This window comes from Phocoena sinus, chromosome 6 (genome assembly GCF_008692025.1).
Source record: "Phocoena sinus isolate mPhoSin1 chromosome 6, mPhoSin1.pri, whole genome shotgun sequence".
Lineage (NCBI taxonomy): Eukaryota > Metazoa > Chordata > Mammalia > Artiodactyla > Phocoenidae > Phocoena > Phocoena sinus.
In genome coordinates, this window is record NC_045768.1 from 16,921,920 (window position 1) to 17,905,404 (window position 983,485).

The window sequence follows — 983,485 nt, forward strand, 5'->3', positions numbered from 1 at the left end:
CTGCCTCTTTCTCTGCTCTCTCCCTGCCCTCTGTGTATGGGGGTGAGTTTCAGAACTCACCTGGGAAACTCCTGAGGTTTCAAACCAACAAGTATCATTGTCAATAGTCAAAAGGTGGAAACGACCCAGATATCCACCAGCAGATGAATGGATAAACAAAATATGGCAAATTCATACAATGGAATATTACACAATGGAAATATTATTCAGTCTTTAGCACATGCCGACACATGGTACAAGATAGATGAATCTTGAAAACATAGTACTAAGTGGCACAAACCAGACACAAAAAGACAAGTATCGTATCACTTAAAGGGAATAAGGCAAACTCATAGAAACAGAAAATATGTAGATTAGAGGTTACCAGGGGCTGAGGGGAGAATGAATGAGGGGTTATTATTTAATGGGTAGAGAATTTCTGTTTGGGGTGATAATGTTTGGAAATAAATAGTGGTGATGATTGCACAACCCTGTGAATGTGATCGATGCCAATGAATCGTACATTTTAAAAATGGTTAAAATGGCAAATTTTATCTTATATATATGTTACTACAATTTTTAAAAAGAAGAGGTTGAGTTACTTACCAAAGTCACACAGTGAGTAGGTAGCAGAGGTGAGAGGCAAAGCCATATCTGTCTAAATCAGATATCTTACATACTAGATTGTTCTACTTTTCTATACTCATGAACTTGGAGAAATTGCAGATTGCAATGGAGACACATACATTAATTCCTTTATTTTGTGTAGAAAAACTCTCTTTAACTCTTGCTTCCTTGTTCCCTGCATTTAGCAACTTGGAACAAATCATCATTTTCCATGACCTTAAATCTTGTAGTTTAAGAATCTTAACCCCCATTCCTCCATCACCCCAACTGCTGAAAATAACAAGGTTTGGATATATTTTCATTCATTTCATAGCCTTACAGGAACAAAGACATTGTACCATGTTAATGACCTTTCTATTTTCTCTGTTTATCTTTTTTAAAAACATCTATCAGTCCTGATTCTGTGGGAGATTTCAATGCTATGGTCTATGCCAGAGTTAAACAGATGTCATTGAAACTTTGCTATTCTTTGAATTTGAAGGGGATAAAATATAAACTTATCAGGCTCCTCACTTTAGAATTTAGTATAAAAATAGTAGCAGTTGGAAAACCTAGCCTCTGGCCTATTTTCTCCCACTGACTGGCTGGGGACCTTGGAAAAGTGACTGACAAATATTCAATGCTGAGTAAATAACGGTGGTTGTTATTGTTATTACTATTATTATTAAATGTCAGTGATACCTTAGTCACTGTATCCATAAACTAAAGAAGTTTGATTTGATGATTTCTAAGGACCCTTTCTGCACGTGTTTTCCAGAATTCTAATTTTTTATGAAAAACATTAGGAGAAAATGAATCTGCAAATCTCTCTTCTAACCCTCTTCTAGTTCCTCATTGCGGGAACTTTTTTTCTAACTTTCAAAGGTTGCTTTTGTTGTTAACCATAACTTATTGTTTTCCCACACTTGGTCAGATTTTTCTTCCCTGGTCTCATTACCCCTCAGGTGAAATTGACACTTTCAAGGCTTGGTGAGCGGAGTGTGAAATAATTAAATTTGACAAGCCTATTGCTTCAGATTGAGTCCAACTCTCAAATAGTGGGATTGATTTTCCTCCAACTTAGGATAAGAAATGGGTCTGACAAGTTACCACTCAAAAGGAGGCTTTTCAGAGCATTTCAAGCAGGTGAAAGTTGGGCTTATATTGAAAACTGTCCTCCCTGCTACCATGCAGCTAACAACGAGTCAACTATGTAACTCATCTACATAGAGCCAGAGCTGTCATTTGTAGTAATTAAGGGAAGGCCAGTCTAAACCCCAGAAGTGCATATTTTAGAATTTAATTCAAGTCCCTATGGGGACATGTTGATGGAAATAGAAAAATATTCATTGGTAACTAGCACATAACATGCTAGTTATAACACAGTGCTTGAAAACTGTTCTCTTAAGGAGTCTAATCATTCTGTGGACTATAGATCAGTAAGCTTTAACTTACTTGCAAACTTTGCAGATAACGCAAAGAATTTTATACACTCTTAGTGGACCCCTGAAATAATAGCATCAAGTGCAATGGCTTATACTCAGCTTCTCTTGTTTCCATGTAAAGGAACTTCCATTAACATATTATTCTTGGTCTTTCTGTACCCCCAGGGAAGTGGCCTATCTGATTGGTGAGTTCTACCCCCAAAATGGGTATGTAAAGCTCCTCAATTTGCATCTTTGTTTGTTTGTATTGTTTTTTTCAGGTCTGCCTGCCTGTAGGGAGGGTGCGTGCTCAGCTGCCCTTTGTCATGTGCTAAGCTTAGTTGAGCAGTTTTCTCTCTGCATGGAGGACTGTGATTGCCCGCTGTACCAGTGACTGGGCAGGTAAGCTTAACTTATTCAGAGATAAAGTGTTGGTAGGCCCACCTGGGCAACAGACCCAAAGCCACATCATCTAAGAGCTTCGACAGTAACAGTGGTGATAGACTGATTTTTCTCTTGGTTCCTGTGCCTACCTCTCAATTGGTTCTAAACACGGGTGGAAAATAAGATGTCACTTATTGGAACAAACATTATGTTCCATAATGATATACAGGGCATGAGCCTAAAATTAGCTCATCGTGTCTCTGTGTGGACGGGGAGAGACTGAATATGTATATTTTGCACACATTTGTGTAAAGGTCACAAAATTAAAGGTTAGGTGATCCAAGTTCAAGTTGAAACTCTATCTAACTAGAAAGGCATCATGGATGGATTCTGGAGCCAAATCTGCCTGGATTAGCATGCTACACCTGCCAAGTAGTATATAGCTTTACTAACTTTGGAAACATTCCATGACTTCCCTTTATCTCCTTCCCTCTTCTAAGTGGGAGAGAATAATACCTACTATGTGAGGCTGCAGTAAGGATTAGATGTGACGGTATGTGTAAAGAATGTGGCACGTATTTTGCCTTGGAAAAATGGCTTTCCCTCTGACAGCCTCTGTCTCTTCATTTGCAAAAAGTAAGTGGCAAGACTCAGATTTTAAAATGTTTCTGCAAGTCTGATGGTCTATGATTCTGTTCTGAAGACTCTGAGAGTAAAATCATGGTGCCTGTGAGTTTGTGTGTATGTGTGAGTATGGGCTTTATGTCTGTGACCCACAAATTCTTGCTTCCTCTCTAGATCTCCAAAATTTTACCATTACTGGAAAACACCAACAGAGGGCATCAGGATTTAATTCTGGGTGAGTTGCTGCTGGAGGCTGAGGTTCTGGTTGCCTGACAGGTCTCTAAGCAGAGCTCTTTCCCCAAAGGCGCGATAAAGATCTCACTCTCCTTCTGACACTGCAGCAACCTCAGCCCCTTCCTTCCCATCTGGCGCTGGGGTACATGCTCTGGCTTCTGTTTCTAGAGTTTCTTCCCCAGGGGTATCTGCCTTTGCCTGGTAAGGGTGCTGACGCATTTATGGAAACAGAACAGCGATTAATGACATCTGAGCTCTTTCTGCTGAGTGCTGAACTGAGATATGCTGGTCTACCCAAGGGCTGCTCTCCTGTCTAAAATGACACCAGGGAACCTTCCAGCAGGCATACAGAGTAGGGCGGCCAAAGCAGAGAGGGGAGTAAGGAGGGAACCCAGGCAAACAGGCGGTCCGCTCTGTGCTTCAGTGTACCCTCTTGCTAAAGGTGTAATTACACTTCACTCCGGGGACACTTCCACATCACACTGAAGGGAAAGGGCTACGTTTGGAGCCAAGTGTCCTGGTATGATCTCTGTCACTAAATGTATTCTTACGGCAAGAAACAAATTCCGAGCTTCATTGTCTTAACCTGCAAAATGGGAATAATCCCATCACAACTTCCTTGTGGGATGGTGTTGAGAAGAAATGGGCAGGAGGCATGAAAAGGCATTTTGGAGAAGTGTGAAATGTCTACATAAAGGGTAGCCTATCGAAAGCACCTTTAGGTCTTGCAATGGTTCTGGTGGTGGTGGCAGTGGCATTAGTCATGTCAGTTGGGTCGTAACCACACTCAGAGATGCTGGGAGTGGTTGCCGTTCAGAGTGCCAGCTGTGGAATCAGATGGTCTGAGTTCATATTTCGTCTTGCCATTCACCTTGCAAATCACCTGTAATCTATAAAGTGGGAATAATAGTCGTAGCACCGACCCCATGTTTTGTGAGAAACATACCAGATGTTGCACGTAAAGCACTTAGTACATGTCCTGGAATTGAGTGAATGCTTAATAAATTGTAGTGATCATTTTTATCATAATTATTGTTTCTTCCTGGTAAGAGGAGATATTCCTGAAGGATGTCCTAATGCCTCACACCTGGAGAACCTTTCCAGATGACTGTGACTCGCAAAGGCTCCCCGTTTCCCTAAACTGCCTTAACACTTAAAATCTGTGCCAGCAGCCCCAGGCATAATCCCACCTTACATGGCCTGGAACATCTCATAGCAGCTTGTATAAATTCTGTCCCCACTTGGCATCCTAGTTCCTGCATGCTGGACACTGTGAACCCGTCTCCTCTCCTTCAGCACCCAAAATATTTATATTCTCATCTAGCATTATAGTTGCATTGGTTTGCAGATATGCAAATACATCCAGGGCCACACACTCACACTGGCTGACTCTCTGCATTTGGTCTCTTTCCAGAGCAGGACCCAGGGGGAGTTTGAGCTGGAGATGCCCTGGGGCCAGGCCTTGGGCCAGTGTAACTGGGAATTAGCCATGCCTTTGCTGCTGTGTCCCTGGACCGTGGGATGGGCCTATGCTCTCAGATGCTCCACACCAGAGGGACTTCAGTGGCAGGTCAGGCCGTGGGGTCTGCTTAGGTGTCTGCAGGCTGACCTGATGGGAGAGGAAAACTCAGAGAACAAAATGAGGTCCGTTGTCACAGCAAGGGAGTTCTTCTGTATAGACATGTACCCGGGGATCAGCTTGTGGTCCAGGAAATGATTTCCTCTAGCAGGGCACAAAAGAAAGAACGGTGAGCAGTCTTGAATCTCACACAAAAAATTATAAAAGGAAAGAAACAGCCGCAACAATGAAAATAATCCAAATTATTTATCCTGCTAGGTTATAATTACTTGGCCGCTCCCCCGCTCATTACTAAGAGCAAACATTGACCTCGCCAGGCACTGAGCTGAGCACTTTACCCTACAGTAGTGCTGTTGGGTCTCTTATTGTGTCTGTTTTTTTAAATATGAAAAACTGGAACTTGGGAAGGCCCAGCGACTCTCCCTGAGCCACAAAGCAAGCACATGGCAGAGTCCAGGCTTTAACCTCTGTTTTCTGCTCCCTCCTCCTCCCCGCCTGTGCTTCCTGCTGCCCCATCTGTAAAATGTGACTGTCCTTCTGTTGAATTAGATCAAAGGTGCCTCCAGCTACCTGATCATCAGCATTTCTCAAGGTGCTCTTGAAAAGTGCAAAACCCAGGCCTCTAGAGTCTTAAGTGAGACTCGCAATGTGTGTTTTTTTCACAATGCCCCAGATAATTGTGAGGACCGGCCAGGGCCTCATCTAAGGGGATCCCAGAAGACAAGACCAGGTTCAAGATTCCATACTTCTTGTGTCCTTTTACCTCTCGCCTGGGAAGTAAGAAAAGGGGGTTGGGCCCCATGTAGAGACAGCTGAAATAGGGCCTGGAGCCAGTCTCAACCCTTCCCCCATGGGCCTGCCCATAAATATCACCCTTTTGGGACTGGAGCCAATGTAGATCAGAAGCATTTTCCCCTCGAAGCATCTAATGTCTGGATATGTCAGCTAAGTGGAGCAGCAAGACTGTACAGGCTTTGCTGGTTTTTGGATGGCAGCAGCTCGTCTGGACTCACAAGACATTAACTACCGGCCTTTGCAAAGTCGCTGTGCAAAAATCATTTTCTCTGAGCACTTACATTTGGCCCATCTAGAGAGTCAGTCGCTGGTATCCTCTTCCTCCTCCCACATCCACTTGGGCCAAACTTATCTTCCTAAATTGTTCTCCCAAAGCAAGATTATCATCTGAGATTAGCTGCAAGATCTGGGATCTAGTTCCAGCTCCGCCTGTGTCTGTGTCCTCCAGACAAGTTTCTTTCCTTGCTCCTAGATCCTCATATGACTTCTTGAACTGCAAAAGGGGTAAGGAAACTAATGCTTGTTTACTCAGCTGAGATGTAGACTCAAGTCACTGTAACCTAGTGTTTAAGGGCAGAGGCTCTGAAATTCACACCTTGAGGTCACATCTTCTCTCTGCCACTTACTGGCTGTGCAACCTTAGGCACAGTTTACCTCCCTGGACCTTACTTTTACCATCTGAAAATTAAGGATAATAACAGTACCTAAGTTACAGAGCTGTTGGAAGGATTAGATGAATAACGTACATAAAGTGCCTGGCATTTAGCAATTAGTAACTATTATTGTCATTACTATCATTAAATAAGCATATAAACAAATAACTATACTCTAGTGCCATACATGTTTGAATAGAAACTTCAGGGGTCTCTGAGTTCCTGATAAATGATCCAAACCAAGCCCAAGGTCCCAAAAAACTCCTCTGGCAGGGATGTTAGGCTCAAGTTGTTGTAAAGATTGAGTTGTGGCTTTCCAGGCAAACGCCAAAGAGACTTTCCCAGGCAACATGGATTCTCCGTGGCAATACCGCTGAACCCATCCCCAGCATCTCTAGCTTTCTTCCTTTTCCTGGCATGTGCCCAGACATTCCACCTCAAGGTCATTGTACAGCTGCTTTCCCTCTGCCCACCCCCACTCATCACCAGGTGAGCCCTCTCACTCTCCCTCCCACCTGACACTGCACTCCCGAGGCCTGTTTCTGCCCTCTGCTCCCAGCGCTGGTTTCCCTATGAACTTGCACTCCCCTCTTGAATGCAATGGAAGCCCCTGATACTGAGTTTGCCTGGTAATGAACTTGTCTGTTTCTTTAGGTTCAAGCACCTCTGTTTTATTTCTGGCTATTCCGGGCAACTGTCCACTCCCATTTGGATTCTAACCCACTCTCTCAGGATACCCTGGTGTCCACAGACATGTGCTCTGGGAATAAGGCATCCCGGGTGAAAGCATAGCTGACAGGGGTCTTCCGAAGTCAGAGAATGGTACAAGGCACTTGGAAAAAAATCTTTTTCATTTGTATGCTTATTTAATCAGTAAATATTTATTTCATCAGGTGTCACGGTAAGAACCGGGATATCATTCTGAAGAAGGTCTACTGGCCCAACCCTGAGGAAATGGATGGGACAAATAGGAGGACAGATAGCCAGTTAGAACAACTTATAACATGGAGTGAAGGGGAAGTTCGGGGGCTGTAGGGGCACAGAGGAGGGCGTACTGTCTCATTCAGGGTTCTCAGCTGAAAACAACTCTTTCAGCAGAAAAAGAATTGAGGAAAGGAATGAGTTAATGGTGGCCTGCAGAGAACCAGCCTTGTCCACCACACAGCACCCAAACCACAGTGTGGGAATGTGCCAGCAGACCCCACCCTGCCAGCCCCTGACCAGAGATGGCAGCACATCCCACTGGCCCTGGGTGCTGGACACCAGAACTCCCTCTTCCTGTGGCCTGAACCCCACATGCTTCTCCTATCAGCCTCAGCAGGAAAGAGAGTTTGTACAAATCTCCTTCCTCACGTTCCTGACTTTCTACTCAAGGTTTCACTTGGGTGTGCCCAGTTGGTCAGGCTGGGACTATAACCGATCAAATTGGAATAAGGCAGGACATTGCCCAACCAGAGTGTGTGTGGTGTGTGTGTGTGTACATGTGTGTGTTCCAAAGCTGCTGAGTAGCAGAAAAAGCAAGACAAGGATCCATTACAGATCCCCACAGGAGAGTTGGTGTGTGTGTGTGGGAGGGATAGAATGTGGAAGGGAACATGACCAATTTCTCAGAGGCATTGATCTCTCAGCTGAGCTCTGAAACAGGGAAAGAAATTAGCCAGGTAAAGACAGGCCTGGGGGAGTGTTCAAGACAGACAGAATAGCAGGTGCGTATGCTTGGAGATGGAGAACAGCAATAGTTCAATGTATCTGGAATAGATTTGGATGGGGGCATGGTCAAAGTTGAGGTTGGAGAGGTCAGCAGAGCCAAGCTCCTAAAATCTTAAATCTCCTGGGCTGAGAAGCAGAAGCAAAAAACAAGGTGGCAGTGTTCTTTTGAGAGACCAAAAAAAGATGGTTACACATTCCAAGACTGTCTCTGTAAGTGTCTCTGATGTTTCATTTCTTCTTTTATTGAAGACTCTTCATTGCAGCTCACTTAAAAACTCCCTGTAAGTAGAAATCCCTCACCATTATGGAGAATTTCTTCCATAATATCACACAGGCGTGGGCTGTTTATGGAAGCATGAAACATTCCTTGCAGGAGACGTTATTCAGCATTCATGATGGAAATATTATCAGTCTCCCTTTGGAAATTAACACAAGAGCTGCATTCTTCTGCCTCTGGTCTGCAGGTTCGCCTTGCACCTCTTGACCTGTGCAAGGCACAGTTCATACCCCATCTCCTGCATGCAGACTTCCTCAGCGGCACCCATCCTTTCTCATCTGACTTCCTCTGGCTTTGAGTACCTCACAAACCTCATGTTCTCAGGTGCATATATTACTATCTTTTAACCCTCTTGCAATGAAAAGCAAAAGGAACTCTTTACTACTTTTTCACAAGTTGAGATTCCTTTTTGTGAGTTCTCTCCAGAGGAGGAAGCTGGACCATAATCTGGGTATCAAGATTTACTGTTTTATGGAAAATAAAAGCTCCTCACCCGAGCTCCTTTGCACACAGTGGGCTTAGTTTCAATGCCAAATTAATATCCAAGCCAATGCAGAGCCCCACAGGGAATTGTTCTTTCCCTGAGACAGAGTCCACAGCAATAAGCAATGCAGGGGTGTGACATCACTCCTGCCTGTCCAGCTATTCATCATGGCAAGTCACGGGATTCAGAGGGGAGAGATCATTGTTCCAGTGCTGTGTAAATCTCTTCTGTTCTTGAACCTGGGCTTTGTAGAAATGAGTGAACAGGCATCTACAGAAGACATCATTTTCTTAGTTATATCTCTATTTGATACTAGAGAGATTGCATTATCTCTTTAAATCACAATAGGACTGTGTGAAAATCACTTTCTCTAAGCCATTTATTTGCCTTTAAAATAAAGAGATGACAAGGAAAATATGTTATTTCTTCCATGAAATGCTGCCTCTTAAGAGCTCAAGTCCGGAGCCCTTTCCTCTAGGTAAATATCCCAACATCTGGAAAAGTGATCCTCTAATAACTTTTGATGGCACTTTTGCCTCAGGACCCTTTGAAGTGCACCTTATATTGGTTGAAATCAAAGGATCTGAAACGTCACGGAGACCTGGAAATTCAGAATTGGCTTCAAGTACCCCGAGAAGAGGGACTAAGAAGCCTCTAGGATCCGAAGCTACTTTTTCATCTTTGTTTTATTTTGTTTCTCTTCTCTGTTTCTCTCTTGCTTCTTGACCTTCCTCCTCAGTCATAGCATCCTCTGCTTTCTGCTTGTCCCTGGCTCATGGTGGCTGACAAAACCCCCAACTCTCTATTCCTTTTTCAAAAGCAGCACCCACCATACTGAGCTGATTCAGCTCAGCTGTGCTCATTCATTAAGAGTTATATAAAGGTAGCTTCTCTAAAGTGGGATATGGACAGAGCAGAATTTTCGACCTGCATTAGTCATCTATTGCCGCATGACAAATTACCCTAGAATTCTGTGACTTAAAATAATAGTAAATATTTTTTTTATCTCAGTTTCTGTGGGTCAGGAATTTGGTAGCAGCTTAGCTGAGGTTTTATCTAAAATTCCCTCTTGTGGTTGCAGTCAAGATGTCAGCTAGGGCTACAGTCACCTGAAGGCTTGACCAGGGCTGGAGAATGCACATCCAAGGGGGCTCACTCACGTGCCTGAAAGTTGATGCAGGCTTTGTCCAGCAGGCCTCAGTTCCTTCCAATAGGGGCCTTTTCATGAGCTTCTTGACTCTCTTCATGATATGACAGCTGTCTTTCCCCTGTGTAAGCAATTGAAGAAAGACTATGAGGAAGCTGCAATGTCTTTTATGACCTAACCTCAGAAGTAGCACACTGCCGTTTCTATAGTATGTTATTGGTTACACAGGTCAGCCCTATTCATGGTCGGAGAAGACCCTGCAATGACGTGAATACCAGGTGGTAAGAATCACTGGGGACCACCTTGGATGCTGGCTACCACAAGAGCCAGCACTAGAACAGGTTTCCAGGGACAGAGATGCAGTATCTTCATTGAATGGCTCATGCCGTTGTTTCCCCCTGGGTGACCAAGAAGCTCTCTTTTAGCTACAACCTGAATATTTTTTGCTTTAAATTCTGAATTAAAACCAACTCTGTGTGCCATAGAGTGAGAGATGCTGTACAGCTGGTTATAACTACATATTCATGATTTGTAGGACACCGCTCACCCAAGAGATCTGTTCTAATTTCCTTGAAAATGGCGTTGCATGAGCCCCCGCAGAGGGCCATGCCTAGCTCAGTGTGAAGCTCTGAGGAGTGGGTGCCCATATGTATTCATTGATGACGCTGATTCATAGGCTGCTGAGTGGAGATGCTCTTTAAATGCTCTTAAAAGAAGGTAGGGGACAAGGCAAGGAAACGCATCACTTCCGTGTGGGAAATCTGAATAGTCAATAGCTTTGACATCTGCAACGTTGGCCACTTTCTCAGAATCCAGAGTTGGCAGAAAAAACAAAGAGCTAAACAGAAAATAATAAAAGAAAATTGTATGTGCTCTGTGCCAAAAAAGGAATGGTTCTAGGAAAAAGGTTACATTCTGAACCCTGGGCTGTCACAATAATGTGTGCTTCAAAGCCCTTATGAGTGCGGAAAAATATTCTGTGTCAAGACCAGAAGTTGGGAGACCTGGCTCCTAATCTTCAAATCAGGTGCACTGCCTTTGGATTCTCCAGTGCAGAGTATACCAGGACTAAAAGCTGAATTTTTATTTTTTTTTTGCGGTACGCGGGCCTCTCACTGCTGTGGCCTCTCCCGTTGCGGAGCACAGGCTCCGGACGCGCAGGCTCAGCGGCCATGGCTCACGGGCCCAGCCGCTCCGCGGCATGTGGGATCTTCCCGGACCGGGGCACGAACCCGTGTCCCCTGCATCGGCAGGAGGACTCTCAACCACTGCGCCACCAGGGAAGCCCTAAAAGCTGAATTTTGAATTTTGCTTTCATTGTACAAAAAGTCGTTGAGAAAGGACTTTACCACTTGACAGCAATGCAAAATTGGATAAATATTGTCATCTCTCTGAACCTCTGAGCCCTCATCTGTTAAAAAGAAAAAAAAAAAAGAAAAAGAATAGTAGTAACCACTTTTCCTACTTCTTGATGCTGTTTCAGGTATCAAATTCTGGAAGACAGTTACAGATTTGAAAAGGTCCAAGGAAGCTCCTTCCTGGCCCAGTAAGGACTGGGGACCCTTGTAATGCTTTTGCTTTAAAAGGCAGCTGCTCCTACTTCAGGCATATGAGGAGGTAGGGCAAAGGAGTTGGTCCAAGCACCAGACACAGAAATCAATAGAGTTATCCACCACAAGGGCCTCTGTGACAACGATAATAATCATCACTTTCATATTGGGCTTTATGGACATATTAGGAGCAAATATTGGACTAGTCTCTCTTTGGGTCCAAGTGTGTCAAAAATAAAGCTCAGAATCTGTGGACATGTGCTTCTCCTCTGTAAGGAACAGGGATTTTAAGATGTAACTCTGCAGACAGACAGAATGAAGAAGAAAGCAGGTGTAGGTGATAATAGAAAGAAATAAGGAAAAGAGACAAGGAGAGCGTCCTAATGCCGTTTCAGTTCCTGGTTCCCATTGTTTCTGATGTCCAGCTGCATTCCTGACCTTGGCTTCCTCAAGAGACATCCCCTCCCCCCTTATAATAAATTTCTCCTTTTGCATATGTTAAGTATGAGTCTGATTTCTTTTATTCAGAATCAAAATAGTTCTAACTAATATCATTCTTATAAAAAGAATGATCTGTGTCAATTTATGATTCCAATAGAATTGATATTGGTGTTCACGCAGCAAAGACTATGGTATTGTTGAGAAACATAGAAGCACGATGACTGAGAGTTTAGACCCGGGATCCAGGCCACCTGGGATCAAGTCTCTGGACAAATCCCTTAACCTCTCTGTGACTCAGTTTCTGTATCTGACAAATGCTGATAAAAAAAATAATAATACCTACCTTAGAGAATTGTGAGGATTGAATGAGTTTTTACATAATCAAGGTCACTTATCATTGCTTCATCCTATGGGAAGAAAAGTCACCAAGTTCCCAGCCCTGACGCCAATCTGGACTTCTAAAAAGCCTATTTATAATTATACACATACAGCGTGAATAAAAAAAGCCTTTTGGGGGCTTCCCTGGTGGCGCAGTGGTGGAGAGTCCGCCTGCCATTGCAGGGGACATGGGTTTGTGCCCCGGTCCGGGAGGATCCCGCATGCCGTGAAGCGGCTGGGCCCGTGAGCCATGGCCGCTGAGCCTGCGCGTCCGGAGCCTGTACTCTGCAACGGGAGAGGCCACAACAGTGAGAGGCCCGCGTACCGCAAAAAAAAAAAAAAAAAAAAAAAAAGGAAAAAATGCGTTTTGAGGGTTGAAAGGAGCCATTGTTCCCTGTGATAATGGGATAACTTGAAAGTAATCAAAATTTCATGTTGAAATTGGTTGCCACTGCCACATGGAAGATCGCTGAGACCCCAAGCTTCAGATGGGGAGCCCCTAGTGAAAATGTACGTCTGTGCTCAAAAATCCTGGAAATAGGGATAGATAATTGAGATTCTGGCTAAAGCAGAGTGAACAAAGATGCTCTAATTAAATGCTGCATAGGAGCTAATTAACCCATTTATGTGTTTTCTTCCTGTGTGTAATAGGAGAAGCAAATATCAGCGTTCATATATTTGCAGCCTATCAATATGTTGTGTGGGATTCTTTTCCTCTTGAGTACGGTGGGAGGATGCCCACCATGGGATCTCCAAGCCCTAATTCATCTGTCCCGAGGCTTCCGCTTAGTTTTGACATTAGCTCTGGGAAGCACATGCAGGCTTTGCTCTTTGGGCCAATCACAGAAGTAATCCTGGAGGGTACCACCAGTAATCATAGCTGTCTCCTGACACAGGGTCCTTCAGACCATCCCGGAGCTGGTCTCGGGAGTCACCTTGAGGAAAGGGCCTTGGTGCTGGTAGTCCAGTGTGGGCAGCTCTCCTGACTGCTCAGCGATCAGAGAGGCTCTCCTCACTATGGTGCTAAACGATTGACAGTTGACAGACAGGGTATTTCAGGATGCAGAGTCCCCCCACCCACTCCAGCTATGTGGCACAGGTATTTGCTTCCTTGGGAAGGAAGTGATTTATCTGTGGGAGAACACTTTTGGCAAAGTTTGCATAGGGACAGCCTCTGTCTCTGCAAGCATGTGCGTGTGTGCGTGTGTGTGCGCACGAGTGTGCACGAAGCAGTGAGAGTGGAAGATAAAGACAACATGAACGCCTTAAAAAGGCACTTCTTTATACGAATGCTTGAAAACACACGACGCAGAAAGACATCAGACCACAGAAATGAATTTCACGGCTATACTTTCTTCTTAGCTATACTAATTCAACACAGCTGTACTACTTCAGAATCAGGAGCCTGCAGTATCACTGTCTTTATTATGAAAACCTTCACAGAGAGGAAATAGTCTTAGAGGGAAATGGGTAGAAGAAAAGAAGAAACAGAAAACAAAGCTTGGTGGGAGGGTTCTGGGTAAGGGAGCAAAGAAAATGCATTTGCTCCAAGTTTGAGTTGAAAATGTTATAAGGACTCCACATAGCAGTGTCATTAGTTGGCGTCTTATAGTTGTGTATGTATATATGCTTTGCCGTTAGCTAATTACCTAAACATTAACCTTCTGGTTACTTGGCCTAGTGTTTAAATTCAGAGAAGAAACAGTTTCCCTGAAGGATTTTGATCCTTAGTGATTTAATTTAGTTGATTTCATTATAAGCTAGGTATGTAACCAAATGCTTTCAACTTTAGATGAATATAAGTTCACGTTACTCATTTGTTTCTAGCATTACTCATTTGTTTCTAGCAATTACTCATTTGTTACTCATTTGTTTCTAACATTCACCATTACACATATTAGTAAAGCACAAGGACCCAATTTTTATAATTGAAGAAATTGATTTCTTTGGTCAATCAGGAAGATATAACAATTAAAAATCATTCACCTATCAAAAGATCATATTTTAAGACTTTATTAAACATTGCACAGCAGGTTGAGTTACTGGCAGTTGTCCTTAACACATTTGAACATATTTTATCACAAAGCAGAGAGCTCACCGACACTAGATTGGAAGGGTTTGATTAATTGGCAATTATGACGCCTTGGGTCCCATCCCTAGTTGCATAAGGATTGCTGTGTGGCCTTGGACAAGTCATTTGCAATGTGAGCAACATCTGCAATGTGAGCACAACCGTGTCTTCCTCACCTGCCTCATATTATTGCTGTGCAAAGGAAACAAGTTTCGAGTTGTGGAAGTTCTTTGAAAAGTTAAGCCTCTGAGTGAAAGGCAAGTTTTTATGGATCCACATACACATACACTCTTCATGATCATGAATACATAAGGGGTGCCCTGTGGAATATGCTATAGGTGTTTTGTGCTTTGAATGCATGCGCCTGGAGATCCCAGCCCGTAACAGCACATAATAGGTGTCCTCCTAGGTGACACTCTGTACATTAAGCCGCACCTGTGCTCCGACAGAGACAGCGGCGTGCAGAGAATTTGGAAGATCAACAGGTGCCAAGGCAGAGAGAGAACAGAGCTGTGCATTGGCAGCACCAAGCCTGTCTGTCCCTCAAGGCCAAGCAGAAATACCACGGTATCCACACAGCTTCCCAGGGCTCCTCTCTCTCCCTGAAACAATTAATTTCTCCCAGATCTGTGTAGTTGGTGCACTTTATTGGGGTAGCCCTGAACTTTAAGCACCCATGCCAACCCTCACAGTATTCAACTGGCTCAAATAAATAGGGTGCCCAGCCTGCTCTGGTTTGCAGCCCTGGTTCTAAAACTCTGACCCTGAACCATTCCTCAGATTAGATTCCACCCTGTTTGGACGCTCCTGGCTTCCAACTCAAGCCAAGTCAATAAATAGGTAGCAAGAGCCTGGTATTTGCTAGGCTTGTGCTAAGTCATGGAACACAGCGATGGGCAACAATTCATGTGCTCGCCCTCATGGAGGTTATCATCTAATGGAGCGATAGACAAACAATTCCAATCTCCAGACTGAGGAATCCGTGGAGAAACTTCCAGAAAAGGTGATGTCCAACCTGAGACCTGCAGGCTGAGAGAGTGTTAATCAGATGAAAGGAAGTTGGGAAGGAAGAGAAGGCAGAATATTCCAAGTAGCACATCCGGGAGACAAGAGAGAACCTGTTGCATTTAAGAAACTGAAAGATGTTTAGTCTGGACAAAGGTAAGTGGTAAGCAAAAGCCAACTTCTTTATGTCTTTATTTCCAGCTTCCCCTTAGATTTTGCACCTTCACACCTGATGTTAATCTCCACCAACTTCAGCTCCAATCCCTCCCCCACAGACTATTAAGCGTCTCCCAGCATGATTGGGTTTGTATAATATCTTCTGGGTGGAGACCCCATGAGGACATTGGTGCCCTTATAAGGGGATAAGAGACCACAGCTGACCACTCTACACCCCGTGAAGACACTGGTGAAGGCAGCCATCTGCAAACGGAGAAGAGAGCTCTCACCAGACATGGAATCTTCCAGCATCCTGATCTTGGATCTCCAGCTTCCAGAACTGTGAGAAATAAGTCTTGTTGTTTAAATCCCCCAGTCTATGGTATTCTGTTATAGCAGCCCACACTGACTAAGCCAGGACTGACTTCCCCTGGCCTTGTAAATGGAAACCAATCTGTCTCAAGTCTTCTTTTACATGTAATTGTATCACAGCTCTCTGACTTTATTTTATTTTGCCTATTAGACTGCCAAGGCACAGATGATCTTGTATTTCCTCTCAAGTACGTGGGACAGTGCCGAGCAATATGTTTTCCTATAACAAATTTCTATTGTGTCGCTTTTTGGTTTAAAAACCTTCAGCGATTCTGCATTCATCTTCAGACAAAACTCTATCACTAAGCACGGCTCACAAGTCCCAGCCCCTGTTAGCCTGCCAGTCCCACCTCCGCGCCTTTCCCCTTCTCACTCTCCCCTCCAGTTTCACTGACCATTCATGTTCTCAGTGACTCCGAGCTCTCCTGCCTTTGAGCTCTCACACATGCCGTTCCCTCTGCTTGCCCCGTCCAACCCCTTCAGTCGTACTCATCTCCAGAGTCTCAGCTTATATACTACTTCGGCATGGAGGCTTTCCCTGACACTTGCTTACTTTTCCTGCTAGAGCATGGCACTTATTATGCTTTATTGAAATTGCGTGTTGGAATGTCTGCTCTCCCACTGTCTCAGCCTTGGCACTCTGGATCATTTGGACCGGGTAACTCTGTTGTGGGGCTGTTCCATGCACGGGAGGATGCCGAGCAACGTGCCTGGCCTCTACCAACTAGATGCCGGGCTCTCTCCCCACCCCACCCTCTGCCCCCATGGTTAGGACAACCAAGGGTGTCCCAAAGGTCCCCTGGGAACAAAAGTACCCTCATTGGAGAACCACTGTGCCAGACTCTTCCAAAGGTAGAGACTATGTCTTTTGCACAACTCTGTCCCCAAGCTGGCAGGTATAATAGTAGAAGCCCACGAATCGTATGCTGCAGGAGCGAACAGAAGTTCCTACTATAAACTCCTCCTGAACGGATGAACGTTGGGAAGGAAGCGGTGTCAGAAGCACTGGTAGCTCAGAGCCCTGCGTTTCTCTTTAATGAATGGGTAGGACCTGCACAAATGTGGTGGTCTCCTCACTTTGGAACCAGTCTCCTCCCTGCCTGTTACATCTGTCCTGGTAGGCAACAGGTCATCTAGTCTTCCGCCCCCTCCCCACACACACCTCTTTGGGCTGCCCTGTCCACCCATCTCCCCTCTACAGAACAGGAAAAAGGTTGCGGCTCTCTGAGCTTCCTGCATCAAAGATGTTTAAGCTTTTAATGCGAATCCTGATTAATTAACAAGGGCACAGGACTTATATGCATTTCAAGTTGCTTTTATCTCTGGAAGAAAAGATGCCTTTTGTCAGATACTTTCTGTTCACTGTCTAGTTCAGCATTTCAAAGGGCATGCTTTGATGGGCTGAGCAGGTTACCATTTTTTGTGAGTGAAGGGCAATGACTAGTAATTAAGGTTCAGACCCCTTTATGTCAACTCAGGGAAGAAGAATCAAATTCAATCTCAGCTTCATCCAAAATTGACTTGTGTCAAAGCTGGAGGGCTCTTCCTGGTGTCAGAAGGCAGAAGGAAGAAGGGAAGAGGGTGTGCAATGTGGTAATGGTTGCATCCTTTTGGCTTTCAATTTAAAAAGCTAACGTTTGTTGAGCACCTACTGTGTGCTGTATCACCTCGCCCACAAATTCTGTGAAAGAGTAATATTATTTCATTTACAGATTGAAGAAACTAAGTTTTGGAGACGTTAAGTAATTTGTCCAAAATATAACAAGTGGGCCAGCCATGCTTAGAATATGGTGGGTCTGATGGTGGGCTTTCTCTTTGAATTCTGTATCCTTAGTGTTTCACACAGTGACTGGCACAGAGTAGGTTTCAAGAAATAGTTGTTGAATTGAATATTTACTGAGGACCTATAATGATGAGGTTGCTGGTTGCTTCCAACACCTACTTATCCCTTCTTCCTTAATAACATAATACTCATGTTTACCCGGAAGGTCATAACTCCAACTAAATGGCTAAAAAGACATCCCCAGCTCCTTTGCAGTTAGGAGTAACTGTGTAACAAAATCTGGTCCATGAGATATAAGCAGAAGTGTTGTGTTGCACTTCCATGAAGTCTTCTCTTACTCTCTCCTACTATTTAGATCATGCATGTGATGGCTGGAACTCAAGCAGCCGTTTTGGACCAGGAAGATCAGAGCCACACCTTGGGGATTAAGTAGCAAATCTATAGAAGCAATCTGGGTACCTTATGGCCAAAGAAATGCTAAAACAGGTCCGTACTGTCTATTTCCAGACTTGTTTTATAAGAGAGAGAAATAGACTTCTATCATTAAATTCACTGTTTTTGATTTTTTGTTACTTTCCACTGAACCTAATCCTAGCTGCTCTAACTACTAAGTGCAGAGAGCACTGTTCTAGGGATTGCGAGGCATGCTGACATGGCTACCCCATGCGTGTGTGAAGCTCACAGCCTGTAGGAGAACTTTGATGTATCCATATCTGATGATTATGTGCCACGCTACACTACAGTCATATAAATTTTCTTTTCAGTCCCCAAATGGTAATCACCACAGAGAAGATAAAATGCTCAGTGGGAGATGAATTGGGAGATGCCACTTACAGCGGGAGGGACCATGAAAATTTTCGTGGAGGAGACACCCCTAGAATCTGGTCTTGAATATTCATGGGAGTTGGGATCTGCAGAGAATGGGATGATGTTGAATACCCCAGGAACAGAAAAAATATAGGACATGTTTGGCAGAAGGCCAGAGATTCTGTCACATGAAGTGCACGAAGCAAGCATATTGTATAGTATTTATGAGCCTGGGCTCTGGAGTTAGATGTCTTGGGTTTGAATTCTAGCTCTGCTGTTTACTAGCTATGTGACCTTGGCCGATCCACTAAACTTCCATGAACCCTGTTTCTTCATCTGTAAAATGAATGAGGGTAGTAAGTCCTGTCTTCTCAAGTTGTCAGAATTAAGTGAGTTTATATGTATAGAAGGCTCAGAACAGTAGCCATTTCAAATAAACAAGCCCTAAATGTTCTCTCTGCCAGTCATCTCAAAAAGCTGGAAGAGTTAGTTGAAAAACAGCACACACAGCCACAAACGCCAACTTAAGACTATTATTATGAAGGTACCAAAAAGCTGCTGAAGGTTTGTAAGCCAAATTGTGAGTGACAGGGCTTCCCTGGTGGCGCAGTGATTGAGAGTCCGCCTGCCAATGCAGGGGACACGGGTTCGTGCCCCGGTCCGGGAAGATCCCACGTGCCGCAGAGCGGCTGGGCCCGTGAGCCATGGCCGCTGAGCCTGCGCGTCCGGAGCCTGTGCTCTGCAGCAGGAGAGGCCACAACAGTTAGAGGCCCGCGTACCGCAAAAAAAAAAAAAAAAAAAATTGTAGGTGACAGAAGAGCTATTTTGGGGGACATCTTAATGTGTCAACATTTACCATCTTATCATGCTCTCTCTCCCACTCCCACCCTGTCAGCCTACTGACCCGGGTACCTCCTGGCCCCAGGGCACATCAGTATTCAGCAATTCCCCGAGGCTCTTCTCCAGGAGTCTCTGGGGATCCCAGGTCACTGACTGGGATCAAACCTGGCTGCTTCTCAGAGCCCTGGGAAAGGAAGCCCTCTGGCTTAGGCAAACCTGGCTGCTTCTCAGAGCCCTGGTAAAAGAAGGTCTCTGGCTCACAGCTCCTGGGTCTCCTTGTTCCTTTGGGATTTGCTAAAGCATGTGATTCCTGTCTCACTCTTCTGCTTTCTCTGCCCCAAATTCCCCTGCCCCCAACCCCTCAGGTTTGGGGTCATCAATGCTGACATTCTGACTCTCGGCTGTGAAATACAGGCCAATGATTACGTCAGAGCTCGATAAGATGAGCCATTTTTTCCTCCGTAGGGACAGTAGGAACCATGCCACCTTCACAGAGAAGGTTGACCATACTGTATGCTATGGACTAAATTGTGTCTCCCCCAAATTTACATATTGAAGCCCTACCCCCCAATGTGATGGTATTTGGAAATAAGGCCTTTAAGATATAATTAAGGTTAAATGAGGTCATGAGTGTGGGACCCTAATTCAATAGGATTGGTAGCCTTATAAGAAGAGGAAGAGCTCTCTTGCTCTCTCGCTTTCTCCACCCCTGGCCACAGGCACATATCAAGGATACAGAGAAAGCAGCCATCTGCAACCCAAGGACAGAGATCTCACCAGACACCAATCCAGCTGCTCTTTTATCTTGGACTTCCAGTCTCCAGAACTGTGAGAAAATACATTTCTGTTGTTTAATCCCCCCAGCCTATGGTATTTTGCTATGGTAGCCTGAGCAGACTAATAACATTATGTCTACATGTACAGTTCATTGTATGCCTGTTGCTGTACAGATGCTCCTCTGAGCTTGGGAGCCAACTGCAGACCTCTTCCGACAGCAAGTTGCAACCCTCTATTTTTTTTTTTTTTTTTTTTTTGCGGTACGCGGGCCTCTCACTGTTGTGGCCTCTCCCATTGCGGAACATAGGCTCCGGACGCGCAGGCTCAGCGGCCCTGGCTCATGGGCCCAGCCGCTCCGTGGCATGTGGGATCTTCCCGGACCGGGGTATGTACCCGTGTCCCCTGCGTCGGCAGGCGGACTCTCAACCACTGCGCCACCAGGGAAGCCTGCAACCCTCTATTGGTAGCTTATTAATAGCCTCCTACTCTTCCATGCCAGTTGATGAAAGATGCATTGGATTCCCTTGTCCAGGTTCCAGGTTGCCAAGCCCACAGTCACCATCCTATGCTACCTGTGACCATTTAGCAGCCGCAAAGAGAGTAGCTTCAGCTTTCTCCCCCACTTCTTCTCAACTTAACATTTTATTGACATTTTAAGCATCTTCCACTTAAGACGTCTGCATGTGGACATCCAGTGAGACACACATCACAGCTACAGAGAATATTACAGTACAGACAATATCAAGTCAGGGGCCTGCCTTGGTCCAGACAAAAATAGAATAAGAAAAGTTAAAAAAAAAAAAACAACACCCTACATGTGCATTGCCGTTTCACCCAATTTTTGTTCCCTCGAAAGATAACATGGAGATGAATATTCATGGTGAGAAACGTGAGGCTTCAGCCTTGGAAGCATAATTTATCGTTATTTCGAATTTCATTAGCGCTTTACATTTGTAAAACCCATTTGGGGTGAGGCATTTTGTTTCTTTCCTCCCTTCCCTTTTTCTTCCATGCTTCCATCCTTCCCTAAACACCCTGTCTTCTTCCAAGAGCTAAATCAGACACTCACTGTCATTTTTTTTAAAAACATCTTTATTGGAGTATAATTGCTTTACAGTGGTGTGTTACTCACTGTCATTTTTTACAGAAATGAAAAATCAGGAGTGAAGAGGGGAACTGACTTTGAAACAGAAATAACCAATTGTGGCAATGGAAATAATTACTCTAGAAGACTTGCTCTGAGGCTGTCAGGCCATCGTGTGTGCTGGTGGTGGAGCTGCAAGCTCCTGGTACAAGAGGGTCAGTCACATGCTGTCTCTTGCTTCACTTCCCAACCTGAGCAAGGAGCCAAAGTGGAAGCATTGATACAAGGTATCCTTGAGTTTCCTTCCTCCACCTGTGTGACTGAGGATCTTAACATAATTTTGGGACTTTCACTGGCAGGAACTAAAACTTTTCTGATTGATTAAAGAGGTAGGAAAGGGAAATATTTTTTATTCAACAGGAGCTATGTGTCAGACACTGGGCATAAGTATATATGAACATTCTCTGTACTGGTTACCTGTTACTGCTTAATAAACCACCCCAAAATTTAGTGGCTTAAAACCATTATTTATGATTATAGCTTACATGTCAGTGGGTTGGTTGGAGGTTGGCTCTATGGGCTAGGCTCATCAATGCATCTGTGAGTCAGCAGGGATTCAGCTCTAAGCTGAACTTTGTTGCGGCACCTTAATTGGGAAATCTCTGCTCCACGTGTTTGCCGTCTTCCTTCTGAGACCAGTAGGCTGGCCCAGGCATGTGCTTCTAGCGACTGCAGAACCATAAGACAGAAAGCAAAAACACACAGGGCGGGGAACTGACCCACCATTCACTTCTGCCTCATTCTATTGGTCAAAACAAGTCACATGGACATGCCCTGATTCAAAGAGTGCAGAAATAGACTCTGGCTCTTTAGTAAGAGTAAAGACACCTGGCAAAGGTTGCAGACACTGAGAGAGGTGAAGAATTAGGACCATGATATAATCTACTGCATTTCATTTTTCAAATGATTCAGGGAGTACCTTGCCTAGGCTACCACATGGTGAAGTGAGAACCATGTATTTTGGATTCAACCTTTCCCTTCCTTTTTACTTGTCTCCTACGGTTTGGCCCTGAAGACCACACTTAAACTTGCATCCTTACTTTTCAATCAACCATTTCTTTCAGTAGAAACATTCCAGAAAATACTCTCATGCAGTGACTTTTCTTGTTATGGTAACTAATAATTATGGTCATAATAAAATGATGATGATGTTAGCTTCCATTCATCGTATGTCTGATCTTGATGATGAAAGGGGATATGAAGTAGTGTTTATAACCAGGAGCTCTAGAGTAAGATGCCTGAGATCAGATCCTGGCCTCATCACTTATTAGGTGTGTGACTCTGGACAAGGAATTTCACATTTCTTAGCTTTAGTTTCTTCATATGACAGACGGCGATGCTTACACTTCCTAACTCTTAGAATTGTTGGAAGGGTTAGCTGAGACGAGACCTTCACAGCATTTGGCATACTGCCTGGTATACTATAGGGACTCAATCAATGATACTATTATTTTTGTTGTTGCTGTCATACGCTAAATAGTGTACTAAATGTCGTAGTGCATTATCATATTTAAATTGCATAGTGATTAGAAAATAGATCTCTGTTGATATTTGTCTACTTGACCAAAACATTTATTTTCTTATGGCTGCTGTCCCCATTAAGGTCTGCTAGCATATCAAAGTGGCATTTATTGAAGGTAGTAAAAAATTCCAACTTATTCTTTCAGGCTAAGAGATGCCAGTTTTGGAAATAGCCATGCATTTCTTTTGGTGTGTCATTCTCCAAGCCATGCAAAAGTTGCCTTTTCTCGCTCACAGTCCATCTGTACTAGCCACCTGCTCTGTCAAAAACATAGACACAAACAAAAAGCCTTAGGTGATATTAAAGCACGTGCAGGATGAATTTTGCTCCCCAGTGGCTGGTGTCCAAGGCAAGGAAGCTGGACTTAACGCTCGGTTCTGTTGATGCCTTCCATGATTCAGGAATTTTAGCGCTCTAATCCTCATTCCTAGAGTTCCTTGTGTTGCAAAATGGAAGTCATCAGCAATAAGCTACTTTAGCCACACCTTTGGGGTGAGTAGGTGGGGTAGGCAGGAAGGTGGGACAGAAATGCTTAATCAGGAAAAGCTCTCGGAAAAGGGCATTGAGGTCACACTGTCAAATCTATACGTCATGGATCCAGGTTTTTGATTTACAGGTGATAATGGCATTTAGGCTCAGCACGCCCAAAGCCTCTCCATAATAGGGGAAAGGGATAGAGGTGTCATTCAGCAATCAGAAAATGACCCACCAGTACCTGTCCCTGTAGATTTCAATTTTACCCTTGGGTCAGCTTCTACTACTCATTTTCTCAAATGGAGGCAAATTCCTCCCATCTGCCTAGGGATTTGCTCTTAACCTGAGATAATGGGAATCAGCAGTGAGAGAGGGATCTTCTGCTCTTTTCTATCCATTATCACTTCTCTGATTATTTTGCTGCCCTCGCATGCAATTCAAGGATAATCAGGGTTTGCACGTTGACTGCATTATGAATTCCTGATTCTCGAGCCTTCCCAAGCCACCAAGGAACATCAAGACTCCAAGTCTGGCTTTTTTAGCACTGAATACTGTTCCTCTAGTACAATGCCTGACACAAAATAAGTATTCAATTGATCCTTGTTGAACTAATGAGTACATTAGTGTTACTGATTCTTGAATCTTGAATTTCTCTCTAGAGTTCTTTAATCATTCATTTATTAATCCATTTATTTGTTCAAAAAATATGTATCAGGATTGTGTTTTGGAATTTTGCATGAGTGAAAAAAGATGAATCAAACTGTCCCTAGCTTCAAGCCATTCAGAGTATAGGAAAGGAGTTAAAACTTTGTATCAGTACAATATTGTGTATTGGCACAATAACGCTGCGTAATAAAACTAATCTAAAACTCAGTGGCTTAAAATGGCAACAATTTATTTTCACTCAGATATCTGAAGGTTGGCTGGGGGGGGTCTGCTGATTTGGGTTGGCTTGGCTAGGCTTGTCTCCAAACTGTGGCTTACGTACAGATCTTCTATCATATCTGTCACCCTACATGGACCAGTGAGCTAGACAGGGTATATTACTCTCATGACAATGGCAGAAGCACAAAGAGACAGCATCACTACGAAAGCCTTGGCTCATATCATGACTTCCAGTACCTCCCTAGCCAATGCAAGTCACATGGCCAAGGTCAACATCAACAAGTTCTGGGGAAGGCTCTCTACTCACAGAGGAAGAAGGGAATGACTATTTATTGGACAATAATCTAAAGCATCACAGCCTTAAATGCAAATAGGATATGTGATAGAAAATATTAAATGTTATAAATAAGTTATACAAGGAATAAGGACATACAAAGGAAAAAACTATTACTCATAAAGGATATGATGAGAATCAGAAATGGCCCTGAAGGATGGATGCTATCTGTGCATGCAGAGTACTAGTGAGGGAAAAAATAATCTAGACAGAGGTAACAGGGAATTTGGAGTGTGTGCAGGGAATAGTAAGGACATCTATTTTGATGAGGGCAGAGATTACAGGAGGAAAAAATAGCAAGACAGTAGATCAGAAAGGTTATTTAAGAACTTGAATATCATGCTAATGGGTTACATAAGACTTAGAGCAGCAAAAATTAATTAGAGAATAACAGGTGAGAATTAAAGCTAACAACAAAGTGCATGGCTCATTGTCAAGGTAGGTGTTAGACAATATATTAGTTCCTAAGAATCTCCAGAGATGTCAGGGAGAATGAGCTACCAATAGACCGAGGTGATAAATACTAGACATTACACTTTTTCAAGTATTATTTTTTCCCAGTGAATCTTAGTGGGCATCTCAAACCCCAGGCTTAATGCCACGACTGCAGTATATCTCTCCCCTGTGCAGCTTCCTCTGCTTTCCCATCCTGTCACCTTGAAGAGAAACCCCTCCTGCCTTTCAAGAAGAGGGTGAGAACCAGCTATTGGCCAGCTGTTCAGACAGAAGCCAGGCTACTGAGAGTCCAGAAGACCCAGTGCAGGGCCAAAGTGAGTCCTATCTCTGTGCAGTCTTCCTTGTCCCCCACCCCAACTTCGTTTAAAATGCCACTAACTTTCACAAGAACGTAAAAAGTATAGATTGACCTAGCCATTGTTTTTAAGTTACAAAATAAATTCCATAATTAATAAATGCATGCAATTGTTAATTTTCCATCAGATACTTATTGAGCACCTCCTGTGTGTCAGCGTGTCTCCTAAGGGCTGGATACACAGCAGTGGATGAGAGAGGCAAAATCCCTTTCCTAGTAAAGTTTATATTTGAGTGACGGAGGCAATCCATCAATCAATCCATGAATCAGCTGTGGTGGAGAAAATATCAACATAGAAATGATGGTGAATGGGTGGTACTTGTGGAGTAGGGAGTCGTGAAAGTCCTGTCTCTGGGGATGACATCTCCACTGAGACCTCAACAAGTAGAAGGAAGCAGTGAGTACCCCATCTGTGCCGGCCGTGCAAACTGGGATGCGTAATTCAAACCCCCTCTTGCCTCAGTTCCCTGATACACAGAGAATGATAGTACACCTTCCTAGGTTTATAGAAAGATTAAATACATTGTTATTTGTAAAGTGCTTAGAACAGTACCTGGTACATCAAACAGCTCCAGGTTAAAGGTGGAGACAGAGGAGCAGATACTTTTTTTTTTTTTTGCGGTACGCGGGCCTCTCACTGTTGTGGCCTCTCCAGTTGCGGAGCACAGGCTCCGGACGCGCAGGCTCAGCGGCCACGGCTCACGGGCCCAGCCAGAGGAGCAGATACTTTTAATGCAGCATATTCTCTTCTCTGCTCCAGGTTGATGCAAGGTGCTAGAAGCAAAGAAAGGAGGGTGTCTAACTCAGCCTGCGGCATCAGGGAAGCCTTCCTTGGGGGAATGATGTTAAATCAAAGCAAAGGTGAGGGAAATTAACATTTATTGAGTACATAGTTCTTGGTGCTAGGTGATTTCTCTTATTAGTTACAGAATTTACTTTTCACAACAATTTTGTAAGTCAGGTATGCTTATGTCCACTTTATAGATGAAGAACCAGCTCACTGATTATATACCTTATCCATGACACTATGGCAGAGTCAATATTCTAAACCCAGATACCTTATATTAAACCCAAAGCAACTTTTATTTTACCACTATTGCTTTAGACCAAGAAGGTCTAAGATACCATAATAACTAACATCTATTGATTATGTTTATTGATTATTAATGTAGGCTAGACACTCTTTCATTGTTTCATGCTTTTAATCTATTAGCTCATTTAATGTCATCCAACTCCATGAGGTCGTTACTTTTGTTGTTCTCAAATAAAGAAACCAAAGTTCAGAGAGGTTAAATAAATTTTCCAAGGTCACACAGTAAGTATCAGAGTCAGGATTGGAACACAGACAATCAATGTGATACCAGAACAATTGAGCTTATTCTACATCTATGCTGCCTCTCACTCTAGGGTGAAAAGAAGCTTGCACTTGGAGTTGAGGACCTTGATTCAGGACCCAATTCTTCCACTTATTTGTCCAAACTTGGTAAGTCACATCTTTGAATTTTATTCTCACCACTTATAAATTGAGGCTAAAAACTCTTGTCTTGCTGCCTCACAAGGTTATGGAAGTCAAACTTATGGTGATGAATATGGAAGCATTCACTGTAAATGAAAGTTATTGTTAATTTTTATTGTTTTATTTTCATACCCATACAGAGAATAGTGGAGGTAGCTGACGGGGACAGTCATTTCTTGAAAGGGAGAAGGAGGTAGATGCCTTCAAATACTTGGAGAATTTTTATGAAACTTGCCCCACATAGCTTCTCAAATTTATACAATTTGAATCCATAGTGGTAGATTAAACAAGGAAAATATGAATCGGTACATTCTACTGGTCAGAACCAACCAAAGATAGAACCAGTTTTCAATGGAGATAATGAGTACCCACTATCAGTGTGTGAAAGCTGTAGGACTTCATGGTGGGGGGATATTGGAATGGAAAAGTCCGCGTCCTAGACAGGTTTACACCTGGGCAGCTGTGATGGACTCCGTGCTAGACTCCTGCTGTTCTGTCTTGTACTATTCAAATCCATCTCTACCTAAAGCCAAAGAAGCATTTTAAAAAATGTATATCTGACTATGCCATCCTCTTACGTAAAATTGCCCATGGCTTTCCATTTAAATTAGAATTAAACCCAGACTCCTTGCCATGGCCTACATAGACCTGAACAATTTAAGCCATACTAACTTTCTGAGACTCATTTTATCCTTTTCTTGTCTTCCCTCTCAACTGCCTAGCCACGCTGACTTCAAATGTTTGACTCCTGGAATTTGCCAAGTTATCTCTTATAGCATTTGGCCCTGCTGCTCCCTCTGCCTGGCTTTCCCCCCTCACTTCCCTTCCCATAACAATGCTATTCGTTCTTCCTTGTTTCTAATTAACTGCCATGTTTTCAGAGATGCATCACCTGGTCCTCAAATAGAAATCAATACATCTCTCATCATTCCACTTCATAGAACTATGTTCTTTTCTATCACAGAACATTTAAAATCATATATTCTCTTTTTTATTGTAACAAGAGTTCACATGAGATCTACCTTCTTCATAATTGTTTATGAATACAGTATAGTATCGTTAACTATACAATATAGTATCACACAGTATTATATAGCAGATCACTAGAACTTGATCATCTTGCAAAACTAGAACTGTATACCAGTTTGTTGAATAGCATCTCCCCATTTTCTCCTCCCATATATTCATTTTCAATTATTTGTTTTTGTCTGTCTCTTGACTAGACTGTAAGCTCTGTAGGGGAGGAAAACCTTTCCCTTCTTCCTTTCTAGTTTGTTTGTCTGGTCTAATAATTAAGTTGACATAAGACCAAAAAAAAAAAAAAAAAAAGGAAAAACTAATACAATTTCATATGTATGGAAGCTCATAAAAGCCTGAGACTCCAAGAAGTGACCAAAGCAGGCAGCTTCTATATCTTTTAGACAAAGAAACAATACATTTCTAAAGAATTGACAAAACAAAGGAGTTTGGGCTTGGGGCAGCTAATTAGTGAAGAAGTAACAAGTTTGTTTATACAGCCTTCTCTGCCCTGAATTCTCTGTCTCTGGTGATGAGGATGTCTCTCTACCTCCTGGTACAGAGAGGGTACTTTTCACATGGAAGATGTATTTCCTATTTTCAGGGTACAGAGGAGGATCAGAGTTCCTGCACCGGCTGTTTCTTAAGTAACTTTAATTCAAAGCAATCAGTATGCCAAGGTGGCATATTTTGGAGTGGCATATTCTGCTCCCTTTTAGCTCTGTGAGTGCAGGGACCATTTTAGTTTTGATCATCACTGTATCCACATTCCTGGAGCACAGTATTGCATAGTCCTCCATGCATGAAAGATAAGAGGAAGAAAGGGAGGGAGGGAGGAGGGAAAAAGGGAGGGAGGGAGGAAGGAAGGGCTCTTTTGAATTTAAATTTCTTTTTTCTTTTTCCCTCCAGACCAGAGTCTCAGTAAAAAAAAAAAAAAAAAAAAATTACATGTATATTATATATAGTGCCTAGAGCTGAGATGAGGGACTTTCAATAAATTTCGCTGAAAGCCTCTCTAAATGAGATGGAATGCAGCTGGACTTTCAGGAGACTTAGGGAGCCTGCAGAGCCCCAGCCTTGCTGAGTCTGCAGCTTCTCATACAATAGTCATCAAATATAGCTTGGTTAAGTGGGTCAGGAGTCGGGGATGTCCTCCCGTATCCCTGAGATACATCTAAGCGGAGGCCCTTGGAGTTATGTTTACATAAAGCTCCTTAAGATAGTGGGAGAAATAGTGAAAGGAGGCCATGGAGTTGGGAGTTCAGGGCAGTGAGATCTCTGGTGTAATAAAATGTGCAGGGGACTTGAAAACAGGCAGTCTTGGGTTTTCACCCCAGATCATCAACCAAACTAGCACTTACTTGTCCTTGAGTATAATAGAGAGACTGCCTTATTCTCATTTAATAGATGAAGAAGTGATGCTTGAAGAGATAATTAACTTGCCCAAGGCATCAAAACTGGCAACCGGGAGAGCTGGGATTTGAACCCTGGTTTGCCCGACTCTAAGGGTTGCTAAATAAGATTACTTAAAAATTAAAAAAACTATATGCACACAACAGCATGCATCAACAAATTTAAAGATACAGACTGAAAGATGTCTGCTCTCTCCCTACTGTGTTCAAGGTCACGTGGGTATTAAATGGCAGAGCTGAAATTCAAAACCAGTATCATCTTATGCAAGAGATTGTTCTTTTAACATTCATTCATTCATTCATTTAACAAATTATCATTGATGACCTAACACATGCCAGGCAGCAGAGAACAAAATTGACAGGATTTCTGCCCTCTGGTAACTATAATTTAACAGGGAAGACAAATGTCAAATAACACTCTTGCAAAGTGGTTATTATCGTCCCTGTTACAAAAGTATGGAAACTCTTAACCCTTAAGCTATACTGTCTCGTTGGAGGAGGTCACAGAGAGGACATGACTGCCAGTTGACCTGCAAGCTAGACCTGGGTTCATTACCCTCTCCTGGGTCTTGGAAATGTACATTCCATCCATTGTTCCTGAAACCACGTCAGGATCGCAGTCTTAAGAGAGCAATTGTGTTGTTGAGACCATCTGGATGGTGTATGTGACTGAACCCCGTTAAGGCCTCCATACAGAATTTCAGGATTCTGCCAGACAGGTGCAAAGATCTACCTGTCTTGCAGCATCCAAGACAGGCCTTGCATGCAAATTGCTTTCATCTTATTAGCACTGCCACCTGCCAAGCTGGAGGGGTCTGTCTCTTTCTTTGGTCTCTCCTTGCCCTCCCCCTACAGGGCTTACTTTCGGAATTTCAACCCAACAAAGTTAGAAGGACTTCATTAGATGTAAATTGCCTAGTATATTGCAGGCAGCACATTTTCTGTGTGTTCCCAATTGTCTCTATGTAAAGCTGAGATTAACAATTGCAACCTCACAGGTGGTTGTGAGAATTAAATAAGAAAATATGTTTTGTGCGTGACTCATAGTAGACACCCAGAAAATGTTGTAGAAATAGTCACTTTATGCCGTCACCTTCACCAGTTCAAAATGTAACGGTACAAATAATGTGCTGCAGAAAGGAAGACGACCTAGTACTCGCTAGCAGAGAAGAAAGCTTACACTTTTTGTTAGTAAAATACATTCTAATGTACCAGGTTAGAAGTTCAGCTTGAATAAATATAAAGAGGATACTGCAAGGCTTTTTTTTTTTTTTTTTTTTTTTTAAACTAAAGCAGGGTTCCAAAGAGAAAAATATTCCAGACAGGAAGAGCCAATGGAACCCAGACAGAGGGACCTGAAAAATACACCAGTAGTAAGATTTGGAAGGAAAAAAGATCCAGAGGAATATCACCTATTGCTATGAGCTAAGGATGAAAGATGACAAGAGTAACAAAGGAAGAAGGAAACACGAATAGGTGAAATGATTAAGTAGGCAAAGAGGTACAGAGATTTGGGCACAAGCAAATGAATGATGGGGATGAATTAAAGATGAGCGAACTTGAAAAAGAAAATGCAACAGGATGAATGAGGAAAGAGAGTCTTTCAAGGAGTTTTGCGAGGGTTTTGAGTAGATGGTGTAAGAAGGATTTGAAATGACTGCGTAAATCATGGAACAAGAAGGGATTGATTTAGAGGACCGGGGACAGGGAATGTGGGAGGTAATGAAAGGTATGAGCTGGAGAAAAAAATAATAAATTTGAGAACTGTTAAGGGAAAAGTCAGATAAGTCCTGGGTTGAAGCAGAAATCAGTTAAACGGATGCAAGTAGAAATGAAGAAAGACAACGGTGATTAACATACTCTTTCATTTTTCATGAAGGAGAAGTTAGAGACAATGGTAAAAGTTTGCTCTAAATGAGATATAGTGGAAATATTCTGGAAAGGGAGATGAGAAACGGAGGGAGGAAAGCAAAGAGACAGAAAGGTCACAGAAGGACCAAATAAATAGACATTTGGGGTTGGAAACAAGCTAGCGTTACTGAGGACCTACTATGTGCCAGAGAGTACTCAGTGCTTCCACTTATACCTGCTGGCTCATCCAACTTTCCCATCACCCAACTTACAAGAAAGATAATTAAGGCTCAGAGAGGTAGTGAATCACTAAAATTAGCCAACTAGTAAGTGATCGAGAAATGAATTTGAGCTTACGTCAAAGAGAGGTCTGAGTCAAAGAAACAGCAGTAATAGAAATGTTTACAGTGATCTAATTTGGAGACATCAACAGTAAAAGGAAAAGCTTCAAGATTGACCTTCATCTTGTAATTGCTTCTGTACCAACGGATGGAGTTGGGCTCTGCATGGTTTAAGATGCTGAGGTTGACAGACCTAAAAGGAGAGAGTGTCTGTGGGGAGGTGGCTGAAGGGAAGAAAAGGAAACAATATGCTGGGTGATAAATGGATTCAATGTGCTGCAGGGAGCAAGGCAGGATTAAAAGAATGAGGTGAATTACAGAGAGGGCCATGATTGAAGCAAGAGAAAACAAACGGTGGACAGGTGTGGGTACAAAGAGGACTGATGGAGGATTGAGCTTAGATAGAGTAGAGATGGAGCAAGAGATAACAAGCTCTTCTCCTGAAGTGGAGTTCGTGTTCTAGACATCATTTTGAAGCTTAAAGAAGAAAGACTTTAAAAAAAAAATCACTTGAATCATGGAAATCTGGGAAGGGAGAAAAGAAGGAAGGAGGGAAAGAAGGAAAGGAGGAAGGAATAAAAGGAGGGAAGGAGGGACAGACAGATAGACAGAGGGAGGATAATGTACTCATTGTGGAAAACCAAAAGGATGGGTCTCTTTTCTTCACTGCAGAATTATGGCTAGTGCCTAATACAATACGTGTCTTAGACTTAAAAGTCAAGAAAGGCGTGATTATTCATTAACAAAATACTGATTTTGTGTCTCTACCCTATGTCAGACACAGAGCTAGCTTGTACAAACAGGGTGGTAAGCAGGACATACATGGCCTTTGACCTCTTTGAGTTCCCAGTCTAGAGGGGAAGATGCATCAAGGAAATACACTAATAAATGGACAATTATTAAAATATGTAATGAGTGCAATTAAAATATATATGAGGAGATGTGAAAGGAAATAACAGGGAAGTCAGAGAGGAGCTAGCTTGAACTGGGGGCTTAGTTATCTTAGAGAAAGTGCTTTATGCACTAAGACTCACATGTAAACGAAAGGTAGCAAGGTGAAGTCTGGAGGGAGATCCCTCCAGGCAGAAGGAAGAGCCTTTGGGAAAACAGTGGGGACACAAGAGCTTGAAACATTCCAGGAACAAAAAAGAGGTGTTTCTGGCCAGAACAGAGTGACGGTGCTGAAGATCTTGTCAAATAGGGCTGGAGAGGAAAACAGGGAGTGAGATACCAGAAGATGTTTGGATTTACTTATAATGTTAATAGAACCCATTATGGGCCAGGCATTTTCACATATGTGATCTCATTAAATTCCCATAATAATCCTGAGAAATGGGTATTACTTTTTCCTCCTTTCACAAATAAGAAAATGAGGTCTAATAGGGGCATTATTGAGTGATTTGACCCAATAGGTAAATAGCAGAGATGATATCTCAGCCAAGCCTGTCTCTCCCCAATCCTTGCTTCTTCAAAACACTAGGCTGTCTCAGTCACGTGGTCTGAATAGATGGAATTTTTAAAAAACAGAATAGAGTAAGGTGGGGGAAGAAGGAAAGGAGAAAAACGTTACAAAACTACCTAGAAAGGCAAATATGAAATATTCAAGAGGAAGCATTTGCTGGGGAGCGGGGGAGCTGGAAGGGGCTAGAAAGAATGAAAAGGAATTTCAGATCAGTGGAGTCAGAGATGGGGGTATGTGGGGACCCTCTAGGAGAATAAATTACATCAATCATGAACTGTAACTAATTACATCAATAATGAACTGTGACTTAGGAGGAGAGGGGAAGGGTGAGAAGAGTGGTACCACTGGCCACAAGACAGGGGGGTATCAGAGTGTGAATAGGGAAGTCCTGAGGGTAGGTCGGAAGGGTTGGGGCAGAAAGGTGGCATGCTGTGGCAGGGAGAGCAAGGACTTAGGAGTCAGGCAGATGTGTGTTCCAACACTTGGCTACTGCATGATCAAAGTCAAGTTTCTTAGCTTCCCTGAGCCTCAAACGCCACATCTATCAAATGGGGATAACAAGCCTCCCTCCAGATGTTGCTGGAATTAGACATCAAAACAGCAGTTATAATTTATCGAGCACCTATTTTGTTAAGCACTTTGCATAATGGTTTCTGAAGCCTCGCTACCACCAGGAGGCAGGAATTGTTATCATCATTCATTGATGTTCTGCATAAAGTTTTGAAGCTGCAGAGTATGTGTTCAGAAGTATGAGTTCTTTTCCTGTGGTTGTTCCCGATTCGACACTGCCTACTAGATAACTTAGGTCCTCCTTCAAAATGAACAGCAGGGCTTCCCTGGTGGCGCAGTGGTTGAGAGTCCGCCTGCCGATGCAGGGGACACGGGTTCGTGCCCTGGTCTGGGAAGATCCCACATGCCGCGGAGCGGCTGGGCCCGTGAGCCATGGCCGCTGAGCCTGCGCGTCCGGAGCCTGTCCTCCGCAACGGGAGAGGCCACAACAGTGAGAGGCCCGCGTAACGCATAAAAAAAAAAAAAAAAAATGAACAGCAAATTCCTTGCCTGCCTTTTTTGTCTTGTCTCCAATCTCTCCTCTCCCTCTCAATGAACTTCCCCCATTTCCCTTCATGAGCTTTGCCCTTGCTGCCTTCCATTTGTTTCCACTTTCTGTTCTCCGTCAGGTGTGTTAGTCACAAGCAACAGAGACCAATTCTGATCATTTAAGCAGTAACAGAATTCAGTAGTGATACTACTCAGAATATCCAGGAGGGCACGGTATCTGGGCTGAAAGTCTGTGAAGTTGAGAGCAGCACTCCAAATCACATCACAGAACTGGCTGCTGGAGCTATTGTTGTAGCTGCAGCCAGGCACCAAGAAGGCATTTCACACTTTTGACACCAAATGACACTGGGCTCTGAGCAGCGGTGTTAGAACGATTTCTACTAGTGATGAAATCAGGATGTAACTGCCCAACCTGTTACCACTTTGGTCCCCAAGTGGATTCTGCCTAATTCCAGCTTCCTTCCCAGAATCTGGGGTGGGTGAATCTGATTGGTGAATTCTGAGTCATGTGCTCAAGTCCTAGATGCAGTGGAGGCTGAAAGTATCTGGAAATTGTAGCCTCTTCATGGGAGGTGGGCTGTGGCTTAGGGAGTAAAGCCCCCTCTAAGGGATTCATCCAGATGCTGAGCAGTTGCCAGGAATGCCAAATGGCAGATTTAACCCCATGCTACTAGTCCTACATGGCTCAATTCCAATGCCATCTCCTTTGGGAAGCTTCCTTTGATTTCTCCAAGCATATGTTTCAGAGCACCTCATAAAAGAAACACATGTCTGTCTGTCTGTCTGCCTGCCTGCCTGGTATCTGAGATATTTCTGTGTTCTCTTATCCCCACACCTCCCTCCACATCGTTATAAACTCTCCAAGGGCAGGAGTTGTGTTTATGCATCTCTGCATCCCCTTATAGTGCCTGGTAGGAGCCCTAGATATTTGGTGGTGAATGAATGAATGAAAGTGTTGGTCTCATTCGACAGGCCTTTGTACCAGGGGTCCATGAAGGACTTGCACAGACTCTGCCTTACATAAGGGAGCCCTTTTTTCCTGGTGTGCACTTCTATAAATGGACTATGTCAGCATATTTGAAGAAAGGGGCATAGAAAATCAGAAAGCCCCGTTGCAGAGGATAGTGGCGGATTGTAAGGGTACAAAGGAGAGACTGAGGGAGCCAGGGTGACATATTTTGGAGGAGTAAATGAACTGGAGCAGGCATCAGAGAGGCAGGAGACAATTTAGAATCAGAGGACTTGAAAAGCCAGATTTCCACACCCCCACCCCCTCCTTGGGTTCACAGATTAGTAAACTGAGACAGGAGAAGCATACCTTACAAACCTCAGAGCTGAAAAAGACCCAGATGCACTCCTGCGGATGTGCCTTTCACAACATCTTTGATAGGTGGGCTTTTCCAAGGTCACTGAGGACAGTGTGTTTCAGTGGAAACAGCCAAGGCGTTGGAGCTTGGAGTTCAGATTTTAGCTCTTGTGCTTATTAGCTGAGTGACCCTGGGAAGTCCCTTTACCTCCCTGACCTCCTGATCTCAGTTTCCTCATCTGGAAAATGGGAATCATAATACCCATCTCATTGGAGTATGTTTATGTATAAAAGTTAACATAGATACATGTCTAGCACTTGGAGAATGCTTAATAAACAGTATAATTAAGTCCAAGGTCACAAAACAGGTTTTGATTTTTCCTTCTTTTATGTCCTCTTCCTTATCCAAAGTCATGAAAAAGTAAATAAAATGTGCTGGGAGCGGGAAAAAGGCCTTTCCTATGAAGGGTTAAATACAGAAAGGAGAAAAGAGGCAGAAGAGGGAAGAGCTAAGATGAGAGAAGTTAATGCACGGAGGAGACCACACCAAAGGTGTGCAGATGGGCAAGAAATACCGGGAGATGGGAAATGGCTCACAAGTAATAGGTAGGAAGCATCTATAAGATTAAAGTCAAGACAAGGTTAAGAATGAAAGGAGTGGAGAGACGAAAGAGAGAACAGAGAGAGGAGAGAGGAAGAAAAGGAGGGGAGTAGAGAAGGCGGGGCCCCTCAAGGTCCAGATTCCTGCAGAGGTGATGGCTCGCTGGGGGATACCAGGTATGTGGGTCAGAGAGAACCTACCCAGGGCCAAAAGGCTGCCCTGTGTCCGAAGACCTAGGTTTAGAGCTCAGCTTGAATCCAGGAGAAAAACGACCGGGCTTGGGGGGTGGGGTGGGGTGGGGTGGGGTGGGGTTGAAGAGTCGGTGAACAGACCTCTCCTCCGGGAGGGGGGCAGAGGACGAGGGAGCCCGTGGGAGCCAGAAGCAGACAGAGTAGTAGGTCTCTACCTCGCACCCTTTTCAGGAATTTTACACGCAGAGCAGCCAAGTAGTGCTGTCCAGGTTGGGAACAGGATCCAGAAAAAAGCGCTGGCTTGCAGGGCGGCAGCTGGGGGCCAGAGCATCCTCCTGGAGTCAGTGCAGGAGGGTGGGGGCCTTAGAGGGTGGAGTTCGACAACCCTTTGTCCATTAGCTCTTGGTGCAACCTCCGAGGCCTGGGTAGATGGGAGAGGTGGGAGAAGGAATGCCTGAGTTGTGGGCAAGTGGGTGGGCAGGGGTCTCAAAGGCCACGAGGAATTATTTCAGGGACTAGGAAAGGGTACAGGACTTGCTATTGGGCTTGAGGGGAGACGAAGTTGTCTTGACCATCCTTAGGCGCCCCTACCCCCCAGAAGGCGGGGTCTGGAGCAAGGCTGGGCTAAGGCGCGCCCCCAGGTGCAGCCTCTGGGTTGGGCCAGGGGTGGGGTAAAGCTGGGCGAGCTGGGTTGAGCCCAGGGGAATAAGGGGAAGCACCCGGGGTCCCTAAGTCTTAGGAATTTGCAGAGGGGTGCTGTGGCTAAAGAATATTGTGAGGGCGGATTGGGGGATCCTGGGAAAGGAGAAGGGGCGACTGGGATTCGCACGAGGCTGGGCGGAGCCTCCGAGACGCTCGGGGTCTGAGTGGGGAGCCAGAGAAGGGGCGGGCGGCGGGGCCCGGGGAGGTGGCGCGTGGGGGGGGCGGGCCAGGGCCGATCGGGAGGCGGAGCCCGGAGCCGGGGGCTGCTAGCGAGCGGCTCCCACGGCTCCTTAGCTCCGGCGTCCTGGTTCGCTTCGGCGTCCGCCGCCGCCGCCACTGTCTCTTCCTCCTCCTTCGCCACCGCCGCTCGCAGCACCGCAGCCCCTCCCGCCATGGCCGCCGCCGGCGCCCGGCGCAGCCCCGGCCCCAGCTCGGGGCTCCGGGGGCGGCTGAGGCTCGGTTTCCACCCGGCGCCGCCGCCGCTGCTGCTGTTCCTGCTCCTGCTGCCGCCGCCGCCGCTTCTGGCCGGCGCCGCCGCCGCCGCCTCGCGGGAGCCCGACAGCCCATGCCGGCTCAAGACAGTCACCGTGTCCACGCTGCCTGCCCTGCGGGAGAGCGACATCGGCTGGAGCGGCACCCGCGCCGGGGCCGGGAGTGGGACCGGGGCAGGAGCCGCCGCCGCCGCCGCCGCCGCGTCCCCGGGCTCCGCTGGCTCCGCGGGCACCGCCGCCGAGTCTCGCCTCCTGCTCTTTGTGCGTAACGAGCTGCCGGGGCGCATCGCGGTGCAGGACGACCTGGACAACACAGAGCTGCCCTTCTTCACCCTGGGTAAGGCTGGGCGCCGGCACACGCGGGGTCCCAGGGAACCGGGAGCCCCCAAGTGAAGCCAGACGGGTGGGGGCGCCCTGGGGATTCCCGCCCCGGGCTGCCCCGAGCGGGGTTGAGTGAGGGCAGCTGAGAGGCCCGGAGGGCGTACAGGTGGTTGGAATGAGTCCGGGGCAGTATCTGAGCGAGCGCGTGGTGGGAGACCGGGGGCGTGCCAAGCCACCCGCGGTGGGGACCTGTCCGTCCGTCTCTCAGTGCAGACGTTGAGCTCTGCCGCGATCCGTCGCTGACGCCGAAACCCCAACTGCCTGAGTGTGCTTGAGCTGGGGGCCGTGGTAGTCCCCCGCTCGGGAGCCAGGTCTGGGTCCAGCCGCCCACTGCTCCTGGGGCACGGCCACTGGCCGCCCGCGGTCACCGCCCCCTCGCTGTCGCCTCGGAGTCGTCGGCTCTGCTCTTCCGGTTCGATTTTCTCGAGAATCGGAGCGGAGTCGCTCCATGTGGCCTCACGGTGGGTTGGGTGACCTTGGCCAAGTCGCTTCCCCTCTCTGGGCCTCAGTTTTAGCCATCTGTGAAATGGGGCTGGGGAGGATTGAGTGATTCCCGAGCACTGGCGTTCGGAACCCAAGGTCTCCTTCCACTTTCAGATTCTCCCTCCATCCCCGTGGTCGCATTCGCCTTCCTACCCCCTCCCGGCGGAGAGCAGGTTTGTCCTCGCAGCTCACTCACTGGGCTAATAATAATAACTTAAAGGCATGAAAAAGGAAAGGGAGAGGAAAAGGATGGGGGTGGGGGCTCAAACGTAAAAGTTAATCAGCAAGTTCGCCCGCAGCTTGCTGCCAGCTGGTTCCCAGCGCGAATCCCGGAGGAGTCGGCCCTTCCAGGTAGCTGTGGGAGGCGCAGCTGATTTCCCACCCGGGTAATTGATCGCTTAATTATCTCGGAGAGCGTTTACAAAAATGTTGTTTCCCCTTAGCTCTCCCGCGCTCGCCGGTCTCTCTCTCTCCCCTCCCCTCTTGGGGGAGCGGGGTGCGATTGGTTGTCGGAGTCGGGCCAGCAGCAGCTCCAGGAAGGCGCCGGGGGCTCGCCCCAGACTCCAGACCCCGGGATCCGGCTGAGCTCCGGCACCGCGGGGGTGATGGGCCTTCGATGTCCGCGCCTTCGGGGTCCCGGCTTGAACCTCTGAGGTTAACTCCTTGCTCGCCCGAGAAGCCCCAAAGAGTAATCAATGGACTAGACTCCTCTCTCCTGGGAGCCATAATATTTTTGATGTATTTTTGTGACGCCCCCCTCCCGCCCGCCCGCCACTTCCCTTTCGTGCTGGCCGCCTTTGGAGCTTTGAGCGAGCGCCAGGCCCTTTCCTGGTCTGAGCATGTACCTCGGGTTTCTGGCCCCTGGGCTCTCCCCAGCTGGCTGTAACTTGAGCGTGCTGAACTTTGTGGGGTGCTAGGCAGGAGAGCGCCTTGCAGGGTCCCAGGGGACTTTCCGCGGCGGCACGTCTGGTGTGCGACACACACACGTTCAAGCATACACATGTGCGCGGACACACACACATACACCAAGAGCCATTCCCACGTGCACTTGTGAGCTGCCCATTTCCAAGTAAGTGGATGGGGGTGAAGATGGGGTTCCTTAGGGCGAAGAGCCAACCTTGGGCTCATGGCCAACTCCTGTGACCCCGCCGCAGGGAAGGGTCCTTCCAGAGAAACGGAGAGTGTCACCCTCACCACTTTCAATCCCAACCTTCTCCCTCCACTCTCGAGATCTCTCTACTCCCGGATGTCCGGAGAGGGAGGGAGTGGGGATCCTTCTAAATGGCTGTTCAGATGAGGGGGAAAGGTGGGAGGAATCCTTGGGTATGCCATGATTTGGAAGCGAGGACCCCAGAGCGTTCCAGTTTCCCTAGGATGTGGAGGACCTGGTCCAGCCGGCTACAGGAGTCGCTCCAGAATTCCTGGAGCTGGCAATCTCTGCGTTCTTAAACTTTGGCTTTCAAGAGGAAATGGGTACCTGGGAGCCCAGGGCAGGCTGAGTGAGGAACTGAGTGAGGAGCTGGAAGTGTCAAATCCCCCAGACCGGTGCTTCAGCATCAGAGTCTTCTGGTGCTCTCCACTTGGAGGCTTCCGCCTTCTCTGACGCAGGCGGCTGAGCCTTGGCGGCTGGGGACTGCCTGCTGTGGAGTGGCAGGTGCCGTCCTCCTTGGAAGCCCTGAGCCCTTTGGGGAAGCAGGTTCCTCCTCCTCCTTCCCCGCAGCCCGAGGCACTCCTACCAGGGATTTGGCTAGCGAGGTAGTCGCCAGATGGCCGAGCATAGCAGGATCTGTGTAGGGAGACGTGGGCTTTTTATTTGTGTTGTTCTTCCACTGTTTGTGTGTAAACACAGAGTGCACAATGAGCTCTGGGAGGGCCAGGCTGGCTGAAAATGAGGGCAGAGGGGGGGTACTATGAGTCATTTATGGCCGTATCTCCCCCAGGGTCCCCAGGCAGCCCCATCCCATCATCCCATCTTCAGACCTTCTAAACATCCTTCCCTAGTGTTTGTCTCTGGCGAGTTGGGTGAGTCTTTCACTTCTAGGTCACCAGTTCAAGGGATTTGGAGATGGCGTGCGCCACAGATGCACATGCAAAGTCGGTAAATGCTGAATCCTGCCAGTAGCGGGGTGTGTGGAGCCACCACTAGGGGGTGATAGTGTCTACCAAAGCCCTCAGGCTATGCTTTGGGTTGTGGGTCTAGAGTTGGTGGTGGTAAAATGTCCCTGGTGTTAAGGGGCGGTGAACAAACAAATAAAAGGTAGAGTTCCCATTCTACTCCAAGTCCAGTTGGGGAAGCTCAAAATTATTTTGCACACGCTGTCTACAATCCCTATTCACCAAAGTCACCAACATACCTGGCCTTCCCTCCCTCCATTGTGCCTGCCTCTCTTGTTTGAATTATCGGCTCTATAATTGGTAGTGCCCAGACTTAAAAGACTTTTCTTCAGGTCTTTTCCTCTTCATGTTTCTAATCTTCCCTTCATGTTCCAGCCTGCTTTATGTAGGTGGAAATTTCCCTCAGAGGTGAAATGCCCCCCAAGTTTCTATGTCTGGGCCTCTTCTTTAGAGTCTAAGTCAGTGGTCCTGATAAAGTGAATTTCCTTGAAATAGATCAAGGAATAGCAACTAGTTGTCGAATCCTTACTGTGCTGCTCAGAGCTTTACTCTTGCCTTTTATTATTTACTCACATAAAATATATGAAGTGGGCACTGTTGTAATTTATTCCCATTTTACAGGTAAGGAAACATTCTTTAGAGAGGTCAGGTGCCTAGTCCAAGGGCTCACTTTGAGTAAATGCAGACCTGGGACTGGAATCTCAGCGCATCAGACACCTACATTCTTGGTAATTGCTAAACAGCCATCTTGAGCCAAATATGCACTGAGGGGCTGGTTACATTGATGGAGGGCATGGTGCAGGGTCCTGGAGAGGAAACATCATCATCAGCACGGCAAGAACCTTTCTCGGGGGAACTTTAGCTACACTGGTGCTGAAGTATGAGAGTGTGAGAGTGAGGCATGCGTTAAATGACCTTCAATGACCCTGCCAACACAAAGTTCCATGACTCATGGGATGTCAAAGGGCATGTGTGTAGTGGTACCAGTGAGTGATGGGTTTGACACATTCTGTAACATCAGGGAGGGAGATATCTCTTTAGACTTAGAGAAAGCTGGGGACATTTCCTGGACAGGAAAAAAACAAAAGCAAAAACAAAAACTGAGTGAGGTCATGGAGGATGGGCTGGAGGAGAATTTGAATGCTCCAGTACAGCTTGGGGGCTTGATGTTGCTTAGGACCTGGAACTCTCAGCTGTGGCCTGCTCTGACCTTGAACAAGTCATTTACCCCGGATCTTCAGTTCTTTGTGCTATAATATGAGTGGGTAGCTGAGCCCTAAAATAATCCTTTGGTGCAAAGATTCTATGAACTTGAAGTGCCCTGACCCACTCTGTAACTCTGACTAGCTGCCCTTGCTTCTCACTGTCTCCTTTCCTTTGCTGGTAACATGGGGGTGTTGGGGAGGACTGACGAAAAAGAAAGAATTTGAATGGGAGCAACTGTCCGTGCAGGGCTTGTGAGGTGAACCCGCACATCACCCAGTTTTCATCTGCCCCCAGGCAGCTCCAGAGTCTGCTTGTGGATTTAGCTTTCATGCCCACCGCTAGGGAAATGGCATCCTTCTTCCTGTGCTTGATAGTGGCCAGGCTGGGCTGTTCACCGTGAGCCTTGATACAGCAAAAGGGGGAAAGGAGATAAAACTGAGTAACCACTTATTGTCAACATCCATTACTAATTTACCTTGTCATAGAAATCACACAGGTGAGGAGCGTGCTCTATATTTGGGGGAGGGTGTGTGGAGAAAGAAAAACCATCCAGTAGTATGTTTTTAAATGCATCTGCATGAGCAGATCTGGCAGTGTCCTCAAGATCTGTCCTGAAAGGATGCTGTTTGCAGGAAGCTGATTGGCCTGGGTGGAAGACGAAGATGCTCTGAAATGCCCACTTGGTCAGTCTGCAAAGATTCCTTAAAATACAGGCAAAAATGAACACCGAAAGAGAAGAGCCCCCAGAAGGAGTGAGGGACCAGGCACAAGGTCAGAAAGGTTGCTAGAAGCAGGGAGTTTACCCTAAGGACAGTCCACAAGGGCTGGAGAAGCTTTCTTCGAACATCAACAGGGAATGAGGCATGTGCTTTTTTTTTCTGTCTGGTTCTAAAGAATGTCCTAAAGGTGCAAATACTAAGGGGATGGAGTACAGCATGACAGGAGGATGTGTCCCTGGGAGCTGTCCAACAACCAGGCATTCTGACCTCTAATGATGACAGGGTCCACGTGGGAGGAAGTCTTCAAGCAGGGACCACACAGCTATTTGGCAGGCATTTGGAGAAAGGACCAGAGGCATTGAGGCTATCTGCCCCTTTTGGTTTCTGCCTTGATTCTGAAGGTTGATGACAGTTATTAAGTGGGAGAAAAAAAACAGATACAAACAGTATAAGCTGGGTTTTCTGTAGGGATTTCTGACCACAGAATATTCATTAAAATCAATCGCAGTGTTTTTCCCAGAATGGGTAAGAGGGAGAGATTCCGGGGTGGGTGAGGGGGCGAATTTGATGTCTTCAGACAAAGCTTCTTAAAAAATGTTATTTCCTCATTTGGGCTCCAGGTCCCTTATCACTAAAACATTTCAGTAGCACTCAGACTCCAAGGTCCCGTCCTGCACTGATGGTCCAGGTTTCTGGGATATTGTAAATAAGGGTGTGTGTGTGTGTGTGTGTGTGTGTGTGTGGCGGTTCAGTGGTCTCTGATCTGAGTTTTCTCCCCTTTTCATTCACTTCCCTTACTCCATCCCCACCCCTTTGCCAGTTCAGGTCTGATGAACTTTAATAATTAGGGCAGAGACAGATATATTATCTGCCCTCAGAAAGTATAATTAGCCCTCCGTAGCTGTGGGTTCTACATCCCCAGATTCAACCAACCGTGGGCCGACTGCACTATTCCATTTTATATAAGGGACTGGCACATCCTTGGATCTTGGAAAGGGGTGGGATCCTGGAATCAATCTCCTACAGATCCCAAGGGACCATTATACTATGTTACTGAGAAGGTGATGGGGCAGGGTGAGAGGAGGATTCGTTTTAGCTGTTAGAGAGGCCCAGGTTGGGTCAAGGCCATCCAGATTTGCTGTTTCTGGGGGTCAGGAACGATAGCCATCAAGACAGCACAGCTCTGCGAGCTTTTGTGACCCAGAGCTTGTTCCTTATCCTGAATGGGGCCCTCAGGCTGCAAGATCATTGAGTAATACTAATTTACAGCAAATGCAACAGTAGGTTTGCCTAGGCCCCTGGCAGGCAGAGCCTCCTGCTTCTTACCTCTTTGCTTAGCTGTAAACTAGGCATTGGCTGCCATAGGATGGTGTGAACACGTGTGCTGGGGGCAGAGGAGGACAGAGAGTGACAGTGACTTCTTTGGGTAAAGCCATAAAAGCTGTGACCATGACCATCAACTCTGATGGCCTTACAGCATCACAGACTCTCAGAGCACATTGAATCTACCCCTTCCATTTAAATGGTAACACGGGGTCCCAGACAAGGGAGGCAACCTACCTAAGGACCAGCTGTTCACACTTAAACCCAGTGGTCTTGAATCCCCCTCCACGCTTCTTTCCATCACACTGACTACCAACACGTGGCTCTGGGTGAAATATGTCTCACATCATAAGGTGCACCAAGTCTCTCCTCCTCTCCCTGCAAAACAAACAAACAAAGAAACAAAAATCTAAGGAGAAAGATATCCCTGGGGAAGTTGAATTTGTTCTCCTGCCCGAGGTATCCAGCTGGTTGGCTCCAGACTCTTCTGAGAGCCTGAGCCGATGGGTTTTGTGCTGGGGAGGAGGGAGCCTCATTGCTTTTTCACTCTAGCTGCCCTGAGGGTGAGAAGAAGCCTGCTCTTTTCCAGAAAAAGAAAGAGATTTAACCTTGAGGTGCAGCAGCATTATGGGGATACTTTCTTTGTAGGGCTGATACTTCCCCAAGTTCTCATACTGACCAGCTAGTGGCAACAGAAGATTAACTATAGCGAGAGAGAGCTGACTTTTCTTTCCTCCCAGCAGAGCTTGCAGTCTCTCGGCCCCAGAGAAGGCAGGCAGCGGTGCTTGGCGGGACTCGCTCTGCTCTCCTCTCACTGGCTCTTCACTGCCGTCTGCAGTTCTTTAGGACAACAGCCCCCAGGAAGACTTTTCCTTGGTTTGGAAGGGGGTCGGGTGGTGACTACCCAGTGTAAGATTCAGGACTGGAAGATTTCTGGCTTTCTTATTGGCATACTGGAGCGTGCAGGCAGCCCTTCTGTGAGTCGAAAATTGACAAGGATGTTGTATGTCATAAACCATTAGGGTTTTCACCTGAGAAGGAACCCTTTCTCCATGCCCGTTGTCACGGCCCCCGGCAGGGTCAGATGTCAACACTTCTCTCGACTACGATTTCAGCTGTCAACTCACTGGTATCTCCCTCTAGTCTTATTCTCTCTAGTCCATCGTCTGTACTTGCAGACAGAGGGAGTTCATTAAAAGCCCAAATCTGATCATGGCCATCCTCTCCTAAAGCACTTCACTGGCTCCCCATAATTCTTAGTATGGAGTTCAAGCTCCTCGTTGAGCTACAAGGTCCATGATCAGACTCTGCCCAGACTGTCCTATGCTAAGAACCCTTCTTTCTTGTTCTGTAACTCTGCCCCAAAGGCCCTGGGAAAATTCCTTCTTACCTTTCAAGGCTGAATTCAACTATGAACTTACCTTTGAAGCCTTTCCTGACCTCTTGGCACTAAAGTTGGATACTCTGGGCCTTGGTACCCACTAGCGATATAAAGATTGGTGTAACAGTGGCTGGTCCCTTAGAAGTACTGAGCGCCTACAACATGCTAGGTACTGCTCCAGCCACTTAAGATGTATGGAGAACAAAAGACATAGATTTCTGTGTTCAGAGAGCTCACGTCCAGGAGTACGTGTATATATGCGTGTGTGTGTGCATGTGTATGCGTGTTGGGGAGAAAATGATAAATGTAATAAGAAAATTATGTGGTATGTGAGAAGGTGATAGATTCTATAAAAAAAGGGCAAAAAGAAAATGAACATTATTGAGGTGAGGAAATCCAGTTTTAATATTAAATAGGGCCAAAGGATTGTTCATTGAGATTATAGGATTGGACCAAGACCTGAAGGCCATGAAGGCGTCACCAGGCAGATGTGTGGAAGAGTATTCCGGGCAGAGAACGGCTCCAGCAAAGACCTGACTCCAGAGCACACGTGGATCGTTCGAGGGCCAGCAAGAAGGCCAGTGTGGCCGGAGTGGAGTGAGTGGGGGGTGGACAGGACAGGACAGGGTTTAGGCTTTTACCGTGAGTGCCATGGCGAGCCAGGCAGGACGTTAAGCAAAAGAGTATCTGTAACTGACTTCTGTCTCAAAGGAATTACTCAGGCTGCTCTGTCGAGGAGCAAGGATGGGAGAGGAAGGTCTGCAGGAGTCTGTTCAGGTGAGAGATGATGGTGACTTGGGGCAGAGTGAGAGCAGAACTTAATGTGTTTCTCTGTCTGTCTTGTGGTACTTGCCTAAGAGCTCCACAGGCAGAGAACATCCCTCCTTTATCTCTGGGGCTGCAGTGATTCACCCTGTGCTTGGCACATCCTAGGTGTTCAGGGCATCTTAGATGACTAGAAACAGGTTTGCCAAGTCTCATCTCAGAATCCATACTGTGCAGAACTGGAGCGGTATTGCAATTCCACTCCTCTGTTAAGGCTGAGCTGGAATGCCACCTCTTCCATGAAACCTTCCCTCTTCTGAGCTTCCACAGCTACTGCCTCTACCTTCTCCTGCCTCCTTATTATTCTGGGGTGTTTGTAGGATGAGGAATGAGACCAGTTTGATTAGAGGAGAAAGAGTTGGGTTTAGGGAAGACCTTTTCTTGAGAATCATGGAAACCAGATAAGGGATTAGCACCTTTGCATTGTGCCAGACAGAGAGACACTGAGTGTTTGGGGGGAGATGATCCATCCATGGTGTTGGGGTCATCACCTGCTGTAAATGGTAAGAATTTAGGACATTTTCTAAACGAAACCCTTTTATATAAAGATGGAGAAGTCAAGGTCACCGTAGCAAGTCAGTGGTGGAGCAGGAACCAGATCCAACCTTTTGACTCCTGGTCTGGTGTACCTTCCTCCCACCTTAGTCCAGGCCACTGGGGGTGGGGGTAGCTGGTGTGCTGGACTTCCCCCTTCTGGTATGGGGTAGGCTATGAAAAAAGCAGCCATTCATTGAACGTTTACTATGCCCTGGATGTGGTGCTGGCGCATTTGTTATTGCAGTTCCTTCTTTCCATAGTGCTGAAAGACAGGTAGGATTCATCCCATGTTATAGGTGAGCACGGAAGCTCAGAGGAGTTCAGAAACACGCCCAAGATCACTACAGCTGAGCGGGGTCCTGTCCCAGGTGTGCCTGCTTCCAGGCTCTGTGCTCTCTCCGCCTTCCATACTGCACAGAACTAGGAGTGCCCTTGAGTTTTCACCTCTTTGACAACCTCTTGTACTTTTTATCTCTTCCTCCTCTCATTAGCAAGAAGTTGCAGACGTTTCTTACAGAGGAACTTCAGGTGTGACAGCCTCACAGGCCTGAGGGACTCAACACCTCATTTCTGGGCTGCCAGGAGCTGACTCAGCCTCTCCCCAGGCCCTGTCGCTCCTTGCTCGTTTGCCAGGAGAGCACCGGGCCTTGTCTCATCTGCTCTAGATGTCACTCGTTAGCCCTGGACTCCTTGACAAGCAGATTCCCATGCTGCCGTGGCTTCTTGATTTTCCTCCTTCCCTCCGTCCTCACTTCCTCTTTCCCTCCATCCTTCCTCCTTTCCCTTTCTTCTTCCCTTTCCACTTCCTTCTTCTCCCAGTGCTTAGGGAATTCCCACCTTCTGCTGGGCATACTGTTATGCTATGGAACCTCTTACCTAGACCTTCCAGGAACTTAGAGAAGCTCTGCATTTCTTTTCTAGAAGTTGTCAAGCATCTGTTGTCTGAGGTGCAGCCCCTGTTTGATTGGGTGAACTTCCTCGTCACTCCTCCCCTTCAGCCCAAGTTGACTTTTCTCACCTAGTGCTTCTTAGCAGCGTTGTGCAGTTTTTATGCTCCTACCTTGAAAATGGAATTTAAATTACATTATCTATACATATGGGATATATATAATAATAAATAATACATATATATATTATAATGCTGTAAAAGTCCTAATAAATAGTGTATAGTTCTCCTAGAGTATTAGAGCTGGGTAAAAGAATGCCTTTGAGATCCAGCCCAACTCTCTCATTTACCTAGCAAAAAGAAGTACATTTGTGGGCTTCCCTGGTGGCGCAGTGGTTGAGAGTCCGCCTGCCGATGCAGGGGGCACGGGTTCGTGCCCCGGTCCGGGAAGATCCCACATGCCGCGGAGAAACTGGGCTCCGTGAGCCATGGCCGCTGAGCCTGCGCATCCGGAGCCTGTGCTCCGCAACGGGAGAGGCCACAACAGTGAGAGGCCCACGTACAGCAAAATAAGTACATTTGCAAGGTCCCACAGCTAAGCCATGGCAAAATCCAGTCTGTAGCCCAGCTCCTCTGACTGGTGTGCCAGCTCTGAAGACCCAAAGCCCTGGGATAGAATCCCGGCTGCACTACTTCCTAACTGTAGACCTCTGTATGCCCATGAAGAAAGTGAAGGTAACACAGCAATCCCTTCTCTGGGTTGCTGCGATCATTATTTTTGGAGAGTCCTCCATCTTCAGCTGTAGTCAGTGTCCAACGCTGTGCTCGATTTTTACTTACACTAAGCCATATGATCCTTACGGAGATAGTGTGTGCAAAGCACCTAGCACAGCATCTGGCACAGTTTGTGCTCCGTGCCTCTTAGCCACCTGGAATCCTTGTTATGGAAGGAGGTGGAGGTATGAATAACTAATGCATGCAAATTCCCTTTCCCTCACCCTTCTTTCCACTCCAGCTTGCTGGCTTTGGCCTCTGCCCTCCCTCCCTCTCTCCCCACCAGGAGGAGAAAAAGGATGAAATTGACCATTGATCTCTGCTCCCTCTCCAAGAGCAGGGGGAAGCGGTGGGGGGGGGGGCGCTCCCAGGGGGCTCCCGGGTTGTCTGAGGACAGTTTGGCCAGAGAAACTCGGAGAGGCTGAGTCTAAGGCAGGCGGGTCTTGGGGGAGGCAATCGGGGCAGAACCCTCTCCCTTCTGGTGGCTGCCGGCTGACAAAGCCTTGCTGTCAGGCACCGGGGAAGTCACGAATGGCTTTGCAAGCAGCCGCAAAGGGAAGGAACATTTCCATTAGCAGAATCAGCAGTAAAGAGATTTCCAGTCACAGTCATAGCTGCATTTGGGGGAATCATTTCGGTGGTGACTGTGGGCTGAGGAGGGAAGGAGGCAGGGCGCCAAGGAGAGGCATGGAGACGTCTGTCTCCTTGCAGGAGCTGAGAGCTCCAATGAGAACCAGGTACCAGATACCTAGGGACTCTTGGGGAGCTGGGTGGGTCCTTAGACAAACGTTCTGGACCACCTACTTCCATCCAAATGGACAGAACCCCCTTCTCAGGAGTCCCCTTGGGAGGCTGCAGGCTTGTCCTCTGTCACCTTTGCTCTGATTACCTGGGTTACTCTTTTCAAGACTTCACAGCCAGCAGCAACTTCCTAGGGTCCTGGGATTTGTCACTGGGAAAGGTCCCAGATTATTTAGCCCGGTTTTTCCCAAAGTTAGCGACTCCTCAGAATCACCTTAGAGGCCAGGTTTTCCCTTCCAGATCAGTGGAAGCACCTGGGAGGGGCCTGGGAATCTGTACTTTAAGAAGTGTACCAAATCCTTGGTGTGTCCCTGGACACCCTGGGTGCACTGGTCCCTGGGTATCTCTTTGGCCTCACCTCCTGACATTCCCCATGGCACTTGGGGCTCTAGCGTCACTGATTACTGGCAGATCTCTGGGGGGAACCAGGCACATCCTCCCTACCTGAGTCCTGAATAGAAACACTGTTTTCTCTGCTGATAATGTTTTTCTGGTCTCTCATTCACCTGGCCATCTCCTAGCCTTAGCTCAGCTATTACCTCTTCTGAGGAACCTTCCTTTCTCCTCCAAGGCTACCCCCCAGTAGGATTGGCATATCTTGTGAACAAAAAATAAATGCAAAAAATAAAATGCCGGATGCCCAGTTGAATTTCAGACAATGAATACTTGCTTAGTATAACTACGTCCCATATGTCCCATGCAATATTTGGGATGTAGTTATGCTAAAAATGACTCTCTGATTATCAGAAATGCAAATTTAGCTGGACAGCCAGTATTTTTTCTGGCAACCTGCAGGGACCCTGTTTCTCTCTCTGCTGTCAGGAATCATATTACCAATGTGTGATTTGTCCCCCAAACCTGCTCTCCCCACATCCATTCCATCTCAGGAAACCAGACTACCATTCACCCAGTTATTCAAGCAAAGGAATCATCTTTGATATCTCCCTTCCTTTGCCTCTCTCATTCTTTCAGCCAACCAACCTTGTTGGTTTTACTTCTAAAATGACTGTCAAAATTCTTCACTTCTCATGATGTCCTGCTGCCATCACCTTTGTCCAAGCTCACTTGGGCTGTTACCTCAGTCTCCTAACTGGTCTTCCTGCTGCCTCTCCATCCTCCTTATCCTTTCTTAATATTTTTTGATATATAGCACACGGGCCAAATCCAGCTTGCTGCCTGCTTTTGCGTGGCCTATAAGTCTATTTTCTTGTTTAAATACTTGAAAAAATCAAAAACAGAATAATATTTCGTGATATGCAACAATTATATGAAATTCAAATATCAGTGTCCATAAATAAAGATTTATTGGAACACAGTCACACTCATACCCTGTGTATGAGTCTGTGGTTGCTTTTGCTTTAAACAGCGGAGTTGAGTAGTAGCGACGATGAGTATCCGGCCTACCAAGCTTAATATATTTCCTAATTGTTCCTTTACAGAACAAGTTTGCCAGCCCTGCTGTATACAGTAACCAGAGTGATCTTTTTCAAAAAGCAAATTGGATCTTGCCACTCTCTTGTTTAAAGCCTTTAAATGTTTCTCATTGCTCTTAAGATAAAATCTTAATTCCTTTTCGCAGTCTAGAAACTTTAAAAAAGTTTGCCTTCTTCTCTGGGTTCATATTTCCTTTGCTCATAGAACTCAAGTCACCTCCTCCAAGAAGTCTTCCCTGACCAAAGCCTTCCCTGGTACACCGTCCCCCTCATAGCTTTCTATCCCATTTATTAAAAAAAAAAAACAAAAAACCCAAAAAACCTTACCTGGCAGCTCCTTGATGGTAGGGAATGTGTCTTGTTCATTTTTTTTTGCTCCTCTCAACTATATAATGCATTACACAACACATAGTAGGTGCTGAGTAGACGTTTCCTGACCAAATGAATGACACATGGGCAGCGGTAGGGGTGGTAGTTTGTGAACACCATCTTATAAGGTAGGGGCCTCATTGGGTTGTTCTGTTGCTTATCAGGAGATTGCTATCAGGATTCTGAGAGCTAAAGTTTGCAGAGCATGTAGACCAGTGCCCACCACTCAGCAAATGCCATCTAGGTGTGTCTGTTAAATAAACAGAGATAAACAGACCTATACTTTAATCCCTAGGACACATCCCCTGCCCACTTTATTTGCAGTTGGACCATGTTTAGGGCAATTCACAGGAAGTCCTGTGAGTAAAGACCTCATGGAGCCAGGGGGCAGGGTCATCTGGTGGCTGGAACTAGGAGCCAGGGGTCCTGGGGTTTGGTCCCAGTTCTGCTGGTGTCTGTGGTCAAGTCCCTTCCGCTTTCTGGGCTTCCTACCGTTTCTCATGTGATGAGATGAAAACAAGTGATATTTGAGGTTCTTCTCAACCCCCGCAGCTCAGCAGGAGCCCAGGAGGGAAAGAAAGATTCCCTTTAGGAGCTTCTGAGTCTGGAAGCTCTGCTGCAGCAGGATAAAGCCGACTCCCTCCCTTCCTTCCTCCATCTCTGCATCCTTTCTCGGGCGTCTGAAGATCAAACCCTCAGCTCTGAACCCAGGTGCAACTCAAATTTTTAAGCCCAGTCTCACACTAATTTGTTCAGGCACCTTCTTCAATTACTTTCTCTCTAGTCTTCCCCAGGGAGGGAGACTGGAAGAAGCTGACAGCCCAAAGTAACCAATTACCTGTCTGCCAATAGCAGGACTCCTACCATCCCTCCCTCCCTCCCTCCCTTCTTTTCTTTCTCCACTTTATTCTCCTGGCCTGTAAACCATCTCCAAACTGCAGAACCCTCCAGGGAATGGCCCCAGTTCACCTCCCAGCTGGGGAAGAGAAGGCAACCCCTCCCCCAAGAGAGACAACAGGTGGGAAGGCTGGTGGCTGAGAAGGGGCAGCTGCGGATCTTGGAAAGCCAAGCAGGTTTTGCAAGCCTGCTAAATACCAAACTGTGCTAGATTGAGAGGCAAGTGCTTTGGGCTCTAGTCTTGTTTCTGCCATCTACTTGCTGTGGCCTCAAATAAATGACAGTTCCTCTTCGGGCCTCAGATAAGATTAAGTGAATATTGTCAGAGCCATCTCTCCTTCAGGTAGGTGGGGAAGATTGGACTGCATAAGATACGCCGTGAGAAAGGAGGAACCTTCTAGTCCTGTCCACTGCTGGAATCACAGGTGTCTAGAGCTGTGCCTGTCACATAGTAGGCACTCAGTAACTATTAGTTGAATGAAGGAATGAATCAATGGAAAATGTGTGTGATCAGACGTTGCTAATCAACTTAATCACAGCTTCAGATGCCTCGTCAGTCACTAGGATCGACTGGGGTTTGCATGGGTGATGAATTCTGTTCGCGTTCCCTAGACCCAACCAGTTCACCCCAAACCTGTGGTTCACCTTAAGTTCCCCTTGCTTGGAGCTAAGCCCCTTCAGTCATTATTCAGTCGTTCTTCCATCCGAGACATTGTGCTGAGTCCCTTGGGGGCACAGAAATGCAGGGAGTTCAAACTATTGGGATAATAACACTTGAACTTTTTGATTAAAAAAAAAAAACCAAAAACCTCCCTTTCATGGGTATTTTTAGCATCTCCATATTACGGATGAAGATGTGGCCATTCAAAGAGATCAAGTCAATTGCACAAGGTCACATAGTAAATGGGATTAGCTGTATTTATTTTTTAAAAGGAATCTTTGTATCACTCTCACAAATGGAACACCAGAATAACTTGCTATAAATGGAAGGTAGCCTGTAGAAGTTAGCGTAGTGTCCACGTGCCGTCTAAACTCATCTCTCGTACCACAGTTTGGGAAACATGGATTTAACCCAACTGCTGAGATAAAGATATTCATTTAAAATTTAAATTTTGCCCACTTAATTGTGAGATTTCCCTTAACGTATACATTTAAATAATATCTTTCCTGCCTCATAACTCCTTCCCCGTATTTTAAGATCCAGCTTGAATGTGCCTTTGCTGCTTCCAAGGTGACTTTCCTGGCTCCCCCGAGAACAGTTATCTCGCAAGCACTTTGTATATTCACTGCAGTCCGTGTTTTCATGAAAATATGGTGATTGTTTAATTGTCTGTCTCTCTTGCTAGTCTTGTAAGCTTCCTGAGTTAAACATCATGTCTCTTTAATATCTGTAACTCCAGCAATGAGTGCATACATACTTAGTAAATTTTTAACCTTAATTGTAGGTTTCAACAAAAGGAATGCAAGCTTGTTGTAGTAACAAATTCAGACAATTCAGGAATATTATACGGGAAAAAGTGAAAGTCTCTCCCCCGCCCAGTCTCATTCCCCAGAAGTGATCATGATGAAGAGCTTGCTGGGATCCTAGTGAAATGTAGAGTAAGTATGTGCCTGACCAACCAGCTTTGGTGATGGGACAGAGAGGAAGTGACTTGTCCGAGGTCATCCGGAACCATCTTTTGTTAGGGCATTGGTTTTTCAAACTGGGTTCCATGATAGATCTGGGGAGGATGAGTCGCTCTGGGCTTCAGCTAAAGAGACACTCCAATATTAAGCCAGCTCCGGGTCCCAGAATCTACTTGCATACTTGCAGATTCCTTCCAGACCACAGGCAGGGAGTCCTCTTCTTGACTGACCCTATGTGAATGTGTGTGTGTATATATATATATATATATATATATACACACACACACACATATATAATGTGTGTTTATATATGTATGTATACAAATGTGTGTATGTATATACACACACACATATATATACACGTATGTGTGTACATACATACAGATACATATGAGAGATAGAGAATAGGATAATGATTCTTCTCTCTGCAGAACTAAAAGAAAAAAACTGAAGCCAGCAGGGGAAGAGCCAGAAAGGAAACAATTATCACGAGTCTGGGGTGGGTGTCTCTTTCGGGCACAGTATTTGACATGATGGGTAAAGCAGTTCTTCTTTTCTTCCTTAAATTATTTTCTCACTTGAGCGGGGAGACAGACTATTCAGGAGAGGGTTACCTGGGCTTAGGTTGAGTTGCTTCCTTTAGAAGCTCTCATCTGTGAAGCCATGTAGATTGGCAGCTGGTCAGTTAATAGAAGAAGCCTATTAAAGCAAGGAATCATAAAAAAAATAATGCACATTAAACGTTTCCTTTTTAACTTAAAATTTGTAAATGTGTATACGTTTGCCAGTGATTTGATGTAGGCCCAGGGCCTCTTCTTCGAGTCTGGGTCAACTGATTGGAGTTCCATGTCATCTTCCTTGTATAAGCCATGCTCGTAATATTCCGAATAGGATCTTCAATGTTGGTGTCATTAAAGGGGACTGAGAACTTAAAGATGTTTGCCAAGTAATTCTTCTGGAGTTTTATGATTCCTTTCTAAATTTTTATAGTTGTCACACCTGACCTAACTCAATAGCAATATTTAAGTGACTTTATTTTTATCGTAAGATCAGCTCAGTCCTCCTAGAAGCCACTTTCTTTTGATGCTCATAAATTTTTAATCTGCACAACATTTCATTAAATTTTAGAGTTATGAGAAACACAACAGGCATAAACAGGTTTGGGAAACTGGCTCTGTAAAAATGCAGCTGGCGGTCAGTGCAGAGAAGCCTAGCTGAAAGCTTTTTTTAAAAAAATTAATTAATGAATGAATTTTTGGCTGAGTTCGGTCTTCGTTGCTGCACACTGGCTTTCTCTAGTTGCGGCGAGCCAGGGGCTACTCTTCATTGCGGTGCGCAGGCTTCTCACTGTGGTGGCTTCTCTTGTTGCAGAGCACGGGCCCTAGGCGTGCGGGCCTCAGTAGTCGAGGCTCACGGGCTCTAGAGCGCAGGCTCAGTAGTTGTGGCGCACGGGCTTAGCTGCTCTGCGGCATGTGGGATCTTCCTGGACCGGGGCTCAAACCTGTGTCCCCTGCACTGGCAGGCGGATTCTTAACCGCTGTGCCACCAGGGAAGCCCACTGAAAGCTTTTGAAATTTATACATGTTTCAGGTTGACAGAGGCATTAATGTCACAGAAATTTTAGCGGTTGAGCCATTAGATAGCATTTTGCCCCAAACCCTTATTTAAAGAAGAAGAAAAGGGGACCCACTTGCACTTTTGGGGGGAATGTAAATCTTTGCAGCCACTATGGAAAACGGCATGGAAGTTCCTCAGAAAATTAAAAGTAGAACTACTGTATGATCCAGCAATTTCACTTTTGGCTGTTTATCTGAAGAAAATGAAAAACAGTAATTCGAAAAGGTATATGCACTCCTATGTTGATTGCAGCATTATTTACAATAGCTGAGATATGAAAGCAACCTAAGTGTCCATCTCAGGATGAATGGATAAAGAGGATGTGGTTTATACATACAATAGAATATTATTCAGCCGTAAGAAAGAAGGAAATCCTTCCATTTGCAACAATGTTGGATGGACCTCCAGGGCATTATGCTAAGTGAAATAAGTCAGACAGAAAAAGACAGATAGCGTATGATAATCACTGATATGTGGAATCTAAAAACGCCAAACTCATAGAAACAGAGACTAGCATGGTGGTTCCTGGGGGGTGGGAGAAATGGGGAGATGTTGATCGAAGAGTACGAATTTCCAGCTATAAGATGAATACATTCTGGGGATCTAATGTACAGCATGGTGGCCACAGTTCACAATACTGTATTATGTTCTTGAAAGTTGCTAAGAGAGTAGCTCTTAAATGTTCTCACCACAAAAACAAAATGGTAATTATGTGACGAGATGAAGGCGTTAGCAAGTGCTTTGGTGGTAATCATTTTGCAATATATAGTTGTATCAAATCAACACATTGTATAGCTTAAACTTACACAGTGTTATGTGTCAGTTGTATCTCAGTAAAACTAGAAACTTTTTTTTTTTTTAAAGATGGGAAAACTGAACCCCAGACCTGTGTCTGGAACTCAGGGCAATTAGACTCTTGGAGTTCATGGCCCCCCCCGCCCGGGACTCCACAGCAATTGTCATGATGCCCCCTTCCTTTTGGGTGGCCTCTTAAAGGAGGCACCCCAACACTTCCGTTTTACAGATGAGGAAACTGTGGTTCAAATACTGAAGTGACCTAGCATGGGATGCAGAGCGAGATGGAGCTGCAGTTCAATTCCCAGAGCAGGCCAACTTCCTGCATGCCATGCCAAATATCCCTGTGCTCAAGGGTAGTTTTTCAATATCTTTTTAAAAATTAGGTCTTATCAACTATTTTTTTTCCACCTATGACCACACCTTATCTTTCCTTCAGTTCAGGAGGAAATGAGAACAGGGATTCCACTTCAAGTCCCTTTGTCCTCACCCCAGATCTTTCTATAAAGGCACAGCTTTACAGGGGATCTTTGTGCATCCCTGAGCCCACATTGCAGGCCATCCAGATTCAGAACTCTCAGGGCTCTCAGGCCTATCCAGACCAGCCCTCTCATTGCACAGAGGGAGACCCAGGGCCAGAGGAGGCCAGTACCTTACTAACGTCAAGGGGCTGGGGCTGCTTCTGAGTGCAGACCCCAGTCCCTTCACCTCCACTGGGCTGCCTGCATGGCCCTGGGCCTCCCAGCGTGTCTACCTGCTGGGGAGGGTTGGTCAGGTAACGAGAGGGCAGTGTGTGTGCGTGCAGGCTGCCAGGAGTTTCCGTGCTTTATGAGGTGCACAGTATAATTCAGTATAAAAACCCATTTTGGGGATGTCTTGCCCCATAAAATCTCCTCTAGCAGGAATGGCTGGAAATTTGTTTTGACTTCCCTAGCACATGTTTTTTTTAAAAAGACCTTCTCCATCTCATTTTGCTCTTTGCTTCCTTTTTTCCACCCAGTTCTCTTTGGATGATATGCCCGTAGTGGCTTATGAGGGGACACGGTGGGGATGACACTGGGGGAATGGACCCTGCAGTATAGGTTAATGGGCTGGCAAATCGTTGTGAAAAAGCTCACCTTTCTTGAAAGACTCTTCCTCTGCAAAGACTGGCTCAGGGCATGACTTCAGGGAACTGCCTTCAAGAATTATAATCAGACTTCTGAATGTCATTCTTTTTTTTTTTTTCTTAATTTATTTATTTTTAAAATTTTTGGCTGCGTTGGGTCTTTGTTGCTGCGCATGGGCTTTTCTCTAGTTGCGGCGAGCAGGGGCTACTCTGTTGTGGTGCGCGGGCTTCTCATTGGGTGGCTTCTCATGTTGCTGAGCACAGGTTCTAGGTGCACGGGCTTCAGAGTTGTGGCACGTGGACTTTAGTAGTTGTGGCTCGCAGGCTGTAGAATGCAGGCTCAGTAGTTGTGGCGCACGGGCTTAGTTGCTCCGTGGCATGTGGAATCTTCCCGGAGCAGGGCTCGAACCTGTGTCGCCTGCATTGGCAGGCGGATTCTTAACCACTGCGCCACCAGGGAAGCCCCTAGATGTCATTCTTATTTGGGGCAAAATAAGGCTTCCGTACAACCCTCTCTCTTGTAATCCAGTAGCAGCTACTCCTCCCTCATTTTCCAGCTTCTTCATGTCACATCATCTCTTTCCCAGTCTCTTGCAATACTGCTTCAGTTTCTTCCTTTGAGTAGATACTTCATATGCTGCCTGAAGGCTCATTCCCAAAGGTCATTTCTCCCTCACTTAGAATCCTCAGTGGCTCCCTACTGTTTACAGGATTAACAGCAAACTCCTTGGCATCTGAGCTCTCCACCTAAGGACCAAACCCACCTTAATTATCCTTCTCTCTCACCATTCCTCTGCCTACACTTCAGATAAATTGGGTTTTTTTTTATTGCTCTCAGAAAATAAGCTCTACTGAAGTCGCATTTCAGTGACTTCACTCAGGCTGGTGCTCTACCATGGATGGCCTGCTTCTCCTCCATTTCTGTTGGTGGAACCCTATCTACCCTTCTTAAACTGCTTTCTTTATGGAAACTTCCATCCTTATTCTTTCCTCCCTCCCCTAATTCAGATTGAATAACTTTATTCAGAAACATTTGTTTGTATCTCTTAGGCCACCCACCTCACTTATAATGAAACGTTTATGTCCATGTCTCATCCTCTGCCTGCGTAGTACAGTACAGAAGTCACTAGCCGCATGTGGCTATTGAGCCTCGAGATGTGGCTGAAGGACTCGATTTTAAATTATACTTAATGGTAATTAGTTTGCATTTAAGTATTGATAATAGCCGCATGTGGGTAGTGGCTATCCTCTTGAATAGCACAGATATAGAACATGCCCATCATTGCAGAAAATTCTGTTGGACAGAACTGCTTATGAGGTCTTTGAGGACAGGCATGGAGCCTTGTCTCTTCTGTACCCTGTTCCTAGTACAGGGCCTGTTATTGAATGAGTGTCAATAAATGTTGGTAGAACTGACATTCGGGCAAGACTGTGTAAGCACTGACCCCAAAGAGATTCGGTTTTTAAAAATAATTAATTAATTGGCTGTGTTGGGTCTTCATTGCTGCGCACGGGCTTTCCCTAGTTGTGGTGAGCAGGGACTACTCTTCGTTGGCGGTACGCGGGCTTCTCATTGCGGTGGCTTCTCTTGTTGCGGAGCACGGGCTCTAGTCATGCGGGCTTCAGTAGTTGTGGCTCGGGGGCTCTAGAGTGCAGGTTCAGCGGTTGTGGCGCATGGACTTAGTTGATCCACGGCATATGGGATCTTCCTGGACCAGGGCTCGAACCTGTGTCCCCTGCATTGGCAGGATTCTTAACCACTGCGCTACCAGGGAAGTCCCAAGATTCAGTTTTAAAGAAAGAAATTCACGGAAATTTACTTAAGACCAAGGTTTGTTAATAAAAGTATTGCTTTGTAGGCTTTGCAAAGCCTGATACATCTTATAGTCTGGGATGTCTTAGGTTAATCCATGAATGACACTTACTGGTAGGAATTCCGGGTCCTTGATGGGTCATTTCTCAGCCGTGCCTTTTCTTCCCATCTTAATCCCCTCCCTCCTTTCCCAGAGCAGGCCCGTCCCATAGCTGGGACTTAGAAAGAGCAGTCCCAGGAGTTCTCATTTCCTGGGAGACAGGTGTGGACAGACCTGTCTGACACGAATGCTCAGGTTTGCGCTTCCATTGTTGCTTCATGGAAGATTTACGAGTGTTTCTTCGAGAGAGAATTCCTGAAAACTCTGCCCTGTGACTGATGGGATGAGAATGGGATACAAGGGTCTCTCCCCTTTTTTCTCCTGCCCCATCCTTTTTCCTTCTTCTCTTTTCCTCCTAAGTTTCACTTCACGTCCACTTTCTCTTTTCTCTCTTTAACCTCTTCTCTCCTCTCTTCTTTGTCTTTCTCTCCTTTTTTCTCTTTACTACTCTTAATGTCTCTTTCCTTTTTTCTCCCTACCATGCTGTGTGTGTGTGTGTGTGTGTCTTCCTCCTTGTATCTCCATGCCTCTCTTAACCTTTCTGTCTGCTCCCCATAGCCTTGAGTTCTCATAAGAATTCCTGAGCACAAGTCGCTCCTGTCTGCCTACCCTGATCAAACCCCTTGTTGACCAACATGGAGCCATGCACAACTCAGAACTGGCTACCTCTGGTCTTCACCTCTGGCCCAGAATGGTATTTGGAGTGAAGGAGACCACAGGTGCGGGGGGTATTGCAGGGTGCAGGTCTACCTTGCTTCTAGTGTCAGGGCCTCCCTCCTCCTCACAGGGCTGCCTCCTTGCCTGGCCCTGTTGTCAAATGTGATTCCAAATGTCAATGAGTTTAGAGGCCTCGATGACCATTTGGTCCACATTGGACACATTTGACTGTGACCTTGATTTTCAGTGTGAGGTGAGTTTTTGAGAGCAGCTGTTACAAAGCATCTGAGTGTCTTAAAATTTCTGTTTTGCTAAATATTCAAAGCTCTTTTTCTGCAACTCTGGTGGGCTCCTTTTTCTCAACCCCCTCTGCTGCTCTAGCACTATTCATCAGCTCTCTTTTCCCTCAAGGCATTAGAAACATCTGCTGGAGAGTTTCAGAAGAAAAGTTGCAAGAACGATAAACCTTCTCTTTTTTTTTTTTTTTTTGCGGTACGCGGGCCTCTCACTGTTGTGGCCTCTCCCGTTGCGGAGCACAGGCTCCGGACGCGCAGGCTCAGCGGCCATGGCTCACGGGCCCAGCCACTCCGCGGCATGTGGGATCTTCCCGGACCGGGGCACGAACCCGTGTCCCCTGCATCGGCAGGCGGACTCTCAACCACTGCGCCAACAGGGAAGCCCCTGATAAACCTTCTTAAGAGATCATTTCTTCTGAAATGTCAACCCTTGGCTGTAACTGACAACAAAAGGCATCTGAGCCAAGTTACCTTATCCCCCAAATACCATGTGCTCTTTTGAGATTGACCTTAAGGGCATATGCTCAATTATGAAACTTGCAAGAGTTTCTTAACTTTAAAATAGCAGTTGGTCCTGAGTCAACAGGATTTCTTGTTCCAAAAATACAAAGCAAACGAAAGAACAAAATAAAGAAAATGGTGAAGAAGAAGGACAGGAAGAGGAAGAAGAGGTGGAGGGAGAGAAGACAGAAAATAAAGTAGAGTCTAAGCCATCTACCACCATAGGGTAGACTTAAATTTGCTGCTGGAGCAGGGGTGGAAGTATCTTTCTACAATCCTTGCATTTCTCTTTGTTTCCTCCCATTTCAGTATTTAACCTGTAACCACAGCTTATTAGTTTTTCCCCCCAACATTTGTTTTGAATGCATCCATTTCTTTCTGTCGTTATCCTGGTACAAGTTCCTTTCATCTCTGACCTGTAATTCAGTAGACTCCTAACCGGTCTCTCAGATTCATTCCTGCTTCTTACTCCCCTCCCAGCCCTTCCCAGTCCATTCTCAGACGCGACCAGAAGGACTTCGTAAATGTGTGCACCAGATCACACCTCTGCTCTGCTTAAATTCATAATGACTTCCCATTGTGCTTATAATGAAATGCATAGTCCCCATCCAAGGCCTACGTGATCTTCAACCATAGCTGCAAGTTAGAACGCATGGGAAGCTTTTAAAAATGCCAGGGCCTGGAATCTACCCTAGACTAATTAAAGCAGTATAACTGGGAGTTAGACAGTTCAGCAGTTCCTTGCAAAACTAAACATGCTTTTACATATGACCCAGCAATTGCGTTCCTCGGTGTTTACTCAGATGAGTTGAAAACTTACATCCATGTAAAACCCTGACTGCGAATGTTTATAGCAGCTTTATTCAAAACTGCCAGAACTTAGAAGCAACCAAGATATCCATCAATAGATGATAGATAAATAAACTATGGTATATCCAGACAGTGGAATATTATTTTGTTTGTTATCTTCCCAGGTGACTTAGGGGTTCTAATACACAGCTGGGCTTGACGGCCACGACCCAGGGGGACCCTGCCAACCTCTGCCTCCACCCATGCTGCTTCTCTCTTACTTGCCAAACCCCACAGAATCCCTCCCTGCCCACCCGATCTAAACTGTACTTGGCTATCTGTCCGTGTTTATTGTCTGTTGGCTTCTCTAGACTGCAGACATTTTGAGGACAGGGGCTGTGTTTAGCACTGTGCTTCTCAAAACATGTGTTTCATAGTTAGTCCTTAGTAAATGTTACTGAGCAAATGAACAGATGAATGGCTAGGTCTGAAAGTTTAACAGATCCCTCCTTGTTGCCCCCATAATGGCAAGCAGAGGAGACTATCAGGGAAAGCGGTGATATCTGGAGCTGGGTAAGATGAAATGTACACGTACCCTCCTTCCACTCCTGAAGGGACCTACAGAACACAGAATAATTTCTTTAACCACCCATGGGCATTCCCCTCTGCTCTTTTTGCCCTCCAGCTGATGGCCTGGGTCTCCCACGTTTAAGTTAGGGAATGGATGAGTTAAACTTGTCTCTGTCATTTCCGTTTTCTTTCTCTGCAATAAAGTTAGTGATTGCTTGGTCAAACTGCAGTATAATGCAGTTAGGCTCGTGTGTTCCTATCTCCTTCAGGTGCCTTGGGAGTGACTTCTGCTACTGTAGGAAACAGCTCTGTAGTCAGTGAGCAAGCTGAAAGAAGAAAACCCCAAAGCCCTACCCTTGGCCTTCCAATGCCAGCCCCCTTTGCTGCTTCTTTCATATAAAGAAATTAAATTGCCTTTAGATTGTGAGCAAAGGGAAGAGTGATGTAGAAACAGGATATTCACAGGTACTTTCTGAAGCAGGGATAATTGCAAAGGATTCCTTTAATCCTTGCTTAGTTGGGAGAGAGACACACACATACCATTGGAGAAGCAGAGTCAGGAAGCAGTTAAGGATGTTTCTTGTCTCTGTTTGGCTTGAGTTCTAGCTCCTGGCATAATATCTGTACTTGTTTCCCTGCACATTCAGCAAATTATCTTCTAGCCAACGAGGAGTGACTGATGTCAGATTTATGGTGACGGACCCGGAGGGCAGGATAGCCTGTGAGCTCTTTTGAAGGATATAGAGAGGAAGGTAGGCAACTATATTTTTTATCCTCATGAGACTTAGGAAAAGAGGCTGGGAAGACTAGGCAGAATACTAGGAATTAAGGACCCAGTTAAAGTGGGGCTGCAAATAGTTACCAACCCAGGGAGCCCCAGGCTGTGGTTGAAGAGCTCTGATTTCTAATCTCGGGTAAACTTCTAACCCTCTGAGTGCCCTGAGCAAGTCATCCATACAACCTCCAACTGTATTGGGGGGTGGCAAGCAACGGAAAGCAGCTCTGTTTACTTAAGCATAGAGACTTTATGGGATGACTCAGGAGGATGGAAGAGCTGAAGACACAGGCTCAGAAAGGACAGCTCTGGGGATCTTGAGAGCAGTAACCTATCCACAGTCTCATCCGCGCATCCGCATCAGGACAGAGGGGGCTCCAAGTGTTTGTCCATCCTTTCCTCTCTCACTTTGGCATCCATTGCCTCGAAGTGGCCTCGTATGTACCCCTCATCTAGGGAAGAAGAGGACACGCGGATTGACATTCCCTCCAGGCTGCACATGTTGGAGAGAGAGCTGTATTTTGCAAGTGAGTCTAGGGGCTGATACCAATATGGTTTCTGGGTAGCAAAAAACAGCACATGTCCTCATCAGGGACCTCGGTAGTCTCATCTGCAAGATGATTGTGGTTTTCCAAATCCTCTTTTAGCATCTGAAGCTTTCCTTCAGGTAGAACCTTGGGCAACCCACTGTAAACACCAGAGGAAAGCAGTATTGCTCGGTTGAAGTAGGGGTGAGGAGGCCCAAAGCCCTGCCCTTTAGGCTCTCTCTTCCTCCTCCCCTGAAGTGGTCCTTGAAATATCTATTTAGAACCTAGAGATCCATGAATTGCAGTTAGGTACCAGTGGACTATATGATCTCCAGGACCGTTTTCAGCCCTGGCCTTTGCAGCGAGACAGAACATCTAAGTCAAGGGCTCTATAAAGACTTGTGTAGAGGAGAGGGAGATTCTAGGAAGTAGTAACAGGGCTGAGCAGCCTCTGATTTGCCTGACAAAGATGATGACCTTCATGTGACCTGCTGCACTCATGCCCCAAAGCATGCCCAGAAGAGTCAGGACTTAGCATCTCTAGAGAGAAAGGCTTTGCCTTAGGGAAATGATGCTAGGCAGGAGGTGTGTGGACCTTCTGGTTCGAGCCCTGTTTACAACTTGCCAGTCTCCCTGTGTTCTCTGTTTCTCCATCTCTGCTGGGCTTCTTTCAATTCCTCTAATGTAACAATCCCCCTTCTGCCTCTGGGCCTTTGCACAGGCTGTTTCCGTTGCTTCTTTTGTCTGTCTGACGCCTACCAATTTTTCAGATCCTCAATTAATATCACTCCTTCAGAGAAGCCCTTCTGAATTCTCAGGTTAGAGCTGGTCTCCCTGTTTTATATATAAGCTTCTGTTATTGGTAGCACTTAGTCACAGATTTTAATTATACATTTATTTCTTTTTGATATTTATCTTTTCCAGTATAAGCTCAGTAAAGGCAGGAGTCAAGCCTTATTAGATACCAAAAGATGTATGGGGAATGAAGAACTAAATATAGAGCATCATACGATTTTCAAAGTGTTGATTCAGTTCAGTATTTACTGAACTGAACACCTTCTGTATACCAGGTCCTCTCATAAGTACTGGAATGGATCTCTAAATAAAGACATAGATCCAACCCCTGAGCTGCTCACTCTCTTGGTCAGGAAAATTTTGCTGTTTCTCATTTAATCCCCAGCCTACCCCCAGGAAGTCAAAAGGTATAGACTGTAAGGCCCAGAGAGGTCAAGTGACCTGACCAGTGTCACACAGTGAGTTGGTGGCTATGCCAGGATTGAAGCCTGAACTTCCTGACTCCTGGTCTGGTGCTTCTCTGTTTCTCCCATTCTTACGGAGAATAATGTAATTAGTGGAAATGGACTTTTTAAAATTTAATTTTTATTTTATATTGAAGTATAGTTGATTTACAATGTTGTGTTTCAGGTGAAACAGCTAAGTGATTCAGGTATACAAATACATATATCCGGGCTTCCCTGGTGGCGCAGTGGTTGAGAGTCCGCCTGCCGTTGCAGGGGACACGGGTTCGTGCCCTGGTCCGGGAAAATCCGACATGCTGCGGAGCGGCTGGGCCCGTGAGCCATGGCCGCTGAGCCTGCACGTCCGGCGCCTGTGCTCCGCAATGGGAGAGGCCACAACAGGGAGAGGCCCGTGTAACGAAAAAAAAAAAAAAACAAAAAACATATATCCATTCTTTTTCAGGTTCTTTTCCCATGTAGGTTATTACAGAATATTGAGTAGAGTTCCCTGTGCTATACAGTAGGTCCTTGTTCTTTTAGTTTTTGGGTTTTGTTTTTGTTTTTTCTTTTTAAAAAAAAAATTATTGGAGTATAGTTGATCCACAATGTTGTGTCAGTTTCAGGTGTACAGCAAACTGAGTCAGTTATACATATTCATAGATCCACTCTTTAGGAGGTCCTTGTTGATTATCTATTTTATATATAGTAGTGTGTATGTTAATCCCAAATGCCTAATTTATCCCTCCCCACCATATTTCCCCTTTGGTAACCGTAAGTTCGTTTTCAAAGTCTGTGAGTCTGTTTCTGTTTTGTAAATAAGTTCCTTTGTATCATTTTTTTTTTTAGATTCCACATATAAGTGATATCATATGATATTTGTCTTTGTCTGACTTACTTCACTTAGTATGATCTCTAGGCCCATCCATGTTGCTGAAAATGGCATTAATTAATTCTTTTTTATGGCTGAGTAATATTCTATTGTATATATACACCACATCTTCTTTATCCATACCTCTTGTCAGTGGACATCTAGGTTGCTTCCATGTCTTGGCTATTGTAAATAGTGCTACAATGAACATTGGGGTGCATGTATCTTTTTGAATTATGGTCATCAAAAAGTCTCCAGACAGTAGATGCTGGAGAGGGTTTGGAGAAAAGGGAACCTTCCTACACTGTTGGTGGGAATGAAAGTTGGTACAACCACTGTGAAGAGCAGTATAGAAGTTCCTTAAAAAACTAAAAATAGGGCTTCCCTGGTGGCGCAGTGGTTGAGAGTCCGCCTGCCGATGCAAGGGACACGGGTTCGTGCCCCGGTCCGTAAGATCCCACATGCCGCGGAGTGGCTGGGCCCGTGAGCCATGGCCGCTGAGCCTGCACGTCCGGAGCCTGTGCTCCGCGACGGGAGAGGCCACAACAGTGAGAGGCCCGCGTACTTAAAAAAAAAAAAAAAAAAAAAAAAACCTAAAAATAGTATTACCATATGATCCAGCAATCCCAGTCCTGGTCATACATCTGGAGAAAACCATAATTTGGAAATGGACTTCTTAGCACACAACCGAAAGTGCTTTCCCCCAGGGAGAAAGTAGTCTTGGCTAGACAAGGATGAGGTGTGTGGGTGCAGAAAGAGGAAATAAGGGCAGGGGCTTAGCAAAGGAGGGTGCAGCAGCACATGTGGGTTTCTGCAGTCCAGATGCTCCCCGTGGTACCCAAGGCAGCTGAGGAATTGAGCTAGCATCTTAGAGTGCCATGCCCTCTGCTGTCAGAGAGAGAGAGAGACGTTCATTCTGTGGCCTCATGGAGCTTGCCTTCTCCTTTGCATCCCAGGTCCCTACCTGCTCCGCCTCACTTCCCCGTCTCTTTCCCAGCTCTCTCCTCCAGAAATGTACTCTGAAAGCAGCTCATGTTCCATCATGGTCCCAGTAGTGTTGTCCCCAAAACAGTGGGTCCTGATGTGGTACAAAGGCTGCATCAGTTCACTTTAGCCCTGCTGGTCAAAAAGAGCACCATGTTTCTGGGTCATTGAGACTCACCAGATCACGGCAGCAAAATGGATACAAATCCCCCTTCTTCTCGCCTCGCCTCTCTTACACCCCATTTAACCTTGCTGGAGGCTGTCAGCAGCTCCCTATTAATTGGAAATAGCTGCTTATTCCCAGCTCTCTCTAAGCTGGTGACAGAGGGTGGTCCTGGTGAAGGCAGAGTCTTCTTTGACTGCAGGCAGAGTTTCTATGATTGTGTAGCTAGTTGTATTATCTTCTTCTTGTCTAAGTGTATGAAATGTCTGCTTTCATTTTTTCCCCCCTTCCCTCTTGATCTTTGTCAAAGAGTGACAGCTTCTCTAATTAGGCTGTTGAGAAGGTAACCTTAGCAACTCAGAGCTGGCAGTGGAGAAAGAGACAGGGTTCCAGGTGCCCCCCTTGCCCAAGCACTGGGCGCTTTGGGCGAGGCACAATTGCTCCCTGCAGACATTAGCGAACTCCAGACCTTCCCCACCAGAGCTGGCTCCAGAGCTGCCTGGCCATTCTCTGCTGTCTCTCTGCTGCCGCAGGAAATTCAGCCTCATCCTCGTCCTTTTTCAGTCGAGGATTGAAACTCCTGGATGCAGGGAATTCCCTATGTTTCCTAGGGCAGGCAGAAGACTAGAGATTTATGCACTCTCGGTTGGCACTTCCCTTGCTGAGCTCCTCCCAACACTCCAGGACACTCCTGCCCCCGTGGTCTTGATCAAGCAGTTGTCAGTATCACCATCCTCTCACTCTTGCATCTCCCCAGTCTGCTCTGTGCTCATCCCCTGAACAACTGCTTTCCATCTTCCAAAGCTCTTCCCTGGGAAATCCAGTTACCTGCACTCCCCATTCACACATATTTCTCTCTGCCTAAAACTCCTTATTTAATGCTTATCGTCTGGACCACATAATCTAGAAACAGTTTGTTTTAAAAAATTAATTATTTTATTCTTTGCACGATGTGGTTTTCTGGATCTGAGTTATGCTTTCCCGTAGGTAAAGGGCTCACCTAGTCCCTTATATTCTTTTCACGGTAGCATGTTAATAGGCACCACGTGTGCTTATAACTCATGTGCTTATTGTGAAACAAAAGGAACGTTATGGTCTGTGTCCTGAAGAGGGGGCTTCAGAAAGCTTTGGAAATTACGAGAATTTATATAATGGGATTTATCACAGTGGGTACTCCGTGTACTGGGACTGAGCTATGGTAGTAAAGGAGGTGCTGAGATATTGTCTGTGGATGTCTTTCTTCCCATTTCTCTGTTCTCCAGTATTCCCCAATTGCCTGTCATCCATTTTTCCGCCTTGTCATCATACCACTGATTAATCCATCGGCCATCTACACATCCACCCTTCTGCCTCTTCACCTACCATCCATCCATCCATTCTCTGTGCTAAGAATTATGGGATTAGTATCCTTAGGGAGCTTTCAGGGCAGGAGAGGTTGGGGTAGGAGGGATGACGTATGCTCAACTGTAATCCAAGGTGCAATCCAATGAGAGCAACGAGGTAAATGCCCTGAGTCTTCTGAGCGGGCAAGAGCAGAAGACTCCAAATATGGGAGGGTCTTTAGAGATTTGTCCCCTTCAGCCCTCTAAGTGTATGATGTGCCCAAGGTTCAGAGGAAGTGACTTGCTCAGCATCACCTGTCAAGTTGGAGAACCAAGGTTGAGTGGAAAGAACTGTAGAGCTGAAATAGATTGCTGACTTTGCTCTTCCCTTCTCACAGATGGGGAAAACAAGGCTCAGAGGTGGGAAGGGACTGGTACCGTATTACTAGTACCACTCATCTGGCAGCAAAACTGACATTTGAGCAGAAATCTCTTGACATGGTTAGGCTCAGTTGTGTGTTATGCTGGGAAAGGACCAGTGATTTGCTTAGGTGAAGGTTATACTGGGATTCACTTTTGTGTTTGAATCACCAGTCCACTTCGGTGCTTTCTCCAATGAACCACACCACTCTATCCCCAGATCTCCCAAGACACCTTGAGTTCTAGGTAAAACTAGACTCCACAATCCATCCCTTTTCATGCAACCCAGCCTTGTCCTGTGTGACCGCGCTGTCTGCTCACCTTGCAAGGACCACCATTTTTACCCAGTCCAGCCCTGCCTGGTGGCCCAATTTTACTACCCAGATGTGGACTCCTCTCCAGATATTCCCAGGCTTCCCTGAAGCTGGCAGCTGAAGCCAGGTCCCAGGTGCCGAGGAGACAAGGTTCTTGGCTGTCAACGGGAGGTAAGTGGAGACGTAAAAGGTGATTTTCTGGCCTGTGAGCCCCTGTTTGTGGATTTCATCTTTGAATGGAAGTGCAGTAAATAAAAGCCATTTTCACAGTATGCCAAGCAACAGGTCAGAAACATCTGAGTCGCTGGAATTGATAGGAGGGAGCTGAGCGTAACAAATCTCCCCAAATTGCACCTGGCTCCCCTTGTATCAGCCTCCAGACCGCATCCCCCAGTTACTGTGCAAGGCAGTTACTTCTGAGCTGGAGCCTAAGGCATGTGGACGGGGGTATACTCGCACTGCTTCTCGCCAAATAGAATTGTTCACCCCGTTTTTTGGTTAGTGTTTGAGCGCTGATTGAATCTTATCCCTACTCCCCTTCAACAGTTTCTTCCCCACCTTGGATTCATTCTTCAAGCCTCATTCAAATGGCACCTCTTCCATGCAGCCACTTCCTACCCGTCCCCGCCCCCCCCCCCCCCCCCAGTGTTTCAGTTCGAAGCAATAGTGTTAAATTGAAGCTAAATTTACATACAATGAAATGCTGAGCTGTCTGTGTACCTTTCAGTGAGTTGTGACAAAGGTCTACATCCAGGTAACTAAGAACGTTTCCATTGGGATTGACATATATACACTACTATGTATGAAATAGATCACTAATGAGAACATACTGTATAGCACAGGGAACTCTACTCAATGCTTTGTGGTGACCTAAATGGGAAAGAAATGCAAAAAAGAGGGGACATATATATGTGTACAGCTTATTCACTTTGTGGTACAGCAGACACTAACACAACATTGTAAAGCAATGATATTCCAATAAGAATTAAAAAAAATAAAAAACATTTCCATCACTCTAGGAAGTTCCCTTGTGATCCCTTCCAGTCAGCCTTCATCCACCCATAGGCAGCTACTGGGCTAATACGTATCATTATTAGTTAATTTTGTCTGTTCTTGATCTCTTATAAATGGATACATATCATACAGGGAACAGAACACTATGGCCTATGGGCCAAATATAAGCCATCACTTCTTTTTTTGTTTGTTTGTTTTTTGCGGTACGCGGGCCTCCCACTGCTGTGGCCTCTCCCGTTGTGGAGCACAGGCTCCGGACGCACAGGCTCAGTGTCCATGGCTCAAGGGCCCAGCCGCTCCGCGGCATGTGGGATCTTCCCGGACCGGGGCACAAACCCGTGTCCCTTGCATCGGCAGGCGGACTCTCAACCACTGCGCCACCAGGGAAGCCCGATTACTTCTTTTTGTATGAATTATGAGTGAATTTTTTTTTTAAGGGAATATAATAAACGTTTTTTTTTTTTTTTTGGCCCACAGCACAATATAATTTATGTAAGTTAAAGTTAGTCATAGGAAGCAATTTGTGTTTTGCAAGAGCACAAATAAATGGAAGGAGCTACACTGTGATAGATTCCTAGGGATGCTAGGAAATATCACAAACTAGGTGATTTAAAACAACAGAAATGTATTCTCTCACAGTTCTGGAGTCCAGAAGTTAAAATCAAAGAGTCAGCAAGGCTGATTTCTTCTGGAGGCTCTGAAGAAGAATCTGTTTTGTGACTCTCCAACTTCTGGTGGTTGCTGGCAATCCTTGGTGTTCCTTGGCTTGTAGACACATCACTCCAGACTCTGCCTCCGTCTTCCTTCTCTTTGTATCTGTGTCCAAATTTATTTCTTCTTTTTTTTAAATCTTTTTTTAAATTTATTTTTTATTGAAGTATAGTTGAATTACAATGTTGTGTTAATTACTGCAGTAGAACAAAGTGACTCTGTTATACATATATCACTACATTCTTTTTCATATTCTTTTCCATTATGGTTTATCACAGGATATTAAATCTAGTTCCCTGTAAGAATGGTTTTTACATTTTTAAATAGTTGGCAAGAAAATCAAAAGAAGAATGATATTTAATGATACATAAAAAATATATACAATTCCAATTTCGGTGTTCATATATAGTTTTATTAGCACCAGCCATGCCCGTTGGTTTGTGTATTGTCTATAGCTGCTTTCAGGCTGCAATGGCAGGGTTGAGTGGTTGTGACAGATTATCTGGCCAAGGCCTAACCCGTTGATTATCTGACCCTTCACTCAAAAAGTTTCTCCTTGATCTATTATGCACTCTTCTTCCTGACACCTTTGCTCAAGTTACTGTTTTTGCGATTCATCTATTGTTGTGTATAAGGGTACTTTACCAGTGGCTATTTCTAATTCCTTTAGCTAGAACGTTGTGTCTTATTCTTTGAACTCCCAGAGCGGTAATGGCAAATACGGTGTGCTTTCACCTCTTTCTGTGCCCATGGCTTCGATTCCTGATCACTCATGGTCTGTTTTCCGGCTGGCCTGAATTTGGGATCAGAATTCATCTCAAGCCAGTGCTACAGGCAGTCACTGTGAAAAGATCAGAGTTGAGTATCTGTTGAAGGTCATTTGCCATCCTGCTCTAGGAGCGTTATAGGGTTGAGCAAAGGTGCAGAGAACTTTGGCATCAGACAAAACTGGATTTGAATTCCTGTGCCACCACTTTCCACTTATTTATATTTGGGCAACTTACTTAGCCTCTCTGAGCCTCAGCTCTCCTCCCTAAACAATGTGAGAATAATAAAACCAATCTCATTGGTTTCTTGCAAACATTAAAAGAAGTACAGATATAAAACGCCTTGTTCAGTTCTGACACATAGTAGATGTGTAGATGCTAACTAAATGTCTCTGTAGAACAGACTTGTTCTACTTGTCCAAACCTGCTATTCGTCCTGGTTGGTGAACTCAGAATCCTCCCCGTCATCCACTCACAAAACGTCAGACTCATAGCCTGTCCCCTCCGTGTACACACGCCCACCCCCATCACCCTCTCTTGACCTGACACCTTCTCTTGCTTTGACCTGTGGAACTGGTCACTTTCTTCACCCTCCCTGTGACTCCCTCCAATTTATGCTGCCTAATACAGGCAAAGTGAATGTATGACACACATACAGCTCCCCACCAATAGCCCAAAACTTTTTAAAAAGTAATTAATTAATTAATTTTTGGCTGAGTTGGGTCTTCGTTGCTGCGCACGGGCTTTCTCTAGTTGCGGCGAGCGGGGGCTATTCTTCGTTACAGTGCACGGGCTTCTCACTGCGGTGGCTTCTCTTGTTGCGGAGCACGGGCTCTAGGCGTGCGGGCTTCAGTAGTCGCGGCTCGCCGGCTCTGGAGTGTAGGCTCAGTAGTTGGGGCGCACAGGCTTAGTTGCTCCGCGGCCTGTGGGATCTTCCCGGACCAGGGCTCAAACCCGTGTCCGCTGCATTGACAGGCGGATTCTTAACCACTGCACCACCAGGGAAGCCCCCAAAACTTCTTATTATTTGTCTTTTTGCTTATAGCCATCCTAGTGGGATGAAGGTGGTATTTTATTCACCTAGTTGTTTCTTCCTTGTCCTTTAGATCCAAATCAAATATCAACCCCTTAGGAAAGACTTCCCCCAATGGCATCACCCCTAACTAGAACAGGCCTTACTGTTCTTTCAGAGCTTCCTGTGACCTTTTCCTCCAGAATCCTTATCATGCTTTTTGAATTGTATATGTATTTTTATGATGTTGGATTATTCTGTGACCCCCACAGTCAACACTGAGCTCAGGGAGGGTAGAACTCATCTGTTGTATTTTGAGGGTCCCGTACACTGCCTTGCGTGTAGTAAGTGTCCTACCCCCAAAAAGATCTGTTGAAAAAAACCATGAATCGACTCCTTCCTCTTCTGCTGTATACTCTCATGACCTGTGGTTTCTTGTTTTCTAAAATTTTTCACATTAACTTCTCATCTTTTTTTCGGCCCCTAGCCTTGCCATTTTTACCCATCGTCCACAGAACCGTCAGATTGATCTTCGTAAAATACTTTAAAAAATCATGCCGCTCGGAAAATATCCATGGCTACCTATTCTATTTCAAATAAAGTACAAAATGTTGAGCCATTTTGATGAAAGCCCCCCAAGGTGATATGTACTATAGTTGAGCTCTTGATGAAATATACAGAAGAAAGGGCAGTTATGGAACTTTCTTTCTTCTTTACCTTATTTTTGAGTTTTCTCCCTTGTTTTAAGTTTGGTTGGCACACATCTTACTGCTCTAATGAGCTATAAGCTCCTGGAAGACAGGAAAGTATCCTATTCATCTTTGCATGTCCCAATATGCCTCACAAGTGCCTGGTTTAAAGGAACTGTCAGTAAATGCTTGTTCACTTGGATTAAATTTTATTATTCCTCCCAAGAGAAACATTTACATGCTAACAAAGGCCTTGGAAGATTTAACTGGAAGGATTAATGATGGAATTCCAGGCATCTAACGCAGGCTGGTTGGGGAGATATTCTTGGAGCCAGCCAATCACCACCACCTCATGTTGTTAAGGCCTCGTCTTTACATGAACTTGAAGCTAGTTCTCCCTGAGTCAGGTTAGTGACTCTCCTTCTTGCAAGCTGCAGAGCCCTGGGTGCCTTTTTTAACTCCAAGGGGTGTCTAGCCTCACATGCCCCTCCCTGCGCAGACCCTCTGGCTCCAGACCCCAGAGATGGAGAAGCACATGGAACCCTTTGTTCCTGATGACAGCATTTTGACCCAAAGACGTATTTATTTTTTCCTCCTGATAAGTAGGAAGGATCCAAAGGCATTCAGAGAATTGTGGGGTAGGGGGTGGAGATAGAGGTGCACACTAAAATATAGAGAATGTTTTAATGCTGGAGAAAAGGGAACCCTCTTGTACTGTTGGTGGGAATGTAAATTGATACAGCCCCTATGGAGAACAGTATGGAGGTTCCTTAAAAAACTAAAAATAGAACTACCATACGAGCCAGCAATCCCACTACTGGGCATATACCCTGAGAAAACCATAATTCAAAAAGAGTCATGTACCACAGTGTTCACTGCAGCTCTGTTTACAATAGCCGGGACATGGAAGCAACCTAAGTGTCCATCGGCAGATGAATGGATAAAGAAGTTGTGACAAATATATACAATGGAATGTTACTCAGCCATAAAAAGAAACAAAATTGAGTTATTTGTAGTGAGGTGGATGGACCTAGAGTCTGTGATACAGAGTGAAGTAAATCAGAAAGACAAATACCGTATGCTAACACATATATATGGAATCTAAGAAAACAAAACAAAACAAAAAAAAACCAATGGTTCTGAAGAATCTAGGGGCAGGACAGGAGTAAACACGCAGATGTAGAGAATAGACTTGAAGACATGGGGAGGGGGAAGGGTAAGCTGAGACGAAGTGAGAGTGGCATGGACATATATACATTACCAAATGTAAAATAGATAGCTAGTGGGAAGCAGCCGCATAGCACAGGGAGATCAGCTCGGTGCTTTGTGACCACCTAGAGGGGTGGGATAGGGAGGGTGGGAGGGAGACGCAAGAGGGAGGAGATATGGGGATATATGTATATGTATAGCTGATTCACTTCGTTATAAAGCAGAAAATAACACAACGTTTTAGAGCAATTATACTCCAATAAAGATGTTTAAAAAAAAAAAAAAAGAATGTTTTAGACTTTCTCAGATGCTACCAGATGGGTCTAGGGTGGAGCAGAAATTCAAACCCTGAGTTTTGAGACGCACTCGACCTAGTTGTCCCTGAACTTTTCCAGGAGAGATATCTCTCTGATAAAAGAAGAGGAGGGGATGAGTGGAACTGTGCACCTTAGATTGGGACTCCAACCCAGCTTAAACCTAGATTGAGACTTGAACCGACAGTCTTTTAATTAGAATCACTCATCTGCTGTCTGGACTTACTGAGGCTCAGGTTCTTTGTGTCTCAGCGCAGAAGGAATTCAGCAAAAGGCAAAGTGGTAGGCAAGAAGTAGATTTATTAATATAGGACACTTGTGAGAGATGTAAGTGGGCGGGCGAGTAGGCTCTGCCCCGAGGATTAAGTGGGCTACAATTTTGTAATCAAAGGAAAGTGGGGCCATTCTGACTGGTGTGAGATGATACCTCATTGTAGTTTTGATTTGCATTTCTCTAATGATTAATGATGTTGAGCATTCTTTCATGTGTTTGTTGGCAGTCTGTATATCTTCTTTGGAGAAATGTCTATTTAGGTCTTCTGCCCATTTTTGGATTGGGTTGTTTGTTTTTTGATACTGAGCTGCATGAGCTGCTTATAAATTTTAGAGATTAATCCTTTGTCAGTTGCTTCATTTGCAAATATTTTCTCCCATTCTGAGGGTTGTCCTTTGGTCTTGTTTATGGTTTCCTTTGCTGTGCAAAAGCTTTGAAGTTTCATTGGGTCCCATTTGTTTATTTTTGTTTTTATTTCCATTTCTCTAGGAGGTGGGTCAAAAAGGATCTTGCTGTGATTCATGTCATAGAGTGTTCTGCCTATGTTTTCCTCTAAGAGTTTGATAGTTTCTGGCCTTATATTTAGGTCTTTAATCCATTTTGAGCTTATTTTTGTGTATGGTGTTAGGGAGTGATCTAATCTCATACTTTTACATGTACCTGTCCAGTTTTCCCAGCACCACTTATTGAAGAGGCTGTCCTTTCTCTATTGTACATTCCTGCCTCCTTTATCAAAGATAAGGTGACCATATGTGTGTGGGTTTATCTCTGGGATTTCTATCCTGTTCCACTGATCTATCTTTCTGTTTTTGTGCCAGTACCATACTGTCTTGATTACTGTAGTTTTGTAGTATAGTCTGAAGTCAGGGATCCTGATTCCTCCAGCTCCTTTTTTCGTTCTCAAGATTGCTTTGGCTATTCGGGGTCTTTTGTGTTTCCATACAAATTGTGAAATTTTTTGTTCTAGTTCTGTGAAAAATGCCAGTGATAGTTTGATAGGGATTGAATTGAATCTGTAGATTGCTTTGGGTAGTAGAGTCATTTTCACAATGTTGATTCTTCCAATCCAAGAACATGGTATATCTCTCCATCTATTTGTATCATCTTTAATTTCTCTCATTGGTGTCTTATAATTTTCTGCATACAGGTCTTTTGTCTCCTTAGGTAGGTTTATTCCTAGATATTTTATTCTTTTTGTTGCAATGGTAAATGGGAGTGTTTTCTTGATTTCACTTTCAGATTTTTCATCATTAGTGTATAGGAATGCCAGAGGTCTCTGTGCATTAATTTTGTATCCTGCTACGTTACCAAATTCATTGATTAGCTCTAGTAGTTTTCTGGTAGCATCTTTAGGATTCTCTATGCATAGTATCGTGTCGTCTGCAAACAGTGACAGCTTTACTTCTCCTTTTCCGATTTGGATTCCTTTTATTTCCTTTTCTTCTCTGATTGCTGTGGCTAAAACTTCCAAAACTATGTTGGATAATAGTGGTGAGAGTGGGCAGCCTTGTCTTGTTCCATCATCAAAAAATCTAGAAACAATAAATGCTGGAGAGGGTGTGGAGAAAAGGGAACCCTCTTGCACTGTTGGTGGGAATGTAAATTGATACAGCCACTGTGGAGAACAGTATGGAGGTTCCTTAAAAAACTACAAATAGAACTACCATATGACCCAGCAATCCCACTACTGAGCATATACCCTGAGAAAAGCATAATTCAAAAAGAGTCATGTACCAAAATGTTCATTGCAGCTCTATTTACAATAGCCAGGACATGGAAGCAACCTAAGTGTCCATCACCGGATGAATGGATAAAGAAGATGTGGCACGTATATACAATGGAATATTACTCAGCCATAAAAAGAAACAAAATTGAGCTATTTGTAGTGAGGTGGATGGACCTAGAGTCTGTCAAGCAGAGTGAAGTAAGTCAGAAAGAGAAAGACAAATACCGTATGCTAACACATATATATGGAATTTAAGAAAAAAAAATGTCACGAAGAACCTAGGGGTAAGACAGGAATAAAGACACAGAATGGACTTGAGGATATGGGGAGGGGGAAGGTTAAGCTGTGACAAAGCGAGAGAGAGGCATGGACATATATACACTACCAAATGTAAGGTAGATAGCTAGTGGGAAGCAGCCGCATAGCACAGGGAGATCAGCTCCGTGCTTTGTGACCGCCTGGAGGGGTGGGATAGGGAGGGTGGGAGGGAGGGAGACGCAAGAGGGGAGAGATATGGGAACATATGTATATGTATAGCTGATTCACTTTGTTATAAAGAAGAAACTAACACACCATTGTAAAGCAATTATACTCCAATAAAGATGTTAAAAAAAAAGAAAGGAAAGTGGGGGAGGGAGAAAGACCGCCTTTTTCCAGTAGACGTCAGGCTTAGGACAGCAGCTCCTCCTTTGTATCAGGCATGAGAGTGTCTGATCCTATTAGGTCAAACTAGGACTGTCATAGCGCTTATTCAAATCAGTAGAAGGGCGGTAACATTTTTCTCTTACCTAATGAAGTGGGGCATATGTCGTGCTTTTATTTATGGCCTTATAGTTAAGCAAGGCCTCTTCGATCCACGATGTTCTAATAACTTTTTTTTTTTTTTGCGGTACGCGGGCCTCTCACTGTTGTGGCCTCCCGCGTTGCGGAGCACAGGCTCCGGATGGGCAGGCCCAATGGCTATGGCTCACGGGCCCAGCCGCTCCGCGGCATGTGGGATCTTCCTGGACTGGGGCACGAGCCCGTGTCCCCCGCATCGGCAGGCGGACTCTCAACCACTGCGCCACCAGGGAAGCCCTCCAATAGCTTTCTTGAGCAATCATTAAATTACAATGGTCTCCCAAAGTTTCCTTGGTTTCTCTCTCTCTCTGTAATCCCCTACTGGGACTTCTACAACTACCTGTATAACTCTCCTCTTCTATCCCCATCAGTGGCAGAGATAACATCCTGATTCAGGCCACTTACAGCACGCGTTCCCCGGGAGTCTCATAATAATTAAAGTTCTTCTGCTATCTAGTGGGAATGTTCCTTCATAACACGGATACCCAAGGAATCCAGACCTTGAAGGTGGTGGGAACAGCTCTGGATTGGGGTCCAGGAGGCCTGAGTCTACTCTCTGAACCCACCAAGTGACCTTGGACAGATCACTCCCTCAGTCTCTGTCTGCTCTCCCCATCCAAGAAATACAGGACTTGAATCCACCTGTCGAGCCTCTTCCCATTCTAATCAGCTGTTGAAATGGGCTTCATTTTTTAAATTTACACTTTTCTAAATTACATAAATAATATATAAAGCCATTCTTTTTGTAAAAATATAAACAAAATAAAATCAAACGGAGTAAAAAGTAACAGTCTGCCCTTGGCATCCCCCATCTCCCTTCCTACCTAGAGATAATCACCGTTTGTTTGGTATATATCCGTCCCAATTACTTTATTTACATCCACATATGTGAGTAAGTTCAAGTATATGTTTGTGCTTTTACCCATATGCAGGATTATGGCTCTTTTTTTCTGAGACTTGCCTGTGTGTGTTTTTCACTTAGAGATAATAGGAAATTTTTCAATATCAGAACATTTGGATCTACCTCATTTCTAATGACCTCATTTGGTAGTATGGATATACTATAATTTATCCAATGCGTTCTCCTATTGATGGACATTTATGTTGTTTCTAATCTTTCACTATCAAAAGCATGCTACAGTGAACTCTTTGTATAGAAAGCTTTCTGCTGTATGTGAGTATTTCTGTAGGTTAGATGCCTAGGACTAGTATTGCTAGGTCAAAGAGTACGAGCATTTTCAATTTGAATAGATACTGCTGAATTGCCCTCCAAAATAGCTGTACCTGTTCACAGTCAGATTGTCGACGTGGAATTTTAAGGGCATCTTTGTGGGTCCAGGATGCTGTCCATCACCTTTCAAAACACCCCCTGCAAGCTATTAGTGATTCCGTTTACAGGTCAGGCGGGTCCTGCCCTGAGTGCCTTCTGTTTCTGGTTTCCTGCAATTCAGCGCTTGCATGGCTTTCAAACAGGGTTTTAGAAAAGGCTTTCCAGAATGGGGAGGTGGCTTGATTAACCTCCTGCCCAGCTCAGAGCCCTGCGTTTCCTGAGAAGGCCCCAGTGGATGGCCAAGTGCTGGCAAATAGCTGACTAATACGGGCTGCGGCATCTGGCCTCGCTCAGAGATCGGCCAAGTCCCGAGGAGTTCAAAGGACCTCTCCAAGCTCCCTCACCCCTTCCTGACAAAGGCCCATCACCCAATGCCCTGAATAATGCATTGTGTTCATCCTCTCTTGGTCAGATGGATGGCTGCATTCTTCCCTCCACCTGCCTGCTTTTCCTCCTTTGTCTGCCTTGTGTCTCTTAAGCCTTCATCCACGCCTGGAGCTCAGGCAAGGGGAAGGAGTGGCTGTTTTTTTTAAAGATTACTTGCACAGCTAGCGGTCTTTCTTCGAACAAAGCCCACTTGTCTTTGTTTCTTACTCTGAATCCTGAGTCAGGACAGAGAAAGAGAGAAAATTAAAATGCCCACATTTATTCAACTCCTACTCTGTGTTCGATATAACATTGGGGAGGCACGTCATCAGCTCTTCCCAAGAAGACCTTGTTGTCCCTATTTTCAAACGAGGAAACTGAGCCCAGAGCCATGACATAACCTACTTATAGCTGGAGTCAGGAGCTGGAACTTGAATCTGCAGCTGTCTGACTGCCTAGCCCAGGTTTTTTTCCCCCACTGTGCGTGACTGCTGAGAGGAGGACTTTAAAAAAAAAATATTTATTTTAGTTTGTTTTATTTTATTTATTTTGTTACCTTTAGCTACAGGCATCAGCATTCAGCTAACCCCCAAACATGTATTTCTTGGTATTTCCAAAGATGCAAAGCATCAGATCCTCCACAGCCATTTCCTGCCAACCCAGAGAATCACTAAGTCTGTCTTGAAACCTTCCCTGATGATGATTCGTTTGGATTTGGCTGCTTCTCTGTTTGACTGTGCCAGGTGGTTTATCTAGCTTTGACATTTTCCTGGAGGCTGTGTCATGGGAAGGGGGGAAAAATGGACTTTGAAGTGAGACCGATCTGGGTTCAGACTTCCTTTACCTTTGCCACTTGCACACACGTCCCAAAAGCCTCGCTTTACCTCTGTGAACTCCGGTGTCTTCTTTAGGACGGTGGACTTACTATTTATAGTCTCTACTATAGTCATGTGTGTGTGTCTGCTGTCCTGTGGTGTGCTGAATAACTCCCCCTCCCCGGATGTCTACATCTGAATCTCCTGACCTATGAGTGTGGTATGGCCTATGGCAAAAGTGACTTTATATTAGATTGATTAACTCAAGAGCCTTGGGATGGGAAGAGTATCCTGGATTATCAAGATGAGCCCAATATAATCCTTTTTTTTTTTTTTTTTTTTTTTTTGCGGTACGTCGGCCTCTCACTGTTGTGGCCTCTCCCGTTGCGGAGCGCAGGCTCAGCGGCCATGGCTCACGGGCCCAGCCGCTCTGCGGCATGTGGGATCTTCCCGGACCGGGGCACGAACCCGCGTCCCCTGCATCGGCAGGCGGACTCTCAACCACTGCGCCACCAGGGAAGCCCCAATATAATCCTTTTAAGAGTGAAGCACTAGCCTGAGAGTCTGAGAAGGAGATGTGGAGGGAGAGGCAGAGAGAGACTTTTACGGGGGAGGAAGGGGCCAGGAGCCAAGGTATGCAGCTGTAGGAACTGGAAAAGGCAAGGAAGTGGGATTTTTCCTAGAGCCTCCAGAAAGGAAGGCACCCCTGCCAACACATTGATTTTGGCCCAGTGAAACCTATTTTGGACTTCTGACCTCCAGAACTGTAGTCATAAATTTGTGTTGTTTTATGTCACTAAGTTTGTGGTAATTTGTTACAGCAGTGATAGGAAACTGATACATATCCTCACTAAATGGTGGGCTTCTTACAGTCTATAAGGCAGACAAGACAAAATGGAGCTTGAATCTCTCAATTCTGTACTTACGAGCTGTGGGTGACTTTATGCACCTCGGAGCCTCCCTTTCCTCATGTGCAGTATGGGGTTAGTGATGACTCTTCATTAGGATTTGTGAAATTTGCATAAGAACATGTGCTAAGCAATACGCCTGGCACCAAACAGATGCTCAGTCATGAACATTATAAATTTCCTTGACCTATAGCCATGAACTGGTGGTACAGATATCGGTGGTGGATGATTGTGGTGAGCTGTGTGGTAGAGTGGAGAATACCTGGGCTTTTGTGCCAAAGAGATTTGAATGCCAGCTCTAGTATTTGCCAGCTCTGTGATCTTGGACAATATGCCTAAGCCTCTATGAAGGACAATGAATCTTCTGAACCTAAATTGAAGCAAGGTTCAGTGAATACACTGTGCAAACCCTAGCTCAAACATCCTTGTCTAGCTTGAGCTTCTGGAAGGCGAGGCAAAGACTCCTGCCTTGTCCATCTCTCTATGATCTAATGCAGTGTATGTCACATAATTGTTCATGGAGATTCTTGTTGCATAAACTGAACTGTGATGGGAGGGAGTTTGGTTTAGTATGATCAGAGTAAATCCCACACCTTACAGATGAGTCTGGGTAAGGACCAGAGCTCAGGGAGATCCATCAGCAAGAAGAATTGGTTCTAAATATCAGCCTGCTGGTCAACTGGAAAGGGCAGGGTGGGGATCACAGTGGTTAGGCAGGACCTGACATAATGGGCCTCTAGTTCTGGGTTGATGGTATTTGGTACATCCAGATATTCAGGCTTCTGTCCCACCTAATTCCTCCTTTATGCCATGCCCACAGCTCCTCTTTTGTAGATGCTAATGGTGAGAAAGGAAACACCCTTATCTGGACCTTACTTCTTCTATTAACCCCAGGCCTCAAATGAGGCTCCGTTCAACAAGACTCCTTCACCCAGTCCTGCTGTGCGTTACTAACCAGACAGGAGGATTCATAGAATGACATTGTGGGGGGCTCCGAGCTCCCCTGACTTAGTGCCTTCCCTTGTATTTGAATTACTTCCACCATTATCCTTTGTTTACTGCCTTTGAGCTAATTTTTGAGTCTTGCAGTTATACAGCTTCTCCCAGTCCATTTGAATTAATTTTGCGAGAAATGTTTTTGAGTTATTGTGGTCCAGATTAAGTCATTTTGTGATCTTTTCATCCACTGTCTTCGTAATTCTGTTGAAAAGCTATCGTGTTTATGGGCTGTGATGGGTGCTTTTTTGTTTTTTTTATAACCCCAGCCTTATGCAGTCCCATAATTCCTTTGTTTCCGAACTGGGCTGTGTCCAATTTGTTAATCCTTGGTGTAGAAGGGCAATAAAAATGGTAAGACATGGGCCCTGCCAGAGCAAGGCAGAGACTGGGGTTGAATTCCAGCTCAGGCAGGGACAAGCGGCTGCCCTTGGGCAATTTGCTTCTGCCTCTTGAGGTCTGGTTTCCTGGTCTGGAAGATGGGAAGACCCCAAGCCTGGCTTGCAAGTGGATGATTGAATGAGATGCTCTGTCTGAAAATGCCTGTCACATACCAGCTGGAGGTATTTCCCTCTTCTCTTAGTTCTTAAAGCTCCTACTTCATGTATTTTTCCCTTCTGCCTAAAAGATCAACGTGATATTTGATATTTTTAAAAAATTCAGTGTATGTTCTGTTGCTCTTCTACAGTGACTTTTCAGAAATAATTGTTAAGTGCTTCACTAACTATACTAGCTCTTCTCTGGAACACCTTAGGATACATGCTGTCCAACCTGCTGATTTGTGTTTTCCCCCAAATCGCTAAGTATCCCCTTAACTGCGTTCTGTCATAGCTGTTTCTGTGAGAACTTAATTACTTCCTAATTGTCCACATTTCTTCTCTTTCCTTTTTTTTTTTTTTCTTTTTCTGGCAAAAGACAGATTATCAAAGAGGGGTTCAGGATCTTTGCCACCTTAGAGTCATCGTTAATTTCCTTTCTTCCTCATTATGAAGGCAGGGATATGTTCCAGTTCGCTTTCTGATACCTGGATTCCTTCTAAGAACTCTTGATAATCTCAGCCTCTGTGAAATCCCATTTCCCCTTCAAAAGAGACCTTTCTGAGCAGATGCTTCTCACACTGTACCAGCACATTTCACTGGTCTGCATCCCATCCTTTGACCTCATGGTTTTTCACTGCAATGGACAATAATTTACTCATGTCTATTAAATGCAAGGCACCATGTGAGATACCAGGGAGGCAGAAGTGAAGATAGCTCTGTCCTTGGTTTGAGCACCTCGTGTAGATAAACACATGCTCAAATAACAAACAGTAAAATGTTAAAGATCGCATTAGCAGCTAAGGGAATGCAAGCCAGACTGACAGTTTGAGCAAGTGGACATCAGAGAAGACTACAGAAGTGAGAGTTTAACCAGGTATTTTATAAGATGTAAATTTCCGCATCTATAAAATGGAATGATTAACACTAACTGTTCAGTTTGCACGTAAAACCGGGTAAATTTTTAAATGCATTACTTACGCTTAGCATTCGATAATTATGAATATGCTCCTTCACTAATAATAATAATAATAATAATAACAATGCTAGCGACAGCAACAAAAATGTGTATATCACCTGTTCCCACACTCACTTTATGGTGGCAGATCAGGAAATGCCATCATCCCCAGTAGAGAGATGAGGAAACTGAGTCTCGGAGAAATTCAGTGACTTACCAGACATAATGCTACAACTTAGAAGTGTTAGAACCATGGGAACTGAGTGGAAATCTGTCTCTACATTCAAATTTTCACTTTATGCTTCTACCTTCCAGTGTGCTTGCAGACAGGAACCTGCCAGATGAATTTGCAAAGTATTCCTCCAGACAGCCAACATCAGCCAGGAGATAGCAGGGAAGGGGTGGTGAGCTGCAGAACCTTGGGAGTTTGAGCATACATTAGCCAGAATGTATTTTTAAAAAATATTTTTAATAATAGATAAAACTTATTCATTACCTACTATATATCAGGCATTGTGCTGTGTGTTTTGCATTTATCATCTCATGTAATTCTTGCAATCTTTTGAAGTAGATACTACTGTTCTTCCCAGTTTTCAGATGGAAAGACCGAGGCTTAGTGAGATAAAGTGAGTTGCCTACATTTCATGGCTAACAAGTGGCAGCACTAAGGATTTGCACCCTCCAAATCCAGGATCCTAGTTTGCGACTGTGGAAACACCCCTCACCTCTCAAATGTCCATATGAATGGGGTTCGTGTTACAGCCATTGCACTGGAAGCCTTGGTGAGGGTTGCTAACTAGTACCAGTGTTTGATCAGCCACTCAGAAGCTCTCCCCTCCCCTCCTCACCCCCTAGGGGGACAGAGTCAATGAGCCATGAAATGACCAAGGGGCATCTGAAAGAGAGAGGAAAAGCCAGGCACATGGCTAATCCACCAAGGACATAATCAGCCTTCCAGTCATTGCATTGGCTGGAAGTTAATGTGCCCACACTGGCCCTGGGGACTGCAGTCTGGCCTCGTGCAGCTCTTGGATCGAGGGTGTTCAACAAGACGTTGGAAATATCAGCTGCTTTGCCAAGCAGCATTAAGGATTCCCTGAAAAGTCTACTCAGCCAAGGCCAGCCCACCACTTCTCACTAGCAAGAGAGGGAAGCTCTTTGCAGGCGAGCAGTCCTGTGGGAATAGGAGACTTTGAGAAAGTGTGCATTTGCAGCAAAAGACCCCCATCTGGGCACAGGAAGCCATCACTGGTTCTCTGAGTGTTCTGGTGCCGAGGTGGGAGGAGGGGCTTCCTCTCTCCAAACCTCAGTTTTCTCCTCTGCAGAATAAGAAAATTAGACTAGAAGACTCTGCAAGGGCCTCCCTGACTTTGCACCCTATGATGCATCAGCGCTTTGACATCTAGCGATGATAATAACAAAATTTTATGAAACGCTTTCCATCTTCCAGACACTGTCTAAGTGCTTCAGGTATTATCTCATTAATCCTTACAACTCTGTGGGGTGAGGTGCACTGTGATGCTGGTTTCCGGATCGAGAAACTGGGGCACAAGGGGGTCACAGGTCTTGCTCAACGTCATACAGCTATTCAGGGTGAACTGGGATTCGAATTCACATCATCTGGCTACTGAGTTTGCATTTTTAACCACTGTGCCTTGCTGCCTTTCAGTCAGTCCTCCTTGGAAACATGGCTCCCCACCTCCCTGTCTGCAGGTGACAGGACACTTTTACGGGAACGGTACTAAGGGAACTTAAAGCATTGCTATTTTTGTTCAAGTTTTGCTTGGATGGGACAGGCAAGGCAGGGGGTGACATTACCATATTAAAATATACATAGGCCCTTTTAGTTCCTCTGCTGGGATGAGCTTGCATTGGAATAAACAGAATACCCCCAGTTGGGTGTGTGGCACTTCCAACTGGATTTAGTCTTGGCTCTCCCTTGGGTCATGAGGGCCATTTGCTAATGTGGAGTTTAAGAGTTTGGCCTACGGGGTTCAAGGGACCTGGGTTCATATCCCACTTGGTAGTTGTTTGATATTGAGCACATTACTTAATTATTCCCGTTCCATTTCTTATTTATAAAGTAGGAATTCTAGTAGCACCTACTTCCAAGGTGTTTGTGAGAATCAAGTGACCGAATGTAGTTAAAATGGTTTCTAAACCGTAGAGGTTCCTTCGGATGGTTGAACATGGACCGGACTGCACTTAACCTTTTGTGTTTTTTTTGTTTTTGCGGTACGTGGGCCTCTCACTGTTGTGGCCTCTCCCGTTGCGGAGCACAGGCTCCGGACGCACAGGCTCAGCGGCCATGGCTCACGGGCCCAGCTGCTCCGCGGCATGTGGGATCTTCCCGGACCGGGGCACGAACCCATGTCCCCTGCATCGGCAGGCGGACTCTCAACCACTGCGCCACCAGGGAAGCCTTGCAGTTAACCCTTTGTGGGTCTGTTTCCCATCCTGTTCCTTCTCTCTCCCATTGCTGCCACCCTGAGGACAGGGGCCCTGGGCCTTTGGTGTTCACCGAGGCATTGCTGGGGCCCAGGAGAAAGAGTGTGATTGATTTGCTTTGCATTGACTGCGCAGGCTGAAAAGTGTTTTGTTTTGTTTTTTTTTCCTTCTCCTTTCTTCTTTAGTCCTGGGAATTCTATTTTTCTTAGAGTGTTTTTAATGGAAAGCACTGAACCAAATTCCCTCAAATTGAATTTGGCTGCCTAAACTGTCAGCTCTCCATCAACTACCCTCTGTATCCTCATCCACCCCCAAGCAGGAGCCTCCACGTTTATACCCAGAATCACTCGTGGGCTTCCAACCTGGGCTGAGAGAGAGATGGGGGTGTGGAGGGAGGTGGACAGTATACCTAGGCTTACGGCTGGCCTGCAGCTCCTGCCTACTGCTTGTCAACCAATGTGTCAGGACACAGCAAATAGACATGTTTTTGATGCTGTCAGGTGGCAGCCTGGCCGTACGGATGGCCATTCACACCAAGAGTCAGAGGATTGAGGGTGGGGTCCCGACACCAAGCACTTAACAGCTCTGTGCCCTTGGGGAAGTCGCTTCACCTCTTAAGAGTTTCAACATCCCTGTTTATTAACAGAGAACATATCAAGTAATCTCCTTGCCTCAGAAGAGATGTAAGAATTCACTCATTTGCTCATGTGTTCATTCATTCTTTTAGCAAATATTGGTCAAGTGCCTACAGTGTTCCAAGCTTTGTGCTAGGTAATGATGTTAGGACTCTGAATAAGGTACGTTTCCTGCCTTCCAAGAGTGTTTAGTCTAAAAGGATGACAGATAATAGTTAACAAGTAACTTGAAGGTCACATGAAATGCCATATTTAGAGTGAAAATGGCCTGGGTCTTGGGGTCAGGCAGGCAGGAGTTTCAGTCCCATCTCAGCCACTTATGAGCTGTGTCATCTTAGGCTGGTTATTTGCCCTCTAAGGGCCTTGGTTTCCTCCCATATAGAACTAGTGTTACAACCTCCTTGTAGGGTTATTGTAAAGATTAGAGGTATTGTGTTTACTGTTCACTGAACAGTGCCTGGACCCTAAAACACTCACAATAAATGGTAGCTATTATTAGTAGTAATGATAATACTAATAATGGATGGGAAAGTGCTTTCCAAGCTGCAAAACCGTACACAAATATAATGAATCATTATAGTCACGTTACATAGAGACTCATTTCCCAAGGGATTCCAAGAGCAGTCAGGATCACTGGTGTCTAGAAAAATAAAATAATATTATTAACAAGAAGAAGAATGCTTTGTGTTTGAATAGCACTCTTCCAGTTTTAACGAATAGATGTGGCAGGGAAGAACACTTAGAGAATTCATTAATCCCAGCTGGCCTCTACTTCTGTTGGCAAGTATTATCCTGTGTGTGTTGTAAGATTTTCTGTCTTCGTGAGCAGCTCTTTAGTTTCCCCCTAAGTCAACGATGGTTTATATAGATTTGCCCCATTTTACTTGAACTAAGTTCAGCCAGGACTCTTCTGTGCCGACACCTGCCATCAAGGTTTGGGGCATTTCTTAAGCCTACAACTGAGTATGCTTTCTCCCGTGCTAAATGCACAGTAATCCTTGGAGACTTGGCTGACTGTGGCTTTGTGATAATGGGATTTTATATTTATAAACCAACATGTTAAAAACTTGCGTTATTTTTATGTACAAGTTTTTCAGATCAGAACTCTTAAACAGCACATGACAATCATTATGGTCCCTGGGGAACCAAACAGTTCTATGGATTAGTGTAGACAAAAGAGAGCTGTTTACTTTCCTTTTCAACAGAGGGTTAGGATACTATCTCCCACCCACTCATGCCCTTAACCCAGTGATCATTTGAAAACCTTATCTGTTACATACATTGGGAAGATTAATAAGGGAGATGGAAGGTATAATCATATACTTTCCCTTCCGAAATACGTGGCCTTAGTTTAGTCTAAACCCTCTGGAATGAGGTGCAGGCTCCATAATGGAAACCATGTATGAGAATCTCCTTTGGCAGTTCTCACCACCAGGTGAAAAGAGGTCATTATTTAGTATATTGGCTACTTTTAGCAGGTTAAAAAAAAAACAAAAAACTCCTATGACTCTTGTTTTGTTTTTGTTTCAATGGATGCCTTCCTTAGTTTGTATCGGGTGTGATATTCATAACTGTGAATGTGCGTGTGTTTGTGTGTGAATATGCTCATGGTATATTTCCCCAAACCCCTAAGAAGAATTCTAAATCTCTCAGATTTATTCTTGTCAATTCTTGTACTTTCCCAAAGTCAACGAAGAGTTACTACATAAATATTACACTACTTGTGTCAATTCCTGATCCTTAGTTTCTGCTTAAGCCATGTCCATTCCCAGATGGTTAGCTACAGCAAAGCCATTTTTGATTCATTTTTCTTGTGGTCAGGTTGCTATCTGTTTTACAAGTGAGAAACTGAAGAGTTACAAGTGGAAGTTGTTTGTTAAAAGAGCACATACTGCACGCCGTGTAGAGGGATACTGTACAGAGTTCATCGTATGGAAATAAGACAGGGCATTTTGTAGAGATGACTTTTGCAAGTGGATGGGGCTGGCTTAGAGTCCTTTCTTCCTCAAGGTTTCTGTGATTCTAACTGAACCTAAAAATCACATTAGGTGAAAGCTAGCCAAGTTCTATGTGTCTGAGAAGCAAAAGTGTCAGTGACTTGATAAATATCTATGTGCACTCCATCAAGTCCCATAATCATTTCAAGAGTTGATAAGCAGTGACCACAACCCAGGCACTGTGTTACATTCTGGGGAATCGGCTGTGAACAAGCAGAGAGGACTTCAGCCTTTAGGAACTTCCCATCTAGAGGGAAAGCAGACAGGAGGAAATGATTCACGCACTCATTGTTTATCGTGAGCAGGGCCTGTGCAAGAGCTTCATATGCATCCTCTCGTTTATCTTTACAGCAACCCGAAGAGGATGGGGAAAATGCCCCTCCTTTTGCAGAGAAGGAATTTGAGACTTAGAGGTGTCAGCAAGGAGCTGAAGGTCACAGGGCTCGTAAGTGGCAGAGCCAGATCTAGAACCAGATCCAGCTGACTCGTAGGCCTCAGGCTCACAAATCGTCACCAGACCGCCTTTCCCATTGCTTAATGTCTACAAACCTCATCGATGAAATGGGTGGCCCTGCTTCATCGAAAGCACTCTTCCAGGAGATGGTCCAGAGAAGCCTGTACAGTAATATGACTTGTTTTTATTGTAGTTGCTTTGTGTTTATCATTGTTGCTCTGAAACACACAAAATGGAGAGGTAGTGAAGTCTGTGTAAGCACGAGCCTCCATTCTGCTCTGATAATGTCCCCACTAATGACAGAACTCACGGAAGAAGATGTAGTTGATGCGATTTGTAGTTCAGAGCAGGTGTTCCCAGAGAGCGGGGGTTGCTGGAGCAGGAAGGCAAAGCCGGTGGCTGTGGTGGGGGCAGGGAGTTCACACACCAAGATCAAGGCCAAGGTCATAAGGATGGCTCAGGTGTCTAATCTGCACGAGGCAGGGAAAGACTGAGTCCACGTATAACAGTAAGGGCTTATTCCCTTGTTATGGGAGGAGTTAGGGAGAGGAGAAAAATTCTTAAGGAAAGATCATGGGCAAAGAGTGCCCAGCTCTAGGTTAACGAGCTAGATGACCTTGGGGAAAGTCCCATTCCCTCTTGGGAACCTCAGTTTCCTCATCTTTAAGATGCTGATGACAGTTTCTGCTCTGCTTTCCGCACAGGGTTAATGAAAACATCAAAAGAGAGGATAAAGGTGAAAAGGATCTGTAAATTAGAAAGCGCTCCATACGTGTTATTTTCTTCTTAATGTTTATCATTAATATTATTAGCTGATCACTGACATCGTCAGTATTATATCATTGTATGCATTCGTTGGGACATCCACAGAGTTGGCTGGGCTGAGTCCTGGAAGTCATTGTTTTTTGGAAATTTTAATCTGTTCGTTTATTAAACAAACATGCGGTGAGCGCCTCCAGTATGTAAAGAAGTATGCTAGGTTTTGCAAGATGAGTCAGACAAGGCCTCTGCCCTCCAGGAGTTTACAAGGGGAAATGAGCAGAGGCCTGGGATAACTGCAGAACAGGGCTAAGTTATGTAACGCATCAGGAGCACGGAGCAAACAGAATGCCGTGTTAACTTGTCACATCCCGCCGAGGTGACTCTGTGTGCTGGGAGAGCGCTGAGAAGGAGCTCAGAGAGCATCACACAGGCGCAGCAGGGAGGGGACACCTACCAACTCCCAGGCTGGTGCCTTCCGCCACGGATTCAAGCTGCCTTCTCCCTTTGCTAGGAAGCTCAGAGACTTGCTCAGCCTCGCATGTCATCAGGACATGGCAGGCTTCCTGGGAGGTTCTGTTGGCCAGACTCTGAGTACTGTTTTGTCAAGGCTTTCCGATGCTTCTCCTTTCTGAGTTCATGCTAGGCTTGCCTGTCCTCCTGGCTTACTGTTCTTTGCAAGTCTCCAATAACTACATTGTGAGTAGAAGTGATCGGTGCCACTTATGGGCCAGAGCCCATTTTACCTGCCACGGGAAGCCCTGCAGAGATCCCTTTCCTTCTCATGTGGAGATTGGCAACATTTGACCTGGTGGCTGCCCGCTCCGTCTGGGTCATTGAGAGACTAGTGAGTGGAGGTCCCCTGTTGACATGGGATGGATGTATAGTATAGCTTGAGTAGAACATCCACCGTGATCCTTTAAGCCCCTGAGGTTTGGGGCTGAAACAGGCTGTAGCTAATGTTAACTGGTATAGGTTTGGGGCTGAAACAGGCTGTAGCTAGTGTTAACTGGTATAGGAGCAATGTCATAACAGAGGTGGGGAGAGTCCAGTGATGCCGGTTTTCTTATTTATCGAGCCTCTTCACAGGGTCCTTGATGCTGCGGTGTGGGGACTCAGAGTTCCTGATGCACCTTGTAATCCAAGTTTGAGCCCGACCACGTCTATTAGTCTAGGGTGATTTTCTTGCGCTTCTTCAACTAGCATTTTTTTTTTTCTTCTTCGAAGCTGCCAGAACTTCATTCCCTGAGGCTTCACTGCCTCCTGTTCTGCAACCATATTTTATACCCCATCCCCTGGCTTATCTTCTGTAGTCTTTTAGGAGGTACCTCATCAACAGCGTTTGGAAAAACTAAGTAAATCATCCTGCCTTTTATTCCGCACTTGATTAAACTTGTCTGAGAATTCAAACAAGTTTATAAGGCTCGTGTTTTCCTCTGCTCACAGAAAGGAAGACCCACCTGATCTGTTTCTTGGTTTAACCTCCCATGTGTGATAGCAGATAGGAGTCAGCAAACTGTGCCCTGTGGCCTGCAACACAAGCCCTTGGGGATGAATTTTTGGTGTTTGTTGTCATATATTTTTTTATTGATTAATTTATTTTTAAATTATATATGTATATATTATTGAATGAAAGTCTTTAAATTCTATAGTACTTTACAATTTTCAGAAGTTTCACACTCATGATTTCATATAATCCTGTAATAACCCTTTTTTTCCCTTATCCCTGTATTGCCCCTCCTCCCTTCCCTCTCCTCACTGGTAAACTCTAGTTTGTTCTCTATATATGGAAGTTGGCTTCTTTTTGTTTTATTCATTAGTTTGTTGTATTCTTTTAGATTCCACATGTAAGTGATATCATACAGTATTTGTCTTTCTCTGTGTGACTTACTTCACTTAGCGTACTGTGCTCCAAGTCCATTCATGTTGCTGCAAATAGCAAAATTTGATTCTTTTTTATGACTGAGTAGTATTCCATTGTGTGTGTGTGTATATCTATATATGTCTATCTATATCTATATCTATACCACCTCCTTTATCCATTCATCTGTTGATGGTCATTTAGGCAATTATAAATAATGCTGCAGTGAACACTGGGGTGCATGTTTTTTTTAAATGAGTGCTTTTGGGTTTTTTGGCTATATACCCAGAAGTGGAATCGCTGATCCACTTCTGGACCAATATATATGGTAACTCAAGTTTTAGTTTTTCGAGAAATCTCCATACTGTTTTCCACAGTGGCTGCTGTAAGGCCATCTGCCCCTCAGACCCAATGTAACTTGTACAAGTAGCTGATGAACAGATGCTTGATGAATGAACGTGCTCCTGGACCTTCAGTGTTATTTATTTATTTTATTTTATTTACTTTTGCTGCATCAGGTCTTAGTTGCGGCATGCAGGATCCTCGTTGAGGCATGCGGGATCTTTCCTTGCGGCATGCGGGCTTCTCTCTAGTTGTGGCGTGCAGGCTCCAGAGCACTTGGGCTCTGTAGTTTGCGTGCAAGCTCAGTAGTTGTGGCACGTGGGCTTAGTTGCCCCGCAGTATGTGGGATCTTAGTTTCCCGACCAGGGATCAAACCCGTGTCCCCTGCGTTGGAAGGCGGATTCTTTACCACTGGACCACCAGGGAAGTCCCTGGACCTTCGGTGTTATATCATTCAGGGCCCAGGAAGGAAACAGACAGCTCCCTTCTGAACACACTCAGAAGAGGGTAGAGAGTTTCATGGAGGGTGTGGCACGGGTAAGGGGACTGACCCGGGGTCATGAGGCATTCTAGATTAGCATCTGGGGTGCCTCCGTCTCCTGGCAAAAGCAGGAGGGATTCCCACCCAAATCTGGTGTGGGTGTTGAGTCCGATGATCACACACACACACACACACACACACAGTATGAAAGGGTTGATCATTCACATAACTGAAGTCCTTGTGGTGAGCCAGGTAGGCCTCTCAACAGGTCCAAATGGCTTGCAAGCCAGCAAAAGGGACTGGCCTCAGTTTTGATTGTAGTTCAAGGTGGGGCTGGGGTGAGAGATCCCATGCATGGGCAGAGGCTTGCAGAGTTTGAATCTCCAGCCAGTGCCAAAAGGAGGGAGCATTCAGGCGTTCTTATGAGCTTGTTCAGATATAAAGCACAGAGGCGAGATGGAAAGGTGAGGCTTAAAAACTGTCTGTGGTCAAACATCAAAAATAGGAGCCAGACTGCTCTTTCCAAGGGGAAAGATCCTGCCGCCCCAAAGGAACCAGAAGAGGAAACAGTGATGCCAGGCAGAGGGACCCTGCTTACAGGGACCGGCCACATGGGACCCGCACTCACTGTGTTGAGAACACAGTTCAACAGGGAGCAAGTGAGGATGATTAATACTCTGACCTGCTGCTCACCAGTCTCCTGCCAGTGCGTCTCCTGAGCAGAACCCACCTGGAAGCAGAAGGCAAGAGAACCTGGGTGATACGGTCTGGAGAGGTCAGTCAGCATCCTGGGGTTAAGGGCATCACAGAAAATGGTTTGGGGATGGGGCAGAGCACATGGAGGATACCCAGCAGATAGGGATCAGATAGAAACCAGTGAGATTCTGAATCTTTGCTAGCCACCATTTACTACGCACACTTCATGTGCCAGGTGTCATACTTGATATGCAACATCTTTTTTTTTTTTGGCGGTACGCGGGCCTCTCACTGCTGTGGCCATCTCCTGTTTGCGGAGCAACAGGCTCCGGACGCGCAGGGCTCAGCGGCCATGGCTCACGGGCCCAGCCGCTCCGCGGCATGTGGGATCTTTCCGGACTGGGGCACGAACCCATGTCCCCTGCATCGGCAGGCGGACTCTCAACCACTGTGCCACCAGGGAAGCCCATGCAGCATCTTTTTTAATCCTCACAACCTTACGTAGATACTACTTTTCACAGATGAGGAATCTGAGGCTCAGAGGGGTTAGAGTCTTAAAGATGGGTGGAGCTAAAATTTACACCCAACACTGTGTAACTCCATTGCCGGTATGCTTTACGCTGGACTGTGCTGTCCCTTCTCTTCTTGGGTGCTGGAGAAGTCCCCACGTGAGGTGTCTGACACCAGAGAGCTGGGAGCCACAGACACTTCCTGCCAGCTTTCCACAGAGCCCTACCTTGCTTTAGCTTCAGCTACTCTTCATTGTGCAGCTTCGTTTTACCCTTACGGTGATTCCTTGAGGAAATGATAGTGGCTTCACTTTCCAGCAGGGGAAACCAAGTCTCAGAGCAAATGAAATCACTGGCCTGAAATCACACAGCTTTGAATGGGGTAGGGCTCCAGGTCAGCTCTGCATGGCCCCAGGTTTGGGGAATTCCTGCTCTGCCTGGCTTTGCTGGCTCCTTCCTTTTGAGAATGAGAAACAGAGATCCAAAATTCAGTTCCCTCAATATGCTGGGGGCCTTTGAGATGTATCCAGAGGGAAGCTGTTTCTTCTGTCTGTTTGCAAATGACCTACTTTACGTGTCTTTCTTTGTTTTTTTTTTTTTTTTGTTAAGTGTCCTGCTTGCCTCCAGCCTGACTTGGTACAACATTTTCCTTGGGCCGTGGAGGAGCCAGATCCCTGATGGAGGTCACAGGAGTGGCAGCCCCCATTTATCTCCATGCCCCTGGGATTGAGAATTTATTTATGATGGCAGGCCGGGGCAAGATTTAGAATAATTGAGGGATTTAAGTCCTGAGGATATGAGAAATAAATAATGTCACCCATTCCACATAAAGGGGCCTAATGTAGAAGAAGAAGAAGAAGAAAAAAAACAACTATGATTCTATGAGAAGTAAAGAACAAATCCTAAAAATCGCTAAGTCATTCTGGAGCATAGAATTTTCAGTGTAGAAAGGTATAGATGGTGGTCTGGAATAGTCTCCTCTTTTAAAGATGGGGTGAGTGTGGCCATAGAGGGGAGTGCCTTGTTCATGGTCACGCAAAGGCTACTAATAAAGCCAAGCCTTGAAATGAGGTTGGCTGCTTAGTCTCAGTGTCCACTGCATCATACCCTGCCCACCGTGGGTGCAGAGTCATGAAGTGGGAAGGAACTTTGTGTGATTCCGGTTGTTTGTACAGCTCAGACTACACTCTGTCCACTAGACTGGCAGTGCCATGAGGGCAGGAATCACATCTTACTTAACTGTGTGTCTCCAGCATGCTTGCTATTTCCTTTCTCTGGTATAGTTTCCACTCTTCTTTAACTGACTACCGTTGATTCATCCTTCGGTTCTAACTTGAACAGCGTTTCAAATGGGAAATGCTCCCTGACTTCTGGCTAGGTTAGATGCCCCCTGTTGTGTATTCCCATATTCCCTGGACTCTTTCCTGATTTCTACATTATGCTTCATTTTCATTACCTGTTTAATTCTCTTACCCACTAGACCAGAAGCTTTGTGAGAGCAGGGATTATTTACTCGTATTCATTTCAGTAGGTATGCTTAGCACAGGGCCAGACATACTCCATAAATGTTTGACAGATACATGAAGGATGAAATTAAGAGGGTGCTAACCTCAGAGTGTAATCCAAGGATCTCCGAGTGCTGGACAACTACCCACATGTCCTGAGACTCAGTGAGTCATAAAGACACTCATCAATTTCTACTACTTCGTGTTTAGCAATCAGTAGGAGCCAATGGGTTTGCATCCACTTTCTCTTTTCCCCTAGTTTATCCCTGCTGAGAAAAGCTGCCGTCCACCCTTATTGACTTCCTAACTCCTGCTTCTATATTTTGTTCTTCATCAAGTTGTCCTTGGTTTATATAGTCATTGCATCCTTCCCTCCTGACTTTCAGGGAAACTGAGGCTCAGAGAAGTAAAGTTACTTATACAGGCTCATATCAAGACAGGGAGGCCAGGTCAGAATTGAGTCTGTAATCCCTGAGTTCACTCCTCTCTCCTGCCTCTGATAGTTTAGGTCTAAGTTCCTGTCTTCCTTTTTCAACTTATTTTGCTCTCATCAGAGAACCTGGCCCAAATCTGTACTGCCGTACTGTAGTTTCTGTTAAATATTCATGCAGTAATTTCACAGATACTGACTACATCCCGACAGTGCGCTGGCTGTTAACCAAAAGACTCCCGCTCTCCAGACAGGGACCCGTAGCTTTTAAGAACCATATGATTCAACAGTGTTAAACCATATAGGCCAATTCTTTGTATGGCGTTTTGATGGCGTTCTAACTCTGGAACCTCGATGGGTGTATAGGTATTTAATGGTTATCTTTTAACTCATAGTTGAATGACTAAACCCTTATCTCAGCATATAAGAGGTACAACTGGAAGACAGTGTTTGCCTTTCTTGAGTCACAGAAAAGGGAGGAATATCGGCTTTGTTACTTTCTTTAACACACCGGTTGTTCCTTTTGGAGTGGTAGTAATATCATTCCTGGCATTTATATTGCATTATCATTGCCTGCAATCATATTTTGCTTTCTTTTCAAAACAACCCATCAAGGTTTAAGCACTTTCTTCTCATTTTACAGATGGGGAATCTGAGGCTCAGTAGCAGGAAGGGGCTTGACCAAGGGCACAGCATTAGGAAGGGGCAGAACTGGAACAATAACCAAGGGGTCCAGAATATAAGATTGATCCTCTTACAGTAGCCAGTGTTTATCATTGAATCTGTGCCTTGCGTTACGTGGAAAAAAGGGCTCTGAAGGACCTCAGGGACCAACCAGGGTTTACTCATAGAGTAACTGTATTTGGGTTGAACTCAAAGCATGCTTAACTCCCCACTCCCCTCCCAGTTCACAGGTAGTGGAAATTGACTTGTCAGGAGCAGAGGAGTGGGAGGTGAGTTGGGGTAGGCAGGTTCTTGGAGAAAAGTGGGATTTATGAAGGGAAGTTCTGAAGGCTGGGTAGAACTTCAACAGCAGGTATAGAGAGAGGCGTGACAGGATGAGGGAAGCAGAGGAAAGAGATCCGTTTGAGGAATTTGGGGGGAGGCTGTTGAAGTGTTGGATGCAACTGGAGGAGATTAGGTTTCTCCAGCAGCCGCAGAGCTTTCTTCATTCCCCTGCTCTTGGGACTACTAGAGAGCAGATGCTGAAAAGTCACTTTCAGGCACTTCCTGTTGTAAATTACATGATAATTTCCGCACTCCATGTCAGTGCCACAGGAGGCTGGTGGTCCGCAAGTTTGTGATTAGAGGTGGTGCCCAGGGTGATGTAAAGACAATTGCTCCCAGTTTAATGTTGGCCCCTTTCTCATTCAAATGATGGGAAAGGAAATGGAAGTTCTTATTCACCTATCATGGCCAGAAGGAGAGTTTTCAACTCTGCGTTGGAGGTATTTGTAATATGACAACTCAGGCAGGGGGTATAGCCATGCCCGCACCCCTGTACTGTCCCCAGGTCTTGAACCTTGCATTGACCCTGATTTACTGTGTGTGTGTGTGTGTGTGTGTGTGTGTGTGTGTGTACATGTGTGTATGTATTTGAATGTGTGTATGTGTATTACCTAATCTGTCTGACCTTTACTGTCTCTCTGCAAAGTCTTAGAAATGATACTGTCTGTGCAGAAACTAACAGGCATATCCTGACTTTTGGACAAACTAGATAGAAGGCTTCTTAAACACCAAACATGATAGATCCTCACTATAACACTGATTTTACTATAAGTGGATCTGTGATAGGATCATCCATAATATCCTAAATGTTCAGTATTAAAAGGTCCTTCAAATTTATATATGCCTGTAACTCTCCTTTTTCTGATAGGGGAAACCAAGGCCCAGCAGGGGAAGTGACTTGCCCAGGTCACACACACATTTACGACGGAATTGTTACTACAGTCTGTGTCTTCTCACTGCCATTCAAGTGTTCTGCCATTCAAGTGTTCTGTCCATTCAAGAGCTTATATACTCAAGCTTCCAGAAGGACATTATTAGAAGGAAATCCTTGCAACAATGCCAGGAAAGCAACACTTGCAGATTTTCACTCTTAAAAAGCAAAATTAAGGACTGTAGCTAGAATAGGCAGGGTTTGGGTTAGGCATCAAAGGCCTGCTTAGCCATTGATTGGGTATTGGTTTCAACCTCCAGAATCCCATTAGGTTCCAAGGACCCATAATAAGTGTGATTCTTGAAATGGAGAAAATGATAAAGCCAAAGGTAACTTTAATTTAGCCTTCTCAGTTTGGCATAGCCAATGGGGAAGTGCCAACATGAACCCAGGAGCCCAATTCCAATTCTCTTGGTAATGCTAGAACCTCAGCTCTGCCCATGATAATTCCATGCAAGTGTCCATCAGAACATAGCTGAAAACACTCTTCCCCAATCCCGTGAATCCTCATCAGCTCAGTTTGGCTCCACATTCAATGGCCAAGGTTATATAGTAACAAAGTCAGCATACAGGCAGCTTTATGACATTTGAGGGACTAGGCACTTTTGCCTTTGGGGGCTGTTCCTCTATAACATTTTAAAAAATTATCTTATTATTATCATTTACTTTAAAAATTGTACAATTGTGTTTGTATAAAGATGAAGATATTAATATCACAAATGGAGACATTTTCTTTGAACTAAACATTGTTTTTGCTTCTGGTTTCAAGAAAAGTTAAAACATTTTTGTTTGTTCCTAAAAGGTCTGTAGGCTCCAGACACCGTGCCTGATGGATAATCCAGCCCTGCCAGGACATGCTTCATATTCAATTCTTTATCTTTGCTGAGATATGATATGAAGAGGGTTTTTTTTTTACCTTCTTTCATCTTTTCTCTAAATGCCCCTTTCCTAACCACTCTTGACATACTTCAACTTTGTTTTATTTTTTTGAGCAACCATACTTACATGAAGCCCATAAAAATGGGAAATCAGATTGAACAGACATGGTACCACCATTTCACTGTACTGTAGAGCCAGTCCCGGCATATTTCTTGAGAAAAGGTAAAGCAGCTGGCTTCCTGCATTGCTGTTGTTCCTCATATTCTCAGAGTGAAATCTAAAGACCTCGGTGTGTCTTAACTGCTGGCCCTGCCTCTTGCAGTAAATGGCTTCGCCTCTCAGAACCTCACTCAGCTTCATCATATCAAATATGAAATCATAGTCTCGTCCGCACAGGTTGTAAGTGATGGCCCATATGGAGTGCCTGCTGGCACCTAGTAGGTATACAAGAAGAATCAGATCCATGATCATCTCCCTGGGAAAATCCAACCCCTCTCAGTATTTAAAAATTTTGACTTTACGTTGGAGACTCGTGCTTTGGATTGATCACAGGGTACTTGGAGACAGACTAGGGCAGACTTGTAACTCTTGTCTCAGCCTTACCTTTATACCCTATAACTTTGAGCATGACATTTCCCCTCTACCAGCCTAGGTGTGTGCATCTATAAAGTGGGCGTTGTAACACTGATTTTAGTAGGGTTTGGGGGACGACCTAATGAGACTAGAAGTTACATTACTTTGGAACCTGTTACACACTCTGCAGTTATAAGGGCTTGTTTCCATTACTCCTCTGTCCCCTGACCCCCAGGACAGGCTGCTCCCCTTCTCTGGGTTCTTGGGGGAAGCATTTTTTATTAGCGATGCTGTGAACGGGTAAATCTGTCATCCACCACTTCAGCTGTAGCCTGAAGCTGTGGTGCTCCTGTGTCCCCCAGCCTGTCCCCCAGCAGCAGGCCAGCCTCTGCCTCCAAATTTCCAATTCCAGCTGCTCAGAGGTAGCCAGAGGGTGTTTGATTGCCCACAGACTCTGGCATTACAGCACAATCCAATCAACTCTCTTTCAGAGAAGAATCCCCCTCAGATTGTAATCAGGGTCCATTCTGTCTCTCCCCATCTGGCTCTGGTCCCCAGGAATCAAGAGGGCTCATTTGCTTCTCTGTCATGGCAGCTTCTCAGCCTGTGTTCTCACCCTGGGAGCCAGCAGCCTGGCATCTGGTTGGCGCCTCACTCACTGCGTTATACGTGGCAGGTCAGGTTCTCTCTGTGAACTCCATTACCCATTTCTAGATGTGGGTTTCTATCACCCAACATTGACATTACTGAAAGAATAAGGTGAGAGAGCATGCTTGAAAAATATTTGGTAAATGAAAAGAACTGTTGTCGTCATACTCGTAACATTATTTTTGCATATATACTTGCAGTGGCGTCTTCAGTCAGAAATGCGAATGGTGCTGAATGGTTTCTACCATGAAGGAATGGAATAATCCATTTATGCAAGGATTTCTGAACTTCTCATTCATTCGTTCATGCGACAGATACTGAATTTGCTGACCACTCATTCTGTGTCAGAGACTGTCCTAGACCCTGGAGAAAAAAGAAATAGAGTCATTTTACAAATAATAATTATCACCCACCCGGACCCTAGAGGGGTCTCTGGAGGATAGAGAAATGAATCCATTTATTCACATATATACTGGTAATGTCTGAGCAGGAACCATGGGTACAACTGTGGGGGGAAGAAAAAGAAGGACAACAGGGTAAGAAGCTTAAAGCCTGAAGAAGGAGATAAGAATTAAACAAATTAAAAAAAAATTTTTATATATATTTTTTGCGGTATGCTGGCCTCTCCCATTGCAGAGCACAGGCTCCGGACGCGCAGGCTCAGCAGCCATGGCTCACGGGCCCAGCCGCTCCGCGGCATGTGGAATCTTCCCGGACCGGGGCACGAACCCGTGTCCCCTGCATCGGCAGGCGGACTCTCAACCACTGCGCCACCAGGGAAGCCCTAAACAAATATTTTTATAAGTAATTATTGAGACACATTTTTAGTAAATGTCTTGAAGGAGAAAGCATTGAATATTTTGAGAATGTATAACTGGGTTGTTTATTTTAGGCTGGGAAATCAGGGAAGGCTTCCCCAAGAGGTGGAGTCTGAGGTCAGTTTGCTGAGGTTTAGCTGGGGAGTGGGTTCCAAGCAGAGGGAAGAGAGCCAGCAGCCAGAGGAGTTCTGGTGTTCTAGGATGGTGAGAAGGCCAGTGCTTGGCTGGAGGGAGGGAGGCGTGATGGGGCCTTAAGAGATTGCCTGGGGCCAGGTCATGCAAGATCTGGCGGGGAGGAATAAGACCTATGCTGGAGCAACTGAGAGGTTGTTAAAAGAGAATATCAGTAACAAAGCAAGGATAAAAACTGTGATATTTATTCAGTGCATGACCAGCAAAGGAAGGGGGTGTTAACTTAGCTTTCCTGGCTCAGCAAAGTACTCAAAGAGAGGGATTCTGGTTTTTAAAAGATATGAGGGAGTCTACCAAGCAGCTCTAGTAGAGAGATGAGGAACATTCAACTCTGAGGGAATAGCATGTGCGAACATGGTCTGCGGGAGAAGTCGCTGGTGAGTGTAGGGAACTGGCACGTGGCGTGAATCTCCAGAGCAACGAGAAAGGGACGGGAGGAGAGGCAGGAGCCAGATGATGAGTGAATTTTAACGGTATTTTACCTTTCAGTGGTTTTTTTCTTAATTGACTTTACTTTTTAGAATAGTTTTAGGTTCATAGCCAAACTGAGCAGAAAGTACAGAGTTCCATTGACCCCCTGCCCCCACTCCCAGGACCTCCCACTAGCAACTCCCCCCACGAGAACAGTACATTTGCAACCGAGGAACCTGCACCGATGCACCATTATCACCCGATGTCCATAGTGTACATTAAGCTTCACTCTTGGTCTTGTAAGTTATGTGGCTTTTGACAAAGCGTGCATCAACCATTGTTATTCATACAGAGTAGTTTTACTGCCCTAAAAGTCCTCTGTGTTCTACCTATTCATCCCTCCCTCCTTCCCTGAACCCCTGGTAACCACTGATCTTTTTACTGTCTCCAGAGTCTTGCCTTTTCCAGAACGTCATGTAGTTGGAATCATACAGTATGTAGCCTTTTCAGATTGGCTCCTTTCACTCAGTATATGTGTTGAAGGTGCCTATTTAGTGCAGATTTTAGAGAGCAGATGACATGGTCAGGTCTGCTATTATTAAGGCTGCTTTTCCTGATGGATTGGAGGTAGAGGTGAACCAAAATCAAGCAGACAGGTTGGAGGCTGTGCTGGTTGTCTTTGGAGCTTGAGTGGCTAGTATTTAAATTAATTAAATTAAATTAATTAATTAAATTAAATAAGTTTTTAGTTGCTCAGGTACATTAGCCACATTCCAAGTACTCAGTAACCATATGTGGTCAGTGAGCACCGTATTAGATACTGCAGATGTAGAACATTTCATTGTGGAAGAAAGTGCTGGATTAAATGGATTAAAACAGCAATGGATTAAATCTTTGAGGACCTCTTTATGGTTTTCTGGAAAGATTACAGACTTCAGAATCATAATAGGTTTTGAGTTGTCAAAACATTTAGTAGTGATGCAGTTTTTTTTAAATCAGCGTACGTATATGTACATATAGAACATAAAATTTGCCATTTTAACCATTTTTTCAGTGTACAGTTAATTAAGTGGCATTAATTGCATTCACATTGTTATGCAACCATCACCATTATCTGTTTCCAAAATCTTTTCCTCACCCCAGACAGACACTCTGCAGCCACTAAGCAGTAACTCCCCATCTCTCTCTCTCTCTCTCTCTCTCTCTCAGCCACCACCCCACCCCGCCCAACCCCTGGTATTCTCAGTCCACTTTCTGTCTCTATGAATTTGCCTCTTCTGGACATTTAATATAAGTAGAACCATTCAATATCTGACCTTTCATGTCTGGTTTCTTTAACGTAGCATAATGTCTGTAAACTTCATCCAAGTTGTAGCATGTATGAGAACTTAATACCTTTATGGCTGAATGGTATTCCATTTTGTGGATATACCATGTTTTGTTTACCCACTCATCTACTGATGGACCTTTGGATTGTTTCCACCTTTTGGTTCAGTGATGGGATTTTGAATAGTCTACTTAATTTCTGAGCTTCATTTCAATAAAGTGGGTATATTAATACTTAAATCCTAGGATTATGCTGAGGATTAGAAGACTTGCCAGAGATAAAGCACTTGGGATGAGGTTTCCTGTTCGGCAGTGTTCATTTTCTTGCCCCTTTTCCTTCATCTCCGTCAACCACCCTCTCGGTGCCCGGATCCTTGTGCGTTAGAAGCTCAGCAACTGTTTACCAGTTGTTGATTCTCTCTGGGCCCATTAGCTCAGCTCTGATTCTTGGACTGTGGAATGTGAGCAGAATCTTTTATTTGACCTCTGCCTGTTTAATGTGTGGGAGGTTCCAGGTCGGTGGAGATAATGCCTCTCAAGTGTCTCAACTCCTAGGATGCAGACGTCGGCCTGTGTTCCTCATTAAACTAAAAATTCCTCTCGGGAAGTGTGGCGAAGATCAGCACTTGACATTTAAAAGTAGATGAAGTCATAAGGAGATTTTGACTTGGCCTTGGATAGCATATCTTGGGCCAGATTAGAAATTCACATGAGAGAGTAATTGTTTTCTGGGGTCATACTCTGTGTTCTCTCCTTCCAGGGCTGGAGGCATAGATTCTGAGTCTCAAGGGACTGTTTCTCTCTGAAGGAGGTACATTGAGAAGTCCGGGCTTTCCTCTTAAAGGGACTCAAATGATAGGGAATTCTCACATTCAGTTCAATTAAAAAGATATTAGTCAGTGTCTTACTTAGGATACTTTTACCTGTATCCCAGAGGCTTAGACAGTGAGGACATTTAATCATCTCGTGTGACAAAAAGTTTGTAGATTGGTGACTTTGCAGCTGAAGACTGCAGTACCCAGGGTTGGAATCTCTCTGTCGTAACCTTCTCCTTGGGGTTCCCAGTTCCCAGGTGGCTTTAGAGCCCCAAGATTCATGAACTAACGTATAATCTAAAGCAGGGATGAGGGTAGGGCAGGCAGAAAGCAGCTTTCCTTGTGAGCTTTTTCCTTTATTAGAAGAAAAGCCTTTTCCAGAAGTGCCTTCAAAGGTTTCACCTTATGGTTCATTAGCCAAAAGTGAGTCACATGGCCACCTCCATTTGCAGTGAAGTCTGGGAAGGTGAGCTTTTTCATTCTTTACAGAGAGAAGATGTGGCTAGGAATTGAGCACTGGGTAGCCAACCAACACTATTTACCTGAACACCTGTGTGCAAGGTGCAATGGAAATATAGATACTGATAAGGTATGGACATGCATGCCCCCAGCAAACCAAAACCATAGTAAATGGAATACATCCTAAAACAGATACATAAGAAAGCTGGGATGTAGAAAATTGAAGGGAGGAACAGTTTATACTGTCTGTGTGGTCAGGGAAGCCTTCATGGATGCAGTGACATGTGCATGAAGTATTAGGATCTGGACTCAAGGCAGCTCAGGCTGAGAGAACAACTTACACAAACGTACAAGAATTGGAAATTTAAGTTTTTATTTTTATAGGATGTAGAGTTGAAATATCTGTAGTAAAGCAACAAGGAAGAAAGTGAGATATAAAGGTAGTTTATTGCAAATATAATAGGTGTTGAATGCCAGGCTTAGGTGTTTGGACTTTACTCTGGAGGCATTAGGTAGCTCTTAAGGTTTTTGAGTTGGGTTTGCCATGATCAGTTTCCCCAAAGCCTACTACTTCTTCATTATCTAGTGATAGATTTGCCATCATGACTTTATCTTAATGTTTGTGACTCCATTTCTCAGTTGTATCCAGTTACCCATATCCTTCCCCCAATTCTCTGAGTAGCAGTGTAGACATGGGTGTTGCAAGCAGAACAAACAGGCTTCCACGTTCGTGGTCTTTATGCTTTCAAGTCAAAAGCATGAAAAACATTTCACTTTCTCCCATCTGCCACTCAACATAGAAGTCACATCAGAGCAGGGCCCACATAGGATGGCTTCATTGTGATTTTATTATACTTGCTGTTTTCCCCATTTTGCTGCTTCCATATTAAACAGGACTTGCTGGTTGTCTTTCCCAACTCTTCTGACTTCTAGACACTTTGTTCCTATCTGACAGGCTTTCTCTGCTCTAAAACATTCATCAACTCACTAACATCCTTCACCTAAATCAGTAGATTCTTTGTGCTGTTGTCTCTGATACTCAGTCTCTTTCCCTCTGCCCAGCAAGCCCTCCTGCCATAGCAGGTACACAAAGTGCTCTGAACACATCATCATGCTGTACACATGTTTCCCTCTGATGACAGTGTTTTCCTATGGTTTTTATTTCTCCCTCCCCCAGACTGCTTTACAGGAGTAATTAATCTCTCAAAACCCTTCTTAAGCACCATATCTTTTTATCTTCTTATATATATATATTTTTTAATTTTGGAATAGTTTTCTAAATACATAGAAAATGGGCACAGACAGCACAGAGATGTTCCATATACCCTTTACCCAGCTTCCCCTAAAGTTGATATCTTACATTTGTACATGTACAAATGTAAGATGTCAACCTTTGGTATATTTGTCAAAATAAGAGATCAAGACTCCCTCTCGCAAGAGCACCAGAATCGCAACTAACTACTGAACAGTCATCGACAGGAAGATACTGGAACTCACCAAAAAAGATAGCCCACATCCAAAGACAAAGGAGAAGCCGCCTACCAGTGAGATTGTGGTAGGGGCACAATCACAATAAAATGAAGTCACATAACCACTGGGTGGGTGACTCACAAACTGGAGAACAGTTATATCACAGAAGTCCACCCACTGGAGTGGAGGTTCTGAGCCCCATGTCAGGCTTCCCAACCTAGGGGTCCGGCAATGGGAGGAGGAATTCCCAGAGGATCAGACTTTGAAGGCTAGTGGGATTTGATTGCAGGACTTCGACAGAAATGGGGGAAACAGAGACTCCACTCTTGGAGGGCACACACATGACCCAGGGGAAGGAGCAGTGACCCCATAGGAGACTGAACGAGAGCTACCTGCTAGTGTTGGAGGGTCTCCTGTAGAGGCAGGGATGTGGCTGTGGCTTACTGCAGGGACAAGGACACAGACAGCAGAAGTTGTGGGGAGTTCTCCCTGGCGTGAGCCCTCCAGGAGTCTGCCATTAGCCCCACCAAAGAGCCTGTAGGCTCCAGTGCTGGGTTGCCTGAGGCCAAACAACCAAAGAGAGGGAACTCAGCCCCGTCAGCAGACAAGTGACTAAAATTTTATTAAGCTCTGCCCACCAGAGCAACAGCCAGCTCTACCCACCACCAGTTCCTCCCATCAGGAAGCTTGTACAAGCCTCTTAGATAACTTCATCAACCAGAGGACAGACAGAAGAAGCAAAAAGAACTACAGTCCTGCAGCCTGTGGAATGAAAACCACATTCACAGAAAGATAGACAAAATGAAAAGGCAGAGGATTATGTACCAGATGAAGGAACAAGATGAAACAGCAGAAAAACAACTAAATGAAGTGGAGATAGGAAACCTTCCAGAAATAGAATTCAGAATAATGATACTGAAAATGATCCAGGACCTTGGAAAAAGAATGGAGGCAAAGATCGAGAAGATGCAAGAAATGTTTAACAAAGACCTAGAAGAATTAAAGAAAAAAAACAGACATGAACCATACGATAACTGAAATGAAAAATGCACTAGAAAGAATCAATAGCAGAATAACTGAGGCAGAAGAACAGATAAGTGACCTGGAAGACAGAATGGTGGAAATCACTGCCAGGGAACAGAATAAAGAAAAAGGAATGAAAAGAAATGAAGACAGCCTAAGAGACATCTGGGACAACATTAAACACATCAACATTCGCATTATAGGGGTCCCAGAAGGAGAAGAGAAAAAGAAAGGGTCTGAGAAAATATTTGAAGAGATTATAGTCGAAAACTTCCTTAATATGGGAAAGGAAATAGTCAAGCAAGTCCAGGAAGTGCAGAGAGTCCCAGGCAGGATAAACCCAAGGAGAAACACGCCAAGACACATAGTAATCAAAGTAACAAAAATTAAAGACAAAGAAAAATTATTAAAAGCAAGAAGGGAAAAATGACAAATAACGTACAAGAGAACTCACATAAGGTTAACAGCTGATTTCTCAGCAGAAACTCTACAAGCCAAAAGGGAGTGGCATGATATATTTAAAGTGATGAAAGGGAAGAACCTGCAACCAAGATTACTCTACCCGGCAAGGATCTCATTCAGATTTGAGGTAGAAATCAAAAGCTTTACAGACAAGCAAAAGCTAAGAGAATTCAGCACCACCAAACCAGCTCTACAACAAATGCTAAAGGAACTTCTCTAAGTGGGAAACACAAGAGAAGAAAACGACCTACAAAAACAAATCGAAAACAATTAAGAAAATGGTGATAGTAAGATACATATCAATAATTACCTTAAATGTGAATGGATTAAATGCTCCAACCAAAAAGACACAGGCTCGCTGAATGGATACAAAAACAAGACCCATACGTATGCTGTCTACAGGAGACCCACTTCAGACCTAGGGACACATTCAGACTGAAAGTGAGGGGATGGAAAAAGATATTCCATGTAAAAGGAAATCAAAAGAAAGCTGGAGTTTCACTACTCATAGCAGATAAAATAGACTTTAAAATAAAGAATGTTGCAAGAGACAAGGAAGAACACTACATAATGATCAAGGGATCAATCTGAGAAGAAGATATAACAATTATAAATATACATGCACCCAACTTAGGAGCACCTCAGTACATAAGGTAAATGCTAACAGCTGTGAAAGAGGAAATCGACAGTAACACAGTAATAGTGAGGAACTTTAACACCTCACTTACACCAATGGACAGATCATCCAGACAGAAAGTTAATAAGGAAACACAAGCTTTAAATGACACAATAGACCAGATAGATTTAATTGATATTTATAAGACATTCCATCTGAAAACAGCAGATTACACTGTCTTCTCAAGTGCACACGGAATATTTTCCAGAATAGATCACATCTTGAGTCACAAATCAAGCCTTGGTAGACTTAAGAAAATTAAAATCATATCAAACATCTTTCTAACTACAGTGCTATGAGATCAGATATCAGTTACAGGGGAAAAAAAAAAACGTAAAAAACACAAAGACATGGAGGCTAAACAATACGTTACTAAATAACCAAGAGATCACTGAAGAAATCAAAGGGGAAATTAAAAAAAAACCTAGAGATAAATGACAATGAAAACACGACGATCCAAAACCTATGGGATGCAGCAAAAGCAGTTCTAAAAGGGAAGTTAATAGCAGTACAATCCTACCTCAAGAAACAAGAAAAATCTTAAACAAACAACCTAACCTTACACCTAAAGTAACCAGAAAAAGAAGAACAAACAACCCAAAGTTAGTAGAAGGAAAGAAATCATAAAGATAGAGCAGAAATAAATGAAATAGAAACAAAGAAAACAGTAGCAAAGATCAATAAAACTAAAAGCTGGTTCTTTGAGAAGATAAACAAAATTGATAAACCTTTAGCTAGACTAATCAAGAAAATGAGGGAGATGACTCAAATCAATAAAATTAGAAATGAAAAAGGAGAAGTTACAGCGGACACCGCAGAAGTACAAAGCATCCTAAGAGACTACTGCAAGCAACTCTGTGCCAATAAAATGGACAACCTGGAAGAAATGGACAAATTGGTAGAAAGGTATAACCTTCCAAGACTGAGCCAGAAAGAAATAGAAAATATGAACAGACCAATCACAAGTAATGAAATTGAAACTGTGATTAGAAATCTTCCAACAAACAAAAGTCCAGGACCAGATGGCTTCACAGGCGAATTCTATCAAACATTTAGAGAAGAGCTAACACCCATCCTCCTCAAACTCTTCCAAAAAATTGTGGAGGAAGGAACACTCCCAAACTCATTCTATGAGGCCACCATCACCCTGATACCAAAACCAGACAAAGATACTACAAAAAAAGAAAATGACACACCAATATCACTGATGAATGTAGATGCAAAAATCCTCCACAAAATACTAGCAAACAAAATCCAACAACACATTAAAAGGATCATACACCATGATCAAGTGGGTTTTATTCCAGGCATACAAGGCTTCTTCAGTATAGTCAGATCAATCACTGTGATACACCATATTAACATATTGAAGAATAAAAACCATATGATCATCTCAATAGATGGAGAAAAAGCTTTTGACAAAATTCAACACCCCTTTATGATAAAAACTCACCAGAAAGCGGACATAGATGGAACATACCTCAATATAATAAAGGCCATATATGACAAACCCACAGCAAACATCATTTCCAATGATGAAAAACCGAAACCATTTCCTCTAAGATGAGGAACAAGACAAGCATGTCCACTCTTGCCACTATTATTCAACATAGTTTTGGAAGTTCTAGCCACTGCAATCAGAGAAGAAAAAGAAATAAAAGAAGTACAAACTGGAAAAGAAGAAGTAAAACTGTCCTTGTTTGCAGACGACATGATACTGTACATAGATAATCCTAAAGATGCCACCAGAAAACTACTAGAACTAATCAGTGAATTTGGGAAATTTTCAGGATACAAAATTAATGCACAGAAATATTTTGCATTCCTGTACACTAACAATGAAAGATCAGAAAGAGAAATTAAGGAAACAATCCCATTCATCATTGCAACAAAAAGAATAAAAATACCTAAGAATAAACCTACCTCAGGAGGTAAAAAACCTGTACTCAGAAAACTATAAGATGAAAGAAATCAAAGATGACACAAAGAGGGCTTCCCTGGTGGCGCAGTGGTTGAGAGTCCGCCTGCTGATGCAGGGGACACGGGTTCGTGCCCCGGTCCGGGAAGATCCCACATGCCACGGAGCGGCTGGGCCCGTGAGCCATGGCCGCTGAGGCTGCGCGTCCAGAGCCTGTGCTCCACAACGGGAGAGGCCACAACAGTGAGAGGTTCGCGTACCACAAAAAAAAAAAAAAAAAGACACAAAGAGGTGGAGAGATATACCATGTTCTCGGATTGGAAGAATCAATATTGTGAAAATGACTACCCAAAGCGATCTACAGATTCAGTGCAATCTCTATCAAGTTACCAATGGCATTTTTTATAGAACTAGAATAAAAAAATCTTAAAATTTGTATGAAGCCGCAAAAGTCCCTGAATAGCCCAGGCAATCTTGAGAAAGAAAAATGGAGCTGGGGGAATCAGACTCCCTGGCTTGAGACTATACTGCAAAGCTGGTAATCAAGACAATGTGGTACTGGCAGAAAAACAGAAATATACATCAGTGGAACAGGATAGAAAGTCCAGAGATAAACCCATGCACCTGTGGTCAACTAATCTATTACAAAGGAGCCAAGGACATACAATGGATAAAAGACCAGTCTCTTCAATAAGTGGTGCTGGGAAAACTGGACAGCTACATGTAAAGTATGAAACTAGAACATTCCCTAACACAATACACAAAAATAAACTCAAAATGGATTGAACCCTAAATGTAAGACCAGACACTATAAAACTCTTAGAGGAAGAACACTCTTTGACAAAAATCACAGCAAGATCTTTCTTGACCCACCTCCTAGAGTAATGGAAATAAAAACAAAAATAAACAAATTGGTACCTAATAAAACTTAAAAGCTTTTGCACAGCAGAGGAAACTATAGTAAGACGAAAAGGCAACCCTCAGAATGGGAGAAAATATTTGCAAATGAATCAATGGACAAAGGATTAAAATCCAAAATATATAAACAGCTCATGCAGCTCAATATTAAGAAAATCAACAACCCAATCCAAAAATGGACAGAACACCTAAATAGATGTTTCTCCAAAGAAGACATACAGATGGCAAGAGGCACATGAAAAGCTGCTCAACACCACTAATTATTAGAGAAATGCAAATCAAAAGTACAATGAGGTATCCCCTCACACCAGTTAGAATGGGCATCATGAGAAAATCTACAAAGAACAATTATCTGAGAGGATGTGGAGAAAAGGGAAACCTCTTGCACTGTTGGTGGGAATATAAATTGATACAGCCACTATGGAGAACAGTATGGAGGTTCCTTAAAAAGCTAAAAGTAGAATTACTATATGACCCACAATCCCACTACTGGGCATATACCCAGAGAAAACCTTAATTCAAAAAGAGTCATGTACCACAATGTTCACTGTAGCTCTATTTACAATAGCCAGGACATGGAAGCAACCTACGTGTCCATTGGCAGATGAATGGATAAAGAAGATGTGGTACATATATACAATGGAATATTACTCAGTCATAAAAAGGAACGCAATTGGGTCATTTGTAGAGATGTGGATGGACCTAGGGACTGTCATACAGAGTGAAGTAAGTCAGAAGGAGAAAAACAAATATCGTATATTAACACATACATGTGGAATCTAGAAAAATGGTACAGATGAACTGATTTGCAGGGCAGAAATAGAGACACAGATGTAGAGAACAAAAGTATGGACACCAAGCGGGGAGAGGGGGTGGGGGGTGGTGGTGCGATGAATTGAGAGATTGGGATTGACATGTATACGCTAATATGTATATAATAGATAACTAATAAAAAAAATACGTCTCAAAAGAGAAAAAAAAAAGAAAAACTAAGAAATCAACCGTTGTACATTACCATTAACTAAACTTACAGACATTATTCAGATTTCACGTGATTTCCACTAATGTCCTTTTTTCACTCCCAGGACCCAATTCATGTTTCCGTGTTGCTTTTAATCATTGTGTCTCCTTGGTTTCCTCTGATATGTGATAGTTTCTTAGTTTTCCCTCCCTCCCTTCCTCCCTCCCTTCCTTCCTTCCTTCTTTCCATTCTTTCATTCTTCTTTTGTTTCTTTTAATTATCTTAACAGTTGTTCAAGAAACTGGTCACGTATTTTATAGAATGTCCCGCATTTTGGGTTTGGTATGTTTTTTCATGATCAGACAGAGGTCCTGTGGGTATGGAGAAGCACACTGCAGAGGTCATCGTATCATACCAGAGAGTATATGATCTCAACCTGATGTTACCGTGATCACCTGGTGAAGGTGGTATCCGCCAGGTTTCTCCACTGCAAAGTTACTCTTTTTCATATTCTTTATTCTGTTCCTTAGAAGCAAGTCATTAAGTGCGATCTACATTGAGGGAGAGGGGAATCAACCTCTACCTCCTGTAGGGGGGCATAACCATCTCCTTTTTTGAGCCTTCCTAGCCCCTTAAGAACCAGGGAGCTATTTCCTTTCAGTACTTCTTCTGATCCATTGGCAGTCACTTGTTTGCCATCCCTCCCCCGACCCTCCATTAAGCAGTGGACTGCTGAAGCCAGGGGTCATGTCTCATTTGTCCGTCTCTTCAGAATTTAGTCCGTGACAGATGCTCAGCAATAAATATGACCCCAAGTTAACTTCTCCCAAATTGGGTGCTTTTACTCTGCTGTGACCTTGGAGACCTCTTCATGGGAGGGGCTAGCGAGGGGGGGACGGAGTCTCTGCCAGTGCCCTTAGCCCCTGTCTGCTGCATCTGTGTTTGAGCTTGCCATTTAGATTTGAGGACAGAAGATAAAATCCTTTTTGACCCATGCGCCTGATGATCAACGGCCTTCCCGACATGCTTCACTGCCCCCGCCTAGCTCTCTGTGGCACCAGTTGTCACTCGATAAATCCATAAAGAGACAACTCAATTGTTTTGACTTTCGTCCACCTTTTCCACTGATTCTTCTTTTCCAAGTTAATGGGGCAGAGGGAGGGGAGGCAAACCTACACACACTTTCTTTTTTGGCAGAGACAAATGCCTCTATATGCTGACAGGATCATAAAACATGAATTAAGAAATCAGTTATTAATGAAATACTCCAACCTAATATCATAGCAATGAAGCCCTTGGCTTTACACAAAGTGTCTGGCACTTGTAACGTAAAAGCTTAGAGTTCTTTCCTTGCCTCTCTTTTTTCCACAGTAGAATACAGCTGGAACAATCGAAACCAGAATTTTCAAGCTCTGGTCTAGGATAAGTGTGGGCAAATGGCTCTCTACACCCAAACACACACATATACAGACACATTAGGGATTCATAGTACAAATCAGTGTATCAAGGAAGTCTGCTCTGAGCAGCTTTACAGGAAATAGATGCATTTCTCTTTGCTTGTCTCAGTATTTCCTAAGTTTATTTAACCATAGAAGACTCTATTTCCTATTAATGTCTAACAAATGTAGGGTTCCACAGAACATATTTTGAGAAACAAGAATGTAAGTGACATTGTCCAGCACCTCCTGGATCACATGGACGCAGAAGAGTGGTGAATTGAAATAAGAATGTGTAGAGTTAAAAGGGAGATACAGCAAATCACCAATATTTTTTGTGTTCAGTTGTGTTGCTTCTTCAGTCAGAGTGAGAAATTTTAGATTGAAGTGGCTGGAAAATTGCCTTGAATCCCTGCTTTATTTTTCCTTTGGCCAAATTGTTTAATCTTCCCCATCCTGGGAGCAGGGTTGACCTGAACTCTCAGGCCCAGGCTGAGTAGGTCCCCCCAATTACCTACCTACTTACTTATAAATAGATTGTGCTCCTTCCTGATTTTAAGCTTGGTGCAGTGTTGGTTAGAAACATTAAAAATAATGAGAATGTAGGTTAAGTGTAATCTTCTGATCTGGTAATAGACTCTCTGATTAGCATTTTTTCATTTCCTCTAGATTCCAGCTAAGCAGCACACACAGGGCTTTGGAATCTAAATGACTATGACAGTTTAGTTTTCAGAAAGCTGGACATGTAGCACCCAGGTCCCTGGGCCTTCTCTGCCCTTGTCATCTGGTGCTGAGTGCTTTGCCCAAGAAGCGTGAGGTCAAATGCACCTTTTTGTTCCCTTTTAGCAATTCACACTTTCTCTGCCCTTGAGAACCTGCTTCTGTCTTTGTGTGGTTATAGCCATCATCTTCTCACTTTTTGTTTATTACCTATTTTTTTTTATTTCCAGAAAGACACATGTATATATGAAGGACAGAGCATTGAGTGTAGTGGAAAAAGGGAATTGCACTACACAAAGCAGAAGACCTTACTAAATAGCTGTGTGATTCTGAGCAAATTGTTAACCTCTCTGAACCATGGTTTTCTCATTGATACAATCTTGGATAACAGGGACAACCTCCCAGGGTGGTGGTGAGAGCAAATGAGATACTGAACTAGGAAGTGCCTCTCTGATTACTGAGAGCCATTTACAAGTGAGCTCTCAGTATAATGTGTTTAGGTAGTAATTTCTAAAGTGTCACACTCAAAAAATTCACCTCTCCCTGAAGTCTGTTAGTCATTGTAGAGAATGCTTCCTAACTGGGAGCCCCTTAATGATTTTGGAGCCATGTTGCATGTGCCTTTTCTCCTTGACAGCACCTCCATTAAATATTCCACAATTTCCACTCCAAAATCTGCTCCTCGGATGTCCATGGGTACCAGATGTACCAGGTCACCCTGCCTCAGGTAACACATACCACTGAAGCAGCAGGATACCCTTCAGGTTGTAGGTTGGTGGTAGACGCGTAAGCGCCGACCAGTTTGATGATACTTACCTGCATCTCTGACTCTGGTCAGTTACCTTGCATTTCATTTTCCCCAAATGTTAAAGGGAATGTATCTGTATTGAGCACAGATTATTTTTTTTTTTTTTTTTTTTTGCGGTATATGGGCCTCTCACTGTTGTGGCCTCTCCCGTTGCGGAGCACAGGCTCCGGACGCGCAGGCTCAGTGGCCATGGCTCACGGGCCCAGCCGCTCCGCGGCATGTGGGATCTTCCCGGATCAGGATACGAACCCGTGTCCCCTGCATCGGCAGGCGGACTCCCAACCACTGCGCCACCAGGGAAGCCCTTGAGCACAGATTATTTGTCACCATCATGTCCAGTTCTTCTCATGACTCCCCATTTAATCCTCATCCCAACCTTAAATATGTAGGTGTGAGTGTCCCCATTTTACAGACAATGAAAGTTAAGCTCAGAGAAATTAAGTAAATTGGTCAGAGTTGGCAGTGATAGAGTTTGAACCCAAATCTGTGTGATTTCAATACATTAGTATGTACATCCCCTTGAGAATACAGAGATGGCTTCGGGCAGATTCATTCCCATCACTGGCAAGAGAAGGAGATGGAGGAGAAAATCTAAGGCACTTATATTCCTCCTTAACATATGAGGGCAGTTTAATTGTTTATTTCTGCTTAATGATTTATCAGTAAACTGAGCTTCTATTCTTGGCTTGGTTTCGGTTTCTGTGTCTGCAAAATGAGAGAACTGGGCAACCCTTCCTGCACTAAGATAATAGGATTCTAGAGGGTGAGTGCAGGTGAACGTGTTAGTTTGGTTGATTGGTGGACAAATGCTGTGTAAATAGGCGGTCAAGTTCAGAGCTTGGTAGGATGTGCAGTTTTGGGTTCTACCTGAGAAACTAATAAATGCTATATTGGTCATACTCAGTTTCCTAGTTTTCTATGCTGTGCCTTGATTTGATATCTGCAAATGCTTTTGAAAAGTAACCAGAACACTGGTGGAATAGCGTACTGCCCTGGACAGAGAATCAGTGCACACAAGTTTAGTCTTGACTGACACCCACGGGCCATGTAGCTTTGGGCAAATGTCATAACGCCCCTGAGTCTCCACGGGGGATTAGACAAGATAAAATCTAGAAGATGACTGGTGTCATCATGCCCTCTCCTCCTTTCCTTTCTCTGCCCATCAGTTTGCCTAACTGCGAAGTGAAGATTAAAATATAGGCCAGAGTGGGAGCCACAAGAAGACCTCCATAGTGGGTGCAGGGAACTAATTAATGGGACTAGGAAGGTGTTAGAGGGGAGAGAGAAAACTACAGAATGGAGAATGTTAGTAATGGAGGAGCCAGAGTACAGGGATAGGGTAGAAGAGAGAAAGAAGAAGAGATAAAAGAGAATGGGCTAAGGAAGGGTGCGTGTTTTCTTGAAATCAGCTTCTTTGCTGCTTTCCTCATGGCCAGTTTCTTTTCATCTGTCACCTCCTTCGGTTTCAATGTCACCTCCTCTGAGAAGCCCTCCCTGACTGTCCTGTCTAAAAAAGTATCTGCCTCAGTTATTCTCTATTGTTGCAGGCTGTTCATTTAACTCTGGCACTTAACACCGATTGTAACCATGTACTTAAAAAAGTTATTTTTAATTTTTAAATTTTTATTGAAGTTTAGTTGATTTACAATATTTCATGTGTACAGCAAAGTGATTCAGTTATACATATATATGCATATACTTTTTCAGATTCTTTTTCATTATAGATTATTACAAGATATTGAATATAGTTCCAGGTGTTGTGCAGTAGGTCCTTGTTTTGTTTTGTTGTGATTTTTGGATAAAGGCCAGGCTGCTTGGGTTTGAAAACCCAGCTCTGCCACGTCCCAGCTGTGCGACCTTAGGCAAGTTCATAGTCTGTGAGTCACAGTTTCCTCATCTCCCATCCAGGGATTTTGTAAGGATGAAATGATTTACTACGTCTTAAGCACTTAGAATTGTGCGAGGTACATGGAGAGCTCTCGTAAAGCAGCTGTGGCTGTGATTCACACTTGGTTATGTTCTACATACATCCATAAGGGCAAGGATTTTGTCTGTTTCTTCTTCACTGAACACCCAGAACCTAGTCTATGTCTGACACATATTAGGTACTCAGCATATACTGGTTGCATGACTAAAATTAATGTAAAATATAATAATAACTGAAAAAAAAAAGATAAAAGAGTGAGCATTAAGGGCAAGCCCTACAGGCTGGGGGATTCACCAGACACAGGCTTGGTTCCAGGCACTCCCTGCCTGGGCTCCTTTGTGCTGTGGCAAACACAGTTCCAAGGCAGAACATTGGGGTGGCTTCTTTTATTTTGATGGATCCTCCCACCTGTCACCCTGGCTCCCTTAGGATCCTGGGTCTCTTCATTCAGCCACAACCTGTCCGTGCCCTGGGAGGGGAGGTGATGGGGAACGTCCTCCACTCTTGTACAGGCTGCATGTGTCAGCATTGCTTTCCACGTTCTGGAGAAAAAAATAAGTAAAAGTAATTTATGTTCGGGTGAAAAATGCATTGGGGCCCTTAGGAGAAATGAGCGACGGGAGGGCAGCGCTGGCATTAGTGTTGCTCACAGTACTTCCGCCGGCTGTCCCCTCCCCACCACTGTTGCCTCACGCTTTTCATTACTCTTAGGTCTAGAGTTGAAACCCATGTTCACTCTTTCCTCTTCCCTTAGCTTCAGGCTGGGGGGGATGAAGAAATGAAAACAAAATAAATCATCAAGAAATAGGGGGAACTGCAAGAAGGAAACAGGGCTTCGAAGCAGGGAGAGGTGTTACCTATGTGTCTGTGTCACTCTGCGGGGTGTGTGAGCCTAGGGTGTGTGTACACACAAATTAATATGGCCACCCCTGGGCACTGCTGTGCTCCAGAATCCAGATAGCTTCCCCAGATGTCTGTGGTGCTCAGAGTTAACATGGCCCTTTTCCTTTGGGGACTCCCGGGGTCCTGGGGGTGAACGAAGCTGGGGAGGGACAGGGTCTCTGGGGTTCGGGGCTCATTAAGGCTTCGGCATCTCCACTCTGCCTCTGCTTTCATCACCCTCAGCACAAGGCGTCCTAGCTCCCAACCTGCCTGAAGGATTCATTTCCGTATGCAGAGGGCTTTGAAGTCTTATTAGCTGTGCCATGGTGTAGGGTTTAATTTTCTCTTGTTAATGTTGCTTTTGGGGATGGGTTTTCCCTCCACGTGTTTGGATAGACGGTTGTGTAGTTTCTCTGGCTTCTTTTCTCAGTCGTGCTATGCTGGAGCTCTGTCTCCTCTCTCTGTCTCTGTCTCTGTCTCTGTCTCTGTCTCTGTCTCTGTCTCTCCCCCTCCTTCTCTTCCTCCCTTTCCCCCTCTTTCCATATGTCTCTGTACTAGAACTAATGGTGGGGCCACCTTGGGAGTTGGCTTCTCCTGCTTCAGGAATTTTTGGAGTAACATCTAAGTGGCAGGCTCTCCGGGTGATACTTTCTGAGTAGTTCTGGCCCTTCACCCCTCCTCCTTCCCTTTTCTCTTCTCCTATTCTCCATACCTTCCTTGATCTCTTCTTCCTTAATTTTCTTTTATTTATTTTTCCCTTATTCATTTATTCATGGCACCAAGGATTAGGCCAGTGGCAGGAGGGGTACAAATCTGCAGAAAGTGCTAGCTCAGCCTTTAAGAAAGGCACAGTTTAGGAGGAAAGAGAAAGTTGGTAGAGAACTAATTAATGCGGGGTAGAATGAGCTTGGGAGGTGGGCAGTGAGCAGGGAGTAGACAGTATAGATTGTGTTGAGAGCTGTGATTCTGGAACCATACATGTGGGTGGGGCTGGAATCTCTTTCCACCCCTGGTTGGTTAATCCATCTTGGGCAAGTTAAGTTACTTAACCTCTCCAAGTCTCAGTGTTCCCATCTCTGTAAATGGGGATGGAAATAAGAAGATCTACCTCACAGGGTATTTGTGAGGATGCAATGATGGTATTCATTGAAGCATCAGCCCTATGCCTGAGTTTTAGTGCTACACAAACATCATCTGTCAATACCACTTTTCAATGACATCATGACAGTTCAGCTAATGTTTTCTGTGAGTCTCTCCCAGGAAAAGTGAGTTCAGGCACTGGGGTGATCTGAGAAATCATCTTGGATGAGTTACTTTCATATCAATTCTTCAGGGTGAGTAGACTATGTACAAGTGTATTTGTATTTGGGGTGAGAGCTGAGTGTAGTTCTCACAAAAGGAACAGATGAGCAAAGTGACAAAGGGGCCCTGGAGATTTTCTCTTTGCAGAGTTTAAAAAGCTTCCAAGGTGAGTTAATCGGGTGTACTTGTTTGCATTCTTAAAGTTTGCATTGTGACTATGAATAAAGAACAACAATATGGTGGACTGAATAATGCCCCACCACCAAAAAAAAAAAAAAAAAAAAAAAAAATTGCATCCTAATCCCTGGAACCTGTGAATGCGACCTTATAAGGAAGAAAGGTCTTTGCAGATGTGATTAAGTTGGTGCTCTTGAGATGGAGAGATTATACTGTATTATCCAAGTGGGACCTAAAAGTAATCACAAACATCCTGATAGGAGGGAGGCAGGAGGAGATTTGACTTTAGACAGAAGTGGAGAAGGCAGAGATTGGAGTGACGTGGCCATAAGCCAAGGAATGCCGGCAGCCACCAGAAGCTGGAAGACACGAGGAACAGATTCTCCCCTAGAGCCTCCAGAGGGTGCACAGCCTTCCTGACACCTGGCCCAGTTAAACTGATGTTGGATTTTTTGGCCTCCAGAAATGTGAGACAATAAATTCCTGTTGGCTTTAGCCATTAAATTTGTGGTAATGTGTTACAGCAGTCAGAGGAAACAAATACAAACAATAATGATATTTGCATGTGTTTCCAGCCCAGCACGGGGATGGCCTCTTAGTAGATATGCTGTCCCTGTGTGGGAATGAAATGGCAGTGGACAGGATTCCTTTTGGCTGCCTCTTCTTTCCTAAAGCTTTGCTTCTCTTATCAGCTCTCCCTGTCTTGGTTTATTTTTTTATTTTTATTTTTTGGTGATGAGGGTGAAAGAGTAAGCATGACCAGTAGCCGTCCTGATCAGAAGCCAGCTTTGGAAGCTCGTCAGGAAAGAGCTGTCCAGCAAACCAAGCTCCTGAAATTCCCACAGCACCTGTCCTCTGTGGTCTCGCAGAATGTCCTTAGGACCGCAGAGTCATATGCTACTGAAGGTAGTCAGGGGCAGGGCCAGGGGTATAAGTGGGGCTTGTGGCCCCCATGCCCACGAAAATATCCACTCTCCTTTGCTAGGCATGTTCTGCTTGTACTTCTGTATAAAGCTGTGTTTGAAGAAATGATTCTGTTCTAAGAACACAGTTTGAAAATTGCTAAATTATATGTCAAGTCCACCCCCCTCATTTTATATGTGAAGAAACAGGGACTCAACCAGGGGAGACTAATGACCAAATGTTCCTGGTGAATCAGCGACAGCGCAAGGAGTTAAACGGGAGGTCCCCGAGCTCCTCTTCTGGCACTGAAAATCCAACTCTAAGTCCACATAGCGGAGGGGGATTCAGAGATAGCACTCAGTTTGGGAAGCTCCAATTCACTGCAAACTAGCCTTTCCCAAATTCTCTATGCTTCCCACAGACTTTCTGCCATCCTTGCCATGTTAAGTTGAATTATCTCGCCCAGCACGTATCTTTTTGTTTTAGTTTTCACCTGATAATACTGAGTTTCAGGAGGACTAAGTGACTTGCCAACAGTCAAGCATCTAGAGGTGGCAGGATGGGGGATTCAGACTCCTGACCATCTGGCACTTTAACTTATGCGTTTCTTGCCGCTCTGAACCTGATTGTGCCATTCACAGAATGGAGATGGCTTGGTGGGTGTGGACCTTTCAGGGATCTGTGTTTCGGTTAACGACAGTTAATGAATAGCTCTGTGCTGCTTTGTAATAGATGCCGTGAAATGGAGATGTTAAAGATTACCTCTTCAGCCATGGGAGAGGTGATGTTTGACCAGGTGTCCACCTAGCCAACCATAGCAGAAATAGCCATGGCTATCACTGCCAACTCGGGTCCACACTTCCACTTGAGTCAACAGCTCATATATTCTTGTTTCCCTAAATGAAGGATGCACTCAAGCAATTGAAAACAACTTCTGGGACAATCTTGTTCCATTATGTCTAATGGAATTGAGTGTCTGTGGCGCACAGTGTGTGCTATTTTGCAGACACAAGGCGGGATTTTCCCATTACTCTCAGGATGGATGAGACGTGAAATGAACTCCTCAGAGACCTCTCACTTTGTCACAATAGAGCTAGTGAGTCACATTAGGAGATTTGGGGAACAGAATGAATTTTGGTTCCTGCTTTGTATCCTCCCCTACACTCTATGCCTTCTTTCCCATGCATTTCTCTTTCTGCTAATAAATTGGGTGGCAAGAGACCCATATGGAAAAGGCCTATATAAAAGGATTCATCTTGCTGTTTAAAGAAATGTCACTGCTGTTTGGAATACAGAGACCCTGCTCTGAACATGGCATTGTCTTTTTCAATGATTGTTTGCTACTTTACATTTTTTCTTTCCTTTTCTTCCTCATTTTGTTTTCTTTATCTCCGGCTCACGAAGATGAGGAAAGTCACTGCCTCTAGCTTGGAGGCTGTGTCTGTCTCTGTCTCTCACCATCCGTCTGTGTATCTCTGTCTCTTGTGTGTAAAAATGTTTTGGCAGATCATTCCTATCTCAGCGAATAAAGTGCCCGTAACAGAGCAAAAGGCAGCGACCAGAAAAGAAACTATTTGATTCATGAACATATACTCTCTCTGGGGTCCATTTCTACCTGGACTATTTCCTTGTTTCTTTCTGTCCTCACTTTTATTAAGTTGTTTTCTCCTCAGAGCATGACATGAGATTTCCTTGCCCAAGGACTTTAAGAGACACAAAATGTCCCATCTCACAAAATGTGAGAGCGACAGTAGTTCTGAAAGACCATCCTCCCTCTCTCTCTCTCTCTCTCTCTCTCTCTCTCTCTCTCTCTCTCTCTCTCTCCACTCCAACCTTAACCAAGGGTAGTCTTGGGTCTGTAGAGAAGCCAGCACCATGACCAGTCTCCTCTGCGTTGTCATAGGCACGAGGCTGTGCAAAGGTCCTGAGGGGTTATCTAGCAGTGGTCCAGGCTGGCTTTGTTGCTGATGGCCAAGCTGAGGCCCAGAGGGATGAAAGTCACATGTGATAGCTGCTCAAGGTCACACGTAATAGCTGGCAGAGCTGGGACTGCTGGCCTGGCTCCCTTTGCTTTTACTTTCTAACTCATCATATAGACATAAAGGGATGGGGATCTCTTCCAAAAACAACATTGTCATGACCTTTGTGGTACTTTACAGTTTATATTAAGGGTTCCCTGTCGGTAACCTCATTTGACCATGGAGGCAGCGATTCTATGAGATAGGCTAAGGCTGCCATTAGCATCTCCTTTTTACAGAGGCAGGAAGTGAGGAGAGCTGTCCAAGGTAGCAGTCAAGAAAGGGGCAGAACCAGACTCTTCCACTCTATGGGTTGGGACAACACATTTCTGCTGCTGTTTGGGCTTCACTCCCCCAAAGGGCTTAGCATGGAAGAGACTGGTAGCCATGAGGCAACTGACTGATTCTTTGGGTGCGGGTATTTAGCAGGGCACACAGGCATTTTTCTTTTACAGCCTCTAATATCTCTCCCCACATGGTCACACCTTCCCTCTTTTCCATGTATCTTTCTGTTGGCCTGGAGGGGTATGGGTGAGGGAGGGGGTATGCTGTCTCAGGAGAAGAGACGTCTGTCCTTCCCATGCAGGGAATAGAGGTTTCTATTCGGGCCCTAACCTTTTCCTCAACAAGCCTCAGTTCCCATCTCAGCAGTGCTTCAGCATCAAGATGAGTCTTCTTTGTCTTTCTTCAAAAAAATTACTTTTGGTAAGAGGGAATATTTCCAGACTTAACAGATCAGTGCATTAAAATCCATAAATATTTGATCAGCCTGTGGTCTTCAGAGAGGTTCTTGTCGGAATAGCTGAGTGGGTATGTGTGCCTCTCTCCCCCTTTCCCTGTCTTCTTTCACCCTCTTCCTGCCGTCACCCCAAACATTTGGGTAATCTGTTTTACTAATGACTCAATATTAATGTATCCATTTTTCTCCATTAGTGTCAGAGTTCATTAGGAAACATGGGAGGCCTGACATTAATTGTATGAAAATGGGTCTCAGGGAAGCTGTTGGGTTTCTTGCTTCTTAACAGAGAAAAAAGTTTCTCCGGGAGAAAACATGGTGTCTCTGCTGGTCTGATGACACTGGAGGTGTGGCAGCAACAGCTTATGTGCGTGTGTGTGTGAGAGAGAGAGGTGTATCTCAGTGGACCTTTGGGACTGTGAGCCTGTTACCATGCCTCCTCTTGCCTCTGCAATATACGAGGGTCATCTGTACCTTTCAAATCTCAGCTCCTAGTGTGGTAGAAATATCAGTCATTGTGGAGTTAGACTCCTTCACATTCTATCCTGACCCTATTCCTTCAAAGTTCTGTGACCTGGAACACTCGGAGCCCTGGTTCCTCATTGGCAAAATGGGAATACTAATACCAGTTGCTAAGAGCAAAACGAGGGGATTGGCAGTATTGTAGCCGGGAACCCAGCAATGCCTGGATCCTGCCATGCCTATCAACTCTCCTTCTCCTGAGGGATCCAAGATCACCTGGAGGGATACTTTGCAATGCTTGAGGGAAGGCTGGGATGAAACCAGAAGCTTAACAGGAGCCCAAAATGGGTCTACACGTCCTCCATCATCACCTCTCAGCCAGTCCAGACTGTGAGGTCGAAATATCTCTGGATAGCTGCATGAACTCATGGTTGATGAGAGAGAGCCATCAAAGCTGGGGTGATTGAATTTATTCCATGAATTTATCCACCCATCTGTGGGGTCAGGAGAGGTAGAAAGGGAGGGATGTGCTGTTTGATTTCAGTGACCCAGCCTGAAAGTGAAGGTGACCCAAACATTTTCATAGGTCTCACCAATCCATTTAAGAGCTAAAGCTTGGGAGATTAGTGGTTGTGATGGGGGTGGGGGAGAGAAGACACTCCTCCCTTTATATTTATCTTATATAATTGATTTATCTTATTGTTAAAAGAAAGTAAGACGATAAATGAAATGTGCCTAGTGTGATGCCTGACACATATTGGGTGCATAGCGAGAGCGCCCCTCTGCGGTGAGGTGTGTCCTGCTCTCCTCCCCCTCTCCTTTACCTGCATTTGCACAGAGACAGATCTTCGTCTCTCTTACCCTAGTGCATTTATCACTTCTTCTATGTCTCAGAGTATGTTACAAATGTCATCTATATTTACAATTAGCTGCTAAGCCCTTTAGGGCAAGGGACCCTGTCTTATGAGTGCCCATCACAAAGGTACTCCATCTGAAAAAAGTTTTCGGACAGATTTTCAGATGCCTGGTTGGATGGATGGATGGATGGATGGATGGATGAACAGATAAATGGAGACAGAGCTTGGGCTTGAGTGCTTGTCTGCTTAAAAAAGGGAGTCTTGAGGTGTAGATCTAGAAGGAATAAGTAGGCATGTTTTATTTGGGGAGCTAAAAGATTGGGGGGGAGACACTCTGTTAAGATTATGTTCAATGTGACCTCAGGATATTAGGATGTCCTAAAGGCTAATGTGAGTAGAAAATAATAATATAAAAGGAACGTCAGCTATTACACAGAGTACTAGTAGCTTCACTTCTTATTTCAAAATGGGAACCTTTCCTAACCCTCCTGTTCTCTCCGGGTAGTCTGTGAAGATGAAAAGGATGATTAGAAAGTATTACACATTGTAAAATTATAGATAGATAAGTGATAGTCAGTGGCTCCGTATTTATTTTATTTTTCATATGAATAAGAGCAGAATTAGATTCAGATGGATACTTGGCAACACTTCAGCTGCATGAGGGAAAATGAGCTGACTTACTATTTCCACTAGATCCGCTTGCCCAAGGTCATGAGCACTGGTCAGCCCATTGCCCTTGATCCTCCTTGGATATTAGGTTAGTTGTGTGTGCTTCTGCTTCTCCCCTTGATTCTGAGCTTACTCAGCGTGCCCTACACAGCGTTTTCACTTAAAACAGAGTTGCTACTTGTTGGTTATTTGTGGAGAATTCTCCACTTTTCCCCCCGTTGTGATGCCTCATTACCTGATATCTGCTTCTTTAAGAGAGAATCTCAACAGTGAAAACGACAAGGGTTGGAGTTAGACATATGTACTGACTAGGTTTAAAAGCTATTCTGTCTCCAGAAAGTCACTTTCTCTCTCTCAATATCCTCACCTGAACAGTGGGTGTACTGCTTTTACTTCATGGTGTTTTTAAGATAATGGAAAGAACTATAGTAGTGCTTGCAAACCACTCTGTCTAGTGCCAGGCATGATTGTTCACATGGTCTTGTGCAACGTATGGTGCATAATAAACACATGAAAATTACCTCTCTTTTCATTGCTCTCTGTTATAACTTCTCTAGGATTGGTAGCTTGGACAAATGTGCAAGGATTTTGATCTCTGGAACCCAGAAGTCACAGGTCATTGCCCTGCAGCTAAACAATTTTAATTCCTTGAAGAAGCCATTTAATTTCTGGCTGCTTTTCTCCCATTGCGCTCTGTGGACCCATCTGTACAACAGGAACTCATGTCGGAATTCACGGTAATTTGTTGCGTGGGGCAGAGGTGCAGGAGGGATGTGTATGATTCCTTGGAAGCCTCACATTAAGTGTGGTTTGCATATGGTATTTTTGAGATCCCTCTTCATTCATTCAATGTTAGCATTCTTCTTATGTATGTGTTTATCTATATTGCTCCTCTTTCCAAAAATACGTGGCTTATTGATTCATACAAATAGTGGCAACAAACAGATACACAGCTAAGGGGGAAAATGGAAGGTTTACACTTTTGAGTATGGACCTAGTGTTGTTTTGCATTTCTTTTTTTTTTTTTTTTAACATCTTTGTTGGAGTATAATAGCTTTACAACGGTGTGTTAGTTTCTGCTTTATAACAAAGTGAATCAGGTAAACGTATACATATGTCGCCATGTCTCTTCCCTCTTGTGTCTACCTCCCTCCCATCCTCCCTATCCCACCCCTCTAGGTTGTCACAAAGCACCGAGCTGATCACCCTGTGCTATGCAGTTGCTTCCCACTAGCTATCCATTTTATGTTTGGTAGTGTATATATGTCCATGCCACTCTCTCACTTTGTAACAGCTTACCCTTCTCCCTCCCCATATCCTCAAGTCCATTCTCTAGTAGGTCTGCGTCTTTATTCCCATCTTGCCGCTAGGTTCTTCATGACCTTTTTTTTCCCCTTAGATTCCATGTATATGTGTTAGCATACGCTATTTGTTTTTCTCTTTCTGACTTACTTCACTCTGTACGACAGACTCTAGGTTCATCCACCTCACTACAAATAACTCAGTTTCCTTTCTTTTTATGGCTGAGTAATATTCCATTGTATATATATGCCACATCGTCTTTATCCATTCATCTGTTGATGGACACTTAGGTTGCTTCCCTGTCCTGGCTATTATAAATAGAGCTGCAGTGAACATTGTGGTACATGACTCTTTTTGAATTATGGTTTTCTCAGGGTATATGCCTAGTAGTGAGATTGCTGGGTCGTATGGTAGTTCTATTTTTAGATTTTTAAGGAACCTCCATAACTGTTCAACATAGTGGCTGTATCAATTTACATTTGCACCAACAGTGCAAGAGGGTTCCCTTTTCTCCACACCCTCTCCAGCATTTCTTGTTTCTAGATTTTTGATGATGGCCATTCTGACCCGGTGTGAGATGAAATCTCATTGTAGTTTGATTTGCATTTCTCTAATAATTAATGATGTTGAACATTCTTTCATGTGTTTGTTGACCATCTGTATGTCTTCTTTGGAGAAATGTCTATTTAGGTCTCCTGCCCATTTTTGGATTGGGTTTTTTGTTTTTTTTGATGTTGAGCTGCATGAGCTGCTTGTAAATTTTGGAGATTAATCCTCTGTCAGTTTCTTCATTTGCAAATACTTTCTCCCATTCTGAGGGTTGCCTTTTCGTCTTGTTTATGGTTTCCTTTGCTGTGGCAAAAGCTTTAAGTTTCATTTACAAATATTTGTTTGTTTGTTTTTATTTTGTTTTTATTTCCATTTTTTTTTTGGTTTGTTTTTTATTTCCATTTCTCTAGGAGGCGGGTCAAAAGGATCTTGCTGTGATTTATATCATGGAGTGTATGTTCCTCTAAGAGTTTGATAGTGTCTGGCCGTACATTTAGGTCTTTAATCCGTTTTGAGTTTATTTTTCTGTATGGTGTTAGGGAGTGTTCTAATTTCATTCTTTTACATGTAGCTGTCCAGTTTTCCCAGCACCACTTAGTGAAGAGGCTGTCTTTTCTCCAATGTATATTCTTGCCTCCTTTATCAAAGATAAGGTGACCATATGTGCATGGGTTTATCTCTGGGCTTTCTAACCTATTCCACTGATCTATATTTCTGTTTTTCTGCTACTACCATACTGTCTTGATTACTGTAGCTTGGTAGTATAGTCTGAAGTCAGGGAGCCTGATTCCTCCAGCTACATTTTTCGTTCTCAAGATTGCTTTGGCTATTCGGGGTCTTTTGTGTTTCCATATAAATTGTGAGATTTTTTGTTCTAGTTCTGTGAAAAATGCCAGTGGTAGTTTGATAGGGATTACATTGGATCTGTAGATTGCTTTGGGTAGTAGAGTAATTTTCACAATGTTGATTCTTCCAATCCAAGAACATGGTATATCTCCCCATCTGTTTGTATCATCTTAATTTCTCTCATCAGTGTCTTATAATTTTCTGCATACAGGTCTTTTGTCTCCTTAGGTAGGTTTATTCCTAGATATTTTATTCTTTTTGTTGCAATGGTAAATGGGAGTGTTTTCTTAATTTCACTTTCAGATTTTTCATCATTAGTGTACAGGAATGCAAGAAATTTCTGGGCATTAATTTTGTATCCTGCTACGTTACCAGATTCATTGATTAGCTCTAGTAGTTTTCTGGTAGCATCTTTAGGATTCTCTATGTATAGTATCATGCCATCTGCAAACAGTGACAGCTTTACTTCTTCTTTTCTGATTTGGATTCCTTTTATTTCTTTTTCTTCTCTGATTGCTGTGGCTAAAACTTCCAAAACTATGTTGAAGAATAGTGGTGAGAGTGGACAACCTTGTCTTGTTCCTGATCTTAGTGGAAATGGTTTCAGTTTTTCACCATTGAGGATGAAGTTGGCTGTGGATTTGTCATATATGCCTTTTATTAGTTTGAAGTAAGTTCCCTCTATGCCTACTTTCTGGAGGGGTTTTATCATAAATGGCTGTTGAATTTTGTTGAAAGCTTTCTCTGCATCTATTGAGAGGATCATATGTTTTTTCTCCTTCAGTTTATTAATACGCTGTATCATATTGATTGATTTGCATATATTGAAGAATCCTTGCATTCCTGGGATAAACCCCACTTGATCATGGTGTATGATCCTTTTCATGTGCTGTTGGATTCTGTTTGCCAGTATTTTGTTGAGGATTTTTGCATGTGTGTTCATCAGTGATATTGGCCTGTAGTTTTCTTTCCTTGTGACATCTTTGTCTGGTTTTCGTATCAGGGTGATGGTGGCCTTGTAGAATGAGTTTGGGAGTGTTCTTCCCTCTGCTATATTTTGGAAGAGTTTGAGAAGAATAGGGGTTAACTCATCTCTAAATGTTTGATAGAATTCGCCTGGGAAGCCATCTGGTCCTGGACTTTTGTTTGGTGGAAGATTTTTAATCACAGTTTCAATTTCAGTGCTTGTGATTGGTCTGTTCATATTTTCTATTTTTTCCTGGTTCAGTCTTGAAGGTTGTGCATTTCTAAGAATTTGTCCATTTCTTCCAGGTTGTCCATTTTATTGGTATAGAGTTGCTTGTAGTAATCTCTTATGATCTTTTGTATTTCTGCAGTGTCAGGAGTTACTTCTCCTTTTTCATTTCTAATTCTATTGATTTGAGTCTTCTCCCTTTTTTTCTTGATGTGTGGCTAATGGTTTATCATTTAGTTATCTTCTCAAAGAACCAGCTTTTAGTTTTAGTGATCTTTGCTATCATTTCCTTCATTTCTTTTTTCATTTATTTCTGATATGATCTTTATGATTTCTTTCCTTCTGCTAACTTTGGGGGTTTTTTTGTTCATCATTCTCTAATTGCTTTAGGTATAAGGTTAGGTTGTTCATTTGAGATGTTTCTTGTTTCTTAAGGTAGGATTGTATTGCTATAAACTTCCCTCTTAGAACTCCCTTTGCTGCATCCCATAGGTTTTGGGTCTTTATGTTTTCATTGTCATTTGTTTCTAGGTATTTTTTGATTTCCTCTTTGATTTCTCAAGTGATCTCTTTGATATTAAGTAGTGTATTGTTTAGCCTCCATGTGTTTTTATTTTTTTTTCTTGTAATTGATATCTAATCTCATAGTGTTGTGGTTGGAAAGATAGTTGATACGATTGCAATTTTCTTAAATTAACCAAGGCTTGATTTGTGACCCAAGATATGATCTGTCCTGGAGAATGTTCCATGAGCACCTGAGAAGAAAGTGTATTCTGTTGTTTTTGGATGGAATGTCCTAAAACATCAATTAAGTCCACCTTGTCTAATGTATCATTTAAAGCTTGTGTTTCCTTATTTTCATTTTGGATGATCTGTCCATTGGTGAAAGTGGGGTGTCAAAGTCCCATATTATGATTGTGTTACTGTTGATTTCTCCTTTTATGGCTGTTAGTGTTTGCCTTGTGTATTGTGGGGCTCCTATGTTGGGTGCATAAATATTTACAATTGTTATTTCTTCTTCCTGGATTGATCCCTTGATCCTTATGTAGTGTCCTTCTTTGTCTCTTGTAATAGTCTTTATTTTAAAGTCTGTTTTGTCTGATAAGAGTATTGTTACTCCATCTTTTTTAGATTTCCATTTGCATGGAATATCTTTTTCCATCCCCTCACTTTCAGTCTGTGTGTGTCCCTAGGTCTGAAGTGGGTCTCTTGTACCCAGCGTATATACGGGTCTTATTTTTGTATCCATTCATCCAGTCTATGTCTTTTGGTTGGAGCATTTAATCCATTTACATTTAAGGTAATTATCAATATGTATATTCCTATTCCCATTTTCTTAATTGTTTTGGGTTTGTTATTGTAGGTCTTTTCTTTTTCTTGTGTTTCCTGCCTAGAGAAGTTCCTTTAGCATTTCTTGTAAAGCTGGTTTGGTGGTGCTGAATTCTCTTAGCTTTTGCTTGTCTGTAAACGTTTTAATTTCTCCATCAAATCTGAATGAGATCCTTACTGGGTAGAGTAATCTTGGTTGTAGGTTTTCACCTTCATCACTTTAAATATGTCCTGCCACTCCGTTCTGGCTTGCAGAGTTTCTGTTGGAAGATAAGCTGTTAATCTTATTTGTCTTCCCTTGTCTGTTGTTTTTCCCTTGCTGCTTTCAATGTTTTTTCTTTGTATTTAGTTTTTGATAGTTTGATTAATATGTGTCTTGGCGTGTTTCTCCTTGGATTTATCCTATATGGGACTCTCTGTGCTTCCTGGACTTGATTAACTATTTCCTTTCCCATATTAGGGAAGTTTTCAATTATAATCTCTTCAAATATTTTCTCAGTCCCTTTAATTTTCTCTTCTTCTTCTGGGACCCCTATAGTTCGAATGTTGGTGCATTTAATGTTGTCCAGAGGTCTCTGAGACTGTCCTCAATTCTTTTCATTTTTTTTTTCTTTATTCTGTTTCTGCAGTATTTATTTCCACTATTTTATCTCCAGGTCACTTATCTGTTCTTCTGCCTCAGTTATTCTGCTATTGGTCCCTTCTAGAGAATTTTAAATTTCATTTATTGTGTTGTTCATCACTGTTTGCTCTTTAGTTCTTCTGGGTCCTTGTTAAACGTTTGTTGTATTTTCTCCGTTGTATTTTCTCCATTCTATTTCCAAGCTTTGGGATCATCTTTACCATCATAACTCTGAATTCTTTTTCAGGTAGACTGCCTATTTCCTCTTCATTTGTCTGGTCAGGTGGGTTTTTTCCTTGCTCCTTCATGTGCTGTGTTTCTCTGTCATCTCATTTTGCTTAACTTTCTGTGTTTGGGGTCTCCGTTTTGCAGGCTGCAGGTTCGTTGTTCCCGTTGTTTTTGGTGTCTGTCCCCAGTGGCTAAGGTTGGTTCAGTGGGTTGTGTAGGCTTCCTAGTGGAGAGGACTAGTGCCTGTATTCTGGTGGATGAGGCTAGATCTTGTCTTTCTGGTGGGCAGGTCCATGTCTGGTGGTGTGTTTTGTGGGTGTCTGTGGCCTTATTATGATTTTAGGCAGCCTCTCTGCTAATGAGTGAGGTTGTGTTCCTGTCTTGCTAGCTGTTTGGCATAGAGTGTCCAGCACTGTAGCTTGCTGGTCGTTGAGTGGAGCTGGGTGTTGGTGTTGAAATGGAGATCTCTGGGAGATTTTGATATTATGTGGAGCTGAAAGGGCTCTTGTGGACCAGTGTCCTGAAGTTGGCTCTCGCACCTGAGAGGCACAGCCCTGACGCCTGGCTGGAATACCAAGAGCCTGTCATCCACGTGGCTCAGAATAAAAGGGAGAAAAAAAACAGAAAGAAGATAAAATAAAATACAAGAAAGTACAATAAAATTAAAAAATAATTATTAAAAAATTTTAAAAATAAAAAAAGAAAGAAGAGAGCAACCAAACCAAAAAACAAATCCACCAATGATAACAATTGCTAAAAACTATACTAAAAAAACAAACAAATGGACAGACAGATCCCTAGGACAATTGGTAAAAGTGAAGCTCTACAGACAAAATCTCACACAGAAGCATACACATACACACAAAAAATGAAAAATGGAAAAAAAAATATATCACTCACAACGTCCACCTCCTCAATTTTGGGATGGTTCGTTGTGTCTTCAGGTATTCCACAGATGCAGGGTACATCAAGTTGATTGTGGAGCTTTAATCCACTGCTCCTGAGGCTGCTGGGAGAGATTTCCCTTTCTCTTGTTTGTTCGCACAGTTCCTGGGGTTCAGCTTTGGATTTGGACCCACCTCTGCGTGTAGGTCCTAGGAGGGCGTCTGTTCTTCGCTCAGACAGGAAGAGGTTAAAGGAGCCGCTGATTCGGGGGCTGTGGCTCACTCAGGCCGGGGGGGGGGAGGGAGGGGCACGGAGAGGGGGGCGAGCCTGCGGCGGCAGAGGCGGCGTGACGTTGCACGAGCCTGCGGCGCGCCGGGCATTCTCCCAGGGAAGTTGTCCCTGGATCCTGGGACCCTGGCAGTGGCGGGCTGCACAGGCTCCCCGGATGGGGTGTGTGGATAGTGACCTGTGCTCACAGACAGGCTTCTTGGTGGCGACAGCAGCAGCCTTAGCGTCTCATGCCCGTCTCTGGGGTCCGCGCTGTTAGCCGCGGCTCGCGCCCGTCTCTGGAGCTCCTTTAAACAGCGCTCTTAATCCCCTCTCCTCGCGCACCAGGAAACAAAGAGGTAAGAAAAAGTGTCTTGCCTCTTCGGCAGGTCCAGATTTTTCCCCAGACTCCCTCCCGGGTAGCTGTGGCGCACTAACCCCCTGCAGGCTGTGTTCACGCCGCCAACCCCAGTCCTCTCCCTGCGCTCCGACCGAAGCTCGAGCCGCAGCTCCCAGCCCCCGCCCGCCCCGGTGGGGGAGCAGAGAAGCCTCTTGGGCTGGTGCGTGCTGGTCGGCACCGACCCTCTGTGCGAGATTCTCTCCGCTTTGCCCCCTGCACCCCTGTTGCTGCGCTCTCCTCTGCGGCATCGAAGCTCCCCCACTCCGCCACCCGCAGTCTCCGCCTGCGAAGGGGCTCCTAGTGTGCGGAAACCTTTCCTCCTTCACAGCTCCCTCCCACTGGTGCAGGTCCCGTCCCTATTCTTTTGTCTCTGTGTTTTCTTTTTTCTTTTGCCCTACCCAGGTATGTGGGGACTTTCTTGCCGTTTGGCAGGTCTGAGGTCTTCTGCCAGCGTTCAGTAGGTGTTCTGTAGGAGTTGTTCCACGTGTAGATGTATTTCTGATGTATTTGTAGGGAGGAGGGTGATCTTCCGCCATCTTGAAGCTTTGCATTTCTTTTTAAATTCACCCGTTATAGCAGAACTTGTCACAGCAGCTCAGCCTTCCAGTTGGGGGAAATTGACATGATGTAGCCCAGTGAAGGCACAGACACACGGGGACCTGGAACTTCTGAGTACAGAACAAAGGAATGATAAACCATTTGGGAAGTGGGAGGAGTGATGGGGATGGTGCTTTACTACAGGAAGCCAGTTGGCTGGAGGGTGAACTATCAAACGTCCTCAGTGAGGTCGGGGACACTGTAGAAGACTGAGCTGGCTGGACGGTGATAGCAGTCAGCTGGTGGGAGTTGGTAAGTTGCTTGCAAGTCAGTCAACACACACGAGGCACAGAGTAGATATGAGATAGTGTTATTACTTACCGGGATCTGGAGACAGGATGGAGCAAATAAGGACGAAGGCGAGCTTCGTCCTTGTCCCCGTGGGGAAGCAGGGCGGCAGGTGCTAATTGCCCAGGCTTCTAGGGCCCCGAAGCCCTGACTTCCCCTTTTCACCTCTTGAAGAACTTTCTTTAATTCTCCTCTGATCTCCCCAGCTGAATGTCAAGGAAACAAAGAACAAATTAATCCCGGCATGAGGGGGTTGGAGGTTAATTTGTATAACAGATGAGTGACATCTTACGAATGGATTATTACCCATGCAGTCTCTTGGGAGCTGTGTGAGCATGCGTGCACACACACACACACACACACACACACACACAGGTCATGTATGCAACTCTTTCAAACTCTCACCATACCCCAGTGCCTCTGGTTTGAGCCCTTGTCTTATAGACAGACTTCGAAAAGATCAGAATGGGAAGATTTCTGTGTGCCTTCTTGTCTTTTTTTTCTTTCTTTCTTTTTTTCCCCAGACCTCTTGCCTCCTTAAGCTGCCTACACTGGCTGCCAATTTGTTCAACAAAGCTGTCGTGTATTGTTAATATTGTCAGGATTTATGAGCATTGCTCAATGTGTGCCTGGAATAATTTATTTTCCTTTTCTTTCTTTTCTGTTTCTCTCCAAAGAGCAGCATGGAGGGTGGAACTCTGGGTACAGACAGCCACGGGTTCTAGTCTTAATTCTGCAACTGACATGCTGTGTGATCTTGGGCGAGTCCATTTTTCTCTCTTGCCCTGAGTTCTCCGTCTGTATTATCAGATGGGGTGATATTGAAAGGACCTTATGGCACTACGGTTTTATGACTTGACTGATTTAAGTGGTTCCTCATTCAGTGAAGAGGAAGACTGTGAGAAAGTCCATTCTCCTTTCTGAGCCTCAGTTTCTCTATCAGCAAAATGTAAGTAGGGAGGGAGTTCAAGGATGCTTGAAGGTCTAATCTAATGTGGAGATTAATGAAATGGCCTTTCTGCAATCTGGGTGCAATGCCAGCTCTTGGCAATTAATGTCATTAGAGACCCAGATCATTCCAAACAGTGTATCTGAGTTCCAAGTAAGTCTGTACCTAACTGCGGGGTATATCATTAGATTGACCTTCCTAACATGGAGGTGTTTATATTATATTCAAGCCCAGTACTCCCCAAACACAGGAGCTTAAGGTGGAGAAGTCAATTCAGAAAATTGTAGCAGTGTGTGGGGGGGAATCATTATTCCCTTTTTTTTTTTTCTTTCAACAGATATTTACTGAGTGCCTACTATGTTCCAGCCAGCATTTTGATTCTAGGAAACCAGAAGAATCCAGTAAGATCTTTATGGAGCATAGAGAGAAACAGACAATAAACAAGTAAATAAATACATAAGTGTTGGCATTTAAGGTAGCGGGAAGGGCTATGAAGAAAGTAAAGCAGGGTGATGTGATAGAGTGCCTGGAGGTACAGGGTAAAATGGGGGTTGTTGATTTAGATAGTGTCATCAGGAGAACTCTGCCAGGAAGTAGCAATTGAGCGGAAATTAGGAAAATGAGAAGAACGAGCTGTAGGAAGGTCTGGGGGAAGGCATTCCAGGGAGAGGCCCCTGTGAGCGTAAAGCAGCAGAGGGTGTAAAAGGAGCTTAGCAAGGTGGGCACTGTGGCTGGTGCTGCGTGAGTACAGGGAGACAGCCGGGTAGAAGCAGAACGATGAGAGATGAAGGCGGAAAGTGGGGCTGGCTTTGCTGATCATCATTATTCTCCGCACTGTTAAAGGCAGCCCTGATTCACCGCTTCCGTGTAATCCTTGCAACATCCCCTAGGGCGAACACTGTTGTCGCCATGTTGCAAGTAAAAGAAAGGGCCCAGAGAGGTGGCTGATTTAGTCTTGTCTCAGAGGTAAGGGGCTGGATATCTGGACCTGAAAATCTGCCTGACTCCAGGTACAGGGCTTTCCACCCAACCACACTGCCACCTGAGGCAGTTCTAACAAAGGCATTGAGGAGGGGCCACTTCCCTCATCATACGCTGCCCCTCCTATCCCTGGGGAGAGACGTGAGTGACAGTGGGGCTCTGTGCAGGGCAGGAGTCAGCAAACTGCCCTCCTCCCCTATCTGTTTTATTGAAACACAGCCACACCCCTTTTTATGTATTGTCTGTGGCTGCTTTCCTACTACAATGGCCAAGTGAATTGCTAAAGAGACCAGGGCAGGCAAAGCCAAAAATATTTACCATCTGGCCCTTTACAGAAAGGTTTGCTGACCTCTGGTTTGGAACATGAGTTGGTGAATGGAACCAAGTCCTCCAACCTCGTCGTCTTGCTCCAGGCCATTAATCTGGGCTAAGAGGAACCTGTGATTTGGAGGGGGAGGAAAACTAGCCCTCTGCCCAGCCCTAATATTAACTCACCACGTGACTCAAAAGAGACCTTTTTTTCTCTCGTGTGTAAATTATCTTATGTTTAAAATGAGCAAATTGGACAAGATCTGTGGCTTCCAAACTATCTTATCCGTATTTTCCATAAAAATCTTATATGGAAACCCAGCATGTAAAATAGAAATTAAAAAACTGCTCTGTTGAACCTCCCAATCCCCCTGCAATCCCCCTGAAGACCTTCATGGGCGTCTTTAGGGGATGACACTTTGGGGCCATTTGAAAATCACTGGATTAGATCATTTTAGGATCTGTTCTGGCTTAGATTCTCTGTTTATAATGAACACAGGTGGGTACCTCCTATATGGAGATGTTGAGAAAATCAGTTTTCTGTAAATGAAAATCGCCTTTGGAAAGAGAACACATTATTTTCCCACTCTGTCTCTCCATTTCCTCATTTGTGGAATGAGAACAGTCATCCACACCTCACAGAACCATCCTGAGAATTCAGTGAGGTGGCACATGCCAAGGGCAAGGTGATGACGTGGAATAAACAGGAATTGGAAACCTTCCAGACATGGTTTCAGGCATCAGCTTAAAAAAAAAAAAAAAGGTTTATTGAGCTATGTCACGTACTGTATTTCACCCATTTAACATATACAGTTCAATGGATTTTATTGTATTCACCAGTGCAGCCACCACTAATCAGTCTTAGAACATTGCATCGCTTCAAAAAGAAACCCCATGCCCTTTAGTGAATACCTCCGTGAGGAATCACGAATGTACTCCCTGGACACTTCGTATATATGGAATCATATAATATGTGGTATTTTACGACTGGCTTCTGTCACTTAGCATGATGCTTTCAAAGTTCATCCATGTTGTAACGTGTCAGTAAATTCCTTTTTAAGACCATCTGATATTCCATTGTATGGCTGTAGCATATTTAGTTGATGATTCATCAGTTGATGGGCATTTGGGTAGCCTTTTGGCCATTGTGAATAACGTGATTGTAAATATTCATACACCATTCTGTGTGTGGGCAGGCATCAGCTCTTGCCTTGGGTGAGCAGCTTAAGCTCCCTGAACTTCCATTTTCTCCATTTTTTCATCCATTAAATAGGCTGAGCCTGCATACGTGTGGGCTTGTTGTGAGGGTTATAAGAGAACCCATGGTAAGACATGTAGCATAGAGCCTGCCGTAGCATAGATGTCTGATAAGTAGTTGTTTACTCTTATTATGAGACAAAGCAAGTTCTCGAAAAGCAAAAAGGAGTTTGTTTCTTCCTGTCTTTACTTTTTGTGTTAAGTCTACAGGCTCCTGGGTGGCAGGGAGCTGACCCACTCCCTCACAGTGGGCCTTATATTTTCTAGATTTGGGGGTTCTGTCCCTTTCAGGCAGAAGCCGAGGAGCCTGCCTGGTGAAGTCTGAAAGAAAATTAGCATCTTAGAATATCTGTGAAAATTAAATGGAGCATAAATGGAACAGTTGTTGAGGAGAAATGTTCTTGGAAGGTTGTAGAGAGAGGAAGGTAATTATCCTTCAGCTTTCTAACTTTAAAAGGGCAAAGAGACCCTTCCTAAGTGTTTTTGCAGCAAAACTCAGACATTTAACTCACAGACTGAGCTTTTTTTTTTTTTCCCCCGTGTTTGATAGTCTTTTGGTTTATATTCAAAAGATCCGATGGGGAAGGTATATTAGTACTGTGTTGGTGATTAACAATGTTCCGAGTGCACCCACGATGGGCCACGTGCTTGGTGCACCCTGCCCATTTATTCATCAGTTCTTTATCCAGCATTCACCGTGTACCAATAACATTTTGCTAGCGTTGCTGGATAGATATGCCAGTGATCAAGACAGACACAGCCCTTCCTCCATCGGGGTATAGCTTATCTCATTTAACCCTCAGAGCCCCATTTAATGGATGAGAACATTGAGGCTTGGTAAGTTAAGCTGTCTAGTAAGTGGTAGAAACCTATTGGAATTCTAGTCTGTCTCCCAAGACTTTATTCTTTCTATTAACCTGCACTGTTTGGGGATAAACACATGACATAGGAAATGTGACTCCTGCAATCAAGACATTCATAGTCTTCACCGTCTAATCCCTTCTCTCTGTGTAAGTATTGATTAAGCTACAAGTAACAGGAAATCCAGCACTCCAGTGGCTTACACAAGAGAGATGTTTGCCTCTCTCATAGGTGTTTCTGATGTAGGACACTGTGTTGGGTCCTTTTACCTTGTTGCTTTGTTGCACATGGCCTGCATTCTCAAATTCACCTCCTAGACCAACACGGTTGTCCCAGCAGCATCCACTGTGTCCAAAATTTAGCCATGTGAAGGACAAGAGTCCAGGAGAAGGGCGTGTCCTCTTCATTTCATTTTGGGGTTAGGGTTAAACTAATTAGGTCAAGTTCAACTAATTTCCATTTACATCCCTGTAGCCAGGACTCAGATGTATGGTCACAGTCAGCTCCAAGGGAAGGTGGAAATTGCCCAGCTAAACTTGGGGGATTCTCTTCCTGCTGAGAGGGGAGGATTGTGTTTTCAGGGTGTGGGGTGGAGCATGAACCATCTCTGCTGTGTTCTCTGTCCCTACTTGTGTTCTTGGAGGCTGACACGGAGGAGGGGCATGGTGAGGAGGGGGCAGAGAAAAGGTTATTTGGGTGGAGGCAGGATCTTGCACCAAAGGTCAAGCTGAAGTGTTGAAGTCCAGATGGGGGGCTGTGAGCCATTGGCTGCTTTCATTCCCGGAGTCCAAGGTGTGACACCTTTCTCTCTTCCCTTCTGTTCTCTGCATTGGCATCGGTCCCCAGGGAGTCCTCCAGGAACCAACCTAGAGGGGCTTTGGAGAGGGGCTCAGGGTGAAAAACTCTGCTCTGTGTTTCCATCCATCCCCAACATCTGGCTAAGCTTTCTTACTCTGTGTCTCAGATGGACTCATTCCTAACCATGTCAGGTGGGTTTCCTGCAGGCTTAGGCAGAGGCTATAAAAAAAAAAATGGTGAAGGAGTTCTTTACCACCTTTATTCCCTCTTGGAAACTGGCTGGAGTGACCTAGCGGGAGGGTGTGATGGGGGCAGCCAGGCTCCCTTGGGGATCTCTCCTTCAGGGTCTCTGGCCTCATCAGCTTATTTCCCTGGTAATGGAGAAGCTGTAGGTACAGACAAGTAAGTGCTCAAATGGGTGCATAGAGGTTAGGAGCAAGGGCTGTGGGGTTGCGAAGTCCTGGGCTTGAGTCCCTGCTCTGCCGTCACTGGTGACCTTAGGGAAACTACATAACCCCTCTGAGTCCCAGTTTCTTCGCTTAGATTTAACAGTGATTAACAGTTCATACTTCACAGGGCAGATTAAGGATTAAAAGAGCTAGTGTACAAGAAGGGCCAAGTCCAGGCTCCCAGGACAGTGTGTGCTTAAAAACGGTCATCATGTCCATTATTATTTAAGTGTCCAGCTCCATTCCTGGAACACAGTAAACAATAAGTGGAAGCTATTATCATTACAGTCTCCTGGCTTTCCTGGGCCCTGCATTTATGACCTCAGCGGCAACCGAGCACAGCCCGCTTTACATGGAGTCCTGAGAGCTTGCACCTCTTGCCAAGTGATCTTGGAGAAGTAAGTGCACGTGGCCCCTCTTTTCACCTTCACTCCATGCTCCCCTCCTTCGTCATTTAGTTGATTAAAAAGAGCAGGGTTTCTTTTTTCTCCCACTTTCTGGGTGGTTCTCCTCCCCTCTGTTCCTTTAAAACCCTATCCTAGTTCATCCTCACCCATCAGGGACAGGGACCCTGAATGCATGTTAAAAAATTAGAGACTTGGGAGCAGCGAGTTGGACAAATTAACTGCCTATCCTGAAGAAGGCGGTGCAGCTGTGGCTTGCTCAGAGCTGTGACGCTGTGACAGTAGCTTCCCATGTCTGCTCTTTTTTTTTTTTGACCTGTAATTCTTTAAGGGCAATCAACTCAAATACCTCTTCTTTTTGTAAGCCTTCCCTGCCCTCCTATAGAAGGTTACCCATCCCTAGTGCTCCCAACTAGAGGTAAACCTGCTATGATCCTCTTACCAGGGGTTACCTTTCTCTGGGGAGACATCTCCTATAGGCCCAGACTCCTTGGGATGGTACCCAAGCCTTCAGTTTCCCTTTCAGTCTCCAAAGAGCATCCACTCTTCTTTTTCTCTCCATGAGACTCCTATTCATCACCCACTCTGTGAAGGGTTCGCCATCGCTTTCTTCTTGCAGTGACTCGTTGCTTATTCACTCAATCACTTTGTGCCTCTCTGGCTGCATTAACCCTGGGGCTGGTGATGAATGGCTGTAGAAAGACCCCAGGTTCCAGTCTCGACTCAGCCTCAGCCTGACTGAGTGGCCCTTCAGGCCCTTTCTGTGCCCATTTCCCTGGGATGAAAAATGAGGCTTCTCAGAAGTCTCTACCATGCCCAGGCGTGGTGAGGGATTAATTAACAGTCATCAGGAAAGTGCTTTTCTTCAATGTATGGAATACCTAGAGAAGACCAATGAACTCAGTAATTATAATAATGCAAGTGATGGGAAACAGCATTGGCCATTCAACCTGAGATCTTTACAGGGGCAGATCGAGGTAGAGAGGTGATTCTGGAAGTTGGCAGATATGCAGCTCCACAGCTCTGAGTAGCCCCAAAGTTTCCCGAATCTAGCTTTCCTCTCCTTCCTCTTTGTGGCACTCTATTTTTCCAGACTCAGAGGTTTTGCACATATTATACTCTCTTCCTCCGTCTCAGTCTACCCCATTTTACCATGATTTCAATTTCACATATGACTTTCGGGACATAGAAGCTTGGAACTTCCCCAAGCTCCTCAATTTTGTAGATGTGGAAACTGACCCCCAGGCTGGGAAAGGGAATCGTTTAGGGTTGTATAACAATTACAAAGGCTCAAGAGAAATCCAGAATCCTGATCTCAGGATCAGAGATCTTTCTCCTACCATGCATCTTCTCTCTCAACCATGCCTTTGAGCTCTTCTGGAATTACTCAGACTTGGTCCTTCGATTTATCCTTTGGACCTGTCCACTTAGATGGAGCAAACCATCACTGAGCACTTACTCTGTGTCAAGCTCTGTGCTTGGCTGTCAAGTGAATGAGGCTGAAACCCTCTTCTCAAAGGGTGCTTTATACATGCTGGGTGTGCAAGACATGTATTGAATGGTTGCTTTCTTCATCACTGGATCGCCAGCTCTTAGCATAGTGCCTGGAACATGAGAGTTGTTCAACAGATAGTCATTGAACGAGGACTTTTGCGTTCTTAGCAACCTTTCAAGAGGCTTCTGTATCAGGTTTTTACCCTCCAGTTCACTCTATACATGACTCTTCCCCAGACACAGCGCCTGTAGTGTCATCACCTCTGGTCTTTGTTCACAAACTTTCAGCAGCTGTCCATTTCCTGCCTAACATATACATACTTCTTTGCTTGGCATGCTTGGCCTTGTCAGGTGTGGGCTTGACTTCCCTCTTCAGCCCTGCCACTCAAGGCTATCATCTTGAACAAATACTGTAGCTAAAATGACCTCTGCTTCTCAGCTACATATACTCCCCCTGCATTTACATCTCAGGACGATGTTTATGTGCTCCCATTGCCTGAAATCCATGCTTTCCACGCAGTTTCAAATGTCCCAGTCCTTGAGAGTTAACCTATAAGTCATTGCTCCTATCCATGGTAAACTAATTATCCTTCAAACTCCATCTTAAGTGTCATTTTATTTTTGAGAATCTTCTTGTCATCATCACTTCCACATAGATTAGACACCCCTTTTTTTGGCCCTGTTTCTTTGAAGATTCTTTCTTGGCACTTGCAACACTTTATCACCCCTATCAATTTATGGGTCTGCTTGCCCCCGCTCCGGTCTACCAGCTGCTTAAAGGGTTGGGATTGTGCCCATGTCCCCAGTCTCAACCCGCTAATACAGAAGTGGGTGCTCTGAGATTCTCATACGGAAGCAATCCATGGTTCAGTCTCTTGCATATGAAGCCTTTTGTCTACCCTTCCTCCTTCCTCCACAACCACCACAGGAAGTGATTTCTTCATTTCCCGCTGTAGAATTTTCTTTGTGCAGTTGGATATCTCTGCTTGCACTCATTAGTAGTATTTACATGCCTGTTTGATTCCTGTGATCTGTGATCAGCCTCCAGTGTTTAGTATTGTGAAAAGCGGGAGGGTGGGACATCAAGAAACCTTGCTTGAGTCTTGGCTGACCGTAAACTTGCTCTGTGACCATGGGCAAGGCCCTCTTTGACTCTGAATGCCTGTGTAGTCTCCATGTCTGTAAAGAAGGTGTTGGATTAAAATAGCCATCTCAAACTGGCTGCCCGCAGGCCACATGTCGCATGCAGATATCATTTTTCTTGGCTCGTAAAATATTTTACTTTAAAAAAAGTGGATAGGTTTCTAGAATGAAAAAAAATACATGAGAAATTTTACACAACAGCTGGATTTCTAGCTTCTCTGGAAAAATTAGAAGAGCTGCCAAAACTGGGCCTCCTTCCTGCATGGCAGTGCGCTGCTGGGGCTCCATTGTGTTGATTCTTCTGAAAGGGATATGAAGTCCCCGTCCCTCTCCCCGCCCCCCGTAACTCCCTGTGTCAGAGGCCAAGTGTCAGTTGTCATTTATCATCATGTATGTGCTGCTGATTTTCCCCCATCCATTCTGCGCCCCTCATTTAACTACCAGCCTGGTGTCTGAAAGGCTTTGACGTTGGGACTCCTGAATTGGATGAGAGTTCAGGGCTCCTTTCGTGCATTTCCACCCCCTTCCTCCATTCCATTTCCCTGACTCCCCTTCCAGCTTCTCCATCTCTAAAAATACCCCAATCCTGCTCAGTCATTTGTCAGGAAAGGGGGTGGTGGGAAAGTGGCCTTATCTTGACAGTGGAATATTTTGCCTTCCTGTAATCCCTGCATGTCCATCCTAATTACTTCCTTATCAGTCTCCATGAGGATATACAGCAGGTAATTAGGAGGGGAATTGATAAGCCACTCTTCATCATTAAACAGTCTGGTAGGAAAGGGAGAAGGGAAGAGGAGCCTCAGAATCCAGGAAGGACAGTGGGGTTCCAGCCCCGCGTGCCCAGCTCTTGGTCATATGATCAGTCTAGGTCAGCCTAGCTCAGACTCGGCACTGGCCGGGCTGGCTGCTCTCGCAGACATCAGAGAGGGTGTCTGGAGAACCCACGGCGACAGAGGAGGTGGGAGGAGGGCTGTGCTGTCTGTGTCTGTGTTGTAGGGCCAGGAGGTGAGAGGTGAGCCCCTGCACTGTGACCCAGACCCCTCCTATGGACAATCTGGAACAGTCTAGTGCCTTCTGGAAGGGCAGGCCAGTCTGTGCAGGACCTGCAAGAGTCTGGCCTGTCATCAGCCTCTCCCTCAGGGACCAGGGCCAAGAATCTCCACTTCAGATGGCGTCTCTTGTCTGCCTGCTTTATTATTAAATAAGTTACATGGGTGATGCCACAGTCTCTCGCCAACCAGCTGCTCCAGCAACATCTCACTCCCGCCCTCTCAAGTTTATTGCTCCTGAAACACAACATGCAGTGTGCTCGACCCCTTATTTCCCCTTATGCCCAAGCCACCCTTGCTTCTCCAGCTGTAGGTCACCCAGGACAGGTCCTGCCTGCTGCAGTAAGTTTCCCTCAATACCACTCTTAACCCCCTCCAACTGCCTTCAGATCTGATCTCTTCCTTTTGCAGTAGAGTAGGAGGAGGGCCAGCCTACCAGTCTCATCTGTTTTTAAGGTGCTTAAATCTCTGTAGAGGCTCCTTTTGGCTATCAGAGGAAATCCCACATGCTGAGCATGGCCTGCAAGGCCTGGCATGATCCAGCCTGCAGTCCGTCTCTCCAGCCTCATTACCTACCATGGCCATGTTCCTGCTTCCTCAAATCTAGCTATCAACTAGGCTGCATTTTTTTTCCAGTTTTTTGAAGGATCCATATTCACCATATTTTCCTGTGTCTTCACATGTGCTTCCTCTGGATGGAATGCTTTGGTTCACCTTGTTCTCCCTGAAACCTCCACTGACCCTATAGCTCTCAATGGAGATGTTACCTCCTCCCATGAGCCTATAAGACCGTGCTAGGTTTGGGTCTCCTCCTTCAACTCCCATAGCCCTGCTGTGCTCAACTCACTGAGTGCTTTCCACATGGCTCTGGGTACCATATGGCTAACTGGCACATATTTCTTCCCAGCTAGGAGGGCACATGGCCATGTCTATCTTGATTCTCTTTGTGTCCCCTGAGTCTAGAATGGTGTCCAGCTGATAATTAGGCAGTTGGTAAATATTGGTTGATTGATTACATGAATTGAGTTAAATACAATTAGATTCAACTCAGTTTGACTTTGAGCCTTTACTTCCTCATCTGCAAAGCGTGTTATGTCATATATTTACCTTCTTACAATAAAGATGAAAAGCAGAAATGTACAGGAAGAAAGAAAAACAATTAGAATGTCTGCTACATGATTCCATATGAGGGACATAAATAATATTGGGATGAGAGTCAATCCTGGACATAGTTCATATTAAAAGGATGTTGACTTTTTTTTTTTTAAATTTAATTTATTTTTGGCTGCGTGGGGTAGTCATGGCTACGCACGGCCTTTCTCTCGTTGAGGTGAGCAGGGGCTACTCTTCGTTGGGGTGCGCGGGCTTCTTATTGCGGTGGCTTCTCTTGTTGCAGAGCACAGGCTCTAGGCGAGTGGGCTTCAGTAGTTGTGGCTTGTGGGCTCAGTAGTTGTGGCTTGTGGGCTCTAGATCGCCGGCTCAGTAGTTGTGGTGCACAGACTTACTTGCTCCGCGGCCTGTGGGATCTTCCTGGATCAGGGATCGAACCCATGTCCCCTGCATTGGCAGGTGGATTCTCAACCACTGTGCCACCAGGGAAGTCCCAAAAGCATGTTGTTGACTTCCAATACTGAAAGTTTCTTTGTGGTCATGGAATCTTCCCCCACCCCTCCCAACTTCTTTTCATGAATGCAGTGTTGGTGATTCAGGATGAAGCAGGGGGTGGGATGGTATTCTGCAGAATGGGGGCCTGAGTGGGGCCTTTCGCCAGGACTTCGGAAGGTCTTTAGTTGGCAAAGCCATAAAGCTTTTCGGAAGATAATGTTCATGTTCCCCGAAGAGACTCTATCTGGGAAGGCCCAGAACCAAGAAGTCAATTACAGACACTGAGTGAAAGCAGGTAGGATCAAATGTGTGGTGCTTGGCCAGAGCGAAGGTCTTTTTTTTTTTTTTTTTTTTTTTTTTTTAAAGAACCTACAACTTTTGACCTACATACATACATTTATTTATTTATTTATTTACATCTTTATTGGAGTATAATTGCTTTACAATGCTGTGTTAACTTCTGCTTTATAACAAAGTGAATCAGAACAAAGGTCTTAATTGATTGCCTGGAATGTTAGTTTACATTTGAGAACGTGCCTTCAGGAATCAGAGATGGGGCAGACAGACTGCCCAGATCAGTTTATTGCAGCTGCTTTTCGTTTTTGTGAAAGAAGTTGTTCTTTTCAAGCTGTGTGCGTGTGTGCGTGTGCGTGCGTAAAAATGGCTCACTCTATATCTGCACCAGACCCGTGATGGGAATGGATAAACTTCAGCCCTCAGGACTGTCAATCTAACATCATAACTAAAACTAAATTTTAAAAAAACAAGAAACAGAAAAACAGAGAGAGGAGGAATTGGAATACCTTAGTGTGTGTATATATATATATATATATATATATATTACCTTTATTAAATTCTGGTCTTGACTCTAAGAGAGGGGGAAAAAAAACCATTGTTTCTATTCTAGCCCCCGAAGGTTCCCATTACTGGGTAGGTTGAAGGAGTGTAATAACACCACCAGAGACAGGAGAGTGTTGAGAATGCCCGCATATTCTGCTCAGGAAGCAGAGCTGGGGAGGAGCCTGACTGCTGGGCTGGAGCCCACCTGTGCCTGCGCTGTGCTGGGGGCAGGACCCACCATCGACACCACGCACACTGCCCTGCCTGCTGCTCCACTGCCCAGAGCCAGCAGGGTCGGGAGCCCTGGTGAGAGGAAGCAGTGGGGTCACCTTGGAGCCCCAGAGCCCTAAGGCAGAGGGCTCTGCCATCCAGCTATGGTAGGAAGCAAGGCAGGTGAGCCCATGAGTGGAAAGCCAGGAGGGCAGGCTGGCAGAGCGGGAGCCCACAGACTTAAGTGTACGTGCCCCATTGTGCCATTTGCTGCCTGTGTGACACTGGTGAGTCCTCTCTGCTCTCTGGGAGTCTGTTACTCACTAGAAACATGTGGCGATAACAGCCCGTGATGCTCATGGACAGCGGCATGACGACACGCGGACATAAGATGCCCGGTGGGCCTGACGTGTCCCAGGCAATCATTAAGGGTTAGTGTTCCATTCCTGCATTTATTTACTCAATCCTAGGCCACAGTAGCCTCAGTATTAGGAGCTTGGGATTTAAACACGAATAAGATAGGGACCCTGCCCTCCAAGAATGCAAGGTTTCCTTCAAGGGTGCAGAGAAATAACCACAGTGTGACCAAGCGAGCATAACTTGCTTGTAGACGTGGAAAGCATCTCTCTGCTGTCCCAGTTTCAGGAGGCCCTGGAAGGCTTGGCAGAGGAAATGGCCCAGGAGTTGGGGAGCAGTAGAGGCTTGCCAGGTGGTGAGGTGGGGACGGGCAGGGAGAGAAGATTCCAGATGGAGGGAACAGAATGTGCAGGTGGTAAGAGATACCATGGTGTATTCAAGACCCTGGGATTGATTAGTTCTGCATTACTGGGTTAGTGCATTTTTATTATTTTTACTCTAGACCAGTGGTTCTCACCAGGAGGCAGTTTTTCCCCGTTGGGGACGTTTGGCCATGTTTGGAGACGTTTTTGTTTGTCCCAACTGGTGGAGGCAGAGATGCTACTGGCATTTAGTAGGTAGAAGCCAGAGATGCTGCCCAGTATCCCAACCAGCACAGGAGAATCCCCACAACAAAGAATTATCTGACCAAATGTTCATAGCTCCAAGGTGGAGAAACCCGGCTCTGGTACATCAGAACCTGGCCTGGTAGGGAAGGTGGGTCCTCAGGTGTTGCCTCTTTGATTTTAGTCAAAGACTCATCCCCCATCCCTGTCCCAAATATCCCCTAATGTTGTCATGGTGCCGACCACTCCCCTCTTAGAACGGAATATTCACGACAGTGACTGAAATGCACATGGGATCTGTGACGTGATTCCATCCATCTGAACTAGTCATTAGCAGCCATTTGCACCTTAGCCTGAATCATTTCATCAGATTATTCAGTCATTTAGCAGGGTACACAGCTTTGGCTGGGGGGGTATGGGGGCTGTAAAGTTCTGGAACTGGGTTGCTTGGAGGGCCAGGAAAGCCACATCGGGTTCTGTAGCTAGAGAGGTATAAGTGGTTTTCCCTGCATCACAACTATTCCGTTGATCATCTGCTCTTGGCCCAGTACTGATCTAGGTGTGTCACTGAATCATTTCTTAGGCACCCATCAGTTCCTCCATTTGGTCTATAAGTATTCACTGAGCATCCACTGTGTGCCAGACACCTTGTGAAGTGCTGGACCTCGTGGTTTGGGTATTACCACTCCATTTCACAGATGAGGAAACTGAGGCCCAGAGAGGGGATGCCACTGCTAAAGGCCACAGAACCAGGACTCACATCCAAGGTGCCTTTTAACAGCCAGGTCGCCTTCCCATGGATTGAAGTGGCTGTGTCCCTCTCACCAGCTGGGCTAGGACTTTGGTTTCGGTCTGTGTCTGACAACATTAAGTGGGAGAAACTTGATGGAGTGTAGTATGTAGTACTCATCCCTGCTTGACAGAGTGGTGGAGGAGATGTGCCTTTTCATGCATCAGGAATGTGCGCTAGCGGACAAGGAGCTGGAAAATTAGGATGCCCATCAGCCCAGGCCACCTCTGCACGCTTCACATTTTAATTTCCAGAGGCTTTCTTTGATTCTTGCTGTTATGTTTGTCCCAGGCAGGGAAGCAAAAAGGAAATGGGTTGCTGTTCTTTGGGCTGCGTGATGAGGTGTTAGTGGGTGGCCCTTATGGGGAGCTTGGGGTGGAGGAGGGACTGTCTGACTTCTTGGTTAGGCTCTAGGTCGGGAAAGCAAAGAGCTATGAGAGGGGTGATTAGTACACCTGACTGAGCTGTCCAGAGTCTGAGAACACAGCAGAGGTTCTGCTCTTCCACGTGCCTTGAAAGGAAGCAGAAGGTGCTGGTTCTGGTCAGTAAGGAGGGGCAGAGTGACAATATGGGGTCAACATGGACTTTAAATGTAGACCTTCATGGAGTACAAAGTCCAGAGCTACCACTTCCTAGCTCTGTGACCCTGGGCAAGTTACTTAACCTCTCTGGGCCTGTTTCTTAATCGGTTGATTCTAAGAAGTAAATATGGTCCTGTATGCAAAGGTCTTTCCATCTTCTCTGAAAGGCACACAGAACAGCCTTGTTTGATGGTTCTCAAACTTGGGCACAAAGTCATCCCAGGCAGAAGCTGATGAAAATGCATATGCCTTGGCTCCTGCCACATTCCTGTGTGAGTCCAGTGAATGTGGGCCCTGGGAATATGCATTTCAAGGAGCATCCCAGTCATCCTTATTGGGGATAAATAAGCAGAGGAAACAAACCTTTGTGATCTCTTAAATCAATGCATCTCTCCCCTGCCGGCAAAACAAGCTCACTTGGTGGCTTTATTTGGTTCTCCCTGCTGCCTGGTAAAGTAGATATTTTCACTATCTTCATTTTGTGGATGGGATAAGAGGACCAAAAGGCTTATTTATAACAGTTCCTACATTTACATCAGCTTTCAATGTGTCAGTTCCAATGTTATGAACTCGAACCCAGGGCATAGTAGAGAAATTGTGGGGCTGGGAATTGGGCAGCCTGCCTCTCCCACTAAGTGTCTTGTGGGTCTTGGGCATTTTTACCTCCATGTCCAGATATCTTGGCCTCAGTTTCCTAATATGTGAAATTGGAACCACTGACAGGGAATGAACTCACACTCCTCACTTATTCTTTTTTTTAACCTCTTTATTGGAGTATAATTGCTTTACAATGGTGTATTAGTTTCTGCTGTATAACAAAGTGAATCAGCTATACATATACATATATCCCCATATCTCTTCCCTCTTGCGTCTCCCTCCCACCCTCCCTATCCCACCCCACTAGGTGGTCACAGAGCACCTAGCTGATCTCCCTGTGCTATGCGGCTGCTTCCCGCTAGCTATCTGTTTTACATTTGGTAGTGTATATATGTCCATGCCACTCTCTCACTTCGTCCCAGCTTACCCTTCCCCCTCCCTATGTTCTCAAGTCCATTTTTGGATGAATTTCTTATTCCCATTTTACAGGGCAGTAAAGTAACTTGTCTGAGGTTTTACAGTTATAAAGTGGGAGAATCCAGGTTTTATTTTTTCCCTGCTGGGCTGGAGGCCTCACTGTGCTGTCGGGAGAAAGCACTGGATTAAAATATAGGTGGGATCGCGTTGAGTGTTAGTCTGTCACGTGAGGGTGCAACTGTAGATCTTCATGAAGCGACTCATTACGGGGCCTCACTACATATATAATAAAAAAGCATGTTCAGAGAGGAGCACGACCCTTAATGATTACTTTGATCTTATCAGAATAAATGGTTCCTTTAGAGCAAAGGGCTCACTCCTCGGAAGAGAAGGGATTATTCCCAGGGGCCTTTGGAAGAAGCAGTTTTCTAAGTGGTGCCCTGTATAAAACACATGTGCCTTAATTTGCCTCTCACAGTGACTAGATGAGTCCCCTCCCCTCAGAGCGGGAGAACCAGCGTCGGGTTTGGTCCTGTATGTTCACAGAGTGCTTTATAACAGGTCTGGTACCCTCTGTAACCCCAGGCCTTTCTCAGGGCAGCGCTGCAGCCAGTGGCTGAGACGCAGGACTTGGTTATCATCCAGCTTGGGCACCTCCTGGGTGACCGTGGGCACACCTTTTCCACTGGAGGCCCCGGGTTTCCATCACAAAATGAGGGCATTGCATGCGTGCCTTCTGAACCCCCTCCAGAGTCATGCTCCACATTTGAGTTAGCTGTCTTATACTTGGAGCCCCAAGCTGGGCCAACAGGAAAGGGGTGACACATCCCTCAGAGAGCACACCACCACTAATCAGCCCTGACCTTGGATTCCTGACCTCCCTTATACCAGAGGCTCTTCAGTGTCTGCTGATCCTCCCAAGTGTCTTCTTCCTTCAGCCAGGAAGAAGGAAAGTCTAAGATGGACCGAGCCTGGAGCAGGGGCCTGGGGACTTTGGGGTAACCCACACTGTGAGACGGCTGTGGTCGCATTATAGTCAGATGCACGATGATAATAATAATAGCTAGCATTTATAAAATGTAGATTTTCCTGCCAAAGTTGTAAGCGTGTCACACGTTATAACATATCTAATCCTTACAAAATTCAGGGATAGAGGCATTATTATATCCCCATTTTATAGATGGGAACACTGAGGCCTAGAGACCATGAGCAACTATTGAAAGGCCTACACATCAGCGAGTGGAAGAGGAGGGATTTGGACTCAGTCAGGCTGACCCCCAAGACCATGCCCTTACCCTGGGCCACACAGCCTCACTACTGAGCATCTTGTAACTTGGCAGGACAGTTCCATTCTGCCTGCACTCCACTGTGGCTCCAACAGGGATCCAAAAGAAAGTAGAGACATTCTGGGCCACCTTGGATCTGGTACCTTGCTGAGCCGCCAGCATCTCTGACCAGGGGTTCAACTACCCTCCACACACCCAGTCCTGCTGGTTCTCTGCCCTGGCTCCCGGCCCCTCTCTGGACTGGGCAGCTAGGGCCTGGCACTTGGCCTGCCTTCACCGAGTGTCAGAGCCCTGCCAGTACTGTAGCCGGGAGGGCTGCTCCTGTATCCAGGACCCAGCTCTCTGGGGACTCCTCCCTTCAGTTCTCCCAAGGCTGGGCGGTGGTCTCTGCAGTGGTGTTAATAGCTGGCAATGGATGGAATCACAGGGGTACCTTCAGTGCCTTAAATCAAAGGCCTGGGTTTGACAATCCCAATAGTTGGGGGGGTAAGAAATGAGATGTGAGGCAAAAGCTCGGTTCTGCTATTAACTCACAGTGTGATCCTGGGAAGGAGACTCAGCTGTCTTGGAGCCTTGGTTTCCCCACCTGTAAAACTGGGGTCAAGAACTTACATTTCATTACTTTATTCATTCAACATCTGTATTGAGTGCCTGCTATTTCCTGGGCATGTGTTAGGCTCTCCTAACTCAGCAGTGAATAACAGCTGAGTAAAGCCAGCCCCAAGTTCCTTTTCAGTCCAGGCATTCGATGGGCCTATGAACTTACGGTGGGTGGGTGTGGAGGCGTATATGAGGCAGAGATGCGGAGATGCTTCCTGAGGCTCTGAAACCTCATCTAGGGGTGCAAGGCTCCAAAGGTGTTTCACTTCTGCGTCCTGAGGGAGAAGAGATTGTGCGTGAGTGTGTGTGAATGAGAGAGAGAGAGGAGGGGAGGAGAGAGAGAAGAGACCGTGTGGTGACGGATAGAGGAGGGACAGTAGACGGAAAAGGAGAAAGCAGAAGGAACAGCGAATAGAGGAGGAGGCAACAGAGGGAAGAGGTGAGAAGAGGGACGGATAAACAGAGCCAGAGGGTTCTCTGTTTATGTTCCTGGAGCCCAGATAGACCCACAGAGTGTACCCTCCTGAGCTCCACTCCGCTTCCCTCCGTCTTTCATGGATTCTGGCGTAGCTTCTCATCTCCCTCGGCCTCAGAGGCAAAAGGATCCCGAGACTCGAGTCCGCATTACACTAGGATCCCACCAGCTGTCTGTGTGTCTGTCAGGAAGCTGCCGGCCGCACACTGGTCTGTGGTTTGTTCTCCTCCCCACAGTGCCCACTAGGAAACCTGAAAGTGGAAGGCCCAGCAGTATTCAGATTTTAGAGTGTCCGAGTCCAGCTCTTCTTGGGGGCAAGGATGCAAATCGTGGGGGTGATGCCCTCAGATAGAGGGCATGTGCAGAGGGAGAGTGTCATCCTGTATGTATCCCTCCAGGCTAGGGCTCCGGGCTCCTTCCTGACCACATAGAGTACTATGGCCCAGGAATCTACAGCTTCATCCCTTTCAGTGCCTCTCCTCCCTCCAGCCCCTCAAGAGGCTCTTGTAAGGGAGAGAGTAAAGATGCTGCTATAGAGAGAAAGCCTACCATACCTCCTTCCTTCCTTTCTTTTTCTCTCCCTCCCTCCCTCCTTCCCTCCTTTCCTCCCTCCCTTCCTCCCTTCCTTCCTTCCTTCCTTCTTTCCTTCCTTCCTTCCTTCCTTCTCCTTCTCCTTCTCCTTCCCCCACCCCCCCTTCATTGAATTATCAGTACTGTTTGGCAAGTTACGTTTACTTTTTAATTACCCCTACTTTATGGATGAGATCCCCAAGCACAGAGAGAGGAACTGGCTTACCTGGAGGTACTCAGGAAATCCGTGTTGGACCCTACACACTTCACAATGCTGCCTGATTCCAAAGCCCACAGTCAGGGAGGCCACCACAGAGGAGTGGTTAATTGCATGGGCTGGATTGCCAGAGAGCGTGTGATTTGCAATCAGTGATCAAATCTTTCAGCACTTCACGTTTGTCGTTTGTTTTGTTCATCTGTATGATAGGATTGGTGTGAATATCTACCTCCTAATACTGTTGTGAAGGTGACATGAAATAGTTCATTTAGTTCACTTAAAGTTCTGGGCACACAGCAAGCCCTCAATTGATATTATCTATTATTACCATCTGACCACAATGAGTGGGAGATTCAAATTAAGATCCTCCAGCAAAGATGTATCTTAAGAAGTCAGAGTTAGGGAAAGCTGGCTCACTCCATCCTGGACTGAATTTAGGGAACTGAAACTTAACACAATGAAAAGTGCTGCTCAGGTGTTCAAAGAAACAACTGCAAAGTTTTGAAGAAAGAGACGAGGGAACAAATATTTGCAGAGAACTTCCGTTTGCCAGATGTTGGATGGATCACAGAAGCCCTGGTGAGGAAGGTGATATGATCCTATTTTTTTAGATACGGAATCTGAGTTTTAGAGAGTTAGAAGGATTTGTCTAAGCTCACATGTCTGGTGAGAAGTCCGGGTGGGATCGTAATCCAGGCTGGCTTCAGAGATACATGCTTGTCAGTCTCCCAGCTGTGGGCCGAGGTTGGCAATTGCGGGAAAGCTGGTGAAGCAATTGACCTTCAATGTCTTAGCAACTCAGCTGAGTACATAGACAGTGTCTCTGGATTGTTATTCTTAAAGAAAACTGGAAAACAGGCTCGACCCTTTCACTGCTGAGGATTCTGTAAGGACTTCTTAAATTTTGCTGTGCTTATTCTTTGAAATAAAAGGGGAGAAAACTACCCTGTATAATACTTAAAAGTTCACAAAACATTGTGAAGTACCTAGGTCACTTAGGAAGGTGTGATCACTTATGGTTCTAGCAAGGCTAGAGGTTCTAAATTCAGGGGATTTTGATGGAAAACATCAGAGTATATTGGACTAAATATTTGTTATTCGTGTCATGGATTCGTTTCGAAGGAGCCAGTCCAAAGGTACCCTGCTGAGCAGTTCTCTTGTGGTCCTGCTGTAGTATCTCAATTTCAGATCATTCTCGGTTCCTTCTATGTGGAAACACTTCCCAAGGGTTTTCTTTACCGACATAGGTGGCCTTAGGGAACAATCTCAGGTACACTATGAGACACAAGAATCTGAGCGTTCACCTATAAAAATATGAAAGGATAGGACACAGCAAGCAAAACACAGGTTTTGGTGACCAGTAAAGATCTGAAAGAATTTGTCCTTAAATAAGCATACTCAGGTCAGAGCTGGGTAGGGGATGATCCAGAAAACCCTGGAAGCTAAGAGGACAACTGTAGGGCCACAGGGCCTTGTCTTGGAGTTGATAAAGCGGGGAGCGATATTTAGATCTCGGCAAAAGAGATCTGAATGGTGTTTTGGGAGATGGAAGTGAGCTTCAGGTTTGGCCACTGACGCCCGTTCTCTGAACCCTGTATCTTCATTGCTAACGCAGACCCTGGTTGTCCTGGGATGCTCTTTGTTCTAAATGAAATTAGGCTTCAATCTATATGTCACTTCACTTAAACATTCAGGATGGGGGTAGGCAGACTCGCTCTGTGTGTGTCTGCCTGCGAGTGAAACAGACATGTTCTTAGCAGTGTTTTATGAAAACAATAAAGTCCAAAGCCCCAATAACTACAGATTCTCTCTCCTTTTCAGCTAGGTGTCCTTTGGGGATTCAAGCCTTAAGGCGTTGTCTTGCAGTGCATTAGAAACCTGTTAAAAGCCTCTGCCTGTTAGTTAGGGAAGTGATACATAGTGTTTTTGCTTTGTTCCTGAGAAGAAGGGGATTTGCAGGAAGAGAGGGGTGGAAGGAACGCTTAGGAAGCAGCGACATAAGTGTCAAAGCACAAAGGAAGAAAAGAAAGTTCCAGAGAACACTTAGAAGGTTGAGACAGGTCTCGTCTGGTCTGGCTTTCAAAGCCTCTGTACCCTTTTCCAAATTGCCATGAGACATGGAGGTCCTAGTCTTCAGTGCGCATCCATGACTGTATCCTGAGCCATCTCATCACAGATGGACCACATGTCTTACGTGTGAGATCATCCCCAGTGTCTGACACCTGTCGGGACTGGCTGGTGCTGGAGACTCATGTCTCAGAGAGGTTTGGTGACTTTGCAAGGTCACCCAGCAGGCAGTGGCCCCAATGTCGTGAGTCAGGGACACCCAAGGCCTTGTTTATCTTCAGCATGGGGTTTTGCACTTTCTTGCACAGAAAGCTTTTAGAAAACTTTTCCCATCTTCACTTAACAAACATTTGACCACTCCTCGTGGCTGCGCTGGGACACCGTCTGCCCAGGAAACTTTCCGTGGCTGCCCTTTAAGGTAAAGTTAATCATCGCCTCCTGTGCATTAGTTCTCTGTCGCATGATTCCGGAGCTGTATTTCTCACTCCCGTGCATTGATGAACTGAATGCTCATCCCACCAATGTGAGGCCTCACTGAGGCGGGAGGAGACCTGGTCTGATTCCTCCCTGTGTCTTGGCCATCTCACGCTCACAGGCTCCTTGGAGCTGGAGCTCAGTAAAAACAAAATAATCCGAACAGAAGAGCCAGGTCAGAACCAAAGCCGTGGGTTGCAGTGTCCTAAGGGTCTGCCATAACCACACATGTGTCCTCCCCAAGACCCTTTCCATCAAAACCCCACACAGAGGACCTCAATGCAGACAGTGAGGGGCGAAGGAGATAAAGTAGCACCCAGTGCTGTGTGTCAACAAAGGGGGGCTGCAATGAGTCAGGTTTCTAAACAAGGAGTCTTAATGCTGGCTTTATTTACTTTGTCAGGAGTTGGGCAGGGAGGGGGGAAGCAACATAAAAAGTGAAACCACGTTAGTAAACAAAGGGATGCCACAGTCTGTGGAGTCTGTGAACTTTCATCGGGGAGTGAGGCATCGTGAAGATAGGCGCGGTGGCCACATGGCTTTGATGCATTTTCCACGGGTTTGTTCCAGTTTTGATTGCAGTCCTGAAAGGATTTAATACATTTCAAAAATGTTCAGAAGACTTGGACTTCTGAGACCTTCATTTTAGGGATGGGAGGATGGAGGCTCCGGGAGGGGAATGGGTCTGTTCAAAGTCATAGCACATAAGTGAATGGCAGGGTTGGGTCTGGAGCCCTGGACCCCATGTGCCTATTCTAGGGAGACTTATGAGCCAAGTCTAGACCGGAACTCCCAAACCTTCATCATCTCAGGGATATCATCATCATTTTGGCCATATCTGCATTTTCTTTTTTACTTCTTTTTTTCCTTACAGTAATATGTGTGTTGTAAATGGAAACTTTAATATCATGATGATAAATGGAAAACTAGCATCACTTACGAAAATTAGAAGAGGCCGCTATAAAAATGAGTACGATGAAAGCAAAGCAGTGCTATTACATTCTAGCCCCTGGTGCTGGCAGCCAGGGGGATTTGAGCCTGAGGGCTGCTCTCTCTGGCTTGTTAGGGACCTTGTAGCCCCTCACCGATACTTTCTCCTTGAGGTTAGCGGAAGGGCCAAAAGACACTGGAGAGGATATAGCTTTCTCACGTTGTTATTCTCTCTTCATTAATTTGATGAAAATGGACTGCATGCAGTCATCCTCTGCACCAGCATCCGTGCATCTCCCTGCACTTTGGAAAATTTCCCCTAATATATTAGCAGCAAGAGAGAAGCCTTAGGGGCAAGAGGGCTTTTCTTGTTACCTTCATGATAGCTAATCTGTACTAAGTGCTTACTCTGGGGTTCGTGTTTTACCTACTCTACTTCCTTCGATAGATACGGTCAACTGCCCTATTTAAAGATTGGGAGACTGAGGGTCAGTAACGTGCGCAAGGTCTCATAGAGGCTAACTCACAGTGGATCCAGGGGTCACCTTGGCCGTCTGGCTCCAGGTCCCCATTTTACCATGCTATTCTGATCATAATGGGGGGGACAGCTCAGAGGCCCTTTGGAATTGTTTCCGCCAAGGAAGGCCAGAAAGAGCTTCAGTAGGGATATACTATGGATACCATGAGAAGAGCATTTGCTCAGTTAATACATACTAATGAGCACTTAATATGTGCCAGGCACTGCACTAGGCTCCTGGGGGGACACAGCAGTGAACAACACAGGCAAAAATCCTTGCAGCTGTGGAGCTGACTTTCCAGTATGTATGTGTGTATGCATAGGGCAATTAAAAAGAAATCATAAATCATAAACTATGTTTATTAGTCAGGCCACCTGATTTCTTCTTTTGAACTTGCCCTTTATGCATTAGTTTTGGCCTGTTTGGGCATATTTCTGTCTGTCAGTTTCTGAATCTGTAAAACAAAGGGTAGACAAGATGTTCAGTTTCTAGGCTCTGAGATTCTGGGTGGGTTTGTGCTTCCCTTTTGCTGCTGAGTCCAGGAAGGGAGTGGTTGGTGATTCCTTGAGCTTTCACTTGGGGTTGGGTCCTAGGAGCCACAATGACTGGCATCTGCCTCTGGTGGGAAGTGGGGCCCTGAAAATCAGTCCTGACGGGTCGTGAGCAGGGTCTGCGGACATGATTTCACTAGGAGGATAAATTTAAAAATCAATTATAAACGTTCTGTAGTCTTCCTCATGTCTTCTCATAAAGCAGCTTTTCTTTGGTGGGGGGAGGGTAAGCCTACCATTTATTGAGAGCTCATGTCTATGCCTGATGCTTTATTAAGCACTTTACATGTATTATCTTAATGAAGCTCACAGCAGCTCTGTCTTAAATTAGGTTCCTCTAGGAGCAGACCCTGGGACAAGGAGATGAGTGCAAGTAATGTATTTGGCAGTTGGTCCCAGTAAGCCCCAATAGGGCAAATGAGGCAGGCCTAGGCAGGGAGCCAGTGGAGGGTGTATAGCTGAGCAGGGGGCTCCTGTGGGCTTCAGGGACTCAGTCCCACTGAGGAACTCTGGGCGACAGTCTAGAACATGCCATGGACCATCCCAAGCTGGGGCATTTATTCCCCACCTCCCATCTGTCATTGGCTAAGGGCTATGACATTGAGGGATGGGGGGAAACAGGTGGAGGACATTAAAACTCCTTGGCATTTCTGGCCTCTTCACAAGGGTTAGGAAGGGCCTGGGTGGAGTGCAGGTACCTACAGGAGAAATCGCTATCGCCTGTACAGGGAAGGTGTGTCCCAGGGAGGATGTGGGTAAGGCACAGATGGTGTTGGCTACACACCCTGCCAAGTTAGCACCGTCACTAACTCACTCAGAGTTGAGGACACTGAGGCTCAGAAAGGGGAAGTGTCAAAGACAGGACCAGGGATGGAATTGCAGGGCCCATCCAAGATGAGAACATGGGGCACCTTGTTCACAAATTATTAATACTTTCAAGGTGGTGACAGTGAAGCCTTAACTAAGCCCTGTGTGACCTCACAAGTCATACACCAGGAGCTGGCTCTGGTCAAGGATCTCAGAGGTATAAGTGACACCTCTGAAGCCACTGGTGTGCCTGTCACCACCCGTTGTCTTTTTAACGTCAACACTCAATGGCTTCCAGTGCAGGTCAGAGTAGATTCTATGCGAAAGGAGCCTGGATTTTGTTGGAGAAGCCTGCTCCATTTTTTTCTCAGGCAAATCCTTTCCTCTCCATGGGCCTCAGTTGGCTCATTTGTTTAAAAAAAAAAAAAAGGTAATCCTGTTGCCTCTGGGATGGAGGGATTACTTCCCCTGCAGCTCTTTCACCTTCATCTAGGAGAGGAGAGCTCTTTCATATCTGTTCCTGCTTTTGGGTCAGTGACCTCAGGGTCAGGATTTCTCATCTTGAAAATGCATCGCCTGCCACAGAGCACGTTCGGAAAAGAGCATTGATCTGGGGGGTCAGAAGGGCATGCCCTAGTCCGCGTCCAGACGTTTATTGTACAGTGACCTTGGCCAAGACACTTCACCTCTTCCAACCTCAGTGTTGCTAACTCTGTATTATCTCCCAGGGATCACCCAGTGGTGCTTTCCTCTGCTAAATAGCCAATATTATCGAGATTAGCCAGCCACCTCAGGTAGCACATGCAGCTGCAGGAGGGCCAATTAGAGGAGTGAATACTGTACGGTGAGGACCATGGACTTAGGTTGTGTGGGTCTGAATGCTACCTCTGCTGTTGAAATCCCCTGTGATCTTTGCTGAGCGTCATTTCTCTGACCCAAATGTGTATGTATGTATGTGTGTGTGTATATACAGATATCTGCATCCATATGCACACACATACACAAATATCTATGAATACGTAATGGGTTGTAATAACTGTCTTGAAAGGTGGTTGTGAGGATTACGTGGGAAAGCGTGTGAAGGGGTTGGTGGGTGGTAATGCTTCGCATTGTGGCGAGGGGCGGAGGGCGTATTAAGGTCGTTTTGCGTCTCTCTTTCCTTGCTGCTTTGGAAAGCAGTTGTGCAAATATTTTTAAAACATCTAGTCCAGAGCCCAGGGGGAGGACTGGGGTTGGCTGCGTGAACACAGCCTAAGGGGGCTAGTGCGCCACAGCTAGCCGGGAGGGAGTCGGGGAAAAAGTCTGGACCTGCCTAAGAGGCAACAGACCATTGTTTCGGGGTGCGCGAGGAGAGAGGGTTCAGAGCGCTGCCTAAGTGAGCTCCAGAGACGGGCGCGAGCCGTGGCTATCAGCGCGGACCCCAGAGACGGGCATGAGACGCTAAAGCTGCTGCTTCCGCCACCGAGAAGCCTGTGCGCGAGCACAGGTCACTATCCACACCTCCCCTCCTGGGAGCCTGTGCAGCCCGCCACTGCCAGGGTCCTGTGATACAGGGACAACTTCCCCGGGAGAACGCACGGCGCGCCTCAGGCTGGTGCAACGTCAGGCCGGCCTCTGCCGCCGCAGGCTCACCACGCACTCCATACCCCTCCCTCCCGCAGCCTGAGTGAGACAGGGCCCCCAAATCGGCTGCTACTTTAACCACGTCCTATCTGAGCAAAGAACAGATGCCCTCAGGCAACCTACATGCAGAGGCAGGGCCAAATCCAAAGCTGAACCCCAGGAGCTGTGCGAACAGAAGAGAAAGGGAAATCTCTCGCAGTAGCCTCAGGAGCAGCAGATTAAAGCTCCACAATCAACTTGATGTACCTGCATCTGTGGAATACCTGAATAGGCAACAAATCATCCCAAAATTGAGGTGGTGGGCTTTGGAAGCAACTGTAGACTTGGGGTTTGCTTTCTGCATCTAATTTGTTTCTGGTTTTATGTTTATCTTAGTTTAGTTTTAGGGCTTATTATCATTGGTAGATTTGTTTAGTGATTCGGTTGCTCTCTTCCTTTTATATATATATATTTTTTTCTCCTTTTGTGAGTATGTATGTGTATGCTTCTTTGTGTGATTTTCTCTGTATAGGTTTGCTTTTACCATTTATCCTAGGGTTCTTTCTGTCCTTTTTCTTTGTTTTTTTTTGTACAGTTTTTAGTGCTTGTTATCATTGGTGGATTTTTTTGGTTTAGTTGCTCTCTTCATTCTTTCTTTTTTTAAAATAACTTTTTAAATTTTTAATAATATATATTTATTTTAATAACTTTATTTTATTTTATTTATTTATTTTTTTCTTTCTTTCTTTTTCCTCCCTTTTCTTCTGAGCTGTGTGGCTGACAGGGTCATGGTGCTCCATCTGGGTGCCAGGCCTGAGCCTCTGAGGTGGGAGAGCTGAGTTCAGGACATTGGTCCACCAGAGACCTCCTGGCCCTATGTAATATCAGATGGCAAAAGCTCTCCCAGAGATCTCCATCTCAATGCTGAGACCCAGATCCACTCAATGACCAGCAAGCCTGTGCCAAACTAGCAAGGCAGGAACACAGCCCCACCCATTAGCAGAAAGGCTCCTTAAAATCATACTAAGTTCACAGACACCCCAAAACACACCACCAGACATGCTCCTGCCCACCAGAAAGACAAGATCCGGCCTCATACACCAGAATACAGGCACCAGGGGCCTTCACCAGGAAGCCTACACGACCCACTGAACCAAACTTACCCACTGGCAGCAGACACCAAAACAAACGGGAACTATGAACCTACAGCCTGTGAAAAGGAGACCCCAAACACAGTAAGTTAAGTAAAATGAGAAGACAGAGAAACACACAACAGATGAAGGAGCAAGGTAAAAACCAAACAGACCAAATAAATGAAGAGGAAATAGGCAGTCTGCCGCAAAAAGAATTCGGAGTAATGACAGTAAAGATGATCCAGAATCTTGGAAATAGAATGCAGAAAATACAAGAAATGTTTAACAAGGACCTAGAAGAACTAAAGAGCAAACAAACAGTGATCAACAACACAATAAATGAAATTTAAAATACTCTAGAAGGAATCAATAGCAGAATAACTGAGGCAGAAGAACAGATAGTGACCTCGAAGATAAAATAGTGGAAATAACTACTGCAGAGCAGAATAAAGAAAAAAGAATGAAAAGAATTGAAGAGAGTCTCAGAGACCTCTGGGACATTAAACGCACCAACATTCTAATTATAGGGGTCGCAGAAGAGGAAGAGAAAAAAAAAGGGACTGAGAAAATATTTGAAGAGATTATAGTTGAAAACTTCCCTAATATGTGAAAGGAAAGAGTTAATCAAGTCCAAGAAGCACAGAGAGTCTCATATAGGATAAATCCAAGGAGAAACATGCCAAGAAACATATTAATCAAACTATAAAAAATTAAATACAAAGAAAAAATATTGAAAGCAGCAAGGGAAAAGTGACAAATAGCATAAAAGGGAATCCCCATAAGGTTAACAGCTGATCTTTCAGCAGAAACTCTGCAAGCCAGAAGGGAGAGGCAGGACATATTTAAAGTGATGAAAGGGAAAGACCTACAACCAAGATTACTCTACCCAGCAAGGATCTCATTCAGATTCAACACAGAAATTAAAACCTTTACAGACAAGGAGAAGCTAAGAGAATTCAGCACCACCAAACCAGCTTTACAACAAATTCTAAAGGAACTTCTCTGGGCAGGAAACACAAGAGAAGGAAAAGACCTACAGTAACAAACTCCAAGCAATTAAGAAAATGGTAATAAGAACAAATATATCGATAACTACCATAAATGTAAATGGATTAAATGCTCCAACCAAAAGACATAGACTGGCTGAATGTATACAGAAACAAGACCCGTATATATGTTGTCTACAAGAGACCCACATCAGACATAGGGACACATACAGACTGAAAGTGAGGGGATAGAAAAAGATATTCCATGCAAATGGAAATCAAAAGACAGCTGAAGTAGCAGTTCTCATAACAGACAAAATAGACTTTAAAATAAAGACTATTACAAGAGACAAAGCAGGACACTGCATGATGATCAAGGGATCAATCCAAGAAGAAGATATAACAATTGTAAATATTTGTGTACCCAATATAGGAGCACCTCAATACATAAGGTAAATGCTAACAGCCATAAAAGGGGAAATCAACAGTAATACAATAATAGTAGGGGACTTTAACACCCCACTTTCACCAATGGACACATCATCCAAAATGAAAATAAGTAAGGAAACACAAGCTTTAAGTGATGTATTAAATAAGATGGACTTAATTGATATTTATAGGACATTCCATCCAAAAACAACAGAATACACTTTCTTCGCAAGTGCTCATGGAACATTCTCCAGGATAGATCATATCTTGGGTCACAAATCAAGCCTCGGTAAATTTAAGAACATTGAAATCATATCAAGTATCTTTTCCGACCACAATGCTATGAGACTAGATATCAATTACAGGAAAACAACTGTAAAGAATACAAACACATGGAGGCTAAACCATATACTATTTAATAACCAAGAGATCACTGAAGAAATCAAAGAGGAAATCAAAAAATACCTAGAAACAAATGACAATGAAAACACGATGACCCTAAACCTATGGAATGCAGCAAAAGCAGTTCTAGGAAGTCAGTTTATAGCAATACAGTCCTACCTGAAGAAATAAGAAACATCTCAAATAAACAACCTAACCTTACACCTAAACCAATTAGAGACAGAAGAATAAAGAAACCCCAAAGTTAGCATAAGGAAAGAAATCATAAAGATTAGATCAGAAATAAATGAAAAAGAAATGAAGGAAACAGTAGCAAAGATCAATAAAACTAAAAGCTGGTTCTTTGAGAAGATTAACAAAATTCATAAACCATTAGCCAGACTCATCAAGAAAAAAAGGGAGAAGTCTCAAATCAACAGAATTAGAAATGAAAAAGGAGAAGTAACAGGTGACCCTGCAGAAATACAAAGCATCATGAAAGATTACTACAAGCAACTATATGCCAATAAAATGGACAACCTGGAAGAAATGGACAAATTCTTACAAAAGCACAACTTTCTGAAACTGAACCAGGAAGAAATAGAACATATAAACCGAGCAATCACAAGCACTGAAATTGAAACTGTGATTAAAAATCTTCCAACAAAGATAAGCCCAGGACCATATGGATTCACAGGCAAATTCTATCAAACATTTAGAGAAGCGCTAACACCTATCCTTCTCAAACTCTTCCAAAATATAGCAGAGGGAGGAACACTGTCAATCTCATTCTACAAGGCCACCATCACCCTAATACTAAAACCAGACGGAAAAAAAAAATCCAAAAACGACAGGCCAGTATACTGATGAACATAGATGCAAAAATCCTCAACAAAATACTAGGAAACAGAATTCAACACACATTGAAAGGATCATACACCATGATCAAGTGGGATTTATCCCAGCAATGCAAGGATTCTTCAGTATATGCAAATCAGTGTGATAAACCATGTTAACAAATTGAAGGAGAAAAAACGATATGATCCTCTCAATAGATGCAGAAAAACCTTTTGACAAAATTCAACAGCTATTTATGGTAAAAAAACAAAAAACAAAAAACAAAAAACTCCCCAGAAAGTAGGCATAGGGGGAACTTACCTCAATGTAATAAAGGGCATATATGACAGAGCCACAGCCCACATCATTCTCAGTGCTGAAAAACTGAAACCATTTCCACTAAGATCAGGAACAAGGCAAAGTTGCCCAATCTCCCCACTATTATTCAACATAGTTTTGGAAGTTTTAGCCACAGCAATCAGAGAAGAAAAAGAAATAAAAGGAATACAGATTGGAAAAGAAGAAGTAAAACTGTCACTGTGTGCAGATGACATGATGCTATACATACAGAATCCTAAAGATGCAACCAGAAAACTACTAGAGCTAATCAATGAATATAGTAAAGTAGAAGGATACAAAATTGATGCACAGAAATCTCTTGCATTCCTATACATTAATGATGAAAAATCTGAAGGAGGAATTAAGGAAACACCCCCATTTACCACTGCAACAAAAAGAGTAAAATACCTAGGAATAAACCTACCTAGGGAGACAAAAGACCTGTATGCAGAAAACTATAAGACACTGATGAAAGAAATTAAAGATGATACAGATGGAGAGATATACCATGTTCGTGGATTGGAAGAATCAACATTGTGAAAATGGCTATAGTACCCAAAGCTATCTACAGATTCGATGCAATCCCTACCAAACTACCACAGGCATTTTTCACAGAACTAGAACAAAAAATTTCACTAGTTGTGTGGAAACACAAAAGACCCCAAATAGCCAAAGCAATCTTGAGAAAGAAGAATGGAGCTGGAGGAATCAGGTTCCCTGACTTCAGAATATACTACAAAGCTACAGTAATCAAGACAGTATGGTACTGGCACAACAACAACAATATAGATCAGTGGAACAGGATAGAAAGCCCAGAGGTAAACCCACACACATATGGTTACCTTATCTTTGACAAAGGAGGCAAGAATATACAATGGAGAAAAGACAGCCTCTTCAATAAGTGGTGCTGGGAAAATTGGACAGCTTCTCGTAAAAGAATGAAATCAGAACACTCCCTAATACCTCTCACAAAAATAAAGTCAAAATGGATTAAAGACCTAAATGTAATGCCAGATACTGTAAAACTCTTAGAGGAAAATATAGGCAGAATACTCTATGACATAAATCACAGCAAGATCTTTTTTGACCCACCTCCTAGAGAAATGGAAATAAAAACAAAATGAACAAATGGGACCTAATGAAACTTAAAAGCTTTTGCACAGCAAAGGAAACCATAAACATGACAAAAAGTCAACCCTCAGAATGGGAGAAAATATTTCCAAATGAAGCAACTGACAACGGATTAATCTCCAAAATATACAAGCAGCTCATGCAGCTCAATATCGAAAAAACAAACAACCCAATCCAAAAATGGACAGAAGGCCTAAGTAGATATTTCTGCAAAGAAGATATCCAGATTGCCAACAAAACATGAAAGGATGCTTAACATCACTAATCATTAGAGAAATGCAAATCAAAACTACAATGGGGCTTCCCTGGTGGCGCAGTGGTTGAGAGTCCGCCTGCCGATGCAGGGGACACGGGTTCGTGCCCCGGTCCGGGAAGTTCCCACATGCCACGGAGCGGCTAGGCCCGTGAGCCATGGCTGCTGAGCCTGTGTGTCTGGAGCCTGTGCTCCGCAACAGGAGAGGCCACAACAGTGAAAAGCCCGTGTACTTCAAAAAACAAAAATCAAACAAACAAAAAAAACATAAACTACAATGAAGTATCACCTCACACCAGTCAGAATGGCCATCATCAAAAAATCTACAAACAATATATGCTGGAGAGGGTGTGGAGAAAAGGGAACCCTCTTGAAGTATTGGTGGGAATGTAAATTGATACAGCCACTATGGAGAACAGTATGGAGGTTCCTTAAAAAACTAAAAATAAAACTACCATATGAGCCAGCAATCCCACTACTGGCTATATACCCTGAGAAAACCGTAATTCAAAAAGTGTCATGTACCACAATGTTCATTGAAGCTCTACAATAGCTTTACAATAGCTAGGACATGGAAGCAACGTAAGTGTCCATCGACAGATGAACGGATAAAGATGTGGCACATATATACAATGGAATAGTACTCAGCTGTAAATAGAAATTAAACTGAGTTATTTTTAGTAAGGGGGATGGGCCTAGAGACTGTCATAGAGAATTAAGTAAGTCAGAAAGAGAAAAACAAATACTGTATGCTAACACATATATATGGAATCTAAGAAAATGGTCATGAAGAACCTAGGGGCAAGATAGGAATAAAGATGCAGAATTACTAGAGAATGGACTTGTGGACATGGGGAGGGGGAAGGGTAAGCTGGGACAAAGTGAGAGAGTGGCATGGACTTATATATACTACCAAATGTAAAAAAGCTAGTGGGAAGCAGCCGCATAGCACAGGGAGATCAGCTCGGTGCTTTGTGACCACCTAGAGGGGTGGGATAGGGAGGGTGGCAGGGAGACACAAGAGGGAGGGGGTATGGGGATATACGCGTACTTATAGCTGATTCACTTTGTTATACAGTAGCAACTAACAGAAATTGTAAAGCAATTATACTACAATAAAGGTTAAAAAAAAAAAATCTGGTCCAGCTTTAAGATGGAACAGACCGTGGCCCCACTAGTCTGGGAGTTCCCCAGTGGAAAATCCCGCTGGCACCTCTCATGGGACTCAACAGCGAGAAGGGGCTCAGCGCACATTATCAGATGAAAGATGGACTCTACCACCTCTTCAGCTGTTTCCCTTCATCCCCATCTTCACTTCCTCCCTCTCTTCCCAACACTGTCCTGTTCTCCTTCCTGACTCCTTCCCTTCCTTTCCCCCCCCAAACGTATTCTCCTTGCTCATCTTCTTATTCAGTTCCCTGTTGGCTGCGAAAGCACCTCTGCAGTGTACCAAGTGCTCTTCTCTGGAAGGAAACACCTGTAGTCAGGAAGATTCCAGAGGCCAGGCAGTAAGCCAGGGCTGGCCAGCATGCTTCCAGATCCCCCTGAGTCCAGAAAGTGCTCCGGGGCAAGGGGCGCCACGTTCCCATTCCTCCGCATTAGCTGCCGTAGCACTTTAGCAAGTGCCTTCACCTCGTGGAAGCCCAGTCTCCTCCCTGTAAAATGGGCCTGCTTATAGCTCCCTGGAGAATGTTCTGAGGATCAACTGAATTCGCTGTGTGACGATGCTGAGCATCAGGTGTGGCCATCAGAAGAGCGTGCAGAGGATTCGGAGCGTGTTATTTCTGCTCCGGACTCTCCAGCCCCTGCATCCAGGGCGCTGCTCTGGCTTTCCAGCCAAGCTGCCTGCACAGTACGTGGAGTCAGAGCCTCACAGGAATGTCACCAGGGCCACCGGGGGCCCGGCATCAGCGGGTCTCTTTCTGCCTCATGTGAGTCTTTCTCTTTCAAGGACATCAGCCTGTGGGCTGAAGTAGGAATTTTTTCCCCCCGTAACAGAATCAGAAAGCATTGAGTGGATGGACAGGCAGGGAACAGAGACTGTTCTGTTCTTCTTTGCTCCACGATGGCCTGTCAGTCATGCTAGGAAAGAGGAAACAGCTTTCAGAGACTGTCGGGGAGAGGATTTGCTCTTCCTCCTTGGGTACAAAACCAGGCCTCTTGGAGGACAGATCCAGAGATATTCCCATGGCAGAGAGGGGCTTTTCCTGATGTCGGTTATATGAGGACATAAATGAGTGCTTGGGTATATCCTTAGGCTGGATGTAGTCCTAGCTGTAGGTGTGTGCACGCCTGAGCACATCTGTGAATTCCTACCCATGAATGTGGCCATCTGCACCTACGTGTAAAGATACCAGTGCACGTACATGTGAGTTTGGATATGCAGGATAGAGCATGCACGGCAGTGTGCAAGTGGGGTGAACACACGGTGAGAGTGTGCATTGTGTGAGGATCCTGCATACGCCTGTGGTTGCTCTGTTGTCAGTGTGCACATATGTATGTGGATATGTACACGGAGATGCCTGTTGACGTGTGTCAGGGGATGCATGAATGTGCGTGCACGCACAGCTGCTCGCGATGCTAGTGTAAGGAAGGGAGCAGTTTTGAAAGATGTACATGTGAGTCTACATGCAGCCACACATATTCTGTAGCATTGGTGTCTGTATCATAAATGCTTCGATCCGTGTATTCATGCATGTGCATGAGAAAATGACTGCGTGTGAACATGTGTATTTGTGTGTGCAGGGAGATGTGGATACCTTCCAGGAAGTAATGTAGACATCCGTGAGGAGGTGCACATGTCTGTGAGCACACTTGTGCTTTGGGAGCACAGAGAGATGAATGTGTATGCTCACCTGCTGGGCATCTCTGCAGGTACTTTGAGGTTGTGCAAACTTGACTTCCTGCTTACCTCTAACTCCCCTGGGCTAATTCCCTTATATATTCTCTAGAGATGATTTCTCTAACTTTGTCCTCACTTCCCGTGCCAGCACACTGCCTGGTTGCCCCTGTGATGGGCACACCTGCCAATCACAAGAACATTCTGGTAACATGTTTTTTTCTAGTGTATTCCACATCACTCTGTGGACAAGAACCTGGGTGGTGATGATGGTGGTAGGAGTTAAACCACCAAGTGGTCATTAAAGAGCAAAATTCAGAAAAGATAAAAAGCCTGTCAGGAAGGTGTATGGGATGAGTGCATGGGACACCACGTTGGGGGTGCCCTCTGCTCCCCGTTTCCATTTGTAACTATCATGCGATAGAACTGATGCCTATGGATGAGAGTCCCCATGAGACCGTGAAGTGGGAGACATGGTCCTCTATGTTCTCTGGTAGCAGTAAGATACAGAATAGGGTCCAAGAACCTTTCCCACTAATGACATTCTCTAGTAAATCCTCTGAACAGCCTCTGAAGATGGCATGGCTGTTCCCATTTTACAGGTGAGAAAAGTGAGGTTCGGAAAGGGAAGCAGGTCATTAGTGGAGCCAGGAGGCCACTTAGAATCTGGCAGATGGAATATGAGAGTCTGTCCTTGAGGTCAAGAGGCTGGATTCTTACCGACCCAATCCCTGATTTACTAGGTAATCTGGGACCACCCCCTGTCCTCTCTGAGTTTCAGTTTTCTTGACTCTAAATGAGAAGTGGAGATTCAGGAAAATGATGCCTAAAAACTCCAGCACGGGGCCTGGCATGGCAAAGGCTGAGTGGGCTGCATTGGCTCAGTCTAAGTGTAGTTTCTGTGGTTCCGGATGTGGAGCCGGCAGGTGGTGTGAGGGTGGGGGAGGTGTGACTCTTCAGAGATCACGGTTCCTAATCCCATGCCCCAAGGATATTCCAGGTGGTAACCAGAGTGCCCTGAAGGGGTAATTGGACAGATGTGATTCTTATTCTCCAGAAATTTACAATCAAAGACAAGCCCCGGAGCCTCAGAGCACACAATCCCCAAACTCCACATTAACTGGCATGAAAACAATGAATCTGTGTAGCACAGAAGAGGTGGTGGGAAAAGCAGCACCCTCTGTTACAAACCTCACTGAGCAAGTGTGGGTGCCAGGTCTTGTGCTGACACATTATCTCAACGCTGCACACGTGTGGATTTATTATGATTTGTAAGCCATAGCGATGTTGGGAGGATGGAATGAGATGAAACATGCAAACAGCTAGGAACAGAGCTTTAGCACATCATAAGCACTTAATAAGTGTCAATCATTCCATTCTTTCAGGGTAAGTGGCTACGTTATAGCAGGTGCTGTTCTAGGCGCTGGGACGCAGGGATGAAGAAGACAGTACAGTCTGTGCCTTCCTGGAACTTACACTCCAGTGATTATTATGACATGATTCCCCCCAGTTTATGAGGAAAATGAGACCTTGGGAAGTTAGGTGACTTCTGCAAGGTTACTCAACAAATAAAGAGAGTGGCAGGGGTGAGAACCCAGGTGGCTGGTTTCAAAGACCAACCCCTGCCCCTGTGCTGTATTAGGGAAGCTGATAAATAAGGAGCGGTCAGAGCCAGGGAGCTGGGGTATTAACACGGGGGAAGGAATTGTGGCCTTTCTCATTGAGCCTCTTGGTTTCAGTTTTCCAGACATCTTCCATCAGGTTGAATAGTATTAATCATAACTATGCATTTGGCACAGACAACATTTTATTCAAAGTATCTTCTCATGAGTTTCTCCCTTTACTTACTCCAGTCTTCTAGTGAAGGTGTCGGGGGGAGGGATCAGTCCTCCCATGTGACAGGTGAGGGGGCTGAGGTCTCACCTAGGGTCACAGAGGCAAGATGTGAGTGGAATTTGTCTTTCCTGACTGCTAGCATGGCAATATGGGGACCACATTCTGTCCACTTACCGGGGAGCCTAGAACTTAAATAAAAAGGTGTCCAGCAACGGGTCACAGGAGTCCTTGGGCCTGAGCCTGTCGGAGAAAATCCATGATTTGCCATCATTAAGGCCTCACTGTCCTGGTCCAGAAGGATATTGGACATCCCGAGCCTTTTTCTCCTTCTGCTCTGACGTAGTCAGAAGATCAAGAGGGTCCTTTCACCTTCCCCTTCCCCAGCCTGGCATCCTCTTATCCTCCCTTTCCTGCCACAGGGCAACATCTGTAGCAGGTTTAAATTGGACTGAATGGTGTGGAATTGCAAGTCAAAAGGATCCTGTGATCATTCTGCCGACGGCCCGGGGCTCTGTGCTCTGCCGAGTTATAAATAAGACTAATGGAGTAAAGGCTGAATGACAATCAAGGCTGCTGTGAACACACCGAACAGGCACGGGGCTTATTTAAGGAATATAGAGGCAGCTCATGCTCCCGAAGCTATGCCGTCAGAGCCAGTCAGTACCTACTCACTCTTTCAAATCAGGGCCGCGGAGATTTTGATTAGGAGGAAGAGAGGCTGGGGGGATATGGTAGGATCCCGAACTCTGGGAAGTTTTCAGAATCCATTTGTCCTGTTCTACACGTGCCCACTGAGAACCTATTCTGAGCTAAGTTTTAGGGAGAGAGAAGGCATTAAGGGAGTCTAAGCCTTCTTAAAGAAGCTGGGAGACTTGGGGAGCAGAGGGGTAGGTGAACTGTGAAATAACTAAATTGATAATTATAATACAATGTGATAAACACAGCAGTGAAAGGAAGCAGAGAGCGGGGGCCCCAACGCAGCTCTGGAGGGAGAGAGGCTTCGTGAAGGAGGAGACGTCTGAGTTGTTCTTCCGATTAGCTATTGCTGTGTAACAAACACCCCCGAAACTTAGTGCTTAGAGCAGTTTTTAAGCTCGTAATTTTGTGGGCTGGGAGTTTAGGCTGAGCTTAGGTGGGCACTTCTTCTGCTGGTGTTGGAAGATATCCTCCGGGCTCTCTCATGTCCTTGTGGTCAGCTGGAAGTTCTGCTGGGAGCTGGATGATCCTGGATGGATTCTCCGGCGTGTCTGGTGGTTAGCAGCAGGCTTCGTCTGGGGTGCTGTGGGCAAATGGGCCATGTTTCTCATCATTCAGCAGGCTAGCCTGGGCTTCTTGCCATGGACGTTTCAGAGTTTTCAAGAGCAGCGGGAGAAAGCAAGACCCTGGTTCACAAACACTTTTCAAGCTTGTGTCATTTTTGGCGTTGCCCCTTTGGCCAAAGAAAGTCATGTAGCCGACTCTGATTCAAAGGGAGAAGAAACAGACTCGTCTCTAGATGGGAGGAGTGGAGATCTGCACTGTCGCATTACACTGGTGTGGAGGTAAGGAGGAGAAGAATTGTTGATGGTTTAGTTTACTTACAGCTGAATTCTGAAGATTAGGCGAGCAAAAAACGGTGAGAAGAACAGCCTAGGGAGAGAGAACAGTGTGAACAAGAGCATGGAGGTACGCTTCTAAAGGCAGGGAGACGGGGAGGGAGTGACACACCTGGAGACACAGACAAGGCACAGGAGGGCCACTGTCATGATTTGACCTTCAAATGCCATAGGATCCAGGTTGGTCCTGTTTTGATAGATGCTGCAGAGGCTATAGAGTGTGAAGAGGGTGAGGGTGGGGGACAGGTGGACCCCTATGCTCTTAGCATAAGGGACTTTACCTGGTGTCTTCTACTTCTGGGTCTCCATCTCTCTAAGTACCTTTGGCACCTGCTGTGCCTTAACATTACCATCTGTGAATTGGACCAGGGAGTCTCACCCTCTTGGACCTCTATATTAATCTTGTATCAGCCTGTATTTATCAAGCAGCTGTTATTGCAAAAAATGCTGAGCTACCATGAGGGGGTCAGAGGAGACAATAGGGATTCCTGGCTCAAAAGGATCTCATGATCTAGCAAAGGAAATGAGAGTCATGGACAGGTGAGGTTGGTGAATCATGAGAGGGGGTAGAAACCTGGCGGAGGAGTTCAGAGCCCAGAGGAGGGAGAGGGCATTTTGGGGAGGGCTCTTCAGAGGGGTCGGTTCAGCTGGGTTTTGCAGGGCAGGTAGTGTCTGTGTGCAGAAGAAGAGGTTAGAGTGTCCCAGGAAGGAGGCAGCGTGAACCAAGATTGGGAGGTGCAGCTGTGCTTGGGGCCTGTGGGCTGTGGCTTGGAGCACAGAGGCAATGGGCTTAGTCCAGAGCATGGCCCTGGAATGAATCCATCATGTGAAGGCATTCCTCCCGGTCCAGGCCCTCACCCCTTGCTGCAAATAGCTGGTAGTCAGTGGCAGATGTGTTCACTCTCTTCATCTCCTCGTTGCTGGGTTTTAAGGTGTCGTTTTTCCTCTCTCAGCACCCACAGCTCTGCACGGTGCCATGCTCTCCTGACTCATCACATTTTGTGACCTGTCAGGTCGCAATCCAAGCATGTGACACTCCCACGTGGAACCCTGTGGGCTGAGGTGAAGGTGCTGGAGGTTGCCAAGTCAGACTCAGCCACAGACATAAGGAGCCTTCCTGGTAGCATCTTCAGGAGGGGCTGAGGGAGACCTGGAGTTATGAGGGAATTCTACACACTCCCCCCTTGCTGCAAAATCTCTTTTAGGCATCAGAGAGGTTCCACATCTCACCTCTGTCCTGGTCCCTGTACATCCGTGTCTCCTCCCCCTCACCCCACCCCTGTGGTAAATCCTTGTTTCTGGAACCCCTGTAATCCATGAATGGCACTGGATTATGAAGCTGTGTGTCTTTGGGCAAATTGCTATCTCTCTCTGGTCCTCATGTTCCCAGTCAGTACAGTGATAGACTAGATCATTGATCACCATACCTTTACACTCTTCCTGTTGTGATTTTCCGTGATTCCAAGTCAGAGCCAATAGGAGTGACTTAAAAAGCGTGGAGGGCACTGGGAACCAGACAGAAGGGCCTTGAAGACTTTCCAAGTGAAGCGGGAAGTTTTATCTCTGTGACCTCTGCCTCCTTTTTCTCTATATTTGATACCGTGTCATCCTCCACTGCTCTCAAAACAACCTGTTTGTTCTTGTCTTGCCAGCGGCGAGTTAGAAAAAGAGCGAAGAGAAGGCAGACAACTTACAGGGAATGTGCATACGCTAAATGCTGCGCTGGCTCCTCCAAACACTTTATCTCCCTTAATTCTCACAAGATCACAGGCATTGCTTTCATGATTCCCATTTCCCGTGTGAGGCAAGTGAAGCTTAGAGAGGTGAACTTAATTTGTGAAAGGTCACCCAGTGAAATATAGGAAGGAACAAAGTGGTCCTAAAAAAAAAAACTTCACTCACTGTAAGACAGAATGCTTCCTATTTCTCTTTCCCAGGGGAGATTTGCATCTTAAAAAAAAAAAAGGGCACACCACTTAACCCTGGCAAATGACTTTATAAGAAGGGATGTATAGACAGAGCATCTGACTCACCCAGGTGGATGCCTGCCTGGGTACTTTTATCACACCTGCAGTGTGGACTTGAGCCCTCAGTCTGTTTACTCCTTTTCTCAGCCCTAATCCAGAAAACACTGGATTTGGAATCAGGAAACCAGAGCTTGAATTCATGCTCTGCCCCTTGCTTAGATGGAAGATCTTGGGAAAGTCCAGTCACCCTTTGGGGCCTCAGATATCTCAGGTGAAAAATGGGCATTCTTCTACCTACTGTATCCATGCGGGTTTCTCATGAAGGCTATCAAGGCAGTGAATGAAAGCTCTGAGCTTACTGCCTGGCACACAAGTAGGCACTGGTGAAAGACCCTGTCTTCCTTCTGCATCAGTTTGTGGAATGGCGGAGAGAGGCGGAGAGAAAAACTCATTGACTGTTTGGATGTAATTTTTAAAAAAAAAAGGAAAAAAGAAAAGAAACAGCAAACCCACAAAGAAACCAAGGGTGCATAGTGAAAGCTAAATGACAAAGAAAAACAGGCAAAAAAAATGCAACAAGGAGGGAGGAAAATGGTTCGGGAGAGAATAGCTAAGGGTAATGAGAATCAATTCCATCAACCCTCCATCTGTTTTCAAATCTAATCTGAAATGATATGTTCTTCTCTCTTGCCAATATCTCTTTTTTAAAAATTTATTTTTTTTTTACACAGCAGGTCCTTCTTAGTCATCAGTTATATACACATCACTGTATACGTGTCAATCCCAATCACCCAACTCATCACACTACCACTCCCGCCCCCCTGCCGCTTTCCACCCTTGGTGTCCATACGTTTTTTCTCTACTTCTGTGTCTCAATTTCTGCTCTGCAAACAAGTTCATCTGTACCATTTTCTAGGTTCCACGTATATGCGTTAATATACAATATTTGTTTTTCTCTTTCTGACTTACTTCACTCTGTATGACAGTCTTTAGATGCATCAACGTCTCTACAAATGACCCAGTTTCGTTCCTTTTTATGGCTGAGTAATATTCCATTGTATATATTTACCACATCTTCTTTATCCATTCGTCTGTCAATGAGTATTTAGGTTGCTTCCATGATCTGGCTATTGAAAATAGTGCTGCAATGAACATTGGGGTGCATGTGTCTTTTTGAATTATGGTTTTCTCTGGATATACACCCAGTAGTGGGATTGCTGGGTCATGTGGTAATTCTTTTTTTAGTTTTTTAAGGAACCTCCATACTGTTCTCCAGAGTGGCTGTATCAATTTACATTCTCACCAACAGTGCAAGAGGGTTCCCTTTTCTCCACACCCTCTCCAGCATTTGTTGTTTGTAGATTTTCTGATGATGTCCATTCTAACCGGTGTGAGGTGATACCTTACTGTAGTTTTGATTTGCATTTCTCTAATAATTAGTGATGTTGAGCAGCTTTTCATGTGCTTCTTGGCCATCTGTTTGTCTTCTTTGGAGAAATGTCTATTAGGTCTTCTGCCCATTTTTGGATTGGGTTGTTTGTTTTTTAAATATTGAGCTGCATGAGCTGTTTATATATTTTGGAGATTAATCCTTTATCCATTGATAAAAAAATTTGCAAATATTTTCTCCCATTCTGAGGGTTGTCTTTTCATCTTGTTTATGGTTTCCTTTGCTGTGCAACAGCTTTTAAGTTTCATTAGGTCCCATTTGTTTATTTTTGTTTTCAGTTCCATTACTCTAGGAGGTGGATCAAAAAAGATCTTGCTGTGATTTATGTCAAACAGTGTTTTTCCTATGTTTTCCTCTAAGAGTTTTATAGTGCCCGGTCTTACATTTAGGTCTCTAATCCATTTTGAGTTTATTTTTGTGTACGGTATTAGGGAGTGTTCTAATTTCATTCTTTTACATGTAGTTGTCCAGTTTTCCCAGCACCACTTATTGAAGAGACTGTCTTTTCTCCGTTGTATATCCTTGCCTCCTCTGTCATAGATTAGTTGACCATGGGTGCGTGGGTTTATCTCTCGGCTTTCTATCCTGCTCCGTTGATCTATATTTCTGTTTTTATGCCAGTACCATATTGTCTTGATTACTGTAGTTTTGTAGTATAGTCTGAAGTCAGAGAGTCTGATTCCTCCAGCTCCGTTTTTTCCCCTCAAGACTGCTTTGGCTATTTGGGGTCTTTTGTGTCTCCATACAAATTTTAAGATTTTTTGTTCTAGTTCTGTAAAAAACTAGTGCCATTGGTAATTTGATAGAGATTGCATTGAATCTGGAGATTGCTTTGGGTAGTATAGTCATTTTCACAGTATTGATTCTTCCAATCTGAGAACATGGTATATCTCTCCGTCTGTTGGTATCATCTTTAATTTCTTTCATCAGTGTCTTATAGTTTTCTGCATACAGGCCTTTTGTCTCCTTAGGTAGGTTTATTCCTAGATATATTCTTCTTCTTGTTGCAGTGGTAAATGGGAGTTTCCTTAATCTCTCTTTCAGATTTTTCATCATTAGTGTATAGGAATGCAAGAGGTTTCTGTGCATTAATTTTGTATCCTGAAACTTTACCAAATTTATTGATTAGCTCTAGTCGTTTTCTCGTGGCGTCTTTATGATTCTCCAAGTGTAGCAGCATGTCATCTGCAAACAGTGACAGTTTTACTTCTTCTTTTCCAATCTGTATTCCTTTTATTTCTTTTTCTTCTCTGATTGTCGTGGCTAGGACTCCCAAAACTATGTTGAATAATAGCGGTGAGAGTGGACATCCTTGTCTTATTCCTGATCTTACAGGAAATGCTTTCAATTTTTCACCATTGAGAATGATGTTTGCTGTGGGTTTGTCATATATGGCCTTTATTATGTTGAAGTAGGTTCCCTCTGTGCCCACTGTCTGGAGAGTGTTTATCATAAAGGGATGTTGAATTTTGTCAAAAGCTTTTTCTGCATCTATTGAGGTGATTGTATGTCTTTTATTCTTCAGTTTGTTAATATGGTGTATCACATTGATTTGCATATATTGAAGAATCCTTGCATCCCTGTGATAAATCCCACTTGATCATGGTGTATGATGCTTTTAATGTGTTGTTGGATTCTGTTCGCTAATATTTTGTGGAGGATTTTTGCATGTATATTCATCAGTGATATTGGTGTGTAGTTTTAGTTTTTGGTAGTATCTTTGTCTGGTTTCGGTATCAGGGTGATGGTGGCCTCATAGAGTGAGTTTGGGCGTTTTCCTTCCTCTGCAATTTTTTGGAAGAGTTTGAGAAGGATGGGTTTTAGCTCTTCTCTAAATGTTTGATAGAATTCGCCTGTGAAGCCATCTGGTTCGGGACTTTTGTTTGTTGGAAGATTTTTAATCACAGTTTCAATTTCATTACTTGTGATTGATCTGTTCATATTTTCTATTTCTTCCTGGTTCAGTCTTGGAAGGTTATACCTTTCTAAGAATTTGTCCATTTCTTCCAGGTTGTCCATTTTATTGGCATAGAGTTGCTTGTAGTAGTTTCTTAGGATGCTTTGTATTTCTGTGGTGTCTGTTGTAACTTCTCCTGTTTTCTTTCTAATTTTATTGACTTGAGTCCTCTCCCTCATTTTCTTGATCATTCTGGCTAAGCTTTATCAATTTCGTTTATCTTCTCAAAGAACCAGCTTTTAGTTTTATTGATCTTTGCTATTGTTTTCTTTGTTTCTATTTCATTTATTTCTTCTCTGACATTGATGATTCCTTTCCTTCTGCTAACTTTGGGTTTTGTTTGTTCTTCTTTCTCTAGTTCCTTTAGCTGTAACGTTAGATTGTTTATTTGAGATTTTTCTTGTTTCTTGAGGTAGGCTTATATAGCTGTAACCTTCCCTCTTAGAACTGCTTTTGCTGCATCCCATAGGTTTTGGATCATCGTGTTTTCATTGTCATTTGTCTCTAGGTATTTTTTGATTTCCTCTTTGATTTCTTCAGTGATCTCTTGGTTGTTTAGTAACGTATTATTTAGCCTCCATGTGTTTGTGTTTTTTACATTTTTTTCCCTGTAATTCATTTCTAATCTCATAGCGTTGTGGTCAGAAAAGATGCTTGATAATGATTTCAATTTTCTTAAATTTACTGAGGTTTATTTTGTGACCCATGATATGATCTATCCTGGAGAATGTTCCGTGCACACTTGAGAAGAAAGTATAATCTGCTCTTTTTGGATGGAATGTCCTATAAATATCAATTAAATCTATCTGGTCTATAGTGTCATTTAAAGCTTGTGTTTCCTTATCAATTTTCTGTTGGGATGATCTGTCCATTGGTGTAAGTGAGGTGTTAATGTCCCCCACTATTATTGTGTTACTGTCGATTTCCTCTTTTGTAGCTGTTAGCATTTGCCTTATGTATTGAGGTGCTCCTGTGTTGGGTGTGTATATATTTATAATTTTTATATCTTCTTCTTGGATTGATCCCTTGACCATTATGTAGCGTCCTTCCTTGTCTCTTGTAACATTCTTTATTTTAAAGTCTATTGTATCTGATACGAGTTTTGCTACTCCAGCTTTCTTCTGATTTCCATTTGCACGGAATATCTTTTTCCATCCCCTCACTTTCAGTCTTTTTGTATGCCTAGGTATGAAGCGGGTCTCTTGTAGACAGCATATAGATGGGTCTTGTTTTTGTATCCATTCAGCAAGCCTGTGTCTTTTGGTTGGAACATTTAATCCATTCACGTTTTAGGTAATTATCAATATGTATGTTCCTATGACCATTTTCTTAATTGTCTTGGGTTTGTTTTTGTAGGTCCTTTTCTTCTCTTGTGTTTCCCACTTAGAGAAGTTCCTTTAGCATTTTTTGTAGGGCTGGTTTGGTGGTGCTGAATTCTGTTAGCTTTTGGTTGTCCGTAAAGCTTTTGATTTCTCCATTGAATCTGAATGAGATCCTTGCCAGGTAGAGTAATCTTGGTTGTAGGTTCTTCCCTTTCATCACTTTAAGTGTATCATGCCACTCCCTTCTGGCTTGTAGAGTTTCTGCTGAGAAATCAGCTGTTAACCTTATAGGAGTTCCCTTGTATGTTATTTGTTGTTTTTCCCTTGCTGCTTTCAATAATTTGTCTTTGTCTTTAATTTTTGCCAATTTGATTGCTATGTGTCTCGTCGTGTTTCTCCTTGGGTTTATCCTGTATGGGACTCTCTGTGATTCCTGGACTTGGGTGGCTATTTCCTTTCCCATCTTAGGGAATTTTTCGACTATAATCTGTTCGAATATTTTCTCGGGTCATTTATCTGTCTCTTCTCCTTCTGGGACCCCTATAACACGAATGCCGTTGCATTTCATGTTGTCCCAGAGGTCTCTTAGGCTGTCTTTATTTCTTTTCATTCTTTTTTCTTTATTCTGTTCCGCGGCAGTGAATTCCACCATTCTGTCTTCCAGGTCACTTATCCGTTCTTCTGCCTCAGTTATTCTGCTACTGATTCCTTCTAGTGTAGTTTTCATTTCAGTTATTGTATTGTTCATCTCTGTTTGTTCTTTAATTCTTCTTGTTCTTTGTTAAATATTTCTTGCATCTACTCGATCTTTGCCTCTATTGTTTTTCCAAAGTCCTGGATCATCTTCACTATCATTTTTCTCAATTCTCTTTCTGGAAGATTGCCTATCTCCGTTTCATTTAGTCGTTTTTCTGGGGTTTTATCTTTTTCCTTCATCTGGTACATAGCCCTCTGCCTTTTCATCTTGTCTGTCTTTCTGTGACTGTCTTTTTTGTTCCACAGGCTGCAGGATTGTAGTTCTTCTTGCTTCTGCCGTCTGCCCTCTCGCCAATATCTCTTAATTCTCTCCTCCCCTCCCTTATTTAACCAGGTATAACTATATTAGTTATCTCCACCATGTGGCTGGGGAAAGCAGTTTTGTGTAAAGATGCATTTCCTAAAGGAGGTGGGAATGGGCAGATTGGAGGCAAAGGCAGAGATGAACGCTGACAGATGGGGGCTGGGAAGGAGGGGGTCTGAGGTTCTCCTGGGATTTTCTCTTCCAGTTGCTGCTGCTGGGCCTGGCTGTGTTACTGCCCCTGCCATCTCTCCACCTTCTGTCCGTGCCCGCCCCAGGGGGCTTCCTATACCTAGCACCACCGTGATGCCATCATGCAGGCATTTAACCTCAGCATACATCAGGATCTCGACCTATAAAATGTCCAGCTTATAAGCTCTGCCTGCTGGCTTCATCCAAACCTTTGATAAACGAGGAGTGTTAACTCAACTCTCTTGCATGTTCTCGTGACATCCTGTGCATACTCTCTTATGACACCAGATGGTGGTCTCTGTTGATTTCCCTTTTCTGCTCTCCTAGATTATAATTTACTTTAGGACAGGAAACTTATAAAATGTGTATCGAGTGGTATGTTTATTCAACAAGTATTTATTGAACACCTGCTGTATGCTAAGCACTGAGAATAGCAATTACCTAGAGAGACACAGTTCTCTGCCATGAGTGAATAAGTGGATGAATGAATGAATGAATGAGTGGAAGCAAGAGGAAATGGTGCTGCTGTTGCTTAGTGGGAACAGAGGAAAAGTCAGACTAGAATGGAAGGTCTGTGAAGACAGCAATGAAATGCATCTTTTTCTCCAATCTATCCACAAAACCTCACAGTGTGCCTGGAACATTTTAGACCGTCAATAAATATTTATGGTAAGGTACATTGCTGAATGATGGGGATCATGATTGTATTTGCTTTCAGGACTGGCCATGGGACTTTGCAGATTTCTAAGCACATTGCTAGGTATGACCTTATTTTCTCTCAGTTCTACATTAGATGTGATGTAAGTAGGACAGATCGTGACACCCCCCCACCACCAGCCACACGCACTTTACAAAGAAAGAAAGAAAATCATAGAAGCTTTGTGATTTGTCCTCAGGTAAACTGTCCAGTTGGTGCAGAGGTATCACACAAACCTATGCTTCCAACTCCAAATTTAGTGTTTCTTTCAGTAACCCAGGCTGTGTGATTATTGATGAAATCAGAAACATAGGAATATATCCATCCATCCACCCATCCATATATCCAACCATACCTCCATCTGTCCATTCATCTATCCATCTTTGTCTATCCATTTGTCTATCCGTCTGTCAGTCCATCCATCCATCCATCCATCCTTTCCTTTTCATTTATAGCATTTGAAGAGAGTCATTAGCCTCTGAAGTAGGACTTGGTCTGATTGCATGAGGGAGTCCCAAGTTGGACTTAACACTTTTTATTCTGCTAGCAGAGTGTCCATAGGTATAGCATGCTAACCCCCATTTTACTTTCCTCTCTACAGAATGCTGTATCAGTCTCTCTGTGTTTCCTCTGCAATGATGAGCTTCCATATTTTCTACTGGCTTCCTCCCACTTCACTCCTCTGCTCACGTGCAACCTTCCTGCCTTCTTGTCCTTGTACCACTCCTCCATCCGAAATATCCTTTACTACGTGGGTACCTGTTGACATTTTGTCCATCCTTTAAGACTCCTCTCTGAATACTTTCTAGATTCAGCCAGATGTTCTCTCCTCTGCTCTAAGCTTCCTGTTTTGATTTATAGCTACTTATAGCCTGATTTTTTTCCATTCCTTGGACTGAGCTCCTGAGGATAGAGTTCCTTTATGCCAGATCTCAGAAAAAGTTGGTTGACTAAGTGAGTTTTAAGGTGAGCACATATTTGCATCTGCTACAGAGGTAATATATATTCAGTGTAGAAAATGTAGAGAAAAATGAATCATAACATGATTAAAATCACCTCTGATCCCCCCATTCTTTTTTTTTTTTTTTTTTTTTTTTTTTTTAACTGTATGCGGGCCTCTCACTGTTGTGGCCTCTCCCATTGCGGAGCACAGGCTCCGGTCGCGCAGGCTTAGCGGCCATGGCTCACGGGCCCAGCCGCTCCGCGGCACGTGGGATCTTCCCGGACCGGGGCACGAACCCATGTCCCCTGCATCGGCAGGTGGACTCCCAACCACTGCGCCACCAGGGAAGCCCCCCCCATTCTTGATGTTCCAGTGTTTTTCTTCCCAGCTGTATATGCATATACTAATCTCTAAACAGAATCATAGGACCGTGTATTTTCTATATAAACTTCCTCTGCTGCTCCATAAGAATGCAACCTCCTTGAAAGTTAAAGTTCTGTCTTTCTCTTCATTTGCATTCTTCAGGGTGCTTAAACTTGAGGCAGTTGTTGAATAAATTTCTGTAGAGTGGTTATATGGGCATCAAGCTGTCATTAGCCTCCTGAGTTGCCATCTCCTTCCTCTGTCTTCTGGGGATGCACATCTGAATTCAGATATGAGGACAGCTCAGTTCAACTCACTAAAGATTTATGGAACCTTCTTCTCTGTATTCGACTACCGTGTCAGGCATGAGGGCACACGAATGGCTCTGATGTATCCCTGCACTAGAGCCCAGTGAGAGAAGTCAGCTGTATAAACAGACCATTTTAACATAGATGAATACCATGTTACAATAAGATGCTATCACCTGTGTATATGAAGTAATATGTAACAAATGGAACTGTGGAATGCTCACTGAGGATCAAGATTAATGTTAAAAGCTAATTTGTTTGTATCATCTCATTTAATTCTCACGACAACCCTGCTAAGCAGATGCTGTTAATATTATTCTCATTTGATACATGGGGAAACTGAAGCATGAAGAAGCCGAAAAGCTTGTCCAAAGACATACACCTTGAACACAGGGGACCTGGGGTTCAAAATCCAGCAGTTGGTCTCCAGTCTATAATGTTATGCAGCAGGCAGTATTTCCTCTTAATGGAAGCATAAAGAGGGGGTCATACGGGGGTCAAGGAAGTCTTCCAGAGCGAGGGGTGGGGTTTGGTAGGAAAGGTTATACCAGGCTCTGAGAAAATGTCTTCAAAGATGTTGAAGTAAGAAACAGGATAGTGTGTATGGAAGATTACATAAGTGTTTGATCAGATTTAACATATAAGTGCAAAGAAAGGAGTGAAATAAGGTAAGGCAGGGGAGAAATGCAGGTGCCAGGTTGGCGCAATTAGGTTTTATCCTAAGGGAAATCAAGAGCCATTGAAAGGTTTTCAGCAAAGGAGTGACATGAGCTTATTTATAAGTTAGACATGTAATCATGGTAGCCCTTTAAAGGATGGCTGGAAGGAAAGAATCCTGGGGGCAAGGATAACAGTTGGGGCTACTCGGTAGTCTCCATTTGCCCCTTGAGATCCACTCTCCATGCTTTCCCCCCCTTCTGTGTGCCTTGGAAGGCTGACCCGTATGATTTGCTTCACTGGAGCACCCTTGGGTGTTTGGTTGGGGTTTGTCCATGTTAGGCACCTGCAAGAGATTAGCAGGTACAAAGAGGGTGAGGTTGAAGCATTTATTACCCTATCACCTCCATGCTTGGTCATGCCTTGTCAGAGTTAGGTTATTTTGCTGGATTATACTGAGGTAGGAGATAGGTGGGCCCCAGGCTGAGCAGCTGCAACCAGTCTCCTGCTGACACTTTGAGATAAGATACTAGCAGGTGCATTGGGCCCTGATTGGGTGGGTGCAAAGAGACCAATTTCCTCATTCTTGTGGTCAAGGGGATTTCCCAGCCCGACACATGTGCAGAGAGGGTCCTCAGTCTAGGGGGGAGCCCAAGGAGCGAGGCGACACCAGCCCTTAATATGTCCTGCCAACCTCCCAGAAACCTTCGCGTTGGAATCCATCTTGGCTGGGAGATGTGCACACCCACCAGGAAGGACCCTGAGTCAGGCCAAATATGGGCACAAGCAAGATGATTGGCCAGAGACCACCGGGAAGACTGCCTCCCCCGTAAGCGACCTTCGTTGCCCCTATTGGGGGCAACTCCCTCTGAGTTCACCTGTGTGCTCTTCCGCCTGCGCACTGCTTCTAATAAATGCTTTATCTGTTTCACAGTCTTGATCTCTTTGCTAAATTCTTTCTTCAAAGAAGACAAGGACTGAGGTCCTTCTTCCAGCCACCTCACCCCTGAATTCAATACTACCTGAAAGCCACAGCAGCTGACTAGCAGCCCTTTCCTACAGCTATGGCTCTTTCAGGGTGATAGAACCCTCCCTTCCTTTGCACCTTCAGGCCTAGGATGGTGACAGCTCCTTGCTGTTGCCAGCTTTGAGGTGCTTCATCATTGGTTGGCCTTAACTCTGCCTGTGATGATTAATTTCATATGTCAACCTGACTGGGCTAAGGGATTTCCAGAGAGCTGGCAAAACATTACTTCTGAGCTTGTCTGTGAGGGTGTTTCTGGAAGAGACTAGCATTTGAATGGGTAGACTAAGTAAAGGATAAAGACCTTTGTCAGTGCAGGTGGGCATCATCTAGTCCCTCTAGAGCCTGAATAGAATGGAAAGGTGGAGGAAGGGGAGATTTGCTCTCTGCCTGAGCCAGGACACATCTGTTCCTGCCCCCTGAAATTAGTCCTCGATTCTCAGGCCTTTGGCTCAGACTGGGACTTACACCATTGGCTCCCCTGGTTCTCAGTCCTTTGGGTTTGGACTGGAACCACACCACTGGCTCTCCTGGGCCTGCAGCTTGAAGATGGCAGACTGTGGGACTTCTTAGCCTCCGTAATCATGTGGGCGAGCCCCTCATAATAAGTCTCTTTCTATGTATCTATATATGTTCTATCGCTTCTGTGTCTCTGAGAACCCTAAGACACTTCCAAAGCCTTTGTAAATGGTCCCATTATTAAACACTTCTCTCTTTTCTGATGAGACACTGACTGGCACAGAGCCATTTGAAGCAGTCCACAAGAGAGATGATAAAGGTTTGCAGTAAGGCAACCACTTAGAGATAACAATGTAGAGATGGATATAGTAGAGATGATAAGGAAGGGTGTGTATTTGAGATGTATTTCCCAAGCCCACTCCTCATGACTTACTGTGTAGAGGCTGGAACAGCTAATGTCAGGGGTGCGTGAAGTCAATGTCACTACCTTTCCCAGCTCTCCTCTTACCTAGGCAGTGAGTTCATCTCACAGAACGTCTGCTTTCCCCCTCATGGCGAGGCAAAGACCATTTGCAAACTCATCAAAAGCACTCTCTGGCCTTAACGTGAATAATCTGCAGGAGGGTCAGCTGGTGCTGTGGAATCTGAAGACGGGTTAGTTAGCCACTTGGGAGACGTTACCAAGATGGCTGGTGAACAGAAGAGCTGCTTATTTTCATAATGACCTTCAGGAATTAAATAAAAATACAATGAGTGCCATAGATTAGGGAGAACAAGCCAATTAAAACCACAACACGCCTTTGGGATTTTTTATTTCTTTTCCGGGAGGCTGAAAGGCATCCGTGGCTGCTGAGGCAGGGTGGAGGTCTTCCCAGAATCACTGATGAAGGCTGATCCCCTTGCTTGGCTTTAGCGGGCGGTGGAGGGGATTTGAGCCTACTGAATATTTCACGAGTTGCAGCCCACGTGGGGAGAACAGTGAAAGGTGAAGAGGCAATGCCTGGGTTTCTTTATGATTCCAATATAAAACTAAGCTCTTCGGGGTGGGAGGGAGGCAGGCATTGGAGTCAGTCTACCGCTGGAAGGCATGGTGCACCAATTCTCCCACTTTAATATCTGCTGTTTCATTTTATATTCATCATGTCAGCATAATCTGCCTTTATGGGAATCATCTTTGTTGCCAACCAAATGCATTTAGTCCCCCTTTTGCTTTAAGTTTGATTGTAATATGACTTGAAGACTTCAATGAAATGTTTATATGCAGGGGCTAGGGGAAGAGGAGAGGGAAAATGCAATTGGAAAATCAATCATCAGGGAATTTCAAGAACCTAGCCTTGGTTATGCTACTATTTCTTTGACCTGTTTTTCACGGACCCAGGACCGGCTCTCGGAGCAAATCTACCTGCTGATTCCCTACTGCATGCTGAAAAAAGGATACTCTGTTGCCGGACATCCAAAGCTCTTAACTCTGTGTCTGAACCATATTCCCGCCCTGACATTCTACTGCCCTCCTTCTGGTGCATGTGGCTTCACTGAGATACCCAGGCACCCAGCCCATCTCTCTGCCTCCTTCTCTCCTCCGAGAGATGGGCAAGATGCCCATCCTCTGCAACACTCATGTTACCACGTTTTGGGAGTGGTTCTTGGTCTCAAAGCTAGGAAAGTCCTGTCCCACCCTCGAGTTCCCAATGGACCTTTACTTTTTCTTTATTTCCCTAATGAAGCTCAACACTGCTTTCATCATCTTATTATGGATATGTATAAACACGTGTGTATGAGTGTATATGTGTGTGTGTATTCACCATTCAGCAAATTAGTTTTTTTTTTAATTGATCACTTATATGTGCCGAAGTACTTGAAATGTGGCAGGAATAAGACACACGGGGTCCCTGCCGTCCTGGAGAGACAGGTATTAATGCATGTTCTAGAAAATACGTGAAGTAAAATTCGAATAGTGATAAGTTCCATAGAAAGTGTTTGTAAAGGTGGTACAGTAGAGAGTGCATGTATATGGAGAGAAGTACTTTATTATTTTTAATCTTTTTTTATTGAAGTATAGTTGATTTACAATGTCATGTTAGTTTCACGTCTACAGCACAGTGATTCGGTTTTGTATATATTTTTCAGATTCTTTTCCCTTATAGGTTATTACAAAACATTGAGTATATTTCCCTGTGCTATACGGTTAAGTCCTTGTTGTGTATCTATTTTATATATAGGAGTAACCCTAAACTCCTAATTTATCCCTCCCCCTCTTCCCCTTTGGTAACCACAGTTTGTTTTCTATATCTATGGATCTACTTCTGTTTTGTAAGTAAGTTAATTTGTATCTTTTTTAAATTTTAGATTCCATATATAAGCAATGCTGTATGATGTTTGTCTTTGGCTTACTTCAGTTAGTATGATAATCGCTATGTCCATCCATGTTGCTGCAAATGGCATTATTTCCTTCTTTTAATGGCTGAGTAATATTCCTTTGTGGATATGTACCACATCTTCTTTATCCATTCATCTATCAATGGGCATTTAGATTTCTTCCACGTCTTGGCTATTGTAAAGAATGCTGCTATGAACATAGGGGTGCATGGATCTTTTCGAATTATAGTTTTGGAGAGGAGTACTTTACGTAAGAGTGGCATGGCCTCTCTGAGTAGGTGTTAGTTGGACTGAGAGACAAAGGCTGAGAAGAAGCCAGCTTGCAGGCTTTGGGTGGAGAGTTCCAGAGACACTGGACAGAAAGTCTGTATGTGCTGAGACAAGAGGAAGCCTGGCCTGTGTGAGGAGTAGTTGTAATTCCTGTAGAGCTGGGGTATGCTATGAGCAGATGATGTGAGAGGTGGATCAGGATACCGCTGGAAAGTGAGCACATGTGTGGACGGTGACATGGGGCAGGGGTAGAATTTCTGCCATTAAAGGACTGTGGGCTTCCCGAAGGCAAAGCTATGTCTCATTTCACTCCAGATTCCAAGCTGCTAAGCCACCTGCTATTGAGTAAGTCCTCAGTAAGGTGTGTTGAGTGTCTAAACAAAGAAACACATGAATAAATGAATGAATGAGAGAACAAATGACCAAGACCTTCTGCTTCCGCTGAGGCAGTTTTCCCTCTGAGGTTTCATGCCCCTTCTCCCCTCCCAGCAATAGTTTGTTTTTTTCCCCTCTTTGTAATAGAGTAAGGCCAGAGCTGTTCTTGTGATTCAATATTTACTGTGTTTCACACACTGCTATTATCATTTAGCGTTTACTGTCTGCTGACTGTGCACTCATCGCCATAGCAAACAAAGAGCTCAATTGGTTTATGGGCTAATTTAGTCAAGGAAAAGGAGATGTTATAAGAGCAACTGGCATAGTAGAAATTATATAGACTGGAAATCCACTGGGTCCATCTGGGTACCAGTTCACCAGTGACCTTAAGCAAGTGACTAACCCTGCGTGACCCTCTGTTTTCTAATCTGAACACGGGGATGGCGGCAAGCTCCTTTAATGGTGGGGTTGCAGGCACAGGTGGGGAGAGCTCCAGAAGTAAGGGGTGCAGATTTCAGGAAGGATTCCTCCGCTTCCTCTGCCTGCTTCTGTACCAGGCTGTGTCAACCAGATGTGGCCTGCCTTGGGGCTCTCTGCCGGTGCCATTTCAGGGACTCTTAGCACAGTAAGTGCCTGCCCAGCTGACAGCACACAGATCCTCCTTCTTGAGCTGCTTGATGAGAGACAACAATTTCCAGAGGCAAATCCCAGCACTGGGTCCCCTGGACGTCTGGTTCTGGCTTTGATGCACAGAGAGAAAAATGAGCAAAGGCACTGAGCAAGGCCATTCACCATAACGTCTTCACGTTGCCTTGGCCCAGCTGGCTGGCTGCCAGAGAAGCTTCTGCCACGTCCTCCGATGCTGAGGCTGGGAGGTTGGGGAGAGGACGTGCTGGGGAGAGATGTGCTTCATAGACTAGGCTCCCAGCCAGTCTCCTCCCCGGGGCCACACAGTGTGCTCTTTGGGGCCTAAGTTCTAGGAGCCGATGTACTCCTGAGATGATCTGCAGCCCTGCTCCACTCTTATTGCAGCAAGGGAAGCCCAAGCAGGTTTTCCCTTGGACTCATAACTTACTATATTCCAGCCACTTTGTCTTTGCCTTGGGATGAGATGGGAGGCTGTTGGTTTAGAAAAGAGTGGTGACGTGAGCTGACTTATGCTGTGGCAGGATTCTTCTGGCTTCTGGTTGAGCATAGACAGAAGAGGCAAGGGTGGAAGAAAAGAGTCAAGTTGAAGAGCCCTTGCAGGAAGGCAGGCAAGAGAGGAGGGTGGGTGTCTTGGCCCAGGTGGCTTGCGGTAGAGGAGCTGAGAAGGGTTGCATTGCGGATGCCTTTTGAAGGATTTCCTGATGGACTGGATGAAGAGTGGGAGAGAAAGCAGGCAATCAAGAATGTCTCAAGAGCGTCTGAAGGGTGTGTTAGATCCTGTCCCTATTAATAATAATAATAATGATCATAAATGTTAATAGCTAACTTTTTATAGCACTTATTAAGGGCCAGATGCTCTTCCCCTAAGGACTTTTTTTTTTTTTTAATTAATTAATTATTTTTGGCTGTGTTGGGTCCTCGTTTCTGTGCGAGGGCTTTCTCTAGTTGCAGCAAGCGGGGGCCACTCACCGTCGCGGCCTCTCTTGTTGCGGAGCACAGGCTCGGTAGTTGGGGCTCACGGGCCCAGTTGCTCTGCGGCATGTGGGATCCTCCCAGACCAGGGCTTGGACCCGTGTCCCCTGCATCGGCAGGCAGATTCTCAACCACTGCGCCACCAGGGAAGCCACCCTAAGGACTTTTGATTGTGAAATTGAAGGAGTTAGAGTCTACTGGGAATGGACCATATGAGAATAATTCAGTAGAATTTGGTGAGCAAATATCATCATCTCATCTCAAGGTGACTGTTTCATTCAGTGTCACCAGGTGTGATGGGGGCTGCCGTGGGCATGGGTTGAGCTGACTAGATAAGAATTTCTAACTCGTCTTCCTCATCAGTCCTCCCCAAGCTCATGTCTGTGTGCATGTACATGAGGTCTTTGGGGACTGAGAAATACTGTCTCTAGGTCAGCTCTATAGCTCCGTCCAGAGGTCCAAGCGTTAGACGCTGTTAAGGCCACTTGTCTATTGATGGATTGATTGCCTCTGTTTCCTACAGTAACTCTCACTTGAGGAAAGATCTGATAATTCACCAACCCCATCACCCTTCCCCTTCATTCACAGGACACACTGATAGGCCTTGCCCTTCAAAATATTTTCAGAAAAGGTTGTATGATCCCACTGCAAGGATGCTTTTAGTACTGTATGCTCTCACCCTTCTTAATAAGAAGCTATATGGCTACAATTACATTGACTGGAAGTACTATTAAAGTGATACTTATTATTTTTAAAGCATTTTCAGAGGGAAAAACAGCGTAGAGGCAAGAGTTAGGAAGTTCAAGTCAGGTGACCTGACAGTTGACTAGAAAGTCCTAACTTCCCATTGGTTATATGAGAACATTGAAGTAGGAAAGAGGGTTTTCAAGTATTTTTAAGCCATGGAAACCTTTGTGCCAGTACTTCCTGGCTTGAGAGTACAGTATATACAAAATGAGGGAAAAAATGGAGTGGCTCTGACTGAAGCAGGAGAAATGGCTCAGAACAACCCACTTACCAAGCTCCTTTCCCTTAAAGGGTGATCCTGAGGCACCTCAGCTGGGCCAGATGTTCTTTTGGGCCTTCCCGGCTCTGAGGTTCTGCGTTTCTGCCATGAGCATTTCCAACTCAGCTTCTGAAGGGTTCGCACTCTGAACTCCCACTCTTCAGAGATGTCCTTCCTTCACCTCCTTATAGTTCCGTGGCCTCACAAGAACGTAAGCACGTTCACCTCTTGCTTAGTTCGCCTCCACTGTTGGAGTAGAATGAATACCTTATCATGCATGCTGGTATCAAAAGGGCACCAGGCAGACCTGGGTTCAAATCCTGCCTCTGCCACTCTGTTGTTTGGGGATAACCTTGGCTACAGTTGACTCATCTGTAAATGGAAGTGATGATCTCTGGCTCAGAGATTCCATGTGGGGAGAGACATCCTGGTACAGGTAGGCGCCTTCAGAGCTCCTGAATCCATGTGGCCCCTCTCCTCCCTGGAGCGCTGAGGCCAGACCTGCCGCTCACCCAGCACCTTGGGTCTTGTCTTTCAGAGATGTCAGGCACGGCAGCGGACATCTCGCTGGTGCACTGGAGACAGCAGTGGCTGGAGAACGGCACCTTGTACTTCCACGTCTCCATGAGCAGCTCCGGGCAGCTGGCCCGGGCCACCGCCCCCACCCTCCAGGAGCCCTCAGAGATTGTAGAGGAGCAGATGCACATCCTCCACATTTCTGTGATGGTGAGTGAGTGGGAATGCAGTGGGGGCTTTGGGGGGTGGGTAAAGGGAAGGGCGAGTGGAGAGACTGTGGCAGGAGGCAGGGGATGGCCAGCAGGTGGAGGGAAGGAGCTGGCCAAGTGCGAGAGGTTAGAATGATAAACACCGTGGATCCCACGGTGTCACTTGGACTGATGCATACTCGTCTATCATCTGTCAGCTGTGACAAACTAATTGTGCTTCAGAGGAGAAAATAAAGGGTCTCCAACTCCTTGGCCTTTTGGCCGACATCTCTGGGAACAGCTGTTTAACATCTGTCACGTGCTTGACCTGCTTTGCCGAGGGCTGAGATTCAGCGCTCCACAACCGGCCGTTCCAAGAATGACTGAACAAACAAAATTGGAATGGGGCTGCCCTTCCCCAAGTGCCCTTGATGTGCCAGGTGCTTTAACTCTCACAACACCCCCTGCAGTGTAGACCGTGCATGGTGGTCCCTGGAGCTGGACTGGGCATAGCCGGGGCTGTCACACACCAAAGCCCCCTCCATTACCCTCACTTTATAGCTGTGAATACTGAGTCAGAGGGGTAGAGAAACCTCCCCAAGGTCACATAGCTAGGAAGAGATGGAGCTGCTCTTGGGTGTTTGAACCCATGTGTATCTGGCTACAAAAACTGAACTATGTCCTCTACACTCTCTCTCTCAATGCAAGAATTTTTTGACTGTCCACCATGTGTGAAGCACTGCACCCGGCACATTCATGGACATGATTTCATTGCATTCTCACCAAGAAGTCAGACATGTCACTTCCATGTTAGACATGAAGTTATGGACACATAGAGATCTGTTGTCTGTTGGCCCCAGGGTCTGGAACACTCTGAGGCTGCTGCCTCCCCAGAAAAGCATGCTAGGACGGAAATCACCTGAATGGTAAAGCGTATGTAGATTCACATTAACGATGTGTTAGGAAAGCTGTACTTAATGGCTTTGCACAGTAGATAGAAAAAAATGCAATCTGCAGAATGTACGGGGTCTAACTGGCTCAAGAAGAGATCAGATAATAGCTACAGCTGACATCCCTCTAGTGCTTTCACTCCTGAAGCTTATTACGTTCTTACGTTATTTTCCCCTTTTTACCTTTAGCACAGCTCTGCCAGATGCAAGAGGGTAGGAAAAGTTATTCCCAACCTATGTGTGAGGAAGGTAGGGCTCAGAGAGGTAGAGTGATTGACCTAAGGCCACTCAGCACAATAGGGCTATAACCCAGCCCTTCATGCTTTCCTTCCGTTCAGTAGTCAACAGTACTTACCAAGGGCCTACAGTGGAGCAGATCTTGCCTTTTGGTCTCTGTTCTCCTGGTCCCTCTTCAACCTGCACTGTGCATTAGACAGTCTCATTAGGGCTGAGTAAGTGCCTGGAAATTTTCGCTTTTTGGAAAAACACACACATACCCCAGCCAGACAGCGACGTTAAATTTGGACCTAACTCATGCTCGTCACGTGGAGGAAAAAATCAAGGCCTTTGTGTTATTCATGGAATGAGTGTGATAGACTTTTCCCATTTTTATATTTAGCGAGTGATGCAGCCACACGCCAAGCCAAGTGGATGCCTGCATGCTAAGTTTGGGTGGCAAGTTTGTAAGCACCCTCTCAGGGTACTTGCTGAGTTCCTCAAGGGGCCCGGGGCACCAGCTCATGGGCATGACGGCTCTTCTTTTAGTCTGAGTGAGACTCGGTTTGAACTAATATTTATTAAGCATTTTCTGTTCGGCATGGCGTTTACTCACCTACGTCCTTCCCGTAACCCAGTGACCTAGACAGTATTATCTCAATGATCAGTGAGTCCTGCATGGCCTTTCTCTGCTTCCATGCCCAGTGTTAGTGTTAGTGAAATCAGACCTCTCCCCAAAGACTGAAGGTGTTTCTCACTTTTTTCTGCTCAGTGAGTTTAGCTTGGAAAGAAGAACTCACTAAGACCCAGATGTCGCTCCAATTCCCTGTAATTCAGGATGTGGCTGGTGGAGTAGGTGGTGTGGAGGTTGCCAGTCTCTAGACCCTCCCTGCCCGCAAGCTGGAGTGGCCCAAGGCTACCACCTTGTGGTCCCACCCATTCTTTCCCCCTTCAGTGCTCCCAGATCTCGATCTTTCCTGTCCTCACCTTACCCTCAGCAGACAGTCCTGTCCAGGAAACATTGGTTCCCTTTGCATCCGTCGATGGCAGCCCAGCCTCTCAGAGGTGGGACATGCCTCGGGGAACCCTGCCCTCTACATAGAGGTAGGACGACATGGCTGTAAGCATAGACACCTGAGCCCGAGTGCCTGGGTGTAAAGTTTCACTCTGCCACTTAGCACTCTGGGTGATGTTGGGTAAAGTATTTAACCCATCTATGCCATGTTTTGTCATCTATAAAAATGAGGATTATACTAATACTTACTGTGTATCAGAGCACTTGTATCAGAGGAGCTTGGCATACAAGGGCATTAGCTTTTATTATTAGGCACACTTTTATTATGGAGATGTGCTGATGTATTATACCCATTCATTTCACAGATGGGTAAACTGAGGTCCAAATACAGACTAGGACTTGTCCAGGACCCCCAGCCAGACAGTGGGGCTTGGCCTGGAAGACAGACCTCTCCGTGGCTCAGACTCTGTCCTTGCCGTTCTGGCCACAGATAATTCAGCAAGAACAAAAACAGTGTTTGGTTCTCCCCACTCCCGCCTTACCAATCTTTTTAATTTTTAAGACATATCTTGAATCTTTTAGATTTTTAAATCCCAGACGTTTAAAATGGCATTCATGGTGGCTGGGACCTGCCTTCCCACTTCACAGATGAAAAATCTGAGATTCAGTGAGTTTAACTGACTTGCCTAAGGCTGCGTGGCTAACAAGAAAGCACTTCTGGGCCCAGTCTTTTCCAAGATTCCAAACTCATGTCACGGGGCTACTCAGGACACCGTGACTCTCCCTCTGTCAAACTTTGCATTGTTATCATCTTTGGTGAAGATCTGAGATGGTTTTGTGAGAAGACCAAATCATCCAGTCAAATCTCAAAGAAACCTGGAGGTGAGAGTCAATGTTTTCCATCCACTTTCCTCAGCATAAATATCCTGCCCACCCATGCAGGGCAACCAGTTCCAGCTCAGTCACTGGAACCTGCTACAATCCATGCCTACTGGAGTGGAACCAGCATGCCCTTTTGGGCTTGTTAAGCCCTGAGTTGAGCATCTACTTTATCCCAGAAGGTTGCATCATCTGACTATTAATATCCCAAGAGTCAGGCAACAAAGAGGTACTCGGTGAAACCCTGGGCAGAGGAAGAAAGTAGAGGGTCATTCATCTAGTCTGCAGCCCCGACTTCAGCTACTCAGAGCAGTCCCATGCCTGCCTCAGCCATGCAGGGGGCACGGTGGATGCAGAGAACAGAGCAGAGGTTCGGAAGGCATGGTCTTTCTTGCTTCCTGATGGTTCTACTCTTGGGAGTTCCATCACCTCTTTGAGTCTCAGTTTACCTATGAAACAACTGATCATACCAGTCTCACAGGGTTATTGAGAAGAGTGGAAGAAATATATAAATCATACCTAATATCTAGTCTGGCACATTGTGGGGATACAGTAAAGGTGGTTATTACTACTACCGGTGCAGCAGTTTTAAAGGACTCTAATGGAGGAGTAAGGAGACATTGGATTGAGTCTTCTTTTTGCCGCTATCTTGCTATCTGATCTAGAGAAATATTCACAATACCTGACATTTACTGAGTATTCACTACATTCCAGCTAGTGTTCCAAATTTTGTTTTACATGCATTATTAAATTTAATCCTTACAACAGATCTTAAGGTGGATACTCTTATGTTTATTTCATAGATGTGGAACCTGAGATGTTAATGATATCAATAGCTATCGGTGTGAGTTGGTCAAGGTTAAATGGTAAAACCAATATTTAGTTCTATAGCGGCAGACTCCAGATCCTCTGCTCTTAATCTGTAAAGCAGACCATCATTTCTCTTCTCCCTGAATTAGTTGCTGACTTAAATTATAAAATGTTATGGACAAATTAATACAAAGACTCCCACCTTATGTGGAATCTACGGGTGTGTTAAGGGGGGTTATGACTTGGGAGTCAACTCCAAGGTTAAACAGCATCTCTGTTGCTGGCTTTATGACCTTGGCCAAATCAACCTCATCATTCGTAAAACAGGAATAATATTTCCTAATTCTCAGATTTGTTTCTAAGTACTGAATGAGGTCACACGCGCATAATAAAAACAATGGCTACCCACACTGAGGACTTTCTGAAGGCCAGGCACAGTCTAGGTGTGGTGCATGCAGCATTCCATTTAATTGTTCTGGTTCCTCTATAAGATAGATACTGTTCCTGTCCCTCATTTACAGATGAAGAACCTGGGAGCTAGTGAGATTTTATAACCTGCTGAAGTTCACATCACCAATGAGTACCAAAGCTGAGATTCCAACTCCAGTCTGCACAAATTAATAAGAATCTTTGCTCTTGGGCATGATTCTGCATGGTGCAGTGCCTGAAATTCAGTAAGTGCTCACGAAGTGGTAGCTGTCATTACAGTGTTAGCTGTAGTGACAACAGTGATGAGTATTGTTGCCACAATGTTTTGAGCAAAGGGATGAAAGGGAATGTTTGGTTTGATGAGTGAGAAGAGAAGACCTTGAGGACATGTTTCTTTCAAAGGGACCATCCCACAGAAAATGCCACAGATTTGTACTGGTGGGCCCCAGTGAGGAGGGCTTACAAAGGACCAAGCTTCCAAAGTGTTTGAGCTCTCCAGAAATGGAGGGGACTGAGTCAGCGGGTAGTGAGGTCCTTGTCTTTGGGGGTATGCAAGCAAAGGCTAGAAGCCGTATTTGTCAGGACTTTGAGAGGAATAATAGTTAAATTAGATGACTATTGTATTCCTTCAAACTTGAAGATCTATGATTCTATGGCATAATATATAGAAAAACACTTTGAGGATTATAAACCGCCCCATAAATCTAAGAAATTATTATTACCATTCTCAATCAGTAGCTTTGTCTAAAGGATCCGTGTGATATGGGGATAGTACATTTTAAAGCTTTCTGTGAAAAATGGCTTCAGATCATTTCCCCAGTCATTGCATTTACTCAGTCACAGCATATCATGCGTTCCTTAGTTTATTGATTTAATCACTCAATCATGCAATGCTTTACTTGCCCACTAAACCCAACAATGAAAATCCTGTCTGGTAGAAAAAACATAAAAAAGTAAAAGGCTCTAAAAAATCAACCACAGGCTCAGAACAAGCCAACTCTGCGGGATTTGATCATCAAAAGGGGTCCTACGTTTTAAGTTGTATTCGTGAAAAATGAGTTTTCCGAGCAACTAGTTTTAGAAGGTTCTAGGTGAGACTTGAAATATTGTGTTTACTTTTGGGGATCATATGTTAAGATAAACAATAACTGACTAGAAAATGTATGAGAAAATAATCAAGACAGCGAAGAGTCTTAAAATAATGCTCGCAAGCACTGTTATGGTGTTTAGTTAGTGCTATAGTCATTGACACATTGTTAACTCATTCAATCCTTACGATAACCCTAAATCAATAGGTGTCATTATTACTCCTGTTCTACTTTTGAGAACATGTAGGCATAGAGAATGTAACTACCATGCAAGCCCTGTGGACCTGGTATCCCAAGGTTCGTCACTGACTTACCGGCCATGTGACTTGGGCATGTTCCTTCCCTCTGCTTCTTCCGTTTCCTCATCTACAATGGAGTGAGGGTGGAAATACCTGCCAAAGAATGCTGTTGTGAGCATCACCTAAGGTGATACACATAAAGCACATATTGCTAGAGCCTGACACACAGTCAGGTCGTCACAAGTGTTCAGACTCTGCTTTTTACAAGTGTATGTTTCCTAGGGCTGCCATCACAATGCACCATAAACTGAGTGACTTAAACAGCAGAACTTTACTGCCTCACCGTCCTGTAGGCTAGAAATCTGAGATCAAGCTGTGGGCAGGCCAAGATGTGGATCTGTTCCAGACCCCTCCCCTAGCTTCTTACAGCACCTGGGCTTGTGGCAAGATAACCCTGTTCTTCCTGGCGTTCTCCCTGTGTGGGTGTCTATCTCTGTGTCCAAATTTTCTCCTTTTTATAGGACACTGGTTACATTGGATTGAGGCCCACCGTAATGACACCATCATAACTTGATTACCTCTATATGTAAAGATCCAGTCTCCATGTAAGGTCACATTCTGAGGTACTGGGGATTTGGAGTCCAACATATCTTTTTTGGGGAGACACAATTCAAGAAATAACAATAAGTGCTATTGCTGTGTTATTTATAAGTGATATTAATGAAGGATGCCCAGGGCCACCAAGGTGGGAGAACCCAAAGCCTTTCAGAGTGAAGGCAGTGTAGAAGGGGAAACATCTTGACTGAGAGGAATATTTTTAAAAAGGTGGCAGCAGTGGTAGGAAAATCATGTGATACACATAGCACAAAAATCTCTGGCCTGGGACTCAGCTGTCGCAGCCCTGCCCCTCATGTGCTCTATGACCTTAAGCAGGTCACATTCCCTTCTTAGCCTTAGTATCCCCATCTGTAAGTTGAGATCCTCAAGCTTATATCTGTTGCCAAGACATGATGAAGTTTGGACGTACAAATATCCCAAGTACATTTTTATATGTGTGCCATACCTCGTGAATCCCATTTACTTTTTTTGTTTCCCCAGAAAGTGAAATTTTTAAAATCACAAATGCTTTTTTTTAGTTTTTAAAAATGTAAATCATATGTACCTTGAAGCTTGGCCATGGCTTGCCTCAACAACAAGGATTAACTAAAATCCCACAGAGTCTCTAGCTAGGCTAATGGGAAGATTAGGAGAATAAGCCATGGCTTCTGTCCTAAAGGAAATATGGCTTATCTGCCACGACATTTAGGGATGCAGCTTAGGGAAGTATTGATGGAATGAGCCTGAGGTGGTGTCAGGAGGCCTGGTTTCACGTTAAAGACTGTACCTTGTACCAGCTGCAGAGATTTGGACAAACCTTCACCTCTCTGAGCTTCTTGATTGGTCATCTGCCAAATGGAAATAAAATTAGAATCAAAACATTGAACTGAGATAGTGCACATGAAAGCGTTTGGCTAGGTTTCCCCCAAAGCAGTAGAACTATACAGTTTGGTTGGAACGTTGGAGCTGAAAACACCTTAGACCTGGCAGAATCCAGTTCTTGAGATGTCAGCTTTTGCTTGCCTTTTCTGTGAACAAATCACTCTGAACCTCAGTGACTGACCAAACAATGCTTTATTTCTCATGCACGTTACGTGTCAACAGCTGCAGTCACGGTGGCCCAGATCTGCTTGTCTTCTCGTGCTGGGACTGTGGCTGAAGGGGAGCCCCAGTCTGAGACATTTGGTTTTCGTGGCAATGAGCAAGACAGCAGACAGAAATCTAGGATGGCTCTTAAAGCAAATGCTTAGACATTCTGTGGGCCAGAGCATATCGTGTGGCCAAGCCAGTGGCAGGGGTGTATGGTCCTATATGGATTTTACAGATGGAGAAGAATGAGGCCAGAAAATGGGCCTTCTCCACCCCTACTCCATTCTTCTGGGCCAACAATCAAGCCCAGCTGGAGAAGGCTGACAAAGGCATCCTGGATATACATCTTGGGAAGGGGGCCTGGAGGCCGTTCCTTTGAGCCTTCTGGTCAAAAAGAAGTGCAAGATGGGAATGTATATAAGAAAAAAATCTGCATAATGGGTGGGGAGCAGAGAGATAGACGGGGAAAACAGACATCCACCAGTATTTATTGAGCAACTGTTGTATACTAGATGTGTAGAAACTACCAGCGGCAGAGAGAAATCAAAGGAAACCGAAAGAGGGAGCCAAGGACAATGAGAGAGATGTAGAAAAATAAAGGGAAATTGGCAGGAACAGACAGAACAGGATTTGGCAATAGAAGCAGAGGTGGGGAAAGAGGAAACAGAGAATAAAAGACACGGAGGAAACCACACAGAGACAAGTAAACAAGGGAAGAGAAACAGCAGAGTGAGAGGGACCAGATAGATTGGGATCCCCAGAAAGAGCCTTGGAGGGTGGACTGACGGTGTGAAGGGTGGGGTGCTAGGAGCAAGGCAGAGGCTGAGGAGGAAGTCCAGAAGATGGGGCAACATCCAGCAGAGACGGGGAGGCTCTGAGGCGGGGCTTCGGGACCAGCGGATCTGAGAAGAGGCAGGAGAGCTTGAGGTGGGTGAAGCTGCAGTGCCGAGTCCTGGAGGGTGGGGGGGATCCAGAGACTACAGAGGGGCAACACAGGGAGGGGCCAGATGGGTTGGCAGAAAAGTCAAGGAGAATGTCCTCTCCGTGGCCACGCCCCACCTGCTTTCCTCCAGCCTCTTGTCCACATTTCATCTTCCTTCAAGAACCCAGGGCTTTCGTATGGTGTTCTAGCAACAGGGAATGAATGAATGGGGTGTGTGTACAAGTGGGGTGCCACGTTCCCACTGTTTACTCCCCTTCCCGCATGTTCTGAGTCTATCTGCAGTGAAGATCGAGGTGGGCTTCCCTTGGGTTCATTAGTGGGCTTCCACTTCCTGCTTCACTTAACTCCCCTTTGTCCCCTCTCCCCATCTTCAGGAGGCAGCTTGGTTTGGTGGAAGTAATGTGTGTTTGGAGACAGACAGCTGTGCATTCAAATCGTACTCTTTCCCGTATTGCTGTTTGACCTCAGATATATTCCTGAACTTCTCTGATTCTTACTTTCTCCTGAATTTCCAGTGTGGCTGTGAATCTCTCATTCATGGGGATCGGGGGAGAAATAAATGATAAAAGACACATGAAATGTCTTAGAACAGTGCTCAGAGAAGATCCCTTTCTTTTCCTTTTGCCTCCTAAAAATTCCCTTCTAATTCACTGTTGGGCTTGGCCTTGGTAAACATCCTTAGAGCTAAGTTGGGCAGGAGTTATTAAGAATATTGACTCTAAAATACTGATATAAATAATTGACTAATAAATAAATGGGATAGAAGAGAGAGCTCTTTCTTACAGTGGAATTCCAATTAATAAGTGTAGAGGAAAGAGGGAAATAGAAAGTCACCATTAGACCGTCACCACTGTAATAATTACTACCAACAAGATCCACCCATGTACTAAAATTAATGGGTGAGACGTCAAGCAGCAGCAGGATATTTGCAGTCTCAAAGAATTACGCCACCACCCGCCCCCTCGGATATGTATTAATTACAGAGAGAAAATGGCGACTTCACAGTGGGACGGTCTGGCAGACACCACTCGCATTAACTTCCTAGCGCTGCTATAACGAATTACCAGACACTGAGGGGCTTCAAACAACAGAAATTGATGTTGATGCTTGTACAGTTTTGGAGACCAGAAGTCCAAAATCATGGGGTCGGCAGGGCTGCATGCTCTCCGGGGCTCTATTCCTTGCCTCTTCTAGTTTACGGTGGCTCCATGCTTCCTTGGCTTGTGGCTACTTGACTCCAATTTCTGCTTTCATCTGCCTCTCACCTTCTCCTCTGTGTCCTTTCTTCTATGTCTCTCGTAAGGACATGTGTCAGTGGATCGAGGGTCCACCTGGATAATTCAAGATGATCTCCCCCTTGCAAGATCCCTAGCTTACCTACATCTGCAAAATAAGGTCATATTCACAGGTTCTGGGCACTGGGATATGGATATATCTTTTTGGGGGGTCCGCCGTTCAACCCACTACATCACCTTAACCAAGTGATCCAAGTTCGCTTCACCAGGAACAAGACATATGGACAGCCTGAATCTCCCGATAGGATGCAGTGAGAAGAGCACAATGCCGTTTCTCTGGTTTTCTTGCCAAAAAATGGTGTAACTTGATTCTAATCCTGAGAAAACATTAGAGATAAACTCAAAGTGAGGGACATGCTACAGAATAGCTGACCAGCATTCTTCAAAGGTATTAAGATCATGAAAGACAGGGAAGACTGAGAAATTGCCACAAATAAGAGAAGACAAGGGAGACTCGAAAATTAAATGCCACGTAGGATCCTGGGTTAGACCCGGCCACCACCTTCCCCCCCGCCCCCCCCCCCCCCCAAAAAAAAAACGTTGGTGGCAAACCTAGTGAAATCCAAATAGGTCTGTAGTTTAGCTGATGGGATTGTATTGTTAACGTCCAGGTTTTGATTATTCTACGGTTGTCTCTCAGTATCCATGGGAGATTGGTTATAGGACCCCCACAGAGACAAAAATTCACGGATGCTCAAGTTCTTTAGATAAAATAATGTAGTGCAGTTGGTCCCCCGTATCCATGGGTTCTGCACATGTGGATTCAACTAACAGAGGATCGGTTGAACCCATGGATACAGAACGTGCAGATAAGGAGGACCAGCTGTATTTTGTTATGAGAAATGTTACCTTTGGGGGAAAGTGAGTGAAGACAATGCAAGAACTCTCTGCAGTAACGTTGCAACTTCTGGTGAGTTTATAATTATTTCAGTATAAAAGAGTTAAAAACAGAAAGAGTATTGCGTCTGGAGCAGGACTGTTTGGGTTAGATCCTGGACTCATGGCTGACCTCCCAGTGTGACATGGTTAAGTTACTCCCTCGTGCCTCAGTTTCCTCCACTGTAAAATGTGATAATAATAGTTTCTACCTCCTGGAATTAAAATGAGGTCACACGTGTAAACTCTACGTAAATGTTGTATCATCAATTTCATTAATATTGCTACTGTCATTGTTCCTCTTTCACCAATGATAAAACCAAGGCCTCGACAGTTAAAACTACTCTTTTCTAAGATCACACAGCCAGTGCCCGACCCCAGAATTAAAGTTACGTTTCTGATTCCAAGTGATCTCTCTCCTCTGTGGTATTTCTTCTCTTACAGGGGCAAGGATGGGTAAAGATCTTTTAGGGACCCATCTTCATAACCATCTAGTTAATACTTGACTCTGTGTGTTGTTAATGCAGGTCTGCCCTTGGACTGTGGAAGGAGGTAGTGTATCCTCTTTAGAAGTGATGAGAGCAGACATTTCTGACTTAGATTCCCCCCAAAAAACAAAAACAGCTACTTTGAAACTCCTCTAGTCCAACTCCTTCATTTTAGAGTGAAAACAAATACAGAAACTAAGGCTGTAGGTCTCAAAGAGTGACGTGGTCAATGTCATGTGGCAGGTCAATGACAGAGCTGGCCTTCCCATCTAGATCTCATGACTCTGTGTGTGTGTGTGTGTGTGTGTGTGTGTGTGTGTGTGTGTGTGTGTGTGGCCTCCACTGAACCACTCTTTCTAAACCTCCCCCAGCTGTGATCTGCACTCAGTAGATGGACCCTCTGTGCTGTGGGAGCCGTAAACATATAGGTTCAGCACAACGATATTTCACTTCATTGTGGTAATCGTGCTGTCTGCAAATCTATCAATACAGTCAAACAATCACCCAATTCAAACTTCTGCTGCTAATGTCCCCCAGCTCAAGGGTGTCTTTAATAGCAAAATAATACTTGTTTTTTCTTCCTTCCCTCTCTGTGTTTTTCCTAATCTCTCCCCGATGAGACATAACATTAATTACAGCAGTTAACAGAAATTCTGTCTCCATTACTGCCTGCCACCTTCTCCATCTTGACTTCTGCCTCCAAAATTTCTCTCCTGAATGAAGGGAGGGGGGTTTATGCAGATGTGTGATTGCCTGTATTTACCTTTTCTCTGCCACCTCCTTGGTGCTGAATTTTAAGTCAAGCAGGATCGATATTTTCACTGGGGGGAAGGATGTGCGTGAGTGTGAATGTGTATGCATTGTTTGTGTGTGCCTGCTTTGTAATCTAGCTGTCATTTTGAGCTAATTGTGTTGTTTCCTCTTGTGTGGAAGGAAATCTTATCTGTTTTGGATTAAAATTCAATGAAGGTCATAGCGGCTGGAAAACTTACCAGACTGCTGCAATTAATGTTCATTTGGCTTTGATAAATTGGTACGTTCCCCTCAATAGGACTGGAGTGGATTTCACAGGCAATAATTCTTCCATTAACTCAATGACTCTGCCTGTGATGGAGGACCTCGTCCTGCTTTTGTTTGTCATCTGTCACTTGGAGGAGCTGGGCATATGTCGGAGATGATTTATCATGACTGCAGCGCCTGCTGCTTGTATCAAAGCATTTAAAACCACAAATTATTTTTGCCCCCTGTAAATTGCTTGATTAAACAAACGTGAGGTTGGAATTAAGGTAGAAAGAAATTGTTGTGCCTCTGTTCCCACCCCTGGGTTTCCACAGTTACGGGGTTATTGCAGGTTCCTTTCAAGCTCAAGGTGAAAACGCATTTGTAGAGGGATAATACTGAGCGCTTACTGTGTGCCAGGGATTGTGCTGGGGGCCTTACGTGCATTATTTTACTTAATTCTTAAAATAATTCTGTAGGGTAGTTTGTCTTTCTTACCTGGGAAGAGGTTGAAATCCATAGATGATAAGCATTTCATCCAATATAAGCAACGTAAGATTGGAAACCAAGTGTCTTGATTCTAAAGCCCTTGCATTACCACTCTGTGCATTAGGATCTTTAAAAATTGCCTAATATTATTAAGTTCTACTGTTTACTTCTGGTATTTCACTAGATGTGGAGCCAGATCTCTTTTCTATACATAAGAATTACCTCAGGTGTTCGTTTAAAAGGCAATTTCCTGGGCCCTGCCCCAGGTCTGCCAGAGCTGAACACCTGGTGTGGGGTTCTGGGGAATCTGCACTATGGCAGGCTCTGCCCCTAATGTTTGCCGATAGCAAAGGTGGAGAATCACTCACCTGCAGCTCATTGAGACCAGTAGTGGGAAAACCACAGCCTCAGCCCACTAAGTTTTTAAATTATTATTTAGTTCTCACGAAACCCCACCACGCAGGCACTGGTATCACCGTCTTACAGATTGAAATGTTGAAGTACATCAAGTTAAGTGGGTTTGGTCAAGGTCACACAGCTAGGGAGAGGCCAAGCTGGGGTCTAGACCCTGCATCTGCCTCACTGGCTGTAAAGCTCTTAATCAGCATCCCCATCTCACCCTCTCCTGCCCTTGACCCTCTGTGTCCCCAGCCCTCCCTCCTCTCAGATTCTGCAGGGGCACCAGCAAGAGTGGCTCTCTGTGCTCTCCCCATGGACACTCTCTTCAGCTCCTGGTTTATTAAAGTCCATATGTGTCCTGATGTTCCCCTAACGAAGCGTCTAGAGGCCTGCCCTGTCTCCGCCTCCCGTAATAGGGAGTGAAATATGTTGGTGTCTGTGCCAGGGGCTTTACTGAGATGGTTCAAGAGCCCCCGGGAGGAGATGTGGGGGGAGACGAGACCCCCTTCCCCTCATTGCAGATGATTTCAGGTAAAGGAAACTCATGCAGGGCAGGTCTGTGCCATTACAGTAATTGTAGAAGCATGGCTGAGAGGGGAAGCTGGTCAGCTGGACCTGGGTCTGACAACCTTTTGCTGACTTTGTGGTCTTGGGCTAGCTACTTGCCCTCTCTGAACCTTGATTTCCTCAAATGGAAAATAGGTGTAACAATAGTACCTCCTCTGATAAAAACACTGCCAGATATGGAAGCATCCATGGTAAGTGCAGGCTTGGTATATGATACATAGAAGTTTCTCAGTACTTTGTAGCTGTTCTTAAAGCTCTAACAGTGTTGACCCATTAATGTTAATAGAACATGTTGTCATTTAACATCTCCTGAAAGCTTGACAACCTATTAAGTAGGTGTCCATTTTAACACCCTTTTACAGCAGGTCAGGCCAAGCCTCAGAGAAGGGGCTTGCTTAGGGTCACACAGTTGGTCAGCACCAGAACAAGAAGTCTCTGGATCCCTGACAGAACTGGGTAGGGGGGGGCCATTGGTGGATGGTTGCCTGAAGTCCCGTAGCAGGTGATTCAAGGTCCATGGTAAGATTTGGGCTGGATACTCTGCCTGCCGTTCATTTTTGAGATTGAGTGGCAGGTGTTATGAACTGAATCGTGTCCTCCTCCCCCCAAAAAATCCTATGCTGAAGTCCTAACCTCCAATGTGACTGTATTTGGAGATAGGGCCTTTAAGAGGCTAATTAAGGTTAAATGAAGTCATAAGAGTGAGGCCCTCATTTAATAGGACTGGTGTCCTTATAAGGAGAGGATGCAGGAACATAGTGGAAAGACCATGTGAGGACACAGTGAGAAGGTGGCCGTCTACAAGGAACCCTTACCAGAAACCACCCCTGTCAGCACCTTATCTCCGATTTCCAGCCTCAGAGCGGTAGGACAATACGCTTCTGTTGTTCAGTCCACCCTGTCTGTGGAGTGCTGCTATGGCAGCTTGAGCAAACTAATACAGAAGAGAATTGTGGTTAGTGCCTCCCTAGCCGACAACGGCTGAGGGATGACAGAAGCTGGAATACATATTTCCCTTTTCCTCGGTTCTTATTCCTGGGACAAAGGGGAAAAAGAAAGAGGGGAGGAAATGATCACAAAGCAGAAAGGGGACAGGATGGAAAGGGGAGAGAAGAGGGGAAAGAGGTTTTTAGAGTGTCTGGCATATACTAGCAGCTCAGTAAACTGTTAGATGAATGGATTGGGAGATAGATGATTGGATCCTGTCATGTGTTACAGTAGTTAACTTTCTGCAACATTGTAATACTGGGTGCAGATTCCCAGGTTGCAGGGAGAGGGGCTGATGGTAACAGCTTCCACTTAGTTATTGCAACAGTTATTTGAGAGTGCCTTTTATATGCTTGCATGGTCTTCCTCACACACTACTTCATTAAAATTTACAAAACTGCCTGTTAGTGATTATTCACAGATGAGATGTGTAAGACTATGCCCATTTGATGGATGAGTAAACTGAGGTTGCCCAAGGTCACATGCAGCCAGAGACCTGGACTCTGAGTCTCAAGCCCATGCTCTCCCTGTTGGCACGTTGAGGCCAGTGAAACTGGAAGAACAGTTCACTCAGAGGAGAGACCCACACATTGTTAGGTTTCTCTTTACCCAGTTACTACCTGTGCGACCTAGAAAAGGTTGTCTAACCTGACGGAGATCCTCACAGTGGTGGAGGGAGGCTTCAACGAGGGAGCCCAGTGAAGTGCTCGGTGCCTTGTCGGTAGGAAGTGCTCTGTAACGGGCAGCTCTGAAGGTGTGCAAACCTTCCTTCTTATCTCCAATATCCTGTTTCCTGGACCTTAAATCAAGAAGAGCAACTCATACCTTGAAAGACTGTGTTGAATGAAATGAGATAACCCAGGTAGAATGCCAGGATAGTGCCTCGCACGTAAAAGATGCCCAGTTCATGGTGACTCTGATTATGATTACCTGTAGTCTCCCAGACCCCATGCAGATTAGGGAGTCCTCACCTTGGGAATCTCCTAGAAAAAGCAAAGACAAAGATGATGTTTTTCTGGCCTATCCAACCCCAGGTTGCTAGTGGGAGGCCCCTGAATGGAGGAAGGCCCGCAGCCATGGGAGGTGACAGCTGGGGTCTCGGACCCACCCTGGGACCACCTCCTGCTCCTTGGAAGGTGGAGACGTGGCTGGCCTGCCCAAGTGGCGCAGAGTGACAAATGAGGTTGTGAAGCAGCAACAACATGTGTGTCATCATTTCTGCACCAGGAGGTCAACTGGCTTCATAAACCGTGTTGCTGCTGGAGCAGTCTTTGTTTAGGAATTAATTAAGAGAAGCGAAGAACTGCTGCCCATGCAGATTTTGGTCTCTGGAAGTTATAAAAAGCAGATGGATTTTAAGCAAATGCGGTTTTCACCCTTTAACATCAGGTGAAAGGGTACGTATTAGAGCAGGGGCACCCGGGAAACAGGCATTGAAAAGAACACTTGAGCCCTCTTCCTAATCCACTTCTGTGTGCCCACGCGCATGGCGCCATTCTTTTGGCTACTGCAGTTTGTGCATTGATACCACTTTGGTATTAATAATAGCAGAGTCAGCTGAGTCTTTTTTTTTTTTTTTTGCGGTACGCAGACCTCTCATTGTTGTGGCCTCTCCCGTTGTGGAGCACAGGCTCCGGACGCACAGGCTCAACGGCCATGGCTCACGGCCCAGACGCTCCGCGGCACGTGGGATCTTCCCGGACCGGGGCACGAACCCGCGTCCCCTGCATCGGCAGGCAGACTCTCAACCACTGCGCCACCAGGGGGAAGCCCTGCTGAGTCTTTTTATGTGCCAGGAACACTGCTAGATGCTTTCCACACTCTTATCTAATCTCCATGAGAGTCCAGTGAGGAGGCTTTTGGTTACTGCCTTTTACATGTGAGAAACCCGAGGCTAAGAGCAGCAGATTCTTTTCTTAGAAGTGATGGAGCTCAGGCTTGAACCCAGGCTTGTAGAAGTCCAAGGTCGATGCCTTTAGCTGCTGTGCTATAGTAGAAGCTCCTCACCTTCTCCATGAAATGCTCTGAGTATCCATTTGTAACAGATATCCTAGTATCTGTTAAAAGCTGAGTGAGAGGGCTTCCCTGGTGGCGCAGTGGTTGGGAGTCCGCCTGCCGATGCAGGGGACACGGGTTCGTGCCCCGGTCCGGGAAGATCCCACATGCCGCGGAGCGGCTGGGCCCGTGAGCCATGGCCGCTGAGCCTGTGCGTCCGGAACCTGTGCTCCGCTATGGGAGAGGCCACGACAGTGAGAGGCCCGCGTACCGCAAAAAAAAAAAAAAAGCTGAGTGAGGAATTTTGAAGAGCAGATCTTGTAAAGCACAGGGATTCTCATGTGAGGGCCATTGAGGACCATTTACACTTTCATGCATCACCTCTATTTGGATTTGGAAGTTAATTATCCTCAAAGAACGCATTTTACCCTATAGCAGTCATAATACTGTTGATGCTAACTAATATTCGTACAGTGCTTTTGGCAGTTTCAAGGCAATGTTCACAGCATCTACTATTGCCTTTTATCTTTAAAAACCATCCTTGGGTATTTAGACATTGATATTGTAGCTATTATTATTATTATTAGCTCTGCCTGAGGCTTAGAAGGATTCATCCTGTCGAAAATCACACAGTGAGTCCATGGTAAAGACAAATCTCCTTTTACCAAATATCTCAGCATCCCCTGGGGATAATTGGAAGGTTAGGGTTGCCCTGTAGAGGCAAATAGGGAGGAACTCGTGTTGGAGAAGCACATACAATTATGACATATTAGAGGCACAAGGAACCTTTCAATCTCTGCTTATAAGCATTTCATTTTTAAAAGGAAGTAAACCCACGGCCAGTGAAAGAAATTCCCTTCTTCAGATTCACACAGTAAGTTAGTATGATGTTGAGGATAAACCCCAAACTTTCTTTCCCCTCTACTTATGACTTTGGGCAGGTTAATTTATTTGAGCCTTAGTTTTCTCTTCTGTAAAATAGAGAGAAAGTACTACCAAACAGGATAAGGACTCAGTGAGATGATGTATGTGAAACGGGTGGGACAACGCATGTCCACAGAGCCTGCGCCCACTGAGCGAGAGCCTCTGGGATGGTCGATGAGGAAGAAAACACACGGGCTGGGGACCAGTTAGGGCTGAGTGCAACTCTAAGATCCTCCGTCATCAGCTCTGTGACCTTGGCATCACTCCAATCCTCTCAACCTCGGTTTTCTTCTAGAAAAATTAGAATGGTGGTTATACCTACACCCTTTTGTTTGCTGTGTGGGTTAAAACTAATTTATGACGAAGATCAGCCCAGGGCTTTGCCCACAGTGAACTTGAACTCTCCTGGGTCCCAGTGTGTTCTGCTCTTCCCATCCCACGATTTTCTTTCTCAGCTCCGTGCTCCTCAGGCAAACAAGGAAAGCCCATGGCTCCTTCCCTGAAGCACCACTGTTGATATTCTTCCTTTGGACACTGGAGCTGGGAAGCAGTTTTGGATTCTAGCCATTTCTATAAAAATCTTCCCAAATTTGTGGAGCAATGGGTCCCCTCCATGCACAGAGCTAGAGGAAAAAGATAGCATTAAGTGTAATTAAATATGCACTCCTGCATTTGGGGAATGCATTGGGGGGATTTGTCTTTAAAGTGTCCTTCTTTTTGCAAAGGCACCTGTTATGCTAATGGTGCTGTGTTAGTCTCTCAACTGGGCGCCTGGATGCTTTCTTAGCAGAGCCACTGTACATACGTTACACCCCACGCTGCACTCCATGGTCCAGCATGTTTTGCTTTTTCTCAAACGTAAGCACCTTGGATTCTTAATTTGGCCTCCATAATGAAGTGCATGGCTGGGAGAAGTGCTTAAGTGAGTCCCCCCTCATTGGAGAGAATGCCTGATGGGAAAAGACTAGAAGAGAAACAAACATTTGTTGGGCAACTGCCATGCACCAGGCATTGTGCTCAATGTACGACCGTTCTCTGCTATTTAGTCTCACCACAGAGATGCCAGGTAGATATTTGTATCGTTACTTTACAGATAAAGAAACAGAAACTCAAAGAGGCTACAATTTAGTATTTATACAACTAATATTTCTTGAACAACCACCCACTGGATGTCAAGTACTGTGTCAGACCCCTGGGCTTGTGTGATCTGGTCTATAGGGTTTAGGACACGGGGAGGGGGAAGGGTAAGCTGGGACAAAGTGAGAGAGTGGCATGGACATGTCTACACTACCAAATGTAAAACAGATAGCTAGTGGGAAGCAGCCACATAGCACAGGGAGATCAGCTTGGTGCTTTGTGACCACCTAGAGGGGTGGGATGGGGGGGTGGGATAGGGAGGGTGGGAGGGAGGGAGGTGCAAGAGGGAGGAGATATGGGGATATATGTATATGTATAGCTGATTCATTTGTTATAAAGCAGAAACTAACACACCATTGTAAAGCAATTATACTCCAATAAAGATGTTAAAAAAAATCTGTATATATATAGGGTTTATTAACAGCACTAACCAGAGGCTGACTTGAGATTGAGGCCCCCAAGGACATTAAGCGACTTTTCTAAGGTTGCACTCTAGGAATTGGCAGAGCTGGAATTCAAACCTAGATCTCTTGGAGTCTTGTTTAGTTTCCTTTGAACCAGGAGGCCTGGAGCTTGTTCCTTCACTTCTTCAGCTTCCATGGAGCATGTCATATGCACAAGGCACTGGGTTCTGAGATGAAGGTTTCATATCTTTGGGTAGGGATGTTGAGTCGAGTATTCAAGGAAGACAGGGTAGTACCATGTCAGGGGCTAGAGCAAAGACAGTGGGAAAACAGAGGAGGAAGAGGTAACTTCTAGCTGGAGGGATCAAGGGAAACTTCCTGGGGAAAGGGAAAATTCATCCAGGTCTTAAACTGTGGCATGGATTTGGACATCAGTCAGTAATTGACAACTTCTGCCTCTTTGTCAAGATCTCTTTGCAGTAGCTGGTATTAGCAAGACTTTGGGGTCAGGGATGTGTTCCTCACTCATTCTCTTTCCCAGAGGTTATTAGACTCTTAGCTTCCTATTCGGCACAGATTCACGTGGTATTGACTACTCTGTCCCAAGACAAGGGCAGGGGACTGATCAACCTAGGTAAACAGACATGGCTCCTACTATGAAAAACTCACAGACTAGAGAAGGAAGGGAGTGTTTTAAGTCCTTTTTAGTTCATTCAGGAAAGTCTTGGCAGGGGAAGGTGAACGTAAGTTTAGAAAAGAACCGTATCAGTGATCGATTCCAGTACTTCTCAACATTTTACATCAGAAACCTTGTTTAGAAAAGAACCGTATCAGTGATCGATTCCAGTACTTCTCAACATTTTACATCAGAAACCTTCCATCTAAATGAAATGTTATGTAAATACCTAATATGTAACAGACAAAAATGGTTCTGTTTTGGCTGGAAATTTGGAAGAGTTAGTGGTAGGTGAGGGTAGACAGGACTTGTGTGGTATAGCCACACACCACTGAGGCTGTGCCACGTGAACATGACTTGAGTATGACTAAAGCACCCTCCACTCCCCGTCGTGTAATAGACAGAGGAGCTGCCCTGAGAGGGGAACTTACTCAAGGCCGGAGTCAATGAGCAAGCCAGCACCAGGTGCAAGCTCTCTAGTATCCTACCCCAAGGCTTTCTACAACATCATTGAGAGAAGGGATGGTTTTGGTTTTGGGGTTTTTTTGGTGGGGGTGGTGGTGGTGGTGTTTTTTCACTTCTTATTTTGAAATAATTTTAGATTTACAGAAGAGTTGCAAAGAAAGCACAGATAATTCCTATATACCTTTAAGCCAGCTTCCCCTAATGTCAACATCTTTCATGACCATGGTATATTTGTCAAAACCGAGAAGATAACATTGATGCCACATTGTTAACTAAAGACTTGATTTCCCCAGTTTTTCCACTGATGTCCTTGTTCTGTTCCAGGACCCAATCGCGGGTACCATATTACATTTAGTTGTTCTGTCTCCTGAGTCTCCTTCTCCTCAGTCTTTCTTGCTTATAACCTTGACCTTTTTGAAGAGTATTGGGTCAGGTATTTTGCAGGATGTCCCTGCATTTGGGTCTGTCTGGTGCTTTCTCATAATTAGACTGGGATTATAGACTTGGAGGAAGAATACCACAAAGACCAAGTGGCCTTCTCGTCACATCATATCATCAGATGTGTGACACCAACAGGATTTATTACTGATGATGTTAACCTTGAGCACTTATGTGAGGGGGTGTCTGCCAGGTTTCTCCACTGTAAAGTTTATATCTTTCTCTTTCCACACTCAATTATTTGAAGCAAGTTTACAAAGTCCAGCACACACAAGGAGAGGGGGATTAAGGGCCACCTCCTGGAGAGAGAGGTGTCAAAGAATGTGTGGGTATTTGTTAAAACCACCGCCATAATTAATAAATATTGGGGATAGATACTTTGAGACTCTACAAATATCCTGTTTCTCCATGAGGTTTTTTTCCCACTAATTTTAGCATTCATCAGTGGATCTTGCCTGCAGTGATTTATTACTGCAATGGAAAAAAGGAATTTTAAAGCAAAATAAAAACAAAAATGTAAGAGGAAAAAAAGGAGACAAGAAAGGAAGAAGAAAAAGGGTTCACACTTATTAACGCCAACCTCTTTCCTAGGTGGTAGACCTGGGTCAAGGCAGGTGTCATGGAGAAAGGAGCTGCGGTATCCTCACCGGCTTTGTTGACCTCCTCTCAACATGGAGTGTTCTAATTGGCATCACCATGGCACTGTCAGTAACCATCACACTCTGAGGCCGAGGGAGGCTCTTTTAACTCTGTTAGGAAAAGGTCAGCGTGGAACAATATAATAGCACCTAACTTGCGTGTTTCTTTCTCCAGATTTCATTTTAAAATACACCTGGTTGAGGAAGCAGGAACCTGGCAGACACCCCCTCACATAAGTGCTCAAGGTTAGCATCATAAGTAATAAATCCTGTTGATGTCACGTACCTGCTGATATGATGTGATGAGAAGGCCACTTGGTCTTTCTGGCGTTCCTCCACCAAGTCTATAATCCCAGTCTAATTATGAGAAAGCATCAGACAGTTTCTATGCTTTTACGTGTATGTGGGTGTTGTATGTGTGTTGTATGTGTGCTTTTTTTTCTCTGTACGTGTGTTTACTACTGGGTCCCCTGGAATTTAGGGAGGAAGGGAATAACAGATCCTTCCTTTGCCTGTATCTTAGCTTTGGGCAGTCACTTAGAGCAGCTTGAATCCTTGGCGAGGTTCCGTAAGATCTAGATGATATAATACAGCTGACTCAAAGCTCAAGGATGGGGAAGCACAGGAATGTATATAAACTGCCCATGCCTGGCACATCTTGGGTGTATCTGGTGCGGGTCACTGAGTTAAGTATGTCAGATCATCTTGTTTAGCCCTTGGAGCAAAGCTAATGGAAGACGTGACCTGTGAGATGGTCCTTGAAGGGATGAGGGTGGCAGGAATTATTCCAAACAGAAAATAGCACGCAAGAGCTTAAGGACCTTAGGGAATTCCCTACCCATGAAAATACTGGGGGGCTTCCTACTCATTTTGCCTAGAATTATCTCTGATTCTGAGGACTGTTGTGTAGGGATGTGGCTACTTGCATCAGAAGAGTGATCGAGCACTTGAATGTGCCCTCTCTACCGTCTTGCAATAGTAACACAGTATTAATGATTGTTTCTTAATTGATTAGTGGGTTGCTCGGTCTGCTGGGCGGTAGCTTTAGGCTCATTCAGAGACTCTGCCTCATTACCATTTGAACTTTGGAGCAGACGCTATTGGTGTCCAGCTCAGATCCCCTGAGCACTAACCCTTTCCATGCATGCTGGCTTGACTTCCAGTTGCCAGCTCATGTGCCTCTGGCTAGAGGCTCTCTGGCAGCTCGGTATCCCTCTGCCCAGGCTTGAGGCAGGCTGGAGTGCCAGGGAGTCATCAGCTTTTCAGTGGCAGCCCTTAACTGATGATTGCTGGAGGATGGTTAATACATACCCCTCCCCCCCACCCCTGTCACCCCAGCAGGATAGACCTCCTGTGGTCCACTATGGTATCTGGCTTAATAAACCATCCTTTACTGGACTCCTTCCCTTCCCCGCCTCATTTCCCCACTTCTCTATGAGCGTTTCCTGGAATCACTTTCCAAATAACCACGTGCACTCAGATCCTTTTCTGAATTTCTTCTGGAGACAGACAGACTTCAGTGGACTTCCTCTGTGGCCTCTTTGACCAGGATGTTTGGGCCCAGAGGAGGAAAAACAAAAAGATGACCTTGACTTCCAGTGACTCTGAAACTGATTTGCTGGTTGAAATAGAGCCAAACACTGTCACTCTCTGAGGCTACATCCCTTACTTGTAAGGGGAGACATTGGCTCAGGTGTTGCCAAAGCCCTTCCTGAAGTTTTTGTTCTGAGGTTTTAACTTCCAGATACTTTCATTTCCCCCTATGTGTGTGATTTCCAGGAATTTATTTAATTTGCTTTAAGGAAATTTGTATGCTTCCTGCCTACCAAGTCCCATTTTCAAAACAAACTCTTTAACACTTTCAGGGGTAGGGAAGTTTGGCTATCCCGTCTTCTAGGAGTACCTGTCTTGGCTTTGGATGTAAACCCAGAATATGGGGAAGGGTAGTCGTATTTCCTCTTCCCCCTCCTCCTCTCTCTCCGTCCCTCTACCTGCACTAACTTTTCCATTTGCGCACATGGAAGAAAACAATCCTGAGCTTGAAAGAGCTGACCTTTTTTTTTTTTTTTTTTTTTCCTGATTGAATATAATAGTAGGTACCGTTTTTTAAGAGCTTAGTACATGCCAGGCACTGTGCCAAGCACTTTCCATACATTATCTTGTTTATTTCTACAATGGCCCTGTAAGGAAGGTACTATTATTATTTTATCATTAGGAAGCTAAGATTGGGAGAGATTATGCAGTTGTTCAAGGTCATATAACTGTTAGTGGTAAAGCCAGGGTTTGAATCCAGGCTCATCTTAATTGAAATCCTGTATCTTACCTATTCCCTGCTTCTCTACATGATGAAATGCGATAGGTATAACTCTAAAGACCTCTGTGTACTTCAGAACATTAATCATAAGAAGGGGGTGAATGTAGAGGGAGGGGCAGAGAAATGACCCAGCAGCACCTTGGAAAAACATAGGTAGGTTTTATTGGACAATAAGCTGAGGGAAGGAATAGTGTTCAATAACAAAATATTTCTTTTCAGTTTAGAGTTCATCAGTATAAGTTCTTACCTAGAACAGGGATATTCTGATCTGCTTAGTCATTTCTTGGAATATTGTGCATAGTTGTGGTATTATCTTTAAAAAAAAAAAAAAAAAGCGTAATCAGAATCGAGTGTGTCTGAGGAAGATTAACCACAGGGTAGTGAAAGCATTCAAAACCATATTACAAAGTTCTGAAGATGCCCGGGAGGATTTAGCCTGGAGAAGAGAAGACTAGGGGATCTTGGTGGGGATTACTATTTAAAATCCTAAATATCTCTCAAGGGGAGGTGGGAGTTAAATTTGTCCTGTGTGGCCTTCAGACATAAGAAGCAGTGGGGGGAAGCCACACGGCAGCCAATTCCAGCTCTATTTTAAAAAGAAACAGTAACAAAAGTATCCAAAATTGGAATAGGATATTTCAAGAGGTGGTATTCACTCCACCACGCCTGTGTTAGGATTTTTTTTTTTTTTTGCAAGTGATATAAATCCAACTCAAACTGACTAAAGGCTAAATGAGGTCTTTGCTTCCTCAAGGAACTGAAGTATCTAAGGGTAGCTTTAGTGCAGGGATTGTTAGATCAAAATGTCCATATAGAGTATTTAGGAATATGTCTCTGTTCCTTCACTCTGGTTTCCTTCGGGTAGGCTTCATCCTTGGGCGAACTCTCCCCAGGTCACGATAAGATTACTTTATACTTAGCACCAGCAGGAAGGAAAGAAAGTGCTTCTTATTTTTAAGTTAAGTGCCTGGACAAACTATCATTTGCTCATGTGTGTGCCCCTGTGTTAGTTTTCTATTGATGCTGTAACAACTTACCACAAATTTAGTGGCTTAAGACAATACACCTTTAGAGAACACATGTATGGATACCAAGGGGGAAAGGGGTGGGGTGGGAAGAATTGGGAGACTGGGATTGACACACATACATTATTGATACTATGTGTAAAATAGACAACTGAAGGAAACATACTGTACAGCACAGGGAACTCTACCTAGTGCACTGTGGTAACCTGAATGGGAGGGAAGGCCAAAAGGGGGGGGGATATCTGTGTGTGTATGGCTGGTTCATTTTGTTGTGCAGTGGAGGCTAACACAACATTGTAAAGCAACCATACTCTGATAAAAATGAATTTAAAAAATACACCTCTGTTATCTTATAGCTGCAGTTCATAAATTTGAAATGCTCCTCGCTGAGTTACTTTCATGCTGTTGGTGGCAGGACTGTGTTCCTTCTGAAGGCTCCAGGAGAGAATCCGTCTCCTTGCCCCTTCCAGCTTGTAGAGGCTGCACACAGTCTTTGACTTGCACCCACTTCTTCTGTCTACAAAGCTAACGAAATGGAGTCGAGTTCTTCTCGCACCACATCACTCTGACCTCCTCTGTTGCTTCCCTCTTCCATTGATAAGGACCCTTGTGATCATATTGGGCCCGTTTGTATAATCAAGGACACCCTACCCTTCAAAAAGCCAGCTGCTTGGCAGCCTTAATTCCATCTGCAACCTTAATTCTCCCTTGCCATGTAACCTGACATATTCACAGGTTACAGGGATAAAGACGTAGGCCGATTGGGGACATTATTCTGACTACCACAAACCCTAAATAAGTTACTGTGATGCTCTACTGGTCAACTCTGGGTCAGGTGGCCACCCCTAGACTTAGATTCCAGTAAGCCAGAGCCAGACCATGTCGATGGAGAGTTTTGAAGGGGTGTCATGTAGTCTCTCAAGGAAAAACTAGGTCCTTGTTACAAAAGAAGAGGAAAGAGATACTAAGGGGGTTACAAAAATCAACCACAGTGTGGGGTGGGATATTCGGTATTAGGTAGGGGATGAAATCAGTGATTTCAAAGATTTTTTTTTTCATATTCTGATGTTTGAATACCATATCTGATGGCTGTGCTTAACCACAGAGAAAGGGAAATAGCTTATTTCTTTCAATGGATAAGAATTCTATTCTCTATTCCTAGATAAGGCCCTGGGGATTCCTAAGCCCAGACTGACTCTCTTGTTTATATGATTTCCTGGTTCCTAGATGAGAGAATCAACTAGTGAGAGTCATGGGAGACATTTTAGGAGAAATGGAGTTGTATTAATTAATTTTTTTCATACTTTAGAGTCCCAAATGGTCAAGCAGGATTCTTGACCACTGGAATAATGCTAATCAAAAACATTTTGGTATCATACGTATTTTTTTTTAAGAAATGAAGAACACCATCTTCCTCACCCGAGAAGGGTATTTTTCAGGACATATTCTAAAAGATTCCATGCAAGTCTTCAGCAAAATAATTTTGCTGAAGGGACAACAACAACAACAGAAACCTTTCTTTCCAAACTTTGCCTTAAGAAAAGCAAAAAGTATGGGTCTGCCCATAGCTGAACATTTTCCCCGCCTTGCCTGATGCTAGCTGAAATAGGATGGGACCATGAAATCCTAACCAGTTTCACTCTACTGCAGGTGCCCTGAGTGATACATTTCCAGTCATATGCACACTTTAGGGCTACAGGTGGTGGAAAATATAGAAAGCAGAGGTAAGAATGAGAAGAGAGTCATCAGAGGTGTTTTAGGAGAAATGATGTGCTATTAAATTTTTTTCTGACTTTTGAGTCCGCAGTGTTTAAGCAGGAGGCTTGGCTGGGGCACTTATTGGGGAAACCTTTAGTGATATAGGCAATTCAGGCATAGCTATGGAAGTGGAATCAGGTCCTGCATACAAAACACATGCACTTTGAGGATCTGTAAGGTCTTTTAAGCCAAAGTCAGATTGAACAGATCAGCTGCCCCAGCAACGCCCAAGGCATAGCTACTAAATAGGGTGCTGTCCTGGGTGCTGAATAAGCACATGTCCAGACTACTGCTTGGTCTGATTTCTGCCGAACACAGCCTCAACTTGTCCTGGCTTCTATTTGTGACCAAAACCCCACCTCTAATTATACCTCCATAACTGGGTGAAAAAGCCCAGGGCTCCTTCTTTTCCCCCTCAGATGTGACATTTTCATCCTTAGAATGTAAGCTTTATGAAAGCAGAGAATTGATTATATTCACTGTTCTGTCTGCAGGGTCTCAAATCTCATTCATACAAAACACTTGCTAAGTTTGGGTCAGAGGGATTTACTAATCATATTGTCCTTACTTTCCACTCACTCACTGGAATAATGCATACCTACATATGTACGTGCATACACACACACACAGTCAAAAGAGCTACAGTCTTCCTGTAGCACACCTTATAATGTATGGAATTCATCATGTATGGAATACTTCCAAATTCAGTCTTCCTAATCAATTTAAGCTATATGTTATTTGCCTCTGTATCTGTGTCTAGCTCCATGTCTGGAAGGCACATGGTAGGTATGCAGTATTTTTGTTGAACTGAACTAGGTTAATTTTACAGACTAAAAAACTAAAGTTTGGAGAGAAATGAATGACCCAAGGTCATACAGTAAATGGAGAACAGTGACATTTCCCTTACCTCCTCTTACACAGTGTCAGTCTCCAGACCTTTCAGTTCCCCCACTTTGGTGACTAAATTTAAAGACCACATGAAGGAATCACGATTCCTGACCTTTTAATTCTCTCAAAAATATTCATGTTTTCCTAACACCAGGTATGGTGTGGATCCCTGTCATTTATACACACACACACATACACACACACACTTTTATGCATATATATGTGCATATATATGTATATATATATATATACACACACACATATAATATATATACAGCAGGTTTGGGGGGGGATTTATGTGTAAAAGTTATGAAGTGTGTTACCAAGATGTAAGTTTTAGAACTGAAATCACATTGCTTCAGATCTTCCCTCAATCTTGGCACCTGTTTACTAGGAAGTAGACTGGAATGATGAGGTTTGCATCTAAAGATGGGTACTCAGTAGAATAGCAGGAATTCTCAATTCCTTTAATTAATAATAACCCTCTCACCCTCTGTTCACATGGTAGCTTGCTCGGTGGAGCTCAAAGCGCAGTGCAGTGGCAGAACACTGCCATCTCACTGCTCTGCATTCACGTGTCCCGCTGAAGGGGTAGAGAGCTTTGAAATTGTATCACGGTCCTCAGGGATAACGCTGGGCTGTGCCTAACCCCTTCACCCAAGGCCATGAGAACTCCAAAATCATACTTCGGGGAAAAAGGAAGGTGTGAGGGGCTAGTAAGAGAAGAAATGAAGGAAGGCAGGAAGAGAGGGAAGGATAAAAGTAGAAGAGGATATGAGACAATGAGCTAGAAAGCTTTTATTGAGCTTCCACTCTGTACCTCGTCCTATGAAAGTCTCTTTAGCATTCATCATTTCAATGATTTGCATCTGACGTACATACTGAACGCAGGGGTGAATGAATGAATGTGTTTAATCTCCCCAGCCCTCTAGAATTTAGTGCACGCACTTCACGTATGAAGAAACTGAGCTGCAAAGAAGTGAAGCACGGGGGCAGCTAAGAGGAGGGTTTTGGAGAACAAGAACCTACGTTGATACTTTCACCCAAGGGGAGCTCTGAAAGGCACTGGGGAGGTGGGAGGGCTGAAAAGGAAAGCATCCTTCATGAGCAGTCACACTAATATCTGCGAAGGATGTCGTTTTATTTATATCTGAGAAAACAAGAGGATTGGAAACTTGAAATGTCTTGTCCAAAGCTACTCTCTCATTCATTCATAGATTCTACTTTTTTTGAGCCATCTACTCTGGACAAAGGGTGAAATAGACAGTCCCTGCCCCTCAAGGCTCTGTTAGTTCGGTGTGTGGCTTTTTCTGTGGCCAGGGTCCTCTGGATTAAAGGAAGGTAGATGGAGGTGAGGTGGAGAACGGAGAGAAGCAAATAAAGGCGTGTTGCATGCAGAGGGCATAGCACGTGCAGACACACAGAGGCTTCAAGATGTGAGAGCACGGCACTTTTTCAGGAGCGGAAGTCATTTGTTGTGACTGAGGCGCAGGTTGCTTGGGGAAGCATGGCGGGTGGTAAGGCTAGAGCAGTCTGATGGTAGAGACTTGAGTTTTATCCTGCAGGCTGTGGAGAAAAAGCAGGTCTTCGTAAGCGAGCTCAGCATAGACTTCAGAAATGAGAGTACAGAGCGGTGGAGCGGGGGTGTCGGCTTGGGGCTTGGCATGGCCCTGTGTGAATTCTTGCCACTGCAGTCTAGCCGCCTCCCCTGCTGCAAGCCGTAGGGCAGACCATGACCAGGCAGGTGCTTCCAAAGGAGCAGGGAAAGGGAACAAATGAGTAACCCAGTTTGAGTCTGAGTTGAGCTGTTGAGAGCCTGAGCTGCGTGGTAACAATTTGCAACATTAAATTGAAATTGGGTCTGATTGGCTGGAAAGCACTTGGCCTACATTACTGCCCGGGGAGACTCTCTGGGTCTGATTAAGCTGCATCTCCTGGTGATCCATCATTATTCATGTCAGCACCAGGCCTGTCAGCCTCCCTCCACCACCAAAATTAATGAATTGAACTCCATGACCCACCCGTTTGATGGGATGAGACTCTTCAAGTCAGCACAAGGCCATGGGGATGGACCACAATTGTTCGTTACTTCTTTCCTCCAAAGGAGAGGCTAAGCTACACCCTACTCTTCCCTTCACCTTCTTTAGCTGCTGAGCTGGCCTCATGAGTGGTGACAGGGAACCCAGGAATAAGGCCACAGGAATACCTAGAACCTGAGACCAGAAATAGTCCTTGGAGATGTAGTTCAACTGTATATCCCCACTGCTTAGCTGCAAAGAGTGAGGCTGTGTCCCACAATGAGAAAAGAACAGAAGAGGGAGTAAAACAAATCTCTCCTGTTCTTTGATTTCCTGTAGTCTTTTATACCTTCACTTGCCCCCTAGACTGCTGTTTTTTTCCTCATTCCCCCTATTTTCTGAGAATGGAGAGAGGTGTGTTAACATTTCCCATTTTGCCAGTGGAACCAAAATCCAGCATCTCTGTTTTTCCTCTGTGTCCTCTCTGACATCAAAGCCAAATTTTCTGTGATGGTTGCTGCCATAGGGAGAAAAATGAGAAAAACAGACATTAAATTGTATTTCTAGCCTAGAAAGAAACTTGGGGGTCACCTTCAGTTCTATCTACAGCATCCCTGCCAAGTGATCTTCAAGCTTCAGCTTGTATGGCTCTAGTGCCAGGGAGCTCACTACTTCCCAAGGTGATCTTTCTTTTCTGGACGGTGTTACCTATTTAGAAAGACATCTTTATGTTGACCTAAAATTTGTGTTCATTTTCCACTCTTTGGTCATAGTTCTGCCATCTCTAGCAGTGAAGCGTTAATCTATTTTTTCTTCCATGTGGGAGTCCTTTGGATCCTTTGAGCTGGTTCATGCTTTCGTGCTCTGAAAGTCCATGGTTCATTCTCAGACTCCTGTGTTTGACTCATTAGTAAGCTATTCAATCCATTTAATGAGTCAGGACCATCATTGTCTGCAACAAAATAGAATGGAATAGAATAGGATACAGTGGAGAGTATCCGGATTGACTGTAGAAAGTAAGGACCAGTCTTGTTTCTGAAATTTTGTTGTTTGCGTGTGTGTGTGTGTGTGTGTGTGTGTGTGTGTGTGTGAATATGTTGAGTGGGTCCCCTTGAAGAATGTTTTCTTCCATGTCTTGGCTATTGTGACTAATGCTGCAATGAATATGGGAGTGCAGGTACTTCTTCAGCTTAGTGATTTCATTTCCTTCAGATGTATACTTAGAAGGGGGATTGATGGATCCTATGGTAGTTATGTTTGTAACTTTTTTGAGAAATTTCCATACTGCTTTCCATAATGGCTGTACCAATTTTCATTCCCACCAACAGGGTATAAGGTTCTTAAATTTATACAATATTGCTTCTCAATTATATCTCAGTAAAGCTGGAGGAAAAATTTTTTTCTTACCATGAGTAGTGCTATAAAAACATTGCAAGGAATATTGCTCAGTCTTCCCTTTTTTAGGCTAAACTTCTTTTGAATTGGGTATCATTCCAGCTTCGTAACTGACTCTTTCAACAATTATTTAACCTTTCTGAACCCCAGTCTCACCATCTTTCAGATGCAGAGAAAGTGCCATGCATCTTTCCTCTCATCATTTTTGTGAGGATCAAGTATGGAGTTGAATGCGAAACTAACTTAGAAAGTGAGAGGGTCTGAGTTACAATAGTAGTGGTGGAATGGTAGTACTCATGGGAGAAAGAGTAGTGATAATTTCTCTGATTCCTTCTTTTTTTCCCCCTCCTCCTCTTCCTTTTATGCTTTCTCCTCTTTAATGCTAGTTTAGCACAGTCTGGATTTCCCATTATTGTTTCTTTAATCAAGAGACATCATGATATGGTGAGATGAACTTGGGCTTTGTGAACACACAGACCCAAGCTCCAACCCAGCCTTTTGCACGGTTGTATGATCTTGACAAGTCTTCTAACCTCTCTAAGCCTCAGTTGCTTTACCTTTAAGGTGGGGATCCCAGCCTGTAAAAACGATAAGGTTTCATGATTGAACAAGTTATCCAATGTGCATGACACATCGTAGAACTCGGTAAATAATAGTTTGCTTTCTCCTGTCCCACCCACTCCCAAATCCCCATCTTCAGAAAGACTCGTATTCTCATAGGTTGAAGTCAGTCTCTTCACCCAGGATTGGGGTGAGTCCAGATCTACTAACAGGGAAGGGAGATGTGTATGAATCTCTCCAAGAGGTTTCTTGGCGATGAAGTTGCTCTCTAATAACCTTCTGGAAATAGTGGCATTTCTGAGGCTTGTGCCAGAAGCAGATGCCTCAGGATTCCAGGAATCAGTGTTTGTGCTGCCTCACTTTGGCAGCAGCCTCTGCAAAAGGAAAGGAGATCGGGTTCCCTGGAAAGCATGGGAAGAGGAAGCATAGAGCTATAACAGGAGTCCTAGGTGAGGCTACACCAAGCCCTGAGTCTTGACACCTAAGTCTCCATTTCCCCATCATCACGCAGAGAAAACGATCATCTCTGCCTACCGACCTCACAGGCTGGGTGGAAGCATCAAATGAAATTGAAAATGAGGCAGTGGTTTTTAGTGATCCAAATGGGAGAATTTTATTTTTGTCTACATAATTTTAATTCAGACCAAGTCTGTTTTTTCCCGTGGAGAGATGGCCAGTTCTGGACATGTGCTTCTAAAGAATTAATTTGTTCCTGCCATGAGCTGTGCCCTTCCCACATCAGGGCTGAAGCTTAACCTCTGCCAGAGGCCTGTCAACCCTGCCCTTCAGCCTGGGACTTGGCCTGGAGGGCCCACACCAGACAGCCCAGCTTCCTTGCCTTTCCCCGCCCCCCCCCCGCACCCCGCTCTGTGTAGCTTCCAAGCACCACTGAAAGCCTCTCTCTCTCTCATGCAGTCTGTACCCCAGCCAAATTTGGCTTCTCCATGTTCTCCCAAAATGCTTTGTAGCTCCAGCCTTCTTCCTGTATTTTGCTCACACTATTCTTTTCTTTTTTTTTTCTTTTGAGAGGCAGAGGAAAGGCTTTCCTTTGCCTCTAAAGATAGAGTCATCTCAGAAAGCACCTCCTCTGAGAACCTTTCTTAGATTCCTCTAGCTAGAACTAAAGAATCTGAGATTTAAACAACCTGGGTTTAAATCCCAGCTCTAATATGTATCACTGTATGACCATGGGCTACTTCTGAGCCTGTTTCTTCATCTGTAAAATGGGTCCAACGCCAATAGTCTCTCAAGGGAACAGTGGGGGTTTAATGTGAGGCTGTGTGTAAAGTACTTTAGTACTTGGTGGGCATTTGATAAATCCTCATAAGGGTAAGAATCATCTTATTCAAGCCCAACTCTAGCACTTGGCATGGCACACATAAGCATCTGATAAGTATCTACAAATGAACTGAATTAACCAACAATTTAAATCATCTCCCTCCCATCCTTTCTCTGAAAGCCTAGGAGGGGGCTCTTTATAATCAATATCAGCCCTAAGTCATCCTCACCAATTGTTAGGGGTCTAGAAAGGTAGAAGTGGCCAGTTAATTCTGGGCCCTCACCCTTTCAGCCAGAGTAACTCCAATTATTTGTTTAATAATTATTAAGATATTAGTATTAGCTAGGATTTAATTTCAAGAGAGTATCTCAGATATAGATAACTGGAACAAACAGCTTCTTTATATTAGTGATTTTTGAAAGATAGGTCAAAACCATTTAATGGGTCATAAAATTTTGAGTGGCTTGCAACAGACATTTTTAAGAGATATCATAGAGAATATAAAAACATAGAATGGAACAAAATAATAGAATGCAATGGAAAGGAACTATACAGATCAGAATAGAATGAAACAGAATAGAAAAGGATAGAAAATGACAGACCGGAATATAAAAGGATAGAGAGAGCAGAATGGAATAGAATAGAGTCAACAGAACAGACATTTTGGCATTCATCCATTATACTAAAGGCGAGTAGTTTTTAGTGTGTGAAACTTTCTTTAGGTCAGTTACATGCATACATACACATATGTAAAACTATGTATGTCTTATTGCAAGCTTTAATGGAAAATAAGTTAAATTCACTACTTTATGGCTTGGTAGTCAGCTATGCCCTTGTTTTACCGCTTAAGTTAATGATAAGCTCCCTGACCAGGAGCTGTAACTAATCCCCATCTGGGTCTCCCCATCCTCTAAACCTGGGCCTGGCCATTTATAGAAGCTCAAGATCTATTGGCCAAATAAAATGGCCAAGAAAACATTGAGCTTTGTGGCAGTCATCCCTACAAAAACATGGAAGCTGAAGTGTATAGTGGATTTAAGGAAATATATCAATAATAACAATAAGTTCTACTTAGGGATATCAGTCACTGCTCACATGTTTAGAACAGGGTCTGGCACAGAGTAAATGCTCAATGAATGAGCATTATGTTCAGTATCGCCCCGCCTCCTCAACTACCACCATTTATCTAATGCTTACTAGGCGCTTCGATGCCTCTTGTCCTGTATTCCTCACACCATCCTTTGGAGGTAGCTATTAATGTCCCCATTTGACAGACGAAAACATTTGAGGCTCTAAGAGACAGAGCGATTTGCCAAAGGAGGTAAATCCCAATAGAAGCAGAGCTGGCATGAGAACCCCTACCCCACCCTCTCTGTCGGGTTCAAGAGTTCCTTGCTCTCTAAGCACTTGAGAGGCCGCTCAAGGTAGGTGAAGTAGACCGGCCACAACAGTTCAGACTTGGCAAGGCTTCCTGAAGCTGGCCACCCGTGCAGATAAAAAACCTCTGGGTATGTGGCTGGCGAGACTGCCAAACAGAAGGCACAGGAGGGGATCAGGTAGCTGGGTTTTCCAGGCCAGGTGTCCCCGAGGTGAGTTCAGCCTTATTCTAGGACAGGAGGCTGGCAGGGGGAGTCGGGATTATTACAGACCCACTCGCTCCCCCATTGTGCCCTGAATCCCCCTTCATGGCTCTGAGTCTGCTATTGGTAACCACCCGATGGGCCAGGCAGCAAAGGGGACGCAGTATACACCACCTCTTTAAATGTTTGTAATTCTCATTAAACTCTGTGATGCATTAGTGTTCCCATTTCACAGAGGAGGACGCTGTGACTCAGAGCTGAAGTAACTTGCCTATTAGTAATAATAACATCGACATCAGATACCCTCATATAGCACTCACCGAGAGGCAGGGGCTGTTCTGAGCACCTCCAGGGCTGTCTGACTTCACAGCCCGACTTCTGCAAAGGCATGAGGCTGCCCAGGACCGTGGAAGGGCTTCGGCCAAAAACCTGACATGGGTTTAAATCTGTGCTCCCGCATCCCAGGCTGCCTGCTCTCTGGCACATTCCTAAACCTCTCTGAGCTTCCGCTTCCTTGTTTGACAGATGAGAGTGATGCCAATGGGCTTACAGAGTTGCTGATTAAAGGGTACAAGACATGTCTAGTCCCTGACAAATATAAAACACTCTAATGAGGTAGCGATGATTTGATTTTTGTAATGGCCTTGTGCAAAGAATGTAGTCAGGAAACACTGGGCTATTCACACCAAGTGGACATAGACTAGGCTCTGTCCTGCTGCTTGTTTTGTTCTCCGTGGCAGTGCTGTGTCTTTGAGGGTATCAGAAGCGTTAGTTGTTGATTGACTAAATGAGTGAATGAACAAGTAAATGAATGCAATTGACTTAGATATGTACAGCATCTTCTTGATTTCTTTCCAGGTTTTGTTGGAATGAAAACCACCACCTTTTAGTTCTGCCTCTCCATTCTTGGCCGCAGATGGCCAGGTGTATGCAGAGAGTAGGGAGGCTAGAAGTGCTGTCCAGGGGGTCAGCCTGCTACCCTTCAGGTATCAGGCTCTGCCTTAGGTATCTACCTCACTGACTATTAGGTGAGCCTGGCCTTGACTTCCACACGATTTAGACATACATCCCCATCATTATTAGGCAGAACAATTTTTTTTTTTTCCTTTTCCAAAGACACCTGTCCTCCAACCCATAGACAGTGTAATTTTTTTTTTTTTTTTTTTGCGGTACGCGGGCCTCTCACTGCTGTGGCCTCTCCCTTGCGGAGCACAGGCTCCGGACGCGCAGGCCCAGCGGCCATGGCTCACGGGTCCAGCCACTCCGCGCCATGTGGGACCCTCCCGGACCGGGCACGAACCCGCGTCCCCCCCATCGCAAGCGGACTCCCAACCACTGCGCCACCAGGGAAGCCCGACAGTGTAATTTGATCAGAGGCTGTTCTGGAAATATTTAATTTGAGAGACTGTTCTTGCCACTTTTATGTTTAATCTCCAGAAATGGGAATAGCTCTGCCTTCCTGGAGATGTGACCTTCCTTCTCTGGCCTCTTTTATTAGTGGGCGGCAAGTCTTGGGCTGATGGTCTGCCTGAGGCTTCAGGTCCTTTGGGGGGCGGTCTTTCCTCTTCATCCCTCTTACTACTCCCTGGTCTAGACCATCATCTTCCCTGGCAAACAATAGTGCACTGCCTCTTCTCTGTTCTCCTGGCCCCCAAGTGTGTCTTTGTCGAATTCATCCTCTACATTGCTACCAGCATGGACTTTCTAAAGCCACATCCTGTCGTGTTCTTTTCCTGCCAATAGTAACTAAAAGGTCACAGCCTCCCTATCAGTCATGGGAGTGTAATACAGCATTGAGTATCAGAGCAAGGATTTTGAATTGAATGAATGAATGAGTGAATTTCTTTCATTCAACATTTATCGCATCCCTTCTGTGTGCCGGCTACTGTTACGACTGCCAAGTATATCGCATGAATAGAAACAAGTCCTTATCCTCATGGAGCTTACATTTTTGTGAGAAGAAGGTAATGCACAAACACACACATTTATATTATATTATCAGACTGTAATAAGTGTCATGAGGAAAGATGAAGCGGGGTCATGGGCTAGACAATGACAAGTGGTTCTGTTTTACGTAAGGTGACCAGGAGACAGTTCTCTGAGAAGATTTCATTGGCTTGGTTCTGTGAATGAGGCAAGAGGGTAAACAAGCCACTCAGGCATCTGGGGGAGTAGAGTTTCAGGCAGAGGGACAGACCTGGGTTGACAGTCTACCTCCAGTTGCTTCCCGTGTGCGACCTTGGACAGATCATTTCATCTCTGTTGTTCTCACTTTCTTCTCTAAGATAATTTCTCTGGGATAGTTCTGACTTCTTAGTTTTACTTATAGCACCATTCAGGCTTTGACCTGTGCTTATTCCTGACCCAGCCTCATCCCTTACGCGTCCCTGCCTGGTGCAGCCACACTGAACCCCTAGAGCCTCCTTCCACCTGCTCTTCTCTCCATCTGGGTGGTCCTCTGCTTCCCTCTCTCATCTTCATCCCATTCCCTTTTCCTGGATTACTGCAAGTCCACCTTCAGATATCAGCTTAGACATTACTTCTTCCTGGATGCCTTTGGTGACTCTCCCACCCCAAGGCTGGGGTATGTGCCCCTAAGTGCTTCCATCACTCTGTTTCCTCCATTCCACCACTGCCCACAGGATCACCAGTGTCTGTGCCCCTCATGAGACTGTGAGCTTCGTAAGGCCGACAGAGCCAGTGTTTGCTACATAGTAGGTGCTCCTGAGTGTTTGTTGAATGAATGAATGAATTAATTAATAAACTGTTTGGGTAGAAGTCTGGATCAAATAATGACTAGAGGGGTCTTTTTAAAAAAGAGTTTATTCAAAGGATTAATCTCCAAAATTTACAAGCAGCTCATGCAGCTCAATAACAAAGAAACAAACAATCCAATCCAAAAATGGGCAGAAGACCTAATAGACATTTCTCCAAAGAAGATATCCAGATTGCCAACAAAGACATGAAAGGATGCTCAACATCATTAATCATTAGAGAAATGCAAATCAAAACTACAATGAGATATCATCTCACATCGGTCAGAATGGCCATCATCAAAAAATCTAGAAACAATAAATGCTGGAGAGGGTGTGGAGAAAAGGGAACCCTCTTACACTGCTGGTGGGAATGTAAACTGACACAGCCACTATGGAGAACAGTATGGAGGTTCCTTAAAAAACTACAAATAGAACTACCATACGACCCAGCAATCCCACTACTGGGCATATATCCTGAGAAAACCGTAATTCAAAAAGAGTCATGTACCACAATGTTCATTGCAGCTCTATTTACAATAGCCAGGACATGGAAGCAACCTAAGTGTCCATCATAGGATGAATGGATAAAGAAGATGTGGTACGTATATACAATGGAATATTACTCAGCCATAAAAAGAAACGAAATTGACTTATTTGTAGTGAGGTGGATGGACCTAGAGTCTGTCATACAGAGTGAAGTAAGTCAGAAAGAGAAAAACAAATACCGTATGCTAACACATATATATGGAATCTAAGAAAAAAAAAGGTCATGAAGAACCTAGGGGTAAGATGGGAAAAAAGACACAGACCTACTAGAGAATGGACTTGAGGATATGGGGAGGGGGAAGGGTAAGCTGTGACAAAGTGAGAGAGTGGCATGGACATATATCCACTACCAAACGTAAAATAGATAGCTAGTGGGAAGCAGCCGCATAGCACAGGGAGATCAGCTCGGTGCTTTGTGACCACCTAGAGGGGTGGGATAGGGAGGGTGGGAGGGAGGGAGACGCAAGAGGGAAGAGATATAGGCACGTATGTATATGTGTAACTGATTCACTTTGTTATAAAGCAGGAACTAACACACCATTGTAAAGCAATTATACTCCAATAAAGATGTTAAAATAGAGACCATTAATAAATTAATGAACAAATGGAAATACTTGTAAAATATTAACTGAAATTGATGAAAATGGCCTAAGGAAAATGATGGAAAATATACCAAATAAAATCATTCCTTGCTTGTGTCAAGTACTTTACAGCTTATCAATCCTTCCACCTTCATTATCTCACTTGATTGTCAAACAAACTAGTGAGGTAGTGAGGGAAGTGTGAAGACCTCAAGAGGCAAAGAAGCTTGTGTCAGACAAGATCAGCCAGGTTGAAAAGCACGGGACCAGATCTCAAACTCAGTCTTCTGATTCTTTGCCCACTGCAAGCTTTGCCAGCTCCTAGGACTGCAGCATTAAAGGCTCTGTGGGAGTGTGCAGGCGTGTGTGTGGTGTTTCCTACGAAGCCTCCTGCTCCCACCCGGACTCAGAAGTCCCAGCATGGGCAGCAAGCACAGGAAAAGCCCGAGGCTCTGAGAATATGTCTGCCAGGTCAGGGGAGGCTGATACAGCTGCTTCCAAAAAGCAGAGTTGGCACTGAGTGTGGGCGGTTAGTGAGTTGACTCTCCAAGGAAAGGGAAAAAGGAGGTGAGGAGGCAGTGGCATTCTGGAGAGAAGATCCCTTTGAGGGCCCCTGTGGCTGTTGTCTCAACTGGCTGGGGCAAAGAAGGCAAGTAGGACAGTGGCATACATGTGGGTCTGGGGGCCCAGAGACCGGGGTTCTGGCTCCAGCTCTGTTACTGCATAGTGTTGCAGCTTGAGCAAGTGCCTTCTTTAGTCTGGGTCTCAGTCTCTTTATTTAAAGAATAATAGTAAAGATTAGGTCAGTGGTTTTTAAATCGTGCTTCTTGGGACTTCAGGGGTTCGTGGCTGTGCTTCTGGGCCAAGAAGGAAAGTGGTGGAGAGTAGAGAAAGGTACAACATGGCCCCTCATTCTTACGGAAACATGCCTCTTATAGGTTTTGTATGTGGGATTTTGAGTATAAAGTTTCATTTGAACAAAGTGTTCTGCTACAAAATGAAGTTTGAAAACCTCTGGCCAAAATGATCTTAAGTGGTTTTCCAGTTCGGGCAATCTGCGAAAGGTGAATCAGAGGGAAAATAAAGCCTTCGATTTCAAGTACTCCTTCAAGGAAAGAAAGAGGGCAGGCTGCAGGGAGGCAGCTATGGGATGAAATGGGGATGAAAAGAAGCTGCCATCATTGTCTGTGACTTTGTGATTTAAGACTGGAGAGAAGTGGCTTCCCATGAACCTTTGCTTTCCCTCACGATTTTGTTGCCCTTTTCCCTTCTCTTTCTGTCCAAGTAGCTACTTGAAGAACTTGATAGGACTTCAGCAGTTGTGTGTTATCAAGCCACAACTTGATCAGATTATCTTTGTTCTCTTACAAGCGTGACTTGCAGAAGTTGGCCATGAGAACGGATGTTGTCAATACTCATTGAAAAGTTTGTTGTCTCTAACTCAAAAGCATATATGCACCCAAATGTTCATTGCAGTACTATTTACAATAGCCAAGACATGGAAGCAACATAAATGTCCATTGACAGATGATGTGGTATATACATAAAATGAAATATTACTCACCCATAAAAAGGACTGAAATAAAGTTAAGCAAAATGAGAAGACAGAGAAATATGCAACAGATGAAGGAGCAAGGTAAAACCCCAACAGACAAAACAAATGAAGAGGAAATAGGCAGTCTACCTGAAAAAGAATTCAGAGTAATGATAGTAAAGATGATCCAAAATCTTGGAAATAGAATGGACAAATACAAGAAACTTTTAACAAGGGCCTAGGAGAACTAGAGAGCAAACAAACAATGATGAACAAAACAATAAATGAAATTAAAAATTCTCTAGAGGGAATCAATAGCAGAATAACTGAGGCAGAAGAACGGATAAGTGACCTGGAAGATAAAATAGTGGCAATAACTACCACGGGGCAGAATAAAGAAAAAAGAATGAAAAGAATAGAGGACAGTCTCAGAGACTTCTGGGGCAACATTAAACGCACTAACATTCGAATTATAGGGGTCCCAGAAGAAGAAGAGAAAAGGAAAGGGACTGAGAAAATATTTGAAGAGATTATAGTTGAAAACTTCCCTACTATGGGAAAGGAAATAGTCAGTGGAGGCCAGGTAGTGCAGAGTCCAATACAGGATGAATCCAAGGAGAGTAACGCCAAGACACATATTAATCAAACTATCAAAAATTAAATACAAAGAAAAAATATTAAAATCAGCAAAGGAAAAACAACAAATAACATACAATAACAACAAATAACATACAAGGGAATCCCCATAAGGTTAACAACTGATCTTTCAGCAAAAACTCTGCAAGCCAGAAGGGAGTGGCAGGACATATTTAAAGTGATGAAAGGGAAAGACCTACAACCGAGATTACTCTACCCAGCAAGGATCTCACTCAGATTCAACAGAGAAATTAGAACCTTTACAGACAAGCAAAAGCTAAGAGAATTCAGCACCACCAAACCAGCTTTACAACAAATGCTAAAGGAACTTCTTTCAACAGGAAACACAAGAGAAGGGAAAGACCTACAGTAACAAACCCAAAACAATTAAGAAAATGGTAACAGGAACATGCATATGGATAATTACCTTAAATGTAAATGGATTAAATGTTCCAACCCAAAGACATAGATTTGCAGAATGGATACAAAAACAAGAACTGTATATATGCTGGGTACAAGAGACCCACTTCAGACTTAGGGACACATCCAGATTGAAAGTGAGGGGATGGAAAAGATATTCCATACAAATGGAAATCAAAAGAAAGCTGGAGGAGCAATTCTCATGTCAGACAAAATAGACTTTAAAATAAAGACTATTACAAGAGACAAAGAAGGACACTACATAATGATCAAGGGATCAACACAAGAAGAAGATATAACAATTGTAAATATTTATGCACCCAACATCAAAGCACCTCAATACATAGGCCAATGCTAACAGCCATAAATGGGGAAACTGACAGTAACACAATCATTGTAGGGGACTTTAACACCCCCCTTTCACCAATGGACAGATAATCCAAAATGAAAATAAATAAGGAAACACAAGCTTTAAATGATTCATTAAACAAGATGGACTTAATTGATACTTATAGGACATTCCATCCAAAAACAGCAGAATACACTTTCTTCTCGAGTGCTCATGGAACATTCTCCAGAGTAGATCATATCTTGGGTCAGAAATCAAGCCATGGTAAATTTTAGAAAATTGAAATCATATTAAGTGTCTTTTCTGACCACAATGCTGTGACTCTAGATATCAATTACAGGAAAAAATCTGTTAAAAAATACAAACACATGGAGGCTAAAGAATACACTACTAAATATCCAAGAGATCACTGAAGAAATCAAAGAGGAAGTCGGAAAATACCTAGAAACAAATGACAGTGAAGACACAATGACCAAAAACCTATGGGATGCAGCAAAAGCAGTTCTAAGAGGGAAGTTTATAGCCATACAATCCTACCTCAGGAAACAAGAAACATTTCAAGTAAACACCCCAACCTTGCACCTAAAGCAATTAGAGACAGAAGAACAAAAAAAACAGAAGAAAAAAAAGTTAGCAGAAGGAAAGAAATCATAAAGATCAGATCAGAAATAAATGAATAAGAAATGAAGGAAATGATAGCAAAGATCAATAAAACTAAAAGCTGGTGCTTTGAGAAGATAAAAAAAATTGATAAACCATTAGCCAGACTTATCAAGAAAAAAGGAAGAAGAGTTAACAGAATTAGAAATGAAAAAGGAGAAGTAACAACTGACACTGTAGAAACACAGAGGATCATGAGAGATTACTACAAGCAAGTATATGCCGATAAAATTGACACCAGGAAGAAATGGACAAAATCTTAGAAAAGCACAACCTTCCAAGACTGAACCAGGAAGAAATGGAAAATATAAACAGACCAATCACAAGTAATGAAATTGAGACTGTGATTAAAAAGCTTCCAACAGACAAAAGCCCAGGACAAGATGGCTTCACAGGTGAATTCTATCAAACATTTAGAGAAGAGCTAACACCTATCCTTCTCAAATTCTTCCAAAATATAACAGAGGGAGGAAAACTCCCAAACGCATTCTACACAGCCACCATCACCCTGATACCAAAACCAGAAAAAGATGTGACAAGAAAAGAAAACTACAGGCCACTATCACTGATGAATATGGATACAACAATCCTCAACAAAATAGTAGCAAACAGAATTCAGCAGCACATGAAAAGGATCATACACCATGATCAAGTGGTGTTTATCCCAGGAATGCAAGGATTCTTCAATATACGCAAATCAATCAATGTGATACACCATATTAACAAAAAGAATTACTAAAAACCATATGACAATCTCAATAGATGCAGAAAAAGCTTTTGACAAAATTCAACACCCATTTGTGATAAAAACTCTCCAGAAAGTAGGCATAGAGGGAACTTACCTCAACATAATAAAGGTCATATATGACAAACCCACAGCCAACATCATTCTCAATGGTGAAAAACTGAAAGCATTTCCACTAAGATCAGGAACAAGACAAGGTTGCCCACTCTCACCGCTGTTATTCAACATAGTTCTGGAAGTTTTAGCCACAGCAGTCAGAGATGAAAAATAAATAAATAAATAAAAGGAATCCAAACCAGAAAAGAAGAAATAAAACTGTCATTGTTTGCAGGTGACATGATACTATGCATAAAGAATCCTAAAGATGCTACCAGAAAACTACTACAGCTAATCTATGAATTTAGTTAAATATCAGGATACAAAATTAATGCACAAAAATCTCTTGCATTCCTATACACTAATAATGAAAAATCTGAAAGATAAATTAAGGAAACACTCCCATTTAACACTGCAATGAAAGGAATAAAATACCTAGGAATAAACCTACGTAAGGAGACAAAAGACCTCTATGCAGAAAACTGTAAGACACTGATGGAAGAAATTAAAGATGATACAAGCAGATGGAGAGATATACCATGTTCTTGGATTGGAAGAATCAACATTGTGAAAATGACTGTACTACCCAAAGCAATCTATAGATTCAGTGCAATTCCTATCAAATTACCAATGGCATTTTCCACAGAACTGGAACAAAAAATTTCACAAGTTGTATGGAAAACAAAAGATCCCAGGTAGCCAAAGCAATCTTGAGAAAGAAAAACAGAGCTCGAGGAATCAGGCTCGTGTACAAAAACAGAAATATAGATCAGTGGAACAGGATAGAAAGCCCAGAGATAAACCTACGCATATATGGTCACTTTATCTTTGTTAAAGGAGGCAAGAATATACAATGGAGAAAAGACAGTCTCTTCAGTAAGTGATGCTGGGTAAACTGGACAGCTACATGTGAAAGAATGAAATTAGAACACTCCCTAACACCATACACAAAAATAAACTCAAAATGGAATAAAGACCTAAATGTAAGGCCACACACTATAAAACTCTTAGAGGAAAACATAGGCAGAACACTCTATGACATAATCACAGCAAGATCCTTCTTGACCCACTTCCTAGAGAAATGGAAATAAAAACAAAAATAAACAAATGGGGCCTCATGAAACTTAAAAGCTTTTGCACAGCAAAGGAAACCATAAACAAGATGAAAAGACAACCCTCAGAATGGGAGAAAATATTTGCAAACGAAACAACTGACAAAGGATTAATCTCCAAAATATACAAGCAGCTCATGCAGCTCAATAACAAGAAAACAAACAACCCAATCCAAAAGTGGGCAGAAGACCTAAATAGACATTTCTCCAAAGAAGATATACAGTTTGCCAACAAACACATGAAAGGATGCTCAACATCACTAATCATTAGAGAAATGCAAATCAAAACCACAATGAGGTATCACCTCACACCAGTCAGAATGGTCATCATCAAAAATCTACAAACAATAAATGCTGGACAGGGTGTGGAGAAAAGGGAACCCTCTTGCACTTTTGGTGGGAATGTAAATTGATACAGCCACTATGGAGAACAGTATGGAGGCTCCCTAAAAATAGAGCTCCCGTATGACCCAGGAATCCCACTACTGGACATATACCCTGAGAAAACCATAATTCAAAAAGAGTCATGTACCACAATGTTCATTGCAGCACTGTTTACAATAGCCAGGGCACGGAAGCAACCTAAGTGTCCACTGACAGATGAATGGCTAAAGAAGATGTGGCACATATATACAATGGAATATTACTCAGCCATAAAAAGAAACAAAATTGAGGTATTTTTAGTGAGGTGGATTTGCCTAGAGTCTGTCATACAGAATGAAGTAAGTCAGAAAGAGAAAAACAAATACTGTATGCTAACACATATATATGGAATCTTAAAGAAAAAATGTTTTGAAGAACCTAGGGGCTGGACAGGAATAAAGATGCAGATCTAAGAGAATGGACTTGAGAGCATGGGGAGGGGGAAGGGTAAGCTGAGATGAAGTGAGAGAGTGGCATGGACATATATACACTACCAAATGTAAAACAGCTAGCTAGTGGGAAGCAGCCGCATAGCACAGGGTGATCAGCTCAGTGCTTTGTGTCCACCTAGTGGGGTGGGATAGGGAGGGTGGAGGGAGACACAAGAGGGAAGGGATATGGGGATATGTGTATGTGTATAGCTGATTCACTTTGTTATACAGCAGCAACTAACACAGCAAGGTAAAGCAATTATACTCCAATAAAGATGTTAAAAAAGTAACAAATACATATATGGTGCTTACAAAAAACAAAAAAAAGGACTGAAGTAATGCCATATGCAGCAACATGGATGGACATATAGATTATCATGCTAAGTGAAGTAAGCCAGACAGAGAAAGACAAATACCATATGATACCAGTTATGTGTGGAATCTAAAGTAGGATACAAATGAACTAATTTACAAACCAGAAAGGGACTCACAGATATAGAAAAGAAACTTATGGTAATGAAAGGAGAAAGGGGCTAGGGAAGGGATAAATTATGAGTTTGGGATTAGCAAAAACAAACTACTCTGTATAAAATAAACAAGGTCCTACTGTATCGCACAGGGAAATATATTCAATATCCTGTAATAAACCATAATGGGAAAAGAATATGTAAAAAATATATATGTATGTATACATATATATATATATATATATATATCTGATTCACTTTGCTATACATCAGAAGCTAACACAACATTGTAAATCAACTATATTTCAATCAAAAAAATAAAGAATATTTTCTCAGAAAGTAAAACTCATTACATACCTGGGGTAGATGCAACCATAGTGAGCTTCTGGTTCCGTTGCTCATTGCACAGATGGGAAATGGAGACCTGAGGAGGGAAGAACCTTGCCCAAAGTCACAGCATCAGCAGTGAGGCAGCCGATAGTCTAGCTATAAGGGGTGCAGTCGCTGATGGAGGGACACAACACACAGAGTTGTTCAAAGGCACTGTGGGAGTTGCTGAGCTTGAATTTATTTATTTATTTATTTAAATTTTATTTTTTTGGCTTCGTTGGGTCTTCTTTGCTGCGCACGGGCTTTCTCCAGTTGCAGTGAGCGGGGGCTACTCTTCGTTGTGGTGCGCAGGCTTCTCCTTGTGGTGTCTTCTCTTGTTTCGGAGCACGGGCTCTAGGGCTTGCAGGCTTCAGTAGTTGTGGCACGTAGGCCCAGTAGCTGTGGCTCGCGGGCTGTAGAGCACGGGCTCAGTAGTTGTGGCGCACAGGCTTAGCTGCTCCGCGACACGTGGGATCTTCCCGGATCAGGGATCGAACCCTTGTCTCCTGCATTGGCAGGTGGATTCTTAACCATTGTGCCACCAGGGAAGTCCCTGACCTTGAATTTAAATGCAGATTATTGACATTATATCTTTGGGGTCGGTTTGGAGTCTGTACTACATGCTACCTTTCTGCTTTTTCATCAAATACACGATTGTGTAATAATGCAGGAACTACACGTACTCTTCTCCCATCTCTAGAAAGGTACAGTCAACATAGATCTTATTTTGTTTATGTTCGAGATCGTGGGACAAGAGCCGAGGGCCCAACCTTGCCACTGGACACACATCGTCCCCCCTGCTTGCAATGTTCCATTTCTCTCATTCCCTTCAGGATTAAGTCCTAGCTCCCTGGCCTTGTATCTAGGGCAACTAGGGCATCCCCTTCCACTCCCAACCTCACATTTATGTCTGGACTAGACATTGTGAAGTTCTTATAGCATCTAAAACGCTCCATGATGTTTTAACCAGAAGGCCTTTGCTCCTACGATTCCCTCCACCTGGGACACTGACTCCTCTTTTTATTTCATTCTACTTAAGTCAGAGTCAATATTCCTCGTTTATAAGTCAGTTCAAGTGTCAGCTTCTCCAGGAGACCAGCCTGGCTTTCATCCTCACTGTCTGAATTGTAAAACTGTCCTAAGTGCGGGCAAGTCATCTTAAGCTCACTTCGACCATAACACTTTATTGAATATGGTCAAGGGCCCCTCCTCCTTTCTGAAGTCCTGCAGGACAGGGGACAGTGTGAGATCAGAGCCTCCATCCAGTTCTCCGGTTAAGTGTTAGGTAAATAGATCTGCGTGTGTCTGTTTACCTGAATAGACCTGAGCCCCTTTGAATTTCACTTTCTTTGTCTGAGTGATTCAGAGACTAAGGCTATTGGACAGTGGTCTGTGAGAGGAAAAATTAGGCTGTGTGTGTGTATATATATATATATATATATATATATATATATATATATATATATAATTTATTTATTTATAAAAGGCTTCGTAAGCCATGCCTCATATGGATAAGCGAGTTGTCGCTCTAACAGTCACACACCTGGATTGTGTCTCAGGGTCTCCTGCTGCACCCAGAGCCTTGTGCCAGGCCGCTGAGAGATCTAGGGAAAGAGAATGACACAGCCTTCTACCTCTCCTCGTCCTTCAGAAATGAGGCTTTATTTCTAGAAGGGCAGCTCAGCTAGGTCTTGAGGCCAGTCCTTTAGAGGTGTGGGCAGCTGCTGGCCTGTAACTGCAGCCCTGCCTCTGCTGTGAGGATGGAGCTTCTGCCCTGGGTACGCCCACTGACTTCCTTCCTCTGCATACATCAGAAACCCAGACTAGCTCCAGGACCGTGACAGGACAAACTGTTCCATACCCGAGACCCTCACACATTGCTTTTCACGCCTTGAAACTTGTCTATTTACCTTTTCATCCAAACAGGCTTTAAAAAAAGGAAAGCATTGTAAATCAACTATACTTCAGTGAAAAATAAGATTAAATTAAAAAAGGAAATAAGAATTCAGGGAGTTTCAGGGAGAAGAAGCTAGCTCACCATTTCACCTACACTCAAAACTCCTCAAGGAAGGAGAACATGCACTACAGAGAGGGAAAGTTGTTTCATTAGAGACATCCTCTCACTCTTTGGCCAGTATACTTTCATAAATGAAAACAAAACAAAACAAAAACCTGAGGGACAGAGTATAAGGGTTTTTCCAAAAGCATGCATGAATGTGGGATCAGAGGAAGGACCAGTGCCTGGGACCCTCCAGCCCGGGGTGCATTTCCCTGAGCCACAGGGGTTTTACTGCTTGGCCACTTATTCACTGTTACCCTCGGACCAGTGTCCCTTCCCATCCCTTTACCTCGTTTGCCCTTTCTACAAACTATAGAGTCTGTTTACCTTCTCTTTGAGATTCTTTCCAGCCGGGAGGTGTGTGTATATAGTCGTCCCTTGGTATCCACAGGGGACTGGTTACAGGACCACTGCCATGGCCCACGGGTCCAGCCGCTCTGCTGCATGTGGGATCTTCCAGGACTGGGGCACGAACCCGCGTCCCCTGCATCGGCAGGCGGACTCTCAACCACTGCGCCACCAGGGAAGCCCCGCTTGAGTTCTTTATATAAAATGGTATCACGTCGTTGGTCCTCTGTATCTGTAGATGTGGGACCTGCAGTTACGGAGGGATGACTCCACACACATATACTGTATACACTTCAGTTCATGATATAATAGTGTTTTGAAGTTAAAATATGTCCCTTTTCATTCATCCATCCGTCCATCCGTTAATCTATCCATACTTAATTCAGTTCATTCATTCATATCTTATTGATTATCTACTAAGTATCAGGCACCTTATTCAAGTTGGAGTCTCTGCTGTCATGAGGCTTAAGCTCTGGCAGACTCCAGCAGGCATTTTAGATCCAAAGAAAATTAAGATGCCCTTAAAAACCTTGACAGTCAAGAGAACAATATTTATTTTATTTTAATTGAAGTGTAGTTGATTTACAATGTTGTATTAATTTTTGCTGTACAGCAAAGTGATTCAGTTATACACATATATGCATTTTTATATTCTTTTCCATTACTGTTTATCCCAGGATATTGGATACACTTCCCTGTGCTATATAGTAGGACCTTGTTGTTTATTCATTCTGTATGTAATAGTTTGCATCTACTGACCCTGAGCTCCCGGTGCATTCCCTCCCTCACCCCCCTCTCCCCCTTAGCAACCACAAGTCTGTTTAAGAGAACAACATTTTTTTGTGTTTCTGGTTAAAAGTAGTCTTGCCAAAAGTATCATGTTTATACGTGATGCTTTCACGTATATTCTCATATATGATTTTAATAGTGGCCCCTTGTGAATTCAGCAGGATTAGGGAGGATTTTCCCACTTTGCAGATGAGGAAACCAAGGTCTAAAAGGATGAAGTCATTTTCCTTAGGTTCCCACAGACGGTTCTTTGCCAAAGAGGCATAAACATAAATTGCTGGGGTTTTTGTCCAGGCGTAGATGACAGGGCAAGAGAGAGGAACCTTGTAGTGGGCCACACAGTAGGGCTCTGCTTACATCTGCTCGCACTGGGAAGAGGCTCTTCTGAGACATAGGATCCACCTCTGATCACTGTGCGCGGACCTAGCTGTAACTGGGGTAAAGAAAGGTTTGGGTTAGTTCAAAGATCCAGGCTCTGGGCAGGGATGGTCTCTTCCCTTCGTTTGGCTTCAGGTCCTATGTCTGCACAACAAGGATGATGCTTACCTAGCTACTTCACAGCAATTCTGAGTGCCCAGTGAGACATGGTACATTCCTTGAGCAGACCCCAGGCAAGGCATCGTCTTCCTCCACGCCTGGTACATAGTGGGTGCTCAGTGTTGTTTGGTGATCTTGGGTCTGGAGTGAGGCGAAGGTTGCATGAAGGGGAAGGACATGAATGCACTCCTTTGTTCTAGGAACTATATTAGGTGTCTTTCATGTATCCTTTCCTTTGATGCTCTCATCACTCTGTGATGTAGGTGCTGCAAATCAGAGAGGTTAAGTAACTTCCCTGCCTCACTCAACGCAGGTGGGCCGGAACTGGGATCAGAACCCGTGCCTCTCTTTTCCCTCTCTTGCATCTCCTTCAGTGATAGAGAGTCCGTTTGGGTAGGTTTCTGTCCTATAGCCGGGAGTGCAGCCTGAGTGATGAACAACATAGGCAGTGGATGGCCTCGGAAAGCCTTAAGATAGGGAGGCAAGCCATTAATCCTTGCTTTTTCTGTCTTTGTCTTTACAAGTTTCTTATTAGACATTCTCTCCTCACATTTTCAATTAACATTCCTTTCTGATTCTCTCTTATTTTTCCCTCCCGTTCTGCTACAGTTTTTCTTTCTCCATTTTTCTCTCCGAAGTTCTGAGAAGACTCCTGTCATGGTTTCCTTTATTGGTGCTTTTGCCTCTTTGCCTCTTTCCAGAACGTTCTTTCGACTGCTAAGTCTGACCTGGTCATTTTCACGTTCAAAATCCCTCACAAGATAGAATTCTTCACCTATTCCAGAAGTTCCTTCAGGATCAGGTCCGAACAGTTGTGTCAGTGTCAATGCCTACCATCCCTCTGTGCCTGCAGCTCACAGCTCTGCAGAGACACCTGCCATATAGTAACCATTTCTTCACCCAGCTGCACACCTCACCCCCACCCACCAGTGTGGAAGGTCTTTGAGGGAAGGGCATGCTTTGCTCACCTCTTATACACCAGTTTCTAGAATAGCACTTTGCTCAGCACATAGTAGATGCTCAGTACATAGTGAACTTAGTAAAGAAATGCATCAGACACCCCACACTCTCCTTTACCTCTGTCCTCTTCCCCAGGATTTAGAGATCAGAAATCCAAATTCCAATATCCACTGTCTGCTAGAGACACCAGCAGGAAGCTATTAAAGTGACACTTCCATAGCATTCTGCAGACTACAAGCCATTTTATACAGATTAACTGTTTGATTTTCACAACAACCCATGAGCTCCAGGGTGGAGATTTTCATTCCGTCGCACAGGAGAGGACAGCAAGACCCTAAGCGGCTGCAGGACTTGTCCAGGGCCACACAGTCGTTGTGCCACGTGCCAGGATTTACATCCTGCATGATCGCTTGCTGCCGTGGACCTTGGTTTCTCCACTAACAAAGACACTCTGTCTTAATTACAACGAATGAGGGAAGGAAAAGCCAGGGTAATTACTGGTGACACATGGAGCGAGTGTGAAGCTCTGAAAGAATTGAAGTGCTTTCTTTCTGTACCTTCAAGGACTTTTTCATTACTCCTAATTCCTTAACATTTGTATATCAATTTGGAGGTTTGCAAAGTGTTTTTTGTTTTTTTTTGTCCCCCTCAATCCTACATTCCATTTGCTTGCCTCTTACTCTGTTTAGTGACATGGGCAGAACACAGCTTTAACACAGACATTTTTGTCTTATCTCTGTGCCATGCACTATGCCAGGCACCAGGGACATAATTGTGGGCCATCAGACGTTGCCTCTGCCCTCAGGGAGCTAGTAAACATGCAGTTGTGAGGATGCCAAGAACACAGGATGCTGTGTAATATAGAGAGCCCTGGGTCAGTGGTGGCTGGAGAAGGTTTTCCAGAAGGAAGCAGTGATCTAAAGGATAGGAAGAAATTAACTAGGCAGACAGTGGTGGGAAAGGATGTACCAGGCAGGGAGAGTATGTGCAAATTCCAGGAGGCAAAGTAAGTCTGGTTCAAGATTATTGCAGCCCTGTTCATAATCATGATCGCTGAGATGCAAAAACAACCTAAATTTCCATTGACAGATGAATGGATAAAGCAAATGTGATATATAGATATAGAATGGAATATACGTGTGTGTGTGTGTGTGTGTGTGTGTGTGTGTGTGTGTGTGTGTGTGTGTAATGGAATATTATTCAGCCTTGAAAAAGAAGGACATCCTACCATAGGCAACAACATGGATGAACCTTGAGAACCTTATGCTATAAGTGAAATAAGCCAGACACAGAAGGACAAATATTGCATGATTCCACTTGTCTCTAAAATTGTCAAACATATAGACGGAGAGAGTAGAATGGTGGTTGCCAGTGGCTGGCGGGGAGGGGAAGTGAGGCGTTGCTATTCAACAGGTATATATGTTTAGTCGTGCAAGATGAATAAGTTCTAGAAATCAGCTGCACGGATCTCATTAACAGTACTGCATTGTACACTTAAAAGTTTGTTAAGAGGGTAGATGTCAGGTTAAGTGTTATTACCTTGATTTAAAAAAATGATTGTGAGTCATTCAGATGAGTAAATTGAAAGCCATAGAGAGGAAGGGACTTGCTTGAGTGGCCCAGTGGATTCAGGGAGGATTGGAAGCCATGGCAGAGACCGCCCGCCTCCCGGCCTGTGTCCAGACTCCTTGGACGCCTTTGCCGGCCTCTGCTTTTCAGGAGGCAGAAGGGCAGTTAGGGGGAGAGCCTGCGCCACGTGGGTTCAAACACAGATGCCGAGGACTAGCCGGAGCCAGCACCAGCTGCTGAGACCGTGGTGCCCTGAGCCCCGGCCCTCTGCTGCCCTGCAGACTGGGCCTCCCGCCACTCAAAGATTAGTCACAGACGCTGCAAACACATCCACAATATTATGTCAGAAAAAGGCGTGAGGCAGCATTCATATAGCAGGCTCATTAGCCTGTTAGTATCCATTCACCCAAATATTCCCACTAATCAGCCTTCAGATGGGCAGGATTAATTGGTTACAATCCTAGCACTGGGCACATCTAATTGAAATGGATGCGTTTGCCTTTCAGAATGGACAGCTTATCCATTGCCATTACACAGAGCACGCCCTAGCCCATGGGTTTTGCTATCAGGGCCATGACAGCAGAGCCCACGGGAGATGAGTGGAACCGTTTTCTCACCTTTGTTTGGGGCTGGAGCCCCCTTCTTGTATCTTGGTGATCAGTTTACTGCATATCCATCTTCCCTACAGGACTGGGAGCTACTTGAGGGCAGATCTGTATCAATTAGCATCGGGTCTGACTACATATAACAAGAAAGCCATAATAATAGTTCCTTAACTAGGTGAAATTTATTTTTTTTCTCATATACAAGAAGTCTGATGACAGGATAGTCAGGGCTGACAGGGCAGCTCTGTGGTGTCTTCAAGGACTTAGCCCTTCCTTCCTTCCTTCCTTCCTTCCTTCCTTCCTTCCTTCCTTCCTTCCTCCCTCCCTCCCTCCCTCCCTCCCTCCCTCCCTCCCTTCCCTTTCTTCCTTCATCCTTCCCTCTTTCCTTCCTTATTTTCCCATCATCCTAAGGTATAGCTACATCCTCATGGTCCAAGATGGCTGCAGGAAAGTCAGCCATCATATTTGAGCCTCAAGCAGCAGAAAGGGGAAAAAAGAAAGGGAAAATGAGGCACACCTCCTAGCTGAAGCAGCTCCCTTTAAGGAGCTTTTGGAAATCCCTCACAACACTTATATTTAATATCTCATTGACCAGAACTTATTCACCTGACAGATGCAGTTGTTAGCTGGAAGTGTACCCATTTAAATAAAACCAGGGTCTGTCACTAAGGAAGAAAGGGAGAATACATATTGGACAGGCACCTCGAAGTCTTTGACAAAGTGTCTGGGTCTGATTCAGCTTTGATATCCCTCACAAGGTCTTTCTTGTACATCATGGGTGTGGTTAAGAATTCAGGTCAGAAAAACCTTGGTATCAGTGCTGGCTCTGCTCTTTGCTGGCTGTGTAGCGTAGGCAAGCGTTGTTTACTTTTCTGAGCCCAGTTTCTTTATTCTGGTAATAGTCACACTGACTTTGTAGGGTGGTTATGAGGATTAAATGAGTCTATTCAGGTGCTTAGTAGGACTTCTGGCACACAGTGAAGCATCAATAATTGGTAGCTTCCAGGGTTATGAATTGATTGTCATTACCACCACACAGGTGGGTATTATATCCTGTTTTAAAGAATTCTGGGCTTGGAGGGAGAAGATGTATTTTTCAGACCCACACAATGGCTGTGTGGCTCTGGCAAGTCATTTAAACTGTCTGAGACTCATTCTCGTTTCTGGAAAATGAATATAATTCGATCCACTCCCAGTTATGAGAATCAAAGAATCTCTTTCCAACACACTATAAAATGTTATACTATTAACAAAGGTAGTGTTTTGCAATGAGAAAACCACAATTTTAGCGGGGTGGGGGGTCAGACAACTTAGTTGCACACCCCAGCTCTGTCACTTCATAGATATGTGACTTTGGCAAATCACATGACCTGGCTGGCCCTTGGTTTCCTTACTAGTGAAATGGAATAGCGATCATTTCCTTGCAGATTTCTTATAGAATTGAAGAGAAGTGCCTGAAAAATAGAAGACTCTAAATAGATGACATTGATGTTTCTGGTGATCATGGTGACAGTGATGGTGATGAATCACTCAATATTTATAGAATGAATGAATAAGTGAAAGAATGAATGAGTCAGCAGGCAAACCAGAAGCTGGGAGCTGGTGTCCTCCATCTGCAGGGCCACACAGAGGGGACACACAAAAATCCCTGTGGCATTCGGGCACCAGGTTTTGCTCTGGGCAGCCTCAGTCTTGCGTGGCGGGTTCCACACGCCAACAGGGCCCACATGACATGTGTTGAGGAACCCCCCTAGGGACATCTTCTTATCATGTTCCAGGGAGAGAAGGTTTCCTAGCCAGACATCACCTCCAGTCATCCTTGGGCCCACCTGCCTCCTACTGAGAATCAACTCCTGGCAGCGGCCGAGCCCTCATCCGTGTCTCCAGGCCACCTGTATATATGTAGCTGGGCAGGGTAGCATAAAGCCTTGATTTCGCAGAGAGTGAAATGATAACATTACTTATGCTTCTCTCTTCTAACAAGAGGCGATAAAACCTTTTTGATACCTCCAGCCCACATATCCCTGTTGCACTTCCACGTTATTCTTGCTTTTTCAGACTCCTCCTGACTTTCCTCCATTAAGTACATCAAGTACTAAGAACGCGGAGCTCATTTGGTACAGAGAGAAATTCAATTTTATCCACCAGCAGAGTGTAAAAGAAATGGAGGTTTGAGATATATTTATAGGTTACAGCCTCTAGGTGGAAACTTGCCCGTTTTCAGTCCAGCAGTCTATAGGAACGCTCAGGAGGACGTCAGCTGAGTCCAGGGGAACCAGTCCACATAGGAAGTGCTCTCTAAGAGGATCTATAGCAATGCGAATGTCAAAGTTAGCTCCAAGTTCAATGAAACTAATTGGACCCTGTAGAACAGTTTGTAAACTGGGAGCCCAAGAGCATCTCTGAGCCACAGATGAGTCTCATTTTGTCCACAGTTAAAAAAAACCAAAATCGGTTGTCCAAAATTTGAAAACCAGATTTCAAACGAAATTATAGAATATGTGTGTGTGCGTGTGCAAAACTGCATGCTCTATATGGATCCACATTCTTGATGGCAACGATTGGCTGGATTTCAGTAGCAGATACCCCTTTGGAAAGATCACATGTGCTGTAGTTTGCCATTGTCCCCACCACTCCCTGTTGTCTCTTTTATTGTATCGTCTTCCCTTCCCTGTGTACGTTCTCTATAGGTATTTGTGTTTAGCCCCCTTCTTCGCAAGATACTCACTGCTTGAAGTGATACAAAAGTCAAAATGACCTCTAGTGTGAATGAAACCAGATGGATCCTTTAGAAGGTACTCCTGGCTTGTAGGAGTGCAGCTGTCAAGGTTTCTTCTAGCTGAAAATGTACCCAAACGGATCCATTAGAGAGAACTCGTGAGTCATGCAGGCTCTGAGGAGCCGCAGTGTCAACTCTGAAAAGCATCGTAAGGACAAATTTAACCAGGACTCAGGCAGTCGGGGAGTGAATGTGAGCCCTTCTGCTATAGCCTCATGATATGCAGAAAATGAGGCTGAGAGCATGGTGTCGAGGGCCGGAGAGTGTCTACCCGGGAAGCAGAAAGCCTGGGTTCCATCCTCAGTTACATCCCTGATGTGCTAAGTGAGTCTGTACAAAACCCTTCCGTCTCTGGACTTTGGACCCCCATTTGCAAAACTGGGATTGGACTAGATGAGTTCTAGAAACCCTCTCAAAGATTGTTATCCTGGAGAAAGACCTGACAAACATTACAGAAAGGCAAGCCTGTAAGAAGGACCACCTGAGGGCAGCTTGAGCGTCTGCTCCGAATTTACGACGACTGCCCTGGCTTACTGTCACTGCCTGGTCTCTTGGTCCTCTGCTCTCTGGCTTCATGGTATGTCCCCACCTCATCTCCTCTCCCCTTCCTCACTCTGCTCCAGCTGTAACAACCTCATGTTCTGGGGGCATGCCAAGCACAAGACTTTGCTTCAGCCTGTAACACCCTTTTCTTTATTCTGGCAGAATCCTACTTTTCAAGACAAAGTCCCTCCTCCTTGAAACCTTCCCAGTCCCCTTCCACTATCACACACACAGTCACACCCAAAGTCGACTGGCTTTGGGATTCAAAGTCCGGCTCTGCCTCTTGCCAAGAGTGTCACACAGTTTGCCAGGATGGCAGGGCCGGGAACCCAGTGTCCCCAGTCCTTCCCACCAAGTCCCTGGACCTTCTAGTCGCCACTGTGACCACAGGTAGGTCACTTGACCTCTCTGCGTCTCAACTTCTGCATCCAAAAAGGAAGGATAAAAATAACATGTATCTCATAACGTTGAGAGAATGAACGAGTAAGCATACTACCCACGTGATACTGTGCTGGGCACCTAGTACGCGCTCGCTTTCTTTAAATACAGAGAGAGGGCCGCATTCACTTTTGTGCTCACTTGCAGCCCATGCCTGAGCCTAGCGCAGAGAAGGAGTACTATTCCGGGACTCATGGGGCTTTGTGTTCGGGCCCTAGCTGCCTTATTAGCTCTGTGATTTGGGGCAGGAAGCTTAACTTCTGTGAGCCTCGGTTTTGCCTTCTAAGCAGTGGAAATGGCCCTGCCTGGCTTTGAGACAGCTGCTGTCTGCAGCACTCACTGGGGCTAATGAACGGGAGTGAGAAGGACTGGGGATGTCTCTTGAAACTGGAGAGAACACTCCGCAAACGTGAGCTCTTGATTATCATTCCTCACACCAGCGGCTGTTGGCCCAGATGTTGTCAACATCTGTCTGCTCCGCTGGGCCTTTTACAGAGAGAGGAGGAAAAAAGGAGTGAGGGAGGATTATATTCCGGAAACTGTGTGGACAGGTTTCCCTAACTCCTCTGCCATCCCTCCCCGACTTGTAGCCCCCGGGGAGGAGGGGCCACTTCTCATTCCTCTCTGGACTCCAAGTGTCCTGCCCAGTGTCTGGCTTAGGAAACACTGGCTACTTGATTGTGGGGACTCAGTGCTGCCTTTTGTCTCTGGGGGGATGCTGTTAGCCAAGGATGACAGGGCCTCTTGGTTACCCCAGTAGAGTATATGATGACTTTGGGATTCAGGAAGCCTGAGTCTGCTGCTGCCTTGCTGTGTGACCTTGGGCAGGGCAGATACACCCTCTGGGCCTCAGTTTTCACATTGATAAAGTGATGCACCTCAGGTTCTAGGAAGAAGCATTCCCTGCCTGATGGATCCTTGAGTATTGTGGAATGTCTTCCAGCAGGGAAAGACTGGAAGTTTAGTATCTGCGTGTGAATAGACCATTTTTTCCCCTTTTTGTTTGTTTCTACTTGGGAGAGTGGCAGCTTGGCAACTTGGAGAATAATAGCCAGTGCTACTGGGTACCAGGAACTTCACTCACATTAGCTCATTTAATCCTTACAGCAATCCTTCCAGGTGGGCACCCACATCCTTGTTTCTCTACTGATTAAACTGAGACTCAGAGAAGAGAATTCATTCTCTTATGTCACACAGTTCATCAGAGAGTCATTCAAAATTTCTTCCAGGGTGCTATGCTTTCCAAGAGGTAATGAGTCTCGGGCTTCCCTGGTGGCGCAGTGGTTGAGCGTCCACCTGCCGACGCAGGGGACACGGGTTTGTGCCCCGGTCTGGGAAATCCCACATGCCACGGAGCGGCTGGGCCCATGAGCCATGGCTGCTGAACCTGCGCGTCCGGAGCCTGTGCTCCGCAACGGCAGAGGCCACAACAGTGAGAGGCTCGCGTACCACACACACACACAAAAAAAGAAGTAATGAGTCTCTCATCACTGAAGGGTGTTGTGGAAGAGATTCAGTTACGGGCTGGGCCAGAGCCAGAGATGCTGGTTGTGCTTATCGATGCATACACTCATAAGATGTTCTGCGCTGGGAGGACCCTTGCAGACCACCTGGTACAATCTCCTTTCATAAATGAGGCTCTGAGAGGAGCAAGGACTTGACCAGCATCGCTCACCAGCCTCCCAGAGTCAGGCCGGTCTGGGTTTGAACTCTGTCACCTACATCCCTGACATCCCACTGTCCCTCAGTGAGAGCCTACAAAGGGAGCCCAGCCTCTGTTCCCCGGCCATGGATACACAGGGCTGGGCCAAGGGACCTGAGGGAATACCTGCAAACCAGTGGGTCCTCTTGCCCAGAGCCTCCGGGGATGCACCTCTGCCCTTCCTTCCTGCACTGGATGGGGGTGGGAGTGTCTTTATTAAACACCTCTTTCCTCCCTCCAGGGAGTGGGGTGGTAATTGCAGCTCTGTAAGGTGGTGGGGTTTCACTTTGCCGCCTTCCCAAAACCATGGCCAGTGGCAGCCCTCACCCTGGGCTCCTTGGGAAACACGACTGCATGTCTCCAAGCAGACTGGCTAGCCTGTATCCACCAAGTGTTGGAGGCAGGAGGCCTCGCACCAGTATCTCCTCTCTGACTCCCTGCTTGCAGATGGGTGCACAGAGAGGAAGAGTGAGGTGTGCCAGAGCGTGGCACAGCGGCCATTGGAACTTGACCTTCAGAGCTACTTGGCCTCATTGACCAGCCCTTCTAACAACCTTGAACAAATTACCTCCTCTCTCTCAGGCTCAGTCTGGGAAAAGGGGATAATAATAGAGCCTACTTCACAAACTTGTAAGGGTTAAGTAGAATAATGTTGGTAAAATGGGGAGGGCCAGGACTGGTGGGTAGAAGGTGCCAGACAGTGGTTGTCTCCCTCCCTCCATGGTTCAGGCCTTGCTCTGCATTCTCTCCTCTGAGGCCAGCAGTGGAGCCTGAACCAGTGTCAGACACAAAAAGAAAATATCAGCTACCTCTATTCTGTTTGCTTTTGGGGGCTAACTTTTCTTATTATCTTTTTTTTGCGGTACGCGGGCCTCTCACTGTTGTGGCCTCTCCTGTTGCGGACGCAGGGTCAGCGGCCATGGCTTACGGACCTAGCTGCTCCGCGGCATGTGGGATCTTCCCGGACCAGGGCACGAACCCATGTTCCCTGCATCGGCAGGCGAACTCTCAACCACTGCGCCACCAGGGAAGCCCTCTTATTATTCTTTTGCCTAATTTATGTAGCACTTATGAGGTGCCAGACACTATACCTAGAGCTTGACCTATATTAACTCACCTTTCTCTTCCAACATACCCATGAGGTATGTTGTATTTATTTTACAGGTGAGGACATTGAGGCAGAGAGAGGTTGCCCCTTGCGTGGGGGCAGTGGAAGAACTCAGAGTCTAGGGCTCATTGTACCCAGCTGAATCTCAAAGTCTGAGATTCGTCCATTATCTTGTCTATTATCAAGCCCCTGCTATGCGTTAGGCATTGTTTCAGGCACCGAAGATACCAAGCATTGAACAGATAACGCCGCTGCTCTCACAGAACGTACAGCTCAATACAGAGGGAGACTCAAATGTCAGAGCCAGCCCCCGGGATCCCACCTCCTGCCCTGAGTACTCTCTCCTTTGCTCATGACATTCTTTGGACAAGTCTCCAACCAACCAACAGGCTGGTGTTTCTTCCACTGCTTGCCCACTGCCCCGTTGTCTCCAGCTCACTGCCTGCAGCCCAGGGCAGCCTCCTTGGCACTTCCCCAGGATGGTAGGAAGCACAGAGCCCAGTTACCACTGCTTCAGAATGGTGGCCATCTGCAGGCTCTCTCAGAGCCTTCACGTTTCTGCATCTTATTCAGAATAATCCTCATGTTTTGGTAATGATGGAAGGCTGTGTGGACTGTGGGATCCTATCAGAACTGAGTTTATTGCTGAGCTCTGCCACACCGTAACCCTGGGTTTTTGCACAACTCATTCGGCTACTGTGTGCCTTGGTTTCAGGGTATGTGTAATGGGACTCAGCTCTACCCTAGCCCCGTCACAGCGACACCACCAGATTCCCAGGGCTGAGAGGCCCACAGCTGGCCTAAGAGGAGTTTAAGGCCTGGAGTCAGAAGGACCTACCTTTAGTTCCCTGGAAATGTTATTTAATCACCTTCCTCATAGTAAAATAGTACAATAATACATTTCCTCCCCATTTCAGGGATCTTCAGACTGTAGGGCTGGGGCTAGAGTAGGGGAATGAATGCGTCACTCATCTTGGGCACGGAATTGAGAGGGTTGTCAGAACACTCAGGAATGCATTCATTTTGATTTTTTAAAGTAGTGTTTTAAAATATTATTTATCTTGATTACTAAGTTTTTGGCATCCCTTTACGTTTTGCATGAAAGAGGAGCACCTCCCTCGCCTTTCCCTGGTCCCAGCCGTGTAATGCAGAGCTAGCTGCTCAAATGAGGGAGTGCTGCAGGGAAAGGCTTTTAAATCTAAGTGCTGTGCAAATGATGCTGTTTTGTTGCAGTGGTGGTTGTTTATATTGTTTGCTTGTCGTTACAGTAATACGCTTTTAGATGGGAGGAGACTTTTCCGGAGGGGAGAAGAAACCCTCCCAGATTTTCTACTGAGTCTTACAGGTCTGGGTTCTGATCATGGGTCTGATACAGATTCATCTGGGGACCTGGAGCAAATGACATAACTTCTTTGAGTTTTCTTACCTGCAAAATGGGTATATTAGCACCAACCTCAGATTCCCTGTGAAGATTGACTCAGCGCAATTAATTTGTCAGTGCCAATGAATGTCTTGATATTCCCCTTGGCGAAATGAAAGAGTGCTTTTTTTCTAGTTCTGTTCCGTGGAACCCTAGAAATTTCAGACTCCCAATCTTCACTTGAACTGGAAATTTTTTATGTTGTTTTTTTAATTCCAGAAATTGGTACCCAATTAAGATTTCTTAAAAAGGAAAGCGTTCACAAACTAATAATCCTAACAGTGTTGGCTAGCCTGAAGAGCTCTGAGTTCCTTTCTCTTCTGACAGCTGGAAAGGGAGATTTTAGTTTAGAAAGATGAATGTGTCTGTCTGCTCCCACCAGGTTTCTCTCCAGCCCCTGCCAGGCATGGCATGAGCATGGTATGAGACACGTGGACTGATCAGGAGAGCTTAGCTGGCACTGGAGGGCCGGGAAGAGAAAGAGGAAGCGGGGTCATGGGGCAGTGGTCTGGACCCCAGGCACGTCTGTTTGGTCTCTGCTGAGTTTAACTAGTCTCACTGTGCATCCCAGACACCATCTATCCCTGCCCACAGCTTCCTTTGCAGCCTGGTTGCGGGCAGCTGGGTACCACTGCCGCCTTCTCTGATCTGGGGAGAGAAGGTTGGCTCTGCCTCTACCCCTCTGCCAGTTACTTCTCCTGTAACTCCCCTTCCTGCTGCCCAGCCCTTGTACACAGCATTGCAAAGATCCCCTTCTGTTACAGCGAGAGTCCATCAACATTTTAGTGGGGAGTCATTGGTCCAAATGGAATCTTACAGGGAGGGATCTCCAGTTCATAAGACAGATACAAGAAGCGTTTTATAACAGTGGAGTCCTATCATATGCACATTTAATTTGCGTGAATTAACCTATATATGTTTTTATGACAAGAGCTACAGAGACAGAAATTTAAGAAGTTGGGTCATTTTCTCTCTGCTACACTCAGTGAGCATTTATAATCCAGAGGGAAAATGGGATGGGAAACACGAAACTACTGTCTTCCTTGGTCAGTCTGAATGTCCACTACTCACAGTTGGTGCTGCTGTGCCCTGTGTGCAGTTCTCTTGTTTAAATATATCCTTTTCTTTCTTGCTTTTTTTTTAAGTGTGGTTCTAAATTCAAGCCAATTATTTCAGGTGCTGAATCAAATAAATAGTAACAGGGACATTTCAACTGGACCTTGAAGGATGAGCAGAAATGTAGGTTTCAGTATTTATAATGCAGTGAGAGTTTTGAGAGTATATTTTAATTTCATGCATGTGTATTGCTTACATACATACACGTGTATGTAAATAGCACTTAGTGAATTTCAAAGCCTCTTCGCCTGCATCCTCTCATTTGCTTCTTCCAACCACCCTGGGAGTCAGGGAAGGTAAATCATCATTGCCACTTAACTGGTGAGGAAGGAAGCTTGAGTGACTTGCCTAAAAATCTCATTAAGAGAATTAAGTTCTGAACTCCTGACTTCCACTGAGCCTGATACTGATTTAGGTCCAGCAATTTTCCATGAGATCCTCCTTTTGAGTGAGGACCGATTGCTTGAGGGAAATTGCAGACAGGGCATCCTTCCAGAATCCGGCCCCTCCCTGATTTCCTCAGGAGTTCCACTGCCAGCCTGCTCTCTGCCTCCTGGAAGGGCATGCAGCCCTGCATCCAGGGAGGCTTCATGAACGGGAGACCCTGGCTAAGCCTCTGGAAAACTCGCTTGTTGACAGCAAAGGGGGAGGAACCCCAGAAACCAGTCACAGACAATGGGAGGGAGGGAGTCATGTCAAAATTCCTCCCTGTGCAGAAAAACGAAACAAATATTCAAATTGAAAGTGTCCACTGAGAACAAAAAGGGGAGGAAAAACCCACACCTAGTTGCATTGTGGTGCAGTTTCAGAACAGTATGGATAAAAGGCAGGGGGATGTAAAAGCTTTCAGAGAGAGAGAGAGAAATGCAAAAAAAAAAAAAAAAAGTTCCCTATAAAGGAAAGAGAGACAATGCAGTTGTTGGTGAATATGATAGTAGTTACAGAACAATTTGCTGAGAACATCTATGGACCAAGTAGTGGGTATTGAGCCACCCAGTTTGTGGTGACTTTTATGGCAGCCTTGGAAATGAATATCCCCAGCTTTCTTGGGGGCTCAGGATTAAGATGAGGATATGGGGAGGGGGAAGGGTAGGCTGTGACAAAGCGAGAGAGTGACATGGACATATATCCACTACCAAATGTAAAATAGATAGCTAGTGGGAAGCAGCCGCATAGCACAGGGAGATCAGCTCGGTGCTTTGTGACCACCTACAGGGGTGGGATAGGGAGGGTGGGAGGGAGACGCAAGAGGGAAGAGATATGGAGACATATGTATATGTGTAACTGATTCACTTTGTTATAAAGCAGAAACTAGCACACCATTGTAAAGCAATTATACTCCAATAAAGATGTAAAAAAAAAAAAAAAAAGATGAGATTCAGAAACAGGGACTTTCTCTGGGGCAGTCCTATCCCACCTCCACCTGTTCCTCCAGGGTGTTCTGGTTGGTTCAAAATCCACAGGGCTCTGGAGGGGCCAGGAACCCAAGCTAGTTGTCCTTGATTGAGCTCAACCCGTCACCAACATGGGAAGGAGGTGACTCTATGACGTGGTCATTTAGTTGAGCTCATCTAATTCCTCTTTAATAGACACAGTTCCTGGGCTCTCCCACACCTCATCCTTCCAGCCTCAGGCTCTAGTGGCCCCTGAATGATATGTCTTCTTGGATGGCTGGTTTGGGGGAGCTATCACTGACCCCTTTAGGCTTTGAAGTGCTGAGGTTTGGGGTTTCTGTACTTCACCCTGGACTTGAGCTAAGGACAGTGTACAGTCTTGGAAGCCCAGCTGGGGCTGGATCTGAGGGAGGTCCGTGGAAGGATATAGACGCAGAATCTTAGGGAGAGATTGGGGAAGCAGAACTTGGAGAGCTGCCTTGGAGCAGCCCAGCTTGTGACAGCGAGGCCTCAGGGAACACGTTCTGACGTGCTTAGCACTCATGGCGAGGGTAGGGGCTTAACCGTGTTTCAGTTGGGGTGTTCCCTGAACAAGGAAGGAAAGCATCACATACCAGCGCCCCCTGCAGCCTGTGCCCTGGGTTGCCAGAGGTGTTCCCCAGGGTGGAGGGCATCACCGAGGTAAGAAGAGTTACTAAGAATAAGGCAGTAGGTGGCTGGCAGTTCTCTCCGCTAACTGGGGGAACTCAGGAAATGCTGAATTCTGTGTTTTTGAAAACTCAGGAGACAAGGAGCAGGAAGGTAAAGAGGAAAGGGTGAATCGTACCAGGTCAGCCGTGATGGTTGCAAGGAGGGCACTGAGCGATTTTTGCTTCCCGCCTCTGTCATTGCTCAAACCTGCCTCCCCTTGAGTCCCCTCCCTTCTCCGTTCTCATTGCTTGTCGCCCTTAGTAACTACCTTTCCCGGGGTTTTCCTGATCAGACCCAGTAGGGGAGACCCCCCCCCCAGGCTGTCACAACACGCCTTCCAGACAATTGACAGCTCCATCACCGGTGCTGGGAAATGGCAGCAAAGCAGTGCCTCCAAAAGACCCCTAGTGTGTGACTTGTGATACGTTTTGCAGAAACTTGATGGGTAGAATGAAGGCATCGGAAATACTGGAAAGCCTCTGGGTTTGCATCTTTGCTTTCTGTGACTGCAGTGACTCTCTGCCCAAGTTGCTGCTGGTATTGGGTTTCTTCTTTCTTTTTCAACACTTATTTTACTAAACTTTGCTCTGTGTAAATCACTTTGCAACAGAGAAAGTTCTCTTATAAACATGAGTCTCAAGATGGGTCCTTATATAAAGAGGAAAAGGTACCTGTTATCATGGTCTTTTTAAAGATGGGGAAACTGAGTCTCAGAAAGGTGAAGTGGCTGGCCCAGGGCTGTACGGCCGATCAGTGACAGCCAGGACTTGATGCTGCATCATGGATGTCCCCTTTCACTTAAAGTCCTATTATTTCCATCCAGGTCTAGGACTAGGAATAGCAAATAGATATAGCTATCAATTTGCTTTCTGTGGAAGGTGATTGTGCATGGATAATTGGGTCGGACATCACCTCACCTCTTTGCTTTCTGGTTCACTGTCTCCTGAGCATTTACAAGTAAGTAAATGATTAAACAGGCTTGGAATGCAGACCAGCTTCTCCTCTTTGCCCCCAAAGCAAGGAGAAGTAGCCTGACTGTTGTCCTGTTTGCCTTTTAATTACCCACAGTGCCCCTTCCCTGGCCCTAGGAGGGAACTAACAGCAGTGTGTGTGTGTGTGTGTGTGTGTGTGTGTGTGTGTGTGTGTGGTGTGTGTGAATTCACTAAGTATCTTCCAGTCTTCTAGCCCTAGGACAGGACTCAAGGATGCTTCAGACTCAGCCCTTTCCCTTTTGGGACTTCCAGGCCATTTGTAGAGACATCTATCTGCCCACTCATTTATCCACTTATCCACTTATCCATCCATCCAAAAGATATTTAGTAAGCACCAACAAAGCGCCTAGTGCTACTCTCAGCACTGACAATAAAGTAATGAACAAAATGGAGGTCCTATCTTATGGAAGTTCTATTCCATTAGAGCCATAAACAAAGTTAACACATGAATGTATAATATAACAGCAGGGAGAGGTAAGTTCCCTTTGAAAACAGTTAAATCAAGGAAAAGAAAGAGAGATGCTGTGATGGACACAAGAGTGAGGGGCACCATTCACCAGGGATGCAAAAGGAGGTCTTCACTGTTGAGGCTGTGTCTTGTTTGCAGACCAGCACCTCCACCAAACCTCCTTTCCCCACCCAAGATTTCTCAAGAAGCCAGGTCACGTGCGAAGCTCCCTGCCTGTATGAAAGTTATTTTGAGTGTATTAAGTGTTGACCAGCTTCTCCGTAGCCTCCAGCTTCCTTGAGAGTCTGAGCTCTCCTTTCTGTCTCAGAAGGCTGGGCTGTTGGCACAGTGCTGTAAGGTTGGCACAGTGTTAGGGATCTCTCCATGGGCCGTGTGTGTCTGCAACACATTCCGTGAGAATGATGCCCTGAGCAAAGGCCACAGAGTCCGGGTACCACCGGCTCTAGGGACAAACTGAGAGCTTCAGGATTAACGTGGACTTTGGATTCTGGAACCAAATGTGTGCCCTGCCTCTAACTGACTGCAACCTTGGGCAAAGTGACTTCTAGGAGGCTGTCTTTCCTTGTCTGTTAAATGAAGAACACTTCACTCACAGGGCTGCTACGGCCACCTCGTTAAAAAATTACACATGAGGACCAGTGAACTTTCTGCAGACTTCTTCAGTTTATAAGGGGGCAGGGCCAGGGCTAGGATGTAAGTTTTCTGATTTCTTTCTCAAGGCAGTTTTCCTCTGTCAGAATTTTTTAAACTGCCATTTACTGACCACTGGCTTTGTTCTAAACATCATCTTGAATGCTTTGTGCATTTACTTGTTTAATTCTCACAATAGCCCCATTCTGTGAAGACTGCTCTCCTCAACTTCCCAATGAGAAAACTGAGGCTTAGAGAAGGGCAGCGACCCACCCAAAGCTGCACAGCTGGTACATGATAGCTCAGGTACCGGAACTCGGGGCCATCACCTCCTGCATGGTTAGCCAGGCTGTTTAGTTGGTTATCCAGCCTTTCTGTCACATTTTGGGTATGAGTATACTTGGTAAGATGGGCCAGCCTACTCCACTACCTTTGAACTTAACTGTAATTGGAATGACAGGGAAGTCCTTTTTATTCCCACTTCTTCTATGTTTTGCACTTAGAAGCTATCAGAACCTTTGCTTCTTACTATGTTTCGTTCTGGCATAGAGCTTATCAAACTGGGCATTGCAGTCATTATCTGCTTACTTATCTATTTCTCCAGACTGACTGCAAGTTCTTGAGGCCTTATCTGGGTATTCCTAAATCTAGGCAGAAGGTTTGGCACAGGGACGGGGCATGACAGTAATAGCAGTAACAGTCAAGCCAGTAACGGCCATGTATTGAATGTTTTTTTTTATAGGTCAAGGGCTGTATGACATATTTTACATACATCATCTTATCTAATCCTCACAACAGCCCATTTTGGTGAATGGTTTTATTCCATGTTGGGACTGCAAAAGCTGAGCTTCACAGAGAGAAGGTCACACCACTGGAAAGAACAAGAACTTGAACTTGGGCCTGCCTGGTTCCAGGCATGCCCTTAATCTGGTGAATGAGTGAATCAGTGAATGAGTGCAAGGCTCCTCCATAGTCACTTGGGTTCATCTGTTTATCTTCATGACTCAAAGAATAGGAAAAAAATCAATCCTCTCAAAGATGCTCCCCCCGCATCCATCTTCAGAGTGGGATTTCTGACAGAACTTGAGAGGCCACCTGAGGATGTGGAGAGGATACTGATTTGTGCTAAGTGCCTCCTGTGAATTGTTTTCAGCTCTCTCTCCCACACAGATGGAGAATTGCCAAACAGATGTAGGTATATGTCAGTCACCTACCCTCAAAGAGGCATTTATAATGGATTCATTCGTTAATTCTTCCAAGAAGTAATTGAGGATCTACTATGTACCATGTACCATTCAAATTTATTCAGAAATAAATAAAACCCTGCCCTTCCCTTCACTGCCTCTCACTGTAGAAATACAATCAATGCATAATGAGATCTACTCATTATTGGACCCTGGGCTTGGTCTTGGGTACATGGAGTTGATTAAGGATGCCCTCCAGGGGCACTCAGGGTGATGAGAGGGTAGTTGGAAGACAGAAGCATGAGTCGCTGAGGGTCCTAACAGGTGAACTTAACCAGCCAGAGACAGCAGGTTTCACAAAGGCTTGCTGAGAACTCATGACCCAAGAGCTGAGGTTTAAAGGACTAGACAAAGAAGTGGGGGAAGGACATTTCAGGCAGAGTGAGTGGCATGAGCGAAAGCACAGCTGCGTGAGATGGTGCGAGGGATACAGGATGTTTCGCTGGTGGTGTTAGTTCATGCTTATACAACTGAAATGCGAGGCGGAATGTCATGAAAATATATATATTTCATCTGTTCAAAAATGCTTTCACGTTTGCCTTTGCTTTTCTGATCTGGAATATTGGAGCTGGAAGGACTGTTAGAAACCAGCCAATTTTATCTACTCGCCCTGAAGAGGGGAAGGGCCATGGTCAAGGTCACACAGCTTGGAATCTGTAGGAGGAGAGCAGGGTGATCAGGGGAATGTTTTGGGAGACGGTACAGAGAATATCTCATACTTTAATGGAGGGAGTTTGGTGGCTTCACCATTACCTTGTATCTAACTTTTCAGGAAACAAGGCCTTGCATCAATAACAAGGATGCTAACATTTCCTGAGATCTACTACTTGCAAGCCATTATGCTCAGTGTTATATAATGCAATCTCATTTAATCCTCCCCAAACCCTCTCAGTTACGTGTTAGTGACCGAATTTATAGATGAGAAAACTGAAGAAGCACAAGTGATATACATCAGTGACACCCAAAGGAAAGATAGTACAGCCATGACTCAAATCTACGTCTGCCTGACTCAATGTGCATTAGCTTTCCTCTTGATGAACTGCTGTAGCATTCAGAATGATCGCCCAGGATTTGGCCCCCATTCTCATCTGATCTAAAGATGATTAAGAAAGTTTGAGCTGGATGGGGAGTGAGTGTGTCTCAAAGAATTTCTGCATTTTTACTTTATTCCCTTGACATCATCTTGGGAAATAAAATAGGGTCGCTAAAAGATACATTATAAGTAGATGATTACTTTAAAAGAAAAAAGTGTTTCATTTTCTATAGTGGGACCTCCTTAAATAGGTCACCCTACATCTGTCTAGTGACAAAGAGATAACTATAGATAACTATAGCCAGCCATATATATATATATATATATATATATATATATATATATATAAATGTGAATATATTTTTATACACATGAATACATACATACATGTATATAATATACATTATATACATGCACATCTTTTTTGCACATTTATCCGCTCCTAATTGTTCATACGTGTAAACTTATCTCTTCATTTGATTCTGTGCTGGGATCTTTCATAACCTTCTGGGAGCTTACCTAGGAAAAAAATTAACACATAGATAGATTCATCTCTAATCCAGTGACAGAATCCACACCTCACTGTCATGTTGGCACTTTCTTTCTCTCCCCTTCTTGCCAATCAAACACCAGTTCTTTCCACCCCGTGGTGTGTCTTATTTCTACCCCATTAGCTAACTACTCACTTCAACTGCCCTAATCTCAGGTCTCATCTTCTCTCTCTTAGACCAGGGCTTCCTCAACCTCTGTACTATTGAAAGAAATAATTATTTGTTGTTCCTGGCTATCCTGTACATGTAAGATGCTTACAGATTTCCTGGCCTCTACCCATTGAATGCCAGTAACACCTCTTCCCTAGTTGTGACAACCAAAAATGTCTCCATTACCAAATGTCTCCTGCGGGGCAAAATTGCCCCCAAGTCGAGAAGTGCTGTCCTAGACGATTGTGAACAGCTACCTCACTGGTCTTCCAGTTTCCAGTCTCCTCACCACATACATCCAATGTGATCTCACCACCCTATTGCTTAAAAAAAAAAAGTCTCGGATCCTTAATGCGTAAAGTCATGCCATTTGCACTATGTTTCTGACCTATGTTATCATCTTATGGAGGGCAGGAGTGCAGCTCCAGTGGCCATTCCCAGTCTGTGAGAGAGTGGGCCTGCAGTTTTACTGGAAATAGCCCCAGGTGGGAGGTCTTATCCCCTATATTTGCCACTGTGTTGTGTATTCTCAAGCAAGTTTATCTTCCGAGCCTCCGCTTTTTCATCTGAGCAATGGGTATAATCATCTAACCAATTGGGGAGCTTGAGCATCACTAGCTCTAATACAAGGTAGAAAATGCTAAAGCTCCTGAAGTAAGGGTTGAGATGAAGTATTCTGGGAATTCAGAGGATAAAGCAATATCCTTCTGGCTGAGGCTGCAGACGGGGAGATCCCAGAGGAGTTCACCAAGGAGATGGCAGTGAAGGTAGCCATGAAGTCTGCCTGATATTTCATCTTACAGATGGGGGGGTGGGGAATAACAAGGAGGGCAGCATTCCAGGCAGAGGAGATCTCAGGACATTAAATAGGAACAGTGAGTTCCCATGTGGTTGAATACTTAGCATGGTGCCCTGTCGCAGGCACACAGTAGGGTTGGTGGCATGGATGGGGGAAGCATACATTTTGAGAAGATTATCTCAGAGGCATACATTTTGAGATATAAGTTAAGCAATTGATGAACTGTCAAACTGCAGAACTTTCCAACTTACTCAGTGGGGAGGGGCTTTGTTTCCTGCTGTGCATTATTTATGATAGAAGATGGATTGAGAACAGTGAAGGAGACGGAATAAAGCCTGGGAGATGGTTCAGAGTGTATTCAAATTATCATGGTGAAAGGTAATCGTGACTGGGACATAGGATGGAGAGAAAGAAAGGTTGGGGAAAGAAACTATTTTGTAGGTCAAAGTGTCAGGATTCATGATTTCTCAGCAACTTTGGGGAGTGTGGGCTACATAGTCTGCCTCCAAAACCATTTCAGGATATTCTGTGATCTTGGTCAAGTCACTTCCACTCTCTGTGCCTGTTTCCTTACCTGTAGCACCAAGGGTTTGGACTATTTTCTAATAATCCCTCCAGCTTACACATAGTCTGAGGCCTGAAAGAAGATGTCCCAGAGAACTTGGAGACCCAGCCCCTTTCCCTGCTAGCTGTCACTCAGCAAACGGCCAGGAGAACACCCAGTGGATCATCAGGCCTCAGCTGTCCTGGGGCTGGCTGTCGGGACCAGACACAAGTGACGAGAAGGGAAGGACATTACTTGGGAGAATATGCATGTTCACAGCTCTGAGGATTAAAGGCCCATGTTCTTATCACTGCCTAACAGAGTATTATAAATCCATTCTTAGAATCCCAAATCCTTTTGTGGCTTGGCCGTTGTGAGGGAATATTAAAAAGGCCAAAGACAGAAATAATCAGTTTCCGAATGACACGTTGTCACATAAAAGCATTTCTCGCATTATCCCTTTCTTTCCTTTCTCTGGCTCCTTCTCCTGTGCCTGGATATTTTAACCGGAAAAATAGATTAAAATGGAGCCAGGCTGAATGGAGTTCTAACCTTGACTTTTCAGAAGGCTCTCTCGGTGTGGTGGTTTTGGAGGTGCTTTCTGTTTTCCACCTCTGTGTGTTTTTCAGCGTTCGATATTGTGTGTGTAGGCAAGCCAGCTGGAGGCACGAGCGTGGCGATAAAGGCAGAGCAGCAAAGAGGGGCCCTGCAGGGTCTGATCAGGTGCCCTCGGGATGCTGGGGTCAGATTTACATTCCTCTGGCAAAGTCCGGGCAAGGTTTTAGGTTTCTGGATGTTTACTAAGCGCCTTCCTGGGCCAAGCACCATGTTTTAGGCTGGATAAATGAGAGCTCAGAAACTAGAGTGGGAAAATGGTCAACCAGATGATCAGGTGGTAGCAGTGTAGCCGGATAACTGACAACCACGGGGTTTGTGAGGGAAGAGAGCACAGCCGCCTCCCAACGTGCAGAGGCAAAGGTGCCCCCTGAGGAAGCCGTGTCCAAGCTGAGAGGCTGGGTGACTTGAGATGAGCGGACGAAGAGGAGGATGTTAGCTTCCTAGGGCTGTCATAGCAAATTATCACAAACTGGGGGCCTTAAAACAACAGGAGTTTATTCTCTCACAGTTCAGGAGGCCAGAAGCCGCAGATCAAGATGTCAGCAGGTTTTGCTCATTTGGGGGCTCTGAGGGAGAAGCTGTCGCATGCCTCCCAATAGCTTTTGACGGTTGCCGGCAATCCTTGGTTCTCCTTAGTTTGTAAATGCATCGATCTAGTCTCTGTCTTCACGTGATTTGTGTGTGTGTGTGTGTGTGTGTGTGTGTGTGTGTGTGTGTGTGTCCTCTATTCCTTTTTTTTAAAATTTTTGTTTTGTTTTGTTTTTAGTATATTTTCTTGGCCGCGCTGTGGGACATGTGGAATCTTAGTTCCCTGACCAGGGATAGAACCTGCGCCCCTTGCGTTGGAAGCGCAGAGTCTTAACCACTGGACCGCCAGGGAAGTCCCCTCTATTGTTCTTTTAAGGACACCAGTCCTTGGATTTGGGGCCCACCCAATCCAGTATGACCTCATCTTAATCGATTACAACTGCAAAGACCCTATTTCCAAATAAGATCGCCTTCTGAGGTTCTGGTTGGACATGATTTTGGGGGTGGGTATTATTCGAACCACTACGGGGAGGGAATGATTGAGTGCTCTGGGCTGAGGAAGAAGCCACTGGGGAAGTGCTCAGGGCATCACACTTTGGGACGATGCTAATCACACAGTGCGACTCCAGGGCAGGGTATGAGGTAGGACTTGCAGGGAAGGGAGGCATGAGAAGGAAGCAGAGACCTAGGCATGAAGGGGCTTAGGTGCCAGGCTAGGGATCTGGACATTATTCCGAGGGTGGGGGAAGGGTATGAAAGGATTTGATTTGGGATGGAGGAATAGAGAGGCTGAAGGACTGAGGCTGGTGGTGTTGACATTTGTGGAGCCAGACTTTTATCTAGATCTTTCATTGTCTTGTTTAATCCTTAGCTTAACCCTTCACATTGGGACCAGTCAGCACATTTTATAGGTGAGTCTGTTGTAGCACAAGGAGGTAGAATGTCGCAGCCAACTCGTCATGGCCAACAGCAAGCAGGGACAGGGGCTCCCATGCTGGCCTGTGTGCCCCCAGGATACCTGCTTACCCCATCACATCACTCTGCCCTTGACGTCGCCCACGCTCACCCTTGCCTAGCTCCGCTGAGGGATCTGAGTCCAGTAATAGAAGGAGTGAGCTTCTGTTATTAGAGAGGCTTCTAGTAGGGAAGGTTCCTACTAGACGTTCCTACAGGACGGATGGGAACACATATTCCATCTCCCGTCTCTTTCCCACTTCCTGCCTGACAGCTCAGTGAAATCCTCAGACCCGTAAGAAGGTAAAACTAATCACCCGAGGCTTGTGCTGCTTGCAGTCTCACAGAAACCCACCCCTAACCAACAGACTGAGATTTTTATTTCTGCAACTCCTGGCCACATCTCCAACCTTGTTTGTCTTGGGCTGCCTAGAGGAAACACAGTCCACATCAGCTTGGGCTTCGGGTTGTCCCTGAGGCCAGCAGGACCTCAGCTTGCCACCCCTTGAGGCTTGGCCTCTTCTTAATTTGCTTTCTAAACATTCACAGCCTTCTCCTTACATCCTCTTTTCCCTCCTGGGCTCCCTGCTTGCCCTGCAGCATTTTCTCCACCGCTGGGGTCTGTGTTTGCCCCTGGCGGGTAGCCTCAGTGGCTGGACACTCTGCCCTGCTCACCTTTCCAGAGACAGTTCCTGCTTTTCTGTTTGCTTGCCCTGGTGAAGGAAGACTGCAGAGAAGAGGGGGCTCAGCTCTGCAGGAGTGGCGCGGCACAGCAGCCTGGACCGATCCAGGTGGATGCAGATCATAGTTTCTTCTTGATTTCGAGTTACTCATCTGCTTTCTTTGGGTGAAATGTGCCACTAGGACAGAGGTGGCTATGTGGTTCTCCTATGTGCTATACTATTCCAAGTATTACCGAGTTGATTTTACAGATGAGTGAACTGAGGGTCTCTAGGGCATCTGGGAAATTCGAGATCCCATAGTGAGTAAACTTGAATTCAGAACCTTTTCCTGCATGCTCTGAGCCTGCCTCTGAAGGTAGGGCTGGTCAGTGGTGCTTGAAGCATCACCCGAGCTGCTACTATGTCTTGGGTAAGGCCCCCCGAGCCCTTTAGGAGCCCAGCCTGGGGATGTCTGTTTCCATTGGTCAGTGGCACTGTGAGACCTTGATTACTGGAATTCTCTTTTGGCCCAGTTTTCACAGTGAAACCCGGATCTGTAATGGAAGCTGTGTGGTCGTTGGCTTAGCTGAGATGGTGAGAGCAGAGGTCAGAGCAGGCTGAGGAGTGAGGGAAGGGAGCCTGGGCCCCCAATAGGAGGGCTGGAGCCACCGGCCTGGGGTCCTGTCAAATGAATCAGCAGATCATTGAGCTAAAGGGACTCCCAAGCTCAGCTTCCATCAAAGTGGATGGTCTTCCTCTGCCACCTCCTTCTGGAAGCTCCCTAGGCTGGGAAATCTGTGCCTGAAGTTGCCGAGGTCATTTGAGGAGGCAGAGGTGAGGCTGGGCAGGGGCTGATTACACCTTGGGTGCGCCTGTCCCTTCCCACCACGAGCAAAATTGTGAAGCCGTGATGCAGTGCGTCTGAATCTCAGCAGCACTGCCTGGGTAAACAGCCTCCTGTCTCTGGGCCTCTTTCCTCACGTAACATAGGATAACGATGCCTTATGTGCACAGGTGTAAAGGTAAGTGACAGAGCGTATGTAAGTGTTTGGTCCAGACTGAGAAGGATTTAGGGACCCAAGACAGGTTTTGCAGAATGAGCATTCAGGGGCAGAAGGTCATTCATTCATTCATTCATTCATTCAGCATTAAATATCCACTTGCTGAATGCCGTTGGCAATAGCAGTAGCTAACAGTCTGTGAGCAGTTACATGTGTCCCACACGGCACTAAATATTCTTCAGGCATCTCACTTAGCCTCACAATGATCCATTGAGGAGACCCTGAATACTGCCCTTATTTAACCAATGAAGAAACCAAGGCTCTGAAAAGTAGTGACCTAGTCAAGGTCACACAGCCTCTTAAGCAGTAGAACCTGGACTAAAACTGTGTCAGTCTGAGGTCCGCTCTTAGCCTCTATGCCAGATATAGCTAGAGGGCTCTGGAAGCAAAGGACGGGGCTTCCTGCCTTCCAGGAGCTCCCTGGGGGTGCTTTATGAGCTGATCCAGGACTGCATGGGAATCCAGGGAGGCTTGTCAGGATACAGTGGGGGGAGAGAGGAGTGGTGGTGGTTACCTGTGGACAGATTGGTTAAGCCTCATCTTTCCCAGGTCAGTTTTGGTCCTGGGTCTGACCACAGGGTCAAACACCCATAATCAGGGTGGGCAGAAGGGGCCGGGGATGAAGGACTCTGGAACCAGGCAAGGTCTGCCCCTCACAGCGAATGAAACACCCAAAGGGGAGAAGATAGAGGGCTGAGTCAGGGATAGCAATTTCCCGAAGGGTATCCATGGACCAAAATTAAAAGCTTCTCTGAAGAGTTTGCCTCGAGATGTGCCCCCTGAATCCTGGATTTGAAAACAATGTTTTCCTTTTCCTTCTCGGGATTCCCTTTTACTTTGTACACTCTCACCATCTTTCCCACTTTTCCTTTCCCTTCCTTTGCTCTGTAGAATCACTACGCTGTCAAATAGCCACTGGCTATGCAGTGAAGAACTGGGTTCAAATCCCTGCCTTACCACCTCCTGGCCTTTTATTCCCAGTTGGACCTAGGATCAAAACCTCTGTGACTTTAAGCAAGTTACTTAACCTCTCTGAACCACCTTTCCCTCATTTCATTTATGGAACAGAAACTATTACAGGGGATTGCCTTAAAGATTAAATAAAATAACATTAAGTAAAAGTAGTAAGGAGAGGGCCTGCTACTGTTATATTGAGTGGCAGTGTTCTTCCTGCCTCCTTTTTCTCTTCACTTATCTTTCTTATTATCTCTTCTGTCCACACTCCCCCCTCTGTCTCTTTCCTTTCTTATCTCTGGTGTAAAAAACTGACAAGTAATACCACGTCACACGTGATTTCTAGACGTAGAGCAATCTCTATTGTATGTTCTGTGGGGGGAAAAAAGGGTTTGTTCTTGTTTTTCTAGTGCTCCAGAGGTACTAAACTATACACACACACACACACACACACACACACACACACACACACACACTATTTTTTTGAATTTTAGAATTTTATTTATTTTTTTATGCAGCAGGTTCTTATCAGTTATCCATTTTATACATATTAATGTATATATGTCAAGCCCAATCACACACACACATTTTACATACACTTGACAGATCGTACCCCCCCCACACACATATACATAAATACGCATACTTATAGCTTTTTTTTTTTTTTTTTTTTAGTATATTTATTTTTGAGTTCTGACATCCAGAGAAACCTGGGGATCCCACAGTAACTCACCGCCAGAGTCAAGACGGGGCTGTCAGCCATACCTGCAACCCTGGTCACCTCTTAGCCTACTTAACCACCCACTACCCATCCCCCATGGAGGTGATGGATTCTAGCTTAGTGAGTTGAAGGACTTGCAAAAGAAAATCATTATTTTTTAATGTAGTCAGCAGGACAGCGGAATCATTGTAGTAAATAATGTTCTTCTTGGCCTAAACAGGTATCCTTTACAGCCGTCCCACCCCCACCCAAGATAATCTATTCAGGGTTAGTTAACATCTGTCATCTTTGCTAGATGTTATACAAGTGGTTTTCAGAAATTGTCCTTGCCTTCAGTGCGATTATAATTAAGGAAGAACAATCAGCCACATGGGTGTGGTTGAAAGAATCAGGCTTTAGAGCTAAAACAGCAAACCAAACACACACACGTACAGTGAGGCTCGGAGCTTGCTCTGCTATGCACCATCCGAGTTCTAGAGTCTCTTGATTCATTGGCCTCTCTCCCCCTAAACCACAAGCGTGATCCTCCCCAAGTGTAGGGATTACACATCAGGGACTCAACAAAGTGGCCCCGAATCTCCCAGGCAGAAAGCACAATGTCTAATGAAGTGAAGCAAGATAACTGAAGGGGCTACACCTGTTCATTGGAGATGCTTCTGGCACAGAGTGAAAGAAGGGAGGCGAGGAGAATACAAACCTTCCACCTCCAGCCCTTGACCGGTTCTGTGGGGAGCATGGACGTGCTTTGGAAATACCCCTGCCCTTGAGGAGTTCACAGAGCAGGCTATTTCATGAGTCTCATGAATCATGCAAGATCCATTCGTGAACACTTTAGCCTGTTTCAATTTAATGTGTGGTGTGCAGACACAACCAAATATTTACTGGTTGGGTGTGTTAAAGAAAAATAAACTTCAGTATGCCTTAAATTTCTGATTAAGGGAGCCCTAGAACAGTGCATTTGTTCATTCATTCATTCAACAAATATTTATGAAGCGCCTAGTTTGTCCCAGGCCCCCTGCTGGGAATCAGTGTTTATGATAATAAAAATATACATTATGCAGAAATTGTTTGACTTGACAACACTATTGTATATTCCCAGCAGGATGGAACAAAGGCTGCTGTCTCTTGAGCCCTCAGTGGACTCATTCTAGACGAGGAAGCAAGGCTGACAGGGTGTGAGCAGATGTCCTGGGGTCACTCAGCTGGTGGAAGGCAGATTCAGGACTCAGACACTCTGTGTGTGAAGCCACAGCCCTGACTCATCCCAGTGTTTAGCAGTCTGCATCACTCTGGCGTGACCGTTATCCATCTCATTTGCTCCTCATGGTGACCTTCTGAAGAAGGGAGGGCAGGGGTTCTTACTCACCCTTATACAAGTGAAAAACAAGGTTCAGAGAGGCGAAGCAGTTTGTCCAAGGTCACACAGCTTGTTGGTGAGAAAGCCAGGTTTGGAAACGGTGTCGCTCTGAGGCTCTGAGAGCCAAACCCAGGGATCTGGGCTGAGTGTGGTGGACGGAAGACCCCCTCTGGCATTCCGGCCCAAAGAACAGTGGCCCATTTGCTTGTCCTTCTTCCCTCCCGCTCCAGGGTGGCCTCATTGCACTGCTGCTGCTGCTGCTGGTGTTCACTGTGGCACTGTACGCCCAGCGGCGCTGGCAGAAGCGTCGTCGCATCCCCCAGAAGAGCGCCAGCACAGAAGCCACTCACGAGATCCACTACATCCCCTCCGTGCTGCTGGGTCCCCAGGCCCGGGAAAGCTTCCGCTCCTCCCGGCTGCAGGCCCACAATTCCGTCATCGGCGTGCCCATCCGGGAGACCCCCATCCTGGATGACTATGACTACGAGGAGGATGAGGACCCACCCCGGCGGGCCAACCACGACTCCCGTGAGGATGAGTTTGGCAGTCAGGTGACCCACACCCTGGACAGCCTGGGCCGACCAGGGGAAGAGAAAGGGGACTTTGAGAAGAAAGGTGAGTCTTCCTTTTTGCATCCCACCTTCCAGGGGGCATTTTGGGGAGCTGGGAAGAGGCGCAGGAGCTGGGCGGTTGGGGACACAGGAACTGTCTTCTGGGCTAAGCCATTTTTGATTTATGGCCAACTTCCATTGGGTTTTCAGAGTTTATTTTCTCAGATTCTTCATTGTTGATGGGAGGAAAAAAAGAGAGTGTCAGTGTGCTTGGAATTGGAGTTTTGAGGAGCATCAGAAGTTATGTAGTCCAACATCTCTCCAGTGTCTCTTGATTACCTCCCTTGATGGCCTTCTCACTACTCAGGAAAGCTCTCATATCATTTCCAGACACTACTGTTGGAAGGTTTTTCCTTAAACTGAGTTGCAGTCTGTTTCCCTGGCCCTCTATGTCAGAAAGTGAATCTCCATTTTTCTTCTCCAAGGCAGCTCTTGGGAAATGTAACAAAAGGAAAAGAAAAAAATAAAAGGCACCCTGTAATTTTTAGAAATCAACCTCAATAAACAATCCCGGTTTCTTCAGCTACTCTGATGTGACATACTTTGAGACATTTCACCCTTTTGATCACTGTCCTCTAGATGAAGGTTGTAATTTGTCATGTCCTGGAGTGTAACACCAGAACTGACAGACGCTCCACTTCCTCAAGGTGGGAATGTTCCTGTGCTGAGAAAAAAGCAATCTTCACCTCCCTCTTGCTAGCTGTTATGCTTCTGTTGATGCAGTTTGAAGATCACCTTTGGGGTTTTTTTTGCAGTTATTACTGGCCCATAGTTGGCTTTTTGATGACTAAAACCTCTCACTCTTTTTCATGTACGCTGTTGCAAGGACCCATTCCCTTTGTTCTGTTGGAGGACAATTGATTATTTGGACATAAGTGCAGGATGTGTTTATATTTGTCTTTATTAAGTGTTACGGCTCCAGCTGGTTTATAGAAGGGATTTGGCTTTTTTTTCCTTTAGATAAATACTACAAAAGTACTGTTCTGCTTTTTTCCCATATTGTCTTTGTGATGCTGGTGGTGGGTTAAAGGTTTGGCCTTGAGGCCCCAGCGTTAGAACTACTCTTCTTTGTGAGCCATGAGGAACCATCATCACTGCTTGGCCCAGTCCTGGAGCTGTGAACTCGACATTCTTTTCTCCCGCATCTAAGATCTTTCCTCTCAGATCCATGTTTCCGTGATACTCAGCGGGCAAATAGGAACACTGGGGGCTTCTTAAAAAGGAGGCATTTCTGTTAAATTTAGAAACCCAGGGAGGGAAAAGAGTGGTAAACAAGCGAGAGTACAGGTTTTGGAGTTGTCTGGACCTGGGTTCAAATCTCGTCTCCTTTGTTTGCTGGGTGACCTTGGAAAAATGGGAATTCAATCCTCCAAGTCTCAGCTTCCTCACTGAAGGATTTTTGGAAGGATTAAATATAAAAATAAAATGTGTGTAAAGTACCTAATGCAGGGCCTAATATCTGGTATGTGTTGAATCCCTGAGAGCTGTATTTGTAGACCTCAGGCCCTTGGTCTCTCCTGGGCCTCTAAGACGCTCCCTAACCCAGCTCCCTGTGCTTCGCCAGTCTCGCTCTAAGTGCCAGCCACCACGCTCTGCTCAGTGCTCTGGAATGTCTGCGCCATTTCCCTTCTCCGCCACGATCTCTTCTGTCTTTGAACTGTTGCTTTACTGACAGTTTCCTCAGTCTTTGCTTTCTCAAGCATTATTTATCTTTTTTCATGTGACTTCTCATCTTGGCACAAGAACAGTCTGCATTTATTTCATATCTCCACATCTTGTAGTACCTGCCTAGCACAGTGCCTCACGTGTCAAGAATGTCCAGTGAGTGTTGGGCAAGAAAGATGACCGTAGAGAGTGAGGTGGTTTGGGAGCAATGCTGTGAGGCCAGAGCATCACGCCTCTCTTGTCTAATGTCGAAAGTCGCTTGGGTAAGACACAAGCATCTTCCCGTTTGCTTAGATTTGGACTTCTAAAGCCTAATTTACTAAGCCTCACTGTGTTTATGTGGAAAATGGGTGAATTAGCAGCCAGTCCGCCCACCTTATAGCTTTCCTGTGGGGATCAAATGATAATGATCATTTGATCATTATCTTCAGTGCACGGCAAGCGCCGAAGAAGTTTTCCCAGAAAACTTCTAGGAAAGTTGTGGGATTTGTTTTCCACACCAGAATCTTCCCCAGCCTAGCCAAGAGGAATGCTTCGTGTCTCCTTCAGTTCCTGGAGCAGGTTGTGATTACTTTGAGCTTATTATTTATCACTGTTCAATAATAATCCGTTTCTCTTTCTGTTTTCGACACTAACTAGACTTGGAGGTTTTTATTTATTTTTATTGAGGTATAATTAACATATAACGTTGTGTTAGTTTCAGGTATACAGTGTAATGATTCAGTATTTGTGTATATTGAGAAATGATCCCCACAATGTCTAGTTAACATCCGTGGCCTTACATCATGATGATTTTTTTCTTGTGATGAGAACTTTATGCTCTTGGCAACTTCCAGATATACAATAGGGTATTATTAACTCTAGTCACCATGATGTACATTCCATCCCCATGATTTACTCATAAGACTTGGAGATTTTTGAGAGCAAGGGCAGTGTTCCTTATCTTTGTTTCACTAGTGTCTGGCGCAGTGGGTAACACTTAATAGATGCTCTGAAAATACTGGTTGACTGGATGAGTAACACAACCCCTCAATCATTTGGTCGATCGGATAAATCCAGGCATTGGTTAGACTCCAGAATTCTCAGTTCCAGACCTCAAATTATCTCATTGACCTCAGATCTGGGGACCCTGGAAACCAAAGTGTTGGCAGAGGCCATCAGTAGTGATGACCAGAACCCAGAAAAGAGTAGCCACTGGTTGAGGGTGAAAACCCAGGAGGAGTCACTGATGACAGGTGAGTAACCAAGGAGCAGAGCCAAGAAGCCGCCAAAAGAGGCAAATTCTTTCCCCCCAGCCCCCAGCCCCATGCCCGCTGCCTCCACCAAGCTCTGTATGGAGAACGGAAAGCGTCTTCAAAATGGGGAAGCAGGTCACTGCCCATAATCCTGTCTGACTTCTTTTCCTTCCTTTCTTCCTTCTCTCCCCACTCCCTCCGCCCTCCCCTCCCTCTCCCTCCTTCCCCCCACAACCTGGAAGGTGATACAGTATGGAGATAAACACTCTGCCCTCAGGAGGCGGAACAGTACAGAAATTAAGTTTACCACTCAGCTTACTAGCTCTGTGACCTTGGCTAAGTCACTTACTCCTCTCCCGTCAAAGGGGCATGATACTAGTATTCTACCTCCAGGGTGATTGGGAAACGTAAATGAGGTAACACAGGTAGAGGCTCTGGTACAGTAAACATTCAGTACACATTTCTGTCATTGTTATTCATACCATCAGTCCTCAGAGTTGGCCCACTGTGCCAGAGGCCATGATAGACTCTGGAATAGAGGTGAGGAAAGGAGAACCTTTGCCCTTAAAGAGCATGGCGGTAAACCTCCTTGGAAACCGAAGCTGAAGCTCGAATAGTCCTGGGTCTCTCTGTGCCACACAGCAAGGGGGTGGCAGAGTCGAGGGAAGAGCTCCAGCCTCCTGGCCAGAGAGCACCCTCACTGTATAGATAGCTGTCGTGCTCAGAATGGCCTACATGGCATCACGATGACGGCCCATTTCATTGGGGCCTGCCAGGTCTTGTGTTCCTTAAAGAGAACCCTCAGGCTTGCCATTCTAGCTGCTGGACATTCCAGTTATTACGCACAAAGCATAGACCTGACTCTTGAATGACAGAGACAGCACAGGGGGACAGAACGGTGCTGGATCCAGAGGATACTGAGGACTAACTCCTGAGAGAGGGGGAGGGGCTCTGGCCTCCTCTCCCCACGGGGTCCTCTAGAGTCTGCACACTCTCAGGCTTACCACTGCGTCGTGGCTTAAAGATGCCCCTGTCCCTTGCGTTTTCTTTCAAGCAGAACTCTATCTAAACAATAACAAAAGCAGACTCTTATTTTCTGAAATCTCAACTTTAGATGAGAAGCATACAAGAGAAATCTAAAGAGGATGAGTATGGATGCATGAGAAACAAGACCCAGTCCTTGCAAGGCAGCCTGGTCGAGTGGGGGTGAACAGATGGGCTTGGCACCCCACTCTTGAGTGCACTGGCTGCGTAGCCCTGGCGAACCTCTTAGCCACTGGCAAATCCATGCCTTTGTCTCACCTGTTTTCACCTGACCACGTTATTTTTTTTTCACATTCCTCTGAGCTGGTTTTAAAACAAAGTACTATTTGGAATAAAACCAAGCGCTTCATTTAATTCTGTATCCCAGCTGCCTTTAGATCCGATAAGGGTAGGAAAGGAGGAAACCCGGGCGAGAAGGAAGTAGAAGACACGCTTTTCCTGAGTCCAGACAGGATACTGGACACCCTAACCGTGGGGAGGTGGTGGCTGAGGACTGTGCTTGCAGCGTTGTGGCCCCTGAGCTCCTGTTCCCCCTTTCCTGGACAGAAGAGGGATGATTCTGCCGGCAGATTGTGGAAGTTATAACAGCAGCAGCTCAGACCACACGTGCTTTCTGTTGCCTCAGGTGGCTCTTGGAGAGAGCCATGAGACTCTTTCTTTTATGGGGGAACCTGGGGACAGCTATGTATTTTGTCCAGAGTGGGCAGGTATCAGAGGCTAGGCGATCCCTATAAAAGTAATCCCAAAGGCCTTTGAAATTACATTGCTAAGGGCTAGTCCCACCTGCTCCTCTCACACTTAGAATTTGCCCGTAGGTTCAAACTGCTTCATCATACTTGAGCACCGTCAGCCTGCTTTGCAGCTTGGACCTGCAAATAATAGAGGGACCATCTGGAGGCAGAGGGAGAAAGTTTCATTACCAAGAGACAACAGCTTGGGTTCCCAGACCCCAAGAGCACTGTACTGATTGGGCTGACTTGCAGCTGATACACACTCATGTGGACACACATACCCTTTGTCCAACACTGCGGTTCTTCTGTGCCAGTCAGTAAGAAGCTTGCTGCCCTGCGTGCCCCTCCCCATGCCCTCCTGCTGCCTAGCCATCCCACCCCCTCCCAGGGACCCTCCTGAAGCCCCCACTGTCCAGAACAGGGTGGCTTTAGACGGCTTCCCCAGGATTATGGCTGGCATCCCGTCTTGGTGGTTAGTGCCTGTGCCTTAGACATTCTGAGGTATTGCAAGCGTCACCCTTGATATCACCTTAGCCAGTTGCTAGGAATTTAATCATGTCAGTGTGTGACCGCTCAGCACCGCGTTGGGTCCATGACAGAAACTTGATGCATTTTAATTCCAATTCTCCTTATCCGTCCTCAAATTTCTGTTTCCCTTTTCTGAATATTATGCACGGAAGCTCAAGGAAATTAAAATAACAAATTTATCACTTTATCAAGGGATAGGGTAGGGGATGGCTGAATGGATATTGGGTTTTCTTAATTTTGGTTTATTATCGTGAAAGAAATGCATACTATTTGTAATGGAAGGGTGTGAGAGAGGGTGGGACAGAAGGAGAGAGAGAGGGGAAGGGAGAGAGAAAGAGAGAAAAAGAGAAAAAGAAAAGGAGGAAAGAAGACAGGGAAGGAGCAAGGAAGGAATAGGTCTGAGTTGTATAAAGCAAGAACTAAAAGCTCTGCCATTGTCTCTCCATCCCATCCCGCTAATGGGACCCAAAGGCTAATCTTTGATAATAGTTTGATTTATATTCTTCTAGAATATTTTTCCTATATATATATATATATATATATATATATGGAATGTATGCCTTACATATGTATGGTATAGATATAAATATATGCATTTTCACCCAGATATACACTAATAGGGCCATCTCAGCCATATCCATCATTCTGCAGCAATTTCACAGTTTACCAAACAATGTATGAAAAGCATCTTTCCACGTCAGCCCTGCACACCTATCTTCTTCTTTTTGAAAGCTCTGTAGGATCCCATCATGGGAACACACCAAACACTCCAACATTCGCTTTTCTACCCCGTTTTGTGGATCATTATCTCTATTTGCTGCACTTACAATGAGTCAGTAAACATCCATGCACACACACACACACACACACACACACACACACACACACACACACGTATATATTTTTGCAAAGTTTGACTGTTTCTGTAAAACAGATGCCTAAAAGCAGAATCTCTGCCTTAAAGGGTGCACGTTACACACTTGTAATTACAAATTACACATTTACAATTTGGGAAGTACTGCCATATTTATTCACTTTAAAATTTGTTTTGTACTCTCTTGGGAGCCAGTATATCCTCTCACACACAGATCTGCACAGACCACCCACTACCCCATCACATTGACTATTCCTATATTAGCATGGACCCTTCTGGTCTTTATTTATATAGTAGCCATCATTTTAACTGTGCAATTTTCTCTTTTGATTTTTTTTTTCCCTGATTAACTTTGGTCCAAATTTTTTTTTTTTTTTTTTTGTCAGAAGTCAGTCCTCATGGTTACCCTGAGCAATGATTCTTTGGTGAAATGATGCCAAATAAAGGCTTTTCTTTGCTGTCCCACTTCAGTTCAGGACTTAGGGTGGAAAAAGGAAAGAGAAATGGCATCAAATACCAGCAGCGGCCCACAGTGATAGATGTGGAGGGGTCACTGTCTCTCTGACATGGACCAGTAGGCTAATCCTTACTGTTGCTCAAGATGGCAGGCCAGAAAGTTTCAGGGTGAATGGGACCTTTGTTGAGAGGATGGGGAGGGCAGGACTTTATTGAATCCCTATAGGAGCCCAGCTGCTGTCCTATACATTATCTCAGTGAGCCATTTGTAATGAACCCTGAGGGGAAGGCAGATGGAAGAGTTGGCTAGGAAAGCAGTACTGCTGCTACTGGTGATAAAGATGACAGCTAACTTCCACTTAGTGATAATCAGTGTCTGGGAACTTTCCAGAAATTATGTCATTTACACCTCACATCAACCCTATGAGTTACCTACTAATATTGCCCCACCTTACAAAGCAGGAGACTGAAGCTAAGAAGGGTTGAATAATATGTCCAAAGTGACACAGGAGAAAGTGGCTGAGCCAGGTTAAAACTCTGGCATGAGAGCTACCATGCTAAGGGGCCGAGCTGGAATGTGAACACATGACACCACACTGAATTACATGAGCCTTGGGAAGGTGCTGAGCTCCTGCAGTCCCAGGGATAGAGCTGAAGCATAGTGCCCATGAGCTTGCGTCCCTCACAAATATGGCAAGAAAAATAGATAACTAACATCTGTTCTCCAAGGCGGGATGCTGCTACAGAGGAATTCTGAGCTTCCAAATGGGCAGAAGGGACTTTGCAGCAGGAAGACCCCAGTTTTTTTAGAGTGTTTTGAGTGGTCCCCAAGGGTGCAGGGAACTCATGTTTGGTGTCAGTAAAGCACTTTAGGGTGACAGAGAACTGAGGAGCTGTTTATTAACTCGCCCTCCTGACATCCCCTGTGAATGCCATGTAAATGTCCCCCTTGTGCAGCGCTTTCTAAAATTTCGGAGCTCTTTCATAGTCAACACCTTATTCAGTGCCTCATCTTGGTGTTCAGACTTCTTTACACAGAGACTCTAGCCTGTTTCCAGCTCTCTCATCTTCACCTCTACTCATCCATCCCCTCTTCAAGCCACATCAGTCTTCCTGATGTCTCCAAAACACCTCATTCTCACATACCTTCCTGCTTGCGTGCCTACCCTCCCCTTCCATTCTCTACACAGCTTTAACTCTGTTGTGACCACAGTTCCGTGCTTAAAGTTTTGCAGAGTTCTCACTTCTCTTGTCCCTCATCATCTGTGCTCCAGCCACAGTGACCGCCTTTTTGTTCTTCAAACGTGCTAGGCTTCTTCCACCACAGTCTATTTGTGTTTGCCATGATTACCATTGTCTGCAAAAATCCCTCTCTTTCCTTCCCCGATCTGTCATGGCTGATTCCTTCTCATCATTCTGGTCTCAGCTTAAATCCTACTTCATCCGACAAAGCTCTTTTCCCTATGAGTTCTCCCCTTTCGTCTTCTGTAACAGCACTTTTTTTTATTATTTTGATTAATCTATTAAATATTTTACTTCTTCCTAGACTCAGGGTTCCATGAGATCATGTCCCAGGTCTATTTGCATTGTTCTGTGACTGTCAGAGTGACTGGTACATAATAGATGTTACGGTATGTGTTGGGTCAATAGAGGGAGGAATGGATATATGAATGAATGGATAGGGAGATATCTTAGTGTCTTTCCACAAGCTGGTAACCTCTGCATAGACTCTTTATCCTTTTTGTGAACTGTATGAACTGTGTTTAGTATTTTCAAATCAATGATTTGCTGAATCTTCCCATCCATCTCACAAGGCAGAAATTATCCTTAGCAAAATTTAGAGATCATCCCAAAGTTATACAGTTAAAAGTAATGAAATCATAATTTGAACCCAGCTTTGTCTAATTCCCAAACCCAAGCATGTTCTGAAGGTTGCACAGCATAACCCTGTCCATTTATTTGATCAGGAGAGGTAAAACATGGGTTTAGATGCTAGCAAGCTAAGTCTCTCAGAGTTGTGTTTCTCAAGTGTTGAATACCAACCACAATGAGAAATATATTTTGCTGTGGCCACACACACATTCTTTTTTAAATTATAGTTGATTTACAATGTTTCAAGTATAGAGCAGAGTGATTCAGTTATATATACCTATATATGTCTATTCGTTTTTACATTCTTTTCCATTATAGGTTATTACAAGTTACTGAATGTAATTCCCTGTGCTATATAGTAGGTGCTTGTTGTTTGTCTATTTTATATATAGTAGTGTGTATCTGTTAATCCCAAATTCCTAGTTTATCCCTCCCCCCACCATCCTTCCCCTTTGGTAACCATAAGTTTGTTTTCTGTGTCTTTGAGTTTTGTAAGTAGGTTCATTTCTATCATTTTTTTTTAGATTCCACATATAAGTGATATTATTTGATATTTGTCTTTCTCTCACTTACTTCACTTAGTATGATAATCTCTAAGTCCATCCATGTTGCTGCAAGTGGGCATTATTTCATTCTTTTTTATGGCTGAGTAATGTTCCATTGTATATATGTGTGTACTCCACATCTTCTTTATCCACTCATCTGTCGATGGACACAGGTCGCTTCCATGTCTTGTAAACACGTTGCTGCTATTGTAGATGGTACTTCTGTGAACATTGGGATGCACGTATCTTTTCAAATTAGAATTTTCATCTTTTCCAGATATATGCCCAGGAGTGGGATTCCTGGATCATATGGTAACTCTACCTGTAGTTTTTTAAGGAACCTCCATACTGTTCTGCAAAGCGGCTGTACCAATTTACATTCCCACCAACGGTGCAAGAGGGTTCCCTTTTCTCCACACCCACTCCAGCATTTATTATTTGTAGACTTTTTGATGATGGCCATTCTAACCAGTTGAGGTGATTCCTTATTGTAGTTTTGATTTGCATTTCTCTAACAGTGATATTGAGCATCTTTTCATGTGCCTGTTGGCCATCTGTAGATGGCCTTCTTGGAGACATGTTCTTGTGAATGTGTGTCTTCTTTGGAGACATGTGTTCTTGTGACTGTGTGTCTATGTGTCTCTAAAAGAAGTTTGGCAAAAGCATCCTTCCCCTATTACCTGTAGCATGCTCTGATATTTTCTGTTCTTTTTTGTCATCTTTTTGATGCTGGTGTGAACCACTGAATTGATTTCACAGTTTATGAGGAGGTCATAACCTAAAGTTCAAAGACCTTTCAGCCTCAGAGAGGCTGCATTGTGCTGGGATATCCACCGGGGGACAAATCCCTGGTCACTGGGTCTGTGATAGCTTCCTGGGGGTGTTCCTTACCTGGAGAGCTGAAGGATGAAGATAATTAGACTCAAGGTAAGGGGTTGGTAGAGGAACTAGGAATGGTGCCTGAGACAGGCAAGGCCCGCATGATGGCTTTATGTCTTACACCACTGTCCCTGTGGCCAACCCACTGGGGTTTTTCACCCAACCCTCTGGCCCGCTGGTCCCATCGTCTCCATACTTTCTCTTGAAACTGCTCAACCTGCCCTCCCAAAGGATCCTTTGTATCACCTTTATCTTGTTTCCTTGTATATTTTCTCTTCTGCCCTCACCCCCCACCCCCAAAGTTCTCCACTTCTGCTCGCTGCTTAGAAAACTGCACCCATCCATTAAGGTGCAGCTCAACAGCTCCCTCTTCCCAGTTGTCCTGGAGCCCAGAAGGAGCTTCTCAAAGAGCTTGCGGAAACTCCTTCCTAACTGCAACTCCCATTTTGACAGTGCCTTCAGGGTGCTGCCTGGGCTACCCGGGGACAAGAGGAAAGCAGAATGGGCAGCATCGTTTTCAACTGGTTTACACACTGGGATTCCACTTACGATTATTTTTGAAAGATGGGCAATCCAGCATAAAAAGAAGAAAGGTTTGGATATGACTTTCTTTCTCCAAACTCCCCTGACGTCCTTATACCAAACTGCCTTTCCCCTCTCGTTGTTCAAAACACCTTTTGAAGTCTGCGTTGGAAAGTGTTCCAGGGGCTGTTTGGTGGTCCTTCTGTCTCCTGTGCACCTTCATCAGCCATCTGAAGAAAGCTGACAATTTAGTCCCTGCATCTTCTCTTTGGGTACACCTCCCCCTCACTACTCAGTCGTTCATTTATTTAACAGATCTTTACTGAGCACCTACTATGTGCAAGGCACTGTGTTTAATGCAGAAGATACAAAGCAAAAATGGAAAATAGTTTTCTCCTAGAAGCTCACAGTTTAGAGGGGTATAAAACAGTAATAGCTGCTTTCTTTTATATAGTCCTTTAACATTTATAGAATGGTTTCATAAACATTATATGATAAACCCTGTGTGTTACCGAATCCTTTTGAGAGACAAAGGACCTTACTCGGGCTCAGAGAAGTTAAATCACATCCCACAGTACTTAAACCTGCATCTCTTAAGTTCAGGTTCACTACTGTCTTCATTTATCCCTGCAGTATCCTGAATATCAAATTGTTTAACTTGTTACATCCACATTGCCTTCCCACTCTTAATTTTGAAGATCATAAACTCCTAGTGTTCGGAAGTATTCACACAGGATGGGGTAGCCATTTGTCAAGGATGGTGTAGCACGGTTGGAGATTTAGATGCAATTTAAGTCATCCCTCTAATTCTCAGATTGTAAAAGGGGGCTGAGATGTGTTTGAAAATATAGGTTCCTTAAAACTAGTTAGCCTGGAAAGTGTCCAGAATTGAGTCTTTTTTACTTTCTTTCTCTTTGAACTGCAACTGATCACTTGTAGAATGGTAGAAAGTTCATTTTTGCTCCAGTTAATCATACCACATAGTGGAGTTAACAGGGCTACGGAAGACCAGACCCTGACTCTACGACAGAGCTTTTTGACTTTATTTCTAAGCCCCTCCCCTCCTGGACCTTGGCCCTGGTGCCTAAAAGCCTAGGCTGGCAAAGCGGGAGCCAGCAGTGTGTCCAAAAGACAGGAGATCAGCATCCCCAGACAGCCATCCTCTGAGCTGTCTCCACACTCTCTAAAATAAGACAGAGATAGAGATTTGTTATGGAATCACAAACAGGAATGTCACCAAAGCTGTCACCAGAGTCCCTTAAAATGTCACCTCCCGGCATTAATTGTACAATAGCAAAACAAACGGGTGTGCTCTGAACATTTGCTCTCCCCCTCCTGCCTCGTGATCCTCTCCCTACCTCCCTGTCTCCCCTCTCTCCCGACTCCCTCAGACCCCGCCCCCCTCCTCTTGGTCTCCGGGGACCCTCGGGGCATTCTGATTTGATTAGACTGTGCCCCTGGAGGCAGCCCCACCGCACACTGACAGATGAGGGTGAAGGAGGTTTGATAAATGTCAGGGGCTGAAGAGACTGTTCCCTGATTGATCAGAGCTGGAGCAATTTCCCAGTAGTCAGGGGACTCTCTACCTCCCATCCTGGCTTCCCTTGAAATGGCTGGAAATCACCCAGTGGTGGCCTGACTGTCACACAGGGAGTCCAGGCAGCTCAGCTGCAAGTCCCCACGGGGACTCAGCCTGCCTGTGGCTTCCGTACCCTCGTCCACCTTGGGGATGCAATAAAATGCCATCCCTGTCCACAATTATGATTCATCCTTATTTTTCCTAATACTTCCTGGTTATAAAAGTTATATATGCTTAATTTAGAAAACTTAAAAAAATAAAGTATAGATTATCACTTTTCAGAATACCTCAGTAAATTGCCACAGTAACTTCTTACCATTTTTTCCTTTTTTCATCTTCTCTTCTTTTACGTATTGAAAGCAAAAACCTATATTATTTTACATGTTATACTTTTATTAAATATCATATTTCAGTATGTTTATCTTTCCGTTGTAAAACTATCTCACAGTTGATTTATTGATGAACATTTCAGTTGCTTTTTTTTCTTTCCCCCTTGCTATTTTGTTTTCATCAGCAACAAACATTTTTATACTTCAATTTGTTTTTCACCATTCTGGTTTATTTCCTCAGAGTATATTTCCAGGAGTAGAATTACTGGGTAAAATGGTCTGAATGTTTTAAAGTTCTTGATATATGTTTAGCTCAACAGCCCTGGTGTCAGGAAGTCTCAGTAAACATTTCTGAAATAGGGAAACATTTGTTCATCCACATTTTCATTCATTAATTCAACAAGCTTTAATGAAGTACCTACTATATGTCAGGCACTAATTAGGGTGAGGATAAAGCAGTGAATAAAATATATACAAATCTATTTCTATTGAGCTTTTTATTGCGTGTGGAAAGACCATAAACAGATGAACAAGAAAAAAATATATAGAATATATAAATACAAAATATAAATATTTTATAAATGTATATTTTGCAAGAATAAAAATATGTAAGTATATAAAATATATAATATCAAATCATGACAGTTACGGTGGGGAAGAAACAAAAGTAGGAGTGGAATTAGGACCCTCAGGAAAGGTCTCACTGGCGAGGCGATATTTGAGGACTAATCTGTAGTAGATGAAGAAGTAAGCACTTCGGATATTTGAGGAAAGAGCTTTTCAGGCAGAGGGAGTAGCAAGTGCAAAGACCCTGTGCTAGGAGCACAGCATGCTGGGAGCATTCAGGAATAGGAAGGAGCAGTATGAAGAAGACAGTGGTAGAATACATTGGGTCACAGAGACATTGAAAAGCAGGGCAGAATCTAACCTTATCTGTTCACACTAATTTTGATATCTTGGACCAGTCGCTTCATTTTGCTAACCCAGTGGTTCTCAACCAGGGGTGATTTTTGTCACCTCCCCCCCCCCCTTAATGGGGACATTCGACAATGTCTGGAGACATTTTGGTTTGTCATGACTGGGAAAGGGTGGAGAATGCTACCGGCATCTAGTCCTGGACCCCAGGGATGCTGGTAAACACCCTACCATGCACAGGAAAGCTCCTCACAGTAAAGAACTGTGCGGCTCAAAACGTCAGGAGTGCCAAGATTGAGAAACCCTGCTCCAAGCTGTAGTTGTCACATTGGTAAAATGGAGAAGCCAATTTCACAGGAATGTTGGAGAAACAAGCAATTGCAGAGGTGAATCCTTTTTGTAAACTAACACACTAGACACACATAGTGCGGTGGTAATGTTGTTGCATTGTTATTTTTTTTTATCATCTTCTGTAAGGTTTTGTTTTGAGGGAGCTACCTCAGGGCCTTTGCATCGCGGAACAGTTCTGCCCCCAGGTATCTGCATGGTTTATTCCGCAGGTACCTCCAGGCAGATCTTTCCTTATATCTCACCTTGTCACTGAGGCCATCTCTGGCCACCCCACATGAAACAGCACAATGTACACGATCACATGTACACATGCCATACTCTCTATTCTCCTGTACTTCCTCTTCCTCGCCTTTGTCACCCTTTGATCCATCATAAATATTTGTGTGTTTGTTGTCTGCCTCCCCCAGGTATTTTGTCTGTTTTGTTCAATGCTGTTCACTTGTTTAGAACATTGCCTGGCACAGAGCAGACAACAAATAAATAACTTCTTGAATGAATGGATAAATTGAATGAGTAAATGAGTCAGTGCATGGCTGACAGTGAGCGTTTTCTTCAGCTTGCTTAGGATTCAAAGAATGGACTGTTCGGTTTAGCTAATGCAGGTTTATTTTTAGTTGCAATAGGAGTAATATTAGCTAGACTGTATGGACCAAGCTCTGTGATCAGCGCTCAATAAATATTTATACATTTAATCCTCAAAAAATTTGGTGTGGTCAGTACCTCTAATTGCCCCCTTTTTCAGATGAGCCAGCTGGGACTGGGAGAGCTCAGGTAATTTGCCCCAGATCACGTGCCAGGATTTGTACCTAGATCTGCGTGACCTTGAAATGCTCATTTCTCATCAGTAGTCTGCTGCCTTTACTACTGGAGAACACAGGGTCCAGGGATAATGTAAAACAGTCTCGGGCTTCATGGAGAAGGAGCCATTGTTAGGATATAATAAAAATTGGCACATTGTTTCTGCCATTGTTTAGCTCTGCTAAATTCATGAATGGGTGTCTCTCTCTGCGACCCATTTGCCTCCATCTGGTAATGACCTCTCTTTATCTCCTAGGCTGTGCATGTCCACTGCTTGCTTTTACTGCCTCACAGCTTCTGCTCCTGGCTCCTCTGTGTTCCTTGTGAGATATGCACTCTTTGTCTTCTTGTGTTTCCTATTCAAATAGCCCATGAAAGAATCTGTCACATTCGATATTGAAAGTCCTAACGGGCAAATTCTCACACCAGGCCACACCACCACCCACCCGTGAATCTGGGGCTGTCTGCCTCTGGTCAGACGTGGAGCTCTGGTCCCATGAGCTTTGCCAAGATGGCGGAGTCTTGGAGTCCCCAGCAGGGAACCCTCTGGGTGATGAAGCACCTACATCTACTTTTCACTAAAGCAGGCATCTGTGAGTATGATGCCTCAAACCATCATATCTTGTCCAGAACAGTGGGGAGTACATCTGCTTAGAGCTGGGATGGTGTGTTTGCTTCAGAAGAGCCTGGTTTATGAGTAACTCAGCTTAGTGAAGAGGTAAATCAGAGAGGGACAGATTATTTTCCTAAATGGTTCTTTATTTTACAAAAGCATTCACCACGGGATCCCTTTCAGTACGTAGCACCCCACCAGTGCATGGAAAAGAAGGTGGGATTTAACCAACTTTTTTTTTTTAATGAATTTATTTATTTATTTATTTATTTTTGGCTGTGTTGGGTCTTCGTTGCTGCACGTGGGCTTTCTCTAGTTGCAGCGAGAGGGGGCGACTGTTGCGGTACGCGGGCTTCTCATTGTGGTGGCTCCTCTTCTTCTGTTATAGAGCATGGGCTCTAGGCACGCGGGCTTCAGTAGTTCTGGCATGCGGGCTCAGTAGTTGTGGCTTGTGGGCTCTAGAGCGCAGGCTCAGTAGTTGTGGTGCACGGGCTTAGTTGCTCCGCGGCTTGTGGGATCTTCCCGGACCAGGGATCGAACCCGTGTCCCCTGCATTGGCAGGCGGATTCTTAACCACTGCGCCACCAGGGAAGTCCCTTAACCTACTTTTAGCCTACCAAAATGTTGAAATGTTTAAACCAAAGCAAAACCATAACGGCATGGCTTTCCAAGAAATAGTCAGCAGCAGGGTGATGGGTTTGGAATGGGGCAGATGTGGGTGTGAATCATGTCCCCACATAACACCTCGATCTTGGACAAGTTAACTAACCACTTTAAGTCTCAGATTCCTTCTCTGTGAAACTGATTTAATAATTGTGTCAGATTCCTAGGGTTGTTTCGAGAATGAAATTCAGTAATATATGAATAGCTCTGCAGAGGCCACCTGCCATAAATATTCATGGTCTTGGAAAAATCTTATTTCCTTCCTGAACCTCAGTCTTGCCATCTGTATAATGAGCAGCTTGGACCTTAGCTGTTCAATTTCTACCCCTTTTGATACTGACCAGGGTTCTTGGCCTTCCCCGATCAATAGGAATTGATAAGAGGCAAGACAAGAAATTCAGGCAAGGCTTTATTGGGCCCCTGCTGTAGTAGCGGGGAGCAAAAACAAGTGACATGTTCCCTTGCTCACTTCCTGAGAGGGGGCAAGCTGGTTCCTTCTATGGGTTGAGGGTAGGGGCGGGTCCAGGGGTCGGGCCAGAGCAGGGGCTTAGGTGATCTGCCCACCCCCTTGGTGGTGGTGTGTGCAGGGGCCATGCGCAGTACCCTGCTTTTGCTCCCGACCCCCTGGTTTTGCTCCCAGCTCTTCAGAAGTGGCAGTTGGTTTTCAGCCTTTCTGTATCTTGTGGTCCATAATTTGCCCCAACTGTGCGTGCGCGCAGTTATTTTTAGTCCCTTATAGTTTCTTTGTATTCTGTTGCTGGAGGAGACATTTGTCCAGGTGCAAGCCCTGCGGCAAATGGTCCCAGGTCCCAGCCTGTCTCACTTTCACCAGAATTCTGGGGCTGAGGATGCATGGCACCAGTGGAAACTGAGCTAGAACTCAGTGCCACGTGGCTCGTTGGCACGACTGATGGTGTGTGAGTAGGTTGGAGAGGGTATTGGAAAAACCAGGAGGTCTCTAAGAGGAAGACTTTCTCTCATGCAAACCCTTATCTCCTCATACTTCCTTGGACAGAAATGATGCAGAAAGAAAAGGGGCACCAGTCACTTGCATTCTAACTGGGCTAATAGGTGGCAGAGGCCAGTCTCAAGCTTCTTTTTATAGCCTCCTGGCTCCAGGACTCTTCCCTAAGTGTCCCAAGGAGGTCGGCAGAGAGAGATATCACTTCCTCATCATTTCCCTTGTGAATGAAGCCTTCGGAGACCAGATGCATCCACTTCATCATAATTATGTTAAGTGCCGCCTGATAGGCGCCGTTCATACCCCTCTGGAAAGCAGCCTCACCAGTGGACAAAAAGGCAGCCTGCTTGGGCTCAGCCCAGCTCCCTCTCATTCAGCTGTGTCCTTGGCAATGACTGCTTGTGGTACCCAAGGATCTCCTCTGGAGAAGAGGAAACAGTGGAGAGCGGAGGGGAGGGCACTGGCTTTAGCAGGGCGTGTGGCCCGAGCTGAGTCTTCCCCCCTGGGCCTCTCAGCCTGATGATCAGATGAGACCTCTACACCCTCATCCAGCTCTTAACTGGTCAGTATCTCAGGAGGCAGGTGACCTTGATATCCTTACAGGGGATGCTCCTGGGTACTATAGGTTAATTTGGTCCTGGGGGTTCTGAATGTGTGGGACCCTGTGTCCTCACCTTGTAAGAAAATGAGGTTTGCCTCACCCTTCAGAAGGGCCAGAGCAGGGTAGAAACTATTCTGATATCAAGGGCTACATCTTGTAACCTCAGTTTTCTATGCATGGGTTTGTGGAAGGGGGATGTGAGTTTCCAGAATTAAGAGAGTGTGGCTGGTAAGCCAGCAGAGACTCCACGGGAGTATTTAAGGCTGAGAAAAAGCCAAGAGGGAAGGTGTAGGGATGGAGCTGAGATCTCTACGTGGGTAGGCACGTGGCTCTGGAGCTAGGCTGCCCCAGTTGACTCCTGAGACTTTCTGAGAGTTACTAGGTGTGCATACCCTTGACATAGGAGTAAATGTCCCCGTCTCCCACTGTCCTCATCTTTGAAATCGGGGAAGTCAGAGTTGCATCCATGAGGTTTCAGACTAAGTGACTTAAAACATGTCACAGGGCTTAGAAGAGTGCTTTCTACAAAGAAAAGCCTCCATTCGTGTTACTTATTATCATGCTGAGAATCTTGTGCAGGTAGATTAGGCATTTTGTAAAGCTGCTTCATTTAGTTCTCACAGCTGCTCAGCAATGCATTTGTTCATTCATTTACCAAAGACTCATTAGGACCGAGCAGCAGAAGTGACCGGCATGACCCTGCCCTGAGAGACATGGTCCTTTAATGGGAATCCAGGCTTGAGACCTGAACTGAATTATCACAGTTACTAATGTAACCAACATGAAGCCGCCAGGAAAAGCATGTGCTGGGCGTTCTTGGGGAGGAGAGGGGGTACTTGGCCTCAGTTTGGCTGTTCAGGAAGGCCTTTCTGAGAAAGGAGGAATTAAGGTGAAGTCAGAAGGAGGCACGGTGTTTGGCCAGATGAAGGACTGAAGAACAGCGGAAGAACTTTTGCAAAGAAAAAGCCTGGCCCGTTCCGTGACCTGGTGGGCCAGTGTGACTAGAACACGATGAGGGACTGGGCCAGAGTGCTGTATTACACATAGATGGGGAAACTGAGGCATGAAAAGTTACGTATCTTTCCAGAGGTGACCTACCTGGCATGGAAGGGTTGGGTTGTGCCTGAGATGGAAGCTTTCCTTCCTGCTTCATTAGGGAGGATACCGGGGAGGCTGGTTCTGGCTTGCTTGTACAGGGAATGGAGAGCAGCTGTGTCTGAGCTGAGGGATGTTGTAGACAGAGGTCAGTGACTTAGAAGGTGGTGGGGTGGGCCTCGAGTTTCCCAGCTGAGTTTGGACCTTATCTGTTCTAATTCCCTTAGGGTTACAGGCTAGAACTGGATTAATTTCTGAATAACCTTATCCATGCTCCAGGGTTTAATATCTCCTGTGTCCCCTGGGTCATCCTTGGCATGAGAATCCCCTGCTCAGATCAGTGGTATAAAGTGTTTTCAGTTTTTCATAGTTGTGTGTGTGTGTGTGTGTGTGTGTCTTTGTGTTTGTGTGTGTGTGTTTGTGTGTGTGTGTCTGTCTGTGTGGCTTTCTGCCCCAGAGCTTGCTGACTTCACTGAGGGAAACGCATGGGACGTGGGTGAAATCTGATTTGTTTTTTGGGAAGGCATGCAGTACAAAGTCGTTTCTCTCCCTGCATAAATATGCATGAGGCCGGCCTGCACTCTTCTCCTCAGGAAGCATGGGTTGTGTTGGGGCAGAGGGAGAGCCCCGCGTGACTGGTGTCTCGGCCCTGCCCATGGCTGCTGGCACCCCATTAATCACGGGGGAACACAGCCTCATGAACTGTGAAATTGGCAGCCCCCTGACCGCTCTGGGGCCAGCGGAGCAGGGACTCTATTTCACAGCTGGAAGGTGGCAGTGTGGAGTGGGCAAGGAGGGTGCCGGGCTTAGTGGGCCAGAGCAGCCATGCTCCCCTCCTGGCCTTCCCAGACCCCAAATGAGCCTTGCTGTTGATTAAGGGGAGACACGGGGAGAAAGAGAGAGAGAGAGGAGTAGGCAAGAGAAGGAACACCCTGAATGATAATGGCCATCGTAACACATGCTTATTGAGTACCTGCTGTCTACTGAGGTCCAGGCGCTCACCATGCTATGCACTTTTGATGCATTTCTTTATTTAATCCCCACAAATATCCTACATGGTATCATTGTGAGCTCCATTTTACAGACCAGGAAAAATGGGACTCAGAGAGATGAACTGTTGGGTCTTCCCTGGCAGTCTGGTGGTTAAGGCTCCGCGCTTCCAATGCAGGGGGCGCAGGTTTGATCCCTGGTTGGGGAACTAAGATTCTACATGCCAAAAAATTTGGGGTGGCCAAAAGAGAAAGAGAGAGAGAGAGCGAGATGAACTGTTTCAAGCTAGATGTAATAGATCTAGGATTGAGACCTATGTCTGTATGTCTGTCTGGCTCCAGAGTCTGCATTTTGTAGCCACTGCACCATCCTGTACTCTAGTATGCTTTTAAAACAAAAAAAAGCAAGAGAGAAGTGTCTTATTCATTCAGTGGCCATCTACAGAGTGTACACTCCATGCAGAGACTCGAGTCACTGTGCCAAGTGCTGGGGTTCTCTGGGGATGAACATCTTTGACAGTTCATGGTGTGTGAGAGATTTGGTTCAACAGGTTTGCACAGCAGTATGACATATATTTGAGAGTGGAGCCCGTGTATAATCTTAGCTCTGGCATTTACCAGCTCTGTGGCCTGGGGCAGTTTCCCCATCTCTAAAACAGTTATACCGGAAAACCCAGATTAAAAAATTGCTTTGAGGATTAAATGAGATGGGCCATGTAAGGTATTTAGAACAGTGCTTGGTGCCTAGTGAGAAGTCCATAAATTATTGCTGGCAAGTTGCTGAAATGTGGCAATGAACAGATATTCTAGGAGCACACAGGAAACAGCATTTAAACATGCCGAGGGGGCCAGGGAAGGCTTCCCTCTGGAGGTGACATCTTGTAGATAAGAAGCTCATCAGTTAACCCAAGGGGCAAGGGGAGGGGATGTGCAAAGTCCCTGAGGCACCCAAGAAGGAAGGGCACATTCTAGGAGCTGCAAGGAGTCCACGGTGGCTGGAGCAAGGGGACATGCGCAGGAATAGCAGACTGGAGAGGAACACAGGGGCCAGACCGCAGGGCCCTTGGACTTTATCTGGAAGGGACTGGGCAGTCATAAAAAACTTTTCAATAGGGAGTGCCATGCCCAGATATTTTCCTTCCCAGAAAGATGGCTGAAGAGGCAGGATAAGCATAGATAAGAATAAGGGCAGGGAGACTGGTGACAGACTGCCTCTGTGATTCAAATGAGACATGAGGAGTTGGGATGCCTCAGTAGGTGCCACAGTGTTTATGTGGGAATGGACCTCCCTGAGTCTGACTCAGAGCTCTTCTGCAGATGTGCCATGTGATTTGACTTAGCCACCCTGCTATGGACCTCAGTTCTCCCATCTGTTAAATGAGACCCAGTGATCTCTGAGGGGACATCCACCTCCAACTTCTTTTTTTTTTTTGTGGTACACGGGCCTCTCACTGTTGCGGCCTCTCCCGTTGCGGAGCACAGGCTCCGGACGCGCAGGCTCAGCGGCCATGGCTCACGGGCCCAGCCGCTCCGCGGCATGTGGGATCTTCCCGGACCGGGGCACGAACCTGTGTCCCCTGCATCGGCAGGCGGACTCTCGACCACTGCGCCACCAGGGAAGCCCCACCTCCAACTTCTTGTATCATTGGGAGGAAAGGTAAAGAGGATGGGGCTGTCTGAAGTGAGAAGATGGCTAAATAAAAGGAAGAGAGAGTAAGATAAGTCCCTAACCACAGATTTTGCACAGATCTGAGTGACAGATCTGCAGTAGGGCAGGAAGGGAAACCTGGGGTTGGAGACACAAGAGTCAGACAGAAACACCATGCCGCCGCCCTTCCCCAGCAAGCCTGGATTGCAGCAGGCAGTCAGGGAGGGGACATCCTTGGTGTCCTTATGTTGCACCTTGATTTATTGAGGGAAAGAAGGAAATAGAGGGCAAAGGAGAGATGCAAGAATGGAAGGCAACTGAGAAAAAGATGAGAGACTTCCCTTTAGAAGAAGGGAGAATATCCCCCATCTCTTTCTTTCTTTTTTTTTTTTTAAATAAATTTATTTATTCATTTATATTTGGCTGCGTTGGGTCTTCGTTGTTGCACGCAGGATTTCTCTAGTTGCAGTGAGCGGGGGCTGCTCTTTGTTGCGGTGCGCGGGCTTGTCATTGCGGTGGCTTCTCTTGTTGCGGAGCGTGGGCTCTAGGCACACGGGCTTCGGTAGGGCTCTAGAGCGCAGGCTCAGTAGTTGTGGCGCATGGGCTTAGTTGCTCCGCGGCATGTGGGATCTTCCTGGACCAGGGATCGAACCCGTGTCCCCTGCATTGGCAGGCGGATTCTTAACCAGTGCGCCACCAGGGAAGCCGCTCCCCACCCCCGACCCCCCCGTCTCTTTCCTATCGCTATAAACCATGGGGTCTTGTATTAGGATGACATCTCACAGTACATAGTCCATTTTACCTCTTGGAAAGACTGTTCGAGCATGTTGGAGACCCCAGAGAGTTGGAATCTGAGATCTGTCCCAGCACTTGGAATACTTCCTGGCATATAGTAAGTCCTCAATACATATTGGTTAAATAAATAAAATAAATGAGCTAATGGAGTCAATGTAGACTGTAAAGGGTTGTGCACATGTGAATTAATCTGTTACTGCTCTTACTGGGGAGTCTCCATATTGTCTACCATGTTGACAAAAAGTAAAGGGAGGAGAAGGCTGAAAGGGCTGTGAGAGCACGGGAGGCAGCTCAGCCTGCATCCTCAGCCGTTAGCCTCCCGCCCAGCCAGCCCTGTCTGCGGGTGGCGGCCCAGGAGCAGCCCGGCCGCGGTGGCGTGGATCTAACAACTTAATTAGAGCTGGTGCCACTGGCGCAGCCCAGCTGGGCCCAGCCCTCTCCCCCTGCGGATGACATGTTGTCAGTGTTCAGTGCTCTGATTCCTTGTGGGCTCCTTCTCTGGGGCCTTGTTAATTAGATCTAAGTGCAGGGGGTCTGGTGCCAGGCTGGGTAGACCTTGAGGACCCCATTCTTGGGACCCAAGAGCCTTACCCTTTCAGAACAGAAGTGACGTCACTTCTCTGCTTGCCCCGAACAGATAGTTATGGGCATTGGGGAAATTGCTGACACTTTTTCTCTGTGATGCCCCCTGACATTGCACACACATTTTTTTTTCTTGTCCTTAGGAGCCCAGAGTGAAGCCAATCTACCCTATGATGCTGTCAGGGTTGGGCACACGGACATGTCTAAAAGAGTGTCCAGGAGTCACAATCATAAATCCAACTAAATTCTCTCCCTCCCTTCCTTTTCTTCTGTTCACCAACACTCATTGAGCACCTCCTGTATGCCAGGCACGTTTCCGATGGTGGGGACAGAGCAGTCCTCAAAGTAGACACAAGTCTTTGTGCTCAGGAGCTAACGTTCTAATGGGGCGGTGGGGGAAAAGACAGACATTCATCATAGGAATCCACTTGTAGAAACTTCAATGCAGGGCCGTGGTAAGTGAATGATGGGTAGGGGCATAAAGAGTGAGAAGAGTTGGATTCGGCTATTACAGAGAAGATGGCCAATCTGAGAACATAACTCCCAAGGCTATGAGACGGGTTCCAACAATGGGAGACACAGTGGGGATGGAGCAGAATGAGAAAGGGGGAGAATTATAGGCTATGAGATTGGAAACTTCACGAGGGGCCAGATCACCCCAGGCCTTAGGGGTGATAACGAAGAGCAGGGATTTTCTAGGTGTGACTTGCAGGCACTGGAGGGTGTAGAACAAGGCAGTGGCAAGTTCAAATTCCTGTTGCTGATTGGAGTATAGAGACTGTAGGGCACCAGGAGCGTGGAAGCTGGGAGAAGAGTTAGGAAATTGCTGCATATAACAATAACAATAGTCAATGCCATGCACACAACTGGTACTTATTGTGTGCTCTGTGTTAACTACATTAACAGTCCTCCCAAATTAAGAATACTCAGTGCTGAGAATTTATATCCATGGTTCACTGAATGAGAATATACAGTTTGTTCACTCCTTTCCAAAGTAGGGGGATTTTAATGTTTTGAGTTGTTTCATGTTTCAGTTTCCCCCTAAAATTATTTGCAAAATTGGGGATATCTTCAATTTTGTGACAAAAAGGATCCACAGCTTTGTCACTCGATGAAAAAGCTCCCAGATATAAGCAGGAGTCAGGAGCTCGTTTCAGTTGCTGGAAAAGTCAGACCTTCAGGCAGCTACACACCCAGACCACTTTACTTTAAGATCATAAAACAACTTTTATGTAACTGGCTTTGCTATAATGACATTAATTCAGGGTAATGGAGAGCCAGACTGTCTAAATTCTCTTCCAGGCTTTTCCACTTCATAGCTATGGGATTGAGGTAAACTGTTTACCTCTTTTCCCCTCAATTTCCTTATACATGAAATGGCGATCATAAAATAAGGCTAGTTTTAAGTATTAAATAAGCTATAAAGCATGAACTGTTTAGAACCGTGGCTTGGCCTACACAGGGACTGCTTTTATCATTAGCCCTTGCTGCAGTTCACTCGGAGAAGGTCTAGTTGAGTATATTGTTTAATAACTTACACAGGGCAGCAAATAATGAACTTTGACCTCAGGAATCAGAACCCAGATCCCCGTGTTCCCTGGCCAGGTGATTATTTTAATGTTATGGACATTCGAGTCTTGTAACCAGTTTCCCGTCTCTGTGCTGTCCGCTGGGATGCTCAGAGTATCACGTGAAACTGAAACTCTAGGAAGTTGTTAATTTTTATGTGTTAATTCTGAGTACTGCTCTTTCCCTTGGGTTCTTCTTTATATCGTTATATCTATTGTTTTTTTCGTGGATTACATCTTTTTTAAAAATCCTCCTAGAATATATTTTATTTTAGAACATGAACTACTTTAACCATGCAATAAAGTAAGTGTATAACATACAATGCATGTACATACATAATATATATACATATATACAGTATATATATTCTTACCACTGAATTAGAACAAATATAAATATTTTGTAGTATCCATCAGATATATTTTTATAAATAAAATACTAAATTACACAGCTAAATCATTTCCTCCACTGATTACATGCCTCACTACCCCAGAGTTCGTGTTTCCCTCTATTTGAATGTTTATACTTTGACTTCATGATCATATCTGGGCTGGTCTCCCATGCTTTTAAATTTTCTATTTCATCACACTCCCACCAGCAGTGTATAAAATCTACTGTTTTCCCAAATTCTTAACAACACTTATTATCAGACAGTTTATACTTTGCCTGTCTGTTAAGATATGAAATTACGATTTCAGTGGTGATTTAATTTTCATGTCAGAGACTTCTAGAGGTTAAAGTATATTTTCTTATATTAAGTTTTATTTTTCTGTTAATTTACTCATTTATATCTACTGCACATTTTTCTAGTGGGTTGTTTTTTTTCTTATTGATAATAATAAAATTAACAAAAATAAGTAGCCCGTTGTCATTTGAAAAGATCTTCTTCCAATTTATGCCTTAACATATTGATTTTGTTAGAATCATTTCCTCATTTTGACAATTTTCATTATAATGCTATAAAATTATTATTTCTAGTTTATAATTCTTGTGAATGATGGAAAAATATCTTTCACTCTCTTCATGTCTTAATGATGTTCCTGTATTTCATTCTAAATTATTAAGATTTGGCTTGCTACATATGGGTCTTTAGACATGGGTTTGTTTGTATGTGGTATAATTTAGAGGCCTAATGGCTTTAGTTTTCACATGGATAGCTAGTTTTTCTGCCCACTCCCCTAAGAGTCCATCTTTACATCTTTACTCCACTGGTTCATAATATTGCTGTCATGTAATAACAAGTGCATGTATGTGGAGGACAGTTTCTGAGCTCTCTCTTCTTTTTCACTGGCTTACTTACTGATCCATGCTCTAGTAACATGCTGTTTTTCATTATTAGAGTTCTGTAATGTCTTGGTATCAGGTAGGGCAGTGCCCCCTCACTGTTCTCACTTAAGTATCTTGGCTGTTCTTTTCTCTTGACTCTTCTGTGTGAATTTTAAGATAAATTTCTTCTATTTTAGGAAATGTCTTGCTGTGATTGGTATAGTGAATGCATTGAATTTACAGATCGATTTGTAAAATTCATAAAACTCAGACTTCCTATCCATGAAATAATAGGTCTCTTTCTTTAGGTCTTCTTTTATGTCTTTTTTTTTTTTTTTTTTTTTTTGCGGTACTTGGGCCTCTCGCAGTTGTGGCCTCTCCCGTTGCGGAGAACAGGCTCCAGACGTGCAGGCTCAGCGGCCATGGCTCACGGGCCCAGTCACTCCGCGGCATGTGGGATCTTCCCGGACCGGGGCACGAACCCGTGTCCCCTGCATCGGCAGGCGGACTCTCAACCACTGCGCCACCAGGGAAGCCCATTCTTTTATGTCTTTGAATAGAGTTTTAGAAACTTATCTATACACCTGTCATACTCTTTTTATTATATTTAATTTTTAGGAGCATCCCCACTTTCTATTATTATTGCAAATTGTATCTTTTCATTTTTATTACATTTCTTAATTGTTGCTTTCTTGTGTATAGATATACTAGGTTTTCATTGATCTTGAATCCGGAAAATATGATTAATTATTTTATTACTTTTTGCCTATAGAGTTTTCTGTGTAAAAAAATCATATAATATACCATTAACAGTCATTTTGCAGATCTGTATGTCTTGTATTTGTTTTCTCTTGTCTTACTGCACTTACAGTCATTTTTGTTCCTGACTTTAAAGGGAAGAATCCTAAAACTCTTCCATTACGTATTATGTGTCTGTAGGTTTTCCATAGATAATCAAATAGTAAAAGCTAGTAAGCTTTTAATAATAAGGAAATTTCTCTTCCATTCCTAGTATATTAAGAATTAAAAAAATCATGATTGAAGGTTACATGTTACTAAACAGTCTTTCTGCATCAAGTGAGATGATCATATTTTCTCTTTTAACCTGGTTGTGTAGTGTCTGTATACATACACATTCTACATATATACATATATATTCTATTAGTAAACCATCCTTATATTTTCTAACATCTTTGACAAGTTTCAATACCAACATTATTCTAGCTTCATAAAATATGAGATGAAGCAGCCTTCCCTTTTATTCTATCATGCTGTTATATATAACTATTCAAATGTATAACTACTGTGTGAAGTGAGAGCTATCTCATTCTAACATTTGTTAGAATTAATGCTTCAATCTATCTGCGCCTGACATTTGTCCGTCTGTATGTTAGATGGTAAATTCTGTCTACTGATTCAAGTATTTATATGGCTATTTCAGTCGTCTATTTCTTCTTAAGTCAATTTTGGATACTCTTCCTTAGAGTCATTGGTTTTTGTCTACATTGTCCCATTTATGGACATAATGTTTTGTGTTTTCAGTCTTATGTGTTAAATATTTAGCAAATAGTATTATGTATGTATGTATGTATGTGTGTGTGTGTGTGTGATAAGTATGAGTACATATGCATATCTCCCAAATATTTACCATACCTATAATTATATCCTCATTTTAATTCCAGACGTGGGTTTATTTGGGCCTCTTCTCTCAATCTTTTTGGTGTTATATCTATTTTATTAATATTTTTTTTTAAATTAGGCCACAGTTTGTTGAAACTCTATGCTATTTCTTTTCTATATTATTAATTTCTGCTATCTTAATTATTTTCTTTATATCCTTTATTATTACTTATTATTACTCCGTTATTCTTTTGTAAACTATTGAATTAAAAGCCTAGGTCATTAATTTTCAAATTTTCACTCACTCATATTCGCATTAGATATTTAACTTTATTCTATGTATTGTTTTAGTCTCCAGGGGTCAGGTTTTGCTATATAATGTGCCTGCCGTTATTTAGTCCTAAATATTTTTAAAATTTCTTTTTCTTTGAACAATTAACTATATCAAATGTTTTTTGTTTAAATCTCTAAATATACATTTTAAAAGCTTTTTCTGTTATTGACACTAATTTTATTATACTTTGTCAGAAAATATGACCTGGATACTATCCTTGCTTATTTGTTGAGACTTGCTTTGTACCCTGGGACATGGCTACTTTTTATAAATGATTCCTGTGTATTTGAGAAGCATCATGTACTTTCTAATTGTCAGACAAAATATTCATGTATAACCATTAGATCCTGCCTCTTAATTTTATTGACCAAAAGGTCCATGTCCAAATTTTTGTCTGCTTTATATATATATTTTGGTTCTTCTTGTTTCTGAGACAGATGTGCTAAAATCTCCCAATCAAAATCTGGGCAGGTAGGCTGGTTAATTTCACCTATTTCTGACAATTTGTGTTCTTTTATGTTTTAGGACTACATTGCTAAGTGAATAAAGTTTTGGATTGCTAATGTTTTGTAGGCAGTTGATCTTTTATCATTAAATCATTAATATCTTTATTGCTGATGGTGTTTATTGATTTTCTTTTAGTTAGTATGTCTCTAGGATATGTTCTTTCATCCCTTGTCTTATAAATGAAGGAGCTAGGACTTGGAAAACAAGTAAGTTAGTCAGCTCATAAGAGAATCGGGAATAAAATCTAGGATTATCTGGCAGGAAATAGATAACTGGTAGATGTTTAGCTGAGTCTGATTTTACACGATTTGGTCCGTGGTCAGATCACTTCAGGTCAGAGGCTCTGTAATGGTGGCCAGAGTGAGGTGAGCAAGGATTTCTAATGTCAGTTCCAGGAAAGCCAGGACTTATCCCTGCTTTGTCCACTGCTTCATTCCAAGCACCTAGAACACTGCCTGGCACTTAGCAGGTGCTCAAAAAATATGTATTGAATGAATGAATTGTTGAATGGAATCTTCTCAGCAGGTCATTTTGTGATGCCTTTTGCCCATTTGTGAAAGGCTTGGATGGGCTTGCCCCCTACCCTGCCATTTACAAGCTACAGGACCCCTCACACATCATGACCACCTTCCTGAGCATCAGTGTAGCCACTGCAGAAATGGACACCATAGGGATTTTCCTCCCTACGTTGCCTCAAGCTGCTTGTGAGGACCATATGATGTAATGCAAGTAATAAATTAATAGTCCTAGCTAATGTTTGAAGGATAAAGCAGTTAAAGTCTGTAAACTGCACAAATCTTAAGTATATCCTTGATACTTTTTTTTTTAACATATGCATATATTCATGTTACCACCATCCAGGTGAAGATTTAGATTGTACCTGCCAAAACATGGGCCACTAGCCACATGTAGCCATTTAAATTTAAGGTAGTTAAAATTGATTAAACTCAAACAACCAGTTCCTTGGTCACACAGACCACATTTCAGATACTGAGCAGTCACCTGTACCTTTGGTTTTATACGGTGCCTACTGCCTTGAACAGCACAGAATGTGAACATTATTATCACAGAAAGTTCTACTGGGCAGCTGTATGACAGGCTCTCAAAAGTAACCAATATTCTGACTTTTACCATCAGTTGGTTTTTCCTATTCTATATGTATATGGGATCCTACACTGTTCACTCTTTTGTGTCCAGCTTGTTTTTAGTCAACATACCATGTGCAAGATTCATGCAGAGATACTCGTCTCCCTTGTCTTGTAGTTTGGTGTTTACCTCCCTCCTCCCTCCTTTGGCTGGGAGCTCCGTCCCTTCCCTGGGAGGTGCATTAGAAACTGTCTCATTCATCTTTGACATCTTTGTCCCCCACTAGGGCTGGCACAGCCCCCATGTGACACATAGCAGGTGTCCTCAGATTGTTTGTTAAAATGTTCTTTGCCAAGGGCTGGCTCTATGAGAAAGCATGTGCTGGCAGTGCTAAGCCCATCTTTCTGGTGGCTCCCTTCTGCTGCATCATCCTGTCAATGTTTGGGGGAGCAGCCTGGTTGTTTTTTTCTGGTCTGTGTTTTAATAATTAATACCTTCTGCTTGGAAGTGAAGTTCATCCAAGAACAATCACAAGCAAATGAAAGCTAGGCTATGAAATCATGGTGGAGAGGGAAAACAGGGAGTCACTATAAATAACCCCCAAGCCCACATGCCTTTTTTTTTTTTTTGACTCTCACACACAACTATAAATGTTTGATGAAGCACTTTACTTATTTATAAATCCTGTCACAGCAAACAGGGGCATTTGCACCAAGTTCCCCTCCCCACAGCAAATAGCTACATTTGGAAGACAGAAAGACCCCCTGGGTAGAAAATGAATGAGATTTTTTTTTTTCTTCTTCTTCTTCCTTTTTCTTCCCCCTGAGACAAAAGGGATTTAGCTATGCTCTAATACTCCCATTAGCAGCCTCTATTTATAATCAGTACTGTTTATTGAACACCTATTCTGTGCCAGGAAATCTATGTAGTGATTTCCCAGGGTATTACCTTAATTCTCCCAGCTCTTAAAGTAGGCATTATTATCCCCATTTCACAGTTGAGGGAATTGAGGCTCCAAGAGGATATGTATTGTCCGAGATCACATCAGCAATTAACTGACAGAGGCACAGCTCAGAAGCATGCTTGCCATTCTTTAAACAATTTTCTAAACAGCAGTTAGGTTCAATTTATTGAGTCGTGGTCAGCATTTAAAAATATGGAAAAACAAAACTGCAATGAAATAAGAGAACAGTAGAGTTAGAGAGAATAAAAAACCAGTATAGTATATCATATTAGTATTGCTTCATGCAGCTTTTGTCCAGTTGGGTCGCAGTTTAAAATGCATGTTTTACTATGGGTTCCATTCTGACAAGTTAGAAAGGAGCTGCTGCGATGACTGAATGCTTCCTCTGCCCTGAAGGTACTAGCCTGATGTCTAAGGATGGACTTCAGGGCACGTGTACCCAGAAACCAGTGGGGTTATAGACCAATGTCTTCCACCGAGCGTTTTTCTAAGGAAAGGACTCTAACTTACACTAGATTCCCTAGGATGTTGCGTTCCCACCTCCAAGTATAAGTTAAGAATCCCCACATGAGGGACTGTACCCACAGGCTGTCAGACTACGTTTTTTCTTGTGGAAATGAAGATATTGATAAGGCAACTTTTATTCCCATTAATTTAACATGCACAAGTTGTGAAGCATTTGCACACTCACCTCTTCTTAGCTTCCCCATCATCCTCAGAGCTCCTCCCACTATCATTTTAGCCCCTCCCTCCCTCTTCTTAGCCCCTCCTACTATCCTCTTAACTCTTCCCTGCAAGTCTGAATGTGAGGCAGAAGAAGGTTTGAACCAAGGACCTACTGCATAAAACAGGGAACTGTACTCAATATTTTGTTATAACCTATGAGGGAAAATAATCTGAAAAACTGTATATATAGTTGGACCCTGAAAAATCCATATATGTGTCCAACTATATATATAGTTTTTCAGATTATTTTCCCTTAGAGGTTTTATATATATATATATATATATATATATATATATATATATATATATCTGAATCACTTTGCTGTACACCTGAAACTAACACAACATTGTAAATCAACTATACTTCAATAAAATAAAATGAAAAAAACAAAAAACTTCCAGTTATAAGATAAATAAGTTCTGGGGATGTAAAGTATAGCATGGTGACTATAGTTAACAATACTGTGTTGTATATTTGAAAGTTGCTAGATCTTAAAAGTTCTCATCACAAGGAAAAAAAATGTAACTATGTGAGGTGATGGATGTTAATTAGACTTACTGTGATGATCATTTTGCAATATGCACATATATCAGAGCATTATGTTGTACACTTTAAACTTATATAGTATATCAGTATCTCAATAAAACTGGAAAAAATAATATGAAATAAAAGGAAAAATATTCCTAAAAAAAGAAAAAAAAGGTTTGTAACCCCCATTTTATTTTATTTTTATTTTTTTAAACATCTTTATTGGAGTATAATTGCTTTACAGTGTTGTGTTAGTTTCTGCTCTAAAACAAAGTGAATCAGCGATATGCATACGTATATCCCCATATCCCCTCCCTCTTGTGTCTCCCTCCCACCCTCCTTATCCCACCCCTCTAGGTGGTCAGAAAGCACCGAGCTGATCTCCCTGTGCCATGCGGCTGCTTCCCACTAGCTATCTATTTTACATTTCGTAGTGTATATATGTCCATGCCACTCTCTCACTTGGTCCCAGCTTACCCTTCCCCCTCCCCGTGTCCTCAAGTCCATTCTGTACATCTGCATCTTTATTCCTGTCCTGCCCCAGGTGCTTCAGAATCTTTTTATTTTTTGGATTCCATATATATGTGTTCTCATACAGTATTTGTTTTTCTCTTTCTGACTTACTTCACTCTGTATGACAGTCTCTAGGTCCATCCACCTCACTACAAATAACTCAATTTAGTTTCTTTTTATGGCTGAGTAATATTCCATTGTATATATGTGACACATCTTCTCTATCCATTCATCTGTCGATGGACACTTAGGTTGCTTCCGCGTCCTGGCTATTGTAAATAGTGCTGCAGTGAACATTGTGGTACATGACTCTTTCTGAATTATGGTTTTCTCAGGGTATATGCCCAGTAGTGGGATTGCTCTGTAACCCCCGTTTTAGAGGTTAGGAAATTGAGTCTCAAAGAAGCTGACTTGGTTAGTGGTCCCTGTTAATGGTCTTCACCTTGCCATACTGCCCACTGCCCTGTGGTCCTTTCTCCTCAAAGCTACTCAGCTAATATTTCTAAAATGTAGATAAGTCCTTATTACTCTCATGACTAAAATCCAGTGCTTTTAGGATAAAGGCCAAGTCAGATGCCAGCTAAAATATTCTTTCCTCAGGAGAAAGTTTGCTGACCACCCAGATCACATCAGATTTCCCTGTTGCATTCTCAGACAGCCTCCTATGCAGGACCTGCCACTCATGAAATTACTTGAATTGACGTCTAGCTCCCTTTCCAGAATATAAGTCCCATCAGAATAGGGTAAATGTCTTCTTTGTTCAGAGCCTAGTATATAATAGGTGCTTAATATTTACTGAATGGATGATTTTGTTTTGTTTTTCTGACTCACAGTCTGTTTTGTCCACTACACACAGGTTCAAGAGAGACAGTAATTTAATATTTCTGCTAAATTTTCAAATTCTCAGAAAGTCTTTCCTTGATATTATGTTCAGCATGTACTGTAAAATGATTTGGGCCATTGTTCCTTTCCTTGGTGTCATGTCGTATTTGGGGAAAAGTGGTTAAAATAAAGGGAGGAAAACAATGGTTTAAGGAATTTATTTAAGTCACTCCAAAATTTCCAAGACACTAAAATATGTAATTGCTAAATAGTGTTTAAATGATTTAATTGTCGATGACTCAGAACTATACGGATTTCATTTCTCTTTAAACTCACAAGAATTCAGCAATTAAGGAAAGATGTTTTCGGGAAATAAAAACATAATGTGATCAAAACAAGATAGATAGATCGACAGATATAGAGAAAGATGTAGATAGTATATTGCACTTGTCATGAAATTTGGGGATTTTGCAGGGTCCAACTGGTAGTACTTTTCTCTATTTGTCAATCCTACCTCTCCAAATCCCCTGATATGTTTTGATTTAGTTGGTTTTACCTTTTTAGCTTATCTTTCTTTTTTAAAAAACATATTTTATTTGTTTATGTTTTCTTTTAATTTTCTATAATTTTAAAGGTTACTTTCCATTTACAGTTATTACCAAATATTGGCTGTGTTCCTCGTGTTGTACAGCAGATCCTTGAGCGCATCTTACACCCAATAGTTTGAGTCCTCACTCTCCCACCCCTGTAATGTCCCCCCCACACACACTGGTAACTTCTATTTTGTTCTCTATGTCTGTGAGTCTGCTTCTTTTTTTGTTATATTCACTAGTTTGTTGTATTTTTTAGATCCACATGTAAGTGATATCATACAGCATTTGTCTTTCTCTGATTTCTTTCACTTAGCCTAATACCCTCCAAGTATGTCCATGTTGCTGCATATGGCATTATTTCATTCTTTGTTTATGGCTGAGTAATAGTCCTGTGTGTGTGTATGTGTGTGTACACACACACACACACACACACCCCCCACATCTTCTTTACCTGTTCTTCTGTTTTTGGACACTTAGGTTGCTTCCATATCTTGGCAATTGTAAATAATGCTGCTGTGAACATTGGGGTGCATGTATCTTTTTGATAGGTTATCCTTCTAAATTAAAAAAATAAAATAAAAGAAGTATCTACTATGTGGACAGTGATCGGAAGTTTTAACAGGAATCTCTCATATGTGACCTTTTATCTTGTCACCAATCCACTGTAGCAGAAAGAATGGATGTTTTCAACATCACTTGGCCTTTGAGGAAAATGAGGCCCAGAGGGGAGGAGTCAAACATCAGATTATGTGCCTGGTACTGGGTTGGGCTTTTAGACTTGGGCTGTCTTCTTTGATTCTTGGGAAGTTCGCAGTTTGTGGAAAAGATCTTGAACCATAAGCATATACTATGAGAGGAGAATTAGGTGGTGCTATACTGTTTAACAGCGGGACCCACCTGGTTCAGAGGGTCAGCAAAGATTTTTCTAAATAGCAGAGAGCTTACTGAAGAGCTGAAGGACAAGTAGTACTTAGCTAGGGGAAACCAGGGCATGGGAAGATGCTGCAAGAACTGTGGTTTGGCTGGGTGTGGATCACGAAGGAACACATAACAGCGAATGGTGAGGAGGCTGTTGCAGGTGAGGTTATAAAGGGCTTTCCTTGCAAACCATGTAGGAGCACTTGACTTTGTTCTCAGGTCTTTCGGGGAGCCGTGAAAGGTCTTTAAACTGCTGAGTCAAAAGATCCCATTTGCATTTTGCAGATCAGATGGACTACAGTGGGGAGGGTGGGTTGGAGAGGGTGAGACTAGGGAGGGAGAGACAGTGGAAGCAGCCAGAGGATTCGCAGGGCAAGAGGAACAGTCCCATAGGCCCTGGGCTCCTCCACGTGACTTGACCCTTCGGACTCCGTATCTGCATCTTTGTCTCCCTCTTTCCAGCCCACTGTTTCTAAATGAACACACTCTAAAGCCGTAGAGTGTTATGCATTTGATATTATCATCAGCACCATTATTTATTTTATTGATAAGACCCAATGCCCGTGCATTGGGGAACCAGTTACCTGAGTAAGTTAAGAACTATTCGTTATAAGTGCTAAAAAGATGATTTTTAGTCCATGATTATGTTCCCGAGGTTTAGAAACCTCAGATAATCAGTGCTTCTTCCAGTGCAGATGTTCCTATAATAATAGCTTTTTCTTAAAAAAACAAAAACAAAAACTGGATCTTATTTTGTGTTAGGCAGCATACTGATGCTTTTACATCTAGTTTCTTATTTCATCTTCCAACCAATTTTATGGGGAGGTGGTATTATCCCATTTTGGTAGACATGGAGAGTAGCGTTCAAGAAGTGTGAAGTGACTTGTTCAGCAAATCACAGCTGAATGTGTGGAGAAAAGGGACCGTGTTTTGCCACTGGAATTTCAAGTATCTGTGGTGAGCAGGGTTTTGGGCAAAGGGTTTGTGGGGAATATAGAGTGAACATGCATGGCCCTTGCTCTTGGGAACCCGCAGCCTCATGGCACAAATGGTTCATTCCTGGGAGTAACTGTCGAACATCCATGCTGTATAGGGCTGTGTTCCATGAGAGAGGGGCCGGGACGTGCCAGCTGAGAGGTGAGGGAATCTCTTCTTTGAGTTGGGACAGCCAGGCAGAGCTATACTGGGGCACTTGGAAAGGAGCCCAGGCCTCCCACTCAGAATCATAGCCTTGCCTCTTGCTGGCACAGCTGTTATTCCACCTCCCTGAGCCTCTGTTTGCTCATCTGTGAGACAAGGGTAACAGTACCTACTTTGCAGAGGTTGAAGTGTTGAGTGTAATGTACCCAAGTCATGTAAGACGTGTGGTAGGTGTTCAGCGAATCACACATGCCCTCTGTGTGAGTACAAATGCATACGGCAGGACAGGTGTGGAACAGCAGGGCAGCAGAGGGGAGGCACTTGGAGGAGGCGGCCATGACCCCCCCAAGCTATTGCACGGGCACCGTGTAGGCAGTGGGAGTTATGAAGCTTAGTGGTCTTCCTGTACCCTTCACTGGCCCTGTGACCTTCGGAGACTTAGTGAAACCTTCCTGAGTCTCAGTTTCTTCATCTGTAAAATGGCTATAATAAGTTATTTAACTCATAGGATTATCATGGGAAGTAAAAGACAATCCATATATGTGCTGAGTTCAGTGCCAGTGTAGGGGAGGCAACGAGTCGACCTTGGCCATCACCATTTGTCCTCCTGAGAATAAGATGCCCAGTGGGGCAGGGGGGAGGATCCCAGCAGAGTTCACACAAGAGGTGTGAGGACAATTCTACCAAAGCCTGACACCCGATGGCAAAGTCTCATCCCTGTGTCTTGCGCTTGAAGGAACCTCCCCTGCTTGGGCTCAGACCCATGCCTCATAAAGACGTTTCGTTCAAACCCAGCATGAGTAGCACATTTCAGGGCCCACTGGCTGCCTAGAAGAGATGGGGGCGGAGGTCTAGGGAGACCTGGAGGCTGAAGATCTGTTTTGACTTGATCTTTCCCCAAATTTCATGCAACATTAGCCTGGGATTTTGCTGCCCGTTCATTAATGCCAGAATGGAAGCTTCCTCCAGGCTTCTGTTCACTTTTCATTTACACCCAGTGACAGTCTCACCGGGTGATGCCATGAAGTGTGAATCCATAAAAACAATCACCTGAAAAGGGCCAGAGGGTTCTTCAGCCAGCTCGGTGCAGCAGAAAGAGCTCTGGACGAAGAGGTGAACACCTACCTGCCTTCCCATCCTGACCCTGCCTCAGGGGTCATCCCCAATCTCTGGGACCTTGTTCTGCCATCTGTAAATGATATTTTGAAGGTTTTGTGCACTTCCAAATGGTGATACTTCTAAAACTGATTTTAAAACCTATTCAAGTGATATATTAGTTGGGAAGGTATTTATTTTAAGACAGAACTATATATATTAAACCCGTTGTTTTGAAGCCAGTGCTTTGAAACTCAGAATAAAAGTGGTGAGTCCCTGTTACTTAATCCATTCATTCATTCACTTACCCGACATGCACCAAATACCTACTCTGTGACGCACTGTGCACTGGAGAAACACTGGACAAACAGTAGTAAATTATACCAACATGGTTTTGCCAGTGTGGAGCTCATTTCCAACTGGGAGAGATAACAAGCATACATCATTGCAAGTATGAGAAGTGTTACAAGAGCTAGGACTCTATGATAAGATGGGAAAATATAGAAAAAGTACCTAATCCAATGGAAGAAAGACTTAATGGTTAACCCAAGTTTGAGCTAAGGAAAAAAGTGCATCATTTAGAGCCATAAATTGTATATATCGATTGTCTCCTGGTATGAAGAATGATTCATGAATTGGGAGATACAGACTCAAGTCAAATTTCCCCACTTCCCTGCTAAGTAATTTTTATCTGGGTATGTTTTGATGATTGTATTAAATTAAAAACAAAAAGGAAGTCCTAGTTAGAGTGGAAAAGCTGTATTAAGATAATAAACTAGGGGCTTCCCTGGTGGCGCAGTAGTTGAGAGTCCACCTGCCGATGCAGGGGACACGGGTTCGTGCCGCGGTCCGGGAAGATCCCACATGCCGCGGAGCGGCTGGGCCCGTGAGCCATGGCCGCTGAGCCTGCGCGTCCGGAGCCTGTGCTCTGCAACGGGAGGGGCCACAGCAGTGAGAAGCCCGCATACCGCAAAAAAAATAAATAAATAACTAAAATAATAAACTAGCGTGTAACAAAAATAGTACAGTAAGTCCCCTCATATGAACGAGTTCCATTCCAAAAGTGTGTTCCTAAGTCCAGTTTGTTCCTAAGTCCAACGAAGTTAGCCTAGGTACCCAACTAACACAATCGGCTATACAGCAGTGTACTGTAATAGGTTTATAATACTTTTCACACAAATAGTACAGAAGAAACAAACAGAAAATAAAGAAAACATTTTTAATCTTACAGTATAGTACCTTGAAAAGTACAGCAATACCAGCTACATCACTGCTTCTTTTATGCTTGCTTCCGGACATCCTGGGCTTGAAATAAAGATTCTGTACTGCTGTACTCTATACAGTACTATACAGTGAAGTATCAATACATAAAAGCACAACCACTTGTAGAGGATGCACACACATGACAATGTACGCCAGACACGTGAATTAACTTACGTGATCGGACCTGCAAACGCATGTTCTCATCTTTGAAAGTTCGCAACTTGAAGGTTCATATGTAGGGGACCACTGTATTAGAGAGTTGTAACCTAGTGTGCTGCCTGGCTATGTCCCATAGAACACAGTCACAGAGCATCTTTAGTTTTGTCTTCTATCACTGCTTTGTACTTGTTGAGTAGTATTATGGTATTAGTTTCTTCTCTGCCCCTGAAATAAAAGCACAGTGACTTTTCTGAGGAGCATTAGGTGATAAAAGGCTGACATTTCCTTAACGTAGCAAAACACAGTCTCAATTCAGGGCTGTCCAGTGTCTTGGAATAACCAACCCTTCAGTCTCCACTGAAAGGAAAGTCTCTCTGCTGCTCCCCCAATTAGGGCCGAAGTTATCTTGGCAGCTGAAGAAGGTCGATGAAACTTGCTGGCTTTCTCTTTCTCACTTACCTCCTCCCCTACTTTTTAGCTGTTGTTTCCAACAACAGTGGGGCTGGGGTGTGGCTGAGGAGGGAGGAAACATAGGAAGGCGGGGGAAGGTCTGACTTCATTGGCATTGTCATAACACGACTTCAACTTCAGTGATCCGGGTAGAGTTAGAGCTGGCTCTCTGTCTGAAGGCATTTTCATGATCTGCTCGCAGACCAGCCCCCATTCCTAATGACCCCTCCTCTGAGGTCCCTTTATGTGGTTGGATGCATCCCTGTTTCCATGTGTTGGTTCACTCATTCTGTTACTCTCACAGTTTCTCCAGCTTCCCTCTGGTGAGATCTGTTCACCCTTCCAGGCAGCCTTGTTCCTCAGAATTTAAGATAATTTCGGTAGCTAACACTTGTGTGGCACTTACAATGTGCTAAATATTTTACCTATGTTTACAGTATCTATTATTACGTGATTATCATCCCTATTTTACAGATAAAGAAACTGAGCCTTAGAAAGCTTAAAGAATGTGCCTCAGATCTCACAGCTGGAATGTGGAAGGGCCAGGATTTGAGCTCACATAATCTATCTTAGAGTCCTTCTTTGAACAGCTATTTTGTACTTCAGCCCCATGCTAGTTTTTCTCTGGCTCATAATCCTGGGCCACGGAGAAACTTTAATTTGAAAAGATACCCACACCCCATTGTTCATAGCAGCACTGTTTACAGTAGCTAAGATATGGAAGCAGCCCAAGTGTCCATAAGAGACGAATGGATTAAGAAGACATGGTATAGATATATCATGGAATACTACTCATTAAAAAGGAATGAAATAATCCCATTTGCAGCAACAAGGATGGACCTAGAGATTATCATACTAAGTGAAGTAAGTCAGAAAGAGGAAAACAAATACTATATGATATCACTTATATGTGGAATCTAAAAAAATGATACAAATGAATTTATTCGCAAAACATAAATAGATGCACAGACATAGGAAACAAATTTATGGTTACCAAAGGGGAAAGTGGGGGAGGGACTGATAAATTAGGAGTTTGGGATTAACAGACACACATTACTATATATAAAATAGATAATCAACAAGGACCTACGGTATAGCACAGGGAACTATATTCAATATCTTGTAATAACCTATAACAGAAAATAATCTGAAAATATATATAAACGTATATACATATATAGATGTTTTTTATATATATATATATATATATATATATATATATATATATATATATATAAATCACTTTGCTGTACACCCGAAACTAACACAACATTGTAAATAAACTATACTTCAATAAAAACCAAAAAACCTTAAAAAAAAGTAATTTGTCATTCCCTTGATAGAACTGAGGGGTTAAGTAGTTCACTCATTGGTTCCTAGCTACCCACTTTTCACATGAGCTACTGGAGTGATCTATCTGTAACTCATTTTGATGTCTGATATGTGTCACTTTGGGGTCTCAGCTGAACTTTCCATTTCTCATCCAGCTGCCAAGTTAAATGATGCACTCTCTTTGAGCCTCTGTTTCTTCATCTATAACATAGTGATGATAACTCTTCTGTATATCGTACATGGTTACTCTAGAGATCAACTTATATAATAAATCCGGAATTGCTTAGGTAAACCTAAAATTTTTAAAAGAAGTGTGAAAATTGATTGGACAGTTGTAACTGTTACCTCTGCCCTTTTCTCCCTCTGGAAATTTTCTTGTTTTGTTTTCCTTTTCTGGGATTTTGCTCTTCCATCTCTCTGTATATGGATCAAATGTGGTCTTTAAGAGTCAGTTCAGGAACCTCTTGTTCCCTGAAGATTTCTTCAACTTTTAATCCCCATCCCTTTGCTATACCTGTTATGGAGTTTAATTCTGCCAGCTTTTTCAAGTTAGTTTTATATACCTTTTCCAGGAAAAATTACAAGTTAAGAGAACGCACATCATCATGACCATCACCATCCGCAGTCTTCATCCTGTTAGCTACCTAGTTGGTACCAGACACTTTAATAGATTATCGCAGAGACTTGAGATATTCTGGCAAAGTCTATATATGCAAAACAGTTACACAGATGAGATCACTGTGAATTGCTGAGGTTAGGAGGCCTTCCAAAGCAGCACAGCTGGAAAGATATGAAACTGAGTCATCAGTATTTTTTTTTATTCCAAGCCCAGTGATATTTTAGATATGTATTATTTTAATTTCTGTTATATTTAGTACCAGCATCACACCACAACCACCACTGTCATCATCACTACCATGCTACTGTACCTCTCAAAAAAACCTTGTCCCCCTTCAGAGCTCAAGATGGTACCTAGACTGACACAGGTTGAGTTCGTTGTGTTGCATGCAAAGAGTATTTATAAAGTTGCGTTTATAACATTGTATTTTCATTTACTAAAAGAAAATAGAAATATTGAGTGTGTACTACATTTTAGTCCGTACCTTAGGTGCTGGTGATATGATAGTTAACGAAATAGACAATATCTTTTCATTTATTTAACTTACGTTTGGAATGGTTAAGGGGGGAAAAATAATAAAATAAATAGAGAACACAATGTCAGCAGTGATACGTTTGATGAAGAAAAATAAAGCAGAGCAGTGCAGCAGAGCACGAACATATGAAGAAGCATCCTGTTCTTAAAACTCTGTATCCCAGTCACCTTCCAACAGCCTTCTTAGGAAGATCGGCCAATGTTATTGCCTTTTATACAGATGAGAAAAGCTCCAGGTCATGCACTCACTACCACTTCTGTGTCGCCATGGCCACCTCCCTTCCACATGAGCCCCTACAGTCCAGACACTTAGACCCTCAGGGGTATGGTTTTCTTGAAAGTTTATGGAAACTTGAAAGATTTTGGGGTGTGCTAGCTTAGAGGATCGCTCAGCACATACTCACTTTCCGTCTGCCGCTGTGAGTCGGACATATTTTCTTTTCCTGTTGACATTGAGCTTGGCCATCTGGCCTACTTGACCAGTGAGATATTAGTAGGTATAACACAAGCAAAAGCTTGATATGTGCTCTCACAGAGGAGTTTCCTTCTTGTGCTTTCTGAAATGTCCATGGGAATGTGTCCCGTACAGCCTGCTGGTCCAAAGAGGATGATAGGCATGTGAAGCAGACCTGAACTCAACCTGCAGTTTGCAGCCAAGCCTGATCCCAGCCCGAGTAATCTCATCCTCGTGTGGCCCATAGCACGTGAATGAATACAATCTGGAATGAAAAAAAAAAAATGGAGTGGTTCTTACTGTCAGTAACTGTGGTACTAGAATCGAGGATTAAATCTCACCTAGCCCGTTCTAGCTCTTCACTTCAGCCAACTTCCCTAACTTACAGACTCCGTTCCTTTGTCTCTAAAATGGTACTAAAAAACGAACTCCGTGGAGTTGACGTGATGAGTAAATCAGATGATATATGTGAAGCACCCAGCATAGCAGATGCTTGGTATGAATTTTCTCAGTGTTCAAAGGTTTTGAGCACGCTTCCTGGTTGCCTTCTAGAAATATCCAAGCAAGCTCAGCTCCCCCGATGTGGACTCTGGCCAGGTTTTCTGGACTACTCTGGCTTGTTCCTTCCGGCTTCACCAGTCTTCATTCTTCTCACTCCACAGTGACTCCAACCCTTTTTCCTTTTTGCTTGAGAAATTTCAGGAAGCACGTAGCACCAGCTGGATGGGCCGTGCTGGCATCTGAGCTTCCAGTATGTGTTTATAACTATACTGCATTATCTTAATTACAGTGATACGAAGGAAGGGAGTAGGGGGGAGGATTGGAAGAGACAATTGTTCAGAAAAATGCTTCAAGAAAAATAACCCACAGGTAGTGGACAACAGGCCTGCGATTGTGGTTGTAACTGAAGATGGCACTATTAATGCAATACTTCTTCATTCTGTATAATAAAAAAAGGAAGCTCTTTTCACAGTTACCCAGTTCCAGATGAAACTAACATCCTGTGACATTTCCCATAAACGGTTGTTTTGTACACATTGATGGAAACAATTAGCTTGGAAGTGAATGAGAGCTGTGGCTGGAGGATAAGGTAGGGAGGGTCAGGTACATCCAGAAGGACAAGGGTGAGCAAAGGAATTCAGACTTTGCTGAGGATGGGAAAACAGTGAAGCTCAGAGCAGGCAGTATACTTGGTGTCCAGGAGGAACAGTGAGACTTTAAGAATCGGACTTATCTTATGGGTCAGAGCCACAGAGACATTCATGGTAAGTTTGTAGAACAGGTGAGTATAAATATTTGCGTGAGTTGTGTTTACTTAAGTTTCAAGTTCAGTCATCCGCAAACCCTCCTGCTTATGAAACCAGTGCCATCTTTGGCTGTCTGCCTGAACCCTTAGTCCTGCCCAAATTCCAGAGTCTGATCATGGTCTTACCCAATGATCGCTGCCCTTCTGCCATCTCTCATTGAGGATGATGGTGAGATGAAGAAATTTTTTCATGCCGTGACTTTGTTTTTTTCTTTTCTGTAATGAATGTTTTAATTTAGTTCTGTAGACAAGCTGATCCTGGTAAGTGAAGCACCAATGACAAGGCATCCTTTTATAATTGAAAAGGGGAACATTCAGGCAACCTTTGGCTGTATTGGGGTATAGTTAACCCTGAAACCATATAATTATACATCATTCCCAAGGGGAATAACTAGAATGCCTCTCAACTTCTCTTATATCCTCCAATTCAGATCTAAGTCCTATCATTCCTGTCCATTCTAACCCCTAAATATATATGTTTTCAAATATAAACCTTGTTTTCTATTTCCTTTGACATTGTCATAGTCAAGATTTGTATCTTCTTTTGTCTGGACTTACAGAGACTTCTTGACTAAGTGCACAGTCACTAGAATTGGACCTGGGTTAGTATCTTGACTCCATCAACGTTCAGTATTGGGGTCTTGAACACAATTTGAGTTCTAAGCTTAATTTTTTTCTTCTACGAAAAGCAGCTTATTGAAGTGCGTACCCCGTGTGACTGTTGTGAGTATTAAATTGGAAAATTCAGGTGAAGTGCTTAGCACGGTTACCGGCACATGCTGAATGGCTGAATACATTTCAGCTCTTTTTATCATTATTATCATTATGTGTTATTTTCCCTAGGAACCCTCTTCCACACTGACATCACATTGATCTTTCTTAAGTACTTCTCCGACAGTGCCACTCTTCTGATCAAAATCCATATCTATCTATCTGTCTATCTATATCTTATAGTGCGTGCCCATATAATCTTCCCTACTGTACAGACTAAAGTTCAGATGCTTAGCTTGGCATTCAAGTCCCTTCCTGATGTGGTCACAAGCTCTTTCTCACCTCATCTGTAGCAGCATCCCTCCAGAGACACTGAACTCTAGCCATACTAAGTGGCTCATCATTTTTTTTTTTTAATTAATTAATTTATTTTTGCTGTGTTGGGTCTTTGTTTCTGTGCGAGGGCTATCTCTGGTTGTGGCAAGCGGGGGCCACTCTTCATCGCGGTGCGCGGGCCTCTCACCGTCGCGGCCTCTCTTGTTGCGGAGCACAGGCTCCAGACGCCCAGGCTCAGTAGTTGTGGCTCATGGGCCCAGCTGCTCCACGGCATGTGGGATCTTCCCGGATCGGGGCACGAACCCGTGTCCCCTGCACTAGCAGGCAGACTCTCAACCAGTGCACCACCAGGGAAGCCCGGCTCATCATTTTTTGAACTGAAGATGTCTTTGGACTTGAGCTCTTTCTATATGCCACCTGGGAAAACCCTCTCATCCTTCTTTGATATACCGCACCCAGCATCAAAGTGTTGCTTCAGTCCCTGTGCTTTGCAAGGGAGCGCTAAAGTCATCAGCCAGTAGCCATCTCTCCCTGCTTGGCCTTCTGGACATGAACTCCACATCGTCCTCTTGTCATTTTTTTTTTAGTGCTTGAGTCACCAGTTAATTGAATAATTCTTTTTGCTGTCCAGTCCAACTTAGTCCAGCTTTAACTTAACTTCATCTTGGTGTAAGTTATTGCATCGTCAAGCTCTATGGGGATCGCCTCTAAAATGTCACCTAGATGATTGGCTTCCAACACGTTTGCTCCTGACTTAGATCCATGCACCTTTGCTCATACCAGTCTCTAATTGATGGAGATGTGCACGTCTTTCCTCCACTTTCCTCCTCTGTGTTCAAACACAGCTCAGGAGGTAGATGTCTTGGCCATGAAGAGAGGCAGGTGGGAGGCTGTGGGCTTCTGTCTTGTCAATGTCTTCCTTTCTCAGGCGCCATTAATTTATTACACACCAGTGGAGACTTGCCAATTCGCCGCACAGCTAATGACTTGCTAGATTGTATCTCAGTTTCTTCTGCTTAGAACCAGATAATGGACCAATTGTTTCTGAGCCCAGATGCATGGGCAAGAGGGTTTGTATCTGTGTGTGTGTTGGAGGGATGAAGAAAGGGAGTTAGGAATGGCATCTTCCCAGTCTCCTAAGTATAAGAGCAAGGCAAATTTCTTTGGGTTTCTACTAAGGATAAGGCAATTCAAATTATGATTTGTTTCTTCCTCTGTAATTATTGAAAGGCACTTAAAATCAAAGCGTCGAGTTGTAAATTCCCAGAATAATGGATTTTTAGGGTTATCATTGGTCTGAGCTGTCTTTTAGTCCATCTTTTCTATTTAATACTTTAATCTCCTCTATGTTATTTTTGGAATGTGACACCTTTGCCTACTTACTTCCAGTTTCAGAGGACTTAACTAGCCCCACTAGCTCTTCTTTCCATAGTTAGAAAGCTCTGTCATGTAGTGTGCTCATAAGTAATCAATATTACTATCACGATTGTTATTGATATTATTATTCTTAAGATCATGGTTCTTCATACCAGACAGATTGAGTTTGAATTCCAGCCGTCCCACTTACCACCTAGGTTACCTTACTCTAGAGGTTCCCAACCGAGGTGATGTGGCCCCTCAAGGGGTATTGGGAAATACCTGGAGATACTTTTGGTTATCACAACTCAAGGAGGAGGCTAATAGCATCTAATTGGCAGAGGCCAGGGCTGCTGCTAAATATCCTACAACACACAGGACCATTCCCGCAACAGAGAATTATCCAGACCCAAATGTCAGTAATGCTAAGATTGAGAAATCTTGCCTTAGTCAAGAACCTTAACTGTCTCAAGGTCAGTTTTCCCATCTGTAAGAGAGATGAGTAGAGATTGCTTCACAGCATCATTGAGAATTACGTGAACTTATATCTGCAAAGCACTTTAGCAGGTACCTGGCCCAGTATAAGCACTGAAAAAAATAGCTCTTGTAATTATAACATATATAATGCATGTATCATGGTGCGTGGGACATAGTTACAGTAATAAGAATATTAAACATTGGTATTATAAGTACTAATACTACTACAGCCCTTCAAATAGTCGAAGGCAGGTGAGTTTCCTTTTTATAGTGTCTTTATTGTTTCTTATGATTCCATTACAAGCTTTCATATTAGTCTATCTTCTCATCTCTGGATCTGCTCTATTTTGCTAATAATATTCTTAATGTGACCCTCAGATCTCTACACAGTTCTCTAGGTGTGGTCTGAACAAGGCGCAGTAGAGATGTCCTGTTCTTCGTTCCAAGACTTTTTGCTGCTTTTAATGTAGCCCCAAAATATGTTACCTTCTCAGTGGTCACCTTACTGTTAACTTACATTGAGATCTCTAATGCCCAAATTATTGAATGGAAATGATGGGTAAGGAGAGAGAGGAATAACGCCCAGCTGAACATGTGTTTATAAAATTTATGTTCGTGGTGAGGACTCCAAAAAAACCTACTTGGACACCCACATCTAATCCAGTCATGCAAGGTCCAAATTCTAGACATTTACATCAGGAGATGAGTGATGAGAAATAAAAGGTGAAGAAGGAGGGGCAGACTCAGAAGAGAAATAGCATGTGTTGTTTATAATCCTGGAATACCCGTTATCAGAACAGTAGCTGGAGCATGAGCCCCCTTCCAGGACCATCAGAATCTCCAGTGTTGCTACTGGATGAGCTGAGTTTGGAGGTTCTATCACAGCCTCTATGCCTCTCTCTCTGTCTCTCTCTCTCTCTCTCTCTTTTTTTTTTTTTTTATCACATTTCTCTACATCATTGTGCACATCTAGCAAAATGAGAGCATTCCTCAAGACCCATCCGCCCGTGCACGCAGGCTCCCTGAACAAATGGCTCCCTAGGATGGATCTCTATTATTTCACCACAAAACATCAGAGGAGGAATTTGTTCTGCTCCACTAAAGACATGATTTCCAGTCCTCTCTCCTGCCTTAGCTCAGTTTTTTTTTTTTTTTTTTTTTTGGCTTCTCCCTGGGAAAAGGATAGAGAGAAAAAGAGGTATCCATAATACTTAGCTGGGCCAGTTTAACCAGGCTAAATAAGGAAAAAGAAGATAATTCAGGATTATCTAGCTTTGGAATAAAAATAATTCCTAAGATGCATATGTGAGCCCGGACAGCCCCACCATTCCACAGGCTGATCCCTTCTCTGCTTCTCCCACATCCTTCTTTTGTTTCTCCTCCTATTTGCATCATATCAGCGTGGTTAACATCAGAGAGTCAGGCCAACTTGGGCTCCAGGTCAGGCTCTGCTGCCATGTGGGGATACTAATGTCACCCACTTTCCAGGCTGGTGGTGAGTGGCATATGAGGCAGCAGTGCCTGGCATAGAGTAGATACTCAACAGGTCAACAAGTATGAGTTTATAGTATAACTGGTGTGCTTATTTAAATCTTGCTTGTAGATACCCTCATCTCCATTTAGTAAGTGAACAGAATAACCAAGGTTCAGAGAGGCACTGCCGTTGTACCTTGCCATCTTCAAGGGTGAGCAGATGCTAAGAGGCAGGTCCAGGATTTGAACCTCAGTGCAACAATAAAATCATTTTGCATCGAGTTTTTACCATGTAGTTTTGTCTTACCTCTTTGTTTGTATACTGACTGTCTCACATGAATCTCACAGGCATTTTTATTTGCTGTGGCTCAGAGCAGCCTAGTGAGGGGTTCAAAGTCACACAGCAGCTGAGCTGAAACTGAAGATCTGGTCTTCTTTCTCCACATCTACTGAGTCTTCAGTTCAGCATTCCCTGCTGTCCCCTCCCCCCACTGTTGCTCTCTAGCCTTCTGCTTGCATTTTTGTGTTGTGGTGGCATGTAATCGCCCATAATAAAGCAAGGCTGCTCTAACTGTCATGTGGAAATGGGAAATTGAAATTGTGAAGTCATTAAATGGAAAATCCCAAGCCTTACAGTAATGCCAACTCAGCCTCAATCCATTATTGTCTATATATTTAGCCAGTCTATTTTTAAGAGTTTAATATTGAGAAATAGGACATATTTATAATGCAGCTGCATTCATTTCACTCTAAAATCCCTGCCATTTGCTATAGTTGACTTACATGTGTTTAAATTTATAACCACTTTCTTGTGCTGGGAAGATTTGCCCTTAGTGTAAAGGAACATGGGAAAAAAAAAAAAGGAACATGGGTGGAAAATCTGCCAGTTGATGAGGTGAGAACTTTCCAGGTTCTGTGTTCTTTTCTCCAACATCAGCACGGGTCAGTAATGCACCTATGTCACCATGTGTGTGTGTGTGTATATATATATATATATATATATATATTTTTTTTTTTTTTTTTTTTTTTTTTTGGCAGCACGCGGGCCTCTTACTGCTGTGGCCTCTCCCGTCGCGGAGCACAGGCTCCGGACGCGCAGGCTCAGCGGCCATGGCTCACGGGCCCAGCCGCCCCACGGCACGTGGGATCCTCCCGGACCGGGGCGCGAACCCGCGTCCCCTGCACCGGCAGGCGGACTCCCGACCACCGCGCCACCAGGGAAGCCCCACCATGTATAGTTTTACACCTCTCATTTGGTGCCCAGTCGTATACAATGTGAAACTTTTTTTTTTTCATTCATTCAGCAAGCACAGCCCAAGCCCAAAAGCTCTGAATAGATGTGCTGGCAGTCTTAATGCCACTGAAGAGAGACATCTCGGTTTTAGATGGTCGCTATTTCTGGGCTTATTCTTATAATTATCATTCATGTGGTCTAAAGGGAAGCTGGCTAAGAGGGGTTCCTTTCATCCACTCCAATGTGGAAGTCAGTTCATTAAACCGTGTTTATCGGTCCCATTCCAAAACAAGCCATGGTGAGGTATATGAAGCTATTTGTCCAGCTTTGCTATTTATAGGCTATATGACCCTTGAAAAATGAATCCTGTTGTGCCTCCCTTACCCAGTTGTAAGATGGAAATTTATCAGTCAGTCATTGCCACCATAATGCTACATAATAAAAAACTATGAAAGCTCAGTGGCATCCAGTAATAAACATTGACTTTCCAAGTGTCTGCAGGTTAGATGGAGTGTTGTGCTCATCTAAGATGGATTGCTTATCGTCTACAAATTGGCTGGTGTCAGTGACCTAGGCTGTAGGATTAGGCTGACCCCACTCCATGCTGAAGAGCTGTGGGTTCACTATGTGTCCATCATCCTCCTTGGACCGGTAGGCTCCTCATGGTGCTGGCACGTATAAATGTGTGAGCAGACATGTGTTGCCTCTTGAAGCCTATGTTCATAACTGGCACACACTGAGTTCTACCCACGTACCACTGGACAAAACAAGTCACGTAGCCAAGAACAAATCAAGGGGCAATGAAGTACACTCTATCCACAGTGAAGTTATAGCAAGAGGTAGGTGCAAGGAGTGGTGAAGACGCTAAAAGTTTCATGTACCGTAGTCATTATGAGAATTACATTCAACCATGGCTTGTTTACTTTAAAATACTACGTGTTACATTATAAACACTCCATAAATGGTAAATATTATTATTCTTGTGATTACGTGACTAATGAGGTGTTCTTGGCAAATTGGAAAGCTACATTTAGGTGAACCTCAGTAACAGATCAACCAGAAGCATCTAAGCTAACTTTGGGGAAAAAGTGAAACCAGGAGGAGGTGAAATTTCTGGGAAGGAAGAGAGTAGGGGTTAGAGAGTGGGATTCTCCCTTCCCTGCCAACCAGATGCCATCAAAATGATGGAGCTAGATCTTCATAAGCAACAGATCTCCCTCTCCCTCCTTCCCTCTCCCTCCTTCCCTCTCCCTCTCCCTCTCCCTCTCCCTCTCCCTCTCCCTCTCCCTCTCCCTCTCCCTCTCCCTCTCCCTCTCCCTCTCCCTCTCCCTCCTTCCCTCTCCCTCTCCCTCCTTCCCTCTCCCTCCTTCCCTCTCCCTCTCCCTCCTTCCCTCTCCCTCTCCCTCTCCCTCCTTCCCTCTCCCTCTCCCTCCTTCCCTCTCCCTCTCCCTCTCCCTCCTTCCCTCTCCCTCTCCCTCTCCCTCTCCCCCTCCCCCTCCCTCCCCCTCCCTCCCCCTCCCCTCCCCCTCCCCCTCTCCCTCTCCCTCTCCCTCTCCCGTCTCCCTCTCTTTATATACACATATATATAATCCCACATGTTTGCCACAGTGTGCCTTACATTCAGGACCTGGTGATCTCTTAGAGGTCACAGCACAAACTTGATGAGAATGAAAGAGCAAGATATGAGAGTGGACAGGGGGCCATGAGCAGAAGATCAATTTCCAGGCTTAGTGTAACAGCCATACCCAGGTCCCAGGTTAGGCTAGATCCACGGTGTAACCATGGGGGTTGGCTGACGTAGAGTGCAAGCCCCGTGTGTCCCTGGGGTCAGGGAAGATGGTGAGATTTATACATGAGAGCACAACAGGGAGTTAGAGTCCTTAGTCAAAGGCACTGAGTTACCCAAAAGGGAAATGGAGAACCTAGTCTGTATTAAGCTTTGACTCAGTGCAAGGCCTTCTGCAAGCTTATGCCACTTAAACTTACTAACGGGAATGATAATAAAGGCTATTACTTTGTTGAGTGCTTAACCCATTTTACATACTGTGCTAAGCACTTTGCATATATTACTACTTTGACTCTTAACCAAACCAAGTAAACAAACAAACAGAACCCCACAATTCTTGAGAGAGATTTATGCTCAGGGTTTTACATGGAGAACTGAGGCTTAGAGAAGTTAAGTCGCATAATGAATAAGTGATAGAATGAAGGTTAAACCCAGGTCTGTCAGATTCCTAAACCACATGCACTTGCTAAACCCAGGGTATCTGAGATAAATATCAAAGGCACAGGAAAGGGTAGTGAGGCTGGATAGCAGGGCTCTCAAAAGAGGTGGACATTTTGAACTGTGGTCTGGGGAAGGAGGTAGGAGTCTGCAGAAAGAGCCAGACCAGCCTTCACAGCTCAAAAGATGGATTTTCTTTATAATAAAATCATCGCTCATGTCAAGCTCTTGAAAAACCAAACTGTGTGGGATTTTCCCTACAATTCTTGCCCCTTTTTCCTGCTGATGCTACTCTTTATGTCATCCTCTTCACCTGGTTCTGCATTCTTTAAGGGTCGGGCAAGTTCACATCTCCTCTGAGGATTTTCTATAGCTTTTCCACATGCAAAAGGAATTAGAGGATACATTTTCAGCCGTCTCATCACCGGGCATTTAGCACACTGTGTTTTTCTTATCTTTATCTGTCTCTTCCACTAAGCAGTGTTGTGTTTTAAAGAAGGCTCGACATTCAGTTCATCGCTGTGTCCCCAGTGCCCATCTCTGGATGCAGCACCCAGTAACGGTGTTGGGTGAAGAATTCCAGTTGTAGAATATGGGTGGCCCTCTAGTCACGGGGAGTGCTGGCCGTATACATAGCCTTCCTGTGCAGTTATAGAAAGGATGAATCTAGGAAAAGAATCTGACTAGTGACTGCGAGTTCCATCAGATTCTGGGCACGCACATGCCACCCGGGGTTGGGTAGAAGACCTGTATTTGCTATGTCTGACGGTTTAAGATCTTTTTGGCAGTAACAGTATTAACTCTTATCTTTAAAATGCTTACTCTGTATCAGCATTTGTGATAAGCATTTTAACATCTCATTTAATCCAAAAACAGCTTTATGAATTTGGAATTGCAAGCCCCATTTTAACACTTGGGGAAGCAGAGGCTCTGAGTGGTTAAGTGATTTGCCCACGTTTTGCAGCTGGTAAGACACATAGCTCACATCCCAAACTATGGCCGATTCCAAAGCCTTTCCATAGCCATGCCTTGCCACCAAGGTGGTAATAAAGTGACCAAGAAGTCTTTGGCCCAGCCTATCTAGTCACTTGACCTTTTCTCCCTTGAATAGCACTTGTTGATTTGTGGTATCAACTCCAGCCCACCCTTTGGAAATCTCCTTTGCCTCTATGGTCTCTATAAAACGGGGGGTGGTAAAGACAGCATTAGCTGAGAGAGGTGAAAGTGCTTTGCAGACTGAAGCAGGCAGTGCCTGTGGTTATTGCATTCATCTTGTTAAAGGCACATTTCATTTACATTTATAACTACAAGGCCATGGAGCTGGAAGGAATCTTCAAGACCATCTGTGTCCTGGCTAGGAACTGTGGAACCGGCTCCACAGAACCTGGATAGTATTGTGTTTCTAACAGAGCAGAGGAAAATATCACTACGTTTAATTCAGTCATTCAAACTCAGTGCAGTCTCCAGCGGAAATTATGATCAGTCTACAAGTCTGCATATTAACTCATGGACCCAAGGTAGTGTATGTAAGAAAAGGCCAGTCCAAGTTTGCCAATGTATGTTTGTTGCTGTTTGTTCATTTGTCTTGTCTGCTGGCACTCGTTTGAAGATAAGCTGTGCCAGGCACCAAAGATTTAAGAAAATATATGGAAGAAAAAACTAAAAAGGAAGAAAATCCTATCCATCAAGTTTATCCCTGAGAATTGGGAAAAGCTGGCCATGTTTAAAAAATGCGTACATGGGTTTTAAATGTATTCTAGTCATGGAGCATTCTCATCTGGCTAGGGGACACTGGCTGGCTGTTTTTCTTTGCTACTCTTTTCTTCTTTTATGAGAAGATGACTCCTATATGAAATGGAATGTCGGGTTCTGGAACTGGATTCTCACAACTTCCGAATTCGATGGTTCTTTGCATTTATACCAGGTCTTCCTAGCTGAGGTGTTCTTTAGGGCTGGGATGTCTTCTCTTATTACCTAATCCCCCCACAAACCTGACATTTGAGTGTGCCCAGCCCAAAGCCTGGATATGAAAATTGAGGTCTATATTAGGGTTCTCCAGAGAAACAATCAATAGGAGATGTAAATATAGACACGTGTAGATACATCATCTTTTGGTTATATACATCCCATCGGTCTGTCTATCTATCGATATCTAGAGAGATTCAAAGAATCATCTCATGTGACTGTGGAAACTGACAAGTCCACAGTTTTCAAGGTAGGCTAGGAGGCTAGAAATCCAGGGAAGAGTTGTTACAGCTCAAGTCTGAAGGTAGCCTGCTAGCAGAGTTCCTTTCTCCTTGCGGGAGGTCAGTCTTTTCTCTGTTAAGGCCTTCAATTGGATGAAGCCCACCCAGATTATGGAGGGTTGTTTTATTCAAAAGCTACTAATTTAAATACTAATGTCACCTAAAAAACACTTACACAGAAACATCTAGGAAGATACTTGACTAAACATCTGGGTACCACAGCTTTGCGAAGATGACACGTAAAATTAATCATCATAAGATCTGAGGTTAAAACGATCCTAGAATTTGGGGAAATGGGGTGGGGAAGTAGAAATAGGAGACTTGAGTGCTGGACCTTGGTCCGCTGCTGGCTTTTATCATGACTTTGTCTCATGGTGCCTCTGTTTTCACATCTGTGTAAAAGGGAAAATGTATATTCTCTCAAATAATTTTGAAAGTGAATATCTTACAATGCAGATGCCTTTCACAGTGAATGAATGAATGAACGGATGAATGGATGGATGGATGAATGGATTGAGCAATCATAAAGCTGAAGAGTGAGAGAAACTTGGGTTGTGACCACTCTTGACCACTTACTGTGTTCCAGAAGCTCTGTTAGACAATTATGTACATAATTATGTTTAATCCTCCCAACAGCCCTGCAGGCATTCAGGGAAACTGAGAGTTGTAAAAGAGGAGGGAGTGGCTCTAGGTCACACAGTGGCAGAGCTGACATTGGAACTCGGGTGGGCTTTCTCACACTTTGCACTAGGCAGTATGGCCAAGTAATACCCACCTGTTGCTTTGTTCTCTGAACATAGTTCTGTAGTGAGACAAAACTGACAACGCGGAGTATGAGCTGAGCCTAGGACCTCCAGGCTGGACAGTCTTGACCATCGACACTGAACAAGGTTCCTTGGCAGAGCAGGTCAGACTCCAGTCAAGTTGAGCCCCTGGCTCCAGCCAGGACCAGATCGCCAGGGGCTCCTTGCCCAGATGAGTTAAGAGGGGCTGAGCTTTTCGAGTCACTTTCCAGGCCCAGAGAAGGCACATCCAAACTCAAAGGCTGGGATATCCGTGTCCATCCACCAGGAAGGACAGAAGGAGTATGTGTACGGTGGTGCAGTGAATGGAGCCCGGTCATCAGAGTTACAATAACCTGAGTCTAAATCCCAGCTCTGCCATCGTTAAGGGTGTGACCCCCGGAGCTTATTTAACTTCTCTGAGCCTCAATTTCCTCATTTTTAAGCGGCTAATGACACTTAGCTTTCAAAGTTTTTAGGAGGAATAAATGAGAAAACATAAATGCCAGCTTCCTTGCCTGGCAGAGAACTGGTGAAGTTTTCAAGAACTGTGAATTTTCTCCCTATGTAGGCCGGGTGAGAAAAATGAGAGAGGGTGATGATAAAGGTGATATAGGAACTTGAACCCAAACCCATACAAGTTACAGTGATGGAACATCCCAGGCTGTGCCGGGGAGAGAACAGCGCGTGAGCGTTGGAATGTGGACTTGGTGAATGCCAGTGTAGACAGGGCATGTAGTGCCTGTTCTCCAGGGCCGAGTATCAGCCTGAAGCTTACCTGGTGGCTGGAAACAAACACAACCCTTATGCCTTTGCAGTGGTACTCGGGGTCTGCCTTCTCCTTTCCCTTCTCTCGCTGTCTCTGTCTCCTCTCGTGTCCTTCCTACCCTTCCCTTTCTGTTCCCTCTTTATTATTTTCCAGATCTCTCCCCTCCTTTCCACTCTTCTTTGCTTCCCTTTTCACCCCCTGCCCTTGATTACTGAGCACAGTTTTCCTTTCCATTCTTGTTTTCTCTCCCTCCTCCTTTTTTCTCTCCTCTTTTCTCTCTCTGTCTTGGCTTGGGGGCCGGGGCTTCTCTCCTCAGTCCCCAGTGCTTCATTCCCATTAAGCTTGACAGTCTCTCATATGTCAATTAGGAAGGGCTGCTTCCCCCTCTTCACCCTCCCTTTCCTGGGCCTGCTGTGATGCTCAGATCAAGCACCATCTGTTGCATTCATCTAGGCGACGGGTGAGCATTTTGCTGCTCTGGGGAGGCAGAGCTCAGCGGGTACCAGGAGGTAACGTGGCTTGTTTGGACAACTTGATATATTGATATTGATGGAGCTACCGAATGGGATTGAGAGGGATGGGGGCAGGAGAGAGTGGTACAGAGGATGAAATAGGCCGTGGATGGGTTTGCATAAGCACCTCCCCCTCTAAGCCTGTCTGGGTTCTTGGCACTGTCGCCAAGGCGAGAGCAGCCAAACAGATGGATGGGATTTGCCACAGTCGGGATCAGAAACCCTTGCAGCTCCCTTGCAGCTCAGGGGAGCAAACCTTGCCTCTCTGAGTGTCTTCCTCTCCTCCCCGCTGGTCAAATCTGCATCAGCTTAGGAGAAAGTAAAGCAGAAATAACAGGATGGGCAGAGGGTGACCTTTAGGAATTGCTGAATGTCAGAGCCTGGATGAAAAGGGATGATGTATCAGTCAAGGTTCCAGTTGGGCAAAGAAGGCGCCCTCCAATGGGATTTTTAGGCGAAGTTCAACGAAGCTACTATTTATAGAGGTGTAGACAGAGTGAAGAGAATCAATGGGGAGGGGGTATTGAGGCACCAGGAAAAATAACTATCAGGAAGCCACCACTAATCCCTAGAACTGAAGGTACAGGGAGAGGACATGGTTTTACTGGAGTCTGGGAAAAATGGATTTGTGGAAAAGGGGCCCTGGCAGAAGCTGTGTTTGTTGAGTGTCCCCGTCTCTATCAGAAATACGATGCAGAAACAGGAAAGGAGTAAGGGAAGACATCCCCTCAAATTCCCTCCTCCCATATCCTGCCAGAGCATCTCCCCGGGCAAACTCACCTAGTAGCCAGATAAGGATCTGTGAAATAGCCCATTGAGGGTCTGCTCCAGGCCATGGAGTGGGGCAGAATGAACCTGTGGGTGGAAGATGGATCTGGGGGTGCAAAGGGAGATCAGGCAGTGCAGACCAGGAACGGTCACATGTTCTGTAGCCTCCACGGTGCCAGAAGCTAACATGCTTCACCACTACACACACTCCCTCTCTGCCTGTTCCAAAGAACACGTGAGCAGAGCCTCCACAGGGTCCAGTTGTCTCTTGTGAGTGCGAGACCCACATAACTTGCTGTCTACTCAGCACCTCTCCATGTAGACATCTGGGAGGCACCAAGTGCTCTCACCTAAAACCAAACTCAGTTCACTCCTCTTTCAGTGTCCCTCCTCTGACTGAGAGGTACCATCGTTCTGCCTCTGTGGATGCCAGAAGGCCAGGAGTCATCCTCGCTACCTCGCTCTGCCTTATCCCCCTTTTCCAATAAATCACCGCATTCTTAGGGAGGGGTACCTACAAAATAACTCTCAAATGTGCTCCCTGCTCTATCTCCACTGCTCCAACATCTCTGACGCTACTCTCTCTCCTGCTCTATCCCTATCTCCACCTCTACTACCTGGCATATCCTGCATGGACTTCTGTAATATGGTACCGCCTTCCTAGTTGGTCTTCTCACTTTCATTTCTGTCCTTCCCCAATGCATCCTTTCTACTGCCAGAGCAATCTTCTCTAAGTGAAGATCTGATCAAGCCACTTTCCTATCTAAAACCTTCAGTATGTTCTATTCTTAACAAGGCCCAGAAGAGCTAGGGTCAGGGTGGGGGTTAGGGTGAGGGTCAAGGTTAGCATTAGGATTTCCTGCCTCTCTAGCATTATCTCACACCGCTTGCTTTCAGCATTTCAGCCGCAGTGGTGACTGCAGCCCCTTGCACGTTCCCTCTTCCCGAGGGGTCTTGGTTTTAGACTCTTTCCTCTGACTCCTTTGCTTTCGTCACCCCCCCGCCTCCCCCGCAGCTCCCTTGTCACCTGATTATCTCATACTCTTTCCAGATCTTAGTCACACTGGTCACTTCCTTGAAGCAAGTTTCCATGGTTTTCCTAGACAAGGTCATATTCCTCTACTAGAGCCTCTTATATCATCTTTCACCTCTCCTTTATTGTATACATCAGTTGTACATTTTACATTTCTCTGTCATCTATTTCATTACTATTGGTTTTCCTGTCTACATGGTGAGTCACGAGGGGGTTTTGTTTGTTGTTGTTTTCACCGTCTTACCCTGCTATGGACTGAAAGTAAGCCTTATTAACCCCCAATGTGACTGTGACTTTGTCCACTAGACCCGCCAGAGCAAAATGCCACAGACTGTGTGGCTTAAACAACAGGCATTTACTTTCTCATGGTTCTGGAGGCTAGAAGACCGAGATCAGGGTGTCAGCATGGTTGGGTTCTAGTGAGGGCTCTCTTTTCGCCTTGTAGATGGCTACCTTCTCTTGGTGTCCTCATGGGGAGATCTTTCTGTTCTTCTAAGGCCACAGTGCCATAAGATTAGGGCCCCGATTTTATGATCTCATTTAACCTTAATTACATCCTAAAGATCCCGTCTCCAAATATAGTCTGCTATAGACTGAATTGTGTACTCCAAAATTCACATGTTGAAACTCTAACCTCCATTGTGACTGTATTTGGAGATAGAGTTTTTGATAGGTAATTAAAGTTAAATGAGAACATACGGGTAGGATCCTAATTTGATAGGATTGGTGTCCCTGTAAGAAGAGAAAGACTTCTCTCTCCCTCTCTCCCTCTCTTTCCCTTTCTCTCCCTCCCTCCCCCTCTCTCTCCCTCTCTCCCTCTCCTCCCCCAACGTGGATGCAGCAAGGAAAGGCCACGTGAGCAGACAGTAAGAAGTCAGCCATCTTCAAACCAGAATCTGACCTGTTTATGTTATTGAGTCTATGATTTTTGTTATGCAAGTCCAAGCAGACTAAGACATATTTTCTGAAAATACTGTAGAGTGAATGAATGAGTGAGGAGATGAATGAATGCGTGAATTTTCACAGATGTGTGTGGGTCCCTCTCTTGGAGGATTCCAGACAGTGGCTTGCTCTGGACTTCTGACCACAGTTTAGCCCAACTCTTTCAATTCTGTGCAGATAACTCTCCTCTCTGGGTTTAAAGCATCTGGATATTGGGTATGACAGTGCTTCTCAGAATTAGACTGTAGCCTCTTGCTGGAGGGTTCTGTATCATAGGCTTGGAGTAGGGGGCCCATGTTTGGGATTTTCTTCTTGGCTTAGTAGACCTAACTGAGATACCTGTGGAGACAGATAGCAAGAGAGGCAGGTACGTTACACCACTACAGCGTCATTTGTATTGTCAATTATCTTTTCCTTAGCAAACACAGATGCCCCTCTGTGTCCCTAGAGATGAGGCTTCTCACAGAGCCCAGTACCCAAACCAGCCCTCTGGGTATGACCTACCCTGCAGACACATGTGTGTCTAAGCTGCTAAACTTTCCTGGGAAAACAGGATCTCCTTGAAATTGGTGTCGGGATGTTCAGAAGCCTTCTTTGTCTACTCTGGGAAAAGCTCATCAAAGAAACAGGAATCTTTACCACATCCCATTCCTTGTCATCAGACAGCAGGTAGCTTAAACTGAAGAACTTTCCCAGCCTCTTGAGACATAGGTGGAGGGAGGGTTGAGTCTGAAGCTTTCAAAGTCAGGGCTGTCTTTGGGGATTTCTCAGAACAAAGACACCGCCATCATTCAGCCAATCTTCTTTTCTTCTTTCTCATTTCCTCTCCTTTTCTTTTATGTTGGCTCTCTCCTTCTTTCTCGTTTGTCTGCTTTTTTTTTTTTTTTTTTTTAACTTTTATCTTCTACCTTTTTTCCCTCTGCCCTTCTGCCGTCACTCTCTCCATTCTCTCTAACTTTCTACCAGTCTCAATTTTGAAATTTCTGAAAATGTGGCTACCAGCAGCTCTTTGGAGGATATTGAAACGAAAGGAATGTTGGAGTAGGATTTAGAAGGCTTGACTCTACCGCTTGCTAGCTTGGAGCTAGTTGTATGCCTTGTTTGGGGTGGGGGTGGGGGGACTTCAGTTTCCCCTAGTAAAAGGGGGCTCTTGTACCAAGTGATCTACGTATCTCTGCACTGCAGTTTTGTCTCCTGAAATATTGTTTGACCCATGTACTGCCGTCTACCTTTATTGCCACTGTTCTGGTTCAGGCAATATTGTCTCTGGCTGGCTTCGGCAAAAGCCTCTGTACAGCCCTTTGTCCTTGCTTCTGTGTGTATTCTCCATACTCTGGTTAGTAATTGTTATCACAGGGGCTTAATTGGAACATGCCAGTTTCCTGTTTAAAACCTTTCAATGATCATCTTTTGCCTTTGGGATTAAAATCCAAGCTCCGCAAGGTGGCTTACAAGGTGTTCTGCCCTCTGCAGCCTCATCTGCTCTTCCCAGGCTCCACTGCAGCCACACTGAACTCCTTTCAGTTACTCAAGCACCGTGTTCTTTCTGGCTTCAGATCTTTGCACATGCCTCTCCTTCCACCCAGGGCACTCTCTTATCCCAAATCTTTTCAACAACTCCACCCTGATTCTATCTTCTTTGCTAATTCCTACTCCTGTTTAAGGTCTCAGTGGAGGTATTGCCTCCTCCTCCAGGAAGCCTGCCTTGACTCCCAGGATGGGTGAGCTGACCCTTCTTGGTGCTCCTGTGGTACTCTGTACTCCACTGTCACGGAGGTATTGCACAGTGTTGGAAATGCCTGGATATGTGTGCTACCAAGCTATGGATTCCTTGAATCATGGATTGTGTCAAACTTTCACCATCATATCTCAAGGACTTGGGGCAGTACCCTTGAGAACACAGTCGGTGTTGAAGAAATAAATGCGTTAAGCCAGTAGATTCATCTCTACTGGCCCCTGTGGCTTCTGCATCACCACTGGGTCCGGGAGGGCACTCCGGGGGGCCAGGCCCAGTCCTCCAGGGGCTGAGGGTGGGCCGAGCCCTAACCTCAGCCCTGTTGCCCACCCCGTAGCGGCAGCTGAGGCGACGCAGGAGCCAGTGGAGTCCCTGATGCAGAAGTTCAAGGAGAGTTTCCGTGCGAACACGCCCATCGAGATTGGCCAGCTGCAGCCAGCACCGCGCAGTGCCTCGGCAGGGAGGCGGAAGAGGAGAAGCAGGTCCAGAGGTAGGTCCTCCCAGAGGCTCTGGCCAGGATGTCTGCCCGCTGTGCCCAGGTTCTTAAGGTGCCGGGAAGAGCTATGCCCTCTTCCCCCTGCTTCCCTGTGCTCACAGAACCCACGCCACTGTCCCCCTGATAAGTCATCTCAGCTGAGGCCTTGGAGCGAGAGGACCTGTGTCCCTGGGTGTAAAGCTAACCTCTCTGAGCCCCAGCCGCCTCATCTGAGAACGGGACTGAATTGCCCATCTTCCAGAGAGGTCGAGAAGGTTAGCAACAATCTATGGAAAGTGCCCAGCACAGGACCAGGGTACAGCAGATGCTCTTCAAGTTGTAGCTGGTGTCACTTTGGAGAGTGTGAGAAAGCCAGGATGTTCTTGTGGAAAACATCCTCAGACTGGAATCACAGCACAGGGTTTGGACCCACTCTTTAATACCCTGAGTAATCTAGTGGTCAAAGCAGGAGTGCTGTGTATTAGACAGAACTGGATTCAAATTTTGGTTTTGCTGTTACCTAACCCTGTCACCTTGGGCAGTCCCTCCACTTCTCCAAGCCACTCCTCTCTGCCCAGCTTCCTGTAACATCTCAGCGCAGTGCCCAGCCAGTGTGCAATCAAAAGTAGATTTTCCCCTCTTCCTCCTTCCTCATCCTTCTCCCAACGTTACCATCATCATCATCATCGTCGTCTCCTTTCTCTGACCTTCTCGTGACCTTGTGTCTGGGACGAACCCCCTCACCATTTCACCATTGCCTGATTTCCCAATGTCATCTTTATCCTTCCATGCACTCAGTGGTCTCCAGCCAGTCACTCTTCCTCTTGACTTTTACTCCTCTAGTTCCTGTAACTTGATTTTGATTATGTCATTTCCCTTCTCCGGTAACTTCAGTGGTTGTCCAGGGTCTTCAGAAGTGTTCGTGCTTATGAAAATGGCATTTGAGGCCCCCAAAGAGCTCCAGTCTCTCTGCTGACTCTTCTAAATCCATGTGTCCCCACTTCCACGTTTCTTTCCCGGCCAGTTTCTCTGCGTGAAAGCCCCTATGTAGCCCCTATGAATAGTTATTGGAACTTATTGACAGGTACTCCAGGCAGCAGGCTAAATGCTGTGCCTATCTTATCTCATTTGATCCTCAGCAACCCTATGAAACAGGTACAGTGATGACGCCCATTTTACAGATGGTATCACTAAGGCACAGAAAGCTGTAGCCACCTGCCCGAAGGAACATCCTAGCAATTATCAGAGCCAGAAAGAACTAAGCAGTCTGAGTCCCAGACTTTTTAAAAAAATCAACCATTAGGTTCTATCCTGGTGAAGTCCTACCTTTCTTTCCAAGCTTAACGTGCATGACATATATTGGCAAACACATCACTGACTGTCACCATCACAGTTCACCCTGAATTCTCCCATGTGTGAATTCTCCCACATCTTTATCTATGTGTTAAGCACTGATTTCACTTTTGTGTAATATCATTTGCTTTTGTCTGTCTCTCTCTTTAGCTAGACAGTGTTCTTTGAAGGCGGGAAATATCTTATTTGAATCATCTTTGAATTTCTGGGTCTAAATCAATGTCTGCACACATAGTAGACACTTGTTATTTGCCGAGATGTCTAGGTCTTAATCCTGTGAATTCCTGTATCCGGTGAAAAACCGAGATCTACACATTTAGGTGAGATCATAAATCGAGGCAGAATTTGATGATGGAGTTCCTTTTTGGAACTCGTGGTAAACCCCAGGTTGAACCATTGTATAATGATAAAGAATAGTTGTTTCGAGGTCAGCAATGTCTGAGCGCTAATCCAGCCCTGTCAGTTTCAACTTGCTTAGCTTTGGAAGAGTCACTGGATGTCTCTGAGCCTGAGTTTCCTCTTCTGTAGAATAGGGATGCCAACGCCTACATCAGAGGATTGCTGTAAGGATCTGATGAAATGATGGATATAGACTACCTTGGAGTGCTGAGCTAATGTGTATTAGGAACTGAATAAATGCTATCTTACATTTGTCATGGCTTGGGCATTCAGGGTCACTTGTAATTTCACTCAGCATTAACTAGCCATCTTTATTGCTCCAATATTCACTAAGAATATCCTTCCCATGTCCTCTCTACAAATACGGCCCCCATAAATACACTTGACTCCAAGTCCATAACCTCCTGCCTCTTCACTATCAATCTGAATTTCTTTCCTTAGTGTCATATCCTAAACATTTTTATGTCAATGAATTCTTCCAAAAACAATCTCTTTTATGTACCATAACTGTCTTAATGAGGCCACTACTGTAAGGCATTTGGGCTGTTTCTAATTATTTGCCCATTATAAACAATGTCATGTAGAACCTTTTTTTTGCATAAAACTTGACCTTCACTTTGGAGTCTGTTTTCCCCTCTTGAATTGCAGAATTAGATTATTCATGAAATCTATTGTTTGACAGACTCTAATCGACTATTAAGTTATTTTAATTTATACGTTAGGTGGGAACTAAGAGAACTGATACAGGAAGAAATTCATTTTGTCCTCCCTTTCTTTGTCACCATTATGACCACTGCCACCTTTTATCTCCTGCTTCTGACTATACCCTCCTTGAGATTCTCCCCAAGGCAAGCCAGAGTAACCTTTTTAGAAATATAAATAAGATAAGGTCGCTGTTCAGCTTAAAATTTTTCAGTGGTTTCCTGTTATCTTCAGAACACAGTCCAAAGTCTTTGCCATGGCCTGTAGCTTCTGTTCCATCTGAATCTGTTCCTGCCTTATTCGCTCACTTGGCATTTCCTGTGCTCCAGGCACAATGCCTTTCTTCATGTCCCAGGAACACAGCGAATGGAGCCCCAGTGTAGGGTCTGAGAACTTGCTGCACTTCTCCTTGCCGTGTCTCTTTTTGTCCCCCAGATTCTCTCCTGGCTGGCCCCTTCTCACCTTTCAGCTCTTAACTCAAATGTCAGCTCCTCAGAGCCATTGTCCATGACTACCCAAACATGGGTACCCAAACTTTTACTCCTTTCCATCCCCAACCTGCTACTATCTGTTACATAACCATTTTTCGCTCCTTCCCTAATTTTAGGGTCTAAAATCACTTTTATTTGTTTGCTTGTTTACTGTTTTCCTCTCTAAAATGTAAGCTTCATATTCATAAACCTAATACGTAGAAAGTGCTTAATAAATATTTGTTGAATAAATGAGTGCATTAACCTCAAAGATTGTAGAAAAGTGGCTTAGTTTTATAACTTTCAAATTGATGGTAGAAGAGGGATCCAGGATAAAATAAAACCTCCCAGTACAGATCTCCAGGGAATCCTGTTTCCGCTAGAGATAGACTCATTGCTGGATAGCACATGAAACGTGCTCACGTGGGTGCTGTCAAAGCAGTTTTCAAAATGGCTTCATAACGTTGTGCTCACGGTTTTGCTGCCACTATTGGGTAAGGTTTTTGCAAGAGAGAGAAAGGCTAGTACGTGCCAGTCCCAGACTTCCCAACTCACGCACTTTCTACCACATGTCCTCAAGATTTTCTTGGACGGAAGAAATCCGTGGCCAATAACTGTTTTGGAAATTCCGCACGCTCCCTCTTTCTCTTGGAAATTCCCAAATGCATCTTCATCTGTGAAAGACCCTGGGAAATCCTGCAGTGCGGAGAGCTGGGCAGATTTGTTTAGTTCATCATCTGTAAAACCATCTTGACCACAGACTCTGTTCTTCCCCTTGGAACATGTATGAACATCTTGCAGCACAGGAACATCCATAGAAACACAGTTTTGGAAGTGCTCCACTGGCTTCCACTGACCATCAAACATCCCAGATATCACGGTCAAAATCCCCAGTCTTTCACTGTCTCTTCCCCCTGCCGCTGAAGTGGCCGTGGGCCTTCTGGCCCAGAGTGGGAGCACCTGGCCTCTCTCTGCTTCATTAGGCTCTGCGCCCGGCCCATGGTGCTCAGCGGGTCCCAGCAGATGGAATGGTAGCAGAGAACCGGTGTCATGAAACTGAGCACATGCTTGAAATCAGCTCCAGTGTGGTTTTGTAGTTAGGGCTTCCTCCTGAGAGACCTGGCAGATGCTGACGTGAATTGTCCTCAGGCAGACAGAGGAAAGTGGTGGAGGTCCCAATGCTGTCCTCTTGGCTGTGACAGCGTTTTATGAGGCAGCTGTTGGGTAGTCAGGTCCACCGGTAGTGAAGAGGGGGTGTTGGCTCTCAAATAAAGCAGAGGAAGATTTCTCTGGATGTGAGGAAAGGCTGCTGAGTTGCATGGAGTCTAGGTAGTGGTCTTTAAAAAGTGGGACTTTATATTTGAAATTGAATTCCACCACTGGCTAACTGATTGATCTTAAATAAGCAATGAATTTGTTTTCAGCCTCAGTTTTCTTATCTGTAAAATAGTGCTAATAATGCTGAAATCCCATGTAGGATGTGAGATAATACCTGCAAAATGCTTAGTCCAGTGTCTGGCTCATGGTTGACCCTCAATAAAGAGTAGCTAAGTTTATCATTGTCATCAAGGTCCCACTCATCTGGCCTCCAGGGGCTCACAAATCCATCCCTCCTCCCCGGGCCGTTGCCTCTGACTTGGTTAAGGTTTCATCATCCCTCATCCAGATTCCCGTAACAGCCTCTTCATCCCCAAATCCATCTTCCACCCTGGTGGGTGAAATGATCTTTTGAAAACACACTAAATCAGACCATGTCACTCTCCTGCCTAGAACATTTTCCTGATATTCTGTCACTTGCACTGGGGGCTTTTGAAGCTTTTGCAGTGAAGTCTTCCTGGAGGCAGACGAAAATCAACACACCCCCAAACAGTCTGCAGCTGTGCTCACAAAACGTCAACATAAGCCCCTAATTCCCGATTCTGTCTAAAAAAAAATCCATGCCATTCTATTTTGTAATATGTGCATATTTATTTTAGTTTAGATTATATTATCTGTCAGTTAAATTATTTAACATTTTCTCAAGTCTTTAGGTAATGTCGATGTCCGGAGAAGAATCATACTTCCGCTGATTATAGTAGGATAGTAAGGTACCATCTTCAGTAGGTTTCCATAGGATCCAGTGAGATAATGCCCGTAAAGCACTGAGCACAGAGACAGGCAAAAGGTGCACACTGAACATGTGTTCTATTATTTTATTATTTACTACTCTTATGGCTACTGTTTTATTATTACTTTTGCATTTGTCAGTATCACTGTCATGACAGTGAGAATGTCAACATCATTATATTTTTCAGTGTCCCATTAAGGATACACGTACCCAGTTTTAGAAGGAAGAGTCTGTAGGATTTAGGGCACACTGTTTAATAGGATCAGAAAGTTGCCAGAGCTGGCTACACAAGGCTCCTTCCTAGCCTGGACTCCAGCCTACCTCTGAACCCCCGCAAGCCACTTTATTCTGCAGCCTCCAGCACGCTGTCCATTTTCCTCTTCCCCCAAAATGACTTGGTTTCCAAATCCGTGTAACGATCATCCTTTACCTGAAAGCCCCTTCCTCTCTTCTCTAGGCAGAAAATTGCTACTCATGTTTCAAATTCTGGTTTCAAGATTTTCTCTATGAAGACCCCACCCCCCCAGCCCATCCTCAGCCCTAATCCAGGCTGAGTGAGCTGCTGCTTTGGGCACTTGTAGCCCCCACGCTGCTTTCTATCACAGCCCTCATTACAGGACACATCTGCTTCCCTCATCATCTCTGACAGTCCCGTGATGGAAAGGACAGTGATTTATGTCTCTCTGCAGACCAAATGCCTAACATAGAACTGGCATAGAATAGCAATTGGCTGAATGGGAGAATATACGAATAGGTGGATGGATGCATGGATGAATAAAAGAAGATAGTTGGGAGCTTCATGGAATACAGAGGGTTAAGAAGATGTGGCGCCACTAGCACTTACTGAGAATTTAGTGTGTTCTAAATACTATATACTCATCATATATTATCTCGTTTAAAAGCTCCCCACATCCCATAAGGTAAGGACTATAATTATCCCCATTCCACAAAACAGGAAGTTCAAGCTTAGGTAGGTTACGTGACTCGCCCAAGTGTACCCAGCTAATAGACTGTGGAATTGTGAATTCAAAGCCTAGACAGAGCCCATATTTCAGTTCCCAGATGACTATAGTTTTTGTCTTAGCTAGCCTGGCTAAGATCTTTGAGCTGTGAAATTGTATCAGCCTAGTCTAGATACTGGAAGGAAGAGGTTGTAGTTCTCTTAAATTGGTAGGTGTTTCTGTGTCATCAGAGCTTCTGTGAGGGTGATCAGGAGCTACAAGATTCCAGAAAGTGAGGTCTCTCTCTTTCTTAGAGTCAGGACTGCCCCCCTACAATCTCCCTCTGGCCCCAGAGAGCCAGTTGTATGACCTGAGGGGCAGCAAACCCAGTGGTTATGCCATTGTCCAGTGTTCTCTGCATTTGAAAGGCACTCACCCAGCTTTTTTCGCTAAGTCGTACAAATGTAGGATGTGCCGCCCAGATCCCTGCCAGCCAGCACTTCATCATTTAGTGAATGAAGCAGGTGATTAGACATTTGCACCACAAGGAATGCATAGGAAGGTGGTGTGAGCTGGCCTGGGGTGTTTACAAAACTGGGAGAATAATTAAAGAAGGGTTCACTGTGGAAGTAGCCCTTGAAGAATGCATTGGTATCAACTGAGGAGAGAGATTGGGAAGGTATTGCTAGTAGAAGAAAGAAACATGCAAAGGTACATGTGAGTGACACTGTGCAGGGCATTATGGGAATATCTGGGGAAAACTGTGAACAGAGCCAGGCTCCGGATATCACTCCCACAATCCCCAGCTGCGTCCCCACGCTGGGAAGAGAGGCACATTCTGGCTTCTTTATCCTCCCTGATAGATAAGCCCTGATGTGCTCTTTTATTGGGGGACACTGTCCTTTAGAATGCGGGTTTATGTGGTGTGTGTGTGTACTCTTTACTAGTAAGTAGCTATGGATTATTCACTTAGTTGGAGAAAAATATTCATAAATATTAAGGGCTTTAAATTATTTGCCTTATTGGATTGTTGCTGTGCTTAAACATTAAAACGACAGCCAACCAGATATGTCTTTATTTCTTTGGTTTCCATCTTTGTTACCCAGCTCCTGTGCCCCCTTAATAGCATCCCCTTCCTACCAAGGAGTTTTGGGTGGAGCTCACTCCTCCTTTGGCCAAAGGTAGTTTTTTGTTTTTTTGTTTTTTTTTTTTGTGGTATGTGGGCCTCTCACTGTTGTGGCCTCTCCCGTTGCGGAGCACAGGCTCCAGACGCACAGGCTCAGCGGCCATAGCTCACGGGTGCAGCCGCTTCACGGCATGTGGGATCCTCCCGGACCGGGGCATGAACCGGTGTCCCCTGCATGGGCGGGCGGACTCCCAACCACTGCGCCACCAGGGAAGCCCCCAAAGGTAGTTTTGAAACTGCATAATCAAAATGGCATTCAACTTGAAACCATGAGATAGTTACAGGGATAGAAAGAAGACTGGTTAGACCCCAGCTACCTAGAGTCTAGCGCTAAATCTATGAGGAAATAACCCCTGTCTCTCTACCTCTGTGACATTTCTCCTACTTGATTTTCCTCCCCGTCTCCATTGCCGCATGTCCCCAAGCCTGCTCTTCCTTCCAAATAAAACCTTATAGCTACTTTCTTCGGGAAGTCTTTCCAAATTTTTCCCACGTGAGAGTCATGCATACTTCCTCCAAACTTCAATAACCTCTTCTCTATCTTTCTTATGATACTTGTCACTTATTACCTTTTATGAGAGTAATTTAAGGCCACTTCTCTTCTCCCTTAATTAATCTCCTGAAGCACAGTGACTGTGTACAGGTCATGCCTGTGTTTCCAGTGACTAGACTAGTCCTGACACATAGCAGACACTCAGTTAATGCTTGATGAATTAATAGACTAGGCTAATCACAAGGGCCGTGTGATCTTGGACACGACTTTCCACTCTCCAGGCATCATCGTCCCCATCTAAGAAGCTGTGTGGCTCTGTGGAAACGAGCTCAGGTTCTGGAATCAGATGAGAATCGACAGCACAGTTCTGCCTCTGACTCCCTCAACTTTTGGAAATAACTTGTGCTAAATCGTCATCACCTAATTTGTAAATCATACACTCGGCCACCTCATAGGGAGGCTGGTAGGATTAGACTTAATGTATGTGAAGTGCTCAGCAGGCCACACTAAACCTAATAAGTACGTAATAAATCTTTGTTGTTGTTAATTTGGAAAGCAAAGGTGATGGGCTAGATAATTTCCACAGGTCTCCTCCACCTCAAATGACCTTTGACTATAAATCTGATTGGCAAGCATTGTTGTCGAGTGAAAAGTCCAGTATTTGGAGTCAGAAAACCCTGATTTGAACCCCAGCTCTTAAGTGCAGTGGGTCCTCAGAGAAATTAATTAATTTTCTCTGGATTCCATCCACAGCACCTGGAGATGTGGTAATATCTGCTATTCTTGTTTCTCAAGGCTGTCGTGAGAATGTGCTAGAATACTTGTTGAAATCCTTTTTTAAAGCACACTATAGATTACCAGCATCCTGGAATCATAGCCTTGGCACCTTCAAAGACAGGGGATAACATGCAGATTTGAACAGGGAGCCTTTCCTCTGGGCTCTGGCTTTCCTTTTCTGGACCACATGCCCCTTCCAGGAGGTGCTGGCAGGGCCAGTACTACCACAGCCCAGTGATCCCAGGTCAGGTTGGACTGAGGCCCAGGAGAGCTGATTTACAGTCAGAGCACATAGCTGCCTCCATAAATCTTCCCTGATGTGTCTTTCAGAGAAGTTTGCATTCCTAAAAGCGCATGTCTCCTCCAGGCGGTTTTCCTTGTCTTCTGAAATATGTCACGGGGCCCTCAGTCAATTCTGTCTGGTCTGGCTGGGTGGAGAGGCAACTGCAGGCAGCCTTAAGAGAAGGCTCTGGACCAGGTCTTGGCGGGGCCTGGGGATATAACTCTAGGATATTTCTTTCATCAGAATGGTACAATACCATGTCAGAGTTGCAGCGTAATAAACACCCTGAAACTTGGTGACTTAAAACAGAAGCCACTTATTTGTCTCTTAATTCAAGTCAAGCATTTGGCCCTGGACTCAGCTGGGCAGTCCTTCTGGTCTGGATCGGGCAGGCTTAGCTGACCTCAGTCAGGTACCTGTGGTCAGCCAGCTCTCCAAGGCTGGCTCACATGGGTTCCAAAAGCAGAAAGGACAAGAGCTGCAAGGCCTTTTGAGGCTTAAGCTCAGAAGACACACTTCATCCTTCCCACTTCATTCACTTGCTCAAAACCAAGTTGTGAGGCCATCTTAGACACAGAGGGTAGAGAAACAGAGTTCATCCCTTGAAAAAGGGTCAAAATACCAGGGTGACTTTTGTAACCTACAAGTACTGATATTTTATGAAGCCTCTATTTTATGGTAACGTCTGAGCTGATCCTCACAACCTCAGCATAATTACTTCTAATTTGCTGATGGAAAAGTTGGGACTCACACATATGAAGGAAACTTTATGATGGGGCACAGCTGGTCTTGGGAGAACCGGATCCCTGATTGTAATCCTTGTAATAGCTGATCTAAAGACTATACTTTTTTTTTTTTTTAACCTCTGCTACTTTGTCCCTCTTTAACAGTGCTAAAGACTTCATGATATCAAGCCATTGTTAGATACAGCCTGGCTTGTGGTGTATCGAAGGGCAGTAGATTTGCATCCTGGCTCCATCCTTGCAAGGGCTTATGGTCTATTGCAAGGTCAGTAAAATGCTTTAGTAAAGGGCCAGATAGAAAATAGTTTAGGCCTTTCTGACCAAGAGACAAACTTCAAGATAGTATGTAGGCACCTGTACAATGAGAAAATTTTTTCCACAGATTTTTACTGATGAAATTTAAAATATAATAATAATCAAGTACCATTTTTTGTAACAAAGTTCTGCTAACGAGAAGAATGGAATTTATTTGACACTAAAATGTGAATTTCATATCATTTTCACATCTTAATATATTCTTCTTTTGATTTGTTTTTACCACTTAAAGATGTAAAAAAAACAGGCAGTGGGCCACATTTGGCCCACAATCCCTGGCATAAGGGAGCATCTCCCATTTGGACTCAGAGAATCCTAGATCCAGCCCCCCCATGACTATCTAATTGCTCTGTGATTTGTGATTTGAGGCGAATCCTTAATGTCCCAGAGCCGCTGTTGCCCCAGGCTCCTAGGCACACGACAGAGGGGAAACAATTCCTTATGTTCTCTTAGTCCCCCAAAGATGGACTGTTCCTCTGATCCAACTTGCTTGTAGATGCGGAAAATGGTGGAGCTGGAGACCTGTCTCTCTGCCGTAGAGAGAAACTAGCAGACCCAGGGATGGAATGCCACAAAATTGTCCTTGTTTCATGCCATTTGAACATGTAAAATGATGTAGGCCAGATTACATACATAAGGATTGACTACTGGGGAATTTGGATAAAACACGTAGTTAGAAGCTGACAGATTGTTCTCTTTTCTCATTCAACTGCAATCAAATGAGTAAATCATTTAGAAGGTTACAAAGAGAAGGCTTTGTGTTTTCCTATGTTTGAGAAAGACATGGTGAACCAGAGTGAGGATATGGGGTAGAAGTTCACAAGCCATTAGCAGGAGTTTTTGGGTTTTTTTGTTTTTGTTTTTTAATTTATTTTATTTTTGGCTGCGTTGGGTCTTCGTTGCTGCGTGCGGGCTTTCTCTAGTTGCGGCGAGCGGGGGGATACTCTTTGTTGCGGTGCGTAGGCTTCTCGTTGTGGTGGCTTCTCTTGTTGCGGAGCATGGGCTCTAGGTGCGCGGGCTTCAGTAGTTGTGGCGCACGGGCTTAGTTGCTCCGTGGCATGTGGGATCTTCCCGGCCCAGGGCTTGAACCGGTGTCCCCTGCATTGGCAGGCGGATTCTTAACCACTGCACCACCAGGGAAGCCCAGCAGGAGTTTTTAGGCTGTGCTCCAAATAGGTGCTCAGGGGACGAGCAGGCATAGAGGGATATCGCTGTGCAGGCAGGGCTCTTTCATCAAGCTCCTATTCTAGATTTATGTATCGGGCTTCAACATTTTTGGAGAAAAGCCCCAATTCTAGTATATACGCTTTTAAAAACAAGTGTTTTTATGACAGAAGCTCCCATTCCTATATGGAAAGAAAGCCAGCAAGGGCCTTCTTCCTGTTACACACACACGCACACGCACACACACATAGACACACACACAGGTTGGGTAAAATATAACACTTTTTTTAAACACAAATTTATCTCAGAAATGAAGGAAGGCAACTCCTCAGTTGTAAGGAATAAGGAGGAAGTGCAAAAACCTAAGCTTTGAGTTTAGAAGCTGATGTCTTGGTGACTCCAGGTGGGCAGTGGGATGGCATGGGATAAAAATAAAAAGAAAGCAGGAGCAAGGAAGAAATGAAAGACAACTTGGTAGAAAAAAGCCCTAAAGCATGAGTAATCATAATAACTATAATTTGCATATTAAAATTCAGAGCTAGATTATACTACACAAAATCTATTTATGTGCTGTTTACCAAAGAACTTCTTAAAACATAAGACACAAAAAGCTTGACAGTGAAGGAAAAGAAAAATATATACTAGGCAAATACTAATCAATTGAAAGCTTTGGGAGAAGTATAAGTATATGACAAGATAAAATTTACAACAAGAAGAAACAAGAAATCCTTAGGAATAAAGAGTGTCATTAATTAATCATAAAAGGAGTGGTTCACCAGGAGACAAATAAAATCTGTACTTCCATATGCAAAGAACGCAACTTCAAAACATATAAAGAAAAAATTGAAGTAGAACAAGAAGTAGATGGATACCTAATCGAAGTGGGAGATTTTTTAATAGAAATCTTCCTATTAGATCAAGTAAGCAAAATGCTACAAATAATATGGACAAATTGAACTGTATTATTAAAAGTACAATAAAATGGGCATATATAAAATCCTGTCCCTAAGAATTAGAGTTTAAAGATTTTTCTCAAGAAGTGAGAAATTCTCTTAATGGTCTTGACATCTTATGACCCGAATGTTCTGGCTTTGGCCCAATTTCCTGAAATTTCATTTTATTTTCGATGATAACTCTTTGCAACATTTATGACTACATGTGGATTCAATTTTATGCCTCTGAAAGACGTATCTCTCAATCAGGAGTGCGAGCAGGGAGTAGCAATCTATGTGTACTGATTTTCTTTTGGTTTTGCTTTTTGCGGGGGAACAGGGTATAGGGGAGCTTGTGGTTGAAGGAGAACGCTTCCGGAAAGACAGTCGCCGTCAAAACAAAGCAGTAGTATTTTGTTTCAATCCATATTCCTCATATTTTTCCTCAGGCCAGAGAAATAGTCCATTTTGTCAGGATAGCTTCTGGAACCAGAAGGGCTTTCTCTAGATTACCTGTATATGATCTGGTTGTGAAGGTTTGCAGGAAATAACTGTAGTGTGTGACCTCCTATATCTGTGTCAGTCTACCTTGCCCAAGGAGTTGCCTGAGAAGGGTCAGTGTGATCCCCTTCATGGAATCATGTGACATTAGCAGTAACCTTTATAGATTCCAAGATAGGAAAGGGTCCTGAAGTCTTTTCCCTTTTAAGCAGGACTGCATGGCAGTAACTCTGCAAGATCTTGAGAACTTAAGACTAGATAATTACACTGGTAATTAATATTATAAATAATATCTTATTTATTTTATACATAATAGTCTGTACCTCTTATTTCCCTACCCCTATCTTGCCCCTCCTCCCATCCCTGTCCCCACTGGTAATGACTAGTTTGTTCTCTATATCTGTCAGTCTGTTTCTTTTTCGTTATAGTCACTGGTGTGTTGTCTTTTTTTTTTAGGTTTCACGTATAAGTGATATCATGCAGTACTTGTCTTTCTCTGCCTGACTTATCTCTGGCCTCATTCTGATGTAGATCGGCTTCTTTGGTCCCAACACAGCCAGAGAAGTCAGATCATCACTATGACATCATCATTCCTGCCATAGGATGAGGCTCTTCCTAACCGCTCCCTAGAAATTCCCATTTCTTGGATTCTAGCCCCTCCTGCTATTATCCTGCCCAGGGCCTCCAACCTTACTGTCATCATTCTTTCAACTGAGTGCCTACCAAGTATGAGACACCATGCAGAGTCCTGAGACTTCAGCAGAAAACTGGCTATACGAGGTCCCTACCCCTGTGGGGGTCAAGGTGTGTAGGAGGAGACAGACAGGTTATCGATCAAGCAAGGAAGCATACAAGTACAATGATTGCAGACCGTTGTAAGTGCACTGGAGGAAATGACCTTGGTGTTGGCCATCACAGTTGTCCACCAAGCCTAAGGTAAAACCAGCCAGGCTTCTCCTTCCTTGCCTTGGCTAGAAACCATCATCCCTGCCTGTGACTTCCCCAGCCAAGTCCAGAGGAGCAGATTCTGAGGCTGTAGTTTGCTTTTATTCTATTTCCTACCTTAGGACGTATATCTGGTAGGAAACAGTAGCAATAATTGGCCACCTGCCTTGTGCCAGTTACCGTTCCAGGTGCTTTCAAATGTATTCTTGTAACCACTTTTCTTTAACCCTTATTTTGCAAAAGAAATCGATGTTCAGAGACATGAAGTATGTTGCCCAAGCTCATGTGGTCAAGTTGGTGATGGAGCCTGGATGTCAACTTAAATCTGTCTGCTTCCAGCACTGATGTCCTTTCTCCCACGTAGTAGCTCTCTCTCTTTTCAGTGCCTGCCTCCAAACCTGCTTTCACACCGCCTGTGTGGGGTCTCTGCACATACACAGGCCTCAGAGGTTAGACTGAAATTTGGCAGAAATAAAGTCAGCCACAAAAACAGACCCTTTTGAATCCCCTAATCACCCTAGTGGGATTTTCATTCATTTTCTTGCCTGATTATTATTAAGAATATGCCATCTGTGTCAATTAGATTTCATGATTTTGTTGTAAACGTTTGCACAGTGAAACTTAGAAAATCTAGCCTTTTATCTCATTTCAGGATGGAAAATGTTGGTTTGATGTACAAGGTCTAATTGTCCTCACCACGTGTTAGAAATCCAAGTGCAGCTAAACATTAAGGTTACATGATGATATCACAACTTACTCAGTTTGCATTTTACATCCAATTGAAAACACAAACCACTCGCCTCATTAATCCTTTGCAATCCAGTTCTCCCACCCCCAAATGAAATGATCCTTTTGGGACACATTTATATCCTTTTAACAGCCTCCTGACAGTTCTGCTGATGGAGTTTGTATCCAACTTTGTTACTGGGTAGAGACAACTTGCCCTGATGGCTATGTGTACATAATTATTCTCTCACAGTTAGATTTAATTAATGCTTACCCTCATCATGATCTTGCAGCTAGCAAGCTTGCTTTGCTTAATGGCAAAAGGATTTCCTTTTTAGCCAAGAGAGACTCCAAAGGGCTTTGTAAAACTCTTCTACTTTTTTTTTAAGAAGAAAAAAAAAAAATGCACCTGAGCCTGTTTCATTTCTTCCCTCCCTCATATTAATGCCACATTGTGAATGGATGTGATGCTACATATGGGGATGGGTTATGAAACTTAAATTTAGACTGAGTATCGCTAATAGGAACAGCTCTGACAGACCTACAAAGAAGATGTATAATTTTCAATATCTTAGTTTAGAATTGAAGTGTCCTGGCTTCATTTTGTTTGTCTCTCTACAATATATGTATATGTGTATTTTTCTAACCACCTCCCCAAATGGGACCCAGAGTTCAGTAATAAATAGCTATGAAAGTAAGGAGACATTAAGAAATGATGGGAGAGACAAAGGGAGTTTGAAGATAAGATTTGGAAAGAGATTATTAGAAAGTTCGTAATAAGGAGAGGGTGTGTGTACTTATAAAACCCCATAAGGTGGGAATACTTTACAAATAATCTGTCCCAGTCCATGCTTGTGAAATATTCATGTGCTATTTGCTTTTTGTTCCCATAATGGCAATGCCTTGTGTTTGCAGAGAGCTTAACAGTTTTCAACCAATTTGCACATCCATTATCTTAGGTGATCTTTTACAACAGCCATGTGATGTGAGCAGAGAAGAATTCACAGATGAGGAGACGGAGGCTCAGGGAGGTTGAGACACTGGCCCATAGTCACATACCTGTTCAAATAGCAGTCCCTCTTTGCCTTCATTTGTCTTGCTAAAGCATCAGCAGACTCTTAGCTAAAAGATAACATCTGGGGCTTCCCTGGTGTCACAGTGGTTGAGAGTCCGTCTGCCGATGCAGGGGACACGGGTTCATGCCCCAGTCTGGGAAGATCCCGCATGCCACGGAGCGGCTGGGCCCGTGAGCCATGGCTGCTGAGCCTGCGCGTCCGGAGCCTGTGCTCTGCAGCGGGAGAGGCCACAACAGTGGGAGGCCCACGTACCGAAAAAAAAAAAAAAAGATAACATCTGGAGGCAGCAGAAGCAAGAAGAACTACATTCCTACAGTCTGTGGAACAAAAACCACATTCACAGAAAGGTAGACAAGATGAAAAGGCAGAGAGCTAGACAAAGGAACAAGATAAAACCCCAGAAAAACAACTAAATTAAGTGGAGATAGGAAACCTTCCAGAAAAAGAATTCAGAATAATGAGAGTGAAGATGATCCAGGACCTCGGAAAAAGAATGGAGGCAAAGATCGAGAAGATGCAAGAAATGTTTAACAAATATCTAGAAGAATTAAAGAACAAACAAACAGAGATGAACAACACAATAACTGAAATGAAAAATACATTAGAAGGAATCAGTAGCGGAATAACTGAGGCAGAAGAACGGATAAGTGACCTGGAAGACAGAATGGTGGAATTCACTGCCGTGGAACAGAATAAAGAAAAAAGAATGAAAAGAAATGAAGACAGCCTAAGAGACCTCTGGGACAACATTAAACGCAACAGCATTCACATTATAGGGGTCCCAGAAGAAGAATAGACAGAGAAAGTACCCAAGAAAATATTTGAAGAGATTATAGTCGAAAACTTCCCTAAGATGGGAAAGGAAATAGCCACCCAAGTCCAGGAAGCGCAGAGAGTCCCATACAGGATAAACCCAAGGAGAAACACGCCAAGACACATAGTAATCAAATTGGCAAAAATTAAAGACAAAGACAAATTATTGAAAGCAGCAAGGGAAAAACAACAAATAACATACAAGGGAACTCCCATAAGGTTAACAGCTGATTTCTCAGCAGAAACTCGACAAGCCAGAAGGGAGTGTCATGAGATACTTAAAGCGATGAAAGGGAAGAACGTACAACCAAGATTACTCTACCCGGAAAGGATCTCATTCAGATTCGATGGAGAAATCAAAAGCTTTACAGACAATCAAAAGTTGAGAGAATTCTTAGCACCACCAAACCAGCTCTACAACAAATGCTAAAGGAACTTCTCTAAGTGGGAAACACAAGAGAAGAAAAGGACCTACAAAAACAAACCCAAGACAATTAAGAAAATGGTCATAGGAACATACATATCAATAATTACCTTAAACATGAATGGATTAAATGCTCCAACCAAAAGACACAGGCTTGCTGAATGGATACAAAAACAAGACCCATCTATATGCTGTCTACAAGGGACCCACTTCAGACCTAGGGACACATACAAGACTGAAAGTGAGGGGATGGAAAAAGATATTCCATGCAAATGGAAGTCAAAAGAAAGCTGGAGTAGCAATACTCATATCAGATAAAATAGACTTTAAAATAAAGGATGTTAACAAGAGACAAGGAAGGACACTACATAATGATCAAGGGATCAATCCAAGAAGAAGATATAACAATTATAAATATATATGCACCCAACATGGGAGCACCTCAATACATAAGGCAACTGCTAACAGCTCTAAAAGAGGAAATTGACAGTAACACAATAAGAGTGGGGACTTTAACACCTCACTTACACCAATGGACAGATCATCCAGGCAGAAAATTAATAAGGAAACACAAGCTTTAAATGACACAACAGACCAGATAGATTTAATTGATATTTATAGGACATTCCATCCAAAGACAGCAGATTACACTTTCTTCTCAAGTGCGCACGGAACATTCTCCAGGATAGATCACATCTTGGGTCACAAATCAAGCCTCAGTAAATTTAAGAAAATTGAAATCATATCAGGCATCTTTTCTGACCCCAATGCTATGAGATTAGAAATGAATTACTGAGAAAAAAACGTAAAAAACACAAACACATGGAGGCTAAACAATACGTTACTAAATGACCAAGAGATCACTGAAGAAATCAAAGAGGAAATCAAGAAATACCTAGAGACAAATGACAATGAAAACACGACGATCCAAAACCTATGGGATGCAGCAGAAGCTGTTCTAAGAGGGAAGTTTATAGCTATACAAGTCTACCTCAAGAAACAAGAAAAATCTCAAATAACCAATCTCACCTTACACCTAAAGGAACTAGAGAAAGAAGAACAAACAAAACCCAAAGTTAGCAGAAGGAAAGAAATCATAAAGATCAGAGAAGAAATAAATGGAATAGAAACAAAGAAAACAATTGCAAAGATCAATAAAACTAAAATAATAATAATAAAAAATAAAAGATAACATGTGAATCGAGGGTAATATGATGCTACTTTAATGATTACATGCAATATTAGTGATCACTATTACTTTGCATTATTATGGGAGATTTCATCCAGTAAGCTCCGAGAGGCCACCACTGAAATGTGGCCACTTCAGGATAAGAGGAAACACTGTTTTTTCATTACATCGAATACTCCTTAAAGACCTTGACCTTGAACTCCAAATAGACCTACAATAATATATTCTAGAAATTCAGGACTGTAGAATGGGAGCTGGGTACTTACAAATCTTCCCGTAGTACAGGTGAGAAAACTGAGGCACAAAGAGGGGAAATGACTTCTCTACCTTGAGTTAGTGGCAGATCTGAACCCCCAACCCTGCTTTACTGACTCCCAGTACAGATCTCTGTTCACTACACTATAGCTGTAACCTTAAGCTGGAAGAGGCCTGAGAAATCTCCTTTCTGACAAGTGAGAAACTGAGGTTTAGGTGAGAGGAGTAGCTTACCGAAGGCCACGCTGACCCAGAGACAGAACTGGATCCCAAATCCTGTCTCCTTAATTTATATAAATTTAATTCATTTTCAACAAATATTGTTTGTGCAGATGTTATGTGCCAGGCATTGTGCTAACTGCTGTGGCTACATCATCTTACAAAAGCACAGGGGGGCATACTGTGGATGCAAGAATATGACCACTTACCCTTATGTGGCACTGTGGGTAAGAAGAACATGAAACTGATTTCCAGGGAAGTTCAAGTCTGCTTTTAAACAAGCTGACTTTGGAGAACAGGGCTGAGGAGAGATGGGGTAGAGAAGGTTGGGGACGGGGGAGCTACTGACCCCATTACAAAGTCTCTTTTCTTTGCTTTCCTCCTAGTGTTGTTACCTCTCTGAGTCCCCGAAGATGAAAATTTGAATTGAAGAATAAAGGCTAGATGTCAGTAGAATGTAATCTCTTACATTTGGCCAGCAGTTTACAGTTTACAAAACACTAGCATCACCTGTTGACATTGTATCCTCATTTACCAAGGGCTTAACTACGTGCCAAACACCATACCTATTTTTTCAATGTACCTAATGAATTCTTCACAATATCCCTGGAAGGTTGAAGGTTGATGTTATCATGGCTCCCATTTTACAGATGGGAAAATTGAGGTTCATAAGATAAAGTTGACTTGCCATAGCTCACATCTCTGATCAGTGACAGAGTATAAATTTCAACTCAGATCAGTTGAACCCCAAAGCCCAGGCTCTTAACTGCAACACACATGGCCTCTGTCATTGAAGCTGGCTGCTAGAGCAGGGGGTGATGGAGCTCACAAGGTTGGCTTCTTGCTCTGGGACAGTGACTCTCAAGGGTGGTTTCTGAATGGGCAGCATCAGCATCCTCTGACAACTCGACAGAGATGCAAATTCTCAGGCCCGCCGCTCCCCCACTCCAGGGTGGAGCCCTGCAATCTGTGTTTTAACCGCTTTCCAGGTTATTCTGATGCCCGAGTAAGTGAGGGAGCCACTGCACTAGGAAACTATTCCCAGCCTCAGCTCCTTTGTCATGGAATCTGAGGGCCAGAGGGACCCCGCTGGTCACTGATTCCAGCCCCTTTTGGAGCTTTGTATTATTCACCAGGTCTCCGTTTTTTGGTGCCACTCTATATATTTCACATGGGCAGTCAAAGTCAGGTTAAAAGAGATTGAGGGTTGAAAACTTTGCCGACAGGCTCCAAGGAGCTGGGCCAGGTTTAGTGTGAATTGGTGAGCTGTGGCACGTGTCTGAACCTCTGAAAGTGAAGAGACAAGTTCCACAGTCTTCTGTCTGCCTTCTCCTCAATAAACCACCACCCACTGTTGACCACAGGCAGGAGTGTCTCACTGACTTCTCAAAGACTTTTGTTTAAGTTGGTGTTGAACAAGCAAGTGGGAGAGGGGGGCATCTTCCTGTCTTTCTCTGCCAAGACCCCTGAACAGCCAATCAGGTCATACATCCACGTATCTCACCTTGAACCTCACCTTTGTCCCCACAAAGTGGATGGCCAAGTGCACCCCTTGAAGTCTGTCCTTGTGCAGAAGTGGCTTATTTTTGGCTTGTATCCATATGTACGAAGCTAATATCTCTCCGTGAAATCAGCTTGGCCTTCCATCCCCCATGCTACCCCCCAGCCCCCACCATTTACATAAGCATAAGGAAGGGTGCCAGCGGTGGACGGCGTGGGATCTGGGCCATCCACGTGTGTAGTTTTGTTGCATGAAGGGGGACCCCTTCCAGGGCCCGAGAGTGGGCTCTCGTCTAACACTTGGAAATGAATTGTCCGTGAAGACAAACGTGCCGACAGAGCAAGTGACTTTATCGGAAAGTGGCGCTCGGGCAGAGAGCAGCAGGGTGAGGGAACCCAGGAGAACTGCTCTGCCACGTGGCTTGCAGTCTCGCGTTTTATGGTAATGGAGTTAGTTTCCGGGTTGTCTCTGGCCAGTCACCTTGCTTGGCCCATAGTCTGACACAGGGTCCTTCCCTGCGGTGCGTGCATCTCTCAGCCAGGATGGATTCCAGCAGGAAGGACTCTGGGAGATTGGTTGTGTCCTCCCTCTTTTGGCCCCGCCCAAATTCTCCAGGTTAGCTTTTGGCAGCAGTGCCATGTTCCTTATTGGGACCTCCTGTTGTGGGACAGCTCGGGCAAGTGGGCCTGGCCAGGGCGGGTGGTTTCCATCAGCAGTTCCCTAACAGTTTACGTGCGCCCTCTGAACTTGCTTGGGCCTGATTCTGGTTGTGCCACTTTCATCTTATGCCATCTCTCCCACATGACTTGGTGGATCTGACAGAACCCAGCTCACGATAGGCAGCTCTGGCTTCCCAGGCTCTTGATAGGACCTTGTAGCATACCAGGTATAGGCCCCACCAGCCCCCTGCAAACGCATAGCTCTGTGCTGCATATGGTGTGGCCTTATTCCAGGAGCTTGGGGCGTCTACATTATGAGTCTCCTAATTGGCACCTGCTACAAACTCCACAGAGTATTTATTTCTACCAGTGACTCTCATACTTAGAGGATCCACTGGATCACATAATGCACATAGCAGGGTTGTTTGTAGCACAGCCTGACCCACTGCAGATCCTTTTCCTGCTCTGTGATCTACGTAGAGCTGGCAGCCTTCCATGCCGCTGGGAAAATGGGTCAGGGTAATATCCCCAAGTGTTTTGTGTGCTGCTTTCGGAACCCAAAGAGGCCTACCAAGCATTCTGCTTCCTTCCTGGAGTTGTGAAGTGTAAGATGCAGGAATTTCTTCTTTATTTTGGAACAGATAATATAGCATACCGCAGACCACAGAAACCTGCAATCTTCACTGATGTGGCAAGCCCCTGTTTCTTCATAGGATTTATCTTGTACTTTCTGGAGTACATATATCTCACCAGGCTCTTGAATGTACTTTCCCTTTTTTGTTCTTCTGGTCCAGTTAGCAGGATACATCAACATAGTGGGCCAGTGTGATATTCTACAAAAAGTCCAGGTGGTCCGTGTCTCTTCAGACTGTTATGACAGAGGGTTGGATAGTGAATACAGCCCCGGGGCAGGACTGTAAATGTGTACTGGTGCCCACCCCATGTGAATGGAAACTGCTTCTGATCCTTCTTCGAGAGGGATGGGAAAAAACTTATTTTCCAGATAGATGGCTACAGACTCTATGCCCGAGGCTTTGTTAATTGGCTGTAGCGTAGACACCACATCTGGCAGCTGCAATTAAGCCTACAACTTGTTTGAGTGTGTGGTAGCTCACTGCCATCCCCCTGGACCCGTCTGAATTGTTAAAGGACAGGGTCGGTGGATTACATGGCGATGTGATGGAGACCACCATCCCTGCATCCTCAGGGTCTTTAAGAGGATCACTTACCACAGCTACTTACCCTCAGGATGTGATCGTGGTTTTGCTTTCCTCTTTGGGCTGGAGATGGAGATGATTGCACTTGCCTTCCCCACTATGAGAGTTTACAATAGAGACCAAGGAAACAATGGGAGGAGGGTTCTGCCAACTACTCCATACGTCCATGTAAATTATCCACTTGGGGACCGCGGAGATGGTCATCTCACGGTGAAATAGACCTAGGTGAGGACTCCATTTGTTACCTGGCAGTCCATATTTCCCCCACTCTAACCATACCTTGGGTCCCTGGGTATCAGTGTCAACTTGTATTCACCTCTCTGAATAGTCTGGATGTTCCTCTTACCTGGGTGTCTGATCGCCTAAATAAACGGCCGTAAATCCCCTGAGGAAGACCTGGGGGAACCGTTGCTACGTACACTTGCAGTGCTGTCGGAGCCTTCCTCGCGGGTACCCAGGCTCTCCTTTGGTCAGGGAGTTCAGGTCTGAGAACTGGTTTAGATCCAGAAACAGGAATATAGTAGAAGCTTAGCAAATACTTGCTGTCATAACATGATGACTCACTTTGCCGGAAGTGTTCAGAATGTGCGTGGGAAGGTGGAGTCTTCAGTCCTTCAAAACAGAAATGATAGAATTTTCCTATGAGCCACCACCTTCTTCTATTTCAAGGTTTTTCATCTCTCCCCCATACCCAATAGGAGCCAAAATATTTTATAATCATTCAGCGTTTTACCGTTACGTAATCTTTGAATACAAATAATTTCCTTTAATGTGAAATAATAGTTGGGCTATGTTAAGAAATTACCTTTTCGTGTTCCAGTGCTATCTACCTCTTCACCTCCACTCGGCAACATCTACCCATGGAAAAGATTCTAAGGTCAGGCTCCATCACCTTCTGGGAAAACTGGGGGTAATGGACATGTCACAATGGGAATCCCCTCATTTGTGTCACCCACAAGGACCTTATCTCAAACAAGAGCTAGTGAGGCAGGAATAAGGGTCCCTATTTTTCACATTACACAGCATTTTTAAAAATGCAGAAAAGAGTCAAAGAGGTTAAGTAATTTTCTCAAAACTCACTCAGCAAGGAAGAGGCTGAGCTCACGTCATGTGTTCTTTCTAGCACTTGGAAGGGTAGGCTTTGTCATTAACTGTGGAGTGAAGAATTCTGGAACCGGTGGATGAGGGAGTGTGGTGAGGGAGGTGTTGGGAGGGACAGGGACACTGGAGGCCACTCTACGCTCTCTCCCCATCCCCTGCCCCCAGCACAAGCCCATCTGGTCCTCGGCAGGGGCCTTCCTGTCCCGCTGCACCTCGCCTTGGCACTCTCATCCCCTCAGCCTGAAGGCGTTTCCTGTGAAATCCAGCACAATCTGGGAAATAACACACCATGCCGAGCAAAACAAAATGCGTTTTTCATTTCCTTCATTTCCCCAGACAGTTCCTCACATAACCAAGCAGGCAAGTTGTTCCTGAAATGTATACATGTTGAAACGTATATGTGTTTACAAGAGATTTCCAAACCTCCATGTAAGTCTTTTTCTGTTTGGAGTGGGCAGAGACAGCTATAATGTATAATTTTCCCTTCAGCCCTGCAGCTTTGAACTTTTCCACATGTTTTTACGTGCATTAGCTATTCATTCGTTCCACAAATATTTTATCGAGTGTCTGCTCTATGCCGGCACTGGACTAGGTGCAGGGTATGGTGATGGAAAAACAGAGATCCTAATCTCCTGACAGTTCTGTTCTGATGGAAGAGAGAGGCAGCAAACAAAGACATGGCATCATTTCAGATATTAATAAATGTTATGAAGAAAAATAAAGTAGAGCATGCGGGGGTAAAAGAAAAATAGTATATCAGATAGGGTAGTCAGGGAAGACTTCTCAGAGGAGGTGACATTTGAGGAGAGGCCTGCATGAAGTAGAAAAAGAACATTCCAGACGAGGAAAGAGCAATGTCATGACCCTGGGGCAAGAACAAGGTTAATGTGTTGGATGAAAAAAGGCCAGGGCGAATGTGAGTGACAAGGAGGACAGAAAGAAATGGGGTTGGATTGTCTTTTCTCTAGGAGAGAAAGAAAGGGCCCAGTGATGGCTGCCATGTTTTGGCCTGAGTAAGTAAGTGCATGACTAGAGATCATTTTTTTATTTAAGATGGGGAGCCTGGGAGAGTAGCAGGTTGGGGAAGACCCATCAAGTTTTCTGACTTGGCCATTTAAGAGTTTCTCATCTGAACTGAGTAGTAACTTTGCAAAATCTATGGGGAAGATAACCATTATTTTTCTCTTATAAGAAAATAGGGAAGTTAAATGACTGACCAGAAGCCACATGGCAACTTTGATAGAACCAAGGTGAGGACCCAGGAATCCTAGGTCTTAGTTAATGAGTCTGTGTAACTTGCCAGTGAATCCCTATTTGAATGACAGTGAAATTCCCTGGCACTTGTACCCTTGTAGGAAGTGGAGAGAGGTTGGAAATAATGTGGGTGTTTTTGCATAACAGTGCTTTTGTGTGTGTGTGTGTGGTACATGAGCCTCTCACTGTTGTGGCCTCTCCCATCGTGGAGCACAGGCTCCGGACGCGCAGGCTCAGTGGCCATGGCCCACAGGCCTAGCTGCTCCGCGGCATGTGGGATCTTCCCGGACCAAGGCACGAGCCCGTGTCCCCTGCATCGGCAGGCGGACTCCCAACCACTGCGCCACCAGGGAAACCCAAATCTTGTGCCCTTAACCTTACCTCCTGCTTTGCTTGTCCGAAGTGACAAAGATTATTTAAGGGTAGCAATTATGTGAGTCTGTTGTTCTTGATTATTTGTTTGCCTATTTATTGTTTTATTCTTGTGTGCCTAGACAGATGCACGGAAGGCACTACTCCGTCATGCCACATTGTGAAGTCTTCTTTCACCAAGATGTACATAGGTCACAAGAAACCCCCTTCCTCTGTACAACAGTCCACTTTCCTTTTTTAGTCTCAACTCACTGACTATTGAGCTAAGCCGGACGCTCAGCTTCTCTTATGCAGTGGTGTTTCCTCCACTCTCATGCCTCCCCGCGCTTCCACACCTCTAATCCGGAATCCTGACCATTCTCTCTGCTGCCCCCAGGATGGTAGGAACGAGCCCCTACCATGTGTTCCACAGTTCCTACACTGACCCACGTGGTGGCCTTTCCACACTTCAGTCCATCTCCTGGTTTCCTGACCACTTCCTCCATCCGGATCTGAGTTATCTGACTGGAGGGACTGTATCCTGTTAATGGTGATACCCTAGCCTACCACACAGGCTTGACATACAGTAAGCATTCAATAAGTGTATTAAGTAAACATATACATAAGTAAATAAAATAAAACTACGAGTATTAGCTCAGAACTCCAAGGTTCACAAGATCCTTTTCATCCTTGCAACAGTTCTAACGTGATATTCGGTTAGAGATGTAACACTTCAGAGTTTAAAGATGTCAAGTGACTCACCCATGATCACTGTGTGAGTACAGGTATTATTGCTGCATAATAAATTGCCCCACATGTTGTAGCTAAAAGCAACCACCGTTTTATTTTACCCAAAATGTTGTGGGTCAGAAATTGGGGAAGGACTTGGCTGGGCAGCTCTGGCTTGGGATCTTTCATGTGGTTACGGTCAGACACCAGCCTGGGCTGCAGTCGTCTGAAGAGTCAGCTGGGCAGGACATCCAAACTGGCCCACGTGCATGGCTGGCAGCTCATGCCAGCTGTTGGCTAGGAGCTCAGCTGGGGCTCTGGACTAGTGCTTCTACAGGTGGCCCCTCCGACGTGGTAGTCTGTGGAGAGTCAGACTTCGTAGATGGTCACTGGCTTCTCTCAATGCAGCCCTCCCAAGAGAACCAGGAGAAACTTCATGGCCTTTATTTTGGTGGGGGTGGGGTACGCGGGCCTCTCACTGCTGCGGCCCCTCCTGCCGCGGAGCACAGGCTCCGGACGCGCAGGCTCAGCGGCCATGGCTCACGGGCCCAGCAGCTCCACGGCATGCGGGATCCTCCCGGACCGGGGCACAAACCCGTGTCCCCTGCATCGGCAGGCGGACTCTCAACCACTGTGCCACCAGGGAAGCCCTCTCTTTCCTTTTTTAAATTTTTATTGGAGTATAGTTCATTTACAATGTTGTGTTAGTTTCAGGTGTACAGCAAAGTGAATCAGTCATACATATACATATATCCACTCTTTCTTTTCCCATATAGGCCATTACAAAGTATTGAGTAGAGTTCCCTGTACTATACAGTAGATCCTTATTAGTTATCCATTTTATATATCGTGGGTTGTGTATGTCAATCCCAATCTCCCAATGTATCCCTCCCACCCCTTTCCCCCCAATAACCGTAAGTTTGTTTCCTGTTGTTACATCTGTGACTCTATTTCTGTTTTGTAAATAGGTTCATTTGTACCATTTTTTTTAGATGCCACATACAAGCAATATCATATGATATCTGTCTTTCTCTGTCTGACTTACTGCACTCAGTCTGACAATTTCTAGGTCCATCCATGTCGCTGCAAATGGCATTATTTAGTTCTTTTTTTATAGCTGAGTAATATTCCATTGTATATATGTACCACATCTTCTTTATCCATTCCTTCATGGCCTTTTCTGACTGAGCCTTGGAAGACATACAGCCTCACCTCTGCCATTCTCTGTTAGTCAGAGCAGGAACAAGCCCACCCAGATTCAAAGGTAGGAGATTGTACTTCTCAATGAGAGGTGTGTTAAACAATCTGGGGGCTGTGTTTAAAACCATCATGGTAAAGCAGAATTAATGAACCAAGACTCAAACTCAGGTATCCTGACTCCAAAGCCAAGCGTTTTTGAATCTTCCATGATGGATGGAGACGTGTGTGTGTGTGTGTGTGTGTGTGTGTGTGTGTGTATGTGTGTGTATAATGAATTTTGAATACACAGTACAGTTCAGAGCTAATGCAGTGTATCAATGAAGGCCTCAGTTCTTCAGATAGGTACAGGAAGACTTATTCTGCTAAAAACATTATTTATGATAAATTATTGAACTGTCTGTGTTCCAGTTTCATGCCTGAAATGTAGATGAGAAGAACACTTATCCCTCTGGGATTATCTCTTTGCCCTTGATTCTGACCAACAAAAAGAGTATTATTTGGAAATAATATGTCCTAGACAAAAATGCATATCTTAATCATACATGGTACCAGGAACAGGAGGCTGCTCTTAATCTAATACATGTCATAAACTTGTTTATTTTTTAAATTTAAAATGATTTATGTTCATTAAAGCAAGTTTCTAAAATTCCTAAAAGTGCCACCAGAAAAATAAAAACTTCCTGTAACCCCATTATCTAAATATTACCAACATTTAAATTTTGCTGTAGTTAATTTTCAAGCTTGATTTATATTTTTCTATATGTAATTTAAAAATCAATTAAATTAAGCTGTATTTTATGTACAATAAACTGCATCCATCTAGAGTACACAATTTAATGAGTTTTGGAGATGTGTATAACAGTGAACATTTTCATCACCTCCAAAGGATTCCTTGTCACCTTTTATAATACATCCTTCTTTCCATCCATAACATCAGGCAACCACAGATCCTCTTTGTCACTGTAGATTGCATTTGCCTCATCTAGAATTTCATTTAAATGGAATGATACAGTATGTATTCTTTGTGCGTGGTATCTTTCATTCTACTTAGTTACCTTGAGATTCATCTGTTTTGCATGCATTGGCAGTTCCTTTTAAAATACTGGCTATTATTCCATTTATATGGATATGCTTTCTTTTATGTATTCACCTGTTGATGGACTTTGGGCTTGACTGCACTTTTGTGCTACTGTGAATAAAGCTGCTACGAATATTCATGCACAAGTCTTTGTGTGGCCATGTGATTTCATTTCACTTTAGTAAATAACTAGGAATGGAATATCTGGGCCATATGGTTGTTGTGGGTTTAACTTTTCGAGAAATTTTTTTTTTTTCAAAGTAAGTGCCTGATGCACATTCTCATCAGCAGTGTATGAGAATTTCACATGCTTCAAAACTTTGTCAGAATTGGTAAGGCTGATCTTTTTTAAAAAATTAACCATTCTAATGGTCGTGTAGTAGTATCTCACTGTGGTTTAATTTGCATTTTCCTGATGAATGAAGAGTTTAAGCATCTTTTTATGTGCTTGTTGCCATTCTGAGATTTGTTTTTTTGTTGAAGTATTTCTTCAAATAACTTGCCACTTTTTCAACTGAGTTTCTGTTTTCTTTTTATAGAATTATAAGGAGTCTTTATGTATTCTGGATACAAGTCCTTTGTCAGATATATGTATTACAGACAATTTCTCCCATTCTGTGGCTTGTCTTGTCTTAGTGATATCTTTAGAAGAATTGTTTTCATTTTTATAAAGTTCAATTTATATATATATATTTTTTTTCTTTTATGGTTCATGCATTTGGTTCCCCGTCTAAGATCTTTGCCTACCCCAATGTCACAAAGACATTTTTCCTGTTTTCTACTAGAAGTTTTAGTATTTACTCTTAGTCCTAGGATACATTTTGAGTTAATATATGTATACAGCATGAACTAAGGGTCTGTGCTCATTTCCTCTAGCATATGGCTCTCCAGTTGTTCCAGCACCATTTGTTGAGAAGGTTTTCCTTTGACAACTTTATGAAAAATCAGTTGTTTATATTTCTGAGCTCTCTATGCTGTTGCATTAATCTGTATGCCTGTCCTTTAGGCAAAAATGCACTATAGCAAGCCTTGAAAACAGGCAGTGTTAAGTCCTCCAGTTTAGTCCTGTTTTAAAATTGCTTGGCTATTTGAGGTTATTTGCACTTCCATATAAATTTTAGAATCACCTTGTTGATTTCTACCAAAAAAAAAAAAAAGCTGCTGGGATTATGAGTAGTATTTCATTTAATCTATAGATACATCTGGGGGTAAATGGCATCTTAACAGTATTAAGTCTTGCAACCCACAAATGTGGTATATTTCTCCATTTATTAAGTTTTTCTTTCGTTTCTCTTAGCAGTTTTATGTTGTTTTCATTGAAAAGATCTTGCATGCCTGTTGTTAAACTTATTATTGCGTAGTTTAGATTTTCTTGTACTGTTGGGTGGAATTGTTTTTTAAATTTTATTTTCCAGTTGTTTGCTGCCTATATAGAGAGGTACAATTAACTATCTTATATGAAACTTTCATCTTGCAAGCTAAAGTCACTTATTCTAATAGTTGTTTTGTAGATTTCTTATGATTCTTTTTCTAAACAGTCATGTCATCTGCAAAAAATATGGTTTCATTTCCTTTATAATCTGTGTTGTTTATTTCTTTTTCTTGCCATATTGAAATGGCTAGAGCATAGCTGTTTCTGTATGTTTGATTTTCAGCTGTTTGACTATAAGGATAGGCTTTTTTCCCCCTCATATTTATTCTGTTCCCTGAGCTTTACAAATTTGCTAGTTTACATCTTATGCTAAATTTGGTACATTTCAACCATTATTACTTTAATTTTTAAAGTTATTATTCTGTTTTCTCTCTTTCCCTTCTGCAACTCTTTTTATCCATATTTAAAACTTTTGGTATTGTCCCGTAGATCCCTTAAACACTGTTTTTTTTTTTTTTTTTTTTTTTCAATCTTTCGTTTCTCTCTTCTTCAGATTAGAGAATTTCTATTAATCTGTTTTCAAGGCAATGATTATTTTCTCTGTTATCTCCATTCTATTAAGCCCATACAGTGGTTAAAACAAAATCACATATATGTTTAATATTTTTTGCTTTTAAACCTTCATTTGCTGTATGTATGTTTGTGTATAATTTTCCTGCTCATAATTCTTATATTTTTTATTCATTATAATTATCTTCTTCCTTACCCCATTGAGCACAATTATAGTAGTTGTGTTAAGGTCCTCATCCATCTGCATCATGTTAGGTTGACCTTTGCAGATTGTCTTTTCCCTTGGGAATGGATGAAACTTTCCTGGTTCACCATATGTTGAATAATTTTGGATTGAATTCTAGAAGTTGTGAATTTATTGTATGAAGATTCTTGGATTCTGTTTCTCCAAGGAATGTTGAATGTTGTTTTGCAGGCAGTGAACTTGGTTAGACTCCAGCTGTCTTGCCTGTGGTGAGCAGCAGCTTAAATCTCAGTTATTATTATTACTTTTTTGCTCCAGCTGAGCTGGTTGGAGTCTGCCTTAAACATATATAGTTCAGAGGTCAGCCAGAGATGTGGACAGAGACTACAGACAGGTTACAAAACGCTTCTCTAAAAAAAAAAAAAACGCTTCTCTAGGTCTCTCCCTCACTCCCTGGGAGCATTGGTTGATCTGGGATCCGTCTACTGGGTCCTCAGTCCAGAAAAAATCAGTGTTTGTCCTGTTGTTTCTGTTGCCCTGAGCCATACAGAAACTGTGACCTACCCTCAGGAACAACCCTGAAACATAGGAAATTCACCCAGTGCTGCCTGCTTTCTCCAAGTTTCAACTCCTTCCCAAAACATGCCTGCTCTTATTTACTTTCCAGAGCCCTCAGGTAGCATTTTTTTTGTCCAAAATTTATTGTTGTTATCTGCAAGAGGGTTGGCCTGCCAATATTTTACTCCTTTATGCCATAAGCAGAATCTCTACTATATTCAATGATTCTTATTTTATAATATAGAGTTTATGTTTTTTACCCTCCTTTCTCAAACTGGATATTGGGCAGACACAAATCATTTCTGCAGCATCTCATCCTCATCAAGACCCTTTTAATATTCCAGCATAATTAATTATTCCCCTCAAGTTGGACATTTCCATTTTTCTGTATTTATAAATAACACGGCAGTGAGTGTAAAACTGCATAAAGCCTTTCCTATATTTAGGATGGTTTCCTTAGGGTGAATTCCCAGAAGTGGGTCAAAAAGGATGGAGATTTTTTAAGGCTCTTTTTTATATTGCCAAATTGCTTCCCAAAAGGGCTGTGCAAATTTGCACTGCTTGCAGCAACTTAGGAAAACGATCATTTCATAAAACCCTTGCCAGCGCTGGATATTATTAAACCAAGAAATAACATTTTTCTATTTGAAGAGATGAAAAATTATAACCAAGAATTTATGAACACATATACGCATAATATTTTAATGCCAGAAGGTAGATTTTTCTGGTTCTATGACCGGAGACTCTAAAATGAAATAAAGGTATTACAGAGAGGAAGACTCTGAAAAATGAAATTCTGAACAAATAATCACAGAGAATTACAACGAAGGAGGAATTTGGGAAGCATAGAGGGGGAAGCTATATTTGCACAGGAAACTAATACATGGAAAAGAGGCCAAAATGTGGAACAGTTTTGCCTAAACTTATGAAAATACTCCCAGAAAGGCTGAGACTTCAAATTTGTCAGTGCCTGATGGGCAAATTTGAAAGAAGACAAATAAAACAAGCTTTTAAAATTGCTTTTGGAACAGTAAGAACAAGAAAATGATTGTCCCATTGCATGAAACAACTGAAACCTTATAACCAGATGAAAGTATAAAACTAAATCCATTCTGAGTCTGTCAGATCTGTCACTTATATCAAGAAAAAAATCTGAAAACTGGGAAAGGGAGAATAAAGATGTTTCATAAGGAATGGAGTTCTAACACACAGAGGAGGTACTAAGTATTTACTTTGAAGTGTCTTCCTCAAGTTCACTCTCTAGACCCAAGCAAATTACTTTTCTAGGGCTAAAGTAATATGAAGATATGTTTTCAGAACCACAAAGTTACTTACACTCTTGGAGGAATAAAGGTAGGCAGAGAAGCTTCCAAAAATCTGAAACGCACAAATCTTATCCTGATTTCAAGTAAGTGGTGAAGCACTTTTGAAACATGGTTTTGATCCTCAAGAACCATAAGATCAGTTGGCCAAATTTACATAGTGAGTGTGTGGGATCAGAAGTTGGGAGCATTAGAAGCCATCTTGGATTCACTGCAAATAAATCATGCCAGTTGAATTGCAGTTCTACTTTGGATATATTTGTTGCACAGGTAGATCAGGGAGATACCATGAAACAGGATATCTGAATGTCAGCAAGATATTTGACACAGCTTCTCGTAGGTGTATTGCTTTTTACATGTGTTTATCTGAATATTCCATCTTCCCAATTAAGTGCAAATTCTGTGATGGCAGGGAATATTTCTGTTTACTCTCTACTGCATATCCGTTACCTGGTATATTATAGGCTCTCAACAGATATTTATTGAATGAACAACATTTTTTTGTTGGTTTTCAAAGGAGGAAATTGTAGAGTGCTTGATAGTATGGTCAGTTCTATTCAATTTTATGTTTCCAAAGAGTTTTCATTAAGGGACTGATGTCAATTTGAAGAGAGTTCTGTAGCCGTGAGCTATCAAGTTCTATTCTCCATCTAGTTCTCTTCAGCACTGATGTCCTTGCCTTAGGTAAGGGAAGGCCTGGTGTGGAACTCTGGGAATAGCAAGGACCACAGTTAGACTTCCCAGTGCATTCCTTCTCTGTACTGGCTGTATGGCCTTGCTGAAGACAATCTCTGCACACATCAGTTTCTTAATATTTGAAACAAAGATGCCAGCGTCAACTTCATTATACTCTTAAACGTACTATATGATTTTAAGTTACATAAACATCTAATCTATGACTTGACATGTTGTAGACACTCAGTAACCTTTCATTCCTTTTCTCACCTCCTGTTCCTTTTCATATTTATCCAGTTCACAAGGGGCATATTGTCAGGGAATAATGAAAACATGAGATCACAGGATTAGGACCAAAAATATCCTGAGATACTAGAAGAAAGGGCTGAAATAGATACAATTTGGTAGTTTAAAATGTTTTTTACTTTGGTTTTAGAAAAATCAATTTTACAAATACATGATGGGAAAGACCAGATTTATTTGCAGTGCATGTGAACAAAGAACTGAGGGCATATTGGACACAGGTCAGCTGCCGGTAAAGCGGAAGCAGTCCTGGACTGCGTTATTATAAGTCTTGTGTTCAGAGAAAGGGAGGTGACAGTCCGTTTCTGCTTGGTGTAGGTCAGAGCACACCTGGATTATCATGCCTAGTTCTGGACATCAAAACTCAAAAAGGAGTTGAGCAAATTGGACTATGTTGAAAAGAATCTGACAAAATGAATTTGAAATATGGGATGCACATCAAAATCACAAAGACTGGAAAACAGTGATGCAATACCCAGTGTTACAGAGGAAGTAGTGAAATAATCACTCCTATATACAACAGATCAGGATGAAATTGGTATAACGTTTCTGGAGGACATCTTGACAATATGGATCAAAAGCTTTAACTATGTCAATACCCTTTGACCCAGCGATTCATCTTTTTACTCACACATGGAAGCGTAGGGATGTGCAGAAAGATTTATCTTTAGGAAGGTGTGATGCAATATTACAGTGAAAATTGGAAACAATATAAAATGTAACCAATAGAGAATTGATTTAAAATGTACATCGATAGAGTGGAATATATTGCGGGCATTAAATGATATTGGAGTCAATACTTAATGGTATGGGATAATGTGTGTGATATAGTTTATTTAGCTCTGTCTTAATTCCACAAGCAATCTCAATTCATTAAGAAAAAAAACAGGAAGGTGAACAAGAAGAAGAAAATCTCAGTGTTCAGAGAAAATCACTATTAACACTTCGGTGGTTTTAGGTATCTAAATATGTATAGATGATGATATTGATATACATTAAATCTAGATATAGATCTGAATGTGTGCATAAGCACACACATTTGATATATGTAATTTATGTAATAGCAAAAGTGTGAAGAGTATAGTTGGATCCCAATATGTATTTCTGACATAAGGGAATAAATCAATATATGCTTAGATATTTTTAACAAAACTCACAAGATGTACTCATGTAAAAAGACCATAAAATCTAGTTGTAAAAACATACGCATATAAAAGGTAAAAACCTGGAAGTAAGGAAGGTCAATTGGTAGTGATAGTATTTGACTTGGTTATTACTTTCTTCTTTGTGCTTTCTTATTTTTTTTCCTAATTTTCTACAATAAATAGGCATTGACTCTGTAATCCAAAAAATCATAATCTTGGTGAAATGTGTGGTATAAGAAATGGCTGAAGGTATTAGTAGGGATATTTTGGTTGGATGGAAAGATTATAAATGGGCACATGAGAAGTCTTCAGACAGCTGAGAGGCCATTGTATGGGGTCATGGAACAGCCTGAGCCCATGATTCTAAAAGGTTGGACAGAATCTAGAGGGGAAATTGTTTATTACAGAATCTAGAGGGGAACTTCATTCTTGGCCAGCCTCACAGACCCGAATCTGCTCTCTTATTCTCTTGTATATACCTTCTGGGCCTGCCACTGTATTCTAGTCTTGGCCGTTTATGAGCTTTGTGACCTGGAGTAAGTCATTTGTAGTGTCTTTGATTCAGTCTCCTCATCTTTCAAATGAGGATGACAATAGCTCATGCAATTATCGTGAGGGTCAAATGAATGACTATCTTTGGGAAGAAGGTAAAGCGTTGTTATGTAATACTGGGTTGGCCAAAAAGTTTGTTCGGGTTTTTCCATAACATCGACCTTTTTAGGCCAACCCGGTATTTACTAGATGTTAATGCTTTTTTTTTTTTCAGTCATACAGTATATTAACAGGACAGACTTAGGATGTGGGTCTCTGGACACCCAGTTCATCTTTCCATTGCTCAGGGCTGCCATATGGGGACAGGTTGGAAGGAGTGTGGATGTTTTTGTAGGACTAGACAAAGGGGAGTGTTGTGGTCACCTACTACTTCATAGTACCCCACCCCAAACTCAGTGCCTTAAAACAACAGTCTTATTATGCTCATGGATTCTTGAGTCAGGAATCCATAAACAAGAAAGAGAAGATAGACTGTGTCAGCTTTACAATGACTGAGACTCAGCTGGAAATACTCAGACACCTGTGGGTGACTCAGATGTCTGGAGGCTAGAATCAACTAGAAGCTTTTTCTCTCACATTTTTGCCACCTGGACTGAGATACTTTTTTTTTTTTTAACCATCTTTACTGGAGTATAATTGCTTTACAGTGTTGTGTTAGTTGCTGCTGTATAACAAAGTGAATCAGCTATATGCACACGTATATCCCCGTATCCCCTCACTCTTGCATCTCCCTCCCACCCTCCCTATCACACCCCTCTAGGTGGTCACAAAGCACCGAGCTGATCTCCCTGTGCTATGCGGCTGCTTCCCATTAGCCATCTATTTTACATTTGGTAATGTATATATGTTCATGACAGTCTCTCACTTCGTCCCAGCTTACCCTTCCCACTCCCCACTGGACTGAGATATCTTGAAAGCTGGGCTCAGCTGTGACAGTTGACTGGACCACTTACACTTGGCCTCTCCTTGTGGCTAAGACTTCTCACAGTGAGGGGCAGGTTTCCAAAACTGGAGTAAGTGTCTAGAGAATTAGCATGTCAAGAGAGCCAAGCAGATGCTGCATCGCCTTTTATGACCCAGCCCAAAAGTTATGCAGAGTCACGCCTCTTTATTAAAAATGCATGCCTAGGGGCTTCCCTGGTGGCGCAGTGGTTGAGAGTCCGCCTGCCGATGCACGGGACACAGGTTCGTGCCCCGGTCTGGGAAGATCCCACATGCCGCGGAGCGGCTGGGCCCGTGAGCCATGGCCGCTGAGCCTGCGCGTCCGGAGCCTGTGCTCCGCAACGGGAGAGGCCACAACAGTGAGAGGCCCGCGTACCGCAAAAAAACAAACAAAAAAACAAAAACAAAAAAAATGCATGCCTATGGCAGCCCAGATTCAAGGTGAGAGAAATTAGCCTTCACCTTTGACAGGGGAGTGGGAAAAGTCACATTGCAGAAGAGAGTGTGGGATGGGAGATTTTGTTATGGCTATCTTTGGAAAATCCAGCCTCCCACAGGAAGCAATGGAATATTCCAGAAGATAAAGCTTTACTGTCATGAGATACTGCGTTAAGCTTGATCGGAGAGCTTCCCCTCCACAGGCAAGCAGTTCTTTGGGCCAAAATCTGGGGATAAATTGAGATTTGTCCTTTCTTGGATAGTGGAATGATCACCTCTGGGATGGCCATATTACACTAAAGGTCAAGTGGGGAATAGCTTAAGCTGGAGCAATAAAGACAAATCCATTTTTAAAAAATAAACACAACTTTTATTAAGTATGTTGTTTTACAGTAACCAAGCATTAGATATTCATTGGAGGAAAACTATAAAATGCAAATGAAGAACAATAAGAAAAATTTTTTAAATACTCCAAATTCTACTACCCAGGGAATAACCACTAGAGTATCTTCATATATTTCTTTCAATATCTTTTTGTGCATGTGTGTGTGTGTATGTAAGTATATATATATATATGCATACATTTACATACTTTATGTGTGTGTGTATTTTTAAAACAATAGGATCGTTTTGCATTTACAGTTTTGCAATATGCTTTCTTAAGCTTGGTTCATAACCCTAGATCATGAATATCTCAGAATGACTTCTACTTTCCTCTTTATTTTTTAAATTAAAATATATTTAATTTTATTACACATACTCAGTGGAATTCACACCACATATCAGCAAATATGTATAAATGTGCACAAGTGAAATCCCTCTTTGTATTCTTCTCTGTTTACTTTTCCATTCAGCAACATATCATGGGGAGGTTTGCATGTCAGTAAATAGAGATTTACGTCACTGTATTTAATGATCTCATAAAAGTCTGTATTAGAGATATGTCACTATTTTTTAAAGCAGTCCCCTATAAATGGGCCTCTAGGTCATATTTTTTTTCCTGAAATTATAAACAATCATGTTTAATTATATTTTACCATAAAGATATTTTTTTAACCATAAAGATCAATTTAAAGAAATTCAACATGAATCCCAAGAATGCTGCAGAATCTTCTTCTCTGGCGACCAGATAAACCTGGGTTTGAATCCAGGTCCTGCCACCTCCTGGCTTTGTGACTATGGACCAGGAGGGCCATGTCTCCCAGACTCTGTTTCCATGTTGGAGGAATAGGAATATTTGTAGTCACCTCTGGGTGAAGTGCCTGGCCCTGTGCCTGGCCTGTCATGGTACCTGATGACAGGTAGCAGTTGTGGTCAGAGCATCTCCAAATGGTGGATGTGTGTGAACCTCTGTGGTTTAGCCCTAGAGCTCAGAGCAGTTATGAGCTGTGTGGTTTAGGGTGTGGGAAGATTAGCCACTTTTGTCCTCTTCCCTTGACTGGTACCATTTGTATTCCCTGGACAGCTGGGGGTCAGATGGGTTTTGCATTCCCAAGCTACATATTTCTCTATCTGGCACAGTTCTGGGCAATCTAAAAATGCAGTATCGCCGTCACCAGCTCGAGGAAGACACGGAGTCTGAATAATTAACATGTCACCACCATCCATCATGATACCAAGAGCACGGGAGATGGAGGTGGAGGAGTGCGTCAACTGGGGGCTGCAGAGCAGGTGTGTGGACAGGGCAGCCCAGTAAGAGAAAGTACGTTTGCAGTGAGTTAATCCTCAGGCCCAGGATAGACTATACATCCTAACAATTGCTCCAGCCTTTTCCATAATATGGCTCTCAAGTTGTTCAGATGCCCTGATTTGCCCCAGAGCAAACCTGGGGTCAGGTCTCTCCTTGCCAAAAATATCTGTGTCATCTTAGGGGAGTCTCTGTAAACTTCTGAATGTCTCAGTTTACTTATCAGCAGAATTGAGATAATTCCCATGCAGAGGGCTCAGCATCATGCCTGGAATATTTTAACTGCTTCCTCACCAGGAAGGAAACTCCAGAACGTCAGGAAGTTTAGTCTGTTTTATTCACTGCTTTATCCTCCCTCAGTGCCCAGAAACAGTGTTTTGATACAGAGTGGACACTTGGTCAATAATCGTTGAATGAATGAATGAAAAAATGAGTGTTGTGGTTATTTGAGGTGACTACTGGGTCCGGGACAGACTGACTGGTCACCCTCTGTGACCTCAAACACTGGATCAGGACGCCTTGAGCCTGGACGCTTTCAACAGGGGCTCTGTGATGTCTCCACTTTGCTCTCACAGTTCCCCATTATACAGTTTTTTTGGGGGGATATGCGGGCCTCTCACTGTTGTGGCCTCTCCCGTTGCGGAGCACAGGCTCCGGACGCGCAGGCTCAGCGGCCATGGCTCATGGGCCCAGACGCTCCGCCGCATGTGGGATCTTCCCGGACCGGGGCACGAACCCGCGTCCCCCGCATCGGCAGGTGGACTCTCAACCACTGCGCCACCAGGGAAGCCCCCATTATTACAGTTTTATCATGAGTCTTGTGAGGTTGCAAAGCAAACAGAGGGTCCTCTCTCTTTTTTTTAAACATTTATTTATTGAGGTAAAATTCACATAACATAAAATTAGCGATTATCTATTTAAAAGTGTGTAATTCATTGCCATTTAATACATTCACAAGATGTGCAGCCATCACATGTCTGTTCCAAGACATTTCCAGTACATCAAGAGGAAACCCCATACTCATTAGCAATCACTCCCTATTCTTCTCTTCCCTCTGCACAGCCCTGGCAATCACTATGTCTTACTTATTTCAGATGTTTTCTATAAATAGAACCATATAACATATGACTTTTTATGTCTGGCTTCTTTCACTTAGCAAAATGTTTTCCTCAGATCCAAAGTGCTGTTTGCAAGGTCCATCCATGTTGTAACATGTGTCCAGCATTCATTTTTATGGCTGGATAATATTCCATTGTATGAATATACCCCATTTTGTTTATCTGTTCATCAGCTGATGGACATGTGGCTTTCCGCTTTTGGCTATTGTAAGCAGTGCTGCTATGAATATTCATGTACCAGTATTTATTTGAAAACCCTCTCCAGTTCTTTTGGATATGCCTAGGGGCAGAATTCCCGGGTCATGTGTAATTTGTGTTTAACTTCTTGAGGAACCAACTGTCAAACTGTTTTCCACACTTTCTGCACCATTTGCATTCCCACCAGCAATGTATGGAGTGTTCCAGTTTCTCTACATCCTTTCCAACACCTGTTATTTTCTCATTATTTTGATTGTGGCCAACCTAGTGCCGAAGAAGTGGTATTTATCTCATTGTGGCTTTGATTTGCATTGCCCTAATGACTAAGGGGGGGTTTTTGAATCAGACCAAAATCCAGGTTCAAACTGGGGTGGTCCGCGACTATAATTTGTGTGATCTTAGATAAGCAGTATTGAGGTTCCGAAGGTTGGTTTGCCCCTCAGTAAAAACTGGGGTGATTCTTACCTCTCAGACCCCATGTGAAGTGTGGATGGGATATTGTGTATAAGGTGTCCAGAGCGGTGCTTATCCCACTGTGGTATGTGCTTTGCCCATCTTCTTCATGCTCCATCCCAGACCACTCAGGACCAGAAGGAACAGAGGCCTGTGGAACGAGGGCAAAGGAGCTGCTGCTTCCTCTCCTTTCCTCTTGCCAGCCTCTGCCATTCTCACTTTCTCTCGGCCCCTAAATAGAAATACTTGAGCAGCCCTGTATAATTAATGGCTGTACTTTAGCTCACTGTATCACCAATTTCATATTAAAATGCTAGCAGAGGGGGCCCTTTTCCATTTGTCTGAGTCATCTCCAAGTCAGTCTGGAATTGGCCTGTGGCCCCTGCAGGTTCTATGTATGGACACTCAGAGGTTGTTCGCCTTGGGTGGCTGTCACCTCCCTACAATGTCACAGAAGGCAGGGAGTTGCCACCCCCACTCAGTGGCATTTCCATTTCTTCACCTAAACTCAGGCAAGCACTGAATGAACGAGGAGTGTGCCCTCACTCTCACTTCTCTGATGTTTGTGCTGTTTACATACACTGCATTGTTTTCCTCATAATGACCATGTGAGCTGAGAGTTACTGCCCTCTTTTTAAAGATGAATTCAGACAGTTTGGGGGCCTTGCCCAAGCCCACACAGCTAATAAGCGGGACCACGGTTAGAACGCATATCTGACTCCAGTACCCTAATGTCTTGTACAGAAGTGCATGACGTTTCATGACTCGTGGATTAAACCAATCTAAAAACCTACTAGCCTTTAAGTGCCTGAGGGCAGAGACAATGCTATTGTCTTTTAATGGAATCTGAACTACACCATTTTTCATCCAAATCACATTAAAAAAATTCAGCACCTTAGTGGGGCCCATGGCTCATTCTTCATCTCTCCAGATTCTGGTCCTTAATTATACTCAGGAAATGTGTCATATAAGTGCCTTCAGAACTGTGCTCTCTGATATGATAGGCAACTGAAATGTGGCTAGTCTGTGCTGAGATGTGCTGTGAGCATAAAATATACACTGGATTTTGAAAACTTGTGAAAAATATATTAAATATTTCAGTAATAATAATTTTATGTTAATTACAAGTTAAGATGAGAATATTTTGAATATATTGGTTGAATCCAATAAATTCTGAAAATTAATTTTATCTGTTTATTTTTTACCTTTTTAATGTGGCTAGTAGCATTTAAACTTGCATCTGTGGCTTGCATTATATCTTGGGGTTGATGTAGAGGCAGCCTCTCTGAGCCTCAGTTTCAACTCTGAACATGGTACCTTGGTACTTACAGGAGGGACGTGAGGGCCAGAGTTGTGGGAATGGAGGGGGGGACCTGGAGAAGCCAGGCGCTTGGCCTTGGAGGATGGGAACATGTGGAATGCTGGAGGCATCACTAGGATCTAGCTGAGTGTAATGAGACTTCCTATCTATAGTACAATTGCTGAGGTTCCAGGGAGGAGCGGTAAAGAGTGGAAAATGTGCCCTGGTGCTGGGGGCCGGTGATGGACTTGCTAATCCTCAGAGGTCATGATCATCAAGCTTTTGCTACCGCTCTACCTCTGCTCTCACGCACACACACACACACATGCGCGCGCGCGCGCACACACACACACACACACACACACACACACACACACACACACACTTTCCCTGGTTATTGTAGCCATGAGGCAGGCTTTGCAGGCAGACCTGATTTCAATCCCAGCTCCCTCACTCAGCACCTCTCATCCCCTCTCTCTGAGGCGCGGCTTATTCATCTGTGAAACAAGGTTCACGATGCCTTCCTTACAAGGATGGCTGTGGGCATTAAGTGAAGTCTTTGCTCATGTTATTGGACATCAGCCTCGGGACTAAGGGAATAGAGTGCAGCCATTGTCTGGATTTGAACTGTGGGTTTATAGCTTATGAGCTGCGTGACCCCGGGCAGGTTACTGACTCTCCTTGTGCCTTCATTTCCTCATCCGTTAAAAGGGGAAGGAAAGTATTAACCTGCTTCTTAGGGTTACTGTAAGGATTAAACAAGGCAGTGCAAGCAAAGGGTTTAGAACCATGCCTGGCAGAGGGACAGTGCTATGGGAGGCTTAGCTTTTCTTATTATATTCGAATTACCTGGTGACTTTGCCATCCCCCCACTCCCCCTCACCCCCTGCCACAGCTAGACTGTCCCAGTAGGGAAAGACTCCTGTCTGAATTCTGTCTTCCACATTCACCATAATAGGCCATTTGTTTGGGAAAGGAAGGAAGATGAGAAAGAGGAGGAGAGGAAGGAAGGAAGGGAGGGTTTCGCTGGAATGTTTAAAAGTACTGCAGTAGCAGCAAAGGGCATGGAGTAGACTCCTGACAGGCAGATTCCTGCCTTTTCCTCTGCCGCCCAAACACAGCAGGAAGTATGACAGATGCTTCCTGTACTTGAAGCAGCTATTTCATCACATGCCTTCATTTTCCCCTTGGCCAAAAATTATGTGTAGATGAACAAAAGTCCCTCCCTCCCTCCCTCCCTCCCTCCCTTCCTTCCTTCCTTCCTTTCTTCCTTTTTCTGTAACAGTAAAATATTTTAATGGAAATTTTAAAAGCCTACTGGTCTCTAAGACCTCTGCTCTTCCGCTGCTTCCAGAATCTCCATGGGGCGTCTGCCAACTCCATTTCAATGGAGAGCCTTTAAATGGAGAATTGCATCCGGTAGAATCTGGAGTCTCCTGCCGTCTCCAGGTCCAGCTTTTAGTTGCTGGGGATTGGGGAGATGAGCACGAAGGGACAGGGACACATAGTGGCTGAAGACACATTTGGGACAGTGATCAGGTATTGTTGTCCCTTGTCCTCTCCCATTCATTACAACACACTGTCTCCAGGAAGCAGGAGGCCAAGTATTCATCTTTTCCATTTTACAGAGCATTAAACTGAGAAACAGTGTCATAACGGTTAAAAATTTGAGCTTGGCCGTCGGACACCCTTGGGTACCAAGTCTGACTTCACTCATTGTTCACAAATCACCTTCCTTTCTGAACATTGGCTGCTTCGTCTGTAAAGTTGGCATCATACCTCCCTCCCACGAGGACTGGGAGTTTGGAATGAGGTGATGTATGCAAAGCTCATAACACAGCGCTTGACACCTTGATGCCTAAAGGACAGTCTTCTTTCCCCAAGGTTCGCTCTTGAGTTGTTTGCAGGGAAAGCAGTTTACATACTGGAGAGCCCAGATTTGGAGCTGGACAGTGTAGCCCTGAGTCATAACTCTCCTGCTCATCAGTTGTGTGACTTTTGGCAAGTAACTTTGCCTATGTGTGTCTTTATATTATTGTCTTGTATGTTAATTACGCCTTCCTTAAGAGTATATCACAATGAGGATTGTATGTAATAATGTATAGACATCTTCTATATACATAGTAGCTTGCTACATGTGTTGCTGGAATGAACGAATGTGTAATAACTGTTATAGAAAGCATGTCTAAGAGTGGGATTTTTGTGGACCGAACATCATTTCAGATGCCCCACCAGAGGAAATGACAAAGTAAATCCTTTCACAACTTGAACAACATTTTCCTCTAACGTATATTTTTCTTTACTTCAGGTGGAATTTTTGGAATAGGTAATAGGTTTGCACAGTGCCTGATGCAAAAGATACAAAACATTTACAGGGAGAAGTAGTCCTCCTCCAGCGCCATCCTTCAGCCACTTAACGTGTCCACCCAGGACAACCATGTTTACCAGATCCTTGAGTCTCCTCCCAGATGTAGTCTGTTGGTGTAGGTGTCTGAAGCTCCATTCACTAAACAGTCTCCTAAACCAAACTCCCTCTTGTTTCCCACCCCAGCATGCTGTGAGGCTCTCCCATCACCATTTATTCTCTAGGGTAAAGAGTCCACCAGTCCTTTAAGCCCTCTCTTTCCACATCCTGGACTAAAAAGAAAGAAATAAATAGAGCACAGAGAAAATAAAAATTACCCATATTTCTCCCTGAAGAATTAACCGTTATTAGTAATTTGGTATATTTCTTCCTAGCCTTTTTTCCTCTATCGGTTTTGTAATCAACCATTCCTAGCGTATGAATACATCGCCTTTTTCCCCCTCCACACGTTCCTCTGAGTTTCTCTCTGAAGCATCCCTTGCACTCATCTCTTCCTCTCCATCCTCACCACCCCTGGCCTCACCTAGACCCCCATCTCCTCTTACCTGGTGATCCCTGAGACTCCTGGCCGTGCTCCCTCCCTGGCACCCATTCTGAGGTCTGTGAGCCACCGTCATGTCCCTCCTGGCATGCACAGCTGCTGAACTGATTCTCTCTCTTGCTTCAGAACCTTCCGTGACATCCAGAATTAAGCCCGCAGTCCTCAGTGTGGCACTTCCCCTGGGTGGCTCCCACAGATCCTTCCCAGTCAGCGCTCTGCTCTGGTGCCTCTTCCTGCCCGCACTCCCCCTCCCCAGGGATATCTCCAGCTCTTACCTCTCCTCCCAACTCCTTTTTCTACCACTGAAGCGCCCCATCCATCCTTCCATCCCTGACCTAAAATCTCCCCTCCTCCATAAAGCCTTCCCGGGTCCTCCGTGTTGGGATGGATTGCTCTCTTCCATATTCCCCGTGTCTCATTGTGTGGGAAACATGGCCATGAGTTAGATTAAAGGCTCCTTAGTATCCCATTTGTCCCCATGACTAGCTTATGATCCCCTGGCTGGCAAGGACCGGGTGGTATCTATCTTTGCTTGTCCTGTGTCTGGCTCTGGGCCTGGCGTAGAGGAAGCACTTGACTGAAACGTGTGTGTGAAATTAAGTCACCTGGAATGTTTTCTCAGAGGTAGGTTCATCATTCTAAGCAACAATGTACCTATCAATTATCTGGTACCCACCCTGGACCAGGTATCTAAGTATCGTATCTCCTTTAATCTTCAAAGCAACCCCACAAGGTTTAACAGCTTTTCCCCTGTTTTAGAAAGAAAGAACCCAGGACTCAGAAAGGTGAGGCATCTCCTCAAGGTCACACAGCCCCAAGGCTGCCAAGCCATGGTTAGAACCCAGGTCCGAGTCATGGCAGAGCCTGAACGCCTTCTATAAATCATGCCGACTCCTGGGCCACTTGGGATTTACAGAAAGGAGTCTGGAGATGGGGTTGCTCATCTTCGGGATGGATGAGGGATTTAACAAGCTTCTGGAGGCCTGTGATGACTGATGGATTGTGATTTTTGCACAGGGGGAATCAGCTTTGGGAGAACCAAGGGGACGTCGGGTTCAGAGGCAGACGATGAAACGCAGTTGACATTCTACACGGAGCAGTACCGAAGCCGTCGCCGCAGCAAAGGTAACAGAGTCCTTGAGAAGGTTCCAGAACCAGGGTTTGGAGGAAAATCTGGAAAGCAGCTTTTGTGCTTCACGACAAACCCTAAATCTTCTTCAGCCTGGTCCCTATCTAGTTAACACTGAACTTGGCGTCTGATACCCTGAATACCCAGTCTCTGTTTGCTTTCTGTCTCACCCCATTCCTCAAAGGATTTAAGTTTATGCAGTTTTTAAAAAATCCATCACAATAGAGAATTGGATTGAAAGGAAAATCGGAGTAAGGAAAATAATTCAAATTCAGCTTAGATGTATGCATGGTAATCCGTGCCATGCTGTGTTGTGTAGTTCTTAGAAGGAGCTGACAGCTTAACGCAGAGATTCTTAGCAACCAGAGTGCAAAAGGACACATACAGCAGTAAAATGCACAGGGCCTACGGGATAAAAGTAGCGTTTGCTCAGGAAATTCTATTTACCTGACACAGAGACCAGACAGAGAGTTCGCCAGTTGGTTCCAATAAACAGGGCTCTGGGAGGGCTTCCTGGAAGCCGAAGCTAGACAATGACCTGGGCCCAAACTTGGCTTTGTCGCTGTTCATCCACAGAACAGAAGCAGTAATCCTAACATTCCCCTGTTTAAGATGGGGTAGCAATACCTCCCTCTCAGGGTGATGGTGGGGTTAGATGGAAACATGAGCATCTCCTGTTTTTTATTGTTTATTAGTTTTCTTAAATTAATTAATTTATTTTTTACAAATTTGTATTGGGGTATAATTGATTTACAGTGTTGTGTTAGTTTCACGTGTACAGCAAAGTGAATCTGTTATACAAATACATATATCCACTCTTGTTTAGATTTTTTCCCATATAGACCATTACAGAGTATTGAGTAGAGTTCCCTGTGCTATATAATAGATAACTAATAAGGACCTACTGTAGAGCATCTCCCGTTTAACTGCAACTCCCGGCAACAACTTTTCCCTTTCTCCACGGCCACCATCCTAATGCCTGTCCCCTGCATCCTTTGCTTAAAAACTGTTACAGTCACCTTCTCGATATTCTCACCTACTGTTTCCAACCCATTTTCAACCCTGCAGCCAGTGATCATTTTAATAATGTAAATAGGGATCATGTTGCTTCTTCTCTGCTTAGAAGCTTTAATCCGTCCTTTTGCATTTGGGAGAGAATGTGAAGTTCTTGCCACACCTACGATCCCCTGAGTGGTCTGGCCCTGCACATCTCTCCAGGGCTCTGTCTGCTCTGCTACCCAGCACTCTTCTCCAGCACTTCCCCATCTGTCCCACCAGAAACTTCACAAACATTCTCTCCCAGAACACTTCCCCCGCCCTCTCCGACTCACTCCTACTCACTCTGACATCTCCATTTAAATGGCATGTCTTAGCTGAGCCATTCTACATACAATTTCCCTGTCTCATTCTACACCAGCTCCTGCGCTGTTCCTTCTGCAGACTTTCACCCCTGGAATTTTACATTTACCTATACGTTCTCTGGACAATGTTTGTACCCTCCACTGAACTGGAAGTTCACGAGAAGAGATACATCCATTGTCACTTGTATCCAGCTTTCCATCCCTGCACCAAACACAGGGATGGGTCCATATTTTTGGTTCAACTATAGGTTCATATATTTGAACCAATGAAGGATTAACGAATGAATGAAATAAATTCCTAGCCCAGTGTCCGGATTATTACAAGCGCTCAGGGTGAATGGTGGTTTTCCATCTGGCCCTCCTTGTTTTCTCTCACTCCATTCCCAGTTACTGGGGGGAAAAAAAAAAAAAGGTCTCCTCTCCTTTCCCCTTCTCTTTTCCACTCCTGGTGAGTAGAACTAATGCCTCAGGCCTGCCCATTCTTCCACCTCAAGCCGCCGGGGAAGGATGTGCCTGGTAGTCAGAGGAGGGCCTGAGTACTGATGTCGAAAGCCGGTTCTGCCTGGGTTCTTCAAGCACGGTTGGAGCGAGTGCAACCTGAAGGGATGTAACAAGTCTGGGAGGTTCTCTGGCAGACGCGCCCAAGGCTGATGGTAGAGAGAGGACGTGAAGTGGGAGGAGAAAAGAGACAGCTCACAGGTGTTTCCTCCCTAGTCCCTCTCTTTAGCCTGTCCCATGAGAGAAATAGAAGTGGCGCTGGATTCAGCCAGTCCTGGCTGTGAATTCTGACTTCACCTCGTCTGCTTTGTGTGGCCATGGATGGGGCTTTTCACCTCTGGGTACTTCTCTCTGTATAAAATCGAGCTACTGATGACTACCTCGCAGAGCCAGCAAGTCTAGAGATGGAAGGTTATGGGACTCACCCAGAGGTGCTCAAAAATTTTTGTTCTTTCCTCCTGAAACGCCCCTTCCCTTGAAAACAGTCTGCACCCCAAAGTAAATCAGCTAAAATCTCAATTTTGGCAATAGGGTCTACTGGAAAAGAGATTTATGATATAGTCTGAAAATCAACCCTTTCTTCCCTGAGCCTCAGGTTCTTTGTCGGGGAAATGGGACTGTTATTCCAAGGTGTCTGCTATGGCCAGGCAGAACCCCATCCCAAAGCAAAGAACTGTAGTCATCTATATGGTGAGTGGGTGGAGAGGAAGAAAGACGAAGGGACCGAGAAACAGAGACTGAGAGACATGTGCGTCTGGTGGGATTTCCCTAATCAGAAATCAGCAACCTTTCTCTGTAAATGGTTAATCGGTAAACATTTTCAGCTTTGCAGACCTTACAGTCGCGATTGGAACTACTCAATTCTGCCATCTTACCTTGAAAGCTGACACAGACAACACATAAAGGAATGAACATAATGTGTCCTAATCAAACTTTATTTCCAAAAGCAGAAGCGGGTTCAGATTTCACCGGTGGCTCACAGTTTGATGACCCCTACCCTAAACCATCCATATCATACAGGTCACCTGTAGGACTGATCCAGGAAGCAGGAGTGAAATCTCACAGTGCTTTGTGAAATGAATCTGATCTCAGGGCATACGTGGTCTTGCTGCTGAAAGGAGTTTTTTGTGAAGCAAAGAGTTTTGTGTTTGGTCAAGTGAATACCCATCTACTCCATCATTTGTTTGAGGTGTGCCAATTCTGATGGTATTGGACAGAACTAACTGTTGAGGTAGCTGGATATGGTAGGTTCCCACTTGGCAGAATTCCACCTTTATTAACTAGAGATGACACCGCACACAACAGAAGACTCTGGACTCATAGTCCGGAGATGTGGAGTGAAGTCTGTAGTCCCACCACCAACACACTCAGAGAGCCTTGGCGAGCGTGTGCCCTCTTGGGGCCTCAGTTTTCCTATCTGTGAAACAAGGATATTTACATGTCATGTCATCAAGTCTGAAGCTCATTTTAATCTAACCTACATTTAGGGAATGATGCTGGGCAGTGTGGGAAACAGGGCCCGGGCCCCCAGCCTCAAGGTGGTTATAACCTCCTTGCGGGGGGAATGCAGCTCACACAGAGAAGCGATGCTCATCAGGATAAGCTCGTGTATGACTGAAGGTCCAGATGAGAGCTGCAGATGGCGTGTCCAGCCACAGGCACAGGGCTGAGCAGGAGACAGAGCGGTACAGCTGCTGCTGATTCCAGCAGCGCAAGCACCCAGCATCAGCCTCCCAGCCCAGCTCTGCGCGGGTGGCTGTGTGGCCTTGGGCGAGTCTCTGTCACTCTCTGGACCTCTGTTGGTTGCTCAGCCAGCTCGGAAGCTCAGGTTATCTGATTCCCAATCGCCTGCACTTTCCTCTAATCTTTGCTGATTAGTTCCCCAGCAAAGAGAACCAGGGCACGAATGCCCCCTGCTTTTGCTTATTTATTTTGTTTTAGTTTCTTGTTTTAATGTGATGGATTAAGATTTTCTGTAGTAATAAGAACTCTTGAATTTAAGCAAAACTTTGTATGGATGTGTGAATTTTTTTTTTCCTTTTGATTCTCCCCCGCCAACACACACACACACACACGCACACGCACACACACACAGTTTAATCATGTTTTAGAGGAAGTGGACAGGTGAGGGAAAGTTCAAGCCATATCTGCAGAAAAGGAGGCCTTTCGGGATTGAGGGAAGGAGACTGTTCTGAAATTTAATCTGAGAATGCCTGGATGGAGCAGAGACTCCAGGAAATGGGGATGGAGTGGGGCGAAAGCTGAACGTCACCAGAACAGTACCTGCCATGTATGAGGGCAGAGGTACAAGGTGTTCTGAGGGTGGGGATGGGAGAGATCCCAGAAGCTAGGTAGAGCCCAAGGCTATAGCTTCGGGAGTAATGGCAGATGGACTGGGGAAATAAGCAGGAGCCATGCCTTGACCATTGGGGCACACATCCCATTCTTTATCCAACATTTCTCATCAAGCCACAGCATTTCTTTCAGCCCTAAAGATAATCCATCCAGTTGTCCATTTTATGCACACACAAAAAAACAAGGCTCAGAGAAGGGAAGCATTTTTCTCAAGGTTAAAGTGTCATCTCTTCAAATGACAAAGCAAATGGGGCAAAAGGTTAACAATAGGTGAATCTGGGCAAAGGATGCGTGGCTCTTCTCTGTACTCTTCTTATCCTTACAGCTTTTCCATAAATTTGAGATTATTTCCAGACTAAAACAGTAGGTAAACAGTAGTCCTTCTAGGTTGATTACAGGTTTTGAAATCAGCACCCAGGGGTCCAAATCCTTGCTCTGCTGTTTCCTAGCTGCATGACCTAGGGCAAGCACTTTCCTTCTCTGAGCCTCAGTTTCCCCTGGGTAAAGAAGGATAAGCCTAGTGTTAATCCTTCTACTCTTCCTTAGGCTTGTTGCAGGGAGTAAAGGAGGGAATGTATGCAAAGGACATGCTTAGTGGAGCGTGCCTGCCATGTGATCACTGTTCACTAAATGGTAACCGGTTAAGTACAGCAAATCAGTGTCTGGGCCAGGCATGACTCCATGGTCTTTTCCCAATGTGCCGGTCTGCAAATTGGTCTTGCTTCTAGGGGAAAAAAAGAAAATTTAAAAATGGCATTTTAGGTAAGAACATAAACTTGGTGGGCCCGTCCTCTTGGGGACATTGTGCTATGGTTTTCATCTTTGCCATCTTGTCCCTTGGTGAGGTCAGCCTCTTTCACGGGAATTCTTATAGAATTCCAAATAATACCATGGGAAGGGATGATTTTACCTCTGTTTTACAACTAAGGAAACTGGGACTTAGGTCACTTACCTGAGACTACCATGAGGTAAGGGGAGCTGAGATTTGGACTTAAGCTCTTTGGTTTCAAAATCTGGCCAGACCATTATATGACTGAGATAATATATGTGCAGTGCATACCACAGTACCTGCATAAGATATATACTAAAGAGACAGGAGGGAGGTACCCATGTCTTGCTGGTACAAAAGCCTGATCAGATCCCTGAGAATGTCCTGGTGCAAACTCCGTAACCCTTCAGAGAGCATCAGCCCTGGAGGAGCTGGGAGTGGGAACAGGGACGGTCGCAACTGGCTCAGACACTGAGAAGTTAGTTCAGTGTAGAGGGGGAAAGGCAGAATCCATGCGGACCAACCCTCCCAGGATCCTGGTATTTGGTCAGGGAGGAAAACATATGACAAAGAGATCTTCCAGTGCTGTGCTGGTGCCAACTCATACCAGTTGTGAGAGCCAGTTTTGTTCATCGTTTCCAACTCCGCTGTGAGTGATGTCACAATAGTAGCTTATAAGCAACCATGTTAGAAGTATTTACACCATGCAAATTAACAAACAATGCAATGGAAGCTTCCCTTTCCTCCTCAGAGCCCATTGTTAAATATTTACTAGCACACCACTGAGAAGAACAGTCAGTAGGAAGTAAGAATTAAGCTACAAACCAGGTCGCGAGGGCTTTTTTCTAGAAATAGAGCAATCCAGAATCTTTCCCAGAGGACAATGCACTGGGCCTGGGACAAAGCAAACTACTAAGTCCAAGGCTTTGGACAGAGGATCTCTTTTCAGAAACAGAAGACAAGGTCAGCTGGGGAGGCTGGATATTTAGGGCCTGCGTAGGAGGTTGGAAACTCTGGTGTTACCCGCTTGAAGGAACGATGAGTCATAGAATCTGGGTCAGGTCAGAGCCAACAGTGGATCAGGTGTCCTCAGCTGTGTGCTAAGAGGGGCTGTCAGAGGCTAGCCAGTTCTCTGATCTCATTGAACCTCAGAATCACTTGGAAAACTTAAAAAAAGCAAAGCAAACAACCCAATTCCAAATACTTATCTCAGACCCATTATATGGCAATGTCTGGCCAAGGGGTCTGGTGTAAAATTCTTTTCAGGTTCTAATTTTCAACCAGAGTTGAGATAAACCACTCTACAGTTCCCTTTACATATCAGCTAACAGTACATCCCTGTTCTTATTCTGGCATTGGCTCCCACCGAGTATATCCCCCTTTCCCAAGCCAGGAACTCGACTCCCAGTCCTAAGAGGGATAACCATTTATTGCCACTTTTGTGCCAGATCTGTTGCATATTCACCAGTCATCCTGTGTGATCTATTACTGTCCTTGTCTCTGTATGCAAAAGAATGAAGCTAAAACACGGCAGAGCAACTTCTCCAAGGTCATAGAATCAGTAAGTTGCAGGATTGAGTCTAGAACCCCATTCCAGTTGTTTCCAAAATCTATTGTCACCATACCCCAGCATCAGCCCCTTAGAAGAATCTTACAGGTTTTTTGTTTTTTTTTTTTTAATAATTATTTATTTTTGGCTGTGTTGGGTCTTCGTTTCTGTGCGAGGGCTTTCTCTAGTTGCGGCGAGCGGGGGCCACTCTTCATCGCAGTGCGCAGGCCTTTCACTGTCATGGCCTCGCTTGTTGCGGGGCACAGGCTCCAGACGCGCAGGCTCAGTAGTCGTGGCTCACGGGCCTAGTTGCTCCGCGGCATGTGGGATCCTCCCAGACGGGGGCTCGAACCCGTTGTACCCTGCATTGGCAGGCAGACTCTCAACCACTGCGCCACCAGGGAAGCCCGAATCTTACAGGTTTTAACTTCTTCCCTCTTATCATAACTCTTGCCCTGGTCATTAGCTGTTTGTTATTTGTAGTAGGTAGATACCTTCCTCCAGAATGTTCCAGCAGCTCCTGAAGGCTTTATAGAGAGATTCTAGTTTCTCTCATGAAGAAATGAGACTGGGAGTTTGGATTTCTCTTACTGAAGGAACAGTAAAATGCAGAAAACTAGCTTTGCTCTACGCCTCCATTTGGCCCCATTTAATGAGACGTTAGTGAAGAGAAAATTACGTATTCAGAAATTGTTATAGACTCAAAAACTCCTGTCTGATGTCTCTCTTCTCTCTCTTCCCTCACACCTCAGAGGAAATAGACATTGGTTTTTTTGTTGTTGTTTTTCTCTCTTAAAGGTCCCTCCCGGACTACCTGTCCCCAACCTACAAACATCAAGCGGTCTTGGCAGACAAGGGTTCCCTGAATGCAGTGAGAGAGTCAAACAACTTCAAAAGCTCCCTCCCCAAGCTCGTGATGGTCCCTGAAATATTGCTTAAATTGTTCTTTCTCCTCCTCCTTAGCGATGCCAACCAGCTCGGCACCTGACAGCCCGGCATCCAGGGGAGGGAGAGGGCTGTCAGGAATCAAATGGGAGACCAAAGGCAATAAAGCAAACATGTCGTTTTTAGTTGCCTACACGAGCGAGGAGGAATAATCAGTCTCTCTCGCTTTCTTGTTTTTCAACTCGGCTCAGCAGGAATCCCTCACCCCCACCCCTTTTCTTTACACTGAGGGATTGTGACTCTCTGCTTCCCACCCAAGCATCAGCGCTCTGTCATCCCTTTTCTTCACAATCCTGTGGGGTGGCCAGGATTCTCCTACCCTGCTAAACGCTTTCCCAGATAAAGAGGTGAAACTACCTGGCACGATTGCCAACTGTGTGCCAAGTGCCCTGTGAGATGCTTGCACGCATGACCCTCTGTAGCCCTGACTCCTAGTTACTTTGCAGGCTTCAGTTTCCTTTTCTAAAAAATGGAGGTGAGAATCCCAATTTATAGGATTTATGCGACGATCCAGCAGAGTCTTGTGTCATTAGCATACTAGGTATATGAAGGAAGATAATCCGAACAAAGCTGGGAAGGGTGAATCGACCCAGATCGGGAAAGGATTTGATTGTCAAGTTCATTCACCTGTTCATTCATTGAATCAACTAATGTTGACTAAATATCTAATTCTGTTGAGACTATATGCTAAGGCTCAGGTCTAGAGTCGCAAACAGACCAATCATGGGACTGACCTCATTGAATCTTATAGTCTTGCCAGGGAGAAATGGGGAGGGAGAGAGGGTCTCACAAACAAACATGTAAAGAAATATATCATTTCCGACTGTGAGAAGTGCCACTGAAGAAAATACAGGGGGAAACTCATATCGTGGGGAGAGTCATGAAAGACATCTTTTTCTTTTTTTTTCTTTAAACAACTTTTTGAGATATCATTTGCACACCACACAACTCAATGGTTTTTGCTATATTCACAGAGTTGTGCAACCATCACCACAATCTAATTTTAGAACATTTTTGTCTCCCCTAAAAGAAACCCTGTACCAATAGCAGTTAGTCCCGAGTTCCCCTTCCCTCCACCCGCTGGAAACCACTAATCTCCTTTCTGTTTGTACAGCTTGGCTTATTCTATACCTTTCATATAAATAGAATCATAGAGTGCTATCTTTAGGGATTGGCTTTCATTTAGCATCACATTTTCAAGGTTCATCCATGTTGGAGCAGCTACCTGTACCACATCATTCATTTTCATTGCCAAATATTATTCCATCATATGGATATGTTGCATTTTGTTTATTGATTCATTAGCTGTTGGACGTTTGAGCTGTTTCCACCTTTGAGCTATTATGAGTAATGCTGCTGTGAATGTTGGCGCGCTCAACCAAGTAACATCTAAAATTGCAATTGCACTGATTATCCCACAGCTTCAAACCCTGCATATCTTTCTTCGAACCTAACAGTGTATGAAAACACACCATGCTTTCCATCTTATCTTTTCCTAAAAGAAGGCAGTTTTGTGTGAAGGGATTGTGGCAGCCTATGAGTCGGAATAGTGGAATTTGTGAAGAGACAACACCTGAATGATTTGGAAAAACAAAACTGCTTAGCTAGGCAATGCTTCTCATGTGACAAGTTTGCGATGTGCGTGAATTTGCGCATCTGTACGCTTATGAGACAGGCCACGTGCAAAAGGTGCAAACCTGGGGCCCAGAGGCCAAATTCATCCCCACGGGCATGCTGTGTTGGACAAAATTATTGTATCCAGCATTTTAAAAATATGGTAAAAATCTCGATTTCTGCTTTGTCTTGAAAATGTAGGAACTCCAGCCTCACAAGCACTTTCCCTTTCAGATGGGGTCACCCTACTGCAGTTGCCAAGACCCCACGGTTCCCCATGAAAGACATCTTTGAGGAACCAGCAGTAATGCTGAAGGGTGAATGGGGGGTGGCTGGCTACTAAGAAAACACATCTCCACATGATCAGGAGAGAGCTTGAACTTGAACCTATGTGCAATGGGGAGTGCATTACGGTTTTTGAAGACGAGAGTTGCATCACCCTGTGCTGTTTTAAGATCACTCTCTCCACAGTGGAGGAAGAGCTGGAGGGGGACAGACCAGTTAGGAGGCTGTTGAGGTAGTAGGGGGGCCCTCTGGGAGAGCGTGGGACAGGATGGCTGCTAGGGATATGTTCAGATACAGTTAGAGCTGATGATTGATTGGCTGTGAGGAGGGGAACCCGTGAGCATTGCTGAAGATGAGCGTTGAGAGGTCTGACTGGGGAATGGGAGAAAGAGTCAGGACTCCGTGGCTGTGCATTCACTTTCTGTTTCTGCTTAACAAATGTCCCCAAACTTAGCAGCTCCAAACAACGTACAATTATTATCTCACGGTATGTCTGTCATCGAAAAGTCCAGTTATGTCATTGCCAAGCTCTCTGTTCAGGGTCTCAAATCAAGGAGTCGGCTGGGGCTTTGATCTCAGCTGAGGCTCAGGGCCTTCTTCCAAGCACTTGTGGTTGCTGGCAGAATTCACTTCCTTGTAGCTGCATGACTGACACGCCTGCTCTGTTGCTGCTGTCAGCCAGGACCACCCCCAGTTCTTATAGGTTACTCCCTGGCCCTTCTCACAGCCCCCTCCGTGGCAGTTCACAGCACGGCTTCCTCAAGGGCAGCTGGCGAGCACCTCTTACACTTTGACTGTCTTTCTTCAAGGCCCCAGTCTCTCTTAAGACTCATTTGATTCGGCCAGACCTATCCAGGGTAAACTCCTATATGATTAACTCAAAGTCAACTGCTTCTGGACCTTAATTTTATCCGAAAAAAATCCCTTCACCTTTCTCAGATAACATCATTTAATCACAGAGTGATATCCCATCATATTCACAGACCCAACCACATTCAAGAAGAGGGGATGTACAGAGGGTATATAGGGCATGGGAATCTTGGGGGCCGTTTTAGAATTCAGACCCCCCACACACACACTGGATGGTAAAGCAGGCACAAGAGGAACTGACTCTCCTAGCAGAGCGTGTAGACTGGAAGCTGAAGAGTTCCGGGTTGTTCGGCTCCGTCATGGATTCTGGGTTGAAAATGTCCTTCTCTCAGCATCACAGGTACCGTCAAACCACCTGGTGCTCCGTGGGGAGGAAGCAGATGCCACAGCCCAGAGGCATTGGTCATGAGAACAACTTAGGGGCTGTGGGACGTAGGGATTCAGGGGAGATCTGTAACTAAAGTTCACTGAGTCAAACCTGTTCTGTGTCGGACTGGAAAAGGACTCTTCCTTCATGGCTCCCGTTGAGCAAATTTACTAACCATCTGCCTCTTTTAATTAGAGTAGATTTTGGAAGAAGCGCGGTCAACTCTGGTTCTTGCACTCAAATGCTGGGGAACATTGGGAAAGTCTCTTTGGCTCTCCATCCATTCGGTTGGGAGGTGGTGTTTGAATAAATTACATCTGAGTCCTCTTCCAGCTCTGAAATTCTATGCTTTTATTCATTGGACATACATTGTACATTCCAAGAACAGTATGACTCTTTCGGGAATCAGGGGTTAATAAAACATGGTTCCAGGGAATTTCCGGACAGTCCAGTGGTTAAGACTCTGCACTTTCACTGCCGAGGGCGCGGGTCAATCCCTGGCTGGGGAACTAAGATCCTGCATGCCATGCAGCATGGCCAGAAATAAAAAAATAAGATGTGGTTCCAGCCTTTAAGAAGCTTCTCTTCTGGCTGCTGTCTGTGGAAAAAGTCAAGACCACTGACTAGCCCAAGCTCATCTCTCCACGGTGAGAACACTCAGGGAACGGAGATATTTCAACAACATTGGGGATGGCATGCTTATTGTTTCTGTCATTTTTCACCAGTCTAAAGTCATGTAATAGTACTACCAGAGGAAAATAGAAACAAGCAAGAACCTGCTAGACCAAAGAGCTGATTTCATTTTTCCTCATCCTCATTTACATATATATTTTTCTCATCATTGTAACTGTAATCAACGCACACATTTCACTTGCTTGTTTTTTTTTACTCAACATTATATTATGACCGTATTTTTTCCATGACGCTCTAAACCTGAAGATACTCATTGTAGCATAATCTGTAATATTGAAAAATTAGAATGAGCCTGAATGGCCAACAATAGGGAAGTGGCTAAGTGAACTACAATGCGTCAACTTGATGGAACATCACGCAGCCAGATAACTGTTGAGAATGATTTTTTAAGAAGGGCGGAATTCACAAACCGCAGTGCTTACTTCCGAGGACAGGCAGAACAATTCATTTAAAAAATATACTTGGGTGAATCACACTATGTTATATATGTATGTATTTTTTTTATCCTTCTCTTTATCAGTTATACCCTGCCGGTTCTTAAAAGGGATTTCAGGTGAGTGGATTTGCTGGAGGTAATTGCACCAGTGTGCAATGCTTGATTCGTGGTCTTTGGAGGTAAACAGGTGGTTGAAGGGACTTCCCTGGTGGTCCAGGGGCTAAGACTCCGAGCTCCCAATGCAGAGTGCCGGGGCTCGATCCCTGGTCAGGGAACTAGATCCCATATGCTGCAACCAAAAGATCCCGCATGCCGCAACTAAAAAAGACCCCCCGTGTGCCTCATCGAAGATCTCACGTGCCGCAACTGAGACCCGGTGCAGCCAAATAAATAAATACAGTAAGTCCCCTATATATGGACCTTCAAGTTGAAAACTTTCAAAGATTCGAACGTGCATTCCATCCGCGTCAGGCGTGAGCGAAACTGCAGCTTGCCCTCCGTCTCCTGTTGCGGACGATCCTTCAGCTCTGCGATCTCCCACCCCCTCTGCCTCCTCCAGTCAGTAACTCTTCTTGCCTGTTCACTCGATGCCAGCCCCTGGATGCCAGCTGTTGTACTGGACTGCTGTACTTTTCAAGGCACTGTCCTGTAAGATTAAACATGTTTAATTTTTTTTTCTTGCTTTTTATGTATTATTTGTGTGAAAAGTATTATAAACCTACTACGGTGCCGTACTACATAGCCGACTGTGTTAGATGGCTACCTGGGCTAACTTTGTTGGACTTAACGAACAAATCGGACTTACGAATGTGATCTCGGAATTGACCTTGTACGCGTATGTAGGGGACTTACTGTAAATAAATAAATACTAAAAAACAAAAAACAATAAACCAAAGGTGGTTGTGAGTCCTAACAGGGTGATCTTGGGAAGACCACTTTAACCCACTGGCTCCTGCTTTCCTCAGCTCTGTAGTACATACTTGGAGTTCCTTCTTCTAAAAGTGGTTTTGAGGTTGAAATGGAATAATACAAGTAGAGCAGTCAGCACAGTTCCTGGCGGATGGTAGGTGATGGATAAATCTGCCCACTTCCCTTTATACCCTAGGGTACTGTGTCTCAGTAGCTAGGTCAGATGATCTCAAAGGTCTGTTCTATCTTTAAATTGATTTGGAATCTTGAAAAATGTTGCCTTTCCCTCTTTCATTATTCATTCAAACCCTTGTGTGTCTGGTCTTGGGATCCCTGGAGGCATGAATGCATTTCATTTTTACCTAATGGAAAAAATATAAAAGAAAGAAGATGAAGAAGAATCAAAACTAAGTGTCCAGGTGGAAAGGGTCCTGGACCACGAGAATGATCTCCTTGTACTCTGTCCTTGAATGATGTTTCGAGTAAAGTTACTTTCCCCTTTAACATGGTTCCCAACCCTATGTGCATAGGAAACATGTTCGGGTTTAAAAAACAGATACCTACCTTTGGACTTCAACCCAGAGTTTTATTTAATAAGTTTGGGGTGGAGCCTGAGCATTTCTGAGTTTTTATAAAAGCTTTCCAGGTGCAGCCGTGGTTGAGCATCACTGCCTTAGGGAACCACACCAAAGAAGAGTAAGAGTGGTGGTCCATGTGCTCAAGGCTTGTTCAGCCTGGTAGAGCGATACAAGATCCATCAAATTCAGTGGCTTCCATTTCTCTCTATTATCTCTCTATAATCAAATAGATTATAATTCTAGGATGTCCTCTTGGCTCTGCAATTCTGTGATTCTAATTGAAGGATACCTTTTGTTTTGTTTTTAGCAAATGTAAGAAGAGGTAGTATTAGCCACGTGCTGATAGCTGAGGCGGTTTAGAGTGAGGCGTCGGGATACACAGGGTCCAAAAATAAAGGATGGCGCTTCACAAAAGGAAAATCTTGAAACACACATCTAACGAAATAATTTTCTTTCTGTTGGAGAAACTAGAAACAAGAAGAGAGACTCCTCCCATTCCAGAAGAGATCTCCAGCAGGCGTTCCACCATTTAAGTCCAAGGTAATTTCAGTTCACAAGACTCGTACTGGAAGCCTGCTGTGTAGGCCCTGGGAATACAGAGACAAGTGAGGCACAGTCTTTGCCCTGTGGGTCACACAGTCTGGTAGGGGCAAGAATCAAATGGGCAACTACAATAGAGTGTGAAATGGTCTGGGATAGAGGCTGGTGGTGATTTCTGTGCTGGCACAAAAGAAGAGCACCTGACCAGCTTGTAGGGATGATCAGAGTAGGGATGCTGGCATGGGAAATCTCTAGGCTGAGTTCTGAAGAGCAGGGTGGTGGTGTTGAAGGGAAGAAGGTCAGAGAAGACTGTTGCATACAGAGGAGACTGTGAATAGAGTGAGATGGAGCAAAATGCCTGGCATACTAGAGGGCCTCAAAATAATTCCTGTTGAAAAAGAAGGAAGAAAAAAAGGAAGGGAAGGAAGGATATGTCTACTTCGTTTCATTGAAATGTAGACTTTGAAGAGCAGAGAGCTAGAGGTGACATTGGCTGAGCGATTTTGACTTTATCATGATGACAATGAGAAGCCATCAAAGGATTTCAACAAAGAAGTGATGTTTTCTGACTTGTGTGGTAGAAAGGTCACTCTGGCTTTCGTAGAAGCTGGGATAGAAGGGGACAAGAATGGGGTGAGAGAGAGCAGGTAGGAGGCTGTTGCAATAATTCAGGTGAAAAATGATACCGTCTGGCCTAAGACAGGGATGGTGGGGATGGAGAGCATCTCCTTTATTACAGGATGTAGTCACAAGCCACACCCACTACCTGCCTCATGTGGTCCAGCCCCATCACCATGGCAACATCCTCTTTAAAATCCCTGACCAGAGAGAGTGGTAACAACTCTTACATCTGTTCCTGGAGGTCCTGCCTCTAAGTTTTTTTCTTTTTTTTTCTTCTTTTTTCCCCTTTGATTGTATCTGATCCAGCCTCACTGGGTAATTGAGTGTTTGAGAGTAAAAAATTATCTCAGCAGCTTGGCCCTTATCTTGACAGCAAAGCAGTACTTTTAATTTAATTTTGTTCGGAGACGCATGGCTAACAAATTTCACTAATCGCCCGGCTGTCGCCTTCTGCATGGTAACGAGCCGTTTGTTACCAGGCAGCCCAGCGTAAATACATATGGGGGAGCAGTCGGGGGACAGAGACAGGGGCTGGGGAAGAAGGAAGGGACAGCTGCAATCAGTATTAGCCAGGGGCTTCCCTGGTGGTGCAGTGGTTGAGAGTCCGCCTGCCGATGCAGGGGACACGGGTTCGTGCCTCGGTCCCGGAAGATCCCACGTGCCGCGGAGCGGCTGGGCCCGTGAGCCATGACCGCTGAGCCTGCGCGTCCGGAGCCTGTGCTCCGCAACGGGAGAGGCCACAACAGTGAGAGGCCCGCGTACCAAAAACAAACAAACAAATATATATATATATATATATATATATATATATATATATATATATATATATATATATATATATATATTAGCCAGGCTGGGGCTGCCACCAGGTGTAGAATCAGAGATGGGAATCCGGCTGCGTAACAAAAAGAGAGGGGCTTGGGAGTTAGGTTCCCCGGAGCTCCCGGGCTTGCTCTGCCTCCTCCTGTCTGGGTGCACCCTCGAGCAAGCGACTTCACTCTCTGCATCTTGAGGTTCCTGTCTGAAGGTGGGGGTGGATACTCCCTACCCCACTGGGTTATGAGAGTTAAACGAGAAACAGTACAATCAGTTAATACGCCGCTGAGCGTTACGCCATGCTATTTCCAGTGCTGGTGAGGACCTTACTAGAACTGCTCTGCCCACCCCCACCCCACCCCCCGCCATCCAATGTTGAAATTTCTTTCAGAACATCAGCTCCAGACTGTTGGCCAGCTTTTACCTGCGTTCTCCAGAGATGGGGAGCCCACTCACTATTGAGGCCGCCAGTAGTTGTGACTCTCAGAATTGTCTCGGTACACTGGTGTGAAATAGGCATCTTTCAAGATTTCCACCCTACCTCAGCCCCCGCCCTGCCCCCGGACCCTTGCAAGGAGTAAATCTGCAACCTCCTCCCTAAGTAAGCTCCCTCCTGCCCAGATTTGGTTAACTCTTCTTGTATCCAGATAAAAATGCCCAGATGAAATCAGTGCTAGAAAAGCCCTTATAGGTCATGTGGCACAACTTTGCATTTTACAGATGGGGAAACTAAGGCCAAGAGGGAGGGAAATAAATTTAAAAATAGCTGTTATTTACTGAGCATCCATTACGGGCCAAGCACTTTACCTGTGTTCTCATTTAATCCTTTCAGTATAAGGTCTTCTCCTGATTTTGTAGATAGGGAAACCGAAGCACAGAGAGAAAAAGCAATTTGCTCAAGTCACATTTTAAGTAAGGATCACAGAATAGAGATTTAAGCTCATGTCTAACTCCAAAACCTGCAAGCTTTTGTGTTGTGATTTTGGTCTCAAACTGCACAGCAACTCAGGAACTAGAAATGAGGTTCCCTGGCTTCTGGTCATACAGCCACGCTAGAAAAAGGTGCATCCCAGGGATTCCTGTGTAAAAGGTGGCAAAGATTCCCATCTTCTCTGTAGTATCTGGAGCAGAAAGCAAGGGAGACTGTGAAAAAGCTAAAGAGGTAGCCAGTCTGTCCCTCCCCCTCCTCCCTGACCCCTGCCAGACTCCAGCCGATGGATCCTTGGTTCTGAATTTATGAGCCTTCTTGGTGTCTCTCTTTCTTTCCGTCCTAGAGGGCTTGACTCTTCCCTCTCTCAGCTAATTAAAAAGCCCAGCCTGGGCTGCCAGCCTTGGATCACAGGCTGCTGGGCAGAGGCACTGATGCCGCTCTGATAAATCACTCCCTGGGGCCGTGGGAGGCTGGAGCATTTGTCAGAGGGGCTGAGCCCATCCAGGGTTCCTCTGGGACACTTGGGGACTGCTACAAATGGACCATGTCCACCCCTGCTTACCCCAGAAGGGGCTTCGTTAGGAATAAGAAAGTAGGAACCACCCAAAGCTGATGGGGTATGTGTGACACCAGAGTCATCTTCTGAAAGCATTTGTTAGATCGTGTCATTCCCTCATACACTTTTAACAGCTCCCTCTTGGCCTTCGTAATAAATTCTCCACTTCTTAGCCTGACGTTGGGTGAGGTGTAGCAGAGCATTGGAAAGCATTGCCTTTGGAGATGGGCAGTCCTGAGTGTAGATCCTGGCTTCGCTGTTTCCTTACTTCGGATGTGTTACTTAACCCCTCTGTGTTTCATGTTCTTCACTTACGAAATGGAAATAAAAAACTACATATTGACAGATAGATATACTTATGCATATGTGTGTATCTACATATGTAGGACTCAGTGAGGCATTGTGTACACAGCCCTTAACGTCATCCTCGGCATTCTGCTCCATCATCCTGTCCCTGTGGCTGCAGCCATTCCCACTTGCCACTGCTACTTCCACCGTTCTGACTGCTATTACCTGTTGTTAATTTTAGCCAAACCTGCCTGTCTAGCCTGAAATTCCATTCCATCTTCTGCCCAAACACCCACAAACACACCTCGTACATCTTCACCTGCTGGTGTTTGCTGGTGTGGTTCCATCAGCCTAGAGGGCATTGTCAACCCCGCTCTAATAAAGCCGGACTGTCCTTCTGGGTCTGGCTGGAATAAATGTCACCGCCTTTCTGAAGCTTGCCCTGATGCCTCCAGACAAAATGTTTCCGTGGCACGTTACCTATATCTCTCTTATCATCGAGTCCTTGTCTCTTCTTTTAAATCATGGTTAGTCCCGTATGTCTCTACTCCCCTCCTGAGTGGAGACCAGGGGCGGTGGCTTGCTCACACCTGTATTGCTAGTGTCTGAAATCACGTTTGAGGTGGTAGGTATGCAATAAATGTTCCCAGTTAGAATAAGAACCCCAGATGCGTTCATCCCCTCTATTGTGAAGGTCTTTTCTTCCTGATACATCAGAATGCTTTACTGCTCATTCATCCTGTTCTTCCTGGCAGGTGGGGGCTGGTGATAATAGCGGCCTCGCCTGGGCTTGGTGTGAATGGAGTGAGCTGTTGCCCTTCCACGATGAGTGATTCCCCAAGCCGCAGAGCTAACCAGTTCCACAGACTAGAGTCCTGTGCTTCTGACTTTCATTGTAGTCTTTAATCCACCAGGGCAGGCTCTGTTCCATTCTCAGCCTCACCTGGTGAAGTCTGAAAGGATTTCTCCAGTTTTGAATTACTCTTCTTTCCTTCTCTGTTTCGCAGAGATGTTTGGTAGAAAGAAATTCTACTCTTGTCTCCTCGCCCAGGGTCCATTGCTGGAGTTACCCAAGAGCGCCTCCCAGTGGTTTTAGAAATAATTTTTCACTCTGAGAGCAGGAGCCCTTTGTGCGATCGCGCATTCATCAGTCAGGCATTCACCAGTCCTGCGTCGTGCGTAATTCATGCTTTACCCTGTGGTAGGTGCTGGAGATATAGGATGGATCAAACCTAATTCCTGGCCCTGGGAAATTTAGCCTACTGGACGAAGCAGGGTAACGTGAAAACAGAGATGTAAAGTCCATTGCGATAAATAATACGATGGAGGTTTATGGGGTGTTACAGGAGCACAGAGGAGAGCCTTCCAGCCCTGTCTGGAATGGAAGGTAGTTGACAGGAAGAGGGGGGAGGAGAATTTCATGAAGGAAAGGAGAGCTTAAAGATTAGGTGAAATGAACCTAGCAATATCTAGGAATGGAATGGAGGAGAAGGGCAATCAAGGCGGAAGGCAGTCCTGGAGGCAGAAAGCTGGGTTGGGGGTTGAGGGTGGGTGGGAGAGGTCAGCCAAGCTCAGTGACAGAAGGCTGGGGACCTGGGTAAGGAGCGAGGACTTGGTGGATGCAAAAGCACGGGGAAGGGTTAGAGCATCTTCATCAGACAGTGACGAAACAGTTATCTTAGCCCATATTTTTATTTCTGCCATCTCCCTGTGTGTGAATTTTTCCTGCAGTATATTGTCTTTGGCTTTCCCTGTTTTCTCACACTTTCTCTGCCCCTGTCTTCATGTTCCTCATCCCTCGTCTTCTCCTCCTGCGTAGATGTCTTCTTGCCTTACTTCCATCCCTCTAATCCTTTTCCTCTCTTTTCTCCTCAAAAGTCTTAAGGCTGTTTTGCCTTCCCTGCAAAATTCCCTTGGTCTGTACCTCCAGTTTTTGGTTTTTTTTTGGGGGGGGGGGTTGTTTGTTTGTTTGGATATCTAACTTCCTGTCTACTACAGAACAGCAGTTAAAAGTCAGAGATCCTGGTTCTACTGTTACCTTGCTGACTGGTTGGAGAAGCCACTTAACTTCTCTCTACCTTGGTTTCATCCACTGTCTAAAAAAATAATGAGCTGCGCTGTGTCTGTGCCACCATATTCTAGAACACCAGCAGCCACCTTCAGCTCCTGCGTTCCAGCCCGTAGATTCAGGGGGACTGGGCCCCTGGAACTGTGCTGTGAGGGCCTTGAACAAGATGAGCTCTAAGCATCTGTTCAAATTGATGGATGCATTGTATTTTTCCTTCCCCTCCATGTCCCCCCATCTCCTTCTCTCCCCGTGTCCGTTCTCTTTACTTCTTCCCAGTTCTAACTAGCACCAGACTGCAAGATACCTGTATCCGAAGGGAAGCGCTTCCAAATGGGGAGAGTGATCTGTAATTGAAAGATGATGGTTTGGGCAGAAGGCATTTGTTTTCATACTCCCTGCATTACGATTCACAGTGTCTCAAACCAGCTGAGACTCGGAAGACTGTATTAGATACGAATTTAGAGGCCTCCCAAGGAGCCTGAAGACTGAACGAGATAAATTCAAGGATATGTGCTATTTGGGGGAAGCTTCATTCTGGGAAAATAGAATATTCTTTGTCACTCAGCACATGGATTAGGGGGTCTTGCTGGGGTGGTAGACAGCCTGGGATTCTGTATAATATGTTGTTCAAGAGCATGGACTTGAATGCTAGTCTGAAGTTCAGGTCATACAGTGTCACTTACTGACTGTGCCGCCCTGAACAATCCACTTCTCTTGGATTCAAGGTCGTAATCTGTAAAATGGGAGTGATGATGTTATTGTCTGAAAAGAGTTACTGTCCAGATTAATTGCATTAACCCACTTAGTCTTCTACTTACATTTCAGAGATGAGGGCTCTGAGGTCCAGAGAGGTTAAGTTACTTACTAAAAAGTGATAGGATCAGGGTGTACACCAGGCTGACCCCAAAGCTGGTGCTTGTATCTTTGACATTATACTGTCTCATGCCTGGTCCTGAAATCCTCTAAGTTTATTTTTAATAGACTTCAGGTAGGGGAGGAGGAAAGGTTAGTAGATGGGCCTGGAGATGCAATAGGTATGGGTTTCTATAATTGGAAAGGAAGGGAGAGAACACAGATTAAGTCATTCATTTGTGCTCACCTTAATTCTGTAGGAATTTCCTGAGTACTTGTTTGAGTATAATTAGGTCTGGGGCCCAAAACTGAATCAGATGTAGCGCATTCTGTCTATGCCCCCAGAATTTGGTAGGAGGGAAGGATAAATGACTAAAATGACAAGTTAAAGATGCTGAGATGAACTCTATGGGTATATACACTTAGGGACACCAAGGAAGTTGGGATCTATTCTAATTGGAGGTGCAGTCAGGAAGGCTCACACATAGGCTGGGAGCAACATTCAAACTTAATCTTAAAAGAAAAGTAGGTCCTCACTGCACGGAAGAGGTGAGGGAGGACATTCCAGGAGGAGGCTAATATTAGTTTCCTGTGGCTGCCGTAACAAATCACCTCAAACTGGGTGGCTTAAAACAACAGAAGTGCATTCTCTTACAGTTCTCAAGGCCAGAGGTCCAAGATCGAGATGTTGTCCGAATGAACTTCTTCTGGAAGCTCTGAGAGAGAATTCATTCCTTGCCTCTCTCCTAGCTTCTGGTGGCTAATGACAACCCTTGGCATTTCTTATCTTGTGGCTGCATCATTCCAATCTCTGTCTCCACCTTCACGTGGCCTTCTCCTCTGAATGTCTCAAATCTCCCTTTGTCTTTGTCTTAAAAGGACCCTAGTCATTGTATGTAGGGCCCATCCTACATCTAGGATGATGTCATCTTAAGATCCTCAACTTAAATACTTTTTTTTTTTTTTTTTTTCTAAATAAGATCACATTCTGAGGTTCCAGATGGACATATCTTTTGGGAGCTACAGTTCAGCCACTGCAAGTGGAAATCAGAGAAAATGTTCCTAGGTGTTGGAAAGCAGCCACATGGGGCCCCATGCCAACAAGAGGGGGTTCTTGGGACCATCTCGAGGACCTTCGATTCTTGATGCTGGCTGAAGCTGGGTCACCCCTTCTCTCTAGACCCCACTTTCCCCATCTTTAACAACAAGGCTCAGCTGAGATGACCTTTAACATCTTTCCAGTGTTGATATTCTGGGACCTCGGGACTCAGGCAAAGACTGTTTTGCCCAGTAGACCCCAAAATAGCAATGTGGACAAGAGCTGGACCACAGCAGGTTGGAGGAAACACCGGCCGTCCCAGCGGCCCCGGCTGGACCATGATAACAGCTCTCCAATACCGCTGTTAATCTTTAATTGGTATTTGATTTGATGTAACATGATCTTCTGCTTGTAAAACACCCCGAGATGTTTCTGCGTTGTGAGCGTGTCCTGGAAACGCTGGTTTATTGTATTAACAAGTCTCGGCCTGAACATAAAGGGAGATAATTAGAACCAGCAAAGTCCCTTGGCACGCTCAGGGCAGGCAGAAAGCTCTGGGGAAAACAATCCTTTCAGCTGCTTTCATGTATCCGAATGAGAAATCTGTTGGAGCAGCGCCAGTGGATAGGGGAGCTTCTTAGGGTCACTCAGCACGCTATTTCTAGCTCTCAGCCTGTGCCACCTTTATACAGCTCTTGTGGTGCACCCCTCGTAAGTTTTGGCTACAACCCCTAGGAGCTCAACCTAGGAGCCCTCTGGGTGGCCAGCAATTTGTTTGTAAGATCTTTTGGCACGCAGAGCGTGTTTTCTCATACGAAACAAATATATCAACAGCGGCAGAGTTTCCAGGCTAGCCCACAAAAGTTGACTAACCTCCTAGTGGATCAAAAACATTGCCATACTATTGAGATGCCTACCAGGTGCCCACATGAGCCCTAAATGGTTCTTTAACCTGAAAAAAATGTACCTTAAGGGTGGCGAGGTTATAAAGTGCGGTTATTTCTAAGAATAGCCCTGGTTGGCACTCTACCATGCGATATATTTGAATTAGAATTATGCCTGACATGGCAAGTATATAATAAAAGTCTGTGCAAACTAAGGTGGTTGGGTTCCAAGGCTATTTCATAAAAAGTGTACTTATGTAGAATGCACTTGAAGTAGGAGAATACACCAAGGTTGGTTAGCTTCTAAGGCTGTCTACAGCATTCTGTCTAACCTCTACCCTGGTGTGCCTGAGCTACGGCAATAGTAAAAGTGGCAGTTTGGAGCCAAGGTTGGCCCCTCAAAACGTTGCATAGTCTCCCTGCAAATTGATAAGGTTATGAATATGGATTACGTTTCCAGTCTTGTCTCCAAACCTAATTAATCTGTTATGTATGAGAAATATGAATAGTATCACATTCACTACATATAAATATCCTTTATGAAGTTAATTTTAAAGAAATACGTCTTCTGTGTTTCTGTACAGTGTGCCGGAAGAGCATTTGTGGGCGTGGGAGCGCGCACGCACACACACAGTCAGACACACACCATCACCGTTGCTCTGAAGGTATCAGCATCCACGGGCACCCAAGGGCATGGCTTGGGGCTTGAGTGTAGATTCCACTGAATGTATAGCTCATCTCGGTATGTTTTGTGTTTTTTCTTTTCTTTTTCCCTCTGAATATGTGAATTTTAATTTTTTTTTTAATTTTTTGCCATAAAAAGGAACAAAACTGGCTCATTTGTAGAGATGTGGACGGACCTAGAGACTGTCATACAAAGTGAAGTAAGTCAGAAAGAGAAAAACAAATATCGTATAGTAACACACATATGTGGAATCTGAAAAAATTGGTATAGATGATCTTATTTACAAAGAAGAAATAGAAACACAGACATAGAGAACAAACGTATGGATACCAAGTGAGGAAGGGGGGGTTGGGATGTATTGGGAGCTTGGGATTGACATATATACACAATTGATACTATGTATAAAATAGATAACTAATGAGAATCTCTATGGGTTTTTTATAGGAATATTTTAAAATTAATTTTTAGTGGAGTATAGTTGGTTTAATAGTACCTTTCTTTGATTTTCCATCTGCAGGAAAAATGGTGAACAATTGTAGGAGGAAAAAAAAAAGTTTAAATATCAGATTTCTGGACCTCACCCCAGAGAGTCTTGTTCAGTAGGTCTTATCATGGGGCCAGAGCACTGTATTTACAACGAGCCCTGTAGGAGATTCTGAGCTAGGGAGCAAGCAAAGCTGGATCTGCTCAATAAGGTGAAGATATGATTGAAAGAGAGCTGCTTTCTAGGGTCTAGGTATCGGTTAGTGGTTTAAGAGTGGCTGTCTAACGGTAGTGGTGGCCCTGTGCTCCTAAAAGGTGAGAAGATGCTCTAATGGTGACTGGATCAGACAGGTAGGCAGAGGTGGATGACACCTTAAGTCCATGAGAATGGCGTTGGGGGCAGGCTGGGCCACTCAGCAGCCTCATTGTGGGGCCAGTCCTGATGGACTTGGCCCCAAATGGGGTCGTGCTCCCTGCTGGGCAGAGTTCAATGTACTGCACAGGGCGGGCTCATCCTTTGAACTTCAACCTGGTGTAAAGTCCCAGCTCCACCCCGCTTAGCACCTTCAAGGCTTCGGGCAAGTAATACAGCTTCCCTGATCCGTAGAAGTACTGACAGTGTTATAATGAGATTGAAGCATAACAGTGTGGGTAAAGAAACTATTAGACTAGATGGCTCCTCGCCCAGGGGCAAGAAAGACTTCTGAGGACTGAATTGAGGACCTTCTCCCCCTCTTCATTCTCCCACCGAAAGTTCAAGGATGACAGTATTTATTTTCTTGTTCAGAGAATGTAAACAAGCCACAGCCTGGACTGGCATCAATAATTTATACAACAAATCACATAATGTGCATAATACACAAATTTTTAAAAAATTATTTTATTTATTTATTTTTGGCTGTGTTGGGTGTTCGTTGCTGTGTACAGGCTCTCTCTAGTTGCGGCGAGCGGGGGCTACTCTTTGTTACGGTGCGTGGGCCTCATTGCGGTGGCTTCTCCTGTTGTGGAGCACAGGCTCTAGGCGCGCGGGCTTCAGTAGTTGTGGCACGTGGGCTCAGTAGTTGTGGCTCGCGGGCTCTAGAGCACAGCCTCAGTAGTTGTGGTGCACGGGCTTAGTTGCTCCGCGGTGTGTGGGATCTTCCCAGACCAGGGATCGAACCCGTGTCCCCTGCATTGGCAGGCAGATCCTTAACCACCATGAGGCATGTTTAGCTTATATTTGTCAGATACTTTTGTAAACATGGAAGACATGTTGATTAGGTTGATCTTTGACAAATACCTACAGAGTACGAATATACAAATGAGGATATTAAAGCAAAGAGAGGTTACATAATTTGCCCAAAATCACAGCTATTAAATAGCAAGCTGGAATTTAAACCCAGGTCTTCTAGTCCCAGAGCTAGTGGTCTCCTTTTACAAGTTCATCAGCAGAGTAGACACAATTTATATTGCATCGTTGGTTGTTTTGGTCTATAGCCTTGATGCAACTTGAATAATTTAATGTGGATGTAGCAAATATTTTCATAACACATTATTAGATAAATGAATACTATTGGTAGAAATTACACTGTCTTCTGTTTACAAAATTATCTTTCTTATACTCAGAGCTGACTAGAGATGGAATGGGTTGCAGGGAGAGTTGTGAGATTCCTGCTCTAGGGCGTGTATAAGTTAAGGCTGGATGCTACTGAGGATAATCAAGAGTGAAATGGGTTGGGAGAAAAGGCTAGAAAATCATAGGGGGAAAAAAAGAACAGTAATAATAATGCATAGCATTCAATGAGTGCTTACTAAATACCGGGCACTGTGCAAAGCACAAGCATATAGTATGTATACACTGTCCCCAATTTAAAGGCAGGGGAATGAAAGTCCAGATGGTAAAGTAGACTGCCTCGTCTGGACCTTCAGTAAGTGCTCACAGCAGGATACACACCCAGGTCTGTCTGACTCTAGTCTGTGATCTGGCCCTGAAATGCTTAGAGCTCTTAAAAAGGATTGGTGTGTACTTTGTAACCGTGGCCTAGGCTTCTGCACATATTTCTGAATTCTCTGAACTTGGAAGATGAACCCACAGACTGTCAGCCCCGTTGAGGCAACTTGTTCTAACCCAGTGGTATGCTGGCAGGCTGGCTGTCTGAGAAAATGTAAAAAGCCTTACTTATAGCATTTGCTTATTTCTATGGTGTACATTCTCCTACCGTGTCATCTCAAGCCATAGATTTAACAACTACCAAGCGGCATCCCTGAATATTTAACAATTAGCTGTCTTGAGTCAGCTGGAGCCAGTTCCAGTACGCCATTGCTCCAGTTCCACTGACCAACCCGGGATGCATCTCCTAGGAATTGCTATCTTGTCTTTCCCTGCATCTCACATAGTCTGGCCCATAGAGGAAATACAGAAACTCGGTACATGTTTGTTGATCAAAGAATAAATAAGCAATTGAATGATTCATGAATAATCAAAACTAGAGAGGAGGATGGGAAATACTGTCTTCAGCCCTGAAATAAGAAGAACACAACATCGTCTTACTAGGAGATTCTGCCTGCTTGTCTGTACTTCTCTATGACAATGAGATGACCTGTTGAGGAAATTCTGCCTGCAAGTACAGTTTGGGTGGAGATGTCAAAACCCTACTTATCCCTTTCCCTTTCTGAGCCATCACAAGCCAGCAACTCTGCCTTCAGACGTGCTTTGCATCGGATGACGTTTCTCCAGACCAAGTGTTGCCACCACAGTCAAGTCGTGCCCCCTCCTTCTCAGCACCTTTTTAGTTGTTCTCCTGTTCCTTAGGGTTAAGAGCAAACCTCTTAACCTGGCCTTCAGAGCTTTGCATGTTCCTGCCCACCTATCCATCCTCATCTCATGTCACACGTCACTTTTTCTACTGCATTCCACCCTGGACCATCCATCCTGCTGCTTGGAACACCCCTCCTCCCCCTGTCAGGACTGGGCTTAACTGTCCCTTGCTAAAAGAGGTCCCTCATCCCACCCTGTTCTTCTCCACTCTAGCGTGAAGCAGAGTGCACATGATATATTCACATCTGTCAATGCCCACCCTCACCAGATGGAGAAATTCATGAGAGTGGGGGCCACATCTGTTTCTGTGTTGGCACCATCTTCCCCGCAGTACTGGAGAGGTAGCTACGTAGGCTTGGGAGGTCTCTTCTCATAGGTCAGAAGGCTGTCACCTGGGAGGCAATGTGACAGAGAGTTTTGGGGGCTTCACTGTGGGCTCAGCCATCTTCAGTTTTAAGTTTTATCAGCTCTGTGATCTCAGGTAGGCAGTTGCATTCATAGGGCTTCAGTTTTTTTCCACTGTAAAATGGGTGTATTAACAGTAATTCCATCACAGAGTGTTATAAAGATTAAATGAAATAACTCCATGTAAAGCCCTTAGTCCAGGACTCAGCACAGAGTTAAGTGCTTAACCATGGGAGCTATTATTAGTTTATTGGGAGACAAAGTGATACTTCATCTGAAACTCATGCTTACCTCATTCTCTTCATCAAGGAGGTAATGCCTGGATTTTGTTTCCTCCTTGGAAAGTACCCATGAAAGCTGCTCCTCTCTAAAATAAGTCATTGGTTGGAAACTTTCCTGTTCATTTGTTCATCTGTTTGTTCATTAACCAAATATTAATTTAGCTGCTACTCAGTACCAGGTCCAGTGGTGGAGAGTATAAGGCAGGGTACATGCCTTTGAGCAAGGTGGAGTCTCATGGGGGGAATGGCGGGTTTACATTCTTCTCTCCCTAGTCATAGGATTTTGCTAAATAACTTTGCAAATAGCCAATTGGAGGATTAGTCTATAAAAAAACAATGAACTTTCACTATATCCTCTCCTTTGTAGGTTGAAATACGAAGGCAGGGGGAGAAGGAAGGAGGGAGGATCTACTTCCCACACTAAACTTTGAATAGGACTAACCAAGACATTCTTACGCCCATTTGATCATTTAAGGAACCAGACACTACAAAAAAAGAAAAGAGCATCCCAAGGTCATGTAGCCAGAAACTGGTGAATCTGGGAATTTGAACTCTCCTGACTTTTGCAATGGTATTTTCTATTCTTTGAGCTGCTGACTACTAGAAAACTAAGAAGAAAGCAGCATTGCTAATGGTGGCCCTGGTTGGTGATTGAGGGGGAAGAAGAAAGTCATAGTTATGATTCCCAGGGCTGCTGTTGCTTCCACTCTAAGCATACATACATCCTAATCTCAATTCTTATACACTTACACATATATTCACATCCTCATATATATACATAGATTTCTCTGAAATTCAGTAGGGCTTCTATTTTAGCTCTTTAAGATGTTCAGATGTGGACACTGTATAAATAAATATGCGCTAATGTTGTTACTATGATTGCTGTCCCATAAGTTTAACGGTACATGCAGGAAGCTCCAGGTGTGTGTAGCACCTGAATTACAGTTACTTAGGGAACCACTGCTACTGTGTCCCTGCCATCTCTATCTGAGTGATGCCTCTGCACATCTCCTGCTGCAGGAATAATCTGTGTCCTTCCATCCCAGCACAGGGAGCTAAGTGCCCCTGGGGGTGGGCTAGGGAGCATTTTTATAAATACTCAAGGATGTGTGACTTGAGTGCGTCATTGCTGGCCAGCCCTTAGTCTAGGAGGAAGCCTGAAAAATCAATGGGTCCAAGGCCTCCGCTAATAACATTAACAGGTAGAGCAGCTAAGAACACTCAGTAGATATCATACAAGGTGCTGAGAACTTTACATGCATAAAGGCACATAAAAAGTTAAGTAACTTTCCCAGCGTTACTCGCTATTATTGCACCTTTCTTATTATCAGCCACTGTGCTGAAAACTTTTTGTTTTCACTCAAGTAATCTTGTGAAGTAGACATTTTGATTATTCCTGTTTTATAAATGGGGACACTGAAACACAGAAAGATCGTATTGAACCAGCAACTTCAAGTAGTAATGGGCAGTGCCGGTGCTTGATCCCAGCTCGGTGCAAAGTTAAGGGCTATGATCTTAATCCTTCTTTTTTATTGACTTCCTATGTTCACATTGTTGAGAAATTATTGAGTTGGGTTTCAAGCTTAATTGGTCTGACTGCAAAGCTCATAAGCCTTCCATTTCACCAACTTCACTTCTGGGATCAGTGTGTGAACACAGGATCTTGCAGAGAGAAAGAGAGAGCGAGATGCCTTTATACAGATAAAAGGAGCTTCCTCCCCTGTGCAGCCAGCCCTGGTTTTGTCAAGCACCCTTCAGCAGCTCCCTTCCTCTCAGCTCTCACTAGGGTGTGAAGAGTTTAATAAAACAACCTAGCAGTTATCCAGGTACAGTGCAACTATGTCTTCTTCTAACCTTCTCGTGTACCCGACTGTGCCCCTGCAGGTCTGGGCCGTGCCCGGCTCCCTGGCGAGTCCTGAGACTTGCCCAGGGCATAGCACACACAGGTGCTCAGGCAACCTTTCTGCAGTGACTGAAGGTCTCTTCTGAACCTGAAGGACCCCGAGTTTCCTGCTAGGGATGCGGACTCTGCAGCCTCTCTGAGTCATTCATTCAAGTAGGCCCCAGGATTAGTTATCTGTTCCTGTGTAACAAAGTATCCCAACGTTAGCAGGTTAAAACAGCAAACGGGTATCCTCTCATTTCTTATCTCAACCAGCATTTATCTATTAACGTTTATTACCCCAACAAACATTTATTCTCTGAGTCAGGGGTCCAGGCGCCATGCAACTGGTCCTCCAGTTCAGAGTTTCTCTTGAGATTACAGTGATGTTGTCAACCAGGGCTGTGGTCTCCTCTCCAGGCTTCATTGGGGAAGGACCTGCTTCCCAGCTTCCTCATGAGGTTGTTGCAGGATCTGTTCCATGAGCCACCCTCAGCTCCTTGCCTTGTGGGCCTCTCTAGGGGGCAGCTCACAACGTAACATCTGGCTTCAGCAGAGCAAGAAAATGAGAAGAGCCAGAGAGTGTAAGAAAAAAGGAAGGCACAATCTTTTGTACCCACCCTACTGCTGGAAGTGACATACCATAATTTTGCTATAGACCACCTGATGGAAGCAAGTCTGTAGGGGAGGGGATTACACCCGGGTGTGAATACCAGGAGGCGGGAACCACTGGGGACCGTTTTGGGTTTTGTTTTTCTTAATTAATTAATTTATTTATTTTTCGCTGCGTTGGGTCTTCGTTGCTATGTGCGGGCTTTCTCTAGTTGCGGCGAGCAGGGCCTTCTCGTTGCGTGCGGGCTTCAGCAGTTGTGGCACACGGGCTTAGTTGCTCCGTGGCATGTGGGATCTTCCCGGACCAGGGCTCGAACCTGTGTCCTCTGCACTGGCAGGCGGATTCCTAACCACTGTGCCACCAGAGAAGCCCCTGGGAGCCATTTTAGAAGCTGCCTCCCTTTGTCCACTTGCCCTCTTTCCTTTTCTCCAAACCAGGTCTTTCTTTGATTTCAGACGACTTATGCTTATGTGCATCCATACGCTTGAAGAACGATTTATCACCAAGCTTCAGGTTCTCAAATTCTATCCAGGATGTTCTTCAGCCTCCTCTGGTGTGTCACAGGAGTGTCTTTGCAGGATAAGTTTTGTGCCTCTAACCCGGTGCCTCTCCGTCTCCTCCACTCCAGAGGTACAGTTGTAGATCTCATCCTTTGTCACAAGGTCTTTGGATCCCACCCCTTGAGATTATGAAGTTCCTGCAGCATCTCCAGCACCCAACACAATGTTCGGCACTTGGTAGATACCTAGAACGTCTTTGTGGACAAAGTGAATAAATGAGGACATGTTTTAGCTTTGCACAGTGCCGGGAGAGCTGGCCTGAAAGGACTGACTACATCATCTCAGATAAAGCCCACTCTCCTGGCAGTGGACCGTGACTTTCTTTGTGTGCCCCTTACTACCTCTCTTGCTTCTCCTGCCTGCATTTTACTACAGGTACCTCCTGCCATTCCAGTTTATGTGCAATGCCCTGTTCACCTTTGCTGTTCCATTCTCCTGGACCACAGGCTCTGTTTTCCTACTTGGCTAATAGCTCTCATGTTATAAGCCTCAACTCTGAGGAATGATTCTCTGACCTCCAAACCTGCACTGACCTCTGCCACCATGGTGATCCCCTTGCATTACTTTCTCTGTTTGGGGACCTGCCTACCCCACTGGGCATTGAGGCCCTTGATGACTCTGATCTCTGGATCCCCTACTCACAGAGCTCAGTGAAGAATGGACTCTCAGTAAATATTCATTGAAGGAATGGATTTCTCCTGTTATAGGCAGGGAAGACAGAACTCCAGAGAAGGGAGGGATTTTCCAAAGGTTTCATAGTGAATGGTGGCAGAGTGCTGTTCAAGTTTGGTCTCTAGACTTCCAGAGCAGAGCTCTTTGCACAGCACCCTCAGGCCTGCCCTTGTTACTGAAGGACGAGACAGAATGTGGGTCTAGCGTGGCCCTTGGGCAAAGACCACTATTGTTCTGTTGGAGGTGGCATCTTTCAACCAGCAGGTTTGAAAGGTTTAGGCCCAGAATGTCAGCCTGAAATGGGTAGAGGCCTCTGTATGGAAATGTATTTGGGCAGAAACGCTTCACGGTAACACTTTTTCCTCTTTTCTTCTTTTATTCTCTGTTATATTCCCTCCTCAAAGGTCTAAAGGCAAAGGTGTTTATCTCCAGTTGGCTGTTTAAACACAGTGTCATGGGCTTTTGCTGACATTTAGTGGTCTGAAGAGGAGACAGCGGATTGGAAAACCAAGGAGGAAAGTGCCCCTCTATGTAAAGAGCTGGAGACGAGTGTGTTTTTCCCAATCAAGTTCCCAGGTGATGAGCAGCCCAACTCCTACACCCAGGAAAGGGCAGAGTCCTCTGTCCCCTCATGGGACCCCAGTTTCTTCCTTTATAAGAGTGAGGTTTTGGGTGTGGAGCAAGACCCTTGGTTTGAGAATCTGCTTCCTCGGGCCAAAGCTCCTTCTAGTTTCTTAGATTTGCAAGAGTCTTACGGTAAACAAGCCCTGGTATGAAGAATAAGGGTATTTCTTGGGTCAGGTAGACCTAGGTTGAATCCCCGCTCTGCCTCTGATTGTTCGTGCAGCTTGGGATAAGGGTCTGATCGCTCTGAGCTTCATTTTCCTTATTTATAAAATAGAGATCATGGTACTTAACTCAGAGGGCTGTTTTTTTAACAATACAAGTCAAGCTCCGAGCCTTGGTTCACGGTGGTTGCTCACGTGGAATATCTGCTTCCTTTCCCTTTTTGCTACATTTGTGTGTCTTCCACAACATCCTCGTTAAGAGGCCCCTCTGCCTGAATCTTCCTTGTTTCAAGGCTAAATATCCTGTCTCCTTCCTCTGGTGTCCTCTCCTGACATAATCTCCGGTCTAACCCCGGTTACTGTCTTCAGGCCATGGACCACTTGTCTGTGTCTTGCTTAGAGCATCACACAGACCTGAGTTACATTACCAGCTCTGCAGCTTACTAGACATGTGACCTTGAGCAAACCATTTCTCCTCCCTAAGCTCCACTTCCCTGCTCCACAAAATGGGGACCCAAGGGTTGTTGTGAATGCAAACTGAATAATGGATGCAAAGGGCCCAGGAGGGGCTTAGCACATAGTAGTTACTCTGTATGTGTTTGAACTTCTCTTAGTAGAAGCTCACTGCCCTTCTGACCACATGCTCTTTTGTCCACTTCTGACCCATCCTGAATTTATACAGATAGTTTCCTGGATTCAAAGGTCAGTCTCTACATTTATTGGTCTTACATTTAATGATGATGATGACAAAAGTTACTGTGCATTGAGCACCTACTATGCAGTGTATATTTTCCTACCTAATCTTTCTAATGAGCCTGTGGAGTAGATGCCATTCACGTTGTATGGATTAGGATAAAGAGACTTTTCGAAGGTCAGCCAGAAAATAATGCAGCGAGTTTCTCTAACCTCCAGTGTCCCCATTTTTACTTTAATCTACTGTGCTTTAGGCTTTGCACTTTGGGATCTAGATGTGGATTTGAATTCTCTGGGGCTCAATAGCCTTCTAGACTTGGGCTAGGCTCAATTTTCTTATTTGTAAAATGAGGAGCTAACAAAACTTTATGATTGATTGACTCAAGTGATATCTGTAAAATATTTTGCACCACGTGTCATACATAGTGAGCGCTTTAAGAGAAAAGAGTATCAGCAGCAGCAGCAGTTAAGTGGGTTTTCTTTCGAGCTGATCAGCTCCCCGTTTAGGTGATATTCAAACACAGGTTGGATGACCGTGGCGGGGAGCATTGTAGGAAACTACCTGTATTATTGTGCTATATGTTAGGGTCAAAGCCCTTTTCGTCCCCTGTGATCCTGAGTTTCTGTGATTCAAATTAAAGCAGATGATACGTGTGGCAGGAGTTAAGGGGAATTTGGCGTTCCTGTGAATTGTGATGCTTAAGGCAGACTTCCAGGAGATGGGAGTTCTCTGGTCTTGAAAAGTTGGTCTCCCTTTGACATGTTAAGAAAAGTAGGCAGGACAACACATAGGTGTAGGGAATGCATGCAGCTTGATACAAGGAAAGGGACAGGCAGATTTAACTGTGGCAGGGGGTTTATGGAACATCAGGCAGAGCCTTATTTCCCGTTACTTCTCAGGTACAATCTGAGAATAGGGAGAAAGAGGCGGGGAGGAAGGTACACGGAGGTTTGAGGAGGCCCCGTTCCTTTAGAAGCAATGTGATGCAATGGAGGAAAGAAACATTGAGTTTGGAGGTCAGTAGGTCTTGGTTCCTATTCCATCTCTGCCCCTTGCTAGTTCTGAGCCGTTGGGCAAGTCAGTTAAACTCTGAGTTTCCATTTCCACCAGTGTCAAATAACAGTCTCATTGACAGTAGACATGGGAAAGAAAAGGGTTTCTGGTGGTAAAAGCCACCACCACAGACCTAGTAAATATGAAATGCACAATAAACAGCATTCCTCTCCTCCTGCTCTCACAAACCTTGAACCAAAGTTCAGTGACATCTTCTAAGAGAATGGAACAGTGACTTTTTTGGCAAGCTCTGAGAAAAAGCAGCTAGAAATGTGTCTTTCAAGAAGATGGGAGATGATTGGCCCTGATCTTCCTTGGTAGCCATGGAAACCTGTGGCTGCTTTGTGCTCTGTCCGTTTGCACCCACTGCTTGGTCCCTACTCTTCCTTGCCACTCCCCTTTGCATCCGTGATGTGGGCTGAAGGCGGTGGATGCAGCGAAAACAGCCTACAGTCTAAGAGGGTGAACCCAGGGATCAAACACAGGTAGCTTAACTTTTTTTTTTCTTTTGGAAGTCAGTACCAGCTGATGATCACCTGTGTATCTGAAACTCAAGTGTTACCTTTTCTTCCTCCTTCTTTCCCATTTATTTCTGAGCCTTTCTAGAACTTTAGCTCTTTTGAATCATCTCCACGGTTTCTCATTCACACACTGCAATTTCACCTAGGGAGTATAGCATCTTTTTCTTTCCCCTAATGCATTCCATCAGCCTGTTAAATTCCAGTTGAATAGTATCTAACTTCCTACACTGGCCTCCTGTACCTGCCTTTTTTCCTTTCTTGCACATATTTTCCTGTGACTCTGAAGTCCATTTTCCTTAAAAATTATTTTCTAGCTTTGTTGACATATAATTGATGTACATCACAGTATAAGTTTAAGGTGTGCAACAAAATGATTTGACTTACATATTTTATAAAATGATTACTGCAACAAGTTTACTTAGCATCCATCATCTCAGATACAATAAAAAGAAAAAGCAAAAAAGAAGGGAAAAAATGTGTTTTCCTTGTGATAAGCACTTTTAGGCTTTACCCTCTTAACACTTTCATATATATTATACCTCAGGGTTAACTGCATGTCATCATGTTGATGTCATCATCCCTAGTACTTATTTATCTTATAACTGGAAGTTTGTACCTTTTGTTCGCTGGTCTTCCAATTCCCCTTCTTCCCACCCACCAGCCACGGTAACCACAAATCTGATCTCTTTTTCCATAGTTTTTGTTTTTTTTTTTTTCTTTTTTTTAGATTCCATAGATAAGTGAGATCATACAGTATTTATTTTTCTCTGGCTGACTTATTTCACTTAGCATTATGCCCTCAGGGTCCATCCATGTTTTTGCACATGGCAGGATTTCCTCGTTTTTTTATGGCTAAATAATATTCTGGGGTGTGTGTGTGTGTGTGTGTGTATCTTGTAATTTCTTTAGCTGTGGATGGACAGTTAGGTTGTTTCCATGTCTTGGCTGTTGTAAATAATGCTACTGTGAACATGGGGGTGCAGGTATCTTTTCATGTTAGTGTAAAACTATACCTAGGAACCAGAAGGGTACAGAACTTGCAGTCAGGCAAGACTGACTATGAAACTGTCCTCCATCACTTGCCAATGGTTAAGGCTTGGTTTTCCCACTTTTAGATAGACAGTAATCTCCGCCTTGCAAGACTGTTGAAAAGTGTAAAGTAGGCAAATGTAAGTAAAATCTTTAACCCGGTGTCTGGCACAGCAGCCACAGTGAATTACTGGGAACTGCTCATATTCCTAACAGTCACCTTTGTATGAACTATTAAAGTAGCTCATTATTTTCCCTACTTTGTTCCACAGAACAATGGTTCTGCAGTATAGCAATACTTTGGGGAAACACTGGGTTAAATTCTGCTAAAGAGAATTTAATGTAGACCTTTTCAGAGAGTTTAATATCAGATATATACTCTCGCACCTTAAGAGTTGATTATAGAATAGAGCATATCCCAGAAATTTTTGAAAATTGATATCTTTTATCTTTTAAGATACATTTTGTTTTGTGGGCAATACTGTACTGGCTCTGTGGGGCATTTGGATACACTTGTGTGGTCAGTGGTTCTGGAGGTAGGGCTCACAGATTCTAATCCTACCTTCACATTTCACCAGTGAGACCTGGGTCGAGTGTCATGGAAAGAGCAGTAGGCTGCAGGTCAGGAGATGTGGCTCTCAGGCCCAGTTATTCCCTTGGTGCCTAAACGTGAGTTCCCCATTAAGTCTCTTGTTCCTCATTTGTATCCTGGAGATAATAGCAGCACCCACTGCATTGGATTTTGGTGAAAAGCGAATGAAATATTTGTGAATAATTTGTAAACTAACAACAATTGAAAAAATACGGTGTGCCATCCTCATCACCAACACCATTGTCACCACACCACTGTCATCTTCTTGAAGTTACCTTCACACTTCCAGGAACAGGTGTCTGCAACTGCCACAGAGAAATCCAAGGAGCCAGCTGTGTGTAGCCCCATTCAGTGTCTGCTGTCAGTGCCTTTCTGGGGTGATCCAAGCCTGCGCTACAGACACACTCCTCGTCCACGGGTCAGAGCCAGCCCAGGGGGCTCCCCAGGGGCCTCATGGATAGTGACTGGCCCCAGGCAGCTCAACTGAACTGTTTTCTGGGGCTCAGAGAGGAAAAGAAACAGCCATCTAGCTTGCCCCTCCCACCATCTGCCCTCCTTGTAAGCCTCTCTCTGGTGATGCAGAGGTCCCCTTAAAGACCTGTGGTCGATATGAGGTAGGACAGTGAAGCCACCATGCATCCATCCATAGTCACCATAGGTCTGCAGGGCAAGCTGAGGTCTGTCAGCGGATTGACACGTAGGGTTGATTCTTCTTGGCTCAGGCCACATCTAGCGTACTGATGGAGAAGTTGTGGAGCATAATGGTTAAGAACTTGGGTTCCGAAGTCAGTTTTTTTTAAAATTTCAGCCCTATTACCTTTGAGCTGCATGACCTTTAGCAAGCAGTGGCCTCAGTTTCCTCTTGTGTCAAATGTGGGGGAGAGTAGACAGCATCTCATGAGGTTTCTGTGAAGATAAGTGAGATACTACGTGAAAAATGTTTAATTATATTTTCTGGTACAAAAGTGTTTTTTTTATAAATGTTCGTTATGATGATGGTGATGATATTCTTTGCTAGGAAAGCCATTGTAGAAAAAGCAAATCTATGCAAAGTATAATAAAGAGGCTCAAAGTACGACTTCAGAGAAATCAAGTAAAACTAGCAATATTTGGTTTGGAGGAAAGAAAGCTCAAGGCAACTGCATTGCCACCTTGAACTAACTAAATAGCCTGGAGGAGGAGATCTTGGGTATATCCTATTTGACTTGGACAGCAGAAGTTGGCTCACAGAGTGAGATTCTAGGACTGTTTAGTACAGCTGTCTGAATATAGAATTGCTGCTTCTCAGGGGGTGAGTTTGCTGTCTCTGGAAGTATGCAAAGGCTGGATGAGCACTTGCACAGATCTTATAAAGGAAAATCCTAGGGAAGATGGGAGACTTCAAAGGATACTATGGATTTGAGAGCGCCAGGTTCAAAGTGCCAGAGAACACAAGAAACTAGCTCATGGCAGAAATAGAGGGGCAGGGGGTGAGGAGGGACTTGGCCCCTGATGAGCGACAGGGAAAAGGATGCCCCAAAAAGGATGCCCCATATTGACACATCACACTGAAGAAGTGTGTGCAGAATGTAGACACGAGGCAGGCTGAGGAAAGGCGGCTGCCTTCCCCAGAGTTCTGAGAAAGCCCCAATTTCAACTATTCTTTCCTTCTGCCTCCAGCGTGACACTTGCACTTGTCAGAGGATGTGTCCCAATTTTAGTTTCCAGAAATACACAGAGAAGCACAGAGGCACTGGAGCTCAGGTGTGGCAGGAATCCCATGAGGTCTTCAGTGAGGTTAATGGGGCACCCCACCAGTCTGTGGTGCTCACCCTCATATGCAGGAGGCTGGGTGGCCTCTCAAGGGCTTTTTGTATGATTTCTGGCTGGCCGGGCACCAATCTTTGCCAAAGAAAGTGAATGAATACATTTGACTAGAAAAGTACCAATAGCAACATTCCAATACTGACACCTCTTGGTAGAACGAGGAATAACATTTAAGCATTTATTCATTCACTCATTCGTTCAATAGATGTTTATTGAGCACCTAATATATCCAGACATGCTTATAGACACTGGAGCTAATAGGAGGGCATAAAAAATGAGGTCTGACACATAGTAGATACACATTAAATAATTACCTATTGAATAAATTAATTCCCAGATAAGGACATTGAGACTTAGAGAAGTAAGGTGACTTGTCCATGGGGGCCAGCAGCTAAGGTTAAAAGCCAGAATTCCAGCTTCAACCGGAGTATCACCGGCCTCTTGATATCCATGTAGATGCCAAGTGTTGGGCAGTGGGGTTTTAAGGAATTGAGATAAAAGGAATGACACCAAGAGCGTATATGGATCCCTAAGTATGTGTGCTTGGTGTTGTAACTGTGGTCTCTCATTTAATCCACACAGTTTGCCTACCAGTTAGGGATTATCATTGTCATTTTATAGATTAGAATACTGAGGCTCTGAGAGTGTAGGTGACTTGCCAAAAGTTAGAAGCTACTAACAGAAGGAGTTTGGATTTAAATCTCTATGTCCAGAACCTAAAGCGAACCTTTCCTTTGTTCTAAGTGGCATTTCTACCTTTTGGTCTCCTTTACCCTAATGTCTGGGTTCCTAGAATCTCTGTCTCTCACCCCAATTCCATATGCCATTTAAAGAAAGAAATGAGTTCTCAGCTTAGGACCAGCCTCTCACGCCCCGTGATATCAGGAGGAAGGAATCAGTGAGAGTACAGCAGCTTTTAAGTTTTCCACACACAGGGGTCTGATGGGGTTAGATCTGTTTTCTTCATTGTAAAATGTGATTGATTCAATTCCAAATTTAACTTAAATTTGATTTTCCTCTCTCAACCTGGCATTTCCAAACTGAGAATTAATCAAACCCCAAATTATAGGCAGCATGTGGATCAACAATGCCGAGTTATTTCCAGTTGAATTTCTCAAGCAATGAATTTTATGCCATTCTCTGCAGCCATGAGAGGAGTTGAGGGGTAGAGGGAGGGGGGGGGAAATGAGGGGAAATTAGATTATTAACTTTCTCCAGTTCCAGCAATCCATGCAACCTGGTGAAATTCTATTCCCACAGCACAGCTCGCCCCCTTGCAAGTGACGGGGAGGGAACTGTAAACTGGGATGTCAGCCAGGGATAACCACGACCCTAGCCATCCAGCGATGCTCCTGTTATGATATGGAGCTATGATTTATTGTTTTGTTTTGGTTTGTTTTTACCAATTATGTGCATCATCTTATTTTGTCCTCAAATCAGCCCTGAAAGAAGACCATTGTTCCCATTTATTCAGGTGGAGACATTGCGTCTTCTCAGGGTTAGGTCCATGGGCAAGTGTCACATGAGATTTTGTGGTGAGGCAGGATTTAAACAAAGGCATACCTGTCTCCAAAGGCCATGCTCCTTCAGCAACTACATGATGCCATCCTGGGACACTTATTCTGTGGTGAAGTGGGAGGTAGTATGACATGGGGGAGAGGATGGGAAGAACTGGTTCTAATCCTGACTCTGCTACCTATGGATTAAGTGACCTTAGAAAAGTCATTTTATCGCTCTGCCCGTCTGTTGCTGTGCAAAACAGAGATAGTAGGAACAGTTTGCTGTAAGAATTAAATGAGATAATTTCCCTCCACTAAAATGTAAGCTTCAAGGACTTTGGCTGTTTTGTTAACTGTCCTTTCCCCTGTGCCTAGAAGAGTGTGAGGGAAAAGTTGATGTTCAATAAAAATTTGTTGGACGGATGGCAGGAGGGATGGATGGATATAAGTGTTAGGCATAGTTCCTGGATCGTAGTAAGCACCCAACAAGTGGAGGTTCTCTTCCCTGTCTTTGCTTACTGTGATGCAGTGCACAGCCTGGGTGAGGAGGGGTTGGGTATTATGGGATAGAGAGTTTCTACCTTGCCGCTGTCTACAGCCCCTCCTCAGAGCTAACTGCTGATGATCAGTTCCCTAGGCCAGGAACTCTTAAAAAGTCACCTCTGTTTGAGTCCCACTGTGAAGTTTTTGCCAGGCCTAGTTGCCATGGAAACCCCCAAGCCCTAATGGCTGCTCCACGGGCATCTGGCCTGAGTGCAGACTTGACCTGCGTGCTTTCTTCTCCCTGGACTTCAGAGACAGCTGTGGTGTTTCAGGCATTCTCTGAGTAAATGGCTACCTCAGGGTGTTGTTAATTTGCATTCTCTCTTCCATTCCCTTTGCTTCTTAAAACTCTCCCTGCACTCTCCACTCTGTGTGTCTTTAGCGTCTGTAAAGAATAATTCAATCCCTAGTATGTTCTGATAATGGGTTGGACAAAGAGATAAATAAGTCCTGGTTTCTGCCATCAGCTAGGAGATAAATACCAGTGTCTGGCTTGGAAAGATCATTTACCAAGGGCCTATGTATGTGCCAGAAACTGTGCTGGTCATTTGACATTTTCTGTCTCATTTAGGTTTTACAACACTCTTGAAGGAAATGTCATTTTATTCCTATTCTCCAGATAAGAAAACAAAGGGCCAACAAGCTAATGTGACTTTACTCCCCACCGTATTGACTCTTAAAGACCTTGGATTACCGTGAAGATTTAAATATAGGGGATGCAGTTAGCCCAGCATGAGCCCAGGGAGCTAGTGCAAGCAATCCTACTCTTAACCGTCAACACTCTTCCCCCAACTAGAAATCAGCCTCATGGAGCCTGGGTGGGTACGTCTGGTAGTTGTTTAATTAGTGAAAGGAATGTCTTGGTCACATCTGTTTCTGCTGCTGCATGGGCCAGTCTGAGAGATGCCTTCTCGGACACTCACAGGGCACTATTGTCCTTCCAGGGAGTCCACTCCCCAATGCCAGGCGCCTCTAACCACCTTTCACATCTCACGCTCTGGACCTGGTTCACCTTCCCAAGAGTTTGTTCCTGCTGGACTCATGTTTACATGTTCTTTCTCTCGGAACAGCCTCCTTAGAGTCGAGACTGAAAACTCAGTGCTGCTGCTGTTATCTGGGAACGGGGGTCGGGGGGTGGGGTGGGATGTTAAATATCTAGATATCTAGGCTAGGAGTCATATGTTGACTTTTTTTCTTTCTTTTTTTTTTTTTTTTTTTTTTTTTTGCAGTACGCGGGCCTCTCACTGTCGTGGCCTCTCCTGTTGTGGAGCACAGGCTCCGGACGCACAGGCTCAGCGGCCATGGCTCATGGGCCCAGCTGCTCCGCGGCATGTGGGATCTTCCCGGACCGGGGCACGAACCCGCATCCCCTGCATCGGCAGGCGGACTCTCAACCACTGCGCCACCAGGGAAGCCCCATATGTTGACTTTTTAAGGAAAGACCTATGCGAGGCAACAACGCTTAGTCCATACCCTTTCTGGTAGAAAACATCGACGTTAGCTTGCTTCTGCTATTTAGTTATGAAACTGTTGATATTATCAGAGTTTGAAACGGCTTCTTGTGGCTCCCAGATGAGAGAGAAAATGTGTTCCTTTTTTTATGTGGTCCTTTTAAGTTAAGAGATTTTCTGTCCCCTGATACCACAACCATCTTTTTATCTTAACTGCTCTTCTAGTTAACTAATATTCACCAACTATAGCAACCACAAGTATATGAATCGTCCCTACCATAGGCTATGCTTTATTCTAAGACTGGCAAAGACAAAACCCCTATTCTTTTATTTAGTTATGTATGTATGTGTTTATTTATTTAACATCTTTTTGGGTTTTTTTACATCTTTATGTAAAAAGATGTATATGCCCATGCCACTCTCTCACTTCGTCCCAGCTTACCCTTGCCCCTCCCCATGACCTCAAGTCCATTCTCTACGTCTGCATCTTTATCCCTGTCCTGCCCCTAGGTTCTTCAGAACCTTTTTTTTTTTTTTTTTTTTTTTGTAGATTCCAAATATATGTGTTGGCATATGGTATTTGTTTTTTCTCTTACTTCACTCTGTATGGCAGTCTCTAGGTCCATCCACCTCACTATGAAAAACTCAGTATCGTTTCTTTTTATGGCTGAGTAATATTCCATTGTATGTATGTGCCACAACTTCTTTATCCATTCATCCGATGATGGACACTTAGGTTGCTTCCATGTCCCAGCTATTGTAAGTAGAGCTGCAGCGAACATTGTGGTACATGACTCTTTTGGAATTATGGTTTTCTCAGGGTATATGCCCAGTAGTGGGATTGCTGGATCGTATGGTAGTTCTATTTGTAGATTTTTAAGGAACCTCCATACTGTTCTCCATAGTGGCTGTATCAATTTATATTCTCACCAACAGTGCAAGAGGGTTCCCTTTTCTCCACACCCTCTCCAACATTTATTGTTTGTAGATTTTGATGACGGCCAATCTGACTGGTGTGAGATGATACCTCATTGTAGTTTTGATTTGCATTTCTCTAGTGATTAGTGATGTTGAGCATCCATTCATGTGTTTGTTGGCAATCTGGATATCTTCTTTGGAGAAATGTCTATTTAGGTCTCCTGCCCATTTTTGGATTGGGTTGTTTGTTTTTTTTCATATTGAGGTGCATGAACTGCTTGTAAATTTTGGAGATTAATCCTTTGTCAGTTGCTTCATTTGCAAATATTTTCTCCCATTCTGGAGGTTGTCTTTTCATCTTGTTTATGTTTTCCTTTGCTATGCAAAAGCTTTTAAGTTTCATTAGGTCCCATTTGTTTGTTTTTATTTCCATTTCTCTAGGAGGGGGGTCAGAAAGGATCTTGCTGTGATTTATGTCATAGAGTGTTCTGCCTATGTTTTCCTCTAAGAGTTTTATAATGTTTGGCCTTACATTTAGGTCTTTAATTCATTTTGAGTTTATTTTTGTGTATGGTGTAATGGAGTGTTCTAATCTCATTCTTTTACATGTAGCTGTCCAGTTTTCTGAGCACCACTTATTGAAGAGGCTGTCTTTTCTCCACTGTATATTCTTGCCTCCTTTATCAAAGATAAGGTAACCATATATGCGTGGGTTAATCTCTGGGCTTTCTATCCTGTTCCGTTGATCTATATTTCTGTTTTTGTGCCAGTACCATACTGTCTTGGTTGCTGTAGCTTTCTAATATAGTCTGAAGTCAGGGAGCCTGATTCTTCCAGCTCTGTTTTTCTTTCTCAAGATTGCTTTGGCTATTCAGGGTCTTTTGTGTTTCCATACGAATTGTGAGATTTTTGTTCTAGTTCCGTGAAAAATGCCATTGGTAGTTTGATAGGGATTGCACTGAATCTGTAGATTGCTTTGGGTAGTATAGTCATTTTCACAGTATTGATTATTCCAATCCAAGAACATGGTATATCTCTCCATGTGTTTGTATCATCTTTAATTTCTTTCATCAGTGTCTTATAGTTTTTTGCATACAGGTCTTGTGTCTCCATAGGTAGATTTATTCCTAGGTATTTTATTCTTTTTGTTGCAGTGGTAAATGGGATTGTTTCCTTAATTTCTCTTTCAGATTTTTCATCATTAGTGTATAGGAATGCCAGAGATTTCTGTGCATTAATTTTGTATCCTGCTACTTTACCAAATTCATTGATTAGCTCTAGTAGTTTTCTGGTAGCATCTTTAGGATTCTCTACGTATAGTATCACGTCATCTGCAAACAGTGACAGCTTTACTTCTTCTTTTCCGATGTGGATTCCTTTTATTTCTTTTTCTTCTCTGATTGCTATGGCTAAAACTTCCAAAACTATGTAGAATAATAGTGGTGAGAGTGGGCAACCTTGTCTTGTTACTGATCGTAGTGGAAATGGTTTCAGTTTTTCACCATTGAGAACGATGTTGGCTGTGGGTTTGTCATATATGGCCTTTATTATGTTGAGGTAGTTTCTCTCTCTGCCTATTTTGTAGAGGGTTTTTATCATAAATGGGTGTTGAATTTTGTCAAAAGCTTTTTCTGCATCTACTGATATTACCGTATGGTTTTTATCCTTCAGTTTGTTAATATGGTGTATCGCATTGATTGCTTTGCCTATATTGAAGAATCCTTGCATTCCTGGGATAAACCCTACTTGATCATGGTGTATGATCCTTTTCATGTGCTGTTGGATTCTGTTTGCTAGTATTTTGTTGAGGATGTTTGCATCTATGTTTATCAGTGATACTGGCTTGTAGTTTTCTTTCTTTGTGACATCTTTGTCTGGTTTTGGGATCAGGGTGATGGTGGCCTCGTAGAATGAGTTTGGGAGTGTTCCTCCCTCTGTTATATTTGGAAGAGTTTCAGAAGGATAAGTGTTAGCTCTTCTCTTAATGTTTGATTGGATTTTCCCGTGATGCCGTCTGGTCCTGGGCTTTTGTGTGTTGGAAGATTTTTAATCACAGTTTTAATTTCATTTCTTGTGATTGGTCTGTTTATATTTTCTATTTCTTCCTGGTTCAGTCTTAGAAGGTTGTGCTTTTCTGAGAATTTGTCCATTACTTCCAGGTTGTCCATTTTATTTGCATATAGTTGCTTGTAGTAATGTCTCATGATCCTTTGTATTTCTGCAGTGTCAGTTGTTACTTCTCCATTTTCATTTCTAATTCTATTGAATCGACTCTTCTCTCTTTTTTTCTTGATGAGTCTGGCTAATGGTTTATCAATTTTGTTTATCTTCTGAAAGAACCAGCTTTTAGTTTTATTGATCTTTGCTATAGTTTCCTTCATTTCTTTTTCATTTATTTCTGATCTGATCTTTAGGATTTCTTTCCTTCTGCTAAATTTGGGGTTCTTTTGTTCTTCTTTCTCTAATTGCTTTAGGTGTAACATTAGGTTGTTTATTTGAGATGTTTCTTGTTTCTTGAGGTAGAATTGTATTGCTATAAACTTCCCTCTTAGAACTGCTTTTGCTGCATCCCATAGTTTTTGGGATTTGGTGTTTTCATTGTCATTTGTCTCTAGGTATTTTTTGATTTCCTCTTTGATTTCTTCAGTGATCTCTTGGTTATTTAGTAGTATATTGTTTAGCCTCTGTGTGTTTGTAATTTTTACAGATTTTTCCTGTAATTGATACCTAGTCTCATACCATTGTGGTCAGAAAGCATACTTGATACGATTTCAACTTTCTTAAATTTACCAAGGCTTGATTTGTGACCCAAGACATGATCTATCCTGGAGAATTTTCCGTGAGCACTTGAGAAAAATGTGTATTCTGTTGTTTTTGGATGGAATGTCCTATAAGTATCAATTAAATCCATCTTGTTTAATGTATCATTTAAAGCTTGTGTTTACTGTTTATTTTCATTTTGGATGATCTGTCCATTGGTGAAAGTGGGGTGTTAAAGTCCCCTACTGTTACTGTGTACTGCCGATTTCCCCTTGTATGGCTGTTAGCATTTGCCTTATGTATTGAGGTGCTCCTATGTTGGGTGCATAAATATTTCCAATTGTTATATCTTCTTCTTGGATTGATCCCTTGATCATTATGTAGTGTCCTTCTTTGTCTCTTGTAATAGTCTTTATTTTAAAGTCTATTTTGTCTGTTATGAGAACTGCTACTTCAGCTTTCTTTTGATTTCCGTTTGCATGGAATATCTTTTTCTATCCCCTCACTCTCAGTCTGTATGTGTCCCTACGTCTGAAGTGGGTCTCTTGTAGACAGCATATATATGTGTCTTGTTTTTGTATCCATTCAGCAAGCCTGTGTCTTTTGGTGTGAGCATTTAATCCATACACGTTTAAGGTAATTATTTGTATGTATGTTCCTATGACCATTTTCTTAATCGTTTTGGGTTTGTTCTTATAGGTCCTTTTCTTCTCTTGTGTTTCCCACTTAGAGAAATTCCTTTAGCATTTGTTGTAGAGCTGGTTTGGTGGTGCTGAATTCTCTTAGCTTTTGATTGTCTGTAAAGATTTTAATTTCTCCGTCAAATCTGAATGAGATCCTTGTTGGGTAGAGTAATCTTGGTTGTAGGTTCTTCCCTTTCATCACTTTATGTATCTCATGACACTCCCTTCTGGCTTGTAGAGTTTTTGCTGAGAAATCAGCTGTTAACTTTATGGGAGTTCCCTTGTATGTTATTTGTCGTTTTTCTTTTGCTGCTTTCAATAATTTTTCTTTGTCTTTAATTTTTGCCAGTTTGATTACTATGTGTCTTGGCATGTTTCTCCTTGAGTTTATCCTGTATGGAACTCTCTGTGCTTCCTGGACTTGGGTGGCTATTTCCTTTCCCACGTTAAGGAAGTTTTCACCGATAATATCTTCAAATATTTTCTCTGGTCCTTTCTCTCTCTCTTCTCCTTCTGGGACCCCTATAATGCAAATGTTGTTGCATTTAATGTTGTCCCAGAGGTCTCTTAGGCTGTCTTCATTTCTTTTCATTCTTTTTTGTTTATTCTCTTGTGCAGCAGTGAATTCCACCATTCTGTCTTCCAGGTCACTTATCTGTTCTTCTGCCTCAGTTATTCTGTTGTTGATTCCTACCAGAGAACTTTTAATTTCATTTATTGTCTTATTTATCATTGTTTGTTTGCTCTTTAGTTCTTCTAGGTCCTTGTTAAACATTTCTTGCATTTTCTCCATTCTAGTTCCAAGATTTTGTATCACCCTTGCTATCATTACTCTGAATTATTTTTCAGGTAGACTGCCTATTTCCTCTTCATTTGTTAGGTCTGGTAGGTTTTTATCTTGCTCCTTCATCTGCTGTGTGTTTTCTCATTTTTCTTAACTTTCTGTGCCTGGGGTCTCCTTTTTGAAACCTGCAGGTTTGTAGTTCCCGTTGTTTTTGGTTTCTGCCCCCAGTGGCTAAGGTTGGTTCAGTGGGTTGTGTAGGCTTCCTGGTGGAGGGGAGTAGTGCCTGTGTTCTGGTGGATGAGGCTGGATCTTGTCTTTCTGGTGGGCAGGTCCACGTCTGGTGGTGTTATTTGGGGTGTCTGTGGCCTTATTATGATTTTAGGCAGCCTCTCTGCTAATGGTTGGGGTTGTGTTCCTGTCTTGCTAGTTGTTTGGCATAGGGTGTCCAGCACTGTAGCTTGCTGGCTGTTGAGTGGAGCTGGGTCTTAGCGTTGAGACGGAGATCTCTGGGAAAACTTTTGCCGTTTGATATTATGTGGGGCTGGGAGGTCTCTGGTTGACCAGTGTCCTCAATTCGGCTCTCCCACCTCAGAAACTCAGACCTGACACCCGGCTGGAGCACCAAGACCGTGTCAGCCACATGGCCAGACAAAGTTCAACCAAAGTTGTGATACTTATTTCCTTTGTAGGAGTCAACATGATATTAAGAGGCACCGTGGGAGGAGTATATTAATAGCTACCATGTCTTGGGTCTTACGATTACCCTTTTTCCCTTAACAACATTACCTCCCGGCAGGTCCTGAGGAGACCAGGCTCCTGTGAGAGAGAACTGGACCCCACAGCTTTCCCAAAGCTGAAGCCCCAGTGGGTCCTGAGGAGACCCAACTTCCGTTAGTGTGGACTCGACCCCCGGTTGTCCTGAAGCCCGGGCCATCAGCATGGACTCAGCCCTGCGTGTTCCAGTAGCTGAAGACCCAGCGGGTCCTGAGGAGATGGGCCTCCTGGCAGCTGTCCACAAAGCCCCTATTCTTAAATTGAGCAATTTAAGGTTCTGAGCAATGAACCTGGCAGGAGAGACATAAAGATGGTAAAGATAGGATCCCTTCCCTCAAGCAGCTCACTGATTATTAAGAAAAATAGGTATCCGTACAAAAGTCTGGAAGTAGGCTGTCAGGGGCTCCTGTTCCTTTAGGGTCCATTTATCTGGGAGCGTTGGTTGTCTATGGTTGGCATGATTTTTGACAGTTCCGTGCCTGTGTCTGGTTGCTAATATGCTTATTATCACTTCTGGAAGATATGATGCATTTACTGAGATGCTACCACATTCCAGACACTGTGGTAGGCATCGCGATACAGTGGTGAGCCGAAGACGCAGTGCCTGCCCTGAAGGAATTTACCATCAAGTTACTAGATTCTAGTGTTTGAATAAGATATTTTAGGAAGCATAACAAATGTAGGCAGTCTTTCTCCCTAGAGGGAGAGGGATTTACACTTATGATTAATCTCAGTGAGTGACGGGAAACAAGGAAACAAGTGGATTTCTATGCAAAAGAAATAGCTCCTATGCTAATATTAACATGATGAAGAGCGCTCACTTTGGCATCACTGCAGTGATGCAGCCCTGCCAGCTCGTGGGCTGGGTAGGAGAGAGCAGCAAGGAGGTATGAATGTAGGGATATGCACTGTGAAGGCCTCAGATGCCAGGCTAATCAGTGTGGACCACATCCTGCGGCCAGTTGCTCTATAACAGCTCAGGGGGTTCCACCATGGAGTTAGATGGGAAGATGTGCCTACACCTCCCTCATCTCACAAGTAAACAGACAATAGAAGAGATCAGGGGTAAGAGGTGAAAATGCTAAGGACATAGAGTACACAGGACTGCATGCTGTTTAGTTGCTGTAAAGGAGGAAGACAGAAGACCGAAAGTTGACATCTAGGTTTCTGGCCAGTTTAAATGGCAGTGCTTTCAATACTTAGGGAAGCCCAGGAGAAGGAGGAAGAAGAGGCTTTAAGGAGACGGTAATGTGTCCAGTTTTGAACATGTTGTTTTGTCACACTCATGGGATATTCAGAGAGAGATGTCCGGGAGGTTTGGGCATAAAGGTTTGCTCCAAATAAGAGCGGAGTGGGTAATAGAAATTTGGGAAGCATTGTTCAAGACGTGTTAATCAAAGCCTTGAAATTAGATGTGAATAGTAAAGCCAAATAATGAGACCCGTTGGGGGCTCAGGATATAGTCCTTAGAATTTCTTTGCTGGCCCAACACTCTCCTTGCCAGGCAGATCCAATCTACTCATTGTGCTGTGACCGTGAAATTGTCTTTAATTTTCCCAGGCAAAACTCCCCTTCTCATCTTGTGCCCTCTCTACTAGCTCTTAGCACAACTTGCCTTGGATTCTAATTAGCTGTGGATAAGTCCGCCTTTGCCCCCTAGCCTGTAAGCTCCTGCAGAGCAAGAAGTATTCTTGGGCTTCCCTGGTGGCGCAGTGGTTGGGAGTCCGCCTGCCGATGCAGGGGACACGGGTTCGTGCCCCGGTCCGGGAAGATCCCACATGCCGTGGAGCGGCTGGGCCCGTGAGCCATGGCCACTGGGCCTGTGCGCCCGAAGCCTGTGCTCCGCAACGGGAGAGGCCACAACAGTGAGAGGCCCAGTTACTGCAAAAAAAAAAAAAAAAAAAAAAAAGAAGTATTCTTATTCTGCTCTATGTGTGTCTCACCTAGGAGGTCATCATCAGTAGATGCTTGGGAAATTAACTTGAACTGATCGGCCTCAAAGTCTGTGAAACCCTCCTGGATGGCAGACATTGTATATACACTATGCCACACACATGATCATCACAACCACCTGTGAGCTGTCTGTTATTATCCTCATCGTGCACATAAGAAAACCGAGGTTCAGAAATTGAAACAGGTCACACAGCCAATGAGGGCTGAAGGCCAAATGTGAACCCAGATGGTCACACTCCAAAGCCCACGCTCCTTTCCCTAGGCCCTATGGATTCAACAACACAGTATCTTCTCGGTTGCTTCTAAAGTGAGTAGAAAGTTTAGTATCATCTAAATATTATCAAACATGAGCAACCTAATCGAGAGGGGAAGAGTAAGAGTTGCCACAACTTTGAGGAAGGTTTTTTCTTTTCGTCTATACCAAAGGGGATAAATAAGCCAGAGAGTTAAACAAAGACCCAACAGGGGACCACTGAGCTGTCGCTGCAAGCACAGAGGTTGGAAAATGTGGTTTCTTTTTCCAGCTTCTCATTTGGAAAACAACAGAAGTCCCCAGTTCCGTGCTATTCCTGTTTCCTCACCTCATGGACTTATGTATCTTTGTGTGTGTTTCTGTTACTAGGTTTGCTGAAAAGCCCAGTGAACAAGACGGCCCTGATGCTGATCGCTGTGAGCTCCTGCATCCTGGCCATGGTGTGTGGCAGTCAGATGTCCTGTCCGCTCACTGTGAAGGTGACTCTGCATGTGCCCGAGCACTTCATTGCAGACGGTAAGAGCTGAGCGTCGGAGACGCCCCACGTCTACTCGGCACCTTGCACCCCTGTGTGCTCCAATGTTCCCCATGCGTGGCCCAGCCTCAGAATCATATTACTAAAAAAGAGAGAGAGCATCCAAAGACCTTAAAAGAGGTCCTTACCTTTGAAAATCCTGGATTCTTTGAATGGAACTAAAGACTACTTTTATTCCATGGGCGAGGATAAGGTTTGTTAATAAAGGAAGAATTCCAGTGTGCGTGCAGAAAGATTGAGCTACTTCAGAGAGCCTACTGTTTTCTTATCGTGTGTGTGCATCCTATGCCTAACTAAAAACACCGCCCCGCCCCCCAAAGTGGTCTTTCCTATTTAAAAAAGACGACAAAGAAGACTGTATGAGCTTTGTTGGAACTTCCTAAGTGTCCTGGATTCTACTCATATCTCGTTCGCTGTAAATGTCCTTTACAAGCACGTTATATCCTACCATTTACTCCTCGCCCAATTAGTTTGAATTAATGAGACACCGTAGTTGCTATGCTCATTTGCCAAGCATGGTCCAAGAAGCTGATGAAGGCGCTTGACATCTATTGCTCAAGTGCCCTCCCGAAAATTGTTCCAGTTTATATACTCCAGCAGAATGTGATGTGTTTCCCCAAATGCTTGGCATTATTATTTATTTATTTATTTTTACAATTTACATATATTATAACTTTTCCTTTACATACATTACAAATGACAGAAATGTATCCATTTTGGGGAAGAATTTTTTTTTTTTTTTATTGACGTGTAGTTGGTTTACAATGTTGTGTTAATTTCTGCTGTGCGGCGAAGGGATTCGGTTATACGTATATATACATTTTTGTATTCTTTTCCATTACGGTTTATCTTAGGATATTGAATATAGTTTCCTGTGATATACGGTAGGACCTGGTTGTTTATCCATTCTATGTATAAGAGCTTACAACTGCTAACCCCAACCTCCCATTCCATCCCTCCCCCTTGGCAACCACCAGTCTGTTCTCTATGTCCATGAGTCTGTTTATGTTTTGTAGATAGGTTCATTTGTGCCATATTTCAGATTCCACATATAAGTGATAACATATGATGTTTGTCTTTCTCTTTCTGACTTCATTTAGTGTGATCATCTCTAGTTGCATCCATGTTGCTACAAATAGCATTATTTCCTTCTTTTTTATGGCTGGGTAGTTTTCCGTTGTATATATGTACCACATCTTCTTTTTGATTATTAGTTCTTATCGGAGTACAGTTGATTTACAAAGCTGTGTTAGTTTCAGGTGTACAGCAAAGTGATTTACATATATACATTATATATATGTATACACACATGCTCATTCTTTTTTCAGATTCTTTTCACATACAGGTTATTACAGAATACTGAGTAGAATTCCCTGTGTTATACAGTAAGTCCTTATTAGTATTATTATTTTTAAATGTATTGAAAGTTACCGTAAATATAATAAAGAAGAAATATTAAGTATGCAGCTTAATGAATTTTTACATGAGTTCACCCAGATCAAACATAAAACATTTCCAACACCTTCAGCTTCCTTATGCCCCCTCCCAGTGAATCCCATCCCAGGGATAACCACCCTTCTAGCACCATATTAGTACCATTATTATTTTTAAAAATCTTTTTCCCATTGGATATGTATCAGGTGTTTTTGAGATCCTTTATATATGTCAGCCATATTTTAATGCAACTTGATTTTATCTCTAATTTTTTAAGTTGCAGTGTTCACAACTTAGCACCAATCCCTTCAGTATGTTCTGTGCAGAGTGGAACTTTCACCTCCTTTCTCTCCTAGACTTATACGAAAGCATCCTGTGTTTACTCCTACTTCACCATAGTGAACTAGCCCCTACTTTAAATTTTTTTTAATTATATTTTTATTGAGGTATAGTTGATGTGCCATATTATATAAGTTTCAGATATACAACATATTTTGCACAATTTTTAAAGACTATACTCCATTTATAGTTATTGTAAAATACTGGCTATATTTCCTGTGTCATACTATATATCCTTGTAGCTTATTTATTTTATATGTAGTAGTTTGTACCTCTTAATCCCCTACCCCAGTTTTGCCCCCCCCACCTTCCCTTTCCCCTCTGGTAAACACAAGTTTGTTCTCTGTATCTGTGAGTCTATTTCTCTTCTGTTATAATCACTAGCTAACTTTATATTAAATCACTATTTAACTTTAATTTTTATTTCCATTTTTCAATTGAACTGCAAGTAAGTTTAGTATTTCTCATCTTATATGCACTCAGTTGATTTTTTGACCAAAGCAGAAGACTTTTGGTTCATCCCTATCAAATCGTATGTGCACATAAGACAGGAAAATATGGGAATATGAAATGGCAGAAGCATAGCAGAAGTAGAAGGAACAAAATTTACTGCAGCAGCTAGGCACGTAGGCTCATGGAGCTTGGGACTGGAAAAATTGCCAGGACCTGGGTGTGGCTGGAACATGGGATGGGAGAGTAGGAGTGATGAAAACCAATAGGGCAAAGTTTGACCATTGTTGGAGGCATGTGCACTTACTTTTTATCACCACCAGTCACTATTCATTAATTGTAGAATGTTAGGTCTTAGAGACGTCCACATTTTGAACATTTATTTTCGCGCATGTAGAAATGGAGCTCCTAAGAGGCTAAGTAACTTGGTCAGGGTCATGATTAATGGCTGAGATCAGAGACTATAGAATAATACAAACAAAATTCAAATAGTTGCCCTATTACCTGCCTCTTCCGTAGCCAAGTGAATTATTTACCTCTCTGAGTCTCAATCTCAGCGTCTATAAAATGGGAGTGATAATGATACCTATCTCATAGGATTATTGTGAAGCCTACAATTCCGTATTTATCAGATTTTTAGATAGCATGTAGGTGGGAAATAGCGAAATCAAAGGATTACCCAAGAAAACTGTAAAACTACTGTGGTGGCTTCAAAGGATAGACAAAAATGTGGTAAATTAAAAGGTGCCCTTTCCCGGTAATTCTTATTCTGATCTCTGTCATAAACTTAAAGCTTTATAACTACATGTAGACTCACCTGCTTCTGCCTCTAGACTGGAATGTCTGTGAGGCAACAATATCCCTGGTGACAAACACACCGCATGGCCTGTGATGGATGCTCAATAAATATGTGTTGAATGAATGAACAGGGCCTAAATTAAAGCAGAATTATGAAAAGTTCTGTGGGCTTCTTCTACCAGATGTCTAAGCAGAAAGGGGAGACCGAGTGAAGGAAAACTAAGGCAGAGGATGCACAGAAGTCAAAAAAAATTGGAAATAACCATGGAATATACAAGATTAGAGACACAATTTAGCAAACATGGCACGCACCGTTAGGAGGACCTAACCCAAAGTGTGTCAGTCTCGAGGCATAATGGAACCCTCTTTCCCTACATGCTATAATATCTTTGTAAGGAATGTACCCTCTGAAATGGGACATGTTTGTGTAAGTCTCATTTTTCTCATCTGTAAAATGGGGATTATTTTGAAAAGATTGAATGACATAATATATATAAAATACCAACAGAGGATCTAAAACACTGGGATTGCTTAATAAATAACAGCTGTTATTACTCTTATTCCTAAAATGATCCATAAAGGAAGAGACATCGGAAGCTGGACTATGGTCAGACAAGAAGGTATAAGAAATTATATAGATGAGAGTAGCTATTCTCAGGAAAATGGAACGGGGAGTCCATTATATGCCCCCCAACCCCTGGCCCATGGAAGTCTTGTAATGTCTTCCCAATGAAAGACATTAACACTTGAAGGTCCTCCATCTTCTGGGGATCTTCAGGAATCCAGAAAGCAACCAACACCTGAAGTCAGGTGGACAGCTGTCTAACAGTTCTAGGCAAGCACACCTTCCACAGCACAATCCCAGTGCCTCTTGTGGGTGGACAATCTCTGTGCATTGCTCATTCCATTCTCCCAACAGGTCTCCAAAGTGATCTTCATTATCCCTATTTGACAGATAAAGAAACCAGGACTTGAAAAGCAGTAGAGTCTTGCTTTCCATGGGAGTGGAACATGATCTGACAAAGAAAAAATCATATGGGTTGGACTTAGTGGGGTCTCTAGCTCTGATTGCTGGAGATATGAGAGTGTTATGCAGGGAGGCAAGAAGGGAAATGATGACGATGGTGCCTATTCTCTTGAACCCTTATCATCACTTGACGTTAATATTTATAAATGCGTTGAGATATAGAATAAATAAAGAATGCAGATTGCATGTGTGTAATTAAATTATTTTTTTACACATATTATACAGCCAGATCAAAATATAGGCCCCACCCAAGGCCACTGGCTGAGTTATAAACCGCAGTACCGTCATAATGGGGCTTATCAGGATGAGAGAAACCCCTGTCAAATGGGAGAGAATCCATTGAGACAAGGCCACCCAAGGACCGTGGCCAGGGCAGCTCTCACCTTTCTTACCTTCCCCCGTGAAGCTTAAGCTGCCAAGCTGCCAGCCCTTTCTTAGTAGACAGCTCTCAGCCAACCTTGTGCATTGGGCTGTCCGTGGTGCTGAAGTATTGGAGATGGCTGAGTAATGCGTTCGATCTTCAGGAAGAAAATGAATTTCACACTTGTGTTACAGCATAGTTGTGCTTGATGCCTGCTGCCCATTACAAGAAAAAGGTCAGCATGATATAGTACTTGTCCAGAGCTCAGCTGGTTAGAACAATAAATCCTAACAGAGTTGCCATCCAAGCCCTTGGCAAATATCACCTCTTCCTTTGTCTGTTGCTTTCTCAAGGCCACTTGTGGCTCTTTGCTCTGCTAAGCACATAGTAAAGAGACGGACTAGATCTGTGTCCTAATTTACTGAATTTGGCACTTGTTTTTCACCTGACACCTGTAAGTGATCTTCATTTGGGTTATCTGGGCTCATGGTCCCCAGAACTAGTGAATCACATTTTCTAGGAGTACAGCCCAAGTATTAATATTCTCAACAAGAACTTGAGGTGATCCCTTAACAGAAGTTTGAGAGCTGCATCAGTATCTCTTTACCTGTTACTTTCCTTTCATCTAACAGATTAACAACTCCTTGCGATCTCTTGGAGCCCTGATAAGGGGCTTTGGTTTCTTCCGTCTTACACTTGATCGATGCTGTATTAATGGAGCTGCCTTATGGTACAATTCCAGTGATTGCCCATAGCACTGAATACCATGTGAATGTTCCAGTATGAGTTTTATAACAAGGCAGCTCTCATCACATGGATTTGGGCTTCACCCAAATTGCCCTACAGGTAGCATTATTGATGCGTGGTTATTGGTTAACATTAAAAGCTCATATGAGTTGAGATGTTAGTTTCTTCATCCCTCGAGGCCCCCACTGTATAATATGTCAGGACATATTCACCAAATATCCTGGCCCTATAGTAAGCCAGTAGAAGAGACAACATTTAAAGGAATAAGCTGTCTAGATTAAATGGGTGAAATGGTTCCACTCCAGTGTAGATAGATAACACTACCTAGAGTTCTCTGTTACATTTTGTTCTGGTAGTTGTGCTTTAAGAAGCACAGAAGGTCAGTGATATATTGGAAGGCATCCAAAATAAAGGAATTGCAGCCAAGGGATTGGAAAAACATTGTCAATACCTAAAAACCCCTTAAGGAAAGGGTGGAGGAAAATCATTCTATAAGAAGAGTTGAAGGAACTTAGACAAAAAGTGAGCTTAGAATTATTGAGCATATCTGTTATGAATATGGCAGTGTTCAAAACACTTTACATGGAGTTACTAATATAATGCTCATATCAGAACTCTGAGGCAGGATTTAGCATCCTCTTTCTGCATAAATGGAAGGTAGTTTTTGGAGATGTTAAGTGATCTGGCCAGATTAACACACAGAAGTGAAGCAAGGTATGAAAACCCAAGACTACCTGAACCTCTCATCCAAGTTTTTCCCATGTCCCATGCTTCCACAAAATTGACGATGATAATTATCATTTGTCTTGAAAAGGGAGCAGGCTTGTTCTGGAAGTCCCCAGGAAGCAAAATTAGAGCCATATGGGTGAGGGGGGTGGTCAGAGATGGGAGAAGATGGAGTCTTAATCTGAAAATGTCTTCCCTTTCTAAGCTTTAGTCTCATGTATAAAGTGGGGGATTATAGCAGTACGTATCTCCTAGAGCTGTTGTGAAGAATAAATGAAATAATGCTCATGAGGCTTTCAGCTCAGTACCTGAGACCTAGTAATGGCTCAATAAATCATATACATGTTAGTAGTTGTGATAATACTTTTTCAATATTGGAAGGGGGTCCTTGCAAGATAATGAGTTCCCCATCATAGGGAATTTCCTGAAAATAGATGACCACATTTATTTCTATGAAGCCATAGAAGAAAAGTGAAGGAATGCGTTTGGCTAGGGTACAAAATATTTTGCATCAGAGCCATTTTATCAGACTATAAATTTTTAAAACACTTAAATTTTTAGGACCTTTAGAGTATGTTTGTTTATTCTTTACTTCCTCATCCGTGAGTATCACCCATTCTTTGCCTAGGCTCAGAAATGGAGTGAGATCCAGGAATGGGTTACGGCCAGTGATGTCTCTTGACTAAATACACCCTGCTACCCAGGCACAGACGGTGTTCTTTATGTTGATATGCTCATTGCATACATCTGTGCCAAAATATCTGTTTGTTAAGGTCAAGTTAATGTGTTAGCCTTGACTTTTGGGTTGGACTAAGGTGTATTCAAGTCTTCTCTATTCCCTAGGACTGAGGAATTGGGGATTATGGATTCCTTACCAGCCTATGAAATCCTCAAGTGGAAATGTTCATGAGGATGGCCTGGTTCATTAATACACCACATGTGTAGCTGCTTTTGAACACAAAATTAGATACGATGAATCTTGTTCTACATTTATTTGCTTGCACCCCTACTTTATGTCTTTCAACCCAAGAGAGTGAGCTCGTGTGTGGCTGTGCTGTTACTAAGGAACGAGGTTCATAAGTGACTTCAGAGCAAGTTTGCAGTGATTTGAATACATGGGAGGAGTATTTTCAATTCTTAGAAGTGGAAGTGACCCCACACTGAAGGTGACTGCTCAGTCACAAACCACCAGGCTACTTGCCTAAAAAGAATAGTTCCTTGGATATCTTGCTCTCTGGAATCACCCAGAGCTTTGTTTTAAAATGTTCAGTTTTTATTTCAGACTTTTGAGCACCATGGAACATGTTCAGGTATAGAAGTGCTCTACAGTATGACCTCTCCCTTTTCCATTCTTAACTCCTTTGCACACACTTAATACTATTTAGACAGATAGACTGCCTGGCTTTGTATTACCTCATTTCTATGTATTGCAATCCTACCCATGTCTAAGACCTAACTTAATTTTCTCCTTTCTCCAGAAAACCTTCTTCAACAAAACCCCCAAAACTTCTTCAAAGGAAACGCCCATCAGAAATAATCTCTCCTTCCTTGAAAATTATGTAGAACTGTATTTGTATCTTTCTAATAACTGCGCAGTCTAATTTCCATCGCTGTTATTGTTATGTATGTGTCACTGGAACAACTGACGTAGTCCGAAGAACTGGCCTCCTGCATTAAATCAAGCGCCTCTCCAATCTTTTCTTGACATTACAAACAGAACAATCTTTTAAAATTAAAAATCTCAACATGTTGCATCCTCCCATAAATCTGTTCAAATACTTCTTTTTTTTTTTTTTGGATACGCGGGCCTCTCACTGTTGTGGCCTCTCCCGTTGCGGAGCACAGGCTCCGGATGCGCAGGCTCAGCAGCCGTGGCTCACAGGCCCAGCTGCTCCACGGCATGTGGGATCTTCCCGGACCGGGGCACGAACCCACGTTCCCTGCATCGGCAGGCGGACTCTCAACCACTGCGCCACCAGGGAAGCCCTCAAATACTTCTTATTGTACTTATTATAAAGATTGAACTCTTTAACATGGCCTTTAAGTCCCAGCAAGATCAGGCCCCTGTCTGCCTCTCTAACCTCACCTTATACCAGTTTCTCTACATTGTTTTCTTAAATATCCTTGGCTGTCTCCTGCCTCAGGGCCTCTGCACATGTCCTTCTTACTCTCGGAAAATTTCTCCCCACTTCCTCAGTTTCTTCGGTACAAGTTCCATTCACCGTACAGTGGTAGACCTCCCCGTTCATTTCCCAGTCTCTGTTGGGCCCATAACTATTCTTTCTCCTTGAGCCCTGCTCTATTCCTTGATTGCACTCATTTCTATTTGTAATTATAGTCTTATCTAGTTAATGTTGAGCTCTCCCACTAGGTTGCGAGCTCCTTGAGGATAGACATAATATCTGTTTGTTTTGAACATTACATTCAGCACTTGGGACAGCACCCAAAACAGAGTGCCCCCAAAGCTTTGGTTGAATGAACATAAATAAATAAATAAAACGATTTTAATAGCTAGTCTGTAATTTCCTCAAGAGCAAAGCCAGTTTATTCATGCCCTAAACTACTGTGAAGCCTGATGAAGGTTCTGACTCAGTAGACGTATAATAAATTACGACTGTGAAATGAGTGAAGGGAGAAAGGGCAGGCAGGTGGATGCAGATGCCCTGAGAAGATACATTCTGGGGAATGACAGTGCAAGGAATCTGAGGCTGCCTCCTCTTCTTATGACTGACTTCACTTCCCAAGGCTTTGTTCCCATCCCCAAAGATAAGAAACTCCAATCAAACTCACATCTCTCCACCTCCAACACCAAAATGAAACAAGCCTTATCCCAGAGCCCAGGAAGAGGGGAAAATATAAATTGAGCTGAGATTCCGTACACCCAGGGGGGAGGTGGCAGTGAAATACCAATAAACCATATTAATATGCTGAAATCAGGAAGAATAGGTTGAACTCCAACCCAGATGTAATAACTGTACGTGAGAGAGTGCAGGAGAAGGCAAGCCTAGGTTTCAGTCAGAATTCAAATGAGATCTGTAATGAAACTGGTAATATAATTATAAACTGTGAAAACATTTTCCCTTCTCCCTCTTCTTGTACTTAATGGACAGCTTGCTAAGCAATGGCCTGGAGCTGGTGCTGGGAGCTGTGGAGAGCCCGTAGAGTGCATTCTGGTTTTTTTTTCTTTCCCCCCTCAAATCTCTTCATTACAAAAGTCTAAGTCCACAAAACCATGGAAGGAAAAAATGCTTCAAGCTTCCCTAAAGAGTAACTGATCCCCAGGTTAAAAGTGACAGGGGGCTTGAGGGGAGAACAAACCCGGAAAACAATTCTAAGCAGCTGAACATGTTCCGGCTTTTCAAGATGTCACAGCAGCCATTTCAGTTGCGAGGTTTAACGGCACTTCGTGCTACGGTTTTCACTTGGCTTCCTACCAGGATGAATTGTTAACTAATTTCCCTTCTTAACAAAAGGTATAACTGAGTTTGGCATTCAAATTTGGAGACTAATTTCTGTGTTTTGATAGCAGATCAAGTCCAAAAATATATTAGTAGGAACCAGAGGCAGAGCACGGTTGCAGGGGGTAGGGGAATTTAATTTATTCTCGTTAATAATTCTGCTGTTGTGAGCAGAAGCCCACTTTGACTTTTTGACTAGGAGGAGAGAATGGCAGGTGGGAGCTTTGATGGGATGGAGCTCAGGACTGTGGAGTTAGATGTGCCATCATGGCTGGCTTGGTGTTCGCAAAGTGGTGTAGGGTTGAGGCGGTGGTGCAGTGCTGGGATAGAGAAGGTCACGTGGTACAGAGGTTAGGCGCACTGATCTGTGACACAGCGGGTGTGAGTTCTACTCCCACTTCTTCTGATAGCTAGTTTTCTGACCTTGGTAATATTAATTCACCCCCCGCTTCTCACTTTTCTTTCCAAAAGCAGTGTTGACACTCCTTGCCCCAGCTGAGCGTGAGTGGGGCTGGTGAGTGCGCCTGCGCTTGGCCAGCTGGGAGAATAGCTCTGATGATGAGAACGTTCTGCTTTTCCCTTTCTGTTTGTTCAGTGTTTTATTATTTTTGAAGACAAAGAGGTTGAGAAGAAGTCTTAGTGGGTATGGCCAGGTAAGAAGAAGGTACAATTTTAGAGAGGCTTAGCTTGGCCCCAAGGAAGAAAATTAAATAGTTAAAAATTCACTAATAATATCACCACTTCTTGATTCATATATAGTGCCTGTTACTTCCCTTCCTTCCTCCCTCCTTCCTGTGGTCAGCAAATATAGCACATCGCCTTCTCTGTGGCATGCTTCGATGCTCAGGGATGCAGATATGGATAAAACAGTATCTCTGGCCTCCCCCAGTTTGGTGGTATTAAGACACTACCAAGCAGATGAAATAGGAAACACAGTGTGGTAAGAGTCTTAACGGGGTGTGCAGTGTGTGTTCTGGGAAAATAGGGGAGGAACAGCCAAGTACCCCAAGCTGGAGGTGGGGTGTGGTGCTAAGGAGAGGATGTCTTAAGGAGGTGCTACCTGAGTTGGGTCTTAGAGCCACTGGTGCTTCCCTGAAGGTGAGTGAGGATGACACAGGCTTTCCAGGGGGATCATGGACACTTTTCACTGCATCCCTATAGACCCTGCTGCTCAAGCCTCCTGGTAACTGTGATAATAACAACACTGTGAATTGGTAACATTTACAGAACATTGCTACGTGCCAGGCCCCGTGCTGAGTGCTTTGCAAAGCATTACCTCATTTAATTCTATTACTACGTGTGGTAGATCCAGGCATTTTCCCCATTTTAAATTTAAGGGAAACTAAAGCTGAGGGAGTTTATGTGACCACCTCAATGTCACACAGGCAGGGACGGGTTGAACAGCAGAATTATTTCAAATCAGTGGCCACAGGATGTGGTAGACAGAGAATTATTCAATGACAAGATCAGGTTCTACCTGTGCCACAAACTCACCTTGACTTTGGGCAAATCTCTCCTTCTCCAGGCTTTTCCCAGATTTTTTCATTGTAAAATGTGGGAAGGGGAACAAGGTGGTCTTAAAATTCCTCCCTGGCCTAACATTCTAACAGTAGAATGAGAAATACTGGGGCTCAGAGTCCCTCTTTACTCATCCCATTAGGTATGTGACCTCCGGAGTATTTATGCAGTCATTCCATTAGCATCCTCAGTCCTCTGCTTTCTGACTCTTGTCTGGGACAGTCTGTGGCTAGGCAGCCCCTGAGCGAGGATCTTGGGAGCAGAGGCAGCTGAGCAAACCTTTCACAGCCCACAAGTTGCCATTTGAAGAATGCTTAGAAGGATCACAGCCAAGCTTGTGCAGGGACCGCAGGCTCCCAGGGCTGCTGGGATGAAACAGAAAGTGGTGGGGAGCTGGGCCGTGGTGGGAAAGATGCCTCTCAGTCTTTAACTCCCAGCTTCAGCTGCTGAGGGACCTTGAACATCTCGGATGCCAGCAAGAGCACGGGAGGGGGAGGATGCACCATATTCAGGAGGATGTGATGAGATGGGAGGAATAATTATAACCTGTGTATCCCTCCTGCTTCTCTACCTCCCCCTGCTCATTCCTCCCCCCTCCCCCTCCCCCCTCCCGGCCTGTGGTGCCCAGCAGAGCCTTGCTGTTTGGCTTTCCTCCCTAGCCGCGCCTCCGAGTTATCTAACCCAAATATATCTGCAGCTGCACATCCTTGTTTTTTTGGGGTTTTGTTTTGTTTTGTTTTGTTTTTTTGGCTGCTGTTGGCAACTTCCTGGAGCTCTGCTAAAGTCCCTGGGCATCTCACCCTTACTTGGAATTATTCCCAGAGCCTGGACCACCCCTGAACTTTCCATGGCTTCCCTCCCCTGCTTTCACCCTGATTCTCATTTGGACTTTATCAATGAATCCATCCATCAAGAACGTCAGCTGACGCTGCTGAGTGTCTGCTCATTGCCAGGACTCATACTCTAGAACTCACTCAGATACTTATCTGCACTAAGGGAGTGTGAGGTAGGGGAAAGAACAGGAGATTTAGAAGCAGATAACCTCCAGTACGAATCTGCACTCCTCCACTTACTAACTATGGATCTTGGATGAGTCACCTCACTTCTCTGAACCATCAACTTCACCATCTATAAAAGTACAGCTCTTCGCCTCTACTTCACAGGGCGTTGATGAGGTTGAAATAGAAGGCGGTATGAAAATAGCCTATAACAGGTGCTCAGTAAATGCTAAGCATGCCCTCAAAGGGGTTGCACTTGTTATTTAAAGTGATTGGATACCTATGAAGCAAAAGACAACACTAGAAGGCAGATCATAATCTGGACCAGGAGGGGCATATAGTTAAGAGTCAGCAAAGACAGAAATAGAGACACAGTTGTAGAGAACAAACGTATGGACACCAAGGGGGGAAAGCCGCGGGGGCTGGGCAGTGGCGGTGGGATGAATTGGGCGATTGGGATTGACATGTATACACTGATGTGTATAAAATGGATGACTAATAAGAACCCGCTGTATAAAAAAATAAATAAAATTAAAAAAAAAAAAAAAAGAGTCAGCAAAATCGCCAGGGAAGCCTGGTATTTTCCAATGGCCAGATCTGGGTAAAGCTTCAAGGAGCTAGAGGCTTTAATTTGCCTTGGATTTGTCCCATCGGAGGAAGCTGGATGGACAGGGATTGGAAGTGAGACTCTCTGCTTTGTTGGAGATGATGAGAGAGAGTGAAGACACGAAGGATGACCTTCCAGGCAGAAGGGACAGTAAGATCAAAGGTGCGGCAGGAGCAGACAGCATCCAGAGCATCTGTGGCTCTGTGGGGCTTGAACGGGACTAAAAGGAGGAGCAGATGAGAAGAGCAAGGGTCTCTGTGTTGGGCTTTTACCGTGGAGGTGGTCGGGGATCACAAAGCCGCTAAAGGGTTTTTTTTTTTTTTTAAAGAAGATGTTGGGGGTAGGAGTTTATTAATTAATTTATTTATTTTTGCTGTGTTGGGTCTTCGTTTCAGTGCGAGGGCTTTCTCTAGTTGTGGTGAGCGGGGACCACTTTTCATCGCGGTGCGCGGGCCTCTCACTATCACGGCCTCTCGTTGCGGAGCACAGGCTCCAGACACGCAGGCTCAGTAGTTGTGGCTCACGGGCCCGGTTGCTCCGCATGTGGGATCCTCCCAGACCAGGGCTCGAACCCGTGTCCCCTAGCATTAGCAGGCAGACTCTCAACCACTGCGCCACCAGGGAAGCCCCCGCAAAAGGGTGTTAAGCAAGGGAGTATAAGTAAGGTAGTTGCTTAAAAGACAATGCAGTATGGCAATTCGGAGTTTGGGCTGTAGAGTCCGATGTATCTGGGCTCAACTGCTGGTTCCATGACTTACTAATAGTTATTTGATATTACGAATGTTACTTAACCCTCCGGTGTGTTTCTTAATCTGTGGAGTGGACATAACAATAATAGCTCCCTCTTAGGAAATTTAAATGAGATAATATCTCTCTAGTATTTAGTAGAATGTTTGGAAAGCACTAAACACTGGGTAATGCTTGTTTTTATTGACATTATCATCTTCATCACTCTCTCCTAGTCTAAGTTAGTCTCCCTTTTAAATGATCCTGAACTTTTCTTTTTTGCACTCAGCACATTCACAATTGCTTATTTGATGTCTAATTTGGTTAAGAGTCTGAGCTGTAGATTCCCACTCCCTGGGTTCAATGCCTGGCTCTGATATTTCCTAGTCATGAAGCATTGAGCTAGTTATTTAATTTCTAAGCCTTTGTTTACTCATCTTTGAAAGGGGGATGATAACAGTAAACCACCTCAAAGGGCAATCAAATGATTGTATGTGAAGCACTTGACAAGGGCTCGGCACATAGTTGAGACTTGGGAAACAATACCCCTGATAATGCTGCTTTAAACCCCTAAGAGCTAAGATTGTAGCTGTCTTGTTCTTGTGGAGTCTCCAGTACACAGTCAGGGTTCAATACAGATCTGTGGACAGACTGACCACAGTGTAGAAGGTGAGTCTGAGGGCCCAAGACAGAAGGCAAGCAATTTACTAGGGGGCTGTTACATTTAGTCTATATGGTAATGTCTGAACAAGGGCATTAGAAGTGAGAGTGAAGATGAGGGAGTCCTGTGGAACGAGAGCAAGGAAACTTAGCAGCTCATTGTAAGGAGAAGCCAAAGAGGGAAAGGAGTCAAAGACGGCTTGACATCTGCCTCCTGGGATCCCTTAGAGGCTGGTGACCGCAGACATCAAAATAAGAGTACGATGAACACCAACAGCAGAGCGCATGGGTTCAAGTCCTAACTCCACCTTCCCTATGATGCTACTTCGTCTTCGGAAAAACAGGGATGCTAATGCACCGGGAATCAGACTGGGATCCTGGGGATTAAGTGGTTGTTAAATGCAAGAGCCTGGCCGTGGTAAACACACCCAAAAGCTAGCTATTATCACTATTCTGCTCACGCACCAACTTTCCTATGTGAGATCAAGAATCAGGTGCCCACCTCTTGGTTATGTTTGTAGAAAAGAAGGAAAGAAAAATGCAAGGAACTTTGAAGAACACACGGTCTTAGGACCTTTACAAATCCTACCTGGATAGAAATTATTAGTAAGAGTTGTCACTGTGCTCTGTGAGCAAAATTAATTTGCCAGATCTCTTAAGGCTGCGCTCTTGAAGGTTTGAATCATTTGAGTAATATTTCAGGTGAAGTCTCACCACAGTCTTCGGGCCGGGATGGAGAATGGAGAGAGTGATCAGTCCTGGCCCTCACACAGGTCCTGACGTGACCGGAGAGTGTGAAGGCTCCGGGGTGGCCATTTCCTGAAGAGACTCCAATGCAGCATTAACGTGCCGGGCATGCAGCCTGCCATGGAAGCAGAGGTTGGAAGGGAGGCCCAGGGGCCCAGTGATTGGAGCTGGTGTCACATTTGAAATATGGAAACAATTAACAATGGCAGCTTCTGCCTCAAGAGAGAACGTAGGTCCAGGGGTGAGGGCACACAGTGGCCATGTGGCACATGGCAAAGCAGCCAGCTTGGCAATTTTCTAAATTGTAGAATGTGAGAGCCAAAAAATACTTTCAGCCTCATCTTTGCTCATTTCCTGTCTCGTTAGCACTCCAGCCAAATGAAATGGCTGTTTCCTGAAGGCCCAGGTTCTCTTTTTTTTTCCTCTACAGCCATTCCTTTCCTGTCATCTAAATCCTCTTTTCCCTTCACTCCACCTAGCTGCTGCTTCCTAGTGCTTAAATGTTCAGCTCAGATGTGACCACCTTGACTTTGCAGGGGAGACAAGGGCCCCAGCTCTGTGCCTCCAAAGCTCCCTGTTTCATCTTCACCACAACCTTGATGATGGTCTGTAGTAACCGTCTAGTTATCCTGCAACACTACTTTCAGGCAGGGTCTCTCTCCTCCACCTTGATAGCCTCCAAATTTTGTCACAGAATCCAACAAGGAGTGGGAACTCTGTATTTTTATTTTTTTCTTTATTTCTCTGTTTTTAAAAAATTTATTGGAGTATAATTGCATTACAATGTCGTGTTAGTTTCTGCTGTAGAACAAAGTGAATCAACAATATGTATATATACCCTCCGTCTTGAGCCTCCCTCCCAACCCACCCCCATCCCACCTCTCTAGATCATCACAGAGCACCGAGGTGAGCTCCCTGTGCTATACAGCAGCTTCCTACTGGCTATCTATTTTACACGTGGCAGTGTATATATGTCAGTGCTACTCTCTCAATACATCCCACCCTCCCCTTCCCTCCCTGTGTCCACAAGTCCATTCTCTACATCTGCGTCTCTTTTCCTGCCCTGCAAATAGGTTCATCAGTACAATTTTTCTAGATTCCATATATATGCATTAATATACAATATTTCTTTTTCTCTTCCTCATTTACTTCACTCTGTATGACAGACTCTAGGTTCATCCATATCACTACAAATGACCCAATTTCATTCCTTTTTATGGCTGAGTAATATTCCATTATATATATATATATATATATATATATATATATATATATATATATGTCATATCTTCTTTATCCATTCATCTGTCAATGGACATTTAGGTTGCTTCTATGCCCTGGCTATTGTTATAGAGCTGCAATGAACGTTGGAGTACATGAATCTTTTTGAATTATGTTTTTCTCAGGGTATATGCCCAATAGTGGGATTGCTGGGTCATATGGTAGTTTTGTTTTTAGTTTTGTAAGGAACCTCCATACTGTTCTCCAAAGTGGCTGTATCAATTTACATTCCCACTAACAGTACAAGAGTGCTCCCTTTTCTCCACACCCTCCCTGGCATTTACTGTTTGTAGATTTTTTGATGGTGGCCATTCTGACTGGTGTGAGGTGATACCTCATTGTGGTTTTCATTTGCATTTCTCTAATAATTAGTGATGTTGAGCATCTTTTTATGTGTTTCTTGGCCATCTGTATGTCTTCTTTGGAGAAATGTCTATGTAGGTCTTCTGCCCATTTTTTGATTGGGTTGTATGTTTTTTTTGATATTGAGTTGCATGAGCTGCTTGTATATTTTGGAGATTAATATATATGACAAACCCACAGCAAACATTATTCTCAGTGGTGAAAAACTGAAAGCATTTCCTCTTGATCAGGAACAAGACAAGGGTGCCCACTCTCACCACTATTATTCAACATAGTTTTGGAAGTCCTAGCCGTGGCACTCAGAGAAGAAAAAGAAATAAAAGGAATCCAAACTGGAAAAGAAGAAGTAAAACTGTTGCTGTTTGCAGATGACATGATACTATACATAGAAAATCCCAAAGATGCCACCAGAAAACTACTAGAGCTAATCAATGAATTTAGTAAAGTTGCAGGATACAAAATTAATACACAGATATCTCTTGCATTCCTATACACTAACAACAAAAAATCAGAAAGAGAAATTAAGGGAACAATCCCATTTACCATTGCAACAAAAAGAGTAAAATACCTAGGAATAAAACTACCTAAGAATGCAATAGACCTGTATGCAGAAAACTATAAGACACTGATGAAAGAAATTAAAGACAACACATACAGATGGAGAGGTATACCACATTCTTGGATTGGAAGAATCAACATTGTGAAAATGACTATACTATGCAAAGCGATCTACAGATTCAGTGCAATCCCTATCAAACTACCAATGGCATTTTTCACAGAACTAGAACAAACATTTTTACAATTTGTATGGAAACACAAAAGATCCCGAATAGCCAAAGCAATCTTGAGAAAGAAAAATGGAGCTAGAGGAATCAGGCTCCCTGACTTCAGACTATACTACAAAGCTACAGTAATCAAGACAGTATGGTACTGGCACAAAAACAGAAATACAGATCAATGGAACAGGATAGAAAGCCCAGAGATAAACCCACACACATATAGTCACCTTATCTTTGACAACGTAGGCAAAAATATGCAATGGAGAAAAGGCAGCCTCTTCAATAAGTGGTGCTTGGAAAACTGGACAGCTACATATAAAAGAACGGAACACTTCCTAACACCATACAAAAAATAAACTCAAAATGGATTAAAGACCTAAATGTAAGGAACTCTGTAGTTTTAGATCTATTTCCCGTTCAAGACATCAAAACAAAACAAAACAAAAATAAAAACAGGGCTTCCCTGGTGGCGCAATGGTTGAGAGTCCGCCTGCTGATGCAGCGGACATGAGTTCGTGCCCCGGTCCGGGAAGATCCCACATGCCGTGGAGCAGCTGGGCCCGTGAGCCATGGCCGCTGAGCCTGTGCGTCCGGAGCCTGTGCTCCACAACAGGAGAGGCCACAACAGTGAGAGGCCCACATACCGGGGGAAAAAAATAAATAAATAAAATCTCAAAAGCCAGTCTGAGACATTTACTATGTTATTTTGATGATGAACTGTATTGCAGTTTTATTTTGAAATCCAGAATTAGATCACATGATCTGACAGTGGGATGGCCTCTTTAACACAAACCTCAAACCCAGGAAACATAAGCTGAGTGGTTTCCAAAGCTACAGCAGAAATAGAATGGGAGCTGGAGAAGAGAATTCTCACTGAGGTTGATCTCAAAGGAAGGATTCTTAGAGAAGGGAGAGGTTGAGTTGAACATTAAGGGTAGGTTGGGCTTGAACATTCATCAACCCCCTCAAAGAACTTGTTTGAGGAGAGGATGAGACTGGTTTGTGCAAAAGGAAATTGAGCTCAGCTTTTCCCCCTCCCTTATCAAGCTGCTGAGTCAGCCCTCAGCAGCTCCCAGTCTTACACCTTCCCCATCCTCACGCTCCCAATAAGATCCATCTATACAACAAGCACATACTTATGGCATATCGGGTATTTCAAATATAATGTGAGACAGCAAATTGGCCTTTGGAGCCCTCCAGTCACCTTTTGAATCTCCATCCTTCTGCCCTCCCAGGATCAAGCTCACTATTAGAATCCAAATTAACATAATATTGGTTAATTATAAAAATAACCAACTAAAAGTCATCAATGTGCCCCTGATGTGGCAGGCAGTGTACCAGGTGTTTTACCTACTATGTCTTAATCTTTCCAGAACCTATTCACTCGTGGAACAAATATTTATTTCATGTTCCTTATGTGTCCTGGAGCATTAGAGATGCTGTCTTGGAAAAAAACAACAACAACACACACACATTATAAAGACCCTGCCTTCATAATGCTTTCATTCTCAGCAGGAGACACACACCAAAGCAAATTAGCAAAATAATGGAATATGTGGAGGTGATGAAATAAGTGAGAGCTGCTGTGAAAATAAATAATTAAAACAAAGAGGAGAGTTGGGATGTCATCTCAGGGTCTGAGGAGGTGGCTTTTCAGCTGAGATATGAAGTGAAGAAGGAAGAAAGGGTACTTCAGGGAGAGGGAATAGCAAACCCAAAGCCAGTGACAGAGAAGCTGGGACAGGGTGGGCATGGCTGGGTGGATGGGGTGAGGTAGGGTTGCATAGGTGAGCAGGAACCGGGTCTTCTGTGGCATAGGCATTCTTTTGCCTTTCCATCTGATGCTCAGCAAAGTAGGGCTCTCGTGAGCATTCCTTTGTTCAGAGGCACTTCCTGTCTGCCCCAACTTTGTATGTTTAAATTAAGCTGGGCCACCCCATTCCTGGCCTGTCACCATTCATGAAAAGTTTCAGCGTCCCTGCTCTGGTCACTTCTCCCCCTGACGTATCGCTTCTTTCCTCATTTGTGGCCCTCAGTTCAGTTCTGTGTCTGCCTGCCTCCTGACATAGTTTTTGCTTCTTTTCTTCTGCCTGTCTCCACGCTGCCCTGAGAACCAGGGGCGGATTGACCTCTCTTTGGGACATGCCTTCCAGGTCCATCCCAGACACAGCCCCACTGCCCACTCTGACTCCATGCACGGTGGCACCCACAAACCAGCTCATCTGACCATCCTGACACCCAGTTCCCAGTTCCCAACTACTACTTGTCACATCATTATTTGAGGTTCATAATTTGAGAGGGATTAGAATTTGACTAAGCAACCTGAGTATTTGAAATTTCAAAGGATAAATGAATTGGTAAGATGGAATTTCAGGCAGTGAATGACGATTTATTTTTTTTTTTTTTAAAGAATTTGCCCCCATCTCCCCCTCATTTAAGTCTGTTTTTCAAAACCCTTCTCCGTTGCCATAGAAGATGCTACTTGGGGAATCTCAGGGCACTTTCCCATAATGGAAATGAGAAAGTCGAAAAGAAACACACCGGCAAATAATGTTCCTTTTTGCCCTGGGATACTGTTCGTGATTATTTCTCAGAAGTGATCTTTAATTGTTTCATCTAAAGAGTATGCCATCTTCTTTCCTCTGACTCTCTTCCTAGAAGCTTGTGAATTAGATCCAGCTATTAGTAGCACTTACTAATTTCCTCTGAGTCTTGCTGGCTGAAGCGCTGGGCTTGAAACAACTTTAAATTTTGTTTTTAATTAAATTTCAGTTGTTTCAAATCACTCACTTTTAATGTCCTTTCTTTGAAGCCCTCAGAAGCAACAGGAGCTGTGTGTTCTTGTCGATACGCACACACCGTCTGATGTGCATGTATCCATGGCCTGGCTAATGACTGACTCCTGGCTGAGGTCCAGTGCAAGAGCAGGCAATTAAGAAAACAGAAATGAGTCACAGAATGAGCCTTTGTTTACCCTGTTATGTTCAAAGCTTAAGCAGGAGGCTCTGTTATTGTGGGGTTTTTTTGCCAAACTGTATTTGAACAAGGCAACATTCCCTTGTATTTCACAATAGGGTTATCAAATATATGTAAGTAAAAATAGTATAAGAATAGCTAACACTTATTAAGCATTTATTATGTGCTAGGTACTGCTTTAAGGACTTTATGTAGATGACCTCATTTACATTAAAAGTGAGTAATTTAAAACAACGGAAAATTAATTTACATATATTACCTCCCACATTCCTGTGAGATTCTTATTCACAGTTTTATAGCTGAGGAACCGAGGCCCATTTAACTGGATCATTATCTCTGGGTTAGGTTAGTTCGTGGCTGGGCTGGAACATGAAAACTGGCCGCCTGACTCCATGGTCCTGCTCTTAAACACTGCACTGGACTCTCCGTCTATAAAAAAACAGGAAGGGCTTCATCATCTAAATGAACTTAACAACAAAAAATAGAGAAAATTGACTACTTCTTTGCAAAAGTGAAATTATGTTCATCTCTGTTTGGTCTGTTATGGCCTCCGGTAAAACCCGATCCTATTGTGTAAATTGTAAACTGCGCTGTGGGGTTGAGTTCAGATTCACAGAATCCTAGTTTGGGTATTTAACTGCTCTTTCAGATACTTAGCACTGCAGAAAGGACAATTGAGTTTGAAAGCAAAAGCATAAATACACGCCAAATCTTACACATCCCCTAGTTTAGCTAACATCATTTGCTTTACTGCTGGTCCCAATCGAAAATATTTAGAACCCAATGATTTTCCATCTTAGAACTTCACGTACTTTATTTTTTTTTTTGCAAGAAACATTATTTAACTGATATCACCACTTTCCCTTCTCCTCCCCAAATACACACACACACACACACACACACGCACACACGCGCGCGCGCACACACACGCACACAGCCTGCTGGGTACTCACAGCAGCTCCTTTCTTTCTCCGCAGCACTCCTTATTTGTAGTCCTGTACGTGTTGATGCATTTGCTTGTTTTATGCTCATTTCCTTGTACATTCGCTACAGCCAAGTGCTGTAGTGCTGTGTCTTTTGTGTTCCCTGCTGAATACCCAGTTCTTCCAACCAGGCCTGGCATATGTATGGCGCTCAATAAACATTTGTCAACTATGTGAATAAATATGTTCAGACTTAAACTCAGTAACCAGACTGCTGAGAAGTAAAGTGACAGTTAGATGAAGCACAGGAATGAGGAAATGAGGAAACCGAGTCCCAGAGAAGGTAATAGGTTTGCCCAAGCTTACACAGCTGCTGCACAAGATCTGTCTGACTCCAGGAGCTCTCATATCTCTTGCTGTGAGGATCAAGTGAGATATTACATGTAAAGGTGTTAGACAGTATCTTAAATGCTGAACAAACATTGCCTGTTACTAAGGCTCATTAGTGAGTCTCCGGTGAAATTTGAAGCACTGTTGGAGAATGTAGGGGGAAAACTGTGCGGTCGCCTTCTTTTGTTCCATTTGATAACATCTACGGTGGTGGTCTTCAAAGAGCTGAAAGCACCGTTTGTCACTTCATCCATCCGAACATCCATCCATCCATCCATCCAAAATGTTTACTGATTACCTGCTAAGTGCCAGACACTTTGCTACGGAACCATAATTTGAAGATGAGTTAGATATGTCCCTCCAAAGCTCAGTCTCTTCCAAGGTAGATAAGACATCAACTTGCCCAAACCTTGCCACCTGGGGGATATTCAGTAAGTTTGTGCTGAACTCAAATCCTTTAATAGTGACAATTGTGTAAGGAGAGAGCTTCGTATGCAAGGCCACTGGGGCAGAAGAAGGACAGGCCACTTCCAGGTGAGAGAACCAGGGGGGACAAATTGCCTTTGACAGGGACTGGGGGGACGGGTATGGTTAGGAGGACGCTCCAGGGTATGGGAACAACCTGAGCAAAGACAAAAGGACGGGTGGGCTAGAAAGGACGTGCGTGAGACGGGGAGCAGAACCATTTGGTCAGCTGCTGCCTTTTTTATCCAGTGCCTCTCCTAGTCCAAGGGAGAGACAACAATATTCCTTAGTTGCCAGGGACAAAAAAAATAAATAGCAAGCACATTTTGGTCACCAACTATGTGTTTGACTGAATACTATAAATATATATGTGTGTGTGTGTGTATTTTATTCTTTATTCCTCCCCAAACCTTCTGAAGTTGTTGGTATACTAGCAGTAGTAGCACTCTTATTATTAAAGTAATAAGGAGTGATTGTAGTAAATATTAAATATGCCCTCATTCATAGTCCTAGTCTGTTGGGTTGGTGACTCTCTCGGTGTATATTCTTCCAGAATTTTGCTACTCCTACACTGGCACAAATACATACATACACGCATGAACACACACACACACCCCTCCTGAATTGCTGCTTGTTTGTTTGTTTCAAACCTGAGATAAGATCCTACATATTCTTAGGCAACTTGCTTTCCTAATCAACCATGGACATCTCAGTATGGTTCTGTGGAGTATGTGATAGGTATTATTATCTCCATTTTATAGAAGAGGGGCTAGGACTTTCCTGGTGGCGCAGTGGTTAAGAATCCGCCTGCCAATGCAGGGGACACGGGTTCCATCCCTGGTCCAGGAAGATCCCACATGCTGAGGTGCAACTAAGCCAGAGAGCCACAACTACTGAGCCCGCGTGCCACAACTACTGAAGCCTGTGCGCCTAGAGCCCGTGCTCTGCAACAAAGAGAAGCCACCGCAGTGAGAAGCCCATGCACCACAATGAAGAGTAACCCCCGCTCGCTGCAACTAGAGAAAGCCCATGCACAGCAACGAAAACCCAATGCAGCCATACATAAACAAACAAACAAATAAATAAAATAAGAGGAGCCCTCAAAGTCAGATAATGGGCATAAAATTCATCAGCTGGTGAGTGGCAGGGTTGAGGCACCAACCAGTTCTTTCTGTTTTCAGAGCCTGGCTCCCGTAAGCTACACCCCCGAGAACAGAATGAAAGAACTCATCCTTCACGTGCCATGTACCAGAAATGTGGATCTCAGTCATCCTATATCCTGTTTGAGCCTCAAGACCTTCATTTGGTCCTCAAATAAAAATCTTACCCTTTTTCTCCTCACCTTTCCCAGAATTCATAGTAGGCTCAGCAGGTGCAGGGATGGTGGCTGTGGACGCAGCAGTGAGCCTAAACTGAGCCTCCTTTGTTATGTTGCTCCAGGTACCAGTATTCTGTATTTAAGCAGCTGTTCTCATCTCTGCCAGATGGTGAAATCTGTTTCATCAACATGACTGTTGAAACGTCTGATTTTTGGAAGCCTTGCCTCATGTACTCCTTTGTAGCATCATAAAACAATTCAATTTAGGCTTAGCATTAATTTGAATTATTGTCCGGTTTCCAGAAAATATCTTCTGGAAATGTCAAGAGGAGGTATTACATGTCTTTGGAAATATTAAGTATTGAATTACAGTATTATGTCACTTTCCCCCTGCCATTTCTCTCTCGTTCACACACACTCAGCATGGTCTGATTTATGTTTCAGGCACCACCGTGAGAAACTCAGTACGTAGGGAAATAACCAGAGATGAATATTGACAGAGGCCAAACACACACACACACACACACATTAGTAGTGTGGATTGGTTTTCCTCAAAGAAAGAAGAATGGGAGGCAGCCTGGTGTTACAGACAGAGCTCTAGACTCAGAGACGGGTGGACTGAGCTCTGATTTGGAATCATCAGCTCCTTAGCTGTGCAGTTGAAAACATGTACCGTTGACATCCTTCAGCTTCAATTTCCTTGTCTGTAAAATGGGGGTAAAATTAACATTTGCCCTCCAGAGTTATTTCTAGGATCAATTAGATTAACAGCAACATCAATAATAAAAACTTCCATTTGATAAGTAAGGTACACAGAGTCACATATGATATTCCTTCAAATGCTCCAAGGTAAATATTATTCATCCTCTTTTAGATGAGGAAGCTGAGGAAAGGAATATTAAGCAGATCCCAAGGTCATTCAAATAAAAAATGGTAAGGACACTTTTTGAATCCAGGTTTGCCAATTCCAAGGTCTGTGCTCTTCCCACTGAATTCAAAAGAGAAGAGAATAGACGGTATGAGATCTAGAGAGAAAGGAGCACACACACATGTACATACATGCACGCACGCACGTGATGACAGACACACAAAAGCAGGCAGGTGCCTGGACCTAATTTGGTCGGTTGGCATTGAACCCACGGTGTGGCAATGAAACAGATCTGGGAGGAATTGCTAATATGGTTATTCTTAGTGCTCACAGTTGTGAGTCGTCCTTGCCAAACAGGCCCTGACGTTTGTGCATATTGCTTGGGAAAGGCAAAAAGAAGCGTATTTCATAGAAAAGGGTGGACCAGAAGAAGGGGATGGGGCAAGGAACGTAGTTAAACTGCTGGATCTGGAAAATCACAGGGCACGTTCATGCATTTGTTAATTCAGCCAGCCAGTCATGTCCTAGCCACAAATTTTGTATTTTCATTACAAATTTATTGAACCTAATAGGTGCCAGGCATTTCTCCAGGGCCTCTACAATGTTACCTCACTCCTGCGACATACTTCTTTTTAAATTTTTATTGGCGTACAATTGATTAACAGTGTTGTGTTAGTTTCCACTCTTTTTAAGATTCTTCTCCCATATAGGTCATTACAGAGTACTGAGTAGAGTTCCTGCAACATATCTTAAAATAGTATCCCTTGTTCCTGCCCTAGCCAGCTTGCCCCGGGAAATGGTGAAAATCAGAGATGCTGCTGAGATAAGCCATGAATCCACACAGGGAAAATGACCATTCTTGGGTAGACAGGGTAAAGGTTTTCTTCTTCTAAATGAAGCTATTGTCTGACTGTTTCCCAGGCAGGGCCTCCATGTTGCACAGCTCCAGGAGCAACATCTAAATAGGGTAGAGTTATTCACAGAATTATCTGTGTTTGTGTATGTACACATACGCAAGCATATATACATAGGCACACTCAATTGTCCAATTATATTGTATATATGAAATATACAATAATATATATGATATATATATGGTATATATGGATAGACATGTGATTATGCATAGCATGATTTTTTTTTTTGCTATGTAAATTTTGTCCCCGGAATAGTACAACTCAGAGGCCCTAGCCAGGCGCAGTCCTGTTCTTAGGCAATTCAAGTGTTTCTCATTTAATGGTCATAGAACCTCTGTGAAATAACTATTCCCTTTGTACAGATGTGGAAACTGAGGAGGGTTGCCAAGATTAAGTGATTTGTTCCAGGGTCACACAGTTACTCAGTGGCTGGGCTAGGATTTAATCCATGCTTGTTTGACTCCAAAATCCAGACCTCTAACTCCCATTCACGTTCATGTCTTATGTGAGCAACTGACAGAGAGGGAAGTTTTTCAATATTAGTCAGACCTAAAGGATCTTTGCGTTTTGGGAGCAACTGTCCACGTTCATTCAAGAAGCACTGATCTTATCGGATCAAAAAGAAATCCAACATTGAGATTGGGTTTGATGCATAAATTCCCAATGAATTAATGAAGAAATTTTTTTAAAAGAAAGGAAGAAAAGATAAACAAATTATTAAATTAAAAGTGAATAGCTGCTTTTAATCTTTAACCACAATTCTTCTTTAAAATTTTAAGTAACAAAGAAAAACGGGAAACATTTTATGACTTTGTTCTTTTCCCCTGCTGCCTAGCTTGATACCAAATTGTTATATCTCTGGGGAGAAAAATAATTTTTTGAAATTTCAACACTTTAAACCTCTTTTGTTCAGACTCAAACACCCCTAACTCAACCTTGAAGCAAGAGCAAGGATACATAAAGGCTTGTGGAATTCTGTGGCAATCTGTTTTAGCTAGACTTTGATCACATTTTGAGGTGGGGAAGATAGAAAGCATAGAAACACAATTGCCTGGAGCAAATATGGGTCTGGCACTACAGGGAAACCTCTATTTGGGGAGAGGGAGCAAGTGCTTTGAAACAGCTTTATTTGGAAATAACTCTTTTGCTAACCTAGAACACCAGTGGCCTGTCTATAGCCATGCTTCCTTTTCTGGGACATCTAGTGATGGATTCTTCCATGTTTCTTCTATGACATGGACCTCACAAGGGTATTAGCATTTCATCTTCCCATCGAAGGATCTCTAGCCTCATGACAACTTAACTTTCAGGGAATCTATTCTTTGTTTATTTTTTATTTATTGAAGTGTAGTTCATTTACAATGTTGTGTTACTTTCGAGTGTACAGCAAAGTGATTCAGATACATATATATATATATATATATATATATATATCAGAATATATGTATGTATATATATATATATATTCTTTTTCAGATTCTTTTCCATTAAAAGTTATTACAAGATACTGAGTATGGTTCCCTGTGCTCTACAGTAGGCCCTTGTTTTTGCCTATTTTATACGTAGTAGTTTGTATATGTTAACCCTAAAATGCTAATTTAGCTCTCTTCCCCCCGCCCCCCACTATTCCCTTGGTGCCCATAAGTTTGTTTTCTATGTCTGTTGAGTCTGTTTCTATTTTGTAAATAAGCTCATTTGAATCATTTTTTTTAAGATCCCACATATAAGTGATATCATATGATATTTCTCTGACTTACTTCACTTAATATGGTAATCTCTAGGTCCGTCCATGTTGCTGCAAATGGCATTATTTCATTCTTTTTTTATAGACGTTCCTTAAAAAAACTAAAAATAGGGTTACCATATGACTCTGCAATCTCATTCCTGTGCATATATCCAGAGAAAACTCTAATTCAAAAGGACACATGCACCCCAATGTCCATAGCAGCACTATTTACAGTAGCCAAGACATGGAAGGAACTTAAATGTCCATGGACAGATGAATGGATAAAGAAGATGTGGTGTATATATACAAAATACTACTCAGCAGTGGAATTTATTCTTCATTGTCAGTGTGAAATCCTAGAACAAACACTGAGCTAGAAGTCACAGCACTCAGGTTCTGGTCCAAACTCAACACTTTCCAGCTCTGTTGCCTTGGGAAGTTCAGTTCACCTCTTTGACCGTCACCTCCATCACGTTGCTAAGAGGCTGGGAGTCGTAAAATCTAGGTTTTAGTTACGGACATTTCACTAATCCCAGTGGGATCTGGGGCACATCTCTCTCCTTCCTTAGCCCTCAGTTTCTTTATTTCTAAAGGAAGAGGGTCTCCCTGGAGCATCCATTCTCAGTGAGGACAGTAATACTTCCAAAGGGATGAAACTGATTCTTGGGAAGTACAGGGAGAGGGGCACAAAAAATCTTAATCCTTTTATGTACAACAAAAGCACAGTACATAAACAGATATACAGGATATCTGTGGTATTAAAAGTTTATGGGTGGGGGAGTGATTAGGGGAAAAAAGGTCTAAATAGGTTGTTTCGTGTGTGGTGATAAAAAAAATTAAAAGTTGAGAGGGACTTCCCTGGCGGTCCAGTGGTTAAGACTCCACGCTCCCAATGCAGTGGGTACAGGTTCGGGTTTGATACCTGGTCGGGGAACTAAGATCCCACAAGCCGCGTGGCATGGCCATACACAGAAAAAAAACAAACAAACAAACAAAAAAAAAACTGAGAAACTCTAGAGTTTTCTAACACTTTAGAATTAAACCTGTTAACTTAGCGTCAGACAGTTCTTATCTATTGTATGATTGTTCCAAGAAAATTCTGATCTTAACCAAGTTTCTATCCGCCTTAGACCTTAAAAAACAGTATTTCCGGGCTTCCCTGGTAGCACAGTGGTTGATAGTCCGTCTGCTGATGCAGGGGACCTGGGTTCGTGCCCCAGTCCGGGAAGGTCCCACATGCTGCGGAGCGGCTGGGCCCGTGAGCCATGGCCACTGAGCCTGTGCGTCCGGAGCCTGTGCTCCACAGCGGGAGAGGCCACAGCAGTGAGAGGCCTGCATACAGCAAAAAAAAAAACAAACCAAAAAACCCCCAGTATTTTCATGTACAATAAACAAAAGGAAAGCGGTAACCCTCTTTCAGTTAGCCACTGGACTATCGTAGCATTTTCTTAGTGTCTTTCTTCTCCTTTGTCATATGTATCTCATTCACATACTGTAGCAAGATTACATATTCATTGCAGCCAAGCCGCCATTCCCTCTGCCCATCCAGTGGTGTTGGGAGTACTTGGAACCAGGTCAGGCAGCAGACTGGGCACCTGTGGAATGAATGAAAATAGCTTAGTTCAGACGAGGGTTTTTATCCTGGACTCTACTAACCCCCAAGGGGGTCCATGGATAGAACTCTAGTTCAGTTACTGGTTTCCTTTGTAATACTATGCATTATGTTTTATACATTTCAAAACTTTATTCTGAGAAGTGATCCACAGGGACCAATGACACAAAATAAAGGTTAATAAATGGAGCAAATGCCAGGTTTAAGAGATAGTTGCTGTCAAAAAAGAGGTAATATATCAGTTTGCTAGGGCTGCCATAACAAAGTACCGCAGACTATGTGGCTTAAACGACAGACATTTATTTCCTCACAGTTCTGGAGGCTGGAAGTCTGAGATCAAGGTGTTGGCAGGGTTTCTTTTGAGGACCCCTCTCCTTGGCTTGTCGATGGCTGTCTTATGGCTGTCTTCTCCTTGGTCTTCACACGGTCTTCCCTCTGTGTGTGCTTGTATCCTAATCGCTTCTTCACGGAAGGACACCAGCCATATTGGACCCACCCTGATGACTTCATTTAACCGTAATTACCTCTTGAAAGATCCTTTCAACAAGTACAGTCATATTCTGAGGTACTGGACATTACGATTTCAACAAATGAATTTTGGGTGGACACAAGTCAGCCCATAACAGATAGAGAGAGTACAGAGAAATAGGTTGAAGTTGATCCAAGGAAAAGAGGAAGAAATGGAAGAAGGGAAGAGGGCTGGAAGGAGAAAGTCAGATTAAGGCATCGAGTGGCAGATTCCTCTCTCAGATGCCTGTAAGAGAATCACCCCTCAACCCTGCGACCCTAGAGAGCTGTTGCTCTCTCCCAGAGGCTGAGCACCTCCAGCTACCCACACTGGCTCTGCTTACTCTCCCAAACCCTCAAACTGTTGTTTTTAACCTCACTTTTGCAGAGTTTGATCACTCCTTAAACAGTGTTTAGTCAATGGCTGGTGGTAGAATGTATTCATTCTACATTGTGTGGGGCTCTGTGGATTGGGTGGTTGGGGGAAGAGGTAGGAGTGGGTGTGTTCTTCAGGGGTCTATTGGGCTGAAGGTAGATGCGCTCCTTATTCCTGCTTCATCACACTTCCTCCTGTGTCCCGGAAAGACGTTTCTCCTAGGTCCAAGTCAGATGGGATCCTCATGGGGAAACATGATGTAACAGAAAGAAGGAAGCCTGTAATTATTTTGCACCCAAAGAAAGAGGGAACAGGAGAGAGAGAATACGTTGGGCTAAAAAAATTCCCTGAGCTTCCTATGTGAAGACCATCTTTCAGCCATACAATCCTTTCCTCCTCTGCTCCCCATTCACCACTGTGACCAGAGCCTTCTTTTGAAATTTTCTATCCATGGTTTTCAGAGGTCTGTGTCATGATTTGAGGTGCAATGAAAGAGATTTGCGCAGCTGTCTGGCTCTCCAGGCGGTTTTGTCTGATGCTACCTCCTTCCGTGGTATTTTTAGTTCTCATCTGTAGCTCTCTGTGTCTTTGGGGGCTGATGTGTCTCTGGCTTTCCCGACTCCACTACGGAGTGTCCTGAGCTCCCCAGTTCACCCCGATCTATGCCACACAGTTAAAGAAGCAGGCTTATAATCAATGTAATTGAAGATCAGAGTTAATGAGTACCTCCGTGCCCAGGCGGTCCCCTGAGTAGCACCGCACTTCAGATGCAAAATAAGGAAACGATTGGGCTGAACTGAAAATCCATTTGGCTAATTAGATGATGTATATTCCCACAGCCAGTGAGAGAAAAATATGTATATATTTTAAAATAAGGAAACATGACATTTTGAAGTTGAGATTTTGGCAAAGATTCATTTCGGAGTCATTGCACTCTGAGGAAGTTGACTTGAGCACAAAAGAAGACTCTCAGAGCACCCAGAAAAAGGGAATGCATTTGATCCAAAGTCAAGAAGATAAAGCAGGGGTCCGCTGGAAAACTAGAGATATATGAGACACATGGAATAAGGCATTTGTATTCCTTTCCTCTGTAAATATTTATTCTCGAAGTACTGGTAGAATTTACCCAGGGAGAACTGCTCGCTACTCTTTGGCTTATAACACTTTCTCCCTTCCCCCACCCTCATTCAACACACACATGCACACATACACAACACACACACACGTTCTGAAACTCCACTGTACCCTAAGCACTGTGGTGATAGCACAGTTACATAAGGCACGGTCTTTGCCTTCAAGAAATACACAGTCTAGATGGGAGAGTAAGAAAAAGAGGATTAAAAACACTCATGCTTTGCCTTAGATTTGTCACTTTGAACTTCCTTCCTTCCTGGACTACAAGTTTTCAGTGGACAGACACCATATTTTGCTCATCCAGAGCATAGGAACAGGGCATGGCACATAGTAGGTGCTTTATTTGTTAAATGAACAAGTGTATGAATGAATGGATGAATCTATAACAGGGCATACATAGCTGTTAGTTGAGTGGAATACCTTGTACGTATTAGAGAGATTAAGAGGCATATGAGCCAGGTCTGAAGCCGAGGCTTAAGGGGCAAATTCCGCCTCAGCTTTTGCCTAGTTCGTTGTTCTTTTTTGCATTCTTCAAGATCTAGCTTAAAGACCGACTCTAATGATTCCTCTCCAATCCCCCTTTTTCCTTCCCCTTATTTCCACTTAATGCCCATCCCTTTCAGGCAGTTCTTACAACACTCTAGGATGTATTATATCTACCTGTGCGTACGTTTGATCTCCCTCGTTATTCTACAAATTTCTTGATGGAGTCAGTCTGTTTTTCAATCTTTATGTCTATTTCTTACTCAAGGAGCAGTTTAATAACTGTTGGCTAAATGAACACATAGATTGAGCCTTGATTAGATTTTGCAGGTACTTCCTTTCACTCTCTGATGTGGCAACTCCCTGCCACACACCTTTGCCCCTTCACACTGAGTCCCTCTGGCATCTCTAATCATCCACATCACAAGCCCATGGGGTGAACAAGAGCTCAGGAGCCACGATAGCAAACTTCAAGTTTTGTTTTGGAACTAGGGAGACATTGAAGGGCTAGTCTTGTGTTCTGGCTCCCACAGGCTGAAAAATATTAAACTTTGGGATCAATGAGGAAGCATTTCTACTTCCCAATTCCATCATAAAGTAAGCTGAACTTTCCTCTAGTCATGCGTGGAATTTTTTTAAAAATATCTTTATTGGAGTGTAATTGCTTTGCAATGGTGTGTTAGTTTCTGCTTTATAACAAAGTGAATCAGTTATACATACACATATGTTTCCATATCTCTTCCCTCTTGCGTCACGCTCCCTCCCACCCTCCCTATCCCACCCCTCTAGGTGGTCACCAAGCACCGAGCTGATCTCCCTGTGCTATGCAGCTGCTTCCCACTAGCTATCTATTTTACGTTTGGTAGTGTATATATGTCTATGCCACTCTCTCGCTTTGTCACATCTTACCCTTCCCCCTCCCCATATCCTCAAGTCCATTCTCTAGTAGGTCTGTGTCTTTTTTCCCGTCTTACCCCTAGGTTCTTCATGACCTTTTTTTTTTTCCCTTAGATTCCATATATATGTGTTAGCATACGATATTTGTTTTTCTCTTTCTGACTTACTTCACTCTGTATGACAGACTCTAGATCCATCCACCTCACTACAAATAACTCAATTTTGTTTCTTTTTATGGTTGAGTAATATTCCATTGTATATATGTACCACATCTTCATTATCCATTCATCCGATGATGGACACTTAGGTTGCTTCTATGTCCTGGCTATTGTAAATAGAGCTGCATTGAACATTTTGGTACATGACTCTTTTTGAATTATGGTTTTCTCAGGGTATATGCCCAGTACTGGGATTGCTGGGTCATATGGTAGTTCTATTTGTAGTTTTTTAAGGAACCTCCATACTGTTTTCCATAGTAGCTGTATCAATTTACATTCCCACCAGCAGTGCAAGAGTGTTCCCTTTTCTCCACACCCTCTCCAGCAATTCTTGTTTCTAGATTTTTTGATAATGGCCATTCTGACTGGTGTGAGGTGATACCTCATTGTAGTTTTGATTTGCATTTCTCTAATGATTAGTGATGTTGAGCATTCTTTCATGTGTTTGTTGGCAGTCTATATCTTCTTTGAAGAAATGTCTATTTAGGTCTTCTGCCCATTTTTGGATTGGGTTGTTTGTTGTTTTGTTATTGAGCTTCATGAGCTTCTTGTAAATTTTGGAGATTAATCCTTTGTCAGTTGCTTCATTTGCAAATATTTTCTCCCATTCTGAGGGTTGTCTTTGGTCTTGTTTATAGTTTCCTTTGCTGTGCAAAAGCTTTTAAGTTCATTAGGTCCCATTTGTTTATTTTTGTTCTTATTTCCATTTCTGTAAGAGGTGGGTCAAAAAGGATCTTGCTGTGATTTATGTCATAGAGTGTTCTGCCTATGTTTTCCTCTAAGAGTTTGATAGTTTCTGGCCTTATATTTATATATTTAATCCATTTTGAGCTTATTTTTGTGTATGGTGTTAGGGAGTGTTCTAATCTCATACTTTTACATGTACCTGTCCAGTTTTCCAAGCACCACTTATTGAAGAGGCTGTCTTTTCTCCACTGTATATTCTTGCCTCCTTTATCAAAGATAAGGGAACCATATGTGCATGGGTTTATCTCTGGGCTCTCTATCCTGTTCCATTGATCTATACTTCTGTTTTTGTGCCAGTACCATACTGTCTTGATTACTGTAGCTTTCTAGTATAGTCTGAAGTCAGGGAGCCGGATTCCTCCAGCTCCATTTTTCTTTCTCAAGATTGCGTTGGCTATTCAGGGTCTTTTGTGTTTCCATACAAATTGTGACATTTTTTGTTCTAGTTCTGTGAAAAATGCCAGTGGTGGTTTGATAGGGATTGCGTTGAATCTGTAGATTGCTTTGGGTAGTAGAGTCATTTTCACAATGTTGATTCTTCCAGTTGAAGAACGTGGTATATCTCTCCATCTATTTGTATCATCTTTAAATTCTTTCATCAGTGTCTTATAATTTTCTGCATACAGGTCTTTTGTCTCCTTAGGTAGATTTATTCCTAGATATTTTATTCTTTTTGTTGCAGTGGTAAATGGGAGTGTTTTCTTAATTTCATTTTCAGATTTTTCATCATTAGTGTATAGGAATGCCAGAGATTTCTGTGCATTAATTTTGTATCCTGCTACTTTACCAAATTCATTGATTAGCTTTAGTAGTTTTCTGGTAGCATCTTTAGGATTCTCTATGTATAGTATCATGTCATCTGCAAACAGTGACAGCTTTAATTCTTCTTTTCCGATTTGGATTCCTTTTATTTCTTTTTCTTCCTTGATTGCTGTGCCTAGAACTTCCAAAACTATGTTGAATAATAGTGGTGATAGTGGGCAACCTTGTCTTTTTCCTGATCTTAGTGGAAATGCTTTCCGTTTTTCACCACTGAGGACGACGCTGGCTATGGGTTTGTCATATATGGCCTTTATTATGTTGAGGAAAGTTCCCTCTATGCCTAGTTTCTGCAGGGTTTTTATCATAAATGGGTGTTGAATTTTGTCAAAAGCTTTCTCTGCATCTATTGAGATGTTCATATGTTTTTTCTCCTTCAGTTTGTTAAAATGCTGTATCATGTTGATTGATTTGCCTATATTGAAGAATCCTGGCATTCCTGGAATAAACCCCACTTGACCATGGTGTATGATCCTTTTAATGTGCCGTTGGATTCTGTTTGCTAGTATTTTGTTGAGAATTTTTGCATCTATGTTCATCAGTGATATTGGCCTGTAGTTTTCTTTCTTTGTGACATCTTTGTCTGGTTTTGGTATCAGGGTGATGGTGGCCTTGTAGAATGAGTTTGGGTGTGTTCCTCCCTCTGCTATATTTTGGAAGAGTTTGAGAAGGATAGGTGTTAGCTCTTCTCTAAATGTTTGATAGAATTCGCCTGTGAAGCCATCTGGTCCTGGGCTTTTGTTTGTTGGAAAATTTTTAATCACAGTCTCAATTTCAGTGCTTGTGATTGTTCTGTTCATATTTTCTCTTTCTTCCTGATTCAGTCTTGGCATGTTGTGCATTTCTAAGAATTTGTCCATTTCTTCCAGGTTGTCCATTTTATTGGCATAGAGTTGCTTGTAGCAATCTCTCAGGATCTTTTGTATTTCTGCAATGTCATTTGTTACTTCTCCTTTTTCATTTCTAATTCTATTGATTTGAGTCTTCTCCCTTCTTTTCTTGATGAGTGTGGCTAATGGTTTATCAATTTTGTTTATCTTCTCAAAGAACCAGCTTTTAGTTTTATTGATCTTTGCAATTGTTTCTTTCATTTCTTTTTCATTTATTTCTAATCTGATCTTTATGATTTCTTTCCTTCTGCTAACTTTGGGGTTTTTTGGTCCTTCTTTCTCTAATTGCGTTAGGTGCAAGGTTAGGTTGTTTATTTGAGATATTTCCAGTTTCTTAAGGTAGGATTGTATTGCTATAGACTTCCCTCTTAGAACTGCTTTTGCTGCATTCCATAGGTTTTGGGTCGTCTTGTCTCCATTGTCGTTTGTTTCTAGGTATTTTTTTACTTCCTCTTTGATTTCCTCAGTGATCACTTCATTATTAAATAGTGTATTGTTTAGCCTCCATGTGTTTGTATTTTTTACAGATTTTTTCCTGTAATTGATATCTAGTCTCATAGCGTTGTGGTTGGAAAAGATACTTGATACGATTTCAATTTTCTTAAATTTACCAAGGCTTTATTTGTGACCCAGGATATGGTCTATCCTGGAGAATGGTCCATGAGCACTTGAGAAAAATGTGTATTCTGTTGTTTTTGGATGGAATGTCCTATAAATATGAATTAAGTCCCTCTTGTTTAATGTATCATTTAAAGGTTGTGTTTCCTTATTTATTTTCATTTTGCATGATCTGTCCATTGGTGAAAGTGGGGTTTTAAAGTCCCCTACTATGAATGTGTTACTGTCGATTTCCCCTTTTATGGCTGTTAGTATTTGCCTTATGTATTGATGTGCTCCTATGTTGGGTGCATAAATATTTACAGTTGTTATATCTTCTTCTTGGATCGATCCCTTGATCATTATGTAGTGTCCTTCTTTTTCTCTTGTAATAGTCTTTATTTTAAAGTCTGTTTTGTCTGATACGAGAATTGCTACTCCAGCTTTCTTTTGATTTCAATTTGCATGGAATATCTTTTTCCATCCCCTCACTTTCAGTCTGTATGTGTCCCCAGGTCTGAAGGGGGTCTCTTGTAGACAGCATGTATATGGGTCTTGTTTTTGTATCCATTCAGCCAGTCTGTGTCTTCTGGTGGGAGCATTGAATCCTTTTACATTTAAGGTAGTTATTGATATGTATGTTCCTATTCCCATTTTCTTAATTGTTTTGTGTTTGTTATTGTAGGTCTTTTCCTTCTCTTGTGTTTCTTGCCTAGAGAAGTTCCTTTAGCATTTGTTGTAAAGCTGGTTTGGTGGTGCTGAACTCTCTCAGCTTTTGCTTGTCTGTAAAGGTTTTAATTTCTCCATCAAATCTGAATGAGATCCTTGCTGGGTAATCTTGGTTGTAGATTTTTCTCCTTCATCACTTTCAATATGTCCTGCCTCTCTCTTCTGGGTTGCAGAGTTTCTGCTGAAGGATCCCCTGTTAACCTTATGGGGATTCCCTTGTGTGTTATTTGTTGTTTTTCCCTTGCTGCTTTTAATATGTTTTCTTTGTATTTAATTTTTAACAGTTTGATTGATATGTGTCTTGGCGTGTTTCTCCTTGGATTTATCCTGTATGGGGCTCTCTATGCTTCCTGGACTTGATTAACTATTTCCTTTCCCATATTAGGGAAGTTTTCAACTATAATCTCTTCAAATTTTTTCTCAGTCCCTTCTTTTTCTCTTCTTCTTCTGGGACCCCTATAATTCTAATGTTGGTGTGTTTAATGTTGTCCCAGAGGTCTCTGAGACTGTCCTCAGTTCTTTTCATTCTTTTTTCTTTATTCTGCTCTGCAGTAGTTATTTCCACTATTTTATCTTCCAGGTCACTTATCCGTTCTTCTGCCTCCGTTATTCTGCTATTGATCCCATCTAGAGTATTTTTCATTTCATTTATTGTGTTGTTCATCACTGTTTGTTTGCTCTTTAGTTCTTCTAGGTCCTTGTTAAATGTTTCTTGCATTTTCTCTATTCTATTTCCAAGATTTTGGATCATCTTTACTATCATTATTCTGAATTCTTTTTCATGTAGACTGCCTATTTCCTCTTCATTTGTTAGGTCTGGTGGGTTTTTATCTTGCTCCTTCACGTGCTGTGTGTTTTTCTGTCTTCTCATTTTGCTTATCTTTCTGTGTTTGGGGTCTTCTTTTCACAGGCTGCAGGTTCGTAGTTTCCGTTGTTTTTGGTGTCTGTCCCCAGTGGCTATGGTTGGTTCAGTTGGTTGTGTAGGCTTCCTGGTGGAGGGGACTAGTGCCTGTGCTCTGGTGGATGAGGCTGGATCTTGTCTTCCTGTTGGGCAGGAGCACAACTGGTGGTGTGTTTTGGGGTGTCTGTGGCCTTATTATGATTTTAGGTAGCCTCTCTGCTAATGGGTGGCGTTGTGTTCCTGTCTTGCTAGTTGTTTGGCATAGGGTGTACAGCACTGTGGCTTGCTGGTCATTGAGTGAAGCTGGGTGTTGATGTTGAGATGGAGATCTCTGGGAGATTTTCGCCGTTTGATATTACGTGGTGCTGGGAGGTCTCTTGTGGACCAGTGTCCTGAAGTTGGCTCTCCCACCTCAGAGGCATAGCACTGACTCCTGGCTGCAGCACCAAGAGCCTTTCATACACACGGTATGTCTGTTGTGAAGCAGTTGTACCTTTTTTCTTATGACAATTCAAAAGACTTATTAAAGAGTTCCTGCCCTTTGACCCTTATAATAACATCACCTCTGGGAGTTGATCCCTACTGTATGGAGCTTGTTGGCTCCCAAACGTCGATTTGTTGCTCCAGCTGTCAAGCTCTGGGGAAGCCAGTGCCACTTTGGGGAATTTTGAAGGGAAAGATCCTCAGGACAAGCTGTCCCGGCAGCTGCTAGGGCCTTACCCCCAAATTCCCCAACCAGGGCTGGCTAGCCACAAGTAGCAAGGCTCCTGGCTGGCTGCGCCAAAATTTGTTAAGAGTCCAAGCTCGTGCTGCTCACCACACTACAGGCCAGTAAATCAAGAAATGAGTTGCTGGGGCGAGGAATAGTGACTTAAATCCAGCAGACCAAGAAGATGGTGGCCTCACGTCCCACAGAACCATCTTGCCTGAGTTAAAATTCAGGCTCCTTTTATCAAGCATGGAATTTTGATTTCATTATTTCATCAAGCAGATAGTCACCAAGCTCCTAATATGTGCAAAGCCTTTTTACTGAGAGCTGGATCGCAACGGAGTAATGAACAAATCCTTCCCTGCAGGAGATCACAACCTATTAGAGAAAGCAAAAGCCCTTCAACACTATAGAAACACACTGAAGGGGGATGCACAGACTCCCAGAGGAGGAGTAGAAAGACCAAGGAAGGCAACTCTGCCTGATACCCAACCAAAGCTCCAGTTCTCAAGACAGTCTGGGATAATGGGCAGGTCCGAGCTTTGAATGCTGAGAAACCTGGGTTCAGTTTCCCTTTGGCCACTTACTAGTTGTGCAAGTTTGGCTAAGTCAACATCTGTCTGAACGTCACGTTGTCCTTCTGTAAAAGCAGGGACATACCTATGCTGCAAGGCTCTGGACCAGAGAGTGCGTTCAAAGGATGGTCACTTCCTTGTGTCATTAAACCAACAGTATACCTAGGCGTAGTATCTTTTTAAGGAAGCTGAGGATAACCTGCTCTCGAGTGAGTCGCTTCCAATGAGAATCATATTTCTCATGTTTGAAAAGATCTGTTAACCAGTATTGCATTCAGAGCTTCCAAGCTCATAAGAAATCCAAGTAGTAATGAAAATAGCTCCAGCAAGCTGAGATTCCCCCGTGTGCCAGGGACTTCACGGACTATAGTGGATGTTGTAATGCTGCTTCCAAATCTCTCATTAGAACAGGGGCACTCATTCCCTCAGCCGCCTGGAATGTTGACGGTTGACCACTCTCTCTCAGTCTTCCTTGGAGAAATGCCCTCCATTAAAGGGGACCACTTCATCCAAGTTTATGTCCCTTCCCCAGGGAAGTCTGACAGCCTATGACTGGCTATATGGGGATACGAAGACCTGACACCCTTATCTTGATTTGGAACAACTCAGAAGGACCATCTTAGTTCCAGGGCTTCCCGTGGGATCAGCTGAGGGCTTTGCTACAACGGCATGGCGATCCACCTTCTCCCTCTGCCCAACCCCTCTTTGCTCATGGCCTCACAAGAGAACACCCCAAAAAACCTGCTGCATGCCAGTCTCTGCCATTAAGAGTGATTTCTGGTGAACCTGACCTAAGACAAATGCATTGTCTCATTAAATCCTTATCTTTTTTTAACCCTGTGAAGGGGAAATCACAGCTTTCATAGGATATAACTGAGGATTTGTTTTCTTGTCCAAGTTTACAGAGCTGGTGGGTAGCGGAGTGAAGATCTGAATACATATCTTGCTGACTCTATTCTCTTTATCCCTGTGCTGTGTAGCTTTCCTAAAGTAGTGGGATTAGCCAAACTCAGCCCTGGGACATAATTCAATATCCATCCCTCAGTCTTTAGTGAGAATAAATACAAGAATTATCCACTTAAACAGCATGACTGTGCTTTTTAAAAGAAAAATCTGTAGTTGATACTGACGTTCAGTGCCTTGCACAAGGACCCATGTGACATGTTTCTGCTCGGGCTTAGTTCCAGAGGGGAAAATATGGCTTTGGAGATCGATTTGCATATCTCCCCTTGCCAGAAATTTAAAATATGGAATCCAACAGACTTCTTCTTTTTTTGCTTTAGCTGCCAAGGATTTTAAGGCCAACTTCAAATGTGGTCATTTCCTTTTCTCCCAGCCAGATGCTATCTACTCCCAGTGCTTTTCACATAGAGTCCTCTTTCATCCTCACCAAAACCATATTGTCCACTGTGCTTTTATTTAGGAACTCATTCTATATGATGATATAAATCATAACATGTGTATGAGTTAGAGAAGATAACATTGCCTGCCATGCCCATATCCTTTCCAGGGAATCTTAGATCCTCAGGGCAGCCAGGTAGGGTTTGATGTGGCCCTGCCTCTCTGACCGTTGCCCATTGGACCACAGCTGGGTACCAGAGGCAAGACGAACCCGACCATTGGTTAGCCAGCAGGGTCTGATGGGACCTGACAAAGAGGTTGCTGCCAAACCCACAGGATGTCTATTAATTGAGTCCCTCTTTGGAAAATTTAAATTGCCTACATGGAAAGATTTTGTTGCTTGATGGTGAGGTAGAGAGAAGCAGATGTAGGGAGAGAAGCCAAGTCATGCTAATTTTGAAACAATTTAAGATCTCCTTCTGCTGAGGTCTCTAGATCTGCCATAAATCTAGAACCACTCTCCAAGTCCAGCTTTGAGGAACCTGGTCCTATTTGAACTCTTTGTTCCCCCATTTCCCTCTGTGAAATTCTACCTTCACTATATTGCTACATATATACACTCAGCATTTACACCCAATATGCAGCCACCCTGAATGGGCTTCTGTTCCTTGACCCCAAAGAATATACGTAATATATGTATGTGTATATATGTATGTAACCCATATATGGCTGTGTAAGTGTGTATGTGTGTGTGTGGAGGGGGGGTCTTTTGTTTGGCCTACACAAGCTTTCAAGAACAAATTTAAACCATCATTTCCAAATTGGTTGATTACAATAAAAATGTCAATTTTCAGCCTCTCCTGATGAAAACCTGAAGTCCTTGCACCACTTACCTTTAGACCCATTTGGCAAGAGCTGTCTAGAGCTGAGTTGCACCTGCTTCATTTTGATAGAGCCTGTAGTACCCAGTTCACCCCAAACTCCATCTTTCCTTATTATATCCCAACATTAAGGCATCTTCCATTGCATAAGTGCTGCTTTTCTTTTAGAGGTGCTACAGATTTCTTTGAATCCTTCTCTCTCTCTCTCTCTCTCTCTCTCTCTCTCTCTCTCTCTTTCTTTCTCTATCTCTCATATAATAAAACAAAACAAAACGCAACCAAGGCCAGGGGGCCAGCATGCTATTTCCCTTATACTCAGCCAGTGCTTCCGAGGGATATAATCTTCCTCCCCACTGTGGGGTATTAGTGAGTGACCCCTGTTCCAAGGGGGATGCCTGGGTGACAGAAACAAAAGCTTTTTTTATATTTTAAATTTGAATGTTTAATCATTCTTTACTAGGACAAATGAGGCACTGGCTAAGCACTTTATCTACATTGATTTATTTCATTTTCACAACAATGAGGTGGGTTCCGTTACTATTCCTATTTACAGATGATGTAGCCAAGGCCCAGAGGCATTGAGTGACTTGTCTAAAGTCCACGGCTGGTAAAGGTGGATCCAGGATTTGAACCCAAGTCTCTCTCAGTCCTAAGGGCCTGACCCTTAAGCACTAGGCTGAACTGCCTCTCATGTCTGACTTGTCTGTCTCCATTGGCTGCTGACGCCATGACTGGCTCATTGTAAGTGCTCTGTGAATGTGTGTAGCTAAGCGAGAACAGAGGACCTGGGGTCGCGGGGCGGATGGCTTGTATGCACCTGTCTCTGTTCCTGCCCTGCAGCATCAGTGGCAAGACACCTGTACCCTAAAATCGTGGAGAAAGTAGCTCTCTCTCTGTTTCCCCACAGGGAGCAGCTTTGTGGTGAGTGAAGGGAGCTACCTGGACATCTCCGACTGGTTAAACCCGGCCAAGCTGTCCCTGTATTACCAGATCAATGCCACCTCCCCATGGGTGAGGGACCTCTGCGGACAGAGGACCACGGATGCCTGTGAGCAGCTCTGCGACCCAGAAACCGGTGAGCCATGAGCAGGGCTGGGGTTGGAGGGAGGGAGGGAGGGTGTCGGCTGGAAGAGGGTCTGCACTCCTTCTGCCTGAAGAATCATGGCTTCTGAGTGATTGACAAGGGGCTTTATGTAAAGGTCCATCAATCCCACTGGTGGTTAAACTATGTGCTGCCATTGCCGAACAACAAAGCAAATTCTTATAAAACCACAGCATCTCAGAAAGGACCCCAGAGAACATCTAGTCCAATTTCAGCAAACCAGTGTCTGAATGTCACCAGACATCCCTGAGCTTAGATCCTATCTATCAATACCTTCTACTAGCTGGGTATTCTTTATCATTTTTTTTTCATCTTTATTGAAATATAATTGACATATAACATTGTATAAGTTTAAGGTGTACAATGTGATGATTTAATACACATATAAATGATTACAGCAATAAGGTTCATTAACACTTCCATCACCTTACTTTTTTTGTGTATGTGGTGATAGCATTTAAGATCTACTCTCTTAGGAGTTTTCCACATGTAATACCATATGGTTAACTGTTCACCATTCTGTACATTAGATCCCCCGAACTTTTTCACCTTAAATGGGGAGATGTTGGCTGTAGGGTACAAACTAGCTGGGCATTCCTTAGCAAGATACTTTCTCTCTCTGAGTACTAGAGAAGGAAAGTAGCATCTAACTCACAAGCCTGTTGTTAGGATTAAGTGAGATAATGTATGGAAATCTCCTAGCATACTCATTTATTCATTCATTTGGCAGATATTTATTGAGTAGCCGGGCACTTTTCTAGGCATTGGTGACACAGCAGTGAACAAAAAAGGCAAAATCTCTGTCCTAATTAAGTTCATATTCTACAGAGACATTATATTTGCACTGCCTGAGAAGATAGCCACTAGCCACCTGTGGCTGTTTAAATTTAAGTTAATTAAAATTAAATAAAAGTAAACATTTCCTCAGCCACGTTAGCCACATTTCAAGTGCTCCATAGCTAATGTGTCCAGTGGCTACCTCTTGGAGGACTCGGGGCATTACCATCATTGCAGAAAGTTCTGTGGGACAGTGCTGCAATAGACAAACAGGTAAATGTGGATATATTGTGTCAGGGGATGATAAATGCCGGGGGGAAGAGCACGAAGCATAAGAGATGCTGAGCTGGGAGTAGGGGTGGAGTTGTTATTACAGAAAGAGTGGTCAGGGAAGGCTTCTCCAAGGTGGTAACATTTGAGCCGGCACTTTAAGATGGAGACGGTGGAAGCCATGCTAACATCTGGGGGGAAAGCATTCTAGGCAGAGGGAATAGCAAGAGACGGCCTCTGCAGCAGGAGCACAGGAAGATCCCATTGATTCAGCACTAGCAGGAAGACCAGTATGGTTGGAGGGGAGGGAGAGAGAAGTTAGGATGCAAACCTGAAAAGAAGCTTGGGAAGGGGGTGGTGGCGGGGGAGGTTACAGGGCCTTATATAGGAGAAGGACTTTGGATGTTACTCTGAGTGAGATGAGAAGTCATTGGAGCATTCTGAGCAAAGGAGCAACATGATCTGACCTACATTTTATCAGGACCACTCTGACTGCTGTGTGACAAATCAGCTTAGAGGGCGTTCAAGGGCACTGTTTTTCCGATGTAGACAGGAGTTGGTAGTGGCTGGGAACACAGGGATTAGGGGAGAAGATGGTGATAAATGATCAAATTCTGGATGTATTTAGAGTGTAGACTTCACAGGACTTGTTATTGGATATGGAAGATGAGAAATAAAGGGGAGTCAAAGATGATTCCAAATCGTTCAGTCTGAACAGTGACATGACGGACTTATCATTTGTTGAGTCAGAAGCTGCTGTAGGCGGGTCAGGGCTGAGGTGAAGGGGATGGAGACTGCCATTTTGGGTATTAGTTCAAGATGACTCCTAAACATCAGGTAGCGATGAAAAATAGGCATTTGAATCCAAAAGTCTTCTTCAAAGAAGAGGTCTTAGCTGGAGATAGAAATTTGTGAGTCAACAACATAGGGATACTATTAACCCAAAAGACACCATCTTATCTACAGTTATTGCTTAGTAAATGGACAGCATCTTACTCATAGTTGCTGCCCAATAGTTACTAATGTCCACAAACAGGGAAATAGGAGTTAGAGAGGAGAACAGCTTACCAGGATCACAAAGCAAGTTAGAAATGAAGCTGGCATTAGAACCCCAGTTCCCCTTCTCCCCATCCTGTGCTCTTCCCCACGACTCATACTGGTATATTTTTCTCTGCAATTTCACCTGCCTCTCCATTGACAAGATTCTGGCCATCTTGCCTGAAAATCTCACTGTACTGATGCCGTGAGGAAGGCTCTGTAGAGCTGAGGAGACTCAGTGGCCCAGGCCAAGAGTTTGCTTTCTCTACCCAAATTCTCTTCCGCTTCTCCATGGGGCAAGCAATTCGGGAGTAAGGAGACGGATTCTCCAGGCTAACCCCTTTGTCTCTGCAGAATCAGGCAGGGACTAGGCTTTCTAACCATCATTCGCTCCTTATCCTTTAGTTGGGAGCCTATATTCAGACACATTTTTCCAGCCTTTACATAGGCCTACTGGGGAAGCTATTCAGAAAATGTGATGCAACTCTAGTGTACCATTGGACCGGACAGCTGAATCTTCTTTCTCTTAATTAAAACATTTAGACTTTAAGGCACTGACACCCTAAGCAGTATCCCCTTACCCCCAACACACACACACACACACACACACACGCACACACACGCACGCACACGCACGCACTCAGCCCCTTAGAGTTGAAGATGTTGCTAGAATCCACTGGGTTGACCTTCTCAACTTTATCACTGATGATACTGATACCCAGAGAAGAAAGATAAAAGGAACAAAGTCACACACACACAGGTGGCAGAGCCAGGATTCAAACCTAGGATGCTGTGCTCCTGACCAATGCTTCTCAAGCCCTCAGTAGGTCTGCAGTGAAGCCTGAGATTCTACTTCCCTAAACGGCTGTCAGCTCTTGCTGGTACTTCTGACCCAGGTACTACCCTTGGTGCAGCGAGGCTCTAAACTCTTCTTCCCAGATAGTCCTCTCATGTTCTAAACAAACAGCGAGAGGCCCAGTCGCCATATTTGTTAATTCATTATTTATCTTGACAAAATCATGCTTACTTTTATCACTTTATCTTCTGCCTCTATTTGTCACATACCGTGGGCTCTAGGTCCACTGATACCCGCACTTCCCTGAAGGCACCATGCCTTTTCATGCCTGCGTCCCTTTCATGGGCTGTTTTCTTCCCCCTTGAAATGTCTTTTTCCTCCTTTTACTTGGAGACCAGGGGCTCTTTCTGTTGTTGTTGTTTTGTTTTTTGTTTGTTTGTTTGTTTTGCGATACACGGGCCTCTCACTGTTGTGGCCTCTCCTGCTGCGGAGCGCAGGCTCCGGACGCGCAGGCTCAGCGGCCATGGCTCACGGGCCCAGCCGCTCCGCGGCATGTGGGATCCTCCCGGACAGGGTCACGAACCCGCGTCCCCTGCATCAGCAGGCGGACTCTCAACCACCGCGCCACCAGGGAAGCCCCAGGGGCTCTTTTTATTTCCATTTCATGAAGCCCAAACATCCTTCCTCTCAGAGGCATTCATGACTCACCACCCCCAGCCCTGACCAAATTCAGGGGTCCTCCTCTCTGCTCTCATAGCCTCCGTGCCTCCCTGTGTTATAGTCCTTGCCCCTGGGCGGTCATTGTTCTTTCCTCGTCTGGATCTACCACCAGACTGTAAGCTTTGCTAGGGGCTGGAGAGGGGGATTCAAAGCATGTGTTTTGCTCATCTGTGTATCTTTAAAACTTATCATTATACTGACATATAATTCATTCACAAAAAAAAAAAAATGAAAGGGGGAAGGAGGGAGGAAGGAAGGAAATTTCCCTTCCCATGCTCCTTGAAAAATTTGTATTCACCAATTTTCGGCTTCTTCCTCCATACCCACTTACATATAAACTCAGATTAAATATTTTCCAGCACTGGAGAAATTGGGTCGCCAAGAGCTGTCCAGTAGCCACACCAGCTAGAGAGTCTCACCCTCCCATTCAGCTACATACATTCCCAAGAACATTTCCCTTTGCATTCTCCTCTCTGCTCACATTCACAATCCTCCCACCCCCCAAACACCCTATGCAGAGTTTTACCTTCTGACTAGAGTTCAGGCTCTTCCCTCTACCTGAAATTTCTTCTATCCTTTAATTATCTACTTTCCAAAATTCTATTTACTTAATTACCTCTCATTTCCTCTCTGTAGAATGGATGACTTCTACAGTATCACCAGAGTTTTCTGTTGACTAGAAATTTGATTAAAACGTGAGTTATTATTTGGAAACTGCAACGCTAAGATGTAAGCTCCTTCAAGCTTACTGCTGTATCTTATGTATCCTTCATCAGAGCACCTTGCTCTTACAAATCACAAGACATAAATGGACGGGGTGATCTACAGATAAGGAGTGGAAATAGAAACATAAGTTCCCTGAATATATTTTCATGGAGCTTGACTCAAACCCACTATGTAAAATTTATTTCAGTTTGTTAAATCCGTTCAAGCAATATTTTCTTAATTCCACAAATGCATTAAGTCTTGTGTGTCAAGTGCTATGAAAAATCACAGACAAACTGGACAATGTTCCTGCCTTCATGGATTTCACATTTTTGCAGGGATAAAAATAATACGCTCCTCTACAGCTATTATAAAAGACACAATGTAGAATAAATCAGGAACAGGCATTTATAGAGTACCTCATGCCTGGAGAAAAGGGAGAAATGTATTCTAGATGGGAATTTCAGGAGATCCATCATGGAAAATAGGACCTTTTAGCTGAGCCTTGTAGAATCAGTAGGGAGTATGAATAAAAGGTGCTTAAGCAGAGGAATCTTGATGATGGAGAAAGAGAGGAAGTAAGTCGAGAGTGATTCCCAGAACCAGAGAGCAGCATAGCTGGGCTGGCCTCTGGAGAATGTGCTGCACATGAGGTAGAGGAAGAGAACCAGGGGAGTGGAGGAGATAAGGTGGAAAGGTGGGTGAAGAGAGCTCACAGAAAGATGAGGATCTGAAGATTCTGAGAACCACCAGGGATTTCAGTAAGGCTACATCGGCCACTGAAAAAGGAAACTTGCCTTCTATCTATCCAGTTGTTTTAGGCAAACATCTAACCTGCCCAAGGGAATAGCTGGGTGTTCTCTCTCAACCTTCCACCAAGAATTAGAATTTGGTGAGGTCATGGAAAAATAAACCCCCAAGCCCTGTAATATTCAGATCTTAGATCTGACAAAAGTGGCTTAGCTTTCCTTAAAGGAGCCCTTCCTTCTGTTGGGGGGATCTATAGGGCTGAATCAAGTCATGGAGTCCAAGTACGGACCATCATGCCTTAGTGCTTTATTGGATGTGTCAGCAAGAAGGATCATTCTTCCCAGCTGAACAGAAAGGAGAAGGAAATTGGGGAGATAGTGTTGCTGAAGAATATATAATTGCCGTGATGTGTGAAGGAGCCTGGTCAAGTTTTCCTGCCTCTGTGCCATAGCCCAGCTCAGGTGTGGTTTGTCCAGGGATTTCAATAATTAGTACCACCTGCGGGGCCGATTATGGAATTGATTCCAGAGTGTGCTGGAGCTGGCTTGTATGGAGTTAAAATCTGAGTTTATATATAGGCAGATATAGAGGAAGAAACTGAAAGTTGGTGAATTCGATTTTTTTCAAGGGGCCTAGGAAGGGAAATTTCCTTCCTTTCTCTCTCCCTCTCTCCCTCCCTCCCTCCCTCCCTCCCTTTCTTCCTCCTTTCATTATTTTCTGTGAACTCATGAGAGTCGATTGTTACCATCTCATCCCAGCTCTTTGTTCAGTTCTGTCATGCAGGTAGCTTGGAAATTGGCTGTGACGAGAGTATTTATACCCAACAAAATTGGTAAATGTTACAAATCATGGCTTATTTTCTTTGGAAAGCCAATCATTAAAACATTTGCCATCATAACAGTGGATGGGATGAGAACAAACTAATCAAGGACCAAGGCAAAGAAGAGTCTCAGTGATGGCTCAGAGAAGGCTTGAAAATGTTGCCGGAGGGCGGCATTATTCTCCCTTCCAGAATAAACTACCGTTACTCTGCAGCTCTCTGTAGACAGGAAGTGAACATTCAAGGACTACGTGCTCTGGTCCGATCAAATGCAGCACCACCACAGTCCAAATGATCAGGCCTTGACCTTAAGAATGGGGAGAGTGACATGGGTAAGGGGATCAACTCTATGGTGATGGGTGGGAACTAAATTTTTTGGTGGTGAGCATGTTGTAGCGTGTACAGAAATAGAAATACAATGTACACATGAAATGTATAGTGTTACAAACCAGTTACCTCGGTAAAAGTAATTTTAAAAATGTCGTCATGGGTGAATCTTAGTGAAACAGCTTTATTAAATTTCTGCAAATGGGTGTTAAATTCTGTGTACAAAATCATTGACAGTATGGCCCCAACCACACGAGGCAGGTAGCTGCAGAATTAGTGACTCATTTAGTCACTAATTCTTTCACCTATCCGTTTATTCATTCAAGCCTTTAGTGAACCACAGTAGAATTGGAATATCCTTTGGAATCCTACAGAACTGGGTTCAAATGCTTGCCGTTCCGTTTACCGACTTTGGCAGGTCATTTCTCATATCCAAGCCTCATTTTTACATTTACAAAAAGAGGCAAATAATTCCCATTTTGCACAGTTGTTGTGAGAAGAAGATGAAAAATCACATTTAAAATGCACTTGGCACGGTACCTAATTTATGGTGGGCACTCAAAACGTAGTGTCTACTGCTATATTTTATAATCAGTTATTTAGTCCATAGTGTCTTCACTTCATTAATTTAATAAATATTTCAATTAATTTAATAACTATTTTATGAAATACCTTTAGTTCAGCAATGCACAACTGTGTTAGATTATGTGAGAAGAAAGTAAGATACAGCCTCTGGCCTCTAAGACCTGACCACCTCATGAAGAAACTTGCGGTAACCTGGATGTTTCCCATCTGCTGGCTTTTCATTTAGTCCTTGTGTGACTTCTAAATGTGCGCAATGAAAAAAGTCATAGGCTCTCATCCTAGTGCCACCTTTGCCACAGATTTATCATTTGACCTTGGGTATGTCACGTATTGTGAACTTCATATTCCTTCTTTTCAACAAGGAGATCAGTGGAAACATAATTTTAATGCTAGAAAGGTCCCTAGCGATCATCTAGTCTGATGTATTGAGGGTCACGGAGGCTAAGCAAGTTGCCTGGTGTCACTCAGTCAGTCAGTGGCAAGATACAAATTACAACCCTGAATAATTCCTAAGATATCTTCCAGCTTAAAATTCATGTTTCTATGACCTTTTAAGCACTAATAACTTAGAACATAAGTATGATTGAAACAATTTGTAAATGGCATTCAAAGCAGATTGAATTTTCTTTTCAAATTGATACAGACGTCAGTCCTGTTTGCCATCGTATGCAGTTAATTTTCATGTCTTCAGCAGCCACTGTTCATTTGCAATTGGATATGAAATGAGAATACAATGTGTGTAGTTATGCCCTATGTATGTCTCATAATGTACTAAATGTTTCCAGTTGTTTATAGCTTGTTTCTGTTATTTGCTGATCCATGTATTATTAACGTTTAAAGGGACACAAGGACTTCATGAAGTTGTAAAGACCAAGAATTCACAGAGAATAAGAATGTCTCTGCCTTGAAGGGGATTGTAGCATGGGGGGTTTCTGGGTAATGTAGTAGATAACACAGGGTTTACGTTGGGTGGTGCTTAGTGAGATGTGCAGTTAAATAAGTTGAGATCTATCCAAAGAGAGCCAACATTCTGGCAGACCAGAGAGGAGAAATTTGTATGTGAGAACATAAGTTTTATAAAGAGTTGACCTTTGCTCATCTTGTTTATTGCTGCGTATCAGGTACTGAAACAGTTCCTGCATCAATACATCTTTTCTTGAATGAATAAATGAGTGAGTGAATGAATGAGTGAGTGAATGAATGCATGAGAAGCAAGTTTCAGTTGCTGAAAGGTCAAGAGTTGGTTAGTGGGTTGGGTGTAGGGTTCTGGTGTCAAGACCAGGAGTAGCCCTAAGGGTGCTGACAGTGACATTTTGGCCAAGTGTGTTTTTGCTGAAGATTTTTTATCTGGGACAATTAATTCTCTGCTGAAAGTCACCTTCTCCCTTGAGCTCACTATCACTAGTCTTTCTTGAACTCAGAGTAAGCTCTGGTTAGGATCAGTCCATATCCAACTATGCTGTTACCCCGGTGGACCTCAACTGGGGAAATCAGTCCTTCATAAAGTGAGCCACCGATCCTCAGAATCCATAATGCTCTCCACCTCACCATTCCTTGGTCCCGAACTTTACTGGGAGATGTATTAAACAAAACTCATCTAAACTGACTGTAAATTAATGAACCCAATGCCTTATTTTTCAGACATACAAGATAATGTAAACAAACTATCCAACACCATTTCCAACAAAAGACGTTCACACAACAACAGACCAAGATTTTTCTGCTTAAATTCCGTGAAATGAATGTTAATCATAAAAGCACATTTATCACATCAGACTGATCCATTTGATGCATTCATTATTTATTTATAGCAGATGAGACAGTGACCAAATATAGGTTATAGTTAAGAGAAGGATGGTAGAATTTGGGTGAGATATCGAGAGGTACATGAATACAGGAACAGCACCTACTGTTTATTATGTGCTTGTTGTGTACCAGGTATCATTCTGAGACTGATTTAGTAACTCTCTTGGTCTTCATGACAGCACATCTAGGTGGTTATTATTGCTTCCGTTTTCCATACTAGAAGCTGTGTCTTAAAGTAACTGATTGACATTCTCAGGGTCATATACTTACTAAGTGTCTCAGCTGGGATTTGGACCCAGACTTAGTGAGGAGCCTACTGTATTGAGAGTGAGTGTGTGGGAGGGTCTGCTTAGCCCAGAGAAGAGAGAGACATTCTGGCAGTCGCCCTATGGTAGGTGTTGGCTGAGAATTTTCAGAGGCAGGCATAAATCCTTTGGACAAAGAATTTTGCAGAATAAGTTGACCTGGAAAAAAATAAAAGGGACCCGTTTGGGTTGGGGGTGAGGGAAACATGCAGAACCAGAGAGGTGAAACTGGGACAGCACTTATGAGTTGTAGGGAAACCATTTTTTATCTCTGTTTGGGAGTCTGGCTTTATCTGGTTTAAATGTGTTGTAAAATGTTATGTTGTGGAAGAGGGTTGAGGTCCTTGGAAGAAAACAATCTGTGTCAAAGATGAGGTCATAAAATTTCAGAGAGCCCGTGACAGCAAGCCACAGGACTGCCTGCTCAAGCGCTGGGAAGGACAGGAAGGTTAGAATGGGCTGCAAAAGAGACTTTGAAAACATTTTCTTATTGGGAACATGCCAGTCCCACTGGAAGTTCAAGGCAGCCTTTACTTCTGAACTTGAAAGAAAGAGGTTGTGAGAACCTCATATTGTAAAGTTGCCTGGAGGAAGATAACCCGAGATGCGTCTCTGGTAATTATCTCCAGGAGAATTGTACCAATGAGGAAGAGGGCTCTCAGCTTCTAAAACTAGATTTTATCATCCAGAAAATAATCTACGGTCATTTAAATTAGAGTCTGTGTTTAATTTTAGCCAACAAATGTATTACAAAAATATATTTGCCCCCCCCCAAAAATGTTCTGTGTCCTACTATTTAAAAAAAAAAAAAATTCAGGAAGCTTCTAAATATATTTGTAATATCTTATGACCAATGGATTATAAATTAAAAAAGTATGGGCAAAAGTATAGATTGGAGATGGGAGGATACAAAAGCCATGTTGTGAAGTGTCCACACTTGTCAAGGGTGAGGCATTTCCAGTAGCCAGTGTGATAGGTCTTTGCAGGTGTGTTCACTCTGCAGGCTGCAGTCTGCCCTCTACCCACCCCCACTTCGTATAAGCCACTTTCTTCGTGCATCCTTGTCCTTCTTGTTTCAGTTTAAATGTCACTTCCTCAAGGACGTTTTTGCTGACCTTCTAGACTCAGTTATTCCTCCATGTTTTTTTTGTTTTTTTTTTTTTTTTGCGGTACGCGGGCCTCTCACTGCTGTGGCCTTCCCGTTGCGGAGCACAGGGCTCCGGACGCACAGGCTCAGCGGCCATGGCTCACAGGCCCAGCCGCTCCACGGCATGTGGGATCTTCCTGGACCGGGGTACGAACCCGCGTCCCCTGCATCGGCAGGCGGACTCCCAACCACTGCGCCACCAGGGAAGCCCCGTCCTCCATGTTTTAAGCTCCATTTGTGCACTCTACTTTTTTCTTTATAGTAAATACAATGATAGTAATAATAATAATGCACATTATGTAGCACAAACTCTGTGTCAGCCCTCTTCTAAGCAAGTCACATGTATTATCTCATTTAATCCTCTCAATAACCCTGTGAGGTAGATAGAGTCATATTTTAACTAAACCAACACACAAACAGATGTATGTACCAATATCTTACACACTGTTAAGGAAAAATGCTGCCACTAATAACCATAAGTTGTTAATAATTACCACATAAGTCCTCATTTTCAGGGATATTGAAATGTAGAAAGTTGTGTGTCTTAGAATTAGTGGAATGCCCTATTACTATCACCATTTTACATGTGAGGAATCTAAATTATGTAAGTGAATGGATTTTCCCAAAGTCACACGTCTAAGAAATGGTAGAGTTTTAGACTGGAATTTCAGAAGTCTGGCTCAGAGTTTATCCTCTTACCCGCTAGCCTATGCTACAATGTATAATTAATATACATTTATTTGTGTGGTTCTGTGTTCAATTCCTTGTTATCTAAGAGACTGTACGCCATAAAAAGACAAGGATTTTGTCTATATTATTCCCTGCTTTATCCCATTGTACTGATGTTTAATGATGAATAATGCAATGAGTGGATGAAAGAAGAAACACTGGATTTGGAGATGAATTCCATGGGCTTCTCCTAGATCTGCAGTTTTTACTCAAGATGTAACTTTTGACATGGCACTCTGTCTCTGGGCCTCAGTTTCTCTATTTAATATAAGAGGAGCTTACATTAGATTTCTCTAAGTGCTCTCCAGCTCTGAAATTCTGTGTACTGAAAATCTGCGCTGAAAGCCAATGCTGTGTCCAACTCTGGCTCTGGAGGATGTAGAAATAGGATCACTCGTGCTTCCTGATTTCTTGAAGGAATGTACGAACAGGAAACTGGGACCACCACACATTTCAACTCTTAATAAACATCTTGTAATGGTCAAGAACTTGAGCTCTGGGTTCCAGTACACTGGGATTCAAATTCCAGCCCCTTCATTTTGGACCTGCACAACTTTGGACACGTTCCCAACCCTTTCTTAACCTCTGTTTTTCTCAGTGGTAAATGGTGGTAGATGATACCAACATAACAACCCTCAGAGAATGATTATGTGGATTGAACTAGGTAAAGCATATTAAACACTTAGCATAATGCCTGGTACACAACACTTAACAGATGTTAGCTATTATTAGAGCTGTGCTCAAAACGTGGATTGAATAAAATGAGTATTGTAGGACTGTTTAAAAAAAAAAGCAGTTTACTATGAGCCTGAGCAGTCAGGGAAGGCTTCTTGTAGGGGGAGAGACCAGAGTTGGACCATGAAGCAAAAGCGTGATTGTGATAGACCTACACTGTCCAATATAGTAGTAAATAGCCATATGTGGCTAAATTAAAATGTGAATTAAGCCACAGTCCCCGTGTTCCAAGTACTCAATAGCCACACATGGTAAGTGGCTGTGTATTGAAGAGCATTTCTATGATGGCAGCAAGTTCAGTTAGACAGCTGTGACAGAGAGTGAAGAGTGAAATTATGTTTCATATATATTTTATTTCATTTAAAATATTTATGAGTGACAGTGCTGTGCTGAGTAATGTTTTAGGAACCAAGATTTAACAGTGAGCAAAACCAGACACATTGCTTGGCCGGGTAGAGCCTGGTCTAGTGCGGGGGTCAGCAAACTACAGCCCACCAGCCAACTGCTGTTTTTCATAAAGTTTTATTGAAACACAGCCATATTCACTAGTTAACATATTGCCTATGACTATTTGTAGCTACAACAGCAGAGTTCAGTAGTCATAACTCTGTGGCTTGCGAAACCTAATATATTTGCCATCTGGCCCTTTAAAGAAAAAAAAAAAAAATGCCAACCCCTGGTCTAGTAGACTGATTTCATGCTTTGGCATCTGAGTTAAAGAACTGGGTTTGGTATTTATTCTTTCATTCGTGGATTTGTTCACTTAACATTCATCGGTATTTATCAAGCATCTAATTTAAGCAGGATGTCAGGCAGTGACAGAATGAAAAGAACAGATAAAAATTGCCGCCATGATGGAGCTCATGCTCTGGTAGGGGCGCAGGACAGACAGGTGATTAGAATACAGGTAGTAATCAGTACAGTGTATCCTATGTTAGAAGTGGATGTGTTATTGAAAACAAAACTACAGGAAGTGGGGCTGTGAATGCGGAAAAGAGGGATGGTTGCACATTTTAGTAGCCTCTTCAAGGTAGGCACTGTTGGGGAGGTGAGGGAGAAACACGCTTTGTGGATATCGGGCGAGAGCAGAGTCCAGGCAGAGGAGATAGCCAGTACAAAGGCTCTGGGAGCGGACTCTGCCTCACACATCTGAGGAAGATCATGGGAGAGAATGTGGCTGGGCTTCGCTGGACACTAGGAGGATATTAGGAGATGGGGTCAGAGAGGGAACAGAGGGCCAGAACCTCAGAAGAACTTTTTTTTTTTTTTTTTTGCGGTACGCGGGCCTCTCACTGTTGTGGCCTCTCCTGTTGCGGAGCACAGGCTCCGGACATGCAGGCTCAGTGGCCATGGCTCACGGGCCCAGCCTCTCCGCGGCATGTGGGATCCTCCCGGACCGGGGCACGAACCCGTGTCCCCTGCATCGGCGGGCGGACTCTCAACCACCGCGCCACCAGGGAAGCCCTCTCTGTAGAACTTTTTAAGAATAATGGCTTTCAACCTGAATGCAAGGGGGAACCACAGAACATTCTGAGTAGAGGACTGATGTTATCTAACATATTTTAAGAGAATTACTCTGGCCACTCTGTTGAGAAAAAGTCTATAGGGATAGAGACAAGAGTGGTAGCAGAGAAGCTACTTGGAAGACTGATGGAATAACCCAGACCACAGATGCTGATGGCTTGGGCCAGGGTGGTAGCAGTGGAGGTGGAAAGAAGTGGTCAGAATCTAGATATTGTATTTCATTCACTGCAGTCATTTAGTGAATGCCAATTATATGCCAGGCATCATGCCCAGTACTGGGGATAGTGAGAAAAAGAAGCTGCCATCTCTGTCCCTTTGAAGCTTTCTGTCTAATGAATTGGTTTCAGTGTTTGACGTCAGAGATGAAGGACCCAATTTTTAGGTCCCCCACGTGTGTATGAGCTCCAGGACCAGTTTTCACACCGTCTTTAAAGAAAAGACCCAGGAGGGGATGACTCTGTCTTGGTCTGCTTGGGCTGTCATGACAAAATATCACAGACTGGGTGGCTTGAGCAACAGAAACTTATTTTTCACAGTTCTAGACACTGGGAGGCCTAACACTGAGGTACACTGAATTAGTTCCTGGTGAGGGTCCTCTTCCTGGATTGCAGATGGCCAGTGTCTCGACTTGTCACTGTGTCCTTACCTGGCCTTTCCTTGGTGTGTGCATACAGAGAGAAAGCAAGATCTCTCTTTCCTCCGCTTCTATGAGACCACTAACCCCATCACAAGGGTCTCACTCTCATGACCTCATCTAACCCTCATTGCTTCCCAAAGGCCCCATTTCCAAATACCATCACATTGGGGATTAGGGATCTGACATAGAAATTTGCGGGAGACGCAAACATTCAGTCTGTGACAGACACCAATCACCTCGGAAAAGAGAAGAAGGAACACAGTGAAACAAATACGTGCTGCAAGTGAGGGGGCTGGACAGAGCTTTCTCGGGCACTCTGCCCCACAGGGCTGGGATGAGAGGAGGTGAGCAGGGAGCCTCAGCGCAGAACCTAAGGTGTCATTCTCAGGTGGCAACTTTGAACTTGCGCAACCCTGAGTGCCCCTTTGGCGGGAGGGAAAGTATTAACTCACGACAGTGGCCTCTCCAAACCTTCTCCTGAGAAGCCTTTATAAAGACTGCTGCAGGGGCAAGTTTGGAGGCGGGAGTCCAGAACAAAGAGAGGCAGAGCTGGAGGAACCGTGCCAATCATCTAATCCACCCCCTCCTTCTACAGCTGCTGAGGGTGGGTCATCACCCTTGACCTCGGGTCGGTGCCTCGCCAGAGTTAAGTCAGGGGCCGAGCAGAGGTCTCCTGACTACCCTGCTAATGCTTGATCTCCCTACCTCTTGAGAACATTTTAAGCAGTCAAAATATTTCATCCTTGGGATGTAGGCGCCTGCCTGCCATTTGACCCAATGCCTTCAGGAGTCTTTTACAACGTGTGCAGGTCATACCGGCTCCCAGCAGTGCTTTGCCAGGCTCATCTTGCATATGCTTGTGATCAGATCCACTCATTCATGCAAGGAAGAGTTTCAGTGTTGGGCATCTGGAGCGTGGCGAGTTCCCCATACGCTTCATTCATGTCTTTCTTCCACAAACAATGACTGGGCCCCAAGACTGAGTCAGTTCCCAGGGAGGGAAGTGGACCAGACCCTGCCACCACCCTCTCTTCGCTCGTCATCAAGCTGCCCTCACAGTAGGCTCAGTTTTGTGTTTGGAGAGGCGGTCAGAACAAAACTGTAAGAGTCACGGCTTTGAAGTCAGGCAGACCTGGGTTAAAATCTTGGCTCTGCCTCTAACTACAGTATTGGTACAGTTTTAAGCAAACTGCTTAATTTTCCCCAAGCCTCAATTTCCTGCTCTTTTTCATCACAGAAGAAGGTATTCATTCACCTTTGCTAGGTTATTATAACAATTAGGATCAGCATAGCAGTATAGAGTACCTGCTACATTATGTGGCAAATATACATGTTCAGTAAATGGGAATTATTGAATCAAGGGCAAAAAGAACCCCCAGTGTTGACAGTGCTTAACCCACAAAAGACTTAATCGTGATGGAATGGAAGGCGTGATGACAGATCTTGGAGCAGAAGTGGTCTCCATGAAACCGTTTAAAACACTGCGCTTAGCAATAGTACTGGCCTTCTCTGGTTATTCGATGCCATCTTTAGGGAGCTAGCCCACTGCATCACACTAGCTTTCTTCTCTTTCTTGACTGAAGGCAGCTTTCATTTCAATGTAGATGATTAAAGATCTCTGAATAGGCGGGGTGTGTGTGTGTGTGTGTTCCTGCCCCAGCCTTTTGGCTACAGTGTTAAGTGATCTTTTCATTAAAACTTCTTCACGGGACTTGCCTGGTGGCGCAGTGGTTAAGAATCCGCCTGCCAATGCAGGGGACACGGGTTCCATCCCTGGTCTGGGAAGATCCCACATGCTGCGGAACAACTAAGCCTGTGTGCCACAACTACTGAGCCTGCGATCTAGAGCCTGCAAGGCACAACTACTGAGCCCATGCGCTACAGCTACTGAATCCCGCGTGCCTGGAGCCCGTGCTGTGCAACAAGAGACGCCACCGCAATGAGAGAAGCCCACGCACTGCAAAGAAGAGTAGCCCCCGCTTGACGCAACTAGAGAAAGCCCGCATGCAGCAACGAACACCCAACACAGCCAAAAATAAATTAATTAACTAATTTTTTTAAAAAGATATAAAAAACTTCACTAGATAAGTGTCTATCGGACCACAGGGAGTGAGGGAGGTATGTGGATTTTATGCTGAGCACACCCAAGACTGTCCATCAGGACGGGACATCCAGGAATTCGAGCTGCTCCTCTCAAGCCAAGCAAGGTCAGGTGCCTCGCCCTGTGCACCGTGAAGGGACTGCTGCAATTTCTCGAATGGCCACAAATGGACGTGACAGTGGAGCCTGACCTCCTAGTGAAGCCTGGAGCAGGCCGCCTAGACTCACGTTGCTTAAATTTAATGGTTCATGATGAGTCTCCATCCTATACCAGTAAAGGTGGCATAAAAAATGTTTTGTAGAAGGATGTGCATCTTAGGAGTGGGAACCGTGCTGTCCTGCAACTAAGTTGTTGCCAGAAAGTGGGGGCTGCCTGGGACAGGGGTGAGGGGGGCAGAGGCAACAGTGTGTGGGCTTGTGTGAGAGGTGGGCAAAGAGAGCAGGATGGATGGGAAGGGAAGAGAGAAGAGGGAAGGAAGGGAATGAGGAGAATGAGAGAAATCAAGAGAAAGAGGCAGAAAAGGAGGGGACCTGGAATGAGCAGGATATGACTGTATTTTTTGTTCTAGGCACCTTTACACACCGTATCTTACATAACCTTTATCTTTGCATTAACCCTTGAAGCAGATCAACTGTCCTTTATTACCTCTTATTTGAGGAAGAGGAAATGAAGGTGGGTCTGGGGGTTAACTTGGGCCTCTGACTCAAGCTCAGTTATTTTCACTGCAGAGTGATACAAAGGAAATGGGACAGACAGACAGACAGTGAGGAATATGAAGGTGCATACAGAGGCAAAGGCCAGGACAGAGAAGCAGAGACTGAAGAGAGACACGGAAGCAGCGAAAAAGACACAAAGACTGGGAAACACAGAGAGACAAAGATGGGGGAAAGAGTGAACCATAGAACAGAAGAGAGACAGGGAGAAGTGAGAGCTTTAACCAGGAATGAGGGTAGCGGAGCGAAAGTGAGCTGGATTCAGCTGAGCATACACCTGATGTAAAACGGTGCAATATTCCAGATGGAAGGAACTGGAAATGACAGTCCTCCCAGTTCCTGGGAAGCTGGCCTGACCCTGATCACCTGCCTGTAGCTGAGGCTGGGGTCACTCTGAGGAAGGGACCCCCTCAGAAGCAGAGCACAGATGTCACATGCCCTCCCCTGGTTCTCTCCATTTCCCCCAATATCCGACTAGAGGAAGGCCAAGGTCCACGCTGGTGGGTGTCTGGACCCCCGTGATTTCTGGCCTGGATGGCATGGGCAGAATGGGCAGGGCACACGCGTGTGGCCCGCTGTACTCTGTGCACATCTGGAAAATCGTGACTCTTTGCTTTAATTCTGTAAATGAAATTTGACTTTAAACTCACAAAGATAGCTGATGCTTGGGAAAAAAAGATCAATGCCTCTTTTTCTGTGGAGGGAAGAACTCTTTTGCAAGATGATTAATTACCCTCTGCTTAATGTATTTTGTATATTTCACTTTGCTGTTTCAGGTTCTGTGCAGGCGGCCCGGACAACAGTGTTATTAATCATCCCGTGTTCTGAATAGGATGAGTCTGAGTCTGTATTTTATCCTCACAGCATCCTTATGAATGGGAGAGGACAGGCGTCTGTTCCCCGTCTTCTGGAAGAGAAGGATGAGGCTCAGAGAGATGAAGGGGCTTGAGCAAGGCCACCCATTAAATGGTGGGGAAACAGAGCCGCAGGGTCCCGTGGCATGACTACCCCCAGCACAGGTGTGATAGGCGGCCAGGGAGAGCCACCAAGGTGGGTCATTTTGAGTGAGACACAGGGTCATGTGGAACTCCTCCATCTTACCTGGCATCGTGTCGGGGAGCTCTGACTGCAGAGTCATGCAGGACTGAGTTTGAATCCTGACCTTGTTTCTTTCCCACTGTATCATCTGGAGGCCAGTCACTTAACCCCGGTAGCTTTAGTTTCCTCATCTGTAAAATTAGGACACTAACACCTGATTCACAGAGGGGTTGGGTGGATTAACACATGCTTAATGAGATCCATACACATCTTCTAAACTTGTCCTTTCCCCAGATTATAACCAAGGGGTTCAAGATAAAAGCTGTGGTCAGGAAAGGACAGTAAGACAACCAACTCCCTAATAATAATCATGGCGATAGCGTGTTACGATTCTGGAGCCCGTACTGGGGACAGAGCATTCTTGGTGTTATTCACTGATTAACCTCAGTGTAGGATTGAGGAAACTGAGTCTTGGCCAGAGACAGGAAATTATATTCAATACAAAGTCACAGAGCCACTGGGTGACAAATGCAGTTTGAAGCCTGTTCTAACCCCAGTTCCTGTCTTCTTTGCTGTGCTTGGATTCAGCATTTGGGAGTGACTGTTTTGGAGAGGGGGTATGGGGGTTCCCAGAGGTTGTTTCCCCACACCTGTGGAATTAGGGTGGAATTTCTCAGTGCCTGATTCAGCTGATCCAGAGAAACAAAAGGGCCTGTGATTTCCCATTTGTGTGCTGACCTACATTTGCACCCATCATTTCCTCTGTCTGGAAGACTCCTCCTTCCCCTTGAGAGAGAGGTATTGCATCCTGGGCACAGCAGCACTGTCTCTGGAACCAGGCCCACCGGATTCCTATCCTCTTAGCTTTGTGCCTCTAGGTAAGCAAGTCACTTAACCCCTCTGGGCCTCAATTCTCCTCATTTGTAAGATGGAGTCGAAAATAGAACCTGCCTCATAGGCTTGTAGGGTCACATGAATTACTATAAATAGAGAAATTCCAACACTGCCTGGCAGTTAGGGATCTCAGAGTTCCCTCCTATTATCACCCTCCATCTTCACTGGTGTGAAGGCCACTCAGTCCATAAGTAGTAGACCGAGGATTCAGCCTCAGATTGCTTTGATTCCGGGTTAATGCCATTCACTTTCATAGGTCTATGACCCTTGACTTCCCCCTCAACCCATTCCAGGCTGATCTGAGAAGCTTGGATGAGGCAGGCTCTGGGGTGGATGTTGGGGAGCGGTGGTGGGAGATGGCAGCCCCTTGCCCAGCAGACACAGCTCTGTGCATCCCTGTTAGGAATCGCACGTTGCTTACCTGGAGCCAGATCCTTCCTGGTTATTGGAGATGTCTGTGTCTGTATCTGTTCCAGGCTGTTAGTGAGATTTCTTCACCCCTCTCCACCTTCAATCAGCCATAATTTTAAGGGAGTCTCTTACCTCCTTGCGTTCCCCCCAGACACTCATCTGTGGATAATTGTGTGGGGGGTTGCACTCGGGGATGGAGGAGGCTAGGAAGAGAGGGAATGGAGCTGGCTGAGAGGGGTCACCATGGCTGAGACCTTGAAGTCGGGGTCTGGTGTGGCCTGGCCGGTGGCCTTTCAGAGCCCAGGCCATCCCACGTGGGCTGCCCACATGAGCTAAGTCAATAGCCAATTAGTCCCCATGTATCCTTGATTAAGGACTGTGATCTCCATCAGACCCAGTCACCGGCCTGTGCCGCCACAACCTTTTGGCCTCTTTTTTTTTTTTCTTCTTGCTCTCAAAGGCCTGATTATGAAAGGCAATGAGGACCTGGCAACTGAAATGCAGTTATCCAAGTTTGTCTCAAATGCTTTGGGAAGAACAAGGCCAAAACATCTCACGCCAGCAGTGTAAGGAAGAAGGGGACATCAGAGACACACACACAAGGTTCCTAAAGGTGTCATCAAGACCCACCTCCTCACTGTACGGGTAGAGAAACCAAGTCTCAGGGAGGGAGGGGACCTGCCCAGGTCACACAGCACGTTTGGCTGAGTTGACTTCTAAAGAAGTCCTCTTCACTTCATAAAGGTCTGAATTATATCCTCTTGTTATTTCACTCCAGTCATGTTTCTCTGCCTCCCAAGCCTCTATTTTCAAAACCCCCAACCCTTCCATACATACCCTGCCTCCCCCTCCAATCCCTAGGGAAATGCTGACTTCAAGACACAAGACCAGAGTATGTTAGAGGTAGAATCAAGGAATCTGAACAAGGTTTGAAAGGATGTTTGGGGATCTCTGAGTACTAGCTACTCATTTTACAGATGGGAAGACTGAGGCCTAGCAAAGTAGAGTGATTTGCCCAAGTTTGCAGGTGGGTCAGCACTGTACAGTGTATTCCCTGATGACACTGCTTACGTTCAAAACTGCCCAGATGATCTCATTCCTTCTCTAAATAATTATGTTGCCACTTAACTTTCCCTTCATTTCATATTCCCTCTCAACCCCTGGTCTCTCTTCTGTTGAATACATCCCTCTCCAATTTTCAGGCTCTGCTTTTCTCAAGAATTAGGATCAGGGCAGACCTACTGCAAGAAGCAGGTCCTGGTCTGCAGCTGAGTCTCACACATCCCTGTTCTTATCAGGAAACTCAAGGGCAGTTAGAGCAGGAAAGGTACAGGGAGGGAGAGTAATTGATAAGGGGGAAGATTGCCTGGGCCAGTCATGAAGGACTTTGAAGGTTAGACTAGGGCATATGAAGTGTATTGTGAAAGCAACTGAAAGTCCCTGGAGAGTTTTTAGGATGAGCCATGGGTGCAACTGTTCTTTGAAAAGGTAACTGGCCACCACTCAGATTGATGGGCAGACACTGAAAGCAGGTTTCCAGTGATAAGACTTTTTCAGTAGTGCACATGGACAATGTTCAGGGCCTGCAACAAGGAGAGATGGGAAGGAATGGATCCAAGTGACAAAAAAGAGTAGAATTAGTGGGATTCAGGTGCCATTTGGATACTAAGGGTTAAAAAAAAATAGAGTCCAGTCAGAGATTTTTCCAGTTTGGGAAGAGGGAAATAACAGGTTTAAGGTGCATCGGGCAGCTTTCGTTACACTGATGCTGCATAACAAGAACCACGGTATTTACTGTCCACAGCTCTAAGCGGTTTTCCCCTTTGTTGCACATCCGGGTGGACTGATCCACCTGGGACTCAGCTGCACGTAGCACCAAGTTCGGGTGGACTGATCCACCTGGGACTCAGCTGCACGTAGCACCAAGTTCAGGTCGTGTCCACTCTGTTCTATGTAACCCTCATCCTCCTTGGGCCAGCCACTGCTTGGAATGTGGTTTTCTCATGGCAAGAGGAAGGAATGCAAGAGAGCAAGCCCAGCCACAGCACACTTCAAACTTTAGTTCGCATCATGTCTGCTACCAACCCACTGGCCAAAGCAAGTCCTAAGCCTAGCCTGAAGACAGGGTAGGGAAGAAATCTCGCTCTTCTCACAATCAGGCGTGGCAAGGATGTGAATGCATAATGCTACTCTAGAGAAATGAGGACTTGACACCAATAATTCAGTCTACCACGGGACAAATTTCCCTTCAGCACCCCCTGGTCTCCTATGCCTATCCAGACTCTCTGAAAGCATGTCCTCGTAGAGAGCCATCACATGGCTTGGGAAGGAGTCAGAAAGGTCCTGGACTTGGATGTTTGCTCCTCTGTTCACAATTCTCAGCAGCATACTGACTCTCTCCGAGCCTCACTTTCATATCATTTAAAGGAGCCAGTGACATCTTCCTCCCAGTGTTGTCATGGATGTCAAAAATCACCTGGGTAAGGTTGGTACATAGTAGATGCTCAATTAACAGAAGGTATGACGCTTCCCTTGAGGCTTACCCCTGCTAGCTAGAAATCAGCCCAACAATACTTCATTATGTGGGTACTATTAATTCAATGCAATCCATATATAAAGTATTTACTTTTAGACAGGGCTTATTTGCGAGAGCAATTCTTAACCTTTAGTTATAGTGGAATTTTAGAAAATCAGCAGGATGCCAATTCAACTGTGAGTGGTTGGAGCTGCCTCTTCTTCCCTATCCCATGTGTCTCGCTCATGAGAATTGTCAAATTAAAGGCAACTCCCCTTGCTCTTGCCCTTGTGGTTATGTTTATTGCTGTGATGTTTGTGAGTGTATGAAAGCAGGAGCTTTGAAGACCTGACTCTACAGCCTTGGGCAAGTGACTAGTTGAGTCTGAGCTTCAGTTTCCTTATTTTACAGTGAGGACAGAGTGCCTTCCTCCTGGTACTAGTCATGGGTATGACCTGAGAGATGAGATGCAATAACATATGTCAAGCGTCTTCCACCACTCCTAGCACAAAGCACACCCCCCGTCATGTTATGTTATGCCCAACCCATGCCTCTCCCACCGCATGCCTGGCCCTGAGCTGGGCTCCAGCGACACAGAAGTGCAGAGGTGCAAGGGGGCCCAGTCGGAGTCAGAACAGGAAAGGATGCCATGCACACTCACTGTTCTGAGGCCCAGAGTGATGCCTTTTCAAGCAGCAGCGACAAGGAGAGTGAATAGGAAAGTGAACAGCAGCCAGTGTCCCTGGCCTGTGGTGATAAGTGACGACTGAGTCGGAAGCAAGTGAAAATGGAATCGTAAGGGGATAACAGGGTGGGAGGAGTGGAGCCAGACAGCCGGGTGGGATTGGAAAGAAGTTTTTGCGCTTATCTGATACTCTCACAGGCAGGCGACGAGCTCTTCTGAGCTGTGGAAGACAGAGGAGGCAAGACCCTCTGGCGACGCCCTTCTTCATACTTATGTGTCCTTCGCTAGAAGAGGCCATAGACCAAGGCAACAGGTGTTTCTGAGAACAGGGGACCAGCCTGGGAGATTATTTCATTCAAGCTGCCCCAAATGCACAGATAAAGAAACCGAGGTTCCTTTTGCTTTGCTTCGCTTTGCACAGGGCAAACCTCGAAATTGAGACCATCGTTCATCTAGAAAGCACCTTTTCTTTCCAGTAAAACAAGATGCTAAAGTGGCCTCTCCTGTCCAGGAAAAAAATAACCAAAAAACTGACACAGCTAATGACGTTTTCAGCAAGGAGAAATACGCCATAGACTGTGCTGAGGACTTTTCAAATGCATCACCGATCTTGCAGCAAATAGGTGATATCAGCCTCATTACTGATTAAGAAACAAACTCGGAGAGGTGAAGCAACTTGATGAAGTTCATGCAAGTTCTAAGTGGCAGATCCAGGACAGAACAAGAGGATTCTGGGGCGCACACTCTAAACTATTTCACCAGTCCACTGGCTTCATACGATTGACACGAAGGCACCGTCTGCTTTGAAGTGGTTTAGGGGAGCCCCACACAAGAGAAACTTAGATTGTTCATTATTGAGGGATTCCGTCGTTCTCACCCAAGAGTTTATGGAGTGAGAATACATGTAACATAAATGAGAACTCGATAAATGGGGCTTTGAGAGACGTAAAGAGTGAATATTTTAAAACCAATACAACTCATCCATAGCTGATAATACAGAGTTCTAGTAACTAGCACAATGAAAATCCACTTAGTTGAATTCCCTTATGGGAGCCACTTTAACGAAGAGATTAAACTCTTTGTTAAGGTCTGCATTATCAATCACTTATAAATGTATGTTTTTAAGGTGTTAAGGGTATTTAAAAATCATTATATTTTAAAAAATAATTTCTGGTTTTAAATGTAATAATAGGAAACTCAGAAATGTCAAGAGGCGTACAAAGAAAAAAAAAATGCAAGAAAATGTTGCTGGGTGTATTAAAGTACTGAGACCACTAGTGTAGTGGAAGGGACGCTGAGGTAATGACCAATAGTCCTGGGTGCTAATCCGGGCTGGCCAAGAGGCTATTACAGTTGTTTGGCTAAATGTCTTCGCTTTCTGAGCCAGAGTTTCCCCATCTGAGAAATGAAGCTGGGAGGATTTGAACTAGATGATCTTTATGAGCCTTTTCTACTCTGATGTGAAATAGAAATTCTGTTTTAGCCATTTCATCAGCATTCATGTTTACACTTTCCATTTCCTTGGCAAATACCTGTCATGGATGTAAGAAAGTTTCTTCCAGTCTTCAGCAGGATCATCATTATTCTAAAGGAACTCAGCCTGAATTCACGATGATTCCCGCATATTTATGTATTCACTAATTCACGTATTCACTCAATCATTCATTCATTCATTCATTCATTCAACAAATGAGTCACCTACCCTTCATCAGGCATGCTACTAACTACTAGGATATGGAGATGATTAAGAAAAGGTTTCTGCAATCAAGAGACTCCCCAGTTTAGTGGGGAAAATAGGCAAAAAGTCCCTATCCTATGGCCATAGGCATTACTATTGTGAAGGATACTCCCTCATTTATTTACGTACCGGGTGGGGCAGCAGGTGCCGGATGCAGTGGTGAGCAAGATGGGCCCATCCGTTTTTCCAGGGAGCATCTGCTGTGGTGAGAGAGTCAGGGAGTGCGGGCGGGCATTCACAGTCAGCGCAGGGAAAGCGTGTAAACGTATGTCCCTGGAGAGCTGATCTTCAGCAGCCTGGCTGCCCTGGGTATACCAAGGCAGGATCGAGGATGGGACTCCCCCGGGCAAGGGGTTAAATCCTCAGCTCCCGCTGTCAGAGGCTTGCATCTTGCAAGAAGGAAATGCTTGGTTGTGAATAGTAGAGAGGTCGCTGAGCCAGCAAAATGGAAAATGGGGGCCAATAAAGCCAACAGTCATGGCGTTGAGGGAAAATCCTGCTGGAGGCACCCAGCCCAACTGCTAAGAGTGATCAGAGTTAAGGGTTTTTGTTGTTTTTTTTGCGGCACGCGGGCCTCTCACTGTTGCGGCCTCTCCCGTTGCGGAGCGCAGGCTCAGCGGCCGTGGCTCACGGGCACAGCTGCTCCGCAGCATGTGGGATGTTCCTGGACCGGGGCACGAACCCGCGTCCCCTGCATTGGCAGGCGGACTCTCAACCACTGTGCCACCAGGGAAGCCCCGAGTTAAGGTTAAAACAAAGGGTATTCAGAAAACTAGATGTGAGCGATTCGGAAAGGCATTGGAAATGACTGGCTCTCACTGGGGCCCGGAACTCATGAACATCTATTCCAAGCTTCCATCTTGCAGGTGGGGAAACTAAGTCCCAGCAAGGAGGAGCTTACCTATCCAGTGTCCGTAGAGCTAAGGTGTCAGCATATGTCAGAACCCAGTTGCCATCTTGGAATGAAAGGGAAAGAGGAGGGAATGAATTTGTTGAGCATCTACCCACTTTCTACATGAGCCATGAGGTTTACCCTTCAGTACTTCAATTTATTCTTATATCAGCTCTGAGAGATTGGCAGAACTGTCATTCTCATTCTGTAGATGAGACAACTGAGACCTCGTCAAAAAAATGAAGTAACCTCCTCCCCAAGCCCACACATCTTAGGGAGGGAGGAAGTAAGGATCGGAACCCAGTTCTGTGTGTCTCCAGTACTCGTGTGCTTTTCCCTCTGCCTCACTTCCTGTGCTCCATGCAGCCTCCAGGGTGGATGCTTCTCATTTGCAAAATACATATTTGTTGTACAGTGAGCGGCAGTAATTAATGATCCGTTCCAAGGCAGGGGAAACTTGCCTGGTAAGCACACACGAAAAGAGAAAAATACAGCAGTGCCCTTTTTCTGTGTAGTTTTCTCGTTCTCACTCATATTCGCAAAAGGAGGGAAAGGGGAAAAAAATGACCTGTGCCCTGTCCTGAGTCACTGAGAGGAGAGACAGGAACCTCAGCCCTTTCCATGGAGGACAAAGAGCCTCCTTTCCCACCATGCTCCTGGCTCGCCCCAGCCGGACTTCCCCTCCCTTTGCCAGAGGTAACCACTTTACCTCTCCCATTATGAATCATGAAGGCTGTGGCTTGTGGCAGATCATAAATCAGTCCTGGGAGTCTCGAGGACAAATCCCAGGACTTTTAATCTTAGATGTGTTTAAAGTGGTGAATATTTCATGAAGGGACTGCTGCATTTTAACACATCATTAGTGACTGCTACCCCTCCCACTTTGGTCGATGATTCTCATCCAAATCTCAAGGACCTCAGCTCTTTCCGTCCATTTTCCTTACCTCTGGCAACAATCAATCAGTCCATTAGGTTGCACGGACTTACAGCCCAGGCGTCCGGTGGAAGACCCTGGGATGTTATTGGAGAGGAGAATTACAGACAGCATCCCTGCCTGCAAGCAGCCCCCTCTTATATACCGGGTATCCAGAGAAGGGGAAAGGTAGATCTCTCTCTTTCTCTTCTCTTTCTCCTTTTAACAGTCTTATCTGAATATTGTGAATATTCTCTCTGACTCATTTTTTTCTCCATATTCTGTCTTACTACTCTTTTAGTTCAACCAACATTTATTAAGCCCAGGCTGTTTGCCAGATACTTGCTGATGCTGGACATACAAAGATTAAGCAGCGTTGGAATGCATAAAACAAAGTGTTGACACTCGGAATACTTTGTATAAGGTCAAATGTATAACATGTATAGTGAATCAGTGAAAACAATAAGGCTATTCCATAAATACAAGCACTTAGAAATCAGGAGTTGTGGGCGATAGTTGTAGAACCTGTGTTACCCTAGCGTCTTATTTACTGCTGTGTTTTGTTTTTGTTGCACAAGGTTGAGAAAATCCTGATTCATAAGACTTGAAGTTGTACAAAGCATGAGCTTGTTAGCACCTAGACTCACAGTCTCAGGGTCCTCTTCCATGAAACGAAGATGACAGGAGAATTTTTTTTTTTTAATGAGGTCTGCGTAAAATCTGTTTACCTGGCAACCAGACTTAAAGTGACAGTGCTCTTCGTGTCCTCAATTCTAGCATGTAGTATCTGAGTGTTTAGCCATCATTTTTTTTTATTATTAAAGAGATCTGAAAATAAAACTTTTTAAGGAACATTAAAATCTAAAAGGTGCAAAGTCCCTAAATCTCCCCCATTGAGCTAGACGTTTCCATGAAACATAATTTGAAAACGCTTGGGTCAAGCCAACCAGAATCACCGTAGGACTGAAGAATTGCAGGTTCATCTGGGTATGTGCATGAGTGTGATTACCAGAAGATGGCAACGTGACAGCAATAGTCTGGAAATTGATCAAAGCCATAGGTAGTTAATTATTCATTCAACTCACAGTGTTGAGCACCTACACTGTTCTATGCAGTGAGTTCAGCCAGGGCGCTTCCTACCAGTGTTTCCCAAAGTGTGTTCCACAGGACACTAGTCTATGATTTGTTTCACCAGCAAGGCTTCCAAGGTGAAATAAGTTTAGGGAAAACTGTATACATTATCACCCTCCTGAAGAATCGTACTTTACTGGCACTAAGGAATGGTACAGTATCTCACAAGCTTTTTTTTAATGGAATCTGTTTTTGGTAAAGCATCTGGGAACATTCTACAAATACGTCTTAGGAAAATCTAACAACTAATTGAATCAAAGAATACCCCCGAATCTTAAGGAGTGTACAGTGAAGCAAGACTAATAGTAGCAAGGAGGTAGGACCCTTCCAGAATTTTGAACACTGAAGATACACCAGGAAACATGACGTGTGCCCCCAGAATGAGCTTGGCTAATGGGAAAATATACTTAAGGCAGTGTGAGATGCTAGTGAGGATGTGTGCAACCAAGTGTAAGGCGTGGCCAGAAAACAATGACACATGGATGGATGGATGGATAGATGGAAGGGAAGGGACAAGAAGGGAAGTGAGGGGAGGAGGGAAGAGGAGAGGAAAGCCATTAAGACAAACAAGCAACAACAAAACAAAATAAAATCTGGAGATGGTAGATGAAAATAATTTTTCCAAAAGGGGAAATCAGAGGTATTTGGAGGAGGTGGCATTTGTTTTGGGGCTTACAAATGAACATGAATAGTTCATTCAGGTGGAGAGAATTCAATTTCCTGATTACACTTGTCATGCAAGTGTACTTTATCATAATTTAAATATTTGAGAATAGGACTTCCAGGTATAGCCACCAGGCCACTTTCTGTTTGCCTCGTTAAGCCATGAGCTCCTTCAGCATCTGGGTTGTACCTTTGACCTCTGCATCCCCAGGGCTGAGCAGAGAGCCCGGCAGGGAGTGTGGTCAGGGCTCGCTGAGTGAATAAGTGATTGAATGAACAAATGGATAAACTCTTTATTAACCACAATGGCAGGTAGACCAGAACACCCTCTTTCCGTGACCTTTTCTACAACTAGCCACCTTGTTTTATTTTCTCAGAAAACAAGGAAACCAGAAAGAAGGGCAGGCAGTATTTCACAAGATCCTTTTCTCTTTTACAGGAGAGTGCAGCTGTCATGAAGGCTACACCCCTGACCCGGTTCACAGACACCTGTGTGTGCGCAGTGACTGGGGACAGAGTGAAGGGTGAGTGACCAAGGACATCAGGGCAGAGACAGTGGAGGGCCCACCTTCCCTATGGCATTACCAGATGCCCCAAACTGCTCCACAAAGAGGACTCTTCCTCTGCAACAGTTGTGTCCCTGCAAAGCCTGATGGAAAACGAATCCTATTTCCCACTGAATCACATTTTAGTATTACAGGTACATGATTGATGAATCTTCTAGAGAACAAAGGCTGAAGTTTAGCTCACCCTCCCAAACCATAGGTAATCAAAGACCACTCTCTTGAGTGGACTAATGAAGAAGAATTGGGTTTTTTATACATAATCTCCAAAATGGACAAAGTGGACTTTGAAGTGCTGAGTCCTTCGGTGAAATGGAGCCTTTTATAATATAAATAGCCTTATCCAATAATGACCTCTGCAAAATTTGATTGTTTGTAAAGCTACTCCAAGCATTGTCCACATATGTATCCCACCTGCTTCTGACTAATAGCATCTTCTATCCCTTTTTCTTTCCCTGTCTCAATTCTTCCCACAGACCCTGGCCTTACACGACACTCGAGAGGGGCTATGATCTGGTGACAGGGGAGCAAGCCCCTGAAAAGATTCTCAGGTGAGTTGACAGTCTGTTGGGGCATGACGCTGGGGTATGGAGAAGGGTCTGATGGGAGGTGTAGTTACGCACCTCCTTAGTTTATCGAGCCTGTGCACTTCCGGGATGCAATGGCCCCGGTTGCTATGGGAATCTAATTCCCATTTGTCTGGTATAGACATAAATTGAGATACTTGAACTGGAGGAGACATTACTGATTATCTAGTCCAGTGGTTTAAAAATATTCTATAGCCATAGAACCTCTTCCTGCCACTGCCATGAAATCATGTGTGAAACTTCAGTACCTAAGCTGATGAAGACATACAGCAAATTAAGTGGCAGAACTGGGAATCAGATTTTGGGTTAAATTGATTCAGGCTCCATGCCCTTAACCTTTGTGCAGATTGCCCCTGCTGACTTAGCAGTCACTTATGGTCCTCCTGCTGGCTATCAGGACTGCTTGGGAAAGCAGAGCTGAAATAGTTCCTGTCCTCACAAAGCCCACTGGTAAATGGGAATCAGGATTTAAACTCAGGAAAATAAAACTAGCAATATAGAACAAGGCATGGGCTAAATGATTAACGGAGTGAAGAAGTGACCATCCAAGTCTGGGCAAAGTTGGCCAACATTATGCCTTGGAGAATGCAGGGGACTCAGTTGGGTGGGGGAGTGAGAGAAGGTTCTAGAAGGGAAGGGTGGAGGGGCCCCTTTTTTCTGTTTTGTCTCTGCTGCCCAGGGAGTCCCCCAATGGAAACTCTTACATTGCAGGTCTACTTTCAGCTTGGGCCAAGGACTCTGGCTTCCTGTCAGCAAAAGCTTCGTGGTCCCACCCGTGGAGCTGTCCATCAACCCCCTGGCCAGCTGCAAGACCGATGTGCTCGTCACAGAAGACCCTGCAGATGTCAGGTAGGGATGTCATCTCCAGCACCTGTACCACGGTCTTCTTAGAGCCCTGGATGCCCCTCTGTTTCAGGATCTCAGGAACTCCTGTGGAAAAGTACTCTTCATGTTGTTGAAGTAGGCAGTTGCCTAGTCGATATATAAAACACTGTCCAATATGCCATGCTCCACACTCCTGAAAGTGACTTCCATGGTGGTACTCAGTGCCTTTATATTTCAACATAATTACTTTCCTTTGGGGTTTATATAAAACATGAGAGAGGCGACCACACTCTCTGGCTTATCCTGGGATCTTTAATGATCTTCTCTTATCAAAGACGATTACTTAATAGTATACTGGAGAGTCATGAAGGTAAAAGATTGGTGAATGAGGTGCTTTCTCTCATGACTCAGATACCGGGAACAGATTTTGGGCTAATCCATAGGTCTGAAATGTCCAGGTCAAATGAATTTGTTTTTTACTCATGAAAGGATGGAGATTACATCTTTCCTTACACGTTTTGCACCTTGTACTTAACTTCCTTGTAGACTGACTCTACTGTGTTCTAATTAATTGCTTACGTATCATTCTGTCCTATTATGTGGCGAATCTCTCAAGGTCAAAGCAAATAACTTATTTAGCTTTATAATCCCCAGTTCCCAGTACATATCGGACAGCTACTAAAATGTTTATTGATTTAATTATACCAGTGGTCTTAGATCTGATCCTAGCACTATTCTGGAGCTTTCTAATGGAGGTTCTTTTTTCCCCCCCTCCCAATTTGATTGAGGGAAGAATTCTAGAATTTAAATGTTACATAAAACGGACTCTGATTTTACTTTGGGAACTGGCTTGTACACAGCCTATGAGCTCCTGAACTGGAACATGGAAGCATGGCCCCCATACTTCCAGTGACTGTTATTCTCCTGTCTAGCTGTCTTCGGGTCATTTTGAATTTAAAATGCTATCATATATCCATGACATCTTGATAGGAAGCTCCTAGAACCCACGTCTCTTGCTTTACAATTTATTTATTCTCACCTTCTCAACATTTCATGGAGGGATGAACACATCATGATTTTTTATTGGTATTTCTCCAAAGAGGTAATTTTAAAAAGGATAGAAAATTCAAGGGATAGCGCTTAGAAAATGAAGTGGTAATTACTAAGAACTAAGATGGTTTCATGCACACACAAATTGATTCATGGCAAATTACCATTATTTCCATTTTTGATAGAATTGAGGTCAGTGAGACTTTAGTAAAACATGTGCTGAGGTTTCTCTGCATTACATATTTTAAAGATGGAGAAAAGACCATCTGGTTGAAGGATGATTCTCAAAGAGACCCTACGACCGTGTCTCAAATCGACTGAACAAAGGTCTCTACTAGCTTTCCTCAGAGTTCTGTACTGTTGACATTGAACGTGTGATTTCAGTGAAGCTATAAATGTCAGACTGGCGGATAGTAACACTCCCTCTGGAGTCAGATAGGTCTGGGTTACAGTCCCGTCTCTACCATGGATGAACTATATGATTCTGGCCAAATGCAACTTACTAACTTTCCATTTCTTTGCAAAATGAGGATAGTAACAGTGCCTACCTCACAGAATATGATGACGATACTACTAATAATAATAGCTCATCTCCATTGATCATTCCTAAACCCTTTACTAACATTATCTCATTACATCCTTACATTGACCCCAAATGTGATGCTAATACTATTTTTATTTTACAAATTAAAAAAAAAAAAAATCCGAGGCATGAAGGTGATACCTTCACTAGTAAGTAGTGAAGCCAAGCTTCACCCCATGATCTCTCCACCTCCTGAACCCATGTTCTTAACTATTTCATTGAAACACCTCCCAAGAATCGTTGTAATAATTAACTGTGTAAATGCTGGTACATAATATACTCCCAAAGGTACAGGATTACCAATTTTAGATAAATTCAGTTCCCACTACAATAGAGTTCAAGTAGAAACTGGTGATGGTGGGGAAGGCAGAGTCAGGAAGTTTGAGTACTATGTCATACTGCTGAGAATGACCATGGTCTGTAGGATAATTCAGTTGCCTTTTCTGCTCCAATCTGAATTATTACATTGAACAGCAAACCAGACATGGAAAAGAACAGAATATCAACCTACAGGGACTCTAAAACATCTTCGGAAATATTAAAACAAAATTGAGAAAAGTATAGTACTAGAATTTATTTCAGTGACAATATTGTTTGTAGTTGGAAGAAATACTGTGATAAATTGAAAGCGGTGAGACCTTTGAAGGGCATGATCCGTAACAGTTAGATGCTCTAAGCAGCTAGAAATGCTGTGCCTGGTTACATGGAGGGTGTGCCTTCACCGAGTCGGGACCAGAGCAGAGTGGCTCAGGATAAACCCTTTGAAGAATATTTGAAATGTATTTCAAATATTTGAAGAATGTTGGTTTGATTAGGTCACTAAATTATTATCCTGCTTGGGGTGCCCACACGTCTTTGTCTGGCCTTGGAGCAATTGCAGACAGCCTTTTAAGTGTTACCTTCATCTTACCTCTCACATACCTATTGGTTTCACTGTAAGGGTAGATAAAAGATTGCAATCATTGCCATTCAAAAAAATCTGTGCTATGTAGGTTGAGTTTCCCAAGTTGCACTAATAAACCTTGTTTGACATGACACCGCTCAGGCAGGCATATCCTGGGCATTCAAAGAATTAATAAGTTTCAGTCAGATGCTATGTTAGAAATTAATAAATAATAGATCTTAATTATAGATAGCCAATAATATGCCACAGAATCACAACTGAGAGATTAAAGGAAAAAGCAACGTCAAGAAGGAAGAGATAAGCGTTCCAGTAGGATTGGGAAGGAAAATGAAAAGGTGCTTTCCCCGTTGTTGGTTTTTTTGGTTTTGTTTTTAAGTCTGTGACAGATTACTATGAAAGTATGGAATCTCAAACTAGGGGAGGCAGAGCAAGTTAGAGTCAAAAGTAAAGGCTCAACCCACCTGGGTGTCTAAATCCAAAACAACTGATGATAGTAAATGTTGGTGAGAATATGGAACAACTGAACTACCATACCTTTATAGCAGGAGCTAGTAAGTTAGTGTGACCACTGTGTAAATCTACTGGGCCGTATCTACTACAGCTGAACATCTACATATCCTACAAACAGGATACCACAAATAATATGTCCAAGAATACTAATGGTGGTATTTGTTTGTACTGCCAAAAAGCTGGGGGAAAAAAGCACAGATGCCCATCAATAACAAGATAGTAGATAAATAAAACAGTGGAATGTTATTAATGCTCAGTATTAATGAACACAACTACCACACACGTCACCAATGACGAATTTCACAGATATAAGATTGAATTATTGAAGCCAGACACAAATGAATATGTATGTTTAAATAAAGATCAAAAACGAATCTGGGATGTTAGAAAAAAGAAGAGGGATTACCTTTGGGTGACGGAGGGGACAGTGATTGAAGGGAAACATGCCAGCATGCTGGTGATATTTGATATCTTGATCTGGGTGGTGGTTATATGGGTGTGTTCATTCTGTAAAAATTCATCAAGCTGTACAGATACGATTTGCACACTTTTCTCTATGCGTGCCATGTGTTGATTAAACATAAAGTTTATTAGGTAAGGGTGTTCATTTTTTAAAAAATCATAGGCTATAGAGCCCAACTGAACTGCGTCAGTTCAAATCCCAACTCCACCACTTGCTTCCTGCATGAGCTTTCCTGAAGCTCTGTTGGCCCTTGTGGATAACGTGGATAGAACACTATCTATGCCCTATAGGGGAGTGCTGAGAATTAAAAGATATAATACCTGTAAAGTACTGAGTTTGGCACATGGTGAACTCTCTAGAAGCATCAGTTATTATGTTTGTTGTTATTTTTCTCTTTCTTTTGCTGAAAGGACACATCCAATCTATGACATACCTTAAAATCGATAGGGTCTTAGTATTGAGAGTTTGCATTAATCCCTTTGTCATGGGATTTGAGGAAGACTTAAGTGAATATATAACATCTAGTATGGTGTGGTAGGTCTAGCGGCTTTATGCATATGGAAATATTTGCAGAATGAGTGAAGAGGCACGTGTGCGGTACACATAGAGTGCCTTGGGGGTGGAAAAGGAAGAACGAATTCCTGACCAAAGGAATTAGAAAAGTATTTGCCGGAGAGAGAACATTGGCAATTAACCTTGAATTATGCATAGGGTTTGTCTGTGTGGAATTTAAGGTGGGAGAGAAGGCTTTCAAGTATGAAGGGTTGAAGGGCCAAGGAAAAGAACTCTCCCCTGGACAGCTCCCATTCTTTGGCCCGTTCCAGCAGGAAGCCGCTGGAAATGAGATTTTTAGCATTCGAGACACTAATGATGTCAGCTACAAAGGCAGAGGAGCGAACTCTAGTTAAATTGTGCGCAGATTCCTTTCAATTCTGAAAACCGTAGCTGGGCCCCTCCTGTGTGCCAGGCACTGTGCCAGGTACCATAGGAATACTGCGATGAATAAGACCCACCTTGGCTTTCAGGGATCTCATGGTGTAGCAAAGAGCATGGAACAAGAGACTGACTTGAGAGATGAAATAAAAGATACTCATGGAGAGACAACATGGCAAACAACACTTATTGCTACACACTGGGCCTGCTTCACAATTTCACCAAGAGCTGATTCTTCTTATAAGACAGATGCAAGAATTGCTATTATGGTTGGAATAGTAATAATGTGCAAAGCCCAGCTTTTGGAGCCCCTGAGTGATTTTTCTGTGATCTCAAATCAATGAAAATGAAATGGTGAAAAACTGTTAATTCCTACACAGTGTTGAAAGGATAATGGGACATCAGGATACAAGCCAGCATCGCTCACTTGGTGACAGTTTTCACATTGAATTAGTTCTGGATAGAATTCAGAAGAGTTCCTTGTTCTTTTGGCCTCTTGATTCCAAGCACTAAGAATTTATTGAACACCTACCATGTGCCAGGCTAGGTATCAGAGACAGAGAAATGTTCGGACAAAGATCTTGAAGCATTGAGACAAAATTGCAAACAAAACAGTGTTGCACTTTGTGACCTTTGCAAAGGTTAGAGGAAACGTTCAAGGCAGAGAAGGGACCCAAGGGAGGAAGGAGGTGGTTAAACTCACCTGGGAGGTAAAGGAAAGGCCCCACAGAGGAGAGGACCTCTGAGCGAAATTGCAAGGTATTAGCAGGAAGTCACTAGGTCACTGGTTCTCAAAGTGTGGTCCCTGGACCAGTAGCCTCAGCATCACCGGGAAACTTGTTAGAAAGGCAGATTCTCAGACTCCATCTCTGGTAGACTGACACTGACCCCCAAGGGTATCAGTTTCCAGTCCCTAGAACCTGTAAATGTTACCTTATCTGGAAAAAGGGTCTTCTTCGCAGATGGGATTAAGTTAAGGATCTTAAAGTAGGTTGATTATCCTGGATTATCTGGATGGGCCCTAAATACCACTATAAGTGCCCTTATAAGAGAGAAGCAGAGGGAAATTGAACACACACAGAGGAGTCGGCAACGTGAAGAGGGAACTAGAGATTGGAGTGACACAACCGCAGCCTAGGAATGCCAACAGCCACCAGAAGCTGGAAAAGGCGAAAAGCAGATTCTCCCTCTTGCACCTCACGGGGGCGCGCAGCCTTGCTAACACCTGGATTTTGGCCTCACAATACTGATTTTGGACTTCCGGTGGTTTTAAGCCATCCCAGTTTGTGGTGATTTATTCCCGCAGCTGCAGGAAACGCATACATCACCCAAGACCTGAATCAGATATTTTGGAGGTGGGCCCTGTAATCTTGTTTCACCAGTAACCTGGTTTAACAAGTCCTCAGATTACTCGTGCCCACTAACGTATGCATACTAAAGCACTAGGCAGCAGAAGAAAGGAAGGCTCACCTGGCTGCCACAGAAAACAAAGGATGGAAGGGCTTGCAAACTCCAGGGTGGCAACGGCTTTGGGTCCAGCAGGATTTATATGCTCTACAGTGTTGTTGGGACTCAGTATGTGTGTCTCTCTTCATCCCTCATCTCTGTCTTCCTCTGGGTTAACGTGCTCTTCCGGCACACTCTCACCAACAACTCCAATCTTACAGCCTCAGTGGGGCGTTGCCAGAGTAAAGAGATATCCTGTTTCCCCAAGCTCTAAGCAAAAGTCCTGGCACTGAGTGACAGCAGTGAGAGCTCCTCCTTATGTGGCAACTGTCCCATGTGCTTTGCTGAAATGAACTCGTTTAATCTTTACCCATTATTAGCCTTATTACATGCACGAGGAAACTGAGGCACAGCGAATTTTATAACTTGCCCGTGGTCACACAACCAGTCAGTGACACAACCAGGATTTGAATCCTGAGACTCTGACTCCTGACTCCATGCTCTTCATCTCTAAGCTATGATGCTTCTGTTTGGCCTATTTGGGGACATTGGCCAATATCCCAAATCAGTGCCTGAAATTAGCCAGACCTGGGTCACTGACCCACTCTCAAACCAGCAAGGATGGGGGATCTTTACCATGTGGATTGAGATTGCAGGGAGGATAGGGGGAAAGCAGGGGGGGAATCAGGACAGGCAGCAAACGGATGCTGAGCAACAACAAAAGAAGGCAAAACCCACGGATGTCCGCTCCGTGGATGGGGCATGGGGTCTAGAAGTGGCATGCCTGATGCGGGGAGCTTCCAGGGTCCAGGTCAGTGTGTCTTGTGGGTAGTGCCAAGGGGCACGTGGCAGAGAATACAGTGAGAAGAGGAGAGGAGACGGAAGCTCATGCTATTTTCTTCTTCTCCCCCTCTTTCCTCAGTTCTGGGCCACCTGGCCTAGAGACAGCAAAGACTCTGAGGGCACTTGAGGAGAGTGTATTCACCACTCCAGGGCCCCCAGCAGATACCCCTGTGCAGATGCTACAGATACCAGAATCTGGCTTTTGCCCAGGCAGTCCCCCAAGTCAGTTACAGTGTATTCTGGAAACATGGGCCATCCATCTTAAGGTGAAACCCGCAACAAAAGAGCTCTAGGTACTTCCCTGTGTGATGGACACTGTGTAGGCTCTGGAAATGTAAAGACCAGAAAGGGAAGAGGGTGTAGGAAAGCGAGCATAGGCTTGCACTCCTACAGATACGGATACGAATCCTGGCACCACAGTTGCTCCCTGAACTCCTTGGGCCAAGTCGGTTTACCTCTTCCAGCCTCCATTTCTGAACCTGGAAGATAGACATTGTTGAGCTTCCTTCAGATGGCTGTCGTCAGGATTATGCAATGTAGTCAGAGTAACTAGTACAGCACCTTACACGTAACTGGTACCCTATCGTGGGAAGTTTTTGAAGTTTTAGTTGGCATTTTAGTACAAATAAGGAAATAACTGTATGATGCAGTTGGGTTAAGGTGATAAAAGATGTAGTTTAAGGCCCAGAAGTGGACACAGAAGGGATCCCCTGCATTCCTCTTGATCTCCTTAGGCATCAACAGCAGAAGTAAGGGAGGGTAAGAGCAGCGGGACATCAGGGTGTGTGGGGTGGGCAGGGGTGAGGCTCGGCCAAGGCAGGTGATGTGTTACACTGGGACACCTGGATGGGAAGGCCCAGGCCAGCAGAGCCTCCGGTGGGGGGAGTCCCGTAATGGAGGCCTTGTGTGATTTGATACTCAAGATGCTCCCTCCTATTGGAGGTGAGTAAAACTCAGACGTCTTGCCTTTGCCTTCCATACAACCTTGACAGCTTTTGCAAATAAGTGACTGTGTGTGTGTGTGTGTGTTTGCATGGTAGGCAACCGAGAAGCATACTTCCCTTCCCAGGGAGATGCTGAGACAGGGGTGGGCTTCTGCAGCCCTTATTAGACAGTTTCAGCCCCAAGAAGCTTCCCCCACTTTCCCCTGCTTCACCAGTTACTCACACAGACGTTCTTTTCCGAAATTGCAAGAGGACTTCAACAGGCAACCCACTTACCTGCTTGAAACACAGAAGAAGGGAGATTTGGGCAAAGAGGATAGTGAAGGCTCTGGAGTCAAACTACCTGAGTTCAAATCCCATCTCCACCACTTACTAGCTGACCTTGGGCAAGGTGTTTAAACTTTCTGAGCCTCAGTTTCCTGTCTGTAAATGGGGATGATAATTGCTATTGCATCTTTGGATGTTTTTGCAAATTGATGAGATAATACATGTAAACTCTTAGGCCCGTATGTAGTCAGATATAATCATGACTCACGTGTACTGACCGTTTACTTTGTATCAGGCCCTGTCTAAGCGCTTTACGTGCATTAGTTCTGATTCCTCCCAATGACCCAATGATGGAGTTACTACTGTTTACAGAGGAGGAAACTGAGGCACAAGAAGTTTAAATCATTCGCCCAACATGTTCCAGGCAGTGAGTAGCAGAATCCGGATTTGAATTCAACCCATTAGGTGAGAGCTCAGTAAATGTTGGCTACCGTTGATGCAAGGGGTTCTCTGTGAGATTAAGGAGTAGGCGCATTGGACTTTTTGTCTTCATCTTTGTTGACCATTTAGTCCATTGAGTGTGTGTGGAAGTCCATTCCGTGCTCGTGGAAGATTAAATGGGGGTCAGGGGAGACTTTGGAAGCAACAGGGCATCTGTCTGGCACTCACAGCTGGGCTCATGGGATTTGGGCATTGGAATTTTCCCTGCACCCCTGCACCCCTCCCTTCTTTTAGGAGAATGAAGCCCCTCCGAGAAGCATGAATATAAAGACCTCCACACGCCCCACCAAATGGATCTGCTTTCTACTCACATCCCTTCACAGCCTTGCTGCCTGTCATTCAGCCAGTGAGCCCAGCGACATATATATTTCCCCTCATTTTGGTTTTGTGATCTTAATAAAAGTGAAGTCTATTAGGATGAGTTTCCGCCCAGGCTCAGTAAATCTCTTCAAACACCGTTCCACACCAGATTTCTGTTAGTCTTTGCCACTGGGGAGGCTGCAGCAGGTGCTCACTGTCAGCTGGAGCAGAGGCCCACGGCACAGCCTCTGCTAAATGAAACCCAAATGGAGACTTTGGAATATAAATATTGAAGTGAACCAGGTTGGATAAAGGGGAACCAGTTAGCTAAGCTTCTCTCTTACATGCAGGAGATGCTAAATTATTAAAAGTTTAATAAATGTAATAATAAATATTTGATGTTGAATTATGGAAGGCTTTGCAGATACAGTGAAACTGAGAAACGACTCGGTATATCTGCATTAGAAGTTAAACACTTTTCAAATGGGACTTCTGATGTTGAAATGGGACTGCAGATCTTTCAGTGAAAAAAGAAAGAGAGAAGGGAGAAAGACACATAAAAGTATGGTTTTTTGGCGAGTACACTGGGCAGAGTTAGGGTGCCTGAGTTTCAGTCCTGACTCCACACGGAAGACAGCAATAGAAGCAGTGTTTTGGGCATGCCTGACTGGGCAGAGGCTTTTATATAGCATCTCATATGTGGTCTTTGCAGTCATCTAACAAGGCCGAGGCTATTTTTTACCCCCCGCCCCATTTCACAGATGAAGAAGCTGATGTTCTAAGACCCTAAATAGCACAGCTGATAAGAGGATGAATTGGAATTTGAACACAGGCTTCTGATCTCAAGATCTTTACTCCATCATCATGACACCATGTCTTCCTCCCACTTGTTGCGTGGAAACCCTTTCTGCTCTATATTAGTCAGGATGTTTTTGGTTTCAGGAGAGAGAAACCCAGTTCAAATTAGCTTAACGGCAACTGCACCAGAAGGCTGCCACGGGAGGGTGAAAGATCAGCTTGGCCACAGAGGTGAGGGGAGTTGAGGGAATTACACAACATTAGGACTCTGACTTTCCTCTCTGCATTATCCCACAGTGGCTTCATTCCTCCCCACTCACACCCCCATAGTGGGGTTGTGTTAGTCATGAGCTTCCAAGACTGTTGTACTCCTACCACCAAAGAATGAATGCTTTTCTTCGTTGAGTTGCAGTTTGAAGAATCCTAGAGAAGGAAATCTATTGGCCTGGCATGAGTTAGGAGCTGACCTCTCAGTTAGTCACCTGTGATTAGGGGACAGGATCTCAGTGTACAGACACAGCCATAGAAGGAAGTGGGGGGACCATGAGCTGAACATCTGCTCCAACCCATGTCTTCAAGATCCCCCCCGGGCTTCTGCGTATCCATCTGCCTGAGAGGTTGGACTAAATCAGAGATGGCAGACAGCAGACATCTCGTGTGCCAACTCAGATAAATGGGCAGGGGCTGCCTAGGATGTCAAGTTGGGAGGATTTCTGAGGCTACAGATGGCCTCAGATGGGGAGATTGTTATGATCAACTCATGACGCCGGCCTTCAATATGGGACGGGAGTGGTGACGGATGGGTCAGGTATTTGCCGTCTCTGAACTTGGTGGTGTTCAGAGGTCCTCCTGGTTTTGCATCTGATGACTTGACGATCATGTGCTTCTGTAAAATGAAGAGAGATTTTCTGGTTGCTGAGATGCAGGAGAGACACAGCCATGTGGATGGAGATATTGAGGATGAATTAGAAATGGGGCTGTCTTACTCCATCTATCTGTTTCTATCCATCTGTCTGTTATCTCAGGAGGTATATTAGGATAATCTCATCTTGCTGCCAGTTAGTTTCCTGAAATAGATTTCTGGCTTGAGACACAGTTGAGGCCTCCATCTAGGTGCTTCCTAGATACAGTCTGGCACTATCACCGTCACTTGTAATGTATTAAAAACAGAACGCTCTAATTTAAGCTGTAAACAAACCACTCATAACATAAAGGCCTTGAGCTGCATCGTAGAGTTTCAAAGGCAGGTTTAAACAATTATAAACTCACAAACTGGATGCGACCTTTGGAGTCCTTTTTTGCCCTTCCCCCTGCCATCACTGGGATGGTTCTAAACTGCTACAGTCCACCTCTGCCTGTAGGTATATCCTAGTCTCTGGGTGTGTGGTCACATTGCTTCCTTAGAAATCCCTGCTCTGGTCTCACCTAAGCAGGCCAGGCTTTAGATTCTGTGAGCAGCAACTCTGGGCAGTGCTCATCAAGACGAGCTAAGTTGAGCAATCATTTTCCCTTCTAAGACCACTCATTGGGGGTAGGTAGGACCACCCATTTCCTTTAGTGTATCTTACTCTGCCCGATAAATACCAATCCCCTCTGTACCCAACACACACACACACACACACACACACACACACACACACGCGCGCGCGCGCGCGTGCGCGCACCATGCAGGCTGATCAGAAAGATGATTGGATATTTCAGTGAGTCATGAATTGATATTAGGCTTAATTCCTTTTCTTCTCACCAACTAAGGAAACTAATATCAAAGAGCGTCCCAACAGGAAGCAGACGGTATGCTCAAGTGGGAAAGGTTTCAAAGGGGGCTCTGCACAAAGTTGGGGGGAAGTCCTAGAAATGGGGTATTCAGTACACTGTGGGTGGTGTCAGTGGGTCCAGGTGAGGGTGAGGTTACCAGAACATGGAGAGGGAATTCCGTGGAGACTCCTGCAGGAGCTGTGACGTTTGGTCAAGGGACAGAGACAGGAAAGAAGCCAGAGGAATAAATGTCCCAACCTTACTCACCCACCTCCTGCCAGACCTTCTGCTGGTGCCCCGCACTGGCTGAGCCAAGGGAACCCAGGCAAGAGAGCCCATTGAGCTGGTCCGTCAAAGTCAGCCTTCTGAGGCACAAAGCTGGGTACAGGTGAGCCGAGGGTGGAGGGAGGAAGAGCAAATGGAAGAGATCCAGCAGAAACTCCAGGCCCTTCCATGTTACCTTCAAAATATCCCTCATATGTCCCCCCCACCCCGTCCATCTTCCCTGGCACTCCCAGGCTCAGACCCTCCTAAAGAGTCCCACTGCTTTCCGTCCTCTACCCCACACCCCCATGCACATGCCCAATCCAGCTCCTACACAGACCGGGCCACGCCTCTCTTCTGCTAGAACCATTCAGAGCCCCATCACCTGCCCCGCGTAGCCTCAGGATCAAAATCCAAACCATTTCACCTGGTACACATTCCCTCCTAGCACTTCAGAATCTGGCCTTCATGCCCTCCGGGATCTCATTTCCCACCATGTCCTCATCTGCCATTTCTTCAAAATGCAAAATACACTTTAGTATCTCCTTGCCTTTGGCAGTGCTGTCCCTCTGCTGAATTGTCCTAATACTCACACAGTCCCCTGTGTCCCTGGCAAGCTACTCCTCGTCCATCACAGTCTTGCAGAAGTGTCACTTCCTCTGAGCAGCCTTTCCAGAACATTCCCTCCTTCCATCCACCGGAATCATAGCCTCCTCATTGCTATATTCATGCTGCTAGTATACCTCTTCCTTAATTACAGGACAGCACATTGCCCTTGCATTATGGATAATTGTAGAAGGGTATCCCCCCTCTGCCCTCAGCTGGTGATCTGTGTCTTCCTGGAGGTTAAGAATTGAATCTTAACCATCTCTGCATTCCTAGTTCTAGGCAAGTAAATGGCTCAGAGGAAGGATATGGGACATTTTGATGCCCCAATTTGATGTGGCTTTGTTGGCGCAGTCCTGAGGATATTTTGATATTACCAATAAATTGCTCAAAAAATATGTGTATGCAGTCTCCGAGCATCACCCGGTCCCCTTACGTGGAAATACTCTTCGTATCAAACAGCCTCATCAGAACTTCCTGCCTCCCAGTGTTCACTGTATTGTATTATAAAAACCCGTATTGTCTGAGAGTGGTTCCAAATAACACCTGTATTTGGGGAAGAGTAAATGTAACAAAATAAAAAAGGAGTGTTCCCTAATTTGAAAGGTTTGAGAAATCCTATGATAAAGGAAGTTGGTGGAAGCTTTTCCAAGGACATTAATATACTAATGAATATCACGCATCCTTAGGAAGTGAAGTCTGCACATTACTGTTTCCCCAAGACTATTTTACTAGATGCAGGCTCAGGACCAACATTCCTTGACACCCCCTCCAAGTAATACCGTGTTAGCCCAGTGAGGCTCAGAGGCTACACACATGAAACGAAACATCAGAGAAGGGGGGATTTGGTTCACATTCCTTGGGAAGAGGGGGAAGCTGGCCTCTATCCTGTTGGCTTATTATTTAGTCTACCCGGCCGCTGAGCTCCACATTCTATCTCCCTGGCCCTGCAGAAGACACAGGGACCTCATGAGGGATGCAGCGTTGGGGTAGGATGGGCATGCTTGGATACTCCAGAGAGGGAACAGATCCTGGCTGAGTAGAACTCAAAGATCACCTAGAACTGGCAGAGGAAGAAAAGGAAGTAGCAAAGAGAAAAAGTAGTGAGAGAGAGGAAGAACTTTGTGGCCGCCCAGCCTTTTTGATACTCATAAGCCCGGCCCCAGCCTGGTTGTTGGCAGCACCTGCTCTAGTGCTCAAATCCCATTTCAGCCGCACACTGTCTGGGGGAGGGTGAGCAGGTTACTAGACCTTCCTCTGCTTCCGCGTGCACATTTGCAAAAACAGATAACTGTACCTTCCCTGTAGGGTTGCTGTTGAGAATCAAGTGAATTAACACATGATGTGTTTGGAACAAAAATAGTGGCAATTATTGTTATAATTTTACAGTTATTTAGCCCAGACTTAATCCACAGTAGGAATTTCTTATTAGGCTCTTTCTAAACTCTTGCCTCTCAGAAGGGACTGTGATTCGTGCCCTTTGTAAACTCCACTTTCCCTTCTTAGTGCTTTGCATTCAGTAAGTACTCAGTAAGTGCCTGAGGATTGTTGTTGGAATGTGGCTCAATAATGCTTCAAAAGGAAATAAAAGATGCATAGCAGCATTATTCAGAATAACTAAGATGTGGAAACAACCCAAGTGTCCATGGGTTTTTATTTTACATTATTCACAATACGAAAAATGTGGTATATACGTACAGTGGACTATTATTCCGCCTCAAACAGGAAGGGGATTCTGACATGGACCATCCATCCATCCATCCATCTATCCATCCATCCAACATGGATTAACCTTGAGGACATTACACTAAATAAAATAATCCAGTCACCGAAAGACAAATGCTGTATAATTCTACTTGTATGAGGCACTTAGTCAAAGATCATAGAGACAGGAAGTAGAATGACGGTTGCCAGGGGCTGGGGGGAGGAGAGATGGGGTGTTATTGTTTATTGGGTACAGAGTTTCAATTTTGCAAGATGAACGGTTCTGGAGATGGGTGGTGGTGATGCTTGTACAACCACATGAATGTACTGACTGTCCCTGATCTGTACCCTTAAAAACAGTTAAGACAGTAAATTTTATGCTATGTCTATTTTACCACAAAAAAAGGGGGTGGAAAGTAAAGTGAAAAAAATAAGGAATAAGAAGTGGAAGGGAATGGCTTAGGGGGAAACATGAATGGCCAGCCTGGCCAGTCACTGCAAGCCATTCCAGACACCTCAAAGACTATGCAGGTATAGAGTTCCTGGAACAGAGGATATGCCTCTATAGTGTCTCTCTCCCCACTCCTCCTTTCTAGGGCACCTTCCAGCCCTGCCACTGTCCTCCTGGGCACAACAGTAACGACTTAAATGCACTGAAGAGCCTGACATGGATCTGGATTTGCACACAAGGTGCACAGGCGCTAGGGGATGCTTGAGTTAGCTGTGAGGGTGTCCATTCCAGCAGCGTGAACACAGCCTCTGGAAGGTATGACAGGAAATAGTCATGGAAGTCTATGGTTCCACATATCCCAGAGGAGCCTGGTCTTCGGGGAGAGAGTTTGGATGCCCAGGAAAGCTGAGGTCCAAAGGAAAAGCCTCACTCCCCTCATCTGTAAAATGGGCTTCAAAAGGGATGATTTTGCCCCCCAGGGGATGTTTGGCATTCTCTGCGAACATTTTTGGTGGCCGCTGGGAATGTGCTGTAGGCATCCAGTGGGTAGAGGCCAGTGATGTTGCTAAGCATCCTACAATGCACAGAACAGCCCCACTAATAAAGAATTATCCAACCCCAAATTTCTGTGGTGCCAAGGTTGAGAAACCCTACCTTAGATGGTTATATTGGCCCCACTGAACATATGAGAAAACTGAGGCTGAAGAGGTATGATTTCACATTCACATTCATTAATAACTTGCACTATGCCCCAGCCCCTTCAAGAGACCCAGTTCTAAAGAGGCTGGTTTATAGTGCAAGCGATTAAGCCAGAAATTGAAGCATGAAGAGAAAAGATGGTATGCATAGACTTAGCCTGGGGAGACAGGAGGAAGATTGGGTCTCAGGAATAAGGCAGTGCCCTGGCTCCAGGAGGGAGGAGTAAGCATCCTGGCACCCTTCTCAGCAGGGTTCAGAGAGTCCTGCAGAGCCCAGTTGGGCTGCATAGGTTCAGTGGCCTGGCTATGGGGCCAGGAGGAGCGTCGCAGGCAGGTCTGACAGCAACCCGCACCTCCAAAGTGAGCAAGAGACACCGTGCCCGCCCTTGCTGTGACGGATTTTGCACATTAAAAAAAAGTTTACAATCCCAGCCAGGCAGGCATAAATCACAGCGCCTCTGTGCAGCAGCAGACATGACTTATGGTCCCATCACCATGGCAACGGGAGCACAGCCGGCACAGGCACAAAAGCACTGCTCCCGCCTGACAGGCCTGTGAGGGGCCCTGATGGAGAAGCAAGCGTTCCGGAGAAAGGATGTATTCTCCAGAACTCACTGCCCATTTGTCTTCATTCTGGACTGGAGAGAGCCCCTCGCTCTTTCTCTCTCCTCATCCCCAGCCAACAGGTTGTTTTCCTCCCTCTCTTCTGCTTGGGAAGGGGTTTTCTTCTTTTAATCTGTTCTCCCAAAGGTTTGCAGGAAAGACCCCAGTTGGAGCTTGCAAAGACCTGGATGGGTCTGCCTGGTGGTCCTCCCCAAGCTGTGAGTTAGAACGATAGCTTTCACGTGAGAAGCACAGGTCTGTGCCCACACCTTGAATCTATTTCCTCCACGACGTTGGCAAACCAGCCTCTTAGACTTTCTTCCTGCCTCCCAACCCCTGCCCTCCGAGTCATCCTGTGTGTGCAACTGGAGTGGATGCTTCAAGGTTGAAAACCTGATCTAGACCCCTCCATTGCACCCCTTGCCTGTCGCCAGGAAGCTGAAGACCAAACTTCTAACTGGGACACACAGCCCTTGGTGCTCCAGCCCTGCTTCTCTCTTACATCGCATCCCCATGCTCCCTGCTAGAGGCTTCGACCTTCTTGAGGGCTTTCTTGTTCCATGTGTAGTCTTGTTCCTCCTGCCCCTTCATCCAGCTGCCTTCCACACAGCAACAGGGATTAGCATATGCCACCTCTTCCAGGAAGCCTTCTCGGATCCCACAAGCCCAGTGTAGAAGTCCATGCGTGTCCACAGTGCCTGACACTCACCCTCACACAGTGCTACTGTATTTGGTGATCCCTACTCCGCCATCCAGGTCACCATTTCCTCTCTCTAGACACTATCACCTCCTCACTGCACTTCCTGCCTTCACTCTGGACACCCTCCAATCAATGCCGCACATGGCAGTCAAAAGAATATATATTTTTTCCAACACAAAAACCCGGGTATGTCATTCCTCTGATGAAACCCATTGCATGGTCTCTCCTCGCTCTTATAAGAAGTTCAAACTCCTTGCGTGTCCCCTGCCTGCACCTCCAACCTTCTTCCTACCTTGCACTCTGTGCCCGGCCAGCTGGCCTTAGTTCATTTCTAGATATCTTCTATGTTTGTTTGTCCCTGGCCCTATTTTGAATGTAGAACATCTGCACCCCCATACACACCAGTTTCCAATGAGTACGGCTATTCCTCTGCATCTTTTAGGCCTCAGTGTAACTATCTCCTCTTTCAGGAGGCCAGCTCTTACTTCCTTATATTGGGTTAGGTTGAACAGCTCTCAAACCTGGCTACATGCATCTAACCTGGTGAGCTTTTAAAATTTGTGAATAGAACTAGTGGGTGAATGTTTGAAGAGGGATAGAATATTCACATCATCTCAGAGTATCTCTCCACAAGAACCTCCTGGTGTAATGCACTGAGAAGGCCATGATAGCATCACTTCTGGGGCACTTCTGCCAAAAACCCATTACCCAGATGTAACCATGAAGAAACATGAGACACACCCAGATTGAGGGGCATTCTGTCAAATAGCTGACCTGTATTTTTAAGAACATCAGGGCCACAAAAGACAAAGCCCAGTGAGGAGCTTTCTGGATTAAAAGAGCCCAAAGAGACTGTGGCAACAGGCTACAGCACATAAACTGAGATATTCTTTTATTTTTTTTCAGCTTCATTGAGGTATAACTAACAAATAAAATTTTTATTATATTTAAAGTGTACAATGTGATGATTTGCTATGCCTATACATGGTGAGAAGATTCCCACCAAGCTGGGCTTTTCTTTTGTTATAAAGAACATTCATAAGACGCTTGCAGGAATATGTTGATTAGATGATAGCACTATACTGATGTTAATCTCCTGATGTCAGTAATTGTATTAAAAATGTTATAAAAGACAATATCTCTGTGTTTAGAAAATGCTCACTGAAGTATTTGAGGGTAAAGGGACATCACACCTTTAACCTATTATCAAACAGTTCAGAACGAAGTGTATGTTTGTATACCATTTAAATACACACAGTTACACCGTGTGTGTGGTGTGTGTACAGACAGCGAGAAGCAATGAGGGAGAGGAGGGAGAAAACAGAAAAAATCGGGGCATCTGAGTCCTCCAGCTTTGTTCTTCTTTTGTACGATTGTTTTGACTTTTCTGAGTTCCTTTTGTTTCCATATAAATAGGATGAGCTTATCAATTTCTGCCAAAAATAATTCAACCGGGATTTTATGGAGACTGCACTGAATCTGTAGATCAGTTTGGGGAGTATTTCCATCTTAGCAACATGAAATATTTGAATCCATGAACATAGAATGTCTTTCCATTTATTCAGATCTGCTTTAACTTCTTTCAGCATTGTTTTAGTTTTCAGGGTGCAGGTCTTTCACTTCTTTTGTTACATTTATTTTATTCTTTCGAATGCTATGGAAAATGAAATCATTTTCTGAATTTCATTTTCGAATTGTTCATTGCTAGTATGTAGAAATATAATTTGTTTTTGAACTCAGACCTTGTATCCTGAAGTCTTACTGAACCCATTTATTAGTTCTAATTGTGTGCGTGTGTGTGTGTGTGTCTGTCTGTCTGTATGTATTCCTTAGGATTTTCTATACGCAAAATCATGTCATCTGCAAATAGAGATACTGTTATTTATTTTCTAATTTGGATGTATTTTTTTGTCTTGCCTGATTTCTCTGGGTAGAACCTCCAGTAAAATGTTAAATACAAGTGGCAAGAGTTCATACCTCTTACAACTGTTCTGTAAGTATGATATTATATTAACTTAAAAAGTAAAAAAAAAAAAAATTATAGTTCCTACCTTCAGGAATTCTTGTTGGCTTGGTCTGAGGTGACACTCAGGCAGTGGCTTTTTTTTTTTTTTTTTTAGCATCTTTATTGGAGTATAATTGCTTTACAGTGGTATGTTAGTTTCTGCTTTATAACAAAGTGAATCAGCTATACATATACATATATCCCCATATCTCTTCCCTCTCGCGTCTCCCTCCCACCCTCCCTATCCCACCCCTCTAGGTGGTCACAAAGCACCGAGCTGATCTCCCTGTGCTATGCGGCTGCTTCCCACTAGGTATCATTTTTACCTTTGGTAGTGTATATATGTCCATGACACTCTCTCACTTTGTCCCAGCTTACCCTTCCACCTCCCCGTGTCTTCAAGTCCATTCTCTACGTCCGTGTCTTTATTCCTGTACTGCCCCTCGGTTCTTCAGAACCTTTCTTTTTTCTTTTAGATTTCATATATATGTGTTAGCATACGGTATTTGTTTTTCTCTTTCTGACTTACTTCACTCTGTATTACTGACTCTAGTTCCATCCACCTCACTGCAAATAACTCAATTTTGTTTCTTTTCATGGCTGAGTAGTATTGCATTGTATATACGTGCCACATCGTTATCTATTCATCTGTCGATGGACACTTAGGTTGCTTCCATATTCTGGCTATTGTAAATAGAAATGCAAAGAACATTGTGGTACATGACTCTTTTTGAATTATAATTTTCTCAGGGTACATGCCCAGTAGTGGGATTGCTGGGTCATATGGTAATTCTATTTTTAGTTTTTTAAGGAACCTGTATACTGTTCTCCATAGTGGCTGTATCAATTTACATTCCCGCCAACAGTGCAAGAGGGTTCCCTTTTCTCCACACCCTCTCCAGCATTGATTGATTTTAGATTTTTTGATGATGGCCATTCTGATTGGTGTGAGGTGATACCTCATTGTAGTTTTGATGTGCATTTCTCTAATGATTAGTGATGTTGAGCATCCTTTCATGTGTTTGTTGGCAATCTGGATATCTTCTTTGGAGAAATGTCTATTTAGATCTTCTGCCCATTTCTGGATTCGGTTGTTTGATTTTTTGATATTGAGCTGCATGAGCTGCTTCTATGTTTTGGAGGTGAATCCTTTGTCATTTGCTTCATTGGCTAATATTTTCTCCCATTCTGAGGCTGTCTTTTCTTCATTTTTATGGTTTCCTTTGCTGTGAAAAGGCTTTTAAGTTTCATTAGGTCCAATTTGTTTCTTTTTACTTTTTCCATTTCTCTAGGAGGTGGGTAAAAAGGATCTTGCTGTGATTTATGTCATAGAGTGTTCTGCCCATCATTGCCTCTAAGAGTTTTATAGTGTCTTGCCTTACATTTAGGTCATAAGTCCATTTTCAGTTTATTTTTGTGTATGGTGTTAGGGAGTGTTCTAATTTCATTCTTTTACATGTAGCTGTCCAGTTTTCCCAGCACCACTTATTGAAGAGGCTGTCTTTTCTCCATTGTATATTCTTGCCTATTTTATCAAAAATAAGGTGACCATATGTGCATGGGTTTATCTCTGGGCTTTCTATCCTGTTCCATTGATCTATATTTCTGTTTTTGTGCCAGTACCATACTATCTTGATTACTGCAGCACTGTAGCATAGTCTGAAGTCCGGGAGCCTGATTCCTCCTGTTTTCCTTTCTCAAGATTGCTTTGGCTATTTGGGGTCATTTATGTTTCCATACAAATCGTGAAAATTTTTGCTCTAGTTCTGTAAAAAATGCCATTGGTAGTTTGATAGGGATTGCATTGAATCTGTAGATTGCTTTGAGTAGTATAGTCATTTTCACAATGTTGATTCTTCCAATCCAAGAACATGGTATATCTCTCCATCTGCTTGTATCATCTTTAATTTCTTTCATCAGTGTCTTATAGTTTTCTGCATACAGGTCTTGTGTCTCCATAGGTAGGTTTTTTCCTAGGTATTTTATTCTTTTTGTTGCAATGGTAAATGGGAGTGTTTCCTTAATTTCTCTTTCAGATTTTTCATCATTAGTGTATAAGAATGCAAGAAATTTCTATGCATTAATTTTGTATCACTACATTACCAAATTCATTGATTAGCTCTAGTAGTTTTCTGGTAGCATCTTTAGGATTCTCTATGTATAGTATCATGTCATCTGCAAACAGTGACAGCTTTACTTCTTCCTTTTCAATTTGGATTCCTTTTATTTCTTTTTCTTCTCTGATTGCTGTGGCTAAAACTTCCAAAACTATGTTGAATAATAATGGTGAAAGTGGATAACCTTGTCTTGCTCCTGATCTTAGAGGAAATGGTTTCAGTTTTTCACCATTGGGAATGATGTTGGTTGGGTTTGTTATATATGACCTTTATTATGTTGAGGTAAGTTCACTCTGTGACTACTTTCTGGAGGGTTTTTGTCATAAATGGGTGTTGAATTTTGTTCAAAGCTTTTTCTGCATCTATTGAGATTACCATATGTTTTTTATCCTTCAATTTGTTAATATACTGTATCATATTGATTGATTTGCATATATTGAAGAATCCTTGCATTCCTGGGATAAACACCACTTGCTCATGGTGTATGATCCTTTTAATGTGCCGTTGGATTCTGCTTGCTAGTATTTTGTTGAGGATTTTTGCATCTGTATTCATCAGTGATTTTGGCCTGTAGTTTTCTTTCTTTGTGGCATCTTTGTCTGGTTTTTTGGGATCAGGGTGATGGTGTCCTCATAGAATGAGTTTGGGAGTGTTCCTCCCTCTGCTATATTTTGGAAGAGTTTGAGAAGGGTAAGTGTTAGCTCTTCTCTAAATGTTTGATAGAATTCATCTGTGAAGCCATCTGGTCCTGGGCTTTTGTTTCTTGGAAGATTTTTAATCACAGTCTCAATTTCAGTGCTTCTGATTGGTCTGTTTATGTTTTCTGTTTCTTACTGGTTCAATCTTGGAAGGTTGTGCTTTTCTACGAATTTTTCCGTTTCTTCTTTGTAGTAATCTCTCATGATCCTTTGTGTTTCTGCAGTGTCAGTTGTTACTTCTCCTTTTTCATTCCTAATTCTATTGATTTGAGTCTTCTCCCTTTTTTTCTCAATGATTCTGGCTAATGGTTTATCAATTTTGTTTATCTTCTCAAAGAACCAGCTTTTAGTTTTATTGGTCTTTGCTATTGTTGCCTTCATTTCTTTTTCATTTATTTATGCTCTGATCTTTATGATTTCCTCTGCTAACTTTGGGGTTTTTTTGTTCTTCTTTCTCTAATTGCTTTAGGTGTAAGATTAGCTTGTTTATTTGAGATGTTTCTTAAGGTAGGATTGTATTGCTATAAACTTCCCTCTTAGAACTGCTTTTGCTGCATCCCATAGGTTTTGGGTCATCGTGTTTTCATTATCACTTGTTTCTAGGTATTTTTTGATTTCCTGTTTAATTTCTTCAGTGATCTCTTGGTTATTAGGTAGTGTATTGTTTAGCCTCCATGTGTTTGTATTTTTTACAGAGTTTTTCCTGTAATTGATACCTAGTCTCATAGTGTTGTGGTCGGAAAAGATACTTGGTACACTTTCAATTTTCTTAAATTTACCAAGGCTTGATTTGTGATCCAAGATGTCATCTATCCTGGACAGTGTTCCATGAGCACTTGAGAAGAAAGTGTATTCTGTTGTCTTGGGATGGAATGTCCTATAAATATCAATTAAGTCCATCTTGTTTAATGTATCATTCAAGGCTTGTGTTTCCTTATTTAGTTTCATTTTGGATGATTTGTCCATTGGTGAAAGTGGGGTGTTAAAGTCCTCTCTATGATTGTGTTACTGTCTATTTCCCCTTTTATGGCTGTTAGCATTTGCCTTATGTATTGAGGTGCTCCTGTGTTGGGTGCATAAATATTTCCAATTGTTATATCTTCTTCTTGGATTGATCCCTTGATCATTATGTAGTGTCCTTCTTTGTCTCTTGTAATAGTCTTTGTTTTAAAGTCTATCTTGTCTGATATGAGAATTGCTACTCCAGCTTTCTTTTGATTTCAATTTGCATGGAATATCTTTTTCCATCCCCTCACTTTCAGTCTGGATGTGTCCCTAGGTCTGAAGTGGGTCTCTTGTAGACAGCATATATACAGGTCTTATTTTTGTATCCATTCAGCCAGTCTATCTTTGGTTGGAGCATTGAATCCATTTACATTTAAGGTAATTATCAATATGTATGTTCCTATTACCATTTTCTTAACTGTTTGGGGTTTGTTATTGTAGGTCGTTTCCTTTCTTGTATATCCTGCCTAGAGAAGTTCCTTTAGCATTTGTTGTAAAGCTGGTTTGGTAGTGTTAAATTCTCTTAGCTTTTGCTTGTCTGTAAAGGTGTTAATTTCTCTGTCGAATCTGAATGAGATCCTTGCTGGGTAGAGTAGTCTTGGTTGTAGGGTTTTCCCTTTCATTACTTTAAATATGTCCTGCCACTCCCTCTGGCTTGCAGAGTTTCTGCTGAAAGATCAGCTGTTAACCTTATGGGGATTCCCTTGTCTGTTGCTTGTTGTTTTTTCCCTTGCTGCTTTTAATATTTTTTCTGTGCATTTAATTTTTGATAGTTTGATTAATATGTGTCTTGGCGTGCTTCTCCTTGCATTTATCCTGTACGGGATTCTCTGTGCTTCCTGGACTTGACTATTTCTTTTACCATATTAGGGACGTTTCCAAGTATAATCTCTTCAAATATTTTCCCAGTCCCTTTCTTTTTCTCTTCCTCTTCTGGAACCCCCATAATTCGAATGTTGGTGCATTTAATTTTGTCCCAGAGGTCTCTGAGACTGTCTTCAATTCTTTTCATTCTTTTTTCTTTATTCTGCTCTGAGGTAGTTATTTCCACTGTTTTATCTTCCAGGTCACTTATCCGTTCTTCTGCCTCATTTATTCTGGTTTGATTCCTTCTAGAGAATTTTTAATTTGATTTATTGTGTTGTTCATCATTGTTTATATCCTCTTTAGTTCTTCTAGGTTCTTGTTAAACGTTTGTTGTATTTTCTCCATTCTATTTCCAAGATTTGGGGTCATCTTTACTCTCATTACTCTGAATTCTTTTTCAGGTAGACTGCCTATTTCCTCTTCATTTGTTAGGTCTGGTGGGTTTTTATCTTGCTCCTTCATCTGCTGTGTGTTTTTCTGTCTTCTCATTTTGCTTATCTTACTGTGTTTGGGGTCTCCTTTTCGCAGGCTGCAGGTTCGTAGTTTCCGTTGTTTTTGGTGTCTGTCCCCAGTGGCTATGGTTGTTTCAGTGGGTTGTGTAGGCTTCCCGGTGGAGGGGACTAGTGCCTGTGTTGTGGTGGATGAGGCTGGATCTTGTCTCTCTAGTGGGCAGGTTCACGTCTGGTGGTGTGTTTTGGGGTGTCTGTGGCCTTATTATGATTTTAGGCAGCCTCTCTGCTAATGGGTGTGGTTGTGTTCCTGTCTTGCTAGCGTTTGGCATAGAGTGTCCAGCACTGGAGCTTGCTGGTCATTGAGTGGAGCTGGGTCTTGGCGTTGAGATGGAGATCTCTGGGAGAGCTCTCGCCACTTGATATTATGTGGAACCGGGAGGTCTCTGGTGGGCCAATGTCCTGAACTCGTGTCTCCCACCTCAGAGGCACAGGCCTGACACCCGGCCGGAGCACCAAGACCCTGTTAGCCACACGGCTCAGAAGAAATGGAGAAAGAAAGAAAGAAAATAAATAAAATAAGGTTTTTAAAATAAAAGTATTAAAAATAAAAAATTGAAAAGCAATTTAAAAAGAAAGAAAGAAGAGAGCAAACCAAACCAAAAAACAAATCCACGAATGATAGCAAGTGCTAAAAAACTGTACTAAGAACAAAAAACACGGACAGACACAACCCTAGGACAAATGGTAAAAGCAAAGCTATACAGACGAAATCACACAAAGTCCACCGCCTCAATTTGGGATGATTCGTTGTCTATTCAGGTATTCCACAGATGCAGGTACATCACGTTGATTGTGGAGATTTAATCCGCTGCTCCTGAGGCTCTGGAAGAGATTTCCCTTTCTATTCTTTGTTCGCACAGCTCCTGGGGATCAGCTTTGGATTTGGCCCTGCCTCTGCGTGTCGGTCATCTGAGGGCGTCTTTCTTCGCTCAGACAGGACGGGGTTAAAGGAGCCGCTGATTCGCGGGTTCTGGCTCACTCAGGCCGGGGCGGGGGCGGGGGGGAGGGAGAGGCACGGTGTGCAGGGCGGGCCTGCGGCGGCAGAGGCCAGCGTGACGTTGCACCGGCTTGAGGCGCTCCGTGCGTTCTCCGGGGAAGTTGTCCCTGGATCATGGGACCCTGGCAGTGGCGGGGTGCACAGGCTCCCCGGAAGGGAGGTGTGGATAGTGACCTGTGCTTGCACACAGGCTTCTTGGTGGCGGCAGCAGCAGCCTTAGCGTCTCATGCCCGTCTCTGGGGTCCGCGCTGATAGCTGCAGCTCGCGCCCGTCCCTGGAGCTCGTTTAGGCGGTGCTCTGAACCCCCTCTCCTTGCGCACCCCCAAACAATGGTCTCTTGCCTCTTCGGCAGCTCCAGACTTTTCCCCGGACTCCCTCCCGGCTAGCCGTGGTGCACTAACTCCTTCAGGCTGTGTTCACGCCGCCAACCCTAGTCCTCTCCCTGGGATCTAAGCTCCGAAGCCCGAGCCTCAGCTCGCAGCCCCGCCCGCCCCGGCGGGTGAGCAGACAAGCCTCTCAGGCTGGTGAGTGCCGGTCGGCACCGATCCTCTGTGCGGGAATCTCTCCGCTTTGCCCTTCGCACCCCTGTTGCTGCGCTCTCCTCCGCGGCACCGAAGCTCCCCCCCTCCGCCACCCGCAGTCTCCGCCCGCGAAGGGGCTCCTGGTGTGTGGAAACCTTTCCTCCTTCACAGCTCCCTCCCACTGGTGCAGGTCCCGTCCCTATTCTTTTGTCTCTGTGTTTTCTTTTTTCTTTTGCCCTACCCAGGTACGTGGGGACTTTCTTGCCGTTTGGCAGGTCTGAGGTCTTCTGCCAGCGTTCAGTAGGTGTTCTGTAGGAGTTGTTCCACATGTAGGTGTATTTCTGATGTATTTGTGGGGAGGAAGGTGATCTCCATGTCTTACTCCTCCGCCATCTTGAAGGTCTCGGCCGTGGCATTTTTTAACAGCTCCCAGTTGGTTGGAATGTACTGCAAAGGTTGAGAAGTTCTGGATCAACGTCTCTGGGAAGAAGCCTTTGCCTTCTCCACCACAGCATGTGTCACAGTTGACTGTGGTTATTAAGGTTCCCAGTTAAACTGTAAATCCTGCATGAACTGGAATGGTTTCTTTCTTGCTCACCATGATATCCACAACAATAGTGCCTGGTACAGAGAAGACTGGAAAAAAATAAATGTCAAAGTCTGTAACTCTCTCTCCAACCCCATGGGTATATAATGCTGGCCCGTTTTATAGAAGGAAAAATGAGGCTCAGAAAGGTGAAGCAACTCACCTAGGACCACACCCGTTAGATGGGAGCAAAGGGGAGTTCACATCTCTGCCCATACAGATCCACCTCTATCAGGGCCTCAATCATACATGTGGGAGGAAATGTGGCCCACCCAGGCTCACAGAGTAGGAAGTCGAGAGCGGATTAGCACAAGGGTCCTGGCTCTGAGGCCATTTCATGGCCCATTCCACTTCACCGGAATTGCCAGAAATACCCAACAGATGGTTGATGGTTCCTCTGCCATGAATGAGCTTAATGACCTTGGGCAAGTATCTTGCCCTCTCTGAGCTTCAGTTTCCCCATTCAAAACTGTGAACAATTAACCTCATCAGGTAGTTACAAGGCCCAGATGATGGAGGATCTTAGCTGGGATCGTGCTAAGAGCCCAGCACAGGGCCTGGCACTCAGAACATGCACAACACAGGACACCAAACATGTTTGTTAAGGAAAAATAACAATAATGATATGACTGGCATCTATTCAGCATCCGTGGGTTCTGCATCTGTGAGTTCCACCAACCACGGTTTCTGCCAACCACGGATCAAAAACATCTGAAAAAAAAAAATTCCATAAAGTTTCAGAAAGCAAACTTGAATTGGCTGCATGCAGCAACTATCTACATAATATTTACATTATATTTACAACTATTTACATAGCATTTACATTGTACTGGGTATTATAAGTAATCTAGAGATGATTTAAAATATGTGGGAGGATGTACATAGGTTATATGCAAATACTATACCATTTTATATAAGGGACTTGAGCATCCTCGGATTTTGGTGTCCGCGGGAGCCACAGAACTAATCCCCCATGGATACCCAGGGATGACTGTATCCCAGAAGCAGCAGCTACCCCAGAGGACACTGAAAAGCCTGTCAACCTTCTTGCTGACCAGCCAGCTGGACTCCATAACTCGAGTCCTAACGAGGGGCTTGAAAATTCAAACTGGAAATTGGAGAAACAAAAATTATTGTCTCATCCTGGGCTCCTCTGGACCTCTCTGCCTTCCTCTGAGCAGGCATCGGGCCCTAGCAGCACCTGGTACCTGCGGTACTATCAGGAAATTGGCTTGGTTCGAGTGTCTTAATGGCCTGCGCTCGAGCCAATTCGATTGCTAGTAGAAAGGGCAAGGGTTTTTGGAGTCAAGCCGATTTGGATTCAATTCTGACTCTAACCCAGCCTGTCTGTGGTTTTGGGCACCTCACTTAACCTTGCTAGGCCTCAGTTTCCTCATCAATAAACGTGATAAGTATACCGTCTTTTCAGCTGTGAAAAGCCAATGAACCAATTCACCGATGCCAAATAATCAGCAGTTAATAAATGTTATTATTTGCCTCATTGAATGGGAGAGTTAAAATCACGGGGTGCCCTGCCAGTAACAGATATTTGTGGAGGTCCGAGATGGCGGAGATCTGAGAAGGAGAGTCCTCCAACCCATCCTTTCAGAATAGAGAAGTGGAACACAGAGATGTCGTGCAGCTGTCCCACCATCACACTGTGGGTATTGGAACAGGCCGTTTGGGTTCTGTCAAGGGGCCTCTGCATTTTACTGAGCTGCATCTCTCTGGTCCAGGTCAGCACAGAGGTCCTTTTTTCCAGGGTCATCGGTGACAGAGCAGGAATCAGGGCCCTCTTTGGAGGCTGTAACCAAAAGCAGCCTAGAGCCATGAGGATGCAGCTCCAAAGGCTATTGTTTAGAGGGCTGAGGCAGAGGCTTGAGGCCAATGTCAGCGGCCCTGGGATCCTGACAGCAAGTGCAGATGATGAATGAGCAGCTTAAAGTGATGGAGCAAATTGATCATTGCATCACCGACCACAACTTTTTCATTCCTGAATAGAGGGCAGTTCATTACCCTGCACGTCACACTGCCCATGTCATCGCCAGAGATAAAAGCCCGAAGCCTCACAGCCTGGGTTTCTCATCACATCTCGCCTCAACTTAATGGGAGAACAGGGATGCTGAAATAGAGCACCATATGCTCGAGGCTGCTCTGGGGTCCTTCCTAGCTTGGCCAGAACCTGGGAGCCATTACTTCTTCACCAGGAAATGAATAGGAACAAACCTCAAGGGCTTTTAAAGCAATCAACAATAGAAAATAAGTTGCCACTTTCAGGCCCCTCTTGCACTTTCTGCAGCGTGATGTTGAGAAGGATTCTGAGGCTGAATGTGAGCTCAGTAAGAATGAAAGCCAGAATCAATTAGTGATGTCTGCTGTGGGTCAAAAATAAGTAGTCAGACATATACCATCTGTAATTCTCCATCCACTGATGGTGAGAGTTGGACTATTCCATACAGCTCTCAAGTCCTGTTGTCAAATGTGCAACAGCATTAAGAATAAAATAAAAGGTAGTTAAAAACAGGGCATGCCATTATAGACAATTAATGAAATGTTTATATCTTACTGTTATTTCAGTCAATGCAGTAGCTCTCAACCACAGTAGCCCTCCCACAGGTTTGTCCAAATAACTTTTGGGGTAAATTACAAAACACGTAACACTAAAAATAGACAAATTACTCGTGTTACTCTGGTTTGTAATATTTGCAAGTGCAGGGTCTCAACCCAGAGTTTATGTACATTGCAAAGTAATAATGATAATGATAGTCAAATGATTCAAGTGTGAAAATATTTTCTCTCTGGGGGGGATTTTTTTTTTTTTTTTAATGCAGTGTGTTCAAAGTGGTAAGTAAAATAGGAAAAGAATTCTGGAATGCTTTTCTTTGAATAGAAGAGAAAAAAGTGGGATGGTGTATAACTTGCTGGTAACAGCTTGCACACTGACAGAATCTGTGGTACCTCCCTGAGCTTCTGCCACCAAATAAACAACTGGGCTTCATCTATACCTTCCCCGCTTTCACTGACTTCCAGGATATGGCCCTCTCCTGTCTGAGGCCAATTCTTCTGCCTGAGCTCTGGATCCCAAGCACTCTAGTGTATTGGGGGACCTTACACTATTGCTTATACCCTCCCCTTCCTGTATCTTTGCAATAGAAACCAGACTGTCTTCATAGTAGGGGACAAAAACAACTCTAACCAGCCTCACTATAAATGGGAACCCGGTGGTTCTCATGATAGAGTTGGGCTTACACATGGAAGTACCTGGAAAAACAGAGCTCATGCTCCTCCCTCCCTCCCTCCCTCCTCCTCTCTCTCCTTCTCTCTCTCTTTCCCTCCCCCCACTTATCTCACCTCCTGCCTCTGTGTTGACCACATTATTTCCATATTCTCCATAAGGTATTAAGGTATGGGATGTAGGCACCAGGAGCTCTGGAGACATATTTTTACATCTTGAACATAAACGAAACAAACATCTCTTTATACTTTTGTCATATAGAATCCCAGGGAAGGATTTGTACTGGCCCAGACAAATGCATGTGCCCTTCACTGGGACAGTTATTACTAAAGGGGATAAAGTACTATAATTGGTCGAGTCTGGCATATGCTGTGGCCAGGATGGAAACGTGCTTATATATCTGTCCCTTTCCTTCCCCCCCGCCCCGCCACCCCATAGCCATGTGAAGTCAGAAAGAGGTAATTCTGGAAAATAAAGGAAAAGAAAAGGACAAAGAAAATTGGGTGATGTTATCAGAATAAGGTAGAAGGGATGCTTACCAAATGAAAACAACTGCCATGACAATCTTCCGGTATTGACTGTTTTTTACCCAGTATTTAAACATGTCCAACCATGTCTCATTAAAAATAATGATAATTTTAAAAAGCAGTAATCATCCTCTCTTAATCATGTTCTTCCTTCTATCTATCCACTTATATCTCTCCATCACTGAACAGCCGCATTTATTGGATTTTTTTTTTTTTTTTTTGGTCATTTCCTAGCCACTTCTCAGCTCCCTGGTAAATAGCTTCCTTTAGCCCAGCGGTTCTTAACCAAGGGCACTTTTGCCCCCTTTCCCCACCCCCCAGGACATTTGGCAATGTCCAGGAATAATTTTGGTTGCCACAAATGGGAGGGTGCAACTGGCATCTAGTGGGTGGAGGCCAGGGATATTGCTAAACGTCCTATAATACACAGCACAGTCCCTCACAATGAGGAATTGAATAGCCTGAAATGCCGTTAGTGCTGAGATTGAGGAATCTTGGACCCTTCTTCTAGAATTAGCTCCTTCGTTCCTGATTGCCTTGCATATTCTTTTATAGACCTCCCTGAGAGACCATCCAGACTCCCAGCTGATGCTAAAATGACTGCCACCACCAAACAAGGAAGAAGGAAAAAGACCCTGCCGTTTATTGAGCATTTACCATATGCCAGGCAGTGGACCAAGTTCCGTGCAACTGCCGTATCTAATCCTCACAAAGGTGTTATGAGCTAGGTACTGTTATTGTATGTAAAGTCTCACATCCTTCTCAGAGGGAAATCCAAGATCCACACTTAAATCCGGCTGATGCCATAGTCTGTGCCTTTAATCAGTAAGCAATAAAGACTTTGGAACCCTCACTGTATCCACCAAGAAGCTGTGAGGGTAGGCTTCATCCTTCCTCCTCAAAGACATTTACACATTCTGGAACTGGGCATGATATGACCCTGCACCCAGCTTCCCTGAGCCTCTAACACCTGCACTGGTTCTGGCACAGTTTCGGTTCATCTTTTCCTCTTCCTCCAGAGGACAAGATTTCAGCATTCTATGAAGCAGGCGTGAGAGAGACAGAGAGAGAGAGAGAATTAGTATTTCTCTAGTATATTTTCAAACAGTGATGACAAATATGTTATAGAAAACTCAAGTAGAGCATGCATATATATATATATATATATATATATATATATATATATATCAGTTTATATCACTGAGAAGCAATAAAAAATTCTAGACTGGGACTGACATGTAAATGGATGCTATGTACTACATGGCCTTTTTGGATGGTCACCAAGCACGGGAGCATATTCAAACCTCAGGAAAGTCCAATGTTTGCCAGGCTCAGTTGACCTTAGATCTCTTTTTTCACAGAGTATTTATTAACAGTTTACTAGAGTATGTTTCGAGACACGCTAATCATATATGGTTGTTATAGTACAAATAGAAACCAAATACTTCCGTCTCCCTCTCTGTCTCTCTTTCTCTGTCTCTCTGTCTCTCTCCCCCCTACACACACACACGCACACGTACATGTGTGCGCACATAAGTTAAACTCTGCCTACTGAAGGTGAAGGGCCTGGGACCGGCAACCCCTGCTCACCCCCGCCCAACACACAATAGCAGTGAGCATGCCCGGTGTCAAGATCTTGACTGCTATACACCACTTCCACTGAAAGGAATCCCAGGTCTTTGAAGAAACGGCAGATTTCAGGGCTAAGGCAAGGAAAATAAAACATCTTGAAGTCAGAATAATGGGGACATGTTCAAGGACACAGGAACCAGCTTGAAGAAGCTTCCACTGGCCAAATTTGGTGCAATTTGGGCCAAATCAAAACTATATTATTTGGATCAAAATAAATAACTATAGTGAGGTATAACCCAGTCAATAACATAGGAAACCACCATTCAATACTAATGTACATTAACAAATGAATGCATTGAGTGATGAGGAAAGGTATATTTACATAGTTTCAAAGTACCTCTCCACAAAACACTTTATAATTACAGAGGGGAGAGAGTTACTTTACAGTAGAGAGAACTGGCAGACAACACCTTAATCCTCAGATGAATAAAGTGAGGATCACCCTAAATGGGACAAATCAAAATCCTGTGCTACCTGAGAGGATGCCCTGACAAAGAAACATGACTTCTGTGATATTATTTTCCAAAGATGCATTACCTGACTCTGGTCATGAAGAAACAGGTGAACACAAATTGAAAGGGTTTGGTATTCAAAAGCTTCAAGGTTATGAAAGGTAAGAAGAAGAACCGAGGGCACGTTCTAGATTGAAGAAGACTTAAAGACATGACAAATAATGGCAACCCAGGATTCGGACTTAGATCATCTTCCCTAAAGTCCATTTTGGGACATTTGGCAAGACTTGAATAGGACTCGAGGAGTCTATGGTAGTAGTTCATCAGTGTTAATTTCCTGATTTTGATGATTACACTGTTATGTATGTTTTTGTTTGTAGAAAATACCACTACAGTGTTCAAAGTAATGGGCAATCTGGTCAGCCCCTTACTCTCCAGTGGTTCCTAGGAAAAGATTCTTTGGTCTGACCAGGAACATAAATACACTGCCTGAATCAAAATTCCGTTCTTTAAGAATGAGTCTGCTTCTCTGCTGGCTAGATTTGAACCAAAGACATCTCTTTTTGGATATCTTCAAGAGTAACAAAAAAGATGCAGCCCATCTCTTGAATTTTTTTTAACATCTTTATTGGAGTATAATTGCTTTACAATGTTATGTTAGTTTCTGCTGTACAACAAAGTGAATCAGCTATACGTATACATATATCCCCATATCCCCTCCCTCTTGAGCCTCCCTCCCTCTCTATCCCACCTCTCTAGGTGGGCACAAAGCACCGAGCTGATCTCCCTGTGCTATGCAGCTGCTTCCCACTAGCTATCTGTTTTACATTTGGTAGTGTATATATGTCCATTACACTCTCTCACTTTGTCTCAGACTACCCTTCCCCCTCCCCCTGTCCTCAAGCCCGTTCTCTACGTCTGCGTCTTTATTCCTGTCCTGCCCCTAGGTTCATCAGAACCGTTTTTTTTTTTTTTAGATTCCATATATATGCATTAGCATACGATATTTGTTTTTCTCTTTCTGACTTACTTCTCTCTGTATGACAGACTCTGGGCCCATCTACCTCACTACAAATAACTCAATTTCATTTCTCTTATGGCTGAGTAATATTCCATTGTATATATGTGCCACATCTTCTTTATCCATTCATCTGTCGATGGACATTTAGGTTGCTTCCATGTCCTGGCTATTGTAACTAGTGCTGAAATGAACATTGCGGTACATGTCTCTTTTTTTTTTTTTTTTTTTTTTTTTGTGGTATGCGGGCCTCTCACTGTTGTGGCCTCTCCCGTTGCGGAGCACAGGCTTGGGACGCGCAGGCCCAGCGGCCAAGGCTCACGGGCCCAGCCACTCCGCGGCATGTGGGATCTTCCCAGACCAGGGCACGAACCCGTGTCCCCTGCATTGGCAGGCAGACTCTCAACCACTGCGCCACCAGGGAAGCCCCATGTCTCTTTTTGAATTATGGTTTTCTCAGGGTGTATGCCCAGTAGTGGGATTGCTGGGTCATATGGTAGTTCTATTTTTAGTTTTTTCAGGAACCTCCATACTGTTCTCCATAGTGGCAGCCCATCTCTGTAAGAAGAGAGCCTAGAGATCTGGGATACACAGAGAGAGAGAAAGTAATTGAGATGGAAAATCAAAGTTGTTCACACATTAATGTCTCAGTGAGATCTGTTACGTGGTCCCTTTAGGAAGTATCTTCCCAGAAGAAATAACAACCTTGTCAACTTAACTCAGACGTCTCCATGAGACTAACACATTCATTATCCCATTTGTTCCTCAAACAGCCCACAGAGGCAGAATGACCACAGGTCAGTCCCATTTCACACAATAAGAAACTATGACAATAAGAAACTAAGTCCCCCGGAAGTTAAGTGACTTGTTACCAACACCACGCAGCTGGCAAATAATGGTTCAGTGACTCAAATCCAGAACGATCTGATTCCAAAATTCCTCTAAGAGTTCACACACTGCCTTCCTAGATCACATCAGAGATAGCGTCTCCATCAAAGAAACAGCAACAGTTAGTCTATAACTACTAAAGAGATATCATTCGTCTCCATGACGCATATTCTGTGTTGGCTTAAGGCATGCTGGAGAACTTTGTCCTGCTTTCTCCCATCTTGAAATGTAAAGGCAATCCTGTTTTGGACAAAATGCATACTTGTGGCCGGTCACTCAGGCCAGTCGAGACTGGGGTCCCAATTTTAGGTACAGAGGTGGGTGTGGGGTGGCAAAAAGTCTTGGCAGATGAAGATGGCACATGAATCCTCTGGTCGTGGACCACTCACTCCTCTCATGTACCCTCTTCCTGCCCCATAGCCTTTCCACCTCAAGACCTTGAGGTGAGATCCTTGTCCCTTTCTCAAAGGCTCAATCCTCTGATCTTATCTAGTAGACTGTTTTGATTCCCAGCCCACCCCCAGGTGGCCTTCCTCTCCTTCCCTGCTCCTGCTTTATTAGCTTCATCCTTCATTCCAGTGCTAACAAATATCGTTATTAGATTTCAAGAAAGTTGCACGGCTGAGGAGTTTATTAATTTTTCCCTTCGGCTACTGAAAAACCAATAATCATTATCAGAGAATTTAAAAGACAGTGAAAGGAGGAGAGAGGGGTTTAGGTTGCGGGTGAGGGAAATAAACAGGCACTGTCTAGTTCTAAGATGCTTTTAATGTCCAGAATCTCCCAGGGGACATCTTCCCATTTTCTCACACTAGGTTCTGACTGAATTGGCAAGCAGCCTCAGGGATGGTGAAAACTCTGGATAGAAGAGAGAGATCGCTGCGGGCTGCAGTGTTCATAAAAGGCTTCATGCAGGAAGAGGGGGCGGGGGGTAAGCTGAAGGGAGACAAAGACTCATGGTCATACAAAATGCAGGAAGGAACCGTGTGTCTTGCTTAGGACCGTGATTCCGGAACTAAGAATAATACTGAACAAATTATAAACCTTAGTGGGTTTGTGTTCAATAGAAGGAAAGTGGAAAGGAGGAAGGAAGGAAGGTGAGAAGGTGGGAGGGAGCGAGGGAGGGAGAAAGGGAGGAAAGGGCCATGAATGCAGGCTAGAGTGGTAAAAGGCAATGGATATATGAATAAAAGATTGCTTCTAACCGTCACTTTGGTTGTGCCTTTACTTTGAATGCCCTCCTCTTCCCCACTCCCCACCACCATCACCTTCAGGAAAAAGGCTGTTTTTCTTTCAGAAACACTGGCTGCGAACTTGACATTCAGTCCTCCTTTCTTTACTCATAAACTGGGTATTTGATACAAATATCTACCCTGTGATTCAGGGAAAAGTAAGCCCCATCCCTTTCTAAGAGCTAATCATGATAATCTAAACCATTATGATGGATTCTCCTTGCCAGTTTGATCAAGGTTGGCATGTGAACCTCAGTCCTGGCCAGTGAGATGTAGTGGGTGTGGAGAGGTGGTCTGAGATATGTGCCCTTGCTCCAGAAGCAGACACCATAAGTGATGGTTACTTTCTGACCTTGGACTTTGCCATGTCTGGCCAGGAAGCCTGAAGATGTTCAGCCTTCTGGAGGCCATGAGGCGAGTCCTCATGAGAAACAAGCCAGCACTGAGCTTACTAGAGTGGAGAGATAGAAACCTGGGTCCTGATGACACAGTTGAGCTGCTGAGTGGCACAACTCTGAAACTCTCCCTGTCTCTGAACTTTGTGATATAAGCAACACTTCATGGCTTTATGGATTAAGCCACTTTCAGTCATGCTTTTCTAGTTCTTTGAGGCAGAAGCACCAAAAAGAAGACAGCACCTCCACCTGCTGTAATTAAGTCCCTCACAACATCTCAAACCTCATCTCTGACCAACATTACCCCTTTCTCTCTATATTCTGGCCACATCAAGTTGTTTATGGTTCCCCAAACACATCCCACTCTATACATTCACATCTTTGCACCTGTTTTTCATTTGGTCTCCTCTCCCATGTGTCTGTAGGGCAGAGTATATTCCTCTCCCAAAACTAACTGAGACGTCACCTCCTCTGATCTGTGAGCCTATAGCATAACAGTCAAGAGCATGGACCCAGAAGACTGGATGCCTGGATTTGAATCCCACCTCTGCCACCTACGACCTTTGTGAGCTTGACCATTTAGCTTAATCCTTTTTTGCCTTGGTTCCTTCCTTTCTAGAATAGAAATAGTAATAGTACCTCCCCTATAGAGTAGTTATAAAAAATGATATGAGCTCATATATGTAAAAACACTGAGAACAGTGTCCAGCACATAGTAAGCACTGCACAGATTCACTGTTACGGTTCTATTTGTCTGTTGTATATCGGTCTTCACAATGAACTGGTGAGTCTGTGAGGGCAGAAATTTGTTTTCTTCATTTCTTTATCCTTAACACCTGTCATAGAGCTGTGCATGGCTAAAGAGAGTGCTTAAAACAAGACAAACAGAATCTTGTGGGATGGGATGACATGGGATGAAATAGGACGGAAAGGCATGGAATGCAGTGGGTGAAATGGAACATACACGGCCGTGTGCAAGGCCAGTGCATTTAAAGCAAAGGGCGCCATACAGAGCTAAGCCTTTCTGCTGCTGTGTTTTGTGTTTGGAATGTCAGGCCAGAGGAATGGATTTTATCTTGAACAAATTAAGGAAGCACTGATGATCTTGATCTACAGAACTGCACAGTCACAGGTGTACCCAGAAGATGGATTTGCCTTTTTAAAGAGCTTTTCTGAGATATAAATTACATACCATAATACTCACCCATTTTAAGTGTACATTTCAGCAACTTTTGGTAACTTTACAGAATTGTATAACCATCACCAGAATCCAGTCTTAGCACGTTTGAATCAGGCTTCTCTAGCAGTGCGGGTTGAACTGTAAACCCTCACGTAAACTGGCCACTTAGGGGCCCAGTTGTGTAGGTTTGCCCAGAACTGAAGGTGGTGGCAGCAGGAATGAGCATCTGGAATGAGCATCTCTTTGTTCCTAGCCTTGGCCCTGGAAAGCGTGGGCCCTAACCCCCACGTCCCGTGAGGTCTGTCCCCTTCAGTCTTTCCCCTCCCTCCTTAGGCTCAACATTTATGCATAATTTATTATGTGCCTTTTCCGCTTGCTCTGCCCTCTAAGCCGTGAGCTCCTTGATGTTTAGGATCATGGCTGATTTCGCATTTTCTCCCCAGTTCGTACCTACTGGCAGCCAGACCTGGCACACAGTAGGTAGAGATTTGACAGTTAAGAAACTCAAGAACGTCATTAGTTATAGTTCTGACTCTCAACTCCCCTATGGAGATGGGCTGACGTTCCTGTAGTGCGTATCCATCCAGGTGAGGGTGTGGGACAATGAAGGGGAGAGTTAACGAATATAGAGACTTTGAATTATTACTGCCTCTTTGGCAATTACAGGTCAAGTGCACCAGCCACCTCTGGTCTCCTGCAGTTGTTACCTCTGAGCTAAGCCACCTGGCTGTTCCCTGAGTCCTCGTTTGTGTTGGGCTGAACTTGACCTCTCATCGCTTCTCTCTGCGAGGCACCTGGAAATGTTCTCTGAATGTCACACCCCTTGTCTTTGTCTAGCTTCTCTGGTGCAGAAAGGAGCCCTGCTCAGGGGGAGCCCTCACAAGCTGTGCCCGATGGGCAGAGTGCGTGTGTGTGCACACGTGCCTCTGGGCAGTAAATCAGTGTCTCAGCTTGTGCAGGAAAGGCAGGGCATTCATTGCAGGCACACATTCCTAAAATAAGCAGTTTGAAGCTGAAAGCAGTGCGGGGACCCCAGGGGCTCTCTGGGTCTAGCATCCAAGGGGTCCAGGGCAAAGGAATTCATGCAAGCTGTCAGGGGGTTGAGAAACCACTGACTCCAAAGGGAGGTTGGAGGTCAAAAATCAGAGAAGAGGGGCAAATCCTACAGGAGGCTCTGTCTTGGGAGATTAGAGAGATGAGTTCAGATGGAGTTCAGGTTGAACGGAGAGGATAGTTAGCTGTGACCGGAAAAGGGCCAAGGCGTAGACTGAACTTACCAGCACTGAGGGCCTGAGTGGTAGTCATTGTACTCCAAGCTGGCACACTCCACTGGATCAGGAAGGGACCTCAGAGCAGCGGGACCGCATTGGGTCATTTGCGTGTGTGTCCGCGCGTGTGTGTCCAGGTGGTGCGCGTCTGCAGGTGGTGTGTTCTCCTCCCTAAATTTCTATAGACCCTTAGAGCCTGATGGGACTTTTGACTTATCTAGTTAGATTTCTTTAATGAAGAATCAGAAAGGTGCTTCAGTGTGCACGGAAGCTACAGCCTTTTAGTAGCAAAGCCAGGACTGGAATCCGAGTATCAGGTCTACTGGGCTCGTGTTCTTTCTGCTCCGCTGTGTTGGGTGTGGCTGAACATCTTGCTCTGTTCCGGCAGCACAGTCCAGTAGTCCCAACTTGGGGGCTTAACTCAGATGCCATTTGATATGCGTAGAGGTTATTCTAATGAAAAGGTAATTGGCTTTCAAATAAAGTCTGTCGTCTGTTAACAGTATTGTTTCAATGTTAATTTCTTAGTTTTGATAAATGTACATGATTTTCTGTCTCAATTTAACTGGGCCATGGGGTGCCCAGATATTTGTTCAAACATTATTCTGGGTGTTTCTATGAGTGTGTTTTTGGATGAGATTAACATTCACGTCGGTAGACTAAGTAAAGCTGATTGCTCTCCTGAATGTGGGTGGGCCTCATTCAATCTGTTGAAGGTCTGAATAGAACAAAAGTCTCCCCAAGTAAGAGAATTCTCCTGCCTGACAGCCTTTGTTTTTTTTTTCTTTTTTTTTTTAATTTCATATTTTATTTAATATTGGAGTATAGTTGATTTACAATGTTGTGTTAGTTTTAGGTGTACACCAAAGTGATTCAGTTATACATACACATATATCCTGCCTGATGGCCTTTGAACTGGGGATCGGCTCTTCCTGGTTCAAAGACAACCTCCAGCCTTGCAATTCAAACTGGGCCATTGGCTATGCAGATTTAGGACTTGCCAGACTCTGCAATCACATGAGCCAATTCTTTATAATAAATCTCTCTATATACATATATGTATATATATGAGATTATCTTATATAAGATGTTAACATTAGGGGGAGCTGGGTGAAGGGTATACAGGAATTCTCTGTACTGTCTTTGCAACCCGTCTCTAAATTATTCCAGAATAAAAAGCTTCAAAAAAAAAAGTCAGACCAGAATCTCAGTATCCTAGATTATCATAATTCCCCAATAAAGGGACTGCAAAGTCCTGAAAGGGCAAAGGGATAAATACAGTGCTAAACAATGTACCATAACCAAGGCTTCCAGATCTCACACTAGTGGCCTCAGTTTTCTTCCATGTGATATCATTTTCCATCCGAATCATTAAGAAGAATAAATGCTGTTTTTCTTATTTTATCCCTTCACCCTGGCACCATGAAGCTATGAAATTTATGAGAGCAGAGATGGTAGTTTATTCGTCTCTCTCTCCAGCCCTCCACACATAGGAGGCTTTCACTGATTTTTTTTTTTTAATTTCGTCAATTTGAAAAAAAATACAAAAGAATAACAGGAATAATTTCATTTCTGTCTGTATGACTAAAATATATTTGGCTAATTTATTTTTATTTCTATTTTTTATTGAGAGTCAAGTGTGTGATGAGCCTTTTGCTAGATATAAGGGATAGAGAAGTTACAAAGAAGAAAAACATACAATCCCTGTCCTCAAGGAGTTGACAGTCCTGCGGAAGGCCAGAAAGTAAGAAAATAATAATAATAAAACAGTTATTTTTACCAAGCATTTACTATGTGCTAACTACTATACAGGATTGTCTATATAGTATCTCCTGTCATCCTTAAATAAGACATTGATGCTGGTACTAAAATCAAGACTCTATGAGGTTAAGTCCCTGGCCCAAAGATGTTTTGCCAATTAAGTGGCAGAACTGGGATTGGAACTCGTGACTAGCCTCCAGCAAAGGAGAAGCTTTTTACTAATGTGCTATCCAGTCTTTCTGAGCTAGAACTACTTTTTCACACATCTCTCTTTTTTTTAATAGAGTGGGTAACCTGAGAGGAAGGGTTCCAATCATGTTTATCTTTGTTCTTGAAATCTTAACACTGCTGGGCACACAGCAATTAAAAAAAAAAAAAAAAAAAAAGTAAATGCTTGTTGAGTTGAATTAAGGAAATCAAACTTCGAGAAACAATGAGGAACAGAGAGAATTCCTTCCTGGTAATGTTCTTTTTCTTTTTTAATGGCAAGAAATATCTCAGAGAGATGATCAGTTCTTCTCTGGAATTATCCCCCTGTGTACTTATAGTAGTGAATTGCTATCAGTCTGAAGAGCAATATTGTGATAAAGTATTGAGACCCAGATAATGTGCTGTGGTTTGGACCAATGCAATGTCCTCAAATGGGGCCGAGAGCTGGCCATGGTCTCCAGAGCCCTTTCATGTATCAGCTGAGGAGGGGAGTAATGGATAAAGGCCTGAAAGTGAACTTAATGTAAGCATTTCTTGGGGACATGGGGAATTGGTAGGGATCCCCGGGGCCTGTAAAATGCCATCATTCAGCCATAGGGCAGTGCCATTGATCTACCATGAGAAAGAAATGTCAGTGTTTCTTGTGGACAAATGGAGTCACGTGTCTGGAGTTGAAGGGGCACGATTTTGGAGGTTGTATTTGTCAAGTGACAGAGAATATGCCCCACAACCTAGAAACCTGTATTCTGTACCTGTTTGCGTTAATATGTGACTTAGGAGGTTATCATCCAGCCTCACAGGGTCTCAGATTTCCTATCTGTAAATGGAGGATTGTGATAGCATCCTTGTCTGCCTCGGAAAGAGTACTTTGTGAGACTGAAATGAGGTAATATGCCTACAAATGATGGCAAATGTACAAAGTGCTGTTCAAGTGTTTTACAGCAGAATGGAGTATGAATTAAGGGAATATGGCAAGAGAGCACAGGTGTTAAGGAGAGCCAGTTTGTATATCTATCACTGCGTTGCATGACTGAACAAAGGGAAGTTACCTAAATTAAGTAAACTGAGTTATGCGAATCTCCCTGCACTTCAGTTTCCTCATCTGTAAAAATGGGATAAATGCTTGTCTCATAGATTGCTAAGAAAATTAGAAATGATTTGTGCCAAAAATTGGCTTGGTACAGGCTCAAACAGCCAAAATATATTTTGTGAGTTTTGTTTTGGTGTATCTGCCTCCCCCATTAGACAGTGAGCTTTCTGAGGGCAGAAAAGATATATTTCTCTTTGCAGCTGAACCTATCATGTAGCTTGACAGTTCAGTAAAAAATAACAAATCTTTATAAAATGAATGAAATATAGTACCAGGATCAACTAGGAATCAGAGAACCACACTTGTTAATTTGTCTTTAAATTTCAATTCCATTTGCACCTTTACCTTGTCTTAAACCTTAAATATGTTTCTTTCTACCCAGCCTCCGAAAACAAGGGTAATTGTTAATCCTTGGAAATGCTTGTTCTTGTATTTATTCAACCAATAAATATTTATGAAGGGCTCACCCATTGTGTCACTGACTTACAGGGTGGAAAACTCTACCCAGTCCCTGGCGTTGTTGGAAAGATAATAGATAGTTCTCATAAATGAGAGATTAGAGGATGGACAGATTTGAATCATCCAGGCTGGCTTCCCAGAGAAAAGTGGAGTCCCCAGCTGACATCCAAAGGAAAAGCTGGGGACAGGAGAAAGCAAAGGGAAAACATTACCTAGACATTCTGGGAAAGGCAAGGTGTTCTGGATTACTGCATGAAGCTTGATGGCAGAGGGTGAGGGAGGATGGGGAAGAAGGAAGTGAGGAGAGAGTGGTTGGTCCAGGGACCAACCATGAAGAACCTCACAGATTATATTCAGGGGTCCTGTCTTTTTTCCTGAGAGCACTTGGGAGCCATGGAAGGATTTTAAGGAAGAGAGAGCATTACTGGATTTCCATTCCAGAACCATTATTCTGGCTCAGTGTGGAAGATGGACAAAGACGGAAACGAGGTCACTGTCGTAGAATCATCTGAGCCCAACATTCTCCTGCGAAATACTAGGCCTGTAAAATTAAACCGAATTAGATATCAGACACACATGATCCAAACAATGATGGGCTATTCACACCTTCTCTTACGTTCTGGTCCCTAGTGTCTTAGGCCTGTGTCCAGCCCCTAAGGAGACAGGCAGTGCTCGGCCACCCATCTTTACTGATCAGTCTTCTTTCCAAAGACATAAACAAGGTGCCAGGCCTTGAACAGAGCTGTGCTCAACGAGAGCAAGGTGGAGACGTGTGTGGGTTCATTCGTTATCTGAGATTCACCCTTCAAATCCGACAGGGTGAAAAGATGGATATCTTTTCTGACAGCTCAAGGGCTGTCAGAAAATCCAACCTTTACAGCTTGGAAATTCCTGGAAGAGAGAAATGCCTTCTGGAGACTGTCAGATATGTGCCTGGTGATGTGCTGGGTGCGTTCCCAGTTTCAACAGTTTTGTAAAGTGCCTAGGAGCATGGGCTTTGGGGCCAGAGAGACTTGAATCAATTGTAAGCACCGGCGCTCGCGAACTCAGTGACTTTGGGCAAGTCCCTTAACGCATCCCATAAGGGTTGTGGTGAGAATAAAATGAGGCCGTGCATGAAAGTGCTTGGTGCCCGTTCAGCACAGGAGAAGCGTGGTTGCGCTCGCGAGTGCAGTTGTGATGGTGGTGGCAACAGCGATGGTGGTGGCCCGCAGCTCGGTGATTAGGAACATCAACCCCAAAGCCAGAATATCCCCAAGTCTGCCACTCACTAAGATGTGGTCTTGGGCAAGTTACTCAATGTCTCTTTCTTGGTTTCTCATCTGTAAAATGGGGATAATAATAGCACTTACCTCAAAGGGTTGATATGAAGATTAACTTTAATGAGTCACAATTGTAAAGTGTGAAGATAGCTTCTGGAACATGCTAGGTATAAATAAGCGTTAAATAAATATATAAGCTAATTAATGCTCAAAACAATCAGGTGGGACATGTATATCCCCACATAGAGGAAGAATTGCTTCCTTATCTTGCACATGATGACAATGAAATGACAGGTAATATTAGTGCCCATGTCACCAGCCAGTAAAGGGTGGAAATGGAATTTGAATCCTGTTTTCCCTGAGGACAAGATGGTACTCTAGATTGTGGGACAGGAAGCTTTATTCTTCTCCTGGCTCGTCCCCAAATCTAGCTGTGACCCAAGGCAGAACATGCTTCTGGAGTGATGGATATCTCTTAAAAAGCTCACATTTACCGAGTGTCTTCTATTTGCTAGGCCCACACGTTACATTATTTGATTCTTACAACAATCCTATGAGCTAGGCAGTATTTATTTCTATATTAAAGATGAAGACAGGGACTTCCCTGGTGGTGCAGTGGTTAAGAATCCGCCTGCCAGTGCAGCGTACACGGGTTCAAACCCTGGTCCAGGAAGGTCCCACGTGACGCGGAGCAACTAAGCCCATGCGCCACAACTACTGAGCCTGTGCTCTAGAGCCCACGAGCCACAGCTACTGAAGCCCGTGAGCCTACAGCCTGTGCCTCAAAACAAAGAGAAGCCACCAAAATGAGAGGCCCATGAACCACAATGAAGAGTAGCCCCCTGCTCGCCACAACTAAGAAAGCCCGAGCGCAGCAATGAAGACCCAATGCAGCCAAAAATAAATAAATTTATTTAAAAAAAAAAAAAAAAAAAAGATGAAGATAGTGAGGCTCAGAGAGGTTAAGTTACTTGCCCAGGATCACATAGCTATTGTAAAACAGCAGGGACAGGACTCAAATTCAGGTATGCAAAACTCTAAAACCCATTCTCTGAAGCCCTGGGCTCTCGCAGCCCTAATTCCCCAGTGTAGTGAACAGTGGGATACCCTTCTTGGAATTCAGTCCAGGTCCTGTTTTATTTAAAGTGTGAGATCTAGCAGTATATGTTCGACCAGCACGGGCCTAAAGACTGCTAAGGGAATTACCATTAACTGATACCTTTTGTAATTACTCTTAACAACAACCTAGCAGGGTGAGTATTATCCCCCAAACTACTTTATAAATGAGAAAAATAAAAACTCAGAGAATTTAAGTAACTTCTTCAAGTTTGCACAGCTAGAACAGGAAAAGAGCTGGAATGTTCATGTATAACAGCCTGACTCTAGAAAGCCAAACCTATTTCTCCAACAGTCACCATATAGGGGGGTGCATATAAATGTCAACAGAAAATAATGGACCGACCATCATCTGTCTGCATAATGCCTCAGCCTAGGGAGCTAAATGAATTCAAAAGCCATTTTTTTTTTTTTTTACGAGGCCATCACTTAGGTGCTTACCAGCCTAACTCCATTGCGCTCTGAGGCTTACTTGGGGGTATTGCCTTCCTCATAAGGTTGTCTTAATGGCACACTCAGCTCTGTTAATTGCAAAGTGTTTTGTGTGTGTTAGCTGAAGCTGGCACTGCTTTTGATGGGTACTCCAGGGCCCTTTATGGGGCTTGGAAGAAAACTTGCAGAACACTGGCATCTCTGCAGCGGTTGAGAAAAGAAACCAGGCTTCTTTGGTCCAAGGCATCGAGGCATCTCTTTGGAGCGATAGTTTCTCATTTGTGGAAGTGGGGCTGATCTTCGGCAGGTATGTAACAGTACACAGTGACTGCTGTAAAAATATTGAAATGCATTAGGACCAGTTCTTGAATATCTGCTTCCTGAGCCCCAAGTGCCCCTGATGACTCCAGCCCCTCTGCTAGGACTCCCCAGCTGTCTCCTTGATCCAGAAAACAAAGGACTAACACTTGACAAAACAGAAGGCTCCGGGATCCTGCCATGTTCAGATTGGTTCATTGGCAATGCTTTCTATGTACCCTCTGTTCCATTCTTTGACTGTTACTCCTTCCTGAAGACATTATTTAACTAGAAGACAGAGCAGTCCAGAACAGGCAGACCATCTCAGTATAATTTTTTTTTTTTTTCTGACATCTTGCACAGATTCATGGGAATTCCAGCATAATTGGTATGTTCCACCTATTGCGTTTAAATGGTGATATTTTAGTCAATGGTGACTTTTCCTTGGCTTTTTAAAAATAACATTCAGGAATGATCTTTGCCAATAAGTCGTAGCTTCCAAAGGGTTGCCATCTCCTGTTAGCTGGGTTCTGTTTGCATCAGGCTTTCCTCCTGCCTTGTGAAATGAATGCCGGTTTAATTGTTGAAGTGCTCTTGTCAGACCTGTCTTGGCCTGCCTGTCTCATAAACAGGGAACAGAATCGCCGGCTTCTCTGCGGGAAGGGACTGCCTCGTGCTCACCTTCACTCTGGCTCCTCTCCTGTCTGCTTGAAATGGGCCTGAGGGTAGGCAAGGAAGCACAGATAAGACCACTGTGAGGTCTCAGAGACAGCTAGTCCTACCCGTTCCTGAAGCACTGAGCTGCAAGGAGTGGAGAGCCGGTAATGAGAAGAAAGTAGGAGGGAAGCTCAGAGTAAATGTGGGCAGTTTGTTTTAAAGGAGCTGGAATTAGCTCCTATCTCTCTGAATGCCCATAAAAAATCTCTCCCTACCCCTTTATTAGCACATGTAACTCTTAGTCTGCAATAACAGAGGCCCAAGATAAAACCTGCTTCCACATGGGACGGAGGTGTAAATTTCTCTTGGGTAAAAGTTCAGAGGGAGGAATACAGGGCCGAATGGTAGCTCTTTACTCCAGGGGTGCTTAGAGATACAGGCTCCTTCCAGCTTTCTGTTCCTCCACGCTGAGATCCAGCTCTTATCCCATGGGCTCCAAGACGGTAGTGCAGCCGTTGCACCCACAGTGTGAGCAGTCGGATGGCGACAGTGTAAAGAAAGCAAATTGTGCAACGAATTGCTTCCCAAGAAGGAGCTGCTGTAAGCTACATCCACATATATCGTGGTAGCCACGAAAGAACCCAGCGGTCACACCCAGCCTCAAGGAAGGTTGGGAAATGTGATATTTATTCTGGGAAGCCAGAAACCAAACTAAAATGTCTATGACTAGAGAAGAAAGGAAGAGCAGCCACGGAGGTCCACCTTCAGTCTGTTTGTCCTTACCTTGAATCAGACACCCGGCTGTGTGTCTGTCTCCACCGTTAGAACTCTAAGAAGGCGGTGACCGAATGTACTTGGTTGTTGTACACCCGCTAACCGGATTCCGTCTACAAGGTGCTCACCAGGAATCTTTAAAAAGCACCTGCATCCAGGGGGATTTCCCTGGTGACGCAGTGGCTAAGACTCCACGCTCCCACTGCAGGGGACCCGGGTTCAATCTCTGGTCAGGGAACTAGATCCCACATGCATGCCACAACTGAGTTTGCATGCCACAACTAAGGAGCCCACCTGCCACAACTAAGGAATCCTCCTGCCGCAGCTAAGACCCGGCACAACCAAATAAATAAATACATATTTAAAATGTTAAAAAAGCACCTGCATCCAATGGTGTCATTCTACCGCTTAAATCCTACAAAAGGCTTCCCATTGACCTTAGTGCCAAATCCAAGCTTATTACCATGGCCTCTCTAAACTCAAATGCACTATATCCACCTCCCACCCCTCATTATCGTGATTCAGCCAAACCGGCATTATTTCTGTTCCTGCAGCTTGCAAGCTATGTTTCTTCTCAGGCCCTTTGTGCGTGCTGTTACCTCTGCCTACGATGCTCTCCCCTGACCACTGTTCATTTAGCTGACTTCTCTTTGCTGAGATCTTGGCTCAAATCTACCTCTTGATATTTCCCTAACTTTGCCCAACCGGACATAGGCCTGGCCCACTATCACTTTCGTGCCGTAAGAGATGCGGTCTTCATATCCCTTATCATTATCTGAAATCGTTGTATGTATGGATGGATGGATTTACTTATCTTCTCTTTGCCTCCCAGGTTAGGATATAAGCTCCTGGTAGGTAGAGATCTTGCCTGTTTTGTCATCCGTAGTATCCTAGACGCATAAAACAGTGTCTGGTACCTAACAAGGTGTCAGTAAGCATTTGTGGCCTCAACCGTTCCATTAGCGAAGTGGCAAGAGTTTATCTTTAGAAGTTAAATTCCATTCTTTCTCTTTTTGTTAACAATATTACCCCACACAGTTGCAAAGTAAAATCTAGAAATCAGCCTGCGTGAATTCACAAACTTCTTGCCCACTGCCTCTCCCAGGTTAGGAATTTGCCTTCATGCTTTCTCCCATGTGATGGGAGGGGAGTCTCCATTTGAGGGATCAACCCCCCCAGCACCTGTTGCCAGGATGTTGTAGCCTCGAGAGGCCAGGCTCCTCATCCTCATTGTCAACCCATATCTACATCATCATCAAATGACTAGGATCAGAGGTGTAGGCAGATGGACCTACGAGTAAAGATTAAACATCAGTTGGGGTGATGCAGCTTAGGACAGAGAGGCTCAGGGAGATAGAAACTAGCATGTGTTGACCAGATCCCTTGCCAGATGCCACGGCAAGTCGATGCCCTGTTTCGGAGAGGGTGAAACAAAAGCTCAGAGGGGAGTCAGGAAGCCTGGCTGGTATGTTTGAGGAACAGAGTAAACTGGGAGAGGAGATGAGGTCCAAGAGGCCACAGCAGGAGAGGGTGAGAGAGTGCAGACCCAATAGTAACTAGATGGGACAGTAACCAAGCAAGCCATGGACAAGGGAAGGAGAAATGGGGATGAAGAAGAAAAAGAATTCCTGAAGCGTTAGTGAAGGAGAACCAGAGCCTTAGGAAGTGGAACAGTGCAGGGGAGGGAGGAGTGGACAGTTGTGAAATAGACGTAAAGGTCAAGGATAATTTCCCAAAAATGCCTGCCCTGGGAGTTAGCACAAGGAGCTTGTCTTTGTCATGCATACAAAGTGCTTAGTAAATATTTTATGGAATCAAATCCAATTTCTTTCCCTTCTTTGTCCTTCTACTGAGCTTCTGCTTTGTTCCAGACTAAATGGACAGTTCTGTGATGCCCAGTCTTGGATGGCGTCCCCTCTTTGTCACCCCCAGTTTTGCTGAATGAAACCTGACGTCTTTCGGCGCGGAGGCTAGACCATGCTGAGCCCAGATCACAGTCTTGACATGTGTACCTTCTCCTGACTGCTCAACAGCTACTTCCTCATCCCCAGCAGCTCCCCCGCAAAACTCCAAACACACAGCCGGCCTTGCCAGGCCAGCAGCGATAATTACTGAACACCCCCCAAGCCAGCCATCCCAGTGGTGCCCACCTGGTGCCATGAAGCCATTCTGGCTGTCTTCACCTCTGCTTTACTGTCTCCCCCTTTGTACACTCATCACAAGTTTCCATTAGCTCTAGCAGCAGGAAGTCACCACCCTTTCGTGTACAGCCAGCGAAATGGACACCCTGGCCTTCCAGCAAGCATCCTTCCCAGTACATCCCATTGGCCTCCATTAATATTCAGGAACTGACAGCTGAGATTGACTGCCTCATTAGCAGGCGTCGTGTGGAACTCTGACAATAATTAACAACTCAACAGTCTCATTTGCTGGCCTATCAGAGAAGTATTCAATCAAAAATGTAATTTGCCCGATGCCTCCATTTAGCATGGGAAGACTATTCCCTCAAAGTTTTAAATAGTCTAATTAAGAGGGAAGAAATAGAAGGGGGAAAATTTTTAACAGTATAGGTTTAATGTGAAATTGCTGGAGCGAATTAATAATGCAATAACCATTTTTAGCAGCTGTCTATCAGTTTGTGGGCCAGAGTAATTCAATTAGTCAGCAAAGGGCCGTTTGGCTTAGACCGTGGGGAACAAGTGCCATTTTGTCTCTCAGAGGCTCTGTGGACTTTATTTCCCCAGGTTTGGGAGAGATGCGTACAAAACACTCCAGGTCGCTGCACAGAGCCAATGTCTAGGGAGCACTGTGCCTCCTGGTTGGAGCAAATGGATTTGTTTCCCACGGTCCCTTGAAAATAGTCCCAGTGACTCTGCTTGGGGTTAAATTCTCGCAGAGGCAGCTCCACAGTGTCAACACCCTTAATTCAAAGCAAACCATCTGCCAAAGTCAAGAGTTCTAGCTGGACTCGACAGAATTCTGGCTATGTCCCCTTCCAGCCGCCTAATGCCATAGCCGCCCCGGCAGGTAGCCTTTTCTATTCTCTTTTCCCTGACTGTGATCATGAAGACTTTTCTCTTGAGGATGCCTTCCTAGCGTCTGTTCACTAAATCCTATCAGTCCTTTCAGGGCCAGCTCAAATCTCATCCGCACAAAGCCTTCTTTCTCCCAAACAAAGCCTTGTAGTTTCCAGGTCCTTTCCAACTCTGCCCCTTCCTCTTTACCCGTTAACACGGATAATAAGGTGGATCCAACTGGAAGGTAACGAGGTTCAGGTGAGAAATACCAGATTTGCAGGCAGTAGGTCTAGCAGAAAGAATACAACCTTTGGACCCAGACATACTTGAATTCTAATTTTGGTTCTGCCACTTAATGGCTGCGTATTCTTAGGTACTTTGCTCCACCTCTCTGTGCCTTAATTTCCTCATTTGTAAAATAGTGCTAAGAATGGAGATAGGATTTGCTGGCTTCTAGTAAGGATGATGGAGGACGTGTGAAAAGCCCATAGTACATAGTAGGTGCTTTAAAATGGCCACCATTGTTATTAATGCACTTACTACAGTGTCAGGCTTATAGTAAATATTGTTGTTGTTTTTTTTTTTTAACCTTTCCTAACTCATTCCTTTGAACCTCCACAAGTCTTTGTGTGTTTCTGAGAGTATTCTAGTGGCCAATTCTTTTGATATAGTTTTTTTTTTTTTTCTCTTTTTCCCTCATCTCCCTGTTCCTTTGTAAAGTCACCAAGGGTATGATTTATGTCGTATAGAGTTTGTACCAAGCGCCGCCCAGCTCTTGGCCTTACACATGGGAAGCTGGAGTGGCTTCTGCAGAAACTGGATGTTATGTATAAGGTTAGAAGAGGAAGAGCTGTTGCCATGAAGGTTTGTGAGTAAAAGTGAGTTCAGGGATATGTGACTACCCATTAGTATTCAAATCTGTACGTGCAATTTTCCTTGAATAGCTAAAAAATATTAATCAGTGTTTCTACATGAAGATAGTTAGACTGCTAGACTTTGGTGTCAGTCACAGCTGAGTTTGCATTTCAGTTATTTCTCTTAGGCTTGTAAAGTCCCTTCTCTGAGCCCCAGTTTTTTTACCTGAAAAATAGATAGTAATCGACCTACTTAATGGACTGTTGCAAGGATCCAGTGAAGTTTTGCATATAAAACATCTGCCGCATAGTAGGTACTCAGCAAATGCTAGCTGTTTTAGCATTATTTGGAAGAGAGAGGCAGTTGGGAGACCTAGGAAAGTGATAGGGAGGGAAGCTGAGACTGGTTGTAGAATGTCATGGGAAATGCTGAACTATAGCCAATTGAAAGCAAGGAAGAGATATAGTGAGTTGTTGCCCAAGCATGAAAGGGTACGTGGAGAGAATTATGGCCAAAGCTAAACTGGTGTGGTTTCCCAGGGAAGGAAAACACACCACAGGGGGTTGTCAGCACTGAGAGTCCTTTGTATGTGGCAGTAGGGCAGTACAATGGTATTTTCAATCACTCACTCATTCAGTCCAAGAACACTCCCTAAGCATCTCCCACAGGTGTGATCATGGAATAGGGGCTAAAGATGCTTCAGAAAAGACCCCCACCTTGAGATGCTTCTATCAGAGTGGGAGATAGCACTTGGGTAAACAAGGGGGTTGAACCAGCTGGAGCCCGGGCACCGTTCCTTGGGAGCCCGCAGGCATCAAAGGGAGGACGGTCTGGGACAGATTTCTGTCATAACTACGTATGCAGTGTGACCGAGACAATTCTAATAGATGGAGCTGATCCGTCCAAATCAGTACGCTCTATGAATACTCACGAGCCTGCTGGTAGGCAAGTGAGTTCCCGAAGCTTGCTGAAGAAGGAACCCGAACACCAGCAAAAGCCAGGAAAACAAAACCCACCAGTTTCCCATTGGTAACAATAAATGTAAAGGTAATAAACAGCCCCATGACTGTGGGCTTAACACAGCTCTACATCTATCACTGTAGGACCATGTGAGAGCTACGTATGCTAAGGGCTCCGCATGCATTGTGTCCTTTAACTGTAGAAATCAATCTTTGGGGAAGTAAGAAGCATTGTGCCCTAAGGGAGGTTCTGATGAAGGAAGCAGGGGAGACCTGGCCCAACAAAGGCAGAGGAGCTGATGGAAGGGGACAGAGACACCCTGCCACCTACACTTCCCAGCTAAATGCTCAAGGTTTTCTGAACTATCCACAAACAATAAAAACGAGTCTTTGGTATTCGTGTGCAGCCCGCTCGAGGATGGACTGTTCAGGCTAACCTCTTCGCTGTGACACAATTAATTAGTTTACCCCAAACTTGTAAACCACATTTCATTGTTCTCAGACTGCCTGCTCCGACTGTTTCCTCTTTCCTTCCTGCTCTCTTATAAATCCGGGTTTTATTTCTAAATAATGGTCTCGTGGCTGTCTCCCTGTTATATAGTAAACTGCATGTGAATAAATATCTCTGGGCTATTCTGTGATCCAGAGCTTGGGCTTTGGAGTCAGCTGTGCCTGGCTTCACATCTCAGCTCTGTTACTTTGTGGGTGATGTAACTTGCATGAATGACTTGACTTCTCCAAGACTTGGTTTTCTCATCTATAAGATGGAAATTTAAAAAAATGTGCCAGCTCATCGGTTCTGTGAAAGATTTAAATGAAGCAATCAGTAATCAAATGCCTTATTTAACTTATTATCATCAACATAGTCAGACATATTGTTACAAGAGTTGATCAAACATTTCTTATGACACTGATGAAAAATAATAGCAATGCAAAATCACTGCACTTGTTTTTTGAAATGGGACCTAGTAACCTGAAGACAGGGAACACAAAGAAGAAGAGGTAAGTAGAGGTTCCTGTAAGAGCAGATGAAGCTTCCAAGGCTATAGGTGGTACCGGAGGGAAACGTGCACCAAAAATAAATCTCTATGTTGGAGGGCGGGGGATGGGTGATAGCAGTTCAGGCACCTGCATAAATTGTTGGGATCAATATGTATTTTGAGGCAGTTTTTGAAAATGATCCTAAGAGCTCTGATGAGAGAGAGATTATTTACAGCAGGAATGCTAGGAACATCACTGCTGGTTTCATGGACATTGTAGTATTGGAACTGGGCCTTGGCGATTGGACAGGGGATGGCATTCCAGCCAGTGGCACCGTCCGAGAAAGGGCTGAGATGGAGTGCACAGGAGACCACTTTGGATGGAGAATGACAAAAAATGGAGGAAGTAAGGTTGGAAGGAAGCAATGAGGCTTAATCATAAAGGACCTTATTTCTAGGCTAGGGTGTTTCAACTTTATGGACAAAAAGGGGACCTTGGACCTTTTGAATATGAATGTTCATGCCTGAGTGTGTGGGTGGGAGGTGTGTGTGTGTGTATCCTTGTGTATAGAGGGAGGAAAGAGGGTAGTATAGGGAAGGAGAGATACATATGATCCAAGCTGGGGAGCAGAAACCATGGTCTTCCTTAATCATTAATCATGACCTATAATATGTGCAAAAAAAAAAAAAATAGGTGCAGCAGGGCCAGGTTTGGGTCTGTTTGAGAAACTGGGACTGTAGATAATTTCCCTTGAGAAGGCAGCTCCTGGAGTCAGCCCCGAGCTCCCTTTTATGTATCTGCGTGTCAGGGACCGGTATAAACACGTGTGTGTGTGCACGTACATGGGCATTGCCTTTTCGGCAGAGGAAAAGCAGCCCCACTCTGATACTAGAAGCCCCAGATGATGAGATCTGGCAGGAGGAAGCACATCTTTTTTTTTTTTTCGTTAAGAAGCTACTTGAAAGACAACTGTCACGATAGGGGGCCATTCCTTCTGATAGTGGGAGATTCCTTGCCCCTGTCCACAAGGTTCTTAAGAAGCAACCGCTCAATGTAAAACACTGGACGGAATCCCTAAGCACATAGCGGACGCTCAGTGTATAATCACTGTTACCATGATGGTGGTGGTGGTGATGATTCAGTAGGGGCTGTAGCTCTGAGCAGAGTACTTCAAAAGAAGTGTCTGATATTTTGGTAATTGGGATTGAGGGAATGAGTCCTTATTTCTTTTCATATTAGGAAGCAGAGTATTCTTCTAGCATTGAACTGAGGGTCAAGAGACTTGGATTTTAATAATATGTGCACTCTCTGGACTTCATTCTTCCCATCTGTGAAATGAGGGATTGGATTCTAAGGAATCTCTCAGGCCTCCTAAGTACCTTCAGTGCCTTATCCTGAGACATACACTAGGCAGGGCCGAAGATTCTGGTCCCTTTACCTCAGAGCCCTGCGGATGGGGGTTCGGGGGAAGCAAGTCTTAGCACTGCCAGCGAGTGCATTCTCCTAGTGAGACATGTTCAACAATGGAGCACACTCCTCTGTGAGGTAGTGAGCTCCCCGTCACTGGAGCAGAGCCTGGTGGTCACTCTGCAGGGAAGACCCAGGGAGATTCCCTCACAAGGGTCAGAAGTTCGGTTGAATCACCTCTGCTAAGGTTCCTCCCAAGTCTGAGTTTTAAGGATTCTAATTTGAATTCTTATTTCCCACCTTATGACTCCTTCTGAGATGGCCCATCCCCAGTGCAGACCAGCCAGGCATCAAAGACCCTGACGCAATCACCATCCCCAGGAACGAAAGCTGTGGATGTCTCTGCCAAACCTGATCAATGAATGTTGGGTCTAATCACCAAACAGGAACTGTTTCCTACAGCTCCTTCCTGCTCACTCACCTCTTCTGAAAAAATGCAGATGGTACCACTCTTCCCTCCTGGGAAGTCTGCTTTGCAAAGACAACTCAACTCCATCTCTAAAGACAAAAGAGCAAACGAAGCCACGTAAGTGCTGACTTGGACCCTCGAGGAGTGACTATCTCATTGTAGAAGTATGATCAGCTCAGACCTGGGGGCAGAGAAACAAAAGGCAAAGCCCTTGCCCTTGCCCTTGCCCTTGCCCTTGCCCTTGCCCTTGTCCTTGCCCAAGAGCAACTTGGCTGGCTGGGGTGATGACCTCCAGATGAGGAAAGCAATGAGAGGGAGACACAGCACAGGAGGGAGCTTCCTGGCTGCCTACCCCCAGCTGGGTGAAACCGCAGAGGGCTCCACGTCTCCATCCACAAAACGGACTTTGATTAGAATCTTGGTGTTAAGCTCTTGAAGAGGATGAGCTTGAGATTTAGACAGGCTGTGTTTGAGTCTGAACTTTAACGTCCTCATCTATAAAGTGGCACTGCTGATCCTTACCTCTGAGGGTTTGTTATGAGGCGGAAGTGAGGAATACAGGCAAAGACCTCAGCCCATCTCTGGCAGATGATAAATACTCAGTGAGCCTAAGCCCCATCCTGCACTGCCTCTGCCAGTCTTCATGTCCTATGCGTCTATTGTTTTAGGTCACCAAAAAAATCTTAAGACGCATTTTCAGAGGAAAAAAGCAGAAATGTTCACGCATCAAACTTACATCCCACTCCAAAAGTAGCCACTGCTTAGCAGTTTGAATGCAGATTCTAGAACGGTTGACACGTGTTTATATAGGGAAACTTTAACTATATATTTTTCCTGAAACTTGCTTTTTTCTACTTAATACAATGGTTTAAAGATGACTCCATGTCAGTTCACCCAAATCTACAATATTCCTTTTCATAGCTGATGAATATTCCATAGCACAGATGTATCGTGAGCTAACCATCCACCAGTAATAGGCCTTTAAGTTACTGTTGTTGGTTTTACTAGTATAAACAATGCTGCAATGAACAGCCTCATGCATGAATTTTCATGACTATGTTTGAGGATTTGTAAGTTGGAATTACATGATAAAAGAAAAGATATTTTGAATTACGATAGGCAATGCCAAATTGCTCCCTGACACTATGATTCCAAGGCTTAAACTAGTCATTACTGAACATAAATTGATTAAAAACCAATTATGAATCAGGCATTCTTGCAATACACAAAATAAATCATATACAGAGACTTCCTTCAGAAGCTTATAACTTGCTATGGGCACACACTTTGCAAACAATAACGATACCAGGTATCAAGTACTCAGACACTGCTCAGGGTAATAATAAGGGGCCTTCTGGGGAAGGTGGCTTTAGACTTGGGAAAGGATAGGAGGGCTGTGGACTATGTCACTCCTAGGGGAGTCCTACCTTCCAAAGAAGTGATCAAGGAGGACTTCCAGAAGGAGGTGGCCCTGGAGCAGTCACATGAAAGAGGAAGGAGCCTTAAATAGGGAGGTGGAGGGGGGTAGGCATGGTTCATGGGCACAGGGACTGAAACAAAGCAGGCTTTGAGGCCGGACAGACCTGAATCCTGGGTCTACTTCCTATCAGCTGCATGACCTTAGACAAGTAACTTAATCTCCAGGAACTCCAATTTATGCTTTGTAGAATGGAGGTCGTAATCCTAGTAGCCTCAGAGAGTCATCGTTCAGTGTATCACCAAATACTTAATGAACACATACAAGGGGCCTTGGTGTTGTCCTAAAAAATGGGGGTGCAACAGCAAACATGCCACATAACCCACCGCTGTCCACATGGAGCTGACATTCTAGTTGAGGGTGAAATGAGGCCATGCATGCTCAAGAGCTTAACATCGTGCACAGGACAGAGTGAAGCATTTTCATGTAAGCTGCTAAGGTAAGCAAACGTCATGAGCATGAACAGGGCTTGCAAGAGACCAGTCGGATGTTGACCCAGGATTTTGTAAGGGATCCTGAAAGTTGATTGTTCCCGTTCTTCCCTTTCTTTTTACCTTTCAGTCTTCCTCATGTGCGTTCTCCTCTTTAAATTTTTCCCAGTTAATCTTCCTCTTATGGGAGGAGCTGGAGAACAACTCTTTGGCTTTTATGCCACCAGATTGTTTAGAGCTTTCACGTAGAGCAGAGTCAGCTGGTCTGGCTCCTCTGAACATGACGTGTCGACTGGGGTGGGGGGCTGGGGTTGGGGGAGAGGGGCTACTTCTGGGAGAGAACCATGTGCTCAGGAGAAAGGTCCTCCTTCATCTACTGAAACTGCTGCTGTCCTTGCGAGGAGGAGACGGTTGGAGCTCAAGGCCTTTTTTAGAGAAGAATCTGATCCAACCCCCCACCTTCACTGTACAGTGTTGGGAGAAATAGGAGGCAGTATTTGAAACAAGACTTATCAACTTTAAGAACTGAATTGCAAAGAACAAGGCAGTGTATGCTTGACAGCTGAGAACTGGGGACTCCCCACCCTCATTCCTAACATATCAACATGGCATTTTTTTCATGATTTGTTTTTTAATTTTATTGAAGTATAGTTGATTTACAATGTTGTGTTAATTTCTGATGTACGGCAAAGTGATTCAGCTATATATATATATATTTCTTTTTTTTCATATTCTTCTCCATTATGGTTTATCACAGGATGTTGAATATAGTTCCTGTATACAGTGGGACCTTGTTGTTTATCCATTCTATATACAATAGTTTACATCTGCTAATCCCAAACTCCCAATCCTTCCCTCCCCACCTCCCCTCCTCGTTGGCAACCACAAGTCTGTTCTCTGTATCTGTGAGTCTGTTTCTGTTTTGTAGATACGTTCATTTGTGTTGTATTTTAGATTCCACATGTAAGTGATATCACATGGTATTTGTCTTTCTCTGTCTGACTTACTTTGCCTAGTGTGATAAATCTCTAGGTCCATCCATGTTGCTGCATATGGCATTATTTCATTCTTTTTTATGGCTGAGTAATATTCCAGTGTGTGTGTGTGTGTGTGTGTGTGTGTGTGTGTATACCACATCTTCTTTATCCATTTATCTGTTGATGGACATTTAGGTTGTTTCCATGTCTTGGCTATTGTGAATAATGCTGCTGTGTACATAGAGGTGCACATATCTTTTTGAATTATAGTTTTGTCTAGACATATACCCAGGAGTAGAGGAGTAGGATTGCTGGATCATATGGCAACTCTATTTTTAGTTTTTTGAGGAACCTCCATACTGTTTTCCATAGTGGCTGCACCAGTTTACATTCCCACCAATAGTGCAGGCGGGTTCCCTTTTCTCCACACCCTCTCCAGCATTTATAATTTGTAGACGTTTTAATGATGGCCATTCTGACTAGTGTGAGGTGATACCTCGTTGGGGTTTTGATTTGCGTTTCTCTAATAATTAGCAATGTTGAGCATCTTTTCATGGGCCTGTTGGCCATCTATATGTCCTCTTTGGAGAAATGTCTATCTAGATCTTCTGCCCATTTTTTTATTGGGTTGTTTGTTTTTCTGTTATTGAGTTGTATGAGCTGTTTGTATATTTTGGAAATTAAGCCCTTCTTAGTAGCATAATTTGCAAATATTTTCCCCCAGTCTGTTGGTTGTCTTTTCATTTTGTTTACGGTTTCCTTTGCTCTGCAAAAGCTTATAAGTTTGATTAGGTCCCATTTGTTTATTTTTGCTTTTATTTCTATTACCTTGGGAGACTGACCTAAGAAAACATTGTTATGTCAAAGACTGTTTTGCCTATGTTCTCTTCTAGGATTTTTATAATATTATGTCTTATATTTACATCTTTAAGCCATTTTGAGGTTTTTTTGTGTGTGTTTGTGTGTGTGTGTGTGTGTGTGTGTGTGTGTGTGTATGGTATGAGTGTGTATTCTAACTTCATTGACTTGCGTGCAGCTGTTCAACATTCTCAACACTACTTGCTGAAGAGACTGTCTTTTCTCCATTGTATATTCTTGCCTCCTTTGTTGAAGATTAATTGACTGTAGATGTGTGGGTTTATTTCTGGGCTCTCTGTTCTGTTGCATTTATCCATGTGTCTGTTTTTGTGCCAGTACCATGCTGTTTTGATTACAGTAGCTTTGTAGTATTGTCTGACATCTGGGAGGGTTATGCCTCCTGCTTTGTTCTTTTTCCTCAAGATTGCTTTCGCAATTCTGGATCTTTTAAGGTTCCGTACAAATTTAAGGATTATTTGTTCTAGGTTCTGTGACAAATGTCATGGGTAATTTGATAGGGATTGCATTAAATCTGTAGATTGCTTTGGGTAGTATGGCCACTTTAACAATATTAATTCTTCCAATCCAAGAGCATGGGATATCTTTTTCATGATCTTTTTACAAAAAATTTATTGAAGTATAATTGATTTACAACGTTGTGTTAATTTAATGTGGCATTTTTTAAAAACAATGGACAGAATCTAAGCAACTCTAAGAACTGCTCTGTGGTTAGCAGGGGAGGAGGGGCCTTGTAGCTCTTTGAAAGCAAGTATGAGGCCTCCTGACCTTAACAGAGATGGACCTTTATTCGTAGGTCAGCACACCTCAGAGGACTAAGAGACGTTTGAAAGAGGTTGCAGTATCTGCCCAACAGAATTTTTAGGACTGTTAAAGCATTCATGGTGTGAATTCCAGGGGAATTGAGATAGTGTCTTTTTGACCTGTAACAGGAAGTTCTGTTGATCATGAAGGCTGTGTTCCTCTTAAACATTTGGGGAAACAGAAGCCCAGAGATGGTACAGAAATTACCCAGGTCATACAGCCAATTAAGAATAAAATTAATTCCAAAGTTCAGGACTCCCACACAGTGACCTCCTGTCTCCAACCTCTGTCCCTACCTCATCAGACTCATCCTGTTCTTTGATCCCAACCTGCACTGAACAGTTAAGCTGTGAACTGATCACAACAATGATACTGCTGTGGTTTTAGTCTTTTCTGTCCTGCCAGGCTCAATGAACACTATCTGAAAACACCTCGTGTGGGGAGCACAATTCTTGGCCCCATTTTAGAGATGAGAAAACTGAGGCTCAGGGAAATTAACAAACTTGCCCAAAATGACATAGTAAATAAATGACAGCAGTTTTTAATTTGTGGTATTTATTTATTTTTTTATTTATAAAAGACATTCCCAAGTCATAAAAAATGAAAAACAGAGAAAATTGAAATAAGTATTTTTAAGTCCCCATGCAAACGTAAATATTGGTTGATACTTCTCGAGTTTTGCTTTTTTTTTTAACAATACGTAGTGTTTTTATTTTTATACGACTTGTAATGATATGCCTATATGGTTTTTCACCCTACTTCCTGTTATAACCTCAGTGTGTTCCGTGCTATCACACAGTCTTTGTAAACATAATTTCTAATGGCTACATTATAGTCCACATAATGGATATATTAGAGGAATGCTAGGAAAAGCATTGGTGGAAGAGGGAAGAAAACATAGAGGGAGTCAAGAAGAAGGTGGGAAATTGACATTTGGAGGCAGAATGTAAATAAGAAAAGAACAGGGGAGGCTCTCATGGGATTTGGCCATTACTTGATTCACAGGTTTTGTAGAAAGGCTTACAGGAGAGAGTGGAGGAGAGACTCTACAGGGGAATAAAGACCAGCTTGCATTTCTAGCCTGGATTATTGCAAGAACCTCCCAAGCCATCTGTCAGCCTCTAGCCTGGTGACATGTGACAAGAAGCTCCATTGAGTATGAAGTTGTCCTCTCTACCCACCACTCCCAGTCACCACCTGTAGGAAGCCCTCCTGCACCTAGATCAATAAGCATCTCCTCACTCTGCTTTGGTAGCTCTAGATGCCTTGCCCATCCAGGCAGGTATAAGGTGTTCTCTAAAGGCAGGCATCATATCTAGTATGTTCACGCCAGAGTCACAGGGCCCAGTGTAGTACTAAGCACATAGTTGGCGCTCAGATAATTTTACCAAATTCATTGGTGGACCAATTAACTGATTTATTACCTTGGGCTGCCACAGCCTTCCCTTCTACCTTCCTTTCTCCTTTGCAGTGCTGATCAGTCATCAATATGCATAGGGATCATCTGAGGATCATGTTAAAATGCAGATTCTGATTCAGAAAGGTTTGGGATGGAGCCGGAAATTCTGTATTTCTAACTAGCCACAAAGAGAAAGCTATGCCTCTTTAATGCACAAGTTAGGAAATTCTGTTGTCTCCAGACCCAGGCATTTTAGCATCCTGTACTTTAATGCATCCTTGCATTCGTTCAGAAATGCTCATTGAGCATCTACTATCTTCCAAGCCCTGTGATTGGAATTGAGGACTCAGTAGTGATCCAAGTAAATGTGCTCTCTGCCCTCTTAGAGCTTATGGTCTAGTGGAAGAGGCTGGCATAAGCCCAGTAACTCACCAATTAATCAATACTTGGAAACTGAGCTATGTGCCAGAGAATAAAGTAGTGCAATGCTCTGAGAGTTCATTGGGAGGGGAGGGGGCTGACCTCAACATGGGTTCAGGGCAGCTTCTTGAGAAAGTCACAATGGATCTGAGATCTAAATGGTGAGCAGGGTTAAAGAGGGAAAGCGGTGAGGGAAAAGCATTTCAGACAGAGGGAACAGCATGTGCAAAGACTCTGTGGGTGGCAAGAACGTGGTCATCACTGGGGTCTTTGCAATACACAGGAGTCCAAAATTGACATCCTTGTTCCTTAAGCAAAAAATGGCCAGGGAAATATCTTCCAAGAGAAATTAGCACTTTTGTTGCCCAAATGGCTGGAACGATGGCATTTCCCAAGGTAGTGAGAAATCTTGGATCAATGAGAAAGGTGAGAGTGGAGGTGAGACAGATGAGGGCCAAATCTGTGTTTTCTTAGCATCAGAGGTCATGTGGTACAGCCAAAAAGGCTACAGGTTTTTGATGTCAGAAAAACAAAAGACCTGGATTCAAACCTTGTTTCTATCACTTACCATATGTCTTGGGCAAGTCATTTAATAAACCTTTCTAAATTTAATTTCCTCATCTATGAAATGGGGATAGTAATGCAGTACCTACCTTGCAGGGCTGTGACTGGATATTTTTGAGCTGATTTGTATAAAACAGCTACTCAGTCAACTTCCCCTCCTCCCTCCCAACTTCCAAGCTCAGATGCCCTAAAGTGATGTCCAGAGAGCTTCACCAGCACTTTTCATTGGTGGTGCCCCATTGATAGTGGGGAGAGGTAACAGTATGAAACTCCAGTGTGTAGAATAAGGTGACCTTCTGAAGAGTATGGTGAAAAATCACCTTCTAAAGCTTGAGTCGACATGCCGGTCAAGTGGTCAAAAGCCTTGTCCCCAAGGAAGAGGTTGGTCACAGCTACAGGGAATCCCTGGCCTTCTAGCAAGTCTAAGGCTGCGGCAGACTTTCAAAGGTATCCGCCCAGATGTTCCCCTTGTGACAATGGCATTGACGTGTCTGCAGAGAGAATGCTTCCCGGGGCTGGAGAGGGCAGTTTGGAAGTCTGGCAGCATGGCGCCTCCTTGAGAAAAAAGTTTGCAAAGAACATCCCAGACTTTGGGGGAAGAGACTGTGGATCTGATCCCTAATTCCAGGCTCCACCTGTGTGAATTTGAGCGCAGAAACACCTAAGGTAGCATCCAGAGCCTTTATGCGGGGCCAGTGTGAAGCCGAAGCCCCACTGTGTCACAGGCTGGTTTTATGACATTGGACTAGTGATTTCTTTTTACAGAACTATAGTGTACTCATCTATAGAACAGGGATCCCAGGATCTCCCTTGAAGGGCAGTGGAAAGGATGAAATTAGCCAGTGGACATTAAAGATTTCCACAGTGTTCTTTGCTTTAGGAGGTGCCATTTTGTCGTGGCAATGGGACTGGCGAGAATAGAGCAGCTACCAAGGCAGGCATGACTCTTGGCCCTGCCACTCAGCCCTGGATGACACAAGTACGTCCTCTTACCTCTGAGCTCCAGATGTGAAGGGGTGATAACCTCTGCGTGATGGGCTTCTGATGATCAAGACACATAATAAAGAATTTTACAGTGCCTGGCACAGAGTAGGCCTTCAGTAACAGGGAGCCTTATTGTCTTATTATTATTATTATTATAAAACAATAGGGACTGGGATAACCTTAGTTTAAACTTGACCTTCACGGCCAGAAGAGAATAAAGACTCAGGAATTAGTTGTGTCCCGCTGAAGTTCGGAGCTACTGTCCTTCAAACTACTAAAGATCATCAAAGAATATACTCCCCTTTACAGATGAAGAACGGAGGCCCAAGAAAGATATGTCTTTCCCACGTTCACATAGTTAGTTAGTAACAGCCCGAACTGAGCCTGACTCCCAGGCCAGGGCTCTTGGTACCAACCTTAGGGATTCTCATTCAACATTTCTTGGCATTAAGAACCTCATCACCACGGCCCATGGTCTTCTTCCAGCCACATTGCCCACGCCTTCCCTAAAAGGATCTCCACCCCAGCCAGGCTGCTCTTCTTACTAGTAATTGAAAACACCCCCAATTGTCCAGACTCTGCACCTTTGCCTGTGCTGTTCTTCTCCAGAATGCCCACCCCACCTAAGGAAATATTTCCACCAATCTGCTCCTATTCTTGTCTTCGGGGCCCCGGAGGTAGAGGTGCACCCACAGAGGTATGCCATGAGGGAATGTGGATATTACCAAAGCACGAACCACCCATAATTTCCCCGAGGAATGGATGTGAAGACACTTGGTCCACGTGGCTCCGCTCACCTTCTTGCACATGCCAGAGAGTTACGAGCAGTATAGATTATTTTAATGACAGCATTACTTCCAACTGCATCTCTCCCATCTGTTCTTCCCCAATTACGAATACAGAAACACAGCATGTGTCTCCATTCTGGCAGTAGAGAATGAAATATAAGTGCTGTAAAGGGGAGTGTATTCGTTGAACAATACAGTTGGCACCTGTGAAGCTTGCCTTGTGTTTCAGACTCTCCTGCATCTCTGAGAGGGAGCCAGAGCCTCCTTAAGAAAATGACACAGCATGCTCGAATCATCCGTCCCTTCGCGCAAATTTAGGGCAACTGAGAAATGACAAAGCCGGCAGGGTTTTGTCCAAGAAAGAGACTGGGGTTCTCATGGAAATGGCCCAAACCAAAGTGAGAAGAAAAAGGAATAAATGGGGAGTCTGTTTGTCACATCTAATGCACGAGGCAGGGGCTGAGGCTGGGAAAGATTAGGTAAGGCAGGTTCTATGGGTACAGGCAGAACTTGAGGACCCAGAAGCATGCCAGGCAAAGTAACCAAGAGTGTTATCGTTCCCATTTTTGTACACGAGAAAACAAAGGCACAGAAAGGTTAGGTTACCTGTATGAGCTCACACAGTAAGGACATGGCAAATCTGAGTTCAAACTCAGCTCTAATAAGAAGTCGATTCATAACCACCACACAGGTCCTAATAAGGTGATCCCACCTCCCAAGCCGCAGCCGCAGTTGAATTGGTGCCCCTATTTTTTGCACACCCATAGCTACTTAGCAAAACCCAAACTGGCATCTCTCACCCCTGCCACAGCAATAGACAGGATTAGCTGCAGAAAGGAAAGTAAAGAGAGGGCAGCCAAGTCCTAGATTTCAGAAAACATGTCATTCTCCGGGCGAAATACACTTCAGGGAGGAAAGAAATCCCTAAATGTTTTATTAGAGGAATTCAACAACTACAAATATTAACAGCAAGGCTATGAATTATTTAAAATTCAACTACCTAAACCAGCCTATAAATCAGACATGAAAGGTTCTGGTCAGAAAGAAAGAGGCCGGGTTTGCTCTTGGTTCTGAGCTCTTAAGAAAGAAGCCTGACCTCATGTTTATTGAGCACCTACTGCGTGCCAAGTGTTGTGCTTTTCTCGGTTTCCATTTGGAGTCTCACGTGAAGCCTGGGTCAGGGAGAGATTATGTATGGGCTGCAGTTTACAGATGCAGGAAACCGAAGGTTTGAGGTGCAAAGTGATTTCTCTACAGACACATGGTTAGTTAATAGGGGGGCTGATGCTGAACCAGCTTTTGCCTGGATTCAGAGTCATCCCTTTGCACTGTACCAGGCTGCCTCTCGGCTGGAGGACACGTGTCGGCGTAAAAGCAGAAAGCAGAGGCCTTAGACACGTCATGTTGAAGACAGGATGACTACCTCCAGATCCCAGTGGCCGGAACATCACAGACAAGCAAAGCTCCTGGAGGCAGAATGCCTGGGAATTAGTCACATCTTTGTTTTTGTTGCTGCTGCAGCTACTACTACTGCTGTTATTGTTGTTTCTAGGGAAGTTTTTATTTTGAACTCATTTTAGATTTACAGAAAGATTGCAAAGATAATACCCAGAGTGTTCATTGGCACCTCACCTATTTTCCTCTAATGTTAACATCTTACCGTGACACCGTTGTCAGAACTAAGAAACCAACGTGGGTACCTCACTCTTCATGAAGCCCGAGACTTCATTTGAATTTCACCAGTTTTTCCAGTAATACTCTCTTTCTGTTCCAGAATCCAATCCAAGATATAACATGGCATTGAGTTATCATGTCTCCTCAGTCTCCTCTGGTCTGAGACGGTTTCTCAGTCTTTACTTGAGTTTTGTTTTGTTTTTTGACCTTGACAGTCATGAGGAATACTGGTCAGGCATTTTGTAGAATGTTCCTCGATTTGGGTCACACCATCTCTACCAGCTGTGTGACAGTGGATACGTGACTCACACTTCCTAGAATTCTCTTATCTTGCTGAGAGTATTGAATGAGATGAGGCCTGGAAAGCCCCCACTCAGGGCCGGTGTGCTCAGCCATCACAACCGTTATTTATGGGACTGATCTTATGCTCTTGTGAGTGAAGGTGCCACGGAGTAATTCTGCATGGTAAGGTCTAGGGCATCGGGTTGCTTTGCTCTATTATCACAGAATCCCAGAACTAGAAGGCCTAGTATGATCCTGTGGTCTGTGCAGCTTGAATGCCTATTACAGGGCACATTGCTCTGGCAATGCGGCGTGCACTAACTTAGAAGGCACCCATCCCATCCTCGAGCCGCCGGGACTGGTCTTCTTTCTCCTTCCCACTTCCAGTCCGTTACAAGGCTTACAGGAACCCTAGTCCACTCACTCTCTTACTCTGCAGAGTGACTACCTCATTCCTCCCCTTCTTGCAAAACTCTAACACAGCCTCCTGCCATCACGCTCTTAGTGGAGGCCCTTGCTTTTTATGGGACTGAGAAAACACAAGTAATGAGAAGATTCTAGTCTATCAGTTTACTGGTATCTATACCCTAAACTCCGTCTTGCCTTCTTTTCTTTTATTTATTTATTTTTTTGCAGATTCAAAACATTTTATTATTAAAATATAAACATGTATAAATTACCAAATACCAAATAGTTTATTATTGAACATTAAAGGAAAGAAACTGGCCTTTATTCTTCAAGTGTCACTGGCATGAAAGACAAACACAAACTGAGATTCCAGATAAAAAGAGACTAAAGAAACATGAGAACTACATGTAATATATGGTCTTGGAACAGGTCCTGTGAAACCGTGCACCTCAGATTGGGACTCGAATCCCTGTGCCGGGACTCGAACCCAGCCTAAACCCAGGTTGGGACTTGAACCCATGCGGCCGGGGCTTGAATCCAACCAAAACCCACTGTCTTCCAACTGAGATCACACGTGGCCTGGTTTCAGGACTTAATGAAGCTCAGGTTCTTGATGTCTCATCGCAGAAAGAATTCAGTGAGAGACAAAGTGATAGGTAAGAAGTGGATTTATTTAGAGAGAAACACACTCCCCAGACAGAGTGTGGGCCATCTCAGAAGGTGAGAAAGGCACCAGGGTATGGGGTTGTCAGTTTTTATAGGGGTGGGTCATTTCATAGGCTGATGAGTGGGAGGAGTATTCCAGCTAGTTCAGGAAGGGGCGGGGATTTCCAGGAGTTGGGCCACCACCCACTTTTTGATCCTTATGGTCGGCCTTGGACCTGTCATGGCGCCTGTGGATGTGTCATTCAACTTCCTGATGTGTTACAGTGAGCATATACTGAGGCTCAAGGTCTGGTGGAAGTCGATTTGTCCGCCGTCTTGGACCCATTTGGTTATAATCAGTTTATGTCATGTCCTCGGGCTATGTCATTCTTTCAGAGGTTGTGTGCCCTGCCCCCATCCCTCCTGTTTCACCTGTACTGGATGGAAAATGGAAAAGACAATTATAAAGGACATAATTGGGTCAATTGAAAAACATTAGAGTATGGAAGTTAGATTTGACAGAAGTATCATATCCGTGTGCAATTTCCTGAAGTTGACAACTATTCTGAGGCTATTCTTGTTTTTTAGGAAATACGCAGTGAAACATTAAGGGTAAAGAGGCATGATGTCTGAAAACTATTGTAATAGCTCAGGAAAATAGATAACAATATGTGTGTGTGTGTGTGTGTGTGTGTGTGTGTGGGAGAGAGAGAGACAGAGAGAGAGAGAGAGAGAGAGAGAGAGAGAGAGAGAGAGAGAGAGAGAGAGAGAGAGAGAGGGAGGAAGAAAACAAATGTGTCAAAATGTTACAAATTGGTGAATCTGGATAAAGGATGTATTTGCCTTCTTTTGTGGTGGGTGTTCTCCCTGCTCCAATCTAAGTGCAAGCCTTCAGCTCAAGCAGAGGTGGGTTTATCAGAAGCAAAGGGAGCCTAAGCTTCAGAGACCTTTATTTGCCTGGCGCCTGTCAGTGCTAGAGGTTTCTAGGGTTTGTAGATACTTGAGGTGGAGATTGTGACCATGTATACATACTGTTGTATGTAAGCATTTCAAGTAAATTATCTAAAGCATATGGTTCTCAAGGTGGTGGAGGGCAATGTCTCAGACATCGTGAGTTGTCAAAATTGGGGGATGGCTGCTACTGGCATCTAGTGGGTACACATCAGAGATTCTGCTAAACATCGACAGCCCCCTCCAACAAAGAACTACCTGGCCCAAAATGTCAATCTTGTGCAGACTGAGAAATCCCGGCCTAAAGAGATCTCAGAAGAAAGATACGTGCATCTTTAAAGTGTTGTTGATTTGCTATGATTTCTCTTCTCGGACTAAGTAAATATTCATGTCCATAACTGATTTTGAATTCATGATTTTGAATTCTTTTTCTCAAAAGAAGCCTCTTTGGATTGCATCAGCGCAGGTCCCACAGAATTTGGACTGTCCCTGAACTCAGGCACTGGGCTCCCTTTCCGCCATTGTAGGCTTTGCCTTTGCAGTTTCTCCCCTCTCCTGGATCATGTCCATCAATATGAACGTGTTTTCAGATCTCTCATTTTACAAAACAAAACCAAACCCTTTCCTTAACCCCTCCATAAGTATTGGGCTCCGCTCCAATTCTCTGCCCTCTTCTTATAGCACAACCCCTCTAAAGAGTTACCTGTATTCACCACCTCCAGTGTCTCACCTTCCTTCTCTCTTGAATCCGCTTCCACCGGTCTCTCACCCCACCCCTTCCCTCCCAGCAACACACTCAAATCTCATTGTCAATGTCCCCAAGTGACCTTCGTCTTGCCAAATTTCAATGACCATTTCTCAGTCTCTATTTCCTGGACCCTTTTGTGTAACATAGCTAGTCACTCCTTCCTGCCAGAAACATCTTCTTTACCCTAAGACAGCACTCTCTCCTGATTCTCATAGGCAGCTCTGACACACTGGCCTCTGCGGGATCCTCCCTGCTTCACCCCAGCACACTCCTCACCTTCTCCCTCCCACACTGATTTCATTCAGCGCCCTGGTTTTAAATGCCACATAGCTCAGCCCCAACCTCATAAATGCCTCCATTTGAATGGTTAATGGGCATCTCAAACGTTGAATGTCTGGAACTGAACTCATTATGTCCTCCACCTGCTCTTCCCACAGTCTGGCCCATCCTGGAAAAGGCACCGGCGCCCACGTGCCCTATTACTCAGGCGCAAACACTTGGAGTTATCCTTGACTAGTTCTGCCTCTCATGTCCACGTCCAAACTGTCAGCAGATCCTGTTTTGAGAATATACCTTTAAAGTACATCTACCTTAAAATATACCCACCTTGAAGATATATCCATTATTCAAAACTGTTTCAACACCCTCAGTTGACCTCCGAGATCAAGCCAGTATCATCCCTCACCTGGGACACGGCAGAGCCTCAAGACTGGTCTTTGCTCCCCTGCCTTGCTCATCCCCACCAAGTCCATTTTCCACATAACAGCTGAAATTATGATTTAAAATAAAAATCATATCATACCACCCCCTGCTCCAATGCCACCACCGATGACATTAACCATCTAAGCATACTTAGAATGAATCCAACATCCTTTCCACTATCAACCCTTTCTGAGCTGGCCTCTGCTGACTTCTGCTATTTCCTACCACGCCCTCACTCACTCCCTCCATCCCTGGCCTGCTTGTTCTCCTTCTAGCCCTCTAAGCTTTTGGCCTCACTATTCCCTATGTGTAGAGTACACATCGCCCAGATGTTTGTGTCTGGTTCCATTACTTCACCCAGGTCTCTTGAATCCACTTTGTACATGCATATGTCATTATTGTGTAATGCATGTATAATGTCACACATGATATGATTATGTTTTCAGTTCTATATACGCAGCCGCTAAAACAAGAAAACAGTGGCTCCTTTGAACAAGCAGAACAGAGTGTGCCAAGGGTGTGCAGTTACACGGCGCCTTTTCCCCACGTCCTGTTGATCCTAGCTTCCCTATGGGGCCACAAAGAACAGGGCTCTCCGTCTGCTCTGCGAGAGCCTTTAGAGAAGTGAAACCACCAAAATAAAAAGAGAAAGCTTCCTTATCCAGGCTGAGGATGGCGACGGTGATGATGACGATGATGTTTTTAACGGGGAGGAGGAGTATGTAGGTGATAGCCTCTGTTTATCAAGTCTTTTATTTTATTTTATTTTTTAACGTTTTTATTGGAGTATAATTGCTTTACAATGGTGTGTTACTTTCTGCTTTATAACGAAGTGAATCAGTTATACATATACATATATCCCCATATCTCTTCCCTCTTGCGTCTCCCTCCCTCCCACACTCCCTATCCCACCCCTCTAGGGGGTCACAAAGCACCGAGCTGATCTCCCTGTGCTATGCGGCTGCTTCCCACTAGCTATCTATTTTACCTTTGGTAGTGTATATATGTCCATGCCACTCTCTCACTTTGTCCCAGCTTACCCCTCCCCCTCCCTGTATCTTCAAGTCCATTTTCTAGAAGGTTTGCATCTTTATTCCCGTCTTGCCCCTAGGTTCTTCTTGACTTTTTTTTTTAGATTCCATATATATGTGTTAGCATACGGTATTTGTTTTTCTGTTTCTGACTCACTTCACTCTGTATGACAGACTCTGTGTCCACCCACCTCACTACAAATAACTCAACTTTGTTCCTTTTTATGGCTGAGTGATATTCCATTGTATATATGTGCCACATCTTCTTTATCCATTCATCTGTCGATGGTCACTTAGGTTGCTTCCATGTCCTGGCTATTGTAAATAGAGCTGCAATGAACATTGTGGTACATGACTCTTTTTGAATTATGGTTTTCTCAGGGTGTATGCCCAGTAGTGGGATTCCTGGGTCCTATGGGAGCTCTATTTTTAGTTTTTTAGGGAGCCTCCATACTGTTCTCCATAGTGGCTGTATCAATTTACATTCCCACCAACAATGTATGAGGGTTCCCTTTCTCCACACCCTGTCCAGCATTTATTGTTTGTAGATTTTTTGATGATGGCCATTCTGACTGGTGTGAGGTGATACCGCATTGTAGCTTTGATTTGCATTTCTCTAATGATTAGCGATGTTGAGCATTCTTTCATGGGTTTGTTGGATTTCTGTATATCTTCTTTGGAGAAATGTCTATTTAGGTCTTCTGCCCATTTTTGGATTGGGTTGTTTGTTTCTTGATATTGAGCTGCATGAGCTGCTTGTAAATTTTGGAGATTAATCCTTTGTCAGTTGCTTCATTTGCAAATATTTTCTCCCATTCTGAGAGTTGTCTTTTTGTCTTGTTTATGGTTTCCTTTGCTATGCAAAAGCTTTTCAGTTTCATTAGGTCCCATTTGTTTATTTTTGTTTTTATTTCCGTTTCTCTAAAAATCCTCAACAAAATACTAGCAAACAGAATCCAACAGCACATTAAAAGGATCATACACCATGATCAAGTTGGGTTTATCCCAGGAATGCAAGGATTCTTCAATATATGCAAATCAATCAATGTGATACACCACATTAACAAATTGAAGGAGAAAAACCATATGATCATCTCAACAGATGCAGAGAAAGCTTTTGGCAAAATTCAACACCCATTTATGATAAAAACCCTCCAGAATGTAGGCATAGAGGGAACTTACCTCAACATAATAAAGGCCATATATGACAAACCCACAGCCAACATCGTCCTCAATGGTGAAAAACTGAAACCATTTCCACTAAGATCAGGAACAGGACAAGGTTGCCCACCTTCACCACTATTATTCAGCATAGTTTTGGAAGTTTTTGCCACAGCAGTCAGAGAAGAAAAAGAAATAAAAGGAATCCAGATCGGAAAAAAAGAAGTAAAGCTGTCACTGTTTGCAGGTGACATGATACTCTACACAGAGAATCCTAAAGATGCTACCAGAAAACTACTAGAGCTAATCAATGAATTTGGTAAAGTAGCAGGATACAAAATCAATGCACAGAAATCTCTGGCATTCCTATACACTAATGATGAAAAATCTGAAAATGAAATTAAGAAAACACTCCCATTTACTATTACAAGAAAAAGTCATTTATTTTTATGTCAGGCTCTGTGCTAAGAATTTACAAACCGTTAATCCATTTAATATTCGTAATAGCTCTGTGGGGTGGTCTTTATCCCCATCTTCCAGACGAGGAAAGAGGAAAAAGGCCGGCTTGGAGAACTGTGACTTTCCTGAGCTTACAAAGCAAACAAGTGTAGGGGTGGGTACCCCTCCCCTAGTCCACTTAACTCTAAAGTCTCTTTTTGTCTTATCCTAGTGCCTTTCATCTTTCTTTCCCTTTTTGAAGTTGTTAACTCCAAATTTACTAACCTAGGGAATTCGCCGGTGGTCCAGTGGTTTGGACTCCATGCTTCCACTGCAGGGGGCACAGGTCCGATCCCTGGTCGGGGAACTAAGACCCGACATGCTGTGAGGCGAGGCCAAAAAAAAACAAAGAAAGGCAAATTTATTAACCCACACGATCTGTAGAAACACTGGGACGAAGGTCCATCCAGCCCCATAGCCAGTGTCCGTTCCCTGATCCTGCACGCCTCAGCCTGCACACCTTCATGCTGTAGTTTTGAAGTTCCACAGCCAGAGGTCCCTGCCTCTCAAAAAAGGGGGTGGGGGGGGGGCTGATGCCGTCATCACGTGGCTAAGTACTCAGTTCCGGTGTCCTCGAGGCTGAGATCAGCCTAGTCTGTCGTTGGGTGTGGTCGCCTCCAAACAGTGCCTCCTGCAGCCTTGGGTATCTGAGCAAGACAAGACCTCTGAGGGGTTTGATGGGGAAACTGAGGCCAGCGAGGGGAAGGCTTGCCCCAACCTTCTCTGTCAGTTCGTGGCAGAGCTGGGGCAGAAGCTCCTCCTGCAGCCCAGCATTTTTCTGTAGTGCGTACCTCTTCACCTCGGTATCACCCTCCTTCTTCTCTCCCCTGCCATTCCTCACCACCCCCACCACATTTTGTTTTCTAGTCTTACTCTTACAAAGTTCCTTTCTGCCAAATAGATCCCTGCGCACAGTACAGGTGTTGGTAAAGGATATTGCCCACCATCCGTCTTTCTTAATCACACTCTGCTCCTGAAATGCCGCCATTTCTAGGGTGAAATACGGCCCCTATTTAAACGTGTGTAACACCAGTGGGAAAGGCTGCGAAGGCAGGCCTGCTTTTCTAGACGAAGCACACACTCCAAAACAGAGGTTGGAAGATTTTCTTGGGTCTGGGCTTTGGGCGCGCTGTCACTACTTGGAGCTTGCCCAGAGACCTTTGTGTGGGGCTGCAGCTCACTCTCTGGTGCTCTTAGGGACCCAGACTAAAGGCTGAGGTATCTTTTGGGCCCCGAAGAAAGCCTGGAACTTAGGTAACTCCAACCTCCAGGCTCTAAGCAGCAGTGAGAGCAATACATTACCCAGCTCTGTGACCACAGGGCCAAGGAGAAGGGCACTGGTCCTCAAATTACTGAATCTATCACCTACTCTTATGAAACAGTCAGTGAATGCATACCCCGGGTTCCAAGGCACATTTCTCCACTTCGCGGCCAAATGATCGTGAACAAGCCTCTTAACCTCTCTGAGTTCCAATTTTCTCATTTATGTAAAGGGAATCATAGTACAGCTGAAAGGGTTGTTCTGAGTGTTAGATGAGAAAATGCAAGCAATGCTCTTAAAGAATGTAAACAATATTTAATAGTTGTTTAGTAATTGTTAGCACTTGTTACTGTAAGTCAGTAAGAAGATTAATGAAGAAACGCTAACAGAGAAATGAAATAGAAAAATACCAAGCAGAGAAATTTTCAGGTTTATAGATATTGTTATATTTATTGATATGATAATAAGGCTCTCACTTGAAGGTATTTTTAGCTCCTTACTGATCCTTTTTTCTCTCCAGTTTCTGTCTTTCCTGAGAATTCTCACCTATTTTTTTTCGTTACTTTTTTTTTTTTAACATCTTAATTGGAGTATAATTGCTTTAAAATGGTATGTTAGTTTCTGCTTTATAACAAAATGAATCAGTTATACATATACATATATCCCCATATCTCTTCCCTCTTGCGTCTCGCTCCCTCCCACCCTCCCTATCCCACCCCTCTAGGTGGTCACAAAACACCAAGCTGATCTCCCTGTGCTATGAGGCTACTTCCCACTAGCTATCTATTTTACATTTGGTAGTGTATATATGTCCATGCCACTCTCTCACTTTGTCCCAGCTTGCCCTTCCCCCTCCCCAAGTCCATTCTCTAGTAGGTCTGCATTTTTATTCCCGTCTTGCCCCTAGGTTCTTCATGACCATATTTTTTGTTTGTTTTTTAGATTCCATATATAGGTGTTAGCATACGGTATTTGTTTTTCTCTTTCTGACTTACTTCACTCTGTATGACAGACTCTAGGTTCATCCATATCACTATAAATGACCCAATTCTGTTCCTTTTCATGGCTGAGTAATATTCCATTGTATATATGTGCCACATCTTCTTTATCCATTCATCTGTCAATGGACACTTAGGTTGCTTCCAAGTCCTGGCTATTGTAAATAGAGTTGCAGTGAACATGGTGGTACATGACTCTTCTTGAATTATAGCTTTCTCAGGGTATATGCCCAGTAGTGGGATTGCTGGGTCGTATGGTAGTTCTATTTTTAGTTTTTTAAGGAACCTCCACACTGTTCTCCATAGTGGCTGTATCAATTTGCATTCCCACCAACAGTGCAAGAGGATTCCCTTTTCTCCACACCCTCTCCAGCATTGTTTGTTTGTAGATTTTCTGATGATGGCCATTCTGACTGGTGTGAGATGATATCTCATTGTAGTTTTGATTTGCATTTCTCTAATGATTAATGTTGTTGAGCATTCTTTCATGTATTTGTTGGCAATCTGTATATCTTCTTTGGAGAAATGTCTATTTAGGTCTTCTGCCCATTTTTGGATTGGGTTGTTTGTTTTTTGATACTGAGCTGCATGAGCTGCTTGTAAATTTTGGAGATGAGTCCTTTGTCAGTTGCTTCATTTGCAAATATTTTCTGCCATTCTGAGAGTTGTCTTTTCGTCTTGTTTATGGTTTCCTTTGCTATGCAAAAGCTTTTCAGTTTCATTAGGTCCCATTTGTTTATTTTTGTTTTTATTTCCGTTTCTCTGGGAGGTGGGTCAAAAAGGATCTTGCTGTGATTTATGTCATAGGGTGTTCTGCCTATGTTTTCCTCTAAGAGTTTGATAGTGTCTGGCCTTACATTTAGGTCTTTAATCCATTTTGAGTTTATTTTTGTGTATGGGTGTTAGGGAGTGTTCTAATTTCATTCTTTGACATGTAGCTGTCCAGTTTTCCTAGCACCACTTATTGAAGAGGCTGTCTTTTCTCCACTGTATATTCTTGCTTCCTTTATCAAAGATAAGGTGACCATATGTGTGTGGGTTTATCTTTGGGCTTTCTATCCTGTTCCATTGATCCATATTTCTGCTTTTGTGCCAATACCATACTGTCTTCATTACTGTAGCTTTGTAGTATAGTCTGATGTCAGGGAGCCTGATTCCTCCAGGTCTGTTTTTCTTTCTCAAGATTTTCTTTACTTTTCTAAAAAGGATTTCAAGCATCCCACTAACTGAATGACCTCACATAAGACCCTCCACATTCGGATTCTGTGCTGGCATCTCTCCTTTGATCCATTTCAACACACTCCCTAAGCGACCACTATATGCCAGACTCTGGTGTATAAAAAGGAACAAGGTCCAAGGTGCATCTCCTAGAAGCTGACAGTCTATGGCGGGAAGGGGTGGTGGTGCGGGGAGGGGGGCATGGGGGAGGGATGGGCATGCAAGCAAATCATTCTTCCTGTAAGTGAAGAGGTTGTACTAGAGCAACAGTATTAAGGATGGGGCTGCCCAGACACCTGATATTGTAAGGTGGAGAGGCAACTGGGGTCCTCTGCTCACCAGAGAGAAAAGAGAGGGAAGAGTCTGGTTGCATCCATGTCCTGCCCCCACCTGCTTCAATCCAAGAGAGCAGCTCTGCTTTCTTCATTTTTCTATACCCAGATCCCAGAAAAATTATAGCTTGAATAGAATGTTTTGCTGCTAGTTTTTTTTTTTTTTTTTTTTTTTAACATTGAACAAAAAGCTTCCTTTCGTCCCTTTGTGGGCTGACATCCCAGGATTTGCTCCCAGATGTGTCTGCTTTACACATCATTCACTTTGATCCTTATCATGTGTGTTATTGAGTTAGCTCACGTGGGCCTGGCAGGCCGTCTCCTTGTGTCGCCTGTGAGCTCTGTGGGGGCAGGGTCCCTGCAGCCTCCCCTGGTTATCCCCAGCATTCCGAGCAGAGCCAGCCATACAGGAGGTGTCCCCTGGACTTTGGCCGACATCTGAGGGTTGGCTGGTCAGTGGAGAACAGAGATCTACTTTTTCTGTGTGCCTGTGATGGATGGGAGTGAAAAGCTGTAAAGGATGAAAGAAAGCTCTAGAGAGACAGGTTTAAGTTCAAGGGCAGATAGTATTTCCTGCATGTCTCCTCACGAGGACGTGTGATTCCTAGACCCTTAAAGCAAAAAAGACTGGGCACACACTCAGTTCCACGTTCCCTTGCCCATGCCTCTGGATGCTCTGGGCATTGTGAATGGTGAGGTACCACCTCCTCTTCCAAGGAAGCTGAATTTGAGCCTCACCTTCCAGGTTGTTATGAAGGCACAGGTCTCCCCTGCTGTCCAAAAGTAGAGCATTCCTATGAAACCTTTCATAAGCTGAAATGGTGTAAAGTGAAGACGCGATCACCTTAGGACACATGTTGCTAACGGATGCAGAGAATAAATCACAGATGCTCACAGTCACAGTTCAAAGCTCTGGCGGCTTGATGCTGAGATGCTGAGCGTAGTTCCAACATAAGGAGCTTGGTGGTGCCTGTCTCACTGCTCAGGGTGCGAGCTGCTTCTAGAAGGCTCCCTGCAAAACAAACACTAAACGCTGTTTTTCCTTTTCGCCTTTTGCAAAAATGAAAATCCTCTTCGGATTTCTTTCGATTACTGAAAAGAGGTACGAATGTGGGTCTTTCGTAAAAGCGAACTGGCGTAAAGCGAACTTTTGAAAAGCGGGGGACACCTGTATACTTGTCTGTTGAGTAGGATAAAACACATTTATTGAGTGTCTTACTTTAATGTATAACTTTCTAATGCTTCGTCTCATTATGCCCAGGTTTCCAGCTGTCCTCTTGAACGTGGGTGTGGGCAGGTCTGCTTAGGAAGACAAGGCAAGCACCTGAGTGGGAGGCCTGGCCTTGCACACCTGCACTCACGCAGAGTTCCCTTCCACACGAGAGGAGGCAGGGGCCCCTGGGAGAGGAGAAAGACGGTGTGTTGGGGTGCGTGAGGGGCCATCCAGCATTCAGGGCGCGTCGCTTGCCTGGTGGATTCACGGAGGCTTCGTCTCCTTTTATATGCTGTGCACGTCTTGGTAAAGTGCTAAATGTTTTGTGCCGGCACAAACGCCCCTTTTGTGTCACTCCAGCTCCTGCTGGTGGCTCTTCGCAGCCCACAATAAGTGGTACATTTATTTCCGCTAGGACTTTTCAAAAAGGAACACGCGCTCTGCTGTACAAGGAAAATCTGTCTCTCCCACCTACCCACACCCCCTCCCCGAGAAGTGAAGCCCAAAGATTAGCTCCCTGGGTGGTCTTTTTAGTCTCCTGAAATAACCCGGACTCCGAGGAAGGATGTGGTGTTAGGTGGCTTCCAAGATGGGGAAGGTTTCCGAAGGCTGGGCTTGCTCCCCATTTTTTGCAAAAAGAGGGCGTAGAGGGGTCTTTAGAGGGCTGGGCGAGAGTTATCTTGGAGGACAGTGCTGGAGACGTTTGGCTTGGGCCTCGTAGTCTCACTGCAAACACAGAGCTCTGACATTACCTCCAAATTGAGTTCTGGAGCATTTAGTCCCAGAAAAGCACTGGAGGACTGAAAGATGTTCATCACACGGCCTGGATCTCGAGTTTATTTTTATAATCCTGTTTGTTATGTGAATTTTTGAAGAGATGGAAGAGGCCCAGACCTTTCTGCTGTAGAGAACGGATATAGATCCTACTCAACAGGCAGATTGATAACGGACACTCCTTAGCACTTAAACTATGCCAGACCCTGTTCTGAGTGCTTTACACATATTAATTGGTGAAATCTCTGCATTTCCAATGCCTGGGGTAGGTGATGTCATTATTCCCATTTTACAGATGAGGAAACTGAGGCCCAGAGAGCTTAAGTAACTTGTTGGAGGTCCTACAGCTAGTAAGTGACGTAGCCAAGATGGAGGAGCAGGCAGTCTGGCCCCCCAGGATGAGGTCTCAGCCACAGCATGGTCTGGACTCTTGGAGATGAGCAGCCTCACCCCCTAACCAGTGTCTGAGTAGAGTCATGCTGTCCCACCTATCACCTCTTGGTTATATCCCAGACTCTCAGGGTCCTAAGAAGAAACCATCATACGGCCACTTAAGAGTACCTGCCCCTACAACATAGGAGCCTCATTCAGCCTTAACCCTTGGCGCTCCTGTGTCCTGGAGAGACACAGATTTCCCCCAGTTATTCACATCCTTGTTATGTATGCCAGGCCCTGTGGTAGACTCTGGAGCTTCAGCAAAGGCACGAGAATCCCTGTGCCTGTCCTCACCTCGTGCAGGCGAAGGAGAGGGCTGGAAGGCACTCACCTTCTGGTGTGATGCTGGCCAGGATGGTAAATGGATGGGTGCCCTGGGGCACGCAGCAGAAATCCCACCCATGGGAGGCTGATGGGGGCTTCTAGATGCAATAATTAATTAATTAATTAATTACTGAGACTCAAACAATTAGCAGGCACTAGTGAAGCCAAAAGCAGAGGGAGGGAGGGTGGCGAACAGTGTTCCTGGCAGAGACCCGGAGGCAGGTGAGAGCCTGTCCCTTCTTGACTGTCAGCCATGCCCGTCCCCGGTGAGCACATCCACAGGGGCACCTGCCTGGTCATGCAAGCAAAGAGGCTTTCAAGACTTATTTCCTTTGGGCTCCAGACCTCTGCATGGAAGGAAAAGAATATCAAACTAGTCTTGTGACTGTCCCATACCACACCCTGATCTGAACTCTCTAACTGTGTCATCTCATTTAACCCTTCTCACAAGGAACCTGAGGCCCAGAGAGGGAATTTGTCTCCTGTCCAGGAAGAGGAAGAGGAAGAGGTGGGCTTGGCATGGAGGTCGGGATATTGCCAAGCCTGGACCTCTCACACCAGTGCCCTGACATCCGACCTGCCTTTGAGGAGTGATTTCAATGCTACCAGGAAATCCCTGACTGTAGAATTCCAGTTTAGTCCTCCTGGTGGTCTGGCTGAGGCAACACTATTCTCCCGATCAGTTATTTTGTTCATTAACCTGTATATAACTGGGCAAGGTTCAGTGCACGTGATTCAGCCATTCTGTGCAAGTCAGCTGGAGTGGTTCACCTAGGACGAGAGGAGCTCCACTTTCAAGATGGCATTCAAGTTGGTGCTCGCTGCCAGCTGGGAGCTCAGATGGGGCTGCAGGTTGAGGGACCCAGTAACTTCAACTGGGCCTCTCCATGGACTGCTTGGGTTCCCACACAGTATGGTGGTCGAGTTCCAAGAGAGCAGGGTGCATGGGATGGCATTTTATGACCTAACCCTGGATGTCACAGAGCATCATTTCTACTGTACTTTATTGGTTGACGCAGTCGTACACATGAAGCCAGTTTCAAGGAAAAGAGACAGAGAGCCTAGCATTCAATGAAAAGAGTGCCAAGGTCACCTTGGAAGAAGTGCGTGTGGGATGGGAGATAGTGTTGTGGCTATCTTTGGAAAATACAATCTATCGCAAATATTTACTAGGCACCACTCTAGATGCTAAGTATACTCCAGAAAAGAAAACAAAGACCCCTGCCATCACGGACCTTGTATTCAAGCAGAGAGGGCTCGGGGGGTGGGGGGAGACAGACAATAACATGACAAATAAATAAAGCATGTAGTAAGTTAGAGGTGATAAGTGCTGTTTAAAAAAGAGCAGGGTAAGGGGGTCTGGAGTGTGGGGTGAGAGTAGCAGTTTTTTTTTGTATAGCAAATTCTTATTAGTGACCTATTTTATACATGTAAGTGTATATGTGTCAATCCCAATCTCCCAATTCATCCCACCACCATCACCACCCCACCCCCCTTGGTGTCCATACATTTGTTCTCTACATCTGTGTCTCTATTTCTGCCTTGCAAACCGGTTCATCTGTACCATTTTTCTAAATTCCATTTATATGCGTTAATACATGATACTTGTTTTTTTCTTTCTGATTTACATCACTCTGTATGACAGACTCTAGGTTCATCCACATCACTGTAAATGACCCAATTTCGTTCATTTTTATGGCTCAGTAATATTCCATTGTATATATGTGCCATGTGTTCTTTATCCATTCATCTGTCAATGGGCTTTAGGTTGCTTCCATGATGTGGCTATTGTAAATAGTGCTGCAGTGAACACTGGGGGGCATGTGTCTTTTTGAATTATAGTTTTCTCTGGGTATATGCCCAGTAGTGGGATTGCTGGGTCATATGGTGAGAGAGTAGCAATTTTAAATAACATAATCAGAGAGGTTTTCCCAAGAATATGTCATTTGAACAATAAATTGAAATGAGAAGAGAGAATGAGTGTGTATATATCTGGGGAAAGAACATTCCCAGAAGAAGGAACTACCAGTGCAAAGGCCCCAAGGCACAGAATGCCTGGGGTATTTGAAGAATGATGAGATCAGTGTTCCTGCGTAGGAAGTGAGAAGAGCTGTAAGAGGGGATGTGAAGGGAGCAGTAGGTGGCCAGGTCATAGAAGAACTTTAGCTTTTACTCTGAAAGAAATGGAAAGCTATTGGAGGATCCTGAAAAAAAGAGAAACATGATCTAACCAAATTTTCAAAGGGAACACTGTGGCTGCTTTGTTGAGAACAGACTGTAGGTGAGGGAGGTCGGAGGTGAGGAGGACAGGTAGAAGGCTACTGCAGTAATCCAGGTGAGAGGTGATGGTGGCCTGGGCCGGGTTTAGATTCAGGAAGCATTTTGAAGTTCGTATCTCCTTAAAGAGTGAAAGGGGCTCTTCCGCCGTGGCGTTGCGCGGAGGCGGAGGCGGAGGCTGGGGTGCACTCAAAGTTCAGCTCCACCCGTAACCCACCGCCCTGGCCGAGGAAGGCATTGCTGCCGGAGGTGTAATGGACGTTAATACTGCGCTGCAAGAGGTGCTGAAGACCGCCGTCATCCACGATGGCCTAGCACGTGGAATTCGGGAAGCTGCCAGAGCCTTAGACAAGCGCCAAGCGCATCTCTGTGTGCTTACATCCAACAGCGATGAGCCTATATGTGTCAAGCTGGTGGAGGCCCTTTGTGCCGAGCACCAAATCCACCTGATTAAGATTGATGACCGCAAGAAACTAGGGGAATGGGTAGGCCTCTGTAAAAGTGACAAGGGGGGGGGCTTCCCTGGTGGCGCAGTGGTTGAGAGTTCGCCTGCCGATGCAGGGGGCACTGGTTTGTGCCCCGGTCCGGGAGGATCCTACATGCCGCGGAGCGGCTGGGCCCGTGAGCCATGGCCGCTGGGCCTGCGCGTCCGGAGCCTGTGCTCTGCAATGTTAGAGGCCACAACAGTGAGAGGCCCGCGTACCGCAAAAAAAAAAAAAAAAAAAAAAAAAAAAATGACAGAGGGGGAGACCCCATCAAGTGGTTGGTTGCAGTTGCGTGGTAGTTATGGCAAAGAGGCTCAGGCCAAGGATGTCACTGAGGGGCACTTCCAGTGCAAGAAATGATCAAATAAAAAAACTGGGCTCTTGTTCCTCAAAAAAAAAAAAAAAGGAGAGAGAGAAAGGTAGGTGTCAAGCACGATTCCATTGCACACCCGTATCTGTCCTGTGACATTGGCTAGTCTTTGCAGAGGGAAGAAGGTGGGCTTCTTGTCTTGGCTCACCCTGAGCCCCCTTTCTTGAGAAACGATTCTTATTCTTTCAGATAATTTGATTGGACTCTTTTTTGTTCCCCGCAACTTGTACTTTAAGCAGTTGGGTGCGGTGTCCTACCCACTTCCTGGGGAATGGTAGCCCTATACAATGCTCTGGGACTGTGGTTTCTGTGGTGTATCAATGGGGAAAAGGCCGCCTTTATTTTTTTCCCTTTCTGAATATTTACAACGTGCACTTCCTCTGTAAAGTCCTGAAGTAAAGACCTCGTTTAACTTAGTTCAGCACATCATTTCTCAAATATATTTGACTCCAGGAACTTTTTCCATTAGCATACTTCCTCGGAACGATTTGGGAAAGGCTGATCTTATTTCAGTGACCTTCCTCCAAGGAGGAGATCATCAAAGCAGCCGGGTCTCAGTTATCTGCGTGACTTGGAGCTGCCTGTCCCAGACCAGTTTGCCAGGCTGCTCTGGCCTTTCTGGCCTCCTGCCTGCAGTCTCCTCACCTTTGAGATCCTGAAGAGGCTGCCCTTTGCTGGGACAATGCTGCCCCATCCACATCGCTATCTGCACTGAGATGTCCTGTGCAGGAACGCTTAAGAAGTCAGCACCCCGAGGTTGTCCCTGACTCTCCCATTTGTTCCTACAATCATTTATGGGCACTTATTCTATGATGCTGAGCTGTTGGAAGATGCAGAGATGGATCCAAGCTGGCTCTTGCTCTCAAGGTGATTCAGGTACATCAGTAGCAGTCACGTAAGAGGAGCTAAAGTAAGAATTGCTATAGGAATAATGCAGCTTTAAGCACACGCACGCACGCGCGCGCGCACACACACACACACACACACACACAATATCAGTAACCAAAAGAGGGTTTGGGATTCAGAACTTGCAAATTATAGCCACTACGTTTGACCTTGGACACATTTTTTCACACTTCTATCGTGGTGTTCAAGAAATCCATAAGAAAAATCTTCATTTGATGTAGTAAATAGTTTTACCGCCTGGCCAGCCAGGAACTCACCTAAGGCAAAGAAACCCTAAAGAATAGAACCAGACTGCTGGTTCCCTCAGAGTGTGTAATAAATGTACTGTCCCCTCCCACTTGCTTCCTGTGGAGCCTCAGAACCTAAAGGAGGTGTGGGTGGAGGGGAGAAGAGGAAGGAGAGACGGGGTAGAGGGAGGAGGGGGCAGGCAAGGAACGCTTAGGCTGGTGGTGAGAGACTTTTCCTACTGGAGACTCACCCTTGGGACTTTGTGATGGAAACTATTCTAGAAACTGCTGGAGGCTCCTACCCTCCCCAGCTGGAGTAGCCTTAAGGGGTTGCACTGGTGGCGAGATGTCCCATCCTCTTCCTCAATCATCTTGTAGGATTAGCTAGTATGAGTGGTGAGTCTCCTGCCTTAAAGAATGGATCATTTCACAGGACTCTATTTTTTTTCTCCGATTGTGTTTAAACTTTCTGTTTCTGAGGATTAAGTCCAAGGAGTACAGCTCAGGAAAATCTCTGAAGATGAGTTCTCTCTATATAAATCAATAACAAGAAAACCGTAGACCCTCAGAAGCCAAGAACATGATAAGGGAGAGAGGTGTCCAAAAGCAGAGCCCCTAGAAAATGGCAACCCCCACCCCTCCCTGTTAACATCCTTCCACACTCACTGAGCCTTAGTTTCTTCATCCATAAAATGGGAATATGGATGCTTAGTTCTCAGGGTTGCCCTGAGGATTAGATGAAAACCCAGCATGGTCCCTGGTAATTAATGTTGCTCTGTAAATGGTAGCTGTCGTCAGCATCATGGTCATTGTTGTGGAGGGAGGAGGTATCCATGAAGACTACATGGGGAAAATGACATCAAGAAAAATAGGATGTAGACATGTGAACATTGTGGGAAAAGATGGAATTCCAGGCGGAGGACTAGCCTAGTAGAAGCACAAGGTCCTGAAAGCTTAAGGCACTCTTATAGAAGATGTTCCCCTGCGCTGACAGCTTCGCCTGCGTGGACTTAACCCTGGCAGTTCTAACTCAGGGTCATTGAATGACACTTTGACTTTGATCCCACTGCTGGTGTTGTCCTTGTGAAGTGACCCCTCTTTAATACTCATTGATACCCACAAAGCAAGGTAAAGGACGTGTTCCAGTTCAGCTGAAACCTTGCTCGGTTAAAACCCTGACTGACGCTATGACAATTAGAAAAACTTTAAAAAACTCATTAATTGTGAATCCATTAAATCAGTTTCCTGACTCCATGAAGACTAGGAAGGGACTTCACCTTTTAATTCATTAAAGGAGTGATTTTTTTTTTTAAGTGTAAGAAACAGCAAGAAAATGCATGTCCTGTTTTCCAGGGCGCAGGAAACAAATAATATGTGAATGTAAATTATGCCCCAGACAGGAGACACTACTGACTACTTTTTGGCGCTCAGCTTTGCAAAGTCCGTATTCCAACTGGGGAGTCAGAGACACTCAGCAGAGAGGTTATCTGCTAGGATTACTAGGTCTGATTCCATTTTCCAAACTCTTTCCACGTTATCATGTTGTCTTCTGTGATAACCAGACTGTGTACTAGACATTTCTCATTTTTAGAGTTGACTGTAAAATGCATGATTCGATTCTGCTTTTGTCAATTAGAACAATATCACTAAAGCTAAAACTACCCTGACTGTTCCACCCACATTCACCATTGCTAGTCCCATCCTTTCTTTATTTCTGAGTTTCTCTCCTCAAAATTAGCCACTCGTGTAAATGCGGTTTTAATCTTTCCAACATAACTTTAAATGAGTTTGTTGTCGCTTTTCAGTCCTTTAAAAATACTTTTCCATATATGTCACCTACCCAAAGGAAAGCTCTGATGTGTGCATGTTTTCTTAAATGGTGTCATGCTATATATAACATTCTGCATCTTGCTTTTTCCCTCAGAAATAATTTTTGAGCTCTACCCATGTTGACACATATAGAGTCAGTCCATTCCTTTTAACTGCAGGAGAACATTCCAGCACATGAATATACCATTTTTATTCCACAGTGCCCTGACTGAAGGTTATTTAGGTTGTTTCCAATGCTTTGCTGTTACAAACAGTGCCTCGGGGATCACCTTGTACACCTATATCTATGTGTGTTATGTTTGCACCCTTGAAAAGCTCACACTTAAAAGCTAACAAGTGGAATGCTCGTTATAGATCATTTTTTATCTGTGTGAGAAGCAGTTTCCTGAAGGGCCTCTGATCCTGGGATCTGGGTTGACCGTCTGGTTTACAGAGTTACTGACACTCAGTCTTGGGGGGGATGTAAAGATTCAGACCTCTCCTTTTAAAGTTAGATTCTGATGCCCAGAGAGACGAAGGGACTTGACCGTGGTCGCAGTACCCAGAGCTCCTTCTTGCATGCGCTCGGCGAGCTTTACTGTTTACCTGTGTCCTTCCCATCTCCTCTTGGCTCTCGACAGCGGTCACCTACATCTTCAGGTATGCGCTACACCTGACTCTCTCTGCCTTCGGGCTTTAGAAGAAACTTGGGAGGGGGCAGTGGTAGGAGTAATACCCTCAAAAAATTGTGCAACCCTCAACAAATGACAGACAGGAAGCTGGCAGAAAAGTACCCCAGGTTCCTTGCCCCTTGGTGGAAAGATTCTAGGTGCATCCTACCCAGCCTCTGACAGACTCCAGCAAGACTGCAACCACTTCCCATATGGTGACCCACTTATTAACACACCCTTGTTAGCTTTCCTCCCTCCCTTGTCTCTCTCACTTCCCAGCCCCTCACCTGCTTCCTGGGATCACCTCCCAAATCAACTACCTGCACCCAAATCCTTGTCTCAAGGTCTGCTCTTCACGGAACTCAAAGACTGCATCTGTATGCCAGGGTCTGTGCCAGGCAGAAGGGGATACAAGAAATGAATAATATATGATTCGCTGCTCTTAACGAGTCACAAGCCAGTGACCCAGGTCTTCTGACTCTCAGTGCAGTGCTCTTTGTGCTGTGCATATCTGTGCATTTTAAGTCAATGGCATTCTTTAAAAAAAAAAGCAACCAGTCTTCCCAGCAATCAGTCTGACTAAATGAAGTTTTATTGTAATAAGTTAATTCCACTGCTTTTTTTTTTTAATAGTAAAGACCTGACTAAAATATTAATCCTTAAACTCAGACCTTCACTGGATACCAAGCAGTTTCCCCGACGCGCTATCGCCATCTCCATTTTTCTGATATATATGTTTCTCCTCCCTCTCTTCTTAGAAAATGTTGATGTTCGGTTCACCCTGATCAGTGTTTAGCTCTTCTGGTCAATTTATCTTATTTATTGACCTGAGCAGAAAATCAATGTAGTCTTCATTTGCCGTCCTGTTTAATTCGGGAGAATTGGATTCTGTGGAAACTATGTCCAAACTACTAGAACCTTGATAGGTACCATCTACTCCAGAGAGCCTTCCAGGGTCCAGCCTTAACTGACCTCCTCTCCTACCCCCTCCCTGTTTCCACTCCCACCCCTTTAAAAACAGAGACAGTCAAGACCAGATTTGCGTGCTTAGTAAGTACAAATGGATGTAAAGTTTGCTTTCAGAACGGGCTGGGTCTCCGAGATCTCTGCCCAAAGACTCCCTTCTCGCGGGGCCGCTTTCATAAATGCACAGGAAGGCAAAATGCCTTTGCCATAAATAAATAACGTGACCAAGAACACTTCTGAAAAGCTGGTTTCTTTCACATTCTAACAACTGCTGGGGAGCCTCAGGTCCAAAACTGCTGCAGGAGTCTTCCTTTCAAACAGACCTCGAATCCTAACCCCAGCTCCTCCCTGATTAACTGAGACTTTGGGCAAATTACCTTCCCCCTCTGAACTTCTGTTTGCTCCCTGTAAAAGGAGGCATCGAGGATATTGTTCTCAGAGTAACAGAAAATACCCCTGACACTTACATCAGGGTACTGGGCTCCTACTGGTTTTTTTGTTTTTGTTTTTGTTTTTGTTTTTGTTTTTTTTGCGGTACGCGGGCCTCTCACTGCTGTGACCTCTCCCGTTGCGGAGCACAGGCTCCGGACGCTCAGGCCCAGCGGCCATGGCTCACGGGCCCAGCCGCTCCGTGGCATGTGGGATCCTCCCGGACCGGGGCACAAACCCGCATCCCGTGCCTCAGCAGGTGGACTCTCAACCGCTGCGCCCCCAGGGAAGCCCTGGGCTCCTACTGTTATGTGCTTGCTGCCATTTGGCTGTTTTTAATTGAAATGGAGTCATTGTATTTTTTAAAAAGAACTTCTATTTCTTCTGGTCACCTTCAAATATCAGTGATCATTCAACACATGTTCCTACTTACCATTTTCTTTTGAAAACCAAGAGTAAAGCCCAATTTAGCCCCAAATCCTGGGCAGAAAGGGGGCCCACATGTTTTCTTTCTAGAAACTGGCAGGTAAATGTCTGTCTTGGCATTGGGATCCCCCTTTAGCCTGTGTCTGAGCAGAGCCTGCATGGAAGAGGCTTTTGGTCAGTATCTGACTGAAGTAAGGAAGTAGGGATGGCTGGTTGTTGCTGCCCTGGAGTGAAAAGTATGAATTTCTGGAAAACAATGAACAATTGCAATATTTGGGACACATTATACTTAAAAAAAAAAAAAAAGGCTGTTTATTTGAAATTCAAATTTACCTGATGTCCTGAATGTTTATTTGCTAAATCTGGCACCCCTAATATGAGGTGGTCATCCAATGACATTGAACTGGTGACATTTGAGCCAAGAGGCTGTCTGGGGAAAGAGCATTTGTGCTTGGATCAAGGATGGCACGATAACAACTGTAGCTCTCTCTAGGCAGCGGGATTAACGGATTTGTTTTTCTTTTTACTTTTCAGTGTTTTCTAAACATCTTAAAACAGCAATGTATGACTTTTCTAATTAAAAAAAAAAAAAAAATTGAGGGCTTCCCTGGTGGTGCAGTGGTTGAGAGTCCGCCTGCCGATGCAGGGGACACAGGTTCGTGCCCTGGTCTGGGAAGATCCCATATGCCGCGGAGCGGCTGGGCCCGTGAGCCAAGGCTGCTGAGCCTGCGCGTCCGGAGCCTGTGCTCCGCAATGGGAGAGGCCACAACAGTGAGAGGCCCGCGTACCGCAAAAAAAAAAAAAAAAAAAAAAAGAAAAAAAAAACTTGGTTGAAAGTCAGTGAGCTGGATAGGGTATAGCCTGGCCTGACCAGGATTGACATATAAGCTTTATCCATCTTCTCTCCTTTGCTTCCTGCAGACCAGGCCCTCAGTCACCCCACCCAGTTTAACCAGCCCCCTCCCCTTTGCCTCTTTAACAAACCGTCTACCCTCAGACCACGTAACCGACCGTAAATGTCTGTATATGAGGGCAGCACCTACTCCACAAATTCACCCGACAAAGGAGGCTGTCACCTTGAGTATGGCTTTCTCACACATAAAGGGTATTTTTGCAACTAATTTCTTTTAAACAACAACTGCTTAGGGGAAGATACATTAGACTAGATCAGGAATTATAGGTGAAGAGTTGGAATAAAGTAGTTTTGTTCAAAAAGAGTAGGCAAGAGCAGTAATTCTAAATGTATTATTTTGTGCAATAGGAGATTTTAAACAGGTGGGGTATTACTAAAGTAATACACGAAATACTTAGATATGTGACTGGTTCATTTACAGTTCTAAGTCAAGTTTATATTTTCAGGCAAATCAAATAACTCTTCTCAGGAAGGTGGTGGTGAATTTCCTTCTATTCAGTAATATGTGGGGAGGGGCTTGCTAGACACCGAATACTGCAGACTTTTCCATCTTAGCTGTTACAGTAAATAACAGCTAAGGGACTTCTAGTGGTTAAGACTAGGCACTTCCACTACGGGAGGCACGGCTTCGATCACTGGCCTGGGAACTAAGATCCTAGTTTTTTGCCACATGGTGCAAAAAAAAAAAAAATAACAGCTAACATGTCTTAAATACTTACTTTGTGACCAGTTCTAAATGCTTTGTCTGTGTTAATGCATTTTATGCTTAGAGCAACCCCATGTCCAGGGTGATATTGTTACTTCTGTTTCACAGTTAAGATCTTAGGCAGTCTGGTTCCAGAGCCTGCATTTATATATATATAAAATATCAAACATATATAAAAGTAGCTGGAGTAACCTCACCTCATAGCTCAGAGCCCAGCTGTCAATCAAGTGGTACCATATTGCTCATCCCAGCCTGCATTCAAATTCTAGATCCTCCACTTTCTTGCTGTGGAGCACTGTGGCTGTCCCCAGGCCTCACTATGCCTCAGTTTCCTCATCTATAAAAGGGAGGGTAAGGAACACAGGTGCTGTTTCATGGGTTTGGGGTAAGATAGCACATTTTGCCCCGCTCCCTTTTTGACACATAGGAGACATAGCATTATGGGATTAATGTTCATTTCCTGACTCTAACAGAAGCAGCCAGAGGACCAGGCTGACTGAATACCACTGACCACTGAACAGTAGGTACTCAGTAAATGTCTGTCAGGGAAAGTGAAATGTCTTGTCTCAGCCCCAAAGCTCCACCGCATATGGCTCCTTGTCTTTAAGCAGAGAAATTTTCCTTCCCAAGTTAATAGTTAGAGCTACTCAGAACCTTTTCAAAAATAAACAGTCTTTAAGAGAAATTGTATACTAATGCAAATATCAAGGTACCTCCGGCTACTGTTAGCAAAATAAACTGAACGGTGAATACAAATACATTAGATGCAGCAACACCCGTCGTGTGGATTCTAGGAACTTTGCTTTGATGACTGGAGCCTACAGAATTGTTTCTAGAGAGAGTGGAGTTGCTTTGTGTATGTGAAGGCTAGCACAGAGCTGAGTTCTTCCTAGGCTAACCTCAAGGCCACTGGCACCAAATGGAATTTTGGGCCAGGCAGAGAGGTAAAAATCACTAATAAGATTAATGGGAAATTGTCTTTCTTTGAGCAGCTGCGTCAGGCAGAACTAGGTTGATCTCATACCTCTGCCACTACCAGCTGGGAAAAGGTCACTTCCCTTCTTGGAGACATGATTTGCTTGCCTGTAAAATGGAGATAGCAATCATGGGGCTGACTCATTATGAGACTTAATGAGATAATATTACAAGTGTGTCTCCCCTCTCTAAAGATGCTCTTGTCTTCTTTAGCAACAGCGCCATTCACAGTGTATCCACATTTTTCACGCAAGAAAACTGAAGCTCAGAGAGGTCAAGTACCCTACTCAGAGTCACACAGCTTTTACAGGGGACTTAATTTCAAGGTCTGCATGCCAACGAATGATTTTGTAACTAAATGCTTGGGTATCATTTATTTAAAGGTGGGGGGGTGGGAGGGGAAGCAATAAATGAAATCTTCTTCAGTTCTGTGCACTGAGCCCGGGGAATTGGGCCCCGTTGATTATATAATACAGAAATGGGAAGATTTCCTTTAATTACCATGTTGAGCTATTGCTAGCAATTTGAAATGTTTATGTGCGTCCCAGGCAGCCAGTCATCTGGGTGGCAGGTGCAGTTAGAAACATGGCATAAGAAGGGAGTTTATTTATAAAGGGCCTGATGAATCCCTAAAATGAACTTGTCAGTCAGCCCAAGAAATGTAACTGTGAAGGAACAGGAAATTAATGATTGTCCCCCTTGGCACAGACAGGCACTCTGCTATCAGGGCTATGATTTGCTGGCTGTCAGCACATTTCTCTCTCCCCCAGCCTAGTTGCTAGTTATTTCTGTCAATAGAAACTCAGAAATGTTGATCAATAAGCTTAGCATTTGCTGGTTGAAATGGGCTTCAGCATTGCCTGGAAAAGAAGGAAAGAATTGTATTCCTTTTCTCTCCCTCCTCCCTCCCTCCCTCCCTCCCTCCTTCCTCCCTCCCTCCCTTCCTCCCTCTCTTCCTCCCTCTCTTCCTCTCTCCCTTTCTCTCTTCTGTAGATGTTTTTTACACCAACCGCATCAGAGACTGTGTTAATCTCTGAGGTTATACAAGTATTGGGTGGGCCGAAATGTTCGCTTGGGTTTTTCTGTAAGAAGTTATGGAAAAACCCAAATGGACTTTTTGGCCAACCCAATAAATGAGAAGAATGAACGCTGTGAGTAAACAGCATACTCATGTGCCCCTCAAGGTGCCTCAGGAGGGATGCATCCGGGATCCAGGAGGGTAGACAGGCAGGGGACAGCAGTTCAGCCCAAGTGGCACGGTGGAGGGAGGGCTCTTGGATTCCAGGAGGCGAAGAGTGAGCTGGGCTCCGGAATGTGAATAGGAGTCCACCAGACAGCAAATGAGAGGACGGTTATATCCGCATATTCAGAGATACAGTGGTGAGAAATGGCACGCCGCTGCTCCCTCGTGCTTACTTCTGCCTCCTCTTTATTTTTTTTTTTTTCTTTTGCTGCTCCCTTCTCCTCAAGAATGAGCCTCTGGTGAATTGTAACACTGTCGCTTTGGGGGCAAGAGACATAAAAATACGAATGCTGTGCTATTCATATAGTATAATATAATGCAATGTAATATATATTAGTTCATATCAAGTGATGATAATTTATGAAGTATTTACACTGTGCCAATAGAACCATCAGAAGGTCCCCAAGGGCAAGAAGCAGTGGCTGTCTCCATCTACACTGCTCTATCTAGCAGCCTGCACATAATAGGCATGCAATGAATACGTTACTTCTAGAACGAGTGTCACATCGTTTGCCTGTGCTACCTCTGATCTCATGATACGCCAAGATGAATAATACACACTACACACGGAGAAGTCAGAGTGATGCTTTTAAACTGTAAATCAGATCATCATACTCCCTGTACAAAATCCTCCAGCACCTTTGCTTCGTACCCATAGTTCAACCCAAAGCCCCTGCTGTCACCTCCAAGATCCACTGGCCCCTACCGCTCCTTTCAGGGCCAACCCCACCCCTGCCTCTGGGCCTTTGCACCTGCTGTTTCCTCCCGTTGGGACATGCTTTCACCAGCCCTGTTCTCTCCAACACTTCCTCCCTGCTTCTGTTCAAAGGTCATCTCCTCGAGCCTTGGAGGTCCTTGGTCTCCCCACACCAGGAATCTCGATCTCGGCCTTTGCCTTCTTTTCCGACCTTCACTCACCACTCTGACTTTATACTATGCATTTATGTGTTTGTTTATGCCAGTCTCCCCTGAAACATGGCTGGCTCTCAATAATCCCTTATTGAATGTGTCATATAAATTTCTTTTTACATATTTCCGAATTTAATCTACTCAGCAACCCTATGAAATAGGCATCGCTGTCCCCACGTTCAGAGAAGGAATTGAGAACGTAATTAACAATAACACTAACAGCAGTAATTCCTTGAGCACTTGCTCTGTACCAGATGCCGTGCTAGTCACTCTGCATTCATGACCCCACGGATTATCTCCATGACCCCACAAGACTTCCCTGGCATCTTAGTAAACCAACACACCACCCCTCAGCCCACCGCCAACACTCCCTAGCCTCGTTCTGTCACAGTCACTGTCCAACACTTCAGCCATTTAACTCCTTAATCCTTTTTCATTTGTTTGAAGGTTCTCTTCCTAGTAGAATATAAATACCATGAGGGAAGGGTCTCTTTTTTTATACACTACAGTCTTTACTATATGTAGAATGATGCCCAACATTTGATATTTCTAAAAGAGCAAAATCTTTCCTCCACCAAAAAAGAAAACACGATTTGCAGAAGAAGCCAGTTCCTTCACATGCTCGTACGCCGTCTGCACTTGAGTGCTTCGCGGACCCTGGGACTCGCCCGTAAGCACGGTCTCCACCTCCTTCCTCCCCCGCACTCTGTCTTTTCTATCCACCCCGCCCAGCAGGCCAAATCGTGGCCTTGTCTAGAACAAGACAGGCAATGCGGGCCTGTGGGTGGTAATTGCATCTGCCCCCGTGCTGTACGTCTGTCTGTCAGCGAGTCTGTGGCTCTTTGCTGCCTGATGTAGGTCCACCCAGATCCTTAAGAAGTAGAGACAAGGGGATAAATCCAGAAGGGAGCAGCCCACGGCTCCCCCACACTCCCTGAACAGTACCACCGAGAGCCTCCCCATCCTTTGGACATAAAGAACCAATGTTCCTGCAGATATCTAAATTGGTAGTACATGCTAGTTAGTAGACATTCAATAGATATTTGCTCAATGAATGAATGAATGAATGAACATGCTGCCGAATGAATGAGCATATCCTGAGGCTCAGTGGCTTCCTCTGTACTTCACGGCCTCCTAGGTCCCCAGGCTCAGGCCCCGGATTCATGAGAAACAGGGCCTCTAGATAAAGCCTGCCTGACTGGGTGTGAGACTGAACTTAGAAGCAGCTCTATTACCATTGGTCTCAAGGTGCCTTCTCTGCTCTTCCTCCTTCCCTCCTCCTCCGCGCTCTTTCAGATGGTGGCAGGGCTGGGATTGAGGCCTCCCTTCCCCTGTCTTCTGCCCTCTGCTGGTCTCTCTCGTAAGGCACAAGACAGACATCCCTCCTGGTCACGACTGCCTGAAGCTCAGTTGTCCTCTCTCAGTGCCCTTCTCCAAAAGCCCTGAATCTTCGTCTGGATCTTCTGTTGCCAAAACTCAAGACACACTGAACCAGACTCAGAAGCTCTGAACTGAAGTGTTCCTTAATTATTTGTAGACACATCTCTATTTATGTCGCTCCCCTGTTCAGAAACTTAGAATGGCCGGCCATTGCTTGTGACAACAGTCAGCAAACCCAAGTAGACCTGCCACAGAGAGGCACCTTGAAGAACTTCCAGAGGTGCGTGATCATGGGTAGTTTACAAGTAATTGATTTCCACATCCTCAGCCTTCATGGCATTCTGCTTACGATCCAGACTCCCAAGAGTGAGCCTCTGCTTGGCCTAGTTATCAATCCCCTCACTCGCCTGGTAGGCCACTGATGAATCTACAAGGCTCTACCCATGGTGTATGTGTATATGGGGGAGTGATGTACATTTCTACAACGCTAAGGGGGCGCTTTTACCAGAAGGGGGCATAGATATTGTATGAACAAATCTAAGGGCTGTCTACTGCATAGTTTCACCCCTATTATCACACATCCAACCCAGTGAAATACCACAGCCTCCGTGAAGTGTCTCTTTTTGTTCATTATGTATGCATGTGCATTTGTGTATATGTAACGTTTTCTTGATTTGAGGGGGAAAAATAACATCATAAAGGTTTTCCATATCATTAGCTATACCTGGAAAGCATAATTTTAAATTTTCACATAACTTATTATATGAATGGATCGTATTGTCACTGTTAGATATTTAGATCGTCCCCACTTTTAACCCCATTATGAATGATACCACGATGAACATCTGTGAACATATCTCTTTATCTGGTGGCTCTTTTTTCCTTTACAATGTACTGCTATAATCACTAGGCCAAACTGTATGAACACTTCAGAAGTTTGGTAGATTTTGCCAAATCGCTTTCCATAAATGTTGGCGATTTATACCAGCACAAGTAGAATAGGAAGAATGTCATTTCACTCTACCCTCGTCAGCACTGAGAATCATCATTGGACAAAAATATTTGCCAACTTGATTGGTGAGAACCGCTACATTCTTGTCAATGCCTTTTGCACTACCACCCATTTTCAGTCCATAATATTTCTCTTCCTCTTCCTCCTTTTCTTTCCTCCTCTTCCTCTTTCTCCAGTTCTCACTTATTTTTTAAAATAAAAATAAAATATCTCCTTATTTTTGAATAAGCATATACATGCACACAGTTCAAAATTCCAAAGGTACAAGAAAGTAGAAGTCTTTCTTGATCCACACACCCAACTACCACCCACTCCCCTCATCCCAAACTGGAAGTAATCTCCTCCCCTTCTGACTTCCCATGGACCTTTCTGCTGTGTCTTCTCTGTTCTTCAATACTGCTGGCTTTTTGGAGGGCAGAGACCATGGCTTAGTCTTGTCTGTACTTCTGACTCTTCATAGCACAGGGGAGGGTATAGCGGGTGCTCAGTAAGTATCTTTGTAATGGATGGTTAGATGGAACGATGGGTATATGAATGGATGGATGGACGGATGGATGGATGCTTATTTTGTTGATCCTGAAGAAATTAGGAATCATTGTTTCAGGCTTTGCATACCTAACAGTCTTGTAATTATGATCAGCCGGCAATTACCTAGCGATTTCCACCACATAAAAACTCCATTCATTAAATTGTGCTACAGGTAACCCTGATGCTTCAAAGTGCAATATTTCTTTTCAGTAAATGAATTAACTAGTGTTTAATTACCATAACTCACTATCCACTACTATATATTTTGGCAAGTAGCTGATAGACACAGGCTTTTCCTGCGTGGAATTTACATTTTTATAAAGTAATTGTTTGTAGGCTGGTAGAGGTGCCTCGTGTTCTACACAAGTTGGAGTCTCTTGAAAAATGGCATTTTCTTCTAACCTGTCACTACCATGCAAGGGCAGCAGGCACCCCAGGTGCTGACTGAGAAGGGCAGTAAGAGGGACTTTACAATGGCTGGACTCTTAGTCGGTGCTGGACAACGTGTGGGTGCTTTAGGTGGTTTATCTCATTTCGTTGTCACCTCTGTACTGAGAGGGAGGTGCTATAATCCCCATTTGACCAATCAGGAAGCCAAGATCAGAGATACCAAGTGACTCTCTTGAAGTCACACAGTGAAGCTTCCAGGCAGAGCTGGGTTTCTGGCTCAGAGTCCTCTCACTGGCATCCCGAATGCTTTCTGATGTTTCAAAGTATTCTCTTTTCACATTTCTTTTCTTCCTTTGTTCTAACAATGCTTGGAATGTTATTTCCTCCCTGCACCTATATTATAGAATCGATTTCCCTACTTTATGGGATAGAACTGCACTCTCCAGGCTTCTTTTCCCTTCTCTGGCATGTTGTCTCCCCCACTCCCCACACACATTACCCTCTAACGCCTGTCCTGTCTTTCTTCTCCTTTCCTTTTCCTCCTCATCTTTGTCCTCGTCTTCCTTCAAGAGCCAATGTATTGCTACTCCCTCCAAGAATCCTTCCCCAACCGGCCCAGGAAGAATTCCTTGCTTCCTTTAGGAGATCTCATGTATTTTTATGCATCTGTGCTGTAAGTATTCACTCCACTTTATAAATCTTGTTGTCTCTGGCCGCAGTCTATGCACTTCTTGAGAGTGGGGCTTTGTCTGGGCACCTCTGAGTGCTGAATATCTAGCAGATGGCTTGCTACTCAGTAGGTGCCAGTGCATCCCTGTTGTGGTACATTCAGCAGCTCTTAAGTGTGAGTGGCTGCAAAAATCTTGTCTCACCCTAGAAGGTATCGAAGGGGGGCACTGAGGGGTAGCACTCGCCTCTTTGCACAAGGTGCATTGCCTCGTTTATTTCACCCAGCCCTCCAGGCACTGAGGGAACATTGCAACGGTGCATTTATAGAGGAGGAAACTGAAGTTCAGAGAGGGAGATCACTTGGGTGAGGACACACCCTTAAGAGTTTAAAATTTTCTTTTTCTGAAGGCAAAGTCTGTCCCCCATTCCCCACACCACATATGCCCCACCAGGAAGGAGTGATTTTGGTGTGATCGTAACTGAGTTTTAATTTCCTGTCTCTTCTTATCTGGACCCAAGCTTCTGGCTATATTCACAGATCGACAGATATTCGGGGAGAAGCTTTCTCTATCAACGTCTAGGCAGAGGCTCTCAATCCAGGGTCTGTGCTGGTCCATGAAATCCCCTAATAATAAATGTTCACTTACACCAACTTCTCACTGAAATTTAGCATTTCCTTCTATTGCAGACATGGGTGTGTTAATAGCACCTGTGACTTTTTCGCCAAGAGAAATCACATGTAGTTTTATATCATCTTAAGTTTGTTGTTTCATTTGTTGCAGATGTCTTAAAACATAGTTTATTCTCTTCACTACTTCCAATTTATGGTCATTATTACATCTGTTCCTAGACCTTTTTATTTAATGTGTCAATAAAGAAGCATATATATCATTATATGCCAGTTGGCTTTTTAAAAAAATGTTTTGATAAGTGGTTTCTTATGTAACGCTTTTTGTATTTGATCTTGTGCGTTTCAAAACATTATTCGAAGATGTGGCCCATATGCTTCTCTAGACTGACAGAAGGGTTACAGGTTGAGTTAAGAACGCTTGTTTTCCCAGCTTGGAGTAACTTTCAGGGTTTCAGCCCAAAAAGCAGGCTATTGTCAGTAACAACCACAACAATAAAAGCGAGGGTATCCGTGCAGTGGTTCACATACATTTTCATCCATTCACTCACTCATTCGCCCATTCATTCATTCATCTGTCCAACAAAAATCTGGGTACAATGTTCCAGGCACTGGACTGCAGTAAGCATGACAGAGCCCCTGCCTTCACGGAGCTTTTATTACCTCATGTCATCCTCACGTAACCTAAGAGGGTTATTATCCATGATCCATGCATGGGGAAACTGAGCTCAGAGAGGTGGAGTGACCTGTCTTCTCAGCTAATAAGTGGCAGGGTCTGGGTTTCAGCCCAGGGCTTCCTCCTGGTAGCACAGTTGTATTTGTTTCTCGTTTCCCTGCTGACTCTATACGTCCCTTGATTTCCTTAGATGCAAAACAATGGAAATATTGGATATGATGGATACAATGGAAACCATGGCTATTCTCTATCCCTCCCTCCCTCATTCTTACATTTCCACCTATCCATCGTGGGAAGTCACATAAGGTTACTAGAAATCTGAGCCGGAGGGACCCTTAGCAATCATCCCATCATTGTATAAATGTGGAAGTAGAGGCCCAGAGAGGGTAGAGGGTTACCTGGGGACACATAGCAGTACAAGGTAGAGCTAGACCCAGACCCCAGTCCTCCAGCCTCCAGCCGGAGCCTGTCCTGCTGGAGGATGCAGCCCTGTTTACTCCCTAATGGTGGGCTCTCCTCTGCCCCTCTCAGGCAAGCCCCTCTGCCCTCCCAGGACACCAGGGTCTCCCACCATCGCTGGGCAAGAGGGCTTCTGGAGAACACGGCGCCTTTCTACCTCTCGGAGCCCACCTTAATGAGCTTCCCCATGAGATCAAGCCTCAGCATTGTCACTGAACCTTTTTGATTTCTTTTGAATATAATGATGGGATTTGCAAGGGGCAGGAGAAAGGGCGGGGGGTCGGCAAGGAGGAGGCTTTCTATGAGTGAGCAGTCAACGCAGGGTGGGGGAGGTAGCTTTTTGCCAAAGAAGGGTGGCCTCAGAGATCAGATGGACTCCAGGGTCACTGTGTGTGCATGGGCCACACATTATCCCAGCACCCCTGGGGAAAGCCCAGATGTGACAGAACTTCTCCAGGCCACTGGCTGGTTTTGCTTCAGGGCCTGACACTCCCCGGGGAAATATGCTCCCCCCGACACCCAACTCCCACCCCCAGTTCCCTAGGTTAGATTGTCCCCTCTGCCACATGCTCTCCTGGTATCCTGTATTTTGTAAGCGTCTATCATAATCTGTAATTATAGATATAGACACAGATGTAGATGTAGATACAGATACGGGTATAGATACAGTGACAGGGACTTGCTGGGTGGCTGTGTTCCATTCACTGAGCTATAAGTTCCAGGAGAACAAAGCCCGTGTCTATATGTTTTGCTCTTTTCTGTATATTTAACCTCCAGCCTCCACGGTGGTGAGTGCTGGGTAAATATCTGTGACATAAACAAATGCATTTCTGAGATACAGCAGCCCCTTGTCTGCATGGGCCTGATGATGGTGAGGGCCATCTACATCTTCTCTCTCCTGGAGTCCTCACCATGACCCTGTGAGCTGAATTTTATTGTCCCTATTTCACAGATGGGCAGTGGCCACACAGAATCATTTTCTCTTTGTCCCCAAGACCACACAGCTGAAGGGCCTCATTCATCCCTCCGCCTCGTCCTTGCTTGTTCAGTGAACAGCTGCCACATACCCAGCATGCAGGGGGAAGCGAGTGAGGAGGGTCTCTGCACGCAGGAAGCTGGCAGGCTTCTCAAAGACACAGGCGCTCACAAGAAGCTATGAGACCGCTCAGCACAGCGATATGTATTCCTGACCTAAACTAGTGCAAACCATGATTGCTAAAGGAAGGGGAATGATCAGGGTCAGCTGCAACGCCAGTCCCAGAATCTCCAGGTGGGAACGGATCCTTAGGAGGAAGGCAGGACCCTACTGGGATCGGAGATGGACACATCAGAGCAGAGCCACGGTGTGTCACAGGGCAGGTCCCCTCACCTCTGTAAGCACCAGGTCCTGATCCGAGTGTGTGCATCTCTGTGTTAATCAACAAAATGGGGATAAGAATGGCACCATCCCATAGGGCTATAGCAAGCCCTACGATCAGATAGGGACTTCCCTGGTGGTCCAGCGGTTAAGACTCCACGCTTCCAATGCAAGGGACACGGGTTCAGTCCCTGGTTGGGGAACTAAGATCCCACATGCATGTGGCCAGAAGAAAAAAATAAAAATAAAAATAAAGAAAGAATGAGATACCCCATGTTAAGTCAAGTTCTCAGGTTGTAAGTTCTCCATAGACAGCAGCCATCGTTGTGACTCTCACTGTGATATTGTACTGCCCTCCCCCCGAAGCTTGACTTTCCTCCGCCCCAATCCCAGAAAATGGCCATCCCTCCTCAGGTTGCATTCCTGCAGTGACCAGCAGCAGCAGGACCTTGGGAGATAGTGTTCCCATCGCTCAATAGCTCCGACTTTAAAAAAGCCCAAATCTGCTTCCCTGTGCCATATGCCAGCTCACCCCGGCCCAGAAGCCATCTACCAGCTAATCTTGATAAAGCAGATGCCATGTGCCAGCCACTGTCCTAACACTGTTCCTGACATGATCTTCAGCTGGTCTCAAAACTGCTTAATCCTCAAAACAGGGACTTCCTTCCTTCTTTCCTAAAACGGGGATGAGCATATCATTCGCGTCACTGTGTTTCGTGTGGATTAGGAAGGCCGACACATGTCATGCTTGAAACATTCCCTGGCATATTACGAACGTTCAATAATCATGAACTATCATTACTGCTGTTGTCGTTATTGCCATCATGATTATATAAAATCGTAGTCTGGGCTTCCCTGGTGGCGCAGTGGTTGAGAGTCCGCCTGCCGATGCAGGGGACACGGGTTCGTGCCCCGGTCCGGGAGGATCCCATATGCCGCGGAGCGGCTGGGCCGGTGAGCCATGGCCACTGAACCTGCGCGTCCGGAGCCTGTGCTCCGTAACGGGAGAGGCCACAGCGGTGAGAGGCCCGCGTACCCCAAAAAAAAAAAAAAAAAAAAAAAATCGTAGTCTGTGTTATTAGTCTAACTAAAAGCAGAATCTGCTTCTAGAACCCTTGGGTGGATGCGTGCAGCTCCCAGGGTGAAGGGAAGAATCCTCGCGGCCTGGCACACGGAACCTTGTCTAGCTTGTCTCCCGGCAGCCTCTGCCATACCCCATCTCCTCCTCGACACTCCAGCTTCCCTGAATTGCTTGAAGTTCCCCCGATCAGGGGGAACTTCTGCCTGGAATACCCTTGTCTCATGCCACCCTCCTTCACGTGGCTAATTCCTGCTCAGCCTTTCTGCCTCAGGTTCAATACTGCCTCCTCCAAAAAGCCTCGTCTGACCCCCCACTACCAGAGTCTGGGTGGATGCGGAGGCCTCTTTATAGTCCTGTGGCCCCAGTTATATTGTGAGGTTAATTGTTTTTGTTTTTCCCTTCCTCCTCAGCACATACTATGTCATATCTATCCCCATATCCCCCCTCCCCGCAGGAACCAGCCCAGGGACAAATTAGGTATCAATGAAAAAATTTAAGTGAGTAAACGGATACTATGAGGCCCCAGGTCTTCCTTTTCTCTCCTGCATTGAGCTCCTTACAGTCTCAAGTCATGGCCTTTGCAATATTGCAGGTCAGTCAGATGATTCTAATTTTAGCTGGCTGTCGGGCACCTTCTGATAATATTTTGCATATATTATCTAATTTATTTCCCTCGCGAACTCTGCCGGCTAGGTATTAATATCCCCATTTTTCAGACAAGAAAATGGAAGCTCAGGGTATAAGGGACTCACCCCCGGTCTCATGGTGAGTGAAGCTGAGGGACACACCTGCCGCGTATCACTGTTCTCCACAGCTGCTCCTGCCGCTGGGGCTGAGGCGCCTCCCTGAACGCGAGGCTGGGGTGGGCAGGGTGGGAAGGCAGCTTGCTTCCTGACAAGCCCTGTCCTCGGCGCCTCCCTCTCTGGGAGCTCAGGAAACAAGGCTGCCTGTTGTCATCAGAGAGTGGTCAGTCTGCACCCGTGGGGGACTTGTCACTGTCTGGGCCCTAAGTTATCCATTAGCACCTCTCTGTGAGTGACACAGACCTTTCCTGGTGTTTATTAACAGGGGGCCATGTCAGCATCTGTTCCCGGCCACTGGCGTGGGGCTCAGCTGACTCGGCCCGCCAAATGGAACCCAGGTGATGCGTTCACACTTAAGGAATCAGCCAGTGAGGGGATGGCAGCCTCACTCAGCCTGGTAGGGTCTGGCTGACTGTTTTGAAACCAGTATTATCAGAACAAAAAAAAAAAAAAGAAGAAGAAGAAGAATTAGAGTGTCAGAACTGGAGAGATGCTTGGAAGCATCTTAGACAGCAGCTGGACGTAATAGATGCAGAAATACAGGCAGAGTGAGGCCAATGGAGAGACGTAATAATAACCAGTTCAGTACCGGGCATGCAGTAGGTGCTCAAATATTGGTTGAATGAATGAATGATAAATGTATTTGCATTGGGTTTTTGAGTTTGTAAAACATGACCCTATGCATCTTGTCATTGCATCCTCACAATAATCCTAGATGGTTGGGAGCTAGAAAGATGCTGTTCCCATTTTGCAGATGAGAAGAGTGAGGTTCAGAAGAAAGAGTCTGTAGACGGGGGTCCGCAGCCTGTTAGAAACCGGGTCGTACAGCAGGAGGTGAGAGGCGGGCAGGCGAGCTAGCGAGCAAGCGAGCGAAGCTTCATCTGCCGCTCCCCATCGCTCCCCATCGCTCCCCATCGCTCCCATCGCTCCCCATCGCTCCCCATCGCTCCCCACCGCTCCCCACCGCTCCCCACCGCTCCCCACCGCTCCCTTCGCTCCCCATCGCTCCCCATCGCTCCCACCGCTCCCCATCGCTCCCCATCGCTCCCCATCGCTCCCATCGCTCCCATCGCTCCCATCGCTCCCCATCGCTCCCCACCGCTCCCCACCGCTCCCCATCGCTCCCACCGCTCCCCATCGCTCCCCATCGCTCCCATCGCTCCCATCGCTCCCCATCGCTCCCCATCGGTTGCATTATCACCTGAACCATTCCCCCCGCCCCCCACCTCCCTGTTTGTGGAAAAATTATCTTCCACAAAACCCGTCCCTGGCGCCAAAAACGTTGGGGACCGCTGATGTAGGAGAAAGAATGTGGGTTCTGGAGTTGGACATACCTCAGTTCAAATCTAAACTCCAACACTGACCTGCAGGTTTTCCCATGTAACACAGGAAATGGCAGTCCAGTCTGCTGTGTCTTTTTGTAAATACAATTTTATCGAAACGCAGTTGTGCTCATTCACTGCATTTTGCGTGTCGTCATCACCTATTTTCTATGGCTGCTTGTGTTCTATAAAAGCAGAATTGAGTAGTTGGAACAGAGACCATATGGCTTGCAAAGCCTAAGATATTGACTATGGATTTCTGTATAGAAAAGTTTGCCAACCTCTGTTCTGCCTGGGGTGTGTTAGGTACTTAATTAATGTTGGTCTTTTCTCCTCTCAGATGAAGGAGAAATGGCTTTACTGGGATCCTTTTTCTAAGACTTTACAGGCCTTGTAAATACCACAGTGTAACACAGAACCTGGAGTTGGAAGGTGTGGCGTGAGGAACACTGGCGTTAAGAGTCAAAGACCAGGGTGTTAATCTCGCCTCTGTCCTGCCGTCCTGCTCAGCTTAAGGACGTGTCTCTGAGCCGTGAGTAGTGGGTTGAGTAGCATCCTCCCAAAACTCGTGTCTACCCAGAACCTCAGAACGTGACCTTATTTGAAGATAGGGTCTTTGCAGATGTAATTAAAATAAGGCCATAATAGATTAGGAATGCCAGGTGTTGCCAGGAGCCACAGGAAGCTGTGAGTAGGCAAGGAATGATTCTCTCCTAGAGCCTGTAGAGGAATCATGGCCTTGCTGACACCTTGATTTTGGACATCCAACCTCCAGAACTGTGAGAGAATACATTTCTGTTGTTTTAAGTCACCTGGATTATCGTACTTGTCACGGCAGCTCTAGGAAACCAGTACCCTGGTGTTGGCCTCTTTTATTCCAATTCGGATTGAGGCTACTGTGACATGTACATAGGCCAGGAGGCGGCACTGGGCAGTGTGCAAAGGTGGCACAGGCTCTGTTCTTCCAGTTCTTCCTCCCCTAAGACACAGAGGGATGGGTATAGATGTCTACCAACTTTACAGTTAGGAGAGCTCTGACTTGCCCAAGGGCACAGAGCAGGTTGGACAAGCTCAACGGTGGCCTGGAGAAAGCTCACGACCTGACGTCAGGCAGACTTGCATGCAGACCCTGGCCTCAACACTTCACATCCATGCGACCCAGGACAAGTGCCATCTCTCCCCAGTATCCCGTTTCTCCAGCTGTACAGGGGGAGTAAAAATGTATACCTTAAGGCTATGGAGACAGCATGGGAAAGGAACCTAGCCCAGTTCTCCTGTAGCAGGTGCTCAGGAAGTCATAGATGATGGAGATGATGTTGGTGATGATGGTGATTTCTGACAAAGCTAGGACTCTCACCGGGATCTCCCCATCACCCCAGCCCACCTCCACCTCCACCTCCAGGGCTGTTCCCTCCATCCCTTTGCGCCCTGCTATTGGGGCAGCTCTGAGCTCCAACAGACCCCAAATCCTGCATTCAACAGCTGGAATGAGGGATTGAGTCCTGAGTTAAGAAAATGCCAGTGTCTGCCTTAGCTCCCTCTGTCGCTTCCCAGACCAACACAGTCACTGCTCTCAACTCAGTAACAGCCCCTGTGTCAGGGCTTTGTGTTTTAAATAATGTTCCCCTAGTAATAACTGATGTTTATACAGAATCAGTGCTTTCAAAAGCTAACAGCCTCCTTATTTGTATAGCCTGAGCTGTCGCCAGGTTGCCCTGGAAGGTGAAAATTTTTGCTTGATTTTTTCCCCTCTTCCTTTGTTTCTCTCTGTTGTTCTGTCTCTGCTCTTTCCACTCATACAGTATCTTTCTCTTCACTTTCATTCTCTGTCTTTCTGTGTCTGTCTCCTTCCCCCATCCCCTTCCTCTCTCCCTCCCTCCCCTCCCTCCCTCCCTCCTCTCCACCTTCTCTGTACACTTCCACATTTGTTCTCCTTACCTTGGTATTTTCTCCTTTTTTAATCTCTGGGTCTTACTCCTGTTTCTCCCTTGCTTTCTCCTGATCTAGCTCTGCATTTTTTCTCTCTTTACACCCTTTGCCTCCGTCTTCCTCTCTATGATACTCCTGGGTGTGTCTCTCTAACTCTCTGTCTCTCTGTCTCTCTGTGTATCTGTCCACTTGTCAATTCATCCATCCTTCCATCTATCCATCCATCCACCTTGTTCTGGATGAGGATGTTTCTGCCTCTCGGTTTCTCTTCTTTCTTTCCAGCACATTCTCTATATGTTTATCTCTTTTCTTGCTCTCACACTCTCTCAGATTGTCTCTCCCTCCGTCTTTATCTCCTTCCCTCACTTACCACTCCTTCTCAGGGTATTAATATTTTAATAGCCTTAATGTCTTTCCAGGACCCTCAACCCTTTCCATGATTCAAAAGTGGCGGGTCTCCCAAGAGCTTCAGTTCAGGGACTGTTGATTCTCTTCCTCCATCTACCTGTTACCCTGACCTCAGTCTATATAAAGTTAGGAAGTGATGGGTAAGCTTGCAGCTCTCTTCCTCACATATTCTTTTTTGTCCCTATACAACAGCCCTGAGCATGAAGGATTTGGGATGGGAACCCAAGAGGATGGGAGTGTCCTCTTTGGAGATACTCTTGGTAAAATTACTGATTGGTGGCAGTGGCATCCATGCCTTCTGGTGTTTTCTTTGTTTCACTTGAAAAACATTTACTTAACACAAGTTCTTACCAGGCCTTGTGCTGGGGGCTAAAGTGGAATGACTAAGTCATGAGCCTTTCACTCAAGAAGCTTACAGTCTCTTTGGGAAACCATAGAGTTGTTGATGAAGATCAGTAAGATAATAGATTTAAACAATGGACTCAAAGGGAAAAGGAATTAATTCTGCTTGGGGGAAGTAGAGAAGGTTTCACAAAGGAGGTCACAGTAAGCTTGGTGGAGGTAAGGACTTTGTCCAATGTCACTACTGCATCCCTAGTACCTAGAATGGTGCCTGGCGCATAGTAAACACTCAATAAACATTTGTAATATATGAATAAATGAATGAATTTGAACTTGAATAATTTTTAAGGATTCTTAGGATTTCGCGAGGGAGAAAATTTGGAGATGAGCATCCCAGGCAGTAAAGCATGGTTAAGGATTCAGAAAGGTAAATGTACATACTGTCCTCAGATCCCCTCTTCAGGGCTGACCCACCCATCCTCCAGAATGTGGCTGAGGCTCACAGCTCTGTCTCTCATTGGGCACTGCCTTCAGCCACAAGGAACTGCCTCTCCCAAGGATACCCCCTTCCAGATGGCAGCCATACCAATGACTGGCTGATGTGGTGTTGCAGAGGCCTGGATCCCTTGCCTGCATTCAGGGTGTCCCTAAAGGGCCATCCAAGCTCCACAGCTCCCCTCAGGACCAACTGAGGCTTCAGATCTACATGGCATCAGCCACATGGCAGGACAGCCTCTCCCCTGCCCAGTCCTGCCTTGCTTACTTCCTACAAGGATATCCCAAGAGGGCTCCTTGATAAACCTCGTATATACCATGCTCTGTTTCAGAGTCTGTTTGCAGTGAACCTGACCTAAGTTTGTGTGTTTAGGGAATGAGAAGAGACCTGGGGGTATCAAATGGAGACTCTGAGGACAGGTAAAATGTAGCCAGGCGGGGAGGCAGGAACCAGATTATGAAGGACCTTGAATGCCAATGAAACCAATTTAGATTTTCTTCTATAAGTAATGGAGAACTATTGATCCATGGGGTATCTAATTAGAGCGGGGACTTACTAAGTTCACTGGCAGTCAGTATGAAAGATGGGCTAGAAGGGGATAAGGCTGGAGTCAGGGAATAAGCTGGGAGACTGAAACCTGGAGCTCCAAGCCTGAGGAGAGAAAGGATGGGGGAAGGGATGATGGATGGTCCAGAGACATCAGCAATAGTGCTCACTGGCCTCCTCTTACGACATGTACATGTACCAGCGTCTCCCTTCTTTCAAAATTCCAGATTCCATGAGGCATACAACATGGAAGAACATAGTGCCTCTTTTTACTGCCTGTAGTGTCCCTTTAATAATATCTCCTGCAAGTGTAGGCATCATAAATAATCCAGTGCTACGATATTCCTTATTTGGGGCCCTTTTTCCAGAATCTTCCATTTGAATCTCTCATGTAATAGAATTTTGGCAGATCCATGGATTGTGGTAGCTAGTCTAGTCTTGTCTCTTGTGAACCTCATTTGGGAGGAGTCATGCATTTGCCTAGAATCTTATCACCTTTACAACAGCTGATGCTACCATTATTGATGGTGTGATTTGTATGCAACAGTCTGAAAAATAAAATTCTAGGGTACGAGGGTCAGACAGTTCTGTGTTTGTATCTTGGCTCTGCTGTTATAGGCTGTGTGATAATTTGGCGTAAGCCCCACACCTCCCATAGCTTCAATTTACATGCACAACGTTGGAATAATAGGAATTTTGCAGAGTTGCAGAGTTGTTATGGGGAGGTCTGGACTCTGTAAAAACATGTATAATGCAAGTTAAGAGTTGTGTAGTGGGAAGAACTTTCTCTTTGGACCCAAATGGAGCTTGACACGGACTTTAGTTCTGCCACGGTACAGGCTTGGTGACCTTCAACAAAACACTTCACCTTTCTTTTTTTTTTTTTTTTTTTAAATGAAGTATAGTTGATTTACAATATTGTGTTAGTTTCAGGTGTACAACAAAGTGATTCAATTATAGACATCTTTTTTCGGATTCTTGTCCATTGTAGGTTATTAGAAGTTATTGAATATAGTTTCCTGTGCTCTACAGTAAATCCTTGTTGTTAATCTATTTTATATATAGTGGTGTGTATCTGTTAATCCCATTCTGCTAATTTATCCCTCCCTCCCTTTCCCCTTTGGTAACCGTAAGTTTGTTTTCCATGTCTGTGAGTCTGTTTCTGTTTTGTGAATAAGTTCATTTGTATTTTTTTTAGATTCCACTTGTAAGTGATATCATATAATATTTGTCTTTCTCTGTCTGACTTGCTTCACTTAGTATGATAATCTCTAGGTCCATCCGTGTTGCTGCAAATGGCACTATTTCGTTCCTTTTCATGGCTGAGTAATATTCCATTGTATACATGTACCACTTCTTTCCTCTGTTGATGGACACTTAGGTTGCTTCCATGTCTTGACTTTGTGAATGATACTTCACCTTTCTGAGCCACAGTTCACTTATTGGTAAAATGGAAATCTCATGCCTACTTTCCAAAATTATGAGGATTAATGAAATAAAGGGTACCAAGTTCCAAATATATTCCTCTTTATCAAAACTAGACAACCATCGGAAATTCCACGGCGGTCCAGTTGTTAGGACGCGGCACTTTCACTGCTGGGGCTGGGGTTCGGTCCCTGGTCAAGGAACTAAGATCCCACAAGCCGTGAGGTGCAGCCAAAAAAAATACAACAACAAAAACCTAGACAACCGTCATGTCATATGATGATATATCTGTTGAATTTGTTTCTTTTTGTTTTTCTTTACTTCTTATTTTTTAAATATGTATTTCATTTTCTTCGTTGTGAGTATAATAAATGATGAGCTCAAAAGTAATAAATGCACATTAAAATTATTTGGAACCCGATGATACAGATGTCTCTGGAATTTAACCATCTCCTTTCTCTCCAAGGGAAGAAGCCATGCTGTCCACATACTTTGAAACCATCAATGACCTGCTGTCCTCCTTTGGGCCCGTCCGTGACTGCTCTCGGAACAATGGGGGCTGTACTCGAAACTTCAAGTGTGTGTCTGACCGCCAGGTGGACACCTCAGGATGTGTGGTAAGTGCCATTGGCCTGTGAATGTGGTGCCGGCCCAGGTGCCAAGGCTACATGCTGGAGGCCCCTCCCTGTGAGGGGCAGCTGGTCAAGGGAGATCATACTACTCATAGCACCTACCTCTGTGGCCTTCAACACACCAGGCTGCCTTGGTTTCCTCATCTGCAAAGCGGGATAATTAAACTTACCTCCTGGAAGTGTTGGAGGCATGAAATGAGATATTAGAGCATCAGTACCCAGTAGGTAGGTCCTTGAGAGCTCCTGGCCTCTGGTTCACCAATACCCCAGGCCTTGCCCCTGCCCTGCCCTGCCCCACCGGTACAAGATCCACCAGTCCGCTGTAAGCTCTTAATTGGATTAAGGGTCTGAGGGTGTGGTCACTCTCAATCCCCAGGTAGAACAATGAACACCTTTGAAGGAATTCTGTTTACAAATCTCCAGAAACACCTCTGGATAGGATCATGTATAAAGGTGCTCAGAATGGAAATGAGTTGGGGCCTTAGCCCTCCCCAGTGTATTCACACTGGGGTTTAGCCTTCCAGGAAGCTTACAGTCCAGTTGAGAGTGAGGTAGGGCCTGCCTTATTTCTGTGCGCTCAGTGGGGAACATGTCACCTGTGCAGAAGAGAAGTTTCAGCTGAGACCTAAGGTTTGTAGAAGGCTTCCTGGAGAAGTTGGTGTCTTAACTGTCTTCAAAAGAGGGGTCAACGTACATCAGGAAAAGAGTGGGGATGGCCAAGGCAAAGCCATGGTGGGGGGGGTGGCCTTGTTTGCATGGAGCTTTAATATCAAATGTGGGATAAGGACACAGAAGAAGATATGTGAGGATCATTGTTGCTTATAGAAGAGGGTCCTTAACTGGATGATTTGTTTTATAGGAATGACCAAGGGTGCTTGTTTAAAATGCACATTCCAGGTTCCACACTAGAAATTTTGATTCTATAGACGGGTTTCTGTCCCAGGAATCTGAATTTGTAACAATGTAATGAGTGTGTATATGTGTGAGACATGGGAGTGTGTTGGAAGCACACTTGGGAAGCATTGTCCTACAAGCTGAACACCTTAGCCGGGTATTCAGTGCCTTCTTGATCTGGCCCCTTTCCAACCTTGCCATCACTTTACTTCATTCTCCACTAGAGCCAAATGGAGCTAATTAGTTGTTGTTCCTGAATATACTTGCCACCAATGTGGGAAGCAGAGTGACTTTCCAAGGTCTCACCACAAGGGGGCAGGATGGAGGCCCAAGAACATGTCTCCAATACTCTCCGTGTTAGAGCCACTTTGGGCTGCTTTCCTGAGGAGCTGAGAAGGGACAGCAGCAGAGAACCTTGGAAAGAAGGCTGGTCTGAGTGAAGTGGGCTTACGCCCTGACTTGGTCATTGGTGAGCTTTAAAATGTGTTGACCTCATTAGCCTCAGTTTCTTAATCTTTCAAAGAGAGCAATAGCTCTTGAACTCACAGGTTTTCTGAAAAACCAAAGGATGTAACTGGAAATTGTTTGAGATTTACCCAGTGTCATTTGTGTGTGATATGATGAAAGCCACAGCTACTGATGTATTTATGTAGGGGATATGATACGATATTTGGGGCCACAGAAATTCAAGAGCACCGTGTATTTAATTTCCTATAGTGCTTCTACAACTGAATTTTATTTATTTTCTGCTCCACCCATTGGCAGTGGAAACGTAATTCTAGTCAGTTTAGGTGTGCTGCCTCCTACCACTTCCTGAATGTCTAAGTTCAAGGGGACTGAGGTACTTGTAAGGCATGGGAGTGAGGGGATGCTTGATGCTTGCCCATCACCTCTCAACTCTAGTACCTGCTGTCTCATCTGGCCCTTGTCCATCACTCTCTTTCCTTTTTGGCATAAGCCAGGACCTCCCTGTTCCACCTGATTTATAGGTGCATGGTCCATCCTGGCATCTGCTGCTGGTTCTCTTCATCCCCACCACTCGTCATTTGAGGCCATCTGGTTTTAACCATTAGATAGCTTACCCACCCTATTGAGGAAATGAGGAATGTCCAGCAGCTCTTCTACACAACCCTCAGGACATGAGGGTCTGAGGGGAGCTGGCCGAAGCCCTCTTAATCCAGACAGACCATGAAGGCATTTGTAGATGGAAGCTTTCATGGCAGAGCACTCGACCACATTTACCATCCACTGGACACTATCCGGCAGGTGAGACACAGACCCCCCTTTGCCTTCAGATCCTTCAAACCCACCTGATTTTCTACAGCCCTCGTCCTTTCCAACCACCCGTGTCATTAGCGTAGTGGGAATAGAGACAGGGTCTCTTTAACAAGGTCATCTTGCTTGACTTCCAACATTGCTGTCTTCCCCCCAGATCAAGTAGTCTTTATGGGTGGGAGGGAAGCCACTTCTCTAACAGATCACAGATTCTCCCTATTATTACTATTATCATTATTCCTTCTAATTAGACCTCAACTTCTGAAACCCAAAATTAAAAAAAAAAAAAAAATGTCCTTCTCTTGCTTGGTGCTCTGATTCTGCTGTGCTAACCTGCTCCTGGGATAATGGGCCCTTAGGCATGCAGCTGCCTAAATTGGGGAGGGTCATAGGATGTGTGGTAGGCAGAATAATGGACCCCCAAGGATGTCCACATTCTACTGCCTAGAACCTGTGAATATGTTACTTTCCATGACAAAGGAGAATTCAATTCACATATGGATTTAGATGCTAATAAGCTGAATTTTGAAGAGAAAGATTATCTTGAGTTATCTGGATGAGCCCAACGCAACCAAAGTCCTTAAATATGGAAGAGGGAGGCAGCAGAGGAATTCAGAGTGATGCCACATTGCTGGCTTTGAAGACGGAGGAAGGGGGTTATAAGTTAAGGAAAGTCTGTAAAAGTTGGATGAGGCAAGGACATGGATTCCCCCCCCCCCCCCCAACTAGAGCCTCTAGAAAAGGAATGTAGCCTTGTTGAGACCTTGAATTTAGTGCACCAGGCTTTTTTTCTACTTCTAACCTGTAGCACTGCAAGATAAATTTGTGTTTCTTAAACTGCCATGTGCGTGGTAATTTGTTACAAGAGCAGTAAAACACTAATGCAGGTGAGCAATAATATGGGAAGGGAGGTTGGTCCTGGAGATAATATATAAAAAATTATCCTGTTATTTTGATTCTTAATTATTTCCAGGGAGACCCTCACCTCTTGACCAGGGATAGAGAAAGTAAAAGTGAATGAAGCATCAAAAGAGGGAGGGAGGGAGTCTTGTGTTCCCCTTCAGTGTGCTAAAGAGTGAAAAGAAAAAGTTATCTACTAGAAGTGGTCTAAATGTGACAAACATAATGATGTCAGCAACGCACAGCTTGAAGAGTCAACTATGGTTCCATTTATTCTGTGTGGCCGTGTAAACATTGCAAAATTCTAATCAAGATAGAGGGCAAAACCAAAGAAAACCGTAAGCATTTAATCATGATGATACCCTGTGGACGATGTGCCCACCGCCTCTGAGTAGCTGCTGCCCCCTGAAGCATTTCACTGCCGCTGTTCCCTTGTGTTATCCTGGTTTTCCCAGCTCCAGACGGAAACTTTTATTGGACTCAACCCCAGACAATCTGGTGATCAAAACGTATCCTCCTTAGCCCCTTTAGAAATGTCAATTCACAGCTCACCGTCAGTGTTCCAATTTTCTGTTATTGTGTAATAAACCTGATTTGCGGCAACAGGGATGGACCTACTCATGCTGAGTGAAGTAGGTCAGACAGAGAAAGACAAATATCATATGGTATTATTTATATGTGGAATCTAAAGAAATGATACAAATGAACTTATTTACAGAACAGAAACAGACTCACAGACTTAGAAAACAAATTTATGGTTACCAGAGGGGAAAGGTGGGGCAGGGGAGGGATAAATTAGGAGTTTGGGATTAACATATACACACCACTATATATAAAATAGATGATCAACAAGGATCTACTGTATAACACAGGGAACTCTACTCAATATTCTGTAATAAACTAAATGGGAAAAAAATCTGGAAAAAAAATCATATATATGTCATATATATATCATATATATGACATATATATGTCATATATATGGATATCACTTTGCTGTACACCTGAAAATCATACACTGTAAATCAAGTATACTCTGATATAACATAAAAATTAAAAAGAGAAGTTCTATTGAACAGTGGTTATCTAGAACACAGTTTATAGTTCTCATTTTTTAAAAATATGTATGAAGATCATACCTGATTTTTAGAGAATGTTAGTAATTTGAAAAATTAATTACATTAAGAAAAGAATGAGTTAAAAAAAAAAAACAAACTCTGGCTTAAAACAACTAGTTTGTTTTGCTCACAGTGTTGTGGGTCAGGAATATGCAAAGGGCTCAGCTGGGTGATTTGTCTCTGGTCCATGGCAGGTAGTGTATCTGTAGCTGGAGGATTTGCTTTCCAGAGGACCCCTTCACTTACATGTCTGGTTCTGGGGCTGGTGTGGCTTACAGCTGATCCTGGCTCTGTTAGACCTCAGCTGGGTCCATCTCTAGAGCACTTGCCCATGATGTCTCCATTTGGCTTGGGCTTCTCATGCCATGGAGGCTGGATTTGCAAAGGAAATATCCCAAGATCAAGTGCTCCAAGAGCCTAGGCAGAAGCTGTACGTCTTCTTAGCATCTAGCCTCAGAAGTTCCAGGACATCATTTCTACCACAATCTATTGGTCAAACAGGTCATTGATTTCAGCTCAGATTCAAGGGAAATGAACTGGACTTCACTTGTCCATGAGAGGAGTAGCCATCTTTAATCTACCTATTTTCCTGCAGCTTGGACTCACAGACCAGGAAGGGGCCCTGGAGATCTTCTAACCAAGCCAGCACCTCTCCCACTATACAGACAGGAAAACAAAGGGCTAGAAAGGTGCGGGAGTCACTCAAGTTCATGGAGGGAAGCAGTAATAGAATCAAGATTTGATCACAAAACTCCTTCCATGCAGTTGTACCTTCCTAGGTCATGGTCTTTTAGCATCATCGTTGCCACTGTAGCAGTCCAAATATTGACTTGGCAACACTGTATCCAGCACTGTGAATGTAACAGAGGATACAAGAACAACAGCCCTGCCTTGTTTTATAAGCTAGTTCAGAAGGCAAGGTGGACTTCGGCAGGGCTGCAGCGTGACCTTCACATGAATAGGTCACTTTGTATCTCTGCACAAGAATATCCATCAGGGCTGATATGAGCACCAGAGGGAAGGGAGGGGATGTGGGAGAGAGAACCAACACTCATTGAGCACCTACTGTGTGCCATTTCACTTATGTTCATGGCAGTTCAGTGCTTATAACCACCCCCCTAGATGGGTATTATTGTATCCATTTTACAAAAGAGAAAAACTAGTACTATAAGAGCAACCATCCTCACAGTGACTGCGTGCCAGACATGATTCTAAGTGATTTGCTTATTTTAACCAATTTAATTCTCACAGTCATCCTATGAGCTAGGTTTTATGATTATCTCCACTTTACACATGAGAAAAAATGAAACTGGTTGGGAACGGGAGTATGGGGAAGAGCACAAAGGAGTGTGGGGAAAAAGGACTGTGCTAGGAGCCTTCATAGAAATTTAGGACTGAAAGAGGTACAGAGATTTATACACTTGCTGGACCCTATAGAGTGATGGTGTCTTTTAGGAGGTGTGTCTAATGTCAGTTTCCAGCCCTGCCTCTGAATTCCAGACCAATCCCACTCTACCCCACCCCCTGCAAGTCACCCAACCACTTCCTACTTCCTCTTCTCCCTCTTTTTTTTTTTTGTTTTTTTCCCCACTTTGACCTAGAAAGCCATCTGGCCTCCCAGGTATTAGGAAGGACCAGAAGACCCCTGATTGCCCTTGAAATGCTGAGAGGCAACAAAAAAAATGCTGCCTTTTAAAAAGCCAAGATGAGTAAAGTTACAAATTTTCATTTAGTATAGGTCAGGCCCCTCTTTGGCACCACTCAGGGAAGCAAAGACTGACATCTGGTTCAGTTAGGGAGAGGGAGGCTGCTTCTTTCCATTCCTCATGTTTTCCCCTTTCAGTGACTCAACTGGACTGTAATGAAAGGAAACAAAACTCAAGAAGAGCGGGGAGCACAAGTGATGGGAATCAGAAGAGTGAGAAATCACTTTGAAACACAGCCCAGGCCCTGCTGACTGGGAAGCCCACCCCAGTGTGCCTAGCTTCCTGCCGTTCTGTATGGGCAGAACAGGGCTGAGCCATGGTGGGGTCTGGGCCCTGCCAAGTGGGTCTTCCTCCCCAGAAATGGACTCTCCATCCCTGCAGGTCAGCGACAAGGGGGTGTGATGGATTCATGGTACAAGCAGGATAGGTTTTGCCAGGGTCCAAAATAGGAGGAATGACGCTTGTCACGTTTTTCTTATTAAACATCTTCATAAACATGCAGTCAAGAGGCAAAGCTTCTTTATGCAGACTCTTTCAGAGATGCTTGGTCTGGGAAGCAGGATTTAAAGGGTGAAGCATTTTTTTTGCGGTACGCGGGCCTCTCACTGTTGTGGCCTCTCCCGCTGCGGAGCGCAAGCTCTGGACGCGCAGGCCCAGCAGCCATGGCTCACGGGCCCAGACACTCCGCGGCAATGTGGGATCTTCCCGGACCGGGGCACGAACCCGCATCCCCTGCATCGGCAGACGGACTCTCAACCACTGTGCCACCAGGAAAGCCCTGAAGCATCTTTTATATGGTATCCTCATCAAAGTGCCTTCTGCTCAAACAGGTCCATAGACAGATAATTTTCTTTTCTTTTTTTTGTTTGACAAATCATTTTATTATTGTTTGTCTCAAGAATATACATTGCCCAGAAGGTACCATATGCGTATATGGTGTGGTGCGTGTAAAGAACCTCTTCTTTAACGGCTTCAAGGAGACACTTGCCTTTTTTTAAATCAGTTTTATTAGTTATCTGTTTTATGCATATTAGTGTATACATGTCAATCCCACTCTCCCAATTCATCCCACCACCACCGTCTCCCACCACTTTCCCCCCTTTGCGTCCATACGTTTGTTCTCTACATCTGTGTCTCTATTTCTCCCTTGCAAACTGGTTCATCTGTACCATTTTTCTAGATTCCACATATATTTATTAATATATGATATTTGTTTTTCTCTTTCTGACTTACTTCACTCTGTATGACAGTCTCTAGGTCCATCCACATCTCTACAAATGACCCAATTTTGTTCCTTTTTATGGCTGAGTAATATTCTGTTGTATATATATACCACATCTTCTTTATCCAGACAGAATTTTCTATATGCACCTTTATCAGTAATACTAGTACCGATGGCATTAATTAATGAAGAAATCATTGCTATCAAATATATCAATGATAGTCTCACTGATGGAGATGCATCTAGAGAGTGTTTGAGTGCTAATTACAGACCAGGCCCTGGGATAAGTGCTTAAAATGCGTCATCACAGTGAATCCTCATAGCTGCCTGATGAGATGGACATGATTACTACTCCTGTCTTGTCCGTGGAAAAAGGGATTCAGAAAGCATGAGAAATTTGACCAGAGCATAAATTCAAACCCAGGTCTATCTAAATCCAGAGCTACTCTCTTACCTCATCAGATGCAATTTCCAGAGGCTGAGGGTAGTTCCTCAAGGATAAAGCAAATGTCCCCATGTCAGGGAGCATACAAGGAGGGGACACTTCCTTCTCCCCACGCTCCATCAATGTCCAGGGTTCCTTCTTCCTCGTATGTATCCAGGAGATCTGGAGGAAGAAAAAGGGAGTGAGTATTGGAAAAAGGGAGAGGCAGGTGAAGGAAGTTTCCAAAGAAGGAAATTGGAGCCATGCCTCCTGACTCAGTGCCTGTACACAAGGCTCAGACTTTGGGAGGTGAAAAGGAAGGGTGTTCTCTTTCAGTTGGGAGCTGTGCCTTTGCATCTTTTCTTTGTGAACTTCAAATAAAGCCCTCCTCCCTTCTGCATATGGGGATGAGGGGGATGCAGTTTGGGGTTTCCAAGATTATAATGTGTGGCATTCTCTTAAAGCCTGTGCACCCTTTTATGACATTAAACATTATTCCTCCCATGACATTTGAAGCTGTCTCTATTTTTTCCCCCTCATTTTATTTATTTGGGACCCAGATTTGCTGGGTCTGATGGTATTTCTGGTAAGCTGGTTTTATTGTGTGGAAGTCATTATCTGTTAAAGTCAAGGAACAGCCCCCACCCTTCCAAAGTGATGGGTTTTACCCTTTGCTTCCCAGAAGGATGGTGTAGAGGAAAAGAGCCTCAAATTGGAGGCAGGGGATAGAAGCTTCAGTCCTGGTTCTGCCACCTGTTGGCTGCAAGCTGGAATAAATCCCTTCAGGAAGGCGATGGCCATCTGTGTGGACCGCATGCTGGACCCAGAGAGGAAGCTTGGGACCAGCCTGGGGAGGGCCCGAGGAATTGCTAAGGGCCCTGAAATCTCATGACGTATGTTCCCAGAGGGCAGTGATTCTAGCATTGGAAAGATCTGAGGGCAGGGACAGGCAGCATGGGGTGGAGGCCAGGGCTTAACTCATTGGCTGGTGGGGAAAACAAACACAGAGAGAGGGATGGTTGGGGGCGGTGGGGTGGGCATCTCCATCCCTTTGCTTCCCTTTTGTAAGCATCTCTGGAGTCATCATTGACATTTTAATTGTGTTTCATGCACCTGCATCAAACACCTTTTCACCTTAGGAAGGTACCACGAGAGAGAATGTATTTCCTCCTACCATCACCTCTGCCTTCAGGAGGTCACAGTTTCTGGCATCAGAGAAACCTGGGCCCAAAACTTGCTCTGTCACTCACTAGCCGTGTGACCTTGGGACAGATTACTTAAGGCCTCTGAGTCTTGGGTTCCTGTTGAGTAAAATGGGATAATAATACCTGGCAAAGCTGCTGTTAAGACTCACTGAGATAATGCATACACAGTGGGCCAGCACCTGGCTCTAAGTAGGCATGAAGCATCATCACTATTATTATCTGATGTCTCACGTAGGGATGATGAGGATGGTGGTGGCAGTGATGATGAGAGCTCAAATTGTCTGATTGCTCGCTATGTCCAGAGCCCCTGACATGGTCTCCTTCTTGTCCCTTTCCTTATAGGTGGGAAAACTGAGGCAGGGAGAACATAAATAACTCAGGTTCACACACTTAAATTCTAGAGCAGAGGATTTCAGCCACGCATCCTGATGCCAGAACTCTCATCCTTAACCGAGGCAGATTCTTCATAAACATCATTTGTAGTGCTTGCCTGATTTCTGTGGACAGGAATATTCCATCATTTATTTTTGTCTTATTGTTGGACATTTTGAGTGTTCCAACTTTATTATAAACAATGTGCTCTGAGCATCTTTGGGCAGAAGGCTCCTTCTGTGTTTTATTTTTTTCTAGAAGTCTGTAAGGACGATTTCAAATTGCATTCTTGCTCCATGATTTTGGTGAAGGTATGGGATGGATTAAAATAAAAAGGAGGAGCTGTCTCTGGTTTTCTAACCGTCTCCTGTTTTGGGTGCTGTATCCGACTCAAGGGTGTTTGGTTTGGTTTTGTTCTGCATCCAACTCAAGGGTGTTGGGCCAAATGGGCCCTTGAAGAAGGGAGTGATAGAATAAAAGTAATACGTTAGGAAGTAGAGCCTGGTGAATTGTGCAAAAATGCATGTGGAAGAGAGTCCCAAAGCAGAGGAATGGTGCAGACAAGAGTAAATGAGGCAGCAGGGCTGTCATCTCGTTGAGGACATGAGGGGGCTCAGAGGCAGTGACTGCAAAGTTCTTAGTGGCCATGCTGAGTGCTTGTGAGGAAGGATTCCATAGCTGTTGGAATGCTGATAATTAGCTTTTTCTTAGCTCTGAAATGGAAACCTTTAATAATTGTGTTTGTCTTAATTATAGTAATAGAATTTTGGCATTTATAAGGTATTTTACCCCATCCAGTTTTCAATCTTCTTTTTATTTTTTTTTTAGTTTTCTTTTAAGTAACTCATGCTCATTGTAAAATCAAATAAAACCAATTCAAACACTGATGAAATGTATAAAGAAAAAAAAACAAAACAAGGTCCTCTTTATCACTTACTTTAGAGATAACTGTGCCACACTTTGGGTTATATATATATATCTTCCTATACATTTTCCCCCATGCATATGCAAAAATAAATAAGAATTTATACGTGTAAGTTTTTAAATGGAAGCGTTAGAAGTATACAGTCATGTCCTTTTGGGGTAACTTTATATGTCAGAACTGCATGTATTTACATATGCTTTTCAAAGAGCATTTCCCTTTCTTCTTTTTAAACTGGCTCCCTAACTTGTTCTTAACCGTATATAAACCCTTTTCCTTATGTCAAAAATTAATATGAGTGGGCTTCCCTGGTGGCGCAGTGGTTGAGAGTCTGCCTGCCGATGCAGGGGACATGGGTTTGTGCCCCGGTCCGGGAAGATCCCACATGCCGCGGAGCAGCTAGGTCGGTGAGCCATGGCCGCTGAGCCTGCGCATCCGGAACCTGTGCTCCGCAACGGGAGAGGCCACAGCAGTGAGAGGCCTGCGTACCACAAAAAAAAAAAAAAAAAATGAGCAAACTGAGGCCAGAAAACATAAGAGCAATGCTTGTCTTGAACCCAGGTGTCCTGAATTCCAATCTAGGACCCTCTCTCTTCCACACATGTAGTATCCTTCTTTTATTTTTTATCATCATTCTTTTATCTTGTATCATGGGTCTTGGGATAAGTGGATGAGAAAAGATGTCATCATCATTATTGTTGTTAATTTGAAAAGTTATCTTTGTTTTCCTGTATTCTCCAGCTTCTTCCTGAGCCCTGCCTTCATAAGTCTTCCCCCACCAGCCCAGATACTCTTGGAGACCATAAAAGTTGTCCAGGGATGGCAAACTGTTTGGAGCACAGGAAAAAGAATAACTGGACTCCTGCCACCAGCCACGATCATGAAACCTTTTAGTGTTGAGGGAGCAAACAGTGAGAATGTTTCATAAAACAATCATTAGCCTTTCTACTCACTGAGAAAATAGCACCCGGATAGAGTTATATATGTTTCTTGGGAAGTGGGCTAGTTAATCAGAATTCCAGTCCAGAGGAAAGAGCAGACTTGGCTGTGATACAGGCTTGGGTTCAAATCACATCCCTTTCACTGGGAAGTTGGGTGACTTTGGGCAAATTGCCGAATGTATCTGAGCCTTTGTTATCTTGTCTGTCCATAAACTAAGAATGGCCCTTGTGCCTTACAATGTTGTTGGCTGAGCCCAGTTTGAATAGCTGGGTACCAGCCAGACACAGTTATGTAACCTCACTTGCCAGGGCCAGTACCAATTGTATAGAGAGGAGCTTGGTGAGCTAGGGACCTGGGATCCTCTTCTGGCTTCCATTGAGTGAAGAATTTTTTTTCACCATCATTGAAAGGAAAGGTGATTTCAGGAGCCCACTGTCCTGGGGATGGTATAGACCTAGGTTGTAACATGATCCTCTGTCTCAATGTGGCTCTACTTACTGTGCGTTCTTAGCTAAACCCCTTATGCTTTCTACAAACTCAGAGACTTTAACTTGATTCTCTCTGGGGCTCTTTCCTTCCCTGCAACGGTCTGTAAATCAAAGCTGTGCTTGCGTCCCTAGAGGAAACAACCCAAAGATCAGCCTATGCAACAGCCCCTGGGACTTGTACCCTTCCCCACCCTCCCTTGGAGAGTTGTTCTTTCGTACACAGTAAACCTTAGGGAGAAGATGGGGTCCTCCACAGGGTGGAATTTCAGGCAGGAGTGTTGTAACCAACCTCCATGATTCTGTTGTTGCCTCGTTTAGATAATGAGGCATGTCAATTAAAAACTTATTTGTTTCAATTATTAAATTATTGTATGCACATATTAAGAATGTTTAGAATACAGAGGGAGGAAAATGAAGAAAAATATCACCCATAGTTATACCACCTCCAATAATCACCATTAACATTTCAATATTGCCTTTTAGTAGCTTTTCTACATGATAGAAATTTTAGCATAATAGACATTTTTGCATAACAGAAAATTTTGCATAATATAATTTAGCAATTTTATTGTGAAATATAATAGACGTGGAAAAATGGGTAGAACATTATGTGCCGTTTCATCAGTAGTAATTAAGTAATACCCATCTACCCATCACCCAGGTCAAGAATTAGAATATCGCCTGCATTCCACAAGCCCTCCCCTAACACACCCACTGTTTCTCTGTTTCCCGTTTTAGCTCCTCTTCCCCTCTAGACCTTCATGCTAATCAGGCCCTTTATATTTTCTTTATAGTTTTCACACCTATGTATACATAGAACAATTTATTTTATTCTTTTGATCGTTGGTGGTGGATGACCTAGCATTCAACACATCTCATTAAGCTAGGTAAAACTGATATTCTTCTTTGGTTGAGGCCAGAATTGGCTATCAGCTGGTTCACAGTTTTATTCAAACTTTAGCTGCATTTACAATGTAACCTCCAAGTACCTACTATATGTAGGACACTCCGTTAGGCTGCAAAGTTACAGCAATGAACTGTGTCTTGGCAGCAAAAAAGCTCACAATCTGTTTACCTGGCTAAAAATTGATGCTCTGGTCCTACCAGCATGAATCACACGTGGATGCTTCCTTACGGCCCAAACACGCAATAAACGTCCTCCTAATGATTCCCTCTGCTGTAGACTCTGGCCTAGGCTGTTGCTTCCTGTCCTTTGAATCTTTGGCACCCATATGAACATATTCGTTTTCTTTTTTCCAGCTGGTCCAAAACCTTGCAGGCTTTTCCTAGGGCATACTTTAAAATGTTACATCCTGGGTTCATCCTGGGTGAGAGGAAAAGATTTTAGGCAGGGGATGGGGTTAGAGAGAGAAAAAGAACAAATGTCTCTTAAGCTGCTTGTAAGTGTAACTTTAGATCTTGGAATCCTCACAGCACCCCAGCCAAATGCTAGCACCATCCCCATGCTGAGAGTGTGGAAGCCAGCTGAGGAAAAGAGGTGGTGTCCCCAGTGTCCCTCGGATGGGAATGGGCGGCATTGGGATCAGAACCTGAATCTGAGGGGCTCTGGTAACCTTGATGGAAAAGTTGAGAGCCCTGGTGGGCAGATGGTCTTCCTGGAGCACAGATCCGTGTTGCCGTAGTTGATGACATTGGACAACGAAATGTCAGTGTTCTCACCTGCACAGCTCTGCACTACAACGTGGGATGAGGGGATAGTTCAGTGGGATTGGAATGGTGTGTGCTTAGCCCAGAGTCTGGGTGATATTTAGTACTCGGTAAACAGTAGCTAGAGGACAGAGTCAGACAGACCACTGGGGAGGTTGTGAAATTAAAGTCTTGAAGGATGCTGCCGTGGGACTGGATGCTTAGTGCCCTGCTGTGGGTGGCAGGGATGTGAGAGCATCAGAGCTGACGCTTAGTTCTCAGCGCTTGTAAATTCCCATCCGCCCACCTCCATTCCCGAAACGTTGGACTGGGGAACCTCAGGGTCCAACGTATATGACATCTGTCTCCATTCTGGGGTGGACTTTTTTCCTCCTTTCTCTTTTTGCTCTCTGCGACACACACAAACAATAAAATATGCAAACTGCCCAAAATTACACTCAACATACGCTGAATAAATATATACCCACAGAAGCATATGTTCAATGGCTGCTACTCCCTGCGGTTCAAAGCCAACTAGCTTATAAAACCATTCTTCACACAGAGTCCGGGTGATCAATGAGGAGGTGCAGTGTGAGGACACAGCCTTTAGCTGCAAATTGAGTTTTTAGTTACAAAGGATGGGGAAGGGAAACCAGCCAGTGAAACCCAGCAGGTACTGAAAAGTCCGCATGTCCAGCCTGTCCTATCAAGGACCTGGCTGTGGCCCTGGGATGTCTTGCTCTTGACGAGGCATAGGGGTGGATAAGAGGGGATTCTTTGGAGTCAAGCCGTGTGGGTTTAAATCCTGACTCTGCCACTTACCGTGTAGTATTGGGACAGGTTGCCTTAAACCTCTTTGTTTTAGTCTCCCAGTATCGAAAAAGGCGTTATGTAATAGTACCTATCTTTCATGGTCATTGTATAAAGAAGTACAACCATAGGGTTAAGGAAACAGACCCTGGTGCTAGATTTTCTGTCTCTGCCACCCACTTACTGGCGATGTGACCTTGGATAATAGTTTCCACCACCGCGGAAGAGATGAGTTAATGCATGTTCACGGCTTAAAATGGGACCTGGCTCCAAACTAAGTGCTCAGATCACGTCCAAGGCCATTTTCCTCAAGTGCCCCCTTGTACACAGGTCTGAAGCAAGCATACCTTGTCAAAATGCCCTTTTGCTCTGTGCCACTCACAGAGGAAAGAGGACAGGAGGCTTCTGAAAACTAAAAGAAATGCAAGCATCTATAGTGTAGACCTGGCAAAAGCCATCTCTCTTCTCCAAGCCTGTTTCCCATTTGTGAGTGGTGAAAATAATAGTACATCCTTTCTGAGTAGTGGTGGAGATTGGATAAGATACTATACCCTGGCAGTGTGTCTGGCATGTGGGGAGAGCACCATCAATGCCCATTTCCCTCCCTGTGCCCTGAAACCACAAAGTGCCTAAACCCAGGTGTCAGCGATTACAGCCCCGACCTTGACAAGAGGGGCTTCTTCACAGGTGGGGGGCGGGGGGGCGTCTCGCTGTCAGCCCAGCAGGCGCAGCGTTGGGATGGTACAGACCTGAGCTCAGTGTATGAGCCTACGCTCCACCCCACACCCGCTCACCGTGTGACCTTGGCAAGTCCTTGGACATCTCACACCTCAGGGTCCTCTCCTTCCAACTGGCATCTGAGTCTCTGTCTTGCAGTCCCATGAAGTTAACACAATATAATGAATGGAAAAGTACTTTAGAAACCTTAACGCACATGTGAAACGCAGCATAGCGAGACTTGATATCTCAGCTCTGCCACTTACTTGCCCTGTGGCCTTGGGACAAGTGACAAAAGTTGTCTGTGCCTCATTTTCCTTCTCTGAAAAATAAGGAGAGTCGTGTACCTGCACCATCAGGCTGGAGTTAAGAGTAAGAATTAATATTCATAACACATTGAGAACAGTGCCTGGCACACGGTAAGCACTATTAAGTGTTAGCTATTATTATTATTAATGAGCTATACAAAGGCTATTTATTATCATCACTAGACAGTTACTGAATAGACATTCGTCAGGACTCCTGGCAGATTTTCTTGGGAGAGGGTTCCCTGGACCCCCTTCTGTGAGTTCTCGGTACTTCTCTGTACCATATAGAAAACCACAAGGACTGTAAGAATGTGTGCACTTATTTCTCTCCCCATGCCCCCCACCCCGCCCTTTGGAATAGATGCTCCTTGAGAGCTGGGGCTAAGGTTTTGTAGATGTGATGGCCTGGAGGACAGCAGGCTTTGAATAAGCATTTGCTGGACTGAGCACCCAATCCACGCAGGGCCCTGGGGGGCTCCAGAGTTGCAGAAGTCTTGATGACTCCCGCCAGAAGGATGCCCAGGCTGTAGGAGTGAGCTGCAAGCTATGTTCTCAAGCCGCTCCCTCTAGAATAACCTTCTCCATGGTTCCCCAGCTCAGGTGCCACTGACTATCAGAACCTATCACCTGACCTCCCTGGGAGTCCCTGTCAGCCGCTTGCAGAGAACCATAGGATGTCCAAGCTGGAAGGGCCCTTGGAGACCAGCGGCCAGCTTTCTCACTGCATAGATGGGAGGACTGAGGGCCAGAGAAGGCAAGTGCCCAAAGCAGGGACCGTAACCTGTGTCTTCTAAGTCCCTGGGCTCCTCTGATGGGAAAGGCAGGCGACCAGAAATTCATACAGCCAGCCTTGATCAGCACGTTGTGAGCAAACCCAGCCATGCATTCCGCCACTCCCGGCATTCCGCGTTTCATTGTGCTTTGCTCTATCGCGCTTCGCAGATGCTGCAGTTTTTATGAACTGAAGTGTCGTGGCCCCATTGCACTGTCAGGTGATGGTTAGCATGTTTTAGCAATGAAGTATTTTCAAATTAAAGTATGTACATTGTTTTTTAGACATAATGCCATGGCACACTTAATAGACTACGGTATAGTGTAAACATAACTTTTATATGCGCTGGAAAACCAAAACGTTCATCTAGCTCACGTTAGCGGGATATTCACTTTACTGCATTGTTCTGGAACCGAAGCCGCAATGTCTCTGGGGTCTGCTTGTATTGCTATTTCAGAACTGTTCTTTTTTTTTTAATTGTATTGAAGTGTAGCTGATTTACAATTTGTTAACTTCTGCTGTACAGCAAAGTGACTCAGTTATACATCTATATATATTCCTTTTCATATTGTTTTCCATTCTGGTTTATCACAGGATATTGAATATAGTTCCCTGGATTTCAGTACTATTCTTGAGCAAAAACCGAGCATAAGCCTCTCAGGGTTTACCCACTTCCTCTGTTGGTCTGGATGCTTCTTTGTGTCTCCATAGGACAGGGGTGGTGTGGTGAGTGGAGAGAGCGTGGGGTTAGAGTCAGACACACCTGTGTTTGCACCCCAGCTCTACTCCTGGAAAGCTGAGTGACCTGGGAAAAACACTTGTGGTCCTAAAACCTGTTTCCTCTTCTGCAAAATTAGGCTAATGATAGCAGGCTCATAGGGTTGTCGGCTTCAGCAAAGTAGACTAGCGAAGACACCTCGTGTAGTGCCTGGCCTGCAGTAGGTGCTCAGAGCCTTTGAATTTCCTTTCTCGTGTCTTCAGTAGGAGTGTGTTGAACCTGCACAGATGGCTGGCATGTGGGGAGAATGGCCTGTTGGCATTTCACTGGAACTCAAGCCAAAATGAAACAACATAACCAGACATTTTATTACATTCCAAAAATATTTACCAAGCATTGAATAGTGAGTGAGCATAGTCATAATACCTAAACTTTTATAACAATGGACATTTTACCCTGTACCAGGCACTATGTAACGGACATTAAATGTCTAACTTTTTATTTCCCCCACAGGCATTCTATTGAGTAGATATAATTAGGCTCATTTCACACTGAGAATATTGAGACTCCAAGTGTTAATGAAGTGACTAATATTACACAGCTAGTTAAATGGCAACACCAGGTGGGGTTCCTGCCTGACCCCAAAGTGCACACGGGGTGTCTTCCTCCCCTGTGCTGGGCACTGGGGCGGTGCTGACAGGCGGAAGCTGTGTGTGTTACATTCTCTGCCCTGAAATAGCACGTAGGCTCAGAGGGAGACAGTCTGTGAACCAGAAACCATCCCACCTGGCAGAACAAAGTTTGTACCAGAAGAATAATTAATGTGGGAGAGAAGGAAAAATGATTCTTGCTGACTCCAGGCATCTAAAGGAAGTCAGAACTTCTACACAGGGATTTCTCATGGCACCAGGTGTTCCTAAAAACACCCAGAAGGCCGTTATTTATTATCAGGTCCATTGTAAAATGGGGAAACCAAGATCAGAAAGGTGTGGTGACTTGCCCGAAGTCACATAGCTAGGAAGTAGCAGCGTCTGGATTAGACTTCCTTTCTTTCTGTCTCCTCGGCATCCTTCTGCTTCTTGAGCTCGTGAAGGGATCCACAGAGGGGGGCTGTGTGAGCTGTAACTTAGAGGATACATACTGTTCTTCAGAAAGAGGAGGGCAGGCCCGGATGAGGGCAGAGCATGGACAGAGGTACTGAGGTCGGACCCTGCCTACAACAGGCAGTGTTGGGCATTGGCCCAGGTGGTTTCCAGATGCGGGTGGAAGGACAGATGAGGCAGGGTGGTGCTTTGGGCAGCGTGCCTGGGAGCTTTCCTCGGGACTGAGGCAGGCGGGCTCTGCCTTCTCCACTCGGGTCCGAGGCCCTCTGGTGGTGCCGGCAGCTGCAGACAGACACTACGCAGGACTATTATTGATCCCTGGAATCCCTTTTTGCATGCCAGCACCCTCCCTCCGTGTCAGCTTTGCAGCCCAGCACAGATTGAGCGGCAGCTGAATTGACATGAGTTGAATAAAACTCCCAGTAATTATGGGCTCTCGACCGGCCCGGTTGTCCAAATCAATGTCAGCAGTAATAGACAGGCCCTGTTGACAGATTGAGGCTGAGCGGGAGGGGGCGGGGGACGGGGAGCTTTCCCCACTCACTCCCATTCCTGGCGGTGCTCCAGAGGCCTCCTGGGATAAGGAGCAGCAGGCTCACGCAGTCGCTAATCAACGGGGCGGTTCTTACTAAAGGACTCAGCGCATGGGATGCTCACTAACCTCGCCAGCAAAATGGGTGTATCTCAGAGGCGCCTCTGAGTTTTGTTGTGGGGATTTGTAGAAATAGCACATGGGAAATATGCAGCCCATGGGAGGTGCTCGATAAATAGCCATTTCATTTCCTTCCTTGCTTCCTTCCCTTCCTCTTCCCAGGATTCTGTATCTGATCTGTGCACCCAAGACTATCCTGCCAGCATCCTCTCTGAGTCCCCTGGTTAACTCATCATAGGGACCTTCCCATAAGGTGCTCAGAATCCTTGTGTAGCCCAAGCCAGTCTGAACCGCTTGTGACATCACAGGCAGGCCGCCTCCATGTGGATCAGGGGAAAGAGCACCTCACTGACAATTTAGGGAATCTTCAGTGGTGGGCACAGCCTGCCTCTCCCTTGCTGTGTGACCTTAGGCAAATCACTTGGCCTCTCTGGGCTTTAGTTTCCTCATCTGAAGAGTGAATAGGATGATATTGGTCCTACCTTAGCGTTGATGGGAAAAGCAAAAGCTGCCTGTGGTGGTGTTCTCCCTCCTCTCCACATGTAATGGGTCTCCTTCCATTGCTTTCAGAATGTATTTCCTATCTGGGGGAAAGTAATACGCTATCCACAACAGGAGTTACCGCTTTTTGAGCACCTGCCATTGTGGCAGGTCTGGGGCAGGTACCTGATCTAGTTTGGTTCTCTCACAAGCCCAGAGAGGTAGGAGTGACTCTCTCCAGTGGAGAGATGTGGAAACCAAGGCTCAGGGAATCCAGGGCACACAGCAAGGAAGTGGTTTGGCCGGATTTCACTCGCAGCTGTGGGGATGCTTTGTAGCTGCCAGCGTGCTCAGCCTTTCATTCACGCCTAAGCTCACAGTTGCCGTTGTCTCATTTAATCTTGACCGTGATCTTATGGGGCAGTGCTACTGTTAGGAAGCAGCGCTCTTCCCAGGAGGTGGTACTATCATTCCGCTTCCATTGGCAATGAGAGAGAAAGCAAATGCTTACGGAGCCCTTGGAGGAGGACAAAGCTTTGCCCATGGTTAGGCAGGTTTGGAGGCATCCTTGTGATTTCTTAAAGTGCGCTCCCTCAATCAAAGGAAATTCTCCATTTTCTTCTGAAATACTTTAGACCTAGTTCTCCCCTTTTCAAGATCCATAGTTGCTTTGGTACAAACCCAAGCACCTCGGAGCTAAAAGGCTTCTCCAACTTCCTATTGCCCAATTCCTTCATTTTACAGCAGAGGAAACAGACTCAGAGGGTGGGATGTGCTTGCCTGAAGCCATCCAGCGAGTCAGAGACCGACGCCAGGCAGAACTGGAACTCAGCGCTCTGGAGAGCCTTTCCCATGCATCTATAGAGGGCTGGCTAGGATCTCGCTTCTTATCTCCAGCATCCCATCTGCCTCCCGCTTCCACTTTGAGGACAGGCTCAGAGAAGCCTCGATGAGCTCAAGGTGACAGCCAGTACGAGGCTGGGTCTAAGCTGGAGCTCTTTCCATTACCCCGTGCTGCCTGTCAGGCCCCAGGTTGTAGAGGAGAGTAGAAGTACCACATTCCTGTCTCCCAGGGCCCAGGGAGGGGCAGGGCTCATCCTCCAGCACCACTGGGAAACCCCCCAGGCTTATTCACTACATGAGTCAATCCGGCCCCAGGAAAAGTTATTCTGTTTTGCAAGTTGGTTGTTTTTCCTTCTGCTTAGAACAGCTGGTCCACCTTCTAGACTTGGGGGGTGGGGTGGTAGAACAGCTCATTACAAATTTTGTGCTGGGAGCAATTTGCATTCCATAATTAATGAACATTAAAATGCATAATTACAAACAGAAACAAATGGCTTGGTGCTGATGAAAAGTCAGGCTGGGAAGGAGCCAGAGGCACAGGGGATGGAGGAGGAGGCTGGAGAGAGCCTGGCAGGGCCAGCCTGTGCTGGAAGCAGCTGGGAATCCCCCAGTTGCCTCCCCTCCACCTGCTAAGATCCTTAAGGCTTTAAGCCTTAGGGATCCAGGCCCAGGGTCTTCCTGTGGGTTCTCTTCTGAGATGGGGCAGAATGGGGGCTGCGAAGCTCCGGAGCCCAGCTGACCTGAGTTAGACCCCAAGCTCTCTCACCTACTTACTATAAAGCCTGAGGCAAAGGAGAAACACTCCAGGGATTGGGGTTATTCTCAGCTGGACCTGCCCCCTTTCTCCTACCCACTCCTTGTCCCCCAGAGCCCACCTCCCAAGGCTCCTTGTGTGAGCTCTAAGAAAGTACTTGGAGATAACTGAATTCACTTACTTCAGTAATCTCTTCAAAGTAGCAAGTCGAATCACTTATTCCTCTGCCAACAACCCTCCAGTGCCTTCCAGTTATACTTGAATAAACTTGAGATGCCTTCTCATGACAGAAGCCCGGGGTCAGTAACTTTTTTGTATAAAGGACCACATAGTAAAGATTTTAGGCTTTGCAAGTCACACGTGGTCCTTTTGTGTGTGTGTGTCTCATATTCTTCTTTAAAAATCAAACAAAACAAACAAACAAAACAACTTTAAAAATGTAAAGGAACATTTTTAGCTCTGGGGCTGTGCAAAAATAGGCTGTGGGGGGGAGTGGAGTTCTTTTCTCTGTTCCACTAAAAACAACTAAAAACTCTGGAGGTTATATATAAAACAAACTGTGAGAAGTGGAGAGAAGAGAAGGCGGCAGACCAGTTAGGGATTTTGAGACACGAGGAAGGACATGGTGGTCATTCCCTGGGTTTTCTTTTTGCCTCATAGGTCCCAAACTTGGAGCTCAAGGAGACAGCAACTCAGAAAGGCTGATAAGATAATGACACAAACAAGCGAACAAAAAGAAAAAAAAAAAAAAAAAAGCCTGCTTTCTTAAGGCAAAGTATCAGGAAAAGGGCAGCTGACCAAGATAGAAAATTTTAGGTGCTAACCATTCTATTCAGGCCAAACATCACAGAAAATTATAATAATACTAACAAGGATAACAACATGCCTCCTCCCCCACCCATGCTAATAAAGGCCAAGGAGGGAACTAGATGCCATCCTTGGCAGGCTGTACTGAGACCATCTGCCAACCCAGTTCCCTCTCCCTGCTGGAGTGGTGTCAGACAAGGTCAAGTAAGGAGCCAGGACTTTAATCCCCACTGAGAGGTAATGAGCAGCCCTCCTCCCCCCATCCAAGGTCCATCCAGTGTCAGTGGAGACTAAATAAAGAGCCTGCACTTCACCCCAACCTTCAGTAATAGGGTACTCTTCCCCTCCCTGCTGAGGTATTGCCAGAGGAGGCCTAGTAGAAAGTCAGGACCATTGACCATTGATCAGTAGTGATGAAACCAACCCCCACCCCGTCCAGATGGTGTCAGTGGGGAACAGTAACTCAGCACACCTAACCATTCCCATCCAGGAAACTATCAGTGGAGTCCCAATAGGGAGTCAGCTTCCCACCACCCCCCAGCAGTAATGAGGACCCTTCCCTCTTGGGTATCAGTGGAGGCCAAGTGGGGAAACTGGGATTCTGCCTCCCCCTGACAATAACAAGGTGTGTCTCCCCTTTCACCTGCTGGAGCAGTGTCAGAAAAAGCCAAACTTAAAAATATATATTTAAGATTCAGAATTTTAAAAAGAATATAACATAATGTCCCAAATATCTAGGTTTCCATTGGGAATCACTTGTCATACCAAGAACCAGGGAGATCTCAAACAGAACGAAAAGAGACAACCAGTAAATGCCGCTACCAAGATAACAGAGATATTAGAATTATCTGACAAATATGTTGCAATAGCCATCATAAAGATGCTTAGGCAAGCGATTATACGCACAAATGGAAAAAAAAATCTCAGCAAAGAAGTAAAAGATATAAAGGAGAAGCAAATGGAAATTATGTAACTGAAAAATACAATAATTGATTTACAAGATGCAGTGGATTGACTCACCAGCAGAATGGAGAGGACAAGGAAATAATCAATGAACTGAAAGATAGAACAGTAGAAATTACCCACTCTGAACATCAAGAGAAAATAGATTGGAAAAGAAAATGAACACAGTCTCATGGGCCTGTGGGACTGTGAAAAAAGATCTAACATTTGTGTCATTGGGGGCCCAGAAGAAGAGAAGAAAGAGAGCAGGACTAAAAAAGTACTCAAAGAAATTATGGCTACAGACTTCTAATTTAGCAAAATGACTCATTCTACAGATTCAAAAAGCTGAGCAAACTCAAGGATAAACACAAAGAAATCCACACCAACACATCATAGTCAAATTTCTGAAAATATCTTTAGCTTTTCAAAAGAAAAAATCTTATTAACAAGGAGAGAGAAATGACATCTATAGGGGAAACACAGTTTGAATGATGGTGGAATTCTCATAAGAAATCATGGAGGCCAGAAGGAAGTGGCACAACATTTTTCAAGTGCTAAATGAAAAGGAGCTGTCAATGCAGAATCCTATGTCCAATAAAATATCCTTTAGAAATGAAGGAGAAATGAAGACATTCTCAGATGAAGGAAAACTAAGAGACTTAGTCTAAATAAATGGCTAATGAAAGTTACCAAACAAAAAGGAAGTCATAAAAGAAGGGATCTTGGAACACTGGGAAGGAAGAAAACACAGTTAGCAAAACTATAGGTAAATGCATTAGACCTTCCTTCTCCTCTTCATTGTGTTTGATGGTTAAAGCCAAAATGATAGCAGTGTCTGATGTGATTCTGAATACAGTCCACCCAATATCCCTAGGTTTCATATCCACGGATTACACCAACCTCTGATGTAAATTTCCCAGCTGGTTGAATTTGTGGATGGGAAACCTGCAGTTGTGGAGGGCTGAGTGTATTTATTGCACCAGGCCATATGAGGGACTTGAGCATCGGTGGAGGTTGGTACCTGTGTGGACTCCTGGAACCAATCTGCTATGGATACCAAGGGACAACTGTATATTTAGAGGAATATTTAAGAAAATTACGTTATAAATGGGAGAGGATAAAGGGACATAAAGAGAAGTAAGCTTTCTTTTTAAAAAAAATTATTTATTTTTATTTTTGGCTGTGTTGGGTCTTCGTTGCTGCATGCAAGCTTTCTGTAGTTGCGGTGAGCAGGGGCTATTCTTCGTTGCCGTGCACGGGTTTCTCATTGCGGTGGCTTCTCTTGTTGCGGAGCATGGGCTCTAGGTGCGTGGGCTTCAGCAGTTGTGGCATGCAGGCTCAGTAGTAGTGGCTCACGGGCTCTAGAGTGCAGGCTCGGTAGTTGTGGCACATGGGCTCAGTTGCTCTGCGGCATGTGGGATCTTCCCAGACCAGGGCTCGAACCCGTGTCCCCTTCATTGGCTTCTTAACCACTGCGCCACCAGGGAAGTCCCAAGAGAAGTAAGCTTTCTACACATCACTTAAACTGGTAAAAATAATGGCACCAGTACACTATGGTAAGTTATGCATACTAGAACGACCACTAAAAACTTTACAAAGAGATGTACCCCCAAAATATTATAGATAAATTAAAAAGAATTTCTAAAAAATGTTCAAGTAACCCACAGGAAGGTAAGGCAAGGAAAGCAGAGAAATGAAAAGCAGAGATGAGAAAACAGAAAGTAAACCAGTGGACTTAAGTTCTAAGCTATCAATAATCACATTAAATGTAAGTGATCTAAATACACAAATTAAAGACAGAAATTGGCAGAGTGGGTTAAAAATCATGGCCCAAACATATGCTCTCTACAAGACATTCACTTCACATATAATGATTTAGGCAGGTTGAAAGTAAACAGATCAGAGAAGACACATACATAGCAAACAAAAGCTGGAGCAGCTGTATTAATATCATATAAAGTAGGCCTTAGAGCAAAGAAGGTTATCAGAGAAGGACACTGTATAATAATGAAAGGGCTGCCCACCAGGAAGACATAGAAATCATAGATATTTATGCATCAGACAACAGAGCTGCAAAATGTATGAAGCAAAAACTAATTGAACTGAAAGGAAAAGTAGACTAATCCGCAGTTATAGTTGGATCCTTCCACACCCCTCCCCCCACAACTGATACAACACTTAGACAGGAAGTTAGCAATGGTATAGATTAGGTTAGTAACACCTCCAACCAAAAGGATCTAGTTAACATTTATAGAACACTGCACAGCAACAACAGAATGCTCATTCTTTTTAAGTACCTATGGGACATGTGCTGAGATGGACCATATTCTGGACCTTGGTAAAAGGCTCAACATATATAAAGAATTTAAATCATACAGAGTGTGTTCTCCAGCCACCACAGAATCAAACTAGAAAGCAATAACAGATGACAGAAAAATCTCTAAATACTTGGAAACTACACAACACATTTCTAAATAATGCATGGGTTGAGAGGAAGTCTCAAGGGCGATTGAAAATACATTGAACTGAATGAAATAAAAATACAGTATATCAAAATTTATGGGACACAGCTCGCACAGTAATACATCTTTTCCTCAAAGTAAAAGTCTTTATATTTAATGAGGAGGAAATTTATAGCCATAAATGCATACATTAGATAAAAAGTTTCAAATTAATAATCTAAGTTCCCCACCTCGAGAACCTACAAAAAGGAGACCAAAAGAAGCTCAAAGCAAACAGAAGAAAGGAAATCAATGCAATTGGAAACAGAAAAATAGATAAAGTCAATGAAACCAAAAAAAAAAAAAAAAAAAAAAAAAAGAAGATTCTTTGAAAATGTCAAGAAAATTGAAAAAAGATAAACAAAACAGCAAGACTTTTAAAGAAAAGAAGAGGAAAGACACAAGTTACCAATATCAGGAATGAGACGGATAATATCACTACAGACCCTGCAGATGTCAAAAGGATTAATAAAGGAATGTTACAAATAGCTATACACACATATATTTGACAACCTAGATTAAATGGATCAATTCCTTGAAAAATGCAAAATATCACGTCACCCAGTATGAAATAGATATTTGAATAGCCCTATAACTACTAAGAAAATTGAAATTGTAACTTAAAAACTCCCCCAAAAGAAATCTCTAAGCTTGAGTAGTTTCACTGGAGATGTAAACCTCAGTGTAAGTCTCACGCTTCATACAAAAATTAACTTGAAGTGTATCACAGAATTAACTGTAAAACATAAAGCTATAACACTTCTAGAACACACACATACACACACACGAGAAAATATTTGAGATTTGAGCTTGGCAAAGAGTTCTTAGATTCCAAGATATAGATTTTATGATACATAAAAGAGAAAATAACTTGGATTTCATCAAAATTAGAAACATTTGCTCTGTGAAAGCTCAGTTGAAAAAGATGAGAAGACAAATTACAGAGTGGGAGAGAAAATATTTGCAAACTGCATATTTGACAAAAGCCTAGTGTCTAGACTATATAAAGAACTTCCAAACCTTAACAATTAAAAACAAACAATCCAATTAGAAAATGAAAAAAAGACACTGAGAGACATCTCACTGAAAACGATATAAAGGTGGAAAATAAACACAAAAGATGTTCAGCATCGTTAACGATTAGAGACATACAAATTAAAACCACAGTGGATGGGCTTCCCTGATGGCACAGTGGTTAGGAATCCGCCTGCCAATGCAGGGGACACCGGTTCGAGCCCTGGTCCGGGAAGATCCCACGTGCCGCAGAGCAACTAAGCCCGTACGCCACACCTGCGCTCTAGAGCCTGCACTGTAGAGCCTGCGTGCCACAACTACCGAAGCCCGCGCGCCTAGAGCCTGTGCTCCGCAACAAGAGAAACTGCCGCGGTGAGAAGTCTGCACACCTCAACGAAGAGTAGCCCCCACTTGACGCAACTAAAGAAAGCCCACGCACAGCAACGAAGACCCACCACAGCCAAAAATAAATGAATGAATGAGTGAAAAAACACAGTGGAGGTATTATTACACACCTGTCAGGATGTGTAAATAAAATGAAAAATATTGACGACATCAAATGCTGATGAGGATGTGGAGAAACTGGATCGCTCATGTTTTGCTGGTGGGGATTTAAAATAGTACAACCGCCCTGAAAACGTTTGGCAGCTTCCTAAAAATATTAAACATGTAACGACCGTACAACCCGGAAATTATACTCCATGGCTTTTTTTTTTTCCCCAGAGACATGAAAATGTATGTCCACACAAAAACTTGCACACTCACGTTTGTAGCAACATTATTCATAATAGCCAAGAACTGGAAACAACCCACATGTCCTTCATCAGGCAAACAGTTAAACTATATAAAAGGAGCTAAATATTGATACATGAAGACACCTGGATGAATATGAGAATTATGCTAAGTGAAAAAAACCCTAACAGGTCACAAACTGTATGGTTTTATTTATGTAACATTCTTGAAATGACAACATTATAGAAATGGAGAGCATATTAGTGGTTGCCAAGTATTAAGGAAGGGAGTCAAGTGAGCAGTGAGTATGGCTTTAAAAAGGCAAGAAGAGGAATCTATGTAGTGATGGAAACGTTTTGTATCTTGATTATCAATGTATATACCCTGGTTGTCATATTTTGATATAGTTTTGCAAGATATTACTATTGAGGAAAACTGGTAACACTCTGGATCTCTCTGTATTGTATTATTTCTTACAGTTGCATGTGAATCTATTATAAGCATCTCAAAATAGTAATATATATATAACTAAAAAAAAAAAAAAAGCACAGGCCTCTAACTGGATTTGGCCTGCAGGCCATAGTGTGCCAACTTCTTGGCTTAAGTGATTTGGTCGCTTTCTACGTCTCACCCCTTGCCTTGTGCCAACATTGCTTCCCCCTGTCTCACAGAGCTTCAGCTGCATTGGCTTCCTCTGTTCCATGGACAGGCCAACACTGTTCCTGCCTCAGGACTTTGATACGTGCTGTTCCTTCTTGGGTAACTCTTCCCACTTATACTCACCTGGGAGATTCCACTTATTGTTCAGGCTTAGTTCAAGTGCTGAATGTATGCCTCCTTTATCCCCGTTCACTTTTTATCATGTTGCACTTTTGTTGTACCTTTTTACTCTATGAAATGATCATTTTACTTCTTGTTAATTATTTGTCTTCTCCCTAGAATTTAAGCCCCATGAGAGCAGGGTCTTGCTTGTCTTCTTTACTCCTGCATGTCCAGCACCCAGCATCTTTGCTTAGCACTGAGTAGATGTTCAATATACATTTGTTAAATGGTCCAAAGAAGGACTCATATGGATGAGAAAGAAAAGATAAACGGATAGTGCCAGTTAGGTTTTATGGGAGGGAATGGGTTCATTCATTTATCATTTGTTCCACTTACCCATTCATTTATCCTTCATTTATTGAGTGCCTATTGTGTGCCAGGTTCTGAGCCAGATTCTTGGGTTTTTTGTTTTTTGTTTTTTGTTTTTTTTGCGGTACACAGGCCTCTCACTGTTGTGGCCTCTCCCGTTGCGGAGCACAGGCTCCAGATGCGCAGGCTCAGCGGCCATGGCTCACGGACCCAGCCGCTCCGCGGCATGTGGGATCTTCCCGGACCCGGGCACAAACCCGCGTCCCCCGCATCGGCAGGCGGACTCTCAACCACTGTGCCACCAGGGAAGCCCCAGAGCCAGATTCTTTAGGTTGTTTTCTCATAGGGTCACCAGAAATGCCTCCCAGAGAGGCATTCTTATTTCCGTCTTACAGATGAGAAGCCTGAGGCTGTCTTTGAGGTGAAGCACTTGCCTAGATGCTCAGTGTCAAAGGCCTGTGTGCAATTCAAGACTAACATCAGTCCTACTGGTCCCGTCTTCAAGGTGTTGCCTCCATTTAAGGAAGAAAAGCTGAGGCCCAATTAGGTTCAAGGTCACCGGGCGGGTGAGTGGTGTACCTGAGAAGAGTTCTGATCTTCCTCTCTCTAGTACACCAGAACCTCCGTTTTGCCCCAATGACATTCATCTCTTTCCTCTAAGAAGATATCCCCGACCCAAGCCTGCCTACTCCAATATTCCCCAATCACATTTGCAGAATTTCCATTTTCCCATTCAAGTTATACTGTGCTTCTTCATGTTTGCTTTGTAACTAGTGCTCTGTCTGACGGATACATGTATTTCTCATTTCTCAAACTAGATCCTAAGCTTCTTAATCATACCCAGAACGGCAGCTACCATTTGCCAAACACTATGCGAAGCACTTGTTACATTTATCTCACTGTATTAGTTATCTTTTGCTGTGTAACAGATTATCCCCAAATTGGGCATCTTAAAACAAAAAGCATTTATTATCTCACACCATTTTTTTTTTTTTTTTGCGGTACGCGGGCCTCTCACTGTTGTGGCCTCTCCCATTGCGGAGCACAGGCTCTGGACGCAAAGGCTCAATGGCCATGGCTCAGGGGCCCAGCCGCTCCGCAGCATGTGGGATCTTCCCGGACCGGAGCACGAACCCATGTCCCTTATATCGGCAGGTGGACTCTCAACCACTGCGCCACCAGGGAAGACCCTCACACCATTTTTAAGGATTAGAAATTTAGGAGTGGCTTAGCAAACTGGGTGGTTTAAGAAAATAGAAATGTATTTTCTCAAGGTTCTGGAGGCCAGAAATCTGAAATCAAGATTGTCAACAGGGTCTTCCTCCCTCAAAGGGCTCCAGGGGAGAAAGCATCCTTGTCTCTCCAGCTTCTGGTGGCTGCAGCACTTGGTGACTTGTGGCCACATCGCTCCAATCTGCGCTCTATCCCCATGTGGTCCTTTGCATGTGTGTAATCTCTCTGTGCCTCTTTTTTATAAGGACATTTGTGACAGCATTTAGAGCTACCTAGATAGATAATCCCCATTAGTCTCCTCATCTCAAGAGCTTTAATATAATTACATCTGCAAAATAACGTTACCATAGAAGGTAACATTCACAGGTTCCGAGGGTTAAGATGGGGACGTATCTTTGGGAGCCATTATTAGCCCTGCCACACCACCTCATAGGTTTGCCATAAGGATTAACTACGTTAAATTAGATACAGTGTTTAGATTATGCCTGGAATATAGAACATATTGTTTTAAAGAATAAAAGTGGTAGGGAATCAGTGGGGGGTGGAAAGAACTGTGAGTAATACCCCGCCCCAGATATCTCCTGTTACCTGGTGAGAAGGTCAGCCCTTCCTTCCAGCACTCACCCCTACATCTCTGCAGACAGATGACCCAGCCCCAGGTACCAGCTCACAGCTCCCAATGACCCCATGACTAGGTGCCTTTCTGTCTGACAGTGAATGTTCTGAGACAAGCAGGGGCCTCCTCTAAACTTGTATTAATATGTACAGCACTTCACTCCCATAGAAAATTGATTTTTCTTTTTAAGCACAAAATGTAGCCAGTTTTATAACCTTTCTGCAGCTTGACAAAGGCCATTTATAACCAACTCTCTCTGTCACCCTTCCTGGCGCCAGTCTCAAATGTCTTGAAGAACTCTCTCGTGCATCTGTAATTATGAATTCTTCTTAGGCAAAATTTAATTTCTAAGAGAGATGACCTTTTTTGGTTATTGTGGTTTTTGTAAATTAATTTTGAGGTGTGTGTTTTGTTATTGATGTTGTTCAGGATGACGGCTTGGGGAGGGGACGAGGGAGCTGGTTGGGAGGAGAGGAACGTTGGGAGGGCGTTTTAATCAGCGATGTCCAGTGATAGATGAGGAGGGCCGGGCTCTGGGTGTTAATCTTGGTGGACAGGAAATGTCAGCAGGGTGACTGAAATTAAAACCTAGTACCTCATTTTCTCTCCCAAACGCAGGAGAATTGGAACTTCTTCTCCATCTGCTGGACTGGAGATGAGCTCAGCCTCATCAAATGATGGGAAACTAAATTAAATAACTAGGTGGTTCTACCGAGGGTATAAGAGCTTCCATTTACGGAGCACTTAGCAGGTACACCCTTAGCTGGGCACACCAGAAGAGCATTCGACTGAGGTCACTCGAGGTTGGAATTGTTGAGCTTTTAAGGGACCAGAGGGCAACCCGTTTGGTTACCTGGAGGAAAGTTCACATGGCCTGGCAGAGGGTTTGATATCATCTGCAGAGGACCTTGGCTGTCAGCTTTAGGAAGATTTGCTTTGTTGTTGTTTAGAATTCATTTATTTATTTAAGCTGGGGAGTGATGCTACTTAGAAATATCACTCTGGAGACCATTAGGAGGATGGTATACAGCAGGCCAGACTGCAGGCCAGCAGACTGTGTAGGAGGCCTTTGTGAAGATGCAGGAGTCTCATTTAGGACTTCAGGTACTAGGATGGAGAAGAGGTGACACATTCAAGACAGGAAGGAAGAGAACTCACATTTGATGAGTACCAAATTTCATGCCAAATTCTGAAGTAAGTTATGCAGCCCCTGTGGTCCAGCTTAAGCTTGACAACAAATCCACAGATGCAGGTGCTAGGCTCGTTTAACAGATAAGGAAGTTGAAGCTCAGAGAGGGTGAGTAACTTGCCCCAGATCACACAGGGAGAAGGGGAAGATCTGGAACTTAAACTCATATTGGTAAAAGCTCTTTAAAATATATCTGGCCGCCTCCCATGGTGACCCTATTGGACAATAATAATAAACACAATAATGATGATGATCCCAGCGGTATTAGTATTCATAGCAGCTCACTTTTGCTGTGTGGTTGCCATACGAGCCACAGAGTTCTAAGTACTTTGCACACACTATCTCCCTTCATTCTCATAATTTTACAAGATAGATATCGACAAAAGCTCCATTTTACAGGTGGGCACACTGAGGTTCAGAGAGGTAAAGGAATTTATCCAAGGCCACACAGCTATTAGGTGGTCAAATGAGACTTTGAACCTGTCTCTACAGTCCTGACACCTGCCCCTTTTCAGAAGGTGGGAGGAGAGGGCGTGATGAGACCCTCCACTTCTTCAGCTGTAACCACCCTGTTGCTGTCTCTCTGAGCAGTGCCCTGAGGAGCTGAGGCCCATGAAGGACGGCTCCGGCTGCTATGATCACTCCAAAGGCATCGACTGCTCTGATGGCTTCAACGGTGGCTGCGAGCAGCTGTGCCTGCAGCAAACACTGCCTTTGCCCTACGATGCCACCTCCAGCACCATCTTCATGTTCTGCGGGTGAGTCTCTGTCCCCGAGGCCCGGCCTCTCCCTTCACAGCAGTGGGAGGGATGCAGGAAAAAGATCAGGAACTACAGCCTGGCCCAGCTGGGACTGACCTTCAATGAAATGGCCTTTCTTCCTCTGCTTTTTCAGCCCAAGAGGAAAAAGGCAACAATATAACCTTTGGTTGGGGATTGAAAAGAAGGATGGAAGAAGAAAAATAAATAATTGATTAGTGGTTATGACAAATGGAATCCTTGCTCAGGCTACATCCTAGGGTCAGGATTTTTTTCTGCAAAAGTCTCTTGCCCCTTCTGCATCACCCTGTAGCCACGGTCAGTGTATTTTGGAGACAAAAGCAGGCACCGTGAAGGTGTCCCTGAGAAACCAGCAGGTGTGGTGCTTAAGAACACGGGCTTAGCCTGGGCTTTCAACTTTCTTTCTGCAGGGATTAAGCAGTGCCAAGTTCAGAGGTTACCCCCTCTTTGTCCTAATGCCCCTATCAATAATGATAATTAATTGGGGGAGCTGAGGTGGAAAAGAAACAATGCAGGCAAAGCTCAGAGTTCTCGCTCATGCTAAGAAATCAGCTGAGTTTTAAACTTAGTATGAGACTGAAAGAGGGGGTCACGTTAGGACCAACTTGCTGGGTGACCTGGGACAAGTCACTGTCCCTCTCTGGGCTGCAGTTTGACGACTTGTGAAATGAGATCTTCGGACAACGACGCCTAATAGTTGTTCCAATTTATCTTGTTCTCCTTGTTGAAAAAGTCTGCAGTGGGAGTTACCTCTGCCATGGAGAGCTTCTAGCATAGCATTTGGTCCTCAGCAGTCACTCAAGAAAATGGCAGCCTTTTTTCTTCTCTTCGTTCCCTTTCTGATGATGCCTTCATATTAGAAAATTTGCTCATTTTTTGACATTCTGTGACTCAGAAAAATAATTCTTTGCTTGTGCAAGATGGTTGGTCATTGAAGGGTGCTCAGTGCTTTACTAAGATAGAAAAGCAGAATAAAGTGTAAACAAACTTTTCAGTCCTACGTATTACGAAAGAGGAGGTGGGGGAATGTGTATGGGTTTAATCTCAGTTTAACAGAAAATTAACTTTACCTGCATGGTTCTAGTCCATGGGGTCTGGTTTTCCTTCTGGGGCTTATTTCAGGGTCTCCCCACCCCAGCCCCAGTTACACTGGGTGCTGCAGGCGCCCTTGAGCAGTTGTTAAAGCAACTTGCCAGAGGCCCTAGATATGTATCAGTCAGATAAATAAGAAATAAAGTATTGTATGCAGACGTGAACTTATAGGGTCTCTCCTCAGTTTAAGTGACTGCAGGGCGGTGTTGAGTAAATTATGCGTGGGCTTAAATCTGAGACTTGAATAGTAAATCAGCTGTGTTCTTATCATTGTTATTGCACTTGGGGGGAGAAGTGTCCTTCTGTTGCAGATTGTAGTAACAGCAGGGGCAACGGCAGTAATGGATTTTGACTTAGAAACTGTCACCACCGTTCATCCCTAGCCCACTGCAGCAGTCCAGGGGAATCAGTAGACTTGGGTTCTAATCCTAACTCTACCTCTAACTTTCTCTTTTTTTTTTTTTTTTTTTTTTGGTTTATTTTTTTTGTGGTACGCGGGCCTCTCACTGTTGTGGCCTCTCCCGTTGCGGAGCACAGGCTCCAGACGCCCAGGCTCAGCGGCCATGGCTCACGGGCCCAGCCGCTCCACGGCACGTGGGATCCTCCCGGACCGGGGCACGAACCCGTGTCCCCTGCATCGGCAGGCGGACTCTCAACCACTGCGCCACCAGGGAAGCCCCTCTAACTTTCTCTTAAACATCAGGCAGCTCTCAGGACCCCTGAACTTCAATTTCTCCATCTCTAAAATTTTAATAATATCTACATTAACATGCTGATGTTTGTGAAGATTGCAAAGTACATTTATTACTCCGTTCAGGTTAAGTAATGTGCCCAGGGTCACACGGCTGGTAATGTAGCTTACCACCTCGCTGTGTGACCTTAAGCAGGGTAATTAACGTCTCTATGCCTCAGTTTTCTCATCTGTAGAAAAGATGATAATAGCATCTCTCTATAGAGTTGCTATGAGGATTAAATGCATTACATTAATTACATCACAGTTTACATTAATATTTCTAAAGTCCTTTGGAACAGTGCCCTGCACAGAGTTAGCACTAGTTTGTATTTGTTAAATAAAATAGCTACAGTGAGTGATAGTAATGACAACAGCCCTCCACTTGCTCAGTGACCTGAGGTGCTCAACCTCTTAGTTTCCGGGTCTGTGAGACACGGACAAACTAACCTTCCCTACCCAGAAAGGTCTCTTAAAGTTTTAAATTAGACTGAATTGGGAGAGGGTGCTATGAGCTGTTGAAGCTCGTCCAAATGCTGATAAACAGGACAAAAAAAAACGAGAATAAAACTCAGGTCTCCTTAAACCAGCTGCAATGTCAACATGCTTTGAAAATTGTCTATTAAGGATGCAAATGAGAAGTTAGCCACACTTGTTAGAAGCAGTGTAAACAAAACCATTAGCAGGTACTTGTGTGAAAGTTGGTCTAGAGAAGTGGCAGGATGCTGAATTAAACAAGGAAAACAAACCCTCCTCCAGGGGACATTGTCCACTTGCTCAGAGCTCTGTGCCTTTTCTGAGAGTTTCCTGGGTAGCACAGGTTTAATAAACCTATTTGCAGGCAGGTTAATAATAGCAGCTAACACTTATTAAGCACTTCCTACATGCCATGTCTGTGCTAAGTACTTTGATGACATTAGCCCGTTGAATTCTCATACCAACTCTACAAGGGAGGTACTAGTATTATGATCTCGATTTACTGTCAAGAAAACCAGGCACAGAGGGGCTCAGTGACTTGCTCAAGGTCACACAGCTAAATAAATAGGGGCGTCGAGCTAGAAACCCAGTCCACGGGGCTCCAGTATTAGTCAAAACAGATCTGATATCACTCCTGGCCTCTGGCCACTCCCGGCCATGTGGTTTTGAGCAAATCACTAAACATCTCTGAGACTCTTGTTTCATGTAGAATCAGATGTGATTGCAGCAGCATTGTGAGGGTTAATTGAAATCACATGTGCATAGAGGCCAGCACGTGTAAGCACTCACCAAATGGTGGCTATAATTAGTCTGATAGGTATAAAGCCATCTCATTTAATCCTCCAATGACTGAATTGTATGTCCTGTTTCCTGTTCTATCTCCAGCACATTAGAACAGTACCTGACACGTAGTAGGTGCTCAATTAATAATTGTGAAATTAAGTTCCTCAATTGACACGGCTAAGGAAGTTGTTCGCAGTCTGGCCTTTTCAGCTGTATTTCCAGTTACATCCCTATTCCTGAATTAGGCATCTTGGCTTCAGCTTCTGGAGTGTTCAGCATTGTTTCCTCTGCTTCTCGTCCTCTCTTCCCCCCACTACCCCCCATTTGTCCGTGGCCCTTTAGCTTGAATGCTCTGTTTCATCTTCAAGTCTTGGTATAGATCTTAACCTTCTTCAGCCAGTCTTCTCTGAGTCCCAAGAGAAGTCCAAAAGTGAGATGTGTAGTTACCGTGGAGCTGGGTATATAATGCCTTGCCCTTTCAAATGGATACCATTTAAATGTTGGCTTAATATTTATCAAATCTTAATATTTATAGGAAAGACTGTTTTTCTTGTCTTATGTTAGTTTGTTTTTTTTTGTTTTTTCTTTTCTACCCATAGGGCCTTCTTACCAGGGAAGGGCCATTGACATTTTGTCTCCAATTCTAATTTATCCCAGTGAAATCTTGACACCTCTTGCAGACTGGACCGCTGGCTGGCTGTTCTGGTTGCCAGCCCTAGTCAGGTCAAGTTCCTCAAAACTGAGTAAAGCATCCTTTCTCTGGAGTTACACAGCCCCCCACCCCATGCTTCTCACTGTCGCAGCCCCACTGCTGTGTTGACTTACCTGCTTTCCTGTCTGGTCCTTGTCACACTGCAAACTCCTCATGAGCAGGGACTAGGTCTTAATCACCTGTGTGTCCCCGTTATCACTGCTTGCCCAAGGACTTTTTCAAAGCCATAACTGTCGAATTAATTCATCCACCTAAGATTTGCTGCCCCAACTCTGTGCCTGGTCTTTTGTGGGGCGATAAGAATGCAAAGAAGCATGGAGTACAAGTCCTTGCCCACCAGGGGCAAAGTGGACTCTGAGGACAGATGTTTGAGCCTCACTTGGTCCTGATTGATGTTGATAGACTACACGTAACAGTATAAGAGAAGCAGGTGGATTTGAGATAGGTTGAAAAGGTCATTGTATACTAAGATGAAACATTTAGAATGAATCTTACGGGTGAGGAAGCATTTCTTCTCTCCAAGACCTACACAAGTTACCTAGCAACCAAGTTTGTTTCATTTGTACATGTGTTTACAGCATATACCGCGCATTCTTCCAAGAGAAGTTAATATTATCCACATGAATCCAACCTATAAAAAATGGATAATATAAAGATATGACAGGACGGATCAGGGCCATTTGTAAGGAGAGAAAGGGAAAGGGAGAAAATGGTTTCAGGAGCCTGAAATGGGAGAATTACTCAACGTGAGATAGATTTAGCGCTGTTTGTCTTGGCAACCAAAGTAAGCAGGAAAAAAAGTGGTGGATTATAGAATTGTCCTTGCTTGAGAAGAGGAAGTTTGCAGTTTTGGGTTTTTCGCTTTGCTTTGTTTTGTTTTCCAGAGGATGTACTCCTTTTCCTGACATAATTTGCTAAGAGAGATATTTCCTATATATACCTATGTAAGAAGTAGTGAACAATGCCATCAACAGTTTTGAAGTTTCAGTCTTTCTCACGTCATTTAGAGGAGAAAACTGAGGCCCAGAAGGGTCTCACAGCCAGTGAGGAGGTGAAATTGGGATAGGAGATGTCCCAGACTACTCTATTCTAATCTGAATATATTGAATATACTTAAATATAATTTACTTTAAAGTGCAGTGAAAATGTATGTAAAAATATGGACTCAAAGAGCACATCCAGCCTCAATAGTCCTTGCTAGGCTATCTGTTTAATGTCATTTTTATGTGATTTTAGGAGGGAGAGGAGATAAATACATGTGTTTAATAGCATTGTTAACTGGAAGCCTCTTATTTTCATTGCCAAAGCTGAAGTTGGCTCCAATAATGGAAAACACTGACCTAGAGAATGCAGACAGTGATTTTTAACTTTCGTTGTCAGTAACTAGTTGCAGAGGTATGGGGGATATTCACTCACGCACTTGTTTTGGTTGTAGTTTCAAATTTTAGGCTAGGCCTGACCTCTGACCTCTCCGACTGCTGATGGAAAGATGGGGCTTTACCGCTCAGAGTGGACATAGAACGTGCACTGGCCAGCTTCTTGTCACAAAAGTACAACCTTGCACTCTCAGCTGTTTGAAACATTTGCAAGAGCTCAGGTGCGAGACATATTCACAGACAACTGATGGAAGCACGCAAAGTCCAGCCATTCATTCAGACAGGTGTTTTCATATGTGGGTCCTGTGAAACATTAGTTCCATGAGATGCTCAAAGACAGAAAAAGGGACGTTCCAGTGGTCAAGCCCATATGGAAAGTCTGCCCTCTAGAACTACCTCTTGAAGGTTCACAGGGCACCTGAGGATAATAAAAGCTCTAAGTCCTGCAGTGCTCAAACATATCATATTTTGTTGGTTCTAATGTGCCCAGATTTTTCCACATTTTAACATTTTTGAAGTTAGGATGTATTTTACTATCGATGGTTTGACAGAGTTTAATTAAAAATTGTTTTTTTCTTTCTTAGTGTTAGGTGAAATGCTAGTGTTTCTTATAGGTGTTGAGGGTCTTAGAGTAGATAAAATATTTTATATAATTGAGCCCAAGGTTCTCCATGGCATTCCCTTCCCTTCCCTTCCTTTTCCTCTCCTTCCTTCTTTTCTGAAGAATACTCTTGAGTATGTTACCTTCAAAATGGCTTTTCTAGAAACTCTAATTTTTTCCCTTGAGTGAAACCTGTAGACGTAGGCCACTCTGACAAGAGTTTTACTAATCTTCATGCTGGTCAATGTTGGGACAGTCCTGAGAACTTTCATGAGAAACATTAGTGGGGTCCATGTGGCTGAAGGCCTTAACTGCTAGGTCACAGAGGGCCCTGGTCCTGATTGACCCCAGAGTAGGATTTCTTACAGGTGTCAGGAACAGCAAAGCTGAGAAAACGCCTGCTTCTCTCTTGCCTTGGTGGTAGATGCTAAGATTCATCCCTAACCTTAGTCCAAGTCCATGTGGTATGTAGTTTCTTGAGCTCTTCTTACCCTTAACTTTGCTCTATTCTTTTTTTGTTTTTTCTGGGATTTGATTCCCTTCCCCATTTACAAAAAAGTTTCTAGTCTATGCATGTCATTACATAATTGTATTGATTCTATAGCCATTGAGGAATGAATGAATGAATGCGCAGGTAAATACGTGAATAAATAACTAAATACCCTGCCTTGAGAATGTGTGTAAATGCCATTTCTCTTAGGCCCCAGTTTCCGTTTTTTTGAAGAACAAGCAGATTGGAAGCAGTCATTTGTGCTAAAGTGGAAGGAGCCCTAGATTTGGAGGAAGAAGATCCAAGTCCAGGTCCTGGCTTTTCCAAAGCGCTTGTGTGATCTTGGTCAAGGGATTTAAAATGCCAAACCTCAGGGTCCTTGGTGGCAATGTCAGAATGAAAGTACCCATCTCATGACATTGCTGTAAGGATTAAATAAAACATGCTCTTGGCTAAAAATGTATAAGATTTTGTGGTACGGGTTCTGAATCCCCATCCAATTCTACTATTCTCTGTAATGTGATGGGTGTGTTCAGGGTAACACATTCACTGCCTTCAGCTAAAATGCCCAGTTTGTATCTCTGTACTTATTTTATTTTATGTTTTTCATTTTGGCATATGTATAAATATAGTTTCATGCAGATCTTGGCTGGTTTCCTGTGAGCCTACACTCTTTAGAATTTCTGTAAGAAAATCTCCCAGACGACAGAATGTTCTAAAGGAGCTGTATGATTATGTCGCATGGTACAAAAATAAGATTAAAGAGAAAAATAGAAACCAACAACTAAATAGACCTTTGCATAAACCATCCTGTACCCTGAGGTGTCCTGGGGGAAAGAGTTGCTCACGTTTTAAAACTCAAAGGATCATTTGCATTTATGGGTTCTCTCGCTCTCTCTCTCTCTCTCTCTCTCTCTCTCTCGCTCTCTCTCGCTCTCTCTCTCTCGCTCTCGCTCTCTCCCTCTCCCTCTCTCTCCCCCTACATCTCTAAGGGTCTTACTAAGCGAACCCGGCCTTTTATCTCCCTTCCTTCCTCTCGTGCTGAGCCACAGTCTTTTCTCACCCCCAGGCAAAAGAAAATCACCATGTGCACCTACAGTTGTAATGTGGCTAAAGTCATACACACACATTCACGTACACACTTCTTGAAACAGGAACTCCAGGTTTAATTCCTAGCACCACTATTGCCAAGGTATATCTCCATGGGCAAGTCACTTCACTTCTCTAAACTTCAGTTTTCTCATCTGAAAATGGGAGCAACAGCTCCTTGTGTAAACTCCTTGTATATTAGTTTCCTAGTGCTTCCGCAATGCATTGCCACGAACTTAGTACCTTAAAACAATACATATTTACTATTTTATGGTTCTGGAGGGCAGAAGTTCTAAAATCTAGGCATCGGCAGAACTTCAAGGCCGGAGACATAGTCTCTGTGTCTGCTTGTCTGTGTATCTCTTTCCTCTGCTTCCAAGTTATATCTCCTTCTCTGATCCTGTCACTCTTCTCTACCTCATATGCTCCTATAAGGACCCTTTTGATTACATTGAGTCCACCCAGGTAATCCAGAATAATTGTCCCATCTCAAAATTCTTAACTTAGGGCTTCCCTGGTGGCGCAGTGGTTGAGAGTCCGCCTGCCGATGCGGGGGGACGCGGGTTAGTGCCCCGGTCCGGGAAGATCCCACATGCCGCGGAGCGGCTGGGCCCGTAAGCCATGGCCGCTGAGCCTGCGCATCCGGAGCCTGTGCTCCGCAACGGGAGAGGCCACAACAGTGAGAGGCCCGCGGACCGCAAAAAAAAAAAAATCAGAAAAGGGTAACTCTGTTGGCTTTAAGAAATCTGGATCTAGAAAGAGGCCAGCAGCTAAGATCTGAGAACCACTGGAAGTAAATGTACATTCCCTGGGAAGTGTAAATTGGCTAATAGATTAAGCAGCAATCATAGGTAATACTAGCATAATCACAGTAACGGTAACCATCGCCATCACAGTAGCTGATGCGTTAATTGGCCACTACATCATAGATACTATTTTATCCTTTATGTAAGTTACCTCTAATTCTCACATCAGCCCTATGATAAGGATTATTATTATCCCCATTTCATCGATAACGACACTGAGGCCTAGGGTAGTTAACAGACTTGATCAGGGTCACACAGCTGGGAAGTGGTACAGCCTCTATTTGATCACAGCTTTAATTAGATCCAGAATCTGAACTTGACATTTTGTGCCTCCTTTAGGTAAGGGGGCCTGGAATGTCAATAAATTCACCAAAGTAGAAATTATACAAGCTACATTCTCAGACTAGAATGTGATAATATTAGATATTAGCAGCAATCTGTCTAGCATATGAATCTATATATTTGGGAATTACAAAAAGCAACCTTCTAAATAACACTTGGGTAAATAAAATCAAACTTAAATGATCACCTCTTTAGCAATGAGCAGGAGCTGGAAAGCTGCATATCAGACTCATGGAATAGAGGCAAAGCAGTAGTCAGAAGCTCCATGACATTTACTAAGAAGAAAGAAAGACCGAAAATAAACAAATGAAACATTCAACTCCAGAAGCCAGAAAAAGAGTTATAAAACAAACTCAGAGAGAGCAGCAGGAAGGAATTAATACAAGTAAAAGCTGAAATAAATGAAATAGAAAAAAAAAGGAGCCTTGCCAATAAAATGCAAAAGCTTCTTCGAAGGAGAGAGAGAGAACACAAACACATTAGTAATGAGCTAGGGGCATAACCATAGAAGCACAGAAGATAAAACAAATTTAATGAGAAGACTGTGTGCAAATTTATGCCAATAAATTTAAAAGTCTTGATAAAATGCATTATTTCCTTAGAAAATATAAATTACCAAGTTTGAGTCATGATGCTGTAGAAAATCTAAATAGCCAAATATTATAAAGTGATAAGAGAGCTAAATGTCTACAATTAAAAAGAAGACATCAAGCCCAGGTGATTTTATATGCAGGTCTTACCAAATCATCAAGGAACGGAGAACCTCTATCTTATGTAAACTGATCCAGAGAAAGAAAATAAAGGACAGTTTTCTAATTTATTCCATAATCCTAGCATAACCTGAATACCCAAACTGGCCAAATATATACTCATTCATCTGGTTGATGTATTAGAACTGACGGGCTCCTTCTGTGGTAGGATGAAAAATCAACTTTCAAAAATCAAGAATAACTTTCCTCAATATCAGCAATAACTAACTAGAAAACATAAGGGAAAACAAATGTGAAAACTGATCATATTCCTCAAGTGGAAAATACTGTAATAATAGAAGCTGTCACTCTACTATATCCTTGTGCACGCTATATTTCAGACACAACTCATTTAATCCTCACAGTGGCTCTGTGCGGTGGGAACTTCTTCATAGATAAGCAAAGGAAGTACAGAGAGGTTAAGCATTTTGTCCAGGGTCACACAGCAAAAAATGGTGGAATCTGGATTTGGACTATTGTGGTCTGGATCCTAAGCACCTGCTTGTAACCTCTACCATAGTGCATTGCATAAATACCTATGAATAAACCCCCACCAGATATGTGCAATATTTTTATGACCTAAAGTCTAAAACTTCAGTGAAGGTTTTAAAAGAACACTTGCTAAATGGAGATGCAAACTATGTTTCAGAATTAGAAGACTCCGAACTGTAAAGATGCTGTATCAATCAGCCAGGATAAGATAGATAGGCTATGTTGCTGTAACAAGTGAAGCCTCCCAAACCAGGAGATTGTACACAAAAGTTGATTTCTGGTTCACACAAGGTCCATTGTAATTGAGGCAGCATTCTTCCATCCTGCAGTATTGATCTGGAACACGTGATCTCCAAGCTTGCCATAGCAAGGGAAGAGAGAGCTTGAGAGTCATGCAACATGTTTGTAAGGGCTGGATCTGCAATGACTTATATCACAGCAACACAGATTCCATCTCTCAGAATCCCTTCACATGGTCCCTTAAACCCAACTGCAAAGGCAGCTTAGATGCGTAGTCTACAGGGTGTCCACAAAGAGGATCCAGTGTGGTGAACATAAGATATCATCTCTGCCACAGTTGTCAACGGTGCTCAGCACAGAGTTGACTCTCAATGCGTATGTCTTACAGGAAAAAAAAATGAACAACTTTCCCCCATTTAGTCTACAAATTCAATTTAGACAACCCAAAATTCCACTAAAGTTTTACATGAAATTTGACAAAACACCTCTAAACTTTATCTGAAGGGAAAAATGAGTAAGAACAGTGAGGAAATTTTGAAATAGGAAATTAGTGTTCTTGACAGGGAGAAGACTTACCTTGCTACATTCAAAACATGCCATAAAACTCTATTAATGAAAATAGTGCTGAATTATTGCAGGAATATATAGATAATTAAATAAAATTTCCAACTATGTATATGTGGTACATATAAGGATTTAATACATGACAAAAAGGCATTTCAAACTACTTAGGGAAGGGATGGCTCCTTCAGATACTCATCTACCCATTTTAAAAATAATTAAGTTAAAATAACCACTCCCACCATGCACAAAAATAAATGCCACACAGATTAAATAACCAAAGATGAAAAAACTATATAAATACTACAAGAATATAAAGAAAGATTGGGTTTTTTTAGCATCTTTGTGGCTTCCTAAGCATCACACAAAATTCAAAAGCAATAAAGAACCAGGATAAAGAGGTTATAAGACATCAAAAGCAATATTAAAATGCAAGTACAGACTGGAAGAAATTTTGGAAGGTGAAAGATAATTACTGAGAAAATGTGCAAAACATATACAAACCAATAAGGAAAAAGACAAGTCTCACAAAACATGGATGGATAATGAGAAATACAAATGACCATGGCATGAAAAGATGAACCTCACCAGTAATCAGGGAAATGCAAAACCAAACAAAAATGATGAATTTTTGACATCCCAGATTGGCAATAATGAACGTGACAGATGTGGAGAAATGAGTTCTGTCATTCATCAGTGATAGGATTGTAAACTGGCAGTGCCTCTACAGATAGCCATTTAGTAGATCTATCAAAATTTAAAAATTCATAAAACATTGATCTAGCAATCCCTCTTTTAAGAATCTGTTTTCTAAAAAATAAACTCAAAATGGATTAAAGACCTAAATGTAAGGCCAGACACTATCAAACTCTCAGAGGAAAGCATAGGCAGAACACTCTATGACATAAATCACAGAAAGACCCTTTTAGACCCACCTCCTAGAGAAATGGAAATAAAAACAAAAATAAACAAATGGGACCTAAGGAAACTTCAAAGCTTTTGCACAGCAAAGGAGAACATAAACAAGATGAAAAGACAAACGTTCCTAGACGTATTTGCTAGGAACCTTTTGGAAGGTTCCTCCAGAAAAGACACCCTCCAGAATGGGACAAAATATTTGCAAATGAAGCAACTGACAAAGGATTAATCTCCAAAATTTACAAGCAGCTCATGCAGCTCAATATCAAAAAACAAACAACCCAATCCAAAAATGGGCAGAGACCTAAATAGACATTTCTCCAGAGAAGATATACAGACTGCCAACAAACATATGAAAGGATGCTCAACATCACTCATAATTAGAGAAATGCAGATCAAAGCTACAGTGAGGTATCACCTCACACCAGTCAGAATGGCCATCATCAAAAAAATCTACAAACAATAAATGCTGGAGAGGGTGTGGAGAAAAGGGAACCCTCTTGCACTGTTGGTAAGAATGTAAATTGATACAGCCACTATGGAGAACAGTATGGAGGTTCCTCAAAAAACTAAAAGTAGAACTACCATATGACCCAGCAATCCCACTACTGGGCATATACCCTGAGAACACCATAATTCAAAAAGAGTCATGTACCACAATGTTCATTGCAGCTCTATTTACAATAGCCAGGACATGGAAGCAACCTAAGTGACCATCGACAGATGAATGGATAAAGAAGGTGTGGCACATATATACAATGGAATATTACTCAGCCATAAAAAGAAACTAAATTGAGTTATGTGTAGTGAGGTGGATGGACCTAGAGTCTGTCATACAGAGTGAAGTAAGTCAGAAAGAGAAAAATAAATACTGTATACTAACACATATATATGGAATAAAAAAAAAAAAGGTTCTGAAGAACCTAGGAACAGGACAGGAATAAAGACGCAGACATAGAGAATGGACTTGAGGACACAGGGAGGGGGAAAGGTAAGCTGGGACAAAGTGAGAGAGTGGCATGGACATATGTACACTACCAAACGTAAAATAGATAGCTAGTGGGAAGCAGCCGCATAGCACAGGGAGATCAGCTCGGTGCTTTGTGACCACCTAGAGAGCTGGGATAGGGAGGGTGGGAGGGAGAGGCAAGAGGGAGGAGATATGGGGATGTATGTATATGTATAGCTGATTCACTTTGTTATAAAGCAGAAACTGACACACCATTGTAAAGCAATTATGCTCCACTAAAGACGGTAAAAAACAAAAATCTGTTTTATAGAAACACACACATGCATAGTGATATATGTGCAAAATTCTTCACTGTGGCACCATTTGTAATAACAAACAGCTATAAACAACCAAAATGCCCATCAATAAAGATTAGGTAAAATCATTATGGTGCATTCATACTGCACAATGCCAAACAGTCATTAAGAAGATTGATCTGTATGTATACTGATTTGAAAAGATCTCCAAGAAATTAGGTACAAATGCATATCTCACAACAATGTATAGGGTAATTCTGTTTATGAGTTTATGAAAAATTATAATTTTAAAATATATATGATATTAAAATAATATATTATATTATAAAAAGTGTAATATATATATAGTAGATCTCTAAATGCAGTAAAAATCCCTACAAGAATACATAATTATTAACAATGATGACCGCTGGAACAGGAAGTAAGGATATGTGTGGAGTGGAGTGAGAAATGAAGAACTTCTCTGTTTTACTCTATAGACTTTGATACTATCTAATCTTTTACAACAACAATGTATTCATTCATAGGTGTACACGTGTGTGTGTGTGTATGTATGTGTATGTGTGAGAGAGGCGGGTGGGGGGAGGGAGAGAGAGAAGAGGGTGAGCTCTACCCAGTATATCATTTCTCGTATTTGCTAGGAACCTTTTGGAATAAATGGATGGAACTATACTTTATTGAGAACTTACCATATACTCTGCACATTTATATAACTCACATTATCTGTACTGCAACTTTATGAAGGGAGAGTTGCATGTATTTAATAGATGCAAAAAGAAGACAGGATAGACTTGACCAAGGTACCAAGATAGCCCTCCTTCCAAGAACTTTCCACTGTACTTTGGGCAGGAGCATGTAAACATTGGAAAGACAGTCGGTGCACCTATGCAATACACTGGGAATTAGAGGAAAACAAGGACAGAGTGACAGCCTGCTTCAGACGTAAGGTGTTCCTGAGTTTTCAATAGGAGTGATCTTGGGTCATGTTTTCAGCTCTGCCTGCCTACTTCCTGCCTTCAGTTGGGTTCTGTGTCTCTAGCATCAGCTAGTGGTTCCTGCAGACTGGGTACACTTTCTTCCCAAACCATGTCACAGAGCCCCTCCCTTCTCCCACATGAGCCTTTTTGCAGTCAGATTCAATAGATCTTCACTTCATCCCATGGGAGAAAGGCCGATAGGAGACTGACTACTTTCTGCTGACTCCAATTAGCATAGTGTAACCAGGGTCATGTGATGCAAATAAGGACAACTGTATTTGGAAAAGACAAGTGAGGGAAAAGTTACCTTTGTTGCTAGACAGCCCTGATACTGAACGCCAGCTTTGCCACTAACTCGTGGTGTGACATGCTTTATTTCATGGCTCTTCCTGTTGCTCTCTGTAAAGCAGGAATGATGATACTACCTTTTTCGTGGTTAGAAAATAAACATACAAAGTGCCTAGTCAGTAGCATATGCTCAATAAGTAAATACCACCATCGCCACCATTACAACCTCTCTATATTTATTTTGTTAAGTACACTTCAATTTCTAACTGTTTATGCAGTCAGTGTATCATGGAACCTCACAGCAGCCTAGTGGATTAATGTAGGATAGTAGTGTCTACCCCCTTTTACAGATGAGGAAACTGGAGACCAAAGATGTAAAGTGACTTGCCTGGTTCACATATGTCACAAGGAACAAAGATGACATTTTACAGCTATCTTCAATCGTTCAACCTGTTCTCTTGTATGTCTTATTTCTTATGTGCACCCTACCCTCAGTGCCTAGCAAAGGACCATGAACAGATAGACATTCACAGAATTTCAGTTTCTGAATTGATTTTCTCATAGGCTAGGACCTCTGCTTTCTCTTTTCCCCCCATGCCTCTCTAAGAGATTTCTTTCCCACTGTAAACATCCCAAATTGCAAATATTTTTTCCACACCCCATTCACATGCCTGTTTGGGCCATCGTGGAGCCCATCCCAGTTTCAAAGGCGTGTCAAGGGCCCTTCCGCTGTCAGGATTAGGTAGTTAGAGACCAACAGAGGCTGCTAACATTGCTAATTGAACAGAAGCTGTGGCTGCTGCCCCCCTGCCCACTCCCCCATGTGCTGTCCATGGTCCTGGAAGGATCACCTCTGAGCTACAAGGGCAATAAAAACCTTGTTTTTGCTACGGTCTTCAACCTTGGCCAGCAGATACACTGGAAATAGGTTCTGGTTTGAGAAGCTAGTTGGTAATTCCCTGTGAATTGGTCTCTCGTGCTTTTTAAGGTTTGTGTGTTCATGGAAAACAGTTTTTAAATTTGCTTTGTGTATGGATGTGCTCTCTGACGTCCCCCTCAACTCCTCCAAAATGTCACAGATGACTTTCCTTGAATTTACCAATTTGCAGGATTAATGTGCTTCTCTCTAGACACCTGTGCCCTAGATAGATTCCAGCCAGAATAGCTGTATGCATTCCTAAATTCTGACCTGTTTTGCAGGCAAAGGAGGCCTTGATTTTAGGTCACCCCCGATGGGGGCATTCAGCATGCGAGCTAACTCTTGGCCCTGTTTTATCATGCAGTTGTGTGGAGGAGTTCAAGCTGGCTCCTGATGGAAAATCCTGCCTAATGCTCTCAGATGTCTGCGAGGGCCCCAAGTGCCTCAAACCTGATTCCAAGTTCAACAACACCCTCTTTGGAGAGATGCTACATGGTTACAACAACCGGACGCAGCATGTGAACCAAGGCCAAGTCTTCCAGATGACCTTTAGGTATGGGACAGACACCTGCACTTCACTCGTCAAGTCACTGACCCAAAATCTGGGCAGGGGGAGGAAGCCATGGGCACCATGGGATAGAGGTCTATTACACTGGTCAGCATCTCCCCCAAATCACTAATGCCTGTGCATGAAGTATCAGCAGTCAGCAAAGTCCATTCCCTGAAGTTCTTTTTCCATTCACCTATCCTTTATTTATCCCACCCTCCCATTTTCTAACTCTATCCACATATTTGCAATTCAATCTTAAATCATCCTGTAAGTACAGTTAATGGAATTTCTAATGTGATTAATCTTTCCGTCTATTAAAAATAAGTATCTTATGTAGGCTATTCAGGCAGTTCAAAAAGAAAGACATTTAATGAACGAGAAAATAAATTTTCCATCACCCAGAAATAGCCAGAATTAACATTTTCTTGAACATTCTCAAAACACCTCTCTCTCTCTTTCCCTCTCTATCTGTGTATCAGTGTACACACACACACACACACACACACACACACACACACACACACACACACACACCACACAAACACATAAACATGCCAACTCTCAGTAAAGCTGTTTAGGAATTGCTTTTTTTGCTCATCAGTATGTCAAAGACCTCTTTCCCTGTTAACAAATACAGGGGTACATGTGAAATTAAAAGATTGAGACTACTCTCACATAAGAATAAACAGAGGGACTGGGTTGGCCAAATTTTATGAAGATTAGACATGCATTGTACTTCTGAATGTCTTCTTGGGAGAGTTGAAGAAACTGGGGCTGTTCTATCTGGAGAAGAAAGGCCTTAGGTGGGATTTATTCATGCCTCAAAATCTGAAAGCCATAAGATGGTAGCAGCATGAGGAGAACTGTTCCGTGTATAAGAAATGATTATCTTAAAAAAAAACAACTATACTTTGAGACAGTTTTGCATAAAAATGTAATAGGATATTATCACAAAGAAGGGTTCTCCCTACCATTTGAGGTCATGTCAACAAAAGTCAGAACTGGTAAGAAACATCACCGTTAGAATCATCCTCGTCTTCATCCTGTCATCTCACTAATAATAATTGTAAAAATAATAATAATAATTGTGATTGTAGTAGGAGTGGCTACTATTTATCAGGAAATACTCTATATGTCAAGCTCTTTGGTAAGTATTTTAAAAATAATAATAACCACTAACACGAATTTAGCGCATGCTGTGGGCATTCGAAGCACTTTCCATTCCTTAATTTAATGTCATCCTCACAATGGCCCCGTGAAGCAGAGGCTGTTGCCATCCCCTTTATACAGATGAGAAGTGGCAGTGTTAAGTGACTTTCCCAAATCCCCCTTATAGGAAGTAAAAGAGCCAGGGGAGTACCATTTTAGCTTCACAATGAAAACCCTTTGAGATACCATGGCCTCCATTTTACAGTTGAAAAGTCAACACCAGAGAGGTAAACTGACTTTCTCAAAGTCACCATCTACTGAGAGGGGTAGTGAGGATTCAGATGTATATCTGGCTGACTCCAAAGCCCTGCTCTTATCTTCTAATCCAACATACCTTATCACTTCCCATTTTATAGAACTAGAATGAAAACGTGAATTCCATAAAACTGTTCATCTATGTAGTTATCACATGCTCTTTGAGCACCTGCTATGTCCCAGGTACCATGCTTCAGACCCTGTGGTGCTTAGATATAGTGTGTGTGTGTGTGTGGGTGGGTGGTGTGTGTGTAATCTTAAGTACTTAATTTGTGGCAGGAATTATGAAGTAAAGATGCAATGTTCCAGGTAATCAGTTAACAGTGGGATCTAATTTAGTTGGAGTAGAGTGTGTGTGTGGTGGAGGAGGAGTACATCTATTGGATTAGGAAACAGTAAGGCTCACAGTCTACCTTGCAGAGGAAGTGTTATTTAACTAATACCTGGAAGATGAGTTGGAGCTAGCATTGTAAAAGGTTTCAAGCAGAGACAGATATTCTAAGGAGGAAAAGAACTTGGTTGGTTTCAGGAGAGGAAGAATGTGGTGTGGTTAAAGCTAAGTAAATATGGGATGTGAAGCCAGAGGGGTAAGCAGTGACAGATTATGGGCGTCTTGCAGGCAAAGTCTTTATTCTAATAGGAAAGAGGAGAACTCTTAGATGGTTAAAAGAGGGGAATATGTCATGATTGCATTGTATGTTTTGACTTCATGGTAGCTGTGCGGAAGTAGATTGCAATGAGGGTGGAAAGGAAGACAGTGGAATGGGGTCAATTAGGTGTCTGTTGTGGAAGCTACTTGAGAATGTTAGTGGCTTCAACCAGGATGATGGGAACACAATTGAGAAAGGGGATTTGGGGAGATATTTGAAGGGTATAATGGACAAGGGCCAGGGAACAGTTGCAGGCAAAGGGTAAGGTTGAGGGAGGATTCAAGGGTGATAGAAGTACTGGCAGCCACATAGCAATTTAATGGCGGAGTCGAGTCCTCCAACTCCCAGATGCGCAAGCCAAGGCCAATGCTACTTCGGAGCAATTTAAGGGCAATCTGGATGAGGTACTTTTAATTCTAATATTCTACAGTCCTGATTTTCTATAGTTTTAATAGTCTATGAAACCCTGTGTTGAGTACCATGATGGATAGAATAATGCTGCATGGAATCCAAAGGAAAACATTAATTGTCCCTGGCCTTCAAGAAAGGAATTTACAAGTTTGCAAGAAGACACACACTCAATTAGAAAACAAATATGTGAACACTTAATTTGCAAAGAAATGTTCCAAATGATGCCAGTGGTTTTCAGAGTTCCCATACGAAGACTTTTGAAAGGAATTAGAAGGAATGAGAAAGTGCTTCATAAAGGATGAGGTTTATGAACTGGAGTTTGAAGTGATGGCAAAGAACAGTGCCTCTTGGGAGAGATAAGAGCTATAAAGGCATTTTCCTGTCCAGGAAGGAGCATGCAGAAGCCCAGATATATTGATAAGCGAGGGGAGTGGGAGGGACAGGAAAAAAAATCTCCAGATAGACCCAGCTCCAAATCCTGGCCCCATCCGTGACAAGCATAGTCCTACTGCCTCATCTTTAAAAAGGAGTGTTTAATCAGATACTAGTAACTGTAATATGGCAACATTGCTTGTTTTATGTAGTTTGATTTCTCATAGCAACTATCAGAGTGACTGGCATGTGATAAATGATCAAATGCACTAGTTCCCATTCTCAAGTGTGAAGATCAGCTTGGTCCAAAAGAAGGATACAAATTGGGTAGTAAGATGCTAGATCCTGAAGGGACTTCATGGCATCCCAGGATCTCATTTGCATGTGGGGAAGGGACTTGGCTAAGGTCACAAGGCAAGTCATTGCAGAGCTAGCCTATAAACTCAGATCTCCTGGTTGTCCAGCATGCTTGCCTTCCCCCTACCAATAGACTGGTTGGTAAGGAGAGCCTGGCTCCTCAAAGGCTGACCTGGAACTCTGCAAGCTCAGACAGAATTTAAGCCCCATCAGGAGTCCTCCTTCTGCCTCAAACACTCTATTTATTGTTCCCAGCCCTTCCATCTTGGGCCGTCTCTGAATAGCTAGGGCCGATCTTCCCTGATTTGCTCAGGAAAAGCAGTATAGTGAAGAGACCACACTGTTGTCTTTTGACAACAGCCTCCAGATGTAGGAAACTCCCCAGACTACCATTATATTAGAGTAGCCCATTTCACTTCAGCTCGCTCATCCTTGGCTTCAGTTAAACTTTCTTTGCAATTATTTCTGTCCCCAGACCATGTCACCTCTGGGAGCCACGTGCTAAGGCAATTGACTTCCCTCTGTGGGAAGGCGAATGGCTTCTGACGAATCTAAATTTTTCTCTTTCAAGTCTCCTTTCCTGAGCCCCAGATAAAGGGGAGGCTGCGGCTCCTTTGTCCTTCAGGTTTCAGAAGGCAGGCCTGTAAAGTTCTTGGCATCAAAGGCTGTTGTCACTTCCCGCCTCCTTCTCCTTCCTTGCTCTCCTCCTGCAAGTAATTTCCGGTCCAGTCCTCCAGAGTAGCTAGCAGGCACCCCACCAGCCCCATATGCCGCATTTCCTGACAACTGCCTGGCCTGGGATTTCAAACTCTCTCCCAGCTAAAGAATCTGCTGTGTGACAGTCACAACTCTGCTTTGTACTCCCCCCTGCCCCCAGCTGGATCCCCACACCTAGCAACTGCCGAGAGAAGACAGGTCTGCCTCTCATGTCTTCTCTTGAACCTCTGAAAGAGCAACCTGGATTTCTGCTTCCAAAAAGCCTCACGTGGGCTTCCCTGGTGGCGCGGTGGTTGAGAGTCCGCCTGCCGATGCAGGGGACACGGGTTCGTGCCCCGGTCCGGGAAGATCCCACGTGCCGTGGAGCGCCTGGGCCCCTGAGCCATGGCCGCTGAGCCTGCACGTCTGGAGCCTATGCTCTGCAACGGGAGAGGCCACAACAGTGAGAGGCCCGCGTACCCCAAAACAAAAAAAAAACAAAAAAAAAAGCCTCACGTTTCAAATCTCTGAGCTGGACAAACTTAAAGATTAACAAAGTTCAGACCTAACCTCTTATCGTATAGCTGGAGAAACTGAGACCCAGGAAAGGATATTACTTGCCCGGTGCTCACCATGATTTGGGGCCCCGCTGAGACTGGAAGTTTGAGTTTGTGACTCCCAAACCAGTGTTCTCTTGGTTTCTGCTTCTGTTACAGGGGACGTATGTAACTTCTCCATACCCCCATACTAGTGTGTGCTAAGACGAACCACCTGCTTCATCCCTGCTGTCAGCAGACAGTGACGACACAGGTGTCTTGGGGATGCCAGATTCATAACGAAGGGGGCATCTTAGGCAAAGCCCACTTGCACGTACGTGATTCTGCAGGAACTTGACCCCATTCCTGGCTATCTCCTCGGGTTGCCACACGTAGGCTGCAGCCTGTCTCTGGGAGAGGAACGTGTGGAGGCGTTTAGGACGCTGACGAGTCCAGGACTTATCCACTGTGTGGGAAGATGAAGTGGAGCACAGTAAGAGACACAGAGAAAGACAGCGGCAGGGTGAGAGTGATAAGGAGAAGCAGTCAGAGGGACAAAGCTGAGACATGTGGAGAGACAAGGATGGAGGAGATATTGAGAGTCAGAGTACAGAAGGAGGGATCGCCAGGCACAGAAAGGGTTAAAGAGATACCGAGTAGTGACAAGGGTTAAAGAGATAAGGAGGTAGATGCTGAAAGGTAGGGGAGTCGGGAAGGAGTGAAAGATGAAAGTCCTGTTCTGTAAATAAGTTCACTTGTATCGTTTTTTTTAGATTCCATATATAAGCAATACCATATGATATTTGTCTTTCTCTGTCTGGCTTACTTCACTTAGTATGATAATCTCCATCTATCCATGGTGCTGCAAATGGCATTATTTCATTCTTTTTAATGGCTGAGTAATAGTCCATTGTATATATGTAAAATGAACTTATTTACAAAACAGAAACAGACTCACAGACTTAGAAAACAAATTTATGGTTAACAAAGGGGAAAGGCAGGGGGAGAGGGATAAATTGGGAGTTTGGGATTGACATATACACACTACTATATATAAAATAGATAATCAACAAGGACCTACTGTATAGCACAGGGAACTCTGCCCAATATTCTGTGATAACATAAATGGGAAAAGAATTTGAAAAAGAATAGATACATGTATATATATACATGTATGTATATATGTATTGAGGAAAAAAAAAAAAGAAAAGATGAAAGGCTTGAAGGAGGGACCTAAAGTGATAGAGAAAGAAGGACACAGAGTTTACACTGAAGTCACAATATAATTTATTCCCAGGAGGGAGTAAGGGTTGTTTTAAGAGACTGGGTGGTGCCCGGAGAGAGCTCTGGAGTAGGAGTTGTGTTCAGATGGATTATGAATGCACATAAAAGCCTTTGGTAAAATGCCAAGTTCTGTGCAAATGTGAAAAGTCAAAGATCTCACTTCTGAATTGCCCTCAAATGCAGTAAATGATGTCAGGCTTTGCTGTTTCTAATCCCTTCCTGTGAACTGTGTTGGTCTTAATGACCCATGCAGGATCACCCTCAGAATTCCCTTCCCTTAACTCTTGATCAAGGGGGGATTGGCACAGACTGTTGGAGTGAGGTAAACTCATCAGAGGTTGGTGGTATTTGCTGTTTTGTTTGTTCATTTGTATTTTACTTCCCTCCCTCTCCCATCCTTATCCATCCTGCCTCATTTTTATAAGAAGGAAAGGTCAACTTCGCTTATAGATCGTAGAGATTTAGATAAATATAGGTCAAAAACTATTATTGAGGGGCTTCCCTGGTGGCGCAGTGGTTGGGAGTCCGCCTGCCGATGCAGGGGACATGGGTTCGTGCCCCGGTCCGGGAGGATCCCACATGCCGTGGAGTGGCTGGGCCTGTGAGCCATGGCTGCTGAGCCTGCCCATTTGGAGCCTGTGCTCCGCAACGGGAGAGGCCACAACGGTGAGAGGCCCGTGTACTGCAAAAAAAAAAAAAAAAAAAAAAAAAAAAAAAAAAAACTATTATTGAGCCTGGAGTCTCAGAAATTGCACTGAGAAGCTGCTTGGGAATGGGGGCTGAGCGAATACAGTGGTGGATTTTGCAAAAGCCTCATCAAAAAGAAGACTCTTCTACCAGCCACAGACATTTACTCATAGGCCTTCACAAATGACCTACAAAGAATGTAAGGTGCTCATGAAAAATTTGCTAGAAAGGCGCTTGACAGTCTGGTTTGCTTATCAGATGTGCGTGTTGTACAGCATAAGAGGACGGTCTTGGGTAAGATGTGGGATTCAGGATGAGGCACCACCAACCCACGCCTGGTGAGACAGAAGGATTCTCTTTAAAGATTTAAGGAAAGCTGGCTTTCACTTGTGGTACCCACTTGTTCCCCCGCTGAAGGTCCTGAGTCACATCTTATTAAGTTGCTCCAAAGCTACTGTTTTTCTGCTGCTTTCCTGGGACGTGGTTAATCGTACACGCTGCTTCTGTATCATTCCCTGTTTTCTACACTTTAATCATGTGTGTATGTTTTTATGTGCCGGGTCCTATACTACATACTTTGTTTTCTCACTTAGTCTTTCCAAGACCTGTTGCAAAGTAGCTCTTAACAGCTGGGTTTTACAAAAAAGGAAATGAATGTGTCAACCAGACTGCATTAAGCTTTGTCTTGATGACACACAACGTCAAAACCACGGTGGCTTCACAGGAAAGTGTGTGTGTTGCTCATACCACGTGCTCCGGACAGAATCACAGTGGTTCTGTTCACCCTGGTATTTGGGAATTTGGGCTGACAGAGCATCATCGTCCATGTGCTTCCGTGAACGCTATCATAGTGGGGAAGGAACTTGACTCTCATTACTTCCTCCTAGAGGTGACATTCATTCTGCTCACATCGTATTGGTCACATCAAATCTCACGGTCATGGTGCCCCTCCAAGGGTTGAGCTGAGACGCGAAATCCTATTATGTGCAGAGAAGCAGAGACCCAGAAATATGTGGGACATCAATACTGTTTACCACACTGAGGCACAGAGGTGTTAGGCTAACTAGCCTGACAGTCATGCAGCTAGAAACTGACGGCACATGGGTCTAACAACAAAGCTCATTTAGCAGTAGTGCCTCCCAGGCTCCCGGGATACTCCTACTTCATATCACCACCTCTGAGAACTGTAATTAGACTTCTGTTCTCTTCTTGTCAGTTTCCTTCATTCAATCCCAAGGAACGATAGACTTTATAGATGGGAGAAACTTGGAGAACAGTTTGTACAACCCCCTCCATTTGTAGATGAGATGTCCAAGGCTCACAGTTTTTAAGTGAATTACCTAAAATCCCGTATAACTAGTAAATAAATAAGGCAGGCCTCCAACGCCCAGTCTATTGGTCTTCTCTGTATCCACTTGGAAGGCTTAGGGAAATAGCGTCCAACTCCCACACTGTACAGATGGTAACACCAAAGCCAAGGTTCCATAATTAACAGCAGAGCCAGGCAGGGAAGCTGTTTTTCTAAACTCTTAGGCCTGAGTGTTTTGTAGTATACCACGATCTTATTGTAAAAAAGAAAGCAAAGGAGGCAGGTAGTGGAGAAATTATCAATCAAAAGTAGCATTAGCTTTTGATTTTCAAGGACATTCCCAGCCTCTCTATGTAGTAATATTCCAGCTCTTGGCAAAATATTCAACTAACCACCTAGAGGCACAGCTGCATGCTACCTTCTCTGGGGGATCAGTGGTGAGATCTTTGAAGTGGGTTGAGCGACAGAAGTTGGAGGCTGGATCACAGGAGTCAGGGGGCAGTTTTCCCTGGGGTCCTGACTCCTGGGCCGACTGTGAAGAATCTCCTTTCTGTGTGTCCATTGTTCTAAGGTTTCCTAACATCGTCCACAGGAGTCAAACCCAACATGTCCAGTGTACCTTAGGTCCTGGAATCAGAAATTCTTCATTCCTGTCCTACCACTTCTGCCACTCTTGGCCATTCCCCCCTTCTGACTTCTGTTGTCTCTTCTGTATATTAAAGTGAGGGCAGAGCTCAGACAAAGGCTGAGGGCTTCTGACCTAGAATACAGCACTCTTTTTACTCAACTGCCATGGCCAGGGGCCTAGTGAAGCCTTTCCTACTTTACCTGATCGTAAGAATCATCTAGGGCTATGCCAAGACCCACCAATCTTTTTTTTTTTTTTTTTTTTTCCCAGTTAAGGGGCCTGGGAAAGTGAATTTCCACTGTATTCCCAGGTGGTTCACATTATCCAGCAATTTGGAGATACAGTGGCCTGATGTCTAAGATGCGAGGCTCTAGAGTCCGAGTTCTAACTTGCCGCTAACCAGTTGTCCGACCTTGGGCACATTAGCTCATTAAGCTCACTTTCCTCATCTCTCAATTAGGAATAATAACAAGACCCACTTCCTGGTGGTGTTGTGGTGATTAAATGAGATTGGCCCCTGTTTCATCCCTATTCTCAGCAGACAGGGAGGATCCTGGTACCATAGCGGGTGGCCAAGTCAATAACTAAGGAGGAATCTCAGGCAAAGGCCATCCTTATGTGTGTGATTCTGCAGGAATTTGATCCCATTCTTGGCTGTGACCCAACACAAGGTGTCAGGGTGCCACCATCAGAAGTAACAGGGTCCAAATCCCACATCTGCCATTTCCTAGCTGTATGGGTTTGGACAAATCCCTAATCTCTCTGAACCTCAAGATCTTCAACTGTAAAGTGGGTTTTACCCCAAAATATCCTCAAAGAGCTATGGTAAGGATTTAACAGTCTAATAAGCAAGGGTCCTAGATCAGTAGGCTTTCAGTAAACACTGTTTTCTTTTCCTTCAATTGTATTCCTCTCCCCGTAGTTCTAGAATCCACGTGGCTAATGAAGATGTATTCTGTTGCATTCCCCCAGATCTCATCTCTGGACTGGAGTCATGGTCATCCTCCCATCTTCCTCCAACTAACACATGTTTTGGTGAATACATTGCTTTGGTGAAATGCCCAGGGTAGAGACAGGAATGTAGCCCTTCTTGCTCTATGGGTCTGTTGGAGGTGGACAGCTCAGCCAGCAATGTGGGATGGGGCAGCAGCCATGGTCACCTTCTTGTGGGAGTATTTATCCCAGCCTTTGGAAAGATATAATCTCGCTGATGTGTTGTATCACCTGTGTCCTATAGGGTAGCCCTCTTCGTCTGAATGACCTGCAGTGAAATACATCTAATTAGCAATGTGACATTTAGATGCTCATGTGGGCTATGTGGAATTTGATAACCTGGGCCCAGATCCAAAAGTTTCAGAACAACATTAATCTACCACCTCTAGGGTGATATTAAAAATACTTAATGATGAGCATAGAAGTGGCATTGACCAATCAAAGAGGATGTCCATCCAAACAGAATGAAGGTTTAGCTGTAGGCCCTTCTGGACCTCACATCAGTCTAGCTCACCTTCCACCTTTCCTGATTTCGTCCCCCTCTTATCAACTCATCACATCCTCTGGTACATTTCCTCAACACCTTTAAACGTGACTGATACTGTAAAACTATTTTTTCTTTTCTTTCTAAAGTCTGTTTCTGAGGGGCATAGGCAGATGTTTCTCCCATGACACATGTGGACGGAGCAGACTGCCTGTCATACTTCTTACATGAGAAAACTGAAGCTCAGAAAGGTGAGGTGTGGCATCCAAAGTGCCATGTGCATGTGGTCTAAAACCATATGATCCTCAAAGAGCCGGAAAGCAAATAATAGCTCATCATCATCATTGTACACAAGGCCTCTATCTAGAGGTAGGAATTTTCCATACCTCTGCTTAGAGCCAGAACTCAATACACATGAAATACACAAGTGCTTCTTAAACTCTCACGTGCATACAGATGCATACAGGAAGTCCTGCTAAAATACAGGCTGTGGTTCGGTGGGTTGTGGGTAAGTCCTGAGACTCTGCATTTCAAATGAACTCCTGGGTCTGAGGACCAGTTTGAATAGCAAAGTGTTAAACTGAACTTTTTGCTAGATGTGAGCCCAGGTTGGACCTGAGAATGGAAAAGGATGGTTTCCCCTCCATGTGCCTGTTTGAAAACAGCAACTGAGTCCCAAGTCCAGTGGCACAAGGGCACCATGGTGTCCCAGAGGAGTCTCCCCTCAGAGTGACCAAGTGCAGAGACGGCTTTGGATTTGCAGCAGCCAGGGCGGACAATGCTGTCCTGCAATCCAACAGGCCCCTAGTGCATATTGTAGCACAATTTGTTCTCTGCATCCGTTCGTCTGCTCGGCTCACTGTAGGGTACAAGAACACTGAGCATCAGTACCGATCGGGCAGGCACCTATCCTAACTCTAGTGTCCTGAAGCTGCAGCTGGGTGCCCAGATCATGGCCTCCTCCATCTGCCCACACTAAAGTTCCAGCCATCATTGGATGTCGTGGAAGGTACTTTCCAGTGGAGAGCTGGGCTACAGTCTGCATTAGATCAAAGGTGGAAGGCAGACTCCTAGAAAATCAGTGAGAAATCCATTTGGGAGGGGACATTGGTCTGGGTGAAGCTTTATTTTTCTTAAGCGCTGAGACCAAAATCTCATACCGACGACGCTCATTAGTTTAATTGGGGACAGAAGGAAAGTAGTAAAATGAAGACCTAGTGAAAGATGCTTTTTATTTATTTATTTTTGTGGGGAGCAGGGAATTGTAATCCATTTTAAAACAAGGACTCTCTAATCTCCCTCCCTAATCATAGTAAGAGAAGAAAGAAAAATAGCTACTTCATTTTTAAAAACATTTTGTTCTCAATGTTCACATCTCTGAATATACCAAGCATGGTCATTTTATGAGGAAAACAAATTATACACAGCATACTTTGAATGTTCTCCAGTTAACCTAAAGATGTAACCGGAATCCTCAAAAGGTACTAAAACAACAAAAGTAACCAACCAGGTCCGTTTCACTTCTCTTCTCAGTTTTCTACCTAACCCCCGCTCCTTTTGGTTTTGTTTTTAATTTTCTGTCTTCAAAATCCCTGGCTACATTCTCTCTCTTAGAGTCGGGAGCCTATCGGAATCATGGAGGCAGCTGAAGCAGAGACATTTTTTTAAGGAACCGCAATTTCATTACACTCAAACGCGGGCAGTAACTCACGCAGGTCTAAGCACTCGGAAAAGTCTGGAGGGAACCTTCAGAGCGGATAAGGATAGATTGTAATTAGCACAGTAATTGTAATTAGCAGAGCAGTTGTAATTAGCAGGGTGATTGTTTGTTCATAATGGGTGCTTCCAAAGTGACTTCAGGCGGTTTGTCCTCTTAAATATCTTCTGCCATTCCCCGGCCCCGCCCCCCCGCCCCCCCCCCCTCCCCCGTGATCTTGTTTACACTCTGGTAATGTAATAATGCGCTTAGCAATCTCTTTTAGGTACAAGCCAGACTAGCCCCTAGCCAAGCATTATACATCTTAATTAATGGAGTCCACAGCACTGAAATTTACTATTTTTGCATTATGCCAAGGCAATGCCTGTATATTACGCTCTGAAGAAATCACACTTCAGAAGTCCTTTGTTATTGTTGCTGTTGTTCTGTTAATTACAAGAGGGAATGGGATGTCACCACAGGACTGCACTTGAGGTCAGAGATTCCAAGGCCTGGCTTTACCACTTATTCTCATTTGTTATTTAACAAGTTTTCATTAAATAACCCCTCTGGGGCTTCCCTGGTGGCACAGTGGTTGAGGTTCTGCCTGCCAATGCGGGGGACACTGGTTCGAGCCCTGGTCTGGGAAGATCCCACGTGCCGCGGAGCAACTAGGCCTGTGAGCCACAACTACTGAGCCCGAGCGTCTGGAGCTTGTGCTCCGCAACAAGAGAGGCCACGACAGTGAGAGGCCCGCGCACTGCGATGAAGAGTGGCCCCCACTCGCCACAACTAGAGAAAAGCCCTCACACAGAAACGAAGACCCAAAACAGCCAAAAAAATAAATTAATAAATTTTAAAAAAAATTAAAAAAAAATAACCCCTCTGATGTATTAAGCATTGAGGATGAAAAAAATGGAGATAGGCAAGGTCCCTACTCTGATGTGGATGGACCACTGGTCCAACCTTGGTGTAGTGAGCAGCAGGGAAGACTTTTTGAAAGAGGTGCTGGCTGAAACCTGGAGGATGTGATGAACAGTTAGCTAGGTGGGAGAGTACTCCAGGCAAGTAAGAGCACAGAGCATCTGCAGACATGAACATCAAGGTGGATCATGAAGACGGTGAGGGGATGGGATTGTAGAGATAAACCATGATGAAAGGATGGACCTTCAATCAGGAAGGGTTATTTAAGCACCGCAGTAATAGGACCATTGCTGGCTGTAAGACTCTGCACGGTCTTCTAATCTTTCTGAGCCCAGTCTGCTCATCACTAAATCAGGGAACGTAATAGTACGAGTCCCATAGGAGAATTATGGTGTGGGGGCGGAGAGGTGATGAGAAAAGTCAGGTTAAAATGCTCTGTAAAGAGTAAAGACATGTGCAAATGTTAGTGACATTTTCCTAACATGAATCTGAGCATCTGTGAGATACCACTTACTCCAAAATTATGTGCTGGAGTGTGCGTCCTGGCACATTTGAGATCATGTGAGATGCAAATTCACCAGCATTACTTTCTTTGTATTCCTTCCAGAGAAATGAAAAAATAAGTCTATTCTAAGCTCCCATTAATAAGCCTATGCATGTGAATCAAGAAAATTAATTTTTAGGGAAACATTTCCATTTCAGGGAGATGCCCTGAATAGAAATGTATTTAGTAACAATTCTAATGAAAGATATGATCACAGTTTATTAGATATGAATTAATACAGAAAGCTCCAAGGGCAGTGGCTGGGGTTTTATGTAACATCACCACTGAAAAATTACTATTACTGATAATGTAATGGAACACCTCAAAGGTGGCTTTTAAGAGTCCAAAATGAGCATTTATTTTTATGTCTCATAAGACGCTCAGAGGTGCCCGTTAAGTGGGCAATTAATTAGCAGGCACAAGCCGGGAGCCTATGACGCGGGCATTCAGTGCATCCCTTACCACTGTGAAAGAGCCTTAATCCCTGAATCAGCCAGCCACCTCTCCATCCTCTGCGAGTGTCCTAGTGCTGTGACCTTGAATCTATTTAGCTTGTGTTGAATGCTTTCTAGAGTAAGAGGAAAGAAATAGGATAAAGGGGTTGGTCTTCCTTGCCATCTCATAACTCAGAGAACTAAAGTTACACCAAGGGATACCTTTCCAAGTTTCTGTTAATTAGCAAACTACTTCTAAGGAGTTAGTGAGGACCCAGACACCGGAAAGATAGAAGCCCAGAAGCTATACAGGCATCTTGCAGCCGTACTTGCAAAGGAGGAAGAAACCTAGCTTGAAATTAAACTAAATTGCAATTAAATTCTCCTTCAGCCTTGTGATTCAACCAATAAATATATATTGAGTGCTTATTATGTGCCAAGTTCTGGAGATGCAAGCTGAACAAGACTCACAGAGTCAAACATTGGTGTAAAGGCGAAAAGAATGTTCTTCTCCTTGGTATTATCTAAGTCTGTGTTTATTAATTTTTTTCCTTTCTCAAGGACCTGGGAGCCATCTCTTTGAAATGTAATCATCAATGAAGAAAGCAGAGAAATACATTTGCAAGTTCAGACATCACTGCACTGTGTGGGGCATGTCCCCTGGTTCACCTCCCCCTTGAAGTTCTCCAGGACTTTTCTGTACGCGGGCCTCTCACTGTTGTGGCCTCTCCCGTTGCGGAGCACAGGCTCCGGACGCGCAGGCTCAGCGGCCATGGCTCACGGGCCCAGCCGCTCCACGGCATATGGGATCCTCCCGGACCGGGGCACAAACCCGTGTCCCCCGCATCGGCAGGCGGACTCTCAACCACTGTGCCACCAGGGAAGCCCCCCTCCAGGACTTTTCTACTTGCTCAGCCCAGCCTTAAAAACCCCTCCTGCTCTCTGTTTCAATGAAATTGAGTTCAGACCTCTCAACCCTATTGCCATAACCTTGAATAAAATCAGTTATTCACATTAGTTTTTACCCAGTGTCCTTTTTCTCTGTTCCAGGATATGATCCAGTGCTCTGTTAGAGCAAAATGGCACTGGACAATGTCAAACAGTCAAGCAAGACTTTATTCGAGGCTGTTGCAATAAAGAGAGGGAGGTCTGGACTCAATTCTATTGAAACAAAGGATTTTTAATGCTGGGCTATGGGAGCAGAAAGGTCCTGGAGGACTTCAGGGGGAGGTGGACCAGTGGGATGTGCCCACACAGTGCAGTGATGTCTGAATTCAAAAATGTATTTCTCTGCTTTCTTCATTGATGATTACATTCAAAGAGGTGGCTCCCAGATCCTTGAGAAAGTCATCCCTGGGTTATAAAACTGGCAAGAGGCTTTTAAAAAGATTAACATGTTACAGGGCAGAGAAGGAATTTACAGTGACAAGTTTTCTAAAGAAAATGCTCTAAGAAAAGGGAGGTCAGGGACCTGGAGTCTGGAAAAAGCTTGCCTGAAGTTTGACCAAGCTGGGCAAACCTTAAGCCGGCTTAGTTATTACCTTACCCTTAGTTGTTTGTCTCCTTAGGCTCCTCTTGGCTGTGACATTGGAAGGCTGATTGTTTTACTTGATTCTTTATAGGCATTCCATTTACGAAGTTCAAGAACAAAAGCAGTATAAGAGACACCCAATGAGGAGTGGTACTCCTCTCCCTGTTTCTCCGTATTCCGTTTCTCCTACCTCCTCTCCAGTTTTATTCATTTACTGGGTATTTTCCCAGTGTTTCTTTATATAAATTCAAGCAAATAAAATTAAATAGCATTCTCCCCTTTCTCTCACAAAAGGTGCATAAAATATATTGTTTTTCACCACCCTCACTTATTTATATCTCTTAAAGATCTCTCCACAGACAACAAATTTTTCAGTAATGACACAGAACATTCTAGTGCTGGGGTTTGGGATCCCATTGGTAAATACCATGCCACCATGGAAAAAGTAGGGGCCCCAGGGAGATGGAGCGACCTGGGTTTTGGAGATGGGTGATTCCACCTCTTGGGCCTCACACAGGTGATGTCACTTTTCTTGGCCTAATCTCTTCATAGGTAAAATAAGCATCCTTACATCTCATTATGTTGTTGTGAGAAAACTAAGATAAGAATTATGCGGAGCCTGGTTCCAATAAAAGTAACAGTAGTGGTATAGTAACAATAATAGCGATAGCGAACATACACGGTATTTACCTCCCACCAGGTACCACTGTATCTTCATTCAGTCAAAAATAGTCATTAAGTACCTATTACATGCCCCTCCTGGTTCTAGGGTACCAGGACTACAAAGGTGAACAAAACTCATAAAAACCCTGGCCCCATGCGTTGTATTCTAGTGTGGAAGACAATCAATCAATAAATATATGCTATGTCAAGTGTATGCACTATGGAGGAAAGCAGAAGGAGGCTAGGCTGGGCAGGGAAGACCTCGTTGCTAAGGTGACATCTGTGCAAAGATCTTAACAGGTAAGGCAGTGAGTCTTGCAGATATGCAGGGACAAGCTTCCAGGCAGAGGGCACAGTAAGTTCACAGAACCTTCACATGTTCTGTGGACAAAAGTAGCCCAGAGGTGGATGGAAAGTAGTGGAAAGTAGTGAAAGAGCAGGCGAATGGTAGGAGAAAAGGCTCTAAATACAAAGGTAATGGACGTCAAGAGGGGCAGTGTGACAATTTGTACAGGGTCCTATGAGTCACATAGGTATAGTACTTGGATTTTACTCTGAGTGAGAAGAGGAAGAAGCCAGCACATGGACTGAGCAGAAGAGGGCTATAATATCACTCATATTTTTAAAAGACCACTCCATCTGGGGTGTGAAGAATAGACTTTAGCGGGCAGGGTGGGAGCAGGGAAAGCAGTTCTGAGCTTTTGCAGTGGCTCAGGTGAAAGACAACGTAGCCTGGTTGTAGGTGTCCACATGGTGAGAGGTGGACAGGTTCCGGGTGTATCTTCAAGGTAGAGCAACAGAATTTACTGATGGGGGAAAGAAAGGAGGGAGGCAAGGGAGGCTCCCTGCTTCTAGCTTGAGCAGTTGGACAGAAGGAAGCACCATTGATGGAGACAGTAGGGACCACAGTAGAAGCGGGCATAAATGAGGGGAGTAGAAATAGAAATTTGTGGGCTTCTCTGGTGGCGCAGTGGTTGAGAGTCCACCTGCTGATGCAGGGGACACAGGTTCGTGCCCCCATCCGGGAGGATCCCACATTCCGTGGAGCAGCTGCGTGAGAGCTATGGCCACTGAGCCTGCGCGTCTGGAGCCTGTGCTCCGCAACGGGAGAGGCCACAACAGTGAGAAGCTCATGTACCGCAAAAAAAAAAAAAAAAAAAAAAAAAGAAATTTGTTGGTGACCATGTTAAAAAATTAACTTGATTATGAAAAATTCCCATCATTTATAGCAATAGACAATAGTGTAATAAAACCCAAGGTACTCATCACCCTGCTTCAGTCACCATCATCTGGTTATGTCTAACGTATATATCCTTATGGAGAACTCAGAAAGCCAGTAGGATATACAGTCCAGCAGAAGACAGACCAGACTTGAAATGCACATTTCAGATTATTTAGCCTATAGATGGTATAAAAGTAATGAGAAGAGACCAGTTCACCAGGGAGGAGCTAGAGAAGGGGAGAACCGAAGTCCCCAGCCCAGGGGCTCCTGTACTTGGAGGTCAAAGGGATGAAGAGCCACCAGAACAGGAGGCCGAGGAGGAGCCCCCAGTAGCATTCTTAAGAGGAGAAGCCGGGATTAGTCCTGCCCGTTTAAACCCGCTCAGTTCTTACAGCAGTGTGACATTCATTTTCTTAATGTCATCCAGCTTGTAAATGGTGGAGCCAGGACTGGGATGTAGGCAGTCTGGCTCCAAACCCGTGCTCAAATATCCATCTCCCCCATCCCTTCCACCACAGAGTCACACACTCCTCTCCCTCCGTAGCACTGTGCTAGACTGAGGGACTTGATGGTGGTGGCAGTAGGGGCAGGGAGAATGTTACCAAAACATCCACGTTAAAAGTTAACTAACAATGCAGGACGTTCTTTGTGTGTGATCGACCACCAAATTATCTTAGTCAATAATTCGACGCTGCCTAATAATATTAATGATGATAATAATTGCTATTTACTGAGCACGTATCTGTGGGTCAGGCACTCTGTGAAGTGCTTCGAATGCTGTATCTTCTTTAATCTTACAACAAGTTTATGGAGATGAACCAATGTTATATCCATTCTGCATACAAAGACACGGAGGTAACAGAGCTTAGAAAGTGGTGGCAAGGGATCTGCTCTGTTCCGCCGATGGGTTTATGATTGCATTATTCAGAAGAAAATGGGGGAAGAAAGGGCAACATAGTGGGTTCAAATCCTAGCTCTCTGCGATGTGGTCTTGGTCATTCAACCACCCAGCCTCAGTTTCCTTATCCGTGAAAATGTAATGAAAAAAAATCCTATGTCTGGTCCTTGTACCCTCTTTCCTCTGAAATACTTGTAGATACCCGAATAAGTTAATATTTGTGTGATTCTTTATTTAATGTCTACCTTCCCTATTGAAATGAGGCCTGGAACCATTGTTGAATGTTCATGCTAAGTCCCCAAGGCCTAGCAAAGTGTCTACATGCCTAAGGTCTCAACAAATGGTAGCTGTAACTTACAAGCTGATTTAGTTTTTAAAGTCTATGGGTAAAGTATATGAGATTTGTGGGTGAGAGTAGCTTTTATGCCCACCCGAGACTGGGGACTTCCCTCAACTTTACACCCTGTACTCCTTTATATTTCAGTTTTCCTCTGTGAAGCTGAGGCCGTAGCGTAGTTTAATGATGAGACTGTGGCTTCGGACTCAGGCAGACCTGGAATTGAATTCAGCCTCTTTTGCTATTAGCTGTGTGACCTTTGTCAAGTCACCTGACCTCTCTGAACTTCATTGTCCTCATTTGTACAAGGTGATTATATTAGCTACCTCATTGGCCAGGTGGTTAAATAGTATGTGGTGTTTAAATCAACTGACCCATGGTAGATGCTTAGTACTGGCTACTTATTTCTCCTTCTCACCCTCAAGGAAGAAACCATGTTTATTTATTGTATGCCCAGTGATAAAAATAAACAGGCCTTAACGCATAGGAAGTGATTAACAAGTTGGAAGGCAGGAGGAAAGAAAAGAAAGGGAGGGAAGGAAGAGAGGGAGGAAGAGAGGAAAGAAGGAATCAGAAAAGGTTCTGTAAGCTTGTCATTAGGACTAGTTTTTTTTTTTTTTTGCGGTACACGGGCCTCTCACTGTTGTGGCCTCTCCCGTTGCGGAGCACAGGCTCCGGACACGCAGGCTCAGTGGCCATGGCTCACGGGCCCAGCCGCTCCGCGGCATGTGGGATCTTCCCGGACCGGGGCACAAACCTGTGTCCCCTGCATCGGCAGGCGGACTCTCAACCACTGCGCCACCAGGGAAGCCCAAGGACTAGTTTTTAAAAAGAACCCATTTCATTCATTGAACAGATATCCTGCACTTAATAAATTTTAATCACTGTCCTAAGTGATGGAGATACAGAGAGAGCCAGACAGTGGCCGCATGTACCCATATTTGTAGGGTGACCATACATTCCATTTTCACTAGGGCAATTCTCGTTTATGCCTGTTGTCCCAGAGTCCTGTCTATTTTAGCATTTATCCCTGGACAAAAGTCACCTGGATTAGATGATAAATTATATAGTCACTCTACCTACTGAGTTCATAGATAACAAAGGAAAGATGCTTATTCAAATGAAATTCAATCAAGCGAGTTGTGCACTGTGATGTTTGGAAGTCAGGGTGCTCTTAGAGCAAACATCTGGGACCCACACGGGGTATTAGGAGTCCAGGTAGGTGCTCCTCAGGAAGTAACGTTTATGATGAAAAATGAAGGGTGAGTAAGCGGATATTAGGTGAAGGGAAAGAAGGGAACAGACTATGACGAGCTGATGAGGGTTGGTACAGAGAGCATGTTGCTCCAAATATAAAGACCAAAGGGAATTCAACCTGGTGTTCAGAAAGTGGCCAGCATGTGGGGGGGGTCTCTTTCCTGGTCTTCATTCACTTAGTAGGTCCCTAAAGCGGGGAAGCACCTCTCTGCCCGTCTTTGCCATCCTGCTGTGGGTGGCAATCCCCAGAAAGACGGAAGACGAATGGAAGTTTATGGAACTCGCACTCCTGGCTTGGCCCAAAGGGACCTGTCACGGAGGTGCCAAAAAAGGCAAAGAATGCCTGTCTCCCCCAAATTAGCTTTTCTTGGAAAGACAGAGGGGAAGCTTTTGTTCCGACAAAGTTATATTAATATTGTCAAGTTGGTGCACTGGGTCGCTGAACTGGTACTTGGGGACTGTCACAATATTGATGGGGAGTTGGGCAAGTTAATTTTAAATCTGTCACTTCACTCTTCCATGACTTCTGCTCCTTAATAAAACTCCACAGTGATCGAGCTGACAGCCGGAGAGTGATCTTCGAGTCTGAAACTGGCATGGAATGATTCTTTCTCCTCTCCCTCTCTCCTCCCGCCCCCTCCTTCTCTCCCTTCCCCACATCCTAGGTTGCCAACGTGAGGTGAGAAATCCCTCCTCTTAGAAAGGCAATCCCGTTGTTGGGGGCAGCATGAAGTCCCGGAAAGGGTGCAGGCTTTGCAGTTAGACCAACTGGGGTGTGAATGCTGATTCTGCCACTGACTAGCTGTGTGAACCTGTAAAAGCCACTTGAGGTATCTGATCCTCTGGTTCCTCTGGCTGTTGTAATATAAAATTCTACATGTCAAAACCCCTGCTACATTTTACCACCTGCCGGGTCCCTTTCTTCCCTTCAGCAATATGTGGGACGTGAACTGTAGGTATCTGGCCCTGGACTCCATTGACAAGTGAGCCAGAAGTGATCCCTCTCTACACACCTTTAGTAGATCCAATGCTCAGGCGGTGTCAGGAAACCCATGGAGGAATCAAAAGGAAGGCAGTGATTAAAAATGTGCAGCGCTTTTGAGAGCCCTAGTGAGTTTCTAATGAGCTTTTTGCGTAACAGACTAATAACAGTTCTAATAAAACCCACCCCGCTGGAGCTAAAACCTTCATTTTCTCCACACTTGTAAGAGTATTTTTTTTCTGCTGGGGCTCCCGAACCAATGCAAATTGCCAGGAACTTGTGCAAACACCCAAACATTATAGGCATGTGACATTCGCTCCCTGGCTCTGTTTTCTATGGCCAGCGTCCAGTCTACTCTAAGACAATCCTATACACCTACTCCAGTCCCCAGCTTTGATCCTGCCCCCTGCTTATACTTGAATTCAATTTTTCCCTGTATTTGAACCTGTACTTTCATTATCAGTGTTGACTTTGCTTATTTTCCTGGCTCTCACAGTCACTCCCTCTGTATCACCAGTCTCCCAAGACCCAACTGGTTAGGCTGACTGCTTGGTGGGCAGTCCCACCCAGCTGACCTGCTCTTTCCTCCTCTCTGTAAAGCGCAATTCTGGGCAATGTGTGAATCCATTGTTGAGCATTTGACGTTCATTGTATAGGTATTAATTTAACAACTGTATTATGGCAAGCCCGATGTGAAGACCTAGTATTTACAGAAGTAAATAGAACAGCTCACAGTCGTGTTGGGGGCAAGAAGAATGAGGTCACCTAAGGGAAGACAGCGGAAGACACCTGCAGTCATAGCCATGCTTGTCCTGATGAATGAGATTCTTCTGAGGCTCTGTCTAGCACTCACTTCTCATCCCCTATTCGGTTACACTTTTTCCTCTCCTCCCCTTGAAGGACAGACTATCTTAAGTTTGATAGAAATGTATAGCGTATAGTCTCCACTTCCTCACTTTCCAGTTGCTTCTCACACTTTTCTAATTTGATTTTTCCCACGTCTCTCCCCAGAAACGCTAGTCTAAACTAAGGCCACAGATGATATTATTAGTGAACGCAGCAGAGCGGTTAAGAGACTGGGGAGAGGAAAGAGAATGCCTGCACTCAGATCTCAGCTGAGTCTATGTACTAAGTAAATTTTGTTTCATCATCTTTTGAAAGGAAGGGAGTATTTAAACCAGGAAATGCATGCAGACTACTAGGTACGTAGTTAATAGCCCAGGCATGTTATTACTTTTCTTGTCAACCTTATGCCTTCCTCTGCCTTCCTTGCACCCCCTGGTCATGCAGTGTTTGCAATTATATGTTTGCTTCTTTGTCTTCTTGACTGGCTTGTGAATTTCTCAAGAGCAGAGGCCATATCTTCTATGAATCAATGGCTAAGGCAGATCCTGACCATGTGAACACCCAGTGAATTTTGTGGATGATCAGTAATTGAACGAATGAGTGAATGAATGTCTGAATGAGAGAACTGATGTGAATGAAAAATGGAATGAATTAGTGGATATATACATGAATATATATTCAAATACGATTAATATATAGATGACTGTATGTGAAAATAAATGCATGAATAAACGAATCCATGAATGGATTAGTGAAGTGATGAAAAGAAAAATTGCTGGGATAGATGACGGAATGGCTGAGGGCAGAAATGTTATTGAGGGAATGACTGAATGAAAAGGTAAGCAAATGAATAAATTACTTATTGACCCCAGGTGGATATGGGAGGAACCTGGATTTAATGTTGGCAAAGGGGAGCCATACAAGGCACATGGCTTTGGGGGAAATTTGTGTCATTCTGGGAAAATGGAAAAATGAGGCTGGGAGTTGAGCAAAACTTGTTGTCTTTTCTGGAAGTTGAGGAATGTTAAGAAATAAATCAATATTTTAAATTTGCTACTGTGTAAGGCATCGTGGTACGGCCATGGTAGGGAGAACATGAGAAGCAGGTGGGGAGGGCACACAGAGATGATGAGGAGAATGGTAGGAATTAACTGAGGCCAGGAAAGTATGTGGGGTGGGGTCTATTTGTTACAAGGTCCTTAAATATCAGGTTTAAAGTGTAACTAGTGTTTAGTGTATAATAGTGATCACAACAATAATGAACCATTTCGTTCCTATTGTACCTAACAGTCTACAACAGTCCCTTTTGGGTTTCTCTCTTGTGAGCTTGCCAAATGCTTCAAGAGGAGGTTGGGCAAAAAGTACTCTCTCCTGTGGTGTGAATTCACTTAATCAAGAGTTTAGATTGAAGCCCCTTCTGGTCTCCTACTGGACTTTATTTACTTATTTATTTTTATAATTTTATTTTATTTAAATTTTTTTAAATATGTTTATTGGAGTCTAATTGCTTTACAATGGTGTGTTAGTTTCTGCTTTATAAAAAAGTGAATCAACTATACATACACCTATATGGCCATATCTCTTCCGTCTTGCATCTCCCTCCCACCCTCCCTATCCCACCCCTCTAGGTGGACACAAAGCACTGAGTTGATCTCCCTGTGCTATGCAGCTGCTTCCCACTAGCTATCTATTTTATGTTTGGTAGTGTATATAAGTCCATGCCACTCTCACATCGTCCCAGCTTACCCTTCCTGCTACCCGTGTCCTCAAGTCCATTCTCTATGCCTGCATCTTTAATCCTGTCCTGCCCCTAGGTTCTTCAGAACCTTTTTTTTTTTTAGATTCCATATATATGTGTTAGCATGCGGTATTTGTTTTTCTCTTTCTGACTTACTTCACTCTGTATGACAGACTCTAGGTCCATCCACCTCACTGCAAATAACTCAATTTTGTATCTTTTTATGGCTGAGTAATATTCCATTGTATATATGTGCCACGCCTTCTTTATCCATTCATCTGTTGATGGACACTTAGGTTGCTTCCATGTCTTGGCTATTATAAATAGAGCTGCAGTGAACATTGTGGTACATGACTCTTTTTGAATTATGGTTTTCTCAGGGTATATGCCCAGTAGTAGGATTGCTGGGTCATATGGTAATTCTATTTTTAGTTTTTTGAGGAACCTCCATACTGTTCTCCCTAGTGGCTGTATCAATTTACATTCCCACCCACAGTGCAAGAGGATTCCCTTTTCTCCACACCTTCTCCAGCATTTATTGTTTGTAGATTTTTTGATGATGGCCGTCCTGACTGGTGTGAGGTGATACCTCATTGTGGTTTTGATTTACATTTCTCTAATGATTAGTGATGTTGAGCATCCTTTCATGTGTTTGTTGGCAGTCTGTATATCTTCTTTGGAGAAATGTCTGTTTAGGTCTGCTGCCCATTTTTGGATCGGATTGTTTGTTTTTTTGATGTTGAGCTGCATGAGCTGCTTGTAAATCTTGGAGATTAATCCTTTGTCAGTTGCTTCATTTGCAAATATTTTCTCCCATTCTGAGGGTTGTCTGTTTGTCTTGTTTATGGTTTCCTTTGCTGTGCAAAATCCTACAGGAATTTAGACAAGCAGCAATAAATTGCATACCATAGCGAGATACTTAAAGCAGAGGGGGTATATGTTATTTTAAGTTTGATAGTGGAGTGACTCTAGAACTCTCATAACAGTACCATGAATGAGTCCAGGGAAAATTTTGACATTGGAGAGTATACTGGGTTCTACTTGCAGGTGGAAGGAGGGATAGCCAGTCATCAGAGGAGAGAGAGATGAGTTAGCACTGCATCCTGAGAACTCTTTTATCCATGACTTCCCACACAAGAATGTTGGGCAATGCCATGCGGCATGTCTTCCACAGTTGTTCTGAGACATCCCCAAATATTTTCCTTATGAACGTTTTTTAATTGACTGTCAGATGAAAGTCTTGGCATTAAAGAATAAGAAACATGATAAGAAGAAGATTATTGCTTTAGAAATAAGCAAAGTGAAGAAGTTAAAGAAATTCCTCCAATCGTAAAGTAAATCAAAGGAAGACAAGGCCTTCCTTGTCTTTAAATTTAAACTCAGGTCTCCCAAATTATGTCCTTCATTTTCCTCTTTGTTCTGTTTCCTCTACCTTGGATTCCAGAGTAGCTTCTTAAGTTATGGCCCTGTCTCTCTAGATTTCTCATTTCCCAGCATCATGGCATAGGCGTATACCACTCAGGGTGTGGTTGCAGACTAGCAACATGGGCATCTCCTGGGATATTATTAGAAATGCAGAATCCTCCATCCCCCAGAAGATCCACTGAATGAGAATCTGCAGTTTAACAAGATCTCCAGGTGAGTCATATGCAAATTCGTATCTGAGAAGAACTGGGTTAGAGCAGTGGTTCTCATAATGTGATCCCTAGACTAATAACCTCAGCATCACCTGGGAACTTGGTGGAAATGCAAACTCTTGGGTCCCACTCCAGACCTACTGAATCAGAAATTCTGGGAGTGGAACCCGGTGGTCTGTGCTTTAGCAACCTTCCCCCAAGCCTCCTTTCACCCCACCAGTATCCCTGGTGATTCTGAAGCATGCAAAGTTTGAGAATGACTGAGCATAGAGGAAAGTGCACCAGCCATTAGAATCAGACCCACCTGGACTGGAACCTAGGAACCTCCACTTCCTGTCTATGTGGCCAGCCACTCCCTCTCTGACCATATAAGCAAAATTATGTTGATGACAATGAAGATGATGATGGTAATAACATCTGCCCCATAGGGAGGTTGTGATAATCAAATTATCTCTAATACAGCCTTTCTTCCTGATGACCCAGAGTCTTCCACTGCTTTAAATATGTCTGCATTTCTGCCTGGGCTCCCAGTGGCTTTTCTGACACTCCCTTCCAGACCACAGGTGGGGGTGAGGAGGTCTCTGGCCCTGGCCCTTATAGCAGCACCATCTATCAGCACCTGATAGCTCTGCTCTTCAGCCAGATTCAATAATAGCACTAATCCACACAATGCAGCTTGAATCAGAGGCAATTTGAATTAATTTAGCAAGTTGAATATCACATGTGGCACTATTCAGTATTTTGCTGGAGCTCAGATCCATAACCTTTACTACACTTCCTTCATCCACTAATTCTGTAATTTTGTCAGGAAAAGCTATCAATTTGTCCAGGATGATTTGTTCTGCATGAACCCCCAATGCTCCTTATCACTCACTATTCCATCATCCCTCAAATGCTTACAGATTTCCTCTGGGCACATCTGTCCAATTATTTTACTAAATATTGACGCCAGGCTTACTAGACAGTGATTTTTCAGGATTACATCTCATTAGCCTCCTTGGAAGACCAGTTCTTCATTTGGTCAGTTTCACTGCCGCCTTTCCCGGACCTCCTGCCTCCTTCTGCACAGACCCACCACTCCTCCTGGGTGGCACTCCCTGTTGCTTGACTTGGAGAATAATAATATTATTCCTCAGTCCCCCACACCCCAATGCTCCAATAACCAAGGCCATCTTACGTATAGAATCACAGCAAGCTAGAGGTGAAACAGCCTTAAAGAGGAGGTGTATTGTGGGGAAAGAGCCCAGCTGCACTTGGACTGCAAGCCTGGCTTCTTCTCTGCTCAAGTGTTTCATTACCTGGGGCAGGTGGCCACCTCTCTCTGAGCCTCGGGTTTTTTTCCCTCCATCTGTAAAATGGGACTAAATAAACCTCAAGAGGGACTACCGAAAGGATTAAATAAGACAGATGCTTCATGCCCTCAAGTGTTGTGCCTGCCGGGAAATTGGTGCCTTGTTCATGGTAGTCCCCTTCACCTGTACTTTATCTAATGCCGTCTCTTAAAGAAGGGAATCAATCTAGGAAAGAGACATACAGAAGATCATATAGACCCCCCCACAGAAGACATGTCTCAGTGCTTGTTCCGTGTAAGTCCATACATTTACCTCTGGCTCCTCCCCGTTAATTATCTACAGGTGGATGCAACCCCATGCAAAGATCATGGTTTGTCCAGTAGAGCATGGGCTACATCTCAGTCCCCAATCATCCGTCAGTGAGAACCCTTGCACAGTGTACAACCTGCACAAGTGTGTGTAGAGACCCTGCATCTTCCCCTGTGCCACGAGAGATGAGATTTTAAAAACATTTTTTTTTTACAGTTCTGTTTCATTTATTTATTTATTTATTGGCCATGCTGCACGGCATTCAGGATCTTAGTTCCCCGACCAGGGATTGAACCCGTGCCCCCTTCATTGGAAGCACGGAGTCTTAACCATTGGACCGCCAGGGAAATCCCAAGAGGTGAGATTTTAAAGCCTCTTCCAGCCTTGAGATTCTCTGATTTGTCCCTCTTCTTTGAGATGTCACAAAAAAATATGCCTGAAGTCCTGTTTTGTTTTTTTCTGTTTGTTTGCTGGATAGGACAGTGGGTGGAGGAAAGATAAGCTGGTGTATAGGGATATCTCATACAACTGCTGTGGCAAAATAAACATAAAATATGGGTTCAGGTTAAATTAATTTCATTAATTTTATTTTTTTCCTTCCGGTCCTTTGAAACCTCAGAGTGTGGAGGTTATAACTGGGCCATTTATTATCCGCCGCTGAGGGACTCACAAGAACCAGCATCTTGGGGGCCTGGAGCTCCTTGTTTACATATCACCTTTCAGAAACGGATAATGGATAGTCCTCCTTGCTGGCCTGAGTCGCATTCCATTCCCTTTTATTATGTGTCCCCACAATTCTATTACCTGTTTGTGGTGTCAGTGACTCAGCCACAGTGGCTACAGTAATGACGGCTTTCAGAGCTCAGCTAATGACGCAGGCACTGAGGTGTCTCCAGACCCAACAGCCGGCTGAATCTCAGTTTAGCAGGATTTGAGACCGTGGCATCATGCATTATGCATGAGCGTGCTAGCCGCCTGTGTGTACAGAGCCTGGGAGTTGGTCGGAGGAAGGGTAGCGGGGGTGCACATTTATACCCAAGACCCTGCATATTGGCGGTCATGGGAGGAAAATGAGCTGTCTCATCATGCAGAGCGTTTGCTGGGAGATTGGCAGGAGGAGAGGGAAGGAGAGATTGGTAAATATGAACAAATCTAACCTGGGAAGACAGTACAGCAGGCTGGTTAAGAGGTGGTCCCTGGGGTGAGAAGGCTGGCGATCAAATCCTACCACAGCAGTTTACTGGCTGGGTCACCTAATGCTGAGGAATTAAGACTCACTTTCCTTATCTCCATAATGGGATTGTAATCCACTGAGGGGGTGAAATGGAATAATGCAAGCAAAGCTCTTTGTTCTGTGCCTAGCAGCATAGAAAGTGCTCAATTAATGTGGGCCACCATTATTAATGATTGCTTCCTCTGCCAGAAGGAAGTTTCTATCTCCAGATCCCACTCCCACACAGCCAGCCTGCATAGACACGGAACACCTTTCCTTCTACTCTGATGGATATGACTTGTCCACTGTATACAATAGAGAACAGTAGAAACAACAGATGGGGACTCTTGTCCCAGTTCTGCCTCAAGGTCATTGAGTAAACTTGGGTGGACCCCTTCCTGATCTCGGTCCCCAGCCTTCTTAGCCACAAATGAGGGGGCAAAGTGGATCAGATTGCACTTCATGGAGGAGCACAGGGTCTTCAGAAGAGCTTTGAGAGTCCCTTCCAAAAGAGTACAGATGGGGCTGGAGAAGACTCTACCTAATATCTATGTCATGTGTGGGAGTTCCTAACATAGGTTCTGCTGCACATAAAGAAAAGAAATGATTGCACATGACATGATACTATACATAGAGAATCCTAAAGATGCCACCAGAAAACTACTAGAGCTAATCAATGAATTTGGTAAAGTAGCAGGATACAAAATTAATGCACAGAACTCTCTTGCATTCCTATACACTAATGATGAAAAATCTGAAAGAGAAATTAAGGAAGTGCTCCTATTTACCACTGCAACAAAAAGAATAAAATACCTAGGAAAAAACCTACCTAAGAGACAAAAGACCTGTATGCAGAAAACTAGAACACACTGATGAAAGAAATTAAAGATGATACAAACAGATGGAGAGATATATACCATGTTCTTGGATTGGAAGAATCAACTTTGTGAAAATGACTATACTACCCAAAGCAATCTACAGATTCAATGCAATCCCTATCAAACTACCAATGGCATTTTTCATAGAACTAGAACAAAAAAAATTCACAATTTGTATGGAAACACAAAAGACCCCGAATAGCCAAAGCAATCTTGAGAAAGAAAAACAGAGCTGGAGGAATCAGGCTCCCTGACTTCAGACTATACTACAAAGCTACAGTAATCAAGACAATATGGTACTGGCACAAAAACAGAAATACAGATCAATGGAACAGGATAGAAAGCCCAGAGATAAACCCACGCATATATGGTCACCTTATTTTTGATAAAGGAGGCAAGAATATACAATGGAGAAAAGACAGCCTCTTCAATAAGTGGTGCTGGGAAAACTGGACAGCTACATGTAAAGAATGAAATTAAAACATTTCCTAACACCATACACAAAAATAAACTCAACATGGATTAAAGATGTAAATGTAAGGCCAGACACTATAAAACTCTTAGAGGAAAACATAGGCAGAATACTCCATGACATAAATCACAGCAAGATCCTTTTTGACCCACCTCCTAGAGAAATGGAAATTAAAAAAAAAATAAACAAGTGGGACCTAATGAAACTTAAAAGCTTTTGCACAGCAAAGGAAACCGTAAACAAGATGAACAGACAACCCTCAGAATGGGAGAAAATATTAGCCAATGAAGCAACTGAGAAAGGATTAATCTCCAAAATATACAAGCAGCTCATGCAGCTCAATATCAAAAAACAAACAACCCAATCCAAAAGTGGGCAGGAGACCTAAATAGACATTTCTCCAAAGAAGATATACAGATTGCCAACAAACACATGAAAGGAAACTCAACATCACTTATCATTAGAGAAATGCACATGAAAGCCACAATGAGGTATAACCTCACACCAGTCAGAACGGCCATCATCAAAAAATCTAGAAACAATAAATGCTGGAGAAGGTGTGGAGAAAAGGGAATCCTCCTGCACTGTGGGTGGGAATGTAAATTGATACAGCCACTATGGAGAACAGTATGGAGGTTCCTTAAAAAACTAAAAATAGAACTACCATATGACCCAGCAATCCTACTACTGGGCATATACCCTAAGAAAACCATAATTCAAAAAGAGACCTGTACCACAATGTTCATTGCAGCTCTGTTTACAATATGTTCATTGAAGCTCTATTTACAATAGCCAGGACATGGAAGCCACCTAAGTGTCCATCGACAGATGAATGGATAAAGAAGATGTGGCACATATATACAATGGAATATTACTCAGCCATAAAAATAAATGAAATTGAGTTATGTGTAGTGAGGTGGATGGACCTAGAGTGTGTCATACAGAGTGAAGTAAGTCAGAAAGAGAAAAACAAATACCGTATGCTAACACACATATATGAAATCTAAAAAAAAAAATGGTTCTGATGAACCTAGGGCAGGACAGGAATAAAGACACAGACGTAGAGAATGGACTTGAGGACACAGAAAGGGGGAAAAGTAAGCTGGGATGAAGTGAGAGAGTGGCATGGACTTATATATACTACCAAATGTAAAATAGATAGCTAGTGGGAAGCAGTTGCATAGCACAGGGAGATCAGCTCGGTGCTTTGTGTCCACCTAGAGGGGTGGGATAGGGAGGGTGGGAGGGAGACGCAAGAGAGAGGAGATATGGGGATATATTTATAGTATAGCTGATTCACTTTGTTTTAAAGCAGAAACTAACACACCATTGTAAAGCAATTATACTCCAATAATGATGCTAAAAAAAAAAGCAAAAAAACGAAAGCAAAAAGAAAAAAAATGAAATTGAGTTATTTGTAGTGAGGTAGATGGACCTAGAGATTGTCATACGGAGTGAAGTAAGTCAGAAAGTGAAAAACAAATAACGTATGCTAACACACATATATGGAATCTAAAAACAAAATGGTTCTAATGAACCTAGGGGCAGGTCAGGAATAAAGACGCAGACGTAGAGAATGGACTTGAGGACACGGGAGGGGGAAGGGTTAGCTGGGAAGAAGTGAGAGAGTAACATTGACATATATATACACTACAAAATGTAAAATAGCTAGTGGGAAGCAGCTGCCTAGCGTAGGGAGATCAGCTCGGTGTTTTGTGACCACCTAGAGGGGTGGGATAGGGAGGGTGGGAGGGAGACACAAGAGGGAGGGGATATGGGGATATGTGTATATATAGAGCTGATTCACTTTGTTATACAGCAGAAACTAACACACCATTGTAAGGCAATTATACTCCAATAAAGATGTTAAAAAAGAAAACAAGAGAAATGAGAAAACCACTGTTCTCGCAGATACTAATGTTCTTATAGTTTTGATGGCCCATGATTCTACAACTTCTTCATGGAAGGGATGAGGTAAGCAGAGGGAACAGTGGCCACTCTCTTAAACTATGAGATAATTTTCTTGAGGATGTTGACAAGGCATGTCTTAAAAGTGTGGAGACATCCTGAGTCTGTTTATCTAGACCAGAGATCTGGTTCTTTAGGAGGCAGGAATGGCTTTACAGTTAGAGCTGATTCTATTCTGGACTCTACCCCTTACCTTCTTGGTGATATTGGGCAGGACTCTTATTCTCTGAACCTGAGTTTTCTCATCTGTAAAATGGAGGCAGTGGCTTCTACTGCAAGGGGTGATGGGGACCGTAAGTGACATCATATACATAATTTCACAGTTCACGGTGTGTGGTATGCGCTCAGGGCCTGTCTTTTTCTCTCCTCTTCCCCACCTGAATTCTGAATTCTGTTTTATTCCTCTACTTCGAGGCCTGCCCTTGGGTCAAGTGCTCTCTTATGAAGAAGACATGGTCCCACCTACCTTTCCTGTCATTAGCTATCTTCACTGTGACCCCTGTTCTCCCTCATGACATCCCCATTAGGGTACAGCATTTCCTCCTTCAAATCCACAGACCTCTGGGGCAAAGCGTTGGCAGAAGACTCCCGGAAAGGAAAAATACTTTACTGTAGCAGGTTGTAAAGTTCAGTACAGGCCCCTGTGGACAGTGCGAGTAGATGGTGGCTCAGAGTCGGGGCCCAGAACTTTGCAATGGGAACTAGGTATGTTCCGAAGAATAAAATTTTAGAAATACAGGTTTAGTTCCTAGAGGGAGAGCATCAGGCATCGAAAGAACATGGCTTGCTGGGCAGGCTATCAAGACAGATATGGGATGGAGGCTTAGCGTCCAAAACTGTTTCCTAAAATGAGAGTAAAACCAGACGCCAGTCTAATTCTTCCCCTTCCATTCCTTTCTTTATTTCTCCCACCCCCTTTTTAAAACAATGTACTGCTTCTAGGCAAGCCTCAGGCTAGCAGGAAACACATCTGTAAAGAAATAATGACTCTACCACTTGGTGCATGAGTAGCCCGTGCTAAAGTGAAGTTAAGCCTCCTGAGCTCTGACCTGGAGGTTCGTAAATTGCCTTTGACTGGAATCAGGCCCTGGTGACTGCAGCCAAGACCAGGCTGCTGGCTGGAGTCAGGTGGCTCTGCTGTCGGAAGAAAAGACATGGAGGGATAATGGTTGAGGGGAAGGCAGTCCTGGGAATAGGGCTGATCATTTTAACCCATAGTGAACTGCTGGCTGATAGAGTCTTCTCAGGGGGAGCTTACGTAGCAGGGCTCAGATTGCTAATTCATTGACTCAACCCAATGGCTGGCTTTGCCTGGCCTGAACTCTGCTTCTCTGCTCTTAGCTTGTGGCCACCTGAAATCTAGCCTTTGGATCTGCAAACCTCTAATTAAGGTTCCTCATCACTTACCTCAGTCCTGCTGGGAACCTAGGATCCCTATGTTTCAGAGAAAGGGTAATATCTAATATATTTTGAAAATGTAATGGCATGGATACCAAACAATCAGAATGGACCTGGATGGAGCTCTCGGATTGACTGTCAGCCATAAACAACGAGGCAGGTTGTGTGTATGAGAACTAGTGGAAAGTTCACCCTGATGCTGAGCCCCCACTGCTCCATGGGACTTGGATCTTCTCTTGTCTGCTTACATGCTTGACTGCCTGGCCTCTGGACTTTGCCACCTCTAGATGGACGTGACTGTATTCCCTTTGGGTACGGCCACCACCACTATCTATGGTCCTGGACAGAGCTTGGCACTCAATGCACAAATCCCCCCAGCCTCCAGCCAGTTCTTGGGGAGGCCTCCTGCCCTGCAAATGAAGAACATATATCTTATCCCTCAACTTCTCTGAAAACATATGGAAAGGAAGTAGGTAATTTCAGATAACGTGATTACAAGGGCAGTATACAGAGGTGACTTAGATCCATCCATTCATTTGTTCATGAGCCCCTACTGTGTGCTCAACTCTGAATGAGGTGCTAGAGATGGAAACATGAATTAGATGCTCTTCCTGCCTTCTTGGTACTCATAGGCTGGTGGGGTAGATATAAGCGTAAACTAAACGCGGTAGGTTTGACAAATGTTACTAAGTCAAGTGGGGATTCGTTTATTTTAAGGTTTCTTCTTTACAGTAATGCTATGAGGTTGGTGTACACCGTCCTTATCCTACAGCTGAGGAGATGGAGACGCTGAGAGGTTAAGTGACGCAAGTAGTAAGTGCCTTGAACCAACTCTTGTCTAGTCTAATATGCCCCTCACCCACTTGTTTAATCATCGTCCTCTGCTTGTTCTGTGTTATGAGAGAAGAAGCGTGAAAGTCAGGGGGCACCTGATATAGCCAGGCCACCTGGGAAGGTTTCTAAAAGGCAATGCCCGAGATGAATCTTGAAGAGTGAGTGGTGGTTAGGAAAGGACAGAGGAAAGGATATTTCAGGCAGAGAGATCAGCAAGTAAAGAAGCTTGAAAAGAAAGCACATAAGACTCCAAATGGTTTGATCTCTGTGGAGCGTGTGGGTCAGTCTTTGGAGAGAGAGGTGGAGAAGTGATCAAAGTCGTGGAATGCTGGGCTCTATATCCATGGCTTTTTGAAGGACCTCCTAGTTGGCAAATTTGCTTAGGGAGAAAACTAGATAGAAGCCTGTGAATGTGTCCTTGGGGAAAACCTTCCAGAGAGTCCTTCTCAAGACCTTTTTACTGAGGAGTCTTGGCTTTCCCATAGGGAACTCATTACTGCCTGGAAAAAAGTGCATGCAGGAACACACGTGTTTGGAAACAGGAAACTAACAAACTGGAAGGGGCCGATGGGAGAGTGAGGGGAATGGAAATGAGGTCCCATAAGGAAGTGTTCAAAGCCTGGAGTTGTTTATCCTAGAGAAGCAAACACTCAGGGTGGGGTGGGTGGAAATGGGAACTACAGTCACATCTCAAAGATTACGACAAGCTATGGAGTAAGGGAGAGAGCCTGGGCTTTGCAGCCAGACAGGCTTGTAAAACCTTAAGAAAATTACATCACTTCTCTGGGAACTGAGTTCCTCAGGGCAAAAGGGGAGAACACATAATGGTTTTACAGTACTATCCTGAGAATTAGAGATACTGTATGTAAGGCACCTGGCAACTGACCAACACTCAACAAAGTGGTAACTGCTGTTGCTGTCATTGTCCTGCGGAAGAAGTAATGAAGGAAGGACTAGTCTTGCATAGATTCCCCAGCCCTGAATCAACCCCATCACTTATCTTCCTTCCAACTTGGGGACAGCCACATGTAGTTTGTTCTTTATTATTATTTTTTTTAATTGGAGTATAGTTGATTTAGCCACAGGTAGTTTGCATCATTCACACCAAAATGCAGATTGGCACCGATACCCATCCATGGTCTCCAGTATCAGCTGGGTCCTCAGCTCTAGTAGACTGTTCTCTTCCCTTCTCTCCATCCCTGCAGTGGCTTTTTTTTTTAAACCTTCAGAGCCCTTGTTTAAGCCTCTAAACAAGGGCTCAGCCTTCTTCACTCTCCTGTTGTTTTAAAGAAAAAAAATATGAGACCATCAGGCAAGAAAGGACGTAACCAAACCTCCTCCACGCGTACCCTCATACACACCCACTCCTGTCTTAGGAGAAGTGTTTCTTCTCCTAACTAATACTTATCTCGTCCCCTCCAATCTTTTAAGAAATATATCATCAGTAACCACCCTCTTTCTTCCTTAAATGTCTCCCTCTCCCCTGATCCTTTCCCCTCAGCCCATAAATGTGTTCATTTCTGCCATCTCATCCGCTCCCCACACTTTGAGTTGCCGTCAGCTACCACCGTATGGCTTGCATTCACAGTCAGCCTTCTAGAAAGAGAAGTCTATGCAAATGGTCTGTACTCCCTCATTTCCCACTTGCCTCCCCACCTACCACATAGGCGTCTGCTCCTGTCATCCACAGAGACTGCATCCCCCAAGGCCACCGGGACACATGCTCATGGGCCCGTCTAATACACCTCTCACTTTTTCCCTCACACCAGCTCTGCTCTTGATTTGACCCCAGTGTTCACTGTCTCTTGAAAACTTCTTCCCTGGTTTCTGTGTACTGCATACCCCTGGTTTCCTTCTCACCTCCATAGACACTTCCCAGCCTTTTTGGGCTTGATCCTCAGTACTTTTATCTTCTCTCCCTACACATGCTCCGTGTATGCTCTTTTCCAAGCCTGCGCGCCAGTTGGGCCTATCTTCAGCTAAAGTCAGGTATATCCAACCTCCCAAGGATATAACTACTTGACGAGCAAACACACCTCGGAGCTGAGTTCTGAACTAATCCATTGGTAGTCACCAGCATGGAGATAATTATTTTTTAAAAGTCCTTTGAGATAAGATTTCCTGGAGAGACTACAGATAGTGAAAAGAGCCAGAACAGATTAGGGGTGGGGACAAGAGAAGGGGCCACCCAAGGTGACAGAGAAGAAGTGGCTGGGGAGGCAGGAGGGGGAAACACCAGAGGGAGGAGGTCATGGGGTCCTCAGAACATGCTTCATGAAGAGAGTTTGGTCATCCATGTCATCTGCTGCTCTGAGGTCCCCTCGATGAAGGAGGAGAGCAGTGGGCTTGTCAAATTGAAGGCCATCGGTAGCCGTGGTAAGGGTGAGGTATGTGGAATGCATGTGACCAAAGGCTTATTGGAATGGGCTGAGTGAGGATGAGAGCTGAGAAATCAGAATCAGTGTGATAACTCCTTTATAAGGAGGACTTCTGGCAGAAAGAGGAGACAAAACATTGGATTTGGGGAGCTTACAATATATTATCGTTCTTTTTTTTACCTGTATGACTCCCCTACTAGACTACTACATGCTTGAAGACAGGGTCATTGTTTTTCTGCTTTGTTTTGTTTTCATCTTCAATACACGAGGTCTGACCCAACGTAGGTCTTTAGTAACTTTTGTCTTGAAAAGAGGATTAAAACCATCAGCATTTCCACAGGTTGTTAATGGAAGTAATGAGCTCTCTTTTCCTATAGACCTGCAATCAGGAACTGGGGGATTTTCTTCCCTCCCTCCCTCCCTCCCTCCTTCTTACTTCCGCTCTCCTCCTGCCCTCCTTTTCTTCCTTCCTGAGATATCTGCCGCATGACTCCGTCACCCTGTGGTGCCCACAGCGTTAACCCCAGGGGGGCTCTTGAGGTCAGATCCGACAGTGCTGGCTGCAGGGACCCCTGCTCGCTGAGCGGGCTCTGAGCACAGTTCACCAGGAGTGTGTCTCTGTACTGTGCTGCATGGAAGACAGAAGACACCAGAAGAAAGGCCCAGGCATTGCCAACGTGCCTTTGAAGAAGCCTCGTAGTGTCTGTCTCCGGAGCTGCTCAGCCCACAGACACGCTGGTTATTAGTGTCTCCTTGTTACTGTGCTATTAAGAGCTGTCAGCTCCTTCGTTCTAATGCTCTCTTTCACTTTGAAATGTTTTGTCAGGCCTGCGTTCGCCTAGAGAACAGGGATTCCGAGTTCAGCAGGATGTCTCTTACAGGGCATCCTCCAAGCCTGTCTCTGGGCATCATGCTTAATTAAACTGCAGCAATCACCCTCCCCTCTCCCCAGCCACCCTGCCCGCTGTTCGCAGGGAACCGAGCTCTAGGACCTGGCACAGAAGCGGGCAGTGGGGACGTGACACAGCCGGAGGCGGGCTGTCGGGGGCGGCAGGCAGCCCGATCAGTGGTTAGTTCTGCAGGCTTGGTCCTCTCCCAGCCCTCGCCATGCGTGCCTCTGTGGGTGTGCTTGAATATAGATGTGTGTGTGAGTGTGTTTGCTTGTGTTTATATGTATATGTATGTCTCCAGGTGCCCTAAGTATACGTGTATGTGCCTAAGTATTTGTTTATGTCTGCGTGTGCCTAAGTGTATGTGGGTGTGAATGTGTGTGTGTGTGTGTTTGAATGTGTTTGTTTTGTGTGTTTATGGGTATGTGAGTGTGAATGTGTGTGTAATTATGTGTATGTGTGTATGTAAGTGAGAATGTGTGCTGGTGTGTGTGTGTTTACGTGTACGTGAGTGTGTATATTTGTGTCGGTATATGAGTGTGTACCGGTGGGTATAGGAGGGATGGCGTTTGGCCCAGATGTCAACACATCTCCTGGTCACAGGTCTAGGCCATTTGTCCATGATGTCTGCCCAATCCCTGCTTCTTTAACTATTACCAGTGATCATTTGAGGCTTGTCTTAGGCTCTGTTTTAAGTGACTTAGGTAAGTTTTAATTGAATACTTAGTAGCCTTATTAGTAGGTAATATTAGTCTTCTTTTCACTAAAGATTGAAAGGGAAAATTATTTGTCCAAGGCCACAGCCTTTATTCTCCACCACCGTAAAGTTAATACATATTTCTGTAGAAAATCCAAGCAATATTTGTAGAAAAAAAAAGAAGTTAAAAATCCCCTGGAGTCTTATCTGCGTGTGACCACCTTCACATTTGTGAACCTCCTGTCAAATGTCCTCTTGTGCTTAGAGTCACATGTCATATATAGAAAAACGTATATAACTAGGGTGGCACGGCATATGCTCATCATTTTTTTTCACTTAAAAATATCCCCTAAAGATCTTTCTCTAATTTATAAAGATCAGCTATACGTTTTTTAATGCCTGCACCTATTCCATTACCCAGACTTATAATTCATTGAATCGATCCCCTATTGATAGACATTTAGCTTATTGCCGGCTTTTCACTATCATAAGCTATGTTGTGATAAGCATCTTTGTAAATACAGCTGTGCACGTTTGACTGTCTCTTAGGGTGAATCCAGGAAGCAAAACCTCTTGGGCAAGAAGCATGCACATTGAACTGTTGATTCCTGATACCACGTAGCCTCAAGAAAGGTTGAGCGAGTTTACATTTCAAGTCCCAGATGTAGTGTCTTAGCCAGAGGGAAGGCAGCTGGTCCTGATTTAACTCCACTGTTGTGGGGAGGAAGATTTGGACTGCCTCAGGGCTTGGCTGGTCCAGGACTCCGGTTTCCACTGCGCGGTGCCTGGAAGACTAATGCCGGGAAAGCGGAACAGGGCTTTCTCTGCAAGGAAAGCTTCATTAGGCTGCTCTGGCGCATGCGGCGGTGCTCTCAGGTAGAACTTGGCCTCCACTCAGAAGGAACCCTCTTGGGCTGAATTACCCTAATTCAGCCCCATGCTGTCTTGGTCCTCACATTTGTCATTAGCAAGCGTACTGTAGAGACATCTGCATTTCACGCAGCGTCTCTCAGAGATAAAGAGGATCCGTACAGAACTGTGAAGGGAAAAGGCAGACAAAGCCGGAGCGGTGGGGCTCAGTGTGCAGACACACGCAGATGCCGAGGCACAGAGGGGTCTTTCAGAAGAACTGAGGATCCGATAGATGCCTGCATTAGACCATTATTATATTTTAAAATTGACCCTGCCCTCAACTTCCAATTAAAATAACAGGGGGCAGTTAACATGCTCAGATGCCGGAACTCACATAAAGGTGGAGAGATAGTGATATCAGGAACAGTAAATGTAAGTTTGCTGTACTCCGAGCTCCTGAAGGCAGGGATGAAGGAGGGGATGACAGTTCTCGGAAGATTCAGTGAAGAGTTGAAATGAATGAATGAATGACTTTCATCTTGAAGTCGTCCACCAAAAGATGTTCCAGTTGAGGACTGAATAGAAGTGGTTCAGATGTTACCTGCATCACTCACTAGCTATCCTTGCAAGCTGGGTTTGCTAAGGATGCAGAATCCAAGTTCAGTAAGCAGCGTGTGGATTAGGGAGTGGCTTTGGGATTAGTAGGTGTGGAGCGGGACCCAAAAGAAGTCACAGGGCACTGCAGGTTCAACCACAGCCTCAGCGGCCTCCATGGGGAGCTCTGGGCTGAACTGGCCCTTCAGCTTGGCCCGAGTTGGGCCCGGATGTCTAATCCTTTATACGCTTGCAATGAGCAGTCATGGGTGCAGGGTACCCAGGTAGGGGCAGGGTCTTAGGCAAGGTGACTCTCTGTGGCCAAAGCAGTCCCTAAAAGGGCTGCACGCTGACAGCACACCTAGCATCTGGTTCTAGCATCTGGGACGACAGTGAAGGGGGACCTGAGTGGAGCACCACAGTGCCTGCCACGCTAACTGTATGACCTTAGACAGCCATGTAATTTCTCTGATCAGCGTTCTTATCCATGTATAGAGAACCCCCTTTATATAGTGGAAAGGCTGGAAGGATTAAAAGGTCCTCTAAGGGGTGTGCCCAGCACTCTATTCCGCCCCAAGGGTCGTCAGTAAAAGTTATATTCGCATTTCCCTTCTTCCGGGCTCCCTCTGGAGCCCTCTTGCCTTCCCCGCTGCTTAGTTATCTGGTTGTTTCTCCCCATCACCCCACTCCCGAGGGCCTTGCACAGTGCTTTGCATGTTGCAGAAAGGGAACTATAGTAGCACTTACTGAGAACCTACCGTGAGCCTAACACTGCAAGGTGCTTTCTCGTCTATCATATCCTGTCCAGTCCTCTCTGTACTCTGACAGCTGGGTTTTAGCAACCCCACTTTACCTGTAAGGAAACCGAAACTCAGCAGGTGAAGCCTCTTGCCCTGGGCCAGCCATATAGCAACTCACTGCTAGAGTGCGGATGAGATAAGAATTCAGGGCCACCTGCCTGACTCCACAACCCCAAACAAACACAGACGGTGTTTCTTCTCAGCGTTGCACTCCGGTGGGGATTTTCTTGCCTGTTTTTAGTCGGAGTGATGAGGGTTGCCTGGAGAAGTTGAAGTTCCGGGTCTTTGAAGGTGGCTTTCAGGGGCTCCCAGCCACCGTGCAGCTGCAAGGAAGAGACAGGCTGGTGTGGATCACGGAAGCTGCGTGCAACACAGCATCGCAGACACCGACTGCTGGGCTTCTGTCAAGAGACGGTGAACAGAGCATACGCGGACATCTCCAAATCGCTGCACTCGGGGGCAGATGTATACTCATTTTCAAAAAGGCAAGGGAGAAAAGGAATCTACCTTATAAATTTGCGGCTGGTGACCGAATGCTGGGTGTGCGTGCCGGAGTGGCGGTGTGATAGAGCGGAATGGCTACCTCAGCCAGGTGTCCGAAGTAGCAGCTGTTATTTATCGGGCACCGACTGTGGGACAGGCACCATGATAGGCGTTGCAGAGAGTGAGGAACACAGCGTCCTCAGCCCTCACCCTCACTTAGTTTGTAGTCTGGTGAAGAAAGCAGCCGCTGGACCTGTGAGTAGTGGGCGTGCCTCCAGAGAAGGAGGAAATTAGCTCCATCGGGGAGAATCAGGATGAGGTTAAGAAGAGATTCAGCTTTGAAATAAAGTAGTCGCGGAATTGAGGCAGTTTTCATCCTGGGATCCAATCTCCCTGAGCCTCAGTTTCCTCATCTGTGAATGGAGAGAAAAAAAAAAAAAATCCTTACCTCATAGGATTACAGTAATTAAGTAAGGCAATATAGCTAACCTGGGGGCCAGCAGATTTTTCTATAAAGGGCCAGAGAGTAAATGTCTGAGTCCTTTATAGAAAATGAGTTTGGGGAATTCCCTGGCAGTCCAGTGGTTAGGACTCCACGCCCTCACTGCTGAGTGCTTAGGTTCAATCCCTGGTCGTGGAACTAAAATCCCAAATCCCACAGGCTGCTCGGCGCAGCCAAAACAGACAAACGAACAAAAAGAAAAAAGAAAGAAAGAAAAAAAAAAGAAAAGAAAATGAGTTTTGTAGCCACCTGATTATTTTTTTTAATTGAGGTAACATTGATTTTTAACATTATGTAAGTTTTAGTGTACACTGTTGTATTGCTACTTCTGTATACTCTACAGCATACTCACCACCCCAAATTTAGTTTTCATCCATCACTATACAGTCGATCCTCTTTACCCATTTTACCCTCCCCCCACCCCTCCCCTCTGGTGACCACTACTCTGTTCTCTGTATCTGTGTGTTTGTTTGTTTTTTATTTATTTATTTATTTATTTTGGCTGCATTGGGTCTTCGTTGCTGTGCACAGGCTTTCTCTAGTTGTGGTGAGCGGGCACTACTCTTCGTTGCGGTGCGCGGGCTTCTCATTGCAGTGGCTTCTCTTGTTGCAGAGCTCGGGCTCTAGGCACACGGGCTTCAGTAGTTGTGGCTCGCGGGCTCTAGAGCTCAGGCTCAGTAGCTGTGGTGCACGGGCTTAGTTACTCCACGGTATGTGGGATCTTCCCGGACCAGGGCTCAAACCCGTGTCTCCTGCATTGGCAGGCGAATTCTTAACCAATGTGCCACCAGGGAAGTCCCCTGTGTGTTTGTTTTTGTTTAGTTTTGTTTGTTCATTTATTTTGTTGTTGTTGTTTTTTGTTTATTAGATTTTTTTGTACTCCACCTATGTGTGAAATATGTGGTATTTGTCTTTCTCTTCACTTAGCATAATTGCCTCAAAGTCTATGTTGTCATAAGTGGCAAGATTTCGTCTTTTTTGTGGCTGAGGACTGTTCCATTGGGTATATATTCCACATCTTCTTTATCCTTTCATGCACTGATGGGCACTTAGGCTGTTTCCATATCTTGGCTATTGTAAATATATCTTTTCAAATTAGTGGGGCTTTGTTTTTTTGGTAAGTATCCAGAAGTGGGACAGCTGATTCATGTGGTAGTTCTATTCCTAATTTTTTAGGAATTTCCATTCTGTCTTCCACAGTGGGGGCAACCATGTGATTTTTGTTACAAATAACCAGCTCTGCTGTTGTAGGGGGAAAGCAGCCATAGACAGTGTGTCAATGACTCCATCCCCCCACTCATCCCCTTAGTGTGTTGTGGGTGTATTCCAATAAAACTTTATTTATAGGCGCTAAGTTTTGAATTTCATGTAATTTTTACATGTCACATGAGATATGATTTTTTGATTTCTTTCCCCAGCCATTTAAGAATGTAGAAACAATTCTTAGCTTGTGGCTTGCACAACAAAACAGGGAGCGGGCTAGATTTGGCCATAGTAGTTTGCCAACCACTAAACTGAAATGTGAAGCCTGTGGAGGTGCTCAGTGGATTGGAGTTCACACCCACCCACTTCCCATTCAAGGTGCTAAAGATTCATGTTTTTCCAAGCAAAGCACTTGAATGTCAGCCATGTAGGTTAGCCCTCCTAAGAACCCTGAAAAATAGGCAAAGAGAAGAATGTTATGCCCATTTCAGAGATGCAGAAACGGAAGCACAGAAATTCAGGGAACTTTCCAAGTTCACAGACAGTAAGTGTCAAAACTGGAGCCTTTGAGGCTCTAATTTTGTGCTATTTTCTGTTTCTGGATATCAGGGATGGGGAAGAAAGACAGCAGAGTGAAGTAATGATTAGATCTAATAGTACTGCTGTAAGTAAATAACTGATAACTAATATTTCTACAGCGTCTTACACCTTGTAGGTCACTGTGACACACTATCTCGTTTGCTCTTCACTGAAACTATTATCAATAGCTCTTCATGCTCTGCAAAATCACAGAGGCTGCTAAATGGCAAAGCCATGTCTGTATCTGGGGGCTTCTGCCAGGCCCGAGAGAACAGCCCTCCTCAGTGCTGCACATGAGCCAGGCTGCCTCCAGCTGGAATTCTCATCAGCCCCCTTACTCCCCCCCCGGTCTTCCTTCTGAATCCAGTCTCCCTGCTGCAGCCAAAGTGGTCTTCCAACATGCAGGTATGATCGTGCCACTCCTCTGCTCAGAACTTGCCAGCAGTTCCTCATGGTGCCCAGGAGAAAGTCTGGCCTCCTTAGCATGGTGGACCAGGCTCCACATAATCAGGTTCAAGCCTACCTGTTAGGCTTCCTCTATCACTGCTCCTGGCCCTTGCCTTGCCTGGTCCCATCCATTTCTACCGAGCTACTTGTGGTTCCCCGAGTTCCATGGGGTTCCTCTTGCCTCCCTGACTTTGCATATGCTGTTCCCTCTATCTAGAATGCTCTTCCAGTTTCTCTGCATGAAATGCTTTAATTCGTCCTTGATTTACACCAGGGGTCTATCACCTCCTCCAGGAGTCTTCCTGGAACCTCTTTCCTCCAGAAGAGTTAGGTGGTCCGCTGCTCTCACCTCTTATCAGAGCCCTCCTTCACTAGGTACCAGTTCACATATCTGTCTCTCTGACTAGAATGTGAGTGCCCAGCACAGAGTAGGCACTTCACGAATAGACATTTAATAGTTAAGTAAATGAATGAGTTTCTTAAAGGCAAGGGATGTGTATGCCCCTGGAGCCTAGGTTCATTCCTGGCCCCCAGTAGTAAATGTTTGTGGAGTAGGTCAGTGGGAGGGTGGGGGACGGATGCAGCTGCCGCTGGATGGATCAGGGAGGGTGGGGCACACGAGCAAAGTCCACCCAGGACTGCACGTCAACCCTGAATGAGCAGCGACCATAGGTTGTGGTCGAGAGTTATCTGTTTCCCACCGTGCCATGTGCAGGAGGCGCCAGCCAGGGCTCCGAGTTCCCCGCCACCCTTCGAGCATCTCAGCACATCTCTTCTTCCCTAAAACTGCTGAGGAGCTGCGTTTCCCCACCTCCGTTTCCTCCCCTCCTCCCCCCACCCCCGAGAGTAGGTTTGGTGTTCCTACAGATGTTTGTATTCTCTGCAGCTGATGAAAATATTCATTATCTTGTTAGCTGCGGCGGGGAAGGAAGTGCAGATTTGCATTTTCCCAGCTAATCAGGGTGGCACAAGCGGTGCCTGTCACCCAGGCCCGTTCCCTGCCAGCCCCACTGCCTTCTGGTGCTTGGAAAGGGGATTCCTCACCCAGCAGCTTCTACCTCGCTCTTCCCCAGGCACAGTCTAGAAGGGAAAAAGGCACCTTGGAGGCCCAGCCTGTGTGTACACACTACCAGATTCCCTCCCCAAAGACCACGTCTTCATGCGTCTCTTTCCTGCTCCAAATCCTCCCATGCTCCCAATTCTCAATCAGGTCTGAACTGCCCAGCCCGGCTTTTCCCCTTAAGGTTAGGGCCCTACATCTGTGTGAAGCTTTACACTTCACAAAGTACTTTCAAAGTCATTAGCTTATTCCACCTTAGCAAGTACCCTCTAAGACCTGGTATTACCCTCACTTTGGTTTTGTGTCAAGAGGTAATTGAGACAAAATGACTTCCCCGAATAATGTTGCCATGAAACAGTGCTACCAAAAAAGCTGCCCCCTGCTTCCCTGTTCAAAAACAGTCTTAAGTCTACCTAACACCAACTTGTCTTAGTGGAGACCTTTGTCCTGGGAATGGCAAAAGATGCGACTTTGAGGCTGAGCTGTGCGTCCCAGCCCGGCAAGGTGGGGAGCCTTTGGCAGTGACCTGGACTTTTCCCCTTGGGCAGGGCAAAAGATCTGTGTACACAAGGACGTGCATAGGTGTTTAAGGATAATGATGATGATGATATTGTCTGTTTTGGTGAGCTCCCAAACTTGTCCGGATGCAGCTTCTCCTCGTACATTCTGGGAGGTGTCAGGTCTGGTATCTGTATCTTGTCTGACAGGTGAAGAAGCCAGAGGCAGAGAATGAGGATTTGAAAGAGAATGTCAGACGGTAAACAGACTTTTAAATAATGGGCCCAAGGTCATCCAGCCATCCTTCCAGTCATTTCATAAATCCATGGCAGGCACCTTTATGTGTCAGGTATCATTCTCGATGTTAGCAGCCTAGCAGTTAACAAGGCAGATAAGGTCCTTGCCCTCATCGAGCTCACCCTTCTGGGAAGGGACGGGGGCGAGGAGGCAGCCACGAGAAAGCCAACATATATTTCTGGTGGTAGTGAGGGATATGGAGGAAAATAAAGCAGGGTAAGGAATTGGACAGTCTTCCTTCGTATGAGGTGGCCCCGGCGGGCTTCTCAGAGGAGGTGACAGTAAAGCAGAGGCCTGAATGAAGTGAAGGGGTGAGGACTCAGAAGGCACAGGAGGTCTCCTGATATCTCACAGGCCAACTCACCGACTCAGGGGACAAGAGCATGGTGGTTAAAAAGGGCACTAGAGGCAACAGAATACCGGTTGTAGCATCAGCGTTACTCCCTAGGAGCCATGTGACCGCAGGCTAATCCCTTAGCCTCGTTAAGCCTCAGGGCCCCGGTGTGTACATCGCACACAGTCATAGTACCTTCCTCACTAGGCTGTTCTGAGATTTTAGGATATCATGCAAATATTTATGTCTGTATGAAGTCAGTACTCAATAAGTTAGCTACTATTTACTCTATGGGGCTTCAAGTCCAGGAAATCATGGTTTTTCTCTCTTCATCCTTCCCCTCCTGCTACTTCAGTGACACGTTTATCCAGCACGCACTGAGCCCACACCCCACAGCAGGGTCTGTGATAGGTATTAAGAATACAATGGCTCATTTATTCTACACGTAATTGCTTGAGTGTCCACCAGTCCAGGCCCCGTCTTAGGTACTAGGGATCGAGAGGTGAGTTAAGACAGACACAGGTCCTGCTCTTGTGAACGTCTGCCTGTGTTCTGAGGCTTCAGGTTGTGTCTCCAAGCTGTCCTTTGGCCCCAGAACAAGCGCCAAGCCAACAGCTGCCAATAGGGCACCCGTGTATGAATCAGAGCAGGGAGCCTCCTCTGGGCAGACACCCGCTGCACTGAGCTTGACTTGCAGAGCAAGGCCGGATTTCACCTCCTATTCGCCCTCTTGGCAGTGGCATGATCTGTAGGGTCACGTGTGGGAGTCCTGGAGAGACACCCTACCACCACCCCACACCAACCCAACAATGGACAAGACTCTTCTGACCCAACATAGGTCAGAGCATCCCTGGACTCTGTCTTAATTCTTAGCCTGAGTGGTCCCCAAAGGGGGGACACTCTGTCTCCCTCATTATACCAGTGACCCCTGAGAGTTGGCACACGTCTGTCCCATGAGCAAGCCCTGGGACTCTCAGCATGGCACCAGCCCATTGCTGCTCAGGAAGAAGCAGTATGGGCTGGGAGGAGGAGCCTTGAGTTATGGTCCAGGGCGTACCGCAGACTGCTGTTGTCTGAGCAGAGCCCTTTCCCTCCCTCACAGCAAGTTTCCACTTTTCATTATCATTCACAACAGGAGCTACAGTATTTACTGAGTGCTTACTACCTTCCAGGAACTCTTCTCAAAGATCTGCGTATGTTATTTCTTTCATCCTCAAGCATCCCCATAAGGGAGGTGATTTTCTTGTCCCCATTTTACAGATGAGGAAGCTGAGGCACAGTAGGAGGACTGGACTTGATTTTGACTTCTCAGGCTTCTTCCAGTACTGACATTCACTGGCTCTGTGATTCTGCTATTCATACATTCATTCGTTCAACAACTTATTATTGAACACCTATCATTATGTCAGGGACCGTGATAGGTGCTACATGTATTTTTTTATTCATTTAATCCTAACAAACTGGTAGAATATAGCTTTTATGATCCATTCTACAGATGAGGAAACAAAGACTCAGAAGGATCTGTTCGTTCATTTGGCCCATCAGCCTTCTTTATTGGACACCTTCTATGACATGCGCCTTGCCCTGTGTTCTAGGGAGACAGTGATGTGTGCTGGCCAGACAGATATTCTGTAGTAACTAAGGACAGAACTGAATGACAGTGGTGACCAGGGGATGAACCCTACATTCTACCAGGCAGAAAGGTTGGCCTCCTTTTGAGGAGGCTTGCCAGCATACACAGATGGGGGCCTTGTGATGTTGTATCCCAGTTTCGATACAACCACCATAAAAGCCCCATCCTCAGCTGGTCAGATGGCCCTCTCCATCCTCTATTTCTCAGACCCTCTGTCACCCACACATCCCACTTCCTGCGCCATGGGCATGCTCTGTGGCCCCCAAGCCCACTGCACTCCCAGTGGGCCAGGAGCCTCCCATGGCTTCAGTAATTAAGTTCACACATGCCAAAAAGAGAAATAGCATCACAGATGCGGTCGCAAATTTCAGCTAATTAACCATATGGTCTGGATTGCTGACAGAGTGGGAAGGCGCTCTCGGCGACTGCCGGTTTCCTGGGGGGAGGGAGGACTATGAGGTGTGTCACCTCCTCCTCCAGTGCAAGGCTTCCTGCCACCCACTGGGAGTCCTCCCATCTGTCTCTTCTCTAGGAGCTGCCCTAGGGAAAGAAGTCCCCACAGGATGGAAGGAGGGAGTCTGGCCTTATCTATGGTCAGGAAACACCTGACCCAGTTCAAGAGGCGCTGTAGGTGGGAGCACGCTATCCCTGGGTGTAGAATTTGGAGAGACAGGCTTAGCAGGTGAGACACAGTGTGATATAGTGGACAACATATTGAAAACCTGGACTTAAATCCCAAAGTTGTCACTTATTAGCTGTGTGACCTTGGCCAAGTTGCTTAGCCTCTCTGAAGTTAAGCCACTTAGGACTTCTCCTGAGTGTCAGATAGCAGGATTGGGGTCAGTGATGACCATGCTGTTTTTGATTCTAAGCATCTCATAGATAGTTAGAGATGCTAATGGATGAGAGAAGGAAGTCGCTGGTACAAATTAATTTAACTGGTGCCAGAGCTACACCCCCACACCGTGGTTTACAAAGTCCCTGATTGGCTTTGAGAAAAGGAAAACAGGTACACTCAGAATTACTGCAGAACCTAGCATAGTTAATAATAGCAATTATTACTATTACCTATCGAGAATATTAAAAACCGACTTTATTCCAGAAAATGTGTTCTTCATTTTACCTATATCATTTAAAATCCTCACAACAACCCTAGAAGGCTATCAATTTGATCCCCATACACTGATTAGGAAATTGAAGTTTAAATGGGTTATGTAATATGCCCCAAATCATGTAGATAAGATGTTTTGGAGTGGAGATTCAAATTTCATCCTGTCTGACAGCAAAGCCTTGCCCCTCAGAGTTCCTACAGATGTGGTTATATGAATGCGCTGCTCTTATTTGGGTAGGATGGTGGTTAAGTGGCTGCCTGACTCCTGGCTTGAGAGCTAGGTGGCCACGGAGAAGGAGAGTCTGCATACCAAACTAACCCCAAAATGGTATTTATCTGAGAAAGTGTACATATTTGTTTCATCTGGCTGCTGTAACAAACTTTATTATGTAATTAGTAGTTAAAACAACGTACATTTATTCCCTCACTGTTCCGGAGGCCAGAAGTCCAAACTGAATCATGTGAAGTTAAAATCAAAGTGTTAGGAGGTCTTCCTTCTAGAGGCTTTTGGGGGGAATCTGTTGCTTGTCTCTTCCAGCTGCTGGCATTCCTTGGCTTGTGGCCACATCACTCCAATCTCCCCTCCCATTTCTACCTCCCCTTCTGCCCCTTCTGTGGGCATATCACTCTGCGTCCCTTTTAAAGGGACACGTGTGATGATGCTTAGGGCACACCCTGATAATCCAGAATAATCTCCCCATTTTAAGAACTTTAATTTAAATGTGGATGGAGAGGTTAGACTAGGGAACTCTTCCTCTCAGAAGTCCCTTTAACCATATAAGGTATAGTGGCTTGCTAGAGCTGCCATAACAAAATACCACAGACTGGGTGGCTTAAACAACAGACATTTATTGCTTATAGTTCTGGAAGCTGGCAGTCCAAGATCAAGGTGTCAGCAGGTTTGGCTTCCTCTGGGGCCTCTCTCCTTGGCTTTGGATGGCCACCTTCCCACTGCGTCCTCACATGGTCTTCCTCATGTATCTCCAGTGTCTCCATGTGTCCGAAATTCCTCTTCTGATAAGGACACCAATCATTTTGGATTAAGCCCGCCCTAATGGCCCCATTTTAACATCATCATGTCTTTAAAGGTTCTATCTTCAAATACAAACATATCCTGAGGTGCTGGAGGATACTGCAAAAATAAATGTTTATGTCAATCCCAATCATCTATATATTGAAGTCACACTACTATATATAAAATAGATAACTAATAAGGACCTACTGTATAGCACAGGGAACTCTACTCAGTACTCTATAATGACCTATATGGGAAAAGCATCTAAAGAGAGTGGATATAGGTATATGTATAACTGATTCGCTTTGCTGTATACCTGAAACTCACACAACATTGTAAACCAACTATACTCCAATAAAAGTATAAAAATTATATATATATATATATATATATATATATATATATATATATATATATATTGAGGGGAGACACAGTTCAGTCCATAATATAAGGTAACATTCACAGGTTGCAGAAATTAGAACCTGGCTATCTCTGGGGGCCATTATTTAGCCTACCACAATACTTTTCAATTTAAACAAAGCCAGAGGAGCCAGGGCCATAGCTGGGGCGCTGGGTCAGGCACTGAAACTAGAAATCAGAAGCAGGGGCTGGATGCGCAGGTATGAACAGTAAGGTCAATAACCAGAAAGGTATTGGAAGCAGAAGCGATTGGGTCAGGAAGTGTGGTTCAGAATGAAGACTTTGCACAATGAGTACGTGCCCAAGTTCTGCTCTGATGTTGTATTTCTGGATGGAAAGAGTGGGCTTGGTGGGTGAAAGGGATAGCAGAGGGAGGAAGAGGCTGACTTCTAATAGCAAGGTTAATGTTCATTTCACACTAGGTTAGAGTAGGGAACTGCGGAGGTTAGAGTAGGGAACTATGCCTTTTGGGATGATAAGATAGTACAGATACCAGAATTTATTAGGTAATTGAACTCAGCAACTTCTAAATGTACTTCCTGGCCTGAAAGCCTCTACTTTAAAACAGGAGTCAGCAAACTTCTTTTCTGAAAGAGCCAGATAGCATATATTTTCAGCTTTGTGGGCCATGTAAGCTCTATGGCAACTACTGAACTCTGCCAGTGTAATATGAAAGCAACAACAGACAATAGATAAATAAATGGATGGGTCTGTGTGCTAGCTAAATGTTACTTACAAAACTAGGTGGGGGCCAGATAGACTAGAAGGCTGTGGTTTGTCAACCTCTATAAGAATACAGTTTAGTAAACAACTATCTGCCTATGCTTATTATCATTATTTTAATGAATAGATTATTTTAGAGCAGTTTTAGATTTATGGAAAAATGAAGTAGGAAGTACTGAGTTCCCATTACCCTCTGTAACCCCGACCATACAGTTCCTCCTATTATTAACATCTTGCCCTAGTGTGGTAAATATGTTACAACTGATGAGCCGGTATTGATACTATACTGTTAACTACAGCCCATAGTTTATTTTATGTTGTACAGTTCCTGGGTTTTGACAAATGCATAATGTCATGTATTTACCATTACAGTATCATACAGAATAGTTTCACTGTTCTAAAATCCCCTGTAGCATCTATTTATCCCTTCATCTGTCTCCCTGAACTCCTGGCAACTACTGATCTTTTTACTGTCTTCAAATCTTTACCCTTTACAGAATGTCATGTTGTTGAAATCATACAGCATGTAGCCTTTTCAGACTGCCTCCTCTCATGCAGAAATATGCATTTAAAGTTCTTCTGTATCTTTTTGTGGCTTGATAACTCATTTATTTTTATTGCTGAGAACTACCCCATTGTATGGACATACCACAGTTTGTTTGATTGTCTAGTCATCTGTTGGAGGATAGCTTGGTTGCTTCCAATTTTGGCAGATATGAATAAGGTCACCAACATTCATGTGCAGGGTTTTATATAGACATGACTTTTCCATTCATTTTAGTAAATATCAAGAAGCACAGCAGCTTCGTCAGAAACTAACCACCTTTCAAAGTTGCTGTTCCATCTTGCATTCGCACCAGCAATGAACTCTTCCTGTTGCTTCAGCCACATCTTCAGCAGCATTTGGTGTCATCACTGTTTTCGATTTTAGACATTCTAATGGTTATGTAGTGGTATTTTATTGCTGTTTAATTTGCAATTCCAGAATGACATGTGTTGTGCATCTATTCATATGTTTATTGGCTATCTAGATATCTTCTTTGGTGAGGTGTCTATTCAGCTCTTTTGTCATTTCTTAAATCTGGTTGTTTGTTTTCTTACTGTGGAATTTTAAGTGTTTTCTGTATAATTTGGATACAAGTTTTGTTTTTTTTTTTTTTTTTGAGGGGGAATACAAGTCTTTTATCAGATACATGTTTTACAAATTTTTTCTCCCAGTCCGTAGATTGTCTTTTCATTCTCTTTAACAGTGTCTTTCACAAAGCAGGAGTTTTAAATTTTAATAAAGTGTAACTTATCATTTTTTTTCTTTAATGGATCATACTTGTGATGTTGTATCTAAAAATCCATCACCAAACCCAAGATCACCAAGATTTTCTGCTATGCTGTCTTCTAGAAGTTTTATAATTTGGGGTTTTAAATTTAGGTCTATGATTGTTTTGGGGTCAATTTTTGTGAAAAGTGTAAGGTCTGTGTGTAGATTTTTTTTTTTTTTTTTTTTTTTTTTTTGCATGTGGGTGTCTATCTGTTCCAGCACCATTTTTTGGAAAGGCTGTCCTTTCTCTGCTGAATTGCTTTTGCTCCTTTATCAAATATCAGTTGATAGTTTTGTGTGGATCTATTTCTTTGCTCTCTGTTCTGTTCCCTGATCTATGATTTATCTACTATTTCACCAAAACCACACTGTCTTGATTACTGTAGCTTCATTAGTAATTTACTTAGTAGTTTATTTAATAAAATTTATTTAATAAATAAATTTATTTAATAAGTTAGTAATTTATTTAGTCTTAGAGTTGGGTAATGTCAGTTCTTTGACTTTGTTTTTCTCTTTCAATTTTGTATTGGCTATTCTGGGTCTTTGGCCTTTCCATATAAGATTTAGAATGAGTTTGTCAATCTCTACAAAATAACTTATTGGGATTTTGACTGTGATTGCATTGAATCTATAGATCAACTTGGGAAGAACTGACATTTCAACAACATTGAATATGAACATAAATATCTTCCATTTATTATTCCATTTAGATCTTTGATTTCTTTCATCAACATTTTGTAGTTTTCCTCGTATAGACCTTGCACATATTAGATTTATACCTAAATATTTCAGTTTTTGGTGTCAGTGTAAATGGTGTCGTGTTTTTAATTTCAACTTCCAATTGTTCATTGCTGACATATTGGAAATAATTTGACTTTTATATATTAACTTTGTATCCTGTAATTTTGACATAATCACTTATTAGTTCCAGGAATTTTTTGTTGCTGCTCTTGATTCTTTGGGATTTTCTATTGAATATTATTTTAAAAATTGCATTCTTATTAATAATGATGATGATGATGGTAGTTAAGAGTGCCTAGTAGGAGGTGCCATGTGCATGCCACATGCACCATCTCATTTAATTCCACAACAACTTAGAATCACCAGTATTGTTATTTAGTCCCTATTACAGATGAGGAAACTGAAATTTAGTAAAGTGTGACAATCTATCCAAAGTTGCAAAAGGCAGAACAAGACTTAAACCTTGTCCTTCTTACTAGGAAACAAATAATAATCATAGCAACAGTAACCACAACTCAGTTAAATACATACCAGGCTGTTTACATTCATTGCCCCTTTTGATCTTTGTAACTGAGTCTGTCAAAATTGATACTATTATGATCCTCACCTAACAAATGTGGTAACTGAGGCTCCTGAAATGAAATAACTTTCCCAGGATCACACATCTAGTAAGAGGTGGAGTTTAAGATCCATTCTCAGTGCGTGTGGATACAGTTATTATAGGCAAACTTGAGGCTGAGCATGGCCATGTGATTTCATATGACAATGTGGTCAGTAATTAACAAGACTGGAAGCTAGATCCAGGGTCTTAGAAACTGAATTTAATTATATTTTGGTGTCAGATTTTGAAAAGGCCAAATATTGTGTTCATTAATTGGATTTTTGTTTTCCTAGGCCCCTTTAAAGTTTTGACATCCACTGATTTTAAGGAGCACTTAAAAGCCATTTTCAACTGTCCTATAACAGTATGCACACTTCACCTTGGTTATCATGTAAACTGGCTAATGTCCACACTAGCTGGGCTCTGGATTTGGCTACAGCTGATGTCAGATGTGTTGGAATTGAACACGAAGGGATGTGAGAGATGGTCAGCGCTCCTCATTAGCACAGTGTTGCAGGAAGTACGTGCAAATAGTGCTGCCTTTTCTACTGCCTATGGGTGTTTTCTTCCTCCATTGCTAATGACTAATAAAAATGAGGGAGAGAGAGAGAGCAAAGAAGAAAGCAATTGCTAGTAGATTTTCTTCTACTGCAGTAGGTTTCTCATTTTGCAGAAGCTCATTAGATACGGCTATACGGGAAGACTTCCAAGATGCCCCAGGGGGAATGGGAAAGACGAAGGGGAAGTAGAAACTTTCAGAGATGTGACCCCAGCCACAAATTCACACCAGAACCAGCTGTTCTGAGGTCACATGTTCAGATTCTAAAATGCACCTCATGGCTTGGATTTAAAAAAAAAAAAAAAGGTTTACCTCTCGAACTACTAGCAGGAATAAAGTTATAAGTGCATTGATGCTGTGTGGTCAGTTAAAATGTGGCTCTGATTTTTCCTATCTGTTGCTTTAAGTTAGAGTTTTGAAGCATCTTTTTTTTTAATTTCTTTTTTTTATTGGAGTATAGTTGATTTACAATGTTGTATTATTTTTAGGTGTACAGAAAAGAGATTCAGTTATATACATATATCTACTCTTTTTCACGTTCTTTTCCCATACAGGTTATTACAGAGTACTGAGTAGAGTCCCCTGTGCTATAAAGTAGGTCCTTGTTGATTATCTGTTTTATATATAGTAGTGTGTATATGTTAATCCCAACCTCCTAATTTATCCCTCCCCCAAACTTTCCTCTTTGGTAACCATAAGTTTATTTTCTAAGTCTGTGAGTCTGTTTCTGTTTTGTAAGTAAGTTCATTTGTATCATTTTTTAGATTCCATATATAACTGATATCATATGATGTTTGCGATAATCTCTAGGTGCATCCATGTTGCTGCAAATGGCATTATTTCATTCTTTTTTATGGCTGAGTAATATTCCGTTGTATATATGTGCCACATCTTCTTTATCCATTCATCTGTAAATGGACACTTAGGTTGCTTCCATGTCTTGGCTATTGTAAGTAGTTCTACAATGAACACTGGTGTGCCTGTATCTTTTTGAATTATGCTTTTCTCCAGATATATGCCCAGTAGTGGGATTGCTGGGTCATATGGCAGTTCTATTTTTAGTTTTTTAAGGAACCTCCATACTGTTCTCCATAGTGGCTGTGTCAATTTACATTCCCACCAACAGTGTAGGAGGGTTCGCTTTTCCCCCCACCCTCTTCCCCATTTATTGTTTGTAGACTTTTTGATGATGGCCATTCTGACTAGAGTGAAGTCATAACCTTATTGTAGTTTTGATTTGTATCTCTCTAATAATTAGCATTGAAACATCTTTTTATTCTTTTAATTTGCAGTCTAACCTATTAGAGGTTCAAGTTCACAAATGTTTTTGAGACTCTTCTATGTATCTCAGGCTTTGTTGGGAGCTGGAGAAGGAGAAGGAAGACACGGTCTCTGCTCTCAATGTGGGGGGAACAGACACCTCACAACAGTTTCTGTGCATGCTGAGGTAGGAAGAGAAGTATTCAACACAAGGGGCTGGGGGGCATTGCCTCAAGCATAAATAACTCCCCTAAAAGTCAGGAGTAGGGTATGTGATTACAAAAAATCAAATCAACCAGCAAAACAAAAACAAAACCAAAACCCATGTTATAAAGAAAAGAATTCCAAATTAGTGGCCACCTGTCCCTGGGTTCTTATTATAGCTCCGTCATGTGACTTGGACAAGCTGTGTATGCTGTGTGGAAAGGAGTAAGACAAAAGAATGTGAGGTCTGTTCCAGCTCTAAAATCTGCATCTTTCTTATTCGCCATCAAGATAGGCTTTTTGAGAACGTTCAATTAAACTGTGCTGGGACAGTATTCTCTGCAGCAGCAGTAGCTACCATTTATGGAGAGCTTGCTACTCCCTGGCCTTCTGCTGAGCTGTTCAGATTATGGACTCTCTTAATCTCTACAGCAAGTATGTGAGGCAGGGCTGAATGTCATTCCCGTTTTTCTGATGAACAAACAGAGGCCCAGAAAAATGCAATGTTCTGTCCAACCAGAGCCACACAGGGGATGGGAGGGGGAACCAGGATGCAAATCCAGGTGTGTCTGGCTGGTTCCCATGGCTCCTTCCTCCTTGGGAACTTCCTCTTAGCCCTCTAGAGCCATTTAGGGACATCCATGTTAGTCAAGGAAATGGACCCAGGGCTGAAAGGGTCCCCGGAGACGGGAAGCGACTTGCTAAAGGCCACACAGCAAGTTAATGGCACAGCCTCACAGAACTGGTCTCCTCCAGTGCAGGATTGAATGCACATGAGGAATGGTGAGAACCACACTAGGATTCAGGGAGAGTCAATGCCTCAGCCCTTGGAATCATTTGGCAAGTGCTTTTGCGCCCCTGCTCTACGTCTGCTGTTCTGCTAGATCCTTGAGATAGACATGAATAATGGTGTGGGGTGGAGGGGCCCTGAATACCAGAATATGAAGATCCTAATTGCACTTGAAATATCTCTAAAGGTTCAGGGATATTGGCTTCTGCCCTTGACTGTGATAGAATTAGCAGCTAGACCTCTCAGGGAGGGAGATATACTGGAACCTGTAGCTCAGGGCGTGGAGAGAGAGATCTAGACTGAGTGGCGCCCCTCCCTTGGCGGGGCAGCTGCCACCTCCGGACCAGGAGATTCTGCACTCACACCCTGCAGATCTGTGGGAGGGGGCAGGTTTTAAGCTTGGATCTCATCCGGCTGCATCTGGGCTGTATTTGGAGCAAGGCTAATTTCCCTCTTCAAATCTCATTTATAGCATCTGAAAAAAAAGAGATAATGATAGCACTTGGTTGGAAAAATGCAGAGGTTGGACCTACTGATGTCGAAATTTCCCCACCCGCAGCTCTAAAGCTGTCAGGGCCTTGGATCCCTTCTCTTGAGAACTGGAGGGACAGTTCAGGAAGATACTCCGGAGGACCTAGTGACAGCAACTCAGCTTGTTCCCCGTGTTATGACAGGATGAGGAATCCCGGTGCTGACACACAGGCGAGAGATGGAGGGCGAAGCTGCTGAGGAGAAGATAATGTTTCTCTAGGCTGCGATTTCTTTCAATTTCAGGGATCGCAGTTACCAGGACAGGAGTTAGTAACAGCCATGCCTGGAATGCTAAAGTGAGTTTGGTGCCACTGGTGGAAACGGTTTTGCATTTAGAGAGGGAAGCCTTGTGCATTGTGTAACCCAGGCTTCACATTCAGTGTGTGCGTGTGTGTGTGTGTGTGTGTGTGAATACACACCTGTGTATGAATGAGGGTAGGGCAGGAGAGAGAAAGACAGGTGTGAGCATGGTCGGAGAGGCGGGTAGAGGGGTGGAGCTGACAGCCCTGATTCAATTGTATGTGACCCTAGGAAAATGACCTCACATCTCTGCACCCCAGTTTTCTCACGTTCATCATCGAGGTAATAATGCCTACTTTGCAAAGTTGTTGAGAAGTGTTTGAGTTTGTTCAGGCTGCTATAGCAAAATACTGTAGACCGGGTGGCCTAAAACAGCAAGCATTTATTTCTCACCATTCTGGAGTCTGGGTAGTCCAAGATCAAGGCACTGACAGATTCAGTGTCTGGTGGAAGCTCACTTCCTGGCTCATAGATGACACTTTCTCCCCATGTCCTCACGTGGCAGAAGGGACAAGTAGCTCTCTGGCGCCTCTCTTATAAGGGTGCTCATCTCAGTCATCAGGGATCCACCCTCATGACCTAAGTCACCTCCTAAGGGCCCCACCTTCAAATACCATCACGTTGGGGGTTAAGTTTCAACGTATGAATTTGGAGGGAACACAAACGTTCAGTCTGTAGTGAGCAGGTTAGAAACAAATCTTCCAGAGCATCTAACACATGGTATGCATTCAATAAAGGGTAGTTACTGTTATTAATGTGGGGATCCCTCTGGGACATTCAACCAGCACTGGTGTTTTCAGTGACTCAATCTTCATTTTTCAGCATTTCATTTAGGGGGAAACCAAAACATCCCTAGCATATTTTTGCATAGTTTTTTAAGAACACAGAGTTAGACTGTTCAACGCCCAGCTTACTAGCTCTGTGAACTTAATTAACCTCTTTGTACCTCTGTTCTCTCCTTCAAAAAAAAATAAAAATAAAAATTAGAATAAGGGTTCTTACCTTTCAGGATTGTTGTGAGCATGAAATGAGATATGTGCAAAGCCCTTAGAATGATGTCTAGCACATTGTAAGCAATCGATAGTTATTAGCTTTACAAATGATCCTGCTGTTTTGATGCTAGCTATCTAGGGAAGAAGGGGCAAGATGGGTAGGGAGGCAGCGATGAGTGAGGCAATGATCCAGGCCTCACAGGAGGGAGATTGCAGTCCCACAGCTGAATGCATTGTTCGCACCCGCCCCCCGTCATTTCCATTCAGCTAGGAGGCACTCGTTCATTCACTGAATATGCACTTATTAAGCCCCTTGTGTGCTTCAGCCACTGTGTCAGGGCTGGGATGCATAGAAGTGAATAAGACAGACATGGTCCTTGTCCTACAGTGCCCTTGGTCCAGTGAAAGAGACAGCGAGTAACCAGGACCACAAGTCCAGTGTGAAAATGTTAGGATAGGGTAGTGTGCAAACTCAGGGAAGGGGCATCGAACCCGCAAATGAAGGGAGAGCCATTGACATAATTCTGGAAGAAAACCCCACAAAACTGGAGTGTGGTAGGCAGAATAACGGTCCCCAATATGTCCACATTTTAATCCGTGGAATAAATTATCTTACATGGAAAAGGGAGATTAAGGGTGCAGGTACAAATGAGGTTGCCCATAGTTGATCTTGAAACAAAGAGATTATCCTGGATTATCCAGGTGGGCCCAGTGTAATCCCAAGCGTCCTTAAAGTGGAAGAGGGAGGCAAGAGAGGAGCTCAGAGCCGTGTGATTCCAGAAGGATTTGACTTGTCTTGGCTAGCTTTGAAGACAGAGCCAAGGAACGTGGGCAGCCTCAGAAAGCTGAAAAAGGCAAGGAGGTGGACTCTCACCTAGAGCCGCCAGGTGGTGTGCAACCCGGCTGACACCTTGGCTTTAGCCCAGAAACCCATGTCAGACATCTGGCTTACAGAGCTCTAAGATAAGAAGTTTATGTCATTCTAAGGCATTAAGGTTGCAGTGATTTGTTATGGCAGCAACAGAACACCGATACACGGAGCCAGTGATATCTTTGAGTTAGGACTGTCCTTCTAGAAAATCACTCTGGCCGCAGGATGGTGAACAGGTCAGAGGGGCAAGGCCGGATGCAGAGAGCGCAGTTAACATGCTGTTGCCATAGGCCCTGGGAGAGGGGATGATGGCTTAAACCAGAAAGAGACAGCTGTTATGTGCTGTGTCTGTACCAGATCCTGGAATCCGAGGGGAATCAGCCGAATAGATCCCTACAACCGAGACCTACAGGGCCTGGGATGGAGACAGACATGCAGAGAACAGCCATCCCTGGCAGCACTACCCAACTTATATCCCATGACTCTTCTTCTACTCCCTGCCACATGCAGTTATGATGGAGACCAACAGGTTCTACTTCCTGAGTCTCGCTCAAACCTGTGCCTCTCACCTGTATTCTGCCATCCAGCTACTCCATGATGTCTTGGCTGGGTTGCTGCAAAACCTCGTACCTGGTCTCCCTCACCCCAGCCTTGTTCCTTTCCCAGCCCATCCTCCACCCTGTGTCCAGGCCTTCTTTCTAAAGCTCCAATCAGATGGCATCACTGTCTTGCTTAAAACCTATAATGGGTCTCCTTGCCCTCAGAATAAAGCGCACATTCCTTAGCATCATTTAGCACACACACACACACACACACACACACACACACACACACACACACACACACACACACCCCTTTGGACTTGGCACATGCTATTACTTCTGCCTGGACCTCACCCCCGCCTCCCTTCCTCACTCTCTCCCTGGATAACCCCTCCCAATCGGTCAAGACTCACCTCCTCCAGGGAGCCTTCCTGACCTCCCCAGTCTGTGTTAAGTGCCCCTCCCTGGGTCTCTGAACCTCCTCTATGAATCTTAAACTACCACATTAACCTATAACCGCGTCTTTAAATAGTTAAGGGTTCAAACATTTTTTTCACTGCAACTCAGTTATGCAAAACACTGTAGTCTTCTTAATTTTCTACAGCCAATATAATATTTCCCTCAAGTTTTCATTCCACTGATAGCAAAAAAAGTAGTTCAACTTGCCAGTTAAGGATACAGAACATACTCTTTAGGGTAACTGTTTAGTCTGTTCAAAGTTGAACTCCTCAACAGCCAACCCTGTCTTTCCCTTACCAGGCAGTCTCGCCGACCTCTGCTTGGCCTCAGGGTGCAGATGGGGGCTGGGAAGAACGTGGTCTACTGGATCCTTGCTGGCGTTCACTATGTGATTTCCTGTGTGAGCTAGGCTCTCAGCCCTTGCACTGGCTTCCATTGTGATATGGATGGTCTTGGGCATTTCTTTTGAGAGGGGCTACATATTGGAGTCCACTGCCAAGTCCACAGTCACAAAGTCCCCACCCTCTATGGGACCCTTGTTCTAATCTCAGGCCTCCTTCCCCATCCCCGCTTCCTTGGGAACAGGAGGCTTCTGCCAAGAAGTCTTGTCATCTTTATTCTCTCTACCCTGCAGGGGCAGGACGTGGGGGGCCAACTTCTGCTGGCCTCTTGCTCACCTACTGATACCCTCTCATGGGACCTTCTGTTAGCTTTTCAGAGAAAGGGGCTCACACCCACCCCCAGATTATACCCTGATCTAGGGGAGCAGAGCCCGTCGTTCCTGCTCACCCCCATACCCCTTGGATTTTCCCCAAACCCTTGTTGGTATTTAAACATTTGTTGGTACCGCCCTCAAGGCTGGGGTGAGTAGGGAGGGGATGTTGACTTCCAAGAAGCCCAGTAAGAGGGTTGGTGACTCCCAAGCCTGAACTCTTGGCCTCTTGGTCTTCTGGGCAATTCCTCCCAGAACTAGTGGCAGAAAAAAAGCGTTTTCACCTTCCTTTTTCTGTCCTGTGGGAACTCCCCTGAGGTCATAGCCTGTACCAACTGTCCATTAAAATAAGATATTATGATCTGGGTTGGCCAGGCCTGCCTTTGATATATAAGGGACCTTCACTCGCAGCACAGGTTGGCTTTCAAAACTATTGTCTAGCTCAAGTCACTACAAAGTCAGCTTTGAGATCTAGCCCAAAGCTGAGTGATGGCTCCCTTTCTCTTCTAGAAGGTATGTGCTCTCCTGTCTAAGGACAAATGCCTTTGATTTAGACCAATATGACTCATAGAGAATGAAAACGTCTTCGTTTTAACATTTTCAGCACCATCATCCACCTTGCACACATTTTCACACAATTTATAATATGTGTCTTATGCTAGGCTGTGAGCACCTTGAGAATGAGCTTCAGAGAAACAAAGATTTTGTACCAGCCGCCCACCCCTCCCGGTTCCAGAGGTAGGGAGTGACTTGCCAAAACCACCCAGAAAGGCACTGACAGAGTCAAGATGAGGGCAGGGACCCAACTCCTTGATCACAGAGGAAACCACATCTCAGTCAAAGTTGCCTCTCACTTGGCAGAAAGGCTTAGTTTAGCTGGAGGCGAAGGATGGGTCATGGTTCAAGCCAGGGGAGGCGTCCTCATTGGTATTGGGTTTTTTTTCATGGCACCCTCTCAGGAGGCTGCGGGCAGCCTAGGGAGAGCCAGGGAGAGCAGCCCCCTCCCTGCAGACTCAACAGCGCGCAGGCCAAGACTCCTATTGTCTTCCCTTGACTGAGGAAAGGCTGTGGACAGTGCTGACTGGCTCCGGGATGATTTACTTCTCGGAAATACCTCAATTTAAACGCTAATTTCCCCAGAACTGAGGGGTGATCAGCTCTTGCCTGCTGGTGGCTGTGTATTAGTGTATCCAAAACACTCACACGTATTCTTGAATGGGGACAGGCGGGAGGGAGAACCTTGGGAAGGGTCGGGGGAGCCAGGATGGCCAAGGAGCCCAGCTTCCCTCGCTTGTCGACAAGTTCCTGCCAGCATGGCTGATGACAGGGAAGCTACGCAAGGGACTTGCTCCGGGGAAAGGCTCCCTATAGGTTTGTGTCGCTTGGAGGTCATATGCAGGGGGCATAGGAGGTGAAGAAGCCTGCCCCTACTCTGTACACAACTGAACAGATTCTTGGGGGGCTTGTGCTGTAGGAGGCCCCGGGCTGGGCTCTCTGAGGCTCTCAAAGGAATCCAGGATCCGGTACGGGGTTTAGGAAAAGGAACTAGCACTAAAGATAACTAGGGGGCACTTCCCTGGTGGTCCAGCGGTTGCGACTCCGCACTTCACTGCTGAGGGCCCGTGTTCAGTCCCCGGTCGGGGAACTAAGATCCTGCAAGCCGTGTGGTGTGGCCAGAAAAAAAAAAAAAGCTAACTCTATATGGATCCTCTTCCTCAACCCTTGAAGTTCAACTCATTACTCCCATTTTACAGATGACATTAATAAATAAATGAATATTTATTTATAAATAAATGAATATTTAATGAATAAAGTGTAAGTGACCTCTCCAAGGTCACACAGCCAGAATCTGGATCCATTATCTGTATGATTTCTGAGCCCATGCCCTTTCCACCACCAGATCCCAAGGTAACTGCTGGAATTTGCTCACAAACAAGAGGCGTGAGAGGGAAGTGACAAGAAAGATTTATTCCAAGTGGGGAAAACTGACATGGTTTCTTGGAAGGGGTGGTTTTTCGACTGGTCCTCCTGTTTCATCCTAGCCTTCCTCACCCCGTACCCTTCCTCACCCCCTACCCCATCCCCTGCACCTCCCCAATGTGAATGCACACGTGTGTTCACGTACTCACCAAGAGTGGGAGTTCCGGCCGGCCTCTGCTGAGTGAGATCACTTTTTCCCATCTGGTGCCCGCTAGCTCTGTGGCCCTGCCCCCTGTCTGAGCTCCATGGGAGCCAGGGTTTCTGCATATTAGGAAGTTAGAGGAAGAAAAAGTAGGGTTTTGAAGCTTCTTATGGAAAGGCTGGCATTTTAGACTAAAATCCCCAATATCCCTTGGAAACTAAAGCATTTGGGTACCCTGTAACAAAACATCAGAAAGGACTCCACGTAGGTCATACACACATTACTTTTGTCTCTGGGTTTCCTTCCTTTGCTTCCACAACAAATGTTCATTGAGCACCTACTTTGTATGCAGTTGACACTGGGCTCGGCCCTGGGAAAGGCGGCAGCAAATGGGACAGGCATCGTCTTGGCCCCCGTGGAGCTCACAGTCTAGTGGGAGAGTAGATATCCATCAAGGTCCCGAAGAGCACATCTGGGTTAGGAACTATGAAGCTCTTCCTAGAAGAAAAGAGCAAGATGCTATGAGAGGGTGTAACAGGAGAACTGACCTTGGGAAGGTTTCTGAAGGGCAGAGGAATAATGTGTGGTCTGAGTGACAAGTAGGAGTTGGCCTGCTGCAGGGGGCTGGGGGCCAAGAGCTTGCCAGAGAGAGGGCAAATCCTAAGCCGACCCTTTGTAGGAAGTGAGTATGCCCCATCAGAGGAACTTACGGCCAATCAGTGCAGCTGGACCGCGGGCAGGGGCAGTGGTTCATGAAACAATGCAGAAGGAGTAGGCAGGGGCTAGATGGTGGAGGCCTTGAGACCTTCACACAGTGCCTGCGTTCTCCACCAGGCACCTCCTCTGAATTCCCACTGCCGTTCCCCTAGCGTGCATGGGAGACCCCAAAACACATTTGTGGAGTGAAAGAGACCTCCCACTCCCAGAGTTCTCCTGAGTCCCCGGAACCCAGGATCTGCTACTTTAAAAATCTTATGAATTGTTTCCATATAATGTCAATTGAGATTGAACTGTTTTCATGGATATTTGCCGGGGGAGATGTTTGTCCAAAGAAACAGTAGCCCTGTCGCCGTTAGAGACACAACGTATGCAGACCCGCACACACACAGATATGCACGTACAGTGATATCCCTGGGGTCGGAAGCACACCCCTCCCTGGCCTGGTCTCAGGTTATCCCGGTGATCAGGAGCACGGGCTCTGGATTGATCCAGTGAATGTGTGCTTACTGAGTACCAGGTTCTCAGCTAGGAGCCCCATTACCACTTCCTAACTGTGGACCTCAGTTGGACAAGTTCCTTAACCTCTCTGAGGATCCATGTCTTCATCTGTAAAATGGGAATAATAATAGTAGTTATAGAATTCTCATGTGGTGAAAATGACATACACATTCACATGTATCTTGACACACTACCTAGGACATAGCTGATGATCGACAAATAGGATCAATAAACAAATATTACTTACTCTTCTTCCTATCTGCCTCTTATTAGGATTCGTTAGTTGCCTGGTAGTTTATACTACACGCACACCCACGTACACACGAGCTCTGAGAATCTGGATTTGTTTTCGAGCCAACTGAGTTTCAGCCAGCACCCTGCCATCCCCCCCGCACCCATCACTTCCCCCAGGTGGGTGGATTCTGAAGTTGCTGTCTGGGTTCTGCCTGAGGTTCTCGGCCCAGTGGCACCTTCCCAGCTCTGCTCTTCCCATCCTGTTTTGCCTCCCGGGAGAGCTGACTAATGCAAGGGCCCTGGGCGCCCTCTGCTGGCAGAGGCCATGCAGGACTTGTGGCCATCGCCCAGGCAGCCGCGAAGGGGCCCAGTCCTGAGGGGCCATCATTGGTCCTTGGTCTTTGCTGCAGCTGTCTTGTCATTCCCTGCTCCACCCCTGCCTCCCTCCCTCCCCGCTCTCCGCACTGGCCTGTGAACTCCCACCCTTCCATGGTCTCCCACCTTCTCACACTCTTCCTTGAGACCCTCCCTGCGTCCTGCGAAAACCTTCCTCCGAGAAGGGGAGTGTGCGCTGGCCCCCTGCCCTCCTGAGGTCAGATTGAGGTCAGATTTGCCCAGAGTCAAGCCCAGCTTAAATAGAAGGCAGAAGGATTAGAGGAGAGGAACGTGGGGCTGGCGAGGATGTCCCTGTCCCCCTCCTCTGCGATTATAAACGCATAGCCAGAGATGTGAAGTCGTGACCCTGGGTGGTAAAGTGAGAAGTGACGAGCTTGCCTTCAGATCCCTCTTCCCAAATGCACTTGGTGTGTAAGTCCAGGGAGGTCAGTTCACGTCTCAGAGCCTCCATTTCCCCATCAGTCAAGAGGGGGTGTAATGGCACTCATCTCACAACATTGGAGTGAGGGTCGTGAAGTCACCTGGAGAGCAGAGCCCCTCGTATGCGGTCAAATTACAATGAGTAACAGACCCCTTCTTTAGGCTGCAGCCTGTCTGGGCTCAGTGCACCCAGGGGTGCTACGGCTCTTCCAGCTTTGACAGCCTGTGACTGACACAGGCAGCGTCTTCAGTGCCCTGCACCTGTGCAGGGATGTGGAGTGTGGGCTTTGGGGCCAGACCACCTGAGATCTCCCGCTTCCCGGCTGTGCGGTTTTAAGTAGTTACATAACTGCTTTGTGCTTCTGCTTTTCCACCTCCCAACTAGGGGTCTTAAGGGCACCTAATTCATATGGTTGGGTGAGAACTAATGTAAAGTACTTGGAACATCGCCTGGTGCATAGGAGGTACTCAACAGTTTTTGCCATCATTGTTATTGTGATTTCACTAAGGCAGGCTGAAGAGCGCTTAGGATCCCCATTTTACAGATGAGAAAACTGAGGTTTGAGTGGTTTGCTCCAGGTTTCACAGCTAGGATGCAGTGTGGGCAGATCAGGAACTCAATCTTCAGAGCCATCTCAGTCTTGCCCTCTCCTATTCATAAAACAAGTGCTTGGGTCTCGTGGGGAAGGGACCTTTAGCCAAAAGCCTCCAGCCCATCCAGATCCCTGATAGCTGGCCCTACTGACTGTTCTGTATGGCTGATCCATTGTCTCCCCCACACAGCTGGGAAGATCTAAAGGACAAAGGGAGAAGCCAGTCTATCTCTGGATCCTGAGTACTTAGCTCAGGGCTCCACCCCGAGCGTGTGCTCAGCGCATGTTAGTTGAATGACTAGGGCAGGGGGATAGCCTCCACCTCATTGTATGTCTAAGGGAAGGTCTGTCTTACAAGAGGCCACCTCATGAGGGGGACAGGAAGAAACTTAGTTCCTTAGGCCCTGGTGGGTGTTACATGCTACTTGGGGGCACTTCCATGACCCCTGGCAGGTTCTCTTTTTCTATTCACGTGGCTGACCCACATGTCCAAGTTTGCAGACAAATCAAAGGCCAGCCACAAACACCTAGGTGGAACCCACGACAACAGGCACACGTGTAGACATAAGCAAGTACGGCTCTGCAGACAAACACGGGCACAGCCATGATGCACACCGTAGCAAGCTTCACTGTACAAGTGTGGGTCTAGAAACTCAGCGTCGTGCTCATGCGTGCCCAGCAGACAGTCCAAGGCCCGGCCGCTTACCTCACCAGATGTGCAATCAGAGAGACCAGGTTCCACTCCCAAATTTACTACCTCTTAACTCTGAACCTCATTTTTCCTTTCGTGTGAAATGAAGATAATGATAACTGTCTTGTGGGTCACTGTGAAGATTAAATGATTAAATGGATGCAAAGTGCTTAGCGAGATCCTAGCCAATTAAGGATTCAATCAGTGATTGTCAAAGATGACACTGATGATGATGACGGAGATGCTGGTGATGTTGAAGATGGAGACAGTGGGTCCTCCCCTGGATTCTGACCTGCTCAGGGCTCGGACACCGAGAAGGTGTTCACTAAATGAATGACTAGAGGGTGAGCTTTGAAGGTGCCTGGGGTGGAGTGCATGGGGACGTGCAGTACAGAAAGGAAGGGGACCCAGGTCACAATGCTTGCTTGGCTGCCTTGGAACTGCCCGAGATCCAGGCTTCAAAGGCATTGCTTTGGCATCACAGATTTTTGTTTGCCTCTTTCTGATTTTCATTTCAAGGTTGCCCATTCCAGGTGGCAAAATGAAGCGATAAACCTCCCCTTCCCTTTGTTCTTCAATTCCCCCTCCTCCTTTCCAGATTGTAGTTAGTGTCTCTAACTCTGAGGATTTCTGAATAAGAAGAGACCTCAAAAGTCAGATCTGAATACAGAAATGCCCTGGATACCGTCCATGCCAAGTGGCTATCAAGTTTCCTACTTGCATACTCAGCTACAGCAAGCTCACCACCTCGCAGTGGCAGGCTCTTCCATTTTTAGGCAGGTCTGTTGTCTGGAAGATTGAAGCCTGCCCCCCTGCAATGCACTATCACCTCATCCCCCACACCTTAAGACTACCTTTGTTCAGGGTTCAGTGCCCCGAGGGCACCCCGAGGCTTGTCTTCTGTTTCCTGGAGTGGCCCTGCAGAGAAGCGACAGGGGTACCTGAAGAATTTAGGGCAAGAAAGAGCACTAGCCTAGGAGTGGGGAGATCTGGTTTTGAGTCTAACCCGTTGGTTGTCTGTGAGAAATTTGCTCCCCTTCTCCCGGCCTCAGTTTCCCCATCTCTAAAAGGAGGAGTTTGATCCAAAGGATCTCTTAGGATCCTTCCACTTTAGCACTCCAACACCCATTCTTTCAGGCTTTCCTTTCTCCAGCTCAGTCTCACCCGCTCTTTCTTCAAGCACTCCACACTCTCCTCAGTTCCCTCGCATCCTGGCTCACCGTTGTCACCGCTTACGTAAAGGGACATTTAGCAGCCAAAGAGACAGTTTATAGAATATCAGACTGTGTCTTAGGCAGTTGGCAGCTTTCTCCCATTAAGTGTTTAAAACCACCCTGATATCTGACTTTCATGGAAAAGGAAACTGAGGTTCTGAGTGGACCAGGAACTTGCTCAAGATCACACAGCTAGTAAGTGGTGGGCCAGGACTGAAGCCCCAGCCTGCCGGATTCTGGAACCTGTCCTTAGCACCATGGCCTCAGGGCTGGGACTCAGGGAGCCAGAGGCATCCCACCAAGGCCGTTCACCGGCTCACGAGTCAGTCTCTTCTGTGACTACGAGCTCCCTGCCCTCCTTCCCAGCAGCACCTGCAGCCTCCACTTCCTCCATCTGGCAGCCTCTCTGCTCCTCTCCACAGGGAGAACAACTTCATCAAGGACTTTCCTCAGCTGGCCGACGGGCTGTCGGTGATCCCGCTGCCGGTGGAGGAGCAGTGCCGGGGGGTCCTCTCCGAGCCCCTCCCAGACCTCCAGCTGCTCACCGGTAAGACACACATGCTGGACCCCTCCCCAGCCTCCCTGACCACACGCACACCTGCTCTCCAGTCCATCTCAGCTCTCAGCACGTCCAGGATGGGCCCTGCCAAGCCTCTGTGTTCGTGAGGGATGGGATGGGAAAGGGACCTACCTACCATTTCTTGGACTCATGGACTGTGCAGAGCTAGGGGCTTCCCTGAGACTCCAAGCTCTGAGCCGAGGCCGGATTTACTCTCTTAGCAAACTTCAAGTACACAGTGCAGTATTATTAACTATAGTCACCGGGCTGCACGCTAGACCCCAAAACCGCACTCATCCGGCGTACCTGAACCTCTGTACCCTTTACCCAACATCTCCTCATTTTTCCTACCTCCAGCCATCCTACTCTCTGCTTTTATGAGTCCAACGTTTTTCGATTCCACATAAAAGTGAGATCATGCAGTTCATTTTTAAGTCGTTTTAAAATAAAATAAGTGGACCTCCCCCATCCCCACCCCAACCAGGAGCCTCTCTCAGTTGACAGCATCTCAGTTACACAAGCTGTTTTTGAATGTGGGCACTGGGCCATCCTGGGGGGGTGGGTATCATTCCTCTCGTGTTATAGGTGAGGAATCTAGACTCAGAGAGGTGAAGGGACCGATCAAGGTCACACAGTAAATCCGCCAGGACTAGAACCGGGTGCCATGGCTCCAGGTCTTCTGCCCTTTTCACTCCACTCTGCAGTCCATCCCCCAACCCCCAAGCTCCGTCTCTCCCCTACTGAGAAGCCCTCTTTTGCAGGCTCTCCTGAGGGTTGTATTTTCTGTGCCACTGCAGGATGCCCATCTGTTCCACCTCATCTTCTCCCAGTTTCTCTCTTGCCCTTTTGGGGGACTTTCCCAAGATGTAAGGACCCTGGCTCTGCTTTTGTGATACAGTACATTGTGGTTCTGCATTAGTGGTACAAACTCTTAGGATTATTTGTTTTGATTTGGGGATCCTTGGAGGTGTCCTCATAAAGGAACTGTTACATTTTAAGAGTTACTATTTTTTGTTTTTTTTTTACTTACCAGAAAAAATACCCCCCCCCCCCAATCCCGGGACTTCATTTTACCCCTAATCCTTTGGTGGGGATCTAGGATAGAGTCAGGTAAGGTGGGGGTCAGAGATTGAGTAGGACTGGGGATGGGTTTTTGGTCAGGAATAGTATGCAAGTAAGTGAGTGAGTCAGTAAATAGGTATTTATTGAGAGCCTACTATATGTCAGGCTCTGTTTTGTCTCTGCAGGAGTGGGAATAATATAGACCATGGCCTTGACCTCATGAAGCTGACATTTCACTGAAGGGGCTTATATTTCAAGCTGGAATCCAGGAGGGACCAGGGATGGGGAAAGTGAGGGATGGAGTGATGATGACTTATGGGGGTGGCCCAGGGATGGGGTGAGGGGCAGGGAAGATGGTTTGGTAAATTTCTTGATAATCAAAAGAGGTAGCGGGCTTCCCTGGTGGCGCAGTGGTTGAGAGTCCGCCTGCCGATGCAGGGGACGCGGGTTCGTGCCCCGGACCGGGAAGATCCCACATGCCGCGGAGCAGCTGGGCCCGTGAGCCATGGCCGCTGGGCCTGCGCGTCCGGAGCCTGTGCCCCGCAACGGGAGAGGCCACAACAGTGAGAGGCCCGCATACCGCAAAAAAAAAAAAAAAAAAAAAAAAAAAAAAAAAAAAAAAGAGGTAGCAACGTTGTTTTGCTTTGTTTTGTTTCCTTTTGGACACCATTCCACCAAGTGCATCAACAGTCTGCATCAGAATATCTGCCTCCCTCTATTGGGGACGGCCCCTCCAAGCCTGCTCTGAATTAGGGCAAGCAATCATAGACGGGGCAGAGGCTGCCTGGGTGCTGGTGTCTAGTCTTCCTGTACCGACTGTTTTCTTTGCCCTGACTCAAAACACGGCCCTCTCCTCCTCTCCCACCCTCTCTCCTTCTCTCCCGGGTGTCTGCAGAGGAAGGAAAGGACAGGCAGAGCAGATAAACAGAGAGGACGTATTTGTAACAAAACAACCTCCCTCCAGTGGACATATCTTTGGGGATCATGAATATTTTACTTTAAAATGAAAAGAAAGCCTCTAAGAAATTATATTATTCCTGAGGCTAAGGGGGGGAAAAAAGTTGATAGTAATGGACAACTTTAATACTGCAGTAATGTCCAGGAAGAAATCATTTGTTCCAGTGAGATTCTCATTTGCATCTTGGTATCAAATATCTCTTTAAGTGCCTCCTCACCAGGGGACAAGAGAAAAGGACAGAAAATGTGCCTGCCATTTGCAGAGGATACACAACAATAACAGTAACTGCTGATGTGACTAGCATTTCTTTTTCACGTATTTTTTCCTGATTATAAAAAAGAGAGTCTGCAGCGCTTAGAGTACAAAATTTAGAAAATGGAGATGAATATAAATCAGAAAACAAGGATCTTTCACACATCCACCACACTAAGTTAACCACTTGCTAACATTTTGCTGTGTGTGTTTTTTTTTCTTTGTGTATGTTTTGTCTACACTTGTGTTTCACACAATGCATTCTATGGAACATGAGTTCCAGTGAAACCTAACAACGGGGCTCCTTGGTCAAAAATGTTTGCAAAATGTTGTGCACTATCGTCATGTACCTTTAAAATGCATTAATTTATTCAAGGTGCTGAGAAATTATACAGCTTTTTTTTTTTAATCTTTTTTAACTTTGTTTAGCCAATGTTTCTTGGTCTTGTTTGAAATGGTAACCTTTTATGTGTACGCACAGGTATTTTATGAGATGCCAAAGGACATCTTATGTTTCCATGTTAGGAAACAGTCTGTAGAGGGTGAACAAACATAAATTGTCAGATAGTAAATGTATTAGGCTTTGCACATGGTCTCTGTCACAACTGCTCGACCCTGCTGTCATCGTGCAAAAGTAGTCTTAGGCCGTATGTGATGAATGGGCTGTGGTTCTCTGGCCCCCAGTCCACACGTAGGACATTTCAAGATGACCAAAGGACTTCCACTGCTATTAACTTATTTGAGTCTCACAATACGCTTGTGAAATAAGATCAGCCCAGGTAGCCATGGTATCAGATGGGGAAACTGAGGCACCGTGTATCTAGCACCCCATGGCAAACCGCCACCAGAGTTAGTGGAACCGTAAACCCATTCTTGCTTGTAGGGTAAAGGGGGCCATGTGAGCTGTAGAGCAGAGAGAAAAGGCGGGGTTGGGGCTGAGGTCAGAGGCCTGGAGGTGGAGTCCAGATAAAACTTCCAGCCCCAGAGAGAGCCCTCACTCTAGGGCCGAGCCTCTGTCCACTTAGAAGAGGTGGCTGTTACCCAGAGCCCAGGGCTGCAGGGTGGGCTTGTAGGGTGAGGCCTCTAAGTGCTGGGCTCACATGAGCTTCTTCTTCCCTCCCCAGGAGACGTCAGGTATGATGAGGCCATGGGTTACCCCATGGTGCAACAATGGCGGGTCCGCAGCAACCTGTACCGCGTGAAGCTCAGCACCATCACCCTCTCGGCAGGTGAGGACTGCCGCCCGCAGCCAGGGGACTTGGCGTGGTTCAGCTCAGGTCTGCCAAGGCTGCCGGCCCTGGAGATGCTGAGGGAATGAGGCCACGCCCCATCCACCTACCCACCCCACCTCCCACCCCCCCCCCCCGCCCCCGCCATCAACAATCTCACAGGGAGGGCAGACTGACAAGCAGGCAGGACAGTGGTGTCCACACACTGCAGCAGGTCAATGCAGTAATGGGGCCGCTGTCCATTCTGGGGAGTCAGAGAGGCTCCTGGAGGAAGGGGTGTCTGAGCAGGGTGTGGGGGATGAATAGGAGAGAGGGGCAAATGATAATCTAGGTGACACTTACATTCTCGAAGTATTTCAGGTGTGTGGATTGTATGAGTTCTTTCAGGCACTGATTCCTCTGGTTTCTCCTGGCTGATTTCTTTTCCTGCCCATTTCCTACTCAGCAGTCATGCAGTCCCTGCTCCCCTCCCCCCACCAACACACACACACACACGCACGCACGCACACGCACACACACACTGCTCACACTTTGTCCACATGAACCCTGTGCTTCAGCTGATGGGGACGGTTTGTTGTTCTCAAAATGGGACATTTTCTTTCTTGTCTCTGTGACTTTGCGCACGCTGTTCCCTCCGCCTGGATCTCCTCGCACACCCTACACTACTCGGAGATGCCTCCCCCATTATCTATACCCTTTGGAATAATTCAAGGAACTCCCTGTGCTCAACTGCCTATGTTAAAGCACTAACAAGTGCTTGATTCACATCAGAATCCTGTCTGTCTCCCCCACTAACCTGAGAACTGTGGGTAGGGCTTGGGTCTTATTTATTCCTGTACCTTACATTCCTGCACATTACTGGTGCTCCGTTTTGATGAAGGAATAAAAGATAAATGAAAACTGAAAAGTAAGGAAATGAAAACTGAAAAGATGGGGCCTGGCCTTGGGTTTTCTACCCTGACTCTTACTCATAACACTGCCACTGGGTTATTGTCCAAGTATCTTGAAATGGTGGGCGAGCTCTTTTCTCCTCTTTTCCCTTTCAATATTGCTTTGTTTGTGAGCAACATGGAACTCTTTTAGCCTGGGTATGGGGAAGTATAAATAGTAATTATGGCTGACATCACCCAAGTGCTTTATAATGTTTCATATCTTAGGGCTTACATCAGTCTCGAGGGGAAGGCATTCTCTATCACTTTTTTTTTTTCAGATAAGGAAACTGAGGGTCAGAGAGGTTAAGTAACTTGCCCAAGGTCACACAGCTAGTAAGTGGCAGAACAGGAGCAGGGCAGGGATTTGAAGGCAGTGTTGTCTGCCTGGATAAAGAGCCACAGGGCATCTCCATGGTGTTATTTACTACTTAACAGAAACCATCTCATTATTAACTCTGCTGCATTAATTACCCAGCTGCATGGGTTAACAGGTTGATGGGGAGGGGTTGTTCTAATCAAGGACCCATTCTTTGAGCCCTGTTTCTGTTTTTACCACCACCCACACCTTTACACCTGCGCTTGTGAATAACACTGCTGTGTTCCTGTTAGAACTACAAAGGTGTATCTACTTTAATTAATCAATAATGATGCTCCGGAGAACTCCCTTGTAAATCAAATGTTCGCAAATTGGAGCGCATTTTTAATGTCGAAGAAGAGCTTGCTCTTTTACATTTTAGTTTGATGTGGCACAGAATCAGTTGTTCTTATAATAATGGGCGTCGGTGTGCCTGCCGTGTCCGGGATCTGTGCCGTGAACCTGGCTGACTTGTGGGTGGGGAAGGGTGCATGTGCAGACTCAGAGACAAACAGGACAGACCTTCTGCTTTCAAGGTGGTGCCTGTTGAAGGTGCAAAGGGTAGGTGCTCCAGATGGTGGGAAAGCTTCTTGGGGGAGGGGTGACTTCCTGGGGCCTGAAAGCATGAGTGTGACTTAGGGAGGAAGTGGGAGTCCATTCCAGGTAAATTGTGGTGTGTGTGTGTGTGTGTGTGTGTGTGTGTAGAGTGTGGGAGGGATATACATAGAGAAAGAATGATGGAAATCCCAGATCACACACAGGAGAAATAAGAAAACTGATTTGGCCACAGATAAAGCCTGATGTATGTAGCTCATGGGAGATGACCTTGGAGGCCTGGGATAACCAGGTAAGGTCATTGAGCTTTATCCATAGCAGGGAGGAGCCCAGAAGGTCTTAAGGCCCCTGGAAAAATAGCTTGGTGACCTGCCTGTAGGAGGAGAAAGAAGGCAGGGGGGCAGTGGTTACTGAGTGATTGCTGTGCAGGCCCCGTGCCAGGCACTGAGGACTCAGGCCCCTTTGGCATAGGACTAAAGGCAATGGAACAGCAAGGAGGCCCTTGACAATGACAGGAGAAAGGACATAACTGTTGTTTTAGGGAGGCTGAGGCAGGGACAGAAAGGGAAGTGATGTTACAGGAAGCTAAGCCAGGGATCAGATATGAGGACACAGACTGTCTGCTGAGCCTGGGCCAGTGCAGCCCCCAGGCTCCAGCCGTGGACAGCTCAGGCCCTGGATAATTGGGTACATGGGAAGTGCGTGCATCCTGGGGTGAGAAGAGAAGTGGGTTGGAATCCTAGCTCCTCTGGCTGGAGGACCAAAGGCAAATCAGCTCCAGTTTATGACCTTTGACTTGCTCATCCACTCGACAGGGCTTATTATGGTTGGGACTGCAGTGCTGGGCTGAGGTTAAATTAGACAAAGTGTCCGGAACATCTAGCAGTGTGCCTGGTACACGCTAGGTGCTCAGTAGATATCAGCTTTGATTTTTCCTGGTTGCGATGTTCAGGTCGCCAGCTATAGGCCTTCCTCTGCTGTTGATTCCCTGTCAGTCCTAGTGTCTTGTGTGTCCACCAGCGAGAGCAGTCTTTGCAAAATAAGTGAGGGAAAGCTGTGCACATTTGGCTGACACCATGGTGATGGATAAAGCACCAAATCCAGGCTTGTCATTTGCCGGCCACCAGCCTCCCAAGCCTGACCACCTCTGCGTGCTGCTCCTCTGTCCAGGCTTCACCGACGTCCTCAAGATCCTGACCAAGGAGAGCAGTCGGGAAGAGCTGCTGTCCTTCATCCAGCACTACGGCTCACACTACGTCGCGGAGGCCCTCTATGGCTCCGAGCTCACCTGCGTCATCCACTTCCCCAGCAAGAAGGTCCAGCAGCAGCTGTGGCTCCAGTATCAGAAAGGTAAGCCTGGAGGGCTTGCTGGAGGTGGTTGCCAGATGCAGTGCCGGAGGTAAGGCTGCGCGGGAGATAACTGAGCTCCCTGGGAGCTAAATCCTGGCTCTGCCCCATAGAAACTGGGTGGCCTTAGGCAAGTCCCTGCCCCTCTCTGGGCTTCTCGTTCACTGTGGATGGAATGAAGGGCCGTGTGATGCTTTCTCAGGAGTCTTTCAGTTCAGGCATTTCCTGAGAGCCCGGGGTGGTGTTCCGGACTCCAGAACCCTGGCCTTCTACAGCACGCTCCTTGTTTCCCACTCTCTCCCCTTGAAACAACTGCCGGGGTCGGTGGGTGGAGGAGGCTGTGGGGTGGGAGTGTGTCTCCCAGACACCTTCTTCTCTTCAGGCTCTTGAAAGAACCCAAGAAGAGCTCTGGCTCCTTTGGGAGCAATCACCTCATGTCTGGGGGACAGTTTCAGGTCTCTGCCATGGAGAGACTTTTATCCTCAGGGAGGGTCAGCAGATCTTATTTCCCTCCGATTATCAGCTATTATCAGAATTGGAATTTCCCAGATGCAGGAGACCAGTCTGTGCCACTCCCCTTGGGAAATCCATTCCCTTCCCACCTCAGTTTTCCCTTCCTGTGAAATGGGTACTTTAGCCATTCCTGTCTCCCTCCTACATTAAAGGAAAGTGGTTTATGCAGTAGCATTTGGAGAAAGATGGAACTATGGCACACATGCATTATGTATTATAACAGGTCCATGTAGTCACAGCCCCATTTCACAGATGAGAAGATGAATCTCAGATAAGCCAACAAGTCAAGTGCCCTGCAGACACACGTAGCAGGGTGAGGATCACTTCCTGTTACCATTGTTACTATTATTATCAATTAATTTGAAAAGAAAGTCTCTCGATCGACGGAAAGGGTGAGGCATAGTGTTAAAACGTGCTTGCACCTTCTCCATATGGACCAGCCATCCTATCTCCAAGAACCAGATCGACCGTAACTCCTAAAACCACAGAATGTGGGAGCCACAGGGACCTGACAGGTCTCACTGGGCTCAGCACTCCCATTGCGTACCTGGGAAAACTAAGGCTGAAAGGGAAGAGGAATCTTTCTCAGAGTCACTCAGCTCCTCTGGATAGAGCCAAGACAGAGCGGGACGCTGCATACTCCCTGTCTAGCTCTTCTCATGCAGCCCCTCATCCCCAACGGGATGAAGCCCTTTGTCTTTTCCCGAACAATTCCCTTTGCGCTCTCCACCCTGTCATGGTCTCATCCCTACCTTTCTCGTGTGTGCGACTGTTTGGGGCACCGGGGGTGGTTTATAGGCGCAGGGGAATAATTGAGTTGTCTGGGAATAGCTCCGGTTTATGGCTGTGACAACAACAGTCTTTAAGGAAGTGCATTAAATCAATAGAAGTCTCATTGTGCTACCCTATAAATAAGGTGACACATCATTAAGCAGGGCAATAAGCTTCCGGACTTTGAAGTAATACAATTAGGTTATGTTTATAAAAACCTTTGCTCACTGTGGCCACTGAACCAATTTGCCTCGTCCGGCATTTGAGGCCTGGGACGCTGCGCTAATGCTGAATCCCACCCCATCTCCACCCTCGGCTGCTTCCAGGCCTTGGACTTTTTCTCTCCAGAAAATGCTATTTCTTATATACAATGGATGCATGGAATCTATGGCAAGTAAGATGGGGACGAGGGCAGACAGAATGCTGAAACAGCAGCTGGGGACCCCCTTCAAGACTCAGAGAACCTTCAAGTTTTCCACAAACTTGCTGGGTGAACTTGGTACAGAAGCTTTTCCTTCTGGGCTTCCAGGGCAAAGGCACCTTTCTTTCTTCCCTCGTCCGTGCTCGCTCCCAGAAGAGCATAGGGATACACTGAGGCCGGCTGATCTGTGTGTGTTTCTTCCTCTCTGTCTCTACCTGATGTGACCACCTGGATGGTACATCAAACACTGTAGTTTTACTTTTAAATTTGCAAGTGATGCTGAGGAGGAGGTGGATGAGAACCTGGGAATTTGCCCACGAAGGACAGAAAGGACTCTGGACTCAGAGATAGTTGGTGTGTGTCCCTTCTCTCCCCAGCCACCTGTGTGTCATTGACATCTATATGTCAACTGTGTGTCACTGACATCTGTGAAACCAGGATTCACTGGGGACCAGGTCAGGATGAATCTGGGTTTGGAAGCTGATCACTCTTGGGGCAGAGCTTGTGGGAAGAAGACGGATTAGAACAGTGTCGAAGTGGGACAGACAGGATTTCAAGTCCCGATACCTCTTCTTACATCCCTGCCAGGAAGCCTCAGGCAAAGTAACTTCTAAGTTTCAGTCTCCTTGTTTGGTAAGTGAGGGATAGTAATTTCCTTACAAGGCTTTTGGGAGAATGAAATGAGAGAATACAGGTAAGACACATCGCATGCAATAAGTACATAAAAAACTTAACGTGAAGTGACGTTATGGACATCAGCTGAGGATTGTAGTCCTGGCCACAGCTTTTGCTAATGTGTGGCCACAGCCCTCATTTCTCCCTGAAAAGCACCTGTGTCACTAGTCCCTGCAAATATCCTTTCAACCCAGCAAGGGTAGAGGGTGGAGTGCTCCAGGATTCTTTGAAATCTATGTTTAGACCCAGATGGTGGTTTCTTCTTGGTAGGAAAGGCCAAGGCTGAAAGAGCAGGCTGTGAAGAGACCAAACAGGGTGTGGATAAGAACCACGGACATTGTACAGCCCTTCACAGTTTACACACAGCCTTCCTTCGGTCCTCCCACCTACCCCTTGAGGCAGAGAAGGCGCAAATACTCACCCTTTATCTTAGAGAAGGGAAATCTGAACTTAAAAGAGATTGGGGGCTTATCAGGGCCACACAGTTTGCTACTGAATGAGCTGGTGTTTAAATTCCAACCTGAGCCCACATCCAGTGTCCCCAGACATTAGAAACAAACGTCCCAGCCTTTCCAGGTTCACTAATCACGGGGCTCTGGCCACTGTTGTGATCCAGCCACTAGAAGTCATGGAAAGTCAAGGGAGTTGGGGTGATTGTCCCTGATTAAAATATCTCCCACGAGTCATTCATTAACCTCTGGTTCACTGGTACTTCCTAAGTGCTTCTTCTCAGCAGACCTCACGCCACATGCTGGGGCATTGCGGTAGGCAAGACATGGGTGCTGTCCTCACGTGGGTCCAGCCTGTATTAGCCTTCCAACATTTTGTCATTCTTGTGATAGACGTTTTTTTTCTTTAATCTACTGATAGACGGCTGGAGAAAGGCAGGTGGCTGGGCACGTGGTGGGGAACCCAGTCACTGTCATACGATGGCCCATAACTTGTTTCATGTACCAGTTCTGATTCGCTGGGGAGTGGCTTTTCTAGACCAGTGTGTGAAGGTCACTGGGATCACTGGGAAAGAACGCTGAGATCAATGAACAACATCTGCTGTTTGCAGAAAGGGAGAGTGGTTGTCCATACCTTTGTACTGTTTCCCTGTAATAGGGCAAAATGAAAGCTTGAACAACAGACCCAGCTTCAGCTGGTGATTCCAGAGAGGCACTGGGCATGCCAACAAGAACTAGAAAGATCCAGGCAGGGAGGCGGGGTTTCCTATCACCAAGTGGATATTATGGGCATTCCACCAGTCTAGAAGGGACTGGAGCAACTGGACAGGTCAATTAGATGGTACCAGCCAAAGCCTGGAAGAGCTGGACCTTAGAAGGCAACTAGAATAGCTTAAGTCATCCCCAGAAACTCCAGCCCAGGTATGATTAGCTTGGAAGCTGTTCAGCCTGTCAGGTTCCTTTAACCATCACCTCTGCTCCCAGGCCGTGCTCCAAGCACCACGTCAAGTTTTTAGTTTCTTGCCGCAGCTTAATATTTTCACTATATGCTACTGTTTTCCTGATGCACCTATATTTTGAAAAGCTACTTTTCTCCTAATTGGGGCTTCACTTCACTCTTTGACTTAATATTCACACATTCTTCCTAGCCATGACCTCGATGCATGAGTCTTATATCATGATTAAGACTCCCTGTATAAAGTTACCCTTCTTCTGGCTATCTTGGATAAAGACTTCCTCATTTGCAGATAAAACACAGGTTTTGCAGTCGATGGACCTCGGTTCAGATCCCAGCTTCCCTCTTACAAGCTGTGTGATCTTGGGCAAATCGGTTCACACTCTGAGATCTACTTTCCCATATGCAAGATACCGGATCCAATGACAGCATAGACACACCAATGATGGACTTATTTATCTACCACTGAGCCAGGCATCTAATTACTCTTTTGATCCAATCCACTCCCTCCACCCATGGCTGCCGCATACACTTGGGTAACCGTGATCCCAGATGTGTGTGTGTAGGTGCACCCGTGTATATATCGGGACAGGGGGAGATACGGCTGCCACTTTACTCCGCTCTCTTGTCAGTTGACTCGGCACTAAGGACAGGGGTAGACTGGACTCAGGTGGAGAGGGACTGCTGGGGTGGAGCCAGTGAGGGAGGGAGCCTTGGAGCTCTACTAGGGAGGTGTCTGTGACACCTGCACTTCTGTTAACCCTTGTCATTCTCTATTCAGAGGGGATAGTGATGAATGCAGAAATTATGAGTCTGATAGGTTTCCTGAATTTTCAGTTGCTTCTTTTTCACGGAGAAAGTGACTATGGAAGGTAAAGGATGTGTGCATGTAAAGGAATTGTTTGTTCTGTGTGTGTGTGAGAGAGAGACAGAGACAGGGACAGAGAGAGATAGAGACAGAGAGAGATGGAGAGAGATTGACTGAGGGAAATAGGAGGAGACAGAAAAACAAAGAGAGATAGACACAGGGAAACCAAAATCCACAAAGAGAAATGAAGAAACAAAAAGTGTAGAAGAGAAACTGTGTGTGCGATTAATGTGTGTTTTCCAAGTTTAGAGACTCGGTGACCCTGATGAAAGGACATTCTCCATGTGAAGGTTGAACTGCTCTTGAGTTTAGATTGGGAGAGGCTATAACATAGAGATGTCCCCACAGATAAATGCCTGTTGCCACCTTTAAGAGATGTTTTATCTCTATTTTAATTTCCCAAGACTGTCCAAAGGAATGAACTTCTGCATTTCCATTTGAATTACGATGCCCTTTTGAATGTCACCTGAAACATTCCTAGATTACTCTTTAAAGGAATTCTGGCTGTTTGAAAGGCACCTCAGGAGTTGGGGAGGGGGGAGGAGAAGGGAAAGATGTAGTCAAGTGTCACCTCCTTTTGTGAGGACAGGTGTAGCCCAGGGGCTGATGTGAGCTGGAGAACTCTCCTGGGCTTTCTGTTTCCTGAGGGGACTTGCTTCAGAGATGCCAACCGGACATGAAAAGAGTCAGTCTCAGAGCTGAGACCTGCATGGGTACTGGTCTGCTTCCCTGGTGAAATCATCTGGGGGCAGTTCTCAGTTCCCATTTGCTTGACCGTTCATTAGCATTTGATGGCGCTGACCACTTCCTGCTTGAGGCACTGTCTACGTTTGCTTCCGTGGTACCAGATCTTCCTGGTTGCCCACCGTCCTTCCTGACTGTTCCTTCTCTGTCTCCTTTGCTGGCTTATTCTCCTCTGCCAAACCAGTCAGTATGGTTTTGCAGAACTGCCCTTGTCTCTGTGGGGACTCTCAGCCACGCTCTCTGTTGCCATCCCTACGCTGATGACTCCCATTTTATAGTTCAGCCTCCAAGCTTTCCTCTGATATGTGCTATCCCGGTAGCTCTCTGCCTGCCCAAGCTCTGCCTCACACAGCCTAGAATTTTTCCAGTGTTCTGGTGAAAAGCACCTGTATCTCTTTAGAGGCAGAGCCACAAACCTAGAAATCCTCAACATTCTCCCTCTCCCTCGTTCCCCCCATTTCCAAACCATCCCAAGTCTTATCAATTTTAATTACCAAATAGCTTTTGAAATTGCCCACTTCTTCCCACCTCACTGCTGCCACCATAATGGCTTGTCTGGACTCTAGCGTTGGCCCCCTACCTGGTCTCCCTGCATCCAGTCCTGTCCCACATCAATCCAGCTGCACAGCCCTGAGGACAGTCAGGGTTCTCCAGAGAGAACCAACAGGATAGATGGGTAGATAGATAAAATTCTCTTTATTATATATTATATGAACATATATATGGTATATATTCATATGATATTTATGATATGTATAATATATATGAAAGCTATATATATAATCGGTTCTGTATCTCTAGATGTATGTATGTATATATTCACACATATCCATCTATATATATATATATATATACACACACACACACACACACACACACACACACACACACACACACATATATATAGAGAGAGAGAGAGAGATAGAGAGGTTTATTATTAGAAATTAGCTCATGTGATTATGGAGGCTGAGAAGGTCCAAGCTAAGATCTCAGCAAACTGGAGACCAAAAGAGCCAGTGGTATGAGATCCAGTTCCAACGCCGGCAGGCTCTAGAACTAAGAAGAACCGATGCTTCAGTTCGAGTCCAAAGGCAGGAAATGATGGACATTCCAGCTCAAATACTCAGGGAGGAGGAACTCCATCTTACTCATGGGAGGGTCGGCCTTTGTTTCTATTCAGGCCTTCAACTGATTGAACGAGGCCCACCACATCAGAAAGAGCCATCTGCCTTACTCAGTCTGCCGATTATTTTGCCGAAAACACCCTCACAGACACATCCAGAATACTGTTTGGTCAGATATCTGGACACCTCATGGCCCAGTCAAGTCCACATAAAAAGTAAGCATCATGGGTTGTCTCTAAAATGGAGATCCCATCATGCCCTTCCTTCCATGAAGACTCCTGGGTGCCTTGTCATTGCCCTGAGGCTAATTTCCAAACTCTTCCCCACAGCCTCAGGGCCTTCTCAGATCTGCTGTGTCCCCAGCAACCTCCTTAGCCCCATCTGTCTCCATGCTCTCTGACTTCCAGTCACATTGAGCCTCGTACTCCTTACCTATCACTTGGGTTAAAGTCTCAGCCTGGACAAGGTCCCAGTGAGCTGATGGGAGGTGGCTGAGTATCCCTTGCCCGTCCCCTGGCCCCTTGGCCTCCGTGCAGCTGTTTGTAGGATAGGTCTAGCTCTGGGCGGGTGTTTTTTCTTGGAGAGGACAGGAGGACATTAAATACGAGCTGGACACTCTCGAGCCTGCAGCACGCCAAAGGAGACAGCCAACTTATTTCTCCTCAGAACCATGCAAAAAGACGATACAGGATGTGGTTCATTAAATACAAATAGGCCCACGAGACTGCTGTTTCTACAGATGAAATGACCAAAAAAAAGCATTTGTTCCCCGGTTTAGATTGAGTCCGTCTGGAACGGAATACCCTAGTATTTTTCCTATTGGAGCGTCCCAAGGATAATAACCCTCCACTTGTGCTCAGCACAGCGCACCTCACAAAGCATTTCCACATACGTTATTTCATCCAATTTACTCCTCACAACCAGCCTGTAAGGTGGGCATCGTTATCTGCATTTCACGCTTGAGGAAACCGAGGCTCCGACGGGGGAGATGATTTACGGGAGTTCACCCCAGGGAACTTGGCAGAGCAGGGGTTTGAACGCAGGCCACTTTCAGCACAAAGACCTTGCTTGTCCACCTCTATCACAGCAACCTCAGAAACCTCTTCCGATGTTGGCATCAGACCCAGGGGAACTGTTTGCTTTCCTGTTCTGTCTCTCTCATCCACAGTTGAAAGAACTGGGGAAAGCTGAGACTCGGAGTTTAGTCCCTCAGCTCAGGCAGGGGTGGAAGGACTCTCTTTATTCACCCCCTCTGCACAACGTGCTTCTCTAGCATAACTTAGGAGCAATGTTATAAGGTAAAGCCAAACCCCAAAATATCAGGGCTGAGAGAGGCCTCAGCGGTCATCTAGCCAGACCTGAGTTTCCCTTATGTGTCAGTTATGATCAAATGGTAGTGAAATGCTGCCTGGAATACTGCACTGAAAGAGATTCTGGGTCAGGACCAGGCTTGGTGGGGTCGAATCGCTTAGCAGTATCTGTCGTGAATGTGAGAGTAAGAAATGGTGAGTCATGTGTAAGGTGTTTTCCATCCCCATCTAGGTCAGCTATTCCCACTCTACAGATGGGAAAGTCGAGGTCAGTTTAGGTAATCCATTAGGACCCGCCACTGCAAAGGGGGAAATTTAATAACCAGCTAGAGGCATAATTTGGTCTTTCTTCACCTGAAAACCTACAGCAAATTCAAAGACTCCTAGTCGCCAAAGCCCCCCACATGTTCATAGATCATGGAGCCATTCATCTGGCAGCGTGCCCATTTTCTTATTTCAGAGTTCCTGCTCACACAAAAACACATGCACAGGGCTTCCCTGGTGGCGCAGTGGTTGAGAGTCCGCCTGCCGATGCAGGGGACACGGGTTCGTGCCCCAGTCCGGGAAGATCCCACATGCCGCAGAGCGGCTGGGCCCGTGAGCCACGGCCGCTGAACCTGCGCGTCCGGAGCCTGTGCTCCGCAACGGGAGAGGCCACAACAGTGAGAGGCCTGTGTACCGCAAAAAAAAAAACACATGCACAAATAACATCATTTCCTGAACCACTGGAGACTGTCCCCATTGTCCTAGTTAGGGGACGCATTCAGAGATTGACACTCTTGATTCTCTTCAGACTGGGGCCAGACCACGCTTGTTCCCCTATCACAGTCCCATTCCCAGGAAGGTCTCACAGGGACTCCGGGAGCAGGATTTTCGACAGGACCCTTCGCTCACATCAGTCTTGCTCTAAGAATGTGGAATTTCCCTGGAGGTGAATATGGGGCTTTTGTTTTCTTTCTGTCTTCAGCCCCCTTCTGAGAACGAAATGGTCTGGAGGGAACACAGATACCCAGATGGAAGCTTTTGCCTTCCCAGGCCATTATTAGCAGGTGGAACTTTCCACCCTGAGGGCAGCCTCACGCACAGTTTCACACCACAGGGCGTCTTCCCTCCCCTGTCTCGCATGTTCCCTTCGTCCTTTCTCAGCCCCCAACTTTCCACAACAGTGCTCTGAGCCCCTAGTATATGCCAGGGCCTGTGTCTGGTGCTGAGGACGCCATGGTGAATGAGACATGCTCTCTGCTCTCAAACAGCTCACAGTCAAATGGGAAAGATTTTCAGCAGGTGAACAGATGATTACAGCCCTTTGGATACATGCTGTGACAAGGAAGCATAAGGCCCGCGCGCGCGCGCGCGCGCGCGCGCGCGTGTGTGTGTGTGTGTGTGTGTGTGTGTGTGTGGTGTAGGGCCAGGGGTGGAGGAGGCAAGGTGGGGAGGTGGGCCCCTAACCACCTGGGATGAGCTGGGAATTTCCCTGGAGAAGATTCTAAGCCGAGCCCTGGGGGGTGAGGGCATTTGCCATCTAGGGAGGTGGAGAGGGATTGCACAGGCAAGATGCAGGCTGGATGTGTGGGGCAGCCTGGCAGGTGCTGAGTCCTCCCAGAGCAGTTGGGAGCAATAGTGCCTGAATCCCCTCCGGCATTCCTGAGGGTTGCCATTGGCTTCTTTGTTAGAGCTTTGTAAGTCTTTGCGCCTCTGCCATTGGCTCTGTCCACAGCAGAGAACTCTCACAAATAGGAGAGGCTGAATCTCCAAATGCCTAAAATTAAATGAAAACAAGGGACCGGTATGGGAGGTACCAGAGGAACTGTTGGAAAAACATCTGGACCTTTCAGGTATGAAATGATACGAGATCATGTGATTTATCAGCCCATAGTAGGAACTCAACATGAAATCAGTCATTCTTACCCACTCCTTATCAGAGGTTACCTTTCAACAAATAACAGCATACAAATCAAGCTGTGTGTGAGTCATCCGTCCCATTTGCCAGATGTGACTTAGGGTTTTCTGAGCCTCAGTCCTTATCTTTAAAATGGGCCTCATCATGCTTGCCTCACAGTACTGTTATGAGAATTAAAAGAATCGATGGTTGTAAAGTGATTATCGCTGCACCTGACATATAAGAAGTGCTCAGGAAATGCTAGCTAGTATTATTATCATTTATTACTGTGAGACACAATCAAGTTAGTGGGGATGCTTATTACTAAACAAAAAGCAGAATGACGTATCTCTTTCCAGCCCTGACTACAGCAGCCTAAGATATAAGCCCTCTTCCTGCCAGACCTTCTAACACCATGGCTGTTTGTCTCTTGTTGGTCTGCCAGCTTGTGAATTTTAGTCCTGCCTGAGCCTGGAGGTGGGAATAGAAGGCAGAGTTATCAGAAAGCACAGCCTGGAGCCCAGCGGTGGAGCACAGGGGAGCGTGTTTGCACAGCCAAACACCAAGCTCATAGTGGTCAAGAATGTGTAGGGGTGTGTTGGGGGGAGGGCGGGGGCCCGGTGACAGAGGAGTGGGCAGCAATGACTGACTTGTTTCCTGTTTCTACTATGAAACAATCAATCACACGATCTCACACTGTGTTTGTAAAATCCCTGTGAGGTCCAGGTTATTATCCTTATCTTCTAAATGAGAAAACTCATGTGCTCAAGGTCATGTGGCTTGGTAATAGACAGAGCCAGGAGTCTATCCCAGGACTGTCTGACTCCAAATTCCACATACCCTACTGCCCCCCTGTAATAACAAAAGCCAGTGGTACTGAGAACCACTAAATGGCAGGAGATTCGCTGGCACTTCACATACATGATCTCATTTAATCCTCCAAACAGTCCTCTAAAGCTAGTATCTTTATGCCTGGGAAACTGAGACTCAGAGTGGGTAAGATACATAATCCAAAGGTACATAGGTGGTGAAAGGTACTCTCTCTTGCCGTCTCTTTCTTCCATCCTTTCTCCAGCCCTCTCACCATTTACTTTTTACTATTATTTAACCACAATGGCCACTCCAACAAGTGTGTTCTCCCTGAGAGGCCTTTCTCTTCCTCCGAAGCAATTAGAAGTACTTGGTCACGAAGAGTGAGAAAAGAGGCAGATAGACCAACGTGATTCCAGCCTGCATGATGTCGGCCTGCTGGCTCCAGATTCTTGTTTCCTAGCAACAACTTGGCTCTGGGTCAGGGTGAAGGCTTTGAGGCAGGCCTTAGAGGCGGACTTGACCAGTGATCCTGGTTGGAGCTGGCCTTGGCTGTCTTCATCTGACACACCAGCTCTGTGCCCCAGGGGTGCCTCCTTAGGGTCCTTGGGATCTGCACTTCTGTCTCCTCCCATTCCACAGGTGTTCAGGGAGATGGAAGACTCCTTTTGGAGCTCTTGGCTCAAGAAGTCCCTAAGGTCTGGGGCACCAGAATCACTGACATTTACAACTGAAAAAATCCTTAATTTAGTAACTCTATTAATATAGATAATGAAATGGAGTCCCAGGGAGAATAAGCAACTTGCTCAAAGGAATTATACATTAGTGACAGGATTAGGACTCCAACCAGTTCCTTCTTCTCTCTTCCCCATCAAAGAAAGTGTGTTGAGAGGCAATTCAAGGGACCATGTGTTCAAAGGTACATCTTTTTTGTTTGTTAACAGCTTTATTGAGATATCATTTACATACCACACAATCGAAGGTGTCTTTCGGAGCCTTCTTTGGAAGCACTGGTGACTTTGCACCAAGACGAAGTTTGGGTTGAATTTCCAGAAAGGAACACAACTTTTAATTATTTTATAGCTGAGAAGATTCTCTAAAGAAAGTGAAATCTGAGGGAACCACTCCTCCCAGTTTTCAACCACATCCCATTTTTCTATGGCAACTAACAGTGATTCAGCGAGGCAGCTGGTGGGAGGAGCAGGTGGCATAATCAGCTAAATATGACCCAGAGTGTTCATGTGTATCAACATAGGAGCTAAGCTGACCCCCTGCCCTGGTTTTATCCAGCAACTGTTGTAGCGCCTGCTTTGTTTCAGGTACCGCGCTACATGCTGCCGATGCAGCGGCAAATTAAAAGTCGCTCTGCCTTCACAGAGCTCAGTCTAGCCTTAGAGAGGGGTAGGCAACAAGGAAATCATAATGCAATGAGTCAGTGCTACAAGGCAGAAATACAAAAGGTGGTGTGGACACCTGACTCAAACCGTGTAGTGGACACCTCAGAAGACCCGGAAGAGGTAAGATTTAGGAGACACTGGTGGGTAGGGGGAGGGAAAGTGTTTTAGGTAGCATAAAAGCAAGGACTAAAACGGCCTAGAGAGGGATGGAAGCAGTGGTGAGATAAATCTAGAAAGATAAATAGGTGGGAATAAAATCCCACTGGATACGTAGACCGTGTTAAGGAATTTTTCCTTTTACCAGGAGCATTTTAAAGTCATTTAAATGTTTCATGTAACATTATTAGCGCTTACGTTTTAAATCTGACTCTGGCGGGTGTGGGATTGGGCTTGATTTGGGATGGGAGGAAGTGTAGTAGGTAGGATGCTAGATTAGATTCAAGATCAGTTAGGAAGTTGTAACAGTGTTTCAAGAGCTTAAATTTAAGGTTAGTAGGAGCTTAAATTTTCATAGTTATGAGAATGAAGAAAAGAATAAAGGGATGTGAAACATATTAAGCTGCTAGTAGGATGAGAACTTTATGATTGTATAGTGGGAGGTGGGAGGTGAGAGGTGAGGGAAGTGATGAGAAATGGTGCTAAAGTTTCGGGCCTACATGCCCGAGTCGATGGTTGTGTTCCTTAAACGGAACAGTAGCAGAACAGCAGGTATTGGAAAGCTGAGTTGTCTTAAATACGCTGAGTGTAAGTTTTCTAAGGGATATCTTCATTGAACACACCAGCCCACGGTTGGCGTGCCAACTGGCAGTATAAAGTGGGCAACTGCATATATACCAGTCAAAAGGAAGAGCTGGAAAATGCAGGTTTGAGACTTAGTTTCATAGGTCATTGAATTCATAGGAAGAAAACATCTCCCAGCATAAAAGTAAAGTTCCCCTTTTGTAACTTGTTTCCTTAGGGAGCTGCTTTTCCCCCTACCACACCCAGTATTGTTTCTGATGTTTTATTTAGAGAGGCTTTATCTCATTCAGAGAGAGGCTGTCCAGGCTGCCCATTTTAGGCCACCTTTTACTTGTGTAAGATGTATGGGACATATTTCACCCTATTTGACAGTGTCTAGGTCCATCCACATCTCTACAAATGACCCAACTTCATTCCTTTTCATGGCTGAGTAATATTGCGTTGTATATATGTACAACATCTACTTCATCCATTCCTCTGTTGATGGACACTTAGGTTGTTTCCATGTCCTGGCTATTGTCAATAGTGCTGCAGTGAACATTTGGGTGCATGCATCTTTCTGAATTATGGTTTTCTCTGGGTATATGCCCAGTAGTGGGATTGCTGAGAACCTACTGTATAGCACAGGGAACTCTACTCAGTGCTCTGCAGTGACCTAAATGGGAAGGAAATCCAAAAAAGAGGGGATGTATGTATATGTAGAGCTGATTCACTTTGCTGTATAGTAGAAACTAACACAACATTATAAAGCAACTACTCTCCAATAAAAATTTTAAAAAGTCTACGGGACATTAAGAATAGTCCTGGTACATATTAAGTAGGCTGGAATTAATATCCCCATTTCATCGAGGAGAAAAACAGGCATATGTGGCAATGGTCACCAGAGCAGAAGAGAAGAATACATACTTTCAGATTTTTTTCCTTTATCATTTGCACCTTTCATTTAGCTAACAATTAATTAACCTTTTTGGAGGATCCAGGGTATATGTACCATTTGTATGTGCATTGTACATTTCTTCCAGGGTATTAATCAATGAAAGTTTTATTCTCCTAGATCCAGCCCCAGAGTCATGGATCAGGTGAGGTAACACACATGCCTGCTCCCTCTTTAGAGTGTAATATTTTTAATTTAACTTTATTTTTAACATTTTTACAGAGTCATTAAATTTGTCAAACAAGTTTCAGATTCCTGGGGCTGAGAGATTTAGAGAGTTATTATTTTTAAGTGTAAATATTAAATGTCATTTCACAAAAGCACATGGTTTTATTCATGTGGTTGCTCAGAAATTAAAATTATACAGTTTTTTTTGTTTATCATATTATGACGTTGTTTTTAATATTCAACTCTAAACGTTTGTTGTCACTCTGAAGTAGGGGGATGGACTCCCAGCCATTATTTGGTTCAGATGATGAAACAGATGATGCTACACACACACATCAAGAGGATTTTAAAAGATTTGTCACCCATGTAATGGAGCTTTCTGGGGAGAGCAAAGATGGCTCTCAAGCAGGTCCAAAAATGGCTTGAGAGAGCAAGGAAAAGAGACTGGCTTGGCTTTTATATAATGGCAAGTGGGGTGGAGTGAGGCTTGCATGGTTTGAACTTCCCTCTGGCACCAGAGGTGGGAGCACTTAGGCTTGCCCAGGTGAGGGGGCCAGTGGGGAAGGGGGAGTAGCGGGGCTCGAAAGCTGGCAGAGATCAAGCATCAAATATGGAGTCAGAATTTTTTTAACATACAAATTTTTTTTTTAACATAGGGCAATGGCCCGTCCCTTTTTGTGAGTTATTTTGTGAATGTTTGTATGTCCTCAAAGAGCGTGTCAAATTAACGTCTTTGGAAGAGGGTGTGATCAGTGTGATGGCATTACCGTGCTCCTGGAAAAAGTTGGTTGCATTAAGATCTTGTCTGTAAAGATTGTGTGTGAAGGCATGGCTGTTGAGGTACCTCATGGGTAGCCAGGTAAGGGGGGGATTGTGTCCCTTTGAAGTTGAAGGCAAACTATGTGTGAGAGGCTGTTGAAATAGGCACTGAACATGACATATTAGCCAAGTGTATGAGTGCAAAGTATTAACCAGTTATTGATTGGATGGAATTTATTATTTCAATAATTGGTATAGAAGCATTAATGGGTGGGGCCTCAGCATTAAGGTTGCAGTAATCCATTGTGAGGTTTCATTCAGGTTTAAGAACAGGGTAAACTAGGCTGTTAAATAATGAAGCAGTGGGGATAATCACTCTTTTTCTAAATAGGTCTTGTATATGGATTTTAAACCTCAAAGGTTCTGTTTAAAATGGGCCATATGAACTATTTTAACCAATGGGGGAGGGCAGGGTCCATGTCGTCCCATTTTGGTAAGCCAATTGTAAGTACCAAAACTTAATTCAATTTTAATTTATTACTCATTGGGTCAGAGCAGCCATACTCAGTATGGAATATTTCAAGGTAATGAGTGTTATGGCTGTGGGGAATTTAGGCAAGGCATTAGTTCTGATGATTAAGGTGAGGTATACCTATTTGTCTTCCTTACATATCCTGAAATGTCCTTAGTAACTCCCTTAAGATTATAGGGCGTACCTTGTTTAAATTTAGGGGAATTCCCACACGTAAATCTAATTTGAGCCCAGTATTGATTAAAGCCATGGGAATTTGGTAATTAGTGCATTTCAGCAGATGTTAAAAGCTAGTTCAGAGTTTAGGTTGTCGAGGTGCAAAAACCAATTAGCAATCTTCGAACTTTTTTGTTTTTTGTATAAATTCTTTCAGTAAATTTTGGAATTCTAATTGGGTCAAATTGTGACCTCTATTTGAGTTTTTTGTTTGTTTCCTCCTCCTGTATTCACTGTTTGTTTGTTTTTCTTTTGGTGGTTACTGTATATAGTTTTGTGGTGAGGGGCCGGGGGGAGTCCTCACTACCCTACTCATAAGTTTCTTCCTCCAGAGTTGCACATCTGTGTCATCAGGATTAGGGTCTCCCTCATGGCAATAACCTTCATAGGGTTTAAGGATCCTGGGCTGAAACTGAATTTGAATTAACCCCTCAGCTATGCGACAAGGGAACCATGGATGCTCTTCTCTATAACCCTGAAGGTCAGGATCTTTTGTTTTGGCCAACAGTGACATAGCAGCAGCAAAGACATTTTGTAGAGTCCTAATGAGCCATCTGCTTTTAGAGTGTAGACCACAACGGTCCACATGGTGACTGCTCTTCCTGCACATGAACCACCACCAATAGACCCATAGATTGCATAAGGTAGCAGTATTTCCCTGAGCACTTTATAGAATGGGGGCAATGCCTGGTTGAGACAACCAACCAGTAGTCATAGGGCAAGAGTCATTCCCCTGAAGTCACAGCTTGTGCTGGAATCTAGACACATGATTCCATCTGAGACACAGATAGATCTGGACCAAGACACATGACCCAGGGCCACTTTGCTCTTGCCCCTTAACGCCAATTATCGTATCTTCCAACCCAGTTCAGTTAAACTTATAAGAGAGGCATGGTAGGGCTCAGCAAATACAGCACAGGCTGCACATCTTAAAGCGCAAGGCTGCCAGCGGGCAGTGCCTCAAAAAAGCTAGCCAGTTAGCAAAACCAAAGCAAGAGAATAGAGAGCCCCTGGGATGGTGGTCGTTGCCTAACACTGCTTGTTGTGCCAGTTGTGTGGTTATCCCACAGAGAAGAGGGGGACCCACCCAAAACTTGGTTCAGATGTTGAGATTGATGATGCTATGTATCCACCAAGTGGGTATGAAAAGATTTCTAACTCACATGATGAGGGTTTCTGGCGAGAGCAATGTGGGCTACCAAGCAGGTCCAGAAATAGCTTGAGATCAGGAAAAGGAGGCCACATTGGTTTTTATGGTGGCTTGAAGCTGGGGCTGGGGTGAGGATTCCCATGCAGGGGCTAGGACTTGTGTGGTTGGGACTTCCCACTGGCACTAAAGGTGGAAGTACTTGAACTTTCTTAGCAGCATGTCCAGATATAGGGCAGAAGATAAAGAGAGAATGGTGGGTTTTGAAAGCTGTCAACATCAAACATCAAAAAGGCAGTAAGACTCTAGCACAAAGTTATGTCGCTGCGATTACAGAACTCATTTGGCTTAGGCTTTTGAGGGGGAGCAACTGGATATTATTTCAGGATTTTATTTTATTATTTTTTTTCTGAGACAATGTCATCAGGCATTCCCAGTAAGGAGGTATGTTAGAATATTGGGGGGGGGGGGGGGGCGGGGGAGGGGAGGTGTACTTTCAAACTACACCATCTTCCTCCACCTTGGTCTCCCTCAGGTCTCCTACCAGTTCCATAAGAATGAAGCCTCCTTGAGCCATGATTACTGATAGGAGTAAATGATACGGCTTAGGACAGGAAAAAGAGAACCACTTGCATTGTTATTTGAAGGGTCATGGAGAAGTGGACCACTTTTGACCTTTGAATTGCTTTAATGCCCACTCACTCTTGTAGTTTGAACTTCCTGCTGGTACCAGCTTCTCACTCTTCCCTGGTATGTTGTACCTGTGTTCATGACACTCCCTCTACTTGCAAGGCCCTTCAGGAACCAGATCCTCTCAACTAGCAGTCTCTTCTTAAACACTTGGCACTCTATTTCCATCTTGCACCGTTTATCTTATTCTTTTGTATATTTGTATTATTTCTTACATTCCTTATCTCTCCAGCCAGACTACAAGCTACCTGACTGCAGGGTTCATGATCGAGTCCTCTTTGCATTCATTACTCATATAATTACGGCTATTAATAAAAAACAGTAGATGTCATATATGTCTGATGAGTAAGTGAATGAATAAATGAAAGAATGAATCTAAATCTTAATATTCTGTGAAAATATACAGTGGCATTTTAGTTATAGCTAGGTAAACTGAGTAAATCACCAAAAGAAAATCGTGGTTTTATTTTTATAGGGAAGATATGCATTTGACTTGCAGTCACACAAACTCCTTGTGTTTACACTCAGGATTTCAGGGAGTTACTAAATAATTTTCCTTTGAGGGAAATAAATGTTTTCCTCACCAGTTTCATATAATCCTTCTATCACAAAAAATATGGGTAATCTTATCATACATTTACTCTGTTGATACTGAGGATTACTGAAAGTTTATGAAATGTCTGAAAGTCTGCTAAGTGTTTTACATCCATCGTTTCTTCAGAACAATGCAGTAAACAGTATCATTTTATTATTTGAGGAGACTGAGGCTGAGAGGCTAAATGACTCAGTGGTCATAGAACTACTAAGTGGAGGAACCAAGACTGAACTCGCCACCAACCCATCCCCCCGGCCGTCCCATGCTTACAAAGCCCAGTTTTAACTACAGTATGTTATATTACCTCCACCTGACAATGAGATTTATGGCTTATTTTAAATTTTGTAATTATTTGGGTTAATGAATGTTGACCTGGAGGGAAAAATCCCTTTATGCTGGCCATCTATAGGAATAGCTAAACATACATGTTTCTGCCAAAAGTCAGGATGCCATCCTAATTACTTTAATCAAATAATTAGCCTTTAGGTTTTATGTGCAGCTTTTCTAGTGGGATACATTGCTATGAAAGTTTTGCCTCTGCCCCTCCGGCAATCCCACTCTTCTTCCTATAGGCTTTTTAATTAAGAAGCTGAGCAGTGTGGTTGAATCACCAATGCAGGTCTGAAACCTCCCCGAGTGTTAACATGAAAAATTTGCATCAGTTCACCAAGAGGGAAAGGAGGTCTTTGCCCCCTACAGTGGAAATCACATTTTCTGGGTATGTCACATTTTCTGAATTAGGTCCTTTTATATATACTATCCCGTTAGTATATTTTAATTCTCACAACAGCCCTTCAAAACATAAACTGTCGGGCTTCCCTGGTGGCGCAGTGGTTGAGAGTCCGCCTGCCGATGCAGGGGACACGGGTTTGTATCCCGATCCGGGAAGATCCCACACGCCGCGGAGCGGCTGGGCCCGTGAGCCATGGCCGCTGAGCCTGCGCGTCTGGAGCCTGTGCTCCGCAACACGAGAGGCCACAACAGTGAGAGGCCCGCGTACCGCAAAAAAAAAATAAATAAATAAAAAATAAACTGTCATTTCCTTTTACAAGATGAGGAAACAGTAGCTCAACAGAGTGGCAGTAGTTCGCAAGTGGCCCAAGGTCACAATAGTTGGGGTAGAGTAAGCAGTTGGACCAAGGTGGGGCTGATTACAAAGTACAGGTTCTTTCTACTACTCTAATGTAAACACGATAAAATTACAGCAAAATTATGTAAAAACATTGGGGGAAAACTCAACCACAATTCTATTTGGTAAAATAATTAAAATCAAAATCATAGAGCTAGAAAGGATTTTAGTGATGACCTAACCCAACTTTCTTATTTTATAGACAGGGAAACCGATGCAGAGGTATGGTGATCATCTGAGGCCACATAGCTAGTAGAGTTAGAGCTGTGATTCAGATCCAGACCAAGCCCAGTGGCTTTCCCACTAGAATGCATTGCCAGTCCCAGAGCTGCCTAACTTCAGACTTAGTCAGAGTACCATGAATATTAGTGATATTGACAAGATACAGCCAACGTTCTGGAGTGTAAGCATTTTGCTGAACACCCTCCTACCTTACCACTGCCAGCTTGTAAAATTCATCCAGGCATCTGCTGTTGCTTACCTGTAATTTGTTTTGTGATCCCTTGAGGAGCTGCACGTCCTGAGTGCAAATCAGCAGCCTAATCGGGTATAAGGTAGAGCCCTGAGTTTCATACTAGACTTTGCCTTCCATTTCCCTCCTATAGAGCTGGTAACACTCCACTTTTAAGAAGCCATTAATTAGTACTAGACTAAAAGTACAACTACTTTAAGCATTACTTGTCTTACCCCCAGGAACACAGACTCAAGCCAAGTTTATCCTGCTGATTGGAATAATGGAGTGGCCGTCTGTGGACTTATCTCAGGCTGGAGTGCACATTGGGATTGACCCTCACAGTCATCCACATAGTGCCTATTCCTGGCTTTTGAGAAAGCCCAGGGCAATGGAATACAATTCCAAATACTTTAGAAAGACTGTGAAATAACTTACGAGAAAGTAGACACATTAATATTACTTATCATTTTTAAAAATTTTCTGAACACCTGGCATAGTACTGGGCTCACAGTAGGTACTCAATATTGAATGAATCATTGCTCCAAAACCTTAAATTCTATATAATTACTCAGAAATGATAAAGGAAAGCAGGGAGTTAATGAACCTATAAGTCATTTGTCTGCCTTTATCTTTTAGCCAATGTGAGGGTGTTACTGGAGGGCCTACCATCACCAAGTCATATAAATAACAGCCAATTAAATAACTGAGGACATACTGTATACTAGGCACCATGCTATGTGCTCTTAGCTAGAGATTAAAGCTAACCCTCAATAAAGCTCAAATATATGGGCAAATAATTGCAACACAGTAAGTTATATAATAATAGAAACATGAACTAGGTAGAGTGATAGTAAAAAAGGAACAGGTGACCAGATTTATTTGAAGACTTATGGCTAGTGGGAGGAAATGCCTGAGAAAGGTTTTGATTGGCAAGTAGGAACCTATAACAACAGGAAAGATGGAAGGTATTATTCAGAGTGGTTGGACAACCTAACCCCACTCTTTTGAACAACTCAATAGAAGAAGATAATAGCTCTCACTGATGGAGTGTGCCAAGAACTGTAGCGAGTATTTTAACATCTATTATCTCACATCTTACACCCGTCATGGAGACAGGGATCACTTTCATCATTTTCCAGAAGAGGAAGGGGTGACTTTCCCATGGCCATATGGCTAATAAGATGGAACTGGAAGATAAGCGATGTTGTAGTTTAGTGGTTTTCAGAAAGTGTTCCGTAGATTCACGAGTTTTGCAATTGGACACAGGTTAGGTGAGGGGATAAGCCTGTTCTCCAGGCCCACGAGCCTGCTTCAACCAGTGCTGCTGCACTCTGGTTTATTACATAATTGACGTGCATTTAAGACTTTATCTGAATGAAGGTATTACTGCTTAAAAAGAGAAAACAACAACAAAAAACTGCTATAATTGAGCATATCAGTTTCTTGAGGCTATACTCTGCAATTCAACTTGGTAGATAACTGGAAAATTGACTGTACTCAGCACAGCCTAAAATACTCACATCAAAGGAACAAAAACATTCAGACCGCATTTATTTCCATTCTGAGCCAGCAGATACCTGCTGCATTTGAAGGCCAAGGCATGAGTGTGGTTCAGAGATGGGTTAGACCTAAATGCTGAATGCCAACAGTGACAGCACTTCCTTGCAAAGGCATAGGCAGCTGGAGGTTTTCTGGCATTGTTTATGTCAAGCCAGCCCACAATGTCATATCCGTATCTCTGCTGCAAACCTTGTGTCAAAGGCCTCGGCCACCATTATTGCCTCAGCAAGTCCCCCACTGACAGCAAAGATAGATCTCCTGCTTCCAGGTGCTACCACAGATAAAGTGGCTCTAACAACTAGTAGTGGAGTCATTTGGGATGCACTTTTAATTGGATCAATTTCCTCTCAATTATGCAATCTTTAGAAATCGGATGCAATTTCATAATCAGAACATGGGGCTTTCTCCAGATGAAAAGCACGAGACAGACCAGTTCAACATCATTTTAATTAGCTCCTTTCCTATCCTTTGGCAGCTACCACAAGAGAGGCCAAAAAAGCAACACCACCACCAAAAAAAACAATTTTGAGTAGCTCGGCTTAGCAGATTTTGTGTCTGTGAAAGCAAGGTAATAGTTTTTTGGCTTGCCATCAGCCCTGCACCCAGGGTACAAGATATGTTGCTTGGTAAACACCAAAGCCTGAGGAACCTTGTCACAAAGTCCCTCACCCACTTCTGGGCTTCCTAAAAGCACACGTTTCTTCCTTTGTTGAACTGTAATTATAAGGATAAAGCAGATGGTGGAGGCTGAGTTTAGAACAGGGTGTTGGTGACTATAGACCTTGGGGGCTGATTCTGTACACGTGTATGTGGAAGTAAGTTTTGGATTATCTTTACATAATAGTGCTTTTTGCTGAATCTTGACCTAGGTAGATTCGTACTACTCTCAAAGAATGCAGTGTCAGACATGGAAGCAAAGCAGCAAGGTACAACTTATCCCTCCTCTCACCTCCCAAATTCCACATTTAATTAAAAGACATGAATACCAGAGATGAAAAGACAATTATCAATTAGTTAATGCTTGATAGAGAGATGGAAATAAATCCCCAAACCAAATATTGTGCACTGACTTGAGGAAAACACAGAATAAGGACCAAACAGTTTTGCTTTAGCAATGAAAATGAGATGTGTCCACCTCCCCACTTTGTTGGCCCTGGCCCGTGTTGTACAATTCCACAGACAGCTCCTAGCACAGGTCAGTGGAGAGAGGTAATAGGAAAAATGATGCGCTCTAGAGACTATTCAAGAATGTTTGCTGACTATATTAGCATTTATTTTTGTTTATTTGCAACTTCCTATGCTTTGGCATAATTCCAATCCACATGCTCCTTTAAGAGGCAAGCGATTTCCAGGCTAAAGCCTTCGACACCAACGAGGGTCAATCCATTCTCTGTCACACCTGCAATTACAGACCAATCCAAGATGGCACAAAACCCCCAGAGCCAAGAGGTACTGCTTCCCAAAGGGACTGTATAGCTCCCATGGTGGCACTAAATGAATGGTCTTTCACACTGGTAAAGGTGGTCAGACCTGAGACGTCATGCCACAGGAATATGATGTCTGAAGTGTCACTGAAAGGGAGAGTGGGTCCCACTAAATACATGCACACTAAATGCAGGAGAGCTGAAGAGGAAGGGTCACAGATGGAGCATGTTGTAATAGGAAGGAAATAATGGACCAGAGTTATCAAAGCCAGAAGAGAGGAAAATCAACAAGGGTTCAATACACGGGAAAATTTCAAATACAGGGGAAGGAGGCTCTCGGCTGAAGCCTTAGAAGTGCCTAAGTTCTAATGAAACATCAGCTAACCTCATATCATGTGTCCTATTTGGGGTAATGCATCTGTTAAAACTCTAAACCTAGGCGAGGAGATAATGCAAATGAAAAACACTAGAAGACAGAGCTTCTAAACTTCTAGGACTAGCCAGCCGAAATCAGGACACAGGCCAAGTCTACACTATAGTACCACCAACAGCCAAGGAACAGGGAAGGGAAGCTGCTTGGGGAGCAGAAGAAACTGCTATTTCCCAGCCCCTAAGGGGTAGAATATCTTCTCAGATGGTAGCTGTAAACCTTGATGCAATGATCCCAACAGTCCAAGACCAGCAGCTGCCCCTTAGGTGTGAGGGCGATGCCCACTGGACAGGTGAGCCCCTCTCGAATAAGGACGCTATAGCCCCCACCCTTAGGAAAGTGGAGAATTTCTTTGCGACTACTGTCAGCCACGATGAGATCACCACGGGCATCCACACACATGCCAGCAATGCAGCGGAAATCCTCGTTCTCCGAGAAGAAGTGGCTAATCTGGCGGCCCAGCTGCCCGTCGGGGCCCACAGAGCCAATGGAGAAGCCGCCCTCCAGGTGATGCTCATTCTGCCGACTCTCCAGATTGAGGCCCAAGCCCTGGGTGAAGTAGACAGTGCCTTCAGCGTCACAGGTGACAAACTTGGGCCGCACAGCACTGCAGAGGCAGCTGTACTTCACCACCCCTGCTCCTCGGTCAACAGTGAAGCACCAGAGCTTTCCACCTTCCACATCAGTTACCACAAACTGGCCAGATGGAAGGGCTGTGATGCCCCAGGGTTTGCTCAGCTGGCTCCTGTGACAGGCCACGCAGTGGCCATCCGAGGTGTATACCTTGAGGGAGTTGTCATAGCTGTCAGTCACACCAATCAGCCCATGGCAGTTCATGGCAACTGAGAGAGGAGTGAGATTGGGCAAGTCAGCCCCAAGGAAGCTCAGAACAAAGCTATCGATGCCACTGGGGCTGCGGCGGATCTCCTTCAAAAAGCCTTTGCGGGTAAAGACTTGTATACGGTAGTTGCCACGGTCAGCAACCAGCACTTCGCCTTGACTGGTCACGTAGAGACTGACTGGGAGGTTGAACATGCCTGGAGTGCTGCCTTTGGCCCCCATCTTCTTGAGAAAGAGGCACTGCTGGATGCTGGCGGCTGTGTCAGAGCCCCGCTGCTTAGCAGGCGAGGCCCTAGGGCTAGCGGCCACTTCCTCAGGGCTCATGTCCATCTCTCTAAATGGAACGGAGGAAGAGGCAGCAGAGGCCGCAGCCTCCATGGCCCAGGAGTCTTCCATGTTGACTGTCCGGGGCTTCCTAGCCGCCTGCCCGATTTGGAGGGGGCCAACGTGGCCAACCTTGAGGAGCTCCACGTCCTGCAGGGTGAGCTCCCGGGGCAGGCTGGCAGTGAGCGCCGGCTCCTCCTCGTCGGCTGTCTCTTCCAGTAGTGCTACGTCTGCCTGCTTGATCTTGGCCAAGAAGTAGTCACAGCGAGACACGGCCTGCACCTCGGCGACGTTGAGCAGGTAACTCTGCTCCTCTACCACCTGGCTGTTAGACTTCTCAACCTCGGCCAACGAGCCCGTGAAGAACTTCCGGGAGCGAGCCAGCTCCTCCTGGACCCTGCGCTCTTCGTGCCCGTACTCCTGGAGGACTGCTTTATACCTCGCCTGAAGGTCCTTGGAGACTCCTTCCAAGGCTACCTTCCGGCGCTGCAGCTCCCCCATAAGCTCCCGCAGACGGGCCAACTTCTCTCCAAAGTCCCGACGCCGCTCCTCAGCTGCTTCTTTGACAGGGAGTGTACAGTGGCCAGGAGGCTGGTGGTCCGCCTCCCGGCAGGGCTCACACAGCACCACGCTGCAGCTTCGGCAGAACTGCCGGGGCAGCCGCCGCCCGCACGACCGGCACATGAGCAGCCCCACGGCCTCACTGAGCCCAGCCGTGTCAATGATCTTCAGCACCGTCAGGTTGTCCGTCAGCTGGGTCAGGCTGGTTATGCGGGTAATCTTGCTGCAAAAGGGACAGCGGACACCATTGATGCTACTGGCCAGTAGCTTCTCCAGGCACTGGCGGCAGATGGTATGGCCACAGTGCAGGAGCTTGGGCCGCAGCTGCTCCTCTGTGAAGGACTCCATGCAGATGGGGCATTCCAGCACTTCCCGCAGGGCATCCAGGTTCAGGTGAGAAGCTGCTGCCGCAGCCATTGCTCTTGCCTTGAAGGGGCCTGCTAGCACAGCCCAGGACCGAACAGCTTGGTGTTCATGCTCCAGAGGGTGGGATCCTGCTAAAGAGAAAAGGAAGCCATTATTCCACTGCCTCTACGAGGTAAATCACTCAGGAAACATTTAGAGAATGGCTGCCATCACTCAGTTCAGTCACTGACTGGTTTGGAAAGGTAAACTGGGGAATGATTATAAGAAGCCTTCAGAGCCAAAATGAGACCTCGGAACTTTCATTCTGATGAACACAGAGAAACAATGCATGTTTTGGAGCCGGGAACTAATATGATCAAAGCTTGAATGCAGTGGGGGAAAAGGCAGAGAAACTAGTTTGGAAGATACTGCAAAACTGCCTGGCAAAAGTTACAGGGAGCCTGAACTAGGGAGCAGGTGGTGGAAATGGAAAGAAGATGCATTTGAGCAATATTCCATAAGTACGATCACTAAGATTTGTTAGCTGAGTGGATTGGGGTGGGGAAGTGGTAGAGCTAAGACAGCCAAAGACTCAAGCCCGGATGATTTGAGAAATGGTAGTCCCTTATCAGGGACTTAGTTTTGGCCTGAAATACCCCCTCCTACAAGCGGTACATGCCATGAATTCTCCCACCCTCCTCGATCCGCATATGCTCATGAAGTAGAACCACAGAGATCTCAGTGCTGTCTCTGCAGCCTTATGTCAATGTCAATTTATACCCAAAATAAGAATGAATAGATCTAGCAAGGTGAGGCACAAGGATAAATTCAGCCCTTCTTAAATGCAAATCCTACAGCTGCACCTGTGCAGTCTTGTGATCTGCAGATGGTCAACCATCGAGAAGGAGGAGGAGGAAGACCAGTTAGCTTGGTTTTCAGGGCAATGCAGCAAGCTGAGAAAAGCTTTGCAAATGTCATTAATTCTTTCTCCACCCATAGAGAAGAAGGGGAGTCAGCGCAGAGATACGTGTTACAAATTTCCCCATATTTAGCTTTGTTATCACAGTCTGACAGATATTCAGGAGCAGACATGCACAATCTGTCTAAATTCAATCCAACCTCCCTGAAATCCCACTTTCCTTCTACTGGAAAGGAAAGAGTATACATCTAGTGCTTACTATGTGCTAGATAGCATGCTAGATGCTCCATATACTTAATCTCTCTCATTTAATACTCATAATAATCCTATGATGTAAGTACTATTTTCATTACCCTATTTTACAGATGAGGAAGCTAAGGCTCAGAAAAACTGGCTCAAGGTCACATGGTGCAGACATGGTAGAACCATGCAGTACAGATATCTTTAACTTTATTTAACCCAACATTACTTCAGGCTTTTTTCTTTCCCGTCATACAACACTTACCGTACTCTGAGAAATGCTGCCTAACAGCATAGAATTGTCTCCACAATTAAGAAAGAATCATGAGATTTAGCTGCTCTAGAGTGGGTTAGATTGCTTTATTAGCTGAGTGACCCACTCCCACACACCAGCCTGGCAACCTCTTACGATTCAAATCCATGCCTCAACAAAATAACACATTACCCCATACCATGAACCTAAAAGGTCTCATGGGACTATCCCATGTGACTAAGCTGTGAACGCTGAATGCTTAAATGTCATGGGTCTGGCTGCAATCTTATAGAAACACTGATAGAAACCTCAGCTCAGAACCCATGCAGACCTCCTCAATTCCAAACCAATAGCTTCAGTTCTCTCTTCCATCATCTGGGACAACAGACTGAGGGCAACATTTGGTATCTGGATCCAGAGCATGTTACTTTGCAGTGCACAGGGACATCTGTTCTTCTCAGAACTGGCACTGCAGATTAGCTAATTAAACAAGTCTGCCAACTTGTAAAAATACCAGCAAATTCTTTCTCCAGTTTTCTGGAATATCATACCACCTCCTTCCATTTAAAAGCTTCCTGCCTCCCTGTTTAAGCCGTCCACTTTAAAAAATGAATTTACTATGCCCGCGTCCACTCCCCAAAATATCTCATCTGTATGCAGCTTCACTAGGCTCTCTGAGGCAAAAGAGAATGTCAAGGATCCCTTTCCTAAAGCTGCCATGCTTTGCCAGGAAACATGAGGTCCCATCACTAAAGCGTCAGGTGTGGAGATAGCTGCGTATCAGTCTAGGCTCCCGCTGAAAGTGGTGTTCCCAGGTTGTAGAAATGGGAGATATGGTTCAGGCCTTTTCTAGGTCTGAGGCTATGTGACCGGCAGAGACAGCCCCTCTCTTCCAGAAGGATACAGCTGGTCATTATTGTTAGCACCGAGAAGCATTCAGGTGGAAGGTCAATTTGAACTCAGTTTCCCTTGAAAAGACGTATGTGTGAAAGGAATTGTCTTATCATCCCAAGTCTTTAAGTTAGCTGCCCATTTTCTGCCATTTATAAAATCTAAAACCAATCAGAATGAACCCCCAACATGTTATTTACAATTTTGGCTGCCTTCCTGATACTTTGAACATATTTCCTGTTGTGCACTTTGTACTGTCAACTCTTGACCCCCCACCTCAGCTTACTGCCCCCCCCCCCCCCACCAATTTCTTTGATCTCATGATTAGTACTGCACACCCCATACTGATACTAGCCCAGCTCTGGTTCAGCTTCGCATGAGAATGTACCCCTTAAGCTGTGTTTGCACCAGCTGCCCTAAGACTCAGGAAAACTCTATAGTCATACCCTAGCCTGATCTAGCTGCTTCTGGCACCACCAGGCTTTCCCCAGTCTGTGACATAAATAACAAGGGTAGCAGAACAAAAACAAAAACCTGTGAACCTTGAAGTCAGACAGAACTGGGATCAAATCAGCATGTCATTTACAAGTTGTGGGACAGGAAGCAAGTTATTTAATCTCACTAAACCTGTTTTCTTACTTTATAGAAGATAACTAACTTTATAGTTACTGTGATGATAATTTCTTACTTTATAAAACGGTTAGTGTGATAATAATCCATATAAAGTGCTTAGTCTGGAAACTGGTAGGTATGCAATGAAAAACTGCTATTTATCATAACTTTAGTAACAATCAGGAACAGTATTAACATTATAACAACTAGTACTAGTATTAACAAAGCATTTAGTTTACAAACTGCATTTGAAAGGATGAAGAATCTTTCCTCTTATGGCATATAAAGGCACATAAAGATTAATAACCTGTCAGCTTTGAAGGAATTTGATTGAGGACACTAGATATCCATGTTAGAAACTGGCAAATGAATTCACAACTTCTCTTGTTCAGAAAATACCAAGAGGGGCATAAAAGGAATTATGCAATAAAATATAGATTTTAGTAATAGCAGGAGTAGCAGCCGTGGTGGCGCTGGCGACCACCCAGCCAGTGAGAAGGAATGAACAGGCACTTTTCAAAAGGCAGACAGCACCCAAGCTATCAGATAGTACACTTCAAAAATTAAAATTCTGAACCTTCCCTGGAGATCGTTTTATCTATTCTCAAAATCAAAGGATTAGAGATGACCTAAGGTTTCAAATTACCATCCAGTGGTGGAATCCCCACCATGGGATAGTTCTCTAGATGTCTCTATTCCCTAAACCTGTTCACCCCTTGGGGGGCTTAAGCTATGAGCAAAACTGCAGGACTTTAAGAAATTAAACAACAAATCTTTACTGAGCACCTACTGTGAGTCCAGCCCCATGAAAACACTGGAGATATAATTTTGAGCAAAAACAGACAGGAACAGAGTTCACATAAAAACTAGAAAACATGTGAAACAGCACCTACATTTCCTTTCACAAGACATAAAGGTCCATCCTACTTCTTATACAGTCCCCTGGTTTGACTGGGTTTTTCGCAAGGCTTATCACATTTCCTTTCATGACAGCTTTCTAAACTTTGTTTATTCCTCCAGCATTTGAATGGAATGCGAAGCAAGTGCATAACCATCTCCCTGCCACCAATGCTCACTCTCCAGGAGTGGCTAGCAGGGCTAATTTTAAGAAAGTCAGTGAGGTCCTCATCTGACACTCACCCAGTTCTGTGTGTGGGAGAGGATTCTTAATGTTACATTACTCAGGGCATTTAAGGTACCCGCCAACAGCTAAGATAAACTCCGCAAGTAGGGGATCATTGGGAAACGCAGGCATGACCCCAAAGCTGTACCACTGTGGGACACACAAAACAACCCAGAAGGGCATGTTTGCAGCGAAAAAAAATCTTTAGCTACAACTCTAAATCAATAAGTTTGCTGGAAAAAAAAAAAACAAATAACACTTGTCTGTCCTCTGTCTTCCTCCAAAACTGCAGGACCTAGAAAGGATCCCCTGAATCTTCCACAAACATGTGCAATGCTGCCAATGAGACTCAAAGAATATAGGACAAGGGGAATATCAGCAGTCTTCTCGGGGGACTTCCAACTGATCTCGACCCACCCTACTCTCAGTTCGTTTCTCTGCATACAGCATATGCACATTTAACCATGAGCTTTTGATTAAAGGATCAAGAAGCAGATCCTGGGAAAGGTACAAGAGGGGATGGGAATTTGGGGGAGACCAGTGGGGGCTGCTTAGGTTCAAGGAAATTAGGCAAAGCAATACTCAGTCCCCTTCCAGCCTCACCATCCTCTCATAATTGCTACCTCTCATAAAACTGCCATTTACTGAATGTCAGGCACTTTTTACACATTACCTCTTATTCTCATAATAACTACGTGAAGTATGTTTTATTCCTCTTTATAAATAAGGAAACTAGGCTCAAAGAAAAGCAACCTGTCCAAGGTTTCAAAGCTGCTAAGTAGTAGAAGTGAGATTCAAATCCAGGTGTGTCAACTCCCAGCCATAAAACCACAGCCACGCAAAAGATGTATTATAGTTTCCTAGTTGATTAGGCTACCATTAGCTCTAGGCACTCTGCCTGAGAGGCTGGTAAAGGTACCTAGGAATGGATTTTTAATCTGATTGTTCCACTAGAAGAACCTAATGGAGGTAGTGTCAAAGAGGCAGCACATCCGTGTGCAGGGACGATGAACCACTTCATGGGCCTTGTAAAGTTTTGACCACCAAGCACTCTCCAGACATGAGTGTATGGGCTCTTAAGTATTGAAAAAGCCTTTCTACTAAAACTAGTATAATGTAACTTATGAGTCAGACAGATCTGGGCTCACATCCCTGCTTTGCAACTTGCTATGGAGACTTGGGTAAATCATTTAACCTATTAGTTTTCTCATCTGTAAAATGTAGAATAGCACCTAGATTATTAGCAGGATCACTGGCAGGATTAACTGAGATAATGCACACAATAAGCACTCAATAAATGGTAGCTATTCGTGTTTTCAATAGATTGAAGCTGATAAGGGCAAGTACTTGTCCAAGATCTCCTAGTAAATTAGCAGCAGAGGAAAGGTTTTGAACTTTAAGCCTCTGATTCCCAGGCTGACTCCATTTCCATTACATATCTTCCTTAGGGCTGTGTGTGGATTTTCCAGCTAGGTCTCCGGCCTTCTGATGCAGTCCTACTATGTTTCTGAGCTGGTTTCAGCAATGCTATAGCTAGTCCTGGAGTTGACAGAGCAAATGCTGTCATTCTGTTCCAAGGGAAAGAAGCCCACAGGAGATCATTCAGAACAGGAGTTACTTTCCAGAGTATGGATGCCTTCAGCCTCGGTCCCTGCTGTGAAGTGTTTTTTCAAGCCAATGGCCTCCATACTTCACCCTCTAGTCTCCTGCACCTTATCCTGTCTGCTAACCTCAAGATCCTCTCCTTATCTACCCACTGGTCCTGGTCTAAGAGCAAATCAAGAACAAAGTCCAGGGCTACTCCCTACCTAATCAGATGGATTTATTCCCTTTACAGTTCAATTTGATACTCAGCGATACTCACTGGGTCATCCTTTCATTAGAGGGGAATGAGCTGAGATAGACAGTAAGACCAGGCAGGCCCCAGCAAAGAAGCAGCAAGGGAAGAGAGAAATAATACAGGATTACAGAGATCTGAATATGAAGCTACCTTTGCCATCTCTAGCTGTGGAACCTTAGACAAGTCACTGCCTAAGCCTTCGTCTCCTTATGTGTAAAACTGGATATTGTAGCACCTACTTAGTAGGGCTGTTATGAAAACGAGTAAGAAAGTAGATATGAAAATGAAATATTACTAAATGTTGAGCATTTACTATGCACCAGACACGAAGCACTCTGATTTACTTCACTGAGTCGTCACAATAATCTGTGATGTAGGTCCTGTTATTAACCCCATTTTACAGATGAAGAGCGAGGCACAGGAAGGTTAAGTAACTCATTCAAGACAGAGCCGAGATCGGAATCCAGGATATATCTGACTCGGCGCAGAGTTCAACTTCGGCACTACTGACATGGACCCGATACTTCTTTGTTGTGAGGACCGTTCCGTGTGCTGTAGGGTGTTTCACAGCGTCCCTGGTGTCACCTACGAGAGGCCAGTAGTCCTCCCCCCACCCCAACTATAACAGCCAAAAATGGCTCCAGACATTGCCAGATGTCCCCTGGGGGACAAAACCACTGCCAGTTAGGAACCATTTCTTTAGAACTTGGCCCAGGACTAAATGCTCAATGCATCTGAGATCCCCTTTTCTTGTTTCTCTCCCAGTTCAAACACCTCATGTGGGATTAATCCAATCTACTTATATCACTGATAAGGAAAATAGGACGTGAGATCATGTTCCACTCATCCCCTGGAAGTCTCACACACTGTCACCACAGCTTGAAGGGACCGGCAAAGGGGGGCTGGGACAGATGACCTTGAAGAGTCTCCTGCTTTATGATTCCACTGACCACTCTCTTCCCCCCCCCCGACGAAGCCTACCACTTTCAGCAGGTCTGGGGTTCAGAGTGGAGTCAGTGGGCGTACCACGGCTGCCTCATGGTAAGAGATCTCTGGCTAATAATTGAGGGAGGTTCTGCCCCTCACAGGCAGTCAGGCTCCTTCAGGAGTCCTGAGCTCAAAGACTTACGACTTTCTTGCTGGACCCCTGAACTCCGCTCAACTTCATACGCTCATATACAGTTTCATACATTACTTCTAGGTCTTTGGGTCCCCAGAACTCCCTTTGCTTCCCATGCAGAGACTTCAGGAAAATTCCTTTAGCGGCCCTAGACACCCATCCACGACTCTATTCAGTCTCTTAATTCTACAGTCTAATCAGTACCTCTCCACCCCACCGTTCAACCCTTCCTAAATCCCATTCCCAACTCTTCCACAATACAGAATTCCAGCCTTTTGAGCTCTACCCTGCCAGCCTCACCAGTTGCTCACTCATGTGCCCTGAATCCCTCTGACACAGATCCTTTAATCTCTGTTTCCAAACCTCTGCAGCCTTCAGCCCTGCATCACAGTTTAACACCCCAGTCCCACACCTCAGATGTGTGCCGTCCCTCAAGCAGAGCCTCCACCCCCTGCGTGCCATCAGGAATCCCGCCCCGCCCTCAAGCCCTGCTCCTTCCTCTTTTGCCCACCCGTGTCTTCTGTCGCTTCAAACCTTAGCCAGGTCTCTTCTTTCTGCCGACCAGATACTGCTTCCCACTGATTCCCGCACGAACTCAGCCCCTCATTCTTCCCCAGATTCCACTCGGGAAAACGCTTCCTCCTCAGCCATGATGATAGCCCCGGACCCTGCTCCCTCTGACCTCAGATCTCGCCCCCCGCCCCAAAGCCTAGTGCCCCCAGACTCCCTCAAGCCCCCTGAGATTCTGCACCCCAAACGTCACCAAGGCTCCCCCATTCCTTCGTACTTCCGAGACTGCACCCCTGGTCCCTCCAGGGCCTTCAGATCCCCTCCCGTCTCCCAGATGCTGCACCCGTCTCTCCTCAGGGCCCCACATTACCTCATACCTCCCGAGATGCTGCACCGCGACTCTTCTCAGAGTCCCTCGCTCCCCTCCCCGGCCGCATTTCCTCCGAGCTCCTCAGCCCCGTCTCGGACCCCCGCCGCTCCCGAGCCTGCCCCCGCGCAGCCCCACCCCCACCCCGATCCCACTCCTCAGATCCGGTCCCCCAGACCCTGCCATTCTGGCGTGGACCGGCCGCTGCACGCCGGCACAGCCCCCCGCGCCGCTCGTCAGCCACCGCCCGCGACTCCGGCCTCGGTCCCGGGTCCCCCACCGTCCACCCCGCCCCCTACCTGACCGCCCGCGGCTCCGACGCGTCCACTGCTGCCAGCCCACCCGCCCGCCGCGCTCTGCGCACGCGCCAACGCGCGCCCCTTGGCGGGCGCCAATTCGCAGAACCGCCTGTCCGTCACTTCGCCCCGCCCCCCCGCAGGCATGCTGGGGCTTGTAGGCAGCGGCGCCCGAGCTCGCGGCCCAGCGGCAGGGTGGCGGCGAGCCCTCTGGAAAGAACGAGGTGTCTTGGGAACACGTAGTTCAGCTTTCTGTCCCCGTTGTACGGTTAAAGAAACTGAGGCCTAAGTTCACTCAGCAAGTCGGGAGCTAAACCAGAACTCACGTGTCTGACCCCAACCTGTGTCAACCCCTTTGCTAAACCATGGCCTCCGGGAGTGTTCCTCAGCCAAGACTTGGCACCTCTCAGAAAGGCCTCGCTCCACGTCAGCTTTGCCACCTGAGAAATGGGCCAAGGAGACAATACGACATCCACTCTGGGGCAAGCACAGAACCTGGACGTGCTTGGGAAGGTAGCTCTTCGGGCCCCTCAGTTCTCCCTGTGACACACCGCAGCAGACTAGAGATAAGCTTATCTGATGAACAAACTGCTCTCCTGAAGGATTCTTACTCCTGCTCAGCTGGGAGGCCGACAGCGGAGGTAGATGTGAGAGCACGCTCTACATCCTCTGTAGAAGCTACCCAGGAACCCAAAGCCGAGTCTAATTTTGGGGGAGCCAGGAGGGGTAAGAGTCTTCGCAGGTAAGCGATGGTCTAGCCTGTTGGCAGGGGAGGACCCTGGGTCGTTTGGGGCCAACTACAGGCTCCTGCAGGTGACCATATAGTATAGCTTAAGAGTAGGAAGGAGTTTGAAGGAGGATGGGCTTGGATTTGACATCCCGGGTAGATAATGTCAAATGATAAAACAACAAACAAAAACAATAACGAAACTGTCTGGCTGCAGCCAAACACTTCACGTGCACGTAGTTCACTTAGTCTTCATAATCACCCTATGAGATAAGCAGCTGATGGCAAGGTAATTGAATAACAGGGTCCCAAGTTGATAAGTCCCTCTTAACCTCTCAGCCCTTTTTTTTTGGGGAGGGGGGGCGGGGCGCTGCACCATGGGGCATGAGAAATCTTAGTTCACCGACCAGGGATGGAACCTGTGCCCCCTGCAGTGGAAGCACGGAGTCTTAACCAAGGGACCGCCAGGGAAGTCCCTCTTTATTTCTAAATGGAGATGAGGTTTGCTATAGGATTAATTGAGATTATATATAGTGGTTTGCATTTAACTAAGGGTATGCTCACTGCATGCCCAGCAAGTACTTGCAATTTGATGATTTCTCACAAAGCATATACCAGGTTGGACTTTAATTACCCACTTCCCTGCAGTTGTCACCAGTGGGCTGTGAACTCCCTGAAGGACACTGCCTGCTGGTTGTCATATCTGTTAGCACTGTGCGCAGCACGCAGAAGTTGCTGAGTGAGCCAGACTCAGAAATGTGACCTTAGGCAAATCACACCCCCTGTGTAACCTAGAGTTAGTCCAGCTGCGGAATGACTCAGTGGCGTCAATCGAATAAGAGCGGACCATTTTTTGAACACCGGCAATATACCAGACACTCCATAGATACTGTCCTATGTCACAATTAATCTTTTCAGCAATGATTCAAGTAGGCATCAGTAGCTTTATCTTACAAAACAGGCAACCGAGGCTGAGCAAGATTAAATGGCTTGACTACAGTCACCTTTTGGGAAGTGGCAGGGCTGGAGTACAAATCCAGGCCAGTTAGGCTCGTGACATGCTCCAAACCACCGTCCAAAGACTACCCACATTTTACGACACCAGCTATCTATCTATTAATATTTTATTAAGTAAGTTTTGTTTTTAAGCCTCAGAAGACAAGAGAGATGATATTTAGGAATTCAAGGAAAATGAGGCAAATGGTGCCTGTCATTATGACCACAGATCATGATCCTGTAAGGCAAGGACCCTCAGATGAGCTGTTCCGAGCAGCATTGCCAGCGAAAAAGAGGGACTGCCGTCTGCCCTAGGTTTCTGCCATGTTGGAGACTTAGTGCAGCCTGTTTCACCAGAATGACAAGGAGCCTCTCTGGACAGAAGCCTGGGGTTCTTCTACCAACCACTGTGTTACAGGTGGGGGAGATGGGAGAGTTACTGTCAAACGGTTTATTCCCAGCCTTGAGACCTCACTTATACCCCCTTCTCAGACAAGGTGGGGAGTTAGCACTCTGTTTGATGAAAACCACAGTTACAAGCCCAAAGTCTCAATTCAAGACTCATCATATTTTTTTACTGACCTTTCCCCTATCATAGGGAAGAGCTAATGGTACCCCTGACCCCTGACTATGGGGACATAGTCCAATCATGCTTTCAAAAAACAACGACAACAACAAACCGTTTCTTTTCTCTTAAAAAAAACTCTGTTTGCCTTAAAAAATGTTTAAATTACTTACCAGTTAAATTAATTACCATGCTTCCCACAAAAATCTCAGAGTAGAATAAACACCCTGGGAAAATGCACTTATTTTAATCCTGTGGCTTTGCATACCCTTGACACATTATTAGTTTTCCTCATAGACGGAGACATTTAAAAAATACTCTTTGTGGAGTACTTTATTCTTTATTCAGCATTTTACCGTAACATTTTTTTTCTTTTTTTTTTCATTTAACATTTAAACCACCTGGATCAGTTTGCTTGGGCTGTAATAACAAAGTGTCACAGACTGGGTGTTTTAAAACAGAGAAATTTATTCCCTCACAGTTCTGGAGGCTAGAAGTCTGAAATCAAGGTGGCAGTGGGGCAAGACTTACTCTGAAGTCTCTAGGGAGGATCCTTCCTTCTTCCAGCTTCTGGTGGCCCCAGGTGTTCCTTGGTTTATGGTAGCATAACTCCAATCTCTGCCTCCATGGTCATTTTCTCCCTGTATGGTCTCTGTCTTTCCATGGCATCCACTTCTCTTTGTGTGTCTGTATTGACTGAAAAAAGTGCATAACCTAAAAGTTGAGAATTATATTTTATTTGGCGGACAATCTGGGGACTTAAGCCCAGAAGACAGCCTCTCAGATAGCTCTATGGGACTGATCCCAAGAGGTAAGGGAGGAGCCAGGATATGTAGGAGTTTTGCAACCAAAACCAGGTAATCTGAACATCAAAAGATTACTGTTAGTTAAAGAAAACCAGACTTTTCAAGTTAATGAATTGAGTGTTTTTTTTTTTTTTATTTATGAGAAGATGCAAGAGTCTGGGCTGATTGAAATCATTCCTTTGATATGCACCTTAACTGTCTGGGGCCAGTATCCTGCTTTTCTCCATCCTGAATCCCCTCAGGGTGCACAGGTTGGGGGTGGCTTCATTGGCTGCTGGCTTGAGGGCTGCAACATTCTTTGTCTCCTGATGTGGCAGGCGACATTTTGCGTCCGTGCCTGTGTCTTCTTATAAGGACACCGGTCCTATTAGATTATGACCTCTACGTTACCCAATTAAAATTCCAGTATGACTTCATCTTAACTAATTGTGTCTGCAGCGACCCTATTTTTAAATAGAGTCACATACTGACATACTGGGGGTTAGGATTTCAGCACATCTTTTGGGGGACACAGTTCAACTGATAACGTCCCCCTATCAGCTAAGCATTGTTTTCTCCATTTACAAATAAGATCTGTAGTTTAACCTCTCTTTCATTCCCTTTAAAATGGTGGTAACAACAGCTAATTCACAGCATCGTTGGGAGCAGAGTAAGATATGGGTGTTAAGCACTTACATATTAGGATATTGCCTAACTTGCAGTAATGTCCATTCCATTGCATTTATTATTATTGAGTTTGCTTATTAAGTCCACCATTGTGTGGTAGACGGCTTCAGAGTCAGACAAACCTGGGTTGGAACCCCAGTTCCACCCACCTGGCAGGTTTGGGGAATAGATTAGAAGATGATTCGAAGTAATGCTTATTTAGTAACTTGTTGCAGCTGACAAGCTGTGTAACCTTGGACAGCTTACTTAATTAGCCTTTCTGTACTTCACTTTCCACCCCTGCAAAATGGGAATAATAGTAGTTATCTACCTCATAGTAATGTTGTAAATTTTAGATGATTTAATAGATCTAGTTTTTAGAGCACTTCCTGAAAAAGTGTTCTATGAATGATAGCTATTAGTGTCATTATTATTATTATTACTATTTTGACAAAATGTTCTCTTTTCCTTCTCATATTAGCAGCTGAATTCTGAGAAGGATAAAGGTCTTGTTTATGGAAAATAGGGTAGAAAATCTAAGGAGTTAAAACTCGAATGCATCCTAACCAAATTGGTCTGAGTCTGGAGATGTATAACTGCTAGCATTTCCATGAAATAATGGAAAATTATATCTGTCTATCTGTATTACTTATCTATCAGGGAATAACAAATTACCCCCAAACTTTGTGGTTTAAAACAACACACATTTCTTATCTCACAGGTTCTGTGAGTCAGGAATCTGAGCACACCTTAGCTAGATCTGCTTCATCGTCTCTCACGAGGCTGCAATCAAGTTATTGGCCAGGGCTGGAGTCTCTCCTGAAAGTTTCAGGAAGGAGCGGTTTCCAAGATCACTTAGGTTGTTGTTGGCAGGTTTCAGTTCTTTAAGAGCTGTCGGACTGAAGGCTTCATTTCCTTGCTGGCTTTTGGCTGGAAACTGCGCTCAGGTCCTTGCCACAGGAGCTATTCCAGGACAGCTTGTTTCAGCAGAACCGGCAAGAGAGAGGTCACAGCCTTTTGTAACCTCATCACAGGAGTGGCATCCCCTCAATGTTGCTGTATTCTGTTGGTTAAAAGCAAGTTACTCAAGTGGAAGAGATTATAACAGTGTGTATCAGGAGGTAAGATTATCACAGGCTGGTTTCGAGGCTCCACCCGTCCCACCCACCTTCCGCCTCTCCCTCTCCCCACTTCGTCCCTCCTTTCTCTTCTCCCTCCCTGGGTCTTTCATTCTGCTTATGTACATATCTGTGTACATCTCACATAGATATCTTACATCTGTCTGTCATTTGTCTACTTTCTGCTGAAACTGACTCCAATCTCTGTATGTCATACTCAATCCCTGTGGGTTTCTCAACCTAGCCTATACTTGATACTTAGTAAGTGCTCAGTAAATGTTTGAATTCTATTTAAATTTACAGCATAAAAGATAATTTTTTTTTTTTTTTTTTTTTGCGGTATGTGGGCCTCTCACCGTTGCGGCCTCTCCCGTTGCGGAGCACAGGCTCCGGACGCGCAGGCTCAGCGGCCATGGCTCACGGGCCTAGCCGCTCCGCGGCATGTGGGATCCTCCCGGACCGGGGCATGAACCCGCGTCCCCTGCATCGGCAGGCGGACTCCCAACCACTGCGCAGCCAGGGAAGCCCATAAAAGAGAATTTTTAAAGTCAACTTTATCCATCACCTAATATAACCATTATATTGATTATTTAAATACTTACCAAGTTTCCTTTTAGTCTGTTCATACATACTTGTGACCATGCTGGGTCTCCAACATTTTTTTTTTAATAAATATAAGGTTTTATCTTTTACTTTATGGAAAAATGTTTGAAATCATATTTTTCTGGCCTTTATGGTTGTCAAACGGGCTATATAAGAACTTGTCAAGTTGACAAGCTCATCTTTAAACATTTAACCATCACAAATAAAACTGCATAAATGTCCTTTGTGCGTGCTTTTGTTTGATTTATTTCCTTGTGCTGATATGGAAACAGCTGGTTTAGGATTTTGAACTTTTATTTCAATATCATCACATTTACGTGCATTGGCCAGATCCGGTTTGTAGTGGTTTGAACTAGTGTGGATAGTCAAAGTGTTACCGAACCAAACTTGGGTCCGCTTGACCACAGGCAGTAAAGCCAATCTACTGACGCTGGGTTGCGGTGAAGCAAAGTGCAGCGTTTATTTCAGGGCACCAAGCAAAGGGTCCAGGTAGTTAGTGCTCAGAAGGCCCAAACTCCCCAGTGGGTTTCAGGGAAAGGTTTTTAAAGAAAGGGTGAAGGAGGGGGCTATGGGGTGTGTGATCAGCTTGTGGACAGTTTTCTAATTGGTTGGTGGTGAGGTAATCGGGAGTCAACATCATCAGCCTTCTGGTTCCAACCCACCTGGGGTCTCTGTGCTTCTGGGCAGCATATCGTTAACTTGTTCCACCTGATGGGGGTTTCAGTATCTGCAGAACAGCTCAAAGGATACAGCTCAGAATCTTATCTGTAGACCTTGAGGAGGAACTAAAAGTACTGGACTTTGTTTAATGGCTAAATTATTATTATTTTGTCTTGCCTGGCTGTTTTCCTTTCTTTCTGCATTTGCTCACTTCTCTGATGAAATTTACTCTTTGGAACTCGGAGAAGGCCTTAGGAAGCTAAAATTTTTATACAGATAAGAGGCAGGTGGAGGACATGGCGGGGTGGGGATTGAGTGGTGTCTGTTCTGGGAAGGCCCCATAGGATCCTGCCTGGTTACAAAAGGTCAGTGGTAATCAAACACTGACTGGGTAGAGACCTGGTAAACGTTAGTGGCATTGAAGGCTTGCTCGGAGAACATTCCCTGTGCAGTGTCATCAACCTCAACCCGACTCAGTGCGAAGTGAGGGCTACTGGAAGCTTTGCCATGTGCTTCATTTCTCCTAAGCCCCACATATCAACCCCCGTCCAGATCTCCCGCCCTCTTGGCTCCAGGATTTCAGCAGTTTTCTCTTTATCGTGGCTACCATTACCCTGTCCGTCCATCGGTGTTTTTTTGTTGTTGTTGTTTTGCCGGCACCATGCACCTTGCGGGATCTTAGTTCTTGGATTGAACCCAGGCCCTCGACAGTGAAAGCATGGAGTCCTAACCACTGGACCGCCAGGGAATTCCCAGTTGATATCTTTTAGGACTGGATGGCAGCAGACTAAGAGACAGTCTCCTTTCCCCAACAGGCCTCACCAGCTTTACCCACATATTCTTTTCATGTCACTGCTATCCATTATTCTAATTTAGTTTTCCAAAAGTAGGCAAATATTATTGTTTTTTTTTAAAAAATTGATATATAGTTATTTATAATGCATAAAATTGCCTTATATGTTCTAAATTGCATTTAGAGGATACTGAAAATAAAGATGTATTTTTTTCCCCATATACAAATTTATAGACCATTGAATTCTATCCATGGGCTTAAGAAGCACTGGCTGAAGTATACAACCTGTCCCATGTACTTCCTATGGCATATATCAAAGGCACTTAATGTCTGATTTTTACTTTTAGTGAAGTTAAAGTTGATCAGATTCAGGTGCAGGGAGTCTGATCCATTCATTAGCATATCTCCCATCAGCCTTTCTACTAATGGTTTTAGCATTCATCGATGATAAACTGTCTACATCTATTATCTTATTAGAGATTACAAAATGGTAATTTTCTAACTGTCATTCTTCTTGCCTGTATTAAATGCAATATTTCCATAAAGTAAATTGTGGTTACCCTGAAATCCAGTTGATGATGAAATCTTGACTACTACTTGATTCTTTTACCAATTTTCAGAATAATGAGCTGGTCTCTTAGCCATCCCCAGTGATGAGCAATGAGCTTTTGTTTGCTTGTTGGTTCCAGTTTGAGTTTTGGCTTTGGTTTTGGGTTTGATTTGAGGAATGTTATGAATTATAGGAAATTTGTTTATCTGATCTATTTTAATCAATCACAGTCATTGTTCATTTTGTTCAATGTTAGGCCAGTGTGAGCCCCTCTAAACTGGTCTGCCTGTCCTTTTGAAATGAACACATTGGTCTTTGGCAGCTATCTCGCTTTTGGGCACAGCAAGACTTCCCAGGCTCAGCTTGTACCGTACCTATCCCAGACTTGGAATAAGGAATTTTTTCCAAGAATCTTTTGTTCCTTTTAGGGGAAAATGATATTTAAAAACAAGAGTCTGGGTGTTAAGGGTATTTATTGCTGTTAGGTTACCATTACTTCTAGGCTTTTTCAGTGGACAGAGCTATGAAATGTTTATTTTTTTTAAAGAGAAAAGCAAATCATTAGTGTATATGATTTCCAATAGAAATTTCAAGGTACAGAATTTTTCTCAACTTCTTTGACTTTATAAACATAAGAGACAAACAGTTCAGGAATAATCTTAGTTCCTAATGACGGTAACATGATGGCTTGTCTGCTGGAGCCCACAGTATACACACAATAGTTTCAAAATAGCAATACCAGTATTACAACTAGCAGTGAGTCCATTAAATCTAGTTTAAGATTTATTTACAGAACATTTTTTTTCTTTGGACTGTTTTTCCCTAAGCATGTAAAATCAGAATACTGCCTTTTAAAGCCTTTCAACATAATTATTTTCTCTGTGTAGTTATGCCAACACTTTGATATATAGCTGGATATATACATTTAAAATTTGCAGAGATTGTATTGTCTTTCTTTTTTAAAAAAAATTATTTTTTGGCTGCGTTGGGTCTTCATTGCTGTGCGTGGGCTTTCTCTAGTTGTGGCGAGCGGGGGCTACTCTTCATTGCAGTGCGTGGGCTTCTCATTGCAGTGGCTTCTCTTGTTGCGGGGCGCTGGCTCTAGGCACGCGGGCTTCAGTAGTTGTGGCTCGCGGGCTCAGTAGTTGTGGCTCGCGGGCTCTAGAGCGCAGGCTCAGTAGTCATGGTGCACGGGCTTAGCTGTTCCGCGGCATGTGGGATCTTCCCGGACTAGGGATCGAACCCGTGTCCCCTGCATTGGCAGGTGGATTCCTAACCACTTCACCACCAGGGAAGTCCCTCAGTCTTTATTTTTATTTTATGTCTATTTTCGTTTAATTTGATCTTTTGATGAGTAGGCTCATTAGTCCCTTTTCCTGTCCCTAGAAGCACAGCTACGGGGAAGACGGAAGCTAATGGGAGAAATAACTCACCCTGAACATGTTCTCCAAAAGCATTGCCTATCAACATGTTTAAAGGTGACCTTTTAACCTGAGTATTGTTAAGATTTCAGTGAATATGAAGACTTAGAAGTGTGACAGCAAACCCTTAAGAAAGTGGTCAGAGGGTGGCAGTTTCTTTTCTGATGGCACCAAAGCCTCCAACTGAGCCATCCTAAGTTCATACCCTCCCTGACGTTTGAACCTGGCAACCTCTCACCAGCCCCAGGCGGCCTGGTTTGTCTTGTTGGCCTGCTTTGCTGCCTCAAGGTCCTGTCTAAGCAGCATCTGGGAGTCTTCATCTCAAGCAGGCCATTAGCATCTCAGAGGCCTGTCGCTCCCTAAATCCTGTCTAGGAATGATTCCTTCTGGGCACTTCCTCCTTGATCCCTAGTCTAAGAAGCTACTGGAAGGAGGGGGAAGGAATTGAGGAGGAACTCATTTTGGAATCCTTCCTCAAGGGGATAGGTTTTGAGTAGAGTTTTTAAGAAAGGAGGAATGGGATGCCAGGGAAGAGAAAGCAGGCTTCTTATTAATGACGCTTCTGCACTTCATCAGACAGAAAAGAGGCTTTGAAGTCAAAGCCTGAATGCCTAACGGCCTTTGGCTGCAGTGTGTCACCTCTCAGAACCTCTGTTTCCTTGGTTGTAAAGTATGGTTATAAAAATTATAATATTCCTAGGCCAAAGCACTGTTGTGAGGATTCAATGAGATTTACAGTGTCTTGTGTTTGGCAAAGAATAGAAACTCAGGAAATGTGAATTTCCTTTCTACCCTCTCCCCGTTTCAAGCACTTGTCCCACCACCTCTTAAAAATGAAACGAGGTAGTTATAATAATACTAGTAATAGTAAGAACGGAAATCTCTGGAGAGGCACAGGCGTACATTATCTAAATTCTTACGGTAACTTTTATTATTGGTGATAATAGCCTTACTTTATGCATAAACAAGCAGAGGTTCCAAGAGAGGAAATAGCTTGTCCATGGTCACACCCAAAGCCTTAGCCCATAAGTCACATTTTGCATGAATTAGGAAATGGTGCGCCTCTGCTTGGATTCAACCCCGTGGGTACAGGCATGGCCAGTGGAGCTGAGACAGGATTCAGCCCCTCACTCACCCCCTTGCCTTGTCACTGTCGTGCAGTACACAGCTCGCATAACTGTACCCAGAAGCTCTGGTCAAATGCATAGTTTTGATCAAACTGAAATTGAAACCCAGATCTGACCGACATTCGGACCACATCCTTTCCAACGCTACCTGGGAGTTCATCTCTTCCTGTTTCCTTTAAGATCCTACTCCATTGTTTATCTCTTCTCACTGCCTTATCTTCATCTCTCCCCTTTCCTTCTCGTATGGCTTTTCCTTCCTAGCTGCTACACTCCATCAAATCTCTGCACTTAAGTACTGGTAGGTTTGAAACAAATCATTATTCATAGTATCACCCCCACCCCATACCTAGCTCCAAACCTGGCACTGGTAGGCCTTCTAAGTAATGCTTGTTCAGAACCTCTGTAGTCATTACGCTAGGCTTCCTTGTATCATAGCTAAGCCTTTACTCTCCTTCTTGTTGCCCTCGGTGCCTAGCAAGTTGCTTTGCCCACAGTAATCACGCTTTGGCATGAAGAACTTAAGATTTTTCCCAAGAGCAGTTGTCCTAAGAAGGCACTAGAGGGCAGCAGAAGATCACACATGGCCTTTCGTTCACCTTCCCGTTACTGGCCACAGCCCACCTTGTCTCAAGAGGCAGGAGTAAATGATACACTGCAATGCTGACTGCTCCCTGACCTGCAAGAGCGATGTAAGTCAGGGGGAGGTGGGGGCTGAGCATGCTTTAGTCTGTGGGAAGAACCACTTTTGGGCCCACTGAGCTGCACTGGGCTTCTTCACTCTGCCCTTTACTTTAGGGCAAATAATACAGCAGGACCACGTGGCTGTTTTTGTGCTTTTTAAAAATATTAAAAGAATCCTAATTTGCAAACAAAAGACACCAGCCACTACTGGGCTACTGGGCATTATCCAGGGGTCCCTCTCCCTGCCCCACAGAGGATATGACCTTCCTCAGAGATTGACCTGCCATCACTTGAAACAAGTATCCTCTCGTAGGCTATACTGTCACTCTGAGCCTCAGTTTCCTCCTCTGTAAATGGAGACAACGATTTCTACTTTGTAGGAGGATAGCAAAGACTATATGAAATTATAGATGCTGCATCTCTCCTTTGATGCTCAGAGCAATTCAATGGGGAATTAGTGTCCTCATTTTACAAATGGGAAAACTGAGATTAGAGAGGTGAGGTGACTTACCCAGAATTCAGAATCGGGTAGTCTGACTAAATAGCTTTAGACTTAAGCTTTCAATTCTACCCTTGTCTACTATGTCCCACCAGGTAGGAAGCGGATAGTTCAAGGAGATTCCTGACAGTGTGGTTAAAGCGCCAGCAGGTTACAAGGGAAGCTTTACAGATTCAGACATGCACGGGAGTGAAAAATGCTGAGCTGAAGGCCAAGCACTGGAACAAACGACCTCTGATGATGCTCCTGACACCCTAGAATTTATAAATTCCTCGTTGAGTTCTGTTTCTCGTTTATCCTCGAAATAATCCAAGATTTAGATACTAGCATTGTTCACATTTTACAGATGAGAAAATGGAGCCTCAGGGAGGTTAAATGACTTGTCCAAGGTCATCCAGCTGGAAACGGAAAAGCTGGAATTTAAACCCAAGCAAGTCACTGTCCTATAGCTTCCCTTCTGCAGTTTGGCATATTACTTGTGTATTTAGGGAAGAAGCTGCAAATCAGGTTAGGACAGGAGATCAGTTGTCCTAGGATTTGGCAGTTTTGTAGACCTGTCCTCTGTTTAGAGTCTGCACTGTTGCTTCCCGTTCCGTTCCTCAAACATGCACACAACACACACGCACACACACTCGGACATACACACCTTAATCAGAAAGCACTCAAGAATGCCCCACAGTTCCTAAGGGTGGAGTTCACCTGCCTGAACTGTAGTTTGTTGGTTAATCTTAGCATGACCCCAAGTAGGGGCAGGCTTGAGTACTGCAGATAGGGTGTCCAAGAAGCACAAAGTGCATAGCTCTGGGTCTGGGTCTTATGATTAGAATGAGAATTGCAGTTTTTAGATGGCAAGCCAGTCTAGGTTCAACAGAGCTGTCCCATAATGGAACTGGAGGCCTAAAAAGGTAATGAGTTCTGTGTCACTAGAAGCATCCAAAAAGCAGTCGGAGGATCATTTGGTGGTGAATGAAACATTAGATGGAATTTCTGACCAGCTGACCTTTAAAGTGCCTTTTACCCATGAGATCCCTTAGCCCATGGAAAGGGGTGGAGAAGCCTAGGGTTGTTGTCTGGGGGTGGCAGGAACGGGGAAGGCCCAAGTGTTTACAACAGGGATGACTTGTGCAAGAGTAAGAATTAGAGCTGAAAATTTTTCGGCAAGAAATTTGGACAACGAAAGGAGCAGTAGGACCAGGTGCAAAAAACTAGACTAGTTATAAGCTCTGTGGTCTTGGGAAAATTGCTTTACCTCTCTGAGTTGTCATTTTTACATTCATAAAGTAAGGTTAAGACTGTCTGCCTTTGGGGCTATGGTGATAAGATTGAGATAGTGGATTTGAAGTCTGATAAGGGTTACAGGAATAGAGGGGATTAAAGGTAAAAAAGAATCAGAGTACACATTCATCTGTTTATTCAGATAGTCACCTGCAAACTGTCTGCATGACATCAGACATTGAACTCTGTGCTGGGGATGCAAGCGGTCATTGAAAATGGTCATAGTTCTTGCTCTTATGGAGCTCACAGTGGAGTTGGGGAGGCAGATATTAACATTAACTAATAATTTAACATTATAATGATGATGTAAATGGTTCAGTCGATAGTACAAGTTGAGAATGATCAAAGTATAGTTCTGATCATGAATATATGCATGTTCGAAAGTACATAGCATAGTTGGTTCCCACACTCCTTTTAACATATTCACTGGATAACCTTCCTCTGCTCCTAGATGAAAATCTTAGCTAAGCCACATCTAATCTATTATAACTTTTGTGGAACAGACAGTGCTATAGACATTTTAAATTGATAACACAGTTTCACATCAGGAATTAGGATGTCTAGTCTAAGATTTTAATCAAATCTCTAAATCTGACAAGTCAGATCTCCTCTCCCTCCCCATTGGGGATGTTAGGAGGTGGGGCAAGGTTGGCCTTCGTTCTGTTTCTCTCCCTTGCTCTTCTTCTTCCTCTCCCTCTACAGTCAAAGCAGGAGAGAGGAATGGTAAGGATTCGGAAGGTCATACTTGCCCTGATAGCCTTGTATCTGGCTCTGTGTTCTCCGGTCCTGGAAGGTTTTTAAAACCGACCCTCTCTCTTGGCGGGGTGGGGGGCGTTCTGTGGTTTTTCAGTGGTCCTCGTGGCCAGGGCCTTCTCCCAAGACCTGAGACGATGTAGCATCTCTGTGGCTGGCTACTGCTCATCCCTCTCCACCCTCTGTTTCTCTGGCTGCTCACCTTATGGAGACTCTCACCGTGGGGACCTCTCAACCTGTTACAATTCCTCCTGGGTAAGACTCAAAACAGATCCAGCCCAGCTCTTTCTCTTATGTGACCCACATCTGGTCCGGGGGAAATACTCAAGCATTTTTCCCACTGGCAACCTCTGGGATTTGGGGCTAATCCCTATGCTGCCTCTTCCGCCCTGCTGCCGTAGGCCACTAGAACTTCTGCAGGTGGGGTGTGACCCTAGTCCACTATCTTCCCCATTGCCGAGAAAATGTAGCAGTTTCTCCAAGAGGCACTCTTTGAGGCTCCTTATCACATAACTTGGGATTAGAAGGTAATGTGCTCTACATGACCCACCTGGGGTGCTGGGGACTCTAAACATTAGGTAATAGCTGTCTCCAAAGCAAATCTCTCCTATATCCTTCCCGTCTACTCTCTGACCTCATTTTATTTCCTTGTTCTGGCTGAGGTTTCTAGAGTTGTGAAACTAGTCAGGATTCATCTCCTTTGTAAAGTCTGTGTATAGGGGCCTGGCCCTGGGACTTCACTTCTATTCTGTCTTGGTGTCTCAGTAGAAATTTCAGTTTTAACATCTTGTTACAGCAACAGCACAGCAATAATTAAAACAATCACGACAACAACACCGATAACAACTAGTATCGATTGAGTGCTAAACCTTTGCCTTATTTAATCCCTACAAGTAGTCTTTCAGGATGGTACTATTATTTATGAAGGGCACGCTGATGGTGCTGGAGTTTGACTCTCAGGCTGAGAAGTTCAGAATGCATAGCGCAGAAGTTCAGTCCTTGCCGATGCCATCTCAGCTGGCTACTTTCCCTTTGTTAAGGATATTTCTGTGGGTCCTTGAGTCAGGCTTCAGGGCAATTGCTTTCCTCCAAGAGGAGACAGTAACTCTGCCTAAGAAATGATCCCATTTCAGCAATTCCTGGGAGGCCATTGCTGTAATAAAGGCCATTCTTTCTGATATAAAAGTCTCACCCTCTTCCCCCCCCCCCCGCCCCCATCCTTAGCGTTTCTAATTTGAGCCCCTCTGGTCCCTGTGGAGTCTTTAAATGCTTCAAGTGCAAGCCTATTGCCAAAGCAAGCCTGTCTGACTCGGGACGCAGCGCCCTGCACTGTTGCCGAATATTGAACAAACATTCACGCGGCTTTGGCTCTCCCAGAAGCCCTTAGTCTGATGCCTTTGTTTTGTTTTCTGGATGAGGGCAAGCGATGCCATCACCTCCTGCCGAAAAGCCCTGGCTGCCCTCCCAACAAGGAGTTGTCACTTCAACTGAGGCTTTTTTTTTTTTTTTTTCTTTCTGGTGGCAACAAAATAATACCCAGCAGGAATTTGGGAGGAGAAAAAAGAGAGTTCAGTTGGCAGGTTCTCAAATGAATGGGTTGTAGTGTCATTGGAACTGAATTGGGCTTGAAACCAGACATGATCCTATTTTGGAAGCATTGTTCAGAGGGATGGGAAATGTGAACAGAGGATAAGTCTCTTCAAAAATGTTCTTTATCCTTGGCCTGTTAAAGACAGCCTGTTTTAACTAAACTCTCCCATCCCCTCAATGGCAAGGGCCTATGTGAGAACCTAGAGGAGGTCAGAGCGACTGGCAAATTGATCAGCTATTCATCTGTCAACCTTTCAACTGAGAGAGCTAATTTTACTTTGAGAAGAGCTTACCACTTGATTACAAGCCATCAATTAATTGTCCATCCTGAAATTCACAAATCTTCACTCTTAGACTCATCGATGCTTGGATGAGATGGCACAGGGATCGGGGTATATAAATATACATGTATTCAAATGTATTATTGAAAATCGTATCGAAAGCCTACTGCATTCCAGGTAATACGTAAAGTGGATGGGAATCGGCAGAACTAACACTGTCTCTGCCCTCATGGATCTTATAGTCTGGAGACATTAACAGGTGACACGTAGAACAGGATGCTGTGAGGATCTTTAGTATGAAACCCTAATAGAGATTGGAGGCATGGGGATGGAGTTCAGGGAAGGCATTTTCTGAGGACCAGAGTCCTGGCCTCTGAACTAAGATCTGAAGGGTGAATGGGAGTGAGAGCCAAGAGGAGGCAGGGCCAGAGGGCGGGATGGGGAAAGCATTCTGTGCAGAGAGAAGAGCACATGCCAAGACTGAGTGAGAAAGGACAGGGTGTAGCCGAGAAGCAGAAAGGCCTGTGTAGCTGAAAGTAGGAGAATCGGGAGGAACAGGATGACAGATCAGACAGGTGGTCTCATTTGCATATTACCTATGTGCCATGGTAAGGATTTTGGTCTTCATCCTAAGAGCAGTGACGTGCCATGCAAGAGTTTTGAGCAGGAGGAGAATATAGAGTTTGCCTTTTGAAAAGATGACTTTAGCCACCGAGTGAAGTTGGATCAGAAGCAGTTAGCTTTCACAATTGTAGTATCTACAGAGGAACAATTAATGGAATGGCTAATGGTCTTCCCTGATATAACTCTCCTCCAGATCATAACTTAGGTACGACACAATCTTTATGAAAAAGGATCGTTGTTAATAAATGCATGGGACTTAGAGGTAAATCCCTTTTTCCATTTAGGTCTCAGGTTCCTCACTTGTTAAGCCGTGGGTTTGGACCAGATGATACCAAAGTGCCCTCCTTTTGCAAAACAAGCCCTTAAATTCAGCTTGAGTTCTATACTGCTACTAGAATTCAGTTTTCAGCCTGGACTATGGGCTTTAAACCCCATGTTTTTGAACTGATAGATTGTTAAAAAAAAAAAAAAAAAAAGGATTTATTGGACAAAAGCAGACCAGCAAAGATCGGTAGCTCATTTTGCTGTTAAATAGATAGATCTTTAACCCAATGTCTATGAATGTCTGTTTGATCAAGGGAATTCTTACTCCCAGCACCATGTTACATATTTTTCCCAATTAAATTATGGCAAGGTGCTATGAGGGATGAGGCATCTGTGTTCTAAAAAATGAGATAACACGAGTAGTTTAGTTTAAGTGATGAATTGGTTAACAGACAGCTGAGGTCATGTGCTGAAAGGATCACTAAGTCATCATGTGACCTTGGAAAGTCATTTTCCTTCTTTGGGACACAGTTTCCTCTCGTTTTAAATGGGAGGGTTTTACCAGATTAGACTTTTCAAAGGTATGCTTTTTCAATAGTTTTCAAAAGATATTTTATGGAGAAAAGGTGCCCCACTCTATTTTTTCTCCTTGGAGGTTAATAATCCAAGTGTATTGATGGTCTATTGATTCCAAAGTTTTTCCTTTAACTAATCCATCATACTGCCACATTCCTGTGTAACCTCTCTCTGAAACTCAGTTTCCCCATCTATAGCAAGGGCTACAGAGCAGAGGTTTCCAAACCTTTTCTGTAAAGGGTCATATGGTAAATATTTTAGGCTTTGTGGGCCATATAGTCTTCGTTGCAACTACTCAATTCTGGCATTTTAGCCATACACAATATATAAACAAATGAGGGACTGTGTTCCAATAAAACTTTATTTACAAAAACAGGCAGAGGGCTGGATTTGACCCACAGACCATAGTTTAGTGAACTCTGGGTCACAGTGGGGGCTAACTGCTCTCTAATGTCCTCGCAGCTCTGACTTTCCCTGACCTTCTCCCCTGAAGAGTTATTCTCTCCCAAGTTGGAAGTCCCCCTTCTCCAAAATGTATCCCTCTGGCCTGCACTTCCAAAAGTCATCATCATCATCTTCTTTTGACATGTCTGTATATAAGACTGTCTCTGTCTCCCCAGCTGCTGAGATGCCTTCTTCACAGCTTTGTTTTGTTTATCTTAGTAACTACCCTTCTTTAATCCCTCTGAAGGATTGGTTAGCTGGAATTTGCCTTGTCTTCTTCCCCCAGAGCCTTTGATCTTGTGCTCATAAGTATTTGCTGACAGCCAGACAGAAAAGGTGGAGCCCAGATCCCAAGCCCGAGGGCCCAGAGAGTAATGAATGAAGACTGCGTTTATTTGTATTTCTAATTGGCAAGCCTATTTCCAGATCAGCTGCATGTCACTGCAAGCCGAGAGCAAAAGCAGGAGACAACCTTCTTTCTCCCAGGCCTCGGTGCCCAGGGCCCCTGTTTTCCACTGAGGCAGGAGCTTGCCCTGATTTCACCAGGCTTGGAAGAAAATGCCATCTGGACCAAGTTTTGTCCCTTAGTACAGGACCACCTTGTTTTGCCACTCAGACTGTACATTGCACAACTTTGAGGACACCATTTACATCATCCGTGATGTAAATGGAACCCTCTGAGTTGTACAAATCACTTTTTCAAGCTTTGAGCCCTTTCTTCTTATGAAATCTTACATCGAAGGCCAGTCTATAAAAGAGATACAAGTGGAACAACTCTATTTGAAGCTGAGATGCAGGTTTAGAGTCCTGCCTTCTCAGTCTCCCTCTTGCCTTCTTCAAGCAGCTGCTGAGATGGCTGTTGGGATCCCTAGAATTCCTCAGATGAATTTTGGAGCCTCTAGACTAGATCATAAATGTTGTTCTAACCATTCACAGTTATATAATCTCTCTCGATAAACTCTCAAGTATATCCCTAGCACCATTCTAGGCACTGAATATTGAGGGGACAGGAGTGGGAGACATGGCCCCTGGTCTCCCTGAACTGATTTTATGGTTGGAGAGGTCAACAGAAAATGAGGTGAGAAAATGAGCTTAACAAGATAGGGTCTTATATGCAGAAATACTTATCAGAGAAGAAGGGCTGGGGAAAGGAGGAGGAAAGACTTCCTGAAGAGGGTCACATTGGAATGGAGCGCTGATGGGTGGTAAAGATTTGGGGAGGCAGAGGGGAAACGTAGGGCAGGGAGAGCAAAGGCACAGAGGTGTGAGATGCCACTTGTAGGGATAAAGAGGAACAGCACAGAATGGGGCGTGCGTCCTTCATGCACATGACAGCACACTGAGGAAAAGATATTTGAATAAGGGGACAGACGAGCACGGAAAGAAAGGGGAAATAATGCCTTCTCCAGACAGGTCCAGCTCCTTCTATCTCATTTACCAGTCATAACTGTTTCAGTTGTTATTGTTAACCACACATTATGCAATTAATCACTATAAGCTCCTGGACATTCGAAGACTTTCCCAAGGCAGCAGAGCTATTATCCAGCAGAAATGAGATTTAAACTGAAATTGACTTGACTCCAAAGCTTGTCTCTCACCTATTACATGGAACTGCATGAAAAATATAGGACTGGAACAAGTTTTTGAAAAAAAGGTAGAATTTATAAAAATTAACAGTAAACAAAAGAATTTCTTATTGGGAAAAATATGCTTGAGTATTTACATCTTACAAAGGTCCTTGAAGAATCCTCTAGTCCAACCTACTGACTTTAAATATAAAGAAAGTGAGGCCCAGAGAAAGCAAAGGGTTATTTAATATAAATGGTATAACAAGACACCATTCGGGTCTCTGAGCCCTCAGGTCAGTGCTCTTTCCAAAGCATCATGAAGGAACCACTCTATCATCTTTTTTCCCTTTCCAGTGGACGACTACCTCCTTAGCACATCGTAATGGGTTCAAGAGTCCGACCTTTTGAACAGTACTGAACAATACTGAACTTACATCTCTTTCTCCAGAGACCACGGAGTTGGGCAGCAAGAAGGAGCTCAAGTCCATGCCCTTCATCACCTACCTCTCAGGCCTGCTGACGGCCCAGATGCTGTCTGATGACCAGCTCATCTCAGGTGTGGAGATCCGCTGTGAGGAGAAAGGCCGCTGTCCATCTACCTGCCACCTTTGCCGCCGACCGGGCAAGGAGCAGCTGAGCCCCACACCGGTGCTCCTGGAAATCAACCGCGTGGTACCACTTTACACTCTCATTCAGGACAATGGCACCAAAGAGGTGAGGTCCCCTGACACAACCACTGAGTCAAATCTAAGAACCAACCCTCCTACCTCCTGCCCTTGTGGGCCCTTTGTCCACTGGGATTGTCATCATCGTCATCAACAGCATGGTGACGGCTAGCATTTATTGATCCCTTGCCGTGTTGTAAGCACGTATATAACTTGGTAACACTAGCTGCTGTAACTGGCAAATTCTCCAATCTCAACGGCTTAGTACAATTAAGGTTATTTCTTGTTGTGCAGAGTCCTAAATAGAAGTGTTTGATTGATGGGTGGCTTTACTCTGAGAAGTAGTTCAGGGTCCCAGCCTGTTCATCTTGTGCTCCATTAATCTAATGCTTCCACGGCTGCTGTGGAAGAAGAAAGAACATGGAAGATTGCACATGAGAAGTTGAAACGGGCCACGCCTGAAAATGGCAAATTCTCATTTCATCTCCTATTCTGCTAAGCTAGAATTCAGCCACTGGGCACACCTGTCTGCAAATGAAGACAGGGAAATGTATTCTATCTGTTTGCCTAGGAGAAGAAGGTATGGGTTTGGTGAAAACCTTGCAGCCTCTGCCTCTGTACTATACTTGGGTTATCTCATTTAATTTACCCTCCAGATCTATGATTTACTTAATAAATATTGAGTTGATTCATATGGAATTTCTGACATTTGACCATTTTTTATTTATAAAGATGGCAATTCCGTATGGTTCATCCTTTTCTCATGCCCACTTTACAAGTGAGGAAATGTAAGATGTTGAATGATTTGCTCCATGTTGGTCTGCTCCAGAGCCTACATGCTTAATCATGAAATTATATCTCCTCTTTTTCCTCTTTCTATCTCTGTGACTTTCAATTATAGCATGTCAGGGCTTGAGAGGACTGTATGAATGATTTAGTTCACTGGTTTGCACACTTGTGTTCATGGAACATTTTTTTTCCAAATGTAGTGTTCAGGAACCCCAATCCATAAAACCAGGAATAGTGATGCCACTGCTTCAGTAAGGAAGAAGGCAGATAAAGCATCTCCACTTGGTCCCCACTCTTCCCTCTCCAACAACTTCTGGACAGCCCTGGGCCTCCAGAGAAGGCAATCTGGTAGACCACTGACCAAGTCCAATAGGACGCTATGGATTATGTGCCCCTCCCAAAGCATCCTCCTGGGCTGAGTAAGTGCCAGTGCATGGTGAGTGGTCAGGTAGGGTCTCATAGAGGACAGATCAGGGATGAGAATAAGGAAGTGAGGAGAGTATCTTCAGGTAGAAGACCTGAGGCAGAAAAGTACATGGTCTCTACAAAGACCTATAGAAATTTCCCATGACTGAGACCAAGAGATGGAGGGAGAGCAGATATGAGGCCAAGGGGACAGAAAGCACCTGATTATTCAGGATACTATAAGCTAGGTCCTGGAGTTTGGACACTATCTGGAGGGCAGTGACATGCTGAAGATACATGGTTAGCAGGAAGCTGATAGGATTAGATTTGTGTGGCAGAAAGAGCCCTCTGGAAACAACCCAGATGACCATCGATGGGAGAGCAGTTAAATAAGGTGTCGAATATGCACACAGTGGAACACTGTACTACAGCCAAGATGAATGAACTATAGTGACACTTAATATGAGATGGATGAACATAATGTTAAATGAACACAAGAAATCCCGAAGATATAGCTTATATAGCATGATACCCTTCCCTCTATTTTAAGTTAAAACAGACACACAGGGCTTCCCTGGTGGCGCAGTGGTTGAGAGTCCGCCTGCCGATGCAGGGGACGCGGGTTCGTGCCCCGGTCCGGGAAGATCCCACATGCCGTGGAGCGGCTGGGCCCGTGAGCCATGGCCGCTGAGCCTGCGCGTCCGGAGCCTGTGCTCCGCAACGGGAGAGGCCACAACAGTGAGAGGCCCGCGTACCGCAAAAACAAAACAAAAAGAAAACCACACACACACACACACACACACACACACACACACACACACACACGCATATACATGCATATACACGCATATCAAATACACTGCCTTTTAAAAATAAATACAGATGCAATAGATAGTTTAAAAAAGGAATCAAGGAAATTATGAACATAGGATCATGGTAATCTTGAGTCAAGCGAGGCAGGTAATGGCACGATGGAGCATTTGTTACATGATGGTAGTCAAGTTTCTAGCTGATGTTTGGGTGCTGGATTTATGGGGCTTTATGAAAGTGCTAAACGTAGCTAACCAGCTAACACTAACTGGATGAACACATAAAGCCTAACCATGCATGGCGCAGCAATGAGATTGAGTCACGAGCCGTGCATCTCAAATCATCTAACTCTGTGCATCAGAGGTCCCCAGACCAACAACAGAAAATCCAAGAGAGCCAAACGTGTATACATCTCCAAACCTCTGGTTTCAGGGTGAGAGTCAACTGTGGAAACGTAAGAGTGGCAGCAGGGAGACCCCTGAGGAGGCTGTTGAAGCTTCCAGTAAATACCAAGGGTCGTCTGACCAGTGTCGTGTTAGTGCAGACAAAAAAAGCAGCACGTCGGTAGCTCTCCAGGGTTTGGTGAGAGAGGCTATGAATATCCCTATTTACGGCTCTTTCTGGGCCATGCTCTCCTCACCTTTGAGGTGTTTCGATACTAGCTACGTCACAGGACTTTGTGTGTGTGTGTGTAATTTATTTTTATTTTTTATTTTTGGCTGCATTTGGTCTTTGTTGCTGTGCGGGGGCTTTCTCTAGTTGCAGCCAGTGGAGGCTACTCTCTGTTGCACCATTCGGGCTTCTCATTGCGGTGGCTTCACTTGTTGTGGAGCACGGGCTCTAGGCACATGGGCTTCAGTAGTTGTGGCTCGCGGGCTCTAGAGCACAGGCTCAGTAGTTGTGGTGCACGGGCTTAGTTGCTCTGTGGCATGTGGGATCTTTCTGAACCAGAGCTCGAACCCGTGTTCCCTGTACTGGCAGGCGGATTCTTAACCACTGGGAAGCCCCAAGTCACAGGACTTTTATGATGTGTTCTTGGCACGTGTGGTGGCAAGACGAGCGCTGGTTCCTTTCCTCTTTGCTTAGGAGTCAGGTTCCCCATGTCCAGATGCTATGCCAGCTTCCCTCAGCACGTCAGTTCTGGAAATGGGTCTTCCTGAGGCTGATTCACATTCTCTCAGATAGAGAAGCCCAGGAGTGTGAAAGCAGTCCAGGAGTGTGAAAGCAGTCACTAGATGTCACTGTTCTCCTTATGTGGCATCTGCTGTTTTTGAAGCACGAGTCCTTTCTTCATTAATTCAGTATTTTTGAGCACCTACTATTTACCATGTATGGTGTCATGCCCCAAGAAGTGAAGAGTGGGACAAATGGACACAAATGGGCATGGTCTTTATCTTCATGGAGTTTACAGACTTGTGGGGAAGACAGATATTATTGAAACACTCCCACCAAATAAGTGAGAACAAACTGTGCTGAGTACCAAGAGAAGTCCAGGCCTTTGGGTTAAAATCGGGTGACCGAGGGATTTGTGGGATGAAGGAAGGCTTCTTTAGGGAAATGAAATTGGAATTAGTTCTTGGGGGTCGGGTGCCTAAAGTGAAAGTAGAGGACTGGATTTGGGGGAGAGGAGGAACCTGAGAGCATTCCGGGTCAAAGGCCTAGCTCCTGCAGAGCCCTGAAGGATGTGCAAACGTGGCCCATTTCCCTGAGGCCGGGATGGGAGCTCCATGGGCAATGCCGAGCAGAGGCGGTGGCCAGGCTAGGCAGAGCTCTGAAGGCTCTGGTGGTGAGGAGTTTGGCTCCTGATAGCGGGGAGCATAGAGGCATTAGAGCAGACAGGTAGGCGCTGTCTTCTCAGCTCCAAGCTCCTCTCCTCTAAGTTATACCTGCAAAGGAACCTTAGAGCTGCTTGACTAGTTTCTTCTCTCCCTCCCCAACCCCCAAGACAGGCCTGTTTAGAGTTTCACAGCAGCCTAGGGGCTGCTGTACATTAGGCCTTTTCAAAGGAGCCAGGCTGTGGTAGGAGTGGGTAAGACAGGCCCAGTGCAGGTCTGGAAACGATCCTGGAGGAGGGGATCGTGGCCCCTGAGAGAGGCTGGTGTGATGAGAAAGCAGCAACTTTCATCTTAGCCATCATTTTTCCTCTGCCTCTTCCCCAAACCCCCATCACTTCTCCCAAGACTTCTCCATCTCTCTGCATTTCTTTGCAGTCAGAGGCAGGGTCCACATGGGTCAAACATAAAAGGGCCTTGGCCTGGACTCTGACACTGAGTCATAGCGAGGCTGGGGCAAGTCCTTTTTCCTCCCTGGGCCTCTCTTTTCCTACCTGAAAAAGCAGAGAGGTTGGGTGAGTTTCTTTCTGAGTTTCCTACAAGAGACTTTGTCAAAGTGGAATCAGATAGTGCAAGATCTGTGCTCCACTCAGGTTGAGTTGGGATCCTGCCTCAATCCCCTACTCCTGTGGAGTGTTGCTGAATGACCTCTCCAAACCTCAGTTTTTACGTCTATAAAATGGACTCTTGTGATCCCTACTTCATGGGGATCAGATGATAGTGAATGTATAGTACCTGGCATGTAGCATGTAATGGGCTTATGTTTCCTATGATAATGATAAAAATAACGTTTGTCTCAACTGATTCCTTCCTTTTTCTGTGCTTCCTTTGGTATCTCCTCCTCTAGGTAGCACTCGATAACTTTGCAGATGCCCAAAGTGCTAGGGACATGACGTTCAGAGTAGGGTCTGCATTTTGTATGCAAGAGATTAACCTAAAAGGGCAGATCACAAATGGAAGGATTTCAGGAGCATTTTTCTCACTTTATAAATATTACTGGAACTTGTACTTTATAGGAAAGGATACCATAGGTGGAATTACACATGAGTAAAAGGATTTCCTTCTGTAGACCTTCCAACACAGAATGGAACCATTCTTCTATGTGAGAACACCTGTCTCCTTGAGTTATTTGAGATGCTAAGTCAACTGCTCAGTCCCGTTATATGGCATGGTCAGGAAGTATCAGAGAGGGGGTGTGACTTGCCTGAGGTTTGTGGGGCTGTTCAGGCCTCTGATTCTGGGCAAGGGCCAGGGTGTGCTCTTCATAGCCTTGGGGACACTAGCTCCTTTGGTGGTTGCGATATCCTTGGTTCCATCCCCTTGAATGCATGGGAAAGGATGATGCCTTCTGCCTCAGCTGGAAAGGAGCCTTTCATTACACTTTGTGCTGTGGTTCTGAATAAGCAAAGCAGGAAAAAAGTCTTAATGATGGAGAATTTGATTAATGCATCAATCTTCTCCCTCCACCTGTTAAATGACCCTTACACAGCCCAAAGCCACGGAGCTTAGCTAAGCACAACTAGTGCTTAAATGACCAAGACTGTGCGTGGCTATTAACTTAGCCTTTGGGTGAATAAGAAGAGGCTCCAAATGCAGGAGAAAAAATTGTGTCATGGTGAAGAGCCAGACTGAGCTGGATTTGAGTCCCATCTCTCCCGTTGATCGTCTGGGTGACCTTTCATTTTACTCATTTATAAAGTAGACATTACAGTATCTACCCCTATCCATTTGGGGGTTGGGAGTTTTCTTTGGAAGAACTGGGACACCTGGATTCTGTACCAGGTTCTGTCCTTGATTGTTATATGGCATTGGGCAAGGATACTTCTACTGTCTTGGTCTCTTTCCTTATCTGTATGACGAAAAGTATGGGCTAACTTTATCCCACAGTCCCTTTTGACAGATCTAGGGTCAGATCTAGGTTCTGCCCTGAAAATAAGGGAAATATTTTGATGTTGGATGAGGCACCTTGTGACCTGCAATTTATTTTCCATCCAAAGATATTACCAATTTTACTCCTTAAGTTAATACTGGGAAGAGAAAGGTTCACATATCTTGTACTCCATCCCAATGACACAGCATTTATGAGTAGAGATGGGTATTAAAATCATACCCTCTGTATTTTACAAATAGTAAAGCTGAGACCTGGAGACAGGAATGACTTGCTCTAGGGCACACAGCCAAGTCTGAATTTGAAGTAGTCAGCCATGGCTTCTGACCTGGGTGATGTCTTTTGTCTCTCTCAGACTCGTATCCTCATCTGTGAAATGGTGGTAACTTTCCCCATAGGGCTCTCAAGCAGAAAAATTAAGAGACTGTTTGCTGGTGTTTTGAAGACTATAAAATACTCTGTAGATCTGGATGCTTTTTTTTTTTTTTTTTTTTCTATTGCCCAAGTCCCCTGAATTCCAATAATGTGATATATATTTTTTTCTTTCCATGCTGCCCTAGGAAGAACCATGTGTAATTTTGGTCTTGTTGTGGTTTTCTAATATTCTAGCAGATCCTTTCCCTCTGCCAGAAAGATTTGTTTGCTCAATTTACACTTCTTGGCTCAAACTGAGAAGAGAATTCCAAATGACTGCTCTTTGAAAAGAAATTAACAGCCAAGATCATCCCCCCGCCCCATTATTGCCACCACAGCTGTGCCCACCACTGTGACCACTACCCTTATCATAACCACCATCACCACTGCTGCAGCAGCATCACCACCACAGCCTCTCATTGGGTGTGTGTAGATACTGTGTGAGGAGAGATAATACAGAGGGAGACGCGACACAGATTGTACCTTCAAGGACCTCACAGTCTAGGGGATGAGGCAGAAGAACCACATAAGTAACTAACTGCTTACACATGCTACATTAATTCATGACTTATTTTCAAACAATACAATAGACATTCCAACAGTGTTAGAAAAGAGGGAGAAAGAAACTCTGGTTGGGGGGAGGTAAATCTGGAAAAGGTTCTTGCAGCAGGGAAGGTGGGTGTGTACAGATGGTGGATATAGCTTGAGACTACTCTGTTGATGACAAAGATAATCCTAGGTACCAGATGTACATTATATGCCAAAAACTGCCATGGGCTTTCTGTGCTTTATCTCATTCAATCATCCAAGAACTTCTGAGGGGAATATTATTATCATCCCTATTTCATAGATGAGACTGAGGTTCAGAGAAGCTTGAACCCAAGTCTGTGAGATTCTGAAGCTGCCCTAGGCCTGAGTTGGAAAACTCTGGCCCACAGGTGACATCCAGCCTGCCATGTGTTTTTATAAAGTTTGTGACACACCGCCACACTCATCTGTCTACACATCTCTATGTCTGCTTTCCTGCCATGACGGCTCAGTTGAGCAGTTGCCCCAGAAGACAGTAGGACGCGCAAAGCCAAAGATATTTACTGTAGTCCTCTGAAAAAAATTTGACAAACCTTGGTCTAGACTAAGGTATATTGGAAAAGAAGAGGAAAGAAAGTTATGTCAAATGCTGTGTGACAAACATTTAGAATAGAAGAAAAAAACCCAACAAGCATTGAGTGCCAGCTGTATGCCTGGCATTTTTTCAGTGCCTTGCGTGTATTTGTATGCGTTCTCTCACTCTATCCCCTGGCACATTTGCATTATGATGCCCATTTCACAAATTAAAAATAAAATCTGAGGACTTAGGTAAATAATTCATCTAACATCACACAGCTAGTGACTGACCCAGGAAGTCTGTGTCCAAAATGTATGTTTAGTCAATCATTCTTACTACAGGTGTGAAAAATTTGGGAGATAGAAAACGAGAAGTGATGAGCAGAAAACTGGGTCGCAGAAACTTTGAACGTTGTGCTGAGGGATTGGAGTACCGTGTGAACTATAGGGAACTCTTGAAGATTGGGGGTCAAGGGAAAGCCATAACCAGACATGCATTTTTGCATAATAATTACATCATCAACAGTGGAAGGATGAATTGTAGGGACCAGGGCTGGTTTTATGTCAAGGGTTATTAATTTCAGGTCTGCAGATCATTGATTTTGAAGGGTTGTTGGATCTCCATCGCCAGAAAGTTTATGCAGAATTATATATTATTGCATTTTTCTTCTGGGGGAAAAGCTACATGGCATCAGCAAATTTTCTAAATGTTTTTGACCCAAACGTTGTAGAACACTAAGAGAAGAGGACTAGTGAGTTGGGGTGTCCACTGCAGAAGTCCATATATGGGATGTCTGGGAGGGTGGGGACTCAGTTCAAATAATTTTAACAAATATTTATTAAGGATCTCCCATGGGCTAGGCACTGTTCTGGGCTTTCAGAATGCATCAGGGAGCAAAACAGGGATATATTTCAACCATCTGGAGACTTAATTTCTACTGGAGTGTATGTGGGAGATAGAAAGTAAACAATAAAAATAGTGAAAAGCATGGTATATTGAAAGGCAAAGGGGAGGGGAAGTAAAGCAGAATAAGAGGTCAGGAGTGTGGAGTGGAGTGTGGAGACTTGGAACTCAGAACGTCACAAAAGTCAATCAGGATCACTTAGGTTGAGAATGGGGGAAGTGTTATTTAAAAAATGCAGATTCCTGGCTTCCTCCTACTGATTCTGTTTCTCTAGAGGAGTGAGGCCGAGAATTGTTATTTTCACAGGCTTCCCAGGTGATTCTGATGCACACTGAGCTTGAGAACCACTACTCAAAACCATTGTTCATATGTCTTTCTCATTCTGATATTCCTTCAGGGAATTCCTTGCTTAGGGATTAAGAAAGTCAAGTACTTATAATCTGGAGTAAATCTCTGCTATTGTGGGCCACTTCCTCTCCATCGGTGCATTATGAGAAGGAGGTGAACTGGCCAGGAACCAGGCTGTCAGGCCGTTCTTGGCAAGAGGGAAGATCAAAGAAAAGAGGGGGATATAATCCACATATTACTCAACACGCTCATGGTCAATTACAAAAGAGGAACTTAATGCTTGGCTTGTCTGCTTGCAAAACTGGAAAACATAGCTATTTCATGAGACCAGAAAACTACCAGATTCAGTAAGATATGCAAGACAAACAGACTTAGCAAATGCAAGCATTTTTGCGTGTCAAGAGTGTAGAGCTTTTTTTTCCCCCACGGGACATTGAATTCAGTTAGCAAATGTAATAAAAAAGAGAATCACAGAATGTCTTTTCCTGGTACTTTTAAGAACAACCACTTACTGAGCACTTCAATTGTGCCAGGAGCTCAGCTCAAACACTTTATGTACTTAGTTCACTGAACTCTCTGATCAACCCCACACGATGGGCACTATTATTATCTTTCTTTTCCCCTTGGGAAAAATTGAGGCACAGAGAAGTTAGATCACTTGTCCCAAGATCCTATAAATAAGAACTGGTGGAGCCAGGGTGTGATCTGAGCGGTTCTGCTTTTTCTCATTTTGCTGTGGTCTCTCTCTTAGCTACTTCCCTTCAACTTTTTAATAAAGGGTAAAAAAATGGAAGTCTACTGAGGACACTATCATTGCCTAGTATTACCTTCTCCTGCCACTGTGTCTTCATTTCTTTCACTCAGTGGCCAAAAGATTTGAAAGAATAGACTACCTCTGCTGTCTACACTGATTCACCCCCATTCATTCCAGGGCTGGCTCCCTCCACCCAGTGGAAATACAGTAGCTTCTCCTCATGTGTAACCCACGCAGACACCACATTTGCCATAGATGACTTTGCCTTTCTTTTGATAGGCACCTTTGGATTTCCATCTCAGTTCTTGCAGTCTGGAAACCAGCGAGACATCCCTGATACCTGTTTGTCCTTCCTCCTGTGCTCACTCCCCACCCCCAAACTATAGCTCATTAACAAACCTTGTAGAATTGTCTTCTTAGGAATTTCTCAAATATGTCCACTTTTACCCATTTTGGTCCAAGTCTTGGCTGAACTGTTGCAGTAGCTTCCTAACCGGCTAACAATGACCCTCACCTCCTCTAATTTATTTTCTTCCTGGTAACCAGAGTGATATTTTCAAAGTTAAAACTTGCTCACATCACTTTTCCAATGAAAACCCTCAACTGGCCTCCAGCTGCTCTCGGGATCCAAGACCCAGGTGCTTACCGTGGCCTGCAAGGGGCTGCGCTTCTCACTTCTTACAACTCCTGATCTTCTACTTTCTGGAACTGTGCTTTGTGGTGCCAGAGAGCCTTGGTACGTGCTGTTCCCTCTGCTTGGAACTTGTTTTACCCTCCCCCTCCTTTCTCCTTTCCACTGACTTGACTGCTATTCATCCACCAGATTGCTGAGGCTTCTAGATTTCATAAGATCCCCCTGTTTGTTTATTGGTTTACTTTCTTGAGGCTTTTTATCTCTCTTTCATAGCAGTTATCATAATTTCTCATTATACTTTTTTTTTTTTTTTTTTTTTGCGGTATGCGGGCCTCTCACTGTTGTGGCCTCTCCCATTTGCGGAGCACAGGCTCCAGACGCGCAGGCTCAGCGGCCATGGCTCACGGGCCCAGCCGCTCCGCGGCATGTGGGATCTTCCCGGACCGGGGCACGAACCCGCGTCCCCTGCATCGGCAGACGGACTCTCAACCACTGTGCCACCAGGGAAGCCCTCTCATTATACTTTTATGTATGTTTTCTAATTGTTTGATTAATGTCTGTATCTCCTCCTCCTCCACATTTTATTATTGTGTTTTATCACGCCAACATTGCCAATGCAGAGGGAAGAGCAGATAAACTCAGGAATGAAGACGTCTAGTCCAACCCTGGTCTACTTCTTGATTCCTTTCTGCCACACCTCACAAATGTTACAGAGCCTGTGTTTGAATATTCCCAGTGACAGTGTGCTCAGTGACCCCTAAGCATCCTGTTTCCCTCACTTCTGGAATATCCATTCTGATATTGAGTCAAAATATTTTCCTGTACATTAAGAGGTAAACTCCATGAGACCAGGATCCGGACAAACTTTTGTTCAGCATTGCACCAATAGCTTCTACTATAGTGTCTTACTCATAGTAGAAGTTCAATAAATATATTTTTCATGAGAATAACTAAATGAATGTGTGAAAAATGAATGACCACCTTGCATCAGCATGCTTGCGTGGTGCTTTCACATACACTAACTCCCTTAATTCTTTCAATAGTCCTATGAAGGTAGCAGTGTTTATTTTCACTTTACAGATTAGGAAACTGAGGCTCACAAAGAGTGGGTACCACCCTCTGAAGCCCCACAGGGCTACCAAATGTCAGAGCTGGGGCTGGAATCCCTTTTCCAGCTGTCCCACAAGCACTCATCTGTCATACAACCATCATTTATCTGGGTGGGTGTCGTGCAAAACGGCCAGGGTAGTGCTGGGTTTCCAGGAACAGAGCAAGCTGCAGGCCCCATCCCTGCTGGAGCTTATCCCTGTTCACAGGGGGCTCTTCTTGGGTCATTAGGCAACTTCAGTCAGCAGTGATGCTAAGGGCGTAGAGAGAATTCACCAACAATTCAACTCTCTCTGCCTATTTCTCTCTAATCTTAGGAGAAAAAAAAAGTCATTCCAGATGTGCCTCCCAATTCACCAGGCAGATGTGTTTGAAAGCAGCATGAGTTTGTACCATCACACAGTTGGTAAATCTGTACAGAGCCTTCTCTGGTCAATAGAGTCATGTCATTCCTTGAGTTTCTGAGCAGAAGGGTCCCAGACCATAAATTTAAGTCCTGAGAAGAGGAGAAACCCTCAAGTAATTAGCTTCTTCTTGGAACTACATGTTTCTTTTCTTTTTTAGATTCATCTCCAGATTTTCCCACTTGGGGGAGCATTGTCATATTCCTGGATTTTCTGCTACCTAACTCCAAACCAATTTAGTTTAGAAAAGTATAGCATGTACAAAGCTAAAGTGACTAGTATAATGAACCTCCATGTACGTATCATCTTCTAGTTTCAATAATAATCAACTTACTGCAGGCCTGCATCGCCGGCTCTGTCCCCTCAAACACTAATAATTTGATATGTAAATGTTCGTATTTCTAAAACATAAGGACTCCAAAAATATCAATATCATTGCCTTGCTTTCCAAACTAACAATTCCTCTACACCATCAAATATCTAGTCATTGTTCATGTTTACTAGATTGTCTTATATTTTTGGTACCAGTTTGTTCAGATTGGGATCTAAATAAGATTCAAACGTTATGATTGGCTGATAATTAAGTCTCCTTTAATCCATAGGTTTCTTCCTCCAACTCTTTTTATTCCTTGTGATATTTTATCAAGAAAACTGGGTATAGTTCCCAGGGGATTTTGCTCATTGCAGCCCCATGGTATTATTTAGCACGTTCCTCTACCCCTGTACTTCCTGTAAGTTGGTAGTTAGGTCTAGAGGCTCGACCAGGCTTGATTTTTTGGCAGTCCACCACAGCCAGTATTGATAGACTTGTAGGCCAAAGTGATCTAAAAGAACAGTTTTGTCTTTGATGCCGGTCAAATCTGTCATCAAGTCCTGGCTGTTCCCTTTCTCCTGTGTGACTTTTGGCAAGGGATTCTGAGCCTTAGTTCCCTCAGATGTGTTGTGGGGCTAATAATAATACCTAATTTCTGAGGCTATTGTATTAAATGAGATGGGCATCTAACACGCTTAGCCTTGTGCGTGGTGCATAGCGAGTGCTGAGTATAGACAAGCTCTTACTTATCTTCTCCTTCCTCCCTGTTCTTCCCCTTGTCCCTCCTCCTTCATCTCTCCCACGTTTCATTATTATATTTTATGATCAAAACAGTGTGTGTGAGAAAGAAAGAGAAGACAGAGTCAGAATGGAAGAGGTTCCCCAGGCATCTAGTCCAGCCCTAGTCTGTTGCTTGATTCTTTGCACCCGTACCCTGCAGGAGCCTGTGTTGGATACTCCCAGGAACAGCTTGCTCAGTGATCCCTGAGCAGCCTGTTCTCTCACCACTAGAATATCTTTCTTTATATTGAGTCAAATTATTTTCCTGTACATGCCCTGTCTTTGTTTCCAGTTCCATCCATCAACACTGTGCTGAGATGGACTTACCTATTGACTTACCAGACAGAACATATGTTTTGGAATCAGATGAGGATTTGAATACCAGCTTTGCTACAAAATGTCTTTGTGCCTTTGGGCACAGTACTTAAGTGTTTAAGCTTCTTTTTTTCTCATGAGTAAAATGGGATTAATAATGTCTATAGAATTGTTTTGCAGATTAACAAATAATCCACGGAAGGTGCTTAGCGGCAACGTTTGGCTTATAGAAGCAGCTCAATGAAAGTTTGTCCTCTCTCCTAGTTCTAAGTGCCAGCCTTCCAGGTGTTTGATGACATCGTTGGTCTCTGTTGGACTTTCCTTCTGGTAATCATGCCCCGTTCCTGTAATTGTTTTTCATCACGAGTCTGTTTCTTATCTCAGACTCAGTCTTATCCCAGCCATTCTGAGTATTAGCCTCTGAAAGAACTCAGTACGCCCGTGTCCTTCTTAATGTACGCTTTATGAAGAAAGAAGTTAGAATACACAGAGACTGCTTTACTTGCCTGCAGAATTAAGGGTAGAATCCAAGTTTCTTGCTTCCAGACTTTGGGATCTGCCCTGGGTCACAATAGCTTCTATCTTTACTGTCATGCTCATAGTATTCAAAACATGATTTTTGGCTCGCTAAAGGAAACGGGAGCTCAGAGGGAAAATCTCGTATCAGTGTCACAAGCCAGTAGTTATGGAACCAGAATTTAAACCCTTGTCTGTGTGGCCCCATAGCTTGTGGTCTCAACACGTAAGCTATAGAGACTACCGCATCATTGGTCCTTCCTCTACTCTTGGACACGGACAAGCTATTCCATCATCAAGTAGCTTTTCTTGGAATCTAGAGTCATCTCCTGTCACTGTCTTTTTCCTCACCTTTCCTTGATGATAAAACATCTTGCTCCATTCTTACCTTTTGGTCACTTCTCAGCCCTTTTAGAAGCTGACATTGGTTACACCATCTGCTTGAAGTTCTTGTCTTAAAACTCAACAAGGACCTGTTTACTCAAGCCAACACCCTCTTCTCAACCCTTTTTTAGACGCATCAATCCATTCTTAAAAGAGCTTGGGCTTGGCTCCTTCAACTTTAGTTTGCCCAACCTGAATCCTTTCCAGAAATTATCGCTTCCCTTCAGAAACTCTGAGGGAATGCCAGGAAGTGGAAGCATGGTAGCTGCTTGGGGGTGGGGATCATACATTAGTGAGACTCCGTCCATCCCTCCATGGTGCTTCTCCCATAGTTGTTTCTTGAATGTGCGGATCCCATTTTGAATGGAACGGGAGAAAATGGGAATTTAGATATATGTCTAAGGTAGGCATATTGGTATAGCTCTATACTTATATATATAGATAGATAAATAGATAGATAGACAGCTTTATTTACTATTTTTTTTTTTTACTTTCACGGAATTATATTAGTTACATTCAAAGTAAACAGACTTCTTAGTGAGATTTTGAAATTTTAGGTGCTTTAGTGAGCTGTAATTGAAAGGGCCCAAGTTTTGGAGTCAGTCAGATCTAGACTTGAATTCCAAATCTGCTTACCTGTTGGATGTTACCTGCTTACCTGTAGTGAACAGGTGACTTAGCCTACCCGAACTTCATTTTCTTATCTGTCAGATGGGGATGATAAGAAGACTCGCTGCCGAGGTTGCTTCTGCGTATTATATCAGATGACAGATGTAAAGAAGGGCAGTATAAGAATCAGATAGACCTAGGCTTACATTCTCACGTTACCAGATATTCTGGAGCTATAAGTTAAATACTCAGAATCTCAGTGAGGATGGTCACAGCTCACAGAGTTGTTGTTAGGTTGCATAAGATTATATATGCAAAAAAAAAAAAAAAAAAAAAAAAAAAAGATTATATATGCAGAGCACTTATCAATGCCTAGAGTGATTAGAATCTCGATCAACAGTAGTTGCAGCTTCTTTCCTCTACCTTTGTCTTCTTCATCTTTCTCTTCTTTCTCCTTCTCTTACTCCTTCTCTCTTCTGCTTCTGCTATTGCTTCTGATTAAAGCATCCAGCACAGAGTAGGTGTACAATAATTGTAATTGCCTTACCTTCAGGCATCAGCCAATTAAAAAACTGCAAGGGTAGTCAGTTCACAGAGACGAGGAAAGGCATGCTTCCCCAAAGTAAAGGTAATCTTGCCGTCTCTGATAGTTGGTTCTAATGACATATTTTTCCCCATTGTAAAAATGTTAAAAAGAGGAAAAATAATTCTGAGCATAGATGTGCCTAGAATCACTGTTGCCTGTAAATAACTTTACTACATTCATAATAAACAATAATAATTCATAATAACTATCTTGCTTCCATTTAGAGAATATCCAAGTTTAAAAGCTTTGTCAGTACTCTTTAATTATCAAATATGTGTATATGTGTGAACATATATGTGGTTCTGGCATTATTCTAGGCACTTTATAAGTTATTCTTTTGCCATTCTTCATTGAGGTAGGTACTAATACATCCCCATTTCACACTTGTGGGAATGAAGCATAGAGAACTGACGTCACTTTTATCAAGTTTGCTCCGTGATGACACTGAGACTTGAACCCAGGGGTTTGGTTCCAAGGATCGTATTCTTAACCTCCATGCTCTGCCATCCCTCCAGCATTTGTAACGTCCTTTGCTAGATTAAGGAATCAAGACTTCTCAGAGTCCAGCTTGTCAGCTTGGAAATATGGCTACAATGAACCTGGTAGGAATCTCCCTTTCCATAATTTTTTAGCCAGATTTCCAAGGCACCTTCTCAAAGGCAAAGATGAACTCAGTATGGGTCTAGACAGCATGTCCCCTCCTCTCCTCCGACCTTTCTTTCCCTGCCCCTACCCACAGGCCCAACCATGGAAGCCCCACCAGCTGGAGAGACCACCTCCCTCAGATGCCTCCTAAGGGAAAATGGATGTACTGGAAAAATGGGGTCACCAGTGGCCACAGAAGGGAAGTTTTGCCGTCCTTTACTCAGGAACTCACCACTAGCTTCAGCTAGCATTTAGCAACATAAACTCCACAGCCTTGGACAGATCCTCCACTTGAAAGCTTCCCACCCGCCTCTCATCTCCAGATGTTCTCACCACAAGGGGAGAGGAGTTACTGTCAAAGGACAGCAGGCCTTAGAAGACAGGTCTTGTCTATTGGGTGGGGCTGGGATCCTTGGCTAAAGGCTTCCCTTAGGAAAAGTGTGTGAGTTCCATCCAGGTTTCCCCTTCCAGGACTGCGTGGGCCAGGAGCAATGCCTTGTAGGAGACAGGCTGAGAGGAGGGGCCATCCTCTGAAGAACTTGGATTTGTACAGGACTGAGAAGCTCTTGGCAGTTCAAGGTCACAGGGCAAGATGCCTTGGGAAGATGACTCACGATTAGATGTATGAGGCTACTGATATGGCTGTGTCTTCTCTCTGGAGTTATAACTGATGTTTCCTATTGCTCATTCATCACTTTCACAATTGCTATCAGCTCAGTGACAGGCAGGACAAATGGTCTGGAGACAGTTTGGAACAATGTAAGCACAGTCTGTTACCCTGACGACTGGGCAGGTCTACTAGGATAACATGGATTAGACATCCAAAGAGCTCTCAGTCTTCTAGTCCTCAGAATGTACCATTCATTCGTGCAACACTTACTCATACAACAGACATTTATGGAGTACCTTCTTTGGGCCAGGCCTTGTGTAGGAGCTTCTGATAAAATAAGGCAAAGAACTCAAAGTTCAGTGGAGAGGACAGGTATGCAAATAAATAGTTCTATAAAATATTGTGGTTCACTAACAGATGTATTGTCCAAGGTGCAGTGGAGGCCTTCAGTTCTGTTGGGAAATCAGAAAAGAGTTTCCAGAGACGACTGCAGTTGTAGTGGGTCTTAAATAATGAGTATGATTTGATCACAGGTAGAATGGGGTAAAGGCATTATAGGCTGAGGGAAATCATGTGCAAAGACACAGTGACATCAGAGTGTGTTGCCTGTCTGGTCCATGGCAGGTGGTTTAATGTAGATGTTAGGTAGGACCAAGGAAGACTGTAGTTGTGGGAGATGAGCTAAGGAGATTGTGTGGCATCACTGTGTGAAGGGCCCTGTGTGCCAGGCTAGGAAACAATCTTTATACTTGTCTCAGTCATAGCTCTTTTATTGGTAAAAAGAGAAACCCACTGAAACAGTCTAAGCGAAAAATGGAGAAATTATTATAATGATACAGTGATTTCTCATGTAACTCAAGGACAGAGAGCGCAGCTGAGCTACCAGCATCCAGGAAGCCACTGTCAGCAGTAATCCTGGAGCCTGACGTTCTGTTTCCCTCTGCAGTTGATTGGTGTCTGTCTCTCTCCTTTCTCTCTCTCTCCTCTCTCTCCTCTCTCTCCTCTCTCTCCTCTCTCTCCTCTCTCTCCTCTCTCTCCTCTCTCTCCTCTCTCTCTTTCCTTCCTCCTCCGCCTCCCACCTTTTCTGGTTTCCATCCATGTGGCTCAACATGACAAGCCAAGCCTAGCCTTGCATCTCATACCAGTTCAAGCACTCAGCGAGAGCGATGAACATTTGAATCTAAATTCCCAGGGAAAATATGTGATTGTTCCAGTTTGGGCCAGTTTTGGTCCCACTACTCTTGGCCAAAACAACAGGGTTATTTTTGTTTAGTTCAAATATGCACACCAAACCATCCCTTGTATCTGATAAGCTGAAGCGTATCTATTAAAAATCCTGTCAGTTTTTATTCTCAAACTGAAGTACCCTGACTCAGGGGGATACACTGTGATATGCCAGGATATATCTAAAGCCACAGGATAAAGTGATCAGAGATTCTTGAACTTAATAATACCTAAGAATTACTTGGGAGTGTATTCAATCATGGGTTCTGTAGCACCTCTCCCAAGATTCCGATTCAGTGGGTTGAGTTTGGCCTGGGAATCTGAACTTCTAATAAGTGTTTCAGGCCATTAATGAGGCAAGAGGGCCAGGAATCATACTATGAGAAACACTTTGGGGAAAACTCCATTGTTTTAATATTAAAAGCAATCAAAGTCTATTGCGGAGTGTAATTTGCATAAATGTTTAAGAAAGAGTCTTCAAAGTAATTTTGCACTTGTTCCTTCTGATCTTTGGGATGCTTTGTACAAAAAGCTCAAAAGCCCTTCCATATTTTACTGGAGGGTGTGGAAGGTTTTTGGGTTAATAACTTTGGCTCTTAGATCTCCTGGGCTGGTCTCAGGAGTAAAGTGAGCATCCAGTATGGCAGAGGTTAAGAGCCCAGGATTATCTTGAGGCCCCAGGCAAAGGAGAAATCTTCCAAGCTAAGGCCAACAGGAGGCAAAGGGACAGAGATGTGACAGGATTAGGGTTCTTAACATTAATTAACTTATGACAGACTAATTGATTAATCAATTACTGGGCCCCTACTCTGTCAGGCACTAGGGATTAAATGGTAAACAAAGTAGACAGGGCTCCAACGTCAATTTGTACAGTCTGTTAGGAGAGACAGACAAGCAATGACACAGACAATAAAATACAACACAGGAAAATAAGTTTTGTAATAGGGGAAGGTGGGAAGAGATGTGTTACAAAGGAAGGGGTCTATCCCAGGGACCAGGGACTGCAAGAGGTGGTCTCCAAGCTGAGAGCTGATGGACTGGTCAGTGGGGGAAATTATTAGATGGGGGAAGAGTGTTCCAAGGAGAGAAAATAGCTTGTAAGAGGTGAGAGGTGAGAAAGCATAGCTGGAAAATAGGGTGTAAAAAGCATGGTGGGGCTTCCCTGGTAGCGCAGTGGTTGGGAGTCCGCCTGCTGATGCAGGGGACACGGGTTCGTGCCCCGGTCCGGGAAGATCCCACATGCCGCGGAGCGGCTGGGCCCGTGAGCCATGGCCGCTGAGCCTGCACGTCCGGAGCCTGTGCTCCGCAACGGGAGAGGCCACAACAGTGAGAGGCCCGCGTACCGCAAAAAAAAAAAAAACAAAAAACATGGTGGCAGGAGGTGATGTGTTGGAATCTGAGTCACCCTAGGTTGGTGACATTGTGCAAGTCACCTGATCACACGAGCCCAATTAATTAATTAATTTGGCTGCACTGGGTCTTAGTTTCGGCCTGTGGGATCTTCGCTGCGGTGTGCGGGGATCTTTAGTTGCGACATGCATGCGGGATCTAGTTCCCCGACCAGGGATCGACCCCAGGCCCCCTGCATTGGGAGCGTGGAGTCTTAAACATTGGACCACCAGGGAAGTCCCCAGATCTTTTTAAAGTTTCAACTTTTTCAAAGATTGCATGGAGACAATGCAACCTAATATACGGGCTTATGAGGATTAAATTAGCTCACAGTGGTAAAACATTCAGGCTTTGGAATTTGACACATTTAAGTTTGAATTTTGCTCTGCCAAATATTGGCTATGTGACATAGGCAAGGAACCCAGACTCCCTGAGGCCTCAGTTTCATCTTCTGTGTAATGGGAGTGATAGAGGTACTGAATCGTGGCATTGCTGTGCAAATGAAATAACTCCTCATGGCAAACACGGAGCACTGTGTGTGGCATATAGGTTTGCTCAAAAATGCTCCCTGTTATTTTTAATGCTTTAAAACCCAGCACTTCATCCTCTACGTGAGATGGATGGGAGCTAAAATATGGAGTGAACTGACAAGAAAAATAGCTCCTTGCCTGAGGATCATATAACCATATCATCCTGTCTCTGTACATCTTGGGAAACAGACAGCTGACAGAGCCCTGTGTAGGAACGTCTCAGTGGGTTGTATATTTATTTCTCTAATATTTTTTTCATTAGCAGAGGTAAGTGTGGCAAGAAGGGGTTTGGCTGCCCCTAAACGTCTTCCCCCTGTCGCCCAGATTAACAAGCTGTTCTGTCAGGCTCTCATCATTCAGGCGAGAATGGCTTGAAAAGCAAACTTTATCCTGACAGGGGAAATTAGGTGTCGTTCCTGTGATTTATAGAGCTATAGATTGAGCTGCACAATTTCTCATAAGGAAATGGGTCCTTGCCTATTAGTATTGCTTTACTGTGTGGCCTTGTGAGTGGGGGGATCTAACTCAGAGGCTGAAACTGAGGGGTAGGGTATGGGAGGTCAGGGGGCAAAGCTTGGGATTCAGAGTTAGAGGCCCTCTGCTCTGCTGCATTCAATCTGGGGCACCTGGGCTGGTATCTCTTCTCTGATCCTACATTGGCTCATCTGTACGGATTACTGGGAACAGTAAGAGCTGCCGTATCCACAGGTTGCTAGGAGTCTTATAGGAGTGAAGAGACAGATGTTCCAGCACCAGACCTAGAGTAAAGAAATGCGTAATAGGGGTGTCTCTCTTCTTCATCCCACTCCCCCCTTTCCTCAAAAACCATCAATGACATGCTCATCGTCTGTGGGGCCTCTTCTACAGAGAAGATGTTAACTGGCAGGTTTTTTTTTTTTTAACATCTTTATTGGAGTATAATTGCTTTACAATGATGTGTTAGTTTCTGCTGTATAACAAAGTGAATCAGCTATACATATACATATATCCCCATATCTCTTCCCTCTTGCGTCTCCCTCCCACCCTCCCTATCCCACCCCTCTAGGGCTTGGGAAGTGGCTGCTTCTCACTAGCTATCTGTTTTACATTTGGTAGTGTATATATGTCCATGCCACTCTCTCACTTCGTCCCAGCTTACCCTTCCCCCTCCCCGTGTCCTCAGGTCCATTCCCTACATGTGCATCTTTATTTTTGTCATGCCCCTAGGTTCTTCAGAACTTTTTTTTTTTTAGATTCCATATATATGTGTTAGTATATGGTATTTGTTTTTCTCTTTCTGGCTTACTTCACTCTGTATGACAGACTGTATGTCCGTCCACCTCATTACAAATAACTCAATTTTGTTTCTTTTTATGGCTGAGTAATATTCCATTGTATATATGTGCCACATCTTCTTTATCCATTCATCCGATGATGGACACTTAGGTTGCTTCCATGTCCTGGCTATTGTAAATAGAGCTGCAATGAACATTGTGGTACAAGACTCTTCTTGAATTATGGTTTTCTCAGGGTATATGCCCAGTAGAGGGATTGCTGGGTCATATGGTAGTTCTATTTTTAGTTTTTTAAGGAACCTCCATAGTGGCTGTATCAATTTACGTTCCCACCAACAGTGCAAGAGGGTTCCTTTTTCTCCACACCCTCTCCAGCATTTACTGTTTGTAGACTTTTGGATGATGGCCATTCTGACCGGTATGAGGTGATACCTCATTGTAGTTTTGATGTGCATTTCTCTAATGATTAGTGATGTTGAGCATCCTTTCATGTGTTTGTTGGCAATCTGTATATCTTCTTTGGAGAAATGTCTATTAGGTCTTCTGCCCATTTTTGGATTGGGTTGTTTTTTTGATATTGAGCTCCATGAGCTGCTTGTAAAATTTGGAGATTAATCCTTTGTCAGTTGCTTCATTTGCAAATATTTTCTCCCATTCTGAGAGTTGTCTTTTTGTCTTGTTTATGGTTTCCTTTGCTGTGCAAAAGCTTTTAAGTTTCATTAGGTCCCGTTTGTTTATATTTGTTTTTATTTCCATTTCTCTAGGAGGTGGGTCAAAAAGGATCTTGCTGTGATTTATGTCATAGAGTGTTCCGGCAGGAGTTTTAAAAATAGGCTTTATTTTTAAGAGAAGTTTTAGGTTCCCAGCAAAATCCCAGTGTAAAGTGCAAAGAGTCCCCATACACTCCCCACCCCCGCACAGAGTCCTCCCACACCACGGTAATGTATTTGTTACAGTCAGTGAACTGACACACATCATTATCACCAAAAGTCCAAAGTTTACATGAAGGTCCACTCTTGGTGTGCACTCTGTGAGTTTTGACAAATGTATAATGATGTGTATCCACCATGATAGTATCATACAGAATAGGTTAACTGCCCTAAAATCCTCTGCACTCCCCTGTTCATCCTTCCCTTCCCCCAACACCTGCCAACCACTGATCCTTTTACTGTCCCCATGGTTTTGCCTACTGGCATGAATTTTTAAGAATCCCAGGCAGTATATCTGGGATGAGAACTTTTAAAGGGGGTGAGAAAATTGTGGACAGCTTTGAGAAAAAGCAAAATCCAGAACACAAATCCGAAAATGATTAGAACCAGCAATGCTGTGGAATGTACGTCCAAGTTGAAGAAAATACAGGTGGTAATAAGGCCCAGAGAGGGTAAATGACTTACTGAGGTCACACAGCAAGTTAGGCAGAAAATGTTAGCGTTCCCTGGGATTCTTGTGTCTGAGCTCTGTAGCCTCTTCCTGTGAGACTTTATTCACTCCTGAGGCTTCTGTTACATTGAACTATATAACATTGCTCACGTTTGACTTAAATGTAAATGGCAGTTACCTATAGCATTTTCATTGGCCCATTCCCTTAGGTACAGTGAAAAATCTCAGTATATGCTAAAGGTGGGGGGAATCAGGAACATAAATAACATTTTTTTAAAAATGGGTTGGGTGTTCGGAGGCTTTGCATTTCAGAGCACAGGCTCTAGAGCCAGATTCCCTGGGTTCAAATCCTGGCTGTGCCACTCACTAGCCCTAGGATCTTGGGCATAAATGTAAAATGGAACATAACAATCATGCCTACCTCACAGGTTGTTGGGAGAATTAGATGAGTTAACATGTCTAAAATACTTAGGGTTGTTGTGAGAAGGAATACATATAAAGTGTTTAGAACAGTGCTTGGCTTGTAGTAAGCACTCAATAAATGTTAAGTGCTGTTACTAATATCCTCTAGTTAGTGAGAATATTGTTCGTGATGGTAGGATCAAATGACCTGAGTTCAAATCCTTGTTCTACCACTTTTCAGCTGGGTGACTTTGAATAGGTTGTTTCACCCTTCAGACCTCAGTTTCCTCACCTGTAAAATGGGGATGGTAACAGCAGAATCTGCTTCATAAGGCTATTGACAGGATTGAATGAGATAATGTGTATTAAAATGCTTATGACACTCTCAGTAAATGTTGCTATTATGTTTGTTTCCTATCTAAAAGCATAACAAATTAGTGGCTTGAAGCCAGTTCCAAAGGTAAGCAGCCTTATATAGTGAATGTTAGTTGATATGAAAAACTTAGCTTATTTTCTGACAGATTCTTGTGGTCGTAAACTTGGACAGGTCGCTTTTCCTTTTGGGCCCCTCAGTCTGTGCAAAGTTGTAAAGGCCAGTTTCACCTTTCAGGACTCTTTCAGGTCTGAAATGCCAGGGATCGGGGGCAATGAGTATGTGTGTATGCACTTCAGAGCCCTCTAACTCCTGGGATAAGTATGTAATTTAAGGTGTCTACTTCCCTTTGATCAGCTGCTCCCTAGTTGCTACCTCTTCTAAGTAATCTTTCAGGATTATTCAGAAGTGAATTACCTGCGGTTCCAGTTATTCATTCCTACGCAATCCCCAAAATTGGTGGCTTAAAACAATGATAATTTTATTATTGTCTTTAATGGTTCTGGGGGTTGACGGGGCTGAGCTGGGCACTTCTGACTTGGTTCCCTCATGTAGCTGCAGTCAGCAGGTGTCTGTGGCTCACCCATCTGGCAGATGACCTTGGCTGTTGGCTGGGTCCTCAGCTGGGTCTGTTGCCTGGAATACCTACATGTGGCCTTTCCATGTGGTCTGGGCTTCCTCACAGCATGGTGGTTGGGCTCTAAGAGTGAGCATTCCAAGAGGCATGATGTGGAAGCTGCCAGTTTCTTAAGGCCTGAGCCCAGAAATTGAAGCAGCCGTACTTACTTTGATCAAGCAATTGTAGAGCCCAGACTCAAGGGGAGAGAACCTGGATCCCACCTCACGGTGAGGGAAATGTCAAAGATATTTAGGGTCATGTTTTAAAGTCACCACACCTGCCTTCCTGCTCTGTTTGGGAATAAGAAATCTTAGGTCAACTAACATTACCCACTTCTCTTCCCAAATGTTCTCACACATGCTGCTTAAGTATGCAGTCATTGATTTGTAACGAGATGACCATTTAATCTCCTCACTGTCAGGACACACCGGCATTACTTATTTTTTTCCCGAAGAATGGGGGCTCCAGCCCCCTGGTCTCCAACTCCTGTAACTACCAGGGCAATGAGTGATTCGCATCTCCTATAGCCACTCTAGGGGGTGTGCTGATGACTGAATGGCAGGTGGCTCAGGTAGGTCCTATCCGAGAGGTCCAGGCCAGGTTGTAAACCACTATTTCTGCCTCTGCACAAGCACTGCTATGATGTCCTCGTCAACCCTTCTATATGTTCATCAATCCTAGTCCCTCCTGACCAATCAAATGTGGTCAGCGTGGGCTCAGGAATTAGTCTTCCTACAAAACTAGAATGTCACCCACTTCCCTTCCTCCCATCTCTCTCTAGGAACATAGGAGCATGTTATTGTAGACCCAAGTACTTCCTGGGCAAAGAACTATCAACCTACTCTCCTCCAAGCAGTAATCCCAAATGCCTCCAAAAGGGATTCTACTTCCATACATCACCCTGACCCCTTTTCAACGATATCAAGGAATTTAGTCTTTTTAAGGTGACCAACTGCACTTCTGTCATCTCTTTTGCTGGAAAAAAAAAAAAAAAAAAACCAGCAAGTATGCAAGTTTATTCTTTGGCCGAGCATCCTATTACATATATCTATGGAATTTAACACATATTTTGGGGACCCTACAATGTGTTGACTCTTTTGGTTGGAGCTGGGGAGAGAGAGACGAATCAAACATATTGCCTTGGCCTGGAGGAGTTCCCAGTCTGATAAGCAAGAAGTACACATAAACAAGCAAATTGCGAGGGACTGTGACGTGCAAAAATTGAACGAGAGGAGAGAGACGGAATCTCTCAAGTGACAGGGTCCTGGTGGACAAAAAGTTTCCTGGATTTCAGCAAGGAAACATAAGTGGGGAAAGGGCATTTTAGGCAAAGGCACATGAGCAAAGGCTTGGTATGAAGCAGTGCGCTCCTATAAGATGGTATGTGCACAGAGTAGGAACAGTAAGGAGAAGATGGGAGAAAAGCCACAGGCTGAACAACAAAGAGGACTTTGAAATCAGGTTAAGAAGTAGAGGCTTCAATCAGAAGGTGGTGGAGTATTTGAAGGGGTGCAAGCAAGGGGGTGGAATAGGCAGTGATGTTTTAGAAAGCTGGGAGAGGATGTGCTGGAAAAGACTGGAGCTGGAAGGCCAGTCCAGGGGCTATGACAATTGCCTAGAGAAGAGGCATTACTAACCTGCACCCAGGAGACAGCCATGGGGCCGGGGGAGAGAAGTTGGTTTGAAACCTGTTATGAGGTAGAGGGGGGAGCCCAGGTAACCCTCAGTTTCTGTCTGGAGGCACCAAATTGACGGGAGTGCCCTTCACTGATGTGGGAGATACAAGTAATCTTGAGGACGGAGAGCATCACACACACACACACACACACACACACACACACACACACACACACACTTTCCTGGCTTTATGATGTCATTTATAAACTTGGTTCATTTCATTCAGCATTCCACGTGAATTTTTAATTCAATTTAACAAATATTGGCTGACTTATGCTATCTGCTAGATACTGTGTTAGGTACTAAAAGGAAGCCTGGTGGCAAAAAGGTAATCTGTTTCTTTCTCCAGAGGGCCTTTCATCTCCTCAATTGGTATGGGTTGAGCACCACCTGACCAAGCTTATTAGTACTGAAGATAACACATTCATGAAGCTTTGAGTGAGGACTTCAGGGCATCTTTTTGGTTATACAAAGCAGAACCATCTCCGTATCAAAAATAGCAGATTTGGTGTCAGCCCCTGAGTATAATTTTTCAGTGTAAAAAATAGTCATTGTAAGTATAGAGTATGGAATTTAATTCGTAGGCTTAGTGACATTCTGTATAGATGGTCCCAAGAATCTATCTTAATCAAATACGGAGTGTTAACTTGAAGTTTAAGATTCCCAAGACATTGTCAAAGCTTTTAGAGCTGGAAAGTCCTCTTCCTTTGTATTCCCATAACCTCCTGCATGTTACTTCACAGCATTTCAACCATATTAATTGTAATTGTGTGCGCCTTCATCACTAGACTGTGAGTCCTTTGAAGTTAGTGACTGGGTCTTGTCCGTCGTCTTTCTCAGCATCTAGATGGCATGTAGTATGGAGGAGGAAATTCAGTTAATTAAACCCTCTGAACTAAAACTTCTGTGTCCTCATTTTACAGATGGACAAATTGAGGCTTAACTAGAGAAACAACTTATGCAAAGTTCAATTAGGGAAGTAACAGTGGAGTCAAGAATAAATCCTAGTTTACTTTGATTGCTTAACATTTTTGTGGCTGTTTTTGCATCCTGAGGGGCTTGGTTTGCTAGCTAATTAGCCAGAAGTTGGAAGCATTCACTAGTAGTGGAAATGCAAACCTTCATTGTCATGAAAACCAATGACCATGCAAATGTAGCCCTTAGCCCTGTATTAAGTACAGGATTTGTTTCTTAAGTGCCTTCACTTTTTCAAAAGCTAGGAGTCAACAATGCCTCTAGTGTAAGGTTTCATTTTCCTCTGAGAACACACACAGGCACACACACATGCACACAACAAACAACACATAAGCACGTGATACAAGCAGAACAGCTGAAAAGGATGTTTTGGATGAAATCTTGGCATTTATAGTTCCTGTGTGACCTGGGAAAGTCCAGGGTGCCAGAATTCAGACGAACTTCAGTTCAAATCCTACTCATCCATGTGTCTGTGAATGGGAATAGGACACCCATCTCAAAGGGTAATTTTGAGGATTAAATGGAGGAATAGAGTCATTTCACCACAAAGTTGCTCTATCACCTTGGGCCAGCCAACTAGCATTTCTGGGCCACTGTATGTGCATCTGTAAAACAGATTCACTTAGATGATTTATGGAGTCCCTGGAAGCTGGAACATTCTATGCTGTTCCTCCCTTGGGATCTCTTTGGATTCGGGATGGAGTGTTGCAAGGACTGGAGATGTAAGAAAAGAGTGAACCTGAGCGGATGCATGCTGGCTTCTGCTGCCTTGCGAGGGCTCCCTGTTTGATGTAGGCCTTTTATCAGGGTGTGTTTGAGCTCTGTCCACGGTTTGCCTGGCCACTGCTGCAGTCCCTGTTCTGTTCCTCAGGGTTTGGGAAAGAGCCAGTGGATGTGGAGACTCACAGGCAATGTTTCTTCCCAAGAGCTGCTTGGATGGTGAAACTCACAAAGTCCAGAGAGATTTCCTGTTTTGTTTTTCACAAGCTCCAGTGACTATTGATTACAAAAACCACACACACACACGCACACGCACACACGCAAAAACAAAAACACGTACACAAAACAGGATGTTCTCTCTCCTCCCCTTGCTGGAGTCCAAGGCAATCTCTTACCATCTGTGTCACTTTCATCCATGGCCCTGGATCTCACCATTATGATAATTAAGCCCTTAGCTCTAGCTGGAGATGTTACAGAATCTTAAACCACGAGCAGTTGTACATGTTAATTTAAATCAGAGGGAGCCGGCAAATGGAGGGAGAAGAAAGTCTGTCAGTCAGCATGACCCATCCCATCTGGTTTCTGCCCTCATGAGAGTGCCCCCTCTGGTGCCAGTAGGAGAACCTATGTTGTTCCTAACCTAGGTTCTAACTTGTAGTAAGAACAGTGCTATTATTGTGTGCCAGACTCTGGCCCACATAATTTATATGCAAACACTGAATGGGATATATTTATACTAAAAAAAAGTTGTTTATTTGGAACGTGAATTTAACTGGGCATCCTGTATTTTTATTTACTGAATCTGGCAATCCTACCTGGAGTCAACCCCACTGTCCTGAGTGGTTAAATAGAAAAGACCTATGCTTGGGAGTCACAGAGATCTGGGTTGGGATTCTGCTTCCATCATTTGCTTGCTATGTGATCTTGGGAATATTTCTTCACTGTTCCGGTTTCTAGTTCTCACCTGTAGATGAAGATCACAGTATCTGTGTCTCAGGACTATTGTGAGAATGACACTTTAATGCCCTTAAAGTACATTCCACTGTATAATTAGGTGCTTCATGAACATTAGCTCTTATAATTCTTTTTATTTCTTTGGGTCACTATTCTTAATTCAGGAGAAATTGGATCATTTGTTCACCCCTTGGAGAGGATATGAGTAAGGACATATGGCAGGAATAACTGGAGCCTTCTCATCAGAGGCACTGAGAGGAATGTGTTGGAGGCTTACACAGTAGTGTCCTTGATACACACGTTCTCCTTCTAGATCTGTGTTCTGAGTAGCTAAGGAGGCAGACCCCAGACCCACTTTACACAAACATGCTGTACTTGAGTCTTTTCAACAATGCAAGATGGAGGGCTTCCCTGATGGCACAGTGGTTAAGAATCCACCTGCCAATGCAGGGGACATAGGTTCGAGCCCTGGTCTGGGAAGATCCCACATGCTATAGAGCAGCTAAGCCTGTGCACCACAGCTACTGAGCCTGTGTGCTACAACTACTGAAACCTACGTGCCTAGAGCCCGTACTCTGCAACAAGAGAAGCCACCACAATGAGAAGCCCGCGCACCGCAACGAAGAGTAGCCCCCGCTCGCCACAACTAGAGAAAGCCCACATGCAGCAATAAAGACCCAGTGCAGCCAAAAAATAAAGAAAGAAAGAAAGAACAACCAAAAAAATGCAAGATGGAAAAAGTGTCACCTGGGTAATCAAGTGTCCTTGGTAGTAGGTTTTGTGAAGCTTTAGTTGGAAAAGTACACAGAAAGTAAAAAAAAAAAAAAAAGAAAAAAGAAAGCAAGCAGGTAGTCTGTTACCTGGCAAAGGAGTAAGAGATCAACATTCTCTGGAATCCCCAAGTTTGAAAAAGAGCTGTCAAACATTTTGAATCCCCAGTGCCTTGAAATGTCAGTGTAAATGGAGTGACGAAAGCATAAAGCACATCTGAACCTCAGCCTCGTGATCAGTTTTTCAATGTCTGTTCATTTATTCAGTAAATATTGACTGAATAAGTGTTCTCAGTCCCATGGGAGCACTCATGTGAACAAGGCATGGCCTGTGCCCTTTGTGGAATCAAAGTCTGTTGGGTGAGATAGGCAAGGGAATGTGATGATTAGGTGTGGTCTAGTGTGTTGTGGTGTCCAGAAGGGGAGCCTGATTACAGGCTTAAGAAAGTCAAGGTAGGGTTCCCATAGAAAAGAAGGTTTCATCTGAGACCAAAAGAGTGAATTGGATTCCAAGGTGGGGGTGGGGTTGAGTATTCCAGTAGAGAGGACAGGATGTATTAAAAAAAAAAAAAAAAAAGAGAGAGGGAGAAAGAGAGAGACAATGAAGCACATTGCAATTAAATAGAACATCAGGGGACTTCCCTGGTGGCACAGTGGTTAAGAATCCACCTGCCAATGCAGGGGACACGGGTTCGATCCCTGGTCCGGGAAGGTCCCATTTGCTGTGGAGCAACTAACCCCATGCACCACAACTACTGAGCCTGAGCTATAGAGTCCGCGCACCACAACTACTGAGCCCACGCTCTGCAACTTCTGAAGCCCACGCGCCTAGAGCCCGTGCTCCTCAACAAGAGAAGCCACCGCAATGAGAAAACCATACAACACAACGAAGAGTAGCCCCCACTCGCTACAGCTAGAGAAAGCCCACGCAACAGCAACGAAGACCCAACACAGCCAAAATAATAATAATCAATCAATAAATCATCATTTAGAGCAAGGGTCAGCAAACAATGTACCTCAGAACAAGTCTAGCCTGTCGGCTGTCTTTGTAAATAAAGTTTTATTGGAACACAAACATGCCCACTTATTTATAATTTGTGTCGCTTTCATGCTACAAAGGCAGAGTTGAGTTATTGTGGCAGAGACTGCCTGGCCATAAAGTCAAAAATATTTACTGTCTGGTCCTTTGCAGAAACACTTTGCTGTCTCCTGATTTAGAGCACACTTTTCATAAGCAGGAATTCACTGTTGGTGGAAATGTTAATGGTTGCATGAGGGTGGATGTTAGCATGCAAAGGAAAATCAGAGGAGTGGTGAGAGATGAGACTAAGAAGGTGGTCAGGAGCTAAAGCATGGAGTTTAGACTTTATCCTGAGGGCTATGGGGAGCCTCTGAAGGTTTCAAAGCAGGGTGGTGAGGTGGTCAGATTTCTACAAGAAGCAGTGTGGCAAGGTGTTAAGGAGGGCAGGGTCTGGAGCCAGACTGTCTTGGATCAGATCTCAGTTCCATCACTTAGTAGCTATGAACCTCAGACAAATTACTTACCTTCTGTGTGCCCCAGTTTTTCAGTTTGTAGAATGGGAAATAATGATAATTTTTATTACAGCTATCGTGTGAGGTACTGAAGATGAAATAAGTTAATATACTTAGAGCAGAGTGTCAGGCCCAGGGGAGGTTCTCAGTGGATGCTATTACTATCCTGTCTCAGTGATCCTTCTGGCTGTTGGGTGGAGAATGGCCCAAAATAGAAGAACCCGGTGGTAGAATGCTGGGGCTTTATGCAAGAGATGGTGTCCTGTGCCCAGGAGAGCTCCTCTGAAGCTTGGGTCAGTGACTGTCATGGCCACTGGGACCTTCACTCTCCATCTCTTCACCATTGTCATAATCATCTCTTTGTCCTCCTTTATTCCAGGCCTTCAAGAGTGCACTGATGAGCTCCTACTGGTGCTCAGGGAAAGGGGACGTGATCGATGACTGGTGCAGGTGTGACCTCAGCGCCTTTGATGCCAGTGGGCTCCCCAACTGCAGCCCTCTCCCGCAGCCGGTGTACGTATGTATGGTCCCTCTTCCTCTGGCCACCCCTTTCCATGGACTCATACTCTTGTCCTTCCAGTGCAGGCCATGGCTTGCTTCTGTTCCTAAGGTGCTTCACCAGATGCCTGAAGTCTCTGGGGGCCTACCTCCTTCTTTGAGAAAGCAGGGAGCTTTGGCAGAATGGAATCGTGGCTCGGGGGTAGACACTTAACACTGCAGTGTGTGCTATTTTAATAGCACCAAGCCAGCCATCATTACTTTTCTTCACTCATCCATTCGGCAAAGGTTTACCGAGCACTAACTACTGCTTTGCCAGTTCTGTGTTGACCACTGGGACTACTGAGATAAAGAAAGTGTAGGACCTTTTCTAAGAAACTTTATATTATTCATTCATTCAACAAATAAGTTTTGAACACCTGCTGTGTGTCAGACATTGGGGAATTCATAAATGAGCAAGACAGGCACAGCCTGTGCACTTAGGGAACTGACCGTTTAGTGAGGGGGACAGATGTCAAAGCAAAAACAGGAAAGCATGATACCGTTTAAACATTTAAATAATAAAAATATGAAAGAAAAACAAAGATGTGCTAATGGACAGAACAAAGAGGGGATGCTTTAGTTGGAGGAGAGGGAGATAGTCTGGGAAGCCTCTCTGAGAAGACCTGAATTAGAGTCAGAGTTTGCCAGGCAGCAAATGGCAACAGACATGTTTCAGGAAAAACACAGAGCCCATGGGAAAGCCCTGACTCAGGAAACTCACCCTTTGAGGAAGTAAAGGAAGGTCTTCTTGATTGGGGCAGTGTGATTAAGAGGGAGAGTGGTGTGATGAGTGGAGGAGGTCTGGGCAGGAGCCAATACTGAGGGTCCATTGTAAGACAGTCCTTGCAGAGTTAGTGGGTATAGTGGAAAGAGAGAAGGAATCTGGGCTGGGGACAAGCAAAGTCACCATCATGGTTCTGTCCCCAGTTTGCTGTGTGACTTTGTGCAGATCATCCCCTTTTCTGGGCTTTGCTTTCACCTTCCATGAAATGGGGGGATTGCCCTTCCCTCTCTCAGAGGACCCCCCCCCCCCCCAGTTCTCACCTTCAAACATTCTGTTATTTCTTGCTTTGTAAAAGGATTCCCCAGGATCCCTGCCCGCTGTGAGGGAGTATTGATATTAAAGCATTGACTGATATACTGGGGGGATTGAAGAGAATGGCAGAGAGGTTGGCAGATGACTGTGTTTGAAAGCACTGCCAATTTAATTGACAGTGAAGCATCATTGAGAATATAGTTTAAACAAATGGAAAGCTAATCAACTTGCTGTGAGCACACACTAGGTACTTGGATCAATTTACTGGATTCCACATTGATCCAAAAGGTGGCTCTTTCTTGTCCCCATTATGAACAAGGAAACAGAGGCTGAAAGAGGTATAATTAATTGCCTAAGTCTACACAAGGGGTATGGTGGTGGGTTGAAGCCAGACTGAATCCTGTGCTTTTAATCTTGACCTGTGCAAACTCTTGGGGCCCAGACAGTACTGGCTGGCAAACAAACAACCTTCCCTGTCACCCCCCTAGGCTGCGGCTCTCCCCAGCAGTAGAGCCCTCCAGCACCGTGGTCTCCTTGGAGTGGGTAGATGTTCAGCCAGCTATTGGGACCAAGGTCTCTGATTATATTCTGCAGCACAAGAAAGTGGATGAATACACAGATACGGACCTCTACACAGGTGAGCAGAAAGTTCAAGACTTCCTCTTTCGCTGAGATGGTGTGACAGAGGAGGGAAACTGGGATTTTCTAAATACCTTTGGAGACTTGGTGTCCTCTGAACTGGGAAGACACTGGGAAGTTTCACTGTTTGGTGTTTGTTACCTAGTTCCCACACCTGTGTGCTTTTTGGTATGATTTTCTACAGGGGAAGGTAGCAAATTGTACTTGTAGAGGATTTCTGATTCTCTAAATTGGATCCACAAAGTCATATACTAAAGTGTTAGTTAATTCAAAAAAGGATTTACCCGTTTCTACTTGGGAAGGCCTACAGGTTACATTTTTGAAGACCTTGATCTGTAAATATATTATCTCTGGGACTGAGATAAAGAAGTTCAAGGAATTGTCTTTTCTAGTGAGATGTACTGAGATAGTTGTCTTTCATGCTAAGGAAGAGGATTTGGAAATTATTCAGACATGCAGGAGAAGATGCAGAAAGTGGATCTTAAGGAGTGCTTTAAGTTTACTTAAAGAGTATACAGGAGGCTGTGACATCCTGCAGGTGGGTCTGCAGGGCTGGTCTGGCTTATGGCAGGCGGGGAGCCTGGGTCTGAGGGAGCTGGCCTTGAGGCTGGGCCATGAGGGCAGGCCTGGAGTGCTGGAGTGTCAGGAACCTGGGAGCCAGCCTGGTTGCAGGGTAGGTCAAAAGCCTGAGCTGGTGGTAGTTGGCCTAGTGCTGGCCCCAGCCGGAAACCTGGGTTCAAGTGTAGATCACCTGGGGGCCTTCGGAGCTGGCAGGTGTCAGGGTGACTTGGAGACCTGGGTTCGTGGGAGCCCACTGGGAGCCTGGTGCCATGGAAGCTGCTGGGGCCCCTGGAGACAGCAGTTGCTGGGATGAGCCAGAGTCCTGGATGCACACAGAAGTCTTCTGGGAGCCACCTATAGCCATGGGAGCTGGCCCTGGAGTGCAAAGTGAAGTTGGTCTCACTTTTCTCTTTCCTTCCACAGGGACGGTTTCTCTCTCTGCACTGGGCTGCTCAGGCGTGGGGGAGAGGTTATAAGAGTAATGTGAATCTATCTTTCCTACCCTCCTCAAAGCATCTTTCCTTAGTTTTGTGCTTCACCCAGGTGCAATGATCCCTCACCTAGAAACCTTAGTTCTTGTGAAGTACTTCTGCGCACGGACAGCTGTTCAAATTGATTTTTCGGTTCAAATTGTCCCCACAATGCCATTACTCGGATTGGTTCAAATTGATTTTTTGATGGAGGTTGTTAGAGGGGTGATGGGGGGGTTGGGGGGGTGGGGGTGAAAATTCTTAGGCCGCCATGTTGCTAACATTAGTCTCTGAATGATTACCAGGCGCATTTTTATAGATCAAGTAGTGAATCCCACAGAGGTGTCTGTGACCTTCCCAAAGTTCCACAGCCAGTCTGTCCTACTCCCAGCACAGTGCTTGAATCTTTGTTATGAATGTTGAATTCTCTGTGTCCATTGAAATGATCATAGTTTATGTTTCTTAGTTTGTTAATACGGTAGATTATATTGATGCATTTTCAAAGGATTAAAAAAAAAACCTTGTATTCCTGGAATAAATCCCACATGGTCATGATGCACTATCTTTTTGTATATATTGTTGGATTTATTGTGTTAAAATTTTGTTTACATTTTTGCATCCTTATTTGTCAGGTATTTTGATCAGTAGTTTTCTGGTAATGCCTGTGTCTGTTTTGCTGTCAGGATAATTCTGGCCTCTCAAAATAAATTGCAGAATATTTTATCCTTTTTAGTTTTCTGAAAGAGTTTGGGTAGAATTAGTAATGTATTTTAAAAAAATTGTTTGGTAAAATTCACAAGTGAAATAATCTGGGCTTGGAGCTTTTCTTGTAAGAAGGTTTTAATGACTAATTTAATTCTCTGATAGATATAGGGCTATTCAGGTTATGAATTTCTTCTTAAGTGATTTTGGTACCTTGTGTATTTCAAAGAACTTATCCATTTTGTGTAAGTTATAAAATTTACTGGCAAAAAAATTGTGATATTCTGTTATTATTTTTTTAATATTTATGGAATTTATAGTGATATCATTCTCATTCTTGATATCGGTAATTTCTGTCATCTCTCTTTTTTTTTCTGATCAATCTGGAAAGAAGATTGTGTAATTTATTTATCTTCTCAAAGAATCAGCTTTGATTTCACCTACCTTTGCTATTGTTTTCCATTTCATTGATTTCTACTCTGACCTTTGTTAAGAAATTTCTTTGGCTTATTTTAGATTTAGTTTGTTCCTCTTTTTTCTAGATTTTTAAGGTGGTAGCTGAAGTTGTTGATTTGAGATTTTTCTTGTAAGACAAGTAATTTTCCCTAATAACTGCTTTAGTGGCTTACCACAGATTTTTGATAAATTGTGTTTTCATTTTCGTTCAGTTCAATATATCTTTTAATTTCCCTTTTGTTTTCTTCTTTGACCCATGGATTCTTTAGATGCATGTTACTTAATTTCCAAATATTTGGGGATTTTTCAGATAACTTTCTGTCATTGAATTTTAATTTGATTCCACTATATCAGAGTATACACTTTTTATGACTTTAATCATTTTATTTTTTTTTAATTTTTGTATTATATTGGAGTATAGTTGATTAACAAAGTTGTGTTAGTTTCAGGTGTACAGCAAAGTGATTCAGTTATACGTATTTTCAAGTTCTTTTTCCATTTAGATTGTTATAGAATATTGAGCAGGGTTCCCTGTGCTGTACAATAGGGCCTTGTTGGTTATCTATTTTAAATATAGCAGTGTGTATATGTCAATTCCAAATTCCTAATCTATCCCTCCCCGTGACCCTTCCCCCATAACCATAAGTTTGTTCTCTAACTCTGTGAATCTGTTTCTGTTTTGTAAATAAGTTCATTTGTATAATTTTTTTTTTAGATTCCACATATTAGTGATATCATATGATATTTGTCTTTGTCTGTCTGACTTACTTCACTTAGTATGATAATCTCCAGGTCCATTCATGTTGCTGCAAATGCATTATTTCATTCTTTTTTATGGCTGAGTAGTATTCCATTGTATATATGTACTACATCTTCTTTATCCATTCCTCAGTTGATGGACATTTAGGTTGCTTCCCTGTCTTGGCTATTGTAAACAGTGCTGCAATGAACATTGAGGTGCATGTATCTTCTTGAATTATGACTTTCTCTGGATATATGCCCAGGAGTGGTGTTGCTGGATCATTTTAAATTTATTAAGACTGGTTTTATGGCACAGGATATGGTCTATCATTGTTTTCAGTGTCCAGTTTAAAATCATGTATTTTCTTCTATTTATGGATGAGTTTTTCTATGAGTGCTAGTTAGATCAAATTGGTTGATTGTGTTGTTCAAGTCTTCTAAATCCTTTCTGATTTTCTGTCTTCTTGTTGTATCAATACTTTAAAGAATGGTACTGAAACCTCTGATGATGATTGTGGATATATCTGTTTCTTCTTATAGTTCTATCAGTTTTTACTTTATGCATTTTGAAGCTCTGTTATTAAGTGAATAAACATTTATAATTTTTATATTCTCTTGATGAATCAATCCCTTTATCATTGTGAAATGGTTGTCTGTATCCATGTTACATTTTTTGCTCCAAAATCTACTTTTTTCTGATATTAATATAACTTTCTCAGCTTTCTTCTGATTAATGTTAGAATGATTTACCATTTTTTATTTTTTTACTCTTATGTTACTTGTGCCGTTATATTTAAAATGGGTTTCTTGTAGACAGCGTGTATTTAGGTCTTTATTCTTTTCTTTTTCTTTTTTTTTTCCTAATCCAATCTGACATTGTTATCTTTACATTGGGGTGTTTAGACCATTTATGCTTAGTATGATATTGTTGTGGTTAGGTTTAAGTTTATCATTGTGCTATTTGTTTTCTATTGTTTCAGTTTTCTTTGTTTCCTTTCTTCTCTTTTTCTATCTTTTAGATTGAGTGTATTTATCATTCCATTTTATTTCTTTTGTTGATTTATTATAACCCTTTTGTTAGTTTAGTGATTACTTTAGGGTTTATATATTTATATTTAACATATCACGGTGTGCCCTCAAGTGCTATTCTAACACTTCATATACAGTAAAAGAGCCTTATATAGTATACTTTTATTTCTCTCCTCCAAGTCTTTATGCTATATTGTCATACATTTTACTCATATACATAAGTTTCATAATTCATTGTTATTTTCCTAAAAGAGTAATTATCCTTTAAGTATATTTAATTAATAGTTTTATTGTTTACTCATGTACTTACATTTTTGGTGTTCTTCATTCTTTTGCGTACATCCATATTTTCATCTGATTTCATTATCTTTCTGCCTGAAGGATATATTTTATTCTTATATTTCAGGTTTGTTAATGATGAATTCTTTCTGCTTTTGCTTTTGTAAGCTATTATGTCTGGGTACAGTATTCTAGATTGGCATATTTTTCTTTTAGTAATTTAAAGATGTTGCTCCTGTGTCTTGCTTACATTAGCAGTTTATTGTGTTTGAGGTTTATTAAGCTTCTTGGATCTATGGGTTTACTGTTTTAGCCCATCTGGAAAATTTGGGGCCATTATTTTTCTCTCTCTCCATCTTGTTTCTCCTTCAGTGACTCTAAAAATATATGTATTCAGCCACTTGAAATTGTTCTTTATCTCACTGATGCTCTTTTCATTTTTAAAAATTATTTCTTTTTGTTTGTTTCCTTTTGGATAGTTTCTAGTGCTATGTCTTCATTGCCTTCTACAGTAGCTAATTTACTGTTCATCTAGTCAGTGATTTTTTTTTTTTTTTTAACTCAGACATTGTAATTTTCTATTTATTTAGTTTTGGTTGCTTTGGGTCTTTATTGCTGTGTGTGGGCTTTTTCTAGTTGTGTCGAGTGGGGGCTACTCTTTGTTGTAGTGCACCAGCTTCTCATTGCTGTGGCTTCTCTTGTTGTGGAGCACGGGGTCTAGGAGCGTAGGCTTCAGTAGTTGTGGCACGCAGGCTCAGTAGTTGTGGCTCGTGGGCTCTAGAGCACAGGCTCAGTAGTTGTGGCACATGGGCTTAGTTGCTCTGGGGCATGTGGGATCTTGCTGGACCAGGGATCGAAACTGTGTCCCCTGCATTGGCACATTGGCAGGAGGATCCTTAACCACTGCGCCACCAGGGAAGTCTCAGACATTGTAATTTTCATCTTAGGAAGTTCAATTTGTTTTTTTTTTTTTTTTTTATGCGTTACGCGGGCCTCTCACTGTTGTGGCCTCTCCCGTTGCGGAGGACAGGCTCCGGACGCGCAGGCTCAGCGGCCATGGCTCACGGGCCCAGCCGCTCCGCGGCACGTGGGATCCTCCCAGACCGGGGCACGAACCCGTGTCCCCTGCATCGGCAGGCGGACTCTCAACCACTGCGCCACCAGGGAAGCCCCAATTTGTTTTTTTAAACATTTATTTAAAATTATTTTTGGCTGCATTGGGTCTTCATTGCTGCACGTGGGCTTTCTCTAGTTTCATTGAGTGGGGGCTACTCTTCATCATGGTGAGCGGGCTTCTCATTGCAGTGGCTTCTCTTGTTGCGGAGCTCTAAGCGCACGGGCTTCAGTAGTTGTGGCACGTGGGCTAAAGTACTTGTGACTCACGGGCTCTAGAGCGCAGGCTCAGTAGTTGTGGTGCACGGGCTTTGTTACTCTGCACAGCATGTGGGATCTTCCCGGACCAGAGCTCAAACCCATGTCCCCTGCATTCGCAGGTGGATTCTTAACCAGTGTGCCACCAGGGAAGTCCCAGGAAGTTCAATTTGGATCTGGCTAGTATGTGGCATGTCATAACTTTTTTGATGTATAGAATAGAGTTATAATAATGGTTTTGATGTCCTTGTTTCCTAATTCTAACATCTGTATCAGTTCTGGGTCAGTTTAAGTGGATTGATTTCTCTCCTCATTATGTGTTGAATTTCCTTCTTCTTTGCATGCCAGGTAATTTTTGATTAAATGCCAGACATTGTGATGTTTGCCTTGTTGGGTTCTGGGTACTTTTGTATTCCTATAAATATTTTTGAACTCTATTTTGGGCCACAGTTAAGTTATTTGGAAACAGCTTGATTCTTTTGGGTCTTACTTTTAAGATTTCTTAGATGGACCCAGAGCAGTGTTTAGTCTAGGGCTAATTATTCCCTACTACTGAGGCAAGACCCTTCAGTGTGTTCTACACAGTGACCCATGAATTATGAGATTTTCCAGTGTGACTGGGAGGAATAGGCACTATTTCTGGCCCCTGTACGAGCAATGGGCATTGTTCTGTCTAATCCTCTTGGGTTGGTAGGCTCCTTACATACATCCATTAACCAGTACTTTGCTGAGTATTGAAAGGGGACCCTACACAGATCTCTTCAATTTTCTCTCTGTACAGCTCTCTCCTCTCCATTACTCTATCCTATAAACTCTAGTCACTTTCATCTCCCTGGACTAAGGACTCTGCCTTCTCAATTTAGGGAATCTTCCAGGCATCTCCCTGCAGTGACCTAGAAACTCTCTGAAGACAGGAAGCTGCAGAAATTTTAGGGCTCACAGAATTTGTTTTCCATATTTCAAGATCTCTGTCCTCTGTTGCCAGATTTCCAGTTTGAGAACTTGTTGTGTGTTCTTTTCTTTTTAAAAAAATCCTTCATGTTTCAGGTAGTAGGGTAAATAAATCTAGTCTCTGTTTCTCCATCCAGTCCAGAAATGGAAATCCAAGATTCTTCCTTCTGATTGTCTAGGAACCAGTGTTCTGATCCAAGAGTTCCTGTTTTTTGATAGAGATGAAACTTCTTTTTAGTTCATGGTCTGGGGACACCCCACAGAGATATTACCCCTTCTTCTTCCTGCTGCCATTCAGAAGTTTGAAGATAATGACATATCTGCCACCATCTTTACAGGTTCTTCTAATTCTTCCTTGTGCTACTTGACTTTAATTCTCTCCACCATCCACTTCTTGAATTTTTCAGTGGACAATTTCTTTAAAGAAGCAGGATAATGACTCTTATGTCTTTATAATTTGGTATCCTTCCACAGTGCCTGACGTACATAAATGTTCAGTGTTCACTGAATTGAATTGTATGTGTATGTAAAACATGTATCATATACATGTTCTAACTTTTCAACTCTGATGTTAATTCTTTGAGAACCGTGTGGTCTTACATAGTTCTAGAGACTAGCTGAGTACATAGTAAGCCTTCTAAAATGTGTATGATTAATTGATGCTGTAGATGATTGGCAGTGGATATCTGAAGCAGAAACCTCATCTCTTTGCCTCCATGCCACTTTTACTATGTCTCAACAATCTCAAAAGTGAACTTGGACCAAATTTGAAAATTTCAGTCTACTTGACTGAACTTTATCTTAGAGGTTACAAGCCGAATTAAGGAGCGTGGGCTATTTTTTTTTTCCCCAAAGAAACCTGGCTTCTGCTTTCAGTTTCTACCACTTCTCATTGAGAAATCTAGGGCCAGTCGCCATCCTTTCTGGGTCTCAGTTTCCCTATCTGTGGAATGGGGAAAATAACACCTATTTCGTTAGCTACTTTGAGAGTCAAATGTAGTACAGTTCTTGAGACATGGTAAGTATTGATAAATGCTAGTTGCTTCTAATTTCCATGAATTAAAAAAAGAAAAAGGAAAATTCAATGTTAGGAAGAAAACAAACAATAAAATAAGGTTTAAGACTTGTTTTGTTAGAGAGCTAGGATTGCGCACACATTTGGCCAGGTGAGGCCAGAATAAGGAAATGAGGGCTTTCTCTTTGATCTCTCTGGATTTTTGCTGGCAGCCGAGTGCAGTGCTGTAATTGTTTATTTATTCACAAGCTCACGCATGCGTGTGCACAGATATACATGCATACACACATTCTCTCTCTCTCACACACACATGCTTTATGACTGCCATCTGTTCAACACCCTTTTGAACTAGCTGTTGAAATGCGGACTCTCCCTCCCTGTCTCCTTCTCCTGCCCCCCACCCCTGGGTTTGGCGTCCTCTTTGTTTCCTTCAGAGAAGCTATTGCTCTGTCGGTCCTGGGACTCTATTGGGAAAGCCAAGCATAACTAGCCTCCTGTTCCAGTTGTTTTGAGCAGAGACGGGGCTTGTTTTGGGGGGTGGCTGAATTCCCCGCACGCTAATCTGTCATCGATATTAAAAACAGACGTCTGGTTCTCCCCCGTGGCCTCATCAGAGCAATTGGCATGGGTTTCAGCCTCTTGGGCAGGGCTAGATGCAGGGGGGTGGGAATAAGAAGGCGGGGTGAGGCACAAGAAAATTTAATGAATCCAAATACCATGTTTGACCTACGGAGAAAAAGGCTGAGGAAGACGGGAGGGGGGCTTGTCCCGACATTACACACATGAGCTAGTGGGAGAGTCAGTGCTAGAATGGGGGCTCTGGTTTCTTTACCTGCTCTCCCTGCCAAGTCCAAATATCTTTCCACCAGTGGTATTACCTCTGGTGTGCTTTGTTCTTGTTGAGAATAAACCAAGAAGCAAATGGAAATTAGGGGATATAGGGTATCTGTGTGTCTGGGCAGGATGGAGTATATAGACGTATGATGGCAGCTGGGAGGCTCTTCTAGAGAACGTAGCTCTTCAGACTCATTGCTTCTTTGTCATACATGCCAGCTTCTGAGAATCCCAAAACTTTAGGGTAGCAGGACCTCAGCAGTGATTCCAACTCCCTCACTGTAAGGATCAGAAAAGGAAAGACAAGAAGTGGAAGGGTCTCACCCAACGTCATAACCTCCTACCACACTCCCCTGAATTTTCTTTGGTCAGCTGCTGGAATATTTTTTAACCTTTTAAAAATCAGAGACTTCTCTCTCTCCCCATGGGATTCCCAGCTTTGCTTTGGGTTTTGGTTCAGGACTGGAAGGCCAGCTGGCTCTGTCGGCCCCCGCACGAGACAGCGTGCCCTCTCTACCATCCCCCACATCTGCCCATGAAATGCAGCAACATCTGGAGCCGGTCAGTGCCCCTTTCTGTCCTGGCATTTGGGAGCCTGTTGGGCTGCTCCCCAGCTTATCAGCACCAGGCTCCCCTCTTGCCAACTCTCAGTTCTTATCTCTGTGTCTTCCTTTCTCTATCCTCGCTCTCTCCTTCCTCCCTTCCTTCTTTTCCTCTATTTATGTATGTCCCTCTTGACATCTTTCTCTCTGTCTCCTCTTTTTCCTTTTTTACTTCACGCCACCTTCTGCCTCCATCTCAGTCTATCTTTTCCGTCTTTATCTCTTCAAGCTGCTTAGGCATGAGCCGCTCATCTAGATTCATCTAGATCTGGGTCAAGAATAATATCCCAAAGGGTCAGAAGACACCTGTCTCCATCCCCAACGCAATTCTCTAAACCCTCCCTCCCTGTTTCCGTTAAGTCTAATCTACAACTGAAAGGACACCGCCCACACCCTCTCCCTGCACACTCACCATCCCACCTTAGACTGATGACCTTCTCAAGTGAAGGGGAGCAGTTATGGAGGTGGGTTTCTGTGGAGAATAACTCAAAGCAAAGGACAGCAAGGCCTCACATCCCCCAGTAGCTGACAGGATGGTGGCAGCAGCGCCTGTGATGGAGTGATTACATCGGAGCTGTTTATGAAATTCCGTGGAAATTACTCATAGCTCCTCAAGCAGTGCAGGCCATGGCTGAGCCCTACTCTTTGTCTGAGAAGCTAGAAGAGCCCTCACCCGCCTGCTGTCTGCCTGCCCTGGACCAACTTGAGGGAGGTGATGTCATTGGAGACTGGGCCCCACTCCCTCAGCTAGAGTGGAGGGAGGTGAAGGAAATATGTTTTACAGGGTGAGGTACAAACTGACATGCCTGCAAACATCTGGAACTGATCTCAGGTCCTCAGAAAATGTTTCTGTCACTCCAGCTGCTCTTTGGGTGAGAGGTTTCTAAAGTCAAGGGCCTCCAAAGGGAAAAGGTACTTGGAGGGTCTTAATTCTCTCCATTCCCCCATGCCACCCAACCTGCCTTCTATGTCACCGAGTGTTTTGTTTTATTTTGTTTTTTTAACAGTTCACGAAGCACGCTCATTTGTTTCATTCATGTATATGGAGCTCTTACTGTGGTCCAGACACGGCAAGGTGTGCTGGGCATGGAATAGGAGCAAGGAAGCCATGAATCCTGCCCTCATGGAGTTTATAAGTCTACTAGGAGATAAATACAGTTTAGCAAGAAATTACCCTAAAGCATGGTAGGAGATGAGACAACTCAGATACTGTAAGAGCACAGATTAGAGGTTTCTAACTCAGTCTAGTGGCGTTGGTAAAGGCTATGCACAGGAAGTGAGGCAATTGTTCAAGATTCTGGTCCCAGTAATTAATCATACTAGTCAAACCTCACTTGAGACTATCAGCACCCCCACGTGGAGCTCGCCTCTGGTGAGAAAGTTTTCCCTTTCTCCCTGCTGCCACCTGTCACCATGCTTGACCTTCATAGCAGCTGCCCATTATAGACGCCAAGAGAAGCAAAGCTAGCTTTCCCTCTGTACTCTCCAGAACCTCCTCCTAGGCCAGGGAAGAATTATGGTAGGTAGGTGCCTACCTCCCGTCCAAAGACTTTGTCAGGATTAAAGCCGTCCTTCCTTATGACCCTGAAATGCAGTCATTCCCCAAAAGATAAAGTAAAATAGAGTCCAGCCTTCATCTTCTTGCCGCAACTGGAACTGATGCTCTAAGTATCAAAGCTGCTGGGTTTGAGTTTTCTCTCCATCTGTGCTCTTGTCATCACAGTAGATGTGTTCAGGTCCTCTGGGGTTCCGTGCCCTACCACCCAGTCTCTCACTTCCTTAGCCTGCTCATCTCCAGTGAACTTGCTTCCGGTCTAGCTCAGCCACCCACTCCTAGTTCACACCCTGGAGTTGTCCTCATGTGATGAGATCCCGTCAAAATCATTAGCTCCATTATCCCACTCTCTTTTATCCTGTTTGTTTTTTATCTCTCACCCCTACCATATCTGTCTTTTAACTCAATATGATTCCCTGCTCCTAGGTATCACTGCTCTATCTCCATCTATCAGTTCCAACTATTTTTCAGTCATCGCCCTATCCATGTGAAATGGACTGAATGTTTATGTCCCCCTAAAATTCATATGTTGAAATCCTAACCCCCAAGGTGATGGTTTTAACAGGTGGGGCACTTGGTCAGTGATAAGGTCATGAGGGCAGGTCTTCATGAATTGGATCAGTGCCCTTTTAAAAGACACCGCAGAGAAATCCCTCACTCTTCTACCTTGTGAAGTTACAGTGAGAAGAAGGCCATCTATGAGAAAGTGGACCCAATGCCTACTGATGTCTTGATCTTGGACTTTCCAGCCTCCAGAGCTGTCAGAAATACATTTCTGTTGCTTATAAGCTACCCATCTGTGGTATTTTGTTGTAGCAACCCGGAAGGACTGAGACACCATGGTAAAGTTCATGGCTCATATTTTAATCACTGTTCTCAGCCACCTCCTGATCTCTCTTGCCTTTCTGTTCTTCCGTTGCCCTGCTTGGCCAAACCCCTACACTGGATACACACAGCAGCTCTCCATCCTCTCCTCTGCTAGTACATACCTCAAACAGCTAGTGAGAAGCACACAGTTGAGAATATTTGGCACAAATATATCATCAGTCACCAATGTCAACCAGGCTTTTCATGCTACCAGGCAATCCTACTAGACTTCTCCTATCAACTTACTTTCTCTTTCACCAGTCTTCAATTCATGGCACCTTATTCTCCCCCCTCTCTCAGCAAATAATCTTGGGTCCTCATTTTCAGAGAAAATAGTATAGGGAGTAGGTAAACTTCCCTCCTTAACTATTTTAAATCTGTATGTTTCTTTCTGCATATTCTTCCCCTTCCCTCCTGTAGCAATGTAGGAGGTGCCCTTCTTCCTCTGTGAAGTTAATCCTTCTGTTGCACTGTTTGCTGTACCCTACTAAATTTCTAGGAAATTTGACATATCAATTATCCCTCTATATTCTATGCTTCCAATCTCTCCTTCTTTAGTAGATTATTTTTACCATCATTTAAATGTGCTTATATGTTTTTCTTAAAAAAAAAAAAAAAAAAGCATTCCATCTTACACTCTCCTAACTATCTCACTCCTCTTCTTTATAAACACACTTTTGAAAGTAGAGTCTGCAGTGGCTGACTCCATTTCTTCACTTTCCACTGGTTCCTTAACTCCCTCCACTCTGTCTCCTACTACCTCCAAGTTTACTGAAACATTCTTCTCCACAAACATCTGTAACCTCCATGTCATTAAATCCAATGACTTTTTTTTTCTTGGGGGGGGGGCCATAGACTTACTTGATGTCTTCAGGCATTCTACAGGGTTCATCAATCTCTTCTGAAACCTTTGCTTTTTTGGTTTCTTTGACACCACGCTCTCCCTCCTGGTTTTACACCCGCCTCTCGGATTCCACCGCAGCCTCCCTTGCAGACTGGGTCCTCCCCATCTGCTCTTTAAATCCTAGAGCAGCTTAGACCTTGGTCTTTTATCTTCGTTTTTCAATTTAAACTCTCTCTGGGCTAACATCCACTCCCGTAGTTATAATCAGTATAATCACTGCTCTTACGTTTGTGTTTCCACCTCATTCTTCTGAACTGTCCATATCCAGCTGACTAGAAGCATCTGCAACTTGATGTCTCACAAGCAATTCAAACCCAACACATACAAAACTGAACTTGTTAGCATCTCCCCACTAGTGTGCTCCTGTCTACGTGCTCATTTACTCTCTCTATAACTGGTACCACTATAAATTCAGTTCCTTGAAGCAAAATCCCAAGGTTTAACTCTTTTCTCTAGTTCATCCTCATATTCAATTTACAGCCAGGTTGTTTTGCTTTGATCTCCATTATCTTTTTTCCCCAGTTTTACTGAAATATAGTTGACATACAACATTCTCTCTTGAATCTATTCCTTTGTTTCTATTCTCATTGCATGGTCTAAACCACCCATCATCTCTTGCAATGACTTTCTAATTAGTCTTCATATCAGCCACTTATTATCCCTTTCAGTTACCAATTCTAAAACCAGAGTTACCCTTCAAAATGCAGCTTTGGATCCTATCCAGTGCCTAGAACAGTGCCTGGCATACCATAAACACTCAATAAATATTTGATGAATATCTGATTTATAAGTATCATTTTCTTAATTTACACCCTTTAAGAGCTTTCCATAACTCTTCTAACTAAATGGAAAAAAATGTTGACATGGCCTTTAAGGTTATGAATAACTGTTCTTGCCTACTTCTCCAGTCTTCTGTCTGCTCTTGATAGCACTGATTTTCTTTCCCACTTAGGTCTATACACTCAGGTCTCAGCTTAAATGTCACTTATCAGGATCTTCAGATTATATTTGGCCCTTTCTTTAATTATGTGAACTTTTAGCATTTAATACTCTTCTTGTAGCACTTACTATAACTATGACGAATGCATTTTGATTTGGGGGGAAGAAAGGTTGAGCATTTTCCCTTCTCGCTAGAATACTAGCTCCTCTGAAGTGGAGTTATGTTCATCTTTTTCATGACTGTAGCCCAGTGCCTAGTAAAATGCCAGGCGTGTAGGAGGCACCCAATAAGGACCTGAAGTGTGGGCAGGAAGCAATGAGATAAAGTGAAGGTTGAGAAGTACATGAGGATGGAGAGTATTCCAGGTAGAGGGAAAAGCATGTGCAGTGACCTTAAAGTACAAAAGGGTTGCGTGCTCAAGTTTAAATTTTGAGTGGCAGAAATAAAAGAGAAGGGACTATAGCAGGGGTGAAATTACAGGGAGTTGTTTAAGGCATGCTAAAGAGTGAAAGTTTCATCACCCTGGCTGCTCTGTGGAAGATGAATTGAAGGGCCTTTGAATCCATTATCTCATTTTATCTGCAAATTATTCCTTCCAAGCGGCAGGGAATTATTATCTCCATTTACAGGTGAGGGAGTTGAAGATAAGGCTTGTGAACTTGATAGTTGAAGGTCAAACTTCTAAGAAGAGTGGGGTCAGGAATTGAATTTGGGTCTCCTGACTGTTTAATCCACATTTCTTTCTCACTGGCAGTGTAGTACTAACCAGAAGCAAGGAGCCCCTGGATTGGGGGAGCAAAGAGAATGGCTGAATGGTCTTTTCCTACAGAACTTTATTGCCCTATAGGAAGGGATTCTGTGTGGCAGTAGGGGTTAGACCAGGTGGCCCAGTCCGTAGAACTAAGACTCAGCTTCTGTTGCCCACCTGGAGAGATGGCCAACATGGAGCTGAGAAGAGGCATCAAAGAGATAGAGTGTAAGAAAAGGGGTACACCTGTAAGGTCTCTCCATCTTCCACCTGACGTGGGGAGGTGGGGGAGAAGTAGATTTTCCTTCTAAGACATTATTGACTGACTTGAAAGAAAAGCTTAGTTAATTGCTTTTCCATTATGCCTCAACTCTTTGTTTTCTTCCCGACTAAGACCACTCTAGATAATTCCAATATAACTTCCTCACCAGGCTCCCCTGCTTCTAGTCTTGTCCCTATATTCAGTCTTCCTCATACTGCCATTCTTATCTGTCTATACCAGTGTTTCCCAAAACACACTCCCCATATGCGACTTTCCCAAGGAAAAAAAAAAATCAGTACTAAACATCAATATTTCTCAGTATCGTTGTGAGCAACCAGTGGAACGATATATGATGTGTGTGAGATGCTCGTTGCATCGAAGATATACAATAATCACTCATCCTCTTTCCTTTGTTCTTACCATCTTTGAAAACATTCATAATGCTCCTACTTATCTGAAATAATTTGCCTTAAACTAGGTAGCAAACCAGTGGCTACATAGCGTTCTTTTTTAATATTTGAGTACGTTGTCATCATTTGAAATCTGCAAGATTTTTACATAAAAATCTGGATTCCTGGCTTCTGCTGAAAAAGGGTAGGTTTTGTTAATCTTGGGCTCACATTCCCACATGGCAGCAGTAGACAAGAGAGTTGAGCTGCCCCCTTTAGGGAATGCATGTACACTCTAGTTTGCCATAATCCCCTTCTTCCAGGTTGTCTGACATTCAACCTGCTACAGTAATTTGTGTTCTCTGCTTTGCCCCTGTGGATATGCAAGTGTGTCATCTCTAACTTAGGCCAGGGACAGAGAGCTCTCTTCCCTTGAGAGTTTTGTATTCGCCACTTCTTGGAATGTTTTTGCCTGCTATTTGCCATACATGGACAAGGGGTTTGAGCTGATTGTCAAATCATAACAGAAATGTCTTATGAAAATTGCTTTTAAAAAAATTGCTTTAGTTTTTGAATTTTACTGTGTTCCCCACAAGACTTCTAGCTCTGTGAAGGTATCCCTGTAGTTGATCACTGAATTCATTTGTTCATTCTCACCTAGTACAGGGTATGGTTTGCAGTAGAAGCCTAGTGGGTAACCATTAAAGGAATACACCGAATGAACGAAGTAGAGATGCTGTGGTAAACTCATTTAATCTTCAAAATAATTCTATGATGAAGTTACTATTGTTATTCTAATTTTCACAAAAGCAGAAACTGAGGCACAGAAGTAGTCCACTGCATCATATGCTTTCTAGAATCCTAAAATATCATACTGACAAGATCCTTACAGATCAGTTAAGCCAATCTCCTCAGTTCAGTTGAAGAAGCTGAACTTCAGAAGTCAAGGAACTTCCTCTCAGTCTCCTGGTAAGTTCAGGCTAGCACATAGGCAGGATCTCCTGGCTCCCAGCCCAGCATTGGTTCCCATACCATGTGCCCTTAGGAGTATCCGGGCTTGGATTTGGCCACCAATCGCATTTCCAGTCTTCATAAACTTCCTGTGATTGAATTCCCTCTTCCTGAGTCATCCTGTCCTGTCTCTCAAGGGAGAGATTCTGGGTACATCCCTGGAGCCATGTGAGATCAGGTCAAGGAGTTGTGTTCACCTGACCCCAAACTCCCCAGGAAGAACTCAATTAGCCTGCCCTGATCCGGCCTCACCCATCTCCGTGGGAGAAGGTGAGGGTGGAGTACCCTGGAAAGAAGGAATTTGGTTATTAACCAACAAAGAAGATGGGCTTATAAGAGAGTTATTATGGGCCCTATTGTAATTGTCCTTTAATCCATAATTTCCAGGTTTCTCTCCAGGCTTGTGTTTGGAGACTGTTGACCCACTTAAAAGCCTCAGGCACAGCTGACATCAGTGTTGTAGGAGAGCTTTCCAACACATAAGAATTCCCTGGGAGTATTACCTCCATGATTCCAAAGGGCCTTTTAGAATCACAGGAAATCTGAAAGGAACCATAAGAGATCACAGATAAACCTCTACCCAGTGTCCACCACCCACCCTTCACCTCTTACTCAATCATTACAGATGATGAATAAGACTCAGAGAGGAGAAGTGACTTGACTGAGGTCATTCAAAGTTCATGATTTAATTCTGTAAACCTAGAGGACATAACAAGAGTCCTGGAATAATTACTGCCCTCAACACTGACCATACAGGTGCCAAAGAGTTGGATCACAATACCTATGGATTTGGGTTCACTCACTTATTATTTCAGACCCCAGGCAGCAGTCATCTTTTGGGAGTGTCTGAGTTCTGGACAGAAAGCCTTCAAGAAAGGAGCATACCATTTTCAAAGGCCAGAAAAGACAGAGACCATACATTCTTGTAGGCAAGAACATAAATTCCTTTATATAACCATCCTTGATACATATTTCCTTTATATTTGGAAAAGAGAACAATACAACTCAAACTCTTTCCCTTCTTGAGTTGGCTTTTAGGAAGCTGGTAACTAACCTAATGTGTAAGGGCAGAGCTGGGAGTTGTTTGGATTGTCAGCACCTTCATAGCAATTGGTTTCTTCATCCCATTGTCATCTTCACTTAGAGGTCTCTCTGACCACCCAAATGTAAGGTTGCTTCTCTGTCACTCCTGTCACATCCCCCAGTATTACTGCTCTCACATCCCTTATCATTCTCTGAAATCTCATTTATTTATGTTTTTGCCCATTTATTTTTTGTTCCCCTGCTCTTGAATGTAAGCTTTACAAGGGTGAGGACCTTGACTGTCTCAATCCATGCTATATCCCTAGCACCGAAAATACAAATTATGCTGTTATCAGAGCTCATGAAACCAGGCAGTTAAAACCACCATGACTGAAGAAGCAGAAAGTTATCCAACATAAAGAGAGCCAAAGCGAGGGTGAAGCAAGAGGGGGAGCATTTGTTAAGCACCTGCTCTGTATTAGAACTTCGTAGTCACTATGGAAAGTGTAAAGCTAATTAAAGGGAAAGGGAAGAGAAGCAACGTTTATTGAGCATTTATATACCAGGTGTCTTTATAATATTTAATCATCAGAGTTATTCTGAAAAGTAGTTATTATTGTCTTTATTTGACAGCTGGGAAAACCGAGGTTCAGGGGGCAGAGTCACTTGCCAAGGCACATATAGTTGTCCAGTGACAGTGTTAGGATTTGAACCCAACTCTTCGTCCCTACTCTTGATAGCTCCCAGGGAATCCCTGAAGGGGGAAGAACTAAAAACAAGTTTCTTAAATGAAAAAAAGGAGAGGATTATGTAATTAAAAAGAAACACAATTTTTAAGAGGTGTGTTTTTGATTGGGGGTGTGTAGGAGGGGCTAGGCGCTGTTTTCATGGGAGAAATCATGAGGAAACTTAAACTCTGAGTCACTTGGGTCATATCCTGGGTTGGGGCTGCAGGTCCCCATGTTTCACGCATTGGTGCAGATGTGCTGTCATCAGGTGCGTGATGAATCACACCTTCGGAAGATCACATCTGGCTCTTCCACAGTGGCTGAGCATCTCAGGGGAGTTCTGGGCCTGTAGCATAAGGAGGCAAGGGGTAAGGAAACAGATGCAGTGAGTAAGCTCAACTGGCTGAATCTAAAGTGACAGCAAAATCAAATGTCAGTGAGATTGGATTCTCCTAATGTTTGTCACCTAGAGATAGCTACATGGACACCTGTCTTGATGATTATCTAGTTTATAAGTGGGATTTTCCTCTGCATGCTAAGTTGATACTAGTGGCTCAGATTTTTAAATTCATTTCTAGCTGACACACAATTATGGACTATCTACCATGTGAAAAGTTGGTTCCAGACACTGGAGAAATGTTAGAAATTGTTAGGTGGGTTATCTAGCTGTAATTCAAAGTAGAGGACATCTATTCATCCTGTTTTTGTTTGTTTTGTTTTGTTTTTCATTTTGGTTAACCTAAAAAGCCTGAGCAAGGATTGGGAGCAGATGGTGTACTTGATAGGAACACACAGGAAACAGTTGTGAGGCAGCTTGGGCAGTGACACCAGAAGGAGAGAAAACCAATACAGGGCTGTGTTCACAGGTAATTCCTGAGTGGTACGGGCTTGATTCCACTGGTACCTCTTGAGAAGGAGACAGATACCTCCCAGAATTGCTGCCTGAGGATGCAAAGCTGGAGTATGTCTGCTCTGGCTCCCTACCCATATGATGTTTGAAGATTTTTGTTCCTTTCACTTCTGGGCTGTGCTTACCCTTTTGAACTGAGAACTCCCAGGGCATCAAGGAAGGTCTCAGGCCAGAAGCAGAAAGACACACCTGGCGTATCTCAAGGTGGAAGTTATTTGAGGAGGACAAACTGAGTCTGAACTCACGCTGAAACTGTCCACTGCAGTTGAGGCTGAAATCAGAGATTAGGAGTGTGTGGTGACCTCAAGGATGGTCTTATATACTCATTCAGAAAATGTGTATTTTGAACAGCTACACATTTCAAGCATATTGGAAACCAGTGGGGAACATGATAAATACTATCCCTTCTCTTTTGGAGCACTCAATCTAGGGAGAGAGAAATGAAAAACAGACAATTGTATGATCATAGAATAAAAATGAAATGTGACTAAATATATACAAAAACTTCCAATGGAAGAAAAATTAGTTTGGCTTGGGGAACTGGTAATCAAGGAGGCCTTCATGAAGAAAGTGGCCTTGACATCAGCCTAGAAGGATGAGAAGAGTTTCAATAACAGAGATGAGTAAGAGGCAATTCAGACAGAGAAAAGAGCATAAAACAAAAAAGAAAGACGTGAAGACAGAAAAGAAAGGTGCCTGGAGGAACACAGTGTGAGAGGCACTGGGGTTTGTGGTCAAGTGGGTGAGTGCCGTGAAGGTCAGGTGAAGATATTTGGACTCCACTCTCTGGGCAGCAGAAAGTGATGGAAGGGGCTAAGTTGTGATTAGAATACACGTCCTCATTCTCAGTTAAGAATGGCTAGAGGCAGGTGAGGTATCATGGGTGGTTGCAGTATAGGGTGAGCCCCCCCCCCCCCGCCCCAGTCTTCGCTTACATAGGGTCTTGGCAACAGAACAGAGGCTCTAATTTGGACAAGTGGGATCAAGGTAAAGATATAAAGCAGGTTAGCTCCCTCCAGACATTCTCTGCCTTTGATGTCCACATGGGGAATGGCATTTGCATCCCATTCCACCAACCAGGGCAGTTTGATCCTTTTTATTAATGTGTGGCCTAGTGAGTATCCTCAGCCTTCATCCATCAAACACTGCATCATGCCTTCAAGAGCGGCCCACACCCAGTGCCTCGGAAGCCCATAGATCATGCCTCCAGGCAGGGAAGCAGATTCCCTTTTATATCCCTTGCAAAAGCACAAATGTTTGGAATGTCAGTAAATGTACCCAGCCTTCTCTGGGGTTCAGGCACAGCTTCTCCCTGGATGACCTCTTTGGATTCCTCATTCCCAGTGCATTCCAGGCAGGCATGTTCTCCTTTTGTTCCTTTAGAGCTGCCTCTGCCTCACTCTTCCAACCCATGTGTCATGGGCAACATATTTGTGTGGCCACATCTGCCTTGTCTCAGCTGCCAAGGCCATTTGCAAGGCAGATACTAATCGACGTCTGAAAAATTTTATATCTGGATACCCAGATTCATGGCTTATCTTTAGACTTCACCCGCATCTCCTCTTTATCATCTGAAGAAGGAAAGCAACATTAGGAAGGGCTGGGTTGCAGGAGACCTGATGTGACACTGAGTCCCTGTGTGATCTTGGCGCTCTCCTCTGTGGGCCTCGTTTTCCCCACCTCTGAAATGAGGTGGCTGAAATGGATCACCTCTGAGGCCTTTCTATTCTTAAGGTTTATGATTTCGAGCCTCTAGAGTATTACAGAAATATACTATCCTCCGTTCTTTTATTCATTTTTGGCAGAGTGCCTTTGTTTTTCGAAATTTCCACGGAAATGTAGCATTCATACACACAATTACACTAATCATAAATGTATATATATCTTGACGAATTTTCACAAAGTGAACACAGCCCTGAAACCAATACCCAAATCAAGAAACAGGACGTTGCCAGCCTCCCAGATGTCCACTCTGAGCTCCCATTCAGGCACAGACCGCCCCCTCAAGGGTAAATCACTATCCTGACTTCTATTAATATAGATTAATTTTGCCTGCTTTTTAAGCTATATGTAAAAGAAAAAAAATGTACAAATTCATTCTGTTGCGTTCTGGGTTCTTTTGCTCACCATATTGTGAGATTCATCCATATTGTTGGAGTTGTAGATCATCATCATCATCATCATTGTTATTATTATTATCATTTCTCTTGTTCTTAAGGGAAGCTTCCATTTAAAAAGATGGCAGCAGTTTTTATATCTAGAGACAGCAAGTTAGCTTGGAGCTGAGGTTTTTTGTCTGAGAAGGTTCTTGTGAATGGCCTCTCTTAGATATAAATATAAAGCTAAGGATGGTAGGTAACCTTTAATTGCACTAGGGGAAGGATCTGATGAGGGCATTTGGTAGCTTGAAGAAGGCTACCCTCTCAATGACATTTGATATGCAGAGCTCAAGAGGAGAAGCTATGAAAATTTGATTTTAAATCGAGCTGCTGGGACTTCTCTCACGACGCAGTGGTTAAGAATCCGCCTGCCAATGCAGGGGACACGGGTTCGAGCCCCAGTCCAGGAAGATCCCACGTGCTGCGGAGCAACTAAGCCCGTGCACCACAACTACTGAGCCTGCGCTCTAGAGCCCGCGAGCCACAACTATTGAGCCCGCATGCCACAACTACTGAAGCCCATGCACCTAGAGCCCGTGCTCTGCAACAAGAGAAGCCACCGCAATGAGAAGCCCGCGCACCACAACGAAGAGTAGCCTCCGCTCACCGCAGCTAGAGAAAGCCCGCGTGCAGCAACGAAGACCCAACACAGACAAAAATAAAGATAAATAAATTTATTATTATTTTTTTAAAAAGTGAGTTGCCACTGGAAATAAATGGGTGGAAGATCCAGTCGCTTTCCCTGGTAAAGTCTAGAAACTCTGAGGTGGGTTAAGATCATCCGCACATGGAGGGTGTCTCAACACTTGGGAGGAAGAAGTCTGATTGGTGTATCGGGCTCAAAGCCAAGGCACAGGGACCTTGGCACAGTGGGCATGACCTGGGGATGAGGAATGAAACGTAATCTAAGGAGCTGTATGCTTGGGAGCCTGAGCCTGGGTCTCTTGTGGCCGAGGGAGTGGGGTTGTCTTCCCTTGGAGAGGGGTTGTGGTCTGTGTAAGGCAACTTTCTAATGCCTCTCCCTTCACCACGACCCGGCATACAGAACTCCTGTTTTCCGAAGTGATGTCACGTGTCAGTGGCAGGGATTACAGGCAAAGAAGGAAAGAGGCACCACTGGAGACCTTGCCACAAGGCACTGAGAAAACCTCTAGAATTCTTTCACAATTCAAAGGCAGAGGGGTTAACCTCGAGAGAGACACTGGATTCCTCAGCAACGTGTGCATGCGAAACTAAGGGACACCGTTCCAAACATTGAAATAGATGTTTGTGGTCCAGGTTGATGCAGCTGTCTGCAGAGGATATGTTCATTCGTTCATTCACTCATTCATTCAATGATTATTTATGGAGTTTCTGTTAACTGTCTATTCAATATGCTTGGTGCTTTCAGAAGTTATACATCTTCAACTACAATCTTCAGCATTTTTTTCATTCTTCCCATCTTTCTTTTTTTTTTAATTCTCTTTTTTATTGGGGTATTATTTACATGTAGTAAAATGTATGCCTTTTGGTATAGACTTCTACAAGATTCAACAGAAATGCCCACTGTTGTGTAACCAATGCCATAATCAAGACACAGAACTATTCTGTCACCTCCCAGAATTCCTCTGTGCTGTGCTTCTGTAGTCATCTTTTCTCCCCATCCTGACACTCAGTGATCTGTTTTCTGTTCCTGTAATTTTGTCTTTTCCAGAAGGTCATATAAATAGAATCATACAGTATATAGCCTTGAGTATTTCTTCTTTCACTAACCATAATGCATCTGAGATTTATCCACATTGTATGTATTAGTAGTTGATTTATTTGCTGAGCAAGGTTCTGTTGTTCATCCGTTCATCAGCTGAAAGACATTTAGGTTATTTCCCAATGTGGTGATTATGAATTATTCTTTGTAGGTTCTGCTGGATTTGCTTTGATAGTATTCTGCTGAAGCTGTTTGTATTTATTTTCATGAGGAATATTGGACTGTATTTTTTTCTTTTTTTCATTCTTCCCATCTTTCTTACTGTAACAGGTATGTTGACCTATGGTTAAAAGTCTCCACGTGTCTGTACCTCTTTCAGTATGGTTGATAATGAAGCATTTTGTGGGGAGAGTTATCTTCCGGGACATACTAAGCACTGAACAGATCTTTGCTATTTTGGGGGATAATTTTGATCACCGTAGAATTATATGACCTTCCCCACATCCGCCTCCCTAAGTCAATTCTCTAGACCTCAGTTTTCCCAATGAAAGAAAAAGAAAAAAATGTTGTACCAGTTCATGTATAAGTTTCCTTATGAGTCTGTGTTTCCTAGGTGCCAGAGTGATGCCAGAGAACCCAGCCGTTTTTCAAAAACATTGAGTTATGTACTTAAAATCTGTGCATTTTATTGTGTATGAATGCTATTCCTCAATTTTAAAAAAATCGGTGTGAGATGTCAGAGAAGAATATCATTTATTGAGCCCTTTGGCATAATACTGTTCTGTAGTAAAAATGAAGCAGGAAGTGTATCATTACATTTTACCGATGAGGTCACTCATGTTCTGAGATGCTAATATAGCCAGGGTCCAGTGGTGTCCAGTTTTTACCCATCATTGTTCTAAAGCCTACTGCAGTTATAACTGGCTCTACCTTCTCCGTGAAGCCTTTCCTGATTCCCACTCCAAGACCAGAAATTCATCTTACAATTCTGGGTTTGGAGATATCTTTCCTCTAGAAATTCTGGCATAGACACCATCTCATCCATTGCTACCGCTCTCACTGTCTCTACTCAATGAATAAACAGAGACTTTCAGTTCCCAAGGCTGTCGATCGACTCTATCTTATAAGTCCTAAATTTGCTGCTAAAGTGTTTTACAAGATACAACCAAACAAAAGCAAGTCTTTGAACAGAAGGTCACAGTTTTGGAAGGGCCTGTTTGGGTTTTAACAACTAACGCTGGGCATTAAATTCATCTTAAGCAGAGCCGAAATTTCCCTCTGGGCAAGAGGGATGGCTTTTCAATGACCAGTGTCATTTGGGATCCTGGAAAGCAGAAGGTGGATAGTTTTGGCATGGTTTATGCCCAGTGCCTCATTCTTTAATTGACTCAGGTTTCTGGGTGGAGTTTCAGTTTTGTAGTAAGACTCTGGACCTACGACAACAGTCTGGCCAATTTCCCCTCGGTCACTCTAAATGGCAAGAAAAAATACTGGTAACATTTTCACAGGGCAGAGATGAAACCGGGACCTTGAAATTCTTGTCTACATGGAAGTACAATCACTTTAAGACTGAAAGAATAAGAGGGAGATGCTAGAATATTCTCTAGAAAGGCCTGGGCGTAGACATAAACAACTCTTGCTTTTGGGTAATCCTTCTACTTTATAAAGCTCCTTTCATACATTGTCTCATCAATTTCTTACAGTAGTCCTACAACATAGAGTATCCTTGGACTCCTTTTCCCGATATGAAAATGGAGACTCAGAGAGGGAAAGTGATTTAACCAAGGACACATAGCTAGGAAGAGGTACAGTTGGGTCTCAGCTATTAAGGACTCTTGCTCTTGTTGCCAACCAGCTACACTGCAAGGGCTTGGGCTTATCACAGTCAATCCTTTCAGCAACTCTAGAAACCTATATCATTATCCTACTATATATGAGAGAAAACTGAAACCTGGGCATGGTAATGTGGATGGCCTAAAATTAATTACATGGCTTGGGACTCAGCAGAAGTTATCCCAGTTTTTCTACCCTTGAATCCATACCCAAGACATAATAACCCTCCACATGGAAAGAATGATTCCTTCCAAAGCTGGCCTCAGATCTAGATGTTCTGTAACTGGATGTTCTGTATTGCTTTTTAACATGACCAGTTGGTTTTTGGAAATCAGGTTTCACCAGCTGTGAATTAGTGGCCTCTAGGACACAAGCAGTTGCTTTTGATAGCAGAATCTTTAGCCTGAGAACGTAGCTTCTTTCTAAACTCAAAGTCTCTGTCAAGATTTTATCTTGAAGGTCTTGTTCTTAAAATCAGTCATTCATTAGCCAAAGCCCAAAGACCTTCCCAGAATGCTTACTACCATTTGCTGCATATGTCTCTATGCAGACACTCTGCTTAGGACATCAGATATACTTTCTCAAATCCTTAGAGCAATTCTGTAAGCTATAAATTGTTAGTCCTTTTTATAAGAAGGGAAAACTGGTGCTCAGTCAGGGGAAATCACTTTTCCAGTGCAGAACTGGGATTTGATCAAGGTCTATCAGAGTCCCTGCCCTTTCTGGTATGCCAGAGTATCTTTTAACTACTGATCATAGACCATCAATGTTGGGGGACTTTAGATATTATCCAAGTCAACGTCTGTCAACTTTCATTCTAAGGATGTGCAAATTAAGACCTGGAGGAGGAAAGGGTTATTCCTTAAGAGGAATTTTCCCACACTCTGCATTAACCTAATCAAGTAGGTTTTGGAGACTGGCACCTGCCTATAGGATTCTCGGGGCTTAGGCTCATCATTGATACCAGGCCAGGCATCCAGGGGGGAATCAGAATGCACCTGGAGACTACCCAGAAATCTAGGGCAAGGGGAGAAGAGCCTTCTTCACCTTTATGCCTCTCCTAAAGCCAGGACCTTGCCTTCAGCATTGTTTTGGGGACTGGAACATTGAAGTTTGGAGGGCCACACCATTCAGATTCCCCTGGAAAATTCCTGTAATGACGTACCCACCCATTCTCTCTCTGCTCCTCTCCTTCTTCCTGAATGAGACATAATCCTAGCAACTGGGTTATGTCACATTTCACTTTGTTTGGAGAGGATAAGATTTTCCCTCCTCTTAATTGAGTGACTGAGCCTTTGTGAGCTCACAGATCTAATCTCGAGACGCGGGTGGGTTAAATTTGGTTTTTGAGACATAATAGGAAATAGTGTTTTGGAGAGTTTGGGTTAGAGGGAGTGATTGAATCTTTTTCTCAGAGGCCTGGTTTGAGGGCAGGCTAGGTTTTTTCCCATGCAGATGGGCTCCTCTAGCTCTGGAACAGTCCACTCAGTGACTCTCTCTGAGATGAATGCATATACAGCAAAGGCTGGGGAGACTGTACCTGCCTCCAGTCATATACTGTTTTTCCCCGGAGGCCATAACTTCCTGACCATTTCAGACTCAAGGCTTGTGAATGGTTGTGGTACCCAGGAGTTCTGGACATCAGATTCTCTTTGGTTCCGACTTTAATTGAGCTACCGACTTTCTCTGCAGCCTTTGGAAAGTTGCTTCTCCTTTCAGGCTCTGTTTCCCCGTCCTGAAAAAAAAAAAAAAAAAGAGGGAGTGGTAGCAAAAATCTATGTCTGCTACAGTCTCTTTTTGAATTAAGGCTTTAGGGATCATTAAGGATGATTCAGTGTAACCAGCACATGTTCTGAATGTCAACAGTGTGCCAAGCACTGGGCTAAGTGCTGGATTCCATTGGTGAACAAGACTAGGCAAGACCTCTGCCTTCTTGAAATTTAGAGTTGAGTAGGGTAGATAGACAGTAAGCAATTGACTTGAAGCATAGTGACTCCTGTGGAGGGAGGGCATGCCGTTGTGTGGTAGTGTACACAAGAACTGTTGAAAAACTATCTTGAAGCAAAATTTTAAAAATTTTATGCCACCAAGAAAACAAAAAGTCTCTCTTTAGAAATAGGTATTTCTGCATGATTAGTAGGACAAGTCACATTGTTAAAAGGTCAGCTGATCTTCAAGTGAATCCAACAAGAACTGCATCACTGTAGGCTTCCTGGGCTGGAAGCATCTGATGGGATGGGAGACCCTGCATCTAGAGAGGCTGGACCATGGAAAGCTTAAGGGAATGCCTCCTTCTGTATTGATATGATCATTTGACTAGTATTTGTAAGCTCCAGGAGAGCAGGGCCCAAGCCTTGGTCAGTCAACATTGCATTCCAATACTCTAGAACAGAGTCTGGCACACGGTTAATACTTAACAAATGTTGAATGAATGTGGTTGAGAGGAGATGAGACAGGAGCCAGATCACAGAAGGATTGGAAAACAGGCTAAGCTGTTTGGCCTTCATCCTGCAGGCAAAGGGAAGCCTCGGATGCCTTTCGAGGAGGATCATAAACATGATCAGAGTGGCACTTCGGAAAGAAATAGAACTTTTCTAAACTTCCTGCTCATGCTTCTTAGTTTCTTTAGCCCATCTATGAGCTTCCTGATGGACCTTTACTCCTGCTTCCTTGTGTTTTGCTCAGTTTCGTGTACAGAGGAAATACTCAGGGGATGTTTGTAGCATGAATGAATGGATGCATGAACAAACAAAGGCACAACAACAACGGAAATGACTGGATAGGTGGAGAGTAAGGTGTCCAACACGGGCTTGGAATCAGTCAGCGTGAAGTTTGAAATCTCAGTTAACCTTTTTTTTTTCCTCCCTCTTAGTTTTTTTTTTTTTTTTTTTTTTTTTTCCAGTTGTGGACATTAGTGTGTGGCACATAACAGGTGCTCAGTAAATTTCAGCCATTGTTATTTGTATTCTTCCTTTCATGGGGAAGATGCATAATTTTCTAGGAAAGCTATAAAAGGCAATCCCTAGACTCTCTCATTCTCTGCATAGTTCATAAAAATTTCCTGCAAACCTTTGAGCTGCCAGAGCCCGTGTCAGTCATCTAGTACAACCCCTTTATTGTATAGACAAGCGGGTAGAGCCCTGGAGAGTAGAAAGGACTGATCCCAGCAAGTCAGAGGCAGAGCCAGGACTGGAGCCCTGCTCCTCTGGTTCATTACTCTTCATTCATTTTATGGACAGAGCATTTATCCATGAAACTGGCCATATGATCGCCGGTATTCTAGAGGTAGAATGGAGCCTTAGGCCCTTAAACATTCTCAAGGTCAAATGAAATTGTTCTTCTAGCTTATGTAGCACATCACTTTGGCCATTCCTTTTACCTAAAAAGTGTTGTGATAGTTTCTGGTTTCTTTTATCCCCCCCACCCCGCCGCCCCCGCCTTGAAGGATATGAGTCTTCAGAAGGAATGGGATTGGCAATGAGATTCATGCCAGAGGCTGCTTAGCTGGGTCCTGTATTGTCTCAATAACTTAAACTACTCCAAGGGCGTCTGGGCCCAGGCTCTGGATGGATCCAGAAATTGTAATAGACTCTAAGTGAGCTGAGTGAGTGAGTAAGAAGAGGAGAGTGGGTGAAGGAAGGAAGTGAGTCGTCGCACTGTGTCAGAGCCAAGACATGCTCAGAGATCATCTCACTCAACTTTCCCAATTTGCCCAGAGATGGGGCAAGATTGGCTGAGATCATGCAATGTCAGTGCAAAGATAAAGTCAACAGGGTCTGGTGTTGGATCAGATATAGAAGGTGCAGGAGAATGAGGGTCCAGGATAGATGACACGTGTGTAAGTGGGGATGCTCTTCTTTGGGAAGCAGACGTGATTAAGTAGAAGATCCTGAGTTCTTTTTTGGGTATGTTGTATCTGAGGTACTTGGAAACACTCAAGAAAAGGCATAGCGCCACAGTTGGATATGAGGACCAACCACGAGGGAAGATGGTACCATCCAGTGGAACTTCGAGGGTTAATCAGATGAAAGGTGAAACAGTGCATGTGGATACACTGTCTTGATAAAGCCATTTGACCCAGAGGAGAAGTGGGCTTGGGACTGAGCCTTGAGCAACCCCAAATTCTAGGTAGACAAGGCTGACCCTGCAAAAGAGACTAAGCAGGATCAGGCAGATGGGACACTAAGAAGATTGGGGGGATTGAGCAACCCGAAAAAGAGAGCTTCGGGGAGTAAGGGAGTGGTCAGGAGATGGCAGACTCGAGTTGCCCAGAGTCATTCTGGTGGTAAATGGCAGAGGCAAAACTTGAACCCACATCTGTGATTCCAAAAGCCATGTCCCTTCCAAAACACTATATTACAACCCAGCCATGAGACAAACTGGATGGTAAAATGTCCGTGATTGCAAGCAAAACTGTCCACTCCCTCCCTGACTGGCTCCTAGACCCCAAATGCCCTCAGAAAAGACTGAGGCTTAACGGAAGGAAGGTCAACTAGAACTTGAAACTCAGTCAGAACACTAAGGCTCCTTTCTGCCAAACTTTCTCCCCACCCCCATCCCTGGGGAAAGGAGTCCAACAAAACTTCAATTCACTTATAATTGCTCCACTCCCAGAATTAGAAGGATTTCTTTTTTTTTTTTTTTTTTTTTTGTTATTGGTCTCCTTCTAACACCCTCAACTGATGCTTTTACAAAACTGTTATTTTAGGGCTGTTTGGACTTGTTTTCTACATAGCTCTTGTTTTCTATTATTTTTCTCTTTTTCCAGGGTTCAGACTAATTAAAGGAAGTGTAAATCACACCTCGTTTGCACAAAATACCTTTCATGAGGTCTGGAAGCAATTTAGCTTCTGTTTGCCAAAGATCTTTAGGAAAGAAAAAAAAATCCCCTTGGTTTAAAAAAGATTAATTTCTCGGTGCCAAAAAAACCCATTAAGTGCACCTCCCATTTCTGGGATCTTTTATGGTTTTCATGTGAAAATAAATGGCAGCCAGGGTAAAAAGAAAAGGAAGACCAGGCTGGCTCTGAAATTGCGTTTGGCTCTCCCATGCCACCGATCCGGCTGTCCTGCAGCAAAGAGAGGACTTAGAACATAGCCGGGTCTCAGGGCATCCAGAGTGAATGGAAGATCTGTCTACTGCCTGTCTTCTGCTCCGCTTCCCCAGTCTCAAATTCTGATTGATATTCTTCCCAGGGCCAAGGGATGAACTTTATCCGTGAGGCTCTAGAGAACAGGGCAGAGCTGTCACCTCGGGATGCCTCTTGCCCCCCCTCTATTTAAGACCTGTTCCCTATTTCAGTGTTGTTCCCTCTTCTCCACCCTCCCATCTCTGCCTCTTCTGTCCCGTGTATGTTCACCTTTGCTCTGAGAACTGACCCCCTGCACCTCCCCTCAGGTGTTAACATCCTAGAATGTGGAACCATGAAGGGCCTCTTGATACCTTCTAATGTCCTCGTTTTTTACGATTGGTGACAATTAGGGCCAGTCAGTGAGATAGTTTGTCTGTGGATCCACACCCATGGCCCAGCAGAGCCAGGGTTAGACCTGAGGGCAGACTCTCAGTCCAATGCCCTTTCCTGTCTTCATAAAGATGACTCTAAGAGTAACCATTTCAGACAGCAAGAGGTGGGGAGAAAAGGTGGTAGGCTTGGAGGGATGGTGTGTGCTCAGCTCCTTACATTATACCCCGATGATGCTGGCATCTGCTCCCTTCTCACAGAGTCAGCCACGGGAAAAGAAAGAGATGAGCTGGGCTCACTATGGAAGTGGACGTGGTAAATTGCAGTAGGAAGAGAAAACCTTTGTGACAGACAGATCTTTTATTCAAATCTTAGCCCTTCTATTCTCACCTGAGTGACAGTGGACTGCGCCTTTCTAGGCAACAGTAACTCCATCTATAAAATAGGAGTAATAGTACCACTGCCCTGCAGTTGTCAGGACAATTAAATGAGCTAGGGCTATAACAGACCCATAGTAGGGGGTTAATAATCAGAGGCTGCGGTTTGTCCAGGTGCCTTCCTTCTTGAGAGGGAATCAAAACCTCTGTATGTGGCTACTTTTTGGCCTCCCCGTCCTCCAAGTGTGGAATCTACTTCCTAAGAAAATAAGTAAATAATAATACAAAAATATTTGGAACTTGTTAAAGCATGAAATTTCCAGACTGCTTTTCTGATGATCTGAACCTTCTATAATCTTCTTCCAAAGGGAAGAAAATGCCATGGACAAAAATAACTTTGTCCGAGAACGTACTACATACTATATTTCCTCAGTCAGAATTAAATGAGACAACCATTGTAACTAACCTTGCTCAGCATGGGGCATATGCTGAGTGCTTTTCAGAGGGTGTGTCCTCCCTCTTTTTATCCTCGTCACTTGCCTCCTGGACATTGCTTCCAACTCAGACTCTGTCCTCACAGGCTCGGCACACAGCCCTCTCCTGTGTCTTCCTCTTTCACGGCCCTGTGCGTTAGTTCCTGGAGGTTCTGCACGTGGGTTCTGATTTCAATCCCAGTTCTGTCGCTTAATGTGTGTCCCTTTGCATAACTTAGTCTGAGCCTCAATGCCTCATCTGTATAACGGGGACAGTGACAGCATCTCTCTCACAAGGCTGTTGTTAACGTTAAGTTAGAAAATGCACGTAAAGCACTTAGCAGAGCTCCTGGCACATAAAAAGAACATGGTAGGTGTTTGCTATCGTTGTTGTTGCTTCTGTATACCTAGTGCCTGGCCAGAGAAGATATGATCATTGTTGAAAGGATGAAAGCTCTCTATAAGCAAAGGGGAGTGTGGGATGAGTTTTCTGATGGTTTTCAGAGGAGAGTTGGTAACAGATCCAGGGTGGGGCTTGCTTTGTGCAATTATGGGGTCAGGCCAGGGCAGTCCTGTTCCCTGACTGAGCCCTACTCTCTTGCTCTTTCGTTTGAGAGCTGGGGACGGGATGATAAGGGGAGAGTGTCCAAATGTTCATCATGGGGCAGGCACAGGCACAGTCGCAAGAGAACCAACAGCACGTGAGTCAGCAGGACCGTCCTTGCCAAGGTGCCCTAATCCTGTCCTGAAGCGTTTCCTGCGTTCCCACCCCAGCCCAGAATCCTGTCACGTTCCCTCTGCAGCCGTATCTACCAACAGGGCCACCCCTTCTGCAGCAGCCCCGTGCGGGGGCTACCTAAAGCATCTTGCCTTTTCTGGGTCTGATTGGAAGCTCCTTTTGAAAAACTAAAATACCATGGACCCTGGGTGGTAGACCATCCCAAGTTTGAATTCCAGCTTTCCTACTTAGCAGGTTTGTAATTAAGTCCAATGACTCAATATCCCTGAGCCCCAGTTTCCTTGTCTGTACAACAGGGGTGTTAATCCCCATTCACAAGCTTGTCATGAGGGTTACCTAGAACAATGTAAGTAGTACAGCGAGTCAGCTCCTAACATATACTAAGTCTTCTTAGGGGATTAGTCCCCCTTCCTCTTTTCATTGTCTGCACTCGCATCCTGGAAGCAGCTTCGTGCCAGCCTCCTGGACACAGGTGGAGCTAGCTTCCTGTAACTGGGAGTGTTCAAGTCGGGGCCAGATGGCACTCAAATGTGGAGAAGAGGGGTCAGGCTCAGAGGGATCGGGCTTTTGGGTTCTTCCAAACTTAGGATTCTGCTACTCTATAACATACTACCCAGGCTGAGATGATCAGTGTGCAGACAAGGGGGCTGTTGGTACTGTTCCTCTGCCCCGCCCTGAGCTTCTCTCCTAGCACAGCGCCAGAGCTGCCCTTTAAACGCTTTCCCTCCGAATTTCACGGTGGGCCTTAGCCACTCACATTCTCCTGCCTGCCTGGCTTCGGCACACGTGCCAGTGTAGAGAGGGAGGCGTTCAGTGAATGTTTGGAGGGGGAAATGATTAAGAAATTAGTTGACAGGACCCTCTGCAGAAGCCAGTCCCCCTGAGCTTTCGATGGCAGACTCTCTCTCTCACCGATGCCTTCCTATGTGAACAATGTTAGGAAATCCCATTAGAGGTATTTTCTCAGACTGTACCCCAAGACCAACCTTACGTTAATGTATAAATATTGATTGCCTGCTATGTGTCAAGCTCGGCACTTGGTGGGGTTATGCCATCTGTTTTTTTGCTTTTTCTCTGTAATCTATAAATTAAGGTTCAATGAAACCTACAGAATTTAGGATGCTCTGCCCTTGCCATCTTCCCAGCCTCGTCTCTCCTCACTCCTCTGTAGGGACCCTTGATTCAGCCACACCAAAGCGACTACACTTCCTGAAAGACTATGCCATATTACCCCTTTCATCTTTTCAGACTTTATCCCCCTTCTGAATTTCTCAATCTCTCTCTCTCTCTGGAATGGTTGGGTCTTTTAAACAGTGAGTTTGTATTTTTTATAATCTTTAAGAAGTTAGTTTCATTTTGGAAAGCAAAGAAAAATTAAGCCAAGGAAAGTGATACTGCTCATAAGAAACACAGTATCTGGTTGTGGCAATTTAGAGGGGAGAACTGGAGGTCTTCACCAAGCAGGATGAATTCAGAGTAGAGTCGTGAAGGTCACAGTAGGACTTGGATGAAAGGAAGGAAGGAGGAGGGCATTCCATGTGCAAGTGCAAAGGCCTGAAGGTCAGAACTTGTAAATCACGCACAGGGACACAGAGACAAATGCGGTTTAGCTAGAGTGGATGCTGAAGTGAATAAGGTTGAGTCTAAGACTGGGGTCAGGTGTACAGCGCCTTGAATGCCAGGCTGGAGCACTTAATTTTGATTCTGTGCCAAGTGGAGAGAACTGTAACATCACTGGGCCTGTGCTAGAGACTGAAGAATGGAGACGCTGCTCTGATATATTACATGTGATGAATGCTGGGACTTCTGCAGATTGGCTTGGCTATCTAGTAGATAGAAACAGGGAAGCATTTCCCTTTTCCAAGAGGGAACTAGGTTTGTTGTCTTCCTCTGCTTTTCCAACAGACTAAATCCAAGTACAAGTTCACAGGCACCTTCCACTTCAGCTTATCTCAAATGCAGGGAGCTTGCTTTTTGCAAAGCTGCAGTAAGCTCACCCTCAGGGTTTAGAACACAGTTGGGGTTGGGGTGGAGTGGGAGACAGAAAGGGAACAGTTATGAGCAGGCCTGGGGCCTGGAACTGGCCTTAGAGTCTATTGCTCATTGCACTTGTGTACAAAGGGTCTCCTAGCCCAGAAAGGTTTCACTCCCCTCCCCCGCCTTGATCTGCCTCAGGGGTTGGCAAACTAGGGCCCATGGACTACCTGCCTATTTTGCAAATAAAGTTTTATTGCAACACAACCATACATCCTTTCATTTACGTATTATCTATGGCTGTTTTCACACAACGATGGCAATGTCAAGTATTTGCAACAAAGGCTGGAAGGCTCACATGAAGAAAATATTTGCTATCTGGCCCTTTGCATTAAAAAGTTGCTGACACCTGATCTCACTAAGGCGTCTCCACCTTTCAAAGCACAGCTTAAATTCACCTCCTCCAGGAAGCTCTCCCTGACCTTCCCAGTTCTCCCTGAGGGTGCTCACCTCCCATATATGATGCCACTTATTTTCCATGAACTTTTACTACCATATTTCCCCTCTTTTTATGTATACTTTGAAAAAGTCTCTCTAAGTACAGTGTACAGCTCTTGTGGGCAGGGACCACATTTTAACCTTTCTGTCAAGTTATGTTCAGTAGTAGTTAGCAAAGTAGAAGTATATGTGTTTTGGAGAGTCAAGTCTTGCTCTGTCCCTGGCCAATGTCATGACTTGGAACAAGGCACCTCACCTTCCCTGATCCTCTCTTCCCATCTGTAATCTAGTATGATAACACAAGCACCTACCTATCCAGGTTATTGTCAGACCCAAAGAAACAAAACACACAAAAGCAAAAACAAAGCACATCGTTGCTGTAGTAAGTGGGAATTTAATGGTAGTTGACTTATGCTACTTGGAATTTTGCTTTACCAATGTGTAAATTTAAAATTTTCTCCCATGGATGTCTGGGAGGGAAAAAAAAATTCCAGATACTTCAAGAAACACTGCATGTAGTCATCCCCTTTCTCAGAAATTTGTAAAACATATTAAAAGCTGTGAGATAGCCTATGGGAAAGAAATCTGTTTAACTTTATTTAACCCTGTATTTTTCAAATTTATTTGGCCACACCTTGAAATAACTATTAATGTCTCATGAGAGGTAATGTTCTGAAAGACACACTTTAGACTGATTGGGCCAGGTGTTCCTTGGGTCCCCCAGCAACCTTGTCTGAGTTTTTACAGAAACAGCTACTCCTTATCAGCCCCCTCTTTAATCACCAGCAGAAGGAATGCAACGAAAACCCACATTTTTGTACAAAATAGTGCCATTTAGGTCTGTTTGTTCTATAAGTAGAGAAGTAGTCAATGTGCATGCTCCCAGGCCCCAGGGATATTTGCCAAGAAGTCTGTTTGAGAGTTCTGCATTTTGGGTGTGTGTGTGTGTTTGCACTCATGCCCACATATGAGCACATGACTCCTTCCTCCTTCCGATGAGGCTCTTAGAATCACACATACCTGGGGCGTTGCAAGTCCTGGTACATCCACGACTATTCCCTTTTCTTCCACTAAGTAAAACCCTCTGACAAGGGTGCCTTTGACCTCCTTGCATTCAATCCACTGCAAAAGTTTCAGTGTTCATTTTGCACAGTTGAGCCCTCCCTCTCTCTGGAACTGGAACCCTTAGGCCTCAACCTTGGGTCTCTGTGGAAGGGGGAAATTGAGGCCTTGAGGAATTATTCGGAGGGTTGTGGGGGCGGGGGGATGCATGAAGTCATCGGGTAGGTGTGGGCTTGGGATTCTGAGCTGCATGAATGTAAATTGGGAGTGGCTGTCACTTTGACCAGCCAGGGCCAGCACACACTTCGCAGTCTCTTTCTGCGGGGCTGTGACCCGAGTAGGCGGTCAGGGAAGTCTTCCTTACCCTGCCCTCAGGACGCCTCTGCTGTGTACCCACTGCCCCAGTGCACTTGATAACACCCTTTTTCTTCTCAAAAGCATCTTGGTTTGAGCGAGAAATTATATGGTCATTTCCCCTTCTAATGAAGGCCCTTTATTAATGAGGCTGGAAGTCTCAGGGATGATCCAGACAGGGAAGAGGAAACCCCAGTCGCGAGTGTGGGCCACACGGCTGGCAGAGGGCGCTCCCACACTACACAACACGGAAGGCCTGGCTCCCGGCAGGCCCAGGGAGAAGGGGGCCAGCTGACCTTTCTCCAGGCAGTTCTCGGGTTGCCAGAGCAGCGGAGGTGTCAGCTGAGACCGGTCACAGCCTAGGGAGGAGAGGGGCGGGAGGGAGACTGGGGCACCCGAAGGGGAGGAAGAGCCGGCAGGGGAAACACAGACATGCATTTCACAGAGATGGGGACACGGGAGACACGCAGCGTACGCACAGCACACCTACAAATAACACATGCAGTATATACCACACAGGCACAGCATACAAGCCAGGAATTTAAAAAAAATCATACAGGATGCAGAACCACATGAACGCAACCCGTTGCACAGAGATACACGCCACACGGCCCTCTCACCCAGCTAAGCAACAACAAAGACAACACACAGACACACGCACATATGTAAACACATCACCCCCAGGCAGATTCAGCCACGTGCAGTATGCAAAAGGCAGATAACAAAGACTCACATGGTAAGCACGCAGGCACACACAGTGGACCCACAACACTGACAGAGACACACAGCCTGGGGATAGCCCACCACACACAACACACACCCCCAGAGACGTATCATAGACAAGCAACAGAAGCACACACGATGTATAAACATAGCCAGCTCCCCACAGGCATACTGTAAAGACATATGTTTTGTACCATATGCCACGTTGATCCACCCAACACAAACCGGCGCGCCTATCACACGAGATGTCATCCACTCGCGTAGCACACACCACGCGATGCTCACACCCACTGTATGGGCACAGGTCCACGTGCTTCAGAAGCACTCGGAGCTCAGTAAATGTTTCTATAAAAGAGAGGGAAGCCAGATATAGGGTGAGAGAAGAGAAAGAAGGTTGAGAAAGATGGAGAAAAGCATAGGGAGATGAGAGGGAGTGAACAGCAGACCCAGGCTGGAGGGCTGGGGACCAGATCTGGTACTCTGCTCGCCTCTCCTCCCCAGTCACTGGAGCCGAGAGCAAGCTGTTTTCTGGTGGTGCCCTTGGGGAGGCCACACAGACTCAGTGGCTACAGCTGGGGTGGATGGTGCCCCCATGAACGTGAGCCACCAGCCCGGGGCCAGAGCTTGGGCCTCATTCTCAGCAGAGTCAGAGGCACCAAACCATAGCCCCATCTCCCTGGGTCCCTGCAGCTCCAGCGAGGCCCCCCTGACCCACTCATCTCATTTAATGCTGATCTGCTTACACTCCACGGTCTGGCTGGCCCCAGGCAGCAGTATCACATAGAAACTAGTAGCCAAACTCGCAGAATATATTTCAGTCTCCCTTTTAAAAGTATCCTTTTTCAAAATAAAAAGGGAAAACTTGAGTGATCCCAAGAGGGGTTGTCCCTCCAGAGAAGACAGAACAGTCAGGGTGGTAAAGGACTCCTCAAAGCTTACTTATTGTGAGGCTGAGTAAATACAACTCACTTCTTGGAATCTCAAGATTTTCAGTGAAACAGATTCAGATCAGCAAATCTTCTTGAGCAACCATCCTGGTCTAGGCCAATGCAGGGTCCTGGGATATAGAAATAAAAGACTCAAAATCTGCCTTCCGAAATGTACAGCCTGGGCTTCCCTGGTGGCGCAGTGGTTGAGAGTCCGCCTGCCGATGCAGGGGACGCGGGTTCGTGCCCCGGTCCGGGAAGATCCCACATGCCGCGGAGCGGCTGGGCCCGTGAGCCATGGCCGCTGAGCCTGCGCGTCCGGAGCCTGTGCTCCGCAACGGGAGAGGCCGCAACAGTGAGAGGCCCGCGTACCGCAAAAAAAAAAAAAAAAAAAAAAAAAAAATGTACAGCCTAAGGGTGGAAAGAGACACAATGTAAAACTTATAAAACAAGGGCAAAGGGTTAAGTAAATACACAGAATTTGGTTTCTTTTATATTGATAAGGAAAGAATAGGGCAAAGAGGTGAACATTAATTGAAAGCCTACTACATGTACGGTGCTGGGCACTGTATATCCATTATCTTGGTTAAAGCTCGTAAAACAAACTCTGGCAGGCAGGGATTAGCAGCTCCATGCTACAGATGAAGAAACCAAGGCTGCAGCTGTGAAGCCACCTGCCCAAAGGCAGCACAGTTAGAAGTCCACCGGGCAGTTTGACTTCAAGCCCCCACCCCTTTTCACTATATGGTACTAATTATTTCCTCTGGCTTTTCAGATCTTGAGCGAAAGCCAGCAGAAAGGGGAGAGAGACAATCACAGCAAAGGGACTCTGAGTTAGATGGCATGAGGGCATACTTTGGACTCTCCCACCAGTAAGAAGGCCTATGTCTTCCAGGTTCTGGGCCTGGCATCAGGTCTCAACTTAGGTGCTGACATGTGGTTCCCACGTTCCTGGTGATGCCCTCTGTCCTCGTGTGCTTCACCCCTCGGCTCCCTCGTGACGCTGCCTACCGTGTGATGTGGGTGTGGGGATGGATCTCTGGCTTCTTGGATTTCCCAAAGTGTCTGTAGGTCAAGAAAAGAAGAAATGGCAGGAGAACCAGTGAGCCCAAATGTGGATTGAGGCTGAAGAGACCTGAATTCTATTTTCCAGTTCACGTTGTTATGGGTTATCAGATAACAGCAGAGGAGGAAGGAACATTTGGAATCATCTAGTCATTTTATAGGTGGGAAAGCTGAGGTCCGATAACATGCCTTAATTGATATTACTGCTATGCTTTCATTAATAATCATATTAGCAACTATTTATTAAATACTATTATACCAGGAACTATGCTAAGCACTTTGCACTTATTGTCTCATCACACGTCCACAGCACTTCTGTAAGGCAGGTGCTCTATTTGTCACTTTCACACACAAGCAAATCAAGGCTCAGAGACATGCAGTAGTTTGCCCTGGGTTGCACAGCTAGCCAGTGACAGTACTGAGGTGTAAACCAGACATGTCTGACTCATAGCAATCACTCCTAACTGCTCTGGCCTGTGGCTTCCCTGACCAACCTGGAGACAAGGGCAGGGGCAGTTACCCCCGATTTAGAAAGAAGAGAACACAGGTCAGAGGAGAAAGGGTATGTTCAAGGTCACAGAGCCGATTATCAAAACCCAGAGCCCCGGGCTTCCCTGGTGGTGCAGTGGTTGAGAGTCTACCTGCCGATGCGGAGGACACGGGCTTGTGCCCCGGTCTGGGAAGATCCCACATGCCGTGGAGCGGCTGGGCCCATGAGCCATGGCCGCTGAGCCCATGCGTCCGGAGCCTGTGCTCCGCAACGGGAGAGGCCACAACAGTGAGAGGCCCGCGTACTGCAAAAAAAAAAAAAAAATCCCAGAGCCCCTGTCTCTCATCTGCTCCCTGACCCTATCACTTTTCTTGGTGTCAGAGTCATAAAAGGCCTCACTTTGTCTAGAAAGGATCCCTTTGGAATAACTAGAAAGTGGTGTTCTCCCTCTCCTGGGCCCCTTTAGTACATCACACAGTTGTTAACTGTCTTCCAGGTGGTTCCTTTGGGAAGGAGGACCCTCTACCTCTTGACCCCTTGAATGTTGCCTGGCTCAGTTTGGTCAAGTTCCTGCTCCATCTTAGGTGACTTTAGCTCTCTTCATTAAGACCTGGCCCTATCCACGTACAAGCGCTACGTGATAGTTGGCCCTGGGTTCAGAGAGGGGCCACCTTCAGGCTGGTGACATAACCGGCTTCAGGTTTCCTCACCAAGGCCATATGTGTTGAGAATGGAGGGTTAGCTGGTAAAGCCTAGAGGGCATTGTGTTCACATGTTGTTTATTCTGGTGGGATCTGTCTCTTACTCAGCAAGGGGATTTACGCTGGAATTATCCAGCTGTGTCTGCTGAGATTTGGCTACAGACTCAGATTCCCAGGATGGAGAGGTCAATGGCTGCCTTTCTCCTCAAATACATTTAATTTTCTCCCCAGCTATTCTCGGTTATCAGTCTACTTAGGGTCCTAATGACTTAGGATAAAGCATCTCCAGAACTCCCTCTGTGTGATGAGTTCACTGTGGGCTGGTCGACTGGTACAATCGCGGGCTGAAGTTCCAAGCATCCTTGTTCCCACAGGGAAGGCACCGCAGGTTTTCCATCTGCAAAATGGATCTCAGTGTCGTTCCTTTTTACATTGTGTGTTTCCTAATCTCTGTCCTTATTCGGGAAGGAGAAGTGAAAAAGAGTGTATCCCACATTTGGGGACTTAATCTGAGTTATTAATGGCATCTAGAACAAGATACTTAGACCTTGGTCAAGAGACAAAGTGCTGGGATTATAGTTCCAGCTCCACCATTTGCTAGTAGTTTAATGACATCTTTAAAATGGAACGCTAATAATACCTCATAGGGCCGCTGGGAGGTATCGTATACAGTAAAGGCTCAGTGAATTTTAGCTACTATTTTTGCTACCTGTTCCATTTTTGTTATTATTAGAGGCACAGTCTCTCAGAGGCTTAGTTTCCACATCTGTAACGCGGAGACAGTAACTCTCACCTTGGTATTTGGGAGGTGGCGTGTCAAATGAGAAAGTGCTTCATATAGACTCGGCAGGTAGTAAAGGCTCAGTAACTCGTAACTATGGTCTTTATCCCTCCCTCTATCCCTCCTTCCCTCACCTCCTTGATGTCCTTTGTGAAACACTCTCCACAACACCATCTTTCATTCAGGCTTTGCATCTCTTATTTAAACCGCCTCTTACAGGTCTCATTGTCTTCTGCCTTCTCTCCTTCAATCCGTCTTGCACATCACAGCCAGGTAGTTTACACGAGGCCATTTTGGTATCAGAGGCCCTCTCTAAGAAAACAGCAGATGACTGCTCCCCTAGCAGAGCCTCCATTTCTAGGGACCTTAGAACCCCCATCCACCTCCTAGACTCGTGCAGAAGCCAAAAGTACACAAGGTCTCCAACCTGGTGACCCGACAGAGACTTCCAGGAACAGACTGGCTGCAGGGCCCTCCTGAGAAGAGCACTCAGGAGTGAAGCAGAACTGGGGAGGGCTGTCCAAAGATGCCCAACAGAGAGACAGAAGCCTAGGCTTGCAGCCTGACGGAGGCGTGCAGAGCCCGTTTGCACAGGGTCCCGAGAACAGTCACGCATATCTCTTCCCAACTCCATGTTCAGTGATGTCACATTGGCAGTGATGGAAAGCTGTAAAAAAAAACTGGCTATGGTGGAAGTATTTACACCATGGAAATCAGCCAATGCCACAAGTCAGTGCCTCCTCCACATTTTTTTTTTTTTTTAATCCAGAGAGCCAGTTGTTAAACATTTACCAGCACACCACTGGACCTCAGTCTCATGAATTGTTCACAAGTCGTGTGACCTCTCTGACCCTCAGTTCCCTCATATATACATTGAGGATAGTGCGTTATTTCAGGTCCTCTGAGAAGCAGATGCTGAGATGGGATGAGCTATCCAAGGATTGTCTTAGGGGAAACACGTGTTCGGAGATGAGAAGTTGCTCTGAAGACCAGGAGTGTCATCAGACTGTGGTGTAAATCTGACCCTGAGTGAAAGAGAGAGAGAAGGAAGGCTTAAGGAATGTTTGGTGAGGCCGTCGAGGAGTCCTCAAGACAGCCTACCATCCAAGGAGGAGTCCCGTGTCTCAGTATCCCTGCCATGTCCAGCCATTGGTTGGGAGCAGCCTGTTAGGAAGCGTGGCCTCTGCAAATGCAGTAATGGAATTCAGAACACTCAGACTAGGGCTCTTGGTTAATTGAGCCTCATATAGTTAAATTTCCAAGATGCACTCTCAGGGCTGCCACAGATATAAACAAGTCAAACCCCACTGGATACATCTTATCCAGATCACATCATACAACCTTAAAGATATTTTCTAAGCACCTAAATCTGTGCCAAACACTGTGCCGAGTCTAGAGGATGAAGAGAGGTTTGAAACATGGTCCTTGACCTTAGGGACCCATACAGGCGCGATTGACAAGTAAACAGGCACATGCAGGAAAGTGTGAGAAATAAGCAGGATGGTGAGGAGGCTTGTCATTAAAGGCTGCATAGGAAAATAAGTGGTTCAGTGACCCTTGAATGAGGCCAGTATTGAGTAGAATGGGACTTCTGGACAGAAAAATCTTCAAAAGCAAAGGCTCAGAGACAGGAAAGAACACGGAAGATTCAAGGACTAGCAAGCAAATCAACATGGGTTCAGCGTAAGACGCGAGAGTGGAGTTAGTGAGAAATGACCCTGGAGAAGGAATCAAGGTCGGACAAAGCCAAGGAATTGGATACATTTATTCATCTTGTAGACCGTAGATAAGTGAGGAGTATTACAGACTTTTCATCAAATGCATATCTTAGAATAATCACTGGCTGCAGTTTGGAGGATGGACTGGAGGGGTAAGACAGGAGACAGGAAGTCAGGACAGGAAGCGAGGCCCGTGTGGGAGGGAGATGGCAGGGCACGAATGTCGAGAAGGAAAGTCAATCGAGAGGCATTTAAGAGACAGAGCCTACTTGAGTAGATGTAGATGGCTGTTGGATTTGGAAGATTATGAGAGTAGAGAGTCTATGATGGTGTCCAGGTAGCTAGCTTGTATTAAACATACTTGTAACCAAGTCTCTTGACTTTCTAAACCGTAGTTTCCGATTATAACCATTAGTGGGCCATGAAATCAACTTACTGTATTGTGGCCAACATTTAAAATAAATATATAATATAATATATTAGATTATACTGCATATAGCAAGGGTAAATGTTATTTCATAAAGCTTTGTTTAGAACATGTATAATGCATGTGTGTACTAGGTCAGGATGTGGAATATATGAATCACAGTAAAAAAAAAAAGTTTGGAAGACCCTTTTCTAGGTTATGAACTCTTGTAGGGCAAGGGTTGTATCTTACACATTGTAAACTCAAGGAATAATAGAATTGGAGGAGGTCTTTCATTCTAACTGACTTAGAAATTTTGTATCATTGAAGCCCCACTGACTTAGAAGTTTTGTATCATTGAGGCCCCCTCACCCCCACCCCTGCCGCTCTACCTCTTTTAGCTGGAAATTGCTGTTTGGAGAGGTTAAGTGATTTCTGCAAGATCAGATAATTCTCATAATACCCTATACAATGCCTGGTTAAATTAAGAGAATGAGTAGATCGATGTATGCCTTTATGAATGAATACATGAATGGATATGATTGTAGATGAATGCAGTAGTAATTCATGAGTAAATGAAGGAGTAGATGAATTCATGAATGAATGAATAAATATATAACTGTATGAAAAACTGAGGGGATGGATTAAGGAAGGAAAGGTGGGAGGGGATACGGGGAGGGAGGGAGGAAGGAAACTCTTGAATCCTCTCACAGACACTGTGAGTCTGTAGATTCCCAGCTAAGGAGTGAAGAATTTCTGAACGACCCCAGGCAGGGGACAATGGCCAGTTGGAATTAATCATGTGGCCAGCACAGAGATCAGCCAAACCTGATGAGGTGATGACAGCCTTACAGTAGACTTTGTTACGCACCCGTTTATAGGGTGAGCTATTAACTGGCCCAGCATGGGAGTAGTCAGGTGCCTGACATCAGAGAATGAATGAGGTGTTTGGGGTGGGGAGAGATGGTCTCCTTTCCGCACCTGTGGTCTGCTGAGTCATCGCCAGCACCAAGGGCTGCTGTGCTATTATTCATCAGTCCCATGACTAGGGGCCAACCAGTTCCATGCACTCTGGGCCACTTCAGAAAGCTGCACATTTAGTTCAGGGGAGAAGTGCATTAAGGTGAACAGCAAGAACCCAAAGAGCCACCTGAGATCATTGAAAGTTAACCAAGCCTAAGTCCTTTTAACTATTTGAATCAGGTCTGGGTTTGAATCTGAGCTTCTCTACTTATTTGCTGCGTGGCACTGGGTAAGTCCCTTACCTTTCTGAGCTTCAGTTGACTCATCTATAAAATGCACGTAACATTGAGCTTATAATATTTCTACGATCTGTATGCTTTGCAAAGAGTTTATGCTAAATAAATGCTTATTATCTCCCTCCTTTCTTTGTCCTTCGCATTTCCTATACTTTTTATTCACTCATTAATTCACTTACTCAACATATGCCTGTGGAGTGCTCACTGTGTACCAGGAACCAGATGCAGGGGATGCATGAGTGAACCAAAGAGACAAAGATGAGGAGCCTGGAGGGAGAGTGTCCCTGGCAGAGGGGAAAACATGTGCAAAGTCCTGAGGTGGTATTTGAGGAGTGGTAGAGGAACTGTGCTCTATTTAAAATTCCTTTTCTTGCCTCTCTGCTGGGAGAATTCTTAATTAACTTTCAGGCCCCACCCCCTTTTTCTTGGGCATCTTGTCAGAGGAATTGCTTTCTGATGGTCTGCTTGCATCTGTACTCCCACTGCAGAATGCAAGTTTCATGAGGCCAAGGTTCATGACTCTCTTGGCTATCTCTGTATTTTCAACACCAAGAATACCCTCTGGCTGAGTGTAGGAACTGAATGAATACTTATCAAATACATTATGGAGCAAACAAATGAGCCTTCTGACTTGCCCCCTCTCTTCTCTTCTTTCCCCCCATTCTTCATCCTTCAAGGTCCTGCCTAAACCTTGCATTCTCCAAGAAGCATTCTTTAACTTGTCAAGGTCACGCCCACCTCTCCTTGACCTGAACTTCAGAGTCTACACGGGAGAACGCTAGTACTATGGGAGTCTAATAAGTGAGCCATAGAACATAAAAAGAGTCCTGGGGTTCGTTAGGGAAATTATTGGTTAATCAAGTCTAAGTGGGTTTCTTTATGCAATGACTTCTCAGACTTGAATATGGTGACGGTTATTGTGACTCTCAAGGAGAGGGACTGTTAGGGAATGTATCCTAAATGTAACTGACCGTATGATCATGGTACATCTCCCAAAGGAGCAATCTTTAGGATCCCACTTTAGGAAATACTCGGTTGAACCTTACTTGGGACTCTCCCAGCTTCTGCAGTGTTGTTTGGTTTAACCTCAGCCGATGTCTGTCACTCAAGCCTCATGGCCCAAGGTAGCCACCTTGGTTTTGGTTTCTACCTCCTGCTTGTGTGCTGAGAGAAAGGCTGCTCAGGATGGCAAAATGACCTCAGACTTTAAAATTTTCCTGGCCAGTAGGGAACCCCTAAGGAAATATAAGGAGTCACAATTATAAGAATTGGGAGAAAGCCAAGGGAATAAGGGAACACCTGTGACCCAGGCCTGTAGAAGAGGAGGGCATGGCTTTTTCCTTCTTACCCTCCATAGTACCTTCTTAAGTAGTCTCAACAATAAAAGTTTGGCAGGTTAGTTCATGCTGTAAAAATTAAATTAGTGGCGGCATGTAATGGATGCAGTGTGATACCCATAGGGATGGGATCTTTATCTTTGCTCCCTGGGGCTTGTGGGAGATGCCAACCAATCCCTCCAGATTTTGACAAGGAGTCTCTTGTTTTTTCTGTCTCATTACCTCTGTATCTTTCTCACAGTTATTCTCTGTTTCTTTTTTTCTCTTCGGTGGTCTCCTTTGTCTCATTAACTTGGTTTGGCTTTTTCTGATCTGGAACCTGATGATCCAGCTAAACTTTAAGAAGTAAAAGATGAGGACTGGTACAGTAGAGAGATAAGAAAAAAGCAACCAATTTTGCCTCAACTTATTTTATTTTACTTCAATTCCGTTTAAATCAATAAACATTTCTTGAACTTCTACCAGAGCCTTTATACCAGGCTTTGGGGAAAATAAGATGAATAAATCATAGCTATTGATCACAAGAACTTTCCAGCCTAGTAGGGGAGACATACACAGAAAGGTGACCAAATACATCGTGGTACACACTGAATTAGAGGGTGAAAGATAAGAGGGGACCCGGGGGATGTTTGGAAAATCTGTGCTCTCGGGATGACTTTGGGTTTGAAGCAGGGACTATTGATTGATTGATTGATTTTTTGTTTTTTTTTGAGCATTGGTTTGCAGCATGTATGATGTCTCCAGACTTACTTCCCCCAAACTCTCTCACCCTCAGTTTTATAAACAACCAGGGTTCATCTGGACACCTCTACATTCAGTCCTGCTAGCACGTACACACACTGTTCTTTGCTCCTGTGGCACCTTTCTCTGTCCCTTTGCCTGTCAAACACCTGTCATGATTCTTTGAAATAACTTTCGCTTTCTCTGAGAAGCTTCCTTACTATCTTCCGTCTCCATCTTCTATCCAGGCCCAAATATGAATACTTGAATTCTGTGCCTCTAAAATAACCTAACCTAAGTGTCCAGCAATGGATAAATGGATAAAGAAAATGTAGAATAATATATTAAATGAATAATATAGATTTCCTTCTTTTTATAGAAGGAAATTCTGCCTTTTGTGACAACATGGATGGACTTTCAGGGCATTATGCTATAGGTGAAATAAGTTAGACAGAAAAAGAGAAATAAAGTGTGTTCTCACTTATATGTGGAATCTAAAAAAGTTGAACACAAAGAAATAGAGAGCAGAATGGTGGTCGCCAGGTGCTGGGAGGTGGGGGAAATGGGAAGATGTTGGTCAAAGGATACACACTTTCAGTAATAAATTGAGTAAGTTCTGGGAATCTGATGTATAGCCTGGCATCTATAATTAACAGTGCTGAATTATATATTTGTAAGTTATTAAGAGAGTAGCTCTTAAAAGTTATTATCACAGATTAAACAAGTAATTATGAGAGTGGATGCGACTGTTACCTAACCTTATGGTGGCACTCATTTCACAATATTTATGCGTATCAAACCATCACATTGTACACCTTAAACTTACATATGTAATATGTCAATAATTATCTCAATAAATCTCAGGGAACATGAGCAGGAGTTAGCCCCAGGAAACTAAAAGTGTTATACAAGAAAATAGATGTCATAATAGTACAGCACTTGGCTCAGGATTAAAAAAAAAAAAAAAAACCTGTGCCTCGAACATAGTATTTCTATCTATACTTATTTTAAAAAATACTACTGAATGCCCTCTGGGTCCCAGAGATGTTTTTCTAGAGGCTGGAGATACATATGTCAACAAGAAAAGGCATATGGCACTTACAGTCTACTGGGAGACAAACACATTGATTGAATTTTTTAAAGTAATGAACGGATAAGGAAATACATTCCTGAAAAGAGAACGTTCATGTGCTAAGGATGTGGGGCTGGAGGGAAGCTGGAATGTTGGACGAACTCACTGATGACTATTGTGAATGAAGGAGAAGTGAGGAGGAGGAAAGGTGGGGAGGGTCAGATCACCTGGGTCTAATGTTACGGCTTTTGGGTTTTATTCTAAATATATTGGAAATATGGGGAAGAGGTTGATGCTCCATAAGGAGCAAGTCTTCATTTTATTCTTCACCATCTTCTCAGTGATAAGAAAAGTGCCTGGCATGATGGTACTCAATACATGTTTATTGAATCAATGAATAAGTGAATCAGTGATAGTACCAGATTTTACTTTACAAATATCACTGTGCTTTTACATAGAGAATGAGTTACAAGGAGTGGAGAGAGGGGGTGTGCATAAACTAAAGGAACGTGTAAAGTCATATGTAAATGGCAGACCATTTTGGACCTCACGGGGCTGTGGCAGTATAATGCAGTCATTAAAAGTAAGCATTGGAGCCAGATGGTCCTGGGTTCAAATCCCAGCCATGCTTCCTATTAAGCAGCATGACCTTAAATATGTTGCTTTGAGCAATTGTTCCTTCACCAACAAAATATGGACAATGATCGTAGCTATATGTTTGATTGTTGTGAGGATTAAATGAAAAAATAAAAGAAGATAAGTTGCCTGGCAACAATAATAGTTCAGCAAGTAAGAAAGGGAGAATAGTATAGAGGCCTGTACGGAGAGTATAGAGAATACACATCCTTAAATTAGACTTCCAAAGTTCAAATCCTGATTCTGTTATTAGAGTGTAACCTTGGACAAATCCCTTAGGTTTCCTGCAGCTCAGCTTCCTTACCTGTAAAATAGAGAAAACAGTACTACAGGCCCACAATCCCTTTTCCAGAATCCTTAGTGGTAAGTGTGTTTCTGGACTCAGATGTTCTTTTCTTTTCTTATCTTTTAATTTTTAGAATGTAATGAAGTGGATATGCCATATACTTTGTTACATTCTCATTGGGTTCTCCGTCAACAACTCCATAATCAAACTTCTTTTTTTCTGCAGCTATACATGTACTTACACAAACACACTAAGTAGAATTAAAGATAAAACACCACAGACAGCTCACAATGAATTCAGATTCGAATTTGCCTCTAAATAAGTTGTGAAAAAAACTGGGATTGTGCTTCATCTTGTTTCTCAGTACCAGTCACATAGGGCCTGGTGTCGAGATGTATTCAGCGTGTGTCTATTGAATTTCTCCTCCCTAAGTTATTTTCTCGTGTATCTGGTCTGATCAGATTTCCAAGGTCTCAGCCTTCTGCGTTGGTCTATGGGATGGAGTAAGATTAGGACAAAGGCTTTACGCTGGAACAAAGGCCTAGCATGGAATTTCCAAAGGTCCTTCTGGGCAACATTTGACACCTGAGAGCAGAGGAGAGGAGGTCTCCTCCAGCCCCACAGGGCTCGGGTTTTCCACAGGAGGCACTGGCTGGCAAGAAAGAGGGCAGGGAGTGAGAACTGCTTCCCCAGCTCCCCAGATGTAACCTCTGGAAAGGCAACAAGCTGTCATTTGTTGTTTTGTTTATTTGTTTTGTTGACTGGTCTATTCCAAGCACCTACAAGAATGACTGGCTCACAGTAGATACTCAATAAATATTTACTGAATGAATGAGAGAATGAATAAGAACGAGCATTTATTAAATATCTGCCACGCACCAGGCAATTTTACATGATTTCTTCGACCCTCTTATCAGTCTTATGAAGAAGGTAAAATTCTCATCTCTGTTTTACATCAGAGGAAACGAGGCCTCAGACAAGCTCACATCATCAGGATGTACACCTCAGCTTCAGTCCTGGCTCTTTCTTCTATGCCCCAACAGTCTGGTACCTTATGAAAGACAGGCTAACCTGGTATCTGTCCAGGGTCTCCTGTCAGCCAGAGCAGACCAGGGCAGGGCACGAAGTCTTCATCTCAGTCCCCACCACATATAGGCTGGCTCCTAGTGAGAGCCCAGGGCTCAGTTGCTGAAAGACTGATCACAGCGAGTAGACATGGTCATCTTATTTCTGTGCTTATAGCTCTGTGATGGGACTCCTATAAGAACAAAAATCCAGCAGTGTGTATCCAGTCATAGCCTCTTGGAACATGAACAGTGCTTGAAGCAAATGCAAGTTCAGAGCTGCTATGGAAGCAAAGAACAAAATGAGAGGTGTTTGTGTTGGTTTGTTATAGCATTGTGTTTGTCTGTATTATCACGGTGCCTCTTTCTTCCTCGGGCCTTATAATTGCTCAGAGACATAGAAAATATTACATTTGTTTATATATACTTAGAAAGAAGGTAGGGGAAATACACACCAAGATGCCAACGGTGGTTATTTTGAAGTGCAGTGACTACAGGTAATTCATTTTTTTTTTCTATCTTTGCTCATATATAGTTTCCATTATTCCATTGGAGGGCCATGCATCACTTAAGTAATTTATGTGGGAATGTGAAGGGACTCAGCCTAAGATCCTCCAAATTACAGTCCTTTAACTTCTGTACACACCTGTGGTTTCTTTAAGGACAATTTCCAAGTGGCAGTGTCCCTTTCTGCATTGAGAGCAAGAAAGGCACATCAGAAAAATGTTGGCTGTCCATGCCTAGACATATAGGAAGGGGCAAAAAAAGGGGAAGAAAATATCACTTATGAACTTGTATTATGTGCTCCTCACCATGCTGAGTGCTGTAATCCACCCAAGAATACTGCAAAGTCAGACATTGTTCTTCCCGTTTCACAGAACAAGAGACTGAGAGACTTGAAGAAGTTAAGTTCCTCCAAATCACATATCCAGAAAGTAGTTGTCATTTTAGACTCAAAACACTGGACTTTTAACCCCTACATCACTGAATTGAACAACACTTAGTCACATGCAGTAGTACATCTATTTACATATCTCTTTACCTACATTTCTCTGTCCATATATATAATGCATGTACTTTACCTATAATGTGCACATGCATAGGTGTAGACACATACTCCAGTGACTTCCTAGGTGCTTGCAGGAAAACAAATAGATAAAGTGGGTAGAAAATTACTTCAACGTGTGACTGCGGTCCTAGATATATTCTTATCACTCAGAGCTACTGGGTTAAATTTGGGAACATCTGTGTCACCATGGCCCTTGAAAGCCAACCTGGAAGGAATTTGGTAATGACCTAGTTATCAACCTCCTTCTTGATTTTCTTCTTTCTTGATTTCTCAGTTTTTCTTTATTTGTTCCTTCCTCCCTCCCTCCCTCCCTCCCTTTCTTTTTCTTACTCCTTCCTTCCTTGATTTCTCTCTTTCTCTCTCCCTCTTCCTCTCCCTTTCCCACCCTCTCTCTGTCCCTCCCTTCCTTTTCTCTGTCTCCTTTCCCTCCTTCCTTTAGTATCAGCAGAGCCCTTTATTCAAACACAATCTAGAAAGGTCTAACATTCAAAACAAAATAAAAGCAGGTGGCTTAGGGATCTAGGCTGAAGTCTTCTCAGCAGCCCCTGGGCTCTTCTAAAGAGCCCTAGGACTTAAAACCCATGGATCTAGACCGATCACCCAGCTTGTCATCACTGAGGAAACTTAAGATCAGGGATGCAAAGACATTTCTCCAAGTGTCTCAGAAACTTCTAAGCAGAGGTGAAGCGGGCCTCAAGCATTCCCTCACCTAAGAGCTCTCTTTACACTTCATTGCAATTATTTATTCAGATTTTCTATTTTCCTGCGGGAAGGTAAAGTATTCTGAGGGCAGAGGCAGCATCTGGACTGTTTTCCGCTGCACCCTCGGTACTTAGCTCTGAGCCACGCACCTTGCGGGTGTTAAGTACAGCGTTGCTGAAGGGACAGTCAGCTGGATGAAGGTAGTAGATCCTTCTTGCTCAGCCTGGTGCTGCCATGCTGTGAGTTGATGACTTGTCCACATGATGGATCCATCTGCTCACAGAACTAGCAGACCCTAACTTGAGATGCTAATTATCCTAAATAATAATCCATCCCTCCCTACACCCTGACGCCTCTCCTCATTCCACAGCCAACAGCTCCTGTCATTCAGCTGTCAGCTCCAGGGTTGGGATTTCTTCTTTTTAATTTAGCTGACCCCATTTATTGTCCAGTGAATGTTTAATCCATGGAGGAATCCATCTCCATTCCCCCACTCCTCCCCACTGCAGAGCTGGGGACCCCCTCCTCCCTCGCTCCTAACCTTACCAGTGTCTTCAGAACACTATTTAATAGCTTTCCCTGAGGTCAGCTTGTCAGAGGTCTTGGTGAGCTCTGATGGCCTGGGGGGTGGTGGAGGAGAGGAGGTGAAGTGTACTAAGTGGGGAGGGAAAAGCCCACCCCCATCCTCCTTAAACCCATTCTCTGCAGTTCTGGGTTGTCCTGGTTTCACCCTCTTGTTCTGCTGTGTTTCAAGCCGAGGTGGCGTGGGGGAGGGTATAGGAGAAGGGCTCTGCATCCAGGCCACGGACTTGCTTTTGGCTCAGAGATCCCAGCTGCGCACGAGTGGGCTGGCCTGTGCAGCTGGCCTTGCCTCTTTTCTTGGCCAGGGAGCAGAGAGGCCCAGGGTGGGGAGCTCAGAGAAATCATAGGGCCTCAGCCTCTTGCGGTGGTGGCCTCTGGGCAGCTGTAGGCCATTTTCTGTGGCCTCTAAAGTTAAGGGGCCCTTCGCTCTTCCAAGGGCCTCTGTAGACCTGCTTCTCTCCCTTACAGGCAACTGGTTGAAGAAAATAGATGCTCCGGAATATCCGGGAATCACATTATACAAATTAATTTTCCTGGAAACCAAAACTTGGTTTCCCTGAAAACCAAAGTTCATTTGATCCCCTTAAGAATGTTCTGGCTGGCAGTTTCGGGGTTTGAAGAGCACAGATAATCTGAGTTCCCCTCCTCAAAGGACCCTGGAAAATCATCAAGCACAATTTCTCCTACCCCTCATTTGAGCATCACGTTCCCAATTTTGTCCTACCTGGGATATTATTAACTTAATGTGTTCTTCTTAAAATTGACTCATTTTTATTATTTTTATTTTTGGTTAAATCAATGATTTTTAAATGGAAATTTATATCACTACCAGTAAATGGAAAACCAGGACTACTTGCCATAAATAGAAGATAACTCTAAAAATCAGTACAATGAAAAGAAACAATTTTTTTTTTTTTTATAATTTTAGACAGACGTTGTTGCCTCTGGAAGGTTCTGAACTGCAGCCTTGTTCTGCCTTTTATAAGAAAGGAAGGCTGGCAAATGTTACAGAATTGTCAAGAGCGTATCAGCGTTAAACCAAGCCATTCTCCAGGACTGAACTGGAAGGGCTGAAAGAAAATTAGAAAGTTCTTTTATTATTATTAAATGATTTAATTCTGATGTGTCCCACACTTTGGTAAACACCCTGTAACCCAATAGAATGGTTTTTACCAGAGAAGGGACTTGCTCCTAGTCACACAGGAAATCTGTGACAATGGTGGGACTAGACTAGACTGTAGACCGTGGGTTCCAGAGTGGGTTCTCCCCTGCCCTCCAAACACACACCAAATCGCCTCTTTGAATGGAACAATTCATTTTTCAGGAGTAGGGACTCTTGGGTAAGGATTCTGTCAAGGAAAAGGTTATATTATTTTTTTTTTTTCCATCACAGCACTCTGTGTCTGTGGTATCGTTAAGAAAGATAATTGGGTTTTTCAGCATTCACTCTGCTTTATTGAGTGAATTAAGTGACTACTATAGTGATAAAGTAATCCGTGCTAAATTATAAAAACTAGAAAGTAAATCGTCTCAAAGCATGCTGAATTTTGACTATTATTAATAGTTTAATCATTCATTCATTTGGTACTCATTGAGTAACTTATACCTTCAGGTACATTTACCTATAGCTGGTAGAAGACCCTTTGGAGCCTGCTGTCCTGGTCTTCCATGGCATTTTTCTAAACTTCAACTTCTGTTCAAGGTCGAGGAGTCAATAGACTAGTTCACCCCGAATCTGATTTCCCCAGGTGTTCTAAGAGAGGGAAGAGAGGCTGTAACTTAGTTCAGTATGCACAGTGCACCAGGGCTGGCCTAGGTAGGAGCTGTTACCACAGCCTCGTGCGTAGAGCAGAGACTCAGCTGAAGCATTTTGCCCAAGTAACACCCTCCGGGGCAGATAGAAATTTGACTTGGGCTCAGGCCTGCCTGATTCCAAACCTAGCACTTTTTCTACTGCAGTTCAGAGCTACATACTTATAAGCATTTTGAGAGCAAACAGTTTTTCTCACATCTGCTTTCCATTCCATCTCAGGACCTAACACTGTGCCCTACACTTAGTTCCTGCTCAGTAAATATCTGCTGAGGATAATGGTGATATAACAGATCGGGAAGGTTGAGATCCAGAAGAGAAAAGTGAAGAAAAATAAGCACTGACCCCTGGCTCAGTGTTCTCTGGACTTCATTACCTCACTTAGGGTTCCTTGGAGGTGAATGCTATAAACATCTGAAGTTGCATCTTTTTTATTTATTTTTAATTTGGGAACAGAAATGAAGTGAAGTAAGACTGGTTATTGATCAGTCTTGTTTTAGAGTCAAAGGTGGACTCTCTGACCTCTTCCCTTACATGTCTGAAGATTCACAGAATCTTCCTGAAACCAGCAGACCATTAAAAAAGAAAAGAAAAGCAATGAAACAAAAAAGCAAAGGGGAGGAGGAAAAATGTGCTCTTCAAAAGGGGATTTGCCTGAGCTGGGCTTAGGTATCTCTTAAGACTCTCAACCAGGGGAAACCTTTAACTCTGTCTCACCTGGCCCTATCCTTTGATGCTGCCTCTGTCTTCTCTGTACGGGGCTTGTTGCCTACAGCCCTACTGCCTCCTCTCCCCCAGAACCTGTCCCATCCTCTTCCTCACACAAATAATTTCATGGATTTCCAAAGGAAGCTATAAAATCCCACCAATAGCTCTTGACTGTCCTACAGAGGTCATTTCTCATTTGCTGTACCCATGGCGGCTTGGTCCAGAGTGTCCAGATTCAAACCTGGTCCAAGGTGACGCCAAGTTTCAGGGCACCGGCCCTTGCATCTTCATCTTTCCTTTGACCCCTGAGTTGGGTTCTTCACACAGGCATGTAAGGTAGAGCCATTTAGCTGGAGGGACACTGTATGAAAGAGTTCAAATCCCAGTTCTACCATGACCTACTGCATAGTCTCCTTCTCTCTGGTTCTCAAAATAAGGAGTTTAGACAAGATTGACAGTTTCTAAAAATATATTATTAGAAACCTAGGTATACTCTGAGACACCCCAAGAGCCACCAAAGAAGGTAAATTAGAGTCGACAGGAGTTTGCACCCCCTCACTTTCTGCTACTATCAGAGTGCCTTACCTTTACCTGTTGGGTTTTCCCCTGAGATTTGATTAGGAATAAGTGGTTCTCTGTTTAAATAAAAGAGTTTAAAACACCCATTTTCTAAACTCGCTTTCCGTTTAAAAAAAAAAAAAAACAACCCCCCTTATATACATGCATATACACATAACAATACCCCCAAAGAAATTAAATGAAAACAAGCAAAATGCATTATTTCCCTAGTAATATGCCTATTTTAAATGATAGATTAACTCAGGCATGGGAAGGAAGTTGATTAAGAAAGTGCTTTGCTCACTCACCCACGCCTTCACACATACCATGAGGGAAGGCTCTTGGGCTCTTTGGCGTTACGAGTCCAGTGGGCCAACTTTGGCCTCTGGAAACTGCTGGAACAAGGGACCAGATTCTTCATGGATGCTTCTGTTTCTCTGAAGTTTATTACAATCAAGGACGTACGTATATATGTACATGTATGTGCATGTGCATATGCATGTACGTCCATACACATACACACGTGCACATATATGTGTTGTGTGTGTGTGTGTGTACACATACATATGGCAGGCTGTTGCAAAACCTGTTGGCCATATCCTTATGGATAGAACTCCAAACTTGGTTAGACATCATATTCCCTTTCTCTGACTCGCCCTAATTCTCTACAGCTCTTTCTATTCCCTGAGAATCTGAGACAGCGAGGTCCTGCTTCCTTGCTCTCCAGCACGATTTCTTACTCCTCCTGCCCTACTCTTCAGTCTCATTGAACTGCAGTGCTCCAGGGGGAGGTGGGGACTAAACTAGAGTGATAGCAGTGAGGATGGAGGGGGCAGGGGTGCTGAGAAGTAACATCCATAGGACAGTGGTGGTGGTGGTGGTTGTGGGTGTGTGTGTGTGTGTGTGTGTGTGTGTGTGTGTTATATGTATGTGGTGTGTGTGTGTGGTGTGTGTACGTGTGTACATGTGTGTTTTGCTGGAGGATCGCTTCAAGAGAAGGCTGAATGGTCAGAGCGGATATAGACTCTGAGGGTTGAGTCAGGACCACTGACTATATGGATGTTGATGCCAGTTTCCCAGTGAAAGGAAATCCAAGAGAAGCAATTCTGGAGAAAGAGAACTGAAGTAGCTGATAGAACTAAGTCGCAAAAAAGTCAGGAAGGGAGGCTTCAGGGACTTGACATTCATGGGCAGGGGCTGCCCTAACAGAGGTGGAGGGGTTCTGTTGCCCTCTCAGATACTCCCCCCCGCCCAGTCTAGGGCCCAGACGAAGCCAGACAGGAGGAAATAGTGGATAATAGCAGAATGGAATGGGGTGTCCACATCAATTTAGTCAGTGTTCTCAGTAAAAGATGAATTGTGATGGAGGGGCAGGCTAGCGGGGGAGGAGAGAGAGATGATTTAGATCAGGGGCTGGGCTAAAGTATTTTGCAATGTGTGGTCCATTTATATAAGAATCACGAGGGAGAGCATGCTAATAATGCAAATTACTGTGTTGACCCCAAAGCTACTGAATCAGAATTTCTGGGAAGCTTTATTTTTTACACGTTCCCCGAGTGATTCCATATCTACTAATGTTTGCGAGTCACCATGATTGAGACGCTCCTTGGGATGATGAAACCAAATAAATGTTTTCCCAAAGCGTTCTGCAGGCCCTTGGAATGTCCCTTCCCCTCTCCCTGCACCACATCCTGGCTTCTTGTGAAAGGCGGAGCAGGCAGGGCTTCAGTGAGTGTGTTCCGTTTCCTTTAGGCCCAAGGTTAGGTCCCTGTGTGCCCAAAGGATGACATCTGACAATGGGGCCAAGCCTGCTTCTCTTCTTGGCAGGCAACAGAGCCATGGAGCGAGAGTAAGCAAGGCATCTTAAGGGGTCAGGAGAGTCTGAGTTATAATCTGTCCTTGGCCTTGTCCCAAGCTTCCCTACACTGAGTAGGGTATTTTTCCATTTTTAGGGGTGGGAACTCCTGCCCATTTCACAGGACTATTAGGAAGGGGGAATGAGGTCTTTAGTGTAAAGTTGCTTCAGATCTGCCAGCCTCAGTTTCCTTATCAGTGAAAGAGCATAACAGCGTCTATACAGCTGCAGCCTTGCAGGGTTCATTCTTGTTTTCTCTTCCTTCTTCTCTCCTGATCTCCTCCTCACACCCAAACTTCTGATGGTGATGCCCACAACTACCCTAGGAGGTAAGAATTGGCAGCCTTGTGTTACAGCCTGCTATACAAAGCACAGGTACAGGTGCCAGGGCCTAGACTGAAACCCAGCTCTGTCTGAGTTCACAACTTATTCTCAGAGACGTTATATGGATGTAAGTCTGGTCACCTAGGAACTTTCAATTTTGTGGTCTGATACAGAAGTCCAGATTGCTAAGTATTGCAGAGGAGAGACAAGACATTTGATATAGATTTATAGAAGTTGAAAGGAATAATTCTGACTGTGGATATCTTGGAGGCACACTTCATAGTGCTACCATATGATCCAGCAGTCCCACTCCTGGGCATATATCCATAAAAGAGGAAAGCTCTAATTCGAAAAGATACATGCACCCCAATATTCATTGCAGAACTATTTACAGTAGCCAAAACACGGGAACAACCCAAGTGCCCATCAACAGACGATTGGTTTAAGAAGATGTCGTATGTGTGTGTGTACACACACACACACACACACACACACACACACACGCACACTGGAATATTACTCAGCCATAAAAAAGAATGAAACATTGCCGTTTGTAGCAACATGGATGGACCTAGAGAATATCATACTAAGTGAAGTAAGAGAAAGACAGATATTATATGATATTACTTACATGTGGGATCTAAAAAATAAAACAACTAAATCTGTACAAAACAGAAACAGACTCACAGGCATAGAAAACAAACCTGTGGTTACCAAATGGAAAGGGAGGAGGGATAAATAAGGAGTTTGGGATTAGCAGATACAAACTACTATATATAAAATAGGTAAGCAATAAGGATTTACTGTATAACATAGGGAACAATATTCAGTATCTTGTAAAAACCTATAATGAAAAATAATCTGAAAAAATATATATATAACCGAATCACTTTGTTATACACCTGAAACTAACACAATATTGTAAATCAACTATACTTCAATTTAAAAGAAAGAAGAAAGGCTACCTCATAGAAAAAAAGGGGGCATTTTATATAGGATTTTTCTGTTTTTTCATTTTTTTTTAGAAAACATTTACTAAGAACCTACTAGGCACACAATTCTAAAGGACAAGTAGGAATTAGCCCAATAGAAAAGATACATGTAACATTCTCTTATTCTTTCAATGCCCCCTATATCTATAGTTGTCATTTTTAATATTAACTCATTTTTGCCTTCCTCCCTCTCCCTCTCCCTCCCCCCCCCCCTCGTTGGGGTTTTTCTGTTTTATGGGTGTTTCAAAAATCGTTTTACTCATCCTTTTATACTTTTTGACATTTTTTTTTTCTGTCATAAAATTCATACAGGATTTTTTTAAGCAGGATTTTGAAGGATGCCTGTGGGGTCCGTTGGCTAGAAAGTGAGCACATCATAAGGAAAGGTATGTAGGAAACTTCTACACACATTTGGGGAAGTAAATGGTTTTACAGATAGTGTAAAAAGCATGGAGGGGCGTGGTGATTAAAGAGATGTTGCAGGACCAGATGTCCAATGCCCTGCTGCATAGGGTGTCTGTGGGGAAGGGCACTCCGGTGGAGACGGGCATCAGGCAGGGTTCTGGAATAGGCCTGTGTCAGAGCCACCCAGCTGTTCAGCCAGGCCGGAGCACAGGGTCTCCTGAATCATCTGTTCCCTACCTCTAGCACACGTCCTTTCCTAAAGGTTGCAGGGCCCTCTCTGCTGGGATCACCTTGCAAAAGAGCATCCATCCCTCCCGCCTGCTGCCTGGATTGAGCAAGAGGCTGGAAGCAGAGTAAGGAAGCAGCAGCTGTGAGTCAGACCGCCCCCATGCAGGCTCCAGCCCGGGCCTGGGGCCCCAGCTGGGATGGAGCTCCTGCCTGGGTTGCAATACGCACTGTACAGCCAAGAGTGGCTCAGGGCTGCCCTGACTCACTGGGAACTAACCAAGTGGCTCGTGCCCCTGCTGAGGCTTTTCTTTCTCTTTTTCTTTCTCCTCTGCTCATCCCCCCTTCTCTTCCCTTGCCTCCTTTTCTTTCCTCTTACTTCTTTCTCTTCTTCTTCCTTTTTAAATTTGCCCCCCTCTACTTTATTTTTTCCTTTATTTTCAGCTTCTTCCTCTCCCTTCTTCAAACCCTTTAATTTGTCTACAGTTTGTTATTTGTGATGTGACTCAGGAGACCCAGGTTTAGACCAGGCTGCCAGTGACTCACTAGGAGGCTTTAGACTCATCCCTTCTCTCTGGGCCTCAATTTGCCCATCTGGCCAGTGAGGCAGTTTGATTAGATGGGGTTTTAAAGACAAAGAGCCATTAGGATTTCTCCTTCTAGAATTCTCTGCTTCCGTGCCTCTGCCTCTTTCATAGATTCCTTAAATGATAGTGTTCACAGGGCTCTGAGAATGCATTTAGGGTCATGGATCTAGACCCTGGCTGCCTACCGGAATCACCTATTGAGTTTCTAACCATTGCTGTTGCCCAGACCCCATACCAGACCAATTCGATGAGAATTTACGGGGTGGGGCTCAGGCATTCATTTTTTAAAAGCTCCCCAGCAGTGACAATTAACTGATTTAGAAGAAGCTGCCTTTTGGTAAAGGTGGGAAAACTGAGGCCCAGAGTGGGGAAAAGGACAGGTCCAGGGTCACATGGTGAGTCAGCCTAGAGAGAACCAGAGCCAAGCCTCCTGCCATCTCTGCCCCCTTGGCCCGGACTTTGAGTCACCTTAAGCAAATGCCACCACCTGCAGGGGGGCCAGGCAGGAGAGCAGGCTTCCGACTCTGCCAGAGCCTGGCTTACAGGCAACACACAGCCCCGTTAAGCCAGGCGTGCCTTACGGGAATCGCTCCTGGCTCCAGCTTAGAAAACAGAGTGCTTTGGTTTCCTTTGGCTGTGTCCCCCGGTGGGGTAGCTGGGAGAGCACCTGAGGACGCAGGTTTGCTGCTCTTTTCCTGGGCAAAGTGGGGCTGCCAGAGGGGGAGGACAGGAGACAGGTGGGCAGGCCCACTTGCCGGGTGAGCCGGGGAGCACATGCCTCCCCCAGCTGCAAACTGGCTGCCTGAGAATGCACCCCACAAAGACGCTGATGCTTCAGCTTGGGTAGGAGTTGCAGGTAAACCCTGTACCTTGACCTGCCTCCAAGCAGACCCTCTTGAGTGTACACAATCTCCATTCCTCCCCTGCAAACAGCGTTTATAGTGGATAGAGGCCTTGGATGGGCTCTTCATTATAGCTGCTGTTTATTGAGAACTCCCTACATGTCAGGCATTATGATAAGTTATTTATATATAATTCTCATGGGGATTCCTCACAGCTCACCGAGATAGGAATGATTAATTTGTCCACTTCACAGATGAAGAAACAGGATCAGAGAGAGGAAGTCCACCATTCCAGGCATGCAGCCCTGAAGGTACATAGTAGATGCACAACTCAATCTCAGGTCTGCCTGATTCCTAAGTCCATAGTCCAGAGCCACTATGTAGCACTGCTTTCATGTGAATCAGCAGAACTGAGTTTGAATCCCCACTCCTCTATGATGAGTCGTGTGTCTTTAAGCAAGTGAATTGACCTCTCTGGGCCTCAGTTTCCTCCTCTGTAAATCGATGCTTTCTCTGTCTATTTCACATGACTGATGTGAGGATCAAATGAAAGAGGTTAGTAAACAACAGAGAGATATACAAATAAGAGATTATTGCTGTTATCGCCAAACGCAGCTGTGTCCACACTCAGGGAACCACCATCACACATACACCTGTCCATACTTGTGACCTTGGCCATTCCTGGCAGCCTCTTTGGTTCCCAAGGACTCAGGTGGAGGAGTGGAAGGGGAGAGAGGCAATAATAAGAACCTGTTTATAAAACACATCACATCTCTCAGATGAAAGCGTCTAGATAGATATCATAGCACCATATAAAAGAAATAATATTATTCCTTCCCCCTCCATCCAGCATGCCTGCAGATGCTCTCATCCAAGCTCAGGGCGGCTGGGGGAAAGTCCAAAGAGCAAGGGCTTTGGTGTCAGAGTGACTGGAGTTCAACACCTGCTCCTCCCACGTACTGTTTGCATGGCCTGGGCGCTGTTCCTTAGCATCTCTGGGCTCAGTTTCCTCATTAGAGAGTTGGGAATAAAACACATCTATCAGCAGTTATGCAAGCTCCTGTGTGTATCTCTGATAAAGGACTCATCACACTAGCTACTATTTACCTCTTGACATGCCTGTCATCCCCATTCTATGGTAAAACTCCACAAGGCAATAACTGGCTTCACTTGCATATGATGGTATATACTCAAGTAATGTCAACTCCCTTCTTTCATTTTCTTAAAGTCACTCCATCTTCATACTCCCAGGCCTATCTCTAACTTAATCTATTACTCGACTAGAACGGGGCTCGAGGCTCCTTACTTTTTGAGACGTTCAGGGTCTGCTACTTACCAGTTGTCTGACCTTGTGCAACTCAGCTCACATCTCTGAGACTCAATTTCTCCATCTGTGAAATGGGGATGTTGTCTCTCCTGTGCACCCAGATCCTCAGGAGGAAGATCAAATATGATACTACCAGTGAACGTTTGTAAAGTAGAAGGTAATGTGATCTGTAATGGAAACTCAGTGTCTATCAGACTGATAGAATTAGGTTTGACAGCATCATTTCTCCTAGGTTCTGGGCACCCTACCCATGGAATCCTTTCACACCATCATCTAAGATTCAGTGTCTTCAGCCCTTCACTTTGGGGTCGGAAGACTCAGTCATCACTGCCATTCCTGCTGTTCGCAAGTCATCCTCATCAGTGTCTCCTTGCTGTCTTGTCTCGTGCTTTGCAACCAGGGAATCTGAAACACTGCTCAGTTGGAAGCCTGGGGACCAAAAGTTGAGTCTGGGCCTTGAATCTGATATCCTACTCTTCAACTCAGCTTCTTTTAGTGGAAAATGAAGAGATTCCAGGTGACAGTAATCATCACCTCTCACATTGTTAGCACATTTCTCTTCACAGGGACCTAAAACTACAGGGACTCAGAGAGATGCAAGTGTCTTGCCTAAGGCCACTCAGCAGTAAGGTCTATCTGGTATTAGAACTGTGTCACATTTATCTCTTCATCCCCACTGCCTAGCACAGTGTTTGGCCTGCACCCTCTTCAGAAAATGCTTGTTGAAAGAATCCTGACACTGACGACATGTGAATTTGCTTAACATTTTTTTCTGCTAAAAATTAGTGATTTTGAAATTGTATTTTAAGAAAGCTTTAAGTTGTATATAAAAATCCTTAAACCATGATTTTCAAATATGTTTCTCTGAGCTTAAGAGATCCGTGGCTACACCTCAGGGGACAACAAGCTGTGTGCTAGAATAGCTGATGGGGATGGGTGTGGGGAGGTATTGGATACAATCTCTTAGCCCCTCTCTCATCTGTCTTCATATGGGATGTACGTGTAAAGCTTAGGAAAAGTGGATTCTACTGCTTTGAGATGTTTGAAAAATGAGTGATTTACAGTAATGAGAAGTTATTGGCATATCGCAAATTAAGCAGTCCGTATAGAGTGGAGGGGTGTATGTGGAGACTCCAATCCACAGCTCATTCTCCAATTTTGGGAGAAATACTTTCTACATAAATCTTTAGAACACTTCTGCAGGAACACATGTGAAAGTTGCAGAACCTCACTGGCATCTGGCCACAGCTAGGAGCTGAAACTCCAGGCCCTCTCAAACCCTCTGTCTTCTTGAGGATAGCCCATGGCCCCAGGCAGGCGGCCCCCCATGCCAGGTCTGACATCCCTGGCTGCAAGTTGGCACATCTGGGAGCTTGGCCCAACTCTGGGCCAGGAGCTGCTGGGGCAATCCAAGAACATCTCTGGGAAGATGGGAGGAACTGTCCCAGAGGCAGCAGAGGAGCAGGGCCCATCCATGTTTGCTCAGGCATCCAGGGAGCAGGTAGCTGGGCCAGGAGCAGGCCATAGGCATTCTCACCAAGGGTCTTCTGGCTCAGATTCCAAAACAAGCTAGGGAGAATGTTTCTGCAGCTGGGAGGAAAGATGGGGGAATCCCTCTGAGGCCTTTTTATGCTTCACGACTTTTTATGTCCATAAGACAGCCACAAAAATGTCTCGCGGCTTCATCTTCTTTGCCATGTTTCCCACTGATTTGGCTCCTGGAAAATTGCTGTTGTGTTTGCTCCTGTGGTCTAGAGGCCTGCCCCCCAGTGCCTAATACAAAGTGTGACCTTTGGTGTCAAAATTATAAGGTCTGTGAACCCTTACTCTGTTCCAGCGTAAGCTTCTATATACCTAAGAACTAATCAGGCAGACAACCCAGGAACAAAAATGTGAAACTGTCAGAAATGTGATAGAGATGTCAAACATGCATTCAATCTATGTAAATAGAGGAGTCCCAGTCATCCTTCCTTTTTATCTAGGATGTGTAAACATAGTGAATCACCCATAAGAAAAAAAAAAAAAAGGTGGACCATTTCAGGGAAAGACCTACAGCTGTCATGTCTAAGACACCTGTTTCCTTTGTCAAGGATAATTTTTGATGATAAACATTTTTTGTGGGGGGGATGCTGTCCTAAGGTAACTTGATTAGACATGGAGGGCTTCTGAGTTGCTTCCTGTCTCCTCCGCCTAACTATCTGGGGACATTCCATTTTTTATGGCAAATATCTTCCTTCTCCCAAGACACTGCATATTCCTTAGTATGACTGCCTCAGTGCAAGTTTCAGGGTTGATTCATCATTGAACACTAGACTGTCAGCCGTAAAGTGCCCTTGGAGAGTTTTGAGTGCAACCCCCTTACTTTGTAAACGAGGTCCTTTTTGGCAGCTCCTTCCCAAGTACTTCCTCAGGGAATATGATATTGCTAACCCATTCCCTGTTCTCTGTGTTACAACCAGACTGTCATTTTCTAATGGAAAAGACAGTGGAGGGTTCAGTCATCCACCCCAGGTCACACTGGCTTTGCAAGGAGCAAGAACAAAGTCTGAACTCCAAGTTCTCATTAGTGCTTGTCCAGGGGCCCCATGGCTCGGCAGAAGGTACCAACAGGAACCTCAGAGGCATCATTCTGATGTCACAGATAGTTCTGGGGCCAGCGAGTTTGTCAGCAGGTCCCAGCAAGGAGCTGAGAAGCTTCTATCAGGTCCAAATTCACACGAGAGGAAAACAAAATTCCATCATAATGTTGACCATCTGTGGCTGAGGATGATTTTTCAAGAGAGGCCACTAGAGAGGGGGATGAGGAAAATAAAGACTGTTGTCTTAAGGGAACACGATATGAAAGGGATCACTGATGCAACTAAGCAATATCGGCTGTGGCATAGCAATACATTATTCTACCTTCCCAAGCTTCTGTTTTTAAAGTAATTTTAAGCTGCTTTTTTTTTCTTAACATCTTTTTTGGAGTAAAATTGCTTTACAATGGTGTGTTAGTTTCTGCTTTATAACAAAGTGAATCAGCTACACATATACATATATCCCCATATCTCCTCCCTCTTGCATCTCCCTCCCACCCTTCCTATCCCACCCCTCTAGGTGGACACAAAGCACTGAACTGATCTCCCTGTGCTATGCGGCTGCTTCCCACTAGCTATCTATTTTACATTTGGTACTATATTTAAGTCCATGCCGCTCTCTCACTTTGTCCCAGCTTACGCGTCCCACTCCCCACGTCCTCAAGTCTATTCTCTACATCTGCATCTTTATTTCTGTCCTGGTCCTGGGTTGTTCAGAACCTTTTTTTTTTTCCTATTCCACATATATGTGTTAGAATACAGTATTTGTTTTTCTCTTTGTGACTTACTTCACTCTGTATGACAGACTCTAGGTCCACCCACCTCCCTACAAATAACTCAATTTTGTTTCTTTTTATGACAGTAATATTCCATTGTATATATGTGCCACATCTTCTTTATCCATTCATCTGTCGATGGACACTTAGGTTGCTTCCATGTCCTGGCTATTGTAAATAGAGCTGCAATGAACATTGTGGTACATGACTCTTTATGAATTACGGTTTTCTCAGGGTATATGCCCAGTAGTGGGATTGCTGGGTTGTATGGTAGTTCTATTTGTAGTTTTTTAAGGAACCTCCATACTGTTCTCCATAGTGGCTGTATCAATTTATATTCCCACCAACAGTGCAAGAGGGTTCCCTTTTCTCCACAGCCTCTCCAGCATTTATTGTCTGTAGATTTTTGGATGATGGCCATTCTGACTGGCGTGAGGTGGTAGTACAACCTCATTGTAGTTTTGATGTGCATTTCTCTAATGGTTAGTGATGTTGAACATTCTTTCATGTGTTTGTTGGTAATCTGTATATCTTCTTTGGAGAAATGTCTATTTAGGTCTTCTGCCCATTTTTGGATTGGGTTGTTTGTTTTTTGATATTGAGCTGCATGAACTGCTTGTAAATTTTGGAGATTAATCCTTTGTCAGTTGCTTCATTTGCAAATATTTTCTCCCATTCTGAGGGTTGTCTTTTCGTCTTGTTTATGGTTTCCTTTGCTGTGCAAAGCCTTTTAAGTTTCATTAGGTCCCATTTGTTTATTTTTGTTATTATTTCCATTTCTCTAGGAGGTGGTCAAAAAAGATCTTGCTGTGATTTATGTCATAGAGTGTTCTGCCTATGTTTTACTCTAAGAGTTTTATAATGTCTGGCCTTACATTTAGGTCTTTAATCCATTTTGAGTTTATTTTTGTGTATGGTGTTAGTGAGTGTTCTAATTTCATTCTCTTACATGTAGTTGTCCAATTTTCCCAGTACCACTTGTTGAAGACGCTGTCTTTTCTCCATTGTATGTTCTTGCCTCCTTTATCAAAAATAAGGTGACCATATTTGCGTGGGTTCTTCTCCAGGCTTTCTATCCTGTTCCATTGATCTATATTTCTGTGTCAGTACCATACTGTCCTGATTACTGTAGCTTTGTAGTATAGTCTGAAGTCAGGGAGCCTGATTCCTCCAGCTCCATTTTCCTTTCTCAAGATTACTTTGGCTATTCGGGGTGTTTTGTTCCATACAAATTGTGAAATTTTTTTGTTCTAGTTCTGTGAAAAATGCTATTGGTAGTTTGATAGGGATTGCACTGAATCTGTGATTGCTTTGGGTAGTAGAGTCATTTTCACAATGTTGATTCTTTCAATCCAAGAACAAGGTATATCTCTCCATCTGTTTGTATCAACTTTAATTTCTTTCATCAGTGTCTCATAGTTTTCTGAATACAGGTCTTTTGGCTCCTTAGGTAGATTTATTCATAGGTATTTTATTCTTTTTGTTGCAGTGGTAAATGGGAGTGTTTCCTTAATTTCTCCTTCTGATTTTTCATTGTTTGTGTATAGGAATGCAGGAGATTTCTGTGCATTGATTTTGTATCCCGCTACTTTACCAAATTCACTGATTAGCTCTAGTAGTTCTCTGGTAGCATCTTTAGGATTCTCTATCTATAGTATCATGCTTTACTCCTTCTTTTTCCAGTTTGGATTCCTTTTATTTCTTTTTCTTCTCTGATTGCTCTGCCTAAAAGTTCCAAAACTGTGTTTAATGATAGTGGTGAGAGTGGACAACCTTGTCCTGTTCCTGATCTTAGTGGAAATTGTTTCAGTTTTTCACCATTGAGAACGATGCTGGCTGCGGGTTTGTCACATATGGCCTTTATTATGTTGAGGTAAGTTCCCTCTGTGCCTACTTTCTGGATGGTTTTTATCGTAAATGGGTGTTGAATTTCGTCAGAAGCTTTTTCTGCATCTATTGAAATAATCATATGGTTTTTCTCCTTCAATTTGTTAATATGGTTTATCACATTGATTGATTTGCGTATATTGAGGAATCCTTGCATTCCTGGGATAAACCCCACTTGGTGGTGTATGACCCATTTAATGTGCTGTTGGATTCTGTTTGCTAGTATTTTGTTGAGGACTTTTGCATCTATGTTCATCAGTGATATTGGCCTGTAGTTTTCTTTCTTTGTGACATCTTTGTCTGATTTTGGTATCACGGTGATGGTGGCCTCATAGGATGAGCGTGGGAGTGTTCCTCCCTCTGCTATATTTTGTAAGAGTTTGAGAAGGATAGGTGTTAGCTCTTCTCTAAATGTTTGATAGAATTTGCCTGTGAAGCCATCTGGTCCTGGGCTTTTGTTTGTTGGAAGAGTTTTAATCACAGTCTCAATTTCAGTGCTTGGATTGGTCTGTTTATATGTTCTATTTCCTCCTGGTTCAGTCTTGGAAGGTTGTGCTTTTCTAAGACTTTGTTCATTTCTTCCTGGTGTCCATTTTATTGGCATATAGTTGCTTGTAGTAATCTCTCATGATCCTTTGTATTTCTGCAGTGTCAGTTGTGTCAGTGTCAGAGGAGAAAGTCTTCTCCCTTTTTTTCTTGATGAGTCTGGCTAATGGTTTATCAATTTTGTTTATCCTTTCAAAGAACCAGCTTTTAGTTTTATTGATCTTTGCTATTGTTTCCTTCATTTCTTTTTCATTTATTTCTGATCTGATCTTTATGATTTCTTTCCTTCTGCTAACTTTGGGGTTTTTTGGTTCTTCTTTAATTGCTTTAGGTATAAGGTTAGGTTGCTTATTTGAGATGTTTCTTGTTTCTTGAGGTAGGATTGTACTACTATACACTTCCCTGTTAGAACTGCTTTTGCTTCATCCCATAGGTTTTGGGTTGTCGTGTTTTCATTGTCACTTGTTTCTAGGTTTTTTTTGATTTCTTCAGTGATCTCTTAGTTATGTAGTAGCATATTGTTTAGCCTCCATGTGTTTGTATTTTTTACAGATTTTTTTCCTGTAATTGATATCTAATCTCATAGCGTTGTAGTCAGAGAAGATACTTGATACAATTTCAGTTTTCTTAAATTTACCGAGGCTTGATTTGTGACCCAAGATGTGTTCTGTCCTGGAGAATGTTCCATGAGCACTAGAGAAGAAAGTGTATTCTGTTTTTTATGGATGGAAGGTCCTATAAATATCAATTAAGTCCATCTCATTTAATGTATCATTTAAAGCTTATGTTTCCTTATTTATTTTCATTTTTGATGGTCTGTCCATTGGTGAAAGTGGGGTGTTAAAGTCCCCTACTGTGATTGTGTTGCTGTCTATTTACCCTTTTATGGCTGTTAGCATTTGCCTTATGTATTGATGTGCTCCTGTGTTGGATGTATAAATATTTACAATTGTTATATCTTCTTCTTGGATTGATCCCTTGATCATTATGTAGTATCCTTCTTTGTCTCTTGTAATAGTCTTTCTTTAACATCTATCTTGTCTGATATGAGAGTTGCTACTTCAGCTTTCTTTTGTTTTCCATTTGCATGGAATATCTTTTTCCATCCCCTCACTTTCAGTCTGTATGTGTCCCTAGGTCTGAAGTGGGTCTCTTGTAGACAGCATATATATGGGTCTTGTTTTTGTATCCATTCAGCCAGTCTTTTGGTTAGAGCACTTAATCCATTTACATTTAAGGTAATTATTGATATGTATGTTCCTGTTACCATTTGCTTAATTGTTTGGGGTTTGTTATTGTAGGTCTTTTCCTTCTCTTGTGTTCCTGCCTAGAGAAGTTCCTTTAGCATTTGTTGTAAAGCTGGTTTGGTGGTACTGAATTCTCTTAGCTTTTGCTTGTCTGTAAAGGTTTTAATTTCTCTGTTGAATCTGAATGAGATCCTTGCTGGGTAGAGTAACCTTAGTTGTAGGTTTTTCCCTTTCATCGCTTTAAATATGTCCTTCCACTCCTTTCTGGCTTGCAGAGTTTCTGCTGAAAGATCAGCTGTTAACCTTATGGGGTTCCCTTTTGTGTTGTTTGTTGTTTTTCCTTTGCTGCTTTTAATATTTTTTCTTTGTGTGTAATTTTTGATAGTTTGATTAATATGTGTCTTGGTGGGTTTCTCCTTGGATTTATCCTGTATGGGGCTCTGTGCTTCCTGGACTTGATTAACTATTTCCTTTCCCATGTTAGGGAAGTTTTCAATTGTAATCTCTTCAAATATTTTCTCAGTCCCTTTCTTTTTCTCTTCTTCTTCTGGAACCCCTATAATTCGAATGTTGTGTTTTATGTTGCCCCAGAGGTCTCTGAGACTGTCCTCAATTCTTTTCATTCTGTTTTCTTTATTCTGCTCTGTGGTAGTTATTTCCACTATTTTATATTCCAGCTCATTTATCTGTTCTTCTGCCTCAGTTATTCTGCTATTCATTCCTTCTAGAGAATTTTTAATTTCATTTATTGTGTTGTTCATCATTGTTTGTTTGATTTTTAGTTCTTCTATGTCCTTGTTAAACATTTCTCATATTTTCTCCATTCTCTTTCCAAGATTTTGGATCATCTTTACTATCATTACTCTGAATTCTTTTTCAGGTAGACTGCCTATTTCCTCTTCATTTGTTTGGTCTGGTGGGTTTTTACCTTGCTCCTTCATCTACTGTGTTTCTCTGTCTTCTCATTTTGCTTAACTTACTGTGTTTGGGGTCTCCTTTCTGCATACTGCAGCTTTGTAGCTCCTGTTGTTTTTGGTGTCTGCCCCCAGTGGCTAAGGTTGGTTTCAGTGGGTTGTGTAGGCTTCCTGGTGGAGGCGACTAGTGCCTGTGTTCTGGAGGATGAGGCTAGATCTTGTCTTTCTGGTAGGCAGCACCACATCTGGTGATGTGTTTTGAGGTGTCTGTGACCTTATTATGATTTTAGGCAGCCTCTCTGCTAATGGGTGGGGTTGTGTTCCTGTCTTGCTAGTTGTTTGGCATGGGGCATCCAGCACTGGAGCTTGCTGGCCATTGAGTGGAGCTGGGTCTTAGCACTGAGACGGGGATCTCTGGGAGAGCTCTCACCGATTGATATTACATGGGGCCAGGAGGTCTCTGGTGGACCAATGTCCTGAACTCAGCTCTCCCACCTCAGAGGCTCAGGTCTGACACCTGGCTGGAGCACCAAGACCCTGTGAGACACACAGCTCAGAAGAAAAAAGAGAAGAAAGAAAGAAAAAAATAATAATAAATAAATAAAATTTAAAACATTATTAAAATAAAAAATAATATAATTATTAAAATAAAAAGTAATAATAATTAAAAAAGAGAGCAACCAAACCAATAAACAAATCCACGAATGATAACAAGCACTAAAAACTATATTAAAAAACAAAACAAAACAAAAAACGGACAGAACCCTAGGACAAATGGTAAAAGCAAAGTTACACAAAGAAGCATACACATACCCACAAAAAGAGAAAGGAAAAAACATATATATTAAAAAAAAGGAGGAAGAGAGCAACCACATCAATAAACAAATCTACCAATGATAATAAACTCTAAATACCGAAGCTAAGATAAACATAAAACCAGAAACAAATTAGATGCAGAAAGCAAACACCAAGTCTACAGTTGCTCCCAAAGTCCACTGCCTCAATTTTGGGATGATTCGTTGTCTATTCAGGCATTCCACAGATGCAGGGTACATCATGTTGATTGTGGAGATTTAATCCGCTGCTCCTGAGGCTCTGGGAGAGGTTTCCCTTTCTCTTGTTTGTTCTCACAGCTCCTGGGGTTCAGCTTTGGATTTGGCCCTGCCACTGCGTGTAGGTTGCCCAAGGGCATCTGTTCTTTCCTCAGACAGGACGGGGTTAAAGGAGCAGCTGATTAGGGGGCTCTGGCTCACTCAGGCTGCGGGGAGGGAGGGGTTTGGAATGCGGGGCGAGCCTGCAGTGGCAGAGGCCAGCGTGACGTTGCACCAGCCTGAGGCGCCATGTGTTCTCCCGGGGAAGTTGTCCCTGGATCACGGGACCCTGGCAGTGGCAGGCTGCACAAGCTCCCAGGAGGGGAGGTGTGGATAGTGACCTGTGCTTGCACACAGGCTTCTTGGTGGCTGCAGTAGCAGCCTTAGCATCTTATGCCTGTGTCTGGGGTCCGCGCTGGTAGCCGCGGCTCGCGCCCGTCTCTGGAGCTCGTTTAGGAGGTGCTCTGAATCTCCTCTCTTCGCACCCCGTGAAACAATGGTCTCTTGCCTCTTAGGCAGGTCCAGACCTTTTCCCAGAGTCCCTCCCAGCTAGCTGTGGCTCACTAGCCCCCTTCAGGCTGTGTTCACACAGCCAACCCCCGTCCTCTCCCTGGGATCCGACCTCCAAAGCCCAAGCCTCAGCTCCCAGCCCCTGCCCTTCCCGGCGGGTGAGCAGACAAGCCTCTCGGGCTGGTGAGTGCTGGTCAGCACCGATCCTCTTTGCGGGAATCTCTCCGCTTTGCCCTCCGTACCCCTGTTGCTGCGCGCTCCTCCGTGGCTCCAAAGCTTTCCCCCCACCCACCTGCCGTTTCTGCCAGTGAATGGTCTCCCTAGTGTGTGGAAACCTTTTCTCCTTCACAGCTCCCTCCCACTGGTGCGGGTCCCGTCCCTATCCTTTTGTCTCTGTTTTTTCCTTTGCCCTACCCAGGTACCTGGGGAGTTTCTTCCCTTTTGGGAAGTCTGCGGTCTTCTACCAGCGTTCAGTAGGTGTTCTATAGGAGTTGTTCCACGTGTAGATGTACTTCTGATGTATCTGTGGGGAGGAAGGTGATCTCCGCGTCTTAGTCCTCTGCCATCTTGAAGGTCTGCCATTTTTAAGCTTCGTTTAAAAAAAAAATTTTATTGTGGCTCTTACCACTTAACATGTACTGTATCCTCTTAGCAAGTTTACAAGTTTTTAAGTGTATAATATAGTATTGTTAAATTAGGTACAGCCTTGTACAGCAGATCTCTAGAACTTATTCATCCTGCAAAATTGAAACTTCAGGCCCGTGGATTAGCAACTCCTCATTCCCCTCCCCCACCCCCACCCCGCCCCTGGAGACTACCACTCTACACTCTGATTCTATGTGTTTGACTCTTGTAGGTACCTCATATGATTGGAATAATTCATGATTTGTCCTTCTGTGACTGGCTTATTTCACTTAGCATAATGTCCTCAAGGTTCATCCATATCGTCACATATTGCACATTTTCTTTTTCTTTTTTTAAGACTGAGTAATATCCCATTGTATGTATATTATACATTTTCTTTGTCCGTTCATCTGGTGATAGGCATTTAGGTTGTTTCAACATCTTGGCTATTGTGAATCTAAACCACGATGAGACATCACCTCACACCTGTTTGGTTGGCTGTTATCAAAAGAACAGAAGTTAGTAAATGTTAGCAAGGATGTAGAGAAATCAGAACCCTGTACACTGTTGGTGGGAGTGTAAAATGGTACAGCCTCTATGGAAAACAGTATGGAAGCTCCTCAAAAAATTAAAAATAAAACCACCATATTATCCTCAGTCCCATTTCTGGGTGTATCTAAAGGAATTGAAATCAGGATCCTGAAGATATATTAACAACTCCTTTGTTCACTAAGCTTCTTTTTTTGTGTTTGACAATCTGTTTCAAAGCTATGTTGTAATCAGCAAAAGTGAGCATCAATCTCCCTTTATGAAACTCGAGTATGAAGAGCTCCCTCATTTCCTTCAAACCTTTTCTATCCATCAAAAAAACAAAACAAAACTCGACAGATGGTCCTTAGGATCCATATTTAGTAGAGCTAATATTCAATTTAAAATAGTTCCAAAAAAGTTATATTGCTGTCCAGCACACATACTATATGACTTTTTGTTTGGATTGGACACTTCAAAAGAGGAACATCAAGGTTACTCCAAAAATAATACTCTTAAAACAACACTTTGACGAATGGAACTGATGAAGGTCTTTAATAACTCCAAAATGTTACCTGTTTTTCCCAGAATCTATAACTTGGCTTTGTTCAGATTTGCCTAAGTTTTTTTAAAATTTCACAATGAACTTACATTCTGGGGGGAGACACCCTTGCAATGACCTTTGACCAAAAGTAAAATGCATATTAACTTGAATTGATCTGATTTTAAAATAACTTATTCAATGGAAGTGACAGGATTTGTTTTTACCCCCTTATAAGACAGTGGACATTAGAGGATCTTATGAACCATCAAAAGTTTACATCACCTTTTTATTTCATTAAAAATCATATAATAATGTTCATTGGACTCTATTATAGTTTGTTGATTGTAATACAAATTAATAAAAGTTTCTTAAAGGAAAATTATCAATATATATCAAAAGACAACATATTTTAGGAAAAAATTTTTCATGAAAGATTTACATGTGAGGATGTTCATGACAATGTTAACTATAAAGGAAAGAAAAGAAAATCATCTAAATATTACCATTGAAGAAAGCCAGTTACAAAATAGTATATGAGATGTCTTAATTAAAACACTTCTGGCTATAGGGTGTGGGTGTATTTACTGAGAGCTGAAGGGGAAATGTTGTAAATCAAGAAGACACAGGAACTAGGGAGTTATTGTGAACCATGGGTGCTGTTGTCTTCATCATTTGGAGGCCCATCACAGGCCTCTGCTCACTGAGTAGAGTCCCTGACGCAGTCCAGTGTTTCAGCCAACTGCCTTTCTTCCTAGTATCTTGGTATTGCCAGATTTAATTTCCTGGAGAAAAAATATTATTGGGCCACCTTGGGTTAAGTTTTTACTCTTGGTTCAATCAGCTATGATAAAAGGGATAGGGTTACCTATGAAAACTATAGCTAAAACAGCCCAGTGTTATGCCTGTTGGCACCAGTTCTCAGAAAGCAGAGCTCCTGTTTGGGTAGACCTCACAGTGGTTCAAACTGTTATGGATCTTCTGTGTGCATGAATGTATGTGTGTACGTGTGTACGTGTGTGTGTGTGTGTGTGTGTGTGTGTGTACGTGTGTGTGTGTTGTATACGTATTCAAGCAACAATGACTAGAAGAATATATACTGTTGCTCTTGTTCTTTATAAGTTGTTTCTTTGTGTTCGGTCTGGCAGATTTATACTTTCCTCTTTTTTCCTTCATTTTCTATAATAACCATATTTTATTTTTTATGATAAGAAAAAATGTTTAAGTTATATGGAATTAACTGTCATGATGGAAAAGGGTATTACACATTCATTAGACAATGGGAATGCAGAAGCAGGAACAAATCACTCAGAACGATACCAGTCTGGGATGATCAGACTTCTGGCATATTTCCTTTCTAGAGAATGCATAGTCCTTATGTCATGGAGAACAAATATATTTTTTAATTTTTTCTACGTTTTTTGTTAGGTAGTGGAATCCCAACCTTTCCTTATAGTGTTACAAACGTTTTGCAAATACATTAAGGTCTGTATACTGTTTAATAATATGGATATTCCAGATTTTATTTAACATTTCTCCAGTGTTGGACATTTAGGCATTTCCAATTTCTCACTTATCTTGAAGAGTGCTAAAATAAACATAGGCCTTTGCATTGTAGACAAAAATAATCTTATGCGAAGTCTGATAATTAAAAGGAATCTCAAACCTACTAAAATATTTACATTCTCTGATTGAGCTTACAGGCCATTCTCTTCCTCCGTTGTGTTTCTATTCTTTTTGAAAGTCCTGTTTCTGTGTGAGCTCCCTCTGGGGTTAGTGCTTCAGAAGTCCTCGTTGGTGCCTGTACACAGAGCATCAGGAAGCTACCTACAGGCTGGACAATTACACACCAAGGAGAACTCATTCAGGGGCCAAAGCTGCCACCCAAGCAGTTGGCTGCTGTGGTGAACACATTTGACCACAGGCCCAGAGTTTCTCCTTTTAATGTGTTATTCCATTCACTGTCAGATCTTTGAGGATCTGGTGAATGGATAAAGAAGATGTGGCACATATATACAATGGAATATTACTCAGCCATAAAAAGAAACGAAATTGAGTTATTTGTAATGAGGTGGACAGACATACAGTCTGTCATACAGAGTGAAGTAAGCCAGAAAGAGAAAAACAAATACCATATACTAACACATATATATGGAATCTAAAAAAAAAAAAAAAGGTCATGAAGAACCTAGGGGCAGCATAGGAATAAAGATGCAGACCTACTAGAGAATGGACTTGAGGACACGGGAAGGGGAAAGGATAAGCTGGGACAAAGTGAGAGAGTGGCATGGACATATATACACTACCAAATGTAAAATAGATAGCTAGTGGGAAGCAGCCGCATAGCACAGGGAGATCAGCTCGGTGCTTTGTGACCGCCTAGAGAGCTGGGATAGGGAGGGTGGGAGGGAGGGAGACGCAAGAGGGAAGAGATATGGTGATATATGTATATGTATATCTGATTCACTTTGTTATAAAGCAGAAACTAACACACCATGGTAAAGCAATTATACTGCAATAAAGATGTTAAAAAAAAAGATCTCTAGGGATCTAGGATTCAGAGAGGATTAAGAAATGAAACTACAGATAATCAAGGGAAAAGTACAAGAAATCATTTTACTTTTCTCTTCTAGCATATTCCCTTCAGGAGATAAATTTAAATGGATGTGATATTTTCTTCTCTTCCTTATTTGTCAAGCCTGTGGTCTGGTGCAAGACCTAATGAATGGTGAATTTCCCACCAGGCATGAATAAAAATCTAAATTAGATCTAGAACATCTCAGATCCAAGAGGATCCTTAGAAATAAATCCACTATAGAGATTTATAAGCTTAGGAATGGAGAAGGTAATGGATATATCCAGTATTTCATAGCTAGTCATTGACTGGAAAAACCAGCCTCAGGTAGCTGAGACTCAAATACTATATTCATCACTTCGAGATGCCGTTGATTTTAAGAGCCACTTTATTTTAGGTGCTATTAAGAAAGAAAAGAAAATGCTGCCAACTGAACTATAGCCCAATGCTTTCTTATGAATTGAATTTTTAGACTTATTTAAAGAGCTCATTTATTCTGATTCTGCTTTATAATACATCACTCTTGTGATATAAAGGTAAAATCAATGTTCAGATAGTCATAAAATTTTTTCACAGTAAGCTTTCTGCCTTTTCTGAATCACTTTTTGACTCAGGGTCTTTGAATCCCAGGGTTCTCCTTATACTGTCCTGCTCTTTGCCCGCCAGAGGACTGGTTATGCCATATTTCTTCCCCTCTCCCCAATAGTTATTTTAACTCTTGTGTATATATATATATATAATTTACATACCATATAAGTCACCCATTTAAAGTGTACAATTTAGTAGTTTTTAGTACATTCAGAGTTGTGTAACTATCACCACAGTCAATTTTAGGAGATTTTCAACACCCCCCCACCCCCCGCAAATAAAACCGTTACCCAATTAGCAGTCACTCCCTCTATTCCTCTCATTTCCCTAGTCTTATACAGCCACCAGTCTATTTTCTGCCTCCATGGATGTGCCACTTCTGGAGGTTTCACAGAAATGGAATCTTACAATATATGGTCTTTTGTGACTTGCTTCTTTCACTTAGCGTATTGTTTTCAACGTTCACCCATGTTGTGGCATGTGTCAGTACATCATTCATTTTTATTACCTTATTTCTTAAAAGAAGACTCCATTATTCTCTCTGGGCTTTTCCCTCAAGTTTTATTGCTGGTGCTTTCTCGACCTTAACAGCAGTTGTCAATGAAGTCCATTGAACAACAGTCGGGTTTCATGTTCCTTCCACAATTAGTTCTTAAGTAGTCTGTGGCCTGAAATATTGAGGGTTGTCCACATCCAGCTGTACCACTAGGAACGACAGCCAAGTTCACACGAGCGCAAGCAGTGACATCTGCTGCCAGGCTGATGGAAGCTGTTTGACGTCATCATTATTTGTCAGTCACAGCTCAATTTCAGACATATTGAAAGATGAAAAAAGGAATGTATTCTAGAATTAATAAAGCATGGAATATATCTTCAGTACTTTTCCTTAGATCACCGTGAAGTGAGTTTACTCTGAGCGCCAACAAACAGCGAGACTTGGGACACACAGCCCAGGAACTTGAAGGGATATTAGAAGTTCACATGTCACACACCACCCAGAGCAAGAGTCCCCTCCAGATTTGTGGGTCTCTGACCTTGGGAATGAGAGACACCTGGAGAGAGCTTGCAAATATGATGTCACAGGTCACAGCCATAAAGATACTTTTTCAGAAGGGCTGGCAAAGAACCAGAATCTTTTCCTCAATCCCTCCATGCCTCCCTCCCTCTTTTTCTTTCTTTCTCTCTTTCTTTCTTCCTTCCTTCCTTCCTTCCTCTTTCTTTTTCTTTCTCTTTCTTTCTTTCTTTCTTTCTTTCTTTCTTTCTTTCTTTCTTTCTTTCTTTCTTTCTTTCTTTCTTTCTTTCTTTCTCCCTTTCTTTCTCCCTTTCTCCCTTCCTTCCTTCCTTCCTTCCTTCCTTCCTTCCTTCCTTCCTTCCTTCCTCCCTCCCTCCCTCCCTTCCTTCCTTCTTTCCTTTCCTTTTTCTTTCGTGCTTGCTTGCTTTCCCTCCCTCCCTCCCTCTCCCTCCTTCCCTCTCTTTCCTTCCCTCCCTCTCTCCCACTTGGTCTTTTACTGTCTTTCTTTCACTCTTTCTCTTTCTTCCTCTTTCTGTCTTTCTTTTCCTCTTTCACTTTTTTTTCTCTTCACTCTCTCAATCCCTCTCTCTTTCCTTCTTTCTTTTTCTTAGAAGCTAGTTCAGAACTAGGAACCACAGCTCAAGCTCATTCCTGGACAGATCAGCCAGAGGTATCCTAAGCATCGATGAGAAGGTGTCACTAGTGAATTTGGAACATGCAGATTTGGTTTCTAATCCTGACATGACCACTTAGGAGTAGTGTGACCTTAGGCAATTTACGAAGCCTCTCTGAGCCTCAGTGCCATCCTCTGTAAAATGATAGCAACCTAGAGGGTTGTTGTGATAACTATGTGAAATCACACATGATAGTGCCTCATGTTTACAGACAATACTTCTTCCAATCCCAGCTGCCCTGGCTCAGGTCTTCTCAGGCTTAAATCATTACCACCACCCCTCAGTACTGATGACTTGAAATTTGAATTTAATTTTTTGATTCTATGCTGGTGTCCTATTACCCATGTATGGCAGCTGTCCCAGCTCTTCTGATTATGTGGTTGTCAGTGAAATACTCTGGTTTCACCCATGTGCAGTAGACACTCTTTCCAAAGCCTGTTCTGTCTTTAAAACTTTTCTCCAAAGTACTCTGTTGGGTTTTCTGGCTTTGGAAACTCAAGGTCAGTCAGCTTCCATCAGATCTCAGTTATTCACCTCCCAGGACTTCCCTGTGTGTTTGCAGCTCCCAATGACCCTACCACACATACACATTAAACATGTCACTTCTTCTCCTTTATGTCCAGGTCGTAGCTGGACAGAAAATCTGCAGTTGTCAGAAATGTGGTAGAACCGCCAAATGAATGTGAAGTTACCAATGTAAATCGTGGAACCAAAATTTCAGTTCTGTGTTTTCCACCATTGTATAAACCTGGAGACGTTTTGGTGAACAAATAGGCCAAATAGGAGAAAAGAGCAACTATGAGCAAGCAGAGGGACCTTGAACCACATGTCAAACAGAACTTCATAACTGCAGTTGTGCTCTGTTACTGTGTTTCTGCATACATGGCTGTGTGTTTAGGAAATAAAGCAAAATGAAAGGTGGTTCTGTTTTAGAAACCATAGTCTAGTAGGCAAGCAGACAAGGACACAGACAAATGCAATACAGCCTAAGTGTTTCCATGGAGGAAATGGAGAGACAGAGTAAAGACTGTGCCCCTAACGCAGACTGGGGGATGGGATGGGAACAAGAAGGTGTCTCTGCTTACATTAATAAACAGTTATTGAATAAAAAGCTACACTATGGCTTCAGCTTTCATCTAGGCATGATTTTCTGTTTTTATAAATAAAATTAAAATATCTGTATTTATTCACTTAACAGTTATATATTTAGTGGCTCTTGCATGCCATGTACTGTCCTAGGTACTGGATATTCAGTGGACAAAAGGAAATGGTCCCCATCATTGGAGGGCTTTTCAAATGCAGCTGAGAGATACTAAACCAACATATATACATAGACATTTCACACTGTGATAGGTTCTATGAAGGGAACTCTTAGGTGTTATGAAAAGGAATATCAGGGGAACTGTAATTTAGTTGATGGGAAAGGGGTCATTCTCATGTCAAAATAAGTCTTCTGTCCTGTTTCCTGATTCTTGTTTGATTGATTCACTCATTTTTTTCATTTGTTCATTCATCAGACATTGTATTTTCTTTTCCATTATACTGTATTACAAGGTATTGAATATAGTTCCCTGTGCTATACAGTAGGACATTGTTGTTTATTTTATATATAGTAGTTTGTATCTGCTAATCCCAAACTCCTAATTTATCCCTCCCCACCTTCCTCTTTGGTAACCATAAGTTTGTTTTCTGTGTCTGTGAGTCTGTTTCGTAAATAAGTTCATTTGTATGATTGTTTAGATTCCACACATAAGTGACATCATATGATATTTGTCTTTCTCTGTCTGACTTACTTCACTCAGTATGGTAATCTCTAGGTGCATCCATGTTGCGGCAAATGGCATTATTTCATTCTTTTTTATGGCTGAGTAATATTCCATTGTGTATATGTATACCATTTCTTCTTTATCCATTCATATGTCAATGGACATTTAGGTTGCTTCCACATTCATCAAACATTTTCTAATCACTTGCACTATGTTAGAATTGGATCTGATCCCTTAGGGTACAGATATCAGTCTGGGCTCACCAGGAAGTTAAAAAACAAAAACCAACTGGGGAGGCCTACTGAAAATCACAATGTCATGTTTCCAAAATTAGCATTTATTTTTATATTTCTTGTCACATTTGGTACTCATACCAACCTCATAAGGCGAGGATTATAATTATCCCCATCCAGCAGGTAAGGGAAGAGAAGCTTTTAGAGGTCTCCGCCATATGGCACCATGTCTGTAGGGAGGCGACGGCATGTATGTAAACCTGAGCCTTTTGATGTCTTAGCCTTTGTGTGAATGAAATTAGCACCAAATAATAGAGGTCAACTGTGGATTAGAGAAGAAGGAATGGGTAGGGCTGTAGAGAGCGTTTTGGACCAGGAGGCACGAGAAGATGGCATTTGAGCTGGGCCTTGGAAATGAGTAGGATTTCAGTAAGAGGGACTACGCCGGCAGCAGGCAAGGGGATGGGATGAAGTGGCCTGCCAAGTTGAGGGAACAGCTCAGGCAAGAACAAAGAGGTACGAAACTGAGCTGTTTGGGGATGAATCCAGAAGGGATGGTTTGTGCAGAGAGTGGTTCTGGAATGGTGGTTGGGAGTACATTGCTTAGGGTGACTCTAAAGAGCTTGAACTTTCTTCTGAGACCCATGGTGAATAATTAAGGACCTTTCAATAGGGGAACGGTATGGTTAAGAGCTTTGTTTAAGGCGGGCACCTGTAGGATAAAGGAGCAAGAAGCCTCCCTTGGCACCTCGGGAATTCTCAGTACTTCTCTCTGCCACAGCTGTTGAACACAGGTGGCTTGCTTTAATAAATCTCCTGTGCTTGCTTGCTGCCCTGGGCTAACCTTATCACCCAAACCCAAGGACCAGTGGTAGAGATGAGACAAATAGCTTTTGGATGTGGGTTTTAATCTGTTGCTTGATTTATTAACATGTTACAGTGGCCGTAGAGGGCAGAAGCTGTCCATGGTGTTTAGGCTATCAGGCTGGACAACGGTAAATGAGGTGAGGAGACCCCAGCCCCTGCGCTGGGAAGTCTCCTGCACCTGGGCTCGGATGCTTTCTCCTCTGCCACACCTTCCACCCTCCACCCTACGCTCTGCCAGCAGGGCCCCAGGCAGAAGCAAGAGCTACTCCATGTATTGTCCACAAGTGTTGCAATCATCGCTCTCTTAGTTCTCTTTATCTCGGGGCTTATGCCTTTTGGAAGTTGGAGCTTTTGGAGCAGAGACACCTGGGCAGCTTAGAGACCGAAGCGGGCACATCTCTACAGAGAGGCCTGGGACCTTGGCCACAGAGCCCTGAGTAGTGAATTCCCACTTTCATGTAGAAGTTGTGTAGGGGGGCTCACATCCTCACAGACTGGAGAGTTACTAACAACTCTTCAAAATTGCACAGGGGCTTTACGGTTTTCAAAGTGATTCTGCAAACGTTATTTTCCTTTAAGCTCAGAAGAACCCAGAGAAGTAGGAGTTTTCATGCCTGTTTGACAGATAAAGAAACTGAGATTCAGAGAATGACTCCATGGGTCATCCAACTAAGAGATCAGGAAAACTGGGACTGGGACTCATGTCATTTTGCTCTAAATATAGACCTCTTTCCATTATACCATGCTGCCTCACAAAAATCAGTGAAAGTCTGCAAAGGAAAGGTGTTTCTGGCACCTCAGCATGGAAGGGAACTCTGACCACATTTTCCCATGGAAACATTTTTACCCAAGGTGGTTAAGATCTACAGCTCAAATAGTAAAACACTGTGTTTCAGCAACTCACTTGCCTTCCCGTCAACTTAGTTACGTTTCACGTAGCACCTACTAGGCAAGACTATAGAACAAAATTGTAAAAGACATTTTCTTACTCTGGTGAAGAATACAGACATTTGCAGAAGCCACTGAAAAATAGGAGCCTCAATATTTATCCCACCGGGCTTCCCTGGTGGCGCAGTGTTTGAGTCCGCCTGCCGATGCAGGGGACACGGGTTCGTGCCCCGGTCTGGGAAGATCCCACATGCCGCGGAGCGGCTGGGCCCGTGAGCCATGGCCTCTGAGCCTGCGCATCCGGAGCCTGTGCTCCTCAACGGGAGAGGCCACAACAGTGAGAGGCCCACATACCGCAAAAAAAAAAAAAAAAATTATCCCACCAAGAATCACCTTTCTTCTCCTTCCACCAGGGTGTCCAATCCATGTTAGAAACATCCTGTCAAAGAAATGGGGAGGCAGCATCCGTGAGGGTCCGGGTTTTAGAGCAAGACAGACTTCCGTCCAAATCTAAGCATCTAAGCTTTGTGATTTTTTTTTTTTTTTTTTAACGTTTTGGCCTTTCTCTCCCTGCTAAAAATCCAATGAGCACTGACCAAAAAAATATATTCCATGCGTCTGCTGCCCCTGAGACAATGCTTTCCTTGTGGAAGTCAGCTCCTATTCTCTGCCTTCTTCATGGAGGACTAGTTCTAGCTATGGGAGGCTCTTGAAACAGGAAAGCAATAATTTGTGAAGTAAGGCCTGTGAACTTCTCGGTTTAGCAAATTACGACTTTAGAAAATAATATTTGAAGCTGGCATCAAAGGCCTGGTTAATTAGGAAGTGCCCATGTCTACACAAGCCAACCCTGCAAGCCATCCCATCTGCACCATTTCCTGCCACCTGCCTCAAACATGTTCATTCTTAGAACCTCCCTGAATAATCGTCAGTATCAAAATCACAAGAGCCTCCTGTTATTCAGGGCCTACTTTGGGCCAAGGACTGTTAGGGTCTTTCTATATAATATTGCCAGTCTTCACAGTTCTGCAAGGAAGGCGTTATGACCTTGTAAAGCTGAGAAGATGGATGCTCAGAGAAGTTTAGTAAACCCACCCAAGGTCAACATACTCTTTTTTCTGTACCATGCTGTCCCAGTAGGCTAGGTCTGCTCTGCTTCTAAAGCAAGAAGTTAGCCTTCTTTTGGAAAGTGAGATAGCCCTAGAGTACCTGAATTTTCTTTTTCTTATCCACAGTTAATACCTGTGCCAACTCACCAAAAAATATCACGGTTTAGTAGAATACAGAACTTAGGCAGACCTGGCTTTGAGTCTTAGCTCAGGAATTTACTTACGGTATGACAGGGACAAGTCATTCAGCCTCAGTTTCCGCATCTGTACAGTGGCAGTCAACCTCTTCTTTCCCCTCCTCACCCACCTCCTCTTCTCCCATGTCTTCCTCATCCTTTTTATAATCATCATGATCTTTTTCATAGTGTTGTTATAAAGGTTAAATGAAATGATGGACGTGAAAGGAATATATAAAGTCTAAATGATGACAACAGAGATATGGATAATGACAATAGTTAGTACCTTTTGAGCTCACAAACATGTTAGCCTTGTGGCAGGGGATGAAGACAAGCATCTTTCTGTGTCATCAGTCACCGCACCTATGTCATAGTCTCTCTGAGTCTGAAGCCATGGGCATCTGGAATCTTGTATCTCAACCCTTATTTCCACATGACACATGTAAAGAGTGTAGTCAATGCAAGACACCCTCCCCAAGAGGTTTCCAGGAGTTTGACTTCTCACTCTAGTTCCTCTTCTTTCTTCTCTTGCCAGAGAAATCATATTTATATGCAAATAAGTGTGAGGGACATTATTACAAAACTTGTCTAAATCACTTGTTCTCAAAATGTGGTTCTTACCAACAGCAACAGCAGTATCTGGGAACTTGTTAGAAACTTAAATCCTCAAGCCCCACTACAGATTTACTGAATTAGTAACTCTGGGAGCTGAGGGCCCAGCAATCTCTGTTTTAAAAAGAATCTCCCATCATAATAAATGATGCATAATAAAGTTTCAGAACCATTGGTCTAGATTTTCTAGAAAAATCATGTTTTTAAATTGAAGTATAATTGATTTACAATGTTGTGTTAATTTCTGCTGTACAGCAAAGTTCCTCAGTTACAAACATATGTACATTCTTTTTCATATTCTTTTCCATTATGGTTTATCCCAGGATATTGAATATAGTTCCCTGCGCTATACAGTAGGACCTTTTGTTTATCCAAACATTCTTTTTTTTATAAATTTATTTATTTTATTTTTGGGGTCTTCATTGCTGCGCACGGGCTTTCTCTAGTTGCAGTGAGCAGGGGCTACTCTTCGTTGCGGTACACGAGCTTCCCATGGTGGTGGCTTCTCTTTTGCAGAGCACGGGCCCTAGGCGTGCAGGCTTCAGTAGTTGTGGCGCATGGGCTCAGTAGTTGTGGCTCACGGGCTTACTTGCTCCGAGGCATGTGGGGTCTTCCCGGACCAGGGCTCGAACCTGTGACCCCTGCATTGGCAGGCGGATTCTTAACCACTGCGCCACCAGGGAAGCCCCAAACATTCCTAAATATTTTATCTTTCTTATTTGTGACTAATAACTTCTGATGACCTGACTCAGTGGGTCACAGCCCCATTACTGAGAACTGCACGGGGTCACAAAACAGGCTGCACATAAGAGCCACCAGGAGGAGTCAGGTGACCTTTGGCTGCACGTAACAATAACTACAACTCACAGCAAGTTATGCAATAAGGAACTGTATTACCTCATGTTACCAGAAGTCCAGAGGTCGGGTGGATCCGAGTGTAACCTCTGGGAGATCCAGCCCCAGTTCTCTGTAATGCTCTTGTTTCTTCTCCAAGTTTGTAGCAAGATGACTGCCTGGCACCAATCACAAGATCACCACAGGGCTTTGAAGCATTACATTTGGATATGTTCAAAGGAGGAAATGGACTCTCTTCCTGTGTTTCCATCCCAAGAGAGAGAGGAAACCTTTCTCGGGAGCCCTCCAGCACACTTGCCCTACACCTGGCTCACATGCCCACCACCAAAGCAACCATCGACAAATAACTGTTGACTTATGACGTAGGTTTTGCTGTTTTCTGTCTGTGGTGGCAGGGAGGGGGAGGTTGACCCTAATCAAAATCAGCATTCTGTCTCCAGAAGAAGGGAGAAATCAAGATTCATACTGGGCTTCTCTGGTGGTGCAGTCGTTGAGAGTCCACCTGCCGATGTGGGGGACGCGGGTTCGTGCCCCGGTCCGGGAGGATCCCACATGCCGCAGAGCGGCTGGGCCCGTGAGCCATGGCCGCTGAGCCTGCGAGTCCGGAGCCTGTGCTCCGCAACGGGAGAGGCCACAACAGTGAGAGGCCCCAACAGTGAGAGGCCCGCGTGCAAAAAAAAAAAAAAGATTCATACTGACATCCAAATGGGAACTGTTTGAAAATTCAGCTTACCAGGGAATTTGTTTGAAAATTCAGAGATGGGGAGATGTGCGGGATGGAAAAGATACTTGCAAAGGCTGAAACCTCCACCCTCACTGCCACCTGGAAAACTGCACCTGGGGGATCTTCTCAACCCCGTCTTGCTCAGGTCTTCCAAACTACCTCTTCCTTGTCCCATAGCCTTGCCTTGTTTTCTTCCCCGTGCTTCCTTTTGTGGAAGCACTCCCCTCTTTGCTCTCTAATCATCCCTTATCTTGTGTGGGGATGCTGAGGAAAGGTCACTTGACAGGAAGTTAGCGGAGCTGCTTCCGGCTCCTAGATCCTTCACAGCAGTTCCACGTCTCACACTTATTGCTGTGACAAGTCAACTCCCTTTTCTGCTCCTCAGCTTTCCTTATCTACAAAGTGAAAGTAAGATCATCTGCTCAGAAGTGTTGCTGTAAGGATCAAAAGAAAGAAAGAAAAGGAAAGTGCCCTGTAAACTGTAAAGTGCTATGATGCATGTGAGCAAGGGCGTCAGTGATGCCTTCATGGATGAGGACTTCCCAGTGGGTGTCTTTACCACGCACGTGCGCGCACACACACGCACACACAGTCTTTCGACTGGTCCTGTTGAGAGGACACGTTGAAAGGGCACTGAAGCTCTAGAAGAGAGAGTGGAGGGTGGTGAGACTCCTGCAGGTTGTAGAACTGGGTGAGATGATGCCTGTGTCAGTACCGCCACCGTGCAGCCAGCGTCTACTGCCTCCTCCCTGAACTCATCTGACTCTGCTCTGATGCTGTTGTGTGACCTCAGGCAGCTCACTTTCCTTTCTGTGCCTACTTCTCCATCTGGGAAACGGAAGATTCACTTCAGTGGTCTCTAAGGGACCTGGCTCTGACTCTAAGGCTGTCAAATGACAATACCCCAACTCTGCATTTGAAGGGGACACCTTATTTAGAGCCTGGATAGCACCTGGTTCTGATCCCAGTGTGGTTGTTCACCATCTGGATGAGTTGTTGATCTTGTACATCCATTTCTTCAATTGAAGAGTAAGCATAATAATGCCAGCTTCACACGTTTCTGTGAGGATTAAAGCGATCGTGTACGTAGAGCACCAAGCACAGTGCCAGCCTGTTGCATGGGCACGTGACATGGCACATGTTTTTCTTGACACCATCCCCCCCAAACCAATCCCCAGAGTTCCTCTAGGCCCAAGAATTATTTTAATAGACGAGAAAACTGACATCCAGAGAGGGCAGGTGAGTCACAAAGCAAGTCAAAGCACAGCCCAAGTCCAAGCCCAGGTTCTTTTCCTCTCTAGGGAACTGAGGAGTCCATGAGTCCCTCCCTCCCATGTCAGACTTGGCCATCCCCAGGAGGCAAGTGGAAACCTCGGGGCGATGAAGTAAGTCATCACCTCTTTATAGAGTGGAAATTGCTCTGAAAGGGTGATTGGCTTTCTCCTGCCTGGCTCTCTGGAGGCTTGGAGAGGCTACAGCAATGCCTGCCCTCTTCCCACATTCTCCCAACTTGATACCATCCCTTCCGCCACTTGGCTGCTGCTGGCTGGTCTGCAACACGGACGCTTTGCTGCCTGCTCCCAGCCGAGCACCAGTGCTCTGGTTTGTCTACAGGATGGCCCTGGCAAGGCCAATGTCTGGGTGGAGAACACATGGGGAAATCACTCCTCACACCTCCATCTCCTGCGACATCACCTAAGCAACAGAATCCCAAGTAACACCACTCCCCAGGGTTTACTTGGAGGTGAAGGGGAGCGGTAATGGGACATACAACTTGGTTGGATAGAAATGACTCTGGATTTAAGTCTGACAGCTCAGCTTGCCAGTCCCTCCTCTGTCATTTACCAGTGGGAGGCCTTTGGAGAAGTTTCTTCACCTCCCCAGGCCTGTTGATTAATGTGTAAAATGGGAATCAGAATGCCAGCTTGGCTAGCCTCTTGGTGTTTTGTGAGGAACCATGAGTTCATTCAATACACACTTGTTGAACACCTACTGTGTACCAAACACTATTCTAGAAGCTGAGGACGTGGCACTGAACAACAACAACAACAACAACAACGATTGCCTCCCTATCATGAAGTGGGAGAAGAGGGGATGATGATAAGATAATAGATAAAAGAAAGCAGGAGTTGGGGATGGAGGCTGGGGGATGCCATTTTTGTTAAGGTGATCAGGGAATACCTCTCTGATGACGTGACTTCAGAGTCATTGAAGTAAAGTCAGCCAACGGAGAGGGCAAGGGGCTGTAGCTGCAGCAGTAGTGCAGCCCTGGACCACTTAGGTCTTACAGACCACGGTAAGGAGTTGATGGATATGAGATGATAGGTACATTGTAAAGTTCTAGCCCAATATGAGTGCCCCTGGCCGAGAGCCCCTTCTCCTTGCCTTGGAAACATATTTTGTACGTCAAGGGCAAGCATTGGGCCAGACACTTTACATCACATTAATTCCTTAAAACCTTCCATCAGAGTGGGAGTACTTATTCCCATTTATACAAGAGGACGCTGAAGGCAGGAGACCCAGTCCTGTTGGTGTCCAAAGACAGTGCTTGCTTTGCCTGTAGCAGCAGACTTCTGCCATTGATTTTGTTTGCCTTTTCTTTCCCTCCCTCCCTCCCTCCCTCCCTCCGTCTTTCCTTCCTTTCTTCCCTTTTATATTTCTGATGACTCTTCATATCCATTTGCATCATTGGTGAGGGAAGGAAGCAAGGAGGCGAGCCAGGTACCAGGGAAAAGCTGAGTTGGAGCCACTATAGTGTCCACAGAGCAGAGACTCCGTGAACACATCATCCAGATGGCTCCATTCATCAGCAGCCTCGATGTGATTAAAGGAACGGGTAGACTGTCGGACACTGGAAAACACACAGAATGAGGAGTCAGAGAGCTGCTTTCATTCTTGGCTGCCGCTTCATGTGATATGACTTGAGGCAAATCCCTTCCCTTTGCTGGCTATTGATACCCTATATACAAAGTAGGGTCTGGTGTGCTAGGATGATCAGTAGTGACTGAGTGTGGAAAGCATTTCAGTTATCTTCAGAGGATGTAACATGTGACGATATCTCTGCCTCTATCCTTTCCTTATAAAACCCAAATCTCAGCCACACAATATCTCTACCTCTATCCTTTCCTTATAAAACCCAAATCTCAGCCACACAATTTGCCACGTGACCTTGGCCACCTCTGTGAGTCACTACACCTCTGTGAGTCTTGATATCTTCATCTGAAATGTGGGGAAATAGCTTTGGTTCTTGTGAAGCTGAAATGAGCTGAAGTGCATGAAATATTAAGCATAGTACCTAAAAGATTGTGAATAATATTTATTATTAATATTAGTTGAGAAGGCATGGAAGAAATGCAAGCAATGGTTAGACATATGCCCTACTCTCAAGGGTTACTGCAAGCATCAGACATGATTGAGTGCTTAATAAACACTAGTTATTATCATTCTCCTGTTAAGCTTTAAGTGAAATGAGTTGTCTTCCTGGACCCCAGCAATCCAGGTTGGTCCCTCCTCATCTGACCTTCCCAGCCCTCTGTCCTGCCCTCCTCTCTGCCCTGACCTTGGCCGAGCTCACTCCTAGGAATGCCACATACAGTTGTACAAGTTTTACGGTGCAGAATGCTACCACATGTAAAAGCCCACCATTCCAATTGTAGACATTGTGGACACGTATTAATGATTGATCAAGTGTCTTGTTCTAAGAAATCAGAATGCTGAGGCAGTTTTCAGATACGTAGAAGGAAGGTGTCTTAAGGAAGGGATGCTTGTTTTTTTTCTAATTTGCACAGAGGCGCCGTATAGGTTAGCAGCGACTCTCTGAGCTTCAGTCCTCCGGTCTGTGAAATGAAGCCCTGAAACAGGTGATGCCTCAGGCTTCCCTTGGCTTTGCATCCTTTCAGGTCCAGAAGTGGGCACTGCCCGACCTGTGCTCATGAAATCAGTCTGCATGACTGTGGAGAGGGGAACTGTGACCGCTTCAAGACCTGAGGGTCCCTGGAGCCTTTGCCTTAACCACAGGTACCGGTAAACTGGGGGCAATAATCCTACCCTGTCTACCTCCCAGGGTTGTTGTAAGGATCAAACGAGAGAAAGAGAGGGCTTTGTAAACCCTAAGGAGCTGTACCAATTTGAGGGATTGTTTATGCACGTGTTTACGTATTTATATGTGTGTGTGTTTATGTGTGTACATATAAATATACGTGTATTGTGTATATATATATATGCACACATGCATATATACAGATACATTTTATGTATGCTATATAAATGCAGATGGTATATATGTATAATATACTTTATATATATTACAATATACTATATATATATGGCTATAAACTTGTAGAGTTAGGTGTGAGTTAGTCACTTATAAACTGTGTTTACCCATTCAGTGTAACCTAAGGCATGTATTAAACAGTAGGAAAAACTGACCAGCCAAATTTTCCAAGCTTGAAAACCATCTTATAGCTTTCCTTGTGGGTTGAAGAAAGGATTCCTTTCCCCTTCTCTATTTAAAGGAAAATTTTAGTATAAATGGGGAGGCCAGGGAGTCATTTCAGTAGAGAGTGAAAAGAAAAGCTGTGTGTGGGAGGGATAGAAGAGGGGATTTAGATGAACATGGCTATTGCCTACTCGGTCTCCCTTCTTCACCTTCCAGATCATTTCCCCTGGGGTACGTGGAGCCAGAGGTCACTAAAGTTGCCCTGATCAAATGCTCAAGGGTGCCTATTTGTGGTGGAAACACTTCTGGCCTCTGAACCTCTTCAGAAAGTCACCTCTCCCTGTGGGGTTTAAGAGGGACCCCAAGTCAGGCTCCAGTCAGGCTGTGGGAAAATAGGGTCTTTGGCTGTCTTGGTTTGGGGTCCAGAGCTGAAGAGGGGAGGGAGCAGTATCCACCCTCTGGGCCAGGGTCTGTCCCCTGTGTCAGGGCGTTGGGTAAGGCCGTGGAGAATGGGAAGAGGAGAAGGGGCACTAGCCAGCCCTGGGCAGAGCCACGCACCTTCGTTCCTTGTCTTGCAGCTCTGGACCTCAACATCCAGCTCTCTCGCTCCCCACGTCTCTCTCTGCCTCTGCCCCTGCTGTTTCTTTTTCTGTCTCGTCCTGTTCTCTTTTGGGGTAGTTTCCTTCCTCCCTCCCTTTATGCCTTCCTCCCTTCCTCCCTGTTTCTCTTAATCTTGGCCTCCTTCTGTCTCCATTCCTCTCTGTTTTGATCTCTACCTGTATCTGTCTTTCTCCGACCCTCTCTTCCCGTCTATGACTCTTTCTCCCTTTTCTCTCTCTATTCCTTTCTACCACTGTCTGTTTCTATGTCGGTCTCTTTGTCTCTTAGTAGTTCCTGGCTGTGGTTCTCTCTGACTGCCCTTCTCTATTCCTCCCTATTTCCTTCTCTCTGTGTGTCTGTCTCTGTCTTTTTCTCTCTATGTCTGTCTGTCTCATTTGGAAATCTACCTCCTTCTGCCATCTCCCAGGTCCCACCTCCTTCTCAGTGATGCACCTCAGCCTGGTGGAATGGTGTTGCTCTCACAACCAGAAAACCTGACTCATCTTCGCTGGCCTTCGCTCCACCCTCCTGGATGCACCCTGCTGTGGGGCCTGAGCACAGGGATGGGATGAGGAGAGGAGTGCGCATGCCTGAGGGTGGTGAAGAAGCGGGTTGGGTAATGGAATGGACTCAGGATCTCATTCAGTCCTCCCTGGTGCCCTGATGGGGTACCCCTGAGGCCACCTTTGGAGGGTCCTGGCCAGACTGGGTTTGAAGCTTACATTTCCCCGCAGGGGGGAAGAAGAAAGACAAGCAGAGGCTCCCTTATCTACTGAAGATATACCCCAACTATCTGCTCACCCCAGGCTTTGAGGCGCATGTTTAGAAAAGGGGAGAAGGTTTGGGCCTTCAGCAGTTTTTAAGCTCTGGGCACACAGTTTGTGCCGTTCTGGTCTGGGAGGAGCAAGAGGTACTAAATGCATGAGGATAATTCACTGTCCCTGGATTGTTGAATTTCTCTTCTCTACTTACCCCATATGAAATGTTCCGTGAATTGGTGGTGTTCATAACAGTAATAACAGTCAAGCTGCCATTTGTTGAATGCTTCCCATGTGCCAGGCAGTGTGCTAATTGTCTAAATTAATTCTCAGTATGGTTCCATTGATTCCTTTAATATAGGCATTTTCACATCCATTTTACAGATGAAGAAAATGAGGCTTAGGGAAATTAAGTAACTGGCTTGGAAGAGTCATTTAGCAAAGTCAGTTTTTAAACCCAGGACTGAGCACAATACTGCCTTTTCTGCTACTTTCCCGCCACCCAGTATTTGATACTGGTGTCTCAGTAAATATAATAGTCTAAGTCAGTAACATGTGGAAGGCTCAGTAAGGGTGAGTGCCTCATACACGTACTTCAGGGCGTGGCTCTGAAGCTGTGTGAGTCGTGGTTGGGCTCACAGTCTGGATGAAGAGACAGGAGCACGTGGTACAGCTGCTAATGCACTAGATCAGGAGTCAGGAAATGTGTGCTCCAGCCCCAGTACCTCTTTCCCGAGCTTCAGTTTCCCCTTTTGTAGAATGTGATTTTTCACTTCCATCTTGTCTTGCCCACCTCACCGAGCATTTGTGAAGCTTAAATATGATGCGGGGGCCAGGGCATGCAATGCAAACCGTAAAGGGCTTCACAAAGGAGAGGGCTGTAGGAAGAGAAAGCCGTTTCTCGTTGCAGAGACAAGAATCAGAGGGATCATGGACAGCCAGTGTGGATGCCGAGGTGATGCAGCAGAGGGCTTGGCTGCATAGAAATGCCAGGGCTGGGCAGAGATCAAGAGGAATAATATTAATGAGGGAAATTTCCTGAGGTGTGTGTCGGGGGCTGACAACTAGACAAAGAGCTCAGGGAAGCTAAGACTGAGGGAGCAAAGTGATAGGCACGTATAGAGGAAAATAAAAGGGTCACAACGTTGGGGTTAGCTGCGAGATCAGATCAGGTAAGGGATGGGAGGGTGCTTGCTGCCCTTTGTTTCTATCGTGGCCATTTGCATTGGTAGAGAGAGATGAACTGATTTGTACAGAGTCTCACAGAGAGGCAGGGGTGCAGCCCGTGTCCTCTTCCTCTGGATTCAGGGCCTTTTCACACGAGATCTGCTGGCCTCATGGGATTGCTCTTTCAGACACAATTCAAAGGCTGTTGCACAAGGAAGCCCTAGCCCGCTGCTCCCCTCATGGGCCCTCATCCTGCTTGCTCATCAACTTGCTTATTTTGCATATGCCCATCACAGGGCTCAGATGGTGAATAAGTCAGGTCCCTTTCCACAGGTCCTCCCAGTCCACAGGGGAGGGAGACACTGAGTAGGTGATCGCAGGACAGTGGGTTAAGGGCCACAATGGTGGGAAGCAAGGCCACCGTGGGAGCCCAGAGTAGGAGTCTGACTCTTGCTGGGTGGAGGAGTGACCAAGGCAAGGTTTCAGAAAGATATTGGGTATGAGCGAAAACTTAAGTTGTCTCAACACATTTACGGAGCCTAGCTGAGTCATTAGTTACTTACTTCTCCAGCCTCACCTGCCCCTGATTCGGTCAGTGGATCTTTAATGAATGGCTGCTATGTCCCCCATACTCTGCCAGCCACTGAGGAGACAGTGAACAAGATGGACAAGGCTCCTGAACTCATGGAGCTAACATTTTAGTAGTCAAATGAAAACGAAGAGGAAAACAAACAAGTGTAGTAACTAGTTTGTCACTAGTGCACAGAAGAAAATCACCAGTTCTGTGGTGAGGCATAACTGAGAATGGGCAGCGTGGGTTCCCTTCAGACAGCGTGGTACAGAAAGCTCTGAGGATGTGGAACTTCAGCTGAAATAAAGGAAGAGAAGCCAGTTCTCCAGAGCTGAGAAGAGTTTGGAAGCTCCAATCCCACGAAGCTAGCCCTAGATTTCCCTGCGCTATAGTGTCCTCATGCCGCCGACCCCTTTCTTCTTTGCTCTGTGTCACCGGTGGTTATGTTTTTGGGCTCGTAAAGGTCCTTCGTCATCACACTTTGTTTTCCCTGGTGTGTCCTTGGGGCTGAACACCGACGTACCTCACCACCCCGCAAAGGATGGTCTCTTCTCCGTCCTTCTAACTCCAGAAGCACCCACCTGACATTTTTATCATCTTACCTGCACTCTGTGGATTTCCCCTAACAACAGTCTTTTACAGATGCATCACTCTTTGCCGATTATAAGGCACATATATATATTTTTGATGGACTTAATTGAATTCATTCCTCATGAGCCCCTTGCAGAGTAGATGCTGACGTCCTCCTTTTAGAGATGAGGAGACCGAGGCCCACAGAGATAGCACAATTAGGAAATGCGTGTTGTGGTGGAAAAACCACAGGCTCTGGCACTGGATCAGCCTAGGTTCAAGTCCCAGACTCGCTGTGTACTAGCTGTGTGGCTGGGCAGTGTGCCCCAACTCTCTGAACCTCTCTTCTCCTCTTGACAAAGTGTGAATAATAACCCAGCTCTGCCAGGTTATATGCTGTTTCATCACAACTGTGGTCAGAGGGGCTATTAGGGCCCACCGTCAGCACACAAGTTTTCTGCCTTTTTGCCCAGAGAGGGAGACGCTGAATGAAGACTGGGGCCTGCAGAAAGTAGGACGTGTTAGAGGAACCAAGAGTCTGATGAGAAGCACATCGTGTACAGTTGGTTCTTTCCGCTTCACGACAATGTAACGTTTAGGGATATGATTTAAAAAAGGAAGGAAAGAAAAGAAAGCCCTTCGTGGATGAGTGCTCTGATGGCAGTAAACACACACTGTGGCCCTCAAAGAGTGATGGCGTGGGGAATGAGGGTCCTGGCTCTCCTTCCACGCCCCTCCTCTTCTGCAATCCGGTCCCCAGACCGGCTCTCCTCACACGTGTTAGCAACACCCAGTCTAGCCAAATGTATTAGCATCATTTGTCCTCAAGATGGTGGGGATGACGAGGGCTTTTGCGGCCCTAATGAATCCAACTGTAGAAAAGGGCAGGCTCTATTAGCGAACTGCATATTAGTGCTGAGGTTAATATTATTAAATTCTGTATTAATAAGTTGCGAGACTCTGGAGGGTTGCTCACAAAAGCAGCCATTGCAATTCTGCCTTGTTTAGCTGTGAGCATCACAGGGAGGGGGCTTTGCCTGTGTGGCTCAGGACTGTGCCTGCAGTGCCTCGTCCTCTCCTGGCGTGGAGTGGGTGTTCGGTAACTGGGAACTGTTTCAGCAGTGGAGCTATCAGGTCTATCCTAGACCTCAGTGAGGAAGGCTCCTCGGTGGATCTTTCTATCAGTTCCTCAAAGGCAGAGAGATTGGGTCTTTGTAGCAGATGCCACTGGGGCAGTGACGTAGCCTCTTGGCCCAGGGTTATCTCAGCTGCAACTGTGCTGCACACCCAGGCTCCCTTTGTCCTGCCAGTGACCTCAAATGCACACTTGTACTTTGTGTCCCATGGCCTTGTATGAGACTGAGCTCCCTAGGCCTTGGGGGCAAGCCACATTAAAAAACGTGTGGGGAAATTCACCCTCCCGGGGAGCCTCTCCACCGGTGGCCATCAGGAATCATCGGCGGATATGTGCTCCAGCCCCCCAGCTTTCAGCCAAACAGCCCTGGGAGACATCCCGTTCACTCCTCAGAAGGTCGCAGTAGGAGCGAGCCCCCGTGACTCACAGCGGCAAACTTCGTGATGCACCTCTGTGTTGACTGTTCCTCTTCCCTGCCTCATTCTTCCCATTTCCCCATGCCTGCTTCTTGGAGTCACCTTCTAAATAAACCATCTGCACCCAAGCCCTTCTCTTAGGTTCTGCTCTCCAGGGAATGCAAACTAAGACATTCTTCTTTATGTTGCGTTCACAGCCATCAGCTCTTTGTACAGTACACAGTAAATACACTCATTCCCTAGACGAGTGTTTATGGAGAACACGCTGTGTATAGGCAGCTTGCTAAGTGAAGAAAGTCTCTTCATCAGGGGGCTTACGGGGGGGATACAGGCAGTCCAGTAATTCATCAGTATAAGAGAGAACGATATGTTTTATGAAGTGAAATAGGGAATAGAGAGGGATTGGATTAGGTTGAGTAGCTGGAGAAGGCCTTTCTGAGGAAGTGACATTTAAGCAGTGATCTGGCTAAGGAGAGGGAGTGAATCATGCAAAGCCACGGGGAGGAACTGTCCAGGCATGGAGACCACAGGTGCAAAGTCCCTGTGTTAGGAGCATGGTCTGCATGTTAGAGGAGGAGGGGTACCAGCCTGGCTGGAGGGAGGGAGGGAGGGAGGGGGCACAGGCAGTGAGGTCAGAGGACAGGGCCAGAGGAAGCAGGACACTGGAGATAACTCGGTGATTTGTTGAATAATAGAATCCTTTTATCCTCTGCCCTAGGCAGTGTTTTATGATGGGAAAGGCTCCGGTGTTGGCATCTGACAGCTCTGGATTTGAGGTCCAGCCTCGTTATTTAGATGGAGCGTGACCTTCGGCAACTTGCTTAAGACCTGTGACCTTTTTGTTTGTTTGTTTTTCATTTATAAAATGGCAATCATAAAATCTACCTCATAGGATTTGTATCTGGTAGGACTCCTGGTTGCAAGTAATGGAAAACAAACTAGCTTTGTCAGAAAAGGGAAAATACTGAGTCATGTATTTGAAATATCCAAAGGTATATCTAGCTTCAGACACAGCTGATCCAAGGCTTCAAGTGATGTCATCAGGACTTGGTCTGTGTCCCAGATGTTAGTCTGATTGATCAGGCTTGGGTCACTTGTTTATCTCTTGCTGGTCTCTGATATGGGATATCATGCCATTGATCACATGCCCATCTCTGAAGAAGGGAGGAGGCCATAGCTCCACCTAAATCATATAGACTGAAACTGGGGGAGAGCTGACTCCCCGGTGGAAAACCGGCATGCTGTAAGTGGAAGGAGACAGATTTTAGAGCAGGTCAAACCTACAGATGTAGGTTGTATGAGGGCTTATATGAGGATATGCCGGAAGTCCCTTAGCACAACAGAGGTATATAGGGGCTCTCAGTAGATATTTGCTAGACTGCCGTGGCCTTTTTTGGATCCCTTACGTCTTTGGCAGTCCCTTCTCTCCTGTACCATGGGAGTCCTATGCACTCCTGAAAGAGATCATGCAGGAGGCAGCCTGATTTCCCAAAAGAAAGTTCTAATGACAAGTGCTAGTGTTGGGGAGATGAGAGTGGATCCAGGCTTCAACCTCTGAAGTTTGGTTTCACAGAATTCCACAAATACCTGCATGGCCAGCCCTATGCTGGGTACTGGTGATACAGAGGTAACCAAAATACAAGTCTCACCAAAAGCATCTTTCAGTCTGTAGGCAAATGTGTAGTAGGAAAACCACAGGCTTTGGATGACAAATGTCCTGGTTCTTGCCTTTTCTCTACCATTCTTCCTTGGTGGATCTTGTTAGGCAAGGCATTTAACCTTCTTTGAACCTGATCCCTCATTTGTAAACGTACAATTAACCTAATTCATTAGGTTGTATTGAATATTAATCAAGACAGGCTCGTTTTGAATGTTTAATCAAGATAATTAAGTAAAAATGTCTAGCACTGCTGATGCCATATAATAAGAGCTAAATAAACATTTTCTTCCCCTCTCTCCTTGACTGCCTACCTTTCTTCCTTCCTTCTTTTTGAAATTACTTCAGTTTGCAAAAACTAGGGAAGGTTTTAGGGAGTTAGGTATTATGTAATGTTTGTAAAAGCAGCCGAATTTGACCACTAAAAATTTTGCCATCAGGCAAACTGATGAGACATGACGGGGATGAGGGAGCACAAACATTGGTGAACCATTCGTGTAGCAGGTATACCACATATATTACTTACTCCTTGCCCGGTTCTCTGATCATCTACTTTCCAGATGAAGAAGTGGTCTCTCAGAGTTTAATCATCCATCCCTATGTACTATAGTTCATAAGTGGTGGAGCCTGGCTTCAAAACCAGGTGTCACCTGCCCCCCCCAAACACACTCTTTTTCGTATCTCATACTGCCTCTCTCAATGAATGTGAGAATCATCACGCACTGGTTCTTCCGATGTAAAATAACATTGTTTTGGAAGAAGTGAACCAACTGCAGCTGAATGGTGTGAGGCCCTCAAAGATGCATTTTGTCACTGACAAGGTCTCAGAATGAATTTCTTCATTTGTCCAAGTAAAGGAAAGGTGGGGAAATGCAGAGCCCTGCCTCTCCCTGGGCACTGTAGCAAAGAGCATCTGTAGGTTAGAGAGAGGCCAGGCCCAGAGTGGCTCTAAATCCCCTTGGCGTTTCTTGAAAAGAGTGTGGAGTCCAAAGCAGGGACCTTTCTCCCCACCTGGGCTAAATAACTCACAGCTCTAGTCCCTTCCATTTTGGAATTTCTTTGCTGCTTTTCTCCCAACCTGTTTTCAATTTGCTCTTGTGGCCAGCTTTGACTGTGACCTCAATCAGGAGAGAGAGGGAGGGAGAGAGAGAGAGAGAGAGAGAGAGAGAGAGAGAGAGAGAGAGAGAGAGAGAGAGAGAGAGGGAGGGAGAGAGAGGGAGAGGGAGAGAGACGGGGGGGGGGGGGAGAGAGAGAGAGAGAGAGAGAGAGAGAGGAAAAGGAGAGAGAGGAGAAGGAGAGGGAAAACAAGGAGGGGAGAGAGAGAATTGAGGCAGGGGGTGGGGCCTGTAGAAAAATCGCTCTGTGCTTTGTTGGGTTGGTTCTGTAGCTTCAGCAGAATTGTGATTGACCTTTTCTGTGGATGGTAATGAGAGCAAGGCTGGAGTCTGAGTGGATAAAGAAATGTGTGTGAGGGTCTGGCCCAAGCCCACTCGGGTTACAGCCCCAGAAGAGCCATAATGGGGAACAGGCGCATTCCTGTACAGCGACTCCCAACTCCCTATCTATTTTCAAGGAAAGAAAAACAGAAAAAGAATGTTAGAGTCTTGGACAGGCATGGGCAAGGCGGCAGTAGCAGCCTGGGTCCAGGAGGGTTCTGCCATGTGGCCATAACGACTTCCTAGAGAGGAGGGGACAAAAGTGGCCGGGGCAGAGTGTCCTAGTGGAAGGCACATGGCGCTCAGAGGCAGACGAGCTGGATTTGGGTTCTGGCCTCTGCCTGGGAGTAGCTTCGAAGCCTTGAATGAGGGTGTAACATTCCTGAGCCTCTATATTTCTATCAGGGAATGTGGCAGAGTTTTAGGATTCAAATATTTTAAGCAATTAAACTTTTTTTTTTTTTTTTTGCGGTACGCAGTCCTCTCACTACCATGACCTTTCCCGTTGCGGAGCGCAGGCTCTGGACGCGCAGGCTCAGCGGCCATGGCTCACGGGCCCAGCCGCTCCGCGGCATGTGGGATCCTCCTGGACCGGAGCACGAACCCGTGTCCCCTGCATCGGCAGGCGGACTCTGAACCACTGCGCCACCAGGGAAGCCCAAGCAATAAAACCTTTAAGCCGAGGTTTTTAAAACGGTTTTTATTTTCAACCTAAATAAAACATGGATCATTAGTATATAAAGTAGATCAAACTGGAGTTGATCTGGTTGAAGGTTAGTATAGGTATAGAGGAGACAGACTTCAGCACCCACCATATCTGCCATTTCTTCTTATCCCCAGAGTTCTAAATATTCTAATTCTCAAGCCACTGTTAGAATTTATTACATGTGTGAGACCTGTTGAACATCTTCTGTCTCTCCTGGGCATTCTATATTTCTCAGAGATTTCAAGTTTAAGAAGATGACTTGGAGGGTGGAGCTGTGTACCATGTACACACAGTGCCCGGCACATAGTAAATGCCCAGTAAATAAAGCTCACATTCGTGTTGAATAAAGTTGGTCACAAATTGAGGAGCACAGCCTCCTGGGGCAGCTTTGGAAGCTCTTCAGTTCTCAGTGATTTTATCTCAATGCGCTGGCTGATATGAATTATCTCACAGGCCATAGGAGTTAAGAGACCAAGTTTTGTTCCAAGTCTACCTCCCACATTGTGTATGGCCACAGACATGCCACTTTCTTTATCTGGGCTTTGGTTTCATCACCTGGAAAAGGAGCCATTTGGATAAAAATAACCTCTAAGGGTCCTTATATCTCCTCTGTTATGATGACACAATAATAACAAGAACAGTAGTGATAGCTGGAATGTTTTTTGAGCTCTTACTGTATACCAGACATTGTACTAATAATTACAAATGGTTATTATTTGTAAACAATATACATTAGACAGCATGATTATACCCACTTAACATATGGTAAAATAGATGTAGAGTGTCAAGGAACCTGTTCAAAGCAAGCTGTAAGTGGGGATGTACCAGGATTTAATTCTATGCAGTGTAAATGCAGGGCCCAACCTCTTAACCACTACACTTTATTACTGTTCATTCAATTATAATGCTTCCAGACGTGGAACATGGTATACTGTGGAACCACAATACATGTGTTGAATCGCACTGGTTCACCTTTGTACATGGAGACGCCCCCAGGCCTTTCTTAGTTGCCCCTCCACTGGGAAAGGAAGGACAGTGAGGGTCGCTGCATTCACCTGTCCCCTTCTAGCTTGCATTTAAACCTTCTGGAATAGAGTGCCAAAACAAGCAATCTTACAATTCACTTTATGGGTCTGTATTTAACAACCCTTCCTGTTGTCAGATTACAAGCTGTAGAAGGCCTTTTATTGTTTCATTTCCCAAGCCCGTAGAGCTAAGAGAGTGGCATGAATTCAATCTCAAACTGAAAAGAATTGCGAAAGTTCCCTTCCTAACACTGTCGTGTTTTTTTGTTTTTAAACATTCTCTAGGAGGCAGCATAACATAAAAGAAAAGGTATGGCTTTGGAATTAGGATGATATGGGTTCAAATCTCAGCTCTGTCTCTTCCTAAATTTGTGAGCTTAACTTCAGCTTTATAACAGAGATACTAACATTTAACTCAGTAAGATTGAATGTTGTGAGGATTAAATGGGAAAAACAAAAGTTGGCACTAAGATATCAGTTTCCTTCATATTAACTCTTTTCATTTGAAGGTTATTATGTATATATAGCCCCAAACAGAATTGGACACTAAGTATCCTTATAATGTGCTTATAGGACTATTTATATACTCCACATTATCCAGTTTCTTCACTTGAACTAAACCTGTAAACCTTAGAACTGTGTGCCGGTCTTACTGACCAGATGTATCTATGGGGCTTTTATCCATGGTCTAAATTATTCTGAAATCCATGGAAATATCTGGAAAACTGTCCATTTGAAAATGAATGTCAACCATCTTTCGGCTTGAAGACAGTTAATTAATACAGGCCACAGGCATACTGAATTCCCTCACGAAAGGCCAACTCTTTCAATGGCTATCTGGAAACAAACTGAGAAGCAGACAGACATGTATCCAAGCTCAAAGAAAACAAATGCAAGCAGCCAGACATGGAATCGTGAAAAACCAAGAGAAACAAAGCCCTCACTCCATCCAGTGAATAGTTCCATGTTTTTTTCTCCTTTATTTTTCACCCCATACATTATTCTGCTTTGACACCTATTGGAAGACATTGTTGGTTTATGATTTTACTATGGAAGAAGCTTGACATAAGAGACCTATAGAAGAAATAGGGATGCCAAAATTTGAGATAAAAGAAGCGTTAAATTTACCTCTTCATTTTTTAATAGCAAAACCTCTGATTCTAGACAGACTTTCTTCCTGGACTCAGCCTTTCTTTCTAGATTCCAGACCCATAAAAGAGTCATTGACCCCTTGCTACAGAAAGGAAAACTGAGACTTGAGAAGTTAAGGGACCTGTGATAAATGGTAGAACTCAAATTCAGTCCCAAGTCTGCCTGGCAATAGCAGCTGAACTTGTATGTCACTGACATTAGCCTGATTCAGACACTTGTTCTGGCATCTACATATCGAATCTATGAACTGTCTTTGTAAAAAGCAGAAAACAAAAAACACTCCTCATCAGATCTGCTTTGTTGGACCATAGGGACAAATACGTCTTAGAGCTCTTGTCCGTCTGAATCCCAGGGCCATCTAGACAGTTCAGTCAGACACGTGTCACATGGTTCACTTGTGAGTGAAGGATGAAATTCTTCTTTACGAGACCAAAAGAAAGTGATCTGTAAATTCTGTCCCCACCGTGTCTTCTCAGACCCTCGGCCAGCATTATGGTTTCATGATGGTAGCATCACGTTGGATTGTCCTTAATCCCAAGTAGAGAGAAGATAGTTAACAGCTGTCCTCCTCTTGTTTATTACCGAGAATCTAAGCGAGGAGAGACTACAAGGCCCTCCATATCAGGCATGAAGAAGAACAAGAAGTCAACAGTTGGGCGGCCTGATATCATTTCATATCGTGTGGTATGCAATACCTCACGTGCCTCTAAAATCATCCTGTTTTAGAACTGGAAGGGAACTTAGAGGCCATTTAGTCTGGCTCATTTACTTTATTTTTAAGTAATTTTTATTGATTTTCTTTTTCTTGTTACAAAAGCAATACATGTTCCTTGTAGATAATTTTAAAACGAGAGATAAGCAAAAATAAGGGAGAAAAAAATACCCATTATCTAACTTTCCAGACAAAGCCACTGCTATTCATTTACTGTATTTTATCCCTTCTTTTTCTAGATAGATAAATGTATAAAATGTCCACCAAAAATTATTCTGTAATAGTGTAACCTATCTTTTTAAACTTACTATGCCATGAATATCCTTTCAAATAACTTCATATTTTTCCACAATATTATTTTAATGGCTATAAAATATTCCATTGCATCATTGAACTATAATTGATATTACTGTTTTGATATCATTGAACATTTAGTTGTTTTAAAATTCTTGCTAGTTTAAATAGTACCACAGTGTTTATCCTCATAACTTAATCTTTGTGCACATCTATGTTATTTTATTTTTTCGGAAATCCTAACAGTGACTCTAGCACCTTCACTCTACAGAGGAGAAAACTAGAGTACAGAGATGGGAATTTAGTTCTCCAAAGCTATACAGCAAATTCTTCACAAAGCTAAGACTAGATCCCAAGATCCCAGATGTTCAGTTATTCTTTCTAGTCTTCATCTCGTCTTCTTTATGAGCCCTATTTCTAGTAAACTTCAGCAGCCTCCTAAAATACAATGGCTAGACTGACTTTTAGAAATCATGGGGTTCGGGGCACTTTCTCTTCTATTGTCCCTTCCTGTCTCATGACCTTCATCACTAATCAGTCATGGAACTCTTTCCCCCTTAGCTGGACCAGTCTCTGTCCATCTCAACATGACACTCCATGAATCCAGTGCCAGTGCGTAAGAGTGACCGTATGACATGAGACCTATTTTATATCCTTAGTCCAACTCCTTCATCGTACAAGGAAGGAACCAGCAATTCCAAGGAGGCTTGCTTAAGGAGTTAAGAGGAAGTTAGTGGCAGTGACAAGGCCAGAATAGTTATTCTAGACAGAAAGCCCTGTCCTCCTGTTGGATTTTCATGCATTTTTATTACACAGTAATTTACCTCATTTGAGCTTTGCTACAATCTTATCAAGGTAGGTATTAGTATCTCCACCTCACAGTTGAGAAAATTCAGGCATAAATTTAAAAACGAGTCATCAGGAGTAGACACTGATCTGTGTCATTTTCATATCCTGTGCTTGTTCTGTCCATTAATCCTCTTAATAATGGTATCCAGACATTTGATGGGTTTGGACAATAGCAGGAATGTCTGCTCACCAAGGCCTGAGCTGGGGAGCTCATCTTTCTTTGTCTCCCTCCAGGAGAATTCCTGAGTTTTGCCGATGACTTACTCTCTGGCCTGGGTACATCTTGTGTAGCAGCTGGTCGAAGCCATGGAGAGGTCCCTGAAGTCAGTATCTACTCCGTCATCTTCAAGTGTCTGGAGCCCGACGGTCTCTACAAGTAAGACATACTTTGTGTGTGGGGAGCGTGAAGCAGACAGGACAATTTTAAGTCTGGGAGGCAAGGCACGAGTCATCTGTCCAGACCAGCCTAATGTTTTATAGGCCCGTCTGTGTGTGCACCTTAATATGCTAAGACTTAGAAGTGTCCATTGGAGAAGTATGGCCACAGTGAGTCACAGAATCATACAAGGTTAGTGATAAAGGGTCCAGGGAGGCCAGTAACTTAAAACTGTCCCTCCTACTGATGAATCTGCAGCCCAAAGAGGGAAAGTGGCAAGTTAGCAAGGAAGGCTGTGACAGGAGTCCCTGCCTGGTGTTCTTTTCTCAGTTCCGTGATATTTCCTCTGAAAAATGTTGGATTAGCATATCAGAAGTGTCTACATATATGTAGTATATACACATATAATTTTTTTTATTAGTAGATTCATCCAGTCCCTTAGTAATAGTGTCATCATCACGCTTTCACAGAGTAGATTAGAGTCATCGCATCCAAATTTCTGGAGGTGCGAAGGAAGTCATTCTGAGACTCATCTGTTCATCTCAGAGGGAAAACGGAGTCATTTTTTCTCTGTTTCCCACCTCAGTGAGTGTTGCCACATTCGGATGCAACCATCATAAGCTATAACATACAGTTCTAGCAACCAGCTCTCTTCATTCTCTAATTATGAAACCATAGGCCGCCTCCCTTACTAATCTAGAAAGCTGCAGTTGTTGACAGGGTGGGCATTGTTTTTTTTTCTTTTTAACATCTTCGCTGAAGTATAATTGCTTTACAATGGTGTGTTAGTTTCTGCTGTATAACAAAGTGAATCAGCTATACATGTACATATATCCCCATATATCCTCCCTCTTGTGTCTCCCTCCGTCCCACCCTCCCTATCCCACCCCTAGGTGGACACAAAGCACCGAGCTGATCTCCCTGTCCTACGAGGCTGCTTCCCACTAGCTATCGATTTTACATTTGGTAGTGTGTATATGTCCATGCCACTCTCACACTTTGTCCCAGCTTACCCTTCCCCCTCCCCGTGTCCTCAAGTCCATCTCTATGTCTGCGTCTTTATTCCTGTCCTGCCCCTGGGTCCTTCAGAACCACTTTTTTTTTTCGATTCCATATATATGTGTTAGCATACGGTATTTGTTTTTCTCTTTCTGACTTACTTCACTCTGTATGACAGACTCTAGGTCCATCCACCTCACTACAAATAACTCAATTTTGTTTCTTTTTATGGCTGAGTAATATGCCATTGTATATATGTGCTACATCTTCTTTATCCATTCATCTGTTGATGGACACTTAGGTTGCTTCCATCTCCTGGCTATTGTAAATAGAGCTGCAATGAACATTGTGGTACATGACTGTTTTTGAATTATGGTTTTCTCAGGGTATAAGGTAGGCATTGTTGACCAATTAATTATTCAACTTATTCATTTTTTTTCTTTTATTCATTGATTCATTCACTTATCCATCCATCTATCCAGCCATTTATCCATCTCTCCATCCATCCATCCATCCATCCATCCATCCATCCCATTCATCTATTTATTCACTCTTATACTCCATCATTCATTCACTTATTTATTCCTCAATTCTTTCATTCATTCACATTTTTATTTACTCATTTGTAACTCATTTACTTATTCAGCAGACATTGTCTGAATTTTCCTATGTCTTGGTACTGTGCTAGAATGCAAGTATAAATGTGCCTAAGACAAAGTTTCTATCCTCAGGTAACTAACTTATAACTTAATGGTAGTATGGAAGACCACAGACTGTGGATTCAAATCTGGTTATGACATATTTAGTTGTGTAGCCTTAGATAAGTCGCTTTACCTCTATGAGCCTCCATAAAAGAGAAATAATAAAACCCAGGTTGCAGAGTTGCATGAGAATTAAACCAGGAGAAACCTAGCGTAGTATCTAAGTATGTGCTCAGTAAATGTTAGCCCCTTTACCATCTGTAAATCTCCCTCCCCTCCAAAACACATCCTATCCCCACTTCCTCTGGAAGACCATGGCTTTTCTGAAGACCACGGGGCTCTTTTGAACATGTGACATATTGAGGCTCATTGGTAACACCCAATGCGTTCACGTACCAAACTCAGGAATATCACCGTAAGATGGAAATCAGGGCTTCTGACTCTGGCTTTGCCACTGACTATCTATCTCATAGATGTTAGGGCCCAGGTTTTATTTCATTCAGAAGGGCAAACTCAGTTGGGGACGGTGAGAGCTGTAGGGATGAAATCCCAAAAGTACAACATGCTATCAGGTGTCTTCCAGTGGGACATGTGGGCAAACTTCACAGAGGCGATAGCATTTACCTCAGGCCTTCAGTAATGATTTGGTATTTAGATCTTGGGAGCAAGAGTCTATAGCCTCTCAGTCAGTAAGCTCTGACACCAACCCCTTGGGCTTTAGGGTCACTGCATCTATGAAACACGAGTATGTGACTAGATTATGAGCTATATGATCCGCTCCAACCCTAAAGACTATGATCGTGTACAGAAAACAGCATTTTTGCAAGACTGCCTATGGCTGGTTTCTGGATCTTCTGTCCCTCACTGAGGGCATAGACTGCACTGGAGGCATACAGAGCTGGGTTCAGATCTCCACCCTGTGCTTTATCAGCTTGGCACTGAGTGAGCTTCTCAACCTTCCAGACTCCGCTTCCTCCTTTGTGAAGATGTAGGTAATACGGTGTCTGGCTCACTGGGACCCCAAGAGGTTTGATGAGCTCGTAATGCACAGAAGTTCTTCACTTTGTCACAAGCCCCCAGCAGGAGAGTGAGAAGTGTTAGCTGTTACCATCGTTGCTCTTGTTGCCCTTGCTGTAGTAATAATTAATTTCAACTCCCTCCACCTCCATTCTCCAGCTGCTGGGAGAGATAGCATCTAGCAGAGAGGGACCGAGCCCTGGCAGGTGATTCCTATCTGCTGAGACACAAGTAGTAACCCTGTCTCTGGGTGACATTGTGGTGACTTGGCGTTAGCCAGGCTGGAAGCCTACAGGCCCATTACGTAGAAAGCAGTGAAATGTTTTATGGAACCCCGAAAGCAATTAACACTTAGAGCTGACAAATCAGCTGCCATCCTTTAGATAGAAGTGATGAGTGCTTTCCCTCGCCTCTTCTTTTACACACACACACCCACACACACACACACACACACACACACACACACACACCGCCTTCCCACCTCGTGAAGCAGGAACATCCTTTCTTCTCCTGTCTTGGAAATGTGCTTGTCATGAGCCTGTCATCCCTAACTCTGAACACTTCTTTATTTTATTTTTGAAATTGATTTTATTAATGGCCCTGGGATCTGGGCGCTCTGACAAGGAGCCAGGGTGTTGTTTGGACCCGTCTCTTATCCCACTGGCGGCTCTCCTTCCCTGAAGTCTGACCGATTCAGTCTCAAGTTTTAAAATAGTTCCAGTGTCAGTTCTTGGGGGTTTTCATTTTCTGCTTGCTTGTTTCTTACCAAAATTAGTTTTCTTCTTCTTGGGCCAAAAAGGCCATGTGTGGCAGTGGAAAGAGCGCAGGCTTTGGAGACAAGCGGAGCTGGGTGCAAATCCTGATTCTGCTGAGTACTCACGACCTGCCCTGGGACAGGTCATTTTTTCACTGCTCTATGCAATAGTTTCTCCCACTGGGAAAGGGGGGCTGATAATCTTTCCATTCTCGTAGAGTTATAGGGAAGAGCATTAAGTAAGAAACTCCACGAACAGGGTTTTTCAGATTGCATGGCATACGGGAAGTCTACAGGAAATGTTGGTTACTTTTGCTTCTTCCTGTTTCATTCTCCTTGACTCAGTTGATGGTTTTCAGTGTCTCTTTTTTCCAAGGACAATCCCAGAAGAGCTATTCTCTATGAGGCAGGTTGGGGTCCCACTAGCCCTGGAAAGAATGAGTACCCAGGATCATTTGGGGAGAAATAGGATGAAAAGAGAGCATGGTCCAGACCCCTGAGTTTTAATTAAGCACAGCTGGGCACCAAACCTTCCATCCATGCTGCCAGAAGGTGTGATGGAAGGATTCAGGTGACACAGGCATGGAGGCGCTGTCTCTCAGGCAGGAAGTCTGGGTTCACATCCCACTACTGCCACTTCTGCCTCTGGGACCTTGGGCAGAATGTTCACATCCTCTCCTTGTTTCACAAGTTCAGGATCTTCAAAATGAAGATGCGTTAGATCCACCCCAGCTTGAGAGTTCTGGGAATGCATACTTCTGCCATGGGACTTTTTTCTCATTCTCTCTCTTCTCCTCCGGGGCTCTTGCTCTTACAACTTCACCTTTGTTTTACCCTACCATACCTCTCTGCATCTCTGTCCGTCTCCCCTTTCCTTTTTTTTTTTTTTTTTTTGTGGTACGTGGGCCTCTCACTGTTGTGGCCTCTCCTGTTGCGGAGCACAGGCTCTGGACGCGCAGGCTCAGCGGCCATGGCTCACGGGCCCAGCCGCTCCGCGGCATGTGGGATCTTCCCAGACCGGGGCACGAACCCGTGTCCCCTGCATCGGCAGGCGGACTCTCAACCACTGCGCCACCAGGGAAGCCCTCCCGTTTCCTTTTATTCCCTCTCTCGTGTGAGTACTCTCTGCATAGCTCACTGTCTTTGTCTGTCTGCCATTCTCCAATCATTCCTTTTTTGCCTTTCTATCTGTTAATCTCTTAATTTCTGTTTCTCTGTCCTGTTTCTTATTTGAGTTTTGGTTCCTCCTTCTCTCTCTCTGAATCAGGCCCCTCTTTATCCCCACTCCCTCTCTGCACCCCACCTAGGAAGGCAAATTGCTTCTGCAGCCCCTCTATCCATGTAATTTTACACAACACCGCAGAGTTGAGACCAATTGGAGGAGTGAGAGTCAAGGCTGATTCTCTCGTCCTAAGCTCACCCTGGTGTAACAAAACAGAAACATCAGCACTTGGGCCTGTTTAAATTGAATGTCCTTGTTTGTTTCATTTGTTTTACTTTTGAATGAAAACAAACAAAGAGCAGCAGAGGGAGAGGGTCCCCAGACGTTCTGACAGTGTGACCAGCTCTTGCACCTTTGGGTTGTTGGAGTCCGAGGGTAACCCCGAGCAGGAATCTCCACTCAAGGTGGGAGGGTCAGCCCAGGCTGGGCACTCACCATCCCTGCCCTTGCCTGGCTGGAGGCCTAGACACCCTTTTTGTTGCCACTCCCCAATTTCCTATTGTCCAAGGTAATTAGCCTCTGTCTTGTCTTGGCTGCCTTGCTTTCTCTGATCGTGGATGACTGCCAAAGTGTCCTGCGCAAACACACAGCAGCAGCCAGGCCTAATTCCTGGGGTGGGAGCTCATTCCCACACATGCAGAGGCTTGCTCCAGGCCTGCCCTCACCTCCTTGGCCTCAGCTCTGTGAAAGGAATGCCAAGGGAGCCTGCATCCTGCAACCACGTGCCAACATCCACGGTGGGACCAGAGGCTCAGGGGAAATGTTCCTTCTTATCAGGGGTGGCTGGAGTTGGAGGAGAGGAGTAAAAGGAAAACCAGGGCCCTGGAGGAGGGAAGAGCCTGAGGTCAGGAGTCAGACAGCAGTTCCCACGCTTGTTCCAAGTGAGACCTGGGCCCAGTTCCTCCTGCTCCTCGGGCCTTGATGTTCTCATCTGTGAAATGGAAAAGTTAAACTCAGTGAGCTCTGTGACTTGCACACTGAGGTAGAGATGGAGACTCCAGACCAGTGTCCTGATTCTCGGTGCCCCAGTACTTTCTGGATCCCGGGAGTGTAGTGGTGATACTAATTTATTGAGTACTCACTATGTGTCAGGAGCAGTGCTTTAAGGATGTTACACGTGCTCTCTCACTTCATCCTCGCCGTAACCCTGTGGATCTGGTATCACCATCATCTTCATGTTTCATTTCACAGAGGGAAAAACTGAGACTTCAAGAAATAAACATTTTGCCCAGAGTCACATGATAAAAAGAGATAGAGCTGAGAGTCATACCCAAGCTGACCCACCCTTCCCTTCCCCCACATGCTGTCCCTGCCCGTGTCCACTCACACATGGGGAGTTGTCAGAAGTACCTGGTAAGAATAGTGGAAGAGGGCCTTCTAACTGCAAGCAAATGTTTGCAATGGAAAGAACTTTGGGGACAAGAAGACCCTGATCCTCAGGAAAGGAACTTCACACCTCATCTTTCTCATCTGTAAAATGGAGCTTATTAATTCATCCATGAACTGGAGATAATTAATTATACCTCCCCAAGTTTTTGCAAAGATTAAACTTGATAGTATATGAGAAAGTGCTTTGAATTTGTCCTAAGATTGTGTGAACATGAAACGTTATGATCACTCTGTCAAAAAAAGCAGCCAAGGGACGGGCAATAGATATTTTGAATCCACATCCCTTCCCACACCCCACCACAATATACATATTTTTAAGTTAGGCCTTTGAAATCAGACAGAGGTGAGTTTTTACCTTGGCTCCAATACCTGTGCTGTGTGGCCTTGGGCAAATTTCTTAATCTCTCTGAGTTTCAATTTTGTCATCTTTAAAATGGAATCATGACAGGACCTATTTCATAGGTTTGTGGGGATTCGATGAACTGAAACATGTAAAGAGCACAAGAGAGCGTCTAGCTCATTGTCAGTACTTAATAAATGATGAGAGGGGGAAGGATAACCACTGTTATTACTCTTTGTGATTATATACTTTACCTAAGCATCGTGCCTGGGGTTGCCACTGTTGGCCACTGTGTTCTCAGCATTCCAGCGGGGAGAGCAAGTTAATCCTTCATCTGGCACTGATTCCTTTATTCATCACTCCCTAGGCACACTTGCTAGAATGTATTAGAATGTACCTTCCATAAGGTCTTTGCTTCTACTGTTCTTTCCCCAGGATAGCCTTCTCCTGGCTCTTCCCATGATCAGTACCTTACTCTCCTTCAGGTCTAGGATTAAATGTCATTTCCTTAGAAAGCCCTTCTTTGACCACATTATCTACAACAGATAACACCTGCTATACACACAGACGCATAAAGCCATGGCACTTACTAAAGCTGTAGTGATTCAGTATCTAATTTATTGGTTTGTTGTCTGTCTTTTCACACCAGACCGTCAGCTGCATAGAGCAGGGTCTATGTCGGCCTTTGTCATCCTGTATTCCTGGTGCCTAGAACAGTGTCTGATGCCAGTAAAGAATCCAGTAAATCGTTGTTGAATGATTTGAACAAATTTCGAAGTCAATGTAGAAATCTGGAGATACTGACTTCTCCCCTTCACTCACTTACCATCTCTAACTCACTTTCTCACCAAATATTCAGGAGACAGCCACTGTGTGTCCGGCTGTGGTCTGGTACCATATCTCTACATCTATCTCTAGGTTTCTATGTCTCTGTATCTATCTATCTACCTATCTATCCATCTATCTACCTATCTTAAACCTTACTGAATTTAATCCTGAAAACAACTCTCTAAGGCAGTGACTGTTATTCTTGTCCAACAGATTAGGCTGTTAAGGCACAGAGAGGTTAGATAAGTTGACCAGAGCCTCAAGGCTAGTAAATGGAGAAGATACAATTTGAATTCAGCCAATTTATTTCCAGAGCTTGAACTTGAAATTACCACACTAGTTTATGAGAAGAATTGGACATGTAGAAGTAGCAAGGTTCAGGGGTGGAAGCTGTTTAAAGGGATCTTTTGTGCAGAGATCCATACTCAGATGAGCTGGAAACACTATGGAAAACAGATTTTGAGTCCTGACACCAAAAGCTACATGACTCCCACTGAACTCCAGACTTCTCCCTGCCTCTGCAACCCTGGTGATGCCACGTAAACAGTTGAGCCCTGAGTCTGCACAAGGACCCCTGCTCTTCCTAGGAATGTACTCCCAATGCCATTCTTGAGATACCCAGTATCTCCAGCTCTCATCTGCTGGGTTGTTTCCCAACGTCCCCAGGCTGCCATGTGTTTCTGCAAACAAGTCCAGGCTCCCTGCCCCAAAATACTATTCCAAAAGCCCAGGGGGCTTGACACCTTGGATGGAGCATTGCTGGGCCCCCCACCACCTCCAGGAACCCCACCCCCACCCCCTTCCCGGGCACAGCCAGGGCAGCACATCGAAGAAGCAGCCAGGGCCACCGCCATGGATACTATAATTACATATTAGATGGAATCCCAAAGTTTCCTTTTATTTACATTCCTACCCTACCCTCTTCATTTCCTCTCTTTGTGCCAAGAATCAGCACAGAATTTACTGGAAAAAGCATGAAAGTCATCAGGAGCCCTTCAGGTCTGGCGTTTATGAATGCTTGCCCAGATGAAGGGAGGCGAGAGCTGGAGGGTCATCCTGCGTCTGGCCCTAAGCAGCTATGAAGCCTTGGACAAGGAGTTTCCATTTTGGCGGCCTGCGTTTCTCCCTTTGTAGAAGAGGGATCGAATGGGGCCATCCCGAAGAATGTTTCATGAATTCAGGTGAATTCGGAGGCTGTGTATCTCAGGAGATAATGGAGGCAAGGATTTGGACTCCAAGCCCTGGCAATCAGAGAGGGAAGGGTTGGAGTCCGGGCGGAAGAGTTTCATTCAGCTTAAGGCTCCATGCTTCTTCCCTCTTCCAGCTTCAGTGACCCTGTCTATGCAGTGGGCCTCTTGAGCCAAGTCCCAGCGTGACCGGGCCAGCTTCTCAGGGGACTTTCAGCTCCTGGGAGGAAGGAGATATGCACAGAGGAAGCCTTCCATGCTGACCGGGGCCTGGGCTGTAGCCTCTGAGAGCTGAGGCTGAGGCCCAAGGTTGATCCAGGACACAGAAGGGAAAGAAGCCAGCACGGGCCTGACAATTCCTGCCTTGCTCTTTACTGGCTTTTTCTCCCCACTGTGAAACTCTCTCAGTCCTTTTTTTCTCTTCAACCCTCTCTCCCTCCCTTCCTTCCTTCCTCTTCTCCCCCCCACCCCTTCCTCTCTCCCTTCCTCTCTCCCTGAGTCCTCTCCTGTTTTTCTAACATCTCTCCTCTCCCCCAACCCTCGCCGCCCCTTTTTGTCCATTTCTGATTGTCTCTGACTCCTCTTTCCCTCTCTTTCTTCCTGTCCCATCCTTGCTCTCTCTCTGCTCTGAGCAGGGATGCTGCCTCTCTCTCAGCACTCTGACTTCTCGTCTGTCTGTCTGTCTCAGTCTTTTGTGTCGGTGTCTCCTTCTCTTATACTTGCTCTCTCTGTATCTGTACATCCTGCCTCTTTCTCCTTTTCTTATCACTCCTTAGTCTCTCTTGCTTGGTCCCATGATCTCTCTTCTTCCATGTTCCTGTGCGTTATCTACCCGCTCCACCCCTCCTACCACAGCCTAGGAACAAAGGTCTGGACCTGTTATATGACACTGGGGTGAACAGCCAGTTGGGTGTGGCCAAGGGTCCCAGAGCTCAGCAGGGGCCAGGCGCCTCTGATGTCCCATAACCCAGATGGAATGTGAACTTTCTCTGGCTGTGGTGCCCTGTCCTATTGGTCAGGGGGTGGGGTGAGGGGGGGCAGCCTAGCTACTCAAGACTCAATTCCATCTAGCGTCAGGTCACACTAACCTCTCCAAAGTGTTCAGTTGGGGCCCCAGAGAGGGAAAGAGCTGTCCTCAAGCCAGAAGCAAATACAGCCGTGAGTCCCAAGCCAAGAGAGACTCGTAGAGGAAAAATAACGCTGTTTTTCAGCCGACAGACAGTGAGGCTCCTAAAACCTGCTGGGGACTCTCAGGCAGGCTGTTCTTTCCTCAAGCTGCATCAGGATTTCATCCAGGAATGGGACGCCAGCCAGGCTTCTAGAGGGACAGGGCACAGACTGCTTGTGCAAACTCGTGGAGGGTGGAGAGATGGGACCTGAGGCCGTGCTGGGGAACTAGGCCTTGAATGCCAGGCATAGGAGCTGAACTTGGTCCTGCAGGCAGTGGGGAACCAAGAAAAGCTGTTGAGCAGGCCCAGGCTGTATTTACACCTGTGTTTTTGGTGACAACCCTGACTGGGGTGTGGAGAACAGGCTGCGTTGAGTTGAGAGACAGTGAGGCCATTTGGTGCAAGTAAAGGCGAGGTCCTCACACATTGGGGATCCAGTGAGTGGTGCCCTGCGTAGGGCATGTGCCGGGTAGAAGTGGAGCAGCATGGGCTCAGCTCAGTTCTGGAAACATCCGGAAACAGCTTTTCCTCTTCTTAACAACTGGTGTCTGTGCTGAGCACTCAGGAAAAGGACATATATGTTGGGTATCCACAATGTGCCTTATACTAAGCTAGTCACCTGGGATTCAGAACTAACCAAGCCAAACAAAGTCTGTGCCCTCGTGGAGCTCAGAGTCATGGTGGGGAGGCAGAGGAGACTAGCTCGACGATGCTTCACGTCATGCTCTGATGGGAAAGACCCCGGGGGCTGTGGAAATATCAAGGAAGGGTCGCTAACCCAGACGAGTCTAGTGCAGGGCCATTTTGCAGACCTGCTGTGAAGTCTTCCTGCAGAAGTAAGAGGAGGTGTTGCCCTGGGTTGAATAGCATCCCCCCAGAATTCATGACTACCTGAAACCTCAGAATGTGACCTTACTTGGAAATAGAGTCTTTGAAAATGTAATGAACTAAGGATCAAGATGAGATTTAACTGTAACTAGGTTGGTTCCTAAGTCCAATATAATATAGTGGCTGGTGTCACTCTAAGAGGAAAAGACACACAGAAGAAGGCCACGTGAAGATAAAGGTGGGGATTAGAGTTATGCTACCACAAGTCAAAGAACACCTGGGGCCCTCAGAAGCCAGAAAAGGCAAGGAAGGATCCTTCCCAAGAGCCCCCAGGGGGAGCCTGGCCCTGCCGACACCTTGATTTCAGACTCCTGGCCTCCAGCACTGTGAGATAATATGTTTCTGTTGTTTTAAGCCACTATGTCTGTGGTAATATGTTATGGCAGCTACAGGAAACTAATACAGGGGTTTCAGGCAGGGGATAGATTATGAGAAACCTGGAAACTGAGAGACAGCATGATGGGGCAGAGAGTAGATCTGGAGTCAGGAGGGCAAGGGGAGGTAAGAGAGCTGGGGCTACTGAGCAGGTGAGGGCCTCGCCAGCCGTGTTGGAGCCCCAAGGGCAGCGTGGCAAAGATTCAGTGGAGGATGGTATGAACGAGCCTCACGGCTGCAAGGAGAGTTGGCTTGCAAGGGGAAGACTAAACATCTGAACAGCGTCCAGAGGAGAGGAAGCAGGTCAGCAGGGGCCCTAGAAATGATGCCCCTGGAGAACATTTCAGGGGCCTGGACGGTTTGTTCAAGTTAAGAGAGGACCCGGGAGGATGGCCCATCGTCTTCAGCCCTCTGTAGAGCCACACAGGTATCAGAGGCACAGATGTGCTCACTCTGACCCTGGGGAACAGGATGAGGTGATTGGCTGCGAGGAAGGCAAATTTCAGGTCACTGTCAAGAAACGTTCCAGGGCTGGCCTTCAGTGGGCTGGTAATCTCAGGGGGTGGTAAGCCCCATGCTTGGGGAGCAGGAAGCTGAGGGAGATGGAACAAACCCTCGGCAGGGCTTTATAAGGAGGAACTGGCAAGTGCCATGAATGGGTCAGTGTGACCAGATGCTCGATAACAGGGAGCAGTGGGGACAGTGGTAAACTAGAAATGGAGCAGAGAATCCTTAGCTCCAGCTAATCATTACTATGTGAGAACGTCAGCCATAAACCTAGGCTTAAATGAAATCTCTTAGTAGTACTTGCTGGAAACCAATTTAATACTGGTCATATAAACCAATTTTGCAGGTCACAATTAGTCTGCAGGTTATTAATTGAAAATCTCTAAGTTAACTCTCTCAGTATATAGATAAGGGAGCCGAGGCCCAGAGAGACCCATAGGCTTCACAGTGAAAGCAGAACCAGGATTAGCACACAGGGGTCCTGACACTCAATCCACGGCTCTTACCAGCAGGCCTTGACCCCCTACCTTTTACCTCGGGGGTGCTTTGGTAGGGGGAAAGCACAGGGACATCTCAGCGTGGAGAGGAGTTCCCAGGATGGGGTCACAAGCCACACTCGGCTCTGTGCCCAGCTATACTGCCCATCAACCAGCGGCCTTGGGCAAAGAGCTTCCTCTTTCTGAACCTCAGTTTCTTCCTCATCACAATGAGAAGACTGGATGGCAAAGTCCCTTCCTTCTCTGACCTTTTAGGACTCTAGGAACTCCTGAAATAGGAATGGACCCACACTCAAAGCCAGGCCTCTCCCTGCTCCCATTATCTTGGCTGTGGGTCCAACACCACATGCTGAGGGCCTCCCCTCGCCACCCACCCATTTCTAAACTCCCACCTCCATCTGTGAAGGAGGCTGTTGCTATGAGCAGTCTTGAGGTCATCACTGGAAAGGTGTTAACAGACTACAGGAGATCACCATGAATGATGTGTAGAAACTCAGAGGCAAGACAGAATCCAGATTTCTGGCATTTTTCCTTTTGCTTTATTCTCCTTTACCCCAAGGACAGATTCCCCCATGTACCAACAACCCCATTCTGCTTTCACATTTGAATCACAGCACAATAGGGCTTGAGGACTCAGACATCACGGACCTGATCCTTCTCTCTTTATAGAAGAAACTGAAGGTCAGGGAGGGCAAGGGCCTGCCCTTGGTCACTCAGAGAACCAACATCAGAGCTGGGCTGGACCAGGGCTCTAGATTCCACTATAGACCAGCTGCTGCTCTCTGGTCCTAGACCGGAGCACACACGCCCCCTATCATCTTGGGCATCTGAGAGGCTAAGAGTCTAGGATTTTAAGTTAGACTGTCCTAGTGTCAATTCAAATCTCAGTCACTTTCTGGCTGTACAACATACTTATTTTCCTGGGTCTCAATTTCCACATCTGTAAGGTGAGCGTATTGGTACTCCCTAAATTAGAGTTTTGCTGTGATACAAATATAGAGTAGTTAACACATGCAAAGCTCCCAGGCATAGCAGGCACAGCACACAGTAGGTGCTTAATATCAAGTACATACAAGACGTTCCTTTAGTAGGCCTTCATCAGGGATGACCATGAAAGACAATCATGATTGGCTAATTGTCCTGCCCTCCGTGAACTTGCTTACACGTCTCTGTTCTCTCTGAGCATCTTCCAGGCGCCTCTGGACATGATGTGGCAATTTTGGTATCATTTTGCCCAAACACTTGACATAACGAGATGCCTGCTCTCCTTTTTTTTTTTTTTTTTTTTTTTTTTTCTTCTACTGTTCCTTGAGCTTATCCCTCATGTAGTTCTCACAATCATAGAGAAATAAGATTGTCAGCAATCCAAGAGTAGAACAGGTTTTAGAAACCACGTTTAAGAGTCTGTGAATCCCTAACATATGGCCTGGGACTTAGTAGGTACTCAATTTAGAAAACAACCAAAGGTCAGGAAGAGGTATAGCGGGTTGAATGGATGGAGTCAGGCCTTCATGTAAACATCTGCAGCTATTAGCCAAGGACATACATAGCGACGCCACAACCACTTCCTACCGATCACTATTGTCATCAGCCATTTATCAAGCTCTTACTACCTCTACGCAACGTGCCAAGGTCTTTATGTCCACTAGCTCTCTGAACCTTCACAATATGGTACTTTCTAAGGTAGGTACTCTAATATCCCCACTTTATATGTAAGGAAGCTAAGACAGAAGGACTAAATGACTTGTTCAAGGTCACTTAATTAGTAAATGGCAGAACCATGAGTCTAACACAAGATATCTGGCTCCAGAGTCCACACGTGGATATTCTTTCGCATTTCTCTCATAGACAGTGGTGCAGCTGAAATTTGAAAACTTATGGCTTAGACCGAAGGAGTTTTGCCCAGTGTTGGGAACAAACTTGTAAGGAGCTAATCATCCTGGGATAGAGGGTGATTTGCCTCATAATAAAGCATGGGCGTTCTGAGGAGGCTGTGGTCTCTAATAGTCAGTGTACCTTGGGGGCCTGCCAGACCGGATAGCATTGAGCTGGGTCTGGAAGAGCGGATAGCATTGACCATTTAGATTTAGGGCCATTATTGCATCACCAGCAGAGGGAACAGCTGAAATAAAGACAAGGAGGTGGGGAATTAAAGGGGCACATGAGAGAACAGCAGAAGGTTCAGGATAGTTGAGATACATAGTATAAAAGCTTGGAGAGGCAGGACTTACAGGGCCTTGTTAATGCACACGAAAGAACCATTGATTCGTTTTGAGTAGCAGTGAGGAGGCCACGTTTGGGTTTTAGAACGATATCTGTGGAGTGTGGGTTAGAGCAGGGAGAGTTAGGGGCCGTGGTAAGAGATACTGAATCTAGAATTAGGATGGCGGCAGAGAGGGATGAGAGGAGTAAGTGGATGAAGAGAGCCCTAGGATGTGAGACTGTTGTGTTCACAGTTTTCTTTGGGAATCTATCAAATGACATAAGCCTCACTGAGAAGACTTGGCACAGGATTTGAAAATTTTAAATCTGGGTTCAAATCCTGACTCTACCATTTTGTAGTTGGGTAGCCTATGAAGAAATGCCTAAGTTTTGAGACCAAGCCTTTACCTGCATCCAAAACGTGGTAATAATATATTCGACTTCAAAATGTGCATGTGGAATTGAAAATATATGTATTTTATATGTCAGATTTGGGCACCTAGTAGGCCCTTTATTCCTATCAATTTCCTCCCATTCTTTCCATCTGCTTTAGTCCTGTTGTGGTGAGCATTCATATTCATTCTCTCTCTCACTCCACCCCCTTACTGCCCAACTTCCCTCTCACTGTCCCTCTTTCCCCAGGATGCCAGAAATGAAATAACATTCTTTGCATGTTTGTTCTAAAGCTCCTGGCCGCCTTCCCGCAGACCCCTGGCTGGGTCAGGACTCATTTGCATTAGCATGTGTGAGGCCAGCATGAAGGGGAGGGAGAGGCCCTGTTTTCAGGGATTTTCATCAGGCGCCCCTGCCAGAAAAAGGAGAAGTTACTATTTCTTTCTGGGAAACATTCACAGACTCAAACAGGCAAGGAAGGCCCAGGGAGCTGCCTCACTTGTGGAGAGGTTGATGGGTGGGTGAACTGCCTGCCTGCCTGCCTGACTCCCAAAACTGTATCCAGCTCCTCTCACCCTTATCACAGGCCTGCCCCCAGAAGTCTCTCCTTCAACATGTATAGTCTAGTAACTGAAGACCATAAACAGATCTTTCTTAATCGTATCCATGGCCTGTAACAGGGAGAGGAGAGGGAGAGAGAGCACATAGGGGCAAGGAAGACACTCAGAAGCTACAGGATAAATAAACAACAATTTTGCTGGCTTCTAGAGATGGATATTAAATCCACAGAAGCATCTTTTAAAAAAAGCAGTGGTAATCCCTGGAGTTTTTTGTCTGTTCTTGCTATAATCCTGTTAATTTTTAAAATAATACGATGTCATGGAGTTATGCTTTCTCCCAGGACTCCCAGTAACCTTGTCCAAATCCAGACAACCAATGGCCGGCCAAAGGAAGTCCTTTGGAGTTGTCTCAGGAGTGCCATTGGCACCATGACATGTGCTGACTCTAGAGGCAAGGATTATACCATTTATAGAGAAGCAGATTGAGCTCCTGGTATTTTATTAGACAGCCTCCCATTATTTCCCATTATTTTTCTCAGTTCCTAGCCTCATTATGTCTTGTTCAGGCAAGACTTTTGCCTCCTCCTTCATAATACTATCCATATAAATACTTCAGTGGAAAAGTGAACAAATCAATGATACACATGGTTATTACTTAGAGTGCCTTCAATATGTCAGGCACTGTTCTAAATGCTTTACACAAATTAACTTATCCAATCCTCTCAATAATCCACTGAGGCCGGTACTTTGTTATTCCCATTCTTAGAGATGAGAAAACCAAAGCCCAGAAAAGTTAGGAAATTTGCTAAAGTCGTGCACTAGTCAGTAGCACAGCCAGGGTTTAAATTCAGTCAGGTTGGCTCCAGAGCCCAAGTTCCTAACCATTAAGTAACCCAGCCTCCCCAGAAGTCACATGAGCATTTAATGAGCTGGTGCACACCAGATCTTGCGCTCTCACCCATCACAGGGCCTGGGTACCTGCTACACCTCTTATTCAGTTCTCAGCCTAAATGTTGCTTCCTCAGAATGGCATCCCAAGAACCTGTAATCTCAACTAGGTTCCCTCTCCCTTTCCTTTATTGCAATTATTAAACTTTGCAATGACATGCATTCATGTGTGTTAACGTCTGTCCCGTACTAGACTTGGCAGTCTATGGAGATAAAGACGGTGTCTGTTTTGTCTGTCTCCATATACTCAAATGCACACATGCAGAAGGCACCCGGTAAATGGTTATTGGATAAAAAACGGAATACATGTAATATTACATTTACTCAGAGCTATAATCTTAAGAGACAGACACTTTTTTCCCCTCGCTTTAGAGATAAAGAAATAGAAGCTCACAGAGGTTCGATAAATTGGGCAAAGTCACTGAGAGAGTAAATGGCAGAACCAGTATTTGAAAGCAGGTCTTTTCTGACCTCAGAGCCCATGCTCTGAACCTCTGCACCGTATTCCCTTCTGTGAAGCCATATAAGGGACACATAGAGGAATGAGACATAGTGTCAGCCCTAAAGAGCTCCCTGTTCTACCATACCACAAGCCAATTAAAACTGGTGAAGTGGTTCTACAACATCATGCAAATGATGACCTATGGAAAAAAGATGGAGGACAAGGAAGTTTTTGACAGCCAGGAATGACCTCCTGTAGCCTTTCTTAGACGATGTACACTTACTCTCGATGGGCACATTCAAATGTAGCATCCTCCCTATCAGCACTGGTGTTCATTCATTCCATTTGTTTCAGAGTATCTGCTTCTCTGTGGGGCTGTGTACTATATCCCGAAGACCCAGAGATGAACACGATCATCCCTGCCACCTTAGAGCTCCCGATAAAATGTGGCCCATGGTATGAGAGCTCAGAGGGGAGAATGCCTCCTATTCCAGTGAAAGTTGGCCAGAAAGAGTGACATTTTAGTTGAGTGTTAAAGGATGAACAGGATCAGTAAGGTGAAGGTAGAAGGGACAATGGTTTTCCAGGGAGAGGAAATCATATGTACGAAGTTACTGAAGAACAAAGCAACTTAGCAATTTACAAACCCTGCTCAAGTCACCATGAGGCAATGGGGCAAATCTGGGTGATGAAGTTGAAGAGGTTGATAAGACTCAAATCATAAAGGGACGGTGTCTCCAGGCTAAGGGGTATAGAGTTTATCTTGAGGGGAAGGGGAACCGTTAAGGGTTTTAAGCTGCTCAGAAGACATTGTCAGATTTGCATTTTAGGAAGAGCACTCTGGCTAATATACTGGCAGTAGGGTGGAGGTGGGAAAGAACTGTTGGAAACGAATAAGGAAGCTGTTCCCAAGGCCTGGGGGAGAAGCAGTGAGGTCTGGTATAGACCAGAATTGGAAGAAAGAAGGGTGGTTGAAATCTACAGTCTCTGATGAACAGGATGAGAGAGGGTGAGTAGTGGGCCATCAGCATGCACCAGTTTATCCTGCCTGGGGCTTATTGGTAAGGACTCAACTTCAGTCCCTTGCTTTTTGGGCTAGCCCAAGATAGAAAGCATTTTCTTTCTTTTCTTTTTTTTTTTTTTTTTTTTTTTTTTTCTTTTTAGAAATCATTTTCTAAGCACCTACTATGAACTATGACTGTCCTCTGGAAGATAAAAAATAAGCAAGCTAAGTAAGCCTATGTGAGTTGGCAACAGTCCCCATTATTCTATGTCTGATTTTTAAGAGTACTTGACTCTCGTCTGCTTCTGAAACAGCAAGAAATGATTTAGAGGTGCCATTACCATGTGAGAGGCTGATGGGGTTAAAAGGAGAATGAGATATGGTTTCCTTCCCCCAGAGAGCTCACATGCCAGGGGGATGACAGCAAGTAAAGGATAGATGAAAGTGCTTCCACGGTTTCATGTCCTAGGTAGTAAGACTAAGACACTCAGAGGAAAAAGCAATTAGTCCCATCTGAAGAGGTGTGGATCTTTCCCAGAGCCTGCAAAAGTGGTTCTGAGCCCAGTAGAGAGAGATCAGACCAAAGTCGCATGACCAGACAGTGATAGAGGTTTCATTTGCTGGTCACTAAGCTGAGCTGCGGAGCTGAGCACAGGGACAGTCCTCCTTCTGGGACAAGAATCCACTACAGTCCTATTAACGATGACGGCTGTCTCCCCAGCCGCTGCTTGAGCATGTAGAAATGCATCAGATATTATGTTAAGTGTGTGATTAAACAGCATTAGCATGTTTAATCTTCACAATAACTTTCTAAAAGATATTTCAGAACAGTATGTAAGAGTCTGAACCCTTGGATACAAGTAACAGAAACTCAAATCAAAATTGCTTATGAAAAAATGGAATTTATCCACTTATATCAACTGGGAAGTTCAACAGGTGTGCTGGCTGCAGCCCCAGAGACATCCAGGAGTTCAGGTGACGTGATATGGACTTTGTATCTCTGCCCCAACTTTCCTGTGTGTTGGCTGCATTCTGAGGTGGGTTTTCCTTCTGGGAGGACAGAGATGGAGGTGGCAGACCCCACTCAGGTGCAGCAACAAAACTGACAAACGGTACTAGGCGAGGAGAGTCCCTGGAGAATGGCCTGGTGTGAATGTGAAGCAGGGTGCTGTGGAGAACTGCCTAGAAGCCCCAGCCTCACATCCAGGCTTCAGAAAACATTTGCTGAGCCAATGACATCAGGGCTCATTGTTGGAGAGCATAGTGACATGAAGGTACGTAGGCTGGCCGAGAAGCTGGAGATCAGAAGTGTCTTGGTACTGTCTTAGTCCTTGGACCAATCCAAACCTCAGAGATTTTTCTGCAAGACAGAACAGTTTTGTCTTCAAAGTCAAGGTGAATGCAGCAGCCCTCACCCAGCAGTTGATTAAGTGCCAACTCTATCACTCTGCCACTCTGTGTCTGTCCTTGATTGAAAAGCCCCCTCCTCACCCTCCCGGAAAACATCAAATTCTCTGAACGTAAAACGCAGGCAATAAACCCTGCTTTGTCTTGCTTTCAAGGTTATTTGTGTAATAAGCTTTGCAAAGTGTAAATTGATAGGTGTCAGGAATGCATTCATTTGTTCGCTTTAATCATGAAAATGAAAATAAAATGCAGAGAGTATGGAGACAGTACAATAAGCCCCCATGTGCCCACCATGCAGGATTAATACATGTCAGGACTCTGTCACATTTGCTTCAGAGCTCTTTTCTCCTGAAAGAAATTAAAATTAAAGATAAACTTGATTATTTTGCCTCCTCGTCACCAGTCTTACTCTGTTCCCTCCTTCCCTGCTAAGCTGTAACCACCGTCCTAAATTTGTATCAGTCTAGTCCAAAGAACAGAGTGAGTTTATGTTTGTTTATTTGTTTGCTTCTTCTTTCGGTTTTCAATTTCCACCATCATTCCTAGTCTTATATGTTAGCAAATTAAAACTGCAGCTGCCTCCAACTGACACTTTGCAGCTTTTGTTATTACTTATTATGAATCTTAATTTCATTTCTGTAACAACCATAGTCACAGAAAGTCCCACTGTGTCTTATCTCTCCTGGGAACCTTTTTTCCCCCCCTTTTTATGTCAATACCTGTAAGAAAATAAATAAATATGTTAATAATGTATTCTTCTAATCTCGTGCTTACGCAAAGGCTTACGTCTCTGAGAGCTTGTCCAGCCGTGGCGAGGTCTTATCAGGGCCGGATGCCCCAACCGTGCCCAGCCAGCCTGTTCCCTTATTCTGGTGGCTCAAGGTTTCCAAGGCCGTCATGTCCAATGGACCAGAGAGGCTTATCTTCATGGGGCAAAGGGAGCCGGATGGGGCTCTGAGTTGGGGCTCTGAGATATTAGACGAAGGCTATGTGGGGTTGCCTGAGTTCACAGCAGGGATCAGACCTGCTGGCTGGAGTGAAGAGGGGCAGCATACTGGGGGGTATGTGGCCCTGGTGGCGGAGAAAGACAGACCTGGGTTTGAATCCGGTACTCTGCCGCGTCACTACAGGGCCCTGAGCCCCCAGTCTGCTTATGGCTGATGGAAAGAAGGTGGGCCCTACTGGCAAGCAAAGAACAGGGCGTGTGGCCCAGAGAGCAATCATCAAAAGAGTGAGAGGAGGAAAAAAGAAAATCAAAACAGCAACAACTGCCCAGTGTAAAGGCTGTCTGGGGACCTCACTGACAGCGCAGACTCAGTGGGGTAGAGGCAGGGTGGTACCTTTGGGGAATGGCACCCCGCTGTCAGCACTGTTCTTAGTCCTCACTGTGAATCTGCTTTACCATTGCTAAGTGCCTGTACAGCATCCTGCCTTGGAGGCAGGGGACCTGGGTTCAAATCCTGGATTTGCTTTGAACTTACTATGTGACCTAGGACAAGTTGATTGCCCTCTCTGAGCCTTAGTTAAACAAAGGGTTTAAATGAACTTCTTGATAAGGTGCTACCCTGGTGCTAACAACTGTTCGGCTTATAAGAATGCTTTTGAGTTCTCTTGAGGAACCTAGGGCTGACATAGGCAAGGCTTCCTTCAAGCTTTCTGGGCAGCTGCTTCCAGCCCCTCCGCAGTTCCCACCTGTGTTGAGAATTCTGAGATATCACAAGTCCAAGTCCAGGGTGTTTTCATCATCTTTAACCTTTTTACCAGCATTTGGGCTTAGATAATTGATCTTTAAGTCATACTGTTTGCGCCACCCACCTTTACCCTCTACTGCTTTGGCCTTCCTAAATCGGTGAAGCTAACAGCTTATAACTCTTGCCTAAGGAAAGGCTTTGTCAACCCCTTTTCACCTCTCTGAGTAGTTTTACCACTGCTTGACTTTCTATCCTGTCCTGTTCACCACTGGTGCCTGTGGATATGTCTTATCTGTTCGAGGAGGAGGGTGAGTGCCTTTTGGATTGGGACTAAAGTGCTGTTAGTTCATGGTGGGGCGCTGTGTAACACAAAGACCACAGATTTGGGGTCAAGTAGCCTCTGGGATGGCACCCTGCTCTGAAACTGGCTACCCATGGGATTCAGGAATCTCATTTCATTCTCTGAGACTCTGCTTCTTCATCTGAAAATATAGTTAAATACAGATAATATGATCTAGTACTTAAGATTGTTGTAAGGAGTAAATTAGATAACGTATAGCCAATGATTGGCAAGGATGATATGTATGTGTGAGATTGTGTGTGTGTGTGTATGCATGTATATATATATATCGTCTAGTCGAGTATATCGGGAGCCCCTTGAAGGGCAAGGACTGTGTTTTATAGTATTTCTTTTTAATCTCATCTCACATAGTAGCCACTGGCACATAGGATTGCTGGGCTGCACCTGCTGCTCTCAAGGCTCTTGGGTGCACATAGGTTTCTAGAAATACTGTGATGTGAGCAAACAAGTGTTACAGCAGCCACAGAGGGAGTAGCCTTCCTGCGTCTTTGAGCTTGCAAAACCATAATACCTTCTCCTCCTCTCTCTGCACCTCATCCTTTCCCCAGCTTTCCAAGAGCTGAATGTGGGGAAGAAAAGGATCCACCTTTGCCCTGAGCAATGCAAATGTGATTTCTCACATTCTATGCCCCAGTCCACACACACACACACACACACACACACACACACACACACACACACACACATTTATGTATATACATTTATTTAATAAACATTTATTGGAGGTCTACCATGTGATCTAGCACAGTTTTTGGCACTGGGGATAGCTCAGTGAATAGAACACATTATATCCTTGTTTTTGTGAATTTGATATTCAAGTGGGAGTGACAAACAAAATCAGTAAATGTAACAAACAAGGAAATTATGTATTAGAAGATCACAAATATTATGAAGAAGAACAGGGAACTAAGTGAATGATATTCTAATAGACTTCTAGGTGCAGCAGTTGGGATGGAGTTGAAATTTAGAAGGGAACCTCATCGAAAAGGAGACATTGGCACAAAGCTTGAAGGAGGTGAGGGAAGGAAGTGGGGAGAGAGAATCCCAGGCAGAGAGAGGAGCCAGCGTGCATTGCTGGGAGTATGCCAGAGGTTCAAGGTGAAGCCCCACTGGATTGAAAACAGTTGTTTAGTTTTGTTTATCAAAGAAATAGGAAATGCAGCTGAGGATTATTAAAAATGCTAATTCTAACTATGGATGGAGAATTTGGCTAAGGGCATCTTATCTACTCTGAGGACTCCTCCTAACAATCCTGTGAGACAGGTGGAAATGTGTTTGTTTTATTGACAAGACAATGAAGGTGAGGAAGTAAAGTAGTTACCCAGTGTCGCATAGCCTGTGAGCAACAGGGAGGATATTTAAACACAGAACTTTCCCTACTTCCAAGTCTATGCCTCTGACCTCGGCATCATACTGAGGTTTTGAACAATTCTGCTGCAGTCCGCAGGCTCCTACCTTCACAGGTAAACCAAAGCCATAACTACCCACTTAAGCTTCCATTGAAGGTCCTGTTTCCCCTTTAAGAAACTCTGGGACAGGGGCTGGGGCCGGAGGGCTTGCTCAAATTCAGACCTCAGAAAGCTGCACATATAAGAGACCCAGGCCCCAAATGCCTGCCATGGCCACCATTTGGAGGCAGGATACGTCTAGATTGACACCACTGGTTTTGTTTGTTTTTTTTTTTTTTATAGCGTTTTTTTGGGTTTTTTTTTTTTTTTTTTTTACCCCAGTTCTAATCCACATACCATGAACTTTACCCTTTTAAAGTATATAATTCAGTAGATTTTAGGATATTCACAAATGTGTTCATCCACCACAATAATTCCAGGATATTTTAATCATCTCAAAAAGAAACTCAATACCCATTAACAGTCACTCCCATTGCCCCCTCCTCCAGCCCTGGCAGCCACTAATCTACTTTCTGTCTGTAGGAATTTGCCTGTTGTGGACATTTCATATAAATGGAATCATACAATGTGTGGCCTTTTCAGGCTGGATTCTTTCACTTATCATAATGTTTTCAACTTTCAGTGATATTGTAGTGTGAATAAGGGCTTTATTCCTTTTTATGGTTGGATAATATTCAATTGTATGGATATACAACATTTTGTTTACCCATTCATCAGTTGATGGTTATTTGAATTGCTTTCCACTTTTCGGCAATTAAGAATAATACCGCTCTGAAAATTGGTGTACAAGTTTCTCTGCAGACATATGTTTTCAGTTCTCTTGAGTATATGCCTAGGAATATAATTGCTGGGTCATATGGTAACTCTGGATAGCTTTGAGAGGGATTGCCAAACTCTCTTCCAATATGGCTGCACCATTTTTACATGCCCATCAGTAATATATGAGGGTTGCAATTTCTTCCATCCTTGCCAACACTTGTTATTTTTGTCATTTTTATCACTTTTATCATAGCCATCTTAATGGATAGGAGGAGATGTCTCATTAGAGTTTTGATTTGCATTCCCTAAATGACTAATGACGTTGAGCCTATCTCCATGTGCTTATTGACCATTTGTATATCTTTTCTGGAGAAATGTCTATTCAAATCCTTTGCCCATTTTTAAATTATTGAGTTGTAAGACTTATTTATATATTCTGAATATTAGACCTGTATCAGATAGATGATTTATAAATATTTTCTCCTATTATTTTGGTTGTCTTTTCACTTTCTTGGTAGTGTCCTTTAAAACACAAAAGTTTTGTTGTTTTTTTTGTTTCTGGTGAAGTCTAATAATCTATTGTTTTCTTTGGTTGTGCTTCAGGTGTCATATCTAAAAATCATTGCCTAATCCAAGTTCATGAAGATTTACTCCTATGTTTGTTCCTAAGAGTTTTATAGTTTTTGCTTTTACATTTAGGTCTTTGAGCCATTTTGAATTATTTTTTTTTTATATGGTGTAAGAATAGGGTCCAATTTCATTCGCTTGCGTGTGGCTATCTGATTGTTCCAACATAATTTGCTGAAGAAACTGTTATTAAAGAGACCATTCTTTCCCCATTGAATTGTCTTGGCACCCTTGTTGAAAATCAAATGACCATATTAGTTTATTTCTAGACTCTCAATTTTATTCCATTGATCGATATCTATCCTTATACTAGTAGTAGACAGTCTAGATTACTGTAATTTTGTAGTAAATTTTGAAGTCAGGATGTGTGAGTCTTCCAAGTTTGTCCTCTTTTTCAAGATTATTTGGCTATACTAGGTACCTTGTATTCCCATATGAATTTTAGGAGTAGTTTGTCAATTTCTGCAAAAAAAAAAAAATCAGCTGGGATTTTTATAGGGATTGTGTTGAATCTATAGATAAATTCGGAAATATTTTCACCTTAACAATGTTAAGTCTTCCCATCCATGAACACAAGATATCTTTCCATTTATTTAGGTCTTCTTTAATTTATTTCAATGATGTTTTATAGTTCTCAGTGTGTATGTATTGTACTCCTTCGTTAAATTTATCCCCAAATGTCTTATTCTGTTTGACAGTACTGTAAATGGAATTGTTTCCTAATTTTATTTTCTGATCATTCATTGCTAGTGTATAGGATACAATTGATTTCTTTATATTAATCTTTTAACCTGTAACCTTAACTGAACTTTTCTTTTAGATCTGTGTGTGTGTGTGTGTCTGTGTGTGTGTAGATTCCTTTGCTTTTCTATATATAAGATCATGTCATCTGCAAAAGAGATAGGTGTTACATTTTCCTTTGTTATCTGGATGACTTATTTTCTTTTTTGTTCTAACTGCCCTGTTGGAATAGCACCTTCAGAACAATGTCGAATAGAAATAGTGAAAGTGGACATCCTTGTCTTGTTCCTGACCTTAGGAGGAAAGCTTTCAGTCTTTACCATTAAGTATGATGTTAACTGTGGGTTTTACAGATATCCTTTATCAGATTGGGGAAGTTCCCTTCTATTCATAGTTTGCTGAGTGTTTTTATCATGGAAGGGTAGTATTGGGTTTTGTGAAAGCTTTTTTCTCTGCCTATTGAGATGATCATGTAATTTTTGTCTTTTATTCTATTAATGTGATATATTTATATTGGTTGATTTTCATATGCTGAATCAATCTTCTTTTCATGGGATAAATCCCATTTGGTCATGGTATATAGTCCCTTTTATATATGTTACTATACTTGGTTAGTATTTTGTCGTGTCTATATTTATAAGGGATATTGGACTCTGTGCATGTCTGTGCGCGTGTGTTTTCCTTGTGATGTCTCTGTCTGTTTTCGGTATCAGAGTAATACTGGCTTCACACAGGTAGCTGGTAGTGTTACCTCTACTTATATTTCTTTTGGAAAAGTTTGTGAAGGATTGGTGTTAATTGGCGTTAACATTTGGTAGACTTCACCAGTGAAGACATCTGGTGGCCCATTGTTTCATAGGAAAGGAAAGCAAAGTCCACGGGGAAGGACTTCACCCAAGGTCATAGTGTTGATCAGGACAAAGTTGGAGCAGCCCAAGGTTCAGACCAAAGTTCAGCCAGTAGCTCCCTATATGCACTGTCTCTAATTCTCCTACTGCTATTGAAAGCAGGTATTGTTGTCACTATGTAACTGATGAGGAAACAGGCTCAGAGACATAGTATGACTTAGCTACACACCCAGCGGCTGAGCTAGAGCTCTAACCAAACCTTATGAAAAGCAGTGGTATTATTGCTTACAACACCCTCCAGGGTGATCTTCTTTGCCCAGGGGGTTGGTTTTCAAAAAAGCAATATGCCCACTTTATCTCACTTGAGTATCATGAATAAGCAAGGCAAGCAAGATAACATTTACCTTACCAAGCACTGTTTTAGGTGTTCCGCATGTTATTTCATTCTTACAGCAGTCTTGCCAGGCAGATATTATTGACTCCAATTTACAGGTATGGAAACTGAGGCTCTCAGAGATGACAGGAACAGGAAATAGAGCTATGATCAAATTCAGTCCTTCAGACTCCAAGCACAGGGGTTGGCATCTTCTCCCCCCATCCATCCATCCGTCCACCCATGGGGAAGCAAAGCTCACACATGTGGTGGAGACTGAGTTCAGCCGGAAGTAGATAAGAACCATCCTGCCTATAGTGTTCCCTAACTCAGTGTCCAAAGGTAAATCCAAGTTGGTGACCTCTACTTGGCCTCCTTTCCTCTGCACTTGGCTTTGGCAAAATGCAATCTCAAAAGGCACCACAGAAGAAGAGAAGGACTCTAGGGTCAGATGTGGAAAGAGGAGCAATGTCAGTGTTGAAAGGGTGTGACGGCGATGGTGTTCCTGTACTAAGATCTCTTCCTTGTCAAAAGTTGGGAACATGGAGTTCGTCCTCCTAATAAACTCTAACCTCCTCTGAACTGTGACTCAAGACCAAGTTGGGACCAATGAATAGCTAACAATTCTATTTGGAAACAGCACTGGACTTTGAGTTAGGAGACCTCCACTGGGGCTTGGCTGAACTGCTATCTGCACAGCCTTGGGAAAGTCAATTCAGATTTCCATGGTTCACTTGCCTCCTTGTAAATATGAACTTAATAATACATATCCCTTAGACAGTTGTAAAGAGAACAGAAGACAACTGTATAAAAGTTCCCAGCTTTGTGTTTAATACAGAGCAGGTGCCCAAGAAATGTGTGCAGAATCTCTAAGGCACTTTTGCATCCATACTGACTGCTTGGTCCTCACAGCCTCCCTGTGGAGTTATCAGTAGGTACCTGGGACACAGAGAAGTCAAATCATGTGACCAAAGCCACATAGCTAGTTGACAAGGTTAAACCTACAATTCATGTCCTCTGTCTCTCAGATCAACATATTTCCAAGTTATGCTTTCCTGTAAAAAGTTCTATAATGGAAGTCATTTAAAAATTATTGTTTTTATCTGGGTTTCAGAGAGGCTGTCCAGTATGCAATAAAGATATAAGCAAAAGGCCACAATTTGCTTTAAAGATCCCAGGAATACAAGTTGAAGTGGAATTGGGCATTCCATGCATAATTCATTCCTTCACTTGGAACCATAAATTTAGACTGTGTCTGCTTTACCTTAAAGCAACCTATTAAAAGATGAACATCCTCCAACTAAGAGCTGTGGTCAGTCCAACTATGTGTTATCATGTTGTCCACTCCCTGCAAAAAAGAGAAGTGGGAAAAGAGAGGGGGTGAGAAGGGGAAGGGACAGAGAAGAAGAAAAGGAAGGAGTAAGGCAGGAACTGCTGCTAAAGCCAAGTCAAGTGTGGACCAGAATTTTTCTTTCAAGAGAGGTCAAGTTATACCTGTTAGGTGAATGAATGAGGTTAGACAGGCCATGTGCATAGTACTTGTGTATTAAAATCCACTGGCACAGTCACGCCTCTAAGGCTTTCTGAGTGGGGAAGGTAAGGATTGTCCACCATGTTGTTTTGTAGGAGAAAATGAGATTCTTATAGACGGTTGACATTCCCTGTAGGTTGCAGCTGACAGAGGATTCGGGTGGCCCTTGAATGCATTTCCAAGGCTTAGTTCACTGTTTAAAGAAGGGAGAAGGGACACACCTGAAGCAAACGTAGGGGCAAGAATAAATTTTTATTGAAGTGCCATAGCACTGCGTCCCATTTCTTGTCCACTTGACCATCTCCCTGCTCTCCTGTGATCTCCTTGAAAGCAGGGGCCACACTCTTCTTATCCATGAGTGGCTCCTCCCCTGCTTGGCACAGTGCCAGGTGTCTATCCGGTGTTCCACCAGTGGCAGGCACACACGCAGTGGAGCTGCTGTGATAGTCACTCGTTCCTCAGTGGGTTATTGGAGATACACTCGACATGTTTTAATTGTAAATCAGTTCATATCTATTTCATTTTAAATGTCAGTACTCGAAGCATTTGTTTCTGAGTTCTGGTATTCTTGGCGCTGTGGGTTTTAGGGTAATGCTCATAACCCAGTGAGTTTGGGGGGTCTTGGCAGTCAGAGCAGCGCATGTCTAGCACTGATTCTAGATTGTCGTTGCTTCTGCCTGAGCTTAGGCCCACACTGGTTTCCGAACTTGGCCTTCCCCCAGGGCTCTCTCTGCTGGCTTCCCTTTCCCCTGATTCTTTCCCCTTTCTCTCATGGAGCTGGAGGGATTGAAAGGAGTGCAAGTGTAGAGAGCTGATGTTTGGAGTCCAACCGCAGACTGCCACACCTTTGTCCCAAGCAGGGCCTCCCAATCACAGCTCAGACTAGGTTGTTTTGAAAGTAGAAACCTGGGCTAGAGTCCTTAATACCATGACAGTTTCTCTGTGCCAGGCATTGGAATTAAATATTTATGTTGGCAGAAAGCATGGGTTGTCAGCCCGAGTTAGGAGATAAGAAGGTTGGGTTTTGGTGTTGGGGAGTGTAGGTGGGCTGCATGTGGTATCCGTACAGCCCCTGGCTAATCATTCTCAAGTCCTACTTTGATATACCTGGACTAATAGAGATATTTTGCCTGGTGGAAAGCACCCAGCTGGGGGAAACTTTGGACATCTGAATTCTAACAGCCAGTCCATACCATCTTGCCCAATGCCCTCATTTCATGGGCTGGGAACCTGAGGGCAGGGCATGCTCCAAGGTCACACTGCCCATTCAGTGGGTGAAACTGGAGTCCAGATCTTCAGCAGGCTGCTGAAGATCTGGGGTCAGAATAGCTGTGTGACTTTGGACAAGTCACCTGAGCTCATTGTGCCTATCTGTAAAATGGGAATGACCGTTTTACAGATCAAATGGGATCAAATGAAATAATGTAAGCAAATGATTCTAATGTTAAGTACTGTCAAAGCTCTAATTCAGAGGTCAGCAAACTTTTCTCTAGAGGTCCAGATAGTAAATATTTCAGGCTTTGTGGGCCATATGTTCTCTGTTGCAGTCACTCAGTTCCATCACTGTAGTGTGAAAGCATCCACAGAAAATAGATTTTAAGAAAACAAGAGTGGCTACGTTCCATTAAAGCTGTATTTACAAAAACAGGCAGCAGACCAGTTTTGGCTATGCACCATAGTTTGCTGACTCCTGCCCTAGATGCTTGGAAATTGTTCTAGTGACTACTGATGACATAACAAATGACCCCAGAATTTAGTGGCTTAAAACAACCATTCGATTATGCTAATGGATTCTGTGGATCGGGCATTCAGACAGGGCACAGCAGGTTGGGCTGCCTTTGCCCCTTTAAGTCTGGAGCCTCAGCTGCAAGGGTTCAAAGGCTGGAGGTGACTCAACTGCTTGAAGGCTCCTTTGTGCATCTTTCTGGGGATTGGCTGGGATGACCTGAACATCGTGCTGCTGAGGTGCCTGACATAGCCTCTCTGCATGGCATGGCTTCCTCACACCAGGGTAGTTGGATGTCCTGCATGGAGGCTCAGGGCTCCAAGCAAGAATGTTTCAATGAGCAAGGTGGACGTTGTATAGCCCTTTATGACCCAGATTCACAAGTTACACAGTGTCCCTTCCACTGTGCTCTATTACTAAAAGCACTCATGAACCTGCCTCATTCAAGGTGAAGGGACATAGGCTCCTGCCTCTCAATGGGAACAATGTCAAAGAATTGGGGTGGGAGTGGGGCCTCATTTTAAAATCATTATAGAAGAGATTCATAATTTAAACACACACATTGAAAAATGGTGAAAGCTTATTTAGCACTTACCATGTGCCAGGCGCTCTTTTGAGCTCTTTATTCCTCCAGCATCCCTTTGAAGGGGGTGATATTATCACCCACGCTTTAACGACAAGATCACTGAAGAACAGAGAGGTTAACTAACTTACCCAAGGTCATAAAGATAGTACGGTGTAGAACCAACATTTGAGCTCAGGTAGTCAAGCTCCGAAGTCTGTTCTAATCATGACCTATCCTGCTTCTTTGTGATCAGGAAAATGAGAATTCTCTTTCTACTATTCAAGCAGAACTGGGTTAAGAACCTGAGTCTTGGGAATGTCAGGTGTCTAGCAGATCTTCCTGCCAAGAATCAGTTACAAACATTATTGCATACCTACTCTGGGTTCAGACTGTTCTGAGCACCATGGGTAGACCAAGGAAAGAGGTACGGTGCTCAATTTCATTCATTTTAATTTGAGTGGGGGGATTGACTTTTGATTTAGTTCTCACAACCCTGTGAGATGGAACCTTGGTCCCCATTTTACAGATAAGGAAACCAAGGCCCAATGGTTCAGTTGCTCTTGCCCAGTAGCTGACGGAGTTCAGACTCAAACCCAGAGCCCGATAATGCAAGTCCGTGCTCTTTGCCATAGACTCCACTGGAGAAAGATCTGGAATGGATCATACCAACTCTTTCAGAGGCAAACATCCTCAGCCCCTAGAAGATCAGATCTAGCCCATCCCTCAGCGCTGATCATCTTGGTTTAGTTCCCTCCTTGCAGAGACGAGAGACTGAGACCCAGAAAAGGGCAGTTAGGTGTCCCTGGCCATCTGACTGCACAGACCCCGAGCTGGAGCCGGGACTCATTGTTTTTCCCACCACCCCTGCCTTCCACATTGTGCTGGGAATGGCAGGGAGGGGAGTGATGGTAGTTGGTGGAGGGGGGTTGTGGGGGGATGAACTAACGGGAAGTTGTTTGCCAAAGCTGTGTGGGGGAAGGAGCATTTTACAAGACCAGGGCCTCTGGCCTGGAAACATCTGTTTCCCTTCAAATCAGAGAGGAGACTTTTGCCTCCCCAGAATGCCTGAATCACGCGGCGGCTGGGGAAGAGCAGGCGTTGGCCTGGAGACTTCAAACGCATTTTCCCGTCCTCTCGGGGACCTAGTTCTGACGTGGGCCTCTGAGCCCCTGTCCCTGCTCTTACCCCCTGTCAGATCCATGAGAAGCTCTCACCGCCAATTAATGTCTTGGTTTCATTCTCTCACCCCTGCTGTGACGGGGTTCCGGGGGTCTTGGATGGGACCAACAACAGCTTCCTTTCTACCTCCCTTCCTCTAACCTCCACTAGGACAACTTACTCTGGGTGTGGGGGGAGGGTGTCAGAGCCTTGAGCTGTGGCCTAACAATAATAATAGTAATAATAATATTGGTAATGATACCCACAGCTCTCTCTCGTTGACTGCTAACATGCCAGGCGTCAATAGTGAGCAGTCTCCTGCCATATCTCATTCTAACAGCTGCCCGATGTAGTGGGTTTTAATATTACGATTCCTATTTTACAGGTGAGTTTACTGAGGCAAGGCCTCACACAGCCAATAAATGGAGGGCCAGAATTTAAAACCAAATTGCCTGATTCCAAAGCCATGCGTTGGGCCACTCTGTTATTCTGTCTCCTTTAATGGCCTTGTAATCTAATCACCTTTTGTTCATTTTACAGATGGGGAAACTGATTTCTAGACCAGGGAACTACTACCTTATAGTTGATTGAGTCATTCATTCAGTCTGTCATTCATTCTGGAAAGTATTTACTGAGCACCACGTGCTTTAGGTGTCTGAGCATCAGATGTAGGTGGACAGAGATGGGCAGAGCCATAGTCCAGTCCTGAAGACACTCACATGCTCATGGGGGCACGAGAGAAGTGTCTGGGCACTGACCTAGCCATGCCACATGTGCCGTGACAGGGCACCGTGCAGGGAGAATGGCTTCCCCAGAGGAGATGAGGTTTGATTGATGCTCCGAGGACAAGGTGGAGAGGGTCAAGTGGAGAAGGGGTCGGGTGACCCAGATGGAGGGTGCAGCAGGTGTGAAGGCAAAGAGGTGGGATCCATTAGCAGTTGGATGTGGTTCTACTATGAAACAGAGTAGGAAGCAGAGATTGTTAAACAAGGCTGGATCTGTGGCCAGAGTTTGAGACTCGGTGACAGAGTCTCAAACCGATAGTGCCAAATGAAGGAACATCAAGGAGTCCTGCTGGGGGCGGGGGTAAGGAGTTTGTGCTTTGTCCTGAAGATGGTGAAGAAACATTGAAGAACACTTTGCATTTGAGTAGTCAATCCCAAGGCACTTCCCCACACATTGAAATCCCAATACACCAAGATCCTATAGCTGTTGGCATCTGAGATCTCACAACCCACAGTCTCTGGAAAAGCCGGGATGCAAACTCAAGTTTTCAACCACCGTGGCCAGTGTTCTTTCCCCTGAAACAAAGAAAAAGGAACAGCAAGGGCTTGAGCCTGGGATTCCCCCACTTCATCCTTGGAGTCTCCTCTTATTATAATTAACTTATCCCATAGGTGCAAGTGGAGCTAAGTCAGTCAGTTGCGCAAGAAGCAGGGTGGTGTCTAGAAGGAGCGCTGGAGGAGGAGGCGGGAAAGCCAATGTCTTTATTCTGAACTTATTGGCAGCGGGTCCTTGTGCAAGTCTGTTTCCTCTCTGGGCCTTGGTTTTCTCACCTGTAAAGTGAGGTTGTAGAGTTTGGGGATGGCTCAGGGGTTCTAGTCCACATTCAGTGGATCTCAGCCTGCCTCAGCCGAGCTGAGGTAGCCGGCACCCTTCTGAGAAACACAGACCTGACCGTGTCCTCTCTCAATCTCTCCCTCTTTCCCCTTTTCACTCTGTTTTGTGGGCGTGTATGCGTATATCTGTTTCTCAGCCTGCCTCTCTCTTCTCATCCTCTTCTCTTTCCCCACATCAGGGGCTGCTACTTTCTGCCTCTCTCAAAGAGCCCCTCCAAGCCCTGCCTGGTCTGCTAACAGCTTTCAGATGTGTCTCTGGAACAGTTCTACAATTACAGCTGAGACAGGCAGAAAGCACATGGCCTTGTGACTTCTGACCCAGGCCCGTAAGGCTGACATCTTCCTCTTTCGGCACCCCTCCACCCCCACTGGCAGGGTGGCCTGAGGACTCGTCTATCCTGGGGCCTCTACTGACATGTTGGGTTACTCTAATAACACACATAGAAGCTACCTTTTGGGGAGCAAAGATTGAACCAGGCAATGCTGCAATCAGTATATCATTGAGCCTTGATCCCAAACTTGTGAGATACGGTTAACTTCACCCTGTTTTACAGGTGCAGAGACTGAGGCTCAGAGACAGTGAAGTGACTTCCCAAGAACGCTCAGCCAGCTATTGGGGAAAGCAAGATTCTACCCAGGTTTTATAATTTGAAAACCTAAGACTACTTCTTTCCCAGCATGCTGCTCTTCATGCTGCTTGGCTAAGTAGAGAGGTGACCCTGGACCCTCTTGGTGGAGGAAATATATTACGGAAGCATCCTGGAAACATAATTGGCCAGTGGGAAAGCAGCGTTTAAATTTTTTTCTAACTCCTCATGTTTGGAGACTCTTTCACATACTTACTACAGCCTTCTATGTTCCCCTCGGTTGAAATGCATCTCCTTTTTAAAAATGTGTACCCTTGTCCAAATAAGTGCTCTTTATATGGCCTTTATTAAAATTTGCAACTTACAAGCCACTTCTCATGCATCACTCTACGTAATTCTTGAGACAGCCATGCACTGTCTCTACAATTAGCCCCATCTTGTTGATGCAGAAACTGAAATTCAGAAATGCGATGTGATATGCTCAAGTTCATTCATTTACTCAAATATTTAAAGTGCTGTGTTAAGTGCCAGGGATATAGCTGTACCCAAGCTTCAGGCTAGGGTTTGGATTCTGCCTCTGCCACTTCCTAGATGTCGTGTGGGTAGTAAGTGCTTGCACAGTGTTACCCAATGCTCTCCTTACCTCCCTCCTTTGCCACTTACTAATTCTCACATCCTGGAGTTTGACTACGATCTTGCCTCCGACCCTTCTTCCTGGTCATAACTCACCTTGTATAGCACTTACATTTCACATTCATCCACGCTGACCTGTGAAATGGACAGCAGCCTCCCTAGCACAGATGCTTGATGCGGAGAGGTGAAATAAGCACAGAGGGGTAAAGTGACTAGTCCAAGGTCACAGAGCCAGGGAATAGAATGGAAAGTGAACGCAAGCCTGGCCATCTCCAAGGCCAGCCTTCTTCCTCTGTCACCTACTGCTTCCCTTGACTGAGACACTACTGGACGTAGTAAGTGCTAGAACTGAGCTCCGCGCACAGTGCCGAGATATGACAGGTGGAGAGAGATAATCCCACATCGCAGTGCTGTTGTTCTCACGCCAAAGGCTGAACCCAAAAGGTCCAGAAAGAAGATGAATAGATTGGCTTGCATCTGAAGATGGGACCAAAATATTCCATATTTAGGCCTCTTAGTCACGTCTATCAGGTTTAGACCCACACTTGTTTACCCTTGCCAGCACTCCAAGCCAGCTGTTGAAGATGAAAGATAAAAGGTGAAAGGAGATTTGACAAGATAGTATAGTACAATGTAGTTAAGAGTATAATCTTTGGATTTAGACAGACCTAAGTCCTTGTCCCCCACTGCTACTTACTTAATATGTAATAATAGGTCAATTACTTGACCTCCTTGGAACCAACACCCTTACTGATAAAATGCAAACAGTCATGGTACCTGACGCATACATTATGAAGATTAACTGGAGTAGTGCATACAAAGGACCCAACACCGATGATGGCAGCCGTGCCTATCATTACATTTAGGAAGTGGGCTAGTTTTCCTGCACTTGGACTGACAATTCTTCAGAGAGGGACTTGTTTCTTTTGTTTCACATTTGGGGAGACTTAGGATCAGAGAGGATAATCAACCAGCCCAAGGTCATACAGCTAGTGAACCTCAGAGCCAAGGTTTGAATGGATGCTGAATGTCTGCAAGGCTCCTTCTGCTTCTGGGGCTCTGGGTGACCTGTTCCCTGCTTGACCCCTCACCCCAGTTCCCTTTGCAGCATATTGGTGGGACAGCTCAGTGCTTACATTCCTGCAGTGCTAGGAGGTGTCTCTGTCATGGGCCTAGTGGCAGTGACCCATAGCAGCAAAGAATGTGGAGGCTTGCTGCCAGCCTGGCTCTTGGCGTCAGAAACACAGACCTGGCATGACTGATTGATGAATTCCGATGTGCGCCCAAAACACCAGCTTCCCAGTAAAGGCAGGATGGTGCTAAGGTACCGTCTGAGTTACGACAAAACTCAGAATCAATATCGAGGAATAAGCTAAAAACACATTCTTGGGATGGCATGAGTACCTCTTACAGTTCTTCGAAAGAGAAATCGAGTTATTCTTAAAAAGGAGACTTTCACACAAAAAAGACAAATGGTAGTTTCTCCAGAAAGATACTGGCTTCTGCTTACTGTGCCCCCTGTACCAAGAAGTTCTGATTTATAGTGCCTTAATAAAAACAGCCTTTGGACTATCATGTCATGAGGTATTAAAGCTGAGAGGCCCTCTGAGATTTCCAGGTTCGGACCCTCTGAGCTAGTGGTGGTGGAGCTGGAGCAGGCAAACGGCAACTGAGAGTTCAGAGTATGGGTTTTAGAGTGAGACAAACCAGGATACAGGTCTTGGTTTTCTCATTGTCTAACTGTGATTTTGGACAAATTGCCTAATTTTTTGATCTTCAGTTTCCTCTTCTGAAAGATGGAGATAATGAGAGTGATTATTTTAGGAGGTTTTCATAAGATTAGAAAAACATGTGAAATGGCACTGTTTCAACATACTTGGAGTTTGGCAAGTGTACCTAATGGACTTGTATTTGTACAGAGGTGATATCCACAGACCTTTAGTCAGAGGATAGTAGCTGATAGTGGCTAAATGCATGGGCTTTGGAGTCGGACACACCTAGACTTAACTGCCGGTCTCAGTAATTACTGTGTGGTCCTGGGCAAGCTGCTTTCCCTCTCTGAGCCCCGTATATAAAATGAAGAGAGTAATAGCAGTTATCTTGTAGGATCATCTGGGGGAATTAATAGCAATAATGCAGATAAAACTGCATAGGTCCCTGCTTGACACATATTAAGGACTCAGCACAAATAATGAATTTGGACAACCAGCTCATATTTATTAACTACCTAATATGAGCAGTCAGTCAGGGTTCATCATTCCACAACTTGGAGTCACAGTGTTATGCCCATTTTATAACATGAGGTAAGTTGAGGTTTTGGAGAAGGGGGAGAGGAAATAGGGCCCCTGGGACTGTAGTTTCTTCTACCTGACCCAGAAAACCCTATTCCCACTCCACGCTGCTGCTCTACCCTTGAACGCTGGTGAAAGAGGATGGCATGACAAGGACAGGATGCTGAGACGCTTAGCCCTTCTCCCTTCTATTCAGATTGTCGCTGGCCTCCAAGGATTACCTCTTCTTGAAAGTCTACTCACTCCTTTGACTTTGTTTAAACTTCAGAACTTGGAGATCTGGAGGTGTGAAGGGTCAGAGAGCCTTCTCAAAGTAGGCCAGACAACCGTGTCTACTCTAGAAAGAATTCTGTGCCCTGGATTGGACCTGAATCCACCAGGTCTGCAGTTTACCAGTTCTCTCCGTCGAATACCACACAGGCTGCCTATTCCCCCCAGTACAGCATGGGGCTGCAGGCAACAACGCTGAAAGCTGGGGACATGCCTTGTACCTAGAATAACTCCCAGACTCTATCATGGCCCACAGGGTCCCCACCCACCCATCTTCCCACTCATCTCTCTTTGCTACAGCCGCACTAACCGTCTACTCCTCCAACAGTCTGGATCCTCCTCACCTCAGGACCTTTGCACTTAACTGCGTTTCCTGCCTGGAATGCTTTTCCTCCCATAAGCTAGTTCCTTCTCATTTTCATGTCTCAGATCAAACCTCTCAACAAGAAGGCCTTTGCGGACACACCTGTCTAAAGCAGCCACATCCCCCTTCACTTTAGTCTATTATCATTCACCACTATCTATTTTTTTGCTTACTTTTTGTTTAGCTTTACGCAAGCAGGGACCTTAACTCTCTTGCTCATCTTTATAATCTTAGCACCTAAAATAATTCCTGGCACACAGTTAATGCTCAACCAAAACTTGTTAAGTGAATGAATGAAAGAATATATAAATGAGTATATAAAGCCATACAAGATAGCATCGGGGTTTACTTCTCAAGTCCTGGATTCAGACTGCTCTGCCCCCCAGTAACCGTGAGACCATGGAAAGGTACACAGCTAAGTCTCAGTTTTCTCCTTGGTGAAATGCAGGTGAGAATAATCCCTGCCTTCTAGGTTTGCTTTGTAAATTAAGAGATTATGTGCAAAATGCCCAGCAAGGCAGTTGGTGTTCAATGCATGCTTAATAATTATCATTATTTTTCTTTCCAAATCATTTTCCTGCAGCCTAAGCATCCCTGAGTTCTTTTTTTTTTTTTGCTTGTGGCCTTTTTTCAAGTTTGTTTATTTATTTATTTATTTTTGGCTGTGTTGGGTCTTCGTTTCTGTGCGAGGGCTTTCTCTAGTTGCGGCGAGCGGTGGCCACTCTTCATCGCGGTGCGCGGGCCTCTCACTATCGCGGCCTGTCTTGTTGCAGAGCACAGGCTCCAGACGCGCAGGCTCAGTAGTTGTGGCTCACGGGGCCTAGGTGCTCTGCGGCATGTGGGATCCTCTCAGACCAGGGCTCGAACCTGTGTCCCCTGCATCGGCAGGCAGATTCTCAACCACTGCGCCACCAGGGAAGCCCCTCATCCCTAAGCTCTTTCAACTATTATTCCTGTGCTATGATTTTGTGTTCCTCTTTGGAACTTCCAGGGCCTTTTCTGAAGTCACAGCCTTGTGCTCTGTTTTCTTGTTGTGCTACAGGTTCACTCTCTATGCAGTGGATACACGAGGGAGGCACTCAGAGCTCAGCACAGTGACCCTGAGAACCGCCTGTCCGCTGGTAGATGACAATAAAGCAGAAGGTAGGTGACCCATTTCTTCACTTCCGAGGTAACTCCCATATTTTCGCTCTCTAAATTCTGCACCCAACGGTCACTAACCACCACTACTTTCCTGCCTCACACACATACTGGCACAGGGAGAAGAAAGCCAAGGGACTAAGGAGGAACATGGAGATAAATTAATCAAAGCCATGAAGGAAATTGAGACGGACCAGCAGTATCTTTGCCAGTAGAAAGACTTGCTCCTCTGTTATAGAATCTGTGTTCTGACTTAGAGGCAAGGAGTGGTGGAGAGTCAGAACCCCATGACTGTGTTCTGCCCCTTGGCCTAGGCTTTTAGGGACCAATCCCTTTCTTCCACTTCAGGCTACGCTAGAGCTGGCAAATCGGTGGCACCTAGAGGACCACTTGGCTTTGCTGCACTCATGGCAGATATCATTAGCTGATCACAGCACACCTTCCCATCTAGCCCAGGGGTGGCCTCAGAATCCTCAGCGTAGAGCTAGAGTCAGTAACTATCAGTCAGAATTAGCATGCAAGATGAAACCTTTTCTGCTATTCCTTGTCCATGAAGTTGTAAACATTAGGCAAAATACCTGTCAAAAAAAATGGAACCAATAAATCAGATCTACCGTATACTTAGTTCTTAGACAATGTGTAGATACAGTTTCTACAAAAACATGATGGTAGCTCATGGGACCTGGTGGTCCACTTCAAGTTGAGCAGATATTTTCTAAGAACCCTGGTACAAGGAATGCAGAAGAGACATGCTCTTCATCTTTCAGGAGTTCACATTCTAGGGGGAGAGAGAGAGAGACATTTCTTCAAATGGCTCAGTCATAAGCTTGATGACAGATGTTTGTGTGCTACCTACCAGACAAGAGGAGATGCTGAGATACTGAGTCTCAGAAGGGAGGGGATTTGAGATGGTTTCCTGGTAATTGTTTTAAGTATTTTTATTTTAAAATAACACATGAACATGGTTTAAAAATAAGAACAATAAAGATTAGAGTAGAAAACTTTACAAAGTAAATGCTCCTTCCATCCTGAACCCAAGTCCCCCAGACTGTCCTGAAAGCAATTGCCATTAGCAGTGATGTGGGAACGTACATAAATTTTGTTCAAAGTCTTCAATGATGAAAGAATGTGCCTCCTATTCAAGAGAGCAGCCCATAATGAATTTTAGTTACATCAATTAGTAGGAATGACTGAAAGAGTAGAAATTGCCATGAATGGCAAACAGAAGAGTCTAGATTTTCTTTGAAAGATTTTTGAATGGAGAGCTGTTAGACCTGATCACAGAAATGTGTGGGGAGTATTGCAGAGAGGAGATAGAAGTTGACTATTGAGATGAGCCCAAGACAGTTTATTTAAGCCTCTGCACTTGTTTGGAATTTTCTGTTAAATCATAGGCACAAAACTTACGTTAGGGAGTGCAATTATAAGCACTAACTTTGTGCCAGACCCTGTGTTGAGTGCTTTACATGCACGTTTTAATTTAGTCCTCCCAATGCCTCTCCAGACTATATATCGTTATCTCCGGTTGATAGATAGGAAAACTGAACACAGCTGGTCAATGACATATTCAGGATGGAATTAAGGTTTGTCTGTCCCCAAAGACCACACTAGTGAACTCCTGCATGAATATGCCTTCCTAGTTGCAAGGCATGCTTTTGTCCTCCCTTTTTCCTACTGTCCGGTGATCTGTGCCTGCAATTCTTCCTCCCCAGAGATAGCTGACAAGATCTACAATCTGTACAATGGGTACACAAGCGGGAAGGAGCAGCAGACTGCCTACAACACACTGATGGAAGTCTCCGCCTCCATGCTGTTTCGAGTCCAGCACCACTACGACTCTCACTATGAGAAGTTCGGTGACTTTGTCTGGAGGAGTGAGGATGAGCTGGGGCCCAGGTGCGTGGGCATATGAGCGCGAGTGGGGTGGTGAATTCTTCTTGCTTCCATTTGACTTTACTGGAGCCTTTCTTCCATAGGCTGGGAATGGGCTTTATGAAATAAATAAGAGTGGCAGTCACCCCGGTCATGTCAGGGTTCGAGAGGGGAAGTGGGTAGGGAGAATGAAAGAATCTTGGAATTTTAGCTTCTTAGACTCCTGGAATGTCAGATCAGAGACCCCAGTGTTCTTTCAGTCAATCCCTCCCCTTATTCACCTTCCACTTGCAGTTTTAGAGATGGGAAGCGTAGCTTCCTTGAGGGGATATGTCCTAATCAACATCGTAGAAGAGCATGGTGACAGGGTCATGGCCCCTAATCTAGGGCTTCTCCTACTCTTTCATAAGAAATCCGTGGGTTTTTTTTTTTTTTTTTTTTTTCTGAAATAAAGTCCATTGGTAACCAAGACTAAATACATTCATAAATTCAACGCGTACTAAGGCACAATTTTTTGTCACCAGCACTGACTATGCCAACCACTGTGATAGTTGCCATGGAGGATTCAACCATAACTAACACACAGTCACTGTCTTCTGAAGCTTCACAAAGTAGTATCTGAAACGGTGGCTGCATTTCATGCCTTGCACCCAACAATGACATCCGTTCATTTATTCAACACAAACTTAGTAGCCCCTCTTTTAGGTCGGTAGTTGATAACGCAATGTTAAAAATGTAGAAACAGTCCCTATCTACGCATAGCTTACTGTTGCAGGTAATTAAACAAGCAGTTGCAAAGAATAGGAATAATAAGGGTCAAAAGAATAGACGAAAGGGGCCCTTTGGGGAAGCAAGGCATAGACACTCGGTCTAGGTAACGCAGTGAAACCCCCATAAAGGCTGAGACTCTGAGGCCTAAAGGGTGAGTTAAGGTCAGACCAGTGGAGGGAGAGGAGGATTGGAGGGGTTAGGGCCAAAGGAGTAGCCTGTGAAATGTTCAGAGGAAATAATACTACATAGGCAGGGGTTTTCCTCTTAAATTTTGGTCATTTGCCTGCCACCTTTATGATTTTTGTCATATCGCCATACCATATGCAGTTCATTTCTTTTCTATTTCTTCCTTAGGTCCACTTATTGAAAATACATTTGAAACGAAAACACTGTATCATTTTGTAAAGGGAAAACTAGCACCATCTACCCTTAATAAAGATTAAACTTAAGCATTCAGTACAGTGGAAGAAAAACAAAACCAGAAAACAATGTAGTTCAAGCCTAGCTGAGCCTGAGGCTTTCCCTTTAAAAAGGGAGATTAGCGAGTGTTAGAGAAGTACTTAAGACACAGTCCTGAACTAAAACTCTCTTTCTTAAAGTAATCTGGAGGAGGGGAAGAGAGTGAAAATGGGAAATGCTTTTCCTCAGTGTGATTCATTGTTGTTTAATACTGGATCTGTGATCTTCCTGAGTACCACCTAAAATCCTTTCTCCTGCCCCAGGGGAACTCCTTCTACACTTTGGTAAACACTGTGTGGAGGAACTGAAAGAATTTCTGTGTAGTTGGAGCCAAGTGTGTGACAGCAGGAGTGGGAAGAGATAAGAAGGGAGAGGTCAGCAAGGGCCAGTTCCGAATGCCCTGTAAGTAGGGTTAAAGAGTTTGGATTATCTCTCTAGAGTAATGGGAAGCTTTTCAAGTGTTTTTCACAAGGGGGAGATGTTATCAGATCTTCAAGGGATAGAGATCCCTCTGACTGCAGTTAGAAGCCTGGACTAGAGGTGTCTAGACCAGAAGGAGGCAGTGAGGCCATAGAGGCTGTTGTAACAGTAATCCAGGAGAGATGGTGCAGTGCCCTGGGACAGGCTAGTGTCTGTGGCACTGAAGAGGATTGCGTGACTTCCTGAGATACTTAGTAGGACAGCGTGTTATGCCTTAAATAGCTTTAAAATTACCCTGTAAACTAGGCAAAGTAGGGTATCCTCCCCATTTTATGAATGAAAAGGAATTGGAGGCCCCACAGGGTTAAATGAGCTGCCCAGAGTTTGCTATGGAGTCCGGTTCTGCCCCGAGCTTTCACCCTGAGCCCTTACAACACTTGCAGTAAACCCCAAGAATTCAAGGCTTGGTTGAGGGATAAAAAGGCTCTTTCCCTTGGGCGGGGCCTTATCTGTTTTGCTGGGTCCTAGATTGTAACTTTCTCCCTTTCACATGAAAGAAATGTTCTTTAGATAAAAGCTAAAAGAGAGCAGACAGACAGAAGCACAGAGCCCCAGATGAAAGCTTTTGCATGAGTCATCTCGGCTGCCATCTTGCCTGGGGACAGCGAAAGGCATTCTACTTTATTGGGCTTTCCCACAGGGTTCAGGGATTTTAGGTGGAAGCTAAACCAGAGCTTCACTCCTGACTTTGTCTTTATTATCTTCTGGGGTCCTTCCAGGACATAAATCTTCTGGAAAGGCTTTCTGGTCGCCCACAGAGGCAGAACAACCCACTCAGTAATGGACCCGTTCACCTCCGGCCAGCTGGTCACCAGCCACTATATGCCAACACCCACTGTGCCACCCAGCTCCCTCCTTCTTTGGTCTTTCTAGTCTCTTGAGGGAATCTGAGATTTCTCTGGTGTCCCACACTGGCATCAGCAGGAATCAAGGCAGCTGCATCCTAATCCATCCTGGCACTGCTAATAAACTCACTGTGCAACCTTGGCCTGTGGCCCTCTCTGGCACTCAGTCTCTTTATCTATAAAATTGTTGCAGGAAGGGGGTCCCTTTCCAGAGCCTGAGAGTGGGCTCTTGTCTAACACTCAGAAATGAATTGTCCGAGGAGACACATGTGCTGGCAAAGCAAGAGACTTTATTGAAAAGGGGCGCCTGGTCAGAGAGCAGCAGGGTAAGGGAACCCAGGAGAACTGCTCTGCCACGTGGCTTGCAGTCTCGGGTTTTATGGTAATGGGGTTAGTTTATGAGTTGTCTCTGGACAATCATTCTCACTCAGGGTCCTTCCTGGTGGCACTCGAGCATCGCTCAGCCAAGATGGATTCCAGCGAGAAGGATTCTGGGAGGTTTGTAGGACATATGAACTGGCTTCTCCTCTCTCCTTTTCACCTTTCCCGAATTCTTCCAGTTGGTGGTAGCTTGTTAGTTCTGAGTTCCTTACCAGGACCTCCTGTTGTAAGATAACTCATGCAAGTGGTTACTATAGGGCTTGGCCAGGGCAGTGGTTTTGGTCAGTGGTTCCCCTAACAAAACGATAGTAGTACTTTTTCTTTTTTCTTAGCAGTGAAAAAGCTGTTTTCTAAATAAAGCTTGCAAAGAACCCCAGGTCTTATCTAGAAGTCACCTCCTCAGAGAATCCTCTAAAATTTCTACCCATTCACTTTATCACACCCTCGTGTTTTAATTTTCTCTGTTGTATCTACTAGTTTTAGTATCCTATATTGCTTATGTGTTTACCTCTGAGTTATCTATAAGATATTATCCCCACTACAATGTCAGTTTATGTATAGCTAGTGATCCTTTATGTCCCATTCAACTCTTGTAAGTAGGTGCTAAACGATTACTTATTGAATAATTGAATAATGGGATGAGTAGATGTGTGAACCAGATGACTACAGAGTTGTTCTGGTAGAAGCTAGAGTGGGTGGCCTGGAGCCCCCCTGCTGGGTCTCCTCTTCAACTTCCCCCCTCCAATCCCAAGGGTCCCTGAGGTCTACCTGAGCTATCAAGGATCTATATAGATCACAGTTGGAAACAACTGAATTCCGCAAACTCTAAGGTTTTTCTAGCTTAAAAATAACATTCTAAAAATAAAAAAAATTCATTGTCCTTGCAAATATTAAGAGACTTGAGGATATCCTCACTTATTAATTTATGGATTCATCGATTCATTTAATGTGCTTACTATGTGCCAGACCCTGTGCTGTGGGCTGGAAACAGATGAGCGAAGAGGACAGCTCCTGCCTCTACCAGGCTCAACATCTAGTGAGAAAAAGACTGGTCAGCAGGCAGATGCAGTGAAATATGTCACAAGAAACACAGTATAAGGAGGGTGAGCAGTGTGCTTTAGAGTGACGTTTATCAAACTTCAGTGTACTGGCGAATCACTCAGGGGCCTGGTTAAAATTCAGATCGACTCCGTAGTCTAGAATAGGCCTGAGAGTCTGCATTTCTGACAGGCTCTTCAGTGACGCCAGTGTGGCTTGTTAAAAAGCACCCTTTGAGTGACACGGTTCTGGATGCAGCTGTCGGTGCAGCTAATCCAGACCTGGAGCTCAAGGAAGAATTCCTGGAGAAGAAAGTGAAGTGTATGCTCAGAAGTAAAGGATGAACAGGAGTCCTCCAGGTGGAAGGGGAGGAGTGCTCGCATTAGAAGGAGCAACCAGGGCAAGGGTGAGAGAGGGTGGGGTAAGAGAATATACCTTGGTCAGGAAGGATAAATCTCAGTGGGGCAGAGAGTTCAAGGTGAGAAGGAAAAGGGAAAAAAACAAGGCTGGAGAGTTCAGCAGAGGTCAGATCATAATGGCTCTAACGAGCCCTGTTCATGAGTTGTTCTTTCTTCCAAAAGCTGGGTAAAGGTTTGAAACAGAGGATCACTGTGGGCGAATGTACCGTGCTTCTTAATGGTTAGCAAGTATGCAGAGCATCAAAGTGTAAAGGAGAGAGAGCGAGACTCTGCCTTGAGTTCATGTCCTAGCTTTGCCACCCGCTTGCTGGGTAACCTTGGACAAATTTCATCTCCATTCTGGGCCTCATTTGCAACATGAAAGAACTGAACTCCAAAGTCCCTTCCAGCTGCGAAGCCAAGGAACCAGCAAGCCCTGAAGGTCATAGAGACCAGAGAAGAGGCACACCATGAGTGTCCTTTCACCTCTAGCCCAGCATGGCTTGTTTCTCAGGAACCTAGGATGGCTAGGATAATAAGGGCTTTTCCCAGGAGCACTCTGAGGTCTGGTATCGTGGGATGAGCTCTATTAGGATTTTGTTGGCCTATAATCACCAAACCCCAAAATGTTCTCTACTCCTCTGTGGATTTGTGGTCATGTACCCCCATAAAATGTAGTGACAAAAGGGTGACTCTTCCTGCTACCTAATAAATCCATCAGGCCAATGTCCTCCAGAGCCTGGTTCCCATGGCAACCACAGGTTACTGCAAACAGCTGTTCAGAGAAGACCCGCTGACACCCAGCTGTCCCAGCCATACGGTTCCTATTAGGAGAATTGAAAAACTGAACTTATAGGTGGCCAGGGACCAAAATTTGCTCCAGTCAGAATACCCTTGACCACTCTTGAGCTTCTCAATCCTCTCAGTTATGTCTGATTAAAATGATAAGAGTAGGGAGAAGAAAGCAAGCACTTGAAGAGATTTGTTTCAGTGGAATTTATCTGGCTAGATTAGAAATGGTGTATTTCTGATGTCAGCCCCTCTTGCTTCCATGGCAGACATTGCTAATAGCTCACAGAAATCATCCCAGGATTGGTTCATTCTGGGATCTTTCTCAACACAGCCAGACAAGAAGCTTTTCCCATCTGAGAAGGATTAGCACATGCTATGAACTGTCATTGCTTTGTTCTTAGTGAAAATATTCAAGCCTGGGATATCAGTGTACCTTTTTCAGTCCAAGGTTATGTTAGCTCTTTCCTTAGATATCTTGGATTCACTCTCTTGGAATTTCTAGGACGTTGGGAGCAAGAGCAAATTTAGGCTTCTAGAGCCATATTCCTGTCATCTCAGATGCACTTTTATTTTTTCTGCATATTTCGGAAATCATGAAGGATTGTGCACAATAGATTTGCACATTAAGTGTTGTATTCTTCTTTTCTTGAAAGGCTGTGATTAAATCAATAGCATCTCTTAAAATTGATGATGTCTTAGAATGGATAAATACAGACAAGACAAACTATGACTTTTAACAAATGTCCCACAGAACATTTTCGCCACTGATAATATAGCAATGTACATAATTATCTTGAAGTTTCTGTCAGTTCAAAACTGAAATACCTTTGGGTTCATTGAGACTCAGTTATTCTTACCATCAGTTTAGGAATGAATTCTTGGAAGGTCTCATGGTTTCTTATGAGAGAACAAGGAGGAAACAAAGCCAAATGTAAATATTTTCAGTAGTCACCTTACAAATCATATTTCAAACCGGATGTTGAGGAAATATATTTACATGGCAGTACCTGAGCTTCTGGTTTTCTGTTTAGTGGGGGTGGTCTGAGGTTAAACTTGATGTGGATTTATTCTGAAAGTAACCCCAGTGAGCCACTGGGAAGCCATAAAACCATGAGTTCATTGCACATACTCATCACACCAGCTTTAAAATATGTGTAAGTGTATGCATGTCTTCAAAATGGAAATGCCTTTATTGTATTTTATCCTAAAGTAATTCTTGTTCATTCTGTAACATGTAAATGAGACAGATATATATATATATATATATATATATATATATATATATATATAAAATGGCAAGCAAAAATGTTGCACCCCTGAACCCCTAATCCCCACCCAGAGATAAAATTAAGTGTGCACGTATTTCTCCAGATATCGATATGGATGTGACATGGATATGCTTATGAGTAGGGAAACGGGTACAGACTTAAGGATACATTGACATCTACAGACCACAGTTCCATTTCCATCAGCTCTGCTATGTTTAAGAAGTACATACATTTTGTTCTGTTTTCTGCCTATTTACACACATGTACAAGTCTTTTCCTATGGATGCGTGTGTAAATACGTTGTCTTTTTGAAGGGTCTTTTAGCCAGTTAACTATATGAATGCATCACATATTAATTTAGTTCTCTGCTAAAGACCAAGTAGATTTCTTCCAACTTCTTTTCTATTATAAACAAATCTGGGTAAACATTTTGCCCACTTGCCCGATTACTTCCTTAGATCCATTTGATGCTCCCGTGGTATTTCATTCCCATTATAAACCTCTGCTAGAAAAGTGCTGTATTTTGAAAGCTAAGGACTGAAAATTATTAATCCCTTCTCCTTACACAATCAGGAGGAGCTAGATACCAGGGGAACTATATACTGTCCAAGAAGAAGGTGGGAAATATTAGTTGAACATTTATTTTGGCCCAGTCATTTTTATCTCATTTCATCTCCTGAACAATTAATTTTGAAGACGAAGTAACAGAGAATCAGTGGAGTTAAGTAAATTGTTCAAAGTTACACAACTAGTAAGTGTCAGAGCTCAGATTCAAAGTATTGTCTTCTGATGTCAAACTAGTGTCCTATCCGATATAACACATTGCATCCCAAAATATGTGCACAACTAACAGATAATATAGTATGAATCTCAACAGAGAAATGAAATGCTTCAGCACCAAAGAGGAACATGTGACTTAGGGTAGCTGGGAAGATCTGGAAGACCTCCTGAAGATGAAATTTTAGCGTGGCTTTGAAGCATGCACAGAATCTCAGTGAATGTGCTCCTCTCATCTCAGGAACCCGATGCTGTGACAGTTGTCGCAGCATGTTCTCTTGTGAACTGCTCGTCAGATGGTATTTCTCTGTGAATCAAGCCCCTAATTCCTCTTAGATTAAAAACAAACAAACAAAAGCAACAGAGATCTGCTCCAGCTCCCACTACCGTTAGATTCTGCTGTGGTCTGAATGTTCGTGCCGTTGCAAAGTTCATGTACAGTATTGCAAACCTAATGCCCAAGGTGATGTAATTAGGAGAAGGGGTCTTTAGGAACTGATTAGGTCATAGGAGTGGTGCCCTAATAAATGGGATTAGTGGTCTCATAAAAGAGGCCTCAGAGAGGTCTTTTGTCCCTTCTGCCATGTGAGGGGACAGTGAAAAAGTGCCTTCTATGAACCAGGATGTGGTTCACCAACCACCACACCAAATCTGCCGCTGCCGAGATCCCAGGTTTCCCAGACTCCAGGATATGAGAAAGATATTTCTGTTGTTTGTAAGCTCCCTAGTCTATGGTATTTTGTTATAGCAGCCCAAACAGACTAAGACAGACTCTTCTAAGGCATGCTCGATTTGATCATCTCCAGTGAAGGGGAACCCACTGGAGGTATAGAAAGACCCCATCTACATTTAGAAGATTTTAGTTTTAAGGTTTTTTATTGTGTGTGTGTGTGTGCCTTCTGTTAGTTTTTGAGTGGTTTGTTAACACTTGGGTGCTTTGCTGAAGCGATCTGAGATGCTGTCCTTACTCTGTTAACCCTAGTCAAATCGTATGACCAGCCTGAGGCTTACTTTTACCACCTGAAGAGTGGGACTAAAGTATGCACTCTAGAATTGCAGTGAGGATTACACTTAAGATGATGTTGCCTAGGTTTCTGGCACATAGTAGGTCCTCAGTCACCTGTAGTCATTATCATCCCTGACCCTCAGGGTTTCCCCCTCTTGTTTTCAGTTACTAGAACAACATAACCATCTTCCTAAATCCCCACTTCAGTGACACTTGACTGCTTCCAGCACTTCCACAGAAGACTTGCTTTTGAGACAACCTTCAGCATCAGGATCTGGCCGCAGTTTGCACATGTCCCTCTTACCAAAGTGAGTGGGGCTCTCCAGATGTGCCCTGACAAGGGCAGCGTAAATGGAAGTCATTATTTCCCTTAATCTGCCCCCTGAACTTCCAGAGGTTGTGTTCCAGTTTTTTTGTTTGTTTTGGTTTTCTATTTATTTATTATTATTTTTTTTTTGCGGTACGCGGGACTCACTGTTGTGGCCTCTCCCATTGCGGAGCACAGGCTCCGGACGCGCAGGCCCAGCGGCCATGGCTCACGGGCCCAGCCGCTCTGCGGCATGTGGGATCCTCCCGAACCGGGGCACGAACCCGTGTCCCCTGCATCGGCAGGCACACTCTCAACCACTGTGCCACCAGGGAAGCCCTGTGTTCCAGTTTTTTGCAACTACACCATTTCCTTGACTCTCATTAAGCTTGAGGTCAGCTAACACAGAGACTTTTAAGCTCAGCTCAGGAGACAGAGAGGAGGGAGAGAGGCCAATGGGGATATTTCCTTACTGTCTGTCCTCTTTTTCTCCATTCCAAGGCCCCCTTAGAATTAGGTCTGTGTCCGATAACTGTGTCAACAGTGGATCGGGTAATGGTGATGGGAAGAGAATGATCACTCCAAGGTTCTACAGTTCCCCGAAGAAGCGCCATCTGAGTCTAGCTGCTGACTCCTTCACAAGCCATTCCTGTCTCAATCTTGCCTTCTGGGACCGTGATAAATGAATGTGTGCTGTCCCTCCTTTACCTCTGACTTCCTATCCCACCAGGCCTGGGTCCTGTCTCCAAGGAGGAAGATTTCATTTCTGGTACTTGAGAAAAGTGGTCCTTCTGACCTGCGATTTCCCCCTCCAGGCAAAGCTTGGGGCATGCCTGGCCTTTGGTTTGTGAATCTCCATTGCCTACAATTTATCACCTAGCACTCTCACCTTTTGTCTCTCACCCATGTCCCCCTCCTTGGCCTTTGAGCACCTCCAACCCTTCTCTTCATGGCTTCACCCTCTGAGTTCTTCTGCCTTTGTTGTCTCATTGCAAACCAAGGTGCTGAGGCATAGTGTACAGTGGAGAAAGAGCAGGGGACAGTTAGGCAAACTGACATTGGTTTAGTGTGTGTTATATGCAAATTCCTGTGCTAGATGCCTATGGCGGTAGCTTCATTCCAGCCTAGCAGCGGCACTACAAAATAATGGTCTCTGTCCCCGTTTTACAAATGAGGAAGCTGAGGCTCACGGAGAAGAAGTGGCTTGCCCTAATGGACTCTGGAGCCTATGTCCTATCTACTATAAAATACTACTTTGAATCTTGGCTGACATTTACTGAGAGCTAAGCAAATTACCCAGGTTATCTCATCTTCCAGAAACATTGTTATTCCCATTTGACTTTGCAGTAACTAAGAGTTAGTATGAAGAGCTAGCTCATGACCCACACAGCTAAGTTATAGAACTAGGATTTGAATCTGGGTCTCCAGAGCCAAGTATTTCATCTTAGCTCTGTACACTTAGGAGCCCAGGTTCTAGCTTTGCCTTTGTTACTAACTTAAGGTGTTCCTTCAGGCAAATTATTTTCCAGTTTCAAACCTTAGTTTCCCCATCCATACAAAGGCTTGGTCCAGTTGAGTTCCAAGATCCTCTCTTTGGAAATAGCTGGGCCCTTGGAGACAAAGCATCTGGTCATGTTGGAGGACTTGTCCTTCCCAACCTCATCTTGTATTTATGACTTATCAGACAATGACTCTCCATCACCCCCAAAATAGAATACTTTACCATGGCTCAAAAGAGTCTGGATGGTCTGATCTCTACCAGACTGACTTGTCTCTCACTCACCCATTCTGTGCACTTCACCATTTCAAAAGACTGATGCTTTATGCCCTCTTTAGCCCAACTTTGGATGAGCTATCTCCTCTGCCTTCCCATCTACCTGAAAAATTTGTTTCATCATTGAAGACCTAGCTCAGATGTTATGTCCCCTGGCAAGATTTCTCGGAGCCCCCAAACTAATGATTGTATGCCCACTTTATATATTCCCGTAGCACCCAGCATGTTTTCCAACCCAGAACTCTCCCCCTAAATTAGAGGCTGTTACTATTTCTGTCTGTCTGTCTCCTGCCACTAACTTACATAAGTGCTCAAAGCTTAAACCAGTACACAAATCCTGATGGTGGAGGTGGTGGTGATGGTGATGTACTTTCTGACATGTATCAGGGGCTTAGTATGTGCCAACTACTTTTCTAAGAGAGTTTTACACTTATTAACTTATTTAATCCTCGCTTCAACTCCATGAGGTGGGCAAATGTTATTCCCTTTTTGTAAATAAGGAAATAGAATAAGTAGCTTTTTAAAAGCAAGAGGAGAAACAAGCTAGCACCCCTAAGTGCAGTGATAGGAAACACGTGACACCTGGCTGTGTCTGTTCATGGTTCTCGCTGCTGGTCTTGACCTCCCCAGGTTTCATTCTCCTCAATGCAGCTAGAAACGTTTTTAAGCAGTTTGTCTCTGAACCTGCTACTTTGTTACTTGAAAGTCTTCAGTAACCCCCCACTTACCCCTATTGAGGGCTTACTACAGATTCATTAACGTTTTGTTTTTTTAAACATCTTTATTGGAGTATAATTGCTCTACAATGGTGTGTTAGTTTCTGCTTTATAACAGAGTGAATCAGCTATTCATACACATATATCCCCATATCCCCTCCCTCTTGTGTCTCCCTCCCACCCTCCCTATCCCACCCGTCTAGGTGGTCACAAAGCACCGAGCTGATCTCCCTGTGCTATGCGGCTGCTTCCCACTAGCTATCGATTTTACATTTGGTAGTGTATATATGTCCATGCCACTCTCTCACTTCGTCCCAGCTTACCCTTCCCCCTCCCCGTGTCCTCAAGTCCATTCTCTACCTCTGTGTCTTTATTCCTGTCCTGCCCCTAGGTTCTTCATAAACATTTTTTTTTTTTAGATTCCATATATATGTGTTAACATACGGTATTTGTTTTTCTCTTTCTGACTTACTTCACTCTGTATGACAGACTCATTAATGTTTCTTTTTTTATTTTTAAAACGACCTTTGTGATAGATGTAGTCATTATTCCCATTTTATGGATAAGGAAACTGAGGCACAGCTGCTTAAACAATTTCCTCAATATCACAGAGCTAGTAAGTGGCTGAGGCAGGATTTGAACCTGAGCAACCAGGCTCTAGAGCCTGTGTGGTACACCATTACTCTATACAACAAACGCCCCAGCTTCTAAGCTCCAGTGGCTGGGCTCCTGCCACTTCTCCCGTTTCCCACTGTGAGCCCACTTGCACACCGTATTTCACCATGAAATTCCTTCTCTCTGTGCCTTTACCTAGGCTTCCTGTTATGCCTGTGCCCTCTTCTTTACCTAAACCTTACTCATTAATGAGGCTCAGCACAAGTTCCCCTTCTACAGGAAGTCTTCTTGGATTTCCCAATCTTACCTAGGCACTGTCCTCTGTTTCCCACAGCTCCCACGCCTTCTTTTATCATTGCTCTTGCCACGGGTGTTTCAATTTTACATCTGTCTGTCTTTTCCTGCTGAATCGGGAGCTCTGCCATATAATAAATGCTCTGTAAAGGAGCAACCAATGACTTTGTCTCCTTTAACTTCTCAACTGCCCCACTTGTCAAGTGAAGAAACAGGTTTGGAGATGTTAAGTAAAGTTCCCAAGGACACCGAGCTGCTAAGGAACAGAGCGGGAACTGAAACAAGGAGGGCTGAGAGTAAGCTCCTTGGGCTCCCCCTGCGGAGGCGCCTGCCAGAGGTGAAAGAGGCCTGTGGGTCAAGTGGTAACTCGAGTGTGATTATGAAGCTATGAATTCTTGGCACCTCAGGAAATATTCCACCCAAGTGGTGAACTATACAAAGAGGACTTTTTGAAAGGCACCTCATAAATCGTGCCCACAAAAGCTACACGCATAAGCCCGGCCCTTTTCCAGCCGCCTCGCAGGTGCCTAAAACAGTCTCCCATTTGTGGGGTCTGTTGTCGTAAAACGCCCTCCCTCCTGGGGTCTCAGAGGGGCATGGAGAGGACAGCAGGAGAGAGCCTCTCATTTAGCCCCTCAGGATCCCTAGGCATTTTGAGGATGCTGAGATGTAGAGAAAAATGGATTCCACAAGGAGATGGACACCTGGACAGCAAAGCTGACTTATGGTATGACCCACGCGAAAAGGTCATTCCTTTCCCTCTCTAAGCCTCCTCAGTTTCCACATCTTTAATGAGATTAGGTCAGACTAAGTCTCTGGTTCTCAAGTGGGGTGATTTTGGTCCCCAGAGGACATCTGGCAATGTCTGGAGGCAACTTTATTGTCATGCCTGGGGCTGTGGGTGCTCTTGGTATCTTGTAGGCAGAGGCCTGGGGATGCTGCTAAATGTCCTGCAAGACTGTCCCCACAGCAGAGAATTATCCAGCCTACATGTCAGTGGCGCTCCTGTTGAGAAGCCTCGGACTAGGGGATCTCAAAGATGCTTGCTTTAATTTTCTCTGCAGCCCTCGGGTCTCCCCGAGGATCCGCTGTCTGGTGCTACAGAAAGAGCTCTAGATAAGTGCCTAACGATGACCCCCACAGTCCAGGGCGCTTCTTGCTGAGACTAGTGTCCAGTATGACCTTGACCCTGAGACATCATCACAGCAGTTCTCTGTAATAGAAGCTATCATTAATGAGAGCTTACTCAGGACCAGCCTTTGGGCATTCCTCTTAGTTAATCTCACAACCAGTAAGGCCACCATCGCTATTTTAGAGATAAGAAAAATGAAATAGAGAAGTTCTGATTTGGGTATATACGTGTAAAGGCTTTCATGAATTTAGAAGCACAGAGGACAAGATTTTATTCTGACTATGAGAAAAGAGTATGAGAGAATTAGAAAAGTAAGAAAGCGGACAGAGCGGGCCTTGGTGGGTGTTCAGGCCTAGATCCAAATGCCCAGCTCAATGGTCAACCTGACGTTTGACCTTGGTCAAGTAGTGTCACCTCTCTGAAACCTGGGCTCCATGGCCATTGACTATAGGTGGAAATAACAATATTTTCAGGGCTGTTGTGAAGATTATATAGAAATTTTTAAATGTATGTACAGTACTTACCCAGCATCTAGCTCATGGCGTTAATACGTTTCAGTTGTTGTTCCTGTTGGCATTTATCATTGTTATAATAATTTACACTTACTTGGTCAGAGTCCTCAGGCTGCTTACCTTGTAACGCTTGTATCTCAGAAGTGAAAGTGTTAGGTCAAAGGTTATACCGCTCTTCTACTTTTTACACATTGCACAGTTAAAGAGGACAAGTTCCAAGGGAATTTTGAACAGGCGTTCAAAGTACCACATTCAAGTCAGGCACGGCTAGGGAATTGTTGGGACAAGAAGTCCTCATCTGTCTGCTGACATTTACTCACCCCCTTCAAAGGCCTGGTGCTTGATCTAGGCCCCTTCCGTCATTACCACCTCCTCTGTCTTCCAGGAAGGCCCACCTGATCCTGCGGCGTCTGGAGAAGGTGAGCAGCCACTGTTCCAGCCTCCTCCGAAGCGCCTACATCCAGAGCCGCGTGGACACCGTGCCCTACCTTTTCTGCCGCAGCGAGGAGGTCCGGCCTGTGGGTATGGTGTGGTACAGCGTCCTCAAGGACACCAAAATCACATGCGAGGAGAAGATGGTGTCCATGGCCCGAAACACGTATGGGGAGTCCAAGGGCCGGTGAGGGAGGGTGCTGCCCTCCGTGAGCACAGAGACTCTCCGTGGGAGGGGGAGCGGTGCTCTCGTGGATCCTGGGGCCTGGGTGGGCTGGGGGACAGCTGAGGACGGGCCTGGCAGATGAGGCTTGCCAGCAAGGCCAAAGCAAACTCTTTCTCTTGTGGATAGCCGACAGAGAACTTTGTAACCACTGGAATTATTCATTTCCCCCTATCTTTTATTTTTTTCTAAGATCTTATTTGACTCTATCAAAGTCTCTCCTTTTTAAACACTTTCTTCTGGATGGTGGTCAGTCCCAAGGCAGGAGCTTTCAGGTGGAGACCAAGAGGCCTTTCCCCTTCTTCCTCCCTCCTGCTACACTCAGCTTCCTTCCTGCCGTGGACCCCAGGAGGAGACCTATGGAGAGACAACTGGACCTCTTGAACAGCAGGAGGGCATCCCCGAGGATCGTTGCAGCGAGGAAGCTTGGGTCTCTAGGACTTTGTTTTTCGGACACGTTTGAGTCTGCAGGACCCCTGCCTCTTCCTGCTGCCTGTGGGTCTGCCCAGAGTCCCTGCAGGGCTCTCCATGCATTAAAAATTCCTATTGTCTCTCTTTCTGCTCGGGTGCTGTTTCTTACTGATGGGGGACTTCCGTCTGTTCACTCAACAGGTATTTATTTGTTCTCTCCTGTACACTAGGCACGCCACTAAAGACAGAGATGTTCCCTCTCCTCAGGGAGTGTACAGTCCAATGGAAATTATAGAGAGGTAGCCAGTTATTTCAGGCTGTGGTAGGGGAAGAATGGAGGTTCTCTGAGCTCATTGCTGGGTCGTGAGACAGCCTGGAGGGGTTCTGAAAAAGTGATGCCTACGCCCAAAAGATGGGGGGAGGAGAATGGAATTTGCTCCAGACAGGTGGGACACTGTGAATAAAAGCCCAGAGATGAGAGAAAGTATACTCCTTCGAGGGCTGCAAGCACTTTCATTGAGACTAGAGATCAAAGTAGGAAGAAGCAAGAGGTAAGGCTGGGAGCTAGGCAGAGCATTGGAAGCCGTGGACAAAAAGTTTGACAGTATTTGAAGTAACCGAAAGCCACTGCAGAACGTTAGCAGAGGAGTCAACTTGCCCTTTAAGAAAAACCATTCCAGCGCCAGAATGGAGGTCGGACCGGAAAAGGCTTTGAAGACGGTGACTACTGTCCTTTTCCAGAAGTGACGGCAGTTTGGATCCTGAGGTAATGAGGGAAACCTTCCACCATTAAGTCTACTTTTAAATGGCAATTGTTTACTCCGTTGTGTTCCCGGGGAGGGTAATGCATACAAAGAGGCTGTATATGTCCTTAACTTCCTGGCAGTAGCTCAGAGACGCTAGCTTGCTGGAGGAAATGGGATGTAGGTCAGGTGTTTCATAACGCGGGGACGACACCTGTTAGAGTGAAGGGCGCAATGGGAATTCAGAGGGGAAAATGCTGAATATCAGTAGAATAAAAGCAGTTGAAAATAAGCATATTTCTCGGTTTTGACGAGTGCTGATGAGATCCATAATCCCCTCCCCCAAAACCTACATGCTGAATTCCCACCAAAGGACCGTAATAATCCACATGGAGAAATAAAGCAGAAGGAGATCCTTCCAAACGACTCAGGTGCCTAAAGATCTGCTCAGCCTCCAACAATGTAAGCTCAAAGGTGCTCTTTTAAGAAGTTTTACTATTATTGGATTTACATTTCTGTAAGTATGAAGGTGGAATTTAGATGAATAAATTCCCACTACACTGTCCATGACTTCTCTTTACAGTCAGAGAAGAATAAACATCTTTCCAAAAAAGGAGGATGAAAAGAAAAGGAATAGAGTTCTTGCCTATCTTAGTTATGGTATAAAAGAACATCATAGATTAGGTGATTTATAAACAATACAAATTTGTTTTTCACAGTTCTGGAGGCTGGCAAGTCCAAGATCAAGGCATCAGCAGATTTGGTGTCTGGTGAGAGCTGGTGAGTTCATAGGCAGCCGTCTTCTTGCTGGGTCCTCACGTGGTGGAAGGGGAGAGGGATCTCTCTGGGGTCTCTTTCATAAGAGCACTAATCCCGTTCATGACCTAATCATTTCTTAAAGGCTCCACCTTTAAATACCATCACAATGGGGATTAGGTTCCAACATATGAATTTGGGGAGTACACAAACATTCAGTCTGCAGTATTGCCACATGCCAGGCCCTACTCTAAATTGCTGTCATGCGTACCCTTTCCGGAGCCCTAGGTCCCAGGCCTTTACCGAGTCGCCCCATTGCTATAGCTTTCCACTGTGTTGACACAACCTGAGGAAAAGTTTAGCTCAGCAGTTGCATAAAGTTAAATTCCCCAGTGCGCTGGGGCTGTGGTCTGAGCCTGATTAAGTTTGAATCTGCACCTGCCGCTATTCACCAGCTATTGCCCTTGGACGAGTAATTTGATGTCTGAACCCCAGTGTCCCCATCAACAAAATGAGGTAAATGATTGTCCCCGTGGCGTTATTGTGAGGCTTGAATGTGATAGCAACTATAATGCACCCAGCGTAATATAGAGTAGGGTCTTTTTTTCCTCTTAATAGACAATATTCATGATGTTATTAATCTTGAAGAGATAAGTAGGAAACTGTCTGCAAAAGTCATAGAGAACTCTGATTAAGAGCAGGAATTAATGACTAGCATCCCTGTGAGGTATATGGGTTGTAAATAGTATCAAAAGCTTAACTCGGAGAGCAGTGGCCACGGTGGTGGAACTTAACACAATAGCAAGAGCCCCAAGAAGTATGTGCTTTTCTCTGAGGCTCTCACAGACGGCTGTGGCCTCTGGATAGCTGCCCAGTTTGCCAGAGGTGGCTGGCCCCTGTGAATATCCACCATCAGGCTGTGCCCAGCTCGTTCTCCCGTCCACGCCCCTCCCTGGTTTCAGCCTGCTTTTCCTGGCACTGTGGAGCCTCCTGCCCTTTCCAGCCACCATAAGCCTCTCAGGAGTGGGATTGAGAAGCGTGGAGAGACAGGTGTGTGTGTGGGGGGGGCCTTGCCATCGCAGGCGAGGAAGTTAAACCAGTATTTGTTAAGCTGTTTCATTGGAAAAAGAAAAATTATTGAGGTACAAATGAAGCTTCTGGGTCCAGCGCACTGTCCCCTGCCCAGACAGACTGATTCACGCACTGCCACAACAAATGCCAGGGAAGCTCTTGTCTCACTCTGCTGGCAAAGATGGGACTTTCCATATGGTTTCCACCGCTGAATAGAGGAGTCGTGAACACACAGAGGTGTGTGTTAGGGGCGCACAGGAAATCGCCTCTACATGACTCCCATCCTCTGTATGGTCAAGAAGTGTCTTCTCTAGGCAGGTTTCACGATGGAAAGCGCGTTTCATGGACAAGTGCTGATAGCTACCATTCGGGGAGTTCTCCTCGCAGTGACTGGACATACTTATCACATTTAACCACGTGCAAAACATGCAAAACACTAGCCACGTGCTAGTGTGGTTACCATTTTTCCAATTAAAGAAAGTGAGGTTTAGACAGGTTGAATAACCTTCTTCAAATCCTGTAGTTAGCAATTCGTGATGTTGAGATCCTGAGATCTAAACCTGGACTGACTTTAAGTATTTCAAACTGGTGAGTGCTGTGCTTGCTACCTGCTAGGGCAAATGGGTGTAATGCCCCCCTTCTCCATCTTAAGTCAGAAACTAAGTCCCTCTAACTTCCAACCAATGCTTGAGTACTAATTTCCAGGTTTGGGGTACTAAGATGAACAGGACCCAGATCCTGCCCTTAAGAAACTCCCAGAACTTAGCTAACTAAATACAGTGTGATAAAATCAGACATTTTGGAATCAAGGCAATCTGAGTTTAACTACTGGCTGTGCAGTTTATGGTGAGGGAGGGCTGGACCCTGAGAGAAATATATAAAGCAAACTCAACAGGTCTTGCTAACTAAGAGGCTCAGGTTAGCTGATGTTAACTTCTCTAAGCCTCACTTTCTTCATCTATAAAGGGGATGAATGCACTACCTCAAAGTACTGTTGGGAAGATTAAGTTAGATAATGTATATAAAGCCTTGAGAATAAGGCTCTCAATAAATAGTTATTACAGTGGCTTATTTACATGAGAAGGGATGGGTGAGATTAACTCTGCATCAGGAAGACAGTCACCAGGAAAGCCTTTACAGTCAAAGGATGTATAAGTTCAGTAAGTAGAGTGGAAGAGAAGGGGCATTATGGGCAGAGAGACCAGCATATTTCTGAGTGTGCCATGATTGAGGGATGGTGAGCAATTGGTGTGGGCTGAGAGGGGAGGGTGTGTTTGGAGAAGTTGGCAATATAGAGCACACCGGGCATTAGAAGGCATTAGATTGAAAGCAGGAGTGTGACATAGGCAGATAAGCATTTTGAGAACATGCTTCTGGTTGCAAAGTAGGAGACTGGGGAGAAGGGAGAGAGCCAGTGGCACTAGACAGCATAGAGTAGGGTAGGGTAGGGTAGGGTAGGGTAGGGTAGGGTAGGGTAGGGTAGGGTAAGGTAGGGTAGGGTAGGATAGGATAGGGTAGGGTAGGGTAGACTAGACTAGATAAGTGTTGTTTAGGAAGGAGAAGAGGGCCATTGCAGTGGTGAGGCTGGATCTGAGGTGAGTCAACAAGACTTGCTAACTGAGAGGCCCAGGGACTTGGGTCTTCCCTTTCTTCTGTGGTGTCTGAGTGTTAGACCGGGCAGAACGTGGGACATGAAGTGGATGACAAATCCACTTGGGCTCAGTGGACAGTGCATGGATGAGGCAGGATTTGTAGCATGCACATATAGTCATTGGAAGGTAAGAGAGCCAAGAATATAATTTAGCTTTATGTGGAAGCCACGCATGGAACCGTGTGTCGCTCTGCACAAATGCGTTATGAGTTCCAAACGTCCCCTAGTGAGGGACTATATAAAGCCAGCAAAGAATCTTGTGGAGGAGTTAAGTACTGAACTTATGAAAAGAGTGCTGGATTCTTCGTCATCTCCTCCTCTTCCTCTCTCCTTCCCCCTCCCACTCCACCACCACCACCACCACCACCACCAGCACCATCATCATCATCACTATCCTTATCACCATTAGCATTTAATTGATTGATTGCTTACCATATGCCGGATTCTTTACGTATATATTTCATATACTTCTTACAGCAACTCTGTGATATATAAATTATCACCCCATTTTATAGATGAAGGAATTGAACGCTAGAGGATTTAAGAAACTCCCTGGTCTCAGGCAGCTAGTAAGTGGCAGAAACAAAATTTCAATCCAGGTTATCATCTGACCCCAGAATTTTAACTACTGTTAGAACAACTCTGTTGCCTTCTGAGGTGGGGGGTGGCCCTGGGCTCTAGTCTTGCCTGTGTAGTAGAGCAGCCGGTGACCTTGAGCAAGCCATTCCCTCTCTGTGGGCCTTGGGTTCTCCGTATGCCCCCACCATAGTGGGGAATATATATGTGCCATGGACCTGAGGAAGTATATTAGATGATGACTCATGTATAAAGAACATTCTCACCTCTCTCTCCCTTTAATCTTCACTACCTCCCTTTGAGGTTGACAATGGCAGAATGAATGGCTCCGTTTGGCCAGTCTAGACAAGCTTAAGGTCCCAGCAGGGCTATAGATCCTGGATCCCCAGCCAACTCTAGTGCCCTAGAAACAATCCCAGTCCCACTCGTGGTCATACAACCACTGGTTGCTAAGAGTCCGACAGCCTTGGACAAGTGACAACCTCTCCATGCCTTGGTTTTCTCCTCTGCCCAATTGAGGGAAATAGTAGCACCCCTCATAAGGTTAGAGTGAGGATTAAATGAGTCCACATATGTCGGATATTTAGAATAGTACTTGGCATGTAACGAGTACTATATAAGTGTTAGTTGTTGTTGTCATTCTTGTACTCGACACCCTACTCTGCAGCCACATGGAAAAATCCCCAGAAATGCCCTCTCACACCTTCCTTCTTAGCCTTTGCATATTCTGATCCCCCTCTTAGCAATGCCCTTCCAGCTTGGGCATCTCCAGCTGAAATGTCTTTCACTGTCTCCCTGAGATCTTTTGCCTCTGCCAGAGGGAGTTGGTAACTCTTTCCTCTGGGGTCTTATGGCGAGGATTCCCTGCCTCCATTCCAGTGTTTTCCTCACTCAGTGTCACTGTCCCCCATAGGACCATGAGGAATGCAAGTGCGTGGACTGGGCAGGATTCTCTCTGTACCTTAGAGCCTTTCACTGGGCCTAGTTCAGAGCAACGTATAGGTTCATCCAGCAAAATCGAACTTGATGCCTAGAATGAGGGGATCCTGAGGGAGGATCCTGGGAAGCACATGAATGCCCTGGACCCCTTGAGAACAGTGGCCCTTCCAATCTGCACCATCAGTGCCTCACAGGAAGGTTCTGGAAAGAAGGTCGCAGCCATCCAAAACCCATGGGCTCTGTGTGGGGTGTGCTTTTTAATTGGCATCTGCCCGTAAACCTGCCAGACCCTGAAAGGCGCCCACTGTCCCTCACTCTCCGTATCCCTTGGGAAACTTTGCTGCGTGTATTTGTACATGTTACAACTGAAGCCAAGCTGCTCTGTTTTCCTGTTTTACAGGAGTTGGCAGGAGGAGAGGGCGAGGGCCCACAGGTGTGCTCTGCTGGACAAGCGTGTGTGTACGTGTGTGTGTGTGTGTGTGTGTGTGTGTGTGTGTGAGAGAGAGAGAGAGAGAGAGAGAGAGAGAGAGAGAGAGAGGGAGGGAGAGAGGGAGAAGAGCGAGGAAGCTGGTGAGGAGGTTGTCAGCAGGTGCCCCAAATTGTAAGAATTCATTTCTGGACCCAGCTCCAACGCTAACAGGCAAGGGGACCCCGGGCTAGTTTCTCCCCAGTCTTGCCTTTGGTGTCTTTTCATAAACACATTGGTAAGGATAGCGCTTCACTGATGAACATTCGGCTCTAACATTCTAGGTTCTCAAGCCCTCAGGGCCCACACTGGAAATGGAGAGTAAACAATCCTATGTATTTGTAGAGGATACAGTTGTTTACAAGTCAAACCCCCAGAGGAGAAGTGTTACTTATTCCAAGAAAACTGCTCTGACCATGACCCCCAAATCCAGAACAGGGACTCCTCCTTTTGCTTCTCACAATCTCCATACTTCTGTCATGTTTCTACTTAGTCCACTGAGTTCTAATTATGTCTCTAGGATTCTGTTTTCTCCTAACATGTGAACTCCTGGGTCAGACCATGTTTTATGTCTTCTGTGCCCAGGACTGGTCAAACCACAGGGCAGGTGCTCAGAGGATATGTGCTAATGCAGCTCTACATAGTCTTGAAGCCATTTTTATGAGTCTTCTAGGACAGGGCTAGAAGATCTGTACTTTTAATTATTTATTTATTGGCCACGGCATGCGGGATCTTAGTTCCCCGACCAGGGATCAAACCCATGCCCCCTGCAGTGGAAGCTCGGAGTCTTAACCACTGGACCACCAGGGAAGTCCCGATCTGTACTTCTTAGACAAGGAAACTGAGACTGGATTTGTGGTCACACAGGATCTCCAGGCCAGAACAGGTCTTTGGGCCTCTTACTTCTGACCCCAGCGCCAGCCATCTCCTTTGGGGAATGCCAAGACATCCTTTGGTGGAGTTGCCGAGGAGCCACTGGGTGGCTGGAAGACCTCTGTATAGGCACTGAAGTGTGTTCAAATGTAAGGCCTCAGCACCCTCTCCCTGGGCCAGAGAGGCTGGCCTCTTGGGGATTCAGATGAGAAATGACAAATTTCGATAACAACAAGAGCAATAATTACCATTTGTTGAGCACTTTTCAGGGCCAGGGTCTGTGCAGGTGTATTAGTTTCACTGTCTCATTTAGTTGTCACACCCCCTGTGACACGGCTACCAACATCCCCATTGTACAGAACACGTCCTGAGGTTCAGGGAGGTTAGGGGATGGGCCTGGGTCACACCGTGGGTAAGGAGCTGGGATGCAGTCTAACTTAAGACGTGGTGACTCTGCAGCTCTGTTCTTATAACCACACCAGAGGCCAATGCTCCCATTCTATAAATGGGAAGACTGAGGGCCAGAAAGGAAGAAGTACCTGTACCAGGTCATGCAGCTGACAGAATCGAGGGTGGACTGTTCCGGTTTTATCTCCAGTGCTCTTCTGACCCCTTGGTAACCTCAGGCCCATCCTCTTTCCTGACGTCTGGGCAGGTGGGGAGGGGCAAGGAAGAAAGCCTTACCTCTGTTCAGGAGGCAAGGCCAGTGCCAAGTCAGGCCGGCCTCCCCAGGCAGTTCTGTAGTCCAAATACCAGCCTGGTTGCGGCTCACCAGGTTTTATGATCGGGGATGACGTAGTTTCTTCACTTGCTTGCAAGCTATTCAAACTCCACAGTCAACACACAGCCTTCCATGGGCGGAGCAAGAGCCAGGGTTGAGAGGGGCTGTCCGTGGGGATCAGCAAGGCTGGCCCTGCCTGCTTGGAAAGTAAAATGTGACTCGTTGGCTGCATGGCCTTGGGCAAATGTCTTCCCGTCTTCGCATCTTGATCTCCCACGTAATCTAATTTGGAGAATTGGATTGAAACGTCCAAAATAGCCTGAGAGCTTAGGAGAAATACAGATTTTTAGTCCCCACTTGTTGAGATTCCAATCGAGTAAATCTTGGGAGAGCCCTGGGAATCTGCATTTTTTACTTGGATTTTTGACTTGGATGCATGCCATGTTTAAGGACCACAGGTCTGGATGATGTCCAAGAACCTTTCCAACCACAGCACAAAGAGTCTGTGAGCTTACACAGAGAATTCAGAGTCCCAATCTCATCTTTAGATATTGTAATAGTAGGCATGCAGCTGGAGGAATGGACTCTTCTGTTGGGGCTTAAGAGAATAGAGTAGGGACCAGAGGTTTGCCCAGGGAGGCTGGTTTTGTCTCCGTATGAGGTGCTTACCTTCTCATAACTAGACAGGTACAAATTGAGAGTCAACCAGGTTGAGATTCAAGTCTCTGTGATGAGGGGTAAATAACTACAGAAAGAGGTGTTAAGGGACAGAGTCATTCTGAGGAATGAATAGGGGTCTTTAGAGTCAGGCAAACTTGGATTTAAATTCCAGCTTCACCAAGCATGGGAATTGTATAGACCTGAAGCTAGACTTTCTCACCAGAAAGACAGGAATCACCAGATTCACCTACCTCACTGGGACATTGTAGGGAACACATTGTAAATAAGAAAGGGCCTGGCATAGAGCTGGGCACACAGTAGGTGCTCAAGAAAGGCCTGTGGTTTGCTTTTGCTTTAGTTTTCACTTGCTTGTTCCTTTGGCATCACTGTTAGTTCCAGGAAAACCTAACTTCAGGGAGAAAGAGCGTCTCCCCCAACCACACGACCTGTTACGTAAGAAACTGGGTCTTGTGCTAAAAACAAAATCAACAAACAAAAACAGAATAAAGGATGATTATTGGGCAGCAGAGGTTTCCTTAGTTGGTTGGGGGCATGGGGCATGGGCCTCCGATGAGAATTGTTTGCCCTCGTTCCTTTTAAGTGTTCAAGTGAAACTTCCATCTGGGGACGGGTCAAGCTCAGAGCCCGCTCAGCATATCTGTAATTGGGTTAATGGTATTTGGACTTGTTTAATCTGTTTGTCCCAGTATCAGTGGGCTGTAACAGTTACAGAACACGCTGCAGTCCTTGACGCTGGGCAAAAACAACGTAATAGTCCCAGGCAGCAGGGACACAGGCAAGAGTGGCATTCCCTAGCCTACCCTCATTATCCCAGTCACTCCACGGTGCAGTTTCATGTTTAAGCATCACCACGTTGTGCCCCTGTTCGTACCATTACTTTTTGTCTCATGCCTTATACGTAAGTAACACCAAGTTGCTTGAAATTCCTTGCCCATTCCTTATTTTTCCAGACCTCCGTAACTTTCCTCATCCTGCTTCTGTGAGAGTGTGCATGCTCTGGCCGTCTTTATTCGTCTGCCTGAGTCTGTTAGGTAGTTGCAATGTCTTTTTTGGCTGTTCAGCCACAGTTACTCCTTCTCAGAAACACCCTGATTTTTTTTGGAAGGGAAGGGTGGGAACCACCCCGTGGGTATGGTCTTGGTGGAACGTAAATTGCAGTGTTATATTCTCCCTCTACTGATGCTTCCTCTCCTAAGCCAGGCAGAGGTGCCAGCTCGAGCCTCACTCTCAGGACTCTGAGTCTTGAGCGGAGTGAGGCACGAGAGGAACAGTACAGGGTTAGCCGTGGAGCCTGGACGAGATTTTTGAGCTCTTCCTGCTACTGAGCCCCTGACCCCTGACCCCACCTGACTTTCTAGCTCTTTCAAGTCTTGTCCTCCAGCCTTCTCTTCTGCACAGGTGGAAACGTGTGGACCAAGCTCCCCCAGATGCTCGTGATGAGTTCTCCTTGTGTCAAACTCTGTTGCTGCCGCTTGCAACCTATGAACCCTGGCATGGATATTCAACCATGACGCAGGAGTGTTTTCCTTGGGAAGCCTTCCTTGAACTCTCAGATATAGGGCTCATGTATTCATTCATGATATTCCTGTGCAGGCCCTACTACGTGCTTGGTCCTGTGCTGGGCTCAGGCAACACAAAAGCTAGGTACCTGCCCACTCCTTTGAGATTCCTCAAGTGCCAGGGATCACATCTATGTTAGCCCTGCCACAGCAGTTCAGAGACCTCTGGGTTTTATGACTGTCTTCCCTCCAGGCTGTGTGATCTTCAACAGCTGGGCAGTGCTTCATTCACGTCGGGGCCTCTGAGGCCCCGCACGGTGCCTGGAGCATCCTTGATGCTAAATAAATTTGTATTGAACAGAACTGACTTCCTCTGGGGGACTCCCTACAAAGCAGTCTCAGCCTTAAATCCAAAACTGCTTTGAGAACTAACCTAGATGGTGGTGTATTTCGGAAAGCAAAGAGGGAAAAAAGGTTGGGAAAAAAAATTGCAATGTTTGTGTGCTTTAATTCAATGAAGCATTGTTTTGCTGTTGGTCTGTTTTTAAAAAAATCACATTCTAGCGGTAGCCATGACCCACTGAGGGCTTCGGTGACTGGATGGAAAGATTTAATCCAGGGGTTCTAGTAAAAATACCAGTGAAAGGGATTCCCATTCCCCCTCTCTCTCCACACACTTCTCTCTTCCCATAAGAAGCCTTAATGGACCTTCACTGCAACTCCAACATGATGGAAATTACAGAGATGGAATTTCCACGTTGGGCAGAGAACAGAGGAATGATATTCTTCTTGCTCCAACCCTGGAACTGGCAAGCTGCCCCTGGGTGGGAGAAATGACTTTGTGAGGGTAGGAACTAGAGCAGGAGGGAAAAGGAGGCGGAGGCTGAGATGATGGAGTACCAGGCCTACAGATGTCTGCTCCTTGCAGATGTGCCTGTGATGGCATGGCCCACACATCTGGGAGATAATCGTCCCCATGGCTGTCATCTGGAGAGCACTTTACAGGATATGAAGCCCTTTCACTGTTGTCTCTAATCAGACTCCCACAGCAAAGTGGGTAGAACAGATATCACTGTCCCCATGTGACCAATGAAGCTCCTAAAGTTGTCACATGCCCCTGCTTAGGCAGTGATGACATCAGTGACAATGGTAATAATGCAAGACGACACTTACAAAGCACTTACTATGGGCCAAGCATTGCTCTGTGCGTTCTGCATACACAGTATTCGTTATTGAATCTACACGGCATTTCTGCAAATGGCTTTGTTTTTTAATCCCCACTTGATAGACAAGGAGAATGAATCACACCAGGTTCTAGCAGTTGACCCAAGATCACACAGAGAGCCAGTGGCAGAGCCAAGATTCAAGCCCAGGAAGTTTGCCTCCAAGATCTATGTTCTGAACCATTATTTCATGTCCGCCTGCCTGTCAAAGCAGGGCATAGAAACAGGTCTGACTCCTAATTTCACTTCAGTGTTGATAGCATTGTGTAAAGATAAAAGTGTGATTCTGGGGGGAGACATTCATTCATTCACTCAAACATGTGCTGGGCGACTACAACATGCCTGGCCCTGGGTCGGACAGTGGGGACAGAGTTGAGGGGGAGTGGGCTCACTGCCCATCCCACTGGTTATAAGTGCCATGAACATCATGACCACTCTGTCTCTAGCTCCTGAAACATGTTGGGTGCTTAATACATAGTGCTGAACGAATGTGTTGTTCCCTCTCTTGCGTGGTTCACAGTCTAGAGGAGAAAGACTTAGAAGTCAATATATACTCATTTTTATAATATATAGTTATAATTGCAGTATACATGTGTTTATATATACACACACACACGCACACAACGCATATATATATATATATTTGTATATATGGGAATGTTGAGAGCTACAGTGTGTACTGGAGATGGAATGGAGGGACACCAGTGTGGGAGGTTACTGGCACTGCCAGTAGTTGAACACACCTGAAACAGAGAGGTATTGTAGGTGGAGCACCGTCAGATAAGGCTGGACAGGTAAGCCGTGATGTGTCCTGAAGAGCTGGGCGTTATTTGATAGGGTTGAGTTCAGCAAACTTTCTTTAAAGGGTCCTGCAGTAAGTATTTTAAGCTTTGTAGGCCATATGATCTCTGTTGCAACTACTTACCTCTACTTCAAAAGTGGGGCTTCCCTGGTGGCGCAGTGGTAGAGAGTCCACCTGCCGATGCAGGGGACACGGGTTCGTGCCCCGGTCCGGGAAGATCCCACATGCCGCCGAGCGGCTGGGCCCGTGAGCCATGGCCGCTGAGCCTGCGCGTCCGGAGCCTGTGCTCCGCAACGGGAGAGGCCACAACAGTGAGAGGCCCGCGTACCGCAAAAAAAAAAAAGTAGACATAGATGGTATGTCAGCGAATGAGCATAGCTGTGTTCCCCAGAAACATTATTTACAAAAATAGGTGGCAGGCTATATTTGTCCTGGGGCTGTAGTTTGCTGATCCCTGTTGCAGGGTGTTGGGTGCTCTTGAGGCAGTATGATCAGATTAGGTGTCCTTCATTCATCCCTTAAGTATTTCTTGAACACCTAATATGTACCAGCTATAGTAGCAGTTCCTTCACTCTTGTTGCTTACAGGCTGGAGGGACAGAAAGAGTTAGTCACCACAGCCTGGCAAGTGCTGTGATGGACTGAAACAGAGGGGGTTGTGAGGTTGCAGAGAGAGGCCCTTAAACCCAAATTTGAGAGGCTGAACACGCGCCACACTACTCCAGGTAAATAATATTTGAACTCTGGCCCAAAGGATGAGTAAAAGCAAATGAACTGAAAAAATGTTCCAGCTAAATAAGGGCTGGGTAGAGATGGAGGACATTCAAGGCTAGAAGGCCTGGGAGGCGTTCAGTGTACCTGGAGCGTGGATTGTGGTAGGAAGAGCAGCAAGAATTGAGGCTGAATATTAAGTATTCGTTAGATCAGTGACACCCAATAGAAATATAGTGTCAGTCATGCACGTGATTTTAAAATTTCTAGTAGCCACATTAAAAAAGTTCAAAAGAAATGAGTGAAATTAAATTTAATAATGCAGATGGTCCCCGACTTACAATTTTTCGACTTTATGATGGCGCAAAAGTGATAGACATTCAGTAGAAATGATACTTCACGTTTTGAATGTTGATCTTCTACTGGGCTAGCGATAACGTGGTCCGATCCTCTCTCGTGATGTTGGGCAGTAGAAGCCGCAGTTCCCAGTCAGCCACACGATCATAAGGGAAAACAACCAATACACTTATAATCATTCTGGACGCAATCATTCTGCTTCCCACTTTCAGTACAGCATTCAATCAATTACGTGAGATATTCAACACTTTATTATAAAAGAGGCTTTGCGTTAGATGATTCTGCCCGCCTGTAGGCTAATGTCTCTGTTCTAATCACATTTAAGGTAGGCTCGGCTAAGCGGTGATGTTTGGTAGGTGAGGAGTATTAAATGCATCTTCAACTTACGATGACATTTTCAACTGATGCTGGGTTTATAGGACGTAGCCACATCATAAATCAAGGAAGATGTGTATGTTTTATTTAATGCAAAATATTCAAAATATTATCCTTTCAACATGTGATTAATAGAAACAATTATCAAAATTATTTATTTTTCTGGTGCAAAGTCACGAAAATCCAATGTGTATGTTCCACTTGTGGCACATCTCAATTCAAACTCACCATGTTTCAAATGCTCAGTAGCCACGTGTGGCTAGTGGCTACTGTGTTGGACGGTGCCAGGCTAGACCACGCAGAGCGATCTGGGCCGTCGGTGGAGTCTGGTCTGTAGCATAAGTGCAGTGGGATTTTTATGTATCATTCTGGTAGCAGGATAGCCTGTTATCTTTTGGTTTGCAGCTTCCTTCTGACCAATTGCCTTAGGATAAGAAGCTCAAAAAGAGAAGCAGGAGGGAGGGAGACGCAAGAGGGAAGAGATATGGGAGCATATGTATATGTATAACTGATTCACTTTGTTATAAAGCAGAAACTAACACAGCATTGTAAAGCAATTATACCCCAGTAAAGATGTTAAAAAAAAAAAAAAAAAAGAGAGCAGAAGAAAGGAAGAGGGGGAGCATGGCCACCTCTGGGTGGTAAGGAAAAGGAGAGTGTGTGGCTTTATTAGAATACCTGTGAAAATTGAGAAGAATAGAACCAAATTTCCAACTGACCTAGACAGGTGATGGTCAGGAGGTCAGACGTCTGGGATATCCTGTTCACACAATGAGGAGTCGAAGCCCACACGTCCAGTCAGTCATCAGCTCTGTTAACTACCTGATAACCGGCCACCGTTTCATTGGGAACCTGAGGATGTCAAGAGAGGGAAGGCAGGTCAGTCCAGGAAGCCACCTCATTCCCCTTGCTGCCAGCTGGAGGTCCAGATTGCAGAACCTGCCCCGGCCTGAGGCACAGAAGCTTGGCACTCCCTCACATCTGAGCCTCTGAGGGCTGAGACCCATCTTCCAACTGAAACTCACTAGATGGCCTGGGCGGGTGGGCTAGTCTTGGTTATAACAGTCCCTTCTCAGATGCTCAGATGTCCTTCTGTTTGCCCAGTTCCCCACCTGCCATCAACACTTTAAGTGTAGGCTTCTACTTGATTTTCCGTACTTGACTCTATTCAAATGCAGGCAATTGGGCTGTACTAAGTGTTGGAATTACTGATCATTTTTTAAAATCATGTTTCTGTCTCTAACCACATGCTTGCCTTGGTTAAGTCCGAGCAATTGGAGGTCTTCAGGGCGCCTTTTTTAATGAAAAAAATGAAAAAGGTTGGTAATATAATTTTTGTGTTAGCGCACTTCACCGAAGTGCTGACAATTTTTGTTTTCTCCATTGGTTTAGTTACAGCCTGGAGTTTGTATCACTAACTGGGTTAACACGTGTTTTCTTCGTGAATGGCACCTAACTCAGGCTCTGTCCATATTTATTCATGTCTTCCTCAAAAAACCCCAGAAGACCTATGGTGAGCCAGGAGATACAGGTTGAATGGGAAGCAGCTTGTGTGTTTGGAGAAATGGAAGAAGTAAACGGACAACTAGTGTAGTATGGTTGAGGCAGTTTGGGAGGAAATAGGGGCTGGAGGGGACTCACAGGTCTGCCAGGCTGGGTTGAGCTTGGAGAAGGCTTCCAGGAGCATCATTAGGCATAGTTATGTTGGGGGTTCAAACCCAGATTTCACCCCTTAATGGTCTTAAGACCTTGGGAAAGTTATTTAAAAGTTCTTGCCTCAATTTCCTCATGTATAAAAGAGACTGCTGATAATTGTATCTATTTCAACAGACTATGTGTGTGCTAAATAAGTGAGTGCGTAGTACTTAACTCCGTGTCGGGCATGCAGTGAGCCTGCAATCAGTGTAAGCTATAATACTAATTATTAATACACTTATCTAAGCTGAGACCTAAAGAATGAATAGCAGTGAGCTCTGTGTAGTTAAGGGAGAGTGTTCCAGGTAAAGAGCAGAGCCTGAGTCCAAAGCTCAGATCTAAGAGGACATGGCACTTTACAGTAACCAAAGGAAGTTCAGTTTGGCTGGAGCATAAAGTGAGTGGTGGGTAGGTGGTGGCGGGGATAGGAGCAAAAGAGAAGCCTTGCAAGGAAGGCAGAATCTAAAACTTTGGGCAGCTGTATCCTTGAGAGGTGAGCCTATTTCCAAATCTCAGGCTCTGAGACAAATTTCCAGGTGAATGGAGTCCCAATAACTGATGCTTTGTGTGTGTTAACGTGAGTTACAGGAGAACTGCAGATGTTTGAGATGAAAGCATTTGGCAGGGAGCTTCATGGAAAATATTTTTAAAGTATCAACACAGAGAAAAATCAGTAATGGCTCGACAGAAAGCTATTCCCCTAGTGGAAAAGAATAGCAAGGTTTTGGGTATGAGTCTGAATGGTGCACTAAATGTCTGGAAACTAAGTTTTCTCCTTGGCTCCTTGGGCAGAGGTTTTGAAATTGGTCCTTGGGAATTCTGCCCCCCGGCCTGTGCTTGAGAGAGAGAGAGAGAGAGAGAGAGAACAGATGAATGGATGGATGGATATACACTGTGTCTGTCCAGGAATTGGAGAAAATGAGATGTCTGGTTACTTCTTGTCCTACACGTGGTCTGTGTTACCTCGGTATGTTTTTAATCCTGGAAAGGAATGTGTTTGTTCAGTGCAAATGTATTGAGGAGAATGAGCTGCTGCTTTTCCTTGCAAAGCCCAGACAGGTTCCTGGTAGGAGCCACAGGGGAGGACCCCGCCTCCTAGACTAACTTTGGTCAAAGGACAACATCTGTGTGCTCCCTCATACATTGAAGAAGGAAGAGGAAATGAGGGAGACAGTATAGAGTCCCTGGAGTCAAAGGAACCTGAGGTTTTCTCAGCCAGGATACCCTTCCTTCTCTTTCCTAAAGCCTTACTCATTCTTCAAGGCTCCTCGAAGAAGCCTTCTGGGTTCTTCTCCAGCCCCATCTCCTCTGATTGCCCACGTGTTGACAAAATTCTGCCTCAAATTCCTCACCGTGCGTTCTCCCACCAGCATTCTCTTATCCAGGCTCCTCCCTCTGCCTGGAGCCCCCTTCTCTCCCTCCTTGGTCTTCATGTTCGAAGCTCCATTTGATCATCACATCACATTCTTATCCTCAAGCCTGAGTCCCTCTCAGTCTTGGCCTTTGACACTAGAAAACATGTGTTTCCACTCTCATGTCTTTACCAATAGACCGGGAACTCCCTGAGAGCAGGGGCCATGTGGTGTTTATTTTATCCATTTAGAATCCTCGTCACCTAGCAGAGTAGGTGTGTGAGTATATGGACGGTTGAGAGATTGGATCTGTGGTTCTCAACGTGTGGCCCCTTGATCAGCAGCAACGTGTCTCATGGAAAGTTTTCAGAAATGCGCATTCTTGGGCCCTACTCCAGCACTACTGAATCAGAAGCTCTGGAGTGGGGCCCAGAAATATTAACAAGCCTTTCCGGGGATTCTGATGCATGTGAAAGTTTGAGTGCCACGGGTCTAGAAAAAGGGATTGGACCACTTGCTGAGAACGCCGCAGCTCCTAGGACGTTCTGCTAACGCTAGCTTCAGTAGAACTCAGGGACGTCATGAACTATGGACAAAAAGTTCTTTACTCTGTGAGGAAGCTAATTTTGGGAGCTCTCTGGGCAGTTTTCTGTGGATTTAAACTGTTAAAAGAACTCATGCAACCATCCTTGTCTGTCATGACACATAGCCCTAGCACTCAGTTCTCCCTTTCTAGGAAAAATGAATTGCTACTGATTTGACCCCTCATGGCCTTTATACCTTTTCTGGCTACATTTGGCCCTGAAAAATCCTGGATTATCCAGTTGTCCATAGCAAGTGTGTGCATTCTAAGTAAATCATACCACTTTTTTCCCCACTAGCCATCAATATCAAAATAATCACCGATGCTATCCTACTATTTCCTACAACTCTCTTGATCCCAGCTGCTTTTTTCCATTATTTCCCATCACAACCGGGTCATTTCTCACCTGTGCCGCTGCTCCAGCCTCCCATTTGGTCTCAGCACATCCTGGTTCTACCCTACAACCCTTGTTCTACACAAAGCGGTCTACCTCAAAATTTAAATTTGTTTCTTACGTCCCTTTCCCTGAAAACGTGCATGTCTGTCCATCACCCTCAGAATAACGTTCAAACTCTTTAGTGCTGTACCAGAGCCCAGTGAATTCCTGCCCGTTTCCCTGAGCTTTGCCACCCTGGAGTATTCAGGTCCAACTTCCCATCGTCAGTATCCACATCTCTTTGCCTGAGAGCCTTTTATGATGGCCTGAATCTATGCTTCCCACCAGCATGAAGTACAAACGTGCTGAAGGATTAATGTTCCAGGGGAATCCCTTGATGGGAGTGACTGGATAAGTACCCCCATTACCTAGCATCTTGGGTGCTCTCCACTGGCTCAGGGTTCCCTAAGGGGATTAAGCTGTAGTCGCTCACAGTAGTAACATATTGGATGATATATCCTCTCTTGGCTACCTTCCCACGTGTGTTTCACATCTCCTCTCCTCTACTGTAGCTACTGGGATCATTATACAGATAAACTACTTGCACTTAAATACTTGCCTCGGGGTTTGCTTCTGAAGGCACCCAAACTAAGACACACAATTTCAAAGCTCTTGGCAATTTGGTGTCGATATAACTCTGTCATCAGCTGGCACATTTCTTCCCCAGTGTGGTTCTTTGATTATTCTTACACCCAATCCAGATTCCAGGAGCCTGAACACTTGCCATTCCCCAAGCAGGTCATGCCCTATTGCACCCTGTTGGTCTTTGCACATGGTGTTAACTATGCCTGCAACATTTACCATTTTCCCTCTGGGATGGATTCCCCCATTTATGGCACTGCACACCAATGAGCGAGTTGCTTGTCTCTCTCTCTGTTTGGATAGTACACTCTGTGGGGGCTTTGACTGTGGCTGTCCGTCTTGGCCATCACTCTTACCTGTACTTAAGTCTAATGCATTACACACAGTAGTGCTCAATAAACAGTTGTTCAACATGCAGTTGAATAAATGAATATCTTTAAAGGTTAATAAATATATTTTGTGAACTGTTAAGTGATGTGCCTATGGAAGGATCTATTTATACTATGATTTCAGCACGGTGACAACCAGAGTTTGTTGAAAGGACTTGTTGGTTACCATCTCTGCAGCCTCTGGGTAGAATTCTGCTTAGCTTGGAGAGCAATGAGTTAAAGAGGGAAGTGAAAGCACTTAGCTAGGCAGGTAGCCTAGGTTGGACGATGCATGGTGCCAGCCCCAGAGTAATATGGGGACAAGAAACCTCTCACTCTCAGTGGTGGGCCACAGCCAGGTGTGTGTCAAGCAGAGGGAAAACAGAGAATCTCAAAAAACCGTGAGCCTTGACTGCCTCCAGTCCCCCTTTATCTCTAGGCATGGAGTCCAGTCTTCCAAGACCCCATAGATCATGCTTCTCATCAAGAGCCCTGTGGGGAGAGCCCAGATACCATGTGGCAGCAAGGCAAGTCAGTCAGCAATGTCACCCTGTCCCCTGCTCAGGGGTTCTGGGCAAGTGACAAGTTCAAGTTCCGACTGACCCTTTGTCAATTTCTCCATCTGTTAAAAAAAAAAAAAAGAAAACAAAACAAAAGATCAGATTAGATCAGTTGCTTTTACATCATGTTCTTTAGAATCCCAAAGCTCTAGGGAGTTGTCACTGGGATGATCCTGGTTTTGTTAGAGGAGATAGAAATGGGCGAACTAGGAGGGTCCCTCATCCCCTCTTTGATTAGAGAAGCTCTTTGACTTTTGATATTTCGTATTATATTGCACTTGAAGAATGGATTGCACGGCCAAAGAGTCTGAAAATCATTGACTGACGTAATTACATCTGAGCCAACCTCCCAAGAATATGAAGCCCAGAGAAGTAAAAGGCAGGCATCAAAACCGGATAGTTGGTGGCAGGGGTGCATCATTATTACATGGAAGCTCCTTGGGTAAAGCAGATGACAAACTGCTCCGGCTCTGTTTGGGGTAGAATGTGGTTCCCCAGGGAATGAGCCTCAGTCTTATGGCTGCTTCTCCAGCCACTTCTCCATGGCACTTTTCACAGTTCCATCACAGCACTCGCTCTGAGAGCAAAAGACCCAGGTCAGCTCATTTTATCTGCCTCTTGGTCATCATCATCCCCAGTCTCCAGAGGAGGAATCAAGAGTCTCAGAGGTGAGATAGCTTGTCCATGGTCCCAGTGCTAGAAAGCAGAACAGCAGAACTGGAACCCAGGAACCCTAACTTTTCATTCTTCCACAGTACCAGCACACGTTGCTTCTCCTCCCCACACTTGGGGGAAGAGAAGGGTCAAGATTTGTTATATTTTGAAGAATCGTTGCTAATTTGGGGGAAGGGAAGGGTCAAGCTTTGTTGTATTTTAAAGAATCGTTGCTAATTTGGGAGAAAAATGTAGGTGCCACTTCCTGCTGAAGTGGGGTCTTTTTCCACTTTCAATCATTTTAGGAAAAAATGTCTTCTTTCTAATGGAACATTTCTGCCAATGGATCTTTTAAAAACCTTTTATGTTGACTTACAATATACATACAGAAAAGTCTGTGCGCTTATGGTAAGTGCTTGATGAATTTTCATAAACTGAGTAGACTTGTGTAACCAGTACTCAAATCAAGAAACAGGACATTACCAGCATCCCCAAAGGCCCTTATTGTCCCCTTCCAGTGACTACCGTTTCTACCCTCTGAAGGGTCCCACTATCCTGATGTCTAACAGCACTGAAGTTTTTCTTCGTCCTCTTCTTCTTCTTCTCCTCCTCCTCCTCCTCTTCCCCTCCCCCTCCCCCTTATTATTATTAGTGTTGCTATGCATGTTGAGCTTCTTTCATTCTCTTTTTAAAAGTAATTTGAGTGAAATTCACACAACAAAAGGAACCACTTAAAACGGAACAATTCAGTGGTATTTAATATATTTATAATCTTGTGCAATCAGCACCTTTATCTAGTTCCAAAACATTTTCATCACACCAAAGTAAAACCCCTTACCCAGCAATCAGCTTCTCCCCGTGTGCCCCTCCCCACGTCTCTGGCAGCCACCAATCTGTGTTATGTCTATATGGATTTATCTGTTTTAGGTATATTTCATATGAATAGAATCCTATGTAACATTTTGTGTCTGGCTTCTTTCACTTAGCATAATGTTTTGGATGTTCATTCACTCTGTAGCATGTATCAATACTTCATTCTTTTTTATGGCTGAATAATATCGTTTGTGTATACCACAATTTGTTTATCCATTCATCTATTGATGGACATTTGGGCTGTTTCGCTTTTTGGCTATTATGAATAGTGCTGCTATAAACATGTGTACATGTAGTAGTTTGAATATCTGTTTTCAGTTACTTTGGGCATATATCTTGGAGTGGAATTATGGAATCATAAGGTAATTCTACGTTTAACTTTTTGAGGAACCAACAATCTGTTTTCTACAGCAGCTGAGCCATTTTATGTGACCACCAGCTTATGTACAAGGGTTCAAATTTCGCCACATCTTTTTTTAACTCTCCCATTTTTAAAAATTAAAATTAAATTTTATCCATCCTATGTCTGCAGTCTTTGGGGAAACATCTATTCAAGTTAATTGCCCATTCTTAATTGGATTCTCTGCCTTTTTGTAGTAGTTCTTTTTTTCTTTTTCTTTTTCTTTTTTTTGCGGTACGCAGGCCTCTCACTGTTGTGGCCTCTCCCGTTGCGGAGCGCAGGCTCAGCGGCCATGGCTCACGGGCCCAGCCGCTCCGTAGCATGTGGGATCTTCCCAGACCGGGGCACGAACCCGTGTCCCCTGCATTGGCAGGTGGGCTCTCAACCACTGAGCCACCAGGGAAGCCCTGTAGTAGTTCTTTACATATTCTTGATAAATGATTTGGAAATACTTTCTCCAATTCTTTGGTAATGTTTTTTGATGTACAAAACTTTTTTTTTTTTTTTTTTTTGCTTTCAATGAAGTAAATATAGTTTAGTCTTTTTTTTTTTTTTTTTTTTTTTTTTTAATGCGTTACGCGGGCCTCTCACTGTTGTGGCCTCTCCCGTTGCGGAGGACAGGCTCCGGACGCGCAGGCTCAGCGGCCATGGCTCACGGGCCCAGCCGCTCCGCGGCATGTGGGATCTTCCCAGACCGGGGCACGAACCCGTGTCCCCTGCATCGGCAGGCGGACTCTCAACCACTGCGCCACCAGGGAAGCCCAGTTTAGTCTTTTGCTGCTTATTCTTTTAGTGTCATATCTAAGATCCACTGCCGAATCTAAGGACATGAATATTTACTCCTATGTTTTCTTTTAAGAATTTTATGGTTTTACCTTTTATATTTAGGTCATTGATACATTTTTAGTTCATTTGTGGATATGGTGTGAGGTAGGAGTCCAACTTGATTGTTTTGCATGTGGATATTCAGTTTTCCCAGTGCCATTCATTGTTCTTTGCTTATTCTTGTACTTCATAAAATGGAAAGCATATAGTATGTATTTTTTGTGTCTTGCTTCTTTTGTTCAATACCATTTTTTGTGGGATTCATTCATAAAAAGTTGTAGATCATTTGTTCTTATTGCTGTATAGCATTTCAATGCATTAAGATGTACCACTTACTTGCCCATGATACTGTTGATGGACATTTGGGGAGTTTCCAACTTTGGTCTTTCGTGAATAGTGCTGCTATAAACATTCTAGAGCCTGTCTTTTGGTGAACATACATAAGAATTTCTGTTGGTTGTACTTGTAGAAGTGGAATTCCTGGATTTTAGGACCTGCTTATCTTCAGCATTAGATACTGTCATAGCATCTTTTTAATCAAGAAAATACTAAGAGGTAATTGTTTAAATTTCTCTCTTTATGAATGGGTATTCTAACTATTTTTCTTGAATATGGGAAGTAAGGCAATGGGGCAGGTAGATATGTGGAAATTGAGTGAGCTAGAAACAGAGGTAACATTTCCCTACCGAGTGCTTTAATTGCCAGCCCAAAGGTTCCCTTCACCGTGGACTTCTTCAGTTACAAAATGAAAATTCTGTAAATCAACATTGATCCTTTCCAAAAATGGCATAAATGATGCTCTCAAAAGCACCACCTCTGTGGATAAATTGGAATGGTTTAAACACCCTCCTTCCTTTACCTTACGTAAATTCTGCCTTTATGTCCAGAACTTTCCAGTCTATCCATTACAGAATCACTAACCATAAAAAATGAAAACGTTCTTAGAAACCTAAATTTCATACTGTTTTTGCAAATGAGTAAAGGGTGATTTCTCAGTAAATGGAGATTTTCTTTCTTTATCAATTTTTTTAATTGAAGTATAGTTGATTTACAGTGTTAATTTCTGCTGTACAGCAAAGTGATTCAGATATATATATATATATATATATATATATATATATATACACACACATGTTCATTTTTAAAATATTCATTTCCATTATGGTTTATCATAGAATATAGTTCTCTGTGTTAGACAGTAGGACCTTGTTGTTCATCCATTCTATACATAAAAGTTTATATCTGCTAACCCCAACTTCCCACTCCATCTCTCCCCCAAGCCCCGCCCCCCCCAACTTGGCAACCACCAATCTATTCTCTATGTCTGTGATTCTGTTTCATAGATAGGTTCATTTGTGTCATATTTTAGATTCCACATATAAGTAATATCATATGGTATTTGTCTTTCTCTTTTCTGACTTAGTTTGCTAATCTCTAGTTGCATCCATGTTGCTACAAATGGCATTATTTTGTTCTTTTTTATGGCCAAAGTATTCTGTTGTATATATTGGGTGGGCCAAAAGGTTGGTTTGTTTTTTTCCGTAAGATGGCTCTAGTAGCACTTAGTTGTCTTTAACTTCATTTGAAACAATTTTGTTAGACTGCATGTGACAGTTGTCATATCAGTGTGCATTTAAAAAAAGACTCATCAAAATTGGTGGATTTTTGTGTAGCCATTTTAATATTGAAGATGGAAGAAGTAAGGCAACGTTTTTGACACATTATGCTTTAGTATTTCAAGAAAGGTAAAAGCACAACTGAAACACAAAAAAAGATTTGTGCAGTGTACGGAGAAGGTGCTGGGACTAATCGAACATGTCAAAAGTGGTTTGCGAAGTTTCGTGCTGGAGGTTTCTTGCTGGGCGATGCTCCACGGTTGGGTAGACCATTTGAAGTTGATAGCGATTAAATTAAGACATCAGTTGAGAACAATCAATGTTATACCACGTGGGAGATAGCCGACCTACTCAAAATATCCAAATCAGGCATTGAAAATCATTTGCACCAGCTTGGTTATGTTAATCGCTTTGATGTTTGGGTTCCACATAAGTTAAGCGAAAACAAACTTCTTGACCATATTTCCACATGCGATTCTCTACTCAAACGTAATGAAAGTGTTCTGTTTTTAAAATAAATTGTGATGGGCAATGAAAAGTGGATACAGTACAATAATGTGGAATGGAAGAGACCGGGGGCCAAGTGAAATGAATGACCAGAACCACACCAAAGGCTGGTGTTCATCCAAAGAAGGTGATGTTGTGTATATAGTGGGATTGGAAGGGAGTCCTCTATTATGAGCTCCTTCTGGAAAGCCAAACAATTAATTCCAACAAGGACTGCTCCCAGTTAGACCAACTGAAATCAGCACTCGAGGAAAAGCATCCGGAATTAGTCAACAGAAAACACATATTCTTCCATCAGGATAACACAAGACCTCATGTTTCTTTGATGACCAGGCAAAAACTGTTACGGCTTGGCTGGGGAGTTCTGATTCATCCAGTGTATTCACCAGACATTGTACCTTCGGATTTCCATTTATTTTGGTCTTTACAAAATTCTCTTAATGGAAAAAAATTCAATTCCCTGGAAAACTGCAAAAGGCACCTGGAACAGTTCTTTGCTCAAAAAGATAAAGAGTTTTGGGAAGATGGAATTATGAAGTTGCCCAAAAAATGGCAGAAGGCAGTGGAACAAAAGGGTGAATACGTTGTTCGATAAAGTTCTTGGTGAAAATGAAAAATGTGTCATTTATTTTTACTTAAAAACCAAAGGCACTTTTTGGCCAGTCCAATATATATCGCATCTTCTTTATCCATTCATCTGTTGATGGACGTTTAGGTTGTTTCCATGTCTTGGCTATTGTGAATTGTGCTGCTATGAACATAGGGGAGCCATGTATCTTCTGAATTATAGTTTTGTCCAGATGTATGCCCAGCAGTGGGATCGCTGGATCATACGGTAACTCTACTTTTCTGAGGAACCTCCGTACTGTTTTCCACAGTGACTGCACCAACTTACGTTCCCACCAGCAGTGTAGGAGGGTTCCCTTTTCTCCACACCCTCTCCAGCATTTGTTATTTGTAGACTTTTTAATGATGGCCATTCTGACCAGTGTGAGGTGGTACCTCATTGTAGTTTTGATTTTCATTTCTCTAATAATTAGCAATGTTGAACATCTTTTCATGTGCCTATTGGCCATCTGTATTTCTTCTTTGGAGAAGTGTCTATTTAGGTCTTGGAGCCTTTTTGTTTTAAAGGTTATCATGAGAGTTGTCTTTCCCACACTGACTGGTCAATAGAAGATAGGGTAGTTAGAGAAGTGGACATATTCCGTTCTCCTCATGGGTTTGGAACATGGCCAGTGCCGTGCCCAGAACCAAGATTCTGCTAGTCACGGAAGGCAACTTTTGGCAAAAAATGCTCACTTAGCAGCAGTTATGGTACAAACTGTTAACTTGTTCAAGGGGGTGAGGATAGTACAAAGACGATGATATCTCTAATCAGGTTAGACAAGAGGCATTCTGGACAAGAAGGAGAGTACTGGTTAGGGAGGCAGACCTGGGCCTCTGTGGCTGCATGATGTGTAGCCCTAGAGGATCTCCTCCCCAACCCAATCTTCAGTTTATTGTTTGACAAATAAACTAAACACAGAAAAGCAAATGTAACATTTATACTGACACTGCCCTTTCCATTTCCACGATGGGCAGCTATGGACGAGGAAAGTTCAGAGAGATGACTTTCCCAAGGTCACATTACCTTTTCTCTGGAGCCTGGATGTGTTATAAAAACCCTTGTCCTCCCAGCGCTGCCATCACTACCAGTCAATATGTGTTGAGATTAAGTTAAAACAATTTCCATCCCCGGAGTATTTAAATAATTGGTTTTGGCTTAAACAAACTTAAGATAATCATGAGAAGAGAGAATCAGTGTGATGCAGTGTTTACACTTCAAAGAGATTGGGACTTCGTTTGGGGCCACTCACTATGAACAGTCACTTAAACACTGAGGCTTCGTTTCTTTCACTTGTAAAAATGAGACTCATGATCCCTAGAACAGTATTTTTGTGAGAACTAAAAAGAGAAACTAACCTGCTTCCATGTCTTAAAGAAAGACATCCCTTCCCTACTCCCACTCTTCTTGTTATCCTTTTGAAGTACAAGCTAGAAAGTAGAATGATACTGATTTTGTTTTTCAATTTGTCTTCACCCTGGGCCTGTTCAATTTCATGGGCGACTAACTGAGATTTGTCATTTCACAGAGATGGAAGCAAGTTTAATACACTGTACAACCTCAGGCCTGGTGGTGTAAAAGTGATGTACATTTTCTCCATGTAAATACTGGAGAACTAGGCTGAGTGTATTGTATCCGTCCCCCTACAACCTCACTTCTCCTGGAGAGGGCTGCCTGCGATGGGAGTCATATTTACCCAAGGATGGGGTGGAGAGGTATACTGAGTACCTGCTATGTGACAGCCCCCTGCTGGGTTCTTTACTTAAATTATGATATATTTTCCTTAGGACAGCCCTTTTAGGACAGAAATGATGAATCCATTCTATAGACAAGGCTACTGAAATATAAACAGGTAGAGAACTGCCCAGGATAACATAGCATATAAATGGCTGTCATCCCAGATCCCATCTGACTCTATTCTGATGCCTTCCCCAAAGCCACCTTCTTTGATCTTAAGACATCATCACGACAAAACCACTGAGAGGTCATAAGGAATATTACTTGTATTTCCAGACCTACACACTTGATCACATGGTTTTAGATTTTCAGATTTCGTGATAGCTGATCCTAGAAAATAGCTAGATTTCCCCGTCCCAATATTTCATTATTTAAAGAGAAATCTAATAGGAACTCTACTTTCTACTCAATTCATCTGTAAACACAAAAATTCTCTAAAAAATAAAGTCTATTGATTGAAAAAAAATTAAAATCAGTGAATAGCAGAGGTGTGTAATGACTTACTAGAATCACAGAATGTTAGACACTGAAGATCATTTTGTCTAATTTCACCATTTAATAGAATGGGTAAAATCCTCTGTCCACCTACTGTCACCACTTTCATCCAAACAGCCGTCATCTCTTTCCTGGACTACGCATCATCCTCTGACTCCCTACGTCTGTTCCTAGCTCCCTCCGTTTTCTTCTTCACACTGCCCCTTGAGGGGTCTTTCTCTATACAGCAGTTCCTTATTAGTTATCTATTTTATATATTGTAGTCTGTATATATCAATCCCAATCTCCTAATTTATCCCGTCCCCCCTTATCCCCTAGTAACCATAAGTTTGTTTTCTACCTCTGTGACTCTATTTCTGTTTTGTAAATAAGTTCATTTGTACCATTTTTTTTTTAGATTCCACATAAATTATATCATACGATATTTGTCTTTGTCTGACTTACTTAGTATGATAATCTTTAGATCCATCCATGTTGCTGCAAATGGCATTATTCCATTCCTTTTTATGGCTGAGTAATATTCCATTGTATATATGCACCACTTCTTTATCCATTCATCTGTTGATGGATACTTAGGTTGCTTCCATGTCTTGGCAACTGTGAATAGTGCTGCTATGAACATTGGGGTGGGTGTGTGGATTTTTTGAATTAGAGCTTTCATCTTTTCCAGATACACTCCAAAGAATGGGATTGCTGAATCTATTTTTAGTTTTGTAAGGAACCTCCATACTGTTTTCCACGGTAGCTGCACCAATTTACATTCCCACCAACAGAGTAGAAGGCTTTCCTTTTCTCCACATCCTCTCCAGCATTTATTATTTGTAGACATTTTGATGATGGTCATTCTGAGCAGTGTGAGGTGATACCTCATTGTAGTTTTGATTTGCATTTCTCTAATAATTAGCTATGTTGAGCATCTTTTTTTTTTTTTTTTTTTTGTGGTACGCAGGCCTCTCACTGTTGTGGCCTCTCCCGTTGCGGAGCACAGGCTCCGGATGCGCAGGCTCACGGGCCCAGCCGCTCCGCGGCATGTGGGATCTTCCCAGACTGGGGCACGAACCCGCGTCCCCTGCATTGGCAGGTGGACTCTCAACCACTGCGCCACCAGGGAAGCCCTGTTGAGCATCTTTTAATGTGCCTGTTGGCCATCTGTATGTCTTCTTTGGAGAAATGTCTATTTAGGTCTTCTGCCCATTTTTTGATTGGTTTGTTTGGTTTTTTGTTATTGAATTGTATGAGCTGTTTGTATATTTTGGAAATTAAGCCCTTGTCTGTCACATTGTTTGCAAATATTTTCTCCCATTCCATAGGTTGTCTTTTCATTTTGTTTCCTTTGCTGTGCAAAAGCTTCTAAGTTTGATTAGATCCCATTTGTTTATTTTTGCTTTTATTTCTATTGCCTTGGGAGACCGACCTAATAAAACATCATTATATCAGGGAATGTTTTCTCTATGTTCTCTTCTAGGAGTTTTATGATAGCATGTCTTGTATTTAAGTCTTTAAGTCATTTTGAGTTTATTTTTGTGTATGGTGTGAGGGAGTGTTCTAACTTCATTGATTTACATGTGGCTGTCTAGCTTTCCCAGTACCACTTGCTAAAGAGGTTGTCTTTTCTCCATTGTATATTCTTACCTCCTTTGTCAGAGATTAATTGACTATAGGTGGGTGGGTTTATTTCTGGGCTCTATATTCTGTTCCATGGATCTATATGTCTGTTTCTGTGCCAATACCACGCTGTTAGACTTAAGTGATATCTACAGGACACTACATCCAAAAAAAAAAAAAAAAAAAAAAGAAAGAAAGAAACTAGAATACACATTCAGGCGCACACGGAATTTTCTCTAGGATAGACCACGTACTAGGATGCAAAACAAACTTTAAGAGGATAGAGATTATTCCAAGCATCTTTTCTGACCACAACAGCATAAAACTAGAAATTAACCACAAAAAGAGAAATGAGAAAAAAAGATTGCATGGAGACTAAAAAACATGCTACTAAAAAAAAAAAAAACAGGTCACAATGAAATCAAAGAGGAAGTAAAAAGTATCTCAAGATAAATGACAATGAAAACACAACCACACAAAATCTATGGGATGCAGCAAAAGCAGTTCTAAAGGGGAAGTTCATAGCGATACAGGCCTTCCTCAAAAAACAACAAAAATCCCAAATAAATAACCTAACATACGACCTAAAAAACTTAGAAAAAGAACAAACAAAATCTAAAGTCAGCAGAATGAAGGAAATAATAAAGATCAGAAAGGAAATAAATAAAATAGAGATTAAAAAAATAGAAAAAATCAATAAAACCAATAGCTGTTTTTTTGAAAGGATAAACAAAATCAACAAACTTCTGGCCAGGTTCACCAAGAAAAACAAGAGGACCCAAATAAACAAAATAAGAAATGAAAGAGGAGAAATAACAATTGATACTGCAGAAATACAAAACACTATAAGAAAATATGAACAATGATATGCCAACAAAACAGACAACGTAGAAGAAATGGATGAGTTTCTAGAAACATACAGCCTGCCAAAATGGAATCAAGAAGAAACAGATAATTTGAACAGACTAATCACTAGAAGTGCAATAGAATCTGTAATTTAAAAACTTCCTGAAAGCAAAAGTCCAGGACTCGATAGCATCACTGGGGAATTCTAGCAAGCCTACAAAGAAGAACTTATACAGATCCTTCTCAAACTCTTCCATAAGACTGAAGAGGAGGGAACACTCCCAAAGTCATTCTGTGAAGCCACCATCACCCTGACACCAAAACCGGACAAAGACGTGACCAAAAAAGAAAATTACAGGCTAATATCTTTGATGAATACAGGTGAAAAAATCCTCAACAAAATATTAGCAAACCGAACCCAACAACACATAAAAAGGATCATACACCATGATCAAGTTGGATTTATTCCAGGGTCACAAGAATCGTTCAACATACACAAATCAATCAATGTGATATACCACATCAACCAAAGAAAAGCAAAAAACAAACAAACAAAAAACCATGATTGCCTGAATAGACGCAGAAAAAGCATTTGATAAAATTCAGCATCTATTCACGATAAAACTCTTGCTAAAGTGGGAACAGAGGGAACATTTCTCAACATAATAAAAGCCATTTATGACAAACCCACAACCAACATAATACTAAATGGTGAAAAGCTGAAAGCCTTCCCACTTATTTCTGGAATAAGAGAAGGATGCCCACTCTCACCACTTCTATTAAACATAGTATTGGAAGTGCTAGCCACAGCAATCAGACAAGAAAAAGAAATAAATGGTATCCAAATCAGAAGAGAAGATATAAAATTGTCACATGGTGATGAAGACTCCACACAAAAACTATTAGAACTGCTAAACGAATTCAGTAAGGTAGCAGAATACATGACTAATGTACTGAAATCAGTTGCATTTCTTTACACCAACAGTGAAATATCAGAAAGTAAATAATAATAATAATCCTCTTTAAAATTGCATCAAAACAAACCCTGGGAATAAATCTAACCAAGGATGTGAAAGACTTATGCAATGAGAACTATAAAACATTGATAAAGGAAATAGAAGATGATTGAAGCAAATGGAAGGATATCCCATGCTCTTGGATTGGAAGAATTAAAATAGTTAAAATGGCTGTACTACCCAAAGCAATCTACAGATTTAATGTGATCCCTATCAAATTACCCATGACATTTTTTTCACAGAACAAATTATCCTAAAACGTATAGGAAACCACCAAAGACCCAGAATTGCCAAAGCAATCCTGAGGAAAAAGAACAAAGCTGGAAGCATCACTCTTCCAGACTTCAGACAATACTACAAAGCTATGGTAATCAAAACAGTGTGGTACTGGCATACACACACACACACACACACACACAAAAGACTTTCTCTCTTAATCTTTCTATTTGGGAAATATTTGCCTCTTTCCATAACTATTCTTTAAATCTTGTTTCAGTCTTCACAGTGAACTGAATTGAACTGAGTAAAACATTCTCTTTAATAATTCATCTAACTTTAGAAATGGCCAGTTACCTGGTAGAAT

At 44.3% G+C, this 983,485-nt stretch overlaps 2 protein-coding genes and 1 pseudogene across 6 annotated transcripts; 2 read left to right on the forward strand and 1 right to left on the reverse strand.

Moving 5' to 3' along the window:
- Window positions 1–37,096: 37,096 nt before the first annotated feature.
- On the forward strand, window positions 37,097–952,849 carry ASTN2 (astrotactin 2). Of its 2 annotated transcripts, XM_032635679.1 has the most exons (23): window positions 37,097–37,532; window positions 187,417–187,604; window positions 264,112–264,496; window positions 323,496–323,648; window positions 367,477–367,584; window positions 416,261–416,407; window positions 457,352–457,519; window positions 485,351–485,435; window positions 485,951–486,025; window positions 486,773–486,910; window positions 592,695–592,845; window positions 623,892–624,058; window positions 639,352–639,540; window positions 706,185–706,309; window positions 709,718–709,822; window positions 712,835–713,014; window positions 764,962–765,227; window positions 795,530–795,663; window positions 797,215–797,363; window positions 898,537–898,678; window positions 936,102–936,202; window positions 937,912–938,095; window positions 952,022–952,849. In XM_032635679.1, the coding sequence occupies exons 1-23, from the start codon at window positions 37,097–37,099 to the stop codon at window positions 952,257–952,259; spliced, it is 4,014 nt and encodes a 1,337-aa protein (XP_032491570.1). In that variant the 3' UTR covers window positions 952,260–952,849. The 2 variants fall into 2 exon arrangements, with proteins under 2 accessions (XP_032491570.1, XP_032491569.1); XM_032635678.1 differs by lacking the exons at window positions 37,097–37,532; window positions 187,417–187,604; window positions 264,112–264,496; ... (11 more) ...; window positions 709,718–709,822; window positions 712,835–713,014 and adding an exon at window positions 746,520–746,689.
- LOC116755486 lies at window positions 565,955–566,587 on the forward strand (annotated as a pseudogene).
- Window positions 733,827–746,021, reverse strand: TRIM32 (tripartite motif containing 32). 4 transcript variants are annotated; one of them, XM_032635674.1, is made up of 2 exons: window positions 745,951–746,021; window positions 733,827–737,925 (listed from the first exon to the last, which is right to left on the reverse strand). In XM_032635674.1, the coding sequence occupies exon 2, from the start codon at window positions 737,846–737,848 to the stop codon at window positions 735,887–735,889; it is 1,962 nt and encodes a 653-aa protein (XP_032491565.1). In that variant the 5' UTR covers window positions 737,849–737,925; window positions 745,951–746,021; the 3' UTR covers window positions 733,827–735,886. The 4 variants fall into 4 exon arrangements, with proteins under 4 accessions (XP_032491565.1, XP_032491564.1, XP_032491566.1 ...); XM_032635673.1 differs by having other exon boundaries at window positions 733,827–737,928; window positions 745,951–746,014; XM_032635675.1 differs by lacking the exon at window positions 745,951–746,021 and adding an exon at window positions 745,655–745,752.
- Window positions 952,850–983,485: the final 30,636 nt, after the last annotated feature.

Coding starts and splice junctions, on each gene's coding strand:
- ASTN2 (XM_032635679.1), top strand. CDS start 37,097: ATGGCCGCCGCCGGCGCCCGGCGCAGCCCCGGCCCCAGCTCGGGGCTC. Junction 367,585..416,260: donor AAGCCGTCGCCGCAGCAAAG/GTAACAGAGTCC, acceptor TTCTGTTACTAG/GTTTGCTGAAAAGCCCAGTG. Junction 486,026..486,772: donor GCCCCTGAAAAGATTCTCAG/GTGAGTTGACAG, acceptor CTTACATTGCAG/GTCTACTTTCAGCTTGGGCC.
- TRIM32 (XM_032635674.1), bottom strand. CDS start 737,848: ATGGCTGCGGCAGCAGCTTCTCACCTGAACCTGGATGCCCTGCGGGAA.